Genomic DNA, 878,783 nt, shown 5'->3' on the forward strand with positions numbered 1-878,783 from the left:
ATCAACAGAACACAGTGTGCTTTGAGGTAGGAGCCAAAAAGGGTGTAGTTTGTGGGTGTGATCACCCGTGTGGACGCGCTTGTTTTTTGTTTTTTTAAAAGGTTCCTTCATGTAATGATCTGCTAGAGGGTGTGGGGGGGCCACAGCCCCGTCCTCCAGGGCATGAAGCAGGTATGGAGGAGATCAAAACTCCAGACATCCAGAGGCCCCCAGAACACAAGAGACCAAGGAAGACCAACAGAGGGGCAGCCGCGCCACTGTCCCAGAAAGATCTGAGGAGAGTCCCAGATGAGGGCTCACTCAGCAGCCGCGGAGCAGAAGCCAGGGGGAGTTGCAGTTACGCGCCCGTGAGCTCCGCCGGCAGCCAGCCGCGCCTGAGTGACCGAGCCCCAAGCCGAGTGGCCGGGGGCACCCCACCTCCGAAGTGGCCCGAGCGAGCCCCAGGCTCCAGGCCCCGATAAGCGGCCGCCAAGGAGTGAGCCGGTGTGTACCTGGACGCCCATCCCCGGACACAAAGAACCACCAACGCACCGATGTCTGAGGGGGTCCGCCACTGGCAGGGGAAGTGGTGGTGGGGGGAGATAGGCCTCCAAACCTTGGAGGGCCTGAGATGTCCCCAGAGAGGTGGCGCCTGACACCCAACCTGACATATAGACACAGACATACAGACACACACAGATACAAACATCCATTCCCACCCTCATGCTCTCATATGCACTTACTCCACACTCAACCAACGTGGAGACAGACATAAAGAGACGCTGTACACACGATCACACTCCCCAAGCTTACTCTACGAACCGGGTCTAGGTACCCTTGCCCCTGGAGGGGGGAACTGCACCCAGACCCAGGTGGTGTTACAGGTAAGCGCATAGTCCCTCCTGATAGCCCTCAATGTCTACGTGTATTTAACATTGAGAGGTGGGCAACGACGCCAGGGGTGAGGTTGTACACCCTGATGGTCTTTTGGAATCCGTGTATCGTGCCCACCCCCAAGATCCTATATGTATGCGTAATGAGAGTGTGAGTAATGTGAATGTCTAAGTTGTGGGATAAAATTGAGGCAGAGGCAGCCAGAAGGGGACGGGGGGGGGGGTAGCCTCCTCTGCACCCTGGTGACATACCCCTACTCCAAGGTCCTGCATGTGTGGGTGGTTCTGGTGGAGCGGGAAGAGGGAGGCAGATGGAGATGGGGAGGGAAGGAAGGGAGGGGCAAGTGACCCCTCCCTGGGGCCAGCTCCCCCGCTGACCCCAGTAGGCACTCCCATACTCCGCGACCCGCCAGGGAAAGGGGGCCCAGGCCCATCCAGACCGGGGCCCAGTGCAGCAGCGCCTCCCGGCCCCACAGAGCCCGGGACAGTCCACCCAATCCCACCACAGAGAAAACTGCACCCACCCCACCATCCACTCATCTTCCAGACTACATAAGACAATAAACACCCAGGCTGAGATCTTCCTCCACCTCTCCTGTATCTCCCCCTCCTGCAGAGAGAGCTCCTGAGGAGAGGAAAGCTCCTGCAAGATGTGACAACCTCCCTCACCAGTTGAAGAGCCCCTCAGGTGGCTCGACACACCGGCGGCACCCTGCGCCAGGGCTGGGCCCCCATGCACCCACCTGCCCACAACCCCGGCAACACACCAACCAGGACCCAAGCCCCCGAGGCCCGGCCAGGGCCCCAGCCCAGAGACGGAGCGCCCCCAGAACCTCACGCCCATCCCGGACCCACCCAGGGGCAGCCAGGCTACCAGGTCAGTAACCCACGTCCGTCAGCACAGACCCTCCCCTAGCCCCGCTGCACGCAGCCACGAGGAAACCGTCACCTGAGAGCCAACAGAGCCCCTAATTGGACATGACCGCTACCCCGGGTTGAGCCCCCCAAGAAAGATGCCTCCGGGGAACCCCCCGACACCCTAAGCCTGTCCCTACCCCCACACCAATCACAACAGTGAAGGCAGGACCAAACTATGACCCCCCACCCCCACTAGGTGATGGAGCTGATCAAAGGAGCCCAGAGCAATTGATCTGATGTGGTGGCAGAGGCTGTATCAAGACTAATGTAATCTAATAGATAATTTCTATATTGGTTAGAATTAAGATTATTTTTATTTTTCCAGTTCATGAGGACAGTTTTCTTGGCTATGCATAGGGCAGTGAAAACCATATGGGCGATATTCTTTTCTGAAGTGACATTATCTAAGCTGCCCAACAAACACTATTCTATTCAGGTATGTTTCTATGGCATTGGCAATTGTTTGGGAACATTGTCACACTGAAAAACAAGCCATTAGCAGTTAGATGCTCTCCAGATATTTTGATGCATGCTCAATCATCCAGGTAGTAATGTAACGTTTTCAATGGGAGAAACATCCAAGTGACTTCTTCAGTCTCAGCTGACTGCAGGTTTCCCCAATCTTATAAACAGTCCAAACTGTACTGTTGAAAACATTACATTCAGATGAACAGAATCAACCATATGCTTTCCAGATAGTTTTGTATTGTGGATTTAAATCTAACAATTCTTTTCTGCATTCATAATTACATACATTTTTAAAACAATTTGCAAATATTCAAAACTGCCAAATTCTGAACCCACAGTTTGACACTTAACAAAACCGTAGCATACGTAGCATCAGTGCCTAATAATGATCTGCTGCCAGGTTGGTATGAGAACTGAATGAGCTGAAAATGAGGCTGAGGAGTCTGCAGTGGTCCAAACTCAAATTTCTGACCTACATGAGACTCCATCCAGGTGCTTAAAGCAAAACGCCTGTATCCATATTTGTGCGAAAGTAAAATAGCAGGTGTTCAAAATGCGATGAAAAGAAGCAGGGATGATTGTGAAGGTGTACCCAAAATGATTACTTATTTTTCTTAACTCTCTATCAATAATGCACAATTGGAACAAAGAAGAAAATATAAAAAAGAACAGACAGTGCTAAATTTCAAGCAGTGACTCTTGATAAGGTGTACACATACCAGACAAGCAGACATTTCCCCATCACATTAGCCTCCATATTGATCTCTTAAAGAAATTAATGATTTGTACTTTGTTGTAGGGGAGCTCCTAGTAAATGATCCTTGTCCTCCTCTACATCTCAGCTTACTCAGTGTGCCAAGCGACATTAGTTTAAGAGTTTGCATTTTGTTTAACTTTCCTCTCATATGAGCACAATGGCAAAATTTGTAACCAGGACTGGCCAACAAAATAAGTAGTCTGGTAGTTTGTGTGAACTGGGTAACCATGGATGAGCCAAAATTGACAGCCTGATGTTGTTCATCCTGTACATTTCTAGCCATCAGCAATATTGTTACCTCTCTGAGCTACAGTAACCAGGAAGTGTTTTTCTGGTGTGTCTTTGTTCTGTGTCTTCTAGTCTCGGAGCCCTCATGGGTCTCTCAATAGCAGCTGTGGTTCTTCTCGCCTTCATCATCACTCTGTGTGTCCTCTGCTATCTGTTCATCACCACCAAACCCAGAGGTCTGGACAATGGACTGCCGCTGCGAGCACCAGGTACAGAGTTAAACTTTCTGCTAACATATCAATAAAATACACAGAGTTAAGTAGAACTGGGCCTCTGACAAAGTCAGAGCCAAAGGTTCTGAAATACGTCAATTGGTATCTTCTCTATTTATTATTAAAATAATGCTAATTTCTTGCCTTGCCTTGGTTTATGGCCAGTCTTTTTGTTTTATTATAGACATTATTAATGTACTTGATGAGCAAGAAAAAATCCCAAAAGACTTCTGATGAATATATTCATAAGCACAAAAGTTATTACTACACAACCAATGAGAGATGCTTTGCTTTGGATCGTTTCTTGATCTGGAAACAAAACATTTTGCTTTTTTTCTTAATTACTGAAGCATTAAACTGTAGAATGCATCAGCCACAGAGTGTGGGTGGATGTTACAGTTGAATTTTCAAAAGTTTTATCTCAAATTTGTGACCTTTACAGTGTGCTACTCCAAAGAAGTATTTTGAATGAAAAACCAAGAACACGGCATTTAGGAATGCTAAAAGAACCTGATATGATTTCCTTTCAAAAAAAACTGGAAAACCTTCTTTGACAAGACAGCCGAACTTTGTTGCTGAGTGAGGAGGCAGCCTTGTACTAGATAAAAAATGTTTGCAGAAAATTACATTTGGTGGAGCTGTGTTTGAAATGTTTTAGAGCAGGTGTTTTGTAACCGCTATCTCCAATTCAGTTTTGATTTGGCTCAAGTTTGTGTTTGGGCAATTAGAAGTTTTCTGTCTGGATTTCTTTCCAAATGATTTTAAGTGTCAGTAAAATGGTTTCCATGTTGTGCCTCACAATTGTGGAGCTGTGACTGGACGACTCTGGGAGGGTTTGGGTGGATATTTTGAAAGATAAGTTAGTGCTTATTTTTTTTCATTCATGTGGGCTGTTTGAGAAATGGCCACAGTATAATTTTTAAGTCTTTTAAGTCTCACTGTGCACATTGTTTTGATTTTATGACTCACAGCTTTACCACGGTCACTCTCACTCCTGTCTTCAGCAATTGTTTTTGGAGAGCTTGTGCTGTCCTTAAGAGAGGTTCTGGTAAATCCATTTTTGTTATGCATGCAGGACCAGAAAACAGACAGTTAATTAATAATGACAATAATAATATGACCTGCTGTGACAAAACAAATTTCCCACGTGTGGGACTAATAAAGGTTATCTTATCTTATCTTATCTTATGACCTACATGTTCATCCCACTATTTATTAGACATAAAAACAAACTGAAAATAGAGTGAATAACAGACTTTATCGCCAAGACAGAAGTTAAGTTAAGTCAAGTTAGTTTTTTCTTCTGTTCACATGCTTTATTAGACTTGCATGTTTTTGTGATGACTCCAGCTCATGTAGCTGGTGTTGTTATTATAAATGTATTTGTTCAGCTTCAAGCCTTCCCTTCATATTCAGGAAATATGCAAAAAATCTTCTGACCAAACAATATATTGAAAAAAAATTGGCATCATTCTGCTTCCAAGTTTGGAGAGATGTTAATCAGTGTCTGCTGTGAATTAAAATATGCTGCTTAAACCAGATATCCATAATCACACGAATCACACTCCTCCATGCTTCAGGGTGGAAAATACACATGCAGGTATCAGGTTTTCACTAATCTAATATCTCTTTCCTGTCTTCCTTGGTCTTAGCACTTCTTTTCTACTTCTTGATAGTTTTGCATCTGTGCTTTTTGTCACGATGAGTTGTGTGACTGTCAGTGGCTGGACCCACGTGCAGGACTCGGAGACAAAACATTAACTTAAACGACGGCTTTATTTGCTGGAGAGTCACCTTTGGACGATACATAAACAACAACTTAAACTAACTAGACAGGAGATGCTGAAGGAAGACGACCATGGATACACACACAACAAACGTGGAGGACGCAACAACTGGCAGGGAAAAACACAGGGCTTAAATACATACTGAGGTGATTAGGGAATGTGAAACAGGAGGAGAGCACAGCTGGGACTCATCAGACATGACAAGACAAGGGGAGGCAAAACTCAACACATTGACATAGTACACAGACTTTCAAAGTAAAACAGGAAACTGAACAGACGTGGACTAAACTAGGGGATACAGTGACAGAAATCAAACCCAAGAGAATCAAAACACATCATGAAAACAAAGATAACTAATACAAACAGAAAAACACTGAGTCCACAGACTCAGGACCGTGACACTTTTAGTTTCCTGAAATTTTCCAGATTAACTAATGTGCATGCACTTATGGACTGTTTTTGTTTAAAATATGTCACACTTTTTCTTAAAAACTTTGTTTCCTATGTGTTATTTCATAGTTTTTAATGTCTTTTGTTTTGTTCTACTCAAAATGAGTTGATATGTTCATCGTTGTTTCAACCCTGTTGTTGATTTGGCAGGTCTAAGATTCTTAGTTTGAACTTTTTGTGTGCATTATAGCAGTCCCTTTGAAGATTTAGATGTGTGCGTGTTCAGATATTAAAGCTACCTGTCTCAGGTCAGAAACTGAATCTGAACAAAGAACAATGGGGATGGAGTTCTGAATTTAAGAAAGAGACATGTTGTCATTCTAATAATTTGCTCCAAACAAAGCTTTAATTCCACAAGCAGACGCGAAGTGCACAAAGTGTGTAACCCCTGTCTCCTGTGCCGTTCGGCTTTGCTCATGCATATAAATTATTAAATATCTTTAATGTTGTTTTCACTCGAGTTGCCTCATTAGATTTCTGCACAGGTCTTCACACACATCTACAACCTGCTCTTTCATTCACCCCGCTGTGGGGTTTGTTGCACCTGTTAGACACTGCTGTCATTATAATTGGTCGATGAAGTTTGGGGACATCGTGTAATTCCAATCTTCCACTTGAATGGAGGTCCAGTCTGCCAGAGTAATTGACAGCACTGGTGTGGGTGTGCAGGGCATTCAAAACGTATATCAGAAACTCTGTCCGTCCGCTCACTTTACACAGGTGGCATTGCAGTCAGAAAAAGAAATATTTGCATTTTATAGTGATATCTGTAGAGGCCGTATAACCTAACTCAGTCGGAAAGCTCAATTTAAGGCTTAACGTTTCAAACAAGATTAACATTAAGGGGTGAGATGGGGGATTAAGATGTTCCCAATACTCTCTGGTAATTTATCATTAGCCAAGGTTGAAGTCCACAATGTATTAATTTTTTTAAGTCATGTGAAAACAGATTTCTTTCTTTATTTTCTGTAAATTTGTAACTTGAAGATGTCACACTATGTAAACTCTTTGAATTACTGTGGTTTAGTAACAGTGCAAAGAGATAAATAGTAACTTGTAACACATTTGTAAATGATCAAACTTCTAATTACAAATGCCACTGGGTTATCAAGAAACAGTCCACTGATCACAACTCACATAGTGTTAAAGTTGTCTGGCTGACTCAACAGGTTACTCCTGTGCCTGTGCTGAGCAGGGGAATATCTGAGACAAAATAATGTGCTGTTTATTTGCAGTTTATGCGTCATCAAGTGTTCAGTTAGCCATATTTTTCTGACATAGCTGTGAGAGTGATTGTGGACAGTGAAGTTGTTGCCAGTTTGGCACACTGCGTTAACACACAACGATCTCTACAGCAACTGGGTAGACCTGAGATGGCGTGGCCTCGCCTGCAGCCTGTCTGCTTGGACAAGCATTTCACTGCATGTTGTACTGCGAATTGTGTATGTAACAAATAAAATTTGAAGTTAGGATAACAAACATGTCTTTGGTTGGCTTTTCACATGCTGTGTCACATAAATAGCAAAGAAAACACATGAATTTGCAATATCCAACAAAAAAACTCCACTTCTGTGTAAAGTTTGAATGTTCTCCCTCCCATGTCGGGTAATCTGGCATGAATGCTGGGTTAATGGGTGATTCTAAAGACTGGTGATCTGTCCTGGGCATCTTGCTCTTTGTAGGCTCCAGCACCCTCATGACCCTAAATTGGATCACTTAGAAAACTGATGCTTAAATAAAGATTGTCTAAATGATCGTGCATTTTGGTCATTCTTGTTGACAGCCAGTAGCCATGCAATATTATGGACAGTTACCTCATCATGCTGAAAGTGTGATCTTGTTTCCCTGGTGAACAGGTAATCTCTGATTTCACTTTACAGATATCATCAGCGTTATCATAGTAAATGGTACTAAGTGGAACCACAAGCCTTATCATTTCTTCTCTTGTCCGTGAACTTCTTCTTCCAGGTTCTACATCTAGCCCACAAGCACCAGGGCCCAGTAACAGCAGTGTCCCACCTGGTCCCCAAGGCCTCAGGAAACATTTCCTGAGAGGCAGGCTGGACTGTGACAACCAACCCCCGGACCCTGACCGCCTTTTCCAACGTTGTTTCTTGGCTACGGTTACGTCTGTCAAAGTGGAGGGTCCTGCTTAGCCAGAGTTATTTCTTGGTGTTTCTTGGCCGCCTACCTGTCACCACTCCACTATAGTTTTCTGCATTATAACAATCCAGGCTGAGCTGAAGTTTGATCTCCACATAGTTACATTTTGTCATGTTTGATTCAACAGAACACAAATGCAAACATTTCTGTTTGAGCCCTGAGACAAATTTTTCCTGCTTTAGAAAAAGAACAAACTGAAAAGGTTTCAGCTGATTAAAAATGTAGCCAAAGATGCAAATGTGATTTTGATGGCGCAACCTTTTGCATGTATTACTTTTAGTTTGAAGAGTCACAACTATTATTTGTTGCACTGAAACCCAGAAGTTATTGTTCCACTTAATCAACAGAGACAGCAAAACCTCTGATTGGAAATCATTATTTTGCTGCCTGTCCCAAAAGGCTGCTTGGAGGAATACAACTAAACAGTACAATTACAGGCTGCTACTTTATGGATAGTTGAATATTTGTATGCTGGCAAATCACCAGCAGTGAGTATTCAAAAGAATATATTTACTGAAAAATGTTGATTGCACATTATTTAAAATCCACAGTTTGAAATGGCTTTAGATGGATGAGCTTACTTCTAAAAAATTTCTTTAAATGATAAGTAACCCCAACATGGACCTTGAGGGGAGAAAAAACAAACAAACTCATTGACTCATTCAAATAACGGGGGGGTTTGGGGTGGGGGCGAGGGGCACACTGAGTTTGCCCACATGCTGTGTGTTTGATTTATTTGAGCCATTTCTTCTCATTTAACACGGTGGCTCTAAACACAGTGAGCACAGGTGAAGAGACATTCAATAAAGAGAGGGTTGAACTCTGAGTTAAAATGAACCCGAAGCATCTCACTGCTACTGAATCCTGTCGGCCTTCTTTTTTTTTACACATTTTAGACATTTTTTATTTGTAAGTCCTTTTAAGCATGTGACAGGTAACATTACTGGCTTTGTCAATCTCTTAAAATGGTTTTTGTCTTTCACACATGGGTTACTTTTATGCCAATTTCTCTCATGGAACATTGACACATAACACTCACGACCCCGGCTATGAGAGCTAAAGTACATGTGCAATTCTTGCCAAACAGTACATTCAAAAAAACTGTTGCACTTTTGCCAGTCAGCATTGTGTTTGTTTACTGTAGTGAAGCGTAACCATTACAACCACCACACTTGTCACCCAGCATTGTCACTAAAGAATGGCTGGGTGCGTATATGTTTGTGCAGTGCAGCAGCAATGGCTAGCTGCTCCTGCCACTCCCAATCAGGCCTTCATAAAGACAGAGCTCTTACAAAGAAAAAAATTTATAATTTTTATTGCAAATGAGAAATTCCGTTTTTTGTTTGGCCTTTTTCTCCTTTTTTGTTCAATGATAGTGGACCAAGTTTATTTAAAAATAGGACAACTCTAAGTGATAGGAAGTCCTAAATAAATGATAAAATAATGGCGACAAGAGAAAGAACCAAAGCGAGATGACAATGACTGAAGGAAACACACAGACTAAATGCACAAAAAGGAAAGTGACAATAAGACACAGGTGAAGTGAATCAAGACCGCTGAAAGAGACGCAAATAATTTGCACAAAGAAACAAAGAACAGAAAAAGAGAACTGCAGGACAGCAAAGCGAGGAAAAAATAAGATGTTGTAACAAAAACCAACAACCATGACAGATTAACATTTGTGATTTTAAAGGAAATGTCTACAAAACTCCAAGATCGATCACCAGTATCAGGTCAAATGTTCACTCTGGGGGCTACATTGGTTTGTTTTGTATGCATATATTTAGCGCTGTTTAACAAGCCAAACTAAAACAGTTGGTGATCATTATTCTTTCTTAGCAACTACACCTTAGCGTTGTCATTGTGAGCATGTTACAGTAGTATTAGCACCTGTCTCACAACAATGCTGTGCCTTAAATTCGGGCTCACAGAGCTGTTAGCATGGCTGCAGTCTCTTACTTTGTGTTGTACGAGAAACTATAGCCATCCATGCAGACCTGAAGTACTGGAGTATAAAGTAGGCACCATGCATGTGGTTGATACTGGCACTCCAGCTCGAATGGCAGCAGTTTGTCTCTGGAAACTGCCACTGCAGAGCAGAGCAGAGCAAGGGTGTGTTAAAACTGCATTTAAAGCAGTCCAACTGTACATTGTGCTTTGTTCAGCAACCACCAAATGAAAAGAAAGCTACAGATTTTGCTTTGTTTTTATGTGCCTTTTTGGTTTGCTGTTTTTATTTGTTTTCAATCCAAAACATTTGAATTATGTGATTTGACTTTGTAATTTCAGTGTTTTTGAGTCAGCTGTAGGAATGAAAACTAGGTCTGGCCACACTTTAATCCATCAGTGTTGTTGTGCTTTGCTGAGTGTGAAAAGAATCTGGAGGAATTTCAAACCCACTTGTATATCTCCCGTTCACATTATGGAACAGTTTGTGTTTACTTTGCAAAGACAGAAAGAAAGAAAGAAAGAAAGAAAGAAAGAAAGAAAGAAAGAAAGAAAGAAAGAAAGAAAGAAAGAAAGAAAGAAAGAAAGAAAGAAAGAAAGAAAAATAAATCAGCTTTATGTTGTAGTTGTGGGTTTTCATGTTAATGCAACTGCTCAGTTTATTTAAATGATAGGTGTCAGGCTTATTAATGACCTACATGAATTACAATAAATCGTTCTTATTGTTGAAATGTACTTACAGAAAAATGTTTGGCAGCTCAAGTGCCTATTACTGATAAATAAGTTATTAAAGATTATGAAGCTATATGTGTGTGTTTGTGTGTGTGTGCATACTGTTTGTTGCCTTTATTACATAGCTTTGAACTTACTACGGTACACTTTTTTTTCAACATACTTTTTTTCAATGTTCATCGTGAATATTTTATAGTTTGACGCACCGGAGCTGCTGTTGGAGTTTCACTGGTAATTTACTCCCTATTATAGGATGTTTTTATGAGTCATTCATATCAAACCACATGTCAGAAGACAGCCCCGCTCTTTACATTTGCAACAGCACCATCAAGACTCCAAATGTCTTTCCAGCAAACTCTTGGTCCTCTGCAATCCAAGCGCATAGTTTAGTAGTAGTTCATGGTTTCAAGTTATACCTAAATGTATGCGTATGAATATGAAATTTGTGCAAAACAGTTCAAATGTAGCCACAAATGTTTTTATTTTTAAAGCAGTCAAACTTGAGCCTCTTCATCCAGGCTTCAATGCAAAAGCCACACTACCATCTTCATCCTCTCTGTGTCTTACAAATACAACAATTTCGGCTCATTAGACCATTTTCACTGGTGTAGTGTTCACCTCATGGTGTCCCTTTTTTTTTATTTTTTTATTTTGCCTGATTGCCACAGTCTATTCCAGACAATTAATGTTGATGTGTCTGCTGCTTATCTGCTTATCGACTCTTACCTGGAGTAAATTTAATTGGTGATTTCTGAGGCTGGTAACTGAAATGAATTTATCCTCTTATCTACAGCAAAAACGGAAAAAGGGGAACATTCAGATCTTTCTTTCCTGTAGTGATGTGAGAGCCAGTTTTATCACACTGTTTGATGATTTTTGGAACTACTTTTAAAGAAACGTTCTTGAAATGGTTCAGACTTATTTACCTTTTGCTTACTTACCGTCTGATAGTAATCATGGTGCCATGAGTTTGGTGGTCTTACAAGACGGGCTATCATTTAGGCTAAATGAGGCACTTTTTCACGACCCACAACATCAATATATAAACATCTTATAGTTGAAATCCATTCTTGCGGGTTAGTTAAATAAGTGAAATTGAACAGGTGGTGAGCTAATCTGAGAGACCGGGACGATAGTAAAGAGCAGCAGCTCAAAGTAGTGAAAGCAAAAACTGAGTGAGCAGGTGTTACAAATCTTTTGAGTGGTGCCTCACTTAATGGTAATTTTTAGTTTATATGTTTTAATATAAGGCACAGCAGCTCGGTTTCATGCTTGTGCTTTGATCTTTTGGAGGCTTCCAGACAGTATGTGATGTTTAGTGGGGATGAAGGTTCAACACTGTCATAAGTGTGCAGTGTAGTTTCACTAGTGGAATGAAAAGTGTTGCATGTGGAAGGTGATGCAGCCAAAGAACTGCAGTGAATTTCTTTTGAGATCACAATAATTAAAAGATGTTTCATTTTGAGGCTGTTTAAAAACACTCAGAAAATGAAGTATTTCATTTTGGGTACAACAGCTTGCCACTGAGGCAATACCCTCTAAGGTACTGCTGCTGTACACTTGACAGGTAGTGCTCATTTGTACTCTTGTAATTTGAAGCTACCATACTGAGAGCAGTCTGAAGCCTAGTTGGTTAGGAACAGTATGTCAGATCCTTCACTCGGATACATAATTAGCACCAAATGTAGGGAGAGGAAGTAGGTGGCAGATCTGAAATGAGTCATAGTGTACTCTTGTTCCTGAGGTTTACTCCTGCAGGAAGCACTAGTTTGATCATTTACGCAGACTGCAAAACTACCAAGGGAAAAGGTTTCATATTCAAATTCATCTTCAATCTTATTTAAGTAATAGCATTAACCTGAAGTGTTCCATAAAAATGATCTTTCTGCTTATTTCTCGAACAGTGTAAAATTTCAGTCTGACGGGGAATTCAAATTCAATCCATCACTGGTTTCATTGTTTCGAAACAGATGAGCCAATCGTAGCGAATGATGACAACAAAATCTCAAGAAGTTGAAAGAGGCCTCTCCATGAAATTATATCGGTATTGGCAGTGTACAGAGACACGATTTGAACTCACAGCACTTTAAATTTCCAGCCACACGCAGATGGTTAAGTAATACAATGATGATGAAAATAAACAATGAAATGTGAAATTCTGCTTAAGCAAAAAGAAAGTTGGAAAGGAAGCAATAACGCAGGACTGAGGAGCTGCTGTATCAGATATAGAACACTGATTCATAAAGACAGTATGGTGTGTGTAGGACTGAATGAACTTATAGTGCCATGGTGTAATTTGTAAATGACTTGTGGCAGGTCAGCACACTGGATGGATGGATGTGTGGGATGGCACTGCTCTCTCTGGCATAGCACTTATCCAATAAGTGGATCTAATGAATTTAATGAGAGGCGTGAGTCATTTCAATAAATGTTCTCCTAGTATCACCACAATGAAACAAACAAAGGAAGAGATGGGGAGACTATTTTTGTGTTCTGACCAGACAGTCAGTACTGCTCTTTTTCAGTCCTTTCCAGTGCTATAGGTATCCCATCATTACAAAGACTTTGCAACAGCAAGTTCTGTTTTGTCCTGACGGCCATTCTTTGATTGAGGTTATAAAATGTGTGGCCTTTTAGACGTAAGTAGTGACTTTGCTAACTGATTTAACACATAGAAGGACATGTGTAGGCAGAATTACAGGATGGAAAAAGTCTTCCACCTGTGTGCTGCATCAGTTTTGTGTGTTCTCAGTCTGCTTATGCAACGGGATTCAACTAATCTAAGTACTGAGAACAGCTCAACTGTAGAGCAGGGGTAATATCAATCACAGGGACTGATGTGAGTTTATCAGTAGCATTACTTGCTTTTAATTACTGTGGTTCTGTCAGCCTGAAACTCAGCTCAGCTCAATGAACTGCTGAGTGGGAACAAGATTTAGAAAAATCTCTACATTGTGATAAGAGAGAAACTCAAGCCGTAGAAGTCCAGCTACTGACTTTGCGCCTTGAACACTGGCATCCCGAAACTGGTGTTTGATCTCTCAAGAATTACCTATGCTGAGTACTCACCTCTTTACACGCCACACATGAACTATGTTGGTCTTACATTAAGTAAAAAGTGAGGGAAAAGTTATCATAATCATAGAGGCAGATAGAGCCACATTAATAAGAAAGACACTGCTGAAATAAACTGGAAGATTTCACAGCTGAGTCAAGCATTGTTACAGACCTAGGGACAACCTCCACCTTCAAGACACCAGCACTCCGCAAACGTTGGCCTGTCTAAGCCACACTTGCAAAAACTGGTTAGAAATAGTTTAAGGACCGAAGAACAAGAGGTGTTGACCTTACCTGAGCTCAATAGCAAATTATGTGGCGACATTCAACTGCAATCCCAGCAGTTCACTTCAGTGCTATGTCACATAATTCCCTTCTAAACAGCTGGCAATTATAGGCTCATATAGGGTGTGATATTTTTAACTCTTTAGCCTACAATGCTGTTATGCTGTATCAGCAACCCACTTTACCCCAGATCCTCCTTTTAATGTATGTACTCACTTCACTAAGGTCAAATCTGTCATCACTCCTGCCTGATTTGCTCTGTTGTCTTGCTTCTATGAGCATACAAAAATAGACTCTATTATCCAGAAACAGCTGTGCTCTCTGTAAGTCTCTGAATAAACCATTTCCAAATATAGATCACTGCAGATCAGATATAAAATATAGTCTTTTGAGTGCAGAAGTGCTGACTGAAATCAAATTGATTTCATGTATATTGTGGATTCTTTTGGCACTGTAACAATATCTCGTCTCCTTTGTTGTCTAGCACTATCATCAGGTCAGAAATTCAATTTGTCCAGTGATTTTGTTTATGACAAAATACCTGCAAAACAAATGACATTCCCATTTGTCTAATCTGTATGTTATCATGCTAGATTCACTGCTGGGACTGTGCCCAGTCTCACAGAGCTGCTAGTGTGAATGAAAACCATTTCTTTCTTTCTTTCTTTCTTTCTTTCTTTCTTTAAAATTATGGAACACTCCCATGATGTTGAAACTCAAAAACAAGATCGCAGGCTTGATTTGAGCTTCCTCACGGGAAACAAAATGTCCTGAAGGGGATTCTATCTTGGCATTAAAGAATCAGCAGCCTGATACAATAACAGGTGATTTCTTAGCACACAGGCTGATAATAAATAATGTTGACTGGGCACATGCAGAGCTAGCCTGGCACAAGGACATGAAAAAACAACAAACCGTGGCCATTGGTGACTCCAGCCCTGTGTGGGAACTAGAAACAGCATTTCCTGTCAGCTGTCTGACTTTTATGCTGCCGCAATCTGACACAGGGCGGGAAAAAGTGAAAAAGACAGACTGTGTTTATCTCCGGGATGTGAGAAGCCAGAAGAAGGCAAAAAAAAAAAAAAAAAATGAAAAACCTGGAACATCTTAGTGTCATCTGCACTGAACCTCTGCAGGCAGCCAGATGCAGGTACTTCATATATTGATCTGTTTGTTTAGTTTATTTGCACAATTCAGCAGCATCTGTGAAGCTATTCCGAAATATCCATAGAAAAATGCGTGCATTTAATTGAATTCCTTTTAAATTGCCCCTTGGTCTCATAATACAAAAAAGATTATCTCAAAACTTCTGATAGTCGCCTCACAACATTTGAAAATAATTAGTAGAAACTCAATAAACACAAAGCAGTTGTTAACGATTTTTTTTGTCTTTGTCTTGCTGCTATTGATCGCTTGAAAACTCTGACATAAGAGCACGATGTAAAAAAAATTCTATCTTTCATATTAGCAGCGAAAATATGTAATCATATATATAGACAGAGAGACTATATATTTTCTTAATGAACAGCAATTCAGATCACACAATATACTAAAGCCTGTTAATATTGCTTAATCGGACGGTTATCTTCGTATAGCAGAGTGGCGCAGCGGAAGCGTGCTGGGCCCATAACCCAGAGGTCGATGGATCGAAACCATCCTCTGCTATCGCATGTTTTAAAATCAGCGCATGTTAAATTTGGTGTACAATTAAACATGCTCATCATAAAGACTCACATTTACCTGCTGGATCGCACAGGGCCAGGGTTACCTCTACAGTCTGTTTAGGATATATTACTATTTCCATTTTGCATTTTCTTGCCATTCTACCATGATTTTTGTAGTATTTATGGAATTATAGAATAATAACTAAACTAGTTTAACTTACTATTATTACCAACAAAACAATACTAATGTGGAATGGGGGGAATGGAGGGAAATGGGCGCATGCTTGGACACAGAGGTATAAACAGAATAGATCGCAAATTACGAACCTTCTTTGATAATGAATAAAACATAGCAGCCAAATAGCTTTAAATATAATTAAAGTAAACATAAAATAGCAAAGCTTAGATTTAATTTTGACTAAAGTGCAGAGATAAAAATGGACTGAATGAAAAAAAAACATAACGGTGCCCATGTAGGACACATACACGTAGCTTCTGTACTGAACTGTAGGTGGCGCTCCAAGGAGAACTTTCTTACTACCAAGAAGAAGAAGACGGAGGCGGAAGCTCTTCCATGGAAACAACAGACGCTTCTAACTCATACTCGTTTACGTAGTAGGTGGGATACGGAAATAATGTAGTTTAATTGGGAACTCCTGAATGTTGCATAATTGATAATTAACTATACTGACAGGAAAGGCATCTAAGTGAGTCTATGTCGAATTTTCTTTGTGCAGTTAGAAGTTTTAGCTTTAGCTACTTGCTAGTCAACAGTAGTCTCTCGTATGCAGGATAACATGGGTTAGCTACTGTGGAAATTGCGTACAAAACATGTGATATTACATATCGAACTGTATCAAGGAGCAGTTTGCCAGAAAGTGAGTGTTTTAAAAATGTGGAAACTAGGCGGCCGAAACTCCGCTGTGGATCGAGCTCAGGCGTTGCTGTCCGCAAAGAGGAGCAATGGAGGAGACGCTCAGGGCTCCAGGCAAGAGTCCTCATCCAAAACACGGGTATGTACCGAGTTTTCTTTAGCTGTCGTCTCCCCCCTTTTTAAGAGCTGTCTGTTCTTACACGGGAAAGTTACCTTGTCTGTGGTAAAATTAAATTTGAAATTCTTCAGCATCATAGTTAAAAGCGATGAAATAATTTAATTTGTTTTCTTGCGTTACGGTTGGTAACAATAATATCAGAATCTTTATTGTAACTTTACTCTGATGCAATGAAATTTTGCATGTAAGATAAAATAACCTTTATTAGTCCCACACGTGGGAAATTTGTTTTGTCACAGCAGGAAGTGGACAGTGCAAAAGTTATATAGCAAAAATTAGAATACAATAAAAATAAATAAAATACTGTACACAACTGTACAGAAGAGAATAAAATAAAACACTATGTACAGTAGAATACATAGAATAAGATATACAATAGGATAAAAATAGAATACAAATGCTGTATACAACAGTAAAAATACAACTTTGTCAGAAAAAGAGTATTGCACTTAGTGTTATTGCACATGTGTGGGTGTGTGTGTTTGATCAGTTGGAGTCTTTGTTGTGGAGTCTGACAGCAGTGGGGAGGAAAGACCTGTGAAATCTCTCTGTCCCACACCGTGTGTGCCGCAGCCACTGAAGGAGCTGTTCAGTGCTGTCAGAGTCTCCTGCATGGGGTGGGAGATGTTGTCCACCAGGGATGGCAGCTTAGCCACCATTCTCCTGTCACTTACCACCTCCACTGGGTCCAGAGGGCATCCTAGAACAGAGCTAGCCCTGTGGATCAGCCTGTTCAGTCTCTTCCTGTTCCCGGCAGAGATGTTGCCATCCCAGCAGACCACACTGTAAAAGATAGCTGAGGCCACCACAGAGTCATAGAAGGTCTTCAGGAGTGGGCCCTTCAATCCAAACGACCTGAGTCTCCGCAGCAGGTACCGTCTGCTCTGCCCTTTCCTGTAGAGGGCTTCCGAATTATGAGTCCAGTCCAATTTGTTGTTCAGATGAACACCAAGGTACCTGTAGCTGTCCACAGCCTCAATGTCCATACCTTGGATGTTCAGTGGTTGCAGTGGAGGATGTTTGTGCCTGCGGGAGTCTACCACCAGCTCCTTGGTTTTACTGGTGTTGATCTGGAGGTAGTTCAGCTAGCACCAGTCCACAGTCTTGGGTCAGTCCTCTGTACTCCTTGTCGTCCCCATCAGTGATGAGGCCGACTATTGCAGAGTCATCAGAGAACTTCTGCAGGAAGCACTGGGTGGAGTTGTGGGAGAAGTCTGCAGTGTAGATGGTGAAGAGGAACGGAGCCAGAACCGTTCCCTGTGGGCCCCCCGTACTGCAGATATGAATAAACAAATAAGTTAAATCCAGATAAAAATTTATAATTTTGATGAAAATGATCAAATAGAGGTTTTAAAGTGGTTTTGCATTGCAGTTCACATCTCTGAGGGCGGTATGTATGTAAATTGCAGATTGTGTGGGTGTAGTTCTACTCCTTGTTACCAGTGCTTTAATGGAGCAGAAAAATGGAGTGTCATAGAGGTTGTTTCTCAGCTTGTTGATACTAGTTTACAGCAGTGGTTCAAACAGGCTGTGAACGCGGTGGGTGGTATTTTCACTCCTGGCTCTCATTCTCAGTTGGCTGTTCTGCTGCTATTCAGGTCCAGGAGTTTTGTCCCACTGAGCTGTGCTTACCGCGTGATGCAGGTCCTTCCTTTCAATAGCAACACTTCAATGTGACATTCTCAGTGGTGCTCTTGTAGAAATTTACCAGCAGATTTTCTAAAGAAGTATTTCTTGTGAGATATTTCTTGTGAGATACTATAAGTGCATTTGTCTGTGAAGGTTCTCAGTCATCCAGGTCATCGTAGTCAAAGGAGCTTGCAAAGAAAAGCGTCTGGACTTCTTTAAGTTGCTTGAAGACGTTTCACCTCTCATCCGAGAAGCTTCTTCAGTTCTAAGGTCAAATGGTGGAGAGTCCCAGATATAAACCTAGTGGGAGTGACCCCCCACAGAGGGACAAAAGGACCCCCTGATGATCCTCTAATCGCCTGAGCCAAGGTGGGAAACTGGGCGTGGACCTCTACATCGGAGAGACCAAACAGCCACTTCACAAGCGCATGGCACAACACAGAAGAGCCACCTCCACAGGACAAGACTCAGCAGTCCATCTGCATCTTAAGGAAAAAGGACACTCTTTCGAGGATGCCAATGTTCACATTTTGGACAGAGAGGACAGATGGTTTGAAAGAGGAGTGAAAGAAGCCATCTATGTCCACTGTGAGCGACCATCTTTGAACAGAGGCGGGGGTTTACGACACCAACTCTCTGCCATTTATAATCCAGTTTTGAGATCCCTTCCCAGACGCCTTAACGCCCACTCACATCCTGAGGCCATCTGATCTCAGGAATTCGCATGATAAGGTGGGGCCAGGTTTCACGATGAACACACCCGAAACTCTGGCTGATTGGGACCCACGCCCAGTTTCCCACCTTGGCTCAGGCGATTAGAGGATCATCAGGGGGTCCTTTTGTCCCTCTGTGGGGGGTCACTCCCACTAGGTTTATATCTGGGACTCTCCACCATTTGACCTTAGAACTGAAGAAGCTTCTCGGATGAGAGGTGAAACGTCTTCAAGCAACTTAAAGAAGTCCAGACGCTTTTCTTTGCAAGCTCCTTTGAATAAGTGCATTTGAGCTCTTTAAATAATTATTTGATTTGTGTAATTTTAAGTCTTTCATATTTTGATGGAATCTTTAATCTTTCCTAAAGACCAGCTTTATTCTATGTATGTATCTATCTATCACTAAACAATGGATTATATAGTATTCGTATAGAAGGTATGATGCCTTCTCACTCTGCCTGGATGGACGCTGCTGGTGAGGCACCTGCTGCTTCGGTAGCTGCTAAGTAGGACCTTTGAAGCCTACATTACATCCTCTTGCTGCCTGGGCAGGTAGGCGGAGGCTGGTGTGGCGTGGTTTTATGGGGAAGCCAGAGGTCAAAAGCTTCACCCTGCTTCTTCCTCAGGTCGCTAACCTGCTGCATAGCAGTTAGTGCCTCCTCAAACGATCCCCTAGCTCGTGATGGCTTATATGGAGAATTCATAATGACCTTGTCTTGGCCAGGAAGGCTGGAGAGATTGAGCCTTGATTGAGCCCTTATCCAGCAGGGGGCCCATGTCCTGAAACAGCTCAGCTTGGTAGGCTGAGAGCAGGATGACCACATTCAGATTTTATATTGACTGCGCTTCTGATTTATAAACCTTTTGGTACATGGAGGCTGTGAAATACTCCATCTTACCTGGAAGGTTTGGTCCCACTGACACAAGTGAACGTCTGTTCAGATAGAGATGAAATGCCACTGACTGCTCCACGCTAAAAAATGAGCCCCAAAATTTGAGGAAAATGTTTAGTAATGGCTCATCTTCTTTATACACACTGGGACAGCAGTCATGAGCTGCTTGATGGGTGCCTGGCGAGTGGGCAATATTTTTCTGTCTTACACATCCCTCTCCTCCCCCCTGATTGCCATACAGGCAATGAAGAGGGGATGGGGTTTTCTCAGAGATGGTCAAGGGAAAGTAGGTGACACCTGGGCAAGGGTGGGACACGACATCCTTAACCTTGCCGCCACTGGCGTTACCCTGAGAGGAGCCAATATCCATGATTACTAAAGGTTAGATTTGACAACTAGCAATAGTCACAAACACAAACCTACTACTTGTCTAGCTAGTTTTTTTTTTAACATGCAGTTTGCAGCAACACAACAGCTGCTATTATAACAAGATATTTCCTTGACAAAAATATATAATTACATTGTAAAAGATGTTCCTGAAAACCAGTAAAACCCACATTCGGACTACCTTAATGGCTGTGTCAATAAACAGATTAATTGAATTATCCTGGTCCAGGACTGCTGAGGAGCTCTTAGAGAATGAGAATGCTTGGTGTGGGGCCAGTTAAGGGGTCAGGGGACCCCGTATCCTTCAAGTGATTGGTGACAGATGTGGTGGTACTGGAGCTTCCATGACTGGTCATGCCAGAAGTTGCTTCCCAGTGAGATCCAGAGTGAGGTTTGATAGAGATGTCATTCAAGTCGTTGTGACTCTGAAGTATAATTCACATGTAAGAGCAGAATGAGGTACTACAGTGATTAAATCTTAAAGCACTTCTTACATAAATATAATCTGTTTCTTTGTAGGTTTCTGTAGGTGAATCTTTCAAACCCAGATCTGCTCCCCCCGAAACACACAAATTATTCCCAGATCTGAGCGACTTGTCCTCAGTCAGTTCAGCTCCTGAGTCTGGAGGGGATGTTAAAGCTACGGATGCTGAAAAGAACCATGGAAGAGAACTGGATTCAAACAAGGTAACTGCTAATTGTTGCTGTTGCTCAATAATGGAAGACTACACATTAGTGTTGTTGAACCCAGTAAATCCAACTTGACATGAATTGTATAATTTTTTTTATTAATTAATTAATTAATAATTTTTTGGTTAGGGTCTCAGGCCACAGAGCTCTCTGGGAGGAGGAAGCAGGTTTTTGAAGAAGGCTCCACCACCAACAAACAGCAGCCAGTCACCCGTCAACCGGGACCAAATGCACCCTGAATCTGAATCAAGGTAAGATTCAACATATAAAAATGTGGTTATTAATTTGCACAAAGAATAAAACGTTTTCTGATGTGAAGTTACCTATTTTAATATCGCTGGTCAGAAATGCATCATCTTCACGGCGTGCCACTCAGACTGCATCCTTGACTAGACTGGCTGAAATTGAGAGTCGCATCCGGAGCCGCAAGCAGGCGCAGGAACAGGCCAGACAGGAGACAAAATCTGCCCTCATTCTGACTTCGGATTTGGGAGTGTCATCATCAGCACCAGCAAGAGTCACCCAAACCCCAGAGACATCTGTGCAACAGTCTGTACAGTCTAGCAGTGACCAGAGCCTGAGGGGAACCCGTTTCCTTAAGAAGAAAGCAGCTGGAGCTCTTGAAAACACTAATACATCTCTTACTATGGCTCCAAAAAGTGTAGATGTTAGTGTGAGAGTCAGGTCCAGAGCAGCAGATCGTGTAGCATCTTCAGAGCGTTTGGAGACAAAGTCAGTTAAACTAACGAGTGGTGTCAGTCTGGAAAGTGATGAAGAAGACATGAAGAAACTGCTTGGAGACTCGCTGGACTCGACAGACTATAGCTTCTTAAGACCTGGGAGACCTGCCTCCATGAAAAAGTCAGATAAGGTACACTTGGGTGGTTTTTTTGCTTGGTTCACTCCCATTACTTACAGCCTATAAACTGACAGCATCATTCTGATAGGCATGAAAACAGTTTTAATAAGAAGAAGAAACATTTTGAACCCAGTTTTAATAAAAGAAAAAGTTGTTTATTACAGGAAATTGGAAATTGTCTAAATTGAATGATTACGCAGGCAGAGCTAAATCATTTTAACATAATAGACAGACTTTTATGCATGACAGACTTTCATTGTGGAAATAATGACAAGCCACATTCACACAGTGGTTGTTAATCATGCCAGACATGTACGTGGTTAAGACATCAGGCTGTTTTCCTGCAACCTGCACTTTAAGGGTTAGAGTGAAAACCTGATAATGTTTTCACTTTAAGGGTTAGAGTGAAAACCTGATAATGTTTTCACTTTGATGGCTCAGAGACACCGTTTTATCAGCTCAAAGCAGCTGTGCTTTCTACTCATACAGGTATTCCTCAAAAGCAGTCATGAAGTTCACTCCACTCCACTTACTGCCGAAGTAATTCCTTCACCACCCTCCAACACAGCACCACCTCGCTCCTCTGCTTCTCCTTCTAACCGGAGTTCTCCTTTCCGATTCACTGGCCATGCCCAGGCCCACTTCAGCCCCTCTGTGCTCTCTTCTTCTCCCTCTCCACCCCGTGTCTCCTCCCCACATCCTCCAGAAAGACCGGGCACCTCCTATAGGCCAGAAAGCCCACAGCGATCCCTGTCCTCCCTCTCAGGACGCAGTGAAGTGCTCTCTCTGGACGAGCTTTTCCCTGTGGAGACGGGATCTGAACGCCCACTCAGTGAGATGAGTTCAGTTTCTTCTGAAGGTGAGAGGTGCTCATCAAATGCATTTAGTCCTAGTGTTCAAGAGTTGATTGGACTCAGCTGTGTTCTTTGTGTTTAACTATTAATAGCAATCTAGGAGTATGATGTATTGATCACTCCTATGAAAGAGAGAGCAACATGGCGCTCATTCCTTTGTACATTAATGACTTTATATCTGAAATAAAATCACTAATGTCCAAATGAACATCTCATTACTGCTCGTATAAAAGAAGGTTACAGTGTGGTCATTCTTCTGTTCAATATTGAAGTAATGTTATACTTGAAGAAAAATTATTAATGACAAAATGAACTCACAGGATGAATCTAATTTGTTTGGCAGTTCTTGGAAAGCTTTTCATGAAGGCAGAAAACAACATTTGTGCTTTCAGAGGGAAAAGGGGGAATAAAGCATGTATTATCAGTGTCTCGAGAACCTTTTTATTGTATCGAGCCACTGTGAGTTTTAACAAGCTGCTGCATTTGATAGTGGATTAATTTGATAACAACAGAAAAAGAATAGATTTTATCTTCTGATGCACAATGGCAAACACGGGTATTAGTTAAACCATCCGTCTTTCAAGCATGTCCATATTTGCAGCATCATCAGTCATTCCCTCAAAATGCACAGTTTTTTTTTTTAAATTACTACAGTTTAACGTGCAAAGAATTAACTTAGTTTAGACTATCTGTGTTTTGGGATATTCTTTTTTAAAATTATATATGTATAGATAGTTCTTTTTTAACTATTCCTATTTAGTGAAGCGCTGTGTAAATGTACAAATAATGTAATAGTTTGGTTTAATAACTGTGATCTAGTGTCCCTGTCATTACCACATGGGAGGTACAACTTCTAGGCCCAAAGACATATTGATAATATTGATAATAAATGTATCTTTACCAGTAATTGATACTGTTGGAGCAGTATGCTACTGGCAGTCATAGTGACCTGAGCTTTATTTCTAGTACCCTGACGTGCATTGTAATAGACTTCGATATGTTCCAGTTTGTCACATAAACCAGTTTTATGAGATTGTCTCAATTTACAAGTTAGCCTCTTTCAATATTCAGTTTTCAGTTTTTAATCATCAGGTGTTTTTAGTGTCTTTTTGTAGCCTTATGCGTTGCACTGCTAGCAGCTATAAACTGAGTAACATGTTATAGTTGGCTACGTGAATATACACTCTAAATTCTGTCATTGTGGTTTTATGTTTCTGCAGACTTCAAGATTAATGTGATGACACTGGATGACCTTGCACCTGCTCGCCTTGAATTTAATGCAGAAACGCCAAGAAAACAGGTGGGAAATGACAGGAATTAGTTCTAAACAAGTATAAAGTGAAGAAGAAAGGAGAAAGTTTGCCATTCAGTGTAGCATAATTTAAAGAGGACCTATTAGTCTCATTTATAGCACCATATTTGTATTCTTGAACTCTGCCAGAGTAGCTTTGCATGATTCAGAGTTCAAAATAATCCATATTTATCTTCGACTCATCATATCTGTGCCTTGGTGCAGCCCCCTCTGTTCATACTCACTCTGAAAAAAACCCATCCAACCAACTCTGCTCTGACTGGCTACCCCTCATAAACTCATGATTTGAGCAGTAGGTGGCTTGGGCTTCTTCCACACAGCTGTGTGCCAGAGATGACCATATAAGACTACACTTGAGTTTTTGGCCCACATAGATGACTTGCACATATGACCTGACTAAACTTTGAGCATTTTTAAAATGAATGTCAGTCACTATAATGGTAAATGCATGAAAGAAAAGAGCATAGCAGGTCCACTTTAAAGGAAATATTTGTTGAATTGCACTCATTATATCTATGAAAACATGTTATACACAAAGTCAAAACAAGCTATGAACACATCATCAACATATCATCTTTTCAGATATGGGGAAACAGCTGTGTTTTGGACCACAAGACATAATTGTTGCAGTTAAAATTATTAGAATTCTGATTTGCTCATCAGCTCCAAATGGAACAGCCAGGTAGTTGGCTGCTAAATGCCTCACTATGATCCCTAGCTGTTGCTTACTTTGTCTGCTGTTGGGTTAGGACTGCTGCTGCCACAGACAAAGAGCAGCAATGATTACCAAAAGAATTTGGTTAAATAACATAAAATAAAAACAATGAGTTTAATGAGAAAGACTTTATTATAGACACTGGATTTGTTGTTTATATAACAAGAATAGCCGGCCACCTAGGGAGCCACCAGCTAGAGTAGTGTCAAAGAAAAGGAAGAAATATTTTAAATTGCTCTTGATGTGATTTCACTGACTGCCTGATGTTCCTTACGGCATTAAATAGTGAGAAAGAAAGCGCAAGGAGCTGTGACTCAGGTATTAATCACAGGTTCCTGATGTTATGTGCAAACATTATTCCACAGTGCACACACTAAATAAATCCTTATTTAGAAAAAGATAATAACTGTATGTATGCAAAGTTGTATCCTTGTGTCTGTGATAGTGATGAACGATAATCGACACCCTGAAGTTAATGTAACGCCACTGATATTAATGCTGGAGACTCTAAATTCTGTCCACAAGGACATTTTCTCCTTGGCGTGGTGCACTGAAATTTGCATTAATAACGAAACCAAAAAATCTTACATCATAAAACAGCCATGTGTTAAAGCCTCACATTAATAACCACAAGCATTAAAACACATATGTGCAATAATCTGGATATTTACATGTGATATCCTAGGGGTTATGATTATAAGTTTGTTTTCTGTCATATCTTAAATATGATTCTTTCTCTGCTCTAAAATGGTCAAAAAACATTCTAAAGATTTATTAGAATAAACTAAATAGAAATAAACTAAATAGAAATAGAAATTTTATTCCACTGTGGCAGTGGAAAAATGAACCTTGGACTAAGTTTGAATTCTAAGAGGCCCACAGAAATGAGATGGTTTACGTTTACGTTTTAAATAGACTGAGTATAACATTAGCATTTGTAACTTTTTTAACAACGCTATCCTATACAATAAACCTATATCATAAGATACATTTATATAGAGGGAATCAAACAGATTCACTCTATATTCTAGAAGTATCTGCTAATTGGTGCTAAATAACCACACTAATTAGCTGTGCTAGAAAGTTCAGTCACCTACACTAGAGCACAAACTTCTTGTTGTGTTGTACCGCACACCAAACCGTATTATTACCTGTATTATTATTAGTGGGGTGGCTGTAGCTCAGAGCAGGTAGAGCAGGTCATCCACCAATCAGAAGGTTGGTGGTTCGATCCCTGGTTGCTGCAGTCTGCTTGCCAAGTATCCTTGGGCAAGATACTGAACCGCAATTTGAGTGGATGTGTGAATGTTAGATAGAAGCAGTTAGGCATAGAAAACATGCTGATGTAAATGAGTTGATGAGACATGTTGTATAAAGTGCGCAAGTAGAAAAAGTAGAAATGCTCCAAAATACTAACAACACAAATACTGTTGAGTGGTCCAGTTTACAGACTTTAATTGAAGGAGGTGAACCAACTGACAGCTGTTCTGCTGAGATATATACAGCGAATTCTAGTTATCCTGTCTCAAGGAGATAAATGGGGCAGTAGTAATGCTCCTATTCTTGAGAGGATGAACTTACATTTTGAGATACTCTTCAGCTGGAGAAAGCAACTGTTTACTGCATTTTATTGTGTTTGTCAAATTTCCTTGCATGCAGGTGAAGGCTGATTGTTAGTATATGTATAATATTCTTCAGGGGACCCTTTGTCTGAGATCTCTAAATTCTCTGAAGGACTCCCTAGACTGATATCTTTGCTTTCATGAAACAGGGTAGCCCTGTTCCAGGATCTCCAGACAGAAAGCAGCAGCTACACGAGGAGGAACAGCAACAAGACCAGCTGCTGGATTACCAAAGTGACTTTGAGAGTGAGAGCAAAACAGAGCCAGATTACAGTGCCAGTCAAGTGTCAGAGGATCTCCAGAGAAATGGAGGTGAAGAGAAGATGGTGTCAGAAGTCAGAGATGGGGGTTTGGATTCAGACATGTCTGATGGGAGGACAGAAGATGATTATTCGAGAGCTTTCTCAGAAGCAAGTCATTCCTCCACCTCACGGACCTCAGATCGCAGTCACACTTCCAAGTCAAACAGCCAAGGCAGAAGTGAGGACTCCAGACCGTCATTATTACATGAGGGCCAGGCTTCATATCAACAGTCGAGGAGACGTACTTCAGCCAGAAAGGTTTTAAAAGAGACTGCAGTACAGACCCATTCTGGTCCACTGGCTTCAACATGGCCAACAGGTTTGTCTGCTACACATAGTATTTGTCTATCTAAGATGTGAGAGAGACACCATTTCTCACCAAAATTCCTTTAAATCATCTTATTAAGTTAAAGGAGATCTTGTTTGTATGAAGGCGCTAATCTGAACTTTATCTTGCATTGTTCTTTGGATCTAAGAGAAATACTTATTTACTTTTTAAAATCCTGTAACTAAAATGCCAGAGTAAACTGATATGTCTGAAGCTGACTTAGAAAGTCCACAGAATCCACAAACTTCAGAGCATTTTAAAGGTCAGGCTCTGTGGCTTCAGGCATGTGCAGAGAACTAGGAATAATTTTAGGTTGTTGGACTTGAGTGAGCAAGATAAAGAGTGAACTTGGCTGTGCAATACTCTGTAGGTAGGTAGGAAGGAATTTTAAATTGGATCCTTAATGCAACAAGTGTCACAGGAGCAGCCATTTGGCATTTGCGTTGCCTGCAAGCACTGGAAGGCAGATTTAATGAGTGACGAAAGCAGTGAATTGCAGAAATCAATACAAGTTAAGATGAATTCATGAGTGAATATCTGAAGCTTCTTTTCACAAAAGAAGAGAAGCTTGAGCGCTGTTTCACGTTGGTGTTGATTGACAGGGACTAACGTAAATGAGTCCATGATTATGTATGCCGATGTGAACCAGAGAGGTCCCCATTTTCTGAGTGGGCAACTAGAACTTATGTCTTATCGCATTGAGCTTTAATTTTTTTTTTTTTCAGATATTCCTGCTGTGGACCCTATGGTGAGCATGACCTACATAAATCCTTCTCCAGTGGTCAGTCATACCCTCAATGCAGAAATGGTAGAAGGTGAGAACCAATAAAACTAAATAAAATACAAAATAATTAAAAAAAACATTCTATATTTTTTAACATATGTACTCTTCCCATGGTCGATGTTTAAAATTTTGCTCTTTCACGTGCTTTTTTACCCCTCAGCTGTAAAAGTCTGATTGGGTATTGTTGTCACCCTGCCAGGCGGGCAGGCATGCAGTAGGGGTTTTCAAACTGATACCATAGAATCACCTACAAAAAATCTTCGATGAGTTTGAATCTCAGTGACATTGACCTCAAAGTCAAGGTCAGAGCTCAAGTTTTCAGAAAATCTTATGAATGCAATAACATGAGAACAAAGCGATGTATTATTTTAAAATTCATACCATAGGTGTACCTACTAAGAGCCTGGGGTGTACTAGTACATCAGGCCAATTATGCTCCTCATTGGTTAAAAAAAGTGATCATGATTTTCTCCAAAATGTTTCAAAAATAAGATTTTTGATGGCATTTTCCACATGATCTTGCTGACAGATTAACTAACAGACAGCACTGAAAACACACTTTCACTGAGACTCTTCACTTTGTCAAGAAAACTAGAAAGTTGTCAAATTTTGGATTTGTCACACTGATAACAGAAAATCTTTTAAACCTGGATTCAGATGGTAATTCTCAGGGATTATTAGGGTTTGTACAAGGATGATGGCAAATTTCAAGTGAGTCATACTGATGGCTGTGGTGGGGCCATTTAAAAAAAAAATTATGAAGCTGTAGCGCCATCTATAGGTGATATACTGGGAGACAGTGCCTTCCAGATCAGTTAAATAGTTAAAAGACATTTTTTGTTACTGTCATTTAAACATTCATAAATATTTCAACTTAAACCTGCAATGTGTATCCCTTGGTTCTCCATCAGCAATCAGCACCTTCAATCCAGCTGTATTTGTTCTCAATGAACTGCTAAAACAGCAGCTTGCCATGACAAGGCGGTTCATTGAAAGCAACCGCCACCTGCACTCCAGCCTGGTGCAGAGTCTGGAACCACCAAACTACAGATATACCACTCTCGAGGACACCAAGAAGGTAAAGTATACTCACGCACTGGCTGTGAATAACACTTATCTGTAGCTTTTTGGCTCAGTAATGGAAATAACAGACATTTAAAGTGTACTCATTGTACTAATTTCCAGCTCATTATTTTTATTTTTCATCTCCACAAAAGTAATTTCAAAACAATACTGGTCAAAGCGTGACTTAGTGAAACTTTCCCCTCTGTTTTCAGCTTATCCACATGCACAGATCTCCCAAACTGACAATGAAGGAAGCTTTAGAGGAGGTACTGCAGGAGATGAGAGAAGACCATTGTATGTGACCACTGTGATTGCAAGGACCAGAAGCTGGATTGTGTCTTTATTTTTAAAGACATTTTTATACACATTTTAAAAACTTTTTTTTCCCTTCTCAGTGGAAAATGACTATTATTCATAAAACACTGCGTGGAATTTTATATCAAGTGTCAAAATCAAGAGCTGGCAGCCAAATCCATCACTTTAGGTTCTTAATACTGGAGTGGACATTATAAGGCTGTGGTCTGCTAATGTAAAGATGGGCACACCTCCACAGCACCTGCAAGTTAAGGTAACTAACACAGAATGCAACAAAGTTGAAAGCTGATGCTGAAGGTAGACAAATTCATCAGAAGTGAGATTTAATAGCCTTAATAGTTATTTAGACAACTTCTGTTTTCAAAGAATGTGATTTTTGAATTCATACACCATCAGTGATTTGGAGTCATAGGTGGAGAAAGGAGGCATCAAAGTCACAGAATTTAAAAAAAAAAAAAAAAAAAAAAAAAAAAGGCATGGAGTTACAGCACATTTCTCAACTTTAATTTTTATGTGGAGTTAGTTTCATGGCCTGCGTTTTTAATGAAATTTAAGTTTCATTACTTCTATATCAGGATGCATTTGGTTTTAATGCTCACCCCATGCAAACCATGGATGTCATGCTTGTGAAACAGGTTGTTGGGTGTATGTAAGCCTTCTTGTAGAACTGCACTCACAATTCACAAATTACTATTAATTACTTGACTGTATTATACAGACTTGTTTTTGTTGCATGATTGAGGTGGTCATGTAGACCAGATGAAATGAATGGGTTTAAATGGACACACCAAACAGAATCTTAAAAGCACTTTCTTCTAAGATATAATATTAAAGAGACAGCTTAAGCCAATAATCATTCAGTGAAATAAACGCTTGCAAGGGAAGTAACAAAATGTTTATTAAAAAATTAACACATACTGTACGGTGTTTTTACAGTTACCAGTTTTTCAGTCTCAACCACCAATATTAACTTGAATTACTCTAACGGCAAGTGCAGAATTGAACAAAATCTAAAGACAAACTTCGATGGCAGGACCCAGGAACATTTATCAGTGATGTGGGAAGGTGAAGGTGTGTTGATGGGGTTGTTGAAGGCACAAATTCAGGCTGTAGTGTGAGTTGTCAATATGGGTCATTGAAAGGGTAGAAGGGATGTCCGGCATCCCTGGGAACACGCTTTCCTTCCACCTGCAGTAACAAAAGTTAAACACATTTAGCTTTTTTTGTTTGCATTTTGCAAGTTCATGTGTTAATTCTTGACATCAACTGTTTTTTTCCTGTTTAACCAAAACTGTCTGAAAATACGTATTCCACTATGGCTTAGCTGGTAAAAATCAACCATCTCCTTTGAATAAATTTTTTTTTATTTTTTAAAAATGAGCCAACTTAATAATTCTTTAATGACTTTATTGTATTCAATGAAGAGATGGAACATTTAATATTCATATAATGAACATTTTCCAAATCACACATAAGAGCTCCATAATCCAATATAAACTAACTTCAACCCACCCCCATCTTCATAATCATAGGATAGGTATAGTATTTTTATTATTTTCAGCTCGTATTTACAAGATTTACACAAACGTTGTGCAGTGTTGCATCTCTGTCTCTGCTCATCACTGCAGAGCTGATGTAGACAGTAAGAGCTCCTTAGCGGTTATGTCCCAACATAAAGATTTATTAGAGTACTGATTAAGTCCACTTACTTCGATCATTGGTACGATGTAGCGCCAGCCTCTGGTCAGTGCTGCGATACTTTTCATTTCTTCTGCTTCAAGGGTAAAGTCGAACACCTGACAACATAACAAAACCCTTTACATACAACACAACATACCTCACTGTAGCTGGACCACAAAATGTAACATTTATTTAAATCTCACTTCACCTGTATGTTTTCTTTGATGCGGGACTCGGTCACACTCTTAGGGATTGTTACGACTCCACGTTGTGTCTGCCACCTGGAAATACAGGATTTGTGTTGATGTGAAGCTGCTGAAGGGTTTCGTCACCATACCAGTGTGCATTTCTGCCCAGAGCATCAAGCACACGAGTTTTATACAAGTAGTATGCTGCTTTTTTTAGCTTTAGTTTGCTGTTTTAAGACTACAAATGTGAGTAAAGTTGCCATGCACTACACAGTTTAGATGCATGCTGAGCTACAGACTAACAAGCTGAATCAGGATGTGTTTTTGATGATATCATTTGAAATGTAAAATTGGAAACCTTAAGAAACAAAGAATGTAAAAAGGTCGAAGATAAACAGAGACACAGTGTGATCTTTGCATTTTTTTTTTATTTTTTTTTTAGCAGAGTTCTTTTGGATATTCTGATCTATAGACTTACCTCAGGAGAATCTGAGCTGGAGACTTTTTATATTTCTCTGCAAGGGAAGAGATCACAGGCTCCTCCAGCAGGATGGGTTCGTTCGGATGTTTCCAGGCTCGATCAGCAGACCCCAGTGGACTGTAGGCCGTCATCACCAGGCCCCGATCCCGACAGTGGGCCAGCAGCTCTACCTGGGCCAGATAGGGGTGGCACTCTACCTGTCCAGCAAAAATGAAGCAATACCAGGGTCACCTCCGGCATTTTACAAACACCTTTTATTACCATCAAGATCACAAACATCCTGTACCTGAAGGACAGTTGGTTTGACACTGGCGACCGACAGGATGTCATCAATCTGCCTGCTGTTGAAGTTGGACAAGCCAATGGCTCGGACAAGACCCTTTCCCACCAGTTTCTCCATGGCAGACCAGGTCAGCTTGTAGTCTGTGTCATCATATAGCAAGGTGCCATCCTCCTTTCTGGGGAAAGTAACGTCTCCTCGTCTAGGAGCAAGTCAAGAAGGTCTCAAAATACAGGCTTGTTTATCAGTTTGAGCATCAACTAACTTTTAAGAAATGTCATAATTTTTTTATAAACACTTTTTAATGAAGTAGTATAGTTCTTGTCAAAATCGTTTTAAGATTTTAAAACTATTAACCTGTGAGCAGATTAATTTGGCATAAGATATACAATAATCCATCAGTTATCTTGATATAACAAAGGTGGTTTTGGGAACATAAGCTAACTGTCTCATTATTGGACCATGTGGAGGCTGAGCTCACTGAAAGGCGTAAGGCCAGTGGATGAGGTAGAGGTCCAGGTATTCAAGTTTCAAGTCCTTCAGGGTCTTCAGGAGGGCTGGCTCGACATCATCTGGATGGTGCTTGCTGTTCCACAGCTTGGATGTGATGAACACATCCTCTCTTCTTAGGGACTGGAGCACAGAACACGATAGATATGAATTCTTTGTTTTTTGTTTTTAAAGACAGTAGTAGACCAGACTGGTCAGTAAAGTCTGACAAGTCTAGAATCAGTTGCTCTCAGGGGACACATTTTATGTGTGTTTTTACTGGAGCTTTGAACAGTTTGGTGAAGCAGTTCTACCTTTTCGGGTCCGAGCTTTTCCTGCAGGGCTTCTCCAATCTCAGCCTCATTGCCATAGATGGATGCACAGTCAATGTGGCGATACCCAGCTTCCAGTGCCCAAATAACTGCTTGTTTCACCTGTTAGAAATAAATATACAAGTTTCAGTAAGTACCCATACACGTTCTTAATGTTTGTACCAAAAAATCTAAACTTAACATCAGAATCTGCTAAATTCTCAGACCAACAAGTGAAAAAAATAAATGGGCTGCAATTACCGGACATAAAACAATACTATATTAGACTTTCATTCACTGGATACTTAGAGCTTATCAAACGATTTCTTGTCCACTTGGGGGCAGTGAAGCATATTGATAGGAATTTATGGGCAAAATCAGTTTAAATGTAGGACAATCTAAATGTAATAAACTGTATTTTTCCCCATTTCTAATACATTGAAAATAATATATGGTGAAAATAATGTCTTCCCCTTGTTCCTGTCTACTCTTCATTACTACCCTGTCAATATTTTTTTTTAAATAATAAATAAATAAAATAGACAAGACAAAAAAAACAATCCAAAAAGCTGAGAGAACTGCAGAGTTGAATTTGTAAAAAACAGAAAGCACTTCTCAGTTTACACATGCCAATTTAATTAAGGATACAAAAAAGTGCAACTTTATTGTGTGACATTAAGATGAAGGAAAGGGGTAAACACAACGCCATTTTATTTTATTAGAAAGTCTCAAATGGCTTAAAAACAGGAGGACAGAAGTGCAGTTTCTACCTTTCCAGGCTCACTCTTCCATGTTCCCAGTCCAATGAGGGGCATCTTGCGCCCTGTGTTAAGAACTGCAAAGTCATTCATGCCTCTCAGAAGCACCTTAAAAAGAAAAGCAGAGTAAGAGCCAGTCAGTAAGACCTGCTCAACTCAGGTGGCTGTGAAAAAGTAGGAAGTGTGTACACCATTCGGTAGTTTTATACTGCATAAACTTAAGACAAAGACAAGGATGCACACAAACACAGGTCTTAGGAGAAACTGACAGCAAAGGAAATATATGACGGTGTAACAACAGTATGTCACAGTTTTCACAGTATAGCATTATTATTGATATTCTCAGGTAGAATGACCAATTATGCTTTGAAAACAGAGTTCAAACCATTAATGAGTCCAGCAGGTACAGCTGGACAGATAGGATTCTTGATCCATATACTTATTATCCCAAACATCACAGTCAAACAAATGAATATAAATAACAGCTGAAGAACTGGTAGAGCAACTGTCCAACTAGTAAAAGGAAGATCCAATTAAACTCATATTGACTGACAAATGCAAGGAGAGACTGTGCAAAGCCTTTGTAAGTGATATATCCATATCAAAATTTAGCTTAGATTAAACACAAGATCTCATGATGAGAATGCAGCCAGAACACTAGAATTAAGTTTGTATACAGGAGTAAAAATATTAGCTTATGAAAAACATTTCTGAATTGAAAGCTTGCACATCTTAAAGTATGAGAATTTCCAAAGTTGTTTTTGCACCAAAGGGAAAAAGGAAAAGCTGAAAAGGAAGCATGAAAGGAAATGAAGGCTGCTGACTTGCATTTTCAACAGCTAGAGGGATGTGATCATTCCCCTCACTATATAATAATTACAATACTTCAAATAAAAAGACCTGAAAGTAAGAAACTTGAGGATTTTTCTCAGAGTTGGATTTGAGATTCAGCAGCCAAAGAAATTTCTCAAAGTGCACTCACACAAACATTAATTATACAAAACCCATATATGCAAAATTGTTTCTCATCTAATTTTGAACACCATAGAAACACATCTGCTTTGATAATACCTGCCATAGATGTGTATCAGTCAATAAGTAGTGCAAGCCCAGATGTAAAAGAGCTCAGTGTGGCAGCGTGTAGAAGGAACTACATTCCTGTTGATCCAAGACACCTGTACCCGCCCTCTCTGACTCGCACCGCCTAACACAAACACTATCTGCTTGTTCCACATTCCTCTCAGACATCTTCCACTGATGGCACAAATAGTAACTGCTTTCAGCTGCTTCCGTATTCAACAGATTTTCTTTATGTCTTATGCAATTTCAAAGGGATTTGTCTCTCCTTCTGGGTGCCTGCTAGGGATGTTTCACTTGTTAGGCAAATGTGTAAACTACTACACTATGAAGCCACAAAGTAAAAAAAAAAAAAAAACTCCACATAACACCACATCAGTTCTGGTGGCTACTTGGTGCCTTTTGAGATTTTGAAGGCTTGATCACTAGATAACAGAGGGTGGAGTAACTTTCCTCGGAAACAATTTAGTCAGAATCTACAAATGATCTGTGAACTTCTTGGTTATCATCTACTGACATCAGTAGCTTTCACTAACAGGCCCACACACTTTGTGGTTCCCACGTCAATGTCAGCTTTTAAGCACCTGATGTCTTTCTTTGAAAGCATTATAGAGAGACACATGACACTCTAATAACTGAGCATTATTGATAGAAGTATGATTCCAGAGGGAAGAAGGGCAGTTTCTTTGTTTTGGCTGTTGAATGCATGCATGCATGCAGTTTTATATCCAAATGACCACTGAAATGGCTCCAAAAAAGTGGTCGCCTACAAGGTGCATGCTGCTTTTTGCCCTTTGAAATAGTTCTATTGTTGGTTGAAGATACAGAAGAGGGAGAAGCGGAGGCCGTGTTCAGAGGCCAACTAGAAAATGACTTTTATGGTTAGAGCTATATTTTGCCCTGTTTCAGCAGGTCTGACGGCTCTTTTTGATGTCGTATGTTAAACTTGTTTTCCTTTTGCATTCTTTTTTTATTGCAGGAAAGGAAAGCGGTGTTAATTTGGTTTACAACTCGACTGACCAATCTGCAAAAACACCAGTATTTTCCAGATCTTTCAAAAAAATCCCTGAAAGTCAGCTGGTTTTCTGGAAAGTCACGCGCCCTGCCACACCTCAATACCACTGTCCTCGCGCTCACTGTCCTTCGACATCAAAAAAAAACTGCTGAACCCCCCTTAACAAATCTGCAAATAAGGAGTGACGTTTGTATTATGTAACAAATGGTAGCAAACAATGCTACACTTAGTAAAGAGGGAGCTACGGTTAGATAAAGTATTGTGGCTGTGTGGTCACTCGGTGGCTTCGCTTGTTGCTGAGATTGTCTTCAGGAGAAAAAAAAAGGAATGTAACAGCTGCTCGTTAAAAACATCAGCCGCCACACTTTCTGTTGAAATAACAGCCGGCTGCTGTTGTAGCTTCTATTGAAGTCAACTCTCACATTCTCTCGCGTTACTCCCTTTAAAGTCGGTTTTTAGTAGAAGTCTGCACACACTCACCCTGCTGCCGAAACCGACACACAAACGACACAGCGTCTGCTTTAGGAGCTGACACTTCAGTGACTGCATGCTGTAAAATTATGTGACGTGAATTCTGCTTCACGGCTCTGTGCTCACTTTGATTCGTCAACTTACTGTTTCAAGGTTTTAAAAGCTGCCGACTTCAGTCAACGACCTGTTCCGGTTGTCCTCCTGCAGCGTAGGACCACTGTGCATAGAGTGCTGTTTTCTGCTAAATGTTCAAAAACACCACCTCATCTTGTTGACGTTTTCCTTTTCCGGTATGATAGTTCTTCCATTTCCGGGGAATCTAAAGGTAGTTCACAGAAAAATAATAATAATAACGTAAAAATGCAGAAACCGTGTAATAGAACGGGAAAAGGTCTACTCTGAAATAAAGTAAAAACTATTGGATTATCTTAATTTAAGGACTTTCAAATAGTTACTAGCTTTAGTGGCTTACTTTGCATATATCGGATATCAATCCAAATGTAATTTATCTAGAGAACAAAAGAAGCGATGTTCCATTTCAAATTTACGTCGTTTTTATAAATAATAAATAAACAAATTAATAAAGTCCTTCGGATGTCCCCAAGTATGTTATTATGTAGTAGGATATTAACGAATATGCATGATATTGTATCAATGATTTAAAAGAAAAATGTGGGTTTCCCCCATATGGGTTTTTCTTTCTTTTGGGGCATATGGGTGCCCCAAAAGACAAAACTGCTGTGGGCTCTGTGTGGACACATCCACCTGGGACGCAGGTGTGTCAAATGTGGGTTTGCCCTGCTCATACAGCCCCACAGTTCACCTGCTTTTCTTAGGCGTGATCAGGAGGGACAGGATTACACAGTCCTGTGAGTACATTCGAGAGACAGTTAAGGCTGAGCAATTTGGAGACAAAGTTAGAGAGTCATGTGCAGAGGAGGGGTAGCGGATACAATGGACAGAGGATGTTAAATACTGAGCTGCCAGACAGGAGGAAAAGAAGACCTCAGAGGAGACCCGTGGAGGTATTTACACAGGACATACAGAGTGTTGGTGTGACAGAGGGGGATGTTAGGGATAGAGTGAAATAGATGCAGATGTAGTTTAATAGTTAATAGTTAATAGTTTAATTATTTATATAGCACATTTAATTACAACAGGAGCGTTGACCAAAGTGCTGTACAAGAATACAACATACATAATAAAACAACTTAGAGTATTAAAAGCAAACACCAAATATGAATTAACAAATAACAAATAACTCTCATGCTGTATTAAAAGCCAGTAAATAAAAATGCGTTTTAAGATAAGATTTAAAAAGATTGACAGTAGGAGCCTGTCTGATGTGTAAATTATTCCACAGCTTAGGCGCTACGACTGCAAATGTACCCTGTGATGACTCAAAAAAACGGTTAAATATTAGTTTTTTGTTTTTGTTTTTCAAACTACGTTTTAGCTTATAGTTTAATTTTAGTTAACCATCATATATTTGTTTAATCTAAAATAGTGTACGTACACTCCCTACCGGTAGGGGGCAGAGTGCTGGAAAAACATGCACCACCAACAAGGAAGGAGGGTGGTAGAAACGGAAGTAAGATCAATATCAACAACCTGAGTTTACAACTCAAGTCGAACTTTGCTGCAGTAGCGGATAACATTTCTGAAGTTATTGTTATAACTTCTTACGCTTTAGTATTGTTCGGTGCATTATGGGGGAAGCTTCAGCCCATGCGCTGTGGCGGCGGTTTATCTCTGTGCTCAAACTCAATGGCTAGTTTGGAGATAAGTTAGCTCACTTTTTGTCAGCTGACTGGCTTGAACTTACTTTGGCCGTCTCGGGTATAAAACTGTCGTCTGATATGCTCGGATATTGCTTTCGGGTTAGTTTGAACACTGACGTAGGCTTAGTCAGAGAGTGTTCTCGCTGCTGTTGACGCGTCCCGGTACAGTCGTCTTTGCAATGATCCTGCAGCTGCTGCCACCAGTCATCTAGCTGGCTCCTCTCCTACTTTCCCCCCTCCCTTAATGGCTCACTGCGGCTCCTCTGAGCCCAGCGCAAAGGTACAGGCCCCGCACCCGGACAGCATCCTGCCCCCACAGGGTGGCGTAGACCAGAGCATGAAGCCGGTGCTGTTTGAGATCTTCGGCGAGCTTTGGACCGTCCAGTCGCGTCTCGGCCAGGGAGTCTCGGCCTCGGTGTACCGGGTCAGTTCGGGCAGAGCCACTGCAGCTGTGAAGGAGTTTCAAGCCGACACTCAGGGAGGAGATTACGGGTATCACAAGGAGAGGTCCGTGCTGGAAGACATCCAGGGACATAAAAACATCGGTAAAAGCCTTATTTCACTTGTGTAAAACGTTTGCTCTCATGTGGACCATTAAAACAGTTGCATAACAAACTACTTTTCTTTTCCTGTATAGAAGCACAACCTACCTAATCATTCGTTTACAAAGCAGACGTAGAACAACCTCACATATCTGAAAAACTGCCATTTCAACAGTACATGTGTATAAGAGATCAGAGTGGATCTACAACAGCGGAAAAGCTTAATAGGAAGCATTTTTTAACCAATAAATGTCAAATGTATTAGAAAATCACTGCCTATTTTTGCAGTATTTGCTTAGAAAACCCAGTCATCTGATTTGTCCCCACCCTAGTTTGTTTATTTCCTTTATAATAACTCATGAACTCATATCTAGTAACATGCTAGTCTTCAACACCTTCATCTGGCCTTAAGTAGTTCTTAAAAGTTGTTGTGAGAGCTTAACTTCAGTGGATTGTAATAATCCATTTATGTCATGGGGATCATGTCTGTACAGATCAGCAAGATGGTCTTATACTGGTATGTCTTTCTGCTGGCATTGCACTGTTATTGACTGTTTTTGTTGAAAACCTCAATGAAGTTCTAAGTAATATAATTCTCACCATGTGTGTAACGATGCATTCTTTTCCCCCTTTTGTTTCTCAGTCACACTGTATGGAGTGTTTACCAACCACAGCTCTATGGGTGTGACCACACGCTGTCTTTTGCTGGAGCTCCTGGATGTCAGTGTGTCTGAGCTGCTGGTGAGGCGCAACAGTAGTACCCAAGGTGTAAGGTAAGTGAGGTGATATCACTATTGTGTGGAGTAGTGATTAAAAGAAGCCATAGCTCGTAGGCAGTATGGATGAAACTGTGAATAGATAGAATGCTGATTGGTTGAAAGCTGAACTGGAACAGATGAGAGCACCAGTGAAGTTAACAAAGTGAAAGAAGTGGGGAAAAATAATCAAAGGTTAAAATAGCAGACACTGTCAATAGTCTCTGCAAATGACAAAATTTTATGATTTTGTACATGTCTACTTTTCAACTTAAACTGTCAAAAGTTAGTGGCATTTCTCATGGCAGTAGTTTCTATATTTACATTACAGACTTTTGCAACGTTATGCGTTAAATCTTTTATTACCTTCTAAATACATTGGATAGTAACATAGTTTTCTTTTCCTAAAGCATGGAGAGAAGGCTTCATGTTTTGCCATACTCGTGTACTGTGTCAAAACCTCATTCAAGCAGCACATAATGCCATCTGCTGGTCAAACAAATATGCTGCATGTATTGTGGCTGTACTACAACATAAAGTGACGTATTGTGGGATAGTTTGACAGCACTATTTATCAGTTGTTGGGAGTGAAGATTGTTCAGTTTTCCTTTTTTTTTCCAGCTGTAATACAAGATTTTTAACAATATAAACAGCATCTGGACCAGTGATCATGTTATATAATAAATAATGTTAGATTTTGTTATTGCTAAGAGGATGTGAGTTACCTGTGTAACATCCTAGTTCAACATTTGTGTTTAGAGCCCAGCAAGGCCACTCCATGTGGCTTGTCCAGCACTGTGCCAGAGACATCCTCGAGGCTCTCGCCTTCCTTCACAAAGAAGGCTACGTCCACGCAGACCTCAAACCACGCAACATCCTCTGGAGCGCTGATGACGAGTCCTTCAAGCTCATTGACTTTGGCCTCAGCTTCAAACAGGGAAACCAGGTGGGGTTTTGTTATTATTCTCAATATTTTAAGCTCAACAATTTATTCCCCAACATTAAAAAAACATGATGCAATGACTGAAGTTAAAGATGTGTTTTTTTTACAGGAGATTTTCTTTAACTTTAAATATTGTTCAACAGATTTTTTTAAAAATCCAGAAAAAGGTGGATGTGGTGGAAGATACAGGTTCATTCAATAGTGAGTTTGGCACTGATTAGGTGGGTTTTGACCAGTTTGTGATGGCCACTAGTCTGTGGTTTCCTGCCGTTGTTGCAGGATGTCTGCAGGTGCAGATGAGACTAAAGAGAGGTCTAGGTGTTAGAAGACATGGATACCTCGGGAGACTTTGCGTGGCAGACTTAGGGCAGACGAAAGAAAGCTGACAGCCAGTAGCGGGCTGCTGAAAGCAGACCATGAGAGAGCCTGAGCAATTTGGAGATAAAGCAGCTGTTGTTATTCCAAGCTTCACCTTATGAAGGCATTGAGAGTTTTTCCTCTTATTGACAGAACTTCTTAACACAGGCTCTCTGTTTGTCTTCTTGGTTGGAGCTGAACCAACTAGCGATTGAGTTTAAGCTTTTATGAATCAGTCTGTATCAAATGCATTTAGAGCACATTATTTGAAAAGAAATAAATGCACTTAATAGAGATGACTAGAACAAATGTTTTGTGCTCATTTTGTTTTTATGTTAGCTAAAGATAAAATAGTGTGTATTTAGATGTGAATGTTAATAAAAGAGGATCAGGGATAGCTCTGTTTGTGAAATTACGACATCCTTATCTTGCAGGATGTCAAGTACATCCAGACAGACGGGTACCGCGCACCGGAGGCTGAGCTTCAGAACAGCCTGGCTCAGGCAGGGGTGGAAATGGAGGGAGACTCGGGCTGCACGGCCGCCGTCGACCTGTGGAGCCTGGGCATCATCCTGCTGGAGATGTTCTCAGGAATCAAACTCAAAGACACCGTCCGCTCGCAAGAGTGGAAGGTATGGCAAAGCTCTCCAAGTTTTAAGCAAAGAAAAATCTAATAACACAGACCTTTGGTGCAATAGAAAGACATGAGCTTACACAGTATGGTTTTCTGCCCTGCAGGATAACAGCGCTGCCATTGTAGACCATGTCTTTGCCAACAACAGCCTGGCATGCCCTGCCATCCCCGTCTATCACCTCAGAGACCTTATTAAAAGGTAAAGAATCATGCACTAAACAGTGAAGTCTTATCATGATGGCTCTGGTTGTTGACTCATGTTACTTTGTGTCTGCAGCATGCTTGTCACTGATCCAAAACAAAGATGCTCAGCTGAAACTGCCCTGCTGAGCCCATTCTTCAGTATTCCCTTTGGTAAGTGTCAATATTTGAGACATTCACTAAGATAAACACAACTCTCTGGTGTGTTATACTTAGGTGTGTGTGCGTGTGTGTGTGCGTGTGTGTGTGCGTGTGCGTGTGTGTGTAACAGCACCTCACATTGACGACCTGGTTCTGCTGCCTTCTCCTGTTCTGCGTCTGCTCAACCTAATCGATGACAGCCACCTGCACAATGAGGATGAATATGAAGGTACAACAGCATGATTTTTACTTTGTTTTTTTCCATATTTTTGTGTTGCTTCTATCCTTCACTGATTTCTCGAAGCTTTATTATTCCATCGCTTGCCTCAGTTAAGTAAAAATGTCGGATTGTCATTCCCAGATATCCTGGAGGACATGAAAGAGGAGTGCCAGAAGTACGGATCCGTGGTTTCTCTGCTCATCCCCAAGGAAAATCCAGGGAAAGGACAGGTGAGTCTTTTTGTCCTTCTAAAGCTGCTTTTTAAACTTTCCTTCTAAACAAATACAGCTTTTTCATACCTTTCAAATGAATTGAAATCTGAGAGGGTTTTAATCTTCCATCATTTTACAGTTGCTGTATTTTATTAAGAGAAGCCTTGAAAGAAAACATTACAGTTCACACTTCCTTTGCTGCTGCAGGTTTATATTAAAACATGACCGATCTTTTGTTTATTTGCAGACTTTTCGTCTCACTGTATATAAATGTATATCTATAAATGCAGTTCAGAAGATTGATTAATAATGCAGTCATTACAGCAGAAAACACATTTATTTTAAATTTATTTACCTTTATTTAAACATGAAGTCCCATTAAATCAGATGTTTTATAAAGGAAAATTGTTTGCAGCTCATTATCTAAATGAGTTGAAAGCATGTATTCAGCATAGCCGTGAAATACAAACAAATGCACCCACTAAATCTTCATTTCCCTTCTGTCCACAGGTGTTTGTGGAGTATGCCAACTCCAGCGACTGCAAAGAGGCTCAGAGGCTGCTGACAGGCCGCACCTTCGATGGGAAGTTTGTCGTGGCTACCTTCTACCCTCTGAGCGCCTATAAAAGAGGTTACCTCTATCAGACTGTCCAGTGAACTTTTAAATCCTCAATTTACACCTCAGCATAGTTTGCATGTTAAAAACACAACTGCAAAGGTCACCAATGAGTAGCTGCCCTGCAGTTTAAGCTCTTTCAGATATGAGTGAGTGTAGTTCTCCATGCAGTTTTCTACAGCAAATCTGTGTTTCATGCAGAGTGCAAACTGAGCTGTGTAGCCTCCACTTTCAGTCTGTGTGCTCTTTTTATCCATCCAATGCTTTAATATATACTAGATCTGTCTCATTTAATATCTGTTAGCCAGAGGCCTGCGTTCTGGGGACCGTAGTGCCTGTTCGAGCTTCCGTATCACTTTCATTCACTCATAAAACCTCCCATCAGAGTTCCAAGATAAAAAATTATAGCTGCATTTAAAAACTTCTAAAGGACATCTCACTTGATAAATATATAGATATTGACTTTACTTCATCAGCTTTATACAGAATGCTGTTAAAAACATGTAGCAGATGTTAAGTAGTAATTTAAAGGGAGTTTTATGCATCAAACTCAAAACTAATGACAAAAACACCCTGAGAATCACACCCCTTCAAAGTGAAAATTTACTGTGGTGAAAGCAATCTGTTAATATTGCCTATTTATATATCTTTTTAGGTTAAACATTTTAGAGGAAATGACATGGTACCAGGGGAATATCCAGGTGTCTTCTGCCTGTTTTCAGGGAGATATTGTTTGACTAATGCTTCCACTAGCTGGTAGTTTTCACTCACTAACTCACTGCCATTATCTGAGCAAGCCGAGGGGTCTCTGCACCCTCTCCTGTAGCCTTATGCGTCGTAGCCTTTCATTTAAAGCCAATGTGCTCTATTATCTATTTTGATTATTTTCATTGTGTGTGAAACCTTTCAGAAAAACATGCAGTAAGCATAGTTGTTGTTGTTGTTTTTTCACTGCAGCACACAAGCAAGAAAATTAAGAGATAAAACTGAAGAACTAGTAGGTAAATAAGCCTGTGAACAAAAAAAGGTTCCAGCAGAGGCGAAAATGTTTTCTAACTTCCTCTAACTTGAGCCAGTGATGTGTTCCGTTTACCTCGTAATTTTGTAGTCCGGAGCCAAAGCATTAACCAGATATTGGATGCAGATGTGTGCAGTGGGACATTGGAGATCACCCTGATCAAGTGGTGTAAAGCCACTACCTGGAGGATATTTGTAGCCTCTTTAATTAGGACTTTTTTTTAAGACAATCTTGAGTTGGTACAGTCCGTGTTGCTGTCATCACTGTTTTTAAATCTTGCACATTGTGGCTTTTAAAGGCTGTGCAGTACTGTTGCAAGGTGAAGGCTACTGTACTAACTAGATAAGGTTTAATATATGACAAGCTTCCAGTGTGTTGGTGCATGATCCAGGTGATTGATTGTACACTGCCAGCCCAGTGTTGTAGCATCATCGTCCTGTGGTAGTTAGTACTTTTCATACTAAAGCCAGTTTCTTGAAATGCTGCTTTTTGCATGATGAGGGGAAAAAAAGAAATCAAAACAAAACATGTAGCCTTGAGATAAAGATTTCCTGGAGCCAACAAAGTTAATATTTTGCATCTTTTAGCAGCAGGTTTTGGTGTTTTTGCAGTGGAATGTGTTTTTTGTTTTCTTGGTTTTATTCTTTTCCATTACTGGGTTTATAGTAAACACCAAGACCGCTCTGAAAGTATTTTGAAACATCAGACAATTTCTACACAAGTGCCCTATGACATTCACAGGCTAGCTAACTAACCAAAATGCTGCTATGACAGCTGATTGTGCTACAGCGGCATGTGCTTATAGCTAAAGCCTTTGCTGATGCCTTATGAAATAACCTTCCAGCAGTTTTAGTGTCCACACAAATTAAAGTGGACTGTTACCAACAATAACCTGGAACAAATCATTTTTCTCCTTCATTAGTTGCTCACTGCTAATTTTTCTTCTTATAGCCCAAGTAGCTATTAATCAAAAGCTCGAAGCTACATTTGACAGTGCAGGTGTTAGCTGCGGTAAACACTAATGCTAATACTGCAAGATTCTAGAAGTGAAATTCCCGTTATATTCTTCATGTTGATTTTGATCGTGAGCTGTAATTTTGTAACCATCCAAAGCAGACTGGCTACAGGCGACAACATTATGAAGCAGTGCTGTGTGCTCCTGTAGAAAGCAGATAGCAACCTTGTTTTAACAAAAAAAGCATTTTATTCATAGTAGAGTAAAATGGAAAAGAACTACTTCACCCACAATCACGATCTAAATCCTCAAATTCTGACTTGAATCCTTCTTGAAATGGAAAAGCCACAAACAGTGATTCCAGGCAGGAACAAAGTCCTTTACTCTATTGAGAACTTCTACTTTACTACATACGCAAACATCAACTACAAAATATATTGACAGCTATTATTTTACAACACTATGATGGGGAACACGATTAAATTCAAGAAGGCTGAAAGTTGTTTCCTCTGGAATCTGGGGTGTGCAGTGCATTGTGGGATGTCTAGTTCCTTCTCCGTTAAAAGTAACTTATGCGCATATTATTGTACCTTTTGCTTTTTTCCCTTTATTGTTTTTAACCAAAAATCTTTTTGTGTTTTTTTTTTTGTTTGTTTGTTTGTTTTTTATGATTCCTCTCGTAGCTGGTTGGCTTGGTTCGAGGCTTAAAACTCTTTAACTTTCTGAACAACAACATGTAAAGTGCTTTGAGTGCTTAGAGTAGAAAAGCGCTAAATTCAAACCAGTCCACATCAATGGAGAAAATGAATGGGATATTCACTTCTAGAACCGGAGCTCTTAGAAACATGGGTGGTTACTGTTGAACTAGCAACAAAACACCTTTGATTATATTAAACAGAACAAAGGTTTTTTGTTCAGTTTTTTTGCTCAAAGTTACCCTTACAGTTGACCCATTATGCTTTTCCTTGTTTTCTGCCGCCGAGGGCAGATTTCCATAATATATCTTGTGTTTTGTGAGGGTTTGCTAGTCAGAAGAAATTTGGCTCCAAGGGAGAGGAAACGATTTGTTTCAGACAGGGTGGACTGAAGAGTAAGATAACCTTTATTAGTCCCACACGTGGGAAATTTGTTAAGGCTCAGTATGTGGTAAAAGGAGTTATTCTGAAGAGTGAAACATGCAGTCACTGTTTTGGAGTCCAGTCATAATGATATTGAGCTGGCATAATAAGTCTTCTTTAAAGTCTGGTGTGTGAAAAGCAGCAGCTGGGTATGCTGCTGAAACATAAAAACACGATAGAAACCAGATGGTGACGTCGATGAGGAGAATAAGTTTATGCATTTATACTCTTTTTTTTTAATATAATCCAATTTCATTTGGATTATACTTAAAATATAAACTGAAAGAGAAACAGCAGCGTTATCCTTGGAAAGGTCTAAAGATGTATTTTTCTACAAACTTTATGTTTTTGCCTGAAATGTGAATTCCAAAGTTGAGAGCATCTCTGTTGAGTTGAGAGCTGAGAGCATCGCTGCCCTGAAATCTTGATTTTTAAAACTTGAGTCCTTCCAACCACTTTATGGTAAAGCAGGTTGTAGATCTGTGGCATGTAAGCACATTATGTAACTGTAAAACAGGGATAAATAAAAAAACACCCCACATCTACTCACCCAGTCAGATTAATTAATTGGCTTACAACGTGTTACAAGCAGAGATTGAATATTGTGAATGAATTCCTTGTTTATGTGGAAAATAGTAAGCTATTCTCCACCTAAAATGGGCTGTAAGGGTGGTTTCACTACTCATGAATACGACTGGGGCCATCCACAGTTTCTTTTGGACTGCCAGCCACAACACACAATAAACCAGAGAAGTACAGAGACGAAGTTAAAGATGTTCGACTGAAAAAGAACAGAACATGAATCCACACTGTTGTCGTTAAAGCGCTGCAACATGGTTAGTTTCATATGTTTTTGTCGTATATAATCAGTTGAGTTCTGGTTTTTACTGTTAGTAGTTTATAGTGAAAAGGGCAAAGCAGGTCTGTCTGTGGCTGCACCTTCAAAATGATAATGTGACCAGCTGGCTTTTATAAACGAATAGAAATACTCGTTGATTTTATGAAGCGTTTGTTACCTGAATGTCTGAGTCCAGTGCTGCTCTTTATTTCACTGGAAGCATGAATATAAAAAGAAAATGTGTCCACAGAGCTGTGAGAGAGAGACGTGGGGTTTTAAATGTTTGAGTGGAATATTTATTCAGGTTGCAGTTTTTTTTAAGGTGTTTGCTGATGGTGATGTGAGCTCTATGATGCAGAAACAATGTTTTTTGAGTTTGTTTATGATTTTCTTTAGGTAAACGTGCAGTGTGGAGCTTTGTCTCCCGTGTCTGACAGTGGAAGTCATTTCATCAACACTGTTAACGCATGCTGACCATGACTGTTTTTAGACACATCATCAGAAACTCTTCTTGGAAGTTTCCTAGGTTTTTTCCACTTTCCTCTACTCTCTCTGCATTACTGTGGTTGCTTAACTCTTCAGTTTCGGCAACCCAGTTATTGCTGGATAGGCATAAAACACGTTGCTACCAGTGCATCAAATTTAAAACTCCAGTACTCTATGAGCAATCATAAGCTTAATAAGCTTTGTGTTTAGAAAGACCTTGATTGTCTGCCACAGTCCAGCTTTACATTTTGAGATTGGGTAAAGTTTATTTAGACTTTTGTTTTTTAATATATTAGTTAAAAAAAAATTTCTTTGCTCAAGGCAGAAAAGACGCTCCGCGCCGCCTCATGCTGCTGGCACTCGCAGCAACTCGAGCAACTGAAAACGTACGTTGGCCTGAAAGTAATCCACAGATGGTTGTCTGGCTGCATTTTTGAAACCCTGCAGATAGGAACTGTATTTATGTACTTTTATCACTCAGAATAGAGCAAAGTGTGAGCAAATCAGAATATCCACGGTAGTGTTACGCCTCCTGTTTACGCCCTCTGAGGCTTGTATCTCTATCTTGTCTCTGAGGCAGCTTCTCACTTAAGACTTAAATCCATTATTTTGTCTTGATAGACTTCTTAGGCACTCAGTTAAGGTTGTTGATTATAAATTTCTTTTCTTCATTTATACGACTGCTTGTTGCAGCACTAATGCACACTACTTTATGTGCGACTGCATTAGTGTTTGAAGTATCTGGTTCTCTGTGTGTGTGTTTGTGGCATTAGAGCTCCTTCGAGTATTTTATGATGTTGTTCAGCAGAGAAATTAAAAATATTAGGGTTCAGAGGTGGGCGATGATTTTCTTTATCTTTCTTCCAGTTAGCTGTCCCACTTTTGACCTGCATTTGAGTGTGTGTGCAGAGGATTTTGATCCTTCTTTTCCCCCTTTTTTCCAATTTCATCCTGCCTGCTCTTGTAGTCTTCCATCCTTCTTCCCAAATCCAATGCTGTGATTCAAACGTGGCTCATAAGTGTTTACTTTTCCAACTTTTTTAAGTTGTAAAAATGAGATTTGTTCTCTGCATATTCCATCTGCTTCACTTAAATTCTGGGTTTGTTTTCCTTGTAGCTGCTAGTGAATCAAGGTGCAGCTTTAAGTCAGTCCATTTTCTATATTTCTGCCATCAAAGATATATTTTTTCAGAGTGTACTTTATCTTCACTGCACATTTATTGTGCATCTAGATAGTGTCTTATATGTATGCACACCTGTGTGGAGGATGAAATAGCAGTGAAAAAGTTAAACGCCTTCTAGCTGTGTGCATGGCGTGATGTGTAATGTGTGCTGGGACTATTCTGCTCCATCAGCATGTGTGTGGTGATATGGCTCTATATACCAGCTTGCTTGCAAAGGCAATCGAAAAATCCTTTGAAATGACAAACAGGGAGTCAGTTTAGAGCTGAAGAGTGAGTGAATATGAAAAAGTGCCGCCAGCTGTTTAATCTTTAACACAACTGTTGTATGATGTCCTGTTACTGAAAGCACATTATCAAAGGAATATCTTGAAATTCTTTACAGCACAGCAGATAAAAGCTGAAGATTAGATCAAATATAAAGAACATCAGCTGCTTCATTTACACAAAACATCAACTGACAGTGAAATGAGCGAGCTAAACGTGAGCAAGAACACTACAACAGTAGAAATGTCCTGTTGGTTCAGGGTTTTTTTGTTTTTTTGCTGAATTTGAATTTAACATGCTGCATATTGACAAAGTGTTTAGAAAAGTGTTCTTCGTGTGAATAATTGTCATTTTTCTTTTTAAATCTTTTAAAGCTGCAGTAATTGTTTCATTTTCAATCCAAACAATAATTCTACATGGGTTAAGGGAAAAAAAGCTCTGTGGAGCTGAGGAGACAGTCACTCCTTATGACATCTTTCACGTTACCCTTTATCATTTGACAACAAAGACACTGATTAGTGCAGCTTTAAAAGTGTGTTTTCTGCACAAACAGGTCCCAGAGTACTGACCTGAGTTTTCTTTTCTTTTTCTTTAATATCTGACCAACTACTGTTGTAAAATCAGGTTTGGGTATAAATGCCAAGCAGGCAGCACAATCTCTGAGGGCTCAGAAATACCAAATCCAGACCGGAGTACCAGCTGAGTGAAACCAAATGATGTGAGAAGCGAGAGAACTTGCACAGTAATTGTTGTCATTTCGAGTCCGAACAAATTTTAAAAAAAAGGTCTTTTAGTGTAATCATTTAAAGAGTCGAAAGACAATCCACAAGACAAGTGTTGCCTTTTGTTTTTGGTTGAGGCCTTCTTGTTGATTTTATGTTTGAGAAGCAGTTTACTGAATGTTAAAGTTAGATGATCTTCCAGAGAGCAGTGGGTCCATTTGAAGCTCAAACCTGACTGATTGCTCATAAATCACAGCGATGTGAGGATTTCTGTCCTCAGTGATGAGTCCTTCTTACTGAATATCCCACCGGTCACTGAAAACAGATGATTGTTTTTGATTGTTACAGATCGTCTGCTTAGAGAAAGCACAATGTAAGAAGGTCACTGTATGCAAGATGCATGCAACACGTGTGAACCTGTGTGTGTTAATCCATTCTATAGAGCCTTCCAGATCACAGTAACCCATGGCACTCACTGTGTTTGAGTGTATCACAATAAAAACAATGCTTGACTTGAAACTGCAGTCTGTCTGGTGTTTCGGGACTCGGGATTTTCTCTCTTTTTCTCTCAGAAGTCTTAAAAAGACCCCTATATGTAGAACAAATGTTCATTTAACAGTCCAAAATGAAATATGGTTGTTATGTCCAGTATAAAATGATATTTAATAAATTACATCACTGGGATAAAAAGTCAATTTGTGTTTTTTCTGCGGTTCATTCTGTCCAGTAATATGGAGTGGAATGCCTCTTAGTGGTCACTGTTGGAACTGCAGTCAGCAGGTATGGTGAGAAACCATCTCAGCATGGTTCAAACTCGGGAATTCCATTTACCAGATTGATGAGGTTTGGTTAGAGATCCTCTAAAGTCTTGTACATTAGTAATGAGGTAATTGTATTAAGAACTGAAGATGCCTCGTGGATAAGAGGTGAAAATCTTCAAAAAAACCAACAACTTGAAGTCCAGTCGCCTTTTTCTCAAGCTCTTAAGACTAAAGGTAATTGTGTCGTTAAACTTAAAATCCAGGTTATTCACCTTTGAAAATCTAAAAACTAATGCTTTGATTCCCAAACCTTTTCCTAGGTTACTTTCCCCAAAAATATTTCTCCAACTCAATGGGAGGATCCAGAATAATGTTCAGGTAAAAACGCATATCATCAGCCAATCCTTTGTGTAATTTATTTTGGTTTACGTAATTCCCTCATTCTAATTTCACTGATGCACCTCAGCCATCAGCGTTGGACATGTGTCCTGCGTTCTGCACTTACCACCTGAACCAAAGCATTTACAGTAGTGTAAACACAGGTAAATTAAATTTTAGATGGACATGCATACATGCGTACACATCGATGGTTAGGGTTCAGAACCAGGGAAAAAACACTGATAATCCCCTGATGTGTATTAGTTGTGTCCAGCATTAAAAATAAATGACTAAACATCCTGACCTGATTCTCCCAGGAGTCTTGTGAAAACAGACTCAGCGTCACTAAATATCTTTCTTCTTTTCACTCATGACCCCAGTTTCACTCCCCATCCATTTTATATGCCACTATTGTATGTCATTAACTTTGTGTCATTGCTCCAGTAGTGCTTTTTTGTGTCTATCACTTTTATCTTCTCTTCTCCTTCCTTTCCCGGTTGTGGCAGATGGCTGCTTTCCATGCACCTGCTTCTATGAGGGAATTTTTCCCACCACTTCTAGTGGATTTCTATATAATTTTCCATGTTGTCATTTTACACTATAAAACTCCCTGAGATGTTGTGTTGTAGCGCTGAAGATATAACTGATGTCAGAAAGTGGACAAATGCTATAAAGACAAATGCTGTCAGATTTTATTTAATTCAAAGTCCGATTGCACTTGGTGACAATCTGATTAAACAATTGCTGAAATCACTGATTCACTCATATTGTAGTTTCTGTTCTGGCCACTGTCACATGTTTCCTTTGACTGCCCATCACGGTGTAGAGAAAGGAGGTGATACATCTTTACTTGGTTGCTCCTGTAATAAAAAAGAAATTTAATGTGGATTTGATCAAATTTTCTTTAGACTAATCAGCACAGAAAGGACACAGTAACAACTGAAGATGTGCTGACTCTGTTTTAGTCGTACTCACTTCCACGAATCCAGATATGTTATGAATGATCACCCCCTCCTGCTGTCTCTTCATCTTATTCGTCCTCCAGGCTTTCCCCACAATCAGCATGGTAACCACCAGCATGAGTCCTGCCACTGATCCAGCGATAGCTATGACTACAGTGGTGTTATTGACAGCTCCCTGTGGAGCTGCTTGATCTGCTGCCTTTATCGGTCTCTCATCACCATGGACGACAGAGTCGGGCATAGGCTGCGGCTTCAACAAGTCCGATAGATCTGAGGGAAGCCAAAAATGGCAAGGCTAACCAAACAGGGGTGGGTCATAATATTTGTCTCAGAATTGTAATTCTGATCAAAACATTGTGGTTCCCATCTGTTGTCTAAAAGCTTCCTCACCTTCCAGACTGAAGAGGAAGAAGGCGTCGTCTCCTTTGATGAAGTATCTGCTCCTCAGTCTGTCGTGGGTGATGAAGCTACTTGTTCCAAACCCTGGGCCTCGATAGTAATAACTGCCATCAGACTCAGTTATTTTAGAGCCCACAATCTTGGGATTATCCCAGAAGAACTCAGTACCTGGAGAGAAAACATGGAAACGCAACAGCTCACTGAAAACACGGAATGACTTGACAAATAATTAGTTAACCTGTTGCCCTGCTTCTTACCATCAGAGGACATCTTCGCAGGGTCTGTTGTGATCATTCGGTTCATGTTCATGTGCTGCCTGATGTCGGACTGCTGATCCATCAAGGTCATGGTTGCTTGGTGCCATGGACATGGCCACTTGAGATTGTCGTCATTGGGGCCTGAGGTCAGGTGGAAGTAGATGGCCATATACCCTGGATTGCTGCTTTGCCCGTTTAGGTAAACACCTACCTGAAGAGGGCAGGGCAATATGAAGCTACCACAGGGTTTCCACGTTCATTACCTAATGTACACTGGTTCAAAAACCTTTTGTTTCTCTCCCATTTGAAAAAGACAGGCTCTAAAATAGTGACTAAATGTATTTGAACGTCATAAATAAACAAAAATAGTGTTTTATTTATTATGGAGGACCGTACTTTGAAGTGTTTCCAGTTATTTTTAATGCAACAGAATTAAAAAGATATATAAATATTAAATAGTAATTTACCTGGAAGGTGTAACCTGTTGGTGACATGAAGCGAGGGCTGCTCATTCTCTTTCCAGCTGGTGTGGTGGCCAGCAGCTCGTTGATGCCACGGATGTGCCAGATGTGATGAGGACACTTTGTGGATGACAGGTTAATGTCATCCAAAGAGAAACCTCCCTTTGATGGATTCATTCCCCTCACGCCCTCGAAAACCACTCGGGCCTTCTGCGTCACCTTCAGGTTGATGTTATGCAGCTCCCAGGAGCCCATGACACCTCCTGCAAAGATGGAAGAACAGATGTTAATTCTTAATTTATCAATTATATCCGAACTTTAACACATCCGTGTATAAAGTTTTTCATTCATTTAAAACTCAATTTAATTGTTCTTTTTACAAATCTCGGTTAAATGTATTGATGCGTTCGCTAAGTGTCACCAAATTCAGAACTTTCCAAATCACACCTTTAACAATAACCTTCACAATCACAACTCGGTCTGTATGTCATTTCTTACCTGAAATGCTGTGGAAGAGCTTCATTTTCCCGTTGGGGTTGGCCTTGTCGTACTCTCTCACCCAGATGTTGAGAACATCATCGTCTGCCCCGGAGTTATAGAGGAAGAACTGCAGACACTGGGCTCCAGATTTGGGATAAAGCCAGCGACTCTCCAGAAAAGCACGCTCGCCAGGTAGTGCAGAGGCTGTGCTGAAGTGCATGAAGTAACCTTTCCCTGGACAGCAAAAATCAATGGTGATATTAAGTATCAACATTGGGATGTTACAGCAAATCTGATTGCCTGTGAAAGACAAATAATTGTTGAAATACTGTATTTCAAACAACTACAGATGCTTGTTGCATCTCTCTTCTTTTTAAGGCATCTGCTTCTTCTTTTGTCTTTTTCTTTTGCCCAGTTTCCTCAGATTTTTTTAATCTTGAGATATGCCAAATTATCAGCTAATTGAGAATCAACTTCTTGGTGCAAAAACATTATCTTTAGTATTTTCCTAGGTTTGACTAAAGAAGTTGAAACAAATTATGTGTTTTTGCAACAGACTTCTAGTAACAAAGTGCCTACGGGTCCAATTTAAATGGTTTCTTTGCTAAATTTTCTGTTTTGTGTAGACACAACACTAGTCCATCAAATTAGTTAAGTGCTTATAATGCTTAAATGAATAATAGGTCAGTGGTTAGTGGTTCAACAAACAACAAAGCATTCTGCTTACAATGGTCATGTAGAAGGACTGAACTGAAACTGAGTGAAAAAGCAGCCAATGACGAAAGAATGAAAAATTATTGCTCAACACCACTTTAAACATCACAAGATGGACTCAAATTTAGATTATTTGATATTATTATTTTGATTATGGAATCAAAATATAGAGAAATTAGGAGTGTCATGAGAATTTTGCCAAGTACTGTACAGACTAGGCAGTAGCAGTAGTACCTAGAGGGTATTACCTCAGTAGCAAGCAGTTGTGCACCTTAAAGGTACAATAAAGTACTTTATTTTCTGAATGTTTTAAATCTTTCACATTGAAAAACCTTCCAATCTGTTTGTGAAGTCCTACAAACATTTTTCTCATTGCTTTCTCTATATAACAACAGGATATAGGTTTGAAGATTCTTAGCAGGCATCAGTTTTTATTCTCTTGATGTACCACTGGTATTAAAGCAGTGGGATACTGGGTTTGTCTTTTTGTTGTTAGCACAGCAGTAGTTCAACTTAACGAATAGAAAACCAAATAAAGAATGATTCTCTCTTTTAGTGAGATCAGTACTGAAGCATTTTATCCTTGCCGAGTTTATCATATAAACACTTGCAAGTTATTTTTCTAACAAACTAAGCGTGTTTTTGTGAAAACAATAAATCCCTTTATCTTGATTCCAGTCTGAACTTTGCACAGGTCACTGCTGTAAATCACCTCGGCTCTCTTTGTTTTTCAGATACATGTAACCAAAGCAGTAGCTCTTAACTCAGATAAGAGCACACAGGTAATCATTCCTTGGAACTCTCAACATCTCTCTTCAGACATCCCCACCCTCCACAAACCAGAGTCCAGTTTTTGAAAGTGCACTAAATGTTTTTGTAGTGCACACTATTTATTTAACTAAGGGAGAACTGTTGGGATTAAGAATCCCTTTGTGCATGGAAAGATCCTTCCATGAAGGCTTAGCATAATAACACACATTTTTGTGATTATTCATGGTTACCTTTGCATTGTCCCAAATTGGTGAAATCAGTCTCAGGTCCTCCAGCCACTGAAGCAAGCTGCTCCCACTTTGCATCGCCAGAGCCCTGAATCATCCCGCAGATGTTCTCCTCCTCAAAATTACAGCTGTCCACAAAGGTGGAAGACGTGGCTGTTGAGAGGAAGCAATCACACTTTCACTGCTCGATCTAGTCCTACAGACAGAACACTGCCATTTCCCCTCTTTACAAAAAATACGTTTTAACTTTGGGGAAAAGAGATGACTAAAATTGAGAAGTTAGCAAAAAGGAGAGGAAGCTGACACTTTTAATATAAGGTCTTTAAGGTTTATTGGTATAATTTTATAATCAATATATTCTAATTATATTATATCATAGTATAGACGCAGAGAAGCTGCATTCAGCTTTTATGCTCCATATATCTGGAACAAACTCCCAGAAAGCCTCAGATCAGCTGAAACACTCAGTTTATTTAAATCCAGGTTGAAGACTCACCTGTTCTCAGCTGCATTTGAATAAAGCACCAAATCCACACTTTTAAGCTTAAATTTCAAAACTTACATTTTAACTACTGATTTTATCTACTGTTCTGATTTTATCTACTGTTTTTTTAATCAATTTTAAATCATGCTTTTTATTGTTTTTGTTTTTTAGTGTCTCTGTAAAGCACTTCGAATCGCCTTGTTGTTGAATCGTGCTATATAAATAAACTTTCCTTGCCTAGTAAAATTTTTTTATTTTATGGAAACTTGTTTTGCAAGAGTTATTGATGTGCTCCGCTCTCTTCAGCTGTGTTATCACAGATCCAAGTTTTATTGGGCTGCATTGAAGTCTGTTAAAAAGAAACAAAGTGCTGATAAAGAGCCTGACAACTAAGTTGTGATAATGCAGATAAACAGCAAGAGTACAACCATCCACATGTGGCTATATTATGTATCATAATAGTACAAAAAGCTTCTAGGTCTAGAAAACAACTTGCAGACTTCCAGAGCTCCTGTGTGTTGACCTGAAGACAGGAAACAAATCGGCACCTGTGCCTTACATAACACTGTACAGTGTAGCGTGAGGGAAGTTAATCTGTTGATTAAACTATGGTTTACTATTAAACTATGAAGACTGATTATGGTTTATTGTCCAAGATTATCACTGTATAATCTCATCATTTTCTGCCAGACAGACTTTAATCTGTGCAACACTGCTTGGTTATCATTGCACATTGGTTTTAATGAACGGATTCAATTTATTGTTTGTTCAAAGTGCCATCGGTCACTGTAGATTCAATATACGTGTAGAATTTTTATCTACTGTTTTACAACAACACCCATGATGTGTTATGAATTTAAATATTGGTTCCCATCTTCATGCTTCTTCCCATCTTGATGTTCAGCTGATGATGACTTAAGAAAAACATGAAGATATGAAAATGCTGAAAATGAGCTAGATTAGCTTTCGCTGCACACTGAACACAAAGAGCAAATGTTTCTTTCATGCTTTGTTTCATGCTCTGTGCTTAGACATCTTTAGAGTTCCTACTTGGAATCTCATGTTTTTCAGTTCTGTTTTTCTGCTACACTATGTACAAATTACCACATGAACTTTGCAGAACTTGTTTGGGTTGAGTATGGGTAAATTTTAAATTTCCTTGCCATAATTGTCTAAATTGTTGGAAAATGCTCAAAGAGTCACCACAAACAACAACCTCTTAAAATATTTTCAGTTTTCGCTCCATTTAATACAATAATAATCTATTTCAGGGGATTTTATCTAGTCCAATGTGTTAGCTTAGCATGCTAATCCACATTAGAGTGACTAAAGAGATTTTTATTGCATGACACGATTAGTATTTGGTTAAACATAGTTCTAAGAAAAAAAGGCCATTAACACTTAATTTATGATATTAATAGTTCATTAGCACTCACTAGTTTTTGTGGTGTGGAATGTTTTCTTCCTCACCTTTGAATATTCTGTACGGTTTCTGCATTTCTTGTACTATATGTGATTCATTTCTGACAAGTTGTCATGACTCACTGCAGTTGTAGAGGCGGTTGAGCTTAGTTAGGTCACTAGAACTGAACCCCATCCTCTGGCCAATCACATCCATGAAGTGGGGGATCTTTGTGACGATGGTCGGCTCTGAGCCGATGTTGAAGGCCGTCTTGCTGTAGTGCATCACAGAACCATAGTCATAGGGAACCCCCAGTGCACTGGACACTGTGTCATCATATGTGTTGAAGTTGTGCTCTTTACCTGAGGAATACCAAGAAGAAATTACCCTTATTTGACACAATATTTCAGTTGTCTGTCATTATTCTGACAACAGGGATATAAGAGAAACACAAACTCCTAATGGTTGTCTAATCTAATTCTACATTAAATGAGGTGTAATTCACACTTGTCACTCTTACCGGACTGAATCTGATTCCAAATGATGTCGACGTAGTCGTCACGGTCAGCTCTGGACTGCTCGTGCCAGAAGCCGAGAGCATGCAGGAACTCATGTTCAACTGTTCCCAGCCTATCACAGTTACTACCAATGGAAAGCTCCTGCTTCCCCACATGACGGTTGCCAACAGAGGAGTAGCATCTGTAGAGGAAGAAATCTGGATGTACAAATCTCTAAACACACAGATCTCCCATCTTCCAGGCTCAACTCACAAACTGCGTGACTATTAGCAGAAGGCAAACAGGTAATACAATTAAAGCTACCACTAATAATGTAATTTATCACTTAATTATTATCTTTTTTTAGATTTTGTAATTGATTTCATTTACCAGTTACTGGTTATGTCAAGTTGGCAGCAGCCAAGAAGCGGTTGAGCATATATATATGTATATATATATATATATATATATATATATATATATATATATATATATATATATATATATATGTATGTATATATATATATATATATATATGTATGTATATATACATATATATATATATATGTATGTATATATACATATATATGTATATATATGTATGTATATATATATATATGTATATATACATATACATATACATAAATACACATATATATATATATATATATATATATATATATATATATATATATATATATATATATATATATGTATATGTGTATTAGAACCATATTTATAGGGAATGGTCATGGGAATGATTACCAAATGTTATTGTAGTTTCTTTAACAAGCCACCAGATGGTTGAAGGCTGACTCACCCATTGCCTTTAAAAACAGAGATATAGTTCTCCTCTCCTTTCCATGGCGAGAAATCGATGCAGGTCTTCAGTCTGTACTGATCAAAAGCCTTCAGGATCACTCCTTTTGCATTCATCTCTACAAAGTGCAAAATAAAATAGGGAAGCATAATGATTTGGTGCATAGAGTCACAACTGCTGTGAATGAGAGTTTCCAGAATGTCTTACCCAGGCTGTCCTCTAAGTAGTAGGGGATGATTGTTGGCCAGCGATATTGATCACCTATGATGGAGTTTCTGTCAGATGTCTAAAAGGAAACACGAATACTGTTATGTTGTAAAAATGCCTGCTAAGCCAGTGAACCTTCTTTTATCCTGCTTTAAGACTCTACTAATTACTAAAATTTAAAAAACGAATTCAATGATGTAATATGACTTGAAACTAGTGTTCGAGCCTATAATGAAAACTACAAACAACTGGATGTTTTTTGCAAGCAGAAGAGACGCCATCTGCGTGCCATTAAAAGAATATGCAGATTTAAATCATTTTAGCACTGCCATCACTTTTCTGACCAAGAATTTATGGTCATCTTCTATATGCAGTCTGTGTTTTCATTATGTTAAATATCATGTGCTGGTTCACTGACTTTAATAGAAGGAGATGTTAAGTTCCTAATTTGGTCCTATAAGCTATTTCAGAAGATAAATAAATCCAAAGTGACCAAATATAACATCCACAACTGGGGCTAAAATGAGTCCACAAACCGAAAACACTAGAATCCAGTCCGGCAGGAAACGGTACAACATGACAAAGTACTGAGGGCAGACAGAAACCATAAATACACAGAAGATAACAACGGAGGCGGAAACAGAAATAAAAGAAAACACAGCTTGCAACAACCAAGGTCACAACACAGGAAATTTAATTAAAATTTGAACACAAGAAACAAATGACTATCAAAATAAAACAGGAAGCGACTAAAAAGGAAATCTCTATCATCTTGGACAAAGATTTGGCAAGATACAGGAAGACACTAGGAACGCTAGACTAATTAAAACACAAACAATCAAAATTCGAAATAATCCTAAACACTAACAGAAACAAGATTACAAACATGGTAAAAACTCCAGACTTAACACAGTGGCACTACTAAAATATAGAAAAACCCAAAAGAAATAAAAATATAAAACTCAGGCTTTTCATGACAAAGGATAAACTCACTTTTTCCTGAATAATATCTCCTTCCAACAGGTCCAGCCCAGCCGCTAAAGGGAAAACAATAAAATAATTTCACCGACTCCTCAGAGACATTATCAAGCAAAATGAAACAAGAACAGTGAACGAGAACAAACCTTCATTGATGTTAATGATGTCCCAGTCATGGCCTTCGTCAACATCAATTTCTGCAGGTAAGGAATCAGTGATAATAAGATAAAAGGCCTGTGAACTCTAATAACATGAACACAGAATTGGCTGAAAATGGTTGTTTTACTAAAGCATTAATATCCGGACAAGAGTAATACAAAGAAGTATATGGAACAGTGACATTATAAGTCCAACATTCCTTCAGTAACATCACCACCTAAAACATAATGTCTAGCTCACCTGTATCACCGGTTAGTTTGGCTGCTGTCTGTAAAGTAAATTAGAAGGCACAACAATCAATCAACAGAGAAGACTTTAATATTATCCCCGTGAAACTGAATGGACTCAAATCCTGCCTGGAAATGTAATAGATATTTTCATTGTATCCACATGAAGAGGTTCTCTTACCAAACCCAGAGCAAAGAGCAGAATGATCCACCTGAGCTTCATGGTTCCAGCTGCAGGGCGATGCTCTCTGAAGGCCTGCTGTGTCTCAACTAAAGCTGTTAACCTGTTTTTGTGCTGAAGAATTTCACGATCATTTTATGACTCAGGTTGTTAAAGATTGTGTGGTTACATAATTCATTATTAATTCCATCCATCCATTTTCTACTGCTTATCTGAGTTCAACTCATGGCGTCAGGAATCCAAACACTTATCTGGTGTTGTTGGAGCGACAGTAAATAACAGGTTTGAATTTTTGAAGTTTAGAAGCACAGGAGAGACTCGCAGATGCGGCTTTACCTGGGAGAGACAGTGACACAGATTTAAGATAAGATAAGACTTTATTGATCCCACGACGGGGAAACGTTTGCATTACCTCAGGTACAGATATCAGAAGGAAATACAAAAATACAAATAAGTACCTGCACATGTCCATACACATGGAAGGTCCATTATGCATGAAGTGGTGACCGTGGATGTTCAGTGTCCAGTGAGTCGTGACATCGTGATTGAGAAGTTATAAAGTCTAACTGCTGTTGGGGTGAATGATCTGCGAAAGCGCTCCTACCTGCAGCGAGGGTGTTTCAGTCTCTGACTAAAGGAGCTGCTCAGCGCACTCCCAGACTCGTGCAGTGGGTGATGTGGGTTGTTCATAATGGATGTCAGCTTTATTAACATCCTCCTCTCGCCAACCCCCTCCACAGACTCCAGAGGACATCCCAGCACAGAGCTAGACCTCCACACCAGTTTGTCAATCCTGCTCCTGTCCCTGTCTGTGCATCCACTCCCCCAGCAGGTCACTGCATAGAAAAGGGCAGATGCTGCCACAGTGTCATAGAATGTCCTTAACAGAGTCCTGCAGACTCCAAAGGACCTCAGTCTCCTCAGCAGGTGGAGTCGACTCTGGCCCTTCTTATACAGGATGTCTGTATTTGTAGTCCAGTCCAGTTGATTGTTGAGGTGAACACCCAGGTACTTGTAAGAGTCCACTATCTCGATGTCTTTTCCTGGATGTTCACCGGTGTTGTGGGGGTGACTTCCTCCTGAAGTCTATGATCATCTCCTTTGTCTTTCCAGTGTTGATTTGGAGTGTGTTGGTCTCACACCAGCCAACAAAGTCACTGATGACCCCCCTGTATTCCTGATCATTGCCATCTGATACGCATCCAATGATGGCTGTATCATCTGAGAACTTCTGTAGATGGCAATCGTCCGAATTATAACTGAAGTCTGAAGTGTAAAGGCTGAACAGGAATGGTGAGAGAACCGTGCCCTGTGGTGCCCCCGTGCTGCAGATTACCACCTCGGACACAGTCATGGAGCCTCACATACTGTGGTCTGTTGGTAAGGTAGTCGAGGGTCCATGCAATCAGCTGTTTGCCTACTCCGGCTCCCTCCAGCTTCCCTCTCAGCTGCTATTTCTGCTATTTACATAGCAGAAATCTTCTACATCTTTTGCGCCTCCATGTTTCCATGAGATGGCAGTCGACAATAATCCTCACTTCCAGGTCCCGTCTGATCCGGAGAGATACAGTGTTTTCATGTGACCACAAAATGTGCAGCTAATTCTAAATTGCTCTCTACAGTCCACTTCATAATATCTGAAAAAGACTAAGTGTATATTCTTGTTATTTTGTGGGTTTGCAAGTGTGCAACATCCATAAATGTCAACTTTTTTCAATGGCCTTCATACTGAGTTTACTGGTGTGGTGGAAGATTCCTTTTCTCATGTATTAATCACATATTTAATCATATCACATTAGTTATAGTAATATCACTTTCTCACTTTACTGTTGTAAGAACACTCCTGTCACTAGTTTGCATGCATGTGGAATGTTAACACAGTGAGGCCATTGTAATGGGAGATATTGAACAGATAGTGGGACTCCTTCTCCTTATCGGGGATGTAAATCCTTAGGTGACGGCCAAGCAGAAAGCAATGTCATAATTCTCTCTGTGAGGGAGGGGGTATAGCCCCCCCCCCCATGAGAGAGGCCAACATATAAGAGTTTGTGGAATGTTCTTTGTCTGTGTCTCTGTATGTAAGATGTAAGGGCGGCGGCCACGATTCAGAGATGGTCCAAGTGTTTCACTGGGAAGCTCTCTCCACATTGCAATGTGTTTATTAAACCCACTTCAAATCAAGCTCACTGGTTGTGTTGAAGGTTAGTGTTAAATTTTCCACAACACCTGAAATGCTGTTTTATACAAATTACTTTTAGGCCAATTTAGAAGCTCATATCTGCTTGTTGCATGACATTAACACCTGTAAAAATATCCAGCTCTATATTTTTGTTCTTGGACTCTTCTGTAGTGACTTTGCATCATTCACAGTTTTTTCCCCTCACAGTTTATCCTTTTACTCTACCTTTAATCAACTCTCTTCTGATTGGAAGCCCTCCCCCAACAGAAGGCTGTGGGTGCTGTTGGTGGGCGTGGCTTCTGTTTTCAGAACTAGTGTTCTGTGCCTGAAAAATGGGTGTTTGGAGCTGTCTGAAGCCTGAACTTAAATTACATGTACAATCGGTTGATCTGCAACCTAAAAACAGAAAACACATATAAGATGATATTACTGCAATTATTGACATTTTCAGAGTATTATGGAGGTGTGTACAGTGACCAAAATAAATGAATAAATAACAATCTTTATTAAACAGTCACCACTTCTTTTTGACAGGCAACTTGTGTTTATTTGGTAGTACAATCATTTATGCAACAAAATGTTAGAAAGAAAATGTAAAACCAAGTTGTTTGTAGTATAACATGTGAAGCTGTGACTCCTAATTAGGAGGCTGTAAAGGATTACCACCAATTTATCCTTTGTTCTAAAGTCAAAAAGAGTGAGATTAATGTGCTGTATTTGGTAAGCGAGCTCGGTGATTTAAAATAGATAAAAAATGTTCGGTTAATGGTTGATGATAAAGTTCATTGATAACCTTTCTGTTTACCATCATTCCTCTTAATTCCAGCTGTTTTCAGTTTATTTTAGTTTAACGACCATTTCCCATCTTCCTCCCACAGAATCATTAAAAACACATTTCAAAACTCACTTTACTTAACACTGTATAGCTGAATCAGTTCAACCTGATATGAAAAGGGAAAAAACAAAATCTCTCAGAGAGACTATATAACTTGCAAAATACCTGACTTATTGTGCAGAAAGAATTCTGGTTTTACATAAGTGTGGCTTTAAAAAATGACTGTCAGGGTTTGATTGTTTGCTAAAAGTAGATTTTTAAAAGACAAACATTATGGAAACCCAGAAATTCTGACATATTTGTTACTCCTCAGCTGTGAATAAATGAACATCAGACTCAAAATCTGCAAAAATTGTAAAATACCAAAGGCTTGAAGTGGTTTCAGAGTCATCAGCTGACTGAGGGAGCTATAAGAGCTGTTAGATTATTATATTATCTTATGCCACGTTATACCCCTAAAACCAAAAAAATAAGATTGTAAGATTTCAGGCAGCAGTCACTTCACCAAACCCCAACATGATTTCCAGTCAGTTTAAAAACCTACTTCTAAGAGACAAGACCGGTTAAGCATTAGCAGCCTTTGATATATGGAAACCACAATAATTTAAATAAAAAATTTGATACTAAGCTAAAGTTTAAGAACTAATCTGTTCTTAAGGAAATAGTTTGACTTTTTGGTCAAATAAGCTAGCCGGGGTTCACTGCTCACTAGAGCTGGCGATAAACACCGGACTCCCGGCACATCGTTTTCAGATCCCCGCTGTCTTTTGCTTTTCAGGTTAAACATGATATATAAGTCACTTAGATAACTTAAAACTGTTATTGTTTGGCTTTTTTCAGTGTTTTATTTGTTCCTGAGTAAATCAGTTTGGCTGAGATTAAAGTTATAGTTTTCACACAGCTGAATAAATCAGTCAAACAGAAAACCGATTAAACATTAGTGTGTGATGATCGAGAATTCACGCCAGTGTCCTGTTATATTTTAGGTAGAAAGGAGAAGACAGCAGAGTTTATTAAACTCCACCAAGACAGCTAGTGACGCAAAACTGAAGGCTAGACCGTCCAATTCACAGTCGCTCACTTCCGGCCTACCCGGCCTTCGGAGGACCGTGAAGGCCGGGTCCTCAGGAGGATGCAGCCTATGAATTTTTGACACCCCTAATGACTAGGGACTATGCTATGTCTGTATGCTAGTTTTTAAGCTAAGATGTTTATGTTACGTTTCCTTAGCATAAAGACAATTACAAATTTAAAAAGCAACTGGCAGGAGGGTTAATCTACACTTTTCTGAAACTTGGGTAGCTGTTTCACTTGCTTTGGCACTACAGCGACCTTCTCATCCAGCTCTTAGCAAAAAGGCTAATAAGAGTATTTGCTAAATTATTTAACAAATAGACATATAAAGCAGAACAGGCACTTAAATATGTATGTAACAAGTGACATAAGTAAAAATCCTGTGATTTACCCACAGGCTCCACTGGAGTCAAGCATAATAACAAAGAGAAACGCTTCTTTGTGATTGTCAGAAAATGTTCGAGTCATAGCGTGTCAGCTGCCACAGACAAACCACATCTCAGCCTTTTTGTGTTTCAGTCTTGACACCATGACTCTGCTTATTGCCCCTTGTCTTTGTAGCCTTGAAACCCTTCACCTCTTGATGCGGCTCAGTCTGTCGCACACGACAGACAGGTACTGAGTCAACTTCACCATGGCAATGATGACGCTTCCTCCAATCAAAGTGCAGGTGGGCCAGAAGAGGGAGTGGAAGACAGCGATCTGACTGTAGATTTGTGTCAGGATGGCGCTGTCTGTTTTGTCTGTGCGGTCCACGAAACACTGAAGTGTGTGCTGAGACCGAAGACGCTCGGAAATGTTCTGAACCAAGACCTGCATGGCTGCGTAGTCCTTACGGCACTTTGGGATGTAGAAGCACTGAACAGGATAGAAGAAGAGTGAAAGTAACAGCTGTGTTTGGTAACTCTTTTAGATTATGCTACTAGTGTAAAGTGTACTGCTGTTCTCTCATTTTTGCTGTGTGCTGTTTGGATGGAAAAGTGCACACCAAAGATGCCAGCAATTACTGAGTACCTCAGGGTTGTTGTCCTGCGTCTCCTCGTTATGGAACAGTCGTACCACTTTTCCAGATGAGTTAAGGCTGACGTACACCTGGAGACAAGGGTAGCGAGACCTTTTCCAGCACTCTGTTCCACAGCTGTATGAACAGTTCACATCCCAAACTATAGTGGAGTTGACAATAGTGCAGCTTGTCTCATCGGTCCACACGCTGGAGAAAAAGACAAAGACTCCACTTGATGTTATGAGGATATGCAGCAGAAAGTTTCCAAGGAAACTCCTCTGATAAGATTATTCGCAAGACCTTTCTTAAATATTACTGAAATTAATTCAGCCTATTACCTGTCAGAATAAGAGCGCAGGATGGTGATTCCCACAACAAAGTACATCATGATGGAGAAGAAGACCATGCTGAGGCCCAGCAGGATGGCTCTGTCCTCTCCTGCCCTCAGAGCTGTCACTGTCTTCCTCCTGTCCAGGACCTCATATTCACGAATCTTCTGGTAGATGGATCTAAAAAAGGTGAATATTGATGAAGCATCTCCTCCTAATTATAATTATAACAATAAGCAAGACTGAATTTAAAAATTAATTAATTAATTAAAAAATAAATAAATAAATAAATATATATATATATATACACATATACACACACACATATATATATATATATATATATATATATATATATATATATATATATATATATATATATCTGCAAGACCAGACTGACCAACCTGTGCACTGCCTGGATTGATTACAAGAAGGCCTATGACTCAATGCCCCACAGCTGGATACTGGAATGCCTAGAATTGTACAAGATCAATGGGACCCTAAGAGCCTTCATCAGGAACTCAATGGGGATGTGGCGTACAACACTAGAGGCCAACTCCAAGCCCATAGCACAAGTCACCATCAAGTGCGGGATCTACCAAGGAGATGCTCTGTCCCCACTGCTGTTCTGCATAGGCCTGAACCCCCTCAGTGAGATCATTAACAAGACTGGCTACGGATACCGACTACAGAACGGAGCAGTTGTCAGCCACCTCCTGTACATGGATGACATCAAGCTGTATGCCAAGAGTGAACGAGACATCGATTCACTGATCCACACTACCAGGCTATACAGCAATGACATTGGAATGTCGTTCGGACTGGAGAAGTGTAGTCGGATGGTAACAAAGAGAGGGAAGGTAGTCAGAACTGAGGGGATTGAACTACCAGAAGGCAACATTGCAGACATAGAGGACAGTTACAAGTACTTGGGGATCCCACAGGCGAATGGGAACCATGAAGAGGCCGCTAGAAAAGCTGCAACCACCAAGTACCTGCAGAGGGTCAGGCAAGTCCTGAGGAGTCAGCTGAATGGTAAGAACAAGATCCGGGCCATCAACACATACGCCCTGCCCGTGATCAGGTACCCTGCTGGGGTAATAGGCTGGCCAAAGGAGGAGATAGAAGCCACTGACATAAAGACAAGAAAGCTCCTTACCATGCATGGAGGGTTTCACCCCAAATCCAGCACCCTGAGGCTGTACGCTAAGCGGAAGGAAGGGGGCCGGGGACTGGTGAGTGTCAGCACCACAGTCCAGGATGAGACAACGAACATCCAAGAATACATTGGGAAGATGGCCCCAACTGACCGAGTGCTCAGTGAATACCTCAGGCAGCAGAAACCCAAGAAAGAGGAGGGAGACGAGGAACCATCATGGAAGGACAGGCCCCTGCACGGTATGTACCACCGGCAGATAGAGGAGGTGGCTGATATCCAGAAATCCTACCAGTGGCTGGACAAAGCTGGACTGAAAGACAGCACAGAGGCACTAATCATGGCAGCACAAGAACAAGCTCTGAGCACAAGATCCATAGAGGCTGGGGTCTATCACACCAGGCAAGACCCCAGGTGCAGGCTGTGTAAAGATGCCCCAGAGACAATCCAGCACATAACAGCAGGGTGCAAGATGCTAGCAGGCAAGGCATACATGGAACGCCATAACCAAGTGGCCGGCATAGTGTACAGGAACATCTGTGCCGAGTATAACCTGGAAGTCCCGAGGTCAAAATGGGAGATGCCCCCAAGGGTGGTGGAGAATGACCGAGCTAAGATCCTGTGGGACTTCCAGATACAGACGGACAAAATGGTGGTGGCTAACCAACCGGACATAGTGGTGGTAGACAAACAGAAGAAGATGGCCGTAGTGATCGATGTAGCGGTTCCGAATGACAGCAATATCAGGAAGAAGGAACACGAGAAGCTGGAGAAATACCAAGGGCTCAGAGAAGAGCTCGAGAGGATGTGGAGGGTGAAGGTAATGGTGGTCCCCGTGGTAATCGGAGCACTAGGTGCGGTGACTCCCAAGCTAGGCGAGTGGCTCCAGCAGATCCCAGGAACAACATCGGAGATCTCTGTCCAGAAGAGCGCAGTCCTGGGAACAGCTAAGATACTGCGCAGGACCCTCAAGCTCCCAGGCCTCTGGTAGAGGACCCGAGCTTGAAGGATAAACCGCCCGCAGGGGCGTGCTGGGTGTTTTTATATACACACACATATATATATATATATACATATATATATATATATATATATATATACACACACATATAAAAATGGCCTGTATTTGTATAGCGCATTTCTAGTCCCTAAGGACCCCAAAGCGCTTTACACAACCTGTCATCCACCCATTCACACACACATTCACACACTGGTGATGGCAAGCTACATTGTAGCCACAGCCACCCTGGGGCGCACTGACAGAGGCGAGGCTGCCGAACACTGGCGCCACCGGGCCCTCTGACCACCACCAGTAGGCAACGGGTGAAGTGTCTTGCCCAAAGGCACAACGACCGAGACTGTCCGAGCCGGGGCTCGAACCGGCAACCTTCCGATTACACACACATATCACACCTGCGATCAGATCTTCCATCTGTTGCTTTACTTCCTGCCCACAGAAACATTCTTTCTGAGGAACGCTCAAATTGTAGTCCACTGCTGCTGCCAGAGGTGCTGACCCAACTGTGAAACATACAAAAAGTAGCATTTAAGAACCAACACACCCTGCAAGATATAATTTCTATTGTCTTGACAGTTTTCTGGTCAGCTTCAGAAGGTATTTCTAGATTGATCTGTTGGTGTTGAATGCACACATTTAAAAAAGAAAGAAACAATACTTAGATTCTTACCAGCTGTGAAAGTGTGGCTGATACTGTATTGTGCGCATCATCACACATTTGAAAGTAGGAACTACCACAAATGCGTTTGTCATTACATTAGTGGGTGTTTGCCTGTCTGTGAACAGAAGTTCGGTGTGTACTAGGATTTGTCCTAGCTAATTACTCTTCTATATTTCCAATCCAACCCAGTCTCACAGCAAAACATGTAATACACACGCCAGACCTCCGTGTCTATTTCACGCTGCATTACCACCAGGGGGAGATAATATATTTAAAATCAAGAAGTTGGAAGTAAGCAAAAACATATGAAGTGCATTCCAGGGTCCTTAATTGCCAGAAACAATTAAACTAGGAGGCTACTATGTATACATGAAAATACTGTAATAATGTGTGTTGAAACACTTTCCCATGATTATTTTCATGTTGGCTTGAAATATGATATCTCCCTCTGCTGGTTCTTCTGCATGCTTGTCTGTTTCACACTTTACTTCTCTAAAGTGTGAAATGGACACAGTGGACTGGCGTGTCTATTACACATTTTGCTGCGATATCAGGTTGCCCAATTCCAATTCCTAATCCCAGAGGGCTAATTGGTAGCCCAAGTCAAATAATGACTTGTAGACAACTCTGCATTTCTGTAGACAATCGTACCTCAACCATTCATACTATAGTCACAAAGCCTTATAGGAATGTAGCTGGCTTTAACATGAAAATGAAGCTGAAGATGGGCTTATTTTAGTTGAAAAGTCACTAGTATCGCAGTTGGTGTGATCCTATCATGAGTAGGGATGGGTATCGTTTAGGTTTTATCCGATACCGGTGCCAAACCGGTACTTTTGAAACGGTGCCGGTGCTTAAACAGTGCTCAAACCGGTGCTTAAGGAATGGAGAACACACACTTTGTCCAAAAACCTCTCATGTTTTCCACTTTTTCTTTGGTCATTTTAGCCTTTTTGGCCAGGGTGAAGGGAGCATCTGCCATCAAACAAGAAGACAGCCGCATGTAGCTATGATGATGTTTGCTAGTTCACCTTACATGCATTAATGTAATAACGTGGTTAGCCTACTCAACGTAAAATACACACGAACAACATTAAGCGACTCACACAGAGAAGAACGGCTGCTGCTGCCATCATCATCCGTCATCATTTCTGCTACACTGGCAGGGCTAGGGGCCAGGACTCTCCTCTAACTCCGGGCCCGATAACAGGCACCACACCCGCAGTAGATGTGCTCGGTGTGAGGTCTTGCAGCAAGCTATCAAATACGGCGCATTTCTCGGCTTTTTTAAAAAAAACGCTATGCGTCGCCAGGTGTTTCATCAGATTTGAGGTGTTACCTCCTTTGACAGTATCACAGTATCAGCTTAAAGCACTTGTTGCAGGCTGCTGAGTTTGCATATTTTGCTGTGAAGTACAGCCAGACTTTGACCACTTCGCCTTGGACATTTTTAATCTGTAGCTCTGCTCTAAAAGAACCGCCTACTATCCTCGGAGACGTAAAATGATTGGCTAGAATCTAAAGCGTATCACAGCTCAGGAAAAGAAGCACCGAAATAAAGCACCGAAATGTGCGCTGCTTTTCGGTCTGGTTACTACCGTTTATGTCAGAACCGGTGCCATCATGGCACCGGATACCGGTACCCATCCCTAATCACGAGACAGTCTTTAGAGACAAAACATGTCTTGAATACTATGTTTCCAAGGCATTACTGTACTGCAGCAAACATCAGTAGGTGAGAGCAACCCCAGCTGTTTACCATGTGTGTTCACATCATGGTAAACAGCTAGAGACCCAGTTACATTAAATGCTGACACACCCAAGTTTATTCATCAGTCATTAATAAGAGTTTCAAGCTTGCTGTGAAAGGTATATGTGTGTAGCGTGTGGTGTTCTAGGACAGTAAAAGGTAAAGGTTTGCCTTCATGGCAACAACATCCATGCAGGGAGGATGTTTAATGCAGGATTTTCATGCAGGAGACTGGGATTTGTGCCCCATGAAACCAAAAGTCTGTGTAGACTTATTACTGTAAGACTTATTATTCACACAGTAGGTGTGTCCAGGGTCACATTTTTTAAATATTTTTACAGATCTTTTAACATCAGTTGTGCTAGTGTTAAAACAATATTTTTTATTGCTAATACCTGACAAGGACATGCAAGATTGCATTAAATTCATCAGTTCGCCTGCAGTTTCTTTTTACGCTGTAAGCTAAAATAAGTATGAATGGCACTTGTGTCTGTGCACGTGTCTTAACTGAGAACATATGTGGGTCTGATTTATGAGTAATGAACGTGTTGACTGACTGCATGCCTACGCAGGGTGCCCTGTGTGTCTTCGAGTGTTATATTTGTCAGCTATTTGGACACTTATGTCTGTAAATTAATGGAAAAACTCCACGGTCACACATGAAGTGGTATGTGGACACACTGCCCACTCCACATTGCACCCATTCCTGTGCAGTTTAAGACCTCCTGCACAAATAGACACCACACTGTCCGTAAAAGCCGACGTCACCAAGGTCAGACACCATTCTCACCTGAACCAGAAAGAAACATTATATTATGTAAATGCTAGTGTCGTTTTATAAGTTATAGCACCATTTTATAGTTTAGAAGATATGATCCAAGTAAGAGGTGTGCCCAGGAGATGAGATAGAGAGCAGAAATACAGACAAACATTTGCAAACCATTAATAGGTTGACTGAAAAGCTCTGTAAGAATGCACAGCAAGTCAAGGACATGATCCCTCCAGGATGTTCACAAACATCTGAAGACTTCATGACCAAAACCACAGAGGATTCACCACAAGTTGCAAACCTCTGGTGTCACGGTCGATCTGTTTGTTATTGGAGTTTTCCTGGTTTCTATAAATACAAAGTAAAGGCTTTTGGTTTGGGGTTGTTTCTTTGTACCCCGGCCTCAGTTATGTTGCCTTTTATATTGTTCTGATTTAAATATGGTTTCCCTTGATTTCTTTGTATTTCAATAATTATTGTACTATCATGAGTTTGTTGATATTTTAATATTCTAGTTTCTGTTAGTACCTATGGTTATTTTATTGGGTTCCTTGTATTTTGATTTATTGGTTATGCCAATAAGTCTGTGCTTAGTCACTCTGGCCTGCCCTTGTCTTCGTTCTTTGTCAGAGCATGTGTTCCTTGTGGTTCCCTGATATTTTTGGATTTCTGTTTGTTGCCATTTTGGACTTAGCCTTTGGTCTTGGTTTGGACTCTGGATTCAGTGTGAATAAAAGGCTCACCTTTTGTTAGCCCAGCCTGCATTTGGGTCCTAAATCATAATACATGTCAGATGGTAAGCCTTAGCTACAGAAAAACAGGATGCAGTCCACAAAAAGATTCAAAAACAACCTGATAGAGCACTATAACATTTTTTAAGTTTTCTGTGAGCTCTTAGGGCAGAAGCAGAAAAAAAATAAAGCTAAAGAGGTTCATGTTCATCTTGTGTTTTTCAATTTATATACAAAAATTGTTTCAGAGACGAGAACAAGCAGAGAAGCAAATCTGCTGTTTGCACCTGTCTACTTAAACAGAAGTGGTCAACATGACAGCGCTTAATATTGACTAAAGCATGCTTCATTACATTGCACACAGTCTGTTAAAAAATCGGGCAATGGCTGATAAACCATGGGTGCCTGAGTCTCAATATTTACTTATCTTGTAGGTGTGTGTTGTACTGTTGGTTGAGGTGAACAGTTTCAGACCAGCTTTTTAGCACAGCACTGTGGGGCTCTTAGTGGCAGCTTAGCGACACTTTACCTTCACTGAAGTCTACTCTGACGATAAGACGATCAGTGGTGGGAAATGTCAACACTGGAAGCAAAGAATCCCGTTTTATGACTGAAATGTAAACCACGGCCTAAATCAGAGGTTTCCAACCTGAAGACGGAGGTATTATTCCAGACAAAAGGTAAGATATACTTCCTTTATGTTGCTGTTTCACAGCATTAAACACAGCTCTTAACAGAGCTTTAAAACAGTAAACGCTTAATAAAATAAATACACTATAACAAGGCAAAATAGCTTAATCAGGTAAAACTTATATAGAAGAAGTGAAATTAATATAAAATTTAAGAACTTCTTCGAAGAAAGTGTAAATATAATATAAAAAGGGCTTAATAATTAATAACACATAAATTCACGTATTGTGGTATGAGGTGGTAACGTATATGTCTCTGTCTGTGGCAGAGAAGATGAGAGCCATCAGATATAAAATAACTGGCTGACATTTAATGTGTAAATATTTGTCTATTTTAAATTCAGCTTTTGCTTGAAAATGCAAATAAAGTAACAATACTTTTACTTGAGTTCAGTATCCCAGGACTAACACAGACAAATATGCTATATTGTAACAAATAGTTCCATACTGATGGTGGTTTAAATGAAAATGCTAAATCTAGAGAAGAGGATGCATTGCTAAGATTTTATGGCTCCCACCTGAGCAGTGATGATGAAACAGAGCTCACCTGATTTCTGACGGCGGTGTTGGATAAAAGTCAATGGTCAGACTGTCGGAGCAGTTGTCCCCTACCATGTCACCTTATGCTTCACAACACCTTCACCCATTGGATAATTTAGCTCTTTATCTAAAGACTAGATCTAATGCTATGACTGATGCCTTTCAGGAAGCCTCAGCAGTGCTTTAATTTCTCAGTAAAACCCAACAAGAAGAATACAGTTACCGGTGTCAGAGACAATGAAATAATTTTCTCGTACATAAAGCTCCTGTTGCTGTTTTCAAATTGTCATTAATGTAGTTTTCTGATCGATTGTTCTAAAAATAAAAAACAGCACAGACCCCCCCTTCTCTGTGTCTGGGGCGAACGAAGCCTTGTGGCTCTGTTTTTGACTGCTGCTCTGTCTGATGGGTCAAATCTCAGTCACTGAGCTTACATCATCCTCATCTGCATGTTTTAGGGTGGTTGTGGGAGGTGTCCGTGCTGCATGGAAGGGAGGGGCACTGTCAAGTCTCTAAGTCATGGCTTCTGGTGCCACTTTGGTCATGTTGGATTTTGAAATGAGCACATTAAAGCAGTTTTTATTTTTTTTTAGGTTTTCAAAAACAGAGAGCGAATCATTCTAAGCAGTGAAGATCCTGCTGAAAATCTGCAAACGCTGTACTGCAAGAATCATGATGTGGAGCATAAACCATGATGGCTGCCATTAATACCATCTACTGCTAGTGCTTAGGACTCTGTCAGCACTTTATGATGCTTAGCTACATATCTCAGGAGTATGACTGACAGAACACTGACTGACTTTGCCCTGATGGACCTGATTTATGATGCGGAACCTGAAGCTTTAGTGGCAACTGGGGAATGCAGAATGGATAACAATTGAAATTGTTAGGAAACAGTTTGAATTTTATTTTTCAGTCACACTTTTTGGCTGCATATTATAGCAAATTGGTTTGGTCTTGGTGTTGCGTATAGTTTATCCTGTCTTTGTGCCTGTTTTATGGCAATCCTGAAACATCAATATCCCATTTAACTGGCCATGTTGTTGAGCTTTCTTTTGCTCTGCTGTGTTGAGTGCTGCTAGGCCTATCAACATTTTAGATATATTTTTGTTCTAATGGAAAGGTTAGTGCAGCTTTCAGAAATGAAAGCACAAGGCCACTGGGTTTAACTAGAAACAATTTTACAATTAGTTCTCATTCTTAGTATATTATGGCTCCTCTGAAACAAAGACATTGTGGAATTGGCTTTAACTTGTATTCTTTCTAATGACCAGCTGTAGGTTACAAAGAGTTGTCTAACTGTATAAAAATCTACAGCAAGATTAACATCCGTCTCCAAATGCTCTGTAATTCTGGTAAATAATTCCCACAATGCATTGAGTATTTCTTCTTCAGTCACTTTTCTCACTTACTATGTGTTAATAGACCTCTCTGCACTGAATCGTACTTGTTATTAATCTCCGTCTGTCTTCTGCAGCATGTCTTCTATCCCGTCTTCCTTCTCTCAACCCTCAACCCCTCCCTGAGCCTGGTCCTGCCGGAGGTTTCTTCCTGTTAAAAGGAAGTTTTTCCTTCCCACTGTCCCCAAAGTGCTTGCTCATAGGGGGTCATATGATTGTTGGGTTGTTCTCTGTATGTATTATTGTAGGATCTAACTTACAATATATAAAGCGCCTTGAGGCAACTGTTGTTGTGATTTGGCGTTATATAAATAAAATAAAAATGAACTGAATTTAATTGAATTATGGTTGATACCTTGGGAGTGTGGAGCATCTTCTATTTCTTAGTCAAATATACGTCTCACTCATCTTTCCTGGCTTTGGAACATGCTGATGACACTATGCTCAGCTTGAGGCTTCACACAAGCGCTTCACAGACTAGTGGGCGCTGTCATGGTGGCTCTGTCAATGTTTTTTATGCAGTCTGTATTCCAGCCCAAGGTGCTTCGGAGAGTAGGAAAATTTATGTTAATATTATAAAAAAAAAAATTAAAATACGAAAACAATGAATAGAACTTTGTAAGAATAGAAACCTGGAGAAATTATGCTGCAAGCAATACTAGACTATAGAAACCACTGACGACCAAACTGGAAATGAAATGCTTAAATTATAAAACTTACTGCATCGTATTTGTTTTTAGAGTTTTTATTATGTTATTTTTGATTCAATTATTCTAGTGCTTTTTCTCAATCTTATACAGTATTGTAACTGACTGATTTCTTTCATAATTTTCTTAATGCTGTTTTTTCTATACTGCCCTCATCTAATGTCTGGCACCACACAGAGTGTGAGCATGTGACATGCTCTGAGTTTGACCTTTAAGTGACAGATATTTGAAACAACAGCTTTGTATATGTATATATAATAAAATAATGTAATATAATAAAATAAAATAAAATAAAATAAAATAAATCAATAGATTAAGATGTTATTACACATGTATAGAACTAGACTAAAAGCAATATTTGCAAAATAAAAACTATGGCTGAGGTGTTCTCAGCTATTGCACTGTATCCATGGGTCATGTATTAGTATCATGTGCATTGTGAATTTAATCTGATGGCAGTTGGTTTTAGGTAATCCTAAAAATCTGTATATTATAAAAAGCAGAAACTCATTGTTATTTTTCCACTACGTCTGTTAAAAAGGTCATGGCCAGCATGTCCACCAGAGGAATGTAGTCTTATGTGGTCAAAAATACTGCCATGAACACGTGCTCGGACTTGGTGCCTACATATTACTGTCCTCATGTACATGATGCACACACACACACGTGCTGGCGTCATCTCAAGCAGGTCATAACCTAAGCACTTGTCTCTCTTTGACAACTTAAACCTCTCAGTGTTCCTGGAAGGCAGGAGCGTCAGGTGGTGTAGCGATACCACAGGTGCTGCCATTCTCTGTGACAGGGTTAGACACAGAGGCATGCCTACACGTACACACACACACACACACACACACAAAACCCCTAAATCACTTCTTCACTCTTAAATTTAATGGTTTCTGTAATGTGCACTCGCTTTCTGTCACCACAGAGTGACCATGAAAACAGATTTATGTTGCCACTGAGGGTGTGTCTCAGCAGTGATGTCATGGGTCTGTTTCTGGAAGGTTATTCGGATGGCATCTGTTCAGTGTGTGTAATCTGCAGTTGTCTTTTTTCTGAGTGGCGGCTGAGCAGACCGTGAAAGCATAACACAGCTGTTCAGCTTTGTTTAGAATTGAAATTCTGCACTCTATAGCTTGTAAAATACGTACTGTGACTGAAAGAACTAATAAAAGAGGAATAAACAGTAAATTCAAATTCAAAATTCAAATTCAAATTCAAATTCAAATTCAAATTTTATTTGTCACGTACACAGTCATACACAGTACGATATGTAGTGAAATGCTTGGACAAAGTAGTAAAGATGTGCTTGTGATGTTAAGCCCAGGTGGATGGCCATGTTGTCCCCAAAAGCAACTAATTGTTTATGGCAAGGTCATTTATGCTAAATGGTTATTGTGACAGGATTGTTTTCACCTAGGTTGAAATCATTCTGCATTGATGCATATCTTTTTGAACATTATCTATTTGTCTTTTTTTCCCTTTAACTGACCCTCATCAGTTAGAAGGCAGATTTGAAACATGAGGCAAGAGAAGCTATGGTGGCATTCATCTTCCTATTTGGAAGTAGACCAGGGGCATTACAGTTATGTGGCATGTGCTTTAGCAATAAGGCTTACGTCAAAGGGTACATTGAATTTCAAATGTTTCACTTTTATAGTAACTGCTCGAAGTAGTGCTCCCTTGCTTGTTTCATAATTGCAGGAACTGAGGATCATTGTAGTTCTTAGAACTCTGTTTACAGGGTCTTTTCCCCTTGACTTTAAAAATGGAGGTGCAATGTGATTGGTTAAGCAAGTGTATGTTGTTTACTTGAAGGCACAAATGCAGTAGCCAACCACTAAAATTTTATCCATGTAACAGTTGTTTATTTAGCCTTAAAATATAATAAAACAAGAAGAAATTAACCAGCTGTGAAGCCCTGACAAAGACGTGTGACAGTGGGAAGGAAGAACTCCCATTTAACAGGAAGAGACAGGACCAGGCTCAGGGAGGGAAGCAAAGCAATGTAGCGCAAACAAGATTACAGCAAGGTACGTATTAGAAATCAGCGGTTGGCTATTACATAACTGGCTGACAAGCAAACAGAAAACATGCTTCAAACATATGTAGCTTTCATTGAATTTTCCTTTAAATCAAGAACTAGGTGAAATGGACAATATTGGTTGACTTCAATGGTGGATACTGAAGTCCATAGCTCAATTTGGTTTTGCATAACGCCCTATTTGCAAGGCATCAGAGACCATTCCTGAGAAAAAGAAACCTCCATTCCCGACCCATATCTGTGTTTCATGCTATGCACATTTTAATCCAATTTACTGAAAAATCTCTCTGAATTTAAAATTTTGAAAGTGTCTGGTACACTCAACTAGACATCTCATGTTACTAATAGGCTGCCAGATAATAACTGTTGAGTCACTTGAAAGACATTAAGATGTTCCTTAATGCATGCTGCCATCCATCTCATCCGTCTCATCATGCTTTAAGATTTTACTCTTATAATGGAAATGGAGCTTTCCATTTGTTTGAATGGGTCCCTGTGGTGTGTAGAGATGTGAGTCACGGTTTTTATAAAGAAACGCAGCCTCTCTAAACCTTGAGTTGGAGAGAGGCAGAAAACGTGAGCAGAGAAAACAAAAAACAACCTCAAATCACCAGGTCACTATTTGTCATTTGGGACTAATAGCCATTGCAGGATCTCCTGTTTTTGGTATAATAAGGGAGGTAATATGTGGTCTTTATAAACAGTAAACACATGTGGGATGACATTCACAGGTCATCCGAGCAATTATTATAAATTAGTAGATCTGATGATTCTAGGTAATAATAGTCCGGTGAGATTTGTAAGATAAAATTGCAAGTTCATAACTTCTTCATATCCTGATAATCGAGGAAAAATGAATCTTCCCATTGAATGTTATTTGCGATTTCCTTTCTCTGTGGAGCTAAAAGAGGCCACCCAAACACATGAGATATCAATGGAAAGACCAGGATGTCCTCTATTTAGTCCATCAGGACTTATTAGGATAGCTCAAATAAGTCAAAAGATATAGACCAAAAACAAATGTTTATTACAGAGGACATAAATGAATGGGCTGGTTCTCAGGAGAATATAAACAAACAATAAACCACATGATAATATGAACATTCACTGTTTTTCTCATCCTGTAGGTGAAAAAGTGAAAGAGATGGTAAAGCAGTGTGATTTACTGTAGACTGGATTAAAGATGCTTCATCTGGCACATATTTTGTTGTGACTGTTACAATGACTGCTAATAGAGCAGTGCAGACAGCTGGTGTTAATGGCTGAGAACCAGACTCCGCGGCTCCTCACGGCAAGGTAATATTAATGGAATGATCCAGACTGCTGGAAAGTCATTTTGCTGCTGTAATTAAATTAACAGCTACACTTTACAGTAGCTCTGTGGTGGCATCATTCAGTCCAAATATGGAGAAAACATTTTGAGACTATATCAAATTTATATTTTTATTTTTATTTGTTTCCTCATGCGTATATTCAATTCTTAAAAATGTGACACTGAAGGCAGCAAAATTTATGTTCTCGTGTGGACAGGAGCTATGAGGACATGAAGTCTTATCACATTTGAAGTAATGGTGAACAAAGGGAGAAGGAGAAAACAAACAAACAGACTCAAACTTGAATTATGAAAGAAAAAACAACTTCTTTTTTTTAGAAATATAACAACCGTTTGTACAATTTGTAGTTTGTATGAGCAGGCTTTATAGTCGCCATGACCACCAACAGCTACAAATGTCTTATTTGCATGCTAACATTTGTATTAATCCGTGTTGTCTTCATATATAGACAGAAAAATGTAGGTTTGGTTAAAAAAAAGTCCCAAAACATTCACAATTGACTTGCTGAAAGATTCAAAAAGCTCCACAGAGCTGAGAATAGAAAATTAATAATAATAATATTATTCTCTGTGGGTTTGTCACTGTGGGTGACCTCTTTCATACTGAACAGAGTCATTTGATCATTAATATAAATCATTAATACAGCCGCTATAACTAATTTAAAATATAGAGCAACCTTTAAATCAGAAGTCTTTTCTCATCTCTAGCTCCTGGTTAATATGTCATATTTTCACCATAATAGAAGGCCACTAGAATGAGTCCTACAATAGAGAAAATTAATTTGCATTTGACACTTTACATTACTTTACCTTTAATTACCCAGTTGGTGACTTTTGACGGTGTTTGAGTGGAAAAATGAGACTACAGGAGCTGTCAAGGACAATCAGCAGCATTGTACCAAACACACAAGCTTAGTGGTGCCAATGCTGAAGTCGTGCAAGCGTGTGATTTGTTTGTAGCCCCGTGTTAGCATTTTATTGCAGGCAAGTACATTTCTGCTTGACTATCATAGAGGTTGCATTAACTTGTGATGATAATCTAGCTGAACCAATCAGAAAACACACCTTAACACCCTGCTATAGAAAGCCTTTATGTATTTTTTTCAGTGTTTAATTTAAACATTGTTCCTCAGCCGGGCTGATACACAAACATCGACTCAAATGATCAAGCTTCACATCAGACTTTACAACCGTCATAAAAGGAATAGCATCTCTTTGTTTTCTTATCAGTGATTGACAAAGGCAGTTTTTACACAGCTGAGACAGAGGTACTTCACTTAGTGTGGAAACTGCTCTGATGCCAAGATTGCATCTCTGTCATATTCAATAATCCCAACCCCCTCTGAAACCTTTAGCAGTGTAATCAAACACCTTCCTAATCCACAAATATATCACCAGAGGACTCAATAGCTTCACAAACAGTTGTTCACCTTGTCTCAGTTTCATAAATTGTCTGAACTTACCTTCAAACGCAGCTGCAGTCAAAAAGTTTCCTGGCTAGGTGAACATTTTGCATTTAATATCCAAGGCTTCATCAAATAAGAGTCCTCTAGACTGAGCCAACAGGCGGTCCATGTCTATGAGGCATGGAGCAGCTCTGGCAGCCTTCAGCATGCCTCCCATACTGCAGACTGAACAACAGCCAGAGGAGCCACACTGCCCCTCACTGCTCCCACTAATAATTAGTGTGTGATGATGATTGTGGGATTTAGGAGAGAGAGGGTGTTTGGTGCAAAGGGAAACAAGAGTGAGTGACAGGAAACGAACTAAGAGGTGAAAAAAGAACAACTAAGGTGATGGGGAAAATATCTCTTAGAGAGTCTGCCATGTTAATCTTTATAGGAGCAATTATTCTAGATGTTTCCTGAAACATCTGTCAGCTGCTAGATGCTGATCAATGAGTCTGGGGCAATCTGGGCTATCTGTGCTGCTGGGTGCCCTAAGCTGTTTAGGCCTTGATGATTAGTTATTTGGTTCTAAATCAAGACAGTTAAATTAAAGGGGACCAGTGTTGGGTGTAATGCACTACAAAGTAATAGATTACGTTTTTGTTAAGACAGCAGTGCAACTCATTATTATACTAAATTCAGTAATCAGAATACAATTCCGATTATATTTGTACTCTTGTTACAAACAGCTTCAGATATTTGCACACAGGCCGCTGTTTTCCGGACATACAAAAACAAACACATCACTGGCTTTCGAAAATATCTGCGCAGACCGCATGTTAACACAAAGCTATTGAAAAGCCCAGAGTGATGTTAAAGCTGAGTGGATACCAATTCCAGCCCAGCAGCCAAAGCCTGATCTTCAGCAGGCAGTGATGAGCAGGCAGTCTGCCCTCCCTCTCTCCCAGCACTGGTTTCTACAGTAGAACACAGTGGTGATTGTTTTGAAGTGTCTTCGGGCTGGTTTTCAATTTTTCTTTGTGCTAAAGCTTCAACACAAAAGAAATATTGTATGTATGGGCTCTTTAGGATAGGGACTGGTGTTAGTATGTGTCACAATGCATGTCAAGCCAGAGAGTTGGTTAGAGAGTAACACAAAAGTAATGTAATGAGTAGTAACACAAAGTCACAAAATTACTTTCTTGGTGAGTAATTAAGTAAAGGAATACATTAAATATGTGTAATACATCAAAGTCACATTAAACAGGGCCAATATTTCAGATAATAAAGTCAGGAGATGCACAGTTATTTGCTCAGAGCAGGAAGCTCAGTAATCAAATGGCTCTAAATTTACACTTTACAATTTTCAGGTAGTTTTTTTTTTCTATTCTTGACTGTGTTTGATGTCATTGAGTGGGGGTGTGCTTGATATGGTGATCTCAGATACACAGCACTGGCTATCAACACAGAAGAAGAAAAATAAGCATTATTTTGAACTGTGAATAGTGCAAAGCTACTCTAAGAGAGTCCAAGAATAAAAGGTTCAGAGTCTTTAAAGACAGTACTCATGGTCAGGTACTACCTATTCATGATTATGTGATGGTGTTATTACAACTGAGCCTCTTAACATTAAACAGACTCTCATCCCATCCATCCATCTCTACATGGCTATAACTAATCCATGTTGAGAAAAAATACTATTACTAGTATTATTATTGTTGTAATATAATTATTTTCCAAGAACATTAAAGATTATTGTTGAAATTCTATTATTAAAAAACAAATGTGTGGAATGAGAGACATCTAAATGTGGATGTGGATGTTTAGGTTCTATAGAAAAGTTTTTTCCAGTACATGTGTTAGTCAGATTCTCATAATCTGACAGTAAAACATGTATTTTATTTGTGTCATATAAACATAAAGCTAAAAAGAGTGAAAAGAGTTTTTAAAAAAAAAAAAAAAAAAGGAAATGCGTATGATCTGGTCTGGACCGAAAGGAGAAACAGAGCAGTGATCTCACCGTGGGGTGCAGTGGATGGTGGTCTTTCTGAAGGTCCTCTGGTGTAGCATGCTGTTGCTGTGTTTATGACTGACTGAGTAGCTGTGGACTGGCTTCACAGTTAGTCCACACAGTCAGTGAACTATGATATGAGGTCCACAGGAAGAGGCGGAATCTTATAAACAAACAGAGAAAGAATCGTAGGAAGTGGAAGCTTTGGTCACCTTCCTGGTAGTGAAAGATGTGCAATTGCAACTACAGCCTTCCATCCAGTGAAAGTTGACAGTTTAATGCAAATTTTTTCACAGTTATTCAAAATTAAAAAATTTTTTTGCATACTTGATGCTTTAAGCTTGAGCTCTATAACCCATATTTTATTCACAACAGAACATAGGGGGGGGAAATACACTTTTAAGAACATTTTCGCTCATTTTCAATTTGATGGCAGCAGCACACAAAAGTTGTGACAGCTATGTCGCATCGCCTTTTCTACTTCAGTGTGTAAACATCTGGGAACTCGGGAGATCAGGACTTTTGAGCGACGATCGTTATCCCATTCTGGTCTGACAGTTTTTTACTTTTCTGGGTGATAGGCTCGAATATCATAGGCATCCAATACTGAATTACAGCATTTCTCGAGATTCTCAGAATTTTTTGATGATATTTTATACTGCAGATGATGAGATATTTCAAAGTCTTCACATTATACATTGATGAATATTATTTTTGAAACAGTTCCACAACTTGCTGTTTTTTGTAGATGCACTGAACCTCTGCCAATTTTTACTTCTTTTTTAATTTTTATTTTTTTTAACCAGCAGCAGGCAAAGACCAACTTGTTTGCTCAGTCACGCTACAATAATAATAGGATGGCAACCTTCATGAAACTAGGAAACGTTTATGGTCCAATTACTGAATTGAATTTTATTTTTGTGAGAGAACAATTGCAGGTAGCTGCACTGTTCAACTGATCACCGAGAGGTTGAGGATACAAGACCCTCAACTTCTGAGCAACCACTTTTGATTGCAAGTCGACTGCACAGACATGGTCTGGCTCAGACTTAGATTGCGAATGTCTGTAGCATCACGCGCACTTTCAGCACAGACAGCGGGTACATTTATAATTTAGCAACTGTTACAATCTTCCTTTTAGAAAATTAGCTAATAGCAGCCTTGGCTTATTAATCAATTAGATTGCTTAATGATTGTAACATTATTTCAACGGTTCAGCAGTGTATGCATCACAGTATGAATTTTATTTCATGAATGAGAACATATGTTTTTAATAGGATGTTTTTTGGAATCTCTCTCGCTTGCGGAAGCCACACAAGGGACAGCCAATCAGAAGAAAGTGCACTTTTAGGAAAGAGGGGGCTTTTAAACAAAAAAGGCTCAATGCTTATTTCAGACACAGACCTTAATCGCTGCATAATTCACTTTTTTAAAAGCTTTGAATCACTGAAGGCTGTTGTAGAGCCACAAGTTCACAAGGTAAAATTTGTGGAATACTTCTTTAATTTAAGTTACTTTAAAAAACAAAACTGCATTACATGTGGAAACCAAACTCTACTACTAGGAAAAACTGTTCATGCAGTCCATGGAGTAAATTTAGAATGAGAGGCGCTCTTATTATTTTTACCACTAGGTGGAAGCAGAGAGGAGGATCTGACAGTGCTGCAAAAATTCAACATGGTTGCAGTTTTGACCAAGGCTCAGCAGGGGTCAGTATGGAGTTGCACATGTGAACAGGAGCAAGATGCTGTTTGTCCATAGGAGGCACTGTATCCACAGCCATCCCTGTTCTCTATGTCACACACAAACACATGCCGTGTTTTGAAACAGGGTTCACTCAAGGCTTAACTTGGCATCCCATTTTAGAACTCCACCCTTAACAGCTCTAAATGGACTTAGTGACTTCACCCCACCCCCGTCCTGCTGTGTTGCTCTGTGTGTGTGTGTGTGTGTGTGTGTGTGTGTGTGTGTGTGTGTGTGTGTGTGTGTGTGTGTGTGTGTGTGTGTTTCTAACACAATGTGCAAGAATCTGGGAAAGCAGAAAAGACGGAGAGGAACTAAAAGGCCAAGACATTAGGAGGAAATGTAGGTCATCAAAGATATGAGCGAGGATGAAGTGCAGTGAAGGGACATTGAGGGAGACAAGGGGGAGGATAATAGACGAGGACAAGACACCTGAAAGACTCCCAGCCCTGATGTGGCCAGAGGCAAAGGAACGTCAGGGGCAGAGAGACAGAAAGAGTCAAAGAGGGATGAAGAAAGAATCAGAATCAATAACAAGTGTGTGTGTGTGGGGGGGGGGGTCTGACCAATCAAAAGCAACCATTACCTCTCTCCTTATACCTCCTCCCTCTCTTGTTATACAAAGAGGTGACCTAAATACTAAATCTGCCAAACTGTTGGAGAAAAACTAGGAGAAACTTCCTGCCTGTGTGTGTGTGTGTGTGTGTGTGTGTGTGTGTGTGTGTGTGTGTGTGTGTGTGTGTGTGTGTGTGTGTGAGTGAGGGCAGTGTTGGGGTTGTGCTAAATGTTGCATCAGTAATGAAAGACATATTATTGCAGCTCAAAGCTTTTATTCTCGCCTGTTGGCATAGCAACTACTGAGCCAAACCAGGATGATCAAAGAGGGTCTGATTACAGTGTTTGCCTGAGTGTGTGTGCGTGTATGTGTGCGAGTGTGCATCCGTGTGTGTGTGTGTGTGTGTGTGTGTGTGTGTGTGTGTGTGTGTGTGTGTGTGTGTGCGTGTGTGCGTGTGTGCGAGTGTGTGTGTGTTTCTGCGCTTTTGGGGGCTTCATACAGTGTTGGATATACAGAGTAATATATAATGCATCAGTGGTGCAAAATTGCTCGAGTTTGATAAGAACCAGTGGTGCCAGCGGTACATCAGTTCCACAGTTTAATGAAGCTATCATCTCAGTGAGATCAGGTATCAAAAGAAACACAGTTTGGTATTTTAGCCCTGAAGAACCAGGATGAACGTAGGTTTGTAATAACTTGATTATTTTTCCTTTTGGTGCAGACTGCAGACAGGCTATAATAAAAAAGTAAATATGTCAGAAAGTGTGAATGTTGTTATATTAATATTAATATAATATTAATATTATGCATTTTCAATCTGCAAACAACATATGCATTAAATGTCATTAAAAATAGAGTAAAAATTAAAACGTTCACTTGATAAAGCCTACCTAGAAAGCTTCATCTGCAGACTATAGTGAACAGACACAGACCTGCTGATTATAACATTCCATAAATTCCATTAAAAAACGCTCCACCAAGAACCACCACCACCAGTGTTGTGAGGCTCAGTGACCAGACACACAGAAATAAAGATGACCTGTAATAAATAAACATGAGGCTGTGAGGAATAACTCACTTTTTTGCCAGGTGTCCATTTGAGGAACTCTAGCTTAGAAAACTAGCTTAGTATTTATAACAAAAAAGCAGACTGGACATTAAAGATGGTGTCTACACTGGGATTTTTAAGCTGTAATAAAAAACACATAATTCTTTTTTTTGGGGGGGGGGGACTGAATTGAACCTAGTGACGACAGCTGACATTCCCAATACCTGTGTGGATGCTTGAAATACAGTTGAGGGTGAATTAAAGTCAGATGGAGATGAGGATGAACGTTTGTTTCTGTTTTATACTGAACATGTAGATAGATGCCTTAAGTCCTACAGATGGTCATTTTAAAATGAAAACACAGCTGATTAAAAGTGTTTTCTTACTGTTTACATTCACAAGAAGGGTTAAAAGAGATTGGATTTTTTCCCTCTGTTTCCCTGTGGGTGGTTTGGTCGGTAGAGAATGGCAATGTTATTGTGTCAAGAAGCAACCCCTGCAGGATCTAGCAGTTTGATGAGCACATTGCAGAAGAGACCCAGTCAATACAAAGGTTTAAAGGAGCTCCCCTTGATATGCATTTAAAAAAATAATCAGGCGATCACGAGCTTCTCTTGTCATTTGCTCCCTGCATGTGTTTCTGGCAATGGGAGACAGTCCCTTACATCACAGATAAAATACGTTGGCTGAGATTATGCGCATCTGCACACCATTCCCACAGATGAAGAAATACGTTTCCGGCTTCAAATTAAAGAGCTATAACCACTCACATCTGACTAAAAGTAAAAAACACACAACATGAGCAGGCTGTAGAATGGTAGGGTGTAGGGAGAGACTCGCTTCTTTGCCCCCATGACATCACCATGACATAGGCTTGTGCCGTTTTGAAGCACACTTGTAATATAGTGGATTATCAGTCACAAAGTGGCCCCGTGTTAAGCCACACCCTGTTTTAAACAAACATCAGGAGAAAGTTAACTGGGATAGTAAATCAGTGTAGCAGTAGCTTCATTTTCTCACTGTTTTACATTATGCAATTGGATTATTGGGGAGGGGCTGACTAAAAGAAAGAACCCACAACCCTCACTCCCACTAAACGTCCAGTTTGATGGCACAGCTCGCAAGATGAATATGCCGTATGAGGCTTTGTCCAAAATATAATGTTAATTTTCATTAAGTCACAATAATAAAATTTTTTTAAACAGGATTTGAATTAGTAAAATACATTTTGATGTTATTGTACCATGAATACGTTTTTGTGCCTCAAGCAGCTGCTTGTGAGAACATGTTTACGTTCCTGTTTTGATTTTATTTTGCTCTTTTTATCTATTTTAGTCAGCGTTTGTAAACAGGAACCATCAAGGGAAGGTTCCTGTAAATCCATAATGCTCAGGTTTTAAGGGCAAAATTGGTTTTGTGGAAAGAAAGTGATTTAAGTTATGACATATAATCAATGCTATATCTTTGCAAAAACAAAAATAAATTCATGGCTTTTTTTGTCTCGCATCTTGTTAACCAAGGACTGTCTCACAAATGTTGGCTAGATGAATTTGCAGCTCTTTTCTCTTCAGTAGTGGTAAAGGCAGTGAACACTGACGCGATGCATTTTGGCTTGGCTCATCGTTGATACACAGTCTGTAGTCACACCATACGGTAATATATTCTGGCTCGATTTTGTTGATACATTACAATTAATAACACACAATGTTTCAACAGCGCTAATGGCCTTTGTTGCATTTTATTCTCTGTGGTGTGTCTAAACTAACACCAAAAAGACAGATAACGCTTGTTTATTTTGTCTGTCAGGTGAAAAGCATAGAGTCAGTAATGTGTAACTGAAACCACAATATCTGCTCATGTGAATTAATCGAGCCAGTCTAACAAAGAAGAATGAAAAGAGAGCAGGTTTATTGCTTTTGCCAGCTGAGAAAAGTGTGTGTGTGTGTGTGTGTGTGTGTGTGTGTGTGTGTGTGTGTGTGTGTGTGTGTGTGTGTGTGTGTGTGTGTGCGGTGTGCAGTGTGAAGAGTCACTTTGGGGGTGAGCCTGGTATTACAGAGTTATAAAAAAAACATGTCATCATTTCTCAGAAACCACAGAGCTGGTTGCCATGGGGATGCTGCAGGGAGCTCCTCATCCTCCCACCAATGGGCTTCAGCGATCTGTTACCGCGGGAAACCTGGCTTGTTGCCTAGGAGACCAGTGGCTATGTGCTCCAGCTTAAATGAGAGAAAGCGCTGAAACACAGGGCAAAAAAAGGTTCACAGAGATATCTGTGATTACTGGTGTGTGGAGGCAATATCGATCTCTTAATTGAAAATTAGATATCAGCCAACGAATGTAGCACTTATATTGATTCTGGTGTTATTGCACTATTTGTCACTGGTACTGTATACTGTCTTTGTTTGGTAATATAAAAGGAAAAAAGCCATAAAGACATGAGTAAAAGTGTGGCCAAATATCTAAATTATATTTTAAAAAGATAGTTATTCAGTAATATTGTCCTCAGTTTAGAAAGAATGAAATGGAAGTGTTGTTTACTGATGCACCAACTGCTATAGTGTACCTATCTTTACTTACCATTGATTGAGATCAAACAAAACATCAGTCAGAGCATAAAATATAACATAATAGTATCAAAATTATATCTTCAATCTCCCTGTAAAAGGTGAAAGGCTCTTTAAAACTCACATTTTATAATATTCCTTGCATTTTAAAAAACAAGAACTGATGGAGCAAAACATGATTGGGTGAAAACAGAGGTTTTACAGTTTTTATAGGTTTAAATGTACAATAGAAGTGTAGGTAGACAGCAGAGCAGTGACTGATACTAGAAAAGGTGGTGGAGAGTGGCAAAGCCAGAGAGAAAATCTGCCATTCGGCCCCCAGAAGGACTGGCTGGCACATGAAGACAGTCTGGACCACAAAAAGGACAAGTTAGCAAATAAGATATCCAGCAATAGTTTCCAGAAACAAGAGAAGTTTGAGGCATTTTCTACCACAGCTGTTGAAGCAATCTATCAAAGACTGAATAGGAGAGCTGGAGTACTGTATATGTGTAGATGTCAACTAATTGTTGAGCTATGAGCAGGTCGAGGGACCAGGACCAATAAAAAAAAAGGTCACTGTGCCCCTCAGGTTACCTTTACTTTTAAAACTGAGGCACGGAGTTTGGTAGCAAAAGACTTAAATACTCACAGCAGCAATAAGTAACAGCAGCACAACTAAGCTTATGCTAATTATTCATTTAAAAGTACCTCCGTGCATCAGCCATGGCAGAGGTAACTAGCACAGACCCCACTGGGGCTCAGCAGCTGATGCTTATATCTAACACATCAGACTTCTCAAAGTATCCAAGTACCCTTCATGTCTCATTGGAAATTTAAAAAAAAAAAGTTAGTGTGTGCAGCTAGCTTTACATCATAATCTCACTTGAAAATAGAAAGGTCTTGAGATTCTGCACTCCCAGTCGGTGCTGCTTTGTACACTGCCATCTCAAAGACAACTATTGACTGCATTTTTGTAAATGTGGTTACATTTTCCTATGAGAACTCTGTGTACAGCGTTTTGTAGCCGTGCATACCGTCCTTGCAAGTACTGAGTAGCCTGTAAAGGTATCCCAGTGTTTATTCATTGATTAGGTTTATTCATTTTATAGACCTGCCTCTCACAGTGCTGTCTTAAATGTGAATTCAGTGGTTACTTATGTGCATATTAGTTTATATCCTCTTCTTTTGCACACAAAGTAATTTTTTCAATGAAAAATGAGAGTGAGGTGAGCCAAATGCCCCTACTGAAAGTTTGCTGTTTGACCAGGTCATATGATCTGGCCCACACCCCAGTTGAGCCTAAAGTGTGGAAAAATAGTAAGAAAAAATACAGATCGTTGGTCTTAAACTTTCATTCTTTTATTTCAGTTTTAGTGCTTAGCAGAAAAGGACAGAAATCTGGCATCATTAAAAAAAAATACAAGTGATGAGCGGTTTTACTTACATGTATGGTAATAATATAAAACTTTTCTTCATCAATCTTTATCTCAAAAATGCCCACAGATTAGTGAGTTTCTAGTTTGAAGATACAAAGTCTGTATTTCACAGATTTGTGGGGGAAAAAAAGCTCCAGATGAGCATTTTATGTGAAAATACCAGCAGCAGGAAAACAAAGTGTGAGAGGACGTATTCAACACGCGATGAATTATTGATAAGTGAGCCATCTGGAGATGCAAATAACCTCCTACTTATTCACCAAGGACATCACCTGAGTGCAAGACAGCACTGCAATGCAGAGGGAAATATTACATAGTGTGTTGTATTGCATTGTGTCACAGAAATACATTGTGTGACTAAAGCTTATTTTCCACTTTTCTGAATTTTGCATTTTAAGGTTTTATATTGTACAGCTACTGAAAACTTTATTGTTTTATGAGGGCTGAGTTTCTCTTTTAAATCTTTCCACCATGAAAGTCCGAGCACAACCCAACGCGTTTAGAATGGTGCATCCAGTAAAGACTAAAATTACTTTTTATAGAATGTTTTTATACATTCTGTGGTATCTGCTGAAATTCAGCAATATTCCTGCTGCTGACTCATGTTGAACAGCTGTTATTTACTCTAAGCGGTTTTGATTGGGCCAAAGTTAAAATGTAGATTAGATATTTTGTTTCCCATTGAACTGCAGGATGTTCATTTTGTCCTTGCAGCTATGGAGCTTTTAATTGATGAATTTAGGGAACTCCGTGGATAAAGTCTGGTGCCTGTTGTGCTCACTTTCAACTCTTTGAATGTAGCTGTCAAACCCAGAGAGCTATGGCCATGCCAAGCAGGGAGTCCCACAAATTCATCCAGAATGATTGGTGACTCTGTTAAGGGGAAAGCTGCCAACATCTGTCTCTAGACTCTTTATTCAAGTCACTAATTATGCACTACTGGGGAGGTTTTATCTTTGCTCTATTGGACCACTTGAACTGAGACTGCTCAACTTTTCTTTTTATATTTTCTACTAATACCTGACTAATAAAAGGAAATACAAATAAGAGATACATAATACATAATAAGTACATGTAAAATATAAGTTATTTTTTTTAAATCATACAAGCCATTATACATCCAGTGTTGGGAAGGTTACTTTTAAAATGTATTCCACTACAGATAACAGAATACATGCCCCAAAATGTATTTTGCAACGTATTCTTTTACGTTACTCAATGAGAGTAATGTATTGTGAATACTTTGTATTACTTAATATATTATCATGCTTTTTACAACTACATGAACGTACTATTGCTGTGTGATTTATTACTATAACTGAAGGTTACTTGCCATACCAATATCAACTAGATGTTTAAATCTTAATATAAAATGAATAGGTGGACATTAGATAAGGCTGCGCTTTTTGCAGCGATCTCGTATAGAAAACTATTCCACGCATATATAAAACAGGTCCGCGGCCCCGAACCGTAGTAAAGGGACCTCTGGCTAATACGTCGGAAGTAGGGGTGACATGTGCCGCGAGACTGAGACACAGGCTTTAGAGACTCTTAATGGTGTTATGTTTGGGTTTCCACCGGCGTGGAATTACCAAAACGAGAGAGAGCATAGCCTAATATATGAAACAGGAAAAGATCGCCGTGCAATCCATTTATTTCAACAAAGTAACTGTATTTTTCAGGAAACAGATAGCTGCAGGGCATGATGCAGTAATGTACTTTTAGCCAACTAAAATAAAAGATAAGTACATCAGTACAAATAAATATTTTAAATTAAAGTTAGCATTTTTTCATTAATACAACATATGGTATTACTATTTCCCGACAGTCACCACAGACACCACTAACTGGTTACAAGTGACCCTTGAGATTATTTTTATGTTATTTACATTTGTGCAAATCCCTCTGTAGTAAAAGTAGCAACGCAAACACTGCTTTGCGTGCCCTCAAAACCTTTACTGACACACCTGAACACCACATCAAACAGAATGCTTTCCACTGAACTCAAGCGATTTGACTGATGTCAACAGTGTCAGAGTTTATTTTCCAGTAGTGTACTGTTACCTTTGATGAGCGAGCAGTGCCTGAATATGAAATAGAAAAACATAAACAAACAGTAAGTGTGCTACATGAAGACCAGTCACTTTAATGAGTCATGCACCCTTTTTTGATGCACAAGCTTAACTAAATACTAACTTTTGGATATTCAGTGTTTTGTTAATTGAAACTGAAAAGCACTTTAGGTTGACCAAAGAAAAATTTTCCTACTTAAAAAGAAAGAGAGAAAAACACTTATCCACACTGCACACACAGGTTTGGTGTTTAAAGCATAAATTTGACCGTAAACATCTTAAATTTTGCTTCAAAAATGAAAGTCCCCATTTCTAAAATTGCACCAAATGATGAGCTTCAATAAAAAGGCATAACTGATTGTGGCTTTGAAAAGCCTCTGAGTCATGCCTGGCTTACATCAGGATATTTTTTGATGCTTGAGTCACTCTGGTTTTATCTTAATAAGAAAAAGAGGTCAGTCTGATCCCCTGAGTGGGTCCATTTACAAAGCAGATAATTAATGGCTCAAGACGTCTGAAGAAAAGAAAATGTATAAAAGGTGGATGTTGCTTCCAAAGCTAGAAATGAAAGCTGTTTCAATGGCCAAAAGGGGGCGACATCATTGGTGGCGAAAAGATTTTAGGGTGTATCAAAGTGTTTGGGAAAACTGGCTTCAACTCCCATCGCTGTGACCTCAGTAAACACTTTCCAGTCATATTTCGTCCATTCATTACATTTTCGACAGAATTTTGGTCACCAAGAGTCACAAAGAAGGATTATCCATTAATGGTCACGAATGAGTCGTTTCATAGTCTGATCCATCCCTTATTCATCAAGTTTGATTTCAGAACACCAAGATGTTTAGAAAACTCTCAGCTTGAGGCTTAAAGCCGGGACTTTGATAAGAAATGGGTGATGTCAAAGTTGCGTCTATGTTTTATACTGTCAGTGATAACCTAATGTCTCAGTTTTCCCTCATTAAGTCACTTATTATAATACATTTATCACAGTACAACTATTGTCATAACTCATAGTGCTAACAGGCCTCTTAGGTTTACTGTCTCACATTGATGTGGTACAGAAGGCCGTGGGTAGTGTCTCTAAATCACTGTCAGTTTTACAGCTTTCTGAAACACCTATGGCTCTGATGAAACAGTTTGGAAAAACACTCCTTGGACAGGATCTATTCCAGATCCAATGTTGACTGGATCTGTACATTTAATTCTCCTGGCCAAGACTAAACAGAACAAGGAAATGACTAGATTTGATCCAAGACCAACAAAAAAGAACTTAGCATTGAACGGACCTCATCTTATCTTAATGACCTTGTAGTACCATATCACCCTATTAGAGCACATCGCTCTCGCTCTGCAGACCTACTTGTTGTTCCTAGAGTATTTAAAAGTAGAATGGGAGGGAGAGCCTTCAGTTTTCAGGCCCCTCTTCTGTGGAACCAGCTTCCAGTTTGGATTGAGGAGAGAGACACTATCTCTACTTTCAAGATTCGGCTTAAAACTTTCATTTTTGCTAAAGCATATAGTTAGGGCTGAACCAGGTGACCCTGAATCCTCCCTTAGTTATGCTGCAATAGACGTAGGCTGCTGGGGATTCCCATGATGCCATGAGTTTTTCTTCTTCAATCACCTTTCTCACTCACTATGTGTTCATAGACCTCTCTGCATTGAATCATACTTGTTATTAACCTCTGTCTCTCATCCACAGCATGCCTTTTATTCTGTCTTCCTTCTCTCACCCCAGCCAGTCACAGCAGATGGGCGACCCTCCGTGAGTCTGGTTCTGCTGGAGGTTTCTTCCTGTTAAAAGGAAGTTTTTCCTTCCCACTGTCCCCAAAGTGCTTGCTTTTAGGGGGTCATATGATTGTTAGGTTTTTTCTCTGTATGTGTTATTGTAGGGTCTGCCTTACAATATAAAGCGCCTTCAGGCGACTGTAGTTGTGATTTGGTGTTGTATAAATAAAATTGAATTTAACGGAACATCCAGAGGGTCTGTGATATGTTAAATGATGAAAGTGGCTTTTCATTCCTCTACATATTAAACCAAAGTAAATAAAATGATTAGCTATTAACAATTGATTTGTTTTTCTATACTGACAACTGTAACTGAAATGGCTTTGACACTGAATAATTCTTAAAAACATTCTCACTTCTGAAGCAATTCATGCCTCATCAGTGTGTGGTACATTATCTCATATTTACAATTTTCTCCACAAGATCTTGTAATTACGAGATATTAGGCTAATGCGGCATTGATTGAACTGTGAATTGGGATAATTAAGAACTTTCCACGGGATATGATGTCAGCCAAAAAAATGAATAAATAAACACGCTGCTACGATGATGGACATTAGAGCCAAACTGATTTATCTGTCTTAAGACGGATACTGATTTTTGGTCATTTAAAATTACGATATATTGTCTGAAATTATTTTTTTAATACACATTAACAATAAACATTTGTTCTGTGTAGTTATTCATTAGTCCTTATAAATGTTGGGGTCATTGCTCAAAAAAAGCAATCTATACAATTACTTGTTACTTTTCTTAAAAGGAATGCAGTACATAACTAACTAATTACTCACCATTAAAAACAATTTTATACACTACTCTTTGCGTTACGTACTCTGTAAAATGACCTAAAACCTAAAATAATTACCATTTAAAAGTATAAACCTTGTCTATATTGTGTCTGGGACTGTGTTGGTGCTACAGTCCCAGACACCAACACAAATCCCTACACTAAGAAGGACACACATGGGATTATTCCTTCAATTTTAACATATTAAAACTGAGTAATAAAAATAAGACTAATGTCCAAAAATCAGCTGATTGTAGTGGGGTGGGGTGGCCAATTTATTGAGATGAAGAGCAGGATTTTTTACAGAGAGTCAATAAATATCTGAAAATAACTCAGCTTTTTAATTTGTTTTAATCACAAGTTCCAACTTGTGATTCCCGCAGTGAATGATTGTCGGGCTAGGACTGATCTTTCCACAGAGGAGTGTGACTGCTGCTCCGTATCATATCATCATAACAGCTGTGGAATGAGTTGCAAAGCCAACAAGCTCTGAGTGAAACATTTCTTCAGCGATGCCCTGCATATGAAAGCATTCTACCAGGATCTCACAGATAGTAGTGCTACTGCATGATTGCTGTTCATCTAATTAAAACAAGACGTTGTAGATGTCACATTCAGACAGGGGAGACTGCAACACCACAGCAGAGCTGCACAGTAGCCATGCAGAGAGTGATGAAGAGCTGACAGCCAAATAAAAGCCCTGAAAGGTGACCAGGTGAGAAACCCTTGGAGATCCGTAAATAAATTAGCTGCACTGTGTTAATGTTTCCTCCACAGGTTCGCTAATCTAAGAGCTTGAAAACGGATCTTTTTCTCTCCCTTTTGGCCTTGCGTCTACACTGAGACGGCGTTTTCGGTCATGGAAAACAGAGCATTTTGAGAAAGCTCTCCTCAAAGCGGATACATTTGAAAACACCGTTTTCGCGTCGCAGTGTAGACAGCGAACCCGGAGCCTTTTCGAAAACGATGACACATTTTAGTCATGTGATGCAATCTTGTGACCAATTAAACTAAGATAGCGGAGGGCATTACACAGCAGTTGATTTGTTTGCTCTCAATTTTGACAGCCCTATTAAAGATGTGGATGAACAACTCTGTGAAAACAGATGAGAACGACAGTGTGGACACGGAGCGTTTTCAGACGTATACGCCATTTTCAAATTTATCCGGGCTAGTGTGGACGTAGCCTAAGTCTTTTACAGTGGTAACCTCTTGTAGTTTTGTTAACTAAGGGTCAACATTTTGTCGCTATAATTATCAACATAAAACTGAAATGAACAACGAATAAGCTGTATTGGGTAAGGATTGCATACAAAAGTAACTGTTTATCCACATTATCTTGGTTTCATAGTTGCTGGAAGCTAAAATTGCAACTGAAATTTTTCACGAGATCACATGGGGCTTTAATAACATCAAAGACATTTATGAAATTAGAAAACTCCCACACGTCAGTACAAATCTTCAGGTTTCTTCTTTTAGAGGTCAGTTGAGATTATCACCAACTTAAAGCCCTTTTGCACTTCAGTTGGCCCTTTTGCAGGTGTAACTCAGATTGGGATCTTTATAACAGGATCTGACAGTTGGATAGGAAGAGCTAATAATGCTGATGGAGTTTAGTTAGGAAGGCTTCTGAACATTTACCTCTCTTCTGTCCCCGTCGACCTCCTTCTGGCTCCCCGTCTGCCTCCTGCTGAATATTTCAGGTTAAGACTAATGAAGGGAAGCTATCTGTCTTTCACTGCTGCAGGAGCTTTAAATAGAACAGGAACATCAGTTCACTGCTAGCAGTCCCACAGCTCCGTCTCTGTGTTAACCTCACCAAATGGCCTGGCATCGTTCAAGCACACTGAGAAATGAATGGGATTATTGAGCATGGGAAATCTGACAGGTATGAAACTGACGATGATATGAATTGCAGGATCAAAAAAAGGAGCCAAAGCGAAAAAATTACTGAAGCTCTGCTGCAGTTGAATGATGAGGTGGGGGCTCAGATCAGATGGATGCATTTCATCAGGAAGCCTGGCTTTGTTGTATCCCTGTATGGTTGGTTGTAATTATACAGATTTATATTCATTAAAAGAGGGTTTTTGGGGGCGTTTTTTGTTTTCATCAATGTGAGAACCAGATGGAGAACTGACATCTGAGTGTGTTATTTTTGTCAGGGCTTTTTGCACTTTAAAGGGATAGTGCACCATTTTCCTTTATTGTTCAATGGTGAAATGCTTCTTTTGCTCTTTGGTTTTTATGACGATTAAACCAAAGATATAAAGCAACATGTGCTTATCCCAGGGCGTAAAATGATGCTGTTCTCTTGCTGCTGGCTTCTCTATTTTATCACACCTCAAAATGTGGACTTTTGAAAAGTCCACATTTTGAGGCTGTAATGGGGGCAGTAGAATAAATCCACATTTTTTCAACTTGTTTACCGTGGTGTACCATCCTGTTTTATATTTTGTTTTTACTTGCACAGGTCTTAAAAACTGAAAAATTACTTAATTTGTTATCTTAATTTTATAATGTTCATGAAAAGATTGAGTCCTGTCTGTCTTTTAGGTAAAAATGTGATGCCAAAGGATTCTTCACAACATCCACATATGAGTTTACAGTAATACATATTGCACTGTTACCATGAACCGGATGCTTTCGGCACCAACACAAAAGGACATATTCTGTGTGATTTGGAAATAATAGCAGCTTCGACACAATATCAGTATTTCACACCCTTCAAAATGAAATGGGATTAAAAGATGTTTATTATTGACCTCTAAAAAAGTTGATGATGTTGACTGTGGATAGATCCAGGCTGGCAATTTACCCATTTCCTGTCTTTATACCATGCTTCAATGAGCCAGTATCTACTTCTTTCCATGGTTAAGCCACATGCATTTTCATCACATGTTGCAGCTGTCCATTAACCAGTTCATTAAAACTTCTCCAAGTATATTTGGCACAGATGCCAGACTGTACAAAACATAAAAATAAATAAATAAATTCTTCCAAAAGCATCAACACCTCACATACAGTGAGAAGGTGAAGCCTAGAAGTAGCAAAATCATTTTTTGTATCGGGATATGAATATGCCTTTTATTGCTAATTTATGATTACGACATTTAACATTTGAGCCTATGGATATTCACTCGTCTTTGGAGTCAGTCTAGAGTGGCAGCTGGAGGTACTGCAATTCTTATTTCTTCTGCATCGGCTTCGTTTTTTCAGCTATGGAGGTTGCCACTTAGTCAAAAGATATGAAGTGCGTTAATTGAATGTTTGAATTTAAAAATAAAATGTGTGTGTAATAAATACCCTCAGCCTGAGACATGCCTCATCCTTCAGTGTGTGACACATACGTTTCCATGCATCCTAACTCTAACCTTAACCCACAGTAAAAGCGACTGCAGTAACACGCATCATCTGATGGTTAGAAATATTTTGCATTCTTCTGCAGATCACACAGGTCAGCTTTCAGGTTTATTCTGTGGAATAGTTTGTAATACGGTAACTCTCCTCAAAATGAATGATGCGCTCCACCTGAGCTGTCATCCACAGATCACAAACGTATATCGGCATACAGTCTCCAGCTATTTCTAATAGAAGACTTCACCCTTATATCCAAACCATGTCAAGTTTGTTTCAACTGCCTCTGAACTGCCATGCTGCCAGAGAAAAAGATGCATGAAACCAGAGCTTACATTGTGTTATTTTAGTTAGTGCACTTGCCCCTTTCAATGCTCCTGGTAGAATGCTGGCCTTTATTGTAATGAACTGGCTCTGTCTGTGTTGACACATTAGCACAGTGATCGTCCAGATTACTCATTATTTTCTCTTTTCCTCCTTTTCTTTGTCTCCTCAGTAGCTACATCTTTACAGATAATCACCAGTATAATCCTGAGCTTTCAGCGTAAAGTTTAGCAAACCCTCAACAGCGAAGTAATGAGCCCGACATGAGTCAGGGTTCATTTTAAATCCTGTCAGTGTCCAAAACATACATCCTCTTTCTCACTTCCCTTCTCTCCTCTACTTCTCACTCCCTCCAGAGAGACAGTAAAAGTCTTCAGTAGCACTCCATATCCAACTGAGAGACAAGTTGAAGAGACAGACAGACACCCCGAGGATTACCAGCTTGCAGAGATAAAGGCAGGCGGAGAAGAAGAGATGGCAAGGCTGCAATAGATTTCCAGATGGAAAAAGGTGTAAAGGTGATTAAAACAGAAGCTTTAAAAGTTCAATTTAAGTTAAAATGCCCAAGCAAAGTTCACTGTGGCCATGTCAGTCCCGTTAATAGGGTGTGATATACTGCAGCTGCATATTGATTTATTAATATCAGCTTTAATGATCTCCAGATTTATGACTGACATGTCAACACTCGTCGTCAATCAGAGGGGAGCTGACATTTTGGTTCCGCCAGTTCCGGTCAAACCTAAATGAAAATGAAAGTCTTCATCATGCAGAATGTATTCTCAGGCTTTATTTGAGTGCGTGTGTGTGTGTGTTTGGGGTGTGAGCTGTGAGCACTCGGGGCTACAGTGCTATTTATAACTGACATTGGCAGAGTTGCATGAGGACACTGTGCTGCATGAGGAGGACAGAGAGAGAGCAGGAGAACACGATGAACTGTTCACTGCATTCCTACATAAAATGTCCACATAGTGTAAACTCTCAGCACCTGTGTTTGTACAGCGTTTTGTACTTAATATCACCGCGGTGACAGAGGCTTGCGCTGTGTTTTAAATGAGAATCTTTTTGGCGGCACAGAGTAAATGTGGCACCACAAATGCTGTCATTGCTTGAGCAATCCACAGGAGCTGCTGTACACTACAGCCCCTCCAGCTAACAGTCTCCCACACGCCAGTATTTTAAGGCTTCAGAAATTATCCACTGACAAGCCAACTGAAATTTTCTGTGCAGAGACTTGGCTTAAGTTCACAACTTTTAGATAGCAAATATGAACAGGCGGCCAAACATTAATTACTCACCTGTTGTCATCAGCACAATCTCAAACAGTCCCTTGGCTGCAATTTTGTTTTGTTTTTTCAATATCAATATCGTTTCGTCACCATACTGTATGATGGCACGTGTCTCTACCTATTACCTCAAGGCATGCGGTACCTCGCCAAGTCACCCTAAATCAACTGGCAACCTCCAGAGCTAAAAATGAAGTCAACACAGAGCTGCAAAAAACTGCAGTACCCCTAGTGGCCACTTGAGATTTCAAAAGTGATGTCTACTGTGATGTCATCCAGTCGTTTCTGAAGTCCCGTTTTGAAGCCTCAAGGGTGTCGGTGCAATCTGTGTTAAGTGAAAAGGAGTTTAATTCCTTTTAAATTTGTAAATTCTGTCATCTACGCTTGACCCTAATGCCCGTGAGAACAGATACACTGATTGTATACTGAAGATGAACATAATAATAATTTAGATCATTTTTAGCTCTTAACGTTGCCTCAGTACTTGTTTGCTTGTTTGGAAACTGAAGGAGCATTTTGACCTGGAGATGGCAAATTTTATATTTGGAACATGCATCTACTGCATTGCTCAGTGTCTAGTGACGTCTGTGAAAAGCTTTCTGTGCTTAAAGCCAACGCTTGACAGAGAGAAGCATCACTCTTCTTAGGAAGCTTAATATATTAATTCATAAGCAAGACAAGTCAAAAAGCTCTCTGCACAGCCCACGCAAGGTTGAGAGTAGGTAGGTAATCAGAGAAGGCATACAGATCAGATGATGAGCCAGTTCAGGCAAGGGTCAGGATCAGGTATGCAAAGATGCTTGTGTAAGTGCTGTTCAAGCAAAAGATATCGAAAGATTAATGGGTAAAGCATGTGTAAGGCCGCGGGGAGCCTCACAGGCCTCACAACTAACATATGAATAATGCAGCTTTAAAGTGTAACTCCACACTAGTTTGTGTTTTTAGAAGGAGGTAAACGTAGCTGCACTGACCTGGTTAGTCAGCAGAACCACACCCAGAATCACAGCTGAGGTTGTATTTCTGAGACCACACACAGCTTTGGTCGTATAGAAACCACAGTACACGTGCTGCACCGGGTGTGGAAAGTCCTCGTTGGAAGCCCATGTAATTACCTGGGTGTGGTTTCTCTGTCCCTAAAAAACGGACAATACTGTCCCATTAACACTTGGTATTAACGTGTGCACACTTTTCATTCACACCACAGACTACATTAGGATATATATTTCTACTTTACCTATTATTACTTTATACTTCTCACATGTAGCACACAGTCTTCAAAAATGGAAATGCTCTGGTTTCTATGACAGGAGGTAGGATACGGGGTGCATTCACTCAAATTCAGTGGACAGCTACCAGCATTCTTGTCACATGGGGGAGTCGGATATCACACAGGCTTTGTAAGGGTGAGAGTCCTGGCAGTTTGAAGAGCCTTAAGTGTCTAGTCACATTGCATTAGGTATGAATCTTCTCACCTGCGCCTCTGTCGGGTAATATGCTGTATGTGTGAGAATGGCTCGTGAGTTCGTCCATATTTTGATCTGATCTCAACGGCTGGCTGACTTGTCAGCAACCAGGTGCTTTCCAAGCTGAAGTGAACCCTTGTAACCGAAAACATGCAGCTTTCTATCATGTATTGAAAAGGGTATATTTCATTCCATACAACTTTTTTCTTGATCTTACTCAAGCTGAGTAGTTTTGTAGTTCAAATCTAAAGAACGGAAGTGAAACTTAAAAACGAAGCGGGACTTGGCTGCATTTAAGTAGTTTCAGGAAACCTCACAGTAGCTTGTTTGCGTTGGTAGGAACAAACAATGTCATTAAATAATGAGGGGCCACCGAGAGGTAATGGCCCCGTCTTAAAGATCTGCAGAGTTGTCAGGAAAGTCGAAGAAGTCGGAGGTGTTATTGCTGGGTTCAGATTTAACAGCCAGACATGGTGAAATTTTGTGGTTTGCGTTTTATTTCACTATTGTTTTTCCTCATGCTGTTTGAATTTTTTTTCACTGCCTTAACTTTTGCATTCAGTCTCTAGTTAGGTTTGGATACTAAAAACTACTATGTAAACTGTTAGGTTTAGGAAAAGATGTGGTTTGGGTTTGAGCATGTCCCTTCACCGCAGTAACCTACAAAACTGAAAAATAACAAGATATGAGTGACAGCCCCGTCTTACTAATGCTAGAACCTGGCAATACACTGCGGGCAATAACTGAGATGCACAAGAAACGGCATTATTATAAGATTCTGGAATGAGAATGTCGCGTGTGCTCACACTTTGCTGTCCTCACTCCGATGTGACTCAGTGTAATGCCAGCTTTTTTTTTCTTTTTTTACTTTCAAATCCAAATCACTGTAGAAAGTAACTGTATCAGGAAGTAGCTGCTTATTTTAAAGGACGTGGCAAAGTCTGTTTTCACTTCTCCCCATGTGTAGAGCCACTTGCAGAGAAGCATGAGAGGTGCAAAGAGGTCACCGGATTTAAAATACAATACATTATGGATGACAAGAAAACGCCATGAATATTTAGTCATGTTGGAGTTTCTCAACTATTCAACAGAAGGTCAATGAAAGGTAGCTAACCTCTGAAGCAGAGGAGCCAGGGGCTGTTCTGTCTATGTTCTAACAAGATATAAACTTGGAAAATGATAATATTTAGTCAAATCTCCCACCGATCACCCCAGGGATTTAAACTTGAACTAATGTGTCTCTAATTAAAGTCTCAGCGGGGAGACACAAAGTCAAATTTCTCTTTAAATATCTGCTTTCAATAATGTTTGTGATTCCAATAAAAAAGTCAGTGTTTTTATTTGCACTGTTACCCACTGCTTGTTCAGGGGTTGGGATCTCTCTCTGTGGACTTGTAAAGTGGTGTTACTGTAAAATGTGATGAGATTAGTTTTGTTAGGATTTGCAACTCTAGAAATAAAAAAATGTGGCTAAATTTTAATAACGTTCTCAACCTCTGACATGTGACACTAATCACCAGCAACTTATATCTCATTAAATAACTTTTACCCAGACATGGGTAAAATACACCCAGAACCAGTCCATGGATCAGTCGGTACCCGATGTCCTAAAATGAAAACTAAAAACCAAACAAAAGAAGAAGCAATAAAAACTGCTTCAGTGGGGTGCATGTGTATGTAAAGGGAGGCACACCCATGTTTTCTTACATACATATTTTTTACAATAAATAGCTGGGCAAACATTAGCTGTCCTTCTACTGATTTTCTTATCATGTGTGTGGACTCAAACGCCACTGTCCACTGTCCAACAGTGCAGCAGTGCATGGACCATTTCTCAGTCAGCTTCAAGTTAAGATTTCAATGCTCACAGAAGCCCACAGGAGATCTTCAGAGTAGACCACGGAGTGCCATCACCAGCTGCAGTTTAAAACAGTGGACTTAGTTTGTCCATCCTTAAGACCAATTTCACAACAGATACCTGATAAGCCTCCTCGTGAATTTTCAAAATAAGACCAGGTGGAATAACTTAGTTCATTTGTCTCAAATGAGAAAAAAAATATATTTATAGCCTGCACAAGCATTTGATATGTGTGGGGATACATTCAAATATGTTCATAAATAATAAATATTATACAAGCTTTTCTTCAGTCATTGAAGCAGGTCTGAACTGCTATTGTATTAGCTAGCTTTGCATGTCAAAACAGAAATGATTTCATTTATATTCATGAATATAACAATGTATATGTACAAAGGTTTATCTGTGAATGCTTATTTTATCCATTTACTGATGCAGGCTTGTATTTCAAGTTAGTGGCAGCACACTCTTTCCCTCGCCTTGCTTTGACAACTGGGCTAGGCTCCAGCCACCCCGCAACCCTGAACTAGATATGTACAGACAGACGGAAGGACAAAGATCTTGATTTCTGGAGCGAGGACCCAGATCTATTTCAAAATAATCTGTCATGTCTACTAAAATTCTTGGATTTCAGCATGTTTCAGCTCTTCGTGTGTCATGTTTCCATTTGTTTGTTCAGTCTGTGGCCCTTTGCTTACAGTTTCAAAGTTGCTCTGGCACTGTGACAATAGCGTGTCCCCTCTCCCCATCCCAAATGGACCATTTCATTACTTCATACCCTGCAAATTAAACAGTGTTTACATCATTGTTAGTGTGATGTTGGGTAGTCTGCCTCCCCCTTTTTTATACAATGGATCAAGGAAGTCGTGATATGGTTTGAAATAGAGTAGCTGGCGTATTTCTCAGAGGGAAAAGATGTAACAAAACCTGGTTTCCTTTCATAGAGTGTTGGAGCATTTATCCTTCCAAGCATTTTGAGGTCATTTGTTGTCTCCTGTTCATGTTTTTCCTGCACAAACTGACACATAGCTGACTCTCTGAGTGCAAATGGCTTGCAAATCTTGGACACTGTACAGCCGTTTTTCCTTTTAGCATTTCTGGGTTTGTTTGCTTAATTGATTCTAAATGATATTGCATTTTATTAGAGAGATTATTTATTTTATTATCACTTTCAATGTGGCCGTGTTTCAGTTAGAAGAGAAACTGTAAATGATCCTGACAGATGAAAGAAAGATCAAATTTCAGGGATTTTTATAGGCCTACACCTAGCATTATGTTTAAGTGAACTAAAGAGTTTAGCTTTAGGCTCAATTACATAAGCTGGCATAAATATTCTTGTATAAATATGTTGACAGTAAAAAGTCAGACCTTGAAACAGCTACATTTTTAAAAAAAAAATCTGTGTCTCTTTGTTTTGGGATGCTGAGTGGGTGGAGGTGTCGAGTGAAGTCTGTCACCTGCAGCTACTCTCCTGTTTTTCTGACGTTATTATCCTCGGGTTGTTTCCGTGCTTTTCTGTAAAATCTTAAATGCAACACAGGTTTTTTGGGATAAGAACCAGTATCTGACAGATTTCAAATATTCGGATGATCGTAGCTAAAACGATAAAGCATAATAGCCTCGTATCATGAAAATCCTCCGCTGCGGCGTGTGGTGTTATCTATGCAGCTCCACTGTTAATCCCAGGATCAATAACTGGAGCCACTCTTTCATGATCGCTTCACGGTGGCCTCAATCTGTCACACGATATCATGTCAGTCCTCCACAGACACACGCATGCATTTTAGCTGTATGGAAGATCACACTTTAGTCAAGAAAAGAACACCAACAGTGCCCGCGTCGCACCATTGCTGTACATTTGGCACCTGTTTTTATATATATATATATAAAACTGTGAGATTATTTATGGTTTCTATGTTCTTTCTCGGCAGCAGCCTTAAACCATCCTTCACACTCGTGATGTTTACAACACAATCGCATCTACTTTTCTTCTGCTGCAGCATCTTCAAAGGCACCTTGACTGGAATATTGGCAAGAGACGGTTTCTCATTCACTTTCCGTGCACACGCGTTCTCTGGCAGCCTGGATATTTGTGCTGGCACCATTGCAGCTCGCAGGTTCTCTAACATTTGCATAAAAGCCTTTTTTTATTTTAGTCATCTGTGCAGAGTAGAGAGAGAAAAGCCACCTGGCAGGAGCTGCACTTTGATTATTCTGCTGACAAATGTAAAAAAAAAAAAAAGATGAAAGGATTAAGGGATATGCAGTTTTTAGTGTCTTATTTTGCTTTTTGAGTTTAACAGCAGACTCCTGTTAGGTTAGAAACATTATGTACCAATGGCCTCTAAACAAACAAACTATTAATTTGTTAATTGCCCCCATTTAGCCCATAATATGCAATGTTTGCTTTCTTTTTCCAAGTGCTTATACAAATGCAACAAATGACAATTCTCTAAGGCAAATGAATCCATGTAGTAAAACTATCCATCTATCTATTTTCTTAAGTGCTTATCCAGCTCAGGATAAGCTGGTTAAGCACTGAGTGTCAGGCCCTGGATGCTTTCCCAGCTTTCACAGGGCAATAGGGAGACCACACCCTTCAGTGACTGCCATTTCCATCATCGGACAACAAACTAACATACTCATATATCCACAGCCCGTTTGGACTCACCAATTAGCTGCGCTGGCTCAAATAAAATCAAATTACTGTCATAGACAGAGCGTACTATTGCCATCACTATTTTATTTACAAGCTACACTATCCGGATAATCACACTAAAACCCACATTCAAAGCATATACAGAGAAACTCTTTGGACCTGAGTGGATAAGAGCTGCATGAGAAGTTTGATTCATTGTATTTTTAGATAGTATCAAGTCACAAGAACAGTCGCCTCAAAGCACTTTGGAATTTGAGTCTCTACAATAATACAATAATTCTCACTTGGGGTCAACAATCAACGACCCCAAGTGAGAAAGCACTTGGCGACAGTGGGAAAGAAAAGCTCCCTTAAAACAGAAAGCTTCCAGGAACCAGGCTCGTGAACCGGTTGGGTGATGAGGGGAGGAAGGCAAGTCAATAACACATTGTTAAAGAGAGCCAGAAATAAAAATAAGTAATGGCTGAGGCTATCTATGTCGCTAAATTCTGGAGGTGTGGCAACTGAAAAATTCGGAATCTCGTGTCAATTGTTTTTGCAATGAGCTGGGTGCATTAAAGATTAAAAATGTCAGATTCATTACTTTCAAATATGCAGGAATAAACAATGATTGTTTCCTGTCGTATTTAATTTTTGTAATTATTTTATGTTTTGTCATCACGCTGTTTAGATTCGGACTTAGAATTTGTTCTATTGAAAAAATAGCCAAAAGCATCAGTTTCACAGTCATAAAACTGATAGCTGTTGGATGGTGATCATTATCTAAACACTTTTCACACAGAGTTCCAGATCGCTTGGTCTACATCACCTTCTGCTTCTCGTGTTATTAAAGCTGAAGACGTGCCAAACAGCTGCAGCAGCACTCTGGCTCTTTGCTCCCCTGAGTTCGCTATCAGTGGTTGTTTCTTGTGCGACACGACTTCTTTCAGAGGGGGAAAAAATAAAGCGTTAGCCCTAAACTAAAAGTGGCAGTGTGGTGAAAAAAATATCAATAGCCAAGATAAGCCTTGAGCATTTTCAAATGGCCTGGTATAAAGTAAGTAAGATCCCTGAATGCTAAATATAAAATTGATTTGGTGACAGTATGAGTTAGCAAAACCTTTTTTTCTCAGATCTAGGTTCAACCTTGGAATAAACCTTGACTTCTATGATGAATTCTTTCAAACCTCCCAGTTTCTGTCATCCAGCCCAACAACTGTACAGAAACAGACGTGCCTCTGCTACTCTGCTGGCACTGAGCCCATCTCCACTTCTTTCATATACACCCTCTGCTTCATACCAGCTATTTCTGCTGCTCTCATTCTGTATGCCTCTCCCCATCTTCCACTGTGTTTATCTCTTTGTGTGTGTGTGTGTGTGTGTGTGTGTGTGTGTGTGTGTGTGTGTGTGTGTGTGTGTGCACGCACGAATGAGAATACGTGTATCTTTCTTACACATCCGAACACTCTTTCATTTCTTGGCTGCCTGCCTGCAGAGATTCATCATTAATTCATCCAATTTCTTAATGTTCCTCCTCTTCGTTGCCTTCACATGGCCTCAGTGTCCCTACCTCTTCAGCCTCCCACTGGCTCCTCTCCACCTGCACCACTTTTAGATTGAAGAGCCTTTTTCTTCTTTATTTCCTCCTGTGTCACTTCTGAGTAACTCAATAATAAGTGTTCTCAAACTGCAGAGAACATTGACTAATGGTGGCCCTCTATGTGCAGCATACAAGTGAAATAGATTTCATGCATGCACAGGAACAAATAGCTATGTACTTACACAGTTATAACCTGTTACTGGCTCGTGCATAACAAAGTCAGAATAAAGTAACATGATATTTAGAATCTCCACATATCATTCCCTTCAATACAAACAATGGCTGGAATAAACAGTTTTAAATGGAAATATAAAACATTATCCGGTCTTTAAGTCTGACGTCATTAGCCCAGTCTGAGTCCAAACTCCGCTGCACGTCTCAAAGTCAAACGATCACTCCGGGATCACTGAGAGTTGAAAAACTGTCTGCATTCTTTCATCTGTAATAAAATGATCAGTGTTGCTGCTTTACCAGGTGTAACAATTAAGTTTAACATCCAGGCATCCATAAAAACAGAATTTATTACATTTAACGGAGTTAGAAGTTAGCAGGAAGTTAGCTCGCTAGTTTCCATCTAAATATAATATACCATGTTCAGCCTGAGGGATTTCTGAAACAAATTAAGACATACAGCTCTGCTATGGCTTCCAACATAAATGAAGACAGGAATGTCAACAGCAGTGATGTTTTGTAGGGTGATTCAAGTTTGGCTAGCTGGCATATAATGATGTGCTACGTGATTGCTAGCGACACAGCTATGTTAACATAGCTGGAGGATGAATGCTAACTTTTTTCCACTCGATAAAAGTTAACGTGAGGGTTCCCGATGGTTAGGGACAAATGCAATCGCATGGCAGGATGCTGTAAACGGACCAAACTTCAGTCAGGAACATCTGAGATAATCCATCCACAATAGGAGGTTAGTCATTATACTGCTGCATGGGCTGGGCTGTAGTTACATCATAAGTTTTTAAAAACTGAGCTTTAAAATGAATAGCAGTAATAAAAACTGAGAGAGGCTGTGATCACTGACTGTTTTTAGGGGCTTGCTGAGACTAAACAGAACATGATACAAAACATTAAAACGTGTTAAAAACACAACAGCCTTAATAAAAACTCAGAGTAGTTTCGGCCCGGAAGCAGGATTCATCACGTCATCACTTAAAGACAGGATTATTATTACTTTCACCTTCAGATCAGTCTGTGGACCTTGAAGAAGAGGTCAAAGGTAAAATATGATGTGATATTTTAAAATCTTTTTAGGGTACTTTCTATATGTCGACAATACACACCACACTTGTAAAAATCATTGTTTCTAAGGTAAGGCTTTTTGTTAGTTTTCAACCAATAAATCATTGAGTTGACCTTGAAGACCTTGGCGGATGTAAGCCAAATTTTAATGGATTGTTAACATGACCCCATTCTAGACCTCTAAAAAGTTTTATCAGAATTCAGGCAAAACTTTTGGACTTATCTTGTTTACAAACAAAATGATGACATGCATGCTACCAAAAACATAACCTCCTTGTCGAAGGTAACTATTACCAGTACATCTGGTATAATTCAATACACACTTGCTGAAGTACATCTATTCAAATGCTTTATAATGCACGTGGAACTTTCAGAACCTGCTGATCTACTGGGAGTTTTGCCAGGGTTTAAAAAGAGAAAACTATCCAGTGAGTGGCAGTTTTATGAGCAAAAATGCCAGAGGTCAGAGAAGAATGGCTAGACTGCTCTGAGCTGATAGGAAGGAAACAGTAATTCAAATAAACTCTCAATCAGTGTATGCAGCCGAGCGCCTCTGAATGCACAACACATTGAACCATTAATGGTTCAGCCTGTAGCAGATGTGCACAGCAGCAGAAGACCGCAGCAGGCGCCACTCCTGCCAGCTAAGAGCAGAAACATAAGGCTGCAACTCACAATGCTACAATGTCAATACGGACCAAGATCTCTGAGGAATGCTCCCAGCACTCTGTTGAATTAATGTTAGAATAAAATTAAGGCAGTTTTAAAGGCAGCTGTGGATCCAGCCCAGAACTAGTAAAATGGTCTTTGCCTGTAATGATGTAATATGTAATGATACAATCCCACTACTGTATATTTCAATGATCTTACTGGCTGCAAGGAGAGCTTGGTAGTTTACTGAGGGCCTGTATTAATTCTGAACCATTTTTACTTGTAATCATGAGAAAATATTCATACATGATAACCATTAATAACAACTAACTCTTCAACAGGGCAAACAAGGAGGCGCACAATTATTTGTGAAATATAAATGATTTGAAACATACACACGCCTCTGGGTAATGCCATCAGTAAAGAGCACTCCCCCCTTTCATCCACACACGTGCAGCTCCAAAATAACAACACGGTGGTGGCAAATATGCAAACACTGAGGCTTCAGATGGAGTCAAGAAAACAATGGTTGGTGCCACGGTGGCTGCGGCCCTCCTTTATAGTCGCTCCAGGAGGAAACTGGTTTGATTAAATTTGTTGATGCTGGATGTAAATCAAAAGGTGCAGAATCATCCCATGTGTGCTTCAGTGGGACGATACTGAGTTGTGCATTTTTTGAGAAGCGCTAATGATTCTATAAACACAACCCAGCCTTTGTATATATAAAAGTGTGGAATGTAGACTTATGAAGGACGTGTTAAGGAGTCTAATATGAAGACAACACTAATTTTAGAACACCGGATACGCGTTGAAAACCCCCCAAAAACTAATAACAAAGTCAAAGTAGAGAGCAAAATGAAATGTCACTTTAACCTTTACTGTTCACTCCAAAGGCAGGCCGGTCCCATTTCATTTCTTTCTGCTTCTTTTGCTTTCATCATCCACTATGAGGGAGACGAGGGAGGGAGGTGAAAGTGTCCTTGAGATGGTTTTCTCATGCAAATAAGTGCTGGGAAAGAGATTTCTGCCATAATACTTTTACCAGTGTCACTGCAATAGAGCTGGGGTGAAGCACTGAATACCATAGTGCAATCCCAGCTTCAGTACTAATGCATTACAGGATAATTAACATTACTCAAGCACGCTGAAGCTAAGAACATAATTTTGATACAGTTATGTAGTAATTTAGTAATTTAGGTTACTTTCTTTAAAAAAAACACACCTAAGACTCTCCACAGAGACAATGAAGAAAGGAAAAAGAAAAAATGAATGACGCTAGGGTTGAAGTGGTGGATGTATACTTAATGTATACTTAATAGTGAATAAAGTGTTACAATGTTTAAATAAGATAAATCCAGCACAGGGATTAAAAATAGGTGAGATGACAAAGTGAAGATTAAATTAATGAAGACAAAAAGCGAAAGTACATAATGTAGCATAATAAACTTGGAAATGTTAAACTCTCTTATTTGCAGTTTTTATTAGCAGAAAGCATAAATGTCTTTTTTTTTTTAATAAATATTTATCTCCCCTGCTCACTGAGCCACAGACAGTTCATGTCATCATTGTCCATTGAGTGTGAGGCTGTTCCCCATGGGTCACAGATGTTACTGACTGAATTTGGGGATTTTTTTGTTCACTCGCTGCTGTTGTGTTGCAGTATTTCCAAAAGTCTGCGATTTAGGAGTTAAAGGGGGACCTTGAAAGAAGGCTGAAGATCTCATCCTGTTGCTGCCGGTTGCATTTTCATGACTTTTAGTCATATCTTTAACCATGCAGATTTATGCCACAACAAAACCCTTCCACCTTACCCAATATCTGCGTAGCCACGAGATGAGGCAGAGCCAAACAAATTTTTTCAAGACTGAAAAACCAGATTCAGTGTGAAATTAATGTTCTCTTCTGTTTATAACTGGTTCCAGCTCTTGACAGATTTCAGACAGATTTCCCAGCCTTTGCTCTAAATATGTCAAAGAGGATTTGGTGAGTCATCCAAAACTTGTGTGACCAACATAGCACCTTTAACCATGTTATTTGCCTCAGTGGGTGGGCCAGCCTTTCAGTTTGATACGTTTGAGAACAGTCTGTCAGTGTTCACCACAAAAATCCACAACAGAAATTCACAACAAAAATTCACAATCCTCTTTTTTTTGAAAGAGAAAAGAATGAATGCAGGGAGAGCTTGTACTGAACCTCTGACACTTTAATGGCATCAATATTTGTGTTTTGTAAAATTAAAAAAATGCATGCAGGCCATTTTTCTCCCAACTTACCTCTTTTCTAATGAATAAGAACGGGTTACTAAAAAGTGTACAAAGAGCTTTATGTCCTACGTGATTCTGTTTCGGTCCAAAGCTGTTGCTGGATATACATCTCGGTAAATAATTCAACATCAGCATGTTTCAGGGGCTGTAGTTTTACTCTTCCAGTGCCGCATTCACCTTTTAATGCATGGTAATACATTTGCTCAGAAGACTTGCTGACTCTGAGAAACTCGTGGGACACAAAAGAGATAAAAAGGGAGAATGGTCTGGAATTTGAACCTGCTGATGGAATCTGTAAAGATGAAATTATTATCTGTGGCTGACTGTTCACGGACATTAACTGTGAAGCTTATAGATATGAGCATGTTTTTTCTCCCGTATACTGTATCTCTGTAGGGTTGTGCTGAGGGACAACGATCTTGGCTCAGAGTTGTCACCAACATCTCACCAGCGTCGACGTTTTTTGTTCTGTTTTTATCTGGTTTCCTATTACTGTATTAGATCATTATCATCATTATTAAAGTTGATTTCTCTTGCTAGAGTTTCTCTCCATACAATGACACCTGCAACAAGGACGTGTGGGCGAGCAGCAGCTACACAGATCCATCATTATCTCAAAATACGAATGGACGATATTTCTGTGTTTTGTTTCAATTTTAAATTACAGTTTAGTGTAACTGCTGACTTTATTTGTTTGTGCATGAACACACGTGGAAGTGCATTTGTGGAGGACACATCTAGCTATTTCACACATATAAAAAACAATCCAGCAGGTTAGTAGAACTACAATATAGGCCTAAAGAAAAAAACTAACGGGACGACTAGACTAAGGAGAAGATGACCCGACGCCTAGAAACTATTCACCGGATCCACCGGACGGGCCAGTATCCAGAGCTAATAGATATTAATAATAGTTGTTTCATTATGTCTACCTTGTATTTCCTTTCATGGAAATGCCTGCATTGCGTGTATTAATTACACACTAGATTAGGAGCTGAGATGCTTGCCACTTCCAGCGGACCATCTGCTTACCTTTCAGCCACCCAGCCAGCATTTGTGTAACTGAAGTTTGATCTGTATTTAGATGGAGCAAGATGAGCTCTGATTAGTGTTTGCACCGTTTTCTCCTTTTTTGTTAGTCTAGGTAGATAAGCGCTCGTATTTTCTTAATTACTTTTGATTAGGTTATCTGAGCTTTTATTGGTAAACAGTGTTGTTTGTTCTTTTGTCCTGTGTTCATAAATCTGCTGAAGACTAAATACAACTTATATTCTTGATTAAAACGTCTTAATTTCTTTGGCTGCTTGGGACATGGGGAGGGGGTCGATGTATTTATCATGTTGTGCCTCAGCCCTCTAGATAGGAGGACATAACAAGAGTTTATAATTTATTCCTAATATAACATGACTAATGGGGCCAGAAACATTAACGGTCACACAGCAGTACAGCTTTTAAACCAAGCTCAGGGAGAGAAAATGAAGGTGAACAGAGTTCCACAGTGTTGGAGCCTGGACACAGAAGGCTTTGTCTCCCGGGACAGGGATAACAAGACGAGGATGGACAGGAAGTTTAAAAAGCCTGGCGCTGAGCCTTAACCCAGAGCTAGCAATAAGACTGGCAAAGTACACTCTCCACATCTTTCAATGCTTGTATTCAGTTCTCACAGGACTGCGCACACACTCTCCACACATGTGCCCCTCTCCACTCAACCGGGAATAATATGAGACGGCTGATAGCGCTGGTTTGCAGTCTTCCTTCGCCTGTTTCCATAGATCTATAAATAACAGTGCTTATCATGCACCACAGCCTCCCATCACCCTGCCTGTTCCTGCAGCACACACACATCTGCAGACTTCTCCTTATGTTTCTTTTCTACAGTTTCCCACTTATTTTTTCTGACTCCTCCCCCTCCTTCTCCCATTTTTTTAACCCCCCACCACTACCACCGCCTCCACCCTCTAATTTTATCTCACTTCCCTCATTATGCTGTCCTTTATTTCTCTAACTCTCCAGTTTCTCTCTCACTACCCTGTGATTCATTCTGCTCACCTCCCCTCTTCATTTAGTACCCACCCCGACATCCATCATGTTCCCCTGTCTCTCGCTCATTAACTGTTAACCCAGCCTGTCTCTTCTTCCATCTTCACACACAGAGATTGATGGATTGAAAGAGGACATGGCAATGCTCTCTGATAATAGTAACATGCAGTATTGGACTGCAGTTGTGGATTGTACACAGAATCACTGCAGCTTACTGGACTTTCTCCTTCATCGTCTGTGGGTCTTTGAGCTCCTTTGCACCATGTAAGCTCCCACTGAGACTGCTAGCCACAATTTGTGATAATAACCAAGATGAGAATGCCTGCTTGCCCGTTTAGACGGTGAAAGCTACCTTTTGCATGCTAAGCTTTGTTATAAAGCTGTATGTCTAAAGCTAAAGTAAAACTAATCTAATTCCGATCTTGACTTGATGATAAAATACCCTTTGTTCTCAATGGATTGCATAATAATTATGACAAGGGTGACTGTTTTTTTGTTGTTTTTTTTAAATAGCTAACGCACATGGACACTGGAGTTAGGGGTCTGGATGCAGTTGGCAACTGATAAAAATCGATAACAACATTTTTGTCCGATTATTGCAATTTTTGCCCTTGAAGCTTTAAAACTAGTTCAACCAAAGTCCAAAACTAATGGCTGACATCCTGGTTCCTACAGCTGTCTTTGCCACAGTCTACAAAATGTGTTCTTCATTAGTTCTGACTCTAAAAATCAAATTCCACAGGTTAACATGGAAGACATGAGTCACTGCTGCTCCTTTCCTCATCTAAAATATGAGTGTGTGCATGTGTGGGGTTTTTTTTAAATTATCATTATTATTAGAATTACGGGAAACTCCAGTTTTGTTTCTTTCTCTGTTTACATAATCAGATGTTTTGTTCTGTGACTTTTTGAGAACATTCTGATGTGAATTAGTGCATACTTGACCTTAATGGAAGATATCCCAGTGCTGGCAGCGCTGCGCAGCTTTATGTTTAAGTCTGGGATCAGTTACCTTCATCATTCTCAGTTTGGGAAACATTGTAGCACTGTGGCCTCACCTGGCAGCTGTTTCCTAGTTTCTAAATTTAATTCAAGTTCTTCTTTCATTTTGTTTCAACAGCAGACATCCTGTGAGATCTGGTTTGTTTCCTCTGACATTACTAATATCTTGCAAATTCTTTTTGGATGGGGCAAAAGAAATAGGTCAAGGTTTTGTTTGTTTTTTTGTTTTTTGGGGGGTTTTTTTTGCCACAGCAGTGGAACTAACGTTGAGTGAATAATGACCACACTTAAGTTGAATACCTGCCATGTCTATGTATAAGTAGTTTGTGGTCCCAATGGGATTTCATTCATTAACCCTGATCCAGCAATCCAACCACTGTCTGGCCGTCTCTAGTGAAGCCTCACCATTAGTAACCTCCTTCCATTAGTGCAGGCTAAAAAGGAAAGAAGAAACCTGTGGTTTGTAGTGGGCGTGCACAGATGTCCACTTCTTCAGTCAGTCACTCCGACAGTCCAGTTCAAACTTCCTCACCTTAATTAAATCCTTAAATAATGCTAGACATTCACTTTAAGGCAAAGTAGTGACCTCAGCATTTTCTTATTCCCTGCTTCCAAAAACAACACACACACCAAACTGCAGCATATAGGTTGAAGAATACCAAAGGCACCAGCTGCAGGTGTACCGTAGTTGGAGCTATTTCTGGCTACCTGCAGTTTAGATGGTTGCTTGTCTTATTGTATACAACATATGGTATAAGATTATCATAAAAATGTTGAATGAAACCCATCATTCCTCCGAGATGTAAAAACTCTGTGTTTGTGCTAGCAGATCACTAACATAGTAACCACACATGGACATAGCAGACCTTATACCAGTATTCCTCTAATACCAGGTAGAGGGCGACAGCTTTGGTTACAAATAATAATAATAATAATAATAATAATAATAATAATAATAATAATAATAATAATAATAATAATGTTTTCAAAAATCAGATTATATATATTTTAAAGTCAAAAGTTGTTATTTCTTACTTGATCTAAGACCTCAGTAACACTTTCCTTGTGATTTTATGGCCTTAGTCTCTAATGAAAAGGTTATTCACTGCAGTATGAAATTCATTTGTGCATTTTTTTTCCACATAAAAGTTAAAAATGAGGATAAAGCATGCTGGGGCTTTAGCATGCAGTGTCCCTTCATTTCTCGGGCGGAGCCACCCCTCGCTCATCATGTCCAGTTTCAAAACACCTAGATGGTGATATATTTACCTTGATGCTTCATGAACTCATGTATGACGTCAGGGCTTTGATCTATCTGAAGTATATGAGGATGACAGTTGAGGGTAGTTTCGGCATCGATATTTGATGATAAAGAATCATATATAAAGAATATTTTGAAGTTGTCGTAGTGTTGGGCTTAGTTATTCTGCCCATAAAAGACATTAATCTTGCTTGATTTAAGCTTAGCTGTTACCCCCTTACAGTCTGTCAGCTCTCTGAAAGTCTCCTTCTGACTTCATGCTTATATCCACCTTCAGTTTCAACATGAAGCAAAACTTGTGCCGTCCGATTCAAATGAGTCTCTCTCTTTCTCACCAGATGTAAGTTTGGCTTGTTGTACAGTCTGCATGTTTATTTTACTATAACAGATTTATAAGAAAAGCAAATTATGCTGAAGCTGCAGCTGAAGCACTTCTTTTCAGTGCTTATCCTTGGCTTCATACTCCCACGATCTTCTTTTGCTTTTGTTTATTTTACAGACTTCTCTGTATACCATTTATTCTATTGCAAACCCATCCCACCTCTGTGGGAATCATTAAACATTTATCTAGTCTAATTCATCTGTCTATCCATGCTAGCTTCACTGTGTCACCCCTCCTATTCTTTTCAATTTTTCTTGTCCTTTTCTGTCATAAATCCATACTTTGTGCCCCACCCCCGCACTACCCAGACCTCCATTCCCCCAACTTCAATGCACCATCTCTCCTTGTCGTCCTCTGCATTTATTTAATACTCTTATCCAAGCCTCTCTCATACACATCTCCAGTTTTATTGGGACATGCACTTAAGGGAATCACTTTCTCCCCCCCATCTCCAACCTCCCCACCCCCAATCCCTACTGAACAGAAGTGCTGCACCCCCATTAGTAGGACACACGGGCTTTCAAGAAAATGCCCTTCCAAGACAGTTCTGAGATGCATTAAATCATGTATTTGAATGACATGATTCCTTCTAAAGGGGGATTCTGTTGTTGGATGGTTTAAACTATAGACTGCATATAAACGATGGAAGCAGCCACACTTTAACGTTAGTTTGCGATGTCCCGTTTTTGAAATCATCGGTTTGTGTTCTGGTAGACTTGACTAAATTCATCTGGTAAAGGAAGCCAGGGGTCATTTGTCTATAGACCTGTTTACAGCTGAATGTCTGTTTGTAACCACAGTTGTTGCCCCCTGGTGGCCTTTTGGAAGATTGCAGGTTTAAAGCTACATACATATCTTATGTACATACTCCTTTGTTTAACTGCTGTTTGAGCTTCTATAAACCCTAGCATACACACTAAACCAAATTATTTTATTGTTTCGAAAACATTTTGGGCTTTTCTAATATTACTGACAATGTATGCTGCCACAAAAGTTAGTGTAGTCAGTAATGTTAGCAGCAATCATAACTTATTGCCCATTTTATCCACTGGCCACTGTTGCTGGACAATGTCTTGGTAATGTTCATATAGTAAGGCTGAGTTAAATGAGTGAACAGGTATTTTTCTGCCTATATGCTTAAACACAAACCCTGATTTTTCAGGCAAAAACAGTGTCAGAATCTCTGTTTTAAGGGATTTGAGTGCCATAAAGCTTCATACTTACATTTTTGTGTGTGCTTGACTCACTTCAGTCTTCTCCTACACTAAAGATGCCAGTGGAAACGGGATAAAAGAAGTGAAAACAGGAAACAAAGTGATTACGGAGGTGTTTTCACAGTTTTCTGTAGAGCATTTCATTAAACCTATTATGGCTGTCTCTTTATGTGAAAACCCCTTTGCTCCTGCATTGTTCTATTAACCAAGTTACATAACTTGCATTTTACATGAAGAATAACAATACAGCAAATTACATGGACATTGCCTAAGTGCAGCTGGCTTTGACATCACAGTGTCTCGCACTGGGAGCTTCTTAAGCTAAAGGGTGGAGAAGTGTTCTAAGTGTTTCCACAACGTGGCCAAATCCCTGGGAAGAATGAACATATCATCATCTGCTCACATATTAAAAACATAAAGGTCTTAAAATCTTACTGAATGTAGTTTGTGGTGTTCTACCTCTGTGTGTTTGTTGCATGGTAACCCCACCAACTCCTTAGTGAAATGAACAGCATGAAACCTGAGGCATTAATGAGTGTTACATCACTCATGTACGTGCATATGCATGTGCATGAACCCAGTGCAAACAAACTGTGGGAACGCTTCTAAAAACATTGCTCATAAGTGGTCAAAAATTGCACAGACGACCCACAAGCAATGCTGTGGGCAGCTCCAAGAGTGAATACTATTGTATGTAGAACTGAAGGGTGACACGGGACACAAAACTGTGAATGTTTACTCTGAGCATTTCCTCCGTAAATAAATCTGTGTTTTTTGTTTTGGTCTCAGCGTGTTTGCCGGGCTTTGTTTAGCAGCACTGGTTTCATCTCCTTATTCCTGTGAGACACGTTGGCCTGAAGTGACCTCAGCCTTCCTACACTAACTCCCCACCACATCCCCACCCAGTCAGCAATTCATTATCTAACCTAACCAAGCACACAAGCCCTGATTCATTTTTCTTCTTCCCTCTCTCTCTCAGCTAAACCTCCCCCACCACCACCTCCATCCCCACGCCTGCCTGCCTGCCTGTAATTGTTGATTGTCCTTTCCAGTTTATGCCTGCAGCAAGCTCACGTAGGCGCCCACACACACACACACACACCGAATCTCTATTTTTTTATAGCACTGTCTTGTTATGCAGGGAAAGCAGATTTCTCCCCAGTGAACAGTAAGCATCTCCTGCAGCCAAAAGTGCTCTGTGTTATATAACAAGGGACTTCAAAGTGTGTCACAGAAGTATGAGCTGTCCATTTCCAACTCCAGTCGTATTGTTGATGGATCTCTGATGATGGGATGCATGAATGTTAATGTTATGGTTATTTGTGCTTTTAGAATTCTGAGAGAGATTGCTACGAAACCGCTGAAAGGAAGCTGTGGTTTCGGTCTAACTGTTTATTTGTGGCATCCACAAGCACAGAAGTACAGGATGTATTTTTGTCTGCTGGACTGTGTTATAAAACTCCAACAGCACAGAGAGGAGACTACACAATGTTATGTTAGTACATGTTGAATAAATATAGCTGGAAGTGTTAGTTTAAAACTTAAAACTATGTTTTGGTATTTTTCATCATGAAATCACATATTAACACTCCAAGTTAGGTTGGGTACGTGCACGGGAAAAATTCTGTAATTCTGGCTTTGGAGACTCTTCATATATGGGCTAATAAGATGTGGTGATCACTCTGCAAAAATATAACTTTCTACTACAAACTGAATATTTTACCATGTCTGTGTAGAATGATTCACTTCTCGGAACTGCAGATTCTAGCATTATTTTATTACTGGTTTAGTTGGGCCCCAGTAATACAGGCCTAAAGACCAGTTGGCAACAAGTGAAGGCAAGGGAAAATGGTTTCTTCCCTGTCAGGCGTTGCTGGCAGTTGCTATAAAATTGACTGCTAAAGATCCAATCACACAAACCTACAGAAACCAGTCAGAGATCCTCTGGTTGCCACTGGTTGCTAGGGAAATATATGTTTCTGGGAGGTTAGTTGCTGTTGCTAGGGGAAATTGGTCACAAAGACATATTGGGTGCTGTGCAGAAAACATCTTTGTGATTGTTTTGGTTGCTAGTTAGCAAGTATTTACAGACTAGCAAATGGGGCGATCGGGGCTCAAGAAGGTTGCCGGTTCGAGCCCCGGCTTGGACAGTCTCAGTTGTTGTGTCCTTCACTGTACGCCTACTGGTGGTGGTCAGAGGTGGCGCCAGTGCCCGGCAGCCTCGCCTCTGTCAGTCCGTGGCATCACCAGTGTTTGAATGTGTGTGTGAATGGGTGGATGACTGGACGTGTAAAGCGCTTTGGGGTCCTTAGGGATTAGGAAAGCGCTATACAAATACAGGCCATTTACAAGTTGATGGGGGTGTCCAAATTCATATCCTGCATCCTCCTGAGGCCGATTACGTCACAGCGACACGACAAAGGCTGTCCAAATTCGTAGACTCCTCCAGATGCAGCCGACAAATGCGTCCTCCTTCCAAAACTGAAGGCTAGACCACCCAATTTCACAGCTGCTCACTTCTGATCTACCAAGCCTTCGGAGTACCCGGCCCACATAGACCACCGGGTCCTCAAGAGAATGCAGCCAATGAATTTGGACACCCCTAATGTCTTTTGTGCAAAGTATAGGTAACCACGGCAACCTACTAGTGACCAAAGCAATCACCAGGAGATTTTTGCTAAAACAATGTCACCCTGTGACAGCCAGCAACCACTCACCAACCACTCATTATTAGTATTCATCGTATCTATATACCATAGTAGTTGATTATTACGACACTGCTTGGTTGCTAAAAGTTATATTTTAATGTTAAGACCTCTAGCCTTCCTGCTTTTTAGATGGGGCAGAACTAGCCACTTATTTTCAGAGGTAATTTTTTAAATAATGCTATTTTTATGATTTGAAAGAGTTTGGCAGGAAGTGACTTAGGTGAATGACAGAGATTCATACTCCAGACAGCAGGGCTCACGTCTACACTGGCACCTTTGACTCGGTTCAGGCAACAGAAACACCAGTAAAGGTCATAGAAGATCATGGTTTGGATTAAATATAAATAAATATGGTGCATTTAAAGTCACTGTGGATTTCTTCTGCATTGAAACAGGCCATGATCTTTCCCTGACTTTAATGAAGTGGTGTGAATGTCTAACCAGAACGGTTGAATAATGTATTCACTAGAGGTCAATATTGCATGAAAATTATGTCAGAATATTTTAGGATGCTATCAATACAAAAACATTTGCAGCTTTTCAGTTAGATTCTCCTCTTTATGGTGAACACAAATGGAGTCCGGTTTATTCAGGACACATTTGGTGCTGCAGTTTTTGATTTAGGAATACAAATTCTTGGCTGCTTGAACCTTTTGAGATGGTGCGTGAATAATGTGGCACTGTGGCGTGCAGTGTTGTTTCTGCAATGTGCTGTCAGTGAGGATATACAAGAAAACCTGTGGACTAGCATGGGCACCACATTACACTGAGGACTCTGAGCTGAATGCAGCTGCTCTTTGTTTTTTAAAGCCCCACCTCGAGGCTGCAGTTATGATACTAAAAGATGGCTGCTTGAGAAAACAACAAAAACTGGCAGCTTTATTGGAAAAGTTAATCAAGTGACTTCTGTATCTTTCTCCCTTACTGCCCTTCCCTCCTCCTCCCACATCGATCCGCCTCTCCACCCCACCCCTTTGGAAAGATGGCGGGGGAGTGTAGATTATAGCTTATCCCTGCTCTGCTCAGCTCTGCATTGCCTCGCTCTGACAGCAAAGCCCTTTCACCTACATTCACTGAGAGTGCCTGCCTGCCTAGACACACACACACACACACACACAGAGTCTGCCTGCCTGGTCTTGTCATGCAGGGAGCAGCAGTGCTCTGCGGTCTGACATGTCTCCCTACAGGATGGAAGTATTTACCATCTGTCTACATTTATTCTCTCTATCTTTTTCTCCTATACCCTTGTCTTCTGTTCTCTCCTTTAACTCTATCTTAAGCGTGGGGCTGAGTGTATAAACTTTTATTTGGTAGCCATGAAAGCTTCAGCTAGCCTTGGATACTTTTGTTTTTAGATAAAAGCAATAAAAAACAGCTAACCATAATCCACAATAAACCTCGTCCTTGTCCAAATGTGTCGCCTTGCTTCTCAGTGTTAATATAAAAAACATACAGAGGTGAATATTTTTTTAGGGTTTTGAAGCTTCAGTGCAGTGCCTCTTAGTCTGCTAATTTGATTCAGTGCATGTTTTTGTGCTTTTTCCTTTTTCAGAGTGATGAAAGTCGGTGTGTAATATCTACCATGGTGAGTCTGGTCTCTGGTATGCATTTGTGCAGATGAGTGCCCCCCACAAGCTCATGAAGTTTCTCAATCTTTAACTATTTTGGATTACACCGATACATTCATTTACACCCAGTGAACTACTTCAAAAGTCATTTTCACAACATCAGGAGCCTTTAATTTCCACCATAGTATTCAGTCAGTTGATAATTTTGATTGATACAAAGCTACATAAATACAACAATTAAACAGATGCAATAATAGAGATATGTCAGAAAAAAACATTGATTTTTGCTCTTCATGGAGATAATATTATTAAACCTAAAAGGGTTCTTCAACCCCACTTATGCAGCATCATAAAGGTACATAAAAGCAATCTTCCTATTATATTTTGACATAAGTGAATTTTCACACATACACTGCACTGAACTTTCTAGGCATTGTGCAGATGGTGGATGTGTACTGAGAACATCAGTGTCCAGTGTAGTGACATCAGCCATCACTTGCCTACTGAGTCCATGTGATATCCAGTGGCTGTGCACTGAAAATGGTGGAGCCAATAGTCTTCAGCCTTTTGTATGTTTCAGTAGATCTGGTGCTTGAAACTACCTTTCTAAGCCAAATGACTGAAGTTATCTCTTTTTTTTTAATTTATGTATTGCTAAAACAATCTGTTAATTGAAATGTGTGTAGGTGAGTTTAAAGTTTGTTCTTTACAAAACGGCTGTGTCAAACTGAATTTCAAGGGACCGTCAGATCTTCAATTGTGGCCAGTTTGCACAGTGACCCTTTTGCAGAGTTGTCCCTGGAGAGAAGCAGATTCTTACAAAGCTTAGCAAGGCCTTTAGATTCTTACAGTTAAAGATGCAATCTTGTCCAGAACACTGGCTACAACATTCTTTCTCTTAAATCTATTACTGAAGTAGGGCTGTTCGATATAACGATATGTATCGGATGACGATATAAAAACGTCTATCATTTCATTTTACGCTATCGTTTGTTTTGTGGTGTCGCAAAATAAACTGTTTGCGGCAATATTTTTTCATCATTTTGATGGTAATTTTTTAAAGTTCTCTCTTTCTCTTATATTTAATATAACCACACTAAGGATGGACAATCACCTGTTTTTATGCGTTGTCGTTAGCAACAACATCGCATATCCGCTTGTTTATTTTCCACATAAACCTTTCACAATAAAGCTCAAGATCCTGTTGGGACTTTTCAAAATAAACTGAATCATGTAAAAGAGGATGCAGAGTATTTACGGATAAAAAGCAACTGTGTAATAAATACTCACAAAGAAAACGCCGGCTGTTACAACTTATGTCTAAAAATGTATGCATCGGTTAAAACACTTACAGTGATACCAACCGTAGAAAAAGCTGTAACATGGAAATATATCTAAATAATGGAGCTTATATTTTGTTCATCACCCAGTCATAATAAATTCATCATCGCTTAGGTAGGAAGATATTTTCTGCATGTTTTGTTGTTCTTTCACTCTAAAGAAAAACTTTTTTTATATCATCACTTAATCTGAGCCTGACTTCCTAACCCCTAACCCTAAGACTTTTAGCTTATGTCTTGCTTTTAGTCCTAAAACTCAGTCATACAGCCAGACTTTGGATATGCAGCAGACAAACTGAGACACTAGTGGAGCAGCTGGTGAAGACCAAAGTAAAAGCAAAGGAAAAGAGATCATTGGATTTATTTTTACATTCTCAAAAAAAAAAGTTAAAAACTGTTTGTGGTCTCATTTGCCTGGAAATGTGCAGGGAAGGAAGCAGTGAGGCCAAAAAATATTTGGATAATGAGCCCATGTTTTTTTGTCATTTTGCCTCCGCACATCACCATAGCTCATTTTAAATCAAAGAATCAAGACGTGATCCAAGTTCAGACTTTCTGCTTTAAATCAAACGTTAAATTTAACCAAAAGTTTAAATTCACTGTTTAAGACCTGCAACCATTTTTATACACATCCCCCCTCCCCCCATTTTCAGACTCTCTAAAATAATTGGACAAACTACCATAATTTCAAATACGGGGATTGTTTTAATACTTGGAAGAAAATATTTTGTTCAATGAGACTGCCTAAAGTCTAGAACCCACGGACATCACCAAATGCTATGTTTCACACCTTGAGATGCTCTGCAGGGTCTTTGTGGGTCTTTCTACCTTCAATTTTGTCTTCAGCAACATAAGAGCATGCTCTGTTGGGTCTAGATCAGGTTACTGACTTAGTGATTGAAGAAAATCACATTCCTTTGCCTTGAGGCCATGTCCACACTAATACGTTTTCGTTTGAAAAAACATCTTTTTCTCTCTGTGTTGGCCTTCCATTCACACTGAGACAGCATTTTCAGTCAAGGAAAATGCAGCATTTTGAAAACGCTCTCCAAAACAGATACATTTGAAAACGCCATTTTCACGGCACAGTGTGGACAGCGAAACCGGAGACTTTTCGAAAACGATGACACATTTTAGTCATATCGTTAGCTTCATAGCATAAGTGCCTAAGTCATTGACTTAGTCAAATGACTTAGGCAATTATGCTATGAAGCTAACGATATGATGCAGTCATGTGACCAGTTAAACCAAGATAGTGGAGGGCATTATACAGCTGTTGTTCTGTTTGTGCTCAATTCTGACAGCCCTATTAAAGATTAATATCAGTCTGTACATGCTCCAGATGGCTTTTCTTCAAATTCTTTAATTCTCACTCGCTTTTGCAACTTTGTACTTTTGTGTTACTCGCAGCAACAACTCCACCTCATTGTTAGTCCATTTAAAAAACTTGGTGCTTTTCTTCGACATTTTGCCACAATGTTTCAAAGAGCCGGAAAGTAAATAAACGGCAGACAGAAATGAGGCAGGTTGAATCGTCTTCCGTTTCACGCATACGAAGGACTGGAATGTAAGCGTTTTGGGCCGTTTCAATGTGGACGCACAACTCTGTGAAAACGACTGAAAGCGATAGTGTGGACACATAGTGTTTTCAGACATACACGCCGTTTTCAAATGTATCCAGGCTAGTGTGGATGTAGCTTGAGAAACTCTGTGGATTGCTTTAGATCATTATCCATTTGCAATGTGAAGCCAAATGTGAGCATAACCCTGTATACTTCACAATTCATCCTACCACTTCTACCAGCACTCACATCTTCAATAAACACAAGAAACCTGGTTCCAATCCCAACCATACATTCCAGTGCCATAACATTATCTTCACCATGTTTGATGGAATATCTTGTATACTTCAGATCACAAACTGTTCTTTTCTTGAACCAGATTTTTTGTCCTGAGTTATTTTTGCGAGATCTCGCAAAATAGGCCACATCCTTTGGAGGCCGGATTTGAAGGCCGATTACATCACAGCCAGGAAACAAAGGCTGTCCTAATTCGAAAGCTGCTCCAAATGTGTCCTTCATTTCCCCGAATTTGATGGATGGGTTGGGTGTATCCTTCATCATCCAACCTATCCCAACCTATTCATAGCGCGGCCCAGCCAATTCCAGTTTCCAACAATGGCGGCAGCTACTTAGTTTTAGTATTACTCTTTCTGGGTCACAAAATGAACTTTTAAGATATTTTCAGACGAGAATGTAGCTGTGTAAACTTCAAATTCCCGGTCAGCTTCAAGTTGGCAGCCCCCGAAGGATGCAGCCTATTTTGCGAGATCTTGCAAAAGTTCATCTTCATTTTTTTTCTCCAATGTCCCTTGCGGGGCTCCGTAGTCTTCCCATCAGCGTTAATTTCATTGACCAATAGTTTTCATCATAGTTTTTGTCAGCTACCTTTTTTTCTGACAAAAAACAGATGATAACTAGGTAAAAACTAATCCTTGAGGACAAAAACTATGATAAAATGAAACGTATTGACACTTTTGTTGATGAATAAAAACAAGATGAAAATGAGATCCAATCAGAATTAATTAAGTTAATTCCATCGGGCTATATGATAACCCAACGAGCAGAGCTGAGATAGATTTTGGTTGCCCGACCGGAGATATCGCTGGGACGTCGGGCTAGCGATTTTGCAAGCCCTGGTCCTGAGATTTGATTTTCACCCAGGTGTCATCCACATACCTGAACCAATGGCTTGGTGGTGTTCCAGGGTAGGATAACAAAGCCCTCTTTTCCACCTCTTCCATGTACAAATTGGGTGAAACTGGGCAACCCATGGCACACCCATGTTTCTGCCTGTAGAACTGACCCTTGTATGTGAAGTAGGTGGAATGAAGACACAGTTTCAAAAGCAAACACACTTGGTCGATGCTGAGAGTGGTCCTGTTGCTGAGGTTGGGGTCATCCTGTAATCTCTTACGAACTACCTCCAACGCTTCCGTAACTGGGATGCAAGTTGTTATGACCTAGTGATGTGTTTGGTGGTATTTTCCCTTTTCTTTCTTTTTCCCTCTCCTAGAAGGTGGACACCTAGGCGTGGCTGCTAAGTATCCGGGTGGAGTCTTTACCTATCCTCGGATTGGATAATTGATGGACCACCTCCAGTACTTAACGTCCGGATGACAGACACCTGGCAGTGTTTTTTTGGGAACCCCGTTGACTCGATCACGGAGTTGTGTGTGTGATTATTGTAGTGCAGGCTGGAGTATTCACGTGTACCTCCAGCCTTGCCATGTAAATAATTGTAAATAAGTTAACCAGTGGCGGTCACGTTTTTGTTCCTTTATTGTATAACTTTCACTGTCGCAGCCTAGTAGGCGTGAGAAGCCGTTTTCTTTTGTTGAACAAGTTTTCTCCTGTTTTTCGTTAGATAGATAGGTAAGTGACTTGTCTTTTGTTTTGGCTTCTTTTTATTTTGGTGTAGGGAAGACTAGGGATTGTTTTATAGGGAGTTTTGTTTATTGTGTTGGCATTGCTCACTGCTGAGGAAAATAAATGGCTGCTTAAATACTTAAAAAAGGTGTCGTTGTTGGGGTTTTTGCGTGGGTGGGAAGTGAGTGGGGCAAACTATTTGTTACGTTTATTTACTTGCCGGGACCAGAACGTAACATATTGGGGGCTCGTCTCTTTTGTGTTCTTTTTTTTGGTTTTTTTTTCTTGGTTGGCGGTTTTTTCTTGTGTGGGGGGGTGTGTGTGTTAGGATGGAGTTTAAGTTGGAGGACTTCACTCTGAGCCCGTCTGCGGAGAAGTTGGACAGGTGTAAAAAGGCTGACCTCTTGCTTGTTGCTGAATTCTTTGATGTGACTGTGCCGTTGACTGCGAAGAAGAAAGAGCTTAGGGAGCTCCTGTGTGTCCAGTTGACGGACAGGGGGTTGTTTGGTGAGCCGGGTCCTGCAGGGGGGGTTGAGCTGGGGGCTGTTGCTGGTGTTTCTGCCCCACTGAAAAATCTCCCTGTTCCGCCTAGCCCTTCTGTGGAGGAGCTGCAGTTAACGCTGCGCATTAAGGAGGTGGAGCTAAAGAAACAGCAGTTGGAGGTGGACGCTATGCACTTGAGGATCAGGGCTCTGGAGGTAGAGAGGGGAGCCTCTGTGTCTGCCAGCCCTCCTGTACCTCGGTTAGCCCCGCAGTCACCATCCCCGCAGGTACCCTCCCCGGAGTCATCATCCCCGCAGGTACCCTCCCCAGGGTCATCATCCCCGCAGTCGCCATCTCCGCAGCCACCGGCCCCGATGCCAGGTGGTGGCTTTGATGTGAGTAAACACATCAAAATGGTGCCGGCGTTTCGGGAAACTGAGGTGGACTCGTATTTCACAGTGTTTGAACGTATCGCAGGTGCGCTGCACTGGCCAAAGGATGTGTGGTCTCTTTTACTCCAATGTAGATTGGTGGGGAAAGCTCAAGAGGTATGCACCGCTCTTTCTCTGGAGGACAGTTTTGACTATGATACGGTGAAGGCTGCTGTCCTACGCGCTTACGAGCTTGTGCCAGAGGCTTACAGGCAGAGATTTAGGGATGGGAAAAAATCCGCCAACCAGACCTATGTGGAGTTTGCCAGAGAAAAGAAAACTCTGTTTGATAAGTGGTGTCATGCTACAGAAGTAAAAACCTTGGAAGACCTGCGTGAGTTGGTGACGTTAGAAGAGTTTAAAAATCAACTACCAGACACTGTGGTAACCTACTTAAACGAACAGAAGGTTACGACTCTCGCCGCTGCTGCTATACGGGCTGATGAGTTTGTGTTGACACATAAAGTGATGTTTTCGGCTCCTGCTCACAGTTTTTTGTCTTCCGGTGGCCCGCCCCGATGGTCTCCAAGGGGCACCCGCCGTGCCATCCCCTCATCCGTTGAGAACCGCGTGTGTTTTTTTTGCCATGAGCAGGGACACCTTATTGCGGTTTGCCCTGCTCTGAAAAGAAAAGAAATGACCAGGAAGGGTGCATCTCCTTCCCCAATAAACCTTCTACAGATAAACCCTCCTCCTTTGGGGGAGGTGATGGTACCCGAAAATGATAAGGTAGATGAGGAGTTTAAGCCATTTGTGTCACACGGTTTTGTTTCCTTGATAGGGGAAGATCGGCGGGCTCCTGTCAGTATTTTGCGAGACACTGGTGCGAAACAGTCGCTCATTCGTGAGGGGGTTTTACCGTTTTCAGCTCAATCCTATTGTGGGGCTGATGTGTTAGCCTGGGGAGTTAGGATGTGTGTAATACGGGTTCCTTTACATTTGGTGCAGCTTTCGTCTCAGTTTTTGTCTGGTGAGGTTAAGCTTGGGGTGCGACCCCAGTTACCGGTGGCAGGTATTGACATCATTTTGGGAAACGATCTAGCTGGCTGCACAGTTTTTCCGTCGCCAGAAGTAGTTGATATACCACTTACAGATAATAGTGGTTTCGCTTGTGCTACATCAAATGCTGTTCCTTTGTTTCCCGTGTGTGCTGTGACACGTGCGCAGGCACGCAAACAGGGTGACGTGGTGGGTCTTAGCGACTTTTTCTTAAGCGCTTCAGACACACTGAGTTTGCAACCCGCCTGTGAAGGTACCCCTGTCTCTGTATCACTTCAGCCGGATGAGGAGACTATGACTCTGTCAGTAGATAAAGACAAGCTTATAGAAATTCAAAAAAATGATGAGAGCTTGTCATCTTGTTGGGCGTATGTGACCGAGCCTAAGAGTGGGAGATCTGCGTCCTACCTTATTGAGGATGGGGTGCTGATGCGCTACTGGACTCCCAGTTCTGGCTGCACCCATGAGGGAGTGCAGCAGATTGTTGTTCCGCAGTCGCTTCGTCCCCAGGTCCTAAGCTTGGCACATGACCACATTATGTCCGGTCATTTGGGAATCACAAAAACATATAACCGTGTCCTCCGTTATTTCTTTTGGCCTGGTCTCAAATCTGATGTGGTAAGATTCTGCCGCTCGTGTCACACGTGTCAGCTTGCCGGTAAACCAAATCAGGCGATTCCCGCTGCTCCGCTACAACCCATCCCGGTTGTTGGGGAACCTTTTGAACATGTCATTGTTGACTGTGTGGGTCCTCTTCCTAAAACACAGTCCGGAAATCAATACCTACTTACCATGATGTGTATTACCACTCGTTATCCGGAGGCCATTCCACTACGCTCATTAAAAACCCGTGGGATTGTGAAAGCATTAGTTAAGTTTTTTTCCACTTTCGGGTTGCCTAAACGCATCCAAACTGATCAGGGCACAAACTTTATGTCTAAAATCTTTGCCCAGGTCATGACAGAGCTCGGAGTCACTCATCACACTTCAAGCGCATACCACCCGGAGAGTCAGGGTGCATTAGAAAGGTTCCATCAAACCCTAAAAAACATGCTCCGCAAATTTTGCACGGAGTCTGGCCGTGAGTGGGATGAGGGGGTGCCACTACTGTTGTTTGCCGTCAGGGAGACATGTCAGGAGTCTTTGGGGTTCAGTCCAGCTGATTTGGTTTTTGGCCACACGGTGCGCGGTCCGTTACGTCTCCTGAAAGAGAAATTTCTCTCAGATAGTCATCGGCCGAAAGAAAATATTCTGGACTATGTTAGTTTGTTTAAGGAGAGGCTACATAATGCCTGTGCTTTGGCTCGTGACATGCTGGCAAAGGCTCAGGTTAGAATGAAAACACATTTTGATAAGAAGTCTGTAGTACGGATGTTCCAGTCAGGTGACCGTGTGTTGGCTTTCTTGCCGGTTGTTGGTTCTTCCCTGCAAGCAAAGTTTTCCGGTCCGTATGTCATTGAGTGCAAACTAAGTGAGACGGACTATGTGGTGTTAACCCCTGATCGTAAGAGGAAAAGTCGCGTCTGTCACATCAACATGCTAAAGGAATACATTGATCGTGACCGCTCTAGTTTGGCACCTGTTGTGTCACCTATTGTGTCGGTATCCGTTTCTCCACCCTTGTATAGTCCCGGCGATGACGGGTTGGATGACAGGCACACCTCTGTTTCGGGTGCGCGTCTTGGGAACTCTGAAATCTTGGCTGACTTGGATGCCTATTTGGCGCCCCTGTCTGATCCCGCTAAGTCTGATGTCCGTGAGCTCATTACAAACTACTCTGCTCTTTTCGGTGACATCCCCACTCAAACGCATGTATTAAGTCATGATATTGATGTGGGTGACCATAAGCCCATAAAGCAGCATGCATACCGGGTAAATCCCACTAAGCGGGCCATTATGCAGCAAGAAGTCCAGTATCTTCTTGACCACGGTTTTGCTTTCCCCAGTAATAGCTCTTGGAGCTCACCATCACTTCTCGTTCCAAAATCCGATCAAACTCCCCGTTTCTGTAATGATTTCCGAAAAGTAAATGCTGTTACGAAACCCGATTCGTTTCCTCTCCCACGTATGGATGATCTGGTCGATCGTGTGGGTTCGGCAAACTTTGTAACCAAACTTGACCTCTTAAAAGGGTACTGGCAGGTCCCCTTAACTCAACGCGCATCAGAAATCAGTGCCTTTGTTACACCCGATCATTTTTTGCAATATACCGTCATGCCGTTCGGGTTGAGAAATGCCCCCGCCACATTTCAACGACTGATGAACACTGTGTTACAGGGAGTCGTAAATTGCGAAGTGTATCTGGATGATATAGTGGCCTATTCCTCCACCTGGACTGAACACCTCAAGATTCTCAGGGAAATATTTGACCGGTTGCATGATGCCTCTCTGACACTGAATCTGGCTAAGTGTGAATTTGGAAAGGCGGTTGTAACTTATCTAGGGAAACAAGTAGGACAAGGTAGAGTCCTCCCTGTTGCTGTGAAAGTGCAGGCAATAGTAGACTTTCCAGTTCCACAGACTCGCCGGGAGCTGCGGCGTTTTTTGGGCATGGTAGGTTATTACCGTGGGTTCTGCAAAAACTTCTCTGAGGTAGTAGCCCCGTTAACCAGTCTTGCCAGTCCAAAATCGCCATTTGTGTGGACAGAGAAATGTCAGTTCGCTTTCGAAGCTGCTAAAGCTCTCCTTTGTAGTGCTCCGGTGTTGGCCGCCCCTGATTTTACACATCCGTTCAAGCTTGAGGTGGACGCCAGTGTTTTGGGGGCAGGTGCAGTGCTCGTGCAGGAGGATGACAATGGCATTGACCACCCAGTCTGCTTCTTTTCTAGAAAATTTCTAAAACACCAACTGCATTACAGCACGATTGAAAAGGAAGCCTTAGCCTTGCTATTGGCCTTGCAGCACTTTGAAGTGTACCTGGGATCTAGTCCTGTTCCAACCATTGTGTTCTCTGACCATAACCCTCTCCAGTTTCTATCTCGGATGCAAAACAGTAACCAGCGCCTTATGCGTTGGTCCCTACTCCTTCAGGACTTCAACATTGAGATCCGATATAAAAAGGGCTTAGAGAACGTTATGGCTGATGCCCTCTCTAGGGCTTAAATCAAACATCTTTGTGTGGGGTTGGATGTTTGATTTTTTTTGGGTGGGGGAAACTGTTATGACCTAGTGATGTGTTTGGTGGTATTTTCCCTTTTCTTTCTTTTTCCCTCTCCTAGAAGGTGGACACCTAGGCGTGGCTGCTAAGTATCCGGGTGGAGTCTTTACCTATCCTCGGATTGGATAATTGATGGACCACCTCCAGTACTTAACGTCCGGATGACAGACACCTGGCAGTGTTTTTTTGGGAACCCCGTTGACTCGATCACGGAGTTGTGTGTGTGATTATTGTAGTGCAGGCTGGAGTATTCACGTGTACCTCCAGCCTTGCCATGTAAATAATTGTAAATAAGTTAACCAGTGGCGGTCACGTTTTTGTTCCTTTATTGTATAACTTTCACTGTCGCAGCCTAGTAGGCGTGAGAAGCCGTTTTCTTTTGTTGAACAAGTTTTCTCCTGTTTTTCGTTAGATAGATAGGTAAGTGACTTGTCTTTTGTTTTGGCTTCTTTTTATTTTGGTGTAGGGAAGACTAGGGATTGTTTTATAGGGAGTTTTGTTTATTGTGTTGGCATTGCTCACTGCTGAGGAAAATAAATGGCTGCTTAAATACTTAAAAAAGGTGTCGTTGTTGGGGTTTTTGCGTGGGTGGGAAGTGAGTGGGGCAAACTATTTGTTACGTTTATTTACTTGCCGGGACCAGAACGTAACAAAGTGAAGAGAGATGTAACGTCGTACGAGACCATGGTTTCATCTGCCTCCATAATGACATCTCTCACCTTCTCAACAAAATCCAAGGTGTTCTGGATGTGGTGTTCAGAACTGCCTACCAGATTGAGAATCAAAGCCAGAAACTTAGAGATGTTATAGTTGACCGAGTTGATCATACAGACAATTCCCCTGGGTATAGCCTTTGGAATGAGGTCCGGTCAATAGCATTGCCTTGTTCTAACTGCTTCAGACAGTCTATCACCCTCTTCCTGTAGCCACTTCCGGGGTCTCGTTTCAGGGGCTCATAAGTATTTTCGTCACTGAGCAGTGAATGGTGGGCCTAAGGGTACATTTTTTGCCATCTTACAATGCTGTGATTGCAGCCATTCCCCAACTCTCTGTGAATGGTACTCATGGTCATTGATCAGCGAAAACCTGTAGTGATCACGTATGTGTCAGGATCGGGTCCCCTGAAACAAACAGAGTAACATAGTGTACGCTGTTAAGTGTCAGGAGGATTGTCAGGATTTATACTTCGGGGAAACCAAACAACCTCTGGCGAAGTGGATGGCACAACGCAGAAGAGCTACCTCGTCAGGCCAGGACTCTGCAGTCTATTTACACCTACAGGCCAGCAGACACTCTTTCAACGATGAAGATGTACACATCCTGGACATTGAGAAACGCTGGTTTGAGCGCGGAGTCAAGGAGGCCATTTACGTGAAAAGGGAAACACCATCTCTGATTCGAGGAGGAGGGGGCCTAAGGGTACATCTTTCGCCATCTTACAATGCTGTGATTGCAGCCATTCCCCAACGCTCTGTGAATGGGACTCATGGCCATTGATCAGTGGTTGTTGATCAATGGTCATGAGAATTTGCATAATCATGATGAAGGAACTGACCTCCCAGCCCATTGTTCTTTCAGTGGGCTGGTTTCAGTCATTATGCAAATGTACTGTTTATAAGATTGGGGAAACCTGCAGTCAGCTGAGACTGAAGAAGTCACTTGGATGAGTGACGAAACGTTTCTCCCACTGAAAATGCTACGTCCAGATGAACAGAGTCAACCTTTGGAGACTTTGAGATTTACTTACCTGGATGATTGAGAATGCATCAAGACGTTTTCTGACAAAGCTTAATTTAGCCTTAGTGTTCTTGAGTGTAACCAGCGGTTTGCACCTTGTTGTACTTAAATTCACGAAGGAACTGCAGACTTAGATTGCAGACTTTGACACTGGTACACTCGACTCCTCCAGAGAGCTCTTGCCTTGGGTAGTTTTGTTTGAGTCATGCAATTCACACAAGTTTTGTTAACAAAGTTTGGTGTCTAAAATCCCCACCCTGATATCTGTGAGGGAAAAGGCTTGTATAAGCTCTCCAGACATGGCTGACACAAATGCTGATTCATCTGTGCTTCTGCAAATGGTTATTAGGAATGTCTGGAATGCACACAAACAGGTTGAAAAATTAATACGAGCAACAGTCTAAATCCTGGGAGATGTTATTTGTGGATGTACTGCTTGTCGGGTTTTATGCTCTGCGAATAACAACCAAGTAGGATGGTGCAATTTAGAGTAAATATCATCTTTTTTTGCTCCTGTCTTCCAGCAGGGCAGCTGATTGTTAGCTCCGTCTTCATTAGGGCGCCTTGGGGTCAGCTAGGACTGAAATTAGACCGTGCTGATTTGGCCACTTTCCACATCTCGCTTGCCTGCTCTCTCACACACACACATACGCACAGATATTTCATCCTGCTAAAGCTTCCTGTCAGCAACTAGGAATATAGTGTGGCTGCTTGTAGCTTCCAGCTCATATGTGTTATCACACTCATTCACTCTCAAACTGTCTGTGCTGCGATATAAATGTGCAACCGGGCACTTTATCAGTTTACTAATGAGAGCACATTGCACAAATTGAAGACTGTAAAGGGAAAGATCGTATTACTGAGCAAAGCGTTAAAAATATCAGTATATGAAAATTAATTTATTTGCAGAGTAGTTGAATTAATAGAAATAGTAGCCGTAAGAGCAAGAAGTCCTTGTTCCTGGAGCAGTAAAGATGGTAGAAAAATAATAGGTAAATCTGACAGTATAAATATATCAAGGGTGCACTGAACAGTGACTGTTGTGTTGGTGAAGCCAGACCGCAGCCAGCTGGCCTCAATACAGATCCATCATGTTCAGTCCAAAATCTAATTTCAACAAAAACCACTCCCAGGCTCTGCATGGAAAACTGCTGAAACACTGGATTATTATACTTGCATGTGGTTGTCAGCAACACTGATGTGAACTGTTTTATTAATATGGATTTAAATGTTGCATCAACATTTGTAGACAGGGACTCTTTTGTTGTTGTTGTTGTTGTTGCTTTATGATTGATTTACTGAATGAAACAAAGAAGGAACAACTATATTTCTATATATCTATTTTTGGTTCCTTGGTCAGATTGTCGGTAATGTTTGAACTGGTACACGATTACCTGTAACATAACATGTATAACATGATAAAGTGAACCTGTAGTAGGAACAGTCTAAATCTTGTTCCCTGTAATCTAGCTCAGCTGGCTGTTAACACTCTTTCCATTTAGTGCTAAATTAAGATAACCATCTGGCTATGATTACGTTTATTTACACCAGAGCTACAGATGTTGATTTTCTCAAAGTGATCCATTATGATGTGTTTAGTCCAAATGCCCAAACCTGAACAGTGAGTGAGACTGAAAAATAAGATTTCAGTGAACAATATCATCAATGTCAGTAAATCCAGGATCATCACTAAAGGATGCTTTGAGCATAAAAGACTGACCAGTCACATTTGAACTGCGCTGATCTAAAACACTGCGGCTCAAGGACTAACAGGTACTAGACGGTGAGAGCATGTATGTCCCATTCTGGATTCTCTTCAATGGCTCATATATAAACTCTCGAATAATCAGGCCCCATTACGTCTTACACACCTCATAGCACCACATTATCCCATCAGATTGCTTCTCTCACGTACTGCACGTTACATCTGGTGGCTCCTCTCCCAGTTTAAATTCACGAGACAGACACCCTCTCTACTTTTAAGATAGGGTTTAAAATTTTCCTTTTTTTGATAAAGCATATAGTTAGGGCTGGATCAGATGACCCTAAACTATCCCTTAAGAGCAGGTAAGGCTGCTGTGTTTGATGAATTTGTGAATACGGAGCCACTACTGCATGCCATTAACTTATGTCTCCACCATCTCCTATGCTCTCTTTCTTGCTTCTCTTTCCCCCAAGCCCCAACCAGTTGCAGTAGATGGCTGCCCCTCAATGACTCTGGATCCCTTGCTGTCAAAAGGGGTTCTTTCTTCTGACCTGTGCTTGCTCACAGGGGGTTTTCTCACTAATATTGAAGGCTCTTTACCTTGCAATATAAAAGTGCCTTGAAGCCACTGTTGTTGTGAATTGGTGCTGTATAGATTAAACTGAATTGAATTAGAAGCACTAATGGTTAACACGTGACGCACTAGGTTAGACAGGCCTCTGCACCACCCCTGTAATTAAAACACCAAATGAGGTAATATCTCTTAAAAAGCATGGGGTTCGTTCCTCCTGTAGAGCTTCAGGGAAACAGAGAACCGATGACAAAGAGCATTAGACCAGCATGCACCGGAGCTGTTACTATAAAATTGTTGTATTTTCTTTTAATTTGTCACCTACTTTTAGTTTGCTAGTCTAAAACTAGAGTTGAGTGTTTTTTCCTGCCGTTGTTGCTCACCTGCTCTCTTTCCACGGCTCGGCTCGAAACGAAATCTGACAGTGAGAATATTTCATGTGGAAAACAGACTGAATATGAGGAAAGGAAACCTGCAAACACCTCTGACCACCAACAGACCACGCTGTGCTGCGAGATCAGTGTATTACTGGCTGAGGTGAGGATGGGAAAGGGGCCCACACAAACACAATGAAGGTACATTTGTAATGCCTGTATGTGAAAGTAAGAGTCCCATTTGTCTCTTCACTGCAACACTGACACTCTCAAATTCAAATGGCTTAACAATTATTGAACGGATTCATATTAAATTCACTGACATGTTCACCACAGGATGAATCCCCAGGAGCTTGGACATTTTCTAACTTTTCAGCTAATGGCAATGTGACACGTGTGCTTTTTAGTAGAACATCTTCACTGCATCAGGATAGATTATGGTTAATTTTGGTTCTAAGTGATGACCGATATATTCATAACAAATGGCATAATCATGGTCAGCCGTGCTTTCTGTTATTAGTGCTAATGAGCAAATGTGTTTTTCGCAGAAGCCACCCGCACTCTCCAAAGAAAAAAACAAATTAGCTCACAGTTATGACTTACTATCTCATAATTACACAGAAATGTGTTTTAATTATAAGAGCCGGATCTCGAAATGAGAAAAGGTCAATGTGATTATCAGACACGGTTATTTGACAAGTCAGAAGCATCATGATGCTTTTATCGTTATCTATGATCTATATATTGAACATCAGCATGAATATTAATGTAAAGGGGAGCCGTCATGGTAAAAATTAAAAGTTGCCTTTTGTTTTAACACACGTAAACTATTGTCGGATACACAAAGTATAATATCGCTATGGACAAAGAGACTGTAAGCTGTAACGTGAGCCATTTTACCAACCTTCATATATTGTTTTGCACCAAGAGTGGGGATGAACCCAGGTTTCACACATAGAGAGACCGATGTAAATCCAAGATATGACCATCTAACTGGATATGAGAGGGACAATCACAAGAAACCAGTGACTGACAGATGTAGCCCACAGATTCTTCCTGCAATGATTTCCATCCCATTAACTAAACTTCCTCTACCAAGAAGAAAAAATAAAAAGTTGCCTGAATATTTCATACTGTATTTTTTTTTTAATCTATAATGTTTGTTTGTTTTGTTTTTTCTGCACTTCTCCCATTCCTGTTGAATCTTTCCCTTCCCTGTTCTGGCCCTGTTGTCAGCCTATCACCACATGGTTACAACATAATCAACGTGCAGTTGGGATTTTGGAGGACTGCACAGCAGCATGTTCATGGTGGCCGGAAATCCCTCTCTGCAGGCAAATCCACGCGCAAGTAGACACAACTGCGGTAGCAGTTCTTTACAAGACAAATCCCAGTGAGTCACCACATCACTGTGTCGGTATCCACAAAGTTTTCCACTGGTCGCTCTTTTCTGGCTACTCTATGTGCTGATTACGCTCAGCAACCCATCACAACCAGGTTATGTAATGTGATTTATGTATGTATATATTCAGTTTAATGTCAGGGACCATGCACAGAAACATTCCTCTAATGCGAAAAGATGTTTTGTGCCACATTTAGCCAGGAGCTCATTTCCATCTGCAGCACCTGTGTAGGTGCACACAATATTAAATAAGTTATAAAATACAAATACATATCAGAGATATAAGTATAGCAATACACTACACTCAGCCCCACTTCAAACCACAAAAAATATAAACATTTTCCAACACAAAAAAATGCGATGCTGTGTTAAAAAAAAGATGTGCAATTTTCATAAACCAGTATTTTATTTATTTATTTAACAAAATACAGGAAACCCATCAAAATTTTAAACCTATCATAAAATATTTCCTCAGTGCAACATTTTTCTAAAAACCTGGGTCAGGACCAGGTTTTTAGTCTAAATCTGAGGAACTATAACCAGACCAGTTAAGCACCTGGACTCTTCTATTACAAAACCATGCTGCTGTAAATAGATGTGGCTTTGCATTGTCTTACTGAAACATGCAAAAACTACCCTGAAAAATATGTCATCTGGATTCAAACATACTGTCAGCACTGATGGGGGCTGGATATTGATGGCATGATAGTATCATGTAGCTGCTGTGGATTTGTAAGCTGACCATCAATGATATAAATCTCTCATTCCACCACATTTGAATGGTACTAGTGGACTGAGATTTAGTGACTGTGGAGGCCATTTGAATACAGTGAACTCATTGTAATGTTCAAGAAACACATTTCAGATTTGAGCTTTGTTTAAATATCACAGCAGAAATCAGGACTCATCAGATCAGTCATTGTTTTCCAATCCTCTGTTATTCAGTTCTGGTGAGTCTATGTGAACCTCAGTTTTCTGTTCCGAGCTGACAGCAGTGGCGCTGAGTGAGGTCTTCTGCTGCTGTAGCCTGTCTGCTTCAAGGTTCGATGTGTTGTGCATTCAAATATGCTCTTCTGCTGCCTTTGGTGTACCACGTGGTTAATTGTGTTAATGTTGTGTTACTGTATTCAGTCCATACTCTGTAACCCTTAGAGTTGGTTGTGCAGTGAAATCCCAATAGATCAGCACTTTCTGAAATATTCAGACCATCCCATCTGGCACTGACAGCCAAACCACTGTCAAAGTCACTTAGATCACCTTTCTTCTTCATTATGATGCTCCATTTAAACTTCAGCAGATGATCTTGATGATGTCTACGTGCCTAAATGCACCAAGTTGCTGCCATGTGATTTGATGAGTAGATATTTGTGTTAATGAACAGTTAAGCAGGTTTATTTTTTATAAGCTGGAATAAGTCGACCACATGTGCTTCCTTCCTCTCTTCCTTTCTGAGTGCTAAATACGAAGCTAAATCAAAAACAGGCCATCTTAACATGCTGCAAGCTAATAAAGGAAATATTCTGACAGTACATATTCATCTTTAGTGCGCAACATTTCAAATAGCATTACTGATATTACCAAGCCTTTAATTGCAGTGAAACCTGCTCCACTGCTCTTATTTTCCAAACTCCCCTGGAGCAAATATGCTGAAACAAAACCCAACTGTACACATATTGTATACATGTTTTTCATCCCTTTGATACCAGCCTCAGTCATAGCAAAGGTTGCTAGAGTGTTGCCAAGGAGACTCAGGATGTGTCTGTTATTGGCTCAGCTGTATCCAGGCAGCCTATATTACCACAGTTACACACAAAAACACAAAAATGCCCTCCCTGTTACACAAACACATGTGTTCTGAGGCTGTATCAAACCAAGAAGAATCACAGGTCTCTGCAGTATATTCTGGTTGTTTCACACAGGCGAATTAAGCAGTAACTGCATGCTTAATTTCACTTTTCATTTTAGCTGTTATCACAGAGCTACGTGGGTCGTCCGATTGTCTGATTCAAACCACACATGGTTCAGTTGGTCATCATGGAGACGCTTTGTCAAATGTTGCTTGCACATTTTGTCCTCCACATTTCATTTGCAAATGAAACGTGACTCACTGCATGGATGAAAGAGTCTTTTCAGCTCCTAGTGAGTGACTCTGTTCAAATCAGATTACAACAAAAGACCGGGGACATCCTGGAAACAAGACAAAGGTGGGCTCATTATTTCCAGGTTGAATAGATTTTATGCCACGTAAAGAAACTTCTGCATCCACATCTTTCTGATTAAATCACTTACTTTGCTGATTTCACAGGTTTTGTCAGTCTTCATTGAGGTGTTTTTCAGCACAAGTGTTTTGACTTCTGCACCTTTTTTCTTGTCCCGTGAAACAGTTTAAAACATAAACAGAGAGAGTTGGCATTATCTTTCAAACAAAGGCAAGAAGGGCAGTAACAGAAAATCCAGTGAAGGATCCCAGAAGAGATTCTGTGACATTTGTCTTTCTGTCAAGAGCAAAGGCCAAAGTGACTGAGAGGAAACTGAAAAGAAAAACATAACGCATCTGCTTTCTAAATTTCTTGACTCTGTTGTAGATTTATATGTATTTCCAAGATAAGAAATTCTTGCTCCCTTTCTTCTGACAGTTTCTTTTCATCCTTTCTTTTTATTTTTATTCAGTATCATCCAATAATTCCCAGCTAAAACTCTCAGACCAATACTCTTACCAGGGCAACCATATTTTTAACTGATGGCCATCACATCACTGCTTGTGAAAAATGTGATGAAAGAGTGCGTGCGCATATTTCAAAACGGGGAAGAAAAAGCCTTCCTATTGGCACATACTTGTCCTTGTACGTGCTGTTAAAAAAACATGTGAAAGCTGGCTCTTGAAGAACAAACACCTTCATAAAAGAAAAAGGTAATCTATAGCTCTTCTTCTCCTGACAGATGACTCACTGGAATCTATTATGCAGATAATCAGCCTAATTAAGACAGTTATCTCTCATTATATCTGTCTGTAGAGCTGTTTTCAGTCACAGTGGGCACCTCTTTCAATAGGATTTCTCAACCTTCAATTGTCACAATTTCCTGCTTCAACCGCCATCTGATGACTTTGCTGCACAAGAAAACTGAAGGTCTTGGTCTTTAGCTGTGTGTGCTTGTTAAAATGGAAGCGGCACTAATTTTAAAGGGACAGCTCACCCTAAAATAAAGCTTTTGGGTTTGTTTGGTTTTTTTATCTGATCGATTCTGATGTCCTATAGTTATCCATGTAGATTGCTATGAGTACAACTGAACACTAACACCAATCAAGAAGTCTACTTGTAAAGAGAGACTCCTGACAGTGTGACAGGATGCAAACATTGATGGCATCACCTTCAAAAAGTACTATGGCTACAAGTTAACCACTTTAACATGAGGTTCTATATTTTTGCAAAAATCAAACTGCAAAAAATAAGCTGCAGCTGTAAAATTTGAAATAAAGTGCACATTTTCTCTATTCAGTTTACTCTGTTGCTCAGTCTTTTTTCTGAAATACTGCATTAATCTGCTACTTTTATGACTTTTCTGCCCATGTGGTAAGAAACACTCCCCGGCGGTCTGTATTGTTTCCTGCTGGTGGTTGGATAGATTATGAAATTCGGTCCATGCAAAGACAAACACCCTCTGTTTCATTTTAATGTCCACCATATTATCTGGCTCCTATATCTGGCTCCAGATTTTCAAAAGTATTCACTCAAAAAAAAACTAAACAAGCTCATCTGAATGTCTCTGAGTCCTTTTTTCATAATGTTTTTCAGCATCCAGTCTGTGCGACTCACTGCACATGCACAGTATTTCCTCTATCTACGGCCCTGCCTGCTGAGTCATCAGACTTTCCAATGGGATGACAGTGCAAGCATAAAAATAGCTTTTCTGGGCTTGAGTTCTTCCACCTACTCAAGTTTTTACCAAACTTTCTGGGAGATATTTGAATGGGTTGTAGAAAAGTCGGTCACTGTATCGTCATTCATCGGTTTTACATTATAAATTCTGAAGCCTCGTTTTTTTAACTTACCATAATGGCACAGATGGAGAAGTGCAAAGTTATAAGATAATGTTAGCAAGCTACATTTATAAATTCAGTTACTTTACTCGGTAACTGATTTGATCAATTTCCTCAGATTTGTGAGGAAACACATTGCACACCATGCCAAGATATGTTAAAGCTTCGCCTGTTAGCACTTTGGGAATCACTATGATGGCGCAAAAAGTTATTTTTGGCATTTTTCATCGATTCATTTAGACAGGCTTCCATTTTTTGCTTGCAAGGTTGCCCCTTGGTCGCCACGAGGGGATATTGTGTTGGAAGACCGTCTTATGAAGGCTTCCCAACAGCCTTGACTTCTCACATCATGCCTTTCTTCAATCTAATCCTTAATTTTTTTTTATATCAGCAACATATAAAAACATAATGACAAGGACAAACAATATCAGCTATGCCTCGTAAGGTAAATATTGTATCTTATATAACAAACAACACATCATATTTGAAGTTGACAATGAATTATGGCTCGAAAAACTCACTACTCATGGGTTAGACCACACCCACCTCTGAAGCTTTGTCACTGTGTTTTGCACCGTCATGCTATTGTGTTGACAAAATCCATTCTCAGACAACCAGACAGACATAAACACCTTTCAAAGTCCTCAAAACCGCCTTTGTGGTAGTTTCCGCTACAGTTAGTGCTTCTACGACCACATTTTGCAGGATGACACACACATACACAAAAATACCAGCCACATTGTTGCGGCTGGTAAACATAATTAGTAGGAGACAGAGTCTCGCAGTCAGGTCGCCCAATGTTTAGTCAGAGAAAGTGACTGGAGGAAAAAGTAATTCAGTGTGCCATCATATCGTAACTGCCTCTCGTGGCTGCTGTGGTTGTGGGCAGTAAATGATTTCTCCATAAGCTCATATATCTTTCAGTGTTTACCAAAAATTGCTTTCATCAAACACCGTTTAATATTTAACCTTTTGCATTCAGCCCAAAATGTACAAGTATTGTAATTGGAGTGTCACATAGCAGGTTGGCGTGAATTTAATGGTACGCACAAAGTAGGTAAAGCTTTTAAAACCTGCTTTCGTGAAAATATAGGCCTTTTAATAATATATGGCATCAGATGTCATCTGTGACGCACAGTTAAGCAGAAATAAGGAACAGATTTGGTCGCATGCAATAGAATCTGTAGCTGTCCGTCCTGCAGTAAAATCACAGACGCTCCTATTCGAGTGCCAAATGAAAACTCAAGCCTCTCTTTAATATTCGCCTTCAGAGACAAACCTAAAATTGCATCCTAATCTCCTCAGTGCTCGGGAAAGGATGAGCTGTTATGTAAAAGAATCTGGAGCTCTCTGGAGATCCAGGAGGTTTGTGTTGAAACCACAATGGCTTTGCCTGGATAATCTCACCCCTCATATTACTGGTGATGGAGGAGGGGGGCACAAGGGAGACAATGTGAGAGAGTGAAAAAAAAGGGAATGGGGATGGGATGGAGGATAATGTTAATTTAGTCAAAGCTGAAATCACACACATAGGGAATGTGGGGCATCTTTGTCACTCAGACCCATTCAACCTTCACACACTTTCACCACATGCACATACACACACACACAAATACACACAAAGTACTAAAAAGCTGTTCACACACACAAAGGGATTCTCTTGTCACAAAGAGTGGGTTGCTGCTGAAACACCCGTAGAGATTTTGCCTAATCTGCCCTTACAGATTTCAAATATTATTTGTGTGTGAGTGCGTGCATGTGCATGCTCATGAAGAGGCAGCAGCAGAAAGTGCCATGGGAAAGACCTTGTCGCATCCAGTTTGATGCTGATATTTCACATCCCTCTGTCTGTGTGTGTACGTTAGGCTGGATTTGTGGTAACTGAGAGCATGAACGTTTGCGCACGCGTGTGTGTGTCTGTGTGTGTGTATGTGTGTAAATACTTTGATCTCCAGAGCTCCCTAGAGTTAAGCTCTTCCCTGCCTGACATCTGAAAACAGGCAGTCTGTCATGGCAGCCTCTTTACTTAGAGCAATGAGAGAGAGAGTGAGAGGAGCGGGTGGTGCAGTACAGATACAGTAAACAAAGACAACGGGTGGGGAGGAATCGTAAGTGTCCAGCCACAGTGAATTTGACCCTCATAATAAAAACAAAATCTATGTAAATCTGATAAACACCAGTAAAGGCCAATTCTGCCAAACGCTAACTCAGCCGGGATGTTCAAGGTCAGCCTCACCCATGTACCAACATGTCTCAGGGGAGACTCCAGTGGATAGCTCCACCTGGTCCATGAATATGGTTGCAAGTATCAGTTCTTTTCTGATAGTAGTATTTACAACCTCAAGTTTAAACACAACTTCTCTTTCAAGGTTTTTACTAGAGCATATCCAAATGACACAAATGGTAAACCAATTAAAATTCTGATGAATATCAAAATAAAGTGAGAACAACCACATTCTACTAGAGCAGCCACCGTGTATACCATAGCACTGATTCTCTTTGTATTGCCATTCTTCTTTCAAGGCAAAAGAAAGAAGATGCCCCTGACAGCAGACATGACATCTACTAAGTTAGAAAACATTGCAGTAGGAGATGAGGTGGAGGTGAGAGCGAAGCGGCTTGCACAGGAGTCATAATTGTGTGTACCTAAAGCAGCTTAAATGGCACGTCCCATTTGAGATCTGCCAATTGCCTATGTAGAAAGGCTGAAGCTAAACCATCAACTGATGTGAGCTGGCATTGAAATCAACTGATCTACAAAAAAATTATTATTTATTTATTTATTATTATTATTATTTAGGCCCAGGACCGTTCCCCATATCAACCTCTGGTAAATATTCCTTGTAGTTGCTGGCTGTTGCTGGGTAAATTCAGTTAACTGTATCGGGAACCTGCCTGTGATTGCTTTGGTAACTACCAGATTGCCGTGGTTACCTGCAATTTACGTAGAAGATGACAACTTGTCTGCACACACTGGCTAACTAACCAGTGAGACGTAGCTAAATTTGAAAAACTGTTACGCAAAATGAAAAAGAGATCGTGTCCTTTCAAAGTAAACGAACTCTTCACAGTTTCGTAACCTCTTATCAAATCGCTGGCGCCCATACAAACTGTGGATGACTGCAATAACCTGCTAGCAACCAAAGCAATCACAAGGAGGGCTGTAGGCCTGCGTGACTCGAGCTTAGCAATACATTTCACAGCTACTACTAGCAATCATTTGCCACCAGTCAGGGAATTCTAATTTTTCCCTCGTGATCAGTGGCTTGCAGATGGTCTCTAGGCCTGTATGACTGAAGGGTTTTAAAGGTTTAGCAAAATAATACGGTGCATGTAGGCTCTTTACATGCATGCGTGAACTTTGCATTCTAGTGCAGTCAAAGCCTTTAGCGTGAGGGTGTGTTCAAACTGAGTATTTCGGGCTGATTCATGTGATATCTATAATTCATAAATTTGGTTTGCCTGGCCAGTAATGCCAGATGAACTTGGGAGGTTCTAAGTACTCTTTGACCCGGAGAATGTTTCTTCGTTCTGGTCTTAGATGAATGTGTGGTTTGGTCAAAGTGTTATGATAAGTTTGGATCCAGTGATTCCAACATATGGGTGGTTTAAAAAAAAACTTTGACATTTGATAGTCAGGAGTTTGTCGTGCTTGGAAAGCCTGACATAACAAATTGAACTGAGGGAAGACCACAGTCTGATTATAAATATCAGCAATTTCTTCATCTCTTTTCCATTTTAAGAATTTGAAGGAAGGGGAAATAACAGCCATCATGCAGACAGACAGAGTGCATCATTCCAAGTTAGACTGATGATGTTTCGAATGGAGATCCAGGAGGATAACAGGATAAAACTTGGCCCAGAATAAACCATATTCATTTTTGTTTGCATGGTGTTTAGTTTGAATGTTTTTGGGAAATGTGAAGCTAACTTATTTAAATTCACATTCTTCAACCCAAGCAAAGAAAACAGTTAGCCATAGTGGGACACTGCTGCGGTGAGGTGGACCCAAATACCAGCGCATCTCTGATAAGCTCTGGTTTGAAACAGCTTTGAACTACCATGCACAAACAAGTGTTTGCTGTCTTCCCAGTTAACACAAATCAAAAACAGTGCTCGTGTTGTCCGCTGGAAGTAGGCGAGCAAATCGAGAAGAAAAAAAATGTCCATGTGCAACAGGCCACAACAGCCACAAATCACAAAGAAAAGAAGCAGCTGACGTTTGCATCCCCAAATGAGCCACTTCTTCTTTAAATATGGGGCCTGTTAAAATTTCATCCAATCCAGATTCAGTATGAGGTGTTCACTAAGCAGAACCATCTGTGACAGAAGAATGTGAGGCTTGGATAACACAGCTTTCCTTGAAAGGCTTTTATGGGTTTTTTGTATTCTGCCAAACATTCCTGCAATGCATGATTTCCAGCAAAAGTATTTCCCAGGCCTGCAGGGATGTTCAGACCCCTCTGCCTCGACATGTTTCAAATTGTTTTTCTATTATTAAAATATTGTTTAATATTTTCCATATCGTTCTGCAATTGCTTGAGGGTTACAGCACATAAGAGAAATAATCAGTTCACAGGTGAGCCATTAAACATCCCACCATGTAGGCCTGGCTTTACTGGTTCACCATTGAGGAAAGAATTGGAAAGGATTTGCTCAGTACACCAAAATGTCCAAAATAAGACTGTCTATAAAAGATAGATCATGTAAAGTTTTTACAATGAAACTGTGGTTCTTACATTTTCTTTCTTTTCTACTCAAAGTGCTTTATACAACTTGCCTCCTTCATCCATTCACACAAACTAGTTAGTTGTACTGGGAGATGCAATTCTCCCAAAACAGCAGCAGCAACCAATATTCCAATATGGTATCTACATATAATAGATAAGTCCCACAGACTTAAATTTAGCTAATCTGTTAGTGTTATGGTCCCTGGATTTGTTCCTTTTTTGATATTTAGCTTTGAGTTTCTGTTCTACTGTTTAAAGTTACTGATTCCTGTTTCCATTTCTTTATTATATAGTGGTTGTGATTCCTTGTAATGTTGTTAGTATCTGATCTCTGTTTGGTTTCTGTTTATTTCTATTCTAGTAATGAGTTTTATTTCTTTTGGTTCCCTGGTGTTTTGGTTCATGTCTGGTAGTGGTAGTAGTCTGATGATTATGCATGATTGTCTTTTTATTCCTAAGTACCTTTGTGTTTCCTGTTCTCGTACATGTTACTATATATTTATGCTTCTGCAAGAAATCTATGCTTGTAGCTGCACTGTAACCGCAAACCTCTCTGAATATTTTATGAATATTAAAGGACTGTTAATAATTCCTGGAGCTTTTTGAGCATTCCTATTTCAGACGTCACACTTTATAGCAGTTCTTCTATACAGGACTACATGACCAACTTTTGATTGCCTAAAAGTCTCATATGGTTTGAAAGAGAAATAAATGTTGATGTTATCTACAAATAAAATGTGCTGAATGATAAATCATTTGTTAATTCTATAATTTAATAGTTGGTCATAATAAAGAGTTTAAAAATGGCAAAGCCCTGCAAGATATAACAAGACAGTGGGATAAAATCGGATACGAGATAGCCGATACAGATTGTGGAACTTCTATTAGTGAGATAAGATCCAAACCGATCGGATGCTGCTCCTGAACAAAAACAATACATGAAAGAAGTCCTAAAACCAAACAGCAAGTTAGAACTGATCTTATTCTTACTGGTGGGAACATGCTGGAGTTGATACATCACAGCAGGTAATTTGTCTGTTAAACTAAGATAAAATGAATGTCAGTATTGACGCTACTGTTCAAAAGTCTTGAGCCACTCATCCTTTCTTCATATTTTGCTTGAAAAATGGGAACTACATGCAGCACTTTATAGGAATGTGAACACATAAATGGAAATACAATATACAAGGCCAAAACATAGTATGTAGAATTCTAATGAGCTTGAAAGTTAATATTTGGTAAGACCACCTTGATTTTTCAGCACATTCTCAATTTATTATTATTATTATTATTATTTCTTTAGGACCTATACTGTTTCTCTGCTATAGACAGGTTTTAGTTGAGTGAGAATGTCCAAAGAAAGAAATCCTAAAGATAACATCAACTGTGCTTCGATTATTTCTCTACTTCTGTCCTTGTTCTGCCAGGTGCAGCAATGGGCTGGATTCTCTTGCTGGCCAGCACAGTGGGAAACACTGGTGTTTCTGGCTTCAGCTGCTTCACCTGTTTCCGATTCCACTAATCAAACCTCACATTTTTTAAAGACCGCCTGGTGCTCACCTTTCCTTACCTTCTGCTGAAAACCCAGTATTCCTTGCGTGGGCTCAGTGTGAAATCCTGTTCTCTTGTGTGTTTCCTGTAAAAACCTCTGGAGAATAATAGCTAAAGTCAGATTCCTCAGTTTCTCCCAACCTGGAAGATTTCAAGTCACATTCTGTCTGGAGGGAAACTGCCTGACCCATTCCAGATGAGCAGCATTTACCAGAGTCAGTTATTCATGCCTTTAACTATTAAGCAGCAACTTTCTCTGGGCTTTCTCTGTCTCTAACAGAGTGCTTGCTTTGTGGGTTAACACTTGCATAAATTGTAAGCACGCTCTTGAAGCAGCTAGCTCCATTGAGGGCTTTATATTTATTATTCAGTAGACATTAGGCTAGTCCGTCTCATATTTTTGTTTTTCTCACTTTGAAACTCTGAACCTAAACCAGTTGCAGCCCAGTGAGTATTGTTCTCATCCAGCAAGTCTTGTGAAGCTTCTTTAACGCAACAACCTTGAAATCTATGTGAAGCAAATGCCTCCTAGGGCCTCAGCAGAGCACAGTGAGACAAGTGAAATTTAGGGCTGGTGTTGTGAAGCTCATGAAACCCTTATGGGAAGAAATATAAACCACAATAACAGGAAACAGGACACCTCATAATTGCTCTGGAGAAATGCCTCTTGTACTGTTCAAAGAACAGGTGCCCTTGTTGCATTTTTGATCATTAAAAGGCACCAATTCATAAAAGATGCCATTTACGTTCCCACCTGTTATCTATGAAAGCACTTGTATTCAATTTAAGAGTTATATCAGTAGAAAATCAACTCATCCTGGAGGAAGGATCTGAGAGAGGTTTTCTTTTTACATACTGGAGGCTGATCAGACATCCAAGGATTTTGGGTGGAGGGGGGGGCAGAGCTCATCATCAGTCTGGCAAGGAAAGCAAGAAAGCTCAAGCCTGGTGATAGCAACAACACAGCGACTTGCAAATCTGTGGTGGGGACGAGCCACATCGCTGCTGTCTATCACATAGCAATGGGCCAATTTACTGCTAATACAAATTATCACTGAGAGCACATTATCATGAAATGGATGGAAATGAGGAACATCACCTTTGATAAGAGTGCTATGATGAGAGTAAAATACTTTATCCTTCAGTGAGCTGGTGATGTGCTGCTGTGCATCGTTATAGTCCTCACCTTTTTAACACTGCTATGAAGTCGAGCTAAATTGGCCGCCGGAACAAAACTTGACCCAGGGGAATAAACTGTATTGAAAGTACTTGGTTAGGATTCACTCTTAAATGTTGTGTAATTGCTCTCTCATTGTCCTGCAGGAATACACACACACAGACACACGGAGGCACAAAGGCGCTGTGTGTACCACTCTTCCATCTTTATTTCTCAGTGTATGTAGGTCACTGCTGCAAGCAGGCCATCTGGGCTATCAAAGGCATAGATGAGTACTGATGGAGCCTACTTGAAGCATCTTTTTGTTAAGTCAGAACCATGGCTGGGGATGAGGGTCATTTCTCTCCACCCATTGCTTCCCACACTGACGCAATTTAACATCACAGCTACCAATTTAACTCCTAATTCTCTTCAGAACTTTATTAACAGTGACAAAACAGTAATTTTAGAAACTGTTCTGACTTTTTCATCACTTGGTGGTTACGTGAAAATGATTGTTATTTATGAGTCAACAAATGGTGATTCATTGAATAGTTGGCCCTACAAAATCACTCACAGAATTGGATCCTTTTTGGCTGTTTGGTGAAGATTTAAATGCATTTATATGCGCTGTGAACTCCCTATTAATGATACTAATGTGTATGTGCCCAGAAGCTTGTAAACAATGTCAGTAGGCCTTCCCTAAGGTGGGGATTACTTAGCTTTGTGCAGGAGGTGGATGAGTGGTTCACTTTCCTGTTTATGCTTTCAGAAGAGTTTCAGAAGACTTTGTTGAACGCGTCGATAAAAGGAGCCACGCTTGTATAAACTGGCTTTTTTTTGTTGCAACTAAAGTAGTTGCCCCTGCTGGTAAATGAAAAGAATGCAGGTACTTCCTGCACTCATTTCACTTTTAAAACCTGGAAGCAACATTTGTTTGTACACAGCTTGTGAATTTGATTAACGCAGCAACTAAAAGACTTTAATCTGCAACGTTAAGCTGGTTAACTTAACCCAGGATTTGCATCTCATGTTTTTGCAATTTTATCTCACATTAATGGTTGTGAAGAAGCTAAATTATAAGCCAACACTGTAAGCTTTTAGGATAAAGACTATTTCACTAGAGTTCACCATGCACTGTTTCTGTTTCCTAAGCTACAAAATGGGAGGGAGGGATTTGTAGGTGCCACAGAAGGTAAGAACATGGACCATTTTCACACAACAGGCGGTCAGAAATGGCTTTTTTCACAACATTATCTCCTACTGGCTGCCACCACACACGTAAGAAGCTACTGAAGCCAAAAGGGCCTTTTATGGGATGTTCTTTGATAGTGTGACAGTTGGAAAGAGTTTGATTTCATTGCTGTGTGATAACAGAAAAGGGTTCTGAAACCTCATGAGTAAAACATGAGACTTGACAGGTTTAAGATGTGAACATCACCATTATCGGACTGTTTGCTGATTGCAGGGATGGTTGATGCCATCTTTTTATAGATCAGATTATATCAGTCGAGTTGGTATCGAGCAGATGGGCTGATTGTATGCCACAGCTGATCAGTACTGCGTGCGCTGCAAAGAAAGCAGAGGTACAAGTCAAAGATTTCATGTTTGCCAGGTAAAGAAAAAACAAAAAAAAACCATGACGAGACTTAAATCCTCTGTTTGTTACCCACATGAATGTCAGGAAAACAGTCTAGTTTAAAAGATATATCCTGCAGTGTCATCTTGAGCATCTTAAACCTCCAAATATTAATATTAGACATTCATAAGGGACAAGCACTGTTTACTACATCTAATATTGTGAGTTCTGGAGTGGTCTCTGCTCTCACAGCTGCATTAACACCTACATGTACATTTAGGTGTACATACTGCTGTAGCAAAGGGAGCAAGTGGCTACAAGTCAGCAGCACCAGGCCGTGAAATTACCTTAATTTTGTCCACTATGCAGCCTACAACACACATACAGACACATCATCATGTCCCCAGCCACAGTTGAGTGCACACACCACACTATCTCCCTTTTTTTGCTCTCCTGGACTCGCTGTTTTTATGTGTACGCGTGTGGGAGGTTGACTGGGATTGTGCTTTATTCTTTTATCTGTGGATGACTCTACATGTGGGTGTGTAGTCATACTGTGGGATTGTGGGAGTGTGTCTGGGAATGTCTGAGTGCGAGTGACTTTTTACAACCCTGGAATCCATGTTTTGCTTTTATTTTTTGAGGTATACAGTGTTTTACTCACCACCCACTCAGTGCAAGGGCATTATACCTTTTCAGCATTTCAATGATCTGTGTTTGTGTGGATTCAAACATACTCATGCACCTTCAGTGTTACCAAAAACAAACGAAGGCTATAGTTCAGGTGTATATGTGCAGTGTGAATGAATAACTGGACTGAAACATTTTTTTTTAGTACTTTTCAGTTTGGAAAATTACAAGTTTCTCTATAGATTTTTATAGGAAAAAAACACAAATTATCCAGTCCAAATAACTCACAAAACCACTTTCTACGACCAAGGTATGCAGAAGAGCGTCTCTGAATATACAACAGGTTGAACCTTGAAGCAGATGAACTAATGAACTACTGAAATGAACACTTCTGAAGGCTCCTTCCACCATGATAATGTGCCCTCTCACAAAGCTCAAATCTTCTCAAACTGGTTTCTTGAAAAACGAGTTCACTGCACTCAAATGGCCTTCAGTCACCAGTCCAACAAAGCACTTTTGGCATGTGGTGGAATGGAGAGATTTGCAACACGGATGTGCAGCTGCCCAGAGGTGTGGACTCGAGTCACATGACTTGGACTCGAGTCAGACTCGAGTCATTAATTTTATGACTTTAGACTTGACTTGAAAAAATGTTCTAAGACTTGTGACTTGACTTGGACTTTTACACCAATGACTTGGGACTTGAATTGGACTTGAACCGGTTTACTTGAAAAGACTTGATATTTTACCCCAAATATAAAATTTAACATGCATATTATATAGAGATTGAAAATGTGACGTCATTCACGGGTAGAACCGCAAAGGATTCTGGGAACTCGTGGCAAGCGGTACTAGCGCACGCAGGCTTTCAATTGAAATCAGTCACACAGCGATAAAAAGAAACACAAAAATGTCAAGAAGCTGTTGTATTATTAACTGCAATAGCCGGTCGCATGACAGCCACGGGAAGCTGACGGGTAAAGAGATCGGTTGTTATCGGATTACGTCGTTGAAGAGAAATTGTTCAGCCATGTTTCCGAAGTAACAAAGAGGCGACGGATGGCCTGGATTGCAGCCATTCAAAGACCAAATATAACGTCCCAGAACACTCCAGCTCACAGGTTAGTCTGCTCCAAGCATTTACACGAAGGTCAGTGTTTTTTAGTAGTTAATACGTCATTTTCATAACATAATTAGTGATATAGGTTACAAGCAAGTCTGGTGCTGAACAGAAATTGTCGTGCTATGCTCCTTTATTTATTGTGTTTATTGTGCATAAATAGTGAATTGTCCTGACACAATATTGCGTTTCGCTTCTGTTATTATGGTACATTGACAAAAACATATACTTTTATTCACAGGATAAAACAGGTTTTTTGTATCACTAATTGCCCAGTGCGATTACAGACTGCGGTAAAGTGAGCCGTCATTTGTGAGCCGCGGTCAAGCCAGCCGCCTCCTATCCGCGCGGTGATTACAGCATACAATATTGTTGTCACTGCTACATTTCTGTAACGCTACCAGAAATTATTTCCACTACTAATTAATTACCGTTGAGCTCAAAGGTCCTATTAATAAACTGTTAATGAATGTGTATTTATGACGACAATTTGTGAGACTGGTAAACTTATGATACGTACGATGGTCTTTCGTTCTACACGGTGCATTTCAAGGTCCTGCACCCATCCGTCGGTAAACGGATTGTTGCAGTGACCGGAAGTTACTAAACTTCATGAGTGTATGCACTCACTCCAAGAACCGTATAATTATAAATATGCATATAAATATGCTAAGATGAGATAGCTGACTTCATCTAACTAGCAAATGTTGTCCAGGCTACGTTGGTGATGCAGTTTTTTTTTAATGTGTATGATATTTTTGTCATGCGATTTTAAAGCCGGTCCTACAACCGCATCCAAGAATAACATGCAGCTTATCTCAGAACTGTCGGTGAAAATTATTCTTGGAGCTAGGTTTAATTGAGCTGCATTTTAAAGAGGTGCAATTTCACAATTTGTGTATATTTTCTAAGTTCACTATTTTGTCATGTGTTGAGAAAAACACAGATTTTAAAATTACATGGTCTAATATTTACATTTAGCATAACTGCAACATTATTTTTTCGGGTTTTTTTTTTTAAAGACTCGAAAGGACTTGAAATTCAAAATTTCAGACTTGTGACTTGACTCGGACTTTTACACCAGTGACTTGAGACTCGACTCTGACTTGCCTGACATGACTTGAGACTTGAGGATAAAGACTTGAGACTTACTTGAGACTTGCAAAACAATGACTTGGTCCCACCTCTGCAGCTGCCAAATCTGAAGCAAATCAAATCAAATCACTTTTTATTGTCACATCACATGTGCAGGCACACTGGCACAGCACATGCGAGTGAAATTCTTGTGTGCGAGCCCCACAAGCAACAGAGATGTGCAAACACAACAACACAAACGAGCAAAATACAAGAATGGCCAACCTGAAACTAATAAATATATGTACAATATATAATAGTGTATGCATTTCTGGATGTGTATACTAAATATTTTCCTACGTGTGTGTGTGTGTGTGTGTGTGTGTATACACATTTTTACAAATTAAATAGTAAAAAAAAAAATATAATAATAATAATAATAATAATAAAATATATAAAATATACAGAGTTGAATATGTGCAAAACAAGTGGCATTTATATACAGTGTGGAGTGCATAATGTTGAAGTTCCAGTAGTGAAGCTGAGGTGTCTATGACGTGTTCAGCAGTCTGATGGCCTGATGGAAGAAGCTGTCTCTCAGTCTGCTGGTTCGGGACCGGATGCTGCAGAACCTCCTTCCTGATGGAAGTAGTGTGAACAGTTTATGGCTGGGGTGACTGGAGTCCTTGATGATCCTCCCCGCTTTCCTCAGGCACCGCTTCCTGTAGATGTCTTGGAGGGAGGGAAGCTCACCTCCAATTATCCGTTCAGAGCACCGCACTACTCGCTGGAGAGCTTTGCAGTTGTAGGCGGTGCTGTTGCCATACCAGGTGGTGATGCATCCAGTGAGGATGCTCTCAATGGCACAGCAACTGTGAACATTGTGTAATAGACAGCTGCACTACATTCTTTTAACCTACTTCTGTTTTTATTGTGATTCTTTTGTATTTTTGTCTGTGTTTTTTAATTTCCTTCAGCAATGCATATTTTATGTATTGACTGAATGACCATAACGGAATCTGATTCTGATGCTGTCATGTCAATATGGACCAAAAATCTCTGTGGGATGTTTCCAGGATCTTGTTGAATCTTTGCCATTAAGAATTCAAATAGTTTGGAAGACAAACGTGGATGCAACGTGGCACTGTAAGCTAGTTATTTGATCACAATTTTAGAAGATTTTAGTTTAGCACTTGCTTGTCACACCTAGGGATGGGTACCGGTATCCGGTGCCATTATGACATAAACGGTAGTAACCAGACCGAAAAGCAGCGCACATTTCGGTGCTTTTTTTCCTGAGATGTCACACACTTTGGATTCTAGCCAATCATTTTACCTTTGCAAGCGTAGTAGGCGGGCCCAGGTACGTACGTTCTTTTAGAGCAGAGCTACAGATTAAAAATGCCCAAGACAAAGTGGTCAAAGTCTGGCTGTACTTCACAGCAAAATATGCAAACTCAGCAGCCTGCAACAAGTGCTTTAAGCTGATACTGTGCAAAGGAGGTAACACCTCGAATCTGATGAAACACCTGGCGACGTATAGCATTTTGTTAAAAGCCGAAAAATGCGCCGTATTTGATAGCTTGCTGTGAGACCTCACACCGAGCACATCTACTGCGGGTGTGGTGCCTGTTATCAGACCCGGAGTTAGCAACATCCCCCCCCAAAACCCGAAGAGGAGAGTCCTGGCCCCTAGCCCTGCCAGTGTAGCAGAAATGATGACGGATGATGATGGCAGCAGCAGCCGTTCTTCTCTGCGTGAGTAGCTTAATGTTGTTCGTGTGTAATTTACGTTGAGTAGGCTAACCACGTTATTACATTAATGCATGTAAGGTGAACTAGCAAACATCATCATAGCTACATGGGGCTGTCTTCTTGTTTGATGGCAGATACTCCCTTCACTCTGGCCAAAAAGCCTAAAATGACCAAAGAAAAAGTGGGAAACAGTTAAACATGAGAGGATTTTGGACAAAATTGGTGTTTTTTTCCATTGATTAAGCACTGCTTCCAGCCAAGAGTGATACCATATATGCCCTATAGCTGCAGAAAAGGCTAACATTGTTATCTTTTTACAAAAAAACAGCTGAACATGAGAGGTGTTTTGGACAAAGTGTGTGTTCTCCATTCTTTAAGCACCGGTTCGAGCACCATTTAAGCACCGTTTCAAAAGTACCGGTTTGGTACTGGTATCGGATAAAACCTAAACGATACCCATCCCTAGTCACACCTGGTTTCAAAATACCAAGATGGGGATATTAAAAACGATCAACTCCAAGCTTCAAAACAATAGCAATGCCGACGTTGATATTATCTATGGTTCTTACTCAAAACAATAATGCATTGCACATAACAGTCTACACTGTTGCAACAGAATGGATTGTTTACTGTCAGAAGAAAGTAAGTTCTTACACTACTCATTACATTCTTTTTGTGTTACATTATTGCTACATAATTGTTATTTAACAACACGAGCTATAACCTACATAACAATGTTATTGAGCAATATCAGCTTAAGCTACACAGTGATGCAAATCCCTATCCCAATTATTCAAATAAGAACAGATCAGTAAGTAATGATATCTGGCATGCCAGCATATTATTTATGAATGCAAATATGAAATTCTTGTGTTTATTGTGAAAACAGTGTTATGCAGCTTTATAGCAATGAACTGGTAGTGGACATACAGAAGACAGAGGTATGAATTGTATTTTGGGGGGCAAAGCAGACTGTTGCAGCAAAGGATTAGAAATTGAGCTTGTGGCATAGCTGATCTGACAGAGAAAGCCTTTCACTGCGCCCTACTGCTACACAGCATCTAAAGATTTTTACACACACACACACACACGGGGCTTTCTGTGTGCAGTGGGAAGAAAGCTTCTAACACCAGGCAGGAATGCTGAAGCGGAGTGTGGAAAATTGATTGGAATGTTGTGTAGGGTGTGTGTATTTTTTCATATAGTCCTGGGTTTGTCTGTTGTTTTTGTGTGTGTGTGTGTGTGTGTGTGTGTGTGTGAGTGAGTGTGCTTGAAGGGGAAGGGCAAGGAAGTTACGGTTGTGATCGTCTATCTGTGTGTGAATGAGCGTGTCTGCATTTTTGGCTTTGAAGTACTACTATTTCAGGAGATAGTTTGGTTCTTCACAACTAGAAGATTGATATTAATCTGTAGCTTTATATAAGACCGAATTGTCAACTCATTACACTCGGCTCCAATCTCCAGTCTAACATCTAACCAATAACCACGAGGGAGGGGATTCAATTTTCCTTATCCAATAACTGGAGACCCACATGTGCCTGCAGCTAACATCATTCTAAATTAACACTGACGCAAAGCCATGCCAACATGGTGGTTTTGCCAGGATTTTACGAGTCAAGTGGAGTGAATAAAAAACAGTTGCCCATGTCCGTGCCTCAGAGCTGCTGAAAACAAGCGATCACTGGAGTTTAAAATATCCATGCAGTAGTGCACAACTTGACTAAACAATTACAAATTAAAAGTGCTGATAGGCATGCTGCTAGTCCTTCAGCACCGCTCTACGGACAGCTGTTTAGAAAATGCATTTCTCAGCTTGATACCTTACAAGTCAACTTAGAGTGAAACAGACAGATTGAGCAATCTCACAAGTAAGCGAGTAAGCCTGGCTAGCTCAGCCCCGATTAAAGCAGCAGATAAAAACATCCACCTAATATTATGTTTCCTGCTCGTTTCAAGCTTTACAAGAACTACCTGCTTCAGCTTCAGAAATGCTTGGCAATGCCAAGTCTGTCTTTCTCAAGGTTGAGTTGTCTATTGCATGTTTTTAGCTGCACAATTTTTCCAGTCTTTTTTGAGTTTGCAGTTTTTGTGTTCAGTTAGCATCGCCAACTATTGTCTTGTAGACTTGTGTAAAAATACTGACATGAACGTGCAGCACGTTGCCCACAACTCTGCTTGTGTTAATACATCCTCAGTGCGGTACTGATGTGCACTAACTCAGTAGGACTAGCATTAGTGCAATAGGCTCCACGCGCACAAGGAAATGCTGATACTAGCTAACTATTCTAATGTATATTTTAGTGATCTTTTTAAATCAATACTTTTAAAAAACTAAATACTTTTGTTGCATTGTAGCACAGTTATTGATGTAAGGACTCCAACTGTAGGTCATATAATGGTTTTTCCAGCTCTCTACTCAATAAATCGTCATAACATTGATATTAACCTTGACGGGAAATTACATCTGATAACCACATTTTCTAAATTTTTGACTCTTAAGATTTTGTCTTTTGATTTGAGAGTTTGTAAGGCTGCAAATGCGTGCATGCAAGAATGGCCTAACTGTGTGTATATGATAAACATCTTGGTCACCTGTCACTGATTCAGCCGTGCTGGAAAGGCCATTCATGCTCTTCCCCTCCCCCACCACGGCTATCTCTCCCCAGTCCACCTGTCTCTACCTCTGCTCCCTGACCTGCATTCACTTCCTCAGCCTCCAGCCTCATCAGCAGCACAGAAGATGCTGCTCTCTCGCTTTCTCTCTCTCATATGGCTGCTAGAATAAAGGCAGCACTGTATCCTACAAAACCAATGATGATGTCAGCTTGTTATTGACTCTCCCAGGTCTGAATGACTGAGCAGAGGATGGGGGTGGGGTGGAATCTATCTATTGCAGTGAGGTGACCAGCCAAGCACAAATGAGCTATAGTGTGTGTGCGTGTGTGTTTGTGTGTCTGTGCCGGTGTGGTGTGTGTGGGGGATGGGTGGGATCCTGCAGTCCTTGTTTCCGCAGACATAATCTGTCCCAGTTGCTGCACACCTCTTACAGTTTACAATAAGCTCTCTCTCTCTCCCTCTCTCTTCACCCCTCCCCCACATCTCCCTTGCTGTTTTCCCTCCCTCCTGGTTGATTTGATCTGAGTACATAGGCATAGAGATGGACATAATGGGTAGTGTATGAACCTTCCAGATCCCTAAGGTCATCTGGATCCGGTTTTTTATCAGTTCCCAGAGTCAGAACCAGACACGGAGAAGCTGCATTCAGCTTTTATGCTCCTTATATCTGGAACAAACTCCCAGAAAGCCTCAGATCAGCTGAAACACTCAGTTTATTTAAATCCAGGTTGAAGACTCACCTGTTCTCAGCTGCATTTGAATAAAGCACCAAATCCACACTTTTAAGCTTAAATTTCAAAACTTACATTTTAACTACTGATTTTATCTACTGTTTTTTTTAATCAATTTTAAATCATGCTTTTTTATTGTTTTTGTTTTTTAATGTCTCTGTAAAGCACTTTGAATCATCTTGTTGTTGAATCGTGCTATATGAATAAACTTGCCTTGCAACAACCAGAAGGACCAAAAATAATAAAAAATTTGCTTAGATGTAAAATTACATTGCTTGTGAGCACACACTGCTAGTTATTTCTTTTATAAGTGTTTATATTTATTATCTGTTTTTATACAAGTAGTCATCAATAGTATTGGACAGAAAACACAAACCTCTACAGTAGTGTTTTCACAGTCACCATCTTGGTGTTTTGAAAACCGGATGAGCATGGTGTGAACCTGTTTGTGAAATTGGATTCTCATTAGATCATTAGATCAACCAACCTTTTTTGCGCCACGGACCGGTTGATGTCCGACAATATTTTTAGGGGCCGGCCTTTAAGGTGTCACGGATAAATACAACAAAATAAAAGCAGTACCGGTACCAAAAAAAAGAAGATTTATTCATAACACACGGGAAAAAACCCAGGGAAACCGAGCTAATGATAAAAACAATTTAAAAAATAATGTTAAAAACCGATAAGAAATCCTGAGAACCATCAATTTCACACCCGAGCCTCAACCGTGGGTTGGGGACTGCTTTATTAGACTTATCAATCACAAGTCATTTACCAATGAGGATATCCTAATTTACCCTCTATTGTGACTCTGATAATGACCGTAATTTTCAAAATGAACTTCATATTGTATTCAGTATGATTTAGACTTATCAATTGAGTCGATAAAGTTCTTAAGAAAATGTTGTGTGGGGTCAAAGAGAAAAGGATAGTTTTCCCACTGACTTTTATAAAGCCGAGCTTGCTGTTCAAACAAAAAAAGCATGAAAAACCTGGTTTAAACCATTTCTCTTAATGTATCATAAAATGAATTGCTTCTTTTTGAAAACAAGAAGTCACGTCCACGGAAGCACAAAATTGCCTTTCTCGTCTTTGCAGATGATGTGGTTTTGATTGCTGCATTAAACCCTGACCTTTAGTCTGTTTCTGTCAGGTTGTGCTGAAAAGGACCCAAAGCTAAACTTGATAAACAAAGACAACTTTTATTTCAATGGAGTATAAACCCATAGAAGCCCAAAACATAACAAATAAAGGGAACTGAGGCCATGTCCACACTAATATGTTTTCGTTTGAAAACGCATCTTTTCCTCTCCATTTTGGCGTTCCGTCCGCACTGAGATGGCGTTTCCAGTCAAGGAAAACGGAGCGTTTTGAAAACGCTCTCCAAAGCGGATCCATTTGAAAACGCCGTTTTCGCGTCGCAGTGTGGACAGCAAACCCGGAGCCTTTTCGAAAACGATGACACATTTTAGTCATGTGATGCAGTCATGTGACCAATTAAACTAAGATAGCGGAGGGCATTACACAGCAGTTGATTTGTTTGCTCTCAATTTTGACAGCCCTATTAAAGATTAATATCATTTTGTACATGCTCCAGATAGATTCTCACTCTCTTTTGCATCTTTGTGCTTTTTTGTTACTCGCGGCAAAAACTCCACCTCATTGTTAGCCCATTAAAAAAACTCGTTGCTTTTCCTCAACATTTCAAAAAGCCGGAAAATAAATAAACGGCAGACAGAAATGAGGCAGGTCGAATCAGCTTACGTTTCACCCTTGCGCAATACAGGAACATAACATTTTCGATTGTTTCAAACGTCGTCTCAGTGTGGATGGAAGGCCAAAATGGAGAGAAAAAGATGCGTTTGCAAACAAAAACGTATTAGTGTGGACATGGCCTCAGACTGACAAACACCTTCTCAGAGGAGGACATGGAGATGGCAACAACCGTGAAAGGTCATGAGGTGCATTGCATAGACAGTGTGCTGATTAGAGTGAAGATTATGCCACATTTAACCAGAATAGGCCGTAGTTGTAGGTGCAGTTGTTAGAATTCTGCTGTTTTCTGATCATAGTGCCAACAATCTGTGATCTGATTCATGTTGAAGTCTTTTTTATTATTGGCTCCAGAAGATCAGCAAGTTTTCAGTGACGATGAAAACCCCTTAAAGACACCAGCAAACAAATATAAACCAGGTTTAACACCACAAAGTAACTCAGTTTTACTTGATGTACATCTGAGTTGTCAGTGTATCAATACACAACCAAATTCATGCATTGCTGTCTGACATTTATACATTATTCCCACAGACTGATATGACAAGCATATCCTCAATGTAAAAGATTATTCTAAATTTCTGAAACGCAGCAACAGCAACATGGGGGATGTTGACGTGAGATTGATAGAGCAACAATACAATTTTACAGCTCAGTGATCGAGGTCTTGTTTCCACATAAACACTTGATGCACTGGCTGTTAAACTCAACACATTTAAATCCTCTCCTGGCACTTTTCTGTTAAACTTACACTGCTCTGAACTTTGAAAATTTCTTCAAAACATGTAGGCATATAGGAGGCACAAATGTTTAAAATTATCTTGAAAAGAAAGAGACTGCTTTTAAGTTCATTTCACATTTTAGAAATAAAGTGTTTTTGGTCTATATTTTTTTTTTCGTGAACCATAATAACTGAATTTTAAATACCCAACAAACTGTAGCGAGGGCTGCATTTTTTAAATAAGCATCTAAATACGCTTTTATGATGGACAAATGAACTGGCAGGTGAAGATGACATTTCTAGCTTTATATTTTCTTGCTATATTTTCTGTAAGAAACATTGTTCTTGGTGTCTGAGAACCCGAGAGAGAATGAGCATGAGGTTCATTCCTCTGATCAGTCAGTACAGCCTGTGGTTAAGAAGAAAATACCATGACAGGAAGTGATGGTAAGACATGGTGACATGATGTTTTAATATGTTCTATTAATGATTAAAAATCTAATATCATCTTGAACATGCTGCTGTGGGTATTCATGCATAGGGATGTCTGCAGTTAGAGCCTGTTCATATTAAAGTGCCACTTGGTCATGAACAACCCGTTCTCACTCCCAAAGCGTAACATTTTACGCTAGGTGACAAATCGTCACCATATTACGTTTTCGGCTACCCACCACGTTCCTAAATGACGACCTCGGAAAAAGAGGGAATATGAGAACCGTCTGGACTGAACCTACACATGTTCGCTCTTTTTCTCCAAATCGCTTAGAAACACGCTATTTAACATCATTAAAGTCCTGGTTAAGGTCAGGAATAAGGTTATGGTCAGGGCTAGGGATAAGGTTAGGTTTAGGGCTGGAATACAGGGCTGGAACGTCTATTACCGCGGGAGCGTCATTGCACTGGATTCCAGCCATAACCCGCTGCGTACCATAAGAACGCCGAAGGTCTCCTTTCGCGTTCCTCAGGAACGCCGCGGGACGTGACAAAACGTCGACATGTTACGCCTCGGGAGTGAGAACGCTCTGTCATGAAACATGGAGTACTGTCTCCTGAGAATGAAAATCTATCATATGGTTCAAGTTGTGGGTTAAAACTTGGTCTTTTATGGGTTTTTAAGTGGTAACATTTGCCATGTTTTTACTAAGCAATTCTCTTTTAAAATGTAAGCAACACTATTATAGCTGAAATGTGACTGTGTTCTATATAGACAGCAGTTGATTAGCCGAGTTGATCACGCAATCAATGTATTAGCACATCTACAGCTCCATTATTAATGGGTTAGAGCCTGTTACAAACTGCTAGGCACCCTGTTTCTCTGCTTATTCTAAGCTAATCAGGGGCTGCATGGACTTTTTTGTGAACAGCAATGACTGCAAAAATATTTCCTTGAATACAAGAAAACTCCACAGGGTACCTTTAAGATGGATTCAGACAAGTGTTCCAATACTATTTCATGGTTGTGTCATGGTTGTGTCATATTACTACTGGAGTCATTTATACAAAATATATTTTACTCCGAGGCTACAGGGGCTTAAAAATAAACTAACACACAGCCAAACCATGCTTTACCCGGTGTGATATTAACTCTGTGTTGTGGACTTTGATGAATGCATTTGCGAGTAGGCTCCTACATACCTCTCAGCAGATACAGTAAGTGATACAGTATGTGATATGAGCCGTCACACATCATCTCTCTCCATTTTTTTCAAAGCGCTCCCCGCAGAGAAGCCCTATTTATGGAAGTCAATCATAATCTGTCATATGCCATGACTGAGTTGGAGCCTGCAGCAGGCGCTCAAGATTATCACACCATTTCAAGGCCCCGGAGCCACAGATTTAATGTATAATCCCTGTTCACCTTATTTTCTATTATAATACAGTTACCATTATTATTTTTATGTTCCACCGGTCAGCCAAAACAATTTTTCTGAATGTGTCACCTTGGGCTCTGTGAAGCAGTGGCTGATTAATTGGGAATGTAATTGTTAAAATAATTCATATTGGAGAACAGAGGCCAGATTTAATGGTCATTTTGTACAATCGTGAAGTGGGCAGGGCTATTTTTTCCCCCTTGCTTCTGGAAGTCAAACCCAGTCATAAAATCCCACATTTCTTTCCCAGAAGCTGTCAGGTGACTGGTACAGTATTACAGCTTGGATTGGTCTAAAATTCCTATGGTTAATTAAATTTAATTAAATTTCATTTATATAGTGCCCAGTCACAACAGTTGTTTTACCTTACTTATTGTAAGGTAAAGCACTATAATAATAGAGAGAAAACCTCAACATTCAGACAACCCCCATAAGCAAGCTCTTGGTGACAGTGGGAAGGAAGCCCTGCCTTTTGAACAGGAAGAAACCTCAGGCAGAACCAGGCTCAGGGCGGGTCAGCCATCTGTAGTTACTGGTTGGGGGGTGAGAGAAGGGCGACCATACACTTTCTTTACAGTAAAAAATCTAAACAAAGGCCTAACAACACTGTGTAGTTATTGCATTAAAATCCAGCGAACGAACCTGAATATAAGAACTAGAACAAACAAGAGAGATAAAAAACATTACACTGAGACTGTAAAGGTTATCTCTATGTTTCCCCATAATGCCCACAGTTTTTCTACTGACTGATAAAAACACTTTTATACACAGAATATTTTAACATAATTTAATAATATAAACACTTAGCTATAAATCATGAATAAAAAACAGATTTGAGTAAATTAAATATTTCGTGGTACTAAGTGTAGGCTGTCAGTTGTTTACCTCAGTTGTCAATCTGCTGGGTTTCCATGTCTAGTTACTCCGAGGGAGGCTATAAAACTTTGTGAATGTAGTCCTACACGGGTTGATGAGTCAGTCAAGCTGACCTCCGTGCAGTGACAGTGATACTGTGGTGAGTTGCTGAGGATATCCTGACCTTTTCTGTCAGTTAGCACTGCTGTTTTTGCTGCTGTTAGCCAGCATTAGTAAAACTTTATTTAAAGTGGATCTGATATTATTGGCCTCAGACTCTCATACGATGTGCGAAAATAATCAGACTGTTCATCAGAGAGAAAGTTTCCTTTTTAGGACACTAATATTAGCTAACATAATGTTAGCTTGTAACAGGCCATTGTTAGCTGTCCAGAGATTTGTCGTATGTCTAATCTATTCACAGTAAGTGAATTGAATAAGTAATTGTGACAATATTAGAGATAAATAAACACTTACATTTTCTTGCGTTAGAGCACTGCCTTCAGTTCAGGAGATGAGGCTTGAGGCAATGAGGAAGATGATGACATTTATCCACATGACGGTCACACGCTCTCTTTCCTTAGTGTTTTTCCTTCTTTGGTGAAGGGAACCCTTTCTCAGATGATGCAACATAGGTATGATCCTTTGCAAGTTGAATCTGAAGTAAAATTTGCCTCCATGATTAGGAAATCCCTACGAGTTCCCTCCTCCTTTACCTTTAGGATACTACGCATGTGGGAACAGCAATGCCCTTATCTGTATTCAGTATGGTGGGATAATACGGTAGCTTCCACAAATCAGTGTGCTCTTATGTGTTTTTAATTAATTAATTATAAATTTATGAGAATGCATATACAAAATTATTTTTTTTAAATTTTGTCAGGTTTATTTGCACACCCTATTCATATCTTCTCCTCCTCCAGCTTCTCAGATAACTTCCCTACATTTTCAACTTCCTTTCACTCAGGAGAGTCTTTAGCTGTCTGAGCTGGATTTCCTAGTTGTAAATGTTAATGTGTAAAGAGGTGAGCTGAGATCGATGAGGATATTAGACTGACCGGCTTCCATTTGTCTTATCAGCCTGATGAGGAAGAACACACAGTGTGGACACTTTGTGTGTCATTAGCACACATAAACACACATACAAGCAAATGCATGAAAGACATGTCTTCCAATGTTTCTTCTCTCTCTCACACACACACACACACACACACACACACACACACACACACACACACACACACACACACACACCAGAAATAGTCATGCAGTATCTGTTTTTCTCTGTCTCCATCTCTGCTCTGCTAAATAATTTAATCACTTAAGAGCAAAAGCCAACCATGCAGTCCCAGTCTCTACCATGAAGGGTAAATTATAGCCCAGTAGGTAGAGAACAGCCATTACTGTATGGTCTATGAAGACATATTATAGAGCCACACTTTGTTGAGACCTTGTCATTGTCAAAGCACTAAATATGCCAGAGGTGGAATGACGTATTACTACTACTTTGAAGTGGATATAGTCTAACGTTGCTATGGGTTTTTAAAGGCCGATGCTGTTGTTGTTGGATGTGCCTGGCTGAAAAATGTGGCAGAAGGAAGGGCATGTTTGCTTTGAGGTTATACAGTATGTATGAGTTCTCCAGTCAGAGAGAGGGCGGGGAGAAACGAGACAATGGAAGGTGAGAACACAAACGTGAAACCAATGCAAACATCTGTACACAAGGTTACAGTTACACAAACATGGAACATATGTTTAAGCCTATTGCCTCTTTTCCACCAGCATGGTGCGGGTGTAAAGCCAGTTCTGCCTCAGTTCTTTTTAAGAACCAGTCCACATTTTCACTGGTCTGAGAACCAAAATGATGTCTAGAACTTAGTAGCAGAAGTTGAAGTCATTTCTATGGGAAGAAAATAATTGTGAATCTGTGGGATCCATATGCTTATCATTCTTGAAATCCTTTTGGTAGCTCCTCCCACATTCACTACGTTTCGGGGCACTGAAGGACACCTTACAAGCAATTGAATACCAAAATCACAGTATGCATAAAATAAGTCAATAAAGTATAGAATTAAAAAAAAACAGCATCAAATAGAATAGGCAAGCTTAAAAAGATGTCTTTTAAGACTGACTTTAAAGACGGAGAAGAAATCAATATTGTAAATGTGATGCGGGGGAGAGATCCAAAGACAAGTGGCCAATCAGATGGAAGTGCTAAAGCCTATGATGGCAAGCGGGTAGTATAATGAGAGTAAGATAAGAGGAGGATCTCAGAGTATGGAAAGGAGTGGCAATGTGCAGAAGATCAAAGAGATATGAAGGTGTGAGAGTATGGAAAGACTTGAAAGGAAACGAGTAATATGTTCTAGGGAATGGCTTCTAGTAACATTATGAGCAGCTACATTTTGCTCAGAGTGAGGAATTTGCAGAGTTCTCATCTGACTCTGCAGCTCCTCTTTAATTTTTTGTATTTTAGTTTCTTTTAGCTGGTTTAATTCAGCATAATAAGTCTAAAAACTTCTAACAGGCTCACAAAAAAGCACAGGTTTATTGACTAACTAGCTACAGCCCTGTCTCCTTGATGCCTTCCTATGCATCAAAAACGCCAGTAGATTTTAAAATGAAATGTAAATACAAGCAGATTAAGATTCCCTTTAACAAGTCAGGAAACATGAATAAATGTGTGGCTTTGTATTGTCTCAACACCAATATCTTAACATGTTATGGCCAATGATTATGTAGCACCTAAATGTTATTGACATGTTTTAGTTGTATATACAGGCAAGTTCTAGCAAACAGGGTCACTGTTGAGTAAAGTGAAGCTTTCATCATTTAAACAAAGACCTGAATCATATTATAAAGCCAAGGGAAGCTTGAGCTTATAATAATAGCTGGTTTTAGAACAAATATTTGCTGTAGCAGCTAAAAGCCAATAAAATCCATACCAACTATTATGTTGCCAGAGGTAAACCTATTAAAGAGACAGAATGGAAAGACACATGATCACATTCAGACTCTCTCAGACTTACAGTTGCAATGGCAACTAGGCTTTCAATCCTCCCTGGCACAGCTAATGATGCTTTATATATACACATATAAGACATTCTTGCAGGTTAAGCTACTTCCCTTTTTTTTTTGGGTTAACGAGCACTGAAAATAAAGTTCATACCACAGCAGAGATTTTCTAAAGCATCTTTTTTCAAAGGATTATTCCAGTGTCACTAGGTGTAACTCACACTGTTCCACTCCAGGTAATTCCTTTTGCTGTTGTAGCTGAGCTGCCATCGAACACAGTGAATGACAGAAATTCCATGTTATATGTTGGTAGGGACAAATATTAAATGGGACATTGGTATTGCTTTGTTCACATCTGCTATACCTCTCCTACTCATTGCTGCAGTTCATAACACAATAAATTCAATCTACATGCAACACTCTGTCAATGCTAAACATCAGGGCGGAAGTATGCATGCACAGATCACACAGTTATTAATAACCTAACAGTGGAGCTGCTCTACTTGAAGACACATCAACACGTGGATTTTTATTTTTTAAATACTGGCATCAATTTGGTGGAAGCTTTCATTTTCACCAGCGTTCACTTCAGCTCCATTCTGCGCTCCTCGGAGTTCAAGGACACAGTCATTATTGAACACCTTTTTGTACAGGGAGGTTTGCTAAAGTTTCTTCCTCTACATGCAGCTTTTGTCAAGACTGCTTAAGCTTGCATGAAGAGAGGAGGTTTCGTAGCTTTTCAACTCACTCCGTGGAATATGTTCTTAAGAATGCTGTCAGGCTGTATGTACTGCATTCACACCTCACTGAGGTCCCATCACTATGTGAGCCAGGCCGCCTCGAAGCATCATTTTATCTGATCACCTTGCAACCACAATTCCTCTTGTGCGCATTTCCATATGCGCTGACACATGCTTTTCTTTCTATCTGAAGCCACTAAATAGATTTCAGCACTTTAATTTGATTACTTTTCGTACTGTGACATGTCAAAATGTCTGCTGGTTGTTTACACTATTTACACTACTTGTTGTGTTTCTGTCACCCCAACTGTTGTTGTTGTTTCGCATAAAACATAAAGGTATTAAAGTGGTGCTTACATGCTTCCTCAAATTTTGACAAGAAGGTAAATATGAGCATATTTATAGAACAATTTTTTTAACTGCCCATGAATGCAAGAGCTCTGACAGCCTAATCATTTTCAAATAAGATCCATTGAATTCTCAGGCTACACCCACTGTGGAAAATATACTTATACACAACAGAAAATGCACAAAGCTATATGACAGGGGTGTAAAGTAGAACAAAGCCATGCTTACCTCTTCTGTTGCCATTTGTTCACTGGTCACAGGCTAGACCACCCCAGTCTTAGCATATCCGATCTTCATTTTGATCCCAACTAAAGTTTTATGACTGTACCTGCCATGTTTGTAGTGGAATTTCTGCACGCGGACATGCATAAACATCTGGCTAAATACTCAAAAACCTCTTTGTGATAGTTCAATTACAGTAGGCTTTAAAAAAAAGCTTGTTTTCTGCTTCTTCACATTCACATGAAAACAAGTTTTAACAGATTATGTAAAAAGGGAACAAGGAAATAAGCTCTAAAAAATATGTTGAAGATGACGTTGCCAGACGTCTAGACAATGTTGAGGCTTGTTTAAAAACTGAATGATGATGATAAGCTGTCTTAGGTTGTTGAAAGGTTTTCTAGAAGAATCCCTGAATTCCTGTAGCATGAATACCATACTTTCATAACTCACTCATTAGAAGTGGTGGTGGTTGGGTGCTTACTGTAGAAGGCACAGAGAAGAAGAAAACACTGAGGCAGAGTACTGCATAGAGATAATGTGATGTGGTTTTCCAGAAATCCATTACCCTAATAGTGGTCTGCTTTGCCCCCGTGGTACTCACTTCACAGTTTGCCACAGTGGAGCTGTTTCTAAATCATTGTACCCCCCTGATTTGTTCAGCCGCTATGGGGCAGAGATGCCGTGATGTACCGCTGGTGGGATAGCTTCATTTCCTCCTAAAACAAATACAAGAAAAGTCATCAAAGTCTTCAAGGGAGAACAGTGTGAAAATAATTGCACCATCAGACTTGCAGGGCCCCTCTTGTACTACAAAACTCTCCAGGCATGTGAAAGGGAGGGTGAAGAAAAAACACTGACGTTCCCCCTCACCCTGTATAAAGGTCATTACCCATCCCCCACTCTTCTTGTTATAGCCACACTAAAGCTCACACTACACAGCACCCCAGGGCTTTCTGTCTGTGTGTCTCTTTGTCTCAGCTGAGCCTTATCTGTGTGCGTGTGTGCATGCTGATGAGCATATGCTTTGGGGTAATACATACATGAGTTGCTGTCTGTTTTTCACAGTTTATGTCTGCAGAATACACATCAGTTTGCGTCTGCTCATGCCTCTCCTTATAGGATGAATTTACATGAGAAAGCCACCACCACACACTTCTCTGTCACCTCATGAATGCTACTGTGAACACATGTGGTCACATAACACCGTTCACCTCAGTACGTCTATGTATTATCCTGAATAATACTTGATGTTGCGTTAAAAATAATGGGGTGAAATTAATAAATGTTACCAGCTGTATTTGTTATCATGTGGGCTGCTTGTTGTGTGATTTATTCAGTTTTCTTCTTACATCACAAAATCATTATATAGGAAGTAAACAACAAGCATTTTTAAATTACCTGTTAAATTAATTTACTTTGTGGTTTATGTGGGAAGTTATTTTCAACTGCAGGGTTTTAATATTGTGTGCAATCCCACAACTGGCCACTAGGATATATTAGCTAAACTCTGTGGGCCGAGCTTAAGTGTCAAAAATTCCACTTCCTGGAATGGCCACTAGAGACCAGAACTGTAGAGACTAGAAGTTTTGATCTTCCTGTAAAACATCTACAGTGGTGCAATTAAAACAAAAATATCTATTTAAATTGTGTTAGGGCTAAAAGTTTTGTTTTTTCCAAATGATACATGTGTATTTGGTGCACTTTCTTGTAGTGGTTCTGCCCAGATCTATTCACACCGTAACAAATACATTTCCAAGCACGCAGAAGACTGAATGTCGCCTTGTGCTTATTTACATAAAATTTACATCACTCAGATCTAAGCTAACCTTCGCATGGTCATGGACGTGTACATTTTGGTATGCACCAGGGAGTTGATTGTTCATTCACAGCGCCACATTCCTGCACACTCTAGTTCTGTTCTTGTGAGCTATAAATATGTGCACGTGGAGCTGGTGATATTGGTTATATTTACGTTGCCTATCATCAACCGACTCCAATAGCCCTGCTTTTACTAATAATTAAGATAGTTAGCATGTGGTGTGCGAGCCAGCATTGGAAGGCTTAGTTCCAAACAACAAAAGTACATTTTGTTCCTAAAATGTTGCCTGAAAATTTTAATTGTTATCGCATAAAAGAATCGTATTTTTTTTTTACATCGTTTTTTTTTGCATAGTTCCATAAATAACTAAAATGTGAGCTACAGTATATTTTTCATGTGCATAACAGCATGCCTACAGCTACACTCCAAAAATAGCTACGTAGTAATAACAGTCTACTACTGAGCAACATAAACGGATAATTAATTTTAACCTAATATTTCTGAGTTGTTTTTGAGGAGTTACCGCTTACCCCCAGCCTAACTACACCATCCTTCTCCATACTGCGACACCCATTTTGATGTTTATGTGACTGGAGTGTGCTTCCTGCAGAGAGAGGAGCTCAGGCCTAGCTCATTTTCGCCTGGCAGGTCAGATGCTCTGTGTTTCAGTCTGAAGCCGTTGGCTGCTACTGAACCGTTTGGCTCTTTTCTCTACTAGCGAGCAAACCTACAATCTAGACCCAACTGTACATCCAGCTCATTTTTAAGGGGATTTATCACTATATATGCCCGTGTTTCCAAAACACATCGGTCATTGGGGATTCCTAGCCCCGCTTGGCCGGGTCTGAAGGCAGTTATAACGCTTTTTTCGAGGTGTAATTAGAGCTAGAAAACAACGGTGGTGGAGGAGATTCCATATTAGGAGCACAGAGGAGAAGGCACCCCCCTTGTGTGATTTGGAGCTTTTGGTGAGTGTTTACCGTCTTTCCGCTTGATTATTGCCGTTATAAATGATAACCTCGCGTAGATCGATCACGCGTGGCTGTGAACGCGAGGTTTCGCCGGGTTATTGCGCTGTTTCGGACGTTTATTTTTATAATTTTTCTCGAGTGTGGGGGATGGGCAGCCTCAGCGCGTGAGTAGGCGCGCGCGTGTCGTGTGCATGTGTTCGAAAGCAGTTCTCGCGCGTGGTTTGTGTTTGTGAGCGCGCCCTTCCTTCCTGCAACTCCTACTAGCTTTGAATTAAAACCAGTGTAATATATTTTTTGTATTATTTAAACCCAAGTCATTAGAATATACATTTCTAAGATAATTTATATTGGATTCAACCCACAATAAATTAGATTGAATATGACATCAAACTTTTTACTTTGTCACTTAAGTTTTATTATTGTGAAGTAACTATTTTCGCCAGTTATGGTTTAATTTATTCTGTTTTCTCTTACTTAACTTGGACAATTTGTGTGTTTCAACGCACTTTGTACTTGTTAAATAACGCAGTGTGTCTATAAAACCATGAAGGGTTATGAATCAAAACTGAAACTGTTTGAGCCCAGTTAGCAGTTGTGCCAGTCTGTTGTGTTGTGCTTTACAGGCTCTTGTTTATTTTTTTGTCTGTAGCATACCTTGGATTCATAATTGTGACAAAGTTCAGGTCATAGTATTTCATCATGTTATTTACTTTGTTACCTTTGTGCCACTTTGATTGAAAGCTTATTACAGAGCTGTGGAGCTGGTTGTTCCAAAGCCATGGACGATATGGGGGAGGGTCGAATACACACAGACAGACAGACAGACAGACACACACACACACACACACACACACACACACACACACACACACACACACAGGAGGGCCACTTGCCAACCTTGCAAAGCTCAACTCAATGACACAATGTACCAGTCCCAGATAAGCCTTCACTATCTAGCAAGGAAAAGGCTGGCAATAGAGACTGTTTAGCCTCAGTTACATTTCACAGGCTAACTGGGTTAAGATATTTGTAGGCTTTAATATATATCGATATTTTTAAATTCATTTGTCATTATTTTTTTAATTGACCTGGTCCTTTCATGGGATTTTAGTTCTTTAAACATTGTAACGAATATTTAAAGTATGTTATGTAACACACACAGTCTTGAGTCCAGTATTCACACATAAACTCGGGCTTAAGCAGCCCTCATTTTATTAAGGGCAGCTCTTATTGGGTTTCATAGCTGATAATTATCAACTCTTTGAAGCTAAGGACCAACCACACCATAAAACATGTCATCTCAGGTCATTGCTTTTTTTTGTCTTTGTGGGTTTTAAGGTCAGGCAAGGTGTCTGTGCTTCATATTCACAGTGCGTAAGAGTTTAAAATTGCCTACAGGGCATACTCTGCTACATGTGCTGCAGACAATGCAGAGAGTTAAATAAAGTGACGCAGAAACAGATATATTCCGATAGGCTAATATGGGCTGTTAGCATCAGCTGAAACATATACTTGTGTCCTTATTCACGTGCATCTACAGCGTTTACCACCCTTAGGGCTATCCATACAGTAAGTGTGCTCCAGAAGAATAAACTTGAGGTTTGCTCTATGTGTCAGCTATTTAATGTGTCTCCTGTTTTTGTGACCAGGAGGTCACCATTTATGAATGCATGAGAGCTGATTTTTAGATGTCAGTATAATCCTAACTGAAAGTGCTGGATCGGATATCGGGAGCAACCTGCCGATCTGTTAGCTTATCTGTTCTTTTCAGTTCAGTTCTAGTGGAGAACTAACGTGGCATAGATGAAGCTAACAGCAACGGGTGAGCTGTTCTGAGGTATTTCACACTGTGGTCAAGTTAGTTTACAAGTTCAAGGCTCGTTTACAAGGCTTTTTTATTTACTTTCACTCTCGTTATATCTGTTGTTATGGGTTCATCCCCAGAAATGACAATGACACAAAGCCAGTTGTGTGACCTCACAGTTATTCAGTATTTTTTTCTTTAATCAGGAATCATTGACGACTACAAAGTCTGCTATCTAATCTCACATTGTTGGGCTGGATATGCATATGTCAGCAGTGAGCTCTCTGTCAGTTTTTATGGTGTCATAGTGCAATTTTTTTACTGCTATTAAGCAACACATCCTTTGTTTGTCCTAGTGCACAGATGACTAGGGCTGCTCAATTAATCGAATTTTAATCACGATTACGATCTGGGCTTTCAACGATCATTAAAAATGACTGAGCCGATTATTAGCCCCTCCCTAATTTATCCGCGACACCTTAAAGGCCGGTCCGTGAAAATATTGTCGGGCATAAACCGTCCGTGGCGCAAAAAAGGTTGGAGACCGCTGATTAAGAGGACCCGAGGGAAGCTCGGAAAGCTAAGCAGAAGTTATTTGGAGAGTGACTGCCGTTGGTTGAAAAGAGAGTTTAAAAAAAAAAAACTTCAGTGGTGTTGCACACTATTTATATTATTTTTTTAAAGTCATTGTTAACCCTTTAAAGCCGGTCAGAGCAGCACGCTCCGTTTTGCGTAACTATTTTTAAATCCCTGTAGAACCTGAACCGTGTAAGCTAGCGCAATAATTTGTTTTGCATATGAAACCGGAGGAGTTGTACTTACATCTGATGCCATCAGCTTGTCCTCGGTCACGGTTTCGTTCCACATATAGCTTTGCAAAAATTGCATAAAAAGCGCTTGCAGGAACAAAAACATAATATTCCAGAAACACGCTTTGCCGTTCCTATCAGCTGTTCGTAACACTTCCCACAGTGAAATGATGCACATGCTGTTTTCTTTGCAAATCTGCATCATAGGATTGTTTTTTGTTTTTCGTGCAGTATATAAAAATTGGTGTATCTCCAAAATAAAACTATGAAGACACTCAAAATAAATTTCCTGTTGTTGTAAACTATTTTTTGCAACTTTATTGTATTTAAAGTTTTGAGGGATAAGCCTCTTAAATTTCTCCAAGTAGAAATATATGTAAACAAAACAAAAGCGATTTTCAATTTTTTTTGTAGTTTATTGCACTTTTTTGCAATTTATGTAATTACTATGGACTTAATGCATACATATTATTAAAATATGGGCTATAACAGTTGTATTGATGTATAGCAACTTGAAATGCTCCCACAAATGGCACTACAGCATGTAAAAAAAAAAAAAAAGCTCTGGTGGACTTGGTTCTATAGTAGGTCTTAAAGGGTTAAATAAATATCGTCAAATAATCGTGATCTCAATTTCAGTGAAAATAATCGTGATTATCATTTTTGCCATAATCGAGCAGCCCTACAGATGACTATAATGGGGAAATTATGGTTTAGCAGTGGTAGCATGTTCGCAGTCAGGTGGCAGCTACATACTGCCCATCTACCTACAGAGACGTACCATACATAGTACTATAAATGAAAAATCAGTGTGTCACCCGACAAGACAGTGACAGCTATTTTTACAGCTATAACTATCAAATCTATAAACGTGAAGATATAGATACTAAAATTGTGCTACTGTATGTCTCTTTCAGCTCAGCGTATAAAGACAAATCACTTTGTCCTGTACAGTAGCTTGGTGTGACTTTTACTCTCTGTGGAAGTGTCACTGTTGAGTTCACAGCAATCTCAGATATGCGCTTTTATCTTGGTTTATGTGCTGTTATGATCAGAGCTACTCCTCTTTCCTCTGGTTGTATCAGTTCAGTTGTGTTTTTAAAGAACTGAACCACACAACAAGAGAAACCCACCAAAACCTAAAGCTTTGTGTTGATCGTTAAAATTGGGATCACCGCTGAACATGTTATGTGGGTTTTTTGGTTAAAAAAAGACAAAAGAAAGAAGAGCTCATACACAGCATGTGCTGGCCTCCCCTCTGCTCCTTTTTTGCACCCGTTGTAGTGTTTTGCATCGTAAGTCACACCTGAATAGACTCTGAACAGACATCCACAGAGATTAAAATAATAATCCTGCATGTAGGTAGGAGATGGAATGGGAAGGAAACTGATCTTTGAAAGGCTCATAATGTCTGAATCACCTATTTTTACTGTATTTATAGATGTTTAAAATATAGTTCTGTCTCACGTCTAGAACGCATACAAACACACAAGTGTAAATTGGAGCTTAACAGAAATGATGCTAGTTTCTGTACTGTGTCTATTTTGTGTTTCACCATGTGCGTGTCTGCTCTCTCCAAAGATGTAGAAGCACTTTTTCCTCTGTATACATAAAACATGCTTTTTTTAATGCTGCAATGATCCTCTTGAACTAAGACAGTGAGAAACATTGTCTTCAGAAACATTGCCCTCATTGTTTACCCTCATGCAAACGTGACGCATATTGTCTTCAGCAGAAATCCGCATCTATAAATACTTAACCTGAAATTGGCAACTTTGCAGTGGTAAAGCAATTAAAGCAATCTTCTTTGTAGTCTGATTGTCCTTTTGCCTCCCTGTAAAGTTGCCAGTGTCCAGCCAACTGTAGGTTGCCCAAAAACAAGTGAAAGAGAAAGAGTGGGGAGTTTATTTGCCACTTCTAGCTTGAAGAGAATGAACATAGTCTATATCAGGGAGCGGGAGAGGTTCCCTGCTGTAATTAGTGAACATAAGTGTGACCATTAGTGGATGATGAGGGATCGGTGTAGAAGCTCCACATATTCACATTAATTTCACAGAGGACAAAGTTGTGAGCATGAACTTGTTTGTGTGTGTGTGCCTGCGCTCTCTCACACACAGGGATGGTATAATAGGTGGAAGTCCCGTTATGAAGCCTCAGGGTGAGCTGTGTGTGTGGAAGCCAAAAGTGAGGAGCGGCTGGCGGATCAGACTGTGAAACTGCACTCTTTGGCTACCAACTTGCAGTTGAGAAGTTGTTAGATAATGAGTATGTCCAGGATAATCTTCATTTCTGAGTAACTGTAATTTACACAATGAACTTAATGTTTTATTCAGTAGGACTCAGACGTAGCGCTTGAGGCCATAAAGTCATCAGGATAGTGTTTACTGAGCTGAGGGATTTGAGGGATCGAACTTCTGTATAACTTAGTCTTTTTGCAACCACAAGGGTCGCTAGAAGGATTGCAGTTAATCAGTAGAATGTAAGTTTAAAGCAGTTCAGCATCTTTTATGTCCATGGTGTGGATGCGCCCACATATGCCCGTGATGTAAGAGGTGGGTGACATTCACATCAACATGAAGCTTTACATTGGAAGATTAGGTTTAATATTTTAATGATAATATTAATGTACTGCATTAAAGGGGGGAATGAGCTACAATTGGCTTGCTTGGTATTATCCAGCAGCTCAACACTATTGGCTTTTTCCCTACAAAAATGTCATATTCAAAACCATCAGGGAGGTTTTGGCATTTAACTACAGGAAAACCACCAGAACTGTCATTTATAAAATACCTTTAAGCAGTGTATAATTTATTGTGGGGTTTAAATTACATTTTTGTGAAATGGTCATAGAATAACAGGAAAATGCCTAAATGTGTGTCAGCTACAGTAACAAAGACTCTTTGTCTTAACTATATGTGGACCAAGGAGTGTTTAAACCAGGAAAAACATTGCCTGTTGGTAACTGTGAAACTTGAAACGGCAACATGATGGAGGTTGTGTCGTGTTTTTCTACTTTCACATTTCCTTTCACGCTACCACTATTTATCGATGAGGTAATATAGCTTCTAAAACACGCACTAGAAGAAGCTAGAATGATCTTTAAAACATTATCTTAACTGATAACATGCTTAACTTTGGATTCATCAGTACTTGAGTTTTTTGATAGATTAGCTATGGCATGATAGAAAGCTTTGGGGGCAGGGATAGCTCAGTAGGTAGAGTGGTCGCCCCATGATCGGAAGGTTGGGGGTTCGAATTCACTGAACAGCTACCCTGAGGTACCCCTGTGCAAGGTACCGTCCCTACACACTGCTCCCTGGGCGCCTGCTTAGTGGCTGCCCACTGCTTCACTGCATTTGAATGGGTCAAATGCAGAGAAAAACAAGTAATTTTGCCACAGGGAGCAAATAAGTATACATTATTATTATTATTATTGTTTGAGTGGCTGTAATCAACTTCCTGTAAATTTTACAATTTCCTGAGCTGAAGCACAACATTTCAGTAAACAGGCAGAGATGTGTCGAAATCCCGTTGGACTGTGACAGCTAATTGCCTTGGTAACTGTTTCTAAGCTGCCAAGGTTGTTGAACATTCACATACTGGTTCATTTCTCTGATTGTCTTGTGAGCACGACGTTTATGACTGACCCTATTGTGTCTAACACCAGAGTATAAAATAGGACAACAAAGGAAAGCTTCAAGTTCAAGTCGTGATCTTTGAAATATTGTGTGGATGTTTTTAATATGGACTGAATTTGCCTGTTTGTCATTGATATAGTAGAGCACATGCTGAGCATAGGACAGAAGAATAAGGTTTTGCTACAGAGCAGGCAGCTGAGTCATGTTATCTACACAGGACACATTTATTGCTTGGCCTTAATAAATCACAGAGGAAGCGTGGTGGTGGAGTAGTACAGTTATGTAACCAGTGCCCGTCATCAGTGTTGTGAATTGAAAAGGGAAAGACAAAATGGACTAAAGTGCAGTGAGTGAAAATGTCTTCCTTGGTTAGATAACACATGGCCTGACACGAGATGGAGAGACGCACAAATATGGAACTACCCTGGATCGTGTACATACCTGCCATAACTAAACAATAAGTAGGTCTTATTTCCTCAATGAGTACAGGGTTTGTGTGTATAATTTCTGGGATGTCGGAAACGTAATTTTAATTGACTTGATTGAATTGACCTGGAAATTTACCACAGATAGTTGTTGTATAACATAAGGGGCTTTACGTAAATTAGATCAGTACGTCACTAAAACTGTGAGTTAAACACAGATAAATACAAGATTTGGGTGGTCTATAAATAATGTTGGACAGTAACAATTAGTTTATGCTTTTAACATGATGCATCACGGCCATAAAAGTTCATTATTTACTTCTTTGACTGTTGGGTTCAAAAGGACTTGAGCTGTTAATGGTGTGACATTAACCTCAGCTCAGTCATCCACTGAGTGCTGCTGTCAGCAACATCCTGTGGCATTGCCGGTCATATATGTTTGTCATTCTTGAATGGCGTCAGAAAAAAGAAGATTCAGTGAAAGTGTGAAAGTTACCATGGTGATAATAGCGGGTTAAAATGATAGCGATCTTTGTGGCATTAAAACCTCTGGCTTTAGGGTCAACATATGTCAGATTTTCCCCCATTTCCAGTTCACGTGCTCGTATAGACAGCTCACTGTAGAGGGAAACGAGGAGTATCACCATGGCTACAGTCCAAGATGGCAAACCTGGATGAGAGACTCTCTGGAGAGGCAGCTGAACATGTTGCTCAGATATTTGTCACAATTGTGTAAAGTCGTAACATTGTTCTTTTGTTCTATTAACACTTAAAAACGTTGTTGTGGATGTGGAAATAAAGATTTACAGTAACACTGTGCTATTTACATACTTGAGGTAATTTAGTACCTTTGTGCTTGTGGCACAAAAAACAAATGAATAACACAAAACTTCCTGCTTGTTAGAGCTGACAGGGTAACAAAGGAAATGGGCCTTTGTGTAATGTAATTTGATTCTAAGTGGAGTTTTTCTCCTTTGGCAGGCTTGTGTTTTGTATGGTATTTGATCTGATCACAGAAATTATCCTCCAATACAGTGGTTAGCTATATTTACCAAATAGTTCAAACCTGTTATTTAATTGGTTTAAATTGTAAGTTTGAAGGTCCAGGAGTTAGGTGTGCTTATTATCTTTGAGGACTGTATTCAAAACGCTCTCTCTCTCTCACACACACAGTCATGCTACATGCGCATCCACGCAGATCTGCACCACTCACACACACACACACACACACACACACACACACACACACACACACACACACACACACACACACACACACACACACACAGTTGACAGCAGTCACATGGTGTGTGTGGCAACCTCAGGGGTCAAGTTCAACATTGTGAAGAATGCTTGGTGCTCAGCGGCCCCTCCCCCTCTTTACTCAAAAGGCTTTGAAGTTTACAGGCCTGCAGCTCCCTTTCCCCTCTGCTGCAGTGACCCAGGGTGATTATGTATGGCCTGCAGCTTCCGTCCAAACTCTGGGGAAAGTCCCAATCCACAATTTCATTTACCTCATGAGTAGGACTGCTGGATCTTGTGATATATTCCAGTAGAGTATGATATGACTAATAATACCCTGTTAGTAATGAACTATTCCACTGTGCTGTTTATGACGAAAGATTGGGATTTTATAATTTTATGTTTTGTTAGTTTGGAATGTACTGCATGCTCTAACAAAAACTAGAGATCAGTAATAACATGGTGGCTGCTTGACATCGAAAAAGAAAGTAACTTTTAGTTTGTATTTAGGCAAACAAGAAAGAGTTTTTATACCTCTTAATGAGACCTTGATTTTCTTCTAATAGTACCTTCTCCATATGAGATTGTCCTAGCTGAACTTAGGCCTAAGCACAATCTGACTTCATGTTGCAACAATACTGATAAAAATTGCTTACTGTGTTTTAAAAAACTGCATGAAAGTCTTATGCCTTAGTGCATGTTACAGACCACAATTTAGCGCCACCTTTGTTTTGAGAACAAGAGCAAGACGACATCTACAACCAGGGCTTCTGTGTAACACAACAAAAAGAAAAGGACGCACTGCCGCCAGTGGTGCTTTAGATATAAATAATTTATTGTACTGGAATCTCTGAGTCCACTGAAGTGGCAAAATAAAACAACAAAAGATGCCCACTATCATTAAACGGAGACCTATCGTTGAATTCATTCCTAGTTTTGATGTGCGGAAAAATTGTGCTTTGATTGATTTTTCCATATGTGCCAGTATCATTTCAAAATTGTATTTAATATCAGATTCAGTTATTTTATTTACAGCTACTTAAATTTTCTTTCTGTTAAAACAGCATTGAAGAATCAGTACACATGCCAGCTGCAGTTTCTTGTAAATTGTGCAAACAGATGTCTGTGGCCTTAAGTTCTTGATGCATGGCAAACACAGCCAGCTGGCGGGACAAACACATGGTTTATACTTTTAAGTGAAGGGTATGCAGAGGCTTTCAGGTCTTTTTTTGCTAGACTGATAAGGAATGTGAGCTCAGGGCTGACTATAATTTGGGGAAAAGTATAGAAAGGGTTCCGATCGCAGCTGTGATAAAGTCCTATCTAGGAAATGCAGGAAAGTTATTAGCAGAGCTTTGGTATGTTCACTGTTTCAGTTGAACTTTCACAAAGATTGGTCTATTCCTTGCCATTACAAGTACAACCAGGAAGAGTGCAACACTGAAGTAAGGATAATTTTGGTCTGTTGCAACCTTTAGTTTAGCTGCTGTGGGTCATGCAGACTTTGGATTTGATAGCGAAACTGTTTTGGGAAACAATGAGTTGCTTGAAACTGTGTAGCTTTATATTAATCATTTTAATTACCTAAAGTCTGAAAGTAAACACAAAAATGATCTGGCTGGAGCAGACATGCGCTCGAGTGTTGTTGACTGAAAGTCTAGTAGTTTTTTTTTTTTAGATTCTTAGCTGAATCTAAAAGCTCATCTCCAGGAGATATGGTGGAGCATGGCAACAAGAGACATGATGGGCAACATAATGGTAGCTTCATCCATCTTAAATGTTGTAAATCGACTGGTATTCATAAATCCATTTGCTACTCTTACTGAACACTCAAAGCTGTTCTACACGACATGCTGCATTCACCCTATTGAGTCTATTGAGGAGGTGGTCTATCTTTTCTTTTATCTCTTTTTTCCAGCTTAATTTAGAAAGCCTGCCTTCAGAAATTACTGAGTTTATACAGCTAGTGTTAATCTCACGGATTAATCTTCTGCTATAGAGCTGTAGTTGAAAAATGTGGCATTTTTAAAAATTTGGATCTCATCTCTATGAGTTAGCGTGACCCATGTTAGCCATTGCAACTGGTTAAAATATAAAAAAAAAACATGATATGAATGTAATATTGCTAGGATATAAATATCCTACCATTAGTGGCATTAGTTGCTAATTTTACTTGGCGCTTACCAGCTCATTCATCAGCTGACTCATCCAGTGCAATCATATTCATGAAGACATACAGCATGGTCTCTACAACCTGACCCCTCTGACACTGATAGACTCATTCACCTTCCTACCCTAATGTGCTATATTTCAGATACTCATTTATCTTGAATGTTCATTTAGGTTTAATAAATGAGGCTGAGGCCTCCCAGCAGAGATGGCTTTTCTACTTGGCTTCTTGGAGAGCTCTGTCAAACAGCAGGTGCTTTTCTGACAGATCTAACATTAAGACAGTATTTTTGCAAAGGACCAACTCCATGACATGAGCCTCTGATTGAACCACATGGATCCGAAGAGATGTTAAACTGTGAATGGAATGCTCACTTTGCTAATTGGCTCACAGGAACGCCCCAGCACAGCTGCTGTCACAGTGTCAGCAGAAAGAAAAGACAAAGGGCCACTGGGGCATTCCACGCCTTCCAGGTCCCGGGTTAACCCGCCAACACAGGAACGCCACGCCGCAGCTGCACTGTGGGTGCAGATTTTATCATGTTGCAGGAACTGCTTGACTGACTGTTCAGCCTGTTACACTACTTTTTTTTTTTTTGGCAAGCGTGTTTGATGTTATCACTGGTGTCGTAGTGAATGCTTAGCATTGCTGGAATCTGAGAAATGAGGTTGGCCTTAATAAAACTGGAGCAAACCGATAGTACAGAAAATTTACAGGTCAGTTTTATACACTGCAGTTTTAATGCTTTTTCACTGCAGCAAAGAGCAAGTTAGTGGATTGTTTCTCAAGTTTTTTTTTAATTATTATTTTTTGTGTGGCTTTCGAACATTAAACACGTTACACCTGCATTAATGGCTATTAATGAATGCCAGATTAAAGCACGATCTGCTTTAAAGGCTCAGTCAAGTAATAAGAGAAATGGAAGTAGTAATGTTCTTTTTTTGTTCATGAGCCAATCATCAACAACTACAAGTCATTGATTTATTACCGTAAAGTGTTTCTATTTGTGTTCATGTGCTTGGGTGTGGCTTGGATTAATATTTTGTTTGTGTTTGTTTCATCAGTCAAATGCTTCTGGCTCTTATCTGTAAATGGACGTTTTTTTACATTGCTTTGCTTTACTATCTGTAAATGCCATTAGCCTCTCAGGGACTGCAGGAATTTGGCCCATATGGCTAAATTGGGCATATTTATATAATGGAACTTTGTTCTCATGTGTATTAATGTGGATTTTCCCTTTTTGAATCAAATAAACATGAACCCAAGGTCCAGGAACTGGGTTATGATCCAAAGGATGGCTTTAGAGAAATATTACCTCCTTTATTAATGCTGCCTAAATACTTATGATCTGGTTAGCTGCAAAAGCCACACTTCTCAACACACCAAGGTGAAAAAGTAGCATTAGTGAAACGCGTTCACATGTAAAGATGCCTGATGGATTTATTTGGTGATGAAGCAAGTCTGGCAGAAGTTTTAAAGACTGCACAATAAAAACTTCCCTTTGCTCTGAAACAGAAAATACTGGGCATGTTCAAATCAGGGATTCTGCTTGTGCAGTGCCAGAGTGTCCAATAATACGTAACGATATGAACGGCGACTTACTCTTTCATATCTTCTTATGTGTGCCCTTCTTCGTGCTGAGTGTGTTTTCTTATCTGATGTGTCTTCTGCATAAGCGAAAAACTGCAGACTGCATCATACTTTTGCATCTCCTGTGGTCGACATAGCATGTTGATGATTTAATGTAGAATCTTGAAGAAAACAGAACAAAAACAAGGTTTTATTAGCCATGGCTCCATTTGAATTTTTACTTTATTTTTGTTTGTTTGTTTACACTTGTCTTTTTCTAAAAGAGTCGGAGACAGTTTTGATTCGAAGCCAATATATTAAAATATATATTTTTCATTAGGGTGATCATTTTAATCACCAAAAACTACAGCTTAAGCTAGCTTTGGGTTCGGCCTTTAGTGGACATGATGTTAATTTCGGACCAAACAGATATTGTGAAGCAAAGAAGACACAGGGCATATTGAGTAAATCTCATATGTAAGCACATCTCGTCCAGCTGAAGTGATACACTGTGTGGAAGCCTCAGCCACATCTGTTTGGTCCTGGTCTGTCATTAGAGGATCCAAACAGGTATGCTGCCTCAGGCAGAGCAGCTGTAGCAGTGATCATCTTTGAGTATCTTCTCGGGTTAAAACCAGAAAGATGCTCTGAAACATCTCTACAGTGTTTCGTTTTTGCTGCTCACCTGTTGTGGGATTCAGGTATGGAGTAAAATAGAAAATACTGTGACCAAACAGCAGCCCGCTAAGTTGGCCTCCCTGAAATTATTTGTGAGACTAGGAGAAATCCTAAATTGTAAATTCCAACTTTGCTCTTTAACCTTCCATCCATTTTCTTTTCTTCAGATCACTCACTCTGCTCTCTCCTAATTATTTATTGTTATTTTATAGAAGAATTCACTGTATTTTTGTCTGGAGCTGACCAGCACAAATTTAATAACCTTAAATTTGTGCTGCTAACGTCTGAGGTCAAACACTAAACTTATTACGAGTATCCAGATCACGAGGATGTCATTTTACACACACCAGCTTTACTGAAATATGAATTTCCATAATTCCCAAGAGGCCCAAAATGACCCACAGCGTGTCCCAGACTCTAACAAGCTCCCTGTGATTCTGGTTTGCTCTGTCCAGGGTTTGGCCCTCCTCTGTACTTGAGGAGAGAAGGTGAAAGCTGAGGTCTGTTTAAGCCCAGCTAAATGTCATGGGATCCTGTGCTGTGATATATTGCATTGCATTATTATCAGGGATTGTCCGGGCTTAGCATTGTTTTAGTAGTTGATGTTTTTATCTGTGATTCTGGCATAAATCTGAAGGATCTGCAGTTGGTTGAGCTCGTCTCATATGGCCTTGGATCAGACAAAAGAAAACCGATCTCATCACGGATTAGTGGTATTAACAAGGACTTGGGCATATGACCCCTGTTTATGATGCAGCACTGTTGTTGAGTGAAAGGCCTGCGGCCCATTTTTGGGTTATGTTTTTTTTTTTTGCTGTACATGACGTGGATTTCAGAGCATGGTATTGGAGAGAAGGGATATTAAAAGGTTAATAAATGACCTTTGAACTAGGGATGCAACAAAATCAGCAAAAAGAAACAGAAAAGACAGTGGTGGTGGATTTTTTTTTACAGACTGATACTTACATTTTGATCTCAAAATCAGATATTTGGCCAGTCTCTTTTTTTTCTTTTAAATACATGAAAATCCCACCGCCTGTCTCTGCTCCGATCAGGTGGTTGTTGTGTTTGTTGCATTCCAAATGTGTGTTGCTAACGTTGGACAGAGTTCTCTTTTGGACAAACCGTGCTGTGTTAACAGTTGTAAGGTAGTTGAGGGTTTTTTATTTTTTTTAAATTTCCATTTCTTGGCTGTTATGAATGCCGATGCCGATATTTCAGCAAATCACTAATAAATTGATGCAGGTCTAAGAGGTGTGCAGTTAGCAGTTAGGTGTATTTTTTTATGGTGTTAATTAGGGCTGCCACGATTAGTCGACTATTAAAATCGTCGACGCATAGTTTGAAGCTTTCTAAGATCCCAAAAGACGCAGCAATAAGTAGCAGGATTTAAGAGTGTAATAACGGACTGAAACAGAAGATGGCAGCACTGCATGTACAAGGATGCCAGCTGCCATTAAACCCCGAAGAAGAAGAAGGAGCTGTGTCCCAGAATTCATAGCGCAGCCCAGCTCAGTTTCCAACAATGGCGGCAGCTAGTTAGTTTTAATGTTACTCTTATTATTCTTTCTGGGTCACAAAATAAACGTTTAACATATTTTCAGGCAAGAATGTAGCTGTGGAAACCTCAAATATCTGCTCAGTTTATCAAGACACCACATATTTGCAAAAACACTCCGACGTTTTCGGAGACGTCTGTTACCCACCAGCTCGATAGCTAGCCGGGGGCAAGGCTCACTAGAGCCCGTGAGAACACCGGACTCCTGGCAAATTTTCAAACCCACCATATTGTTTGGCTTTTTTTAAGTATTTTATTTGTTCCTGAGTAAATCGGTTTGGCTGAGATTAAAGTTATAGTTTTTACACAGCTGAATAAACGTCAAGCAGACAGCTGATTATCAGAAGTGTGAGATGCTCGAGAATATACTCCGGTGTCCTGTTATATTTTAGATAGCAAGGAGTTCATTAAACTTCACCGAAACAATCTGCAGATTTCATTAAAATTTAATAAACTATCATCTTGTCTTTATTTTTAGTTAGCACATACCATAAACACTTCAAGCTGTAAGCTAATGATAGTTATATAAGAGCAGATGCATGCTGGTGCAATAAGCTGTACATTTTACATCCATGATGCATGATCTGATTGGTCGACTAATCGCAAAAATAACTGGTGACTAGTCGACTATCAAAATAATCGTTTGTGGCAGCCCTAGTGTTAATTATATTTCTGTAGTAACCTGTGACCTTCATATTCACATATCCAGTGTGTTGCCTTAGACTGTACTAAGTCAGTATGACTTTAGTTTAAATTATCTTTGGGCCGAGGGTCCCCTGCAAGGAAACAGGGACGCTTTATGACAAAAAGCTGTGCAAAAAAAAGACAGTATTTTTAAAAAAAATGTATTATTGTGTTCTCATAAACATTGGAAATTAAAATGCCATCAATTGGCCACCCTGAACCAGACCCAGCAGAGCTGGTTCATGTGGCTGCAGAGCATCAGAAGGACTACTCTCCCACACAGTGGAGTTACTGTCCAGCAGCAGGACAGGTCATTATTGTTCTGTTGTAATTTTTGTAAAGAAAGCATACTTGCGTTCCCTTTCACACATCCGGCCCTTCTGCTAACACCACAAATGCAATCCAATTCTGTGAGTAACTGAATCCCACATAAGCTTTTTAGGCTTCTGTGAGTGACCAGGAGAATCCTTCCACAGCTTTCCTGTCAGCTTCACGCACACATAAACAACGTTAGGTGAATTATTGATCCTGTTTGGTGGATTCCTCCAATTTTATTGAAATGAATGGACCAGGTTAATATAAAAGAAGAAATATCCTGGCATTCTCTGTTTGTAATAATTGTATATGAGAAAAAATTGTTTGTTTGTTTTTGTTTTTTTTTTGTTTTTAAGTCAGCACAAGCGCACTGCAATCCCAGAGTGGTATCCATTCCAAAATTGCCTCACAGCCCAGTATTGCATTAGCATTACCACTATAGCTACATCTAGATACAAGGCTGGCAGTTCAGCCTGTGATTGATCAGTGGAAGTGCACTGTCCTGTGGCAAATCAAAATGAAACTGCCAATAAAGACACAAGCTTCATGCTGTGTCATACTGCCCTGCAAAAATAACAGTAGCCACGGTAGTGACAGTAATATGAATCGCTGGCAGTGTTGTCGCCATCTGTAAGCTTCCATACGGTATATAGTAGAACTGGCATACTGGGACTGGAACATCGGCGCTCTTTTCTTTCACAGCAACAAAGCTGTCAGCAACAAAAGCACACAACAGCACACACCGTGCTGTGTTTAATAGAAAGGCCGCTGTGGCTTTTTTTTTTTAGCACCTCCATCACAATTGTTGGAGCTCACTCTTGAGGGTTTATACTTAACATTTCTGGACCAGATGGAATATGTGTGCATAATGTCAGAGGACTTGGAAAAACATGGCTTAGCTTGTAAATGAAGTCACACAATTTATATTTCAGATTCCTCAGCCTGATTTCTAGGCTCAGCATTTGGTATTATCATAGCATTTCTTTCTCGACGGCATTGGTAAAGGCTCTTAGGTGGAAACTGAAATTTTGATAACGTTTGGATTGCGGAACTGTGGCGTGTAATACAAAGCAAGTTCATACCAATTATGCTAATGTTATATTTTCCGTATCTGACTGAACTTCCTCTAAATCTTAATTTCTACTGTAGTGGATCTAGTAGAGCCTGTGGTGTAGTCTAAAAAGTGGGAGCATTCATACTTGTGCGTAGCGTCCCTGCATTGCGCTGCCATAAAACACTATTTGCCAGCGGAGTTTCTTTCTTTGAGTTGTTCAACTCTTTTCCAGTAGATTTAGCCAGAAATGCATAGTAGGAAGGAGTGGCCCACACAGTCGTTATAGCACTGAACATATCACTGTTAAACACATCACTGATAAGCCATTAGTGTTGCGTGGTATGCTGATACTAGAAAAGTGTTGCAACCCTTGCGCTCAAAAGTTGTACTATTGTCAGTTTTATTTGTACCACTACTTTAACAAAGAGTTTATTAATAGGTAATTAATGGACTTGACGCTTGATAATTACTGCTGTGAGTGAGAGGGATGTCAAGGCATGTGAAAGTCACAGGAGTAAAGGGATATAGAACACATGGAGGAAGAATAAAATCCAGAAAACCAGTCCTTAGTCTGGGCAGGGGTTATATACAGAAAGGTAGTCAGAGAATACAGAAAAAATGTCTAAATGTCCTGCACAAGAAACCCAAAGACTAGAAAACAAGTTACACAATGAAATGCCCTGAAGGCTTGACTAGCAGTAACAAGACAATCTGTCAAGTGGAAGGTGAAAAACGGGAGGTGGGAAGAGTCTTTGGACAGTTGGACATGTATAAACAGGTCAACCAGGGTAGACAGCAAAAAATCCCACAATGGTGCCCAAGTTCAGAAGCAAAAAAAAAAGAAAAAAAAAAAAGAGGAAAATTTGAATCTCAAAACTGAAAGAAAAAACAATCTAAAACCCACACAATAATTCAATATACCCAAAGCCAAATCTTTGGGCGCAGGCCTAGAGAATCTGTCTGGAGAAGAGCAAGGAAATGGTGGTAATCTCTGCACTACCCTAGTGCCATCCCGGGCCAAAACCAGAGTATTTCCAGTGGTGAGAGTGTATCTGAGGCAGACTATTTCCTGTTGCGTGTTACATGTATGAAAGGGCAGCTTTGGATGATGTCCCAACCTGATTTTTCTAAAACAGTCCAGCTTTGATGTGTGAAAATGGCTTATGTAACAGGAGTGCGGTTGATTTTGTAACAATATTCTTTTAATCAACAATAATAATGATGTAATTTTAAATAATCCTGTTATTAAATGGCATAAACCAGGGACATTGTATTACTGTGTATCATGTAAAAGCTTTTAATGAAACTGTGAGCTTGACCTAATACAGAGTAATCTCATTATTACTGTTTGGGTTAGGGTTCATTGTCACAGAGACACCCACATGGATGAAAACACAGATGACTCAATACAGGTTAAGGTCTGGACTTTATAGTTTTGCATCTAATTTAAAATTCTGGTTAATGAGACCAGTCTTTCAAAAGCAGTATACAATCTATGTAGGCAGTTAAACTTAAAACTGACATTTTAAAGTGAATTAAAAAAGAAGAATTTTAAGTGCTGTGTTGTCTAACCCATTATTCCTTTTCTTTTCCTGATATTTCAGGTATTCTGTGGTGTTCCTATAGATTCTGTACTAACATATTTATGTTGAAATTGTATTAAACGGATAATTTTGGTGTTGTGACATTCTAGTCAAACCCAGCTACTCCCACTCAATTTCTTTGTTCTTAGGTTATCGCTGTTTTTGCTCCGCGGCTCTACTACAACCTCACCACCACTTTATAGAGCTAGCAGAGTCAGATGAATCAATGGAAACAATGACTAAAAGGAGAAAGGCACAGAGGGAATTAAGGTCAAAGAAAACAGGGGAGGAAGCAGCAAGCTGGGAGGAGGAGCTTGAAAAGACAAATCTTAATGTTCAGTGATTTGCAGCACACAGAATTATGCAATCCAGTAACAGTCAAGCATCACCTCAGTCTGCAGCTTTCATAATTACCACAGGGCCGAATCCCAGTTTCTAAAAATTGAACATTAAATACTTTACATTGGAAATGTGGGCAGCGAGCAGGCTCCCCTGGTGTGCTGTTGTCTCCATCTGCACTCAGACTAAAGAGGTGAGCCATTGTTCAGATGTCTGAATGAGTGTCAGTCACATGGTAAAGCCATTCAGTTGCCATGTGCTGCTGGCTGACACAGTGAGCTTTTTTTTTCATGTTCAGTTCATTGCATTAGCGAGGTATCATTTTACATTTTGATGGTTTTTACCAATGTGGGTGCAGACGGTGAAAATATTTCCTCTCACACCGGCAGACGGGTGCTGGCTGTTTCTGGGAAGTGATGCATGCAACGAAATCTGTTTAAAGGGTGAACTATGGAGTTTTGATGTTAGCAAATCCAGTAATGCTGCGTTGATTTTATTTTCTGAAAAAAGTTAAAACCAGCACTGTTAACATTCTCTGTTTGTCTTTCTGATAAATTATGAGAAATGATACCAGGAGTAAATTTACTGCTCAACAATCCCTTCAGTCTTATTTTGAAAGTTCAGTTGGTGGTAATAACTAGCCTGCTTGGTGGCTAAGTTGCTGTTGTGGCGCTCCTTAGTATGATTTACCTGCATCTGGTCTTGGATTCGGTGGACTCCAGTCCTACTGTCTTGGACCACAGTTGGCAAAGGTAGTCGTCGTTCTCATCTGGGAATGCACAGCTAGCAGAGAACTCCAGCCAGAACCTGCAGCTTGTTGAGAACTGGATCACGTGTCGCTATGCCCAGTTTACCAGAGCAGAACATAAATTACAGCTGCCAGCTGCAGACTATTTGCTGGATCACATAATTTCTAAATTAGAAACTATTAGAATTATTTGATTATTAATTTGTGCCTCCTTCTGCATGCCCACATGTGCAGATATGCACCACCACCACAAATCAGTGGAAAGCAATAAATAATATGAGACATTGCGTGTGTTACATTGGATGCTCATGCATCCTAATAGTGCAATGGATCTTTTTTTCTATTTTGTGTGTTTTTTTTATTAAAGGTTTTTTTTGTTGTTGTTTTTTAAAAAAGTAGTGAAAAATTAAAGGTTAGTAAAAATTGTGAACCCTAAGAAATGTCCACGTGCATTTGCTAGTATGCAGCATAACACAGTATATAACATTGTCCAATTGGCTCTGCATCAGGTTCGGGTCAAAAACTTGAAGGGGTGCATTTAATAGATCCAAGGTAGATTCAGAGGCATGTTCCTGCATTATTATCCCTCATGAAAATATTTCAAATTTGAAAGATGCAAATGTAGTTCTTTATTTCTCTTCATGAGCTCCTTTCAAGTGCAGTAAATGTGCAGTTTCCACACTTACAGAAGGTTGTGTGAACTGATAAATAATTCAAATTTAAGATGTGTTCACTCCCATAAATAAACCCTCCACTTTACTTTTGATGCCTTTTAGAAATGTGTCACATGATGCTTGTACAGGCCGTGTATAGACACTTTGCAGTGAATTCTAAAACTTATGTTTTAAATGTCGAACACATGCTGTGATATATGTTGTTTTCTAATTGCATGGTTGAAAACCTCACCTCCATTCAGAGACCATTAACTGAGTTTGTAACTGCTTCTTGTTGCAGGTTCTGAGCACATGGTACAAGGTCCTGACTGAGTACACTGGTGGTGCAAACAGACTTACTGCTGTGGTGAGTGATCTACAGCCAGGCTGCATTTGAACATGTTTCTATCTGCATAGCTTATGCAAGTTTCAGATCCTGGATCTTAAATATCCCCAACTCTAATAGGACTGGAAAAAAAACCCCAAAAAATAAACCAAGACAGTGGTTTTCACAATAATAGCTTTTGAATTGTCATCACTTCCTTATTGATTTTGGGTTTTGTAGAATGTAATATTCTTGCTCATATGTATTTTCCCTCTTAGAAATTACGTTTTAGGCAGGCATGATGATTTTCTTTTTCATGTGCCATGTATTCTAGTTGTATAGACGCAGATGGAGGTAATTCTACACCAGTGGCATGTTGCACGATTCAAACTAATTGCACAAGAGTGCAAAAGCATATATTTAATGGATAATAATTCTATTTTAGCAAGATTCTTATAAAAAACAAAAAGCATGTGTTTGAAGTACTTCTCAAATGGCTGGTTGAAAGGAGTGGATGGATTGGTAATGTTGTTAGTTTTGTTTCTGTTTTCTTAAAGGTTATTTTTGATCTTTTGTTTTCATCTGATTAGATCATAAAAGCAGAAGGGAACAAGAGGAAAGATTGTGATATGACGCACACTGATCCTGAGGGTTGTACTATCAAGGTCAACATAGCGAGACTTTCGTGTGCTCAGCAAGACCTAAAACTGCAGCCAGACATGAGTATTATGTTGGTTGCTATTAATTTTCTTTGTGAACTCAGGTTTTTGGCTTCAGGCTCTGAAATGGGGTTGTTAAATGTATCTTTTGATTCTTTTTCTTAAGTTTTCTTTTTAAGAGTGCATTGGTGACAGGAATACGGGGGGGGGGGGCACGAATCTGGCTGCAATGAACGTGAGCTGTAATGGTGCGCCATTTAATTCTTCTGTTTGCAAAGGTCCAGTTAAGTGGTGCCTTCTTCAGTCAGACATCATTAAAAACCAGTATTATTATAAGCTTTGACACGGCTGCACAGCTTAGCAAAGGAGAGTGGGAAATCACTTTTTTACAAAGTGAAAATTAAATACATTTTATTGATTCATATTTTTGCTGGTAAATGGGCTACAAATAGACTATTTGTGTCCTGTTAGATACAGTTCCAGTGGTTAAAACCAGAACTGGCAGCAAAGTAGGATTTTTACATTTGCTGCATAACTATGCAGCACGGCTTCCTTCTGCAATATTACTAAGATACAACCGAATGGCTTGCATATATCAAACAGTTTCCTTCAGCCGAGTATCTATATTGCACTTGCAGCATGTCGCAGAGAAAAAGTCTGAAACTCTTGCCATAATGTCAGCCTAACCTGGTAAAGCCACATTTGTGACACTGAAAACTCAACACAGCTTACTAACCTGTTAATCCTGTACTGCCGTACTTTCCTCGCAGGTGTAATCAGACTGCAGACATCAGTTATACTAGTTTTTTCTTTGGCTAGCTGCTAGCAGCATGCGATGTGGTTCAGTATGGCCTCAGTTTTGGAGCCCTGATTCCTGTATGTTATACTGGAATCCAAAAATTACTTTATTTTTATGACTGTACCGAGACCACTTCATGAGTCCAGTGTGATTCATCTGGACTGAACAAACAGGTTTCAAATTTCCCCAAGGCTTACTGGCAGTTAGTCGCACAAAAGTGTCATTGTTCCCCCACTGTTTTCCTGTTGTACTGAGTTTATTTTTGGTCTTTAACCACTTGTGAAAGTCAGAAAGTGTGAAAGCGTCTGTTTGAGTTCCACTGGAGGAACAGACCCCTCTTCCTGTTTTGTACCATTGAAGAATCCAGCAGGTTTCCTGTGAACCCTGCCCAAAAACGCACTGTTGCTAGATAGGACTCACATCCAGGTTCTTGGTTGTGCTTGTTTAAGTTCACATGGCAAGTGATTTTGTGCTAACTTTCTGACATTGTTGGTTCGGTTTTCAGGTTGAATCGCAATGTTTTGCTCTGACTTGCTAAAAACTCCTCTCACCCACTTTAACAGTTAGCTACGTTAATGTCAGGTCAGCCTCGCTGGAAGGCTTTGTTTTCTCCACTGTAGAGCCCTCAGCTCTGCTTATTTGTTTTATTCATGATGCTACAACTCGGCACTGGAGCTCTTAGTCACCCAGTGAGTGTGTTATTTACATAAAGAGCCTATAAGCACTGGTACAGAGTTTACATTTTCATATCAGAAACCAAGAAGCAAGTCATTTTGCAAATAGTGTTTTCTGGTGTGATGTAACGTGCAGCGGTTGAACTGCTTGAGGAAGGCGGTGATGTCAGGGGAGCATGTTGGAGTGTTTTTTTGTGCTGAGGATGACATGTAACTCAGTGGTGCCAAACTACACACCCAATTTGTTTATGCCCTGCAGAAACCTTTTACTAACAACTTTAATTTCACTCTGAATGCCAGTATTGTTTCTCACATTTAAAATACTTTTTGTCACCCCAGGAGCGAGGCGATACGACATCCGTGTCTGGTTTTAGGAGAATTTTGTCAGGATGTCATTTCTCTTCTGAATTTTGACGAGTCTTTAGAAAACCCGGCTTCTGATTTTAGCTTGTGTTTTGTGTTTTTATTAATGCACTTGTGCAGAACACTGTGTTGCTCTCACAAGGCTGTTGTATGTAACAGGAGAAGAAAGCCTTTGTTCTAAAATGATTCAGCCCACTGTATTGATCGTGTGTATCACTTTGCCTAGAAACCAGCGCGAGAGCTACTCTTCCAGAATGTGCCCCCATTTCTGAAATCACACCACAAATATTTCAGAGACTTGTCCATTAGTGTGTCCTGAAGGGACTGCAAAATTCCACACCTCCTGCAAAGGATGTGTCTCTGGTTAACCCTGAAGCTCAAACCCTCGTTTAGTGAGAGAGCAGAAAAATCAGAGTTGAATGAAAAGATATAAAGCGAGATAGCCGAATACAGATCATGCATGGCGGATAGAAGGTGAGATTAGTTTCGCCACAACTCTTTTTTTTTCATCTGTAGACATCTCCCTCAGTGGTTTATATCTCTGTAAGGACTGTGCAATAAAATACAGCTTTGGCTACACAGAAGAGAATTACTACAATGGTGACTTGAATTTTATCGTTGTATCATTTCAGCTAAATTTGAACAAATACAACTTCTCTAGGTAGATTTCCCCACACGTAGTCTTTAGTTGGGTAGGCCACCCAGGTATAATAATGGCCACCAAAGCATACCAGCTTGGCTTGGACCTACTGGCCTCGTGTTTTCTTTATGAGCCGGCCCACTGGCTAGGTAGCCTTTGTGATGTCCACCGTAGCTTTCAGCTGCTTCCCCCCCAAGAACTCATCCAGCAGTTGGGTGAACTCCAATTCGACTATCTTTGATTGCAGTTGGTATTGATTCTTCTGTCCAGAGATCTGCTGCAAGCTAATGTGCCACTGTGGCAAACTTAAAGAGGCTGCACAGAAGGAGGACTGCCAACAGCAGCATTTAAATTGGTCCTCTCTTTTCCAGAAATGCATTTTTGAGCCATATCAGCTCTACATGGTCCACAATAGAGGCTCATTGAAGAGGCAGACAGTTATATTGGGCAGATATTCTCTGTCTTTCTTCCACAATGTACATGGCAAATATACAATAAATAGGACTGGGTTCAAATATTCTAGGTTCTTTAAATCTACTGTCCAGTTCAAGTGAGTGTATGGTCTTTCTGAATGGCCACACCAGAAGGCTGATTGAAAAGCAGTCATCACAGAGAGTGAAGACTAGGGATGGGTACCGGTGTCCGGTGCCATGATGGCACCGGTTCTGACATAAACGGTAGTAACCAGACCGAAAAGTAGCGCACATTTCGGTGCTTTATTTGGGTGCTTTTTTTTCCTGAGCTGTGATACACTTCTAGCCAATCATTTTACGTTTCCGAGGATAGTAGGCGGGGCCAGGTACGTACGTTCTGTTAGAGCAGAGCTACAGATTAAAAATGTCCAAGGCGAAGCGGTCAAAAGTCTGGCTGTACTTCACAGCAAAATATGCAAACTCAGCAGCCTGCAACAAGTGCTTTAAGCTGATACTGTGATACTGTCAAAGGAGGTAACACCTCAAATCTGATGAAACACCTGGCGACGCATAGCGTTTTTTTAAAAGCCGAGAAATGCGCCGTATTTGATAGCTTGCTGCGAGACCTCACACCGTGCACGTCGGGTGGGTTGCCAGTTATCGGACCCGGAGCAACATCCCCCAAAAACCCGAAGAACAGAGTCCTGGCCCCTAGCCCTGCCAGTGTAGCAGAAATGATGACGTATGATGATGATGGCAGCAGCAGCCATTCTTCTCTGCATGAGTAGCTTCATGTTGTTCGTGTGTAATTTACGTTGAGTAGGCTAACCACGTTATTACATTAATGCATGTAAGGTGAACTAGCAAACATCATCATAGCTACATGCGGCTGTCTTCTTGTTTGATGGCAGATACTCCCTTCACCCTGGCCAAAAAGGCTAAAATGACCAAAGAAAAAGTGGGAAACAGTTAAACATGAGAGGGTTTAAGTTTGTGGTTTTTCCATTGTTTAAGCACTGCTTCCAGCCAAGAGTGATACCATATGTGCCACATAGCTGCAGAAAAGGCACACATTGTTATCTTTTTACAAAAAAAAAACAGCTGAACATGAGAGGTTTTTGGACAAAGTTTGTGTTCTCCATTCTTTAAGCACCGGTTCGAGCACCGTTTAAGCACCAGCACCGTTTCAAAAGTACCGATTTGGCACCGGTATCGGATAAAACCTAAACGATACCCATCCCTAGTGAAGACGCTTCCTAAAATGCAGATAATGGAGCATGCTTCCAGACAGACATTGATAGAGATGTATTGAGCTGTACTCATGAACTGTGACACATAGTTGAGTAAAAAATGGGGAAGAAAGAGGGTTGGAAAGAGAAAAACTTCTGTCTCCTCTTTTACATTCACACGGCTGGCCCATAATTGCATGAAGTTTGAGTGAATGTTGGGTTGTCTGCTTCAGGAATGTTAGAGAGCAGTGTGGACAGGCCATAATATCACTGCCAACTAAACCCTAGTCTCCGCAGTAGCTCCTTTAAACACTTCTTTGGCATTCTGCTTCTTGTTAAAATGCTCACTAAATCATATATCTGCAATAGGTCGGCAGCCTTAACATGAAATTTCCCCTTGTGGGACTAATAAAGGTATCTTATCTTATCTTATCTCTGAAAACTGCAAATAATAAAAGTTGGTGAATGCCAAAGCATTGGCGAGTGCATCTGCTCGTTCAGGCACGCTCAACCACCTGCCAAAAGAAATATTCTACATATCTTATGTTTGCTAGTTGGACAAATTGATAAATATAGACCTTCATGTTTTACATTAGTAGCATTGTGTTGGTGTTCACAGTGCTGACTTCTGCAGGAATAGAGGGAGCTGGAGATTCCAGGAGACAGCTAGTTATTATCTCCCTATATTTTTTAAAAGTTATTCCTTTTTCAAAAGAACATTGATTTGCAGAGTTTTCAGACATGTTTTAGAGTCACTGTGTGAAGTTAATTCATGCTAGCTTTCAGCCTTTGAGAGCTTTGTTCCCCTTCTACAGTCATCGAGTAATGCATAATCCTGAAGCCTAAGTACAAGAGTAGAGAAAACACATCACAACAGACCTTTAATAGATATTGCAAAAATGTCCGGCTAGTCCAGCTGCTGCAATATTTCCCAACTTAAGCACGTCATTAGTCGTCTTGCACCAAATACCACATCTAGATGCATGCTAAATTTTTTTTAAGCTACCAAATTCACTCCAACAGCGTAACCACATGTGGTCAAGTTCTCAATGGCACTACTTTTGCTGATAATACTGATCCAGATCTCTATCAGCATCTGTGTACAACTGTCAAATGTTGCATCACACAACAAAAGGTTACAAGTCAAATGCTTTCTTAGATGAAAGATGTTGACGTGTATCGGTGTGTCGAGGCCTGTGATAATATTCTTGCCCTACCTCTGTTTCTTTTAAGAAATCAGGACATAAATGATTGTTATATATTTACAGATGTAGCCTTCCTTTGCTTTCAAAGTAAGTCTCTCTGATACAACCAGGTTTTATCAGTTCAGTTCAGGCAATGTGAAAAACAAATCACCCTAATATAACCCAGGTTAGAGAGTTTGAATTCTGCTAACAGTGTTTAGAATAAGCCACATTTGTTTTCCCTGTATTCACTATTTTGCATTTACAGATCAATGAGTTATACTTGGTTGCTTATACACGTAATGGGGACTCTTTGTCGTTACATCATGTTCTAACCCACGATTTCACACCTGACCTGTGGTCACCTGTTAACCTCACCTGTCAGTAAATAGACTCAACTTGTTTGTTAGAGTCAGTACCTCTGATCTCACAGTATGTTACTGGAAATAGATGCCTGCCTGCTTCTTAGGGTATGCGGATTAATGGCTTACTATAGTAAATCCATTAAAAACAACAGAAAACAAAAGGCTTAATATGTGATGTCAGGTGTCATTGTGTGTGCAAAGAAGGGCAGCTCCAGTGTAAAACCTGAAAAAACTCCCAAAACACCAATATGATATATTTGCTAACTGATTACGAGGAACTGAATGGGGATCGCTTTATATGAGGAACTGAATGTTTTCATGGTATATCAGTAAAGTAATGCCCACCATCAGGTAAATATCCGACAGTAGAACCCAAATGCTCTCATTAGCATTCGTCCAGTCCCGTGTCCAACATGATTATGGGTATTGCAAAGCAGGCTGTAACCAGGACTGGTTCCAGATAAGTAGATCAGACCTGACCTTCTAAAGAGATTCTCAAAATGTGATTTGGATTCTGACTTGGGCGAGGTCTTCTAATCTTAGTCATCACGGCAGCTCGCTGTGAGATAACCACCGCTGATTCAGTGGCCCTCACTGACCTCATGCATTCAGATGGACACGAGCTGCCCATAGCAGGTTTAACTGCCCGTCAAGCAAGGCTAGCTGGCAGAGACTACATGCTACCATCTGTCACCGACAGACAGCTAGCCTCTCTGACCTCTCACTGGCCATGTGAGGCTGAGCTGGGCTTGCCAATGCAATCTGTCACTCTAAGCGACCAGTAACCCAGGAGAGGGGGAGGGGAGAGCCACAAGCAGATTATGATTCATTTCTGTTGTCATTGCATCATACACAACTACCTTGGGATGCACTGATACTGATGGAGTATTTAGTATCTGTCCGAGACCAGCGTTAATTAATAAGGTGCTTTCCTCGCTGTGCAGAAGGGGCTGGGACTCCTTGTGTGTGAGTGAGCATCTTAAACAAGAGCTTTAGTAACATAGAAATAAAGGGGGTAGTAATTTTTTTAAAATAAATCTTTAGTGAAAGTAGGAACTGGAATTTCCAGATAAGTAAGAGAAATGATGAGTTTTGTTCCATAAGCTGCAGATTCTTTCTCATTAAAGAAACATTTCCGCTTTCTCTGTGGTTGGCACGTATTTTCTCGTCCTTGTTGTTAGAGACCATGCAAACAGCCTCTCGCTTTCTATGCTGGTGCAGGGGGGCACAGAGGAATTTCGAGGAAGCTGAAGTAAACTCAGGAAACCAAAGACTGTTGAGGACATGGCTCGAGCTGCTTGCTGCACCGGGCTCTTCGTGCTCCTGCTGTCTTTGGTTAAATGCATTCATAAAGGTGCTCTTGTGTTTTGTGCAGCTGAAGTGATTCTGAAGCCTCCAATGCCCCAGCTGTGGTTTAAACATAGAATCAAAAGTAGTACATCTTAGGAGAAAAAATATATTTATGTATTAAAAAAATCACAGGTCTACACAGATGTTTGCAAATTTAAACCCACCTTAAACTCAGGCTATGAACCACATTTACATTTTCACTATGCTGTTTTTGGCAGGAGAGTGATCTTCCAGATTCACCCCTACATGTTGGGCTAAGCGTCATTGCGAGTCGGTGTGGTGGTTTGTCGTCAGCGGTGCTCATCTGTCTGGTGACAGCTTGCAGGAGTGTCCTTTTCATTGTTTTAATCCCAGAGTTGCCCTCATAAGAGACATTTGAGAGTGTGGCAGTTGGAATTACATCAGCCGTGGAGGAGGTGGATGAGCTAGCTTTGCTGGTTATCTCTGCAAATGGTGCCAACATGAATATAGCATGTGCTAGCAAGGCCCACTAGTTGAGTTATGTGCATAGATCATGATCAGCAACATAGGCACAAAGGTCTCTCTTGCAAAGAAGCATAAGGGCTGTGCCATGTCATATTGTTCATGATCATGATGATGATAATAATATATATTTTTACATGATATGAAAGTGTCATATTTGTATGTCATTGCTAAAGCAACGTCATGTGTTTACAATACCTAGTGCTCACAAGCCCAGGCATGTCTGAGAGCAAGAGCCGTGTGTGCGAAAGGCATAGATGGTTGCTGTATAGTAGGGCTGCCACAAATGATTACTTTGATAGTCGACTAGTCACCGATTATTTTTGCGATTAGTCAACTAATCAGATCATGCATCCTTTGGACGTAAAACATAAAGCTTATTGCACCAGCAGCATCTGCTCTTATATAACTATCATTAGCTTACAGCTTTAAGTGTTTAAGGTATGTGCTAACTAAAAATAAAGACAAGATGATAGTTTATTAAATTTTAATGAAATCTGCAGATTGTTTTGGTGAAGTTTAATAAACTCAGCCGTTTGCTAACAGTCTAAAATATAACAGGACACCGGGGTATATTCTCGAGGATCTCACACTTCTGATAATCAGTTGTCTGAGGATTTACTCAGGAACAAATAAAATACTGAAAAAAGCCAAACAATAACAGTTTTTAAGTTATCTAAGTGACTCATATATCACGTTTAACCTGAGTAGCGAAAGATGGCGGTGGGTTTGAAAACGATTGGCCGGGAGTCCGGCGTTCTCACGGGCTCTAGTGGGCCTTGCCCCCGGCTAGCTATCGAGCTGGTGGGTAACAGACGTCTCCGAAAACGTCGGAGCGCTTTTGAAAATATGTGGTGTCTTGATAAACTGAGCAGACATTTGAGGTTTACACAGCTACAAAATATGTTAAATGTTTATTTTATGACCATGAAAGAATAATAAGAGTAATATTTAAACTAACTAGCTGCCGCCATTGTTGAAAACTGAGCAGGGCCGCGCTATGAATTCTGGGACACAGTTTCTTCTTCTTTGGTGTTTAACGGCAGCTGGCGTCCTTGTACATGCAGTGCTGCCATCTTCTGTTTCAGTCCGTTATTACACTCTTAAATCCTACTACTTATTCCTGCGTCTTTTGGGATCTTAGAAAGCTTCAAACGACGCGTCGACGATTTTAATATTCGACAACGATTTTGATAGTCGACGCAATCGTGGCAGCCTTACTGTGTAGGGATAAAAGGAGTTTCTGGTTATTACACAAGTTAGGATGTAAATTTCCTGCAGAAGTCTAAATCGAGCTTTAATATTGAGTAGTAACCAGAAAGTGAAAAATAAATACTAGCAGCCATAAAAGCTGTGGTTGGCTGGAGAGTGATTCTTTTCTTAACAATGCAGCCCTATAGTGTTCGTGAGTATCGGGAGTTTTTTTTCAAACCATATTTGAGCATGTTACACATGACTAGTGCTAATGAAGAGCTGTAAAGGCCGAGAACAGCTGAATGGTCTTGTGTTTGCTAAAAAACAAACAAACAAAAACTCAAGAAACTAAGCACTCCAGGATTTTAAAAAGAAGAGAGCCTCATCCAGGAGACGCTTTGATGTTGATGTGTCTTCACTTAACAAGCAGATTATTTGTTTAACCACCGAAGCTGGCACAGAGTGGGCAAATCAGGATGGTGGTCTAAAAGCACTAAGAACTAATAGTTTGTTCTGCACCGAGGATGGAAATGCGTTTTATTTATTTATTTATCTTTAAGGGTTTTAAGCTATGAATATTGCAGATGTGTTAGTCTAGCCCCAGAATAAAAATACAAACACGGAAATGTGTTTGAGCCTTTAAACGCCGTCTTTTGCGATGTTGTTGCTGCTAATATTTTTGGTGGCGCAGTTCTACATGTACATCTACATGTATTCTGAATCGCTCGAGACTGACTGTAACCTTTGTCTTGCCTTTGCTTTCAGTGTGTCATTGTGGCAGCACAATAGGAGAGAAACAGATTTTCATGTGTGACTCTGTCTGGTTTCAGAAGAATTGGACACGTTATACAGTGAGAGATGATTTGAAATATGGTTTCCTTTAAATCATCCCATCCCCCACTGCCTGAATTTTCTTTCTGCTGCTCTGAAAATAGAGCCAAACCGTCAGGTCTCAGAGACAGAGAGAGAAGCTTTAAATAGGAATGAGCCCCATTTTATCTGCACTGGTGCAGAGTAGAATCAGAGCAGCAGACATCACAGCTTGGGTCTCCTTTACGCATGATGCAGAAATACCTTTAGAGAACACCAAACCTAAATGGTGTATATTATTGTCACAGAGTGGGAGAGACAAGGTGTGCAGTGGCAGTTTGTTTGAAGTTCAGTTTCATTGCATGCACCTGCCATTTTATAAAGGCTCCTCTGGCACATACTTTAGCAAAATAGAGTGTTCAGACTGTTCCAGTAAGGCCAGCGGCTCCTTTTGTTCACACAGCCTGTGGCTGTTCATATCCTACCAATCCTCATAAAATACGGAGAAAATGACAGGCAATGTGACAGAATGCTGTGCTGTAACCATACCACTAATGTCACACTTTACTGCACGTAATACCACTGTAATGAAAAGCGACGATTCCTTTTTTTCCCTTCTAATGCTGCTTATCCGGTCTTTAAGTCTGACGTCACTAGCCTTGTCTGGACTCAAACTCTGCTGCAGGTCTCTAAATCAAACTATCATTGTGGCATCACTGACAGTTGTTGTAAGTTTAACATCGAGACATCCATGAAAACGGTATTTATGACATTTAACGGAGTTAGAAATTAGCAGGACGTTAGCTCGCTAGCTTCCATTTAAATAAAATATAGCATGTCCTGACTGAGGGATTTTGGAAATAAATTAAGACGTACAGCTCTGTTATCACTTCCGACATAAATGGAGACAGAAAACTAAACAGCAGTGACATTTGTAGGGTTACTGAAATTTGGCTAGCTGCTATATAACAATGTGCTACGTGACCGCTAGCGACACAGCTATGTTAGCATAATATAAACACGCTAGCTTTTTTCCACTCGATAAAAGTAAACGAACTTCAGCCAGGAGAACAACTGAGATAATCCATCCAAAATACGAGGTTAGTCATTCATATACTGCTGCATGGGCTGGGCTGTAGTTACATCCTAAGGTTTTAAAAACTGAGCTTTAAAATCAATAACGGTAATAAAAGCCGAGTGAGGCCGACAGTGATCACAGGCTGTTTTTAGGGGCTTTTTGAAATTAAATAGAAGAAGATACAAAACATTAAACATGTTAAGATTACAAAAGCCATATTACAGACTACTTTGGGCCCGGAAACAGGATTCGTCACGTCATCACTTAAAGACTGGATTGATACATACGTGAGCTTTTGAAACAAATGTTCTAGAGGGGAAATGTCTCGGTACCATAGCAGTTGTTGTCCATCAAGTTTAGAAAGGGCTGTAACTGTGCCAACACAGGATATTTTATTAAACATGCAGTGCTTTAACACAGAGTTAGAATTTGGGAATTTCTGTTTTTGTTTTTCAGTTTTAGTGCTAGTTCTTCCTTCTCCCCTTGGTGTTTGTCTGGAACAGTTGCATGAAGTCTACCAGAAAACTATCCTCTGCTCTCGCTGCGTCACCTCTGTAAACACTTTCCGAATGACTTTTTTTGGCTAAACAGCTAGTTTCTGGTCTTACTGAATAACACAACACATTGCATCATCATCATTTCATAGTGTGGGTGTTCCACCACTGATCTAGCAAATTTCAACCAGTGATGAACTCGACACTCACCAACAGGCCTGTAGATTTTTCCAGTCGCATGAGCTCAGTGGTAAACAACACAACCTTGACGCTTTCTCTGTCACTTGTTCAGGATGTGGAACTGAAAAGGACATCGTTGCCACAATTCTTTAGGGGTGAAATGTTTGGACTGCGAGCGGTTACTACTCTGTAGAATATTTTCACAAACTTTTCATTCATCAGTCTGGGCAATCAGCTAGGAATTTGTCATTCATTTGACTAAACAGCTGAGTAGTAAGTGGCACAACAAAACATTTTTTAATTACTTTTAACTTGAGTGATGATGCAAGCAGTTTATTGACCTGAGTATTTAGAAATGTTCTGCACTGCTCAGAGAGGAAATTTTGTGTGAAGATTGCTATCTGCAGTCCATGGGATTGCAGTGTGTGTGGTGTAGCACAGTATCCTGTGATAGACACAAACTGTGTTGAAAAGGGGCACCAGTAGTGCAGTCTTAAAACTTGCAGTCCTACTTCATTGTTACCAGAGAGTAACATTTGTTGTTTGTGTTAGTGTTGAAAATAAAAAGGTTTTATGTTATTTTTTAGTAACTGTTTGGTTGTATTTTACACTATTGAAGTCATTTTTTTATGATAAGCATCTTAAAATAAAGTGTTTTCTTCATAATGTAGGAGATGCAATCTCAAATAAAACATGATTAAAAGGCAGTTGAAGTGAATTCCTTCTTATTGATTGGGGCCTTGTGGATGGATGGATGTCAGCTGATGAACCAAAGCAAATCTAATTTATTAGCGATATTGATTTCATATTGTGAAGGTCAGCCCCACATGCCCACCTGCCCCTTTATTCTTGTTGGTGTGATTTCAGTCTTGCTTCCTCTGGAGCAACTTCATGGTCATGGCACAGGTCACATGCAGCAGTAATAGTCCTGTCCTGATTTTTGTTGTTGTTGTTGTTTGTTGGGTGGGTGGGATTATTGATTGTCTGATTGTGCGTGAGTGTGTGTCTCCTACCCTCCCCCTCTCTCCTTGAGCAGTAACCAGATCTAGCATTTACTGTACAGGCCAGTCTGCCACTGGCAGCACAGAGACAGAGAGACAGAGGGAGAGAGGCGAAGGGAAAAAATGTAGAGCCAGAGATTCCCTTCTCCTCTCCCATCCCCCCTTTACTCTCCCACACTGTCAACACAGAGGCTCCTGGCTACCGCTCATGGCTCCACAGCGCCACTGCAGTGGAGTGGTGGTAGAGAGAACTACAGCTCACTGTTTACAAACTAACAGCACTGCTGTCAGGAGGGATTTGAGCAAAAGGTCTGAATGATCTCTGACAGGACCGTCTACAGGTTCCCCGTTAAAGAAGCACAGCAGCAGGTGGCTGAAATTATACTCTGCTTTCATGGTTATTGATCGAGGCTCCTGGCTGCAGCTCCAGTCTTAATGTGAGCACCACACATTACCAGTAACTGTAAGCTTTAATACCACATAATGTAGATTCAACGTATATCAATTAGTTTTTGTCAAATAGGCAACAATTCTGTCCGGAGATGGCTGATATGAGCGTCTTCCTGTTTTTGAGGAATGTATTGGAACAATCATACTGTGCTCTTATAAGATCATAGTTTTTCAGTGTTGGGCAGCTACAGTTGTCAAATAAACCAAAGGTGCTTTTGCCTTTCACGTATCCCACTCTAGAACTACATGACTTATGGCAATAGAACTTTTTAGTTCCTGGGTCACTATACAAATGTGATGTAGTTATTTAGGCCTAATTAAAGTGTGCTGCTGCTGAAGCAGTTGACCTCAAAGTTGCATTTCAGTGAAGAAGCAGTTGCTTTAAATTAGCACTGGGTGAGATTTATTTGTATAATATGCTACAGACTGACTGCGCTGCTTTGTATTGATCCTTTCTCAGTTAAAATGGTGCACTGGTATCTTTAATAGGTGGAGAGACTGAGAGAGATGGAAGTAGCTACCTAAATAGACATATAGCAAGGTGCTGTCGGGTAGAATGAGGGCTTGCCACCTTGTTTTGTCACTTTATAATTTTCTAGCTTGTTAACAGTTTACTGGACAAATGAATACTTTCTGAATACAGGATGCACAGACCTGGTAAACTACTTTAATTTCTTCAGTTTAATTACTCTAAAGCCCAAGACGAGGGTGTGCACAGCTCGTGTGTCCTTAAAAGAAACAAAGTAAGAAGGATTCACTGTGTGGCTCCATTTAGCAATTGAGCTTCACAAGATGATTAAACTCAGAGTCGAGTTGACAAACGTCACAAAAAATCCTTTAAAGAGAAACAGATCGATTCAATTCGCAACCCTAAATATCACCAGCTGAGTCGGTTTCAGTGCAGTCTTGAGTAGGCTGTCATGAATTTGCTCATTTTTTCCTATCGTTGTAGGTTGTTCTTTTGGATTGTGCTACATCATATCAAATTATATAATATATTCAGGGTTTTTTTTTTTTTTTTTACCAGTATTTTGTCCACGACTTTCCGATACATGATTACAAAATAGCTTGAGTGTAGTGGTGTAACTAGAGATGTGATCAGTAGTGGAAGCAGTAAAATTACTTTTTAAGGATCTTGCACAGAGCAGTTTATTTTTGTGTCATTGTTGTATTTTTCAGAGGCTGGTTGTCACACGTTACGTCAAGAAGGCCAACCGCAAAGTACATGGGTGTGGCTTGTTTGAGAAGTTAGCTTGCAGTATAACACTGTAGTAAAGTGGAAGTGAAAGCAGTCTGACAGCTGCATATGATTTAATTATAATAAGAGGTCTAATTTAACACAGTGTGTCTGTGGTAGTGCCGTTTCATGGGGCTGCAGCAGGAACGGCTCATTTCAGCCCCAACAAAGTGTTGCTACTTTTGTAATTATGCTGAAAAGCTCAACTCTGAGATGGTTTCCATTATTTTGTCTGCCTGGAGTTTATCTGCCCCCTCAAAACAATCTGTTTGCTGACAGTTGTCTCTGTGGAAAACACAATTCTCTCTCTTTGGAGACAGAGGGTCCAGGCACAGATAAGTATCGCTGAGCCAACATGCCAGAGAACAACACCACCTCTTCTTCATCTGCTGTCTCCTGGGTTATGAACACATCCCCAGACAGCTCAGCCATGGCACCCCTGTTCTCCAGTGAAGCTGATGCAACTGACTCGCCTTACTTTGTCGTTGTTGTCGTTACACCAGATTCTCAAATACCATTTTGTGGAGCTTCAGCAGAAATCGTCAGTGAAATGGTGTATCTCGGGAAGGGCGCGTACTTTTTAGTTCAATAACCGCAGAAATTTTCAAGCATCTCGTTTTGGAACCGCAACGCTGCCTGACAGACTCACCACACACATGTTGAAGGGTAGAGCTGTTAGTCAGCTGCATTTACATGTGACAGAATGTCTTATTTTCCTCTCACACAGTGCACAGCCTCGGTTTAACATTGCACATGTGCAGACTGCTCATTTACAGGTACTCACTGTCACACAGTGAACAGTTCAGACAGAGAGAGAAGTGGATTTGCTGCAGGAGAGTGAGGACTTGCACCTGGCAGCCAGTACTGGCCACATATCCAGAAAGTTGTTGAAGTACACGTTACTCAGCTCGTTTTTGAGAAGGGGGGGAACTGAACAAAAACAAAAAATTCACATAGTCCAATATCGTCCTGCTGTTCCCAATAAATAAAATGGAAGATTATCAGTGCTTGTGGCTGCTGTTGCAATCTCATCAATTTTGTGATCTCATTAAAAATTAGGAGATATAAAATCAGGTCAGATCGTTTGTTTCTCTGGCATAAATTAGGGATTAATAAATGACCGTGGTTAGCACCGTTGCCTCACAGCAATGAAGGTTCTGGGTTTAAATCTGCTGGCCAGCGAGGACTGTATGTAGGGCTGCGCGATATGGCCTAAAATCCATATCGCGATATAATTTGAAACATATGCACTAACGATATATTCTTTTCCTCTGTATACCGTATTTTCCGCACTATAAGGTGCACTTAAAATCCGCCAGCGTGCCTTATAATCCGGTGCGCCTTATATATGAATTCTGGTTGTGCTTACTGACCGCGAACGATTTTATGTGGTACACGGCGCTCAAAAATCTGTCAAATGTTTTACTATGACTTTGGTAAGCTACGAAGCCGTACCGCTTGATGGATTGTCGAAGCATTACGGCTACCGTAGTCAGGAGCCTCACGGAGTAATCTGGGTCCAAAACTCAGTCTTCTTCAGGTCCCAAAGTCAATGAACACTGCATCTTCACTGAGAGTTAAAAACTGTCAAATTTCTTTCATCTTTAATAAAACGGTCAGTGTTGCTGCTTTACCAGGTGTAACAATTAAGTTTAACATTCAGGCATTCATGAAAACAGAATGTATTAAATACAACAGTGTTAGAAGTTAGCAGGAAGTTAGCGGAAGTTAGCGCGCTAGTTTCGCTAGTTACCTAAACATGATATAGCATGTTCATGACTGAGAGATTTCTAAAAAAAATTAAAACGTACAGCTCTGCTATCACTTCCAACATAAATGAAGACAGGAAACTAAACAGCAGTGACTTTTAGGGTTACTGAAGTTGGGCTAGCTGGTATATAATGATGTGCTACGTGATCGCTAGCGACACAACTATGTTAGCATAACAAACACAGTGAAGCTGGAGGATGAGCGCTAACTTTAAAAGTTAAAGTGAGTGTTCCCGATGGTTAGGGACAAATGTAATCACATGGCAGGATGCTGTAAACGGACCAAACTTCAGTCAGGAGAACAACTGAGATAATTCATCCACTATAGAAGGTTAGTCATTAATACACTGCAACAACATGGGAATAGAGCAGCTGCGAGAGAATTCAACATTAATAAATCAATGGTATGGAAGTGGAGGAAGTGCAGTTTTTGGCTTTCCTCATATTCCAAAACGTGCTTCGTCTCTTTGCTATTACTGTCGCCGCATAATTTGCAGATGATATTGTTTGCAGCCGCTGCAATGCTTTTGACCAAAACAGGCGAAGCTGTTCATATCGTTTCTACCAAATACAGTTTATACCGCCCACCCCTAACTGTATGTGTGGAGTTTAATGTTGGCTCTGTGGTTCCTTCCTGGTTCTTCTCACAGTCCAATAACGTGCTCATTTGGTTAACCCGACTAACGTCCAACTGACAATTTTGTGTTGTGCCATGGTGCATCTAGCCTCTTACTCGGTAATAGCTGGGGATATGAATTGGATAAGCAGTTAAGAAAATGGTGTTTGGATAGAAATAAAACAAACAAACAACAAAAAGGTAGTGGCATCACATTGTCATTTTTAAATGTCCTTTTCTGTCGTTAGATCTTTATCAGAACAGCATAATGAAAAACAGAATATCTGCTCAAGGAAGAAATCCATGAGTAATTGAATTTTTTGGGATCTGCTCTACTCTACTACAATTAGGGCTGCCACAAACGATTATTTTGATAGTCGACTAGTCACCGATTATTTTTGCGATTAGTCGACTAATCAGATCATCATCCATTGGACGCAAAACTACAGCTTATTGCACCAGCAGCATCTGCTCTTATATAACTATCATTAGCTTACAGCTTTAAGTGTTTAAGGTCTGTGCTAACTAAAAATAAAGACAAGATGATAGTTTATTAAATTTTAATGAAATTTGCGGATTGTTTCGGTGAAGTTTAATAAACTCCTTGCTATCTAAAATATAACAGGACACTGGAGTATATTCTGGAGCATCTCACACTTTTGATAATCAGCTGTCTGCTTGACGTTTATTCAGCTGTGTAAAAACTATAACTTTAATCTCAGACAAACTGATTTACTCAGGAACAAATAAAATACTAAAAAAAAAAGCCAAACAATAACATTTTAAGTTATCTAAGTGACTCATATATATTTAACCTGAGTAGCGAAAGACGGCGGTGGGTTTGAAAACGATTTGCGGGGAGTCCGGTGTTCTCACGGCGCTAGTGAGCCTAGCCCCCGGCTCGCTAACGAGCCAGTGGGTAACAGATGTCTCCGAAAACGTCGGAGCGCTTTTGAAAATATGTGGTGTCCTGATAAACTGAGCAGATATTTGAAGTTTACACAGCTACATTCTCGCCTGAAAATATGTTAAACGTTTATTTTGTGACCCAGAAAGAATAATAAGAGTAACATTAAAACTAACCAGCTGCCGCCATTGTTGGAAACTGCGCTGGGCCGCGCTATGAATTCTGGGACACAGCTGCTTCTTCTTCTTCTTCTTCGGGGTTTAACGGTAGCTGACATCCTTGTACATGCAATGCTGCCATCTTCTGTTTCAGTCCGTTATTACACTCTTAAATCCTGCCACTTATTCCTGCGTCTTTTGTGATCTTACAAAGCTTCAAACGACGCGTCGACTATTAAATCAGTCGTCGACGATTTTGATAGTCGACGTAATCGTGACTAGTCGACAAATCGTGGCAGCCCTAACTACAATACTGATGTTTCACAGTTGTAGTGTGTAATTGTGTCTTATTTTTCGTCGCTGCGACCGGTTTATCAGGTGGTCATTAAAGGAAACTTCTACCCCCTCCCTCAGCTCAGCATCCAGCAATGCTAAGACCACTGCTCAGTGTACGGAGATGTTGAGCTGTTCCAGATGATGCAAGGTTAAAATCCTCTGAAAAGAAATGTGTCCACAGTACCCAGGAGAGTTTCAATCACTTAACTACCATTAAATGCACAGAGAGACTCCTGCTGGGAGGCGGGTGGGGGTGCTGCAGGCGAGGAGCTCCAGGCCTGATTACTCTCTGGGGGAAACAGGCTTTGAACTGGTCCTTGTTTGGAATCGGCTCTCTGCACTTGTTAACCCCGCAGTTGTTAAACTTGCGGTTCCCAGCCATATTAGTTCACACACAAAGGCAACGTCAAATCATGTGACATGTGCTTGGGCGCACACACGAAAGGAGTCCTACCAGCAGAAGTGTTTCTGTCCTGCTGATTTCCTTCCCGCTCGTGTTTTTCAGTCGAGTAGTTTGTAGTGGGCCGGTGCCCAGATGACTGCATCAGATGTTAAATATGTGGTCAGAGGGAACAGAGCAGCTTGGGGTGTGGGCACACTGTGAATAAAACACCAACTGAGAAGTAATTGTAACACATATTAACGTACAGCCAGCATGGTCTGGATCACATCGAAAAAATAAAGACGTCAACTGATGTAAACTAAACAGACTGCTGGTCCAGCTTTAGTTAGCACCAATGCAATAGCATGTGTTTAATCTGCCTGTTGTTAAGATATAAGCTGCAGCCTTTATTTTATTTTTGTCAATTTTGTGCTTGTTTTAATTAATGATGTCAGTGTGCCATACATTTAGCCATACAGGCTACTCTTCATCCCTGGCAGGCTGATGGCACAAACAAGAAGCGTAAACGCAGAGGGATCTAAGCACAGAGCAAAGTCAGAAGCACATAAATGATCAAACAATGACATAATCAGATAAAATATTAAACAGTAAAAGCCACTTAGAGTGCTCATGAGCATAGCACGACCAGAGTGACTAAAATGCACACAAACAGTAAAACAATGACACTCCATCAGATGTCTTGACTCACAGGCATGTAGACACGCTTTCTGCCTCTTACCTGTAGTTATTTTAATTTAATAACTGTACAGTACTCTCTGTATATAGTAACCACTGTCCTTAATGTAAATATGTGAAAAAAAAATTGTGTATGTTTCTGTTCTGTGTACTGTTTGTTTGTATATGTGTCTTTTTGGCTGCTGTTACAACCAAATTTCCCCTTGTGGGACAATTAAAGGATTATTCTATTCTATTCTATTTCTCAGTAAATACATGAATCAGTGCCTCAATGTGATTGTTGCTTTTTAAAATGTAATCAAATTGCTGGTGCTAAACTTTCTTTCTTACTTTGTTTTATCTGAGGTCCTGCAAGACGAGGGTCATGTGATCATGTTGTGCACTGAGGCAGCTGTAGGCTATGTACTTTGCTACCAGTGACGTGATTAAGTGTGATCGAGGAGGTCCAGTTTAAAGCTCTGTACATGCGCAAGCTCTACAGTAATTTCCTTTTTCCACAGTAACATCAGCTGTAAACTGACTTTGTGTTTGAGCTTAAATAACTGGTGAGATTTCCCCTTCACTGATGAACCTCTCTCTGTTTTCCAGGCTAGGTGTGTGTGTGCTGACCTCATGGTGTAACAGGAGTAAAGATGAGCATTAGCAGTGATGAGGTCAACTTCCTGGTCTACAGATACCTACAGGAGTCAGGTATCCAGCTCCAGTTCTTCTCCTCTTCATGAAAAGCTTTATCGTTTTTGTAATAGTTCTTTGCTTTTCTACCAACATGGCTCATTATAGTTTTCATTAACAGACTTAGTTTTCATCACAACAAATGTGTGTTTTTATTCACTAATGATGATTAAAATGAGCTGTATGAATCAACAGTACTCTTTAAAAGTTTGTTATAAAAAAGTAATTATCATCAACAATTTATCATGTTTTTTTGTTGTTTTTTTTAAAGAAGGGACTGAATTAAACACAAATTGAGCAAGAAGACAGTTTGTGATATTTCTAAAAATCGTCTCTTCTAAGATATATAATCATTTATTTGTTTGGGTGGAATTTAATCCTTTTTTTCAGGATCTGTTTTCATTACATTTATAAGTCGAGAAATCAGTTTCTTTTTTCCTTGTCGTACTATAGGCGGTAGGGTAGTCAGCAGATGCCCGAGCTGCCTGTCAGGTTGTTGGGTCATCTTTGTCACTTTGTATACACAACACGGTCAGTGTGGTGCTGCTTGTTGTTTAAAAGCAGAATATAATGACGCCATTGTAAACAAGAGTGCTTAAAAGAGGACAAACAGCACAGGCTGTCCGCACCAAATACACACTAACTGAATAGTGTCACTTTGCAATTTTTGTTTTTTGTCTAAATGGCAACTAAACCAAACTACATAGCAACATGCTAATGACCTCGTGCTGCAGACGGACCAGATGTGCTGTTGGTTGAAGTTTTATCTGTGTATATCTTCTTCCTGTTCTATGATGGTGTTTGTCACTGTCCATTATTGAGAACAATTTAACCTTCATGCAGTGTCTTCCTTGTGCCAGTGTGTTTATATGGGTCTAACCACAGCACTAGCTAGCCACCAGGTCAACTAGCCCAACTTCGCCCACCGCCCAAACTTTGCTGGTATTTAGTCACTCAGGTACGTAGTACCTGGTACGTAGCTCTAGATGTTAAACGGCTAGCTAACTTACCGCTAACTTCCACCTCTTCTAAATCCTCTTTTTTTGAATGCCTGGACGTTGAACTTTAACACCGGGGAAAACAGGCACTCATCATTCAATTGGTGCGGAAATAATTTGGACTGGTTTTAACCCTTAATGCTGCCTTAGTGTTAATTGGCAATGTGGTAGATAGTAAGATCATTAAGAGCCATTTGCATTTCGTTTTATATAAGTTTGGTCCTGACTTGAAGTAAAGGCAGAAGTTATCTGGAATAACCGTTTTACAGACATCACAGCAGAAATGACAGATTAGTTATGGACCATCATAAGGATGATCATTTAGATGGTTGATCAGATATATTTGAACTGGAGTCGATCTGTTGGAAGGCAACACTTTGAGGATGTAGACAAAGGCAGACTTAAACAAAACTGCTCTGCTGCCGAGTGATGAGGAAAACTTTGGCTGCAAAGAGTGGGACATGTTGAGATCAGACTCGTTGTGTACACAGATGAGAGTCGTCTCAGCTGTGGATCTACAACTAATGAATCAGAGGTTTTGAGAAATATTATTAAGAGAAGGAGAAGTAATTCGACCAGCTCTAAAATTAAAAGGGTGACCAGCTGTCCAAATGAGGGATGAGCTTAACAATAATCACATGATAACAGAAAAATATCCACAGCTTCTTACATTTAAGCAAATATGGGCGGTGATGAAATTAGTTGGCAAGTATTTCTGGATTTGTGTTCTCAGATTTTGCCTTGGGGGCCAACGTTGCAGCCAGCAGATATATGGATAACTGATACCCTGAGCCAAAACTTCTTGTTCTGTATTTATAGTCCAACAATGAATGAAGATAAATCATCATTACAAGAGAGCTGATGGTTATGAGATTTAACTTCAGTCAAAGCTTTTGTCCTGTTTCTCCACACACGGGTAGCTAAAATTTACTCAAACATAAATGGTCAATATTAACATTTCTATTACCGTTTATATCTTAATGAGAGGATGTACATCAGAACAGAAAGACGGAGATGTCTGGATTAGATCATTCCATTTGTTTATGGGATACCTTTTAAATGTCACCATGTTTGTACAAAAGCACTTTTATGCCTACATGTCAGTGGCAGCCATAAACAAAGCCTTGTATGTCTGACCAGTTCCCGTGAACGCAGCATCTCAGCAGTAGGTCAGTCCACTATTTAGGTCTAGATGTTACCTGCAGATTGACAGAGGTCAGGGGGTCATGCGGTTGTGACGCAGCAGTTCTTGTTCTCCAACAGCAACGACTTCACAAACATGTTACTAACAAGTCAGAGGTCGAGCATTTTCTTCATTAATACGTCAACTCTGCGGAGGGTCAGTAACTTTCATCACCACAAAAACTTAAGGAAAAAAGGGTTGACTTTTATAAAAAAAGTGTTAAAAGGCAATTAAGACTGAAAAAACCGCCACAACTTGTAGTTCTTCACTGTGTTGAAATCGAAGGGAGTATTATTTACTAATATTCTTTTCTTCTCCTCTTTAGGGTTCTCCCACTCAGCATTTACCTTTGGCATAGAGAGCCACATTAGCCAGTCCAACATCAATGGTGCTCTGGTTCCCCCTGCTGCCCTGATCAGCATCATCCAGAAGGGCCTGCAGTACGTGGAGGCTGAAGTCAGCATAAATGAGGTGGGACACAAACAAAGACCCTTTAACATCAGATAATAATTTCAAGTCTTTCTTAAACGGACTATCAGGATGTCATTCCCATATTAATCTGATATCAAAGGGAATCTGTAAATGTAATATAGACAGAAGCCTGTCAGCTTCTTTCACCAGCTTCTTGTCTTCCTCTGTGTTTCCGCTCCAACCCGATTTCTTCTCTGGCTCCGCAGGACGGCACGCTATTTGACGGCCGGCCCATTGAGTCCCTGTCCCTGATCGATGCGGTGATGCCGGATGTCGTTCAGACGAGGCAGCAGGCTTACCGGGACAAAATGGCCCAGCAGCAGGCTGCAGCTTCAGCGCCGGCGTCGACCACTGGGGGCACTATCGCTGGCAATGCCAAGAACGGAGAGAATACTGCCAATGGGGAGGAGAATGGAGCCCATGCCTTAGCAAGTGAGCGAAATTATTCGTATGATTTTTGGGATTGGGGAATTCTTTTAACAGAGACTTGTATTTATGTTATTAATTAAAATGATGGAATATTATTACATTTTTTATATATTCACTCATTGAATTTTGTGGTTTTTCATGCCTGATCCATCAACTCTGTGTTCAGATAATCATGCTGACCTGATGGAAGTGGATGGCGATGTAGAGATCCCTCAGAACAAAGCCATGGTTTTGAGGGGCCATGAGTCAGAAGTCTTTATTTGTGCCTGGAACCCAGTCAGCGATCTGCTGGCATCAGGGTGAGCCTTGCTTCCACTTTTGTACAACGTTAATGTTCAAGTCATGAAGCAAACAAGCTGAAAAAAGAGACTAAACATGAATTAATGCTTAGTGCCAGTTTGACCTGAATGTAGTCTTAGGACTTGCCTGGTTGTCTCAGTGCACCATCTGGTGGTACAACTTGGTATTACATGAAAGTGCAGCACAACCCTATTTTAATTTCAGTCAAGATCACATCAACACTTAACGCAGATGTTCTGCCCATACATGAGCAATAAAGTGATGCTTCAGATTTATTACACAGATCTTTATAGCACATCCTTACATATCATTTGTACAAAGCAATGTTGTAGGTTACTTTTTCAGATGGCAGTCTGATGTGTGTGTGTGTGTGTGTGTGTGTGTCTCAGGTCTGGCGATTCGACGGCTCGTATTTGGAACCTGAGTGAGAACAGTACAAGCAGCTCCACACAGCTGGTCCTGAGGCATTGCATACGAGAGGGAGGACAAGATGTCCCCAGCAACAAAGACGTCACCTCACTAGACTGGAATGTGAGTACACACAGGCACACAAACACACCGAATGTAACACGAATCACCCTGCTCGTGTGGATTAAGTCACAATCTGTAACCTCGAGAAGTTTGTGGGATATTTTCGAATTTCAAAGGGCTGCTTGATGTGTTTTCTAAAAGGATTCTGGTAGTTTGGTGTCATTTTTAAACCCCTTTTTGAAGAATCAGAGACACACTTTTGTTGCTAACGCTTATTGTTGTGAACACCTCAGCACGAGATATGCATCCTAAAACAAAAGCAGGCTAAGCACAGGCTGCACCCCACGCACAGTCCTGTCAGCAGTGCCCTCCAAGAGTGTGGTAGTAATAACGTTTGATGTTAGATAAGATATAAAAAGATATGTGAAAGAAAAAGAATCCACTATCAACTTTAATTTAAGGCTCCTGCTGTGCATTTTGCTACTTTACGAAATAGGCTGATTGTCACCACTGTTGTGTGGCAGTAGATGGATGGTTCATTCACTCATGTTTTTTGAACGTTTCTGCCTATGAGCATTTGCCTCGGGTCGAGCATTTAAGCCTCGCCTACTTATCAGGTAATATGTAATGCAGTCACAATCCCAGCCATTTAATGAGAGCAGTGGGATTAGCCAATCAGCATCATAGATGAAACCTAAGCATCGTCAGCTGCCTGTCAGTGCTATTGTTCAACCAGGACACGCCAGTGCATTTTTATTACGTTGCATCAGTCGACTCTGGCAAAAGCAGCATGTTGCCATGGCAGTGCATTAGCTTCAGGTGGGATATTGTTGTTCTGTAGTAGAGATGGACCGATCCGATATTACGTATCGGTATCGGTCCGATACTGACCTAAATTACTGGATCGGATATCGGAGAAAAATAAAAAATGTAATCCGATCCATTAAATATCACGAAAGCACCTCACAAAACTTGCAACACGCCGTAACTCGCCTCAGAACGTCGGAGCAGTATGCATCACGTGATAGAGCAGCTGTGGCATGCGGGACCTGTCGGTGGTCTGGATAGCATTTGGAGCTTCGCTAGCAACCTGGCATTTCATCTCCGACAAAGTTATCCCCGAGAGAAGTAAAGCAAGTGTGTAAGTCCATCTCTGAATGTTTGTAAAGCATTCCCACGTTAAGCTTAACGAGCGACTGCCTCTCGCTCTCCTGCTGCTACTTCAATCGTGAAACTGCTAATGATCAGCTGATCGGCTTTTCTGTCGTGAGTCTCTCTTGTTTGTTTTTGGTCCACTTTGCGCCAGAAAGAGCAAACCAGCGGCTGAACAACAGCAGCACGTTTAAGCTTGATAAGCTGTTGTTACAATTTATTTAATATTACTTTCTACACCAGGATCTTTTTCTACGTAGCTGACGGCTGGTAACTGTGCAGGGGCGGATCTAGCAAAGTTTAGCCAGGGGGGCCGATAGGGCATTAACTGGGAAAAGGGGGCACAAAGACATACTTTTCTTTCTTATTCTCATTTAAAATGTCGAGCTTTTAATAAATAATTATCTGACACCCAAAGTTTTAATTTGATGTAAAATGAATAGAAGTCAATTACTGTATATAGTGACTATTAAGTCTAATATATATACCCTAGTAAGCTATAGTACATTTTCCTTTGGGAAGGTACCATCTGTGCAGTCTGCAATTTTGTTGAAGAAAGATGTTGAATCTATTTAATATTTCTTGAAAAATAATTGATTTCTGTGCATTTTTTTTCACACTGCATCAAATTAAGGTTGATTACGTCGATTAAGCATCATGAGGTGGAGTGTGAGGGGTGGTTCCCTATTTTTTATTTATTTCTTTTTGTTATTGCTGGGAGTTGGAACCCTATTAGTTAGGTTGCTTAATATTTACGCTAAGTACTCTTTAAAATACCAGAATAGGGAGGATGGTGTAGGTCTAAGTTTATTAGATTGATCAGTATTGCTGAACTATGAAATATTTTTTTTGTATACAGGTATAACAGAATAGCTTTAGTGTAGTTGTTGTTTTAAACTTGAGTATGAACTTGCAGACTTGCAAAATGCAGCAAGATATTTTAAAAAACAGTTTTGTTGATTAAAAAACACTATATCGGATTCATATCGGTATCGGCAGATATCCAAATTTATGATATCGGTATCGGTATCGGACATAAAAAAGTGGTATCGTGCCATCTCTATTCTGTAGTGACTGCTCAATTAGAACTTAAAGAAAGGAAGTATCAGTAAAACATGGAGGCCTGTGTTGGTGCTTTCGGAACTGCCCCATGTGTCTTTATTTGTGATCGCAGAGGATGGCAGCAGCTGACCGAACTTTACAGAGTAAACTCAGGTTTTTTAATGTGCGCATGTTTCTCCAGTCACTTTGCCCTGGCCTCCATGCTCCAGCAAGACAGCATGCCCACACCCACTCTATCAACCAAAACTTTAAGCAGTCACAAAATCCAGGAAGTCTTACTAGCCAGATCAGTCACCATATTGAGACTGTGGCGAGGGTGTTGAAATCCTCGAGGCCTATTAAAGCATTTCCAAAGAAGGTACTGAACAGTTTTGTTTTTTTAACAGTCTTATAAAATGACAACATTTAGGTAGATATAAAGAGCAAAGTCCTGAATTGTCAGCGTGTGCTGAGTATTTTAACCGTTGGAGTTATCAGACGATGCATTCTTCCTTCAGTCCAGCCTCTGGGACATAAACCAGAGCCAAAGGCAGAGTCGGAAATTTCCTGGAAAGCATCCACGCTGATGGAGAAAACAGACCTCTGTTATAACACCAGCTGACGCTCATTCGATCTGAAATATTTGGACACATACTGTAACTGAAGAACAGGACTTGGGTCAGTAAATGTGTCGAAATCAGGCTCTCATTTATATGGAAACATCTCTCTCTCTCTCTGGCAGAGCGAGGGCACACTGTTAGCGACGGGCTCTTATGACGGCTTTGCCAGAATATGGACAAAAGATGGTGAGATGGCTTTAATTGATGTTACATTCACACTTATTAATGTGGTGTAATCGCTGGAATGCTTTGGGAATTGTGACGTGAATAGTTTGCCACATGCTTTAGTTCATCCTTGAACAATGCTTCCATCTAGAGGCAGGTTTACAGAATGCAGTTATTTTTTTCCCCTGCACTGTATTTCTTTTCAGGCCTTTAAATCCTTTTTTGCATTTAAAGCTGACACGTGTTGTTCTCTTGTTGTGCTCCACAGGTAACCTGGCCAGTACTCTCGGCCAGCACAAAGGTCCCATCTTTGCCCTTAAGTGGAACAAAAAAGGCAATTTTATCCTGAGCGCAGGCGTAGACAAGGTAAACCTGTAAATCAGCTCCAACGAGAAATAACTTTAAGAATAGTTTGTTATTGTCTCACGAGGTAATATTTTACTGCACTCACACTAAGTGTACATGTCTCCTGACAGACAACAATCATATGGGATGCCCATACAGGAGAAGCCAAACAACAGTTTCCTTTCCACTCAGGTAAACAGACGAGACACACAACAAAACTAAAAAAATTTTTTGTTCCTGTCTAATATTCCTCTCTCCATCCGCCCACAGCTCCGGCACTTGACGTGGACTGGCAGAGTAACAACACGTTCGCCTCCTGTAGTACAGACATGTGCATCCACGTCTGTAAACTGGGGCAGGACCGACCCATTAAAACATTCCAGGGACACACAGTGAGTAGATTTGTGTTCATGTGCATCTTCCCAAAGCAAAACACACCGCTCACATATATAATGCTTTAGCTAACCTTCGTCTCCTCTCTGCTTCCAGAACGAAGTAAATGCAATCAAGTGGGATCCCACAGGAAACCTCCTAGCCTCCTGCTCAGATGATATGACGCTGAAGGTGAGTCGCATCGCTGCAGCTCCTCACTTCCAAATGAAGAACTTGATGATGATGACAAGAGATTAAAACATTTAGGAAACAGCTGAGCTATAAATCAGCATTCAGGCATTACAGTAACTTTCTAACCATTAAGACGTTCTGTAGGCTTCTTGAATGCAATGGTTAAATTTTAATAATTAGTTCAACTAAAATAGAAAGCTTTTAACTTTCTTTGGGATTTTGCTTCTCTTCAGATCTGGAGTATGAAGCAGGACGCCTGTGTCCACGACCTGCAGGCACACAGCAAAGAAATCTACACCATCAAATGGAGTCCCACTGGCCCTGGAACAAACAATCCCAGCGCTAACCTCATGCTAGCCAGGTGTGTGTGTGTGTTAGAAACCCAAGAAGTAATTAAGGACACATCAGGACACTTCAGCTCTGACAAGACTTGATTTTAAACATTGATTTAAATGGAAATGATGGTGTGTTGAACAGCCTGCTATTGCCTGTGGCAGCTGATCCATTGTGTGCACGGCCTTTTTAATACTGTCTGGTTTATCTACATGTCGCTGCTGACTGAGCAACACCTCTGACACTCAGTTTAGAAAGCTAAAAGTATACACATTCAAATTAAAATGGGCTGGTGTTTATATAACGCTTCTCTAGTCTTTACTAGTGCTTTATTCTCTACACTTGAACTGCCTCACATCCGTCATCAGTGTAGAATCATCTGCTGTGCAACTAGCTAATGAGCTAACTAGCTAATAATAAACATATATTTGACTCAGCATTAGCTTGTCCATATGGAACTGTGTTGTTTCCGAGCTAAATCAACTCCAAGTTTTACAAAGCACTCGGGTTTTAAATTAACACAGGAGAGTGAAACGTGTTACAGTTTCTGCCAAAGTGAAAGCCGCAGTTCACATTTTCCCCTCAATGTGAGATATTTATGAACCTGCCCCTCCTTCCACAGCGCATCATTTGATTCCACCGTCCGTCTTTGGGACGTGGATAGAGGCATCTGTATTCACACGCTGACCAAACACCAGGAGCCCGTCTACAGCGTGGCTTTCAGCCCTGATGGTCGCCATCTGGCTAGCGGCTCCTTTGACAAATGCGTGCACATCTGGAATACACAGGTAGGAGGAGGACGGTGTATGTACTGTTCGAAGGTCTGAAATACAACAAGTAGTTAGATTAAAATAATGCTTGTTTGCACTGTGCCTGCAGACGGGAGCTTTAGTCCACAGTTACAGAGGGACAGGGGGAATCTTTGAGGTTTGCTGGAATGCAGCGGGGGATAAAGTGGGAGCCAGCGCATCAGACGGATCTGTAAGTCCACACACGACTGTTTTTTAATGATTTTTTGTGATCGATTCAGTCTAACGGATGGACCTCTGCTCTGTTCCAGGTGTGTGTATTAGACCTTCGGAAATAGTGCTGCCGTTTGTTGGAAGCCATGGACCGACCATGAATGTGTACATAGCCAAATGACTGTCCCTGCCTGCCCTGCCCTGCGTACTGCTCACGCTTACGACTTCGGCCCCGCCCACCGACAAACAGGAAGCAGGGAACAGGAACAGGAAGCAAGCACCCGACACAGCAGGTCCAGACACAGGGGTGAACAGACAGACGGACAGACACAGATGGATAAACGTGCTGATGGAAGCGGCCCTCTCTGTCTGCGCAGACTCTTAAAGAGATGCAGGAGGGACACGGCGAAAAAAGAAAAAAAACAAAACAAAAACAAAAAACAAAAAAAACAAAAAACAAAACTGATAGACAAAAAAAAAAAAAAAGAAGAAGTTACAGATCCGTATATGTACCAAAATTTGGAAGCTGTTTTGCTTTTTTCGATCTTTAAACCATGCTCATCGTCATCAAAATGAAAAGTATGAAAAAAGTGTTGATCTTTGTTACTAGTCGGATCTCATCGTGCGGACATATCTCCACCACAAAAATAGGATGGCACTTAGTTTTTTTTAAATTTCAGAACTCTCGTTTCAATGTTTTTATATTTTCTATCTTCGGGGGGAAGGGGCGGGGCGGGAGGGGGGCTTGGTGAGGATTTACAGGTTTAGGAGGACGACAGACACACAAAACAGACACACTCGAACACACAAACACGCACACCCAACCGTTACGAAGAGCAGCGTCCTCGCCACGATTTCCAAACAGTGCAGCAAAGCGAAGGCTTTTTCTTCTTCATGTGTTTCAGCGATTTCCACTTGCAGCTGGGAGTAGGCCTCATGGTTAAATGCAGTTCTTAATACATAGACACACTCTAGTTCCCCCTCTGTGCCTCCATGCAGGCACATGGCATTGATAACACGCTTTAAAACGGGTCAGGATTCTTTTACCCCGCTGATCAAAACTTTCTGTTGCCTTCAGTTTTTTGAAACTTAACAGCAACAGGAATTTCCAACTCAAACACACAGTTATCGAGGTGTCATTTGGCAATTTTAAGACTGCAAACATCTCTAACTGGATTCAACTTCAGCTGTCTGAGACTGAAAGAGTGAGAAAATTCGGCATCACGTTTCAGTGTCTGTGCTGCCGGAGGCAAGAAAAAAACCTGCAGAGGGCCGAGCCAAAGAAACCAGAGTAAAGTGTTACACAGTTAAACGTGGAAGATGATCCCAGAATGGAAAAGTTTCCATTTTCATTAGCTTGAAGAATTAAAGTTAGATTGTGTGCAAGTTTAGCTGTGCAGCTACTTGTTTCAGCTAGTTTTATTCTGGTACCAGTGACGCTGATGTAAACAGGCCGTTTTCAAACACCGATCAGTCTGACTGTTAACAGGAAGTGTGCGCATACCACGGGCCCTTTTCACATTAAATTTAAATGAGACTTTTGAAAATCCGCAGGTGACCAGTGCTGTTGCCGGCATTTGTGCACGGTGTGTATAATTCCACTGTTAGGTGGACTACGTGAAGTAGAAATTTCAGGATAAGAAACTGGCAGAAAGTCTGTGGTAGGGAGTAGCTTTGGATACCGCCTCGATCTGATCATGCTACCTGGTGAGCGAGGTCAGTTGTGGCTTTCCAAGCTTGGTTCTGAAAACAGTAATTATTTGGCTTTGCTGTCTTGGTTGAATTCAAACAGTAACTTCATAAAAGTCCCTAAAATATTTTTATAATTGAAACTTTAGGGTTTTTTTAAACAGTTTTTTAAATATGGTCACTCAGATTTCCCCGGCAGGCAGCGGAGGGCCGCTCAGAGCGACCCTTTACAAGAAGAAGACCAGGGACGAGCTGTCTGCGCGGATCAGAACGCACTCGAGTGCGTTAGGAACTTATTAGAGGCACCAAAGGACAAACAAACCAGACACAAACAAATGGCTAAAAGTCACAGCGTGACCGTTTTGGTGAATTAAAAGTAAAACATGACGCTGCATCTTTAGTGTATTTTTTGCTCATCTGCCCTCTCATCGTCATTCTTGGTTTTATGCACCAAAAATTCAGCTTAAATTTTATTCCGAAGGTCCCTGCTGACGAGACGTTTTATACTCTTTTAAAGACAAATTTAAAGTTTTTGTAATTTCTTTGTAGAGCTGAAGAAAAAAAATGTGAATTGATTTATTGGCAGTGTTAATTTCCATGTTGAATAAATTTTAAAGATTTTTTTTTTGTTACTCTGATGCAAACAGTAAAGGTTGACCCTGTAATGTAAAAGCTTTCTGAGCTGAGCTGTCATTCTGAAGGCACCTTGCCTGGGGAGCGTTTTCCCAGGAGCAAATCACCACTAAATTTGTTTTAATAAAAAAAAAGTTATTTTATTTTGCTTGAATCCATTCGGGAAGCTTTGTCCCTGAATCGCTGTCTCCTGAAAGTCCACTAAACACGAGATTGTAATTCTTAAATTGAGCCAGATAAAGTTGGGAGTCACACAGATGTTTCTTTGAGAGAGTCGCTCCAGGCGCAGGTCAGCGGTCGAGTATGGAGTTATATTTGTGTGTGCGTGTTATTGCACACGTGAAATCGTGCCGCTTCACATCACTGACGAATGAGCCACGAGAGAAACGCACGATCAGCTCTCAACTCTGTTGCATAGAAGCTCCCAGATTTTAAATTGAAACCAACATGGCTGCTCTGTTGGGCACCTGCTGTGCGTCTGGGTAACAGTTGGAAAACACCTATAAAAGCTGAGACAACTATAACTCAATACTCGAGTTAAACCTCCGAATCAAAGAACTCATTCGAGGTAAAATCCACCAAAATCCTAATTGGCCAAAAAAAGTGCATCCATGAATGCAACTTCAGAGGTTTAATTAAACCCAAACCTGCCTCGAGGAGAAGTTCTGCCTCTGAGAAAAGTTTGTACAATTGCAAATTAACTCATTTCTTCTTCTCTACAATAAATTTCTACTTCTGGGCTGACGGTTTTCATGCATTAGTGTTAAAAGTCTGATATTTTGTACCTGTTCCTTTTGTTTTTAACTTTCCTGTACTCAAAGCATTCAAGTACTGAAATTCCTCCCAACATGTCACACGGGCAGGGTCCCCCTGATTTGGTCTGTGCCACAGAGTCAGCCCGGCAGCGCCTGCGATGGGCTCCCCGAGCATCTTTGTTTTTCTCTGCAGCTCGCATCACTTTCATGTGTCATCATTTAAGTCCGATCAGTGAAACTTAAGTGCAGAATAAAATATATTTTGATAAGAGCTTTGAGTTTTTATTTGTGTGTCTGTAGAGTGTCGGTGCTGAAATAGCGCCAAAGAATACGACTGAATGGCAATCATGAATACATGTTTTTTTTAATATATGTCAAACAAAAATAGCCGACTTTAATAAAACAGTAAATCTTTGATTTCAAACGTCCTCAGGCTGGTGCTTCTGCAGAAAGCAATCAAACCGAAGCGGCATGCTGCATTCCCCGCTAACCCTGACCCATCGAAATTAAATGAAAGCGAAGCGGTGAAATGCTCACAAGCCTGTACTATGAAGCTAGACCCTGGCTTTTCACTGCCACTGTCTTACCAGGACACATCTGCATATTAACTTGTGCTGCAGGCTTACCCTGCTCCGCGGCAGGTAAGATATCAACATGCACAAAATCACCGTCTACTGACCAATCGGTTCTCAGGAAAACAGCATCATCATTCCTGAAGATTCCTCAGAAACTCGCTGTTCCAGTTTTGTGAGGTTTCAGAGATAGGTTTGTCTTTCTCTGATGAGCATCGGTTAGAAATAGACTCAAAAGCAACTTTTTTTCTTTGCTCACTGTTAACTAAAAGCGTAGGTTGAAGCTGAAAGAGTAGCTAAACCTTTCTTACATCAGACAACAGCCTGTTAATTTAAATAGCTGTAATGATGGGGTAGGAGAACTCAGAAATCAACAAGACGTGGATGTGCTGGACTTTGTAGGTTTACAGGTCCCAGGTAAACACGTCAAGCAACACAAAGCAAGTTCAACCTACCCCAGATATATCTTTTCCTTATGTAACAAGGATGGGAGTCATCCCAGAGTTTGGCATCATGTGACCAGACAAGTCAGCAGAGGCATTGATTGTAAAAATTAAATAATAAACTTGATTATTAGAGAAATTAAACAAGATTAAACTCACACTGTGGCCTAAACACAGCAGCTGCGTGGTAGGATAAGCCCCACATGAAAGTGTGTGGGCTTTCAAAGCTTTGCGTGGTCAGTAAAACCGGAAAAGTTGGCAAAAAACAGCAGCTCATGCCAGTAAGGAGGCTGACTTACAAATTTTATACAAGGTCAACAAGTAAAAGGCTTAAGTGCCCTGTCTGAGGATTATATCAGTATTTTAAGGCTTATGGAAAAATAGAGTGGCTTAAAAGTTGTTTGCAACCAGCACTTAAAAAAGCAGGTCAGGAGGTTGCTTCTAATACTCTCTATTTCTTATTGATGGTGTCACAGAGAGAAAGACTTCACATAGTCTCTTAAAACTAAAGATACAGTTATTTTGTGCCTACTGAGGTCTGAGGGATCTTCTGGGGGTGGTGATGGTAGGTGGTGATTTTTTTGCACTGCATGAGTTGATTTCTTATCTCCAACTTAACCTGCTGTGGCCTTAAACATCAGGCTAATCCTGAATCCCCAAATGCTTTATAGTACATGCCCTAGACATGAGTAATCAGTCAACTGGTTATAATAAAATACACATTTTTGTCAGGTTTAGCTTGTGTATTGGGAGGCTAAATGGAGCTCATGCCTGAACCAAAAGTTCTTGCATTTGTGAACATGCAAAGAGACCACTGGGAGCCTCTCTAGTCTAACTTTTCATTGTGCGTACTAATGCTGTGTGGAGTGCAGTGACACGCTGCCTTTAAGTCCTCTGTGTGTGTGTGTGTGCGCGTGTGTGTGTGCCTGTACTAGTTTACATATCTTTGTGGAGACCAAAAATTGGAAGTTTACTATACATGTGAGGACCAACAGCCCTTATGGGAACAAAATCCACGTTCCCACGAGTTTGAAGGTATTTTTGTGATTCAAAATGTGGTTTTTAGTTTCAGGGTTACAGAAAGCATTATATCAATTAGTTGTTCCCACATTGATATGAAAACATGATTGTGTGTGCGTGTGCCTGTGTGTGCACTGCAATATTATTAGTATGAAAATAATGTAGACTGCAGCAAAGGCTGAAAAACCCTGAAGAAGAGATCTGCCTATGTCGTAACTATATAACTTACTCGACTATTATACATTACTGTTTAAATAAATGCCATTTTTATACTCTGCATAAGGCGTTAAGGAGTAAATCTATAACAAAGTAATAAATAGTACTGTGCAGAAGTTTCTGATGTTTAGTCCCATTTATCAGACAGCATATACAGCAAAGCAGCCCAGATTCATCATACAGCATGAAGATGTCTCGCAACAGCCAGTCATGAAAAACTAACTTCAGCCACAACAAGAACAAGAAGTCCTGTAACAGATGGTGTAACACCCACAGAACTCTGATCTCTACATCATGGAGTGAGTCTGGGATTACATGAAGAGACAGAAGACACAGGCAGGGGAAATCCACATGAGAACTGTTGGGATTCCTGGAACAACCTGCCTTCCAAATGACTTAAAAGAACTTTGTGCAAGTGTACCGACATGAACTGGTGCTGATTTAAAAGGCAAAGCACTGATTTGATTTAGGTTTCGCCCTACTTCACAATCTGTAAAACGTTAACAGCTGATAACTGCAAACTATCCTCACTTTACTTGCTTGAAACGTTTGCACAGCACTAAGAATTTCAAAGTGTATTTACCGTCAGACTGGATGCAAAAAACTAAGCACGCTGAAATGTTTCATCTCAGTAGGATTTAATCTGTCTCTCGCTTTTTGAACATTAATCTGATTTCCAATCTAAATATTACCCAGTTAGTCTGTGCTCTACCCATCACACAGACTGGCTGCAGCCTGGTTAAAAGGCTGTATAAAACACTCAAAATGAGAGTTAAGAGAAATCGACTCAATACGAACTAAGCACACCCAGAAAAATGGCACTATTGTACAGTAGAGACCAAAATTAGAGAATAAAGTCAAGGCTGTAACAATTCAAATTTAAAGTTACCCTAACACTAATAAAAATATGTCATTGAGGCATAGTGTCGAATTTGAAAACGCTGAAAATACTGTACAACAAAACTGCAAAAAAAAACTTTCATGAGAATTTCTGAAGGAACCGTGATCAAAACTAGAGAACGCTTTGGGATCTGACAGACCCCCATAAAAATAGAGAACAATCATTTTGAAAGATGGGGAGCTGCTGGTTGTTGATGGCTGTGGTTCAAGTGGAGGCTGAATGTATTAGTGCTCTTTGGACAACCGGCTCCTCTGACTGCTAGAATATTCAAACAGTTTACCTCTAAAATGCTGGCCGTCTATACAAGCCGAAGGAGAAGAGGAGAAAAGTCTTAGTACAGATTTGATTCAACACTGATGCCGATTCTCGGCTGAAAAGGTGTAAGGTCCTTTCTCGGTATACAGAAATCAGACTGAAAGCCCGCAGGGACCAAACCAATCATGAAACAGGAGAAATCAAAAGCGTATACTGAAATCTGCAGAGGAACAGATCACGTGGACACAGAGGAACTGGTATAATAATAAGTTCACACAGCAAGCATCATGTTCTGCACTAAAACTGGAAAACAAATGCACCCACACCAGTGTGAAGAAGCCAGTTAAGTTTGGAGGAGGGAGGTTAATGGTTTGGTGGATGTTTTCTGCTGCAAAGTTTGAGCCTCTTACACATCCCCTCAGCAAGGTGAATGCTAATGTCCCGATGAAGCTCCTTCAACACAGATTATTCCCTCCCTGACATCAGCGTCTAATCAGCCAACAATATTTATGCAAGACAATGCTCCGTAATCACTCTGCAGAACCGGGAAAGCACTTCCTTGCAGCTGTTAAGCCTGAAATAATGAAATGGCAAACCCTGAATCCTGAACTAAACCCAATCGAGAATCTCCGGTTGACTGCTGAGGACAATGCTATGGCTAAGAAATCCACTACGGTTAGCAGACTGAGGACGAGATGAAGAAACAGCGGGACGAAATCAAACGGAGCAGTCGTGGAATTGGTAACATCCACGCTGCAGATCTGCCAGCCGCTCCAATTAAGACGGCTTCTGCAGTTCTTGATCATCAGGAATGTAATTTTTAGATGTCTATTATTTTATAGCAACAAAAACTTTTATCTAACTTTGATCACTTTAGTTACACACTGGGTCCACACTTCCTTATTTCCTTCCTAGATGAGTCCTAAATCTACAGCTAATATGCCATGAAGGCCACTGAAAGGAAAAAAAACAGTCTGAAATTTTGATCTCTACTGTGTCGCCAACTTGAGCAAGGACGGCCACCGTGAGATAACAAAAGAGAGCCCTCTTCAGCTGACTGTTAGATTGTTACGTACACGGTTTTTGGGAAAGTGCAGTGCACAAATAAAAACAAACAAACAAAGGTGCGAAGCTTGTCATTTTGGCAATTTTAACTCCTACCAGTTTGTGCCTTAACTAGCTGCTTAGATCAGAGGAGGGTGGAGAGATTGGCTGCTGCTAAACTCCCCGTCAGATTGTAAATGTGTGGCTCCTGATCGTGGTTGTAGAAATGCAGATAATGCGCCAGATCCGCCAGGGTCTGCAGGACGTCGTAGGTTACTGCAAACAGGAAGTAGGTGGGCAGCAGCCAGCTGAGGCTGAACACGCAGTCGCCCAGTGGCAGAGGGATGGCAAGCTGTCTGGAAAGACAAGCAGAGAGAGCGAGGGAGAATTTATTATTCTCATTATCACGGTCGAACCGTTTCAGGAACGAAGAGCTGAAACAAGCTCCAACAGAAAGGGTGGAGCATGTATGCCAGTTAAACTGTGTGCTATGCCGCCAAAAATCCAACTCGAATCTGTTTCTGGAAACAAAATAAAGCCTTAAAGTTGTTTTTTAAGTTAATCCAATCCTGAACATCACAGGTACTCACTGGAATCTGTCCTCTCTGCATTCTCTCAGCATGATGAAGACAAACAGTCCCACTTCAGTGTTGAGGGAGAACGACACAACTTTGTCCAACATGACAACAAAACCCTGAAGCAGATGGAAAACACGGATGACTGGCAGAATTCCAGACAGCAGTCATTACTCCGTGTGTGTGTGTGTGTGTGTTATTTACCCTGGGATCACACACCGACACAATAAAGATGACAACGAACCCGAGCAGTGACATGAATCCTTTGGCCACGCTGGAAGGAAGAGGAAAAAAAAGGAGAAGCATGAAATTAACTTAATCAGTCGTCGTCTGAAGAGCGTTTCAGATGAATTATACGTCATGTCACAGATCGTCCTCTTCTTCATTTATGTGGAGGGGGAGAGAAAACACGCTGCAGATTAAATTATAAAGGAGAGAGGCAGAGACAGAGAGAACCTGAGTAAACAGCCTGTGAAATCGGTTCGAGTGGCTTTTTGGTGCAAATATGGTGCAAGAGGAGTGAAACTTCGAAGTCTTGTGCCCAAAGTGAATCTCCTCAATAGGCCGATGCAGTTTTTATGTTTGCTTTATACTAAAATCACGACGAGACAAATAAGTAATAACCTGCGGACGCGCCGCATGATTTCTGCAGTGACTCCTGGTAGTTCGAGTACTTTTTAACTGGATGTTTTAGACGTTTGCGAGAGTCTCCCCTGTAAATCCTGCAGTTATTTCAGGCTTTGAAGCTACAGGTCTGGGACCTGCTATTTCTCAGAGAGCAACTCAGTTTAAGGTTTGCTGTTAATTTTGATCTCCAGTGTTTGACGCTGCTATGCTGAATCAAAGGAATCATCATATACATCTTATAAGGATGTTAAACTGATGGCATGATAGGATGTCTGCAAATCTTAGCACCCTAAAGCAGAGATATTAAAGTCATTTTACATCATGGGCCACATACAGTCCAGATGAGAGAAAGTCCTTTCTTTCTCCAGCCTGCTGAATTATCCCCATAAGAGAGAAAACAAGTACTATTTCAAAATCATGTCTCAGTGTCCTTATATAGAAATCTGTCAGCACGACTCTGTAATAAACTGTAAGTAATAAATGTGTAAAATTACAGAAAAAGTAGCTCATTGCCCAGACTGTCCTCTAACAAAGAAACAAAGCTTTTGCTTCCTTTGTTCCCTTTTTCTTTCTTTTTTTAAGCTGTGTGGACCAACTGTTAAAAAAAACAAATCAATCGAAATTTCGAGTGTAGATAGTGAAAAATCGGAAACTTTTCTGCAGTTATTACTTCTTTGGTGTAGTATGAATGAATATGGTGGATTTCAAGCTTGCTTGCTCTTGAATCTCTTGACAAAGAAGGAGTGAGGGGCCACAAGACAAAAACAACTGAAAGTTAGATTGTCTTCTCTTTGCTCTGGTGTAAAAGAGAGGACACCAGCTGGAAGCCTTGTGGAGAGGAGCAGTGACCTGGGTGCCACTGCTCATCCACCAGCTGGAGAGTGTTGTGGATAAGGATCACACTCACTGCTGCGCTCAGCTTTGCTTCGCAGAGTTTCTAACTGAGTGAAGAGACCCAGAAGCATCTGCCAGACCCAGCTCAATCGTCTAAACGCAAAGAAATTAATTACGTCCTTCAGCGTAGGATCCACTGGACCATCCTTTATAAAAGTACAGAAGTGACACATACAGATGATGTAAATTACTGTCATGTTTCCATCAGATGTAGATACGTTGAGAACCTTCAATAAAAGGGACAAAAATGAATTCTAAGCTAAAATCTCTTTGATACGAAGAGGCCTGGTTTCCCATAATTACTGTTAAACCTGGATTAAAAATGTGCTCCATAATTAACTAGCTTCATTTAAACGATCAAAGAGAATTTGAGCTTTAGCATGCCATCATTTTGAGCGCTGTTGTGTTGTAGCCTTGGAGATTATTAATAACTGTATTTCAGTAACAAATGTTGAAAGCCTTAATGAAGCCAGGAGACACGCTGGATCATGGATCATCTGGATCATTCATCACAGTGAATGGACAGGACGAGCAGGTCATCTCAACGTGACGAGCATTTTATTTGTAATAATAAAATGTTGTAATATGACATCTCTTTGTGTAATTATTTCTATTAAAGAAAAATATTACATTTATCATATAATTCCAAGAATAAGCCATTTTCAACCGTGCTCTGCAGCCCTGAACTATGAATTCTGTGCACATCACCCAGAGGTCGTCCACATAAAAGCACAAACGTCTGATGTAATCAGCGGCGAATCTTGAACCACCCAGTTCCCAGTAGGCGGTGACTGTGCTGATGTGAGAATTGAGCAGCTTGCACTGCCAGCAAGAGGGAATCACATATTCTGCTTCCTCTGTGGTCTTCCCAGGCAGCACCCTCTCCTTAATCACATGGAGTATTTCCAGTAATATGCAAACCACTTCCTGCAAGGGGGCATGCATTAGAGAGCACAACCGTGGAAAACATCCCCACGTGATTCGCCAGAAAATGTCTAAAGTTTTTGTATGAAAAAGCAACTTCAACCAACTTTAACTTGTTTTTATAATTTATAATTATAATTACATAACTGATTAAACTATTAACTTTTACATGTGAACAGCTGATGCTGATGATGCTCTCTGGCACATGAAAACTAAACGCTTTTACTCCCCATCATCACCTTCTTGCTGAGCAGATGTGCTGTTTATTTGGCAACTTTGGCTCCCAGGCTTTAGTCAGCCACTCCAGCTTGCTGCTCCACAGTGAGCTCACCAGACCATCGACTGAAAGAAACAGTCAAAACATAACATTACACAGCGTATTCCTTCAGTATAAATCACGACATAAACAAGAGAAACATCAACAATTGTGGCAGTACCACAGAGATGAACCACTAGTAAATAGCATACCCACAGCTTTCTGTTTTTCTCCTATAATATTAAATACAAAAGCAACAGCAACATCCAGAGCTGAAAGATGACGCTAATATCGAAGTTCCAAAAGATGCAGTTTTCTGAAACTGAAACCAACTTTCTTAAACCAATAGTGATGTCACAGGGTCTACCTTCGTCTTTCATGAGCAGTTTATGGGAATTAGTCAACTTACTGGTGTGCTTCATAGCAGATCCCATAACCAGGAAGGACACAGTGACGCTGATGGCTATAAACACCTGGATCAGCTCAGCCACCCATGAATAAGCCCTGTAACGTTCATTAATGATCTACAGGGAATGTCATGGGGGGTGATGGATGGCGGTGGGTGTGGAAAATGAGGACACAAGAAGAAGCTTAATACACCAAGCTGACCTAAGGTGACACCTACATGACGGTTAATTTCTTACGTTTATTGCCGGTGTTATTGCAACGTTTATAGGATTATGAATTTCACCTGAATAAAGTTCAGAACTTTTATGCAATCGCTGCATTTACAAGAATGTTTTAACGTTTTTTGTTGTTGTTTTTTTAAAAAGAAAGAAAGAAATTAATTTCCTGTTGCAGATACAGGTGATCAAACATAATGCAAAAGGCTAAATGAGAACGGCATCCCTCTGTAACATGTTGTATACTGAGCTCTGGTTCAGTAGCGCTGCGTCTGCTCGCCTTTATCGGCCCATCACAGCAAATGCAGCCAACAAACCAGAGGCCTCGCAATTCTTCAGAGATGGCCTGCACATCAAAGCTTTCTAGCAGGATGTCGCAGATAGCATCCCCACTACGTGGCTGAAATTAAAGTCGAAACAAGCTGGAGAGCTCACGTTCAGAGGGAATGTTGATGCTGGAGATCATGTTTTTGACCGCAGTAATGTTTCAGGGATTTTTAGGATGTTTTGTGAGGGCCTTGCAAAATATGAGGACCTGCTCCTCTGAAACCTTTTCACGTTTCTTTCATTTATAAAGGTATAGGTCTTCACATTGGAAAAGCTTATTGGTGCTTGTTTGTACACTGAAAAGCCGTGCATGCATAAAGGTAGACTTGGACCAGAATCCTCTCCGCTCACACTTTGTTGTGTCTATTGTCACGAGCTGTGACAGTAGAAGTCTATCTGTGATGTTATTGATGGTTGCACTATAGACCACCATAAGTTGCAGTGCCAAAATGACACGATGACACAGGTGGATGCAGAACTGAATTTAGCAGATATCCTTGTTTGGTGAAACAATATCCTGCAGACTTTTGAACGTCTGTTTGTATAAAGTTTAATTTCAGTCAGGAAGCTTCATTTTTGCATTAGGTTGATAACGTGTGGATTTCTACATTACATTTTGCCTGGTGCAGCTTTATTCTCCTGAGTTATTTTCTCTCTAAAGAGATCAGGTCAGGATGGCTCCAAAGCGCGATCTGACTGCTAATTAGTTTTTGAGCTAGGCCAAGCCAAGCACTATAGCTAATTGCTGCATGTTTCCATTAGCTCCACAGGAAGCTGTTAGCAGGGTAAAATCACTGTTTCTTGTATTGTACTGAATACAAACACACTGTGATCACATCTTCCTGCAGTTGATCGCAACACAAACTATTATCTGGCCCAGCATGTGCTTCGAAGATGGGAATCTGCTACAACTCGCTGTCGTTTGCTGTCTTCAAAGAGATGCTGTTTTTTTTTCAAGGTGTTGATAAAATGGTAAAGACAGGGAGTCGGTCTGCTGTAGGTGTGCTACCCAGCAACCTACGGTAAATGGCCTGTATTTGTATAGCGCTTTACTCGTCCCTAAGGACCCCAAAGCGCTTTACACATCCAGTCATTGACCCGTTCACCCACACATTGATGGCAAGCCACCCTGGGGCGCACTGACAGAGGCGAGGCTGCCGGACACTGGCGCCACCGGGCCCTCTGACCCTTGAGTAGGCAACGGGTAAAGTGTCTTGCCCAAGGACACAACAACCGAGACTGTCTAAGCCGGGGCTCGAACCAGCAACCTTCTGATTATAAGGCGAACTCCCAACTCTTGAGCCACAATCGCCCGGTGACTGAAGGGGTCACCGGGCACAAACAAGATCGCATGCAATCTTGTTTGTGATAACAGTGGATTACTGTGATGAGCAGGTGAAAATTGCATCTGCAGACACAAATGGCAACGTTGTTGCTGCAGGACAGCAATTTAACTACAAAAACAAAAACAAAAAAAGTCACTTGACAACCAGCTGAGTCAGATCCCCTATTGCAAAAGACAGATTGCAGACAAGTTGTGGTGATCAGTGCAGAGTTATTCTGAGTGATTGCAACATGTTAGCAATCTGTGTTCTGAGAGTAACTGCAGTCACTTCAAGTCAAACTGAGTTTGTTTAGAGACAGGTTGACGCTCCCCAGGGAATTTGTGCAGTTGCCTTGGTATTAAAAATGGTTGACCTGAGGTTGAGGGTGCTGCACGCTCCACCTCTGGTGAATCAGTTGGTTGTTGCAGCTACCTGTAATCTGTTTCAGACAGCAGAAAAATTCAATGGAACCAATGTGCAACCCTCGATTGTAGCCAGGAGGTTGCTGTTATTTATATCTAGCCTGCATGAGCCAAAGCACTTTATCAAATGAGATATGGGGTGTGTGATCTTTCTTTCAAATAGCTTCCTACAGGTAACAATTTATGCTTATTATTATTATTTAATCCACGATATCTGTAATATTTAAAAAAATATCTAAATTTTCCAGTTGACCAATACAAACACACAAAAAAGGGTTGGATAGTCATACCTTAGTCAGTGGAATAGTGGCAATCTCTCCTGCTTTTTCTGACCTGAGGGGAGCAGACAAACAAATACATGGAAATAAAAAACAGAAAATAAGTTTATCTCAGTGTTACAGATCTGTGAGGAGGTGAGTTGACTGCTGTTAACCGGTCTCTCAGCCACAGCTGTAAATGTGCCACCGAGCAACAAAAATCTTTATCTAATGTTTAACGCCAGCAGTGACACTTTATCAGCATTTCTTAGAAATCTTGTGAAATAACAAATAAACTACTTTTTAAGAGAAAAACCTTTAGCACACAATTCATCAGATTCCCCACAAAGAAGTAATAAAATGATTCAGTCTCAGTCAATTTCCTCTGATATATTTCATCTATGTAAACCTCACTGAACAGAGAAATTGAATCAGTGAGTAAGTCAGAAAGGGATTTGAATGTTATTAAGGGAGGATTTTCTCCCTGTTAACCCATACATACATATATATAGTCCGTGTGTCCTTTAAAGGTGAAGAAGTTTCTCTTCAAGGTTAGAGTGGCGTAAAACAAACCATAATATAATGCTAAATTAGGTTCACATCAATTGAAGCTTTTCATAACCACACCATAAATTCTAGCAGCACAGTTGCAATCCATTTCATTGTTCACTCAGAAACATTGTTGTCAACAAGCCGACCTCCACTTGCATTTCCAGAACCTTATTTTGTATGATGAGCAGGATTATCTACAGAGGAAGCGAAAGATAGAATGCACAATTCAGTTTAATTCACACATAGGACACAAAAAACTCTGATCTGCACTTCTTTTGCACATAAAAACCATGGATATGACCTGTGGCAGTGCATTAGCTTAACAGACACTGGCCACACCCCAGTATCATAGATAAACCAAGTAAAGGCTTACGTCTGAAAAATGTGTCTTGTGCACTGTTCATTTGACTGTTTTGAGTACAGACTGTATATAAAAGATGGAGGCACGTACCATCTGATAAAATCAGATGTCACAGAGGCGAGTTGGGGAGTTTTAACAGCCCCGCCCTTAACTGTACACTGCTCGTTTTACTTTAAATGCAACCATAATGATCAAATGTTGTATTCAGTAACACTTGTATGTATCTGTATATATGATAAGTTGCATGTCTTCATTTGACCGATTTCCTTTGATGTTTGTCTTTTGGAGAAACAACATTTAACACACTTGAAGCAGAGCATATGGTTTTGTACTGACATACCTGCGCTGTCTTATGCTACATTAATCTTTCTGACCCTTTACGTTTTTAATAGTAATTATCATTTATAAATGGCTCCCCTCTACATTAATTAATCTTCATTAGGAGTCAGTGAAATAGAGCCTGGCTCTCTCAGGTTTGCTGGGAGCTGGCCAACTCCCGGCCGGCAGAGGGATCTCCTGGGGAGAAACAAGAATACTACAGCAGGGGGAAAATATTGTCCTAAATATAAAATTAGCCACAAATGGTAGTAAAGCATATGGCAGGTCAGGGCTAAACCTATGAATCAGTGTTTCCATTTTAAACTCTAATTTCAGCCATTTGTCTGCTGCTGCTGTAATGTGCTGTAGGTTTCATTAGTTACTCTGTTGTTTTTCTTTGCAGCCAAACTAACAGAACTAAATGTTGTGCTGTGAAAAGAGGTTAGAGAAAGTTAAAGACTCGAGAATATGACAACAACAGTCGGTGTGCACACGTGAAAACTTGGAGTTGCATCATAATTGCATAACAGTGAACTATAACATACCACCATAATGAAGAGAACAACCTTCAACTCAACTGAAACAAAACTAGGGAGCTGAATGAAACAATGAGACAAAGGTACGCCACATTGTTTACGTCACTGAAGCTGACGTACAGCAGCGTCTCCACCCTTAGAAGCAAATGCTTATCAATGAGACTGAAGAACTCAAAAAGTCTTATTAATCACTAAAGAGAAGAAATAGAAAGTTTTCTAACTGGAAGCTTCACACGATATGGGATGTGCACAGCCCAATAACAGAAAGCCCTGCTGTCGGGGGGATTGGAACCATCAGGGTTCCTGCCACATTTGTAAATTCAATCAATGACTCTAAAGACCTTTTAAAAACCTCAGTCTATTAAAAGAAACCTAGAACCAAATAAGACTGAAATCACAAGTTGGGATTTTAGGAAGAAAACACATAAACCTACATAAACTTCTGTTTTTTGTGGCAGACATGACAGTAAAGTCTTTGGATTTTGGACTGCTATGTAAAACAAGGAATCTTGGAGATAAAGTTAGGGAGGGCAGTCTGAGATGGCTGTAAGGAACGATAGTGGATATACTGAACAAAGAATGTTGAATATGGAGCTGCCATGTAGCGGAGGTTCAAGGATGTAGTGAAGGAGGACATGCTCGCAGTTGCTGTGATAGAGGAGGATGCTAGGGATAAGGAGACACAGAGGCAGATGATCCACAGCATGGCAGTGCTTAAGGATGCGGCTGAAAAAAACTTGACGAAACAGTCACTGTTGTATGAGAAAGCTTAACCATGATTTGATGTTCTCTGGTTGATTGGGCCAAAACATCTTTCACTTCATGCTGAAAATAAACTTCCAGTTGTGTCTCTCTCATTCATATTTTTCCTTTGATGCAGGCAAACATCAGCAGCTGAATGCTGGAGTACTGAATGTTTCGGCGATGTTAAATGTTGAGGTTCTCCAGCCCTAAAAATCTTAGAACCATAGTGTCTAACCAGATTATTACTGTGTTACTGGCTTCCAGAAACATTGTGACATCCTATCTCAGAATGATGCTGATGCTGATGGAACTAGTTCAAGCATTTACTACTTCCAGGCTGGACTATTGTTATTCATTATTATCAGGTTGTTTTAAAAACATAAAAAGCCTTCAGTTGATCCAATATGCTGCAGTGAGACTGACAGGGACCAAAATAAGAGCATATTTGTCACTATATTGGCTCCCAAATAAATCCACAATTGAATATAAAATCCTTTTCCTCACAGACGAAGTCTTGAATAATTAGAACCTTAGCTTAAAGACCATATACTACCATATCACTCAAACAGTGCACTCTTTTCTCTGACTGCAGGCTTACTTGTTGTTCCTAGGATATTTAAAGAGTAGAATGGGAGGCAGAGTCTTCAGTTGTCATGCGCCTCTCCTGTGGAACCAGCTCCCAGTACGGATTTGCAAGACAAACTATTTATCTTTAAGACTGGGCTTAAAACTTTCCTCTTTGATAAAGCATATAGTTAGTCCTGGATTGGGTGACCCTGAATCGCTGCAATAGGCTTAGACTGCTGGGGCCTTCCGATGATGCACCGAGTGTCGTCTTAAATCACCTCTTTTACATTTTCACATGTGTTTAAACAGCACTGTGCATTTAATCATTAATTTCTGGGTGTCTTCCACAGTGTGTCTTATGTCTTGTCTCTCTCCCCTTACCCCCAACCAGTCGCAGATGGCGGCCCCGTCATGAGTCTGGTTCCACTGGAGGTTTCTTCCTGTTAAAAGGGAGTTTTTCCTTCCGACTGTCACCATGTGCTTGCTCATAGCAGGTCATGTCATAGTTGGAATGTTCTATATTTGTTCTGTATGATTGTTTTTTTCAACATTAAGTGCCTTGAGATGACTGTTGTGATTTGGTTCTATATAAATAAAATTGAAGTGAATTTATCACTTCTGTCGTGTCCTGTTGCTTAGGTAGAATTCTCACTTAAAGCATTTTTTTTAAAATGGAAAGAAGTGATTCAGCAGTGTCACTAAAGGAGGCGGCTTTGTGGCCACTTAACAAGTACAGTGTGAATGATCAGGCAACACTGGGGACTGACTGCTGCTCAAGTGTAGCATACACAGAGACAGAGCTTCTTAACAGCTACGGGAAGCTGCTGCTAGAGTGTCCTTTTCTTTACTGAAAACACAGGAGTTTTGGAGCTTTGACAGTCACTAGAAACACATTTATGGCCCTTTGGCAGATTTCCAGTGTGTGTTACTGTGCTGTAGTGAAGCCGGCTGCTTTATTACAAGAGGCTCTCTCACTGTGCGTCTGTGGAGGATTGTCAGTACAAGCTGGTTAATGTGGGATGCTTCCCCCCCTCTTAATTATCCGGAGAAGAAACACTACTTAAACATGTTAAAAATAAATTATGATTAATCGCACTGTGCACCCAGTGGCCAGTTCATTATTTTATTGCAGATTGTTTTTAAACTATGATTTATCTTTGTGTTCATTAGTTTACCTCCTATGTGAGGGGCAGAGGGCAGCAGTGTGTGTGTGTGTGTGTAGGTCTTTAAGCTTTGGTAAGCAGGTGACCCGTGGCTGCTCTATAATTGGTTGCTTCAGATTTCCCACAGCAGCTCTCTGTGCCCCAGACGCTCCCGTCTTTATTGGTAGTGCATTGGTATGTTTGCTGTTTTTTGACCTCGTGGGATTGAACTGCTGCCCCTCTTCCAAACATACAATTAACAGCGAACTGACCGGTACTGCTGCAGACTGACAGTTCAGGGATACCCTCACTTTTCAGAACAGGAGCCCGAGTATCTGTTTCACAACTCTCCCTGTTTGCTGTACTGTGATGTGTGTGACAATTGAGGCCGGGTTGCAAGACTTAAAAGAAAAAGAAAATGGCTACAGCCATCTAGAAAAACTGCTATGAGGCTAAATAACTATCTGAAGGCTAAAAAGCAATGAAGAGGTAAAAAAGCAAAAAACAAATCCCAAACCTCCAAAAACAAAATATATACATTTTGTTCAGAAAAACTTTAAAATATGGCTTTGCAAGAGAATTTTTCCCGTATATTGAAAGTCAACAGTGACACCACCGCTTACAGGAACTCTGAAAACTAAGCAGAATTAGTTCCTTGACTGTATGTTCTGAGAAAACAAAAAGGATCTACAAGGATATTTTTTTAAATTAATGCAGGCAGATGAAATGATCATACTGCCAAAACAGAGCCGAGCGTCACCCATGACAAAAATAGTGTGCTGGGATGATTATCAGTTTGCACCAGTCTGCTGCAACCAGTCCCTGTCATATAAATGAAAAGGAACCATGAGGAGAGAGTCGCATGCAAAGGAAACAAAAAAAAAGACAAACAGTTGATGTGTCAGAAAGGCAGTTCACATTAGTTATTTTGAGAATCCTCACGTCACACTTGCAGAATGTTTTGAATTCAGCACAGTCTTATTTCCACTGAGAACATTATGACACTGGCCTTGGATGTAACAGGTGACGTAGGAGTGCTAATCAGGAGCCACCTTCAACAACCTCTGCTTTCCTGATGACATCAACTTACTGGTAGGGTCATCAGCTGCACTGCAGCATCTGCTAAACTCAGTGAATACCAGGCAAAGCATGGAGCGACTCAAAAACACGTGCACGTGCACCAGCAAAGAGCACGAGCTTTTAAATATCAAGGTCAACGAAAGCAGCGATAATAATATTTTCAGCCTGTCTGAGCGTCATCATCAACCCCGCATGTGTTCTCTTAACACAATAAATCTTGACAGCGAGTCAGAGTTTCATGTTTTTGTTTGATTGTGGTGTCGCAAAATTATTTTGCACAGATGTATTTCTTTTAAGCAAATTAAAATAAATGATTTTCATTTGTATCAAAGTCTTCATGAAAGTCAAATTTTACCTAACAGCAGTTTTTAATTTAAAAACAGGCAAATATAACTAGAGACGTGTCTCTTATGCATAAAGCCTGATGGATTTTCATCAGTGATTGACAACACTGATCTGCACCTCGCTGCATCCTTTTATACCAATGAGGGTGATAAAAATATTACAAATTTAACACTGTCCAGAGAAAAAAAACAACACCAGAAATCTGCTGCATAGCTTCATAGCTTTCATGCAGATTATAATTTATTAGACATTAGTTTTGGCTTTTTATACCCAACCAACTAACGCCTGGGCATCTAGGACAAAGCCAAATAAGCTTTCTATTATGATGTGAACAGGTTATCCCAAAAATAGATTTGTCATTGTGTGATCTCAGGAATTTGAATGCACGAACTTGAGAGAAAAGATCAAATACACACTGCTCCCATGCAGAATGTAAAAAACAAATATTCAATAAAGGTTGATCAAAGAAGAAGAACCTACTTTGACTGTTGCAATACCACAAGGGGTCACCACCGCAGCTAGCTCTGCATGTTTGACGTGGCAGACTTTTATACTGGATGCCTTTTCTGATGCCGGAACGAAACTTAAAAATGTTTGAGCGCTAAAGTAAACACCATTATATGTTCATTTAGCTGGGCTTCACATAATTTTAAAAATGCTTTGGAATCAGGTTAATCTAAAGCAAAATGATCCAGAAAACTCAGTTTACTGGTGAAACTTTACATAGTCATGTGATATTTGATGAACACAGATTATTCTTGCCTTTTCTTAAAGTATAACTTAACGTATTGCCAGACGGGCCTTAAATTAGCAACATCCTGGCTTTACAGCACAATAACTCACATCTGCCTTACTTTCTAATTCCTTTCACTTTTTTCCTCTGTCTTACTGCAGTGGCTGCGCAGCCAGTTTTGAAACTCTTGGTTGTGACATACTGAGTCACAGCGGGGGGATAAGGGAGACAAAGCTAATTAGAAGGACAAGCAACAGCAAAGACGACGCACCGTGCATCATTTGTGGTGTTTCAAATCGCCAAAACTAATAAGCCTTAGACAGTCGGGGAACAGCCTTTGTTTCTCACTTTGAGCAAATTCTGTGAAAGGAAACAAGCTTCAGGACTGATGACAAATGTTCCACTTTTCAGATACACAGAGTCGCAGCACACACAACCAAATGGGGGACAATTTCTAAATAAACTGTGACATCAACACATGCACAGTCTGTGATCCAAGTCAAGGATGAGGACAGTTTTGAAACAGGGTGAGGGCCGCAGCTTTCTGCAGCCTTTGTTTCTCCAGTGGACAATTTGTCTGTGTTTCATGTAGTTGCAGAGCAGCCAAGTTGGCATTTTCACCACCCATCTTTTTCTGGCGCCACAGTATAAATCATAGACGGTATAAAAGATTGTCGTAGCCCTCTGATTTCACCCACTGAAGTATCAAGATTAGAATTTCAACTTCGTCATCTTGACTGTTGAAGCCAGATGTGACGAGCAAAGGCTGAACGTGTCCTTTGGCCAATTTATAACCAGCTGTGTGAAATTTCTGGTTGATTGGATTGGTGATTGATTGGACTCCTTTGTTAGCCCAACCAATCACCAATCAGATATTAATTCAGATAGATAGTTATTAAGATAGGTAGATTTATTATTTTGTTTTTAGTTCATTTAGCAATTTCAAACATGTTAAAATTTAGATGAGATGTATTAGTTTGCCTCAACCCGAACAAGAATGTAAAACAATACAATTAAACTTCCTGCAGCCTCAGTGAGGTACGGGTAGTCCAGGTCTCAAATTAGGAGTCAACTTTCTAATTAACCTGGAGCATTAATTCCAGCTTTATATAGAAATATGCATGGAAATGGGTGCAGACGACCATGACCTCTTGCTGTACTTTGATGGCAGGTGGTTGAGGAAAGGTGCTGACCTGCTTGTTTTACCTTTTTCTGCACAAAGTGCCAAGCTGGCTTAACTGACGCTTGTACTCATCTGAATGAAAGCATGCAAGACTCAGGCACATCCATCCCAATGAACAGGGATCCATTTACAGCACTCACAGGCGCGTGGGGCTTGTTTTCATGTTCTGACCTTGTAAAGTATGAAAGATGCAGTGTGTACTATGCTGCCAAAGGCAACTGTCACAACCATTTTAAACTCTGATTTGAAATTTTTTTCTGACCAACTATTTTTTCCCCCACAGATTCATAGATGGGGTACATATTTTTACTTATTTCACCATTTGCAACTGAGTGAGTCTAAATACAGCCTGCTCTAAAGCCTCCCTCTACCCAACCCTGACATCCTGTTCAAGAAACCCACGGCTGAAGGCTCGGACTGCAGGTTCCACTGCTGTGAGAAATCCCACATACAGCCCAACACAAGACATGCTCTAAAGCATGAATGGAAATGAATATATTAATGCAATGAATATGGCCCAAAGCGACTAACAACAGTGGTTCCAACTTTGTGGCATCACAATGCTACCAGTTTTTTAGCATTGGCACCAAACTTTCTGAGTGGAAATACATGAAACTGATGTCAGGCTAGGCCTTGGCACTACTTTGGGTGAAAAAGAAGCAATCATCAGGTTGTCGTCCTGACAGAGACAAACCAACAAATGATGTTTAAAACAGACTTTTACCAAACTGAAAGTAAATCACCACTATGAACAGATGAGCAGATGTGTTTTCATTCATAACACAGAGTAAACATTTCTTTAAGCAAGAAATCGCCTTTTATCTTATTTCTACTATTAGATCAAGACCAATATCCATTTGCAGTTTGCATACATAACAAACAGCCACATTTAAGCTTCTTTCTTTTTGCTGATCATTCTTAACCCAGGTATGTTTTTCTTAAATGTGCAACAGTTAAAAAGCTATTTCAGAACAATTAGGAATTACATTGAAGTGGTTATTCACACAAAGGTATGGATTTTATAGCTTATAATGCCGTTTTTATTTGTTAATTTAGGGGCAAGTCAGTTGTGAAAGCTCTTTTTAACTTCATAGTGGCAACAAATCTAAACTGAGGAGTCAGTTGTCAACAAATTTCAAGAAAGCCCACGATTATCAAGGTGAAACTTCCTCAACAGCAAGGCCATTGGAACATTCAAAGGGATGTATCGACAGCATAAGTCACTGAAGGTGCCGTTTTCATATACATAAATATATATAAAGCACAAAGCACAACTAAAGGTGAAGGATGCATGGAAACTTTCTGTGTTTGCATGGACACTTCCAGCATGCACATCCTTTGATGAGCGAGCCAAGGACTTGATAAAGGCAGACTTATCAACAGCCCAGCACCTCAGGTGAGCCTTCCAACATTTTCCAGATGGACAAATGCTCTCCAATCACCTTTACTTTGACTTTCCAAGACTCCCAAATTGTCTTTTGTCTAATTGCAACAGTCTAAAAGCAAACAGTTGTTTCTGATCCCAGTGACACATGAGACTAGCGACAAGGCTGCAAAAATCCTCTGTCCTTACTTTTATCGTTTATATTCCATCCTTCATTCCACCATGGCTTTAAAAGCACAAAGCTGCTCTGAACGACTCAACAGATGAGGGGAACAAGGTTAGAGGACTGGGATTTGGAACAGTATAAACAACCATGTGATCTTAATAGATGATTTATAAAAAGCCACCAGGGGGCACTGTTGTCATAGAAAAGCTCTGCAAAGGCAGAAGTGCAGGTACCTGTCACTGAGGTTGTCTCAACCATGTGGGTCACAGGAGCTCTGTTTTTTTCCTTTCCTTTTTTTTTTTTTTAAAGAGATGAACAATGAGCAGTGATGGGTAAGGGGGAAAGAATAACACAGAAATAAAAATTCATGCCAAGCAATCAGAATGAAAAATGGTTGTTCTGCAAATCAGTGTAATGAAAGAGGATTTAATGGAAAGGGAAAGCCTGAGCCAGGGAGCGATTACAATTCAAAGATGCTTTGAAATAATTACATATTCAGTACAAGAGCTGCTAATTGCACATATTCACACAATTCTCTGCTGATGTATCATCACTGTCAAACTTGGCCATCAACGAAATGGCATACTGTACAATGCTGATGACAAAAAGCCAACTTAGTATCAGAAATGGAAATCTGGTGCCATTTTTTGATGATCTCAGAATGGGTGTGGATAATGTAATAGCATAAAAAGAGCTTCATACCTGCCAAATTATTTAAAGGCTGACCTGAAATGACTGCTATTTGACACTGTTATTCTACTACAGATAACCCAGGACATTTAATCTGGAATATCTGCTATCCTCTGGTTCTCTCCTTTCAAGGTGCGGCATTTATGCCCTTCAATATCCAGATTTACATACTGTCCACTGAGTCTGTCTCTCAGTGCTTCATATGCTGGGATTAGAGTGGGATTTGGGAGGTGGGGACCAGAACTTCCAAGTAGCAATGCCTCAAGGTTAACTGACTCGAATAATCATTATTGTGAGCTCCGGTACATTTGCTCTCTTTATGTGAAGGCTATGACCACCTGACCGGTGCTGGTTTTGAGGTTTGCTTTAGCCACCAACATTCTACAACATACAGGCAGATGTTCCGTGAGCCTTTGTAGCTGCGTTCCAAATCATATTTTTAAAAGCGTCTTTCCTTCAAAGTTATACTTCGCCTTCATCTTTGCTGGTGAAAAACACTGTGGTCACAAAGGGATGGACATGATAAGCAACAATAATCTGACTGTTGTGTTTACACGATGCTCGGTTAGTATTAGCATTGCATAGAAAATATCCTCCTCCACCACCAGCCCGAACTGTCGATACAAAGCAGGATGGATCCATGCTTTCATGTTGTTTACACCAAATTCTGACCCCTCTATCTGAATGCTGAAGCAAAATCAAGACTAATCAGACCAGACACCATTTTTCCAACCTTCTGTTGTCCAATTATGGTGAGCCTATGTGAACTGCAAGCTCAGTTTGCCGTTGTCAGCTGATAGAGTGCCACCAAGTGTGGTCTTCTGCTGGTATTCTAAACGCATTAGGTTTCTGCCATGTTATTAGCTCATTAACAAGCATTTGAACTGTGGCTGGAGTGCAGTTCATCACTATGAGCTGTACCACAGTACTGCAAACTGCCCAGTTAAGCCTGCACCTGCTGTCAGTATAACCTTCATAATCACTTCCAAGTTTGAATTAACTTCAGCAACACCTGTCCAGATCCACACTCTGAATGAAAAAATCCAACATAAATCAGGACGTTACATAGGTAAGCTTTAAATTACCAGCTGATCGGATGCCACTTGCTACCTTTGAACGTGATCTCTTATCTTCTGCTATCCTGTCTTAAATCTTTTGTGATTTCTGACAGCACAGTTATCACACATTGTTATAATTGCTTATTAAGTGAAGGTGAGAACAAAACCATCCCATGGCCCACTTTAACCCCTGTTCATATCTATTTCTAACTACTCTTAACTCTTTCTCAGCTATTGTTTCTCAAGGTCTATGAATCAACCATCAATATTCAAGCCAACATGAGTGGGAAATCTGAGCGTTCCTTGCATCCTGATGAGAGCCCTTTTTCTAAGCTAATATTAGCAAGATGGAAATCAAAGATGCACTGAGGCAAGGCACAAGCATGGACATCACTTCCTTTGGATTTTTATAGAAAATTTGTGTCTTTGTTTCATTCCAGTATCCAACACACAAAAAAGAGATTTTATGACAGCGAGAACGACACCCGCTGAAGAAACAACACTCGCACAAACTGAACCTCGACTGAGTGTCCAACACCTGCTGTTTCTAAAGTAAATACTAAACGATTGGCCTGTATTTGAAACAAGTGATCTAGTGGTTCTGCAGTGAGCAGACGAATTTTGCAAAACCCGAGCAATAGGTTTACACATGAACATGCAGATAACAGTGAGCAAAGAGCTTTTTCTTGATAAAGAAACTTCCAAACAGCTGTTTAGGACAGATTTGAAACCCTGCTTTACATATTAGCACATATTTATTCAAAGGATACAACCATAAGTGTCAGGCTTGTGGCTAAAGATGGAAAGACAGAACAGGAGAGGTAAGCACTTTAAGTACAGACTCACTCTTCTAGCGAGATGTTAGAGTATTTCTGTGAGGAGACTGAGGATGGAGGACCAGAGGGGCTGCTGTAGTCAGGCCTGGTTGTTGTTGTTTCCGGTGTCATCCTCCTCTCTGGGAATGATGTCTGCGGGACAATTTCCAGCACTGCCCAGCACCTAACACACACAACAAAACCCTGTCATATTAATAAAGGGTATGTAATTTAGTGCTTGATGGTCTGTGACTTCTTTAACTTTGAATTAAATATTACAATTACACACAAAACCTAAAAGCATATATATGAAAAAACTCAGTGGTTTGTTAGCCGAGTAGTATTTCTATTACTCTGCAAGAAGCAAATGTATGCAAACCTTAAAAATGTAGGAAAACTGTTGAACAGTCCTACACACCAGCTTGGAGGACTTGTACACTTGAATTATCAGAACACATTCAGCTCTGGGATGTTTGTTAGTTTGGAAGAAGGTCAGGACTTTGACTCGGGCTTTCCAAAACATCATCTTGCTTCTTTGATCATTTTTTGGTAAAACAACTTGTATGCTGATGCTTTTTTTTTTTTTAACCCACTTTCTCTTAATGTTCAATTCATGAACAGATGTTGCTTCATTCTTTATAAATTTGCAGTAATATTCTATCGATGATGACCCGCCCTGGTGCAGATTAATTATAACCGTCTCAAACAGTCATAATGCGGCCACCACGTTTTACAGATGGGATAAGCTCCCGGTTCAAACAGCCTTCTGATTCATCCTTTAGTGTTAGTAAACTTCTCATTCATGAACATGTACACAATGTGAGAAGCTGCTTAGATGTTATCCTGGGCTCCCATGTGACCTTTCACACTATTAGACACCGTGCTCTGTGAGGGAACACTGGACACTCCAGTCGGGTGAAGCAATGTTCTTCATTTCCTTCATTTGTAGCCTGTCTGTTTGACTGCTGCTGAACATCAATAAGCCTTTTTTGAGGTCCATGGAGATCTTCTTTGTTCATGATTCACTTCCTAAAACAATGTTGTGAAGCTCAGACACTGGGCTGATCCCTGATCTTTACATAAACCAGGGCACACACTCACACCTGACTGTCATCCTGCTACCTGAAAACAATAGAATAATGTAAATAATAATAATAATAATAATAATAAGAAAGGTCAAAAACTTGAGAATTTTTTTCTACTAGGCTAATTATTGGAAGCATAAAATTGCTATATTATAATATTTAACACTTCAGAAAACTCTCTTTTGATAACTGATATATTAATAGACATGTACACAAGGCATATTGTGACTGGCAGTTGCATTAGTAGAGAACAGCAGCCTTGGATCTTGGAAATCTCCTAACTAACTGCGCGAGCGTCCAAAAGTCTGCATTCCCTGACAACGATAGCAGTCGTACTTCTAACCGTAGCTTAATTTCTATCCTTTGGAAAATGAAACCAACCCCGAGTCTGAGTTGGAAACAGAGACTTTGTATCCTCTGTAGGCTTTAAAAGTAGTAGACAGCATGAATGAATGAATTAATTACAAATTTATCACAAAGACTGATATCATTTTAATTATTGATACATATTAAGCAGTGGCGAAGCCTCATTTTAGTTGGCAGAGCAATACATCAAGAAAATGAGGTGATCTTTAAAACCTGACAAAGCCTCTCATGATATTATTCTACACACATAACAGCTAGTTATACTATTTTCATCCAACTGCTAGACAACACCGTTACTGGGTGTGTTGATAATTTACTCTCTCCAACACCACAGGCTGCTGTTGTGCTAGTTTCCCATTGCTATACTTGACAAGGGCATCTATTTCCTTGTGCATTATGTGTATAGGATCTCTCTGTGCAGCTTGTCTGCTGGGTTCTGTACTGCACAGCCTTGGAGCCGTGCCCCCTGCTGAAACTCCTGCTGCTCGATAGGTTGGGACAGAGTTTCAAAAGCATAGCTTATTCTGAAAAGAAACACAAGTTCTCGTGTGTAAATTTAGCAGTTTGTTTTATTTTAACTGGCTTCTTCCCCCCAAAGTAAATTTTTTTTAGTTATTATAAATATTAATGAAGCCATTTATTTGACAACAATGTGCCGAGATTAATTCTTTAATTGTTATAATTATAAATAATTCTTCTTTTGCTCATGTTTTAAACAAGATGACAACAAACAAACTAAAGAAAAGTCTGAAAAACTGAAATTGCCAATTTATGCTTACTCCAAAAGCAAGTCAGTCGCCAGGAACTCCCATGTTAAATTTTCCAGTATGCTTATAGCCCGCTGCAAAACGTTTGGTCTCTATAGCCAATTTCCCTGCTTGATGATAATTGGATAAGGGAGGAGTTGTATTATAACTCTCTTATGTTGTATTAAGGCTTGATCTGCCCACCAAACCTGGTTGTTAAAGTATTAAACATATAGAAATCCCTTGTTAATTTCTGATTGAAATAACTACGATTTACCAAAATTTTCGAAACACTTAGTTCAATTTCATTAGACAGATCCGGAGTGAGAACCATCAAACCTGTAGAATCAACTTAAACAAAATCTGTCAGATAAACTAAAGTTTGCTAAAAGATCTAAACAAGCATCATATTAAAGCCACTGACATCTATCAGTGTGGAAAAGCCAAATCTAAGGCTTTGTGACTCCATCAAACCACAGGGAGAGTCATTATCCACAAATAGAGAAACTTGGAACAGTGGTGAACCATCCCAGGAGAGGCCAGCTCTAAGAGCACACCAATGACTCATCCAGGAGGTCACAAAAGAACATCGCTGAAAGAACTGAAGGCCTCACTTGCCTTTGTTAAGAACAGAGTTCATAATTCAACAATCAGAAAAAGTCCAGGCAAAAATGCCACCCATGGGAGATTTCCAAGGTGAAAACCACCACCGGCCAAAAAGAACAAAGGCTCGTTTCACATTTGAGCCTTTGTGTATGCAGTTTGAATCCTGCTACATCTGGCGTAAAACTAAAACTGCATTGTCTGATGTGTGCAGAATTATATAATGTTTTTTGCAGCTACCGTGTGCCACTGCATACGATTTAATCAATGTAAGCACGGTGGATTGCTGTGCAAAATAGCACTACCCTCTGGCGTGGCAATGCTGCAGATTTATGGACGTGAGTCACGCTGCCTTCAAAATGCTGCGGGGACCAAGTAAGAGAAACTTTTTATGCAGTATAAAGCTGCTGTGGACAACAGTAACAATCACTCAAATTAATATATGGATCAATATACTGGCATTCCTGATTTAACCACATTAAACATTAATATTTGATCCCTTTAAAGAAATCTACTGGTTCAGTAATGCTTAATTAAAATAGTTTATATCGGAGTCTCTACATAAAAATGGATTTCACATCACCAGCTTCTCTCAGTGCACAGAAATAAAGCTATAATATCTGCAGAAATGGGGACTGTCATCATGTGTTGGGGACTGCGTGTCGCTTAAAAAAATCCAAGATCAATTGTGTGACCCAAGATGAGCTAGTTACGCTAATCTGCACGGTTCAGTTCTTCGAAGCCACAAGAGAATTAGATTAGCCAAGCTGGATTCAATCATCCAAGATGACTCAGCACTCTTGTGGTCACTGCCTGAGGGAAATATATCAATACTGGAAACCATCATCAGCAACACTGTGATTGGAGGAAGAATGAACGGTAAGGTTAAAAGTTAGAAGAGCTTCTAGGGGGGTTAAAGAGAGATAACAGATGTTTTACACACGAGTAGAAATCAAAAAAAGCAACAAAAATAAAAACATGTATGAGAAGCAAAAAGGCATCAAGTTTAATGCATTAGTAATCAATACTCCTGAAATTTTCAATGTACTTTTCTACTGCAGCAGAGGAGTCATCAGAAAAGAAAACTACATTACACTCCTCAGCTTCCATGCTCTAAAAGGGCATTAAAGTCATTCGTAAAAATCAACCTTAAGAGAATAAGACTCAGAGAAACTGAATAGCATGAAATTCCAAAAGCACACAGCAATGAGACGTATTTGTGTGCAATAAAGATCTTATTTCTTAATATTCAGAACAAGTAGCGGCACACTGAGGAGCTGGGAATTCACAAAATATTTAAACAGGTGTGTTGGATTTTTCAGCAGAACTTAATGGGCCGCAGAGCGATTAATGTTCTCTGTCCTTTTAAAGCAAAAGTGAAGAGGGAAAACGAGCTTAGTGTACACACTGATAATATTAATCTCTTCCTCTGAGGACTCCAAGGATAGAGCAGAGTCGACTTCTGAGGTAAAATAAGCTCACTGGACGCTTCTGCTGTTTGTGTATCACTCATCTCATAGCGTTACGTTATTTTGTGGGTAACTGGCAGAAAATACCACACTTTCCTCCTAATATGAAAGGTAATACATTACATGTGAATGTAGTCCCTTTCAGCTGAAGCAGGACTTCTCTAAAGGACAAGGTGGAGGATCACGATGCACACTGTTTGTCCCCTTGAAATATTCCTTCCGATGCACCAGTCGCGGCTCGGTGATGCCTGTGAAGTCCTTCGCTTAATCTTGCTCTCAGGAAATTCTGACCTGATGCTGGTGTGACAACCAATCATCAAATGATTCAAAGAGCCTCTGACATAATTTGCAAGCAAATTTTGCGCAGTAGTGACGGGAGAAGGGAGATGAGATAACGCGATCCTGCTGTCGGCCAAAAATGCAAAAATGTAAGCACATTAAATTTCATTACATCAAACCAACAATGCAAAACTGTATGTCTGTTTTTTTTTTTTTAGATTTATCATGAATTATATAAGTGCTATTTCATCACGGCTATACATATTCTCAACGTATTTGATTATCCTTGTTGACAAAAATCTGAATTTTAAACCAAGTTACCAACAGTTGTTTTTGCACAGGAAGAAAAATGTAAACATGAGGATTCTATTGCAATTCATCAAATCACCTTTTAAACTTTTACAGTTAAATGCACACAGCATTTCCCTTTGTTCTAATTAGGATATGTGATTTTACAGAAACTAAATAGAATTGCCTACATAAATTATTATTTCATTTGAATTATCAAATATATGATTGCTGTACCAACCTTTTGAATCTGTAAAGTTTGCAAATTACGTACTGCAAATTAGGGCGTAAGATGTTACATCTGTGCTAACAAGTCACTGTGTGACTGTGCCACACATGACAACGTTTATACTGTCATGTTACTCTAATTTCAACCACAGCCCAAGGCAACCGTCTCAGCTAGGAACCTTTTAATGAGCTGTCAGTCTGAAAATGCAGCCGTTTCACAAAGAATGAGTCGATCCAAAAGCTTTGTGAATAAAAGGGACCACAAGTTATTTGCTCATTTATAGCTCCATATTTTTGTTAATCTTTGTCTACTAGAGTAGCTTAATATGATTTACAGTTCAAAGTAATCTTTAAAAAAAAAAAAAAATCTCATACAAGGCAACCCCTCAGTCTATCCACTGTTTGAAACAAGCTGTTCTAGCATCTCTGCTTTTAAACCTGGAACTGAGTGCATGAAAACCTGATCCATAAAACACCATACAGTTCTGAGAGTATTAATCTGTGTCCACACTGGAAGCGATCAATGGCAGCACATAGAAAGTCATTCAGAGTCACGTGGGTCCAAGAAGTGACCCTAAGGTGAGCGATTGATAAGACTAGCATTGAAAGGGCAGTATATCAGTGATCGGCATATGATGGACCCCCAGTAAATACATTAGATGGTTACCCTGGCAACCAGAGCCTGGTAGCTAGCAACCAAACATCAGCTTCAAAGTGATATCTGGTGGGGACAGCTGTAGTATGATCGAGTAACAGTTGAATTTTGGGTTTCCCATTGTCAGCACATGCGCCACAAGTCTGAAAAATATTATCCGACTCTGCACTGACCCACTGCAAAGACTTGTGCATCAGCTCTAGACATAAATCACAAGATCTAATAAGGAAGAATTGTTAATATTATAATATGTCAATATGCTATAGCACTGGTTATTAAACTTTGGTGCCCAAGTCCTATTTGTATTCATTATAGCCAAAAATAGCCTCTATGCCATCTGGCATGCTATCATTCTTTGGATTTAATTGTTAGATGACGGCACATTTAAAAGCCCATTTGCAACATCTGGACCTAGCATGACACTTTTTGCACGAGTGACATCATGGGATGAGGCTCTAGATGACCTCCATCAGCTGGTCAGGTATTTTCACACTGCCTAAACAGAAATACTGTCTGTCTGTTCAGATGCAGCACTCTTCTGAAGTAGTTTGTCTCAGAGGGAATATTCGATTACCAAGAATCTCTTTAACTCTCTTGGTATAATGTTAGCATTAGCCAAGGACTCCCCAAAGATGACACACTCAGGTTAAGAGAACTGATGCAGTTAGTAAATAAATGAGTTTTTGTGCAGTCATGTATTGTGATAATAACATATGGTTGTCAGAAAATGTCACAGCACACCTGAAAATGCCTCAGTGCACTTTAGTCATGACTCAGCATATTATTTGGAACCATATGTTCTTTAACATATATTTGAGAACTGGTGAAATTTCTCTGAAATAATCATTATATTTCTGCAATAATTCAAACTACACTAATATCTCAATTATGATATAAACAAACTGATACACTTCATTAATCTTGGTATCATGCTGAATAAAATAAAGCTATTTCCAGTCATAAAAACTACACAAATGGTGATGCCAGACACATTAAGACTCTTAATCTCACAAGGCATTGGTGTGCCCACTAAATGTGCTATTATTAGTGATAAACATGGCCGGCCAAAAGGCCGAATCAAGCCTCTGATGTGGATTTCCACTTGGATTGTCAAGGTTTTTAAAGTTTGGTGGAAATGAGCCTGATAATCCTTCAGGATATGAGTGGTCTTTGAAGATTTTTAAAACCAAACGGCAGGCTGTGAAACAGAAGACAAATCACAAGTTCTTTGTTTGAAACCAAAGGCCGTAAAGTTCAGCTGCAGAGAGAGAGAGAAAGCCAGTCACGAACAAGCAAGTTTTCTCCTCTCTCTGCGGCACTGACTGTTGGTCTCTTTGAATCGGCAGTGCCGAGTGCAGCTCTGAGAGATTTATCCATTCATTTGTTGTGGCTACGCTCGAATGCACCCAACAACACACCATTTCTATTTTATTCTACTAGTCTTTCACTCTGCAGGGTGGCTCAACAGAATTATGTCCCCAACGATAATTATCAATCAAAATTATGGTCTGAAAAATGGAGGCAGAGGAAATTGCTTACCAGGACGTCAAGCAGGAACAGGACCCCCAAAAGAAGTAGTGTGATAAGTGAGAGTGGTGAAAGAGAGCAAAGGGGAGAGAGCAGATTTGCATTCGTGCAGTAAAAGAGCGTTTTACCACCACACAACTTGTAGTAACCAAGAGAAGTAGACTTTAAGCTTTTAAGAAACAAATAAGGTCAATTCATGGGCATTACATTAACTTTTGAGTTCAGCTCCAGCTGAGCTTTCAAATACTGGGAAATGTTTAAACCTTCAGCAGCATAGTGACATATGGGATTTAAAGAAAGCAATAACTCTTTTTAAAGGACGCGTTCAGTTAATTTGTTTTTCTAAGTCCCACATCAGTTTGAGGCAATGATTTATCCAGATCTCATTTCAGTGTGGGAGAAACTGCAAAAAAGAGTTAGCTACACACCTGAAAGGAGACAAATCATTTAAACTGAAAAACGCTATCTTTGCTGTAGCATTTCATCTGTTTCAAAGTAAAATGACTGCAGTTTGTTCCATTGTCTCTAAATGGAAACTGTTCATTTGTCCAATACGTTTTCTAAAACTAAAGGGCAAATGGACTGATTCTTATATAGTGGTTTTTTACTCCCCTGGAGCATTCAAAGCAGTTTATATGGCTTGTTCATACATATTTTTGTGCTTAACATTCACACTTTCATGGATGCATCCGGAGAGCAAGTTGGGTTTAGTATCTTATCCATGGACATTTAGTATGCAGATTGGAGCATCCAGGGACTGAACCACCAAGGTTACGATTAGCAGATGACCTGCCCTACCTCCTGACTACAGCCACCCCGTGGCACCATAAGCAAGGACACAAATTACTGCATTCACTTAATTGAGAATTCTCTCCAAGTTCCAGTCGTCCTGGAACCTCGAGAGCTTTTGCATCTTTTTACCTTCCTCTTAACTTTCCATTAATGCACCTCGACGCAGCGCTTTGCAAACAGTCAGGCTTTTCAGCAATGACCCTCCGCTGCTTACCCTTCTCACGGAGGGTGTCGATGCTCATTATCTGAATAACTATGCCTGCAGTCTTTCCCATGAGTGTAGTTGCATGTACAAAACTAGACAGATACATAGTACCTATACTGTAAATAGCAACCTAACTTAACTGATTGGGACCTGATGAATGTAAAAACAAAGACTTACCAGATTTTCATTTTTTACCTGATTTTTGTTTTTGAGAAAAATGACATATGAGGACATTTCTTTTAATTTCATTAGAACAGTGGCAGTATAACATCCTTGTAAGTGAATATCAGGCCCTTGTAGAGCTAAATTTAGTATTTTGGTCTAGACCAGCGGTCCCCAACCCCTGGGCCTCGGACCAGTATACCGGTCCATGAGTCGTTTGGTACCGGGCCGCGAGAGTTGAGGCTCAGGTGTGAAATGTTTGGTTTTCAGCGTTATTTTGTTATCGTTTTTATCGTTAACTCTGTTTTCCTGGGCCTTTTCACGTGTGTTATGAATAAATCTTATTTTTTTCGGTACCGGTACTAGTTTTATTTTGTTGTATTTATCCGCGACACATTAAAGGCCGGTCCATGAAAAATATTGTCGGGCATAAACCGGTCCGTGGCGCAAAACAGGTTGGAGACCGCTGGTCTAGACAACCCAAACTGTGATGTCAGGTCCTAGGAAGTTACAACTAAAATGGCTCGTATGTGTTAGTTTTTGTGTAAAAAATATATTAAATAAAATGCAAAAAAACCCCTCCTTTCACAATATTCCTAATGTTTGAGATGCAATATATATATGTGTGTGTTGATTAATGTCACTGATACAGTAAGATACCAAGTGTCATCCCTCGGCAAAGGCACAGTCGGACTGCAGTGGCATCTTTTGGCAGGACAACGCACCCAGTTACACTACAAAAATGTCTCAGGATTACAGCTCGATCAGACCGAGCCCCAAATTTGGCCTCGCCTCCGCATTGCCCGGATCGGATTGAGCATACGTGGGCTGACCAGAGCAATCCTGATACCACAGCCTGATGGACACACTGCAAACGTCCCCATGCCTGATAACACCGTGCACTGTATCGCTGTGTCGATGCCCTGATGTGTCAGAGCTGTTTTATAGTACTGCTCGAGAACACAATTTTCTATGACAAACTGAAGCTGAACTCTCACAAAAGGACCAAATAAATTTACTTTACCTCTGTGAGAAAGGCCCTCAGACTGCATAAAGTAATCTCAGTGTGACTTATTTCCCATCAGTAAGAGGACTGTAGGCAAAAGAAACATTGTTGGGTGGTGACCTCCAGTAATGGCTGCACTAAACTGGGATCACACGCTTAAAACATAGCCTCTTGGCATGAAGATTTGCAGTGCTGCAAACAATCAGCATTAGCAAACTCTCTTACCGTGCATTTCCTCTCACTCGGGTCTACTGCGAGTCATACTAAGTCAACACGGTGGAGGAAATAACCTCAGTGCTGCATGAAAATGCTTGTTTGTCTGTTCAACAATGCGTTCTGTAACCTGCAGCGACCGGAAATAATGTAAAAGCCTGTTGTACCCATGTGAAGTATAACACTTAGCTGAGGTGCTATAGGTCTGTAAAAGTGCATTTATAAAACTAAAGGTATAAGCTGAGTTTAGGTTTTTTGCAGCGCACGTGTGTTGACCAAAGGGATCTATATATGTGGAAGGAAAAGCAAACCTGTTTGAAATAACTCTGAAATGTTATCATGATTCAATAAATGGAGCCCCTCTGTGAAAAACCTGTTATTATGGAGCATTATTTTGCCACGCAACACTGCTTTCAGATTCTGGTGTATAGCTTGAACACAAAACAACAAGAATAAAAAAAAAAGAAAAGAAAAAAAATTCTGCCTGAAGCTCATAAATCTTAGAGAAGCATCCCAGAGGAGAGAGACTTATTGTGTGGAGCTGCTGCAAGTTGTTTTGCCAGAAGCCGATCAGTAAAGTACACCAAAGGTCAGATACAACCAATTGTGGGTTGTAGCTCAGTGAAATTTGTCATGGGTGTGCAGAGAGCATCTCATACAGCAGTGATACATTGTATTTGCTTAAGTTTCACATGTGTTCGCCTTGCCAAACCCAATTATTTCCAGATCGGAATTTCCAGATTTGATTGATTTTGCGCCGTGCATACCCGCCTCACTTTGTTTTAAGCTGTAGTGCCAGCACACATGAAAATGTGCCGTTAAAGGAGATACGATCAAGCACTGAAACATAGAAGAAAAGAAGACAGAAATGAGCCTGAGAGGCAGATTTAAAAAAACAATAGGGAGAGATGGAGTATCCTGACCTTTACAGCAGTGCTTAGTTATATCCTAGACTGCCCATAAGGCAAGCAGATAAAATGAAATTGGCAGAGTGCTCTTTTAAATTTCTCCATTTTTTCCCCTTAATAAAAAGTTGACTTTTTTCACAAATGGACGGGATGACACACACTGTGAGATACGACCAGATTTCCTCAGGTAATACTCTGGGAGAATATATTTCTGTTGTGCTGGGTGAAGAACAAAATTAACCACGCAGTGGCTGCCTACATTACTCACTATGTTTACAGACTTATTTACTGAGTAGAGGGAAGTTAAATACCAGTTTAAATATACACCAGGTGCAGTGTGACTCCAAACTCCATCCTGTTGAGGCTTGTTTCTCTGTCGCGAGAAGGAAAGGGCACACTAAACATTCTTCCTAAATGCAACTGACTCTTCAGCTGCAAAGTGGGGGTTCAATAGACAGTGAAGGGTCTGTGCTCTCTGGTGCATTTCGAGTCCTTTGTGGATGGTTATTTTGCCAGATGGCCTTCTTAAACTCTGGGCCACCGTCCTTGCTGCTGCTGCTTTTACTCTTTGCTCTCTTCAAACGTCTGCTGAAGGTCTCAGAGGATCCCACCTTCAGAGCCAGCGTATGTGACCCTGAAGTGGTCATATGTGACCATCTGGCCATAATACCCTATGTCAATCATACTGGATCGTATACAGTTGACATTTGACATATGGCTTAAATCATTCTTTCTGAACTATTTCATTCTTTCTTAGGAAGACAGCCTTGCAGCCACTTATTCCTTACCTATGCGGAATTACCCAGTAAAAGCTTATTTGCTATAACTACTAGCAAAATTATAATAAACGACAAAGACTTTAAGCTTAATGATGATTGTGCCTAAAAGATCCTGCACAGTTTCCTTCCTCAATAGTACCTGACCCTCAACCAGGTTGAGAGTAGGTTGTGGGCAGGTTGTGGTCATTGTTCACAGAAATAGTCCAGCACCCTGTTGTGCTCTCTGGGTGATAATACACCAGATGGTCTTCTGGGGGAAGAGAATTTCTATAGTTAATGGTTAAGAAGCAGCAAAAGTGCCAATTGCTTGCCTTACATTTTAGTAAGTACTGAAAAAGCAATTTATTTCCACATAGACTGCAAAAGAAAGGGAAGGAGCTAAAGGATAATTAAATATAAATAGAGCTATAGCTTATAACTCTTAACAGACTGGAAAGTCTATCCATGCTTCTTTGTTAATCTCTTATTCTTCCAAGGTTGCAGTATGGCTGGACCATATCCCAACTGACATTGTGCTCAAGTCAAGGAACCCTGGAGCCTGGACTGGATGCCAGTCCATCACAGAGCTAAGAGAGAGGCCTACATACAGTCAACTTAGAATCCTCAATTAACCTGGCATACATGTCAGAATTGAAACCACAGCACCTGAAAAACTTCCTTTTTCAGACCACAGTTCTAACCATGATATGACTGTGCCAACCAATATCTGGAAAGGAATAAAGAATCAAAGATCAAATAATGAGTAAAGTGCTCACCAGAGGATGTTGAGCACAGTGCAGGTTGTCAGACCTCCAATCACTGCTCTCCGAAACCACAGGATCTAAAGATGAAGACAAGAGAACACGATAACCAACATCCGGCTCAAGCAGCGTAACAGGAGAACATTGTGGAACAATTGCACTACGTAATCACATAACTGCACAGGTGATAATACAGAGTTCCTCAAAAGCAAACTTAGTTGCTACTATTCCAGTCGTGCACTTCATCTAAATGATGCTTAGGCAAACTGATCAGTGGCAGAGAGAGAGCATCTTTGTGGGTCTGACTCTTTGTATATGGGCCGTGGATGTGACATGGCAGTTTTACTGTATCACAAGAAATAAAAATTTAATTACCTAGTACTGTCCTCATGGTTAAGAACTTCTCGTTTGGATTTAAATTGACCTATTGTTATAAAACCTCACTTCATTTTTCATTTTTAAAACCTTTTTTTGGCCTGATTTAAAAGGTATTTAACTGTAACTGTAAATATCATATAATAACAACTGCATGTAACCATGTAATTGCCACCCATGAATTAAGAAGGGGCAGCTTTTATAAATAACATGCTTAAAAAAGCTGATACACACCTCTGGCATAACTGTAACTATTTTAGTAAATTACATTTTTTTTCCATACATGCATTTCTAAAAATGTAGTTATTTTAGGTTGAAACACAATATAAATGCTTCAAAATTTTTTATATACCTTTATATTTTTTAATTTTCTCTTTCAATATGATCTTTTATAAAACAAAAATATTGTTAGTTATATATTTGTATATATATTTTTATATGACTCCAACTTAGATGCTAGCCTCTGTAGTCATGCAGGTGCTTGTTTATATGAACGATTCCATGTTATTCTGACAATGGCTTTGAAACATTACGGCAGCAAAATGCAGGCCTGTAGTCAGGAACCCTGTGATATGAAGATATTTACATCAGGATACTTTTTTCATTTCAGAGTAGCAAGTGTGTTTCTATTCTGTCTTTATGTATATTTTCAATTGGAGGATTTTGGAATGGCAACAAAGTTATATGGCATATCTCCACTTATGAAGAATGGAAAAAGCAATCAATCTGCATCTTCTGTACCTGGTTTTCTAGACGTGTAGTAAATGAATAGAATTTCTCATGTTATTTTTTGTTAATCACTAAGTCCTTTTACTCTTATTTATTTATATTAATAAATGCTTTTGCATGTGTCCAGATGATAGTCTGAGACAGGAGCTTGGTCAATAAAAGACTAGACTGTGTGGCTGGGAAAGAGCCGTGACCTAACAGCATTACTTCTGACCTGACCAATAAAGACTGACCCATCCTGCAGGTAGGGTTAGTGGCCTATCAGAAATGGTGAGATACAGAAAAAGAAACCTGAATTTTTCCTTCCACAAACAATACCTATCAAGAATTCTTTATTTTGAGACCTGGGGTCTAGTTTCCCGTCATTCTGTATGGAAGTGGGCAAAACTCTCAGCCGACTGTTATTCTGCATACACCACAATCTGCAGTGCATGCCTTTTAAACAGCAGAGAGACCGGCTGGAGGCAGTTTTCCTTCCTCTCGTAACACTCAATAGGAGATACTGGAAATACGACATTTGATTTAAGCGATTGAGTTTAACTGTTTTTTTCTTATATGCCATTTGGCACATGACCCTTGTAGTAGGAAGCCCGGCAAAGCTGTTTAATGTCCAACCTGAGCGTGCCAGACACCTGCATTTCCAAATGCACCATCATGAAGGTAACATCTCAAAATTTCAGGGCTGCAAAGCATATGTCTGGACCGTACTGGGGCCAGCTTACTGTGCATCCAATATCTAGATGCATGCAAAGTCATATATTAACATAAAATCAGAGTAAAACAGCTTAGTGTTGTGAAATGATTTTAAAAGGAATAAAATAATGGAGCAATTTGTGTCCCGATTATGACAGTGGGTCGACTCCAAACACTTCTATCTGATGCAAAATAGGCTTGATGAGTAAGGTCTCACAATAACTTAATATTTCTTTAATATTTCTACATGAACTGTTTGCATCAGCGTTAATTAAGGAGTTGAGATGTTCCAATTATCTAGTTAATCTAAGGAACACTTTGTTGTCAAACCTTTCTGCTTCAGTGCTGGAGCTTAATACCAGGAGCCATCAGTAGAATAATAATATGGTTGACCACCTGTGTAAGAGCCTTTCAGTCCTAATTCTTCTCCGAAATTCTAGTTTATTTCTCACAGTGATGCCCGTCTCTCGCTCTCTCTTTCTACGACCAACTCATGTTGAAGAATACGAACACAGTGCTTCCCAAGCCATTTCTGAATTCAGTACACTGAGTCCACAGATCAGCGGGTAGTGCCAGGTGCAGTCCTAAGATTAGATTTACCTGTGTTCTGTTGTGTGAGATCTGTGAGAAAAGCAGAGGCATCACGTTTACAATCCCACCTGTCAAGACCAAAAACAGAGCAGCGCGTCATTCATATGATACCTCCGTCTGTAATCTGTGGGCTTTTTTACTGTTCCTCAGCACAAAAATGTTGATATTCAATATGAGAAGGGAGGCACAGAAAATACCCAAATAGGTTTCCAGATATCACTGCTTGAAATAAAAACATCCCAACAGTATTAACTTAGTAAGGAAGCAAAACGAAATTATGGAAATACTGGTATCATGAATCCCACCTTCTTTTATTAGCATTTTAAACATTTTTTTGTCAGAAACTTTAGTTTAAATTCAAGCAACTCAAAAATTAAGCAGAAAATATAAAGCTGAAAGTGTCAAAAGCTGTAGTTCATTGAGAGGCCTCTGGTTCCAAAAGTGAGTCCGGTCCTCTAGATTCCCATTTTAAAATGCACCTTTTACAGTAAAAGAAACTATGTTCTATATTTGGTTCAACTTCACATTTAACGACAGCTGTACAGCATTTATTAAGGCTTAGTTTGCATTATAAGGGGCGTGGCCATGTCAGATAGCTAGAGCAGCTCCCAAAGCTACCATGTGATTGGCTTATGCTCACTAAATATTTCATCATGAGAAGCAGCAGATATGTTGGGTCCATTTTTTGGAAAACTTAATTTCTGAAGATCTGAAGATTTGTCTTTGCAATTATGGTATTTTGTTTCTATATTAGCCAAATCAAGCGCTGTCACCAAGCTGCAAAAGTTTCCTTGCTTGTTTGCAGTTCAGTTCCTCAATATCATGGCACTTTCTCCCTTTAAAATTCCATTTAGAGAAATCAGTCTCCAAAGGTAGCAGAGAAATAGGTCCCACCCTGCTGAGCTGCACCGCATTAGTCTTGGTTTTGGGGGAGTAGTTTTAGAGTTTCAGCATAGTCTGAATGTTGTTTGAGAAGCTTTTAAAATCCTGACCGGATTTCAGAAGAAAAAGTAATCCATTTTTAATCTTGGGAAAATGATTTATAGTTGTTCTGTATACTGTTCCACACAACTAGCAGTGACAAACTGCAAAGCAGCTGTCATAGCTGGCAGTTTGCATGTTCAAATGGCTCTCTGAAGTAATGGAAGCAGGTAGGAAGTACAGTCAGAGCTGTCACAGAGATGCTAATGAAACAGAGCAATCACCCCTTAGCCTGCCACAGCTGATGTGTTGCAGTTACTTCAGGAAGTCAGAGTACTCGCTGGTACCCAAACGCACACACTCACTGACACACACACACACGACTCTCCATCCAGCTACCTCCATCTGTTAAGTGAGTCTTAACAGTTGTTCTGACTGAGCTTGCTCTAACTTTTGTTAGAATGCATTTTGGGATATTCCACCTTCTGTTTACTTTAGTCTGATATTTAAGGCTGTGCAGCGAAACCGAAGACACTGACTCATCCTCTGAAAATGTGTTTTTGTGAAAGGAGAAGCTTAACATAAAATGTAGTGTAAATGTAAATTGCTGAAGTACTTCAAAGTTTGTCATTGCTTTGTGAATATTTAACACTGTATATAAAGATGGATGAAATTACGCCTTCCCAGAAGTGTTGCCAATATGCGCCCTAAATGGGCACAGGCTTCCTCTTCTAACAACAAGCTGGGATGTGGAGAAGTGGCAAAAATCTGTCTATGCAGACATATCGTTGGGTGGCTGGACAACTAGTAGGTAGTAGTAGTCCAGAATTTGATGGATGCACTACACAAAGTTCAACACACATCTGTGCCGGGCAGCAGGCAGGACTTTGATGTCTGGGCTCCATCTCCCAGTAATTCCTTAACAGACTTTGGTTTCAAATGACAGCCAATATTGCAGTGTTCATTTCTATTTCTTCCTCACTTCGAACAGTAGGAGAAGATGGCGATGGATCATCCATCTGTACAGTCTGTGGTTTAATGTTACAAAGTGAAGACAGACGGATGAAAAGAAAAAGTTGAAAAGAGTGAAAAAGAGCAGACTGGACATATGGAGGTCACAAAGAGCAAAAATCAGCACAGACTACCATGACGTCACAGATCCATTACTAGCTGGTGCACTAGATTTTTAAAGAAGATTTATAAACAGTTTAATAGATTTGTATTCTAAAGGGAATTAAAGATATTCTCTGTCGACGCTAGATGTTTGTTCCCAAGTTTAAACAACGAACAATCAGAGGGCTGGACTTCAGAAGCAGTGCTTCTTATGTTCTTAATCGCATGTTTAAAAAGAAAATCTTTGATGTAAAGATGAAAGTTTGACTTTTCCAGCACTTTTATTGTTTGTATCATTTGACTGTAGAAAAGAGAGATTACAAAAAATGAAAAAAAAAAACAAAACAAAAACAAGAACAAGTGATAGAGAAACAGTTTTTGTTTTGGTTGTGTCTATTCTGAATATTTCCCTTCTGTTCGGATGTGCAGGATATGCGAGTATGCCTGCGTGCGTCTCCTCCAGCGTGTTAAATTGGCGATCCTCCAGCTAAATTTTCACTTGGGACAAAGTCACAGCGAGGCAAATCTGGTGAATACGGCAGCTGACAAGCAGACTGTGTTGGTGTGGGTTAAAAAAAACAAACCTAAAAGCACTCTGAGTCAGCACATGATGGCACTCTGCACACACCACAGTTCCCGTTGATTCTTCTGAATGTTCTGCAAATCACTCAAGACGCTACAGTAAATGCCCGTCAGTCCGACTCCGGGGAACAAAGATCAGGGTGAACAACTCGAAAAATGTTCCTGGTTTTGTCCCTTATTTGATGAGCTGCTTTCGTGCTTTAAAACTGGACTTTTCCACTGAAACTATTGGCCCACCTCATAGTTTTCTAGTATTATAACAATCCTAGTTTGTAAGATGACCTTGAACAATAAATTGACCAAATTTAAATTAGATAAGGTTCGTGATTTTTATGGTTCTGTTCCCAAATTCTGGGAATAACATTGAGCTGACAAGATCTACTTGGTGCAACTGTAGATTTGGCGTCCCTGCCAACTGTTATATCTGAAAAGACCAGAGGCTTTTCTTTTGTATTTCCTCTATTGAAAGAGATATTTGCACTTTCACAATTTTCTGGAAAACTGAATCAAGTAAGGTCTTCCCAGCTATACTGAAATGAGCAATTCCCTGTTGCACATATGACTTGGCTCACTATTATTTATGTTGCTATGTCTGTAAAGTCTCATTCTTCAGTGTATCTTTGCAGTAAAGAGAGACAAGAGCAAGTGGTGAAACAGCAGTGAAGTCAAATGATCAGTCAGAATTCAAATAGTCAGCCTGTGCAAACAGTAGCTTTGCACACATCAGGTGCAGTACTGGGCAAAAGTTTCGAGCTGGCTCTGATTTCTTTATATTTTCCTTGGAAATAGCATTAGAGGAACAAGTCTTAAAGATACATCTACTCCAAGTATTCATAATACAGTCTGAGGATCATGCAAACTGTGGGAGAAACCACAAGATGGGGTTCTGCCAGGAGTTCAAAGGTATGCTTTGGTTACACTTGAAGCCCATTTAAATAACTTGTTTTCTCATTTCTTAGGAGATCTGTTCATGTAATGAAATTCCAATTTTGGTAGCAGCTGGAATGGAAAGTCAGACCGTCATTATCTTCAACATCCTTTGCAGTACAACAGACTGGAAAAGGGCCACAAAGACACAATGATAAAAAGAAGAAGACAAAAAAAAGGAAGACTGTGAGCTTTATTGCACAAAGCTGAAGCTTACCCAGAGCCACTGTGCCCATTAGGAAAGGTTTTCCCATCTGACTGAAGTCACTGCTGCTCTGAAGGCCGACCTCTGACCCCACTGCAAATGTCACAGCCACCTGAGAGACGCACAGACGAGTTCACACACACAGGCCTTCTGTTACATCTCAGGCAGTATATTTTTCCCTAGTTCTAAATAAAAGAAGAGAAACATCAAGTTTTTCTTTGTGCAGGAAGATAATTAATTCTTCCACCGTAACACAACCGAGACAGGACAGTTACATAAAAAAAAACAACAACATTCATTTCTTACTTCTAAAACAAGTTATGTATAAGCACTTTGGGTGACTTGTTATGGTGCACCTGCCCCGCTGTAGGTACCAAAGCACTTTTTAATCTCTTAAACTTGCGAACCCTGGAGAGATAGCAGGTTGGAAGTTTATATTGACATCGAGTGAAACCACTCTGCTATCTAACAAACTTTCAGCATTGCTGTTAGTTTCTCATGCTGACACCACAACATGTGCAAAGGGAAAAAAAACACAAACATATGAAGAGCACCAACATTTCATCAGCAATCAGACAAGCAAAGCTGTGCAAATTATGACATTTTTTTGTGTGTGTTAGTCATACTTCCCATCTAATATTTCAGATGCTATCAACTGTTTCTAAATTGCAAAAATACTTTAGGGCAAATTTACCACACAGCCCAAATTAGTAGGTTGGAAACATCTGGGGTTGATCTACTAGTAATATGCCAAATTATGAACTGAGGTGTACCAGTAATGACCAAGGCACTTTAAGAAGACCACAAAAATTGCATGGAGCCACGAACAAGAAGAACTGTGTCAGGAACCGAGACTGTGCTGGCAACACATATTCAGCTTGTAACTCGCCATCCAACAAAATACTCCAAGCGTACGTTTCCTGAATGAGTTTTTCTTGGAAAACAGCAGAGCAGCACAGACTGAGAGAGACAGGAAAAGAAAAAAAAATCTGCAGTATAATTGGAGGTCTTAGTGGACAAATTGAACAATTTTAGTAACATCAAAATTGCAATGTCCAGCCTGGCCACAAAAGGGACGCATGAAACACGACTGAGGGCAGTGTGACTGCAGCAGAAGGAAATTTCTAAAAGGATATCACAAAATTACAACAGCAATGGATGACTTGAAGTGACACAAGTAGTAAATAGTCCTTTTTTCTACTTTCACACAGCCCGTGTAGACTAATGTCTTTTTTCCAAACCAAGTTTAGCAAGCTGGAGGTCTGTGGTTCTGATGAAGTCATTTTCTGGCCTGAACAATAAGCCTCTTGCTAGTTTTCTTGCAGTTATGGGACAGCATTTGAAATAGTTATAATCGCGACAGATCATCACTACATTATCAGTAGTGTTAAAGCACTGGAACTTGTTTTTTCAAAATATCCAGACTATACCTGTAAGCATCTCAGAATAGTTTAGACAGGGGTGTCCAACTCCAGGCCTTGAGGGCCGGTGTCCTGCAGGTTTTAGATATCACCCTGGGCCAGCACACCAGAATCAAATGATTAGTTCAATACCAGGCCTCAGGCCACTTCAAGATATGTTGAGGAGGTAATTTAGCCATTTAAATCAACTGTGTTGGATCAAGGACACATCTAAAACCTGCAGGACACCAGCCTTGAGGCCTGGAGTTGGACACCCCTGGTTTAGAGCATTTGCACAGCCTTCCTCATAGTCATCCCAACTCATCAGAAGTCAGTCACCTCTTCCTTTGCTGGTTTTGAACAGTTTTATTCTTCTTAATAATGGCCTATTAAATGTAGACCAAGTGTAAAATGTAAAAAGTGTATAGATAAGAAAATATGAAAAGCATTGATATTTCAAGTTGGACAACAGACAGAGATTTCTTTTATTATATTAAGATTTTAGAATTATGCTACATGATAAAAAAGCATAACTTATCATGTTTATAATCACACCACAGACATGTCGTATGAGCCATGTAATACATACAGTGAATGCATATGTTTTATACATTTCTCCCCCCACATGTGGCCTGAGGGACACAGGATAAAGACTAAAACACAAATCTCAGCAGATTCTTTTGCGTTTATATTGTTCTATGTTTTGAAGTAGTGTGTAATGAATGCTCAGTATCGGTGCTGTGATTACAGGCTGTGAATTCTGAAAATGTGTGATTCTGACCACAGATGAAGCTGTTTTGTTGTGCTGGTTTGATTGTTTGGGAACACTTTGAGTTTTGTGAATGTAGTTTGAAAACTGAACTTGATGTTTACAGTTTAGAGAAGAGGGTTGAAGGTTTCAAGAAATGCGTCTTTGCAATCGTGAAAAAACTGTAACCCAGAAATAAAGAGTTGAATTGAGAACTGTCCACATTTGAAAGAAATGAGCTGGTTCAGTTTTTCCAGCGCTGACCGTAACCGCCAACATAACAGAGTGCTCATAAAGAAAGTGTACAGAGCACACTTTGTGCTGAATCAAGCTGGAGGGTAGGCTTTGACTTGATCTTTCATCCCTCCTCAAAGATGTTGTGCCGACATGACTCACTTGTTGACTTTGATTTTTAGGTTACATTGTGCTGTGTGATGCTTTCAGCAACACTCCAGTTTTGGCCTTTGGCTTTTTGAAGTACACAATATTTGCAGTATGCAAATATCGACTCCACAGAGAACAGCTGTAGTTACTGTACGCAATATCTAAATTCTCTTACTGACCTTTGGTTATTTTTTCAAGAATGCAAAATACATTAACTTTATCATCAAACCATAAACTTTTACAGTCGCCTCATGCCCTGAAATTCTTTTTCTATATTATGATGTACCATATGCTCAGTGAGGTTTTTATTTGGCCTGAGCCACTTGGTTTTTAAACACAGATGAAATTGCTTTGAGGATATCGTTTGATTATTTTCCCGGAAAAGTCAATCATTCCATGAATGTCGTTTGAAAAATGGGTTTCTTGTTTACCTTTTGGAGTAAAAGATGGAAGGTTTCAATGAAAGAAATTCAAGAACTGAAAAACTTTCTGCAATTTCATGTCAGGCGAGTATTTGTGATGTCTAATTTTCATTTCTGCAGCATCAAACAGGATTTGACAACATTTGTTGACATTTTCCATCTCAGGCTGAGAAACAGGAGACAAAACCCACGCTGGAAGCTCACCTGACGTGAACAACAATAGTCATATCAGAAATCAGCTTAACATTTCGTAAGATGAGTAAGTGTGATCTGTATGTTGCCAAAACATGAGTGCAAGAGCAACTGGTGTTTTAGTGCACAAAAACACTATGCACTTTTTTTCAAAAGAACAAGGAAGAGGAAATTGGGGTGAAGGAGACCGGTAGTGTTAAAAACAAATGAAAAAATAATAATAATAGCAGCAAGTTAATTAGAGGTGAGAAAAAAAAAGGGATGGGCTGAAAAGCAAAATGTGGAGAAAGACTAGAAAAAATGGGAAAGAGAGAGGAGGACACAGAACTGGTTTTAATGACTTCAAAGTCCTAGACACATATTTCAGCTGATGCTTTTAGGTTATTTCATAGTTGTTTGATCTAATGTTAGTCCTAAGAATTAAAAAATTAAAAAAATCTCCCCCTCCTTAGTGACATGGCACCTGACTGTGTCCATGAAAGTAGCATAAGATTATGAAAAATAAATGCGGTTCAAATAAACCTGACCATAAGTTCCATAAATTCTGCCTCCTCTCACCCTATCCCTAACATCCTCCTCTGTCACACCAATCCTCTTTTCCTCCTGTCTAGCAGCTCCATCTTCAACATCTTTTGTCCGATACATCAACAAACCCCTTTGTACACGTCCAAAGCATCTGGGCCCTGCCTTTCAAACTAACTTTGTCTCTGAACGACTCAACCATGTACTCATTTTTAATCCCGTCCCTCCTGGTCAATCCCACTGAAAATCTTTAGCTTCTTCAACTTCACCACCTCCTGTCTTTCTGTCAGTACAATAGTCTCCAAACCATACATCACAGCAGGTCTCACTACTTTCTTGTAAAGGCAAAATAATAGTCTGATCCAAAATTTTCCCCAATTTCTAGTCACGCACATGAAATGAAACAAAACTCCAGCTTTCTCAGCAATCCACAAATGCACAGCTTTAAAACAAGGAAGGATTTCCAAGTTCTGTTTTGTTCACCTCAACCAAGGAAAAATAAAAATTTGGAAAAAAAAGTAATGAAAGAAAAGAAAGCTAAACATTTTTAGGTGCAGGATATCTAAGACTTTGAAGCAGCGGTCAAGTCACTGGAGAGCTCCCATCGAGGAGATGATCACCCAGGTTACGCAAACCATCGTGAGGTTTGTGTAAGAACAAAATAATTGGTAATATTTCGAGAAATTTCCTCATTGTTCCACAGGTGGAGCACGTTACATTAGAGAGAATGGGTGAGTCTGTGGGGTGACTGCTTAAGTAAAATATGGTCCACCCTAACACAAATGCACCACAGGCCTAACTACATTGTCCTCTTCCAAGTGATTTGACCCTCTTGCACCAGGCTGCAATATTCCCTTGCTGTCATGGGAGCGAGTAGCATTAAAGGTTCAATGACAACTTTATTAGAGGTGAGGGTCTGGAATCTTAACCAATTATAAAGCCTGAATAAATGTCACGCTAATTATTTCCAGAAAACCGTGAAATTGTAGTCGATTCTCCGTGAATAATCTACCTTCAAACATAATTCCACAGCTCAGTGCATGAGATTCATTTAAAAGTGTGTGTGTGTGTGTGTGTGTGTGTGTGTGTGTGTGTGTGTGTGTGTGTGTGTGTGTAGCATTGCTATGTCTAGCTGATGTAATGGCTAAAGCTACATTCAAGCCTATTTCACAATGACTTAATAGAGCTCTTATCAAGGTGCATAAACTTCATCTAGGCTGCCCTGTTATTTTATTTAGCTGCAGGTTTTTGTGTGGAGCAATCAGTCAGACGTCAGGCCTGAAGGAGCTGCTGGAGCAGCACATCGATTCGGATGAAATTACATAAAGGAGGGAAGAGAGAAGGAATGAAAAAGAAAGGAGACGAGGAGTGGAGAGGAGGAACAAAGAGGAGAGAATGTGTTTTCATTACAAAGTGAGAGATCCCATGTGAGTGAAGCAAGTGTGACTTTACACACTGTATGTGTAGTTTTTGTGTTTCCTGGCAACTGAGAGGGACATGCTATGATATGAATGGGAGATAAAAGTTGAATAATATGTCCAAAAGTACGCAACCAGGAAAGGGGTCAAAACAGTTTTCATATGTTGTGGGGAATCAGATTGAGATGAGCAACATGGCTTAACCGGAGTTGCATGCTAGCATCTGCTATCTATAGTAGCACTAAGAGGCAAGCTCTGGGAATACCAAAAACTGCAATTCTTAGAATGTCAATGAGGGTGGCACCAATCTAAGCCAAATTAAAGACCCCTAAGTTGAAATGCTCCACTTCAGCATGAAAACATATGTTTCCAGCTTTGTAGAAAACTAATTTAAGCCTTTAATACTAATCTTGCCCTTCATGACTTCATGAACTAGAGTAAATTTAAGTGCAATAAAGCTTAAGGCTACGCCCTTTGAAGGGTGAATGACAAGTAGGTGCCATTTCAGTATTTAATTAGACTAAGAGTTAGAGGCTCTCTTTCACCAGACAAAATTGGCATCATTTTATAGCACAGTGACATTGATACAACCTGTCAGCCAAGCTAGCTAGCAGCACAACAATTAGTTTGTACCCTCCTATCATACTCTGGTCAAGCTTGGTTTCAAAATAAGCAGGATGGTGAGGGCGTCCTGCCTACAGTATGTGCATCTTCCAGACTGTTTAGCAGAAGGTGGCAGCAATGTTACCGTTTATGTACCTGATCATAAACTATTGGGCAAATAAAAGTGTTTGATGATTTCATTTCCTGGGAGTCAGGATTGTTGTAACAATAAATTTCAGTTCATCTAACAGACAACTGGCCAAACAAATCTTTGACCACTGCTGCTAGCACGCAAGGAATACAGCGAGCTAAACATTCACTATTAATGCCTCCATCAGGTTACTTAAATAGACCTTTGTCTCACCAGAATCAATCCAAATCAACATGCCTTAAGGGCTTACTTACATACTCCCCACTCTGCCTCTCAACAGACCCCAAAACAAACAGTTATTTAAAGCCTCCTCAAAACATCACTCAACTTCATAAGTTGTTTACTGCCAAGGTTTCACATTGACTTTTCATGAATTTGACTTAAAAAAGCCCAGATGCAAAGTGAAAGTGGTTTTGCAGTGGAAAAACATCTCCCTGCGGCCACCATTTCTAATGTGGAATAAATTATGGATGGCTTTATTTAGGATTATGCTCCTGCAAAGGGAAGCAATCAAAGAGACTGCAGCGCTGATTTTGTTCTGAGAATGTCTGGAAATCCTGGTAAACGCTGCAAAAGACTTCTATAAACTGACTGTAAATGTGGAAAATACACAGATTTGAGGTCTGTTAGAGTTTAACCACAAACCATAAATGGACGAGTCCCATCAGCCACTGAAATATACATATACATCCATAGAGTGATTTTATTGTACACATGCAACACTTAAAAGTATTCATGCACCAGTGACAGATTGAGTGCAGTTTTGGTATTTTAACAACTTCGTTTTAAAAACAATCGTGAAAGGACCTCACCGATAGCCTGATGAAGTAATCGCCGAGTTGTGGCAGCAGTTTGTTGCATTAAGTATTAATTCAGTCAGTTTACCCTTTTGGTTTCGCCCACTTACCAAATAATGCCAATTGTAAGCATCTAATGCTCTGTATGCTTTTTTAATAAACACGGCAAAGAATTGAATAAAAAAAATGTTTGAAAAACATTTTGTTTATGTCTGTTACATTGGCTTTGATGTTTTACAGTGGTCACTGAGTGAAGGTCATACTTTATCCACCCTTTTATTTGCCAATGCATTACTTGTTAAATTCTCCAGTCTACCTCTTTTCATGCCCTTCTATCCTGGCAGCTCAGGGCCTGGAAACTGCTGTTTTCTTTCTAAGTATACCAAGATAGAAACATTAATATTTCAGCTATAAAGAGAAAAATCACATTTGGTGGGCCATAAATGGACGGTGCTTGACGACAGTGTTTTATTCTGGTGCAGTCGGCCTTGCCCGCCCAGCTCTCTCTCATATTGATGCAGAGTAGAGGGAATGGCTCTCAGTGCCCTGCTCCAGAACTGAGCCTCTAAATCTTAACGCCTCCCCCTGTTTGGGATTTGGCTTTAGGTCACATTTCTTTCATACTGTGTGTGTGTGTGTGTGTGTGTGTGTGTGTGTGTGTGTGTGTGTGTGTGTGTGTACACATCTCCATCTACAGGACGTGCAGGAAAAGGCGGCTTTCCAAAACAGCATCACAGAGGAAGCATCACCTCACAGAGGTGTCAGGATGATTTTATCTATTTCCTTTTAAAATTCGGCCTCAGTAACGACGGCAAAATTGAACCACAACTTCTGTGACGCACGCTCAGTTGACATTAGTGTGGGTTTGTGCATGAAAGCGCTTATGGACTTGTGTGCTATCAATGCAATCTAAAATCAATCTGCGCAGTTTCTCCATTGTTCTTCAAGGACAGAAGATCCTTTGGGGAGACATAAAGGTTCCACTGAACGCCTTCTGCTCTGGAGGGACGTCATTGATCTGATTCCGGTGTCTGGATAGCTGCTCACCAACAACCCTGACATTTATTCTTATATTCCCATAGTTTTAAAACATATCTTAATACTTAGGCTAGGGGATGTCAGATATTTTTGTCATATTTTTTACTGTAAAATATGCAAAGGGAAAAATATTTACATGTCCTACTAATGGCTAATAAGAAGTAACTCTATAAAAACAAATAGCTATCAATTTGCTACTGCTGAACTGTACTCCTACTATATTGTACACATTTTGCATGTGAATTAGCTTATTCATTTCAACATTTTCCCCTTGTTTTTCAATTTTTCCATGGCATATTGAAATTAGTATGACTCCAGCATTTCAGTTATACTCAAGGGTTCACGCCCTGTGAGATTCATTCAGACAGAAATAAAGATAAGGCGGAAGTAAACAAGCAAATAGCTGAGAGTGAGTTTGAACTCAAACCTTTTGTTTGGGAAAGAGCTGTTCAAACAGCATCAAGCTTAGAAACTCAAACCAGCAGCTCCCCATGGAGAGGTTTCAATTGTAAAATACTACCGAAGTCAAATACATCGCTTTTTTGGACGAGGACTTGAAGGAACAATGCGAGTTTCCACTAGTGTGATGTATATTTCTTCATCAGAGAGTGCAGCAAAAGTAATAAAGAAATACCAAAAGTAGTAAAATTAACAAACTATCATTGTATGGCACCATCCTACAAACTGAGTGTGCTTGAATCCTGGGCTGTGCAGCAAAGTTGCATCTTTAGAAAACTAAAAAAATAAATAAGCAAAGTTGTCTCACAGCTTCCTTTTGTTTAAAAAAACATCCTGGTCTATCTAAAGACGTATAAAAGTGTCTTGTAAATTTGAACTGTGTATATTTTTCATTTAAAAAAAAAAAAGGTTTAAGCTACAAGACAGCAAGTCCTTTCAGAACATGTGGATCAGCGTTTGTTAAAACTAGTCTCAAATTCATCCGGTAATTCTATACACTTATGGTCAAACACCCCAATTCAACACATTTATGAGTACAATGCCGACATTATTTTTATTTATATTTATATAGCCACCTGTGACGGGTACCTCTCAAAAGACCGTGAGCTGCTGTAGCACAAAACCCACACCTCACTCTCTTGCTGCCAGCAAGATAAGACTGAATAACACTGGCATCGATCGCCGCTGTTACTAATCCTCGCAGCATTAGTTCATCTGCCAATACGTCAATAATTGAGCTGAACTAATGTAGAATATAAACACATTTACAGGGTACACAAAAAAGACATTTCTGTCCTTGGGAAGAACGAATATCATGGAAAAAAAAAAAAAGTCTTCAGCAACAATAGTGGAGAGAAGTGAAACCTTTAGAAAGATGGTGAAAAGCTGTCGAAGTATTTCTTCCAGAGACATTTCTTTTGCCAATTAGGCAGTGATTTTTAAGAAGATGGGGGAGAGAAAAGTGTCAAAAAGGACACATTTAATATTTTCTATCACTGATTGGCTGCAATTTTGAAAAATCTGCATCCATTTGATTTTAAAGAGACACTGGGGATTTTCCTGTGCCACGCTAGGAAAGCGCTGAAGGGAAAGGCACATTAAATACAGAAATTTTTATCCATTAACTAGCATGAATATCCCTGAAATTGTTTAAATGCAAATTTTCCGACATAATTGCTCACATTGCATAATCACAGAAAGTTGTTCCCTGGTCCTAAACATAGGCTCCAGTTACATGGACATTCAAATATAGCGATTTGGTTACTCACAGAGAATTGTGAGGCACTGCGATGATACTTTTATCGACTATACGCGAAGAACTGTATATTGTCCCATAAGAAAAGCTTTAATTTACATATAAAATGAGCTTGCTAGGATTACGCTAATGTAGGCGTTCAAAGTATTATTATTAATCATTTGTGTCGCAAAGGGTTGTGTCCATCAAAAGCTTGGCTAACACTGAATATAATACATTTCCCTGCAGCAGATGTACAATTCACTGAGGCAGTGTAATCTTGTGGGATGTGATGGTGGTGTTAAATGGACTCTGAGCCAAGCCTAAAAATGTCTTTAAAGAGCACCTACTGAGATGCTGACATGCCAAGATGTTGGCAGGAACTGACCTGGAAAGGCCCAAAACCGCCACAGACACACTGGGAGCTCCTTAAGTACAAAGCTTCTGCATAGAGTAGAAGTGTAGAGTTCCACCTCCATCCATTTTACCAGCATGACCTTTCATTTGCTGCAGAAACCAGCATTTCTTATGTCACTGCAGTCATCAAAAAATATACAAAGCATATTTTTAGGCGGCGAATAAGCACAAAGTGCAAAGTATGTCACGTAAAGGTGATAAACTCCTGAAACTTTTTTTTGTTAATATAATTAATCTCAAATCTTTTTACCTTTAAATATCCTCTCTCAGTTGATACTGAATATACTGTAATTTCTCCCTTTAAAATTCTTACCAGGATCTACGATTAAAAAAACCAAATGAATAAATATGATATTTACTTTTCTTTTATTTGTCACACAAAAATATATTAATTTGATATTAAGTGTGAATTTACAACTCCAAACTGAATTGTGTGTGCTAAGTAGAACGTTTGTATGCTTTTGAGAAACATCCAAGCATAACTTCAGGAAAATGAACCAAGTTAGATGCAGAATCTCAAGCTCAAAGAAAAGCAAACTTCTAATTCTGTTTCAAACTTAAGAAATTTGACTTTGAAATACTTACAAAGATTCAAGTCAGTGAAGTAATGAGCTTGACAAGATGTTCTGAGTGGCATTCTTGTAGTAAAAAGGGCAGAACATCACGGGAATGTGGCACACAGTCAGGCAACCTTCCACAGTAAATTGTTAGATATCGAGCAGACTGTGCGTCAGGATTGTTGCACAACAATCAGAGAAACTGTTGACATTCTTTACTTTTCATTAAGAGCAGTTCTCACAATAAATTTGAAAGTCACCACATTGTTGCCAAGTGTGTGTCACAATTGAAAAGGCACTACATCCAAGACAACCTTCACTGGTGATGAGAGGTGGAGGTAGAGCTACGTGCCAAAACCAAACAAAGGCAAAGTTGAAGGGTCTGTAACTTGAGACTAAAGAAAGCACATCAGCTAGAAATGCAAACAAGCCTCGTTATGCGATGAATGAATATCCAGGTGGATCTCCCATCAGAGGGTGTTAAAAACGCTTACTGCAGTGGGGACAAAATCTTCCAGTGTAGTCAGCCTGTGGTTAGGGACCAGTCCAGCTTGTCATCCAGTAGGACCTCCAGATATTTATGAGTTCACCACCTCAGTGTCCTGGCTATATACGGAGACTGGCAGATAGGATAGCCTAGATCTTCTGACTATCTTCTTGGTTTTTGCAGTACTGAGATGGAGGCAACTCCTACTGCACCAATTCTGAATGCCTCAACAAGAACACCTTTGCTCTTGTTGCTCGTCTTCTGATCACATAATAGTGAAGCTCAATAAGTCTACACAGGAGTCAGGTATTTTTCCACAAAGCACAGCAGACAACATTCCCGGTAGCATCTCAATATTTCTCAACAGTGCCACCAAATCATCAAGGTTGTCTACTAGTGAGTTGACATTTCCCCATCAGAAGCGACAGCAGAAACAGCTTACACTTCCACCTGCTAGCCTTTAGTTTAGCTTAGCTCCTGCTCTGTAACCTTGGGAGGGCTTCCTGAACTCCGGTGGCATCTGGTATCTGACTCCAGTTTGCAAAGCCACAAGACTGTCCTTTGTGTGCAGTACTGGGATTTGCCCCCACTTGGTACACTGCATGATCTAATCTTTATATTATTGCCTATCAGTGGCAACCATAGCTTAGACCAGTGTTTCCCAACCTTTTGGAGCCATGCCACATATTTCACATTAGAAAAATCACACGGCATACCACCAGACAAAAATGTCACAAAAAGCATATTGATAATTTTTTTGCTTTCTTCTGACCACTATTCATGCTAGAGCCTTAATCTGAGTCAGATTAAGGCTCTAGCAGATCTGGGTCAATGTGAGACCCATGTCACATTGACTACTTTTTCTTTTCAAATATTTATCTATTCCTATTACGCACTGCATCGCCTCACAGTATGACTATTATGTAATTTCTTCTTCGTCTTCTTCTGTTTTACTGGAAGTTGGCAACCCATTTAATTAGAGCAGGTAGTTGTACTGCCCTCTACTGGAAATAGAATGTAATTGTTCTGCCCATTACTCACGCCGGGAACCAGATAATCTTCCCCGGCACACCTATGTGCTGCAGCACAGTGGGTGGGAAACACTGGCTTAGGCAGGCCGAGAGAAATTTCACTATTTAACAGACGGCTTTCCATTTAAATCACAAATTATACTTCATATAAGAAATGTATAAACCCTTACTGAAGAGTTGTAATGGCAGTCATTACTACACCCTTCAACACTTTGCGTGTACAGAGTGATACTTGCATCAAATTATATTTCATATAAGAATGTAAAACAAACAAACTTACGGAGCAGTTGTCATGACAATTAGTATGGCTACATCACTCAGAAGTTTGTATGCAGAGAGTGTACAGTTCATCCCACTTTAAAACTGACAAAGTAATTGAAAAAAGTGATAAAAGCAAGGTACACAAGCAAAGAGTTTGTTCAAGTCAGAAATGAGTTTCTTTCTTCTTCTTTTCAAACTGAGATGAGATTACGAACATAAAAGAATAAACTGATTTTGAGAGTTTTATTTTCTCAGAAGTTTGGAAGCTGCAATACATGTTTGATCTCTCCTTTATCTGTCTTGATCTTCTCTTCTTTGTCTTGTTTTTGTCTCCTTTAGTGCCGGTACAAAGTATAGCTGTACAGTATAAATCTTTTCATTGCTTTCCTAGTTTTTCTAGAATAACACTTTAGATATGAATTATCTTTTGAATCCCCTTTGACATGTGTTGTAGAAAGTCTTCATTATTATGCCAGCGGACTTTATAAATTCAAAGTATTCATTTTCTGATACAAGTAGAGTTGTCTTGATATATTGTAATTCATCTCTTGCCTTTCCTACGTGCTATTTCATGTAATAGCAAATAAGCTTAAAGTACTGTGATTAATTCCTTTTCTACCCAATATTTAAATCATCTTCGGTGACTCTTTCTGCTTTTCAAAAACTGTAAGCTACATGGTGTAATATAAGACTCATTTGTGAAGAAATGTTTTTTCTGTAATTTCCCTTGAGGATCATGTTGCATAATGTATACTGCAGGCTGGATAAAAAAGTCTGAAAACCTGTTGTTTATCCAAGGTAATTTCTGTATGAATTTTGCCTGGTGAAGTTCTTATTCACAAAGTTGTGCACAAATGAAGTAAGCTCAAGTGATGGACAGTGTGTGGGATTTTCAGCTATCAAAAGTCAACCACAATAAATCAAAATGTTTTTTCCCTTCGCTAATGAACACAGAAAAATCCACGGGAGGAATTGTATTTAACAACTGGAAGGATTGTAGTGGTCAGAAGTTTACATAAACCCATCATGGCCATGAGTGTAACAGTGATTTGAAGCTTTTAATGACTTCCTTGAACTGTTCTTTTTCCCAGCTGCAGAGTGATTGTACACTTTAATGACTTTAAAAACAAAAATTTGATATTGAAGTTATAATTTATTATCTATTTCCTCTAATCTGGATTACTTCTGGGTTGTACTGATACATAAGGTATCTTTTTTCCTTTATCAGCCAGTATATCCGTGATGTACTGATCAGCCATATCACTCACTGTATTTCTATGGCTGCCCCTCCTTGACCTTCATAATGCCTGCGCTCTTTTCCTGTTAAATGGCTGTTCTTGGTTCCCACCACACCCAAGGGCTTGCATATATTACAGTGTCTTTACATTACAATATAAAGCAAACGAGCTAAACTGGTGCTAGAAAAATTAAACTGAAATGATTAATATCCAACATCTCACATTTATTTTTACACAAATCTTTACACAACAAAGGCACAGAAACATGTACATCATCTATGCTTTCAGTGTTTGCCGCAGTGGTGTGGTAATAAAGAAGCAGTACAGAGAAGTAGTAGAACAAGATAACAGGACTCATAACTACTCTTTTAAAACTCCACCATTGTGCAGGCACAAAAACCCTGAAACAGCTTTCCCATGTAAATTTTTTTTTAACCCAAATTAGAGTTCAACGATTTTTCCATTGTGTGGTCATGCTGTCTTCCATGTTATCAGAGCCACTACTGTTGGTAAGATAGAGCGCGAGACACACTTGGGGACTTCTTCCCCACTTCCCCAAGAGGAGAACCTCATTCAGACTTACGTCCTATGAATTACTGACTTGCAGTTCTGCTAATTTCATTCAGCCCATTTAATTTTTTCCCAGGCACATCGTCTTCCTCACACTGACTGGCAAAACAAAAAGGTGGGAGATGTAGCAGCAACTCTGAAAACGTACATTTCCATCGAGCTTTAAAGTCCAAGCAACAAGCAAAAAAACCCCTAATTTAGTTTTTTTTTTCCTTTTGACAATTTCTTTCACTTATCAAATTCCAGACTAACGGGAAGGCTGAAGCCTATCCAAGCTGTCACAGGGCAAGAGGTGGGGTACATGCTGGACAGGTCACCAGTCTGTCTCAGGCAGAACACAGAGAGAACAATAATTTACACTCATGTTCAAAGACTAGAGAGCTGCAAGCAACAACTTAAAGTCCTGAGTTGAAATTCTCAGCTGTATGCGGAGAGGCTATGATGAAACTATCATGAGACAGATAAAATTTTATATGAATAACCAATATGAATCTAGTAATACTTTTAACACCGATTATAAACATTTATAGGATAATAAGCTGAATATCAGTTCTTGGAAAGTCATGGAAAATCACTGGTGAGGGAAAGCATACCTGTACAAAAAGTATGACCCATAATAACACATTATGGAAACAGGTGAACTTTATGCAGAGTCTGAGATGAGTGTGTCATTTCACCTCATCAAAATTCCAACAAGCTGCAGTATTTACACTAACAAACCAGAACTACTTCACAGGCATCATTCAACTAGAAAACACATCAAACAACTCCAACCTCACATCAAATTCTGTTTGATATTTCATGTCTCACATTTATCATTTATGTTTCCTTTATTTTGTCCATCCCATTCAAATCAATAAAAGCAGGCTGTATAACAGAAACACCTCCCTGCATAATGCAATACAACAGCACAAGCTGCAGCTGCCAAAATGATCTTACTGTTGAAACAACACCTTCTACATCAAATCAGCGCTTTCATGAAGAGAGAATCCATTTTAGATAAGTGAACACCGTCACATAAATATCGAACAGATGGATACTCGGGACATGACACAGCCATCAGATGCCTTTATCATTAGCGACATTCCCAAATATGTTTTTTCCTTTACATGAATTCTCCTTTTTCTAATGATAAAAAGCTATTCCCAGTAAAACCCTGTGTCATTATTGCAAATGCTTGAAAATTATGCCAAAATGTATCAAAATGAAGAGAATCACTGTTACCGTGACAATGAGGAGGATTCCTTTCAGGAGGGTGAGCACTGAAGTGATTGGCTGAATAACTGTGTGGGCCAGTAAAATAGCAAGAGTCAGGGTCCAGGTGAAGACTGGGATCACATAGATGTGGCTGTGGAGAGAAAAAAAAACCATAACACACATAATTAAACTCTATGCTATAAAAATCTGCACAATTTGACTGTTGACTAAACACAAGCGCTCTGCATTGATAGATAATCAAGATGCAAGTCTAGTACTTCATAAGCTTGTGGTTCAATTAACAGTCATCCTCCAAAACAAACACCTGTTTGCTGCTTATTAACAATGAAAACATCTGGAGTTTTAGCAACTACTGTTGACTGAGGGAAAACACCTCCTGGATATTCACTGTCACAGCCAAAGTAACCAAACATACAGTAAGTCAACAATTTTGTAAAATGTCCAAACAAATGATTGAAGTTCATGCATTATTATACTTAAAACTGCTCTTAGCTACTTCACTGAAACAGACATTTTTTCCAGTAGATGCAACTTAATACTACTATTAATCCACCACTGCATACACAGAGCACAAAATACATTTTATAGTAAACTTTATGCAGTGCTTAAAGTTACTACTTAAGCTCTAGATTAAATATTCAATACAAACGCATCATATTTATAATATAAAATAATTATACGCAAAATGACCATATAATGATTGTTTTTTTTAAATATTATTTAAAAAATGTGTTGCAGCACATAAAGCTGCTATAAAGGACAAAGACTTATGCAACAGTGCAAGAATACAACAATAAACCTCTTTCGTTCTCAAAACAGGATATCAAATACTGCTGTCAGAAGCTGGTTGCCTTTTAGACAAGGACCTTCAGCCTACCTACTATCTATGTAGAGGACAGTACCTTAAGATAAGGTACTAAAGTACCTTCATGAATTTGACCTGATGTAAAGATGACTAGTAATACAATTAATGAGAGCAAATGGTTTAAAAGTGGGGATCTTCCAGGCAACTAGATAGCTAACAAGTATAAAAGTACTCAGAAAACAGCAAAAACTGCTCTGCATACAATTTAAAGTCCTGCAGTTTGTTTTTCTTTGTTTTCAGTGAATACATTTTACTAAATGTTGGATTAGTTTTATGCAACAAACTTACTTTGCTAGGCTTTAATCAGCCCCTTCACAACAACAACAACCATGTACACCGAAAAGAAACAGCAGTTAACTGTACAATACAGCATTATATTTAAAACTGTATCCTGTACTGTAGACTTAGGTCTGTTTGCATGTTGTGCAGTCACAGTTTTCATTTCAATTCAATTCAGTTTTATTTACCAAGTGCCAAATCTCAACAACAGTGACCCCCAAGGAGCTTTACGCTGTAAGGTAAAGACCCTACAATAATGGAGAGAAAACCCCAGATATCAGGCACGCCTCGTTGGACAAAAGACACACTGTGGAAGAGAGCCAAAGAATAACAACTAAGGTTTAAATGCAAAGTAGCGTTAAAGAGTGAAAAAAAGGTGAGAGAAGAAACGCTCAGTGCATCATGGGAAGCCCCCAGCAGCCTAAGCCTATTGCAGCATAACTAAGCAACGGTTCAGGGTCACCTGATCAAGCTCTAAATATATGCTTTGTCAAAAAGCAACGTTTTAAGCCAGTGGAAGAAAGGGCAGCAGTGCTTGCCTTATCAAATCTAAGAATAAGCATAAATTAAAACATACCAATGTAAGGCAATCTTTTTCCGACAGAGCTGTCATAAAGCTCAGCCACTCAGACGCCAGCAGCTCAGTTACGACCTGCCCTCCCTATGAAAACACAGCTGGCATTAGCAAGTAAATAACCTTCAGTGATTTAACCTCGCAACAGAAGAGTTTGGTCTTGCTAAGCATGACTAACATGTGTGATGTAGATAAGATGGAGTTTGAAAAAGCTGTTAATAACTCCCTTAAGGCATTAACAAGGAATGCTGTGACGATGATGGAGATGAAGGCAGCTCTGACCATGTCCATAAAAATGGTAAGTGGAGCAGGTGCAGGCTCAGCAGTACTTTGAGACTAACATCTATGAGAATGACTGAATGTCATAAGCTTAACTACCTGTTTTGCCAACAGCCCACCTTCATTTTTCATTCATATTTTAATCCCCTCGGTGGATATTGACAGTTAACCATGTCACACTCTGCACAAGCCTTTTAATTCAGCTGATTTTTTTCTAAATGAATATTTAATATACCAAGACGTATGCCTGTATTTCTAAGCTCATGAACAGTTTTTTCTTCATAGATATGTGGTTCTCACAGGACAGCCAATACAAACGAGTGATCTCTAGAATACGACACTGAACATTAAACAGTATTTAAAATGAGCTCAACCTTAAACATATGCAGTAGTAATATACATCCGTTTAGCAGTGCTAGAGAACATTTTTCTGCAGAACAATTATTTTTACTTTCAATATTTTAAGCACAATTTCTTAATAATACAGTTTATGTGTAGTGAGGTGTTTTCAGAGTCTTATTGCACAGAGGGGTAATGCCTCCATGAAGCAAAATGAAATAGCCTATCAGGTTTGGTCAGTATGCTTATTGTAAAAGTAACTGTTGCTACAGAATTTTCAGCTTCAAGTGCAACATGATCAGTTCAGCCTCATTTGTGATAGCAGAGCAACGCAGAGAGGCCTGTGCTACGAAGCAGGATTTTGGCTCATCCAGGTAACTTTAAGGTTAACCCTGGGTTTTCTGTACTACAAAGGTAGTTCACGACTTATCAGGGTAAATCGCCATGGCACATGCTGTAGCCCTAACCTGCTCCTGAGTAGGTTAAGTTCAAGATTACAGATCAGCACGTGTGAACCCCCCCCTCCCACTCAGCAATCAATTCTCCAGAAAATAGCATCAACATTCCTGGAGGATCCCTCGGAGGATTAGGGAGAGTAGGAGGATGTAAAGTTTTTCAGTTGTGTCTGAAACCTTTGTGCTTCCCTGATGAGCGTCATTAATACATATAGATTCTTAGACACAACTTTATTATTTGATTTTTTTTTTCCAGTTGTGGCTTAAGCTGATTGGATAAATGATGTATGTGGAGGTTTCATGAGTCGCACAGATGACATAGTAAGAGAAAAGTTTTGGGGGGGATTGTTTTTTGTTCTTTTTCTTTGTTTCTTAAATTCCCACTTAAGTGTTTGTCCAATCAGTCAATCGGAATACTGTAGCTGTAATCTGACTATGACGTTCTGCAGCATTTTTATTTTTGGAATATAAAATAAAAAAATGATATACGTTTTTGTATGACTAGGGGAAAAAATGTAGAAACCTAAAATGACTTAACACTCTTTATTACAATCTTCTATATAATAAAGATATATGCAGTAAAAAGGTTGTTGTATTTGTCCATCAGTTTCCACAGAGGCTTCCCTAATGTGGTTTTAAAGTATCAACTGGAGCAAATGGATATTTTAAATAAAATATTAACAGTAAGATAAAAAATATATTTAAAATTAGTTCATTTTGCCAACTGTATGAATTATGAGGAACAAGACTATTAAGATTTAAGTTCAACAGACATAAGGATGAGCTTTTGCTCCTCTTAATTAAACGCTTGCAATTTAAACTGTATTTATTGGTTAAACATAGCTCAAAGCCTGTAATGATTCCAACTAGATAGAAAATTAATATTTTCTTTATCTAAAGTGCTAAAATATAATCTGGCCATTGGTTTGAGAGTGAGGTGCTGATGCGCAATTCCTGTAGAGCTCAGTGAGATTCACTCTCTGGGATTCGTGTCCGCTATCCTACAGCAGTATTGACGAGAGTTTTTACACAGAGATCTGCAGTAACCTATTGATTGGGGAGAGGGAATATGGTAGTTTATCCAAAGGAGGTCTCCTAAGGTGTTTTCACTCCAGTAACCCTGTCTCCCCACAACACATCGCAGAATCCCCCCCGGCACCGAGCGGCCCGATAATGAAGCCCCCAGGTGTGCCGACGAAGCAGTCCAACCATCCTGTAGAGTGTGAATAATATTATTTGGGTTAAGTATTTACTGGGGCATGACAAAATAAATTAGCTCCGTTAACTGATAAGGGTAATTATAGGCTTGGGAAAGGAAAGGAGAGGGAGGCGCGAGGTCGAGACAACGATTACTTGAAGAGCTGGTTGGAGTTGCTGCAACGATTTTTGCTGCTTCAAGTTTAGTTTAAACAAAGTTGCTTTATTTAATACTTCACATTATCTGACAGTTCTAACAAGTAGTACACTAAGTTGAATTACTAACAATCATTTTTTTAATAAGGCTAACCTCTGACGCGGCCAAAGTGGATTTTAAACTCCTCCAGCGCTTCCCCACCTAATGGCACATCTTACCGTGTGTTTGGGGGGGGGATTGTAAACAGTTTAAAAAGCTGTTTACAGTCTGCTTTACTCCAGTGACCGTGAGGACTTCACTGAAGGACTTCAGTGAGGACTTCACTGAAGTGGCATGTGCAGTGAGCCTCTAACTCAGACTAAAATGTCTGTAGACTGCAGCAAGGCAGCAAAGAATACAGGGTATGTAAACACAACTCTGGGGTTATGGTGTTGCATTCCTGTTTGTTTCAGCAGGTCCACTGAAAACAAAGACTTAAGAAAAGATGGTCTAAAGCAATCTTAATAACATTACAATAATTTACAATGTGTTTCCTAAGTGGGTGTGGTTGAAAGCTTTATGGACACTGTTCACCTGGCTGACCATGTTGTACTTGTTTGGTTATGGATGGATATGAGGACTTACAAGTAGGAATTACTATTAGACTGCTACATTATTACAGATATTTCATCTCCATATAGGTAAAGCTTTGAAACCAGGATGCAACATCTGAGATTTTGCTGATAAAACAGAATGCTGCTCTGCAGCCCCAAATTAAGAAGTCTCAAGCTGCGTACATACTGAAGGAGATTTGCTCCAATGTGACAACCACAGATCATAAAAAGTGAATGATATGTGGTGCCTTTAAGTGACTTTGGGCGAAATAACTGCTGGCAAAGTGGGCAGGACCCGCAATCAACTTTCACGTGACAGTTAGAGTGAAGAATAGATCGTGATTTCAAAAGAAAGCTGCAGGAAGAAAAATCTATGTGTATCAGAAAGATGCATTTTTCCAGCATTTATCATGCTACTGCAGCATGAAAGCGGCACCTAAATATGCATAAATTTCAAACTTGGCAAGACAAGTCCAGAATAGCTCGTAATGATCTAGGTGAGATTATGTCAACTTCAAGAGAGACACCTAAACCTGACATATTTAGAAATACTGAAACATGTTATCCATTTAGCTTTCACTAGCATAAATTACTTTGAGACTATACTGAATAATCTACAACAGAAAATAAATCCTTAATGCCTGATAATGGGATGTTTTCCCTCTCATCTCTGCAGTGTGTGCAGCCTGTACGTGTTTGTTTGCTTTGATTAAAAGCAATGCTGTAACTTCATGCAATCCTTTCAGGGCCTCCCTCTCCTGTGGTCAGCTCTCGGGGTTGCATCAGTGTTTCTTTCCCCTTTTAAATCAATATCAAATAAAAATATTTTTGTGTGAACTCATGTCACCCTAACAACACAACCCTGAAGTGACAATTCGCTTTCAATTTTGTGCTAACTGAGAAGGGGGAACGGGGAGCCAGACTGATGTGCAAAATTTCTGGCAGCCCTGCATGACGTTTGGCTTTCTTTGCACATTATTTATTTTTTCAGTGACATTTTTCCCTGCTGTTAATTGTGTTTGAATGGCACTCTCTCTGAGCTGGAACCCCTTAAAGAATTTAAGTAATTTATATGTAGAAGGAACCCAAGCTTAGAATTAAAGCAACTCATATGTCAGGCTAAGCCATCTTGATCCCCTCACCATACTGCATGTAAACTATGTAGAGGATAGCATACATAAGGCCCATTAGGCTAAATCGGAAAGCCTAGCACCCCAGATAATGCAAGCAAAAACTGACAGAGGCAGCCACATAAAAGCTAATTAACAGATGTTGAAAGCAGAGCCTAAAAAGATATGATGAAAGGATTCCCATCCCTTGTGCATGGTTTGAAACTGGATTTAGGTTTGATTAAAGAGAAGTGTAACGTGAAATTAATCAGAATAACCTAAAAAGCTACAGTTTAACCAAGTAGCATGATCGTAAGACTTACCTGACATTAAGAAGTGCAGCGTAGGCCTCACTGCCAGCTAAGACATAACTAATTCCAATTGAAATGCTGGAGAAAGACAGTAATAGAAAAAGACAGAAAAGGGGAAAAACAGAGATACAGGCAGAGGAAAGCAGGGAAGGAAAAGGAGAGAAAGAGAGGCGCTTAGGTATTAAGTAGTGATCAGTCATCCTCTACAGTCTTAGTGACAAGCACTCCTCCGTTGTATTAAACATTAGGTTGTTACTGCATCATAGCGCCCGAGGCAATGAAGAGATTTAATTTTATAATAGTTTCTTGTTTACCATGCAGTGCCTTGATCCTCCACAACTTTTCGATTTTATATTTTCTCCAAACAAAAAAAGGTGCCTTCGGGGGCTACTTAAAGCAAATGTTTTGGTTGTATATTTTACATGTACTTTGAACATCACACACCCACATCAAGCCAGAAATCTGCTTGCAAAATGCTGTACCATCACGAAGAAGCCGGATGTTGCTAAACATTAGAAGTGAGTGTCTTTACAGTACGTTTCAATCCCACGTGAATGACAAGACAGGTTTTTGGAGCTCAACATCTGTTCCATTCCTTATAAGTCTAAGCTCCTGTAATCTCTCAACAGTTGGTTGTTGAGACTGCAAATCTATTAGTGGTTTCTCCAGACAGCTAAATGTTATTTTGGAGCGCGGCGTTACGCCCACTCTTTCATATCTCCCCGCTTTCAAATCTTGAAAGGAAATGCCAACAAATTTAGGAAGTTTTATGCAGCCTAGTCCTCTCATCTACAGCAGTTTAAACCATATTTTTGAACATAAGAAAAAAAAAAAAAACTTGCCAGAGTTGAAAAGCATAGAACAGAGAAGCAGTGATGTCAATGTTGCAGCGAGAGATTTCAAAGTCAAGATATAACATGTGGACTTAAAAAGGCAAAATACAAAGAAAAACAACGTTTACTTCTATCATTCTGAATACGTGAACATTTCTGCTAACCTGTGGTGCCACAGAAATACAGTTGTATACACATGAAAACACAACATCCACACAACATAAGTCAAAAACATATGAAATCACACAACTTGCGCAGCACAAATGTCCTCATCAACCTCTGGTATGAGGTTAGACCAAAAAGTTTCCCCCTTAAAACGAAAAATGTTTGCTCAATATAAATTTGGCCAACTTCTCCCCTTCAAACCCTCTGATCCTCTACCTCTGGACAACATCCAGCCTTATAAAAGACTCTGGGATAAAGTTGGGATTCCTCAGATCCAATCACTTGCAAATGCACATGTGAAATACAGACTAGATCTTCTAAACTGTGTCCAAAACGGGGGGCCTTCATTTGGGGTAGATGGTAACATTTGTGCTCGTTTACTGGGAGAACACTGGTTTCTAAACTCATGTCCACACAAACTCTTACACAAGCTATGAACAGTCATGGAAATTATGATGCAACCAGGTCTGAACTCGTACAGGAACAATTGTTCAGGAGATGCACACGAATGGTATGAAATATATTTCTCTAATATCTTTCTCATTTGCACATTCCTGTTACCAGTCATATCTTTTATCACATCCAAAACACAATGATCTGATTAAGGCCTGGTGCCTGAGCAGGAGGGTAAAGGATTTCTGAGACACCATCACTAGCCTGGGTTGTTAACATACGGCAGGGTGAGTCCATGGAGTCATACTGTTGATGCCAAATATAGAGGCTAGCATATGAATATGTCAACCCAATTTTGATGTGAGCAGTGTAGCCTCATATTAGGCCTACAAAACATATTTGTGAGAAACATCTTTTCTTAAAAAAAAAAAAATTCCTTATCCATTTATATCAGTATTTTTAAGCTTTCTTTAGGTTAAAAGACATGATAATATAATGTTAAAAATCTGACATATGGCTACAATGAATAAAGGTTATTACTGTGTTAACTTTTTCAAAGCTTCCAGACAAAATCAGATATCTACTAAACTGAAAATGTTGGTCGCTCCTCCTTTTATGATGTTAGTTTGCAAAATAAACAATGAAAATGCTAAAGATCCACAAAAAGCACCCAACCAATCTGATATTTTCACAAGTAAAAGTCCTGTTTCTGTAAATAGAGTCTGGTGGAGTGTAATCATTTCACTTTCTTGATGGAAAGCGCAGTCCAACAGCAGATAATGAGATGAAAATGTTTTAAGCATAGTATATACTCAAACTGATACGGATTTCTTTAGGTTGCCAATATCTATTCGGCTGTGACAGCGTTCACAGCAGTACATGTGTTTAGTTTCTATGCTAGTCGTGCACTTGTCTGCTTGGGGATGTTGCTTAGTTCTGTCTACTGCAAGTAAAACACAGACTGTGGACAGTAACATTGCAACCCACTTAAAATGAAATATACCCAGCTACAGTATGTGAGCATTCAAAAAAAGGTTAGAAGAAATATGTGGTTCCTGAAAAACTCCAGAGGCATTATCTTAGTTCTCTAGTTATTTAGTAATTTTTGACATCTCATGTGTTGTTTTCATTGAAGAAAAAAAATGGATGTCTGTATTTGTCTATCACCTTCCACTACCTCAAATTCCTTTTTTTGTTTTGATTGACAGGGGTCTATCTGCTTCAGTGTGCTGTGCAGTGTGAGATGCTTACACTTGGTTGTAAGGTGTGCTTATCTGAGTGACCCTTCTGTCAGAGCCAACCGACCTGGCTGTTCTCCTCTACCAATACAGTGATTCTCTCCACAGAACATCAGCGAGATCACCGTTTTCCTCCAGTGTTTGCCATGAACGGTAACTCCAGCTCCTGACCTGTATCTGGATGATTTTATGTACGTCGGCCACACGATTGGCTGTTTGTATAGTGTTTCTAATAATATTTTAATAAAACGTCTGGCCTTTGGTAAAGCATTTTAAAATGACAAAGATTCTGCAGACTGTGTACTTCCCCTTAAACTCACAAAAATGTAAAGGAGATTTGGTAGAGGTTCAGTAAGGCAGATATTTCACACATTTTATCCTTACGACTTGGCTATATAATCCACTCATTAGTCTGCATGTGTGGGTGTGTACGGATCTCTGGGGGAGACAAGAGAGAAGTTTGAGAGTTTCATCCTTAAATTCCAGTTTTATAAAGTCAAAAAAAGTACATGGGTACATGAAATTAATAAAGCGCAAACACATTTCATCAAGCAATTTGTGTTAGATTACTTATATGTACTCATACATTCTGTGTGCATAAGGTGCCCTGCATGGCTGTGCCAAAATGCACATTTTACAGCAGCTCTACCGTGTAGGGCAGTACATAAAGAGCGAGGGGCGCCAAGGGTAAAAGATGCAGGTCGTGTGTTGTGTGTGCGTTAGCGGGGCTGAGCCTCTGCATTGATCGACCACTAAGCCTCCTTGAACACAATGAGGGAACTATCGATTGTCCAGGTGTTTCAGAGCTGTTCACACACTGATAACAAGACCTTCCACCGACGATGTTAAATGCCCTGTGCCCCTCCTCTGTGCCCATAAGGACACACACATGGACACACAAATCTGTCAATGGTGCAAACAAATAATTCAAACCTAAACTGATTAACAGCACACTGGTGTATTTCTGTTAAGAATAAAAAAAAGAAAAACAATGCAGGATACAACAGGATGGACAAGTCAAAGTACTTACACTGGCAACATTTGGTCATTACTTTAATTGAAGACACTTATTTGGAGGGTGATGCATCAGCGTTTTTCCTCAAATTAAAAATAAATAAATATTAGCAAAAAGAATGACTTTTCTAGACCATTACTTCCACAGACTGACCCAGACAGATCATTAGTTTTGAGCCAGAGGAGAAATTGATAAGGAACAGAAATTTCCATTAGGGAAATCAAACATTACATTCCCATTATTTTTGCAGGAAATATACTGTGTGTTTTTCTACAATATGCATATAATTAAAATTAATGGTCAGTATTTTTGCGTCAGCTGTGATTGTGCTTTGCTTTCATGCATAATCAGGAGATTTCGACCTCAGCCAGCCACAGCAGCTTCCATGTTTAAGCATTTCAATGCAAAGTTTCATTTACCAGCTGTCACATTTAAATTAAGGACAGACAATTGAAAACAAGTTACTTAAAAAAGTTGGTGGACTGCAGATGGTGCAGCAGTGATCATATTTTATCACTATTTGGCTCAGGCTTGTAACTCAATATTTCAAGACTGTGCAGCAGAAGCCAGTGATATAAAGTCTGAACCTCAAGGACAGTTTTTACACAAGTCTGCTGTGCTCGCTCAGTTAAGAGTAGTTGTGCTGGTGCAGGACACTGAAATGAAATTACTCGACAATATCACTGTGTAACAACGCCCGAAGGGGGAAAACCAAAAAACAATGGCCAAATATGATATTAGGATTTATTCTAATGTGACTTTTAAAGGGACGGGTGTGAAAAACAAGTTATGAAGCCTGTTCTAGGAAAACTCAGCGTTGTGTCACTAATCTGAAAGAGTAACTATAAAAAAACAAAACAAAACCTTGAAAACATTCATGAACCTAGCAACTATGAGACTACAAAAAAAATAATAAAATAAAAATCCATAATGCACCTTTACAGAACAGTCTTACTAGACTTGGAAAGTAACCTACTGCATGTGTGGGGCTGTGATAATGTTTATAATTCACAGGAAAAACAATTGTGTAGTTTCTCCTTCTTTGGACCCATCACAACACAACACTTTGGGTTTTTCCATTGAGTTGGATCTTAAATGAATGTCTACAAACTACAGCAGACTGTGGAATGCTACTCCACCACCCCAACCGCTTCATTTCTTATGTCATTTCCTACAAATGGGTAGTTCAGAGATAAGTGCACACACCTCGAGTAAAAACAAAACAAAACAAACAAAAAAACAGACGATGGAAGGCTTCCTTACATTTGTAGAAAAATGCCCCTCTTATACCTTGCACTTTGTGCAGCATCTTTCACTCATTACAGTAAGAGTGTGTGAGTCAACAATATAAGGATCTGGTGATATTCCCAATTCTTATAGAAGTATTATATAATACTTTTGCCATTTCCAGGATTTTTTAGAAATGAGTTACATTTTTAGAAAGAACTTACTTTCATAATTGTGACATGTACACATTAGGGGGCCGTAATGACTGGGTGGTTTTTACCCGAGGAAAGCATATTTGGTTATTTTCAAGTTTTTATTAATCTAATAAATAACTTATTTACAAAATAAGTTATTTCAGAAGCTTGCTTGGCAGCATTAAGTTTTAGTCTGGTGACCCTTACTGAATACATGCCCTGGCTGGAATCCCTTACCAATTGTTCCAGAGGTTGTAATGGTGCCACTATACTATTCAGCTTCTTAAAATCAGAAGGAGCATAAGAAAACAAACACCACAGGCTGAAGAAACAGCTGGAGCAGTCTAAGAGTGATCAGCCCTTCAAAAAGGAAAGAAAAGGAAACTAAACTAAAACAAAAAATGCTTACAGCTCATTAACAAAGGTTGAACTTATTCTCCATCACATGTAGAGCGAAGTGCTGCAAAACACTGAATTCAACCACATTCCGCCCACACTCAGTGGTACTTAATGTGTGACTGGTAAATGATGCAACTTTAAGAACCTGCAAAGATCATTGCCATGGTAACTTACAATTGGAAGAGGAGAATGCAGTTAAAAGCATGGCTCATGGGGCGGGAGAGGAAGATTCGCCCAAGCAGATGAAGGTTCGGCTGCAGACTGCCGGCTTGGTCATGCAGAGCTGCTCCATCCGGCTGTAGTAAACCTGTATCTAAAAGACACAGACAAATGCAGGAGGCAATAAATTCACCGAACCTCAAACTGCTACAGTAAAAAAAAAAAAAAGCTGCCAAATGTTCAGCTTAGCACATCATTTCCAAAGAAAGTAGACTCGTGGCCCTTTTATCACAGGTTATAGCCTCAATGTAGACATGAATGATAGTTTCCCCTCTCAGATTTTCATTTTTCATGTTATTTGCACTTTTTCAAGCCTCCTGAAGGTGAATAGCACTAAAGAACATATCCAGGAATTTTAAACATAAAAATAATCCATCCATCCATCAGTTTTCTTATCCAATTCAGTCACAACTAAGCTAGAGCCTATTCTAGCTGTCATAGGGCAGACAGGAGAACACACCCTATATAGGTTACCAATGTATCAGAGGGTTAACACAGGGACAGACAACCATTCACACTCACATTCACACCTACAATCACCAATTAATCTAACAAGCGTGTCTTTGGCCTCTGAGACGAAGCAGGAGTACCCAGACAAAACCCACACACAACACAACAAGAGAGTTTAAGGTCACGAACCCCCACAGAATCTTTTCATTGTTTTCATGATAACCCCCAAGAGACAAAAAATGAGTGACGACAACATATCAAAAGAAGGGTGTTTAAAAAGTTCTTTGGAGGCTTGACGGTCCTTACTACAGCCCATCACTTTTTTAATATTCTGTTTCAACTACCGATTATGCTATGCATTGTTCTTTTGAAGCTTATTTCAGCTTCCTTAAAGTGCTGACTTGAACACTGAGCTTGAAGAATGCTGCAGCTATTGCCATAGATTCTGCTCTTCAAGTAACCCACAGTCTTTGTTGCTGCTGTTCTGGGTTTGAACTCACATGCATGTTGCAAGGACAGATGATAATAACTTTGATGAAAGTGGACCTGGCAGAGTGTACATTATTAAATGTGACAGTTAAAACCAGCATGTTAAATTAATGGCAAACATGCCTGTTAAATGAATAGCAATGCAGAAGTCCATTAAGTAAGAGTAGGGCACTGAAACACAAACACAACAGCATCACTATACAAAAAAAAAAAAAAAAAAAAAAAAAAATTCCAAACCAGAACCAAGCAACTGCATAGCATTAACATGCAGCTTTCATGGTGAAGAGGAATTTTTGTCTGATTTGATAATGACGGCTGGTTTATACTGGGACACATCAAATTTTAAAAACAAATCTCCTTTGACTGTTTTTTTTAAGCTTGTTAACCGTTTTACTGATGCATAAATGTATAAGGTGCATTTCAATGCTGTAGCTGGCCAAGACAAGGCTAACATCCATTTGCAGGTTAACAACAATCTATATACATATACAGAATACATTATGTAAATATGTCCAACACGCCACTTTTCTGTTTTTTATTTGCAAATAGGGCTGCCACGATTAGTCGACCAGTCTCGATTACGTCGATTATCAAAATCGTTGACGAGTAATTTAATAGTCGATGCGTTGTTTGAAGCTTTGCAAGATCACAAAAGACGCAGGAATAAGTAGTAGGATTTTAAGAGTGTAATAACAGACTGAAACAGAAGATGGCAGCACTGCATATACAAGGATGCCAGCTGCCGTTAAACCCCGAAGAAGAAGAAGAAGCTGGGTCCAGTGTTGCCAACTTAGCGACTTTGTCGCTATATTTAGCGAGTTTTCAGACGTGAAAAAAGACGTGAAAGCGTGTATCGCTTTTACTCTCAACAAGCAGCGGGTGCTGTAACGCAGTCAGTTCTTTTACTCTTTTACTCTTATGCTGTTTTGTGGATCACAAGGTTTAAAACTACTTATAAACTTAAATTATAATATTATTTTATGCCATGTTATACCCCTAATTAAAGATTGTGAATTATTATGTAGTTTTAGTTTGCAGTATTCTCCTGAATTAGAAGAAGCTGATAACTATTGCATTAGTTAAACTGATTTGCATTACATTAGACTGCTGATTTATTGTGGATGAATGATATTGTTTTATGATGTTATAAGAAACACTGTTTGCAGAAAGTCATCGCCTTATTTGTCTGATTAGAAGAGAACAGAGCATGCTGGAGTTTTCTGCCCCATCTCAGCAGGAGCAGATAAACGGGGAGCCAAGGTCGTAGCTTAGGCGCCGTGTGAGAGAAAAGCATGTGAATGTTTAGGCTTTTATGATAAGGTGGGGGCACCAGAGGCTATAAGAGTTTGATTAATGCTCCACCATTTTGAGATCTGAGGCTGTCTGCATACAGTGTCCATCTCCCACGCGTGTGACTATTAAAATCATCGTTTGACTTAACCCGGCCGGACCAGTGTTGTTATTGTGGTTTTTTTCTCTTGTCTCCATCCCCAATATTTGAACTCGTAACAGCTTGGGTTACGGTGGAGTTACACACAAAGTAAAGGAGCAGGGTTGGAATTGTGACATTAAAATAAAACAATAATTGCTAAAAGAAATTTAATTTGTAGTTCTAAATAAACTCTAAATGCATTTAGGATGTTTTTTACTCACTTTATGTCTCTTCCACGATGTTATTTCTCTCTCCAACAACATAGGTTACAATTAGATTAGCATGACCAATTATGCAAATTAGGCGATGACGTCATTTAGCGACTTCAAGGACAACCAATAGCAATTTTCCTTACTGAAGAGTTGGCAACACTGGCTGGGTCCCAGAATTCATAGCGCAGCCCAGCTCAGTTTCCAACAAAGGTGGCAGCTAGTTAGTTTTAATATTACTCTTATTATTCTTTCCGGGTCACAAAATAAACGTTTAACATATTTTCAGGCGAGAATGTAGCTGTGTAAACCTCAAATACCTGCTCAGTTTATCAAGACACCACATATTTTCAAAAGCGCTCCGACGTTTTCGGGGACGTCTGTTACCCACCAGCTCGATAGCGAGCCGGGGGCAAGGCTCACTAGAGCCCGTGAGAACGCTGGACTCCCCGCAAATCGTTTTCAAACCCACCGCCGTCTTTCGCTGCTCAGGTTAAACACATATAAGTCACTTAGATAACTTAAAATGTTATTGTTTGGCTTTTTTCAGTATTTTATTTGTTCCTGAGTAAATCAGTTCGGTGAGATTAAAGTTATAGTTTTCACACAGCTGAATAAACGTCCAGCAGACAACTGACTATCAGAAGTGTGAGATGCTCGAGAGTATATACTCCGGTGTCCTGTTATATTTTAGATAGCAAGGAGTTTATTAAACTTCACCGAAATAATCTGCAAATTTCATTAAAATTTAATAAACTATCATCTTGTCTTTATTTTTAGTTAGCACAGACCTTAAACACTTAAAGCTGTAAGCTAATGATAGTTATATAAGAGCAGATGCATGCTGGTGCAATAAGCTGTACGTTTTACATCCAATGGATGCATGATCTGATCGGTCGACTAATCGCAAAAATAATCTGTGACTAGTCATCTATCAAAATAATCGTTTGTGGCAGCCCTATTTGCAAATAATCCATAAACTGCAGAAGGCATAATTCAGAGACCCAATAGATCTTTCAATTACTGAGAGCCACATCCTGAGTATGTACTTGAACTTTTTCTAAATCATGGTTTATGTATTGACGTTTCCTTTTTATCTCCACAATTTAGGTATACTGACGAGTTTATCTATGACTCTACTCACGCAGTACTTAGAGAGGTCAGTCATACATTTAAGTCAAGGTAAAGCTAGATACTAAAGATATTATACAGATGATATATGTAAATGTAGTAATGCTTGTGATATCTACAGCTCCTCTCAGAGTATTCCAAGCAGCACTGGAGAGGAATGTGATTAATTGCAAGAGATCTTTAGTAAACAAACCCAAGCAATGAATACAGAGAATTTATGAGAAATGTGTTTATTTCTATACATGTATGTGTAACATGCAGCACAAGCATCAATTTAGAAATGCAAAAAGAAAGCTTTGAAAAGCAACCTTGAATATGCCTTATCAATAATCAAAAAATAATTATAGTTCAAAGAATTAAGCAGCAGGTTCTCACTAATGCATAGTGACACCAAGCATCATTTTATGATGCGCAGGGTAGTATGTTACTGAATTTGGCAGTATAAAACCAAAGTAAGTCAGAATTTGGGGGTAGACAGAGCAGGGAGTGGTATTTTGAAAAACATCACAATTTAGGTTAAAATACACCTTTCACATGTAAAAAGGCAAATTTCTCCCATCTCTAGCAAGTGCTTCCTTATTTTCCATTACCACAGCCTCACAAAGCCAAGATCAAGGCTTTAACTTGTTTTTAGAAATTTTTTAAAGAGTAGACATTAAGCAATATTTCTGTGCACAATATCACACAAATACCACAAATAATGTATTTGTGTGATGGTTTAAAACCATCACACAAATACATTGTTGAACCATTTGCAAATTAGTACATTTGCAGTGGTCTTGAATTAACAGGCAAGCATTTAGCAGAAGTTTTACTATCAAACAACTACAGTGCAGATCAGAAAACACAGAATTCTTAGTAAATTATGATTATATTCCTGAAAAACTGGCTTGCAAATTAGTGTTAGTGTCATCGCTAATATTTAAAAATGATTCCTCTACTTTAGGTTATAACAAATTAGGCTTCATAAATTAGCACACATGCATATCTCCTGTTTAACACCAGTTTAATTAGTATTCCTGAATGTAATTAGTGATCTGAAAAATTTAGTCAACAGAATAATATAATTCAAATCTGTCCTGCCCCAATGTATTAGTTTAAGTCCATTTAAAACACTGGGGAAAATTCCTATGGAAAAAATCAGTAACTGCCTCCCACATGAGCCGCTCAGAAACAGAATGTTTTTTTTCTTTTTGTACAACAACTTGAGCACAGCTATTAAAGCCTGCAAAATGTGACCTTCATATTATAAGAAATGTTCTAGTTACAGGCCCTCAAAGTACATAGCAGTGGGTTGAAATTTGGCACTTTTTAAGTAGACTTCTTTTTTCTTTTTTTATAACTGGTAACATCTTGAGTACAAAAGATACACGTGAAATTTTCAAAGTTGAAAAACACATTTAGAGTCTAAACTCTGCAGAAAAATCTATTTTACACCCACTCCAAATGTTACAATCTAAAGCTAAAAGCTCTCTTTTCCCCCCAGAACATCTTTTTCTATAACTAAGTTTGAGCATAAATGTCATGGGGCATTTCAAAGTTTTAATAGCAAAATATATTTAAAAAATATACACAAAAATATATACACACACGCAAACACGCACTTTGTTATAGTATACGAAATGTCTCATTTTTAGCTACATTTTGATGGAAGAATCGTGTTCCAGGTTTGGTTCCTTTAGCAACAAAATTACTTCTAAAGAATTTAAGTTTGTATAACGGGCTTCTCACCTGCTTCTGCATTTTCACTGTCATCATCTTCTTCCTCAGTATGAACTGGATCCTCCACACCCACCTGATCCATGACTATACACTCTGCAACACCTGTCTATGATTACCACAGAAAGTAGAGTCATTTAGCTTTCCACTTGACCAAAACGAAACCAGAAAATGATGAATAAGTAAGGTAAGCTTTAATACACTTCTTCGTTTGACATGCAGGGAAAGTATCAGGGTAAAGATTTGTGTTTAAAAAAAAGTTCTAAATCCATGCTCTGTATCATGTTTCTGTATCAAGTTTTCATTCCCTTAATCCCTAATCCTTCCTAAAGGCTCCAGCTATATTCCGTGTCTTTGATTATTATTAGTGCAGAATGAAGCTTCTAGCTTCTTGCCAGTTAAGTACTTTTGGACAGCAAAACATAAAATGTAGGCACTACACAGGTTTAATTCAGTTACTGACCTTTAAGGATTCCAGCTGCATCACCTGACATTTCTGAAGAAGCTCCACAAACAGGTAGATCAGCAAGGCCTGCATGGGAAAGAATACGGAAAATACATGTAGGTTTTGTGGTTGAAATGGTTGTGGTCGTTTCATGAACTATAAAACAATAAAATCAGAGGTTGTGTATTACTTACCTGGACAAAGAAGCCAACAATAAAGGAGAACAGGAAAGGCACCAGTCCAGCATGGGCTATCGTTACTGGAAGACCTGCAAATTAAAACGAGGTGAAACTATTTCTGAATTTCATTCCCATCTAAGCTTACCAGAAGATATGTGCTAGACAATGTCTGACTCTTTGTCAGCATATCCACCTGCCTGTCTATCACCATCTCGGCTCGTTTTTCGCTCTCTCAGACACTCCTTTGTACTCTGGCTCAAACTTCCCATAAAATTTAATGGATGGTGCTGATTTCAATATGAGATTTAAGTGACTGAACAAGTATTAACTTGGAAGGGCTCCACCTTTGTGGAACTACATGAAGACCCTGCTGAAAACAAAGTACTTAAATGTAATGTTCCATGTAATTTCCACCTCTACAAAAATCTCTCTGGTGTTAACTACACTTCATAAACCACACTTAAATTTGCACTGCCAATGACAGCCAGGAGATGGACAGCGCTTTAATTATGCTTCAAGTTATATTAGAAAAGTCCATCCAGTAGAAAGAAAAAATACAGCTCTCTAAAGTTTCGACCACTGTGTTAGCCAAGTCACAATACTCCAGTGCAGTAAACTTTTAATAAATCCTTCTGTGAAGAGTCGGGTTTATTTTGAGACTGTGTGTGAAGGATCTTGTTTCTACTATTCAGTAAATTCTCAGAGCAGTTTGTAGTGTTGCAGATTTTTTTTTGCACAAGGATTCAGCATATGTCAAACAGGAGCAGCAGGGAAGGATAACATGGAAACAACTATGCTTTTGAGGTGTTCATCTGCCCTGATAAGAGTTCACTTGAACATTTACTTTGTCATTCAGAGCGTTATTCTCACTCCGAATAGTGATTTAAGTTTCAGCGTTTTGTTTCATAAAAACCTCCCGCTGAGATTGGCTCTACATGTGTTCCATAAGCAGAAATGAGTGCATCTCACAAAGAGCTTACTGAAGATGTCAACTCATTAACCTACTCTATGTGCATCAAAGCAAGTGTTAACTCATCTAAAAACAAATATGGTCAAGTGCTGAGCCAACATAATAAACCCAAGGCTGATGACTCAGAAAAACCAGCAAACAAACAGAGAAGAACAGGCTTTAACCTTAATTTCTGAAGTAGACCTTTCAGAAGAGGAAGAACAACTACTCACTGTCCAACCATTTTTAGTACAGAAACAAACAAGCGCACACACAGAAAAAACAAAACCATAATAGCTAAAGTGCTATTGTTGCTGCGGACTATACACCCTAGCCCAAGATGTTAACCTCCAGGACAGACTGACGTGTGTTTGCTTATCAGACGTTTTACTTGATGTTGTAAAAACTGTGATTCATGCACCTCAAGAAAAAAAAAGCTGTGAATATGTGAATACTCACCTAAGATTCCAGTTCCCAGTATTGTTGCAATGGTCAAAAAGTCTGGGAAGACAGAAAGTGATTATTTGAGTGATTATTATTATGATTATTTCTTGTTCTACTTGTAGGAACAAAATGTTTGACTTGAACATACAAAATAACACCGAGGTTCACAGAAAGACAAAATTAAATATATTGCAAATACCAACTGAGTTGGGTGAAACAAATCAGGAGGAATGTCTGCAACAGCCTTAAGCTGAGAACGCATGGTCAAAGGTGGCATCTTCCTGCCCAGGCCACACCCTCCAGGGTAGCATTACTTGCTGCAGCTTCGGTTCATAAACAGCTTTTGCCCTGTTTGGTGGATGTCTTCGAAGTGCAACCCAAACAACACACATTTGGTACAGAAACTATGCCATCTTACAAAAAGTAGTGCATGCAAGGATCAGCTGCTATAGGGCCAAAACTTACTAAATATAACAGTGTTCAACACACACCATGAAACTGAACACAGCCAGGACCTTCTTTACTTTCATTCATTAGATTGGGGTGGGGGAACTCCAGGCCTCAAGGGCCGGTGTCCTGCAGGTTTTAGACGTGTTCTTGATCCAACATAGCTGATTTAAATGGCTTCAAGTTCTCCAGAGGCCTGTTAATGAACCAATCATTTGATTCAGGTGTGTTGATGCAGGATGATACCTAAAACCTGCAGGACACCGGCCCTTGAGGCCTGGAGTTCCCCACCCTTGGATTAGATGGAGCTGACTCAACACTAAAGGTTATACAAGAGACAGCAAAACCATACGATATTTTTTAGATTTGACATGACAACTCCAGACCAAAGAAGTAGGGGTTCTACTTATATATCCCCAAAACTTACATTACAGAGTCTTCAATATTTGTCGAGCACCTCTCAATTAACAGTTTCAATGTATACATATATATATATATATATATATATATAGTGCCTTTCCACTCTACAGCTATTTTTAAGGCTAAATTAAATTGACAAATCACACTGACTCACATTATCATTTCCTAAGCATACGGATACTGAATAGAAAAGCAGATGAACACATTGAGTGTATGGTCTAGCATAAAAGACAAAGAAATAAACCAGGCAGCACAAATTCAAATAACTGAAGCACCCTTCCTGATATCTCAGCAGAGCTTTCACTGTAACTCCACTGTGCAATCGGCCTTTTCAGTGTAATCACAGCTGTGGAAGGAACTACATTTTTCAGAGCTGCACACATCATCTCCGAGCTCACTCGGGCTCACATAAACAACTCGTTCTATGTAACTGCTATCACTCTGAGATTTAAATTCAGGATTACAGTGAATAACCCCAAACGATCCTTCACACTGTCTCCATCAAGCAGCAGATATCACAGATATCAACGTACACTAAAATGTTAAACAGCAAAATGAAGCTGTTAGCATTTTCCATAATTATAATGTACCACTAACTCAAATGAATGGTCCTGGTCAGTGTTATGGAGTTTGCAATCTTTATGTTTGGGAAGCGCAGTTTTTGCTTATTGGGAATAATATTAGTATCAATTGGTATTAATTAGCAATTAATACTGCTGCACTTTCATGTTGGTATCTCTGCACAATCTGCAACATGGATAAGGACATTTTTAGGTGAGGACAACTTTGCACTGTTTGAAATTAATGTGCACACAAGAAGCCGCAACATCACATGAGAAGAGAGAACAGAAAGAGGGTAACTCTGCTGGCCAAATAAGGAGGGAGGACCAGGGAAAATAACAGTAAAGGACCATGAAATGTTATGCCTTTATGCAGTGCAAGCTCCATCTGATCCACTTTTAGTCACTACTCACTGTAGTCAACCAAGCTCTCCTGCGGGTATAGTCTACATTTTGTCTCATCATGCTTAAAGTGTGTGTGTGTGTGTTGGGGGGGGGGAACTCCTAGGTACTTCTTTTTCACTAGTCACAAAAATAGTTTTGTTTTGGGACCACATAGTATGTATTTTGGTGGGTGGGTAATTCTACGTTTACTAGAGCAGGGGGGTGTTCAAACCTGGCTACAGAGAAAATCACTCAGCCATACAATTTGTCACACATCACCACCATGAGGGAATGAGACTGTCTCAGATTCATTCTTCACTGCATAACGGTTAGTCCAAACTAAGGTCTGACCAATACTGGGACTGTGGAAAGAACTCAAACAGTGGAACAGTGTCAGTAGAACCAGTGCACTCCATACACCACACAGTAGCAGGATTTATTTAGCATATGGCCACACCCACCTTATATAAAACTGTATATATATATCAAACACTGTATTTAAAAGAGAGAAAAAAAAGCTACAGGCCACTATGTCGACATCTGAATTTTTATAATTATGTGAACTACTTTTAGTATTTGTGTCATGGTCCTGCGGCCATGACTCAGTGACTTTGTGTTTGTGTTCCTTATTGTTATTATTCTCTTTATTATTCTTGGGCTGTTTTGGGATGGTTTGTGTTTTGGGATTTTAGATACTGGGTTTTGGGTTTGTGCTCCCTCTATTGGTCCCTGGTGTTAGTGTTCCCCTGTCTCGTCAGGTTAATCAGGTCCAGCTGTGTCTCCCACCTGTGTGTGATTTCCCAGTGTCTCTCTGTGTACTTATAGTGTGTGTTTGCCTCTGTTCCTCGTCGCGTTGTCTGTGTTCATACCCTGTGAAATCCCCTGCGTGCTCTCCCTGCTGTTCTCCCGTCATGTTCCGGTTTGCCATTCCTTTGTGTAGTTTCGCCCAGTTTAGTTCATCCTTAGTTCTGTTTTGCCATCTCCACTTTATGTTTGGTATTATCAATAAATCGCCTTCACATCTGAGTAAGTGCTGCATTTGAGTCCTCCTTTCCACTCTTCACACGGCCGCTGCCCCGGACCGTGACAATTTGAATTACTTTTTTTTGACTGTGTACACAACCAGTTGATTTTAAATCAAACAATAAACATGTGATTGAAATGCACCATCTCAGCTTTAACTCACAGGGTTTAACAAAAGTGTTGCATTCACTTTTTCTAAATCACAGCCATTTGTATACATAATTCTCCATTTTCAAAGACTCAAAAGCAACTGGACAATTGACTCAGGTGAGGCCTTCACCTCTGGAATACATTGAGCACATAAAAGATCTGGATTTGATTACTTGTTGCCACATCAACAATACAGACACTCTTAAAAAAAAGAAATCCAATGGCCAACTTAGCAACACCAAAAGGCCTGAAAGACCAAGGAAGAAAATTGAAGTTGATGATGGCATATTTTATTCTTTGGTTAAAAAAATAACAAACAAATAAATAAACCTTCACAGCATCTAGCAAAGTCAAGAGCACTCTCAAGGAGGTAAACGTGTCAATGCCAAAGTCTACAATCAAGACGTGTTCTCATGAATATAACCACAGAGGTTTTACAGCACTGTGATTACACTCAAGAACCGAACGGTCATCTAAAGAAATTCTTTGAATAGCTGCAACCAAAGTTAAGAGTGATGGGAGGAGAAACGCATTGAGAAGGGGAAGAACAGCTCTTGATCAAAAACACACCACATTATCTGAAGGTGGAGATGGACATGGCTATGCATGGCTGCCAGTGGATCCAGTGGAACAAGATCACTAGTGTTTATTGATAATGTGACTGCTGATATAGAAAGTAAGACTAATTGTGATGTGAACAAGGCCATACTCTCTGCTCAGATTCAGCCAAATGCAGAACTCATCAGACAGTTTCACATACAAGGTATATGAAGGCATAATTTAAAAAACTGTGCCGCTGTCCAAATATTTATGGACCCAACAGTAACCCTAACCCAGTTTAGTTTTAGTAGCTCAAACTATACTTCAAAAACAACACCTGAAGCCTTACCATCACATAAAAGCTTTTACATTTGTGCTACATATTACCAGAGAGTAGTCAGAAAGCTATGATCCATCACTTGGACTCTAAGGACCTCCCATCATCACTAGAAATAGGCTGTCATTTTCAATCAGCCTGGTCGTTTTTTACGATTCTCTTATCAGTCCTCTTCTGTACTCTTTCAATGCCGTCCAAAGATGAGTGAGGCACATATGGTGACGGTAATCAGACATGTCATGAAAATCTTTCATATTGTCTGCGTTCTCACAGCTGGGCAGGCATGTAATATAACAACTCAATAACTCATTTTAGACAGATATAGACTGTAACCGCAGGAGAGGAACATGGAACTTGGACAGAGTGACCCTAATATTAATAAATAGCACTTTGATTTGGATGCTTCATTTTTGATTGACCCCTGTCTTTATTCATGCAAACAGTTTGACACTTCTTACTCACAAAATACAAACAAACAACTTTCTTTATATAGAAAGTGCATGGAAAAAACTTTGCCACAGTGACACTGGCAAAAAGAGAAAGCTTAGAGAAAAGTACAGCGGTGGGAGGCTTTAATAAGCTATAATACGTGACATGATGACTTAGGACTTAACCTAACCTTAAAGATTCCCTCAAGACAATATTTGAAGATATATGAAAGACCTGCTTCGAATGATAATTTGTGTGTGATGAGGTTTTCAATGCAATTTAATAATAACATAATAAGAAATTCAAAAATGACATTTACACCTTGTTTTAAAAAAAACCCCAAAAAAAACAGAATGTATGAATATGTTCAAAAATATCATTGCAGATGTTTAGGGTGTCGACAAGCTGTCTCATACATCACATAAAGTCAATTTTTGATATTTTTTGCAAAGGAGCCATTATGGAAAAGATATATATAAATCTTATAAAGTTTGTATCTGTCTTGTGTGAAACTTGTATGAAAAGCATACAAGAGTGAAAACAGATATAAGATCCCTTGAAAAATTATATAATGAAACTTGTATGTTTTGGATACTTACTAAAACAATATATGAAAGTAATGAGAAAGTGGCCACTTTCATGAGTAAATCATATAAGTTTTTACTATTTCTTTTCCATATGGGAGGCATCGGGTTCCCAAAGCTCCCTGGTCTATGATGCTTGCTGGACTCAAACTGGCTTCCAGTCATGATGTCAGAAAATCTAATTTTGATTTTAGGAGAAACTTTCCACTTTCAGTAGAAGAATTTTAAAACAGCATCAATTATTTGTACGGGTAAGATCAAATATCAACAGGGCTACCAGCTCTCAGACTTTTGGTGTGAGTCTCTGTCAAATAAAAGAGAAAAATCTTGCCCAATATAGGATAGGAAGAAAAAAAAAACACATACAGAGTGGAAATGATGGAGTTTGTGTAGCCTGACAAAGGCAAAGGAACCCTCACTAACATCACACAATACCCTATATTGAGTTTTGATTCAGTCAATTTGAAATGGTCACATAAATGCAAAATTTGCTCAAAACATTATCCATTTGTGTTTAAATTTGTGAATTTCATAAACACAGTTTTGCCTTCAAATGTAATCCCTGTTTTGCCAAAATGATAATACCTGCCATAGTATCAATAGGATTTATATAAGCATATAAGTACACCACCAGCAACTTAATTGTCAAATACAACTGAAATTCAAATGTAACCACTAAATCTGAGATGTCTGCCTCTGTCATCTTAATTCAGGAAGAAGTAGGCAATTTTACCCTGGATACACAAAAATATGTATTTTTCCCCTGTAATGTTTATTACATATATTTTTGTTGTTTCAATTCAATGTAGTTAGATCTATCTATCTATCTATCTATCTATCTATCTATCTATCTATCTATCTATCTATCTATCTATCTATCTATCTATCTATCTATCTATCTATCTATCTTCACATCATCTAGTAGAGATGGGGTGAAAGGGGGATTTTAAAATTCTCCACTTGCCCTGCGGGTGGTCTTTATCCTCCCCCAGAGTGCTGGGAGCTTGAGGGTTCTACACAGTATCTTTGCTGTTCCTAGACCTGTGCTCTACATTTCTGGCGCTTCTTATGTTCCTTCTTCCCAATGTTGCTACAACTCAGTAAATCTATCAGTATGGCTGTCTTCCTCTGCTTGTCCACTACTATGTTCGGTTGGTTTGCCATCACCAGTTTGTCCAGCCGTCCCACACGATCTTAGTTTGGTCATTCGCAACCACCCTAGGGGGCAGATCCCATTTTGACCTCGGGACCACCATGCCATACTCGCACAGATGTTCCTGTAGACCAGGGGTCCCCAATCCCAGTCCACGAGGGCCGGTGTCCCTGCAGGTTTTAGATCTCACCCTGGGTCAACACACCTGAATCACATGATTAGTTCATTACCAGGCCTCTGGAGAACTTCAAGACATGTTGAGACGGTAATTTATCCATTTAAATCAGCTGTGATGGATCAAGGACACATCTAAAACGTGCAGGGACACCGGCCCTAGTGGACTGGGATTGGGGACCCGTGCTGTAGACTATGCCAGCTACTTTGTTATGGTGTTCCATATATGCCCTGCCTGCTAGCATCTTAGGGTCCTGTTAATCTTGTATAATTCTAGGCCTTCATGTGTGAGACACTGAGTCATAGCTTTCTTTTGCTCAATCCAGGGAGCGCACAGGTTGGTCAGTCTCCTCTTAAAGTCTTGACACGAGCGTTCTATCTACCAGGAGCTGGTGTTTCTGCCAATTCCTTTCTGTGCCCTGCTCATGTTATGAGCCATGTGCCTGTTAATCTTAGCTCCTATGATATCTGACAGGTGTGGTGCTGAAGCGGGTTATTGACCACGAGGTGGATGCGACTAATCCATTCTAGGGATCCTTGGGGATCAGGACTGTCTGGCATTTGGTTAACCATTCTGGTTGCATCTCATCCATTAGCAGCTGGTTCATATGTGCTGCCAGACACGTATGCCTTCTTGTTGTACTAGCCCACTTCTCAGCACTGTGTCCTGATTCCTTCCTGAAGTGGACCTTGTTAATCTGGGCAACACTGACTGCTGAATTTACAGGGTAATAGCTTTGGTGGTTACAGTCTGATGGTCACTGGAAAAACAAGCTTGTCAACATTGGAGGCCATCTCAATGCAGAGAAATATTGAGATAATATTCTCCAACCAGTGGCAATCCCATATGTCCACAGTCTAGGCGTGCTGTTCATGCCAGGGTGACCAAATCAACCACATTGGCTGACTTGAGACAAATGCTGGGTGACTAATGAGACGCCATCCCACAGCAGTGTGGGCCCAAGCAGGTGGCCACCACAAGGAGGAGGTGGCAAGCTGCTATGGCTGTATATGGTTCTTCCACATACTACTGAGGCCCCTGTTTGTTTAATGAATGATGGGTTAAATTGTCAGTATATGTTGTTTCTGGAGACTTTCATCATCTAATTGAATAAAGGACACCAAACACGCGTCCACAGCAGAATAAAGTGCTTGGAATTGGCAGAGAAGATTTGGCCAATTTGTAATGGTCACAACCCACATACTCAACACTGCTGCTTCACTGATAGGAAGTGGTGACAGCCTGTAGACCAACACTAAACTTTCACTGCAGTGCAAAATTTTACTGGTTGGGAATATTAAATATCCTGTCAGACACTGTAGTGTGGAGTGTGGCTTCATTTTTCTTGTGTAGAAATATGACTCTATAGCATATATTTCCATGAAACTTCTCTCACATAACTTGCTACTTAGTACTTCAAATTTAATTTGAAGTAGTAAGTAAATATATATATATAAACATATATTTCCTTTGTTAAATGCATGCCGAAGTGAAATGTAAAGCGTTGTAAAACACAAGGTTTTGCAAAGCTAGGTATGTATGTTTACTGCCTTATGAACAGGAATTATTTTTTAATTTTTCTAGTGGAAACAGCGTCCTCCCCGTGCCTGTCCTTCGGGGCGTTTATCCGCCTCCTCCACCCCCTCTGTAACATGAATGGAGGCTCGGCTCTTCAAATGTGTTTATATGATAAATTTATTCGGCTGCGACAAACCAAACGTCGCCTAAAACAGGGATGCGGCACATTTTCCATGATTTTCTGAGCGGACTTGTGTAGCCTGTGTTCGGTGTTTGACTCTAAACGTCGTGGTGTGTGTCGGTACTCACAGCACTGCAGATAAATAAACCGCAACTTCCAGTGTCTGTCCTGGTTTTTCCGCGTTATTTTGATGGACAGAGTGCTGAGACTGTTGTCAGGGATGGGACAGGGGCTCGTTTGGTTTCTTATCTCCACTGAATCGGTCGCCATCATTTTTACTACCCTATCTCTGTCCCCCCCAATCTCCTCTCTCACTCTCTCTCCTCCTCTCCCTCCCTTCTCTCGCAGCGCGCGAACACGCGTTGTCGTCGGGATGCTGCGCGCGCTCGATGGTCTTTCTTTCTGTTTGGAGCATGATCCACCCAAAGGACGTTTGAGTCAAAGCTAGCTCAAAACAGGTATGGTGAATAATATAATGAGCATTTAAAGAGGAAGCAGCCTGCAAAAGACAGATTTAATGTGATAAAAGAGGAGATGGGAGCACACAGACAGAAGCAGCGCTTTTATACAATATTTTATACAATATTTCAGAAAATACTGCTGAGGCATGATGTGGGATGATTCAGTAGATGTGACAAAATTACTTGAAAGAGTGCTGGCATTTAACATGATATTGATAAAGACAAATTGGTAATAAATATTGTGTATGTACAATGGCTAAAAAAGCATTGATGTCCATGTACTGATTTCTATTTGAAGCAGAGATTTATGGGAAACAAAAGGGTAGTTTGTGCATTTAGATGGGATGAGGAGCTCGATAATTTTGTTCATTCAGTAATGTGGCTCCTCCACATCAAAAGGAACCAGATGAGATCGTTTGGGCATCTGGCTTAGGCTACGTCCACACTTACATGTGTATCTTGGGACATAACGTAGCTTTTTCTATGCATTTTGGCCTTTTGTCTTTAAGGAGATGGACAAACTGAGCCTTCAGAAAAGCCCTGTTAGGGTGAAGATTTGCAGAAAAGGAAAACAGAGGTTTTGTCTTGTAAGGTGGGCATCTTTATCAAATTTTTTGACATCAGAATGTGCTGTGTGTTATTGTTTGTGAGCTTTTGATTGGCCAGCATTTCTTCCTGGTGTTGTAACAACTCCTGTTGCTTTAGCATGCTCTTGACAGGAACACGCTACACCTTTTCATCTTTGTGTTGAAAGATCTGCACTGCAGCATGATAATCAGCCAAGTACACATTAGAGCTCTCTCTTACACGAAGCAGAAGAACTGCTGACTGTCATGGACGTTCACCCAAAAGTTGTCTGACCTCAACCACACCCAACATTTGTGGCTGCTTGAAGACTAAAAACTCCCTTACAGCACAAGCTGTTTACAGCATTGGAGCATCATGCTGAAATAAATGAGCTGTAGGTCAACTCCATATAGCTCAACATGGAGTAAAGCTAAGGATGGAAAGCATGTCTGTGTAGGTGCTGTCATCCAGATTCCGTTGCCTTAATAGCTTGAACAAAGAAAGTACATGGACTTATTTAAGTTTGTAAACAAGTTTCATCTCTCAGGCTTCTGAGTTCTGAGAGCTCTGACAGTGGAAAGCCAAATACCAATATAACAATAAAAGCTTAAGAAATCCATGCACATTAATAATAATAACAACACCCATAACCCAGCTTCTCCTAACCTGAACCTATCAGAAGCAAGGGGAACCTTGAAAGCAAGTGTTGTGTTGGTAAAGTTGGGAATTCATATCAGTGTACCCTATGCACATAAAAAAGTTAAAACTCTGTTTCACAGGTGACACTGAGCTGGGTGGATGTGAGCAGGCACCCGAAATGTTAAAATCTGTTTTTGCCCACTCTCCAGTAATACCTCCACCCTCCAGCTCTTCAGAGAGTATACCAAAGCATTGCTGAGAGACATAATCTCTCTTTAACATATCCTGTGTTTGCCCCAGGGCCTGCTGCCAGTTGGACATGCCCCAAACACACATATTAGGTGTCAAGGAGGCATAATGACCAACTCAACTGACTTCTTGCAATGCGGAGGAATAGCAACTCTACGCTGAACCCTTTCTGAATGATTAAACTCCTCACTATGTCTTGGAGCTCCTCTCAGGAAGCTCATTTCTCCTCTTCACTACCTATAGCTTGTGGCCATAGGTCAGGCTAGGAATACAGATTGATTGTTGAACTGACAGCTTTATTGTCACACTCATTTTGCAGGCAAATAATAGTTGACAAAAAAGTGTATTGACCTTCAAGTGTTTCTTTTCATTTATTCAGTTTATTCCTTATCCAACCATATTACTTTCCCTAATTTAGTTTGCTTTCATCTTAATAATCACTCTTAATAATAGAGCTACATTTTTGGTTGTGTTTTAACCATTTAGCCATATTCTAAACAAGCACATATTCCTACATGTATTTCAGAATTGCAGTTCTACTTTCATAAGTTTTCCGGTGTGAGTATTTTTTATAGGTGACAATTTCATGAACAGAGATAACCTAACCTTATCCCTATTGTCACCCTAATTTGGAATTAAAGTGACTAACTTAGCTACTACTCTAACATTATTCCAGATGTTGAAAACATAATGGCACATGTAAGTTTACAGTTGCAGAAATGAAGGCAGAAGTTTAAAACTGTTTTTATTGCATTGAAAATTCAACAAGACTTTACATAGTGAAGAGGACAAAAAATTCATGCCAACAACCTGCATAAGCGGGTTAGTGTTAATATGTCATGCATAAGAAACCAGGTCATTCTAAATATACAATTAAGAAAAACAATAACAACACAGTGTGATTAATAATTGCAGAATGCAAATGTTGAGAATTAGAAAACAGAACATTCAGATTTTGTGCAAATTCCACAATACAGCAGTTTCCAGTATTGTCTAATTTTATTAAAAATATATATTTCACATTGCATATCAGTTTAGCCTAACTGTCCAAAATTTCAAATAAATACTGTACACAGTAGACAGCTCACAGTTCAGCCAGGTCAAGTATTTTTAAACCTGTGGGTTGAGACCTCTTAAGAGGTAGGGTGAATCTGTGTTTGTGCAATTATGCAATTTGTACTGCAATAATCATGTTTACGTGATATTTTATCCTCGTACCCTTATTATCTTGTCATGCCTGTAACCTTTTCATTTAAAAAAAAGTTGGTGAACCTCTGGTTGTTTATGTACAATGTATTAACAGACAATAGCAACTGCCAAAAACAATAATCCATGTACAAAATTGTGAAGTAATGATGACACTCTGCATGGCTCATGCAATTACTGTATAAACCAAAACTAAAAAAGATGAAAACATATGCTGTGAAGCAGACTGACCATACTGTAACCCATCAGACCAAATGGAATCAAACTGACCTTTTAGTTTGTCAAAATTGGATTAACTGTATGTGGTAGATAATTAGGTAATTTACAGTGTAATTAAATAATGTGTAGTATCACTCAATAATATTTGTGTCGGTCATGCATAGAGCTCAGTGACAATGTTTGAATAGCTTTTAAGGTGAGACCTACTTTCTGTCCATCTAGGACGGTAGTCTGCTTACTGTATGTTAAGTCTGTGACACAGTGACAGGATCAGTATGTCTCACGCATGGACAATACACAACAGACAATACATTTACTTTACAAAGTGTACAAAGACTAATCAAACAACAACGAAACTCTTTAAAAAAAAAAGGGAAGATACGTCTTTTAAATATTCAAAATAAAGACCTGAACCGGAGCAGGCATAACATGCTTATTGTATTGGTAGTCCACTGATGTGCCTGGTTTGTATGTAATGCACAGCATGCATGATAGTTTAAAACCTTTAGCCATTTGTAATGACTGAATTTCTGATTAATTACATGACATATGTATTATCATATCTGTTAACTAGCTAAAACAGCAAGCTAGTTAAAAAATAAAAATCTTAGTAACAACAATCAGTTTTCAAAAGTTGGATTTAACAAAATTCAACAGATGTTACAGTTACAGCTGTTGGTCCAGTCTGTTTACCACAAGCAGCCAGTCCATAATCTATAGCTAAGCTAGCTACAGGCAGAATGGGTTTTCTGTGTTTACTCTTAAACAATTACATCACCACTAAAACTTGTTTTGCATATAGTCAAAATGCAGTGTAATGCTACTCCAATAAACGATCGTGATAATCAGATATATTAATGCCACATCAGTAACTTATTGATGAGATTCCACGGTCAGTCAATTAAAGTTTTTGGTATGCCATTTAAATAAATTAAAGCATTTTCTCCTCTGATAAAAGGCACGTTATTTAAAGCATTCGACATTTACATTTTTTGATCCCTGAAGAGTTTTTTTTTTCTTATCAAATCAGTATTGCATTTCTGCTTATTTACAAACTGGATAGTAACATGTGTAGAAATGATCAGTTTAGCTTACAAAAATTTTGCGTATCAAATATTTTCTAGAAATTGAGAGGAAATAATAAAAAAAAAAAGCACGAGATTTGAAAGGTTGAAATTCAACTATTTGAGTGCATCGCAATTAATGCAAAAACACTAAAACACATGAGAGAGCAGACAGATTATCTGGGGAAGAAAAACAATTGTAGTCAACACTGTTGGTATCTCTCCAGATGCTTAATTATTTCTCAGAACATTTTATAAGTGTGTAATCTGTACAAATCTCCAATTTAATAAGAAATTACAAGATGTAAACTCTAAGCCCATCCATTACCCTCCCACCCCTTAATTATGCTACAAAAGTCTATCACATTCAAACTAATTTAAATAAGTCAAGATAAGAAATATTACGTATAAAATTGTTATCTTTTCCCCATTGCTATAATCACAGACACCACTATTACAAACATCATGCCTAACTACAAAAAACCTGAAACCAGTTATTTTTCTATTATTTATATCTCATGATTCTTGTTATTTCAAGGATTATTGAGCTGTTGATCTGTCATTCACAGCTTTAGATTGGTTCCAGCTTAAAAACCACAAACCAGGATATACTATTGCTCTTGCTCACAACAATCCTCTACTTGTTTCCCAAACAATTTCACGATATTAATTAAAAACGCTAATGAAAAAAGAGATTTATTGCTCAGCTCTCCATCCATGCATGTGCAGGCTGTTAAAAAGAGCACATCAGCCTTAGACTCAGAAGTGTCTTGTCGTGTGAGCAAACTGATGCAGAATGAGAGAGATTGCTTGACTGTGATAATAATTAGTGAGAGAATGTGTGAAGAATAAAGAGACAGAGGACTGTTGTCACTTAGAACACTAGGAGTTTGCAGTATGTTGTGCACACACTGAGAAAATGGGATAAATGACAAATGGAGATAGAAAGCAACTGTCAAACAGGGCATAATGGTTGTAAACATTCATCCAGCTGCCATTACAGTGTGTGCTGCTGCTCATTCTGCTTTAAACTAAATGAATGTATGCTAAAATATTTCACTTATTTTCCAATATATTTACCTGATGTAGACACTGAGATTGTCAGCAATACTACACTGGACTGGTTTTCTGAGTAGTCAAACAGGATATCTGGTTCAGCTGATTAAAAATGCCTTTTACACTAACGTTGACTGTGTTAGTCTATTGATTGCCCCTCTTCTAATCTTGCATTTCTCTTACTTGTCTTTATCATATGGCGTTTGCATGACACAGCCAGTCCCAGCTTTAAGCCACCATTCATACTTCAAAATAAGGATTACACAACCGCTTCTTTTCACCTGACACTGAGGAGCTATATTGGTTTTATCAGCAGGAGAAATTAATGGCATTGCACATAGTCATCTATGAAGACATATTTAAAACAGCTACCTTTAAGATCCTTTTTGTTGACTATGCTACAACATGGAAATTGTAGAAGAGCTGATTTTATTTGTGTTATTGTGTCAAGTTGAGTTGTGTTGATGCGCTTCATCAAATGCAGCAGACACTGCTTACAGTGTCAGCAAAAGGGTGATTGTTGGGTAGGCTGATACTAGAATGGCTTTTTGCTACACGAAGCCACACGGAGAGCTGAGTTTTAAGAATATTTCAATTTGCATCTAACTTTGCTAATGCTAACGTTGCATTCCCCTGCCCCAAAGCAAAAACTTTATTTATAAACTGTTTGCATCCTGAGGCAAAATCTATATTACATTCAATTAATTATTATTAATTCTTATAATATTTTTTAATAAAACAGAAAAAGGCCTCTGGATTAGCTAAAAAATATTGGCTGCTTTTTAATTAACCAAGCAAACTAGCCATTTGGTTGGGCAGCTAGTATTTGGTTTGACGCCAAATGAAAAATCGGATTTGGAACATTTTAGGGAGCAGCTTTCCCAAATTTTGTTGTCCCAGCAATTGTGCTCGCAGTGAGTGCAAAGTTAACTGTTTTCTAGTATAAACAAGATTTCAAGGTTGTCAAAGTTACCCTGACCCAAACCATTTTTGCCCACTGGCTTTACAACAGCTTTTAGTAATGTGTCTACAGCTCGTAATCTTGTGCAGGGATTTGCTCCTGATGAAAACTTTTCAGGCACAAATTACATACCTGGTGTAAACTACTAAGAAAGTACTAATGCTGTTTATTATGTTCACTGGAAGAGAATTTATTGCAATTTAAAGAACCTCACTGTCTAAGCATCATATGCATGTATAAGCCCTAGTGTGTGTTAAATTTGTTTCAATACATTCATCAGTCAAGTCTCTGAAATGTCTCTCTACAATATGAACTGCATATCGCTGTCATTCGTTTGACACTAATTACTGGAGAGGTGTGGAAGTGAACACCTTTATACTTTACACATTGTAGACTGGTGATACTATGGAATGGCAGCTCCAATGTCTTTGAGCATTGTTTTTTCAATAGATGGATTTCCTATGACCTTAAACCTTTTTCAGGACTATAGTATGATGGGTAAGATTGGTTAGAAGATCAGCTGTCTTCTGCTATTTGCATTGAATTAAACGTAATTAATTTAATATGTGCCAGTTACGTCCGTTTCAGCAAAAATCCTCATTCACTTGAATAATTCTCAAACAAGTCCAAACCAAAGCACACAAGCCTCTCAGCTGACTGGATGGCCCTGAGGATGAGAGACAGAGACTGGTTTGTGGCGCTATGGAAAAGTACTTCTTTGTTTGCGGAGTTGTGTTTGATTGTTTTGCTGGGGATGTTGCAAGGCAGGACAGCTTCCCGAGGGAACTTCAAGATGGAAAACTGAGGAGTCTTTCCTGGAAGGCTGTATAACAGATTCCTGTTGAAGGACATAAAGACAAGAGAGTGTCACTAAATACCTCAGGCATGTTTTAAAATGTATATATCTAACATCCATACTAATCCGTTTTAGGACCCCCAGGCCTACCCAGTCTAAAGCTCAGTGGTAGGCAATAACTTTGGGAACTTTGGTGCAGACAACCATATTCACTGAGTAAAATCAGTCACTTCTTTTTCACCGATTCAGGAAGACAACAGAAACATCAGCATTCACCATCAGTGGTTAATTAAACATAAAAAGTTACAGGGGTTGCTGAGCTCATTCTCTATAGAGGAGCAGCTGCTGTGCATTTATGCATTTAACATGAAAACGTGTGCATGAATAGTCATGTGATATCTTCAGGTGTTTCGTGGAGAATACGTCTGAAATGCTGCTATGTGCACCTTTAGTTTATCTGAAGTTACATCTAAGTTCATAATAGCAGAATGTAGCACGACAATTCAATTAAATTAATGATTACATTTATCCAGTATGGCAGTTTTATTTGTGAAGCACATTTCATATTTGTATTTTTCAAAATGCAAAAAGAAATAATAATAATAATAAAAGCAACAGCCATCAAAACAATAACCTTTTTACAACAAATTAAAAACTGAAAAAGACAGGCAGTAAAGAGGCGTTCTGTGAGTTAGTCTTTCAAGTAATTCCGGTTTAGTTAAAGGCATAAAATCTTTTTAACATGGATATAAATTTGGTAAAAGTGGGAGCAAGCCCATTAAAACTCCAAATGCTAGTTACATACATAATGTAATGTTCTATTAATTCTAGATGACTGCCAGATGTACTGGATTTTTAACATCTGTGTTGAACAGTAACAATGAAATGGAGCACTCATTGTGCTGACAGCTCATATTTTTTTCATATATTTTCATAAGTCTTTATAGGGACACACAGAGTAAGCATAACAACATAATGCTGTTTTATACTTGGCACAGGGTTTTTGTTTGATTTTTTGGGAAAGATGAAAGAGATTCCCTGGGAACAGAAAAGCTCATTGCCATCAACACCACAGAGCTCTACCTCATGTGATATCGTGGATCTGTGTATAACAAGATGGCACTTTAGGCCGGCCCATTTTGCATGTCATGTTTTTGCATTTTTGCGAGAAGTCACGACAATAACAGAATTATCAAACGTTTTGTCACATGAAATTCATTAGCGTACTATAAAACACAAACTACTGTCCTTAAACAATTGCATTCTGTTTCTCTTTGTGGTTTTGTCACATTTGCTACTCGCTGCCACACACCTAAAGCAAAGCATGTATATAAATACAGATGAGCCTTTGAGGGTAGCAGAATACTCATTTGTAGGTCAGAAAGGCAGTGACTGCGGAGTGTTGCGCTCCTCGGGGCTCAAGTACATTGATTTCTCTTAAAGTGGCTGAACTGCCAGTCTCAAAAAGTAAATGGAGTGATTCTTCATGTGTTAAGACACAGGTCGTGGGCTGCAGGGTGTGAAGGAGCATTGACCTTCAGTACACAATTTAGACTCAAAGTCAGAGTGCTATGAAGATTCTGTATCTGCTCTACAACATAAAACCAGTATATGACACCAGTGACGCTTCTCCTCCAAGTTAAGGATGGTTAGGTGCAATATTTACAAAGGTACAATAGGGTCATAGAATATATGATACATGGAATATCAAAATGTAAAATTTGGCTCCTGCATGTGAGACACTTTGATATATTCCAAAAATCATTGGAATAGGTGTCAAAATATTTGGCAGTGACTTAGTATGAAAATCTGGCCAGCAATAACTACTCTACTACTAAACAAAACTTTCCTTTCAAGTCAATTACAACCTCCCTACTTTTAAGATTAGAAATAAAACGATTCCTTTGTGAGTTTAGTTAGGGCTGGATCAGATTACCCTGAGCCACCCGTGATCATGCTGCTATAGGCTCAGGCTGCTGGAGGCCCTCCAATGATATATTTTGTCTCTCCTCTCTTTTGCACTTTACATACTTATATTCCACTAGTGCATATTATATTAACTTTGTGTTATTATCTCTCATAGTTTGTTTTTTTTCCCCCTCTTTTTTGTATGTCAGTTCTTTGTGTTTTCCTCTTTTCCCTTACCCCTACGGATTCAGGCAGATGGTCACCCTCAAGAGACTAAAGGTCTTTTTTCTAATTCTTTGTCTCCAAACGAGCTTTTATCTTTAATGTTGAGGGATTACTTTAAAATATAAAGCACAGTGAAATTACTTTTGTTGTGATAAACTGAGGGGATTTTGTATTGCCAAAAAAAAGTGCAAATATGTAGATGGCAATGATAGTTCATGTGCTACTCAGTCTGTGGGGTAGTATACTGCATTATCCAGAAAGCCAAAATCAGGAAGTTCTACATGCTGCAAAAATTGCACATTTGTTGAAATTGAAAAGTAAAAAAACAAAACAAACAAACAAAAAAAACCAAAACCCCAACAATATAAAATGTAGTAATAAAAAACTATGATATTAAAAATGTATTTATGCATAAGATGTGTTATTTAATTTTTAGTTATCATACTTTTTTGTTTTGTCTTGTTATTTGGAAGCATTCTCTAATGCAGTGATAGAAGTTAAATTGGCAGAGAAGTTAAAATAATTGTGCATATGATGTGTGGAGATTGCCCTGCACTAACTTTAGATTTGTGTCCTGAGTTTGATGTTTTAATATCAACATTGCAGCTTTATGTCTATATGAGCTGCAGGCCTTTTCTTTTCAATGTACTGTACCCCATGAGTGGCTGTGGAAGGGAGGGAGTGGAAAAGTCTTTCCTCCTCTGGAGGAATTCGAGATCTGAGTGATTCATATAATCCTTAATCACAGTTAGTACCGCCACCTCCTTTCGTGTCCCAGTGATATTACCGTCAAAATAAACTTGAAAGCCAACATCAATCAGTTACAGTTCCACCCAAGTCTGATGCTTTGCAGTTGGTTTAATCGGCCAGTCAGTGGGGGTTACTGCATGTAGTGCCTCAGATAAATTCTACTTAAATCAACACCTGGGGTATAAATGTAACATGAGTGAATGGAAAGAGGAAGTTTGACTGGACTCGACTGATGTTTCACTCTTACCATTGCCGATGCCGTTAGAAGGAGTCAAAGTTGTCCTACGCATAACTCAACACGTTTTCCCAAAGTTAAAAGATCATGTAAGGGTTTTACCTGGAATGTACTTTTTGGCTTAAACATTGAAAGCATCTTAAGTCTGCTCACAGCATTAAAAGGATATTCCAAGTGTTGACTCGTTCATCATGTTCATTAGTAAAGATAAATACTCTCCCAAAAGCTCTTAACGTTCAATTTCACCAGCATAGCAAATGTATATCTGACAAACATTTTTCCGCCCAGTTTTTAGTTCACATCACACTTATGTTATGTTCTATGTTGTTATTTTAATGAGACCTTTCCAGTTGTTTTGCCTCCGAGTTCCTCCACATTGGTATTATGATTAGTTTTATTTAAATTAATGTATGATATTGTAAGCACAGCACATTGCCACAGGTGTATAAAATCAAGCACCTACAGTAGCCATACAGTTTTACTTACAAACATTTGAGAAACTGAGCTGTTCTAAAAAGCTCATTACCCTCTTAGATAGTCTTTGATCAACTGTAAGTGATGACACATCCAAGGAGGCAGAAGTGTTTGACAGAGTGGGCTTGCCCAGTTCTGAGGGACATTGGCGTAAAATTTGCCACCACTCTACTGAATCAGAGTTCCAAACCACAGCACAAAGGCCGTAAACTGGGAGCTTTATGGCATGGACTATCATGGCTGAGCTACTGGATTTTCGTACTTCTGAAAGCCCTGAAAAAAAGAATTGGTTTTAGAAACTATCAGCTGATGGATTCCCAGAACTATATACGTAAAGACAGAAACTGGGAAAGATGAAGTGTCCTATCTGTCAAGTATCTCCAAAAACTGTTTCTGGATGTATCTACAGAACTGGGTTTGGTTTAGTGGTCACCAGATATTGATTACAATTAGATTTTTTTTCTATTGTCTGTAGTATTTTATATTGTAACTATATAACACTCACAGACAGTATAAAAGATGCATGTAGCTATGTGACATCATCCACTATAGTCCTGTCTTAAGGCCTTGAGTTTAGGACTGTCTTTACAAAAAATGGATGTAATGAAGAACGGTGGGTCTGACTGTAAATTTATTGGCTATTCAGAATCAGAATCAGAATACTTTATTAATCCCGAAGGAAATTAGGACTTTTGATCAACAATAAATTAGCCAGATAACTCCCATTAGTGAAAATGGTAAATGGCCTGTATTTGTATAGCGCTTTACTCGTCCCTAAGGACCCCAAAGCGCTTTGCACATCCAGTCATCCACCCATTCACACACTGGTGATGGCAAGCTACATTGTAGCCACAGCCACCCTGGGGCGCACTGACAGAGGCGAGGCTGCCGGACACTGGCGCCACCGGGCCCTCTGACCACCACCAGTAAGCAACGGGTGAAGTGTCTTGCCCAAGGACACAATGACCGAGACTGTTGGAGCCGGGGCTCGAACCAGCAACCTTCCGATTACAAGACGAACTGCCAACTCTTGAGCCACAATCGAAAAATAGCATAACAAAACAGACTTAATTATTTATTTAGGATAACCAAAATAGGTGACTGAGCCCATAAACTGAGCAGGAAAGTGTTCACAGAGGAGACATCAGAAAGCTGTGTTTCTCTAGACTTGGGACTGAAAGTCTTTTTGCAGCATCTTGCGGCCTTCATATGGAATACACGTTTTTAGTCTCCTATGTACTGGTTTAATTTTTCAGATCCAGAAGCTACGTCCATGTGTCCATGATCACAATCTGCCCTCAGGCTGTGTTGCAATAATAATACAGCAAAACCAGGAAATTCCAAAAGGCTCAATCCCAAATTTCTTTAATTCAGATTTTTTTTTAAATTTCTTCAAAAAAAGACATTTTCTCCTTTTAATTTTGAGACTATCAGCTGTACTGTACATGTTGGTTTTCCTCACGTTACGCTTTTTTATATTGATTAAACCTTGTGTTACTGGAACAGATTTTCCTCTTTGGTATTACATGCCTTTCACTGTCGCTGGTGATCCTTGTAGTAATTTAATCAGAAGAGGTGGAATCATTTTCTCTACAACCCAAGCAAAAAAACATCACACCAAATATAAAGTTCAGAATTTTTGCATGTGCGGTTGCAAGAGACAAACACACACTTTGAGTTTAAGGCTGCAGGACTTCACAGACCTCCCAGTGATAGTGTGCGCACATTTGTGGTTATTATCACTTCTGTTAACAAGGAGCCAGGTGTCATTATCTTGCATGTTAATGGAAAAGACATTACAAGTGCTTTAAGAATAAACAGCAAAGTGAACAGAATGAACAGAGTTAACCTGTGCATCAATTCTCCAGCACTTTAGTACGTAAGTATTTTCATAATGCAGCTATTGTAGACGTTATTGACTTAAGGTTCATGGTTTAAGATTGTCCTCATTTTATGATTATAGGAGACGTTTTTTCTTACACAGGAGTTTGTGTAAAACACACACACACACACACACACACACACAAATTGCAATACAGATTAGAGAGAAAAGAGTATCACAAGAAGCACAGTTAAAGTGTTATCCAAAGTGCTTTTCCGTGAGCATAGTAAAAGCAATAGAGTGAATGACAGATGGACTCCATTAGTTTATCCATGTAAGTCTCTCAAAAGCCAAATCTAAAGTCACTATTGCAAATTATCTACAGGCTAGATGGTTCAGATTATCTGCTATCGCATTAAATTCAGAAGGACCTGCTTTTTTTTAAAATGTCCACACAATTTGTCTCCTTTTGAGTATATTTTAAGATACTAGTATCTTTTAAGAACACTTACGGGCTGGTTGTTAAATTTCCAAACAATGCAACGTTATTGGCTATTTGTACAGCAGCAACCTACACAACCAAAAAAAAAAAAAAAAAGAGTCTCAGATTCAAGGACAGTTCTGTAAAATAATTACCTCATCTCAGAATAATGAAAAAGGTATTTGTCTTTGGACTGTTTAGCTCAAGCATCAACATGTAATTCACACTGAAGTTTGTTATCGAGGGTAATATCTAAATAATTGTACCTCTGCAACCGCTGAGTGTGAGCTCCAGTCATCATGTTGGACACATTTAGGTGGAGCAAAGAATTATTACAGTGAGTCATCAAGTCTAGACCATCATGATACACTTCCTTCCCTTAGAAATATAGTCAAAGAACAGAAATATTAAGCAAATGTTAAGGTGTGTGTTGTGTTATTGTGGTAGAGCTGTGTTTGGGGATTTTTTTGTGATGCATACACAGCAGCATTCTGCTACAAAGTAGCGGTTGCAGTTGCAAATTAGTTGGATTATCAATTGGATTAAAAATTATGCCTAGAGTTGAACATAAGCCCACCCTCTTTGCCAGGGCTAATCATTATCCTGGATTTCTTTCCTGTTTCAAGACCAAGTTCATTTTTGAACTGAGACGACATAAGGCTGCAATAACTTCCTAAATTCTCAAATGATATTTTATAGCAGAAACACAGTGTATGGAATTCAATGGCAATTTAATGCTTATTCCATCTTTCTATGTGAAAGCAACACTCTCATACAAACAAATCACAGACATTTTTAAGACTTAGTTAGCATTACTGCCTCACTGAGCAGACAAAATGTCCTAATTATGTGTTTCGGTTGCATATAATGCACCTCATGTTGTCAAAGTAAACATTTTAAAGACTGTTTAGCACTCTTAGACTAATAGTCTTAGTCCTGTGAGTGAATGGTAACTTCCTTTATAAATGAGTGCTATTAAGCCTTAATGCTTTCCAGGCATGATGGAGCAGCTAATTTTAGCTTGGATGCTAATGGCAGTCTAGAACAATTAACATGTCTATTACTGCCATAAACTGTGAATAACACTGAACAGCAGAAGCCATTTATTCTGTTGGAATCTAGTGGAAAAGTAGACAGCTAAAGAGGTGTCGGGGGGAGACAGTGTACACCCCAGACACTGTGTGGATGCTAAAATCAAACATCACTGAGGTGTTACTGTTACGAGACAGAAATATAGTTGGCGAGAAAAGTCCTCACTATCAGTCAAGGTCAGCTGTCTCCAAGTAAATGTAATTTGATATGATTCATTGTGTTTATTCTTAAGCTGGACAGTTTGACTAAAATAAATTCATCAATTAATCTAGGAGCGCTCACTTTCTTGCACATGCACTGAGCAGAGCCAATGAATTACTGCTGCTCTGCCCTGAAAAGCTGCCGCCTGGGAAAAAAAGGGGGTGAAAAAGGAAAATCAAACACTGTGGATTGTAAATTATTCCCCTTTTCACTTTTTTTGTCAGAAGGAATAAATATGTGTGAAATACGGTGAAGCAAGTTTTATGTTGCATTATTGCTGTTCTGCTCCATATGTATAAGAACTTGAAAAAGAAGTGGATCCACTCAATCCAAGATACATGGCTAATGGGGATTTAAATCATGCCTGCCCAAATGAGGAACTGCATGTGATTTAGAGACTGTGTAAAATTATTAGTGTGAGGGTTACTTGTATGTATATTCTTCTTGGATGGTCTTCTAAATTTGTAGCTTTTTGTTGTCCTGCTTTACAATGTGATCACTAGTCAAAGGTCCAAAGTGGGGGTGTAATCAAAAGCTTTCTGTATATTCTCCCCCTGAAGGGAGGAATATGAAATCGGTTCCTTTTCTTTGTCTGTCTGTCTGTTGGGAGTCTAGGATCCACAGTTTTCAAGATATCATGTTCAAATGTTCTCTGAAGGAAGATACCAATAAAAGCTCGGGCTGATTTAATTTAGGTGAAAACTAGGTCAAGGTCACGTCCTTATCGCGCTTGTTTGATTTGTATCTGTAGTCAGATCTGGTTACTTACAACCACAACTATGATGGAAGGCCACAGTGACAGTGTCGACTGCTGTCTGGTTGGTTAGTTATATTGACCTTGTCAGAACAGCTGATTTTATATTTCACAAAAGGCTAAAATATTTAATCAGTGTGACCATTGCAGTCCCTTGATAGCTTCTTAACCGGTGCTTGAGCTAGCGACCCAGAATTGCGCTCCGGCACCTGCAATTAAAAAGTAATTAAATCTAATACATAATAAATACAAAGTAAGTTCATTTTTCATGTGCTGCAGCCTTTTGTTCCTTCCAGTTGATGGCATGGCACTCAATAACTAAAAGAGTAATGTCATTCCACAGCCTCCCCGGTGCACACTGCAGACATCCCTTTTTCCTTCTCAGTAGATGTCAGTCGGAGTAGTTGTGAAAAAGAAAGTTTTCACAGGACTGTGTGCCATCCATGGAAGTAGACCCCATTATCCAAACATCTGTAGGTCCATGTCTGTTATCAGTCTCTCTCACATGGTTGAAGATGAATTTTGATCTCCTTTGCTCTACAATGTTACTTCAAGTTCATTCAGGTTTGTTTGGATTCATTTATGCACAGCTCTGTCATGTAAGTTCCTGCCACAGCATTTTGGGTTTAAGGTCTGGACTTATCTAATCTGTCCCATTGCTACACTTTGATTCTTTTCTTTTTAAACATAGTGCTGGTGCGCTTGACTTCTTTGTTCTTTTGTGTCACTCATTTTCAGCTAAGCTTTAGTTGTTGAACAGATACTTTGGTTTACAGAGGAGTTCATGGTGCACACAGTGACTGCAAGATGCCTGTGGCCACAAAACAAGCCCACATCATCGCCTCCTGACAGTTGAGCTGAGTAGTATTTGAGATTTAGCTTGTTGGTTTGTGCAATTTCTCAGAGCACGGTCTGACCTTGGGGTGAATTTTCTGGGAGGTCCACTCATGGGAGGTTTGTGGCATTGTGCTAATACCTGAGCAGGCTAGACCAACAAACTGTCAAAACTTCTACTTTTATAGAGGTGGTCACATTTGCTGATGCATTTGATCAGAAGCACATAGCTGGTACTTACCTTCTTAAATCCTAAGGCAGCAGTACGGGTGTACTAGTGGACTGCATAGACCCGTGAAAAGTTTCTTTTTCATTTAACTGCATAACAGAGAACTGAGTTGCTTTTTATTTTTTTGAGAAGTGTAGATTAATTTAAAATTTCAAATGTGCAAATTTCAACACTTCAAACAGATCAAGAAATATTAGAAACATAAGCTGATTATTTGCCAAATTGCACACAAACAAACTCTGGAACTGTTTTTTTTCCTCAAGAAAGTTGAAGAAAACAGATTCTTTTCAAAGGTAAGGCCTGCTTAGCAAGTGAAATTTGATCAAGTTCAAATTTAAGACATAGATGTAATATTACAAATGCAATGTTCTGGGTTTTTTTTTTAAAAATAATTTCGATTTGCTCTGTACATGATATGTTAATTATTTTTTGATATTTTGAAATATTTTTGAAAACAGATTAAATGAGATTGATTTTATGTCACTCATGAAGGTTATATATTAGTGAACTCAGCTGGTTTAATCTAGAAAGAGCAGCACAGGATAGCTCCAGTGCAGAACATACTACAAGTCACAAATGAATTTGTTCATGAATCAGTTTAAACCGCCATACAGGATCCTAGTTTGCCAACACACCAAACCTGCCTCACTAACTTCTCTTCTTGACTAACATTAGTCTAATCACTATTAAATGAAGCTTAGCCTAATTTCAATAAGGAACATCTGTAATCACTGGTCTTCCTGCTTTCTTGGTTGTTATGCTGCTTTTCTGTTCTTTACATGACTACTGGTTTCCCACACTGTCAATCGCAATACTGACATCGTTACCCTAGTCCAATGATCTTCTCGTCTACCTGTGAGCCAATCAGCCTCCGCTTCACATGGTTTAAATCTATGCTCTCCATCACTCTCCCTTTCTGACTCTTTCGTGCAAACCACCTTCTCCTCATCTCCAGTGAGAGGTGTAAGGGGCCCATCCGGGACTCCTAGTATTACTTGAATATATTTGGATGTAGTATTGTAGGGTCAACCTTACAATATAAAGTGGCTGTTGTTGTGATTTGTTGCTGTATAAATAACATTGAATTGAATTGAACTTGAAGTGGAGAGTAGTGGACCCAAATCCAGACAAACGAAACGTGGACAAAACAGGAATCTTAACGAGATTAAGGGCGAGACGTTTATTGTGGCTGATAAAGACTACAAAACAAAGGGTGAGGCAAAACAATTCGACACTAAACTAAACCCAAACTGGGAAAACTAGAAAATATATGTGACAACTTTAAACATGAAAACCTGGGGTGGATATGAGGAAACCTGGAGACATCGCGTGACAACAAATAACAGAAAACTGACACGCTAAATACACAGAGAGGAGACGAGGGGAGTGGAAAGACATGGGGAACATAGCTGATACGAATGAAGATGACGCCAGAGGGGAAGCAAAATTAAACACATTGAACATGGAACACGAGACTGTCACAATAAAACAGGAAACATAAAGATGCAGACCTAAGACACACAGAGGGGAGGTGAACTTAACACTGAAGACATGACAGACTCACATGGGCGACACGGGAGTGAGACAAACACACAACCTCAGGGAATAAATCATAATGAAGGCAAACCACAAAACTCAAATATATCAGAATATAATACATGACTAAACTGTGTTTAAACAGGATCTAAATCATCATGATACCAAGATAATACACAATTAGCTCAGGATGCTGAGTGAAAAGACCCAGCACCCTGATGGAACCAAAACACCCTACTCCCAAGCTTTCAAATAAATCGAACAAAGAAACAAGCCAACGAAAGTCAACTTCTCCATGGTTTAACCTTCCTGCCTTCTTGGGACCTTTTTGTGCCACTGCTATGTGTTAAATGGCTGCCATTTCCACTGTGTTCAGTGGAATATAACCAAACTTGCCACAGGATAGTTTTTACCTGTCAATGTTAATATTCCAGTGTGAATTCCTTAAATCAGCCTAAAATGGCTGAGCAGCAGAAATCCCCACACCCATCACCCTGGGGACCATTTTCTGCCCATTGACTTCCATTATAAACGCTATTTTTCAACCCCAAATTATCATCATATGATTTTATTTTTTCTTCTTTTCTTGGATGTCAATGAAGACTCAGGGCCTTGAAGTTTTAATTTTTAAATTGCAAAAAAAATGCAAAAAAAATAATGGCAGGTCAAAATGTATGTTGGTGCCAATCTTTGGTCCATCTAAAGGCCTACTTATAATGACAATCACATATTACTTCAACTGGTTTTTTGTGGAAATATTTAGTTTCGTTTTTTGGTTTTTGGGGCTTATAACACAGGGCGCTCATGTAATAACACTGGGATTTGAAGGGTTAAAACAACGAAAATATAATTAAAACTTTACATGAATATTTCAGGGAGAAGTAGTTTTACAAGGTTGGCTAATTTAAAGTGGAATAAAATATGGATATATGGTCTTTTTATGGCGTGGCTGAGAATGGTCCCTAGGGTGATGGGTGTGAGTTTTTTAAAGGATGGCAGGAGGGTTAACATGTATGATTTGATACTAAGATCACTAAAGGAGACAAGTCTAATTTATTTTATCTGGGGAAAAATGATTTTCTTGTTTTTTTTTTTACATAAATCATGGAAAGGATAATCATTTTGATTTTCAATTTTATATAAAGTGTATATACCAAGTTAGGTACTTGTATCCATCTGTGAATGATTTATCCGTAACGTTATCTTGTGCATGAAGAGGCTTGTGCAGTTCAAATTCAGGTTTGTGCCAACACTACTGGCGAAGTTATAAGAACTTGTTGACTTCACATACTTTTCCGATTTATTATATTCAAACTTTTCCAGGAGAAGGTATGTGCCTTATTAAGAAGTTGTTTAAATGTGTGGTCCAGTTTATATGATGCATTTGTGTGTTTCTAATACAACATTGTAGTTTCCTTTCATATTATCAGAGGAGGTCTAAATGAAAATGAGCTTCGTTTGAAGTTAAAAGAGGTCTCTTGGCCATTTGAATGGACTTTTGAATCCGTAGCTAGCTTCAGCTCCTCAGCTTCTATCGACTGCAGTATTGAATCATGATGAATAAATAAACAAATAGCATAGGGTACATGAGTAAATTTTTATCCTGCACTGCACAACCAATCTTGTGAGGATTGACGAAAAGCTAGTGAGGATAAACTTTTCTGAATGTTAGAATTATTATACCTAAAACTGCAAAATAAAACCTACAACTCATACAGAAGCTGCTTGTGAAGCCGATGTAAAAAGAGACACTTAAAGCGCTAAAAACAAACCAAAAAAACCCCTCGGTTTACGGAGTAGTTATCCTTGATGAGCATTGGAAATCCCACCACCAGTAGAAGGGTGTTAACGAGTGTACCTGCACCTATGTGCTCCTTGTGTCATCTAATTTTGGACTGAGTTACAACTTCAAGAGGACAAAAGTTTGAGTTCAGCCAACTGGTTGGAATGAGAGGGATGGAAAAAAAATACATCATTACAGTTTTCTATAGTTTAGAAGAAAAAGGAATCCAAACAGTGAAGTAACACATATGGGATAGTAAGTAAAGTTTTCACACAAAAACAGCACCTTAAATGGCTCCCAGGAGTCACAGGGAATCGTTTTTAGTTAAAACGTGAGAGTAGTTAAACGTTAATTCATTGAATTTCTTGCCTAGTAAAAATGTTTAAGACTAATTTTGCTTTGCAGAGGTGGTGCTGTTATCCAGCAAACTGGCATCCTCTTCTTTACTTTATATTTATATTTTGTATGTGACTATCAGTGAGAACTTGTTTTCTCTCCACTAGACTGTACTTGTTCTACTTTGCCCTCGCCCTGCACATTTCTGCATGCACCTTTGGCTCTGTGGGCTGACGTTTTCTGACCTGTAGTTACTGATCCCACCAACCTGCTCACTTTTTATTGTCTGTTGTCTCCTGGCTCCTCTCTCACCCTAAGATTCCAAGTACATGGCCTCACTTCATTTCTTTTTCTTTTCTTTTACTTTTTTTCCCCCGTCCTGTTGAAATTCTTCCCCCACTTTTGCAAAGTTCTTCCTCAAACAAACACCTCAAAGGTGTTTGTTGGGTTGCCAACAAACACCTTTGAGGAAGAACTTTGCAAAAGTGGGGGAAGAATTTCAACAGGACGGGGGAAAAAAAGTAAAAGAAAAGAAAAAGAAATGAAGTGAGGCCATGTACTTGGAATCTTAGGGTGAGAGAGGAGCCAGGAGACAACAGACAATAAAAAGTGAGCAGGTTGGTGGGGTCAGTAACTACAGGTCAGAAAACGTCAGCCCACAGAGCCAAAGGTGCATGCAGAAATATGCAGGGCGAGGGCAAAGTAGAACAAGTACAGTCTAGTGGAGAGAAAACAAGTTCTCACTGATAGTCACATACAAAATATAAATATAAAGTAAAGAAGAGGATGCCAGTTTGCTGGATAACAGCACCACCTCTGCAAAGCAAAATTAGTCTTAAACATTTTTACTAGGCAAGAAATTCAATGAATTAACGTTTAATTCTGTAATATTGAGAAACTCTGCTGAGACTACTTATGTTAGGATTTGTTAGTATATAAAGTTCTTTAATGTAATAACATTTTTTCTGCTATTTAAAAAACAAAACACAAAAAACAAAAGAATAATGCACGTTAAGACGGAAACGACATTAAGGTTAGCCAATCCAAAAGTAATTTGGTGGTTTGTATAACTGCACCAGCTCCTATAAGAGGTTTTCTGCTGCAGAGGACAAGTTAGTCTTACCAGCTTCAGAACAAGAACCACATTTAATGCTTACCAGAGTTAAAGAAGCAGCAACAATAACATCAAATGTTGGGAGAGACAGAAATCAGAACTTTATGACCAAAATGCTGAAAAACAATCCAATACTGAAAATCTGTCAATAAGTAGTTAATACAAAATTATGTAAAAAGCTTCAGGAGCTGAAACATGAAGCTGTTCAGAGAATAAACATAGTGCACAGCTGACTTACCCACTTACAAAGGTATCGAAGCAAAAGGATGCTAATTTGAAGAACCTGTGTGTGTTACAGTATTACAAATGCTGACAGGGTCTCTCTTATCCAAAATGAAATGAGATTAGACTATCCGTGATAAAGTATCTTTCCTGTAATCCCTTACTGTCGCTGCTCTATTCATCAGCAAATTTGAATTCCTGGATTTGGCCTCCGGAGTTGCCACGTGTTCCAAATGTTTCCCAGGCATAGTGGGAACTGTTTAGATGAGTCATTGCTATGCAGGCTACAGGCCATTGTGTTCAAACAGGTGTAACCTATAAGCTTGTTCTTTGCCTGCCAGGATTTTCTGAATAAGCTAGTGATTGAACCACTTTCATTCAGCTGCACTGGGCCACCACTACAATCAATGTGTACAGTTTTGGGATATTTCTCATGATCACACGCACAATGAAGAGTTCTGCACGCTAAACAGGTGACATTTAATAAAGGCCTCTCTAATTATCTGTTTAATGACAGCTCACCAGAAGACCTTTTCAAATGAAGTCATGAATTTAAATAACTCCAGGGTATATATACCAAGCAATGTGACTGCCTCATTCTCTGTATGTTATTAAACATATGAATTCCAGTTCAGATCATTCAAGACCGATCGAACGAGAACAAATAAGATCGGCTGAGGGATTCCTAAACAAAATAAATACAGAACACATTCACAGATGCTCGTTTACCTTCCTCTTTGTTATATAGGGACATCGAAATGCGTTATGTAAGAAGGAGTTGATATGGCAACGAAAGATTGGACTGAAGTGGATTAGATTTAACGCCGCCTCTTAGGAGTGAACATACTTCTGTGTTCATTAGGCCTTGTGCTGCGATGATAGTGGTTGCTAGCTAGTGGTTGAGGAAAAAAACTTTTAAACAAATAAACTAATGGAGTGACAAAACTTAAAAGTCCAGACAGAAAAAAGAGACACAATGAGAGGAGTCAAAATGGCAGGAATTTAATTAGACATCCTTGGTTGGATGTACCAAAGTGATGTCAATACAATATTTGTACACTGTATTCTTTTTGTTCTGCGTGTGAATTTTATGCACTCTGTCATATGGACTTTATGGTTTTAATGACCACTTATGTTGAGTTGAGTTCACAATTTGGCTGCACCTACCAGTGATGGAGGGCAGAGCATTTGATTGTTCACTTCATCATCTTTAATAAAAAAGTTAACTTGTTAATACAGAATCAACATTTCTGCTCATGCCATAAAGTTTTCACAAAAAACAAAGGAAAAATCAAAAATGCAGAAACCCAACTTCCAACAACTAAAAGAGGGCGACAGAAGGCACATGCAGACAAACAGGGAGGCACATTTTGGAAAAGGATGTGTAAAAGAAACACACTTTCATTTCAGGATAGAACACAATAAACTTGTTTCGAGTATTGCTCACATGAGCTTTGCTCAAGTAGTTTTTCATCCCTGTGGAATTTTTGACCACTAATAATGCCTTACAGCAGTGTTTAACCTGTTTTTTTTTTATCATCTTGTAAACCAACAAATGTGCAAACCACATATTCCTACTAGTGGAGTCGACTGATAACAGCTGGCAAAAATGCTACGCAAAGACCTCAACGGCATTTTTTGTGAACAAAGGCAGGAAAGAACACTGCCGGTCAACAAATATGCATATTTCTAACTATTCAAAAATTCCAGTTTGCAAAGACTTCATCAATAGGGAAACTTTATCACACACAACTTTCTTTTTTAATGAGAAAATGCCATCTAGTATCATTGATAAGTGGTATGTGATGCTGGAGCGCACAGCAAATGCAATGGCTTGGCTGTATCTGGGGAGCTGAGTAGGTATGTGAGAACATGCAAACTAAACCACGCTAACAAGGAGGTAGGAGGACCAACTGTGCCATCGGTGATGTGGAGGAGGCAACTGTGAGTGAGCCAAAGGTGGAAAAGGTTTCTGAGAAGAATGTTGTTCCAGTCATCTCCAAGTTTGCTTAGCTTAGATTTAAGACCTTTTAATGCCATGTGGAATAAATAATAAACTTTAACAATGTAAAAAGGCAAAGAAATGAACTGGTGACCCATAAAAACACAGAGAAAACAGCCACATTGATATAGGATGAAACTTCTAATGTCAAACAATTAATTAAAATATATTCAAGATTGTGGAGATTTAATTATGTAACATAATCTTGCAGGTCTTGAAACTGAAAGCATCGGTATCCTGGGGGTGCATTGGCTAACGGTAAATGGAATGCTTATACCTCCTTACACCAATGTTGCAACTCTGAAGCAATAACTCTTCTCCTACCTGTACACTCCAGGCGGTGTCTGTGGGATGATGAAGCTCTTCTCCAGGTCACGGAGTACATCATTCAGCATCCGCACGTGGGAGGGGTCACGCTCTTTTGGGTCATTTGCCGGCCGCATAGTTTCTGACTGGAAGAAAGCTGCATGGTCTCTGAGAGCGGAGGCTGAGGAAAGCAAGGGCAGCGATAGTGCACTCTTGTCTAGACGGATATGTACAAAAAGAAAGAAAGAAAAACAACAGGAACAATGGATGAAAAAGAATATCGCGTTTAAGCTATGCCCACAAAAAAATATTAGCCTAAAAAGAGAGACGATATGGAGTCACTAGGTTGTGGTTTGAAAGTTTGAGAACCAAAATCTCGGAGTAAATGTCTCAACAAGACCTGTGAAATGAACAATTTACACCTTAAGGGCTGTTTCAGGACTGGACTGCCTGTAACAAGGACCAAATCACTATCTTATAAGCCACATCACATTTGAAGGTGATCTTATGTATAAAATACAGACAAAATTAATGCATGGCAACACAAGTTTACATCACATGTCAAAGCATAAACCCCATGGGTCAGCTGTCAGGATCGACACGGTATCAAATATAACACAATAAAACACTGCGGTGCATTGTCTGGAGTCTCGTGCATGTCAGATGCCCTTGCTGGGAACAGCAGCCTTTGCAGTATTAGCTGGAGCAAAATAAGTGGTGCAATCATAGATTTTCATAAAACTGCACGTGTGAGTGGTCAGAACAGGGCTTCCATGGAGCAATCTAAAAATAACAGCAGCACTGGAAATCAGAAATTCACAAAGACCTTGAAAGTCAAAATAAGGCAAGGTTTTTGATTTTAATGAGCAGAGTCAGAGGTTTGTCTGATTGCACCTTATAGCCAGAATCAGATGGGAAATTGCCCTGTTATAACCGGTGCCTTCTTCAGCATATACCACAATAATAGAAGTCATTTAGGGATAAACTTAAACCACATATTAAACTGATACAGCTCATGGACGGATGAAAGAAGAGTCATGAAATACTTCTCTAAATAGTTAAAGCTGCTAGCCTTTGCATGCTGTTTTCACAAGTTTAAAGATCAGGAATGAGCTGCGTCACATGCTCAGATGCTGCTGGTCACGTCTATGCATTGCGGATATCAGCTGCGGGTATTAGAAAAATCAGAAATCAGTTATTTTCTTATTTTATCTAATCAATAGAAAATTATTACTTCTTCTTCTCATAGCATAGCAAAAAGTTTAGACCATACATCTGTTCCCTATCTGGCTTCAAAATTAGTTTGTGACCTGAGCAGTCTCTCTTTTAAACCTTCCACCAACTGGGCACTAAACACACTAAATTAAACAGATTCCCCCTATCGAGCTAACGCGCATACATATCCAGTAACGATGCAATGTTGTCCTCATTAGGCTGTCAACACAAAGCAGGCTTGTTTTACAGTACATTTGGCACCGCAAATCAATTACCTTTCATTTACAGTTAATTGCCTTGTATTCTTGGCTCTATTAAATGATATCTGGCTGGATTCAATGGGCCTGTTTTGGAAAGGCTGAAATCTGCCATGCAACTGTTTGCATGAGGACAAAGGTTCTTGTTCAGGTGTTCAGCTCTTAATGGTCAACTGTCAGTTAGCAATAAGCAGTACACAGCAGTAAGCACAGCAGTAACACTGTTGCCAAATAGCGACTGAGGAAAATACAGAGGTCATTTTTAACTTGTTCTATTATACGAGCTGATTATGTCCTTTATGCTTTCCATGTTTGCATATGTAGAAAAACAATGATGACCCATGCATTCCAGAGGAAACACAAAACTTCATTGTTAACATTTCCATTAAAGAATAACAATAAAATAAACCACTGCAAGATTTGCTATTTTTGATACTTATACATAAGTATTCTCATATGGTTACTATTACTATTGGTATTATGCTGTTTTGCTCCAGACCTGTTATGACAGACATCTAAAAAAGAAAAACGAAAAAAGAAAACAACTGGGCAGGGGTGAGCTTAAGCTAGAATTACCCTAATTTACCATTAATCTAAAGGGGATCTATCTGGCGATTGCGGACTTCACTGAACCCATAAAAGGAGATGAAAGATACAGACATCGTGCAAGGTTCAGCTGTATGAAAGTTGTTCCTGGATTCGGAGAATGTGAAGAGCTGACTGCCTGGGATGACAGAAGAGAGAAGGGCAGACTTCTTGAGGATTATGTGTTATTATTCTAAAGAACAGCATAAACTAATGCCTTCCAAGATATTAATCGACAGACCTTCCCGCGTGTTTGTGCTCCTTCAGATAAGAGTGTGTCACAGTAGGTTTGAGAACAGAGCGTGACTCATTGCAGAGGAGAGTGGAAGACAGAGGGGACAAAAATAGACAACGAGCGCAGTTCTCTCCTACAAATTTAAATGGCTCTGGCTTCTCGCAGCCAGCTGGGACTCATGAAATATTGTTTGATTGTTGTAATCCATCACATCTTTTGACACACAGGGACGTGTGTGAGTGTGTTTGTGTTTGGGTATACAGTTGGGACATGGCCTCATGCGATGACAGAGGCAGAGAGAAGAAGTAAAGGAAAGAGCTTTAAAGTGATGTTTTTTTTCAACATTCATTTATATCAGAATCTACAAATATTCAGGGAAATTATTCTCATTTTCACGTATTCTTCAAGAATTATGGCTTTCTGATTTTGCATTTGTCTTTATTTAGTTTTTAATTAAAGTGTTTTATGTCTGTTGCTGTTTTTTGAAATTACACTTGCATTAGGACCAAGTAGGTAATATAACTAAACCTACATTACCTTCCTGTGTTCTGTCAAAGATACCAAGTATCAAACTGTATCAGTATCAAGCTTTGTTACTAAAACTCTGTATACATAATAACTAAAATGTAAATTTTCTTTCTGTCAGGTTTGTAAACCAGTGGATATTCTTTAGTGCTTCCTTATAAGTAGTAATTATTGAGCTCACATGAAGAAAGATAATATCTGCTCCCAGTCGGAGGTTGAAGTGGACACTCTCTTAACTAGCTGCATGTTTTTTTTTAAATCTCAGAAGAGGTAGTGTAATGTACCTTTCAGCGCTGTAAAGATTTTCAGTTGTACCAGAGCTGTCATTTTATTTATAGCTCTTATAGCGTCAATAAAATATTCATCATAGGGTGTATCTGTAAGGGATTACTGGTGTCTTATCTCAGTCATCGTCACCAAATGTCACCAATAGACTGAAACCTCTGAAAGGAAACAGTAAAGGAGCACATGTAATGACACGTGGAAATGATGACAAAGAGAAACTACACAAAAAATAAAATAAATGACAGCTACAAGGTCATTTTTAAACCCCTTAAGCCCACCAAGGTTTATGCCATATTTCACAATCTTACAGCAAGTCATCCAAATCTGCACCAAGATGCTCCACCTTATGTTCATGAAATCCACAAATACATACACAAAACAACACTAATAACACTGTGCTGTGTATATATAAAGACATTACTTATATACTGTATATTGTGGAACCTTTTATAATATAATTTTCCATATCAATCTCTTTGCATTTAATTTATTTTTTGTGTGTGTGGAAAAAAAACACCACTTTGTTCATTGGAAGGGTGAAAAAAAAGTGTAAAGCACACAGCAACTCAAATAAATACATTGTAAATAAAAAACATTCAGCTGCGCACACAGTCTTGTTGCTGTGGCATTTGTGTCTTCCAATAGTTCACACAATTTGGAAAGAAAGGCTGTGTGGTTTCAAATAATGATTTAGAATATATATCTACCATGTCATGTCATGTCATGTCAATTCAGTTCGGCTCTGGTATATTGAGAACATGAACTGCAATTAATCCACAAGCAGTTCCCTTTTTACAGATAAATTACATGTTAAATCTCAAACATTTTCAAGCTCTTCTTTTCAAACTTTCACTCATTATTCAATTAATAACTAACTACTGAGCACACAAAGATAGCTCATCGTCGTATTCACAAAGCCTCAGAGCACATAGGTGATGTTCATGTCACATGACTGTGGAGGACTACAGGACGCCTAAAACTCAGAGGGTCGTGTCAGGTTGCAACAGATTTGACGTCTGTTTCACTTTTCCAGAAAATAAAACTAAAAGAAATCTGATTTGTTTTCAATATAAGCATGATAAGTCATAAAATAACTATCAGATTGCATCAAATGTTGCAATCAAATTCTGCACAGAATTGAAGAATCATTTCTTCCTTTTAACTAAATCCCCCAACTCTTTGAGTACTTCATCTCAATCTTTTAAAATTTCTTTTCTTTTTTCCATTCAAAATCATGTGGCTATGACTGTGTTGCCAGTGCCACCAGGCACACAAACGGAGACACCACCAACACATTCGCTACCTTCTCCAACTCACCCTACGCCTCTCTACCACCTGCACTTAACACCGACTGTGACAATGAGAAAATGTGCTTCTTTTGGTTATTATTAGAATTTAGATACTGAATATATGATTTTATTAGCTCTGTATGTGTCTAAATAACATGCTGTGCAGATGAAAGTGGTTAGTGTCCACCTGATTTCACCAGAGGACATTATGATAGCATCCAGCAAAGCATACCTCATGCCTGCTATTTTCTGCATGAACAACACATACTCCTAATCCGGTCGTTAAGTGATGACGTGACGAATCCTACTTCCGGGTCTAAAGTAGTAGCGTTTAATATGGCTTTTGTGTTGTTAACATGTTTAATGTTATGTATTTTCTTCTATTTAATCTCAAAAAGCTCCTAAAACAGTCAGTGATCACTGTTGACCTCCCTCGGCTTTTATTACCACTAATCATTTATTTAAGCTCAGTTTTTAAAACCTTAGGATGTAACTACAGCCCAGCCCATGCAGCAGTATATGAATGACTAACCTCGTATTGTGGATGGATTATCTCAGTTGTTCTCCTGGCTGAAGTTTGGTCCTTTTACAGCATCCTGCCATGCGATTACACTCACGTTAACTTTTATTGAGTGGAAAAAAAGTTAGCTTGTTTATATTATGCTAACATAGCTGTGTCACTAGCGGTCACGTAGCACATCATTATATACCAGCTAGCCAAACTTCAGTAACCCTACAAACGTCACTGCTGTTTAGTTTTCTGTCTTCATTTATGTTGGAAGTGATAACAGAGCTGTACGTTTTAATTTGTTTCCAAAACCCCGCAGTCAGGACATACTATATTGTATTTAGATAGAAGCTAGCGAGCTAACTTCCTGCTAACTTCTAACTCCGTTAAATGTCATAAATTCCATTTTCATGGATGCCTGGATGTTAAACTCAATTGTTACACCTGGTAGAGCAGAACGCTGATCATTTTATTAAAGATGAAAGACAGTTTTTCAACTCTCAGTAATGCCATAGTGATCGTTTGATATATGGACCTGCAGCGGAGTTTAGGCCCAGACACGGCTAGTGACGTTAGACTTAACAACATAGTGGTTAATGATGAGGTGAAATGAGGTTAAAAAATTGAAGACTTGAGGCATCAACATAGTTTTATAAACCATTTTTGTCTTTGCAGAAAAATGTTGGCCGAATTCATTTATGCAAGGCTGAACAGACATTATTCTTCTCAAGGCCTTCTGACTGTGAAGCCATCCTGATAAAGTGGAGAATAAGAGTGTCCTTATGGTGACGTGCAAGTGCGTGGAACTGAAAGCACACAGAGCAGTAAATATGTTCTGTAACTGGCTTGAGAATAGAAATTTTTTTAGTGAAAGAAAACTTTGATGTTTTGTTAATATTAGTGGCTGTGGTGTCCTTGGTGATCACTGATTGGACAGTCAGAATGTAACTCTCTGTCCATTTAACGTTCTTTCACTGATTACAAGCAGAGCCCTGAGTGTTTCACAGCTAAATGTTCATTAAAGTACTTTTTTAGAATGTGTTCAAATTGAATGTCCATTAAATCCAAGGTCAGTCCACGACAAATTCTGAAAGAAACTTTCCTCCTCTCTGTTAATCATATAGTGGATCAACCTCTTGTGCAAGTGCAACAAAGAATCCATTACAAGTGGATTTTTAATTTTTGGCTACGAATCGGAATTAATTAGCAGCTCAAACCTTGTACAATCAAAGCTGCAAGACAAAGTGTTTAGCAATGTCATTTGGAGTTTGTGTTTTTGCTCTAAAGCAGAGGAATCTGGGAAATGATAACTAAATTTCCATAACTGAGCAAAGTCAAAGACATACATGAAGAAATATACATGCCTTTGGAACAGGAGTCACAAGTTCCATTCCCACCTGGGATGTCTGTATGCAGTAAGGGTGCTCGGGCGTTGCCCGCATTGACAAGGTCCACGTCAGGTATTGAGGAACCAGGGCACCCTGATGAGAAGAGGGCATCGGTGGGCAAGAGACGAAAATAGGGGGCTGTTGGAATGCTACTAAGCAAGTAACCCGAGCAGAAGGGGGTACAAGAATAGGAGCATTAGGTGCAGTTACTCCAGCAGATCCCAGGAACAACATCTGAGATCTCTGACCAGAAGAGCGCAGTCCTATGAACAGCTAAGATACTGCACAGGACCCTCAAGGACCCCATCATCATGGTTTGATATGCCATGATGATTGTTGACAGCGCAGATGAAGAATGATTTTTATTATTATTATTTTTCTGGAGTTTGGACTGGACACATGAATATTGGTTACATGGCTTTGGTTACATATTTGATTAGAAATATGACACATTTGCAACGTTTGCACTGAGCCTCATGTCCCCCTACTGATGATAAAATGTGATATTGCTTAGACCTGAGCAAAGTCCTTGGGCACTTGCAGATGTGGAAGTCTACCATGGTAACTAACTCAGTGTGTGCTAAGCAAGTAGCCCCCCACTTATTTAGACCACCATTGGCTTGAACTGAACTACAGACTGTCATATCCCCAAAACATTAAAAATCTTCTGTATAGTTAAGGTTTTACTTCGTAGTTGAAATGTTGGAAGTTTCAGAGTGGAGAAACGCAGCAGAATAAAGCCTCATTTACGTAATTCTTCACATGCTTAATTTCACAGTTTTAAGCCCTAAATTCATATATGATTGCACTGTCATCAAGAATGTGGGGATATTGTTATCTTGCCAGAGAGACTAGATGGTTAGCACTGTGTAGACTGATGAGATGATAGATAGGAATATACTCACCAGTGGGATTTTCAAGGATAGAAGGGAGCCATCATAAAAAGCCACCATTATATATACTGAAGTCAGAGCTTCATAATAGTGGTTACCTTCTCTCTTTACTCTATCTCCAGACTTAAATGTAATTATAGAGTGAAAGGAAGCTATTTGGCTTTGCCACTGATATGCCTAATTAATCCTGAAAATGTACAATGGATTTTAAGTGTCAGTCAGGTATAAGGTGTAATTCCTTCATAGACACACACATTTAGTTTGATTTCCTCAGTGTATACTAGTAATTCTCAGTGCTGAAATTAGAAATGATCTACCTATCTTTGAGCACTGCTGTTGAGGACCAAAGGAAGCCTTGATACTGGGCGCTATCTGAACAGTAAATTAATGGAGATTTATGTCAGATCAGACTAGACCAAAGGCAGTTTTGTATAAAGGGAGAAAAAAGGAGCATAGTGATTAAAAAAAAGTTGAACAAAACGTGTTGGGTGGGGGGTTCAATTAGCTCTGGTTGTTTGATCTGAGTACCCTCCATAACTGCCAGTCATGAATACTGCTGTGCTCCATGCTGGCTGTGAAGAATCCATTAAATATCACTGGTCCTTTGCTGCAGGGGGCTGCTAAAACACCCAGAAACTCACTCACACAGCCGTTTCACATCCCCTAAATGTGCTCACAGTGAGCATTTAGAAAACTCAAAAAAAACCAAACAAAAACAACCAACAGCACGAGTTACCAACCATTTAGCCTATACATAAAGAAAGACACAACAAATGTCCAGATAGCACACTCGAAATAATAATCACTAACAGTACTCTCTCGCACAAGTGTAAAAAAACCCTTTTCATATACAAAAGCTTTCAGCAACTGCACTTTTTTCTGTCACCCCCATTTCCAGTGAATGTGAAATTCAGAACAGCACTTTATTGTGGCTCCTGCTCTCTTAGTCTTGTTAATAGCCTGTTTACTTCTACTTTGCTTCGCTTCTGTCAGTCAATGGCTACAACCAGGGAAAACCTACAAAACCACGAAGCAGCAACAAAAAAGCAGAACCAAGTAACATGACTTCAGTCTGCTTGTCTATCAGTCTCCTCTTCTTTATTTCAGTAACACGTACACACACGCTGACTTAGCTGTTTATTGAGCTAACATTTTAGTGTTTTCTGTTTGGCCTTTTTCCTCATCTAACTGTACATTTGTTGTTTAAAATATAACCAGTTTTCAAATGTTGAAACAAGTTTAGCAACAGCGGTGGCAGCAAAGAATCATCATAGTTTGTTGTTAGGAAACCATCACACATGCTCATGTGAATTTTTAGAACTCAAAACACTTTTATTGACATGTGAAAGGCTCTCCTGGATCATGTTTCATGTCAGTTCTTCTCAATTCCTTGAAATTTCCTTTGCTGTCAGCAAATTAACATGAGCAGTAAACCTCCTCTATAAAACGCTGCTTTGCAGTAGATTGATACGTTGGCCATATGGTAACAAATGAGCCATCTTTGGAAAGGCGTCGAATTTGACAAACCAAAACAAACCAAAACAGCAGAACGACTTTGGAGCGGAACTTCGCAGCTGGGTTATGATTATGTGTTTCTATTCGATTATACGTTTCTGACTATGAGAATCAATATGAGCACAACCTAACATACAAGATATTAATTCAAATTCACTTCAAAAAACAATTTATTTATCCCCAAGGGGGTGATTAAAAAAGAACAGAGAGCATCATATGAGACATAGAACATCAAACAAATATAAAAATAAATACAAAAAGTCAATATAAGAAAAAGTCAAAATAAATGCGATCTCGGGAGGAGGGGGGGGGGGTTTAAATGGAGTTTAAACTAACTTTAAAATGGTTATTTTTATGAGCTACTATCAGAATCAGGGGCTCAAGTGAATTGTTCCTAATCCTCTTAATTTTTTTTATCTTGGTTAAAATTATAAGGTGTTCAAATTATACTATTTACGTGCCAGCTTTATCTACAACCACTGCCATTAACCAACCCACACACAACAGCAGCCCCGCACCAGGGATTATTTATCATCATTCACTATCTGTTAACACACGCACACATCAAAAAGTATTTATTTCACTGTCCTATTCCTCCTCCTCTTCTTTCTCTCCATCTGGTGCTTCTCTGTATTTTTAAACAGCAGAGATAAGAGCCCTCTCCCACCTGTTTTCTGACTAAGCAGGAGAGGCTTATAAAAAAAAAAAAAAGCATTGAGAAAATCAGCACGTTCACCAAAGTCAAATTTATAACTTTAGGACATTTATAATGCCACCTGGAATTAAATTTAATATCAATTTAATAACCACAATAAAAAGCCCCAAATCTGTCACAGCCAGTCTCTTTCTGATTAGACACAGCTGATGAGAATAGTAAAATTACATGTAGGCATAAGGAAAGATGACACTGGATGACAGTCTAAGAACAGGGTGTCCAATTGTGTATTAAAAAAAGAGATAAAAAATAAAATAAAGCTTGTTCCAAAAATGAGTAGCAGCACTACTCTGTTTCCATTCATCCTTAGCACCGTACACAATTCAGTTGATTTATTTAATCTTTTTAAATAATCTTTAATTTATTTAATTTACCTCTTTCTCACTCATAGCATCCAAGCAAAAATAACATATAACACATAACATAAAACATAATAAATAGAAAAAAGTGTAAATAACTGCATTTAATACAAAATGTTTAAAATTAAGATATTTAATATAAATATATAGATTGTTTTTGTTTATGTTCTTGTTTTTTTGGTAGTCTAGCACAGTGGTCCCCAACCCCCGGGCCTCGGACCGGTACCGGTCCGTGAGTTGTTTGGTACCGGGCCGCTAGAGTTGAGGCTCAGGAGTGAAATGTATGGTTTTCAGGGTTTTTATTGGTTTTCAGCGTTATTTTGTTATCGTTTTGATCGTTAAATCGGTTTTCCTGGGTCTTGTCACGTGTGTTATGAATAAATCAAATTTATTTCTGTACCGGTACTAGTTTTATTTTGTTGTATTTATCCACGACACCTTAAAGGCCGGTCCGTGAAAATTATGTCGGGCATAAACCGGCCCGTGGCGCAAAAAAGGTTGGGGACCGCTGGTCTAGCAGACAGCTCCTTAACCGCCACTGACAGCAGCCTCATAGCAATCAAAGGCCACGTCCCTAATATCATATTTCAAATGTTAACCTTTGAACAAAATAGGATTATTATAATCATTATGATTAATCAGTTCACTGTAATGGGACCTCAGGCCACTAAAAATATAAGAAGTGAACTTTTTGAAAAATTAGCCCCAATGCTCATAAACTTAACAAACATGTTAACATACACAGTGAATTATTCGGGTAAAGTTTTTTACTTGTATATGACTGATTTTATACAAACTTATTTGGATAATACACGCTCTATTACTTAAGTTTCTTAAGCATTTAAATAATGATGCAACTTCAGACTAACAGTGTCTTAGTGAACAGATTTGTGTTTTTGCTCTTTTTCTAATTTAACACATGATCTAATGGTCAGAGGCAGCATTCAGAATATAGCTAGCTAAACCCACAGCAGAAAATAAAAACTCCTAAATATACCTTTAGTAACCATAGTAACGGTTGCTCCATCTTTCCAACAACACATATAATTAACGAAATATTAGACTGATGACTGAAGAGCAAATAAATAAATAAATAAGAAACATGATCTACTTATCCAAACAGGTTGTTCTAATGATGGAAAAATGCCAAAGATTTGTGTTTTTTTTAGAATATGGACAGAACTTAGACTGTTATAAAGTCCTACAGTAGGTTTAGAAGGATGGCTGCAGTGGGTGATATTACCTTTTTTGACAAAAAAAGATTAAGTAGGAATTGAGTAGCGAGAGTAGCCGAATTAAATATCGGAAGCTTCACGTATGAATTATATAAAACTCAACAGTCTGGACCAGCGAAACCACAGCACATTTCTTTCAACTTTTCTTGTTCTGTGCTACTAATTGATGGTGTAATTTCCTGCTGCTGTTTGTTTCTTTGTTGGATGGTTCACCTTTTAGCTACAAAGAAATGACACTCATTTGTAGTACGGTTCTTCAGCACACCACTTATGTGCAAAGTTGCCAAGACGGTGTAGCTTTCATGCTCATAAAGTGCTTTTGAATTGAAATGACAGAGAAGAGAATCAGTGGAACAGACATATGGGTGATGAAGAAATAGACATAGGGGCTACAGGCAGGTATAATAATCAGTCATCTCTCTCTCTCAGGTTATAATCTGTCCATTAGTCTCAGATGAGGAAGCATAACCACTCAATCTAGGCATTAATGGGACAATGCTTACATACTTAGACAGAGCCACTGAACCCGAGCCACTGAGTGATTGCCTTAGTGGTACAATGAATGAGACTTGAAGTTAGAGCTACAGTACGTGTCATGAAGAGCATCTCTCCATCTCCATCTCTTTCAATCTCTGATCATAGTGTGTGAATGATTGATACACCTTGGCTTATAGATTTATTTTATCACGAGTCTGAAGAATCAGCTCGGTACAGTGTGCACCAATCAAAATGTATTCATAGAACTCACTCGGTTCGACAGCGTGCTTGTTTTCCTCATCCATAACAAAACTAACATTGCATTATTTTTTTATTTTTGACTTTGAGGCTGTGTGAAGGCCGCGTGCAGGGTAAATGTATTAAAGCCTTTGTTGTCCATCCTCTTTGAATAGTCATCTTAATATTCAAGGACAGTCTTTGCATGTTTGGAGACTGTGACTGAATAAGCTGATTTTGGCTCAGAAGGCCGGAGCTGTGCAGCATGCTAACCGCTGAGTATTTGACAATGTACATTTTCATGGGTTTCAATTCATCCCTTGACAAAACTGCTATGTTTTCTAGCTAACGGCACACATTTTTTAGGTTTTATAAATGCAAGTGTGTTTATGCAAGTCATACAACAGGGCCATTTAATTTAGTCAATTAATTTAGCTTCGAATTGATAGATTATTAACTTGACCTACAGTACAAGATACCTGCTCGCTCTAGCCAGATTCCACACAACATTTATTCAGTATAATCCAAAATATCCATTCCTAATGTTAATTATATCTTATAATTAGATTGCTTAGTGAATGAAATTGATTTTTTGGAATAACAGAGGATCGGCTGCATGCACAGAACAGATATTAACCTGACGATCCACAGGAAATGAAGTTTAATAAATTAAAGTAAAAAATGACCAGAGATTTCAAGGAAAAAAAAAACCTGCTTTACTGCAAATGATCTCTCAAAGTGAACGTGGAATCTGTATGAAACACCTCAGTGGTTTACTACAGTCCATTAGCCAAGGCATTACAGCCATACTGGACTGTTATGAATCTGGTGTTTACATCCATTACAGATTTCCAATTTCTTTTCAGTTTCTACACACACACACACACACACACACACACACACACACACACACACACACACACACACACACACACACACACTGATACAGATTCAAGACCACCTTTTCGATACAAGGATATATACTGTGCTGAAAGAGGAGAACCAAGAACAGTAAGAGCAGAAGAATGAGAGGGTGCAGAAAAAGCTATGGGAGTTACAACAAAAGGACAACTCAAGAAGACTTAGTTTTCTCAGGGCTGATGTAAAAGTCTGAGAGGGATTACATTTGACACTTTACTGGATTTACAAATTAAAATAATCAAAGTCAGTATGTTGTGTAATCATGAGAGAAAGACTTTGGTTTAATCAGCTGAAACAGTTCTTCATTATTCTGCATGTCCATGTGTATGTGCCTGCATGGAGAAACATTCTGCAACTCTTTTGTTGCATGTTGAAATTGTTGTGCATCCTTATGATATCCTTTTTTCCAAATGGGGTTTAAGTTAACTTTGTAGATTGTTTTTCCTTTTAAAAAATATGAAAATCTTTTTGAGAGTCACAGTAATTAAGTAATTGGTCACTGAAATATATTAACACATATGTTCTCTGGCAGCCACATCACTGTTAATATCTTCTTCAATGGTTGCAATATGGGACCAAATTTGTATTATGTATTTAAAAAGCTATAGAAAGGTGTGGACAGAGGTTTTGTATCCTTATTGTGTCTTTCTAGGAGTTTCCCTTTGATAGCTCAAAACTTTTGGGAAGAGCATATTTAAATGAAACCTACAAATCTGATTTACTAAGGTGTGCTGCAGGCAATTTGTTGCAAATTGCATTGAAGTCAGTGCAGTAAAAAGCATGTCTTTTTTTGCGCCTGAAGTGACTGTGATAGTTGCTGCTAGGACTGTGGATTTATTTGAAATGCCAGGGGAGGATGTTGTCAGGAAAAGCATGTAACTGGTGTGGGTGGATGGCTCGGTGCTCTGAGAGCGTTGCCAAAGCTTTGGATCTGTCATGTAACTCTTTACTGAGTCCAATGTTTTAAATGCACATGCAGCTTTTTTTAAACCTTGGATATATATAACACTGAAATGTCTGTCAACTTGCAGAAATTCATGATGTGTTAAATCGATATATAATATCGACTTTCATAAATACATGCTGCCTCATAGAGGAAAACAAAAGCAATGCATGGATTTACATCCACGGCAGAGTAAGGGTAACTCATTCTAAATAATGTTTCAAGTTTGTCTGCACATCATGCAGCTCAAATTTACACACTTATTTCAGGTTTATCACATTTATCCAGAGAAACCTATAATGCCTACCTATAAAGTCCCCTGCAAATTTTACCCTTATACCAAAAACACATGGACTCTCCTCAGCGGAGAAACACTAAAACCTGTGCTTACGCGGTATTATTTTGGTAGGTACATTATTCGCTCATTCTTTGAGTCTGATAGCGAATTTTTGCTACTCTTTACTGGCTGGCTGTGTTAGAATTTAATGCATTGTTAGTAGATCACCCACAGAACTGTCCACTCTCATCAGTGCATTTTTGAGATTGTGGTCTCAGGTAAGTCTGCCACTTAGTGAATCTGACTCTTAGTCTGTCCTGGTCAAAATTTGGACAAAAGTTACTTAATGCATTATTTCAATGAGCATCCTGACAAAGGGGTTCTGCAGTTTTGCAGTTTGAATGGTGATATTTTAGCCTGCACTGTGTGAAACTACAGAAAGCTCTGCGGTGTGTGTGTGTGTGTGTGTAGTAGCTGCTGTCATGGACTTCTGTGCCGATGCATAACTCATTTCCACAGACCAGCCACCTTATGCATCATTTCCTAATTTACACTCCCCAACAACCAACATGAACACTCCCACAGATACATAAAACAAAATGCTTTAAGTAGGCTATCTTTTACAGCTGCACCGCTGCAGGCCTGTGGGTCTCAACACATTGTATGAACTGGTCTTTGGCTTGTTAGCTAAACACACAGACAGCAACTGCAAAATTTTGACATAAAGAGCTGAAAAGCAGACTACAGAGCCCTTTGCTTAAATATTAGCTACCTTGGATTCAGAACAAAGAAATACAGTTATTGAACTCAGATTCTTATTATTCCTAACTCATTGTTATGTCTGTCTAAAGCGGTAGATACTCAGGCATAACTGCTACTTGTTTTCAATCTGAATGATCATCTTATGCCAAATAATTAGTCTCTTTTTAAAATAAAAACCACAACTAAAAACTTTTTATTGTTATTTTTCCTTTGCACACTACTATATGTGGATATGAAGAAGCAAATCTTTTTACTCATCCAGCAGACAAATATAAAGTCATATTATGATATTATCTTGCTTATGCCCACTTTTCTTCTTTGACTGTTTTGTTCTCCATAACAACTGAAAGAAATACAAAACTCTTCATCTTCAAAATGCGCCACACTTTTTTGCTACCTTTGTTTGTGTGCTTTTTAGTGGAAGTCAGTCAGTATATAGTACACCTAGCCTCATCATTCTCTCCATGCACATACCACTAGACTGTATTTTATCATCACCGCAGTTGAAAACACATGATCATCAGTGTTACCTTTGAGCTTGTTTTGAACATCCAGGGCGATGTCTAGAGGGTAAAATGGCAGCACGGGATCATTGACCAGTCGGAGAATTGCTTCTGCAGTCATCTGTGGAAACACAGCCAAACAAATGGTTTAGTAAGTTAGCTCCACTTTCTTTTTTCTTGCCATTCCCGCATTCAGACATGACACCAGCATAGGTGGATAATTTTCTCAATTAAAAAAACCCAAAACAAAACAAACAAAAAAACCAAAAAAAGAACTAAAACAGTAGTGGGCCAGTTAGGCTTTCTACTGTGCCAGTCATAAGGCTTACATGTGTGCTACACCTTTTACTAAGTAATTCTTCTGTCAGATTATGATTGCCAGTTGATTGGGTTTTTCTTTACTTTATGTTTTCCTGTCAAAGTTCTCTTGTCAAATGAATTTTAAATGAGAGATTACAGATTTGTAATGGGTGGTTGGTTGGCTGAAGTCCTTGTGACTGTCATCACTAAAAAAAAAGCTCACTTAATGACTTGTCACTTTGTATCAGTCCCATGCATATTGCTAATAGGAAGCTCCTCTACGTTTGAGCAGCTTCAGGGGCCATTATTATCTACTTATAATCACTGATGAACACAGAGTGGCACAGATAATGTAGCCATCTAATGGTTATGTGAAAACCTATGTGAAAAATTTGGTTTCCAAATGTTATTGTAAGCTAGCAAACTCAGCTAAATAGTATGGAAGCCCATTTCTGCCACTAAAAAAAAAAGTATCCATAACTCGAAATTTCGAGTTCTCTTTCTCGAAATTTCGAGTTAGCTCTGCTAGTCAGTAATCTACGTGAATGATATCATTTTCTTGTTACCCAGAAGGATATGGTGCAGATGAATGTGCATTTAAAACTGGATCACAACAAATTGGCGCTTTCGAGAGTACGTTGGCTGATAGTAATGCCATGTGATTCAGCTAATAACACAAAGATTTCATCATTTGTGAAGCCACGCTGAAAATACTCAGCAATTTGTGCAATTTGTGCATTCATGGCTGTAATACTGGTAGCTTAGCTGTAGCATTTGTAGCTGAGGGCTTCAGCTTCCGGGTAACAAGGAAATGACGTCATTCATGTAGATTACTGATTGGCAGAGCTAACTCGAAATTTTGAGAAAAGTAAGTCAAAATTTCAAGGTACTTTTCTTGAAATTTTGAGTTAATAAGTTCAAATTTCATGTTATGGATACTTTTTTTTTTTTTTTTTAGTGGCGGAAACAGCCTTCCATACAATAGAGCCCAAATAATGTATTGCATGTATTGCAAACTTTGAACTGTTACAGTTCAATGTCAACTTCCATTGATCCAGTTGACTATCTCTTCTAACTCTTACTGTCTGCTTCTGTTGGCACTTAAACCTAGAAACACTTTTCAACAGCCACCACTGAATGTGTTCACAGCAACTTAGCAGTAAGTCACCTTCTGGTGGAATGTATGTTACTGATAACATTCAAAAAAGGTAACCTCTTTTCAGGTTGGTTGCTTTCTTCTTCTAGGATTTGGTATACATCATAGTCCTATCCAGCTGGAAAATTGCAACATGTTTTTGCTCTTTCAGTGCCTTTAAGAGTATAATCCACATTCAGCAACAACACAAAATCAAAAACAATGAAGCTTAAATGAAAGAAATGAATCACCTTCACTTTCACGCCAACATTTTAACATCAGATTTTTAACACCTTTCGGTTATGTGTGTAGAATGTAATTGGTGCTGAGGAGGATGTAAAATTTCAATGAGTCAGATCATGTCTTGTCCTTTAAGCTATTGCCAGCCACAGATCTGATTCTGCACCCAATAACCTGGTGGTCCAGATTGTAAATTAAAAATCTGACACTCTATGCAACATTGTGCTTTTCATACTGATTAGATAACAGCTGTCTTGTGAGGGAAAATAAATAATTGGGACACCTCTGGCTGCAATGTGAGCAAGCATTTATGGAGATTCCCGCTTGTTCTGGCACCCCATACTGAGAAGCATCATCCAAATTACAGAGAGTGTCTGTCTGGCTCTGCTCTCACACTGAAGTGTCTGTCATCTTGATGCAAACAGATCACTGCCACTGATTCAGCCACTCTCTTCACAGGTAGAGGACTTGGCATGGCTTCCACTTGTTTTTTATTGGGTGTATAACATCACAGTGAGCTAACCAATTACTTGGTATAACATCACAGCTGTGATTATGGATATATCGACTCTTACTCTCCACCTAGACTATATTCTTCCCACAGAAAGTAAACCCAAGTACATCCTATTTTGTATTTCACAGTGACACGTCGTAACTAGAATCACTTTTATCAGCCAAAGACATCACAAGAAAGATTTAATCTGAGCCATGTTCATTCGCACATTAAGATGCCAGATAGAGAACGCGGTCTGTTCCTCTTTTTTTCCACCTTTCTTTTTGGTGGAAAACTAAAAAAGGCACCAACCTTTTTCAAACCTGCTTTAATTTTTCTGTGTTTACTGGAGAGATGTAACAAAAAAACTAAGTGAGTGGACGGCACGGAGTGCTACCGTTCCAGGTGGAATCACATCGTGGATGTTTGATTACCATATTATTAAAGAATTTCAAATTAGCACCAGAATCTTACTGTAGATTATTTTATGTCTCTCAGCCAAAACAGATGAACTCAGTATCATTGATTATCATCTTTTAATGGCACCTTTATAAGGCTCTGTGATCCTTGGAGAAGTGTTGCGTGCATTCATGCAGGTGAAACTTTGACCTGCACCACCTAACTTAGCATTCATTTCAACCACTTCACGGAATAAAGCCTCGTTTAGCAAGTTAATAATGCAACAAGAGCAAAAAAAAGAAAAAGTTCAGAAATGATCAGAAACATGTCAAAGACTTCAAGTGGGTAATCTTGCAAAGCCAGCTGAGCATCTCTAGTATGGGAAAAACTGAAGTGGCAAAAACTCAGTAACCACCTGCACTGCCAATGGAAACTATATTTGCTTTGCAAGTTTAGTTGATGTCACGTAAGAGCAGAAAAGTCAAAAGCATTTGTGTGCACAAGACTGCATATGACTAATTCTTGGAGGCATTAAGCACCAGTGAAGATCTAAAAAGTTTTAACAGAAAGAAACTGAAAATGATTCATTTGTTTTTTTCCCCAGTTATTTGTGAGTAAAAGCTGCAAAGTTTTCTTGTTTCCAATTTTTGAGCAGAATACAATGGCGGCTCCTTCTGAAATCAACAGATGGCCCAAACTGGTAGCGGCTGGTACTTAGTAATGCCAACAGAACACGAATGTATGCACCCTTTTAGTGTCGGGAGTTTATCAAACCAGTCTAAAAGTATATTTTTGACTAAGAGAGAGCTTATGACCGGAGATGCTTCAGGAGTATGAAGAACTCGCAGCACAAAGGCGGCATGTATGTATACATATATCTGTGTGTGTGTGTGTGTGTGATAAATATATATTATTATATATTATTGTCTGAAATGTGCTTTGAAAATAAAGTTGCCGCTTGTAAAATGTAGAAAAAGAATAGATAAGTAAAGGTCAGTATGCAATACGTCTCTCTCTCCCTGTTTGTGTGTGTCTGTGTGTTCCAGTTGACCTGTTTCATTTCTGGCCAGTGAGCCTCAAGTCTGACTCCAGTTGAGCAGACGCTTGGATGATAACCTCACTACCAGGTTCATCCGCTCAGAGGCACACATCACTCATGCAAGTGTGAACACGCCCTCTCCGGGCCCTCACAGGTTGAATGTGTTGGAGGTCAGCTTGGCTAAGACTGGATTGAGGAGGAAGGGCAGACTGCCAGAAACTACAGCTCTCGCATTCACACATCCCTTGTGTAACTTGTTAACATCAGTATTTGACTTTCATCTGAATGTTTGCCATCTTAATGGAATTGTTGGAAAAACCCAAATCATGTAAGGGTGGTAGTGGACCACAAGCTCACATGAGCATCTCTCATGCTTATAATGTAAGCTAATATGTTTTTCACTTTATTTAAAACGGATGATTTCCACTTTACAGTTAAGTCTATTTTTTGAGTCTTCCTGTAAAAAAGAATGGCTGAAAGGTATCACTGTAAAAAATAAAAACCACTGATTTCAATTGAATACAGACACAAGATTACATAGTGGAGGTAAGTCTTTTCTCCTGTAAAGTGAGCAAAAACACAGTTAAATCTTCAGGTTATTCATGATCAATGTATTAAAATAAGTAAATAAATGTTGCAAGTCTTGCTTCTCAGTCTCAGGTCACACAAATATACATTAACTTTCACTTAGTTTTGAGCAACAAAAGTCGACATCACGCTGCTGACGTAATAAGCTTGCAAAGTGTCCTTCACTCAACACTTAGCAGGCAGCTAAAAATGCATAACTTAATATCTTTGTATTTGTTTTTAAACAACTCGGATTTAAACCATTTTAAACTGTGGTTCTGATAAACTAAACTGGAAATACACATACAGAAAATACGACAAATTAAATAAAAACGCCACTAAGTGTCTTGATTAGATGTTGGGCAATTACCAGAAAAGCTTGCCTGACATTGACTCTGTAAGTCTCTGGATCTCCACTGAAGGAAAGGAACAACTCTTCTTAGAGATATTTCCTCTTTTGGAGTCAACTGATTACGCTGCTGAAGTAGTCTGCTGATTTTCCCCACCAGCTTCAAGGACGTGGATTTATTATCCACACATTAACAAACAGTGATTACACAGTTGCCATCACAACAATGAAGGTGGAGAACACAGTCTAAACGCTGGTCCAAAATCTTCCATACATGTTTAGACTAGTTTATATCTAGAAGCCTGTTACAGGAAAAATGATTCTATGTTTCTTTACCTTCTTTTAAATGTACAAAGATGCCTTTTGTCTATGGTTAGATTAGTTTAGAATTATCTTTTTAGACTTTCCCAGCAAAGACATCTTGTTTCTGGGACATATTGTTTTAGATTGTTTTATCTCTCACAGCTTTCTCCCAGCTCTCTGCTGACGAGACTAGCGCCACATATGGAGTTGTTTATTTTATCTGTTTTGTATTTTCTTATCCTGTTCTCACTGTCTTTCCTATAAAAAGTGCCCAGCCTCTGTACACGTTGTGAGTTGTTCTTGGCAGCTCACCCGTGTACACGTTTGATAAAGAAAGTAACTTTGTCTCATTGTGTCTTTATTTCTCCTGGGTCTTTTACAGAGTTTTCCCCCAACAAAGCCACTGCATTAGCTTTACATAATCTTCAAACAAGTAACGACCCCTCGCTGCCTTATGGATGGGGGCAGTGCCATCCTGGAGGTGATCACTATCATAAGGATAAAAATGTTTCATCTTAGGAGAAGGTGGTCACTCAAAATGAATTTCAGTTGTTTTATAGTGATCCCTTCCTCTAAAAAGACAAGTGGACCCAAAGCATGCCAGTAAAAGTAACAGGAACAGAGGCATTCTCATTGTAGTGGTTAAGGGCTTTCCCATTTATTTGTCTCCCTTCTCTACATAATGCATTTTTGCCTATGTGATCTCTGGCATCTAACTCATTTGCTAGTATTTTGAAAATGGCTTACAGTGTACTGCACCTCTCTGCGCTGTTGTCACTGCCACTGAAATCAATCTGGCAGAGGGAAAGATTAGAGCATTGATTTGAAGCTGGTGAGTAATACTACTGCAGAAAGCATACATCAAAAGCCTGTAATGTGGTGGGACAGAAAAGGCCGTTGATTTCTTATTTATGGCCTTATTTCTGGATGGTCTCTTTCTAAGGCTTAGGCGAGAGAGAAAAAGGGAAAGGGGAGAGAAAGATGGCAAGAGATAATGATGGAGGAAGACGGGCAGAAAAGAGGCTGTAACATAACAGAAAGCAAAAGACAAGCTAAAGAAAGCTGACAGCTCGACTGGAGTGGAAGATTGAACAAACTAGTCTGAGCATCTCTTCTCACGTTCCCTTTTTTTCACCTCTTTTTCTATCATCTTCCCTTCATTTCCTTTCCTGACCTGACCTTTGAGATTTTAATGAAATCAACTGCAGCCTCCTAAGTAGCGTTTGGCGGATGAAACACGCCTCGCTTGCCGTCACAATCTCTATTTACCCAAGATAGAAGAAAGAAAAGCTTTTTAACTGACCAAAGCCAGTTCTTCCTGACAGTTAACTGGACACATGACCCAAAATGACCTTCGAGATCTGAGGGAGCCCTCAAGTAAACCTCAGGTGAAAAAAAAAAAAAAAGTACAACAGCACCAAAAAGTAGCATTAGTAGTACACGTGCAAGACAGAGCATGGTTTCTAAGCAGGTGTAGGCAGGTACTCACTTCTCAGTAATTATCAAATTAATTCAGTGGGTAGAGTGCCTCAGGTAATTATATCCACTCACTCTGTGCAGGAAAAGGACATGTTTGATCATTTATTCCCAATAACTCGCAATAACTGCAATATAGATGTTTGATTAGTAATTTTATGTGATTATTGAATTTAGAAAAGTTTATATAGTCATTTGTTGGAACGTGTTTAACTCAACAGTGGTCATGACAATGCTGAAATATACTTTAACTCGAACCACAGCCATTTCATAAAGTTGTTTTTAAAGCCTAACATCAGCTCTTCTCATGTCCAAAATTGCCTTAGTTGGTGAATAAAAGCACCCACACCAAAGGACAGTGTTTATCACGTTTGAAGTGTTTATCTCAGTGACGCCTGCAGCTTCTGACAAAATATCAACGTTGATATCCTGAGATGAGAACAAGTTGACTAAGAATACTAATTGGAGTGAGATACATTTTCACAATATCTTCAGATATTATAAAAATGGATTTTTAGTTAAAAGCAAAAAAACAAAAAACTGGGGCCTTTATTAGCTCAGCGGGGCACTAATGGGGTACACACGTTCCACATGTGTCTGGCTATTTTCAATAATGGATGCGTAACTTGAAAATCATTAACAGTGGGGTCTGGTGAAAAATAGGGGAAAAAAAGAAAACATTTGAAACACATTTCCTGCATCTTGCACCACGCATTCGTTTGATTCCAAGGAACAACCACCTACTTGTTTCACCATATCAGCTTTGCTTTCTTGGATAATGTAGCGATAAAACATAAATCCATAAAATACCAGAGATAAATCTGAAATCCTGACCCTTCTATGGATCCGTCCATGTGAGTCAATATGAGCTATACTACACAAACAAACAGATAAACACAGGATACCGATCTGAAATGTCACTTTAACATTTGTTTGGCTGGAACATGTTGTTACATACATTTTTAATATGCTGACATTATGAAAAATATCAGCCACACAATTGACCTTTGCCAAAATGATCTCTGCGTATAAATATATTACATGCCACAAGTGCAACTTCCTGTTCTTTTTAGATAAACTCACAATTACTGTGTTTTTATAATTCTTTCTTCTCAATTCTGCGTGATCTTTTTGTTGAATAAGGACTTCTGTCTTTTCTGTTGTGATCTCATATGAACAGCTACAAAAAAAGAAGAATTCAAGCATGTAGTCTATGTAAGGGATAACAAGGGAGATACTCACTAATTATTACACGTGTACATCAAGCAGCAAAATAACAAATAATTCACAAGCTGTGTAGTGATGCACACAAATCCCATGTTTTTAAATATTAGTGTGTTTGTATTTTTTGGTTAATTGATTTTTCCATTTTAGGATATAGATATTATTTTTTACATTTTTCTATGCATGCTGCCTAGCATTCTCTTCAACCACAGGTATGATCATTGTCTTCATTTTTGCCAAACTGGTGTTTTTTTTGGTGATTCTTTTTCCCATTTTGGATTGACACTAGTGCAGCCCGATGAGCACCAGGTCAGTCCAAGTCTCTGTCTGTGTCTATACTACTTTATTCAGTAGCAACGAGGAGTGGGTATTTGAGCCAGTGAACAAGCTGTTTGCCCACATTTGTGCTTACAGCCAAGCATCTTTCAGCTGCTTATTCTCACCGGGTCGCCACAGTGGATGGATCCACATTTATGATTTGGCACGTGTACAGGTCACCAGTCTACTGCAGAGTCAACACAGAGAGACAGACAATCATCCAAGCTAACATTCACACCTACGGCCAATTTAGAATAACCAGTTCTACAGTGGACATAACCCACGAATGAGGCAAAGCTGAAGCACCTGGAGAGAACCCACACGAGCATGGGAAGAACATGCAAACTCCACACAGAAGGCCACCAGCTGGCACGATTCAAAGCTAGCAACCTCCTTGCTGTGAGGCTACATTGAAAAGCATGATTAACATCATTAGAACATTTCAGAATTCTGCTGTAGATAAAGAGTGCAACATGAAACACTGTCACTTTCACCCTATATTTACAAATGTAACCTTCAGAAAGATCCAGTTAATATAGGTTTTTGAAAATAAGACACAGATTGAAAATTGCAGTGAAAGAGACGTTTATATGCAGATTCTTGTACAGCAAACGTTTGAAACCAGAACAGAGGACGTGATGAGTTGAGGCTGATGCTTCAAACAGCAGAGGGCTCTGCTGTGACATGCTACGTACATTTCTTTCCCCCCCTCTCTCACATATACACAGGAGAAGCTGGTGAATCCTCAATGATGCACAGCCGACACATCCTCTCAGCCAACTCCTGTCCTGTCCAGATTGGTAGCATCATTTGTCGGGCTACATAAATACATGCATGCAGACATCCAGAGTTGCAGCGTTGCCTCTGACGCGGTTATACACGCGCACGTCCCCACAGGCACAATACACATATGAGGCTGGTGGGAAAATAAAACGATGATGGTCAGATGGGCAGAGGGAAGAGGCAGCGCAGGTGACGAATATCATTTTCTCTTTCTCATTCAGTGAAGTGGTAATTCTGGCCAAGTCTACAATCTTACTCGCCTGCCTGCCTGTTTTCCCCCCGGGGCATGTGGAGAGATGGAGAGATTCTCCTCTGATTCAGGACGCCCAGTTCTCTGGGCTAAAATAGGCCCCATGAATAAACCATAAACTATGTAGTTAAGTTATGTAACAGCAGCACATGATAGATGCAGCATGTTAAAGTACAGTAGAAGGAGTGATGCTCAGTTTCTCTATTCAAACTGTGCTCAAGTGGATAAACAAACATTATTGTATACATGCGTAGCTTCTAAAGTGATAAAGTGCCACTCTAAAATAATTCCACATAGGTAAATGTCTCCTCTCCTGCTGGTACTCACTGAGCTTGCCTGAGGACGCATAATATTCTATTCTCTAGTTAGGAAGACATTTTCTGCCACAAAGAAAAAAATAATCCAGGTTGGGAGAATGTGTTCAGCACATGTAACCACCACAACTCCAAACTGAAAAATCATTATGTCAGCATGTTCTTAGGAACAAGGTTGGACTCAAATTTTAACAAGATCAGTGAGGATAGACTTAAGGGGTGTCCAAACAGGAGGAGACTACCAGTGTGGTATCTGGAGACCACAGGCAAAAATCAGGATAAAATCAACAGGCCTGTGCCTACCTCTTTTATAAAGGCGCCTGTCCCCTCAGTTTGGTCGCCGGGTTACGCCTGCCTGTCTGACCACAACGGACCACCGAATTTCACCGTCTACACCTCCAATTCTCTCCCTCCTCAACCACCGGACGAAGCCCCCAAATGTTAAGGTTACATATTGAGGAAGGAGAGTACAAACAACCATTGGTCCAGAAGATCTTGGTCAAACAATTGATTTTAATGAATACACGCGTGGGAAGACCAGTCTGTACGCAGACAGGGATTGATCTTCAACTTAATCAAAGCATACACAGATTTTTATAGCATCAGGGTTTGAATTAATGATGCCCCTTCATACGTCACAGACAGAATATATACTTACGTCAAATCAAAACCACAATGACTTTTAACACAGTTTAAAAGAACATTGTCTTCTATCTTCATGGCCGGTACATCCTGTCACTGCCGGATGCTCGCTTGTTATCTTGACACCTCAGCAGCAGTTCTGCGACAAACTGCTCTTTTGCAATCCCAAGCAAAACATGATTAAACTTCCACCTATAAATGAGTCTAACTAATGTGTGTGTGTGTGTATGTGTTGACCTTACATGCTCTCTCATCTCACCCGTTGCACTTCTGACCTTTTACCAGACCAGAGGCTCATCCTTATGTGTAATAACCTAACTGAAACTACTGTACTATGTTGAATAAATGTTTTAATCAAGAACCTCTACTAAAAGCTTAATAAAAGAATATAAAAGTATAACAGACAATTTGACTAACCTAATAATTCAAATAGCCTCATCTAACCTGCTCCTCAGAATAACTTTCGGTTTCAGTTCTGCAAAGCCTGCAACTTCCTGTCAACTGCAACTTAGTCTTTCTGAAAGACACACACTGTTTAAACATCTGAATGCAATATCAATGCTGCAGATTATATTATTAATGCAATAGTAATAATGATGATTATTTACCAATAGCAGTAAAATAATTTCCCTGCTCCACAACACCCATTAGAGATGTGAAGCAGCCTAAGTCAAGCTTTTAAGGCCGATAAAGATGAGAGAAAAGTGTGAAAGAAATGTAACGAGGTGGTAAATACAAACTTTCAGAGGGATTACTATGCCAACAGATCCTTAGCTGTCCACCGGTGACCAACCCTCAATTACCAATGTGCCATGGGGCTTAATCCTTCATAACATTGGCTGGCTGTGGAACTGGCAGCCGACTTTTATGTGACATTGTACACTGACGTTATGTGTGTTTAACAGTACAAATTGAACATTACTGAAATTACTGGAGAATCAGAACTGTCTCTAACATTGATAGCAAAAGCAGGCCGGGTAAGATGCAGCCTTTTGATCACTACAGTTTGTTACACTGAAGTGATTTCAACAATTCAACAGGGAGCGGAGCATGTAGCGTGATGATGACAACAAGCGTCTTATGGTCAAAACTTGGGGCTTGATGTGGGGCTGCACGGCGTCAATGCATTAGCGCAGTTAGCTTGTTAGTGCGGTTAGCTTGTTAATGCGTTAGTGCAGTAAAGCCCCACGCACGGGGCGATCCGTGCTAACTTGCTAATGGAGATTTGCCGCGTTAATGCGGTTATGGCATTAACGTCATTTTAACACTGATTTTGTTGGTCATCCAGGTCATAGCTTGGAAAAAAAGCCTAACAGGTTTTCGCAAAACTTAAAGAAGTCCAGTTGCTTTCTTTCTAGGCTCCTTAAATAAATAAATAAATGGGGCGACCATGGCTCAGGGGGTTAGGAAGCATATCTGTAACCGGAAGGTTGCCGGTTCGATTCCCGGCCTCTCTGTCCTGGTCGTTGTGTCCTTGGGCAAGACACTTTACCCTACCGCCTACTGGTGTTGGCCAGAGGGGCCGATGGCACGATATGGCAGCCTCACTTCTGTCAGTCTGCCCCAGGACAGCTGTGGCTACAACCGTAGCTTGCCTCCACCAGTGTGTGAATGCAAGAGTGAATGAATAGTGGTATTGTAAAGCGCTTTGGGTGCCTTGAAAAGCGCTATATAAATCCAATCCATTATTATTATTATTAATAAAACTCTGGTGAAAATCTCAATTAGTTACCAAAAACTAGTTTCCATTCACTAGTTGTTAAGATATTTCAGTCTCAACCAAACTGATGGACAGAAGAGCTTTGCTTCATCAGCAAATTCAAGCTGTTTTGCCAGCATGCCGTACATCTGATGAAGTGGCATATGTCAAGCTTTCACAAAGATGACACAGAGGGAGAGATGAGTGCTCGGTGTAATTATAGCGCTGAATCCTTTTAGTTGTCATTCTGCAGGAATTTTCCTCATAATTTCTGACAGCGGGACTGAAATGGGAGACATGATTTATTGTCTTAAAAACAAACATTTATTGGAAAAGAGCAAAGCTAACATGGAGATTTTTTTTAATCAAGTCTTTTTCAAAGTGCGTAGTATGTAACCTTATGGTTAGCTGCTATGCTTCCAGAAAGCCTCCTTCCATCCTCTGTCAGTAATGATATCTCTGCTTTTTCTCCCACTCAGAAAAACAAAAAAAGTAAGATATTGTGAAAAAATGTAAGATGGTGATCACAGCCGGGGTGAAGTCAACTCAGGGCAACACAGCATAGGGATTAAAAAACAAACAAGCTGTGGACTCGAGTTGAACTGGGGTTCAGCTGGCAGCTATGCTGCTCTTGTGACAATGAGCCGTCTGCTGCCTCCAGGCCAAGAGGAAATCGCACTTATGTGCCAGAGGAGAGCTTTCATCAACTCTCAGTGTTCAAGGTTCAAGTGTGTTTGTAGAAAAATAACAAAATGAGTAATTAGACTTGCCAGAGAAGGGTAGGCAGGGTACAAAAACTCTTGTAACAAGGAAAGAAATAATTCTAGTAGAAGCCCTCAGCTTGAATTACGATGACTTTCTAAAGAACAAGCCTGAAAGAGAAACTTTTTGTCCTTATGGATGCCAGAATAAATGAACTAACTGTACCTTCTGTTGCTCTTTGGTGTATTAACAATAGCTACAATTAAGTATTTCTTTAAACTATCACTATGAGGGAGTTCCATTTTACATTACTTTGATTGTATTTTCAGGCAAAAAGACTCGTGCGTCCTTCTAGCAGACTGGGAAATAGTATGTCAGATACCACGGGTGTGTGTGGTGTCTGCAGCTATCAAAGTCCGCGCCTGCAGTCCTAGTCCAAAGCTGACAGCACGCCACACACAACAGATCTGATTGTGGGCAAGTAAAGGAATGGGTGGGCTGAGTAGCACATAGACTACACCATGGAGTCCCTCTTTTTCCAGAAAGAGTCAACATGGTGGCTTATCATAACTATGAGTAAATATAAGATAGATATATGTTATGTTTGGGGGAGATTTGGTTCTGAAAAGATTAAGTTACAGCTTGAAGATTAAGTACATAGAAAGTAACCCAAGTTGGACCCACCCACTCAGACAGGGTGGGTCCGATTTCTCAGGGGTGGTGCTTTTGCAGGTGATTTTTTTTTTTTAATTATTCCTGCTCCTTCTTTATAATAAATTTATTTCTTCTTTAAAGTTGTGATGTGTTAATCCTACCCGAGTGTTATGATGATGATGTGCGGAGTGTTAGGATTTGTTCAGTTTACGAAAATAAATCTTTTAACTATATAAATAATAGATGTGAGTTGCCTTCACTTCCTTGACTTACTAATTATCTAAATGAGACCAAACACTTAGGTAATTCTTGCCTTTAGCAAATTTGGAATATTTTTTGTGCACAAAAAATTCTTTGCTGCAATTTATGGTGTTCCTAGGCACAGTTGCCAGGTGATTTCTGACATGACTGCTCAGCCTCCACACTCATTAATACAAAAAAGTCACACACAGTGCTGTTCATGCAAGAACTCATACACAGTCAGCACCCATAGCCAGTGCCAGGACTAATATTTACAGACACATAACATGCAGTGAGCTGGTTTCTGGAAGACATCTTTTCCCTGCTTCAACGAGTCTGAGCTTTAATAACAGATGATCCCATCGGCAGTATTTCTTTCTGCACACATTGTGTGTGTGTGTGTGCATGTGCATGCCCATATTACTGACACCACACAAAATCAAAGCAAAAAATCTTTCTCCCAAAGACAAGCAATTATGAGCACACATAATTGGCAAAGCTTTATTGGATAAACACAGAGTTAAATCCCCATTACTCACAAGTGACTGCGACATCAGTGAAGGTGAAATACAGATGGATCTGAAAGCATTTAACCTGTCAGAGCTATTAGACGTGATAATCATCATCATCTTTAGATAATGGTGAAAGGAAAACAAACACAAAGCTGTTAGTGCAAGAAACTACAAAAGATGCGGGGCTCTGTTTGCTTTTATCTCCATGTCATTGAATGGAGGAAAAAAAAAAGAAAAAAGAAAGAAGTCAGAGAAGAAACTCATTTCCTCCACAGCGCCTCCTTTTCGGGCTCCGCTCATGTACTGGAGGACAATTTAAGGATGTGCCAGAGAGTGACTTTGCTCCAGCTTGTGCTTTTTATCTGCTCGAGGCCTTGTTAGATCATAGAGCGTGACATATTGGGGAGAAGTGAATAAGAACCCCAGACATAGTGCTAATTAATTCACACTTTGGCGATCATAAAAGCTCGCCCCCATGCCTCCTGTCTCTGTATGGCGTTGCATGACATATGTAGCCTGGAAGATTGATACTGCAAATGACGGCATTCAGCCATGCTCATTACAGAAGCAGATGGTTGTATCTTTGTGTGCGTGTGTCTGTGTTTGCTCGTGTAGGTGTGTGTGTGTGCTTTTGCTTCATGAGAGGTCAAAACCCAGCGCAGGCAAATATAGACAGGCGGAGACTGACAGATTGCCGTGTAGCATGTGCTTATTACAGAGCACGGGAGCGTGCACTGTGAGTAGGTGTGTTCCTGCAGTTAGTGACAGCTTTTTTCTGAGGGTAAGATTTACTGTTTACATTTGTGTTATTGATCAAACAAGCAGAAACTGCAGTTTTCCAGTCATCTAAAGAGCACTTCATCTGCACGCAGTGAACTGCATATCACCCATTTGTTGATATGGATTTAAAGGGGAATCATGTAAACATCAGAGCAAGCTACATAAGTGTGACTGACAAAGCACCAAGCACTTTACAAGGGTCATTCTAAACTGAAACGCCTTGCCATTCGACAAATATGGCGCGTGGATTAAAGATACTGTCTTTGCGTCTGCCAGCTCTTTCTACATCGAGTTTGCCGTTGATAACAGACATTAGTATTTGAGTGTTTGATTTAATTTCATTATAAATTCAATTTAGACAGAATAAGGAAAAGAAGCATGTGCAATTTTCACGTCCGTGTCTCATTCATAGACATGAAAATTGCACCACATTGTTACCTCAGCGAACCGTGCCACTCATGTAATCTTGCTGTATTAATGTCAATACAAATATCAAAAGATCTTTTCACCATCTGCTTTTGCAGAAAATGGGACACCTCACACAGGAAATCTAGGGTCCATGTTGGAAGCGATAACCACTGCAACAATGCCTCAGATGCATGAGTAACTATCCTGTTAGCATGGACAGAGCAAGAGGTTCTATGACTGTCAAATTAGGTAAGCACTGTGACATTTAAAATAGCCAATTAACCTGCAGTACTGCAGTCACCCTTCATTTCTTTATATTTTTGTAAGTCAAGCAATTTACAGTACATAGAGTACATAAGTTAAAATTGAGATTTGTACAATATTATCAAGCCTGACAGTCAATATTTAGTATGACCTCCTTTATTCATCAAACTGTCTTAGGCAAGCCTTTTTTTAAATCATTTTTTAAAAGTAGTCTTCAGGACATTCAACGCTCTTCTTTGGATTCTGGTTACGTTCTCTGTCAAGATGATCCCACATTACCTAAATAATGTTGATGTCCAGGCTCTGTGATATCATTCCATACAAATAGTATTCCACTGTATGTTTTTTTAGAGGGCAGCACGGTGGCACGGTGGTTAGCACTGTTGCCGCACAGCAAGAAGGTCCTGAGTTCAATTCCATCATCAGGCCAGGGTCTTTCTGTGTGGAGTTTGCATGTTCTCCCCGTGTTTGCGTGGGTTCTCTCCGGGTACTCCGGCTTCCTCCCACCGTCCAAAGACATGCAGCTTGTGGGGATAGGTTAATTGATTAATCTAAAGTGTCACTAGGTGTGAATGTGCGAGTGAATGTGAGTGTGAATGGTTATCTGTCCCTATGTGTTAGCCCTGCGACAGACTGGCGACCTGTCCAGGGTGTACCCTGCCTTTCGCCCTATGACAGCTGGGATAGGCTCCAGCGCCCCCCGCGACCCTGAAAAGGATAAGCGGAAGCGAATGGATGGATGGATGGATGTTTTTGTATTAATGTAGGCTTTTACAATGGCAATGATTTATAGATGGCTGTAGACACTCACTGTCATAACTTTTCCCCTACAACCTCCGTATATACTGATGATAATTTGAACCAAAACTTTTTGGAATTCATCGATCCATAAGACCTCATACCACAGTCCAGTTATTATGTGGGATACATAGGTCTTTTCTTTCTGTTTCCAAAAAGCAGAAGTCAAAAAAGTCAAAAGAAAAATCTCCAGAAAGATTAGAGAACTATCGTTCAAGTCCACTTTCAAAAATGACAAAAAACATCTGACTCATTGGAAGCAAAATATAAAGAAAAGAGGGGAGACTCAAGACTTTTGCACAGTACTGTATATTAAACCATTTACTGTAATAAGATGGGGAAAAAACAATGTGCATGCCAATAAAGATATGTTTCTGTTTTCTAGCTGCATTCATTTTGTAATTTGAGCAATTTACATATTCACATATTTAAAGTGCTGGTGTTAAATGTTTTATAGTAATTTCATTAGTGATTGGATAATTAGCTCCTCTCCTGTCTCCGTAGCCCTGGGGGCTCATTCATCAGTGGTGAGAACAACTGCAGTAGATAATTCCTGGATCACCCTCATCTGTCATGGTTTATGCAGGTCAGGTGCAACTGACACTGGGGCTCAGGCTCAGTAGCAAGTGTTTTAGCATAATTTTACTTCAACTTTGTACAATATCAGTACATTCTTTGTGTATGACTAGTAAGTGCAGCAGTAAAGTACTAGGAAATACTAGGAAAGTTGGAATTTATCTGTCAGCACCACGAGGTCTACTAGATGCTTTAGCATAAGACATAACAAAGACATATTTATTGATTGCTTTTCTTGGTTTTTCCCTAAACTGGATTCATTTTAGGTTCGTTTGGTGTGATTTTTACAGACACTGAGCAAGAAGTAACATAGTCAGATGGGTGCTGAGTTCAGACTGTTCTCTCCTGGAGGCATGGACATTGACTGGCTGGTCATCTCAGATGTTAGTTGATGAGATGAATAGCAAGAACCACCAAAAAACTGTTGCTGTGTTTTTAAATGCACCAGCTAGTTGTGGCGTTTAAATAGTGATGTAAATATCACAACTTAATAAAGCAACATCAAAATAATTAAAAACTTTGAGCTCATCTACACGTGATGTCTGCACAAGAATGTGCAAACAATTCCATACACACAGAGGTTCAGAGGGTGACATTTGCAATGTGCAAATTATATTACACGGCAGTTTTGTGGGTACATGCTCAAACTGGCTGATCTAGTGCCCTTGAGTAAGTTACTCAACCTTGAAGCTCACTGCACAGCTTCCAGGGCAAGTGGTTCCATATTGCTGTGTTTGTATAAAAGCTTGTCTCAGCGGGGCTTTGATGTGAGTGTCAGCAAAACAATAGCAGGTCTTTCAGAATACATCAACCTAGGTAGAATCCTTACACGTCCTCGTGTTATACCGTTCAGACAAGTGCATCTGTTGTCCACACGGCCATCGCACAAACTGACAGGATCAGATGAAAGGTATGCTAATACCTGGGAAATATGAAAATCTATAGAGTATAAAATCCAGACCTCAGAATAATTCTGTGTCCTATATACTGTATCACCTGCAGCTGCAGTGGTAGGAGACTTCCTGTAATCAAGTCAGGAATCATGAGAAACAGAGTTTAGAAGGACAGGGCAGGAATTGATGATGGAAACAGAAATGATACAAGTAGAATGAAGGGTGGAAAGAATGATGAAGTTATGTGAAGATGTGAGGAAAAAAGAGTTGGACGAAAAGGGAAAGGAACAGAGAAGAGAGTAGATGGGGGCGCCATTAAAAGAATCAAATGCTCTTTGTGCTCTCAGACAACATATGGTGCTCCTGCTAACTCAAAGAGCTGTGCAGAGTCAATTGAAGTGTGCATTGCAAAAGGAAGTGAAGAATGTGGCAGGTTTTTAGGAGACTGTCCCAGATTTGAAGTGATGAGAACACACACAGCAAAAGTCCTCTTTGTGTCCCTGGTGGATCATTTGCTCTACATAATTTGCTCTACATAATTCTTGGAATTAACACTTGTCAGCACTAACACATGACTGCTACCTCAACCATCTTATTGTAGCACGGGTAACTTACAGTTTACGTGGTCTTAATTAAAGTGCGTCCCCCCGCCCCCCAAAAAACTAAGAAATACATTTGCAGGGAAAAGTATGTGATAAATAGACCAGTTCTTATATAACACTTTTCTACTCTATGTCAGCACTCAAAGTGCTTTATACAACTTGCCTCATTCATCTATTTACAACCATTCATGTGACCACCGTAGAATTTTCTGTATAATTCTGTATCACTATGGCCTAAAACGACAAATGATCCAACATTCCCCGTCTGTGAGTATAAGAACCTTTGCATTCAGTATCTGGTGAGATCCATGTGTTTAGCAATAACTGCAACTGTACAGTTATGGTAGCTTGTTAGTAATCCTGTACACCAGTGGTCCCCAACCTTTTTTGCACCACGGACCGGTTTATGTCCGACAATATTTTCACAGACCGGCCTTTAACCCTTTAAGACCTACCATAGAACCAAGTCCGCCAGAGCTTATATTATATTTTTACATGCTGTAGTGCCATTTTTTGGGAGCATTTCAAGTTGCTATACATCAATACAACCATTATAGCCTAAATTTTAATAATATGTATGCATTAAGTGCACAGTAACCACATAAATTGCAAAAAAGTGCAATAAACTACAAAAAAATAGAAAATCGTTTTTGTTTTTTTAACATATATTTCTAGTTAGAGAAATTTAAGAGGCTTATCCCTCAAAACTGTAAATACAAAAAAGTTGCACAAAATAGTTTCCTACCAGGATTCCAGGAAATTTATTTTGAGTGTCTTCATAGTTTTATTTTTGAAATACACCAATTTCTATACACTGCAGGAAAAACAAAAATATTGCAAAAAATTGCAAAAAAACAGCATGTGCATCAAAATAAACTATTTCCAGCAGTGCAATATGAGTCCTAAGCATCCCAGAAACGACACAGAAAGTCATAAAATCAAAGATAACTTTTAAAAACACCAGTATAAGCTCATGAGGCCTTGATGGTAAAAAACTACATTTCTGCAAAAATGACGTCACTTCCGGTTTCGGGCAGGTAATGGCGGACATGCGATAGTTCGCACTGATGGACGTAGGAAGTGTTACGAACAGCTGATCGGATCGACAAAGTGTGTTTCTGGAATATTATGTTTTTGTTGCTGCAAGTGCTTTTTATGCAGTTTTTGCAAAGCTTTATGTGGAAGGAAACTGTGACCGAGGACAAGCTGATGGCATAAGATGTAAGTACAACTCCTCCGGTTTCATATGCAAAAAAAAATATTGCGCTTGCTTACGTGGTTGCAGTGCTACCGGGATTTAAAAATAGTTACGCAAAACGGAGCGTGGCCGCTCTGACCGGTTTTAAAGGGTTAAGGTGTTGCGGATAAATACAACAAAATAAAACCAGTACTGGTACCAAAAAAAAGAAGATTTATTCATAACACATGGGAAAAGACCAAGGGAGACAGAGTTGATGATAAAACGTAAAAAAATAAAATTAAAATAAAAATTTAAAAAAAGATAAAAAATGAGAAAAACCCTGAAAACCATACATTTCACACCCAAGCCTCAACTGTCGTGGCCCGGAACCAAGGCTACGTTCACACTACATGTGAAAGCGCATCAAATCCGACTTTTTTGACCCTATGCAATCCATATTCAATTATGGTATGACAGCGTGAACAGTACAAATCCGATATTTTCAAATCCGACCTGGGTCACTTTCGTATGTGGTACTGAATCCGATACATATCCGATGTTTTAGAAAGCAACTGCTGTTTGAATGGTCACGTCACATTAAAACCGTCTTTTACGTCACTGACTCAAGACAGACGCCAATTATCAGCAGAAGCGCCCAAAAAGACATCGTGAACGCTTCCTGGCCATCCAGTGAAACTGTTGGGAAGACAAAGTTGGAGAAACGCGAACATTTTATTTGTACTGTATAATCTGCAGATTCAGACAGAAATCTGCAACTATCCTTTGAAGCATCGCTCCTCTCTAAAACAGCAATAAGGATAATTATTAGGCCAACGTAAAGTCCGAAACAAGTCTTTATATTAAGGCCATCAGTCAAACAATACTGTTTGGTCTGGGTCTAAACAGAGCGCGTTGTGTGTGACGTCTTATTTTGTGCATGCGGGCCGCTTTGAGGGTTCACACTAGAGCGCGTTTGCTGTCACATTTTATTTGTAGTGTGAACAAGCAGACAAAAAAATCGGATTTGATCAAAAAATCGGAATTGAACATTAAGACCTGCAGTGTGAACGTAGCCCAAATGACTCACTGACCGGTACCGGTACACCATGGTGGGGTACACTTATCCTACCAGATCTGGTACTGGTCACTTATGTTCTAAGTGCCATGCCCTTCTTGGAAAACTAAGTTTGAAAGGACCAAGATGTTTGTGGGCTGGTCCTACACAGAGGATGTGCACAGCTTTGTAGACTGTTGTCTACAAGTTATAGCTGTGTACTGTAACCAGGGGGCAGAGCAAAAAATATGTGGGCTTCTCTGTGCTATTGTTGGTCTTGGTCTTTCAGCCAGCAGAGTTTCTTTGCAATGAAATGAAACTGAGTGACAAAAGCAATGAAAACTGCCCACTGCAGCCACTGTCTGTGTTTCTCAGGTTGTGTTTTGGATCTTTTATGTATTCTTTTGCTTCTCCCTTTGTCATGAACTCCACTTTGTCTTAACGTTTAATTCCAGCACATTTTTCAACCAATCTGCATTTGATTTATGCATTGTCATCACTGTCACGGTATGTGCTGTTGGTTTTTTGGAGGACTGCATACAAGTACATCTGGTTGTATAGCTACAGGGAGTGCAGAATTATTAGGCAAATGAGTATTGTGTCCACATCATCCTCTTCATGCATGTTGTCTTACTCCAAGCTGTATAGGCTCGAAAGCCTACTACCAATTAAGCATATTAGGTGATGTGCATCTCTGTAATGAGAAGGGGTGTGGTCCAATGACATCAACACCCTATATCAGGTGTGCATAATTATTAGGCAACGTCTTTTCCTTTGGCAAAATGGGTCAAAAGAAGGACTTGACAGGCTCAGAAAAGTCAAAAATAGTGAGATATCTTGCAGAGGGATGCAGCAGTCTCAAAATTGCAAAGCTTCTGAAGCGTGATCATCGAACAATCAAGCGTTTCATTCAAAATAGTCAACAGGGTCGCAAGAAGCGTGTGGAAAAACCAAGGTGCAAAATAACTGCCCATGAACTGAGAAAAGTCAAGCGTGCAGCTGCCAAGATGCCACTTGCCACCAGTTTGGCCATATTTCAGAGCTGCAACATCACTGGAGTGCCCAAAAGCACAAGGTGTGCAATACTCAGAGACATGGCCAAGGTAAGAAAGGCTGAAAGACGACCACCACTGAACAAGACACACAAGCTGAAACGTCAAGACTGGGCCAAGAAATATCTCAAGACTGGTTTTTCTAAGGTTTTATGGACTGATGAAATGAGAGTGAGTCTTGATGGGCCAGATGGATGGGCCCGTGGCTGGATTGGTAAAGGGCAGAGAGCTCCAGTCCGACTCAGACGCCAGCAAGGTGGAGGTGGAGTACTGGTTTGGGCTGGTATCATCAAAGATGAGCTTGTGGGGCCTTTTCGGGTTGAGGATGGAGTCAAGCTCAACTCCCAGTCCTACTGCCAGTTTCTGGAAGACACCTTCTTCAAGCAGTGGTACAGGAAGAAGTCTGCATCCTTCAAGAAAAACATGATTTTCATGCAGGACAATGCTCCATCACACGCGTCCAAGTACTCCACAGCGTGGCTGGCAAGAAAGGGTATAAAAGAAGAAAACTAATGACATGGCCTCCTTGTTCACCTGATCTGAACCCCATTGACAAACCTGTGGTCCATCATCAAATGTCAGATTTACAAGGAGGGAAAACAGTACACCTCTCTGAACAGTGTCTGGGAGGCTGTGGTTGCTGCTGCACGCAATGTTGATGGTGAACAGATCAAAACACTGACAGAATCCATGGATGGCAGGCTTTTGAGTGTCCTTGCAAAGAAAGGTGGCTATATTGGTCGCTGATTTGTTTTTGTTTTGTTTTTGAATGTCAGAAATGTATATTTGTGAATGTGGAGATGTTATATTGTTTTCACTGGTAAAAATAAATAATTGAAATGGGTATATATTTGTTTTTTGTTAAGTTGCCTAATAATTATGCACAGTAATAGTCACCTGCACACACAGATATCCCCCTAAAATAGCTAAAACTAAAAACAAACTAAAAACTACTTCCAGAAACATTCAGCTTTGATATTAATGAGTTTTTTGGGTTCATTGAGAACATGGTTGTTGTTCAATAATAAAATTATTCCTCAAAAATACAACTTGCCTAATAATTCTGCACTCCCTGTAGAATGCTTCACTCTATGAAACTTAAGCAGAAGTCTTGGTGGTGCATTTGCATAAGTATTTGATCAGCCAACAGGCTTTGGCTTGTCCTCATGACTCTTAGCTAGGTACAAACGAACAGGATTCTTCGTTGTTCAGTGTTTGCCTGATGGTGGCTTCATGAATAGGGATGGGTATCGAAACCCGGTTCTTGTTGAGAACCGGTTCCCACTGTTTCAATTCCTTGGAATTGTTTGCCATTTTTGCAAACGATTCCCTTATCAATTCCAGTCGCCCCAAATGACGTGACCACGTTGCGGAGCGCCATTTACCTGGCAGGAAACATGGCGGCTCAAACACTCAAAAGTTTGGTTATACTTTATGAGAACGGATGACAACAGGGCAACTTGCAATACTTGAAAAGTAGATATTTCATTTAAGGGAGGAAACACTACGAGTATGCAAAAGCATTTGCTCACAAAACACGCGATAACCTTAAATGAATGTTGTGTTTTTAATTTCGCTCCGGACTCGTGAATCTCAACCCAGCAGCAGCGGTAACATTTGCACTTCCTCTCCCGTTAATGCGGCAGGTAAATAATCAACTAACAGTGCATATTATGTTAGCGCGATCTGCCTTATTACAAACCTGCCATTACTCTGCATTGCATTTAGGTGACCATGATGAGAGAGGCTCAGATGCTGGCAGTTCTCGCTGCAGTCTACCGGTAGCGTCTCCTTTCAGGCCAGGATAGACGAATGTCACCGAGCAGTGACTAAGTTTGTGGCCAAAGGCTTGCACCCATTTGCCACAGCAGATACCCGATTTTCGGTAAGTGAATGTGTTTAATTGTAGGCAGGAACATTACTGGATATTCTTGTGTAATTGCTACAGAAGAATATTTATTTTATTATTTTACATTTACAATTTTTTTTCCTGGGGACCCTGTGACACCCCATTGAAGAGCCGTAGGCTGTGGATCTCTTAAGATCTCACTGTTGGGTTTGTAAGGCCATGTTACTCCTAAATTTCTATCTTGTTCAAAGAGAAGATATAAAACAAAGTTCTAAGCTAATCGACCTTAGTGTTCTCCTTTTTAAAAAGACTCGATAAGAGAATCGATAAAGAATAGAATCGTTAAACAGAATCGAAAATGGAATCGTGAAAATCTTATCAATACCCATCCCTATTCATGAACAATGGCCACTGGGAAATACTTTAGCAACTTAAACCTTTTACTACCTCCCATGGTTTTCTCTTTGCAATCTTTATTGGTTGATCATTTGTAGGGAATAAATCATTCAATAACAACGAAGGAACTATTGGTGGAAATATGTGCCTTTTACTTTGTGTATTCATCTCAGCATCCTGATCACACCTTTACTGTATTATATATGTAACTGCCATCTAAAGTCTTTATCCTCCATCCTCCTATACTGACTTATAAAGATGGCTTTTATGCACACTGCACAATGCTGTAGTATGAATTGAAAACACCTTTGCGGTACTTAATCCTTTACACTAGATTTTACTTCTGAGAAACATAGTGGATGGCTGGATGCATCATTTTCTGGCAATGACACGGCCACCAGAGTTGAGTGTAGCTTTACTTGACGGTACTTGTGATTCTGCCAGCAGAGGCATCTCAGAAATGGCTCTGTTCACTTCACACCTACTTTTGACAGAAGCTGTGTCATGCTGGACAGAACAGATGAGCAGGGCAGGAAGTCAGACAAAGAAACGGCTTCTAGATGATTTTCGACATAAAAACACTATGCAGGCCAAACACCTTTCCCTCTGCAATGCGCCGCCAGGTGTTGTAAGAAGCAAGGTGGTTGGCGAAGAATGAAAAATTTGCAGCCTTGAGGCAGTAGAAATGATTACTTTGCCTCATTAAGACATTGTTGCTGAAATCTCTATCAGTAAGTCAGTATCATGATGCTGACTGCTCAGTAAACTATTTGAAAACTAAAACTAACTATCTCATATGCTGGTGGAAAAATTATTCAATCCTATCTATAGTTTATAGTCAGATTTAAAGTCTTAGCAGTCTTTCTGCCAGACTGTCTAAGTCTTCGTTAACTTGAAGGTTTGTCTTCACTTAAACAATGTTGTACTTTTAGCTGTTCCCTTATACACAAGGGGTTGCTCCACATCTTTGATTTTGCAGATCTTTACATTGGATACCCTGCCTCACGTAATCCTCAAATGGTTTGTATCTTTCAATGGGACCAAACCAGGGATCTTTCACTTTTAAGATGAATGTCTAAACCACTATACTGTGGAGCCGCTATTTCTTTCTTAAATTATAATTCTTCTAATTCTGGGAGCTTGAGGGTCCTGCACAGTATCTTTGCTGTTCCTAGGACTGCGCTCTTCTGGACAGGGATCTTGGATGTTGTTACTGGGATCTGCTGGAGCCACTCGCCTAGCTTGGGAGTCACTGCACCGAGCGCTCCGATTACCACTGGGACCACTGTTACCTTCACCCTCCACATATTTCTCCAGCTTCTTGTGTTCCTTCTTCCTGATGTTGCTGTCTGTATCGTTACATCTTGTCATGGTCCGGATTCTGGTGAGTCCGTGTTAATGTTTTTGATTATTTAAGGTTCTGTTATTTAGTGGTTCTTCATGATTTTGTCTTGTGTATTTCTAGTTCCCTTTGTTATTTCTTTAGTACTTTAGTTATTTTTCTAGCCCTTAGGTCTTGTTACTGTGCCTCCCTTGTGTTATGTCTAGTGTCCTGGTTTCTCTGTTTGTGTATTTCCTGTTTTACTTTGACAGTCCCATGTCCTGTGTCAGTGTATTCTGTTTTGCTTCCTCCCGTCTGGTCTCATCTGATTAGGTTCAGCTGAGTCTCCTTCCTCTTACGTTGTCCCTTGTTGCCCTCTGTATCTATAGTGTGTGTTTTTCTTTGTCCCTTTGTCGGTTCACCTGCATATCACCCCCTGTGGTTTACCCCCTGCGTTCCTCTACCCGTGTTTCCCGGTTTTAGGTTTTCTTGTTCAATGTTTCAGGTGTCATGTTTAGCGTCTCCCAGTTTAGGTTGTGTTTTTTCAGTTTTTCTTCGCTAGTTGTTTTGTTGTGTTTTCGTACAGCCACAAATAAAGGCTCGCCTTCAGTTAAACCTCTGCCTATCGCTCTGTTTTTCTGCGCTTGGGGCCACCCCTCTAATCTCCACATGTCCTTCCCTTGCAAACCTTGACACATCTATCACAACAGCCATCTTCCTCAGCTTGTCCACCACTACTATGTCCGGTTGGTTAGCCATCACCATTTTGTCTATCTGTATCTGGAAGTCCCAGAGGATCTTAGCTCGGTCACTCTCCACCACCCTAGGGGGCGTCTCCCATTTTCACTGCGGGACTTCCAGCCCATACTTGGCACAGATGTGTCTGTATACTATGCTGGCCACCTGGTAATAGAATTCCATTTATGCCCTGCCTGCTAGCATATATAGCATGCAATATATGTATATTGTGCAGAAACAGAAAGCCTTTTTTTCTTTTTTTTGGGGGACAATACACATTAGTCAACATCACTGGATGTGCTGGTGTCAGCCAAATGCATAACAGGACATGTTTGCCTATGGAAAATGAGTCTGCCTGTCAGCTATAACTGTGCAGTGACAGGCACACATCTCAGGCGAGCTATTTCCATTGTAAACAGAGAGGAAAAACTAGAGCTGTGAACTACAAATCTTACATAAATGTTTTGAAAGAGTGGTTTTAAAAACCACAGTGTGTACTCTAACAGGTATTCTCTTATATTTGTAATGTGCTTGGGGTAACAGGAGGTCCTTTTAAAGGTTTCTCCCCTTTAAGGGGTCTTTGGTCTGCAATTGGACCCCTGCTTAATGGAAATAAAAGCCTGAACAAAGCAAGCTGCCTGCCAATGAAAAAGCTGACACATGCAACCAAAGGCCACCTACACAGATTTCAAAAAAATATGTGGATACTTTATGTGCTGCCTTGAAACTGAGTTGCACAACCAACTGCTTTCTGAAGAAGAAATGTGGATCACACTGTAATGAATAATGACATATGTCCTTTTTTTTTTTTTACTCCTCCTGGTTTTCCTTCTCAATGTTTATACATATATATTATCTTTTTTGTTTTTGATGTGCTTATTTATCATGGAGACTGCTTAATCAAAGTAGAAATAGGTACAACTGATGGAAAGGTGTTGTGCGGATGTCTTATTGTCTCTTCTATTTCCTACCTTTGTGAGTTTGTATATTAAACAGTTCTGTCAGCCCAGCTTTCAGTTGATTTGATGGGCTGTGATGGGATATGACAGCTATGGAAGCCGTAAGAGGACAAGCAGCTACCCACCCAAACACACAATCCATGCACATAGATCGGGTCTCTAGGGAGATAGATCTCTCCCGCATTCATCTTTAATACCCAGCAAACACAATGAAACCTCACCTCTCCCCCGCCTGCCAATCATCGAAGCCAGATATCTCCTCTTTTTTACTCCCAGTAGAAATACTTTTAAAAAAAAAAAAAAGAAGAAATACTTTATTTTAAATGACAGCGCGCACACACACACGCACACACACACACACATTGACTTAACATATACAGCTGATAGCTCGGCATCACTGTATCTTCGGCTCTCTGAGGCATTTCCCTTCTTTTCAAACATCTAACTCACCTCTATCAACAGCACCCCGAGAACGGCCGCATCACATTTTCATGTCCGTATATTGATTAAATGGTAATGCCGATCAATTTTTTATCTCCTGCATCTTCAGCACCGCTCAGAGAGAGCATGCTAGAAAAGATAGTGATACAGTAGCCACTAGGATAACATGAAAAAAAGTAGAAAACAGTCAGGAGAGAGCAGCAAAAGGTGAAAAACAAGAAGGTAATAACAAAATAGCAGAAGTACAGTAGTATTTTTGCAATAAAGGAGCCTTGAGATGTTTTGCTATGTGTTCATCTAGTGGTGATTCTTGATGCCATTGAAACAGAGTTGGATTATGTTTTTGGTTTAATAATTCATCAGGCATGGGGTTTAAATATTGGAGTGCTACACCTGCCAGCTCAGCCTACAGCATGAACCATGTGGCCTTATGTTATTTTGGTCTACAAACTCAAATGAGGTACATTTACTGCTGTGTTTTTGTGTTAATGCATGCTGATATGAGTGCACGACTGCTCGGGTCTGAATGGGCATTGGCTCTTCTCCTTCCCCCTGAGGAGTAGAAGATGAGCATGAACTAATCAGTGCAGTTTAGAAACATACATATGTTAAGATTTTCAATTTGACTGCCATGTTGCCAAATTATGAATTTGTTTCTGGCTTTAGTAAGACTTGAAACACTACTGCAGGGCAGATTGCAGAAGTGACTAATAGAGAGAGAGCAAGACCACAGAGTGGGAGGAAGAGAAGACAGGGATCACTAGAGTATTCGTGCAAAACAGGAGAAAAGAAGACATCTTGTGGCATCAAAGTTACCAAGTTGATGTATCTGAAAAAAACAAAACATCACAAGCAAAATGGAGAGAGGACTAAATGCATCCTTGTACTCTCTCCTAGAAGAGAATCTAGGAAAATGAAGTCAAATTATGGTCAGTTTTATATTTTAAACTAAATAACAGTTACAACTTGAAATATTTGCATTGTTGTGTAGTCTCTTCACAAATTCTGCTCTGCAGCATTTGTCAAAGGTGAAAAAGCACATGTGAAATTAATGAAATTAACGATGGTGTCATGGTGAGTGAGATGAGCAGTGTGGAAATAAAAAAGGAGGATCCAATTGCAGGCAGTTGTGAAGGTGTGACGGTGGTTTATTGAACACGAAATATAAATAGACAAACGGCAACTGGAGAATGAACTAAACTATACTGGGAACAACTAACTACTGAACATGAACCAGAACACGAACCTGAACATGAAGGAAGGTAGACTGTGGTACATGATGATGACAGCAGGGAGAACACACGACTGGAACATGGAAAGTACACAGACATACCAGCGACTACTACAACAGAAGACACGACTTAAATACACTCAAAAAAAAAAAAAAAAAAAAACACAGGGCGATTACACACAGGTGGGGGACACAGCTGGGAGTGATTAACAAGACGAGACAAGGGAGGTAAACTGACCACACTCACATGAGACATAGACTTTCACAATAAAACAGGAAACAAGAAACTACTAAACAAAGATGCAGACACGACACTAAGAGACAGACTAGACACTGAACTAAACCTGCAATAAACATGAGAACACAAGAACACAACATAAGAACTAATCCCTAAACAAGAATAACTGAAACACAGATTCATAATAATCATCATCATCATCATCACCATCATCACCATCATCATCAAAAGCACCACAATCGCCACAGTGATTCTATTCTACAAACATCTACATCACTGCTTTCATTACTTGTTGAAATTCAGGGTCTAGCTCAGGGGTGGGCAATCTCAGTACACGAGGGCCGGTGTCCCTGCAGGTTTTAGATGTGTCCTCGAACCAACACAGCTGATTTAAATGGCTAAATTAGCTCCTCAACATGTCCTGAAGTTCTCCAGAGGCCTGGTAACGATCTAATCATGTGATTCAGGTGTGTTGACCCAAGGTGAGATCTAAAACCTGCAGGACACCGGCCCTCGTGGACTGAGATCGCCCACCCCTGGTCTAGCTGCTGGGCTGGCGTCGGCATACAATCAGCTTTAGCATCATTCCGAGATCCCAAAAAGTTTGAAAATGTTTTGTCACTTATCCAAATGGCCTGTATTTGTATAGCGCTTTACTAGTCCCTAAGGGCTTTACACAACCAGTCATCCACCCATTCACACACAGGTGATGGCAAGCTACATTGTAGCCACAGCCACCCCAGCCACTGACAGAGGCGAGGCTGCCGGACACTGGCGCCACCGGACCCTCTGACCACCACCAGTAGGCAACGGGTGAAGTGTCTTGCCCACCGAACCGGCAACCTTCCGATTACAAGACAAACTCCCAACTCTTGAGCCACGATCACCCATGATATCCAAATGACTTTTTCAGTCTCAGCTGACTGCAGGTTTCCCCAATCCTATAAACATAATCATTCCAGGTTCTTAGCTAGCTTTGGGTTAGCATGCTATCTCTGCTTGTAAAGAGCTGAAGTTAGGTTAACAGCACAGCATAGTTGCTTCTGTCCTGGATGCAGCTGGCATTAGACTATCACACACTTGTCCTTTTGTACAGGTGACTTATTGTGATTTGGCACCACATAACTAAAACTAAATTGAACTGAATACAATATAAATAAAAAATAATGTCCATATCCCCACTGTCCACTGCTCAAAAGCTGTAGACTACTCCACCATTTTTCTCTGAGCAAACAAGGTAAAATCAGCTGGCCGTACTGCAAGTGCATACAAAGTCAAACTGTCATATAGTACGAGGTTATGAAAACAAGCTAGTTCTCAGTTTTATAGACTTTCAAAAACCAACTTGTTGCACTCATTGGCCTCAAAATGAATACTGAATATTTTTTCTTATTATAAAGCAAGATGTGACGTGATGTAGCAACTTGATGTGATGGAGATAATGGAATAAACCTGAGGTTTCTTTTTGCTTTTGGTGGCCTCAAATGGAACTGATCCTCTACCCTAAGATTGATGTGAGGGAACCTCCAACCAGTTACTAAGTAGCATACTGACACTAACACACACACACACGCACACACAATTTAATTGCATTAAAGAACATGCCATACATTGCTTGGATGCTGCAGCACTCTATACAGCTGCTCTGTGAAAACCAGTTCTCAGTTCTGGGAAATATGAAACAGGGCCTCAGATGAGCAGGGCAGCAGTTTAATCATTAGGCCTGATGGATGAAGGCCTGAGCTGGGCGAAGGAGGAGGAAGAAAGGGATGGAGGAGGAGGAACATTAGACAAGAAGGATGGTGGGAGATGGCGGGTAAGTGGGAAAGAACGAGTGGCTGAGAAAGATTTACAGGAGATGCGATGGAGGTAGAGCGAAGGAAAGAAGGATGAACAGAGGAAGACGTGCAGGCAGCCGCAGAGGAGGATCCGTCTAACAAATTACCTTCTCCTCTATTACAAAGGCTGTCAACCTGGACGCCTCTGTCAGCTCTCATACCCACTCATGCCTGTCTCAGTTGCACACACTTTCCCATACACAATGACCTATAGGTACAACCTCAGTCACCCACACCAACCAACACATACATATGACTTACACTTGCTTCACCGCTTTCTCAAAGATGCACATGCACAAACTCTACCTCCTGTTAACAGGTGATAAAGGAGCTTGTCATTGCAGCGATAGCGACTGCAGCTGTAGTAACGTCACTGCAACTCCTGGGTGAGTCAGACAGAAGTGACTGTAGCTGTCAGATATGCATGTTTTATAGCAGCCTGTTGTAAACTGTGCTGTTAAGACTGAACGTGTGGCTGGTTGGCTGACTGACTGACTCAAGCACTTCCTCACTGGCTGGCTCACACGTTGACTGGCTGACTAGCAAAGACATTATCATCTTTTTTCTCTAGCGTCTGTCTACACAGTACACGTAGGTGCCGATTTTTCACAAGTGTACGGGGAGAATACCTCCCGTCCTCAGAACCACCACCAACCCTGTACACAGAGTCAACCATAGAAGATACTTATTTGCTTTTAAGATTTTGGAGTTTCTTTCAAAACTCAGTACTCGTAAAAATAAATAAATAGATAAATAAGCAAGCTGTCCCATATGGAAAAGAAATAGTAAAAACTTATATGTGATTACTCATGAAAATGGCCACTTTCATGAGTAAATCATATAAGGCTTACATGATTTACTCATGAAAGTGGCCACTTTCTCATTACTTTCATACATTGTTTTAATAAGTATCCAAAACATACAAGTTTCATTATGTAATTTTTCAAGGGATCTTATATCTGTTTTCACTCTTGTATGCTTTTCATACAAGTTTCACACAAGACAGATACAAACTTTATAAGATTTATATATATCTTTTCCATATGGGGTGGCACAGGTCACATTTTGTATCAAAATGTGATCAGTTTCAGGAATACGAAAATACAATTGAGCTGTTTCTAAGTCATGCCAACTTGAAAAGTCAATCCAAATTTCTATAGAATATGCATGCAAGTGTCAAGTTAAGCTGTCTATAGACGATGTGCCAAAAACACCCTTAGGCCAAATGTCCCAGTGCTTCACATAGGCAATCCACCACTGTGATTACCTTTCTCCTTTGCCCCTTTAGTTTGCAGTCTAGACTGCAATCTCTCGCATGTGATTGGCCTTGAGACCAAAGTGCTGCTGATCTGTTTCCCAGCTGCACTCTGGCACACTCATTGGAGAGATGCCCAGTCCAGGGCTCAATCCCAATGTCCACACTAACAGACTCATAGATTTTGAGGAATGTTTCTGCTAAGACGGCAAGGGTTTAGGCTTGTCCCACTGGCCAACTGATAAGCGCACTTGGGCTCTCACTCATTTTGAGCCCTTCATGCACACTTTATTGAAGTTCACATTTCTCAAGATTTTGCCCCAGTTTAAAACTTCATGAGATATAAAACATGGGGTTACTAAGGGAAGCCCCAAAGCACAAAAAAAGGAAAAAACGTGTGGCTGTGTGGCTAAAGCAAGCAAACCTTGTAAGCTAAAAGCACGGAAGCGCTTCAGATCCGCATGTCAGTCCCTCAAGGTCCTTGGCCATGAACAAACAAACAAAAAAAACTTTATGACAAAAAAGTTCACAAACCCACAGTAAATTGAAACAAGCACTTAATGCTGTCACATCATAATCAGCTCTTATGAACTCACCAACTCATTACACCTGTCCACACCGGGGATCTAAATTAAGTGTGACAGGGTTTAATGTTTACATCTTAGTGGGACTGGGTCAAGCACTTGACAATCATCAGATGTGTACTGCTGCTGCCACATCATTTATATTTAATACGTCATTGGGGACAGCTGCGAATTGATGTGAGTAAATCTCTATTGGTTCTCTCAGTTTTTTTTACTTTGATAATTTTGTTGTTTTAAGTCTGTGGGCTGAACTGTACTTTAACGAGGCACTCTTTGAAATACCTGGGGATTGGGCCAGGATTAGTTAAAGCGAGTGCCTTGTTAAAGTACAGTTCAGCCCACAGAGCTACAAAGAGAAGGGCGTTTCTGCCAGTTTATTTCATTTAGGTAGGGAGTACAGTTTCATTTGCTTTTATATATTTCATACTAGAAGTTAAATAGCAGCTCTGTTTGGACCCTCTTTTGGCTTTTTTTTTTTTTTTTGCTTTTTATCAACACCTACCCATTTCAAATTAAGATTGCTTCTTTTGTTTACCTTTTAAAAATCTGTAAAACCTTGTTTAGTCATATTCATGTGATTTTATGTTGCTCTCTCTAGCAAAATATTGTTCGACCATTTTGGAGAAAAAAAGAACATTCATTACATTTTAGTGAAATGTCAGTAAAATATAGGAACATTTATTGGTAAAGTTTGATATGTGGACTACGCTGGCTCTGACAAAATGAATGCATGAAAAGCTGGCACGTGTGTCAATAAAGCTTTAAAATTGTAGATTTAAGATGCATTGCAAGCAGTGAATGTAACATTTTCCTTTTGCAATCCAATGCAAACACTTCTTTTGATTGTTAAAATGCCATTGAATGCATTTTAGAAGGTACAATCACTCTATAGAGATCACTGTTAAACTGAGTTGGCCTTAACAGTCTTCTCAATTGACGCTGATCACGTCATGTTGCTGAAAAGGTATGTGGAAGGAGTCCTTCAAATTGCAGGGGCTATATTGTAGACGGTGAACTGCATGGTTAATGAAATGTGGTTTAAATGTGGTTAAAGAAAACATTATGGTTAAATTAGCAAGCACCCTTTCCCACTGTCTTTCAAATGTCATAAATGTTGATTTAACAGAGGAGAAAATCAATATAAAGCTTGATTTTTCCAAGGTAACAAGTGAGTGGAAATTTTTTGCATTTATTCATATGACGAGGTTTTCTTTGTAGCCTAGATACAGAAAGGTGCCTATTATCCATATCTATGAGAATCTTTCCCACTGATGATCATTTATAGGATTAGTAATTCATTGTGCATGCAGGTGAAAATGGCTCTGATGCATAATTACCTTCAACACTTCTAATGGATATCAGTGTAATTCTATGATAACCTATACCCAATATATGATATAGATGTGTCGCAGTCAGGAAGTCTGATACATTAAAACACCTCCCTAACTGCTATACATTTAGCCAAATGTAGCTGATAATTAAATATGGTAACATTTCAACAAAGACACTGAAACAAGTCAGTCCCTCTGTGTCTCATTAAAGAAATCTTGTTGATCATTGCAGGCATTTACATTTAGTCTAAAAGAGTTTACACACAAAACCCGTCGGATATTCGTGAATATTTTGTGCATTAAAAATATTTAAATATTTTTTAATTATTTATTTTTCTGATCCAGGATTGATTGCTCCAATTTTTTGGATTAAAATAAACAAATCAAACAAATCATACCACTGCATTTGGCAACAAGAAAGCTTGTAGCACAAAACACATACAGGTACTGAATATACAATGACAGGGAAATAGTAAAATAATGCTATTTCTCCTCAGGCATACAGCTAGCTGCTGCTGCGGGTCAATTGGCTCTCCTCAGATGTGGTCCCAACTCTGCCAACAAGAGTTCAAACTGCCCACTGACTGAAATATGCATGAAATCAGCTGTGATACAGTTTAAAATCGTGAATCAAATGATGGAATTCTCCCTCCTGCTTGGATGAACCAGAGTTTTTGTTTCTTCCTTTTCTTGTTTAGGACCAGCTCATCATCACTTAATGTCAACTTCATTTTTTCACATTGCTTTTGTCTACAACAGCTGCATTTGTTTTTGCTAAAATCATTTAGTTTGTACATAGAAGGACACAGCAGAAAGAGCATTTAAAACCTGGAAACACCACAAACAATTGTTTAAGGATATGTTTTATATAGCACACTATATTATAACAATATTTCCCAATTTATGTTTTCACTGTAATTCATCTGTCAATTGAATGACTAAAGATCTATCAGCATCTTTCTTTAGAATGTTTTCACAAAAGATAAGAGTCCATAATTCCAATTCGACAGTCACAGTACTTTGGATTTTAAGGTGAAACAGAAGAAAGGAACTAAATGACTCAAAAGCACTAAATTTTTCATGACATCTTAACCAAACTGTCCCCAAACCAGACCTAAAATAACTTGCCTCTAGGGAGTGAGCCGACTTAATTACATGACCTGTACCTTTCTGTTTTCCACAAATTAAGCTCAAGTGCTTGAAGTGAAAGTCCAAAAGATTCACTGTGATTAGAGTTAACATTTGCAAGCATGATTATTTGTACACATACTGAAACATGAAGATTAGAGGAGAGCTACAATGAGAAATACTAAAAAAAAGTATAGCCAGAGAGGTGAAAGTAGGAGTTCACAGTAAGATGGATTGTGAGGTCTGCATTATGCAGGTGTCTGGTCATCCTTCAGTGACTTGTGCCCTCCATAACAGGTGGCAGAAACACTGACTTGTGGGTCCCTGCGTGATAATAGTAGCAATACATTTTAATGATCCAGGGTCCCTAGATGACTGATTATATTTAACATAGTAACTAGGCTGAGAGGTTAAAAGATTTGGGCTAGAGCCTTCTCATGAAGAGGCTGATTTGTCATAGGCTGTGCTGTATCTGACATATCCCACCTCAAAGATATAACTACACATTAGTTTAGAGTTTGCTGTCCACTTTGCTATAGCTGGAGAAAAGGCAGTGTTGTGTTTCAGCAACGTTTCATTTATGATTTATTAATCTGGAATAACTAATAATGTTTCTTAAGACTAACATGAAAAGTATAGCACATGTGACTTACTTACCATTATTTAATTATGTGAACCAGTGAACAGCATTTTTAAAATTCCTTCAAGAACAAAACAACATGGATTGTGTCAGAAAATGATGGACCAACATTTCCTGTAAAATTTAGAGCAAGTTCAAACCAAAAATGGGAATTTTATAAAAAGAAAACATCTTTATTTTACATAAAGAAAAGCCAATGATCTATCATCTAAAGGAAAGAAAACACGGTTACAAAGGGCTAAAGAGAAGCAATGGGCTGGAGATGATTGAATGAAAGTGATGAGCAGTGGTGAATTACTGAGCATCACTTTGGTCATGGAGATTATGCTGCAACCTTTGTCTGGTGCTGTTCAGGGGAAAAAATATAAAGATGACTGCCTGAAAAAACACAAGCAAATTTTCCCACTCATTTATGATATAAGGAGTTGCGTGTCAGCTAAACGACTCGGAGATATGGCAATCATTACCTCAGCAATTAATGAACAGGTAGACGCTTAAATTAGTTCAGGACAATATAAAAGCCAGAGGTGGTACAGCAACGTTACTAATTGTCATGTTTTTGTTGATAATATTTTAATTTTTTCAACTAAGAATGATCCAATATTTTTTTTCTGTACGCAATTTGAAAAACAGAAAAAACTCACCAAAAATGCAAATTGAATTTATTATGTTTAGTTATTAAATAAATTGCTTTCTGTTACATTGATGGTTTATTTGCTACAAAAACAAGAACATCCAGCAAATGTAATAATTCTATAATTTTCACGATTTGTTGTTTTGTGCAATGCATTCCTCTTAGACGTCACTCAGGGGCGTAATTTCCAGGGGGGTTAGGGGGGTTATGACCCCCCCCCAATAATCAGACCCAACCAATATAGCCCCCCCCCAATTATCTTGCACAAATAGGCTGTTGATTTTCTTTACTCGTTTCAGGTATTACCAGCAAAATAGTTGGGGGGGGGGGGAGGCGCTGATGACGTCGCTCCAGCTAAGCTGTCAAAGATTGCTGTGGTAGGTAAGTCGAATGAAACCTTGGATGTTTAGGAAGATTATGTTGTGGATAATCAGAGGTATGCGACACATAAGAGTTGACAGTATATGTGCTTCCAGTAGTAGCACTGGGCATAGTCTGAGATACATTTAGAGCTACCGACCACGCTAATTGTTTGTTCGCTGGTGACCCCTGGGGAAAGTCTGAGAGGCCACAGTGCCTCAGAAGGGCGAATCTTATCTCCAAAAAGCCCCTTAGCCTTAACAAGCAACAGCACAGAGATAAGTCCAATCTATCAACACAAGCCAAGGCTTTGATCTTAGTGGATGGAAAAGCCTCTGTTTTCCCTCCTCCTTTTTGCTCTGCTGTAATCTCTATTATATGGGTGCTTTAATGTTTCTTTGTTCTCGAGCATTTATCGAAAAAGCAGTGGACAGGGCTGACAAGCAACTGCATTACACACAGACGCAAAACCCATCTTTCCTGAAGAATAATCTGACTACCTTTGTCAAATTAGTGACAAGGTTCTCAGTCATGACTACAGGAATGAAAGTGCCATGAAAATGACTAACATTTTCTAGTGGAAACAGGTTGATGTCCAATAAGAGCAGTCTGTTTTGAAAGACAAAATCTGTATACCAATGGGCTTCCAAACTATTAATCTGTCGAATGAACAGAAACGAATCCATGGATTATCTAACTAAACCAACAGGTTCAATATGCAAAATGAGACTCAGTCTGAAAAAACGTGATTATTAGATCCCGCATGAATATGCCAAACAGAGCTTCACAACTGCTGCAACTTGCAGAAGTCTTATGTGGCACCAATTAGTGAGCATCAGATTCAAAATATTTGTATATATTTAATACGTATTTCCCTCCACAGCAATTTGCAGTTAGACTCTAGGCTGCATGTCAAAAATACATTTTTCTCCTGTGATAATTATAAATCGCGATGTTGCCGGAACTGCCCGAGGGTTCAGGGTCTGACTCTTGAAAATCTCCTCTGCATTTCCAGCATACAGTTACATTAATTTGGACTCTGAACGCTTTTGATTCATATACTCACAAATACCTGTTTACAGAAGGTCTGCATTTCTATGGACATCTGGCAGGGTTTTCAAAGGGTCAATTTGAAGTCTGAACCTTTTTATCCCGTGTTTTAATAATGTCACACCACAACTTCTTGGTGACGTCCAGAAGAATATAAACTTTGATGGAAACCTTAAGAAACCCTGAATAACGGTCATGATTACATGACAAGAGTTTTTATTCCCAATAACATTTGCTGTCTTCCTTCTTCCTCCTTCCTTTCTAATCTACTACTGTACTCTCTTTTCTGTTGTGTATGAGATCATGAAAGCATCACCTTCAGATTAACTTTCTCACATAAAGTTCTCAACTTCCTTTACTGATCACATCTCGTGGTATTTGTGCTCTTTGGCAGCAATGAGAAATGGATGTTAAGTAAAGATGACAGAATTCAATAAAGAAGACACATGAGCCCAGACCTGGAAATAAAATGTATTAAATACCTTTCCTATTCATCTCCTTAACTCCATGAATCAGAATCTCTCCCCAGCATATTTAACTCTTTCTGCCAACTTTTTGCAACCTTCGTATACGTGCCATCTTCTTCTCTCTGTTTATTATTTTCATTTTTACTCGTCTATCTGGCTCCTGACACATCTTTATTTGCGTGTCTGATCTTGTGTATTATGTTAAGTCATTCTGTCTTCATTTCCTCTCACCAATCAATGTCTCTCTGGGAGGGACATTTAGTCTTCATCACCATCACCTCCATCTATATTTGCAGGCTTATCTGCAGTTTTCTCATTCTCCCTCTGTCCCACTCTTCATTTCTGGGCCTGTTTGTTCTATTACCATCTACCCTTCCTGTCTCCCTGCCTATCTTCTTTTTTTACTGCCCTCTGTGTTTCTGTTTGTGTTTCACTCCAAGACAAGGACAACAAATTAATTCCAGTGATATATAGGTGTGAAACTGCTACTACTAACAATAATGATTTTTTGTGCTCATACTTTTTCTTATTTCTGCTTTCTTTTTTCTTAATCTGCTGTAGTTGTGCACTCCTGTCAGGTTTACGTCCCCCAGTTTGCCAGTTTTCCAGCCTGCATGTCTGTTCTATCCTTATTAGTATCACCAGTGTTTAATCTGACACTTGCCCCACATACAGTGCACATTCCATGTGTCTTGGGAAGAAAAAAATGTCTTGAATAATGTCACATATAAATGTTTACCAATCCGAATCAGTTGATGGGTTTGTAGCTCGTCGCTTCTTTTTTACTTGGTTTATTTTCACACAGAGAAAAATCCAGGTGAACTCCAAGTGAACCAAAATGCATGACTATAAACCACGTGAGAATATTATAGTATGTCTGCTCATTGGCCAGATGTGTCTGGGGCGGGACCAAGAAAAGTAAATACAGGAAGAAGGTGCTATGTTCTGGAATACTGGAAGACATCATTTCATAGTTATTTGCAACAAGATGACCTCCTGCAAAGGGTCTTGGTGTGGTTGTTTTGGTCCGCACTTGCACATCTCAGGATTTGATTTAAACTGACTGCAGCTATGATAACACTCTAATGACAACTGCTAACATAATACTGCTTACCACTACTACTACTACTACTAATATTAAGAAGAGAAGATACAAAAATATGACACATCTCAGTTCATGTTGTGTTAGTTCTTTGTCATCCTAAGGCATCAGAGATGTTTGATGTCACAGAGATGCAAACATAGTTTCCTTTAGCTTTTCTGCACTGAGAGATCAGCCCTCTTTTTAAGAGAGACAAAATCTAAATTAGGGATCGTTGGGGAGTAAGTCACACATACATTGGCCAGAAGAAGTTTATTGCTCTTTTGCAGCTCTGTTGCATTTTGTTTTGTTTTTACTTGTTCACAAAAAAGGGACAAAAATGTTCTGGATGTGTGAAAGAACAGCTTTGATAAGATAACAGCACTTGATGCTCTGGATGTTAGCGAAGACTTGCACTGAAAACATTTTGCAGGCCTGTAACAACATTAAGGACTCACTTAATTTACATGGAAAGCACATCACTGCCTTCAGCAGCATTTAACAACCTTGCCCTCAGTTTGTGGACATACTTTTTTTCTCTGTGGTTAAGATTAAGTTAGATTTAGGAAAACAAATCCACATGGTCAGATGTGGGAAATCAACATTTTTTTAAGAATTCACAGGAAAGCGTTGCTAACCGCAGCGATTATTAAGATCCAAAACAAAACTGGGTTGAAGTGTTTAAAGTGCAAGGATTAAAATGGCCGAGTAAAAATTTTCTTTTCTTGAGGCAAACATCACATTTCTATTTACACTTTTATACCTACTGCACATGTAAAGTATATGGCTGTTTGACGCAAACCTAGCACTGTGCAGCAGGGACCTGCTACATGTCCTTGGCCTGATCAACGCCTGCCATGCTTTGCCAACTCAGAGGACTCCAGCTTGTATACAAGACCACGTTTAAAAAATGTGCTACTCTGAGAGCACTGCACACTTAGAGGCCAAGGGAGGCAGAGGAGAGAAAGAACAAAGAAAGTGAAAGATGCATTCTGTTGCCACCTGCCACCCTCAGCCCTTCCAACCAAGCTGTGTCCAAAACCGCACTTGACAAATGAGTTCAGGGACACAGAGCATAGGCAAAGTCCCTGAGCTACAACACTAACAATGCACATGCACCATTCCATAGAGAGTCAGGAGGTGGTTCGGCGTTGCTGTGAGGATAAAACAGAGAGAATGATACACAGAGAAAGACGATAAAACACTGATGCAATAAGGAGAAAGAAAAAATACATATTCATATCTGCAATTGTTAAACAGAAGAACATGACACATACAAACATTCATTTTCTCATTTTGTGACACCAGCTCAACCTACTGCATTGTAGTGAGACTGTATATCAGATGTATATCAGCTAATGTCCAAGACGTGTTGTTGCCATGAGCTATTTTTCTGTCTTCATTCAACCCTATTCGCTTTTAGAGCCACTCAATTTTAAGGATTGAATGTTCATTCTGACTGAACTCTATGATTTTAAGGAATAATTAATTCTATTTGAAGCAAATACAAATTCTGCCCTGTCACACTGGAATGGAAAGTGAGCTCATTTGTCTTTTAGCCATCTATCTTTGGGCACACTTAGGATTCTGCCTTAAAATGACCCCAGCTTTCTTTTAAGTATTTTTGGGGAGTGCTTTCTTAAAAGGAAAGCTAGGAGAGAGAAGAAAGAGAGAGAGAGAGAGAGAGCACTGGGAAGACGCACAGCAAATGGCCATGAGCAAATTCAAACCCAGGCATCTGCAATAGCCTTATAACATATGAGGTGCCTGTTCAACCCAGTGAGCTAAACTAGCACCCTGACCCCAGCTTTCTGAAGTCATATTATTGCTGTAAGTAATTTGTTTTGTCCTGAGATGACTTGCTATTTGCTGGTGCAATGCACTAATGTCCTCACAGGCATAATCTTATTTGTTCTGCTGTATGATGGTGACAAAACAAGAGAAACGATTAGGATTATCTTGAGATTTCTGTTGATTTGATTTTCAGCCGAGTGACCATTTTTTGTGTGTGCTTCACAATGTTGAAGGACATGTGATTTATTTAACTAACAATAAGTAAATAAATTGATCAGAATATTTGACATAGACAACATGCAGGTATTACTATTAGTAGAATCAGTTGGCACAAAAACTAAGTATGTTTTTTTGTTATTAAAAACTTTGTTCATTATAACTACAAGATATGCAAAAGTGTTTGCGTCTCCATGTCTCTTGCAGACTTGCTGACATTTCGGAAAAAACACACACACACACACACACACACACACACACACACACACACACACACACACACACACACACACACACACACACACACACACACACACACACACTTTCCTGTTCCCTATACTCAAAAGGACATTACAGTGATATACATTCTTTTCCTGGTAACTTACCATATCTGTAACGTGTGCTCATCCTAACCTCGTCTTGTATGTTTTCACCCATATTTGAATGATTTTGTTCATAAAGACTTTGACCCGATGAGGGGCGTTTGGTCACCACAATGGCTTCATTTCTTCACAACATAAGTCCAGGCACACAAACATACACACAAGTCCAAAAGAGGTCACAGACTTCTCTGCCTTTCTGTATTCCTCTCCCAGTCTGAATATTTAACATGGAGAATAACATCTCTGCCTCCTCCTATTTGCCCTTCATGATGACATGTTGTGTCAGTGTACTTTTGGCCTTCTCTCCCTCTCTTCCCCTCTCTCTCTCTCTCCCTTCATTTTACAACCTGCACAAATAACATCTGGCACTTTGCCTGATCTCCAAGGATGTGATGATTAAGGCCAAATGACAGCGCTATTTCTCCTCCGCCCACCATGGCTGCAACCTTCCTCATAGACACGGACGAGCTTTGCCAGAGATTACAGGACTCATCTGTAAATAAAAACTTTTTTTTTCTGTCTATGTGATAAAAAATAAAGGGTAAGTACGAAACAAACCTGAATGTTCGGCATGAATTGTCAGCTGGGAAGATTTCTTTCTCTAAATGTCTGAAAACACAGGGCAGAGATATCCACTCCAGGGTTTAAACCACTGATGTGCCCAAATATTTGACCATTTGATTGTTGCTCACTGGGTAGGTGAGTCACTGGGTTTCAAAGACCTTTAACATTTTTTTTCTTCATATAAGCACTTAAAAAAATCTTGTCTGTCCATCTAAAATGCAGAAAACTGCAATACTCCTACTTTAGATTTTCTGTGTGTGTACAATTGTCCTCACACCCTCCTTTTGTTACAACCATGAAGTGCAACCTAACCGTTTGTCATTCTTAAAAGCACATTAGATGTGACCCTTTTCCTCCCGGAACATCACCGCCTAAATTTAACTGGCATACTGGTTGAATCATTTAGGATAACTGCACACAAGTGTGCAGCATTTTAAAGGTATAATTACAAGCTTAACAATTTACGCGACTGTGCAAAAAACTTAAAAAACATTTCCAGTAGTACAGGCGAGGAAAGCGGTTAGGGCAAATTGGCCAGGATGAGTTGATTGAGAAAGCGAGCGTAATTACAACTGCTGGTTTTAAAGACAACTGGAGAACTTCAAGTAATAGAAGTGGACGTTATAAAAAACATTTAAAGCTACATTGTGACATCATTTATTGTAGGAGGCTGAAACTAAAGCAGAGAAAGGTCAAATCTGACCACTGGAACTAAAAACTAGCAAACAGGATGATAATAATAATAATAATAATAATGGATTGCATTTATATAGCGCTTTTCGAGGCCCTCAAAGCGCTTTACAATTCCACTATTCACTCACTCTCTGGTGGAGGCAAACCACAGTTGTAGCCACAGCTGTCCTGGGGCAGACTGACAGAAGCGAGGATGCCATATCGCACCATCTGGCCATCACCAGTAGGTGAAGTGTCTTGCCCAAGGACACAACGACCAAGACAGACAGAGCTAGGGATCAAACCAGCAACCTTCCGGTTACAAGATGAGCTTCCCAATCCCCTGAACCACGGTCGCCCTGTAATATAGTGGAAAGTGATAGCGGAAACAAGTATGTGGGAAGGCAGTAAAACATGCTTAAGCGACATGTGGATCACTTTTCCTAACCCAAACCTCAACTTGTTTTCTCCTCCAGGTCATCTTACCATCAGCCTTCCTCTCCAAAAAGTGGGGAGTGAGTAAGCTAGGAAACATTTGGCATATGTGTTATCTCCCCTGCCAGTGGAGCACATCAGTCATCAAACACAGTTATGCTACTGTCACAATGTCAAACTTCATTTTCAAGCATGCGGTCTACATGTGAAATGGTTTGTAAAGTTCTATACTTCCACTGACTTTACAACCTCGCATCATTGTGTTATGCAGTGTTATACATCTAAAAAAACATTCAGCTGTCAGTGTGTAAGTTCATTTCCTCTCAGTGTATCTCATTGCCTCGAGTTTCTCTAAGAAAAATGTTTCTGGGACACCTGGTCTTAGCGGTAGGAAGCATACAGAACAATGCGAGACCTAGAAAGCTCTGCTGCTCAGTGAAAGACATAAATTAACACTTAATAAAAGCCGATCTGTGACCTTTTCCATTGTGTTTGCAAAAGTACAGTAACTCACATGAGAGAGTACTTATTTAGTCGTTATAAAGTGAAACTTATTGACCCAAGCCAGTATCTGTGTCAACCCACAACTGTGGATAAAGTTGGAGGTGATATGAAGCATGCTGCAATACCGTGAAACACGCCGAACCACAAGAATGACCTGCCATTATTGTTTGGTATTTGTTTTTAAGGTCAGTAAGTTTCCACCGTTTTTGTCCAGATAAATGGAAGAGGTGCTGTTGAATGAAAATCAAGGGAGAAAAATGAGCTGCCAACCAGGTGCTTTTTAGGCGAGCAATCACCATCCAGCAGGGATGGGATGGACATGAAGGTCACCTGCACTGTGAACAATGACACCTTACGCTGCCGGTACACACACATGCACAAATGACCACACACTCACCATTCAAACCTGTTTTGCTTACATTTGAGCTGAATTTAGATAATGCAGTATCAACTGTTGGCAGTTAAATAACTGCAGAAATAGAGTTCCAGCTTTTTGAAAGCATAAAAAGAATGAAAAAAGACAAAATTGCATTCAGTCTTTTTGCGTTTAAGCTTTATGTTAATCTCTCTGTCATACAATGATTCTCTGGTGTCCCTTTCCATCATAGAAATCGCAGCTGTGTATGGTTTTAAATGGACAATAATTCATTTCATCATTTATCATTATACTAACTGGGGCACTGTGGTTGTTATGCTTTTGTGAAATGAAAGAAGAAAATGAGCTGTAGTTGCTTTTTTTCTTCTTCTTCTTTTTTAGAAGACTTCTATTACCCAGGAGCTGCAGGAAATAATTAGTAATAAATAGTCAGTAATAAACTTAACTCATAAATCTAGATATAATTTCCAGGCACACACATCTGGTAATCCGTTTATGGCAATCCCCATTGAGACACAGCATTGCACCAGGTTTTTCTGTCTGCGTGCGATTTCCACATCAAGCTTTACACTGTGACAATAAACACAGTCAAGACAAATAATCATAAAATAATCAACCTATGTAAATGCCAGTGATTTCAGTTATTTGTCTGCTTCTATCTGGTTCCATCTCCACTCTCTGCATCAAAGAATAAAAATGTCTTTTGTTTACAGAGAACAAACCTACACAGGAGTAGGACGAGCTACTACAGTTCTGCCAGGGTGGTACTTGTAAACTAAGTGTAATTTCTCACATATGAGGTGCCAAGGTAGGGACATAACAAAATGAAGTGTCTTCATTTAGAGCTGGGCTCCATAAAAGATAATGAAAATGTCACTGTGCCTTATGTAATTTGTATGCTGTGACAGCTTACCACAGCGGTGATAGCTATGGTAAGCTGGTGGCATTTATAAGCAATGAGAGTGTTCCTCCTAACAGCAAGGGCTATTTTAAAAAGGTCCTGTTAGCTGAGATGGAAATCCTAATTTGGCAACATCTTATATAAGCAGTGTGAATTTATTCTGACTTTTACAGAGGTGTCATTGTAGAGGAAAAAATATGTCACAACTATAGCAAAAGAACAAGAAAGGAAGGCTGCAATCACAAGGGATGGCTGTGGATAAACATGCAGTGCATTTAACCTCAAGTTGCCTTTTTTACTTCCCTGAAACACCTTACAAGTTTTCTGGCAAGCTGCCCTGAATGTGCATATTTTCAAAGATGTGAAACCACATCTCTGCTTTTGCTTTTTTCTTCAGAGTCAGGGCTTCATTAGATCTGCTGTACTGAGGAACTGAACATAAAGTGATTGTTCCTGCAAAGCCTGCTCATCTCCAGTAAATATCAATAGATGCTGGGCATTGACTGTTGCAGCTAAAATGGATTGTGACTTTTTATGCTTTACTTAGCTAATGACCCTGCTAATTTCATTTGCTACACCAGCTAAGTGACTGACAGCAGCTGGCTTTGCAGCTGCCTAGCAACAGCAGAAGCCTGGTACCAGTTTTCCTGCATCAGGGGTGTCCAAACTTTTTTCACTGAGGGCCACATACATAAAAATATAGGAGGGGCTGGGCCACTTACAAGAAATTAGGTATATAATCTTAACTTTAGTGTATTAAAGTTAGAAAAATCACTTAAAAGTGGCTGAATATGTTATATTGTTGAATATAATTAAAGACAAAACTACTTTCATCACAGCTTTCCATAAATGGATCTTTATTGACTTATTCAGAAAAAGCTTTGGTAGCTCATTCTCAGAACAGCAGCCTCAGATTTCTTCTTAGACAGAAGATTTACAGTACAGAGAAAAAATAGGGGAAAATGGGACAGGTACATTTCAAGTTTGTTATTTAAGTTATTAGGCTTAGCAACACTATTAACGTTGTTTGAAACCGTTATCAACATTAACAGACTGAACTGGACTTAATAACAGGAGTCCATATAATCTTAGTAAATTATTCTGGTGAGTATCAGCTGCGCTGGGTATGTAAATCGGGCCATCCAGCCGCGGTGCTGATCGCCACTCGTGCTAAAAATCCGGACAAATGTCACTTGATCAAGGAGCAAATCTGCATCAGATGAGATCAGCTGACTTCTTTGCGTCTGCGTGCGCTGTGCACAGCGGCGTGTACTCTGTGTGTTAACAAGAAAAACGCATATAAGAAAGTGGTGCGCAAAAGCAGGGTAGTGACAGAATTGATGCGCATTATTGATATTTGAAGCATGTGTACCTGCACATTAACACACGGGTACGGTGGAATATATTTTTTACTCACCTAAAGCGCTCGTGCTCTCGTCCACTCCCCGCAAAAAATTAGCAGCTTTGCGGTGTCTGTGGCATCGGTGCTCTCATCGCATGCGATGGAGTAAAAATCAAAAGCACAGCTTTATCAGACAGTTGCAGTTTAATGTTGGCCGACGAGTCTTCAATGCATCGCACAACTGTATCTCTGGACATGCTGACGTTGTTGAAGTCCTGCACTTTTTCCACATTATTTCGGTGACTTTAACGAGGCCGTGTTTTATGAGGTCTCCATCTGAAAAAGGCTTGCCATGTCTTGCGATGAGTTGGTCGACCTCATAGCTGGCTATTGGAGCCTTTTCCTGGACCTTTTGAGCACGCAAAAAATACTGTTGCTGACCCTGCAGGACAGCTACCATTTGCTTTAATTTCTGCTCTCGCTCAGCACCAGTGTAGGATGCATAGGCCTGATGTTTGGTTTCATAATGGCGTCGTACATTATACTTTCATAACCGCCACAGTTTCAGTGCAGATCAAACAGACACACGTCCCCTTGAATTCTCTGAAGAAATATTCACTCTCCCAACGTGTCTGAAATTTTCTGCATTCACTTTCTACCTTTCGCTTCTTTGGTTCTGCCATGTTTAGTAACTTGGGGTAAATTTCTTCTGTGATTGTCCTTTTTGGTGGAGCAACTGCCTTGATCAACAGAAGCTCCCCCTGGTGTTAAAACTAAGAAGTGCAATACGCTCAAGCAAAAGTTGAAGTGCGGACAATATTCTATTCTATTTATAAAATTACTGGCGGGCCAATTAAAAATGGATCGCGGGCCGCAGTTGGCCCGCGGGCCGGAGTTCGGACACCCCTGTCCTGCATGTATGATGCACCACCTGTTTCGAAGCATAGCAGATATCAGATTCTGTAATGCAACGCTAAAGACTTTAAAGTAGAATGGGCTAATTATCAAAATGAGTTAGTCCTCCAACAGACTGGCACCATGTCCAGGGTATATCCCGCCTCTCAACCTGCTGCACCTTGAGGACGGCCTGGGATAGGCTTTAGCCTACACCACAACAATGAACTAGACAAGTGAAAAACAAATGTGTAGTTGGATTATCAAATTTAACATTAATTTACATTATTATAAATAACAAATTTTTGCAAAATGACCCAGTTTGTTCTTTCCAACTGCAAAAGTTGTCCAATCCAATTAAACCTTCCTTACAAAGCAAGCAATACTGATAAGGTTATTGCAGTAATAATAATAAGAATGTTTGTGTTTTTGTTAATAAAATGATATTTGGCTGACAACTATTTTGATTGGGAGAATCTTGTGAACAGAAAGCCACACAGCATGTATATACACATGAAGGATGTCTCATTTGTTGCATGGTGAACTGGCTTGTCTGGACTGTCACAGGCATCAGCAGCCAGCATTATAACCCTGTGGTGCAGCTCGCTTATTGTCTGTCACTTGGTATATGTCTACAATTTGAGTCTGTTTTCTCTCCTCTTACAAGTGAGATTGTTTTGTTGCCTTTTGTTTTGGCTCTATTTGATTAAAGGATTAAACTATTTTTCCATAACGCTTAGACATTGAGTAACAGTTGTTATCCCAGGTTCATTCAACACAGACAAGCTTACAGTGTAGTATTTTAGCAATTTCTGATGGAGGAGATAATCTCATTTGGGACAAGAAAGTTTAAACCACATTTATGGCATGGCCTTTCTTCAGCAGTGCACTCAGTGATATCAAACTATACACTCCTTTACATAGGGTTCTACCTTTCAGATTTTATGCTCTGTTTACCAACATTCCTAACCAAGCACTTCCCAAGTCAGGATAAACCATGAACGTATATGCTTTTTCATTTTTTTTCCAACTGGAAGAACTTTATATTCTTTACATTTGTCTCCTAATTTTGTCAAAATTCGCAGCGTAGAAAATACCATATGTAGCACAGATGTCCCAAATCAACAGATCCTGCCTTACATGGTAAAGTCGTCATAACAGTCGCAATTCTTGCTAGAATTAGAAATAATTACATGGTCCTACCTTAGCAATGGTCTCATGGAACTTGAAAAGTGGGTCCAGGGTTTCTGGTGACTCTGAAGAAAACTGGGCCTCTGACAGAAAACTGGTGGTCTAAAAGAAAAGGGGTGAATAAAAAGAGAAGAAAAAAGTCTTAAATATAAGATGATAAAGTTACTATGTCCCGTTTTTTAAAGTATGAGAAACATTCCATGTTAGTGAGCGACAACAATGATTTGTTTCTCCATAGTATTAAATAATAATAATAAAAAAAGACACCTTTCCCTCCAGTTACTTGTTTTTTTTTTTTCATATATTCTAATTTGTTCTCTTCTATTCTAAGCGGGAAAGAGTGGAGTGACCTGTCAAGTTTTTGACAGGAAACAACAGTAAATGCTCTCAAGGCCACAGAGCTGCTCAGCTTTTGTGTTGTGGTGTCAAACACACACACACACACACACACACACACACACACACACACACACACACACACACACAAACTCACAGGCGGACGGCTACACAAAGTCAACCATGACTACACGCCACCTAAAATTACCTCACTGTCACCTCAGTATACTATGTAACGTCCTCAAAAAACAAAGTACCTCACTGTGACTTCAAAGTCATTGTGCTGTCTTTGTAGAAGTTTCTTTCTTTCCGTCTTTTTTCCTTCTTTTTTTTCAAATAGAGTCAAACCAAACAGGGAGTTCATGATATCAGAAGTTCAAACACGGCACACTGCAGCAGTCTTGAACATCCTATTAGTTTTTATTTCATCCAGTTTTGACCGGTGTCAATGCTTTCAACAGGAAAAGTAAGTGTTACTTTTCAGTTATTTCTCCATGATAGTACAGGATATTTATATTATTATCATGCTATGAACAGGATATTTTATCTCCACATAAAATAGCATTTTTTCCTTCTCTGTTCTCAACATTGTTGCAATTGCTGGCACCACAAACCTGCAAACTGTCAGGTCTTCTTCTTTTCTCTGTTTGCCTTTCCCTCACAACGAAGGGTCAAAGCAGGTGGCTGCCCTCCATGAGCCTAGTTATGTTGGTGGTTTTGCTGCTTTTTCTCTTCTCGCCTGACTGTCACTAAGAGTTATCTCGTATGTGAGCACTTTGTTTTTTCTAGCCCCATCACTAAACAAGTAAAACTGATACTGATTCTGCAGAAGCTTTTCATTTAGATATATATCTGTATATATATATATATACCTTTGCCTTATGTGATTTTGTTTAGGCAAAGTTTGTGTTTATCGTAAATATCACTCATTTATTCAACTAAAATGAGTGAAAATTGCAGATAAAAAATGAAAAAGGTACAATATGATCTGTGGGTACAGACATTTACATCCAGTTATATTTATCTTCACTAATTTCTCACTCATTTGCACTTATAGAATCTACTCTTTAGCATTTCAATAATATGGCCTGTTGTGATGTACACTCTCCGGGAATTCTGTGCTTTTGTTTTGCTGAGTGAATTTTTTGTTGTAGTAGTTTGCTACTTAGCACTAATTAGCAGGTATCTGTGTCTGTAAGATGCATCCATATGGGTGTATCTTGCTAACCAAGTTCGGTAGCAGAGGCTGATGACTGATAATGGTAACCTCTTGTTAAAAATCAAGATGGCAATGGTGAAGAACATTCAGGGGTTTTGGCTTCAAAATGCATTTAAAACTCAAGGATGACTTCATGGTAGTTAAGCCTATCTTTTGGTAAAATGTAACAAATGCACCATTTACAAATGTAAATCAAGCTTTCAGAGTTCGGTTTAAACTTGTAGGATGCTGTACAACATTATGATGGACTGGAACAAACGCTCAGAAGTGCATGACTCATCAGGCACCCTCAGGATACTGGAACAAAAGCAAATGTTAAAGGGAAAAAAAAGTTGAATTCCCCATAGATGATGGGGTGAAACTGGCAATGCACTTAACTAGTCAATATAGCAGCCACGGTGAGTACACAGGGAATAGAAGTTTTACTTAACAGTTTGCATATTTATGCATTCCAAGAAGAAACAAGGAGAAAGTTTTCATCAAACCCTGTGTGCTGCCTCTGAATAAATATGTGAATTATTGAACGCAGCATCTGCCTCAAAATATGCCCCTGTTGTTGATGTCAAGTTGCATATGTGCAGAGTTCCCCCAAAAGAATCCTCACCTCCTGCATTCAGAGGAGAAGAATTAAAATGAAATGCACGGATACAGCTGTTGTGCCCTCGCACAAAGACATGGATTCAAGAGGTATTTGAGCCCCGTGGATATCTGTAGCTGTCACTCTCTGTGGTCAGACTGCTTTTTTCTGAAACTTTTGATGGGGACTTGCTGTCATGATGAAGATAACACCACACACACCTACGCGGACACACACTGTGTTAATTAATTTTCCCATTTAAATGAATTATTCCCTGTAATCACAAAGCTGCATGTTGTTGTGTTGCTCAGTTAATATTTTGCTTTTAGACATTTTTCACAAGCACCATTTCCCATAAGCATTAGTGCGTCACATGTTAACAGATGGAAGAATTAGCAGATGGCTTGTATTCAAAGACTGATAAGCAAGACATCCGAACAAAGAAGTTAAGAGAAGTCAAAGGTCAAAAAATGCCAATGAATATGGAAAAAAATGAAACACAGAAAAGAAACATAAGCAGGTTTGTCCTGCTGATCGAGCTTGTGAATACAGGTTGAATAGTTTTTATAAAAACATAAATATTTTATAGAAATAATTCGAATTAAACACTGTAGTCACTTTCGTATAGCATTTCTAACAAGCACTATGCGGTGCTTTATGTCAGATTGACATATTTTCTCTGGGTTTCATGGGTTCAGGATGGTGGGGTTATGGAGAACTGAAGCTGTTAAACCAGAAGAAAATGGCCAGGCTCAAAGATTCCCAAGTGGCATCCACTCTGTACTAAGTGCCCTTTGTATGGCTTATGTACAGCTCACTTTCTTTTACAGTACAGACCCTCTCTGTGCCTCAACACTTAGGTTTGCTCTGACCTTCTCGTGGTGGTTAAAATATTGTAATGCTAAAATGGGTATAATGGGTTGTTATTTATGAAAACATGAGCATTAATCAGCTTGGGTTTGACAACTTCTTAAATATTATATTGATTTGTGCTGAAGGTTACTGCTGGGGTTAAAACAGAGGAAAAAAAAAGCATGAAATGATCAAATCCTCTGCTGGCACAAAACGATGCCTGAACCATACTTTGCCTGAACACACACACACACACACACACACACACACACACACACACACACACACACACACACACACACACACACACACACACACACGTTCAATCAATGTTAGTTTTTCTGAAACACAAAAGGAAGAAAGTGCCTCTTTAGCATGAAGGACAGTGATACCTTTGGATTAAAGGTGTCCTACTCATCAATCAGGAATGTCCTCTATGAAACTAGATGTCCTTGTGACTTAAAAAAAATACATTCTGAAATGTCCATTTATTTAAGAATGACTCTCAGCGCTTTCTAATCCTAGTGATAAATGCACATCTTCCATCTATTGCACAGAATAAATCAAATTCCACCAGCATCATCAAGGAGAATTTAAGCTGCACAGGTGTTATCCCCACTGCTCAGACATTCATAAAACAAAAATATTACTTTTGCTAGTGGATCACTTAACTACTGAAACCATTAATATGGCATTGTGGGACTGTTTCTGTCTCTATTATAGTGTGGTGCTACTGTGAAACACGAAAAACAGAAAGTACAAAGCTGTGAAGAAAACAGATCTTACAGTATAATAGTGTCATTATCCATAATGAAGTGCATTATATTGGCGAAAGTATTAACTAATTCGTCCAAATCATCTAATTCAGGTGTTTGAATCACTTCCATGGTCACAGGTACAAATCAAGCATCTAGGCATGCAGACTGCTTCTATAAACATTTGTGAAAGAATGGGTCTCAGGAGTGAATTTAGTACAGTACCATGACAGGATGCCACCTGTGCAACACTACTAAATATCCACACTCAACTATTAAATTCAAATTCAAATTTCAAATTCAAATTTTATTTGTCACGTACACAGTCATACACAGTACGATATGCAGTGAAATGCTTGGACAACTGCTCGTGACCTAAAGAAAACAAAAAAAGGAAAGGCTATGAATAAGATAGGAAATAAATATGAAAAATTAAAAAGGGAAATAAATATGAAAAATTAAAAAGGGTAAATTTTACTAGGAAGGAATAAAATATAAATTAAGGTTAAAAATGAAATAACTGTACAACACAAATTAGAATGAAGGGTAAATTTAACTGGGAAAGAATAAGATAAAATATATAAATTAAAGTTGAAAATAAAATAACTGTACAACAAAATACACAGTATAGAACTATATAAGAATGTATGAAGAAATATAAATAAATATATACACAATAACAGCAGCTGTACAAGTATTAACTGGAAATGAAGAATGTAGTGACCAGTGTTGTGCAATCCACATTATGTCTTGTGCAGTGCAAATATGCTCAAAGTGATTTAAGTGATGAAGTGAAAACAATGTCCAGAATGTCCAGTGTGTGTGTAAGAACTATATGTGTGGGTCAGTACTGTGTGGTGGTGTGATTGAGAGACCGTATCGCCTGCGGGAAGAAGCTCCTCCTCAGTCTCTCTGTGTTGGTCTTCAGGGAGCGGAATCGCTTTCCTGACCTCAACAGAGAGAACAGTCTGTTGTTGGGATGGCTGAGGTCCTTCACAATCTTCCTGGCCTTGGTCCAGCACCGCCTGCTGTAGATTGAGTGCAGGTCAGGGAGCTCGGAGCGGATGGTGCGCTCAGCTGACCGCACAACCCTCTGTAGAGCTCGTCTGTCCTGCATGGTGCTGTTCCCGAACCAGGTTAAGATGTTTCGCGTCAGGATGCTCTCTATGGTGCACGAGTAAAAGTTCCTGAGCACCTTGGAGGGCAGTTGGAAGTCTCTCAAGCGTCTGAGGTGGTAGAGACGCTGTCGGGCCTTTTTCACCACGGTGTTGATGTGACAGGACCATGACAGGTCCTGCGTGATGTGAACTCCGAGGTATTTGAAGCTGTCCACTCTCTCCACTGGGCACTCGTTGATGACGGGGGTCTGGTAGTTCCTCTCCTGCTTAGTGCTGAAGTCCACTATCAGCTCCTTTGTCTTACTGACGTTTAGAAGGAGGTTGTTCCTCTGGCACCAGTTCTCCAGATTCCTAATCTCCTTCAGGTAGGCCGTCTCGTTGTTATCAGAGATCAGGCCCACCACGACGGTGTCGTCAGCAAACTTGATGATGGTGGTGGAGCTGGTAGTGGCCACACAGTCATATGTGTACAAAGAGTACAGCAGGGGGCTCAGAACACACCCCTGGGGGGCTCCAGTGCTGAGAGTGGTGGAGGCTGAGACATGTCCGCCCATCCTTACTGCCTGTGGTCTGCCAGTTAGGAAGTTGGAGATCCACTGACACATAGATGAGCTGAGTCCCAGATGCTCCAGCTTGGTGGTGAGTGTGGAGGGAATTATGGTGTTAAATGCAGAGCTGTAGTCTATGAAGAGCATTTTAACATAATTCCCCCTTCTAGTGTCCAAGTGAGTGAGTGATGTGTGGAGGAGATGAGAGATGGCATCGTCTGTGGAACGATTTGGACGGTAAGCGAACTGTAGTGGGTCCAGTGTGTCTGGTAGTGAAGAAATGATGAAGTCTCTGACCAGGCGTTCAAAGCACTTCATCACTACTGAGGTGAGGGCTACAGGGCGATAGTCATTGAGAGAAGCAGGGTGGGGTTTCTTCGGGACAGGAACAATGATGGACTCTTTGAAGCATGTGGGGATCACCGACTGAGATAAAGAGATGTTGAATATCTCAGTGAACACAGGAGCTAGCTGGTATGCGCAGTCTCTGAGGATACGACCTGGGATGCCGTCTGGTCCTGCTGCTTTCCTGGTGTTCACTCTTTTGAAGGCTCTCCTTACTTCATGCTCGGAGATGACGAGCACGTTTCCGGTGCTGGCAGTATCTTCCTGTCTGCAGCCGTTAGTGATATTATAACAAAGTTGACACAACTGGGAAGCACACAGTGGTCACCAACTGCTACAGATGCCCCAAACTTCACGTGGTCGTCATATTAGCTCACGAACAGCGCTTAGAGAGCTTCTTGGAATGTGTTTCCCTGGCTGAGCAGCTGCATCCAAGCCTTACATAACTAAACGCAAGGGGTCAGATGCAGTGCTGTAAAGCACGCCCCGCTGGACTGAGTCGGCCCTTTCCTCTTCAAACATGACAAAATGACCTCTACCCAACAGAACACTTTTGGAATGAATTACAGCAGAGACTGTGAGCCAGCCCTTATTCGAAATCAGTGTGCCAACTTGGTGGAAAGCCTTCCCAGAAGAGTTAAAGCTGTTATAGCTGCAAAGGGTGGGCCCACATCATATTAAACCCAATGAATTAAGTATGGCATGTCACTCAAAGTGATATGTGTGTTAAGGCAGACAAGCAAATACTTTTGGGAATACATACTAAAAAGCAGCTATAACAGTGACAATTTCATTGAAAACGTTACTGGGTTAAATAATTATTTGATCTAATACTGAATTTTTAAGTTTGTGCACTTACAAAGTACAGTAGAAAGAAAGAACAGTATATAATTTGTATTGTAGTTTCATTTTAATGAAGACAGAATAATATAAACACATACGACACACGATAAAACACATTACATAAAAGTTAGAAATTTGAAATTCATTTTTATAAATTAACCCTTGGTCATCCTAGCTATTGGCAATGAAAAAAGAGACCACAGTGCAGGGTGGTAACAAAATTTCACTGTAACACCATATGTGACCATTTAAAAAAAACATTCAGAAAAGGAGGATGTAAGAACCAGAAAACAAAATCAGTTGAAGTTGTCAGATCAAGCATCCAGCAAGATAATACAAAATCAATGGAACAGCAAGAACGGGCAATGGAGGCTTCACTGAAAGCAGCGTGGGTCCAAAAGTAAGCAAACACAAGATAGACAGAGAACTCAAAGTGTGTATGAGTGATGTGATGGAGGCATTGGAGCCAAGTGAAAGGGATAACAAGAGAAACTGAATTTCTAGGACAAAAACATGTTTCTACCCCCTCACATTACCACTCCTTTATGCTTGACATTGGGAACCATATATGCAAATGCATAAGTCTCCTGCACAACAGGTGACACAAACTTTTAGAGGCATTCATGAGGTAATTTCGTAGCTCTTGCCATGATATTCATTTTCATTTTCAATTTCATTTGAATTTTATTTATAAAGTACCAAATCAGAACAACAGTCTCCTCAAGGCGTTTTATATTGTAAGGTAGACCCTACAATAATACATACAGAGAAAAACCCAACAATCTGACCCCCTATGAGCAAGCACTTTGGTGACAGTGGGAAGGAAAAACTCCCTTTTAACAGGAAGAAACCTCCAGCAGAAACAGGCTTAGGGATTCAGAGGTTAATTGACTGATTAGTTAAACTTACGGTATATTAACACTAGTCTCCCCTCCAAAAATGACAATTTTTGGCCACTTTATTCCTCTGGGGACCAGGGTATAATTTGCCGTTTTTGACTACTTTTCATTGTACCTCTATATTTCACCTTTAAAAACTGTTTATCTTGCCTTGTATTTTCAGCACAACCTCAAATATCTGAAACTGGAGTTATTTTTTTCATTTTGACATACTATATTAGCACAATTGAGCTAAATTCAGAAAAAAATGTTTTTAAATCCGAGTAGAAAAAAGTTATATTTTTTACTGTAAAAACCACAAACATGTTTAACGAATCATTTTCATAACTTGAAATGCAAATAGAAATTGTACCTTCCTAAAAATTATGCACAAATTTTGCAAACAACAAAGTTATATGGTACTATTTACCTAAAAATGCATCCAAGGCCTCAGGCATTTTTTATATAACCATTTAAAACCATTTACAGAACAATCAGGTGGGCTGCATCAAATAAGAAGGCACACAAATTATTTGTGCCACTCCAAAAAAATAGTTTCCGTCCACTATAAGACAGAGGAGAATATCACAGGCCTAAACCCTGCAGGTCTGACAATAGAGGTGTATCAATCCAGTTTTCCATGTGGAGACAACGTTTAGACTGCAATCTGCTTTTGGTGGCTTTTTTTTGGATCAACTGTGACATTCGCTAGTATAACCGACACACAAAACAAAACAATGACTACAGTACACACTAACTATAGCCTCCAAACACACTACATGATGATATACTCCCTTACAATAATGGGGCCTTACAAAAAGAGAGTGCTCAAGTGTTTTGGTATCAGATTTTAGGTCTGAAAATAAATGTAAACCTAAAATGTCTGTGCATCTCCTGAAACAATAAAGAGAAGAAAATAGAAGCTGTTTTATATCCCGATAACCCCACAACTCAATTTCCTCAATGTCAAACTTATGGGCAGAAACAACACATGGACTGACCTTGTATAAGTAAGTGTATGCTTTTTATAGGAGGCTGGAGGTATTCAAACCTGGCATATAACAGGGTTTGCTAGACTTTCTAAAAACTTTAAGAACAAACCAGAGGAAACAATCAGCTTCATGCTTGAGAATGAGTTTCTGCAAAAGCTGAAAAAAATAAAAAATAAAAACTTACTTCAAGGATTTCAGCTTGGAAAAAACAAGCTCTACTGTGCACTGAAAACCCATTTAAAAATCTGCCCTTGGGACACTACAGCTTCTCTGTAAACCGAGTTGATTGAGCTCTATCAAAACCTGGCTCTGCAAGAAGCTCACTTTGACTTTCACTTTCTGGACAAAACGAGGTCCCTGCTTCAGACGTTCCCTGCTTACAGAACATGGCCCCTTTTAAATGCTCATCATTTGCTACAACATTCAGCTGCAAATCAGCATTTTCAACGGTGGATACCAAAAGAACACAGCAGACTTCTGCATAGAGACATCAGTGTCCCTGGCTAGCCATTCCTCCTTCTTGCCTATATTCAAGGACTTGATAGCATAAAAAGTGCCATTTCTGTGGTTCGTAATGTAGAGAAATGTCATCAATTCAGTAAATGAACACAAAGGAAAACTGGATAGCCATATTTTTTAGACTGAAGGTATATTAAAAGACAAATAACTGTGTTTCTGTTGGATTTAAACATTGCCCTCCTGTGTCTAAGGCCATCTTTCTCCACTTTATACAAGTACAGCTTTGTGCACAGTTTCCACAGGAGTGTCAGGAGAGTCTGGCAGATCAGACATTATAATTGCTCTTACCAATTTATTCCAGAGATTATGTCTGATAACGATTTTATCTGTTTCCAGAAGTTTGATGTTGCGTAACTATACAGATACAGAATAGCATTTTTATTATATATTCCCCCCCCCCCAGTATACACGCAATGGCCACTTCATTAGTCACACCTTGCTAGTAGTGAGTTGAACCCTGTTTGCCTTCAGACCTCTCTTATTTCTTCATCATATGGTTTCAACAAAGTGCTGGATTTTGGTCCATATTGACATGATAGCATTTCTAGAGATTTGCCTCACAACCACAATGAAAGTATCCCATTTCATTACATATCAAAATAAGTCACCAATGAAATGTATTTACCAAGTATCAGACGCTAACTTTACACAGTCTACTAGTACAATCACTTGTACCTCAAAGTGGTTATAAGATAAATAAGCCATGACTTTAGGAATGAAAAAACAAAAGTATAAAGTTATTTTTCCCCAATATAGCTGTCATGACAGAGACCAATGCTGTTTTTTATAATAAGCTGTAAAAGATTTACTATAGGAATTAGCATCGATTATGCCTCTACTTTTCATCCATATAGCAGTTTAATTTATTTAACCTAAAAAGAAAAGAAAAAGCACTGGAGAGGTAGTTTTATGTTCATTCAGCTATAAACTCAACCTGAGAAGTATTGCACAGTGTAGATGTTTCTTCAGATATTGTTCCAATTAAATTCTTTGAAAACCCTTTTTTTGACAGTTTTAGTAAACCTTTTACATCATTAAGCCCAACCTAAAAAAATAAATAAATAAATAAAAAAAGGATCTTTGACACAAACTGAGGCTGACAGTGTTTGAAATAACGAATGTACTGCTTATAATGTTTAGAGAAAGCTCCCATGACAACTGATAAAAGTGAAAGCTGAGGCAACAAAAAGGTTAACTGCTTCAAAACCAGCAAGAAAAAAGACAGATCATTTTCTTCTGAAGTTTCATGCTTTTTTGTAAAATAGAACATCCTTTCTAGAAAGGACGCAACACTATGACAAGAACAAGGTCATGAATAAACTCAATTATAAGTGTGAAGATACATGTGATATGGTCATATCTGGAGTCTAATATGCTACTGGAGAGCCCTGTATCTGAAGAATTACATTTATCTACCAATACAATGGAACGGTGAATATAATTTTCACACACAGGAATAAAAAAAGGTTCCACAAAAAGATTTTCTTAAAGGCAGAACTTTGTGAATCTGAGCATGGCCAGAAAAGTTGTCTAAAGTCTTTGGAGCTAATGTTTCATTTAGCTACCTTGATGAGGTTGGCTATTGTCATGTGGTTGCTCAGCGGCACAATACTACCAGATAGAAAAAAAAATGAGTGGAATTTGGGTAACAAATGTGTGTTTAGGTTTTATACTTTACAAATGTTGGGATCAGCTCCAGTACTTATGCGTCATCTCCTCAGGAAGAAACTCACTCGAAACTTGATGTGGGGACCAAAAAGCATACAAGCTGATATTTAGTGACTTCAGTGACTTAGTCATTTCAACTGAAGTAGTGATTTAACCCTTTAAGACCTACCATAGAACCAAGTCCGCCAGAGCTTATATTATATTTTTACATGCTGTAGTGCCATTTTTGGGAGCATTTCAAGTTGCTATACATCAATACAACCATTATAGCCCAGATTTTAATAATATGTATTCATTAAGTGCATAGTAATTACATAAATTGCAAAAAAGTGCAATAAACTACAAAAAAATTGAAAATCGTTTTTGCTTTTTTAACATATATTTGTAGTTAGAGAAATTTAAGAGGCTTATCCCTCAAAACTGTAAATACAAAAAAGTTGCACAAAATAGTTTCCCACCACAGGAAATTTATTTTGAGTGTCTTCATAGTTTTATTTTTGAAATACACCAATTTTTATACACTGCAGGAAAAACGAAAATAAATATTATAGTGCAAATTTGCAAAAAAGCAGCATATGCATCAAAATAAACTATTTCCAGCAGTGCAATATGAGTCCTAAGCATCCCAGAAACGACACAGAAAGTCATAAAGTCAAAGATAACTTTTAAAAAGACCAGTATAGGCCCTGAGGCCCTAATGGTAAAAAAGACTACATTTCCGCGAAAATGACATCACTTCTGGTTTCGGGCAGGTAATGGGGGAAATGCAAAAGTTCGCGCTGACGTCTATTCCAACGTAGGAAGTGTTATGAACAGCTGATCGGATCGGCAAAGCGTGTTTCTGGAATATTATGTTTTTGTTCCTGCAAGCGCTTTTTATGCAGTTCTTGCAAAGCTTTATGTGGAAGGAAACTGTGACCTAGGACAAGCTGATGGCATAAGATGTAAGTACAACTCCTCCGGTTTCATATGCAAAAAAAATTTTTGCGCTAGCTTACGTGGTTGCAGTGCTACCGGGATTTAAAAATAGTTACGCAAAACAGAGCGTGCCCGCTCCGATCGGCTCTAAAGGGTTAATACTGCTGCTTGACATACAATAGGGTCATAAATATGTTGGAGGGTTACCTAGGCAACCAGAGCCTGGAACGTCCACTAGCAACCAACCGTCAGTGACAGAGTAATTCGCATCAAGGAAATTGCTTCCTACGTGGATAGGGCTTCAGGATTTTGTTACTGTGTAGCCTGTGTTCTCTCATGACATATCTACAGTTACAACCTGTAATGTGAGGCCTCTAGGATGGGATCACTACCTTTACTCTAGCCTGTGTTTACTCTAGTCTGGCTGATAGCTTTTACACTCTACTATGGAGAGACCAATTGCTGTGAAGGAAGTAAAAAACCTTTTATCTCTCTTCTGAAATAGCACACACATAGCTGTTCAGTAATACATGTATAATCCAACGTGAGCTAGACTGTATCTGACTACAGTAACTTAACAACTACTGCCAGTGTGAACTACACAATAGCTTCTGGTATATAATTCATGTTTTGAAAAAATGTTGGTTTCATGTCTGTGTATATGTGTATGAGGAATACCAAGCAAAGCAAACATGTCAAATATTGTTGGGTAGGTGATCTCAAAATGTATTTATTAGTTGTTTCACATGACCTATTGCTATTTATTTAGTTAGTTAGTTTTTAGTGTGCTGTAGTGTGCTCTTATCCACACCAACAAGAATTATTGTGCTGCGATTATTAGCATGTTAACTGCAGAACACAGTAGCTCAAGTTCAGTTAACACAGCCGGTACCTCAATCTGAAAATGCAACTGGTGGTATTTTGTGAAGGTTGCACACCATTTCACACTCACGAGATTAGAAATAAGAGAAAACAAACACTGACTAAAATGGATGTAGCATCTGCTTTACTTCTGAGCAATGCATCTCTCATGCTTTAGTTCTGATGAGTTTGATTGAGAATCTTTAGAAGGGGTTCTGCATATCTGAATCATAGCATATTCATAATATCTGCCAACTCACTGTTATATGACTTTTATTTAGTCTTTACATTTAAAAAAAAAATCTCACCTTTAGCCTTATCATGAGGGTAAGAGGGTATTGTATTGTATTTCAGTATTCTTTTAAGCGTTTCTTTCTCTCCCCATAAAGCTCAAGCGTGTTTATTTTGATCACCACAGCATCTTTGTGAGCTTAATTTTAGACACCAATTACGTATATGTATGTATTTATGTATATATACATAAATACATACATACATACACACACACACACACATACACACACACACACACATATATATATATATATATATACACATATATATATATATATCAAAAAAAGGGCAGTTGGTTCATAGACCTCGAGCCCCTCGTTGAACTTTAGGGCTGTGAAAGTTCAGTAGTGTTAGTAGGGCAGCCAGACTGTTGAGAACAGGTAATACTTTTAAACTGGATTCTGAAATGGACTGAAAGAAGGCCAGTACAGTTGTGATGTGATTATGCCATTTCTTCTGCATTTTGGTCAGCGACAGAATAACAACCTAACAAGTTTAACATACAAAGAATTCCAGTAGTCTAATCAAGAGGTAATAATGGCATGAATTAGTTTTTCCAAGTCAAATGGGAGGAGGTAGACCTTTACTTTACTGAGAAGCCTTAAGCAAAAAAAAGGTTCTTTCAACAACAGGTTTAATCAGTTTATCAAGTCAGTCAGTCAAAAATCAGGCCAAAGTTCCTTACAATCAGGTGACAGTCAGAAGGCAACTGACTAATGATGTTATCATCAGTGTTGGGACTAACGCGTTATTAAGTAACGCGTTACAGTAACTACGTTATTATTGTGGTAACGAGCACGGTAACTAGTTATTATGCCAAAACCGGGAACGCGTTACTCGTTACTGGGATTTAGAGTCAGGTGAACTGAACTTCAGGTAAGAAGTTATAACCTGCAGTCCATCTGGGTCAGATATGAAGCAAGTTTAGTTGAAGTTTATTTTCGTTATGCTGACTTTTTCGTACTGCGTGCTAGCTAGCATGACGGAGTTTCTATACATCTATGTTACTGATGTTGAACTTTATTTTGTTCATAAGGTTAATTATTAGAGTTGCCAACCATCCCGTAAAAAACGGAATTGTGATCGGCTTTTCTCTCTTGTTTATTTATCGCCCACTTTGCGCCAGAAAGAGGACACCAGCGGATGTCGCGGTAAACAACAGCAGCACGTTTAAGTTTGATCAGCTGTTGTTAGAATTTATTTAATATTAATTTCTACTATCAGCTGATGTTGGCTGGAGCCACAGCTGTAAAGCTGCTGGTCATGATATCGGTTTGGTTATGTGATGAGAGGGAAACATGAAGAGGAAACCAGGAGATGTCCTTACTGAATCATCAGAGCTGTGATGGAGAAACAGGTTTACCTTTTAGTTAACATGAATGAGTTGAAGAGAAGTTATGAACTGTTTCTGAGAGATAAATAACACCAGGATCCTTTTCTAAGTAGCTGACAGCTGGTAACTGTGCAGGGGCGGGTCTAGCAAAGTGTTGCCAGGGGTCCATGTAGGGCATTAAAAGGGAAAGGGGGGCACAAGGAAATACTTTCTTATTCTCATTTAAAATGTCTCACTTTTAAAAAAATAATTATCTGAGTCTTTATTATCTGAGGCAACAAACAATTGATAGATTGATACATATATACCATCAGAACAGTGTACATCACCGTCACAACAGTGTTTATTTTCATTCAAAGGCTTTATGATTTTTCCTATAATGGTGGGCCGGTCTCTAGTCAAAATGCCCGGGACGATTTTTTTGTCCCAGTCCAGCCCTGTATGCAGCTCATCTGCAGTCTGGTGTTACCTACATCTTCCTATTCAGAAGGCAGAATTTCCGAGTTCTGAGTACAATCGAAAGCACCACGACTGCAGTTTTTGTGTTGGATGTAAAAAGCAGGCTAGGATAGAATCAGGCGTGGGATTTCTCTCGTGGAAATGTGCACATTATTTTTTCCTTTCTATTGGTAGGTGGCACAGTGCACTTGTGGCAAGTAAGCAAGCTAGAAGACTGGCAATCTTGCTGGGTATCCAGTTACGGAAGCAACACATTAACAAGAGAATTCTGAGAAAAACCAAAGTTACTTTCCCTAGTAACTAGTTACTCTGAAAGTCACGAGTAACTTGAAGTAACTGAGTTACTTTTGATAGGAGTAACTAGTAATGTAACTAAGTTACTAATTTAAAGTAACTTACCCAACACTGGTTATCATACATATATAAAAGGTTTAGTTGCTCAAATAAAGATCTGGTACAGACAGAAATGTCTGTAAATTATCAGCAAAGCAATGAATGAAAATGGGAGCCACAGTGGCACCATGAAGTATCCTAGAAGTACATGGAGACAGACATGATGAACACTATTCTGAAAAGTCCCAGAGCACAAGGACAAAAGAATTTCCAGAATCAACAATTAAAAACCTGGTCAAAAAACTCTTAAAAGGGATTTTTTTTTGCTATGTTGTGATTTGAAACCAGAAAGAAACTTCTCCGACATACTGTTTAAATACTACTAGAACTGTAGTTGGTCACAAGCTGATTTTTCTGTTCTTTCCTTTTCTTTTTTGATAGAAAGGGGAACTTAGAAATGGGCTTAAAGTTTGAGGGAATGGAGAAATCAAATTCATCTTTCTGATGGAGGGGCTGTACTACAGCATGTCTGAAAGCAGTTCGGACACAGCCAGACATCAGTGAGGAATTAATTACGTCAACAATACACGGACCAAAGAGCACCAAAGAGAAAATGCCTCATCGTAGAAATCTTTTCTTCAAAAACTGTAAGGATTTTTTCAAAATGTGCCAGTCAGGGTACAATACAAGTACAATCACAAGGATTTATAAGAGAGGGAAGAGTGCTGAAAAGAAAGTGAGGTATGTGGCTGTTGTTTAACACAAAGTTTGATAAAAATTGGGGTTTTCCCAGCATGGCTATCTGGTACTCCAGCAGACTTTTTCTTATAATGTGTAAAGAAACTTGAAGTTGATCCTTCTTCCATCTTCTCTTAGTACATTGACAAGAGTGCACGTAGTATCATTCAACCACAGGCCTTTCACTGGTTTAACCTTTAAGCCTGACAAACAGCTGACCCCCCCACACTGGCACCATCTTCCCAAGCAGAAGTAGAAAGAGGTGTTTACTAAAAACATCAGCAGACCTTTTTTAAACATGGAACAAAAGTCAGGTACTCAGGAGCCTGATTAGGCGAGAGTTAATGGACTGATTCAAGGCTACATCCATAGGGTGTGTGAAAAATATCCATTTTATTAGTAATATATAACACTGATGCTTTAACAAATTCAAACACGGGAAAGAGATGAAAGCAGTGAAAGGACATATAAAGAGGTAATGACTGACTTGAAATAAAGGCAAGGAAAAGGAAGAGAACATGAAGTATAAGGGAAAAAAGTATGAATATAAAAATAAATCTTTGAGAGTTTTCAAAAGGTTGTAGACTCTTGTGAAGTAAACACCAAGCAGACATTCACTTTTATCACCAAATGAATGCAAAGAGGTGAAACGAGACACATTGTCAAGCTTAGTTCCACCTCAGCTGGATAGTTATTGATTTTTTCCCCCCCTTTCTTCTTAGTCGGTATCCCCTCTGTCTATCCTTTTCAAGTTCTCACTGTCTGTCCAGGTGCTGGATGTAATTGGATTCCCTCACTGAAAACCTGTGATTTTAAAACTCTGCTGGAGTGAGTTCTGACAGCTAGTCATACTTTGCTGGCGAACACTTCTAGCCAGTCATCAATATCTAAGTGTAAATATCCACATTAATTATTTACACATGGAATACATACAATAATATACTTAAGTGTACCGATACCGATATTTGTATACCTTCATGCTTCTGACCACAGCTAAAACCTCAACTCCATATAGTCAATACATGCCACAATAGACATTATTTAAACATCACTTACTAAAAGTACTAAAAGAACAACTGAAACACCAAATAATGAGGACAAATCAGAAAGTTGCTCTGTGTTGTAATAATTAAGTAGACATTCAACCAAAGGAAAAAAGAAACAAAGACATCAGCATTCAAAGACATGTTTTAACTCAGACAAAAGCGAAGGGCAGACTGTAGAGAGACTGCTGAACCCTGGTGAATACTTCATGGGTGAGAAAATAAAACATCTAGGTGTCTTCAATTGGGGTCAAGCACAGCCAACAGAAAAGCACCGAGAACAAAATGTTAATGAATGAAGAGGAGAATGCTTCTAAAGGTATCACTGTCGCTACCGTCAGACACTGCTTTAACTGTTATCATGTACTCATTTGTGCTGGAACCAAATGCATGTTTTGTATCTGCGTACATCACAATACAGTTTCAAATATAAAATCCAATATCAGAGGTGTTTTTTTAAAAAGATATTTCCCTTGTGGGATCAATACTGTAGCTATCTATCTATCTATCTATCTATCTATCTATCTATTTGATCATTCCTATAACCTGTAGTCTCTATATACTTCTCTGTCCTCTGTTTGGCAGCATTGTCATGCCATCCCATCCCTCCTCATCTTTAATTCTCCCACATTTTCTTCATTTATCCCTGATTGTCTGTTATGTGACTTCTCTCCCCCTCTCTCTCGCGCTCTCATTCTCTTCTTCTGTGGTATTACTGCAGAAGGATCCAGGGGAGTTAGTGGCTGATTAGGCAGAAGAACCAACTTAAGCCTGGTTATTGGTCTCTTTTTTTTCCCTCTCACTACAGACACGGGCACACACACAATATGGCAGGTGGGAGAACCCTAAGATGAGGGGTCATGGTGCAGCATAGGGAAAAGAATTACTTACCAATAAGTCACATAATAACTTGTTTGGTGAGCTCAAGTAGATTTTTCTTTGTGTATAGCTGTAGTCAGCTGGCATGTGCTGGTACTTCAATATTTACGGATCTACTCAAGATTATGGCACAGCCTGCAATGTACCAGTCTAATGAAGTAAACTTACCAGTTTAACCTGCTGTACCAAACTGTCAAATTTAATGCAACTTTTGAGTAACACAAACTACTGTACTTCAGTTAGTGTAAGGAGCTTGGAGAAGAAGCGACTGGACTTCTTCAAGTTTCTTGAAGACATTTCAACTGTCTTCCAAGAAGCTTCTTCAGTTCTAAAAACAGATGATGGTACGGAAGAGGATTAGGGCCACTGGAAAAAAAAGTGGGCACGTCTTTTCCCCCCGTTCTTTTGCAGAATTCTGAGATTGAAGTCAGAATTCACAAAACCATAATAACTAAAATATGTGATGTTTGCACTTACTGAACAGTCCTTACCTTTAAAAATAATCTTCCTCACCTGTCCTGTCTTCCTTACATCTCTAATGTGTCACACTTTAATCTTTTTTCTCTCCCTGGCCAACTTTACGTTACCTAACACACACATTAGACCCATTTTTTGTTAAGCTGTATTTGTAATGTTGTTTGTAGTTGTATTAAGTTGTATTTAAAATGAAGGGGCATTTAAAAACCTTACTCTGTTTCTGAACACTCATTTTTCCAAAGCACTATAACAGTAACACAACTTTATTTAAATAAGCACCAGGAAGACATCAAAGAGATGAAAAGAAAAAAAAAACAAGACTGTACTGAAGGTATAGGCGAGCCATGAGATGTCATTCTTGTTTTATTACTGAGCAAGTCACTCCCATGTCTAAAATTAAGCTCACAAAGATGCATATTTATGCATTTACTTATGTATACATATTTATTTTTTCCAGTTGAACTTTATCTGACTTACAAATTGATGGTGTCAGAAGTCTCAGTCTCTCTCTTTTCTGTGAAGCATTGGTGTTAGCAATTAGCACAGAGATGATTTCAAATGTAAATATCTGACACTGAAAAAAAACCCAACACGCACACACACACACACACACACACAAACTGGAACATTCCTCAGTCTAATTTTAAACCCTATAACCCAGGCCTGTCCAGTAACTAAGCCCCTGAGTATCTTCTATTTTGGTGAGCACATTAGGTACAAGAACATGATCACACACACATACACTGAACTCCATGCCAGTTCCTGATACACTCCATCTCTGTGGCAGTTATTTGATTATACCCTGGGGCACCATATGAGTGAGAGACAATCTGAGCAAGAGAAGGGGAGAGGGTGTAGGAAAAAAATGAGACGAATTTGAATTTGACAGCGAGCAAAAGATGGAGAGACTGGGTGTGGGAGGTGGGAGAGCCGAGATAAAGAATAGTAGTGACAGTGCCTGGATCAATACCGTGTTGAGATATTCATTTGGACTCTGCTGGGGTTCCCAAAGTAAGCACACACTCTGTTCCTCTCTGTCTGTCTTCCTATCTTGCTCTCTTTATATCAGCATCTTATCCTCTCCCTTTCTGTCTGTCTTCCATCTCGATAGTTCACCACTGGGTGTCACTGAGGGAACAAAAGAGGCAACCTCAACCTCAGTTTGCTATTGAGAGCATCTGGATGGCAAGAGTGAACTTTTAACTGATCAAAGCTGGGATTCATTCACTTTTTAATTAAGACAATTTCGTAAATGAAGGGTTTATCATTTGCAGACCAGTGACTACTTCAATCTGCATTTGGAGTTGAGTGGATGGGAAATAATATGACCCCATCATTAGTGATAATGTAATATTTTGCATTGTGTATCTGCAAATCCATGCAGCATTACTGTGAAAGAGAAGGACCCTAATTACTCCAACAGCTTCTACCAGATGGTTCATGATGAGAATGAATCCCCCCAAAATATTTTTTTTACCAATAATATTTAAATGGTCCATTTCTAGCACCGTATAGTGGAAAGGTTTGAAGCTCCTATGTCACATGAATGAACCACGTAGTCAGAATAGGGACATTCTCAGAAAGGGCTCACTGAAGGCAGCATGGTTAAGAGCTTGGAGGCGCTTACGACTGCAGTGAATGCTCAGAATAACACCTTGTATGTTGGATTACATCAGGAAAGAATCAACTCAGAACAACATCTCTGGGTGGAGCTGGATTACACCTCGGATCAGTTGGCTGAGGTCTCAGAATCTGCTATGTGAGCAAAAAGAGTGACAAGACCACAGAATCGACGGCTAATAACATCACGGAGACGCTCGCAGCTATTAACGGGAGACTGAGAGACCAGTGTCGGAGTGTTAAAAAACAGCTTGAAATTCTCAATTACCATCATAACCCGGCTACCCCTTCGGCGCCAGCTCAAGGCTGGAGCCGAACAACAACTCCCTGATAACGACTGTGTTGAGCCTGTTCCTTCCCATTCCATGCAAGGCCACCTGGGTTGGCTGGAAGACTGTTTACTTAGCCTGGCAGGGTGAAGGGCACTGTCTCAGCTGAACTATGGACACGCACACACCTACATATACTGATACTGATAAGCACTCACTGACGCATCACCCTCCCTACCCCGGATCCAACGCCACCTCCAACGCTTACCTCCCCTCTGATGTGGACATCGGATCAGCTGGAGGCGCAGTCGAAAGATTGCAGCGGTCCCAGATCAGATGTACACACTGGAACTCTTTCCCATGTTGCTTGTCTGTGTTTATTGTGCTATGGTGTGTTGATACCTGTGCATTCCTGTATTATCCTTTTGTGTTGCACATTTCAATGTTTTTTTTTCCTCGCTACCTGGCCTGACCTGTCTCCCCAATGTGATGTTTGTATTGTATGTACGGTCGGCGAGGTCTGTCATCTCGGTTGTGGGCAAAAGACCTGCAACTGACAAATAAAGGCTATCTCATCATCTCATCTCATCATCTCATTCTTATCGTACACAGTCATAGAAAAAAAGTATTTTTAAATATTAATTGTCAAACTCAAACTTTAAGTTTCAACACCATTTTCCATTATGTTGCTACATGTACAACATTGTTACAGTAACTCAGGATGCTATTTGAAACACCAATAAAATAAAAATCCCTAATTTCTGAAAACCGTTTTTCACCCCATAGTGACTAAGCTTTTGATATTATTGTAATATTGTAAGTTCTATAAGTATGTATTTAGGCCATCATTACTCCAACAAAGCAAAATAATGTAAACATCGGAGAATATAGAAAATCACAATGCGGTTACTTATTTTAATGAAAAAAATCTGTATATAAATCACACTGTAATGACTGTCAGTCACCTTCTGTAATCTTTGTAGTTTGAAAGCTCGGATTCCGTGTGTTTGAAAGCGATTTGGTTTTAACTGGGAGCAATATGCTATCTGCTGGAATTGTTAATATACAACATTTAACTGGTCCTTATTGGGTGACATTAATAACAGCTTTCTTGTTGTCTTGACAGCTAAATGGATGAAAAACGAAAGAGGCATCTAAGATTTTCTGTTTGCCATCTAGGAATGCGAGTATTTCTTTATTTACCATTGAGATCAACAAAGCACATTATATTTAACATTTTCTGAAATGCTGTGCTGATTTCGCACACCCATGCAGTGTCTAGTACAATACTGTTTTCTTTCTAACACCTTTGATTATGTGGTTTGAGTTCATTGAGCACACTTATTTGCCCATGCTCTGCTTCACACAATTTGATGCAGGTTCACCTAGGTATGCCCTATATAGCTATGGTCCACTGGTTCAGACTGCTGAAAGGCTCTACTGGGGCAGCCATCAGGCATTTTAAATGATGACTTGATGCTGGCAAAATGCTTCTTGATGGAAAGGTAAGTGTACTTTTTTCCCAGATAGCTCAGGGACCTGTTCATCTTGTTTCCCCAGCTCATTCTAAAAATAGGTTGGAGAATCATTTTATACACCACTAAGGTTCGGTTCCCTAGTAAAGCCAGACTCCAAATCTATCAAGTGACAAAATTTTGCCTGGGTAACTTTAACAGCTGAACTTGCTTTTCAGCTTAAGTCACAAATTCAAGCTTCGACATGTGAACATGCAACTCTCTCTTCACCATGAATCATAACGCTCAAATTCACCCGTCAAGTGTTCACAGCCTTATGAACAGTAGAACCTTAAACACCATTGAAAATGTGAAAATGAGTTAAATGAAAACATCTATACAAAATAATCCAACAGCAACATGAGTGGATCTTGTTTGAGCAGAATAGCTAATAATAGATGAAGTCCAATCAAGCACCACCAGGAGATCCACTGTTTTGTCACCCAATGCTTTTAAAAACAAAGAACTTCCCCCACAGCATCTCAATGGAATTCAGATCTGAGCTTTGACCTAATCATTCCAGAACTCTCCATTTCTTAGTTTTCAGTCAGTCCTTGTGTTATTGTCATGTTGCAGGGTCCAGTTACTGCTTCAACTTTACTTCTTTCTACAGATGGTCTCACACATTTCTGACACCTCCACTGACACCTCATGACACTTCCATCTCCATGCTCCACAGCTGGTATGAGGTTCCTTTCCTGAAACGCTGAATTTGGTTTACTACAAAAATTAATTTTTAGACTCATCTGTCCAAAAACCATTATCCTAGAAATCCAGTAGTAGTCTTTGTCTATGTTCTATCTGGCAAATATCAAGCTGGCCTTCACGTGTCTCTTAGAAAGCAAACTTCCTTCTTGCACCTATTATTAGAATTAAACTTATGCAGTCTCTTTCTGACTTTAGAGGCTGCTGTAGGTCACGTAATTGCATTTTAGGGTTTTTGGAGACTTCTTTTAGCTCTCAGAGTGAACTTACAGTGGGGCAAAAAAGTATTTAGTCAGCCACCGATTGTGCAAGTTCCCCCACCTAAAATGATGACAGAGGTCAGTAATTTGCACCAGAGGTACACTTCAACTGTGAGAGACAGAATGTGAAAAAAAACAATCCAGGAATTCACATGGTAGGATTTGTAAAGAATTTATTCGTAAATCAGGGTGGAAAATAAGTATTTGGTCACCTCAAACAAGGAAAATCTCTGGCTCTCACAGACCTGTAACGTCTTCTGTAAGAAACTTTTCTGTCCCCCACTCGTTACCTGTATGAATGGCACCTGTTTGAACTCATCATCTGTATAAAAGACACCTGTCCACAGCCTCAAACAGTCAGACTCCAAACTCCGCCATGGCCAAGACCAAAGAGCTTTCGAAGGACACCAGGAAAAGTATTGTAGACCTGCACCAGACTGGGAAGAGTGAATCTACAATAGGCAAGCAGCTTGGTGTGAAAAAATCAACTGTGGGAGCAATCATCAGAAAATGGAAGACATACAAGACCACTGATAATCTCCCTCGATCTGGGGCTCCACGCAAGATCTCATCCCGTGGGGTCAAAATGATCATGAGAACAGTGAGCAAAGATCCCAGAACCACACGGGGGGACCTGGTGAATGACCTGCAGAGAGCTGGGACCAAAGTAACAAAGGTCACCATCAGTAACACACTACAACGGCAGGGAATCAAATCCCGCAGTGCCAGACGTGTTCCGCTGCTGAAGCCAGTGCATGTCCAGAATGAATGGGGCCATGTATCGTGAGATTTTGAGCCAAAACCTCCTTCCATCAGTGAGAACTTTGAAGATGAAACGAGGCTGGGTCTTCCAACATGACAATGATCCAAAACACACCGCCCGGGCAACAAAGGAGTGGCTCCGTAAGAAGCATTTGAAAGTCCTGGAGTGGCCTAGCCAGTCTCCAGACCTCAACCCCATAGAAAATCTGTGGCGGGAGTTGAAAGTCCGTGTTGCTCGGCGACAGCCCCAAAACATCACTGCTCTCGAGAAGATCTGCATGGAGGAATGGGCCAAAATACCAGCTACTGTGTGTGCAAACCTGGTAAAGACCTATAGTAGATGTTTGACCTCTGTTATTGCCAACAAAGGTTATGTTACAAAGCATTGAGTTGTATTTTTGTTATTGACCAAATACTTATTTTCCACCCTGATTTACGAATAAATTCTTTACAAATCCTACCATGTGGATTCATGGATTTTTTTTTCACATTCTGTCTCTCACAGTTGAAGTGTACCTCTGGTGCAAATTACTGACCTCTGTCATCATTTTAGGTGGGGGAACTTGCACAATCGGTGGCTGACTAAATACTTTTTTGCCCCACTGTACTTGGACAGCCAGACCTGGGAATGTTGGCAGTTGTTTTGAATGTCCTTCACTTGTAGAGTATTTTCCAGACAGTGGAATGGCTGATTTCAAATTATTTTGATATCTTTTTAAATCCCTTACCAGACTCATAAGCTGCTACAATCTTCTTTCTGAAGGCCTTTAGACAGCTCTTTTGATCTCACCATGGTGTTAAATCTCACTTCTATAGTTGGGAACACACCAAATTAAATGTCTGAGGTTTAAATAAGGTTAGGAAGATTTAAAGGGCAAGGCTCCATCAAAATGCAGAGTAAAAATGCCCTACTTATGTCCACCTGATGTGATACACCTTTGTTTAGGCATTATAAGTGGAAATAAATTACATTCTACTGAAAATGTTTAAAATCTTCCCTTCAGTTTTAATTGTTTAGTTATATTGATTTTAAATATACAGTATATATGTCAAAGTATGCTAAAAAACAAACAAACCCCCACATACTATTTTTTTCATATGACCAAAATGCTTAACTTCAGTCCAAATAAACTATTTAATGGGCCCACTTATGACTGTTGACATTGCTTAGTTTGTCCACCAACCCATGTTTAGAACCATAAAATCTTAAATCTTAAAAACTGTATACTGGTCGACCTCTGCTGGTCGCCAGTACTCATAAAAATGGTGAAATTATTCAAGTAGGAAAGTCATAATAGCAATTTTGTCATAAACAGGGCATCCCAGAATAAGGACTTAGTATCCCAATCATCAAAATAATAACAGCAACAAGCGAAATTAAATTAATAAGAGAAATTAAATGATTAGTCCATTAAATTATATAAAAAAAATATACATGCCTGGCAAGCCAACACAAGGAAGGATACACTACTTGTGTATTGTTGTGTAGCTAAGTCGTATTAATAGAAAGGATTAATCTGTCTTAGTGGATGGATATGCAGCAGTTTGAAGGCTGCCAACCCCAAATGGTGTTCAGCCATTTCATTAATGCCAAAGTACATTGTTATTAAACCCAGCGATACACGTACCTCCACAGGACGATCAACCACTGGGAACTTGCCAAAGAAGTCAAACGACGAGAGTGCACCATGTGTTATACAGCCTGTTTTCAAAGCAGTGCAGATTTACACCACAGTGTATCACTCCTACTACAAAGTTTGTACTACATGTTCACACACATGACCTCACTTAATCGAGATAACTTTAGATTTTGTTAATAACTTGATTTAGAATTAGAAAAAAAATCATGATGGGTGATAATAATAAAAAAAAATACACCACCATTTTTTTTATTGTATAGTTATTTTAATAATGTTATAGTCCCCCATGTGTTATAATACCTTTTTTTCTTAATTACATATGATCAATCTAGAACTTGGAATCTAGACTGGACTCAATTTCTTTTTAAAAGTACACAATGTCTACATAAGATTGCAAAATTCATATGGCATACAAAGCCATAAAGTCAAAGGAAAAATATGTACACCAATATCCTAAAACTGTGGTGAGGCAAAGGTTGGCCAAAGGTACTAAACTCTTTCTGATACTTCACAGGACCTCAGTAACTGTGCAATGGAGCAAGTGTGTAACTACTAGCACTCTTCAGTGACTTGTCCATCCAGCTAATCTCAGTAACTGAGCAATTCTTTTCTCAAGGTTCTTGATCAAAGAGGTGACAAGGGACTTAACAGTCACTCTTACAGAGCTTCAGAAGTCCTTTGTGAGGATAGAGCCATTCGAAAGGACAACTGTTTGAACAGCATGGCATCAATCCCCCCTCTTGTCACCCAGAGTAGCTGGAATTATGCCACTCTGCTCAGAAGGCTCGGTTGGAGTTTGCCTAACTCCTTTTAAAAGATTCTATGATCTGCAGGCTGAAAACTGGGCACATTTGGAAGAACTTCAAAAACCACCTCTGGTAGACACCAGGCATTGCTGTTGCCTGTCACATGGCGGTGGTAGCATCATGCTATTGGGTGAGATTCTTTGTATCAGGAAAAATAAATTTATCAGAATGAGTGCATGCATTTTAAGACTGAAGTGGAGATTCAGCTTTTAGTGCAACAGTGAACCAGCCCACCAGAGCCAAGTCCACACTAGAATTGCTTCTGACTATTACTGAGTGGCAAAGCAAATGTCTAGACTGTGACTTTAGCACACATTTAAATGTAGTGTTTCCTTCTTTCTTTCTTTTTCCTACACTTGTTTCCCCAAAATTAATTTTATGTATGCTCATGTGGGTCTTTACTGTATGCATCCCTTACAGTGAATCTCGGCCCTTGCAGCATCTTCCTGCATACCAAATTAGATGCATGTTGATCTGTCAGTACATGTTATGGCTACACAACAAGAAAACACCGACAGACAGCAGTGGCGCTGGGGCATTTTGCATGCATTCAGTCATGTATGATCCTATTACACTCACTGGGTTCGTGAGGGGAAACGGAACAGTTGAAGGACATCAAGTGAAAACTGCTGTTTCTCCTTGCATTTGACTGATGGTACCTAATTCTCACTAAAATCTACACTTTAACAAGCATACAAACATATTTCCTGACATACATGGAAACACATTTTGCTTGAAGACACATATGTTGAACCGGAGATATGTACTCAGACATGCATGACAACACATATGGAGACTTTAATATGCCTACTCATGTGGTTCAGAATACCTCTTAGACCCATAGAAAAGGTTTTCACTGATTTTAGTGTAGGGAGAGAAATCTATGTAAAAGCTGTCACCCTCTCTTCTAATCATAAATTAGCCACTGGGTTATGAGTTTGAACTTCAAATGGCCTCATACCCTGTGTCTCTCTCATTTAGAGGCATTAGACATGAGAATGTGGTTATGCAATTTCAAACTGAATAAGAAGAAAGCTATTATTGTGCTACAGTTAGAAACCTCTCCTTAACAACAAGATGCAACATTTGTCTTTAATATGTTTAATTTAGTTTTTTTTTGTTTTACATGGTGTACTTAAGCTAAACAGGGCAAAGAATCAGGTTTGGAAAAATATAACACAACCTAAAACTAACAAACCTGCAATAAAGCGATGCATTTATACACACTTTTTTTTATTTTAATTGTTACTGTTAACAATCAGATGCTGTCTCAGCTGATTCTTGAATCAGAAGGACTGACTGATTAAAGGTTTACATGTCAATGTTGTAGTTGTCGTACATGTCGTAGTTCTAAGGTACCTGTCTGATGTATTTAATGGTGTGTGTGTGTGTAGTTAGCAGCAGCATAGTGGGATGGATTGATATCCGGTGAATCACCAAGGCAGCCTAAGACATTCAATTTTTCCACATCAAAGAGCTCTACGGCTGCCTTTGATTGTTTAAAGCTATTGTCCTGGATGATGATATGGTACCAATAACTTGTGATACTTGTGCCTGGATATCAGCAAACAACATGCTTGTGTTCACTCTGCATTCATTCTGTTTACTTCAGACAGTGGGAAGGTCAGAAGCAGTGTTTAATAGATGATGTGATTTCCATTGTGTTTTCAACATTTACACATTTGAATTGTTTTGATTGAGCTTGAATTTAGCCTTAAACTACAAAGAAATTTTAAAATCGTTTTTGTTTTGTTTTTTACGTATTTTTCTAGTTACAGAAATGTCAGAGGTATATCCTTCATAAGCGTAAATGCAAAAACTGCAGCAAAAATGAAAATAGATATAATTGCGCACAATTTACAAAAAACCTGCATGTGCATCAAAATAAATGATCTCCAATACTGCAATCAAAGTTCTAAGTGTCCCAGGAACTATAAAGAAAGGCATAAAGTGACTTTCAATAGCACCAGTGGAACTTTGAAAGACCCTGAAGAAAAAACGTTTGCAGTTAATGACATTTATTCCAACATAGAAAGTGGTATGAACAGTTGATGATATTGGAAAAAAGCATTTATCTGGATTATTATGTTTTTGTTGTTGCATGCACTTTTTACGTGATTTTTGCAAAGCCATTAGTGGAAGGAAACCATGGTGTGAGACAATTTAATGTATGATATGTAAGTAAAACTTCTTCATTTTCATATGGAAAAAAATGATTGCTCTAGCTTATTTGGTTGGAATTCTAACGGGATTTAAAAATAATTACGCAAATTGGGATCGCTGGTGATACCATGGGCTTTTAAGTGCTAATATAAGGGCTATATTATATATATTTTAAGGTTCCTAATACTTACACTCCAATTGATCAATTTATGATCATCTTGGAAAACAATATTCACTTTTGTCATGTTTGTAGTGCACGCATTATATGTCAAAGATGGATGATTCAGTGTAAATGTGAGTCTCTAGTATAAGATTTGTGGGAACACCATGGTCTACCAGGATCCACCAGTCTATATAGGTCAGACAGCTAGTGCTTCAATGATTTGCCAGAACATTAATCCAGCCAAGGGACATAATCCAGCCAGTGGTCACACTGTCATACTTTAAATGAGAAGAGTTAGCTAATAGTGAGTCTATCAAAATAGATGCATAAATAAATCATCATCTGTGTGAACGATTTAGTGGTTTCTAAGAAGAATACAGTACCTACTGAATGAAAGTTAATACACAAATTAAGTATGTTATTAAAAAAGGATCTTTACCTGGTTAAAATCAGAAGGCAACCTTTGTAGCCGAAAAGTGAAGCCAACGCAGAACTGCTGAAAACTGCAGCCCCTTTGGGGCTGGAAAAGGGAGTCCAAAACTAATGGATGATGTCACTGTGGCTACATCCGTATCTTGGCTAAAATACAATTTGGAGATACCGGGGAATTATACAATTTCCTCTGAAAGCGCCTTGTTATTTTCCTGTTCACAAAATGTTTCACCAAAATGAAAGGCAAAATAAGGAAAGCCTCTACAGAGGCCCCTTTCATTTCCATCGTCTCTTCAACAGATTATAGAGGGTATGGGAGTATGGCTTGGGAAAAACTTTGGCACAGTCTATTCCTGAGGAGGTAATTGATACCAATACTAAAACCTCTAATCCAGTTGATTGGACTGAACATCTGTTGAGGGTGTATATAAGTATGTTCGTGTATGTGTGTTTGAGAGAACTGGGCACTGCTGAGGCAGGAATGAGAGAGCGATGGAAAAAACCTTTCATTTTCTATTAAAGTGGTGTGGATGACACACAAAGAGGAGAGATACAGACAGGAACAGCAGTGAGAGAGGGCTGATGAAGATTAATAACTAAGGGATGCAGGGAAAAGTAAACCCTTAAATCAGTTTATCTACTTTATTTGCAGAAAAGGATTTACTTGCCTTATTGGGCTGACATTAATCTATATTTTATGGAATTTGTGGTATATATCATTGCACTGGAAGTTATATGAGGATACTGTATGTTAATGAGGAAAATAATGGACAGTCTCCCATATATCTGCTTAAGTGTCTATATTCTTGGGGCTGTGATGACTTACCAGAATGTTTATGCTCCTAGTTAGGATAAGGAGACATGGAGTATTAAGAGGAAGGGGAGGAGATGTCAACAGAAAGGACAAAACAGCAAAAGCAAGAAGAAGTATACAGCGTCATAAAACGAAGAAGTGAAATATTACGAGGAAATTAAAGCACGGGGAACAAACTTGTACTCTTTTATTCATGCTGGGTAACAGAAAAACACGAATAGAAATGGATTTGCAAAAAAATGCTGCTTGGAGGCCCTTTTATACTGGATGAATACCTGGCAGTTTAATAATGACATTGATCACAGTTACTTATTTTTTTATATTTCCCCGAGCTTTGTTGCTGGAATTCTGTTTTTTATTGTGACCTAAGCAACACTTTACAGTGAGTTAATAAAAACCTGCTTAGGTCGTTAAGATCAGGTAGGGAAAGAATCAGAAATGACCTTCAAGTCAATGAATCGTCCATTAATACTTTCCTAACTCCTAATCCTTTATGGACTTTATGGTAGATAATGATTATTTAATAAAGAACCAGCTAGAAGATCCTATAATTAATAGCTAACAAATAGTGCCTAATTTTCTATTAACCACTTTTCGCTAATTACCAACAGTTAACTTTTAATTAACTTGTTTCTCTGTCCATCAATTAAAGGGATGCGTCGATGTAGCGTCACTTTTTTTTCTTGACTTTTGTGGTGAACTGTTAATTTGGATCATGTAACACCTCATATTTCTCTCCCTGATGGACTGAAGGATGCTGTTTTGTCAGAAATCTATAATAAGATGTTATCTCATCTAATAGAAAGAGTGACTTTAGCTATTAGTTAAAAACCCTTCTGGTAATGAATCATAATGATTCTTTAAGGTAATATGAATGCAACCATTACGATGAATGCACTATTTAGAACCCTGGAAACCTTGGTGTCTGGGTGGATATGCACAAAATGAATGAGTGGATAAGGAGAAGATTTAGGGGGATATGAGACTTACCATGACTTTAACCTTTCTGAGCCTTTTACTTATCACTTTTTATGATAAGCATTTTGTGAATCAAAGGTATTTGGGATTTCAGATAAGGCAAATCCAGATTTCAGCAAAGCTGATAAGTAACTGTACATTGAGACATTAAGCTTAAAACCGGGTAAGTATTGTAACCTGATGAAACATTTGGTAATTCTTTTGGAACCACAGTCAGTCACGAAGATTCACACATGAGACTGGTACGCTGTATAACTTTGTTTGGGGGGGGGGGTTTATATTTGCATTAGGTTAGTAGGACGATGAAGCCTCAGCTTTGCCTTCAATAGTAATGTTTAAAGATTTTGTCAAGTTAAGCTGTGTTCCTAAGTACTCTGGTATTGATAGTAGTTTCAGTGCAGTTTATAATTGTTTGCACCACTAAGCTACATAAAGATGGGATCAGATGTGCTGTAAATATGCAATTATGAATAAAAGCATAAAACTGGCAAAAAAAATCCCACAAAACTAAAGAACAACAAATGCGAGCTGTTGAATAAGAATTTATCGTGTACTCTGGATCATGCTCTGAGCCAACGAACTCCACTGTTGTCTAAACACAATTAAACACACATAGCTGAGTCATACTGTTGCAATGGATGACATGTCGCTTTATTTTCATGAACATAGTATAGGGAGGCAATTTAGTGCATATGACTCACTTCTGAAAAAAAAAAACATCCCACCACCGTAAATGCTTTTTAAAGCATCAAATGTAAAATAATAACATTGAAAGTCTCCAACTTAAGCAAGATTTCTGACTCTTGAAAGAAGGAAAGGAAGAAAGAAAACAAAATATGCTAAATATCGGAGTTTTGTTCAGTGGCTTAAGTTGGCCTGTTGGCGTACAGTACTGGAGTTATGTAGTAAATTTTTTGGAGAATGTGAAATGCAGTGCACGCATTTCAAGTTCATTAATACAGCCTGCTTGTTCTACTACTTTCGCATTGTAGCGTGGGAGAGGTCCCCACTGGGAAAAAAGAAAAGAGGAAAAAAGTTCGAGTGCTACAGACAGCACACATGTACAACACATAATTTTACAGCATGAAACTAGATTTGGTTTTACTTGACCTTGTTAGTTAGGAATATATTATTATTAAAATCATTATTAAACAAAGTACTTTTAACATTAAACATGTTTAAATATAAACATAATTATCAAGGCTGTTACAGGCTGCTTTCAGAAATCTCTAAGGACACTATTTAGTGCAGTATAAAAAATATGTATCAGTTTCGAATGCACTGTACAGCAGTGCATCAGGAAGTGGTGTTCCACTGATGCACATTCCAGTTTGATACCAGCCTCACCTCCCCCATGATTTAGGCATATATGGCTAAATCATGCAGAAGCACATTCCACAGATCAATCAGTTATTTTGTACACAGACCTGTTCATCCCTCTGCTGAACATCACTGACGGTGCAATATCAAAACAAACCGCTGAACATCCAGTATCCAAACAAGTCCTAGGTTGAAAGAAAAAAATCCCAATATTCTGACCCCATCTTTGATATTACACCAAACTTTCATGCTCTGCACAGTTGTACAACTTCATAGGAACTTTTAAAACACTTGACCAAGGCAAGAGATGGTTTAAAAAATAGCTTTTCATGTTTCAGTCTCCACTTTTAAGTGATATAGAGGCCATTAAAGCCAAATATCGATAAATAATCTCTTCCATAAACAGACTGCTGTATCATGAAAAGATTGGTTTCAGTTTTCTGGACAGTCTGTATTTGCAGAACTAAATAAAAATGCTCGGCCTACAGAAAAAAGCTGATGATCTTCCTCAGTAATTGTAACTGGAGCAAACAGCCTCTCATAAATCAGCCCTGCTGAGTCAGCTACTACAACAGTGTGTTTTATTGCCTGCTTACGCAGAATTTAGTTTACTCCTAATACACAGATATGGAGATAAAAAATATTTAAAGCATTAAAATTTTAATGTTCCAGTGGGAGTATAACCAGTAGTCCATTTACAACAGTATGTAGGAGGAAAGTTAAAAATTAGGCTAATGCAATAGCGGTTTCTAGTTACGACCAGCGGTTGTAAAGAAACCTGTGGAGTGGAAGACATGTAGGGCGAAGGTGACAAAACAAACAATCAAAACCATTACTGGGCCCCAGGGTTTGAAGCACTGCAGAGTAGGAAGTTTGGCGTTAAACCAGTAAGTCTCTATTCAGTTATAATAATAATGTATACTTTATTGATCCCTGTGGGAAATTCCTCTATGCATTTAACCCATTCACTCTGTCACTTTACTGTAATCTGATTATTTTTTGCAAGTAACGAGTAAAGATTGCTAGTCCAAAAAAAAAAAAAAAAATTTGATTACTGTTACTATCTCGTAAGCATGCTGCGTTACCAAACTGTGATTTTGTTTGTGAGAGCGTCTCATGTCAGTAACGTACGAGTCTGTGGCAGCAACAGACGTGTGTAGATCAACAATGGATAACATGGAGTACGGGAGAGAGTACGACCACGCAGCATTTAAATTATTTTATTTTATGTGCTGCAAAAGGCAGAAAAGGTTTAAATGTTTAACAAATTTCTTCCAGTTAGAGGCTGTTGCATATAATTTAATTTTTGCTCGATGCAATGTGCATAAAGTTAAAAGAATAAAACAAGTTTTAAAAAGAGACTTTTTTATTTGATTACAATTTTAATTTATATGATGAATTATGCAGAAAAAATGAATTGGACTGAAAGGTCTTTTGCTTTATTACATATTCAGGTCGTGTATGATGTTTTAAAAAGTTAACTAAGTAATAAATTACTTTTGAAAATAAGTAATCAGTAAAGTAACTGGATTACTTTCTTGGAGAAGTAATCAGCAATTAGTAACTAATTACTATTTTCAAGTAACTTGACCAACACTGGTAGGCAGCATCCAATTTTAAACCCATTCTGGGAGGTGTAGTTAGATACAGGGAGTGCAGAATTATTAGGCAAATGAGTATTGTGTCCACATCATCCTCTTCATGCATGTTGTCTTACTCCAAGCTGTATAGGCTTGAAAGCCTACTACCAATTAAGCATATTAGGTGATGTGCATCTCTGTAATGAGAAGGGGTGTGGTCTAATGACATCAACACCCAATATCAGGTGTGCATAATTATTAGGCAACGTCCTTTCCTTTGGCAAAATGGGTCAAAAGAAGGACTTGACAGGCTCAGAAAAGTCAAAAATAGTGAGATATCTTGCAGAGGGATGCAGCAGTCTCAAAATTGCAAAGCTTCTGAAGCGTGATCATCGAACAATCAAGCGTTTCATTCAAAATAGTCAACAGGGTCTCAAGAAGCGTGTGGAAAAACCAAGGTGCAAAATAACTGCCAATGAACTGAGAAAAGTCAAGCGTGCAGCTGCCAAGATGCCACTTGCCACCAGTTTGGCCATATTTCAGAGCTGCAACATCACTGGAGTGCCCAAAAGCACAAGGTGTGCAATACTCAGAGACATGGCCAAGGTAAGAAAGGCTGAAAGACGACCACCACTGAACAAGACACACAAGCTGAAACGTCAAGACTGGGCCAAGAAATGTCTCAAGACTGAGTTTTCTAAGGTTTTATGGACTGATGAAATGAGAGTGAGTCTTGATGGGCCAGATGGACGGGCCCGTGGCTGGATTGGTAAAGGGCAGAGAGCTCCAGTCCGACTCAGACGCCAGCAAGGTGGAGGTGGAGTACTGGTTTGGGCTGGTATCATCAAAGATGAGCTTGTGGGGCCTTTTCGGGTTGAGGATGGAGTCAAGCTCAACTCCCAGTCCTACTGCCAGTTTCTGGAAGACACCTTCTTCAAGCAGTGGTACAGGAAGAAGTCTGCATCCTTCAAGAAAAACATGATTTTCATGCAGGACAATGCTCCATCACACGCGTCCAAGTACTCCACAGCGTGGCTGGCAAGAAAGGGTATAAAAGAAGACAAACTAATGACATGGCCTCCTTGTTCACCTGATCTGAACCCCATTGAGAACCTGTGGTCCATCATCAAATGTCAGATTTACAAGGAGGGAAAACAGTACACCTCTCTGAACAGTGTCTGGGAGGCTGTGGTTGCTGCTGCACGCAATGTTGATGGTGAACAGATCAAAACACTGACAGAATCCATGGATGGCAGGCTTTTGAGTGTCCTTGCAAAGAAAGGTGGCTATATTGGTCGCTGATTTGTTTTTGTTTTGTTTTTGAATGTCAGAAATGTATATTTGTGAATGTGGAGATGTTATATTGGTTTCACTGGTAAAAATAAATCATTGAAATGGGTATATATTTGTTTTTTGTTAAGTTGCCTAATAATTATGCACAGTAATAGTCACCTGCACACACAGATATCCCCCTAAAATAGCTAAAACTAAAAACTACTTCCAAAAACATTCAGCTTTGATATTAATGAGTTTTTTGGGTTCATTGAGAACATGGTTGTTGTTAAATAATAAAATTATTCCTCAAAATTCAACTTGCCTAATAATTCTGCACTCCCTGTACTGTGCACTGCCTGAAAACCAAACAACTGTCTAACGGATTTACAAGCATCCTGCTGTGTACTTGAGGTGTTATCAAGTGTTTTGCTAAATGATAACTCTACTCAATGTTTACTGACAAAAACTGTGCACAGAGGACAACTGAATATTTTTTTAAATGTCCATCACAGGATCATGGGGCTTCAACTGGATAAACTATAGGATGAGAGGCAGGTAACACCCTGGACAGGTTGCCAGTCTATGACAGGGCTAACACAGAGAGACAGATGCCATTCACATCTTTAGAATCACTAATTAACATAAACCTACTAACTGCCTGTCTATAGTCTATGGTAGAAAGCTGACACCCCTGGAAAGGAACCACAGACATGGGGAGAACACACAAAAGCCACACAGAAACGCACCCAGATGGTGGGTTTGAACCCAGGACCTTCTTGCTGTGAGGAACTGTGCCACTGTCATATTTTTTATTTATTTTTAAGTTTAACTGCAAATGTTTTGCCCAACTTTAAAGTCTTCTACACAATTTTTTGGAGGCTCTTGGTAGAGTCCTTTTTCTTTTGTACTGTGCACTAAAGTTAGCATAGAAGACTCTAGAGACTCTGCAAGAAATATATGTAAATTTGGTCAATATTAAAATGTAGTACGGTAAGGGTTTATTGACAAATCACAATTGCAATGTCATTTCCCCAACTTGTTCCTTCTCCTCACTCTCACTGTCTCTCATGTCTACCCTACAGACTTCATTCGTGTCCTCTCACCACCAGTAACTCCCATCTTCAAAGCTGCAAATAAAATTACTTCATGTAAGATGTGTCAGATGGAGATTTGAACAGACACACGCACACTGGTGTGTGTTAGTGTGCTTTAGCTTGCATGACTGTTGCCTGGCATCATCACCACTTGAAGCACCAAGGGGAGTTTGGGCCTGACAGCTGTGCAGGGGAGAGCTGGATGCAGATGTAATATCCTTCTATCATTCCCCATCAGCTTTAGACTTCCAAGAAGGTTGGAGGCACTGACAGGTACTACTGCCACTTAACAAGACTTCACTTACTGTGTTTTACAACCAACACGTACAGGATGAGGAATACCATTTGAAAAGGACCAAATGCCACTGTAGATTGCTGTAATAAAATGGTATTTCTCCTGCTGGAACCAATGATAAATCAAACCTCAATGAGCTCCTGGAGAACTGGTGTTATGAAACTGGAGCAAACTTCAAAGCATCTGGTCAAATAAGCATTAAATGACGTGTTTACTGATGTGTATGCAATACAGTCTGTATCTTATTTGCTTTCCTGACAAAATACTTTGGTAAAACTTAATCACACTATGATAATAAAAGCTCCTTGCAAGCAATGGCTCACACAGAATAATTGTGAAATGTTGCAGCTGAAACTTCTACCTGATAATGAATAAACTACTATATATTCTATGTGCATACTATCAGAATACATACATTTGGAGCCCTAGTCAAATATATATATTTGTAGATCTATGAGTTTGTGCAACTATTGCAACTAACGTGTTAATCGGGAATGACAATGAGTGAGCAATGTTAATAAAAGTAAGTAATGTAAGTAAGTTACATTATAGCAGTTCACTCAGTGTTTTCCAAAAAACTTTTTTCCCCGCGTCAATCCGTTTTTACTGAGAGGACATCAAATAAAATGCAGGCTTTTCTGGCAGCTTTGTGAAGATTTGCTGTTGCTGTCAAGTTCGATAAAGTTCCATGATGGCATATAATGCTTGAGTAGAAACCACTGGTTGTTAATACTTTTTTGAGATACCGCTAGTCAGCTTTACTTATTTAATCCACTACAGTATATAGTGAAAGAAAAGAGTTTTCTGATGCAAAAATGAGAGCTAATTAGTGTTAATGTATACACATCCTACTTTCCAGACTGGAATTTCATTTAGGTTTTTTTTAATGTATCTAGATCATGTGGTGTTTTATCTCCAGAACGAAGGTCTATTCTGGAAAATGTCTTTTGTTTTGTTTGGATTGTGTGCTCTTACTCTCGCTCTTCTTCTAGCAAAGATGCTACATTTACAATGCAGGATATTACAGGACATCAAAGGCTAACTGTCCAATTAAAAACTGCCTTTGCAACTACGCCAACAGACAGGAAACCTACAAGCACAATAAGCAGGTGAAAGAAAACAAAGCCAATACAACAGAGGCTGATTAACTGTGTTTGCTTTTTACCACTAAGAGCTCATTTTCAGAGTCAAAATGGGAAGGAGTCAAATGATGAAAGCAATTATTTTCAGCTGCTTTCCTGAACATAATAAAAGATTTGTATTACAGGATTTGAACAATAAAGTGTGTACTCGCACATAGGTTAAAATGTACAATGAGATAATTATAGCTGTTCCTGGTGCAGTGGGAAAATAAATTAAGGATGAAGCCAGAGAAGCATAATTTGTGGTTGTTACAGAAGATAGATTTCCTGATACCAGTGTTTTTGCAAAAACTCTCTCTCTAAAAATCATTTAGGCAGCACTGCTGTTTATCACAAGTCCACTCCTGTCACAAATTGTGGGAGGGCAGAAGATGCTGCAGCCCTTGTCCTACATTTTTGGAGGACTCTAATTGTCTGCACAAAGTTGCAGTAATGGCCTCCGGTCTAAACAGAGTACATGCCAAAGTCAAGATGAAGATCCTTCTGACTCTATTAATTCTTGCTCTCCCCACCTGAACCTGACTATAGCCCTGAACCAATGATCTGCAGAGATGAGGGGATGTCAGATATTCCTCTCACACCTCAGCGGCCTGTCTGAGTTCTCTTCCAGGTCCCCAAAGCCAAGGCAACTGCCTGATGACACATGTCAAAGATGACTCCCACGCGTAGCCCCGAACAGGATGGTATTTTACATCCAGATTTCTGCACATGGCAGTGAAGAAAAATATGCTGAAGGAGATTTTTGAGCGTATTACATTACATAACAATGAATTATTCAAACAATGTGTTATATAGCTCATCTCAATAACTTTAGTCACGTCATTCTCTCACAGCAGAACATGTTTCTCTGTTTTTGTACATAAAACAGGTTTAAATCTACTCAGACTTCAAAACAAAACAAAACAAAACATGCAAATGTTTTTTAAAAAACATTGTAAAAATATTGCAGGCGGTGAATAACAAAAGGAAGTTTTAGGGAGCACTGTGAGTGCAAAGAGATGAAAACTACCATAGAGTGAAAGAAAAACAGATGTTAAATGAGAAAACAAATGTTCAGCGAGCCACACTTTTGTCATGAACACCACAGCAATGGTGCACAACATCTGGTTGTTTCCCCAACACATTACCAGCACAGAACTCTGTTTGCTCAGCATATGAGGATGAATGAATGCAATTACAAACACAGTGGATCACACACAGTATAGTGACCTGTTCGGAATATTGAACAAAGTTGGAAACCAAGCAGAGGTTTCTCAGAAATGCACCCACGCAGTTGGAGCCATATGTACCTGCTTTGATTTATTGCCTACATGGGATCAGTATGCACACCTGTATACTTTGTAATCGTCGCCCAACTCGGTTCACTGTTCTAAAGCTTTTAGCTGGAAAACACAAACATTCTCTGTCTCACACATACATAGGCACTCACTTTTCTGTGTGTTTATTATTTTCTTTTTCTGTTCGGAGCCTAATGTGGGCAAATAATAATCACTATATTTTAATTGCAAAATCTGCACAGAAAAAGCAGATATATAGACATTAATTCTTTGCCTTTTTATTGTTCTTGTTTTACAGTTTTGTTTGGTTTCATGGATCAGCAAATAGCTACACAGTACACCATCTACTTGGATCAACACAATTTAATGTACTTATCATAAATTAATAACAATGTTTGCCTTAATAATCTTTCAAAAAGAAGAAACATGAAGTATTACAGTTGTTATGCGTACATATGTCTTTTTTTCTCCTACCTGTGGTATGTCATTGATTCATATCACACACATAATTGTAACTGTATTGCCAGTGATGAGACTGAATATTAATTCTAGTCATCAAAGAGGGTTTGAAAATAACAAACTTCAGCACAAAAGCAGCTTGCATATATAGCATTTTATATTGCATATGAAATGAATTTTACCTTCCAGCTACTTTCATGTTCATGACAATGCGCTATTCTTGCCCTTTCCCTCTTGATGTGGGTCGAGACATGCATCACTGACTGCATGACAAAAGTCTCAGATGGGATGTCAATGCACCAGCTAAAAGCTCAGCTAGGGCAAGAATGAGGTTGTGTTCCTTTCAGAGAAAGCATGCCTGTGCCAAGACCTGTCCACCGCCATTAGCAGTGAGGTGATGCCAAAATGAACAATGAGGAACTTGCATGTAACTGGTTTTCCACTGAATATGGACGGTTGGCAGATGGGCTTGATGCTCAATCACATGTTTTCCTAAACCTTGCACGGGGATTGTTGCAGTTATCAGAAGGGCACGATGAGATTATGGCATGGTATGGTACAGTACCAACAGACATGAAACCAGTGCTAAGATCAAATTTGTCATTTCGATGACAATTAGGTCCTTTCCACTATTGAAAATTGGCTATTGAATCATTCGGTGAACCCTGTACTTTATTAGCTCTAGTGAAGCCAAACAGCAAAACAAAACCTAACTTTCCCCCCCCAAACACAGCTTATAAGTTTGTGGTTGAATGTATGGCCTGTGTTACATGTTTACATTTTTAGGCCAAACAAATGGAAAACACACAATTGCTCATTTTCACTCGAGCTATATTCAGGGCATCCCTGAAAAATATTTTGTTGACCTTTTAATACCAAATGTACTAAACCCCTTGTAATCAGTTAATATTTTTAGCTGCTTGTTTTTTATGCTTACTGCAACTCCCCACCTTTGTTGAAATGCTAGCTCTAAATACAACTGACTGAAGAGAATGTGAAAGTCAGGTCGTATCACAGCTTCACTCCCACCTCTTCAAAATCAGGGCCATTCACCATGACAACACTGATAATATGTAATGGTGGGAAAGCCTAAGAGCAGAACACAATCTGTGTTCAGTGTGTGGGAGAAAAATAAGAGATATGACTAACACAGTGTTTGACAGAATAAAAAGAGATGACATTTACAATTGTTAAAAATAACCGAGGGTAATTTGAGATAAACATTTCCTGTGCACTAAGGTTTTTTTTTTTTGTGGCATTTTGGGCCTCGATTGTCAAAACTGTTGTTGAGGAGAAAAATCCAAACTGACAAAGCAGCTTTTAACTCACTGTTCCCAAGTGCTGATACATAGTGAACTTCTGTTTCCAAGTCTAATGGTGTCCCCTCCTTTACTCTCCATATTGTCTCCTCTCCCTATAAATGTTTCCAGGTCTTTTTCCTACAAACTCTCGGTAATAACAGCTGGTTTAGAGCTTGCTATTTTTGTTGATGTTGACTGTCGTATCTTTATGCTCTTGTTTCTCCTCTTTGCTTCCCCTCACTCCAAACAGTTGCAGTATTTAGCCGCCCTCCCTGAGGCCGTTTCAGATTTTTTTCCAGTCAAAAGTTTTTTTTCTTCTTTCTCAGAGTTTCTCTATACGTGACGTCTTTATCTTACGATGTAAAGCGCATGGCAACTGCTGTTATATAGGTAGAACTGAATTGATGAAGGATGCCTGCAGATATCAAAAGCCCTTTGAGCAGCAAAATGAAGATGCAATGGAATATAAATAATAAACAGTGTTACTTTTGTACTTTCTTGTACTGAACTGTACTTTTGTCCTACTGAATATTTGACCTTTACCTTCACAGTTAGACGTGTTATTTATAATGTAAACAACAAATTTCATTTTGTATTATCATCTCAGAGTGACACATTTTGGATACATCTTTGTTCTTAGAAGTAGATCTAAATGACTCCTGTTTGTGCTTGTATTTAGGGTGAACTCCACAGGTGTTTTAACTGCTTGGGAGTTGGAAATATGCGCAACGACAGTAAGGTTACAGAGAAATATAGGCGGTTAGAGCCTGCAAAACTTTACTGTGGCAGGAAAATCACTTTTCATATGAGATCTCTGTAACAAATATTATATAACTCTTGTTATTCCAGCTTGCACTACTCAGAAAATACATATCCATTCATTTCAGTGTGAGGGTGTGGAAGCTAAACTGTCCCATACGAACAGGAATTTATTTAAAATTACTCGTGGGAGAACACTATTAAAGATGTGGTCCCGCTGTGAAAGCAGAAATTGGCCATTAGAAGGAAATATAAATCCCGCATATTAAATCAGCATGTCTTGAAAATACATGTAGGTGCATTAAGCATTTGTTGCTTGCAGAAGTTGTACTGTTTCCCACTTTTTGTAATCGTGTTACTGTTCAATATGCCGACATCTGCAAAAAAAGTGAATATGGTAAAACGAGTGTGGGAACATGTTTCAAATGGGTGCTGCAGGGTGGAAGCATTATGTTTAAGTTAGGGAAAGCCCCCCACAGCAACTATCTTTTTTTAAAAGATCTGTATAAATGATTGCATGCCATTAAATGTACATTAGTTTTGCATTTTCTTATATAATCCATGTCCATGTCCTTATATGAATACTTTAATACATCCCATCCCAGGATGTGTGTTCTGTCCATCTGCCTGCCAGTTTAGTTTATGTATTTCCAGTTTAGCCAGTTTCCTGTTTTTGTCATTTAGTAATAAATCTTTGTTTTGAGTCTACAATTTTGGGTCCATCATTCCTCCTATCCTGCCTGCACACAGCTTACACATGACACAAAACACAGGCAATACAGACACTGGTTTATACGAAAGCCAGATTTAAACAATCAATAAAACACTAACACCATTAACACTAATGAATCTTATTTACTTGCAAAGCAGCCCAGGAAAGCAACACAGTAGCTAAATATTAACTCTAATTGGACAGAATATTTGGCTATAATCATATTTAGTGCTAATGTTAGTAGCAGTTTCTCTTCTTTTTGAACATATACCTGGGATAAACACATACTTGAATCTAAAAATAACATACAGTTGTTTTTTAAACATTTGTAGTTAGTGAATAGTTGACTATTAATTAGTCTCTTATTTCCCCAAAAGCTCACTGACTCCTCACTGACTCTATCAACCATGGTCTGCCATTAAACTTGCAGCTTAGCTGCTGAATAGTCTTTCTCCTTCTCCAGACTGAACAGTCAATCTGAAAGTAATTCGGAACTGTCTTGAGAAAATTCAGTTTCTAAAACATGTTGAGCATTTCTACAAGTGGAGAAATTAACTATAAATGGAAGCTGTGTAGGTTCTTCTGTCTGTCTCAGCTTCCCCAGAGACCCGGTTAAGATATAAAGCAGTAGAGGAAATTTTATTGCCCTCCGATTTTAAATGCTGGGGTTCAATCCAAATGCTATTAAGCCGTTACTAATATATGGATATAGGGTGTTCCCTAACAGAGTCAGGTTTGTTTACAGATAGTTTTTAATTTAATTTAGGTTTTGTCTTTCCTAAACAAACCCAGTGATACAGATTTCACTCTCCACCACCTATTATTTTCAGGTTGTAAAGGCACCTTGAGGGCAGATAAACATCATGAAGATCTCTCGCACTAATTAAGCTCAAAGTTGCCGTCCTAGCCAGAAGTTCCAAATTTGAGTGGGCCGATAAGCTGAGGCTAAATCACTGTGTTTCCACCCCAAGGCTGTGCAACAAACATCAATACTGCATTTTTAATGGAAATAAATGGGGGCATGCATAATTTGTGAGCACTATGATGTGCATTTGTTCCTTACAAAAGAGACAAGCTATACTGCACTCTGCTTAAGTTTGAAAACGTTCTTCATATTGGCAGTGACACTATATGGGCTGCATATGGTTGTTATCACAGTGTACCACATATGGTCATGTGACATAGCTGGAAAAATGTCTTAAAATGTAAATCGTGTAATGTAATAAAGTCGTTAATTTTAGATCCAGTCCACTTTTTTGTCTTTGTATATATGAACTGCCCTGTGGTAGATCTCCCTCTGACTGCCACTCCAATTTAACAGAGTTTGACAGATGGGGTCCTTACTAGATTTTCTTTAAAAGAAAATTCACACAAACTGAAACAATACTCTTCTCCTTTTGGTTTAATACTTTCCATTATTGTCTCAGTGCATATTGTATATATTAGATTATTTATGTGAAACTAAGGCTGGGATGAAGTAATTACTTCAGTCACACAACTGGTATATATTCATACAGACTTTGTTTCACACGCTAAAACATTAAAGCATGCACTTTAAGTAGTTTGTGTCTGTCGTAAGTTAAAGGTAAATGTACCTTCTCAAAGACAAGTTTTGCTTCTAATGAGGAAATTTTTACTATCAGAAACTAAAAGACAAGGTGTGACCGTGCCTTGTATTATGGTAGTTCCTCTGATCTCAAGGGACAACGTAGCATGGCATAAAATCAAAGCAATGAGCGTCACAAGAAAAATGGAAATAAAATAATTGGGTCTTTTGGTTTAGACATACCTCTTCTGCTCTAGTCTGTTCAAAGGCAAACTCCATGGTAGGCACGGCCAATTGGTTGGCAAAGAAACCCACATCTCCAGGCAACTGCAGTGAGCTGACGTTGGGTCCAGGGCAGTTTCCGCCACGAATACAACTCAGCAACTGCCTCTAACAAAGAAGAGGAAAGAATAATGGGAATAAAACCATAGTGAGAAGAGAAAATTAATTGGTGGAAAGACTAAGAGGAGAGACAGCAAAGTCTTCAGAGGGAAGTCTCGCCACTCAGAAGTCATTTTGGTAACATGCCAGGCAGATATTTTTTGTCTAACAAGACTGGGCTCTCAACTAAATAAATGTGCAAAGTGCAATAAGTGCACTTTAAATGGTCACTGGGACATGAAAGTGTATAGAATAAAACAAATGTCATTAATCCTCTCAGAGTTGCTACAATTAAGTTAAAAAAAAAAGTATACCTGTGCCAAACACGCAGTTTTTATGACCCCAATGCACTCACATTAGTGGAACAAATAATACATCAATACAGGATATGTTTTATGCAAAACACCAGCTTTGGTAATGTGTATAAAAAACACTACTACCCATAAATATCCCATAAATCATCATACCACCACCATAAGCTTGAACCATTCATACGATGATTGGTCCATGTTTTCCTGCTATTTACTTCAAATTCTGATCCTACCATCATGACGACTAACACAAGCAGTTGAGCAAGTTCTGAAGCGCACAGACTGGCACCAACAAAGATGTCACATGTAAAGTAATTTAAAACACTTTTCTTCCTGATGCGTGGTTTGAACTTCAGTAGGTCATTTTGACCATGTGTACATGCCTAAAAGTAGTTAGTTGCTGCCATTGGCTGATTAGATATTTGCATAAACAAGCCATTGAACAGGTGGACCTAATAAAGTTTTTGATGAGTGTATATTGGATTACTAAAACAAAAAAGAAAAGAAAAAAAAAGCGTATTTAAACCATAGCTCATTTTATTAAGCTCATTAAAACTACAATGTGGTTGCAGGTGCTGAATAATAATGTTTGACTTGTCTTTATTAGGGTACTAAATCAAACTTATTTACAATTTTCCTCAAGTGGTTTCCTTCCACTAACCAATGTTCTACAATTATTGTAACAGCAGCTGCTTCTCTTTCAATAGCAAATAACACGGAAAGCAATAAAACCAGGTGACGAGTCTCATGTTAGTGGTAGTGAACTGTGTCAAAGCTAGAAATGTGCAATTATCTACAATAACAGTCTCATATCATCAGGGCCCCAAGCACAATATTGTATTTAGCAAAGCATATACCCATATCTGACAGTTGTCATTAGCTTCAGCCATGAAACTAATATGAATTTAGATATTTTTTAGTGAAAAACTAACTTTTACCTCCGTCTTCCATCGGTGTTCAAGCTGAAATGGCAGTTTATGTTCCAGAAAAGATTTCCAGTTCCAAACACTTTGCAATGTAGAAATATAGTGCAAACATATTCTACATGCGATTTATGTCCAAAAACATGCTTAGCAGAGGTGATTATACTGTAACACAGATACAGTTGTGATAAGATATGCTAAGAAAACAAGATGAAAAATGGTTGTATTTGGATATTTATATTAGGTATGGTGAAAAAATAGGAAAAAGAACAATTGCATATATGATTATTCTTGGATAATTTACAAGTATGTTTTTTTAAATAAAAATTATATAGTCCATAATTCATAATTCTACAACTAATGTAAAACAATAACTGCACACCACTGCTATTATCATTTAAAAAACTTTCAGATAGCACATAACACAAGCCAGAACTTAAAACACTTTAAAACACTTAAAACCTAAAAAAAAATCTGTCCTTAAGCCATAGAGCCTTAATATAGAGCCTTAATATTGTTGACGTACACCATTTGAATAAGGCAGCTAGCACCCTATTCACTCAAAATGTAACTTAAATGATAACTAGAAGCACATAGTTAAAGACCATTAAAATTCTGTATATCTCAGGAACCTGTTTACACAAAGGAACATGTACAAGTCATTCAGTTTTTTGTACGTATATTTAAATCACCTTGCCAGGTATGAAAAAAAGTTTCAAGGCTGACACTAATAAGAATTCTCAAGTACAAGTGTAAATTCTACTAAGTATAGTTTAGCGCTTAGATGGGGGCTGGACGAGGTGAGGGTGTTATTATGGCTAATTGCACAATTCAAGCTTTTGTCACAGTTCACCACTAACATGTGGCTTGTCACCTGGGTTGACTGCTTTCTGGCGTTGCTCATAATTGAAAGAACAACACAGCTGCTGTTGCAGAAATTGTCGAGACTAAAGTGGGTAGCGGAAGGAAACAGAATGCAACAGTCAATCAACTGGAGGCTTATCTCAACTGTCCATATCCTCTGTGCCTGCCTGATGTCACTGTGTTCTTCTGTCACATTGCATTTAATTAGAGTTTCCCTTTTATCAAGGTCTGTCAAGGGGAAAGTGTTCTGGTGTCCAATCATCCCCGCCACTGCCATTGACACAATGTTGTCAACCTTTTCTGTTTTATTCTTTCTAAAGGCAGTGGCTCTCTAAACATTAACTGCTGCTGTGACACATCACCACTCCAGCTGAATGAAGGCCAGTAAATAATACCTCCAACCTAGACTCACAATTAAATTTCCCTTTAATCACACATTTTTTTCTTTTTTTACTTCCACAAAAAGACTGGAAGGACAAGAACATCCACATGAATATCAATATTCATGCAGGGCATTTCATTACCTACTTACGGCTGATTGTGGGAGTTAACAGGGTGGGACTGAATGCTTGTTCATGTGTGTACAATTTAAAACTTGATTGAGAATCATAACAACGAACTTGTACACAGAGGACACAGTTATCACAGTATTGACTTAAGTATTTGGCTTTTCATTTATTGAAAGCCGTGTATTAGTGTAGAATTCAAGCAAAGGTTTATATGTGAAGGCTGTTGGATTAAAAAACACTCCATTTCAGATTTCTTCTTTGTTTTGGAGGAAATTATTCCATGCAATGATAGTCCCTGTGGCTCAGTCAAGGAAGAAAACTTAGAAAAAGTTAAGCTTTATCAACAGAAAACAAATAGACTCTACTACAGCAAAAGCTGGGAAACTGGGAGAGCATCCCTATGTATGAGGCCAATGTGCACTGAGATCTTAACATGGTCGTGTTAAACTACTTGAGAAGCCTGGACAAATATGTGTTGTTGGACAGATTCTTCTTATAAAGGAAATGCCAGAAAGACTGGTAAGACCGGCCATTGGTCAGTTGAATTCATTTGTTAAATAAATGATTGGCAGTGAATCTTTTGACAGTATTTTTTTTATAGCTGCTTAGTTAAAAATACCTTACTAAAATGAAGTAATAAGACCTAACATTTCTTCTTCCAGAGAAATAATGCTAGACAAGCCTACAGTCAATTACGTGTCTAAGTCTGGTCACTGCTATGCTCACTTTACTACCTTTGAATGCAACTGTCAACCCAGAGAGCTATTGCTATGCCAAGCAGGGAGGACGACAAATTCACCAAGCAGGGTTGGCGACTCTCTTGAGGGGAAACTAGTCTGTCTCTACACTGGAGTTGAAGAAAGTCACTGATTCTGCAACACTGGGGAGGTTTTATATGTGGCCCATTGGAGTAGCTTAAATAGTCTAATGCACAAATGGCCACTTAAAAAAAAAAACTACCTCTGTGTAGATGATTGATTATTGGATATTTTCAGTAAGAAGGGAGACTAATTTGACCACATCTGCAATCTTGTTTGATTTGAAACACCTGGATGTATTCCAGAGGGTCCATGCCTGATCTATTTTTGTTTGTGATAACGACTGGCCCATGAAAGATCTCTGCTGAAATTGTCATGGCATATCTGACATGGTAAATTATTTGACAAATGTGTTTTTATTTCAATATAGTCTTATTACAATATGATTTTTTTCACACTGAGACGACTCCTCTGTTGAATTAAGCAGACTAGCCTAGCTGAAGATAATGATTACATATAGGAATATGTTCAGTCTTCAGTTTAACCTGTTGGATGAAATCTGTAGTTGAAATGTCATTCAGTAAAATAAGTTGGTTAGACTACATGTATTTTGTCTTTCCCTTAAAAAAAAATACTTGCAATTAAAGTTGACACACTGACATTTACGTCTAACTATGGATGTGTTCTTACAAAGTAACTAGATTTAGTGGGAAGTCTTTGGCTACACAGCTCAGCTGTGTCCCTATACAAACACTGACTAACAGCAGTACTTCATAAATTCAGGATATGTTTAATTGCCTACAACCTGGCAACAGAATATAAAGCAAATCAGACAACACAAGCGGCTGTTGTCTGACTCTTTTTACATGACCGATAGCATCATGAGTAAGGTACCATCATCCCAGCTGCTTAGCATTGTTGAATGACTGAGTGAAGCAACACAAAATAAAATTAGTAATTATAGCATAAAACTGTTTACCCTAAAAGAAAATATTGCAATATTTCAAATGTATTATGTTACATAATACTGACACTACATATCATGTGCCTCTAGCAGGTTTTTAGGTATTTTTAAAATAACCTAATTAAGTCATAAGTCACCAGATATATGAGTCAAATCTTACTCAACCTGAAGTCATAATGACTGCAGTCTAAACTTGTATAGCTCAGAACCAGAAAAGGGAGACAAACATCCCACTGCTGCAAACATCAGAAGCAGAGACAATAGAAGAAGCTCTAATGTACATAAACTGTAGTTCATTCAACTGCTCTGCAATCAATGCTTTTCCAATGTATAATGTCAATGCTTGAAGTATTAATTAAACTCTATGAACATTTTGAAGCCAATGTACAGATTACACAGAGAACATCTTACTGTTTTCTTCATTCATCAAGTTAAATTCACATTATAACTGTAGATGTGTAAATATAGCTGTCTGCAAATCTTTTTTGTTGTTTGTGCATTATAATGTATCAGTGTTGCTGAGCAAGATATTGAAATGAACTTCATTTGAACTTGATTTGCACAAAATCCTAATTAGAGAACACACTAGCATTACTGAATTTATGGCATTTGACAGACAATGACTTTACATTTATGAGTGGTCACCCATGACACTTAAAAGCCTTACAGGGGGTAGCACTATAGATCTAAAGATGCAAAGTAGTGAGCAGAATTTGGAATACAATAATCTAATTGTGTTTTAATTACAATATTTGCAGATATAACAAAGAATGGATTTAACCATGAGAACTTTAAAGGGACCCAATCTGCATTACATAAAAGCACAGTCTTTGAGTACAACTTTGGCTACAACGTTACACTCTCTGTACTGAAAAAATATATTTTAACATTTTGTGTATTGTTTGTTTGTTGCATTGGATGACAATCTGTCTAAACCTCTTAGCCTTGTTTTGATCAAACTAAGGTTTTAGAAAAATACATGGCTACTTTGAGATTTTTGGATGACCTGAGGTTATGGCATTTACTCAGAACTTTAAAGGTCTGTGAAGTTTTTGAGTCCCAGTAGAAAAAAAGAACTAAGTCGCAATATGGAATTATATAGAGAGGCACACTATCATTCTATCAGCTAGGGAAAAGATTTAAAGTCATGCCATGTACAGCTTCTCTGCTTTTCTCTATTACAAGCAGTCACAGTGCATTAAAAGAGTGTCAGAGGGGGAAAGGGAAACAGACAGTCAGAATGAGAGGAGAGTACTTTAGAGAGGGAATAATAAGATAGGGAGGTATAAAAATTGGGATGCAATGGGAGGACAGACAGAATAAGCAAGTGAACAGGGAGGAAAAGAATGAGAGAGAGCAGAGAGAATGGTTAATTTCAGCCTGTGGTGGAACACCGGGAATCAATATTTAATTTCTTTGTCTGCTATGATAACAGAAGAGTGAAATCATTTTGAGATCTCAGCTTACCACTCAATACCACTCTACCAGTCTACAAAATCCTATGTGCTACAAAGAATGGCTTGCTGGACTTGAACGAAAAAGCTTGAAACTAGATAATCTTTAGGGGTGAGTATATTGAGGCTGTTCTTGCTTGAATAAGGCTGTATTATTGTTAGAGTTTATATTCCACTTTTGTTTTTACCATAAAATCCAACCCAGTTCTACTCTCAGACTGTCATGTGCTGATGCTGTGACAAGTGGGGCAGTTAATGAGACTGGTGTCAAGGCTTTTATGGGATGCATTAGTCTGGAAAACCTGTTGCAGATGGAAGGAGTATTTTAGCCTTTGAAATGGTGTATTTGAACCATTTTCTTTGCCTAAACCTAATCAAGGAAATTTTAGTGCATTGTAGTGTTAACAGTAAATGAAAACAAAAACTCAAAGACAAATGTAAAACTCTTAACTCTAACAGCCTTGTCAGGGTGCATATGCTTTCAAGCCTGTTTTGGAAAACCTGGGATTTTATTCAAACTTTTGTCAGTTTTTATTCTTGGGATAATATAATGCTTGCATATGCCGCATGTTGGGAAATAATGGTAAAAGAGAACCATTTTAATGCATCGTAATCTGACAGCAAAGGTACTTCACACTCAGTATCGTTACTTAAAAAACCATCACTTGACCCAGCTGTCTTAGCTAATTATATATAGGCCAATCTCCAACCTCCCTTTTATCTCAAAATTCTTGAAAGAGTAGTTATAAAACAGCTAACCGGTCATCTGCAGAGGAATGGTTTATTCAAAAAGTCTCACTCAGATTTCCAAACTCATCACAATACAAAAACCACATCAGTGAAGGTTACAAATGATCTTCCTGAGAGTGGACTGAGCTTGTCCTGAGAGACCTCAGTGCAATGTTTGATACTGTTGACCATCATATTTTATTAGCAATTAGAGCATGCTGGTGATTTTAAAGGTACTGTGCTAAACTGGGGTGAATCATATCTATCTATTAGACTCCACATGTTTATATAAATGGAGAGTCCTCGTCACACACTAAGGGTAATTATGGAGTTCCACAGGGTTCTGTGCTAAGATCTGTTCTTTTTACACTACACATGCTTCCCTTAGACCAGGGGTGTCAAACTCAAATACACAGTGGGCCAAAATTCAAAACTGGAACAAAGTTGCAGGCTAACGTTAATATTTATTGAAATATATTTATTCCTCCAGATATGAGAATGAATCTTTTCTTATGGACTCAAACACGTTTTGCTGAAAAACTGAATATGGAACAAGAAAATTTTAATACTAAACAATATATTTATTAGCTGTATAATACCAGTAGGCCAGCTCTAATAGTAATTTGGTATGGCTTCGCGCGCCAAATGTAATTAGGCTGCGGGCCAAATTTGGTGCGCGGGCCAGAGTTTGACACCTATGCCTTAGACAGTATCATCAAAAGGCATAGCATACATTTTCACTGCTATGCAGATGATTCCCAACCTTATCTATCAATGAAGCCAGATAACAAACACTAGTTAGTTAAACTGCAGGAATATCTTAAAAAATAAAGACCTTGATGATGATGTTTTTGGCTTCTTTTTTGACCAGGATATATCTTTCAATACCATATTAAACAAATATGTAGGATTGCTTTATTCCATTTCTTCCAGTATATCTAAAATTAGAAACATCCTGTTACCAAAATGTCGTAACATTTGGTAAACACTGACTTAAATTGCTAGTTGATCCAAAATGTCCAGCAAAAGTACTGACAGGGACTAGAACATGACTATTTTTCTTCTCACTAAACATTGGATCTGGCATCCAGTCTTTAGTGGGAAGCAGAATAGACGTGCAGATCACGTCTATATTGGGTTTGTTGGTCCATGACCAATTCTGGAGATCTACCAATTTGGACGTCCAACCATGACCCAACTTAGATATCTATATGACGTTCAACATTTGAACTTTGGGTTGGATAATGTTTTTTGATGTCATGTGGTTGTCTATGACAGGTGCAGGGAGTTTACATGGTTAATAAATGTATTTTTTTAAACTACAAATATCAACATTGCTGTTATACATATGAATATGGATTATTTATAAATAAACACAATTTATTATATGTTAGTCTATTGATTTATTCAGTACATGTGGGATTTTTTTGTGTGTTATTTTAATTATCCTGTTTTTCTTTAACTGGTTCATTTATTTTAAATAATCAACTTATTTCTTTGTAACCAGGTTAGAACTGTCATTTCTTAAAATTTGTTAAAATAGAATTAAAAAAAAAACGTTGAAAGGCATGTTAAAATGTAAAGTACTAATGGATAAATTATTTAGAAAAATTCTTCGAATCCTTTTTAAAAGGAGTAAATATGTTTAAGAAGTTTAAAAGAGCATTTGCATTATATAGTTCATTGTTATTTTAGTGAGGCTGGCATCCTGTTGTATTGTGAAGAGCTTTGTAAGAGGGAGTGAATGTGGTTGTGATCAGTAGCAGGACTACGAGACGTTTGTACTAGTGTGTATGTATGAACTTGACTATCTGCTCGACAGTCTTTGTTGATGTGCACATTGTGCAAGCTGTCTGTGAGAAGCTAGGGACATTTCTGCTTGAAATCCACCATGCAGCTGCTCACTTTTTTATTTAGCTCAAGAGCACACAACATCTTAGAGATGTCTACTGATCACTCTGCATTCCTTCACACATACTGTTTCTGTACAGAAAACATAAAAACGAGAGGGGCCTGATTATTCAAGAACTTCTATGAGATGGATTTTAAATTTGATTCTGCATTTAACAGGGAACCAATGATGAGAACCCACTGTGCAAAGTGACATCGGAGTGATGTGTTTTATAAATCATTTTTGGACGTCTACGTTTGACGTTGAAAAGACATTCACAATGACCGAATTTGGACTATAAATAACCCGTACACTGAGATCCCAGGGATATCAACACTAGGAGTTCAGCAGACATTGAAAAAAAGGACATTGCCTGGTGATACTAAACAACCCCTTCAGTGGATCAAAACTGTACGTCCAAAAATGTCTTGTAAAACACATCACTCCGAAGTCACTTTGCGCAGTGGGTTCTCATCGTTGGTTCCCTGTTAAATGCAGAATCAAATTTAAAATCCATCTCATCACATAGAAGTCCTTGAAGAATCAGGCCCCATCTTATATTAAAGTGCCATATCACTCAAACAGAGCACTTTGCTCTCAGACTGCTGGTTTACTTTTGGTAAACCAGTATTTTTTTTTTTTTTAACTCACTATGTGTTTATACACCACTCTGAAATCAATCATTAGTTAATCAATGGCTCTTTTCCCACAACGTTTCTTAGTGTTTTCTGCCTTCATTCACCGCCTACTGGTCATGGCAGATGGGTTCTGCTGAAGGTTTCTTCATTTTTAAATGGAGGCTTTCCTTCTCACTTTCGCCAAAGTGCTTACACAGGGGGGTTTGCATTGTTGGGGTTTGCTGTTTTTTCTTTGTATTATTTTAGGGTCTCTACCTTACAATATAAAATGCTTTGAGATAACTGTTTTTGGGATTTGTTGTTATACAAATACAATTGAACTGAATTAAATTGATGCAGTGGGATTGAGACTGTGTATTAAAATAAAAAAACTCTGCATTCCTACAAACTGAGGCAGGTAATAGATCGAAAGTTAAGCTACTGTGCAATTACCCCAAAAGATTATAATAAATAATTTATGACACCCATTTTGTCAACATTTGTAAGGTAGAAATTGCATTTTCCACAGCAAAGTTTTGCCTTTCGTAGTTTTATTTCATTTATGTTAACTGTTAGAAACTGTGATAAACTCAGATGTCATTTTATTATTAAGTTGAAAGATGACAGATCATTATCCCCAAGTTGCTTTCCCAGCAATCAACCTTCTATACTAAGCAGACAAACAGACAGTTCTAAATAAAGAGTAACACACACACACACACACACACACACACACACACACACACACACACACACACACATATAAAATGTAAAAAAAAAAATAACTCTTTGTAAACTCAGTGTACAGCAGTGTGGCACATCAAATAAGCAGAGTGTAACAGGGAAGGACGGTGTACAGTAATCAAAATGCAATGCGCTGCAAGAAAGTGCCAATGACAAAAACAATTTTATGTCTATGATAATAATAATAATTCCGTTCCAGACTGTGGTCTTTGAAAAAGCAATTTGCAGCTGTTGAACTAAAATGCATGTACAAGCCACTCAGAAATGAGTGACTGGGATATTAAATAGACAAAAAATAGAGCAGGGAAAGGCTCAAAGAGATTGCAACAGACTAAAGGTTGTCTTCTTCCGTTACTTATTCACTTCTGTGTTACCTAAAAGAAACATTAGGGTTCAAGAAGGAAGATGCCGAGAAGCAGACACAGTGTTTGGATGAACAACTTTAGTGCTAAAACAGTGTTGCTGAATGTAAAACGATCTACAGGGAATTTAAATGTAATCTAGAAATACATTTTATATGTCTCATGTGCACACATATTTTCAACTTTAGTTTAAATATAACTTTATTCATTTTCATTTCCACTGAAAACTAATGCAATTAATGGGACACCATAAACTATAATTTAAGGCCTAACTAAGTGTTACATTTTCCAAATAGGTAAATAAATGAGTTAAGTTTATTTATAAAGCAGTTTTCAGAGACAAAGTCACAAAACACTGTACAATAAAATCACCAGCACAATATCAATAGAAAACTATGTTAAAACAGGAAAAAAGTCCACAAAAGGCCTGATTAAACAGAAAATATTCTAACTGCTTTTTAAAAGCAAGTGGAGCTGAAGTGGTAAACACAGCCTTGGTGCCACAGTCTAAAAGGCTGTACCTCCCCTAGTCTTCAGTCTTAAACAAAGGAGAACTAATAGATTTTGAGTTCATGAGTGCAGACAGTGAGCAGTGTGTTGAACAAGGAGTTGAGATATTAGTCTGGAACTTGTCTATTTTATGCTGTCAATGTAAGTATGTGGATTTTAAAGCAAATACTAAAATCAACAGGAATACAGTGTAAAGAGAACAAAATGTGGGTAATGTGAGCTTGCTTGCTTGAGTATCTTAGGAAACTGGCTGCAACATTTTATATCACTTGGAGGTGTGAAAGAAAATTATTTACCTAAGCCATTAAATAATGTGTTACAATAATCTAGGCATGAAAAGAATGCATTTTTCTTTGCTTAGAGGATACTACAGCTTGCAGCTTAGAAATGTTCTTTAAATGGAAGACACAGTAACATGAAATAGTGCAAATCAAAGTCCAAAGAGGAATCAAATGTTAGACCACAATTAAAAATACTGGTCTCCCCAGATGAGCAAAAGGAAAAAATTACTTGACTGGCTCTCCAGTTGTTACCTTGTTTTAAACTCCAGGCCATGATTATAGCTCCTTCTAATATCCATCAAGAATCAGTTACTAATACGGGATAACCAGTCAACTAGGGTGGTCTGTCTTGTGAGACGAAGTCCTGAAGTCAAAATGGGAGACGTCCAAGAATGACCCAGTTGAGATCCTCTGGGATTTCCAGATACATACGGACAAAATAGTGGTGGTAGACAAGCAGAGGAAGACAGCCGTATTGATAGATGTAGCGATACCAAATGACAAGGACGACAAGAAGCTGGAGAAATACCAAGGGCTGAGAAAAGCGTTCGAGAAGATGTGGAGGGTGAAAATAACAGGGGTCCCAGTGGTAATCAGAGCGCTTGGTGCTTTGTGCTCCCAAGCTAGGTGAGTGGCTCCAGCAGATCCCAGGAACAACATCCGGGATCTCTGTCCAGAGGAGTGCAGTCCTAGGAACAGCTAAGATACTCCGCAGGACCCTCAAGCTCCCAGGCCTTTGATACAGGATTTCTTTTAAAAATACACACACACACACACACACACACACACACACACACACACACATATATATATATACACATATACATATATACATATATATATATACACACATACATATATACATATATATATATATACACACATATATACATATATATATATACACACATATACATATATATATATACATATATACACACATATACACATATATATATACATATATACACATATATATATACATATACACACACATATATATATATATATATACATATATATATATATATACACACACATATATATATACACACACATATATATATACATATATATATACATATATATATATATATATACATACATATATATACATATATATATATATATATATACATACATATATATATATATATATATACATATATATATATATATATATATAGCGTAGTGGTTAAACTACACGCCTTTGGAACAGAGGATCGCAAGTTCGATTCCTGCCTGGGGCGTCTGTATCCAGTAAGGGTCCTAAGGCTAGACCCCCTATGCTAAGCAAGCCTACCGCAGACATGAGCGAGACAGATAAATATGAAGGCATGCCGGCTCGGACGTCGCCCGGATCAACAAGGTCCGCGTCAGGTGTTGAGGAACCAGGGCATATATATATATATATATATATATATATATATATATATAAACTGCCAAGCAAAGACTCACAGCCTTGGCCAGCCGCTTGAGGAGGTACACCAGAGAGATAGAAGGCAGGAGAATAAACCAGCTGTTCTCCACAGAACCAGCAAAGGTGTACTCTCAGTGGCAAGGGAACAATAAGAGAACAGCACCACCAAGGCTGGAGACGGAGCAATACTGGAAGAGCATATGGGAGAAGGATGCAACCCATAACGGCAATGCTCAGTGGCTAGAGGATCTGAGGGCAGACCACAGCGACCTCCCTGAACAGGGTCCAGTAACCATCACAGTGGCAGATATCCAAGAAAGGGTCTCCAGTATGAAGAGTTGGACAGCACCAGGGCCCGACATGGTTCACGCCTACTGGCTGAAGAAGCTGACTGCACTCCACGAGCGTCTGGCAGCACAAATGAACCAGCTGCTAGTTAACGAGAGACACCCGGAATGGCTAACTGAAGGCCGGACGGTCCTGATCCCCAAGGACCCCAAGAAGGGACCGGTCCCCTCCAACTACCGACCAATAACCTGCCTCAGTACTACATGGAAGCTCCTGTCAGGCATCATATCGGGTCAATACATGAGCGGGACACAGAAAGGAATTGGCAAGAATACCAGAGGCGCAAAACACCAGCTACTGGTAGACAGAACAATCAGCCGAGACTGCAAGACCAGACTGACCAACCTGTGCACTGCCTGGATTGATTACAAGAAGGCCTATGACTCAATGCCCCACAGCTGGATACTGGAATGCCTAGAATTGTACAAGATCAATGGGACCCTAAGAGCCTTCATCAGGAACTCAATGGGGATGTGGCGTACAACACTAGAGGCCAACTCCAAGCCCATAGCACAAGTCACCATCAGGTGCGGGATCTACCAAGGAGATGCTCTGTCCCCACTGCTGTTCTGCATAGGCCTGAACCCCCTCAGTGAGATCATTAACAAGACTGGCTACGGATACCGACTACGGAACGGAGCAGTTGTCAGCCACCTCCTGTACATGGATGACATCAAGCTGTATGCCAAGAGTGAACGAGACATCGATTCACTGATCCACACTACCAGGCTATACAGCAATGACATTGGAATGTCGTTCGGACTGGAGAAGTGTAGCCGGATGGTAACAAAGAGAGGGAAGGTAGTCAGAACTGAGGGGATTGAACTACCAGAAGGCAACATTGCAGACATAGAGGACAGTTACAAGTACTTGGGGATCCCGCAGGCAAATGGGAACCATGAAGAGGCCGCTAGAAAAGCTGCAACCACCAAGTACCTGCAGAGGGTCAGGCAAGTCCTGAGGAGTCAGCTGAATGGTAAGAACAAGATCCGGGCCATCAACACGTACGCCCTGCCCGTGATCAGGTACCCTGCTGGGGTAATAAGCTGGCCAAAGGAGGAGATAGAAGCCACTGACATAAAGACAAGAAAGCTCCTTACCATGCATGGAGGGTTTCACCCCAAGTCCAGCTCCCTGAGGCTGTACGCTAAGCGGAAGGAAGGGGGCCGGGGACGGGTGAGTGTCAGCACCACAGTCCAGGATGAGACAACGAACATCCAAGAATACATTGGGAAGATGGCCCCAACTGACCGAGTGCTCAGTGAATACCTCAGGCAGCAGAAACCCAAGAAAGAGGAGGGAGACGAGGAACCATCATGGAAGGACAGGCCCCTGCATGGTATGTACCACCGGCAGATAGAGGAGGTGGCTGATATCCAGAAATCCTACCAGTGGCTGGACAAAGCTGGACTGAAAGACAGCACAGAGGCACTAATCATGGCAGCACAAGAACAAGCTCTGAGCACAAGATCCATAGAGGCTGGGGTCTATCACACCAGGCAAGACCCCAGGTGCAGGCTGTGTAAAGACGCCCCAGAGACAATCCAGCACATAACAGCAGGGTGCAAGATGCTAGCAGGCAAGGCATACATGGAACGCCATAACCAAGTGGCCGGCATAGTGTACAGGAACATCTGTGCCGAGTATAACCTGGAAGTCCCGAGGTCAAAATAGGAGATGCCCCCAAGGGTGGTGGAGAATGACCGAGCTAAGATCCTGTGGGACTTCCAGATACAGACGGACAAAATGGTGGTGGCTAACCAACCGGACATAGTGGTGGTAGACAAACAGAAGAAGACGGCCGTAGTGATCGATGTAGCGGTTCCGAATGACAGCAATATCAGGAAGAAGGAACACGAGAAGCTGGAGAAATACCAAGGGCTCAGAGAAGAGCTCGAGAGGATGTGGAGGGTGAAGGTAACGGTGGTCCCCGTGGTAATCGGAGCACTAGGTGCGGTGACTCCCAAGATAGGCGAGTGGCTCCAGCAGATCCCGGGAACAACATCGGAGATCTCTGTCCAGAAGAGCGCAGTCCTGGGAACAGCTAAGATACTGCGCAGGACCCTCAAGCTCCCAGGCCTCATATATATATATATATATATATATATATATATAAAAAAACACCCAGCACGCCCCTGCGGGCGGTTTATCCTTCAAGCTCGGGTCCTCTACCAGAGGCCTGGGAGCTTGAGGGTCCTGCGCAGTATCTTAGCTGTTCCCAGGACTGCGCTCTTCTGGACAGAGATCTCCGATGTTGTTCCCGGGATCTGCTGGAGCCACTCGCCTATCTTGGGAGTCACCGCACCTAGTGCTCCGATTACCACGGGGACCACCGTTACCTTCACCCTCCACATCCTCTCGAGCTCTTCTCTGAGCCCTTGGTATTTCTCCAGCTTCTCGTGTTCCTTCTTCCTGATATTGCTGTCATTCGGAACCGCTACATCGATCACTACGGCCGTCTTCTTCTGTTTGTCTACCACCACTATGTCCGGTTGGTTAGCCACCACCATTTTGTCCGTCTGTATCTGGAAGTCCCACAGGATCTTAGCTCGGTCATTCTCCACCACCCTTGGGGGCATCTCCCATTTTGACCTCGGGACTTCCAGGTTATACTCGGCACAGATGTTCCTGTACACTATGCCGGCCACTTGGTTATGGCGTTCCATGTATGCCTTGCCTGCTAGCATCTTGCACCCTGCTGTTATGTGCTGGATTGTCTCTGGGGCATCTTTACACAGCCTGCACCTGGGGTCTTGCCTGGTGTGATAGACCCCAGCCTCTATGGATCTTGTGCTCAGAGCTTGTTCTTGTGCTGCCATGATTAGTGCCTCTGTGCTGTCTTTCAGTCCAGCTTTGTCCAGCCACTGGTAGGATTTCTGGATATCAGCCACCTCCTCTATCTGCCGGTGGTACATACCGTGCAGGGGCCTGTCCTTCCATGATGGTTCCTCGTCTCCCTCCTCTTTCTTGGGTTTCTGCTGCCTGAGGTATTCACTGAGCACTCGGTCAGTTGGGGCCATCTTCCTAATGTATTCTTGGATGTTCGTTGTCTCATCCTGGACTGTGGTGCTGACACTCACCAGTCCCCGGCCCCCTTCCTTCCGCTTAGCGTACAGCCTCAGGGTGCTGGATTTGGGGTGAAACCCTCCATGCATGGTAAGGAGCTTTCTTGTCTTTATGTCAGTGGCTTCTATCTCCTCCTTTGGCCAGCCTATTACCCCAGCAGGGTACCTGATCACGGGCAGGGCGTACGTGTTGATGGCCCGGATCTTGTTCTTACCATTCAGCTGACTCCTCAGGACTTGCCTGACCCTCTGCAGGTACTTGGTGGTTGCAGCTTTTCTAGCGGCCTCTTCATGGTTCCCATTCGCCTGTGGGATCCCCAAGTACTTGTAACTGTCCTCTATGTCTGCAATGTTGCCTTCTGGTAGTTCAATCCCCTCAGTTCTGACTACCTTCCCTCTCTTTGTTACCATCCGACTACACTTCTCCAGTCCGAACGACATTCCAATGTCATTGCTGTATAGCCTGGTAGTGTGGATCAGTGAATCGATGTCTCGTTCACTCTTGGCATACAGCTTGATGTCATCCATGTACAGGAGGTGGCTGACAACTGCTCCGTTCTGTAGTCGGTATCCGTAGCCAGTCTTGTTAATGATCTCACTGAGGGGGTTCAGGCCTATGCAGAACAGCAGTGGGGACAGAGCATCTCCTTGGTAGATCCCGCACTTGATGGTGACTTGTGCTATGGGCTTGGAGTTGGCCTCTAGTGTTGTACGCCACATCCCCATTGAGTTCCTGATGAAGGCTCTTAGGGTCCCATTGATCTTGTACAATTCTAGGCATTCCAGTATCCAGCTGTGGGGCATTGAGTCATAGGCCTTCTTGTAATCAATCCAGGCAGTGCACAGGTTGGTCAGTCTGGTCTTGCAGTCTCGGCTGATTGTTCTGTCTACCAGTAGCTGGTGTTTTGCGCCTCTGGTATTCTTGCCAATTCCTTTCTGTGTCCCGCTCATGTATTGACCCATGTGCCTGTTCATCTTAGCCGATATGATGCCTGACAGGAGCTTCCATGTAGTACTGAGGCAGGTTATTGGTCGGTAGTTGGAGGGGACCGGTCCCTTCTTGGGGTCCTTGGGGATCAGGACCGTCCGGCCTTCAGTTAGCCATTCCGGGTGTCTCTCGTTAACTAGCAGCTGGTTCATTTGTGCTGCCAGACGCTCGTGGAGTGCAGTCAGCTTCTTCAGCCAGTAGGCGTGAACCATGTCGGGCCCTGGTGCTGTCCAACTCTTCATACTGGAGACCCTTTCTTGGATATCTGCCACTGTGATGGTTACTGGACCCTGTTCAGGGAGGTCGCTGTGGTCAGCCCTCAGATCCTCTAGCCACTGAGCATTGCCGTTATGGGTTGCATCCTTCTCCCATATGCTCTTCCAGTATTGCTCCGTCTCCAGCCTTGGTGGTGCTGTTCTCTTATTGTTCCATTGCCACTGAGAGTACACCTTTGCTTGTTCTGTGGAGAACAGCTGGTTTATTCTCCTGCCTTCTATCTCTCTGGTGTACCTCCTCAAGCGGCTGGCCAAGGCTGTGAGTCTTTGCTTGGCAGTTTCCAAGGCCTCAGGTATGGACAGCTTGCTGTATTTCTTAGGCACCTTATTTGTCGCACCTTTCTGCAACTCCGTTAGTTGGCTAACCTCCCTCCGTGCTACTTTGATCTTGCCCTCTAGCCTCCTTCTCCATGGAGGGTACTGCCCCTTGTGGCTGTTCAACTTGTAGCCAAGCATCTCACTGATCACTGTTGCCGTATTGTAGATCAGCTTGTTAGTGTCGGTAATCGTGGTTGTAGGTATTGTCCGTAGTGCTGCATTAACATCATCTAGCAGACCTTCTGAGGGAACTTCACGTAATCTTGGTAACCGGCTACGCGGGATCCAGGTTTCAAGCTTGGCCATGATCCTATTTCTCAGGTCAGTTCCTCTCGCACTCAACGATCCTTCTCCTATCGCACTTGGGGCTATGTACCCAATCTCGGGTGGGGGTGATGATATCTCCCCCCTGACCTGGCGTCCTGACTCCTCCTTGCCGTAGCATTTGTGTTGTACCTCGTCAATCTCTAGCTGTGAGAGCAGTCCCTTCTTTCGAATGTTGGAACACTGAGCTACTAGTTGTTTCGCCGTCATTGTGGATGTTGGGTATCGAAGAATCCATATCCTATTCATCCTATTCATGTAGCCCCTTCCGCCGGGGTTACTTGCATAGTAGCATTCCAACAACGCCCTGTTTTCGTCTCTTGCCCACCGATGCCTTCTTGTTCCAGTAGCCCACTTTTCGTCAGGGTGCCCTGGTTCCTCAACACCTGACGCGGACCTTGTTGATCCGGGCGACGTCCGAGCCGGCATGCCTTCATATTTATCTGTCTCGCTCATGTCTGCGGTAGGCTTGCTTAGCATAGGGGGTCTAGCCTTAGGACCCTTACTGGATACAGACGCCCCAGGCAGGAATCGAACTTGCGATCCTCTGTTCCAAAGGCGTGTAGTCTAACCACTACGCTATCCAGCTGCTTTATATATATATATATATACACACACACACACACACACACACACACACACATATATATACATATATATACATAATCCATTCAAGGCCTTATGTTATACAACAAAATAGTCTGTAATTGGTCCTTAATTTAGGAGGTAGTTATTAAACAAAATAAATGTCAAGAAAGTTCAGCTGCTTCCCCTTTTTACAAACAATAGGTTTGTTGCAGAGTATTTTCTGCAGAATAGGCAAGGGGGAAAAAAAAACGCTGTTCGAAAAATGCATCACCCCACAGCATCTGACAAATATCACAGCCACAAGTAATGACAGTCGTCATTCTTCACCTAACACACATTTTCATATGCATTCCCCTACTTATATTTTGTCGCTGTGATATGAAACTGTGATGGAAGGGCCATGCTGTCAGCAGCATAAACGCCTTCTGAGACCGAGCAGCTTCTCCTCGTGATTATGCAGATTCATTGAGGCTGCCGCAGTCACACAATGCCTTTCCTGACAATACAAGAACTATGGTAATTCAAACATATTGCCAACAGCGTACTATTTCAAACATTATGCCAAGTGTGCCGTCGAGCCATCTTGGAAGGCCATAAAGTCACACACCCATTCTGGTGATTTATCATCAGCTTCCTTTCCGCTGGCTTTATGTGAGAAAACATATAAAATAGACATATAAATTAAGCCTCCCAGCTAATGTGGATGATGTTCATATTTACCATATACAGTGTGATTCCAAAGCAAGCCTATTGTTATCCATTTCTTTATGTTTGAAAATCTGACATGGTATTATAATTCAATTAAAGCATCAGCCATTGTTTTTCCAGTAGAAGCATACTCATGAGCATGCATAAGAGTACAATTTGTCACAGCGAATGCTAATTGTGTTCAAAATCCAACATTCTGGAAACACACAAAGGACTATGGTATTTTAGATACATTTTATGGATGACTTAAATTATACGTTTTTATTGGTTTTGAAATGGCCTTTGTGTGAGATTTTAGAATTTTAGATTTTTTGGTAGGAGAGGAATAGACACAAAAATTTCTCCTGTGGGTAAGTATTTATGATTGCTCCTTTGGGCCATAAAGATATACATTGTCATGAGTATTTTCTATTGTGTAAACTTGGTTTCTCAGACTCATATTTCATGTGCAAAAGTTTGGGCTGGATGTGGGTTGTGCGTTTGATCAGTGTGAGAAGTCATAAACTGATGCATGAAGGGACAGAAGGACACGAGGAGGAGACCACTACACTTGAAGATAAATGTACATGTATATCTACTAGCTCCAGTTTTTTTTTAGTTTTTCATTTACATAATATGCCACCTGGTGTCATAAAATAATGTACACCTGAGAATTTTCTGTGTATTTCATGACATGAAATATGCAAGCTTTTCTTTGCAATCTGTGCAATATATTGTGCTATATGACCTGCCTTACTTCCAACTTCAAGACACTACCACAAGACAACAGAGTGCTCGTGTATGTGACCCCCAAACTTCAATTGTCAGTTGTGATTTACATTAAATTGTCGATCACAATTACCTCAGAAGAATAAACAGCAATGTGCCAAAAATCAAATTAATTGAATAATGAGACCTACAAAGTGTTTTTGATGATGCCTTATTTTCCAAGATTACATGGAAGATACATAATAGCTTATATAGTCGATTGCAAGGGCATCCTCTCTTGTTCAATGGAGAGTTGCTCCCCAGCATTTTTCTCCCGAACAGTACAACCTATAGGGGGTGGCACCCTGGATTTGTCCACTGAAAATGAAGTCATCACGACATCATCTTTCATCATACATGAGGTCAAACTAGAGGGTTGTTTTGTCTGTGATTTTTCTTTCCCTTGAAAGGGCATCCAATTCCGCATCCTGGTATGCTATACTAAATAGCACTTTTGTAGGGTTTTTTTTATTTCACTAGGAGGGTGACATCTCAGATTCCCCAGCTGAGCCCATTACAACCGCAACTCATAAGGCACCACATTACATCTTTTTCATTTAAAGGGCATGTCATTTTTTCTTGCTTGGGGGGAGGCCTACAGGTCACCATCATGTTTTCTTCCAATGAAAGGGCATCCATGAGGGTTCTTCATTCACATATAGAAGCACACTACAGGACTGTTAATGCTGATTTAATCATAACTAAGATAGTCACCACAGACATTTTGTGTGCTTTCATCATTGTGTAGATACATTTGAGGGCATTTTGTCATGTTTACTCTTCACTGGCGGCAACTTTTTGGGCATTTTCAGTGTATTCCTCTCTCTCGTTCTCTGCCTCATATATATATTCTTTTTCAGAAGAAATGCTCCTTTTCAGAAATGCTCCCATAGTTGTGTCTGCAGGAGTTTTTCACCTTTTATTATGTGTTTTACATTAGAACAGCATCCTCTTTCTGTTATAGTTGTTCACATGCATTTACGACAAATAGATTAATAAAACCAAATCTGTATGAACATGAAGCTTAGTGCTTTGAAATCTATTATGCACTGAGAAGATTAGGTCAGACAAAAACACCACAAACCAGGAATGTTAAGAGGATTATCTCAGAAACACCACGATACAAATATGTTCCTAAGAATATTTGAATATCTTTTTTTTACTGCACTGTCTACAACAACATTTCTGTATATTGGAACCGATTTTAACTTTTAGTGTCACATGGAATCACAAGCATAGCAAATGACCAGAGATGGGCAGTAAAGCATTACTGTAATCTGATGACTTTTTTCAAGTAACGAGTAATGTAAGGGTTTACTATTGCAAAAAAGTAATTAGATTGCTGTTACTGTCCCGTAAGCACGCTGCGTTACTGCGTTACTAAACTGTCGTGATTTTGTTTGTGAGAGTGTTTCTAATGACAATGACGTAAGCGGGTGTGACACCCGTGGCAGCAACAGACGTGTGTAGATCACCACGGATAATATGGAGTGTGGGAAAGAGTACGGTCATGCAGCGTTTAAAGCGGGGGCGTACTTACATTAAAATTGACAAAAACATTAGCGTCCACTGTAAACTCTGCGTGGGAAGAAAACGTCTTTCTACAGCGAAAAATTAAACTCCAAATCTGAGCAAGTACCTAGCATGCTGCCACGGGAATGTGAAATTCATAAAGAAACCCCCAGATCCCCCCACTGACATGAGCACTGGGCAAACCTCCACTTTCCCCACTCGTGCTAAACAGGTGGAAATAGATTTAAGAGCAACAGGACAGTGCCGCCGAATCTTCGATTTTATTTATTTTTTGCTGTGTTTTACTTGCATCTATTTGAAAGAGTGAGTGTAAACACAAAACATTATTTCATTTTATATGCAAAAAATAGTTTTAATTGTTAAACAATCTCTTCAAGTCAAAGACAGTTGCATATAATTGGATTTTTGCTTAATGCAATGTGCATAAAATAAAAGACTAAAACTCATAAAACTATTTTTAGAAAGAGGCTTTCCATTTGATTCAATTTTGTATGATGGATTATGCATAAAAAATAGAATTGGGCTGAAAGGTCTGTTGCTTTATTATGTATTCAGCTTGTGTATCATGTTTTTAAAAAGTAGCTAAGTAACTAATTACTTACTAAAATAAGCAATCAGTAAAGTAACATGATTACTTTTTTGGAGAAGTAATCAGTAATTAGTGACTAATTAATTTTTTCAAGTAACTTGACCAACACTGCAAATGACAATGTGTTTCACAGCACGTCAACATTTTTTCTGTCAGTATCCTCTTGCCACGGTGTATGTATTCATGGTACTCGTAAAGAGGACTGAAAATCTCTTAGGTTAGCTTTACATTTTGACCTGCTAGCATGCTGGAAATGAATACTGTGTATTCATGAAATACATACATACAGAAAAACCCTGATGTCGCGATAGAATAGGAACAAACTAACACATAAACTTGCAATGACACTGAGATCTACAGTGGGGCAAAAAAGTATTTAGTCAGCCACCGATTGTGCAAGTTAAAATGATGAGGTCAGGAATTTGCACCAGAGGTACACTTCAACTGTGAGAGACAGAATGTGGAAAAAAAAATCCATGAATCCACATGGTAGGATTTGTAAAGAATTTATTCGTAAATTAGGGTGGAAAATAAGTATTTGGTCACCTCAAACAAGGAAAATCTCTGGCTCTCACAGACCTGTAACGTCTTCTGTAAGAAGCTTTTCTGTCCCCCACTCGTTACCTGTATGAATGGCACCTGTTTGAACTCATCATCTGTATAAAAGACACCTGTCCACAGCCTCAAACAGTCAAACAACAAAGCAACAAAGGAGTGGCTCCGTAAGAAGCATTTGAAAGTCCTGGAGTGGCCTAGCCAGTCTCCAGACCTCAACCCCATAGAAAATCTGTGGCGGGAGTTGAAAGTCCGTGTTGCTCGGCGACAGCCCCAAAACATCACTGCTCTCGAGAAGATCTGCATGGAGGAATGGGCCAAAATACCAGCTACTGTGTGTGCAAACCTGGTAAAGACCTATAGTAAACGTTTGACCTCTGTTATTGCCAACAAAGGTTATGTTACAAAGTATTGAGTTGTATTTTTGTTATTGACCAAATACTTATTTTCCACCCTGATTTACGAATAAATTCTTTACAAATCCTACCATGTGGATTCATGGATTTTTTTTTCACATTCTGTCTCTCACAGTTGAAGTGTACCTCTGGTGCAAATTACTGACCTCTGTCATCATTTTAGGTGGGGGAACTTGCACAATCGGTGGCTGACTAAATACTTTTTTGCCCCACTGTAGTTATGTTTGGCCCAGTCATGGGCTACATACATCCGCTTACATACACCCTTCTGCTAATGTTGCAAACTTAATTCCTTTAGTAGAGACAGGACTAGTCATAGTGCATTTAAATTATTTGTCCTCGTTTTCCTCTTTAGAACAAGGCTTCTGTTTTGTATTGGTGTCTTCTTAGAGCATGGTGTAGTCATTTTTTGTCTCAGATACTTTGGATGCAATAGATTCATTCTGTCCTATGCTGCTCTTGTAGTATACTCTCATGTAGCCTTAGCTGACTAAGGTATTATTCTTTTCGTTTAGATTCAAAAAACAACTTTTGAACCTCAGTGTTTCTGTAGGCAATACAGAATAGAGCCCACATAAAGCCCACATGGAGGGGTTTAAATCACACAACAGTAACTTGCCAAGTGCACATATACATGTAAGATCCTGTAATTCCAGTTACACACACACACACACACACACACACACACACACACACAAACAGTTGACCATTTCTTTGAGAGAGGGAAGATGAACCATTTGCCACTGTGGTCTTTTTTTCACTCTAACAATGTGCTATCCACTGGCGACCATTTGTTTTCAAATAGGGGAACCTGCCACAAGCCACCCACACTCCAGCTGCAGACAAGACCAACATAAATCTGAAACAATACCCAATTAAAGCACAAGGTCCTCTCCATTTGTTTTGTATTCTTCTAGCCACCAAAGCACCACTTGTATCTCCCTTCCCACCTCTGTTTCTCATCCTCTTGACTTCTCGCAGTCCTTCGACCCCCTGTTGCCCCCTCTCCTGGTATAAATCCCCTACAAAACGAGTATCTAGTTTTATTATAATTGGTTCCCAAGCACCCATTCCAAAACTATCAGTGCAGCAGCATCTCGGTTTGGAAGACAGGTCCAAGCAAAGTAAGATAAGTAGCAGGTATTACAGCTGTTGCACAAACAAGATAAATGACATGTGTAGACCTGTTTGTAAATACTAGAAGGTGAAAAGAATACCTGGGGCAACTCAAACACACTTGAGATGATGAATGGTGTGATAGACTGTGCCAGAGACACAAATGCCAATGAATGGACAGGTATGAGGCAAGGGCAGAGGAGACAGGAAGGTAAATAAAAAGTATACACAGTGGAGAAATGATTTGGTTAGTTCAGTGGCACTCTGCAGAGTTGTAATGATGCATTTCGCTGTTTTGATTTGTTACATGTAACAAAGCATTGGCTGAGCCTGTCTGGGACCAAAAAGGCTTTGTATGCAACACTCACATGGCTAGATGAACATCTTGTTAATAAAGAGTGTACATTTCTAAGAAAAACAAAAGCATTATTTACTTATTTTTACAGTTTCACTATACATTTATCTACTAGATCGACTAATGAAAACAACAGTGAAGCTTAAAAGGAAAAGGGGAGACAAACAGGTGATATATAAAATCTTAATGTATAATGTGGCCTTGTTTACATCCATATTAATATTATTATTATTATTATTATTATTATTTAATATACGCAATGATTTTTTTTTTTTAAATAAACCATTCTTGACAGAGTTCCCCAAACCCAGCATATATAACAGCATATGTGCCTAGCACCCACTCAACAAGAGTTTTTGTTGACTATGAGTATAGGAGAAGCCATTTCAAATATTATATCAAACTCAAATTCAAACTTGTAAAATCAATATCCTATGATGTGATTTTCAGTTTTCTGTGCTCCACAATCTGCGCAACTCGAAAGATTTGCTGGAACCAGCCTCCCCAGAGAGAGAGTAAGAGAGAGGGACGATAGAAATCAAAAGTAGAGCTAAAATAGATTAAATACTGGACTCAAATACAAAGTAGACAGATTAAAGTAAATAAATGGCAACACTGCTCTGCATCTGCTTGAGGTGCATTTACAGTAGGCAACAGTTTTGTGCCATGTTCACCATTTCCAAATTCAAATTCAAATTTTTATTCCATGAAGTAGTCTTTAGAGCTTGTTTCCTCATATAAAGTTTGTCAACATTTTAAAATAGAAGATTTTGACACACATTGATTCAGTTCATTTGACTATGCACAACTGTCTTAAGGTCCTACCACAAGCTCAATCAGGTTGAAGTCTAGACAGGGCCTTGTTTTTCTGATCAGAAGACAAATCTATGACATGGTTTTCTACAGCATCATGCACCTCTTTCAGTCTGGTACAATAAGCAAAGCAGTGAAAACCGAAAGTCCATAAAGGTATGGCCAGAGAAAAGAGTAACTTTGATCCTCCTGGGTTATGTGAGCAGGTAATTAAATTATCCTCTAAGTGAGTGGTTAGATTGTTGTTTTTTTAAAAAAAATCGCTTTTCAGGAGCTAGTCCAGCATCTGGACAGGTAATTATTGCAGGTATGGCTAACGCCCCATAGATTAGAGTAGGCGCATGGAGCAATGTGTCTGCAAATAAATTATAGGTAGCGATATTTATAGCACCACCAGTGTCCCATTGGCATTTACAGTATACACATTAAGAATGACACCAGAGCAGAGAGTACTGTAAAAACAAAATTTGTAAATGAAGCTGTGGCTATAAGTATGAAACGCAGAAGAATGAAACCTGACAAAAAACGATGACTTTTATAAATCCAAGCAGGATACGTGTTAACATGTTTCCTTAAAGAAGATCAAAGGTAAGTTACATTCTCTTTGTCTCTTTTAAGGCACTGACAGAGGTTGTCTGCAGCTTCATTACAGCCAAATGTGACAGGGCCCTTTTCTTTATTTTAGATTAGGGGATTAAAGAGACATTGCACTCAAATCCATTTGTGACCTCCTGTACCTGAAACTGATTAGTAATTTGCAAGAAGATAAATCTTCCCTGTGGATGAACGACTTCACTCTAAAAAAAATTATACTAAGCATCATAGCCTGAACAGACAAAGAGAGCATGTAGAGCAGAAGTAAGAGAAAGATTTTAATGAAAGTGAGAGGTTAGGGAGATGCAAAGCCTGCTGCTCATGAAAGAGAAGGTTAAGAGGTGATAGAAGGAAAGTGAGCAAGGTGGGGAGAGGGTTGTAGTGCTTAAGGGACAATGAGAAAAAACAAAAAAAAAGGGAAGAGGTGGTGGTGGGGGTGGAGGAAGGAAATGAGATAGAGTAACGATGAGGTGTGTTTTTTCAAAAGGCAAAAGTTTTCAGAGTTTAAAAAGATGGTAGAAGTTGGGAAGAAGTCCGCGAGGGCTGATCATATCTGCAAAACACCCCCAGGTTGGAATAAAGAGACAGTTTGGAAGGCTGAATCATTGAGCTGGTATACTTAATCAGCAGAGTGGCCAATGCAGATTGTATATGACTGTGAAGTGTGGGATGGGGTGAGAGGGAATATTTAGCTCATATTAGGAGTGCTATCCTCCCCCTTGCACACAAGCAACATCTCAAAGAACAGTCAAAGTCTTGCTTTTATTGTGGCGTTTCACACATGTTTTAACTTTTATGTTATTGATGGAAATGAAATGAAATAGTCATGGTATAGGTGAAAAAGGGTATTTGCACACATGAAGGCTAAAGAGTTAGGGAAACAAATATCAGTCCCAAAAGGAAAAGGAACAACAGCAAAAAATTATATTTTGTTCTACATTACCATGCATATGTCATACATAGAGTCATCATTGTGACCAAAAAGTAAAATATGTTCAAACTGTCAGCATAATGGAATCAGTCAGTGATTACATGAAAAGAGTGAAACAAAGGACTATAACAGTAAATGTAAACATGCTAAAGTGACACTGTTTTAACTGCACTCCATGCTCACGCAAACTATTGGTAAGATGTGCATTTATTATGTTTACGGTACTTCATTTGAAGTTCAACATTCATAGTATTATGACTAGGGATGGGTACCGGTATCGGTTCTGACATAAACGGTAATAACCAGACCGAAAAGCAGCGCACATTTTGGTGCTTTATTTCGGTGCTTTTTTTCCCTGAGCTGTGATACACTTTAGATTCTAGCCAATCATTTTACGTTTCCGAGGATAGTAGGCGGGGCCAGGTACGTACGTTCTTTTAGAGCAGAGCTACAGATTAAAAATGTCCAAGGCGAAGTGGTCAAAAGTCTGGCTGTACTTCACAGCAAAATATGCAAACTCAGCAGCCTGCAACAAGTGCTTTAAGCTGATACTGTGATACTGTCAAAGGAGGTAACACCTCAAATCCGATGAAACACCTGGCGACGCATAGCGGTTTTTTTAAAAGCCGAGAAATGCGCCGTATTTGATAGCTTGCTGTGAGACCTCACACCGAGCACATCTACTGCGGGTGGGTTGCCTGTTATCGGCCCGGAGTTAGCAACATCCCCCAAAAACACGAAGAGGAGAGTCCTGGCCCCTAGCCCTGCCAGTGTAGCAGAAATGATGACGGATGATGATGGCAGCAGCAGCCGTTCTTCTCTGCGTGAGTAGCTTAATGTTGTTCATGTATAATTTACGTTGAGTAGGCTAACCACGTTATTACATTAATGCATGTAAGGTGAACTAGCAAACACCATCATAGCTACATGCGGCTGTCCTCTTGTTTGATGGCAGATACTCCCTTCACCCTGGCCAAAAAGGCTAAAATGACCAAAGAAAAAGTTGAAAACAGTTAAACATGAGAGGTTTTTGGACAAAGTTTGTGTTTTTTCCATTGTTTAAGCACTGCTTCCAGCCAAGAGTGATACCATATATGCCCTATAGCTGCAGAAAAGGCTAACATTGTTATCTTTTTACAAAAAAACAGCTGAACATGAGAGGTTTTTGGACCAATTTTGTGTTCTCCATTCTTTAAGCACCGGTTTAAGCACCGTTTAGGCCGGTTTGGCACCGGTATCGGATAAAACCTAAACGATACCCATCCCTAATTATGACATGGTTTTATTTAAGTGTATGTCAGTGAAGTTCAGTACATTACTCAATATCATGGTTTGTAAAACACACACTCACACACACCAGTCTACTGTGTCTATTTCACACTTTTCCTCTCTAAAGCTTGAAATGGACACATGCAGTTGCAATACCGCATGCAGAAGGTGGAGTACCAGGAGGGGTAGATAACGTATTTAAAGCCCATAAGTTGCTAGTGAGTAAGTAAGGTAAGAAGTACATTCAAGGGTTCTTCTATTCCAGAAATTATTAAGCTAGATGGCTAATATAGATTTACATGTAAATGTGTTTAAACGCTAACAGGGAAGTAACGGAAAGCTGTTCCATTGCTCAGTTCATGGTGCAGAAACAGAGCGAGAATTGGTAAATAAGTGAGCCCTCTGTGATTTATCATATTAACAAATAAGCTTTCATTTTCAGACTACCTTGGCCATCATAGGATATAGCAGAGTTAGAGAGTAGTGTGAAGAAACTTTTAATAACTCCTTTAACACATTAGCAAAGAAAACCCCTGATGATTGAGAGGGGATGCCAGCTGCTGCCATGTCTGGCTTAATAGAAAAGGCCAGCTGAATAGGTGCAGGCTTCACCTGCATTTTCAGATTAGCAAGAAAAAGTGAAAAAGACTTTGGTTTGGCCAAATATAATAGATTTAACAAGCTGCTTTGCTGATACAGCACCTTTATTTTTCTGTTATTGGTTTATAAACAGCGCTGGAGAGATTGACATTTATCAGTGCCACACAGTGCTTAAAACTTTTAATTTACCTGTGATCTTTTTATTTTATATTAATAAACTTTTTTTCTTTTAATAAAGTTGTAGCCCTATTTTTTTGGAGGTCTTTAAAAGCTGTTTTTAGAGACACTACAACCATATGATTTTAAAAAGGTATTCCTGTAGAGTAAACAGAATATAAAGTATTTCAACTGAGGTCAGCCCTAAAGATCTGCAGCAGTAATATTGATCCATAGATCTACATAACACTGATGGGAAACATTTTTCTCATATTTCTAGAGAAAAATTACTTTCTTCTTTGAAACTTTAAATAAAATTTGTCAGTAACTCAGCTTTACATGCAGTGAGGTATATTTCACAGTGTGATATCGCTACTTTTGCTAAGTGGTTCAGGAAATGGCAAATATTTTAATCACTGTAGGAGGGATACATTTTATAATTCAGACAGGAAAAGGTGAAAAGTTCCAGGGAGAGTGCAGCATTTATAGAAACAATAAATACAGGAAGCACAAAGTCATAAAATTATGTGTTTTGTTTTTATAATGGGATGGGCGTTGTGTCTACTACACCACTGTATTACTCTTGATATATAAGCATTCAGTTCTTTACCATTTATAATAAACTGATAAAGACCTTGTAGTGGTGGTTTGCTTGTTAAAAAAAACATCATTAATTAAAGAATTATCAGCTCCAATAAATGAACAGGTTAATAATCAGCTGAATTCTTGTACAAGTGTGACAGGTTGAAGGACTACTGCATATAAAACTGTTCAGTTAATACTAATTGATATCTGTTGATATAAGGATGAAAATAATGTAAATATGGTAAGAAAATTGCTAAGAGTTTATTATTTTTCATGTTATATTAATGGCTTTCATGTTACTTAAGAGAACTACAATCTATACATCTCTGATCTGCTAGTAAGCCTTTTCTGGGATCGATTAGTAGTGTCTCTGTTCTCCACCAGGGGGCTTTTGCGCATTCTCCTCACTGCAATAAACTACTGCATGAGAGAGACGCAAATCATAATCACTCTCGTGATTCTTTTCCCCGTTTTCAGGTAAAAGTGTTTAAAAGTTGATATATTTCCAATGTGTACACTGTTAAGATATTTAAGAGGTAATCCTTCATTGTTTTGTAAGCCTTAGAAGCATTATATTACAGTTTTGTGCACATATACGTGGCGGTTTTGAGCCTCAGTTTTGTACTGTGTAATGGCCATTAAGATAACGGCAGGAGCTAAAAACGATTGTCAGCCATTTTTCCAGGAAACCTGCTCAAGTATATGTATAGTCAGCACTTTAGTATTTCGGTTTATTAGTTAGTGTTTTTCTTCCACCATGTGACATTTAGCAGTACAGAATGTGAAACGTTTCTGTTCATTTACTGCATTTACTGCAATAAACTACTGCATGAGAGACGCAAGTCATAATCACTCTCGTGATTCTTTTCCCCCTGTTTTCAGGGGTGTAACACAAGCAGTTGTAGCAGTTGCCCAAAGCCTTTGAGAGATGTCTCGCTTAATCTGCACCTGCAAGGCATCTCTTCCAACTAATTTCAGGAAGAAAGAGAGGGACCTTGGTTATGTAACATTTTTACACCATCTATTTTACTAAAGCTGTTATGGCTTCAGTTACCTGTCTCTCACTCATAGTTCAATGTAGCTGATTTGGCATTAGGGTCTAGCCGGAAGCATTTTCCAACCAGGCTTTAAACCCCTGACGTCTTGTTTCAAAGAAACCGAGGACACCTGTGAGGCATATCCTTAACTAATTTCTGCAAGGCAGAGGAGGATCACATAACGTTTTTATCCTTCTATTATACTAAACGTAAGGGAGAATTATCATAATGGATGTGTAGAATGAGCATAAAATTACTCCATTAAGAATGGCCTTCAAAACAAGGTGGCAGTATTTCATGTCAACATCTGGCCATCTTTATTCTTAATACCGAGCTTGCTGAAATCAGTGTGTCTGCCTAAGAGTCTGCTAGCAGTTGTTCCTGAAGCCAATTTTCTGAGGAAAACTTACCTCAAAAAACATCAAAGCAGAATTGAAAATATTAACATCCTGATTAGTGACGGGTAATTACAGAGAAACAAAGAAATAATAGAAATGAAGAAGCAAAGTAAACTGAAATGTGGTCATATAGTGAGATGTTCTAATTAGTTACAACAAGCCTGCTGTTGTTTCTTTACATAGTTTCAAAAAAGCACCAAAAGATCTCCAAAAGTAGCATTAAGATGCAACGGATCCTTTAGGTCCTTTAAGTTGTGAGTTTAAAGCTCTAACACAACCACTAACATCCTGTCATTGGTTTGGTTTGTCTGTAAACTAGAAAATCAGTGATAGTTCTGCGATCTGGGAGAGGCTCCAACTCCACAGCCATGAATATTTGGTCCTTGTTAAAGTTTAGGCATTTACATCTGCTCATTTCTCCATAATGAGACATCGAAATCTGGCACATGCTTTGATGAGGGGATAACGGGGCGAACGTGGCTTAAGAGTTGGGAGTTCGCCTTGTAATCGGAAGGTTGCCGGTTCGAGCCCCAGCTTGGGCAGTCTCGATCGTTGTGTCCTTGGGCAAGACACATCACCTGTTGCCTGTTGGTCAGAGGGCCCGGTGGTGCTAGTGTCCGGCAGCCTTGACTCTGTCAATGCACCCCAGGGTGGCTGTGGCTACAATATAGCTTGCCATCACCAGTGAGTGAATGGGTGGATGACTGGATGTGTAAAGCGCTTTGGGGTCCTTAGGGACTAGTAAAGCGCTATACAAATACAGACAGACTATTTAATATGGGTATTAAAACTGATACTGATGCAGAAAAGCATTGATGAAAGCAGTGTGTTATCCAGAGAAGACCTTCTATGAGCACTTTTTTAAGGGTTGAAATTAGAGATGGCACGATACCACTTTTTTATGTCCGATACCGATATCATAAATTTGGATATCTGCCGATACCGATATGAATCCGATATAGTGTTTTTTAATCAACAAAACTGTTTTTTAAAATATCTTGCTGCATTTTGCAAGTCTGCAAGTTCATACTCAAGTTTAAAACAACAACTACACTAAAGTTATTCTGTTATACCTGTATACAAAAAAAATATTTCATAGTTCAGCAATACTGATCAATCTAATAAACTTAGACCTACACCATCCTCCCTATTCTGGTATTTTAAAGAGTACTTAGCGTAAATATTAAGCAACCTAACTAATAGGGTTCCAACTCCCAGCAACAACAAAAATAAATAAATAAAAAATAGGGAACCACCCCTCACGCTCCACCTCATGATGCTTAATCAACGTAATCAACCTTAATTTGATGCAGTGTGGAAAAAAAATGCACAGAAATCAATTATTTTTCAAGAAATATTAAATAGATTCAACATCTTTCTTCAACAAAATTGCAGACTGCACAGATGGTACCTTCCCAAAGGAAAATGTACTATAGCTTACTAGGGTATATATATTAGACTTAATAGTCACTATATACAGTAATGGACTTCTATTCATTTTACATCAAATTAAAACTTTGGGTGTCAGATAATTATTTATTAAAAGCTCGACATTTTAAATGAGAATAAGAAAGAAAAGTATGTCTTTGTGCCCCCTTTTCCCAGTTAATGCCCTATCGGCCCCCCTGGCTAAACTTTGCTAGATCCGCCCCTGCACAGTTACCAGCCGTCAGCTACGTAGAAAAAGATCCTGGTGTAGAAAGTAATATTAAATAAATTCTAACAACAGCTTATCAAGCTTAAACGTGCTGCTGTTGTTCAGCCGCTGGTTTGCTCTTTCTGGCGCAAAGTGGGCCAAAAACAAACAAGAGAGACTCACGACAGAAAAGCCGATCAGCTGATCATTAGCAGTTTCACGATTGAAGTAGCAGCCGGAGAACGAGAGGCAGTCGCTCGTTAAGCTTAACGTGGGAATGCTTTACAAACATTCAGAGATGGACTTACACACTTGCTTTACTTCTCTCGGGGATAACTTTGTCGGAGATGAAATGCCAGGTTGCTAGCGAAGCTCCAAATGCTATCCAGACCACAGGTCCCGCATGCCACAGCTGCTCTATCACGTGATGCATACTGCTCCGACGTTCTGAGGCGAGTTACGGCGTGTTGCAAGTTTTGTGAGGTGCTTTCGTGATATTTAATGGATCGGATTACATTTTTTATTTTTCTCCGATATCCGATCCAGTAATTTAGGTCAGTATCGGACCGATACCGATACGTAATATCGGATCGGTCCATCTCTAGTTGAAATAGATAGAAAGTTCTTTCAACAACAGTTACAAAAATAAAGAATATGAAAACTGCTTTTAATCATGCATGATTGGAGCTTTAAGATGAACTGATCGTGGGTAATCTGGATGTCTGAAGCTTAAAATATTTTTTAAGTCATTCCTTTATAAAACAGGGAAAAGTCATGAAGTATTAAGCTGATAACATACAACTTAGTGGGAACTGTGCCTCTAGGAACTCAAATAGAAAACAAGATTAAGTCTTATTTACTATACTTTACCCTCTTAGGGTTAGAGCTTGCAAAACAACATAGTTTTAAAGTAACAGAACCGCCCTTGAAACCGCAAGGGTAATCTCTAATATGGTGCTTAGCAGTTGGTGGTTTTTAGCAGACCTTTTCACACAAATTTCAACATTAACCTGGCAAAATCGCAGCTGTGGCAGCAGCTGTAATTTTGAAAAAAAAGAAAAGAAAATGCCAGTGCTTTATATCCTTTCACTGAAATGAGGCGATTATTCATTGCCATATTTTAGGTGAATCACAGTGCTGCTACTACTAATATTGAGGGATCCCTTATAATTTATATGGTGTATGTTGTGAGAACACTGGACACTATAGCAGGACATCATGTTGGAGTGACAGTAGCAGTACATGGAATCATAGTAATAGTTACCCTCTGTATATCTGAGGTGAGCTGCAGAAGAGTTGGTGAAGCTGTAGCTCTGAGAGCTTCCGTCCCTCTAACTGGAGAGTTCAGGCTGACATAGGCCACTGCACTGCTCTGCAGAACAACACTGTTATCCTGAAAGGAACACATAAATGTACACCACACACCAGCTATTATGATTTCAATCTACTATAATAATCATATAATTGTTGTCATTACACTCATCACACCATCATTATTAAGACCCAACCCCTCACACTCCTTTGACAAGAAGTGTCGTCATATTTCTAGTGATTGGTGTTCATGTATGTTGCCAGTACTTCTATTTTCAGACATTTCTACCCTTGACCCTCTGACATTTAATAAAGCAGAGGCTCTTGTGTTTGCTGACCTTTCCCCACTCATAAGATCCAATGTTTCCCAGGGCTGAGCCTCCCCATGAGCAAAACACAGTGGTACGGTCTGGTACCCATCCGCGTTTGGTTTGCTCTGTCAGTGCTGCAATCAGTTGATTCATAATAGCTGAAGTCCCGCCTCCATGGTCGCTGTCATGACGACTACCAACCAGCACATAGCGATCTGAAGATAAATAAATAAATAAAACAAACAAACAAATAAGTAAATTAAAAACAGAGAAATCTTTATTTTTTTTCATCTCTGTATAGGTAGATACTCAAAAATTTATGGTGAAAAATGAGGGATGCTACACAAACTCAAAATAAATAAGGTAAAGGATGATATACAAATATGTGACAACCACACTTTGCACGATGGGGTGCACAATGGTCTGGTGGTTAGCTCTTTTGCCTTACAGCAAACAGGTCCTGGGTTCAGAGCCACAGGCCAGCTGGGGGGCTTCTATGTGTTTTGTGCTTTGTACTATTAGAGACAATGTTTCAATCATGCTAAAAGAATATGTCCATAGGTGCACAAATGCACACAGATGAGTGCACCTACTGTAACAGGTTTATTTATCCTCCCACAATTCACAGTACAAGGTCACTCGCTGTTTGATGGACCTAATGTTGAACACATGTTGTATCACTGATCATCTGCTCATAAACAAACTCTCTCTCTCTCTCACTCACTCACTCACTCACTCACTCACTCACACACACACACACACACACACACACACACACACACACACACACACACACTGTACTTTAAACAGGTCTCCATCTGGGTAATATTTAAATCCCATCATCCTTTTTGACCTTTTTTCCTTCAGTGGCTATCCATTTAGAGTTGGTTGTATTTAAAATAGACTGCCTATTGGAGCCCTCTCCGGCACCTCACCTATTGACTCAAAATGGCTGTCATTCGTCACATAGGCACATATTACGGTCAGGACCTGTTCCCCTGATCCGAAGGCAAGGGTTACCAAGCCTCTCATCCACTGGGAAAAACCTCAATGTATAGGCAGTGAACCAGGGAGATACAGCCCCTTGCCCATCACCAGACTCAGGGAGAGTGGGGACACTACCTGCACTGAGTCCCCAGTGGACCATGTTCCACACATCCATTGCTGAAGCTCATGCAGGTAGCTGCAGCTACTCGGGTATTGGTGCCTAATAGGGGTAATTTTGTTTTGCCAGCCTTAAGATGACTCAGAAGGTTGAAGCAGAACTCAGAATCTCTAGAATAAAGGGGAAGAGTTACATAAGTTTGCATGACCCATGGAACCACAACAGGCACATCAAATTCAAATCACCAAACTGTCCTTAATTACTATAAGAACTAAACTGCTGAACTGAGAAACATGGCTTTTAAGGATTTTGTATAGGAAGAAATTTGACTGAAGGGTGACATTTCTTATGCTAATGTGCAGATACTTGTTGGTAAAAGGCCCAAATATGTCTCTCCATCTTTTTGTGTTAAATTATAGACAGCAGGGATTATTTCAAGAAATCAGATACACAGCACATTATATAGCTAAACCGAGAAAGGGGTTTTAAAATGAATATGTACAAATGATGTGACTTAATAATAGTAGCATAAAGGCATTCACACAGTGTCTTCCTGTGGTTTACCGAGGTAAGAAAGTCACTTGCATTCACACATGAATGCTTCAGGCTTCTTTGTATGCTTTGCATTTTCTACAAAGACAGAGAGATGAGTATGGATGCACAAAGCAGAACTCCTGCAGGCAACAAGAAGAACAGAGCAAACCTCACAACTGCAACACAGAGCACTGATGACTCTGTCTGAGAAAAGAGGTGCTTAGAGAAGCCTGCTAGCTTAGCCCATGACAACATATTATTACATTATGTGGAGCTTCCTGGGTGAATCTTATGAACAGCGATTAGCGTAAAGTACTTTAAATCACTCATACGTGAAAGTGTAATTTACTTTGTTCATGGGTATGTATAGAGGGAGGAGGAGATTAATATATCAAAAGCTAAATTAATTTTTCATAAGAAACCCTAATTAATAAACACAGACTGAAAATAACATAAAATAACATAGACGTGATGCCCTTAGGCTAGGACAAATTATTATTGGTTCAGCTGAAACTAACTGTAGTTTAGTGCAGTAAGTCAATGGAGGAATGTTTTCACTTGCATAAATACATGAGCTACCAACCATGTTTTATTTTGTTTTTTGGTGCAATTGATTCTTGGTAGAAGTCCTCTAACATTTGCTACAGTTTTGAAATTTGCGAGGAATTTTTCTACATTGGCGACATGGTGGCAGAGTGATTAGGACTGTTGCCTCACAGCAGGAAGGTCCAGAGTTTGATTCCACCACCTGGCCAGGGCCTTTCTGTGTGGGCCTTTGCATGTTCTCCCTGTGTTTGCGTAGGTTTTCTCTGGGTACTCTGGCTTCTACCCACAGTCCAAAAACATGCAGTTAGTGGGGTTAGGTCATTTGGTAATTCCAAATTGCCCCTAGGTGTGAATGTGAGCGAGAATGGTTGTTTGTCTATATGTATTAGACCTGTGACAGACTCTCGACCTGTCCAGGGTGTACCCTACCTCTCACCCTTTGATAGCTGAGATAGGCTACAGCCCCCCGCGACCCTGACAACGATAAGTGGAAGAGAATGGATGGATGGAGTTTTCTACATTAGCAATTTAGCAATGTAGGTATCTTGAGATTAGGTGGCCACTCAAGTTCTTTATCTCATATTTCATATGCATGAGTTTTATTTATTTATTTCAGGATTGTGTTGGAATTGTATAGCTTCGGGCTTTTAACTGAGGATTGTGGGCATAAGCTAATATTTCTATGACTATACTTTACGTTTTATCCATCCATCCATTCGCTTATCCTTTTCAGGGTCGCGGGGGCGCTGGAGCCTATCCCAGCTGTCATAGGGCGAGAGGCGGGGTACACCCTGGACAGGTCGCCAGTCTGTCGCAGGGCTAACACACAGGGACAGACAACCATTCGCACTCACATTCACTCGCACATTCACACCATTCACACCATGGCAATTTGGACTTTATGTTTTATTTATACAAAAAGAATTATATTAAATTATATTTATTTATACAAAAAATAATTTCCCCCAGGGATCAATAAAGTATTCTGATTCTGATTATTTGGTCATATTTTGCCTTTAGATTAACAGTAAAAAGTATAAAGTCATGATAGCTGTTCAAAGCCCGGCTTCATAGTAACTGGATGAGACACTAATTAGTACAAATGTGTGACACTTTTGTCACACAACAAACAAATAAGCAAACAAAAAAGCTGCAGTTCTTTAGAATAAGAACGTCTTCACAAAGTGAGTGCAATGTTATAAGACTCCTACGTAAACCCAAACTTTACAGCAGAAATAAACCTTTTTATGTGCATGATGGACAAAAAAAAAAATCACAGACACGACTGATTTAAGTGGCAGGTGATGCCGATAAGGCTCCTCTTAACCATGTGTCTGATGTTGGTGCTTTTTGGAAAATGTTTTAATGTTATTTTCTGACAAGTAATATGGATTGCTGCAAAGACATATGTACTGTTGTAACAGTCCATGCAGGTAATCCCTGCTCCAGTTCTAGTGCTTTATTTAAATGCTTATTTTTGCTATGTTACTTAGCACACTGTAGGCACTAAGGCACTGGACTCTGTGATGTAGCCATATAGTGTATGGATGCAGCTTTTTAACCAAGCTTCCCAGCCTTAGCTAGTTGAATGCATGTGAATGCAGATGTCTGATGCAGTCTTTAACCACTCAAGTGCCTAGTACAAAATCCATGTTGTCTGCACCTATATGTAAAAAGGTGTCAAACTGAATATTTGAAGCACAGCACATTTTGAAGTCGCCATTTCCAACATGTTTGCTTGGGGCTGCATATAAGAAAGGGCAACTTTGGACAATGCCTGAAACTGATTCTCCCAACATTGTCCAGGAAGGCAACCAAATAAAATAATGGAAGAATAATCATAAAATGTGCTATTAGTGAGCAGTTGATAGACTTTCTACATTTTTGTTGCGTTCGAAACAGTTTGAACCAGCTTTATACTATAATTATATACAAATCTAAATCTATGAATTCATTTCACTGAGCTATTATTAGAATATAAACAGTTATGTCCCTGGAGTATTCATGTAACACTTGTGTTGAACCACACTGGCTCAAACTACAGGGCTGCTTTGATGTTACAGTGTGCCTGTTTGGCAGATTTGTTATGCTGCTAGCTGTAGCTGCGTACAGCATTATTTAAGAAAAACAGCAAAGAGTCATTCAGAATTACCCATTGCCATCATGCATGAATATTCAGTCTGTTTAGAGTTAAGTGTGGAACAGACATATGATGAAACCCCCACAACCAGTTAAAGCATCACTCCTTCCAGAGATTTGTGACCCATATTATCTGCTTTAGTGGGCCATTATGCCTGCTTAATATTACACTGTAAATCAGCAAGATAATTTTCCACTACTGAGTGGGCAGGACAGGTACAGTAGCGTGACATTGGAGGAAGGCTGTGTGGATGAGGCAAGGGCAAGATAAAGAGACAATTTAAAAAAGGATAGGGGTAGTTTTAGCTAAGAAGAAAGAGCCAGGGTTGACATTTAAATATTAAAAGACCACAGCATACAGCATGTTTGAAATGGGCAGAGTTAACAAAGCCTTGTAAATGGAAACAGAAAAAAAAGATACGTCTCCAATGGTCCATTTTCAAAAGTCTTTGCCAACATCAATGGGCAACTTTTTGAAATAAATAGATGCAAATGGCAGACATTTAAGAAACACGATGGTTGACATTAAGAGAGCAAAAGGCAGTTAATGTCTACTTTAGTCAACATTAAGGTGGTTAATGTCTACTTATCAGAGCTTAACCACCTTTGGATTCACGGGATGAAAATGAAAGTGTGATCAAATCAAGTTAAAGCTTCTATTATTGTGTTTTGATCTAATGTATCCATAAAAAACGTGCACCTGCATCTTCTGAACCTTAATATGTGTTTATAAGAATCACTTTTCAGGTGAAATGTAACCTAAATTTAGATGGATCTGAAATAATGTTATAATCAAAACTAATTAAAAGTAATGTAAATACCTAGAACTATTAGAATCTAATAGATTCTAATAGTTCTAAAACAACACTTCTAAGTGAGAAAGTCATGCATTATTGTGATCCCTGTGCTCACTACATGTGGATAGAAGTGCTGTATGCAAGGAAAATAATAGGCAATGCCACAGTTTATTAAAGAATTTAAAAAAAGAATATTTTCCTCACTAATATAAAATATTTGTTATGGCAGCCATATAATTCAATTTGAGTTTAATTGTGTTTGCATTAAAGGTGATGTCATCTGGTTATTTTAGTCATCAAAACGGTTAATTTCACATGGAAAGGTAATATAAATGATTATTATTATCTTATGTATCAGAAGCCAGTGGTTCATGTTATGTCACTGCTACAAAGTGCTAGTCTTGTCTAAATACCCAGTGGTTCAGTTGCTCAAGAGCACTTTAAGAGAAGTCATTGTGGTTGTCTCATTTAACCACCAGTGAGAATATTTCTGTAGCACAGAATGTGCTTAGTTTCTATAATTTGCTCTTCTGCTGAGACACAGATGTGGATAGCATTGATGGTGGGAAGCAGAAACTGCTTCCCCATTTACAGGATTAGTGGCAAACTGAACTAACATGCACTGTTTGTAGCCTCATTTATGATGGCTATGAAAGTGGTGTTGATATTATCATGGAATTTTCTGCCAGTAAGAGAATACAGATGTTTCCAAATTTCTCCTTTAATCTTTTTTTTATGATTTCTACTGCTTGTTTAAAGCCAAGCACAGACAGATTGAGTTGAGGAATGAAAGCCATGTTTGGGGACTAAGTGCATTATGTTGCAGCAGAGCTAAGTAATACAAGCATCATCAAGAAATCATTACCTTTTCTGTTAACGAAACAGGAAAGAATACAAATGTAGCTAAAAGCAAAGATAGAGACAGAAAAATGCTGAGATTGTGTTTTAACTTTAAGGCAAATCTGCAGTGGCTTTGTACAAACCTGGGTTCCTCTTTCCCTTCAGATATCCCACAACGTTGTAAATTTTCTTGTACGAAAACTGGTTTCCAATTGTCAGGGTTATCTTCTTGCGCTCTAGGAAAAAGAAAGAAAAAGACAAATTGTAAGATGAGTAATTCTGAATTATTATTGATTCATAGTGTGACGATACTGGGAGATTTTCATTCATAAGTTTTCACTCAGCAAAAAGAAAATATATTTACATAGACAGAACCTGGTTTGAATGCTCTGTTCTAAATCAAATGTGCCATGGGGGATATTACCACTCTGGAGTTCGTTATTATTAATCTCTGTAGGTTTCTTCCTGTTAAAATGGTAAGTTTTCCTGCCCACTGTCGCCAAGTGCTCATAAGAGGTTGCATGATTGTTGGGGTTTCTCTGTATTATTGTGTTTTTTGTTTTTTTTTTAAACTTGGAATATAAACAGTAACCTTGCAGTCATATTGAGGTGACTGATTTGTGATTTGGAACTATATAAATTAAATAGAATAGAACTGACTGTGCAGGTTCTCAGTCATTCAGGCCGTGGTAGTCTAAAAGGCTTGGAAAGAAAGCTCCTTGGACCGAACTGATTTGAACTGAACTGAATTGACTTTAATTACATTTTCAAGCTAAAAACCAAAAACAAAGTAGACTGACGTAAAATAAATTAAATCAAATGAACGTTGTGGTTAGTATATCCTATAGCTATTGCTTAGGTTAAAAACAGCCTTCAAATTCAGAGTGAACACAATGAAACAAACCACCTACCAATCAGCAGTTAGATTTTATGACATTTTATCTACCTTTAGGTTCATATTTCTTTTTAGCAATTACACATCTAACACCTTGTGGAGGAACTGATGTATTAATTACATTCCTTGACAATGTTTTCTCTTTTTTCTTCTCCTCTCCTAGATTTTTTTTGTTTTTGCTCCACATCGTATACATTCAGATAGTCATCCTCGTTCTTCACCAGTGTCCCACCAATAGTTTTTAGACTTTAGTCACAATTGTTGAAATTATCCTTTTGTGCATTGGCAGTTCCAAATAATTCATCTGATTGGACAAACTGCACTCTCAGAGTGCGGTCAAAGTGAAATATCACTTGAACCTTTAAGTACTTCATCACTCCACTTTACAGGTGTCCTAAAATTGTTAAGGGTTAAACTCTTGATGGTTGTCAGAAGGGAAGGAAACACACAATCTTCAGGAAACTGGAGATCAGAATGCATTAAACTACTACTGTTCATCTGTTACGGTGTGTTCACACCGAACGCGATAGAAGCAGGCAGAGCGTCAGGCTTACATGTAAAGTCAATGGAAAGGCGCGCTGACCCGCGATTGCGGCTCCCGCGAAAATTCGGAAGCAGATTTGCGTCGCGAAAACGCCTGAAACGCGCTACACTCACGCGCGTTTCAGGCGTTTTCGCGACGTTTTCGTTTGACTCGCGAAAAAAACCACGCGCGTGAGTTTATGTGTTGCATTTTGTGCATACACGCGTTTCGCGTCCCCCGCTCGAGTTGGAAAAATCTGAACTCCAGCGTCAAATCGCGCTGCGACAACCAATCAGCCTGACGTGGCTGTTACCTAGTTCAAAGGGGCAGATCCAGCCAAAGCCCTTTATTCTTCAATAGAAGGAAGGCTAATCAATGCCGTAGCAAACAACCCGGAGCCATACGACACCAGCTGCTTTCTGGTAGAGATGGCACGATACCACTTTTTTATGTCCGATACGATACCGATATCATAAATTTGGATATCTGCCGATACCGATATGAATCCGATATAGTGTTTTTTAATCAACAAAACTGTTTTTTAAATATCTTGCTGCATTTTGTATAAGTTCATACTCAAGTTTAAAACAACAACTACACTAAAGCTATTCTGTTATACCTGTATGCAAAAAAAAAATATTTCATAGTTCAGCAATACTGATCAATCTAATAAACTTAAACCTACACCATCCTCCCTATTCTGGTATTTTAAAGAGTACTTAGCATAAATATTAAGCAACCTAACTAATAGGGTTCCAACTCCCAGCAACAACAAAAATAAAAAATAGGGAACCACCCCTCACGCTCCACCTCATGATGCTTAATCGACGTAATCAACCTTAATTTGATGCAGTGTGAAAAAAATGCACAGAAATCAATTATTTTTCAAGAAATATTAAATAGATTCAACATCTTTCTTCAACAAAATTGCAGACTGCACAGATGGTACCTTCCCAAAGGGAAAAAGTACTATAGCTTACTAGGGTATATATATTAGACTTAATAGTTACTATATACAGTAATTGACTTCTATTCATTTTACATCAAATTAAAACTTTGGGTGTCAGATAATTATTTATTAAAAGCTAGACATTTTAAATGAGAATAAGAAAGAAAAGTATGTCTTTGTGCCCCCTTTTCCCTGTTAATGCCCTATCGGCCCCCCTGGCTAAACTTTGCTAGATCCGCCCCTGCACAGTTACCAGCGTCAGCTACGTAGAAAAAGATCCTGGAGTAGAAAGTAATATTAAATACATTCTAACAACAGCTGATCAAGCTTAAACGTGCTGCTGTTGTTCAGCCGCTGGTTTACTCTTTCTGGTGCAAAGTGGGCCAAAAACAAACTAGAGAGAGGCAGTCGCTCCATATATCGCTTGTTAAGCTTAACGCAGGAATGCTTTACATTCAGAGATGGACTTACACACTTGCTTTACTTCTCTCGGGATAACTTTGTCGGAGATGAAATGCTGGGTTGCTAGCGAAGCTCCAAATGCTATCCAGACCAACGACAGGTCCCGCATGCCACAGCCGTGATGCATACTGCTCTGACGTGCTAACGTTCTGAGGTGAGTTACGGCGTGTTGCAAGTTTTGTGAGGTGCTTTCGTGATATTTAATGGATCGGATTACATTTTTTATTTTTCTCCGATATCCGATCCAGTAATTTAGGTCAGTATCGGACCGATACCTAATATCGGATCGGTCCATCTCTACTTTCTGGACCGAGACAGGAATATAAAGGACCGAGCTTGGAGGAAGATATGTAAAGAGATCGGGCAACCTGGTAAGTTCATTCATTTCTCTTAAGTTTTCTCTAAAGTTTTCACTGACCCGGGGAAGCCGCACAAAAGCTAGCAAGCCACCGCTATTTTCCCACTGACGTACAAATACCGTTCTGCTTTTAGGCATGTTGTCATTTAAGAATATATTTTATTGTTTATTAATAAACAGCTCACAGTGGTCCCGCTGTTCATCCGTCACTGCCTCTTTTTTTAAATTTTCTTTTTCTTTTTTTTGCACCGGACAGCATTGCATTCTGCAGCCTGATTGACAAATCTGCTCCGTGTCGTGTCTCCTGCACTTGCCAAATTTATCATGTTTGGTTTTGATAACCATCACGTCCAATAGAAAAAACAGCACAAAAACACCCATAACTATGAGCCTCATTCGGAAATAGACACCTGCACCGCGAGGGAAAAAGGCGCACGAAAGTGGCAGGCAGATGAAGACAAACCGCGGCATAATAATACTTTTACGTTTTGCAATCTACAAAGGTTTGCACTTTGAGAATCAATTGTGAGAACTGTGACCAATGTTCATGTGTGTGTGTGGAAAACAGTGTATAAAGTGCGTGGCCAGGGGCTAGTTATTCTGAGAACCCCTGCTGCAATAAATGAGGGACCACTGTCTACTCTATGATTATTATATTCAACCTGTTAACATTTAATACTGTATTGATAGAACCAACTGATTCTGAAGCAGAGCATCCCCTGTTGCTTCTCCTGGCTCCCCAGTCCCTGAGCTCCTGCTGCTGCACCCACAGGTATGTAGAGCAAGCACTGATACCTTTTTAGTCGGTGGGATTGCCTTGTGATCACCTTTACTAAAGATCTACAACCAATCTGATTATATCCTGTTTTTGATTTGTTTGTTTTTTTCAATGTTGAAATTAAAATCTAGTAGCAGCCTTCTCATTTCTTTGCGTTTTGTGCTGTTTTACAGGCCCACAGGGGAGGACGGCTCCGAGGCAGATGAGGGACGGGTCCCAGGACGGTCCATCGGTGGTGGAGCTGGCCACCCTGGTGTCCCTGAAGAGTCCACACCAGTCTCCAATGGAGCATTTCCTCCTCAGCCTGGTTCCTGCTCTGGAGAGCAGCTGGTCCTTTTTATTCCTGTCTCTCTGTAAATACTTATATTTTATATATTTATGTTTAATGTATTTCTGTGTGAGAATTTTAATATTATTTCAAATAAATGTTTATAATGACTAATGTCTCAGTTCTACTACACAGCAAATGTTGGCACACAACTTGACACATGTAGAATTTATTTCATATTATACTAATGACAAAATATACTAATACAGTGGGATGCAAAAGTTTGGGCAACCTTGTTAATAGACATCATTTTCCTGTATAAATCGTTGGTTGTTACAATAAAAAAATGTCAGTTAAATATCATACAGGAGACACACACAGTGATATTTGAGAAGTGAAAAGAAGTTTACTGGATTTACAAAAAGTGTGCAATAATTATTTAAACAAAATCAAGCAGGTGCATAAATTTGGGCACCACAAAAAAGAAATGAAATAAATATTTAGTGTATATCAATGTGTGTGTCTCCTATATGATATATGGGGTGCCTTTGTCTGGACGTGCTTCCCATCCAGAGCTGCACAGCACAGAGGGAAGTTCCAGCGCTCCTGGAGTCCCTCTGTGATGGACCGCCAGTCTCCAGGTGAAGGCACAGCCATGAAGTCGTCCACTAGACAGTCCCAGATGGCTGTCGCTGCCTGGGGGGGGTGATCTGGCTCACCGTGGACACACCGACTCTGAAACTGAACGCTTGGTGCTGAAGGAGTCCCCGGTGACAAGGAACCTGGACAAAATTGTTCAAAATCAGTATTATGTGTACTGCAGTTACAAAATACATTATTCAAATTCCAAAATACTTTGGTGATGTCAGATTTAAATCACAAAACTTAAATCTTACATAAAAGATTTTGTAATTATAAGGATAATTACAAAATGTATATTAGATAATATCTAAAACAGTTGTGTTTTATTTTAACTTTAACATATCATAATTTGATTGGTAGCAACTTTCACAACTACAGTGAGCCAATCACTCATAATTCCTAAACATGTCAATCAGGTAGGAATGAAGTGAGACATTAATAGAAATAAAGAGTTGTGTGTTGACATGTAGCCCTTTCCTTGCTTAAATCATTAATATTTTTGAAAAATTAATCTGTGATAAGACAGCTTATCAAGATAGAACCATGTAACTAGAGATGAACCAAACTGTTCACAGTTTTATCTAACTCTGTTTTAATAAAGGCTGTGACCCCTGCTATAGAGTCTGACAGCTGCAGGGATTATATACAAATATTCAACTATCCCAGAATTAAACCAGGTCTAAATAAAAAGGAGTGAGTATCACTACAAAGGTTAACTCAGTGGTCCTAATGCTACAGTTTGATATCAGCAAACACCAAGCGCATACATTGATGTGACACCACAGCCATGCTATCATTCAAACACTGATAACAGCATAAATCGAATTAAATCGGGACTTGATGAGACCTTCTGAGTATCACTAGAAATATTATAAACAGTCGTCTTTGTACCACAGTTTGCTTTCAGTAAACACCGAGAGCATTCACTGTTAGCATAGCACATCCATGTTAGCAGTGTATAAATGGATGGTTTAGCATATATTAGCATAGGTATCAATAAAGGACTACCGTATTAAATACTTTTACTAACCTCAGGCAGACGGACAGGCGCTCTGCAGGTGGGATTGAGCGCCTGTAGTTGGTGTCTAGGCGGGCGATTCTGGGACCGACGCGGGACAGCAGGTCCTCAAACTGGCCGAGTGAATGACGGTGATAGCGCTGGAATCGGCCGTCATCCAGGCGCAGCTCCTGGAGCAAGTGGTGAAACTCACCAAACTGCTCACGCCTCTGGAGGACCTGATGGACCCAGGTACGGCAAGGATGTCCTTTACGCCGCTACTCTGCTCTCCACAGTAAATAGAGAAGGGAGACTCTCTCTTCAAGCGCTAGCTCGACAGCTGCCATCTTGCAAAGATACCGGTCTTGCAAAACTTCCTCCCACATCCCTCCCACATTTCCGGTTCACGCGCGTTAAAATATGATATTTTGGGGCGCGATGGATTTTTCTTGGACACGCGTAGAGGTGCGAATGTGCACGCGTCAAGTTAGGGGCGTTTGGGGCTTTTTTCACGCGCCCATCGCGTTTGGTGTGAACACACCGTTAGACTGCTCTGTCAAACCCTCTCATAGAGCGGTTGGTTAGAGTGGCATTAAAGTAATTACAATAGAGTCCATTTGTGTTTTTGTGCACTCTGGTGTGTCTGGGTTCATTTGTGTTTACTTCTATGTGTATCTTTACAAGGACACATTGGTGTTGGATTCTCTGAGAGAAAGACACGATGTGTGGAAAGTGAGAACATTTGCTTGTCTCTAGTTGCTAACACGTCTTGCAGGGCTGTTTGAGGGTTAAGACTTCATGTTAAGGCAGGGTAGCGGTTTTACACGAAATCATGATGTGAGGGTAGATGACTAGGGAATGTGTGTGCATGCACTTGCATCAATCTCAACCAGTTGGAAAGTAAAGGTAATGAAAGGCAGATATAAACAATATTGCATAGAGCCGCTTAAAAAAGTACCTTATTGGGGTCTTGTGACTTCCTTTTAGGCATTTTCATCATATATGGGACAGTGAGAGAGTGTTAATAGGGGAGTATGTAAGGAAAGTCACATATTAAAGTAATAATAGAAAACTAAATGGGATTTTGCACAGACTAAAAATTTAATAATAATAAATTGTCAGCTCAAAGTTCCAATTTCAGTTTATGCTAGATTGGAGATTATTATTTTTATGATTATGATGTTTTTGTATTTACAGCTCTATCAACAAACAGCAACAATACATAAAAATGTGAAACATAACATGACCTTCGAAGACTTTCATGTGATAGTCTTAAAGTGCAACTGGCTCTTGTAAGAAAGGCAAAAAGACCACACTTAAAAGCACACACAGATGGCCATATGATGCATTTGACAGAGCAGTCACTAGATATTGTGTCTGCCAGCTCAGCTGCCTTGCTGGATGGCTGTGAGCTCTTGGGGGGCTGATGGCTGGATATCTGAGGGAAATACAGAAGAAGTGCCAGCAAAGATGCGAGCTGGGGCTCAAACTGTGTGTGACAGAGGTCCCCTGCCTACAGCACTACAGCATGACAGCCCACTTTTCCAGTTTCACTCCTGTCCTCCATCCCTCCCTCCCTGCCTGTCTGCTTGCCCTCTCGCTCCTGTTTAATACATTATAAAAATTCACTGCTTTCTCTCATAGGCGCCACATAACCCATTTATCACTTTTGACATTGGCACAAATGACTATGGCTAAAGAGGAGGGATGGAACATGTGGACCGTTTGTGTATTCAATCTGCAAACGCACAGAGAGTAGGGAGAGAGATTTGTCATAGAGTAATTCCCCTCATGATGAATGGGTTTACAGATACGGCTGCTTCTACAGGTAAGAGGTGACTCTAAGTTAAGTTTTGAGAGTTGATGAAAATATTTAAAGGGACAATAGTACATGTTTGACTTCCAAGGGCTAAATGAAATGGAAATGCCCTTTTCCCCACAGAATGTGTCCTGATTTCAGCAAATATAAAACTCAAATACACTGTGATGTCACCAACAGAGCTAAGCTATTTAGCACCATTTTATCCTGGAGGATTGTATGAATTCCCTATCACAAGCAGTATGGCAGAATAAAAAGCAGCATGTTGTTTTAGTGGTAAGAGCTGTTTCCTCAGAGGAAAAGAGTCCTGGGTTCAAACCAAGGCAGAGCTTTCTCCCAGAGGTTTACCTTTGTAAATGAAATTAACCTCCTAAGACCCAAACTCCTTCACGACATGCATTTTTAATTTCTCTTTGATATTTGGGCATATTGGGGCTCGATGAATGTAAATACAAAGAATTACCAGATATATATATATATATTTTTTTTACGTTATTTTTGTTTTTAAGAAAAATGAGAGCCACATGAGGATATTCTTTAAAAATTTGATAGAACAGTAGCAGTATAATGCCCTTGTAAGTGGATCTCAGGCCCTTGTAGATCAAAATTGAGTATTTTGGTCTAAATAACCCAAAATGTGATGTCCACATATGTGGACGCCAGGTCCTAGGAGGTTAAAGGAACCAATGTGCTCAACCTGTGCATACTTTTACTTTCCCCACAAAATGTAGCTTCTGTATGATCAAAGGTTCATGAAGACTTCAAACACATGTAGAACATTACCTTTTAAAACAGCATATACGACTTTATTCCATTTCAAGTTGGTCGAGACAGTTAGTAGCACTGCCATGTCTATACTCGAAATACAAAATCTAAATTACCTTAGCGGCAAGGCTAGTCTGGCTCTGTCTGTAGTTGGGAAAGATTACCAGTGCCACCGATACTGCTCAAAACTAAACTGTAATCAGATTGTTTGTGCTTGTGAAATTGTTTTACACCAACTAATTCCACACTTGTTCAGGATCCTTGGAACTGCATTTGAACACTCTGGGTCTCCTCTGGTATCACTCATGGCTGAGTTGCCGACGGGGATAACGTACTGCAATCCTTTCCTAAACCTTGTTAAGTGCTTTTGCCATCTAAACCCTAACCCTAAACCAAACCTAATGGGAAGTGAAATGAAATGTAACTAAATACACAACCAAAGCTCCTGTGACAAGATCCTTGGTCTCCCGCTTGACAATCTCATAATTTACACCACTTCGGCTTACTAATGCTGATTTCCGTAACTCTAGGACATCTACTGCATCTCAGCCTCTTTGATTAAATGGCAGAATGAGACATAGTAAGAATAGGTGGCAGATATGTACCCTGGTTACAGCGCCATGGTGTATTGGTAAAGACATAAACTCCTAGTAATGGTAATGGTCTTTTAGTAGCATTGTAACATTGTGTTACTCTGACTACTGGATAGATTTATTAGACAAACTTATACTTAGCATTACATAGAATTAAAATATGTAATAAATTTTTAAGGCAAGAAATAAGAAAGAAACCATATATGCAATAACAAAATACATCCATACATTCTACTACTTTAAATATATAAACTAGATAATTAAAAAAAGATATTATGTATAATCTTATAAAATTGTCTACATTCAGAAGCAACTAAGTGCAATTCTCTGCTGGGTATTAAATGCATAGTTGAGAGGAAAAAGCAGCAAATGAATGTGGGAAACCTGCACATAGCAATCAATAGCAGTGTAATTAAAGGGCCTCGGAGTCCTTTATATAAAGCCATTTTAAGTTGCTCTGCTTCACTCGCCTCTCCCTCTGCGGCTTTGCAATGTAATTTCCATGGAAATTTGGTACACTTTTGGCATTTGTTCTGAGTGGGAGACAGGATAAAACAGAGTGAGAAAGAAGAATTGTACATATTAGAAAATTAAAAGGCAGACAAAAAGACTTTTAGATACCTCTGACTTTGTTTTTTGCTTTTTTAATCAAATACAATTTTATACCATTAATAACTGCAAGATGAATGTGTGGTGCTGTCAGTATGTTTCTGTGTGCCCATGAGAGAGGGAGGATTTGGTCCTCATTTTAGAATTAATATTGCAATATTAAAGTCTTATTGCATATCCAGATCTATCTTTACATGTATGGAATCTCTGAACTGTTATTAAATAACTAAAAATCTATTTTAAAGATTACAATAAGAAAAAACAAAGACCTAGAAAATAACGCACACAAAAGAAACTGTATAATCATTCTAAGTTTTAAAAATACTATATTGCATTGTATTATAACAGGATGTAATACTTTTCTGGCTATGTAATGAAAAGATCTGTTATATAATCACAGAACATAAAGTCTAGCCTTTCTAGAGGGTATTAAATGTAGAGTGTAGCAGAAAAAGCAAGTTAGAGAATTATAGGAAACCTACTGTAACTTTCAGTAGAGGTGTAATAGTGCCTTTGGCCAAAATAAGCGTGAAAGAATAATAATAAAGGAAAAATAAAAAGTGCAGAGTTATAATATCAGTACTGTTCGTTGAACGGAAAGGACACACTGCAGTATTTACTCCTATCTAAGTAACATAACTTATATGAGGTTTTTTTTTTTAAAGATTTCTGTTTGGCTGTAAAACATTATTTTAGTTTCCTTTAGCATTTATATTGCTTATAGTAACTTATATAAGAAGACATGATTATATGTAAAGCATGTTGTTGCGGACTTTCAAAGGGGACTGTTGCTGTTGTCACTGATACGTTGATATTTTAGGGCACTTATTCTGTTACCACTCAGGCACATTCTGCAATGCCAACTTTTAACCTTTTCAAAATGATGGAACATATTTCTAGACTTATTAAAATGCAATGCACTGCCATTTTCACAAGTAAACGCAGTCCTATCCCACCAATCAGTAGAAAAGGTTTCAGGATAACCGTGTTGTAAAATATTTTATAGTTCTTTAAATTTTGTATTTCACTTTCAATAAAAAATGAAAACAAACTGCGAGTATTTCCAACATCTCAAGTCTCAAGTCTATGTTTTTTTAAACTTTTATTTTACATAAGCGTATCTTAGCTGTGATATATGCCAAGCTTAGATCGGAAGAAGAAAAAGCATTTAGCTTCAATTTAAAAAAAAAATAAATAAGTAAAACGCTGTATATGAGCAAACACAACCAATCACAAGTACACCTGCTGGGTCATTATATATCAGAAGGACATTATGAGTCATTGTCACATCTTTGTCAGTATCTGCAATCATTCCATCTGCTAATTCAACAAACACTCCGGCCGTGCAAAGATTCTGACTTCAAGTCCAATAAGATATATGAACATGCATGAATGCAGAAAAGTGTGTGAAAGTGTGTACTTGCTGGCATTTCAAAGTGTAAATGTGTGTGTACAATTAATCAGCCTTGCCAGGGTAAACTGGGGCTTGCAACAGGCCTTAGAGATAGTGATGGACTAGCTTGGTAATTGTCTGGTCAACAGACACACCACTCAGATAGAGTTGGCGCCAAAGCCCCAAGGCCCGATTTAGACAGCGTGTGCTCAGTGAATTAATCAATCTTTAAAGGGCACAACACATGGGGGAAGTGACATCTATCAGAAACACACACTCACACATACAAATACATGGCCACAGACTACAGAAAAGTACCAGGTATTCATTAACGTATTAATTAACATGAGCAATTAGAGATGCAAGAACGCAAATAACAACAATAGTTTCAAACTAAAATTCAAACAGGAAGCTAACTGGAAAAAAAAATAGGAAGATTTTAAATCTGAAATTTGACATAAAGGACCAGCTGGTTGGTAGTTTGCTTGTCAATGGATCTTTGAAAGCCAAGTCACCTCCAATGTGCCTGAGTATGTGTATAAGTTAATGTTAACAAGGTGCTTAGCTATAGATGTGTGATATCTATAGCTTAGCTATAGATATGAAATGGGTATCAGGAGTATTTTCTTTCTAAACACATTTGCTACAACTATACATTTCAAAATGGTAGCTATATGCTTATAAAATAAACTGTCTGGCAGATGAATGCTAAACATTTTGAATGTTAAAAATTTTTCTTATCTGCTATGTAAAAGGCTGTATTCATGAATGCTTTTATGGCAACTCAAGAATATGAAGTATGTGGGGTTATAGCAGATGGGCTTGCATATTGCACATTTATTTATTTATACATTTATTAACATCAAATAGATCATATACAGAATAAGCTAGTGTCTTACACAGATCTAATAAAATTAGATCTTTAATTTAATATATTATAAAAGGAATAATCAAGCTGGACACCACTTTAAATATGCACACATTTAAAAAATGCCAACATACATGCACAAATTCACTCACACGTACATTGCTAAAAGTACTGTGAGGGCAACCACATCATCTCGTTAAGGTCTGGTGAGCTCCATGGAGGGCCCCTAAGCAATTAACCAATGGCCAGCCAATATACCTAGCCTTAATTGAATGGGAATTAAAAGAGAAAATAAGGAGAAACGGAATTAAAAAGAAAGAGAAAAAAATGAAAGGAGGCAGACAGATGGAAACAAATGATAGTGGGATCCCAAGAGTGGTCAGAGGTGCAGCCAATCGATTGGAGACAGATTACATCTCTCTCGCTTTCTCTCTTTGTCTTCCCTTTTGACTCGCTCCCTCCCTTGCAACTATTCTTTCCCTCTTTCTGCCTCATTTGAAGTAATGGAAACACTTGAAAAAGAAGCCTACCTTGCAAAACCATTGGCTCTACAATAAGATCAGTCTTCGAAGATGCCTTTCTTCTAAGAGCAGGGACAAACACATGCACACAAACACTCACACACATTCAAAATGTCCACTCGAAAACCAACAGTACCCCTGCCAGAACTGGAACAGCATCTGACACACCATTTGCTACACTGAAATCATCTACTGTTTTGCCCAGTAGAGACCTAAAAACAAATAACTGAACCAAAATATCTACAAACTAAGACTCGTGGTATAGATTTTCAGGGACTCAAAAAAAAATTATGTTGACTGCAATACTCAAAAGCACCGAAATGTTTTAAACCTAATGAGTTTCAAATTCACAACTGGAAAAAAAGCAATAAAGTGAATGTGGTACACACATGCCCAATCACTCAGTCAATAGTACTCATGTCTTTGGCCACTGGGTTTTAGGGGTGCATCACTCCATCAGGCCACATGGGTGCATAAACGTGATGAACTGTGTGTGGGCTGTGTGACTGTTATCTGTGCAACATTGGAAAAGGGCAGAATGCAGTGTTCCATTCAATGACCAGCTGCTTGGATTTATCGAGAAATAAATGGAAATAGACAGACCATACACACGTTCAATAGGGGAAGCATGTGGACAACAAGAGATGACGACTGAGCAGAGACTCAAGTGAGAGACAGAGGGCTCAGGATAAGAAAGTGAGGGAGCAGAAGGTAGTGTTGTGATAGGGAACTGTAGTAAAGACACTGAGATTAAAAAAAGGATTTAAACTTTCAAAAGCAGGAAAGAAAGAATTTTCCATTTATATTGTATACATTTCATTTTATATACATACTCACATATACAAAATGCTTCAATAGAGTACAAAAGTGGGAACACACATGTACCTCAATATGCCAATGAAAATATCCGTAGTCCTGCTTGTGTAGTAGTAAAGATGTCAAAAAACATCACCGCAGTCATAGTAGAACAAATGGCAAATTTGAAACTTTTATTAGATCAGTATTATCAGATCTGTGGCCATGTGTTCTGGACATTTGGGTGAGAGGTGCTGACCCGTCAACTGATCAACACTTGGTGGATAGCCTGTGGGACGCGGCTCAGGCAGTGGATGAAGCCAAAACTTGGGTGTGGGAGGAGTTCGGAGATTTTGACTGAGTCATGCTGGGCTTACACTGTGCGATTTTTTCAGTCGTGCGATTCAGCTCCTGCTCAAACTGTACGATTGACTCGCAGGGGTTAGAAGTTCACAGGTCACGATGCAGGGTCTCACACTATACGACTGATGCGACCTGAGTGCTCACACTGTGCGTCCATAAAATGAAGGTTATAACAGAAATTCTGTCGCTCGCTCTCTCTGTCTTTCACTCACACAGACACGCACACCACCACCATCAACTTTGCTAAATTGCTAATGAAAAACATTGATCAGGCAGCTGTGATTGAGCAGCAGTGTAGATCCAACTATTTTCACGGTTGTTGTGGTCGTGATAATTTTGTGAGGCCACATCGAAAAGGCTCGGATGAGCTTTCCAAAGTTCTACAAGTTGTACCTCCATCGCTTGTGTCCAGATCACACGCTGCACTGCCGTGCTGCGCCGTCTTTTTCGCTGACATTTGTGTTTGCGCGTGCGCAGTGTGACAAACTGCGGTGACACCCTCACGACGGTCGCGAGGATTTCAAACAGGTTTGAAATCCTCCCTGTGAGGTAGTCACACTCGAACGTCAAGGAAGGTGGTAGGGAAGCAGACTATGCAGACATTTTGGGTTTCCAAGATGAGCAATTTATTTGCAGTGAACTTAATTTAATGTATAACTTAACAAAACTTTCCCCAAATCAATTCATTTAACAAAACTCAACATAACATGGCTCTGGTGACACAGCTCACCTCTCCTCTCTCCTGCATCTGGTAGAGACTGGCTTTAAATAGGGCCATCAATTTCCCTCCAATTGCCCAGCCAGTACCACTCACTCAACTGAGGGATCTAAAACTCTACTCAGGTTATCTAAAAACACAAAATCTCTACACACTTCTAATATGCACATTTACACAACTAAATGGCAGTATTAACAAAAGGAAAAACATTCAACAAATCCCTTTAAACATTAACACAAACAAAAGGAAGCATCTCTTTGGAAAAAGAAACCCCTCCACATGGTTTGACCTGATGATGTCATGTGTGACATGATCAGGACTTTAAAATGAGGAAATGCCAAGCGGGCGTTTCCCCACACCTGACACTCATGAAGACTGAAAAGACAAACAGAGTAAGTATGAACAAATGACTTAATCTGTAACATAATAAAGTATAAAGAAACATAACTTAGTATTTGTCTTAATTTGCAGAATGTTTGATTTGCCGGCAACAAAACGCTTACACAAACAAACCCGGGATAGTGAGTGAAGCAATGTTACTTGACAAATAGCAAATCATAGCAAATACATAGAAACAGAATAATGTGTACAATGTGCAAAAAAAAGGTAAACACATATGGGACAAATGGAGAGAATTACAACTGCTTCTCCACTTTGTCACACTCCCGACCAAGCAATTGATGATCGGGAGCTGGTCGTGAGGTGTTAATCGCGTCTCGTTACCCCACGTATACTACACGATGCACAACGCACGATGAAGGCCAAAATCGGGCCGATCGCCAAAATGGTCGCACGACTCAAAAATCGGCTCAAAATGGGCCAAAAATCGCACAGTGTAAGCCCAGCATCAGGTGGTGGAAGGAATATTTTGAGGACCTCCTTAAACCAACTCACATGTCTTCCATATAGGAAGCACAGTCTGGGGATGAGGGAATGACTCGTCCACCACTGGGGGTAAGGTTACTGAGGCATGGCCTCCTTGGTGTTCGACCTGAATTCCTGAAGGCTCTGGATGTTGTAGGGCTGTCTTGGTTGACATGCCTCTATAATGCTGCGTGGAGATCAGGGGTCATACCTCTGGATTGGCAGACTGGAATTTTGGTTCCCATCTTCAAGCATGGGGACTGGAGGGTGTGCTACAACTATAGAGGGATCACACTCCTCCGCCTTCCCAGGAAAGTCTTTGCCAGGGTCCCAAAAAGAAGAGTCTGTCTGTTAGTTGAACTTACAGGAGGAACAATGTGTTTTTTCATCCCAGTCGTGGAACACTGGACCAGCTCTTTCTCAAATATACTTAAGGGTGTATGGGAGTTTGCCCAACATGTGTTTTGTGGATTTGGAGAAGGCATTCGACTGAAGTGCTTTTGGAAGTATAGGATGTTAAGGTTAAGTGAGGTTAAGTGCCCACTCCGGGTCAGGGACGAATTAGTGGAGGATTTTAAGTATCTCGGGGTCTTGTTAAGTGAGGGGGGCGGGAGATCGACAGACTTATTGGTGCTGCGACTGCAGTGATGTGGATGCTGTATCAGTCTGTTGTGGCGAAGAGAGACCTTAGCATAAAAGCGTAGCTCTCGAGTTAACGGTTGATCGACATCCCTATCTTCACCTATGGTCAGAAGCTTTAGATAGTGACCGAAAAAATTAGATTGGGGATACAAGTGCTGGAAATAAGCTTTCCCCAAAGGGTGGCTGGCCTCTCCCTTAGAGACAGGGTGAGAAGTTCGGCCAGCTGGAGAGATCATATCTCATGGCTTGCCTGGGAACGCCATAGTGTTCCCCCAGATAAGCTGGATGAGGTGGCCCGGGGAGAGGGAGGTCTGGGATTCTCTGCTTAGGCTGCTGCCCCCTGACCTGGTCCAAGATAAGCGGAAGATGATGGGTGTACGGATGGATGAAAAACAGGTTAAAGTAGCTCTTAGAATTAAAGCTTGGCCTTGCACCTCTTCTTCTCATTCACAGTAGGTTAGTTAACAGCTGTTTCTCTCCAGCAAATAAAAAAGAATGGGCATACTGTAGACCCACTATGGGCTTCTTTCTGCTTTGTGTGGGCAGTCCACAGCCTGCCCACATGTGCCCTACAGTTAATACCAGTACTGGGCCTAACAGTCGGTAGCCCACTGTGGACCTCTGGCGTTTGCCCAACCCCCAAGAGGACATATTTGCTGCTGATGACTTGAACAAGATGTGGAACCAAGAAAACAGGAACATTTCATGCCAATCAAACTTTACAGCAATGAAAGTTCACATAATTAAATATTAAAAAATAACATGGGGAAAGATGGTATACAACTACAATAAAAGCTGACCCTTCTCACCCTGGACACAGTCTGTTTGACCTGCTCCCCTCAGGCAGGAGGCTCCGGTCCATTCGCACCAGAGCCTCTCGCCATAAGAACAGTTTCTTCCCCTCTGCTGTTGGACACATGAACAATAACCATATGACTGTTCCCACCACTAACACATGACCCTACGCTGTGTCACTGCATCATTCCATGCTTGGCACTGATCACCACCTGCACTCATGTATATATCTTTCTACGTAGCACTTTTAATTCTTATCCCTACTTTTATTTGTTCATGTCTATTTAAGTGCTATTTATGACACTATGTTTGCACTGAAGCACCGCAGCAATTTCCTAATGTTGTAAACCTGCTCAACATTTGGCAATAAACCCCTTTCTGATTCTGATTCTGATTCTAAAAAGTAGACGCAATACAAGACGAGAGAGCAAATGTATTCATGGATGCAAAAATTTTGGGCAGCAATTAAATTTTTTAATATTGAATTATTGTCAGCAGTTGTTGACTGAATAAAAATACTGAAATTAGGACTCTACAGAAGTCACTGTCAAACTGGGTGTATAATATGACTTACAACATATGCACCTCTATTTCTCTTGTAATTCTTTATCTGGAAGCTCACTAATCTCTCCAAACTCACTAGCTACATACTTTTGATTAAAGTTACAGAGCTATTACCTTATGGACTAGAAAAGTTGAAAAGCCTCTGAAGCCGCACTGAGACAAAGAAGAGGCATTAAAAACTAAATTTCAGGTTGCTAGTATTCCCAATACAGAGTAGTTTCATTGCCAGTTGTAGAACCTATTAACATACTCTTCAAATTAAAGGGCAAAATACAATCAAGTGTGACATTATGATCGCCTGCCTGATAATGTGTTGGTCCCCTGTTGCTGTGAAAACAGCCATGACCCGTCGAGGCATGGACTCCACTTGACCCCCGAAGATGCCCTGTGGTATCTGGTACCAAAATATTAGCAACACATCCTTTAAGTTCTGTAAGTTGCCAGGTCGGGTCTCCATGGATCTGACTTGTTTGTCCAGTAAACAAGATGGCGGCGCGCACGGGTGCAGCAGCTCTTAGCTCTCCAGTTTGGTGCTCGTTTTTACTTTTAATGTGGATATTTTTGAATGTTTGCAACGCCGCCATCTCTTACAGTCGCCAGAACCTAATTGATCTAGGTTTTAAATATAGTTTGTCTGTTTCTGGCGACTATCAGCGAACACACAACATCCTGGTGGAGATAGCGAGACCGCCAGGGTCACCGTGGATGGTCTGCCCGCCCAGCAAGCGTAGAAGGCGACGGAGGGAAAGAAAGCAGAAGAGGGGATGCCGGTCGGACTCAGACGCTAGGCTACGCAAACATCCAAACCGGCCAGCACTTCCGAGCCTTTTCCTATTGAACGCCAGATCCATCACCCACAAACTTGACGAATTGGAGCTACAGATAGCCAACACAAGCTTTGCACGTAACTGCAGCATTATTCTTATTACGGAGACGTGGCTTCACCCGCTGATTCCCGACGCTGCAGTCGAGTTAGCAGGCCGCACGCTACACCGGCATGACAGAAACAGCAACTCAGGTAAAAGCAGAGGAGGGGGGCTATGTGTTTACGTGCATAACGAGTGGTGTTGTAACAGCAGGATCATTCACACACACTGTTCTCCTGATTTGGAGGTTCTGGCAGTCTCGTGCAGACCTTTTTACATCCCGAGGGAGTTTACAGTAGTTATTGTGATAGCTGTTTATATACCGCCGGATGCTAACGTTAGCATGGCTCTCAGCCTCTTGCTCAACACCATAAACAAACAACAGCTTGCCCACCCCGATGGGGTTTTTATTGTCGCCGGCGACTTTAACAAAGCGTGCCTAAAGACTGTGCTTCCTAAATTTGTCCAGTTCGTGGACTTTGCTACGAGAGGAGAACACACTTTGGACCATGTCTATTCAAACATCAGGCATGCTTTCAGAGCGACACCCCTCCCCCACCTGGCTGGATCTGACCACCTCTGCATGTCCCTCACCCCCACCTACACCCCCCTGCTGAGAAAAACAAAGCCCCAGACAAAGACAATAAAAACCTGGCCTGAAGGAGCCCTTTCTCAACTGCAGGACTGCTTCTCAACAACTGTATGGGATTTATTCTCCAGCCACAACCTCCAGGAGTACACGGACACTGTACTCTCGTACATCAGGAACTGTGTTGACAATGTCACCGTCAACAAAAGGGTCAGGGTGTTTCCAAATCAAAAACCCTGGATGAATAGCGAAGTGCAATCCCTCCTAAAAAGCCGCAACACTGCCTTCAAGTCAGGGGACAGGGCTGCGTATAGGGCGGCCAGGGCAGACCTGAGTAGAGGCATCAGGAAAGCTAAGGCTGCCTATAGGAGGAGGATTGAAGATCACTTTGCTGACAACGACCCCAGAAAAATGTGGCAGGGGATCAATCACATTACCAACTACAGAAGCAATAACCAGGCAACATCTAGGACTGATGCCTCACTGGCTGAGGATCTAAACCGTTTCTTCGCCCGCTTTGAGACGACCAAGCCCTCAGCTGCCACACCACTTCCACCCGCCCCCAGCACTGGCACACTAACACTTAGGGAGCACCAAGTGAGGTGTGTTCTAAGGTCAGTGAATCCCAGGAAGGCGGCAGGTCCTGATGGAATACATGGAAAGGTTCTCAGAGCATGTGCTGACGAACTGACCGGAGTCTTCACTAAAATCTTCGACCTCTCCTTGTCATCAAACACCGTCCCGCCCTGCCTCAAAACCTCCACCATCATCCCCATCGCCAAGAAGACAGCTGTGGCCAGCCCAAATGACTACAGGCCTGTTGCACTTACGCCTGTAGTGATGAAGTGCTTTGAGAGACTGGTCTGTCAGCACATCAGGGCCGGTCTGCCTCCCACTCTGGACCCCCACCAATTTGCCTACAGGACAAATCGTTCCACCGAGGACGCTATCACCATAGCGCTCCACACTGCGCTGAGTCACCTGGAGCACCGAGGAAGCTATGTGAGAATGCTCTTTCTGGACTTCAGCTCAGCATTCAATCATATCATCCCGGAGATCCTGGTCCAGAAACTGTCTCACCTGGGACTCTCCACCCCCATCTGCCTCTGGATCAAGGACTTCCTGACAAATAGACCACAGTCTGTCAGACTCGGCCCCCACCGGTCCAGCACCATCACACTCAGCACCGGGTCTCCACAAGGATGTGTTTTGAGTCCCCTCCTGTTTACGCTCTACACATCTGACTGCTCCCCTACCCATCTCTCAAACACCATCATAAAGTTCGCGGATGACACCACAGTGATTGGACTCATCTCAAGGGGGGATGAGTCGGACTACAGAGATGAGGTCAACAGACTGACTGAGTGGTGTTCAGTTAACAACCTCCAACTGAACACCACAAAAACTAAAGAACTTATCTTGGACTTCAGGAAGGGCAGAGCAGACCCGGCCCCACTTTACATTCACGGGAGCTGTGTGGAGAGGGTACACTCCATGAGGTTTCTGGGCGTGCAGATATCTGATGACCTCTCCTGGACTGCAAATACTACAGCGGTGGTTAAAAAGGCCCAGCAGCGTCTCCACTTTCTGAGAGTGCTCAGGAGGAACAACCTGGAGGAGAGGCTGCTGGTGACATTTTACAGAGCCACCATAGAGAGCATCCTAACGTACGGCATAACAACATGGTATGCAGGGTGCTCAGCTGCAGACAGGAAAGTACTGCAGAGGGTCATCAACACAGCCCAGAAGATCACTGGCTGCTCTCTGCCCAGCCTGGAGGTCACTGCAAACTCTCGGTACCTCAGCAGAGCTGGCAATATCATCAAGGACCACTCTCACCCCAGCAACCAACTGTTTGAACTATTACCGTCAGGCCGACGGTACAGGTCACATAAAACCAGGACAAACAGATTCAGGGATAGCTTCTTTCCCAGAGCTATCACCGTAGTAAATAAGCACAAAAACAATTGAACCTATTCCATACCGTCACTGTCATTATATTATGCTGCTATTCATACTGTCATTATATTAATGCTGCTATCCTGTATATATTGTACATACTATTGTTTGAGTACTTACGATTGTTTTTTTTGTACTTTTTATATTTTACATTTATATTTATTATTGAAACTTGCACCAAGGGAGTGGCACTCCAATTTCGTTGTACTCTGTACAATGACAATAAAGGCTATTCTATTCTATTCTATTCTATTCTATTCTATTCTATTCAGCACATACCACAGATGCTTGACTAGACTGAAATTTGGGAAACGTGGAAGTCAAGTCAACACCTCAAATGCGTTGTTCTCCTCAAACCATTCCTAAACCATTTTTGCTTCGTGGTATCATGCTGAAAGAGGCCAGAGCCATCAGGGAGTGCCATTCCCATGAATGGGCGTACATGGTCTGTAACAATGCATAGGCTGGTAGTTTGTGCTAAAGTAACATCCACGTGGCAGGACCTATGACCTCTCAGCAGCACTTTCCCCAAAGCATCACACTACCTCCTCCTTCCTATTATATATCCTGATGCCATGTGTTCACAAGAAAAATTGATGCAAATACACCCAACCATCAACGTTAAACTGTTTGGTAACTGAAGCTACAGTAGCTCATCTAATGGGACCAACCTTTGTTCCCCAAATACAACAATGAGCCTTGATCACCCATTACACTGTCACAGTTACTTCACTGTTACTTTCTTGGACCAATTTTGAAGGATACTGACTACTGCAGACTGGGGGCACCACACAAGACCTCCAGCTTCCAAGATACTCTGACCCAGTTATCTAGTCTTCACTCCTGCTTCCAACACAAACTGTTTACTTGCTACCTAATATGTCCCACCCACTAACAGGTGCAATGATGGTCATATTTGAAAAAAAAAAAAATAGTGGTACAAAAACATATATTTTTAGTTATAATCAGAATTATTCAGAAAAATGTAGTTCATCATTAGCAATCTAACTTACACACATTGCATAGCATTCCACAGCAGTATTAAAACATTTAAATACTACTTGCAAGTAGTGTTCATATATATTTTCTTTTATGAGCTTCTTAGCCTCTTTGACATTCGCTGATTGCTTTCTTCCGTTTCTGTTTCTTTTCTCTCAGCACCAGCCTAATTATCACATTTGGAAAAAATTATTTTTGCTCAGATGTATTGCCTATATTGTTTGCATCTTTTAGCAGAAGGAGGTCTGTTGTAATGATGTCTTTCAAACTATTTATTCTATTATATTACAGTTAATCTGTATAGAAATACAATGCTGTAGTAACAGGTGATATAAAATATAGAGTATAATGGATCAGGTCCCCTGTTGCCCCTCAAATTTAACTTCTTTTATCAGTTTCTATAGCTGTCTTATTCTGAAAAACTGAATTTTTGCACAGCAGTGAAAAATGAATAAAAACGACCAGACATGGTGTTGTCAAATCAACCAGAGTGCCAGAAATAAAACCTAAAAAATGTCAGCACTCAATCTAGACACTCTTTGTCTGGAAACATTTTTCATAGTTCTGGCACATTCAAAATTAAGAGTCTCAAATAATACTATTAAAAATGGCTGCAGCATTGTTGCACTTTGTTTGGGTTCCATCAAATTTGAACAATTTTCAACTTTCAGTAACATAAATGTGCAACTTGTTATAATAAGGCTGCTATTTACGTTTTGATTTTCAGTTTAGATTAGATAGAAGCATTTCTTTTAAATGACGATGCACACAGGTAGACTATTTTCAAAACTCTCCCAAGTTTCTCTTATCCATGCAAGCCAAAATGAAAATGTAGGCCACGCTTGTTCATTCTGGCCTAAAACTCCAAATCAGTAACTGTTTTGTGTCTTACTTTAGGATGGGAATAAGTGGATTCATATTTGTATGGTTCAATATTTTTTTTCCGTCTATAGCAGATTTTACTTGTTTTTTGATACTGTACACAATACAACTCATCTTCCAGAAGCCCTCAGTCACCAATTTAAATTCCAATTCTAAGTAAGTAAATTTACCGTAAAATCATTTTTAGACAGTTCAGTGATTGATTAAAAAATTTTTCACATGCTCTGAATGCATGTAAAATCTTTAGGTACCAAAACCCACTATGAATTATCCTTTAAACCAGATATGTTTGACTATGACCTCAATGCTGTTAATGTAGTGTACAAATTTTGTACTAATTGCAAATCTAGATTAGTAAATTCTATAAAATGATATGACGATGTATTCCATATGGAGAACATATAGAGAATAAAAAACAAAGGACTTAAGATTCGCTCAGGACATGCTGCTTTTTAAACCCTTCCACAAAACCTTAGAGTTGCAGTGGTGAGGAGGCATTTGGGTCACATCTGTGAGTTAACCAAGCAATGTTTGCTGGAAATTCCAGGTTATGAACTCCATGAGTCACCATAGAGTGTGACTGATATGCAAGCATGGGTAGGTGCTGGTGAAGGTTATCCATGTGAGTGCTGCAGAAACAGCATCTCACACACTTATTCTTGCATTTCAAATCTAGACTTTCTTTTAACACTTTATTTTATGTTTTATTGGTTATGTAACTTTATGCGCCTTTTGTGTGTTTGTTTTAAACGTCTCTGTTTAATGCTGTCTTGTGATTAAAAAATATCCCCACATCTATGATGAAATAAATTAATAAACATCCAGCAGTTAATAAATATTTTCCAAATTATTTCTAGTTCAGCACTGGACCTATTAATTTCATTTGAAAATGTTTTGGCTGGCAGTCAGTTTCATGTTGTTAAATAACTTCTTTCTTCTATTTAACAGGGGCTAATATCCAGTCAAGTGATGAAGAAAAGCCAGAGCTAAAGTAACTAACCCGAACTAAAGATGATTTGTGATTGAACATGTAAACATGTTTTAAATATGTATTGATTCAAATTTTAAGCTAAATATTTTTCTTTTGATTAGCTAATTTTTAAACCAAATAATTTTTTTTCAGCTCTAGTCTGAATCAAATCTAGGACAGATGTCTTTAGTGTAATTATAGACAGACTGTGACATGCCCTGATACTGGACTCAAAATGATTGAAAGGGATCCATGCAAAGCCTGTAATTGGATTGCAGCAGGACATCTGTAGGACAGTTGATAATATACTCTACACCAGCGGTCTCCAACCTCTTTTGCGCCACGGACCGGTTTATGCCCGACAATATTTTCACGGACCGGCCTTTAAGGTGTCACGGACAAATACAACAAAATAAAACTAGTACCGGTACCGAAAAAAGAAGATTTATTCATAACACACGTGAAAAGACCCAGGAAAACAGATTTAACGATCAAAACGATAACAAAATAATGCTGAAAACCGATAAAAACCCTGAAAACCATACATTTCACACCTGAGCCTCAACTCTCGCGGCCCGGTACCAAACAACTCACGGACCGGTAAAAGAGAGGTAAAAAAACTTCAGTGGTGTGGAAACATTATGGGTTCGCGGATCGTGGATCAAGTAGACACAGTGTGTAAACTTTGCTACATCACTAAACATAGATGTTTACATTTTTCATTTATTTTTTATATTGCAAACATTTGCACTGTTATCAGTATTTGCACACTATTTTATATTATTTTTTTTAAAGTCATTATTCAATACATTGTTATTGTTAACCCTTTAAAGCCGGTCAGAGCAGCACACTCTGTTTTGTGTAACTATTTTTGAGTCCCTGTAGAACATAGGTGTCAAACTCTGGCCCGCGGGCCAAATTTGGCCCGCAGCCTAATTACATTTGGCCCGCGAGGCCATACCAAATTACTATTAGAGCTGGCCCGCCGGTCTTAAGCAGCGCATGTACTGCTAATACTACAACTCCCAGGATGCTCTGTTGGTGTTTTGGCGCGTCAGTCAGGACAGGACCCATTAACGCCCTCTCCTCTGTTGACTGTAGTCATAGCAACCGCGCGAATACTGCCGCGCTACCTCTCCCAAAATGGCGAAAAGAAAGAACGAAAACAGGAGCTTCCTGGACAGGTGGGAGACAGAATATCTGTTTACCTATGTAAAAGACAGACCTGTTTGTCTTGTATGTGGAGCTCATGTGGCTTTAACCAAGGAGTACAACATTAGACGACACTATGAAACGAAACACCAAGAGAAGTACAAGGACCTGGACATGACTCAAAGGCGCCGGAAAGCAGAAGAGATGAAAAGAAGTTTTGTTTCACAACAGACTATGTTCAAAAAAGCCATATCACAAAGTGAGGCTGCTGTAAAGGCTAGTTTTGTTGTGGCAGCAGAGATCGCAAAATCAGCCCGGCCCTTCAGTGAGGGAGAGTTTGTGAAAAGTTGTATGATGAAAGTTTGTGACGTTGTGTGCCCAGAGAAAAAGCAAGCATTTTCAAATGTTAGCCTGAGCAGAAACACAGTAGCTGATCGCACACGTGAACTTGCCAACAATCTAAATAACCAGCTGATGGAGAAGGGAAACAGTTTCGTTGCATTCTCCCTCGCTGTGGATGAGAGCAGCGACGCCTCTGATACTGCCCAGCTTTCAGTCTTCATCCGTGGTGTGGACTCAACTCTCTGTGTTACGGAAGAACTTTTAGGATTAAAATCAATGCATGGAACAACCACAGGGAAGGAAATATTTGAAGAGGTTTCCAAATGTCTAACTGAAATGAAGTTGCCATGGGAAAAACTTGTGGGGTTAACGACAGATGGTGCACCAGCGATGTGTGGTCAAAGGAGTGGACTGGTGGGCAGGGTACGGGAGAAGATGCGAGCGGAGAACTGTGCAGGTGAGCTGACTGTTTATCACTGCATCATACATCAAGAATCACTTTGTGGTAAAGCCCTAAAGATGGAACATGTTATGACCGCAGTAACACGAGTAGTTAACTTTATAAGAGCCAAAGGTCTGAATCACCGCCAATTCAAATCTTTTCTTGAGGAGTGTGGTTCGGAATACGGAGACGTGCCGTATCACACGGAGGTGAGGTGGTTAAGCCGAGGGAAAGTACTGAACAGATGTTTCGAGCTACGCGAGGAAATATTTCAGTTTCTGGAAAGCAAAGGGCAAGACACAGCTGAGCTCAGGGAGCAAGAGTTTCTGTGTGAGCTGGCCTTTATGTGTGATATCACGAGCCATCTCGATGCGCTGAACCTGCAGCTTCAGGGACGGGGGCGTATCATCACAGATATGTACGCTGCAGTGAGGGCTTTTAAAACGAAATTGTGCCTGTGGCAGAATCAGATGCTACAAGGAAACCTGGGCCATTTTCCCTGCTGCCAAACGATGAACATGCAAATCTCTACTGCTGTGTTCCCATGCGTACAGTTTGCTGAAAAACTCTGTGTACTCAGTACTGAGTTTACCCGGCGGTTTGCCGACTTTGACGCCCAGAAATGTCGATTTGAACTTCTCAGTAATCCTTTTGCAGTTGACGTGGCAAAAGCACCAACAAACCTCCAAATGGAGCTGATTGAACTCCAGTGTAGTGACACGCTGAAATCAAAGTATGATGCTGTGGGCGCTTCGCAATTTCCACATTTCATCCCTGACACAATGCCTGGGCTCCGCACCCACGCTGCTCAGATGCTCTCCATGTTCGGCAGCACTTACCTATGTGAGCAACTATTCTCCTCAATGAAGATGGCCAAAACATCTCACAGGAGACGTCTGACCGATGAACACCTTCACTCGATCCTGAGGATTTCCTCAGCTCAGAGCCTGAGCCCAGACATTGAGGAACTAGCATCCAAGAAGAGATGCCAGGTATCTGGCTTGGACGCATCAGAGTAGATCAGTGTGTAGCAAACTGAGCTATAATTACCATTTTCTTTGTGCAATTTGTCTTGCTACTCCCAGACATGGGCTTGAATGGTTTCACGTTTAATGATATTTTTATTAGTTAAGTGGTTTATTATTGTTATTTTATTTTTACATTTATTATTAGCCTGGGGAAAAAGTTGCTAAAATTTAAATCAGAAGGCTGCAAATACAATTTTTATTTAAGAAATGCATTCCAGTGATATGTTATTTAATTGGAATTTCAATTTTGCATGTGTGCAATATTAAGTTATATATGTTTATATAAGTTCTATATCGTTCAGTATTAAGCGTTGCTTATTCCATATTCAGTTTTTCAGCAAAACTTATTTGAGTCTGTAAGAAAAGGTTCCTTGTTATATCTGGAGGAAGATTTTTTTCAATAAATATTAACGTTGGCCCGCGACTTTGTTCCAGTTTTGAATTTTGGCCCACTGTGTATTTGAGTTTGACACCCCTGCTGTAGAACCTGAACCATGTAAGCTAGCGCAATAGTGTTTTTTGCATATGAAACTTACATCTAATGCCATCAGCTTGTCCTCAGTCATGGTTTCCTTCCACATAAAGCTTTGCAAAAATTGCATAAAAAGCGCTTGCAGGAACAAAAACATAATATTCCAGAAACAGGCTTTGCCGATCCGATCAGCTTTTCGTAACACTTCCCACATTGAAACAGCCGTCAGCGAGAACTATCGCATGTCGCCATTTCCTGCCCGAAACAGGAAGTGACGTCATTTTCGCTAAAAATGTAGTTTTTTACTTGTAGGCCTTGTTTGACTTTTCTGAATAGTTTCTGGGATGCTTAGAACTCCTATTGCACTGCTGGAAATAGTTTATTTTGATGCACATGCTGTTTTCTTTGCAAATTTGCATCATAGGATTGTTTTTTTGTTTTTCCTGCAGTATATAAAAATTGCTGTATCTCCAAAATAAAACTATGAAGACGCTCAAAATAAATTTCCTGTTGTTGTAAACTATTTTTTGCAACTTTTTTGTATTTAAAGTTTTGAGGGATAAACCTCTTAAATTTCTCCAAGTAGAAATATATGTAAAAAAAACAAAAACGATTTTCAGGTTTTTTTGTAATTTATTGCACTTTTTTGCAATTAATGTAGTTACTATGGACTTAATGCATACATATTATTAAAATATGGGCTATAACAGTTGTATTGATGTATAGCAACTTGAAATGCTCCCACAAATGGCACTACAACATGTAAAAAAAATAATATAAGCTCTGGCGGACTTGGTTCTATGGTAGGTCTTAAAGGGTTAAATAAATATCGTCAAATAATCGAGATCTCAATTTTAGTGAAAATAATCGTGATTATCATTTTTGCCATAATCAAGCAGCCCTACCTGCTATAGTAAATAGAATCACTGGTTGATATTTGACATATTTTTTTATTGCTTCTAAGTGCTCAGCTTTCCTCTGTCTCTGCTCTTCCCTAACTTCAATCAGTTGAGGCAGATGGCCATCAAACGTGAATCCAGTTCAGCCCAGGATGATTTTATATTAAAAGAGGGTTTTTTCCCTTTTTATTGCAGCCGCTCCACAAAGGAAATTATTGACTTTCTCTATGTATTTGCCTACTGACAGGTCAACACTAGGGGTGTCATTCTGACCTTTATCTCTTTTGTCTCTTCTTTAATGTGATGGATTCTCAGTTAACGTTTTACACATCTTTTGCCATTACTTTTACAAAACTAGCTTTTATGTTGCTCTCAGACATTTACACTGCAAAGTGCTTACTCATAGGGGGTCATATCATTGTTGGATTTGCATGTATTATTGTAGGGTCTACCTTATAATATATAGCGCCTTGAGGCAACTGTTGTTGTGATTTGGCGCTGTATAATTAAAATTGAATTGAATTGAACTAGCAAATACAACATTTTGTTACTGCTAATTAGCATAAATAGCTCATCATAGTTTTTCTCAACCTATGTTTAAGCATCAGCACAAAACATGCTCCTATAATGATTAAACTAAAACTGTATGTCACCATAAACTTTGGGTAATATACTAGTAGCTAAAAAGAACCAGTAACAATAAGCTATAGTAATGAATCAGTCCCTTCTTTAATCTCCACCATGACTGTCACATAATCCTCCTTATATGTCTCTTACCTCTTATACTCCTTTCTGCCTTTTTACATTCATGCATCAAGCTGCTCTACCTTAAATAACATTTATAATGTTTTCTATTTAAAATCTATAAGTAATGTAATGAGAGCTCAACAGCAGTAGGGTTGGAAGCTTCCACAGGATCACAGAGGTCCAATTTAGAAAAGTTATATGTGTAACTTTTTCACTCAGTGAGTCTAACTAGACTATTTTCAACTATGAGTGCTATATATACATATGCAGTGGTTAAGAAAGTTGTCCTAACAGAGTGGTTTTGGATGGAAGACAGACAGATCCAGTACAAAAATGCAAGCTCTAGACACAGACCCTAAACTCACAATGGTAAATGAAATGGTAAATGGCCTGTATTTATATAGCGCTTCACTAGTCCCTAAGGACCCCAAAGCGCTTTACATATCCAGTCATCCACCCATTCACACACACATTCACACACTGGTGATGGTAAGCTACATTGTAGCCACAGCCACCCTGGGGCGCACTGACAGAGGCGAGGCTGCCGGACACTGGCGCCACCGGGCCCTCTGCCCACCACCAGTAGGCAACGGGTGAAGTGTCTTGCCCAAGGACACAACGACCGAGACTGTTCAAGCCGGGGCTCGAACCGGCAACCTTCCGATTACAAGGCGAGCCACAATAGGCACCCTAAGGATAAGGGAGACTAATAGAACCTAGATGAACTGATAAATCTATATCCTATGCTTTTAAGCACAATGCTTCATTGATCATAATGCCTGGTTTAATCCAAACATGTCCTAAAGCTGTGTCACTCATGTGCTCCATACACTGCCCCATTCATGCATGCTGTAACTTTTCGCTTGTGATTGAAGCTGGTTTGTTTTTATCAATTAAAAAAAAAAACCCTCATACTTTTGAAAACACTTTCTGTTGAATGAGACATTATTAGCAACTCTGGTTTCCTGTAGTCTGTGTGCTTACCTGTATTGGGAGGCATTGCTAGAGGAATACAAGAGCCTTCCTGGCCCGTGGATGGCGATGACAGCAATGTCTTGGCGAGGAGGGCAGAGATGGGCTGAACCAACAAAGATGTCAGACTTCCTCGTGCTTCCTTTGACAACCCAACTAGAGAGATAAAAAAAAGAAAAAGAAAACATAGTCAGAAACTTGAGAGGCTACAACAAAAACAGACAAAACTTGTTACTTGTGTAATTCAAAGTAACTCTATCATTACAGAGACTTTATAAAAAACAAAACAAAACATGGAAATACTCAAAGTTCTCATTTGGAGTTTGTCCTATTTACTATGCTAACCCTGGAAAACATTCAGGATTTATAAAGGTCAGTACAGAACTTGTATAACAAATGGACAGAAGAACACATTATTTGTCTGTGCCATATCCTGCTTAATTCATCATTCAGTTATCATTATGGGCAGGCTTGTCTGATTATCCTGACTGCTCTCCTGTCACTACCAGAAACACTGTTTGTCCTTCACAGGTTTCATCTATCCAGGGAAGAGTTGTGTCCATGTTACTGGGCACCTTTTATCTTCATTCCAATGTTATCTTCACTATTATTGTGCTCTTCTTTTGTCCTTTTCTCCTTCAGCCCTTTAAGTTACTTCGAACAGAAATGATTTTTAAATATTCAGCCAATATGAACAATTGTCATCACTTTTTTTTGCCATCATTAAGAAAATAAAATAAAATTCACTTACTTAAGGTCCATGCAGTTTGAATAAATAGCCAAGCAACATCATTCCCCCGAGCCTTAAATATATATACTTGGGGTAGACAACATGTACTAGGTGTAGACGAATATTATGACTGATTGCAACAGTAACAAAGGCTTAAAAAACAATAGCAGAAGTGCTACCATCCACCTCGAGTAACCGCTATTGTAAAAATCCAGTCATCACTTTCCCTTAAGAGAAGTTAAAAATTCCAAAAACTCACTCATTTATGGCCATGAGCTCTGAGAAATGAGTAAAAGAATTAGACTGTGGATACATGCAACTGAAATGGAATTCCTCTACATGGTTTCTAACCTCAGCCTAAGTTGTCTGGTAATAATAATAATAATAATAATAATAATAATGGATTGGATTTATATAGCGCTTTTCAAGGCACCCAAAGTGCTTTACAATACCACTATTCATTCACTCTCACATTCACACACTGGTAATGAGCTTAGATTAGAGCCTCTGCTCATTTGCATGAGAGAGTCAGCGGAGATGTTTCAGGCATCTCGAGATGCCTCCTATATATCTTCTGTTGGAGGTCTTACTGGCATGCTCAGTCAAAAAGAAGCCCAGGGTAGCCCATGAGCACACAGGAGAGATTATATCTTATCCGGCCTGGGAAAATCTCAAGATCCCCCAAGAAGAACTGGAAAATGTTGCTGGGGAAAACAACATCTGGAATATCCTGCTGCTGCCAAAGCAACTCAGATAAGAAGAAAATGATTGGATGGATGTTCACTTTATTTGTAGGTGTTTTATATACATACTTAGTGTCATTTAAAAATTGCTTGTAACATATCTCTAAGTTAATGTGTTCAAATGAGAAGCAAAGCATATATTCAATGCCTCCTTATTACTACTGTAACTAAAACAAAAACAATATAATCAATTCAGCAAACAACAGTTTAAACACTTTTGTGGCTTCCTTACTGTCATAAATTCAGTTTTAATTTTAATGTATCTGTTGTATATCTTCTGTATATCATATCATAAAATGGCAGGACTTTTTGCAATGCAGTACATACAGTGCAACTGATCTATCCATACTAAGTTTGTGAATAATCTATACACTAACCTCAACAGAGAGGACAAGTTCAACAGCCACTGAAAAATCCCTTGTGGTATCTTTGAACCAAAATTAAAGTCAATAGCTTTCTGCAGCTGTTCTTGAGTGTCGCAGCAGCATTCCAACTCATAAAGTAATAAAATAAAGTGTGCGTGTTAGTCCCCATAGGGAAATACAGTGGGGCAAAAAAGTATTTAGTCAGCCACCGATTGTGCAAGTTCCCCCACTTAAAATGATGACAGAGGTCAGTAATTTGCACCAGAGGTACACTTCAACTGTGAGAGACAGAATGTCAAAAAAAAAATAATCCATGAATCCACATGGTAGAACTTGTAAAGAATTTATTCGTAAATTAGGGTGGAAAATAAGTATTTGGTCAATAACAAAAATACAACTTAATACTTTGTAACATAACCTTTGTTGGCAATAACAGAGGTCAAACGTTTACTATAGGTCTTTACCAGGTTTGCACACACAGTAGCTGGTATTTTGGCCCATTCCTCCATGCAGATCTTCTCGAGAGCAGTGATGTTTTGGGCTGTCGCCGAGCAACACGGACTTTCAACTCCCGCCACAGATTTTCTATGGGGTTAAGGTCTGGAGACTGGCTAGGCCACTCCAGGACTTTCAAATGCTTCTTACGGAGCCACTCCTTTGTTGCCCGGGCGGTGTGTTTTGGATCATTGTCATGTTGGAAGACCCAGCCTCGTTTCATCTTCAAAGTTCTCACTGATGGAAGGAGGTTTTGGCTCAAAATCTCACGATACATGGCCCCATTCATTCTGTCCTTAACACGGATCAGTCGTCCTGTCCCCTTGGCAGAAAAACAGCCCCATAGCATGATGTTTCCACCCCCATGCTTCACAGTAGGTATGGTGTTCTTGGGATGCAACTCAGTATTCTTCTTCCTCCAAACACGACGAGTTGAGTTTATACCAAAAAGTTCTACTTTGGTTTCATCTGACCACATGACATTCTCCCAATCCTCTGCTGTATCATCCATGTGCTCTCTGGCAAACTTCAGACGGGCCTGGACATGCACTGGCTTCAGCAGCGGAACACGTCTGGCACTGCGGGATTTCAAATTCAAATTCAAAATTCAAATTCAAATTTTATTTGTCACGTACACAGTCATACACAGTACGATATGCAGTGAAATGCTTGGACAACTGCTCGTGACCTAAAGAAAACAAAAAAGGAAAAGGCTATGAATAAGATAGGAAATAAATATGAAAAATTAAAAAGGGTAAATTTAACTAGGAAGGAATAAAATATAAATTAAGGTTAAAAATGAAATAACTGTACAACACAAATTAGAATGAAGGGTAAATTTAACTGGGAAGAATAAGATAAAATATATAAATTAAAGTTGAAAATAAAATAACTGTACAACAAAATACACAATACACAATATAGAACTATATAAGAATGTATGAAGAAATCTAAATATAAATAAATATATACACAATAACAGCAGCTGTACAAGTATTAACCGGAAATGAAGAATATAGTGACCAGTGTTGTGCAAAAACAATGTCCAGAATGTCCAGTGTGTGTGTAAGAACTGTATGTGTGGGTCAGTACTGTGTGGTGGTGTGATTGAGAGACCGTATCGCCTGCGGGAAGAAGCTCCTCCTCAGTCTCTCTGTGTTGGTCTTCAGGGAGCGGAATCGCTTTCCTGACCTCAACAGAGAGAACAGTCTGTTGTTGGGATGGCTGAGGTCCTTCACGATCTTCCTGGCCTTGGTCCAGCACCGCCTGCTGTAGATTGAGTGCAGGTCAGGGAGCTCGGAGCGGATGGTGCGCTCAGCTGACCGCACAACCCTCTGTAGAGCTCGTCTGTCCTGCATGGTGCTGTTCCCGAACCAGGTTAAGATGTTTCCCGCCAGGATGCTCTCTATGGTGCACGAGTAAAAGTTCCTGAGCACCTTGGAGGGCAGTTGGAAGTCTCTCAAGCGTCTGAGGTGGTAGAGACGCTGTCGGGCCTTTTTCACCACGGTGTTGATGTGACAGGACCATGACAGGTCCTGCGTGATGTGAACTCCGAGGTATTTGAAGCTGTCCACTCTCTCCACTGGGCACTCGTTGATGATGGGGGTCTGGTAGTTCCTCTCCTGCTTAGTGCTGAAGTCCACTATCAGCTCCTTTGTCTTACTGACGTTTAGAAGGAGGTTGTTCCTCTGGCACCAGTTCTCCAGATTCCTAATCTCCTTCAGGTAGGCCGTCTCGTTGTTATCAGAGATCAGGCCCACCACGACGGTGTCGTCAGCAAACTTGATGATGGTGGTGGAGCTGGTAGTGGCCACACAGTCATATGTGTACAAAGAGTACAGCAGGGGGCTCAGAACACACCCCTGGGGGGCTCCAGTGCTGAGAGTGGTGGAGGCTGAGACATGTCCGCCCATCCTTACTGCCTGTGGTCTGCCAGTTAGGAAGTTGGAGATCCACTGACACATAGATGAGCTGAGTCCCAGATGCTCCAGCTTGGTGGTGAGTGTGGAGGGAATTATGGTGTTAAATGCAGAGCTGTAGTCTATGAAGAGCATTTTAACATAATTCCCCCTTCTAGTGTCCAAGTGAGTGAGTGATGTGTGGAGGAGATGAGAGATGGCATCGTCTGTGGAACGATTTGGACGGTAAGCGAACTGTAGTGGGTCCAGTGTGTCTGGTAGTGAAGAAATGATGAAGTCTCTGACCAGGCGTTCAAAGCACTTCATCACTACTGAGGTGAGGGCTACAGGGCGATAGTCATTGAGAGAAGCAGGGTGGGGTTTCTTCGGGACAGGAACAATGATGGACTCTTTGAAGCATGTGGGGATCACCGACTGAGATAAAGAGATGTTGAATATCTCAGTGAACACAGGAGCTAGCTGGTATGTGCAGTCTCTTAGGATACGACCTGGGATGCCGTCTGGTCCTGCTGCTTTCCTGGTGTTCACTCTCTTGAAGGCTCTCCTTACTTCATGCTCGGAGATGACGAGCACGTTTCCGGTGCTGGCAGTATCTTCCTGTCTGCAGCCGTTAGCGCCGCTAACACTAGCATTGTTGGAGACCTTAGCTGCAGCCTCGAAGCGAGCATAGAAAGTGTTCAGCTCGTCTGCCAGAGTCACGGCCGCGTTCGTCATACCGGTTGTTGGTGCTTTGTAGTCCGTTATTGTCCTTAGTCCCCGCCACAGGCTCCTAGAGTCACTCTGTTGGAGTTGTGACTCTAGTTTCCTCCCGTAGCGCTGCTTCGCCTCTTTCACCGCCCTCCGCACGTTATATGACGCGGCTTTGTACGGGTCCATGTCCCCCGTCATGAGTCCCGTGTTGTAGGCAGCGGTGCGGGATCTCAGAGCGTCGCGGATGGTTTTATCCACCCACGGCTTCTGGTTGGGAAACGTTGTGATAGTCTTTGTCTCCACGGTATCATCCGCTAGTTTCCCGATGAATCCCACAACCGCTTCCGTAAACACGTTGACGTCATCGTCGGAGCTGTTTCTGAACATGCCCCAGTCTGCGTCATCGAGTGCGTCCTGTAACGCGGCCACCGATTGATCCGTCCAGCGCGCGACCTTCCTCTGAACCGGAACTTCCTGTTTCAGCCTTTGTTTGTATTTTGGCATGAGGAAGATGGCGGCGTGATCAGATTTGCCAAACGGGGGGCGGGATTGTGCCTTGTAGCCGTCCTTGACCGTAGTGTAGCAGTGGTCCAGTGTCCTTTCACCCCTGGTGGGGCAAGTGATGTGTTGATAAAAGTTCGGCGCTGCGCGTTTGAGGTTGGCGCTATTAAAGTCCCCCGTCACAATAAGCGCAGCGTCCCGGTGTTGTGTCTGGTGCTGTGTGAGTGCCTCATGCAGCTCGCATAAGGCGGTGACCGTGTCCGCTTGTGGTGGAATATAAACGGCACTTACAATGACCGATGTAAATTCCCGAGGTAGATAAAAAGGACGACACATGATGGACAGTAGTTCCAGATTTGGTGTGCAGGAGCGTGTGAGAGGAACAACGTTCGCACTGTTGCACCAGTTGTTGTTCACCATTAAACACACGCTGCCTCCCCTTGACTTCCCCGAGTCCCGTGTCCTGTCCATGCGGTGAACCGAGAAGAACTTGGCCGGCTGGATGGCGTGGTCCAGCGCCGCTGGTTTCAGCCATGTCTCGGTGAAGCAGAGGAGATTGCAGGGAAGGAAGTTGAGTTAGTACGTATGTTTGAGAGATACTAGCTACATATCCCCAGTGCATGGCTTTGGCTCAAGAACCATTCTCCTGGCCAAACTCGGTTCTAGTCTGGAGTTGCCCTTGGCAAGAGGCAGCGGTTAGAAATTCACTCAATTCAGTCACTGAGTGGGTGGCTCAAGGGAGCTCCATCGGGTGACTCAGTCATCATAATCGGAGACTTCAACACTCATGTGGACAGCAAGAGTGAGACCCAGAGGACCGTGACTGGGTGGACCGGCCGACCTAATCTGAACTCTAGTGGTAGTCTGTTATTGGACTTTTCTGTGAATCACACTTCGCCTTTAAAAAACACCAGGTTCAAATATATAGGGAGTGCAGAATTATTAGGCAAGTTGTATTTTTGAGAAATAATTTTATTATTGAACAACAAGCATGTTCTCAATGAACCCAAAAAACTCATTAATATCAAAGCTGAATGTTTTTGGAAGTAGTTCGTAGTTTGTTTTTAGTTTTAGCTATTTTAGGGGGATATCTGTGTGTGCAGGTGACTATTACTGTGCATAATTATTAGGCAACTTAACAAAAAACAAATATATACCCATTTCAATGATTTATTTTTACCAGTGAAACCAATATAACATCTCCACATTCACAAATATACATTTCTGACATTCAAAAACAAAACAAACACAAATCAGCGACCAATATAGCCACCTTTCTTTGCAAGGACACTCAAAAGCCTGCCATCCATGGATTCTGTCAGTGTTTTGATCTGTTCACCATCAACATTGCGTGCAGCAGCAACCACAGCCTCCCAGACACTGTTCAGAGAGGTGTACTGTTTTCCCTCCTTGTAAATCTCACATTTGATGATGGACCACAGGTTCTCAATGAGGTTCAGATCAGGTGAACAAGGAGGCCATGTCATTAGTTTTTCTTCTTTTATACCCTTTCTTGCCAGCCACGCTGTGGAGTACTTGGACGCGTGTGATGAAGCATTGTCCTGCATGAAAATCATGTTTTTCTTGAAGGATGCAGACTTCTTCCTGTACCACTGCTTGAAGAAGGTGTCTTCCAGAAACTGGCAGTAGGACTGGGAGTTGAGCTTGACTCCATCCTCAACCCGAAAAGGCCCCACAAGCTCATCTTTGATGATACCAGCCCAAACCAGTACTCCACCTCCACGTTGCTGGCGTCTGAGTCGGACTGGAGCTCTCTGCCCTTTACCAATCCAGCCACGGGCCCATCCATCTGGCCCATCAAGACTCACTCTCATTTCATCAGTCCATAAAACCTTAGAAAAAACAGTCTTGAGATATTTCTTGGCCCAGTCTTGACGTTTCAGCTTGTGTGTCTTGTTCAGTGGTGGTCGTCTTTCAGCCTTTCTTACCTTGGCCATGTCTCTGAGTATTGCACACCTTGTGCTTTTGGGCACTCCATTGATGTTGCAGGTCTGAAATATGGCCAAACTGGTGGCAAGTGGCATCTTGGCAGCTGCATGCTTGACTTTTCTCAGTTCATTGGCAGTTATTTTGCGCCTTGGTTTTTCAACATGCTTCTTGCGACCCTGTTGACTATTTTGAATGAAATGCTTGATTGTTCGATGATCACGCTTCAGAAGCTTTGCAATTTTGAGACTGCTGCATCCCTCTGCAAGATATCTCACTATTTTTGACTTTTCTGAGCCTGTCAAATCCTTCTTTTGACCCATTTTGCCAAAGGAAAGGACGTTGCCTAATAATTATGCACACCTGATATAGGGTGTTGATGTCATTAGACCACACCCCTTCTCATTACAGAGATGCACATCCCCTAATATGGTCAAAGGAGCAAAGAAAAGCGTCTGGACTTCTTTAAGTTACTTGAAGACGTTTCACCTCTCATCCGAGAAGCTTCTTCAGTTCTAAGGTCAAATGGTGGAGAGTCCCAGATATAAATCTAGTGGGAGTAACCCCCCACAGAGGGACAAAAGGACCCCCTGATGATCCTCTAATCGCCTGACCCAAGGTTTGAAACTGGGTGTGGGTCCCAATCAGCCAGAGTTTCGGGTGTGTTCATTGTGAAACCTGGCCCCACCTTATCATGCGAATTCCTGAGATCAGATGGCCCAGGATGTGAGTGGGTGTTAAGGCGTCTGGGAAGGGATCTCAAAACTGGATTATAGATGGCAGAGAGTTGGTGTCGTAAACCACCGCCTCTGTTCAAAGATGGTTGCTCACAGTGGACATAGATGGCTTCTTTCACTCCTCTTTGAAACCATCTGTCCTCTCTGTCTAAAATGTGAACATTGGCATCCTCGAAAGAGTGTCCTTTATCCTTAAGATGCAGATGGACTGCTGAGTCTTGTCCTGTGGAGGTGGCTCTTCTGTGTTGTGCCATGTGCTTGTGAAGTGGCTGTTTGGTCTCTCCAATGTAGAGGTCTGGGCATTCCTCGCTGCACTGTACAGCATACACCACATTGGGCCAGCAACACGCTCGGACAAAAACTGGTTCACCCGAAAGACAAAACGCCAAAACACAGACTTAACAATGTGGTGTATGCTGTAGATATTGAAATATAGATTCTTCCGATACCAGTAATTTATGTTCTAGAATCGATTCTCATATTAAAATATCGATATTTTAGTACTTTGGGGTAAATTTGTAGTTTTTCATTAACAGGAACACAGTGGAAAGAAACTATATCATTTGGATCTAAAGAAGAAACTACTTCCTGTTACGCCTTTCATAGTCAGATGCGAAATACGGCTGTATAAATGTGTTGCAGCCCCTGGCCAGTGTTGCCAACTCCTCAGCAAGGAAAATCGCTATTGGCTATACTAAAAGTCGCTAGAAGTCGCTAAACGACGTCATCGCCTAATTTGCATAATTGGTCATGCTAATGTCATTGTAACACATGTTGTAGGAGAGAAAAAAAGAAGAGACAAAGTGAGTAAAAAAACGTCCTAAATGCATTTAGAATTTATTTAGAACTACAAATTAAATTTCTTTCTTCTTCTCTTTTTTTATGTCACAATTCCAACCTTACTCCTTTATCTGCGCTTGGACCGGCAAAAGTGACCCGAAATAGGCACTCTGGTGGAGTTACTTTGTGTGTGTGTGTGTGTGTGTGTGTGTGTGTGTAAGTAGTTTTAAACCTTGTGATCCACAAAACAACATAACAGTAAAAGAAGAACTGATTGCGTTACAGCCAGTGCGGGAGCAGAGGCTTCACTCATACGCGATTCATTTGCAGTCTGGACGCTTAGGTGGGAACATCTCCTGCCCTGATAGCAGCTGGGGGAGGACTATCCTCTGCCCGTGAGTGCTTTGGCACGGGCGAGGTGCCCAGAGCAGCACCCGCTGCTTGTTGAGAAGAGCGATACATGCTTGTCATAAATAAGTCTCCAATAACACCAGAAAAAGTCACCAGATTTGTCGCTAGTCGGTATTTAGAAAAAAAATTGCTGAGGGGCTCTGAAAACTCACTAAATATAGTGACAAAGTCACTAAGTTGGCAACACTGCACCTGGCGTGTGCACTCGCAACAATGCCTGAGCCTAAACGGAGTCATGTGTGGATGTATTTTACCTCCACAAACAGCCAAGATGCGGTTTGCAATACATGTGGCAAAACAGTGAGGTGTTGTGGCAACACCACTAACCCCATCAAACACCTCAGAGTAAATCATATCACAGAATATGACGAGCGTATGTTGAGGCGAACTGAAGAGGAGGAGAGGGACAGGTGCTGCTAGGGCGAAACAGACGTCTCTCGCGGAGTCCTTTAGTGCTGCAGGCAGGCAACGTGTTCAAATAGCGCACAACTTCAGGTTTTTTATTTCTATATGATTATTCTGCATCATTAAGCAATAAGAACAAGTAGTCTGATGTCCTGTACTCATTATGAAACTATATTATTATATTATTATTACAATTACATAATGCAATTCTATATTGTATTATGAAATACAATTAAACATTAAGTTTTTGTACAGAGTATCGGTATCGGATCAGTATCGTCAATACCACCCTGGATTTGACTTGTTATTGGATCGGAAAGGAAATCAGTGGTATCGCACATCACTAATGAACATGTGGACTGATCCGTGCTAGGGAGGAGGACGGTAGTGACGTGGCATTTTCAAAACACATCTTTCATCCTTCCACACTGAGAAGCAAAATTTCCAGCGTACTTAGTTTTTCTAAGTTAAGATAACTCAAATAAATTGAGTTGATCAGCATTTTTGCATAAAAACTACTGGTAACTTACTTAAATTGAGTTCTAATAACATCTTGATAAAAATTGAGTTCAGCCTACTTAATATTTTTAATTAAACACAATATTAGATTTTACAGTGGTCCATGAGTCGTTTGGTACTGGGCAGTAAGAGTTGAGGCTCGGGTGTGAAATTTATGGTTTTCAGGGTTTTCGGTCGGTTTTTATCGTTATTTTTTAATCGTTTTTATTGTTAACTCTGTTTCCCTGGGTCTTTCCCCGTGTGTTATGAATAAATCTTCCTTTTTTTGGTACCGGTACTGGTTTTATTTTGTTGTATTTATCCGCGACACCTTAAAGGCCGGTCCGTGAAAGTATTGCTCGACATAAACCGGTCGTGGCGCAAAAAGGGTTGGGGACCGCCGCCCTAGGTAATAGGTCAATGATTGATCCTCAGTTGTGGGATGAGTTTGGTGAGGCTATGGACTTTCAGACTGTCTCAAAGCGATTCTGGCAAACCATCACGTGCCTCAGGAGGGGAAAGTCTCGCTTTATCTAAAAGGTGTATAGTGGGGTACTGCTGATTTTAATATCTGAGGACATAGTCACACGGTGAAATGAATACTTTGAAGACCTTAATCTCATGAAGACAGAGGTTTCTCTTAGAGGAAGCACTGTCTGGGGATGACTTGTCCATCACTGGTGCGAGATTACTGAGGTAGTTAAACAACTCCTTGATGCCGTAGCCCTTGGAGTGGATGAGATTTACCTGGTTCTTAAAGGCTGTGTTGCGTTGAGATCTGGGGTGGTGCCTCTGGATCGGCAGACTGGGGAAGGTGGGCTCCAACTACAGGGAATGACACTCTTCAAGTCTATGGCAGTCTATGTACAGGAAAGACTTCTTTCAAGCTGGTGTTGGACTCCACCAGGATTGCTCTTTGTCACCAATCCTGTGTATAATTTATGGATAGAATATTTAGGTGTAGCCAAATGGCGGAAAGCTTCCGCCTTGTTGATATCAGAAACTCATCTCTTCTCCCTTAGAGATATGGTGGGGAGTTCAGGCATTCGAGAGAGTATTCAGAATAGAGCTGCTACTCTTCCACATCAAAAGGAGCCAACTGAGATGGTTTGGGCATCTGACTAGGATGCCTCCTGGACGTCTTCCCGGTCTAATATTCTGGACATGTCCTGCTGAGAGAAAACTGGGGTAGATTCTGAATACTCTGAGTTCAGGACACGAGAGCTCATATCTCTCCACTGGGAATGCCTCGGTGTTCCCTTAGATAACCTGGAAAGAGGGACATCTGGGCGTAGTTGCTGAGGCTGCTGCCCCTGTGACCTGGCCCCAGACAAGTGAAGAAAAGGTTTGCAAAGCTACGCTGTACTGCAATGTTCTTTTGTTTGAGAAAGACATTTTCTCCTCAGGACCCTTCCAAACAAGCTGTACTGTTCAGTTTACCATATAGACCATCACAAAATACTACCTAAAATCTCTTGTCTGAGCTTTTGTGCTCGTTTTATTATGTTTTATTTTATTTTGTTTTATGTTAATAATTTATTTATGTATTGTTTGCAGTTTCTCTGGTCACTGCATGGTCTGACCATGAGGTAAATTTGGTGTGTTGAGTTAACACCCACATGTTCTAGATGAGCTAATGCCAAAAATTGTGCTTTAAAAGGTCATCACACTTGCAATTATGATCAATTAATTTGTTCACTTTCAGATCCCAAATCACTTTGGAAAACACTATGTGATGGCGACAACATGAAGCTATTTTATTTTTGAATTATCAGTGATATGTTCATGTGTTTGTGTTGGAATAGACGGCTGGAGCCTCTGCTCTAAGTGTCTCTTACCGCCACGAGCGGGTTTATATTGGAGTCAATGGAGAACCCAGACCACTTAATAAGGATGTGGAAGGGTACCTTTTGCTTAACTATGAGATGCCTAGGGGCGTGACAAATCGTTGGTATGTTACTCGTTGAAAATGATAATGCTCTCGACTATCACTTACTCTCTTGATTTCTTTGGAAGCAGTAAGGGTGTATTACACAAGACTGCATAATCTACTGAAAACCTTGTTTTCAACATAACTGTAAATCTCTTGTTCCAGTGTGAGCAAGAAACAAACTTAAATAAATCCTTCAAATTCTACAGCCATTTTTATACAATCAAAAGATGTCTCTTTAATGTAATTTCGTTGCTCAGCAAAAAAAAAAAGAAGAATTCCAAAATGAAATATGTATTTTTTAATCTCTTTGCCGTAGTTGAACTATAATATGTTCACAAATAAATAGAATTTCCGATCACCCATAGCCAGCAGTCATAACTCATTACAAAGGCATGCTCTTTGGTCCCTAATATCTAATTTCCTCAGCCAGTTGCTTTTTGCATACCCCATTAACTTAAGCATATTGTCACTTCTCTGCTTCTCTTGCAACTGATCTATCCATACTAAGTTTGTGAATAATCTATACACTAACCTCAACAGAGAGGACAAGTTCAACAGCCACTGAAAAATCCCTTGTGGTATCTTTGAACCAAAATTAAAGTCAATAGCTTTCTGCAGCTGTTCTTGAGTGTCGCAGCAGCATTCCAACTCATAAAGTAATAAAATAAAGTGTGCGTGTTAGTCCCCATAGGGAAATACAGTGGGGCAAAAAAGTATTTAGTCAGCCACCGATTGTGCAAGTTCCCCCACTTAAAATGATGACAGAGGTCAGTAATTTGCACCAGAGGTACACTTCAACTGTGAGAGACAGAATGTGAAAAAAAAATCCATGAATTCACATGGTAGGATTTGTAAAGAATTTATTCGTAAATTAGGGTGGGAAATAAGTATTTGGTCACCTCAAACAAGGAAAATCTCTGGCTCTCACAGACCTGTAACGTCTTCCGTAAGAAGCTTTTCTGTCCCCCACTCGTTACTTGTATGAATGGCACCTGTTTGAACTCATCATCTGTATAAAAGACACCTGTCCACAGCCTCAAACAGTCAGACTCCAAACTCCGCCATGGCCAAGACCAAAGAGCTTTCGAAGGACACCAGGAAAAGTATTGTAGACCTGCACCAGACTGGGAAGAGTGAATCTACAATAGGCAAGCAGCTTGGTGTGAAAAAATCAACTGTGGGAGCAATCATCAGAAAATGGAAGACATACAAGACCACTGATAATCTGCCTCGATCTGGGGCTCCACGCAAGATCTCATCCCGTGGGGTCAAAATGATCATGAGAACGGTGAGCAAAGATCCCAGAACCACACGGGGGGACCTGGTGAATGACCTGCAGCGAGCTGGGACCAAAGTAACAAAGGTCACCATCAGTAACACATTACAACGGCAGGGAATCAAATCCCGCAGTGCCAGACGTGTTCCGCTGCTGAAGCCAGTGCATGTCCAGGCCCGTCTGAAGTTTGCCAGAGAGCACATGGATGATACAGCAGAGGATTGGGAGAATGTCATGTGGTCAGATGAAACCAAAGTAGAACTTTTTGGTATAAACTCAACTCGTCGTGTTTGGAGGAAGAAGAATACTGAGTTGCATCCCAAGAACACCATACCTACTGTGAAGCATGGGGGTGGAAACATCATGCTATGGGGCTGTTTTTCTGCCAAGGGGACAGGACGACTGATCCGTGTTAAGGACAGAATGAATGGGGCCATGTATCGTGAGATTTTGAGCCAAAACCTCCTTCCATCAGTGAGAACTTTGAAGATGAAACGAGGCTGGGTCTTCCAACATGACAATGATCCAAAACACACCGCCCGGGCAACAAAGGAGTGGCTCCATAAGAAGCATTTGAAAGTCCTGGAGTGGCCTAGCCAGTCTCCAGACCTCAACCCCATAGAAAATCTGTGGCGGGAGTTGAAAGTCCGTGTTGCTCGGCGACAGCCCCAAAACATCACTGCTCTCGAGAAGATCTGCATGGAGGAATGGGCCAAAATACCAGCTACTGTGTGTGCAAACCAGGTAAAGACCTATAGTAAACGTTTGACCTCTGTTATTGCCAACAAAGGTTATGTTACAAAGTATTGAGTTGTATTTTTGTTATTGACCAAATACTTATTTTCCACCCTGATTTACGAATAAATTCTTTACAAATCCTACCATGTGGATTCATGGATTTTTTTTTGACATTCTGTCTCTCACAGTTGAAGTGTACCTCTGGTGCAAATTACTGACCTCTGTCATCATTTTAGGTGGGGGAACTTGCACAATCGGTGGCTGACTAAATACTTTTTTGCCCCACTGTAGTTCCTCTGCATTTAACCCATTCACCCAGTGAAGCAGTGGGCAGCCACCATTGCAGCGCCCGGGGAGCAGTGTGTAGGGACGGTACCTTGCTCAGGGGTACCTCAGGGTAGCCGTTCAGTGGAGTCGAACCCCCGACCTTCCGATCATGGGGCCACCACTCTACCTACTGAGCTATCCCTGCCTCATCAGGAGGATGATTAATAATCCATGAACGACATGGAAGACAAGGACGGGGACGGAGATAGGGGTTATCAGGAGGAGGCAAGGGTTGAAAAACTGAGCATAGGGAATAAGGCAAAAAGTACAGACAAAAGGGGAGGTCAGAAGATGGATGAAAAGATGGGGGAAATGGTCTGAAAGGAAGAAAGATGAGAGGTTAGAGAACAGAATAGGGGATAAGACAAGTGAATAGCAGATGAAGTGACAATATAGGCAAAGGTTGACAGAAGATGAACACAGGGGAAGAAGAGGAAAGATGACATGAGAAGACATTGGAGGATGGAGGAACAGAAAGATACTACATCTAGGGTAAGAAAGGGGCAGTGAAAGTGTAAAAAAGACAAGAGAGTTCAGATGGAAGTATGAAAACAAGAACAGAAATGCACATCGGGAAAAGCACAAAGTGTTATGGATTCAGCAAGAAAGACGCTCAGAAATAAGTAAAATTGAATTTATTAAGGATTTTCTAATTACGTTTTTAAAGCAGATAACCATACAGTAATATAATTATTGGCTATTATTTCTGTTCCCTCATTTATGCATCAGTAACGTATTAGGATACTAGCAAGTTCCATTACAGCACAATCACCTGATATTTATTCTCATGTTTATGTAGGTGGCTGATGCTTCAATTACACTTGCATATTCTTGGCATCTTGCTGTTAGTTTTCTCAACAGTAAACCTTAGCCACAGCTTACCGTAGATGCTCTGTGGTATGAACTGTACTTGTAGTCAACTACTTGTCAAGAACATGGTGAATAAAGATGACTCATTTGACCTTTCTCTCCACGTACCATGTGGAAACATGTGTGCATATAGTTTTAGCACTTCAACTCTATTATAACATCCTCTACAGCTTTAATGTGTTGTTATTGGTGACACTAATGCGACTGTCAGCGCATTTGGATCTGCACTCAAGGAAAGGTTGCTGTTTCTATACAGCACATATGTGTTAATCGCAATCGTAATTTCGACCACAGTTTTTGGCTGTATTTACTGAAATATTTCCTATAGATCTAAATGTAGTGTAGACGTTTTAAAAGTCATGGCTTTTCTAAAACAGCAGTTTTTATGTCTGACAGTCCTGCCATCCACATCCCCCAAAAAAAAGGATTGAAAGGATTTTTTTCCATTTCTTATATCTCAGAATTATGCGGGCCATTTTAATGATTTTATACAAAACACAATATGTCTGAATTGCTTAATTGTACCATGTCAGGAGGAACTCTGAGTCTTGTCTGGGAGGAGTTATTAGGAGTAGGACTTATTCCTTAATACTGCTTATGTGTTTTCACCCCTAAGAGAAAACAAAAAAGTTTTGATTAGTGGCTCGGTCTGAAATTAGGTTGTATTTTGTATGTCACCATGGTGGAAACTACACAGACTTTAACTTACACATTCTTTGCTTGCCTTCCTATCCTTCCAGCCAATGCAAAATCAGCAGAATTCTGCTATGAATACCAACCTCAAGTCTGTTCATCAGTGAAACTTATAAAACTTATCGAATATCTTTTTTTTTCTTTTTTTTTTGAATAATGATATTACATGTAACACTTCTCAATTTTTCTTTCTCACATGGTAAATTCTCCTATTTTATCTGACATTTTTTGTCCCATGGACTTTAACTTCAACCTTTTTTCTCTTCACTTTTCTCCATCGTCTGAATGTTCAGTAAAGCAAGAACTCCATAAATCAATACCTGGGCAGCTTCCACACTCTGTAAATCAGTCTTTCCATTACTGGACACTGATATTAACAGATACCTGGACTGACAGACTGGCTCTATAGGGCAATGATTCTTTGTGTGTGTTTCCTTACGTGTTTGTGTGTAACCAAGTGAAGGGCTCTGACATCTTGACATATCACGGAGGCAGGACCAGCCTCCATGGTGTGCAGACCAGGCAGAACTCATCAAATCATTTAGTTGAAAAACTGTCAAGAAGTAGATTCTTTACGAATTGAGAAAAGATTTAAGTTAATGAAATCTACATTTTTAATCTTAAAAACTGCTTATTTTGTTTATTTGATGCCAGCACATGCACAGTTAGCTCAATTAACACAACAAATCTTTTTTTGCTTGTTTGTTTCATGTTAATGGTGATTGTGTCTGAAATAGCTGTTATGTCTAGATTTAGGAAGTGCAGAGTGGCAGGTTCAGAGAGGAACTGGTTTAAAGGTAGTAACTGATGCAACTTTTTAAAATTACATTGTGCATGTTCCAGGAAAGAAAAACTACTAAAAGAAGCAAAGCATAAGATTTTGATATTTATGATATATGTTGCGTTCATAAAAAGCTGAAACATATTAGCATTTTGGCACATGTTTGTACTTTCTTACTGCACAGTACTCTGTTAACTATTTGATTTCATATACAGCTGGAGAGCATCTGCACAGTAGCAAAAATTTCTGCACTATTTCCCAATAGCATTATACCAAAACTCTGAGTGATACCAGAAACTTGTGGAAATCAATAACTAAATTTTGTTTGTTTGTGAAAGAATTATAATTTATAAGAGCAAACTTGAATCTATCTGATAAATTTCATTAAAAAACTGTAATAGTTTTCATTAAACCCAATGATATGTTCCAGTTTTTGTAAAAAATACAAACATACAGATGTCTTGATCAATAGTGCCAAACACATCCCTGAGGTCTGGCAGTTAAATTAAAATGACAAATGCATTATCTGGGACAATGACATGATCACACATTGGTTGGGTTGCAGGTGCACTAGTGTGGAGGTTCCTCATGTACCACTAATGCATTAATAAATAAGGTAGCTATATGATAAAGGAACTGCTAAAAGTAGCAGTAGAGTGCCAGTGTTGTAGCAGAATCATAAGAAGGACAAAGAGGTATCAATTTTAGGTGAATGGCAATGGAGGTAAAAAGCTTAAGGAAAGGTAAACTTATTTTAGGTGCATTCTTCATTACTATAAGTAATTGGTGTCATATCAGTTATTGGTGTAGTGGTAAATACGACCTATGTGGAAACATATAGGGTCTATATAAACCCAAATGAGGGTAGTTGATTTCAAGGCATTTGAAAGTGTCTGAACATTTACAAGTACCATTGTCATGACTTGTATTTCATATACAGTATATCCACAGGAATTATTTTAATGTATTCATTCATTTATTTCCCACCAGCATCCAAGTGTATCAAAGTTTGCCAGAAAATAGAATCCTTCTTCCCTGTTAATTAACATGGCTAAACTGCCAAATTATTAACTGCTTTTTTTATTTCTTTTTTTAAACTAAAGTTATTTAAGCTTTTTCCTCAGTTTTAGGAGCCCTTATGAATTATTATTCTATTCGCAACATAAATAGACCGACATGGCCATAAAGCAAACATGCCCATTATCTGTAAGAAAATACTGGTCTGGCAATACCTCACATATCCATTTTAATCTTTGTTTCTTTCGGGTTTTTTTGTTTGTTTGTTTTTGTTTACAAATCCCAGCAATAATTACAGTAAAATACACAAAAAACAACAACAACAAAAAACACAAACCTCAACGGCATACTGTGTTAAAATTAAAACAGATACATTTACTGCACATCATAAGTGCTTTGTGCAATATAATAATCACCTAGAAACTTCAAAAAACATTTGAAGAAAATTATATTGTGTGAGCAAGACTTAAGCCATAATTACTGTTCAATTATAATCTTATTTGCTCTACATACTTTACAGAAAACACCCTAACATGCACACTTGTCTTACAGTAATCAATCTGACTTCAGTTTATGTAGATGGAGTAGCAAAGTAGTAAAATTTCTGACAAGAGGCGGTATGAAGATTACTTTCATTTTTATAACAGATTGCAATCTGTACCCAAGCCAGAACCCAGAATTATGTTTTCACTGTCTTGACCTTACAATATAAAGCAACTTGAGGGAACTGTTGTTGTGAATTGGTGCTGACTATTTTGTTACAATTTGACTACACCTCTTTTGTCCAAATAGCATTCCAGTGTTGTTGCTGTAGATCATAGTGGTGTGGATCAGCGAAGTAATGTCTCGCTCACTTCTGGTACACAGCTTTATGTCATCCATGTCGGTGACTGTTTGCTCCATCCCATAGTCAGTATCCGTAGCCAGTCTTGTTAATGAGCTTGCTGAGGGGGTTCAGGCCTATGCAGAACAACAGTGGGAACAGAGCAAATCTCACACTGGATGACGACTTGTGTAATTGGCTTGACACTGGCCTCTAGCGTTGTTTTCTAGATTCCCACTAAATTCCTGATGAAGGTTCTTACAGTCTTTGTACAGTTGTAGGTATTCTAGTATCCATGTGTGAGGTACTGAGTTACAGCTTTCTTGTAGTCAATCCAGGTGGTGCACAGGTTGGTCAGTCTGGTCTTACAAGCTCAAGTGGTTGTGCTATCTACCAGTAGTTGGTGTTTTGACCCTCAGGTTTTTCTACTATTTCCTTTCTGCACCACCATATTCATGTATAGAACCATGTGCTCCCACCAGGGAGTGTGGTGAGGGGAGACAGGCCTTTGGAGGGCCTGGGAGTTCCCAGAGAGGTGGAGTGTAAGACCCGACCTGACATATAGACACAGACAAACAGGCACACACAGACACAAACATGCATTCCCACCCTCATGATCACATATACAAATACTCAGCACTCACCCAACGTAGGGATAGACATACATGGACACTGTACACACAATCACACTCCCCAAACAAACTCTATACCCCAGGTCCAGGTACCCTCACCCCTGGAGGGGGAAACGGCACCTAGACCCAGGAGATGCTCCGCAGCAGCAGGGAGGCCCCACATCCCAGATCCCAATCGGATGGGCAACACCTCCTCCCAGCCCCCCCCGCCCGATGGCCAGCAGAGAACAGGGGTGTGTGAAGACCCCAAACCTCCTTCCTCTAGCTCATGTGTAGTGTTGCTGCGTGTTGTTCTAAGGTGCATTTAAAACACGGGAGAGCATATTGCTGCTGCCAGAGAGCAGCAGGTGTTAGCACGGCCCCTCCCGAGAATCCTCAATGTCTACATGGATTTAAAATTGAGAGGTGGGCACCGGCGCCAGAGGTGGGGTTGAATACACAGACCGTCCACTGGACGCCATTAACGTTCCCACCCTCAAGGCCCTATATGTATGTGTTATGAGAGTGTGAGTAATATGGATGTCTAAGGTGTGGAATAAAATTGAGGCATAGGTGAGGCATAGGTGGCTCCCCCGCTGACCCCAGTAGGCACCCCCGTCCTTTGGCACCCACCAAGGCAAGGGAGCCCAGACCCATCCAGACTGGGGCCTATGGCAGCAGGACCGCCCAGCCCCACAGGACCCGGGGCAGCCCACCCAACCCCACCGCAGAGGAAACTGTACCCACCCTAACATTCAATCATCTCCCAGACTGCACAAGACAGTAGACACCCAGGTTAAGTTTATTCTCCACCTCTCCTGTGACTCTCCCCCACCTGCAGAGTGGACTCCTGCAAGGATGGAACAAACTCCCTGTCAGTTGCAGAGCCCCCTAGTTAGGCCGACGCGCCAGGGCTGAGCCCCCGTGCACCCACCCGCCCACAACCTCGGCGACACACCAACAAGGACCTAAGCCCCCAAGGCCCAGCTAGAGCCCTAGCACGGAGGCGAAGCACCCCCGAACCCCAAGCCCCCACGCCTGCCCCGGATCCACTCAGGGGCAGCCAGGCTACCAGGCCAGTAACCTACGTCCGCCAGCACAGACTTTGCATATAGGAAGGGATATTGATTCATCTATTTTAGAAAGTGTTTTGTATATTTTAGACAATAATTTAGGGGATTTAAGAGTAAGAAAATGTACCACGCTTGGTGGTGTTTGCAATTCAACTTGACTGAGTTTAAATTTCATTTTTACTATGGATTTAATTTGTTGATATTCTAAAAATCTTTTCTTGTTGATCCCATATTGTATAACTAGTCTGTCAAATGGAATAAAGTCTGTTCCTTCTAATATATGTTCTAAGTATTTAATTCCTTTAAAACTCCATTCTGGAAAATTAATCACATTATTGTTTTGTAATATGTCAGGGTTATTCCAGATAGGTGTACGTTTGCATGGGATTAATGAAGACTCCGTTATTTTTAGAAACTCCCACCATGCTGTCAGAAAAGAGCTGATGTTGATGATTTTAAAGCATTAATGTCTTTTGATGTTTGAGCTGATAAATGGTAGGTCTGAAATCTCTAGATTATTGCATAGTGCCTGTTCAACATCTAGCCAGGGCTCATCTAAGAAAATACGTTTTAACCATCCTGAGATGTACTGAAGCCTACTTTATCCTTGGTTCTTTGATGCATTTTTAAGCTGATACCAATCTGAACCAATCTTGTGATGGTTTGTTCGGGATCATTAAAAATAAGTAATTTATTTTTGGCAAGATCATCATTTTTATAGCGGCAACCCTTCCCATGAGTGATATGGGTAGAGATTTCCATCTAGTCAGATCGCCTTCTACTTTCTTTAGAAGTGGGATGTGGTTTAATTTAGTTAAGTCTGAAAGCTTAGGAGAGACATTAATACCTAAATACTTAATGTTTCCAGATTGTAGTGGGGCAGAAGAAGAATTATGGAAGGAGCAGTTAATTGGAAGAATTGTAGATTTTGACCAGTTAATTGAATAATCTGAAACTCTTGAAAACCAGTTTATTAGGGTAATTACCTCAGAAAGGTTGGTTTGTGAGTTTTGGAGAAAAAGCAACACATCATCCGCATAGAGACTGATTTTATGTTCTACGTTCTTAAATTTTATGCCCTTAATTGTTGTAGCCTGTCTAAATGCTGCTGCTAGTGGTTCGATAAAAATTACAAAAAGTGAAGGGGAGAGTGGGCATCCCTGTTTGGTGCCCCTCAGGAGACAGACGCTGGAGGATGCCTGGTCATTTGTTCTGACACAAGCTGTTGGGGATTATATAATATTCTTAGCCAGTTTATGAAAGAGGATCCAAAACCAAATTTGTGTAAAGTTGCAAATAAAAATTTCCAGATAACTCTGTCAAATGCTTTTTCTGCATCTAGAGATAATATTGTGGTTTCAATGTTTTTACCATATGAGTAGTCTATTAAATTAGGTAATCTACGTGCATTTGTTGATGAGTGCCTACCTTTTATGAAACCAGTTTGGTCAGGATGAATTAAAAGGGGGGTTGTCTTCTCTAATCTTTTTGAGAGGGCTTTGCAGATTATTTTGAGGTCTACATTTATAAGGGATATTGGACAATAGCTTGAGGGAAATAAAGGGTCTTTGCCTGGTTTTAGCAGGAGACTAATGTTGGCAGAATTCATATTTGGTGGTAGTCTCCCATTTTCATTGATTTCCTGCAACATTCCGTGGAATACTGGTGCCAAAATTGTCCAGAATTCGGTGTAGAATTCTGCAGGGTAGCTGTCTGGACCTGGAGATGCCTGACATCTTGTGGTGAGGAAGTTTATTGGCTAGTAATTGGATGGGACCAGTCCTTCCTGGGGATCACTACTGTCCGGCCTTCAGTTAGCCATTCAGGGTACATCTCACCCATTAGCAGCTGCTTCGTTTGTGTTGCCAGATGCTCATGGAGTGCAGTTAGCTTCTTTAGCCAGCAGGTATCAATCATGTCAGGGCCTGGTGTTGTCCAAGTCCCACTAGCCACTGAGCATTGTTGTTGCCTTCTTGCATATGCTCTTCCAGTATTGCTCCATCTCCAAGCTTGGTGGAGTTGCTTTCATATTGTTGCCCTGCCACTCAGAGTATAATTTGGATGTCTCAGTGGAGAACATCTGGTTCAGTTTCCTGTCATCTATCTCTATGGTATACCAGAGAGAAACCATGAAACCATGAAATCATCTATCTTCTCAGTCCAAAATGTGAACATTGACATCTTTGAACCAGTGTCTTTGAAGGACAACTGAGATCTATTCCCAGGTGCCTCATGGGGGAACTCACACCTTGCATCAGGTGACCTCAATAGATCATATGATAGGGAGGGGCAAAGTCTCACAGTGATTTTATTTGAAACCTTTGATGGTAATGACCCGTGCCTTATTGCACACTTTAGCTCACGTGATAATGCACATGGTTGATAGTGGGTCAACCATCACCTACTAAGGGACAATCCCACTATGGCTTAAATTCCTGGGTTAGAGATGTTAATGTACTAACATGTAAAGAGAGTGACTGGGGAAGATGGGATGAGTATTTTGCAGTGCTAATGAATAAGGAAGAAAGAAAAGTTAGTGAATCAGGAAGTGCAGTGAATTAGTAAGAAAGAAGTGAAAGTTGCTATGAAAAAGAAAAGTTGAAAAGTTGTTAGTCCAAATAACATACTAGTACCTGTGGAGGTATGAAAAGAAGCAGTGTCCTGGTATCAGTTTTTAGGAACAAGGGTGATGTGGAGAGCTGTAGTAACTAGAGAGGGATAAAGTTGATAAGTCAAATAGCTCTGGGAAAGAAATTAAGCTAGTTTAAGAAGAGAGAATCTTAAGAATCACTGTTGCTGTGATGTAGACACCTGGTTGGTTTCAGTGCTCACTGTAGCAGCGCAAAGGCATACTAAGAAAGAGTTCTATAAATGCAATGTTTGCTTTGTGAGTTTTGATGGAAAAGTATAGAGAAGGTCAGTAGAAGTTTGGACAATTTCACTGTCTTCATGGATCTAGAGAAAAGCATATAATAGGGTACCAAGAGAGGAACTACTGGATTGCAAGAGGGATTCAGGAATGGCAGATGAGTATGTGAACATGGTGCAAGACATGTATAAGGACAGCGAAACAGTGATGAGGTGTGCAGTAGGAGTGACAGATGGCTTCAAGTTGGAGTTACTTTAGGGATTAGCACTGAACACTTTCTTGTTTGCAATGGTGATGGACAGGTTGACAAATAAGAGCAGATAGAAGTCTCCATAGACTATATTATTTGTAGATTATATTCTGATCTATAGCAAGAGGCGGAAGCCTACAGAGATTGAGGTCTGATGAGAATCCGAATGAAAGTTAGTTGAAGCAAGACTTGAATGAGAGGGAGACAGTTGTAACGTTAAGATACAAAGAGGAGAGGTAGTGCATGTGGACAAGTTTAAATACCCGGACTCAATCATTGAAAACAGCACAAAGTCCACAAAAGAGGTGATTAAGTGAGTGCAGGCAGGGTGGAATGAATGAAGATGAGGGTCAGGGAGAATTTGTGACAGGATAGCAGCAAAAGTAAAAAGGAAAGTTTGCAAGATAGTAGTAAGACTTATTATTTTTCACTGTTTGTTGTAAGGAAACAGCACACTGCTCTGTTTGCAAAAGTAAAAGTCAAACAAAGATTCTTCAAATCTTTTGTCAGTATCATCCAATCACAAGAAATCTGACTCCATTCAGTTTCATTTTGAGTCTGAAAACCTAAAGTGTGCTGTAGCAGTGAAGCTTCTGAGATTGTGTCTGTATGCAGATGACACTTATCTTTGTAGTCACACATAAAGACATATATATTTTGTGAATAATTTGAAAGACCTGATTATTGGACTCCCACTGGACGCCATGAATAATTGGTTGCAGTACATAGTCAAATACATCACTAGATTTTGAGAGCCTAAATACTACACATGATATAAGACTCCACAAAGTATCTAACACTATCAGATAGACATTAAACACCATATGGAGCTGAAACCTTTGGCATAGTCAGGCCTTGAAGCGACTTTATGAGAAGCAGAAAGTTCAGACATAAAAAAAATAGCATGGCATTCATTTTTGGTACAGCTAGTACCTTGACCAAGTCAGTACGAAACTACAGTTAGAAATGTCATTGTTTTTTTAAAATTCCATTGAAACCTCTACTCTAGGTTCTTACATGGCAGTAATGGCTTCCATAGAACTCTAAATACCAAATGTTTCTAACGTTATTCAACAAATCAACAGCTAAGGAAAAGCATCTCCAATGAGGTCCTAAATTCATCCTTCCTTTGTCTATCAAGCAAATATTATTATAAAGCTCTATTACTGTCATTATCATCTTAGTCTTCTGCACTGTCCAGATGTGAAGTATGTGTTTTTTCAGCAGCTTTGCTTCAGGCTATTCTCAGAAATCAGCATGAAATCTAGCCCTTTGGCTACTATTAAATTGATTTATATTCTGAGGGAAAATGTTCATTTTTTTTTGCTGTCCTGTAGACGTGCTTGTGTCATTTTGAGCAGCATTAAAACACATTTGAATCTATAAGTTCAAATAACATATAAGCCACTTGTGCATTTCTAGTGACATGGTATTTTAGCAATGTTTTACTTCATGGTGAATTCCACCAATCATTCACACGTGTTTACAGGTCTAATGTAACACATCACATGAGAATCTAGGTTAACCCCACTTCAAGAAGAGCTGAAAAAAATTCCTTACCAAAAAGATGAACAGTACATGTATTGGTCAAGATTACCATTCACTTCTCTTGGCTTCTCATTTTCTTGAGAGTAAATGAGAAGCTGAATGTGAATTCATCACTGAATTCGTCCTCATCAGGCATTTCTAGGTCTGAATTATATTCCGTGCTGTCGTCAGCTTCCGATTCTTTCTTCTCTAAACAATCCTCACCATCAGTTTCCTGGGGTCCGTTCTTCGTACCTCGCTTACTACATCCAAGATCAAATGACACATCCAAGATCAAATCATCGCGCTAACTTTGAGCTCGCTATTCCGGTTCTCCAAACACACCTGCTGTTGACGATTAGTACAGCTGGATGAAGTAATGTGAGATCACTGGGTGGCTTAACAGGGGCTACGCATCGATAGTAGAAACATTGATTTGCAACCCTTTGATTGGTCGGCGAAAATGTCGAAGGAGCGCGCTCGGTATTTTTCGGCAGCAGAGCAAGAACTCTTGAGTGAGGGATTTCAGGAGTTTCAGAGTTTAATTAAAACGCAAGGGAACACTGCAAAGGCTGCAAAAGCAAGGAGAGAGGGCTGGCAGAAAGTTGCTGACAAATTAAACTCGTAAGTAATTTAATAATAATAACAATAATGGATTGGATTTATATAGCGCTTTTCAAGGCACCCAAAGCGCTTTACAATGCCACTATTCATTCACTCTCACATTCACACACTGGTGGAGGCAGCTACGGTTGTAGCCACAGCTGCCCTGGGGCAGACTGACAGAAGCCAGGCTGCCATATCGCGCCATCGGCCCCTCTGGCCAACACCAGTAGGCGGTAGGGTAAATTTATTATATTACACTATATTATATTATATTATATTACACTATATCCTCTTTCACATTAGAGCCACAACAGGACCCACTAGAACATGGGAACAAGTAAATGTGAAATATAAGAATATTCTACAGAATGGTAATATTTATCACTTATATTGCTTTTAGTCTCTTGAAAAGAGACCCTGAAATAATCTGTTTGTTTGTTTGTTTATAACAGCAACCAAGAAAAGGGCAGAGCACAAAAAGACAGGTGGTGGTCCTGCACCCCCTCGTCAACAAGTTGGTTAAGTGAATAATACCCTCACGGGAAAATCGATATCTCTCTATGAGCACACTGTCGCGCTGAGCTAAAGGATCCTGTCTATCCTGCAATATACGCTGAATTCTGAGAACTCTCCTTATCAATCTTGCACCTTCCGCAATGGGTTGCTCGCGTAAACGGACAGGATATGACTGCGACAGACTTCCCAAATCCACCTTCACTTTTATATTCAATTACACGAAGTAATTTACAATTACTACTCTAAAATATGAATTACATCTGAAATAATCAAATACATGAAATAGAATGATTAATAGTACATTTCCCTTTTTTTAAGAAATGACCTGTATGTATCTGTATGGAATCAATAAAAGGATCAAATACTACATTATCTTTAGTTACATTGATAATATTTATTTGTGGTAAAACAGTGTTAAAATATCGCTGTTGCTTTCGTATACATGAAGCGAACATACCTGAGTGGCCGCGATCTAATCTTGTTTACATAAAGTAAACCTGCTCCCGAGCAGGTTTACTCTGGGGCACACTGACTCTGGGGCACACTGACAGAGGCGAGGCTGCCGGACACTGGCGCCACCGGGCCCTCTGACCACCACCAGTAGGCAACAGGTGAAGTGTCTTGCCCAAGGACACAACGACCGAGACTGTCGGAGCTGGGGCTCGAACTGGCAACCTTCCGATTACAAGACGAACTGCCAACTCTTGAGCCACGGTCGCCCTATTATTAATATTATTATTGCACCCCAAAAAGTCCAGGGCAATAGCCCAAATCAATGCTAGCTGACCTGATTGGCTATTGCCCTGTTGTAAAAGCTGTTCTTAAGTCTTCAATATTATTGAAAAAATGTTGCATCTCTCTTCGCGAACTACAAACTAATACATAGTTTGCAACAATACTCATGGTCTTTGTGGACAGAGTCATGGAACCTCAGGTCAGTCTAATCAAATTAACTACACTTTTCAGAGGTAAAACTTTTCAATCGGTCAAATTTGACTGGAACACAACATGAGGATATATACATTAGGGGTGCAACGATACACAAAATTCACGGTTCGGTTCGGTTCGATACTTTGGTGTCACGGTTCAATATTTTTTCGATACAAAAAAAAAATGTTCATGCCTTTTTAATTTGTCATTTATTAAATTTTCATAGCACATTCCGCACCACATCTCTGTGCGTTCATCATTTGTTTGAAGCCAGCTCACCTCCTGCAACTACTTTTCCGAGAATACGTGCTTCTTTTGTGGTTCGGACTCCTTCTGACATTTCTTTGGAGGTGGAGAAACACCACAGTAATTGCTTAAAGGAGCTTCTTCGACATCTTTAAGAGTTCTAAACAAATGTCTGTCCTCCTCCTGAAAATCCTATGTACGCAAACACGCATTGCAACTTCTTATCTTGTGCACGTTTTTTATTTTGACAGCAAATGCACACCAGCGGACCACTTATGTGCAGCCCTGGTTATTTAGCTCGTCATATTGCAGCCACAGAAATTCTTTTGTCCATGAAACCATAAAGCTGCACTTTCTTTTTGCCTTACAGTCTGATTTGTCATAACTTTTCCGTTTTGTGGTAAGCTTTTCTTTGGCTGTCACTTCTTCACCCTGACCTGTCTTATTTGGCTCAGCAGAACTAAAATATATATCCTGCTGCTTTTACACACGCACTCACATAACGCTCAGCGATTCTCTGCGCGATCAACCTCTCACATGTTTAAGCTTGCTGCGGGAGAGTTCACTTGTCATGTTTACATGGTAAGCTAACGATTGATAAGACGATGTCGGAGGAATTGGTGCGCAAATTATCATCACTCACCAATCAGTGCTGTCGCTCTCTATACACAGTTCGCGCGATTGCAAAGTGAAAGCAAAAAATAAGCGCAAATTTAAACGCGATTTCAATATGTCACATATTGACAGTGGCTTACCGATGCCAATGACATAATTACCCAGCTACATTTCCGAAAGAATGCAAAAGCATTGACATATATTTTTCCTTCCAACGATAGGCCGACGGGCAGAGATAGATTTTGGTAGCCCGACTGAAAAAATCGCTAGCCCCGGGACGTCGGGCTAGCGATTTTGCGAGCCCTGTATCTGATTGAGGAATCACTCGTCTTTGGAAAAGAGAGTTTATTACAGAGAAATGTCTCTTTCCAAAATAAAAGCTATACTATATGCTTCTTCTGGGCTATATTCTCAGCAGCATATTAAACATATCAGGTCCCCATAAGGAGAATCATGTGCTAACGGCTGTCTAAATGACTCGGGTAAAGTTTGTAGCATGCATGCTTGTTGTTTTTGTCTGCTTCCACTTGTCTTTGCACTAGGATGATGTCGGAGTAAATGTGCAGTCATATTCGTTGTGTTCCCACTAGTGCTGTCAGCGTAAATCTCGTTGAAATGACGTTAACGCCACAACACGGCAAATCTCCGTTAATGAGCTACCGCGAATCGCCCCGTGCATGGGGCTGGATGGCCAACATGTTAACGAGCTAACTGCACTAACACACTAGCTCCCACCCATGTAATTGAGCATTGCGTGGCACATCCAACATACTGTTTTATTTTAGTCCATGACGCGCTTACCTTCAGAGTCATACGTCACATGAAAACCAAAATAGTTCCAAACGCCAGATCTGAATGAGTCTGGGGGAGGTTCAATTTGCCATGTTGCAAGGAGAGCTTAACTTCTGTTTCGCTAGCTTGCCCTGCATTCAGTGAATCTACGTTCGACTACTCCGCCTAGGCTGCACTGTCGAGCGCATATCCACTGAGCGCTCAACACAGACAGCATCGTCAGAAGGAAAGTTGATAAAATAAATTAAAAATTTTGTATTGTTCGATACATATGCATACCGAACCGAAAGCACTCTATCGAACGGTTCAATATCGATACGAGTATCGTTGCACCCCTAATATACATATATATTCGATTTTATTTATATAGCACTGAATCACAACACACATGGTGACACCCCCCCGCCTCCCCCAAAAAGAAACATAAGGTAGTAAAAGGCAACTGCTTCCAAGTGGGCTAGCACCACAGTTGTTTTAATAGACTTTGATTGTGGTTTGATATTCCTGAGCTGCTGAAGTGGTGGATCCAGGGAATAACTAATCCTTCTCTAATGATGATGGTGTTTTAATGAAAGCTTAATGACACTCTTAACACCCTGGTGTACTAACTGTCAGTGTCTGCCAAAAACAGAGAAAGATGAGGGTAGAACCAAGACAAGAAGCAGGCAGTAATAAAGAGGAGAGGCACGACTATTATGTGTTGCATTAGAGAGCACTGAAATTTCTACACATCCTTACTAAATCCAACATACACCTCTATGTTACTTCCCAAGAAGTTCAGCCATGCATTTTAGAGAAACTTCAGAGTGTTCAGTACACTTGGGATTTGGATTACTACGTACCTCACAGCAGGTCAAATGGCCCTAAATGTTTAATTGGAAGTGTTATAAGAACATAATGGTGACTATTATGGATTAGTGGAGTTTGACGATTTGCCAAAATGTGTGTGTCAAAGAATATCTAGTGTTCAGTATTTCTGGCAAATGATTGGAAAAGGCCAATTACAATCTTTCCTTGCTTTGTCAACCTGACATGTATTTCTGTGGAGGTGCATATCAGATTTTACGTAGGTTACATAGCACAGAGTTCAGGGCCGTTTGCTGATCCCACCACCGCAACTGTATCAAGGTGCTCTCTTTTATTTTAGTTCATTTTCTATTCATTCATTTTTTTCGTTGGTGGAGGATAATCTACCACCTTTCTGTAAAAGTGACTGTACACTACTAGAGTGGAAAATGAATAGTTGGTGACTGTGTATACAGTATTCCCTTGCCACATCTTGGTTTGCTTTTCCTGGAATCACTACAACGTGGATTTACCTGTAAACTTATATCGTGGGAATTTCGTTACATGTAAACTATTGAGTATTCATTTCTTTTTTTTTCTTCTTTTTTCATTTCTTTACTTTTTAAAAAAAAAATTAAACAGCATTTGGAAAACTATTCATATTAAATTTCAACTATATCTACTTTATGCTTACTTAATTAATTATAGTAAACGTACATAATGGTTAATATGTTAAGGCCAAATATAGAATTCCTATCTTGTGTTTCGATCAAAGCTTTTAATGACCGTTTTGCTTTTACTGAATGTTCTGGGTACAGGAAACCAAATATCCATCCTTATTCTTTGCTCATTTTAAGTTACTTCTTGACATTTTATTAAGATGCCTTTAATATTTTGTACACCTGAAATCAAATTCTTCCTTTAATATTTAAGTAACTGTACATACTTTAGTTGTTTAAATACATTTTTTGTTGTTTTCAAATATGCTTTGATGATGATGATCCAGCTAATGTATTTAATTTGGAAATGTGCAGTGATGTTTTCACAGCGATCTTGTGAAAAATCAGGATCGACTCTACAAGGAGGACTTTGTGGATCTATTAGAGATTTATCAGAGATGTACAAAGTTTGGAAACTATTGAACCTCTCTTAAGTGGATGAAGTACACAACAAAGAGACACTTACTCATCCTCACAGTGTGCTGAGATTACTTCCACTTCAGCTACTGCTGTGTGCCTTCACTTGCTCCAGTGAGAGTGTTTTTACTGGCATACAAACTCCCCTAGACTCAGAGACATTCAGTTCATCCTGCTAAAGGACATCCGAGCCCACCATTTTACATGTTCTTCAGTTCTGATGCGATGCAAAAGCCAAAAGGCAGTTATGGCATTGTGCTTATCACTCACTGACATGTCGACAGTGAGAATGTTCCATTTTCTCAAAACCCTGAGATGCCTGTGACAAACTAGAAGATATCAGGACTGTTCCTTGGTCTTACAATTGGTAAATGTTAATTGACTTAATTAATTAGAGGGAAAAATAAACAAAAACAACACAACTAGACTATCTAAATCCATTTAATTTGGAACGTTAACCACCAATGACAAACCAGCATTTTTGTTATTTGTGTATACTATGTATACTTTGATATAGAATAGAATAGAATAGAATTCAACTTTATTGTCATTGCACATGCACAGGTACAGGGCAACGAAATGCCGTTTGCATCCATCCATATGTACCACTCATCACATTCTTGCAGACCAAGCAAACCTTTAATGGAAAAAACACTGTCTGATGTGAACTGAGACTAGGGCTGCCACAATTTGTCGACTAGTCACGATTACGTCGACTATCAAAATCGTCGACGACTGATTTAATAGTCGACGCGTCATTTGAAGCTTTGTAAGATCACAAAAGACGCAGGAATAAGTGGCAGGATTTAAGAGTGTAATAACGGACTGAAACAGAAGATGGCAGCATTGCATGTACAAGGATGTCAGCTACCGTTAAACCCCGAAGAAGAAGAAGAAGCAGCTGTGTCCCAGAATTCATAGCGCGGCCCAGCGCAGTTTCCAACAATGGCAGCAGCTAGTTAGTTTTAATGTTACTCTTATTATTCTTTCTGGGTCACAAAATAAACGTTTAACATATTTTCAAGCGAGAATGTAGCTGTGTAAACCTCAAATATCTGCTCAGTTTATCAGGACACCACATATTTTCAAAAGCGCTCCGACGTTTTCGGAGACATCTGTTACCCACTGGCTCGTTAGCGAGCCGGGGGCTAGGCTCACTAGCGCCGTGAGAACACCGGACTCCCCGCAAATCGTTTTCAAACCCACCGCCGTCTTTCGCTACTCAGGTTAAATATATATGAGTCACTTAGATAACTTAAAATGTTATTGTTTGGCTTTTTTTTTTAGTATTTTATTTGTTCCTGAGTAAATCAGTTTGTCTGAGATTAAAGTTATAGTTTTTACACAGCTGAATAAACGTCAAGCAGACAGCTGATTATCAGAAGTGTGAGATGCTGGAGAATTTACTCCAGTGTCCTGTTATATTTTAGATAGCAAGGAGTTCATTAAACTTCACCGAAACAATCTGCAAATTTCATTAAAATTTAATAAACTATCATCTTGTCTTTATTTTTAGTTAGCACAGACCTTAAACACTTAAAGCTGTAAGCTAATGATAGTTATATGAGCAGATGCTGCTGGTGCAATAAGCTGTAGTTTTACGTCCAATGGATGATGATCTGATTAGTCGACTAATCGCAAAAATAATCGGTGACTAGTCGACTATCAAAATGATCGTTTGTGGCAGCCCTAACTGAGACCGTCAACTTGGTCTCTAAATAATTGTGTAGGTGGTACAAAGGCAATTATCAGGCACTTTTAACATTGTAGCTGACTTGTATATTTGTATAATGCATACACAAAGGCTTAAATAGAATCAACATGACAGAGGTCTCCTTTCCATATACATGAGGAAATATAACAAGATACGAAGCCAGTCAGAAGGCATCAGATGCCAACAGCATATATTATTCCGTGTGGAGAGATGTTAATAAAAGAGGTTATGTCCTGGAATTATATTTCTCAGCAGGAAATGAAGCAAAGTCACCACCACATTAGGATTACGTGGAGCTGTACACATAGGCATACAGTCCACATACATTTAGAGCCCCAGGTCATGACATGTGCAATCGCTTCCATTTGAGATTTTGTGAATATGGAAAAAAACTTGGCAGAATGCTGTACAGTTTGCGACCTCAACAGTAGGGGTTAAAACAGATTTAGCCTTAGAAAACAGCTGTGAGAATACTGCTTAAAATGCCAAAAATCTCGGCTATGTAACATAAATCTGCAGGGGAAAATGACTGTGGTTGTGCATCCACTAATGAAACAGCCAAGACCGTATGCATAAACTTAGCAATACAGACACACTGTTCACCATCTTTGTGTAAAAGATAAAACAAAAGAAAAAAAATCGTTAGTACCTCATACATTTTGAATAAACAAATTAGCCTTTCATGTCATATACAGTACAGTAGGTGTGGAATTTACTTCATGACTTCTCTCTTATAACCCAATTTCTATTTATACAATTTGGTGTAACTTTAATGAAAAAAAGCACAGCTTTTTAAATATAAATGTTAATTGTCCAGAACTGACAAAAAAAACTTACATCTATGATTCTGACAAGTATGGTGTGTTAACATATAGAAAGTACCATGTAAAGATTTAAAGTATCATGTCACATTTCACATCTGACTTCTCCTTCAAGATACATAACAAAACAAGGAAATTACAATGATTATCAGCAAAATATGTTCAGACACCAGGACATAGCTAGATATGTATTTATATAAGTCTGTAATCTGGGTAAAATTTCTGTGAACTGTGTGGAATATTGGACCCTTGATTTCGTTAATCGTGTTACATCCTCAAAGGTTCTGGATACTGTGGCTTCTCTGAAAAAGAAATTAAATGAGAAGTGCCTGACTGTACCACAAGCATTCACCTTAAATCAGGTAACCCATAAAGTATCATATCACCCAAATAGTAGAGGTGGGAATGACCATACATCCCACGATACGATATTATCACAATACTTAACGCACGATACGATATTATTGCAATTTTTAAAAATGTTTTGCAATATTCAGATTCAGTACATAAAGGTAAACTTGATCAATATTCATTTTATCTAATAACAAAGTCTCACACTCAGTCTTTCTCTCATTTCAGTCAGTTTTATTGGTGACAAACTGAACGGTTTGTATTACAGTCTAGTCCAACTTAACTGAATGCAACCATCTGGTACAATTATAGCTATTCTAAACTATGCAATTTGTGAAAACTATGCAGCCCCTTCAGCAACTGAAGAATTTGAAAGTAAATTAAAACAAAATATAGTGTTACATTAAATAAAAAAGTTTTAAACTTAATTAAAATAAAACATGTCTTAAATTAAAATAAGTAAACTGTCATGTTTATTGCTGCCATAAAAAAAGTTAAACACATTTGGACAGTGAAGGAATGTCAGGATTCTTGCTCAGAAAAAGGAGCTGATCAACATGCTCTGAAGTCAGAGCATGTTCCAGTCCACAAAAACTTTTTTTGTAACAAAATATCGATTTCTGCTGTCCCTGTATCGATACATTATTAGCAAACAAAATATCACGATACTACACAGTATCAATTTTTTCCCCCACCCCTACCAAATAGAGCACTTTGTGTGAGACTGTGGCCTTACTTGTGGTTCCTAGGGTATTAAAGTAGAATGGCCCCTTTAAATTCAATTTTATTTATACAGGGAGTGCAGAATTATTAGGCAAATGAGTATTTTGTCCACATCATCCTCTTCATGCATGTTGTCTTACTCCAAGCTGTATAGGCTCGAAAGCCTACTACCAATTAAGCATATTAGGTGATGTGCATCTCTGTAATGAGAAGGGGTGTGGTCTAATGACATCAACACCCTATATCAGGTGTGCATAATTATTAGGCAACGTCCTTTCCTTTGGCAAAATGGGTCAAAAGAAGGACTTGACAGGCTCAGAAAAGTCAAAAATAGTGAGATATCTTGCAGAGGGATGCAGCAGTCTCAAAATTGCAAAGCTTCTGAAGCGTGATCATCAAACAATCAAGCGTTTCATTCAAAATAGTCAACAGGGTCGCAAGAAGCGGGTTGAGGATGGAGTCAAGCTCAACTCCCAGTCCTACTGCCAGTTTCTGGAAGACACCTTCTTCAAGCAGTGGTACAGGAAGAAGTCTGCATCCTTCAAGAAAAACATGATTTTCATGCAGGACAATGCTCCATCACACGCGTCCAAGTACTCCACAGCGTGGCTGGCAAGAAAGGGTATAAAAGAAGACAAACTAATGACATGGCCTCCTTGTTCACCTGATCTGAACCTCATTGAGAACCTGTGGTCCATCATCAAATGTGAGATTTACAAGGAGGGAAAACGGTACACCTCTCTGAACAGTGTCTGGGAGGCTGTGGTTGCTGCTGCACGCAATGTTGATGGTGAACAGATCAAAACACTGACAGAATCCATGGATGGCAGGCTTTTGAGTGTCCTTGCAAAGAAAGGTGGCTATATTGGTCGCTGATTTGTATTTGTTTTGTTTTTGAATGTCAGAAATGTATATTTGTGAATGTGGAGATGTTATATTGGTTTCACTGGTAAAAATAAATAATTGAAATGGGTATATATTTGTTTTTTGTTAAGTTGCCTAATAATTATGCACAGTAATAGTCACCATCAACGGCGCTGCTGTGGAGAGAGTGAGCAGCTTTCGGTTCCTTGGTGTACATCTGGCTGAGGATCTTACATGGTCAGTACACACAAACAAAACAGTGAAGAAGGCGCAGCAGCGCCTCTTCTTTCTCAGGAGACTGAAAAGATTCGGCATGAGCCCCCGCATCCTCAGGACCTTCTATCACTGTGCCATTGAGAGCATCCTCACTGGATGCATCACCACCTGGTATGGCAACAGCACCGCCTGCAACTGCAAAGCTCTCCAGCGAGTAGTGCGGTGCTCTGAACGGATAATTGGAGGTGAGCTTCCCTCCCTCCAAGACATCTACAGGAAGCGGTGCCTGAGGAAAGCGGGGAGGATCATCAAGGACTCCAGTCACCCCAGCCATAAACTGTTCACACTACTTCCATCAGGAAGGAGGTTCTGCAGCATCCGGTCCCGTACCAGCAGACTGAGAGACAGCTTCTTCCATCAGGCCATCAGACTGCTGAACACGTCATAGACACCTCAGCTTCACTACTGGAACTTCAACATTATGCACTCCATACTGTACATTAATGCCACTGTTTTGCACATGTCTCAACTCTGTATATTTTTATATATTTTATTTATTGTTGACTCTATTTAATTTGTAAAATATGTGTACACACACACACACACACACACACACACACACGTAGCCCCTTTTCAGTGGAACCAGCTCCCAGCTTATATTTGGGAGACATACACCCTCTCTACTTTGAGGATTAGGCTTAAAACATATCTTTTTGATGAAGCTTGTAATCTTGGCTGGATGTGGTGTCCTTGAGCCAATTATAGTTTCCAAACTACGTAAACCGTTTATAATAACTTAAATTCAGCAAGTGAAAATATTTAATGAAATTCTTGGGAACTATATAAGTCAAAGTTTCTATGAAGAAAACATCATCTCTTGGTGACTGTTCTGTTATTGCTATTATTTTGCTGCAAAACCTTTTGAGTTGATGGTTTGATTTGATAAAAAAAAGGAAAGAAAATAGGCTCTGCAGTTACTCGATGTGAGATCACAGGCATGTGATCAAGAGATGTTTTGACTCATGCATCATATTTTAATGATACCTTGTATTATAAAAACATGTACCATAGGTCTTATGCCTCTCGTTGCATTGTCAGTATGTATTTTGTTGCATTTCATCCCTTTTATTGTTCAGTTTGTGGTGCTAATACAGAATAATGCTAATGCTATTTTATCCGCGTTCAATAAATCAGCTTGTTAGCTGTGATTATGGCACATTGACATTAGCATGTTAAAGTAATTTAAGTTTGCTTATGCATGTTTATATTCTAGAACAGACTCTCTATTTATTTTTATGTTCAAACTACAAATCATTTCAAATGACGCAGGTCAACAAATACATGTCATGTTCTGTTTCACAAGGTGGCATGAGTGGCACCTTCGTCCTTGCAATGGCTACTGTATGGACTACATTATACTGTGGTAAACTGTTAGTCTAACCCACAATCCACAGGAAAGCCATTCTCTGCCACTGGCTTCAGCGCACAGTGGAACTTCTAAAGCTGCTTATGGAGAGAAAGAAAATGTGAGAGATAAAAAAGACGTAATGACATTGACAGACAGGGGAAATGAGTGAGAAAGGAATGAACACAAACTGTCTTGAGTTGACAGACTTTGTTCAACTCCAATGGGGAGATCCTCTTTTCTCTCTTCGGTTGGGCTGTGAGGTTAAGTGTCCTACACAAGGATGCTTTCACTCTGTCTCTCTCTCTCCTTGCGTGTTTCTGTATGTGTGTATTTCAGTTGTGTTTGTGTGACTGCAAAACATCAGCTCTGTACCCTGTAAATCCATAGTTAACTGGGCCTGGGTGCTGGACAATCCTCATGGTGTTAACAGAGTCTGACAATCATGAAAAGCTGCCTTAGCGCATATATATATATATATATATATATATATATATTAGGGGTGCAACGATACACAAAATTCACGGTTCGGTTCGATACTTTGGTGTCACGGTTCGATATTTTTTCGATACAAAAAAATGTTCATGCATTTTTAATTTGTCATTTATTAAAATTATAAATATATATTTTAACTCAAAAGTACAGTTTTTAAATTTAACCCTAACCCTTGTGCGTGTTTTTTATTTTGACAGCGAATGCGCACCTGCGGACCACTTATGTGCAGCCCTGGTTATTTAGCTCATCATATTGCAGCCACAGAAATCGCTAGCTTCGGGACGTCGGGCTAGCGATATTGCAAGCCCTGTATCTGATTGAGGAATCACTCATCTTTGGAAAAGAGAGTTTATTACAGAGAAATGGCTCTTTCCAAAATAAAAGCTATACTATCCGCTTCTTCTGGGCTATATTCTCAGCAGCATAAGGAGAATCATGTGCTAACAGCGGTCTAAATGACTCGGCTAAAGTTAGTAGCATGCTTGCTTTTTTTTGTCTGCTTCCACTTGTCTTTGCACTAGGATGATGTCGGTGTAAATGTGCAGTCATATTCGTTGTGTTCCCACTAGTGCATTCAGGTTAATCTCGTTGAAATGACCTTAACGCCACAACACGGCAAATCTCTGTTAACGAGCTACCGCGAATCGCCCCGTGCATGGGGCTGGACGGCCAACACGTTAACGAGCTAACTGCGCTAACACACTAGCTCCCACCCATGTAATTGCACTCCCTGTACAGCGCCAAATCACAACAACATGGCATGGCACATCCAACATACTGTTTTACTTTAGTCCATGACTCGCTTACCTTCAGGGTCATACGTCACATGAAAACCAAAATAATTCCAAACGCCAGATCTGAATTTATTTATTTTATTAAATATTATTTATATATATATATATATATATATATATATATATATATATATATATATATTTATTTATTTATTTATTTATTTTTTATTTTTTCTGGCAATTAATTGAACTGTTTATTAGTTCAAACACATCTTTAGAGGAAGTAAACACTGAAAACAGCACAGAAAAAAAGAGCTTGCTCCTTCAAGGTTGTCATCTTGTGTACTTCTCTGCATTGTTTTAGACCGGTGGTCCAATTCCACCTACTTGCACTTGTGTATCCATGATATGTGCTGGATTTCCATTCGATGAAAATGCTAACCCTTTAACTTGAATTTTATTTTTAGAGAAAAAGGCAACCAGATCTTGTCAGCAGAGCCAGTGGTATTCGGTAATTAGGTTGATGAGGCCAAAAATGTTCAGTTCATTGCTTGTTGGCACATGATAACAGACTCAGGAAATTGCAAGTCCATATTGACAGTTTGACCCCTGTCAAATTCAAAGTGCACAGCCCCTTGAAGCATAAAAGCAGTAGTGCTGGAAACAGTCCAGAGGTGCAAAAGGAGACAAACTGTGAAGGAGAGAGCAGCCAAATTTATCGGAAAACACTTGTTACTTAATATTCCCTTAAGCATATTAACTCAGCCTAGTTTCACTTCCTTTTTCTTCACCTGCAGGAATTTGCACTAGCCTAACCTGATCTTACCCACATGTTTTTCCTACATTTTTACTGCAAGATAACATTTTATCAGTTTTCTGCATACTGCAATTTCAGTTTTTACTGCATCTGAAAAATGACAAAATAGTAAGAATTGCTTTGCTGTTGTCAGAGAGAAACACAAGCGTAAAACGTGAGCTTAGACTGTATTATTTTGATTAGTAGGCCAGTGTCACTATCCCTCACATTCCTCATTGGGTCTACTTGTTTCTGAGCCACTAATGTGCACTGCTCTGGATGGAATGCTGGTTATTACTAAAGTGATTTTATATAAATCATAGCGCAGTTAGTAGATCATCCTATAATTGCAGGATTATAATAATTTACCAGACTTGGTAAATTTTTCTCATTGCCTAAGAAAATTACATATTACATATCTTATTTTTCAGTTTCGCCTGCTTGATAGTGATCCTGCAATTTGTATAATTTCTGTGATTCCTGTAAAATAAAATGATCTCCCTCTATCACTCATCTCAGCTGACCCAAATTAAAAATTGATTTGTGATAAAGGCTAAAGGCAGTAATAATGCTGCTATACAACAATGGAAAGTGAATGAATCAAAACCTTGAAAGCACTTTGATCAATTAATATAGTTCATAATCTGGATTAAGAGATTTTATATAAATCTGTGTTCATGAAAAGCAACAATTGGACAAGAAGCTGATTTTATTATAACAGTCTAATGTTCATAGTTAATGTGCGCTTAACAAAATTAAAAACATTTTGGTTAAGTTATGGTATGACTTAACCCTTGTGTGGTGTTCATATTTTTGTTACTTAGCCAGTGTTCATGGGTCTGGTGGACCCGCTAGAGTTTTGGCTTTCCAAATTAACACTATCAAACAATTTTATGTTAAATTACTCAACAGATGTTTAGTTCATCCCAATTACAAACCATATGAACAGCAAACATGGTTAATTTTTTCCCTTTACCTTTGTTAGATCACATTTATGAATTAATGTGCTTCTCGTTTTTTTTTTTTTTTTTATAAAATGTTATAAAAAAATAAATCAGTTATAATTAAGTGGAGTGAATGGAAAGACACAACACATTTACACGTGAAGCAACATGTTTCACAACTAAATGGGATCAGCTGCTCATCAATGGTGACATTAGGCCCAGGGTTGTAAAACAGGGGGAGGTGGTGCACACACTTATCCCACACTGTCCAAGCAGCTAGCTTGTCTCTCTGCCGTCGAGCTGGTCTGTCGTCTCGGTTATCAAAACGGATAATCCTGGAAATTTTGTGGAAGTTTTCCAGAGACATTGATGCATGGAAAGGTTCTTGCCGGTTTCTGCATCCCACAGGGATTCTGTGGATTCCCCTTTGGACCTGAAAACTCCTGCAAGGATAAAAACCCCAAAGTAGGCCTTTGGGGTTCTTAGATGAATTTGGTCCATCTCCTTCCACCTCTCTCCAAAAACACACCTTCCTTCTAGATTACTGCAATCCAGAATAATTTTCTGGATGGAATCTGGGATGAAAAGCTCAAATGAAGACTTGATGTCCTGCACATGAGTAACTGTCAGCCGTGTTGGCCCTGCCTTATCACAGTAACAGCTCTGCAGGGTGGCTCATTTCTTGGGCAAGAAGACCATTCAATTTCACCAGTTATTGACATCCATATTCCTTCACTTGCTGTCTGGTGGGCTTGTTCTGGTCCTGGAGCTGGCTGCAGATGGGGTACTCATCTTCGTTTTGTTACTAAATGGTGCTCAACCTCATCCTCTTCTTCAAAGTCACTGTCAGACTCTGAATTTTCAGAAATGTGAAATATTCTGAAACCTCTTTGTCAACATCATCATCCAAAGCCCCTCTCTCTTCCAAAATCAATTGGATGGCCCTCGCAGCAGATAATCTTTTGCCAACTTGATCAGTTGTGATAAAGAACCACACTGGCAAAGTCTTATTTATAGTATTATGCCCCTAATTTGCAGGTGGGACAGGGTATGAGAAAATAAAATTTGGATCCCTCAAGAAAGAGGGTAAAATGTGTGGGAATGTAAGAGCAGACGGTGTTGATAGTTGAATTTTCAACAATGTTGCAACTTTGTGCAGGAGCAGGAGGGGAAGAAAACACTATCAGCAGCACCAGAAAGGAGGAAGACAGAGTGTGGGAACACAGGACCTACACTTTCAACACTTTTATTAGGCCTGGGTCCAGTGGACCCGAACACCTTGTATGTAATGTAAATGCATGGGGGGAGGTACAGTATGAGGTCATTGAAAATTAGTTCGGATTTATGTTCTTCACAGAAAATAAGCCAAAGCCAATGAATTTCAGTTTGAAAAAATAATTAATTGTTTAATTTTTCTTTTGAGAAAAACTGAAAACGGGTCTCACAGACCCGAACACCATACAAGGGTTAAGCTTGGTTTAAATTTCCCCAATGTATCCTATAGTAAAGAAGATAATATAGCAGAAACTAATTAAGATAATAACAAAGGAAGCATAAAACTAACAGCAAGACACAAAAAACTGAGAACTACCAAAACAGAAAGTAACTAAATGGGAAATCAACTAGCACAGATGAAAACGTGGCAACAAAATGTAAGGGGACACTACAAGAAATCAAATACCTATAAGGAAAGTCTATAAAGAATACAGAATTAAACTACACATGTAATTAAAAATTTGTCAGAGAGAAGACTAAATAATAGATAGTCTTCTCTCTGACAACAATAATAGAAAATACTGCAAGAAAAAGTAGCTTTTACTTTTGACCAAATTGAGAGTAGACAAAAGAAAATGCCTTTGAAAGCTTCTCCCTCCTGTCAGCAATCATCTCCTTCGCAATTCCACATTCAAACAGGAATGCATTTATGTGTTGAATAACACAACTTTGCAATTCCCCCAGACTTAAGTTTCCATCTTACACTCAATCAACTGAAAGTTGCAAAGGCCAAAAAGGACAAAGAAGGTACAAGAAGCAAGAACAGAAAACAGCTACATTTGCCCAGGAGAGGACACTACAGCAAATATAGAAGGTTTGGTTACTGATGCTGCTCAGGGTTTTTAGCCATTCAGTGTAGGCTGTTTGCTGGGCAGGATAAAGTTTAATGAAGGAGAGGAATGCATACTACTAGACTACTGACTAAGAAAATGAGAAAAATAGCTCCAGAGAGTAATTGCGAGAGTATCAGATTTATGTCATCGCTGTCTCACTTTTCTTATGTTGATCTTTATTCATTATTGAGCTAAAGAACCAACTTTTTTTGTGATTGATTAATCTGAATGTAGCCCATAAAACTTTATTTTTTAAACCTCAAAAACAACCAAACGCATCAATAGACTGAGTAATCTGTCAGGCGAAAGCTCAGTCTTTCAGCTAATATTTTATTACTTAATGAATATTTTTTCAGCATATAAAACTAAATTTGTTGTCACATAATGCAGGCATAAGGTTTTAAGAGCCTGAATCTGAGACAGACAGACTTTAATCCTTGCACCTTAGTTTTTCCTGTGGTTGTTTTGACAGAGTACAACAAATACTCCTGGTCATTCAAATTAATGACAAATATCACACAATATTTGACTATGCTGACTGACTTTTTCTCAGTACCCCCAAGACACATATTGATTTAGTAAGAGCTTCTCTGCAAGCGCACAGCCTACAAAAGCTGAAAAAAGTAGACTTGGTACATAAACATAATCCTTAAAAATTGTTGTGGCAAATCAGGAAGTAGTGTATGAATGATTTTGAAAGTATTTTTCTGATATCTCAAAGAGCAGAAAAACATTTTTGAAGGTGACAATCTGATATCCACAGGAAAACCCTTTAATAGTTGTAGTGAAGGAAAAATAAACATGGTTATGGAATATAGGTTAATGAGTAAAATGAGTTTTACATGCACATAAAAATAAGTAAGTAACTTCCAGGTAAAGCATATGTTACATATTTTTCCCCTTTTGATATTATACCTGCTGAAGCAGAATCCTTATAGGCAAAGCATCTATTTTCAGAACTCTCCTGGGCTTAGCGAGGCAGCGAGACACAGATGTTCAAATTTCCCACTGGACTCTGTTCTTACACACATGCACATAAAAACTGTGCACAAAAAAAATCTTCAGGCAGAGAAATTGTCTTGAGAATGGCAATAATTATGCCAATGCAATTAAGAAAACATGCTCCACATAAGCCACATCTCTATTTGTCACCCTAATAAATCAGAAAATCAACAGGACCAAGGCTAAGCTCTATAAACACCATTTACACCATTCCTTCAAGTGAGTCTCAGATGCTGTGGTAAAGTAAATGCATACTTGAGTGAGAAATAAACTGGAATATATAAAAATTCAATTATGCAAGCAAGGAGTGAAGTCATACTGCTGCATGATGTTGGAACTGATAAGCTATTAAGTCTCACAAATGGAAACGCTGACACTTAAAATGGCCGAGAACACGGAATGTGCTTGCACATGTTCCGTTTGTTGAATAAAGTAAAATGAGAAAAGGAGTGTAGAACTTTGATCACTTTTTCTTTCCACCTCTCTTGCTCATTTCTTTATGCATTTACAGTATATCGTTCTCTTTGGATCTCTCGCTCTTGCTGTGATACACGGTGTGTATCAAAAACGCCTCATTCTGTCATTGTCAGCGTGCTAACAGGCTCATTGGACTACCTTGTTATCCAACTCAAACAGTGAGACCTAAAGAAAAAACCACAGCACATTTCCATAATGTTATTGACCGAGTGCTGAGATGCGACGCTGCCTGGAATATACACACATTTGCATGTCTATTACCTCAGAAAACTGCAACTCTTGACATGAGGCAAGGAGAGCCAATTTGAAGCTCTGCTGCACATTCAACATCCTCCAAATATCCACCCACATACAAACCGTTACACACCAGAATCACATTAAAGCTGGAAAGGAAAGCATTTAGGGAGACAGGAAGTAGTGTAATGAAGGCCAATGATGTCCTTTAGAGGGTTAAACACACACACTTGACATGCATGATGGATCAGCTGTGAAATAGGCTGGAAGGCAAAGTTCAGCAAAGCCAGTGTGACAGGAATTTCAAATAGGATGTACCTGTCTATCTTTGCAACATGTCAGGCACTACTAGTGGTGTTTAGATTGTAAAAGGAAGATAATAGGATCGTGTATGACAGAGGTGGCAGATTTAGCTGTTGTGACAGCAAGAGAGGATTATACCAGAGAATCTGAGGATGTGAGGCAGATCCTAGTAGCTCAATGAACTGAGGGCTGTACACTCTGTGTACTTGTAGCATGATTAAAAACACTGATTACAGTTTAGATTTATAGCTCAGGTTTCTCTGTATTAGCATCCTGCTCTTTCATTTGAGCTATTGGATATACAGATAGAGAGAGTGTTATGTCTTTCTCACTTACACACACAATACTAGAGGTCAACTTTAAGCAAATTGCATAAATTGTCTTTATGTCTGTGAAGGTTCTCAATCATTCAGGTCATTGTAGTCAAAGGAGCTTGCAAAGAAAAGCGTCTGGACTTCTTTAAGTTGCTTGAAGACGTTTCACCTCTCTTCTCGGATGAGAGGTGAAACGTCTTCAAGCAACTTAAAGAAGTCCAGACGCCTTTTTTTGCAAGCTCCTTTGATCATAAATTGTCTTCAAGTGCTGGCTTTATCAAGGAGATCGTGTTTTACCACTGCTCTTATGCATAGGCCTGGACCCCCTCAGATGATCATTAACAATGCTGGATACAGATACTAACGAAATGGAGGAATCATTAGCCACCTCATCCATATGAACTACATCAAGCTGTATGACAGGCGTGACCAAGACATTGATTCACTGATCCACACCAATAGGATCTACAACAACAACATTGGGATGTCATTTGGACTGGAAAAGTGTACTCACAGAGAGTAACACAGGGGCGACCGTGGCTCAAGAGTTGGCAGTTCGTCTTGTAATCAGAAGGTTGCCGTTTTGAGCCCCGGCTCCGACAGTCTCGGTCGTTGTGTCCTTGGGCAAGACACTTCACCCATTGCTTACTGGTGGTGGTCAGAGGGCCCGGTGGCACCAGTGTCTGGCAGCCTTGCCTCTGTCAGTGCGCCCCAGGGTGGCTGTGGCTACAATGTAGCTTGCCATCACCAGTGTGTGAATGGGTGGATGACTGAACGTGTAAAGCGCTTTGGGGTCCTTAGGGACTAAATAAAGCGCTATACAAATACAGGCCATTTACCATTTAAGTCCTGAGGAGTCAGCTGAAGGGGAATAACAAGATCTGGGCACTCAACATTAAGGCTAAAGGTCCAGTTTACCATCCCGGAAATGGTAACTTCGATAGGGTTACCTGTCCCAGGTAGATATCTGTATATGTACCCTAATGTGCCCTCCATTCCAATCTGCAACCAGATATTAATAAATCATAAGGAGATCTACGAGAAATTTTATCCTCCTTGCATAATTCAGGTTGCACTGATGTAAATGCTATCGCTGTTGTACCAACATTTAACTGTTCAGCAATATCCCACTAAACAGCCAACTGTGTTGTAATGCATACAGCAACTCTAAGCAAAAGTGCATTCTCTTGAAAACCATGTGAGTTCATCCCTGATGAGAACTCACTAAAGGTTTGTTTTTAACCTTGAAACAAGATGGGAGGTCAGACACTGTTGTGCTCAGTATAGAATACCCTGATTTTGAGCAGGATGAGAACTGCGTGGACTAACACCAGTTGTGACCTTGATTAAATTGTCTTTAAAATTAAAGTGATTTGTTGTAAAGCTTAACTTGATTGGGTGCTTACTGCTATTCCCAGCAGTTCAATCCTTAGTATTAACACCTGAAAAACAGCTTTAGAAACAGAAGCTCAGTGCTCTATTTTATTACCCAACAGTAGACCATTTGATGAAAAACCAACTTTCAGCACTCTGTGTCATTTTATGATCATAAATTAAGTCTCAATATGAACTCTGACCATAAGAAATATAATTTCTTTTATATAAATGGAACAGAAAAGTAGAATGAGAGATTATTAAACCACTGTGTCATCCGGTGTAATTTAATGGAAATTAATATAGTGAAGATACTACATGATTGCGGACCTCCCAGCCAGTGGCACCATTCTATGTCAATAGAGTAAACCGTTATGTATGAGTGTACCATTATAGTACTTATAGTAAGTATTGGTACTTCATGTTGTTGGTATGTTGCAGAGCTGCGATTAATGTTTTTTTCTAATCCAAACTTACCCGAATACTTTAAGTGATAACTATATCTCTTGCCAGTCAGATATCATAGTAATGCCACATAGTTACAAAGTGGCAGTGAAAGTGGAAGCAAGATTATGAATATAATTTCCTGATAGAGGTGTGGCTACAACTAGAAACCATCAAATATTAAAGAATTCAGTGACTTCTAGAAAATGTTGGTGAACCAACTAGAACCTAAAGTTCTAGACAAAGTGTGTGTGTACCGAGGTAATTTTACTTCAACACTGAGGTGCATGCATATTAGTACATACAGAGAGTTGCCTCTCCAACCAGAATTCAATTCAATTTAGTTCAATTCAGTTACATTTTATTTATATAGTGCCAAATCCCAACAATAGTTGCCTCAAGGCGCTATATTGTAAGGTACACCCTAATTTTAGTTTAGTTTTTTGTTTGTTTGTTTTTTAGTTACAGTTAAGTATGAAAATCTTGATGCAGATGACAGCCATTGTGTCTTTCCGTTTTAGTTTTTAAATTAACGTTGCTATATTTGGTCAGTGAAAGGAGGGGAGTTGATGTCTTACTACCACCTTGTATCTGAATCAGTATGTTAATGACTACATTTCCATTCCTTGGGTTCATTTGAATCCAGCAGGTGTCTAAATAACCCAAGGGATGCTGTAAAAATGAGCCATGTGTCAAACAGTTCAGAAATTTACACAGTGCAGTGGTTTGAATATACTATATTTGGCAACATAAGAGGACTGCAGTAAGAATTGCTACATATTAAAGTTTAACACAATTATGGAATCGTAGCCATATGCACAACCAGTAGTGTATACCGAAATATCAAAGTGAACTCATAATGGAGAACAATCATAAGCCGATGACCAGCAGCGCTCATTTGTTTATCACAGCGAGGGGATCCAGAAATAAATCTGTGAAAGAAAAACTGCACGCATGGCAGCTACATTAAAAAGACAGAGGAAATTGCCTCACTACCAGAGGCAACAGCTTGGCAAAAGACATGACTCGTCTGGCAGAAAAAGGTGCCAGAAACAATTATTTTTCTCTTTTCCTCACAAAGGAAGAACACAGTTTCTGTTTCCCTCCTGTGGTCTGCTCTCATATGAGTCTTGGGCATGGCATGCCTTTCATGCAGATTGCCTCATTGTTGAAATTAAGAGAACAATGTCAAAAATACTTATTCGTACCACCACTGGTGCCAAAACCCTGACTATATATCCAGACAGAACCTGTTCAGTAAGTAAAACGTTATGATTTCACTATCGAGAAATCAATGCTATCATTAGCACTTCAAACAAGGTTGATTTCAAGCCCAGCTCTGACGAAGAATGCACTCAGACTGATATAGCATTTAGTTTCAATTCAGCAAGACAGGTTGAAAATGGGTTTCAGCAATATTATTCAACATCATTGCACTAATAATAGTAAACTTAACATTTGCATACTGCTGTTTATCATTTATTCAGAAAGTTGGCCGCTGGTTATCTGTTTTAGTTCCACAAAATCAACCCTCGTAGAAAAAAAACATATTGGTCAGTGTCTTGTTGGGGTATAGAATACCTCTAATTCTGATTTGATAACAAATAATAACCTAGTTAACCCTCCTGCCATCCTTTAAAAAACTCACACCCATCACCCTAGGGACCATTCTCAGCCACGCCATAAAAAGACCATATATCCATATTTTATTCCACTTTAAATTAGCCAACCTTGTAAAACTACTTCTCCCTGAAATATTCATGTAAAGTTTTAATTATATTTTCGTTGTTTTAACCCTTCAAATCCCAGTGTTATTACATGAGCGCCCTGTGTTATAAGCCCCAAAAACCAAAAAACGAAACTAAATATTTCCACAAAAAACCAGTTGAAGTAATATGTGATTGTCATTATAAGTAGGCCTTTAGATGGACCAAAGATTGGCACCAACATACATTTTGACCTGCCATTATTTTTTTTGCATTTTTTTTGCAATTTAAAAATTAAAACTTCAAGGCCCTGAGTCTTCATTGACATCCAAGAAAAGAAGAAAAAATAAAATCATATGATGATAATTTGGGGTTGAAAAATAGCGTTTATAATGGAAGTCAATGGGCAGAAAATGGTCCCCAGGGTGATGGGTGTGGGGATTTCTGCTGCTCAGCCATTTTAGGCTGATTTAAGGAATTCACACTGGAATATTAACATTGACAGGTAAAAACTATCCTGTGGCAAGTTTGGTTATATTCCACTGAACACAGTGGAAATGGCAGCCATTTAACACATAGCAGTGGCACAAAAAGGTCCCAAGAAGGCAGGAAGGTTAAGATCACAGATAACCAGAGTTGGCAAAAGTACAGACTTTCTGTACTGTAGAAGTACAAATACTGTTAAAAAATACACCAGTAAAAGTTCAGGTACTGATTCATGTTATTTATGCAAGTACAAATAAGAAAGTATAGGCTCGGAAATGTCCTCAAAGCAAGAAAGTAAAAAGTAGCCCTTTGGAGGATGTCTCTATTTTTGTACAGAGCTAACTGGACCTTGTACTATGTTAATGTAACGATAAAATAATATCAGTAGATGGAAATACAAACCTTTTTTATTCTACTTATACTCTGCTTGAATCTGAAGAATGAAAATAAAATGATCTATTTTCTGTTGCCTACATTGTAGAGGGTGACGTTGCTTCTAAACAGGAAAATATATATAGTTAGGGGTTAAAGTGGGATTCAGCAAGTGGAGGAACCCTTAAATTAGTTGTAGTGGCTCAGTATGAGGAAAAGAATAATAACTCATAACAATAATTTCTATTGTGAGCTCCAGTAGATTTTCTTTGTGTATAGGCTGTGATCAGCTGACCTGTTGCTCTTTGTAGATTTGCAAAATGTCATGTGTTGTTCTGGCTGATTTCCATCCTCTACACTGACTTTATGCTGTGTTTTTCTAGATCAGGGGTGGCCAACCAGTCAGAGACCAAGAGCCACTTTTTTTTTTTTACTGTGTTACCACAAAGAGCCACATCATACACATGGGCACACATGGGCATCACCCATCCTTTCCCCTCTCTCTCACACACACACACACACAAAAAATACACACATCTCTGCTCAGTCAGATTTATTGTAAATGTCACACACCAACATGATGACAGAAATGGACTCCTACAGTACTAAAACCACACGCCAGTCACTTTCAACAATGAACATTGTGTGCACTGTCTCACACACACAAACTCTCAGTTCAACCAAGTCCACAAACAAAAATATAATAATCTACAATAGCATTTTTCTTTTACAATGCATGATGTTTAGTGGGAAATCTGGCATTCCTTGCCTTGAACAGTCCTCTTCAGATCTGGCTTGTATTCCGTTGTTGTCACTCGACGCAATTCTTTCACATGAGTGTCAGTCCGAACAGATCGATGCTTGGATTTCACATGTTTCAGGGTAGAGAAAACAGACTCGCAGACGTATGTTGACCCAAACATTGACGGTATCTTAAGCGCAGCCCATTTGACATTGGGATATTTTTCCATTGGCACACTTTTCCAGAACTCAATGGTCTAAATTGGTCCTCCTCACAAAGATCGATCAACTCCAACTCAGCCGCAGAGCAGTAAAATGCGTTAAATCTCCCTTTTGATTATGCATCTTGAACAGCTTCAGTTTGGTGCAAACACACTTTGCAGCATTTTTAACTTACCCTGCAGGGTCTAGTTCAGTCTGTCCAAGTGACACGACATGTCGACCAAAAAGGCCAGATCCATAATCCACTTGAGGTGCGAGAGCTTGGGATAGTCCTTGTCCTTCTCTTCCATAACAGTTTCACGGCATCCAAAAGCTCAAACAAGCGAGAGAGTACCTGGCCTTTTGACAGAGACCTCACAGTGCAGTGCAGCGGCAGGTCACCTGGAAGCCCTTGGTCCAGCTCAGCGATGAGATTCTTGAATTGCCTGTGGTTAAGCGCATGAGTGCGGATGTAGTTAACGATTTCCATCACAGGCTTCATGACGTTATCTAAATGAAATGATTTAGACACAAGTTGCTCCATGTGGATGATGCAATGGAAATTCCAAAACTTCGTGCAAATATTGCCAACTGAGGCTTGTCTTGTATATCACAACTCTCATCCAATGCAACACTAAAATACTCACATGCTTGAAGGTCAGAGTGCAACTGTGATTCAATAGCCGTGAGTTAACTGTGAGTTAATGTCCGATATTCTGTGTTCAACAGTGTGGCGGGACAGTTGGACGTCTGACACCATGCTTTTTAGTTTGTTGTTTTCAGGAGACAAAATTTCAACAACGTCACTGTGGCATTTTTTAACGCACTTCCCTTCATTGTATGGCTTTTTAGCCCATGCAATGTTTCAAGCCAGCTGATAGGATGCGAGCGTTATGGTCTCTGACCGCTTCGTAAACTTTTTGAAAAACTGTATCTGCTTTTCTACCTGACTTTTCAAAGTGGCAAACTCGTGCTTGCGAAGTTCAGTCCCTTTTGGAAATTCCCGGTCAATGTTAGCACGGAGTGAGCTGAAGTGGCGCTAAAGATTTGAAGCTTTGAAATGCGCTAATGATGTCTGACACATAAGACAGAATGGCTTGCCATTGCGTTCAACAAAAAAATATAAACTCTCCCACTCTGTTAAAAATGGCCTGTGTTCATCTTCATATTTTCGTTTTGCTGTGCATTGCGCAATTGATGAAAATACCGTATTGAACTCAAGGAAAGCAAATGCGCACATTTTAAAACAACAACAACAACAACAACAACACAAAAACCCCCAAAACACAAACTTTGATATGAACGTAAGAGCGAATAAATCTAAGCATCATCAGCTGAAAAACCATGAATCTCTGCTACAATTGAGGTAACCCAACTCTGACCATGAAGCCACAGCCACTGTGCACCAGTCACACACTGTTTGTTACTTTAAATCCATCACAGCGAACTAACCTGTTTATCCTGCACTAAACCGCAGAGGATTTTCATGCAACCTTCCAGTTTATCACATCCCACTGAGCAGTCCTAAATCTAACCTCTCTTCTTGTGACAAAGTGGGTGAGAACACCATTTGCCCAGATTTTAGGCGTGTTATTCTTAGTTAACATTCTTGTTTTGATTAGTTTATTTAAACTTATTCTGTAGTTTGCAAACATTTACTATCCCAGATTTGTTTATGCTTTGCACTTTTAAAGATTACTTAGTATAACATCTTGGTTTAAATCATTTTTGACAAGTTTATTAAGTTAACATTTTATTTATTTCAACTGTTAGTTTGTCCACTTTACTTTTTTTGAACTCACCTACCTGTGTTTCAGGAACAAAAGGAGGAAGTGTGCCCTCACTTCCTGTATTTATAGCTTCCTGTTTACTGCTGATGTCACAGGAAGGGGCAGGTGAAGGGGGGGGGGGGGTGAAAGGGGAGGTAAAGAACTGGCAAAGAGTAGCATAAGTGTATAATTATGATTGTAATGTCTAGTCTTACCCATTGAATGGAGTATTCCTTAGGAGAACAGTGTGTTTGGATAGCTTAAGTATTTAAGCAGAAGAAAGCTTGCCAGTTCAAGTTCAGTTATGTTTATTTACACCAAGTTATCTTTGGAGTTATTGAGTTTTTTTATGTTTGTAAATATTTTTGGTCATAATGATGATAAATTATGATGATTATGACAAACCACTGTCCTACTTTTAACACACGCATGTCTCTTTATGCAACATCTCCTTGTGATTAATACAAGAACAGGATTTTCTTTGGGGGGAGTGTTTAGAAAAACTCCCCCCAAAAGAGCCTGTTTTGAAAATGTAAGGAGCAGAAAGTTTAAAAATGTAGGAAGTAAAAGTATAAAGAAGTCTCCCCCTTGCCGTAGCGTTTGCGTTGTACCTTGTCAATCTCTAGTTATGATACCAGTTGCTCCTTCCGGATGTTGGAACTCTAGGCTACTAGTTATTTTGCTGTTAGTCTAGATGCTGGATGTCTGAAATTTCATACCTCCCAAATCGTCTTCATGTACCTTCTTCCACTGGGATTACATCTGTAGTAGCCTTCCAACATTTCCCTATTATTTTACCTTGTCCACTTCCTGTTCCAGTAGCTCACCCAAGCATATTAAGATGCTGTTGTAATGTCAGGAAGAGTTGGATACTGCTCATGTTTACCTTTAAATGAAATTTTAGCCTTTTACATGCTTACATTTTACCGAATAGATCACATTAAAAATACTTTAAATTAATCTTTATCTGTTCCTGGTTGGAATGTAGCCATAAATGGTAATTCATAGTGCTTTGTTTCCTGATTTCAAAAGCATGCAGATGTTTATAATTGCCTAATGTCTACGACGCTCATGCAAAGTTTCATTGAGATGACTTGTTGAAGATGAGATAGGATGCATACATACATGCATACATTACAATGATTATAGTAAGAAGATGCTCCACGAACGATATTGTTTATTAACTGCCTAAGTGAAACTCTACAACTATGGTTTACAAATTAAAGTCAAGGTAATCAAGCTTTGATACACCACACAAACAACATTGCAGCCAATGTTTTCTGAGTCAGTCATTTGAGTGTGTCTCTATAAGAACAGATTTTTGTGTTGGCACTGGTTCAACTTTATACCAAGTGTCAAGACAGTTATATGGCAAGCCAGAAAATCCAAGCTGTGGCATCTCTTCAGAGAATAAATGAATGCTACAGCAGCATGGTGCACATCAAACTAGATGAATGCTGGAGCAATGTGGAGTAAAGCTGACAGCGAACACCTGCTGATGATATCTAAGCAAACACTGTGGGCTCTGCAGGAATCTGCATACAACTAGATTTGTTTCTCTTTTCACTCATGTACTACAGTATGTGACATTAACAGACATGTATGGAAGGAAAATAAATAAATACGAAACAAGAAACTTAGCAGGGGTGAGCATTTTAAAACCATCTTACTATTTTTTTTAATTAATGCATATAAAATGATTAGTTCTTCTCAAAGGTCACAACACTCAACAACCCACACGTACACAGTGAATGCATATAAATATCCACAACTGTGAATGAACGACTGCTGGTGTTAGAGTACACACAGCTTGATTTGCTGTAGCTGTCTCAGCAGACAATATAGCAGTGATACAAAGCTGCTAGGAAGAGTCAAATTAACAAGCTCAGAAAGGAGGAGGAGAGAGTAGAGAGTGAGGAAGACAAAAAGTCCAAACAATACACTGAGAGGCGGGGGAAAGTCTAGGGTAACATTATACAGAGCCCTCCAAACAGTGGAATTACATTTACTCTAAAAGGCACTTCCACTGGCAGCATTTCCACTGGGAAGCACCACTGACAGCTTCTTGTGTCTTATTTTTCCATTTGAAAAGGGAGCTACTTTTGACACCACTGAGAACCAAGTGTGTTTTAAAGCTCTTAAAACACCAAGGGCCCGGAAAGAAAAAAGCGTTTCAACTTAAGCAGGTGCACCACAACAGCTTTTTAAAAGTCTCACAAAACGGCACAATATGCCTCTGTTTGGGGAAGAAACTGGCCTACATTTCAGTAAATTGTAAGTGCTTAGCATAGGGGCATGTGACAAAGATAGATCCACCCTGAAATGACTAGAAACCTCAGGATATTATTATACAGGGTATTATTATTATCGTTATGTTGTATTCTACATCTCATTCTCCACCTTACCACCAGGAGACACAGTGATGCTTACTTTAGGATACAGTAAATTCAAAGCTTGTTAGACATGTTTTTAGACAACCCTACAGTTTTGTGGCATTGAAAAACAAATGTAATATATTGTAATGAAGGTGGAGCACTTTAACACAGATGTCTTTCAGAAATGGATGTTTTTTATGGAATAATGGTGGTTACTTTATTGCACTAGTGGATCCAATTTTCATCTTGACCTCATGAAGATTCATTTAAAACTAAAGAAAGGCAGCTGATTGTGAGCAGCAAGCATGGAAGGTTTTATGCAGATTTTAGACCAACTACAATTACAAAATTGAAGGGCATAATATCTTCTCATACTGCTTGTATGGCAAAAGCACATTCGTAATGATATTTTTCATGATGTAGAACACCATTTCATATGCAAAAAAATGTAATAAATGGTTTGCATGTAGTTAAAATGGCAAAAAAAAATATCTTGACCATTTTTTAATAATCTCCAACAATTTGACACTTTCCAAATAAAAGTGTTGTTAAGACTCCAGTTGTTCCGCTAGCCTCCATTCTACAGAGGAAAACAAAGGCACTGACAGATGGTAGCAAACAAAAACGAATAGTGAAAGTAAAAGTGCAGCTTATTTGAGTATCAGTGCCAATTTTGTCATTATGCAGCAATTTGAAGTTTCCAAGACTAAGCAGACCCACTTATTCAGCAGGTTATAGAACCACTTTTAGTTGAAATAACTTGAAGTTATCGTCTCTCTCATTTTGGAGGGCACTATGTCCTGACACATAATTTAAATTGGGTTGAGACCTTTATTCTTTTTCTTTTTTCCAAACATGGCACTATTATGGTCAGACATCTCTACTTTGGTCTTATCTTCCCAAAGGACTTTGCTTCAGAAGTCTTGTTGTCATGGTCCTGGGCCGTGTTGGCCCAGTATTCTTAGTTCTCTTGTATTTTTGTATTCAGTTCCCTGTTTAGGTTCTGTTTCCTGAGTTGCCCTGTTATGTTGTTCCCTGTGTGCTTTCCCTTTGTGACTCTCACCCCCTGTGTGCCCCTCTATGTATTCATGAGCCCTTGTCCCCTTTCGTGTTTTATTCCATGTTTTCCCCAGCCTGTTATGTCTGTGTTCTCCCCGTGCTCTCTCCTCCTGTCTGAACCTCTGTGTACTTCCTGTTGGACTCTGCCCGTCTCCCGTCAGTGTTATATTCACCCCGCCCTGTCTCGTTATGGTTATCTGTGTCAGCTGTGTTCCCCGTGTGTTCCCACTTTCCTCGTTAACCCTCTATTTCTGTCTGCATCTTCCTCTGTTCGGCGTCGCGTTCTCCCTCATGTTGTGTGTTATTCTCCCCGTGGTTCCTGGTACATCTCATGTTTAGTTTTTCCAGTTTAGTTCAGTACTGTTTTGTGTTTCACCTTTAAGCCAGCATTAAAACTGTGATCTTTAAGTTTATCCCCGTGTCTGTGAGTCTGCATCTTGGGTCCTTCTCCTGCCTGCCACACAACGAATCATGACAGAAGAACGCGACCCCGAACTGGACCCAGCAGCTCACAACCCCTCCGCGGACCTCCAGGAAGACTTGGTCTACACGGTGGAATACCACTGTGAGGAATGGGCGACGCTGCCTAGAGGCGAATACCGGGAGACCGTAGCCGTCCGTCTTCAGCGGATGGTGTCCGGGCTCCCGTGGCTATTCGGCGCGCTGCGCCCCCACATCCGGGACTTTCTTGTGTCCGCCGTGGGCATCCGCCCGGGGCAGCTGTCCCAGAAAGAACCGGAAACGGTCAGGATCGGGACCATGGGGCTCACCACCGTTACGCCGCCTGTTCGCTTCTCATCGGCTTCTACATCTTCGCCACCGCCTGTCTACACTACGTGGCGCACGGAGATGCCAGAGGCCAGCGACTTCGGTGAAGAGGAGCGGCAGCAGGTGTTACGGGCGTATCGGGAGGACGAGCTCCGTTGGAAGCCCTGGCTTATCACCGAGGAGGAGCTCTCGTCAGCTGTCCCACCACAGACCGACCACCCACCCTCGCCGCCGCGATCGGGCTACTCGTCTCCTGCTTCCTGCCTGGCACGGATGTGGTCTGAGGGCGAGGAGCCGGTCACCACGGAAGGCCAGGCTGAGCCCACGGCCGCCCCTAAGAGGAAACGGCGTTCCCGCCGCTGTCGCGCACCGCCACGGCCCGTTCTGCCCTCCACTGAGCAACACGAGGTGGCTGTGGGGGGCGCGGATTCCGACCTCGAGGAGCGGCAGCGCGCCGTGTGCGCGCAACAGGAGGAAGAGCTACGAGAGGAGCCATGGCTCGCTCCCCCCTACGATGAGGTTTTCCGCGGGACACGGCTAGCCCTTGGGGGCCCCCGGAGTTGCCTGGGACTCCCGCCTGCCACTCCGCTTACTACCGCCTCCTCAGCCGCTGCGACGCCTCAGGAGCCTCCTTCTCCCACGTCTACGGGGCCCACGGCCAAAAGAAAACGGCGTTCGCGTCGCCACCGCATCGCCCGACGCTCGGAGGTGAGTGAAACTGTCCAGTCGCTCCAAGTTACCTCTGAGCGGAAGGCATGTGAGGAGGCTACGGACTTAGCCGGTGAGGTGGCTAGCAATGAGCCATTCACCGAGCCGCAGGCCAGAGACAGTTCCGCTCCCGCTTCACTCAACCCGGCAGGGACCACAGACTCGATTCACAGACTGACAAGGTTTCCCACTGCCTTTGGTTTTAATAACGGTAGGGAGGTGTTTCCTTTGGTGTCTCTTTCCGTGTCTGCAGTTCCAACTAAATCTGAGTTGCCTGTGGTTTCTCTCTTCCCTCCTGAGCCGGCCCTGCTCCTCCATGGGTCACTGAATGAAGGCAACAAAAGCATAGCTAGTGCTCCGGTGTGCCCAGCTACACTTGCTTTTCACGAACCAGAGACTGTGAACACTGGTCATGAATCCCTAGCATGTTACCAAGATGCACACATAACAGCAGATCATGGTGACCAGGACACTGTAATGTCACAACACGTCTCCTGTCTCCCCATAGGTAATAAACCAGGTGGTTCTGAACTGTTTTGCTCCAGCACCATAACCACCACTCAGGAGATGAAAGCTGGGGTCAGGCTTTATGTGACACCATTTTCTCCTGCCTCTATGAACTCGTCACTAGATAGGGTTTTGGCCCCGGACAATGTCGTAACCACCCTCTCTCAGCCTGAAGTGTCACCTGCTTCAGTTAATGGTTCACGTACCGTTTCACCTGTATCTGTCTCTCCACTCAATAGGGTTAGCACTCTGAAGCCACAGATCACTGCGGGTACGGGTTCCAACAAACACATCCATCCAACACACCACAGTCATGCTACCACGGTGCCATTGGTTAGGTCCATGTCTGTGCATTTACTGTTTTTCCAGGAGTCAGCTCCTAATGATCTAAGCTTTGTTTTTGTGGATCGAGTGGTGGTTCTTGTTTTCCGTATGGTCGAACCAGCTCCTCTGAGCCGCACACTACCACCGGTTGAGTCCAACCAGCTTATGTTGACCTCTCCTAGGACTACACAGACTGGGCTAGTAACCTCTGAGCCACTTTGGACTGGTGCGGACTTTGGGAACCTAATGATTGCTGGCTCAGAACTGGTGGTCCCTACCACTGTCCACTTCATGGTTTCTTGTGTTAAGATGTTAAGCCCTATAGACTGTTTTTTACCTGCTCTCTCTCTCTCTGGGTTTGTGCCTCAGCAGCCTGTGTTTCCTCAGCTCCTAGTCCAGCCAGGGGCCTTCATAACTGTTTGTCCTGCGTCTGCTGTTGGACTCCCAGGTGTGCCTATCTGGCACCCTGCGGCGACGCCACCGCTTCGCGTCACGTCAGCTGGAGGGTCCGAGGGGCCCGTTCAGCCTCCTGTCTCCGCTGGAGGGTCCGAGGGGCCCGTTCAGCCTCCTGTCTCCGCTGGAGGGTCCGAGGGGCCCGTTCAGCCTCCATCAGCCTCTGCAGCTCCGTCTGGCCCAGCCTCAGCCTCAGCGGCCTCAGAGTCTTCGTCCTCGTCTGGCCCAGCCTCAGAGTCTTCGTCCTCGTCTGGCCCAGCCTCAGAGTCTCCCGCCTCGACTGGTCCTGTGCCCACCGGGCCTCGGCCAGTACGCCTGACACTGGAGAGCCGCCGCTGCCTTCCGCGCGGCCGGCCCCCCGAACTGCTCCGTCGTCTCCTTCGCCGCCGCCGCTGCCTTCCGCGCGGCCGGCCCCCTGAACTGCTCCGTCGTCTCCTTCGTCGTCGCCGTTGCCTTCCGCGCGGCCGGCCTCCGGACCAGCTCTGTCACCTGTGCCACCCGCCCGGTCGGCCCCCCGACCGTGTGACCCCTGAACTTTATTTGAACTATGGTCTTGTGCTCCTGTGTTTTCTGTTGTTCGTTTTTGTTTTTTGTTCCGAGCCCTCTGTCCTGGGCCCCCGCCGCCCGCCCTGGGTCGTTTTCTGTTTGGTTTTTGTTTTCCTGTGTTTGGGCTGTCTGGAGCCAGCCCTTGTGGGGGGGGTGATGTCATGGTCCTGGGCCGTGTTGGCCCAGTATTCTTAGTTCTCTTGTATTTTTGTATTCAGTTCCCTGTTTAGGTTCTGTTTCCTGAGTTGCCCTGTTATGTTGTTCCCTGTGTGCTTTCCCTTTGTGACTCTCACCCCCTGTGTGCCCCTCTATGTATTCATGAGCCCTTGTCCCCTTTCGTGTTTTATTCCATGTTTTCCCCAGCCTGTTATGTCTGTGTTCTCCCCGTGCTCTCTCCTCCTGTCTGAACCTCTGTGTACTTCCTGTTGGACTCTGCCCGTCTCCCGTCAGTGTTATATTCACCCCGCCCTGTCTCGTTATGGTTATCTGTGTCAGCTGTGTTCCCCGTGTGTTCCCACTTTCCTCGTTAACCCTCTATTTCTGTCTGCGTCTTCCTCTGTTCGGCGTCGCGTTCTCCCTCATGTTGTGTGTTATTCTCCCCGTGGTTCCTGGTACATCTCATGTTTAGTTTTTCCAGTTTAGTTCAGTACTGTTTTGTGTTTCACCTTTAAGCCAGCATTAAAACTGTGATCTTTAAGTTTATCCCCGTGTCTGTGAGTCTGCATCTTGGGTCCTTCTCCTGCCTGCCACACAACGAATCATGACACTTGTGGTTTGTTCAGACACACCTAGGTAAAGCGGAGCCATCTGCACTCTTCTTTTTAGACATAAAGGGCTTTTCCCCCTGTGAACCCACCCAAACAAACCACACTTGTTCAGGTTTTTTTTCCAATTGTACTATCATGAACTTTCAAATCCCATAATGGAAACAAATGACCGCTGCTGAGAATCGGTGACAATAAAAAGTATCACACATTAAGAAGACATCAGCATATTAATGTACTTAAATTTATATTTAAATCGTGGTTGTAACATGTTCATATGACACTTCTTATTATTAATTTCACTTAATTAATGAAATTATTATTAATTTCATTAATTACACAGAGATTAATCTTGGCAGACTCTTGCAGTTGAATAAAGTATGGTTTATATGAGTAATGAGGTGTCCTTTCACATCCTCTGTTCTTCTGAGCTGCATTAGCACAAGGGACCTGAGAGCATTGCGATTGGTGAGAGATCAGACAGCCAGCATCTGTCTCTCTCTCTTCCACTTATATACAGCTCAACACACCCGTTCACATATACACTCTTACACATGCTCACACAGCAGCCCAGACATCTGGTGGGGCTCTAGTGGGTCTTGCCACTGTGGTGCTGGGACTCTTACAAGGACTAAAGATACTTCAGCAGTAATGACATATCCCTATTGACCAGACCGGGCAGAAAAACAGGAAGTAGGGACAAGACAGTGTCAGAGAGGTCATTCATCTGGGGAGAGTGATTTAAATACAGTAGAATAGAGTCGAAAAGATATTAAATCCTCTGCCAGAGATCAAGGTAATTTTCAAGCACTGACCAGTATCCAGAGAGAAGTGTTATTGAACTGAGCTTTACTTAAAGGCAGGGCTTTAACTGAACCATGTGTTGTCATTGTTGTTTGTTTTTTTTGTTTTTTTTTTGAATAAATATAATTTGTAGGTTTTAACACAATAATGCTAAGCAGGTTTATTTGTTCCATGCTGTAGCTTGGCTTTGCTCACAGACTATGACTTTGAAATACTCAGTAAATCTGAACATAATGTCACCCCATGACATGCCCTCATTCTCTTTGCTTTCCCATCAGAGGGGTCATGCAGGCAGATGTCGTAAGCTTGCAGTTTGTGTACTTATCATCAGTATCTAGCTAGATAAGAATAGCAGGAATATGTGTTTTAAGTGGTAAAAAGCTCCCTTTCATAACAAGCTGACAGTTATTGTCAGACTGTTCAGCAAATTACATTTGATTAATTTGGAGAAATGCATTACTTTTTACTAAAGTTGTTTGTTTGTATTTTGAAATATCTTTGACAGAAAATTAAACCTGTTTTTTGTTGTTTTTTTACCTTAGAAAATAAAATGCCTTTACCGTTGTTGTGAAGTAGTTCTATTAAAATAAGCTCAAACTGAATTAACTTTCGGAAAAAAAAATATACATGAAAAACACAAATTGCTCACTTACCAATTGCAGGATTTCCTCCAGGGTTTAAAGTGACTCTAAAGGCTTGATGCCAAGTGTGGCGACTGGGGGGACCATCACAGGGGTCAATGTAAAGAAGAACACCTCCAAAACCCAACTCAGACAGCAGGGATAGCTAGACAAACACAAAGATTCAATGATGAAAACAGAAATAGCAAATATCTGTGTATACCATCACTGTTAAGACAAGACATGTAAACGTTATAGTTATTTTATTCATAAACACTGTCTCAAGTAAATATTTACTTCACTATCATGCAGTAGATGGTGATAAGTCAGAACATTAAGCATTAATTCAGCAAGATTGAGAATTAAACATTACTGTGGGTGAAATCACGGTAAAGCACGCTGTTTTGACATGAGTTTTGGTGTACTTCATCTCCTTCCTTTATCAGTGTATAGACTAGTCACAACTCAAAATTTAGATCTAATAAAACAATACACCAAAAGATTTTTGATATGATTTCTTAATAATTTTTTTGAAGTTTATTTCTTATTATATGAGCAAAATTAACACAGTGAGAGGGGGTTTCTGATTTTCATGTTGATCAAAGGTTACACTTGTGTTTATGTAGTCACCCTCACTGATAATAATGCAGAAGTGTTTCTGAGAGAGATGAAGTGTGCTGCAGCTGCCACTGTGTAGCACAGTATTTTATGGTTGTCCATGGAAGATGTAGTGTCCTTGTTTTTTATGAGCGTAGATGACTATTTTATTGAATATGTGACACCAACCACGGTCACTCTACTCTCATCACAACTCTGTCCTTCACTGGAAAACAGGGACACAACACAGGCATGGACTCAGGGACACACAGACACACACAAACTCAAAAATCAGCCTCTTTTAATGAAAATCCCTTAATACACGTATTTTTTATACACACGAAAGTCATGCAAATTAATGGTTCTTTTCGTTTCTCAATTATGCATGTGTTCTGTGACTGTTCCTAAGACCATTCACTTACAAAACATGCCCACACACACAAAAACGCATGTACAGCACACATACACACAGTTTGTAGTCCATGATAAAAGCAGAAAAAATTGTGGAAAACCAAAATCAGAAGAACACAAGCTGAAAAATGTTTACTCAACTCAAATTTATGATAACTGGGTATCAAAGATTTTAGGAATAAATACGCAACAGTAGGAAAATATACTGAAATAAGACCATAATGCAATTAGCAATGTCTTTCCAAAATTAGCTGCTGTTAATGGAGCCAAATAAGTTAAAACACACTGATAAGCACATCAGTGTGTGTGTGTCAAATTTGACTGAAGTTGCATGTGTAACATTAGGCCCTGCAGTCACCGTCACACACTCATTAGTGAGAGTACAATTCTCATCAATCATCCTTCCCTACTTCTACGTAAGGAGTGATCATTTCTCTCAGCCACTGGTACATAGAGACATTATGAAACACACATGCTCATATTTGTCACAAACTATGGGTGAAGAGGAAAAAATGGGTCAGCAGCCTGTTGCTTGAAGGGGTCCCATGTGACAGCTGTTTCAGTTAATGGATTTTTAGAAGTCTAACCAAGCCAATGCAAGATGAAGCACAGTGACCCGACTTTAAACATTTCCTCTCCTTCCCTTGCTAACTTCCATTTACTCCTGTTATACCTCATTAGGCTGTCATTTATCAATAGCTTAACATAAAAAAGTTGTGTAATGTCTGAAACAAAGGAATTAAGTACAGAAGTATTCCTTCAGTTATAGCAGAATAACAATGAGAAAAAGTATATTCTGTCTGAGGTTATGCAAGTCTGTGAGTGACTCTAAATAGATAATGATCATCTTTACAAAAACGTCTTACCACATTGGCTTTCCAGAATGTTAAAAGTACAATGCTTAAAAAAATCTAACTCCTGGAAATGTTGAAGCACAAATGTACAAGCACAGATATATTTTTGTCCAAACTGAGTTAAGCATCAAATTTGATCTTTTACCTTACTCAAAGTAAAAGCATTATTCCCCCAAATACATCCACACAATTTTCTGCAGAATTTTGACACCTGTAATTTAAATAAAATTCAATAGTTCCCTTTTATTAAAATATATTCATGTTGTTAACCCAACCTAATGATCTCGTTCAGATTAGATTGGTTTAATGCACAACGCATGCACAAAGAGTTTTGTTATTCACTGACTTCTGGCCGCTGAATCAAAACAATGAATATGGTGACTAAGTGATCTGTATTGCAAGTTCATGTTATCAGATCATAATTTATTCTAATCATTACACAATGTAGTGTCAAGGTTGGCATTTATGTATCGCTGTAATCAATGCAATGCATGGATCCAGTACATTTACATTAACTTTAAATTTCATTGCTGATTATGTCCTTGTAGAGGCTGCCTTCATTTTTTTCAACAGAATTCATTTTGATTTAATGAAAAGTGAAACAATAATAATGAGCAGGGTAATTAACATGTTAGTATGTGTTTATGTTTTAATTAACTGGATTGGAACATATATTTTCCCTGTCATCTTCTTATTGATGGGAAAACTGCTTTGAGGAGAATGTGGCAGACATCCAAGGAGAAACAACCCTAATAAATCAATGTATTGCTAATGTTACTGCTCATGAAGCAAATGGATTGAGATGTCACTGTGCTAAGGAGGTGCAGATAAAAAAGTTAGGTATGGTAATGGCAAACAGAAGAATTAGTCATGTATGACAACCCACGTGGACTAGGTGCTATTGAGTATAAAATCCCTGTACAACAAGCTGCACTTAGATTCAGAAGGCAGTGTGCTACTTTTCCATGCAAGTTAAAGGTACTTCATTTAGGACACTCTGTTTTGAAGCTCTGATATTACAAGAAAATCATTTTTGAGTCATACCTTGGAATTTTTTTAAAGATCAAAACATTTCATTTCTCCTGCTGCAGGATTACCATTTCAGACCATATCATTTGATACCTTTATTGGCACAGTATAGTGAGCATTACTTTGTGGAGCTTTCTATCTTACCTTGTATAGTAAAGGTATTTTGCCAAGTTTGACAACAGCAATCTGGTTGGTGAGGTTCAGGGTCTCTTTGGCTCTTCTTAGGTCATCGACACTGCCATACTGGATGTCCACCACCTCACCCTGGTGATGAAAAACAAGCAGAACATCAGGGATCTACGATACTAAATTAATATTAAAAACTCTGATCGTTTATTAATATGTTTGAGGGTAACACCACCCAGATTTTACGTAGCATTTATGTATTTATATGCCAAGTCAACTGGAAGCTCACTGAATAATTAATAATTCCTGCATGGCCTTACTCTGGATATCAGATCTTTATATTTACTGTCTAAAAGTGAGATGCTGACATTGGCTTCTCATTAGGACAATATTAAATGACTTTCAGTTTTAAGCTTGTTGAGGACCCCCCACCCCTCCAAAAAAAACAACAACAAACAAACAAAAAAAAACAGATAGACGTCAATTAATAACCAACGTGCATGCCCAGAATTTACTATATAGAATATTACTACCAAAGAATCTGTTGACTTTGCAGCATCCCGAAATCACTTTGACGAAGTGTCTTTGTATCTGTATGTGAGTGTGTGCGTGCATGCATGTGTGTGTGTGTGCGCATGTGTACTTTTGTCTCCATGCATGTCTGGGTAACTGAGCAACTGTTATCACCTCCCAAATTAAAGTGACCTAGAAGCTGTTGAGGAAAGTCAAAGCATTACTTTTTTGGGGTCTCTCTCTCTCTCTCTCTTAGTCTCTCTCTTTTACCCTACTCCACCCATCGCTACTTCCTCACCTGGGCCTGATTCATTTTTCATGTGGCCTGGGGGCGAGTGTAACACGATGCTGCAGTAGGGTGAATGTGAGTGAGGGGTAGAGAGTGCCCGACTGTGTGAATGCGAGAAAGTGAGAGAGAACACATCTTTTTGCATCAGGGGACCCCAGTACATGAGAGCGCGAGAGATTTATCACTCCTGCCTGAATTTGCATTATAAAAGTCTTCCATTTAAACCGAAAGCCATGGAACAGTACAAGACACAGCAAATTGTAATACAGAAAAATTCTATACGGATTGAGATGGCACTGCTTAAACTAGACCAATCTCCTTTTCCTCTCTACCTTTATTCTTTCATTTCATCTTGACAAGGTAATAAAATTAACGATGTAAGTGTCCTCTGTCTGGCTGAAGCAGTGAGCATCTTTCACCTGTTAAGGTAATCATTTTTTAACCTCTTTTTTTAAACATCTTTCCTTTCAACCTAGCCTGTCAGTCAAACCAGGTTTTGGTTGACCAATATATATCCAGTATCTTATCCTAAATCTGTTCTGTATGTATTTTTAAGTGCAGGCTTGTCATGCATGCAAATTTCTTTTTTGAATGAGAAGAAAATAAATGTGAATATTTACCTAACTATCATTCAATCAGGAATTAATTTATGTCTTTGCTAAAACGAGCATTCTCACAATCTTATACTTTAGGATCTTAGGTGTGAGTGGACCCAGTGTATGTAAAATTAATATAAAATTAAATGCAATGATGGGCAAAGTTTAGTATGTGGATTGTCTAGTTATGGTACAATGTTCTCCAGGGAAACTCTACATCCTGGTGTCCATGCAAATGTTACTGTCCAACATGCTGCAGCAATCGTTTCAGACCTCCAGCCTAAGAAATGACTCGAGGAACAGCACACGGACCCAAAGGCTTTGATTGACAGAGTCCAAATGTGAGGATCCTTTGACTGAGTCCCAAATGATGCCCTGCCAATGTCCTTGTGCTGAACAACATAGAGAATACCCCACAAAGACTTTCAGCCCCGTCCGGATGTTCAGAGCTGTTTTCAGAGGAGAGGCACTTCTACAACATTAGGTAAAAATGTGGCTGTGGCTGATTATAGGGATTTAATATATAAGAATACTCTAATCTGCATGAAAATAAGCACAAAGCAAGGAAGAATATGGACTACATAAAAAAACAATAATTGCAATAATTTTATATCTCAGTCTCTGTTTCTAAATGCATACAGCATATGAAGAAAGAAGAAATGATGACGTGAATTAGACCAGTCATACAAGGAAAAGAAAGACGATTAAGGTTTGTTTCTTTCTTTTGTAGTCTGCTGATTAAAGCCTGCACATACTTTGCAATTAAGTCTCATCACGTCAAGTGGAAACCGTACCTTCATACAGGCATTATGTCAGACAGCATGAGGGGACAGGTTGAAAGAAGGCCTGCCTGAGACAGACAATTGTGTGTCTGGCATTAATGCAATTTAGGAAAATTTACTATTATACATTTATTTGTAGAAGTGGCCTGACTGGATCTTAAAAAATTCTTGGGTCTGGATATTTCTTCATATGTTATAGTACATGGATACATGTTGCAGGAAGGCAACTAAACTTTGTATAAGAAGTCGTCCTGATTTCTATGAGGATTTATGTTCCTAGAAAAAAAATTGTATAGGAAAGATATGTAAGCTAAAGTATAGTTAATTAGTTACAAATGCAGAATCTCAACTGCAAAAGGATTCATTTCTTTTCTTTTTTTTTTTAGATTTAACACACACACACACACACACACACATGCGCACACACACACACACACACACACACACACACATACACATGCGCACACACACACACACACACACACACACACACACACACACACACACACACACACACACACACACACAGGGAGTGCAGAATTATTAGGCAAGTTGTATTTTTGAGGAATAATTTTATTATTGAACAACAACCATGTTCTCAATGAACCCAAAAAACTCATTAATATCAAAGCTGAATGTTTTTGGAAGTAGTTTTTAGTTTGTTTTTAGTTTTAGCTATTTTAGGGGGATATCTGTGTGTGCAGGTGACTATTACTGTGCATAATTATTAGGCAACTTAACAAAAAACAAATATATACCCATTTCAATGATTTATTTTTACCAGTGAAACCAATATAACATCTCCACATTCACAAATATACATTTCTGACATTCAAAAACAAAACAAAAACAAATCAGCGACCAATATAGCCACCTTTCTTTGCAAGGACACTCAAAAGCCTGCCATCCATGGATTCTGTCAGTGTTTTGATCTGTTCACCATCAACATTGCGTGCAGCAGCAACCACAGCCTCCCAGACACTGTTCAGAGAGGTGTACTGTTTTCCCTCCTTGTAAATCTCACATTTGATGATGGACCACAGGTTCTCAATGGGGTTCAGATCAGGTGAACAAGGTGGCCATGTCATTAGTTTTTCTTCTTTTATACCCTTTCTTGCCAGCCACGCTGTGGAGTACTTGGACGCGTGTGATGGAGCATTGTCCTGCATGAAAATCATGTTTTTCTTGAAGGATGCAGACTTCTTCCTGTACCACTGCTTGAAGAAGGTGTCTTCCAGAAACTGGCAGTAGGACTGGGAGTTGAGCTTGACTCCATCCTCAACCGAAAAAGGCCCCACAAGCTCATCTTTGATGATACCAGCCCAAACCAGTACTCCACCTCCACGTTGCTGGCGTCTGAGTCGGACTGGAGCTCTCTGCCCTTTACCAATCCAGCCACGGGCCCATCCATCTGGCCCATCAAGACTCACTCTCATTTCATCAGTCCATAAAACCTTAGAAAAACCAGTCTTGAGATATTTCTTGGCCCAGTCTTGACGTTTCAGCTTGTGTGTCTTGTTCAGTGGTGGTCGTCTTTCAGCCTTTCTTACCTTGGCCATGTCTCTGAGTATTGCACACCTTGTGCTTTTGGGCACTCCAGTGATGTTGCAGCTCTGAAACATGGCCAAACTGGTGGCAAGTGGCATCTTGGCAGCTGCACGCTTGACTTTTCTCAGTTCATGGGCAGTCATTTTGCGCCTTGGTTTTTCCACACGCTTCTTGCGACCCTGTTGACTATTTTGAATGAAACGCTTGATTGTTCGATGATCACGCTTCAGAAGCTTTGCAATTTTGAGACTGCTGCATCCCTCTGCAAGATATCTCACTATTTTTGACTTTTCTGAGCCTGTCAAGTCCTTCTTTTGACCCATTTTGCAAAAGGAAAGGACGTTGCCTAATAATTATGCACACCTGATATAGGGTGTTGATGTCATTAGACCACACCCCTTCTCATTACAGAGTTGCACATCACCTAATATGCTTAATTGGTAGTAGGCTTTCGAGCCTATACAGCTTGGAGTAAGACAACATGCATGAAGAGGATGATGTGGACAAAATACTCATTTGCCTAATAATTCTGCACTCCCTGTATGTATGTATGTATGTATGTATGTATGTATGTATGTATATATATATATATATATATATATATATATATATATATATATATATATATATATATATATATATATATACATACATACATATATATATATATATATATATATATATATATATATATATATATATATATATATATATATATATATATATATATATACATACATATAATTTTACTGTCTGTGTACTTTTAGAAGCACACATATGACATATTGTTAAGCTACTGTTAACACGTGCAACTTTTATAGTACTTTATTGTAATGGGGGTTGTTTGAATGCAAAGTCTTGCTTGTACTGGTATAGGCAAAGATAATGCTACAGCAACTAACAACGTGAGCCTTAAGCAACAAAAAATGTCATGTTTTTTCCTCACAGATGGAAGCCATATTCTATTAGTTTTTTAAAATGTAGGCATTTTTGCCATCAACTTAGCTGCTGTTCTTGCCAGTTTCCTCAAACATCTCTTGTAACAGCACCCTGAGAGGCCCCTCTGTGAAATTACAGTGTGTAAACCATCAACGTAGATACTTCACAAAGCTCAAGGTTTCACTGTTGGCAGGGGACAAATTATTTGACATGTTTTTCTGAAAAGAAATCTTTAAGAGGAACTAGACTCCTATCTGCATCTCCAGAACAAGCCATAGTGGGAGTCCTCTAGCAGCAGTTATGACCATCCCTATTAACCCACCATTGTCCTGTGGTCCAACGGCAGTATAGTAAATCAAGTGAGTCTGGTAGTAGCTGAAAGGTTGACTCCATTCTTCCTTCTGGTTCTGACAGCAGAAGGCCAAAAGTAGTTTCTCATAAAGGGCAATGTTTCATACATTATATCCTTACTCTTTCTAAACTCTCAAACGCCTCTAAATCATCCATTTATTCTTTTTATAAACTGCACTAGGTGTTTTTGCATTCTCTTCTCTCATTACTTTTCTCCAAACTTTAACTTTTAAAAGAAAGTTTCTTCAAACCTCTGACAGCCTCTCTGTTTAGAAAGTGGTTTAGGAAGAAACGATTTTCACGTTTTGTTGAATTTTCCACTTTGAGACACACCTAACCTTCCCCAATCAAAGAATGACTTCAAACGCATGTAAATCACTGAGTTAAAACAATGATGATGAAGCACTTTTAAAATTTGTGAAATTGTAAAGAAAACACTACTAGTAGCAGTCAAAGGAGCTTGCAAAGAAAAGCGTCTTTAAGTTACTTGAAGACGTCTTCAAGTAACTTAAAGACGCTTTTCTTTGCAAGCTCCTTTGACTACGATGACCTGGATGACTGAGAACCTTCACAGACACCACTAGTAGCGCCGTACCTCAAAAGTCTGATTGATGATTAAGGCTGCGCTGGCTTCAATCTTTACAGCCATCACCTTCAATTTAGCTACTTTATAAAGGACAGACATGATCACACTTGAAACATTTCTTTTTTTGAGACCTTGAGTAATACTGTACATTTATGTATCTATGTACAGCCCCTAACTGCATGCACGTGTCCCTTGGTCAGAGTTCAGTAGGCAATGGACCATGGCAGTGCTGCCTGAGAATACAGAATAGCCATTTATAAAGCTTTCTGGGAGCAAATGCATTCCTGGATCTCCAGTTACTCCAGTAATTCATTATATAGTGTATGTTTGTATCCTTATGTGTATAACTGACAATGGAAAGGAAAATTCATACAAATGACAAAAAAAAAAAGGATGATAAAGTGAAAAGAGAAAAGGGAAAGCACCAGGACGAGTATTTTTTACTCTACCTGTGTTGAATTAGTCAGAATCTTTTCCCAACAGTCTATCCTTGGAAGGCTTAAAAGTGAGCTTTTATAAAGCATTAGCGAGCTTTTTTACAGTGTGATATTGAGTCACATAATTGAGCCTGTGGGTTTGCATAAAGTTTCTTTCAATACTGACGTTTGCTCAGCCGGTGGATTGGAAGTGAATTCAGTTTATCATATTCGATTAATAATTCATGTCAAGAAAACCTATTATTTAAAAAACTTTGGTCAAATTTTAACTTCATTTAAAACACAGACACACAAAACCCCTCATAAAAGCAGGTGGCCAGTATAACACTGCAGAAAAAGTAAGGCTCCATTTATGAATAAATGCTGGCATTTTTCTTATCCTTTCTTTAACAATTGGGTGTGATTTATTTATTTATTTTTATTTATGTTAGTTACGTTCTTTCTCTCTCTCTCTTTTTTTTAAATAATTCCTGAATAGTATATCAGGAAAAGAAACAGTCCAGCAAGCTTTTTCTTATAGTTGATTAATTCCCTGTAAAATAAGATAAATTGGGCAATTTTAGAAACCATTATAAATCTATTGAATTTTCACATGATGTGGCTCTTAGAAACTAATCTACTGACTCCAGAGAGAACGTATATAAACAAGGCTTGTATTTATTTACTAGTAAATCAGGAAAGAGTAGAATCATATCCAGTTTACATGACAGCTACTTCAATTTTAAAGTAAAAAAAGGTTTAAAGCAGAGTTTAAAGATATTCAGACAAGCAAACTGACTGAAAATGTTTGATATTCAAGCAGCATAATGATGATCTAATTTGTTATTGGGGGGATAAGTAAACAGCACATAGAGCTTTAGGTAAAAAAATCAAGAATACATTTTACCTTTTATAGAAAAGCATTGCAAAAAACTGAAGTTCTTAGTTGTTCTTATGTTGGTCGATACTTTGTCTAACAACTTTTTTGCATGTTTTACTGTGTTCTTACAGCTGTGACCGAATGGCCCTGAAGCTCTACAGGGAGGCTGGTATCTTGCTTCACTTGATGGATAACATCCTCTGGTGAATGCGTGCTATACCAGAAGGATTTTCTGTTCTTCATGGATGTTCATGACACCTGGGACACTGCTATTGTATTTTCACTGTTCGGTCTATACGAGTCCTAGGGGTCCTGTGGCAACTGGGTCCCTCTCTCGTAGAGTTTCCCACATCTGTTGCCATTCTCTGTTATTACTTATTAAGTGAACAACCTCTTTTCCACTTAAAACAGTCCAGTGAACCACGCTGTGTAAACAACGCCCTTCACTGAAATACACTTTGCCTATAGCAACATAATGAACATGGTGATATCATCTTCTTCTGTTACAGATCAAGAATTAATAATACAAGCTGCTGTTATTGTATTTTACTTTCAAATTTAACACAATAGTTGAACTTGTTAATTTTAAGAGCACACAGTCCAGCACCAGCAAAACAGGGCCACCAACAGCAGGACTTATTAGTCCAGTATACTTGCTCTGGGCCCAATCCATCCATCACAAATGCCATATTTAATTGTCTGAAAGCCATGTTTAGATCCTGCAAACCACCGCTTAATTCAAGGCAGCGTGCAGGAACAGAGCTAGGAAATAATAAAGTGATGGATGACTGTGACCCTCCTTTGGGTAGACTTCGACGAGTGGACAGCTGGATGGATCGAGTAAAGCGGAGAAAGGAGAACGAAGGGAGAGGAAGGGGGAGAAAAGAAGAAGAAAACTTGGTATTCAAAGAATCACTCCAACTTTTCATCTGCCCTCAGGCCGGGCAGGGGCTCAAGGGAATAACAAGCATCTCCTTCAACCCCTTTCTCTGTTCCCAGGATACAGAGAAGTAAAACTCTCTAAAAATAGTGTGACTGTATGCTTTGTGTATGCATGTCTGTGTGTCTTCTAGCTAGAGTGGGTGGACTACATACATAATGACTTCCATTAACCTTCACACTCTTGAAGGATGGTAAAAAGATTAACTGTGCACTGTGCATGACACAACTACTATGAAAACATTTTTTAAGATCTCTGCATTGAGTGTGTTGGTGTTATTGTATTGTACAAGTGTATTATTATCTTTCTAATGTGTATGTAATAATGTGTGTTAATGAGGTTATCTGAAAGAGGTGGCTTTGGACAGCCTTTAAGAAAATGTCCCTTTTGGTTCTATAAAAATACAGAAAAACAAAAGAAAAAAAAAAAACATCTTGAGTATGACCCATTTTAAAGACTCTACTCCATTTTGTTCAGTTACCTGTGCAGATACAATATATTAATTTTTTCATTCAACAACGTTAAAATTGGTATAAACAATGTATTCCAAAGCACATCCTTTATCAAACACATACAAAAATAAAATAAAGCTTAATAAAGACATTGTTGAGTAGAATTGGGGGGTTTTGGCCATCGACTGTCAATGAATCTGCCTTAATTTTCAATTTAATCTTGATGAGCTTTTTTGTTGTTTTTTTGTTTGTTTTTTGTCAAACTTAATTGGACTGCTTCATTTTTAGATTTGAACACTGCGCTATTCAGTCTAACAAATCAATTACTTGCATTTACCTGACGACAGCTAGTTATTCTGTCCACGTTCTATGCATTACCTCCCTAAAATCTGGGAGCTTTCTGCATTTCAAACAACCTGCTATTAGAAAAGCTGCTTAATATAACATATGTGTCCTTCTCGTTTAGACAGTTACAGTATATCAAATAAATCAAACAACAGTTCAACACTGAGCTTTGGTTAAACAAATTATCAGCATTAGAACCTAAAAGTTCTTGCCATGACCTTTGTTCATGACCATGGCTGGGGTTAGGAGTGAGAAAGACTAGGACCGGGTTCCAGCAACCAGAAAGGTTACACAGCCTTCGTTTCAAGAAATGTCAACATGACACAACACAGCACAACCATACCTGCACGCTTCCCATGGCAGAGTATGCAGCATAGGAGAACTGCTGCTTTGTCAGATCATTTGGCCCACGCTGGTCACAAGGGGTCCCGTTTGGCATGAAACACTGGTGGCTAGATCTGTCAGTGATGGTGTTGGGTGTGGAACCAGGCAGACTGAGCAGAACAGTGTGATTGGATAGGTGGACATCAGTTAAACCAAGTCCCACCCACTGTCTGTAAAGGTACCTGGCTCTTGACTCTTCACTGTCATCTGACAAGCTTGAAAAAGATCTAGAAAGAGTGGAGAAAGACTTGTTACTTTGGAGATAAACAGAAAGCAAGATCCCATTATTTCCCAGAACTGTTCATTGAAATGTATTTAGTTTTCCTAAACAAACTTACTTGATAAGTGATTGTGTTTGCTTAATAATGAATCATGAACAAATACTGTGAAAAGCTGTGAAATTATAATGACGTATTGCAAACTATCAAGCTGTAAAGAATCTATATTTCTCTGTAAAATTTAACAAAAACTGCTTTAAATGTTATCCTCCTTTTTACATTGTGCACCTCTGGACCACTTCCAGAAAAATTGCACTTATTTTTAGACATATAGTTTTTTTATCTTCACTCATTACCAGTTTAGCTCATGATATCTGGTTGCCTAAACTATTGTCTTCATACGACAAAAGTATTCCAGTTGAAGGGTTGATAATTTGATACATTGGAAAAGATCATGTGCAAATTACAGATGCACGTCTTCAAAGTGGGACCTCCAATTAATGATCTTGAGTTGGTGCAGCACTCCTCAAAGAGATGACCTACAATGGGAGACTGGCCAAATTTGAGTCAGACTGTTCTTGAAATGTTTTCCTCAGACAGAATTACTGTGAGATCATGGACCAGTAGAAAAATCTATTTTGTTAAAACTGAGTGAGGATTAAACAGGATGCCATTCCAAACATGATAAAAATCTATCAAGCTGTCAGCAATTTCAGTTCCATTTGATACAATTTTATTTATACAGCACCAAATCACAAAAACAATTGCCTCAAGATGCTACCTGGAACATCAAATTTGTAATACCATAAAAATGTAGTCTGATAAACCCGTACAACTCTCAAGGAACTGACTGAAATCGTTTGTGCACAAGAACGAAAACTATGAATCTGTGAATATTTCCTTTTTTGTGCTTTTGAACTGGAGAAAAGGTATCAGCACGCAACATGAGCCTGCAGTCCTCTACGACTTTATATTTCACAGTTGGAAAGACATTCATGACCATAACATTCACATGGAGGCTTTTTTTAAATAAAGACCTTTCTTCAAAATTGTTCTTTAAACTAAAGTATTTGTTCACATAAAAACCCAACTCCATTAGGGAGTTCAACATTTGGAGAATTTGACTAACTGAGCTTCATTATTTTTTTTATCAATTAATAAAGCAGATCTTTTTTGTATGTACTTCTTCTATTTGGCTGAGTTCTTTGAAGCATTTCTTACACCCAGACTCCTCACAGGAGCTGTCAGTCTGTCATTTCCGTTTTCCTAATTGCAGGAAAGAGATGTCAATAAAACTTGATCCGTTGGCCTTATTTGAGTCTTCTCTTCAGGTTTGTTTGGTTCCTGATGTTTACTCTCTTTATTGTTCTGACTCTGAGAGGTCTGGACTCTAAAGTTCAGCAATAAAGACATTTCCAGATTGGACTGGCTGGTATTTCATCCTCATGCTGAAGAAACATTTTTCAGCACTGAACAAAAGCTGGTTACAAACATACAAAATATCTATCTATCTACATTTCTTTTTTGGCTTGAGCGATGCTAAATAATATAAGAATAACGTATGGATAACCTTGATAAAGATGGGCCACATATCTGTTTTGTCTATCTGTAAGTAGGAGGGAAACATTTATGTATGCCTGCAGAATGTGCTTGTGTGTTTAGTGTGTGTGATATCTATATCAGTCTCAGCAGCAGATGGCCCAAACACACAATTGTGCCATTCTCTAGTCAGCAGGCCACGTCACATAGCTCGCCAGGAGCAGCAGCAGGAGGCATTGTGTGTGTTGCTGTGTTAGTTTGTGTTTTCTTGTGTATGTGTGTGGAAGACCTGCATCTATAATCCAAGCTGTTGGAAGGGCTCCCTGTGGTTTGGGACACATGCCCAATTCTAACGATACGTCATGTCTCAAGTGACTTGAGTGTGTCTGTGTTTGCTTGTATGTGTCAATCTACACAGCTGTGTTGAAACGACATCTTACTGCTTACCTACCAAACACAATTTTTCAGAACACATTGATCTGTCTTTAAATTTAAAAGCCAAATTCAGATCCTTTAGTAAAAGTAGCATTTTTAGCTAGCATTATGAAACGAGTCAGAACTTCTGTTTTCAGCTAACTTGTGAAACAAAGGGTCCTAAATGTCCTACATGCATATTAATTTTGGGATACAAATAAGAGCATAAACCTAATTAGCATCATCTGGCTCTGGTGTTTCACCTGTGTCTACACACAACATAAGCTGTAAGGCCACACGAAAGCAATTAGCTAATCACATCAGCCGCGGAAGCAATATTATAACTATAGCTCATAAACCATCCATCCATGTTAATACTCCAACATAAGCTGCCACAGCTAATTTTATTGCAGGCAAACCTGGACTTTTGCTTGTGTTTTCAGGTTTGGCTGGGTAAAAATTTATATATGCTATGTGTCAACACATTGTTCTTATCTTGTTAGCTTACAGTAACATCTAAAATCATACCAACTAGTCAGACAAAGGTGGTTGCCAACTAAGTTGACCCAGGGTTTCTGAATCATGCAGATTCACACGAAAAGGGTAGCAGTGCCCTCTTTTAAGATAATTGTGAAGGTGTATAGAACAATAAAATTGTCTTAAAATGATTTAAAAAATTAATGATGTAATGAAGCAACACTGTCTTACAGCAGCGGTCCCCAACCCCTGGGCCTCGGACCGGTACCGGCCGCGAGAGTTGAGGCTCAGGTGTGAAATGTATGGTCTTCAGGGTTTTTATCGGTTTTCAGCGTTATTTTGTTATTGTTTTTATTGTTTTTATTGTTAACTCGGTTTTCCTGGGTCTTTTCACGTGTGTTATGAATAAATCTTCTTTTTTCGGTACCGGTTACTAGTTTTATTTTGTTGTATTTATCCGCGACACCTTAAAGGCCGGTCCGTGAAAATATTGTCGGGCATAAACCAGTCCGTGGCACAAAAAAGGTTGAGGACCGCTGTCTTACAGACCTTCATAACACTAAAATCCCAGGGTTGTCTTCAGGGTTAACCTGAAGACAAACAAGCGAATATATAATGTGTCATTCCCAAAGGACACTGGTCACTTGGTGCAGCGGGCCACATTACCATTTTGTGATATAATTTATTAAAACTTTAATGGAGCCATGTTTGAGACTCCAGTAAAACTGTCATTTCAGAAGGTTACTACCCCATCAATATCATGTGAAGATGTGTCCTGTTTAAGCCAGATGGCTCTTCTTCCTCTTCTTGACATTTTCTTCCAACTAATAGGATTGAGCATGGATATCGTGTACAATATCTGTATTTATTTTATGGCAAATAATTCTAAAAGGCTGTTCAGAAACTTCAAAAAACAAGAAAATCTGTGTTATTTTCATGCTGTGTAACCTTTCCTACGCCTGCAGAGATACTCTGATTGTTTTGAAGTGTTAATATGGCCGCATTTGAGGGCTGGCAAATATCTTTATCTGATGAGTGGATTGAATCCTTTCCTCTGAAGCCGCTCTACCCCACAGAGATTGATGAAAAACTGTTTATTCAAACTTCAGCGAGCTGCAATTGTTTCATGAAAGGCTTTTTTTTTTATGTTTCATATCTCGTCTCTTCTAAAGCATCTGAGCTTTAATTAATTCTTTATTCACAATATCACTGACAAATGGGGTGAGGAAGAGAAATGTCTCTTCATCCTGATTTGAAATAACAGTTCAAAGTCTGGTCCCAAACTCCCAAGCTTAAATTTCTATGCAAGTCAAAAGCTTTTCTATTATTAAAGATGGAAAATGGCAATGCTTCTTCAAAGCCAGTTTTTAGCATCTATGCACCATCTCCTTTCAAACAGAGCCAGACAAATTAACTTTGGCAAAGAATACATTTATGGTCTTATTTTGATTTGTGTTTTTATTGAATGCTTTATGTTTGCTATAATGGTAATATGTAAGAGCTATTAGCATGAGAGCAGGCAGATAAATCACGTTTCGCCCATGCATATTGCATATATAATTGCCTCTGTGGGAGCTCGATGTGCTTTCTTGGGCCAAGCAGACTTGGGATATGAGCTGCTGTTGCCTCTGCTGGCAGCTGCTGAGGATAATATATTCCTGTAGAGCACAATCATTTTAATAGCTCATCCATTTGTTGAGGAGACAATTGATTTTCTCTGTTTCCACACACGTTAGTCACATTTGATTTCTCTCGTCCCATTTGCATTTGTCACATTTTAAGAGCATGGCGCCTGTGCTCAGGCTCCATGATAGGAAATCTTTATTCAGGTGCCAGGGCTAGTGTTAAGGTGGAATGCAAGTGATGATAGAGGCTGCCAATAAAGACGACTCCACTCATCACTGGCACTTTTACGCACATCAAGTAAGGATGGAGAAATTAGCAAAGCACATCAGAGAGACAGCAGAGAGTTAAATCACTGATCCAGGGACAGGGAATTCTGTGGCTACGTTGAAAAGATGATTTGAAACATTTTCAAATATTTCTAGTCTGATAGATCTAATTCAGTTCTAAATAAACTAATATCATAATATTCTATTATTTTCTAGAGTCAGCCCTCATTTATTTTGCTCCTGAGGATTGAACAATAACTCTAAAGGTCTTTCAACATTTTACTTTAGCCATTGGCTGCTTTTTCATTTTCAGTCCAGTCCTTGAATCTGACAGTTTACATGGTAATGTCTGTCTATGAATCTGTCAAACTACCACTGATATGTGACGCTTTGTTGCTTCACAGACCTGTCTGTTGGAAATGAGCAGCAGAGATGAAGCATTTCCAGTACTTGGTGGTAGACTCTAGCTTCTGTTGCTCTTGTGCTTAGAGCTTGTTCCAGTTCTGCCATGATTAGTGCATCTGTGCTGTCTTTCACCCCAGCTTTGTCCAGCCATTAGGTAAAACACAAATTTCTGTGGTTTGACAAGGATTTTTGTTTTTGGTCAATTATTTCTTTCGTGTAACAATGCTGATTGGCAATTGGATGGCAATGCAACTACGAGTCCAACACGTCAGTGATGGATGAAGGCACAGTTCCAAGAGAAGCTGTCTTTGAATACAGCAGCAGTTAGAGGACCGCTTCTCACTGAATGTAAAATAGGTCCAGTGGTAATGCGCTCAGCTACACTGCTGAATAGTAATGCACACATGCGGACAGCGCATACACTGTACAATTAACCTTTCACATCCCTGAACAAAATATTACATTTTGCTCTTTGAGTCCTGGTAATAAGGGCTGTCAAGAGATTAGAAAGAGGGAAATTGAGAAAAAGAGGAAAAACAATTTAGTTTTAACCACTCACAGCCATCATGATCCTGGTTTATACAAATCTAATAATGTATTGGGATTTGGACATTTCCTAATTAATTAATTTAACCCCACCCTTTGACTTTCACAAATCTAATTTATACAGTATTATGGTAATAAAATTCAGTCAATTCAGTGTTGCCACAAAAAAAAGATGTATCTCCATCAGGATTTCATATCAATAAGTTAAAACAACCCAAAGAAATACATCAAATAAACAGTGAAAGGAAAAAACTTGGTCAGTTTTTAGTGCTCATTTATAAAAAAGACGAATAAATAAAATTTCCACTCAGCCTGTGGGTGGTCTTTATCTTTCAGGCGTGGGTCCCCTATCAGAGACTTCAAGCTCAAGGGTCTTGCACAGTGTCTTTGCTGTTTCTAGGACTACATGTATACATATATATAGATATTTTTCTGACTAGTTGGTGTGTGTATATATATATATATGCCTGCCATCAGCTGAAAAACTGATGTACAAATTGCTGTCTATACAAGTAAAACCAAAACCAAAACAAAAAAAGCTACTGACAGACATCCATGGGACCTCAATTGCAAAAGGATAAACATACTTTTATTTGGTGGCAGGAAATGTTTAGTTTATCTAACAAGTTGCAGATTCTAATTTGAAAGATATGGGGCTATAGAAGCCATTTGCTTGTTCAAGCAAACACATTCTTATCAATTGCCTCACTCTTTAGGTCTAAACATTTTTTTTTAGATATGGCTGTTTTGCCAACCTGATTCATTGTTCTTGTTTATTAAAAGAAAAAAGAAAAAAAAACAGTGATAGGTGAATGCCAAACTTTAAAGGGATGATCTTATCGTACCACTTTGCATTTTGATGGTAGGAAATGTCCACATTACATTTTTTTGAAGCCGAAAGTAGGATAAACATAGTTGCTTATAATATGCACACTGAAATAACTTCACAGGACAATTGCAAGAATTAGAGCTAAATCTCATTGTTACATTTGCCACCAAATTCCATGCTTAAATATTGGTGACTTTGAGTTACAGTGTTAGTGGATAGGGTTGCAACATCTATTAAAATATATTTGAATATGACAACCATTTCTTTGTAACTCTAACTTTCTCTGTCATTGCTTCTATCAAATTTTAAAATAGCCTAACTCACGGCACACCTGTATGTATCTGTTTTTCATGACAGTCATTTTGTAATGCAGTGATAGTAAAATAGTGATTCTGCATATCGCCATAGTAATTTTGGTGCATGGGATGTACAAAAGTAGAAGACGAAGTTACTAAAGTAGCTCATACCGTTGTTGAATCCAGCGACCGATAGGCCAGAGGTGGCAAATGAGCAATCAGCAGAATCTCTTCTTGTGATTGTGTGACATTGATGGGAATGATGGGTTTTTTTTTCCTTACACAGTTTGCACGATTCTATGCATATTTGTATGCAGGTCAAATGACCTGATTACAGTTCAATCCAATAAAGTGCAATGTAATACAATACAAGTCGTATAAATTTTATTCAATTTTATTCATATAAAATCAGTTTACAACAGCAGTCCAGGTTCACAGTCTTGTAAGGTTAAGCCCTAACAATATTTGAGAGTGGGGACACCAATAAAACGCGCAAGAAAGACATTTAGCCACAAAATAAGACAAAATATTTTTTTCTAGCTGAGTGTGTGTGTGTGTGTGTGTGTGTGTGTGTGTATGTGTGTTTATCAAGGAATGTATTTGATAATCAGAATGAAAAGCCACTATAATGTCTCCTATGGACCCAGAGGCACACAGAGAAAGACCCAGGAGATCCTTAATGTTCCGCAGACCCATAAGAATACAGAAGACCCGAGGACACACATCCCGACGATAACTGCATGCCCAGCCCAGCGGAAGGAGGAGGGATGCACCAGATGCAGTCCTTGCGGCCAAAGGGTAAGAGCCCAAGAGCACAAGATGCAACAGGCAGCCTACCCCACCAAGGGAGTTGGGCACCAAGGCCCCAGGAGCCGAAGAGCCGAAGAACCCCCATCCTCCACAACCATGTCCCACAGGGACCAAGGCTCAGCAAGCCTGACACTTTGACTAAGCTATACATATACAGACGCCCACACACACACACACACACACACACACACACACACACACACACAAAAGCCATTCACTCACACATTTCCATACAACAATGACACAAAGAGTCTAATAGGGCCGAACATTAGCCCACGTGACTCTGCATTTTTGCATTTTGAAAGTTTTTCTGATTTCTTCCAGATTTTTGTCAACTCTTACAAACAGATTGAGCAGGCTCATGTTGCTAGACAGCATAGAGACACTTACGGACAGTACAATCTCAAATTCATCAAGAAAGCCAAATCCCAATCATTACACTATTTGTCATTGTATCAGCAGATACTGTCAGTACACTTGAGTCCAATAACTTACTAGCTTCTGTTTACATTAATGTCTATAACCTGATGTTTTTACAGTGTGCATGTCACATATGAACACATGCATAGGCTGCTTTCAAATGCTATGAGTTGTTCTTTCTGTACAATGTTGCCCAGTTTAAGCAAAAACTATTTTGGAATCTACTTAAGAATAATAGCACCAACTGAAAGGAGGACAGTTTTTTCTTCAGACAGTGCTTTAGTTCTGTATAAACAAAATCAATCTCTCCTCCTCCCTCACTTTCTCTCGCTTCATTTACCAGGTCATGGTGGATCTCTAGCTGTGTGTTAATTGGCCCAGCTCGATGTGTTGGCATTGATTATTAACCCTTCAGAAGATCCCAGTGGGATGGCTTTGAATGCTGAATACAATCACACTCTTAATACCTTGCTCACTCTACCATGTTCTTCTTGCTCATTAGCTTCTTCATCTCTGCTTCATATGCTTCCTTTTTTCCATTCCAATAGTCTTTGCTCATTTTATTTTTTCTCTATACTTCTACGACTGTGATTTTCCCGCTCCTTTCATGTCAGTTCACATGCGTTCTCTCAAGTGTTGTCGTTCATTATTTCCCACCTCTCAGTCCCTTTTATGCAATACTTACTGGCTGGTGATTGACCCTGAGCAGGTCAGGAGATGCATGCGTTCTTAAGAAATTATTATGTACGCTGGTGTGAAAAAGCCTGTGCCCCCTTCCTGATTTCCTCTTTTTTTTGTATGTTTGACACACTTAATGTTTTAAATCATTAAACAAATTTAAATGATTAGACAAAGATAATACAACTAAACACAAAATGCAGTTTCTAATTCAAGGTGTTTATTAATAGAGGTGAAAAAATCTCACCCTAAATGGCCCCATGTGAAAAAGTGATTGCCCTCTAAACCTAATAACTGGTTGTCGCCAGCAGTTGTTGCTTAGCAGCCACAACTGCAATCAAGTGTTTGCGACAACTAGCAATGAGTCTTTTACAGTGCTGTGGAGGAATTTTGGCTCATCCCATGTGGAATTGTTGTAATTCAACCTCACTGGAGGGTTTTTAAGCAAGAACTGCCTTTTTAAGGTCATGCTACAGCATCTCAATTGGATTCAAGTCAGGACATTGACCAGGCCACTCCAAAGTCGTCACTTTGGTAAATGGTCTGTATTTATATAGCACTTGGTCCTAATGACCCCAAAGCGCTTTACACTATACATAATCATCCACCCCAAGGCTGCCGGACACTGGCGCCCGGGCCCTCTGACCACCACCAGTAGGCAACGGGTGAAGTGTCTTGCCCAAAGGACACAACGACCGAGACTGTCGGAGCTGGGGCTCAAACCAGCAACCTTCCAATTACAAGGCGAATTCCCAACTCTTGAGCCACGATCGCCACGATCGCCCCTTTGTTTTTCTTAACCCACTAACAGGTGGGCTTTGGATCATCGTCCTGCCACAGAACCCAGATGCATTTCAGCTTGAGGTCCCGAACAGATGGCCGGGCATTCACTACTGTATACAGACTGAAGAAAAAAAACAAGTATTCTTGCACAAAAGGTTTTGCAAGGGCCAGAGGTGAGACCTGTACTATGAAACAACTTTTTCTCCACAACTTTAATTAATTAGCTCAAACAAACAGAAGGGGTAATAATTGAAGAATCTGAATAATCTAAAACCAAGACCAGTACTAGCACTAGAGTGCCATATTTTACAAAGAATGAGCAACCTTAGAAAATAGAAAAAAATAAAAAGACGTTAATAACATAGTGGATTAAAGTAACACAATTGTGGATCAGTATCATTAGGGTATGGATAAATCTGATTATAACAGATACAATTAAAATAATGTGTTACTTCTATGTATTCTTTTAATGTAAAAAAAAAAACCTGTTTAATTGCAAATATTATGTAAACTCAACAAGTACAACGACTTTAGTTCAGGCTCTCAGATTTGCAATTACTTGGCTGGAAATCACTTGCAGTCATTACGGAGTAGTTTCCTTCACTGGCAATCTTTATCCCTCATTTGTGCTCATCAAGTCATGGGGATTAGATTCTCTCCAAACAAGCACTTGCCCACTGAGGTCCAAGGGAATGTGTCAGGAAAGAGACGTTATTTTTCAACATAATTAATTGGTCAGGAAGTGATGTTTTTATACCTGCTACTTATCTTCAACATAATCTTCTGCAGTGCAGGTTAGACTTGCAGCATAAGCTACCATGATTAGAGAAACACCACATGATGCTGACTAACCAAAGTTTAACCCTAAACAAGCCACAAAGAGCCGGTCGGCAATTCCTTAGCAACCACTGGTCACAAGGGATAAATGTGTATTCCCTAACCAGCCGGCAAGTTGTTGCAGGAGGTTTCTGGCAGTCACAAGGTGAAAATGCTAATAAGTTATATGGTGCAGTACCAAACACCTTAAAGGAAGACAGAGACTTATTTCTAAACACTTGCCAACTACTCACCGGGCAGTAGTGAAATGGTGCAACACTGGTTGTGGTGATAGGGCAAAACTTTGTCTCCTTTTCTAGTTTGCCAAGTTTAATACTTTTTAAAATGTATGTTTCACTGATACTAAGCGAGTAGTTGGAGAGTGGTTAAAGATAAGTTGGCATCTTCCATGCAGACGGGTTCACTAGAATTCTACTAGTGACCAAAACAAGTTAGCTGGCCTAACCCAGAATCCTGGCTTAAAGTACAGACCTGTATATTTGATTATATAACTCTACCTACATTTTGGGTCTTTATTTGTATTTTTATCTTAATCAATGTTGTTTGCACGGACTACAGATAAAATTAACTAGTAGATGAATCTAATATACGGCTTATTTTTGTTATGTAATGTTTATGGTAATATTTTGTGAATTATCCCAGGGAAATGAAGAATAACATAGCTTCTGAATGTCTATAACAGGTTATGTATATTTAGTGTACACACACACACACACACACACACACATATTTCTTTAATTAATTAATTAATTTTTTTTTTACTACTTTTATTAACACTGTAAATTCACAACACATAGAAAGTGAAAAATGACAGGCTTCACTGTTCACTTCCAGTTCTTAGTACAACAGCAAATTGCAAAATTCTTAACTTCCTTCACTATTCACAAATATTAAAGAAGGAGGAAAAAAATAGCAGTAATAAAATAAAACTATTTAGTGACACATTACTAGGGAATGTGTTATTGACAAACACTGCAGGGGTTGCTGCAGCATCATATTGTTAATGCACGATAGTAAAAATGAATCTAACTTAACATCTCACCATTTTAAAATAAACAAAAGGCAGATGGGGCGTTCATGGTCATTACACTTATTAATGTGGGCTAGATGGTCAGTGACCTGCTAAAACACTATTATTGTGTTTACAGATGTGCATTTGGATGCTCTGGGATTCTAGGCAGAAAACAAAGCACATCAATGCTGTGTAACCTTCTGAGATAGTGGGTGATTTGGGTCACCTAATTTTCTTTAAATACTGCACCACCAGCTGTCACTTTTGTGAAGAATTCCTTTTAAGTATTTGCTGATGTTGCTGTAGCTCTTCTTAATTCAGGTTAGCTTAATCATTCCTAATGCATTAATTAAAAAAAAAAAAAAGAAAGACATTTTTATTTAACTTAATGAGTAACACTAAGATTCACAAATAATTTTGCTCATTTTGAAATTATTAATTGCCTTTGCCAACATTTTGGATACTTATATTTTGACATCTTTCATGCATTTGCTGATTAGAGCTGGGTGTGTAATTAGCTGTTGCCTTTGCAAATTAAATGTTTCTACAAAACATCAGAGGTGTAGGTAAAATGAAGGTTATATTTGTGATATACTTTTATGTATTTGATCTGAGATAAAACTAAGAAGAAAAAATGGGGTGAAAATTTTTGTCAAGTTAAAAAAGAAATTTTCCAAAATAGGATGGCGGGTATTATCATATTGTCATTAGAGGCTGGCTGTAAATGGAAGCATAGCTTATTTTAGTGGTCTTTAGTAGCATAACAGACGTGTATTTGAATTAAAATGTCATCAGAATTAAGAACAAGTGTCTATGGACAATATCAGCCAGGTGCAACGAAAGAGCAGCTGACACACCAGCCGGTTCAGTGACATTTAAACTGCTCACAACTTCTCTAAAGTCAGCACATTAATAGTTTATCTACCCTATGTGTCTGGATGCTTTAAGTCAGGTTGTGATTGGCTGCAGAAGAAGAGGAAGCTGCTCAGTACCTAAACAACAAGCTTAGAATCTCATGATATTCCTTCAATTATTATGGTAAAATTTTGCTAATTGTGCACATTTGAATGATTAAACCAATGATCCAACATATTTTGCACGCTGTTTGTTAGTTTGTAGTTAGTTTGCTGTAGTGTTAGTTTGTTACATGCGGCTAGTGTAGTCCTAGTGCCTGTCCCAACCCCTAATACATGGTAAGGATTGCAGGAAGGGCATAAAGTCTTGGCCAAATCAAACATGTGAATCATAAAGAATGAGCTTTCCACAACGAATCAGTCAGAGCTCGGGTTAACAATGGCCGCCTCTGGTGCTGTTGGCCAGCAGGGTGGTGGTGGAAACTGTGCTAATATCGGCCAAAGACAAAAGTACACACTGTAGCAAGGCAAGGGTACCAAACTCAAGCTCTGTAGCATTAGCGTGCTAAAATAACAGAGAGGTGAGATAACTATTTTAAACTAATAAACCAACTCTTCCCACTCATTGTGTTGAGAGGAGTGGGCTTGCTAGCAAAGCTAATGACTCACGTTATGATAACGGCTTTACCTTTTCAGCTGCCTGTACACATTTAGGCTACTACAGCATTTATTACATATTCTTCTTTGAATTTAGACAGATGTATCTTTTCAAGAGTCCACTGCACTCACACAGACTTGCTTTTCTTTCTCTCAGCAGATTCATTATATGACTTGTTGGTGTGAAAACGTGAGTTTGCACCATAAGTGTGCATGCTGTACAGCAGCTTGCAAGTATTCCCAAAAAAATTACAGTGCTTTCAAATAACTTGTTTACTGTAACGATCAGCTTTCATCTTCAGTGTCAATGTGAGACTTTGTAGGGATCCTTTATTTCTATACAGTTTAGTGTTTGTATTTAATTCAAAAGAAGTTTCTTCAAATCCTAGGAAAAGGTAATAAGGGGAAGAACACTTTGAACAGGCAGCTGATGGTCATCTTCCCTGAAATTATGTGAACCTGCTCTCACCTGTGAAGACAACAGGATACCAGTTGTAGAACAGCCAGAGTAGCAGTCCCAATAAAGGACTGGCAATGTTTGTTCTCTTCCTCCTCCTTACTCTGTTCCTTTTCTCTCAAGGCCAAGGTAAGCCAGAGTAAGTAACCAGACACATGAGTACAATAACCTTAGTTTTTGTCTTTATTTAGAAGCAGCAAATGAAAGGTCATCTAGGCCTTTAAGTGTTCAAGACATGCCAGTATTTTCACAGCGATATGGTCCAATCTCTGAAGTAAAATATTGTGGTCGCCATGCTATGCTGCACTGAGGTCTAGCAGGACAGCAGGATGAGCATAGAGAGGAATTCACTGTCAAGGGCCATAAGAAGATCATTTGTGAGCTTCCTTAGAAACTTGCTGTGTCTGTGTTATGATGCGCTCGAAATCCTGCTAAAACTATTCAAATAAACAATTTCTTTGCAAATTATAAGTTACGTTTTTAACAACTACTCTCCAGCAATTTTTGAAATAGAAGGAAAGCCAGTAATAATTGGTGTATAATTAGCTAAGACAGCTGGCTCAAGTAAAGGCTTTTTAAGTACTAGTTTAGCACCGCCTTAAAGGCCTGTGGTACGTAGCCTGTTAATGAAGACAGATTAATCATGTTTAAAATTGAAGCATTCAGTAAAAGGTCTTTGAACAGCCTTGCAATGAGGTCTAAAAGACACATTCATGATTTAGAGGAACTAGAGAAAGAGTAAGTAAATATCAGCAGTTATTAAAGTCTCTATACTTAATGAGATATCTGTTGGGACAGCAATGAATAATTTGAATAATTTGAATGAATAATCTTCTTTCTCACAACACTGTTTGGGGCAATTTTTAAATAATGGGTCACTTTGACATTTCGAATGCACTGAGTCTTTAGTCGTTGTTCAGCTTTTTTTTTTAACAAATCATTGATTAGATGTGTCAATACCCGATGTTTTCCGAGTCAACATTCAAAAATTCTCATTTGAGCTCGATCTATTATTTTCCTTATAAATCAGAGACTTGGTTTTCCTCAGATATCGCTGTGCAGTGAACCTCTATCTTTAGCACCAGCAGACATGGACATGAGTGTGTAAGCCTAAGATAAAGCAGAAAGGGACCATCAGAAAGAGGATCAACTTTTTTCAGTTTACATCATTCTTACTTGATCCTTCATTGGCTTTATCCTGCTCTCTGCAATCCCTCTATCTACCTGCTAGTATGCGTGTGTATGTGCGAGTGTGTGTGGCTCAGTATCATGGGCTTTAAAAGCTTCATGAAATTTGTAATCCTCCCTCTGCACCGTTATTGATCCTTGCGTAAAGGTTTATCTAGTTCTTTTCATTCCTCACTCATGCAGTCAACACTGTGTTTCGTACACATACGAAGCATCGTAATGTTAAAATGCAGCGTGAATGCATTGTGCTCAGAAGGAAGTAGTATCTTCTAAGATGGGGAGGAAAAGTACCATACACATGTGATCACATTGGAATATCAAAGATTGATAATCAAGAAATGTTGATAAATACTTTTTTCCTTAATACTGAGTGTTAAATATTGTTAAGATATTCATTGTGTGTACTCATGTTGTACAGTGTTTAACTGCATTATGGTTACTGTGGTTTAACAGAGACAGTATTTTAGTTGCCACCACAAGGAGGCACTGTTTCATTGTAAGAGCACGGATGCTGCGTCATCACGCCCCTAAGACAAAAAAAAGTTTTGCCGCATGTTGATGAGGAATAAAGTTCCCAAAATATTAAGGACATTTTTGCCTCCGTCGTCATTTTCCTTCGAGTTGATCGCTGTCGATGCTGCAATACTCAACAGGTTATGGGCCCAGGGCCGACTCGAAGAAGAGTTTTTTTCTCATGAAGATCCGGAGCCACAACGGATAGCGGGCTAACGGCTAAATAGCAACATGGATCAACGAGGAGCAAGCAGGCTACCTCGACTCATGTTTGACGGAGATGAGACCAGATATGAACTTTGGGAAACTAAGGTGCTAGGATATTTGCACTTGTTGGGATTAAAAGCCACTGTTCTGAAGGAACCGAACAGTGAGGCTGAAGTAGCAGCAGACGGTAAGAAGAACGCTGACGCTTACGCCGAGTTAATCCAATTTTTGGACGATAAAAGCCTCTCACTGATTATGAGAGATGCCCCTGATAATGGGAGAAGAGCATTAGAAGTATTGAGGGACTACTACGCTGGAAAGGGGAAGCCCCGAATCATCAACCTGTACACCACGCTATCATCGCTTCAGAAAAAGAGGGAAGAGACTGTCACAGACTATTGTCGTGTCCAAATTCATGGGCTGCATTCTCCTGAGGCCGCATTTGTAGACCGATTACGTCACAGCGACGCGCTGAAGGCTGTCCAAATTCGTAGACCCCTCCGAATGCAGCCGACAAATGCGTGCTCCTTTTTCCGAATTTGAAGGATGGGTCGGGTGTGTCCTTCGTGGCCCACCATATCCCAGAATTCATAGCGCGGCCCAGCCAAGCTCCAGTTTCCGGCTAATGGCGGCCACTACTAAGTTTTAAAATTACTCTTATTAATCTTTCTGGGTCACAAAATAAACTTTTAACATATTTTCAGGCGAGAAAGTAGCTGTGTAAACATCAAATATCTGCTCGGTTTACCAAGATATCGCATCTTTGCTAAAGTGCTTCGACGTTTTCGGAGACGTCTGCTACCCACCAGCTCGATAGCTAGCCGGGAGCTCGAGGGTTACTGATGCGGCCGAGAATGGCACAACTCCCGGCACATCATTTTCAGATCACCGCGGACTTTCGCTGCTCGGGTTAAACGTTGTCAGCCGGTGATCAGCTGTGATCAGCTGATCACGGGGCCGGGGTTAAAAGAGAGACGCCACCCACCTGTTCGCCGCTCAGACATCATTCTCTTCGTGTCAGGAGCTCCGAAACTCTGCCGACATCAGTCTCCGCCTGATTCAGCAACCGTGAGTGATTATCCCTTCAATCCTTTTTCTCTTCCCGGCTCCGCTCGCTCTCTGTCGGTAACGACCGTTCAGAAGCCACGCTTCGTGCACTGATCGTTACTAGAATAACTGCGTGCCTGCTCCAAACCCACCGCTAGCCTTCACCGCGCTTGGGTCTAGCCAGCACGCCACACGGGCACGCCGAATTACTGTGTGTAACCCGCCCGGCCGTGACAAACGTAATATATAAGTCACTTAGACAACCTAAAAATGTTATTGTTGGGCTTTTTTCAGTGTTTTGTTTGTTCGTGAGTAAATCGGTTTGGCTGAGATTAAAGTTATTAGATTAGATAAAATAAAACTTTATTAATCCCCCGGGTGAGTTCCTCCTTGGTTTTTACACAGCTGACTAAACGTCAAACAGAAAACTGATTAAACAGAAGTGTGAGATGGCCGAGAGTTTACTCCAGTGTCCTGTTATATTTTAGACAGCAAGGAGCAGACGGCTGAGTTTATTAAACTCCACCGAGACAGCGGTGACGCTAATCAGAAGGCTAGACCGTCCAATTTCACGGCCGTTTACTTCCGGCCTACCCGATCTTCTGAGGACCCGGCCCACGTAGACCGCGAAGGCCGGGTCCTCAGGAGAATGCAGCCCATGAATTTGGACACGACCCACGTCATCAGAGCAGAGGCCGCCATTACAGCACTGCGCAATGCGGGTGAGACTTTAGGTGATGGATTATTGATTGCTATGGTTTTAAAAGGTCTACCTGAAAGTTTTAAGCCATTTGCAATACACGTTACTCACGATAAAGACGATATGACATTTGCTGAGTTCAAAACAAAGCTACGGAGTTTCGAAGACACTGAAAAGTCAAGCGCATCCGAGTGTAGCGACAACGTAATGAAAACAGGAGGAAGAACCGGGCGTGAGCACACGAGATCCAGCGCACAATGCAAATACAAGAGCGATGTGGACATTGTGTGTTTCAAGTGTGGACTAAAAGGCCACCGAGCAAAAGTGTGCAGACGGAGGACGTGGTGCAGTCATTGCAAAAGCAGCACACACAGTGATACCACATGTAGACATAAAGACAAACAAGATGTCGCGCGGAAGGTCGTAGATGAGAGCGGCAACGGATCCAAAGCAGAAACGCCAGATTATGCCTTCAGGATTAAGGGCGTAGACATCAAAGTCCAGCAGTCAGCGTACAGCATTGAGGAGAAAGGCCTGTTGGTGGACACTGGGGCTACCTCACACATCATTAACAGCATCGCCAAGTTCAAGAGCTTCGACGACGCGTTCAGACCGGAGTCACACAGCGTAGAACTGGCAGACGGTACCCAGTGCAGAGGCGTCGCCCAACAGAGGGGGGACGCAGAGGTGTTCCTGATTGACAATACAGGCCAGCGACGCAAAGCAACGCTGAAAGATGCGCTGTTTATTCCATCATACCCCCAGAACATATTCTCTGTAAAGTCAGCCACTGCATTAGGAGCAACAGTCACCTTTAAACAAGGGCAGGACACGTTGACCCACAAAGACGGTACTAACTTTAACATTCATGTGTATGGCAAGTTGTACTATTTGCAGACTGAAGTTGAGGGTAATGATAAGTGTAACACCTGTCATGACATACAGGCATGACATGAGATATTAGGTCATTGCAACTATGAAGATGTAGTAAGATTGCAAGGTGTGGTTAACGGTATGCAGATTAAGGGGAGAACTGATAGACCTGAAAAGGAATGTGAAGTGTGTATCCAGGGAAAGTTTGCACAAACCCGAAACAGAGATCCTGATACAAGAGCAAAGGCTCCTTTACAAATGGTACACACAGATTTAGCAGGTCCGATAGCCACTGAATCTATTGATGGGTACAAATATGTGCAGTCATTCACTGATGATTATTCAAACTCAGTGTTTGTATATTTCCTGAAGACGAAAACTGATACAGTGCAGGCAACAGAGAAATTTCTAGCGGATGTTGCACCATATGGCAACGTAAAATGCATTAGATCAGACAATGGGACAGAGTTCACATGCAGAGATTTCCAAACCCTGTTAAGGAAAAATGGCATTAAGCATGAGACATCAGCCCCGTACTCACCCCATCAGAACGGTACAGCCGAGAGGGGGTGGCGTACTCTTTTCGAGATGGGCAAGTGCATGCTAATTGAGAGTCAGCTATCGAAATGCCTATGGAACTATGCCATTCAAACTGCTGCTGTAACACGGAACAGATGCTTTAATAAGCGAACAGGGAAAACACCCTACCAAATGCTGACAGGTAAAAAGCCAGACTTGTCAAAAATGCAGAAATTTGGGTCTGTGTGCTATGCATACAAACAGGACAAGGGGAAACTTTATTCAAAATGTGACCAAGGTTTCTTTGTAGGTTATGATAAGAACAGTCCCGCCTACTTAGTTTACCACCCTGAAACTGAGAAAGTTCAGAAACATAGACTTGTTAAGTTTGTGAGCAAAGTAAATGTAGAAAGACAAACACAGACAGATGAGGGAGAACTAAATGATGACTGTAGCAGAGTAAGACAGCCTATGGCTAACAGACCTTCAGAGAAAGGTGACAAGGACAATGAGGTTCCAGAACCTATTGTGACAGACACAAGTCCACAAAGTGGTATACCTGATGAGCGTGAACGAAAAGAGACAAGTGTGACAAGTGATGGATTTGTCAACAAAAGGTATCCTCTTAGGGAGAGAAGAAAACCGGGACATTTAAATGACTTTGTAGCTGCCAACAGTGGCAGCGATGAGATCCACACTACCATAGACTACTGCTACAGGGCAGTGTGTGGTGTCCCAAACACATTTAAGGAAGCCATAGAATCAGCTAACTCAAAGAACTGGATCAAAGCCATGGATGAAGAAATTCACTCGTTACGGGAAAATGACACTTTCACCCTAACCACTTTGCCAAAGGGAAAGAAAACAGTGGGGGGGAAGTGGGTTTATTCCGTTAAGAGTGACATTGAGGGAAACGACAGATACAAGGCAAGGTTCGTAGCCAAAGGTTACAGCCAACAGTTGGGGATAGATTATGGAGAGACATTCTCACCAACAGCCAACTTAACCAGCATAAGAGTTTTGTTACAGAAAGCAGCGCAGGAGAACCTGTTACTCCATCAAATGGATGTGAAGACAGCATATTTACACGCTCCCATTGATTATGAAATCTACATTGATCAGCCAGAAGGTTATGAAGAGGGAGAAGGGCTAGTCTGTAGATTACAAAAATCCTTGTATGGGTTAAAACAATCTGGTCGTAACTGGAATAGGATCTTGCATGAATACCTAACAGCGAACAGTTTCAGGCAAAACCCAGCAGACCACTGTGTTTATACCAAAGAGACAAAAGATGGTAAGGTGATTATGATCATCTGGGTGGACGACCTGATAATTGCTGCTGGCAATGAAAAGGTAATGAAGGATGCGAAAGAAATGCTTTCAGTCAAATTTAAGATGAAAGACTTGGGCAGACTTAAGCATTTTCTGGGTATTGATTTCACTCAGTCTGATGGATGTGTAACAATGTCACAAGAAACCTATGTCAACAAGATGCAGAACTGTAAACCCAGAGGAACTCCCTGTGATCAGAAGTTGTGTTACACAGAAGGTGCTACTAAGATAAGAGATGTGAGGATGTATAGAGAGGCTGTAGGCAGTCTTATATACCTCGCATCAGGTACCCGTCCTGACCTGAGTTTTGTGGTAAGCAAGTTATCGCAACATTTCCATGAGCTTACAGAAGAACAGTGGGGAACTGTGAAACATGTGTTGAGATATCTCAAAGGGTCCAAAGACAAGAAGTTGTGTTTTAGAAGAAACACAGATGAAAATTTGGGTCTAGTGGCCTACAGTGATGCTGACTGGGCAAGTGACACTGGCGACAGACGCAGCACTACTGGTTACTGTGTACGTCTATGTAACAACAGTTCTTTAGTTTCATGGAAGACCAAGAAACAGCCCACTGTTGCGCTCTCTACCTGTGAAGCAGAGTATATGGCTCTGGCTTCCACAATGCAAGAGTGTATATATTTAGAACAGCTTTTGAAAGGTATAGATGACTACAGCTACACTCAAACAATAGTGTACGAGGACAACCAGGGAACAATTGCCCTGGCTAAAAACCCTGTGAGCCGACAGAGGTGCAAACATGTGGACATTAAATATCATTTTGTAAGGTCCATTGTAAATGAAGAGAAAATGTGTCTGTTATATTGCACCACTGAAGAAATGGTTGCAGATGTTATGACCAAACCTGTTTCTAAGCTAAAACTTGCTAAGTTTGCTAACGTTATGTTTGGTGCTTAAAAGAAAAAAAAAGAGAGAAAAAGAAAAAAGGAAGTGTGGTAGAGATTGTACAACTGTTTATCGTTTATTGTACAACTTTTCTTTGATTCCAGCAACCTGAGTACAAGAGGGGGTGTTAAGATATTCATTGTGTGTACTCATGTTGTACAGTGTTTAACTGCATTATGGTTACTGTGGTTTAACAGAGACAGTATTTTAGTTGCCACCACAAGGAGGCACTGTTTCATTGTAAGAGCACGGATGCTGCGTCATCACGCCCCTAAGAAAAAAAAAGTATACCACAACGAAAATGGCACCCATGAGAAAAGTTTTGCCGCATGTTGATGAGGAATAAAGTTCCCAAAATATTAAGGACATTTTTGCCTCCGTCGTCATTTTCCTTCGAGTTGATCGCTGTCGATGCTGCAATACTCAACAAATATGCTTAAATACTGAACAGTAACTGCCTAAAAACTATCTGCTGTCACCGGAAATGTTAGTTTGGCATCATTGCTGCAAAAGCATGTCCAGCAATGAAATGAAAACGCTCACTTCCTGCCACTGCTGGGAATGTTTAATGTTGTTTTGGTAAATCTTTTTCTTTTAGAAAATCATGAAAAACCAAATGTAACAAGATGTTTTATCATTTTTGGTACCTTTTAATGGCACAATAGCAAAATTTTAACAATGGACACATTTAAGTTAAATTGATTAATTATTAAATATATGGTTTTATTTTTTTTATTTAACTGTCAGTAGAGGGTAGGAAGAAACATGTAAACTGTAGAAAACTAAACAAAACCCAGAAAAATAAACAAGTAGATCTTCAAGAAAAAGATCTTCCTCATTATTCGCTCTTTTTATTTTCACCTTTTTTCTTTTATTGTTATGATTTTTTTTGCTTAGGTTTTTGAAATGAAAACATGTATTTTACATTTTTTCATCTTTTGTCAGATTTTAAGGGAAAATCAGGCTCAACATTCTGCTTATTAACTGTGGTTTTCTGTTTGCTGCACAGAAATTCACAGATTTTCCAAGAAAACTTCAGTTGCCGTGTAAAAAAAATAGACTGCACAAAGAATGAAACTTATACATCCTTTCAATTTGGCTTACATGGATACATTTTCACAATTTAAAATTGTAAAACGCTTCTCAGAATCTATTTTGTTATAATTATGGTTGTGTCTGCTTATATTCGCCGCTACAACTGTTCGTTAACAGACTCATTCACAGGGACAGAGGAGAAGCTGCCACAATTAAACGGGAGGCACATGTAAGGATGTGCTACTGTGTGATTTTAGCCCCAAGGAGTGTGTTTTCCATGTAACATGCTCACATCCTATGTAACTTCTAACCTTCCAGTGCGCCACCCGCTGACACACTATTGTTCACTGCTCACCTGTCTCTGTTTGAAGTCAAAGAATTACCCTTGGGTTATGAGAAACATTAGACTTTATGATGAAACCATAAACACACGTACATGTGCATACTGATATGCAAATGCCTTTTGAAGGAATTCCAGCTGCGGGCATTGGAAAGACTGATAGCAATGCAGCTCTTTAATCTTTTGAACCTAAGCTGTTTCATTTTTTGGTGTTTGTTTGTTTTGTTTTTTTAATATTCACATCCCGGATGCTCCAGCAATCAGTTATTAGCTCATATGCAACTAACCTGCTACATATGTGACATATGTGACAGAGCTTTGGAAATCAAATAAGATTAGGAAATGTCAAAAGTGCTGGCATCAGAAAGATCATAAACCGGCATGGCAAAAGGAAAGCAGTAGAAGGAGTTACAGTGTTACTGAGTAAAACGGCACACTACAACTCAACTTCAACAACTGGAATGAAAAGAAAAAGGAAATGAATTGAGAGATAAAACTACCATAACAAGATCAATAATTGCAACTACATGCTCAGCTCTAAGTATGGATTTCTTTAGGATAAGAGGTCACGATGCACAAGTCTCATTATATCACAGTAATGACAGCAGCTGACACTGAAAACAGACTGATAGATGGTGAGACAACCCCTGACAGTACAAACCTACATCATCATTATCATTAACCTTCCCCAGACAGCTTACTTTCAGGTGTCTCACACATTTTCTCTTATCACACTGTTGGTTGAAAAGAGAGCGAGACAGCTATTTCATTGCTTTGGTCCTCACTGAAATATCAAGGGGACGATGAACTGCAGCAGCTCTGGCGATCAGCAAATCCTATGCCAATCGGCTTCAGCAGCAAATTCAACATCAGCAAATACTCGAGTGCCTAAGGTTTTTGCCACATTAAACATGGGTTATCAAAAACAAGTAAGCATGTTGGTAAGCTGCCATTAGCATTTAAGATAGCATTTGGTTTCTAAAGGTATAGTTGTGATAGTTTCTTGTCTTTTTTCACAAGGAGAAGCTCACAGATCAGATGCATTCTTGTTAAGCCACTAACGTCACTAGAATCTGCAACATCCAAGTTGTCCTTTTTGTATTGACGCCTTAGCAGAGTGGCTGTGACAAATATTAGATGCCAGAAGAAATGGTTCTCATTTAAAGAACAGCAGAGTCAATACTGGGACAAGAAAGAGAAAGAGAGAAGGTCACAATGCTTCTACTTCATGTCTGCTTTGTTTTGACTCGCCGACATGTTTTCTGTGGACTTGTGTTTTACTTTTGCTTTCATTTGCTGGTTTAGTTTGAAAACCAGTAGTTATATGGTAACAAAAATTAGGGTCTGGATTACAAGAGACCTCACTGGAGCAAGTGCGTTTAATTGAGAAACCAAAGGTTCCTTTACAACGATGCTTGTGTCATGAGTTGGAAGTGAGAGACAACTCTCATTATCCCCAAAAAGTTCAACACAGCACCAACACCTTCCATGTGCTTGTGAGATGCAAGCGGATTTGACAAAATTGCTGTTTTTCGTGCCTTTTTAGTGAGACTGGCCTTCTTTTTTTTCTAAGAGTGAACAAACTTCCACATGTTTTGATGGTCAGATTACACATTCGTGATGATGAATCAACTAGTGAGTCAATTTCAGCTTGCCATCATCTGCTGAACTTGGCTATCTTTAGCTGTCATTGCAAAGTTTCAAAGGTGCCTTAAACAGTGAGGAACTCTCCCACACAGGGACCTTGCTGAGATACATTTACACATTTACATATGCGTAGCAATCGTTGGTGATTGCTACAGACTTTAAGGGGATAAAATTATTATGCTGTGCTTTAGTGTTCAGCTTCATTAAGCTGTCTGCTCATTTGCACACCGAATGCCAGTTTGAGAGTGGTTCAAGTGGAATAGTCACACACATTTGCCATTACCTTGTCACCCATCTATGAGAAGATTAACTGTACCAAAGTGCCATCGCTCCATCTGCGTGACTCTCCTCCATTCCCAACATGGCTGATATTTGTAATGAATTACTAAAAGTTTGTGAGTATATGAAATATGTATTGAATACCAAGTTTTATCAATACTGTGTTAAATTCAGCATGTCACTAGAATAGCAAAAGCAAAAAAAAAAATCCCACTTTAGCTCAGCAAGCAGTTTCTGTGTACACAATCTGAGAAAGCATTACTTAGGGATGTATAGACTAACGCTTCTTCACCACTGATGTCTGTAAATTTAAAGAAATCTTGACAGATGTCAGGATCCAATAACAGCAACAATATAACTACCTCGAACTTTTTTCCACTTGCTTTTTAATACTGCTGCATGACACTAATGTTCTATTCTGGAGTCATAACCCAAGAGCTTCAGGGGGAGCTCTAGATGGATGGGTGGAGCATTTCAGTGGTTTGGGAGGATGATTTTGGAGCTGCTGCAGCATGGCTGCTTGTTGAAATCAGTGTGTGTGTGTGTGTGTGTGTGTGTGTGTGTGTGTGTGTGTGTGTGTGTGTGTGTGTGTGTGTGTGTGTCTCTGGGTGAAGAGCAGTAGATGAGGCGGCTGGCAAAGATTCATGGTGGAAGGATGACTGTGTGTTTACTGCTGGGTCTCCTAGGGCAACATACACTGGGCTGGAGAGGCATGGCTATCAGTCAGTGTGACATATTCACATTTGTGTAACCCAGAAAATAAACACAGGCTCATCCACGTGCACAAAGGATTGTTTTAAAAACTGTATTCACATGTTCTATATTGGAACATCTGCAAACACCAGATGTTTTATTTTATTTATTATTATTTGCGAGTAAAAGGCACCAAAGTTCTGGGATATTAACCTATCAATCTACAGTGCAGTGTAGCTGTTTTTTTTACTTCTTCTAACCTGTCACCCTGTTCTCTCTGCAGTCTGTTAGCTCACTGTAAGAGTTTGACAAGTGTCATTTAGTAATGATGGCCCTAGGCTCGTCACTGTACCAACAAGCAAAAAAAAATGATGACTTCATGTACTGCGGGGAGCAGTTTCTCTCATCACATGATGACATGAAGCTACTTTGTCACAAAATCCCAAAGCTATTTTCACATCATTACATCAGTTATATATGGATTCACTGTTAGCAAAACATGCATGATCGCATAACTGCGCTTTCAGTGTTGTCTGCAAATGGCAAAGCATGTTGGAAAAAAAATAGAAGATGTTAAAATACGAATGAAATTTGTTATTGTTTTACTTAGATCTTCATTATTTTTGTCTCTGTGTGGCAGCTGTTGCGAGTTTCCTTTTTAGGGAGCAGAAATAAAGAGTGAGAATAAAACTTTGAAAAGAAAAATGCGATGGGGTGGGCTGCCAGGTGGACCAGTCGATGTTTTGACAGTTTACCCACAGCACGGTATAGTCATGGCAGCAGCCTGTCACTCTCAGATCCCCTCCTGAGGCTCATTTACGTCTGTGTGTCTCCTGCTTTCTCTGCCTTGGTTTGTGCTCCTCTCTTTTTCTCCATCCTCATACTGGCTTCAAAGCCTTCCCTTCTCCCCATATATTCATCCCACAAATTCCTCTGTTCTCTCACTCTTTCTTCCCTTCCTTTCAAGTTTCATGAAGACAGAGCTAGAAAGAAAGTTAGCTCCTGCTATGCTGTTTATCTCCCTCCACATCCAGACCTCCTTCTGTGCTTTAGAGTTCCTGAAAAGGCTGAGAATAAAGGCTGAAATATCCAGCATACTATCAGATGCTATATCCGGGCTGTGTAATGAGTTACTTGAGAGGGCAAATCTGGTCAATGATTTTTTTTTAATGTCTTTTAGTACTTAAATTATTTTGATGAATTGTTTCAGTGTGTGAACTGACACAGTAAAATAGGTCATTTGGCATGCCAGTTGCATTTCACAACTATAATAGTTATGTGTTCTTGGTATGGACTCCATTTGTGTATATCCATATCTGAATCATATATAAAATTCATAAAATATCATGGACATTCATATTTTCTTGACTTTCTCTTCAACAAGCTTAAGATTGTCACCCTGAAGAAAGATACTCCTGGAATCTATAGGAGAAGCACCATTTCAACATCATGCAAGATGATTTTTGTAAGCTTACCGATATCCTGGCATGCCCAGTTCCTCTCTGATTCGTGAGCTATGAACCATTTTTTTCTGCAGAATTTTCTTTATTATCAATAATAAGAACAAAATTTTTTACATAATACAAATGTAAACCCATTTAGTAAATATGACTTTTCCAATATCTTTTAATGGTCGCCTAGACATGGTTTCCAAAAGTGTTTTGGTTTGATTTTTCCAGATGTTACATCAAAATCTAGTCCCCCTGCTGTTAAAAGGGGATTTTTCCTTCCCACTGTTGCCAAAGAGCTTGCTCAGAGGGAGTGATGTGATTATTAGGATTTTCTCTGTTTACTTTTTTATTATTCTAGGGTCTTTACCTTATAGTATAAAGTGCCACATCCACATTCATGGACCAGTCCCACTTCTTCACTCTTCTCACTGATGATGTCGACTATTTTCTTATTTCTTTTATTCTTCAGATGGTGAAATTATTACAGTGCCATCTGTATACCTCAGATTATTAATGAGGTCCCCACCAAGCACAACTCCTGGCATTCCTTGAGTCTCAGGAATGATGTACTTAACCGTACAGAGAAATATGTCAGGTGACACCACCCACCCTTGCCGTACAGCTCTTCTGAAAAAAAAAAAAAAGGAGTCTCACTTCTGTTTACTGCAGTTTGTTGCCAGTTTAGGTTCTTATTTCAAAAACGATGTAAAAATACAGTCAAAATAGGAATGCGACTGTAATATATTAGATTAGTAACATAAAGGCGGACTTTAGATTCAGTGTATATGCTGTAATGTTGTGCTGTGTCTGCATTTTTAGCTCACAACTACAGTATACAAAAGACTGCTTCTTTGGTAAGTTGACCATGAAAGATAAACTGTAATTCTGGAATGCCCAGAAGTTTCAGAAACCTAACAAGTCAGTATGGTTTAATACAATGACCTCTGCACTGGCAGATATCACTGCTTTAAAAAACTTACAGATAACTAAGAGTCTTTTCATTTTAATTTTACAAATATTCAGCCACTTGTCCTTGTAGATCACTCCAAGCCCTGAGCTGCTTTTCAGCTGTATTACAGATAAAGCATGATTAAGATCACTGAGCTTGATTTTCAGAAAAGTTGATGTGTGAGTCATTCTAGAACGTAAAGCTTAAGATAACTCGTCTGTTGTAGAAGCCATCCTCCTTTTAGCTTTCATTTCTTAATTAACTGCATGATTAGTGATTTGGGGGCTGTTAGTTAATTGGAAGTTGGGTATAATGCATACATATTAACAGACTTAATTATTAACAGTTTTTTCTTTAAGTTTTGATTGCACCACTTAAATAAGGCACGTTATAATAAAATACTGGAACGCTTCGATTTTTTCTTTTGTTGGACTGTATAAACTGAACGCATGTTTATGTGCATTTCATGAGTGAATGTAAAATGGTAACCATGAGTGCATGGCATTTTAAAATTATTTCGAGATCCTCTCCTCTGAAAATAAAGGTTAAGTCACTACTAAATTTAAAAAAAAAAACATGTTAAAAAGGGTATTTTGTAAGGATTTACTTTTATTCCACGAGCTCTTTTATAAGCCACATGTACAGCTTTAACAGAAGCCCCTGGGGAAGTTTCACTGTATAAAGCTGCTTGCACCTGCTGCTAACACAGGTATTGATCAGAGGGACACTGCTGTGGCAGACAGCTCTGTGGTAAAGTAATTACCTGTAGGCTTCACACTCCAGGGACGTGTTTATAAGTATATGTGAGCATGTGTGTGTGTCTACAAGTCAAGTATGTCAGATGATACACACACACACACGCATGCATGCAACTATAATTGAAAATGGATGGCTTGTCTCAGCACGTTCACCATGACGAACTAAACTACATTAATGTCTCGGTGCCCACCTTATTACAAGCTTTGGTAATTACCCAGCTGGGCAGTCTGAGGGACTCACAAGAGGGAGAGTGGGACAGTAAGTGGATGCATATTGGTTAATAGAAACCTTGATTAATGCCTTTTAGGTATAATCATAATAATGAGTAAAAAGAAGCAAGAAAATAAACTTTTCTTTCTTAAATGCACGCAAGGAAAATTTTACAGCTGTCCACATGACAAAGACTTCACATCATGCTAGTTGATATACACCTTCAAATTTATTCAGACAATACTGCACACTTGTTTAAAGCACATGTTGGCTGCACATGTTATAATTATCACCATTAATATTCCTGTTCATTAAGACACACTTAATAATTGTAAAAAGATAAATGTGATAAAATTGGAAGTATAACGGTTACAATTTCACTCCATGGCCGCACCTTTGCTAAAAGCCAAGATGATTTCCCAATGGAGCCAATAAAACTGTACACATTTACTGTGTAAAGCAAAGTGTTTACCAAATAGTATACAATCTAGTAGAGCCTCATGTGTGAGCATTTGGATGAGTGAATGAGTCTCAGCCATCTTAACAGCCTCTATTCCCACTGGCTCCAGATAAATGAGTTTCCATTGTAATTTGCACTGAGCTGTGCAAAACGACTATACCGACTTTTTTTATTTATACTCTGCAAGTATGAGGGTAGAAATTACGCGAGGGAAATTCCAAGTGCTTTCTAAAAGAAAAAAAAAAGACTAATGACTACAAAACTTTGGAACCTACTTTCCTTTACAAAAAAAACAAAAAAAAAACAAGAAAAACTTTATACACATACCCAGCAGCAATATGTGTACCTGCCCACTAGCAACTAAATACTTAGTTGTAATGTGTCAAACTCATCAGCAGCCATCAAGAAAAAGAGTTTGATGCATGTCTACATCAAAACGACAGGCTGCAGAGACATCTGTTCTGATGGCAAATAATACACAAAAACACGCACGCGTACTCTCCCCACTGAGTGCCTCTAGCACCAGCCCTCATCAACACTGCTGATTTGTGGTCGTGGCAGCTCCCAGCCATGTTCGACTCTGATTGGCCATGTAACCTTTTAGTTGATGTCTGACTGTCTTGTCACATCTCAGCAACAAACACAACCTACAGCCCATCAACTTGCGCAGCATTGACATTTGTCTGTCATGTCTCAGTGCGGCAGTGTAAGAAATGATGGATGTTACATAAGGAGAAAAGGGATGGGACATCTTGAGTGAAGCAGCAAGAACTGTAAAAGCAGCAGAGACTTTTGTCATTCTTGAATGAGACATTCCACAGTGTTACACCCCGGCCTAGGCAACCGGGGTGCAACGCAGGAAAATAAAAATAAGGAAAATAAAAATAAGGTAAAAACACACGAGAAAAAACTAATACGGGTTTCCACCAAAATCATCCCAAAACGAAAGTATCGACCACTATTTTCTTTAAAGCAAAATATGATATTTATTTACATCACAACACAAGGCGCCAAACTATTTACAACGGGGGGGAAGAAGATCGCGACCCTGATCAACTGACACACAGGGCTTAAATACATGGAGGGAACAATCAGGGAATGGACAACAGGAGGGAAACACAGCTGGGGCAAATCAGAACTGACGAGACAGGGAAACGTAAACTGAACACACTAAGATACACAGACTTTCAAAGTAAAATAGGAAACACATAACAGTCACGCAAAAACAACACATTACCAACGCCAAACCGTCAATCCCGGAGGAGCACCTAGACACTCAAATCCACACACAATTACGGTCACAGTCGTAACACCCCCTTACCCAAGAATTAACATTAACCCCAAAATGTTTAATTCAAGGAGACAGTGCTCTAGACAGGGTGTCAGCCAATACGTTATCCTTCCCTTTCTTGTAACTGATCCCCAAGTTAAAATCTTGCAACAACAAGGACCAGCGCATAAGTCTTTGATTGGAGTTGCACATTTGGGAAAGGAACATCAGTGGGTTGTGATCGGTAAACACCTGCACAGGCAGCACACTTGACCCAGCATAGACCTAACATACCCCCCACCCAAAAAAACAAACATTTAAAACATACAACCCCAACGAAAAATGTTCGTTCCATGTCCAGCCCATACGGCACCGGCCACCGTCCCGCAGGCGACGCTGATGACTGGACGGGTCCTCCAGTGGAAACGGAAAACCGGAGCGGGCCCTCGGATCCTCCAGCGAAGACAAACGAAGCTGATGAAGGCTGGAGCGGTCCCTCGGACACTCCAGCGAAGGCGGATGAAGGCTGGAGCGGTCCCACGGACCCTCCAGCAGACGACGAAGGCTGGGGCGGTCCCTCGGATCCTCCAGCGAAGGTGGATGAAGGCTGGAGCGGTCCCACGGACCCTCCAGCAGACGACGAAGGCTGAGGCGGTCCCTCGGACCCCCCAGCGAAGGCAAATGAAGACTGAAGCGGTCCCACGGACCCTCCAGCGGAGGCAGATGAAACTGATGGAGGCTGGAGCGGTCCCCCTGACCCTCCAGCAGACGACGAAGGCTGAGGCGGTCCCACGGACCCTCCAGCGAAGGCGGATGAAGGCTGGTGGAGGCTGGAGCGGTCCCACGGACCCTCCAGCAGACGACGAAGGCTGGAGCGGTCCCCCGGACCCTCCAGCGAAGACAGACGGAGGCTGAAGTGGACCTCCCTCGGACCCTCCAGCAACGGCGGACGGCCGAAGCGGCCCTCGGACCCTCCAGCGAAGACGGACGGCCGAAGCAGTCCCTCCCTCGGACCCCCCAGCGATTGGACGAGCCCCCATATGTTACACCCCGGCCTAGGCAACCGGGGTGCAACGCAGGAAAATAAAAATAAGGAAAATAAAAATAAGGTAAAAACACACGAGAAAAAACTAATACGGGTTTCCACCAAAATCATCCCAAAACGAAAGTATCGACCACTATTTTCTTTAAAGCAAAATATGATATTTATTTACATCACAACACAAGGCGCCAAACTATTTACAACGGGGGGGAAGAAGATCGCGACCCTGATCAACTGACACACAGGGCTTAAATACATGGAGGGAACAATCAGGGAATGGACAACAGGAGGGAAACACAGCTGGGGCAAATCAGAACTGACGAGACAGGGAAACGTAAACTGAACACACTAAGATACACAGACTTTCAAAGTAAAATAGGAAACACATAACAGTCACGCAAAAACAACACATTACCAACGCCAAACCGTCAATCCCGGACGAGCCCCCATATGTTACACCCCGGCCTAGGCAACCGGGGTGCAACGCAGGAAAATAAAAATAAGGAAAATAAAAATAAGGTAAAAACACACGAGAAAAAACTAATACGGGTTTCCACCAAAATCATCCCAAAACGAAAGTATCGACCACTATTTTCTTTAAAGCAAAATATGATATTTATTTACATCACAACACAAGGCGCCAAACTATTTACAACGGGGGGGAAGAAGATCGCGACCCTGATCAACTGACACACAGGGCTTAAATACATGGAGGGAACAATCAGGGAATGGACAACAGGAGGGAAACACAGCTGGGGCAAATCAGAACTGACGAGACAGGGAAACGTAAACTGAACACACTAAGATACACAGACTTTCAAAGTAAAATAGGAAACACATAACAGTCACGCAAAAACAACACATTACCAACGCCAAACCGTCAATCCCGGAGGAGCACCTAGACACTCAAATCCACACACAATTACGGTCACAGTCGTAACACACAGATAGAGAAGAGAATAGCACTGAAATCAGACCAGACGCACTCCAAACTCCTAAATCTATCCCCAGATGCACACACAAAGCTCGCTTGAAGTGGTGGAGGATATTCTGAGCATGTCTGCATTACGGAACAGCGGGAGCTCATCGTAGCAGCATTTTTATCGACACAAAGTTAAAGTAATAGTGACATTAGAAAGCCTCTCTATCGCTATTTTATTTTATCAATTTATTTTTTTCTCTCTTTCAAACAAACTCTTTCTGATGATCATCGTGTGGAGATTATTCTGTAAATGCAGTTCAGGTTATCAGCTAATATAAAATAAAGGAATCAATAGGAGTTAATAGCTCATATGCTCCCATAGTATAGATTTTTACACTGGACTAAGGCATCTTTGCTGACTTATTGTAAGACATTTGCAGTATGATCAAAGGAAACTAGCTTGTAAACTGTTGCCGTGCTGTATATTCTGATATGCAGGCGGTGGACCTGGCATCTTTATAATACATCGACTATGTTAACACTTTTTTATTCACATTTTTTTATTGTTAACAAGTCCGGTGAACGGCTAACAAATGTGATAGCTGTTGGCTCAGTATTTTAAACACACTTGCCTTTGGCACTCAGCTCTAGGCTCATTTGCTCCTGCTGTAGCTATAATTTCTCTAAAACAACAAAACATATTTAGTTTCATTTTTTAAAAAAAAGCTTAGTTATTTTAGTAAAACAGGTGGACATAGTGATTTTACTGGTAAAACAAGTGGAAATACCAAATTTATTGAGATTTTCAGCCGTAAGAATATTGAGTATTTTAACCCTCTCAGGCTCAAACTTTTTTTTAAACTTTTTGTTGCTAATGCACAAACAAGTCCTGCAGTGGTACTTCTGAGTAAAATAAACTCATAAAATATGTATGTGGGGTAATCAGGTTGTTAGTTTTGAACTGTTGCAAATCTGCCTTGAGAGGGTTAAAACTATTGAGTAAGTGAGTATTATTAGGAGCTGGATGCAGTATGAGTGAGTCAAAACAAACTGCATTGTGCTGTCGTGTTGAAGGATTATGCATGGTTGGGTTGGGCTCTGCTCAGTTTTACAGAGCATTTGCAGTATTTGGCCTCTGTAAACTTTAAACTTAAACTGGACTGTGAACTACTGACCCTTTTGACTGGATTGATGTTTTTTCAACATGACATTATGATAATAAATAGAATATGACACATGTCACTGCTGTGCTGTAGATTGTTTGGATCAGCCTTGGCATTTGACCTTAAACGAAACCTTTCTGTCTATCAAACACACACACACACACACACACACACATACACATGCAGATACACTTATATTGTAAGCTATCACTCATCTATGCAACTGTGACAATTTTTTCTCTCTTTTTAAAAAATCAAAACAATAATTTTTAATAGTGCACGAGCTTGCACACAACAAAAAAGAAAATCAGAACTGGATTGCTTTTCTTATCATGACACCTTGTCAGAAATTAGCAGTATTCCAATTTCTAGCATGCATCAGCGGACGCATGAAGGGTAACTGTGTTTTCGTGTGTGTTTGTGTGAAGTGAAACTGCAGGATCATTACACCAATATAAAGCATTTACTTTACATTATTTTTAAATGTTTGACAAAAGTTTGTTTTGCGGGACTAAAGTCATGTGTTTATGCTTTAAACCTTTTTACTCTCACATATTTTGAATGAATGGTAATGTCCATAGAAGACCTTCTGGTTAGCTAATAAGATACAACAAGCACAATAATCCAAAAAATCATGGCTTCTACACAAATAAATTCTTTCTGTGAGAATGTTTGTGTTCTCATTACACATGATCCATACTGTAGTGTTGCCACAGTCATCTTGATCTTGAGGCAAAACAAAAACACTTTTATATTACACCAATAATTTCTGGATTTGGTGTCCTATCAGTAGGGATTTGGTAAAGCATATAAAGACACCCCTGTCAAAGAAAAGGCTTCCCAGACACTTTTGGAGCAGCAAATTCTAGCTGTCATGCTGACAGGCTTCGTCAGTTAAGAAAGGTACAATATAAAAAGATGACAACCTATGTTTGAGTGTGATCCAGGACCTTTGTAGAATGTGATCCAAATCTTTGCTTTGAGGCAAATTCACAAATTATAAATGTAAACACACACACACAAACACAAGAAATGTAAAAGATTTTGTGTAGGTGGAATCAGTATAACCGCAGTAAATAGCAATATGTAATGTGAGATGGATATTGTAGCAGAGACTATAGGAGTCACTGGGGTTGATACTAGACATAAATTGTCTTCTGGAGCAGTAATTGACTGCAAATCAGAATACATTTTCAGTTCATCCACTTAAAGCAAAGCTAAAAATCTCATTCAGGAAGACTTTCCCTTCAGTGTGTTTAAATGTACAGGAAAGCATGTTTCACCAAACCCACCCTGGTTAATTGGACCATGTTATAGTAAGTTAAGCTAAAAATAACACCAATGAGCAACTAAGGGCCCACTGCAGTGGAGTTGGCATGTGAAAAATGTTAAATATAAGGACATCAAAACATACATTAGCTAGCTTTTTTCTCCCAAGGTCATGATCTTGGCTGATTTTCAAAGCCATGAAAAAGCACAAGTCTGTCAAACTAACTAACCAGAGACAGAAAATCTCTTGCGTCTTTGCATCCTGTTTTGTAACTGCAAATGTCACTTATTTCAATAGTGCTGTCAATATAGAAAACGTCATAAATCATCGCTGTACAGAAGCTTAAGGTGCAAACTGCTGTATCAGTTAACTTTATAGTAAATGGAGCAAACAGATCATAAATATAATGAATATCAATATTGCCTCTGACCACAAATATTCAGATACGCCTTTAAAGTCTCCTTGAAGTGTGCTTCAGGACGAGTGTGAGTACATTGTACTGTACTGTCTGTGGGGACAAGACCACAAATTGTAGGGCAAAGAGATGGAGACTCACATTCATGCTCTACTGACAAAATATGCATCATTTGGATCCTTCAGACCCCCACATACTTGTGGATGAGCCAACTCTAAAAGTTGCATCAGATCATAAACAGCGAGAAGGCACAAATCTGTGTGCAGATGTTTTACCCACAAATATGTGATGTAGAAATTTTCAAATGAATATAGGCCCACGGTACCGTGAAAAAGTATGCCGTCTTTCCAATTTATTATTCTTTTGAATATTTCTTTTACTTAAATGATTCAGGTTACCAAACAAACTGTGATATTAGATGCAGATAACCTGAGTAAATGCAAAACACTTCTAAATTTGTGTATGTATGTGTATGCACATACATTACCCCAGTAATGTCTTATTACTGGGGTGGCTGTAGCTCAGGTGGCAGAGCAGGTCAGCCACTAATCAGAAGGTCGGTGGTTCGATCCCAGGCTGCATCCTGGCTGCATGCCAAATATCCTTGGGCAAGATACTAACCCCGTGTTTGCCTACTGGTGGTGGTCAGAGGGCCCGGTGGCGCCAGTGTCTGGCAGCCTCGCCTCTGTCAGTGCGCCCCAGGGCAGCTGTGGCTACAATGTAGCTTGCTATCGCCAGTGTGTGAATGTGTGTGTGAATGGGTGGATGACTGAATGTAGTGTAAAGCGCTTTGGGGTCCTATGGACTAGAAAAGCGCTATACAAATGCAGGCCATTTATGTATGTGTATGCATGTGTAATGTATATATAGACGTGTGTGTGTGTGTGATTTACATTGCTGTGCTTGAGAGCCACAATCTACCGGAACCAAATTCCTTTTATGTGTCTGCACATATACTTGGCCAATAAACACAATTCTGATTCTGATTAAAATTTAATTTATCAAGGTGAAAATTATTATTTTTTTACTTCTTCCTTGAATACTATTATTTGAGATTATTTAGTCACAAATTGTGATTTGTAACAGCATGGTACTATGCAGAATGCAAGCACTGAGATACATAAAATGGTAAGAACCAAACTGCCCTTTAAACATATTTCACATATTTCATAAATCTAGTAAAAATTGCATTGCACAAAAATTGCACTTATTTGGTGCACAGAAAGAAAATTTGATGTAGATATTAATGATATGTGTATATCAGTGTCTTTAACCTCGTCATATAATTCTAAAGTGACGCTATGATTCTTACATCAGTGCTTTATGTGGGTAATAGAGGCATTAGCTAAACTTATGGTTAATATTTTGATTGCGTACAGTGTTTTATAATTCTGTCCAGATGTACCTCCCTGATGTTATAGCCTAACATAAACAAAGAAGCAGATTGCCTTCCAGGAAACTTACTGTCTTAAATGTGTCTACATAATCATAATAAAAGATACACACTTTTTAAATAATAATGTATTTCCTCCCTCCCACCATTTTACAGAACTTGCCTTCCTATGACCCCAAAGTAAAAGACAATCAACACATGATTTAGTGTGTCTTATTCATTCATGTGTTATTACCCCTACTGAAATTGTAAAACATAGTAGTGGACTGAAGAGCTGTCTTCAAGCCAATGAGTCCAGTTTGGTAATGCAGTAGTTCGATTTGCTCTGTTCTCCCTTTTCAGTAATCTACATACAAGGTGTGGATTCAGTCAAAGACTGAGCCATATAATAAGGCTAATATTACAAGCTATTGAAGAACACAACAGCACCTCACTCAAATCCCACTGAAGTACACACAGTAACTCGCACTGAAAGAACGATGCAATTAATTGCGCCCAAAACTGTTAAAGTGTGAAACTCTAGGTACTGGTTTGTGAAAACCAATTTAAACATGTCTATGCACATTCTGTACGTACGCTTATTTGTGTCCGTGTGTGAGTCGGAAAGAGTGAAAAGCACAGTGCAGACAGAGAAAGACAGAGAAAGGAGAACCATGAGGAGAAGAAGAAAAAAACACTGCCATCAGTGCCTTTTGGCTTTGTAACAAATTGTATCCCTGGATCAGATCCAGAGCCTCGGATCGGAAAATATTCTGTTACACAACATTTCAAAAGTGGTAGAACAAGAGTGTTAATAGGCTTGGCTGTAAACGGTGTTCTTGGTTCCTTTTTTGTTCTTCCAACTACACTTACATCTAGAGATATTTACATACATTTAAGAGCATCATTACAATTATTTTAAAAATACTCTCAGTGATATATGGGATCAAAACGAAAATCAAACCAAAGACAATGCACTGGCCAAAAAACTTAAAGGAACACCTTTTAATCAGAGTATAGCATCAAGTCAAGTAAACGTCTGGAATATTGATGTGGTTCTAATCTTTTCTTACTGTTTTTTTCCCACTAGCTTTGCATTTACGACCACCAGGTACCGGAACAGCTTCTTCCCTACAGCTGTCAGACTCCTGAACTCTGCCTCCTGACACCTGACCCACATTAATCTCATTAACTGAACACACACACAACCATCTACACACACACATTTGACAAAAACTAACAAATGGACAACTGTACCCTCATACACACAATACTAACATGGACTGAACCATCACTCACAACCACTAGCACTTTACAGCCTCTGAAGAAATTATCCACATATTTCACTTATCTTAACTGCACAACTGTAAATGCTGTATAGACAATCATTCAGTATAATACGATAATTATAATTCTACTGTTTACAACTGTTTATAACTTGCAGAGTTCATATTTCTGTATAGCTTTATAGTTCATATTTCTATATAGTTTTCATATTTATATCCTGTTCATAGCCTGTACATAGCTTGCACACCCACTACAGCCTGTACATACTTATAGTTATAGCATATTCATAACATACCTTCATATCGTTTACATTGTAACATACCCATAATAGACCCATATTTTGTACCTTCATACCTATAACAGGCCCATTTCTGTAATATATCTATATTATGGCTAAAGCACTTCTGGATGGATGCAAACTACATTTCGTTGCCTTGTACTTGTGACATGTGCAATGACAATAAAGTTGAATTCTATCCAAATTCTATTCTATTTAGCTATGGGGTCAGTGTCACTACTGGTAGGTGATAACTGGATCCTACAGAGTTTGCACAGGTAGTCCAACTAAAGGTTGGCACATTAACATGTCCCATTGCCGGAAGGTTTATTGTGTCTCCCAGTCTCAAGAGCATGGAGGACATGCAGGAGACAGGCAGTTATTTGAGGAGAGCTTGACAGGGCTGTGAAAGGTTCTAAACCTATCAGCAGGACAGGTATCTGCTTTTTTGTGTAAGGAGAAACAGGATGAGCATTGCCAGAGCCCTACCAAATAACATCCAGGAGGCCACCGGTGTGACTGTTTCTTACCAAACAGTCGGAAACAGACTTCATGGGGGTGTTTGTTTTGACCTAACATAGTCGGCCCTGTGCTCTATTATTATTGCCATGCAATATCAGAACTGGTGGGTTAAACACTGGGTCTTGTGCTTTTCATAGATGAGAGTAGATTCACTCTAAACACATTCAGCCTTGCGTTTTGCTTTATTGCTGAATTGCTTTTTTTCGTTTTATTCAGCTTCAACATAACTTGCAAAGTTGACTCGTGGACCCGGAAATGGAATACTGTAATTTCTCTGTTGAAACTATGGTATTTATTGCTGCTTTTTGACATCAACACAGCTTGATCAAACTTACATTATAATATTACTTTGTAATATATTACATTATTAGAGAAAATAAAGAAAAGAACACACAAATACAAAACAAGAGGGTCAAATCTCTCTACTGAACAAATGTACTTACACATGCAGTATCATTCAAAACCAAATGCTTGATCATGAGGGTCATTTACATATTGGGATTTTTTCTGTTATTATTATTGTAGGGTCTTTACCTCACAATATAAAAAGCGTCATGTTGCCTGTTGCTGTTGTGTGCTACATAAATAAAATTGAATTGAACTGTGAAACTGATTCATTAAAATCATATAAGATTAACTCCAAAGGATGGGGTACACCCTCTACATGTTGCCAGTCAACTGAAGGGCTAATACTAATCTATCACAGGGTATACAAGAAATCTCTATATTTGGAAGGTCAAAAATTTGTGTAACAGTGTAATCTGTCTTTTGATGATTGTTATGCATCCGCGTGAGGCTGGTAAAAAGGATTTGCTTTTAAATAAAAATCTTCTCAGTATATTATTTTAAGAATACATACTTCTAGAATCCAACAGCCACAGTACATTTCATATTATTTAAGCTTCAACGGCCAGAATTTGACAAAACAGGTGGTTATATTCCATCTGTGCTCACCAGGGAACATACACCAAAACTGAAAAGGTAATGTCCCGATGGATGCTCAATCATTCAGGTAAGGAAATCCCAGAAAGTTGATTTTGTTCATCCAAGTGGCAAAACATTTCTCCCACTGAAAACTGCATCTAAATGAACAAAATCAACTTACTGGGATAGAAGCTAATGTTGGTTAGTCTAGATTGTCGCAACTACAATCTTCTTATTTACTTCTTGTTTTTGCAAAATTTTATAGTTAGTTTCCTCTTTATCAACAAATCCAAACATACAAGTGATCTGCAGAGAACGGTGGCTTGTCTGCAGGTGTAATTTGCTCCCCAAAGGCAAAGGAGCATGATTGGCTTTACAGCCATTACAATGTTAAGATATATTCATTCCAAAGTATCACGAAGCATTGCAGTACTAAACAAGGCAAAGCAGGTATTCGACAGAACATCACTTCATATTCTATACTGTTCACTGGTTTCACCATACTTAAGCTATTGTGCAGAGGTCTGGGGCAATAACTATAAAACCACATTACATTCACTTTTTACTCTTCAAAAAAAAAAGCAATTCGAATCATCCACAATGCAGGTTATAGGGAACATACAAACTCACTATTTTTGCAGTCTGAAATATTGAAAATTGACGATCTAGTGAAATTCCAAACAGCACAAATTCTATTCAAAGCAAAAACTAAAGAACTGCCAGGTAATATTCAGAGTATGTTGTTTTTGAAAGAAGGAAGTTATAATTCAAGGGGTTTTTGTAACTTCAAATCAGGGAAGGTACGTACTACAAGAAAAAGCTTTTGTGCTTCTGTTCATGGAGTGAAACTGTGGAACAGTCTGAATATGGAATAAAAGCAATGTCCAAACATAAAACAGTTCAAAAAGAGTTATAAAAATATGATCTTCTCGAACGATAAAGAAAAGGAAAATATTGAAATTAAGTGAATGTCTCTATTTAAAAAAAAATTCATGATGTGATATTATAGTATATAGTATATCAGAAATCTGTTCACTATTTTTATTACAAATTATATCAGTAAGGAAGCTGACTAAATATTAACTGGCAAAGGGTTGGGATTAAATAAGTGTTTACTTCTTCCCACTCCCTTTCAACATGTAAATGAATCAGAACGGCAGCTATATTGAAACGTATTGATTTTTTTGTATAGTATTTTTTTTCTCTCTCTCTTATTTTCTTTTATAAATGTATCTGTATATTGTTTGCATGTTTGAAATAAATTACCAATCAATCAATTGGCATAACGGTTGTTGTTTTCGCAGCTGGACGTGTTAGTCAGCTCTGTATCCCCCCCTTTTTGTTACCGCTCCCTGCACTGTCTGCATCACTTGCTATTCCCCACAATAACCTACGGAGTGCCCAGTGGTATCACAATCTTGGGTAGGATACTGTCCAATCCCAAATAAAGTCCGGTTTCAGGCTGAGGTCGATGTCTATCAGTTCCTGACGACGGAAGGTTGTTGCAGGAAGTCGCAACAAAAAGGCAGAAGAAACACAGAAAGGTGCGCAGTAGTTCAGAGCACTGTGCTGCTGCATAAGTTTTAAAATAATTTTAAGACAAAATGGTAATAGATTTCTTAATCTGGTTATGTGGCACATTTAAATTTTAAATTTTTGAGTTTGTTATTCCTAAAACACTGTAAAAGTAAGCAATCAATATGATTTTGAAGTGTTATATGGTTTCCTATTCACATCAATTTGGACAAAAAGTGGAGATCAACCCTTGCCATCAAAAAACAAAGTCTGTGATCACAAATATACTGCATATCTATAAACAACAGTGACACATGACATATCACCGGCACCTAATGCTCCATAACCACAGATCTTAGAGAGTGTGTGTTCTCGTAATGAAGCAGAGCTTTAACTGAGCAACAGAAATGCACTCTCAGCAAAAAACAGTATCATCACTTTCTCACAGTTTCTTATGTACTCCTGCTGTTACTTGCTATTTCTTCTAAGTTTAAGCTGGGATACACAAACTATATCTTACATTATGCTGAAAAGCGGACTTTTCATAAATTTTAACTAAGGCTTGATTTCAGGACTTATGCCTTACCAGCTGACTTAAATATGAAGAGATGAAATAAGCAGAAATGCAGCAGCCCAAATGTCAAGATGATATTCATATTTGCTTAAGAATATCTGTATTATTATTATTATCACAATATTTAGATTTCAAGTGTCTCTTGTTCTCTTTCAAACATAATACTTAGGAAACCTCTCAGAGCAGCACATCAGTAGATGAGAACTTATGGCCGATCAGACAGGTTCAGTTTTCTGCACCATAGAAGACTTGTGTGTCTTTTGAGAACAGGTATGCTCTTCTCAGTTCAAAAAATGACTCCCACTGTTATTTATCAGTGCTGTTGAGATTTTGGCCCAGTCACACAGGCCCATGGACTGGTCACCAGCCACCAGGCTGTCTGTCAGAAAGAAAAACTTAGTATTTCTTCACAAGGAAAGATTTGGTGCAGCACCTTTTGCAACTGATCTCCCCTAGTAACACCCTGCAACTTTTGCAAACCATTCATAAACATTTTTCGTTAGCAACCAGAGGCTGTCAGAGGGTAACTGTTAGGTTTATAGGCCTTTGTGTGTCAGGCCTTTCTCTTTCCATTCTTTTTGATCTATCCAAGACACAGAAAGACTTGCATAAACTGGAGAAATGTTACTGTTACCTTTATCTTAGAGCAAAAAAAAAAAAAAATAGTGTAAAAGTTGCATTGTAATTAATTCAGCTGCCTTCGCTCTCTGGACTACAGACAATACTGTAATACTGTATTGAGATACTGATACTGAATACTGAGATGCCATACTTTCTGGACAGAAGTGCAAATAGAGTGAATGTGAAGCAAGGCAGTAAATATGTTTATTTAAATTTGAGTAAAACAAATAAATGTTAAAACATATATTAAATCTATTCTCAACCTTGGTTTTAAAGCAGCACAGCCAATTTTAGTTTCTGGGCCCCACAGCAACCCAAGTAGATCTCAGTGCAATTTAAACATTTCCCTTTATTCTCTCATTCACTTTATTGCCATTACAATATAGAATATTTCTTCATGATTGTAAGAACTAGTTGTGGCATAGGAATACATTAAGTCCATTTATCTCATATTTCTATCCCTGTATAATCATTCATTCATCTCCATATCAGGAAAATAAGCTTATTTTATTTAAAAAATGACTTTAAAAATGTCTCCTCCCCTATTGTCACACATTTATCATCGTTAAAAATTTACATGAAGAAATTTAAAAAAAAAGATTATCTGAAGTACCTTTAAACTTATTTCTTGTTCTCATGTTCTTTTTTTTTTTCAGCAAACACCATGTTAGACTAGTGTCATTGTCAAATATGGCCTCTTTTTTCGTTCCCTCTCCTTTTATTCACACTGTTGACTGCTTACCCTTTCCATCTTCATTTGTTTCCTTCATTCCCCTCTTACTGTATTTTGCTCTTCTGTGCTTCCCTTGATTGCTTTATATGAGCAAGAAATCACGTTCATGAAAATAAAATATGTCTATATTTCAACACAAAACCCTGGCACTGAACATTGGAATAATCTAAATGGAACTACTGCAAATTATATAATGTCTCAGTTTGGATGCGGTCTTACTTATGCTGTGGATTTGTATTCATTTATTCTACTTCATATTTACCATTTACAGTCTGATGTTATTGGAAACACCAAACACAGTGTTATTGATATGGCTGTCATGTTTCTCGGTGTTATTTTGATAAGGGCTGCATTTCAAGTTAGGATACTGCACACACACACACATGTGCTCAGCCACAAAAGCTTCCACGTCTTTTGACATGGAATATTACTTGGAATATTCTATATGTCTGTGTGAATATGACTTAAAACAACATCGATTTTCAGAAACCATAAGCTTTGTCATTCTCAACCACCCTAGGGATGTATCCCATTTTCGCCTTGGTACTTCCAGGCACAGATGTTTCTGTATACAACACCGGCCACTTGGTTGTGGCGTTCCATGTATCCCCTGCCTGCTACCATCTTGCACCCTGCTGTTATGTGCTGGATTGGCTCAGGGGCATCTTTGCACAGCCTGTACCTGGGGTCCTGCCTGGTGTGGTAGACCTCACCCTCTACTGAACTTGTCCTTAGAGCTTGTTCCTGTGCTGCCATGATTAGCGCCTCTGTGCTGTCTTTCAGTCCAGCCATTGGTAGGATTTCTTGATATCAGCCACTTGTTAAGTCTGCCAGTGCGACATGCCATGCATGGTAAGGAGCTTTCTTGTCTTGATGTCAGTGGCATCCACCTCCTCCTTTGGCCAACTGATTAGTCCAGCAGGGTATATGATGACCAGGTGCTGATTGCCCTAGGCACTGCTGAATGGGAATCAGCTGACTTCTGAGGCCTTGACTCACTCTGCAGATGTTTGGTGGTTGTGGTTTTCTTACTGGCCTTTTTATGGTTCCCATTTCCCTATAGGATTCCAAGGTACTTGTAGCTGTCCTCAATGTCTGCAAAATTCTATTCTGGTAGCACAATCTCCTCGGTTCTGCCTACAATCGTCAATTCACTCATGTGGACTTGTGCGCATACACATAATTATAAAGAGTAGAAACACAGTAAAAAAGCTTAATTATACTTCCATCAATATAGAAAGGTTACAGTGCTATCATGGCCAGAGAGTCTCTGCAATCAGTCACTAAAGCAACTGATTTCAGTGATTAACTTAACTTTAATGAAGAGATGAAGTAATCAGTGAAATGAGCTGCAGTGATGTCAAGATGGATGAGAACCTATAGATGATGGGTCACACTGCAACACAGCAGGATCGTGACTGTACACGAAACACCCATCGAAAGCATGTCTGCTACACACAAACAAGCTCATCTAAATTTTCTTATTTAGAGGCAGTTATTACAGGCAGCTGAAGATGAGGGGTTGTTTCTCTAAAGAAAGTGCAAAAATGGGCATTGGCTTTGGTAAGGGAAGTGCCTGCTCTGTGAGATTTTGGTTAAATCCTAAAAAGATTTACGGCCTCATAAGTGAAGCCGTGTCAACACTGGAAGCAATGCACAGCAATGTGGTGACCAAATGCGCATAAAAAGTTAATGACGTTTAGAGACATTCAAGTGGTTAGAGGTAAAAAAAAGAAAGAAAAAAAGCTGGTCCAATTGGCAATTACTTAGATAAACTTTTCATTACTACAAGAACAGGTAGTAGATACATTAGAGTTACAAATAGTGAGGACGTGGTCAGCTCTAAATCAGTGATAAGTATCTAGCACTGCTCACACTCCATAAAAAATAAAAGAAAATAATTTAAGAAAGCCAGAAGTCAGACGTTTTACCGAGTAATCTTATCAAGGACACCCATATTCATTTCACGTTCAGCAGCTTTCTCCATGACCAGTTCTCTGGTAGTTTAGTTTTCTTGCACAAAATCCTCTAAAACCCTTCTTTTCAATAACCAAATAGAATAAACATGTATACAGTAGCTTTAACAAGGCTATAAAGTGTGTTTAGGTTTTTGATTATTTTATTAGCACATATAATATGTGTTCTACTGCCAAAGAGCCATTCAGTCAACAAACATGGATAATTTCATTATTTTCATTATAATTTTCATTATTTTTCCAAATATGCAGAGAAAACTGGTACTGTCCACAAAGCATGTCAGATATCAAGACATTTGAACTATGCAAGTTCAAATTTCTGCATTGGTCATTAGCATCACATAAAAATGTACAACAAAAATAATTGACACACTTAGTCAAGCGATAGGCAATTTACAAAGAAACTCACACAAAATAGTAGATGGAGCTAAATAAGCTAAATAGAGACAGATTCACTGTTTTAACAGCCATCATCTGCTAGCTAGTTATCTAAAATTGCAGTTTTCCACAAAGCTTAAAAGTCCACTTTTAAGCTTTTTTTTTTTTTAATTCACTTTTGTGTTAATAGCTTGTGATGTATGTTACTGCTTGTTCTGGTGCTAGCACAGCAAGATCTATATCATCTAGATAAGACTAAATCAGCTAGATAAAGATTTGCCATCTGATCATATCACCAAACCGGAATTTGCAGTGATTGCAGTCATAATTTACTCCTAAAATCTCTAAAAACTTAAAAACCACAGGCAGTTGTTCACATTTGAGATATGTGCAGACCTGTATGCAGAAAAGCAACAACCAAAAAAATGTACTTCCATATAGCTCAAAAATTTATTACAGGAGTATAATTAGCAGGAGAGATATAAGTATTAGACAGGCAAAGATACTAGCAGTGACAGCCCATCTTCTAAGGATTTGAACTTAATCCATTTTCTCTCAAAGTAGCTCTGCTTGCTTACACACCTCTTTGAAGTGTAAATTGAAAAAGAATTGGTTGCATAAACTTTCTACAGTGACAAGCTTGGAAAAAAAAAGTCTGTTCTCTTCTGCTGTGACACCCCCTATTTTGCTAAGAAACAAGGCCAAAGATTGGAAATATTATATAATAAACAAAAGGGGACTTAATTAGTTTGTGCAAAGACAGTCACAATTCCAAACAATATGTACACTGATTGTTATTTGTTGAATATGGGAGCTATTCATGCAAATGTAATAATCACTCAATGTGGGAGATTCCTGCAAACCAAACAGTAATTAATTCACACGAAGATATTTCCCCTGTCTAGTCAAGCAAAGCTGTTTAAATACGCTCCCCTTCCGCCATCATCTCCTTAGACTCCCCTTTTTCCTCTTACATCTTTCTCTGTCTTCAGAAGTCCTTTCATGTGTCTCTTTTGCTTTGTCTGCTCCCGTCTTAGTTTTGCCGGTTGCCGGTTCGAGCCCCGGCTTGGACAGTCTCGGTTGTTGTGTCCTTGGGCAAGACACTTCACCCGTTGCCTACTGGTGGTGGTCAGAGGGCCCGGTGGCGCCAGTGTCCGGCAGCCTCGCCTCTGTCAGTGCTCCCCAGGGTGGCTGTGGCTACAATGTAGCTTGCCATCACCAGTGTGTGAATGTGTGTGTGAATGGGTGGATGACTGGATATGTAAAGCGCTTTGGGGTCCTTAGGGACTAGTAAAGCGCTATATAAATACAGGCCATTTACCATTTAGTTTTGCTATCCCAGACTCAACATAAAGTCAGATAGCTTTTTTTCACAGTTTTCTGTGCCTTATAAAGTAAATAGTAAAAAAAGAATGATCAGACTCTAGGTTAAGCAAATATTGGAATATCCACTGAACCAAACTATAGATACCTAAAGTATCTATCTATTTGTAAAGAGTCCATAAATAACAGATTTTTATCATAACATATGATTGTGAATATAGAATCATTATCGTAATTGATGACGGAGATGACTGGAGTAACCCTAAATGCCATCAGTTTCAATGAATGGCAATATAAAACTACATACTACCCCCTTCAAAGTGTAGTAATGATCACATTTCACCTTTAACTGTGAAGCTTTTTCAATAATAGCCTTGAAGTTGTGGGTGTAAATGGGAAGGATTGTTGAAGTAAAATTATAGAGAAACAAGAGAAAATGATTAAGAATATTTGCTACAATAATTTATCATTTATTTGTGGCTAACCACATCTATTGGACTGGATCCAGGGAAAAGTCCTGATGTATTTGCAAATTTGAACCAGAGAAAGAGGGATGATGGCACAGGGGCCTGCTGTTTGTCTACACAAGTTTCTGTTGTTCTGTGTTGAGGTCTGCTTTTATTCATACATATACTATTGATACAGGGGTATCTGTAAAATGGCCTGTATTTGTATAGCGCTTTACTTAGTCCCTATGGACCCCAAAGCACTTTACACTACATACAGCCATCCACCCATTCACACACACACATTCACAGTCTCAGTCTTGCCCAAGGACACAACAACTGAGACTGTCGGAGCCGGTGGTCGAACTGCCAGCTCTTGAGCCGCAATTGCCCCATCTGTAGCTCAGGAGGTAAAGCATAATCTAATCAGAAGGTTGGTGGTTCAATCCATGGCTGCTCCAGTCTACATGCCAAATATCCTTGGGCAAGATACTAACCTCAACTTTCTCTCTGAGAAAGCACTTAAGCTTAGGTGGGAAAAAGTGCTGGTGTGAATGGGTGAATGTTGCATAAAGCGCTCTGGAAGAGTACAAAAGCACTATAAAGGAATCAATTCATTTACCACACATGCATCACTATTTCTAAAATTGCAATCATCATCATCATCATCATCATCTTTGTTTATAAAGCACTTTAAAACAACCACAGCTGATGCAAAGTGCTGTACATTGGAACTAAATAATAAAATCTGCATGAATTGTGTTTAGCTTTGCCACCTTTACCTTACCCTTGTAATATTTCATATAGATAATTCTTTCTGCCTTCTTTCTTTAGTTTTAAACTGCATTCTGATTTTTTCCACAGCATCCCAACAAACTGTTTTTCCCATTATTAAAGAAAGCCTAAATATATCCTTAATGGAAACTGAGAGGAATTGATACGTGAGGGCTAGTTTTAGGGTTGTTTGTCACAACCCCCCCCCCCAAAAAAAAAAAAAACTGCCGCTAGTGCTACCTCTCATCTTTCTAGATGATCCAGTTAGGGTATGTCCTAGAAGACTTCCTTCTCTAGTGATCGGATTCCTTACCATGAGGTAATGGTACTTTTTTGACATTTTTATCAGATGCTATTACTAATATTATCAATTTGAAAATCCTGTGTGGTCCTGTTCTCGAGTTATTGTGTTCACAAAGCTGGGTGTCCATAATGTCTACAAAGACCATGACGTATGTACATTCTATTTTAGCACCATTTTTTAATGCAGACCACTCCTCTAATTTCATGCTTCACCTATCTAAAACATCAGTCATATGTGTTGATGTTCTTAGTTAAAATAAATGACAAACTCTTCCATGAAGGACTGACAGGAGCAACAAATAACCATTTAAATTCACTGATAACTGCGATGGAGAAAAACCTCATCATTCACACAGATGGTAGAGATGTAGTGTGTAAGTGTGTGTGTGGGTAGCTTTGGTGGTTATGGAAGGTTGGATGGGGGTGTTTCTGGCACCATGAAATATAAATGTGAGAAAATAAATTATAAAAAGCATGGAAAACTCAGAGAGAAACCATGGTGACATGATTGTTTCAGTTCAGTGGCAAAGCCTGTTATCTCACACAGACACATACACCCAGGCATCCTGTGATCCTTTGGCTTGGAGAAAACAACGTTTAGGTTGGAGGTTTGTATCAGTATTAGAAAAATAAATAAATTAAAAAAATAAAAAAAGATTTGTTACCTGCTACTTTTTTATCTCTCATTTTCTCCCCTTTCTCTCTTTCTGCTATCTCTGGATCTTTTCTTTCTTCTTTGGCTATAAATAGATCAGTGTCTGGCTAGAAGGTAACAAGTGAAAATAATAGTGAAGTTAGGGGCCCTCAGACGGGTAGACAGAGACTTCCTCTCTGTCCACCTGTGTTACTTCTTTTAAAAAAATCATTCGGCCCTACTCCATCATAGCCATATTGCTTTCCCTTTATGATAACACCATTGATAACGCAATTAGTCTGTACATAAACCTTACTGAGCTGAATAGTGTTTTTGAAAGAGTGGTTTCAAAGAAAAGCGTTTAATTCAAGAAGGGCAATATAAATTTTGAAACTGGGGGCTTACTTTTGAAGGGCATCTATCTTGTCAGCGGTAATTCCTTTTAACAACTCCTCCAGCAGGTCGGAGCTGTCGGGTGGCAGAACAGGTGATTTGATAGTAGATGTGTGAGTAAACCAACCAATCAGGGCACCAAGGACAAAAAGAGCCACCCCTGCCAGGAAGTATCTACAAAGAAAAGAAGGGAGCAATCACATATTAATGTTAAAGTTATTCTATTATATAAGCAATCAAAGATGCTATTAAGATGTATTAGATATATTTGTATAATGTAATAATCAGTATCATCTGGCTTTAGCTAGGAATGTATATATCTTTTGATCTTGGCCTATCCCTGAGTCATACTGAAAAAAATCTGTTATGTTTACAAAATGTAAATACCTTAATTTCTAAAGACAACCAAAGCTTGCAGCTGCTTAAGGTGTTATCTGATGTTCACAGCCTATCTGATGCATATTTAGTTTTGGCTTTATATATTATTTATTATCCAGATAATTAGTTTACCCTTCTTAATCTATCTGAGAACTAGGTAAAGAACTGCTGTAGAATATCCATACACTAAATTGAGATCTACACCTACATACATGCCAATATAAAGTGGATTTTTTTTTTGTGTGATTATTTTTTTAAACACTGAGAATAACTTTTTGTTCATTAATAAACAAATTTAAAAAATCAGTGCTGACTATTTAACAACATTAAACAGCCTGTATTTTGCATATGCCGGACTCGATCAGTCCTGCAACCGAAGTCAGTCCTTTATAACGCAGACTTCTTCTTGCTTTTAATCATATTAACTATTTTGCTGAAAATCTCATTGTAGTACACTTTCTAAGACTTATTATCTTCTTGATTTAAAAAACACATTTGGATATATGTGTATGGTAATATGTGCTTCTGACATTGAAGATTAGATGAAGAAGTTGGAAACACAATTTGGAGAAAAGTGCATTGCTCACACCCCCCTGTAAGTCCCTAAATGAGTTGAAACAATGGTTTATTTGTAAATAAAATTCAGTCTTATTTGGCAACTTGTTTATTTCAGAACCACCAAACATTTATTACGAAACATTATAACAAAAAAATGAAAGTAACAACTGATAACTCTGGTCATAAGTACTCCTCATAAACTTACTGTTGTCTTGAGGAAATACAGATCAATAGAGTCATCTAACTAAGTTGAGAGTCTTAAAAGTAAAACAATGCTTGCACATAATGTAAAGTTTAATATTCAAAAGGCATTCTAGCAGGTGCTGTCAATTACAGGACGTCTAAGAACACAGGGACCATTCCCAAACTTTCTCGTATAGTACATTAATGGCACTGAGTAGGGTAATATAGATACAGTATGTAATAATTAGACATGGAAGAAGGAGCGAGAGGAAGAAGTAAATTCAGTGAAACATTCAGATTAGATGATGTTTAGCGTCAGCAGTGAGAGGAAAAAGGACAAGGACTTTTTTAGTTCCACTTTCAATTCAATTAATATGCAGGGAACAAATATTCATTGGTATAGACACGAATGGCAAGAGTCATATAATAAAAACAGATAAATGTCATCAGTGTTGGGTGTAACGAATACCAAAGATGCAATAAGAATAATGTAATGACATTACATTTATCAGTAACGCAGTAATGTAACAGTGCATTACTCTACTAAAATCAGTAATTACATTATGGTTCCAATTGTGCTGTTATTTGCATTTTTTGCAGCTGATTTCAGTTTGTTTGAAGGGACAGGGAAACTAAGAAGTGGTTGACACTTTTTTAAGGGTTAGGGAAATGGACAGTGTTTTTTTTATGGAGTAATGCAAAGGTTGATCTCATAAGTTAGACAAGAGGAAAAAAATGTTTCCTGGACCAGTGTTTTCATTACCTTCTAGCAAATGAAGGCCCTGAATGCCTTGTCCACAGAGTTTAAACGATAAAATTTGACTGCATGGGTTAAAATTTAACTCACTCCAAAATTGCATTACTACTCTTTCCTTGCTTATTTGTTTTTTTTTTAAAATTATAATAATGCTATTGCAAAGTTTTGTCAAAGGCAGGATATAGAGCAAAAGTATGTTGTAATAACCAAGAAACGCAATGGCATCCATTCTGAAATTACACCATATTTATTTTATAGCTTCATGGTTCTATTTTCCAGTCTTATTTGTTCCCATATTTAAACTCCTATATCTTATTCATTATCATCTGCTACATCATTGTAATGCATAAACTGTCAATATGATCTAAGTTCAAAAGTGAAAGAAATTCTACAAAGGTGAGTGTGGGCAGGTACAGTGCTTCTTAAATTACTTGACTAGGAAACAGTGCAGCCGTCTTTGTCCTTTATGTCCAGGAGCCCTGGTGAAGTGGGAGATGTAGTTGGGATCTTCTTGAAGTCGTTCAAATCGTCCATGTGGTGAAACTGATACAGAGGGCTGGATGGGTTCCATCAGTTCAGGGTCAGGGTCAGGACCAGGGTCTGAACACCCTGAAATTATAGCATTGAACACAATTAAAGTCAACATTACAGCATTACTGTCACAGGAGTTCGTGTGTGGAACAATTGTAAAGATGAAGTTAAAAAAAAGTACAACGCTACATAACTTCATAAGATTAAAAACAATAAACAGCACGAATATAGAAAATGTGTCCCTCTGTGATGGAGCAGTATAATTGTATTCTAATGAAGCTTGTCTTCATTTATGTTGATCAAGGCGAGAGTAACCCAAGCTGAAAGTATTCATTAAGGTATTTGTTACACTTCATAAACGCATGGCACAACATAGAAGAGCCACCTCCACAGGACAAGACTTGGCTGTCCATCCGCATCTAAAGGATAAAGGACACTCTTTCGAGGATGCCAATGTTGACATTTTGGACAGAGAGGACAGATGGTTTGAAAGAGGAGTGAAAGAAGCCATCTATGTCCACTGTGCATGACCATCTTTGAACAGAGGCGGGGGTTTACGACATCAACTTTCTGCCATCTATAATCCAGTTTTGAGATCCCTTCCCAGACGCCTTAACGCCCACTCACATCCTGGGCCATCTGACCTCAGGAAATCACATGATAGGGTGGGGCTAGGTTTCACAATGAGCTCACCCGGAACTTTGGCTGATTATGACCCACACCCGTTTTAACACCTTGGCTCATGTGATTAGGTAGAGGTAGTCCATTGTACCTCGTGGGGGGATACTCCCACAGGGCTTAAATCTGGGACTCTCCACCATTTGACCTTAGAACTGAAGAAGTTTCTCAGATGAGAGGGGAAACGTCTTCAAGCAACTTAAAGAAATCCAGCCGCTTTTCTTTCCAAGCTCCTTAGAGTATTCGTTACATGGATATAATTTCAAACACAACTCAGTTTAAAAAACAAATATAAAGAGATCATTTTTACAAGGCACATGTATTTAGTGGGGTCTTAATCACAGGGTTTATAGGCCAATGTAAAAATGTAGCTCGTTTTGGTTTGTAAAAGTGTTTTATGAGTGTATTGTATGTGTGTAGACTTGTATATAGTTATGAATGATCATTTTAGTTATATTTACATGTTCAAAATAAAAGTATCAATTAATCAATCAGTCATGAGATTAAAAGGGTTCAATACTTTTGTTAGTTAGTTAGTTTGTTTTCTCTGCCAAAACCATAACATTGCATCAAACTCAGTTTAGGGAGGTAAATGCTAACATGCTGAACTAATGTCAAATAAATAACCATTGTGAGCATATTAGCACATCATCATGGAATTAATCTCAGGCAATAATAAAGCCAATCATACTGAAAAGAATTTGAAACTCAGTCTTTTTAACCACAGGCAGATTGGATTGGGTTATAACTTTCTAATATGTACCTTTTACTGTAATTAGGAGAAAACAGACAAAATAATCAATATTTGGTTTTCAGTCGTTAAACTGATTAGCCTACTTGCTTCAGAAGGCATAGGATAGAGAGCTTTTGCTTATACTGAACTTCAGGCACAACTTAAACGGAGACATTCAAAGCTTAGAAACTCAAGTTTTACTTTAGGGTACTTAAAGGTTTTAAAACCATTAGCAGATATCTTATCAAACAGAAAGTGTTAAAGGGAATTGCAAATGAAATGAAATCAAACCTCACCTGATCTCTGGCAGTCTATATGTTGCATCTGCATGCGGTCCATGCTTGGCCCCGGTTCCTGCAGCTCTTCCTTGTCCAGATCCCAGTCAAGGTCTAGACCTCCAGAGCAGTGCAGAACCTCACCGACCAGCGGACCACCCTGGGCATCACACACCTTCCTATATGCCATTATCTTACCTGAAACACACATGCAAATAATTAAAACTGGTTTTATTTTATATAATAACAAGTTTCAAATGAATAAGAAATGTTTCTGATGCTATAAAAAAAATAAAATTGTTTCATGAAGGAAACATTAAAATCCTCGTACAACCCTGGGTGCAAATGTTTCCATGTTATTTGTTATTGAGATCACAGGACTTTCATTCTTTTGCCTTTTCTTATATTTAATACCACTATGAATGTGAGCTATAAATCACTTGCTTCAGCTGAAACAGAGCATAATAGATCAGCCTTCCTTAAAAGCATCATCTCCTCTCGTTATCTGAAAGTAAAAATAAAAAGGAAAAAACATATACAATGGTTGCAACAACTTTTAATGACCAAAAAAGTAAGCAGATTCTTAGAGCAGTCCATTTTAGACAATGATAGCATATTGCATATACAGTGGGGCAAAAAAGTATTTAGTCAGCCACCGATTGTGCAAGTTCCCCCACTTAAAATGATGACAGAGGTCAGTAATTTGCACCAGAGGTACACTTCAACTGTGAGAGACAGAATGTGAAAAAAAAATCCATGAATTCACATGGTAGGATTTGTAAAGAATTTATTCGTAAATTAGGGTGGAAAATAAGTATTTGGTCACCTCAAACAAGGAAAATCTCTGGCTCTCACAGACCTGTAACGTCTTCTGTAAGAAACTTTTCTGTCCCCCACTCGTTACCTGTATGAATGGCACCTGTTTGAACTCATCATCTGTATAAAAGACACCTGTCCACAGCCTCAAACAGTCAGACTCCAAACTCCGCCATGGCCAAGACCAAAGAGCTTTCGAAGGACACCAGGAAAAGTATTGTAGACCTGCACCAGACTGGGAAGAGTGAATCTACAATAGGCAAGCAGCTTGGTGTGAAAAAATCAACTGTGGGAGCAATCATCAGAAAATGGAAGACATACAAGACCACTGATAATCTCCCTCCATCTGGGGCTCCACGCAAGATCTCATCCTGTGGGGTCAAAATGATCATGAGAACGGTGAGCAAAGATCCCAGAACCACACGGGGGGACCTGGTGAATGACCTGCAGAGAGCTGGGACCAAAGTAACAAAGGTCACCATCAGTAACACACTACAACGGCAGGGAATCAAATCCCGCAGTGCCAGACGTGTTCCGCTGCTGAAGCCAGTGCATGTCCAGGCCCGTCTGAAGTTTGCCAGAGAGCACATGGATGATACAGCAGAGGATTGGGAGAATGTCATGTGGTCAGATGAAACCAAAGTAGAGCTTTTTGGTATAAACTCAACTCGTCGTGTTTGGAGGAAGAAGAATACTGAGTTGCATCCCAAGAACACCATACCTACTGTGAAGCATGGGGGTGGAAACATCATGCTATGGGGCTGTTTTTCTGCCAAGGGGACAGGACGACTGATCCGTGTTAAGGACAGAATGAATGGGGCCATGTATCGTGAGATTTTGAGCCAAAACCTCCTTCCATCAGTGAGAACTTTGAAGATGAAACGAGGCTGGGTCTTCCAACATGACAATGATCCAAAACACACCGCCCGGGCAACAAAGGAGTGGCTCCGTAAGAAGCATTTGAAAGTCCTGGAGTGGCCTAGCCAGTCTCCAGACCTCAACCCCATAGAAAATCTGTGGCGGGAGTTGAAAGTCCGTGTTGCTCAGCGACAGCCCCAAAACATCACTGCTCTCGAGAAGATCTGCATTGAGGAATGGGCCAAAATACCAGCTACTGTGTGTGCAAACCTGGTAAAGACCTATAGTAAACGTTTGACCTCTGTTATTGCCAACAAAGGTTATGTTACAAAGTATTGAGTTGTATTTTTGTTATTGACCAAATACTTATTTTCCACCCTAATTTACGAATAAATTCTTTACAAATCCTACCATGTGGATTCATGGATTTTTTTTTCACATTCTCTCTCTCACAGTTGAAGTGTACCTCTGGTGCAAATTACTGACCTCTGTCATCATTTTAGGTGGGGGAACTTGCATAATCGGTGGCTGACTAAATACTTTTTTGCCCCACTGTATTGACATACGCAGTGTCTACTGAGACTTATTTGGAAGTAAGCCAGGCAGTGTGCAATGAAAGTCCACCACCTGGGTCGGATTAAAACTGCCTCATTTGACTTAAGGTAATGGATGTTACATTCGTGTGGGACAAAGAATAAAATTTGATAAATGTGGTTAAAAGCTGCTTGGGTTAAGTGACTGACCAGAGCCTCTCAGCACACAATTATGAAGAGTAAAAGCACCACAGGGGGCTGCGATTCATTTATACACATTAAAATGACAGAGAGAAGGCTGGTTACAAGCTGTTAAGGCAAGTTAAGTAGTGGATCTAAGTAAATGTAAGTGTGTGTGTGTGTGCAAGTTTGTGTTTATGGATGCAGAATTTGTCGAGACTGTAGGATAGTATATGTGTTGGTTGTGTTTTGGCCAGTAAAACCAACTCTGGGTTCAATACAGCTCCTTAACAGCATCATTAAATCTCAGTGTGGCTGGTATCACATGCATGCATTGACTGCGTGTCTGTTTGTGTATGTGTCTGTGTTATCTGAGTGAAGATCAGGTTTATAAAATCTCCCAGCTAGTGTCTCAGCATGTCATCAAGTTTAACGGTGCTTTTTATACGCTATTCCATCAAAGTCCACCATGAATGGGCAAATGAACTGCCCAATCAATAACCGCTTGTGGTAGGATAAAAAAAAGAGAGAGAGAGAGAGAGAGAGAGAGAGAATAAATAAAGAACAGCACCAGACTGGTTGTCAAACTTACTGGCCCTTATTCTGCATACATTGACCAGTTCATACTTGGCAGCTTATTGATTGCTAACTGGTTCAAAGAAAAACGAAAGAAGAAAGGACACAAAAAGATAATCATGTTGACATGAAAGTTGGTGATGCGGGTTTGAAATAGCAACTAAATTGGTTGCGAATAAGTTACAACTCTTCTCATTACTACAGTCATTTTTGTGTAATTGTACTTATCTTAAGCCTTTTTATACTGTAATGTTACTTGTCCTTAAGTATTCTTTACACTAGGCCATTTAATTTTAAAATTATTATTAGCAATTGAATGGGCTTACAACTGTGGTTACTTTAACCCCCTTTCAAGAGTTGCTCCAGACAAACTTTGGGTGTGGATGTGTCCCAGAAGGGGTTCCACACTCAGCGTTGCTAAACAGTGATGCTGGACCTCTTTCTGTACACAATTTTATCAAGCTGAAGAGAATAAATAAAAAGGGGCAGGAAGTCGGAGTCAGGAAAAAAAAGGAAAAACTATGCACAGAACAAACATCAGAAATGTGCCCGGTGTGAGTCAAAGCCATGCTAAGGATGCAAGATGCTACTCACAGAGATAAAGCCAGATGACATTTGACCTCATCTTAACAAACATCTCAACAAATAAAATATTTTGTATTTATTTTTCAAGTTTTACAATGCAATATACAGATATATACAAGATAAGCCTCTGTGATTGACTGCTATGTTTATCGTCACCAGACATATGACTACATGTATACAGTATAACAGTCAGCATTAACAATGCCAATAATAACTACAAGTAAATCAACAAACATATAAAGAACAGTATATTTTGTGTTTTTTTTCCTTTCTTTGTATTAGCAGAGGCAATTATTGCACTTACCCTAAAAACCAAAATAACAAAAGAACACAACAATTGTTGGTTATACTAATGGTTATACCAATTGTGATTTTATCGTTTTATAGCTCAGAGGAGCTGTGAATCGATTACAGATCTGAATTGTCCCTGTTTAGACACTGCATCGGTTTCTTTTTTAGTGATTACAAAGGGGGATTTAGATAGAGAGGAGACATGTGAGTGTGACAATTATATGAAGAGTTTTAGAGAAGAGAGAAGACGGATACAGTGAAAATGGTACAAAAGCAGTGGCAGAGATACAAAGAAACATAGTTGAAAACAGGAAGCAAGGAAAGAACAGAGTGTTTATAGATGAATAAGAGAGAGTAAAAAGCAGAGGAAAGAGGTCTGGGAGTTCCTTGGCATCAATCTTCAATGCTCTACCACACTTTCATTACTTCTAGCTCAATGCAGATGAAGGCTCCTCTCAGTAAAATGGAACAAAAGTTCATTTAACTGCTGACCTTCTGTTACAGCCTCACACACAATGCAGTGGCTTTCACTTGATACCTATCACTGCAGGTGTTATAAGATTCCCTCTCTTTTTTATCTTTTTTTGTACATGTAATTTAACTTGTTGCATTTTTCATATCGATTTTTCATGTGACATCCACAGATTTAAAATATATATGTATATACATATATATTCGCACAACACAATATTGATCATGTTACTGAAAGTGTATGTTAAAAGATGTTCAGTATATCTTAAGTTTCCATATATGTACTTCAGACTGAATTCCATGGACAGAAAAGACGTGTGGAGTCCCACTTCCACCAGGGCGACACACGGAGTATGTGGCACGGACTACGCACCATTACGGACTACAAAGCCAGGGACACTGCGCTGATCAACGCTGACTCTGCATTCACCAACGAGCTGAATCAGTTCTACGCCCGTTTCGAGGTTAGCCAGGCGGCTAATGCTATCTACCGCCTGACTACCGAGGACAGTGACGTCATCAGCGAGAGACCGGTGACCAGCATCGCGGAGCATGACGTCCGAGCGGCACTGAGGAGAGTGAACACAAGGAAAGCGGCGGGGCCAGACGGCATCACCGGCCGTCTGCTGCGCTGCTGTGCTGACCAGCTAGCAGGTGTGTTCACTTACATCTTCAACGAGTCCCTGGCGAAGTCTGTGGTCCCCACATGCTTCAAAAGATCCACCATCATCCCTGTGCCCAAGAACAGCAAACCCTGATCCCTGAACGATTACCGGCCAGTTGCACTGACCTCGGTAGTAATGAAGGTGTTTGAGAGGCTGCTGAAGAACATCATCTCCTCCTCCATCCCAGACACCACAGATCCGCTGCAGTTCGCCTACAGATCCAACAGATCCACAGAGGATGCCATCGCCCACGTCCTACACACCACTCTCAGCCATGTGGACAAGAAACAGGGTAACTATGTGCGAATGCTGTTTGTTGATTACAGTTCAGCGTTTAACACAATAGTGCCCTGCAGACTGTTCACAAAGCTGAGGGATCTGGGACTTAACAGCCGTCTGTGTGCATGGGTGTTGGACTTCCTCACTGGCAGAACTCAGGTGGTGAGGGTGGGCAGGTGCTTCTCCAACAGCATCACCATCAACACAGGAGCACCTCAGGGATGTGTCCTCTCGCCACTGCTCTACTCCCTCTACACTTCAGACTGTGTGGCCACCCATGGCTCCAACACCATTGTGAAGTTTGCTGACGACACAGTGGTGTTGGGTGCCATCTCCAACAACGATGAGGCGGCCTACATGGATGAAGTGAAGAATCTGGCATCGTGGTGCCAGGACAACCACCTCCAGCTGAACGTCAGCAAGACCAAGGAGCTGGTGGTGGACTTCAGAAGGGGTCAGCACAGAGACTACAAACCCATTATCATCAATGGAGCTCCAGTGGAGAGGGTGCAATCCTTCAAGTATCTTGGTGTCCACATCTCCTCAGACCTGACATGGGCTGCCCACATTCAGGTCCAGACCAAAAAGGCTAGGCAGCGCCTGTATCACCTACGACAACTGAGGAAGTTCAGGGTCTCTCCAAAGATCCTCAGGATTTTCTATACAGGCGCTGTGGAGAGCATCCTCACACAGAACATGACATCGTGGTTTGGGAACAGCTGTGTGAAGGACCAAAAAGCTCTCCAGAGAGTGATCCGTACAGCAGAACGCTGCTGCAGGATTGCTCTCCCCCCGCTTCAGGACACCTACACCAGGAGATGCCGGACTAGAGCAGCGCAGATACTGAAGGACCCGTCCCATCCTGGCAACAAACTGTTCCAACTTCTGCAATCTGGTAGAAGGTTCCGCATCTTCCGGGCAAGGACAGAGAGACTCAAGAGGAGCTTCTATCCCCAAGCCATCCGTGCCCTAAACACACACACCCGCCCTCTCACATCATCTATAACTGACTGAGACAGGACTCTCTTCCAGACACTAAACCAAGGCACAATGTACATTTCAATTCCTTTAATTTTAAATATGTTTATATTGTCTATCCTGTAAAATAGTCAGATGTCTATTCTTATTAATGTACAGAATTCACCTGCTTGCTGCTACTACTCCACATTCACCCAATGTATATACTACATATATATATATATAATGTTTCTCCTCTACACCCCCCCCCCCCCCCCCCCAATTTTTTTGCACATGTCGAGGAGCGTGTCAGGCTACATTTCACTGTGTGTTATACTTGTATAACTATGCATGTGACAAATAAAGAACCTTGAACCTTGACAAAAAGTATAAATAAATGGACAAATAACCATCTATTTTTACTATCTTTCTATTGACATTAGGAAAAGCAAAAATCTGGATAACTTTACCAGCATCATTGACATCACAAATTGATGTTGATTGATTGTTGCTGTTCATGTCAATTATTGAGTGATTTTCAACTTTTCCTGTACATCTTAATCCAAAATTGTATTAAACATGGTGTCACTTAATTTAGCATTAATTTGGCAATTTGGTTCACTCCTCCCAGTATTTGTCTTAAAATAAATTTTTTGATTTATTGAAGGCTTCTTGATTTCTCTAATCCACACAAAGACACATTGTTTTTTTTCTGTTAATTTTATTCTTAGAAATGTGCAATGCTAACCACTGCTGTCTTTAAAGTTCCTGAAAGTTAAAATAAGAAATCCTGACAAACTGTAATACCAATAATCCCTTAAATACATAATATGCCTGTTAATAAAAGTAACCATTTAATTAAACTGACATTCTAATTTAATTTCCAATTATCAACATTAATCAAAAGTAGTTGAATAAAACACGATTACATTAATCACCATTATTCCAGTGGAGTTTTAAGTACACAATCAGCAAACTGTTGGTGTCACACCTGAGCAAACCACAAAAATCTCAAAATCAAGATAACTATTGCTCTTCGTCCAACACCCACTCCACTCTTTGTCAGTTCGAGTTAGATGCCGTCTCCCAGCTGTAACCAAAACTACATCACCACACTTTAAAGCTCTTTTTCAATAAATGATGTAGCGAGGGGGCAACTTTTGCCCGTGGGTTTGCCTGAACATGTCACAGAATTTTTAAGGCTCGTTATGCTTTCAGAAGTAAAACAAAATGTTGCTCTTTGAGCTCACGGCTTCATTTCGAAGTGTAACAACACTTGACAGTGCCAGTGTATTGCCATCTGTATGCCTTTTCTGACTTGATCTTAATTGAGGTGACAGACACATCATTTCAGAGGATGTAGGCATAGCAGCTACATTTCTCTAACAAATTAAAAGCATTTGTGCAGTAAAACGTTCATATAAAATTCAAAGCATATAGGAAAAGTGCAGCATTCAACTATCGACACTAACTTCATACATTTATCATTTATTTATAATCGTCATTATATCAGACCTTTACATTAAATTGTACTTTTAGAAACCAACAATAATTTCAGTGATAATCTGCAGTTAAATTTGAGAAAAAAATAATCCAATTAGAGATTGACATTAAGAAAATGTAACTTAGGAAGGATCATAAGCTACGCTTTTTGCTGAGCAATGACTTGAGTGCAATATCTATGACACATCAGCATTTAAATGGAAAAACTTCTCAAACTCAGTTTTATTCAATGGAATTGAAGTTCATGGAGGAAAAATAAATCTCTGAACGTTTTGCTGGATATGAATTTGATGCAAGTTTGCAATGTTTAGCTGTACATTACTAGCTGTAGACAAGGTTTATTGTTCTGCTTACAACTAGGCTAACTTACTTTAAAAGCTGCTGTGACTGACTAGCATTAACAAGTTCCTTGGTTACAGTGTTGTGTATAATATCTAGCCCCTCATTTTATCGTTTGTTTTTTCATATTTTAGGAATTTATTTAAAATTTTCACTAGTGCTAGTTTCACTGCTAGTTTCAATTGTGTGTTGTTTATATTATATAATTTACATTGGTGAAGTAGAAGTAGTAGATGTCTTATTAGATCGATTTTATAGCAACATATTTTAGGCAAATATGCTAAGACATAAAAAAACATGTTGAGCAGCCATAGTGAGGGAGAAAACTGCCCAAAACAATTACGTAGTTTGTTCAATGAGTCTTAAATGGCTCTATTATGTGCAATTACAATTCAAAGTAGGCTTTTTAATAGCAATCAATTTCAGAGTCAAACCAAGAACTAATTTTGCATAGCAAATGAAACGCCTGATGCAAAAGCTACTCTTTGACCTTCAGAGAGAGCGCTCCATAATCAGACAGATCTGTTGCTTTGAAGAGGTGTAGAACAATAGCACTGGTATGCTGGGACAAAGACCCTCATCAAATTGTTCTTCTGATATGAAATACTTGCACAGGTATTTGTGTAAGATTACTATTTATATAGCAGGACAAATGCAGGCTTGAGGAACAAAGTTGTCATTCATCTTTTGTCTTTCAGCTCTAAGCAGATTGACAGGCCATCTGCTGTATCTGCTACCTTTCACTACTATTCGCCTCTCATTCATAAATTACTGCATCGCCAGTTTGCTCTAGACACAGCTGAATACACTTAGTGTGATCAGGGCAGAGACAAAGAGTGAGAGAGAAAGAAAGAATATTTTCCCAAACACTTCTCCTCACCAATCATTTCATTTGACACGACCTTGTCAGCTGCCGTACTTACAGAGCAGGAAGTATGCTGTCAATCATGGATTTCCTTCTCCCTGCCACAGAGAAGCACAGACCACAAATTATTCATTTTTTTCCACATAAATCATGTATTAAAAAACCTCAAATTTGCCATTCACTGTATACTTTCAGATCCACGAATACTGTACAATACACACAAATTATAAAATCATTTCCACCCTGATGCGTGTCCCAGTAGTATTCTAGGTTAATGCAAGAAAGGGTAAGACCACCGGGGACAAATAAGAAGAGCAAACAGCAGTGTAATGGAATAATCAAGCATCTCCATTAAGTTCACATTCTGTGGTGGTTGGTAGCAAATGAGGTCCTTGCATGAGTGGGAGTGCTAAAATGCAGGCTTATTTGCTAACAGATACATGGGACTGTCTGGTTTAAGTCAGTATTTAGGAAAAAAATAACAATCTTTTTTTTTTTTTTTTTTTTTTTTGGTACGAAGGCATTTTACTTCATGCCATGCATTTTCCTTAACTTTGGAAGCATAAGTGAAAGGAGCCTTTAATGTCCCAATGTAAACCTTTTACACTCTAAACTTCTAACAAGGGTTGTATTCGGTTATATTCTCAATGTGCAACATATCCCCATTCTAATGGGTCATCTATTATTTATCCATATCATTGTGGATTTCGTACAACTTTAAGGTTAAAACTCATGTCACAGCTTGCAAAGCAAAATACAGCCACATCCTTACAAACTCCAGATAATATTGCTGATATAATTTTTCACACTTATGTGACTCAAGGTTTAGGGAGAGAATACTGTTAATATAATTTAATCTGACCATGAATTCTACAAAGTGCATCAGTATAATAAGCAATGAATTCAATGTTCAACATTAACCCTCTTCTGCAGAGCATTGGCCTTTGGCAACAGAAATTTTCTTAAGCCAAATGTCTAGTTAATGCTTTTAGAAATGATTAAAACAAAACAAAATTGGTCAAGCAGCATTTGAAAAAAGCACGTTTTTGATACTTGTCACAGGAGGACATGCTGTAAGATGAAGGGAAGATTATTTGCCTTAAAAATGTATTAAAATGATATGACATAAACTATAAAATAAAACAATGTGATTTGTTTGTGTGTGTGTGCAAGGTCTGTGTAGAGACTGTCCCATTTAAGTTTTCTTCATTTTGTCTGTTTAGAATTGTGTTTTTTTCTGCCTTCTCAGGGCAACACTGTTTGGCAATGGTGACTTTTTAAGCATACCCACAAATGTGTTTAAATATATTTGCATTTTTATTTACTTCACTGCTTTAAACATTTTGAGTCAAAAATAGGCACGACATTAAGATAGACAACAATGACAGTGAAGGGAAGTAAAGTGGAGAGAACAGTTTGAGAAGATGTGAAAAATAGTATTTTAAAAATTGCCTGTCTAGTTGATATAAATTCATTTACACATAACTAAATCAAATCCGTAAATAATTTTTTCTGACATATTTATGCCATCCGAGTAGACTTACAGAGCATAAAGCATACAAAACAGGAGTATATTGCTATGCTGTAGTCAGTCTTGCTGTGTTTTCTTAAACACACACACACACGAGAGTAGCTTAGCTGTACCTTGGACAGAGACCTTTGATGTTACACCTCAAATTTGTTGGAGCAACTCTTCCAATTTTTGAGGTTACAACTCCTAATGGTCCTATTACTACTGTGACCACTTTTGACTGGCCCTTCATGCTACCCAAGCGCAACTTGGAACATGAGTAAGAGATACATATCTAAAGCCATACTGGCTCAGGCAACACCCAGTATTGGCACTAAGCAACCAGGATGTATTAATGAGAAGATTACTGGAACAAGGCATATATATATCTCTATTTGGTGAGCTGTCATTATGGGGAGGCCCAGGTCACACCAGGTTTACTGCAGGGTTTTTTATATCACGGACTGTCTTATGTTTTGGTACCATATGTACTAGACTGTATTATACCATATGATTTTCCAGTAGATAACTATACACCTTTTCTTTTAATTTGCAGAGACTTATGAATTCAGAAGTTGGTACCAGCTTCTATCTCAATTTTCCCCCAAGTTGTGGCAAGTGTTGGGGGAGATTCTGTAACATTCAAACTGGAAAATACTTTAAGGAATGAAATGACAGTACACCATTATAGATACTAACAGAAATAGTTAATTACACAATTAGTAAGATGTTTTGCTACGGTTAAAAGACTTTCAGATTAACAGCTATGACAGGATCCAATGCCAAAACTGATGTGCTACATATAAATTGGAATATGGGCTTGTTAAGAAAGTCTTGAAACTTGGTTTATATTCGATAGGATCTTTCTAAGATTAAGAAGTGTAACTGCTTCTTTTATTTTAGCCAGCTATGCTAGCTTGGTACCACACAAAGTCTAGCCTTCATGTGTCTGTCTTATCTCTGCAGAGTAAAAAAAATCAACACGAAGCATATTGGAATCCATTTAGCAGCACAGCCAAAGGTAGACTTCATTTCTGCATAAAATATATCCTGGGTCTCGCATGCCATCCATCCATAACCACAGCATTAACATCTGCACGGTGCCATGTAGCTGTGAGAGTTTGTTACAGGCTGCAGGGCCATCAGAGAAAAACCTTTATTTTTATAGTGTTCATGAATTAAAGATGGCTTCCCCTGGGGTGTTGGAGGAGAGCAGAGGCTTTATGGATCCCTCACTCTCTCCTCCGCATTAAATCTCCTGAATACCACAGGCCATGTCTCACGATGTTAGACACGGAAAACAATAACAGCCAAACATTCTTATCTGGTAGGGTGTTTTTGTATTTCTTCCTCTCAATACCATTTTTCTTTCTTGTTTTCTCTCTTGGTTCTCTTGGATGCTGTTATGCTTGCTATATTCCTGACTCTAAAAGTTCAAGCCAGTCCATTAAAAACTGCATTACCCACAAGTCAACAGGTTATGTAGCCCATTACAGCTGAAGGTCAAGTTTTCTTGTTCCGTGGTGGGTGGATTTTGGAAAACAGAACAGTCAGATATTTAATGGAAAAGTATCGCAGGCAAACACTGAATAACATTTTACATTTCAGATATCAGCAGTCCATCGCTATGTTTTTTGTGATGACCACAAATGTAAAGACTTAATTTAACAACAAAAAAGAAGCAAATAATAAATATTATTCTATGAATATCTAAAATTTGTCAGCATTGAAATGTGTTTATGTGTGGTTAAATTGTTAGTATTTTTATAGAAATTGGGAAAGAAGACTATCGAAAAACAGACTAGTGTAAAGCCCTTGTCCAAATTACAGTTAGGTAATGAGTGGAACAGCAATAGAACACTAAGCTTGTCGAGAATGCGATTGAAAATTGAAAATTACATTTTAAATAAATTATACTTAAGATCAGAATAAAGATTATTATGTAAATGGCTCTAGACTCCACATCCCACTGAGGTTAGAGTCACATACAGATAGGAAGTAAGTATTTTGACATTTACATATTTATTTATTTATTTATTTATTTTAAATATGAAAAAAAGATCTGACTGAAGGAAAAAAAACTTTCAACTTTAATTTAATTGGTTTAAAAAGTACTGCATTTCGCATGACTGTAATTAAAGGTTTACAACAAGGTGCAAACCACTGGTTGCACACAATAACAGTCAAGATGAGCCTTTATCAAAACATCTAAAGCGCATTCCTAGTTATGAAAGTTACCTCAAGGTGCTTTATATTGTACGGTAAAGACTTTTCAATATTAGAAAGAAACCCCAACAATCATATGGGAACATATAGCTGCCATTGGAACTGTGTCACTTGTGTTTATTGATTTGACTGCTGATAAAAGCAGTCAAATCAATAGTATAAACTGAATATAAATATATATTAACTTGAAAATAGATATAAACTGAAGTATGCAGGACTACACTCTCTGCTGAGATTCATCCAAATGCTACAAAACTAACTCACAGTGCAAATGTGTAACTGTAACACTTTGCACTGTTTGTTAAACCCTTGAATTAAAGCTAAAAGCTAAAGGTATCCAATTCAGTCATATCTTTGCTGTCCAAAACTGCAAAAACTGTGTTGTTGTTCAAATATTTATGGACCTAGCAGTTTATACTATAACGGATTCAGCTGAGTCTCAGAAAGGAGCCCTTACTGCTACTGACTAATTCTTGATTCTTCTTTAATTCTTTTAAGCTAATACAAAGACGAGCACAGACACTACCAGTTCCAGAGTTCTAAATGTAACAAACATCTGGCACTTGTGATCGCTGTGGGGAGCACTACAGGAGTGAAATGAAATCAACTGCCTGTAAACACCAGAACAGAACAGCAGATGAGTTGTAAAGGGACCAAAAGGAGTTCAGTGACTGACATTGGACAACAAACAGTGACAAGGATCTATTGCTCATATACTTGATCTTGCTTTCAGTGTTATATGAGAATATATAAGCAGCAGAAACCTATATTTTGTGGTACATAAAAACAGAGGCCTTAATTAAAACTTTTTTACTTTTTGCTCCCTTTCTACTCTGAATTGTTATTTACAGACTTTTGAACTCAACTTACCTAATGCACTTATTTCAGCAGTGCACTCACATAATGAGAATTCTACAGTTCCTGCTGTATTTTCAGCTGCTCATCACTGGATCCATGCTCAGCAAGAGAAAACATCGGCAGCATTTAAATAGGACACATTTTAGTCCATCTTTGTCTTAAAAATGTAAAACTGGTGACAGTCATCTGAAGTGTCTTCATGAATTACTGACTGTGAATACGCAAAATCCCCAAGGGACTAGTTAGAGTGAAGCTATTAAAACTTTTGTAAATCTAATTAAGTTCTTTGAAGAAGTATTGTATGTCTTGGTTTCAACATAGATTTGACACTTGATGTCTCATATACTACAATGATCCAATCCAAAAATATAATCCCGACTTTATTCTTGAGACTTTCTATCTGTTGAGCAAATAAACTGAAATTTTGATAACACCGATCATTTCAATGCAATGCAGTCATCTGCTGGCTAATCTTGGTTTTAGGCGTTTATGTTTTTGTGACTTTGATAACTACCACTTGTGCGAAATTTGTCATGAATGGCACCGATCTCTCCCAGCTGCACAATTTGGACCTCCCCATCATCAAATAGTTAAGGACTAACTTGAGAACAAAGATGTTGCGCTAGACTACATCTTATATCTGCAGGTCCTGCCTCACGACCCTAATCTGAAGTTCTAAAAGTATAGTGTTCACACCCAAATGTGTCGCAGACGTTTTGGTTGCATGACGCAATCATTCAGAATATTATGCACTGTTGTGGCTAAGTGGTGTGCTCTTTTGCCCTCTCTCTCTATTTCTCTCTCCCACACACTGCAAAAACTGTTTCTGCCATTAGCCCACTCAGCTTTCAGTCCCTTTATATGGCAAGAGCATACACATACATGCACCTTCACTGGAATAAACACCTCCATGTCCCCATTTTTCCAACCCTTAACACCTTTTCTGTGATCTCTCTCATCCATCCCCTGTTTAATCCCCTCTTTTTCTATGGCCTCCACCAAATTAAATGCAAATAGCCCAGTATAACCTGGGGCGTCATTTATCTAAATTAGAGTGCCAAGTGTGGATCCCCATGGGGCTCCCATATGCTAGCGCAGTTAGCGTCATTAGCTTCATTAGCCCGTGTCAGACCATTAATTACACATCAAGCCTATCAGTTAGCTGTTGCTGAGAGTTCTCATCCACTCTGGACTTCAGTCAGCAGTAAAGAAAGTAAAATAAGCCTTTATAGCTAGGAGTGCAAGAAAATAAATTTATCTGTATCTTTAAAATGTGGGAATTATTAAAGAAGAAAAGAAAATGTTATAAGTGCACTATTTTCAAGTCAAGCTCGCAGATACAGGACAATAGGAATCAGGAACAATCACAATTTAAATTTACTTTGTTCTTTCATATCTAGACTATATCGAAACTATAGATGAAAAAAGAACTCAAAGTAGGCAACCTGCCATCCAAGTATCATTTGGAGCCTCTTTAGTTATATACATATTTAAACTTGTTGTAAAGGTGTAAAATATCGACAGTGTGTGAGTTCTGATATTCTAAAGGGATGTTTGATAATGTGGTGAACAGAATCATTGCATGCTAGATCCAAGAACCACAGCTGAGTGTCTGCTTTGCATGGCCTGATATAGAAGACAAGCTATGGTAGTAAAGGGATGTTTTTGCCCTGAGGTGAGCCTTTCAGACAGCACTTAAAGTACTTTGAGACTGACAATAGCCCTCTGGCAAAATAACACACAGGTCTATGTCAGTGTAGGCATGTTGCTAGAGGTCAGCAATGAATCAGAAAATTCAATTTAAAGTTTACAGAAAAAAAAAAAGAATTAGATGGTAGTCAAACAAACATAACACAATATAGTTTTGGTTTTAGGACACTTTATGCCTCCCTAAATCATAATGTGCCAGAGTTTGGCTCCACCTATTAGGGGTGGAGCCGAACCTGAATACGGTATTTGGAAAGGCACAAATAACGTGTTTTTTACGAATACTTATTTCAAACAAATACTTGGACAACAAACAGCGACAAGGATCTATTGCTCATATACTTGATCTTGCTTTCAGTGTTATATGAGACTATATAAGCAGCAGAAACCTATATTTTGTGGTACATAAAAACAGAGGCCTTAATTTAAAACTTTTTTTTTAAACTTTTCGTTCCTTTTATACTCTGAATTGTTATTTACAGACTTTTGAACTCAACTTACATAATGCACTTGTTTCAGCAGCACACTCACATCATGTGAATTCTAGAGTTCCTGCTGTATTTTCAGCTGCTCATCACTGGATCCATGCTCAGCAAGAGAAAACATGGCAGCACTTAAATAGGACACATTTTAGTCCATCTTTGTCTTAAAAATGTATGAATACGCAAAATCCCTAAGGGACTAGTTAGAGTGAAGCTATTAAAACTTTTGTAAATCTAATAGCCAGAGGGCTATTTCGAACAAATACTTTAAAAAAATATTTGTATTCGGGAACAAGGAAAAACTTTACATCAAAAAGCAGAGTTTCCTTATGAGACCGCAGTGCATGGCCGGCTGAGTGAGTGACGTGTGAAAGAGGTGACTGACGCTGCTGCACACAGCAACAGAGAAGGCTCAGCTGAGTGAAAAAAGACTGAACGGCATCACTATTTTTGTTGAATCGATTTTATTTTACCTTAACTGGGTTCCGGACGCAGTTTAAAACTTTCGCGTAGATCGGGAGATTATTCCATTGCACTGCATTATTGACGTCTGCAGTCGGGAGCTCTCATGTTCACTCTGTTTACGTAGCTCTGTTAGCTCGGTAATTTAGACAATAGGCTGTTTACAGAATAATGTTTACGTTCGGTTAAAAAGGTTAAAACAATGCTTGTGTAGTCACTCACTAACTTAGCTGAAACTCCCCACATGGATTTGAAGAGTGTTGCCGCTGCTGCTGAGCCATCTGGCAAGAACATAAAAAACAACAGCCAATGGCTATTATGTTATTTTCTTTTCAATGACATTCTTTGTTACATGTTTATTGCTGGATTTATGGAAAAACATCAACTAATATTGCATATCCATAATTATTATAATGAATAAAATTAAAGAATACTTACACTATAACATTTGTTAGAAGTGTAACGCAAAAAAAATTGGATTTTTATGCCTATTTTGAATTTTACTCGAATACAAATACTTTTCCCTCCTCAACAAATACAAATACAGATACAAATACCGGCTCATCTCTAGTAGCTATACATGTGGGTTTTTTTTAAGGTGGTCAAAAGTTATTGGAAAAAGTAACATATGTTTAAATATAAAGATTGCTTGTAATACTTGGGTCATCATTTATTGTGAGTCAGTCAGACAAGTTAATGTTGATGTCATCCATCCCAAGATTTTTTTTCTAGAACTGTCTAGGCTTCCTTTTTTAGATGTGTCCTGATAAAGCCTTGCCTGGCCTTCCACTTCCTGTGTGTTCTGTCCAGTTCTTTTCACCTATTTATATACCCTTACATTCATGAATCCATGTCCTCATTATACACTCTGACAATAATACCTCTTTGCTTGATGTTGTGAAGGGGTTTCTCTGAACCAAGGAAAGAATTCTGTAATCACTCACTTTTGTGGTTGTTAAGTCTAATTGTTGAATGTTGCCATTGTGTTTCTTAAATTTGTATAGTCTTAGTTTAAGCAGTAGGATCAAAGCTATTCCTTTGATCCTGACCACCTCTCCAACCACTCTGTACTGGGGGAGGTTTTATTGTAGATACATCCTATCTGAAAGATCTGTTTCTTTTGATGTAAGCTTCCTGCGTTTACGACCCTTCACTTACTGAATACGGGACAGACTTGACTGGGGGAAAGAAGGGGAGAAAGAAAGAGGGAAAGAGAAACAGCTGAGAAGAGGGACGGGGGAGAAGGGCAAAAGACAAAAACCAACAGAACGGGCAGAGAAAAAAAAAATGCATATATCAATCACCTGGATCACCTGCTGAGAAAGAAAAAAGAAAGCAAGCAGAAGAGAACAAGAGTAATAGAATAAACAACATCACAATGATATATGGGAATATGACAGTAAATACTAAATGTTAAACATTATTGTGCAGCACATAAGATCAACAGAACACAGTGTGCTTTGAGGTAGGAGCCAAAAAGGGTGTAGTTTGTGGGTGTGATCACCCGTGTGTACACCTGTGAGCATGGACGCGCTTGTTTTTTGTTTTTTAAAAGGTTCCTTCATGTAATAATCTGCTAGAGGGTGTGGGGGGGCCACAGCCCCGTCCTCCACGGCGTGAAGCAGGTGTGGAGGAGATCAAAACTCCAGACATCCAGAGGCCCCCAGAACACAAGAGACCAAGGAAGACCAACAGAGGGGCAGCTGCGCCACTGTCCCGGAAAGAGCTGAGGAGAGTCCCAGATGAGGGCTCACTCAGCAGCCGCGGAGCAGAAGCCAGGGGGAGTTGCAGTGGGAGCCCGTGAGCTCCGCCGGCAGCCAGCTGCGCCTGAGTGACCGAGGCACCCCACCTCCGAAGTGGCCCGAGCGAGCCCCAGGCTCCAGGCTCCAGGCCCCGATAAGCGGCCGCCAAGGAGTGAGCCGGTGTGTACCTGGACGCCCATCCCCGGACACAAAGAACCACCAACGCACCGATGTCTGAGGGGGTCCGCCACTGGCAGGGGAAGTGGTGGTAGGGGGAGATAGGCCTCCAAACCTTGGAGGGCCTGAGATGTCCCCAGAGAGGTGGCGCCTGACACCCAACCTGACATATAGACACAGACATACAGGCACACACAGATACAAACATCCATTCCCACCCTCATGCTCTCATATGCACTTACTCCACACTCAACCAACGTGGAGACAGACATAAAGAGACGTTGTACACACGATCACACTCCCCAAGCGTACTCTACAAACCGGGTCTAGGTGCCCCCGCCCCTGGAGGGGGGAACTGCACCCAGACCCAGGTGGTGTTTCCCTTTTCCCTGCGGTGGGGGGAGGCAGACCGCCCCGACTCCGCAGCAGCAGGAAGGCTCCACACTCCAGACCGCAGTCGGACGGCCAACTCCTCCTCCTAGTCCTAGCCCCCCTGCTCCAGCAGGTCGCAGAGAATGGGGGTGAGAGAAGACTCCAAACCTCCCTCCACCCGCTCATTGTAATGTTGATGCATGTGTGTTCTAAGGTGCATTTAAAACCCAGGAGGGCTTGGAGCTACCTGCCAGAGAGCAGCAGGTAAGCGCATGGTCCCTCCTGCTAGCCCTCAATGTCTACGTGTATTTAAAATTGAGAGGTGGGCAATGATGCCAGGGGTGGGGTGTACACCCTGATGGTACTTTGGACTCCGTGTATCGTGCCCACCCCCAAGATCCTATATGTATGTGTAATGAGAGTGTGAGTAATGTGAATGTCTAAGTTGTGGGATAAAATTGAGGCAGAGGCAGCCAGAAGGGGACGGGGGGGGGGGGGTAGCCTCCTCTGCACCCTGGTGACATACCCCTACTCCAAGGCCCTGCATGTGTGGGTGGTTGTGGTGGAGCGGGAAGAGGGAGGCAGCTGGAGATGGGGAGGGAAGGAAGGGAGGGGCAAGTGACCCCTCCCTGGGGCCAGCTCCCCCGCTGACCCCAGTAGGCACCCCCATACTCCGCGACCCGCCAGGGAAAGGGGGCCCAGGCCCATCCAGACCGGGCCCAGTGCAGCAGCGCCGCCCGGCCCCACAGAGCCCGGGACAGTCCACCCAACCCCACCACAGAGAAAACTGCACCCACCCCACCATCCACTCATCTTCCAGACTACATAAGACAATAAACACCCAGGCTGAGATCTTCCTCCACCTCTCCTGTATCTCCCCCTCCTGCAGAGGGAGCTCCTGAGGAGAGGAAAGCTCCTGCAAGATGTGACAATCTCCCCCACCAGTTGAAGAGCCCCCCAGGTGGCTCGACGCACCGGCGGCACCCTGCTCCAGGGCTGGGCCCCCATGCACCCACCCGCCCACAACCCCGGCAACACACCAACCAGGACCCAAGCCCCCGAGGCCCGGTCCGGGTCCCAGCCCAGAGACGGAGCGCCCCCAGAACCTCACGCCCATCCCAGACCCACCCAGGGGCAGCCAGGCTACCAGGTCAGTAACCCACGTCCGTCAGCACAGACCCTCCCCTAGCCCCGCTGCACGCAGCCGCGAGGAAACAGTCACCGGAGAGCCAACAGAGCCCCTAACCGGACATGACCGCTACCCCGGGTTGAGCCCCCCAAGGAAGATGCCTCCGGGGAACCCCCCGACGCCCTAAGCCTGTCCCTACCCCCACACCAATCACAACAGTGAAGGCGGGACCAAACTATGACCCCCCACCCCCACTAGGTGATGGAGCTGATCAAAGGAGCCCAGAGCAATTGATCTGATGTGGTGGCAGAGGCTGTATCAAGACTAATGTAATCTAATAGATAATTTCTATATTGGTTAGAATTAAGATTATTTTTATTTTTCCAGTTCATGAGGACTGTTTTCTTGGCTATGCATAGGGCAGTGAAAACCATATGGGCGATATTCTTTTCTGAAGTGACATTATCTAAGCTGCCCAACAAACACACTAAGGGGGAAGTTGGAATGTTACATTTCAGACACTTCGATAAGTCTTCACATATCTCGCGCCAAAACTTCTGAACTGGTGGACAGAACCAAAGAGCGTGGATATAATTGTCCGGTGAATTGGTTTGGCAGTGTGAGCAGTTGTTGGTAGACGTAAAGCCCATCTTGAACATCCGATGACCTGTATAGTGCACTCTATGTAATATTTTGTATTGAATTAATTGAAGACTGGGATTTCTAATTAGATGAAAGGTTTTTAAGCAAATCTGAGACCAGAAGTTTAGGTCTAAGTTAACTGATAAATCCGCTTCCCATTTTGCAATAGGAAGTGATATTGATTCATCTGTTTTAGAAAGCATTCTGTATATTTTGGATAGTAATTTGGGGGGTTTAAGAGTAAGAAATTGAACCACACTTGGTGGTGTTTGTAGTTCAACTTGACCCGGTTTAAATTTCTTTTTTACTATGGATTTAATTTGTTGATATTCTAAAAATCTTTTCTTGTTGATCCCATATTGTGTAACTAGTCCGTCAAATGAAATAAATTCTGTTCCTTCTAGTATATGTTCTAAATATTTGATTCCTTTATCACTCCAATCTGAAAAGTTTATCATATTATTGTTTTGTAATATGTCAGGGTTGTTCCAGATAGGTGTACGTTTGCATGGGATTAATGAAGACGCCGTCAATTTTAGAAACTCCCACCATGCTGTCAGAGAAGAGCTGATGTTGATGCTTTTAAAGCATTCATGTCGTTGGATGTTTGAGCTGATAAATGGTAGGTCTGAGATCTCTAGATTATTGCAGAGTGATTGTTCTACATCTAGCCAAGGTTCATCTAAGAGGGTGTGTTTTAGCCATCCTGAGATAAACTGAAGCCTGTTGGCTAAGAAGTAGTGCTGAAAGTTAGGCAGTTCTAGTCCTCCTTTATCCTTGGTCTTTTGTAGTGTTTTTAAGCTTATACGTGGGGGTTTATTTTTCCAAAGGAATTTGGACATACATGAATCTAGAGATCTGAACCAATCTTGTGGCGGTTTAGTTGGGATCATTGAGAATAAATAATTTATTTTTGGTAAGACCATCATTTTTATAGCGGCAACCCTTCCCATGAGTGATATGGGTAGACATTTCCATCTAGCCAGATCATCTTCTACCTTCTTTAAAAGTGGGATATGGTTTAATTTAGTTAGATCTGCAAGCTTGGGAGAAACATTAATACCTAAATATTTTATATTTCCCGATTGCAGTGGTGTAGAAGAGGAATTATGGAAGGAGCAATTAATCGGTAGGACTGTAGATTTTGACCAGTTAATTGAGTAATCTGATATTCTTGCAAAAGAGTTTATCAATTCAATCACCCCAGAGATATTGGTTTGTGAATTTTGGAGAAAGAGTAACACATCATCCGCATAAAGGCTGATTTTATGTTCCACGTTCTTGCATTTTATGCCCTTAATTACTGAATTCTGTCTAATTGCTGCTGCTAGTGGTTCAATAAAAATTGCAAATAGTGAAGGGGAGAGTGGGCATCCCTGCCTGGTGCCCCTCAAGAGACAGAAGCTGGAGGATGTCTGGTCATTTGTTCTAACACAAGCTGTTGGGGAATTATATAATATTTTTAACCAGTTTATGAAAGAGGATCCAAAACCAAATTTGTGTAAAGTTGCAAATAGAAATTTCCAGTTAACTCTGTCAAATGCTTTTTCTGCGTCTAAAGAGAATATTGTAGTTTCTAGGTTTTTACTGTATGAGTAGTCTATCAAATTAAGTAATCTACGTGTATTTGTTGATGAGTGCCTACCTTTTATGAAACCAGTTTGGTCAGGATGAATTAAGAGGGGGGTTATTTTCTCCAGTCTCTTTGAGAGAGCTTTGCAGATTATTTTAAGGTCTACATTTATAAGGGATATTGGACGATAGCTTGAGGGATATATAGGGTCTTTGCCTGGTTTTAGCAGGAGATTAATGTTTGCAGAATTCATATTTGATGGAAGTCTGCCCTTTTCTTTAATTTCCAACAACGTTCTGTAGAAAACTGGTGCTAGAATCGACCAGAATTCTTTGTAGAATTCTGCAGGAAAGCCATCTGGACCTGGAGCCTTATTATTGTGCATACTTATCAGGGCTTCCTGGAGTTCACCTGGTGTCAGTGGTGAATCCAGTGCCATTGCTTGAGTGTCCAATAATTTTGGAAGAGTTATGTTGTCCAAAAACTGATCAATTTCTTTTTTAGATGGGTTTATTTGTGGTGAATACAACGTTTTATAGAAATCCCTGAAAATGTTGTTTATTTGTATCGGTTCATATAATGTGTTCCCAGATGAATCTTGAACAGCACATATAGTTGTTTTTTCTTTATTTATTTTTAGCTGGTTTGCTAGAAATTGACCGGATTTATTACCATGTTCATAATTTTGTAGGCGTAGTCTTTGTACTAAGAATTTTGTTTTTTTATCAATTATCTCATTTAATTCTAGTTTTGTTTTGCGTATTTTGATTATATTTGTGGACTGCCAATTACGCTGAGTTCCCGCTGTATTGAGCCTATCCATGTCTTCATTTAGTCCAAGGTTGAGGTCACCTCCAAGAACAAGTGTGCCATCTAAGTGTTCAGAGAGTGCACTGAAAAAACCGTGAAAGAATGAGGGATCATCAACATTTGGACCATATACACTTGCAATACATAGCTTTTTATCACGTATAGATAGTTTAATGATTAAGAATCTGCCCTCAGATCAGCTGAAACACTCAGTTTATTTAAATCCAGGTTGAAGACTCACCTGTTCTCAGCTGCATTTGAATAAAGCACCAAATCCACACTTTAAGCTTAAATTTCAAAACTTACATTTAACTACTGATTTTATCTACTGTTCTGATTTTATCTGTTTTGATTTTATATACTGTTGTTTGTTTGTTTGTTTGTTTGTTAATTAGTTAGTTAGTTTATTTGCTTGTTTTATTCAATTTTAAATCATGCTTTTTATTTGTTCTTGTTTCTAATGTCTCTGTAAAGCACTTTGAATCACCTTGTTGTTGAATTGTGCTATACAAATAAACTTGCCTTGCCTTGCCCTCTGGATCTATAACTGTATCGAGTACTGTGAAATTAATATTTTTATGTATTAAAATTGCTGCTCCCCTTTGTCTAGAATTATAACAAGCTGAGAACACATTGGGAAACTCAGGTGTTTTAAGTTCATTCGAACCTCTAAGAGGTCTGTGGGTCTCTTGTAATAGGACAACATCCGCCTGTAGTTTTTTGAGTTGGTTAAATATTTTTAACCTCTTTTCTCTGGAGCCAGCTCCATTTATATTCCATGTAATGAACCTCAGTGTACCCATAGATGTTTGTGTATAACTAGGGATGTATGCTGTGTGCGTCGCTTAGACAGGTGGAGAGAATACGTCACTTGTTCATAAATAAAGAGAAGGAGAGAGAGAAAAAATGTGTGGCGAGATGCTCCCTGAGTCTGACTTTGTGTATGCATAGTTACTAATATGAGTAGGCTTGGCTTAAGTGTGTGTGTATCTTATATGACTGTGTGCGCTGTCTGACTGATGTAAATGTGCTGCCGTTGAGCGCATGGTGCGTATGTTTGAAGTTGTCAATAAAAGGCAGCGAGAGGAGGCCACCATTGTGGTCATTTGTCGTGCTGGACACAGATGAGAGGCCTCCCTTGCGCAAGTAATGGATCGATCGACTGTCTTGTTTTCTTCATGATGAATAAGTCTCTAGAATTAGCGGGGTTTGTGGAAACACAGACCCAACAGTGGTCTTTCAAGTATTTTAATTTAGCTGAGCTTTTAAGAGTTTACCATATTGTAGATTTGGCCACTCGTAAAGTTTTGGGTATCTCTCCAATTCGGTCTTTAAGTCTGATGTCATTAGCCATGCCTGGGCCCCAATTCTGCTGCAGGTCCCAAAATCAGACAATCGCAGCAGCATACAAACTGTGTAAATGTTTTCATGTGTAATAAAATGATCAGCTTTGCTGTTCTACCAGGAGTCACAATTAACTTCCATTAACATCCAGGCATCCATGAAAACCGAATTTATGAAATTTTAGAAGTTAGTTAGAAGTTAACAGGAAGTTAGCTCGCTAGTTTCCACTTAATATAATATACCATGTTCTGACTGAGGGATTTCCGAAACAAATTAAGACGTACAGCTCTGCTATCACTTCCAACATAAATGAAGACAGAAAACTAAACAGCAGTGACATTTTGTAAGTTTTGCTAGGTGGAATATAATGATGTGCTACGTGATTGCTAGCGACACAGCTATGTTAGCATAATATAAACAGTGAAGCTGGAGGATGAACGCTAACTTTTTTCCACTCGATAAAAGTTAACATGAGGGTTCCCGAAGGTTAGGGACAAATGTAATTGCATGGCAGGATGCTGTAAACAGACCAAACTTCAGTCAGGAGATCAACTGAGATAATCCATCCACAATACGAGGTTAGTCATTAATATACTGCTGCATGGGCTGGGCTGTAGTTACATCGTAAGGTTTTAAAAACTAAGCTTTAAAATGATTAGCGTTAATAACCGAGAGAGGCTGACAGTGATCACTGACTGTCTTTAGGGGCTTGTTGAGATTAAATAGAACAAGATACAAAGCATTAAAACATGTTAAATACACAACAGCCATATTAAACGCAGGGTAGTTTGGGCCCGGAAGCAAGATTCATCACGTCATCACTTAAAAGACTGGATAGGTTTATTTGGGTTTTCTAGTCTACCAATGACCTCATTCGCGCTGACATTCTTGTAGACCTCAAATTGAGAGTTCCACATGTACAATTACCAAATGCAGGTTCAACACTTGGATTTGACTGCAGATATTTTATTTGCTTAACCTTGGACAAAAGAATGAAGGAACCGGCCTCATCTAGCCATAAATGTTCTTGTAAGTTCAGTTACTTTTGATCTTCTGAAATGGAGGCCTGTGTATAAAAATGGCTTTTATTCCTAAATATTTCAATGCAATATTTTTATTCAATCATTTTAATTAAATTTGAAAGTCAAATTCACTAATCCAGATGTTCCAGAATGCAGATGCTGATGTTTGAAGTTGTAAATTTTAATTCCCATCACATTGCATAAATATGGATTCAGTTTGTAAATCAATAAATTACAACTCCTGTGTCCGCTCTTCTTTACATTATATGTTGGTTTGCCTTGAATCGTTTTTAGGTGATGATTCTAAAAGAGAGATTAAATGTCTTGCAAGTTCTAAGGAATCAACATGGTTTTAATTTAAAAATCAACTAAGTGGCTAACATTACACTAACTTTTAAATTCTGCAAAGATATGTGAGGAACACCCACATTTTCACAAACAGTGTCATGAGGAAATCAGGAAGACAAATGAGGTTGTTTTGCTCACCCACCCTGTGACTCAGTTATGATGAACTTGTACTTTGTTGAAAGTCACACCTTCTCTCAAACCCTCTGTACACAAAAACACAATTAGTGCTAAATATAGCCTGGATCATGCTGCTGAACAGCTAATGCACATCACTCATTATCACCTGCCACTGTCACAGCATGCTGGCACACATACACACACATAATCAGTGTCACCTTCCCACTCCCTTAAAACTAAGACCATCACATTGCTTGTGTGTTGTCAATGGCAAGTATATACAGATAAAGCAGGTGTAGAACTGGGGTTTTATGGCAATGACTCTCCAAACTGCATGGATATATTCATTTTAGAGCCTTTGTCAAGAGCATAATGCACAGCGCACATATGTGAGTGTGTAGTCTAAGTATTACTGGACTATTATTGAGGGGATCTACATCTGTTTCCATATTCACATAACGCAAGATATCAAACAAAAAAGCAAATCCCCATAATGCCAGTTATTATAGTGAAGACATTATTTAAGGTAATGGTAAAGTCAGACTTCATACATTTTAGTTTTGTTCATTCGTGGAGAGAACTAAAAAAAACATTTCTATGTCATATTTATAAACTTTAATGACCCACTGAAGAGAGATGTGTAATTTTACCTTAATGCCGCATGAAGTAATACTGCCTTTCTCTCTCTTTGCCAGTACAGCCATCTAGTTTGAGCCAATGAACTAGATGTTTACATTTGCTCTACATCCTACATGGTGGTCTTCAAGCTTCTTTTATAACAATTTCCTGTCTATACCTCTACTATCAGCTATCCATAAAAATCGAATTAATGATTTTAAGAGTAACTTAACAGTGATAAATCTATATACATTTATATATTTTATATATTTATGAAACAAGAACTGGTAAGAGAAGCTGCAATTACAGTCAGCAAAGGATGATAATCAAAATGATATAATGTTTTTCATGCATAAACAACACGAAAGATAGAAGGCACTATCTTATTATTTAGTACAGTCATTTACTAAATGATTTTCGTAAGAAAATCAGTTGCCTTGGTTGTGTTTTAGCCACCAACATTAAGAACAGTTCCCTGGTAATATAGACTGGATTCATTTAAATCAAAAATTCAAAAGAAGGTTGTTTGATCGATACAACTAGCAAATCAAACAAATCCAGGAAGGGAGCTTTCTGAATTCCTCCAAAATTGCAAAAACCATTGATCCATTCACCGATGAAGAGTTTGTCAGAGTGTTTGGTGGTGTATGCTGCATTAATATGCTCTGAGAAAAAAGAAGCAATTGAGAATTTGGTCCCCTACAGGCGAACTGTAACAAGAAGGATCAAGGACACTGCGGGAAATCTGGAGCTTCAGCTGAAAAACAAAGCAGACAGTTCTGAATTTTTCCTTTGATGAGAGCTGTGATGTCTGCAACACAGTCCAGTTACTCATCTTTGTACATTGGATAATAATTGAAATGAATTTGAGATTACAAAGAAGCTGGCAGCAATGCTGTCAGTGGAAGAGACTATGACAGGGAGTTCGCAGAGGTAACAGCATCCTTGAATAGGCTGGAGCTAAAAATGACAAAATGGGAATGATGATTAAACAGTGATGAAATGTTGTTTATATTCTGCCTATTTTTGATTTTTATTGCATAATTCTAACATCTACTGTACTCTTACAAATGGGAGTTTATTAAGAGATACAATGAATATTAAGCAGAACAGAGTTCAGGTGCAATTGTCCACAACAGTCCCAGTTTCTCATGGTTCCCCTTGGAAAAAAATAATTGCTCACCTCTTTAGAAAGTCTATAGGCATCTGTTTTCAAAATAACAAGTGCTTTTAAATAGGCCATAGAGATGAATGTGGATGATTGCCTCTGTGCTACCTCTTAATGTCAGATGGAAAACAGTTAAGACTGAGCACAGCACCCATGTGAGCGAGGGGGGAGAAGCTGCTGCCTGCGAGTTTGCTGCAGACAGAGGAGAGCTTAAGTTTGACCAGGTACCAAAGCAAATCATTCGTACTGAACTAATAATGTAAAATATGACGGTGTATCACAAAAGATTGATATCAAACTGATCACTTGGTTGCGTTATTTGCTCTTCGAGTGAATCAACAAATGGATAAATAAAAAGCCCAACAGCAATGCTGATTTTTTAGAGAGTCTTAGCTTACATCTCATATTTTCAGTTGTTACCCTCCACGGCTAAACAAACTCTCTAAATCGGTTTCAATTGTGTACTGATGAACACAACAATGGACATAAGGAGCTTCTTTCAAAGAAAAAACTCAGGTAGATGTTATTTTATATATTATGCTTTGGATGTTGTTCAGTATATCTATGCAAAACAAGAGGAATTTCAATACACAGCAGTATATTCACAGTTGAAACCAGATATTTACATACACTTTATGGAGAAAACATAAAACTTTTTTTTTTTACTGTTAAACATCAATTTAGAGTAAACTTTTGTTTTAGATAAATAAATGTTGAAATATCTTTTGAATTAGTTAAATGTCAGAATAAAAAGAGGGAGCTGTCTATTTTAATCACTTTCATCAAATTTAGGAGTACATATACACTAAGTTTATTGTTAATTAATAAGAAAACTCCAGACGATTCCATTCTGAGCTGAAGAAGCTTCTGATTGGTTAGTAGAGTCCATGTGAGTAAATTGGTGGCACACCTGTGGATGCATATAAGGCAAAACACAGAGCCTGTTTCTTTGACACGGGAAAATCAAGAGATGTCAACCAAAACCCCAGGAAAAGAATTGTGGAGCTCCATAAATGTGGCTCAATTTTGAATACAATTTGGTGCCATTTGCAATTAAGAAATACAGATATTTTCTCTCTTTACTCTTAAAGTTAACAAATATGTTTTTTATATTTATCAATCTAAAAAAATAAACATTTAGTCTGATTTGATGTTACAATTAAAAAAGTGTTTGTGGTTTTATCTGAAGAGTACATAAATATCTGGTTTCAACTGTATATTTGATGATGTTGGTGTTGGGCTTGATTGTCAGCACAAAGAGGGAGAGAGAGGAACAGAGAGGGAGAGAGAGGAACAGAGAGGGAGAGAGAGAATGAGGACAGAACAGAGATGGAACAAGAGCAGGTGAGACACATGTAACCCAGTGTTAAAAACGGGATTAAAAGTATAAATATTCATACTCTCACGATGGGAATAAATATTGATAAAAACAAAATTAATTATAATAAATACTGATAAAAGGCATGTAAACATAAGTTTAATATGTACATATGTATATGTGGTATATAGATGGTGTGGGGGCAGGACTTAGTCCTTTAGAGTGTGTTTGTCAGATCCACTGAGCAACCAATCATTGGCCGGTCTGACCCTCCCCCCAGTCTGTGCGCTGCTGAGACACCTGTGCGTGCCTTCGTGTGCCAGTAAGATACGCCAGAGACACAGACGGTGAAAGATCAGTTTACCCGTGCGGCGAAGAAGCTAGCTGGATAGAGAAAGTCCTTTTTTCGGCAAGAATAATAAGAGTGATACTGTATTCCAGAGGCCGTGAGCCAACGTGAGCACTGTGAAGCCCCGTGTAGCATTTGTTGCTTCGCATGGTAAGTCCCAGGCAGCACACGTGCGCTAGCATAGCATGCTACTTGCCGCTAGCTCTGATGCTAACTTCCGTTAGCCATTTTGCAATGAAAGTGCCTTTTCCGAGGCTAAAGCAATTAGCACTGAGTCTGCTGCACTTTATATGAGATGTTCTTTAAAGGTTTATGTCACATTACTGTGGTATTGATGTATAATGTATGGTTTTGTGCAACGTTATATTAGCACATGTTCACTTTTCTCATGGTGCTAATTATAGTTCTGCACAATTAAGTATTAGCAACGTGAAATTAAGTGCCTTCACCTGCACTGTACTTAGCTGAAACTTGGTAAGTCTCAAGCCAATGTGTATTTTTAATGCACTGCTGAGCTATTTTGTATTGTTTTAAATGTGTGTTTCCTATGCACTTTTTCCCTTTGAAATGAGAATAATTTGTTGTACAACATAGAAATTTAGAAGCACTACAAGCAACCAGTAGTAATAATAAGTTACAGGCATGATAGCTTAAATGTTGAACTACTGTGTTCTGGCCTGGTCCCCAGGTCAGGTTTTTTCCTTTGCTTATTTGGATTGGATTGGTTTTGAGGACCTGAGAAGAATCGAGGATCCCTTTTCCAGTACTGGATGGCGAGCCCAGCCCAAAGAGCCGGATGAACTGGTAGATTGTAACCCGACTGGTTACAAACACACTGAGTGACTACTGAACATTGAAAGACTGAAATTGACTTTTAAAAAAAAGACACAAAAGACAATATATCCTTAGGTCGACCATTTGTGGGGTTTATTTTATTTTGTTTTCAAGAAGCGCGCTCTACTTTTGTTAAATGTGCACAACTTTAATAATTGCTAATAAATGCAATTGTGTTTTCTACACCTACTGTGTACAAGTCCTCTGTTGTCATACACCCTTGGCTCCTACGAATCTAGAACCTGTCTGATCTGGTCCATATTTCCCTTCTGTCCGCGTACTGTGGTTAAAGGTAACTATACTGCCCGCACTACATGCAAAGAAGGCAAGAAGTAGCACTAACAGGTCTAGTATTGCACCACCAGTGTTACACACACATGTTGCCAAAATGGATGTTTGCCAAAACTCATCAGAACATGTATCTAGTACCTAGTGTTTCTTTTTAGATACCATTTGTTACTTTTCAAATTCTATATTTATTAAGTTATGCAGGCTTGTTTGCACAACAAGGCTAAACAATTATATAAACATTTCTCAATCTAAATATTGCACTTTGGTAGAATTAAAAAATAAGTGTAGTGCAGGTCTATGATGATTTTTAGTGCTACTATCATCTAGTTCTGATTCTGGTTCTGTCTTGGTTACTGTTGTAGTCCTGTTTTAATTCCGGATCAGTTCTGGGTCTGGTTGAGTTGGGGTTTAGTCCCTGTGTCTTGATACAGGCCCGACTTTGTTCTGCCTTGCTGCTTAATTAAAAAACTAGTTTAAGGTGTCCTGCATATGTATATAGAAGTGTGTGTGTGTATATACAGTGGGGCAAAAAAGTATTTAGTCAGCCACCGATTGTGCAAGTTCCCCCACTTAAAATGATGACAGAGGTCAGTAATTTGCACCAGAGGTACACTTCAACTGTGAGAGACAGAATGTGAAAAAAAAAAATCCATGAATTCACATGGTAGGATTTGTAAAGAATTTATTCGTAAATTAGGGTGGAAAATAAGTATTTGGTCACCTCAAACAAAGAAAATCTCTGGCTCTCACAGACCTGTAACGTCTTCTGTAAGAAGCTTTTCTGTCCCCCACTCGTTACCTGTATGAATGGCACCTGTTTGAACTCATCATCTGTATAAAAGACACCTGTCCACAGCCTCAAACAGTCAGACTCCAAACTCCGCCATGGCCAAGACCAAAGAGCTTTCGAAGGACACCAGGAAAAGTATTGTAGACCTGCACCAGACTGGGAAGAGTGAATCTACAATAGGCAAGCAGCTTGGTGTGAAAAAATCAACTGTGGGAGCAATCATCAGAAAATGGAAGACATACAAGACCACTGATAATCTCCCTCGATCTGGGGCTCCACGCAAGATCTCATCCCGTGGGGTCAAAATGATCATGAGAACGGTGAGCAAAGATCCCAGAACCACACGGGGGGACCTGGTGAATGACCTGCAGAGAGCTGGGACCAAAGTAACAAAGGTCACCATCAGTAACACACTACAACGGCAGGGAATCAAATCCCGCACTGTCAGACGTGTTCCGCTGCTGAAGCCAGTGCATGTCCAGGCCCGTCTGAAGTTTGCCAGAGAGCACATGGATGATACAGCAGAGGATTGGGAGAATGTCATGTGGTCAGATGAAACCAAAGTAGAACTTTTTGGTATAAACTCAACTCGTCGTGTTTGGAGGAAGAAGAATAGTGAGTTGCATCCCAAGAACACCATACCTACTGTGAAGCATGGGGGTGGAAACATCATGCTATGGGGCTGTTTTTCTGCCAAGGGGACAGGACGACTGATCCGTGTTAAGGACAGAATGAATGGGGCCATGTATCGTGAGATTTTGAGCCAAAACCTCCTTCCATCAGTGAGAACTTTGAAGATGAAACGAGGCTGGGTCTTCCAACATGACAATGATCCAAAACACACCGCCCGGGCAACAAAGGAGTGGCTCCGTAAGAAGCATTTGAAAGTCCTGGAGTGGCCTAGCCAGTCTCCAGACCTCAACCCCATAGAAAATCTGTGGCGGGAGTTGAAAGTCCGTGTTGCTCGGCGACAGCCCCAAAACATCACTGCTCTCGAGAAGATCTGCATGGAGGAATGGGCCAAAATACCAGCTACTGTGTGTGCAAACCTGGTAAAGACCTATAGTAAACGTTTGACCTCTGTTATTGCCAACAAAGGTTATGTTACAAAGTATTGAGTTGTATTTTTGTTATTGACCAAATACTTATTTTCCACCCTGATTTACGAATAAATTCTTTACAAATCCTACCATGTGGATTCATGGATTTTTTTTTTCACATTCTGTCTCTCACAGTTGAAGTGTACCTCTGGTGCAAATTACTGACCTGTGTCATCATTTTAGGTGGGGGAACTTGCACAATCGGTGGCTGACTAAATACTTTTTTGCCCCACTGTACTTACTGTTGTATTTAAAATATGTAGTTGTAAGGCAGTGGTCTAACAACATGCAAATCGGATTCTGAGTTGAAGCTGGTTCTGTTGTGTAAGTAGCTGTCTGACTGGAGTCATTTTATGACAATCCACACAGCCTCTGTTGTAGGTGTTCAGGTTGTAGGTATACATACATCTTGCAGCCTGCTGTTATGCGCTGGATTGTCACAGGGGCTTTACACAGCCTGCACCTGGGGTCTTGCCTGGTGTGATAAACCCCAGCCTCTGTGGATCTTGTGCTCATGGCTTGCTCTTATGCTGCATGATTAGTGCCTCTGTGCGGTCTTTCAGTCTAGCTTTGTCAAGCCACTGGTAGAACTTCTGGATGTCAGCCACTTGCTCTATCTGCCAGTAACACATACTGCACAGGGGCCTATCCTTCTATGATGGTTCCTCCTCTTCCTTGGGTTTCTGCTGCCTTAGTTATTCACTGAACACACAGTCGGTTGGGGCCATCTTTCTGATGTCTTCGTGGATGTTTGTTGTCTCATCCTAGACTGTGGTACTGAACCTCACGAGTCCCTGGCCCCTTTTTTGTGCTAAGCATTAGGGATGGGTACCGGTGTCCGGTGCCATGATGGCACCGGTTCTGACATAAACGGTAGTAACCAGACCGAAAAGCAGCACACATTTCGGTGCTTTATTTCGGTGGTTTTTTTCCCTGAGCTGTGATACACTTCTAGCCAATCATTTTACGTTTCCGAGGATAGTAGGTGGGTCCAGGTATGTACGTTCTTTTAGAGCAGAGCTACAGATTAAAAATTCCCAAGGCGAAGCGGTCAAAAGTCTGGCTGTACTTCACAGCAAAATATGCAAACTCAGCAGCCTGCAACAAGTGCTTTAAGCTGATACTGTGATATTGTCAAATGAGGTAACACCTCGAATCCGATGAAACACCTGGCGACGCATAGCGTTTTTTTAAAATAGCCAAGAAATGCGCCGTATTTGATAGCTTGCTGCGAGACTTCACACCGAGCGCATCTACTGCGAGTGTGGTGCCAGTTATCAGACCCGGAGTTAGCAACAACCCTAAAAACACGAAGAGGAGAGTCCTGGCCCCTAGCCCTGCCAATGTAGCAGAAATGATGACGGATGATGATGGCAGCAGCAGCCGTTCTTCTCTGCGTGAGTAGCTTAATGTTGTTTGTGTGTAATTCACGTTGAGTAGGCTAACCACGTTATTACATTAATGCAGGTAAGGTGAACTAGCAAACATCATCATAGCTACATGCGGCTGTCTTCTTGTTTGATGGCAGATACTCCCTTCACCCTGGCCAAAAAGGCTAAAATGACCAAAGAAAAAGAGGGAAACGGCTAAACATGAGAGGTTTTTGGATAAAGTTCGTGTTTTTTCCATTGTTTAAGCACTGCTTCCAGCCAAGAGTGATACCATATATGCCCCATAGCTGCAGAAAAGGCTAACATTGTTATCTTTTTACAAAAACCAGCTGAACATGAGAGGTTTTTGGACCAATTTTGTGTTCTCCATTCTTTAAGCACCGGTTTGAGCACCGTTTGAGCACCGGCACCGTTTCAAAAGTACAGATTTGGCACCGGTATCGGATAAAACCTAAATGATACCCATCCCTACTTAGCATACAGTTTCAGGGTGCTGGTCTTGGGGTGAAACCCTCCATGCATGGTAAGGAGCTTCCTCGTCTTGATGTCAGCGGCTTCTATTTCCTCCTTTGGCCAGCTTATTATCCTAGCAGGGTATCTGATCAGGGGCAGGGCGTAGGTGTTGATAGCCCGGATCTTGTTCTTACCATTGGCATATAGCTTGATGTCATCCATGTACAAGAGGCGGCAGACGATTGCACTTGTGCTATGGGCTTGAAGTTGGCCTCTAGTGTTGTATGCCACATCCCCATTGCGTTCCTGATGAAGGCTTTTAGGGTCCTCTTGATCTTGTACAACTCTAGGCATTCCAGGATCCAGGTGTGGGGCATTGAGTCATAGGTCTTCTTGTAATCAATCCAGGCAGTGCACAGGTTGGTCAGCCTTGCCTTGCAGTCTTGGGCGACTGCTTGCTCTACCAGTAGCTGGTGTTTTGCGCCTCTGGTATTCTTGCCAATTCCTTTCTGTGCCCCGCTCATGTATTGATCCATTCATTTAAGCTGCTATGATACCTGACAGGAGCTTCCATGTGGTATTGAGGCAGGTTATTGGTCAGTACTTGGAAGGGACCAGTCCCTTCAGAGGGTCCTTTTGGATCAGGACTGTCTGGCCTTTGGGCAGCCATTCTGGGTGTCTCTCATTGACTAGCAGTTGGTTCATTTGTGTTGCCAGATGCTCGTGGAGTGCAGTCAGCTTCTTCAGCCAGTAGAAATCTTCATAATGGAGACCCTGTCTTGGATTTCTGCCACTGTGATGGTTACTGGACCCTGTTCAGGGAGGTTGCCATGGTCTACCCTTAGATCTACTAGCCAACAGAACCAGCGTTACCCCAGCCACTATGGGTTGCCTCCTTCCAGTATTGCTCCGTACCAGCCTTGGTGATGCTGTTCTCCTATTGTTCCCCTGCCACTGAGAGTACACCTTGGCTGATTCTGTGGAGAACAGCTGGTTTATTCTCTCTGTGGCTGGCCATGTCTTTGAGTCTCTGCTTAGCAGTTTCCAAGGCCTCAGGAATAGACAGCTTTCTGTACTTCTTAGGCACCTTTTTTGTCACACCTTTCTGCAGCTCTAATAGTTGACTAACCTCCCTCCATGCTACCTTAATCCTGGCCTCTAGTCTCCTTCTCCGCTGAGGGTCCTTGTGACTGTTCAACTTATAGCCAAGCATATCACTGATCATTGTCTTGGTAATGGTAGCGGTAGGTATTGTCCGTAGTGCTGCATTCACATAATCTAGTAGCTCTTCTGAGGGTACTTCACTTAGTCTTGGTAACCGGCTATGGAGGATCCAGGTTTCAAGCTTCACCATGATCCTGTCTTTCTGGTCAGTTCATCATCATGTGACATCATCATGCTCTCATACACATTTACCACATTAGCATAGCCAGAGAAAGTGTGACAGCTAGCATTTCTTTTCTTCAGCTCTTCCTGAAGCACAATTATTCAACATCTCACATCTTAGTGTAGCCCAAATCTACCTGGCAATGCTTCAGGCTAGGTGGGAGTATGTGAACGGTTGTTGTGTGTGTGTGTGTGTGTGTGTGTGTGTGTGTGTGTGTGCGTGTGCGTGTGCGCGCGTGTGTCTGTGTGTGTGTACCTGGCAGAGTTCTCGGCCAGTCTCAGTGAACAGATGGTCCTCCAGCAGGTAATAATGACCCAAGACAAACTCTTAAATTGATTATGCCTTTGTGAGGGCATAGATACAAAGGATCACTGCCATTATGTGTGTGTGGGGGAGAAAGACACGGAAAAGAAAGATAGCAAGTACTCCGAGTATCAGCCCAAACGTATGATTTATTTTTAAAAGCACAAGGAAAAGGGTAAAATGGATTGAGATTCTATTATTGTTAGGATTACAACAACAGCTGTTGATTCGATTTCTTATGGCAGATATTGCATGGCTGGCTGCAAATTAATATTGATGACTTTCTTATGAAATCTAACCCTGAATAAATTATAATGATAAGTTACATGGTTTTATTATGACGTTTTTGTCATAAAAATGTGTTACCACTATAACAAAATTATACTAACTACAGTAATATGTGAAGAGAGCAATATCACATTCTAAATAAGTAATAAACACAAACAGTGCTCTTATCAGTCCTTATTTGTCCACCAGCCAAAAGTTTATCTAGAGTATTTAACTCATGTGGTATCTGTCTGAATTATCACCAAGCAATTTGGCTCATGCCTATTTGTCTTGTGTAGCTCTTGCTCTGCTAATAAATGATTTGGAAACTGATCAAGAACAGTTTTAATTTGTCTGACTAAAAACCTGGTTTACACCAAAAAGGAATATTTCAGTGTAAATGAATCAACCCCCAGCTGTCACATTATATTTCACAACCCTCAAACCAAAAGCTGAGTAGGAAGAGTGACAACAATATTCCACTCAAACATATTAATCAACCCAAGGTCATTTGAACATCTTACACCCAATCTCTCATGCCCTTTACCACATTTGTGTGTATGGAAATTGTGTGTGATTAAGAAATATGTTCAGCAATTAATTGAAACATGCAAACATGCATGGAAATTCAGTATAATAGACAAAAAAGTGTTTCAACAGATCTAATGAGGTTAAAAGTCAAATTGTCTGACTATATTTCCTCTTCATCACAGCCTGATATCTCTCAGGCAAGCTTTCTTGTAATTGTTTTAACTATACTTCAGTAATAGGCTTCTTGAAGGACAAAGGTCTTGTCTGGATGTTGGCTGCTTTTTGTTCAGTTCTCTGTCAAGATGCTTCAATAACGTTGAGGTCTGGGCTCTAGGAAGGCCAGTCTGTAACTAACAGTCTTCCCTTATGTTTTTGTTCTATTCCAGTATAATTTTACTGAATTGCCAGTATATTTGGGATCATCGCCATGTTGAAAAAACAAACCTTTAGAAAGCCTCTACCCTGTTTTACAGATGGCTGTACAATGATGGTTCTCCTCCCCTGACCTCATCTGCACATATTGACTACTACCTGAAACAAATGTTTGAAATTCAGAGTGTTGACTCCATAAGACCTGTTGAACTAAAGAAATAGGGAAAAAATATGTTTTTGAGACAGGCTGCTAGTAACAAAGCGCTTACAGATACAATTTTAAATTGATAGTTTGTTAAGTTTGTCTGTGTAGACAAACTTACCAAACCATCAAAAGCTTAGGTGCCTTTTTTGGATGGCTCCACACTTTTACAAACTGAACTTTTACAATGTCCTTTAAAGAGGTGTAAATGTGGGAAATACTAGTCATCAAAATTTATATAGGTATAATTTACAGTGCCATTACTCAATCTGTAGTCAAAAAAATGATCTAAACTTCTTTATTTGGAGGATCATTTATCGTTTAGGTTTAAATACTTCTCCTGTTTCTCTGGCTGTTTCTCTGTCCTCTAAGGTGAGGTCAAGCTTCTTCATGGTTAAAATATAGAATAGAAGCATGGTCATAAGGCACTCGGTAAGAAAATAATTACATCAGCTTCATATCTGAGGCTTATTTCCTTTTGACAACAGAGAGATAGGTCACAATAAAGCAAGGTCTATCCAGTTGATGAGTACAGCCTCTGTATTTTCCATTTCAATGAGTCAGATGAAAATTTTGAGGTATACTACAAATCCCACTATAAAGTGGACAATATAGCGGATAATTCAACAGCAGTTTACTCACCCAGCTGATTGGCTGTATTGGAGCAAAGTCTAACACTTCAGCATTTGCTTGAAAGCTGGATGTATTATTGGAATGGAATTATTTTGGTTAATAACAAGGAAAAACGCAAGAAGATAATTAATAAAAAGAAGAAAAAGGGTATAATAAGTTATAGATGCGATTATGAATATAAAGAAAAAAAAAACAGAAATGGCTGAATGTCAAAATCTCAGTCAGCCCTAAGGCAATTGATAATTTAGATATGAATACTGTCCCTTAAGTATTCAGATGAAAATGAGGCATACACACAGCACGCAGAGTGCCCTTCCTGCAGGCTTTATTAGTTGCTATTGGCAGGACAAAATGTGCAGTGGTTATATCATGGCCAGTGGTTCAAAAAAAGAGGATCAAGTAATGAATACTGACAAAAAGACAACATTACAAATTAATACTGAATGTAACAAGGTGAAGATCCTGCCTATTTTGAACTTAAAAGGTGATGATAATTTAATTCAAGGGCAGAATTTTTTCCATTGCTGCTACTCATGTACAAAGTTATGAGTAGTTAGTGGCACAGCTGTTTAATGGCAGAAAATTCTTGCAGTTAAACTCAAGGATCCTAGATTTTGAAAATCTTAGGTGACTTTCTTCTTGAGTTATAGCATTCACAGGATTTTTAGAAAACTTGACCTTGACATTGCATCAATGATATTTGAAGGTTTTTGCAGGATTTTTAATATATACAGTTATGGTATCAGTGGTATGATATTTGCCCTCACACAACATTTTCAGAGAACTTGACTTCTGACCTGGGATAGCAGATTTGTTTAGCACTTACTTCAACGTGATGTTAAGCAAAGTAAGTATTTAGCTGTTGATAGTTGTTATAGCACAGCTGCTTAATATCAGCTTATTATTATAGATTAATATTACTATATTATGGTCATTGTGAGCATGTATGCAGGCTGATGTTAGCGTACTGTACAGCCTCAGAGCACTTCGGATTTGGTTAAACTGGGATTTCACATTAAAAGAGAAACATGAGCCTTCAATCCACTAAATCCACACTGACTCTGATCTCTGTCCTTGAAAACCGTCTGTCTGTCAGCAGCAGAGAGCTGCTTAGAGGAGTATAGCTGGACAAACTGACTTCATCTGGCTGACTGACAGCACAATTGTACCTGGGAGAAAATACCTTGAATGTAAGCTCAGCATGGCAACAATCAATATTCAATTCTTTTTAAACTGCTGTTCAGACACGAAATTTCACTTGTACTTTGGCTTTAGTTCACAATAATGCACCTCAATTACATCTCTGGCATCCACCACCTTCCTCTGTAGTCAGAGCACCTTAAACACTTAATGTAATGCACGGTTTGTGTCTTGTTTGGGACTTTATTAGCTTTGTTTGATTAGCTTTCACTTTCTCACTGATTTAGTTAGAAGGGGAAACTAAAAACGTCTTGGTTATATTTAGGCACCAATAAATGAAAGTTAAACCTTTAATTAAAAAAAGAAAAATCAGTGTTAGCCCATTATTTTTCATATGTTTTTTGTTTATCTGCTTATTGAAATTATCTACATATGTGAACAAACTTTGATAGTAACCACGACCACAGTCACACATAGCACATGCACCACTATCTACTAAAATGTGTGCATGTGAAACTAAAATTATAGTAGAGTGAAATTCACTTACTCAAAATAAATAAATTAATGAATTTCTTTTTTTAGCCCTAATAGTCTGTTAGTAAAACCACACAGCAAAGCATGCTATTTGAAAGGGTTGTTTCTATTTATTTATGCTGCAGCATTTTAACAAGAGAGTCTATGGGAATTGCTTGCTTTGCAAATCAGTCTCAAGTGGCCATTTGAGGATTTGCCATTTCTGGTACTTGAGAGTTTGCTCTTTTATATCAGATCTAGAAGCTGCTGCTGCAACTAGTCATGTCAACTGGTTAATCAGAAAACTAAGTGTTATGGCCTGTGGCCATAAGAAGTGTGTGTGAGCTGCTGTATTGTGTTCCTTTACTTTGTCTTAAGACTCTCTGCAGGTCCTTCCTCTAATAAAGAGCAGTGAGCTGCTGATTGGACCATGGGGCATGTGACTGGGTTCAAAAAGCCGCTCTGACAGCTGCCGGGAGAGAGAGAGAAGCGAGCGAGAGTGAGCAGTTTTGACAGCAGATGTGGACCTGGCCCTGGTTTCCAAATTCTTGTGCTGTTTTGTATATGTGTAAGTGTGCTCTGTGAGAGCCGCCACTTGTGTGTATAAATTCGGTGCTTATGCGTGCATAGGCTGTAGCTGAAGGGGTGAGCCGCCTTTTCTTTTGAACTGTTTTCTCCTGTTTCTGGGCTACGAAGCGAGAGATAGTTATTGTCATTTGTTTGTTTTGTTTCTTTCTTAGGGTTTAGTTAATTTTCTCTAGCGGGACTTAGTTGGTTTTGTTTATTATTTTGTCCTGGGTTCACCCTGGAGCTCTGCTTCCTGACACTAAATAAAAACACCTTTTTCACTCATAACCGGTTTCGGTTGTTTGGTTTGGGAACCAGGGCGGGTATGGAAGAGGACCCTTTGGAACACAAACTTGGAGTAATTAGGACCCTACACCACCGGGCAGAACATGTTCCCTCTAAGCCTGAAGGAAAAAAGAAGGAACACACACATGTAAAGGAAGCACTCAAAACGTGCGGCTATCCTAAATGGGCGTTCTTAAAGTCAGCAAAGAGGCACAGAAAAGAAGACCAGACACCAGCGAGGGAGGATAAGAAGGACAGACGCAACAACATTGTCATCCCCTATGTAGCCGGTGTATCAGAGAAACTCAGGAGAGTTTTCTCCAAGCATGACATCCCAGTGTATTTCAGACCCAGCAACACGCTCAGACAGAAACTGGTTCACCCGAAAGACAAAACGCCAAAACACAAACTTAACAATGTGGTGTATGCTGTACAGTGCAGCGAGGAATGCTCAGACCTCTACATTGGAGAGACCAAACAGCCACTTCACAAGCGCATGGCACAACACAGAAGAGCCACCTCCACAGGACAAGACTCAGCAGTCCATCTGCATCTTAAGGATAAAGGACACTCTTTCGAGGATGCCAATGTTCACATTTTGGACAGAGAGGACAGATGGTTTGAAAGAGGAGTGAAAGAAGCCATCTATGTCCACTGTGAGCGACCATCTTTGAACAGAGGCGGGGGTTTACGACACCAACTCTCTGCCATCTATAATCCAGTTTTGAGTTCCCTTCCCAGACGCCTTAACGCCCACTCACATCCTGGGCCATCTGACCTCAGGAATTCGCATGATAGGGTGGGGCCAGGTTTCACAATGAACACACCCGAAACTCTGGCTGATTGGGACCCACACCCAGTTTCACACCTTGGCTCAGGCGATTAGAGGATCATCAGGGGGTCCTTTTGTCCCTCTGTGGGGGGTTACTCCCACTAGGTTTATATCTGGGACTCTCCACCATTTGACCTTAGAACTGAAGAAGCTTCTCGGATGAGAGGTGAAACGTCTTCAAGCAACTTAAAGAAGTCCAGACGCTTTTCTTTCCAAGCTCCTTTGACCTGTAGCTCAACATTTCTCCAAGACCTGTTTCCCAGGTTCAGAAGCAGGACGTACACTTCAGCAGGACCTAAAACTAATACTAATGAAAATCGCAGACAATGCATCTCATACCACATAGCTCCACACTGTTGCCTCAAATCAGTATAAAATGAAGTCTAAGATTCATCATTAAGACCAAAATAGGGCTGCTCGATTATAGCAAAAATGATAATCACGATTATTTTCACTGAAATTGAGATCTCGATTATTTGACGATATTTATTTAACAATAACAATGTATTGAATAATGACTTTAAAGATTGTCAAAAAATAATATAAAATAGTGTGCAAATACTGATAAGAACACGAACACGTGTTCGAAATGCAGAGAGGTGCTCTCCTTTTGCCACACGGAGCAGCGCGAGAGTAAAGCACGAGGGAGGGGCTAATAATCGGCTTAGTCATTTTTAATGATCGTTGAAAGCCCAGATCGTAATCGAGATTAAAATTCGATTAATTGAGCAGCCCTAGACCAAAATACAATAGTCTTACCCATTCAAAATTCTGCATAGTAACCCTTTACTTTATAATGTCATCTCAACCTGACGGCATGGCTCTCTCTACACATTTACTTTAAAAACACTTAATCGAATAGTTAACTCAGAAATTTCAGGGGTGCAAATAAACAGATATATTGTAAATGGATATGGCTTGTCATTTAAAGTGTTCTCAATAAGTGCCTTAGCCTAAACTAAAAACAGATATTCAAAAACTCTCATTGGTCACAAGTTGTGCAGATATTATTATTTTTCTTTATACAGATTCACTATCTAATCTGGCTGCAATTGACTACTAATTATATTCAGAAATGTGAGACCAGAAGAATTTTTACATTAAGGATGTGATGCACTCCTAAAAACAAATATAGACTTCTAATGGTCCAGTACTGTACCCATTTAACATTCCTTCTGAATGGCAGATGACTGTTGAAAACTGTGTTTCATTATACTGTACATGATTCCACGAGTCAAAGAAAAAGACATTTAATGTGCATGCGATCCAGGGAGTATCAAACTCGAACTACAATTTTATTTGTCTGACCCAGTTCCCAGACTCGCAAGTTCTGGCATCCACAGACAGCCTACTGAGCTCTTGGGCAGTTGGCTGCTGGTGAGACAGTTCTATCTGGTAATGTGTTGGCTGCAGCACTCTTAACTTGGGCTGGGATCTGTCTCTATAGCCATCTGGACTGCTGGTCCATCTAGTTTTCCCACTTTGATCTCTTCATCTCCATCTGTCTCAGTGACTTAACCTACTGACTGACTTTGCAAACATCCATCTGACTTGCTAGTTTTTAGCTTTCTCATTGAATGATTGCACATTTGTCTTTTTGACTGACTACTCAAATGGATTATCTGTCAAAATCAGTGGGTCATTGACCATTAAATTGTGACTCTGATTGTGACCCGCACTTGAAGAATATGAACTGAAAAATACAAAGTCACATCCAAAAATCATCAAATTTGCAAGTGGTCTCAAACACACTTTCTCACTTCTTCTTTCGGATGTAAGGATTGGTGCTGATGTGAATAATGATGTGAATTTGACAGTGCGATTATTTTAAATATAATATAATAATATAATCAAATTTAATGTGTATTATTCTCTTCCTATAACTGAATATAGTCCAATATTCCAAGCACATGCACTGTCGCCACGCAAAAAAACAAATACAAAAAACCCACAATATGAACAAACTAAAATATAATATAACTAAAATATTAATTGCATTGCTATATAACAGAGCAATTCTTCCTTTCACACTGTCAGTGTGAGTCTTCACTTTACAGATCTTTTGTGAATCAGATAATGCAGATGGCGTGGAACTGGATGCCAAGTTAGAGAGAGAATAAAAGTCAGAATATAACACAAAGATCTTTGCAAGATAGCTTAATGTAGCTTAACAGTTGGTAAACAGTTGGTAAAAAGATTCAAATTCAACTTACTGAGCATGGTAGTATAAATACATTGCCTAGTCTGCTGACTTACCCGATAGGACAACAGACAGTTTTTCAGGGTTTCACAGTAAACCCAACAGTAGTCGCGACAAAGATTTCGGTTTGTGTCTGCTGGTTACAGTTTATAACTGCATAACATACATAACAAAGTACAAAAAGCTAGCCTAATATCAGACAATAATTATCAGATACATTTTAGTATGCTATCCCTTAGATGCTGATCAGCTGATCATGCTGTTAACTTACTTTTAAAATAGTGTTTTGGCTCCTCCCTCTTTCACAAGGGGTGTGCTCGTTCAACTTCCAAGGGACTTGTGTCCCGTTCTATTCTCAAACCATAATTTTTTTGCATGTTAGGAAAATGCGTAAACCGCTACACTAACTACTTCAAAATCAGGTTATAACCTTTCTATATGTCTAAGACTTTTGTTTTGAGCCAAGGATGGCTAAAATAAGCTGTAGCCTTTACAGCAGCAAACACCAGGATATAAAAAAATAAACCTAACTATGAGTGTGAAAAATGTGGTTTAGACTGAGTTATTAATCACTGAATTAGAAAACCAAATCCATTAAGTGAATTAAATTATAATGACAAAGTTTTATAAAGTATCTTCCTTTATTCCATGATTTATTGACTGCTCTAAAAAAAACTAATAAGTAGTAACAATTAAATAAAATGATGAATCAGTATAGATTTAATATACTTAATTTATTTATCAACAAATTAATAATGTTAAGGAGAATGCAGGTGGTGCTCTGTTTCATATAGCAATATGGCTGTTCTGTAATTTGGATACTTTACTGCACACAGGAATAAGAAAAAATACTCACTGAAATGTATCTTTTCATTCAGTTCAGTTCAATTCAATTGAATTTTATTTATTCAGCAACAAATCACATCAGTCACTTTAAGGCAATTGATGTTGAAATGTAAAGACCCTGCAATTACAGAGAAAAACCCAACAATCAGATGACCCCTATGAGCAAGCACATGGTGACAGTGAGAAGGAAAAACTCCCTTTTAACAGGAAGAAACCTGTGGCAGAACCAGGTTCAGTGAGCCTGCCACAGTTGGGGGATGAGATTCATTCGTTTCATTCAGTGTCAATTTTAGTTATGGTCGCATGTAGACTAATTCATCTAACTTGTAAGTAGCATCCATTTTATGTGTAATGATAGTTTTAGACCTATGAGTGGAACATTTAATGCTGTTTTCAGTTTGTTCATTACAATATATAAAGAACAGAAATGTATTAAACAAGAATAGTCCCTTCAAAAGGTCACCTCATATGATTACTTCATCTATTTATTTAGGCTTTCATCAGAATTGTTGTGTAAATCACTTTGATCTTATTGCATCACTTCCTGTTTAGAATCACCCATCATCTCGCTGGTTTCCAATATGACAAATGAGCACGAGAAATACCTTTAGCCCTTAATTTCTGTCTTTTTATTATAGCAGCAGAAACCCTCTAAAAGCCATTGATTGGACTGTCTACGATTCATCTTGTTGGTAATTGGAAAACTCTTTAATGCTCAAGAGGACCAATAGCTGGCAAACCACAAAGCTACTCAGTGTAGAAAACATACACATGTAATAAATAATCTAAAAAAACGTGTTGTCAAAAGAACCTGTTAAGGTATATATTTCTTTAGAGTTCTCTTTCTATCCCGCTTAGGATTATAACTACAAGATCCAGTTTTTCTGGCTCTCTTTTGGTCCTCAGAGGCAGTCTGTTCCAGTTTGTGCTCTCAGTCCAAATATGTACGATAAGTTAGTTAGTGATTCTAATTAAGAGAATTTGGATGGCAGTCTGTCTCTCTATGTTAGTTATGAGATGGACTTTTGACCATGTGGTGTACCTCACTTCTTGCCCAATTATGAGCTGAATAAGGATCCCTCCAACCCTGACACTGATGGACTAGAGTAACAGAGGCTTACTTTGTGTTCAACGCACTCACTGAAAGAGTAAACTTGAAAGCTAGAATAATGTACAGTATTTTTCGGACCATAAGGTGCACCGGATTATAAGGCACACTGTCGATGAACGTGTCTGTTTTCATACAAAAGGTGCACCGGATTAAAAGGCGCATTAAGCGAAACAAAACAGTCAGATAAGTCAAGCTTTACTCAACTCATTCTTCTTGCTTCCTCCACTTCCGTACCATTGATTCATTATTGTTGAATTATCTCGCAGCTGCTCTATTCCCATGTTGTTGCAGTATATTAATGACTAACCTCGTATTGTGGATGGATTATCTCAGTTGTTCTCCTGACTGAAGTTTGGTCTGTTTACAGCATCCTGCCATGCGACTGCATTTTCCCCTAACTTTTGGGAACCCTCACGTTAACTTTTATCGAGTGGAAAAAAATTTAGCATTCATCCTCCACCTTCAGTATATATATATATACATATACATATATATATATATATATATATATATATATATATATATATATATATGTATATATATATATATATATATAAAGGATTTTAATGCGGAAAATACGGTAAGCTGGTCTGAGTAGTCTCATTTTATACTGATCAGAACTGAGCATCAAACATATAAATCCAGGAATCTAATCTGGATTGTGTCATGGTAAGGAGAATGCTTTCTTGGAATACTTTAGGTTCTTAAACCAGTTAATTATAATTACCCCTGTTATAGCTGAGTATAGCTGCTGACCACATAAACCTATTTAAGGTCAGAATTGAACAGCTTCTAAAGGCTACTGCCAGCATGACAATGAACCATGTCGCTAAGCATAGGTTGTTTCCAATTGGATTTATAAATGTTACACTGAGTTCAGCTGATTTTATTGGCTTTCCCAGATGCTAAGTCTATATGCAGCAGAAAACAGGGATATGGCAAAATGTGGAGGAGATTGGTGCATGAATGAAATCTGTAAAAATTACAAGATTTCAACACTGACCCAAATCGTAAGGGAATATAACATCTTGTGAAACTTAGGCTATGAAAGTTGAGTTTGATTTTGAGCACCAAGTGTACATATTCTATTTCTAATGACATAGATGGAATGTGATGAAGTCATATACAAAATACACTATATTGCCAAAAGTATTCATTCTTCTATCTTTACATGCATATGAATTAGCATGACATCCCATTCTTAATCCATAGGGTTTAGTATTATGTTGTCCCACCCTTTGCAGCAATAACAACTTTAGCTCTTCCGGGGAAGGCTTTGAACAAGGTTTGGGTGTGCGTTTATAGGAATATTTTACCATTATTCCAGAAGTGCATTTATGAGGTGAGACACTGATGTTGGATAAGAAGGCCTGGCTTGCAGTCTCTGGTCTAATTCATCTCAAAGGTGTTCCACCGGGTAGATCTTAGGACTCTCTTTGGACCAGTTAAGTTTTTCCACACCAAACACGTAGAACACATCCCCACTGTTCTAGAGTCCTGTGGCGTAGTACTTTACCCCACTGCATCTGAGATTTTGCAGTGCGTAGGTGATGTAACTCTTTTTTTTTTTTTTAATCTCCCCAGTTCTTTATTATTATCATTACATGATGTTATCTAGATGATCTTTTTTTTTTTTTTTTTAAATGACATCAGAAACAGCAGTATGCGACATTACGTGATGGCAGAGCTTCAGTTCATCCTTTGTCATTTTTTTTTTTTTTTTTTTTTTAATAAATAGGACAGGGGGAATGAATGAGAGAAAGAGGGGGAAAGAAAGAAAGAAAACCAAAGGGGAGAAGAGACGGTGAGAAGGGGGGGGAAGAGAGAGAAAAAAAAAGAAAAAAAAAAAGAACTCCTGGGTCACCTGTATGGAGAAAAAAAAAAACAAACAAAAAAAACAAACAGAGGAGACAGCAAACAACAAAGAGCAACATAATAATAGAGAAAACAAAGCACCATCACAATAAACTAGCTAGTCATAGATATCAATATTTACTAAATAATAAACGATATTGTGCAGCACGCAAGATAGACAGCGCACAGTGTGCTTTGAGGCAGCAGCCAAGAAAGCTTTAGTCCGCGTCTGTGAATACCCATGTGTGCATACCTGTGTGGATCAGCATGCTTGCATTCCAAAGGTTTCTCCATGTAATGATCTGCTAGGGAGTGTGGGGGGGCCACAGCCCCGTCCTCCAGGGTGTGAAGTGGGTATGGAGGAGATCAAAACTCCAGACATCCAGAGGCCCCCAGAACACAAGAGACCATGGAAGACCAACAGAGGGGCAGCCGCGCCACTGTTCCAGTAAGAGCTGAGGAGAGTCCCAGATGAGGGCTCGCCCAGCAGCCGCGGAGCAGAAGTCAGGGGGAGTTGCAGTGACGCGCCCGTGAGCTCCGCCAGCCCCCAGCTGTGCCTGAGTGACCGAGCCCCAGGCCGAAAGGCCGGGGGCACCCCACCTCCAAAGGGGCCCGAGCGAGCCCCAGGCCCCAGGCCCCGACAAGCGGCCGCCAAGGAGTGAGCCGGTGTGTACCCAGACGCCCACCCCCAGATACAAAGAACCACCAACACACCGACACCTGAGGGAGTCCGCCACCGGCAGGGGAAGTGGTGGTGGGTGGAGATAGGCCTCCAAACCTTGGAGGGCCTGAGGTGTCCCCAGAGAGGTGGCGTCTGATACCCAACCTGACATATAGACACAGACATACGGGCACACACAGACACAAACATCCATTCCCACCCTCATGCTCTCATATGCACTCACTCCACACTCAACCAACGTGGAGACAGACATAAAGAGACGCTGTACACACAATCATACTCCCCAAGCGTACTCTACAAACCGGGTCTAGGTACCCTTGCCCCTGGAGGGGGGAATTGCACCCAGACCCAGGTGGTGTTACCCTTTTCCCTGCGGTGGGGAGAGGCAGACCACCCCGACTCCGCAGCAGCAGGGAGGCCCCACACCCCAGACCGCAGTCGGACGGCCAACTCCTCCTACTAGCCCCCCCGCTCCAGCAGGCCGCAGAGAATGGGGGTGGGAGAAGACTCCAAACCTCCCTCCACCCGCTCATTGTAGTGTTGATGCATATGTGTTCTAAGGTGCATTTAGGTGATGTAACTCTTGGAGGCAGCTGCTCGGCCATGGAAACCCATTCCATGACACTGTCTACGCTCTGTTGCCACTGACTGCAGAAAGTTGGCAATGTCTATGCACTATGAACCTCAGTATGCAGTGACCCGGGTCTGTGCTGTGTGATTTTACATAGCCTCAGGGCTGAGATGCGGTCATTCCTAGTCGCTTCCACTTTGTTATAATATCACTAAATGTTGCCTGCGTAATATTTAGAAGAGAGGAAATTTGTTGCACAGCTGGCATCCTATGGTATGGTACCATGCTAGAATTCACTGAAGTACTGATTTCACAAGTGTATAAAGAAACGGTCTGCATGCCTAGATGCTTGATTTTATACACCTGAGTCCATGGATGTGACTGGAGGCCCTGAATTCAAAGATGAGTCAATACTTTGGGGGATATAGTGTATTTTATTTGATGATGGATTCACAAATAGTTTGTGGAGACTGTGTGTCTGTACTTCAAGAGATTAAAAGGAGAAACTTGGCACTCAAGTGGAAAAATATAAAGCAGATCTAAAGTTATAAAACTGGTCTTCAAGTATTTCCCTCAGTGTAGACACTGTATAGATTTAAAGGTAGCCTGTGGACTTTATGACTTTCAATGGAGCTATAACAGTCATTGCCAGTGTGTCAGTGCCAAAGAATTTCAGTAAAAAAGAGCAGCTCATTTTTATGCAGGGTTAAAGCTTTGTACAACAATAGTATTGTTTCTAGTCACCCACTGTGAACGCAGGGCCTGGATGCTGGCTACTGATCACATGGATCACCACCCTGACTTTACTACCGAGGCCTCACAGCAGCTTTGCCTGTGGGTGCATGTGTGTACATTAACTAAATCAAAATGGGTTTCAACCTTGCTTAACATTAAAAACCCCATGTTCCCATGTTCAACAGATTCATTTTCAGAGGCTTAAGAAGCTCAGCGTCACGTTAAAAACTGTGTCTCAAGTTTGAAACAATAACAAATAATATTCTAAGTAAATGAGCAAAAAAAAGAGATAAATTCAGCCTATTGAAACTGATTTATTTGCAGCTAAATGTACACCAATGTTTCAGCACAGTAAGAGAAATAGCTAGAAGATGAAGAAGAGTATTGGAAAGTACATTAATGTGTACACTATGTACCGAGTCTCATGTTTAGCATTTTATATTCATGTATCTCCCTAGAAGATAGAATGTAGCATAGAGTGAATCATGCTGCATTATTTAGCAGACATCATTTCATTATGTCACACTGGGTTAAATATAGGTCACTAATTGTACACATATCAAACCTTGCTCTGTATTTTGAAGGCATAAATAAGGCATAAACAAACGACTAGGCAAATGTTTAATGTGGCTACACTGGGACTTTTCTGTGATAAATGAGTTTTGAATAATGCATGCCGTTACAAGGGAGAGGCTACAACCTTCAGGTTTGCCATCTGGTGTCCCACACAAGATACTAAGCTGGAAACACAGGAGGAGAATTCACTGGCACCTTGATCAGATGGCGATGATATGTGAACTAACTGTTTATATAGAGGATAAATGAAAGAGCAGATATGAGTAGCAACTAAAGAATTTCCTTGATTTGGCGGCATCATGCACCATGTTGAATTTGACACTAAAGATATCCTAATTATGAGCCGTGAATCTGCACATTCAAACATTTAATAATCTATGGCTCATCATAATTAGTAAAAATACTGATCAGTTGAATGGTAAAAGGAGTATTAGTAGTTCAGTATTAGTTGTTAATCAGTGCAAATTTTTCTGCACTTTTGAAAGTTACATACTGCATATGCTAAGGTATTCTTTGCATTGTGGATAATATATTGTTTACTTTTAATTAGTAGAAGGAATGACCATTTCAACAATTTATTAATCGGTGTAGTGTGAGAATACCGTGTAATTGCTCTAATGTTGTATTGAATTCTGTCTAGTCACAATTAAAATGATTAAGACCACATAATGAAGTAAAGGGAAGATAAACTGGAGTGTTTTCAGGAGAGAAGAGGTGGTATAGATTAGAGGAGTGAATGCATCGCCATAGTGTGGAATAGTGCAGTTAATGTGAATGACATGTAGTAAAATGTGATTTTTTTTTTATCCATACATTTACAAAAGATAAAAAAAACCAGTTCTAGGTGAAGCATTCCACGTGTATTCAAAGCCTAAAAGAGAATATTTCTGTCAATAATATTTAATATTTAGTATTTACTGTTATATTCACATAGATCATCGTGATGATGTTGTTTATTATATTGCTCTCTTTTTCTTTGCTTGTTTTCTCTTTTTTCTTTCTCAACAGGTTATCCAGGTGACTGATATATGTATTTTTTTTGTCTGCTTGTTTTGTTGGTTTTTGGTTTTTGCCCTTTATCACCGTCCCTCTTCCCCACACTTTTTCTTTCCCTCTTTCTTTCTTCCTTTTCTTTTCCCCAGTCAAGTCTGTCCTGTGTTCAGCAAATGAAAATAAAATAAACAATAAAAGCAAAGGTGAATCAAATAGACCAATACAGCAAGGCTGGGATGGTCCATTTGGTAAAGTAAATCCATTGGGCATCTTTCTTTGCCTTTAGACAACAATTCTGATGGCAAAAAAACCAAATGGGACAGGCAAAAAAGAAAACAAAACAAAACAAAACAAAAAACATTATGTAATATGAAGACAACATGTAGTATTTAAGTGACCAAGTAGTACTGGGGTAAAAGTTTTTGAATAGTGTTGAAATAAAATGACAAAATTGTGAAGGATGAAAATATTCCAAGAGCTCAACTTACTTCATCTAAACATGTTTCAATCGCGTTTTATCAACACAAAATGCACAGGTTTATTGAATATGAATAAGTTGTTTTGATTTAACTCAGTTGTTTAAGTTTCTGCCAAAGCAAAACATTTGTGTGCAACCAATGTCCACTATTGAATTAAGTAAATCCAATATGGCCCTTTTTTCATTGTGTAATGATCCTGCAGATTCAAAGCAAGAAGGCTAACAGAACGTGAACACGTGCAGTGCTCTGGTTTGACCACTAAAGCTAAATCTGTAACCAACTACCATCATACCGCATTAATGGCCCTTTCTTACTCTTACTCCATGCCATTCAAGTAATAAGCAAACACAATACAATTAATTAAAAATATACACATGACTGACTTCTGTTACAAGCAGGATGTAGACTAGACAGTGTCTCTCCCGTTATCTCTATACCAGAAACCTGACATTTACAAATCTTGTAAATCCACACGGAAAAATGAGGCGTCCTTTTGGACAAGTTCACTATAGCTCATGCACTGGCTGCTGTTTTTGCAAGTCCACAACCAAAACAGATCTGTCAAAGCCTTCTGTATTTTTTGAGAAAAACAGCAGATGTTCTCAACCTAACACCTTGACATGGCATTGATGGGGAGGAAATGGCATATCTACATGTCCATGAAACAGGACCTTAGCTTTGCCCTCAAATTTCACTTTCAGAAGCAATCTGCTTCCCACAAAAAGGGGTCAAGCCAGACAGAGAAAGATAAATAAATTGCTTTGCTACTGCTAGGCTGTATACTCTCCCTTGTTCCAACCAGGTCATAGAAAGTACTTCTCCGCATGTACGCATGAGAAAGCTATTGCAAGGAGTGCACAAGAGAGAAGAAAAAGAAGAGGAGTTCAGGGGAGTACAAAAGTTTTACAAGAACTGATAATCAAAGGAGGAGAGATGAGTGGAGGTAGATGAAAGGAAAACGAAGAGAAGAGGAGAAGATCAGAGTAAAGGACAGAGAGAAATAAAGCCAATAAAAGAACTATAAAAGCATGACAAATTCTGGAAAGCAGATTATGATCTGAGGGTAGAGAAGTGGAGTGGAGTGTGATAAAAACTGCCCGCAAGAGAAGTTTTCACTGCTATCTATTTGCTTTTTTCGTTACTCAATCACATAAAACATTAATTAATTGTTTCATATAAAAATAAAAACAGTAAAGAAAGTACTATGTAGTGGCTTATCTTTGGCAGATATATTGCTTCTATCAAAATATTCCCCTTTTTTGAATAATTGTAACAGTCAAAGGCTTTACTTCGGCACTTTCATAATTACCATTAGTGCATAACCCTTTGCCTCATGATCAACATGGGTAAAGTTCAACGTTAGCAAAGAATGTTGCAGCTCATTCTGCAGTATGTTCCTTTCTGAAAGACTAGGGGTAGAAATGATGACATTTTGATGCAGAAAAGCCTAGCTGAGAAACACCACAGTGTAGTGGGAGAAGACGACTACTGTTTCAATGCCTTGAGATGACAGTGTCACATCTCCCACACAAAATAGCAGTATTGATTATTGTAGAATATGGAGCCTGGAACCCTGCCTTTCTGCTATACAATACTAGAATGAGCCATGTTGTCTTGTTATATCAGATCAGTGTCAGTTACCAGTTGTCAGTTAAAGACAAAGTTTGTAGGTGAAATAAAAGAAATAGATTAAAAAAACATTCATAATTGTTCATTGAAATTATTTGTAACATTAAGACATTGTGTTTTAAACGGTCCTTCTTAGAAGTAACAAAAAAGTATAAAATTGTAATTTTACTCATTTTTGATCATTTGAAGTAAATATCTGTAACATTCCTCAACCTTTTTGGGGCACGGACCGGTTTATGTCTGACAATATTTTCACGGACTGGCCTTTAAGGTGTTGCAGATAAATCCAACAAAAATAAAAATCAGTGCCAGTGCCAAAGAAGATTTATTCATAACACACCGGAAAAGACCCAGGGAAACCGAGTTAACAATAAAAATGATAAAAAATAGCAATAAAAAAAGATAAAAACCCTGAAAACCATAAATTTCACACCCGAGCCTCAACTCTACTGGAATGTATAAATATACTTCCAGTGCATGTCTTAATGATAAAATGATTAAAAAATTTAACTTCTTAATTCACAAGTTCAAACTGAAAAATCTGTCTCTGAATAAAATTTATATAGGATAGGCTATTTTCAAAGCGGTAAAAGACTCAGCTTCACAGATGAAAGAATTTGTATGTGTGCTTTTGTAATAGCACCAGTATATATAGATTTTTTGTCAACCTGAATACAACAGTAATGTTGTGAATGTGATCTATATCTGTTCTTTGGGAATCAATATATTGCAGGCTGATTTTGAAATACACTGAAATCTTAAATTTCCATTATTATAAGACTAGCACACAATTTGGAGGATAGATTTTAAACACTAGCACGCATTTCTTGCCCCTTATATGGACCTATCTCCCAAGTAATATTCCTCAGCTAATAATGTGAGTATTATAGTAGTGTTAGCAAGTGAGCCTGCCTGTCTCAAGTGAGTAATGAGTAAGAACTTGTCCAGAGGAACCAAAGCCTGCAGCAAATCCTGTCTAATTCTCTGCCCAGCTTGAATCCTATTCCCTCCAGCCTTCACCGGGCCCTCTGGGGGAACCGGATCAGCATCTAATGAACTGTCTTCAATTACTCTTTCCTCCACTATTTGCCCTCTACAGCTATCTGTAAAACACAATCAAGTGTCTCCGCCTTCTATTTCCTGTGAACCCTCTGGCCCACTGAATGTTTCACTAAAGTTACTATAAGCATATGAAGCCATATGAACTGTCCAAGGACTCCATAACACTCTGAAAAGAAGGCAAGATTAAGAAGCTAAAACATTAAGATTTCACAGACTCGGATTATTTTCTGTGAAATTTTGTCTGATCTCTCAAATGTCGGGACATGTCTATGATTACTAAAAATTCTAATAATGTGCTTCATGCACAAATAGTAATGTTGTTTCATCGTGCATATTGCTGCATTATGCGCCATGAAAGGATTAGAGCAGGGAGACATGATCAGTACTGGGCAACTGTTTGATATAGAATAGAACAGCAAATTAACAGAGAACCACATGTGCTTAATGTGGAAAAGTGTTGTTGGTGAGGTTATCTATACATTTAAAGAACTTAAAATTCTGATTGTAATCCTGTGAAGATTTCAGTTTTCAGTTTTAGAGCTTTATTTTCGTTTTAACTCCAGTGGGAACGCAAAAAGCAAATCGACATATATCAGGTTAACCAATCAAATATACTATGTTGTTGTGCTTGTCAGAGTAGCCAATCTGACTGACCCGTTTGTGTCTCTGTATTCATTCAGTCTGACATTGTAATCATGTTGTATGACCTCTGATGAGCAAGAAGACTGCAGACAGCATACAACCCCCAAAATGCTTGCTGACTTGTATATTTGTATTTTCCAGGTTGCTAAGAGTAGAGGAATTCTGATTTTGTTGAATCTCCTTTGATATTTTAGGTATTTTTCAATTACACTTTTGGTTTGCAGTGCATCAGATTTCAAAATTTCAAGATGTAAAGAAAGTGTATGCTACCTTTTTTTTCATTTATTTATCTACTTATTTATTGCTGTAAAGCCATAGTTATGTCCCAGGGGACATTATCTGTGGTCAGCTAACCCTTAAAACTCTGGGGAGCTCCAGTCCCATCGTGCAGCTGTCCCCTGTAGAGCTTAGATAACTGATGATTTCATAACCTGCCATGTTCCTCCTATAATGTGACAAATCTTAACCCTCCCAGAATTTTGATTAGTTCGTCCACACAGTTTCACACCACTGAAAATGTGACCTTAAAAAACAGTTTGCAATTTTATTTCTGCACATTCTGATCTTCCCATAGAGCCTGTCCTTCTTCAAATCCATTTGTTCTCATGGAATGTAATTATTGCTGCATTTCAGAAATCAATTCTCCTCACCTTAGATTAGAAATAACACACATACACAAGCCCTACAATGATGTGCTCCACCCGATGAAGCATGTCTGATTTAACTTTATATCTTTCACATTACAAATAACTAAAACAAAATAGCTTATAGTTTTTTTTTATCTATTTAGAAAGTGCAAAGAAAATATTTCCGAAAGATGATTACGCGTGCTTTGTGTGTTTTATCACTAATTACTACAGCATCATAAATAATGTTTTTGAGCCACATTCCAAATACCCGAGTTCTTGCACAAAGGGGACATTATATAATTAATCCCACTGTTTCCGCATTAGCATGAATGGTGCACGAAGTTTTACCCCTATGCTTTTTCTCATTTGCATAGAAATTAAGCTTTGCTCAATTTGACAGCAGTTCAACTCTACCCTTCAACCTGATGCTTTGCCTGTTTAGCATAAGGTACTGCGATTGTTAACGCAAGAGGAAATTAAACATCTCATTTTGGGTTAATTAATTGAATTAGTGTTTGAGGAACATCGGGTTATTAATGTGCTAATTTAACGTGCTTTTTTCCCCTTTGAGAGAAATAGTAATCCAGACAAATAGAGAGGGGGAGAGAATGGAGAAGTGAAGTGGAAAACATAGTGTCAACCAAGCAACAATTCAATCAGCTGATCTGACAACTTATCTTTAAATACTTGGTGATGAACTAATTAATGATACAGTCAGAACTGTCAGCAGCTGTGGGCTGTGGGCAGTTTTAATGGAGAGTTGTTTCTTTCCGTTCAACAAAAATTGACTGTAAAATACAAATACAATACAAAAGTTATTTTTTAATTATTATTGTGTCTCACATCATAGATTATTCACTCTAAAAGCTAAACACAGATGAGCAAGACATAACTGGTTTTAGTTGCCATCTTTCCATAGTGCAATCAATATGATAAGTGGAGCTCATAGCTCTCAATGCATATTCAGTGTGATTACAGAAGCTTATAGAATATATAGACAAGATTAATGGATCATCTACTTAAACGATATGAATGTTGCTTTCTCTTATTCACACATTCCACCATGCTGCATTCATCTTTTGCTGTCTGTTGAATTTAACTTCAGTGCATTTTAGTTTTGGTTAATGTGAAGATGTTCATAGAGAAGCCTGATTAACCTTGACTGATCACTGATTAGTGTGACTTGCTATCTCTTTGGTAGAAAAAGATGTGCTTATACTTCTATTAAACTCAGTATATTTGCTTCCTTCCTTTAGAAAATTGATTGCAAATATCCTCAGAAATAAGGTTTTGCTACCACGCATTTCAACACAGTCTACGATGATGGAAAATTGAGATAAGTTCTGAAAAGAAACCGATTTTTAATGCTGCCATTTTTCTACTTTGCCTGAACCTTATCACTGACTTTGTCGTAGGCTGTTCAACTTCTTGCAAACCTTTAGGGGTTCACTTAGCACTCTCTGTTAGGCTTATAAGCAGGTTCCTTTATGTCGTGCATTTAACCATAGCAATGCTGGTTACAACTACAACCACATAGCCAGTTTTCAGACTTTAGCTTTGTGTCTTCTGTTGCAGAAACTGTTCTCCAATCACAGTTGCCGGCAGCAGTGCTCGGCGAACCTACAAGGCCTCTTCTCATCATTGAGCTTGTCTTAATCCTGTGGATTTCAGTGTAATGGCGATCAAGCACCTCCCTACAGCTGGTGAGATCCTATGTTTGCCGATCTGTTTCCCCACATGGTCCCTCAGCAGAGCTCATTTAGCAGCCTGATGCTTTGTAATTAAGAGTAGCACTGGATAACATTACAGGTGCCCAGTTTGTTCCTGCATTCTGTTTTCTATTGGAGAGACTGCTAATGAGTCTATTAGTCTCCTGCGAGGGACGGGGTGTTGTGGGGTAGGGGATAAGGGTACACCAGATGTTTTTTGAAATGGAGTGAAATGTGTGTTTGTATGTATGTAGGCTTGGGTATGCGGAACGGAATATTTGTGTGTGTGTTTGGAGATATGTGTTAGACTGCACTTGACAGTCAAAGCAAAAAAGTCTAGAGAGGGTATCCATCTGAAGCTGGAAAAATGGGACATACATATGGTCCCTTCATGGAGCAACATGTTTTAGGACTGTAGAGACAAACTTTAAAAATGAAGGCATATATACCAGTTAATTTCATCCTGATGATGTGGTAAGTGATTTGTGGCAAGCCTGAAGGAAACCAAACGACCCTGATATGTTATAAAAACAGTTATGGTGTTTGAACGTGCCTTAGAAAATGAGGAACTTAGTTATTTTATTTGAGTTTGAGTTTTCTTCTTTCTTGTGATATGGGTCTCAACATTTCAGCTAAAACTACATCTATCACTTCAATTTAAGTATCACAAGGGATCAGTGCAACAAGTTGAAAACACAACAACTAATGGTTTTTTTTTTAGGTTTAATATCCTAGCAAACATTGTGCAAAATGTAGATTAAAAAAATACCCTTTTAATAAATGACAAAGTATTTTTTTACCTCTTTTTGGTCATCACGACTTGTTAAGATAAATAATGTTATCTCCATAATGTTCCTATTCATGTTGCTAAAAACAGATACTTGGTAGGTGTTGGTAGTGTGTTGTGAATTATTAAAATACCTCCAGTAAAAACATTGCCTGTTGTATCTGTGAATAGCAGTGGCAAGAATCAGAATCAGCATTAGAATACTTTATTAATCCTTCAGGAAATTATGTAATTATGCAAGAGGAGCATAACACTAAAAGGGTGATAATGGATTAATTATTACCAAAAGTGACATATTGTATACTTCAAGTAGTCAAATGATCCATTGTAATATAAAATTCATTATTCATGGCTGCAAAATTTGAGCTGTGAAATAAAAATGCCCTGTTTCATTTCAAATCCAAAACAATGAAATTGGGAAGTCAGTGAGTATTTTCTCAGCTACAAATGCCCAACTTTTGGCAGCTCATTTTTCTTGATTTAGCTGCATGCTGAATAAACACAGTATCATCCTTCTATTCCATTTGACTGCATTCATTTTTGAATCTCATTTCAAATCACATTTTAAAAAAGATGCAGAGAAGAACTCCAAATCAGTCTGTAACCTGTGATTTCTCTCAATTAACATCAAGTCTTTAATGTGCAGGCAGTCAACAGTCAACCTTCTCTGTTATACTAAAACAAAGAACTGAAATAAAGCATTAAAGCATTATGGGATGTACCTACACTGTGAAAGCCTGCTGTCAGCCCATTGTTGTGATGTGCATTGATTGAAGTGAAAAGCCTGGGCCATTATTCAAACCCATCCAGCACTCAATTAACACTCCATTTGCATTGTGGCAGAGCTCTACAACGGCATTTTGATTAATGTCTTCTTCTTCGTTGCCAGTCAATCATGAATCATCCTCTCTATCACAGATCACTACTATACTCGCCTGCTGGGAGAAAGAGAAAAGGTAGAGCAATATTTGGGATATAGACAAAGCAATCTGACAGAGAAATATGAAAAAACATTGAAAAAGGGGCAGAAGAAAAGACCAGCAAAATGAAAGATGAGAATCTCCAAGGAAAAAGTGTTAAATATGAAAGGGTGAAACAGCATGTGGGGTCAAGTTAGTACTGGGATAGAAAAGTGGACAGGATTGAAAGAAATACTGGACTGGGAAGATGAAGGTTAAGATTATGAAAAAACACAATACGGTTAATGTGGTACTAGATGTAAATACAATAATACCGAGAAACAGGGACCTACTAATACTTTCATAATAACATAGTGATATTCTCAGAAGTGGAATTATATGCAATCAGGCCAATCAGACCAGTCAAACTTTAAAGGTAAAGTTTAAGGGTACCAATGTCAGTGGCTCTTCTGCCCCACCACCAGTCCTGGTGATAGTACTCTGGTCACTATTGTATGGAAAGAACTTGAATGTAGAACTTTTGTCATTTTATTTAACTTTAAGTTATATCAACTGTCAGTTGTGGCACCTATTATAATCTGTCAGTGAGATAAAATAGAAATTTACATCCGTACTGTAGCCCCATGCTTTTAATAATGAATACATCTCAATTAAATCTATTAGAAAACATCTCAAAAGCACAGCTCAGTCATATTTATGGTCAGAAACCTATGAAATTCCTGTCAGAATCTGCCCCCATTATGTAAATCGCTTAATGCGAACAAAACGAAACATAAATAAAAAATGTCACAAAAACACTAAATACATGTCCAGATGTTCAGTTAGCGAGCAGTCGACCACGTGAAAATTGACTTGAGCGTACCGCTAACAGTACGAGAGCTTTTGGAAAATGAAGACAGAACGCAGCCGAGATGGCAGTGACAGAGATAAGGGATAGAGAGGCATGAGTGAAGGAATGATGAAGGATAAAGATTAATGGCTTGGAGGGAGATGTATGGGGAGGAGGTGGGTGGTGAAATGAGGAAAGGGACGGCGCTACAAAAGAACAAGCAAGTGAAAAACTCTCTCTTGCACAATGAAAGTTTTTGCAATAATAAATAATAAACAATAGTGTTTTAAGAAGATAATATTTTGCGCTAAAGAGAGAAAAGGGAAAATGGACATTGTAGCCTGTAAATTTCTACTACACTGTCGCACACAAGCATTCTGTTCCAATGATTTGGATTAAAGAACATTAACACATAAGAAGCTTCACTTCTGCTGCTTATATTACCACAATAATGCAGTATCTGTCATATTCCTGCATCGGTGTGTTTTCCATTTTGGTCTTTTCACTCATTCCAAAGTCTAGGGAGAGCTAAACAGGTAAAGATGTTCTCGCTTTTTAGCTTTCACTCCTGCTGCTCTTCAAATCTCATTCTCAGCCAGTATTGAAGGACGAGCTCTGATATCCACTCTACACCAGACTGTCTACTATGTTAGTGTGAAGCCACGCCCTTGCATGACTTCCTTGTGTTTTTGTAAACCTTCCAGTTTAACCCTTGTGCTTCACTGTTTCCCAGTGTTCCCTGTCAGACTGAAGAGTACCTCCCACTCCCTCTGCCAATATCAGCTCACCTGTTTGCCAGATTAAATTGGACCACTTGCCCACCTTCTCTAATAAATGTGTTTCCAGTTGATACTTTGGCTGAGCCAAGGTAGCTAGGAAGAGCGTGGTTAGATCCCAACGGGCAGGGAAGGTGAATTGTGATTAAAGAGTGTCTCTATTGTAGTCGGGCTGGGCATTTTGCTGCATGCTCTGTGCAGCCAAAAATCCAAAATCGAGGCTGATTGATACCCGAGGAGCCGCCCACCAATATTCCTACATTTACTGGTGGGCAGCTCCTTCGGAATCAGTCAGCCTCGATTAATGTTGCCAGTTACCCTATGTTGTAATCATCACGCTTCGCCTCTCCAAGTATCTGTTAACTCTGTGGCGGAATAAAACCTAGATCCTAATCTAACTCAACAACTTTATATTCCAGCAAAACCCATTGATATGACTTTCATAGTGTCAGGACTGCAGGGACAGATCCTAGCTAGAATCACTCAATAGACAGAGCCTGTCCACCTTGTTGACTCTGGCAAGCATTGTTAGTACTTTGTGTACTGTTTTTTTCTATCTGACAAACACTAGTTATCCCAGGCTTTCCATGGTTAGACAAACATAATCAATAATTATTGGACTGAAAGAAAGAGTGGAAATTTGGAGTGTATTTGCCTCTCTCACTGTTGAAGGTCAGCCATTTCCCAGGCCAAACAAGCATCTGCTAATACTAACTCACTCCTCTGTTTCCAAAGAATATCACTCCCTACAGGAGGTGTTCGGGAAGAACAAGGCCCTCTCTCTACTTCCGCATTGACCTTATGACTGTTCCATCAACTTTACCGGTGCCCTGTTTGCCCAGCAGTAGAAATGATCTCAGCTATACAAATTTTTACTGCTGATTCATCTGCTACTACATCAAGTGTCTCCATTAAAAAAAACTCGTGTCCTTCTCCTGCTCCAAAGAAGCAGACTCTGCCTTTCACCTGCTCAGACAATAGTCCACTACACCTGTCATAGGACCCACAGCAGTTCATAGTGGAGATGGATGCTTCAAACTCCAAAGTTGGCACCTTTCCCAGGGCTCTGGCCCATTAAAGGTAAGCTCTGCCCATGTGTGTTCTTTTCTATACATCTAATATCTGCCCAATGTTAAAGTGCACAATAGACCAGAACTGCCAGCTAGCGGACTCCAAACCCTCACTGCAATCAACGTCAGAAAGTCGTATTATCTTCCAAATATATTTTGCTGAAATCCCTGTTCAGAATTCTATATCCTAGGTACACTGGGCCATATGAGATTGAGGCAATCATCAGTGAGTCAACTGTCATCTGCAGAAGCTCCAAACATCTCTCAGGATTCACAGACAAAAAGAGATTTAAGGGTTAAGACTTGCTTAACCACTTTAATCACTTTAAAATATATATTTAACATTTCGCTATCAAGTTGTTGGTAACAAAATTCAAAGGTGATCAATGTGATGTAGACGATCGGATCGAAAAATTTATTTACTTGTGGCTTTTAATATAAGCCAATATGTACTGCAGGCCAACTGATTTTAGCTCAAATCAGAGGCAGTTTAATTTTCTTTAGAATGATGACATTACATGGTACTGCAAAGCTTAAACAAGCACTAGAGTAATCCATTTCTATTTCACACTAGTTCAGTTCTTCATCTAATCATGCCCCAGCGTCCCATGATGAAAAATTCATCTGTGTAAGAAAACAGACTTATATGCCAAGCTCACTGGTGGGGAGAGTTTATGCCTGACAACAAATTAATGAAAATGTCACTTGACTTCTTCCTTCATCTCTTTGCTTCCTAAATGCTCCAGTGAGCAGAATAAAATGGCCACTAAGATGCTCCAACTCTTCTTCTTAACAGCCCCAATTCACACCTTCTGCAGTGACCTCTAATCATGCATCCTTCTGTTTCTTCTGGTTGCATACATGCATGCATATCTGCATTTGAACCAGGGATGCCAGTTTGATTAAAAGAATACAGTCTATGTACGTTTTCAATGATATTTCACTTTTTATTGACATAACAGATCCATGACCCCATGAAGCCAGGGACTACAGGTTAATGGAAGCCATGACAGCCAAAGCCATTCCATCAGCACTGGTAGTCTGCCGAAAAGGTCAACTTCTAGTCCGCACATTCAACCAAACAGAAATGTCAAAGTAGGAGAGTGGAAAGTAAGGAAATACCTTTTTCTGGATATATGGTGAAGGCATATAACATATCTGTGCTGATCTGAAGTCAAATTATTATATGGATTACATTTTTAGAAATCACGCAAATAGAAAATAGTGGGAGCAAAGACCTCAGTTGGAAAGTCATGGCTCCAAACCTTTTCTGTTTGGAGAGGAAAATGGAATGGAAATGCCACTTAACCACTATAATCTGTCACTGGAAGGCTGTTAATTCCCTCTGTTTTGTGCAAAGGCTTCTGGTATAGGGACAAAATTACTCAGTTCCCTGCTGATGTTTCCAGGTGTGAAAAGCTGAGCTACACAAAACTCCTTGGATTCCAACTTTGACTTGACCTGGTACCACTGCTCAGTCCCCTTAGTCGCTATTTAAAACAGGGCCTTTAGATGTTCATGGCTAATCCATTAAGGAACAGGCACCAAGCAGTATCATGAGACTGTAAGGAAAAATTATTTCTCACACATCTGAGGCACAAGCTTCTACATTTTATTGGTGGCTTCTTATTAATGGGGTTTTCTAAATACCTGCGTTATTATGGATAAAAACCTGTTTTACCTAAGTGAACTGATTAGTTTTTCCCCTCTTGTTAGTAGTTTCCTCCTTTTTTGAAACTTTACAAAGGAAGATTTTTTTTTTTCATATATCACTAAATTACAACAACAGTCACCTTGAGGCACTTTATATTGTAAGGTAAAGACCCTACAATAATGCAGAGAGACCCCAAGAATCAGATGACCTAGGAGCAACCACCTGGACACAGTGGAAAGAAAAAACTCCCCTTTATCTTTATTTAGAAGCAGGAAATTACAGGTCACTCAGGCTTTTATGTATTTAAGACATTCCTTCATTTTAAGTAATTGGTGTGTATGTAGTTTTGCTTCATGGATAAAGTTCGGTATCATCTGCACAGTATCAGATCAGGTAGGTTTTTTTCAATGACTCTTTCAAGAATTTTTCAGTTAAAAAGAAGGTCAGCTATAATTAGCTAGTTACCATGACTAGAAATCCAGTAACCTAACTTAACTACATTGAACAAATGATGGCTTTTTAAGTAATGGTTTAATTACTGTTACCTTAAAGGCTGATTACTGAAGTTAACTCAGAGAGATCAATCGGAGAGATAGTTTAAATAAATAGTTTAAATAAACAACAATAGTATTGAAAGTAGGTGTACTTAAGGATACGTCTGCAAGATGGTTATGAGCATTTTTTCTCTAATGTTTCTCTAATGTTATTGTCGTTTGTGAAGAAATTAATCAAGTCATTACTAGATAAACATAAGAACGGGAATTGATAAGAATTTAGCGATTCTGATTCTATTCTCGATTCACTTGTCAATCCAACTCTTTATCGATTCTCTTACTGATTCTCATTGGGTTCTCAATGGCTCTCCATTCGCTAATCCCCAAACGCTAAGCAGCATATTAAAGACATTACATTCGTGCAAATCAGTTGCATGTTGTGTGGTCAAATGTTTGTCCATGTTTGAGGTATTTCCTCTCTTTGTAGTCAGTGTATTATGCATTTTACACAGGACACTTTTCTCGAAAGTAATTCATTATGTTACTTCATTATTCCCAAGATAAAGTAATTAATTACATTACTCACTACATTACTTTGTGTTTTGTCTCATAATTATCATTTAACAATATAAACCTATAGGCTATAGTCTCACACACCAACACAAGTCCCCATCTCAATGTGGACTCACATACAATCTTTCTTTTAGTGTTTTTTGCATGAACACAAAGCTGACAACACAAAGCAAGGTTTCAAATCAGTCAGAAGTGACTTCAAAGCAATCTCCACGGTGGTTCTACTTTAGAAACATGAACAGGCAGAAACGGAGGCTTCAAGCTTGAGTGCTCATCACTGCCTTTGTTACCTGTTGAAGTTAAGGCTTTGAATTTTTTTACTCTCAGGGACCATCTCTTTGGTTTGCTGGTACAGTGAATTTGGATAGCAGTCCCTGTACACATATACCTTATTACAAATGTCTAAACACATGCTGGGCCTGGGGGTGTTGAGCTGGGGTTGGCATGCACTCGGCTTTTACATCAGTCTCTAAAGGGATGGGGTTTCGGGTGCATGACAGGAGAAGAGAAGCTGCAGAGAGATGTGACTGCAAGACTGCAACTCTGCTTCCTTATCCCAACTCTGAAGCATCAATTCAGTTTTAGATGTGAACTGCATTCCGGGATTTACGTAAATCCCCTGTGTTATTAACAACAATTAAACAAGTGAGTAAAATAAGAAACACAAACACAAAAACATATGTACAGGCGCTCCCAGCAATGCGGGTTTAAGTGTGCTGATGGTCTTCTGTGTTGCTTTCACTGTATTTTAACAGATAAGAAAGTAAGAGCTCCATCATGATCCTGTGCTAGTTATACAGGACTTCGCTGTACCAGGACGGGGCAATAAAACTGAGATTGCAGTATGAATTGAAAGCCTTCTAGCTCAGAAAGAAAATAAAGAAATGACATTTAATTGGACATTCCTGCAGTAAAGATTATTCTTTATGTAAGTATTACACATCCTCAATATCTCTTTTCACTCCACTACACTTAAGGTCTTTCCACAGTCTTTCAAACAATATCACTGCCCATTTCCTACATTTTTTGCATCATGAAAATTTCATCAATCCATTGTATCCATTGTTATCTCAAGCATGCACTTGGTGAAAGACCCAAAATGCTAGATATAGATGCTAGATATTGCAACTGTGATTGACAAAAGATAAATGGTCATGCAATTGGATGGTTATATGCAGTCCCTAATCACACCAGTTCCTTGGAGCACGTTTACACACTGATCTCTAATGTTTCAATGTGTATGGGTTGCCTTCAATAGGACAGGATGAGCTGGGATTCAGATTCTCAGTATACAATAGTAAATGTAATACACACACACACACACACACACACACACACACACACACACACACACACACACACACACACACAATACCTCCCCACCCCCACCCCCAAGAAAGCTCAGGCTTTTTTCAACCTGAAGCAAAGCCTGCGAGTCTCTTAGCAGCTTGCAGAATCTGTGAAATACTCCCCTTTGATCCTTAATAACGTTCGTTTAGAGCATTTGTCTAACGCACCTCTGTCTCTGAGGATAATGGATTTACCAATAGGCCACTTTACACTAGAGGCAGGTATGGATCTCCCTCTTAGAAAGTGATTTATCTTGCAATCAGAACATTTAATCCGAGTTCAAGAAGCCACAGAGACCGTGTTCTGATTATTTTAATTGCTTTTAGATCTTGGATACACAGCTCCCTCTTCTCATTGGAAATTTCTATTTTGAAACAATTTCTTTTTTTTTCCTTTCACTTTCTCAGTTTTCATTCTTTGTAGAGCAGCAAGCTCTGTTCAGTGCAGCAATTAAATTGCAAGCATTAATCATTTCAGAGTCATTATCAGGATTTTAAAGGTGAAAAACCAAACAAATTGTTTTTCATTTGGCTTGAACTTAATAGGATTGTTTTCTTGTAATTTGCAGCCTTGGAACATTTACACAAACAATTAAAGGTAAATTGGTAACTCAGCTTATCTGTTCCCAGTTTACATAATATTAAATCTTTAATGAAGAATCGCCTCGATAGCTTGAGGTGCCACTCAATTAACCATGATTAATTAGATATATTGATTAACAATCAGTTTGCTAAGTATATTTATCTGAACTGAAATAAATCTCACTATAATTTGTTAAATAATATATTTTATAGAGCTTATTAGGCCAGCCAAACAAAATTGATATCATTATTTTACTACATACTTCATATTTAAAATGTGGGCTCACTTCTCTGGATTAATGTTCCCACTTTGTAACTTTACTGGTCAACATCACCAGGATTGACACAAGGCAGGATGGATCAGTATATTTTTTTGTTTACACCAAATTTTGAGCGTACCATCTAAATGTTGAAGCAGAAATTGAGAGTCATTATAGCAGGTGACATTTTTCCTGTCAAATATTGTTCATATTGATGAACCTGTAAAAAATTGTGGCCTCTAATGTGTGGTTTTATGCAGCTCTAGCCCAACTACTTCAAGGTTTTACGTCTTGCGCATTGAGAGATTATCTTCTGCTTTGTACACTTGATATCTTTTTTGGGTACAATTTTCTGCAAATACTAATGTGTTGTGTTGTGTGGGAAAACTCCAGTAGACCAAATGGAAATTCCAGCTTTTCAAATACTAATACCACCCCATTTGACATCAACAATCATGGCACAGTCAGTGCCACTTAAATAGACTTTCTTTGCCATTCTGATGCTAAATTTGAACTTTATCAAGGTATTTTTTCCCTTCAGCAGTGTAAGCACAAACACAAGAAACACATTTATTTTAAATAATACAAAATAATTTTAAAACATGTTTAAAGAATAATAATTTAGTCATAAAGCTTTGAACCATTATTATAATCAAAGGCACTTAGAATCAGATTAGCCCCCTGTGTATCAATGATTAAAATTTGTATTCTGTCATGTGCAAAAAAGGAATTTATGCTTCTTTCTTTTTATACTACCTGCATTAAGATGAGTAGTGGCAGCTGTCTGTAGATTCCCATCATCTGTTGACTGCCTATCAGTTTGCTCCATATGTATGGAGCAAAAGGTGCTCCATACACATTGATTCAAATTACTAATAGAAGCAAATCACTAATGCAGCAAATCAGTAACACACACAGATACACTGTTGACATCTTGACAGATCAAAGGAATATTCTTAAACCATAATCTGTTCTTTTACTAGTCTCTGTCACCGTTTGTGTGGAAAATTGCAATGTCAGAAAGGGCCAAACATGCTAAAAATGAGACTGAATAGGTCAGATTTGGTCACTCTGTTGCCAGATCAGCTTGAGGGCATATCAAGATGGGAGAGAGAAAAACAGTGAAAGGACAAGGTTTATTTCTGATGTAAATGCTCCCTAACAAGATGTGAAAAAACCATGGCAACCTGATTTTTTAAAATCATTTTATTTATTTATTTATTTTAATGAGTGCATGTGTTTCATAATATGGGTGTATGTGTACAGTGACACATATCCAAAGTCACTGTCCCAGTAAACCAGAGAGAGAGCCCCTGAGAGAAAAAGAAAAAAATCAGACCTGAACTTCAACAGGTAACAAAGGCAGTGATGAGCAGTCAGGCTTGAAGCCTCTGTTTCTACCTGTTCATGTTTGTAAAGTAGAACCACTATGGAGATTGCTTTGAAGTCACTTCTGGCTGACTTTCAACCTTGGTTTGAAGTTCATGCATAAAAACTACAAGAAAAATTGCACGTGTGTCTTCATTAGGATCTGTGTTGGTGTATAGGACTGTAGCCTATGGGTTTAAATGGTTAATTGGCAAATAATGAAGTAACACACTGCCTTTATTTTAAGAAAAGTAACAAGTAATGCTGAAAACATTACTTTTCTTAAGTATAACCACATCACTGCACAGATAGATTGATAGAAATAACATGGGATGTTCTACATATAGAATATATTAAACATTCTATCTGTTAGAAAGGAGACAGCTTAGTAACAAGGCAGTAGTAACAGTTATCCTTGCTTGAAGCATTTTAACGTCAGCATGTCAGTGTCATGGCAAGGTAACCTACTAAAGGGCATAAGGGCAACAAATTATTGCCTCTTGCTGAATAAGTAGTAATCCCCAGGAGCCTTGCTGAGACATAGGTCCTTATACTATATTTCTGAGGTCACAGATTGATTTCATTGTTAATATGGATTATATAATTTTGGTTCATGATGACACCAACCATTTGCAGCTCAGTCTGAAGTCTTATGCATTACAATTTCAGCTGATCACTGATTCTAAGGAACTATTCTTGGTCAGTGCTGGTCCAAATAATGAAAAAATAGTGACTGTGATTAAGAAATTGTAAAAAAAAAAAACAACCCCAACCCCAACCCCCCCCCCCCCCCCCCCCCCTTTTGTTTTAGCTGTTTTCCATATTATTTCCCTAGTCTCTGACATTTGCTTGCTATTTTTGTAACCACTCGACCATGCGGAATTTTGTTGGTTACAGTGTATAAAGGTTGTTTGTCACATGCACCCAGTAACGATATTTCAGTGCACCTAATCTGGAACGTCTGATTGTTATTTTTAATTTTATGTATTTTAAAGTGGAATAATATAGTTGGTTTACTTTTGAATATACATTTCGTTTAATGTTTTAATCTAAATTTAAATCTAATTACAAGTATGGCTATAAAATGTCCATTTATACACCGACAGTACTGGCAAAACAGTAAAATGCTCAGATGATTCAGAGTAAATACACTTATTAGCTATTGCATTTAAGAAAATGAAATCTTTCACAAAAATATTAATAACTCAATCAATTAATGAACGTGGAAACCTCAAAGAAACTCACAGAGCATTCAGCTTTTTAAAGGCTAAATGAAATATTAAGTAGTTTGGCTGCAGGGAAATGCCATCTAAAGCTCAGCTATTCACATTTTGTCTTTCAGTATATGAAAACATGGAATTCTAACAAATATCTGCAGCAGACCGGGATTGTGGCAACCATTAAAAAAAATCTGCTATATCCTTCACATTTTCAGAGAAATGTCACACCTAATGGAGACAGACCAGCAATGTAAGGGGAATTAAAAGCAGTAATTGAGAGGTACTTGAATGGCCAACATGCTGTACTATGTCCCTGGGGGCTTTTAGGCTCGCACAGAGCCAGGAGACAGATGACTTTGAAGGTAAGCATGGATCCATCCACTTCCAGCAGTGCTAAATCACGGTATCTTGTCAGTTTGACGACACCACATAGTGAGACCATAATGTGTCCCATATGGCTGCTCTCTGTGCTGGGGATGCAAGCTGTACTTACACAAATGCACTGTAGGTATTATCTTTTATCATCTTTACAATGGATAAGCTCATAAATATGAATTTGGCAACTATTTCAAAGAAAAGTCATAACTTATTGGATTTCTTTGATGTTATATAGATAAGAGAACAAAAACAGGCATGATGATTTTATGAAATACCAATTCATATGACGTTACATAAGGCAATTATTCTAGTATGATGTATGAAAGGGGTAAGGAAATAAGCCAAACATGGCACAGGCATAGTATTTATTTCACTTGGGTTAGCTGCTTTGTGATTTGTGAAAGTGGTGATGGTCTTGCAACTCTGTAAATCAGTTCTTGTACCACTGCTATTTATCACTTGGATGTCTCACAGCGAGATCAGTGAAGTTACTATGTATGCATCCTATTTACCACAAGAGCATAGATGCAAATGCACACAGTCTCCGAGCTAGAGAGTTCAGCCAGTGCACGTACAGTATGGCTTCACCACTATACTACCCATGCTGTTCATTAGTTGTTGGCAAAATGTCTCGCTCCCTCCCACTGATTACATCTACCAAGTTAACCCTTTAGAGCCGATCGGAGCGGGAACGCTCTGTTATGCGTAACTATTTTTAAATCCCAGTAGCACTGCAACCACGTAAGCTAACGCAAAAAATTTTTTTGCATATGAAACCGGAGGAGTTGTACTTACATCTGATGCCATCAGCTTGTCCTAGGTCACAGTTTCCTTCCACATAAAGCTTTGCAAAACCTGCATAAAAAGCGCTTGCAGGAACAAAAACATAATATTCCAGAAACACGCTTTACCGATCTGATCAGCTGTTCAAAACACTTCCTACGTTGGAATAGACGTCAGCGCGAACTTTTGCATTTCCGCCATTACCTGCCCGAAACCGGAAGTGACGTCATTTTCGCGGAAATGTAGTCTTTTTTGCGATCAGGGCCTCAGGGCCTATACTGCTCTTTTTAAAAGTTATCTTTGACTTTATGACTTTCTGTGTCGTTTCTGGGATGCTTAGGACTCATATTGCACTGCTGGAAATAGTTTATTTTGATGCATATGCTGCTTTTTTGCAAATTTGCGGAATAATATTTATTTTCGTTTTTCCTACAGTGTATAAAAATTGGTGTATTTCAAAAATAAAACTATGAAGACACTCAAAATAATTTTCCTGTGGTGGGAAACTATTTTGTGCAACTTTTTTGTATTTACAGTTTTGAGGGATAAGACTCTTAAATTTCTCTAACTACAAATGTATGTCAAAAAATCAAAAACGATTTTCAATTTTTTTGTAGTTTATTGCACTTTTTTGCAATTTATGTAATTACTATGCACTTAATGAATACATATTATTAAAATCTGGGCTATAATGGTTGTATTGATGTATAGCAACTTGAAATGCTCCCAAAAATGGCTCCACAGCATGTAAAAATATAATATAAGCTCTGGCGGACTTGGTTCTATGGTAGGTCTTAAAGGGTTAATGAGCCACACACAGAACATTCCCCACTCCTTCAGTATACATTTCCACTCTCTCCTCCATCCCTCACCACCACCTACCTTTCTCCCCCTCTTTATTCCTTATGAACACAATCTTCAGTTTCATTTGAAGTGGCAGTTATCCCACCTTAGGAAAATATTAGAGAGCTTCTTTTCCAGAAACTCCATGGTTATTCATCATGTCAATGGGAGGACAGTTTACCAATTATCAGAGACTACTCTTCCAGCACAGTGCTTTGAGTATGCTTTGCCGACTGTCTCAGACTGCTAATTGATTGCACTCACTGTTGCTTTTGTCAGATGAAAACCTGGATAAAATTTTCCAGATGGTGCTCTTAGCATGATTTTTGTTCAAAAATCACCTGCTGTATCAGCTGTAAATGAGGTAAATCCACACAGAAGAGTGCCTCACAAACAAAAACAAAACCCTGAAAAATTGATTTCAATATTTTGACCCAAATGATTTTTTAAATTAATTAATTAATTTGTTTTGCCGCGTGGATAAGACTTCAAGTCTGAGTCAGTGGTTCTGAACCAGAAAAGCGTGTTGTGCCTATCACGGGTTGGGAAGGAGTTGCTCCCCCATTTGTAGCCACTAGTAGTCGGCAGAATAGGTAGGCAGAGAAAGAAATGAGAGAACACACACACACACACACACACACACACACACACATATATATATATATGTATATATATATATATATATATATATATATATATATATATACACACACAGTTGTCAGCCACCTCCTGTACATGGATGACATCAAGCTGTATGCCAAGAGTGAACGAGACATCGATTCACTGATCCACACTACCAGGCTATACAGCAATGACATTGAAATGTCGTTCGGACTGGAGAAGTGTAGTCGGATGGTAACAAAGAGAGGGAAGGTAGTCAGAACTGAGGGGATTGAACTACCAGAAGGCAACATTGCAGACATAGAGGACAGTTACAAGTACCTGGGGATCCCGCAGGCGAATGGGAACCATGAAGAGGCCGCTAGAAAAGCTGCAACCACCAAGTACCTGCAGAGGGTCAGGCAAGTCCTGAGGAGTCAGCTGAATGGTAAGAACAAGATCCGGGCCATCAACACGTACGCCCTGCCCGTGATCAGGTACCCTGCTGGGGTAATAGGCTGGCCAAAGGAGGAGATAGAAGCCACTGACATAAAGACAAGAAAGCTCCTTACCATGCATGGAGGGTTTCACCCCAAGTCCAGCACCCTGAGGCTGTACGCTAAGCGGAAGGAAGGGGGCCGGGGACTGGTGAGTGTCAGCATCACAATTCAGGATGTGATAACGAACATCCAAGAATACATTGGGAAGATGGCCCCAACTGACCGAGTGCTCAGTGAATACCTCAGGCAGCAGAAACCCAAGAAAGAGGAGGGAGACGAGGAACCATCATGGAAGGACAGGCCCCTGCACGGTATGTACCACCGGCAGATAGAGGAGGTGGCTGATATCCAGAAATCCTACCAGTGGCTGGACAAAGCTGGACTGAAAGACAGCACAGAGGCACTAATCATGGCAGCACAAGAACAAGCTCTGAGCACAAGATCCATAGAGGCTGGGGTCTATCACACCAGGCAAGACCCCAGGTGCAGGCTGTGTAAAGATGCCCCAGAGACAATCCAGCACATAACAGCAGGGTGCAAGATGCTAGCAGGCAAGGCATACATGGAACGCCATAACCAAGTGGCCGGCATAGTGTACAGGAACATCTGTGCCGAGTATAATCTGGAAGTCCCGAGGTCAAAATGGGAGATGCCCCCAAGGGTGGTGGAGAATGACCGAGCTAAGATCCTGTGGGACTTCCAGATACAGACGGACAAAATGGTGGTGGCTAACCAACCGGACATAGTGGTGGTAGACAAACAAAGAAGATGGCCGTAGTGATCGATGTAGCGGTTCCGAATGACAGCAATATCAGGAAGAAGGAACACGAGAAGCTGGAGAAATACCAAGGGCTCAGAGAAGAGCTCGAGAGGATGTGGAGGGTGAAGGTAACGGTGGTCCCCGTGGTAATCGAAGCACTAGGTGCGGTGACTCCCAAGCTAGGCGAGTGGCTCCAGCAGATCCCGGGAATAACATCAGAGCAGGACGCAGGACCCTCAAGCTCCCAGGCCTCTGGTAGAGGACCCGAGCTCGAAGGATAAACCGCCCGCAGGGGCGTGCTGGGTGTTTTTTTTTATATACACACACACACACACACACACACACACACACACACACACACACACACACACACACACACACACACACACACACACACACACATATATACACAAGGATATAAGGATAACTAGTTTTAACAGCTGCAGAAACCAAACATAGTCTACTTGTTACTATAAATTGTCTTCTTTGAATGATGAGCCAGCTTAAATCGACCAGTCCCTTTCTATGCACTGTATGTTGTAGCCATTATTTAATAGTTACCTTCATACTCCAGTGATAAGGCCTGAGTGCAGAATCTAGAACTTGTCTCCATTCATCTCAACTTAACTCCATCGGACTCCATTCATTATGCCACAGAGATAACCCAGGCACTGGAAAACGCAGAGTCAGCGGCCGATACACTCTATGAGATACACCAGTCGGTTGCTCTTACTTCCTACCCCTCTCTGAATGAGAGAGAGAAGGGAGGATAACAATAGAATGAGTCTTTTGCTCTAATTTAGTACAGAGTTTTCACTTTTCATGAAATGTTTAATATCTATTCTGAACCAATTTATGTGCTTCCAAGAGAGTGTCGTTTCTACAAATCTGGACTTAAACTGCAGTCAAGAATGTTAGTTCCTCTGGAGGCCAGTGGGGCGTGCTGGAATTAGAATTAGACATAAAGGGGGGACCAACATATTTTGAATTCTTTTAAAGCTTTCATCCATTCAATATGAAACAAAAATTGTAACTTCGTGGCAATATTGTAACTCAGTGGATACACATGACATTTATGAGTCACACTTCCTCTTACCAGCTGGACCCTTTTGTATTTCAGAGAGTACATTTTTAGATTAAATCCAAACTAAAAGCATTATGCAAAATAATCAAGAAGTGACTTTGAGTTCTGGTAAATGCATTCTTTCTCCTAAGCATATGAAGCAGTTTAGCTTTATTAAATACAGTAGTAATAAATTCATGGACATTTATTCTGGCTTTGCATTGTTGTATTCTACCTGTAAAATTAAAACAATGGATGGAGAGAGAGAGAGAGAGAGAGAGAGAGAGAGAGATAGATAGATAGATAGATAGATAGATAGAGAGATAGAGAGATAGAGAGATGGAGAGATAAAATAAGATAGATGAGATAGATTTTATGAAATCCACAGTTTTTGCTGTTGTAGAAAAAAGCTCCTTTTATTTCCAGATACTCCTGTGTTTATTAGGAAAACCAAAGTAAGCAAGCAAATAGGGGATGATAAAGACAGCAGAAAAAAGAAATCAAAGCAGGAGAAGACCTGAGAAAGAACAGATACTATATACTATGACTTTGTTCACAGACAAACTGAAATATACTGTAATAAGTACTAAGCCTTTTCAAGGACAGTTTTTTTTTTCTTGTGTAAATAATTCGGATAGAAGTTTTTAATTGTAAAAGCAATGTCAGTGGAACAGACAGACTTACTGATGACAGTATACATTTTCTACAAGCATCTTCATAGCTACGTGAAACTGTTTTACCCCAGTGGAGCTTTGAGTTAACACGCTAACATGCTTTCAATGACAATTACCGATTGATTTAAATCAAACTGAAATGGTGTGAGGAGATTTGAAACAAGCAGTAGGAGACTTGCACAGAATCACTCAAACATATTGAAAATGATGGAATATTGAATGGATGAGTGCTAAAGTGGGTAATGCTAATTTCTGATGCCAAATTTGTCCATATAAAAATATTATATCTGTTTATATTTGTGTTATGATAAAAGTATAGTATAGTATATGGATATGTGGACTGTGAGTTTTTCACACGGAGCAGTGGGAGTAACAATGGCATGAAGCAAGAATGAGATAAAGAGAGTCAAAGAGGAAAGCAGCTCCCTACCGTACATTTAGCTAATGGACAACAGTGTATGTGTATATACCTGTGTCTGTGTGGGCTTGCTTTGTGTGTTTGTTTGTATGTGTGTTTGTGTGTGATTCTTTTTTATGTGTATGTCCAGCTAGCTGCTGCCCAAGTCCTTCATCTTGGCCCTGGCTCTTATTGACTATATTGGAGGCCATAAATCATTGTGTACGTGAGTGTGAGCTTGTCTGTGTGTGAGTATGTGTGCTTGTATGGTCCAGTGCCTCTAAGGATGAGAGTAGCAGCACACAGCAATCTCAGGTCAGAGTTACAGCAGTGTGTGTGGGTGTGTCTGTGAAAACCCCAACAGTGCAACAGTATCTAAAGTGGTGGACGGGCCACTGGACATTATGGTCCTGACTGTCTGTCTGCTTCACACCTTCTTTACACAGTGATATAAATGCTTTACACAACAGAACACGCTTCAATCACAAAATCACAAATGTGTGAAGCCTGCGCATACACAGACAAATAAACACAAGTATAAACACAAGTACACATAAACGCAATTAAGCAGATTAAAGCAATACAAGGGAGGTTTTCATTCTTTACTTTCTTTGACTTTCTTAAAGCCATTCGGTAAGTCTTTCTGTACTTTTTTTTTGTGGATAGCTCTGTTGGGGTGACTGTGGGTCACGTACAGATGGCAGTGAACTGTATCTGACATTAGCTGCCCTCCATTAACATTTTCCAAAGTGCCACAGGAATGAGCAATCAAACGGAGCAGTCAAGCAGATGCCAGGCATCATATGTGTACACACACCAGCCGAGGCAGATACAGCCATAAGCAAAGGCATCTGTGACACTACAGGAAAACAAGTGTTGACATTTGCGTCTCCCAAATTGCTGTATGTCGGTGTGGGGGTGTAGAAAGGTCTAAAAATGAGCTCTATTATCAGAGTTAGAGAGATGTCACTGTCAAAGGCCTGAACCTCGTGGATGATACTGCTGACTAACACGAATTCCTACCATACTATTTATCCATCAAAGGCAGGAATGACAATTGCAGCAGATAGAATTGCTCCCTCAAGTAACTTTATTTATTTATAAATATGTTTTTAGTGCACAGAAATGTTAAATCAATAGCAAGATCATCAGCTGCAAATATCCCATGGGCCGATGCACAGACAGGTGCATACTAAATAAGCCTCTCTGCTATTCATAATAGAAAATATTCAGAATTCTGTTTAACACTAGGACGTGTTAACTACTTCCTGCAGACCCCTACATATATGGTCTGTGAATTATATGAAATTAGAAATTTTTTGTCTCTTAACACTAGCTTCCCCAGGCTTCTACCTTTCTACCTATAAAACCCGAGAGCAGCCAAATGGCTGGTAGGCTTTTAGCTAAGCTTTAGCTTCAGCCAAGTGGAAGCTAAATTGGCTAGTCATTCATATGTATATTAGGTCGTTATCTGGGAATTCTGGAGGGAGGGGAGTGGGGGTGTGTGATTGAGGGCGTGGGGGAGCTGCTAAAAGTCTCACCACTCAGCAGGCCTTGGAAATGATCCTGACGGAAGTCGACCCTTGTGACTCGGATGGAGAAGACCTAGAAGTTCAGCCGGATTCGGACTCAGAGCTGTCTGATCAGTCTTCCGGTTAGTTTCATTTCATGTTATTTCCTTTTTCATTTCAAACAAGTAAGTGGATGTAGTTAGTAAGTAAGATATTTCAGACATTATTCTGATACAGAGGAGGAGATACTGGAATTATAATTAGTATCTATGCATGCATTTGTGATTTTGTTTGACCTTCCCATTTTGCTCACAATTTGAATTTGTTCACACTGCAGATGAGGAGACTGCTTCTCCACCGAAAAAGAGAGCTTGTTTGGGGACTGAGACAGCGTAAGATGGCACAGTGTGGCGTGAAGAACATGTGGGGACCCGTCTCCCTTTCACCCCAATAGAACCGTACGCTGCAGATGGAGAGCCAACGGCTAAGGCCAGGAGAAGTATCTCGAGTCGCCTTCAGAGCTTCCTGTGTTTCATCACTCTTGACATGCTTCGTAGCATTCAAGAATGGACTATTCAACATGCACAGCAAACGGAGCATGTTCAGTGGTTCATGGACCTCCCTGAACTAATGGCATTTATTGCAATTGTGATCTTGCGGGGGGTTTACAGGGTTCCATCTGTAAATGACTGCTGGTCAGGAAACCTGGGAAACCCACAGATAATTGGAACTATGGCACGAAACCGCTTCCAAAACATCATGCAACACCTACGCTTTGATGACAAGTCCACCCGCTGTGATCGAGCAAAGACTGACAAGTTTGCTGCAATTTCCAGTGTGTGGGGATCATTTGTCACCAACTGCATCACGTGCTACAACCCTGGTCTACATATCACCGTTGATGAACAGCTTTTCCCATCAAAGACTCGGTGCTGTTTCCTGCAGTATATTGCAAGTAAACCTGACAAGTTTGGGATCAAGTTTTGGGTGGCTTGCGACCTAAAATCCAAGTACATTTGCAATGTCTTCCCATATCTTGGCAAGGACCCCAATCGTCCCACTGGGGAGAGACTTTCTGAAAATGTAGTAATGAGGCTGATGGAACCATTCCTAGACAAGGGCAGAAATGTTACCACGGACAATTTTTTCACATCGCTTTCACTTGCACAAAAACTTCTTAGACGGAAAACCACCATCCTCGGCACAGTCAACAGGATTCGCAGGGAAATTCCTCAATCCACTAGACAGACAGATCGCAATGTATTCACCACTCAGGTATGTTACAGGTCTTTTGTGGTTCTATGTTTATGTGTTTCATTGTGTGTAAAAGGGCTATGGAAATAACAATTTATCTTATTTCTTAGGTGTTTTCAACCTCTGCTGCCACGCTGACGGCGTATGCGGCCAAACGGACATATACAGACATTAAGCTTCTATTGTGAATGTTACATATCAATAAATAATAAAACCATGCCTGCTTTAATGTCAGGACTTGACATGACCTGGTCCATAACTGATGGCAACACAAATGCATGACTGCTACCAAGAGACAGTCACACTGGCAAACGTGAGCAGTTTAGTCCTAATTAAAATAAATCCCCGATAAGGGTGAATCTAATCATTTGCCAAACTATTTGTTTTTTTTTTCTTTGCACGTTTAACCCCTCATGGATCATAGAAACTAAGTTAAGCACACACACGATGCAAGAAACACACTGAAAAGAACACAAGATTGATCGGTCCAAATGAAGCAGAAATGTACGATTCCTCGGTAAACACAAGAGCAATTTGCTTGTAAACTGGCATCAAATGTTTAGAAATGGATGCATGAAAGCATTCAAACGCTGCCTATCCAATTTGATCTGTACTGTGTTATTTTAAATAATGTACCAGGCGGGAGAAAAACAGAAATGTGTTTATGATGATCTGTCACATTTGTTATTCACAGCTTATACACTGGTTTGGATCTGGTGTTCAAAATGGCCAGGGGGGAAAAAGGAAGGAGAAATGGAGGAATTGTCGACTACCTGCATTATTTAATACTTTGAACAGTCTTCTTGACTAAGCCTCTGAAGTGCCCTCTCTACTAGTCTGGAAAGAGTCATGGAGTGAAACAGAACTAGGAAGAAGGAGAGATGAATAGGCATATTTTACGAACTCTTTTTTTCCCCCCCGCGCTCTCTCTTTCTCGCTCTCCTCTCTTAAGGAAGCTTTTGTATCACTTCTCACAATACTTCACTTACTGCAGTCTCTGAAAATAGCACAGATAAAGCCTTGAAGAGAGAGTATGGCAGAGAATCTTTAACATCCCAGAGATGGACAAAATGGATAAATGTGCTTCTGTCATTGTGTGTGTGTGTGTGAGACACAGAGCGAAAGACTGAAGGGACTCACACACTGACAGTTTGGATACAGTAACACATTTAAGGACTTTTCATTGTTTTCTCACGTTGAGACCTGTAAGTGAACTTTTCCCTATTTAAATAACAGTGACACATTTACAGTAACACATAAGCAAAAGAAAAAGAACGAAAACAACTAAAATCACTTTAATTCTCCGTCAGCGTTTTGAGATTTTTTATTTATTCAGTCTGTCATTAAGGAATTCTCACATATACTAAATCCTTGTTAGCTGCTTTTCTTTCACTCTGTAGTCCAAAGTAATTTCTGAACATCTCAGTGGCTTTTGGTAGGTTGATTGTGGAGGCCAGGTCATCTAATACAGCACTCCATCACTCTGCTTCTTGCCCAAACAACCATTACAGAGCATGCAGGTGTATTTTTGGCTCATTGCCCATCGCTCCAGGGCTGCTGCAGAATATTGTGGTAGCCACGCGGCCTTAAAGGAATCACTAATGGTGTCTCTAGCAAAGGAATAATTCATCCTTGAATAGCTGAACGCGTCTTACTGTCATGTTTAATTAAAACAGATGTACCAGTGTATCGGTCCTACCAGTCCAAGCTCAAGTAATCTCAAGCACAATTGCAACTTTGAAAGAAATTCTACCAGTTTACTTTTGACAAGGTCTACATTTTTTAAAATCTGAAAATCATTTCATGGGACAGCATTATACGAAAATGTCACACAAAGCTGTAATCAAGGCAAAGTGCAGCTAAAGGAATAAAAAAATCTCACATAATTCTATTTGTAGGGATAGGGACTGAAAATACTGTGGACAAAATGTGTGGATTAAAGTCTTTGCTCACTTTTAGCACATTTTGTACATCAATGGATAAAAAGGTAATATGACTTGAATAGATATATTTTGCAACAAACTAATTGCTGTTTTCTTCTTTCCTAAAACTTGTTGAATATTTAAGTGATATTTAGCAAATTGTGTTGTGCAATTACTTTTCTTAAAATCCAAAGTTTATATTGGGGCAATGTAAAGAGATTGATTTAATTACTTTAATTCACCCTTTGGGGTAGGGCTGCACAATTAATCGTTAGAAAATCGCGATCTCAATTCATACTTATGTGCGATCTCATTTCCAAATGGCAACGGTTTAAAAAAAAAGATGACGATTGTACAGCATTTTGATCCGGGACATAATCTGCATGAAAACAAGCGCTCACTCTTCCTGCTCAACAAATGACAAGGGCGGAGCCTTATACCACGTGATACAGAAGCCACCTGGCTGCTTCCCTATACCCGTCGAACTCCCGCAGGCACAAAGAAATTACGGAGGCTATTACTTATCAGCTGACCAAAGATATGGTTCCCATCAACACTGTGCAAAACGAGGGATTTAGGAAAATGATCAACACCCTAGACAAACGCTACACAGTGCTGTCCCGCAACTATTTTTCTATTGTTGCACTACCTGCTCTATACACGCAGTGTCGAGCAACGGTGGAGACGGAATTTCAAGCAGTACAACATTTTGCGGCAACCACAAAATGTGAGACATTTGTTGTTTTTATGTTTATTTATTGTTTTTATGTTCAGTCTCAGCTGTTACGAAGTTGATGTGCAGTTAATAAGTGCAATAAATATTTATATTGGAAAAGAAAATCGTGAGAGAATCATGATCTCAATTCTAAGCAAAAAAATCGTGATTCTCATTTTATGCAAAATCATGCAGCCCTACTTTGGGGCACATGAATGCCCTGGAAACTATAAAGTATATCCAATAGAAACAAAGTTGAAAACCTTATGAGTATGAATCTAATATGAAAATTCATCGCATCAATAGCACATTATTATTCTTTGTGTGAAAAGGAAGCATGTAGCTGAAATGAATTACAAGTGACAGGTTTAAATGGCTTATTGGAAAGCAAACAATGAAATGTTACATTTTCTTTGTTGCATTGTTGCATTTTTTTTCTACCTAGATTAGAACTACAAATGTCAGACTCATTGGACAATACCTTTAGAACCTATAGACTTCATTCCCACCTGTGATCACACCGGTCACAAAACATTTTCCTTTTCAATTAACTTTAATCACAATCAGAGTATGGCTGAAAAATGTAAATGTAAAATGAACATTCTCTCTTCTTTGATTATCAGGTAATCAAAAGAAGAAAGTTGGCTGATGTCCAGTATCCCTGTTCCCTCCTACAAAGTTAGAGATGATCAGACTCCACAGAAGTAAAAAGAGATCTGTTTTAATTATAAATGTGTGTGGGCTTTCCTGAATCGAACAAGAGGTCACACTGTTCTGTTACAAAAGTACTGCTCCACTGCATTGGGAATTACCGTGTTAAAAAAAGAGTGTTGGAGTGAAGGGGTATTTATTTATTGATTACTGAAGAGCAGCAAATGCCCTTAGTACTTTTTGAAAAGTAAGGTGCACTCTAAAAGGCATGGGCATGCAGAGGGAAGGAGAGGGTGCAGAATCAGAAAATAAAAGCAGGTTGAAATGAAGAGAAAATAAAAAAAACCCATTTGTGAAGTCCTTGCTCATTTCCTTGCTGTCTTCCTTGATTCTGATTTTCTAATAGTATTACTGAATAGAAAGGCAAAGGTATTTCACATGACTTTAAACAACTTTCTGTCATCCAATTATGTTGCTACTGTCCTGACAATGTTATGCATGGTCCCATCATTGCAAATTACTGTGACTATATGGCTTTGTGTTGTGTTTTGATTCGCTTTCTGCTGTATATCCTCATTGCTCAAACTCTGAAGCACTGCCAGAGATCTATATGAAAGCTTTATAGGTCCTCTACCAGTGGGCTGGGAGCTTGAGGGTCCCGCACAGTATGTTTTTTATTTACCCTTATGGTTTGTGTCATTTGTATTGAGGACTATGAGCAACACTTTCACATCCTGATTGTATCTTCATAATCAGTAACAGTGAGTTTTAAAAGATAAAACTAAAACTAATACATAACAGTGATATGGTTTAGATAATAATTTTTTACAATGTAGAATAAAGTCTTACTTCACTGTGGCTCTAAACTAATCTGACACAATAAAGTGGGCATATGAAATACAGCAAATGCCACAGAAAACTCAATTCAAGAAACATCTTCAACACTCTGTTCTTCTCAGAAATAGTTCCTTTGCTTTTGGAGCAAGTTTTTCAAAACCTTAAATCTTTCTTTTAAAGATGCACTGATAAAACAGCAATAAATAACAGTCACATTTTATCAGTGAACCTTACTGCAAGTGAATATAAATCAGCAACACAGTATTATTGTCTTGTTTACCCAACATAAATTACCGGCAAGCGTCTCCTTGTTAATCAAGTTGAGAACACACAAATTCAGATTGCATATGTAGGTAGCACTCACATAGACACATGCACAAATACGTGCACACACACACTACCAATAAAAGACGCACTCTTCATACTTCTGCAAAGTCAGAGTAATATGTTGTATCCATAAATACCAGAGAACCTGAAGCACTTTGCATGTCATATAAAATTTCATATGGTGCCTAAAATCAGTGTAACAACTGCTATAAAGCTTCATTCAATCATAAAGGAACACTATGCACTAAAATATTAATGCAAACTCAAGGGACTACAGGATAAATAGTATAGTTTGCTAGTTGTGAAATCTAACCGCAATAGTGTATATTTTTCCAATTGATATGTGAAATTGACGAGTTTATTTATAACGGGATTGTGCAAGGTGTAACTTAGAAAAAAAGAAAGTAAGGAAACAATTAAATCAAACATAAAAAATAGACAGTTATTAACCATAATATCACATGTGTACAGACAGATGATTCAGAAAGTCTGAGCTTGCACAAACACACAGTGGGCAGAAATGTATAATGCCAGCTTGTTTAACCCCTAGAGGCTTGCATAAACTTTGTATAAAGTGTTTTATGGAAGATATGCATTGTAATTGAGTAGTGTGCAGTGATGTAATCATGTTTCCATGCATAGACATGAAGAATAAGAAAAAGGAAAGGTGACTTTTTTGTTATTTCTGTCTTGTCTGAATAGATTAATCATGGCATTGGTCTGTATGATCTGCTATTATATGGAAAGTCAAACAAATATATTATCACCAGAAAATGCTACTAGCAGCTTTAATACCAAACCTTTTCACATTTCTCTCTTCCCTCCCTCCTCTTCCCTGCTCATTTATTACTCAGGTCCTCTCCTCTCCATTTCCTCCTGTCTGTGAGCAGTGTGGTGACCTGAACCACACAGTGGTGATTGCCTCTGCAGTTCAATGTGGAGGTCTCATTTCCGAAGCCCCATGACTATTCCTGGAGGTACAGCTCCACCGTGATTGATGCTTTATAAAACCATTTTTACAGTTGTGACATTTCAGAGAAAACAAGCAGGGTCTGAACTTTCCATCTGCTGGTTCTGCCCACCTGTACCTCCCCCTTCATTCGTTACAATCTCTCCCTCGCTCACCTGTTTGTTATTTCTTTCTTCATACTTTGCCTCTTAACTCCTTTTCCCACCAGTGCTTTATTCAATCTTTCACCTACTCTTTTTTTCTTTATTTGTGTCCCCCCCAGTCCTACATGTTTGTCATTGTGAGCAGAAAATAAGAAAAACTAATAGAGATAGAAGCAAATATAAACACAAACACACACAAAAAAATTGTTCACATCGGCATCTAATTTGTAATTTTAAATCGGATATCTCCGAAAACTTTCTGAAAAGACATTAGACAGTGTCTATGGTAGTTTTCCCAGCCATTTTTCATGTGTTTTGGGGACGTGAAGAGGGCACATATCTGCATCCCTTCAGGTGGCTTCCATGCAAGAGGTGCTTCAGGAGTATGGGGCTATTGGGCCCATCGTCACAGACAATACATATACTATACAACTATAGAGCGAGCATAGTTAAAACTGCTGCTATGAGCTCAGACTTGTTACTTGCAAGATACCCTTTATCATCAACTTTTATCCATATTTATATCGACAGAATTTCTGGTATAGCCAACTGGCAGAAGGTTTTGGGATCCCATCTTTCTTTCTTTTTTTTAATTTTGAGGAGCCAAGTATTAAGCATTTGAGATGGGCGGGGTGCCCACTCTGAGGTGTAAAGGAGCTGCTCCACAGATTTTTTATTTTTATTTTTTTGAAAACCAGAGGAGAATGAAGTAGGAGATTGACAGATGCATTGCTGCTGCATCTGCAACAATGCAGATGCTATTACAAGCTGTTATGTTGAAGAGAGAACTGAGCATTAATATTAATTAATATAATTTTAATTAGCACTGCTATTCTGAATTGCCTTAGTTTTAGCTGAGTAAAAATAAACTTTGGTTTGCTAATGTAACAATATGACTTTGGCACACTTTGTGTGCCGTTAACGTTCATTCCTCATCAATGGGAAAGGAGTGGGACACCTGTTGTTGTCATTAATATTTATTTATTCTGAAGAAAAAATGCATAGATTATATTTAAAGAATTACCAATGCAGGCTAAGGTCTTCATTTTATTACCTGCTTGAAGGTATAATAATAAAATTAACTTGAATTGTCCCAACTGTCAATTACTTCTTCATACAGCACAGATGGTTAGCTTTGTGTAGCACTACCAGCCAGCTATCCTTCTAAAGGGACTTATGTGTTGGCAATGTACAAATGTGAGTGTGTGTGTGTGTGTGTGTGTGTGTGTGTGTGTGTGTGTGTGTGTGTGTGTGTGTGTGTGTGTGTGTGTGTGTGAACATATGTCACTGCCATGCTGCCAGTTCAAGGTAGTAAATTCTCCATCATGACTATCAGTATGATTAAATATAGTTACCTGGTCACATCCATCATGACACATAATCACAGAGAAGGGCACACAGGTTGTGGACGAGGGGAGTAAGCTAATGGAGTAAGCTGCATTCAGAGTGAGTTCATTACCATATCAGTACAAATAAAAGGTTTTCATATCCGACAATTTGTAACTAGCCAGAAGTCAGTGATGGGGAGCACAAATGCAAGGGAGTGACTATATATATATTGCATAATACTCATCATGTTAACCCAGTCATTTATAATGAATCAACAATAACCACTGACATTTTTAACTGTGAAGCAACTCCTCTTTCTCAGACGTTTTAACTAGGCTACTGAATGTTCACGGCATCATTAAAATTTCAATGCATCAAAATACCTTGTACATCATCAAGCTCCTGTTAGGGGCACACTGAGAATACTAACAGACCCATTTACAAAGCCGTGTGCAGCGTGTCAAGCCTGTGTGTCTTCACTGGCAGCCATACAGTACAAGGTAATCTGGTCTTACTCTTGAAAAGATGTTTGTTCCTCACAATTTCTATGCCTATGTTGATAGTCCTCAATTTGTAGTTACACAAAATATTGTATCTTGCAAAGCCCTCTTACTTAGTGAGAGGGCTTTGCTTACTTCTTGCTCAGAGTATTCAGGACTCTCTTCAGGACTCTTTCCAGTCTGTAGTGGTGACAAATATTCACAATCCACATTATACCTACGACCAATCTAGAATTCCCTTTAGCTCCAACCAGTCATGGCAGATGGCTGCCCCTCCTTGAGACTGGTTCTGCCAGAGTTGTTAGGTTTCACAAAATGCTTTCTCATAGGAGGTTGTCTGATTCTTCAAGGTTTTTTTCTTGGTCATTAACTTGCAATACAAAGCACATTGACTGATTTTGATATTACAAGCTATATAAATAAAACAGAATTTAATTTAATTGAACTTGAGTACGCAGGAAAAAATGACAATGAAATGACGTAAACATCAGTCATGTCCTCTACATGGATGACATCAAGCTGTATGCCAAGAGTAAATGAAATATTGATTCAGTGGTCCACATCACTAGGATCTACAGCAACGATGTTTGGGCTGGAGAAGTGTACTCAGGTGGCAACAAGGAGAGGGAAGGTAGTCAGAAGGCAATATTACAGACATTAAATTCAGTGCTTTATATTGCAAGATAAAGATTCCACGATAATAACGACAAGGAAAACTACAAGTAGTCTGGAATCACAGGCAAATGGGAACCATGAACTAACCACTAGGAAAGCTACAGCTACCTGCCTGAGAGTAAGGCAAATCCTGAGGAGTCAGCAGAACTGGAAGAACATCAAAGGAGGTTGAAAGAGGAGATATAAGCCACTAACATCAAGACAAACAACCTCCTTACAATGTATCAACAGTTTCACCCAAATCCAGCACTCTGAGACTGCACACTGAGTGGATGAAGGGTGACCAAAAACTAGTGAGTGCTAGAACCACTATCCAGGATGGAACATAAACATTCATGAGTGCATCAGAAAAAAACATTAATGAGTACGCAGCTGATTATGTGCTTAGTAAATATCTCAGGTGGTAGAAACCATAGAATGAAATAGAAGAGAATGAAGCAGAGGAACCACTGTTGGAAACAAAGTCCCAGCATGGCTTGCACCACTGGCAGATAGACATAGTGGCTCATACTGAGAAATCCTACCAGCAGCTGGACAAAGCTGGACTAAAAGACAGCACAGAGGCACTAATGATGGTAGGACAAGAACAAGCTTTAAGTACAACATTAATAGAGGTTGGGGTCTACCACATCAGGCTCGACTCAAGGTGCAGGCTCTGCAGAGATGCGCCTGAGACAATCCAGCTCATAACAGAAGAGTCTAAAATGGTAGCAGGCAGGGCATACTTGGAATTTACCAGGCCTATACAGGAACATCTGCAATAGTATGGCCCTGTAGTCCCAAGATCAAAATGGGACAGACCCCCGACGTTGGTTGAGAATGACTAAGCTAAGACAAACAAGATATGGCTAACCAAGAAGTGGACAAGTAGAGGAAGAAGGCTGTAGTGACTGATTCAATACCAAGTGATAGCAACGTCATGGAGAAGGAACACAAGAAGCTTGAGAACTATGATGTGCTGAAATTGAGAGAAGGTGTGGAAGGTGAAGACAACAATGCTCCCCATGGTAAGATTCCACACACACTAATGTACACTTCACTTTCTTAGGAGCAGACAGCATGTCACATGAAGGTCAACGTTGTGAATTTATGCATACTAACACTTTAAAATATCACTCTTTTGAGAAAGGGCATGAATGTTTTGTGACCTGCAGTAGCACTTACAGTTTAATCTCTCTCTGCATGTGATCTGTTAAGTACATATGATTAAGTATTCTCTTCAGGCTGTGAGTCTGTGGTGGTGTAGGATGTAGCATGTCCTTTACACATAAATAGACTTGAACAGTTTCTGAGCTAATTATGAAAGACAGACCATTAAATGAAGATTCAAAATTACTCAGGGTATATTAATTTGTGAGGGCCACAAATGTCTTTAAGGATCACCAAGCAACACATCTGTTTGTTGCAGAAGTTGATGACAGATTTAAAGCAACTCCCAAAAATTAAAAGGTAGTTAGTGTTCTATAATGAAGGTACAAGGTCCCAACGTACTGCTGTCTTATGGTGCTCATCATTGACTGAAAGAGTTTTTTTCTTTCTTCATTTAGTATTATGGTGTAAGAAAGACAGACTGTAAACTTAACTACGCCTCTACAGTAGTTTGTACAACAACAGTACAAACATAAGAGTATATTATTCCATGTGTCCCAACTGTAGGGCCTTGCTGGAGCCATGAATCTGTGCCCTTTACTACTGTGATAGCAGTCTTACATTACTAAACACCATGGCAAAAGATTAATCAGGAAGAAAGGAAAGGGCGATATACCTGTCACAGACTGAAAGAAGAAAAGAGAGTTTTAGATAAAAATACAACCCCTCTCTCCCATCTTTATCATAAACTCTCTCTGGAGTAGAGAGAACGAAATTTAGATTAGTCTTTACGCTTGACCTGTTAACTTCCTGTGACACAGTAACAGATTGGAGCTGCAAGATAAAAGGGGAGTACAGGTAGACAAGTGAGGAGAGGGTGGAAAAGGAAAGAGAATATGGAGGTAAATGAATTCAATTCAATTCAATTCAATTTTATTTATATAGCGCCAAATCACAGCATAAGTCGCCTCAAGGCGCTTCATAGAAACAGAGAAAAACCCAACAATAATATGACCCCCTATGAGCAAGCACTTTGGCAACAGTGGGAAGGAAAAACTCCCTTTTAACAGGAAGAAACCTCCGGCAGAACCAGGCTCAGGGAGGGGCGGCCATCTGCTGCGACCGAGAAGAAAGACAAGATAAAAGACATGCTGTGGAAGAGAGACAGAGGTTAATAACAGATATTATTCAATGCAGAGAGGTCTGTTAATACATAGTGAGTGAGAAGGGTGACTGGAAAGGAAAAACTCAATGCATCATGGGAATCCCCCGGCAGCCTATGTCTATTGCAGCATAACTAAGGGAGGATTCAGGGTCACCTGGTCCAGCCCTAACTATATGCTTTAGCAAAAAGGAAAGTTTTAAGCCTAATCTTAAAAGTAGAGATAGTGTCTGTCTCCTGAATCCAAACTGGAAGCTGGTTCCACAGAAGAGGGGCCTGAAAACTGAAGGCTCTCCCTCCCATTCTACTTTTAAATACTCTAGGAACAACAAGTAGGTCTGCAGAGCGAGAGCGAAGTGCTCTAATAGGGTGATATGTTACTACAAGGTCATTAAGATAAGATGGGGCCTGATTATTTAAGACCTTGTATGTGAGGAGCAGGATTTTGAATTCAATTCTGGATTTAAAAGGAAGCCAATGAAGGGAAGCCAAAACAGGAGAAATATGCTCTCTCTTTCTAGTCCCTGTCAGGACTCTTGCTGCAGCATTTTGGATTAGCTGAAGGCTTTTCAGTGAGTTTTTTGGACATCCTGATAATAATGAATTACAGTAGTCCAGCCTGGAAGTAATAAATGCATGAACTAGTTTTTCAGCGTCAGCGTCACAAATGAGGTAGAAGAACAATGTTTAGTGAAAATTGTAGGAATCAGAAAAAAATAGTTATTGAGGAAAATAAAGAGATGAGAGAAAGAGGTGAGAGATGAACTGATCAGGAAATAGATTAAGAAAAATGGGAGTGTTGATGGAATTAAATAGGTGAATGAGGTAGAGCAAGACAGATGCCAGGTAATTACACTTTCCACCTCTCCTCAGGGACGAATGCGCTTCTACTGTAGTAGGTCTCTCTCTCTCTCATACACACACACACACACACGCACACACACACACGCACACACACACACACGCACACACACACACACTATCCTGTTATGGAGACTCTCAAAATGTTAATATTATAGCATATGTATGTACCATTTCTTTAGAATGTAAAAACATATATAAAACCATTGTAAAACTTACCTCCTCTATTTAACTATGTAAGGACTATTGCAATTTTCAATTAATCAGAGTCTATCCACAGAGAATAACTGATGATATGTTTATATCATTTATAAAACAACAAAAAACAACAACAAAAAATCACTGATGTAAAATTCTCAAATGTAGGTAATCCTTATTTATCCCTGTTGTATAAGCTATCATTGCAAATTAAAATCTTTGGGTGTACACTGTTTGACAAAGTAATTAATATGGGACCTGATTGGGCCCTGGAAATTTGCAGTTTTTTTTCCAGAGTTTTGTGACAGATCTTTTTTTTTTGTCATGCCACCCTTTAAAACAAAAAATGTGAAATATTAATGCATTGTAATACCCCTGCCCCAAATAAATAAATAATACATTAATTAATAAAATAAATCAAAGTAAATAAATAAATCACTTAAAATTAAAACATGTTTCTTTATGCATTGGGTTATCTTTCAATTTGTCTCTTTGCTTACACCCAAAAAAATTAGGTTGAATGAGATCATTACCGTGATGTTAAACAGCATTGTTGAACAAGTAAATACAATAGAATGAGGGAAAGGGTGAAAAAAGGGAAAGAGCGTGAGTGTGAAAACTATTGAGTAGGTTGTTATATTTGTCACATGCACAACTATTTATAGCACCAGTATCATGCATGGCAACACAAACAAATCTCCAGAAATTTGTGAGAAAATCAACATCACAGTGTCTTAGGCAGGAATAATCTACACTAACTGTCTTGACAAGATGTCAAATGTTGAACAGTTAGATGTGTTAAATGGGCCAATAATGACTGCTGAACATGTTGGCCATATGGATGGGCCCCACTGAGATCTAACTGTTGGCAAAAGGCCCAACACACTCAAATTGGAGAGAGACAGAAAGGGTAAGAGAGAGCAGGTGGATGAAAGAAGCAAAGGACTACAGGATGAAACTAATTTAATCCCACTTCTTTTTTTTTCTTTTTAAATAAAGATTTTATGAATGGAGTGGACAAAGAGTCCAGTAGACATGCATGTAGACAGAGATGACCTTAAAAACAAACAAACAAACAACTATGTATGGAAGCTGTTTTTGATGTTCAGAGTAATATGTCATTATTAATACCATAAATTTATTTATTTATTTATTAATTTATTTAGGACAGTGCATGTTAATGAACATAAATGTAAAAAAAAAAAAATTACATGAATGTAAACATACCAGATTATAGCCAAGGGCTAATTTCCATCTGTTGTCCTTAAGCACAAAAATAGACATAATAATTCATAAAAATTCATCATTCATTCATAATAAAAACTCCATCACCAAACTTACACATACACACCATTCTGTTCCCAAATAAAACATTAAAACTATACAACTTATACATGATCACACACTTGATTTGTCCATAACCAGTTTTTAACCTTTGCCTTAAACAAATTGAATGTCGAGCATTCTCTAATGGGTTGAGAATACACATACGTGTAATACATGGATACTTTAACTTAAACCACAATCCTAAACCCATGTTTTTGTTGCCTAAATCTAATAAATTAATTACATCAAAATTAAAAAAAAAAAAAAGTTAGAATAAACAAACTGATAAGAAGTGCAAAAATCTCGAAACACAATCATGTCCTGGCTGACAAATTGTGACTAATGCAGAATTTTTGTTTGCAAAGACTACTTTTATCTCTTGACATGAAATATTGCATAGAGTTGGATGTCTCGAGACCGGTCTTAGTGCAGGTCTATGATGATTTTTAGTGCTACTATCATCTAGTTTTTGGTTCTAGATTCTGGTTCTGTTTTGGTTAAGTCCTAAGTAGTCCTGATTTTGAACTGTTGTAGTCCTGTTTTAATTCCGGATCAGTTCTGGGTCTGGTTGAATTGGGGTTTAGTCCCTGGGTCTTGATACAGCCCCGACTTTGTTCTGCCTTGCTGCTTAATTAAAAACCTAGTTTAAGGTGTCCTGCATACCTGATATTTATTTTTTTCCTATATGAAGTCATTGTTTTTTGAGCAAAACTCAAAACAGAGCCTATTAATCTTTCAGTCATTTCTACCCTCACTTAATTTCCTTTCGCTGCTCAGCTCTCACACAGTGGCTCAGCTATGCTCCAATACCTCCATACTGTGGCCAATTACATGCAAGGATATAGGATAATATCATTATGTGAAAAACAGAGAGGGTGAGAAACGCGACAGTCAAGTTGAGCATGTGAGTGAGACAGTAGACAGCGGTGAGGAGGGCTGTGCGAAAGCAAAAATACATAAATATGCCTGACACCCATAAATGAAGCAGCATCTGGCTGCAGTTTAAATACTTTGTTTGTCTCGGTCTCGGTCTTGGTCTTTGTCTCGACTTGGTCTTGGTCTTGTCTTGGTCTCGATACCCTCTGGTCTTGGTCTTGTCTTGGTCTCGGATTAGGCAGTCTTGACTACAAGTCTCAAATTCAAATTCAAATTTTATTTGTCACACACACACAACCATACACAGTATGACATGGGGGTGAAATGCTTGTAGCTGTACAATGCCCGACCATTAAATGACAGAAGAAAAGTTTTACAATATTTACAATTTACAGTTTACTACAAAAATTTACAAATTAACTTAGGAATTTACAGTAAAGAATGTGCAAATAGCAGAAGAGATTATAAAGATTATAAATTATAGGAATTATAGGATTATAGGAAATGTGTGTTGGTGCGTGTGGTGACGTGTGTGAGAGTCCAGTCTTATAGTGACGTGTTTGGGAGAGTCCAGTCCTACACCTGGTTCAGGCCCCGAATAGCCTGGGGGAAGAAGCTCTCTCTCTCCACTCTCTCCACTGGTGATGATGAGGGGTTTGTAATTCCTCGCCTGCTTTGTAGTGAAGTCCACGATCAGCTCCTTAGTCTTGCTGATGTTTAGGAGGAGGTTATTCTCCTGGCACCAGGTCTCCAGGTTTCTAATCTCCTCCAGGTAGGCCGTCTCGATGTTGTTGGAGATCAGGCCCACAACAGCAGTGTCGTCAGCAAACTTGACAATGGAGGTGGTGTCGGATGTGGCTACACAGTCATAAGTGTACAGTGAGTACAGCAGGGGGCTTAAAACACAGCCCTGAGGCACTCCAGTGCTGAGTGAGATGGAGGGGGAGACTTGTTTTCCCACCCTCACTGATTGGGGTCTGTCTGTGAGGAAGTTGAGGATCCACTGACACAGTGATGAGCTGAGTCCTAGATCCGTCAACTTGGTGAAAAGCTTAGAGGGAATTATTGTGTTGAATGCTGAACTGTAGTCCACGAACAGCATCCTAACATAATTCCCTCTGCCAGTGTCCAGGTGACTCAGGGATGTGTGGAGCAGGTGAGATATGGCATCGTCTGTGGAACGATTAGTCCGGTAAGCAAACTGAAGTGAGTCGATGGTGGCAGGAAGTGAAGAAGTGATGTGATCTCTCATCAGTCTTTCAAAACACTTCATCACAATTGAAGTCAGTGCTACTGGACGGTAGTCATTGTGGCAAGTGGGCTGTTGTTTCTTTGGAACAGGGACAATAATGGACTGTTTGAAGCACGTGGGAACCACAGCTTGGGCCAGGGAGAGGTTGAAGATCTCCGTGAACACCGGTGCTAGTTGATCAGCGCAGGCTCTAAGGACCCGGCCAGGGATTGCATCTGGTCCTGCTGCCTTCCTGGTGTTCACCCTCCTGAAGGTGTTCCTCACGCCATGCTCTGTGATGACGAATGCATTTTCTTCACTGGTGCACTCCGAGCGCGCGCAGTCGTTTGTTGTTTTAATTGCTGCGGCGTCGAAGCGAGCATAAAACGTGTTCAGCTCATCAGCCAGTGAAGCATCTGCATTCATCATTGAAGAAGCTGGTCGTTTATAGTCCGTTATAGTCCGCAGTCCTTTCCACAGGCTCCTAGAGTCGCACTGTCGTAGCTGTGACTCTAGTTTTTCCCCGTAACTCCGCTTTGCCTTTCGGACCGCGCCTTGTATAGGTCCATATTACCGGAGACAAGCCCTTCATTGTAGGCAGCGGTGCGTGATCTCAGAGCGTCGCGGATGTTTTTATCCACCCACGGCTTCTGGTTGGGAAACGTTCGGATGATAGTTCTTTCTGCTGTGTCGTCCGCTAGTTTCCCGATAAATCCCACAACCGCTTCCGTAAACATGTTGATGTCATCAGAGCTGCGCCGAAACATGTCCCAGTCTGCGTCATCCAGTGCGTCCTGCAGTGCGGCCACCGATTGGTCCGTCCAGCGAGCGACCTCCCTCCTGATTGGTGGTTGCTGCTTTAGCCTTTGTTTGTAAGCAGGCATGAGGAAGATGGCGGAATGGTCCGATTTTCCAAATGCCGGCAGGGGCTGAGCCTTGTAACAGTTCTTGAACGGGGTGTAGCAGTGGTCTAATGTCCTCGTGCCCCGGGTGGCGCAGTTGATGTGCTGGTGAAGGTTGTGAAATGTCCGTTTGAGATTCACTCTGTTAAAATCTCCCATAACAATGAGTGCGGCATCTTGGTGAAGTGTTTGTTGATGTGTGAGAGCCTCATGTAGCTCACATAAGGCAGTGTTCGAATCCGCGTGAGGCGGAATGTAAACAGTGCAGGCAATGACCGCAGTGAATTCCCGAGGGAGATAGAAAGGGCGACACTTAACGATCAAAAGCTCCAGATTGGGCGAGCAAGAGCGTGCGAGTGGGGTGTTTGTGTTTGCTGTCGCACCATCTGTTGTTCACCATCAAACATACTCCACCACCTCTTTTCTTCCCCGACTCCATTGTCCCGTCCATGCAGTAAACCGAAAAGAACCCCGTCGGCTGCACGGCGTGGTCTGGTATCGCTGGGTTCAGCCAAGTCTCGGTAAAGCAGAGGAGGTTGCAGTCCCGAATGTCTCTCTGGAACTTGATTCTGGCTCTGAGGTCATCAAGCTTGTTCTCGATGGATTGAACATTGGCTAGCAGGATGCTGGGCATGGGTGCGCGGTGTGCGCGAGCCCGTAGCCTGTTCCTGATGCCTTTTACCTCGAGGCCGTCACTTAGGGTCGCGTCCTTTGTTCTCTCTCAGGATCTCCTTTGGCCAGGTTGGGTCCGGAGTTAAACATGGTGAAATGTTCGTGTATTGCAGACCAATAGAAACCAAAGTGTCTTTACTGTAGCGGATTTGTGTGTTTTGCATGATGCCCATGCAAGATTATCGCAGATATAGCAAAAAGTGACGAAAAACTGCAAAAAGTGGAGAAGTTGGGGCAGAGCATCCAGCACGGCAGCCGACCTCACCGGCGCCATTTTTAAAATGACATTTTTAAAAAGTCTATCGGTGCATCAGGAAAACCAACACCAATCGACACTTGCAGCATATTTCTGTTACACTAGCAACTCAGTTTTTGATACCAGGGACACAAAGACATTGTTGCATGTACCCATGAATGAACATTTAGGTCTGGGTAAATGCAACAATGTGTTTGTATCCAACGTATCCAATGAAAACGTTTTTATTGGATACATGGAAGAAGATGGATGAATGGATTATAATTTAAGAAAAAAACAAAAAAAGTTAGCTAGGTGCCTGTAGCAAACACTTAACAAAAAAAAGCTGTTAAGCAGTTATAACAAAGGAACAAACACATATTTTAAAAAACCTTTCTCCAAAATGACTCAAAGAAACAACAATGGAAAGGATGCCAGAAACAAAAAGTAGAAGCTTAGTGATGTGTAGTGTAGTGATGTGATGCTTAACTGTCCCTGTTTCTGCTGGCTGCTCTCATGCTGTCTATGCTAAATGCTAGCAAATTCAAGTAAATGTGTAAACCAACCACTGGCTTCCTAATACAAGCCAATGGAAAGTGACAGCAGCGTTAGCAGCCACGTGAGAAATGCTTTGCATTGATGAATGTTACATCCTTTGAGGCTGTGGGAGTGTGTGGGTGGGGTGTTTGCCCGCTCTCCCCGCCTCCTCTTCTCTTGCCACTCCTACCCCCTCTGTCTCTCTCACTCTCCTCTCTCCCCAGGACACAGCTGCTTTTGATTAGCCTCGTTTGCCACCTGACTTCAGTCAGCAATCACCTGTGAGGCTATTTAAACTGAGGATGAGCTGTGAGCAGGGTGGTTTTTTCCCTCTTGCGCGACACGTTTTTGTGCTAGGTTTTGGACAGACAGCCTCCTTCTGACTAGTGAGTAGATGTCTCCCCGTGGTGAGGAGTAGGGTAGGAAGTGTGGGAAGTGCCTCCCTTTTTTGTTTAGTAGTCTTCTTGTCTTTTGTTGCTGCGAGTGTTTCCTTTGTTTCTTTGGCATTATTGGTAAAACGGCGTTGCCGGCTCTTTAAGTTAATGTCGTTTGTAATAAACCTATATCATTTGTAATAAAGCTATATTAATACAGAACAACTCTGGTTCACTCCAGAAGCTAACTAGGCTGAAATTTTAGTAGGTAGGTCTGGGGAGAGTGTCGGCGGTATTTTTATTTATTGGTTAACCTGTGGCCACACATTTCCCACCTGTTTTTCATTTGTGTATTGGAGGTGGTGCTTCTTTGTTGTTATTGTTAGCCTCAGGTAATTTTTGTTTTGGATTTAATGGCTACCTTTGATATTGCCGTGTTTAAGGAAAACCCCTCGCTTGTCCAACTGGACGCCTGTAGAAAGAGGGATTTGCATGAGGTGGCATCATTTTATAGCATTTCTGTCTCCAAAGCTTTGCGTAAGGCTGAGCTGAAAGCTGCTCTTGTGTCTGGCTTGGTGGAGAAAGGGATAGTGGCCTTGCCAGTGTCTGCCAGTCCACTTGAGCATGGTGTAGCATCTCAGCCTGTTCCGCAGGTGCCAGCTCAAGCTGTAGGTCCATTGGTGTCTACACCTGTTGCTCAGGGGCTGCCTGAGGACAAAGCCATGACATTGCCTCGCTTCGAACCTCTCTCCATTGAATCAAGAGTAGGCTCGAAGCAGGATGCTAAGCTCCGTGTACGCCTGGCTCGTCTCCAGTTGGAAAAGGAGGATCGTGAGAGGGAGTTCCAGCTAAAGAAGGAGTTGGAGCTTAGGCGTTTAGACGCAGAGCTTGCCAGAGCCAGGGAGGTCGAATTGAAAAAGGTGGAGGTGGAGGCGGAGACAGCTGTTAAGTTGCGACAGCTGGAACTCCGGCAGGCTTCTTTTCCTCCGACTGCCTCCATTCGTCAGGCAGACACACCGTTTGATGTAGGGAAAAATAGTCGTCTGGTTCCGGTGTTCCGTGACACTGAGGTCGACAGCTACTTCGAGTCGTTTGAACGAATAGCCACGGCCTTGCACTGGCCACCGGATTCGTGGGCCATTTTGCTCCAATGTAAGCTGGCAAGAAGTTTGTTCCTCGTTGTCAGCTGAGGACAGCTTGGACTATGACAAGCTGAAAAGTGCTATCCTGCTGGCTTATGAGCTGGTCCCAGAAGGCAGCGTTTCCGGGGGTTGAAAAGGGGACAGGGTCAGTCTTATCTTGATTTTGCCAGGGAAAAAGGTGTTCTTTTCGATCGGTGGTGTGCGGCCTGCAAAGCCACTGACCTGGCTTCGATCCGGGAACTAATGCTCATAGAGGAATTTAAGAACTGCATTGCTGAGTGCATTGCAGTATATATTAACGAACAGAAGGTTTCCTCGCTACAGCAGGCTGCGACGCTGGCTGATGAGTTCGCGCTCGTCCATAAAACCAGTGTCAGTAGGTATGACTGGTGCGATGCCCCAGTGAAGGCTAGCGAGGTGCTAGTTGCACCGCACCCAAAGAGTGAGGTACTTGGATTTCGTCCCAAGGCAGACCGAAAGTGTTTTTTCTGTTTTAAGTCTGGCCACTTGATCGCAGATTGTGAAGCTTGTAAACGGAAACAATCAGTCTCGACTTCACGTAAACCAAAAGGGGTCGGGCTGATTAAAACCATGCCTCCTGTCAGTAGGCCCCCCTCCCCTGAGACCCCGGATGAGTGTTTTAAGCCCTTCATTTTTAAGGGGACAGTTTTGCTTTCTGGTAAGACCGAGGATAAGTGTGAAGTGACCATTCTGCAGGATACTGGTGGTTTACAGTCCCTCATACTAGCTAGTGTGCTTGAATTTAATGAGAAGTCTGACTGTGACTCTAGCATCATCGTAAGAGGTGTTGGGATGAGTTTTGTGCCTGCTCCTCTCCATCGTATTTGGTTACAGAGTGAGCTGGTGAGTGGTTCCTTCCCAGTGGGTGTGCGTCCTTCTTTCCCAATTAATGGGGTGGATTTTATAATGGGAAATGATATCGTGGGTGGGAAAGTTTATCCTACCCCTGAGGTGACCATCGATCCTGTTATGGAGCCTGTGTTAGATGCTCTCAGCCAGCAGCACCCGGATGTGTTCCCGGTGAGCGTTCTGACTCGTTCACGTGCCCAGCAACAAGGTGGGGGGGTTGATTTGTCAGAATCAGTGATTGGCTCTATTCTAGAGAAGGATGTGATGCCCTGTACTGATGAGGGAGATAATGGAGCCTTAGAGTCGGCTCAAAGTGTGGTTGAGCCAGCTCGTGAGTCTGGAGCTCCTTTTCCACTCACCCGGGAAGCACTTGTGAAGGCTCAGAAAGAAGACCCTTCATTAGTTAAGTGTTTTACCGCTGCAGCTCAGGATAAGGGTGGTGAAGGGAGCAAGAAGCAGACATTTTTCATTTGGGAAGGTTTATTGATGCGCAAGTGGACCCCAAGGCCTGGAGAAGACTGGAGCGCAGTGCGGCAGATGGTGGTTCCGACAAGTCTGCGGCGGCATGTGCTACAGTTAGCACATGATCATGCATGGTCATGTACTTGCCAGCTTGTGGGTAAACCGAACCAGGCGGTGCCCCCCGCCCCTCTACGTCCTATCCCTGCTGTCGGTGAACCATTTGAGCATATCATGGTAGACTGTGTTGGCCCCTTACCAAAGACGCGGGCAGGGAATCAGTTCTTGTTAACCATAATGTGTGTGTCCACTCGATTCCCTGAGGCAATTCCGCTGCGGAGAATCACTACAGCAAGCATTACCAAAGCACTAGTCAAATTCTTTACCACCTTTGGCCTCCCAAAAACTGTGCAGACAGATCAGGGTACCAATTTCATGTCCAGGGATTTTAAACGGACTTTACAGTCCTTTGGAGTTTCTCATTCTGTGTCTAGTGCCTATCTCCCAGAGTCACAAAGTGCACTTGAGCGGTGGCATCAAACTCTCAAGGCAATGTTGAGTAAGTATTGCCATGACACAGGAAAAAGCTGGGATGAAGGGGTCCCTTTTGTATTGTTCGCTATACGTGATGCGAAGCAGGAGTCTTTGGGGTTCAGCCCAGCTACCCTGGTGTTTGGACATGTGCGGGGTCCGCTAAAGGTGCTGAAGGAGAGTTTTCTCAGCGGTTGTGTGCCTAAAACCAATGTGGTGGAGTTTGTAAAAACATGCAAGGACAGGTGGCAACGGGCTACTTTGTTAGCAAAAGAGGCTCTCTGTGTATCCCAGGCAAACATGAAAAAACGATTTGATCAAAAAGCAGTGGAAAGACAGTTCCAGCCTGGGGACAAAGTTCTTGTGTTGTTGCCCATGCCTAATTCTGCCCTCATGGCTCGTTTCTCAGGCCCCTATGTGATAGTGAAAAAAGTGTCCGACACCAACTATATTCTCAACACCCCGGAACTCAGAAGGAAGACTCCCCTATGCCATGTTAACATGTTGAAACCATACCATACCAGAGACACCAGCATGACAGAATCATCAGACACTGCTGGGACGGCTGTCCCCGGTTCAGTCCCTGTTACCCTGCTAAGTGTAGAAGTTAAGGGCGATGATGATCTGGGTACCCTTTCTGAGGGACAGCAATGTGGGCAGTTGTCAAATTCTGTTTTTCTAGCTAAGGCCGAGGCCCACTTGTCTCACCTTCCTCCGTCCCAGTGTAAAGATTTACTTGACTTGTTGCACTCCTACCCGTCTCTCTTTAGTGACGTACCCTCACGTACCAATGTTTGTGAGCATGACATTGATGTTGGAGATGCAGCCCCAATCAAGCAGTATGCATACCGTTGCCCCATCGCCAAACGTGAGGTGATGAAAAAGGAAGTTAAGTACTTAGTAGAAAACGGCTTGGCACAACCTAGTTGTAGCCCCTGGAGCTCCCCATGTCTACTAACGCCTAAGTCTGATGGCACACCCCGTTTCTGCACAGATTATTGGAAGGTAAACGCTGTAACGGTCTCTGACTCTTTTCCGCTTCCTCGTATGGAAGACTGCATCGACAGCATCGGCCCTGCCAAATTCATCACCAAACTTGATCTCCTTAAAGGCTACTGGCAGGTGCCTCTCACTTCCAGAGCTTCAGATATTTCTGCATTTGTCACTCCTGACCACTTCATGCAATACACAGTAATGGCCTTTGGCATGAAAAATGCCCCAGCTCTTTCAACGTCTGATGCAGTTGGTGTTGGGAGATGTGCCCCAGTGCAATGTGTATCTAGATGATGTAGTGCTATACACAGACACGTGGGCAGATCATATGTCCCTTCTGAGGACAGTGTTTCAGCGGCTAGCTGAGGCCTCATTGACCCTCAGTCTCGCTAAGTGTGAGTTTGGTAAGGCAACAGTCACTTACCTAGGTAAGCAGGTGGGGTTTGGACAGGTCCGCCCAGTGGAGGCGAAGATTGCTGCGATCCTGGACTACCCGAGTCCAACCACCAGACGGGAACTAAGGCGGTTCCTAGGTATGACCGGATATTACCGGTGTTTCTGTAAGAACTTTTCTGTGGTCGTGACTCCGCTAACCAAACTGTGTAGCCCAAAGGTGCCTTTTGAATGGTCAGTTGAGTGCCAGCATGCCTTTGAGTCAGCAAAATCTCTCCTGTGCAGCACCCCTGTGTTGGCGGCTCCTAACTTCTCTCGACCCTTTATGCTAGAGGTCGATGCCAGTGCCACCGGAGCCGGAGCAGTTCTACTGCAGGATGATGAGGAGGGTGTGTGCCATCCGGTCTGTTATTTCTCTGCGAAGTTCAAACACCATCAGCTGAACTACTCTACCATAGAGAAGGAAGCCTTAGCTCTGCTTCTAGCTCTGCAGCATTTCGAAGTGTATGTGGGCTCCAGCGCTTCCCCGGTGACCGTCTTCACAGATCACAATCCCCTCGTTTTTCTGAACCGGATGTACAACCACAACCAGCGACTGATGCCAGGATTATAATCTGGTGATCATACACAAGAAAGGTACTGACAATATAGTGGCTGATGCACTCTAACGCAGCTCGCGATAAGGTGTTGTTGTTGTTTTGGTAGAGCTTTAATGTAAAGGGGGGGGGGGAATGTTACATCCTTTGAGGCTGTGGGAGTGTGTGGGTGGGGTGTTTGCCCGCTCTCCCCGCCTCCTCCTCTCTTGCCACTCCTACCCCCTCTGTCTCTCTCACTCTCCTCTCTCCCCAGGACACAGCTGCTTTTGATTAGCCTCGTTTGCCACCTGACTCCAGTCAGCAATCACCTCTGAGGCTATTTAAACTGGGGATGAGCTGTGAGCAGGGTGGTTTTTTCCCTCTGTGGCTCGACACGTTTTTGTGCTACGTTTTGGACAGACAGCCTCCTTCTGACTAGTGAGTAGATGGGCTTGTGGGCCCTGAGAGTGTCTCCCCGTGGTGAGGAGTAGGGTAGGAAGTGTGGGAAGTGCCTCCCTTTTTTGTTTAGTAGTCTTCTTGTCTTTTGTTGCTGCGAGTGTTTCCTTTGTTTCTTTGGCATTATTGGTAAAACGGCGTTGCCGGCTCTTTAAGTTAATGTCGTTTGTAATAAACCTATATCATTTGTAATAAAGCTAAATTAATACAGAACAACTCTGTCTGTTTTCCTTTTCATTCTGATTCTGGACTCATTTGTTACTGGTCCCCTCACTCACATGCCTAGACCTCTTCGGGGGGAACGTAACAATGCCAGAAACAAAAAGTAGAAGCTTAGTGATGTGTAGTGCAGTGATGTGATGCTTAACTGTCCCTGTTTCTGCTGGCTGCTCTCATGCTGTCTATGCTAAATGCTAGCAAAGTCAAGTAAATGTGTAAACCAACCACTAGCTTCCTAATACAAGCCAATGGAAAGTGACAGCAGCGTTAGCAGCCACGTGAGAAATGCTTTGCATTGATTTTATTAATGAATTAATAAGCACGTACACACATTTTTCTTCCCCTGAATCTATGCATGTGATGCTATGGTAAGTGCAAACTGTACCACAGTGCAGGGAAGAGGTTGCGCCAGATGCCCTTCCTGATACAACCTCAAAGGGGGCGGGGAGAAGCACTTGACAGCACCCAAAAGTTCAGTGTGAAGCATTGAACAGTTGCTGAGAAGTAATCATTTAGCTAAACCAGCATAACTTCTTAAGAAACACAGGAAAGATCAGGGTTGTAGCCTGAGTGAAATTTATATTTTGTAAGTTTAGGCTTTGTAAATAAAACTGACATGATTTGACTTGACAGATGGTCACACATAAAGAGCTAAAAAAAATTAATCTCAAATTTTCCTTTCCCAGTCAGCATCACCCTGGGGGCCTGCAAGGGCCCATGTGATGTAAACTGAATCATTTGCCCCTGAGGCTCCTGACTGGCTAAAATTTCTGAGCATGTTTGAATCCGTAGAATGCAAAGTCATAAAATGTACCAGAAACACAACTACAGGCATAGTTGCAGTCTATTCCTTCATCTCCTACATTTAGCTTTTAAGAATATTAGTGCTTTAAATTGCCTGTGCAATATTGTGGAATGCCAAGAATGTCACACGTTATCTTTTTGTCTACTGTCAAGCTGAGATAATAATCTGTTCTTTAGGTCCTCCTCTTTTGATGAAAGTTAACAAAGTAACATCCCTAATCAAGTGTAGAATCTGATATATTTGCTAAGTATATTTTAAAACATCTTGGTTTTTTAACCTTTTCCTTTAAGTTCTGTTTTTTTTTTTTACCTCTTTTGAGACTTATTTAACGATTGTTTCATTTTGTTTTCTTTCACACCACGTGCTCATTAGGTGCTCACCTGATCATCCTATATGAAGCATATAGAATAACGTCAAAGTCAACCAGAAGGTTATAAACATCAAGCCTTTCTTTGTTTGGTGATCCACCATTGCTGTTAGTGTAACAATGCTGCAGTCTGCTGTTCGTTACAGATATACACAAAGAGTCACAAAGGACAGAATACCAAGAAGAAAATAGATCCAAATGAGAATCAGACTCTTCATTGTGTTTCACATCTGACTGTGTATCTGTTTGTGTGTGATTTGTCTGGTCATTCATTAGTAGTCACTCACCAGCCTGCTATATCTAACTGCATCTAACAAAACAGAAAGTGCTGCTCTCCATTAAGATCCTCTTATCCCTGCCATCCACTAAATCAGCCCCCTCCCAACAGACTTCCCGACTTTGATGACATTGCTTCAAAGCAGTTTCACTTTCACTTTACTTTTTAATGGAATAAGAAGAGGTGAAAAAAAGAAAGTGATGGGCATTTATGTCACGTTTAAAGGGAGGTATTAGCCTGCAACAAAAATTAACTGGCCTGTTTCTCTGAAATAAAACTACTGGGCTTCTAAATGGGAAATTGCACCTCTTTGACATTGAACAAAAATAAATACTTTATTGGATTCTCTATAATTTTCTTGTCTCTGACTTTGACAAATGCATTTAAAAATGAAGACTCATCACCAGCATCTGCAAAGCACACTCGATGCGAAACAATTGGCTTTGTCAAAATTGTGTTTTGTGACAAGACAAAAGTGTGACTCTTTAAATTGCTGGTGTCAAAGAAATAGATAGACAGATGATTATTAAGCTGATTGTCTCTTACGTATGTAAAATGACAAGTCATTCCATGTTCTATAATTTCATCTTAGCATATTCACATAAAAGGCATGACCCTATTGAGTCATTTGAATGTGTTAATATTTACCATGATTTTAACTGCATGGTAAATGAACAAATTCACACCACCCTTTTCCTCAGACCAGTGACAGCTTAATGACAGCCTGATTAAAATCAACATGTTAATTAGCTGTCTGAGACTTACGGACTCTCTAGTTTCCCAGCTTGAGTCAGTCCAATCAAGGTGCGACAGTCATCCACCTTAAGACTTTGAAAGAAATGCCATTCCAGGAAAACCAACAGTAATTTTGCATGACCATGCTATATAATGATGGAAATTGGACTAAAGTGAGTATTACTGTTCTATTACTATTACTTCAATTACTGTTTTCCACTGTGACCTTTACAATAAGGCTATTTTAGGAGGATGATCTGATATCGTCGTGTTGATGTTGTTCCTGGAACAACATAGCAAATGTTGTTCCAGGATCAACATTGCAAGTGACCAATCACATTGTTGTGACGTTATTCTTTGGCGCGCCAAGCCATTAGTGCATTTATGAAATTCCAATGTTGCAAGGACAATATCAATTCTGCTTAGCGTTTATTAAAAGGTTAGGGTCAGGGTACGTTGATCGTCTGACAGAGGCGGTTTCTCGCAGATTAAGTACAGTTTTTTGTTTTATGGCGGTTTTTCCCGAAGTCGCAAAAGTATGACGTCACAACATTCTGATTGGTGCAATGTTGATCCTGGAACAACATTTACTATGTTGATCTGGGAACAACACCAACATGACGATATCAGATCGTGCATTTTAGGAATCACAAAAATTAGATACCAACAATTAACTAATTTATAAACAAAATACAACCATTTCCAAAAATTAGCACTAAGTAATTTTACCACAAAGATATATATCTAAAACATAAATGCCTCTGCAAAGCAATACAAGTCAATTCAAGGCTCAGTAATACAAGACTCACTGTTCCCAGGAACTATTATCAGTTAGCCTGCAGTATTTCATAAAGGGACCCAAAAATCTGCATTGTGTTTCCTGTTTATGCAGTGATGAATTCTTAAATGGCACTATAGAGCAGGTACAGGTGTTTAGGAGAGATAAGAAACCCACCTCCCTACTAGCACCTCCACTTCCTCCACCAAACCTGACACTCTTAAAGGGCTTTAACCACTACAAGAAAATGGTGATAGTTATTTCCTTGTGCCAGCCTGTCAGTCATTCTCCATTTCATATTTAAACCACAGACATTTTGTGAGATGAAGAATGATGAAGGGATGTAGGGCGGAGGGCTCAGCTTCTTAGACTGGATATGACAACAAAAAGCACGAGCAGATGATCCAGGTGTATAATTATCACGTCAAAACCAGAAAGTGATAAAGCTGGAGCAAAAATGTAGACGTATGAACACAGACTGGGTAACACTCCATTGAAAAATGAGTTTCTTCCTTTAGGTCAAAACAAATTTTAAAACGTATAAACACTCTGCCTCCTTTACTGTTTTGTAAAATTACTATAACATTTTTTTTTTCTGTTAACATGAGATCTACATGTTGAAAAAAGACCAGAGGGGGAATTTTCACAGCTACATATTTTAGCTCAAGATTCTGTTTTAAAAGACTAAAAGATTTCATATGATATTAGGCAGGTTATTATTATTATCATCATCATTATTATTATTGTTACTGACTTAGAGGGTCTGGACTACCTGGACTTTTGTTTGCTAATAAAAAAAAAGTCTAGTTAGAAGTAATTAAGCAAGCAACCCTTAGAGTAACAATACATTAGTGGGTGCTACTTAACCTAACAAACCATTAAAAAAAGATAGCATTCTTTTGACAGTACAAATTAAGTTTTAAACTATTTATTTAGTAAGTCCTATATTTCAAATGTTTCTATCAAAGCTTGATGACTTGGAACACCAGTGTGCTAGATAAGGCAAGGTTTAGCCAAACAAGACTCAGTTAAAGACCCTAAACGTGGAGTCTCAGGCACTTCTCACACCCACAAAGCCAGTAAATGAAACTAAAAGCAGCACCAGGACCAAAGGATACGTTTATAGTAAATTCACAGAATAATTCATCTCAACTCTCAGTTGCTTGTTACCTTTTTTTTCCTTCATGCATCAGACTAAACTTTGATATAGTGTTATTATAATAAATACATTAATTTTCATAATCATTTATTTATGTCAGTATTTTCCAACAATACTTAATTTACCCTGACATGTTTATTATCAATTAGCATGACACCAGAGTAACTCTGAATGTCACATTGGCACAAACATGATTTTTCTTCTGACCTTATTTTGCCACATTTTTTCCAGCTTCCACGCACATACACAATATGTGAAACACATAGAACCTCACGATTTGTACCCCCATATAGTATCACCTCTCAGAGGACGCAGACATTGTTAAACTTAGGCAGGAAATTAGTTTTGCGACATAATGTATGACACACAGCAGTCGACAGCCCTCCCTGATCGCCCTGCCCTTCAAAACTGATGGATACTAATATGCCACTACATGAAAATGTGTCATGGCAGAAACAAATGGAAATGCAAAAATACAAAAAGATCGAGAGAGGAAATGGAGCAAAAATGACCCTCAAATCTATCAGAGGAGGTTCAAAAGGCAGAAACAATGTTTCTAAAAATGCCTGATCTTCTCATGCCTTGTACCTATACACTGACATCAACCTCTGCTAGGAGAATAACCTCTTTGTCAGAGAATGCGCTCTGTGAACACGCAAAGAAAATGAATTTAAGTCATTGTTTCTTTCTCTCCTGTCCGTTTTCTTTCCCCATAGTTTCAGACACCCAGCAGTCACTGAAAGGAAAAAAAAAGGGGTTTTCCTATTTCTGCCTCCAAAGACACTTTAGGGTCCTGGACATGAGTGCATTGTTCAGTGGAGCAAGGCATGTCCTGCTGCAAATGAAGACCAAAATCCATCCTCCAGGCTGAATTATTAACAACACACATACCCAAGAATCTCACTGTCCACAAGAGAGAAGAGGGGTGGAACAAAGAGAGGAGTAGGGAAGACTAATGGAGGAAGGAAGAGAAAGGGGTAAAGAGAATACAAGATTGGTTGGCTCAATGCTTGGCCCTTTTCTGTACTTCAGAGGAGTATATAGAGGCCCACGCTTAGCAGAAAGGTCAACCAACAACTGGAATGCCCAACAGGTCCTCAGACCCAGTGGAACAACCTATTTTCACGTTTGAACGTGTTCAGTATTATTAGGTCATTAGGTATTTTAACATGCTGTGTTCTTCTTTAGCACTTTTTTTTAATGCAGGGTAATCCAAAACACTTTAATATCCTTCATGCTAAGACTATATAGCACTTTTCTACTCTACCTAAGCATTCATAATTAAACATTTGGTTTCAAAAACAAAACAACTCAAATTATTCAAAAAATAAACGACTATTTTTGTGTACATTAAAGTTAAATTAGTGTTTGATGGAAAGATTTTTTTTTAAAAAATCATCTCTGTCCACAGACTCATATGAAGATTAATATTGCATGAGAATTAAGCTACTGGCATTTTGAACATAGCCATCAAACAACCTCTGCTAATATTTGGGCCTTCATATCAGGTTTTATATTTCAGCTTGCTTAATGAAATTTGCATGTACTACACATGCAATCAGCAAGTTAGAGAAAACAGTCAAATAATCCTAAGGACAAAAGAAAACACACACACATATGGATACACACACACAAAAATGGAGCAGACCGCTTTCTGCATCCACCCGCTGTGAATTATGACACTTTAAATGGTCAAGTAATACTACAGTGGTGACAGTGAACCAGTTTCATAATATTAAAATAAAGAGCACTTCATTTTGTCCTGAGGCAGAGCAATGAAATAAAAATAAAACCCAACAACTGTGAGAAATTCTGTTGGGAATAAAAGAATCTTTGTAAAAGTAAAACATGGCTATTATTATCATTATGTAAGCATTTAGTGTAATAAACTCTCCTTCCATTCTTGAAGCTCTGTTTTGCAACAAAATCGATTCATCAAAAACCCACAACAGTCTTTATTTCTAGTTAAGTGTGTTACATTATTATAAACTCTTGTATCTCTATTAGGATCTGGTAGAAACATAATTTTTGTATTTTCAGTAATCCTATTGGTCAGCAGTTAGGCTACTGACTGGCTTTGATAACAGTCGATTTGCTCTGGATTCAGAATAAGTGACCAGAGGGATAAATTGGATAAATTCAGGTTAAAAGTGAGACAGTTCACTGATACCTGAAAACGGGAGGTTCAAAGAGATACCGTGATAAAATCAAAGTAGCAAAACAAGTGTTTACTTTGGCATTACCTTTCACTTTAGATGTTCATCCTCTTTATAGTTCAAACATCGCGTTTGATAAAAACAGAATGACTCTTCTTGCTTTCCTTTGCTTCTCTTCTTCATTTTTTGGAATGTTTCCATGTACTAATTTTGTTGACTGCAAACAGTCGATGCATTTCAAGTTATTTCTTCCTTCTGGATCTAAAGAAGGTTCCTTTTTCTGCTTCTATATCAAACTATAAACAGTCTGCCTATCTTGTGTTGTTTTAGAAATATGTTCCCACAATGGGAGCAGTAGTAAGAGAACACTTAAGGTGGCCACTTTTCCAGGCAGCACAGTGGGGACATAACAAAGGCGGCTGTGGGAGTCAATAAAGAGGCCAGGAATAGCAAGAAGATATCTCTGAGAGAAGTAAAGAATCCTGAAGAGAATAACAAATGAAAAGAAGGCCTTTTTTTCTGGTTTGGTTTCTTTTTTGTTCAGTCTGTGGAAGACTTCAAAATTTCTGAAAAAACAACATTGATCCCTGAAGTGACCTGGCATTGTCCATTATATTTCTGGTGTATTTGATTGCTATTGTTTACACTGTATTAAAAAAAATAACATTGAAAGACCTTTCTTAAACTTAGACAAAAGCACATTTTTTATTTGTTCTTTTTTTTTGAGGTATTTCCGTTGATGAGCTGAGATCTTAGACCTTTACTTGTAAGACAAAGCATTGTGTAAAGCAAAGTGTGCTGGGCTGTGTCTCAAGCAACAGCGGCTATAAATTACCAAAGACACATGCTTAACTTCTATCCTGATACTCTTTCAGTCTATCCAGTTTTGGAGAAGTGACCCATTACTCATCACCACACTCTATCTACTCTATCTTAAATCTGATGCTTGCGCATCAGATATAGTACTCATCAGTTCATATTCTTTTACAAAGTTCTTTTTGGTTTGTCCTCTCTATTATGTTGTTCACTTTTTCCAAACTGCTTCTCCTGTTAATAACACATGTGCTGCTCAAATGCTATGTACTGATTTCTGTGAAGATATCAAGCCACTGGAAAATCGCTGGTCAAAGAATTGCCTCTTATGTCTCCAAATATGCTAGGTCTGCTGCCCACTATTCTTCTATTGTGCCTGGTTTTGTTTGCATTCCAATGTTAGCTGTCATGTTATGGTTGTGCATGTGCTTGTGTTGAAGTTATGTTATTGCGTTGAATTTTTGTCAAATGTTTGCTGCATGCTTGCATTTTGGTATTTCTTTAGTTTGGTAAATGGCCTGTATTTGTATAGCGCTTTCCTAGTCCCTAAGGACCCCAAAGCGCTTTACACAACCAGTCATCGACCCATTCACACACTGGTGATGGCAAGCTACATTGTAGCCACAGCCACCCTGGGGCGCACTGAGGCTGCCAGACACTGGCGCCACCGGGCCCTCTGACCACCACAAGTGAAGTGTCTTGTCCAAGACTGTCCAAGCCGGGGCTCGAACCGGCAACCTTCCGATTACAAGGCGAACTCCCAACTCTTGAGCCATGATCGCCCCACAAATGGTCCCAAATTAAAGGCTGCTGAGTGAAATTACGATCACTTGTTTGCACTAATATTATGATTTTGTGTGTTTTGCATAAGCAACTAATCTCTGTGGTCTCTAAAGTTTATAGACTGTATAAAAACAGTAGCCACCAGGACATCACCTGCTGCGTGTGAACATTGAATCTTCAACATTAGCAGCAATATTAAAATAACTTTTGTTGAGTATTCCTAATTTATCTGCTAATGCTAGCGAGCTAGCTTAGTAAGCAAGCTACATTCATAAACAGTATGAATGCAATAAAAGACACACATTGGCTAGTTAGCGCTAATTAAGAAAATGCTAAAATTCCGTTCACCAAAACTGAAGGACAAGCCTCTTCAATTCAATTCAATTTTATTTATACAGCACCAAATAACAACAACAGTCACCTCAATGTGCTTTATATTGTAAGGTAGACCCTACAATAATACAGTACTTCTTGGAAGGTTTGTACTACAAAGTAAGCCATAGTATTTATTAGACAGTCCATTAAAAAATGTTCCAAACGACAACAGCACACATACACAGTAAGTGTGTTCAGTGTATGACAATACAACATCTAAATGTCCATATTGTTTGTTGTTTGCATCAGACCTTAAACATATTATTTAATGCAAAGATGGACATTTTAACATGGGACTCTGTTACAACCAGCTGCATGGTACCTACAGATGTTTTTGCCACTTGCATACATATTTCAGCTCAGGAGGTTGCCCATTGCCAGAATCAGCAAAATACCGAAATTTGCACTTACTACGACTTTAATATTCCCTCAGACCAACATTTCATTGGTGGGACGTTTTTCTCAATGGGAAAAGAGCTACATAATAGTAATTTAAAATTTTAAAACAAAAAAGAGTGATTCACTTATGTAAAAAAAACAAAAACAAACTAAATAGTAGTAGTAAACTAAATAGCATTAAATAAGTATATTAAACAATTATCAACATTTCTTGCAATATAAACTGTAATTTTTAGTGCATATACAAATTTTGTAATGAGCTAGCAGAACCCAATATAAAGCTCTGCTTTATAAGTTTCATTCTTGAATCAAACTACATTGTAGCATCACACTCAAAAAGAACAACAGCTGTTCTATACAATGTTCTGCATATTCTTGACCAGAATTCAGAAGCCCTGCCAACACCACCGCCACCAAACACACACACAGACAGAAACATCTTCCTCCACTATTTACCAATTTAACAACATAAATTGGATCAGATGAAAACATAGCGTTTGTGCTCCCTGCCTGCACCCTACATGGACGCCATTTTCTTTCTGCCTGAAGATTTGTAAAATATTGTTACTACTATAGTTTAAAAAATATCTACAATGTTACATAAAACTATTTAATATTTGCTGAAAATGACACATGGTGGATGAATTTTTCAAACCATTCCTAAGATGTTTAGATGCATTTTAATCTGGCCCTCTTAGCTACTGTAACGCCAGTATTGAGGAGTTCCTTGTTACTTGTCAGCATGAGGCGAGAGATGTTCCTCTATATCTCTTGCCAAAGTGTGTTTGTGATAGGATACCCTGTTACTTTCCTTTAAAGTCTTGCCTTCCTATCCACTGGCATTTTTCATGAGATAATGCAGTGCAGAATTATACAGTATATGGACATTACACCTAGGATACTGGGCATTTGTTCTGTCTTAGTTACAAGTGCCACTAATCTGGTTTAATGATAGGCCACATGTTGGGGAGTAAGAGGCATACAGATGGTGAGAGCCAAGCAGAGAGGCATCATTTACATGCATACACCCTCCCGCTAATTACATTATACTACAACTTGACAAGTATGCCATGATGATGGATAAATGTTTTCTCCTTGTTAACACCTTGTGACAAAATGCTTGTGAAGTATATGTCTGTATTTATTTGATCATAAAGTACTGCAAGTTATTAAGTTATTCCTGTAAGACATATTAGAGCTTTTTCTCTTTATGATTAAAATGCAGAAATATGCATTAGCTCAGCTCACACTGCCATTTATAGCAACAGCATAGCTTTACATTCATTTTCATTAGGTTTTCAAATACAAATGACTTAAAAAAAAGTGCTTCACCTGTCTCAGGTCTCTTTCCTGTGAATTTCTTTGTTTCTGTAACTCCCCTGCACTCTCCTTGATATGGGAAAAGCATATTGAAGGAGCGTCTCTTGTTGTCATGCCATCCTACTTGGTAACAAAGTGTTGGCTTGAATGGGCTGACAGGTCGTGAAAATTTCATCAGCATGAGAAATGCCTGTTTTCCCCTCAACTTTCTGTTTACTGCTATCAATAATTTGTGAACAACAAACAGCAGATGTCTCACCCCCACCCAACAAAAGCTCTGTAGTTGTCTGTGCGTGCGTGTGCATGTGCCGCAACTTGTATGTGTGTACTTGTTTGAGCATCAGCAAGAGCTTGTGTGTGTGTGTGTTCATAAAACAGATGTTCCCTACTGCTGGAAGCAGTCAAAGATGGACTTTGAACACTGGAGCTAATTGTGAATTAATCAATCTATTACCATAGAGATGGAAGGAAAAAAGACAAGTACCAGTACCAGCTACAGGCAGGTTGCCAGCATAGTACTAGTAACTATATTATGGACAGGTTGACATCTGATTCCTTGACTATTTTTTAATATATTGAGGAATAATAACTGAATAACTGAAACACAAAGTATAAGAAGTTCTTATTTAATAAGAAGTTCTTGCCAAAATTAATGAATTTTATGCTGATAAAAGGGCAATGCTTAAAAAATGAGAATGTACTCACAAGTGCTGGAGTTGTTGTTGCTCTCAAGTGCTGCAGTAGGAGTACTGCTGAACACAAAGCACACAGGAAAGTTCTGTAAAAGAAAACAGGCAAAGGAAAATGTGTCTTTATTTAAAAAATAAAGAAAAGTTTACAACTAATGTTATATGATGGCATGTATGGATTTTCTCTTAAAACCAGCTATGTAGCTACATCGCTATACCTAAAGCAAATAAAGTATGTAAATATGTTCTGAAGTTTGAAAGACAATGTTTCAAACCTGGGAAACCAAAAGATCTGACAAGAATCACTTTGTTGTGACTCAAATCCCAAGGCTTAGTTAACACATCACATGTTCCTGAACAATCAGGCATATCAGATATGTGTTCTCAAAGCAGATTTTAAGGATGGACTGGCCTTCTCTATATAAATACTTCTATATGGTCAGATCAAATGATGTATCCAGACATCATATAAGTATTTGAATGGGTTGCTGTGGTAATGACATAGGTGTCAGTAACATGCTCCCAGATATTCCTTGATAAATTGCCTTGTTCTGGTAGGTTAATTTCAGATTTTCTTGTTTTGAAGTCTCCCCGAAGACGGTGAGCAAAATATTTTGCTGTCGGGCCATTTGCTGTTTGTCTGCTCGCTGCTAATAGAGGCAACTAAGAGTTAAAAGCATATAAATTGTATTCTTTTTATATTGCATACACTTCCTTTGTACTTTGCACACTCAGTGCAGACTGAATGGTAAGGTCATGACAGATATAGTGTAGGTAAGTATTTGTCTCCTTGGTAGAACAATTGCTTAATCCACTGGCCACATCAGTTGGTGGTGGAGCAGAGCAGCTTATACTGTAGCACCAATTCCTGACCCGTGACACCCACACGATGGTGCAGGTGTTGATTACACAACATGTGGCCATCTGTGGAAAAAGTACATGCAATTACACTGCACTCTTTCCACAAACACACACACACACACACAGGCATTTATGTATGCACACACAGCACTAGGCCTGCATGTGATGACATAAAATGCACACACACACACACACACACACACACACACACACACACACACAGGCACACCCTGCAGGAACTCAAGGTATCAAAACATCTACTGCTGAGTCCACAGACAGACTAATACATCAGGTGTCAGGGGTCCTGGCCTCTGCAGCAGGACTGAGACAAGATGGAAGAATACTAACAATGAACAAAGGAAATGAAAGAGAGCAAAGATTTCACAATATCATGTATGCACCAGTGCAAAGTTTTCTACTTTTCTACACGTCTGATTGGTGCTCTATCACTGTTAACTCACCACAGCACAACATGACTTGAGCTATTCGTCAAGTTAAGTAAAAACAGCAAGAAAGTCCCCAGGGAGGTTTACATTTGACATTATTTTAGAGGAACTGTTATAGTTTGTGGCATTTGAGTGGAAGACAGGGATTTTGATGAAGCTGTAGGCCAAGACAGAGTGAAGAGAGAGCAAGAAAAGAAATACAAAACATCTGGGTGTCCTGCTGGGCAGATTTTGGAGGTCTGAAACATAAACATGAGAATCCATCTTTAAGTCACGAGGCAAGAAGACACACCTTTAGGCCTTTCCTCTTTGTGCATAAAGTGCAGCTCAGTTGGGTTTTGTGACAGCTTGTCAGCTTGTCTAATATCCTCTTCCTCCTCGTGGCAGGTCTTTTCAACACCAGCAAGGTGAGATTGTCTGGTTTTACAGGGCCACTTCTCAATTTTAAGAGAAATCTCAATTTTCCACCTGTCAGAATCTATTAGCTATCTATTTGTTTTTGATGTCATTTTTTTCTCACAATTTCTCACATTTTCATGCACAGTATAAGTGCAAGTACAAGTATATCTGTGCATTCTTGTGTGAATTTGTGTGTGTCTGTGTTCATGTGCATGTCAGCCAATAAAGTTCATGAATCCAGTGTGTGTGTGTGTGTGTGTGTGTGTGTGTGTGTGTGTGTGTGTGTGTGTGTGTGTGTGTGTGTGTGTGTGTGTGTGTGTGTGAAAGAGATAAAGAGAGTCCCTATATAAACTACACAATCAAGTACCAGTTTGGCATTTTCTGTCACATTGCCAGGCATCAAACTGAAAACTATGACCAAAAATGTAATTTTATTACTACCAATCACTCTGGGTGAACACATAACAATATCAGAGATCATTCACAAATAAGGTCTGCAGTACAATTATTAGATATATACAGTTTGAGTATTTAAACTTTTATGTCTCTGAGAGAAACAGTGCACCTTTTACTCCACTATGTATATCTATGTGACAGCTGTAATTTCAAACAACTTCAGCGAAGATGAAGATGTTAAAATCTATAATCACAATGAATGATATCAGTCAGTAGTAGTAAATTGCGACTTTTGTAAGTAGGCCACTTTATTCACAGGCTGTTAAATATTGCTGTCACTGTTATTTCTGCCATTATGGTTCTCACATATGAATTCTTGGAAAGTGCCCACTGGACACGCACCAAGGGTCAACCTTCAGAGCTGAAAAAGTAACCAAACATTAAAATGGGGGAAAAAAACAAGTTTCTTTACGTGCCACCTGAGGCTGGCCCCAGGGTGTCAATCCCCATATTAAAATGTATACTAAAAAATGAAAAAAAAAATTCTTCGAATACTTTGTTAATGGAATATGAAAAATGCCACCAAAATCCAAATTTTGTTTTAGAAAAAATTAAAAACTGAGTTTGGGGCGTGGCCACATTGATCTTCAGCTGTCTGGATAAAGACGATCTGTGAGGCTTCATTCTCTGCTTTCAGTCATTAAACTTGACATTTTCATTGTGTGTTTGCTTTTTGAGCCTTTTGGGGCATTTCTAATTGATTATCTCTCCAATATTATGACTTGCTGTGTGTTAAACACCTTACCAGAAGTTTCCACCTCAGTTTTGGTGAAATGTTTTATCAAGTCAACAACTTTGCAGTAGATTTACAGTTTATGAATGCAACCTGCAATCTAACCAAGCTAACTAGCATTAGCTGATAAATTAGCACTCCATCAGTTTACCATTATACGGTAACTTGTGTTTCCAAAAATCAATGCAGCAGATGCCAAAGCACTAACATTGATGCTTTAATGAATTACATGCATTGGCTCAATGTTGGTTAATGTAGTGACGGAGATGTGACCAAACTATGTCTCTCAAGCTTTGTAAAAAATTGCTGTAGTTGTTAGCGTATAAATACTAAAATGTAGATTTTAGTGCCTAAACCTGACCAAAGAGGAAAAACAGCAAGAAAAAATGTCACACTTTTTATCAGTAATAATCCGATTGGTAACACAAAGTTTAATTCATTCTGAATCCGCTGAAAAAAATTTCTGCAGGCTTTGAGGCTACAGGTCACCTTACAGCTTACAAATAGTATTGAACAGAGATTTGTGGAGGTACCATATGGACCTGTCCAGTAGTGATATGGCTATCAAAGACAGTAGCAGCCATTGAGCATGAAGGTCACAGCAAGCAGCAAGAAAGAAAATCAGTGTGAAAGCTAAGCATGCAGCAAGGTAAATGTGTTCAAAACATGGTTCACTGCTTTGTAGAGTTCTATGACAATGTCCTTTAAAGGTGACTAAAGGTCTAAGATGTGCCATATTGTTTGCATTACACTTTATCAACCGAGTTAACACACGTATCTGCCAGGGAGAATTTGGTAACATACAAAACATATAGCAATAAACAAAGAACATAAATGAATGAATTGATGAATGATCTTTATTGAACTAATAAAGATCATTCATTCAGTCAATAACAAACATAATACATAAACCATATTCTAGACACACATGCAACTTGTGAAACTGCATCATGATGATTTTGATAGTTCGGGGAAAAGAACTACCAAAAGCACAGCATCAAAGAAATCAGTGAAATGTTACCAAATATAAGAGCTTAGAAATTATAAATAGAGCTATCACATTTGTGCAGGGATAAATATGACATATCCAGGGACAAGTGTACACACACATGTCAGCTCACACACAAATATCCCGCTTAAACCCCCATCAGGACTGCCATTACTATCACTGGGCTTATTTATGTGGCTCCTCGGCACTGGAAGAAAAATAATGTAGCTGCTTTTCATAAAGTCTGTAATGGATCCCTAATGGATTTGTCAAATTGACTGGGGAGGAGAGGAGCTGCTTGGAGGGAGGGAAATGAACACAAAATGGTCTTTGATGAGTGTATGTGTGTAAAAGTACACGAGTCTAAGATATTTTGTATGTATGCCCCGGTTTGTTTCAGTCTTGATGCTATGCATGCTAAGCCGTTTCTGTTTCGTGCGCAGCTGTAATGAGTATTTTCTTCACGAAAATATGGAAAAGGAAGGGAGATTGAAGGCAGTTGTAGTTTTTAGCTGGTTTATTCCTCGGCAGTACCTTAATACTGACGTAAAAAAAAAAGAGATTAGAGTTTCTTTTTAAAAAAGTGGTAATTTTAAAGTCTTAATCATTTACTGGAAGTCCTGAACTACACCGGAGGTGTAAAGTGGGCACCTGTGACAGTTATTGCAAATATCTCATTTCATCTGGAGAATACATCAGTGTACTGGATCACACTCCTAGTTCCCAGGATGATAAAAATGGGAAGATTGGTTCTTAGGGTTCAGTCAGGGAGTAGTGAGACTGCTCTCCTCCCCAGCATAGACAAAAAGCTTTTGTCTCCAAAGCATAGAACAAACTTCTAGAACCAAAACAGTTTTGTTACATTTAGTTACAAGGAAAAAGAAAGATGAAGGATCTTGGCGGTGCAATGAAACCTAAAGTTGTCCCTTTTGTGATATTTGCATATATCACTATCCTCAGGTTGTTGTTTTTTTTTTGTTTTGATTTTATTTGTTAAGCAATGAAAAAAAAAGAAAAACACAGCTTCTGACAGCTCACAATCTTTTGCGACTGTTGTTGTGATTTGGCGCTATATAAATAAAATTGAATTGAATTGAATATGTAATAATAATAAAATTACTCTTTTTACCAGCATTTTGTAGTGTTGCGATACCTATAAGTTGGATTTGCTATACAAATAAAACTATATTCAAAGATATATACACTTTTATTAACATTCATTTTTTAATGAATATTTGTCAGTGAATTTTACCATCTCTACACAATATCAATACACTGAATGAAGTAGCTTTAGTGTGTTGTGGAGCCAGCAGAACCATGTCTATGTAAATAGATAATTAAGTTATCCTTGGGAAAGAATGAAGTCTTCCTGTTACGACCTGTTGGTGTCACAGAAACATCCAGTTACTACATTCAAAATCACAGCGGTTTTCTCTCTTGGCAGTAATCTCTGCTCATGATCTATTGTAACTTGGAACAGTAAAACACAACTGATTCTAAGCAGGGCATGCAGACCGAATATATGATTTTGTTTGCCTTTAGATTCAGACAAACTGCAAAATGTAAAACCTTGACTTTTTTCTGGCTTTATGTAAATGAAACCCAGAGACAGGTACACTTCATCTGCAGCAATCACTTCTTTCTTTTTTTCTACAATCACCAACAATTAAAGATAAGCATGCCCCTAATCATTACTTAACTGCGTGTGCCAACAGGTTATTAACATTGGTTATAAGGATATATTTCATAAAGGTGGTTTTCCTCCAACCCTAACATTAGTATTAAATATTTACCAGTGTTTATCTTACTTAAATACAGATCAAGCAAAACTCGGTTGATTATCCAATTCAGGGTCGCAGGGGGCCGGAGCCTGTTGTATTGTGGAAGTATTGAAATAAAATATGGCCCACACATCCCTAGCTTGATCTCAAGCACTTGCCGACTTCAGCATTCATAGACATGCATACTCCTTCACAGTGTTCACTCAACAGTCAGAAGTGTGCCCTGGCGGCAACTCAATTTGTCCGTTAACTAAAGGTCATTCCGACTGTGTTTTACCAAGGAGTCAGTATTTCAGAGCTCATTTGCTTCCTTCTACTTCTAGCCTGCAGCTCGGTGTTGAAGGCAACAGTTTAAAGACAGACAGAAAAAGAAAGCAAGAAAGAAAAACGCTTTCACCTGACTGCAAATACGGGACAATTTCAGAAAATTGTGTAACTAAACAGACAGACAACCAAATAGTTGAAGCATGACTTTGATCATATGGTCTAAATCACTTCACGATATATCCAGCAGTTACATATATCTGAAAATGGTAGATGCATTTTTATAAGTATTTCAAAGTATTTCAAAAATATATTTCAAAAGTTAAAGTGATTCTAATCAGGAGGACAAAGGAGGGGGGAACAACTAAGCTGTAGTGCCTCTTCACCTCACGGTACAATACCTTGTGCAATACTTTTTGTAAATAGTCAACAGTGCAATAGACTCAATACTTGAAATGTGCAATTCACTTGTATTTTTATTTTTTATTCCTATTTATTCTATTTATCCCCTTTGTATATTTTATTTATATTTGTCTCTGTATTTATATATATATGTGTGTGTGTGTGTGTGTGTGTGTGTGTGTGTGTGTGTGTGTGTGTATATATATATATATATATATATATATATATATAACAATTCTGTAACTGTAACTTCGGTCGTTGCTGTGCTTTTTTTTGGAAGTCGAATTTCCCAGAGGAACCCACCCGAGGGATTAATAAAGTTCTATCTTATCTTATCTTATCTTAATCAGGGGCAAAAGAAAAGGAAAAAAATAGAGAAAGAAAAGAATAATATGCCTAGTTAATTCCTTACTATTAAAGTTGATATCACTGAAAATGGGCACATATGAAAACCAAATAAGATTTTATAATCAAAATTCATTGTATGATGTCTTCCTCTCTCTTCTGCTCACATCTATTAGAACAAATTACCAACACAGAATAGTCTTGCCGGCCGGCAAGTCTGTCTTATTGTGACACCTACAAGTGTATGGTCACAATTGTAATTGGGTTTAAATATTTAGTTATGTAAAAGGCATTGTGATATTGCACTTTTCAGTTGAAGTTATGAGAATGTAATTATGTGGTATCGCCAATAGGGGGAAGTAGCTGTGAGTGCGATAGGCCGTTGCAACGCTCTTGCACCTCAGACGAGGAAGAGCCTGCAGACCAAATGCAACTCATGGCTCCTGTCTTTACTTTTCTGTATAAAACAGGTTAGTAATTTGAGTTAGCTGACTCCGATGCCCATATAAAGACAAGAAACCGTTTTCTGTCTGAGTTTAAAGACCATAAATTTTGTGAGAAAGTGTGTTTTTATAGCCTGAGAAAAAGCTAACCTTCCCGCCAGTTGTAATGGAAGCCGCGATTCCACTTGTAGTGTAAAGAGGTAGCTGATCTTATTACATATGTTTTATTTCGTGACAAATGTAGCCCCGAGACACACCTCTTTTATCCTGACATTACTGGAGGGTTTACAGTTGATAAAGATGCTTTCAGCATAACTCAAATCTTACTTATTGTTTTGTTCAAAGTAAACAGTCTGATGTATACGGTTTTGTGGGCAATTGCAGGATATGGTTGTTTATTGTTTACAAGTGTAATATATGTTTGAATCTGTTAAGATATAAAGAATGTACAATGGTAATATAAGCAGGTTGGTTGCAGTGTTAACATTGCTGCACAGAGATGTTGTTGATGCTGAACAGCAGCAGAATGTAATTGCTGCAGATTCATTGTAAATAAGGAGACCGATATACTTGTACTCACAACTTATACTTGTGAGAAAACAAGGCAACCAAATGGGCTGGATGATGGGGGGGGTGTTACAAGAGGAATGTGTGTCTGCATGAACAGAGAAGAATGCTGTGAAATTCTGTTTAATAAAACAGACGAGGAACAGCCTGCAGACCAAACGCAACTCATGTCTCCTGTCTCTACTTTTCTGTATAAAACAGGCCCCACAGAAGGCCTTTAACACTATCCTAAAACTAAAACAAACCAAACTTTGGAATTTGGCATTTTATCTTTTATGTTCATTTGTTTTTTCTGTTCCATGCCAACATTCCTTCACTGGTTCATTTCAAGTTTTAAGTTAATTTAATGAAAAATAATTCAATCAAAAATGAAAAATAGAGTAGTGCTGCACAATCCACGCTCTCTCTAGCTTGCTCACCCTTTTGAAATGCATATAAAATGCCCTGTTCTTTGACAGCACCAAGTAATAATTATTCATAAACTTAGATTTTAATTTTTACATGGAAACAACTGCAGTTTTGTTAAATAATCATTTTAAGCTTTTATGTTCAGAATCTTTAAACATTAATAACCATATGCTGTATGCATCCCTTTCTGCCTCCTGGCTCTGAAAAACTGAAAAATTACTGATTTAAAACACTGCTGACACAACACTGTAACAATTGTAACTGATTGGAGTTTGGATATTTTTAATTTATGTTGCTAGGATGCTTCTTCACAAACATGTCCTATAGTGCAACAACATCATTATCATTAATATGGACCCCTTTGATGGCACTTAATGGGCACGCATACCGATCTAAAAGCTCTCTCAACCCCCACTGACCATGCAACTTGTTGCTTCTGGTGTCGCTTTGGAAGATGAGGAGACATATGGACACGTTTCGCATTTGATGTCAAGAAAAATGTGATGTTTTGTAAACTGTGTGGTGCAACTTTCCCCTGTAAAAACACAAAAAAAACCCTATTTCAATACAATAAAATAAATATGCACATATTTTCAAAGCCCAACAATACCAACTTCCTGAGATCCCACACACCAATTAAGTGGCAGACCAGTCAAAATTACCTTGAATCCTCTCTGGCTTCCTGCACATGGATGCGTATACTGCATATGTCATCCAGCTCTTGAGGCTTTTCCTATGCATCTATTACAGAAACTGCCTGAATGAACACTTTTCCAGCTAAATTGAAAAGATTAAACTTGTTTCAACTTCTGGCCAATCTAATCATAGTTTAGATATTCTCCACAAAAGCCGAGCTAATGAAAACTTTTTAAGCATGTGTACAGACGCTTCTTTGGTTGTTTATCCTAAGAAACCATGCAAATACATTTGGAAACGGAAACTTTCAGTCAGTGAATTTCAGGGCTGTTTGAATGCCACAATGCCTTTGAGTTCCATTGTACTGAGGTGAGCCAAAGCCAGTATCTCAAAGTCGCAACAAAATCACGCTAACACTGTTATCTCTATATAGAATAAAAGGATAAGACATCCCTTGGTGTTTTTGGAGTCTTCATGACATGGTTTCAGATATATGGACGGACACACACTGTCACAGTCTGGCGAGGGCAGACTGTATGAATTGAAAAAGGACCCAAAATGCAGACTCCAAGGAACAGGGAACAAAACTTGAATTTTAACAAAAAGCGAGCCGTTTAATATGGCTGGAAAAAAAGGTACAAACAAAGGGCAAGGCAAACTGAAGCAAAATTAACACAAACCTAAACTGGGAAATCTAAACAAACAATAAGAAAAACCTAGACAAGAAACTTGGAAGCATGGCATAGGAAACATGGCGTGGACAACAGACGACCTGACAATCACACACTGAAAACAGAGGACTTAAATACACAGGAGGTGATTAGGGGAAGTGGAGACACATGAGGAAACAGCTGGCACACATGAACATAATGACGTCACAGTGGGAGAGTAAAACTGAACATGATGAACACAGAACACCAGACCTCTTCACAATAAAACAGGAAACATAATGAGACATAGACATGACAACCCGAACTTGACAACGTAAGACACAGACATGAAACGCATGAAGAGCAGGGGAGATTTAACATGGTTGGAAACACGAGGGGAAAATAATAACTAGAAACACTTAGGCATAATAATACAAACTTGATAACATAAGACACGCGGCATGAAACACGAAGGTTGAGGGGAAACTTAAATACAGGGGAAGAAAACACAAGGAGTCTAATAACCAAATGAACTTAGATAACCTAATGAACAAAATAAACTCAAACTTAAAACGCTGGGTCAAAAGACCCAGGACCATGACACACACACAGACACACGCACGCACACACATACATGGCCTTGAGGCATCAGCTTGCCTTTGTGAGAGAAGAGTAGCCAGGGCCATCCTTATCATTGCTTGATGATAATATAGAAGGTGGGATGCTTTTCTCCCACACTGAGAGCAGATAACAAAGAAAGTGCTGGACTGTCTAAGATACCAAGCCGCAGACCAGCCTCCCATCCTCTCCCTCCTCCCTCTCCACTGTCGCCCACCCCTTCTTTTTCTCTGTTCCCTTTTGTTGTTTGAGAGACGCATCAGATCGTGTTGCAGAAGAAAAAGCGAACAGACGACAGGTGATACCCCGTCTGCTTGCAGGTAAGGAATGTCAGATGATATTAAGATGAAAAAAGGACAGAGGAAAAAGGAAAGCTCGGGAGAAATCAAAGAAGATGTGCGAAACAAGAAGAAAATATCCATGTGCCTTTTGGATAAAGTGAACATTTTGAAAGTGATATGCAGAAACAGAAAAATTAAGATAAAATTGTAGAATTAAAAAAAAAGGCAAAGACTTGACGTTCAAGACATGAAAGCTTTGCTACTGATAAAACAATCTGAAGAAATCAGAAGGTGGGAAGTTGAGTTCACAAAAGTCAGGCATCAAAAGTTTTCCAAAAGCTTAAGTTACTTATGTTTCACACCTGTTGGGTGAAAAAACACAAAACGGAAAAACTGAACAAACAAATGATCAAGTTTATGTTGTAATAACTGAACTGGACCCTACACTATGAAGCTCAACATATCTAGGATGGGTAGCCATTATCTAGCTTCACTTAACCTAACCTCAGTATTCAGATTAAGCAGTCACATGAAGGTTTCCCGATCTCGTTACAAGGCATCTACATGGAAGTGTTGCTAACGGTGCCCACCATCAGAAAAAAAGCATTAATAATCAAATGAGCTTTTTAAAAATATTAATCCGCAAAGCAACTGAGTTCATAAAGAAAGATCTAATATGGGAAAATTATGAACTATAAACAAATATAAAACTATAAAAATGGTGCAGGCAGAGAGTGACGCAGCTGTTGCAGATAAATCGGCAGGGTGATAGGTGTAATAGGAAAAGTGCTGTATAATAACATAGTATTAAATGGCTTACATGAATATGTGCGACTTTCTTTAGTTTTATTTTTTTCAGTATTTAGTTAACTGAAACTAAATACTAAATACCAGTACACCTAGCTGGCCCGCAGCTAGGTGTACTGGACTCAGTGGATTGAACCTAATGTGGCCCACTTGTAAATTGGTATAAATTACATTTGAATGTTCGAGGTCCACGGTCTCATAATCTCCCCTGAAAGTCTGAGCAGGGCAGCTAAATCTGACAGATTTCAGAGCTGAGAGAACTGAAGAGGCTTGCAGACTGAATGGGGCAGGGTAGACGTTTGACGTGAGAGAGACTTCAAGTTTCGTGGAGAGAAGACAGTTGTGTATGGCGTGATAACTTTTCACAGTTCTAGTTTTTACATTGATTAATTAACAAAAATGTGTTTCTGATTTTGTTGTAGTCAACTGTGAGCTCAGTTTTAAAATACCGGCAATGATGGGTTCCGTGCGTTTCTCTGTTTTTTCCCTCTTTAAAATATTTTTCTTATGCTACAATACTTATTCAGTGATTTAGACTTGTTAGGTATATATCAAATGTTAACAGCTTATTCAAGCGGTTCTAAAGGGGTTTGGAAAGTCGGAGGTTCTAGTTTTAATGGTGCCCACAATATATTCATGATATAACACAATTTTAGCAATATTTCTGTAATATTACAACTACTGATGATTTTGATTTTTTTTTACTTTTGTTTCAAACACAAGCCCTTACAAACTGGACATGTGACATCTACAATGTGTTCTTTTAATTATGTTCTTCCATTAACAGTACAAAAGTGCCAACTTGTTTCAAACGTAAAGAAGTTACGACTGTCCACTGATCACCTTTATCCTGATTATTTCATTTATTCTTTTTATTCCTGATTATTGTGTTCCAGTGTTTAACTAATATCTAATGTACTTTTTATTCCAAATTTTATTTCATTGTATTTATAACCTGAGTAACCTGAATCTGCAAGGTAATGTTAATATGTAAATTTCAGTATTATTTACACATACCTTTAGGAACCAATATGAACCAAGAATGATTTTAAAACAACAAAAATATCAACTTTCCCATAATTGTTGTTTGTGAGGATTCATTTCCATCGCCTCCTTTCATATTTAAGGAATAATTGTGATTCAGATTTACAAAGCTGTAAATCACTTCCAGAATATCTCTTCAGCACACACAGGGATGCGCTGCTATTTGATGCCTGGAGCCTCAACACCTGTTAAATACCAACTTTTGGCTGTGTGTGTGTTTATGTGTATATACATACTGCCTGTGACACATGCAAAACACAGTAAGAAAAAACCACAGCAGCACACTGAGCTGCAGGTCCAGTGTGTGGACCATATGTTAACAAATGTGATTGATGGGGATCCTCTAGAAGATGGCACACAAATACATAAAGCACAGGGAGACAGGGCTGGCCTGGTGTGGTATAGGATTTTTGAATGGTGTTACCGCGCCAGATCCGCGGCCCCGAACCGTAGTAAGGAAACCTCTGGCAGTTACTTGACTCGCAGCCGGCAACAGCTTACTATACAGGTCAACTCCGCTAGCAAGAAGATCGAGGGATCCCATCCCAGCCTTGCCGTAATGGTCCATTTGATTCACCTTTTATTGTTTATTTTATTTTCACTTAATGAATACGGGACAGACTTGACTGGGGGAAAGAAGGGGAGAAAGAAAGAGGGAAAGAGAAACAGCTGAGAAGAGGGACGGGGGAGAAGGGCAAAAGACAAAAACCAACAGAACGGGCAGAGAAAAAAAAATGCATATATCAATCACCTGGATCACCTGCTGAGAAAGAAAAAAGAAAGCAAGCAGAAGAGAACAAGAGTAATAGAATAAACAACATCACAATGATATATGGGAATATGACAGTAAATACTAAATGTTAAACATTATTGTGCAGCACATAAGATCAACAGAACACAGTGTGCTTTGAGGTAGGAGCCAAAAAGGGTGTAGTTTGTGGGTGTGATCACCCGTGTGTACACCTGTGAGCATGGACGCGCTTGTTTTTTGTTTTTTTAAAAGGTTCCTTCATGTAATAATCTGCTAGAGGGTGTGGGGGGGCCACAGCCCCGTCCTCCAGGGCGTGAAGCAGGTGTGGAGGAGATCAAAACTCCAGACATCCAGAGGCCCCCAGAACACAAGAGACCAAGGAAGACCAACAGAGGGGCAGCTGCGCCACTGTCCCGGAAAGAGCTGAGGAGAGTCCCAAATGAGGGCTCACTCAGCAGCCGCGGAGCAGAAGCCAGGGGGAGTTGCAGTGACGCGCCCGTGAGCTCCGCCGGCAGCCAGCTGCGCCTGAGTGACCGAGCCCCAGGCCGAGAGGCCGGGGGCACCCCACCTCCGAAGTGGCCCGAGCGAGCCCCAGGCCCCAAGCCCCGATAAGCGGCCGCCAAGGAGTGAGCCGGTGTGTACCTGGACGCCCATCCCCGGACACAAAGAACCACCAACGCACCGATGTCTGAGGGGGTCCGCCACTGGCAGGGGAAGTGGTGGTAGGGGGAGATAGGCCTCCAAACCTTGGAGGGCCTGAGATGTCCCCAGAGAGGTGGCGCCTGACACCCAACCTGACATATAGACACAGACATACAGGCACACACAGATACAAACATCCATTCCCACCCTCATGCTCTCATATGCACTTACTCCACACTCAACCAACGTGGAGACAGACATAAAGAGACGTTGTACACACGATCACACTCCCCAAGCGTACTCTACAAACCGGGTCTAGGTGCCCCCGCCCCTGGAGGGGGGAACTGCACCCAGACCCAGGTGGTGTTTCCCTTTTCCCTGCGGTGGGGGGAGGCAGACCGCCCCGACTCCGCAGCAGCAGGAAGGCTCCACACTCCAGACCGCAGTCGGACGGCCAACTCCTCCTCCTAGTCCTAGCCCCCCCGCTCCAGCAGGTCGCAGAGAACGGGGGTGAGAGAAGACTCCGAACCTCCCTCCACCCGCTCATTGTAATGTTGATGCATGTGTGTTCTAAGGTGCATTTAAAACCCAGGAGGGCTTGGAGCTACCTGCCAGAGAGCAGCAGGTAAGCGCATGGTCCCTCCTGCTAGCCCTCAATGTCTACGTGTATTTAAAATTGAGAGGTGGGCAACGATGCCAGGGGTGGGGTGTACACCCTGATGGTACTTTGGACTCCGTGTATCGTGCCCACCCCCAAGATCCTATATGTATGTGTAATGAGAGTGTGAGTAATGTGAATGTCTAAGTTGTGGGATAAAATTGAGGCAGAGGCAGCCAGAAGTGGACAGAGGGGGGGGGGGGGGTAGCCTCCTCTGCACCCTGGTGACATACCCCTACTCCAAGGCCCTGCATGTGTGGGTGGTTGTGGTGCAGCGGGAAGAGGGAGGCAGCTGGAGATGGGGAGGGAAGGAAGGGAGGGGCAAGTGACCCCTCCCTGGGGCCAGCTCCCCCGCTGACCCCAGTAGGCACCCCCATACTCCGCGACCCGCCAGGGAAAGGGGGCCAAGGCCCATCCAGACCGGGCCCAGTGCAGCAGCGCCGCCCGGCCCCACAGAGCCCGGGACAGTCCACCCAACCCCACCACAGAGAAAACTGCACCCACCCCACCATCCACTCATCTTCCAGACTACATAAGACAATAAACACCCAGGCTGAGATCTTCCTCCACCTCTCCTGTATCTCCCCCTCCTGCAGAGGGAGCTCCTGAGGAGAGGAAAGCTCCTGCAAGATGTGACAATCTCCCCCACCAGTTGAAGAGCCCCCCAGGTGGCTCGACGCACCGGCGGCACCCTGCTCCAGGGCTGGGCCCCCATGCACCCACCCGCCCACAACCCCGGCAACACACCAACCAGGACCCAAGCCCCCGAGGCCCAGTCCAGGTCCCAGCCCAGAGACGGAGCGCCCCCAGAACCTCACGCCCATCCCGGACCCACCCAGGGGCAGCCAGGCTACCAGGTCAGTAACCCACGTCCGTCAGCACAGACCCTCCCCTAGCCCCGCTGCACGCAGCCGCGAGGAAACAGTCACCGGAGAGCCAACAGAGCCCCTAACCGGACATGACCGCTACCCCGGGTTGAGCCCCCCAAGGAAGATGCCTCCGGGGAACCCCCCGACGCCCTAAGCCTGTCCCTACCCCCACACCAATCACAACAGTGAAGGTGGGACCAAACTATGACCCCCCACCCCCACTAGGTGATGGAGCTGATCAAAGGAGCCCAGAGCAATTGATCTGATGTGGTGGCAGAGGCTGTATCAAGACTAATGTAATCTAATAGATAATTTCTATATTGGTTAGAATTAAGATTATTTTTATTTTTCCAGTTCATGAGGACTGTTTTCTTGGCTATGCATAGGGCAGTGAAAACCATATGGGCGATATTCTTTTCTGAAGTGACATTATCTAAGCTGCCCAACAAACACACTAAGGGGGAAGTTGGAATGTTACATTTCAGACACTTCGATAAGTCTTCACATATCTCGCGCCAAAACTTCTGAACTGGTGGACAGAACCAAAGAGCGTGGATATAATTGTCCGGTGAATTGGTTTGGCAGTGTGAGCATCAGGCTTCACCCTTAAAGGACCATGCCTGTAACACTACCCCCACTCTGGATGATAATTAAACCCTTAACATCATTCCAGCACATGAACCCCCCATTAACAAGGAAACATACAGCATTCAATGCGGGACAGCAGTCGTGCCCCCAGTCCAAAAATGGCGATCCTTAGGATGGAACAATCTTGAAGTAGACAACTGTCCATATTTTAAGCACAAGAAAACATAGGATGTACAGGGTTCACTTTGAGGAGGGTGCAAGTCAATGTCCATATCCCGCCCTTCACATAGACAGTATTCATAAAGAAAGACATTAAGGCACTACAGCTGAACGTTTACCCCTATATCCAGCTTTACCTCATTAGTATAAACAGTTCAAACAATAACTTGCAGCCCGTCGACAGCCATGTTGCCAGGAAACAGCAAGACAAACAAGCCCAACAGTACACGTAAGAATAGCCCCCTGTAACAACTCAATTTACAACAGTCATATCACTTAACATATGTAACATGAACAATTCTTTTTCTGTTTTTTCTTTTTTTTTTTTGAACTACTGAGCAGGGCAGCGATCCGCCTACACCCCGACTCAGTTAGGACATACTAGCCTAGTGACTGACCCAGTCACCAAGCATGTCCGGCGCCCGCCGCACACGCTGTGGTCTGGAACGGGATGTGGACCTGAAGGAAGGGTGCTGTTCTGGTCCTTCAGCCCCATCCACGTAAGGCTGAACAGGGCTGGCTGGCAACCCACTACCATCTCCTTGAGCGGGTGGCGGAGAGCCAGCTCTCAGGGAAGCACCAGTATCTGGTTGATCTGCCCCAGCTGGGGTCTCCCACAAGTCGAAGGGGCCGAAATCAATGTCAGAATCGCTTTCGTCGAGCGCTGGAGGAGGCACCTCGGTGGGTGCTGCCTGGTCGGAGTCTTGGAAGACCCAGCTGTTGTCCAGCGGCGTTCTTGAGTGATAAGGCTTGAGTCTGTCGTGATGAACCACTTTAGTCTTTGCTCGGGGCCCCTTTTTAATGCAGTAGACTAAATCATCCAACAGGCCCACTACGAAGTAGGGGCCCTCATAGGAAGGCAGAAACTTGCGAACCTTGTGCCGCACTCTCTTGGTCCCTTTGATCAGATGCCACACTGCAGCGCCGACTGGATACTGAACTTGGCAGATATTCTTATCGTACTGTTTCTTAGCGCGCTCAACAGATTTCCCGAGAGCCTCCCGTGCCAGTTGGTGGGAAAGCTCCAGCCTTTCCCTGAGTTGCACCACATACTGTGGTGTAGTGCAGTTGGGGGTGTCGTCGGCCGGCAGACCCGCGACCAGGTCAATAGGCTCGGTTATCTCTCGGCCCAGAAGCATCATGTTTGGGGTCAATCCTGTGGAACTGTGCTTAGTTGCCCGATAAGCCATGACAGCATAGGGGATCATTATATCCCAGTCCCAGTGGCAGCGCTCCGCGGTGGTGGCTAAGGCCTTCTGCAGGGTAGCATTAAAACGCTCTACCTGGCCATCGGACTGTGGATGAAAGGGCGTGGTGCGTGTCTTTTTGATTCCGAACAGTTCACACATCCCCTGGAACACAGCCGACTCAAAGTTGGTGCCCTGGTCGCTATGCAGAGACTGTGGGGCTCCATATCTACATACCCACTCCGCAACAACCTTTCCTGCCACCGTGGGCGCTTGTGCATCGGGGACTGGATAAGCCTCCACCCACTTGCTGAAGTAGTCTTGTACCACCAATATGAATCGGTTATGCCTTTCTGTTTCGTTCAACGGTCCCATCAGATCGACTGCAATCCTCTCCATGGGGGCGCCAACACGTACCGTGCCCATCGCTGCCTGGGGGGTTTTTGGGGGCCGCGCCCTTTCAGCACAACTGGTGCAAGTGCGGCACCACAGGGTCACATCATCTTTCATGTTGTACCAGTAGTACCTATTCTTCAAGCGTGCCAGGGTCCTTTCTGCCCCAAAGTGGCCACCCACTGGGCCATCGTGCATCTGCTGCATTACGGAGTGACGATAGGCGTGAGGCAGAAGGATTTGGGGGAAAAACACATTACTTTCTGTACAGTGGAATTTCCTCACCAGCACTCCATCTTTTAGGTACAGTCTCTTCCACTGCGCCCAGTAGGCTTTGGTTGCGGGGCTGCATGCCGCTACATCGGCCCAGACGGGCCGACCTTCCCCTTTTTCCTTCCATTCCCAAACTGGGCCTATATCCACATCGTTCTTCTGGCTAGCCAAGAGCTGTTCTGGGGTCCAGCCACTGAACAAGCTAGTGTGATGGGACTCATCCACCCGGTGGATATTTGGGCAGGTGTCGTGGCTACTACTGGAACAACAGTCCACTGCTGCTACGGGTGCACACTCTGGTTCTGCTACCCGGCTTTTCTCATCGGTACCATCAGGCCCCACTACCCCCACTGGGGGCTGCCCTGGGGGGGGTCATGCTAGTACCACAGTCCTCTAAGTTACACTGCACACCTTTATGCTCGAACCGGTCGCTGTTGATGGTGGGCTCTGGGAGTGTGCACGGGCATGAAGCGCGGCAGGGTCTCCTGGAAAGTGCATCCGCATTCTGGTGGTTTTTCCCAGGTCGGTGCAGCACCTGGAAGTTATACTCTGCCAGCTTCTCCAACCAGCGGGCCAGCTGGCCCTCGGGCTCCCTCAGCCTGGTCAGCCAGCGGAGGCTGCTATGGTCAGTCCGGACAGTGAACGGCCTACCCAGCAGGTACTGTCTGAAGTGGGAAGTGAACGCCACAACCGCCAGAAGCTCTTGCCTGGTCGTACAATAGTTTTGTTCGGTAGCCGACAGCCGCCTGCTCCCATAGGCCAAGACCCGCTCTTCGCCCCCTTGCACTTGGGAGAGAATCGCTCCAATCCCACAATTGCTGGCATCAGTGTCGAGGAAGAAGTCACCCTGGTCCAGTGGGTAACCCAGGACAGGGGCTGCCGTAAGCCGTCTTTTTAATTCCTGGAATGCTCCCTGGCACTCGGCAGTCCAGTTAAAACGGGCATACTTCTTAGTGAGTTCGTGGAGGGGTTTAGCCACTGTGGCAAAGTCCTCCACGAACCGGCGGTAGTATGAGGCTAAGCCAACAAACTGACGCACTTCTGTGACGGTCCGCGGTGCAGGCCAGTCCGTCACCTGCTGGACTTTCTGGGGGTCCGTGGAAATACCTCCAGCAGAGATGATATGGCCCAGATAGGCCACCTGCTCCCGAAACAGACAGCATTTAGATGGCTTCAGTTTTAGGTTGGCTCCACGCAATCTGATGAACACTTGCTCGAGCCGCTCCAGCATCTGGGTGCTATCCTGGCCCAGGACAATGATGTCATCTAGGTACACTAGGCATGTCTCCCACTGCAGCCCAGCCAGGACTCTGTCCATAAGCCTTTGGAATGTGGCCGCTGCGTTGCACAGTCCAAACGGCATCACATTCCACTCGAACAATCCCTTACGGGTACAAAATGCAGCTGCTTTTCGGGCTCTGGGGGTCATCTCTACCTGCCAGTACCCTGAAGTCAGGTCTAGTGTACTGAAGTACTTGGCAGTAGAAAGCGTGTCAAGGGTGTCCTGGATGCGTGGCAGGGGATATGCGTCTTTAAGGGTTCGCTCATTTAGTGGTCTATAGTCCACGCATAGTCTGGGACTCTGGTCCTTCTTCTTCACCATCACAATTGGAGCAGCCCAGCCGCTATTGCTAGGTTGAGCTAGCCCAGCCTCCAAGCTCTGCTGTACTTGCTGGTCGGCCGCTATTTGTTTGTCCCCTGCCATCCTGCGCGGCGGGTGCTTAACTGGTGGCCCTGGCGTGGTCAGGATGTCATGCTGAACAACACCAGTGCGACCAAGGTCATTCGGGCCAGTGGAGAAGACATCACTGTAGGACCTCAGCAGGCCTGCCAGATCGTAGCGGGCAACGTGAGTCAAACCGGGGCTGCTCTCGGCGTAAAGGGCCTGCAAATGGCTTGGTACAGAAGCAGGGGGAGTACCATTAAGTTCGAGGGCTGCCAGGACCCTTGGTGGGCGACCCCCCGACCCCTCCAGGACCTGCACGGGCTGAAGAACCCCTGCCACGGCACCACGCTTTAAGGTGACAGCTGCGGCCCCAGGGTTAAAGACTCTGATTGGGATGCTAGAGGGTTTACTAGGTTGCACAACTGCGTGAGCTACCAGTACTTGGTGCTTCTCCACAAAGCCCTTTGTAGGGCTTAGCATCATGTCTCTATGGGCGGCACAGTGGGAGCTGGAAAACCCGGGGACCACATACTCGCAGCCTGGTTCCAAAACCATAGTGCGTGCCACCCTAACAACAAGCACCTGGGGTCGAGGGCCCACGCCAGAACATGGTATCTTTTCATTAAACAGGGTTATCTCTTGGCGGCCGTAGTCTAAGCAAGCGCACGATTGTTGCAGGAAAGGGTGCCCCAGAATAACTTCAGTGCCTTCAGCCATGTCGGCCAAAAGAAAGTCTACATTTTCAACACCGCTCCCCACCTGTACAGGCAGGTTGACCTCGCCCAGAACGGCCAATCCCTCTGGACCAATGCCTTGTAGAGTCTGAGCAATGGATGCCTGCACCTGAGGTCTTGACTCTGCGGGGATGGTGTTAAAATAGTGGAGGGGCAGCACATTCCGCCGTGCACCAGAATCCAGCAAGGCCCGTATTTCCCGTCCCTGTATTGCTATCTGGACACACATCACATCTTGGCCTCCGTTGTGGAACACTGTGCCTGGGTCAGGGGCTGGGCCTCTAGCAGCTTTTACAGGCTTTTGGGCAGGTGAGCGAGGAGAGGGGCAGTTCCTCTGTAGATGTCCTATGCCGGAGCAGTTATGGCAAACAGCCTCCTTCCTGCTTGACCTGTTAGATGTGCTCCAGCTTTGGCGCCCACGCTGGATAGGTCTTTGGGCCCTCTCCGGTGGTTCATAACTTAGCATATGAACACTCTCCCGTAATGCAGCTGTTCGGGTCCCCTGTGCTGTAGAGACTCGTGGCCCTGGCTGCATAAGCTGTGTGACTGCCCTGGCGGCCCTTTTCGTTGTCTCGAACCTGTGGGCGATTTCATAGGCTCTTGCCAGGGTGCGTGGTTGTTCTTCCAACAATTTCTGGACCATTTCAGCATCTGCCAAAGCATTAGTGAAGATCTCTACAGCAATGCAGTCCTGCTCCAGCTCGGAGCGGTTGGCATACACAATGGAAACCTTCTCGTATATATCATCTCTGAGGGTGTGCAGGGCCTCACCTGGTTTCCGGATTCTCTGCCGTAGCTCAATGCCAATGGCTGCTGCATGCTCTGAACACGGCCCATAGGCAGCCTCCACCTCCTCCACAATCCTCTGGTAACTCCAGCGAGCAGATTTGGGGTTTTTGTGGATTATGGCTCCAGCTGCGCCCCTCAGGCTGAATCTCAGTTGGACAGCCATGGTGTTCTCCGTCCAGCAGTTGGCCTTTGCACAGGTCTCGAACTGATAGAGAAAGTCTTTCCATGACCCTGACCCATCGAAATGGTCTGGTTGTAATGTGGGAATTTTCTCCTTGCCCCTCGTCTGTCCATCAGCACTACAATCTGCAAAACCCCCGTCTTGCACTACACCAGGAAAACAGCCGCGTGGCCCTGGCATGGCTTGTTTTGAACTGTGACCCTGGTCATGCTTGCAAAGCCCACACCCCCCATCTGGTGCTGGTATTGCCATGCGAGTTGTTGGGGAAAAATAGCCCTGAGCTGGCATTTCATAGCTGTACTGCGCAGGTTGGGGTATACCCGGCATAATGGGTAGCTTCGCTGGCTCAGTAAACTGCGTTTTTCTAGGGACACTGCAGGTACAGTTCATGGCGGTGAATGGCTGGCTGCATGGCCGAGATGTAACAATCCGAGGTGGGTGATCATGCGAGCCATGCTGTCCCACTGTGAGCGGTGTAGATGCAGTGTTACCAGGGCCTTCGCAGTCTGAGCACTGCAACTGCTTAAACTCACTGCACACTGCATTCTGCTTCGCTATTGGTGTTAAGAAAGGGTTGGTGTGAGCTGAAGGTGGCGGGGTGAGATGCCATGCAGCCTCAAACTCCGTCGTATAGACTGCTGCTATGCTCGCCGCTGGCGTTAACTCTATGTCCGTGATGAAGGGGTTGCTGCTGTGGATTCTATTGTTTACATAAGTGGCACGGTCCACATTAGCTGTGCCACTCTCTGGGGTTTCTGGCAAAAATGGGTTGCTGCTCTTACTGAAGTACATTCCCATGCCATCCCCTTCAGCATCTCTCGGAGCCGCCATTTTCTCTGTCGTCCGAGGGAAAAGAGAAAAAGAAAGTTCGCTCCCTCTCTCTCGGCGCTTTGCGGAGTTTTATCCCGGAAAAGAGCCCCCAGTGTTACCGCGCCAGATCCGCGGCCCCGAACCGTAGTAAGGAAACCTCTGGCAGTTACTTGACTCGCAGCCGGCAACAGCTTACTATACAGGTCAACTCCGCTAGCAAGAAGATCGAGGGAGGCGTAGGAAACTGCTTTACCGAACCTTTATTTCTCCTCCAAGGCACGAACACCGCGTACAGTGGGCTGAAACAGTTTACTCACAGCGGGCATCACCGATACAACTTTGGCTGCCGAGGGAGTTATTATATTCCTTTTATTTACTTTCTCTTCGTCTCTTCTGTAGTTAACCGTTACTTTTCTTTTCCTTCTCCGCTCACCCTCACACACCCGACAGGCAGTTCCGCTACACACACCCGCATACATTTCCCATCAGGCTTCACCCTTAAAGGACCATGCCTGTAACAATGGTAACCAGTGTGCCTACATACTCATTGTCATTGGCCTTCACTTGGTTACCCAGGAACAAAAACAAATTTAACTGAAGTAACTTGCTCAACTCTAAGAAACATCTATTCCCATTAATCTCACACTGCATTTTAGGTAGATTTTAATTTCAGTGCAAAAACATAACAGAGTACATTGACAATATGCATGTATCTGAACTAGCCTATTGCCACTCAAAAAGAAGGAGCAGGATATTCTTAGCTTGTTTACCATTTACTGGAGTTTCAGAACAACAGAGATTCATGTTAAACTAAATGAATCTGACCAACTCCATGTAAACACACAGATAGATTAAAGCATGGATGAAGTGCATGCATACACAGTCATGTGTACAGATCAAGTGTTTGAGATGTAAGCAAACTGAATCTACACATTTACCTTTCAAAGCCGAGTTGGTTGAATAGCCTTGGAGTAGCCTCAGTCTGTGTGTCTCAAAGAGGGGGCAGCAGAGGATAAAGACCTTTCTAATAGCTTCTTTTCTGTGTTGCTGCCTCTGCTTGTATTTCTCCAGCTACAACACCATAGCAGACAGGGAGAGCAGGCTGCTTGTTTACCTGACACTCTGCCTGTCTAAAAAACACACTGCTTGGTAACTTGTGTGACTGCTTGTCTACACCTTTCTGACTATTTACCCGTCTACGATAAATGTCTGCCCTCACTGCTCACCCGTACACCTGTTAATTTACCCCGGCTGTGTTTTAGTTGAACTGTTTAACAGTAGGCTAGCTTTTCTCTCTCCAAGTGCTGACATTAGCATAGTCCTTCCTCCTCTCTTACCTGCATTCAACTAACCTGTTTGGCTGTGTTGCCAGCATAACGTGCGTGTGTGTGCGAGAGGGTGTGTGTGTGTCTCTGTGTAATTGGCACTTTTTTTAGCTTCTATGATGTAATCCTCTGCGGTTATGTTTTACATTGGTTGCTGTAATCAGACACAGACACACACCTTACACACAGTAGCCACTGTACTGAAAGCACACTTGCTTTCACTGTAAAAATGAGAAGTTGTTGCTACCTCTACAACAAAGCAAAAGAAGCAAACAAAATAAATCAATACAAATTTAAAAATCTTACAGACAAAACAGTATACTGTAAATGCCATAAAGCACCGTGAACATAAATTGTTGTGAAATGTGGTGCAATAGCTTTCACTGAAGCGGTGTAAAGAGTGAGTCATACAACAAGCTCAGAGCTCCTCCCATAAGGTTGGACACTGGATATGGGCACAGTCTTAAAGAAACTGCTTGTAGAGCTCCAATAACAATGGCAACTGGAGACAGTCCAAGTAGGCTCTGAAAGGTTTACACCATTACAGATGTACTGTATTGACACTTTCATGTCTGCTTTGTTAGAAAGACAATTTTCTTTTCTTTTAAAAAAGTCTCATAGCCATTCCATCTGTGAATAACTGATTAGAGTTGCTCCATTGTTCTGGTCTGTAAGTGGTTCAAAACAAAGCGATTTATAAATAGTGAAAGGGAATTTTATGACCCCATTATTACACAGACAGCTACTTTATCATCATCACAATGATCTTTCATCAAAGGTAAAAACTGAAAGTTTTCTACAAGGATTTTGAGATTTATTTAGATAGTAGCAATGACAAAAGCTCAAAGCGCTTTACATCATAAGGTAAAGACCCTACAATAATGCAGAGAAAACCCTAACAATCAAACAACCCACTCTGAGCAAGCACTTTCAGCAGAAAGAAACTTCACTAACTACAAATTACAATTCAGCCTCATCCGTTAACCTATTGAAAACAATGAGGTAGTTAGTAGTTAGTTAGAGAGCTAGTTTTGTATTTTCTAAATAGGTTTTATTTTTATAAAAGGCTTACTTTTTGTTTTAATTCCAGTTTAGTTGCAGTTTACAGAGTGGATTTTCTTATTTTAGTTTAGTTTTTATTGTTTGAAAATCTTTAGCTGAAGTTTAGTTTTTATTAGTTACTGTGTGAAGGGCATATGTCAGAGGTAATATTAAAAATAAAAAAAACATAGTATAGGTACTCCAATAAAAACAAACTTTTTGAAAGCAGCTGAATTGCAATATCTTAGACATTTAGAATCTCAAAAAACACATCCATTGATATGAGGTGCCGAAAGGGACATTATTACTGAAACGCTCTCACACACACAACTGAAACGCTCTCACACACACTACTGAAATTTTAGCTCTCACACACACAACTGAAACGCTCTCACACACACTACTGAAATTTTAGCTCTCACACACACTACTGAAACGCTCTCACACACACTACTGAAACGCTCTCACACACACTACTGAAACGCTCTCACACACACTACTGAAATTTTAGCTCTCACACACACTACTGAAACGCTCTCACACACACTACTGAAACGCTCTCACACACACTACTGAAACGCTCTCACACACACAACTGAAACGCTCTCACACACACAACTGAAACGCTCTCACACACACTACTGAAACGCTCTCACACACACTACTAAAACCAGAGGCATTTCCGCTGAACAGGAAGTTGTTTCCTGACAAGGAAACTGATGGAAAAAGTGGTATATTTCAAAACACCACAAGGATGTCTACTCAGCAACCTGCTAGTACAGCAGTCCCCAACCTTTTTTGCGCCACGTAAACGATATAAAAATAAAAAAACGATAAATACCATGAAAACCATAGAAATGTGTTCGAATTTTTGTGGAGGAATAAAACCCATTACATAGAAAGATCTCAGCTTGTGAAGGGATACAATAAAGGTGGTATCAAAACTCCAGAATTAGAATTTATGGTTGGCACCCTTAGAATTAAATGGTTAAAATCTTGTCTGTCACAGCCAGACTCTACTTAGCTCCACATCCCATGATTCTTGTTTAATAAAATAGTATACAGGATTAGACTTTATTTTGAAATGTGATTTTGCGGCAAATAAAATCCCCATAAAGATATCAAACTTTCCAAAACAGACGTTGCATTTTTGGGAAAATGAGATTTACCCACAACTTCTCCCCATAATTCAACCTTATGGAATAATAGGGTAATAACACTTAATCAAAAATCAATTTTCAAGAGTGACTGGTTTGAACAAAAATATTATATTCATAACAGATTTGTTGGATGATAAAGGTGTCATTCTAAGTTACACAGAACTTTCAGAAAAATATTGTCTAAACTGTTCTCAAAGAGAATATAACAAATTTTGTGAACTGGTCCCACTGCCTCTGCTTCATTTGATTAAAATTTTTATGATATACAATAATTTCTCATCAGTGCTCCCAAATTTATTGCTAGGGCAATGTCAGCTGTTTGATAAAAATCCAATAAGAAATTTGTTAGTAGTTTCTTCAAAGACAGAATATTTCATAGTTACAACAGAATGGTTACATGGCATGGTTCTAATTTAGTTATTTCATATACACTGGATAAAGCATACAAAAAATTTATGAAATAGCCTATTCTACCTAAAGTTAAAGAAACACACTTTAAACAAAACTAATACTGTGGCAGAATTTCTAAAAAAAGAGATTTGGCTTTGAGGTGGATCAGTGTTCTTTTTGTACTGATGAAAATGAAACCCTAGAACATCTTTTTTTTCTATGCCCTATCACACAATGTATTTGGTGCAACTTAAAAAATTCGATTTCCCTAAATATTAATTTGAAATTTTGTGAGGTTTCACCAGAGATTCTGGCATTTCGGGCAAAATAAATTTATATTAAAAAATCGATTCAGGATTTTAATGAATCGATTTCACGTTATCCAAAGCCAGAATCGATTTTAATCAATAAATCGATTATAAAAACCCACCCCTAACTAACAGGTTGCTGAGTAGACATCTGTGTAGTGGTTTGTTTGAAATCTAACACTTTTTCCTTCAGTTTCCTTGTCAAGAATTAACTTCCTGTTTAACTGAAATGCCTTCCTGTTCAACTGAAACACCTTCCTGTTCAACTGAAATGCCTTCCTGTTTAACTGAAATGCCTTCCTGTTAAACTGAAATGCCTTCCTGTTTAACTGAAACGCCTTCCTGTTTAACTGAAATGCCTTCCTGTTTAACTGAAATGCCTTCCTGTTTAACTGAAACGCCTTCCTGTTTAACTGAAATGCCTTCCTGTTCAACTGAAATGCCTTCCTGTTCAACTGAAACACCTTCCTGTTCAACTGAAATGCCTTCCTGTTTAACTGAAATGCCTTCCTGTTAAACTGAAATGCCTTCCTGTTTAACTGAAACGCCTTCCTGTTTAACTGAAATGCCTTCCTGTTTAACTGAAATGCCTTCCTGTTTAACTGAAACGCCTTCCTGTTTAACTGAAATGCCTTCCTGTTTAACTGAAACGCCTTCCTGTTTAACTGAAATGCCTTCCTGTTCAACTGAAATGCCTTCCTGTTTAACTGAAATGCCTTCCTGTTCAACTGAAATGCCTTCCTGTTTAACTGAAACGCCTTCCTGTTTAACTGAAATGCCTTCCTGTTCAACTGAAATGCCTTCCTGTTTAACTGAAATGCCTTCCTGTTCAACTGAAATGTCTTGGTTTTTCAGTAGTGTGTATGAGAGCGTTTCAGTTGTGTGTGTGAGAGCGTTTCAGTAATAATGTCCCTTACGGCACCTCATACATTGATGCCTCATCAGGCAACTCATAACATTTCACCAAACAAACAAATACCAAAACTAAGGAAAATGTTTTCTCACATCTACTTTTAGTTTTTTGTTTTAGCTAACTAACATTGCAAGAAGAGGCTCAGACTGGATCCCTGATGTATCGGCTTGAACTGAAACCCGTTTGTAACACCTGTTACACATGCCACAGACTTACTGTCCTCATGTCCTGCACCACCCTCTCATACTTCTCTGCCAGTCCTAACTTTCTCCTATAATACCACAGTTCCTCTAATCGCACCCTATCACATGGCTGCTTACTTTAATGCTTGTGTAGTCACTACAGCTCTGCACAAGAGCAAATATTTTTTTCATACGTTTTTGCACATTTGATATAATCAGTGGAGAGAAACTAATATATGAGTAAACACAGTACAAGAATGACAAGCAGCATATGGTGCAGCCAGCCAGAAATGAAACTGTGGACCCTGGGCATTTGGACCTATGTTTTATGCTTTTTAACCAGTTATAGTAAATGGTAAAGATAATTCACCAATGGATCCTGGAGCAGCCTTTGGGGCCAGTGTTCTCCTTAGTAATGGGTTGAGTAATTAATGTTAGAGCTAATGATTTTGATAAGTAATGATACACCAATGATACTGCAACCATGACTTTACAGAAGGTTGTTTTTGCAGAATGTTAGTCATCAGTATATAAGTTAGAGGATAGAACAAGTAATCAAAAGAAATATATAAATAATGTTAAACCAAAATATACAGTCATTATTCAATCCTCATACTTTGGCCTCTTGGCATTGCATGTCTTTTTCCATTGTGTCCCTTTTGCAGTGAAACTGTCATCGGGTTCTCTCTGAATCAATATGCTTGTCTTTAATAGGCCTTTCATTAGCAACTAATCAATAACCTACCAGCAAAGGACAGCCACTCAGTGTACAAACTTCCACAATGTTTTAGCAAGACAAAAGGTGGAGAGTTCTCAGAAGAGCTGACAGCAATACATTAAAAACATTTGCGACTGAATTACCATGTCTAATGTAAAAACACTTTTTAGAGATAATTAGACTAAAGATAGAGTTAAAAATTTTATATAAAATCACAGATATGCCGGAAAAGAGTGGAGTGCCCACTTTGAGTGGAAGAGGGCATGCATACAACAAGGTAAAAACCTGGGGAAGAAAATGGCAATTTATAGTTAGAACCAGGTCAAAGAGCATTAACAGACCAAGACCAAAGTGTGTAAATGTTAACTTTCAGATAAGAACCACCATGGAGACTTGCCATGTTCAACGTGATTGTTTAAGGTACCCTTGGTTTAACTGATGGATGTTTTTAATTTTTATTCTGCTTTTTTTAATATGGCTCCTAAAGAGCCATTTGGCTCAGAGGATTGTTATAAACTGCACATAAGTTCAAATTAATTACCAAGAGTGTTGAAAGAGGGGCAACTATTTTCGATTGTGGTCTATTTGTTAACAAAATGAAATGCTGAGAGCAGTAGATAAGTGTGCCCTAACTGTTTAACAGTTGTCATATCTCGTATTCATAAATCTCATACGAAATGATCAAGTGGCCTTGGATAATTTAAGAAGTGTAAATACTGCAAAGTTTATATCTATGACTTACTGTGAAGTCCAGTCTGAACATTCAATTTTTACTTGAACATACTAAAAGCAAATGGTAACAATATGTTTGTGTAATTTTTAGTCTGATATTTTGCATTACATCTGTGTTTGACCCTACTATCAGGTATTTTAAATATTTAGGAGGAGTTTTTATTATTATTGAAAAGTACTATATTTTAATGGTAAATTTCTATTATTTTATGGTATTTTTTCTGGTGTGCCAGCTGCAGGAATATTACTTTTTAAAATGTAAAAATTTAATGAGATTTTAAATGAACAGCAGTTGATACTTTTTTTATATTTAAGCCAAGTTTTGAATGTTTTATGCAGTGGAAGTGGAAGAAGTTGAATCTGAACATAAGCAAAGAGAAGGAAATGAGAGTCTGGATGGCTTGGAAGTCTGAGTGCTGTGAATAGGGTTTCACGTAAATATGTTAATTAAAATGAGTTTGAGGGACATTTAGAATTTTATACAGTTATTTTTGGTTCAGAGGTTACTTCTTCCAGTGTGCCAGTGTTATTTGTGCAGCTACGCTTTGTGCTGCTGCGCATTACAGGCAGCACTGTTTTGATTTTATGATATATAAGTAAAACTGAATTGATTTGAGTTCCTTGACAAGAGGCTGTCACACTATATGGTGAAATATTAATTCTTAAAAAAAAGCCATTTTGACATTGTTGTTTGATTTTTTTTTTCTTTTAGTTGTTCTGATGAGCTTTTACCATTTAAACTGATGCTTCCTGGAAAATTACAAGATAATCACCAATAATTTTTTTTGGACTACCTCAAGGTGTCACAGACAAATGCTAAAATGTATTTTAATCATTCTTTTTTTCTGTCATATTGTAGATTGCATTAGCTGGGCAATTATATATTTTATATTGCAGTTTAATTGCATTCCTTTAACAATAGCCAGTGTTTTTCCACTATAACGAGCACCAACTACTAAGAACTGATGGTTGCTAGGTACCAAGTGCAAAATTATTTAGATGGTGTTTTTGCAATTTTATTTTATAAATATAGCCTTTTTATGGATATCAAGAATATCAGGACATGCAAGAAATGACTAAATGCTAAATGATCTATAAAAAAGAGAGAGAGAAATGGGAAAAACCTATTATGGACAAGAAGCAGAAGTCCTGCTGCCAAGCATGCTGTAAACTGCCAGGACCGGAGGAGTCTGGTTTCTCATTTATATGACACTAGACAAGATACTTACACTTTATAATTAAATCATGGGGAAAATTCAACAGATCTGCTTCAATCTTCAATCCAGAATGTCTCAAGACGTCAACATTTCAGTCCAAAAGTCAACACAAATTAAATTTATAAAAGCAGACATTGGTTTATGTCCACAAAAAGCTAAGCTAAAAAGGAGTGATGATGAGTTGTGGTCACACTGCCAAGTCATCCACAAATAGCCAACAGTGGAGGAGGCTTGTCTGTCCTTATATGCCATTAGGCATGAAGATGATAATTTTCTAAGTATAAGACTACATACTGGGCCAAAAGTGGGGGAGGCTTTAATTTTCCTGCCTCATCCATCCATAGGCATGAAGGACATGTAACCAAATTAGTCTGTAAACTCCTCTTTCACTGTGGTCTTACTGGCAGGAATTACATTTTAATGTCATTTGAAACAGTTTAACACCCCACACCAGTCAGGAGTTATTGGACACTCTGTCTTATAGTGTAATTAAATTTTTGGAGGTGTGCTGGTAAAATTACCAAACACTGAGTGTGTGTCTGTAAATAGAATAATAATTTCGGCCTTTCACCTTATTAGAAATGACTTCACTAATCACAAATACACTAGATCTTGATAGCATTAATTAAACACATCTACATTTTAAAGTAAAATGTGAAACTGTCTGACCTTTCTAGTGCACCTGACTTTAAGAGTCCCATTACAATCCGAGTGCTGCTAATTAACAAGCCGATTAAACACTTTTTAGATTAATTACAGTGGGAGTTGTTCACTGACGTCTGCCATCTCATTCCCTAGAGGAGAGTGCTCCAACCATCTTAACCATGGTTTTCACTCTGTTCTGTCAGACTATTTTACAAAGTACAGAGATCCAAAGAACAGACAAAAACTCATAATGAAATATAACACAAAAGAAGATAACAATATTTTCAGACATTGTTGTTCATTAAATTCAATTAGACAACTATCAGATGAGACCCTATCAGCAGGTACTTGGCGTCACCAGGAGGGAAAAACTCCCTGTTAACATGAAGAAACCTCTGAAAGGATACCTCAAGGCAGATTTGGGATGCATTGGAGAGGTTATGTCGCTTGGCTAGCCCAGGAACCCCTTGGTGTCCTCCCAGAGGTAGAGGCAGAGGCTCGGGGAAGAGAAATCTGGTCAACCCCACTTAGACTGATGTATATAAGATAAGATAACCTTTATTAGTCCCACACGTGGGTGCCGCAGCCTGCCACTGAAGGAGCTGCTCAGTGCTGTAACAGTCTCCTGCATGGGGTGGGAGATGTTGTCCAACAGGGATGACAGCTTGGCCACCATTCTCCTGTCACCCACCACCTCCACTGGGTCCAGAGGGCATCCTAGATAGGGATGGGTATCGTTTAGGTTTTATCCGATACAGGTGCCAAACCGGTACTTTTGAAACAGTGCTGATGCTTAAACGGTGCTCAAACCGGTGCTTAAAGAATGGAGAACACAAATTTTGTCCTAAAACCTCTCACCTTTAGCTGTTTTTTTTGTAAAAAGATAACAATGTTAGCCTTTTCTGCAGCTATAGGGCATATATGGTATCACTCTTGGCTGGAAGCAGTGCTTAAACAATGGAAAAAACACAAACTTTGTTCAAAACCCTCTCATATTTAGCTGTTTTCCACTTTTTCTTTGGTCATTTTTGGCCAGGGTGAAGGGAGTATCTGCCATCAAACAACATTGAACATCCCAGGAACATTCCAGAAATGGAAGGAGTATGGCACAACTGTAAACCTACCAAGACAGCCAGGGAATCTGTCCATAGGACAACTATTAGTCGTGCACTGCACAAAGTTGGCCTTTATGGAAGAGGGCAAGAAGAAAGCCATGGTTAACAAAAACCATAAGAAGTTCCGTTTGCAGTTTGCCACAAGCCATGTGGGGGACAGAGATGGGCAGTAACGCGTTATTTGTAACGCGTTACTGTAATCCGATTACTTTTTTCGAGTAACGAGTAAAGTAAGGGATTACTATTGCAAAAACTGTAATTAGATTACCGTTACTTTCCCGTAGGAACGCTGCGTTACTGTGTTACTAAAACCGTGATTTTTTTGCGAGAATGTCTCATGACAGTGACATAAGCGAGTGCGACATTCATGACAACAGCTGTGTGCAGATCAACAATGGATAATATATCGAGTACCGGAGAGAGTATGAGCGTGCAGCGTTTAAAGCGTGGAAGTACTGACCTTACTTTAAGTTTGATTCCATAAAAAGTGACAAAAACATTAGTGTCCATTAGCATTGTGCTTTACAGGTGAAAATAAAGCAAAAGGACCGCTAGTCTTTGATTTTATTTATTTTCTGCTGTGTTTTACTTGCATCTATTTGAAAGACTGAGTGTAAACACAAAAAAATAAAAATTATGTGCTGGAATGTGCAGAAAATAGGTTTAAATATTAAACAAATTTCTTCCAGTCAGTGAATGTTGCATATAATTGCATTTTTGCTTGATGCAAAAAGTTAAAAGATTAAAACTAATAAAGTTTTAAAAAGGGACTTTTCCATTTGATTACATCTTGTATGATGGATTATGTAGAAAAAGTAGAATTGGGCTGAGAGATCTATCGCTTTATCACCTATTCAGGTTGTAAATCGTGTTTTTAAAAAGTAACTAAGTAACTAAGTAATTGATTACTTTTGAAAATAAGTAATCAGTAAAGTAATGGGATTACTTTTGGGGGGAAGTAATCAGTAATTAGTTACTGATTACTTTTTTCAAGTAACTTGACCAACACTGGTGGGGGACACAGCAAACATGTGGAAGAAGGTGCTCTGGTCAGATGAGACCAAAATGGAACTTTTTGGCCAAAATGCAAAACGCTATGTGTGGCAGAAAACTAACACTGCACATCACTCTGAACACACCATGCCCACTGTATGGTGGTGACAGCATCATGCTCTGGGGGTGCTTCTCTTCAGCAGGGACAGGGAAGCTGGTCAGAGTTGATGGGAAGATGGATGGAGCCAAATACAGGGCAATCTTGGAAGAAAACCTCTTGCAGTCTGCAAAAGACTTGAGACTGGGGCGGAGGTTCACCTTCCAGCAGGACAACGACCCTAAACATAAAGCCAGGGCAACAATGGAATGGTTTAAAACAAAACATATCCATGTGTTAGAATGGCCCAGTCAAAGTCCAGATCTAAGTCCAATCGAGAATCTGTGGCAAGATCTGACAACTGCTGTTCACAAACGCTGTCCATGTAATCTGACTGAGCTGGAGCTGTTTTGCAAAGAAGAATGGGCAAGGATTTCAGTCTCTATACGTGCAACGCTGGTAGAGACATACCCTAAAAGACTGGCAGCTGTAATTGCAGCAAAAGGTGGTTCTACAAAGTATTGACTCAGGGGGCTGAATAATTACGCACACCCCACTTTTCAGTTATTTATTTGTAAAGAATGTTTGGAATCATGTATGATTTTTGTTCTTCTCACGTGTACACCACTTTGTGTTGGTCTTTCACGTGGAATTCCAATAAAATTGATTCATGTTTGTGGCTGTAATGTGACAAAATGTAGAAAAGCTCAAGGGGGCCGAATACTTTTGCAAGCCACTGTATAAACAAGGAAACTGCAACTGGGCCCTATGTCAGAGCTTTGTTTTGAATAATATAATGCAATGTTGAAACAAAGACACAACAAAACTGCTGTAATATCACAGAGTGGCACAGTGTAGAATGTAACTTGTGCAGCTAAGTAGGTACAGTTTAGATAGATTTATTTCTTGGCATGTGTGTTTGTATGTCTGTCTGCATTATCAAATTTTGCTCCACATTATGATAGACAGCAAATGTTTTCAAGCCTGATACTCATTACATACAAGTCCATCATTGGTAAGAGAAGTCATCTCAGCCAAACCAAAACTGTGCACTGCTGCCTAGTATCCTTAGTCCACATTCCTATACTGTATCCAAAATCGTTCATCTGAGGTGAATCAGTTAACAGTGCAGGACTGAGTTCAGTGATAGTGCTCCTGGGAGAGTGGAGACACAGGGACACATTCAGCATGGAACAGCTTATCACCATTAAAGGCTTACAAGAGAAAAGTAGAGAAACAGGACATAGAGGAGGAGAGGGAGAGTGGGAAAGAGACACAAAGTCAGAAAAAAAAGAAAGATTCAGACAATAGGAGAAAGTTACAATAGAGCATCTGTTCTGGTGCTGCATAGCAAGAAAGAACTGAGACTGCATCAGGCAGACAGTATTGGTATTATTATATAGACACTATTAAACTGCCATGGAGAATTTCTATGAAAATCCATCACTTTTCATGACAGAGAAATTAGAACATAGTACTTTCTGTACTATTACTGGGAAAAAAATCTGATGCCATGAGGAAAATGTGTCTATTTTGCATTTGTTTAACATTTAGAATGAAAGAAAAATTATCAAACATTATATTAGCTTAAAATATTTAAGGAAAATTACAGTAGATTATGATAATAGTGTATCATGCCAGCTATGGTCTATATGTATGGTCTTTAACAACAAAATAAAAAAAAAATAATTGAACAAAATATAAAATAAAACTGTAAAACCAGCCCATGTTATTTCTAGTCACAGCCATGAATTCCTTCATGAATTCAGGCCCTGCAGTTTTTCTTGTGTCTGACTGCTATAAACTAGTTTGTTTTGTAGGCAAAAAGAACTCTAATAAGGGTTGTGTATAGATTGCTAGTGACTGATTATGCACTTTGCTGGTTCATCCTAAACAATGAAAATTACACCCCCTGTAGGTCAAGCACTGTACTGGGCAGCCAATAGAAAACCAGTCAGCTCGGTCAGCATTAATCTTGGTCAGAATCTGCCTTAACTGATGAGGTTGCTAATGCTATTGTTCTACTGGGACCAAAACTGTGGAAATGAGAAAAGCTTAAATTTTTGCAGTGTATGCATAATCACTCAAATAATCCAGATGCAGTGTAATTTTATAATCAGTTCTCAAGTCTTTGATACCTTGCTCCAATTCTCGGATTTGGCTGCGAAGGGTTTATTTTGACTTCCAGCCAGATCATGGGAAACCTAGCCTCTGTCTTATGGTAACGATAAAGGTTCAAAGGTAAAGTGGAAGGAGCTTTGTGAAGTCCAAAGGAGTAAAGGCAAATGACAGACAGGCAAAACAACAACAACAACAACAAAATCATTAATAATATGAAATAAAAGATGTATTATAAAACATAAAACAGTCAAATGTGCATTGGTACTATATAAACAATAACACAGCATATGTGGACTTTGTACTGGTCTTTTGTGTAAAAGAGTTAGTTGAATCAAGGGACAAATTGTTGAATTTACAAGGTGATCTACATTCAAACAACAGGTTTGGTCACCTTTGGCTTTTGACAATGATGAAATAATAAGACAAAAATTAACTTGACAACTCGAGGAAGTTTGGACTAGAACCTCTCTTTCTTTGAATCAAAAGTTGAGTTGTTACAGGAGGATTGTGCATTTCTGCCACATATCTGGCCTGGATAAGTGCCAGAAAGTAGAGGGTTGGTGACAAACATTTTCTGCTTTTCGACCAGCCGTTTGTGTTATATTGCCTACTTTTTGTCTTTCTTTTATCCCCATCTCTGGAATGTCTGAGTTTGTTCTGTGAAACGAATCTTACAATAGAAAAGTCAGACTTAAATTTAAAACATATGTTGTTTGATTGGTCACCAAAGATAAATCACTTTGATGCTAAATTAGGAGTGTTATCAGAGAGTGCAGAGAGGAATGTGACTGCTGAAACACCATTTATTTAATTCTAGCTGTTCAGCCAGTGGGAAGCAGCTTTGCTTTGAAATTCAATATTCAAAAGCTGTCCAAGAATAACAGCAGTGATTGTGTTAAATTTGAAGAGAAAATATAATGTGGGGAGATATTGAGCTTATTGAGCATGCCTGCCATTAATCTGACTTGACTGCAACCTCGATCCTAGAGCACACCATTTAATGTGAAATGACAAAATATTACAACCAGCTCTTAAATGCAGGCAATCTTCCACAGTGCAGCTCACAACCTTCGCATGCCTGGAGCTTTTAGATTAACCCAGATTTAGATTACATGGAAAAAATTGCAATTTACAATTTAGCTTTTTAAAAAATTATCAAAAGTTCGGACGTTTCTCAGTGTTTGAAACCACAGTCTTTGACCCTAATGGGGTTGATAAAGTTATGGCTTTTCACAATCATTAAGGCAAATTTAGAAGTTTTATGAGTTCTCTGATTACTCAAACATAGTCTCAACAGGACTTCTATGTCTTGCACTCATCAACTGCTTTTAAAATAACAGATGCAACAAAACAAGAAAACATTTTATGGTGAAAGCAACAGTTTTATTATTTCAAATTTCTTGTCCCTTAGTTCATATTGTTAAGAAATTCCATTTAACCAGAATTGTGAATGTAAAAATAAGGTATAAAAATCTGCTCATATATTTATTGGCCCTCTTCATTCTGCATCAGATCCCAAACCATCTTCATTGGGTTTAGGTCAGGTGACTTTGGAGGCCAGACCATCTGGTGCAGCACTCCATCACTCTCCAGCCTGGAGGTGTGTTTGGGGTCATTGTCCTGTTGAGAAATAAATGATGGTCCAACTAAACGCAAACCGGGTGGGATGGCATGTCACTGCAGGATGCTGTGGTAGCCATGCTGGTTCAGTTTGCCTTCAATTTTGAATAAATCTCCAACAGTGTCACCAAAGCACCCTCACACCATCACACCTCCTCCATCCTTCACAGTGGGAACCATGTATGTAGAGACCATCCCTTCACCTTCTCAACTCTGGACTCAGACCAAAGCACAGATTTCCACTGGTCTAATGTCCATTCCTTGTGTCTCTTGGCCCAAACAAATCTCTTCTGCTTGTTGCTTTTCTTTAGTGGTGTTTTCTTAGCAGCTATTTGACCATTGTTACACCCCGGCCTAGGCAACCGGAGTGCAACACGAAAAAAAGTAAAAATAAAGAAAAAAAAAACCCCACTAAAGCTCACCACCAAAAATCCCAAAACGAAAGTATCGACAACTGTTTCTCCAAAGCAAAATACGATAATTATTTACATCAAAACACAAAACGTCAAACTATTTACAACGGGGGGGAAGATCGCGACCATGACATACTGAAACACAAGGCTTAAATACATAGAAGGAGCAATCAGGGAATGGACCACAGGAGGGAAACACAGCTGGGGCAAATTAGAACTGACGAGACAGGGAAAATGTAAACTGAACACACTAAGATAACACAGACTTTCAAAGTAAAGCAGGAAATACATAACAGTCACGCAAAAACAAAACACTGACAACACCGAAACGTAACATTTCCCCCTACCCAAAAATCAAACATGTAACCCCAAGTGAAATGTTTGATCAAAAGCGGATGAAGGCTGGTGGAGGCTGGAGCGGTCCCACGGACCCTCCCGCAGACGACGAAGGCTGGAGCGGTGCCCCGGACCCTCCAGCGAAGGCAGACGAAGGCTGAAGCGGTGCCTCGGACCCTCCAGCGAAGGCAGACGAAGGCTGGAGCGGTGCCTCGGACCCTCCAGCGAAGGCGGACGAAGGCTGAAGCGGTCCCTCGGATCCTCCAGCGAAAACAAACGAAGGCTGAAGCGTTGCCACGGACCCTCCAGCGAAGGCAGACGAAGGCTGGAGCGGTGCCTCGGACCCTCCAGCGAAGGCAGACGAAGGCTGGAGCGGTGCCTCGGACCCTCCAGCGAAGGCGGATGAAGGCTGGACCGGCCCTCGGACCCTCCAGCAGACGACGAAGGCTGGTGCGGTCCCCCGGACCCACCAGCAGAGGCGGATGAAGGCCGGAGCGGTCCCTCGGACGCTCCAGCGAAGGCGGATGAAGGCTGGAGCGGTCCCACGGACCCTCCAGCAGACGACGAAGGCTGAGGCGGTCCCTCGGACCCCCCAGCGAAGGCAAATGAAGTCTGAAGCGGTCCCACGGACCCTCCAGCGGAGGCAGATGAAACTGATGGAGGCCGGAGCGGTCCCCCTGACCCTCCAGCAGACGACGAAGGCTGGAGTGGTCCCACGGACCCTCCAACGAAGGCGGATGAAGGCTGGAGCGGACCCCGGGCCCTCCAGCGAAAACAGACGGAGGCCGAAGCGGTCCCTCCCTCGGACCCTCCAGCGAGGACAGACGGAGGCCGAAGCGGCCCTCCCTCGGACCCTCCAGCAACGGCGAACGGCTGAAGCGGCCCCCGGACCCTCCAGCGAAGACAGACGGCCGAAGCGGTCCCCGGGCCCTCCAGCGAAGACAGACGGAGGCCGAAGCGGTCCCCGGACCCACCAGCGAAGACAGAAGGCCGAAGCCGTCCCTCCTCGGACCCCCCAGCGATTGGACGAGCCCCCATATGTTACACCCCGGCCTAGGCAACCGGAGTGCAACACGAAAAAAAGTAAAAATAAAGAAAAAAAAACACACACAAAAAAACCCCACTAAAGCTCACCACCAAAAATCCCAAAACGAAAGTATCGACAACTGTTTCTCCAAAGCAAAATACGATAATTATTTACATCAAAACACAAAACGTCAAACTATTTACAACGGGGGGGAAGATCGCGACCATGACATACTGAAACACAAGGCTTAAATACATAGAAGGAGCAATCAGGGAATGGACCACAGGAGGGAAACACAGCTGGGGCAAATTAGAACTGACGAGACAGGGAAAATGTAAACTGAACACACTAAGATAACACAGACTTTCAAAGTAAAGCAGGAAATACATAACAGTCACGCAAAAACAAAACACTGACAACACCGAAACGTAACACCATAAAGGCCTGATTCACACAGTCTCCTGTGAACAGTTGATGTAGAGATGTGTCTGCTACTGGAACTCTGTGTGGTTTTTATCTGGGCTCTAATCTTAGGTGCTGTTAACTTGGGATTTCTGAGGCTGGTGACATGGATAAATTTATCCTCAGCAGCAGAGGTGACTCTTGGTCTTCCTTTCCTGAGGCGGTCCTCATGTGAGCCAGTTTCATTGTAGCCTATGTCTGATTTTTGGGACTGCTCTTGGGGACACATTCAAAGTTATAGCAATTATAGTTTTGTTTGCCGACCATAGCAACATCATGAAGCTCAGAGAGAGAAGGCCAAGGGTTTGCAGTGCTGTGAACAAAGCAAAGGATGGCTACTTATAGGAATCTAAAATATCAATTTTTTCTTTGCTACATAATTCCTTATATCTTGCTTCATTTTGATGTCTTCAGTATGTATCTACAATGTGGAAAGTAGTAAAAATAAAGTAAAAAAAATAAATGAGAAGGTGTGCTCAAACTTTTGACTGGTAGTATACATATACATTTATGTATATTCCTTCATGCTTACCACAAAAATTAACTTTTATGCAAATTTTGGCCAGTTCCTATGGCCAAACAAAGAATGCTATGAGTAAATATATATTTAGAGATAAAAAGGCTGCAGAACATTTTTAAAAGAACACCTCACTCGTTAAGCATGAGGTTGGATCCTCCTTTGGACTTGTGCTGGAACCAGCGGAAGGGCAAAATTCCACCGATACAGAGGAAAATAGATTCAATTAAATACTAGCAAACAGCGAAGCATATGTGAAGCTTGAAAGTTGAAGATGAAAAGAGAACGGTTTCTAAAATAGGATAATGATCTGCAAAAAGCCTCAGAATCAAAAATCAACTACCTCAAGTGGTAGAACCAGGGGTTAAAGTGGGCCGGAACGATCTGGAACAGTGTTTCCGCACCTTCCATTAATGAGCAATTAAATCTGATAGGCAGGTTAATGTTTATTACTGTTAAATTAGTTATAGTTTCATGTGCTGCAGCCTATTGTTGCTCCCAGGGATGGCATGGAGATACTCGCTCAGTAATGATAAAATTATGACACTCTACAGCCATGCCTATACCTTCAACACATCCACTTTTCTTGTCAGAATCAGAATCAGAATCGTGTTTATTGGCCAACTATATGTGCAGACACATACAGGGAATTTGGTTCCGGTAGATGGTGGCTCTCAAGCACAGCAATGTAAATCATACACACACACACACACACACACACACACACACACACGTGTCTATATATACACATTACACATACATACACAAAGCTGTGTAAACCAACTATAAATAACAAATCTAAACTTACATACATAAAATACAGAAATGAATGAGGTGGAATGAATACTACAAAATGTACATAAGGTGCAGCTGCAGTCTGGCAGTGGGAGCAGTGTGACAGGTCAACTGTTAAGAAGGGAGATGGCGAGGGGAAAGAAACTGTTCCTGTATCGGGTGGTCCTGGTCTGCAGGCTTCTGTACCGTCTGCCAGAGGGCAGCAGATCAAAAAGTCTGTGTGCAGGGTGTGAGGGGTCTGTGATGATTTTCCCTGCCCGTTTCCTGGTTCTTGAGAGGTACAGATCCTGGATGGAGGGCAGGGGCGTGCCGATGATCCTTTCTGCTGCCCGCACAGTCCGCTGCAGTCTGCTCCTGTCCTGTTTAGTGGCTGCTCCATACCAGACTGTGATGGAGGAGCACAGGAGAGACTCAGTGACCGCAGTGTAGAACTGGATCAGCAGCTCCTGTGGAAGACTGTACTTCCCCAGTTGTCTCAGGAAGTACATCCTCTGCTGGGTCTTTTTGAGGATTGAGTTGATGTTGGTCTCCCACTTCAGGTCCTGGGAGATGGTTGTACCCAGGAACTTGAAGGTCTTCACAGTTGACACAGGGCTGTCTGATATGGTGTCATTCTTTTGATATAATCAGAATCAGAATCAGAATACTTTATTGATCCCTGGGGGAAATTATTTTTTGTTACAGTGCTCCATTTTAAACCAACATTAAGACAAGACAGACAATACGCTAACTAAGAATAGTACAATATATACATATATATACATACATACATACATAAGTCACTTATAAATAAATAGTTGGAAAAGAAACATGTGTAGCTGTAGCAGCAAACAGTGTGTTAAGTGGATGCGTTGTACAGGGAGATGGCCACAGGCAGGAATGATTTCCTGTGTCGTTCAGTGGTGCTTTTCGGTAATCTCAGTCTCTCACTGAACGAGCTCCTGTGACTGACCAACATGTCATGGAGTGGGTGGGAGGTGTTATCCAACATTGTCTTTATCTTGGACAGCATCCGCCTCTCCGACACCACCTTGAGGGAGTCCAGCTCCATCCCCACAACATTGCTGGCCTTACGGATCAGTTTATTAAGTCTGTTGGCATCTGCGACCCTCAGCCTGCTCCCCCAGCATGCAACAGCATAGAGGATCGCACTGGCCACAACAGACTCATAGAAAATCCTCAGCATTTTCTGGCAGATGTTGAAGGACCTCAGTCGCCTCAAAAAATAGAGACGACTCTGGCCCTTCCTGTAAAGTGCTGTGGTGTTTTTAGCCCAGTCCAGTTTATTGTCAATGTGTACTCCAAGGTATTTATAGTCCTCCACAATGTCAACACTGACCCCCTGGATTGAAACAGGGGTCAAGTGTTTCCTGGTCTTCCTGAAGTCCACGATCAGTTCCTTGGTCTTTGCCACGTTGAGCTGCAGATGATTCTGCTCACACCACGTGACAAAGGAGTCGATATTCATGTATACTATGAATAAACCTACACCTAACACTGCAGAAGAGATGGGCATATAAACAGAGTAATGTTAAACTAGGTAAAGAGCATCACCAAACATACTAACCATTTCTGTAGTTTGTCACACAATGTATCTGGTAGCTAATCCTAATGTTTTTCTATGTTTCCAAGGGAGATAAAAAAAAATAAAAAAAATGCTAATCTGATAATATGAATATCCATACAAGGGACCTTTTCAAAGCCCGTACACAAAGAAAAATATACTAGCGCTCACAAAACAAAATATAAATAAAATATTGTATGTAAAGTCATTATTTTCCATAAGCTTGTAACGTTGGGTTGTGTTGTGTGGTTGAGAAGAGGCGGCAAAACACCTAGCAGGCTAGGCGGAAGGATACACACCCACACTGGTATCAGTAATCCACGGTGGTTCTTTAATACGCATTCTTCAGCAACCGTATAAAAGCCCGGCTGAACGGCTGCGGCTCAACAACAAAATGCCCAGCGTTCATACAACCCAAGCGCTGCAAACAAAACAAAAAAAGGGTCTCGAAAAGAAAACATAAGTCCGTCCCTCGTTAAGCACGAGCGTGAAGGCACGTGTCCTCATAATCACAGAGAGAGAGAGCGAGAGAGCAGTGGCACACACTGATGACACCATCAACCCTCGACTTGGGTGTCTTAAAGGGACACCACACCATAACGGCTGTTACAAGCTGCACACCTGATCTCAGGTCTCAGCACCCATTGTAGCCTATGGTTTTGACTAATGGTCCAACAGCAAACAGATGCCAGACATTCATTTAATCAGTTCAAGTTCAAATAGGATCAGTACATGCAAAATAGTAGAAAAATCTCTTAGCGCTAGACATTTAATAGGTATTTAAGAATGGCAGCACGGTGGCACGGTGGTTAGCACTGTTGCCGCACAGCAAGAAGGTCCTGAGTTCAATTCCAACATCAGGCCGGGGTCTTTCTGTGTGGAGTTTGCATGTTCTCCCCGTGCTTGCGTGGGTTCCCTCTGGGTACTCCGGCTTCCTCCCACCGTCCAAAGACATGCAGCTTGTGGGGATAGGTTAATTGGATAATCCAAATTGTCACTAGGTGTGAATGTGCGAATGAATGTGAGTGCGAATGGTTGTCTGTCCCTGTGTGTTGGCCCTGCGACAGACTGGCGACCTGTCCAGGGTGTACCCCGCCTCTCGCCCTATGACAGCTGGGATAGGCTCCAGCGCCCCCCGCGACCCTGAAAAGGACAAGCGGAAGCGAATGGATGGATGGATGGATTTAAGAATGTGACAAACCGAATAATGTTACTGAAGAAAAACTATCCATCCATCCATTTTCTTCTGCTTATCCAGGGCTGGGTTGTGGGGGCACTAGCCTAAGCAAGGACACCCAGACCTCCCTTTCTTGTATAGTTCTAGGCATTTCTGGATTCATTCCCAGTTGCCTTCTGGGCCCTACTCAAACCATACTAAGCCATATGCCTGTTCATCTGCGCTGATATGATGCCTAACAGGAGCTTCCATGTGGTGCTGAGGCAGGTTATTATCTGGTCGTTAGGTAGGACAGGTCCCTTTTTTGGATTCTTGGGGATCTGGACTGTCCAGCCTTCAGTTAACTATGCTTAATGCATCTCATCCATTAGCATCTGGTTCATTTGTTTTGCAAGATGTTCTTGGAACGCAGTTAGCTTCTGTAGCCAGTAAGTGTAAATATCAGGGCCTGATGCTGCCCATTCTGAGTGACCGACCAACCGACAGATCACAAGCTGAAGTGAGACACACATTAAAATATGCATTATGAAGCTATCTTGTCTGAGGTCTATGCTCAGTGTAGAGAGACAAGATAAAAAGGTAGCATTGCTATAAACCTTTATTTTTATTAGAATCTGACCTTTCAGTTTCTTACAGTTGCCTTTTGCTTTAAAGAAAGACCACTGTAATACTTACGGCTGGCCGTTACAGTAGCCGATTGCTATGTATTACTAATATTACCTCCACAAATGAGCTGACATTTAACACTTTTCCTTATGGAAAGAACACATCTCTAGACTCCTCCAAAATATTCAAGTCTTATGTGTAACTGACATCAGTATCTGCAATCTGATCCAGTCCTAGGTTCACAAAAACACATGCAATAAACATCCATCCATCTTCATCCGCTTTATCCAGGGCCGGGTCACGGGGGCAGCAGCCTAAGCAGAGAAGTCCAGACCTCCCTCTCCCCAGCCACCTCCTCCAGCTTATCCGGGGGAACACCAAGGCGTTCCTAGGCCAGCCGAGAGATATAATCTCTCCAGCGTGTCCTGGGTCTGCCCCGGGGCCTCCTCCGGGACATGTCCGGAACACCAACCCCAGGAAGCGCCCAGGAGGCATCCTTGTCAGATGCCCGAACCACCTCAACTGGCTCCTTTCGATGTGGAGGAGCAGCGGCTCTACTCTGAGCCCCTCCCGGATGGCCAAACTTCTCACCCCATCTCTAAGGGAGAGGCCAGCCACCCTTCGGAGGAAGCTCATTTCCGCCGCTTGTATCCGCGATCTCGTTCTTTTGGTCACTACCCACAGCTCGTGGCCATAGGTGAGGGTAGGGACGTAGATCAACCGGTAAATTGAGAGCTTCGCTTTTACACTCAGCTCCCTCTTCACCACGACGGACCGGTGCAGCGTCCGCATCACTGCAGCCGCCGCACCAATCCGTCTGTCGATCTCCGGCTCACTTGTCCCATCACTCGCGAACAGGTACTTGAACTCCTCCACTTGGGGCAGGAACTCATCCCCGATCCGGTGTGGGTACTCCACCCTTTTCCGGCTGAGAACCATGGCCTCAGCATGCTGGCATAGACTTTCCCAGGGAGGCTGAGGAGTGTGATCACCCTATAGTTGGAACACACCCTCCGGTCCCCCTTCTTAAAGATGGGGACCACCACCCTGGTCTGCCAGTCCAGAGGTATTGCCCCTGATTTCCATGCAACATTGTAGAGGCGTGTCAACCAGGACAGCCCTACAACGTCCAGAGTCTTCAGGAACTTGGGGCGGACCCATGCAATAAACATTGACAGTTAAAGATTCCGATTTGTAATTTGTTGTAGACAGAACTTTATCAGAACCCTGATGACAGGATTTCAGCACTATGAACTGAAATCCTGCAGTCTCCCAACACTTTGGATGGATATTGCTGAGTTGTTGCAAGTCCAGTTACAGCAATGGTATTATGTTGGTGACATGGTGCTCAAAAATTTTGGCAATGCCAAAAGCAAACGGCCAAACTGTAATAGCTAACTAACAGAGAATAAAATACAGAGAAAACAACAGCAGATTGTAAGGATGCACTACACTTTACAGCACTGCTAAACCCCCATCATAAAGCTACTGAATTAATAAATTCTTCTTTCTAATGAATATTTTCAATATTATGTACTATAATATCCGATCATAAACAAAACATTAAAATAAATACATCAACATCCAAATTAAACAAAACAAAGCAACAGGTTTGTTCTTCAATGTTCAGAGAGATGTAATTGATGTGAAGTCAGCAGGAAGCTTGTTCCAAAAAACAGGACCACAATAACGGACAGCACCCTCAGCAGACTAAGATCTGATTCTGGGAACAGGGAAAAATCTGCGCTTGATGATTTGAGAGGTCTGACTGGACTGTAGAGCGTGAGCAAAACAGAAATATACCAGGGGGCCAAACCACTGAGAGCTTTATGAACTAATAGAAGAATTTTAGAGGTAACTCTACACTGGGGGCCAATGAAGTGCCTTCAGTACTGTGGTAATGTGGTCAGATTTCTGTGCACCTATATTACAACCAACCAACAAGCCAACCAACCAACTTATCATAGATACTGCTGATCTTATCTCATTGTATAAAGCACATCTGTCCAAAGAATCAATTTATGTCATTCTAACCTCTACACCACCACGGGAAAGGCCAAAGACATGTCAAAGAACATCAGGGACAAGACTGGAGACCATCAGCAAGACGTTTTGTAAGAAGGTGACAACTGTTGGTGCGATTTTTCTAACATGGATGAAATGTACACTCAACAAAAATATAAACGCAACACCTTTGTTACTGCTCCCATTCCCCATGGGATGGACGTAGAGACCTAAAATTCATTCCAGATACACAATATAACCATCCCTCCCAAACAGTGGTCACAAATCAGTCCAAATGTGTGGTAGTGGGCACATCTGCTATATTGAGATAATCCATCCCACCTCACAGGTGTGCCACATCAGGATGCTGATCTGACATCATGAGTAGCGCACAGGTGTACCTCAGACTGCCCACAACAAAAGGCCACCCTGGAATGTGCAGTTTTTTGCGCTATTGGGGGTCTGGAGACCCAGAACCGGTCAGTATCTGGTGTGACCACCATTTGCCTCATGCAGTGCAACACATCGTCGCATGGAGTCTATCAGATTGTCAATTGTAGCCTGTGGAATGTTGGTCCACTCCACGTCAATGGCTGTGCGAGGTTGTTGGATATTCGTGGGAACTGGTACACGCTGTCGTATACGCCGGTCAAGCACATCCCGAACATGCTCAATGGGTGACATGTCCGGTGAGTATGCTGGCCATGCAAGAACTGGGACATTCTCAGCTGCCATCTGCCCTGAACAATGTGAACCATGATTCATCCGTGAAGCGCACACCTCTCCAACGTGCCAGACGCCATCGAATGTGAGCATTTGCCCACACAAGTCTGTTACGGCGACGAGCTGGAGTCAGGTCAAGACCCCGATGAGGACGACGGGCATGCAGTTGAGCGTCCCTGAGACGGTTTCTGACAGTTTGTGCAGAAATTGTTTGGTTGTGCAAACCAATTGTTCCAGCAGCTGTCTGGGTGCCTGGTCTCAGACGATCTTGGAGGTGAACCTGCTGGATGTGGAGGTCCTGGGCTGGTGTGGTTACACGAGGTCTGCGGTTGTGAGGCCGGTTGGATGTGCTGCCATATTCTCTGAAACGCCTGTGGAGACGGCTTATGGTTGAGAAATGAACATTCAATGCACGGGCGACAGATCTGGTTGACATTCCTGCTGTCAGCATGCCAATTGCATGCTCCCTCATTGCTTGTGGCATCTGTGGCATTTTGCTGTGAGACAAAACTGCACATTCCAGGGTGGCCTTTTGTTGTGGGCAGTCTGAGGTACACCTATGCACTACTCATGATGTCAGATCAGCATCCTGATGTGGCACATCTGTGAGGTGGGATGGATTATCTCAATATAGCAGATGTGCCCACTACCACACATTTGGACTGATTTGTGACCACTGTTTGGGAGGGATGGTTATATTGTGTATCTGGAATGAATTTTAGGTCTCTACGTCCATCCCATGGGGAATGGGAGCAGTAACAAAGGTGTTGCGTTTATATTTTTGTTGAGTGTAAAATGATCATCAGTTGCCCTTGTTCATTGTAAAACATGAAAAAGGTTAACTAAAATACCTTAACAATTTCTTTTTACACCAATTACCAATCATCACCAATGATTGGTTATTGGCAGCCAAATGCAGTATGTCATTAATGTAAATGAATGTGATAGTACTGGGTTGTCAGGGTTTTCTTTCTTTTTGCTTTCTATCTCAGTCTCTCTGACCTTCAAGTGGGTCCCACTGGAGGACTCTTATATGAAACCTCACTTTAAGGACCAGCTCAAACAACCATTTTTCTGACAGATTGTCATTGCATGTTGTGTGGTAATCAGGCTCCTTTTTTCTTGTGAAATTCTCTTGCGTGTTCCTTCTACTAACATTGCTTTTCCTCTAACTTGCAGTCGCCTGTTCAGTTGGCTGAAAACGTAATCTCATGTCCAGTATCTACCTGCTGTCTTGGGCTGGTTTGGTCTTTCAAGGACAGGCTTTATCTCCACTTAGCCGTTTTTTTTCTGGGTTAAGCAGTGAAAAACATGACTTCATGATCCAAATTGTGAGGTAACAAAAAGAACCATTGAACACAACATCAAGCAACATAAAAACGAAGAATTCGCATCAAATTGGATATGTGCAAACATAACAGAGATGTTGACAGTGCTGTCACACTCCTCCAACGCCTTCTTATAAACAGCCCACACTTGTCATCTTTTTCCATGACAAACTGAATCTAACATTGAAATGACAACTAGATGACATATGACACAATGAATATTGCAATGGAAATTAGATTTTTGTCATGCAAAAACTGTGTTTTATTACTAGAAAACAAATTCATGAATTAGCTGCTATTATTGAGATACTCATTGGTGATATGCACACTATGTTCTTTGGCCTTGCTGTGCCACCCCTGGCAATATTGTACTGGACTATTTTTGCTTTGTTTTCATTTTTATTTTAAATTTAAATGTAAAATTATTTTAAATAATTTAAATTTAAAAATAAATTTTTATTATTATCATGATCATCATCATCACTTGCCCTTTAGCTATTGTTTTGGCATGAAAAGTAATAGCTATGTATATCAAGCATAGTGCCAGTTTTCAACAGCCCCAGTTTTAACTTGCCAAGCTGAAAGATTACGATGTAGAGTACCTATTGTATCCAAGCATCACCAAGAGGTCCCACTGGAGGACTCTTATATGACACCTCACTATTGTTGAAACTGTGGCAGCAAGAGTGCCAAAGGACAATTTTCTCAACAGAGGCTAGCAACTTTGACCAAATAGTGGTATTTGCCAGCCATTTTCTTCAACCCATCCTATAAACCATGATGAATTAAGGTTATTTGGATTAACCAATAAAGCAAAATGAAAATCAAACTTAAAATATAACTATATGAGTTCTCATATAGGTATATTTAAAGGATGTTGAGTATAAACAAAGTAAAGACTGAGCTGTTCCCCTATTCAAAAGGGGTCACCACAGCAGATAGCTCTGCATATTTGATCTTGACAATTTTCACAACAGATGCTCCTCCCAACATAATCCCAGAGGCATTTGGGTGTCCTTTCGCGTGTTAGGAAAATGTGTAAATCACTGCAATATGGCGTTACAAAGTAAATTGAAACGTACAGGTAGTTTTAGGAAAAAAAGAAAAACATCCCTTTAAACTTTTACATCTGCTAGTTTTATATCCACTTGATAACCAAGTGCTCAAGATCTACTTGGATACAAAAATCCGCATGCACACACACACACACGCACGCACACACACACACACACACACACACACACACACACGTGTGTTAGTCACCATAGTTCTGGCATATTAGAAAGCTGTAGTCACATACTCTGAAAGCTGTTACAACAGATGACAGTTGACTGACTGTTGTATGTTTGTGTGTGTCATCCATATTCCATTGATCTTTTGTAAGAGCATATGTCTCTGACTGTGTGTATTCAAGGAAACATTATTGCATAGCACACGGGGGTGCTGTTGTGTGGCTGCATGCTCATGTAAGAGAGTGTGTGTGCATACAAACACTAGAGGGGCTTTTCTGAATGTCATCCGGAATGAGCAAGAGGCTGCTTCTGCCAGTGGCACCGCTGTGGTCTCCACGGTAACCAGTGTTAAAATGCTGCCATGCTGCTCCAAGGAGACACTGAGGTAGGTTGGTATTATGGGATGATGAGCTACACTAATACGTCAGAGAGCACATGAGGGATGAAAAATTGTTATAATGTTAGCAAAACTACAACTGGCCAGACAAGACATCTGTTCCATTAGCAGCAAATGTATTACAAATCTGTGACTTAACCCTCACTGCTCTTTTTTTTGGAATGACCATCTTCTGCACTGGCAGCTGCCAGTTTTATTGTTTACTGCTATCTTCATTGCTGCTAACGAAGACTTTTTACACTGATCCTTCACAACAGGAAACCTGTTCTGTAGTATTGATGCACAATGGCTAGATTCATACTGACAATCCAGAGGTCCTGTATTATGAGGTGCCAAACCAAAGTTTTATGGGACAAGTATGTTGGAGGCATTCCAGTAGAGCAGGACTCACTTAAACACTAGAAAAGTGAATATTCAAGACAGTGTTTGCCAGCTGTGTTATACATGCATAATATACACAGTTGCCAACTGCTAGTGGCAGCCCATTCTCCAAAGACCCCAATTAAGAACTGCATTTATTTACATATGTAAAACTTAACCATAATAAACCATAGATTCTTTTTCAACATGCCAGGTGACACTAGCATTACAGAGCATACCCACAGTTCTGCACTGGCCACAATAGTATGAGGTGATGAGTTCATGAATCTCTTTTAAAGAAGGAGCGAGCAAAGATAAAAAAAAGTTGAACTGATGAACTTGAGTCATTCTCAAGTTATGGGGTCATTTGAACTGTTTTATTCTTTGTTTTCACTTTGTTTTTCACTGGCACTTTTATTTTTGGTTTAACACATTTGTTGGGTTAAGGCAGCAGAACTGTGATTCTAATAAACTGTCAAACCAGTGGAAACTGCTATTGTTGACCAAAGACAAATGAGGAGGAGAGGGGGCACGGACGTAGTCAAGGACGACATGCAGAGGGTTGGTGTGACAGGGACACAGTGAAAGGGAAACAGATGATCCCCTGTGGGGACTCATAAAAGAAAGAGCTGAAAGAAGAAGAAGACAACATTAACCTTACATAAACTAAAATAACACTTAACAGTAATAATGGATTTAAATGTAACCCCATGGTCCTCTGCAAGCATCTGTTTGTGAGTAAGACACCGGCTTTAAAAAGCTGGGAAAAAGACAGGGATAATATTTGATTTTTACAGTTGGAAAAACGAATGCATAAAATGAGAACATTTGTACTTTTTTCATTTTGTTTTCTTTAAAATTATATCATGAGCTTTGGTACAGCTTTTATCAGTCATGCACTTAAGATACAGACTGACCAACAATGTTTAAAAGCTGTTATGTACCTTCAAATTTCCTGGGATTTTTATTTTTTTTATTTTACTTTACTAGTTCTTTTAAACCATGCCTCAAAAAGATGCCTCAAATGCCTCAAAAAGATCTTGGAACATGAATAAATAAAAACAGACTTAAATATAAAGTAAATAACAAATATATAGCAACAAGATAGCAATAAAACACAATTTTAGTTATTGTCAGGGGTATTAAATCACACTCTCTCTCTCTCTCTCTCTCTCTCTCAAAAACACACAAAAGTTATCACACATGACACCTCACAGCCTGATGAATGGACGGTTCCAGTAACGGACTGGAACAAAGTTGGAAACAGCCAGCAGTTCCGAAGTACATCAAAGCAAATATACAAGAACTGCACATACCCACATCCCCCAAACTGTGCTGAAAACACAGGTACATTGTAGTATCTTCAAAAGAAATAGATTCAAACAATAGGCGCTGTACTTTATGAGTCCGCAGGGTATTATGTGCGGCACCAAATGACAAATATTAATTTTCATCAAACAATTCGCCCTCTATCTCTCACTCCTGCTGTCTGTCTGTGTGCGCGCGTGCGTGCATGTGTGTGTGTGTGTGTGTTTATGTATGTGTGTATGTCTGCTCCTCTTGGCCTTTCCTCAGCTGTGGACCCCTGGGATACAATGGGCTGCTATTTGAAGCCCAGGACCTAGTTTCACTACTACCATGGGCTCTGTCTTAGATGCACATTTTAAAAAAAGAAAAGAATGAGACAGAGAAGGAGTGTTGTGACTGAAATTAAATTGTTAAGTGTACAGTTTGAGGGTTTGTCTCACTAGACCAGTCTATGTCAAATTAATAGAAATCAGGTCAATCTAATTAGAAACAAATGCTACATTTTTCTTTTCATTCCATAACATCAAACTAACATAGGTTGCCCATGTGATGAATTACTGACAGTGTTGGGTGTAACCCACTAATTTAATCACAAAGTAACTTATCTCTCTCTCTCTCTCTCTCACTCACACACACACACACACACACACACACACACACACACACACACACACACACACACACACACTAATAAAAAGTCAGATGGTAACAAAGAGAGGGAAGTAAGTCAGAAATGAGGGGATTGCACTACCAGAAGGCATCACAGTCAGTGTCAGAATGAAACAAAGATCTGTACATCAAAAAGATGTACAAAGCTTAGTGATTATATCAGGAAGCAGAAACACAAGAATGCATAATGTATACTATATGCTGCTGATATGTTGTCTAATTGGTAACCTGTGCTATTTAAATTATCTTTAAATGGCACTGTGGATTCTACCACTTTCAACATTTTGTATCACCACCTCAAAATGGACCCCAGTCACACAGGCCTAGAGACTAGTCAGCAACTCCCTATCAGGAGGGGAAAATGTGACTGTATGGAAGACACCAACTTTTCTGCACTTACACTACACTTACCATTAACTCCCCAAGCAGCAGTGAAACTTGAAAAAATGAAAGTTGGCCATTTACCTTCAAAGGGGAAGTTGTGGATTACCACTGCAACCAACACATTTCACACAGCACAACTTTCATTTTAAACATGACAATACTTTTCACAGTTTGACTACTGCTTGGGGAGCAGTTTGAGAGCATTTGCAGACCTGTTAGTCTTCCATGCAAATAACTGTTGATCGCAGCAACCTGCTAGCACCCAAAGTAATTATAAAGCAATTATTGTTGAATATTTCTACCTTTTTGCAACCAGTTTCACCCTAGCAACTTCCAGCAATCCATCAACTCACCAATCAGTTGCAGAAAATACATTTTTACCCTGGTGACCGGTGGCTGCCAGACGATCACCAACATGTCACGGAGGCCTAAATGAGCTTTTGTGCACAACAAATTTCCAAAATCTAAAGGCTAAACACCTGTACTCCTAAACATCCTCAAACTGACCATAAATCTGAGTCATTATTTCCCCACAAGTCACATAAAAACAGGAGATTATACCTTCCATGAAGGTATGAATTATTATACACTCAACAAAAATATAAACGCAACACCTTTGTTACTGCTCCCATTCCCCATGGGATGGACGTAGAGACCTAAAATTCATTCCAGATACACAATATAACCATCCCTCCCAAACAGTGGTCACAAATCAGTCCAAATGTGTGGTAGTGGGCACATCTGCTATATTGAGATAATCCATCCCACCTCACAGGTGTGCCACATCAGGATGCTGATCTGACATCATGAGTAGTGCACAGGTGTACCTCAGACTGCCCACAACAAAAGGCCACCCTGGAATGTGCAGTTTTTTGCGCTATTGGGGGTCTGGGGACCCAGAACCGGTCAGTATCTGGTGTGACCACCATTTGCCTCATGCAGTGCAACACATCGTCGCATGGAGTCTATCAGATTGTCAATTGTAGCCTGTGGAATGTTGGTCCACTCCACGTCAATGGCTGTGCGAGGTTGTTGGATATTCGTGGGAACTGGTACACGCTGTCGTATACGCCGGTCAAGCACATCCCGAACATGCTCAATGGGTGACATGTCCGGTGAGTATGCTGGCCATGCAAGAACTGGGACATTCTCAGCTGCCATCTGCCCTGAACAATGTGAACCATGATTCATCCGTGAAGCGCACACCTCTCCAACGTGCCAGACGCCATCGAATGTGAGCATTTGCCCACACAAGTCTGTTACGGCGACGAGCTGGAGTCAGGTCAAGACCCCGATGAGGACGACGGGCATGCAGTTGAGCGTCCCTGAGACGGTTTCTGACAGTTTGTGCAGAAATTGTTTGGTTGTGCAAACCAATTGTTCCAGCAGCTGTCTGGGTGCCTGGTCTCAGACGATCTTGGAGGTGAACCTGCTGGATGTGGAGGTCCTGGGCTGGTGTGGTTACACGAGGTCTGCGGTTGTGAGGCCGGTTGGATGTGCTGCCATATTCTCTGAAACGCCTGTGGAGACGGCTTATGGTTGAGAAATGAACATTGAATGCACGGGCGACAGATCTGGTTGACATTCCTGCTGTCAGCATGCCAATTGCATGCTCCCTCATTGCTTGTGGCATCTGTGGCATTTTGCTGTGAGACAAAACTGCACATTCCAGGGTGGCCTTTTGTTGTGGGCAGTCTGAGGTACACCTGTGCACTACTCATGATGTCAGATCAGCATCCTGATGTGGCACATCTGTGAGGTGGGATGGATTATCTCAATATAGCAGATGTGCCCACTACCACACATTTGGACTGATTTGTGACCACTGTTTGGGAGGGATGGTTATATTGTGTATCTGGAATGAATTTTAGGTCTCTACGTCCATCCCATGGGGAATGGGAGCAGTAACAAAGGTGTTGCGTTTATATTTTTGTTGAGTGTATTTGATTGTGTCCTTCTCACTCAAAACTATGACAATATACATCTTGCTTTTCTGAAGCTCCATCAAATGGATCGCCCTCCTTCCCAGAAGCAGGTGGTAACAGTCCATCATACAAAACTGTCATAACGCCAATGTCATTGTGAGCTAATACTGGGCTAAATGATGGAACCCATATGGCATATATTCAATATATATATATATATATATATATATATATATATATATATATATATATATATATATATACCCAAAGATATGATAAAAACTTTTAATAATGGCAGCAGATATTATAAATCCATTCTGATCGTGTCACTCACATTTTTCTTTCCATTCTTCCTCAGTCATTAGAAAATAATGCTGAATTTGTCCTCGGATATGACCTAACAGCTGATTTGCATGACTAAGAGTGCAAATTCTGTGGTCCTTTCAATCTCTGTGATTCCTTAGTGCTGTAATTGTGCTTCTGTGGTGCAGTCATGGAGCTTTCTAAATGAATGAGCTGAAGGAAAACAAGCTTATTTCCTTTCTGTGACATTAATAATTTGCCATGCCGAGTATAGTTTCATTATTTAAAAAAAAAAATGCTGCCCTGAACAACACGTACTCATGATAGAGGAAGAATCTAACCAAAGCTGCTGCAGAGATGGATAAGTGAGAGAGGAATGAGAGAGATGAGAGATGAGAATACGAGTTGCAGGAGGATGAGGCGACTAAAGGAGGCATTAATATGCATTGTTGCAGACATTCCATGTAAATAGCCCTTTCTCCCCTTGCTCGTCTTGGTTTCCTGTTTTTATGCAGACACATATAGCCACGAGTGCAGGTACATGTAGGAGACAGCCATTGTTGTCAGTCTCTGGTGCATCAAAACCAATATCAGTTCCCTCCAAATTAATTACAAGCTCTCTCCCTGGCCTGCTTCTGTAATAAGTCTCTCAGGGAGCACAAGTGATGGGCTATACTGTGTCCTGTTCCTTCCTCCACAGGCCTGACAGCTATTTCCCCCTCAGCTGTGGTCTTTCAGCGCCTAATACAACCCACCTCCTCACCACCACTTCCCTTCTGCCCTCACGCTGCGTGAGAGAGGATGAACCTGTGAGACAATCACTCCCTGAATTGGCTTTGTGTCAAGGAGAATTAAGTCATGTTCCATAATGGGATCAGCACCACAGAAACAGCCCCCATGTGTGATGCGCTGGCACAGTGTGGATGTATAACGACTTGTTGATTATCAGTGTGTGTAGATCAAATATTCGGTCACAGTGTGGCAGGATATTAATGTGATGAAATGGCCTCGATGGTTCAGGGTGCAGCAGCAATGAGATTTTGATCAGTCATCTTCCTGGCTACTTGCTAAACACACCATTATACAAACTGCAGTGGTGTTTGGTAAACCAAGCTTGGTAACAAATAATTCAAAAATGCAGTAAGGTTAGACTTTCTTCAGAGTGATGCACAAACTTGCAAGGAATCTAAAAAACCCAAAGCCCTTGGTCTATGGCTATGGCTGCTGAGGTATGAAATCTGAGGTCTAAGCTGCCCCTGACAGCCAAAAATGGAGATGTGTAAACCAAGCACTCAGAAATGTTTCTAACACATAAAATCTGTAAAAATGTGTCCTTCTTAAGCTGCAGAAGCTAAGGTCCACAAACTCATTTAAACTATTGAAGCTAAGTCTATTTTGTCTAACATACATAAAGCCAGGGCAAAAACAACAACAAAAAACAGCTAAGCAAGTTTTTTGTATAAGTATAAAAATTAATGTGTTCAAGCGCTCTTTAAAAAAAATTAATTACATAAACGAAAACAGCTATTTCGTTAGTATTAGTAGAGACATAAACCACAATCTTCTGTTTGTAGTCTTTAAATCACAAACCAGTTTTAAAACTGAATGCTTCAGTTTTCTGTTCAGTGTTAAAAAAAAATCTTGGCCATGATGTATGGAGTCTAAGATTTGTAAGCAGCTTCTATGATATAAAAGAATGAGACCCTCTGTAAAAAACAAACAACCATTGTGCCTTTAAAGTTGTTCCGCTCTTAATTTTATTGCAATCCGGTTGTTCAGTCTGACGTCACTAGCCGTGTCTGGGTCTAAACTCCGCTGCAGGTCCATATATCAAACGATCACTATGGCATTACTGAGAGTTAAAAAACTGTCTAAAGTCTTTCATCTTTAATAAAATGATCAGCGTTCTGCTCTACCAGGTGTAACAATTGAGTTTAACATCCAGGCATCCATGAAAACGGAATTTATGACATTTAACGGAGTTAGAAGTTAGCAGGGAGTTAGCTCACTAGCTTCTATCTAAATACAATATAGCAGAGGTGTGGACTCGAGTCACATGACTTGGACTTGAGTCAGACTCGAGTCATTAATTTTATGACTTTAGACTTGACTTGAAAAAATGTTCTAAGACTTGTGACTTGACTTGGACTTTTACACCAATGACTTGGGACTTGAATTGGACTTGAACCGGTTTACTTGAAAAGACTTGATATTTTACCCCAAATATAAAATTTAACATGCATATTATATAGAGATTGAAAATGTGACGTCATTCACGGGTAGAACCGCAAAGGATTCTGGGAACTCGTGGCAAGCGGTACTAGCGCACGCAGGCTTTCAATTAAAATCAGTTATACAGCGATAAAAAGAAACACAAAAATGTCAAGAAGCTGTTGTATTATTAACTGCAATAGCCGGTCGCATGACAGCCACGGGAAGCCGACGAGTAAAGAGATCGGTTGTTATCGGATTACGTCGTTGAAGAGAAATTGTTCGAGCCATGTTTCCGAAGTAACAAAGAGGCGACTGGATTGCAGCCATTCAAAGACCAATTATAACGTCCCAGAACACTCCAGCTCACAGGTTAGTCTGCTCCAAGCATTTCCACAAAGATCAGTCTGCTGTTGTAGTTAATACGTCATTTTTCTTAACATAATTGGTGATATAGGTTACAAGCAAGTCTGGCGCTGAACAGAAATTGTCGCGCTATGCTCCTTTGTTTATTGTGCATAAATAGTGAATTGTCCTGACACAACATTGCGTTTCGTAGTGATGTGCGGATCGATCCTGAAATATTGATTCCTCCGATACCAGTCATTTATGTTCTAGAATCGATTCTCACATTAAAATATCGATATTTTAGTAATTTAGGGTAAATTTGTAGTTTATCATTAACAGGAACACAGTGGAAAGAAACTATAACATTGGATTGTCTACATTCAAAGGAACTACTTCCTCTTCCGCCTTTCATAGTCATGTGCGAAATACGGCTGTATAAATGTCTGGCAGCCCTTGGCGCGCGCACTCACAACAATGGCTGAGCGTAACTGTGTGGACGTATTTTACCTCCACAAACAGCTGAGACGTGGTTTGCGATACATGTGGCAAAAAAGTGAGGTATTGTGGCCATACTTGCCAACCTTGAGACCTCAGAATTAGGGAGACATTCAAAAGGGCTGTTTGGGGAGGGGCGTGATAAATACATTTTACAGTGTTTATTTATCGGATAAAATACGTTAAATATCACCGTTATTATTGGCCTGCCCGGAAACTGCCCGGGGTGTCCAAATTCAGAGGCTGCTTCCACCTGAGGACCCGGCCTTTGTGGTCTAAAGAAAGCCGGGTAGTACATCGCGAGCTCCCTCGGTGGAGTGAAACTCTGCCGTCTGCTCCTTGCTATCTAAAATATAACTGGTCGCTGGCGTAAACTCTCCACCATCTCACACTTTGTTTAATCAGTTTTCTGTTTGACGTTTATTCAGCTGTGTGAAAACCCCGGAGTAACCCTACCGAGGGATTAATAAAGTTAAATTTAATCTAATCTAATAACTTTAATCTCAGCCAAACCGATTTACTCACGAACAAATAAAACACTGAAAAAGCCAAACAATAACATTTTGAAGTTATCAAAGTGACTTATATATCATGTTTAACCCGAGTAGAGGGGGTTTGAAAACGATGTGTCGGTCGGCTCAGATATTTGAAGTTTACACAGCTACATTCTCACCTGAAAATATGTTAAACGTTTTTTTGCGACCCAGAAAGACAAATGAGAGTAATATTAAAACTAAGTAGCGTTGTTGGAAACTGGAATTGGCTGGGCCCGCTATGAATTCTGCGATATGGTTTTTCAATTTTGTTGTCCGGATGGAAAATCGGGAGAAATTCGGGAGAATGGTGGCTCCGGGAGATTTTCGGGAGGGGCACTCCCAGAAAAATCAGCAGGGTTGGCATATGGTTGTGGCAACATCACTAACCTTGTCAAACACCTCAGAGTAAATCATATCACAGAATATGAGGCGCGTATGTTTAGACAAACTGAAGAGGAGGAGAGGGACAGGTGTTGCTAGGGCGAGACAGACATCTCTCACGGTGTTATTTAGTGCTGCAGGCAGGCAAGGTGTTCAAATAGCGCACAACTTCAGATTTTTTATTTCTATATGATGAACTCTGCATTATTAAGTGATAAGAGCAAGTAATCTGATGTCCTGTAATCATTATGACGCTATAATTTGAGATACAATAAATAAAATAAGTTTTTGTACAAAGTATCGGTATCGGATCAGTATTGTCGATACCACCCTGAATATTACTTGGTATCGGATCGGAAAGGAAATCAGTGGTATCGCACATCACTAGCGTTTCGCCTCTGTTATTATGGTACATTGACAAAAACATATACTTTTATTCACAGGATAAAACAGTTGTTTTGTATCACTAATTGTCCAGTACGATTAAAGCATACAATATTATTGTCACTGCTACATTTCTGTGATGCTACCAGAAATTATTTCCACTGCTAATTAATTACCATTGAGCTCAAAGGTCCTATTAATAAACGGTTAACGAATGTGTATTTATGACGACGATTTGTGAGACTGGTAAACTTATGATACGTACGATGGTCTTTACTTTCTACACGGTGCATTTCAAGGTCCTGCACCCATCCGTCGGTAAACTGTACCTGGGCTTGTTGCAGTGACCGGAAGTTACTAAACTTCATGAGTGTATGCACTCACTCCAAGAACCGTATGATTATAAATATGCATATAAATATGCTACGATGAGATAGCTGACTTCATCTAACTAGCAAATGTTTTCCAGGCTACGTTGGTGATGCAGTTTTTTTTAATGTGTATGATATTTTTGTCATGCGATTTTAAAGCCAGTCCTACAACCGCATCCAAGAATAACATGCAGCTTATCTCAGAACTGTCGGTGAAAATTATTCTTGGAGCTAGGTTTAATTGAGCTGCATTTTAAAGAGGTGCAATTTCACAATTTGTGTATATTTTCTAAGTTCACTATTTTGTCATGTGTTGAGAAAAACACAGATATAAAAATTACATGGTCTAATATTTACATTTAGCATATAACTGCAACATGCTTTTTTTCGGGTTTTTTTTTTTAAAGACTCGAAAGGACTTGAAATTCAAAATTTCAGACTTGTGACTTTACTTGGACTTTTACACCAGTGACTTGAGACTCGACTCTGACTTGCCTGACATTACTTGAGACTTGACTTGAGACTTGAGGATAAAGACTTGAGACTTACTTGAGACTTGCAAAACAATGACTTGGTCCCACCTCTGCAATATAGCATGTCCTGACTGCGGGGTTTTGGAAACAAATTCAAACGTACAGCTCTGCTATCACTTCCAGCATAAATGAAGACAGAAAACTAAACAGCAGTGACGTTTGTAGGGTTACTGAAGTTTGGCTAGCTGGTATATAATGATGTGCTACGTGACCGCTAGCGACACAGCTATGTTAGCATAATATAAACAAGCTAACTTTTTTTCCACTCGATAAAAGTTAACGTGAGTGTTCTCGGTGGTCAGGAACAAATGTAATCGCATGGCAGGATGCTGTAAAAGGACCAAACTTCAGCCAGGAGAACAACTGAGATAATCCATCCACAATACGAGGTTAGTCATTCATATACTGCTGCATGGGCTGGGCTGTAGTTACATCCTAAGGTTTTAAAAACTAAGCTTAAATAAATGATTAGCGGTAATAAAAGCCGAGGGAGGTCAACAGTGATCACTGACTGTTTTAGGAGCTTTTTGAGATCAAATAGAAGAAGATACATAACATTAAACATGTTAACAACACAAAAGCCATATTAAACGCTACTACTTTAGACCCGGAAGTAGGATTCGTCGCGTCATCACTGAACAACCGGATATAGGCGCTCTTTGCAATGAGCTAATTTTATTTTGAAATTCGTTTTATTTTGAAAACCAGTTTCGGGAAGTGACAGAATGTCAGCCAGGTTTGTTTAGTTCCTAGCGGATCACATGTGGGGAAATTTAATCCAGCGACGTCTGCCTTTTGTTTGTGCCATCGACACCACCGTCTGTAAGTTTTCATTTGTATTGAATTGTAGGATTGTATTTTATGTATATTTTGTGAAAATATTTGCTGTAGATGAATACTTTAGTAGTTGTGTGCTAAAGCTAATGGATGTGTATTGGAATCTAATTTTGTTGTGCTAATGATGCTAGGTTAATTTTAGCTATGTTATTTGTATTTCAGTTTTACTCCATGAGGAAATACTTACTAATTAAAAGGAGTTGGACGCTACATCCTGACTTCGCGCGTTATTTCAAGTGGAGTTAGGCTACTGCTGAATTGTGTAGCATACACACACAAGGAGTGCAGGATAAAAGTACAGACAGCTCTCTATTTGTGCAAACACAGTTTTCATTTGATGTTTAAAATCTATAACTGTTAGCCATTTCTAAAGAAGAAAAGTTTTAGTCTGCAAATTGTATCTGAGGCACAGGAAAAACTGGTCTGCAAGCACATTCTTTAAACAAAAGTCTTTGGTGAACTACTGTCTGCACCCTGCAAAGTCTAGGGATTCCTGCATATATGCCTTCAGGGATTTTAAATGAACTATGATAGTGCCCACCTTAGTAGATGGACTAATTATTCATTTCTGAATATTACATATATCTATTTTATCATATTGTATTAAATGAACTATGAAGAAAATGGATAATTTACCTGAAGGTTGATTTGACAAGCATATAAAAGATTCAGCATAAATATATTATTATTATATTAATCTAAGGTCTGTAATTTTCTTTTCATTTGGGGTTGCTCTGTTTACATTTCAACTAAATATACACTGACTGGTAACTTTGTTAGGTACACCCATTCAACTGCTCGTCAACACAAATATGGCCACATGGTAGCAAACCAGTGCATTTAAGGCATGTAGACATAGTTGAGGTGATCTTTTAAAGTACATAATGAATCAGAATGGGTAAGAAAGGTGACTTACCTGACTGATCATGGCATGGTTGTTGGTTAAGAATTTAAAAAACCAAAAAACTGCTGATCTGCTGGCATTTTCCCACAACCTCTATAGGTTTTTCAGAAAATAATCAGAAAAAGAGAAATATGAGTAAGTAAATAACAGTGAGTTCATGCCATGTTGATGTCAGAAGACTGGCCAGACTGCTTTCAGCGTATAAGAAGGCAACAGTAACCCCAATAATCATTCCACCAAAGGCATGCAGAAAAGCATTTCTGATTACACATCTCTGAATGTTGACCTTGAAGCAAGTGGACTACAGTAGCAGAAGATGGCACCAGGTGCCATTACAGTCAGTTGAGAAACAGGAAATAGAGGCCAATATTTGCACAGGCTCACCAAAATTACTTCATTGAAGATTGGAAAAATGCTGTAGTCATAATTTGGCATAAGCAACATGAAAGCACAAATCCATCATGCTTTGTATCAACAATTCGGGTGTTCATGCTGTGAGTATATTTTCTTGGCCACTTAGAACTAATTGAGAATTGTTTAAAGGCTACAGCCTGAGTACTGTTGTGGCCCGTCTGTTTATGACCAGAGTGTTCCCATCTTCTGATGAATGCTTCCAGTAGGATAGTACGTCATGTCACAAAGCTCAGATTGTCTCAAACTGGCTGCTCGAACAATGGCTTCCCTGTACTGAAATGGCCTCCACAGTCCCCTGATCTCATGACAATAGGACACTTTGGGGATATGGCAGAACGGAAGATTCACATCAGGGATGTGGAGCCAACAAATCTGCAGCAATTGCGTGAGCTCTAAGGAATGTTTCCAGGACCTGGTTGAAAGAAAGGATTTCAGGTAAATGGGGGTCCAACACAGTAGTAGCAAGGTGTACTTAACAAAGTAGCCAGTTAGTGTAACGATATGATTTTTTTTAAAATAAGGAAAGTCACATTTGCTTTGCTGAGAAGTAAGTGTACAACATAAACTCACTCACAAGCAGGTGACACTGTCCTCCAAGCTTTCCCAGTTTCATTTACAGCAGAAATCCAGAAAACAAAAAAAACAAAAACGCAAATACTATTTTTTTTTAAATAAATAATAAAAGGGGCTCCTTACTTTCCACTTATGCTGTTAACCGGGTGACTCCAGTGGCAGTACGGGGGGAGCTGTTCCTCACTCTAATCCTCATGTAGCAACGGCAAGGATTTCCAATACTCCATAAATTCAGGGCTTATCTCCAGACAGTGACTAGTAAATGGTAAGCAATGCTATCAATCATGGAGCTCCCTGCTGTGTGATTCATAGTAATGTGTTTCCATTTAAAATTCCCCCAGGGTGGAAGAGAGAGGAAAGAAGAGTAGAGGAGAACAGCAAGTCTCTAGGCATCAAATTCCCCACAACAATCAATATGTGGAGCTCAAACAGTCCATGCCTCAGTCTACCCAAAGAAAATAAATGTATTAAGGTAAGGAAATGCTTTAAAGAGAAAGGAAACGTGTTTGTGTGAAAAAAGAATAATCAGGAATGGGGCATCAAAGTAAAAAAGGCTGGAAACATCTGGAAACATGGCTGCTTACATTAAAAGCCTGAGTGGGTCAGCTTTGAAATGCAGTGTCGCTAATGGTGCATTAGTTCAAAGACAGCAAAATTGAGGTCTATTATGGAAAAGAAGCAAAAGAGTTGGATAATGAGATAACAGCAATAGCAGATAAAGGTGGCTTCAGGACAACCTGGGCGATAGTCTGGGTGAATTTACAGACTTGTAAATGATCATTTTTATTTTCATCACCAATGGCACTGAACACTACATGTCAATACTATCATAGAAATGCATTTAGGTCCAAATATTTATTCTTACACACTGCATGCTCTTATATAATAAGATGAGCTTCATCTTATTATGAGCATCAATTTGAGAGGAAAAACTAAATTATTCATTAACGGTTGAGGAATTACAACCAGTCTTAAACCCCCATATTTCAGAAATGATGTTTAAAAAATATAGACAATAACACAAGTGCATTTTTATACTTTTCTAGAGACAATGACTACCTGAAGCCTGGAACCCATGGACATCACCAGAAAGCGTTTTCTCCTACCAAGTCTCTTTCCTGCATGTCTTCCATTTTTTTCCTCCTCCATTTAGTTTTCTCTTCAACATTTGAAGTGGAGACAGATCGAAGGGAGACTGGGTGACTGACAACCACAGTAGAATGTTTAGTTTCTTTAACTGTTAAATTCTTTTAGTTTATTGTCCACATATACTATGAGACAGTGTTCAATCAACAATGTTTGATTTTTTCCAGGCAGGGCTCTAGAGTGCGACCAATTTGGTCGCAAATGCGACCAAATTTTTCAGTGGTGCGACTAAAAATAAATATTTGGTCGCACAGGTGCGACCAACTGTTCCAGTAACAAAAAAAAAACTCTAACTCTCCGTGTGGTCAACAACAGACACACATTATGCCCCTATCGTGGACTAAACCAATCAGAGATAGTCAGGGGCGGGACCTCTCTGATTGGCCGTGGTCCAGTTGAAAGTGCAGGTGGAAGAGAGAGGTGAGTAGCTTGAATAAAGCGATATCAATTCATTAACGGATTCCACACAAAGACCTAAACACGGAGCGGACCCAACACATCAGAATCAGCTTCGTCTTTCTCGGCTTTCTCACTCGACGGCCCGAACACGGACACGCTGTCGGAGCTTAGCGATTCTTCGGGTCCGCGCTGTGTTTACGTCTTTTTGCGCCGATTCTGAGCTGCAGGTTTTTCCTCTCTCCAACCAAAATTCACCGAGCCAGCAGCAAAAGAAGCAGCAAACTGCGCTTCACATTTGATCAATGTCGTCATGAATTCCCTCTGACTTTTGCTGTTTTGCTTCCACCACGATAAAAATCACACTTCCTGCACAGCTCTCTCTCTCTCTCTGTACTTCAGGAACAGTTTCCCGTCTCAAATCTGTTTTCTGCATTATTCATTCGCTTATTACCCACCAGTCTAGCGTTTTTTACAGCGCTTTTTCTTTTTTCACTTAAATGACCTCGGACAAGAAAGCCTAATTTCTGCTGTTCAATACTGAAGAAATTTAAATTTCTTAAAATTATGCAAAATTGCAGAATATTGCAGAATATTTTTAAGGTTATCTGCTATAAAAAGCCAGACCAGGAAAATCTCCTTCATGTTTTCCTGTGTTTTATTCTCAGTTACTTTCACACAAAGGCCTCTGCTGTGATGTTCACAATTCTGATGAAGTCAGTACTGATAAATGATCAGAATTATAATATTTCTGACTGTCTGAGGCTAAATTGAATCAAAACAGGACATTGAGAACCGGAACTGAATGGATTATAGAAATCAGTGATGATACTCAGCCCTAGTGAGCAGCCTAGGCCTGAGAGAAGTGGATGTAGCTGTGGGTAATAAGAAAAGATGAAAAGAACTATTGATAACTTTTTTGTTAAGTTAAGGCCTGATCTGTCTGAAATTCATAGCCAGTGCTCTGACACGGTGCCATCAATATTTGAATGCTGAAAAAGCACAGTGTATCCAGAAACACATTATATGCTGCAATAAATGCACTGCCCAAGTGTCCCCTCTCCCCACGGCCTTTCAGCAGCAGACAGGAGCAAACAGGTCGTCAGAGGAGGCCAAGATGATGATTAAGTTTAACATTTTCTACAATATTGACAAAGCACTTTAAGCACAAGTTTGTTAGTTAATAATTTAGAAATTAATATTGTCTGTATGGACTTCCCCCCCCAAAGAAAGTGCACATGTAAAACTGCGGTGTTAAGCGATGCGGTTGAAAAATTTGAGTGCGCCTAACTTTTGTGCCGGTACGCCTAAATTTTTAAAGTTAGGCGTACCGGTGCGCCCATGTCAAAAAGTTAGTCTAGAGCCCTGCCAGGTGTTTATGAAGCTTTTTTGTAAATTCAATAAGTTAGTTCTGTACTCACTCATTTTTTGTGCTGCTATTCTATTCCTTTTGTCACTTCCGCTTTGCCATGCTGTCAAACTCAATTCTGTTGTTCTGGTCCAGTAGTTTTCTTGCCCTTCTTCTGTGAGCTAATGAGTGTCTCTGTGACCAGTTTTGAACAGTTTTGTTAAATCAAAAGTACTCAAACTACAGTACTGTGCAAAAGTTTTAGGCAGGTATGGAAAAATGCTGTAAACAAAGAATGCTTTCAGAAATATAAGTGATTGTTTATTGGCCCCAAATGTAATCTGCAGCAGGACAACGACACCAAACATACAGCCAAAGTCATTAAGAACCATCTTCAGTGTAAAGACGAACAAGAAGTACTGGAAGTGATCGTATGGCCCCAACAGAGCCCTATCGCAGCGGTCCCCAACCTTTTTTGCGCCACGGACCGGTTTATGCCCGACAATATTTTCATGGACCGGCCTTTAAGGTGTTGCGGATAAATACAACAAAATAAAACTAGTACCGGTACCGAAAAAAAGAAAATTTATCCATAACACACGTGAAAAGACCAAGGAAAACCGAGTAAACGATTAAAAACGATAACAAAACGCTGAAATCGATAAAAACCCTGAAAACTATCCATTTCACACCTGAGCCTCAACTCTCGCGGACCGGTACCGGTCCGAGGCCCGGGGGTTGGGGACCGCTGCCCTATCGCAACAATCATTGAGTGTGTTTGGGATTATATGACAAGACAGAAGGATGTGAGGAAGCCTACATCCACAGAAGTTCTGTGGTTAGTTCTCCAAGATGTTTGGAGCAACCTACCAGCCAAGTTCCTCCAAAAACTGTTTGCATGTGTACCTAGAAGAATTAATACAGTGTTGAAGGCAAAGGATGGTCACACCAAATATTGATCTGATTTAGATTTCACTGCATTTTGTTGATTGATGAAAATAAATGATTGACACTTCCATTTTTGAAAACATTCTTTGTTTACAGCATTTTTTCTCACCTGCCTAAAACCTTTGCGTAGTACTGTATATTCTACTTATTGAGCTGTGTTCGTTCATATTTTCAATAAAGATTAGTAAAACCCAGTCCCTATCAAAGTCATTTATGTCCTTGTCTTTTGCTTCCACTATGCTTTTTTTTGTAAACTAATTTTGCCTTTGTATTCTAAAAATAGAAAAATGTTTCAATTTGTGCCCTTTTGAGATTGTTCCAAAAAAATGAAGCCAAAAAAAAAACAACCTCACAGCAGGAGGAAACACTTTGCAGTTGGAAAGTTATCTCACAATATCATTTGTCACTGCAAGATATTAATAAAAGGTGGAGAAAAATTATTGTTATTATTCATTTATTTTGCTTTGTGATATAGTGTCAGTGTGGGCTCAGATGCATGCTGAAACAATTATTATACTGTGATTTTCATATTTGAAACTCAATGAGAGATGTCATAAGTGACACATAAGGATTTTTGTGACACTTATGAGGAAATGCAACCCTGCTGTCCTCCTCCTTCACAGCAGTACCAGCTGTCAAGGCAGAGTGTGAAGTAGAACCGCATCCTGGATCTGTACAAGTTTCCTCAGCATCTTTGTGAGAAATCACATGCTATCAATCAGAGTACCACTGTGAGACATATGATGAGCGCATCAGTCACAGGCTGTCCAGCTTTAACTCATTCAGTGGAACACAGATGAGAGAAAAACCGACGAGCACGAATTCTGTTAAATGCAAGTCATCTGACTAAACCATCGCATCACATATGTGTTCACACCTGAATTGCAAGGTAGATGCAGGAATTAGAGGATTGTCTGGGACTTTAACATTTTCTTTTACACCTGTTCAAGCTGTGGAGCTCTTTCCCACAGCTAAGCTAATACACACACTGAGTCACATATTAGTATAAGTAGATAGATTTCAAACTAATAACACAGCCAGGATGTTTCATTCCTCTGATTAGTCAACCAACATTGCCAAGTGTGGTATGCACAGTGTGTACTTTCACCAAAAGTAATATTAAAATGTCCTGACAGATTCAGTGTAGCTCAGGGCTGAGGAGGACAACTGCCATATTCCCAAAAGACTGGATAAACTCGCATTGAATCTATGTTACAGTTTCTCTATGTGATGTGTAGAAAAACACACACTGTCACTGATCATTAGAGTCAGACAGTGCCTGTTTTGATGATGAGATAATTCATAGTCATAAATAATTAATTTACTGCCAGATTAGATTAAGACTAGGCATAAAAATGCCCATTCCGAATCTGGAGACACTTATATCATTCACCATGCATTAAGATGGAGATTTCAACAGATGAAAGAAACAGATTCTTGCATGTTTGATGTAAACACAATGTGTCCAGGAGTGGTCAGTTGCACAGCTGAAGTTGCCAGCATATGAGAAGAAAAATAATTCAGTTGGATCATGGTGGCTGGAGTGATTCTTATGTAGTTTCTTTTTCCTCTACTTGGGGACTCAAAGCACTTTCTACAACATGCCTTCTTGGCCCAATCATACAGGGAACAAACCACCGACCTTCCAGTTAGCAGATGAACTGCTCCAACTCCTGAGTTACAGCCACTCCATCATGGAGACACAGTTGAAGGACAGATCAACTACAGAGTGGGTTTTCATTGTGGTGTTGCTCAATCCCAATGAGGAACAACAAGGAACAGATGTTGGTTTTTTCCCCTCATTTATGTGATTTAAACTGATCTTTTAGTGTGAAATGTCAAAAACTACACTGTTACTCCAGCACTGGCTTATCATCCAGCACAGCAGGACACCAAGAAACCACTTCCATTTCATAGGCTGTTATCAAGAGTTTAAGTGGGCCAGAACAGCGTTCAGTTAAAGAGAAGTCGAATGTGATAGGAAGATTAATGTAAATTACTGGTGAATTAGTTAAATTTTTTTGTGCTGCAGACTGATGGCATGGAAAAACTTGCTCAGTAATAAGAAATGAAATACATCCCACATTATTGCACCTTCAACACATTCCTGAAATTTGATAAACTAGACTTAACTTGTCATAATTAATTTCACAGCTTTTTAAATCAGATATTGGAAGCATATATTTGTTGCTGAATTATGTTTTTGTGAAACATCTTGTAAAAGCAATTGAAGCTTAATTCCAAGATTGAATGAAAATATTTTTGGCAAAGAATAAAATTTAGTGATGTTTAAGGTGATGATGGCAATTATAGTGAAATATAAATAAAATATAAAATCTACTAGTGTAAATCCTTTCCTTATGTGGCATCACTACACTTGAGATTAGTTCCCCCAACTGCTAAATCCTATGGTAGCCCTTGGTAGTCTACGTTGTTGTGATCTGGTTTATAGTTAAGGGTCTGTACAGTTAGTTCTATGGCTAAGTTAATTTTATGCTTCACACAGAAATAGGATCTTTCATAAAAACTCTTTTGCATCACCATCTCACACAGAGCACACACATATACTTTGATTTAACATTAAGCATTACAACATTCAAAAAGGAAACTAAGGAAACTTTATCTATTCTTTTGACCTAAAATCTGTGCTCATGCTGTATATGAAACACATACTTTCTATTCTCCACACACTCTTTCACAGGACACATTCACACATTTATTTTAGTTTTAGTGAATATAGTGTGAGGTTTTTTAACTTCAATAAAAATGCTTTTAAATATATTTGTTGGTCTACTCAAATGTTGAATATGGAGAAATACTGCTGTCTTTTACCATTTATAAATCCATAATCCTTTGCTAGATTTAATTATGGTGAGACTGATTCACTTTTACTTAATTGTGAATAGTTGTAACAATTTTTTTTTAATAAAAAAGGACATCTCCTATTAAGTCTATATGCCACATTTACATACTTGTGTTCAGAAATGTGCAATGATGTAGAAAGTAGAAGTAAATTGGAATTGTTACAATGTTATTTTAATGACATCCAAAGATGTAACATGTCACAACAAAAGAAAAGTAAAGTGCAGGTAATGCATTCTGGTTTAAGAAATACAGCAGGTTCTGAGGCGCTATTCTACAGGAAGACTCTGTGGCATACTCGTATTGAAACAGAAAGGCCTAACAAAGATGTCACAAACCAAACAAAGCCTGAATGGAAATGGGTCTGCTTTCATTTTACTTTCATTCTCTGACATGCACTTGGAGACATGAGGAAAATGGAGATTGAGTGATGCTTGGTGAGCACAAAAGACCTTTTCCTTGTGCAAATTATCCCTTTAGACTTTGCCCTCACTCTGTACTTCCATCAAGTCAACACGGTCACAAAACTCATAAATATATTTTATCAAACCCATTAGTGATCTATTGCAAAAAACTCTTTGAATTAAACTTTTCAAATAATCTTCCTAGCCTTTCATAAGTCTACAATATGAATGATGAAAAACCCAATATTCTGTCTAGGAAAATATATATATTTTTGTCATTTCACAATCCAACCCCGCTGTCTCTTCCAACTTCAATTTGGACAGTCCGGGGGAGGTGTTAAGAGGCCATGTAAAGAAAGATGGAGAGGATAAATGGATGGCTACTGTCATTCTAAAGGCAGATTTCTCATTATGGCTGAGTTAAATCAAACCAAGATGACAATTTAAGGCTTATTAGGGCAACACATTAGAGCAGAGCTGAGATTATGAAAGGGGACCCCATCATAAAAATGTAAGATGTGATAGAGTAGCTGCTATTTCACATCAGGATAAATACAACCACTTCATGGTAATGTGTTTTGAAGTGCTGTCCCCTAAAAATAAATTATTTGAGCTGATCTTCTATTAAAAAAAAAAAACTTTATAAATTATAGTATTTCAAATTGTAAGCACACCAAATGTACTGTTAGCCTGCCAATGCCAGACGTCTGTTCCATAATAGTTCACAAAAAACCTCTTATCTTCTTTGTGCATTGAGACTGTTAATTATATTTGATTTTTCTACACATGACATAGAGAAACAGAAAAAAAGATTCTCCTATAGCTGATGCATGCTCAGAAGTGTATGTTTCTACCAATCCTATAGCAGTGAGTTAGTTAAAAGAAAAAAAAAAAAACAATTGGAAGCAAATTTGGCCCATACTTGAGAATATGAGGGCCAGTACTTCAGGAACTGCAGAGCTTGACTTGCAACGGGACAGTGCTAACACTATCAAATAGTAAGTATTCATTTGGGATTACTGTAGTTCAAATAGTGCCAGATGTGTCATGTGGCTGGGAATCAGATGACTGGAGAGGGGTGGAAAATGTTTAGGGCATATGGTGAAGAAGTGGGTCTGGGGAAGTAAAGAACAGCAAATGCTGGGCCTGCAGGAAAAGAGATTTAAGTGTAGAAAAGCATCAGTGTATTCATCTGTGCGCGGTATACTGCATGTGACATTTAGTACCAAAAATTCTTTATCAGTCTCAGTAGATATCAAAAATAGCAAATACATATCTTCTATTCCACTCTGCAATCATTCCCATCTGCTCTGTATGTTTGTTAGTGCGTATCATACTGTGTGTGTGTGTGTGTTTGTCAGATAGCAGCATTGACAGGCTTGTGAGGGTACAGATGGCTATCGGTAGGCTTGGGCAGGGACAAAAAGTCCTTGATATATCTACAATAATAATCCATACACCTTTTTTGTCAAAGAATGCCCAACTGATAACACCGGCAATTTAGTTGGGTGAGGATCCCTCCCCTTCCACTTTCAATTTTCTTTGGAGTGCTTTAAAAAATATGTTTGCTACTGGAAAAGCACATTTAGCAACACTTTTAAAGAGTGTGTCTCAACCATCTACTCCGCTCTGAACTTGTTTCAGAGGATTTGGTGCTCCAGAGAGGAAGGTAAGCTGGGCTAAATGTAGGCTTAGAGAGGGTCAGATAATGAAAAAAATGAAGAGACGCCATGGGTAAAAATGTTCAGACTTTAAAAAAAGTAAGGAGGGAAAGAAAAAAAAAAGCAGAAAAACCTTAAGAGAGGGGCTCGTATCTAAAGCAAAACCCTTCAGTGAACGTAGAGATGCTTTAGTGTTTAGGGTTTAATAACGCCTAACAGAAGCCCTGGAGGAAACAGCCACTGGTGTTAATCTGTCTAATCTTGTTCTAAACAATGGTGCTATCTCTACCTCTACCATTGATCATCTCCCTGTGTGCTATCTGGGCCCCTGAGAGAAAAAGCTTGTCCCACATTATACCTCTCAGCAGCCAATCCTCTTAGTGCCTAATAATCTCTTTTATTCCATATAGATATCCACAGTTAGCATTACGGTGCTGCCAGCTACTGCTAAACTGGCTAAATCTGCATGATACAGTGCACCAAAAGGAATTTTAGGACATATTTTACTCATGGGAGACTTTCATCGCTTGAGACGTGCATTGCTGTGTTTCAGAGTAAAGATAAATAGACAAGAATGGGGAAATCATGTTTTCCTTGAAGGGCAGTTGACTTCTTACACAAGGATGCATAAAAGGATGTTTATTCAAGCCACTCTGACAATGAAGTAAATTTATACAAAAGATTGATGCTTAGATATGCATGAATATAAAACAAAGCTTAAGATGTAGCTCACAATCCGGTTATTAAGTCTGACGTCTGTACCTAAACTCCGCTGCAGGTCCATATATCAAATGATCACTATGGCATTACTGAGAGTTGAAAAACTGTCTAAAGTCTTTCATCTTTAATAAAATGATCAGCGTTCTGCTCTACCAGGTGTAACAATTGAGTTTAACATCCAGGCATCCATGAAAACGGAATTTATGACATTTAGAAGTTAGCAGGAAGTTAGCTCACTAGCTTCTATCTAAATACAATATAGCATGTCCTGACTGCGGGGTTTTGGAAACAAATTCAAACGTACAGCTCTGTTATCACGTCCAACATAAATGAAGACAGAAAACTAAACAGCAGTGACCTTTGTAGGGTTACTGAAGTTGGGCTAGCTGGTATATAATGATGTGCTACGTGACCGCTAGCGACACAGCTATGTTAGCATAATATAAACAAGCTAACTTTTTTTCCACTCGATAAAAGTTAGCGTGAGTGTTCTCGGTGGTCAGGAACAAATGTAATCGCATGGCAGGATGCTGTAAAAGGACCAAACTTCAGCCAGGAGAACAACTGAGATAATGCAGCCACAATACGAAGTTAGTCATTCATATACAGGGAGTGCAGAATTATTAGGCAAATGAGTATTTTGTCCACATCATCCTCTTCATGCATGTTGTCTTACTCCAAGCTGTATAGGCTCAAAAGCCTACTACCAATTAAGCATATTAGGTGATGTGCATCTCTGTAATGAGAAGGGGTGTGGTCTAATGACATCAACACCCAATATCAGGTGTGCATAATTATTAGGCAACGTCCTTTCCTTTGGCAAAATGGGTCAAAAGAAGGACTTGACAGGCTCAGAAAAGTCTAAAATAGTGAGATATCTGGCAGAGGGATGCAGCAGTCTCAAAATTGCAAAGCTTCTGAAGCGTGATAATCGAACAATCAAGCGTTTCATTCAAAATAGTCAACAGGGTCGCAAGAAGCGTGTGGAAAAACCAAGGCGCAAAATAACTGCCCATGAACTGAGAAATGTCAAGCGTGCAGCTGCCAAGATGCCACTTGCCACCAGTTTGGCCATATTTCAGAGCTGCAACATCACTGGAGTGCCCAAAAGCACAAGGTGTGCAATACTCAGAGACATGGCCAAGGTAAGAAAGGCTGAAAGACGACCACCACTGAACAAGACACACATAGTTCCCCATAGGGAAATAGTTCCCTATGGGGACTAACATGCACACTTTACACTTTACTTTACTTTTACTTTACAAGCTGAAACGTCAAGACTGGGCCAAGAAATATCTCAAGACTGATTTTTCTAAGGTTTTATGGACTGATGAAATGAGAGTGAGTCTTGATGGGCCAGATGGATGGGCCCGTGGCTGGATTGGTAAAGGGCAGAGAGCTCCAGTCCGACTCAGACGCCAGCAAGGTGGAGGTGGAGTACTGGTTTGGGCTGGTATCATCAAAGATGAGCTTGTGGGGCCTTTTCGGGTTGAGGATGGAGTCAAGCTCAACTCCCAGTCCTACTGCCAGTTTCTGGAAGACACCTTCTTCAAGCAGTGGTACAGGAAGAAGTCTGCATCCTTCAAGAAAAACATGATTTTCATGCAGGACAATGCTCCCTCACACGTCCAAGTACTCCACAGCGTGGCTGGCAAGAAAGGGTATAAAAGAAGAAAAACTAATGACATGGCCACCTTGTTCACCTGATCTGAACCCCATTGAGAACCTGTGGTCCATCATCAAATGTGAGATTTACAAGGAGGGAAAACAGTACACCTCTCTGAACAGTGTCTGGGAGGCTGTGGTTGCTGCTGCACGCAATGTTGATGGTGAACAGATCAAAACACTGACAGAATCCATGGATGGCAGGCTTTTGAGTGTCCTTGCAAAGAAAGGTGGCTATATTGGTCTAATCTGGTTCTAATTATTTCAACAACGATAGAATGATAGAGCTAGAGGCTTTGACTTTAGGAGGCTTTTAGATAACGTCTGTATTGGAGTTAGTGACTATGATTACCAGCAACCACAACAGAGCCTAAATTTATTGACTTGAGCCATCAAACAGTTTTTGGTAAATGGATGTATTTATGGATTCACTATTACCTGTACAATTATACACTGGTGCTTGTCATTGTTGCCTCACAGCACGGGCTTGCTGGGGCTGTGTAGAGTTTGCATGTTATTCCTATGTACCCCCTATGTCTGTATGAGTTTCATCAGGGTATGTCAGCTTCTTTCCACCATGAAAAAACAGTTTACAGATTATAAATTAGCCATGGGTTTGAAAAAGACTGAATGGTTGTCCATCTCTGTGTGCCTTTCTTGAGAAAGTGCACCCTGTTCAGGGTGTACTGTACAACTTGTCCTTATTGTGTTAAGCCTTTCTGTGATCCTAGAAAATAGATGGCAGGAACGGTACCACTGTACAGTTTTATGACAGCCAAAAGAGAGATGTTTATGTTTTTGCCCCCTCCCCCCAACCATGTAGCCTGCACTGGGTCTCTTATTCTGAAAACTGACCAGAGTCTATATGCCATTACTGTATCCAAGTCCCCGCCTTTCAAATCGGCTCTGAGCCGATTCAGCTTCTGTTAAAAATAGATTAGTCATGCATTTTTAGGAATGCAGGTCAGAGAGCAGCTTCTAGGATGTTCCTGAAACACTTTGCTGCACATCTGGTGGAATCACAAGCACTGGATTAAATGGTTGAGAGTAACTATGGCACATTCCTTTTATCCCAGCAGCAGATATCGAGCAGCCATTACCCAAATCAAGCAATAGGAAGAAAGAAATGTACTTATTTATTTTTAATTACACGAACAGGGCACAGCCATGCAATCCCTGGTGGGATTCTAGCACACCTGTTGATGAAAAGTTGTCTATTTCTAAAATTTGATAATTAATATAATACAAACTTCTTCCATACATGGCTACATGTTCACCCCATTTAACAGAGAAAAATATATTAAGTAAATTCCACTTTATATTTTGGAGCTTATAATGTTATCAGCAGAGAGATGTGTTAATGACTTGGCAGAAAAAGATATATTGAGGGTATCAGTGATATTCCTAATCCCTTTAACAGTATCATAATACACTGTGCCCTGTTCGTGTAATTAAAAATAAATAAGTACTTTTCTTACTTCCTATTGCTTGATTTGGGTAATGGCTGCTCGATATCTGCTGCTGGGATAAAAGGAATTACTTCTGATGCTTAAAAGATAACCTGCAAAACTGAGAAGCAGCTAAAGTTCTGCACATCACTCTAACGGCTTCTAAAACATACAGCAATACATTGTTAGCCAATAATATAAATAAATCATGTTCAATTCCTTCTTATCATCTCTCCTTATTGGAATAGTTTCTGCAACTGGTTCATTTTTGTACTGTTTTTACTTTTGCTCAGCTGTTATTGAATAGTGAGTACTTTAATTGTCCCACAAGGGGAAATTTGGTAAAGGATTATTCTATTTATATTATTGTGGTCTTGGGTCTGTTTTCCTGAGTCTTTTCTCCTTGTCTTTCTGCCTTCCCAGTCATGTGTGTCTGTTTTCTCCCATCCAGGTTTCTTAGTCATGGTTTCAGGGTTTGCATTTCCTGTTTTATTTTGATAGTCGTCTGTTTCATGTGTATTATGATCAGTTTTGCTTCCTCTGGCTCATCAGTCAGATTAGTGTCAGCTGTGTTCCACCCTGTAGCCTGTTCCCTCATTATGCTCCTTGTGTATATATTAGGTAAGTCACAATTCAGGGGCAGCATCCTCCTGAGGCTGCATTTGAAGGCCGATTACGTCACAGCCAGGCGACGAAGGCGGTCCCAATTCGGCCGACAAATGAGTCCTTCATTTCCCCCAAATTTAAAGGATGGGTCGGGTATATCCTTCAAGGCCCAACCTATCCCAGAATTCATAGCACGGCCCAGCCAATTCCAGTTTCCAACAATGGGGGCAGCTACCTAGTTGTAATATTACTCTTTCAGGTTCACAAAATAAACTTTTAACATATTTTAGGTGGGAATGTAGCTGTGTATCTGCTTGATTTATGAAGACATCACATATTTGCAAAAGTGCTCCGACATTGTCGGAGATGTCTGTTACCCACCAGCTTGATAGCAAACTGGGAGGTCGAGCCTCACTAGAGCCGACGAGAATACCGGACTCCCTGCAGATCGTTTTCAGACCCCTGCAGTCTTTTGCTACTCAGGTTAAACATGATATAGAAATTACTTATTATCTTAAAAATTTTATTGTTTGGCTTTTTTCAGTGTTTTATTTGTTCGTGAGTAAATCTGTTTGGCTGAGATTAAAGTTCTACAGAAAACTGATTAAACAGAAGTGTGAGATGGTCGAGAATTTACTCCAGTGTCGTGTTATATATTAGCGAGTGAGGAGCAAACGGCTGAGTTTATTGAACTCCACCGAGACAGCTGGTGATGCAAATCTGAAGGCTAGATCGTCCCATTTCACAGCCTCGCACTTCCAGCCTTCTCGGTCTTCGAAGGACCAAGCCCACATAGACCGTGAAGGCCGGGTCCTCCGAAGGATGCCTCCTATGAATTGGGACATACCTATTGTCTGCATTTCCTTCTGTTCTCTGTCACGTTTTCCCTCATGGTTGTGTCCTCCCTTGCAATATGTTTTCCTTATTTTGTCAAAGGTTTGAATTTTCTAGTTTTGTTACTTGCATGTGATTTTAGTTTAATTAAAACCACCTATTAGTTTACTCCTTGAGTTTCTGAGCCCTGCTTTTGGGTTCTACCTCTACCACAAAGCCACTGTGATATAGCAACTTGAGCTTTCAGGCCATATCACTTTCAGGTGACATTTTGACTGAGCTTTGTGAAACTGATGCTTTTCTTGGCCAAAATGGAAACGGAAAAGTCATTTTTGTAATTTTCTTTCAGATCTAATCAGTGCCAAGTATCTTCAACAGTTTATTTGTTACCTATGCCAGCGGTCCCCAACCCCCGGGCCTCGGACCGGTACCGGTCCGTGAGTCGTTTGGTACCGGGCCGCGAGAGTTGAGGCTCAGGTGTGAAATGTATAGTTTTCAGGGTTATTTTGTTATTGTTTTTATCGTGTACTCGGTTTTCCTTGGTCTTTTCACGTGTGTTATGAAAAAAATTTCTTTTTTTCGGTACCGGTACTAGTTTTATTTTGTTGTATTTATCCGCGACACCTTAAAGGCTGGTCCATGAAAATATTCAAGATGGTGCCGAGTATGGCAGCCTCGTCGCGAGCTCCCCCAAGCAACAGCTTTTTTCTGTGTTTAATTTTACTTTTCCTTCATTTTTTCTTCATTTTTTCGCAAGTAGCACATGTCTCCTTGTGTACGACCGACAAACCTTACTGGACATAAAAGACGGTCTTTCTTATAACTTTCCGGAGTTCAAGTTTTGCAACACGGACGCTCCGTTTGCAGACCCCCCATTCATCTCACCTGAGACGCCTTTGTTCTCTGGCCCTGGAGGCCGCAAACGCCAACGCAGAGGGAGAAGATCTGGCGTTCTGGTTCGACTGAGACGGCGCACTAACAGACCACCGTCACCCAGTTTATTACTGGCTAATGTGCAGTCTCTGGAGAACAAGCTGTGCGAGCTTCGGGCACGGATCTCATTCCAGCGAGAGATGCGGGACTGCTGCGTGATCTGCCTCACAGAAACCTGGCTATCGGACAAGGTACCGGACTTCGCAATACAACTACCGGGGTTCTCCGTGAATCGCGCGGACAGGTCACAGGATCTTACTGGGAAAAGCAGAGGCGGTGGTGTATGTTGCATGATCAACAACAGCTGGTGTGATTATGCGAACGTGCACCCGGTCAAATCCTTCTGCTCACCGGACCTGGTGTACCTGATGATTAAGTGCCAGCCATTCTGGCTACCGAGGGAATTTACAGCCGTGATTATTACGGCTGTTTACATTCCCCCACAAGCCGACACTGACCGAGCACTCAGGGAACTGTACAGCGCGATTAGCAGTGAGGAAACCCCACACCCAGAGGCAGCGTTTATCACGACCGGGGACTTCAATAAGGGAAACCTGAAGAAAGTCTCACCAAAACTCCACCAACACATCCATTTCAACACTCGTGGAGACCGGCTACTTGACCACTGCTACACCTCTTTCCGGGATGCGTACAAAGCCCTCCCCCGCGCCCCATTTGGCCAATCAGATCACCGCTCCATCCTGCTCCTGCCCCTGCCCGCCTACAGACAGAAGCTGAAACAGGAAGCTCCAACTCGGAGGGCGGTGCACCGTTGGACCGACCAATCGGAGTCTGCGCTGCGGGACTGTTTTGATCACGCGGACTGGGAAATGTTTCACGTGGCTGCTAGGGACATTGATGAGTACACAGACTCAGTCTGCGGATTTATCAGGAAATGCGTGGAAGATGTCGTCCCATCCAGAACAGTTAAATCCTTCCCAAATCAAAAACCCTGGATTAACGGAGATGTTCGCGCGGCACGGAGCACCGCCTTTGCCTCCGCGAACACATCGGACTACAAACACGCACATTACCAACTCCGGAAGACGATCAAAGCAGCCAAACGTGAGTACAGGGACAGGGTGGAGCAACAGTTTGACAACCCTCGGAGTATGTGGCAGGGACTAAACACGATCACAGACTTTAGAGGGAAAACCAGCACACCGCAGACCACGGCCTCTCTGTGTGAGGATCTAAACGTATTCTACGCTAGATTTGACACAGCGAACACCATGAGACCGGACAGTGTGCGCACCGCGGATGACGTCAGTGCGCACACTGTCTGAGGAGGATGTGCGGAAGTGCTTCAGGAAGGTGAACGCGCGCAAAGCTACTGGTCCGGACGGGATTCCCGGCCGCGTCCTCAAGTCATGCGCGGATCAGCTGGCTGGAGTGTTCACACACATCTTCAACCTTTCCCTCTCTCTGTCTGTAGTCCCAGCCTGCTTCAAAATGGCCACCATCGTCCCTGTACCCAAATCCTCCACCATCTCCTCACTGAACGACTGGCGACCTGTAGCCCTGACCCCCATCGTAAGCAAATGCTTCGAGAAGCTGGTCAGGGACTTCATCTGCTCTGCACTACCCGACTCACTGGACCCTCTACAGTTCGCATACCGCCACAACAGGTCCATAGCCTGATGATGCCATAGCCCTGACACTACACACTGCCCTGTCACATCTGGAGAAGAGAGACACGTATGTGAGAATGCTGTTTGTAGATTACAGCTCAGCATTCAATACCATCGTTCCCTCAAAGCTGGACGGGAAACTGCAGGATCTAGGACTGAGCAGCTCCCTCTGCAGCTGGATCCTTAGCTTCCTGTCTGACAGACGCCAAGTGGTCAGACTGGGCAGCATCACCTCATCCCCCATCACACTGAACACTGGTGCTCCACAGGGGTGTGTACTGAGCCCTCTCCTGTACTCACTCTACACCTACGACTGCACGGCCACTAACAGCTCCAACATCATTGTGAAGTTTGTGAAGTTTGCGGACGACACTACAGTGGTGGGTCTTATCATCAATGGTGATGAGACGGCTTACAGGGAGGAGGTCAGCGCCCTGACCCACTGGTGTCAAGACAACCATCTCACCCTCAACGTCGCAAAGAGAAAGGAGTTGATAGTGGACTTCCGGAGGTGCAGAGAAGTACACACCCCCATCACCATCAATGGCGCTGCTGTGGAGAGAGTGAGCAGCTTCCGGTTTCTTGGTGTACATCTGGCTGAGGATCTTACGTGGTCAGTATACACAAACAAAACAGTGAAGAAGGCGCAGCAGCGCCTCTTCTTTCTCAGGAGACTGAAAAGATTTGGCATGAGCCCCCGCATCCTCAGGACCTTCTATCACTGTGCCATTGAGAGCATCCTCACTGGATGCATCACCACCTGGTATGGCAACAGCACCGCCTACAACTGCAAAGCTCTCCAGAGAGTAGTGCGGTGCTCTGAACGGATAATTGGAGGTGAGCTTCCCTCCCTCCAAGACATCTACAGGAAGCGCTGCCTGAGGAAAGCGGGGAGGATCATCAAGGACTCCAGTCACCCCAGCCATAAACTGCTCAGACTGCTTCCATCAGGAAGGAGGTTCTGCAGCATCCGGTCCCGTACCAGCAGACTGAGAGACAGCTTCTTCCATCAGGCCATCAGACTGCTGAACACGTCATAGACACCTCACCTCCACTACTGGAACTTCAACATTATGCACTCCATACTGTACAGTAATGCCACTGTTTTGCACATGTCTCAACTCTGTATATTTTTATATATTTTATTTATTGTTTACTCTATTTAACTTGTAAAATATGTGTAAACACACACACACACACACACACACACACACACACACACACACACACACACGTAGAAAATATTTAGTATACACATCCAGAAATGCATATACTATTATATATTGTACATATATTTATTAGTTTCAGATGTAGCCATTCTTGTATTTCGCTTGTTTACATTATTGTATTTTGCACAACTCTGTTGCTTGTGAAGCTCGCACACAAGAATTTCACTCACATGTGCTGCACCAATGTACCTGCACATGTGATGTGACAATAAAAGTGATTTTATTTTATTTTATTTGATTATTGTCGGGCATAAACCGGTCCGTGGCGCAAAAAAAGTTGGGGACCGCTGACCTATGCCATTAGTCTCGACCCCATGATAGTCCAAACTCGGGATACTACGAAACTTGTGATGCAAATACAAAGTGTCCTTCATTGCCATTAAGAATTTAAAGCTTTGGAGCCACACATCTATTCATACTGCTGCTAATTTAGACACAAAACCATATATTCAATTTCAATTCAATTCAAATCACAACAACAGTTGCCGCAAGGCGCTTTATATTGTACAGTAGATCGTACAATAATAGATACAGAGAAAAACCCAACAATCATATGGCCCCCTATGAGCACTTTGGCGACAGTGGGAAGGAAAAACTCCCTTTTAACAGGAAGAAACCTCTGGCAGAACCAGGCTCAGGGAGGGGCGGCCATCTGCTGCGACCGGTTGGGGTGAGAGAAGGAAAACAGGATAAAGACATGCTGTGGAAGAGAGACAGAGGTAATTAGTGCTTCTTCCTCTCTATCCATTATCTTGTATGTTGCCTCTTACTGTACTTTTTACACATCATCATCTGTCCTTTGTGCACTGTGTACTAAGCATTAGACAGCTGAACACTGTACGAGGCTCTAGTGTCAGCCCGAACACTTAAATTTTAAACCAGTAAAATTAAAGGGAACCAAGGATTTGTTCCACAAAAGTGAGGTGAATTCAAGAGATTCTTAGACACCTTCTTAAACAGATGTTTTAGACCCTGCTAGAAAAGGTTAAAAAGGTTCCTTTTGCTTTCAGACTCTAAATACACTGTCTTAAAGTTATATACTACAGGTACAGGTATTATAAATTAAGGGCAATGTGTGCATGTTTTCAGTTGAATTACTAATCTGGCAATAGCTGTTATTTTAAGATTAGGGATTTTATAATGTGAAGATTTTTGTGCTTTTTAACCAGGCTAAGTTGCATATGTTATTACTACTACTAATACATTTTACACCAGGCAGCTGTACATGTTTGGTTTGGCAGATTTTTTTCCTCCAGATGGACAACCTGACACACCTCCCCCCAAGATGTGTGTCAGTTCCCAAAAATAAGGTGGTGAGTGTCTTCAAAAAACAAAAAAACAAAACTATAGTACTACTATTACCAATTTAGCAGAAAAAGAGTCGGCAAAAGTGATTAGAGGCATTAAGAACTTAAAAAGTAGTAAAAAATAAAATAAAAAAATGCTACATTCTGTGAAATCATAATGTTTACCATTAGCTGATCATCTGTCTCTCTACTTACATCAGCAGCAGTGTCTGATGCATTGAAAGCAGCACCTACACAGCTCTGCTGTACTGAGTTTGTCAAAAAGAATGATGTATTGCAGCTGGATAGTGCTCAGTTAAGCCCCCTGCAGTGCTGGGTCAAACAACTTTCCTGGTGGAAGCCCTGCTTTGCATTCTGCAGATCTCAAAAGGCAGCTTGTCTTCTTCTCATTTTTCTCTATCAAGCGTCTCTTCCTCCCCATCAATTTAATTTTTTTTATGAAATTTAGAAAGTTTAGATCCCTATTGAGCTTTGCTAATTTAAGGACCTATTCAACATATTTAAAAACAAACAAAAAACACTTTGACCTAAAATTCACAGAATTTAATTTATATGCATCCAGTTCAAAGGAAGTCAGAATCAGCCTTAATTAGCACAAGACTCAAACTACTGTAGGAAAACATACCATTAACATACTATTTTAAGTAAAAGCAAAATATCCTGGTCATGGTCATCTTTACATGCAGTTTCACAGCAAATGAAAGTTTACTTGCTTTAACCATTTATTTTACTTTTTTTAATATAACCACAGGATTTCTGCTTACACCTTAAGGATGAGGTCTTTCACCAACAGTGTGCAAACATGATGTGACCTCAGTTAAATGAACTGCCCTGCATCTGTGGAACAAGGACTCTCACAGAATAACTCCTGCTGAAGTCATGTGTATTAGGTGGTGCTGCTATTTTGCAAACTAAATTTACATTAGCATAGCAATATTATATCATAGCCCACTTATTTCATCAACCTCGTTCACCACAACACAAGGTGACAGTAAAGGGTAGCATATCATCATCAGTGCTAATTACCTCCAAGTAAGAGAGTAATTGGTAATAATGAATGTGGAACAGCTAATTTGCATATTCATAATAAATGTTACACTACATAAATACAGCTATGAACAAATAGGAGCAAACTGAGCAACCTCTGGTTAACTAACACGCTGTCACTGCTGCTGTTTTAGTAGCTGTTACTATTAAAACAATATTTGAGAAAAAGGGCACAGGGCATGGAATCATAGCATGAGGTCATATGTATATCTTACTGTATTACCTTTACAGGCGTGTTAGTAATATGCTCGTTATGAATGTGTATTAAGAAAACCCAAATGTCAAATATTAAGACACAAAAAAGGCCAACAAATTCAACTTTGAGATTAAAAAGAAAGAAAGAAATAAAGATAACATAATGAACAAGAAGCAATATAAGAGTGCAAACCAAGGCAGCTCACTGTTTGGTCAGCATTTATTATTAAAGTAATATTATTCTGTTTTCTATATATTCATTTTTTTTCTTTGTTCTTTTTAAAGACAGATTAATAAGTTACACTACAGTAAAATTCATATAAGCGGTACCATGACAGATGTTTACACTGATTAGAAAGACATTATGCAGAATTAAGTAATAGACAATAGATAGTGATATATACTGGTTTGTAAATAACTGGACATGAATAACTCAGGCTTATTATGTAATAATAATAATAGTAATAATAATGATAATGGGAATGTCATTCTCTATTTGCATGTATGTGGCAAATACAAACAGTGGCAGTACGAAATGGCTCTATATTGTTTTATTTTCAGGAGAGGTCAGAGGTCAAATGTGACATGGTATTTATGTCTCTGCTTGCCAATCAGACAGAAACCCCCGAAATATGTTTTTTGTAGCCTTTTTAAAGTTTTGTCACGGCTGTCGAGGCGAGCCGTGTGGAATTATTTAAGGACCCAAAACGCAGGTACTTCTGAAGTGAGGAGAATTTATTAAGGGAGGTGGAACAAATACACAAGGCAGGGGAGGCGAGAAACAGAACGGAGAACCCAAACTTGGAAAACTAAAAAGCAAACCTGAAGTGATAACCGTACGTGGAGAGGAACAGAGAGACGCAGACAGATGAAGGGAAATCACTCAGGGAGACGGAGGACATGAACGCAGACGAATCAGCAACAGGCAGGAGAACACGCAGGGCTTAAATACACACAGCAGTAATCAAGGGGATGAGAGACAGGAGGGCAACACACCCGGGAGAAATCAGAGCTGACGGGACAGGGGCAACGTAAACTGAACACTCACATGAGAAAGATACTTTCAGAATAAAACAGGAAACTCGCAGACACAGAGAACTCGACAAGACACTGAGCTAAACAGACAGATTCACAAGCAGACTGTGTGACACCATAGACAGACAGAGGGAACACAGAAGTGGGAGAAGGCAGGCACAGAACAAAACCCTAACAAATGGCAAACCTTAAAGGATAAAACAGAATAAACAAGCACCTAGAAAAATATAAGGAAACACAAAACACTGACTAGTCAGACTCAGGACCATGACAGGTTTATTTGATAGAGGCAGTGAAGACTGACAGGAAAGCAGAGGGAAAGAGAGAGAGGGGGAGACATGTAGCAAATGGGGCCGCTGGTCGGACTCGAGCCCAGGCCGGTCGCTCTCAGCCGTATGGCATGTGGTCGCCCACTCAACGCACTGAGCTAAACTGGCATCCCCTGAAAGTGGATTTAATATTTTTCCATTCCCTCTTTCTTTTTTTTTAGAAGCTTACTTAGTGAAGAGTCAAGGTCAGTCATTATGAAAGAGGAAAATGTAAAAGCCGTCTCATGTGGGCTGCAGCAATAAAATGTGCTGGTTCAAAATTATCTAATCTATCACATCCTTTTACATATGCAAAAACTAGGTGATAGAAATGCACACTGACACAGACTTAATTTGCAGAAATTATACAAACTCGTTTAAAACTTGCAGCATTTTAATGATGTGTGCAAACAGGACACGAAGCAACTTTCATAGCAGGCACAAATTTATGTGACGTCCATGAAATGACTTGACTGGATGCCACAATGCAAATGTACCTGAACTGAATCTATGGATTTTAGAAGCATTTATTTATTAAAACATTTATTTCTAAAATGTTTACATTATTTTTGGCGTTGTTTATGACTATAGTTATTAGTTTTTGGTGAAGATCTACTAGCTTTTCTAGTCTTTTAAATATAAGGGGTAGCCAATAGTGAATAATAGGGAGGCAGTGAAAAACAATATACATAGAAACATACATCCACACAAACACACATTATATAAATTATTATAAGTGTAACTGCAAGTGTAACTGTAAACTAAAAAGGCTCTTGAGCTCACAGCTAATTCCACCCAGACCACATCTACACAGTAGTGCCAAACAGCAAGGTGCATGGGGGAATATTTTGACACTCCCATCTGACTCAAGCCTAATGGGGCGGCAGGGTCATGCTGTTTAATGGCAGTTAGCTAGCTGAGTGACAGCACTGCACCAGGCCAGGGGCTCAGCTGTCACGGATCACAGGTGTGCTGCTGAGTTATGTATCATTGCAGGATGTGATAAGGTCGATAAGAGAATAGGTAGAAAGGGGAAACTGATAGAGAAAGAGAATGAGAGCACAGGAAGGAAAGGGTGCTTGAAGAGCCCAACAAGCAATTGGATGGGTGTGACATGCAGAAGGTACACAGATCAAACCAGAAGACAGGAAAAAACTGTTTAAAGATATCTATGCAATAACACCAGACACTTTAAAAAAGCCTAATTCAATACACAAAGATAAAATTCATTGACCAATTCTTTCAGTAAACTGACAGAGCCATGAGAAATGTGTGGATGTGTGTGCTTTTTATCATTATACATCGAGTAGAGTCCACCTACAGTCGTCAGGACCTTTTGAGTTTGGGATTACGCTGTGCAAGGAGCATTACATCGGACTACCACCACTTTCACAGCATTCCGGAGGACATAATAAGAGCTCCAGGGTCTCCGTGGTTGGTTCTTCCCAGCGGCAAGACAAAGAGGAAACGTAAACAAAGGAGGCAAAAGCGTGGCTGCAGGGCGGGTCCACTAGCTCGGCTATAGAAACAGCCATTTAAGCCACCGCTTCCGAGTATTTTCCTCTCCAACGTCAGGTCCATAACCAACAAAATCGACGAACTGAGATTACAAATTGCAGTCAATAAGTGTGTACGGGACAGCAGCATAATATTACTCACAGAGACTTGGCTGCAGCCATCAATTCCGGACTCGGCTATTGAGCTAGCAGGCCGCACGGTTCACCGTCACGACAGGAACGGCCACTCCGGTAAGATCAAAGGAGGGGGTTTATGCATCTACACCAATGACAGCTGGTGCAAAAACACAAAGACTGTAGACAGCCACTGTTCCCCGGATTTGGAATACTTGACTGTGAAGTGCAGACCCGTGTACATACCTCGCGAGTTTACTGTTGTCATGGTAACGGCCGTGTATGTACCACCCGATGCTAATGCTAACTCTGCCATGGAGGAGCTGCACAAGACAATAAGCAACCAGCAGAACTCCCATCCAAACGCAGTGCACATTATAGCTGGGGACTTCAACCATGCTGATTTAAGGTCAGTATTCCCCAGATTTGAACAGCATATTAAATGTGCAACGAGGGGGAAAAACACATTGGATAAAGCCTACAGCAACATCCAAAAAGGCTACAGAGCAACCCCTCTACCACATCTAGGTTTGTCAGACCACATGTCCATGCTGTTGATCCCTGCATACACTCCCATTAGGAGAAGAGCCCCCCCAGTCACAAAAACTGTGAAAACCTGGCCAGAAGGTGCATCACATCAGCTGCAGGACTGTTTTGAAAACACGGACTGGAGCGTGTTCGAACATCAGGACCTTGAAGAGCACACAACATCAGTGCTCTCATATATTAACTTCTGTGTCAACAGTGTCACTGTGGACAAACGTCTCCGGGTGTATTCCAACCAGAAACCCTGGATGACTAAAGAGGTCCAGGTCCTGCTGAAGCAACGTGACGCCGCTTTTAGATCCGGTGATGGTATGCAGTACAGTGCAGCCAGATCTCAGTTGAAAAGAGGCATCAGAGAGGCCAAGGCAGCGTACAAGAGAAGGATCGAAGACCACTTCACCACCAACAACTCACGACAGGTATGGCAGGGAGTTCAGCACTTAACCAACTACAAACCTGGCAATACCACGTTGACTGAGGGTAACGCGGAGCTTGCAGAGGAGCTGAACCACTTCTTCGCACGCTTTGAGGTGAAGGGACCAGAGGCAGCAGCAGAAAAAACATCGGACAGCAGCAGCCCAAGCCTCATAGTGCAGGAATATGAGGTGAGGCGCACACTGAGGGCAGTGAACCCCAGGAAGGCCACCGGACCAGATGGGGTAACCGCAAAGGTCCTAAAAGAGTGTGCAGACCAGCTGGCTGGGGTCTTCACTAAGATCTTCAACACTTCACTGTCCCAGTCCTGCATCCCGCCGTGCCTAAAGTCAGCCACAATTGTCCCACTGCCAAAGCGTACTAACATTAGCAGCCTCAACGACTACCGACCACTTGCTCTAACACCTGTTATAATGAAGTGCTTTGAGAAACTGGTCCGACGTCACATCATGTCCTGCCTGCCACCCAGACTCGACCCGCTCCAGTTTGCATACAGAGCTAACAGATCAACTGAAGATGCCATTGCTACAACGCTCCACACCACCATCTCTCACCTGGAAGTGCAGGGCCGTTACGCCAGGCTGCTCTTTGTTGACTTTAGCTCTGCTTTCAATACGATACTCCCGGACAGACTAATAGATAAACTGCTGGAAATTGGACTTCCTTCCACCACCTGCCGCTGGATCAGAGACTTCCTCTCAGACCGTGTACAGAGAGTTAGAGTGGGGCCTCATCTTTCCTCAGCCCTCAGCCTCAACACCGGCTCTCCACAAGGCTGTGTACTGAGTCCCCTACTGTACACTCTGTACACACATGACTGTGTTAGTTCCCACCCAGACAACACAGTCATCAAGTTTGCAGATGATACCACTGTGGTGGGGCTCATCTCAGGGGGAGATGAGACGGCATACAGAGCTGAAGTTCAGAGGCTGTCAGATTGGTGTGTAGACAACAACCTGGACCTCAATACCACCAAAACAAAAGAACTGGTAGTTGACTTCAGAAGGAGGAAGTCCGAGCTGCAGCCTGTCAGCATCAACGGGGAGTGCGTGGAAAGGGTCTCCAGTTTCAAGTTTCTGGGTGTGCACATAGACACAGACCTCCAATGGAGCTCTAACACCTCTGCGGTCTTAAAGAAGGCCCAACAGCGTCTCCACTTTCTGAGAATCCTCAGAAAAATGGACCTGAAGAAGGAGCTGCTGACCGTCTTCTACCGCTGCTCCATTGAAAGTGTGCTGACATATTGCATCGGTGTGTGGTTCTCCAGCTGCACCACAGCACACAGAAAGGCACTCCAGAGGGTCATCAACATGGCCCAAAAAATCATTGGACATCCTCTTCCCTCCCTGAAGGACCTGTACAGCACTCGCTGTCTCAAGAGGGCACACAGCATCCTACGGGACTGCACACACCCAGGACACCGGGTGTTTAAGCTGCTGCCGTCTGGCAGGAGGTTCAGGCTGCTGAGGTCCCGAACAAATAGACTCAAGGACAGCTTTTACAACAGGGCAATAGCCCTGATCAATGCAAACAGCTGACCTGACTGGATACCTCCCTGGACTTTTTAGGGGGAGGTAACAATGTTTAAAACGATAACAATAATATTTATATTTATAACAAGGTGCAATAATAATTAATGTGCAATAATAACAGTGTGCAATACACATACACTTATTCTTCTTTTTTATACTAAGTTAATATACTGTGTTGTGTTGTTTGTTACGTTGTGATGTGTCATATCGTGTCGTGTTGTGTTATATGTAGTGCCGACGTAGGACAGTTTTTCCAATTTCATTGTACTACTGTACTATGTATGACTGTGCAATGACAATAAAGACTTATCTTATCTTATCTTATCTTAGAAAGACACTAAAATGTAAGGACTTTGTCAAAAGACGTTTACAAGCCTCCACACTGCCCGTGAAACCTGCATGGCCTGTCCCTGTGTGCAGTTTAAGTGGGAAATGTCAGAGACAATTAAAATGCAGGGCTAACCTTTCGGGAAGGAGATTAGTGCATTTCTACATGGGCGCTTCATACATGGGGACAAAGAATGCTTTCTTGACTATTCCTAACCATTTTGGAGACAGAAATTGCTTTTATGTCCAATACAGAATCTAATACATAAAGCTCACTGAAGTATGGCTTCCTTAAACACAGTGAAAGCTGATAGTGAGGAAAAGAAAATTCTCATAAACATTACAATAAGTAATACTTGCATGTTAGGTTGCAATTTTGTTCTTCAAATTAAAATACTGTAACAACTTCTGACCCTGCTCTTGGTTTTATATCCACATATAATGTGAAATATAACCCTTGACTACCAACTTTGTTCAGTGACAAGTCTTTCAGTGAAAGGGTGCTGCTGCTGGTGGCTCTACAAATGCAGCTACACATGCACGTCTCTCCAGATGATGGAAAGCCTAATTCAGTGCTACAAAGCCTGCAGGAGAAGTTGATATTCCAGCAATGGCTGTATGTGCCTACAAAGCAGGATTCGCTTATCAAAAATAGGGTCAAAGAGCATCTGATAATAACAGCATTTTAAATAAAAATGTTTCAAGTATGAGAAAGCATATTTACAAAACTAGATATAGCTCCAGTCTCTGCCTACTTCCTGTTTTCCCCAGTGCTGTTCTGCTAAACAGGTTAGTTAACCTGACTAGTACTATAGTTACCATAAATTTCTGCACTGATGTTTGTCACTACAAATTAACTTGTTTCATAGTCCATTTAATATCATTTCACATCCAGTTGAAAAAAGTGGCCTTGTGCAAAACTATTAGGTCTATTAATGAGGGGCCTTTCAAATCTGATTCCAAAGGTCCAGGTTGTCTAAGTGGAGGTGGGGGTTTTGCTGCAACTGCAATACGTTTGTGTGTTAGATATCCTCAAAGCATTACAAATATGACATAAGTCAAATGTTTAAAGGACACCACAAAATTTGCATCCTTTGCATTTTGTAGATGTTTTTTTAATTACCCGGATAAAAGAGGCACAGAGTATCGTGTTAGTGGATTCAAGAAGCTCAGACCGAACACACATTGTTGTGGTATTGCCCTTTGTTGGATGTGCACTTTTAGCTATAGCACTGGTTTTATGTTGATTACATCACTAACCATGTGCCAGCTCACTGGCTCCTCTATTTGTCAGTTATGTGTGACCTTCACCTGACTTTCAGGACCCGTGAACTAAATAACTGGCTCATCTAACACTGGATGAAATCAGCATTCCCAACCCCTACTGTCTCCAGCAGCTGGAAACTAAATTTTCAACAGGCTCACATAGCCATCTTATCAAGCCATTACCATTGTTCCTCTGCAAAATTGATCTGTGCATCTAGCATATTTATGCAATTTAGTCACACTAGACATGATGAAAATTTCCCATGTTCCACACACACACACACACACACACACACACACACACACACACACACACACACACACACACACACACACACACACAATATCTGTATGTGTACCATGTGGACCATCTTAATTATTAAGAGTGAAAAACAAACATGATTTAACCCTGGAGAACCCATGGGGTCAGAGCCGACCCCATTGGTTTTCTAGGGACCCCATGGGTTCTCCAGGGTTAAATTTGGCTTATATCCCTGTCAAGGTCGTTTCCTTGTGTCTGACTTCCAGCATGCCTATTTTTGTGCACTTCTTAAAATTTAACCATTTGAACATCAGAAGAGGACAAAGTCTCAAAGAGCCAAATCTGTCAAGCTGGGGTAGGTGGTGAGTGATGATTGTGTTGTTGTGGCCAGCAAACAGCTCACAATGCCATAATACTACAGTTTATAGTTGTAGTTATTTTGAAGCAAATACTTATATCAGATGCTTGGAGATGTTATACAGCACCCAGCTGACAGACTGACCCCTTTGGCACAGATTTACAGTACAAAACCCTGTGAATGATCATAGATACAGCTGCAAATACAATTTGATGTTTCCTCGTTGCGCTATGTCGAGGTTAGTGGTGACACTGCAAACACACACACACATGCGAGTAAGAATGGAAATTTTTAGCAGGGAGGAGGGAGGTGCCTTGTAGTGGATAGCAGGCAAAGTCGAATCATTCTAGGTTTTATGACTGCTTCTAGTTTTAATGATACTCTACAGGATGAGTTCTAAGACCTAAAGTTCTTAACTCGAGCCAGATAACAGAAAATTTTATTTTGACCTCAAAGTTTTGGGAAAATCCCCCAAATTCAAGTATGTACCAATTCTGATTGGTTACTCCATCTAAACTATTCACATTTTTACAAATTCTGAGATTGTATGAATTGGAATTGTGTTAAATATGAAATGCAGTTGTGAAACTGCCAAAACCAGCACTGGTTGTAACAAATTCTAAAGCAATGAATTATTGTAATCATATTACTGTGTAACTGAAAAAAGTAAATTACTCAATTACTGCACAAAATTCTGTGATTAGGTTACAATTTCAATTGTATCATTAATTGCATTATAAAGATTGACAAGAGATAACCCCAACTTAAAACATCCCTTTTTCTTTCTATGTGATTGTGCTGCAAGCCACTGATTTGGTGGGTTTGGGTTTATCTTTTCATCTTTATACATAAAAAACTAAAACATCGTATGTGTGTCCTAGGATTGAGATATGGATTTGTACATGGGACTGTAGCCTCAGGTTTTTATTGTTAACTCATAATTGTTTTACTGTATTTTTCAGGTCAATTTAAAGAGTAACACAAAACGTGTGCAATAAATTATTTTCTCAGGTGAGTAATGAAGTAACAGGAAATAGCCACTAATCTGTCATTTTAATTTTTATATTGGATTTAAAATCAAAATCCCCAAATTTTTTTGTCCAGTGATATACTGCACTATTGTTCAGAATTTTTTGTGAACTTCTGCATGTTACTTATAACAAGACAGAAGTCAAAACAATTAAAAATCAAACAACACAATGTGGAAATGATAACAGTCCATAAATGCCAAAACAATTTTCAATTCTTAGAATATTAACATCATATATCCTAATAATATCAGCAATTCTTAGCAGTTCCAAATAATTTTTAAAATTTGTATTACACCCGACACCATTAAACACTCTGTCACTGTTTTTCCACCTCAATTAAGTGAATCAGGCTCTTGGTAAAACTAAAGAATGTAAACGAAGGCACCAGGCAACTATAGAATATTGTATTCTGTCATGCTACATGTGATTTAGGGTGTGTGCTCCAAACTGCCATGGGCCTGCAGGCCCACCACCCAAGGAGAGGCGATAGGGGATCAGTCTTAAAGATAAGGTGGCGAGATTGGCCATTTGTAAGGGGCTCAGAGTAGAAATGGGACTCCTTGCATAGAGCCAGACGAAGTGATTTGGGTATCTGACAAACACTTTTAGAAACTCACAGTATATAAATACAATACGTTATCTATTACCTTTAATCACAGTCTGTTTATTATTACAAGCCAGGATAATATTAACATCCTGGCTTGTAACATTTTAAGAATGATTTACTTCCATCAATCCTTTTTGAAGCCACAAATGTACAATAAACCATGCACAGTATTTGCAAGGCAGATTTTACTCTGTAGTAAGAAAGCCAGAACGACTGTAAATCATAATTTTGTCTTAAACCATTAGTTTGAGGTCAGACCTAATTATTCCAGTATTTTCCAGATAAGACAAGACTGGATAGTCCTAGAAGCACCCAGACACTCAGTATTTTGTCATCACCCTGTCACATTCCTCATGCATTCCTCTTCCAGCATAGACAAGAGGGTCGGCTTGTATGCTGCTAACACTCATGGTCAGCTGTGGAGTTCACAGAAGAGGAATGCAGGATGATAACAGAAAAGTTTGTTTTCCTCACTTTCAGGCATGAATATGTGTGTACTTTTCACCTTTTTAACAAGGATACCTGACAAAATCACTATCAATACAAGTTAAACATAAAATAGAATTTAAGATTTTCAGTAGGATCGAGTATAATATTACTTTTTATTTTTGTGTGTAAAAATACTGCAGTGAAGAAGTAGAGTCACTGTGGTGGCTATCACATATTCTACCTCCTCCAATTTCATCACACATCATCATCATCATCATCTGCACATACTCCCTGTGTAAAATTACAGTCTGTAAGTAAAGTCAGTGAAACATACCTGTAAATGCCCCACTCGTAATATGAAACAATTTCCCATTAAAAAAAAAACCAAAAAAAAAAAAACCTAGTGCTGTCAGTGTTAATCTGACGTTAACACCATAACCGCATTAAGGTGGCAAATCTCCGTTAGCGATTTAACGCGGATCGCCCTGTGCGTGGGGCTGCACGGCGTCAAAGCCGTAGCGGGGTTAGCTCGTTAAGGCGTAATGAGGTTATGGCGTTAACGTCATTTTAACGAGATTAACGCTGACACCACTAAAAAAAAACCCTCAACTAAATAATGCCAGGAGTCAGTCATTAATCTGAACCAGGACATGCCTAAGCTACAGTTTTGTTTGTTCTGTTTGTACTGCTGGCAAACTGATAAATCACACTAAGAAAAAACATGGGGTGGTAGATATTAAATGAGAAATATGGTAAATTTGATAAATTAAATATTATTTTTATAAAATGAAAATCACATTCATAAGGTATTGCAGGTGCATAAATGCTACAAATCGGTCATTTTAGGTCATTGGGAGGTGGTTGCATGTTTGCAAGCAATATAAATAAAAACCTTTAGCTGTACCTGGGTGCCAGGTTTGATTGATCAGCTCCTGAATGTGTAGGAGTTCCTGGGTAAGCAAACAGAAAAAGAGTTGGTGTATAGTAGCAAGATACTTAATGATTATGAGCACATGCACTTGGAATTTAAATAGGCATTCATTTAATGCATTTAGTGATGTTCCCAGCTAATGTGCTTTGAAAGCTGCTACCATTAACCCTTGTGTGGTGTTCGTATTTTTGTTACTCAGCCAGTGTTCATGGGTCTGGTGGACCCGCTAGAGTTTTGGCTTTCCAAATTAACACTATCAAACAATTTTATGTTAAATTACTCAACAGATGTTTACTTCATCCCAATTACAAGACATATGAACAGCAAACATGGTTGATTTTTTCCCTTTACCTTTGTTAGATCACATTTATGAATTAATGTGCTTCTCGTTTTTCTTTTATATAAAATGTTATAAATAAATCAGTTATAATCAAGTGGAGTGAGTGGAAAGACACAACACATTTACACGTGAAAAAATAATTAATTGTTTAATTTTTCTTTTGAAAAAAACTGAACACGGGTCTCACAGACCCGAACACCATACAAGGGTTAACAGTGTACTTGCCTGAGTCAACTTGTTTTCATTGTTTTGAAATGGTGTTGGATTGAGTAAGAACTGGTGAAGACTACTCCCATTACCTTTGATGAAAGAGCTTCTTCCTAGCTCAGTAGATAGCTAAAACCCTTGTATATGTACTTTATATGAAGACTTCAGATACAAAATCCACTAAACAACACCTCAATGAAAAATGACAAAATACCCCTTGGAGATAGAAACTTTGAAGCGCCAAGTCCATTCATCAGCAAAAGCCACTGTGTTCACAGCTACTGTGTAATGCAGTATCATGCATTGACACCAATGACTGTAGAAATTGACACAGGCAAAGAGGATTGCTCCACCCCCACCTAAACACACACACATCTTCCTCCACTCTTTAACTTTACCACCAGCCACTGCTGCAATAACTTTTTAAAAGTTGTGCCATTTAATCTTTACACCTTTTTATAGAGAGCTAAATATCCATATACTCCTCTTCTTCTACAGCACAGGCAACTATAAATCTCACAAGGACTCAGTTATGCTAATACAGTTGGTGGTGAAACACATTAGCAGTGAGGCTAGCAACAGCAATGATAAGAAGCACAGAGTGGACCAGTGTAGATCAGTGTACAGCAGTGGGCCAGTCATCGTAAACCCTCTGGGAGCAGACACAAAAGATCATGTAACACTTTGTCAAACAAGTCGATAATTAAATCAATCCACATGCTGAATAAAAATGAAAACATCCCTTAATAAGCTCATTTGTAGTAACTGCCATGCTGTTGTAGTTCTGTTGTTCAATCAGTTTAGAAACCCTTTATCTAAAATTTCTGAAGTTAATAAATTAAGAGATTATATAAAATAAGCACCAGTTCTGGTCCAAACACCCTGTAAATGTATAACCTTACATGTAGTCTGTCTGCAGTATAGGATGAAGTATACTTTAAAGTCAGATAACAGCCCATGATTGCTTGTGTGTAGCCTAAGTGGTGCACTGGAGCAAGTAATAGGAGGCAGTGATTGGAGAAATGGATGACTCCTCAAAAGTCACCTTGAGTGAATAGAACTCATCATTCATATGCCAAACACAAACACACACGCACGGACAGACAGCTAGACACACACACCTCCAGCTGAGTGCAACTGACCAAGGTCTTTGTCAACACAGAGGACACAGACCATGTTGTACTGTACTGACACTCATTAACTGTGTCTTTTACCAAATCTTTCTTTATCAACACTAAAGATGACAATGCTGGCAGCAGCATACTATCCAAATATTTTGCACCCTGCAAATTCAGCTCTTGTTTTAATGGGATTTGCATGTGATTCTCATTTCCAGGACAGTCTGAATTGTCTAAACAATTATATCAGGGAAAGTGTATACACATAACAGTCATGTAAAAAAAAGTCTTTGCAGTCCTTTGAAAAACTAAGTGCTCCTCAAGGTTAGACAACTTTTAGAACCACGTTAAGCAGCAATACCATTTCATTACCACCAAGCTTGACAGCTAGCAAGAGGTAACAGCTGTTTTTATAGAAGTGGTCACATCCACAACCTGATTGTACATGGTAAGATTTTAACCCTACAGATTATCTCAATTTAGTGAGGGTTGTTCATGATTGGGAGATCCTATTAACAGACCCACTACCTCCTAAGCCATGGCCACACTCCTCTGGCTGAATGTTCTGTGAAGAAATCCTGTTATCATTGGTCAGTATTGTCTTCTGTGAACATCCAGGGGTATGTGTTTGTAATATAAGCTGTAAATTACTCTTTTCTTTTGAAGCCACCAAAAGTATTAATTTTCCAAATCCTATTCTTTAAACCTGTTTAACTGTTAACCCGTTAAATGATTCACTTCTTTCATCTGTCAGGTGAAAAAACCTTACATATGCAATTAAAAAAAAATCATAATTAGAGTATGATTGCAAACATGAATTCACTGTTAAAGTGCATATTTTCTAATCACATTCCCCCTGAAGTCTATTGAAAGATAATCCTTTCTCTATCCAGGCTCCCAAGGTCTTTTTTTTATCTTTGTGAACAACAGCAACAGTTAAGCACAGGATATTATGAATAGCCAGTTCTAGTAAGCCTTCAGACGACATGTGTTCAGGTTTCACATTATTTCTACAATTTGGACAATTCTGATTGGTTAGCTAAAGGCAGCTCCATTTACACTTCTTGCACGCAAACAGATAACAGAAATGCAAAACAGCAGAGCCACTTGCTACTAAATTGCAAATAAGCATCTTCCATAAGATCAAGATCTGAAGCCATAACAAACTTCCCCATCAACAACTCTTGAACTTAGCTACTTCAATAATGGAGTAACTACACTGGTTTGCTTCTATTTAGCAGTAGACTTTGCTTGTTGTTATTCATCCTGATTCCCAAAGGGAAGGTCTGCTACAGACAGCACAACAGGTGTCCTACTCAGACACAGACACACACACACACACACACACACACACACACACACACACACACACGTACGTTTAGTCTGAGAAACATGGTGGCTGCGGTCCACTGATTCCTCAGTGAGCGACATGCATCATTAACAGCTTTTAAATGCAGAGGCGTCCTGCCTTCAGGATCTTCTAACAGGCTGTCCATACCCCCTTCCTTACGACATCCCACCCACTACATACACTCTTTAAAGTGTTACTAAAGAGGCTTAACAGCCCATTCCAGAAAGCCTGCATGGGGCATTTGTACCCCATAAAAAACCCAACAAGCTACAAATGACACTTCACTGAGGAGCACACACCGATTGCAGTACTGCGACGCTTAAGGATAGCAGCAGGTGAGTAAAAGTGTTTTCTCTACAGTGCACTTCTTGTCCAATAATTGTTCAAAGATCTGTGAGCACAAACAGAAGACGGTAAAAATATAGCCTTAGGACATCTTGTAAAAGCATAGATATATACATTCTTTAGACAAGTATTCAGGATATGACTGTGTCACGACATGACGTGAAATCTGAAGCGGCTGTAACGTCCAGCTTGTTTCCTTTGAGGCAACTGCAAACGCAGGCTAAAAGGAAGTGATCATGAATGAAAAAGGCATTTGTTATGATGATATTACACAACAAAACGTGCATTTGGCTGCTTCAGCGCTGCGAGCTGATGGATCCTTGTAATACGTCACTGAAACATCAAACAATACGTATATGCTGTTTTACATCAGACGAATGAGCTTTAAAGAAGTGCCAGCGTTTGATGTCAATATTGTGTGGATGCATTTAGCATGCTGAGGATGTGTTGTTGACTGAAATCTGTAGTAGGGATTGTGGGATACGTTTAGATTTCTATAAATAGAAAAGTACACACCATTGTACCTCAGTTGCTTGTGTCTAAAATCAGATTACTGTGTCATGAAGCTTACATGAAAGCCTTGAACCTGCGTAAGAATTCAGTCCATGAGATTAATCATGCCTTGAAGCGATTAAAGGAAAAAAAAAAAAAAAAAAGATAAATAAGGAGAACACTATGGGGGAACTAAAATGGCTTCATATTTCACTTGGACTGCACAGTAAATGAATGAATGCAATAGAAAAAAATAGGAGTTTAAATGAACTATAGAATGTAAACGTTCGGGATTTGAATTCAGTCATTTTGAAATCTAAATTAAATTCACTGATGCAAACAGGACGTTGTGCTTATTTTGATAGAATATTTGTCATTCTTCGTAGTATTCAGCGAAACATTTTTGCATTTCGTGTTTCGGAACTTCATAGAAACGCAGTAATTTTGTAGAGTTTTTGATAATAATGATCATAGACTTTGTTATTGCCAGTGCGGACATATAATAATAATAACAATAATAATGATAATAATAATACATACGGTTCGGCGTAGGAATAAAATCTTTCAATAAATACAAAAAAGCCACCGTAAAGCGTCATAAATAAAATGCAGAAATATCCCAATTCCGAAACCCTAAAAAGCAAACGACAATTTTCGGCAAAATTTAAAGAAATAAATATTCTCAGCAAACGTACGCGATCAAAAAAAAAGGTGTAGTGTGTCTTTAATTCCTCGCCTTTGTGGTGGCGGCAGCAGCAATAGCGAGGGCATCCCAGGCGAACCACAAAGCCAAGGGTTAAAGACGATACCATGCTGACTCTCCCTAAACGACATGCCACGCCATTTTACCAGCTCTTTATTTTCCCGGTCATAGCAAACCAGCTCCAACTTCCTGCTCGCTCGCATGCCATTCAAGGACAAGGATGAGAGAAGCAGAGCTGAAAAAAAGGAGGAATCAGTGTTTCAGCAACATTACGGGAAGGTCATTGTCTGCGAGCTTACCCTGGGAGAGAAGTAGAGGGCCTGAGCCTGCCAGAATCTATCTTCGGCGACCGGGAGCTGGACCTGCAAGAGACCAGAACAACAAAGACAGTTTGTGACAAAGCTGAGGCGCCGCAGTCCGAGAGGAGTGAAATCAAATGTGACATTTTTCATTTATTTGTAAATGCCTCTTTGGCGGCACACTCACTCGAAACGACAGTTGGGCTCTTACCAAGTTAAAGGGAGCTGATGGTAGAATAGAGGGATCCTGACAGAGGTTGTAATGAGATGCCGCATTAGGGCCGCTCTCTCATCCACTCTCCCCTCTCTCGCCCAGGAGCACGCCCTTCACTTCCAATCTACCACCCCAACCATTTGGAAACGGTTAACCCTATGAAAAACTACACTAACCCTCTTTGGTGCTCTGATAAAACCTTTGTGGGTTTAGCTTCTCAGAGATGCCTTTGATGATACAAACGCTTTTTTGAAAAGGATTTCGAAACATTCAACGCTACGGGAAGTTGGGGAACGATTCACTGCTTGCATCGCCTTACTTCACCAAAAAACAGCCAGTGGTTGTAAAACACGGAAAAACACTTGGAACATAACTACGTACCAGCCAAGAACTGTACTTACGGGGGATCATTGAGATTCTCTCCAATATTGTTAGAACATTACCTTACAATATAAAATACGTTGCTATGACTGTTGCAGTGATTTAAAAAAATAATCCCTAAAAATAAATATATCTGAGTAGATATCAGAATAATGAAGATATTCTTGGTTTTTTCGTGCTATATGAACAAGACTGATCAACTCTCATATAAAATAGGTTAACCTAGTTACTGTCTAAACAGTAAAAACCTGCTTAAACACTGGTACATCTAAAAAAATAAAATAAAATCTAGAAGAGTTGTGTAATGCTATTCCTACTTTTAATTAAGTTTACTTAAATGTAGCATTATTCATATTATACATATTTTGTGTTATTATGTTCAATGTCTGAGTATTTCTCTCACCACCTCAGAATTAAATATTTTAATACTATATATGATTGGATTGCTATTAAATGCAATGATTGAGTCATAATTTTCCTTCCACAAACTGGGTCAAGCTGAAACGAGGTCTCAATGGAGGAGCTTGCAAGGAAAATGAACTATTACCCTCTACAAGTATGTGTAGTGCCCTCTAAACTGTCCTCACAGATTGAGAGAGTGTGCTATATAGTGGGCAGCATGTGAGGAATGACTTATGTACTTCATTAAGCTCAAGTAATTTCCCTCCCAGATATCACGTCGCCTTCAAGCCTCTCAGTAATCCATCCCAGCAGCTATCAGCTAAATTTAGCTCTCCAAAGCACAATGCTGCACTGCGTCATAACAATGTAGGTAAATTTGTCTGCTTCAGACCAGGTTCTTCATGGTGTCGAAGATACTTGCGTAACTAACTGTTGCTGTTGTGTATAAAGGCTGTAGGTTATCGGTTGGCAGGCAATTCATCAGTCTTACTTTTTAACTAATTTCTTGCTTCCTTTTAGCTAATTCCTTAATAATTCTACGACAGTAATTAGATTCATTATCAGCGTGAGACCAAACCTCAGCAGCATTATCCAAACTTGGACATATTATATATAAATTTAAAAGACAAAAAACTTTAATTGAACAAGAAAAGGTTCATTTAACAATTTAATTTGGTAAGTGTGCGTTAATTGTACTTCTTTTAGTGTTGGGATACAAGCACATCACTCCTCAAACCCAGGTACTTATTTCATCTATAGTGATAATGCTTTGAAATAAAACTGTAAGCAGAACAACAAACAGAATACAATATCGCATAAAATACCTAATATTTTTCTGATGTTATAATTTTTGCTATGGTGAACACAGTTTCCTGAAATGGTCCCTTGGAATGTTCTGTTACAGTGTTGCTGTTACTGTTTCAAAATAAAAGGCTTACAATTTCAGTGAACAGACACCCTTGTTTAAGAGTGCGTTTCACTGAAACATGAACAAGCATTGGCAACATTTATTATCTTTCTTCTTTTCTCCTTTTTTCCTCATTTATTTACTTTTTTCTTCTCTCATTAATCTTTTTGAGAAAATTAATGATCTCATGAATTAAAAATAAATTAAACACTATTAGGTAAGATTTACTAGCACCCCTGTTAGAACCATTTTGACTTCAGAGTTACTTTAATTCTTCATGACAACAAGATAAAGGAAACATAAGTGACATGATGACATCACTCAGTTTTTGTAGATTTGTTACCTACAAATTAAAAAAGAAAACATAAAACTCCCATTCCACCAGATCCCTAAGGTGCTCCATTGAATTGACCTGCTAACTGGTGAGGCCATTTGACTACAGTGAAGTTTATGAAATACTCAGGTAAGCCCACGTGGCACCAAGAACAAGTCATCCAACAAATTCACTTAAATTCCCATTCTTCTTCATTATGATACTTGGTTTGAACTTCAGCAGGTTATCTTTCCCATGTTTATTTACCTAAATGCAATGAGTTACTGCCATGTGATTTGTTGTTTAGATATATGCGCTAATGAACAGTTCATCAGTTGACTATATGTAAATGCCAGAAATTGATTGAACAAAGATTTTCTCAAACACAAAATGCAAAACATGTTTGATATATTTGATATCATCAAACTTGAAACCAAAATTGGTTCAACCTGCTACGTCTTTGTGAACCGCATAAAAGGTGAAAGGATGGTCTCTATATGCATGGTTCCCACAGTGAAGCATGGATGAGGAGGTGTGAAGGTGTGGGGGTGCTTGGCTGGTGACACTATTGGGGATTTTTTTATAACTCAAAGCACACTGAACCAGCATGACTACCACAGCATTTTGCAGCGACATGCCATCCCATCCTGCTAGCGTTTAGTTGGACCATCATTCATTTTTCAATAGGACAATGACCGCAAACACACATTCAAGCTGTGTAAGGGCTATTTGACCAAGGAGCGTGATGGAGTGCTGCATAAGATGGCATGGCCTCCACAGTCGCCTGACCTAAGAGTGTGCAAAGCAGTAATCATAGCAAAGGGTGGCTATTTTGAAGAATCTAACATATATAAAAATGTTTAAAGTTACTTTACACTTGTGTCCTACTCGAAAAAAAAAAACTAATTAATTAGAGGCTTTGTAATTAATTAATCTCGATTAACAGAGAAACAAAAATAATATCCCTGGCCAAATTGGGCAGACCTAAAAATAAAGTGCTATTTTAAGTACATTTTAAAAGTGATATTGTCTTTAAATAATAAAAATAATAAAAATAAAAATTTCAACATAAAGTGCAGAAGTGGCAGGACTAATTTCAGTACTTGCGGGCCAGGACAGACAGCTGTGGGTGGGTCCCTGTTCAACTGGACCACCACTGCAGCGGGTAGTCTGTCTTGCTGATGGTGGATTCTACTCTGTATAAACTCAGGACCCTGTTACACAGGGCTTCCTCATCTGAATCAGAGTCTGAAGAGAGGAGGAAGCTCTTTGTCTTTGCTGGTTCCTTTGTGGTGGCATCTTTACACTGTTCCTGTAGCAGGGCCTCAAGGCTGGTCCAAACCTCTTTTCGCTGTCCCCTTGCAAGACACTTTAAATCCTTAAAGCGTGGGTCAAGCACAGTAGCTATCCTGAGCCACAGATGGTTGAGTGTAGCTACACGGTGGGATAGGTCCTTGTAGTTTGAGTTTGATCATCGGAGACCTCCATGGTGTGATGCAGGTGGAAGAAAGCAGGTAAAACCACTGAACATGAGACATATTTCTCACTTCCAAGAGGCTCAGTCACAAACCTGCAGTAGACAGTTCAAGAAAGTAATTATTAATATACACAATAACTGTCAACTATAGAGCTTGTTGAAGGAACAGTAACAACAAGTTAAAAAAAAATTTATCTACCTGCATGGCTCAAGGACAGTCACCAACATTTGGAGTTTTACCAGCTCTGATGGAGTTAAAATGACCTTGTACCTTGTGCTTTTGTTTGTGTAAAGCAGCAAAAACAGCCTCTTGATTCTTTAGCAGCAATATCCAGCATTGAATTCCACCGTGTGGAAACATCCTGATGAGGGGCTCTGTTGCCCCAGTCTTGCTTGCTCCTGGTGTAGTTCCTCCATATTAGCAGGGTTGTCTGTAATATATCCAATTTTTCTTGCTTTTGAGTGTCATAAAGCTGTTGAATTTTACTTGAAATAGTCTTTCAGTTGGAAAGTTGGATCACATGTGCTAACTGTAGCACATTTTCTAACCCACTATCTTCTGATAGTGGCCTACAGTCCAGAGCAATCCATTTTGCGAGAGAATTTGTAAGTTTGTCCAATGTTTTGCATTTAGATGATACCGTAAGGTTGAAGTCCTTCGGTGGTATGCAGACTTCTTCTGCACAGTTTGCAAAAAACCACACTTTTATCAAGGCTTACGTCGGGTAGTCTTTTGAAATTAAACTTGCCTCTTATCAGTCCTAGCGAAGCACTTTCTTCTGATTCTTTGTAGCTCTGATGTGTGCATCGGTGTAATCAGTATACCAGGAAATGGTGTATTGACAAAAGTTCCCTTTTGCTTGGAACGCAAAGTGCGATTAAATTGAGGTGACCTATCCCACCCCTAAAATGTCCCAATCAACAGTTTTGCACGGTTGGATCTTAACAAGGTCCCAAGTAGAGCTTCAACATGCAAAAAGAAGAAATGGGAGTGGGACAACATTTTTTTGAGCATGCAATTTATTGAAAACAATGCTTAAACTGAAACAGGCTGTTTTATAGGCTGTTCTATAGCTGATCAAAAGTTTAGGCCAAATCTGTTTTAAAAAAATTTAATTCATTGTCATTTTCTGTCAGGTAGTCACATTGTCATGACATTCTGATGGGGAAGGCAAAAAAAAGTCCCCTTTTTGAACCTGGTCAGGTTGTTAAACTGCATAACCAGGGTCTCTCGCAGTGAGCTATCGCTGCTGAGGTGGGATGCAGTAAGACAGTCATTTGGAATTTCTTATATGATCCTGAGGGTTATGGAACAAAAAAGTCAAGTGGAAGACCCCAAAAAATTTCACCAGCACTGAGCTGGAGGATCCAATACACTATCTGTCAAGATGCTGAACGATCCTTGACCCAAATTAAGGCCGTTACTGGTTTTGACTGTAGCCCCATAACCATCAGACGGCATCTGCGACCAAAGGGCTTCAAAAACAAAAAACGTCTTTAAAGGCCTCGTCTCCTTGAACACCACAGAACTGACCGTTTGGACTTTGCAAGAGAGTCCAAACGGTCAGTTGGGACATTGAAAAACATGGGACATTGAAAGGTGGAAGAAAGTGTTATTCTCGGAGGAAAAAAGGAATGTAACATTGATGGTCGTGATGGTTTCAAACATTACTGGCATGACAAGCAGATCCTACCTGAGATGTTTTCTACATGCCACAGTGGAGGGGGCGCCATAAAGGTCTGGGGTGCTTTTTCCTTCGGTGGATCATTGGAGCTTCAGGATGTGCAGGTGCATCAAACGGCCGCTGGCTATATCCAGATGTTGCAGAGAGCATCCCTCATGACTGAGGGCCCTAATCTGTGTGGTAACAACTGGGTTTTTCAACAGGACAACGCTACAGTACACAATGCCTTCAGAACAAGGGACTTCTTCCAGTAGAATAACATCACTCTTTTGGATCATCCTGCATGTTCCCCTGATCTAAATCAAATTGAGAACCTTTGGGGATGGATGGCAAGGAAAGTTTACAAAAATGGACAACAGTCGTGCAGCCGTCTCCACCACTTGGAAAAATGTTCCCACTCACCCATTGGAAACGCTTGCATCAAACATGCTGCAACAATATCGGTGGAGCTACTCATTACTGGGTTCATGTTTGGAACTCTGATTTCTGTTTTTTGTTTTTTGTTTTTTTTTTTTTGGGGGGGGGGGGGGGTTACGGATTTTTTTGGAGGTAAAAACAGACAACCTTGTGATGGCTAACTGACCAGGCACAGTAGTGGTGGACAAGCAGCGTTAGACGGCTGCAGTAATAAATATAGCTACAGTGAATATTAGCAACATCAGGAAGGAGGAACATGAGAAGCTGGAGAAGTACCAAGGGCTGCGAGAAGAACTTGAGAGGGTGAGGAGATTGAAGGTAACAGTGGTCTTAGTGGTAATCCCAAGCTAAGTGAGTGGCTCCAGCAGATCCCAGGAACAACATCTGAGATCTATGTACTAGCAACAGCAAAGATACTGCGCAGGACCCTCAAGCTCACAGACCTTTAGAATTGTATCACAGACTCATTTTAACATACCTGAATGTGGTTAAGCAACAGTAAAAAGGGAATATTTAATTCTTTAACACTTAGTTCATTATTTTTTGTTGTTCATTTCAGTCATGTTAAATTCAGCTCAGCCAGGGGCACTAGTTTATAATCCCAAGAGTAACTATTTTGTTAACTAGCGAACCACAAAAGGGGGATATGTGGTCTGTTCTATGGGATATGTTACACTGACATTTAGATATATGTAAAATACAGAATATGAATGGAACCTTGTGTTTACTTGTTTTTTCCTTACCAACCAACCTCCAACTGGTTGCAACAGATGGTTTCCCCTCCCTGAGACTGGTTAGGTTGAGGTTTCTTCCTGTTAAAAGGGAGTTTTTCCTTCCCACTGTCGCCAAGTGCTTGCTCATAGGGGATCATTTGATTGTTGGGGTTTTTCTGCATGATTGTGGAGTCTACACCTTACAACATAAAGCACCATGAGACAACTGTTGTTGAGATATGGCGCTATATAAATAAAACTGAATTGGATAAAACTGAATTATGTGACAATAGCAGTGCAAAAAGCATCATAACATGAAACTTATGCTTTACCATGCTTTTTAATGTGTACATTTGGAGCACGCACACCTGCATTTTACTTCTGCTTAAATTAAGGCATTCCAGCTCAATTAATCTTCTACCTTAATTATCATGCAGTTTCATCCTCATCTAAGAAAATGTAGGTTCAATTTCCTAGTTGATGTAACTAAGGGGGAGTGACCTTATTTGACATAATGGTAAATGGACCATCAATAATGTTTTTGTGGGCATATAAGATGAAAAGGTGGGTGTTAAAAGTCCACTATTTTCACATTCCTCTATGTCATTGATGCCTGACAGGCTGTAATTTTCATTCTCTCAGTCCAGTGGAGCCTACTGAGCTGGAGATTATGGAGATGGCGGTTTGGATATTTAAGCACTCGCTTCATCCCATTTTAAATCTCTATAATGTCAGAGCATAAATAAAAACAGATGCCTTTTATAAAACAACCAGGCAGTGGAGCTGAATAACACTGTGCTTCAGTGAGCGCACATTTATTACTGTCGCTGTTGAAGGAACATTTCCTCTACTCAGTGTCAATCTATATGTCGATGGAAACTCTGTTTGACTAATGGCTACACAGAGCCAGCATTGAAAATCTTGAGTAGAAAATTAATTTGCTAATTTTCCTGTCACTGTCAATTTTGTCATTCATTCTGTCAATAACACTGTATTGTTCATGCCGAAAGACCATTTAAGCTTTACCAGTGTTAACTAATTATCAACAAGAGAACAATTGCTCCACAGTAAAAAAAAAAAAAAAAAAAAAAGACAGATTCAATTGAAAGTGCAAAATCCGTTAATCTAGTGTTGACTTATAATATTATTTTGTGGAAATAGGGAAGGTTGGTGACAGCGACCTGCTCCATTAGTGTGATAGAAGGAAAAGGGTCAAACTGAGATGTGTCAGTAATCACCCTTGTATTAAATGAAGCAGAGGGTTTGAATCATCCCCTTGTCTCTTTAGATGAGAATCTCTTCAACTCAGAGTTTTCACTGACCTCCTTCAGGCAAGGTTAGATCATTATTGATTCACAGTTACTGAAAGAACTTTCTTTCAGCTTACAGACCCAGGACCTACTGTAAGTCTGCAATTTTTGCTGCTAGGCCTTTTTTAGACATCTTTAAGTTTACAATGTAAATCCTATAAATCTTGATGACCAGTCACTGCAGTATCGAAATTGGGTTTAGATTTGTGTTTTTTGTGAAGGAACTAACAAAGCAGTTATTGTTTGTTATTTTTCAGGTATTAGTAGTTGACTATCAATTTTGGCTTCCCTATCTCTAATTTTTACTCAAAAAAAGAAAAAAAGAAAAAAAGGACTGGTTAGTTTAATTTTATACCATATGCGAACATTTACTGAGTATTTTACATTATAATATGCTTTCTCAATATCAAACTAGCTTGAACATAAATGGAGGGAACACATAAAGACAATTCTATTGGTGTATTCTTTGTCTGTACTTATTGGCATAGGGATGAAAAGGCAGAAAACTAAAGCACAAAGCAGAGTCATGCCTGTGACAGTAAAAAGTACAGTTAGCAGCATGATAAAAAAATAAATAAAGACATTAGTGCGTTACCTTTGCACAGATCAGCAGCTAGAAATGCCGTTTAAAAGCTACTTTTTGCCATTATATTTTTCAGCATATTCCAGAGGATATACTTTGAGTTTTATTTCTTTACTTAAATAAAAGTGAAGAAGTACAGCATCTGAACTATGCTGTCTGAGTCTACAGCTGCAGACTCTTGGATTTAGAGGTGAGGACCCAAATGCAGACAAAACGAGGCGTGAAACGTGAATTAATCAAAAGCGAGCCATTTTGGAAGAATAACAGACAATCTGATGACCACCACAGGGAAGCTCACACAATATATACACAAGTAGGGCTGGGCATTGTCACTGATTTCTAGAATTGATTCAATTCTGATTCACAAGGTCCCGAATCGATTTGATCCACGTTTCGATTCGATTCTATTTGAATCGGAGAAATTTTGTCTCAGTCAGAAATATTATAATTTTGATCACGTATCAGTACATTTCTATATTTTTATATCTATAAAAAGAAAGCTGACATTTGCGAAACTTTATCAAAAGTGTAAGCATCACAGCAGATGTCTTTGTGTCAAAGTAACTGAGGATAAAACATGAAGACGATTTTCCTTGCCTGGGATTCTATAGCAGATGACCTTAAAAATATTCTGCAGTAGATCAAAAACGAAAGAAAGTCATTAATCAACATCTGAACATTACCTGATACTGCTGAAGTGAAGCAGAGTAAAGTTACAGAGGTTTTATTACAGACACAGCTAAGCATTTTGCAATTTTACATAATTTTAAAAAGTTTAAATTAGCCTATCCGGTCGTTAAGTCTGACGTCACTAGCCGTGTCTGGGCCTAAACTCCGCTGCAGGTCCATATATCAAACGATCACTATGGCATTACTGAGAGTTGAAAAACTGTCTAAAGTCTTTCATCTTTAATAAAATGATCAGCGTTCTGCTCTACCAGGTGTAACAATTGAGTTTAACATCCAGGCATCCATGAAAACGGAATTTATGACATTTTTTTTTCTTCTTTTTTTTTTGTGTCCCGTTTGGATCTTTAGCCATCAGAATTGTTGTCTTAAGGCGAAGAAAGATGCCAAGCGGATTTATTTTACCAAGTGGATCATCATGGCCTTGCCATATTGGTCCATTTGACTGACCTTTATTATAATTATGAATTTATTTTATTTTCAGTTGCTACAAACGGGACAGACATGACTGGGGGATAGGACAGGGAGAAAGAATGAAAGAAAGAAAGAGAGGGAGAGAAAGAAAGAAAACCAAAGGGGAGAAGAGACGGTGAGAAGGGGGGGAAGAAACAAAAACAAAAACAAACAAAACACCTGGGTCACCTGTATGGAGAAAAAAAACAGAAAAGAAATGGTAAATGGTAAATGGCCTGTATTTGTATAGCGCTTTTCTAGTCCCTAAGGACCCCAAGCGCTTTACACAACCTGTCATCCACCCATTCACACACTGGTGATGGCAAGCTACAATGTAGCCACAGCCACCCTGGGGCGCACTGACAGAGGCGAGGCTGCCGAACACTGGCGCCACCGGGCCCTCTGACCACCACCAGTAGGCAACGGGTGAAGTGTCTTGCCCAAGGACACAACGACCGAGACTGTCCAAGCCGGGGCTCGAACCGGCAACCTTCCGATTACAAGGCGAACTCCCAACTCTTGAGCCACGATCGCCAAACAACAAAGAGCAACATAATAAAAAAAACAGCACCATCACAATAAACTAGCTAGCAGTAGATATCAGTAGATACTAAATAATAAACGATATTGTGCAGCACGCAAGATAGACAGCGCACAATGTGCTTTGAGGCAGCAGCCAAGAAAGCTGTAGTCCGCGTCTGTGAATACCCGTGTGTACACCTGTGTGCATACCTGTGTGGATCAGCATGTTTGCATTCCAAAGGTTTCTCCATGTAACGATCTGCTAGGGAGTGTGGGGAGCCACAGCCCCGTCCTCCAGGGTATGAAGCAGGTATGGAGGAGATCAAAACTCCAGACATCCAGAGGCCCCCAGAACACAAGAGACCAAGGAAGACCAACAGAGGGGCAGCCGCGCCACTGTCCCAGTAAAAGCTGAGGAGAGTCCCAGATGAGGGCTCACTCAACAGCCACCGAGCAGAAACCAGGGGGAGTTTATGACATTTAACGGAGTTAGAAGTTAGCAGGGAGTTAGCTCGCTAGCTTCTATCTAAATACAATATAGCATGTCCTGACTGCGGGGTTTTGGAAACAAATTAAAACGTACAGCTCTGTTATCACTTCCAGCATAAATGAAGACAGAAAACTAAAAAGCAGTGACGTTTGTAGGGTTACTGAAGTTGGGCTAGCTGGTATATAACGATGTGCTACGTGACCGCTAGCGATACAGCTATGTTAGCATAATATAAACAAGCTAACTTTTTTTCCACTTGATAAAAGTTAACGTTTCTGCCGCTTCCTGCCGACGGATAAGAATCAGAAAGCTGTCGGTTTTCAGCCCCAACCGTGTCCGTGCCATCGGGTGAGAAAGCCACATCTCACTGATTCTGATCCACGCTTTGTGTTTACGTCCTTGTGCAGAATCCATGTACCTGCTCTCATTTACTGTTTTAGCTGTTTGGTGGTTGTTGAAATTTTGTGAGGTTTAACCTGAGATTCTGGCGTTTCGGGCAAAATAAAATTATATTTAAAAATCAATTCAGGATTTTAATGAATCGATTTTAAGTTATCCAAGCTAGAATAGATTTTAATCGATAATTAAAACCCACCCCTACACATGAGGGTGACGAGAGAAGTGGAAACACACTGGGAACACAGCTGGGACGACTAGACATAATGACACATTTGAAGTAAACAGAACACAGGATGAGAGACTGCCAAAATAAAACAGGAAACACTAAGACATACTAAAACATGTGGAATGACACAGGGCCAGGAGCAAGAAGCGCACATGGGAACATGACAGGCTGGGGAAACAAAGGGAGGAGACACAAAGAGGGAAACACGGAAACAGTTAATGGAGACGAAACTTCAAGGGAGAGAGAGAGAGAGATGACCTGGGGAGAACATGCACATGACAGATGGGGGAGATATTGGATGAAACACATGGAGGGAAACATAGGAATAGAAAAGAGAGAAGAGACACAATAACACGAGCAGGACCTGGAGAGTGAACAACACAAAGACAAATAAACGTTATAATAACACGAAGAACGAACCAAATGCAGAATAACTCAAAATGCCAGGTTAACTAAATGCATCCTTACATCTTTCTCTACAGGAATAAGTCATTAAAATGATTTTTAATACTCAAGACAGCTACCAATCTTCTCAGAAGTGGTCACCACAAGGCTGTGCAAACTGTGAAATAATCAAAGATAAAAGAACAAAAAAAAAAAAACAGCCATATCTTAGTCTCTACAGGCATCAGGTAGCTCCTTCATGCGACCAGTGTTCCCAACTTAGCGACTTTGTTGCTATATTTAGCGAGTAGTCAGACCCCCTTAGCGACTTTTTGTCTAAAAAGCGACTAGTGACAAATCTGCCGACTTTTGCTGGCGTTATTAGGAAGACTTAGGACAACTTTTTGACGTGAAAGCACGTATCGCTCTTACTCTCAACAAGCAGCGGTGTTGCCATGGGCACCTCACCTGTGCCAAGCGCTCACAGGCGACGGATCGTCATCTGCAGCAGTCGCCCCCAACTGCTGTCAGCAGTGTTGCCAACTCCTCAGTAAGGAAAATTGCTATTGGTTGTCCTAAAAGTCACTAGAAGTCGCTAAATGACGTCATCGGCTAATTTGCATAATTGGTCATGCTAATCTGATTGTAACCTATGTTGTTGGAGAGAGAAATAACATCGTGGAAGAGACATAAAGTGAGTAAAAAATGTCCTAAATGCATTTAGAGTTTATTTAGAACTACAAATTAAATTTCTTTTAGCAATTATTGTTTTTTTTTAATGTCACAATTCCAACCCTGTTCCTTTACCCGGGCTTGGACCGGCAAAAGTGACCCGAAATAGGCACTCTGGTGGAGTTATTTTGTGTGTGTGTTTATAAGTAGTTTTAAACCTTGTGATCCACAAAACAGCATAAGAGTAAAAGAGTAAAAGAAGAACTGACTGCGTTACAGCACCCGCTGCTTGTTGAGAGTAAAAGCGATAGGCGCTTTCACGTCTTTTTGTAGCAACTTTTTTTAGAAAAAAAGTCGCTAAGGGGTCTGAAAACTCGCTAAATATAGCGACAAAGTCGCTAACTTGGCAACACTGGCTGTCAGAGCATTGTTGATCACCTACACCTCCAAAACAGCAAATGAATCGCGCATGAGTGAAGCCCTTGTTGCTGCCCTGACTGTCACACAGTCAGTTCTTCTTTTACTGTTACTTCTTGTGGATCACAAGGTTTAAAACTACTCAAACACACACACACACACACACACACACACAAAGTAACTCTACCAGAGTGCCTATTTCAGGTCACTTTTGCCAGTACCAAGCCCAGATAAAGGAGGTGGCTTGGAATTGTGACATTTAAAAAAAACAATAATTGCTAAAAGAAATTGAATTAGTAGTTCTAAATATATTCTAAATGTATTGTGTTTTTTACTCACTTTATGAGACGATGTCATTTACCACGCTGTGGTACCGGCCTGCTTCAAATCCACCTCCATCGTCCCGATACCCAAAAACTCCAACCCATCTTGCCTCAATGACTACCGCCCAGTAGCACTCACCCCCATCATCACTAAGTGCTTAGAGCAGCTGGTCCTAGCACACTTCAAATCCTGTCTCCCCCCCACCCTGGACCCCCACCAATTCGCATACCGCCAGAACAGGAGCACAGAGGATGCAGTCTCCATCGCACTGCACTCTGTCCTCTCACACCTGGACAACAACAACACCTACGCCAGAATGCTGTTTATAGACTTCAGTTCAGCATTCAATACAATCCACCCCTCACAACTCATCAGGAAACTGACAGACCTGGGCATCAGTTCCCTCATCTGCAAATGGTTACTGGACTTCCTGACCAACCGCCCCCAACATGTCCGGCTGGATAACCACTGCTCATCTACCATCACAATGAACACCGGTGTACCACAAGGCTGTGTGATGAGCCCTTTCCTCTACTCCCTCTTCACCCACGACTGCAGACCTGCTGATGGTTCCAACACCATCATTAAGTTTGCAGATGACACCACGGTGATTGGCCTCATCAGTGACAACGATGAGGCCGCCTACAGGGAGGAGGTGGATCGTCTGGCTGAGTGGTGCGACACAAACAACCTGCTGCTTAACACCGAGAAGACCAAGGAGCTCATCGTGGACTACAGGAGGAATGCTGACCCACATCCACCCATCCACATTAAGGGGATGGCTGTGGAGCGTGTGAGCAGCTTCAAGTTCCTGGGAGTCCACATCTCCGAGGATCTCACCTGGACGACCAACTGCTCCAAGCTGGTCAAGAAGGCTCACCAGCGCCTCTTCTTCTTGAGGACTCTGAGGAAGAACCACCTGTCCTCAGACATCCTGGTGAACTTCTATCGCTGCACCATCGAGAGCATCCTGACCAACTGTATAACAGTCTGGTACGGGAACTGCTCTGCCTCGGACCGGAAGGCGTTGCAGAGGGTCGTGAAAACTGCCCAGCGCATCGCCGGAGCACCACTTCCTGCCATAAAAGACATCTACAGGAAGCGGTGTCTGAAAAGGGCTGGGAAAATCATCAAAGACCCCAGTCACCCATCACATGGACTCTTCACCCTCCTGCCCTCTGGGAGGCGCCACAGGAGCCTCCGGACTAAGACCACCAGGTACCGGAACAGCTTCTTCCCCACAGCTGTCAGACTCCTGAACTCTGCCTCCTGACATCTGACCCACGTTAAACTCATGGACTGAACATACACACCCCCACAATGGACAACTGTACCCTCAAACACACAATAATAACATGGAGTGAACCACCACTCACAACCACTAGCACTTTATATAGCCTCTGTAGAAACTATCTACACCCTCACTTATCTTAACTGCACTACTGTATAGCTCTGTGTAAATAATCATTCTGTACATTCAATAATCTTTAATCCTAGAACTGTTTACAACTTGCATAGTTCCCATTTCTGTATAGCTGTATATCTCAGATTTCTGTAAAGTTATTTATTTCATATTCTGTATAGTTTTTCATATTTATATCCTGTTCATAGCCTGCACATAGCTTGTACTCACTACAGCCTGTACATACTTAGTTATAGAATATTCACAACATACTTCATACCGTGTACATTATAACATACCATAATAGACCCATTTCTGTAATATACTTACATATCTATACTATTGCTAATATATATTGTAATATATCTATATCACTAAAGCACTTCTGGATGGATGCAAACTGCATTTTGTTGCCCTGTACCTGTGCATGTGCAATGACAATAAAGTTGAATTCTATTCTATTCTATTCTATTTAGCATGTTACCAATAGCGATTTTCCTTACTGAGGAGTTGGCAACACTGCATGCAACAGGACAATGATCTCCAGCATGGCAGAAAAAAAGAATCAAGATTTTGTATTTGTCCAATTAAAGTCCAAAAGTCAACCTTCTAAAATGCCTTGGCAGGACCTTCAGAGAGTTGTGAATAAATGGATACCTGCAAACCTCAATGAGAATACATATAGAAAGAGCAAAAATTGTGATAATGATGTGAGAGGATTGTAGTTATATAAAAAAATTATTGCTTCAATTTATTACTGGTAAAGTTGGCTCTACATGTTATTATATCACAGGGTGTGCTTAAATGTTGACTGCGGCCTGACTGCAGAGAGTCTTGTGAAAAACCTTTTATCTACATGACTGCCACTGACATTGCTTACTGAAAAGTAAACAATGTCAATTATCCCTTTGTTAATGAGAATGATCACAGCCTTGAGATTGAGTTGTGTTTCAGATTTGAAAGAATTTGGAGGCAAGCAGAGTTATGCCTACTGTCAAGGACAATAGTCAGCTGTATGTTTTATTATTGGTTGAAAGGGAGAATGAACAAGTTTTTATGCACTTCCACCATTTGATGCAGTGAAAAGGTTTCTTTCTTTGTTTTTTTATATTCACAGGACAATGTTGGTACAAAAACTTAATTCTTTCAACAGCTTTTGGTGGAGGCAGTGTAATGGCATGGGTTGTAGTTCCCTCATTGAAAAAAAAAAAGAAAAAAAAAGCAAACAAGCCTTTCCTCAATGGAGGCAATCTCAATTCACAGCGATATCAAGATGAGATTCTGCAACTAGTGGCGATCCCATACTTCCTTAGTCCGGGACCAAACTCTGTCCTCCAAGATGACAATGCTTGCCCCCATGGAGCAAGGTTTATCAGAGATTACTTTGATAATGTGGGGAGGGAGTGGGGAGGATGGAATAGTTTTCTTGCAGTCATGACCTCAACCCCAGAAGTGCAGGCAGCGTGGGATGCTGTTTCTGCCACAGCAACCAACAACAGGCCCCCGTGCCAAGACATAGTGGCACTGTTAAATTTCCAATATGACTTGTTTCTTTAGACTTCAATAATCCAATCAAATAAATAACACCAAACAAGAGTGTGGAATTGAGATCCCCACTCCCAAAGAAACTCGGAACAATAGAATGTAACATCAGTCTCTTGAGTCAAATACTGCCTTGAGGCAATGGTTGCTGTGATTTGGTGCTTTAAAAACTGAGATGAATTCAGAGTAACAAAATTACTACTATAGATTAAACCTGAAATGGCAGAAGAACAATGTGGATTTGTGAGAACCAAAGGAACAAAAAACACTATATACATATTAGAACCCTTGTAGATAGCAATTTAAGTTCAGAAAGATCCATACTCATATTTTATTAATTATATGAAGGCTTTCGACATCATAAGTAGTGATGAGCGGATTGATCCTGAAATACCGATTCCTCCGATACCAATCATTTATATTCTAGAATCGATTCTCACATTAAAATATCGATATTTTAGTAATTATTAACAGGAACACAGTGGAAAGAAACTATCATTCGGATTGTCTACATTCAAAGGAACTACTTCCTCTTCCCCCTTTCATAGTCATGTGCGAAATACGGCTGTATAAATGTCTCTCAGCCGCTGGCGTGCGCACTCACAACACTGGCTGAGCGTAATTGGAGTCATGTGCGGACTTATTTTACCTCCACAAACAGCCGAGACGTGGTTTGCGATACATGTGGCAAAAAAGTGAGGTGTTGTGGCCATACTTGCCAACCTTGAGACCTCAGAATTAGGGAGACATTCAAAAAGGCTGTTGGGGGGGGGGGGGGGGGGGGGGGTGATAAATAAATTACAGTGTTTATTTATCGGATAAAATACGTTAAATATCACCGTTATTATTGGCCGGCCCGGAAACAGCGGGGGTGTCCAAATTCAGAGGCTGCTTCCACCTGAGGACCCGGCCTTCGTGGTCTAAAGAAAGCCGGGTAGTACGTCACGAGCTCTCTCAGTGGAGTGAAACTCTGCCGTCTGCTCGTTGCTATCTAAAATATAAGCGGGCACTGGCATAAACTGTCGACCGTCTCACACTTCTATTTAATCAGTTTTCTGTTTGACCTTTATTCAGCTGTGTGAAAACCCCAGAGTAACCCTACCGAGGGATTAATAAAGTTACATATAATTTAATCTAATCTAATAACTTTAATCTCAGCCAAACCGATTTACTCACGAACAAATAAAACACTGAAAAAGCCAAACGATAACATTTTGAAGTTATCAAAGTGACTTATATATCATGTTTAACCCGAGTAACGGGGGTTTGAAAACGATGTGTCGGTCGGCTCAGATATTTGAAGTTTACACAGCTACATTCTCACCTGAAAATATGTTAAACGTTTTTTTGCGACCCAGAAAGAGAAATAAGAGTAATATTAATACTAAGTAGCTGCCGCCATTGTTGGAAACTGGAATTGGCTGGGCCCGCTATGAATTCTGCGATATGGTTTTTCAATTTTGTTGTCCGGATGGAAAATCGGGAGAAATTCGGGAGAATGGTGGCTCCGGGAGATTTTCGGGAGGGGCACTGAAATTCAGATCTCCGGAAAAATCGGGAGGGTTGGCATGTATGGTTGTGGCAACATCACTAACTTTGTCAAACACCTCAGAGTAAATCATATCACAGAATATGACGAGCGTATGTTGAGGCGAACTGAAGAGGAGGAGAGGGACAGGTGCTGCTAGGGCGAGACAGACGTCTCTCACTGAGTCCTTTAGTGCTGCAGGCAGGCAAGGTGGTCGGATAGCACAACTTCAGTTTTTTTTATTTCTATATGATGAACTCTGCATTATTAAGTGATAAGAACAAGTAATCTGATGTCCTGTAATCATTATGATGCTATAATTTGAGATACAATAAATAAAATTTTTGTACAAAGTATCATATCGGATCAGTATCGTCGATACCACCCTGAATATTACTTGGTATCGGATCGGAAAGGAAATCAGTGGTATCGCACATCACTAATCATAAGTTACGAACATCTGATAAAGTTATTATTAGCTCTGAACATTGACCAAAAAGACCTCAGAGTTATAAAGAACCTGTACTCGGAACAAACTGAAAATCAGCAGAAACTGGAGAATCTGTCAAAATCAGAAGAGAAGAGGTACACGGAGAGGGTGTGTGCCATCAGTGAGTACACCAAGTGCAAGACTGAACTGAATCCCAGGCATAGCTGGACTGGCCATCGGGCATACCGGGCATTTGCCCGGTGGGCCGCTGGCGATTTTTTGTTTTTATGGGCCGATGGATTTTTTTTTTTTTTTTTTTTTTTTTTTTTTTAGGTATGATCATGATCGACTCTGGGCTGGACCAATTACAGCCGAGGAGGCCGGATGCACCCTCCCCCTTGTTTAGCAATCACGTGATTTTCGCGCATTGCATGCCGGGAACTCGTGGCAAAACAATCAAGTACCGCATCAAATGCAAGCATTTGCAGCACCGCAAAACGTTCATTCTCCGGTTCCAATACCTTCTTGTTTTTTCTTTGCCGCACAAAAAAGGAATGTACAAAACAAAAGGAGAACAATGCCGGTCCGTACAAAGACAGACTCGACGAAAAGACAAAGAAAAGATACGAGGAAAAAATCAAAGGAGTGAAAGGGTCAGACCCTTACGAGCACACAGAGGGACAAAAGACGTTAGCGTGCTGCCCAACTTTCACCACGCTCAGATTTATAATTATACGGTTCTTGGAGTGAGTGCATACACTCATGAAGTTTAGTAACTTCAGGTCACTGCAACAAGCCCAGGTACAGTTTACCGACGGATGGGTGTAGGACCTTGAAATGCACCGTGTAGAACGAAAGACCATCGTACATATCATAAGTTTACCAGTTTCACAAATCGTCGTCATAGATACACATTCGTTAACCGTTTATTAATATAACCTTTGAGCTCAATGGTAATTAGTAGTGGAAATAATTTCTGGTAGCATCACAGAAATGTAGCAGTGACAATAATATTGTATGTTGTAATCGTACTGGACAATTAGTGATACAAAACAACTGTTTTATCCTGTGAATAAAAGTATATGTTTTTGTAAATGTACCAAGGTAATAACAGAAGCGAAACACAATATTGTGTCAGGACAATTCACTATTTATGCACAATAAATAAAGGAGCATAGCGCCACAATTTCTGTTCAGCGCCAGACTTGCTTGTAACCCATTTCACCAATTATGTTAAGAAAAATGACGTATTAACTACTACAAAACTCCGACCTTTGTGGGAATGCTTGGAGCAGACTAACATGTGAGCTGGAGTGTTCTGGGACGTTATATTTGGTATATCCAGACCATCCGTCGGCTCTTACTTCGGAAACATGGCTTAAAAAATTTCTCTTCAACGACGTAATCCGATAAAAAAAACGATCTCTTTACCCGTCGGCTTCCCATGGCTGTCATGCGACCGGCTATTGCAGTTAATAATACAACAGCTTCTTGCCATTTTTTGGGTTTCTTTTTATCGCTGTGTAATTCAGTTCAATTGAAAGCCTGCGTGCGCTAGTACCTCTTGCCACAAGTTCCCAGAATCCTTTGCGGTTTTACCCCTGAATGACGTCACATTTTCAATCTTTATCCTGGTGGGCCGGTCTCTAGTCAAAATGCCTGGGCCGATTTTTTGTCCCAGTCCAGCCTTGATCCCAGGCATTGTGGTTGATGGATTCCTCATTAATAACCTGAGGCATGGAGATGACACTGTAATCATTTCAACACCTGAACAAAACTTGTAGAAAGTGGTCAACATTGTGAAATAGAGGAGTGGAGAAGCGGGACTATTCCTGAAGGTCATGAACATCAGAGACAGATAAGCAAGATTCTCTGAATACATCAGGTTTTTGATTGGGCTCCCACCCAAACGCAAAGCAGAAGTTGAAGCATCGCCAAATATGCTTCCAAACCAACTTCCTTCCAAGCCAAAGACTAGAAAATATGATGAAGCATATCTTGCATTTGGCTTCACCTGTCTCGCCTGGGACGGGAGCACACGCTGGGCTGTCCAAATCACGGACAAACAGTATCCAACATTCTTGATTTTTAGTTCACAAACACTTCTTATATTGACTAACTACTCCTGAAATTTTGGAGATGCTAGCTCTTTATACAGTAAAGTTTCAGTGGGATACAAATAACATCAGGTTGATCCTACCACAATTTTTGTGTCCATATCACGACGAACAGTATCCCAGAGTTGTTTATGTTTTTGAACCCATTTTGCACAGAGAGACATGCTTTGAAAAATGTATTGATAGCAATGTTGAATATTCTTACACAGTAAAAAAGGAAACAACTACACGTAAAATAATTTTTAAGGCTAAGGCCACAGGTATTTTAGAAAGCTGAGATTTTCAGATTTCGTTTTTATAGAAAAATCCTGTCCACGCGAGCAGTTTTGAAAAAAATATCTGTAAATGTAAATGCAAAAAATGAAGTTGAACGCTGTCAAGAACATGCCAAACCAAGAAGAAATGTTGGCCAGTCAGAAGGCCTGGGAGGGAAACAGTAAACAGGGTTTTGTACGCTCACAAAAACCTTACTTCTGAAAAGTTTGTTTTTTTCTGGAAAGACAGCTAATTTTGTGTTACTTTTCAAGTGCCTTCATCATTTCAAATGTTAATAACTAAAGACAGTATTTTGGATTTTCTCACATTGGCTCCCTTGGCCAGAGTTTATTCAATAAAGAAAGAAACTGAAAATTTGACATTATTCTGAGAGATTCATAATCATAAGTCACAGCAATCTGAAATATGGCTGTTGTAGACTCACATCTTAGGAATGGACAAAATGCATACAGCATACATAAATTCAATTTCAAAAAATTACATTTATTCAAAACCGTCAACAAGTTGACGTCGGAATGTGGGTTGTGAGAGCGTCTGTGTTGAATGTAGAAGTTCACTCTGACGCCTCTGTCTTTCTAAATGGAGGGACAGTGACTGGAATTAAAAATAATGTTTTTAAATATGTTTTTATTCAAATATAAATAATACATTAATTTAGCAATATTTGGATAAACAAAATTATTTTAGAAATGTGGTCCTCCGTATCTCAGAAGGCCTTTCGGATGAAACCATTGTGAGAACCTGCCTGAACCTATCATGTGACTTATTGCGACACAAGATGCGAATGGGCGTTAATGCATCTGGGAAGGGATCTCAAAACTGGATTATAAGTAGCAGAGTTTGTGTTGTAAGCCACTTCCCGCCCCAATTGCACCATACTGGAGCTTGTCTTTTAGTCAGATGTTACGGGTTTTTGTATTGCTTCTCTGTCAGTAGCAGTTTATTTCAATTCAATTAATTTTATTTTTATTGTAGGGTAAAGACCCTTGGCATATTGATGACTGAATCATTTACACTAAGGTTTTGTTTTGACTGCCAATCTCATGTGCACTAGGACTAGTTTTTCCAGTGCCTTCATCACTTGATGTGAGAACAAATAGGCAATAGTCATTTACCTCATCCAGGGGAAATTCTAGGATCAGAGCTTTGGGGGTGCTGAGCACCCAGAGAGCTGCCCAGCCAGGCAAGATAAACCTGTCTCTCTCAGTCCCTGCATCCTTAAATGTTGTCCCGAGTTCTCTCTGACTGTCACTTTGGTGCATTTAAACCCCTGTTCTTCCCTGTCCTCATCGTCTGTTGTCTTCATCTCCATTATCAGTCATCATAATTTTACCATCTCTGTGCAAGTCTGCAAATTTCTTTATTAAATCATGAGATTCTTAAATTCATCAAGTCTCTCCGTGCCTGGGTCCTCGTCACAAAACATGAGATCACTGTTTTTTACATTTTAACACAATTTAATCCCCACATTTGTGAAAGAGAAGCAAAACACTTTTTTGAAAAGTCTGTAACAAAACCATCAAATCTGATCAAGGTTATTTAAATGCTGCAAAAGAAGAAAGGATTGGAATAGAAAAAATGCATATCCTAACCTTAATTACTGCGGGAGAATAATGAATGATGCTCATAGTGAGTAAAAAGTAAACTGAGTGCATTTTTTGGACACAGATTCACTTTTAATGTGTATGTATAATATAATACAGATACTTAAAAATAAACTCCCAAAACCCCCAAAACAGAATAAATTATTACAAAATATTAATAAAAACTATAAAAATGGAGGCAACTTTGCCTGTGGTAGAATGTATACAATGTATGAAAAAAATCTACTAATTTTACTAATTTAATAATACTAATTTTGTGTTGTAAGATTTATGAGTTTCATGCTTTCATAGTGGTCCTTAGGAGAGCTTGACATTTTTATCAGGTGGTACACACTGTAAAAAGTTTGAGAAACACTGAGAAGTTAAGTGTATGTGTGCTTTTGGAAAACATTTAAAGCTGCAGTACAGAATCTTTGAAACAAGCTTAAAACATTTTTAGAATATAAACAGAGCACTCTGCTTCTCTTTACAGCTCCTCACTCCACCAGGGCTGTTTGGCACTTTCTGATAGTGCGCAAATGTGATGTACGTACTGCAGCAGTCATACAGACAGCTGAATGGTCCAAAAGTTGGCCGACCTATTACTGGCTGAGGTTTTAGCAGAGTTGTGGCTGAACCACATAAAAATATATCATTAATTTTAATCTCCCCAATCAATTACAATGTTATGTTGGAATGTTGTTAAAGAGGGTCAAAAATGTTTCAACCCAGTTTGTTTTGCAGATTCTGTATAACAGCTTTAATATAGGGAGGACACAACTTCCAGATTGTGTGAGTAAAATTAGTTTTTTTTCTCTTTGTCAGTTTAACAGTTTCTGTTGTGCCTGTTAGTATTCCCTGTCTGTTTTCTTACCTGGTTCTTCCTGACCTTGTACTTTCTCCTCACGTTCCCCTCTTTCCTCTCTCCCTCTTTGGACTGACAATCATACACAAATAGATTGTATTCAATTAGATGAAAAATTACATTAATATGAAAAAAATTATATTAAGATCACTAACAAAAAGTCCTCTCTCAGTGTGCTTTCAACCAAAAGGCAAATAACCAAACCACATGAAAATCTAATAAAAGATATAGACATTGAAACACTGATCCAGTATTATTTTTGACTGACGGATCATTTGACTTCCCTATATCCGTTATGAACCTGGCTGTCTCTCTGTACACACACACACACACACACACACACACACACACACACACACACACACACACACACCAGGAGTTATAAGGTTAATGGGCATTCAGTCAGTTAGCTAGTTAGTATCCATTTCAAACAGGACAGTGGTAACAACAGTAGGCTGCAGACAATTTAAAGTTTTAGATTTTAAATAGACTATATACATTTCAATGGGAGCAACAGGACGGTCAGATGTTGCTGAATTTACTACAGAGCAGGATGGATTGTAGAGTAGCAAACATTGTTGGAAAACACGTTTTCAACACTGCAGGTTACCTGGTGTAGTGTTTTTCAGCTAGAAAGAAACATGGTCTGACTCCTACCTATATAAAGAGTAACTGAAGGTTAAATGCAGTTAACATGTCCTGTTTTAAGCCAGGCACTTACACCTCGGCTCTGCTGTGTCTCAGCCACCACCGCTCTGGCAGCAAGAGCGCTAGAGCCAGAGTAGGGGAGAGGCGAGCTGGAACAAACCATTTTGGGAGGGGTGGTTATCTATACTTTTGTTAAAATGTTACGTCTCAAACAAGTACAGTACTGTATGCTTTTTGGGTCATTCCTACTATTCGGTGCCATTTCAGTGTGATCACTCTTCATCAAAAAATACAAAATTTTGAATTATTTTAACATTTCATCTAAAAGAGGGATTTTCAACCTATAAGAAAAATGTATTGGTCCAGCTAAGGATATTATATTATAATATTTTTTAAAATCAAAGTCTTTACCCATGACGTGCCAAATGTCCACCCTGTTACAGGACATTCAATTTTCTATTAATAACTGTTTTGAATACACAGTTATAGTAATATTTACATTTTCTAAAAGCTACAATGTCCCTTTTTAAAATCTGCAAGGAAATTTCAAGGAAGTATTTTAAACAAGCATTATATTAAAAGAAGACAGGTTCAGTTTTAAGACAGTGTAATTTCAAAAGATTGTTTTTAGATTCAAAGGAGATATAAAAAAAAAATTGGCTCCATTTTTAAGTAACTTAATTTTGCTGATTCATTCCCTCCCAATAACCAAAGAGACATGCATTATGTTTGTTGATTTGATTTAATTAACAAAAGAAACACACAGGTAACAGGGTGGACAGAGGAGAAACAGGGTGGACAGGAGGTAACAGCGTGGACATAACATCAGTGACAAAAAATACCACCTTAAAGAAACTTTGAACACCTTCACCATGCCCGTCCAACCAACACAGGTAGATACATGTCCACATTAAACAAGCAAATTTTCACTGTACACCCAACATAATGAACATTTTTCTCACACATTTTACCTATGCAACAGACCAGCAACTCCAGTTTTTTTCAAGGAAATCCCACACTTTCCTCTCCAGCTGAACTGACCTCTTATTCAAAGGTGTTGGTTCTTTCATCAGACACACAACCTGGTCATCCCTATACCAGGTTATGTCCTCACGTGGACTTGGCCAGTGGAACTTGTTGGTCCCGTTCTTGTGCATGCATTTCACTTTAACATCCTCTTCAACCTCCAGAATGATTCCTGGGTAGGGTTCACCATCGTAGTTGATAATGCACCACTGACCAATATGATCTTTTGTGATGTTCTCAGGCCGGGTTGGTCCCTCAGTGCAATGTGGACTTGCCTCTTGACTAAGGCTTATCTCCTTCAGGCCATAGCATTCACAGTCCAGTACACCTTTGTCTGCCTGGCAAAGGCAGGTTATGTCCCTGTATTTTATTGTTCCTGGAGAGAAACTGAGTACTTGGTGGATTTTCATGGTTCCTTTGACAGGCACAAGTGTCGGTCCATCAATAATTTCTTTTACTTTCCTCTCAACATCATCTTCTCCCACAAAAAAAAGTTCCACTGAAGTGCCCATGTCTCTCAGCTTGTGAAACATAGCTTCTGCGTTGGGGATATCTCCTCCATGGCGGACAATTGTGTCAGCTGACCTTTTAAGGGTGGCTCCAATACCATCTGGAGCCCCCTTTCCATGGCTGGCCTCAAAAAAGTTCCAGCTGATGTTTTTTTTTTTTGATCAAGGTCTTTTTATTGAACAAAGAATTGCTTCCAACAACAATTATGGCAAAATTAACAAACAGTTGTGCCCCCACCCCCCCAGAACAGTGTAACTAAAACCCAGCCAGAGAGGAAAGGAGAGACAAAATAACATAAAATAAAATAAAGTTACAGATACAAAGTAAATAATAAAATAAATGAACAACAGCAAGAGAAAAAAACAAAAACAAAAAAAAACCCCACTCACACGCACATTAAGCAATAGTATCCGGACTTAATCTTTCAAAGTAAGTAAGAAAAGGTTGCCATGTGTCATAGAACCGCCGAACCGAACCTTTTACAGTGTAGCGGATCTTTTCCAGCTGAGTATAGTACATGACATCCTTAACCCATTGCCCATATACAGGTGGAAGTGGCTCTTTCCATTTCAATAATATCATTCTATGGGCCAAAAGAATGCAGAAGGCCAGAAGATCAGAGTGTGATTTGGAAAGACTGGCATCACAAGGCGTCACTCCAAAAATAGCTATAAACGGGCAGGGTGCAATTGGAACACCAAATATGTTGGATATGGTTTCAAATATGCTTTTCCAAAAGCTACCCAGTTTTGGACACGCCCAGAACATGTGAAATAGGGAAGCAGGCTCTCGTTTGCACCGGTCACATGTGGAGTCAAACCCATCCTTGATTTTGCTCAGTCTAGTTTTAGACCAATGGAGACGGTGAACAACTTTGAACTGAATCACCACATGTTTAAGGCAAATAGATGATGAAGAAATGCTATTGATTATCTTGTGCCAAGTCTCATCTGTAATCCGTTGGCCAAGATCACTTCCCCATCGTTCCCTAAGTGATTGCAATGTGGACAGCCTAAAATTACTCAACAGCTCATAAACATCACTTATAACCCGCTTAGCATTTGGCTTAAAATCAAAAATATCATCCAAAAGGGATGGTGGTGGACAGGACGGAAAGCAGTCAGTATTAGAAGCAACAAAATTCCTGAGTTGTAGATACCTGAAAAAGTGTGACTGAGGGATCTTGAACTTGTTCACCAGCTGTTCAAATGAGGAAAAGATATTGTCCGTGAAAAGAGCAGCCATTGACGTTATTCCCAGCTTTGTCCATATGTTAAATGCCTCGTCCGTCAAGGATGGGGAGAACATGCAATGTCTATGCGGTGGTGCATTAAGAGAGAGTTCAGTCTGTTTAAAGTGCCGTCTGAGCTGATACCATAACTTCAGTGAGTGGACAACAAGAGGATTCGTGGTGAAGCTGGAGATCGGTCCCGCCAGAGGTAATCTGGCACACAGCAAAGACACCAGGGAGGATTGACTCACCGACAGCCGCTCCAGTGTTACCCATGATGATGATAAATTATCATGGTCTTTCATCCAGTACAATAATGCTCTTATATTAGCTGCCCAGTAATAAAACAGAAAATTTGGGAGTGCCAAGCCTCCTGCGCTCCGCGGTCTTTGTAATACACTCTGTTTCAGCCTAGGTGGTTTTTTGTTCCAAATGAAGGAGGAGATTTGACTATTTAGATTATTAAAAAAAGACTTGGTTAAAAAAATTGGAAGACACTGAAAAAGATATAGAAATTTAGGGAATATAGTCATCTTAATGATATTTAATCTACCACCCAGCGAAAGAGGCAAGGACTCCCACTTTCCAAAATCCTCCTTTAGTTTAGACAATAAAGGAAGATAATTAGTTTTATACAAGTCTCTATGATTCTGCGTAATCCAAATGCCCAAGTATTTGAACTTGTTATAGCTGAGCTTGAAAGGTGCTAAAATAGACGAAAGTTCCCCGGTTATTGTACCTAAAGGCATTGCCTCACTTTTCCCGAAATTCACCTTATATCCGGAAATTGTCCCGAATTCCTTAAGTACATCTAAAAGTTTAGGGAGGCTATTTGAAGGGTTGGAAATAAACAAGAGCATGTCGTCGGCATAAAGAGAGACGACGTATTCCCTCAACCTCAACACAGTGTCTTAGAGCAATAGCTAGCGGTTCAATTGCGATGGCAAAAAGGAGAGGTGACAAAGGGCACCCCTGTCGTGTGCCACGCTGAAGCTGAAAAAAGGGGGACAGACTATTGTTGGTCCGAATGGCTGCTACAGGGTCACAGTACAATACTTTTATCCAGGATACAAAATTACTCCCGAGGCCAAATTTTTCAAGCGTATGGAAAAGAAAGTCCCATCTCACCCGATCAAACGCTTTCTCAGCATCAAGTGAAATAACAGTTTCCAATACAGTACCTTTGACATGGCTATAGATTATATTTAATAAACGTCTAATATTAAAAAACGAGTACCTGTTTTTGATAAAGCCTGTCTGATCAGGTGAGATAATGGAGGGCAGATGTTTCTCTAAACGGCGGGCCAACACTTTAGCAAGGATTTTGGTGTCGGTGTTCAGCAGAGATATTGGACGGTATGAGCCACAATCTAAATGATCCTTATCCTTTTTTAGAATTAGGGAGATCACTGCTTGACGCATTGTTGGAGGCAAGGATTGTGAGAGGAAAGATTCTTCAAAAGTCGATTTTAACAATGGATTCAATTGGTTAGAAAACTTCTTAAAAAAATCGGAAGGATACCCGTCGGGGCCAGGTGATTTTCCAGACTGCATACTCCGTATGGCCATTTCAATTTCAGCATCAGAAATGGGCTCCTCCAAACTGGTGGCCGCATCTTCTCCTAAGGAAGGGATATCAAGTTTCTCAAAGAAATTTTCTAGAGCCAGGTCATCCTTAGCCGGGGGGGAGCTGTATAAAGTCTGATAGTATCTAAAAAAAACTATTATTTATACCTTGGTTATCCGTGCATCTTATTCCCTGGTCATTCCGGATCTCAGGGATAGCTTGATTAGCTGTTCTTTGTCGTAGCTGATGAGCTAGCAGCTTGCCTGTTTTTTCTCCATGCTCATACGAGTAGCTACGCAACTTCGAAATTAGATACTCAGCCTGTTTTGTAGATAGAAGATTATATTCAGTTTGTAATTTCAGCCTACGTTTATATAATACCGGGTCAGGGGAATGGCTATATACAGCGTCTAGTTTAGTAATTTCGTCAGCCAATAGAGAGAGTTGCTCAGTATCCCTCTTCCTTTTGTTCGCACAGAATGAGATTATCTGGCCTCTCAGATATGCTTTTAGAGATTCCCAAACAGTTGATGGTGACATCTCTGGAGTTTGATTGATGGCAAGAAAGAAATCTATTTGAGACCTAATATAATTAACAAACTCTTCGTCTGCTAACAATACTGGGTTGAACCTCCATGGCCGATAATTGGAGTAGGCATTGGGAATACGCAGTGAAAGAACAACAGGTGAATGATCTGAAATCACCATGGCCTTGTAATCACAGTCTGTCACCAAAGGGAGGAGTTTTTTGTCCAGAAAGAAATAATCTATACGAGTATATGTTTTATGGACATTAGAAAAAAAAGAATATTGACTTGAAGTTGGGTTACGAAATCTCCATACATCAGCTAACCCGTAGTTATGAAGAAAACGCTGTATAACACGTGCTGATTTTGAAATAGGCGTGCATTTGTGCAAGCTGCGGTCCATAGCAGATAATGAGCAATTTAGGTCCCCACCAAGAATAATATTATGCGTTGCCATGTTGGGAAGCCGTGCAAAGACATTAGTGAAAAAACTATGATCGTCCCAGTTAGGGGCATAGACATTCGCTAAAATCAAGGGGAAACCATATAAATGTCCTACAACTACAACAAAACGGCCTGCAGGGTCTTCATCTACAGTTGTGGCTATAAATGGTAAAGTTTTGCTTATCAATATTGCTGTCCCCCGAGCTTTAGAATTAAATTTAGAGTGATATATCTGGCCTACCCATCCAGACTTGATTCGAAGATGATCAGAGGTACGCAGATGCGTTTCCTGGAGAAATGCTATATCCGTTCTAAGTCGTTGTAAATGAGTAATAACCTTTTTCCGCTTGACTGGATGGTTGAGTGATTTTACATTCCAGCTTACAAAATTTACCACCCGATCACTAAATGATCGCGCTGTGCTCATCCCTGCTCAAATAGTAAAATATGAAAGCTCCAGATGCACAACAGGCATAGGAGAAGAGGAAAGAGAGGGGAGGAAGAAGAAGGAAAAAAAAAAAAAAGAAGGGAAAAACAAAAAACACATTGATAAGTAAAATAAACATATCTGGCTGAAGCCCAAACCAAGAACACAATGAGCAATTACACCAGATCGAACATGGTGACTGCCAAACCCCCTGCAAACAGATCCACACATATAGCCTAGTGCTTGTTTGGGTTACTATAAGCCAGACTCTTAGGCTCCCGCTGGCCGCTTGACATAACATATCCTACAAAGAAAAATAGTCAATAAAATAGAAAAAGAAAAAGAAAATATATATATATATACACACATACATATATCGACATCCAAACAAAGTATAGAACTTTTCTAAACCCAATGGTATTGCCATGAAATAAAATGAACCAAAATGTGTTTATGAAATAAGTTTAAATGTCTGAACAAGAAGTGTCTCTTCAAGCTTTTCATCACCGTGCGAACGCTACAACAAACAGTCATGTACACTCAGCCGTAACTGAGACAACCAACCGTAGCACTGGCGCTCCCACATAGAGCGACAGGCGCAGCCTCCTCAAACGTTGATAATATGTTCTTTAACATATTCCATTGCCTTCGCCGCATCCAGAAATTCTTTCTCCTCCCCGTTGTGCGTGATACAAAGTCGTGCTGGGAACCTGATCCCAAAACGGATACCTTCCTGCTCACGGAGAAGTTTCCGGACTTCTGTAAAAGCAGCCCGAGCTCGGGCCACCGAGGTCGTAAAATCCGGGAATATTGCAATCGGTTGTCCATTGAACCTCAGCGGAGCTTGGGTCCTGGCACGGCGTAGAATTTCCACACAGTCCTGGTAGTAATGAAGCTTGGCTATGATGGCCCGCGGGTTACCACCCGGCCTTCTCGGGGCCAGACTCCTGTGTGAGCGGTCGACAATAACATCTTTATCCATACCCAGCGCTTCACGTAGTAGCGCGGATACGGCCGTGGTGGAGCTCGAATCCGGGCCCTCCGGGACCCCCATGATACGGATATTGGATCTCCGCATCCTGCCTTCCATGTCATCACATTTATCTTTCAGGTCAGATAGCTCCTTCCTCAAAGTCTTCACCGTAGATTGCAAGGTGACCACCTCATCGCTCCACATTGACAGCCCGTCCTCTACTTCTTTCACCGTGGCCTTAACTCCATCCATTTCAGCGCGCGCTGCTGCCGTATTGTTAGCAATCTCATTTCTCACTTCTTGCACATCAGCCCTAATGTTATCAAAATCTTCTTTCAGTGCATTCCTGAGTTCTTCTTTTAACACCACGCTGATATCATCTTTAATGGATTGAAGAAGCTCTAATTTCAGGGCATCAGTGTCCACAAAGCGCCCATCGCTCTGCTGAGCCCGTTCCTCAGTGGTCGCTGAGCCGGGCGCCGCCCTTGGGCCACCATTGGTATTCTCGCCCGAGGATGCGCCGGGCCTAGCCGCAGTTCCTCCGGTGTACTTGTATTTCCTTAGGTTCGATGCCATTTTGTCTCGAGTGAAGCTTTAATATAGTATATAAAACTGTTAGCTTCCCCTGTGACATAAAATGAGACTTTGTAGGTTGAAAAAAAACTATTTCTGAAACTCTGTTAGCGGGAGCCTTCAGAAACACGTCCTACTCCATTGCTGGCTCGCTAGCGCCCCCCCCAGCTGATGTTTTTGAACCCTTTTTTGAATGGCTCTTTTGAGAGCAGGTAAAAGTTGCCCTTTTGTTTGTATTGTGTAGCTGGACCATCGCTGAAGACATGGAGGTGTTTGATAAGAGGGTATCTTTCTCTGATCATGTCTAACACAGGGTCAAGATGGGCCCATATCGCAGGGGGATCATGCCGCCTGGAAGGTGAGATAGAGCAGAATGTTACTGGTGACTGTTCAGCTGCAGTGTACAGTACTCCAGTATGTAGGGTTGCCTGCTGGTGTGACCCTCCGAAGTGGACTGCTTGTACTTCTTGAGAATACTTACAGGAGTAGTTCTCACTAAAATCTACATGTAGCAGACATTCATCGTTTCTCAAATTTTCTCTCAGTTGTCTGTAGGCCCTATACTGCCATCGGATATTAAAGACGTGCCGCCTAAATCTGAGTAGTCCGTCATGAAATTCCCCTGCAAGTGCATCCTCTGTTGTCATGACAGTTGTCTTCACTGTAATTGTTGACTTTTTACCAGATACCTCTCCATCATTTAATTTTTCATTCTCTTCTAGAGACCACTTGGTAAAGGCTATCTCTGTGTTGTTAGGAGGTCTCAAGAGTGTGTGTGTTGTACTGAAACAGTCTTTGCACTCACCGTATGCACAGACTTTGGATTTAGCATCACACATTGTTGCATCTACCATCTCTTCAATGTGTTTTGTTGCTGACAGACCTTGGACGTACAGGGCATTGGCCATGAACTGTAAGTTCTCATGTGTCCTGCACTGACAGGTTTCACGATCAGCTTCTGTGGGCACCACAACCCAAAATGGTCTTAAGGTGCAGAAACAAGAATATGAGACCTGATGCTCAGTTTCTGAAAGAAACTTATGGTGCAGATTCTTCAGTGAATCAGTTAGCAAACGTTTCTGTTTTTTTATTTTCTTTTGAGTTACAGTTTGCTTTCGTCCTGTTGTCATCCGACTGACGTCATCTCTTAAGAAGAAGGCCTTTATTTTCTGCTTGCAATCAACTGGTAATCTATTGCTTTCCTTTCTTTCAAAGGTTATGAGCCCTCCATCTTGTCTTTGACCACGCTTTTTTGAAAAGCCTAGAGCTGTCTGTGCAGCCCTCTGTAGCCTGTATTTCTTTATAATTTTTCCTATTGTCGTTTTTGCAATAATTTGCCTCTCTCGTTCCTTTTTGGTGTTTTTGTATTTATTCCTGATTTCCTCAATGATTGATTCCTGCAGTAATAGTCTTTTCCTAATTGTGTTGCTAACTGTTTCATGACGCAGCAGTGCATCCACTTTAGAACGTGGGGATTTTTTTCCCCCACCCAAACGCTGGCACCTCTTGTTGTATTTTTCTTTTTTTCTCTTTTCCTTTTCCAACAAGGCCTTTAGCTCTTTAATTTCATTCTTGAGTCTCCTTCACAATTATTATATATATATGTTTAGATAAATGTTTAGATACAGTATAAGATAGACGTTGGATATTATATGTTTATAATGTATTAGGCAGGTAGACTCACACACACACACACACACACACACACACACACACACACACACACACACACTCTCTCTCTCTCTCTCGCTCTCTCTCTCTCTCTCTTTTTAGGGCAAAATCACGTTTTATCATTCAAATACAAAATCTACCTAATCAGCAAAGCATTGAACTGTCAACTCTTCTTCTAACCTTGAGGGTCCTGGTTGCGGGGCATTTTCTGGCTCTAGGGAATATTCTGGACTTAGGGGAGGAGTATTCATAGCCTCAAATTCTGTCCTGCCTTTGGCACTAGCCCTCTGCTTTCTTTTCCTTTCTCGCCACTGCTTTCTCTGTGCTCTCTTCTGTCGTTCACTGAGATCTGCCACTTTCTTTTTTTTCCCTTCCTCTCTGTCCTTTCTCCACTTCTCTTTCTCTTTATTGAGATATATCTGTCTTCTCTCAGGGTCAGCATCACGACGTGCTCGGTAGCGCCGCTGCTTCTCCGCAGCAGACATTGGTGCCATTCCCTGAAAAATGTATACTATTCAAAATCTTCTAAAAGTATATATATACAGGTTAATAATAATTACCAATACACACTTGTATAAATAACCCTAAACACTAAACTTCTATCATCTTACGTCCCCCCTGTTACCATGTGCCCCCCCTGTTACAGTGCATAGCAATAACAGGGGTGACGGTAACAGGGGGGAGATTTTATGCTAAACTTAGCCATTACTACTAGTATGATGAACAACAAGCTAGTACATGGTGACCACTAAGAACCATTTTTAACATGTTTATTAGCCATATTATAAAAATTACAAAAAAAAATTGTTTCCACTATTAATAAGCGTAACAGGTTGGACGTGTTATGCTTTGCCACATTACAAAATCTTGCTAAAACATTGAAAAAAGGGTTGATTAAAGAGTGGTACTTACTCGTCTTCTTCTTGAAAGTTTTCCCTCCAAAATATGTTACATCCGGGAGTGTCATGTGACTAAAAGAATAATCAGGTGATGTGTTCTATGGAATTCTTATCAGAGTAACAGGGGTGACAGTTGATTCAGGGACACAACATTTTTTAAAGATTTTAAGTATTAAACATGCATTAATAATAAAAAAGAACATTTGATGAGGAACATTAGAAATAAGCCAATCCAGAAATGATGAAAAATCTAGATTTTTTTTTTTTTTAAGTTATATTTGTAACTGAAGTCGAGCAAGCATGACTGGGGACATAGTACTTTAGTGACTTGTGCTAAAATAAAAGTAATTTACTTTTAATGTATTTATCCTGTGTATATATCAATGTGTTCTATGGTAGAGGGGGGTTAAACATACAAGAAAATGGTTTAGAAATAAGCATTAGACAAGTTTTACACTAAATATAGCATATTATGTCATTAGGACTCAAATGGCACCGAATAGTAAGAATGACCCTTTTATATTTTTTAGTAGTGTGTCACACAAACAGCAAATATTGTCAAAAAAAAGTAAGAAATATTTGGGGGTGCTTTGATTCATTTTAATGGGCTAAAATCGCCCCTGCGCTCATCTTTGTTACTGGAACCAAATGCATTATTGTCCACAACATTGGTATATTCTCCTACTTTGGATTCAGGTTGTAAATGTGACACAGGATCGCAGACACTTTGCTATCCTTCAGAACTTCAAGCCTGCAGGCTTGCACTGGCACAGTCAGCTATTTCCTGTGGTGGCTACTGTCACAGTGAACCAGGGGTCTTTGCTATAATGTGTAAACCTATTCTAGTTAATAAGTGAGCATAATATGGGCTCACCCCATGTTAGTCGGAATTATCCATCTTATGAAAGAAAATTAGCTTTTTAGCTTCGTTATAAATATGGTAAAAATGTTTACTCTGTAAAAATATCCAGTTTGAATTCTTCCTGATTGCTTCTGTTCTGTTGCTTGGCTGGAAGTCTCAAACCTAAATGAACCATGAGACATGCAAGCTGTGTACTGGCATATTTGCACCATTATACCTTTGTTGTTTAGATCTGTGTTCCTGGTATTTAAACAAAATAACATAATCAGTCAAAGGGCCATCTGTCTCATCTAATGAGGTCATGGCTTAAATGCAATAGATAGGTCCTTGCAGTTGTCAGTCTTCATGCTTTTATTCACAATCAATGGCACTGAAACATTTCTCACTAATTGGTCCTCTGAATATTTATGCAGCTACTTAGGTACAGAAAAGCAATCCATTAAACAATGTTTCTAAATCGACAACTGTAAGACAGCAACCATGTTAAGGTGACGGTGTTTTATGTCCCTTCAAACCTAAATCATTAAGCAAGCTACAAAATGGAGAAGCTGAATGATTGTATATTCTACATCCGATAAGCCTATAATTACTGCCCACTGCTCTCTTGTATTGATGTAGTACAATAGCCCATAAATAGGATAAAGGTCAGGATTTAACAATTGGCATTGACTTGCTTTTTTACACTAATAGACATCAGTAGAGACTGTAGACTGTTGGCAAAATGGCAAACACAATTTAATGATCTGTTATTAAAAAAAATGCTCATAACTGAGAATGAGTCTCGTTTAATGAGATCTATTTGGCTACTGAACCCTTGTTATTGTGTTTCTATTAGAGAGAAACTACAAGCAATTCTCCACAGCTTTACAAGTAGAGGAAAAGATTTAATCAGGGTGGCATTACCAGGCTATACAGCCACAAAACCTACTGTCGGACCAGCACAGCACAGAACCAATGCAGATTTGTAAAAGGTATCGTCATGTTTCCCTAATATTTTGTCAGCAGTAAGGAAGATCCGTAATCACTTATCTGCCTGCTTTCCTGGGTGTTCAACTGCTTTTCTATTTTTTACATGATTGCTGCTTTCACATGCTGTCAGTCTCAGTACTGACATCATTACTCTAGTCCAGTCGTCTTCTTTCTCACCTCGGCCAATCAGCTTCCGCTTTGCATGGTTTAAATCTGTGCTCTCCATCATTCCACCTTTCAGACTCACTTGTTAAACCCACCTACTTTCCACCTCCCCTTCAGACACCTCAGCCAGAGCTCCATTCAAGCCTCAGTCTTCATCTTCACCACCACCAGCACCTAGACTTCGGGGGATCTTTTCCTAAATTTCATAACTGCTAGGATTCCGTTCTGCCATGATGGGTCATTGGAGTTTAATCACCAAATACATTAATTTCTCCATCTCAATAAATCAGTGCAGTTCTTCCAAGTCATTTCTCCTTATTGAAATATTGTAAGGTAAAGACCCTACAATAACACAGAGAAAACCTCGGCAGTCCCCGACAATATTAATGAGAACAAAGACTTTGCTATAATAAAGAAATATAGCATATCACAATTAGATTAATGAGTTAGTGACCTATGTCCAGCTTAAAGTCAGTTTTGCCTGAGGCTTGCTAAATCACCATAGATAACTTATAATGGACACATCACCTGGTTGGGAGCAGATTATGCTGTTTTCCCACTTGAGGAACCTGTTATTGTGATTTTGGCACTTTCTAAATAAAATTGAAGTGAATGTAAGAAGATTTCCTTTAAGTTTAATATCAATAGGAAGCTCTTCTTTTCACATGTTTTTGTCTTTTACAGCAGGTTTTACATGCAAAAAGTGATTCTGCTGGGTGAGTACATCTTATATGTGCTAGTTGTTAAAATCGCACCTGACGCAAACTGTCTCATATTGTCACTGGAATTTGCAGATATCCAGCTAGTAATGCACAAAATGTTTCAACACTTGATTCCAAACTGCTGCTCTGTGTTATACTGTTCGAAATGCAGTTTGATTAATCTCTTTGTAGCAGTGTTTCATTAGACTTCTAGGAATCACTGTATGTGGAAGAAGACTGAAATAGCACATGAAACACCTCTTTTGATGAGAGCATGCACAGACAGTATGACTTAACAGAGAAATCTATTATTTACTGTTGCAATACCCATTATCTTAAACTGGGGTTTTAGATTTTGTTGAGCCAGCTAACACAATAAAAGCCTAAACTTCCTTCATGTTATGCACACACACACACACACACACACACACACACACACACACACACACAATGAAATTCCAAGAACTAAATATCAACATAGTGAAAATGAAGAGATTTGGCTGCAATTTTGTCAACAAATAGACAATAAAATACAGGCTTTTTAAAACCATCCACATGGCTGTGCTTCACTCTTTTGCTTAAGTCTTTCTGCTTCTCTAGTGACACACTAGTAAATTCTAATTTAAAGGCAGCTTGTTAGTTCAGCTTGTCACCAAAGCATTTCCAAATATTTACATGAGAGGCGCCACGAAGGTCTGGTCTTTTCAAGACCTTTTGTGGATGCACTGGGTTCTGGTGTAAGTGCATCCAGTGGAGATGAATCAAATCATAAAAGTAACAGAAAAGTGAGACTTGAAAATACACACTAACGAAAGAATATCCCTTTTTAATAAAGATGTACATATTTTAGGAATGTTAAACCTTCTTTTTATCACCTATGCTCACAGCTATCTGCAATATAAGCCTTTTGAGTTGGGATTAAAACAACAACCACGTCCTGAAATTATGTAATAGAATTGGACTGTACACAATGTGTTTTTACAGATGATGTAATCATAGGTCTTTTTTTGTTTATGCAAACAAGAATTGAAATTTCTGCAGTTAGAGCAGCAAAGATAATATGAAAACACTATTTCTATTAATTTAAAAAAGTTGCTACAATAGCAATCATTTCACATTATCTACATTAAATGGTAGTTCACAATGAATTCATCCTACAAGGACTGGTTATTGAGAGCCCTTGTTCTGTCAACTTAACTAGTAGGTTAAATGAGACAAAAACATTTACGAATGTCATTTCTAGTAGGCTTGTCACGATCACCGTCCTCCTTAACATTTTACTTTATTTGATGCACTGTTAAGGACATTTATTTTTTTTCAGCTTTACACTAATAGACAACATACCTTTTAAACCATAACTGCACTGATTGAAGACATCAGACATGCAGTTTACACTAAAAATTCTACCTCTCTTTAATTACATTTTGGCATCCTTCTCATCTTGTGTGTAATCTTACCTGCACTATCCTCACCTCTATAGAAAGTCTGTTTCAGGTCAGTAACTTAATTTGAAAAATTTAGAGTGCATTTGTTTGCCACAGGGAGCAGTAGCTCCTCATTTCTACTTTTTTTCACACTTTTTATTCTGACAGTTGCTTCAGAGCAAGACATCCGGTTTTCTCCTATGATTGACGGCTTTGAGACACCTTGCGATGACTCTTCTGCCTCTGTCATGTTTCGGCTCTGTCTGTCTTCTCTCCTTTTTCCTTTTGATGCTCTTTGTCTTTCTAGCATACACGTATGCCTTTCCTTAACCTCTCCAGGGACTGCTCTATCTAGCCCTTGGAAACTAAAGAAGAGCAAGTAATAAAAAGCTGGCTGTAAGAAAAAAAAAATATATATATAATTTCTGTCTCTCTTTATTCTCCTACCTCCTTCAGGTTTCCTGCTAAGGCATCAGAGATGCACAGCCAAATCCCTGAATCACTGACAGTTCCAGAACCTATCATGCCAATTTTTTTTGTAATACATCACATCATATGCCCATCTATGAGGTAAAAAAGTAAAAGCATTACATTTCAAATTTTCAAAACTATCAACTGTTTTGAGTGGCCAAGTGCTTAATTTCATAAAACAAAAGTCCGGCATAAATCTGTCACTTTGTTTTATTTTTAATTAATTAAGTTAGTCATTTCAGTTAAACATTTGACACATTATTTTTCAATCAAGAAACTATATACTGGAAAACAGTGGGCTTAATGAAGATGTTAGAACTTAAGGCTCCCCATCTCTTCTCTGCTACGGGTTTCAAAAAACTTACTACTTACTAACTGCAGTTAGTTGTGATTGATTATGCCCATACTACATGTATAACATGTCCCCTGTGCCTCTGCCTTAATGCACTGGGCATAGAAATAGCGGACACCAAAAGACAATTTTCCTTTTTTTAAAAGATGGACAAATTCAACTGAATAGAGTGGAGAGCTAACAGTAGAGTATGTCAGATTTTTTTGAGACCTTTTAGTCTTGGATGTTTTTCGATTGAAGTTTCACTCACTGATTTGTTTTGGTTTCAAACATTTTACAGTAGTTATATACTGAAGTAATTGGTTCGATGTAAGAAAAGTTTGTAATTTTGCTCAAAATACGACTCTTTACCTTTAACTTTTAAAAAACTTTTTAAAAAATGACACCTGAAACCGAAGGACAACTTAAAAAAAATGGTAGCATTTGTTTCCCTGGCAATGAAAACAGACTGGAATGTCAATGAGATAAACAGGATTTGAATTTTTTTTATGTTTAACTTTCAGGTGGAGGTGTGGATGAATCCTGTGTAACCACCCATGGAGTGGCATTTTCCCAGGCTTACTGTGCACACTTCGGTCCAATCATCAAGACTGCGTATTGTATTTAAGGACCGGCAGTGCTGTGTGCTCCTAGTTTGTAGCTTAAATTTCAGGATGCCTTGTTTTGGCTCTTATCTGCTTCTCTGCTGTTTGCCTGATATACTATCACCCACATCAAGATACTCAGCTGCAATTTTGTTCGGAATATAAGGACCAGTTTCATTTAAATTGTCGTTCCCAGAAGACGCCGCACTTTCCTAGCAGTCTTTTACAAACCAGCTATTTTGTTGTTTCAAAATAGCTTCATTCCTTTCTCAACCTGTGAGTTTGAGATGCTAACACTCAGCTTTTGAATACAGTTGCCCTGGGGGATTGGTTTGCAACAATGAGTCTAACAGCTGCTTACTTTCATATGGCTATACAACCAAAACCACAGGCAGTTTGAGGTTGGAATTCATCGCCTACGAATATCTGGTCCAGCCAGTTACCACACAGCTGCTGTTCTAAAACTCAAGCTCTCCTTGTTTCATGAGAGTTAAGCTCTCAGCCAATTAGCAGTCCTTTGACTTTTTTCCAGCTCCCTCCCAGTGCTACCTCTAGGCCTGCTCTCACTCATCCATGTCTTAATGGATCTTGCTTTTTCCCCCAAAGTGCTTGCCCAAAAAGAGCCATATGATTATTGGAGATGTCTTGTTTTTTGTAGGGTCCTTACTTTACAATATGAAGTGACTTGAGGCAGTTGTTGTGATTTGGCACTGTATAAATAAAATTGAATTGAGTGAATACTTTGTTTGTGCCAATATAGTGTAGGCCTATTTGTGTTGGAGCTAGCTGATCATCACTGTTTGTTCTGTTTCATTGCTCATTCTGTTCTTTTTTCTGGGTTTACCATTCATTCAGGCAATGAACAGCATGTCTATAACTTGTGTTCCCTGAAGGAGAGGAACTAGGTACAACACCAGGTGTCCCTACTGTGCACCTCAGCTCAGTGAAGCAAACTAAGGGATGACTGTGGTGACAAGGTGGATATGTTGCATCAGGAGTTGCACGTTGCATCATAGGTTATCTGCCTTAAAGGTGTGAATATAGGTTTCTTCAGCTCAGGATATGCAGTGGTGTAATATCCCATACTATGTCTATTGCACCTCATTCTTCTCCTTCATGGAACAAACGTTATAGCCATAACTTGTCTTCTCTGAGGAAAACATTATAGGCATAACCATTTGTTTTCTGTATGAAGTGACACTGCACAAGTGTTTAATAAGTGTTTCACAATGCATCTCTTTTTGAAACGAATATTTAGACCCTTTACTTGATGAAAAGGCTTTCACTTAAGTAAACTTTTTTCTTTAAAATACATGGGAAATAGGAAAAGTGGTGCAGAGCTACTTATTTTGGAATTATTTACTCAATATCATTAGATCACGTTATTCATTCTTTTATGTGTAAACTATATCATTTTAAAGTTGCTGCTTTGATTTCATTTCATATACTACTACACTACCTTTATATTGAAGAAGACAGTAAAGACATATCATTTTTGGAGGAGAGCGAGTGGGGTTCACTGTTATTCTAGTGTTTGAACTTTATGTCCTGCAGGTTCACTTTTATCCCTGTTGTGATGTCCTTAGCTCTCTAGCAATTTGGAGCTTTACCTTCGTTACCACCCTTTCAATTATTGTATACTTTTTATGAACTTTTGGAAGTCTGCCATGATGGTTTATATTTTTTTCTTCTTTCATTTAGCTTCAGTTTCTATTTTGAGTTTGTTCATATTTAGTTTCTCCAGTGTTTCTGCTTTGGTCCTCTTTTGTTCCACTGTTATGTTCAGTGTGACTTTTTGTGTTTAGTACTGCATTTGCCTTTTGGTTATATCCTCTTTCATTTGGTTTCCATTCCTTTGTAACTGTCTGCCCTTTCATGATTGCCTTCGGCTGTGTTTTCACTTATGTCTCTTTCTCTTTGTAATCTCCCAATCACATGCGAGTGTACACGTAGTCCCATTTTGCCTTTGTTCTCAAACAAGGCTTCTATTTATACTTACGTTTGTGTTCCTAATTTTCTGGATTTCTCTTCAGTTTTACTTTATGCCCAGTTTAGTTTTGATCACCATGTGCTCCTGGTTTTAGTTTTCTCTTCAGATTAAGTTTTATGTCCAGTTTAATTTTATTTTTTTGGACTGTAGTTTCTGCCAAATTAGTCCATTTTTGAGTCGTCTGCTCTGCCTCTGCATGTCATACCTATCAAATTTTATGAGAAAATCAAGTTGATAAAAGGTTTTCCTTTAATCTGAAAAAATTATTTCCCTGTAAAAAACAAAGCAGCACTGACTAATTGTGAATATAACATGACTACGATAATTGCCTTTAAATAAAATGCTGCTCTTTATCCCATACATGACTCTCAGTGCACAATGAAAAGCTCCATCTTTCTTAAATCTTGACTATATCATGCATCTCCCCGTGACGCTCCCATCAGCTCTTGTCGCCTATCATACCTCCTTTACCTTCCTCTTTGAGGACTTCCTCTCCCTTTCTGTTTTTGTGTATCCCATCTATCATTACCATCTTCTCCCTTTTTCTTTTTTGCCTTCCCCTTACGGGTGACTTGTGTCAAGGCTGAAAAAGATAGTATGTACCTTGCCTATCTGGTCCTGTGGGAGAATTTGTATGTGATGCTGACAGTGGTTGACGGACAAGGATGGCTGGACATCCAAAACCTGAGAGGCAAGAAGTGCTCTCTGGAAAAGACAGAAAGCATATTGACAGCACTGATGCCGCAGATCCTTAAGCATTTTTTATTTATCTAAATATAAAAATATATTTAGGAAAAACAGTCATCATATATTATATATTTTTGTCTTTTAAAGCATTTCACCGACTTGTTGCTGCCATTAAGTTTTGTATATACACAAATTCTCCCACAGGACAATTTTAATTTTTTAACTTATTCTGCGAGCTAATCAGCCTCTGTCACATCTGTCTCAGTGCTCTTCTGTAATCTTGCTTTTCAGACTCTCATTGAGGCATCTACCTCATCCTGGCCAGATAAAGTCTTGTCCAAGTGTCAACCTGCCTCGGCACCAGTGTCTAGATTCCAGAGGGTCCTGTCCCACTTCCTACCATTGTTGGACTCCTCTCTGCTGTTTAGTTTCATCAGTCTTGTCACCAAAAATCTAATAGAGTATATATACCAATAATGCATGCAAAGTTCCTTTAAATGACATGAACTGATGTTCTGCACTGATGTTCAGCATCTTGGCCATTCTGCGTTGTAATATGGAATAACCTTATTCATGCAATAAGCTTAGAGAAAATACACCTATAATCAGATTTTGTTGTGTTGAAAGTGTACTTTTCAGAACATATTGATTTACATATTGCATTTCAGTGGGTTCCTAGCTTCTTTTTAAATAAGTCAAAACGATATAATAGAAATATTCTAGTATGGCAGAGTTTATAATTAAACAACACTTGCATAAGTGTGTACTCAGTGGTCTAGCTTTTTTCTTTTCTCTTTTGTAACCAATGTGTCTGATCACAGTCTCACACACTTTAAAATCACTAAGGACTTTCAGTCTTGTTTGAACTCCAGAAACAATTTTAGCATGGCTGAAGCCTTGATGACTAAAGCATTTCCTATAAGGCAGAACTTCACAGCAGACAGGGTCACTCATACTCAGGAATCACAAACCCTGTCATTGTTCAGTAAAAAAACAAAAACAATTTGACTGTCTTAAGAGAAAAATGGTGATAATATAAAAAGGCCTTTTAGAGAATTTTCAGTGTGTGCTGCTTTTTTGTTGCCCTGGTAAGCTGTTTATCATGCACGTCAGCCTCAGGATTAATGCTTTCATTTGAGACTCTGATAAAGGAGTATTGATTTT

At 39.9% G+C, this 878,783-nt stretch overlaps 9 protein-coding genes and 4 long non-coding RNA genes across 31 annotated transcripts in view; 7 read left to right on the top strand and 6 right to left on the bottom strand.

Moving 5' to 3' along the window:
- The window catches only part of LOC309700513 (protein shisa-like-2A), an 18,538-nt gene extending 7,871 nt beyond the window's left edge, over positions 1 to 10,667 (top strand). For both annotated transcript variants that reach the window (XM_082524088.1, XM_082524087.1), the window contains exons 2-3: positions 3,376 to 3,512; positions 7,721 to 10,667. In XM_082524088.1, the coding sequence (XP_082380214.1) occupies positions 3,376 to 3,512; positions 7,721 to 7,908 (325 nt within the window). In that variant the 3' untranslated portion in view covers positions 7,909 to 10,667. The remainder of the gene's footprint in view (positions 1 to 3,375; positions 3,513 to 7,720) is intronic.
- A 5,494-nt stretch (positions 10,668 to 16,161) lies between these two features.
- Positions 16,162 to 31,483, top strand: cUnh19orf44 (chromosome Un C19orf44 homolog). Of its 3 annotated transcripts, none has more exons than XR_014274816.1 (11): positions 16,162 to 16,613; positions 20,794 to 20,961; positions 21,094 to 21,215; positions 21,310 to 21,835; positions 22,313 to 22,682; positions 23,898 to 23,977; positions 26,476 to 26,947; positions 27,682 to 27,771; positions 28,652 to 28,818; positions 29,018 to 29,373; positions 31,434 to 31,483. XR_014274816.1 is itself a non-coding variant. In XM_082524890.1 (10 exons), the coding sequence occupies exons 1-10, from the start codon at positions 16,494 to 16,496 to the stop codon at positions 29,105 to 29,107; spliced, it is 2,205 nt and encodes a 734-aa protein (XP_082381016.1). In that variant the 5' UTR covers positions 16,162 to 16,493; the 3' UTR covers positions 29,108 to 30,037. The 3 variants fall into 3 exon arrangements, 1 of the variants encoding a protein (XP_082381016.1); XR_014274817.1 differs by having other exon boundaries at positions 31,431 to 31,449; XM_082524890.1 differs by lacking the exon at positions 31,434 to 31,483 and having other exon boundaries at positions 29,018 to 30,037.
- Positions 29,994 to 37,803, bottom strand: akr1a1b (aldo-keto reductase family 1, member A1b (aldehyde reductase)). Of its 2 annotated transcripts, XM_082524893.1 has the most exons (10): positions 37,696 to 37,803; positions 36,015 to 36,189; positions 33,320 to 33,415; positions 32,553 to 32,672; positions 32,231 to 32,382; positions 31,756 to 31,951; positions 31,467 to 31,666; positions 31,009 to 31,081; positions 30,830 to 30,916; positions 29,994 to 30,308 (listed from the first exon to the last, which is right to left on the bottom strand). In XM_082524893.1, the coding sequence occupies exons 3-10, from the start codon at positions 33,398 to 33,400 to the stop codon at positions 30,243 to 30,245; spliced, it is 975 nt and encodes a 324-aa protein (XP_082381019.1). In that variant the 5' UTR covers positions 33,401 to 33,415; positions 36,015 to 36,189; positions 37,696 to 37,803; the 3' UTR covers positions 29,994 to 30,242. The 2 variants fall into 2 exon arrangements, with proteins under 2 accessions (XP_082381019.1, XP_082381018.1); XM_082524892.1 differs by lacking the exons at positions 36,015 to 36,189; positions 37,696 to 37,803 and adding an exon at positions 35,880 to 35,993.
- A 92-nt stretch (positions 37,804 to 37,895) lies between these two features.
- Positions 37,896 to 43,970, top strand: uhmk1 (U2AF homology motif (UHM) kinase 1; the record flags this gene model as incomplete). The annotated part of the gene is made up of 9 exons (XM_082524891.1): positions 37,896 to 38,196; positions 38,837 to 38,966; positions 39,708 to 39,894; positions 40,683 to 40,880; positions 40,987 to 41,081; positions 41,160 to 41,236; positions 41,355 to 41,453; positions 41,586 to 41,674; positions 42,167 to 43,970. The coding sequence occupies 9 exons, from the start codon at positions 37,896 to 37,898 to the stop codon at positions 42,311 to 42,313; spliced, it is 1,323 nt and encodes a 440-aa protein (XP_082381017.1). The 3' UTR covers positions 42,314 to 43,970.
- Positions 43,971 to 50,671: 6,701 nt separating this feature from the next.
- Positions 50,672 to 60,576, bottom strand: LOC309700442 (meprin A subunit beta-like; the record flags this gene model as incomplete). Its single annotated transcript, XM_082523949.1, has 17 exons — positions 50,672 to 50,856; positions 50,972 to 51,228; positions 51,349 to 51,525; positions 51,615 to 51,825; positions 52,082 to 52,338; positions 52,574 to 52,789; positions 54,271 to 54,420; positions 56,297 to 56,515; positions 56,674 to 56,852; positions 57,471 to 57,588; positions 57,678 to 57,756; positions 58,671 to 58,714; positions 58,802 to 58,852; positions 59,055 to 59,082; positions 59,223 to 59,325; positions 59,827 to 60,265; positions 60,381 to 60,576. The coding sequence occupies 17 exons, from the start codon at positions 60,574 to 60,576 to the stop codon at positions 50,812 to 50,814; spliced, it is 2,769 nt and encodes a 922-aa protein (XP_082380075.1). The 3' UTR covers positions 50,672 to 50,811.
- A 2,425-nt stretch (positions 60,577 to 63,001) lies between these two features.
- Positions 63,002 to 80,940, bottom strand: s100p (S100 calcium binding protein P). 2 transcript variants are annotated; one of them, XM_082524447.1, is made up of 5 exons: positions 80,849 to 80,940; positions 67,212 to 67,319; positions 64,652 to 64,822; positions 64,325 to 64,520; positions 63,002 to 64,168 (listed from the first exon to the last, which is right to left on the bottom strand). In XM_082524447.1, the coding sequence occupies exons 1-5, from the start codon at positions 80,896 to 80,898 to the stop codon at positions 63,884 to 63,886; spliced, it is 810 nt and encodes a 269-aa protein (XP_082380573.1). In that variant the 5' UTR covers positions 80,899 to 80,940; the 3' UTR covers positions 63,002 to 63,883. The 2 variants fall into 2 exon arrangements, with proteins under 2 accessions (XP_082380573.1, XP_082380574.1); XM_082524448.1 differs by lacking the exon at positions 80,849 to 80,940 and adding an exon at positions 78,904 to 78,933.
- An 87,310-nt stretch (positions 80,941 to 168,250) lies between these two features.
- Positions 168,251 to 217,875, top strand: tbl1xr1a (TBL1X/Y related 1a). 2 transcript variants are annotated; one of them, XM_082524434.1, is made up of 16 exons: positions 168,251 to 168,613; positions 188,187 to 188,252; positions 208,266 to 208,367; positions 210,856 to 211,001; positions 211,208 to 211,433; positions 211,597 to 211,729; positions 212,120 to 212,261; positions 215,137 to 215,200; positions 215,448 to 215,545; positions 215,656 to 215,716; positions 215,795 to 215,916; positions 216,014 to 216,088; positions 216,322 to 216,449; positions 217,044 to 217,209; positions 217,301 to 217,402; positions 217,482 to 217,875. In XM_082524434.1, the coding sequence occupies exons 3-16, from the start codon at positions 208,310 to 208,312 to the stop codon at positions 217,506 to 217,508; spliced, it is 1,548 nt and encodes a 515-aa protein (XP_082380560.1). In that variant the 5' UTR covers positions 168,251 to 168,613; positions 188,187 to 188,252; positions 208,266 to 208,309; the 3' UTR covers positions 217,509 to 217,875. The 2 variants fall into 2 exon arrangements, with proteins under 2 accessions (XP_082380560.1, XP_082380561.1); XM_082524435.1 differs by lacking the exons at positions 168,251 to 168,613; positions 188,187 to 188,252 and adding an exon at positions 208,031 to 208,157.
- Positions 217,714 to 303,724, bottom strand: LOC309700680 (uncharacterized protein). Of its 2 annotated transcripts, XM_082524431.1 has the most exons (18): positions 303,467 to 303,724; positions 295,453 to 295,494; positions 294,060 to 294,133; positions 293,884 to 293,952; positions 293,433 to 293,529; positions 287,946 to 288,084; positions 282,320 to 282,385; positions 276,156 to 276,279; positions 261,015 to 261,114; positions 257,264 to 257,322; positions 254,882 to 254,946; positions 242,847 to 242,999; positions 231,175 to 231,217; positions 228,597 to 228,711; positions 228,171 to 228,273; positions 225,691 to 225,760; positions 225,502 to 225,605; positions 217,714 to 225,267 (listed from the first exon to the last, which is right to left on the bottom strand). In XM_082524431.1, exons 1-18 carry the CDS (start codon positions 303,609 to 303,611, stop codon positions 225,057 to 225,059), a joined length of 1,779 nt encoding a protein of 592 aa, XP_082380557.1. In that variant the 5' UTR covers positions 303,612 to 303,724; the 3' UTR covers positions 217,714 to 225,056. The 2 variants fall into 2 exon arrangements, with proteins under 2 accessions (XP_082380557.1, XP_082380558.1); XM_082524432.1 differs by lacking the exon at positions 282,320 to 282,385 and having other exon boundaries at positions 303,467 to 303,720.
- A 2,277-nt stretch (positions 303,725 to 306,001) lies between these two features.
- Positions 306,002 to 855,412, bottom strand: naaladl2 (N-acetylated alpha-linked acidic dipeptidase like 2). Of its 11 annotated transcripts, XM_082524417.1 has the most exons (20): positions 834,660 to 834,725; positions 831,318 to 831,363; positions 761,111 to 761,243; positions 738,300 to 738,372; positions 636,245 to 636,327; positions 627,333 to 627,509; positions 625,526 to 625,703; positions 623,231 to 623,392; positions 574,815 to 575,082; positions 565,853 to 565,972; positions 562,851 to 562,983; positions 502,672 to 502,815; positions 473,303 to 473,395; positions 467,226 to 467,413; positions 466,841 to 466,969; positions 433,158 to 433,304; positions 390,056 to 390,145; positions 342,012 to 342,105; positions 326,879 to 327,077; positions 306,002 to 310,598 (listed from the first exon to the last, which is right to left on the bottom strand). In XM_082524417.1, the coding sequence occupies exons 5-20, from the start codon at positions 636,249 to 636,251 to the stop codon at positions 310,358 to 310,360; spliced, it is 2,370 nt and encodes a 789-aa protein (XP_082380543.1). In that variant the 5' UTR covers positions 636,252 to 636,327; positions 738,300 to 738,372; positions 761,111 to 761,243; positions 831,318 to 831,363; positions 834,660 to 834,725; the 3' UTR covers positions 306,002 to 310,357. The 11 variants fall into 11 exon arrangements, with proteins under 11 accessions (XP_082380543.1, XP_082380551.1, XP_082380546.1 ...); XM_082524425.1 differs by lacking the exons at positions 738,300 to 738,372; positions 761,111 to 761,243; positions 831,318 to 831,363; positions 834,660 to 834,725 and adding exons at positions 643,697 to 643,755; positions 855,379 to 855,396 and having other exon boundaries at positions 636,288 to 636,327; XM_082524420.1 differs by lacking the exons at positions 738,300 to 738,372; positions 761,111 to 761,243; positions 831,318 to 831,363; positions 834,660 to 834,725 and adding exons at positions 643,697 to 643,755; positions 855,379 to 855,396.
- Positions 656,110 to 657,222, top strand: LOC309701381. The gene is made up of 2 exons (XR_014274963.1): positions 656,110 to 656,353; positions 656,892 to 657,222. It is a non-coding gene; the product is annotated as an uncharacterized lncRNA (long non-coding RNA).
- On the top strand, positions 688,113 to 704,664 carry LOC309700701. 2 transcript variants are annotated; one of them, XR_014274722.1, is made up of 5 exons: positions 688,113 to 688,204; positions 689,157 to 689,304; positions 703,241 to 703,346; positions 703,541 to 704,478; positions 704,568 to 704,664. It is a non-coding gene; the product is annotated as an uncharacterized lncRNA (long non-coding RNA). The 2 variants fall into 2 exon arrangements; XR_014274721.1 differs by having other exon boundaries at positions 703,541 to 704,664.
- LOC309700697 lies at positions 798,270 to 804,492 on the top strand. The gene is made up of 3 exons (XR_014274717.1): positions 798,270 to 798,360; positions 798,538 to 800,738; positions 801,313 to 804,492. It is a non-coding gene; the product is annotated as an uncharacterized lncRNA (long non-coding RNA).
- A 13,198-nt stretch (positions 855,413 to 868,610) lies between the features above and the next one.
- On the bottom strand, positions 868,611 to 869,870 carry LOC309699850. Its single transcript, XR_014274508.1, has 2 exons — positions 869,428 to 869,870; positions 868,611 to 869,012 (listed from the first exon to the last, which is right to left on the bottom strand). It is a non-coding gene; the product is annotated as an uncharacterized lncRNA (long non-coding RNA).
- Between the last annotated feature and the right edge of the window lie 8,913 nt (positions 869,871 to 878,783).

Source organism: Aulonocara stuartgranti, assembly GCF_965226115.1.
Source record: "Aulonocara stuartgranti genome assembly, chromosome: 23".
Classification (NCBI taxonomy): domain Eukaryota; kingdom Metazoa; phylum Chordata; class Actinopteri; order Cichliformes; family Cichlidae; genus Aulonocara; species Aulonocara stuartgranti.

Bases quoted from the DNA above. Each gene is read 5' to 3' on its own strand.
- cUnh19orf44 (XM_082524890.1), top strand. From the start codon at position 16,494: ATGTGGAAACTAGGCGGCCGAAACTCCGCTGTGGATCGAGCTCAGGCG. The intron at 26,948-27,681 runs GTTTGTCTGCTA...TTTTTTTTTCAG, and splicing joins GGCTTCAACATGGCCAACAG to ATATTCCTGCTGTGGACCCT. The intron at 28,819-29,017 runs GTAAAGTATACT...CTCTGTTTTCAG, and splicing joins CTCTCGAGGACACCAAGAAG to CTTATCCACATGCACAGATC.
- akr1a1b (XM_082524892.1), bottom strand. From the start codon at position 35,948: ATGCAGTCACTGAAGTGTCAGCTCCTAAAGCAGACGCTGTGTCGTTTG. The intron at 33,416-35,879 runs GTGAGTGTGTGC...TTTCTTTTTAAG, and splicing joins GTGTCGGTTTCGGCAGCAGG to GTGCTTCTGAGAGGCATGAA. The intron at 31,667-31,755 runs GTACAGGATGTT...TTTGCTGGACAG, and splicing joins TCAAACCAACTGTCCTTCAG to GTAGAGTGCCACCCCTATCT.
- s100p (XM_082524447.1), bottom strand. From the start codon at position 80,898: ATGCTACACCAGAGGACCTTCAGAAAGACCACCATCCACTGCACCCCA. The intron at 64,823-67,211 runs GTGTGATATGTG...CACCTTTTTTAG, and splicing joins GATGGAAGATCTGATCGCAG to ATCCATCTACCAGAAGATTC. The intron at 64,521-64,651 runs GTAATAGGCTGA...CTTTTTCTCCAG, and splicing joins CTGCGCTCTTATTCTGACAG to CGTGTGGACCGATGAGACAA.
- tbl1xr1a (XM_082524434.1), top strand. From the start codon at position 208,310: ATGAGCATTAGCAGTGATGAGGTCAACTTCCTGGTCTACAGATACCTA. The intron at 208,368-210,855 runs GTATCCAGCTCC...TCTCCTCTTTAG, and splicing joins CAGATACCTACAGGAGTCAG to GGTTCTCCCACTCAGCATTT. The intron at 216,450-217,043 runs GTGTGTGTGTGT...CTCCTTCCACAG, and splicing joins GCTAACCTCATGCTAGCCAG to CGCATCATTTGATTCCACCG.
- LOC309700680 (XM_082524431.1), bottom strand. From the start codon at position 303,611: ATGATGGCGACCGATTCAGTGGAGATAAGAAACCAAACGAGCCCCTGT. The intron at 261,115-276,155 runs GTAACAGTGATT...TGCGTCTCTCAG, and splicing joins GAATCCTCCTCATTGTCACG to GTGGCTGTGACATTTGCAGT. The intron at 231,218-242,846 runs GTGAGTCTGTAC...TGCTCCCCTCAG, and splicing joins TCTAACATCTCGCTAGAAGA to GTCAGAAAAAGCAGGAGAGA.
- naaladl2 (XM_082524421.1), bottom strand. The intron at 575,083-623,230 runs GTAAGCCCCCAG...CACTCTTTCTAG, and splicing joins AAGATAGATGCCCTTCAAAA to ATCTTTTTCAAGCTTGTCAG. The intron at 502,816-562,850 runs GTAAGTGAGCAA...TTATCTCTCTAG, and splicing joins TGGAGGAAATCCTGCAATTG to TTGGGTTGTCAAAGGAAGCA.